General features: G+C 51.0%; 314 protein-coding genes across 316 annotated transcripts; 163 read left to right on the top strand and 151 right to left on the bottom strand.

The window, feature by feature from the left end:
• Window positions 1-560: 560 nt before the first annotated feature.
• ALTATR162_LOCUS4042 (uncharacterized protein) lies at window positions 561-2,191 on the top strand (the record flags this gene model as incomplete). Its single annotated transcript, XM_043311652.1, has 4 exons — window positions 561-752; window positions 812-1,137; window positions 1,194-1,292; window positions 1,345-2,191. 4 exons carry the CDS (start codon window positions 561-563, stop codon window positions 2,189-2,191), a joined length of 1,464 nt encoding a protein of 487 aa, XP_043167587.1.
• A 584-nt stretch (window positions 2,192-2,775) lies between these two features.
• On the top strand, window positions 2,776-3,585 carry ALTATR162_LOCUS4041 (uncharacterized protein; the record flags this gene model as incomplete). The annotated part of the gene is made up of 1 exon (XM_043311651.1): window positions 2,776-3,585. The coding sequence occupies one exon, from the start codon at window positions 2,776-2,778 to the stop codon at window positions 3,583-3,585; it is 810 nt and encodes a 269-aa protein (XP_043167586.1).
• A 1,196-nt stretch (window positions 3,586-4,781) lies between these two features.
• Window positions 4,782-11,394, bottom strand: ALTATR162_LOCUS4040 (uncharacterized protein; the record flags this gene model as incomplete). Its single annotated transcript, XM_043311650.1, has 6 exons — window positions 4,782-5,565; window positions 6,546-6,595; window positions 6,660-6,838; window positions 6,891-7,269; window positions 10,074-10,386; window positions 10,436-11,394. The coding sequence occupies 6 exons, from the start codon at window positions 11,392-11,394 to the stop codon at window positions 4,782-4,784; spliced, it is 2,664 nt and encodes an 887-aa protein (XP_043167585.1).
• Window positions 11,395-13,218: 1,824 nt separating this feature from the next.
• ALTATR162_LOCUS4039 (uncharacterized protein) lies at window positions 13,219-13,950 on the top strand (the record flags this gene model as incomplete). Its single annotated transcript, XM_043311649.1, has 2 exons — window positions 13,219-13,576; window positions 13,634-13,950. 2 exons carry the CDS (start codon window positions 13,219-13,221, stop codon window positions 13,948-13,950), a joined length of 675 nt encoding a protein of 224 aa, XP_043167584.1.
• A 2,871-nt stretch (window positions 13,951-16,821) lies between these two features.
• Window positions 16,822-18,208, top strand: ALTATR162_LOCUS4038 (uncharacterized protein; the record flags this gene model as incomplete). The annotated part of the gene is made up of 3 exons (XM_043311648.1): window positions 16,822-17,012; window positions 17,080-17,365; window positions 17,417-18,208. The coding sequence occupies 3 exons, from the start codon at window positions 16,822-16,824 to the stop codon at window positions 18,206-18,208; spliced, it is 1,269 nt and encodes a 422-aa protein (XP_043167583.1).
• Window positions 18,209-18,511: 303 nt separating this feature from the next.
• Window positions 18,512-19,024, bottom strand: ALTATR162_LOCUS4037 (uncharacterized protein; the record flags this gene model as incomplete). Its single annotated transcript, XM_043311647.1, has 1 exon — window positions 18,512-19,024. One exon carries the CDS (start codon window positions 19,022-19,024, stop codon window positions 18,512-18,514), a length of 513 nt encoding a protein of 170 aa, XP_043167582.1.
• Window positions 19,025-19,883: 859 nt separating this feature from the next.
• ALTATR162_LOCUS4036 (uncharacterized protein) lies at window positions 19,884-20,369 on the bottom strand (the record flags this gene model as incomplete). The annotated part of the gene is made up of 1 exon (XM_043311646.1): window positions 19,884-20,369. The coding sequence occupies one exon, from the start codon at window positions 20,367-20,369 to the stop codon at window positions 19,884-19,886; it is 486 nt and encodes a 161-aa protein (XP_043167581.1).
• A 2,613-nt stretch (window positions 20,370-22,982) lies between these two features.
• On the bottom strand, window positions 22,983-24,684 carry ALTATR162_LOCUS4035 (uncharacterized protein; the record flags this gene model as incomplete). The annotated part of the gene is made up of 4 exons (XM_043311645.1): window positions 22,983-23,311; window positions 23,363-24,135; window positions 24,186-24,495; window positions 24,546-24,684. The coding sequence occupies 4 exons, from the start codon at window positions 24,682-24,684 to the stop codon at window positions 22,983-22,985; spliced, it is 1,551 nt and encodes a 516-aa protein (XP_043167580.1).
• A 794-nt stretch (window positions 24,685-25,478) lies between these two features.
• Window positions 25,479-27,100, top strand: ALTATR162_LOCUS4034 (uncharacterized protein; the record flags this gene model as incomplete). The annotated part of the gene is made up of 2 exons (XM_043311644.1): window positions 25,479-26,226; window positions 26,280-27,100. 2 exons carry the CDS (start codon window positions 25,479-25,481, stop codon window positions 27,098-27,100), a joined length of 1,569 nt encoding a protein of 522 aa, XP_043167579.1.
• An 891-nt stretch (window positions 27,101-27,991) lies between these two features.
• Window positions 27,992-28,647, bottom strand: ALTATR162_LOCUS4033 (uncharacterized protein; the record flags this gene model as incomplete). The annotated part of the gene is made up of 2 exons (XM_043311643.1): window positions 27,992-28,340; window positions 28,418-28,647. 2 exons carry the CDS (start codon window positions 28,645-28,647, stop codon window positions 27,992-27,994), a joined length of 579 nt encoding a protein of 192 aa, XP_043167578.1.
• Window positions 28,648-29,595: 948 nt separating this feature from the next.
• On the bottom strand, window positions 29,596-30,939 carry ALTATR162_LOCUS4032 (uncharacterized protein; the record flags this gene model as incomplete). The annotated part of the gene is made up of 1 exon (XM_043311642.1): window positions 29,596-30,939. One exon carries the CDS (start codon window positions 30,937-30,939, stop codon window positions 29,596-29,598), a length of 1,344 nt encoding a protein of 447 aa, XP_043167577.1.
• A 446-nt stretch (window positions 30,940-31,385) lies between these two features.
• Window positions 31,386-34,358, top strand: ALTATR162_LOCUS4031 (uncharacterized protein; the record flags this gene model as incomplete). Its single annotated transcript, XM_043311641.1, has 2 exons — window positions 31,386-31,897; window positions 31,946-34,358. The coding sequence occupies 2 exons, from the start codon at window positions 31,386-31,388 to the stop codon at window positions 34,356-34,358; spliced, it is 2,925 nt and encodes a 974-aa protein (XP_043167576.1).
• Window positions 34,359-34,475: 117 nt separating this feature from the next.
• On the bottom strand, window positions 34,476-36,035 carry ALTATR162_LOCUS4030 (uncharacterized protein; the record flags this gene model as incomplete). Its single annotated transcript, XM_043311640.1, has 1 exon — window positions 34,476-36,035. One exon carries the CDS (start codon window positions 36,033-36,035, stop codon window positions 34,476-34,478), a length of 1,560 nt encoding a protein of 519 aa, XP_043167575.1.
• An 813-nt stretch (window positions 36,036-36,848) lies between these two features.
• On the top strand, window positions 36,849-38,072 carry ALTATR162_LOCUS4029 (uncharacterized protein; the record flags this gene model as incomplete). Its single annotated transcript, XM_043311639.1, has 1 exon — window positions 36,849-38,072. The coding sequence occupies one exon, from the start codon at window positions 36,849-36,851 to the stop codon at window positions 38,070-38,072; it is 1,224 nt and encodes a 407-aa protein (XP_043167574.1).
• A 1,349-nt stretch (window positions 38,073-39,421) lies between these two features.
• ALTATR162_LOCUS4028 (uncharacterized protein) lies at window positions 39,422-41,894 on the top strand (the record flags this gene model as incomplete). Its single annotated transcript, XM_043311638.1, has 4 exons — window positions 39,422-39,812; window positions 39,865-40,710; window positions 40,761-40,927; window positions 40,977-41,894. 4 exons carry the CDS (start codon window positions 39,422-39,424, stop codon window positions 41,892-41,894), a joined length of 2,322 nt encoding a protein of 773 aa, XP_043167573.1.
• A 2,129-nt stretch (window positions 41,895-44,023) lies between these two features.
• ALTATR162_LOCUS4027 (uncharacterized protein) lies at window positions 44,024-44,803 on the top strand (the record flags this gene model as incomplete). The annotated part of the gene is made up of 1 exon (XM_043311637.1): window positions 44,024-44,803. One exon carries the CDS (start codon window positions 44,024-44,026, stop codon window positions 44,801-44,803), a length of 780 nt encoding a protein of 259 aa, XP_043167572.1.
• Window positions 44,804-45,264: 461 nt separating this feature from the next.
• ALTATR162_LOCUS4026 (uncharacterized protein) lies at window positions 45,265-46,875 on the top strand (the record flags this gene model as incomplete). Its single annotated transcript, XM_043311636.1, has 1 exon — window positions 45,265-46,875. The coding sequence occupies one exon, from the start codon at window positions 45,265-45,267 to the stop codon at window positions 46,873-46,875; it is 1,611 nt and encodes a 536-aa protein (XP_043167571.1).
• Window positions 46,876-47,413: 538 nt separating this feature from the next.
• ALTATR162_LOCUS4025 (uncharacterized protein) lies at window positions 47,414-49,106 on the bottom strand (the record flags this gene model as incomplete). The annotated part of the gene is made up of 5 exons (XM_043311635.1): window positions 47,414-47,947; window positions 47,996-48,314; window positions 48,370-48,695; window positions 48,746-48,787; window positions 48,846-49,106. 5 exons carry the CDS (start codon window positions 49,104-49,106, stop codon window positions 47,414-47,416), a joined length of 1,482 nt encoding a protein of 493 aa, XP_043167570.1.
• A 674-nt stretch (window positions 49,107-49,780) lies between these two features.
• ALTATR162_LOCUS4024 (uncharacterized protein) lies at window positions 49,781-50,811 on the top strand (the record flags this gene model as incomplete). The annotated part of the gene is made up of 2 exons (XM_043311634.1): window positions 49,781-49,814; window positions 49,868-50,811. 2 exons carry the CDS (start codon window positions 49,781-49,783, stop codon window positions 50,809-50,811), a joined length of 978 nt encoding a protein of 325 aa, XP_043167569.1.
• A 275-nt stretch (window positions 50,812-51,086) lies between these two features.
• On the bottom strand, window positions 51,087-54,254 carry ALTATR162_LOCUS4023 (uncharacterized protein; the record flags this gene model as incomplete). The annotated part of the gene is made up of 1 exon (XM_043311633.1): window positions 51,087-54,254. The coding sequence occupies one exon, from the start codon at window positions 54,252-54,254 to the stop codon at window positions 51,087-51,089; it is 3,168 nt and encodes a 1,055-aa protein (XP_043167568.1).
• A 167-nt stretch (window positions 54,255-54,421) lies between these two features.
• ALTATR162_LOCUS4022 (uncharacterized protein) lies at window positions 54,422-55,888 on the top strand (the record flags this gene model as incomplete). Its single annotated transcript, XM_043311632.1, has 1 exon — window positions 54,422-55,888. The coding sequence occupies one exon, from the start codon at window positions 54,422-54,424 to the stop codon at window positions 55,886-55,888; it is 1,467 nt and encodes a 488-aa protein (XP_043167567.1).
• A 651-nt stretch (window positions 55,889-56,539) lies between these two features.
• On the bottom strand, window positions 56,540-57,349 carry ALTATR162_LOCUS4021 (uncharacterized protein; the record flags this gene model as incomplete). Its single annotated transcript, XM_043311631.1, has 1 exon — window positions 56,540-57,349. One exon carries the CDS (start codon window positions 57,347-57,349, stop codon window positions 56,540-56,542), a length of 810 nt encoding a protein of 269 aa, XP_043167566.1.
• A 447-nt stretch (window positions 57,350-57,796) lies between these two features.
• On the bottom strand, window positions 57,797-58,831 carry ALTATR162_LOCUS4020 (uncharacterized protein; the record flags this gene model as incomplete). The annotated part of the gene is made up of 2 exons (XM_043311630.1): window positions 57,797-58,417; window positions 58,469-58,831. The coding sequence occupies 2 exons, from the start codon at window positions 58,829-58,831 to the stop codon at window positions 57,797-57,799; spliced, it is 984 nt and encodes a 327-aa protein (XP_043167565.1).
• A 418-nt stretch (window positions 58,832-59,249) lies between these two features.
• ALTATR162_LOCUS4019 (uncharacterized protein) lies at window positions 59,250-60,269 on the top strand (the record flags this gene model as incomplete). The annotated part of the gene is made up of 2 exons (XM_043311629.1): window positions 59,250-59,459; window positions 59,508-60,269. 2 exons carry the CDS (start codon window positions 59,250-59,252, stop codon window positions 60,267-60,269), a joined length of 972 nt encoding a protein of 323 aa, XP_043167564.1.
• A 331-nt stretch (window positions 60,270-60,600) lies between these two features.
• On the top strand, window positions 60,601-64,186 carry ALTATR162_LOCUS4018 (uncharacterized protein; the record flags this gene model as incomplete). Its single annotated transcript, XM_043311628.1, has 4 exons — window positions 60,601-61,049; window positions 61,361-61,653; window positions 61,701-61,755; window positions 61,807-64,186. The coding sequence occupies 4 exons, from the start codon at window positions 60,601-60,603 to the stop codon at window positions 64,184-64,186; spliced, it is 3,177 nt and encodes a 1,058-aa protein (XP_043167563.1).
• A 155-nt stretch (window positions 64,187-64,341) lies between these two features.
• Window positions 64,342-65,490, bottom strand: ALTATR162_LOCUS4017 (uncharacterized protein; the record flags this gene model as incomplete). The annotated part of the gene is made up of 1 exon (XM_043311627.1): window positions 64,342-65,490. The coding sequence occupies one exon, from the start codon at window positions 65,488-65,490 to the stop codon at window positions 64,342-64,344; it is 1,149 nt and encodes a 382-aa protein (XP_043167562.1).
• A 281-nt stretch (window positions 65,491-65,771) lies between these two features.
• ALTATR162_LOCUS4016 (uncharacterized protein) lies at window positions 65,772-66,740 on the top strand (the record flags this gene model as incomplete). The annotated part of the gene is made up of 1 exon (XM_043311626.1): window positions 65,772-66,740. One exon carries the CDS (start codon window positions 65,772-65,774, stop codon window positions 66,738-66,740), a length of 969 nt encoding a protein of 322 aa, XP_043167561.1.
• A 659-nt stretch (window positions 66,741-67,399) lies between these two features.
• On the top strand, window positions 67,400-68,197 carry ALTATR162_LOCUS4015 (uncharacterized protein; the record flags this gene model as incomplete). The annotated part of the gene is made up of 1 exon (XM_043311625.1): window positions 67,400-68,197. One exon carries the CDS (start codon window positions 67,400-67,402, stop codon window positions 68,195-68,197), a length of 798 nt encoding a protein of 265 aa, XP_043167560.1.
• Window positions 68,198-68,883: 686 nt separating this feature from the next.
• ALTATR162_LOCUS4014 (uncharacterized protein) lies at window positions 68,884-69,114 on the top strand (the record flags this gene model as incomplete). Its single annotated transcript, XM_043311624.1, has 1 exon — window positions 68,884-69,114. One exon carries the CDS (start codon window positions 68,884-68,886, stop codon window positions 69,112-69,114), a length of 231 nt encoding a protein of 76 aa, XP_043167559.1.
• Window positions 69,115-70,572: 1,458 nt separating this feature from the next.
• ALTATR162_LOCUS4013 (uncharacterized protein) lies at window positions 70,573-72,516 on the bottom strand (the record flags this gene model as incomplete). Its single annotated transcript, XM_043311623.1, has 2 exons — window positions 70,573-72,449; window positions 72,507-72,516. The coding sequence occupies 2 exons, from the start codon at window positions 72,514-72,516 to the stop codon at window positions 70,573-70,575; spliced, it is 1,887 nt and encodes a 628-aa protein (XP_043167558.1).
• Window positions 72,517-73,070: 554 nt separating this feature from the next.
• ALTATR162_LOCUS4012 (uncharacterized protein) lies at window positions 73,071-77,548 on the top strand (the record flags this gene model as incomplete). Its single annotated transcript, XM_043311622.1, has 2 exons — window positions 73,071-73,153; window positions 73,207-77,548. The coding sequence occupies 2 exons, from the start codon at window positions 73,071-73,073 to the stop codon at window positions 77,546-77,548; spliced, it is 4,425 nt and encodes a 1,474-aa protein (XP_043167557.1).
• A 1,569-nt stretch (window positions 77,549-79,117) lies between these two features.
• Window positions 79,118-80,526, bottom strand: ALTATR162_LOCUS4011 (uncharacterized protein; the record flags this gene model as incomplete). Its single annotated transcript, XM_043311621.1, has 3 exons — window positions 79,118-79,895; window positions 79,942-80,263; window positions 80,310-80,526. 3 exons carry the CDS (start codon window positions 80,524-80,526, stop codon window positions 79,118-79,120), a joined length of 1,317 nt encoding a protein of 438 aa, XP_043167556.1.
• Window positions 80,527-83,220: 2,694 nt separating this feature from the next.
• Window positions 83,221-84,624, bottom strand: ALTATR162_LOCUS4010 (uncharacterized protein; the record flags this gene model as incomplete). Its single annotated transcript, XM_043311620.1, has 1 exon — window positions 83,221-84,624. One exon carries the CDS (start codon window positions 84,622-84,624, stop codon window positions 83,221-83,223), a length of 1,404 nt encoding a protein of 467 aa, XP_043167555.1.
• Window positions 84,625-86,186: 1,562 nt separating this feature from the next.
• ALTATR162_LOCUS4009 (uncharacterized protein) lies at window positions 86,187-88,966 on the top strand (the record flags this gene model as incomplete). The annotated part of the gene is made up of 3 exons (XM_043311619.1): window positions 86,187-86,209; window positions 86,265-86,394; window positions 86,465-88,966. 3 exons carry the CDS (start codon window positions 86,187-86,189, stop codon window positions 88,964-88,966), a joined length of 2,655 nt encoding a protein of 884 aa, XP_043167554.1.
• A 2,378-nt stretch (window positions 88,967-91,344) lies between these two features.
• Window positions 91,345-92,292, top strand: ALTATR162_LOCUS4008 (uncharacterized protein; the record flags this gene model as incomplete). Its single annotated transcript, XM_043311618.1, has 1 exon — window positions 91,345-92,292. The coding sequence occupies one exon, from the start codon at window positions 91,345-91,347 to the stop codon at window positions 92,290-92,292; it is 948 nt and encodes a 315-aa protein (XP_043167553.1).
• A 3,285-nt stretch (window positions 92,293-95,577) lies between these two features.
• ALTATR162_LOCUS4007 (uncharacterized protein) lies at window positions 95,578-96,573 on the top strand (the record flags this gene model as incomplete). Its single annotated transcript, XM_043311617.1, has 1 exon — window positions 95,578-96,573. One exon carries the CDS (start codon window positions 95,578-95,580, stop codon window positions 96,571-96,573), a length of 996 nt encoding a protein of 331 aa, XP_043167552.1.
• A 221-nt stretch (window positions 96,574-96,794) lies between these two features.
• Window positions 96,795-97,910, bottom strand: ALTATR162_LOCUS4006 (uncharacterized protein; the record flags this gene model as incomplete). Its single annotated transcript, XM_043311616.1, has 1 exon — window positions 96,795-97,910. The coding sequence occupies one exon, from the start codon at window positions 97,908-97,910 to the stop codon at window positions 96,795-96,797; it is 1,116 nt and encodes a 371-aa protein (XP_043167551.1).
• A 2,813-nt stretch (window positions 97,911-100,723) lies between these two features.
• On the top strand, window positions 100,724-103,009 carry ALTATR162_LOCUS4005 (uncharacterized protein; the record flags this gene model as incomplete). The annotated part of the gene is made up of 3 exons (XM_043311615.1): window positions 100,724-101,096; window positions 101,146-102,440; window positions 102,488-103,009. The coding sequence occupies 3 exons, from the start codon at window positions 100,724-100,726 to the stop codon at window positions 103,007-103,009; spliced, it is 2,190 nt and encodes a 729-aa protein (XP_043167550.1).
• Window positions 103,010-105,387: 2,378 nt separating this feature from the next.
• ALTATR162_LOCUS4004 (uncharacterized protein) lies at window positions 105,388-106,914 on the top strand (the record flags this gene model as incomplete). Its single annotated transcript, XM_043311614.1, has 1 exon — window positions 105,388-106,914. The coding sequence occupies one exon, from the start codon at window positions 105,388-105,390 to the stop codon at window positions 106,912-106,914; it is 1,527 nt and encodes a 508-aa protein (XP_043167549.1).
• Window positions 106,915-108,617: 1,703 nt separating this feature from the next.
• ALTATR162_LOCUS4003 (uncharacterized protein) lies at window positions 108,618-111,499 on the bottom strand (the record flags this gene model as incomplete). Its single annotated transcript, XM_043311613.1, has 2 exons — window positions 108,618-111,319; window positions 111,376-111,499. 2 exons carry the CDS (start codon window positions 111,497-111,499, stop codon window positions 108,618-108,620), a joined length of 2,826 nt encoding a protein of 941 aa, XP_043167548.1.
• A 549-nt stretch (window positions 111,500-112,048) lies between these two features.
• Window positions 112,049-113,655, bottom strand: ALTATR162_LOCUS4002 (uncharacterized protein; the record flags this gene model as incomplete). The annotated part of the gene is made up of 4 exons (XM_043311612.1): window positions 112,049-112,097; window positions 112,151-112,881; window positions 112,928-113,465; window positions 113,519-113,655. 4 exons carry the CDS (start codon window positions 113,653-113,655, stop codon window positions 112,049-112,051), a joined length of 1,455 nt encoding a protein of 484 aa, XP_043167547.1.
• A 983-nt stretch (window positions 113,656-114,638) lies between these two features.
• On the top strand, window positions 114,639-115,810 carry ALTATR162_LOCUS4001 (uncharacterized protein; the record flags this gene model as incomplete). The annotated part of the gene is made up of 4 exons (XM_043311611.1): window positions 114,639-114,689; window positions 114,744-114,782; window positions 114,831-115,326; window positions 115,377-115,810. The coding sequence occupies 4 exons, from the start codon at window positions 114,639-114,641 to the stop codon at window positions 115,808-115,810; spliced, it is 1,020 nt and encodes a 339-aa protein (XP_043167546.1).
• A 964-nt stretch (window positions 115,811-116,774) lies between these two features.
• ALTATR162_LOCUS4000 (uncharacterized protein) lies at window positions 116,775-119,450 on the top strand (the record flags this gene model as incomplete). The annotated part of the gene is made up of 5 exons (XM_043311610.1): window positions 116,775-116,936; window positions 117,027-117,325; window positions 118,041-118,224; window positions 118,355-118,561; window positions 118,803-119,450. The coding sequence occupies 5 exons, from the start codon at window positions 116,775-116,777 to the stop codon at window positions 119,448-119,450; spliced, it is 1,500 nt and encodes a 499-aa protein (XP_043167545.1).
• Window positions 119,451-119,706: 256 nt separating this feature from the next.
• Window positions 119,707-120,850, bottom strand: ALTATR162_LOCUS3999 (uncharacterized protein; the record flags this gene model as incomplete). The annotated part of the gene is made up of 2 exons (XM_043311609.1): window positions 119,707-120,723; window positions 120,776-120,850. The coding sequence occupies 2 exons, from the start codon at window positions 120,848-120,850 to the stop codon at window positions 119,707-119,709; spliced, it is 1,092 nt and encodes a 363-aa protein (XP_043167544.1).
• Window positions 120,851-122,128: 1,278 nt separating this feature from the next.
• ALTATR162_LOCUS3998 (uncharacterized protein) lies at window positions 122,129-123,292 on the top strand (the record flags this gene model as incomplete). Its single annotated transcript, XM_043311608.1, has 2 exons — window positions 122,129-122,246; window positions 122,349-123,292. The coding sequence occupies 2 exons, from the start codon at window positions 122,129-122,131 to the stop codon at window positions 123,290-123,292; spliced, it is 1,062 nt and encodes a 353-aa protein (XP_043167543.1).
• A 5,144-nt stretch (window positions 123,293-128,436) lies between these two features.
• On the bottom strand, window positions 128,437-128,897 carry ALTATR162_LOCUS3997 (uncharacterized protein; the record flags this gene model as incomplete). The annotated part of the gene is made up of 3 exons (XM_043311607.1): window positions 128,437-128,552; window positions 128,626-128,760; window positions 128,816-128,897. The coding sequence occupies 3 exons, from the start codon at window positions 128,895-128,897 to the stop codon at window positions 128,437-128,439; spliced, it is 333 nt and encodes a 110-aa protein (XP_043167542.1).
• A 1,221-nt stretch (window positions 128,898-130,118) lies between these two features.
• Window positions 130,119-131,996, bottom strand: ALTATR162_LOCUS3996 (uncharacterized protein; the record flags this gene model as incomplete). Its single annotated transcript, XM_043311606.1, has 3 exons — window positions 130,119-130,298; window positions 130,360-131,399; window positions 131,456-131,996. The coding sequence occupies 3 exons, from the start codon at window positions 131,994-131,996 to the stop codon at window positions 130,119-130,121; spliced, it is 1,761 nt and encodes a 586-aa protein (XP_043167541.1).
• A 1,412-nt stretch (window positions 131,997-133,408) lies between these two features.
• Window positions 133,409-133,894, top strand: ALTATR162_LOCUS3995 (uncharacterized protein; the record flags this gene model as incomplete). Its single annotated transcript, XM_043311605.1, has 1 exon — window positions 133,409-133,894. One exon carries the CDS (start codon window positions 133,409-133,411, stop codon window positions 133,892-133,894), a length of 486 nt encoding a protein of 161 aa, XP_043167540.1.
• A 457-nt stretch (window positions 133,895-134,351) lies between these two features.
• Window positions 134,352-135,804, top strand: ALTATR162_LOCUS3994 (uncharacterized protein; the record flags this gene model as incomplete). Its single annotated transcript, XM_043311604.1, has 3 exons — window positions 134,352-134,725; window positions 134,799-134,897; window positions 134,952-135,804. The coding sequence occupies 3 exons, from the start codon at window positions 134,352-134,354 to the stop codon at window positions 135,802-135,804; spliced, it is 1,326 nt and encodes a 441-aa protein (XP_043167539.1).
• Window positions 135,805-136,213: 409 nt separating this feature from the next.
• ALTATR162_LOCUS3993 (uncharacterized protein) lies at window positions 136,214-136,882 on the bottom strand (the record flags this gene model as incomplete). The annotated part of the gene is made up of 1 exon (XM_043311603.1): window positions 136,214-136,882. The coding sequence occupies one exon, from the start codon at window positions 136,880-136,882 to the stop codon at window positions 136,214-136,216; it is 669 nt and encodes a 222-aa protein (XP_043167538.1).
• Window positions 136,883-138,407: 1,525 nt separating this feature from the next.
• On the top strand, window positions 138,408-142,481 carry ALTATR162_LOCUS3992 (uncharacterized protein; the record flags this gene model as incomplete). The annotated part of the gene is made up of 1 exon (XM_043311602.1): window positions 138,408-142,481. The coding sequence occupies one exon, from the start codon at window positions 138,408-138,410 to the stop codon at window positions 142,479-142,481; it is 4,074 nt and encodes a 1,357-aa protein (XP_043167537.1).
• Window positions 142,482-142,875: 394 nt separating this feature from the next.
• ALTATR162_LOCUS3991 (uncharacterized protein) lies at window positions 142,876-146,478 on the bottom strand (the record flags this gene model as incomplete). Its single annotated transcript, XM_043311601.1, has 1 exon — window positions 142,876-146,478. The coding sequence occupies one exon, from the start codon at window positions 146,476-146,478 to the stop codon at window positions 142,876-142,878; it is 3,603 nt and encodes a 1,200-aa protein (XP_043167536.1).
• Window positions 146,479-147,640: 1,162 nt separating this feature from the next.
• ALTATR162_LOCUS3990 (uncharacterized protein) lies at window positions 147,641-148,663 on the bottom strand (the record flags this gene model as incomplete). The annotated part of the gene is made up of 2 exons (XM_043311600.1): window positions 147,641-147,722; window positions 147,795-148,663. The coding sequence occupies 2 exons, from the start codon at window positions 148,661-148,663 to the stop codon at window positions 147,641-147,643; spliced, it is 951 nt and encodes a 316-aa protein (XP_043167535.1).
• Window positions 148,664-148,710: 47 nt separating this feature from the next.
• ALTATR162_LOCUS3989 (uncharacterized protein) lies at window positions 148,711-150,009 on the bottom strand (the record flags this gene model as incomplete). Its single annotated transcript, XM_043311599.1, has 2 exons — window positions 148,711-149,403; window positions 149,494-150,009. The coding sequence occupies 2 exons, from the start codon at window positions 150,007-150,009 to the stop codon at window positions 148,711-148,713; spliced, it is 1,209 nt and encodes a 402-aa protein (XP_043167534.1).
• Window positions 150,010-150,544: 535 nt separating this feature from the next.
• On the bottom strand, window positions 150,545-152,722 carry ALTATR162_LOCUS3988 (uncharacterized protein; the record flags this gene model as incomplete). Its single annotated transcript, XM_043311598.1, has 1 exon — window positions 150,545-152,722. One exon carries the CDS (start codon window positions 152,720-152,722, stop codon window positions 150,545-150,547), a length of 2,178 nt encoding a protein of 725 aa, XP_043167533.1.
• Window positions 152,723-153,066: 344 nt separating this feature from the next.
• Window positions 153,067-154,337, bottom strand: ALTATR162_LOCUS3987 (uncharacterized protein; the record flags this gene model as incomplete). Its single annotated transcript, XM_043311597.1, has 2 exons — window positions 153,067-153,897; window positions 153,981-154,337. The coding sequence occupies 2 exons, from the start codon at window positions 154,335-154,337 to the stop codon at window positions 153,067-153,069; spliced, it is 1,188 nt and encodes a 395-aa protein (XP_043167532.1).
• A 288-nt stretch (window positions 154,338-154,625) lies between these two features.
• ALTATR162_LOCUS3986 (uncharacterized protein) lies at window positions 154,626-156,539 on the bottom strand (the record flags this gene model as incomplete). The annotated part of the gene is made up of 3 exons (XM_043311596.1): window positions 154,626-155,724; window positions 155,774-156,062; window positions 156,125-156,539. 3 exons carry the CDS (start codon window positions 156,537-156,539, stop codon window positions 154,626-154,628), a joined length of 1,803 nt encoding a protein of 600 aa, XP_043167531.1.
• A 532-nt stretch (window positions 156,540-157,071) lies between these two features.
• On the top strand, window positions 157,072-158,704 carry ALTATR162_LOCUS3985 (uncharacterized protein; the record flags this gene model as incomplete). The annotated part of the gene is made up of 5 exons (XM_043311595.1): window positions 157,072-157,119; window positions 157,184-157,202; window positions 157,261-157,417; window positions 157,464-158,442; window positions 158,492-158,704. The coding sequence occupies 5 exons, from the start codon at window positions 157,072-157,074 to the stop codon at window positions 158,702-158,704; spliced, it is 1,416 nt and encodes a 471-aa protein (XP_043167530.1).
• A 496-nt stretch (window positions 158,705-159,200) lies between these two features.
• ALTATR162_LOCUS3984 (uncharacterized protein) lies at window positions 159,201-162,167 on the top strand (the record flags this gene model as incomplete). Its single annotated transcript, XM_043311594.1, has 2 exons — window positions 159,201-159,773; window positions 159,819-162,167. 2 exons carry the CDS (start codon window positions 159,201-159,203, stop codon window positions 162,165-162,167), a joined length of 2,922 nt encoding a protein of 973 aa, XP_043167529.1.
• A 163-nt stretch (window positions 162,168-162,330) lies between these two features.
• On the bottom strand, window positions 162,331-163,348 carry ALTATR162_LOCUS3983 (uncharacterized protein; the record flags this gene model as incomplete). The annotated part of the gene is made up of 2 exons (XM_043311593.1): window positions 162,331-163,258; window positions 163,314-163,348. The coding sequence occupies 2 exons, from the start codon at window positions 163,346-163,348 to the stop codon at window positions 162,331-162,333; spliced, it is 963 nt and encodes a 320-aa protein (XP_043167528.1).
• A 620-nt stretch (window positions 163,349-163,968) lies between these two features.
• On the bottom strand, window positions 163,969-164,930 carry ALTATR162_LOCUS3982 (uncharacterized protein; the record flags this gene model as incomplete). Its single annotated transcript, XM_043311592.1, has 2 exons — window positions 163,969-164,457; window positions 164,505-164,930. 2 exons carry the CDS (start codon window positions 164,928-164,930, stop codon window positions 163,969-163,971), a joined length of 915 nt encoding a protein of 304 aa, XP_043167527.1.
• Window positions 164,931-165,104: 174 nt separating this feature from the next.
• Window positions 165,105-168,195, top strand: ALTATR162_LOCUS3981 (uncharacterized protein; the record flags this gene model as incomplete). Its single annotated transcript, XM_043311591.1, has 6 exons — window positions 165,105-165,636; window positions 165,701-165,816; window positions 165,867-165,885; window positions 166,949-167,157; window positions 167,690-167,830; window positions 168,076-168,195. The coding sequence occupies 6 exons, from the start codon at window positions 165,105-165,107 to the stop codon at window positions 168,193-168,195; spliced, it is 1,137 nt and encodes a 378-aa protein (XP_043167526.1).
• A 4,862-nt stretch (window positions 168,196-173,057) lies between these two features.
• Window positions 173,058-174,401, top strand: ALTATR162_LOCUS3980 (uncharacterized protein; the record flags this gene model as incomplete). The annotated part of the gene is made up of 3 exons (XM_043311590.1): window positions 173,058-173,156; window positions 173,264-173,506; window positions 173,559-174,401. 3 exons carry the CDS (start codon window positions 173,058-173,060, stop codon window positions 174,399-174,401), a joined length of 1,185 nt encoding a protein of 394 aa, XP_043167525.1.
• A 4,842-nt stretch (window positions 174,402-179,243) lies between these two features.
• On the bottom strand, window positions 179,244-181,894 carry ALTATR162_LOCUS3979 (uncharacterized protein; the record flags this gene model as incomplete). Its single annotated transcript, XM_043311589.1, has 3 exons — window positions 179,244-180,829; window positions 180,914-181,302; window positions 181,515-181,894. The coding sequence occupies 3 exons, from the start codon at window positions 181,892-181,894 to the stop codon at window positions 179,244-179,246; spliced, it is 2,355 nt and encodes a 784-aa protein (XP_043167524.1).
• Window positions 181,895-182,089: 195 nt separating this feature from the next.
• Window positions 182,090-183,012, bottom strand: ALTATR162_LOCUS3978 (uncharacterized protein; the record flags this gene model as incomplete). Its single annotated transcript, XM_043311588.1, has 3 exons — window positions 182,090-182,543; window positions 182,608-182,758; window positions 182,820-183,012. The coding sequence occupies 3 exons, from the start codon at window positions 183,010-183,012 to the stop codon at window positions 182,090-182,092; spliced, it is 798 nt and encodes a 265-aa protein (XP_043167523.1).
• A 460-nt stretch (window positions 183,013-183,472) lies between these two features.
• Window positions 183,473-184,102, bottom strand: ALTATR162_LOCUS3977 (uncharacterized protein; the record flags this gene model as incomplete). Its single annotated transcript, XM_043311587.1, has 1 exon — window positions 183,473-184,102. One exon carries the CDS (start codon window positions 184,100-184,102, stop codon window positions 183,473-183,475), a length of 630 nt encoding a protein of 209 aa, XP_043167522.1.
• Window positions 184,103-184,495: 393 nt separating this feature from the next.
• On the bottom strand, window positions 184,496-186,815 carry ALTATR162_LOCUS3976 (uncharacterized protein; the record flags this gene model as incomplete). The annotated part of the gene is made up of 3 exons (XM_043311586.1): window positions 184,496-186,077; window positions 186,136-186,368; window positions 186,423-186,815. The coding sequence occupies 3 exons, from the start codon at window positions 186,813-186,815 to the stop codon at window positions 184,496-184,498; spliced, it is 2,208 nt and encodes a 735-aa protein (XP_043167521.1).
• Window positions 186,816-189,472: 2,657 nt separating this feature from the next.
• ALTATR162_LOCUS3975 (uncharacterized protein) lies at window positions 189,473-194,333 on the bottom strand (the record flags this gene model as incomplete). Its single annotated transcript, XM_043311585.1, has 4 exons — window positions 189,473-190,556; window positions 190,605-193,771; window positions 193,826-194,196; window positions 194,267-194,333. 4 exons carry the CDS (start codon window positions 194,331-194,333, stop codon window positions 189,473-189,475), a joined length of 4,689 nt encoding a protein of 1,562 aa, XP_043167520.1.
• A 1,380-nt stretch (window positions 194,334-195,713) lies between these two features.
• Window positions 195,714-198,044, top strand: ALTATR162_LOCUS3974 (uncharacterized protein; the record flags this gene model as incomplete). Its single annotated transcript, XM_043311584.1, has 7 exons — window positions 195,714-195,810; window positions 195,865-196,599; window positions 196,648-196,749; window positions 196,796-196,848; window positions 196,898-197,100; window positions 197,147-197,303; window positions 197,355-198,044. The coding sequence occupies 7 exons, from the start codon at window positions 195,714-195,716 to the stop codon at window positions 198,042-198,044; spliced, it is 2,037 nt and encodes a 678-aa protein (XP_043167519.1).
• Window positions 198,045-199,895: 1,851 nt separating this feature from the next.
• Window positions 199,896-200,827, bottom strand: ALTATR162_LOCUS3973 (uncharacterized protein; the record flags this gene model as incomplete). The annotated part of the gene is made up of 3 exons (XM_043311583.1): window positions 199,896-200,168; window positions 200,292-200,527; window positions 200,662-200,827. 3 exons carry the CDS (start codon window positions 200,825-200,827, stop codon window positions 199,896-199,898), a joined length of 675 nt encoding a protein of 224 aa, XP_043167518.1.
• A 1,955-nt stretch (window positions 200,828-202,782) lies between these two features.
• ALTATR162_LOCUS3972 (uncharacterized protein) lies at window positions 202,783-203,610 on the top strand (the record flags this gene model as incomplete). The annotated part of the gene is made up of 3 exons (XM_043311582.1): window positions 202,783-203,022; window positions 203,124-203,258; window positions 203,323-203,610. 3 exons carry the CDS (start codon window positions 202,783-202,785, stop codon window positions 203,608-203,610), a joined length of 663 nt encoding a protein of 220 aa, XP_043167517.1.
• Window positions 203,611-206,413: 2,803 nt separating this feature from the next.
• ALTATR162_LOCUS3971 (uncharacterized protein) lies at window positions 206,414-208,186 on the top strand (the record flags this gene model as incomplete). Its single annotated transcript, XM_043311581.1, has 4 exons — window positions 206,414-206,907; window positions 206,991-207,725; window positions 207,776-207,990; window positions 208,041-208,186. 4 exons carry the CDS (start codon window positions 206,414-206,416, stop codon window positions 208,184-208,186), a joined length of 1,590 nt encoding a protein of 529 aa, XP_043167516.1.
• A 924-nt stretch (window positions 208,187-209,110) lies between these two features.
• ALTATR162_LOCUS3970 (uncharacterized protein) lies at window positions 209,111-215,069 on the top strand (the record flags this gene model as incomplete). The annotated part of the gene is made up of 2 exons (XM_043311580.1): window positions 209,111-212,997; window positions 213,050-215,069. The coding sequence occupies 2 exons, from the start codon at window positions 209,111-209,113 to the stop codon at window positions 215,067-215,069; spliced, it is 5,907 nt and encodes a 1,968-aa protein (XP_043167515.1).
• A 1,383-nt stretch (window positions 215,070-216,452) lies between these two features.
• On the top strand, window positions 216,453-217,994 carry ALTATR162_LOCUS3969 (uncharacterized protein; the record flags this gene model as incomplete). Its single annotated transcript, XM_043311579.1, has 1 exon — window positions 216,453-217,994. One exon carries the CDS (start codon window positions 216,453-216,455, stop codon window positions 217,992-217,994), a length of 1,542 nt encoding a protein of 513 aa, XP_043167514.1.
• A 140-nt stretch (window positions 217,995-218,134) lies between these two features.
• On the top strand, window positions 218,135-218,728 carry ALTATR162_LOCUS3968 (uncharacterized protein; the record flags this gene model as incomplete). The annotated part of the gene is made up of 1 exon (XM_043311578.1): window positions 218,135-218,728. The coding sequence occupies one exon, from the start codon at window positions 218,135-218,137 to the stop codon at window positions 218,726-218,728; it is 594 nt and encodes a 197-aa protein (XP_043167513.1).
• A 489-nt stretch (window positions 218,729-219,217) lies between these two features.
• On the top strand, window positions 219,218-219,833 carry ALTATR162_LOCUS3967 (uncharacterized protein; the record flags this gene model as incomplete). The annotated part of the gene is made up of 2 exons (XM_043311577.1): window positions 219,218-219,385; window positions 219,489-219,833. 2 exons carry the CDS (start codon window positions 219,218-219,220, stop codon window positions 219,831-219,833), a joined length of 513 nt encoding a protein of 170 aa, XP_043167512.1.
• Window positions 219,834-220,424: 591 nt separating this feature from the next.
• On the top strand, window positions 220,425-222,284 carry ALTATR162_LOCUS3966 (uncharacterized protein; the record flags this gene model as incomplete). The annotated part of the gene is made up of 1 exon (XM_043311576.1): window positions 220,425-222,284. One exon carries the CDS (start codon window positions 220,425-220,427, stop codon window positions 222,282-222,284), a length of 1,860 nt encoding a protein of 619 aa, XP_043167511.1.
• Window positions 222,285-222,612: 328 nt separating this feature from the next.
• On the bottom strand, window positions 222,613-223,404 carry ALTATR162_LOCUS3965 (uncharacterized protein; the record flags this gene model as incomplete). The annotated part of the gene is made up of 3 exons (XM_043311575.1): window positions 222,613-222,974; window positions 223,026-223,109; window positions 223,320-223,404. 3 exons carry the CDS (start codon window positions 223,402-223,404, stop codon window positions 222,613-222,615), a joined length of 531 nt encoding a protein of 176 aa, XP_043167510.1.
• A 320-nt stretch (window positions 223,405-223,724) lies between these two features.
• ALTATR162_LOCUS3964 (uncharacterized protein) lies at window positions 223,725-224,540 on the top strand (the record flags this gene model as incomplete). Its single annotated transcript, XM_043311574.1, has 1 exon — window positions 223,725-224,540. The coding sequence occupies one exon, from the start codon at window positions 223,725-223,727 to the stop codon at window positions 224,538-224,540; it is 816 nt and encodes a 271-aa protein (XP_043167509.1).
• Window positions 224,541-225,301: 761 nt separating this feature from the next.
• Window positions 225,302-226,546, top strand: ALTATR162_LOCUS3963 (uncharacterized protein; the record flags this gene model as incomplete). The annotated part of the gene is made up of 1 exon (XM_043311573.1): window positions 225,302-226,546. The coding sequence occupies one exon, from the start codon at window positions 225,302-225,304 to the stop codon at window positions 226,544-226,546; it is 1,245 nt and encodes a 414-aa protein (XP_043167508.1).
• A 1,178-nt stretch (window positions 226,547-227,724) lies between these two features.
• Window positions 227,725-228,258, bottom strand: ALTATR162_LOCUS3962 (uncharacterized protein; the record flags this gene model as incomplete). Its single annotated transcript, XM_043311572.1, has 1 exon — window positions 227,725-228,258. The coding sequence occupies one exon, from the start codon at window positions 228,256-228,258 to the stop codon at window positions 227,725-227,727; it is 534 nt and encodes a 177-aa protein (XP_043167507.1).
• Window positions 228,259-228,544: 286 nt separating this feature from the next.
• On the bottom strand, window positions 228,545-230,030 carry ALTATR162_LOCUS3961 (uncharacterized protein; the record flags this gene model as incomplete). Its single annotated transcript, XM_043311571.1, has 5 exons — window positions 228,545-228,995; window positions 229,060-229,155; window positions 229,211-229,590; window positions 229,658-229,744; window positions 229,791-230,030. 5 exons carry the CDS (start codon window positions 230,028-230,030, stop codon window positions 228,545-228,547), a joined length of 1,254 nt encoding a protein of 417 aa, XP_043167506.1.
• Window positions 230,031-231,193: 1,163 nt separating this feature from the next.
• On the top strand, window positions 231,194-232,968 carry ALTATR162_LOCUS3960 (uncharacterized protein; the record flags this gene model as incomplete). The annotated part of the gene is made up of 5 exons (XM_043311570.1): window positions 231,194-231,301; window positions 231,353-231,852; window positions 231,910-232,320; window positions 232,384-232,756; window positions 232,816-232,968. 5 exons carry the CDS (start codon window positions 231,194-231,196, stop codon window positions 232,966-232,968), a joined length of 1,545 nt encoding a protein of 514 aa, XP_043167505.1.
• Window positions 232,969-233,262: 294 nt separating this feature from the next.
• Window positions 233,263-234,339, bottom strand: ALTATR162_LOCUS3959 (uncharacterized protein; the record flags this gene model as incomplete). Its single annotated transcript, XM_043311569.1, has 1 exon — window positions 233,263-234,339. One exon carries the CDS (start codon window positions 234,337-234,339, stop codon window positions 233,263-233,265), a length of 1,077 nt encoding a protein of 358 aa, XP_043167504.1.
• A 918-nt stretch (window positions 234,340-235,257) lies between these two features.
• Window positions 235,258-236,484, bottom strand: ALTATR162_LOCUS3958 (uncharacterized protein; the record flags this gene model as incomplete). The annotated part of the gene is made up of 2 exons (XM_043311568.1): window positions 235,258-235,821; window positions 235,870-236,484. The coding sequence occupies 2 exons, from the start codon at window positions 236,482-236,484 to the stop codon at window positions 235,258-235,260; spliced, it is 1,179 nt and encodes a 392-aa protein (XP_043167503.1).
• A 464-nt stretch (window positions 236,485-236,948) lies between these two features.
• On the bottom strand, window positions 236,949-240,010 carry ALTATR162_LOCUS3957 (uncharacterized protein; the record flags this gene model as incomplete). The annotated part of the gene is made up of 6 exons (XM_043311567.1): window positions 236,949-237,210; window positions 237,272-237,418; window positions 237,473-237,548; window positions 238,421-239,732; window positions 239,781-239,918; window positions 239,978-240,010. 6 exons carry the CDS (start codon window positions 240,008-240,010, stop codon window positions 236,949-236,951), a joined length of 1,968 nt encoding a protein of 655 aa, XP_043167502.1.
• A 514-nt stretch (window positions 240,011-240,524) lies between these two features.
• Window positions 240,525-241,350, top strand: ALTATR162_LOCUS3956 (uncharacterized protein; the record flags this gene model as incomplete). Its single annotated transcript, XM_043311566.1, has 3 exons — window positions 240,525-240,557; window positions 240,642-241,150; window positions 241,200-241,350. The coding sequence occupies 3 exons, from the start codon at window positions 240,525-240,527 to the stop codon at window positions 241,348-241,350; spliced, it is 693 nt and encodes a 230-aa protein (XP_043167501.1).
• Window positions 241,351-241,823: 473 nt separating this feature from the next.
• On the bottom strand, window positions 241,824-243,708 carry ALTATR162_LOCUS3955 (uncharacterized protein; the record flags this gene model as incomplete). The annotated part of the gene is made up of 4 exons (XM_043311565.1): window positions 241,824-242,850; window positions 242,939-243,204; window positions 243,273-243,507; window positions 243,563-243,708. The coding sequence occupies 4 exons, from the start codon at window positions 243,706-243,708 to the stop codon at window positions 241,824-241,826; spliced, it is 1,674 nt and encodes a 557-aa protein (XP_043167500.1).
• A 2,430-nt stretch (window positions 243,709-246,138) lies between these two features.
• On the top strand, window positions 246,139-246,996 carry ALTATR162_LOCUS3954 (uncharacterized protein; the record flags this gene model as incomplete). Its single annotated transcript, XM_043311564.1, has 3 exons — window positions 246,139-246,170; window positions 246,423-246,595; window positions 246,734-246,996. 3 exons carry the CDS (start codon window positions 246,139-246,141, stop codon window positions 246,994-246,996), a joined length of 468 nt encoding a protein of 155 aa, XP_043167499.1.
• Window positions 246,997-247,933: 937 nt separating this feature from the next.
• On the top strand, window positions 247,934-249,214 carry ALTATR162_LOCUS3953 (uncharacterized protein; the record flags this gene model as incomplete). The annotated part of the gene is made up of 1 exon (XM_043311563.1): window positions 247,934-249,214. One exon carries the CDS (start codon window positions 247,934-247,936, stop codon window positions 249,212-249,214), a length of 1,281 nt encoding a protein of 426 aa, XP_043167498.1.
• Window positions 249,215-249,598: 384 nt separating this feature from the next.
• ALTATR162_LOCUS3952 (uncharacterized protein) lies at window positions 249,599-250,642 on the top strand (the record flags this gene model as incomplete). The annotated part of the gene is made up of 1 exon (XM_043311562.1): window positions 249,599-250,642. The coding sequence occupies one exon, from the start codon at window positions 249,599-249,601 to the stop codon at window positions 250,640-250,642; it is 1,044 nt and encodes a 347-aa protein (XP_043167497.1).
• A 2,386-nt stretch (window positions 250,643-253,028) lies between these two features.
• Window positions 253,029-254,533, top strand: ALTATR162_LOCUS3951 (uncharacterized protein; the record flags this gene model as incomplete). The annotated part of the gene is made up of 2 exons (XM_043311561.1): window positions 253,029-253,826; window positions 253,877-254,533. The coding sequence occupies 2 exons, from the start codon at window positions 253,029-253,031 to the stop codon at window positions 254,531-254,533; spliced, it is 1,455 nt and encodes a 484-aa protein (XP_043167496.1).
• A 409-nt stretch (window positions 254,534-254,942) lies between these two features.
• Window positions 254,943-255,657, bottom strand: ALTATR162_LOCUS3950 (uncharacterized protein; the record flags this gene model as incomplete). Its single annotated transcript, XM_043311560.1, has 2 exons — window positions 254,943-255,194; window positions 255,253-255,657. The coding sequence occupies 2 exons, from the start codon at window positions 255,655-255,657 to the stop codon at window positions 254,943-254,945; spliced, it is 657 nt and encodes a 218-aa protein (XP_043167495.1).
• A 723-nt stretch (window positions 255,658-256,380) lies between these two features.
• ALTATR162_LOCUS3949 (uncharacterized protein) lies at window positions 256,381-257,019 on the bottom strand (the record flags this gene model as incomplete). Its single annotated transcript, XM_043311559.1, has 2 exons — window positions 256,381-256,489; window positions 256,544-257,019. 2 exons carry the CDS (start codon window positions 257,017-257,019, stop codon window positions 256,381-256,383), a joined length of 585 nt encoding a protein of 194 aa, XP_043167494.1.
• A 995-nt stretch (window positions 257,020-258,014) lies between these two features.
• Window positions 258,015-260,156, top strand: ALTATR162_LOCUS3948 (uncharacterized protein; the record flags this gene model as incomplete). Its single annotated transcript, XM_043311558.1, has 1 exon — window positions 258,015-260,156. One exon carries the CDS (start codon window positions 258,015-258,017, stop codon window positions 260,154-260,156), a length of 2,142 nt encoding a protein of 713 aa, XP_043167493.1.
• Window positions 260,157-260,627: 471 nt separating this feature from the next.
• ALTATR162_LOCUS3947 (uncharacterized protein) lies at window positions 260,628-263,013 on the bottom strand (the record flags this gene model as incomplete). The annotated part of the gene is made up of 4 exons (XM_043311557.1): window positions 260,628-262,360; window positions 262,413-262,818; window positions 262,870-262,922; window positions 262,974-263,013. The coding sequence occupies 4 exons, from the start codon at window positions 263,011-263,013 to the stop codon at window positions 260,628-260,630; spliced, it is 2,232 nt and encodes a 743-aa protein (XP_043167492.1).
• A 359-nt stretch (window positions 263,014-263,372) lies between these two features.
• ALTATR162_LOCUS3946 (uncharacterized protein) lies at window positions 263,373-265,397 on the top strand (the record flags this gene model as incomplete). The annotated part of the gene is made up of 2 exons (XM_043311556.1): window positions 263,373-263,597; window positions 263,667-265,397. 2 exons carry the CDS (start codon window positions 263,373-263,375, stop codon window positions 265,395-265,397), a joined length of 1,956 nt encoding a protein of 651 aa, XP_043167491.1.
• Window positions 265,398-266,011: 614 nt separating this feature from the next.
• Window positions 266,012-266,765, top strand: ALTATR162_LOCUS3945 (uncharacterized protein; the record flags this gene model as incomplete). Its single annotated transcript, XM_043311555.1, has 2 exons — window positions 266,012-266,060; window positions 266,110-266,765. The coding sequence occupies 2 exons, from the start codon at window positions 266,012-266,014 to the stop codon at window positions 266,763-266,765; spliced, it is 705 nt and encodes a 234-aa protein (XP_043167490.1).
• A 571-nt stretch (window positions 266,766-267,336) lies between these two features.
• On the top strand, window positions 267,337-268,344 carry ALTATR162_LOCUS3944 (uncharacterized protein; the record flags this gene model as incomplete). The annotated part of the gene is made up of 1 exon (XM_043311554.1): window positions 267,337-268,344. One exon carries the CDS (start codon window positions 267,337-267,339, stop codon window positions 268,342-268,344), a length of 1,008 nt encoding a protein of 335 aa, XP_043167489.1.
• Window positions 268,345-269,243: 899 nt separating this feature from the next.
• Window positions 269,244-272,877, top strand: ALTATR162_LOCUS3943 (uncharacterized protein; the record flags this gene model as incomplete). Its single annotated transcript, XM_043311553.1, has 6 exons — window positions 269,244-269,352; window positions 269,402-269,736; window positions 269,786-270,090; window positions 270,806-270,942; window positions 270,996-271,515; window positions 271,566-272,877. The coding sequence occupies 6 exons, from the start codon at window positions 269,244-269,246 to the stop codon at window positions 272,875-272,877; spliced, it is 2,718 nt and encodes a 905-aa protein (XP_043167488.1).
• Window positions 272,878-273,328: 451 nt separating this feature from the next.
• On the top strand, window positions 273,329-273,607 carry ALTATR162_LOCUS3942 (uncharacterized protein; the record flags this gene model as incomplete). The annotated part of the gene is made up of 1 exon (XM_043311552.1): window positions 273,329-273,607. The coding sequence occupies one exon, from the start codon at window positions 273,329-273,331 to the stop codon at window positions 273,605-273,607; it is 279 nt and encodes a 92-aa protein (XP_043167487.1).
• Window positions 273,608-273,797: 190 nt separating this feature from the next.
• Window positions 273,798-280,655, bottom strand: ALTATR162_LOCUS3941 (uncharacterized protein; the record flags this gene model as incomplete). The annotated part of the gene is made up of 1 exon (XM_043311551.1): window positions 273,798-280,655. One exon carries the CDS (start codon window positions 280,653-280,655, stop codon window positions 273,798-273,800), a length of 6,858 nt encoding a protein of 2,285 aa, XP_043167486.1.
• A 129-nt stretch (window positions 280,656-280,784) lies between these two features.
• Window positions 280,785-281,199, top strand: ALTATR162_LOCUS3940 (uncharacterized protein; the record flags this gene model as incomplete). Its single annotated transcript, XM_043311550.1, has 2 exons — window positions 280,785-280,906; window positions 280,965-281,199. The coding sequence occupies 2 exons, from the start codon at window positions 280,785-280,787 to the stop codon at window positions 281,197-281,199; spliced, it is 357 nt and encodes a 118-aa protein (XP_043167485.1).
• Window positions 281,200-281,218: 19 nt separating this feature from the next.
• On the bottom strand, window positions 281,219-282,401 carry ALTATR162_LOCUS3939 (uncharacterized protein; the record flags this gene model as incomplete). Its single annotated transcript, XM_043311549.1, has 3 exons — window positions 281,219-282,181; window positions 282,235-282,345; window positions 282,393-282,401. 3 exons carry the CDS (start codon window positions 282,399-282,401, stop codon window positions 281,219-281,221), a joined length of 1,083 nt encoding a protein of 360 aa, XP_043167484.1.
• A 334-nt stretch (window positions 282,402-282,735) lies between these two features.
• Window positions 282,736-285,619, top strand: ALTATR162_LOCUS3938 (uncharacterized protein; the record flags this gene model as incomplete). Its single annotated transcript, XM_043311548.1, has 3 exons — window positions 282,736-282,810; window positions 283,372-284,098; window positions 284,259-285,619. The coding sequence occupies 3 exons, from the start codon at window positions 282,736-282,738 to the stop codon at window positions 285,617-285,619; spliced, it is 2,163 nt and encodes a 720-aa protein (XP_043167483.1).
• A 184-nt stretch (window positions 285,620-285,803) lies between these two features.
• ALTATR162_LOCUS3937 (uncharacterized protein) lies at window positions 285,804-287,957 on the bottom strand (the record flags this gene model as incomplete). Its single annotated transcript, XM_043311547.1, has 1 exon — window positions 285,804-287,957. The coding sequence occupies one exon, from the start codon at window positions 287,955-287,957 to the stop codon at window positions 285,804-285,806; it is 2,154 nt and encodes a 717-aa protein (XP_043167482.1).
• A 249-nt stretch (window positions 287,958-288,206) lies between these two features.
• On the top strand, window positions 288,207-288,952 carry ALTATR162_LOCUS3936 (uncharacterized protein; the record flags this gene model as incomplete). The annotated part of the gene is made up of 2 exons (XM_043311546.1): window positions 288,207-288,461; window positions 288,518-288,952. 2 exons carry the CDS (start codon window positions 288,207-288,209, stop codon window positions 288,950-288,952), a joined length of 690 nt encoding a protein of 229 aa, XP_043167481.1.
• A 514-nt stretch (window positions 288,953-289,466) lies between these two features.
• ALTATR162_LOCUS3935 (uncharacterized protein) lies at window positions 289,467-290,581 on the bottom strand (the record flags this gene model as incomplete). The annotated part of the gene is made up of 3 exons (XM_043311545.1): window positions 289,467-289,848; window positions 289,913-290,478; window positions 290,534-290,581. The coding sequence occupies 3 exons, from the start codon at window positions 290,579-290,581 to the stop codon at window positions 289,467-289,469; spliced, it is 996 nt and encodes a 331-aa protein (XP_043167480.1).
• A 1,378-nt stretch (window positions 290,582-291,959) lies between these two features.
• ALTATR162_LOCUS3934 (uncharacterized protein) lies at window positions 291,960-292,794 on the top strand (the record flags this gene model as incomplete). Its single annotated transcript, XM_043311544.1, has 2 exons — window positions 291,960-292,091; window positions 292,141-292,794. The coding sequence occupies 2 exons, from the start codon at window positions 291,960-291,962 to the stop codon at window positions 292,792-292,794; spliced, it is 786 nt and encodes a 261-aa protein (XP_043167479.1).
• A 757-nt stretch (window positions 292,795-293,551) lies between these two features.
• ALTATR162_LOCUS3933 (uncharacterized protein) lies at window positions 293,552-294,471 on the top strand (the record flags this gene model as incomplete). The annotated part of the gene is made up of 3 exons (XM_043311543.1): window positions 293,552-294,007; window positions 294,156-294,323; window positions 294,376-294,471. The coding sequence occupies 3 exons, from the start codon at window positions 293,552-293,554 to the stop codon at window positions 294,469-294,471; spliced, it is 720 nt and encodes a 239-aa protein (XP_043167478.1).
• A 1,598-nt stretch (window positions 294,472-296,069) lies between these two features.
• ALTATR162_LOCUS3932 (uncharacterized protein) lies at window positions 296,070-297,937 on the bottom strand (the record flags this gene model as incomplete). The annotated part of the gene is made up of 7 exons (XM_043311542.1): window positions 296,070-296,722; window positions 296,779-297,105; window positions 297,167-297,208; window positions 297,254-297,529; window positions 297,577-297,636; window positions 297,687-297,834; window positions 297,884-297,937. The coding sequence occupies 7 exons, from the start codon at window positions 297,935-297,937 to the stop codon at window positions 296,070-296,072; spliced, it is 1,560 nt and encodes a 519-aa protein (XP_043167477.1).
• A 796-nt stretch (window positions 297,938-298,733) lies between these two features.
• On the bottom strand, window positions 298,734-299,826 carry ALTATR162_LOCUS3931 (uncharacterized protein; the record flags this gene model as incomplete). The annotated part of the gene is made up of 4 exons (XM_043311541.1): window positions 298,734-299,408; window positions 299,460-299,561; window positions 299,599-299,618; window positions 299,676-299,826. The coding sequence occupies 4 exons, from the start codon at window positions 299,824-299,826 to the stop codon at window positions 298,734-298,736; spliced, it is 948 nt and encodes a 315-aa protein (XP_043167476.1).
• Window positions 299,827-300,423: 597 nt separating this feature from the next.
• ALTATR162_LOCUS3930 (uncharacterized protein) lies at window positions 300,424-301,791 on the top strand (the record flags this gene model as incomplete). Its single annotated transcript, XM_043311540.1, has 1 exon — window positions 300,424-301,791. The coding sequence occupies one exon, from the start codon at window positions 300,424-300,426 to the stop codon at window positions 301,789-301,791; it is 1,368 nt and encodes a 455-aa protein (XP_043167475.1).
• Window positions 301,792-307,515: 5,724 nt separating this feature from the next.
• ALTATR162_LOCUS3929 (uncharacterized protein) lies at window positions 307,516-308,957 on the top strand (the record flags this gene model as incomplete). The annotated part of the gene is made up of 3 exons (XM_043311539.1): window positions 307,516-307,549; window positions 307,604-308,445; window positions 308,496-308,957. The coding sequence occupies 3 exons, from the start codon at window positions 307,516-307,518 to the stop codon at window positions 308,955-308,957; spliced, it is 1,338 nt and encodes a 445-aa protein (XP_043167474.1).
• A 1,468-nt stretch (window positions 308,958-310,425) lies between these two features.
• On the top strand, window positions 310,426-311,927 carry ALTATR162_LOCUS3928 (uncharacterized protein; the record flags this gene model as incomplete). Its single annotated transcript, XM_043311538.1, has 5 exons — window positions 310,426-310,496; window positions 310,730-310,821; window positions 310,890-311,262; window positions 311,449-311,803; window positions 311,853-311,927. The coding sequence occupies 5 exons, from the start codon at window positions 310,426-310,428 to the stop codon at window positions 311,925-311,927; spliced, it is 966 nt and encodes a 321-aa protein (XP_043167473.1).
• A 3,037-nt stretch (window positions 311,928-314,964) lies between these two features.
• On the bottom strand, window positions 314,965-317,655 carry ALTATR162_LOCUS3927 (uncharacterized protein; the record flags this gene model as incomplete). Its single annotated transcript, XM_043311537.1, has 3 exons — window positions 314,965-316,036; window positions 317,398-317,543; window positions 317,608-317,655. 3 exons carry the CDS (start codon window positions 317,653-317,655, stop codon window positions 314,965-314,967), a joined length of 1,266 nt encoding a protein of 421 aa, XP_043167472.1.
• Window positions 317,656-318,773: 1,118 nt separating this feature from the next.
• ALTATR162_LOCUS3926 (uncharacterized protein) lies at window positions 318,774-319,936 on the bottom strand (the record flags this gene model as incomplete). The annotated part of the gene is made up of 2 exons (XM_043311536.1): window positions 318,774-319,488; window positions 319,536-319,936. 2 exons carry the CDS (start codon window positions 319,934-319,936, stop codon window positions 318,774-318,776), a joined length of 1,116 nt encoding a protein of 371 aa, XP_043167471.1.
• A 388-nt stretch (window positions 319,937-320,324) lies between these two features.
• Window positions 320,325-322,238, top strand: ALTATR162_LOCUS3925 (uncharacterized protein; the record flags this gene model as incomplete). Its single annotated transcript, XM_043311535.1, has 4 exons — window positions 320,325-320,364; window positions 320,421-320,593; window positions 320,640-322,163; window positions 322,212-322,238. The coding sequence occupies 4 exons, from the start codon at window positions 320,325-320,327 to the stop codon at window positions 322,236-322,238; spliced, it is 1,764 nt and encodes a 587-aa protein (XP_043167470.1).
• A 587-nt stretch (window positions 322,239-322,825) lies between these two features.
• ALTATR162_LOCUS3924 (uncharacterized protein) lies at window positions 322,826-324,898 on the top strand (the record flags this gene model as incomplete). The annotated part of the gene is made up of 3 exons (XM_043311534.1): window positions 322,826-323,082; window positions 323,214-323,242; window positions 323,292-324,898. The coding sequence occupies 3 exons, from the start codon at window positions 322,826-322,828 to the stop codon at window positions 324,896-324,898; spliced, it is 1,893 nt and encodes a 630-aa protein (XP_043167469.1).
• A 375-nt stretch (window positions 324,899-325,273) lies between these two features.
• On the bottom strand, window positions 325,274-326,160 carry ALTATR162_LOCUS3923 (uncharacterized protein; the record flags this gene model as incomplete). Its single annotated transcript, XM_043311533.1, has 5 exons — window positions 325,274-325,479; window positions 325,521-325,560; window positions 325,610-325,773; window positions 325,835-325,889; window positions 325,963-326,160. The coding sequence occupies 5 exons, from the start codon at window positions 326,158-326,160 to the stop codon at window positions 325,274-325,276; spliced, it is 663 nt and encodes a 220-aa protein (XP_043167468.1).
• A 1,147-nt stretch (window positions 326,161-327,307) lies between these two features.
• On the top strand, window positions 327,308-328,548 carry ALTATR162_LOCUS3922 (uncharacterized protein; the record flags this gene model as incomplete). The annotated part of the gene is made up of 2 exons (XM_043311532.1): window positions 327,308-328,100; window positions 328,157-328,548. 2 exons carry the CDS (start codon window positions 327,308-327,310, stop codon window positions 328,546-328,548), a joined length of 1,185 nt encoding a protein of 394 aa, XP_043167467.1.
• Window positions 328,549-330,240: 1,692 nt separating this feature from the next.
• ALTATR162_LOCUS3921 (uncharacterized protein) lies at window positions 330,241-332,676 on the top strand (the record flags this gene model as incomplete). Its single annotated transcript, XM_043311531.1, has 6 exons — window positions 330,241-330,332; window positions 330,514-331,708; window positions 331,758-332,018; window positions 332,071-332,200; window positions 332,254-332,528; window positions 332,614-332,676. 6 exons carry the CDS (start codon window positions 330,241-330,243, stop codon window positions 332,674-332,676), a joined length of 2,016 nt encoding a protein of 671 aa, XP_043167466.1.
• A 658-nt stretch (window positions 332,677-333,334) lies between these two features.
• Window positions 333,335-338,317, top strand: ALTATR162_LOCUS3920 (uncharacterized protein; the record flags this gene model as incomplete). Its single annotated transcript, XM_043311530.1, has 4 exons — window positions 333,335-335,359; window positions 335,416-335,795; window positions 337,251-337,457; window positions 337,513-338,317. 4 exons carry the CDS (start codon window positions 333,335-333,337, stop codon window positions 338,315-338,317), a joined length of 3,417 nt encoding a protein of 1,138 aa, XP_043167465.1.
• Window positions 338,318-338,694: 377 nt separating this feature from the next.
• ALTATR162_LOCUS3919 (uncharacterized protein) lies at window positions 338,695-339,703 on the top strand (the record flags this gene model as incomplete). The annotated part of the gene is made up of 2 exons (XM_043311529.1): window positions 338,695-338,793; window positions 338,864-339,703. 2 exons carry the CDS (start codon window positions 338,695-338,697, stop codon window positions 339,701-339,703), a joined length of 939 nt encoding a protein of 312 aa, XP_043167464.1.
• Window positions 339,704-340,730: 1,027 nt separating this feature from the next.
• ALTATR162_LOCUS3918 (uncharacterized protein) lies at window positions 340,731-344,440 on the bottom strand (the record flags this gene model as incomplete). The annotated part of the gene is made up of 2 exons (XM_043311528.1): window positions 340,731-342,477; window positions 342,543-344,440. 2 exons carry the CDS (start codon window positions 344,438-344,440, stop codon window positions 340,731-340,733), a joined length of 3,645 nt encoding a protein of 1,214 aa, XP_043167463.1.
• Window positions 344,441-348,145: 3,705 nt separating this feature from the next.
• Window positions 348,146-351,435, top strand: ALTATR162_LOCUS3917 (uncharacterized protein; the record flags this gene model as incomplete). Its single annotated transcript, XM_043311527.1, has 2 exons — window positions 348,146-348,691; window positions 348,739-351,435. 2 exons carry the CDS (start codon window positions 348,146-348,148, stop codon window positions 351,433-351,435), a joined length of 3,243 nt encoding a protein of 1,080 aa, XP_043167462.1.
• A 687-nt stretch (window positions 351,436-352,122) lies between these two features.
• ALTATR162_LOCUS3916 (uncharacterized protein) lies at window positions 352,123-352,986 on the top strand (the record flags this gene model as incomplete). Its single annotated transcript, XM_043311526.1, has 1 exon — window positions 352,123-352,986. One exon carries the CDS (start codon window positions 352,123-352,125, stop codon window positions 352,984-352,986), a length of 864 nt encoding a protein of 287 aa, XP_043167461.1.
• Window positions 352,987-353,489: 503 nt separating this feature from the next.
• ALTATR162_LOCUS3915 (uncharacterized protein) lies at window positions 353,490-359,672 on the top strand (the record flags this gene model as incomplete). The annotated part of the gene is made up of 6 exons (XM_043311525.1): window positions 353,490-354,511; window positions 354,563-355,174; window positions 358,348-358,447; window positions 358,509-359,263; window positions 359,322-359,424; window positions 359,490-359,672. 6 exons carry the CDS (start codon window positions 353,490-353,492, stop codon window positions 359,670-359,672), a joined length of 2,775 nt encoding a protein of 924 aa, XP_043167460.1.
• Window positions 359,673-364,397: 4,725 nt separating this feature from the next.
• Window positions 364,398-366,169, top strand: ALTATR162_LOCUS3914 (uncharacterized protein; the record flags this gene model as incomplete). Its single annotated transcript, XM_043311524.1, has 4 exons — window positions 364,398-364,556; window positions 364,607-364,711; window positions 364,853-365,229; window positions 365,281-366,169. 4 exons carry the CDS (start codon window positions 364,398-364,400, stop codon window positions 366,167-366,169), a joined length of 1,530 nt encoding a protein of 509 aa, XP_043167459.1.
• Window positions 366,170-367,151: 982 nt separating this feature from the next.
• ALTATR162_LOCUS3913 (uncharacterized protein) lies at window positions 367,152-368,029 on the bottom strand (the record flags this gene model as incomplete). Its single annotated transcript, XM_043311523.1, has 3 exons — window positions 367,152-367,239; window positions 367,347-367,783; window positions 367,850-368,029. 3 exons carry the CDS (start codon window positions 368,027-368,029, stop codon window positions 367,152-367,154), a joined length of 705 nt encoding a protein of 234 aa, XP_043167458.1.
• Window positions 368,030-368,842: 813 nt separating this feature from the next.
• On the top strand, window positions 368,843-370,489 carry ALTATR162_LOCUS3912 (uncharacterized protein; the record flags this gene model as incomplete). Its single annotated transcript, XM_043311522.1, has 3 exons — window positions 368,843-369,059; window positions 369,115-369,854; window positions 369,905-370,489. The coding sequence occupies 3 exons, from the start codon at window positions 368,843-368,845 to the stop codon at window positions 370,487-370,489; spliced, it is 1,542 nt and encodes a 513-aa protein (XP_043167457.1).
• Window positions 370,490-370,594: 105 nt separating this feature from the next.
• On the bottom strand, window positions 370,595-371,191 carry ALTATR162_LOCUS3911 (uncharacterized protein; the record flags this gene model as incomplete). The annotated part of the gene is made up of 1 exon (XM_043311521.1): window positions 370,595-371,191. One exon carries the CDS (start codon window positions 371,189-371,191, stop codon window positions 370,595-370,597), a length of 597 nt encoding a protein of 198 aa, XP_043167456.1.
• Window positions 371,192-373,181: 1,990 nt separating this feature from the next.
• ALTATR162_LOCUS3910 (uncharacterized protein) lies at window positions 373,182-374,396 on the top strand (the record flags this gene model as incomplete). The annotated part of the gene is made up of 4 exons (XM_043311520.1): window positions 373,182-373,526; window positions 373,606-373,829; window positions 373,880-373,928; window positions 373,977-374,396. 4 exons carry the CDS (start codon window positions 373,182-373,184, stop codon window positions 374,394-374,396), a joined length of 1,038 nt encoding a protein of 345 aa, XP_043167455.1.
• Window positions 374,397-375,720: 1,324 nt separating this feature from the next.
• ALTATR162_LOCUS3909 (uncharacterized protein) lies at window positions 375,721-376,512 on the bottom strand (the record flags this gene model as incomplete). Its single annotated transcript, XM_043311519.1, has 2 exons — window positions 375,721-376,154; window positions 376,197-376,512. 2 exons carry the CDS (start codon window positions 376,510-376,512, stop codon window positions 375,721-375,723), a joined length of 750 nt encoding a protein of 249 aa, XP_043167454.1.
• Window positions 376,513-380,158: 3,646 nt separating this feature from the next.
• On the top strand, window positions 380,159-381,624 carry ALTATR162_LOCUS3908 (uncharacterized protein; the record flags this gene model as incomplete). Its single annotated transcript, XM_043311518.1, has 3 exons — window positions 380,159-380,344; window positions 380,403-380,829; window positions 380,891-381,624. 3 exons carry the CDS (start codon window positions 380,159-380,161, stop codon window positions 381,622-381,624), a joined length of 1,347 nt encoding a protein of 448 aa, XP_043167453.1.
• Window positions 381,625-381,959: 335 nt separating this feature from the next.
• ALTATR162_LOCUS3907 (uncharacterized protein) lies at window positions 381,960-382,442 on the bottom strand (the record flags this gene model as incomplete). Its single annotated transcript, XM_043311517.1, has 1 exon — window positions 381,960-382,442. The coding sequence occupies one exon, from the start codon at window positions 382,440-382,442 to the stop codon at window positions 381,960-381,962; it is 483 nt and encodes a 160-aa protein (XP_043167452.1).
• A 1,554-nt stretch (window positions 382,443-383,996) lies between these two features.
• Window positions 383,997-386,825, top strand: ALTATR162_LOCUS3906 (uncharacterized protein; the record flags this gene model as incomplete). Its single annotated transcript, XM_043311516.1, has 1 exon — window positions 383,997-386,825. One exon carries the CDS (start codon window positions 383,997-383,999, stop codon window positions 386,823-386,825), a length of 2,829 nt encoding a protein of 942 aa, XP_043167451.1.
• Window positions 386,826-387,409: 584 nt separating this feature from the next.
• Window positions 387,410-388,353, top strand: ALTATR162_LOCUS3905 (uncharacterized protein; the record flags this gene model as incomplete). The annotated part of the gene is made up of 3 exons (XM_043311515.1): window positions 387,410-387,439; window positions 387,526-387,760; window positions 387,830-388,353. 3 exons carry the CDS (start codon window positions 387,410-387,412, stop codon window positions 388,351-388,353), a joined length of 789 nt encoding a protein of 262 aa, XP_043167450.1.
• Window positions 388,354-388,963: 610 nt separating this feature from the next.
• Window positions 388,964-389,381, bottom strand: ALTATR162_LOCUS3904 (uncharacterized protein; the record flags this gene model as incomplete). Its single annotated transcript, XM_043311514.1, has 2 exons — window positions 388,964-389,079; window positions 389,141-389,381. The coding sequence occupies 2 exons, from the start codon at window positions 389,379-389,381 to the stop codon at window positions 388,964-388,966; spliced, it is 357 nt and encodes a 118-aa protein (XP_043167449.1).
• Window positions 389,382-390,852: 1,471 nt separating this feature from the next.
• ALTATR162_LOCUS3903 (uncharacterized protein) lies at window positions 390,853-392,349 on the bottom strand (the record flags this gene model as incomplete). The annotated part of the gene is made up of 6 exons (XM_043311513.1): window positions 390,853-390,959; window positions 391,014-391,062; window positions 391,166-391,630; window positions 391,678-392,044; window positions 392,120-392,267; window positions 392,319-392,349. The coding sequence occupies 6 exons, from the start codon at window positions 392,347-392,349 to the stop codon at window positions 390,853-390,855; spliced, it is 1,167 nt and encodes a 388-aa protein (XP_043167448.1).
• A 967-nt stretch (window positions 392,350-393,316) lies between these two features.
• ALTATR162_LOCUS3902 (uncharacterized protein) lies at window positions 393,317-394,393 on the top strand (the record flags this gene model as incomplete). The annotated part of the gene is made up of 1 exon (XM_043311512.1): window positions 393,317-394,393. One exon carries the CDS (start codon window positions 393,317-393,319, stop codon window positions 394,391-394,393), a length of 1,077 nt encoding a protein of 358 aa, XP_043167447.1.
• Window positions 394,394-395,529: 1,136 nt separating this feature from the next.
• Window positions 395,530-396,745, bottom strand: ALTATR162_LOCUS3901 (uncharacterized protein; the record flags this gene model as incomplete). The annotated part of the gene is made up of 2 exons (XM_043311511.1): window positions 395,530-396,080; window positions 396,133-396,745. 2 exons carry the CDS (start codon window positions 396,743-396,745, stop codon window positions 395,530-395,532), a joined length of 1,164 nt encoding a protein of 387 aa, XP_043167446.1.
• Window positions 396,746-398,081: 1,336 nt separating this feature from the next.
• On the top strand, window positions 398,082-399,359 carry ALTATR162_LOCUS3900 (uncharacterized protein; the record flags this gene model as incomplete). The annotated part of the gene is made up of 2 exons (XM_043311510.1): window positions 398,082-398,556; window positions 398,611-399,359. 2 exons carry the CDS (start codon window positions 398,082-398,084, stop codon window positions 399,357-399,359), a joined length of 1,224 nt encoding a protein of 407 aa, XP_043167445.1.
• Window positions 399,360-401,505: 2,146 nt separating this feature from the next.
• ALTATR162_LOCUS3899 (uncharacterized protein) lies at window positions 401,506-403,173 on the top strand (the record flags this gene model as incomplete). Its single annotated transcript, XM_043311509.1, has 3 exons — window positions 401,506-401,876; window positions 401,925-403,066; window positions 403,127-403,173. The coding sequence occupies 3 exons, from the start codon at window positions 401,506-401,508 to the stop codon at window positions 403,171-403,173; spliced, it is 1,560 nt and encodes a 519-aa protein (XP_043167444.1).
• A 1,716-nt stretch (window positions 403,174-404,889) lies between these two features.
• ALTATR162_LOCUS3898 (uncharacterized protein) lies at window positions 404,890-408,274 on the bottom strand (the record flags this gene model as incomplete). The annotated part of the gene is made up of 7 exons (XM_043311508.1): window positions 404,890-406,206; window positions 406,255-406,392; window positions 406,439-407,135; window positions 407,329-407,511; window positions 407,562-407,669; window positions 407,722-407,747; window positions 407,912-408,274. The coding sequence occupies 7 exons, from the start codon at window positions 408,272-408,274 to the stop codon at window positions 404,890-404,892; spliced, it is 2,832 nt and encodes a 943-aa protein (XP_043167443.1).
• A 5,924-nt stretch (window positions 408,275-414,198) lies between these two features.
• Window positions 414,199-415,915, bottom strand: ALTATR162_LOCUS3897 (uncharacterized protein; the record flags this gene model as incomplete). Its single annotated transcript, XM_043311507.1, has 2 exons — window positions 414,199-414,378; window positions 415,097-415,915. The coding sequence occupies 2 exons, from the start codon at window positions 415,913-415,915 to the stop codon at window positions 414,199-414,201; spliced, it is 999 nt and encodes a 332-aa protein (XP_043167442.1).
• Window positions 415,916-418,756: 2,841 nt separating this feature from the next.
• ALTATR162_LOCUS3896 (uncharacterized protein) lies at window positions 418,757-420,188 on the top strand (the record flags this gene model as incomplete). Its single annotated transcript, XM_043311506.1, has 2 exons — window positions 418,757-419,330; window positions 419,383-420,188. 2 exons carry the CDS (start codon window positions 418,757-418,759, stop codon window positions 420,186-420,188), a joined length of 1,380 nt encoding a protein of 459 aa, XP_043167441.1.
• Window positions 420,189-420,664: 476 nt separating this feature from the next.
• On the bottom strand, window positions 420,665-421,975 carry ALTATR162_LOCUS3895 (uncharacterized protein; the record flags this gene model as incomplete). Its single annotated transcript, XM_043311505.1, has 5 exons — window positions 420,665-420,829; window positions 420,885-421,049; window positions 421,156-421,387; window positions 421,435-421,809; window positions 421,866-421,975. The coding sequence occupies 5 exons, from the start codon at window positions 421,973-421,975 to the stop codon at window positions 420,665-420,667; spliced, it is 1,047 nt and encodes a 348-aa protein (XP_043167440.1).
• Window positions 421,976-423,711: 1,736 nt separating this feature from the next.
• Window positions 423,712-425,085, bottom strand: ALTATR162_LOCUS3894 (uncharacterized protein; the record flags this gene model as incomplete). The annotated part of the gene is made up of 1 exon (XM_043311504.1): window positions 423,712-425,085. The coding sequence occupies one exon, from the start codon at window positions 425,083-425,085 to the stop codon at window positions 423,712-423,714; it is 1,374 nt and encodes a 457-aa protein (XP_043167439.1).
• A 476-nt stretch (window positions 425,086-425,561) lies between these two features.
• On the bottom strand, window positions 425,562-426,608 carry ALTATR162_LOCUS3893 (uncharacterized protein; the record flags this gene model as incomplete). The annotated part of the gene is made up of 1 exon (XM_043311503.1): window positions 425,562-426,608. One exon carries the CDS (start codon window positions 426,606-426,608, stop codon window positions 425,562-425,564), a length of 1,047 nt encoding a protein of 348 aa, XP_043167438.1.
• A 228-nt stretch (window positions 426,609-426,836) lies between these two features.
• ALTATR162_LOCUS3892 (uncharacterized protein) lies at window positions 426,837-427,757 on the bottom strand (the record flags this gene model as incomplete). Its single annotated transcript, XM_043311502.1, has 1 exon — window positions 426,837-427,757. The coding sequence occupies one exon, from the start codon at window positions 427,755-427,757 to the stop codon at window positions 426,837-426,839; it is 921 nt and encodes a 306-aa protein (XP_043167437.1).
• A 2,091-nt stretch (window positions 427,758-429,848) lies between these two features.
• Window positions 429,849-430,873, bottom strand: ALTATR162_LOCUS3891 (uncharacterized protein; the record flags this gene model as incomplete). The annotated part of the gene is made up of 3 exons (XM_043311501.1): window positions 429,849-430,049; window positions 430,112-430,577; window positions 430,632-430,873. The coding sequence occupies 3 exons, from the start codon at window positions 430,871-430,873 to the stop codon at window positions 429,849-429,851; spliced, it is 909 nt and encodes a 302-aa protein (XP_043167436.1).
• A 1,239-nt stretch (window positions 430,874-432,112) lies between these two features.
• Window positions 432,113-433,024, top strand: ALTATR162_LOCUS3890 (uncharacterized protein; the record flags this gene model as incomplete). The annotated part of the gene is made up of 1 exon (XM_043311500.1): window positions 432,113-433,024. The coding sequence occupies one exon, from the start codon at window positions 432,113-432,115 to the stop codon at window positions 433,022-433,024; it is 912 nt and encodes a 303-aa protein (XP_043167435.1).
• A 347-nt stretch (window positions 433,025-433,371) lies between these two features.
• On the bottom strand, window positions 433,372-434,903 carry ALTATR162_LOCUS3889 (uncharacterized protein; the record flags this gene model as incomplete). Its single annotated transcript, XM_043311499.1, has 4 exons — window positions 433,372-433,428; window positions 433,485-434,614; window positions 434,661-434,807; window positions 434,861-434,903. 4 exons carry the CDS (start codon window positions 434,901-434,903, stop codon window positions 433,372-433,374), a joined length of 1,377 nt encoding a protein of 458 aa, XP_043167434.1.
• Window positions 434,904-437,116: 2,213 nt separating this feature from the next.
• On the top strand, window positions 437,117-438,857 carry ALTATR162_LOCUS3888 (uncharacterized protein; the record flags this gene model as incomplete). Its single annotated transcript, XM_043311498.1, has 2 exons — window positions 437,117-437,567; window positions 437,626-438,857. 2 exons carry the CDS (start codon window positions 437,117-437,119, stop codon window positions 438,855-438,857), a joined length of 1,683 nt encoding a protein of 560 aa, XP_043167433.1.
• Window positions 438,858-441,352: 2,495 nt separating this feature from the next.
• ALTATR162_LOCUS3887 (uncharacterized protein) lies at window positions 441,353-444,430 on the bottom strand (the record flags this gene model as incomplete). The annotated part of the gene is made up of 2 exons (XM_043311497.1): window positions 441,353-444,146; window positions 444,195-444,430. 2 exons carry the CDS (start codon window positions 444,428-444,430, stop codon window positions 441,353-441,355), a joined length of 3,030 nt encoding a protein of 1,009 aa, XP_043167432.1.
• A 1,587-nt stretch (window positions 444,431-446,017) lies between these two features.
• On the top strand, window positions 446,018-447,196 carry ALTATR162_LOCUS3886 (uncharacterized protein; the record flags this gene model as incomplete). The annotated part of the gene is made up of 1 exon (XM_043311496.1): window positions 446,018-447,196. One exon carries the CDS (start codon window positions 446,018-446,020, stop codon window positions 447,194-447,196), a length of 1,179 nt encoding a protein of 392 aa, XP_043167431.1.
• Window positions 447,197-450,995: 3,799 nt separating this feature from the next.
• ALTATR162_LOCUS3885 (uncharacterized protein) lies at window positions 450,996-459,790 on the top strand (the record flags this gene model as incomplete). Its single annotated transcript, XM_043311495.1, has 5 exons — window positions 450,996-451,203; window positions 451,252-454,011; window positions 454,094-455,224; window positions 455,694-455,995; window positions 456,080-459,790. The coding sequence occupies 5 exons, from the start codon at window positions 450,996-450,998 to the stop codon at window positions 459,788-459,790; spliced, it is 8,112 nt and encodes a 2,703-aa protein (XP_043167430.1).
• A 1,554-nt stretch (window positions 459,791-461,344) lies between these two features.
• Window positions 461,345-462,667, top strand: ALTATR162_LOCUS3884 (uncharacterized protein; the record flags this gene model as incomplete). Its single annotated transcript, XM_043311494.1, has 4 exons — window positions 461,345-461,538; window positions 461,589-461,774; window positions 461,839-462,084; window positions 462,136-462,667. 4 exons carry the CDS (start codon window positions 461,345-461,347, stop codon window positions 462,665-462,667), a joined length of 1,158 nt encoding a protein of 385 aa, XP_043167429.1.
• Window positions 462,668-464,206: 1,539 nt separating this feature from the next.
• On the bottom strand, window positions 464,207-466,101 carry ALTATR162_LOCUS3883 (uncharacterized protein; the record flags this gene model as incomplete). The annotated part of the gene is made up of 2 exons (XM_043311493.1): window positions 464,207-465,857; window positions 465,908-466,101. 2 exons carry the CDS (start codon window positions 466,099-466,101, stop codon window positions 464,207-464,209), a joined length of 1,845 nt encoding a protein of 614 aa, XP_043167428.1.
• A 1,735-nt stretch (window positions 466,102-467,836) lies between these two features.
• Window positions 467,837-468,604, top strand: ALTATR162_LOCUS3882 (uncharacterized protein; the record flags this gene model as incomplete). Its single annotated transcript, XM_043311492.1, has 1 exon — window positions 467,837-468,604. One exon carries the CDS (start codon window positions 467,837-467,839, stop codon window positions 468,602-468,604), a length of 768 nt encoding a protein of 255 aa, XP_043167427.1.
• A 5,898-nt stretch (window positions 468,605-474,502) lies between these two features.
• Window positions 474,503-475,563, bottom strand: ALTATR162_LOCUS3881 (uncharacterized protein; the record flags this gene model as incomplete). The annotated part of the gene is made up of 3 exons (XM_043311491.1): window positions 474,503-474,940; window positions 474,994-475,193; window positions 475,278-475,563. 3 exons carry the CDS (start codon window positions 475,561-475,563, stop codon window positions 474,503-474,505), a joined length of 924 nt encoding a protein of 307 aa, XP_043167426.1.
• A 388-nt stretch (window positions 475,564-475,951) lies between these two features.
• Window positions 475,952-476,325, bottom strand: ALTATR162_LOCUS3880 (uncharacterized protein; the record flags this gene model as incomplete). Of its 2 annotated transcripts, XM_043311489.1 has the most annotated exons (2): window positions 475,952-476,058; window positions 476,124-476,325. In XM_043311489.1, 2 exons carry the CDS (start codon window positions 476,323-476,325, stop codon window positions 475,952-475,954), a joined length of 309 nt encoding a protein of 102 aa, XP_043167424.1. The 2 variants fall into 2 exon arrangements, with proteins under 2 accessions (XP_043167424.1, XP_043167425.1); XM_043311490.1 differs by lacking the exon at window positions 475,952-476,058 and having other exon boundaries at window positions 476,059-476,325.
• A 774-nt stretch (window positions 476,326-477,099) lies between these two features.
• Window positions 477,100-478,326, top strand: ALTATR162_LOCUS3879 (uncharacterized protein; the record flags this gene model as incomplete). The annotated part of the gene is made up of 1 exon (XM_043311488.1): window positions 477,100-478,326. One exon carries the CDS (start codon window positions 477,100-477,102, stop codon window positions 478,324-478,326), a length of 1,227 nt encoding a protein of 408 aa, XP_043167423.1.
• Window positions 478,327-478,624: 298 nt separating this feature from the next.
• ALTATR162_LOCUS3878 (uncharacterized protein) lies at window positions 478,625-479,549 on the top strand (the record flags this gene model as incomplete). Its single annotated transcript, XM_043311487.1, has 2 exons — window positions 478,625-478,697; window positions 478,750-479,549. The coding sequence occupies 2 exons, from the start codon at window positions 478,625-478,627 to the stop codon at window positions 479,547-479,549; spliced, it is 873 nt and encodes a 290-aa protein (XP_043167422.1).
• Window positions 479,550-479,807: 258 nt separating this feature from the next.
• ALTATR162_LOCUS3877 (uncharacterized protein) lies at window positions 479,808-480,581 on the top strand (the record flags this gene model as incomplete). The annotated part of the gene is made up of 1 exon (XM_043311486.1): window positions 479,808-480,581. The coding sequence occupies one exon, from the start codon at window positions 479,808-479,810 to the stop codon at window positions 480,579-480,581; it is 774 nt and encodes a 257-aa protein (XP_043167421.1).
• A 170-nt stretch (window positions 480,582-480,751) lies between these two features.
• On the top strand, window positions 480,752-482,504 carry ALTATR162_LOCUS3876 (uncharacterized protein; the record flags this gene model as incomplete). 2 transcript variants are annotated; one of them, XM_043311484.1, is made up of 8 exons in its annotated part: window positions 480,752-480,796; window positions 480,852-480,883; window positions 480,932-481,041; window positions 481,092-481,721; window positions 481,943-482,013; window positions 482,064-482,071; window positions 482,155-482,438; window positions 482,497-482,504. In XM_043311484.1, the coding sequence occupies 8 exons, from the start codon at window positions 480,752-480,754 to the stop codon at window positions 482,502-482,504; spliced, it is 1,188 nt and encodes a 395-aa protein (XP_043167419.1). The 2 variants fall into 2 exon arrangements, with proteins under 2 accessions (XP_043167419.1, XP_043167420.1); XM_043311485.1 differs by lacking the exon at window positions 480,752-480,796 and having other exon boundaries at window positions 480,869-480,885.
• Window positions 482,505-485,091: 2,587 nt separating this feature from the next.
• Window positions 485,092-485,965, top strand: ALTATR162_LOCUS3875 (uncharacterized protein; the record flags this gene model as incomplete). The annotated part of the gene is made up of 2 exons (XM_043311483.1): window positions 485,092-485,215; window positions 485,274-485,965. The coding sequence occupies 2 exons, from the start codon at window positions 485,092-485,094 to the stop codon at window positions 485,963-485,965; spliced, it is 816 nt and encodes a 271-aa protein (XP_043167418.1).
• A 1,020-nt stretch (window positions 485,966-486,985) lies between these two features.
• On the top strand, window positions 486,986-487,810 carry ALTATR162_LOCUS3874 (uncharacterized protein; the record flags this gene model as incomplete). The annotated part of the gene is made up of 2 exons (XM_043311482.1): window positions 486,986-487,034; window positions 487,089-487,810. The coding sequence occupies 2 exons, from the start codon at window positions 486,986-486,988 to the stop codon at window positions 487,808-487,810; spliced, it is 771 nt and encodes a 256-aa protein (XP_043167417.1).
• A 1,753-nt stretch (window positions 487,811-489,563) lies between these two features.
• On the bottom strand, window positions 489,564-490,229 carry ALTATR162_LOCUS3873 (uncharacterized protein; the record flags this gene model as incomplete). Its single annotated transcript, XM_043311481.1, has 1 exon — window positions 489,564-490,229. One exon carries the CDS (start codon window positions 490,227-490,229, stop codon window positions 489,564-489,566), a length of 666 nt encoding a protein of 221 aa, XP_043167416.1.
• Window positions 490,230-490,962: 733 nt separating this feature from the next.
• Window positions 490,963-492,612, bottom strand: ALTATR162_LOCUS3872 (uncharacterized protein; the record flags this gene model as incomplete). Its single annotated transcript, XM_043311480.1, has 3 exons — window positions 490,963-492,272; window positions 492,320-492,356; window positions 492,403-492,612. The coding sequence occupies 3 exons, from the start codon at window positions 492,610-492,612 to the stop codon at window positions 490,963-490,965; spliced, it is 1,557 nt and encodes a 518-aa protein (XP_043167415.1).
• A 1,783-nt stretch (window positions 492,613-494,395) lies between these two features.
• ALTATR162_LOCUS3871 (uncharacterized protein) lies at window positions 494,396-495,855 on the top strand (the record flags this gene model as incomplete). The annotated part of the gene is made up of 2 exons (XM_043311479.1): window positions 494,396-494,504; window positions 494,714-495,855. The coding sequence occupies 2 exons, from the start codon at window positions 494,396-494,398 to the stop codon at window positions 495,853-495,855; spliced, it is 1,251 nt and encodes a 416-aa protein (XP_043167414.1).
• Window positions 495,856-496,563: 708 nt separating this feature from the next.
• ALTATR162_LOCUS3870 (uncharacterized protein) lies at window positions 496,564-498,790 on the top strand (the record flags this gene model as incomplete). The annotated part of the gene is made up of 4 exons (XM_043311478.1): window positions 496,564-497,400; window positions 497,453-498,023; window positions 498,078-498,373; window positions 498,638-498,790. The coding sequence occupies 4 exons, from the start codon at window positions 496,564-496,566 to the stop codon at window positions 498,788-498,790; spliced, it is 1,857 nt and encodes a 618-aa protein (XP_043167413.1).
• A 216-nt stretch (window positions 498,791-499,006) lies between these two features.
• ALTATR162_LOCUS3869 (uncharacterized protein) lies at window positions 499,007-499,837 on the bottom strand (the record flags this gene model as incomplete). Its single annotated transcript, XM_043311477.1, has 1 exon — window positions 499,007-499,837. The coding sequence occupies one exon, from the start codon at window positions 499,835-499,837 to the stop codon at window positions 499,007-499,009; it is 831 nt and encodes a 276-aa protein (XP_043167412.1).
• A 941-nt stretch (window positions 499,838-500,778) lies between these two features.
• ALTATR162_LOCUS3868 (uncharacterized protein) lies at window positions 500,779-501,586 on the top strand (the record flags this gene model as incomplete). Its single annotated transcript, XM_043311476.1, has 2 exons — window positions 500,779-500,809; window positions 500,865-501,586. The coding sequence occupies 2 exons, from the start codon at window positions 500,779-500,781 to the stop codon at window positions 501,584-501,586; spliced, it is 753 nt and encodes a 250-aa protein (XP_043167411.1).
• A 992-nt stretch (window positions 501,587-502,578) lies between these two features.
• ALTATR162_LOCUS3867 (uncharacterized protein) lies at window positions 502,579-503,989 on the top strand (the record flags this gene model as incomplete). Its single annotated transcript, XM_043311475.1, has 3 exons — window positions 502,579-502,936; window positions 502,986-503,583; window positions 503,638-503,989. 3 exons carry the CDS (start codon window positions 502,579-502,581, stop codon window positions 503,987-503,989), a joined length of 1,308 nt encoding a protein of 435 aa, XP_043167410.1.
• Window positions 503,990-505,198: 1,209 nt separating this feature from the next.
• Window positions 505,199-507,544, top strand: ALTATR162_LOCUS3866 (uncharacterized protein; the record flags this gene model as incomplete). The annotated part of the gene is made up of 3 exons (XM_043311474.1): window positions 505,199-505,513; window positions 505,580-506,448; window positions 507,394-507,544. The coding sequence occupies 3 exons, from the start codon at window positions 505,199-505,201 to the stop codon at window positions 507,542-507,544; spliced, it is 1,335 nt and encodes a 444-aa protein (XP_043167409.1).
• A 732-nt stretch (window positions 507,545-508,276) lies between these two features.
• Window positions 508,277-509,109, top strand: ALTATR162_LOCUS3865 (uncharacterized protein; the record flags this gene model as incomplete). The annotated part of the gene is made up of 2 exons (XM_043311473.1): window positions 508,277-508,545; window positions 508,635-509,109. The coding sequence occupies 2 exons, from the start codon at window positions 508,277-508,279 to the stop codon at window positions 509,107-509,109; spliced, it is 744 nt and encodes a 247-aa protein (XP_043167408.1).
• A 198-nt stretch (window positions 509,110-509,307) lies between these two features.
• Window positions 509,308-510,264, bottom strand: ALTATR162_LOCUS3864 (uncharacterized protein; the record flags this gene model as incomplete). Its single annotated transcript, XM_043311472.1, has 1 exon — window positions 509,308-510,264. The coding sequence occupies one exon, from the start codon at window positions 510,262-510,264 to the stop codon at window positions 509,308-509,310; it is 957 nt and encodes a 318-aa protein (XP_043167407.1).
• A 2,692-nt stretch (window positions 510,265-512,956) lies between these two features.
• ALTATR162_LOCUS3863 (uncharacterized protein) lies at window positions 512,957-514,812 on the top strand (the record flags this gene model as incomplete). The annotated part of the gene is made up of 2 exons (XM_043311471.1): window positions 512,957-514,064; window positions 514,130-514,812. 2 exons carry the CDS (start codon window positions 512,957-512,959, stop codon window positions 514,810-514,812), a joined length of 1,791 nt encoding a protein of 596 aa, XP_043167406.1.
• A 1,271-nt stretch (window positions 514,813-516,083) lies between these two features.
• ALTATR162_LOCUS3862 (uncharacterized protein) lies at window positions 516,084-517,940 on the top strand (the record flags this gene model as incomplete). The annotated part of the gene is made up of 6 exons (XM_043311470.1): window positions 516,084-516,376; window positions 516,425-516,808; window positions 516,860-517,097; window positions 517,151-517,546; window positions 517,606-517,726; window positions 517,801-517,940. 6 exons carry the CDS (start codon window positions 516,084-516,086, stop codon window positions 517,938-517,940), a joined length of 1,572 nt encoding a protein of 523 aa, XP_043167405.1.
• A 1,952-nt stretch (window positions 517,941-519,892) lies between these two features.
• On the top strand, window positions 519,893-520,237 carry ALTATR162_LOCUS3861 (uncharacterized protein; the record flags this gene model as incomplete). Its single annotated transcript, XM_043311469.1, has 1 exon — window positions 519,893-520,237. One exon carries the CDS (start codon window positions 519,893-519,895, stop codon window positions 520,235-520,237), a length of 345 nt encoding a protein of 114 aa, XP_043167404.1.
• A 530-nt stretch (window positions 520,238-520,767) lies between these two features.
• ALTATR162_LOCUS3860 (uncharacterized protein) lies at window positions 520,768-521,329 on the bottom strand (the record flags this gene model as incomplete). Its single annotated transcript, XM_043311468.1, has 3 exons — window positions 520,768-520,798; window positions 520,845-521,070; window positions 521,125-521,329. The coding sequence occupies 3 exons, from the start codon at window positions 521,327-521,329 to the stop codon at window positions 520,768-520,770; spliced, it is 462 nt and encodes a 153-aa protein (XP_043167403.1).
• A 320-nt stretch (window positions 521,330-521,649) lies between these two features.
• Window positions 521,650-523,283, bottom strand: ALTATR162_LOCUS3859 (uncharacterized protein; the record flags this gene model as incomplete). The annotated part of the gene is made up of 2 exons (XM_043311467.1): window positions 521,650-522,482; window positions 522,533-523,283. The coding sequence occupies 2 exons, from the start codon at window positions 523,281-523,283 to the stop codon at window positions 521,650-521,652; spliced, it is 1,584 nt and encodes a 527-aa protein (XP_043167402.1).
• A 3,649-nt stretch (window positions 523,284-526,932) lies between these two features.
• ALTATR162_LOCUS3858 (uncharacterized protein) lies at window positions 526,933-528,045 on the bottom strand (the record flags this gene model as incomplete). The annotated part of the gene is made up of 1 exon (XM_043311466.1): window positions 526,933-528,045. One exon carries the CDS (start codon window positions 528,043-528,045, stop codon window positions 526,933-526,935), a length of 1,113 nt encoding a protein of 370 aa, XP_043167401.1.
• A 723-nt stretch (window positions 528,046-528,768) lies between these two features.
• Window positions 528,769-530,394, bottom strand: ALTATR162_LOCUS3857 (uncharacterized protein; the record flags this gene model as incomplete). The annotated part of the gene is made up of 1 exon (XM_043311465.1): window positions 528,769-530,394. One exon carries the CDS (start codon window positions 530,392-530,394, stop codon window positions 528,769-528,771), a length of 1,626 nt encoding a protein of 541 aa, XP_043167400.1.
• A 2,262-nt stretch (window positions 530,395-532,656) lies between these two features.
• On the top strand, window positions 532,657-533,581 carry ALTATR162_LOCUS3856 (uncharacterized protein; the record flags this gene model as incomplete). Its single annotated transcript, XM_043311464.1, has 2 exons — window positions 532,657-533,143; window positions 533,196-533,581. 2 exons carry the CDS (start codon window positions 532,657-532,659, stop codon window positions 533,579-533,581), a joined length of 873 nt encoding a protein of 290 aa, XP_043167399.1.
• A 627-nt stretch (window positions 533,582-534,208) lies between these two features.
• ALTATR162_LOCUS3855 (uncharacterized protein) lies at window positions 534,209-544,066 on the bottom strand (the record flags this gene model as incomplete). Its single annotated transcript, XM_043311463.1, has 5 exons — window positions 534,209-534,531; window positions 534,583-537,636; window positions 537,686-543,532; window positions 543,579-543,673; window positions 543,720-544,066. 5 exons carry the CDS (start codon window positions 544,064-544,066, stop codon window positions 534,209-534,211), a joined length of 9,666 nt encoding a protein of 3,221 aa, XP_043167398.1.
• Window positions 544,067-545,635: 1,569 nt separating this feature from the next.
• Window positions 545,636-547,487, top strand: ALTATR162_LOCUS3854 (uncharacterized protein; the record flags this gene model as incomplete). Its single annotated transcript, XM_043311462.1, has 2 exons — window positions 545,636-546,990; window positions 547,055-547,487. 2 exons carry the CDS (start codon window positions 545,636-545,638, stop codon window positions 547,485-547,487), a joined length of 1,788 nt encoding a protein of 595 aa, XP_043167397.1.
• Window positions 547,488-547,604: 117 nt separating this feature from the next.
• On the bottom strand, window positions 547,605-548,885 carry ALTATR162_LOCUS3853 (uncharacterized protein; the record flags this gene model as incomplete). Its single annotated transcript, XM_043311461.1, has 1 exon — window positions 547,605-548,885. One exon carries the CDS (start codon window positions 548,883-548,885, stop codon window positions 547,605-547,607), a length of 1,281 nt encoding a protein of 426 aa, XP_043167396.1.
• Window positions 548,886-552,967: 4,082 nt separating this feature from the next.
• Window positions 552,968-555,174, top strand: ALTATR162_LOCUS3852 (uncharacterized protein; the record flags this gene model as incomplete). Its single annotated transcript, XM_043311460.1, has 2 exons — window positions 552,968-553,455; window positions 553,545-555,174. The coding sequence occupies 2 exons, from the start codon at window positions 552,968-552,970 to the stop codon at window positions 555,172-555,174; spliced, it is 2,118 nt and encodes a 705-aa protein (XP_043167395.1).
• Window positions 555,175-555,743: 569 nt separating this feature from the next.
• ALTATR162_LOCUS3851 (uncharacterized protein) lies at window positions 555,744-557,177 on the top strand (the record flags this gene model as incomplete). Its single annotated transcript, XM_043311459.1, has 1 exon — window positions 555,744-557,177. One exon carries the CDS (start codon window positions 555,744-555,746, stop codon window positions 557,175-557,177), a length of 1,434 nt encoding a protein of 477 aa, XP_043167394.1.
• Window positions 557,178-557,396: 219 nt separating this feature from the next.
• Window positions 557,397-560,468, bottom strand: ALTATR162_LOCUS3850 (uncharacterized protein; the record flags this gene model as incomplete). Its single annotated transcript, XM_043311458.1, has 7 exons — window positions 557,397-557,851; window positions 557,900-558,054; window positions 558,126-558,218; window positions 558,276-559,059; window positions 559,108-559,381; window positions 559,429-559,974; window positions 560,028-560,468. The coding sequence occupies 7 exons, from the start codon at window positions 560,466-560,468 to the stop codon at window positions 557,397-557,399; spliced, it is 2,748 nt and encodes a 915-aa protein (XP_043167393.1).
• Window positions 560,469-561,884: 1,416 nt separating this feature from the next.
• ALTATR162_LOCUS3849 (uncharacterized protein) lies at window positions 561,885-562,948 on the bottom strand (the record flags this gene model as incomplete). Its single annotated transcript, XM_043311457.1, has 8 exons — window positions 561,885-561,897; window positions 561,948-562,214; window positions 562,263-562,336; window positions 562,385-562,530; window positions 562,578-562,606; window positions 562,654-562,692; window positions 562,747-562,772; window positions 562,820-562,948. The coding sequence occupies 8 exons, from the start codon at window positions 562,946-562,948 to the stop codon at window positions 561,885-561,887; spliced, it is 723 nt and encodes a 240-aa protein (XP_043167392.1).
• Window positions 562,949-563,297: 349 nt separating this feature from the next.
• On the top strand, window positions 563,298-565,286 carry ALTATR162_LOCUS3848 (uncharacterized protein; the record flags this gene model as incomplete). The annotated part of the gene is made up of 1 exon (XM_043311456.1): window positions 563,298-565,286. The coding sequence occupies one exon, from the start codon at window positions 563,298-563,300 to the stop codon at window positions 565,284-565,286; it is 1,989 nt and encodes a 662-aa protein (XP_043167391.1).
• A 1,109-nt stretch (window positions 565,287-566,395) lies between these two features.
• Window positions 566,396-572,942, top strand: ALTATR162_LOCUS3847 (uncharacterized protein; the record flags this gene model as incomplete). The annotated part of the gene is made up of 6 exons (XM_043311455.1): window positions 566,396-566,469; window positions 566,528-566,646; window positions 566,728-566,916; window positions 566,977-567,865; window positions 567,919-569,054; window positions 572,188-572,942. 6 exons carry the CDS (start codon window positions 566,396-566,398, stop codon window positions 572,940-572,942), a joined length of 3,162 nt encoding a protein of 1,053 aa, XP_043167390.1.
• Window positions 572,943-573,869: 927 nt separating this feature from the next.
• On the top strand, window positions 573,870-575,627 carry ALTATR162_LOCUS3846 (uncharacterized protein; the record flags this gene model as incomplete). Its single annotated transcript, XM_043311454.1, has 3 exons — window positions 573,870-574,569; window positions 574,624-574,943; window positions 575,001-575,627. The coding sequence occupies 3 exons, from the start codon at window positions 573,870-573,872 to the stop codon at window positions 575,625-575,627; spliced, it is 1,647 nt and encodes a 548-aa protein (XP_043167389.1).
• A 112-nt stretch (window positions 575,628-575,739) lies between these two features.
• ALTATR162_LOCUS3845 (uncharacterized protein) lies at window positions 575,740-576,260 on the top strand (the record flags this gene model as incomplete). The annotated part of the gene is made up of 4 exons (XM_043311453.1): window positions 575,740-575,770; window positions 575,826-576,035; window positions 576,083-576,179; window positions 576,251-576,260. The coding sequence occupies 4 exons, from the start codon at window positions 575,740-575,742 to the stop codon at window positions 576,258-576,260; spliced, it is 348 nt and encodes a 115-aa protein (XP_043167388.1).
• Window positions 576,261-576,424: 164 nt separating this feature from the next.
• On the bottom strand, window positions 576,425-577,054 carry ALTATR162_LOCUS3844 (uncharacterized protein; the record flags this gene model as incomplete). The annotated part of the gene is made up of 1 exon (XM_043311452.1): window positions 576,425-577,054. One exon carries the CDS (start codon window positions 577,052-577,054, stop codon window positions 576,425-576,427), a length of 630 nt encoding a protein of 209 aa, XP_043167387.1.
• Window positions 577,055-579,120: 2,066 nt separating this feature from the next.
• Window positions 579,121-579,944, bottom strand: ALTATR162_LOCUS3843 (uncharacterized protein; the record flags this gene model as incomplete). Its single annotated transcript, XM_043311451.1, has 2 exons — window positions 579,121-579,830; window positions 579,881-579,944. 2 exons carry the CDS (start codon window positions 579,942-579,944, stop codon window positions 579,121-579,123), a joined length of 774 nt encoding a protein of 257 aa, XP_043167386.1.
• A 1,254-nt stretch (window positions 579,945-581,198) lies between these two features.
• Window positions 581,199-582,288, top strand: ALTATR162_LOCUS3842 (uncharacterized protein; the record flags this gene model as incomplete). Its single annotated transcript, XM_043311450.1, has 5 exons — window positions 581,199-581,307; window positions 581,362-581,622; window positions 581,673-581,756; window positions 581,808-582,085; window positions 582,136-582,288. The coding sequence occupies 5 exons, from the start codon at window positions 581,199-581,201 to the stop codon at window positions 582,286-582,288; spliced, it is 885 nt and encodes a 294-aa protein (XP_043167385.1).
• Window positions 582,289-583,130: 842 nt separating this feature from the next.
• ALTATR162_LOCUS3841 (uncharacterized protein) lies at window positions 583,131-584,756 on the bottom strand (the record flags this gene model as incomplete). The annotated part of the gene is made up of 1 exon (XM_043311449.1): window positions 583,131-584,756. The coding sequence occupies one exon, from the start codon at window positions 584,754-584,756 to the stop codon at window positions 583,131-583,133; it is 1,626 nt and encodes a 541-aa protein (XP_043167384.1).
• A 951-nt stretch (window positions 584,757-585,707) lies between these two features.
• ALTATR162_LOCUS3840 (uncharacterized protein) lies at window positions 585,708-586,685 on the top strand (the record flags this gene model as incomplete). The annotated part of the gene is made up of 1 exon (XM_043311448.1): window positions 585,708-586,685. One exon carries the CDS (start codon window positions 585,708-585,710, stop codon window positions 586,683-586,685), a length of 978 nt encoding a protein of 325 aa, XP_043167383.1.
• Window positions 586,686-586,766: 81 nt separating this feature from the next.
• On the bottom strand, window positions 586,767-587,794 carry ALTATR162_LOCUS3839 (uncharacterized protein; the record flags this gene model as incomplete). Its single annotated transcript, XM_043311447.1, has 2 exons — window positions 586,767-587,165; window positions 587,231-587,794. 2 exons carry the CDS (start codon window positions 587,792-587,794, stop codon window positions 586,767-586,769), a joined length of 963 nt encoding a protein of 320 aa, XP_043167382.1.
• Window positions 587,795-588,589: 795 nt separating this feature from the next.
• On the top strand, window positions 588,590-590,329 carry ALTATR162_LOCUS3838 (uncharacterized protein; the record flags this gene model as incomplete). The annotated part of the gene is made up of 1 exon (XM_043311446.1): window positions 588,590-590,329. The coding sequence occupies one exon, from the start codon at window positions 588,590-588,592 to the stop codon at window positions 590,327-590,329; it is 1,740 nt and encodes a 579-aa protein (XP_043167381.1).
• Window positions 590,330-591,019: 690 nt separating this feature from the next.
• On the bottom strand, window positions 591,020-592,642 carry ALTATR162_LOCUS3837 (uncharacterized protein; the record flags this gene model as incomplete). Its single annotated transcript, XM_043311445.1, has 3 exons — window positions 591,020-591,985; window positions 592,038-592,424; window positions 592,469-592,642. 3 exons carry the CDS (start codon window positions 592,640-592,642, stop codon window positions 591,020-591,022), a joined length of 1,527 nt encoding a protein of 508 aa, XP_043167380.1.
• Window positions 592,643-595,728: 3,086 nt separating this feature from the next.
• On the bottom strand, window positions 595,729-597,033 carry ALTATR162_LOCUS3836 (uncharacterized protein; the record flags this gene model as incomplete). Its single annotated transcript, XM_043311444.1, has 3 exons — window positions 595,729-596,633; window positions 596,682-596,796; window positions 596,848-597,033. The coding sequence occupies 3 exons, from the start codon at window positions 597,031-597,033 to the stop codon at window positions 595,729-595,731; spliced, it is 1,206 nt and encodes a 401-aa protein (XP_043167379.1).
• A 1,109-nt stretch (window positions 597,034-598,142) lies between these two features.
• Window positions 598,143-598,795, bottom strand: ALTATR162_LOCUS3835 (uncharacterized protein; the record flags this gene model as incomplete). The annotated part of the gene is made up of 3 exons (XM_043311443.1): window positions 598,143-598,441; window positions 598,501-598,709; window positions 598,767-598,795. The coding sequence occupies 3 exons, from the start codon at window positions 598,793-598,795 to the stop codon at window positions 598,143-598,145; spliced, it is 537 nt and encodes a 178-aa protein (XP_043167378.1).
• A 1,876-nt stretch (window positions 598,796-600,671) lies between these two features.
• On the bottom strand, window positions 600,672-601,412 carry ALTATR162_LOCUS3834 (uncharacterized protein; the record flags this gene model as incomplete). The annotated part of the gene is made up of 1 exon (XM_043311442.1): window positions 600,672-601,412. One exon carries the CDS (start codon window positions 601,410-601,412, stop codon window positions 600,672-600,674), a length of 741 nt encoding a protein of 246 aa, XP_043167377.1.
• A 1,831-nt stretch (window positions 601,413-603,243) lies between these two features.
• ALTATR162_LOCUS3833 (uncharacterized protein) lies at window positions 603,244-604,247 on the bottom strand (the record flags this gene model as incomplete). The annotated part of the gene is made up of 3 exons (XM_043311441.1): window positions 603,244-603,420; window positions 603,473-603,748; window positions 603,798-604,247. 3 exons carry the CDS (start codon window positions 604,245-604,247, stop codon window positions 603,244-603,246), a joined length of 903 nt encoding a protein of 300 aa, XP_043167376.1.
• A 725-nt stretch (window positions 604,248-604,972) lies between these two features.
• Window positions 604,973-605,670, bottom strand: ALTATR162_LOCUS3832 (uncharacterized protein; the record flags this gene model as incomplete). Its single annotated transcript, XM_043311440.1, has 3 exons — window positions 604,973-605,417; window positions 605,467-605,549; window positions 605,602-605,670. The coding sequence occupies 3 exons, from the start codon at window positions 605,668-605,670 to the stop codon at window positions 604,973-604,975; spliced, it is 597 nt and encodes a 198-aa protein (XP_043167375.1).
• A 193-nt stretch (window positions 605,671-605,863) lies between these two features.
• ALTATR162_LOCUS3831 (uncharacterized protein) lies at window positions 605,864-606,531 on the top strand (the record flags this gene model as incomplete). The annotated part of the gene is made up of 2 exons (XM_043311439.1): window positions 605,864-606,208; window positions 606,274-606,531. 2 exons carry the CDS (start codon window positions 605,864-605,866, stop codon window positions 606,529-606,531), a joined length of 603 nt encoding a protein of 200 aa, XP_043167374.1.
• Window positions 606,532-606,863: 332 nt separating this feature from the next.
• Window positions 606,864-607,165, bottom strand: ALTATR162_LOCUS3830 (uncharacterized protein; the record flags this gene model as incomplete). The annotated part of the gene is made up of 2 exons (XM_043311438.1): window positions 606,864-606,920; window positions 606,971-607,165. 2 exons carry the CDS (start codon window positions 607,163-607,165, stop codon window positions 606,864-606,866), a joined length of 252 nt encoding a protein of 83 aa, XP_043167373.1.
• Window positions 607,166-607,436: 271 nt separating this feature from the next.
• Window positions 607,437-609,728, top strand: ALTATR162_LOCUS3829 (uncharacterized protein; the record flags this gene model as incomplete). The annotated part of the gene is made up of 1 exon (XM_043311437.1): window positions 607,437-609,728. The coding sequence occupies one exon, from the start codon at window positions 607,437-607,439 to the stop codon at window positions 609,726-609,728; it is 2,292 nt and encodes a 763-aa protein (XP_043167372.1).
• Window positions 609,729-610,897: 1,169 nt separating this feature from the next.
• Window positions 610,898-611,395, top strand: ALTATR162_LOCUS3828 (uncharacterized protein; the record flags this gene model as incomplete). The annotated part of the gene is made up of 2 exons (XM_043311436.1): window positions 610,898-611,004; window positions 611,104-611,395. 2 exons carry the CDS (start codon window positions 610,898-610,900, stop codon window positions 611,393-611,395), a joined length of 399 nt encoding a protein of 132 aa, XP_043167371.1.
• Window positions 611,396-614,364: 2,969 nt separating this feature from the next.
• Window positions 614,365-615,468, bottom strand: ALTATR162_LOCUS3827 (uncharacterized protein; the record flags this gene model as incomplete). The annotated part of the gene is made up of 1 exon (XM_043311435.1): window positions 614,365-615,468. One exon carries the CDS (start codon window positions 615,466-615,468, stop codon window positions 614,365-614,367), a length of 1,104 nt encoding a protein of 367 aa, XP_043167370.1.
• A 405-nt stretch (window positions 615,469-615,873) lies between these two features.
• On the bottom strand, window positions 615,874-617,179 carry ALTATR162_LOCUS3826 (uncharacterized protein; the record flags this gene model as incomplete). The annotated part of the gene is made up of 2 exons (XM_043311434.1): window positions 615,874-616,410; window positions 616,466-617,179. The coding sequence occupies 2 exons, from the start codon at window positions 617,177-617,179 to the stop codon at window positions 615,874-615,876; spliced, it is 1,251 nt and encodes a 416-aa protein (XP_043167369.1).
• Window positions 617,180-618,389: 1,210 nt separating this feature from the next.
• ALTATR162_LOCUS3825 (uncharacterized protein) lies at window positions 618,390-621,122 on the top strand (the record flags this gene model as incomplete). Its single annotated transcript, XM_043311433.1, has 3 exons — window positions 618,390-618,484; window positions 618,557-621,015; window positions 621,064-621,122. 3 exons carry the CDS (start codon window positions 618,390-618,392, stop codon window positions 621,120-621,122), a joined length of 2,613 nt encoding a protein of 870 aa, XP_043167368.1.
• Window positions 621,123-622,436: 1,314 nt separating this feature from the next.
• Window positions 622,437-623,973, top strand: ALTATR162_LOCUS3824 (uncharacterized protein; the record flags this gene model as incomplete). The annotated part of the gene is made up of 4 exons (XM_043311432.1): window positions 622,437-622,589; window positions 622,640-622,859; window positions 622,912-623,459; window positions 623,506-623,973. The coding sequence occupies 4 exons, from the start codon at window positions 622,437-622,439 to the stop codon at window positions 623,971-623,973; spliced, it is 1,389 nt and encodes a 462-aa protein (XP_043167367.1).
• A 379-nt stretch (window positions 623,974-624,352) lies between these two features.
• On the top strand, window positions 624,353-624,877 carry ALTATR162_LOCUS3823 (uncharacterized protein; the record flags this gene model as incomplete). Its single annotated transcript, XM_043311431.1, has 1 exon — window positions 624,353-624,877. The coding sequence occupies one exon, from the start codon at window positions 624,353-624,355 to the stop codon at window positions 624,875-624,877; it is 525 nt and encodes a 174-aa protein (XP_043167366.1).
• Window positions 624,878-627,535: 2,658 nt separating this feature from the next.
• ALTATR162_LOCUS3822 (uncharacterized protein) lies at window positions 627,536-629,315 on the top strand (the record flags this gene model as incomplete). The annotated part of the gene is made up of 3 exons (XM_043311430.1): window positions 627,536-627,760; window positions 627,811-629,147; window positions 629,207-629,315. 3 exons carry the CDS (start codon window positions 627,536-627,538, stop codon window positions 629,313-629,315), a joined length of 1,671 nt encoding a protein of 556 aa, XP_043167365.1.
• Window positions 629,316-629,996: 681 nt separating this feature from the next.
• Window positions 629,997-631,280, top strand: ALTATR162_LOCUS3821 (uncharacterized protein; the record flags this gene model as incomplete). The annotated part of the gene is made up of 1 exon (XM_043311429.1): window positions 629,997-631,280. One exon carries the CDS (start codon window positions 629,997-629,999, stop codon window positions 631,278-631,280), a length of 1,284 nt encoding a protein of 427 aa, XP_043167364.1.
• A 435-nt stretch (window positions 631,281-631,715) lies between these two features.
• ALTATR162_LOCUS3820 (uncharacterized protein) lies at window positions 631,716-632,309 on the top strand (the record flags this gene model as incomplete). Its single annotated transcript, XM_043311428.1, has 1 exon — window positions 631,716-632,309. One exon carries the CDS (start codon window positions 631,716-631,718, stop codon window positions 632,307-632,309), a length of 594 nt encoding a protein of 197 aa, XP_043167363.1.
• A 2,490-nt stretch (window positions 632,310-634,799) lies between these two features.
• ALTATR162_LOCUS3819 (uncharacterized protein) lies at window positions 634,800-635,407 on the top strand (the record flags this gene model as incomplete). Its single annotated transcript, XM_043311427.1, has 3 exons — window positions 634,800-634,916; window positions 634,967-635,133; window positions 635,200-635,407. 3 exons carry the CDS (start codon window positions 634,800-634,802, stop codon window positions 635,405-635,407), a joined length of 492 nt encoding a protein of 163 aa, XP_043167362.1.
• Window positions 635,408-635,741: 334 nt separating this feature from the next.
• ALTATR162_LOCUS3818 (uncharacterized protein) lies at window positions 635,742-636,331 on the top strand (the record flags this gene model as incomplete). The annotated part of the gene is made up of 2 exons (XM_043311426.1): window positions 635,742-635,837; window positions 635,888-636,331. The coding sequence occupies 2 exons, from the start codon at window positions 635,742-635,744 to the stop codon at window positions 636,329-636,331; spliced, it is 540 nt and encodes a 179-aa protein (XP_043167361.1).
• Window positions 636,332-636,703: 372 nt separating this feature from the next.
• ALTATR162_LOCUS3817 (uncharacterized protein) lies at window positions 636,704-637,512 on the top strand (the record flags this gene model as incomplete). The annotated part of the gene is made up of 2 exons (XM_043311425.1): window positions 636,704-636,838; window positions 636,922-637,512. The coding sequence occupies 2 exons, from the start codon at window positions 636,704-636,706 to the stop codon at window positions 637,510-637,512; spliced, it is 726 nt and encodes a 241-aa protein (XP_043167360.1).
• Window positions 637,513-638,279: 767 nt separating this feature from the next.
• On the bottom strand, window positions 638,280-640,589 carry ALTATR162_LOCUS3816 (uncharacterized protein; the record flags this gene model as incomplete). The annotated part of the gene is made up of 2 exons (XM_043311424.1): window positions 638,280-640,308; window positions 640,357-640,589. The coding sequence occupies 2 exons, from the start codon at window positions 640,587-640,589 to the stop codon at window positions 638,280-638,282; spliced, it is 2,262 nt and encodes a 753-aa protein (XP_043167359.1).
• Window positions 640,590-641,005: 416 nt separating this feature from the next.
• Window positions 641,006-641,777, top strand: ALTATR162_LOCUS3815 (uncharacterized protein; the record flags this gene model as incomplete). The annotated part of the gene is made up of 2 exons (XM_043311423.1): window positions 641,006-641,042; window positions 641,146-641,777. 2 exons carry the CDS (start codon window positions 641,006-641,008, stop codon window positions 641,775-641,777), a joined length of 669 nt encoding a protein of 222 aa, XP_043167358.1.
• Window positions 641,778-642,132: 355 nt separating this feature from the next.
• On the bottom strand, window positions 642,133-644,839 carry ALTATR162_LOCUS3814 (uncharacterized protein; the record flags this gene model as incomplete). Its single annotated transcript, XM_043311422.1, has 3 exons — window positions 642,133-643,505; window positions 643,553-644,771; window positions 644,828-644,839. 3 exons carry the CDS (start codon window positions 644,837-644,839, stop codon window positions 642,133-642,135), a joined length of 2,604 nt encoding a protein of 867 aa, XP_043167357.1.
• A 2,623-nt stretch (window positions 644,840-647,462) lies between these two features.
• On the top strand, window positions 647,463-649,290 carry ALTATR162_LOCUS3813 (uncharacterized protein; the record flags this gene model as incomplete). Its single annotated transcript, XM_043311421.1, has 2 exons — window positions 647,463-649,161; window positions 649,220-649,290. The coding sequence occupies 2 exons, from the start codon at window positions 647,463-647,465 to the stop codon at window positions 649,288-649,290; spliced, it is 1,770 nt and encodes a 589-aa protein (XP_043167356.1).
• Window positions 649,291-649,439: 149 nt separating this feature from the next.
• Window positions 649,440-650,112, bottom strand: ALTATR162_LOCUS3812 (uncharacterized protein; the record flags this gene model as incomplete). Its single annotated transcript, XM_043311420.1, has 2 exons — window positions 649,440-649,579; window positions 649,629-650,112. 2 exons carry the CDS (start codon window positions 650,110-650,112, stop codon window positions 649,440-649,442), a joined length of 624 nt encoding a protein of 207 aa, XP_043167355.1.
• A 6,351-nt stretch (window positions 650,113-656,463) lies between these two features.
• Window positions 656,464-656,814, top strand: ALTATR162_LOCUS3811 (uncharacterized protein; the record flags this gene model as incomplete). The annotated part of the gene is made up of 2 exons (XM_043311419.1): window positions 656,464-656,475; window positions 656,518-656,814. 2 exons carry the CDS (start codon window positions 656,464-656,466, stop codon window positions 656,812-656,814), a joined length of 309 nt encoding a protein of 102 aa, XP_043167354.1.
• Window positions 656,815-660,852: 4,038 nt separating this feature from the next.
• ALTATR162_LOCUS3810 (uncharacterized protein) lies at window positions 660,853-661,123 on the bottom strand (the record flags this gene model as incomplete). Its single annotated transcript, XM_043311418.1, has 2 exons — window positions 660,853-661,027; window positions 661,077-661,123. The coding sequence occupies 2 exons, from the start codon at window positions 661,121-661,123 to the stop codon at window positions 660,853-660,855; spliced, it is 222 nt and encodes a 73-aa protein (XP_043167353.1).
• A 6,750-nt stretch (window positions 661,124-667,873) lies between these two features.
• ALTATR162_LOCUS3809 (uncharacterized protein) lies at window positions 667,874-668,830 on the top strand (the record flags this gene model as incomplete). The annotated part of the gene is made up of 1 exon (XM_043311417.1): window positions 667,874-668,830. One exon carries the CDS (start codon window positions 667,874-667,876, stop codon window positions 668,828-668,830), a length of 957 nt encoding a protein of 318 aa, XP_043167352.1.
• A 1,174-nt stretch (window positions 668,831-670,004) lies between these two features.
• On the bottom strand, window positions 670,005-670,526 carry ALTATR162_LOCUS3808 (uncharacterized protein; the record flags this gene model as incomplete). Its single annotated transcript, XM_043311416.1, has 1 exon — window positions 670,005-670,526. The coding sequence occupies one exon, from the start codon at window positions 670,524-670,526 to the stop codon at window positions 670,005-670,007; it is 522 nt and encodes a 173-aa protein (XP_043167351.1).
• A 2,332-nt stretch (window positions 670,527-672,858) lies between these two features.
• ALTATR162_LOCUS3807 (uncharacterized protein) lies at window positions 672,859-678,627 on the top strand (the record flags this gene model as incomplete). The annotated part of the gene is made up of 5 exons (XM_043311415.1): window positions 672,859-674,037; window positions 674,101-674,873; window positions 675,005-675,036; window positions 675,088-677,733; window positions 677,798-678,627. The coding sequence occupies 5 exons, from the start codon at window positions 672,859-672,861 to the stop codon at window positions 678,625-678,627; spliced, it is 5,460 nt and encodes a 1,819-aa protein (XP_043167350.1).
• Window positions 678,628-680,002: 1,375 nt separating this feature from the next.
• Window positions 680,003-681,034, bottom strand: ALTATR162_LOCUS3806 (uncharacterized protein; the record flags this gene model as incomplete). The annotated part of the gene is made up of 1 exon (XM_043311414.1): window positions 680,003-681,034. The coding sequence occupies one exon, from the start codon at window positions 681,032-681,034 to the stop codon at window positions 680,003-680,005; it is 1,032 nt and encodes a 343-aa protein (XP_043167349.1).
• Window positions 681,035-687,933: 6,899 nt separating this feature from the next.
• Window positions 687,934-688,715, bottom strand: ALTATR162_LOCUS3805 (uncharacterized protein; the record flags this gene model as incomplete). The annotated part of the gene is made up of 2 exons (XM_043311413.1): window positions 687,934-688,641; window positions 688,692-688,715. The coding sequence occupies 2 exons, from the start codon at window positions 688,713-688,715 to the stop codon at window positions 687,934-687,936; spliced, it is 732 nt and encodes a 243-aa protein (XP_043167348.1).
• Window positions 688,716-690,403: 1,688 nt separating this feature from the next.
• ALTATR162_LOCUS3804 (uncharacterized protein) lies at window positions 690,404-691,234 on the bottom strand (the record flags this gene model as incomplete). Its single annotated transcript, XM_043311412.1, has 1 exon — window positions 690,404-691,234. One exon carries the CDS (start codon window positions 691,232-691,234, stop codon window positions 690,404-690,406), a length of 831 nt encoding a protein of 276 aa, XP_043167347.1.
• Window positions 691,235-692,982: 1,748 nt separating this feature from the next.
• On the bottom strand, window positions 692,983-693,990 carry ALTATR162_LOCUS3803 (uncharacterized protein; the record flags this gene model as incomplete). Its single annotated transcript, XM_043311411.1, has 1 exon — window positions 692,983-693,990. The coding sequence occupies one exon, from the start codon at window positions 693,988-693,990 to the stop codon at window positions 692,983-692,985; it is 1,008 nt and encodes a 335-aa protein (XP_043167346.1).
• A 1,659-nt stretch (window positions 693,991-695,649) lies between these two features.
• ALTATR162_LOCUS3802 (uncharacterized protein) lies at window positions 695,650-698,190 on the bottom strand (the record flags this gene model as incomplete). Its single annotated transcript, XM_043311410.1, has 1 exon — window positions 695,650-698,190. One exon carries the CDS (start codon window positions 698,188-698,190, stop codon window positions 695,650-695,652), a length of 2,541 nt encoding a protein of 846 aa, XP_043167345.1.
• Window positions 698,191-700,394: 2,204 nt separating this feature from the next.
• Window positions 700,395-702,589, top strand: ALTATR162_LOCUS3801 (uncharacterized protein; the record flags this gene model as incomplete). The annotated part of the gene is made up of 2 exons (XM_043311409.1): window positions 700,395-701,118; window positions 701,169-702,589. 2 exons carry the CDS (start codon window positions 700,395-700,397, stop codon window positions 702,587-702,589), a joined length of 2,145 nt encoding a protein of 714 aa, XP_043167344.1.
• Window positions 702,590-703,467: 878 nt separating this feature from the next.
• ALTATR162_LOCUS3800 (uncharacterized protein) lies at window positions 703,468-705,119 on the top strand (the record flags this gene model as incomplete). Its single annotated transcript, XM_043311408.1, has 6 exons — window positions 703,468-703,500; window positions 703,553-703,632; window positions 703,685-703,880; window positions 703,928-703,994; window positions 704,045-704,359; window positions 704,497-705,119. 6 exons carry the CDS (start codon window positions 703,468-703,470, stop codon window positions 705,117-705,119), a joined length of 1,314 nt encoding a protein of 437 aa, XP_043167343.1.
• Window positions 705,120-705,265: 146 nt separating this feature from the next.
• Window positions 705,266-706,334, bottom strand: ALTATR162_LOCUS3799 (uncharacterized protein; the record flags this gene model as incomplete). Its single annotated transcript, XM_043311407.1, has 2 exons — window positions 705,266-706,262; window positions 706,315-706,334. The coding sequence occupies 2 exons, from the start codon at window positions 706,332-706,334 to the stop codon at window positions 705,266-705,268; spliced, it is 1,017 nt and encodes a 338-aa protein (XP_043167342.1).
• Window positions 706,335-707,001: 667 nt separating this feature from the next.
• Window positions 707,002-708,877, top strand: ALTATR162_LOCUS3798 (uncharacterized protein; the record flags this gene model as incomplete). Its single annotated transcript, XM_043311406.1, has 2 exons — window positions 707,002-708,370; window positions 708,423-708,877. 2 exons carry the CDS (start codon window positions 707,002-707,004, stop codon window positions 708,875-708,877), a joined length of 1,824 nt encoding a protein of 607 aa, XP_043167341.1.
• Window positions 708,878-710,581: 1,704 nt separating this feature from the next.
• Window positions 710,582-715,916, top strand: ALTATR162_LOCUS3797 (uncharacterized protein; the record flags this gene model as incomplete). Its single annotated transcript, XM_043311405.1, has 3 exons — window positions 710,582-715,576; window positions 715,632-715,803; window positions 715,861-715,916. 3 exons carry the CDS (start codon window positions 710,582-710,584, stop codon window positions 715,914-715,916), a joined length of 5,223 nt encoding a protein of 1,740 aa, XP_043167340.1.
• Window positions 715,917-716,780: 864 nt separating this feature from the next.
• Window positions 716,781-717,200, top strand: ALTATR162_LOCUS3796 (uncharacterized protein; the record flags this gene model as incomplete). The annotated part of the gene is made up of 2 exons (XM_043311404.1): window positions 716,781-716,886; window positions 716,941-717,200. 2 exons carry the CDS (start codon window positions 716,781-716,783, stop codon window positions 717,198-717,200), a joined length of 366 nt encoding a protein of 121 aa, XP_043167339.1.
• Window positions 717,201-719,867: 2,667 nt separating this feature from the next.
• ALTATR162_LOCUS3795 (uncharacterized protein) lies at window positions 719,868-720,931 on the bottom strand (the record flags this gene model as incomplete). Its single annotated transcript, XM_043311403.1, has 3 exons — window positions 719,868-719,870; window positions 719,921-720,685; window positions 720,836-720,931. The coding sequence occupies 3 exons, from the start codon at window positions 720,929-720,931 to the stop codon at window positions 719,868-719,870; spliced, it is 864 nt and encodes a 287-aa protein (XP_043167338.1).
• An 888-nt stretch (window positions 720,932-721,819) lies between these two features.
• ALTATR162_LOCUS3794 (uncharacterized protein) lies at window positions 721,820-723,517 on the bottom strand (the record flags this gene model as incomplete). Its single annotated transcript, XM_043311402.1, has 1 exon — window positions 721,820-723,517. The coding sequence occupies one exon, from the start codon at window positions 723,515-723,517 to the stop codon at window positions 721,820-721,822; it is 1,698 nt and encodes a 565-aa protein (XP_043167337.1).
• A 292-nt stretch (window positions 723,518-723,809) lies between these two features.
• ALTATR162_LOCUS3793 (uncharacterized protein) lies at window positions 723,810-725,696 on the top strand (the record flags this gene model as incomplete). Its single annotated transcript, XM_043311401.1, has 4 exons — window positions 723,810-724,056; window positions 724,109-724,444; window positions 724,506-724,933; window positions 724,983-725,696. The coding sequence occupies 4 exons, from the start codon at window positions 723,810-723,812 to the stop codon at window positions 725,694-725,696; spliced, it is 1,725 nt and encodes a 574-aa protein (XP_043167336.1).
• Window positions 725,697-726,105: 409 nt separating this feature from the next.
• Window positions 726,106-729,548, bottom strand: ALTATR162_LOCUS3792 (uncharacterized protein; the record flags this gene model as incomplete). The annotated part of the gene is made up of 5 exons (XM_043311400.1): window positions 726,106-726,282; window positions 726,340-726,543; window positions 726,597-726,737; window positions 727,716-728,677; window positions 728,732-729,548. The coding sequence occupies 5 exons, from the start codon at window positions 729,546-729,548 to the stop codon at window positions 726,106-726,108; spliced, it is 2,301 nt and encodes a 766-aa protein (XP_043167335.1).
• A 4,862-nt stretch (window positions 729,549-734,410) lies between these two features.
• Window positions 734,411-734,872, top strand: ALTATR162_LOCUS3791 (uncharacterized protein; the record flags this gene model as incomplete). The annotated part of the gene is made up of 1 exon (XM_043311399.1): window positions 734,411-734,872. The coding sequence occupies one exon, from the start codon at window positions 734,411-734,413 to the stop codon at window positions 734,870-734,872; it is 462 nt and encodes a 153-aa protein (XP_043167334.1).
• Window positions 734,873-735,460: 588 nt separating this feature from the next.
• On the bottom strand, window positions 735,461-736,585 carry ALTATR162_LOCUS3790 (uncharacterized protein; the record flags this gene model as incomplete). The annotated part of the gene is made up of 1 exon (XM_043311398.1): window positions 735,461-736,585. The coding sequence occupies one exon, from the start codon at window positions 736,583-736,585 to the stop codon at window positions 735,461-735,463; it is 1,125 nt and encodes a 374-aa protein (XP_043167333.1).
• Window positions 736,586-736,920: 335 nt separating this feature from the next.
• On the bottom strand, window positions 736,921-737,926 carry ALTATR162_LOCUS3789 (uncharacterized protein; the record flags this gene model as incomplete). The annotated part of the gene is made up of 2 exons (XM_043311397.1): window positions 736,921-737,670; window positions 737,723-737,926. 2 exons carry the CDS (start codon window positions 737,924-737,926, stop codon window positions 736,921-736,923), a joined length of 954 nt encoding a protein of 317 aa, XP_043167332.1.
• A 1,322-nt stretch (window positions 737,927-739,248) lies between these two features.
• ALTATR162_LOCUS3788 (uncharacterized protein) lies at window positions 739,249-740,722 on the bottom strand (the record flags this gene model as incomplete). The annotated part of the gene is made up of 2 exons (XM_043311396.1): window positions 739,249-740,558; window positions 740,614-740,722. 2 exons carry the CDS (start codon window positions 740,720-740,722, stop codon window positions 739,249-739,251), a joined length of 1,419 nt encoding a protein of 472 aa, XP_043167331.1.
• A 532-nt stretch (window positions 740,723-741,254) lies between these two features.
• Window positions 741,255-742,102, bottom strand: ALTATR162_LOCUS3787 (uncharacterized protein; the record flags this gene model as incomplete). The annotated part of the gene is made up of 2 exons (XM_043311395.1): window positions 741,255-741,697; window positions 741,781-742,102. 2 exons carry the CDS (start codon window positions 742,100-742,102, stop codon window positions 741,255-741,257), a joined length of 765 nt encoding a protein of 254 aa, XP_043167330.1.
• A 1,703-nt stretch (window positions 742,103-743,805) lies between these two features.
• ALTATR162_LOCUS3786 (uncharacterized protein) lies at window positions 743,806-744,311 on the top strand (the record flags this gene model as incomplete). The annotated part of the gene is made up of 2 exons (XM_043311394.1): window positions 743,806-743,950; window positions 744,001-744,311. 2 exons carry the CDS (start codon window positions 743,806-743,808, stop codon window positions 744,309-744,311), a joined length of 456 nt encoding a protein of 151 aa, XP_043167329.1.
• A 326-nt stretch (window positions 744,312-744,637) lies between these two features.
• On the bottom strand, window positions 744,638-744,980 carry ALTATR162_LOCUS3785 (uncharacterized protein; the record flags this gene model as incomplete). Its single annotated transcript, XM_043311393.1, has 3 exons — window positions 744,638-744,669; window positions 744,720-744,761; window positions 744,803-744,980. 3 exons carry the CDS (start codon window positions 744,978-744,980, stop codon window positions 744,638-744,640), a joined length of 252 nt encoding a protein of 83 aa, XP_043167328.1.
• A 1,117-nt stretch (window positions 744,981-746,097) lies between these two features.
• On the top strand, window positions 746,098-748,167 carry ALTATR162_LOCUS3784 (uncharacterized protein; the record flags this gene model as incomplete). The annotated part of the gene is made up of 1 exon (XM_043311392.1): window positions 746,098-748,167. The coding sequence occupies one exon, from the start codon at window positions 746,098-746,100 to the stop codon at window positions 748,165-748,167; it is 2,070 nt and encodes a 689-aa protein (XP_043167327.1).
• A 1,370-nt stretch (window positions 748,168-749,537) lies between these two features.
• Window positions 749,538-751,665, top strand: ALTATR162_LOCUS3783 (uncharacterized protein; the record flags this gene model as incomplete). Its single annotated transcript, XM_043311391.1, has 4 exons — window positions 749,538-749,862; window positions 749,911-750,130; window positions 750,179-750,366; window positions 750,416-751,665. 4 exons carry the CDS (start codon window positions 749,538-749,540, stop codon window positions 751,663-751,665), a joined length of 1,983 nt encoding a protein of 660 aa, XP_043167326.1.
• Window positions 751,666-751,777: 112 nt separating this feature from the next.
• Window positions 751,778-752,437, bottom strand: ALTATR162_LOCUS3782 (uncharacterized protein; the record flags this gene model as incomplete). The annotated part of the gene is made up of 1 exon (XM_043311390.1): window positions 751,778-752,437. One exon carries the CDS (start codon window positions 752,435-752,437, stop codon window positions 751,778-751,780), a length of 660 nt encoding a protein of 219 aa, XP_043167325.1.
• A 506-nt stretch (window positions 752,438-752,943) lies between these two features.
• On the bottom strand, window positions 752,944-754,005 carry ALTATR162_LOCUS3781 (uncharacterized protein; the record flags this gene model as incomplete). The annotated part of the gene is made up of 2 exons (XM_043311389.1): window positions 752,944-753,908; window positions 753,960-754,005. 2 exons carry the CDS (start codon window positions 754,003-754,005, stop codon window positions 752,944-752,946), a joined length of 1,011 nt encoding a protein of 336 aa, XP_043167324.1.
• A 221-nt stretch (window positions 754,006-754,226) lies between these two features.
• Window positions 754,227-755,270, top strand: ALTATR162_LOCUS3780 (uncharacterized protein; the record flags this gene model as incomplete). Its single annotated transcript, XM_043311388.1, has 3 exons — window positions 754,227-754,452; window positions 754,537-754,751; window positions 754,809-755,270. 3 exons carry the CDS (start codon window positions 754,227-754,229, stop codon window positions 755,268-755,270), a joined length of 903 nt encoding a protein of 300 aa, XP_043167323.1.
• A 662-nt stretch (window positions 755,271-755,932) lies between these two features.
• ALTATR162_LOCUS3779 (uncharacterized protein) lies at window positions 755,933-757,555 on the bottom strand (the record flags this gene model as incomplete). Its single annotated transcript, XM_043311387.1, has 4 exons — window positions 755,933-756,315; window positions 756,372-757,019; window positions 757,213-757,377; window positions 757,432-757,555. 4 exons carry the CDS (start codon window positions 757,553-757,555, stop codon window positions 755,933-755,935), a joined length of 1,320 nt encoding a protein of 439 aa, XP_043167322.1.
• A 5,035-nt stretch (window positions 757,556-762,590) lies between these two features.
• ALTATR162_LOCUS3778 (uncharacterized protein) lies at window positions 762,591-764,372 on the top strand (the record flags this gene model as incomplete). Its single annotated transcript, XM_043311386.1, has 5 exons — window positions 762,591-762,800; window positions 762,939-763,169; window positions 763,219-763,539; window positions 763,613-763,997; window positions 764,059-764,372. 5 exons carry the CDS (start codon window positions 762,591-762,593, stop codon window positions 764,370-764,372), a joined length of 1,461 nt encoding a protein of 486 aa, XP_043167321.1.
• Window positions 764,373-764,888: 516 nt separating this feature from the next.
• ALTATR162_LOCUS3777 (uncharacterized protein) lies at window positions 764,889-765,574 on the bottom strand (the record flags this gene model as incomplete). The annotated part of the gene is made up of 3 exons (XM_043311385.1): window positions 764,889-765,045; window positions 765,103-765,332; window positions 765,389-765,574. The coding sequence occupies 3 exons, from the start codon at window positions 765,572-765,574 to the stop codon at window positions 764,889-764,891; spliced, it is 573 nt and encodes a 190-aa protein (XP_043167320.1).
• Window positions 765,575-766,694: 1,120 nt separating this feature from the next.
• ALTATR162_LOCUS3776 (uncharacterized protein) lies at window positions 766,695-768,261 on the top strand (the record flags this gene model as incomplete). Its single annotated transcript, XM_043311384.1, has 4 exons — window positions 766,695-767,016; window positions 767,068-767,550; window positions 767,599-767,725; window positions 767,775-768,261. The coding sequence occupies 4 exons, from the start codon at window positions 766,695-766,697 to the stop codon at window positions 768,259-768,261; spliced, it is 1,419 nt and encodes a 472-aa protein (XP_043167319.1).
• Window positions 768,262-789,233: 20,972 nt separating this feature from the next.
• On the bottom strand, window positions 789,234-792,519 carry ALTATR162_LOCUS3775 (uncharacterized protein; the record flags this gene model as incomplete). Its single annotated transcript, XM_043311383.1, has 3 exons — window positions 789,234-791,815; window positions 791,887-792,206; window positions 792,269-792,519. 3 exons carry the CDS (start codon window positions 792,517-792,519, stop codon window positions 789,234-789,236), a joined length of 3,153 nt encoding a protein of 1,050 aa, XP_043167318.1.
• Window positions 792,520-793,494: 975 nt separating this feature from the next.
• ALTATR162_LOCUS3774 (uncharacterized protein) lies at window positions 793,495-796,282 on the bottom strand (the record flags this gene model as incomplete). Its single annotated transcript, XM_043311382.1, has 2 exons — window positions 793,495-796,025; window positions 796,075-796,282. 2 exons carry the CDS (start codon window positions 796,280-796,282, stop codon window positions 793,495-793,497), a joined length of 2,739 nt encoding a protein of 912 aa, XP_043167317.1.
• Window positions 796,283-796,960: 678 nt separating this feature from the next.
• Window positions 796,961-798,426, bottom strand: ALTATR162_LOCUS3773 (uncharacterized protein; the record flags this gene model as incomplete). Its single annotated transcript, XM_043311381.1, has 5 exons — window positions 796,961-797,294; window positions 797,356-797,521; window positions 797,574-797,767; window positions 797,826-798,063; window positions 798,114-798,426. The coding sequence occupies 5 exons, from the start codon at window positions 798,424-798,426 to the stop codon at window positions 796,961-796,963; spliced, it is 1,245 nt and encodes a 414-aa protein (XP_043167316.1).
• Window positions 798,427-799,057: 631 nt separating this feature from the next.
• ALTATR162_LOCUS3772 (uncharacterized protein) lies at window positions 799,058-799,971 on the bottom strand (the record flags this gene model as incomplete). The annotated part of the gene is made up of 2 exons (XM_043311380.1): window positions 799,058-799,804; window positions 799,858-799,971. 2 exons carry the CDS (start codon window positions 799,969-799,971, stop codon window positions 799,058-799,060), a joined length of 861 nt encoding a protein of 286 aa, XP_043167315.1.
• Window positions 799,972-800,356: 385 nt separating this feature from the next.
• Window positions 800,357-800,923, bottom strand: ALTATR162_LOCUS3771 (uncharacterized protein; the record flags this gene model as incomplete). The annotated part of the gene is made up of 3 exons (XM_043311379.1): window positions 800,357-800,642; window positions 800,695-800,784; window positions 800,844-800,923. The coding sequence occupies 3 exons, from the start codon at window positions 800,921-800,923 to the stop codon at window positions 800,357-800,359; spliced, it is 456 nt and encodes a 151-aa protein (XP_043167314.1).
• A 783-nt stretch (window positions 800,924-801,706) lies between these two features.
• On the top strand, window positions 801,707-804,286 carry ALTATR162_LOCUS3770 (uncharacterized protein; the record flags this gene model as incomplete). Its single annotated transcript, XM_043311378.1, has 1 exon — window positions 801,707-804,286. The coding sequence occupies one exon, from the start codon at window positions 801,707-801,709 to the stop codon at window positions 804,284-804,286; it is 2,580 nt and encodes an 859-aa protein (XP_043167313.1).
• Window positions 804,287-804,664: 378 nt separating this feature from the next.
• ALTATR162_LOCUS3769 (uncharacterized protein) lies at window positions 804,665-806,015 on the top strand (the record flags this gene model as incomplete). Its single annotated transcript, XM_043311377.1, has 3 exons — window positions 804,665-804,861; window positions 804,912-805,146; window positions 805,248-806,015. The coding sequence occupies 3 exons, from the start codon at window positions 804,665-804,667 to the stop codon at window positions 806,013-806,015; spliced, it is 1,200 nt and encodes a 399-aa protein (XP_043167312.1).
• A 6,741-nt stretch (window positions 806,016-812,756) lies between these two features.
• Window positions 812,757-816,323, bottom strand: ALTATR162_LOCUS3768 (uncharacterized protein; the record flags this gene model as incomplete). Its single annotated transcript, XM_043311376.1, has 5 exons — window positions 812,757-813,144; window positions 813,197-813,810; window positions 813,860-813,987; window positions 814,038-814,110; window positions 814,161-816,323. The coding sequence occupies 5 exons, from the start codon at window positions 816,321-816,323 to the stop codon at window positions 812,757-812,759; spliced, it is 3,366 nt and encodes a 1,121-aa protein (XP_043167311.1).
• A 483-nt stretch (window positions 816,324-816,806) lies between these two features.
• Window positions 816,807-818,923, bottom strand: ALTATR162_LOCUS3767 (uncharacterized protein; the record flags this gene model as incomplete). Its single annotated transcript, XM_043311375.1, has 4 exons — window positions 816,807-816,907; window positions 816,959-817,838; window positions 817,888-818,312; window positions 818,362-818,923. The coding sequence occupies 4 exons, from the start codon at window positions 818,921-818,923 to the stop codon at window positions 816,807-816,809; spliced, it is 1,968 nt and encodes a 655-aa protein (XP_043167310.1).
• A 3,275-nt stretch (window positions 818,924-822,198) lies between these two features.
• ALTATR162_LOCUS3766 (uncharacterized protein) lies at window positions 822,199-823,894 on the top strand (the record flags this gene model as incomplete). Its single annotated transcript, XM_043311374.1, has 3 exons — window positions 822,199-822,580; window positions 822,629-823,646; window positions 823,699-823,894. 3 exons carry the CDS (start codon window positions 822,199-822,201, stop codon window positions 823,892-823,894), a joined length of 1,596 nt encoding a protein of 531 aa, XP_043167309.1.
• Window positions 823,895-830,139: 6,245 nt separating this feature from the next.
• ALTATR162_LOCUS3765 (uncharacterized protein) lies at window positions 830,140-831,817 on the top strand (the record flags this gene model as incomplete). The annotated part of the gene is made up of 2 exons (XM_043311373.1): window positions 830,140-830,358; window positions 830,414-831,817. The coding sequence occupies 2 exons, from the start codon at window positions 830,140-830,142 to the stop codon at window positions 831,815-831,817; spliced, it is 1,623 nt and encodes a 540-aa protein (XP_043167308.1).
• Window positions 831,818-832,949: 1,132 nt separating this feature from the next.
• On the top strand, window positions 832,950-836,030 carry ALTATR162_LOCUS3764 (uncharacterized protein; the record flags this gene model as incomplete). The annotated part of the gene is made up of 2 exons (XM_043311372.1): window positions 832,950-833,214; window positions 833,266-836,030. The coding sequence occupies 2 exons, from the start codon at window positions 832,950-832,952 to the stop codon at window positions 836,028-836,030; spliced, it is 3,030 nt and encodes a 1,009-aa protein (XP_043167307.1).
• Window positions 836,031-839,993: 3,963 nt separating this feature from the next.
• ALTATR162_LOCUS3763 (uncharacterized protein) lies at window positions 839,994-840,833 on the bottom strand (the record flags this gene model as incomplete). The annotated part of the gene is made up of 1 exon (XM_043311371.1): window positions 839,994-840,833. The coding sequence occupies one exon, from the start codon at window positions 840,831-840,833 to the stop codon at window positions 839,994-839,996; it is 840 nt and encodes a 279-aa protein (XP_043167306.1).
• Window positions 840,834-841,378: 545 nt separating this feature from the next.
• On the top strand, window positions 841,379-842,863 carry ALTATR162_LOCUS3762 (uncharacterized protein; the record flags this gene model as incomplete). Its single annotated transcript, XM_043311370.1, has 1 exon — window positions 841,379-842,863. One exon carries the CDS (start codon window positions 841,379-841,381, stop codon window positions 842,861-842,863), a length of 1,485 nt encoding a protein of 494 aa, XP_043167305.1.
• A 726-nt stretch (window positions 842,864-843,589) lies between these two features.
• ALTATR162_LOCUS3761 (uncharacterized protein) lies at window positions 843,590-845,689 on the top strand (the record flags this gene model as incomplete). The annotated part of the gene is made up of 4 exons (XM_043311369.1): window positions 843,590-843,633; window positions 843,689-844,432; window positions 844,505-844,950; window positions 845,010-845,689. The coding sequence occupies 4 exons, from the start codon at window positions 843,590-843,592 to the stop codon at window positions 845,687-845,689; spliced, it is 1,914 nt and encodes a 637-aa protein (XP_043167304.1).
• A 247-nt stretch (window positions 845,690-845,936) lies between these two features.
• On the bottom strand, window positions 845,937-848,399 carry ALTATR162_LOCUS3760 (uncharacterized protein; the record flags this gene model as incomplete). The annotated part of the gene is made up of 3 exons (XM_043311368.1): window positions 845,937-847,147; window positions 847,596-848,076; window positions 848,124-848,399. The coding sequence occupies 3 exons, from the start codon at window positions 848,397-848,399 to the stop codon at window positions 845,937-845,939; spliced, it is 1,968 nt and encodes a 655-aa protein (XP_043167303.1).
• Window positions 848,400-849,363: 964 nt separating this feature from the next.
• On the bottom strand, window positions 849,364-849,975 carry ALTATR162_LOCUS3759 (uncharacterized protein; the record flags this gene model as incomplete). The annotated part of the gene is made up of 1 exon (XM_043311367.1): window positions 849,364-849,975. The coding sequence occupies one exon, from the start codon at window positions 849,973-849,975 to the stop codon at window positions 849,364-849,366; it is 612 nt and encodes a 203-aa protein (XP_043167302.1).
• A 298-nt stretch (window positions 849,976-850,273) lies between these two features.
• Window positions 850,274-850,968, top strand: ALTATR162_LOCUS3758 (uncharacterized protein; the record flags this gene model as incomplete). The annotated part of the gene is made up of 3 exons (XM_043311366.1): window positions 850,274-850,294; window positions 850,454-850,721; window positions 850,781-850,968. 3 exons carry the CDS (start codon window positions 850,274-850,276, stop codon window positions 850,966-850,968), a joined length of 477 nt encoding a protein of 158 aa, XP_043167301.1.
• A 268-nt stretch (window positions 850,969-851,236) lies between these two features.
• On the bottom strand, window positions 851,237-854,126 carry ALTATR162_LOCUS3757 (uncharacterized protein; the record flags this gene model as incomplete). Its single annotated transcript, XM_043311365.1, has 2 exons — window positions 851,237-854,032; window positions 854,082-854,126. 2 exons carry the CDS (start codon window positions 854,124-854,126, stop codon window positions 851,237-851,239), a joined length of 2,841 nt encoding a protein of 946 aa, XP_043167300.1.
• A 299-nt stretch (window positions 854,127-854,425) lies between these two features.
• Window positions 854,426-854,931, bottom strand: ALTATR162_LOCUS3756 (uncharacterized protein; the record flags this gene model as incomplete). The annotated part of the gene is made up of 4 exons (XM_043311364.1): window positions 854,426-854,556; window positions 854,606-854,717; window positions 854,772-854,844; window positions 854,894-854,931. The coding sequence occupies 4 exons, from the start codon at window positions 854,929-854,931 to the stop codon at window positions 854,426-854,428; spliced, it is 354 nt and encodes a 117-aa protein (XP_043167299.1).
• Window positions 854,932-856,022: 1,091 nt separating this feature from the next.
• ALTATR162_LOCUS3755 (uncharacterized protein) lies at window positions 856,023-859,406 on the top strand (the record flags this gene model as incomplete). Its single annotated transcript, XM_043311363.1, has 3 exons — window positions 856,023-856,560; window positions 856,651-859,215; window positions 859,276-859,406. 3 exons carry the CDS (start codon window positions 856,023-856,025, stop codon window positions 859,404-859,406), a joined length of 3,234 nt encoding a protein of 1,077 aa, XP_043167298.1.
• Window positions 859,407-862,004: 2,598 nt separating this feature from the next.
• ALTATR162_LOCUS3754 (uncharacterized protein) lies at window positions 862,005-863,168 on the bottom strand (the record flags this gene model as incomplete). Its single annotated transcript, XM_043311362.1, has 1 exon — window positions 862,005-863,168. One exon carries the CDS (start codon window positions 863,166-863,168, stop codon window positions 862,005-862,007), a length of 1,164 nt encoding a protein of 387 aa, XP_043167297.1.
• An 831-nt stretch (window positions 863,169-863,999) lies between these two features.
• On the bottom strand, window positions 864,000-864,529 carry ALTATR162_LOCUS3753 (uncharacterized protein; the record flags this gene model as incomplete). The annotated part of the gene is made up of 2 exons (XM_043311361.1): window positions 864,000-864,321; window positions 864,372-864,529. 2 exons carry the CDS (start codon window positions 864,527-864,529, stop codon window positions 864,000-864,002), a joined length of 480 nt encoding a protein of 159 aa, XP_043167296.1.
• A 2,348-nt stretch (window positions 864,530-866,877) lies between these two features.
• Window positions 866,878-868,384, bottom strand: ALTATR162_LOCUS3752 (uncharacterized protein; the record flags this gene model as incomplete). Its single annotated transcript, XM_043311360.1, has 4 exons — window positions 866,878-866,979; window positions 867,032-868,035; window positions 868,094-868,172; window positions 868,274-868,384. The coding sequence occupies 4 exons, from the start codon at window positions 868,382-868,384 to the stop codon at window positions 866,878-866,880; spliced, it is 1,296 nt and encodes a 431-aa protein (XP_043167295.1).
• A 373-nt stretch (window positions 868,385-868,757) lies between these two features.
• On the top strand, window positions 868,758-871,016 carry ALTATR162_LOCUS3751 (uncharacterized protein; the record flags this gene model as incomplete). The annotated part of the gene is made up of 1 exon (XM_043311359.1): window positions 868,758-871,016. The coding sequence occupies one exon, from the start codon at window positions 868,758-868,760 to the stop codon at window positions 871,014-871,016; it is 2,259 nt and encodes a 752-aa protein (XP_043167294.1).
• Window positions 871,017-871,376: 360 nt separating this feature from the next.
• On the bottom strand, window positions 871,377-872,518 carry ALTATR162_LOCUS3750 (uncharacterized protein; the record flags this gene model as incomplete). Its single annotated transcript, XM_043311358.1, has 3 exons — window positions 871,377-871,581; window positions 871,671-872,112; window positions 872,164-872,518. 3 exons carry the CDS (start codon window positions 872,516-872,518, stop codon window positions 871,377-871,379), a joined length of 1,002 nt encoding a protein of 333 aa, XP_043167293.1.
• A 1,147-nt stretch (window positions 872,519-873,665) lies between these two features.
• Window positions 873,666-874,983, top strand: ALTATR162_LOCUS3749 (uncharacterized protein; the record flags this gene model as incomplete). Its single annotated transcript, XM_043311357.1, has 3 exons — window positions 873,666-873,811; window positions 873,858-874,047; window positions 874,096-874,983. 3 exons carry the CDS (start codon window positions 873,666-873,668, stop codon window positions 874,981-874,983), a joined length of 1,224 nt encoding a protein of 407 aa, XP_043167292.1.
• Window positions 874,984-875,565: 582 nt separating this feature from the next.
• On the top strand, window positions 875,566-877,068 carry ALTATR162_LOCUS3748 (uncharacterized protein; the record flags this gene model as incomplete). The annotated part of the gene is made up of 1 exon (XM_043311356.1): window positions 875,566-877,068. The coding sequence occupies one exon, from the start codon at window positions 875,566-875,568 to the stop codon at window positions 877,066-877,068; it is 1,503 nt and encodes a 500-aa protein (XP_043167291.1).
• Window positions 877,069-877,174: 106 nt separating this feature from the next.
• On the bottom strand, window positions 877,175-878,880 carry ALTATR162_LOCUS3747 (uncharacterized protein; the record flags this gene model as incomplete). The annotated part of the gene is made up of 4 exons (XM_043311355.1): window positions 877,175-877,803; window positions 877,866-878,024; window positions 878,085-878,333; window positions 878,544-878,880. 4 exons carry the CDS (start codon window positions 878,878-878,880, stop codon window positions 877,175-877,177), a joined length of 1,374 nt encoding a protein of 457 aa, XP_043167290.1.
• Window positions 878,881-879,617: 737 nt separating this feature from the next.
• ALTATR162_LOCUS3746 (uncharacterized protein) lies at window positions 879,618-881,372 on the bottom strand (the record flags this gene model as incomplete). The annotated part of the gene is made up of 4 exons (XM_043311354.1): window positions 879,618-880,299; window positions 880,354-880,934; window positions 880,994-881,125; window positions 881,193-881,372. 4 exons carry the CDS (start codon window positions 881,370-881,372, stop codon window positions 879,618-879,620), a joined length of 1,575 nt encoding a protein of 524 aa, XP_043167289.1.
• Window positions 881,373-882,663: 1,291 nt separating this feature from the next.
• Window positions 882,664-883,715, top strand: ALTATR162_LOCUS3745 (uncharacterized protein; the record flags this gene model as incomplete). The annotated part of the gene is made up of 2 exons (XM_043311353.1): window positions 882,664-882,844; window positions 882,940-883,715. 2 exons carry the CDS (start codon window positions 882,664-882,666, stop codon window positions 883,713-883,715), a joined length of 957 nt encoding a protein of 318 aa, XP_043167288.1.
• Window positions 883,716-884,612: 897 nt separating this feature from the next.
• ALTATR162_LOCUS3744 (uncharacterized protein) lies at window positions 884,613-885,256 on the bottom strand (the record flags this gene model as incomplete). The annotated part of the gene is made up of 2 exons (XM_043311352.1): window positions 884,613-884,920; window positions 884,977-885,256. The coding sequence occupies 2 exons, from the start codon at window positions 885,254-885,256 to the stop codon at window positions 884,613-884,615; spliced, it is 588 nt and encodes a 195-aa protein (XP_043167287.1).
• Window positions 885,257-885,524: 268 nt separating this feature from the next.
• Window positions 885,525-886,964, top strand: ALTATR162_LOCUS3743 (uncharacterized protein; the record flags this gene model as incomplete). The annotated part of the gene is made up of 1 exon (XM_043311351.1): window positions 885,525-886,964. One exon carries the CDS (start codon window positions 885,525-885,527, stop codon window positions 886,962-886,964), a length of 1,440 nt encoding a protein of 479 aa, XP_043167286.1.
• Window positions 886,965-890,367: 3,403 nt separating this feature from the next.
• On the bottom strand, window positions 890,368-892,842 carry ALTATR162_LOCUS3742 (uncharacterized protein; the record flags this gene model as incomplete). The annotated part of the gene is made up of 3 exons (XM_043311350.1): window positions 890,368-890,877; window positions 890,930-892,524; window positions 892,578-892,842. 3 exons carry the CDS (start codon window positions 892,840-892,842, stop codon window positions 890,368-890,370), a joined length of 2,370 nt encoding a protein of 789 aa, XP_043167285.1.
• A 2,282-nt stretch (window positions 892,843-895,124) lies between these two features.
• Window positions 895,125-899,686, top strand: ALTATR162_LOCUS3741 (uncharacterized protein; the record flags this gene model as incomplete). Its single annotated transcript, XM_043311349.1, has 11 exons — window positions 895,125-895,223; window positions 895,282-895,366; window positions 895,418-895,437; window positions 895,491-895,526; window positions 895,576-895,737; window positions 895,787-896,103; window positions 896,150-896,424; window positions 896,473-897,010; window positions 899,057-899,433; window positions 899,485-899,570; window positions 899,621-899,686. 11 exons carry the CDS (start codon window positions 895,125-895,127, stop codon window positions 899,684-899,686), a joined length of 2,061 nt encoding a protein of 686 aa, XP_043167284.1.
• Window positions 899,687-899,734: 48 nt separating this feature from the next.
• Window positions 899,735-900,166, bottom strand: ALTATR162_LOCUS3740 (uncharacterized protein; the record flags this gene model as incomplete). Its single annotated transcript, XM_043311348.1, has 1 exon — window positions 899,735-900,166. The coding sequence occupies one exon, from the start codon at window positions 900,164-900,166 to the stop codon at window positions 899,735-899,737; it is 432 nt and encodes a 143-aa protein (XP_043167283.1).
• Window positions 900,167-900,457: 291 nt separating this feature from the next.
• ALTATR162_LOCUS3739 (uncharacterized protein) lies at window positions 900,458-903,946 on the top strand (the record flags this gene model as incomplete). Its single annotated transcript, XM_043311347.1, has 1 exon — window positions 900,458-903,946. One exon carries the CDS (start codon window positions 900,458-900,460, stop codon window positions 903,944-903,946), a length of 3,489 nt encoding a protein of 1,162 aa, XP_043167282.1.
• A 406-nt stretch (window positions 903,947-904,352) lies between these two features.
• Window positions 904,353-905,827, bottom strand: ALTATR162_LOCUS3738 (uncharacterized protein; the record flags this gene model as incomplete). The annotated part of the gene is made up of 5 exons (XM_043311346.1): window positions 904,353-904,959; window positions 905,017-905,174; window positions 905,231-905,622; window positions 905,679-905,691; window positions 905,744-905,827. 5 exons carry the CDS (start codon window positions 905,825-905,827, stop codon window positions 904,353-904,355), a joined length of 1,254 nt encoding a protein of 417 aa, XP_043167281.1.
• A 629-nt stretch (window positions 905,828-906,456) lies between these two features.
• On the bottom strand, window positions 906,457-907,795 carry ALTATR162_LOCUS3737 (uncharacterized protein; the record flags this gene model as incomplete). Its single annotated transcript, XM_043311345.1, has 4 exons — window positions 906,457-906,777; window positions 906,827-907,238; window positions 907,287-907,657; window positions 907,709-907,795. The coding sequence occupies 4 exons, from the start codon at window positions 907,793-907,795 to the stop codon at window positions 906,457-906,459; spliced, it is 1,191 nt and encodes a 396-aa protein (XP_043167280.1).
• Window positions 907,796-908,058: 263 nt separating this feature from the next.
• ALTATR162_LOCUS3736 (uncharacterized protein) lies at window positions 908,059-909,143 on the top strand (the record flags this gene model as incomplete). The annotated part of the gene is made up of 4 exons (XM_043311344.1): window positions 908,059-908,130; window positions 908,179-908,218; window positions 908,270-908,430; window positions 908,484-909,143. The coding sequence occupies 4 exons, from the start codon at window positions 908,059-908,061 to the stop codon at window positions 909,141-909,143; spliced, it is 933 nt and encodes a 310-aa protein (XP_043167279.1).
• Window positions 909,144-909,387: 244 nt separating this feature from the next.
• On the bottom strand, window positions 909,388-910,505 carry ALTATR162_LOCUS3735 (uncharacterized protein; the record flags this gene model as incomplete). The annotated part of the gene is made up of 3 exons (XM_043311343.1): window positions 909,388-909,596; window positions 909,650-910,036; window positions 910,085-910,505. The coding sequence occupies 3 exons, from the start codon at window positions 910,503-910,505 to the stop codon at window positions 909,388-909,390; spliced, it is 1,017 nt and encodes a 338-aa protein (XP_043167278.1).
• A 1,034-nt stretch (window positions 910,506-911,539) lies between these two features.
• Window positions 911,540-912,520, top strand: ALTATR162_LOCUS3734 (uncharacterized protein; the record flags this gene model as incomplete). Its single annotated transcript, XM_043311342.1, has 1 exon — window positions 911,540-912,520. The coding sequence occupies one exon, from the start codon at window positions 911,540-911,542 to the stop codon at window positions 912,518-912,520; it is 981 nt and encodes a 326-aa protein (XP_043167277.1).
• A 387-nt stretch (window positions 912,521-912,907) lies between these two features.
• Window positions 912,908-914,626, bottom strand: ALTATR162_LOCUS3733 (uncharacterized protein; the record flags this gene model as incomplete). The annotated part of the gene is made up of 2 exons (XM_043311341.1): window positions 912,908-914,057; window positions 914,193-914,626. The coding sequence occupies 2 exons, from the start codon at window positions 914,624-914,626 to the stop codon at window positions 912,908-912,910; spliced, it is 1,584 nt and encodes a 527-aa protein (XP_043167276.1).
• A 3,315-nt stretch (window positions 914,627-917,941) lies between these two features.
• ALTATR162_LOCUS3732 (uncharacterized protein) lies at window positions 917,942-918,661 on the bottom strand (the record flags this gene model as incomplete). Its single annotated transcript, XM_043311340.1, has 1 exon — window positions 917,942-918,661. One exon carries the CDS (start codon window positions 918,659-918,661, stop codon window positions 917,942-917,944), a length of 720 nt encoding a protein of 239 aa, XP_043167275.1.
• A 958-nt stretch (window positions 918,662-919,619) lies between these two features.
• ALTATR162_LOCUS3731 (uncharacterized protein) lies at window positions 919,620-921,887 on the bottom strand (the record flags this gene model as incomplete). Its single annotated transcript, XM_043311339.1, has 8 exons — window positions 919,620-919,895; window positions 919,955-920,014; window positions 920,065-920,210; window positions 920,259-920,337; window positions 920,594-921,408; window positions 921,459-921,538; window positions 921,670-921,818; window positions 921,876-921,887. The coding sequence occupies 8 exons, from the start codon at window positions 921,885-921,887 to the stop codon at window positions 919,620-919,622; spliced, it is 1,617 nt and encodes a 538-aa protein (XP_043167274.1).
• A 374-nt stretch (window positions 921,888-922,261) lies between these two features.
• Window positions 922,262-923,476, top strand: ALTATR162_LOCUS3730 (uncharacterized protein; the record flags this gene model as incomplete). Its single annotated transcript, XM_043311338.1, has 1 exon — window positions 922,262-923,476. The coding sequence occupies one exon, from the start codon at window positions 922,262-922,264 to the stop codon at window positions 923,474-923,476; it is 1,215 nt and encodes a 404-aa protein (XP_043167273.1).
• Window positions 923,477-923,988: 512 nt separating this feature from the next.
• On the bottom strand, window positions 923,989-924,768 carry ALTATR162_LOCUS3729 (uncharacterized protein; the record flags this gene model as incomplete). Its single annotated transcript, XM_043311337.1, has 2 exons — window positions 923,989-924,684; window positions 924,733-924,768. 2 exons carry the CDS (start codon window positions 924,766-924,768, stop codon window positions 923,989-923,991), a joined length of 732 nt encoding a protein of 243 aa, XP_043167272.1.
• Between the last annotated feature and the right edge of the window lie 682 nt (window positions 924,769-925,450).

Here is a 925,450-nt window from a genome sequence, read left to right as displayed (position 1 = left end):
CGCACTAACTTGCTCGGTGTCTTCATTGGATACCAGGTCTGCGCTCATCTTTGTCTACAAATATCATTGGACAAATCCAGGTATTGGCATCTTGGCATGACAGCAACTCCGCGAAGTCTGGCGACGTTGGCACTTCGGGGGTATTTGGCACAAGGAGCAATGTCCTGTCCAGGATGTTCCTCCTTGTCCAAGACTTCTTTCTCGCAAGTCCAGGTCTTCTGATAGCTTGGTATAGATCTCGCCGAACCCTGATCCTCGTCTATCCGACCCCTATGAACCCATACTTGACGTACGAAAGGATCATTATGCTCGATATACGTTAGCTCTGTCATCGATCAGATGGAACACACGGCATGCCCAGCCACGAAACCCCCAGATCTTGGAAAGCAGCGCCCTGCTTGGATTCCGGAACTTGCCTCGGTAGCTTTCATCCTCATATCGATATAAGTGGACGCATGGTTGTAAGAATGATCTACAACTGCCTGCCTCCCTGCGACGATCTCCTCCTTTCTTTTTGATCCTTCTCGAGGAGGCTTTGAATCAGTACTTCTTTGCCCACAATGAATAGCGACGACGAGTACAAACAAAATGCGGTTCAGAAGGAAGCATACAGCCCACCAGCTACAGACAGCAATGTCGCAGACTATGCTTACGATCAAATCGAGGAGAAGAGGCTGATTCGCAAGGTTGATTGGAGGCTTCTACCCATTTTGGGTGCGCTATACTCCATCGCGCTCATAGATCGCACAAATGTGAGTTCAGATCTTCCTCTACTCTTGACGTCTAGGGGAAACTCGCTAACAAGTGACAGATTTCCAATGCACGGGTTGCTGGAATGGGAGCGGACCTCAACCTACAGATCGGAGATCGATATACCATCGTCTTGGTTCTTTTCTTCCCTACCTACTTCCTGCTCGAACTGCCGTCTAACATCGTTCTTCGCAAAGTTGGAAGCGCCAACTGGCTGGCATTTATTGCGGTGTCATGGGGTGCTGTCATGATTGGACAAGGCTTCGTTGAGAGTTGGATCTCACTCGCCATCTGCCGTGTACTACTTGGAGCATTTGAGGCGGGTTTCTTCCCAGGATGTGTATACCTCATCACCTGCTGGTATCGCAGGTATGAGACACAGAAACGGTACGTAGCCCTGATCAACCCAGACTCGTGGTAGCAGTGGCTTACGAACTCCGCAGATTAGGTGGCTTCTATCTCTTCTCGGTCGGTATTGGTGGTCTCGCCAACATTCTTGCATACGGTCTCATGCAAATGGAAGGCGTCGCCGGTATTCGAGGGTAAATGATACGCTCCCAACATTCTATTACAAAGATCTAATTGTGTAATTAGTTGGAGATGGATCTTTATAATTGAGGGAATCATCACCTGTGTTGTCGCAATCACAGCCTGGTTTATCATCTTGGACTTTCCCGACAAAGCCGAAAAGAAAGGTTTCCTCACTTCCACCGAGGCGGCTGTTATCATGCAGCGTATTGAAGACGATCGGGGCGACTCGATAGCGGATCCTCTGACATGGGCCAAGTTCATCCTACACTTGAAAGATCTGAAGCTGTGGGCATACGCCACGCTATTCATGTCGACGACTATGCCAGCCTACGCCTTTAGTTACTTCCTCCCCGTCATCCTCCTAGGCATGGGTTACTCCGCTGGTCAGGCTAACGCCCTTTCTGCACCTCCCAGTCTATTTGCGATGATTACAGCTTTCGGTTTCGCATGGCTAGGCGACAAGTACCGTGTTCGTGCACCCGTCATCGCTGCACAATCGATCCTCGCTATCATTGGCCTTATGATCGTTGCATATGCTGAAAACAACGGAGCGAGGTACTTTGGCTCATTTCTCGGCGTATGTGGCTGCCAGGGAAACGTCCCAGCTATCCTCGCGTACCAGAGTAACAACATTCGAGGCCAAAGTAAGCGGTCCGTCGGAAGTGCTCTTCAGATTGGCTTTGGTGCGATTGGCGGTGTACTCGCATCAACAACTTTCAAGCAAGCGGAGGCGCCGACGTACATCACTGGCCTTTGGGTAACGACCGGTCTGCAAATTTACATCCTGCTGGTTCTGTGCTGCACTAGTACGTACTTTGTGAAGAAAAACAGAGCTGTGGACCGACAGAGGGCGAATGGTGAGCCCATGGACGAGAACGAGGGCCAAGCTGGGTTTAGATATACTATATAGGCAGTTGGGGATGGCGGAGGCGTGGAAGTGTACCCAGGTATTGTTAGGGCAGAGCGTCTTGAGGTAGGATTTCCACCACTATCCTGAGCATCTTCACCATGATGTTGACTTCCAATGCAATCTTTTACATATGCAACCTTTGCCGGTGCTCGTCCTTGCGCGCGTCCAAAAAACAAGATACTCCAACATAAATCTTTGCCATATTTGGAATAGCGCAGCACGATAATGACGTTTACCGCTGGACCCTGCATGTCGCGTCACATCCATGTTTCTGTTTCAGCTGGCTGCTGAAGATAGTAGCGCCTCAGTCAGCAACGCAATATGTATCAGCTGCTTGTCCTGCAGCGTCGCTGTTTACATATTTTCCCCTTTCTATTTTCTTTCTTCCACATCTTATGAGAATCTTGATACCCAGAACAGTATAACACATAGTAATTGTAGTCGTTAATCGTTACCTTCGCCATCTCGCAGTCGGACTCGAAAACACCAGCAATTCTACACCTACAGCCTTCCAAGTCCAACAATCGCGAATCCCAGTACCCTAAGCCTCATCTGCTTTGCGTCGTGAGTAACGCGCTTTCACGATGAGCGCAAAACACAACCTACACGTCGCGCACCAAATCCCAGCTCATATCTCCCCCGCATGGGTCATCGCCGCGTTGCATGATCACGAGACAGCCCTCACCCTCCAGGCCCTTACCTGTGGTCACGAGAAAGCGCCCAGCACTGCCCCCTCGACCCTCAAAGACACGTACTGGTATCCGCCCGACCAATACCCCATCACAACATACCACGTCACCGAGTGCATAACTTTGTTTCCGGGTATCGGGCAGTATGGTAAAAAGTACATCACTTTCCCCAGCTGTTTCCAAGATACAAGGCAGGGCATAAAGACGCGTGCTGATGCGGCGGCGGGTGTGATAGTGAGGGCTGAGTTCAGGGTTGTCGCAAACGGTGAAGTGGGTAGTGAGGTTGAGGGTGAGGGCATGGGCGTTGGTGATGCGCAATGGCTGTTAGTAGAGGATGTGGAAGTCAGCTGCGCATGGTGGCTGATGCCTTTCGTAAAGGGCAAGATGGAAGAGGCGCACCGGGATGTCTGCAGGAAGGTCATTGAGAAAACGGAGAAGATGAGAAGCTTGGGCTGGGTGGGCAGAGACCCTGTCGCATTCGGAGAACACGGTGTTGTGAGAAGGCAGGACAGTAAGATAGAAGGCGCGGAAGATATACATACAGGTTTTGCGCAGGAGACAAGGCAGCACTACGGGAAGCCACAACCTGTGGTGTTTGGGCAAACACATCAGGATGCGCCAGGGCCGGTCGAAGCGGATGCGATAGAGTCGCAGCGGATAGAGATGGCAGCTGAGCCATTACCAGATAAGATCGTGTATCGATGATATCCGCTCGCAAAACAATGCACTCAAGCTGCACTGAACGTACGCAAGAGATGTGGACCTATAAATGCTTTATTGAGAGTGAAAGTACACCACGGATCTGTTGGCAGCTACCGAACACACAATCGTGATGAGAATTGAAAGGGCGTCGGCGCGTGATCGCATCAGGCGCCTTGTAGCTATTGGAAACACTATCTTACAGCACTAACCGTCGAAGGTCTTTGCAGCAGACGTCCCACCCCAACCTGAATAATTCCGGACATAACCCGACCCACGCATCATCAACTCCACTACGATATGGCGTTCGCAGCTTACCGGCTGCGGCTGCGCCTCGCACTCGCGCTTCTTCTCCCTCTCTGGAATCGTTCGACCACTCAGCACGAAGTCCTTGTAGTGCTTCTTATTGTGATCTTTCTTACAATCTTAACACATCTAACGCGCCATGCTGTGAATTTCCATCTAGTCAAAGACCTTATTGTAGCCTTTGGCGGAACGTTTGTTGCAAAATGCGTCGCCGGTTAGTGGATGAGGCTCGGTATGACGTATCTCCTATTCCGGGATGCGCTATACTACCTCTTTCCTGATGTCGAACACATTATAAGACTCCCTTATGCAAACTTGTGATATTCAATATTTAATTAGATTAAAGATCCGTGCCCGAGCCGCATGCCAAAAGTCATTCGCTTCTTCGCCTATTATGATCTTGCCCCTGATTTCCGCTGCCTTTTTAACGATATATCTCGGTGTGTACGACTACCTGAACACACAAAGTTCAAAGTGCCGTACTCTCTGTATCAGCCTCCTGGTATTTTGCGCTATCAGCGATTCCCCTTCAGCATCTTGCCCTCACCATGTGGTATTTGGTAGCCGAGCACTCTGATGCGTCGAAAACGAACGACCGCGATGCACCCGAATTTGCAAGGGCTGAGCCAAAGACAACCGAGCTACATGATTCCACTATTGGAAGGAGCAAATCTTGTCTGGCTTCCAATTCCGTGCACGAGAAGAAGAATTAATAGACTGGAGGATTACTGAGGCCCTCTAAGACTGATGATTGGCAGCTGCTAATGGCGCGGGTATTGCCAGAGTTGCCGAAGGTGCAGGCTCGGCCCAGTACCCGGAGGAAGGGATGATATCTGCCATCTGATAAAGGCTTGGGCTGAGTGAAAATGACATGTTTCTTTGCAAATAGTTTCTCTTCACAAGTTTCCGCTCTGCCTTCTCTTTTTTTTCTGTCCTAACTTCTCATACATGGCCATGGGAAACGTGCCATCTTCCTCCGTCCAGAAGCCTTCACCAACAACCGGTCTTTTCCGACATGCACCCAAGCCTTTCTTCATTACGTGATCCACCCCAGCTCGCTCAGCACTCTGTCTTGGCCACTTTTGTAACAAGACATCGAAGTCGTCGCCAAATAGATACTGCACCATTGTGTTGTCTTTTAGTAGCTGCTCATATGCTTCCAAAGTTAGAAACGGCGAGTAAACCAATGTGGAAGTATCAAGGATGAGAGAAGCCTCCCCAAGCTCTGAACCGGATGGGGTCCGAAGGATGTGGATACCCAAGCTTTCCAAGAACGACTCGTCTTTCCGCGTGAATGTTGGATCTTGAGCGTAAATTTGGACCGGCATGTCCCATATTTGCATCAGGATGTCTCGAACGAACAACAAAATAGTGAGCTGCTTTAGCCTCCTCGATTGACCTTTCGCAGCCACAAGACTACCCAGACCAAGCGAAAGAACCTTGGTAATTGGCGTGTGGACATTCTTCAACATCACTCTTAGCTGTCGATCGATGGTTTGCGCCAGTTGCGAGGTTCCATAGAGTGATAGGTAGTATTCTAGCTGGGCTGGTAGGGACTTCGATTCGCGACTTCGTGACTTTGTTTTCGACTTGGGATGTGTACGGAGGTTAGGCGTGATGTCTACGACGTCGATAATAGCGTGAGGCATTTCGAGTGTGGAGCGATACCACTTCTGATACCTGTAAGATGATCTTATGAAGTAATTATCGCAATGACAAGTGCTTATCGGAGTGGGTACTGAATATTAGAGCGTAGACGGAGGTCCGATGAATATGCCGTGGTATCGCCATGGTTCTGAAATGCTCTTTTCTAATAAATCATTTCCTTTGTTATGGTCATTCTTGCACAGTTCATTGGATTGCAAATGTGCAACACTTTTGTCATCAGGTCGCTGCTTCGGCATTGCTAGTAAGCATTCGCGTACCGAGATGAGTGATGACTGCTGTGAAATTGCACAGCATTGTGCACATTTGTAATGGCCTACACCCGTTGACTGTGTTGAGTAAAGAAGCCACCAGATTACCTTGCAGAACTACTGCACGAGGGTACTACTCAATGCGATTCTGTACGTTTGGTGGGTGAAAGACACTATCGGAAGGGACGGCGGGCGAGAGACAGCATGCTGCCCAGAGACTAATCCAAAGGTAGTAAGAACGCCAGTAGCACCGGCCCTCCTCGGGCTCTTGCCTCCGCCTCAAGACAGCGCACCTTCATCGCGGAAACCACTCTTTTGTCCTCTGCAATAGTTGCACCTATAAAGGCATGATTTCCGGCTTCGGTCCCGCAGGTACAACCTTCGTCTTAGTAGCGTTCGAGTATCCCTCCTTGTACTAGAAGTGTGTTAGCGACAGGCACCTCTCTCGCACGTCTGTGTGTACCTACCGCTTGAAAGTCAACTGTCTTCTTGAAAGCACCAAAATTTGTCGCTTCACTCTCATCCCAGTATAACCTGCGCAGCCAATCATGGAGCCGAGGGTATTCGTACCGGATCATCTTCAGATTGCATTTGAAGATCGTGAAGTATGCAACATCGAATCTGATGAGTGTAGGATACAACCTGATGTCTGCCTCGGTAATGTGGTCGCCAAATAGATACGGCCCGTGACCTGGTTGACGAAGGTGTTCCTCCAAGCGATCGAGAGATTCGAAAACGGGGTACACGTGCTCTTCGTATGCCTCCTGACTTTGCGCGAAACCAGTCTTGTATACCTAATTTACGTGCATGAAGTCAATATGTGTATCACATGCAGTTCGTACAGAGACATTTGCTTACGCCGTTGTTAATGGTATCGTACACCCACTCGTTCATGGCGTCTATGTCCTTACGCAAGTGCTCTGGTAAGATAGCTTTGTCGCCCTTACTAGACTCTCGGAGATACTCCGGTATGAGCGCATCGAACTCAGTATAGAACATGCGGATGATCTCGCTGGATTCGTTGTTCACGATTGTTTCTGCCAGTACGTCAGCGCATACCGATCTTGTGTCTGTATTCACAAAGCTCACCTTTCTTTTTGTCCCAGAGCGTCGGAACGAGGTACCGACCTTCGTACCTAGGGTTGGCCTTCTCATACAGCTGCCTTAAGTTGATATAACCATAGAGAGGCTCTTTTTCGAATCCAGGCTTCCCAGACATACCCCAGCCCTTCTTCTCATGAACAAGTGAAGTATCCCACACGATCAACTGAACAATCTCTTCGAGTCCCTTCAAGCTGCGCACTAGGTTCGTGCGGTGTGCCCAGGGGCAACCCATGTGGATGTAAAGTGCATATCGATCCTTTTCTGCTGGGAACTCCGAGTTGGCATCAGAAGAGATGAAGTTGCGAAATGCTGACGGTTTTCGACGGAATTGACCATCCTTCTCAGCAAATTCATGAGCGGCGCCCTTGGAAATGTTAGCGGGCACGGTCAAGGCTAGCTTAGTACAAATGCGGGGATCGCCATAGTAGTCACAGGGCTTAGTAGCAAGAGTCTGGGCTTACAGATGTCGACATCTTTGTACTTTGTTCAAGGTAGTAACTTGATGTCGAGGATTGACTCTGACATAGTAATAAGAACGTCTGGCTGTTGATAGTAATGACGTCCGCGGACGGCACGGGATGAAAGACGGGGTTTCGTCCGGCGCGTGGAGCGCGACGTCCCAACGCGCTTCGTAATCAACTTTCCTATGTATTAAGCACGCCGCATATCTTTCGGAGTGACATCTATATATAGCTGTGATGTATTTTCCAGTTTTCAGCCGCCATACAGAGTCAAGTTCTCCTGACTTGCCTCTTGCATGCGCAATCTCCGCAATGGGAGGCGGGGCGTTAGGCAGCAGGTCGCTTTGTCACTGTACAGCGGACACGAACGCTGCGCCGCACGACTTCCGCAGCCCAGTCTTGTATAGCACACTTCAAGGGAAGAGACTGCTGGTTTATTAAGACCACAATTTTCTTCTCTCGCAACTCTCTCATATCTGCAATAGAACACAACTTCACATCCGATCTAGGGCTCAAAAAGCGCCGCCACCTCCAACGGCTTGCCTATCAGATACCTGCCCTCATAGGCCTTTGCTGTCAATCTCACTACCGATCTCTCAGTCGTATGATCGCCAACTTTTGTTTCCACACACTCGAATGGAAACTCGTTCAACGCGTAGAATAATTTCGTTTCTTCGATCTTCCAGCAGAAATACGGAACACCATCTACGGATACATCATTGACGGGTTCGGGCGAAAGGCTCAAAAAGATCGTAGACAAAAACGACGCGCAACAAGCATCAAAAGGATCTTTACACAGCTGCCAAGGTCGATTCGCGACTTCCTTCGTACCTGCAAAGGAGTACGATGCGAGCTACTGTCGCTAATCTTTTGATCATATACCTAGACTGCCGATCTCCGTCTGGGAGTTCCTCGTCCAGGGCAGATCAAGATACTGCCAGAGGAGACTTGGCTCCTGACCCCGAGCACTGCATTACACCCATTGTCCGACAACATCCGCCATGTCAAGCTGCGAATGAAGGACACCTTCTCACGGTCCATTACGAATCAGTGTGCGCAAATCACTATTGATATACAGCTGGTCAAATGCCACTACACTGTTGCTGTCACTACTGGAGTTTGGGCTTCCTCAAGCAACGATAGGTTTCACAGTCGAAGCAAGAGCGACACTTTAGAGCAGGCGTTGGAGGAAGGGATCGACATTGGGTTACAGGTGCTGATAAAGGCGGAATCCGAGTCGGAAGAGAGTGTTACTAGCTTTGCTGTGGAGGAATGGCAGGGACTTATCACGCATCTCCAGCCAACGTACATTGCGTGGATTGCAGAGAGACAAACCTCGTGATGAGGTCCGACATACATTTAGGAAGGGTGGTAGCACTGTCACCAGACAAGATAATGGTGGCTTCTCGCATGATCGATACAAGTTCGCGTGCCAGATCCACGCGAGGCGAAGTTTCGAGATATGACTGTGCGGCTACGGCTTTCGCAGTCTTGGGATACAAATAATGTGGAAGGTAAGTGCCCTTCTAGCGGTGGCTCAACTAGTCTGGATAAAAGTATCTCGCATTTGCCTGCCACCCAAAGAATGGCCAGCCTGAACCCGACGGTCCCTTCATATGCCCAGCGGACTGATGGGCTTACCAGCCAACCGCTTTAATTCCTCGACTTGTCCAGAGAGATTCAGAATGACGTTTGCGACCTGATCATCCAGAAAACCACTCCTGGCGACACCATCATCAAGCGTGTCGTACGCGTTGATGTTCTCCAGAAGTAAATCCCTCGCTGGATTAAAAATTTTATGCGCGTATCTCCGCGGGTCCGTTACGAACTATTGCTACTCATCTTTGGGAATCACACTTGGGTAGCCGACCTATACTCTGACGATATCGAAAAAAAAACAAGATACTCGTATCACAGAAGGGCTTCTGACTGAGAACATCGAGTTCTAGGCTTCTTAACGACAACATTCACCATGTTAAGCTAAGACTCAAGCACCTCTCTCCACGTTCTGAGATGCAACCCGGCGAGCGAGACTTGCGTATCAACAAATGGTACGCTCTCGGAATTTTCTTGGCTGATATTGATGTTCGATTGTTGAGAGTGATTTTACACTTCAGTACGCGGGTGGTCGTTTATAGACGGATTCCGCCTTGATACTCCTCGATCGTACTATTAGAGGCTGAATTAAATGCCGCACTCTCTCGAAGCATTTGCGCAGAGCTCACTAATTTGGTGAACGCTAAGCAACTGCTACGAATAGCTATGACACGCTTTACCATAGCGGAATGGAATCAAGTCGTAAATAGTGTGGAGAAGACGGTCAAGTCTTGATTCATGAACCAAGATTGGGCTCCTTGGGGGACAATTAAGCCTGTACACGTATGGTGCACGGCCGTGCTTTACAAAGAACTGAGCTGCTTGCAGTACATGCATGCGTTCTTCGTAGGTCTATAGTAATAGCAATGATATCGCAGGACCTGCTGGAATTCTTACTAATGGTTTCAATTTTGCAGTGACATGTACTTGAGCAAAGGCATTGTGTTGAGTGAGGTTGGGAAAAACTCCTCAGTTTCCATTCGAAACACGTACAGGAGACCGTGATACATAGATGACGTCAGCCACTAATACTCCGTCTTCGCTTGTAAGAATGTGACGTGCTGCTTCTCCCCTTTAAAGCTGACATCTCTGGTATGAGCAATCAGCTTACAAGAGGCTCAACACCAGTTCCCAGCTTCTCAACATACGTGCTGCAGAGACTGCCATCCCGCCAAACACCGCGAATGTTTAGCGTCGCATCGATGTCTTCCAGCGGATTTCCTTCTACCAGTAGCAAGTCTGCATTCAGCCCCTCCGCTATGCGACCACGATCCGTAAATTGGAAGCGCTTTGCGACCAAGCTTGTGGCCGAGCGCAAAGCCTCCGCGGGTGTCATTCCCACCTTATGTACGAAGATATGTAACTCTTGATGCATCGATAGACCATACGCTGTTCCTACTGCAGGACCCGCGGAGTCACTTCCACTGCAATTGGTGAGCGATTTAACGGCAGAAATTCAAGAACTTCACTTACCACAGGATGTCGATGCCCGCTTCTCTCAATTTTTTCACACCCTCATATGCGTATTCTACTTTCCCTCCCTCAGCAGCAAAGCCCATACACTTGCACATGTTACCTATCCCATCTTCATTGATCAATCCTTTTACCCTGGGATCGTGTGCGAATTGGTGCTGCAGCTCTTTCCCCTCCGTTGTCAGGCTACCTATTGCGACAAGCGTTGGGTTGACCCACGCGTTGTTTCTTTTGTACGCATCTAGAAGTTCCTGGGTCGGCGGCTGGTCGCAGAACGTGTGCGTGAGGCCATCGACACCTGCATTGAGTACATCAAGCGTATCTTGCAGGCACATAGCGTGCGCGACAGTCAAGTAACCTCGCTTTTTGGCTTCCGCAATGATCGTACTTTGCAGCTCGAATGAAGGATAGCTGAAATGTTGACCCATGATGGTGCCGCTCTCATGCATGAGCTTGATGTAATCTGGTTGCATCTCTTTCTTAGTCCACTCTAGATACTCCACCACGCTATCCCGATCTGTCAGTTTTGGCCATTCCGCGATTGCTGCTGCCGTCTCAGGGGATTTGTCGTGAGCTGTAATTACAGGTATGGGCCATCCGTTCTCAATGGTAGCGGCCTGGCCTGCTGTCTTGTACGAAGCGGTATCGGGTTGCAGAGTCTGCTTCTTCAGCTTTTGTACATTCTCAATCTCATTGTGCATCTCGCACACGGTGGTCACACCAAAGCGTATGGCTTGAGGCAGGGCTTCGGGATTGGCCCTGTCAGCATGAATGTGGCAGTCGATCAACCCTGGAAGAACTGTATGACCTGGTTTGGAGTATGTCTTTACCGAATCAAGCGGCGCATCGCTCATCCGACCAATGGACTTGATCTTGCCATCCTGTACATGAACATACCCCTCGTCGATGGTCTCTTCGCCGGTAAAAATGCGAACATCGCGGAGAAGGAACGTCGTCATGGTATCCAGATGTTTATGAAATTGTAGGTTTTTGTTTTCTGATAGCGGACTCCTCTGATGCTATTCTTTGTTGCTGACTGGTTTTCACGGAAGCGGTAGGCGAGATCTGCTTGGTGCCGGCTGTAAGCTGATGGAGGATGCAGAAACCTAACAATTCGTGCTGCTGCATGGCGCACAGCATTTATATAGAGGACCACACCTAGTTCAGCTTGCTACCTATGATTTCTGACAGTATGGGGTCATTGCTTTAGCGTTCGGCGCCCACCTGCACGACAGATGAAAATGGTCTCAACTCGCGAGACTAATGCCACAACGCAGTGTGCCTTACCGCAGGCCTCACACGGGATTTTATTTTGATGTTTTTGGCGCTAGATGACTGCGATAGCTTCGTCGTCATCAGTCATTATCGCTGACCATCAATTCGGTCAGCATCGCGGAGAGCCGAAGCTGGTCCACCGCCGCCTTCTCAAGGCCGTGGAGAGTGAAAAAGAAACGTTGAATATGCAGAAATTCACATAGCCAGGTGCCAGAAGAGAACTGTGTTTATGCAGTGGTTTCCATACGAGCGCCCATGCCATGTATGGGAACCATCATGACGCATCGGATTCTTCCCAATATGTGCCAAGACGCTAGTAATCGTGTCCCCGCACCATGTTTGCTGCTTTCAACCAATATTGCTGTCACATTGCCAGGCCGTAAAACTACTGTGCAGATGACTTCGACTTCATCCCACCACAACACTGTAACAAATTTACTCAGGTATTTAGTTTTTGGGACCTAGACCTACCCAGGTATCTTCTACCCAGGCAACGCTGAAGCGGCGTGCGACTTCAAGACATCACGACCTTTGAGCCCCGATTTCGCGAAGACGAATACTTCGAGAGTCGGAACGGCCCTTGTTCGGAGTAGGGAGAAACTTTCTACGAGCCAACTCAATAACATAGTACTCAGCTGCGCAAAATTAGGGGTCCTCGAATCTAGAATCCTGTAACGAAGAAGATTTCGGACGCTTGCATTGCTTTGCTGAGCATGCATAATCGACAGTTGCTCCGCAAAACGGAATTGTTTGTTGAAATCAGTGGTGTGACCCTTCAGTCGTCAGGCTCGCGACAAAAGATAATCATGAGCTGCGATGCTCATCTATATCAAACCGAAGCGCTACTGACTGGTCAAGCTTAGGAGACGTGAAAGCATTTGAAGCGGTAGTATTGTAACCACCACTCCGACACGATGACTGTAATGACGGGTCAACATACTGCTTACAGGAAGCGTCACGGTAGTACGCCGCAATAAACTACATGATGGGTTTCAGCCACATCGAGGGTCCCGGAGCGTGTTTAGGGCTATGACGTATCGCAGGGTTCGCCTATAATTGAAACAACCGATCCACTTCACAGACCAACAGCAAGTCCCAGTTGTGAAACGCAAGACATTGACAACAAGGTCAGAGCGGGCTTACGCGAGTATTTCCACCTCTGAGACGAGGCGCGAGTGCGTGTAGAAGCCCCACAGACACATGGCCCTAACAATGCATCGGAGGATTACTGAACCTTTCGAGATCTGGTTTCGATGAACGGGTTGAAGGGCTCAAAATATCATCGGATGCAATGCACCGATGTTCGAGGGTACGGCGAATGCGAGATGACAGGAACGACAGGCCTGTACGAACTCCACCTCCAACATATACTAGACTTTGTCCAACCCATGAGACATTCAATATACATAGCATTAAAAGCGACTGCTCCCTCACCTTCAGTACCACCACTGCTCTGTGAATCGCTTCCACCACAAACCACCAACGTTCACTATAAATAACCAACCAAAATGTCATCTTCACGCCACATTTTCTCCATCCTCGCCACTGCTGCACTCACGTCTTCCGTGAACGCAGCATTTGGACCAGCTTTTAGCACCGGCCCAGTGGGAGCCGGATCTTGGATTCGCGAAGCCAACTCGACACTCGTACTGCCGAAAGCCCCGACTGGATCGTCGGGCGACACCGCACTATGGGTTGGAATGGGGACTTCGAACGGTGACCTTATCCAATCGATTGCAGACAACGTCAACGCAAATGACTGGGATATTTACGCTTACACGCTTCTAAGCACGTCTGCGACTACTCAAATGCCGATCCAAGCGAAAGGCGAGAGGGCGCAAGAGGCGGACAAGATCACCATGTACTGTAAGTAACCAACGGTCTCATCCATCCTGCTCTCCAGTCGCTGATGATGTATCACAGACAAGTTCGACGACGCAACTGGCAACTATACGCAGATTGTCTCAGTCAATGGCCGACAAGTGTCCACTCTGTCAACCGACGATGGTCAGGCTATGGGATGGGGTAGTGCTGTCGAATGCGCTGAAGAGAACTGCGGTACCGTCGGGGCGCATAAGTGGATCGATACTACGATCACGCTGGACAAGGCGGACCCAAACTACGACCAGACCATGGGAAAAGCTCAGGGTGTCACTGGTGAGATGTCCACAAGCGATGGTGGTGTGACATGGACGATTACAGATATCGAAATTCCCGAATTCACTTTCGGATCGTCTTAGTTCAAGAGGCACTTCAACTATAAAACACCAAGATTAGCGTGTCAAGATTTCACCAAAGCCGTCTGAATATCCGAGTAATAAAGCATCACATGAATGTTGTCCGATCATGCCCATGATTCCGCCCATACGACATCCTCTTCAACGAAGAATTTAGCCGTCACAGCAACATCGGCATACTGTGAAGCACGACTCGTAGTAAACCTAAAAAATGTACGCCTGTGTAGAATGCACGAATTATTCATTCTCTCTTGCCATGTTGCCCACTTACGAAAGCTCTCCGTGCCATGACGTCTCTTGAGACTCGTTGTGCTTTTCCTCAATCAACACTATGGTTGTGTGAAGCTTTGGGCATTTAACCCCCCTTTTGAACGACTTCATCCTACGATCTTTCTATACGCCAATCTGTTACATCGAACCACCTTCACTGTATACGAAAAAGAGCACACACTCATGTATAACTCTGGATGCAGTGATAACAGAGGTGATCGATACGGCTATGGCGCATATTTGCCTGTATATCTGCCCGGTATACGAAACAACGGAAGCAGGAGACAGACCTCGGAAGGCGTTGACAGGACTCCGCCCTCCTGTTCACCCTTCACTTATATGCACCCTCAGCTAACTCTCGTACCTGAAAATCTCGTGCAAAGCGTATCGCAATGTGATCATCCTCCACAAACACAGGATCGACCAGCCCCTCATCTAACAGGTTATACTGCAACAGGCGCGTCGATGTCGCTCTGTCGCTGTCCCCACCCCACTTCCCACAGCGACGCGTTTACACGCTACACCTTCACCTATAATTTGCGTGGTTATTTCGTTCTCACCTCTGGAACTTCCAATCCGCCCTATGCACGGATATCCTGGGAGGATGCCATGCACGCACTACTCGACCATCTAGGATAGGACTTTGCGACGATTGCTGACCAGCAAAGGGTCATACATCTAGTTTTTGACTATCATACCTGCCAAAGACTGCGGAGGAAGTGGAAGCTGTTGCACGGGCCGAAGGCATCGAAGGTGAAGGTCTGGATTGAGGCGGATGTCAAGTGGTGGAGTGAGGTGAATCGGTGGGGGTGGGAGGTTAGGGAGTTGAAGGATATTAAGCCGACAAAGGAGATGGCGCAGCCCTTGGAGATGACAGGGAAGGATTATCCTAGGTAGTGGTAGTATTGGAAGAAATTCGATATACACAAATCAAGCTTTATGGAGATATGTGTAGCCTTTGGTCGATGTTCAGCCCCTATGGCTTCAAAGTTGCCCTCCGTCAACGCTTCAGTAGTGGACACGTCAATAGAGTATCGTACAGTACGTGTTAAAAAATGGGAGTGCTCTTTCAGTAATACTCAGGTGACATATCAAAGGTTCCTAAATATAAAAGCCTGCCGTGGGCTGCTCAACCTTCAGTCTCGATACTCTCATTACTAAGTAGCAACCATAACACAATTTGTTAATACATTAACAAAATCGAAATCATGTATCCTCACAAGCAGTCTAACTATACCTTCGATAGTATGTATCAACACCATGCAATTGTCCCAGGTGCTTGCGAAATCCCACAAGGAGACGCGCAACAGCCACCCGATTTACAATGACAGCCAGTCAACCCACGACAAACACGAATCCACTACACCGGCTACAACAGAAAACTCACAGCCATCCAAGTCTGCCCATACGCACAACCAGAGAGCCATGGCGACGCATTCTCGTACAGTGAGAGCCATGATATCGGGATGTACATCGGTGCACGATTCTTAGATCACCAAGGTCAGGAGTTGGACTGGAACGAATGCTATCACCGATGCTTCGACATTCTAGGGAAAGATTTTGTCAACACAAAAGCCGAATTGGCAGTGGTTCTCCCTCAAGTTGTGCACCCTGATACACTTCGAGCATTGAATGCTATACGAGAAAAGATGTTATATGGAATAGGGCAGGGTTCTATTTGGTACGGTCTAGTGAATCCGAAAGGTTGTCTAATTCTGCCTCCACCTGAGCAGTATCGACATCTTTTAATTGGTGCAAATGGGCTTCGGAATCCGGTGACTGGGCGTGAGGGTATGCGGATGCCGCTGCGGGGACAGCCCGGGTACCATCGTCGAGGGTTTGGATGGCGTTGATGTAATTGAAGTGGTAGTAGCTCTTCTGTTGCACATATGGAATCTACTAGATGCGGTATCAATATGTCACCAATGTCATTTTCAAAGCTTAGGCTGTAAGCCGAGTTAGGTATATTATACGGCGGCTGCAGAGCTGCAGAGATGGGTGAATCTTGACGAAATGGCAAAGAGAGGTGCGATCTTCCATATACCATCGAACGTCATCTGGCAAGTGCTTGCGTCTTCTCGCTTGAGAGACGCTGACCTAATGGTCCCCTCCAGGCATGGGCCGCAAGCCCGAGGGATTTTCGATTCTGCAGATGAGTGTCGATGGCACTCCAGCCTATCAGGGTATGAACGTCGGCCCCCTTAGTGGAAGCCGTAGTGGAGATGGCGATGGGCGTTCGTGGAGAGGGTTCTCAGGATATTTTGGCCCTTCTGACTGTCTTTGTAGGGATATTCGTTGCTGCCGCTTTCGTAATCCAACAAATCGTTCGGTCTGAATGGACCTGATGGAAGGGTACTCACGATGATGCATTTGTGGATCCTGAGATACCACAGTTGCTGGCGTCACGATGAGGAAAAGACACGTACGGAATCGCGTATGGAACGGAAGCAAAGCCGCGCGACGCCAAGCGCCCCACCAACGCGACGGCGCGTGTCTTCAGTTCGTCATGACTCCGGCATCGCTCCCTCCATCAATACTCTCATTTTTATACATTCAAGCCTTGTGTGGCTTCGATGCTGCACGCTCGTTCTGTAGCTACCCACGATGGTGGTTCTAGTTGATCTGGAGGACGATGAACCGACCTCATTAGAGACCCCCCACCCGTCTTCTGGCCGGTTTAACGTTAGGCCGTTGTATCACTCTCTTGATGCGCCAGCAGAAGGGGACGTGATGGCAGGAGCCGAGAGGCCGAATCCGAATATCAATGGATTCAGCGCCGCACTAAGCTGCTACCCGTAAATCTAGCCACAGCATGGACTTGACTCCACGCCTTGATGTATGCTAACCACATTAACCACACAGAATAGTTAGCCAACTCGCCGCTCAGCTCGACCTCAATACGCTGCATGATCTCTCACGGACTTGCAGGCAGTTCCGTGCCAATCTACTCGAGTATCGCAGCCAGCTGGTCAAACATACACTTCATTGCGAGAATGAAGATGTCGAACTCAGTGAGAAGGTCGGATCGGGACAGCAAGAGGGACGACACAGTACGGTCTTGGAAAGCAGATTGACTACTGGCCGCGTTGGGAAATGTGCACGCGATATGGTTGGTGACTGTCAACGGTGTGGAGATATTGTGTGCCGGGTATGCCCCCCAGATATAACAGAAGACGCCTGGAGCTGATAGTTCTCACAGAACTGCACAATGAAACCACCACCCACGCCCGCGCTACGAGCCCGTCATCGCCGACTATGCCGAACATGCGCCAAAGCGCCCCTCCCGCTGCTGATGGCTATACCTAAGCAGCGCTCGTCGTCTATGTCGTCGTCGTCGCCACCTGGGTCCCCCGACACACACCCTAGACTCTTTGAAGGCGATAAGCCGAGAGCTTTTACTGCGCCAGCCTTTGAGCGCACGCCTTGCAATTGCGACAATGTAGTCTGGCTTTGTGCGCCATGTGGCAAAGATCTGCGAAATGCAGACACCAACTATGTCCGTGGTTGGAGTTACCGTACCACGTACAGTCGCATGCTAGGCGGCTTAGGCGTCGGGTTTGGCGAGGGCATCGAGGGTGTAGAGTGCGGGCGAAACAGTGCATGTCTGGGCGCACGCATTGTCGAGCACGAGACCTGCGAGCAAGACCTCCTGGATACTATCGAGAGATCGCAGACTCCAGAGTCACCCGAACGTTGGAGGGGTTCTTGCTACCTCACCCAGGAAATCGAAGGCATTGGCGGGGTGCTGAAGGTCAAACACAAGAAACAGGTGCGCGTTGGCGAATGCGTCAAGCTATACGAAGACGAGAAGACCAAGTCGATTCAATATCTGGAGCGCGAGGTCAAAGGCGATCTGAGAAGCTGGTGCTCCTGGTGTGAGCGCGTCGTTCTTAGTAAAAAGGATAAGGCTGCGACTGTTGGTGACCGGCCCACGTCGAGTAGCTCAAGCTCATCTTCGTCCAACAAGCCGAAACCATCGTATAGTTACTGATGCGGACTGTGCTATAGCTAAATAGCTTTGCGCATAGACGATCAATAATCTTTTCATCAAGCAATTTGTCATTGCACATTTGTGGTCCGGGCTACAGTCGATCCTTCCCTCTTCATCACATGCGCAGGCTACGTGTTCGCCCATCATTAGAGTATATGTACTACTGCAAAACACGGATATATCTAACACTGGTATCGAGCTAGCTTCTGATAACTTGGATTGATCTTCTCCGGATCCGTGAGACGACTCGAGATAAGATAGCCTTACTAGATCGTCGGGCACCTAGGAGAATTGTGGTGCTTGCTATTGCTCATCTTCCTCGTTCGTTTCTACATACCCCTCCTCTGATTTCATATACTCTTCACCCTCAGGCTGCTCTCTCCCCTCGTGTATCACCGGCTGCGCCCTTCTGCGCTTGCAAATGATGGCTTTGCACAACGGACACAAGACGTTGTTTTGACCAGTCGGTGCCGAGTTGACCAGATCATCCAGGCACATCGTGTGGAATGCATAAGAGCATTTCTCAAGACGAGCACAGAAATGGAGTTCTTGCGCGTCTGCTTCTCCCTGAGAATCCCTTTGACACAAGCAGCAAAAGGCTTCGTCTTCGGGCATGGACAGTGTAGTAGCCTCGTTGAAGACGTTGCTCGGCAGGCCGACATCTTCGAGCTGAACATCTTCTCTCAGTTGGAGATCGCTCCTGTGCCATTCATCCCCAATCTCATTTTGAGTCATAGTAGGCGGGATGGTAGCTAGCAATGCTATATCGTCGTCATGGCTATCGCCAGTGGTCTCGGCATTTGAGGTGGCTTCCATGAGTATATGCGTCTGTTCTCTTGCACTATCAGCTCCGCTCTCGATCTCATCTTCATTTTATGGGCAGTCCTCTCCATCGTGTCTGGAAAACTCTAGCATGTGTGCTAAGCGCGATTGAGTTTTAGTTTCAACAGGGGTCAAGAGCGTGTCGGGTATATCGGGAGCGGAAAGTCTGTGAAGACAATAGTTGTCGGTGGTGCTTAGTGGCGGTAGACGGCCGGGTCTAGACGTCGAAAGTTGGAATGACTCCCATGTAGCTTGGCCTTCCTCCGTGGCTATGACAGCATCCTCGAGGACTTGGTTGACATGATAGCCCAGTTGAGCGTCAGACCAAGGAGTGTTCCTCAATCTTCGAATCGGTATTAGATGATAAAAGAAGAAGCCAAAGCAACCAGCGAAGTTCATGGTAGCCAATCGTATCCTTGCTTGCTCTGGCATTACCGAATTCGGATCATTAATACGATCCTAGAACTGGCTATGTAGATGATCGCGGATTGCTACAACCCTATTGACAGTGGCCTTATCACGCACTATGTTTATCGCATCCTCGTGAGATTAATCGAGATATTCTGGCATGGTGATCGGAACGACTATTGGTCCCGAAATTGAGGTTGAGGTTGATGGAAGTGCAGCCCGGTTGGTGCCGTAGCTTGTGGTAGCTGAAAGTAAGGTCGCGTGTATACCGTGCGAAGATATTCAGACTGCGAGCAGACTCAGGCCATGGAACTGCTGGGGAAAGCTGCGCCCGTGTGTTTGATGAGCGGAGGCGACGATTCCATGGCATGAATATGTGTCGTTCTGTGGCTGACGGATGCCTAGAGTACTGCTACAGCTTATAATGAGCTTTCACCATTTGGGCTCAGATGTTGAAACCTGATCCCAGAGCATCTGCCCAATCCCACAACAATCCCTGATCAAGATTCATTGTAGGGTCTATGTTGTACTGCGGGGTATTCAAATCAGCGAAGAATTGATCTTGTCCTTCGACAATCCGTGATATATGGAGCGGCATTTCGACGAATCCGGGCAGCGGTCCGACAGGTACCTCAGAGGTTGGAGACACAGGGCGCAGGGTGTCATCTCTTGTACTAAGAGTAGAGTCCGCAGTCACGTTGACCACATCGTCCTCATCCGAATTCTCTTCACTCGACGGTATTACGCGTGCGCGGAAGTCCACCTCGTTGGACGCTCTCTGAGCTGGGAGCGGTATATTCGGCTCATCAATACTACGAAGCATGTTCCGGATATCATTGACATATATAGCATACCTTGGAAAGTACTGGAGTAGACTTTGCAGTGTAGCGATGAAAGCGACGAAGTATCGTCGTGCAGTATCGGCTTTCATGATATATGCAGGACTGTCACGGTGACATGCGTAGAGTATAGCGCACGAAGCCTGGTATAGGATAACGAAGCAAGATGTATCGCTAACATAAGGGCTGATCTCCACGAGATCGTAGGTTGATGCAACGATCTCGCCTATAGAGATTGCGTGCTCCAGGCATTTTGACTGCACGTACGCAACGAATTCGGGTGAACTGGAGTATATAACCGATTTTGGCAGGGCCTCGCGGTACCCTGGATTTAGTAATCGATAGAGTTCGCAATGACAGTGGTGGAAGTAAAGGTGCAAGATAGTGAATGTTGTGCGCTCTGGAGAAAACGCCCGGAGTTGATAGGCACGTGTGCTGAACACAAGTTCGGCGGGCAAGGACTCATATATCTCCGTTAGCTCTCCCTCAAGTATTCGGAACTGTGAGAGAGAAGTTTCTGGACTGAGGGAAGCGTCTAAAAGCCGTTTCGTGTATCTGCGATGTCAGCGAAGTCTCAAAGCAGGGCCGCAGTCGGAAAGCTTTACTGCAGTATATGGTTACGGGCGTTGAAAACACGCAACAGAAATGCTGCGGGTGTAAGCCTAGAGCTGTCCGCTTGGGTTTCATGGATGCGTGGTGTCGTGACCGCTGTGTCGATCTGGAAAAAATGTTCTGGACACGGGAGCTGTACGTGTACGGAATTTGCGGGTAGAAGAATGTATTCCTGCTAGCACATTAGCACTAGTTGAGTATCAGGTGAGAGACATCGCGAAAATGACAACAGCCTCTCCCTACAATGAAGGCCTAAGCGGGCTGCACTGAGAATGGATATCTTGGACATGGACCTACCGGGACACCACCAGCATGGAGTCTATCCAAAGTAAACATGCACCACAAAAGTCTCCGTCGAGATTCTTGTTCAAAGAATGGTAGCTGACTATCTTCTTTATGCAGCTTGAGTGAGTAAGCCATCCTGACGGCTAAAGATATATAAAGGAAGCTTTTGCCGTTTTCGTGGTTATGCATGGAATATAGCTCAAGAAGTATTAGCGCCTGAACATTAGCGATGTTTATCTTTCCTGCGCTCTGGAAAACCATCGTCTGTGCAAGCTCGATCCATGACTTGATCATGCCGGTCCGTTCTCTAGCGGACGGCAAGAAGCGCGACGATACACCGCAAACAGCAAGAAGAAGTGCTGGTGGTACAACGCCAGCGGCGTATTGGGCCAAGAACTCTGCCCGATGCAAGAAGCTAAAGATTGGAACTGGGTAGATGTAGTTATAATAGGCGTCGATGTGCTGTCGGATGATAGCTCGATCGCATCCGAGAATTCTGGGGTCTATTAGCTACGATAACTCCAGCTGAATGAACTTGTATACTTGTCAAGCTTTTCAGTAGCAGAGGCATCTGGACTCGTCGTAACCTGACTCCCGGTCGTCGGCGTGTTATGAGTTGGCCGGCCCGCATCATCCTGCCCAATTTGATAGGGCGTTTCTCCAAAAGAACTCATCCTTCTTTTGAGACGTTCTCCGGCGCGGTACTGGCGAACCGAAAGTGTATAGTTGCATCTAATGTTGAGCTCTCGACAGTGGAGACAGCTAGGGGTATCACCCGAGCATCGTGATCTCTGAGAACGACATGCGTCACATGCTCGCGTACCTCGCTTCCGCGGTGCCATCGGTGGATTCCCAACAGTGGCAATTGGGGTCGGGGTCAGACCCAAGGAGCACTGAAATCCCAGTCGCTGGCATGCGTCGCAACTGACTGGGCCACCTTCACATCGAACCTATAACCTGAGGTGAGCGTTTGCCGTATGAACGATTGGCAGTTGTTACCTTTCTTTGCCTACACTGAGCGCAGGCTACCATTTTGACAGTGCTTTGTCACCAAAACAAAAGTGGAACCAGGTCTTCCGATCAGTTTATCGTCAAGTTATCGAGTGAGGTTATTGCTGCCGAAGATTGTGATCACCACCACCTGATAGCGACACAACTGTTCTGAACATTGGTCATACTTCCGACTTCATCGGTCACTGAATTCCGGGTCGTAGTGAATATGTTTATACAGGGGGCAAATGGCGAAGAGTGGGTAGGAGCCGAGATAGGTACTAGCGCCCGGCTGTCGGTATCTGTTGACGCCGATTGGTCACATCACAGCAGAAGCGGACCCGGGAGCTCTCACGCTTCACTTCCATCCACGTTACAACCTAATCGACGGCTGAACCCACTGAAGGGTATCGAATCATTCTTATGTATCACCTTTCTATATCCTCGAAACGATGGCCATGAGTACAGCGTTGTCCTTGCCAAATGGTACCAGTGGCACCAGTCCCCCCAATACCCTGAGAAATACGTAACAGCGTTAGAGCGTTAAGGATAAAACTAGCAGCTTCGTGAACGTTAGGAACATAAATCTACACAGTCTACTCTGCCCTTGGGCTTATTATAACTAGGAGTTGCATCACACATGCAATGATAGTTACATACCTAGGTAATTCCGGGTACATTACGAATGTGATCGACACGGTCCCGGGTTATTGCCTGAAACACCGCGTGTGGACGCTTGATATTGCCGTTTCAACGTTATTTCATTTTGATATACACAAGTGTTTCCGAGTCAAACCAACTTTGCCCTCCATCATAGCCTATTGAAACCTTGCCGCCTCTGCTTTGAAGTTCCTAGCGCTGACCTTCTCGTGAAACAGATGATCCAACGTCTCCGGTGTCATGCCCTTTGTTTCTGGCAGCCTGTAGTATGCCCAGACGAACAAGCATATATTCAAGATGGCAGCGGGAAACGCCGCCTTTCCCTTGAGATCCCATTTGCTTGGGTTGAGCATATATGGCGAGATAATGACGTTGATGATGGAAAGGAAGTAGTACATGTTGCGACCGAGAGCGATTGTCTTGTAGCGCAACTGTACTGCACCTACCTCAGCAGCGATAGCATAAGGGATCGGGCCGATGGTGGTTCCTAACATAACATTAGCTCTTGTGAGTATTGACATGGGATGCTTACACCTACCGTAGGTGAAGAACCAGATCATCAAGACGGAAGATTGTGCCCATTTGATGCTAGAATTACTGCCGGCATTTGGCGCGAACTCAAGAAAAGCAACAATCCACATGATTGGTAACATGATTGCCAAGCCTGCGATGTAGATGGTGCGTCGACCCAACCGGGGCTGCAATAACCACGACGCGCATGTACCAACAAAAGCCATACTGAAGACACCCATTGTCAAGTTGAAAGAGTCGCTTGGGGCAAGTCCGGCAAGCGTGAAGAAATAGGTCGTATAACCCTGGATGATAAAGCCGGGAAGTATCTGTCCGCCCCAAGAGAGCATCGCAATCTCTGTTCTGCGCAGGTTCGTGCCCTTGAAGCAGTCCAGAAAAGATCCACCAACATTTAATTCGCGCTCCAGCGCAATGGTATGTTGCATCATGGCAAGGCGATGATCATTGTTGACTAACCCAGTAGGGGCACTGACCAGGCGGTTCAGCGTCTTCCTTGCTTCCTCGATACGCTCCTTACGAACGAGCCACCAAGGACTCTCTGGTGATAACCATGTAGCTATGATTAGCGCCGGCGGCCACATCCATTGGAGCGCGAACGGAACCCTGAAAGACCATTCAGACTGCACCGGTAGCATGCCCCGTAGGACACCGGTCGCAAGGATTCGTCCGATCACCCAGCAAAGATTAACATATGTGGTGAGGTATCCTCTCAGTGCCATGGGGACAATCTCGGCGGCGTATGTCGGTGTTGCTGCAGCGAAGAGGCCCCAAGTGCACGCACTACGCTTGTCAGAACTGCTAACACATCATTTGTGGATGCCGTCACATACCATAATAACTCGCCTGCAAAAAGTATCTCAACGCTCTGCGCCGTGAATATCACAGCAACGAATCCTGTCAGGAGGCAATGTGCTGCAATCATGACATATCGGGGTCCGTAGCGATCACCGAGGTATCCACTAGCAAACACGCCAAAGATGAGACCGATCAGCGATGCTAGACTCAGACCCAGTTGCCAATCTGCATCAACCTGCCATGTACCATTTGGCAGTTGCTGGCCGTACTTCTTGTTGAATTGAGGAAAGGCGTAGAAGGAGCTGATGAGCTGCATGTCGTAAGACTCCATGATGGTGGCCATGGCTGTTGTAAATATAAGTAGCGAATACAATATTGCGACGCTGCTGGCTTACAGATAGTGATAGACCATATCACGGCTTTTCGGTAATATTTGAAGGCAGTCTTCAGGGACATGTTCTTCTCCTGCGCTGTGCCCAGAGCAGCTTCGTCCTCATACCTTGTCATTTCCTTAGTTGGCTCGACGACTTCCATCGTGGCAATGGTATTCATGTTCTCTTGCGAAGTGGCTGGTGCCATACTTCCCAATTTTGTCAATGTAATCTGCCCTCGTTTGTGAGGGAGGTAGATGTGGTCTCGAAAGTGGTTGATGTTGCTCTATATCTGCACAAACCATTCCTACTCAACCTTATATACAGCCATTGCTTGCAAATTCCCTGAATAATCATCGGCTTATAGGTGACATAAGTTGCGGTAAGATCTGAGGATGCGGAGATGCCATGCAAGACTTCATCAAACCACCTATGGTTGTCGATGTTTCACAGCTTTGATTGGCCGCCTCTCAGTGTCGAACAAGTCGTGCTCTTAGCCATAATGACGAGATCCAATACTACCTGAGTCGCGACGCCTTCTCAGAGTCTGGTGGTATGCGTAGAAGTCTTGTCGGACAAGTTTTCGCCTGATTGAGCCACCGACAGGCGTCGGTTGCCGTTTTCGGACGAGACCGATAGCCGTAGCGTGCGATAGCTCCACTTAGACCTCCACACCCCATGTCTCCTCATCCGGTCTGCCCCCTTGCGCTTTACCACCAGTTTGCATTATCAGTGACACAGTGTAGAATGCTTTCCCGGGCGTCCTTGAGCTAGCTGTGGCTTAAGCATGCCCGCGTTACGGCTGATCACACGCTTAAAATGTGCGGAATGTCCTAGTCTGACATCTCCCATCTTCCACCTCTGCTTCTTCCATTGTAACTGAGAGTATTTCGACCATCCTGCAAACAAATACGACGGTGTGCTCACCCTAATAGCCTACTCAAGACCAGACCGAAGATGGCCACGCAAGACCGCCCAAACGTCATCTTCATGATGGCAGACGACCACGCATCAAAATCCATCTCCGCTTACGGCGCTGGGATCAACCACACCCCAAACCTCGACAGAATTGCAAAAGAAGGCATGCTATTCAACCACTGTTACGTAACGAACAGTATTTGTACGCCATCGCGTGCTGCGATCTTGACAGGAACGCACAACCACGTCAATCTGGTCATGACACTCAACTCCGAGATCAACGAGCGCCTTCCCAACGTAGCCAAGAGCTTGCAAGCTGGGGGCTATCAGACAGCCATGGTAGGAAAATGGCATCTTGGAGAAGGTAAAGGGCATGAACCAACCGGCTTTGATTACTGGAGCATCGTACCTGGGCAGGGCGAGTACTACGATCCTATGTTCATCGAACCATCAGGCACAAAGCGCGTGCCAGGATATGCAACGGATATCATTGCTGAGAAGAGCTTGGATTTCATCAAGAACAGGGACAAGTCAAGACCATTCTTCGTCATGTGCCATCACAAGGCGCCGCATCGTAGTTGGGAGTGCGACCCCAAACATAAGCATCTTTACAAGGATCCAGTTCGGCTACCAGATACTTTTACAGACGATTACAAGAATAGAGCAAGGGCTGCTAAGATTGCGAAGATGCGTATCGCAGACGACATCACGTATCATGACCTGGGATTGGTGCAACCAGATGGCGGAAGCGAGATCGGCGAGAAATTGATCGATACATACTGGTGGAGTGAGCTCTACCCATTCTGGTTCTACCATTTGGTGCACTGACATTGTCACAAGACGATCGCAAGATCCCCAACCCAGAAGATGTCACTAGAATGCGCCTCATCGATAAAGATGATGGAACCGTCTTTACTTTCAAGACCCCCGCAGAGCTTGCCGAGTTCAAATACCAACGTTATATGCAACGCTACCTCCGCACCATTCAATCCATCGACGATAACACAGGCCGAATGTTAGACTACCTAGACGCCGAAGGTCTCTCTGAAAACACTATCGTGATCTACACCTCGGATCAAGGTTTCTTCCTCGGCGAGCATGGTTGGTTCGACAAGCGCTTCATGTATGAAGAGAGCTTCCAGATGCCGTTCCTGATACGCTGGCCCAGGGAGATCAAAGCAGGATCCGTGTGTGACGACATCATTTGCAACGTAGACTTCGCACCAACATTTCTTGATGCTGCCGGACTACGCATACCCAGCTACATGCAAGGCGTATCTTTCCGCAAACTATGGCAAAGTCAAACACCACCGGACTGGCAGCAAGTCGCATATCACCGGTACTGGATGCACAACGACATGATACATGCGGCATATGCGCACTATGGTGTGAGGGACCAGCGATTCAAGCTCATTTATTGGTATAATGAGGACTTTGGGCTTGAGGGTGCGAGACCAGCAGATGCCGAGCATAAGGAATGGGAGTTGTTCGATTGCCAGGAAGACCCATTGGAGCTGTTCAACGTGTACGCCGACACCAGGTATAGTGAAGTAGTAGGACATATGACGCAATTACTGGAGGAAAAGATGGCGGATATAGGGGATACGCCTGTGCATCCGACTAGGAGTAGACCCGGTGGCCTCCTCAAAGGGAAGATATGAAGGCATATGTCACCCAGTACTCTTGCTGTCAAATTGGATAGCTCTTAAAGCAATCTTACCCTTTTTGCTACAATCCGTCATTATAGGCTGCGCACTTACTTTTTCCTATCGAATTTCGAACACCTCCTCATAGTATCCGACCTTCCTTCTCTTCCTCATCCCGATCCGTATCCAATTGCGTGTGTAGGTCTGCTGAGATGTAGGCTCTGAAAACAGCCAACTCCTCTTTGTTGAGGTATTCTTTGTTCCTGGAGTATGTAGACAGGTAGTTGTAGCCCGATAGGAACAGCAACTCATCTGTTCAATAAGGTCTTCATTCTCAAGCTCTATGTCGTCTCTCTGTCTCTCCACTTCTCCTTTTTCTTTCTACAAGTCAGCCAGTCGTATAAGCAGGTCAATCTTCTCGATTCGTAGCTGCAACATATCTTTCGCAAGTCGTACTGCTCTGCTACTATCTAACGGTGCAGTGCTGTTTCCGGATTTATGAACAGAATGGGGGTGCTAGTATTGACTTCGACAAAACCTTGATGGCAAGAGCTAGGACCCCTCCCAGCGGATCAGGCATGATTTCATATGCAACGGCGAGGACAGCATTAGGGTTATAGGAGATGTTTCCAGAGAATTTACAACTCTAAATATGGCCCTAAGATAGTTTGCGCAAAGGATGCCCTAGCTAACAGTACCTGGAAGCTAGATAGCTTGCCCAGTACTGGTGGTGCAGGCAATATGTGTGTGCTGCAAAAGCACTGAGCCCCGAAGTGGTATACCATGAACGCCATGTTCTTTTCCCAAACGCCATATAATCGGTGGAATATGGATCTCTCTGCCTCTATAGATAGTTGTCCGGGAGTCCAGGTCCACGCCCTATCGTTCCTTATCTCCAATCTTCATCTACCGCCTCGCACGAACATTGAATGGACTCTCTTCCGCAGCTTTGTACGAATCAAACGCGAACAAGCTAATAAAATACAGCGCTGCAAACCTCACGACTAAGTCGCTCAGTCCGCCGTTGCCGAGCAGCATCCTTTGTAGATTGGCGAACGGGCTCTCGCCTACCGGTCGGCTAGGTTCAGAAGCCGAGCCAAGCGTACGCCCTTTGGTCTGGAATACAGCGGCAGCGGCTCCCGGGCCAGATGTATCGTTGGCAGCTTTGCGAACGGCGGCTGTGAGGGCGGCCGGGTTGGCGCCACGGATGGTCTCTATAACGGATGAGGATTTTATAATGAGGAAGGTCGGCATGCTGTAGCAAACCAAAGTTAGCTTGAGATTCGATAAATGTCGTTCTTCCTGCATGCGTCACTCTCGGAGGATACGTACGCGCTAACGCCGTACTTCTTCGCAACCTCCTGTTGACTATCCACGTCCACCTTGACAAACTGCATCTTCCCTGGCTTGGTCTCCTTCTCTGCCAAGCCCTGGAAGACTGGCGCTATCGCCTTGCATGGTCCGCACCAGTCGGCGTAGAAGTCGACGACAGTGTACGTGGACTGCGAGAGGAGCTGGGAGAAATGCGAAGACGATGTCACGGGTATGATCTTGCCGGGCATGGTGGCGGTGTTGCTTTCTATAGATTGGTCTCTAGCACAAGAGCAACGACTGCGGTAGCGCTGAGATAGGCTATATCGGGTAGTTTGTGAAGTGGAGTTACTTTGGTGATTGGTGTTGCGGGGAGGACAGCTTGCGGCCAGGATGCGCCACTTGGAGCTCAAGCGGATCAGACGCCGAGGCTCATCCGCACATGGCTTAGTCAGCCAAGTTCCGCCATGGTCTCATCTCAACGCGCGCGAATCAGTACGGGACATCCTCACCTCCCGAAACACTCTTTTGGCATTGTGCAGGCGCTGCATCGTTTGGAAAAGTATGCATTCGCTCGAGGTACTAATCCTCGCTGGAGGACATTCCTCGCGTATGGGCTCCCCAAAGCACCTGCTCTCGCTACCGAGTGGGCCGCTTTACGCTCAACTTGTTCGCGTTCTTCACGAGGCAGTACCGAACATCGGGACCATACATGTCTCGATTGCCGCTCGGTCAGACCTCGACTCCTCACTACGCGACGGGTCTGTCTCTCTTCCACCACGAGGAACTATCCCCTCTACCTCAATTACCCTGAAACTCGTAATGGACGACGCGGAGCAAGACATTGGTCCTGCTGCAGGCCTGCTTGCAGCCCACCACCATAAGCCTGCAGCGACATGGCTAGTCTTGGCATGTGATTATCCTCTTATTGAACCTGACGCGGTGCGCCAACTTATCGCGAGCTACGAAACACCAGCAACCTGCTTCAAGAACGCAGAAGGGTTCAGCGAGCCCCTATTAGGTATCTGGAGTCCTGATGCTCTGCGTAGCCTTGTTGAGAACGTCGCCAGTGGTCGCTCAGGGCCAGCTTACACCTTGAAGCGACTCGATAGCAAGCTCATCACGCCTGGCCAAGAAATATGGCTCACAAACGTGAACACCAAGCAAGAGTGGGAAGAGGCTAAAGAACGTATGCACCATCATTCCAAGAATGGCTGATGGGGATAACACAGAACCACAATCTCCCGCAACTCCGCCGAACGTTCCTTTCGAATGTGTACCCAACAGTTGGAAGCTGCAAACTGCGATATAATAGCTGGGCTCTGGTTCCCGCTTAGCTCTACAACCTTATTACCGTCGCTATCAGCTCGTAAGGTACCATGCCGGAAGCAGTCCAAGTGCGATGGAGAGGCTAACAACGCATCCCGAGACCCGTTTCGTTGATGTAGCTTTGCGAGCTCAGGGACTTCGGTCGTTCGGCCAAGCATGTGCCTCAAGAAGGGCACCACGAGGAATCGGAAGCATGCCGCAGCTGCAATTGGGTTGCCTGGAAGACCGAACAAAGGAACCCCATGGCCCGATTCACTATCCGTGGTTGCGAAAAGGACGGGATGGCCGGGGCGGATAGCAACACCGTGGAAATGCACTTGAGCGTGTAGCTCTTCCAAAGCTGGCACGATAAAATCGAATTTCCCCTTCGAGACCGCACCTGTGGTAATCACCAGATCGTAAGACCTCTCTTGTAGCGAGCCAAGCGCAGCTTGAAGTTTATCGGGATCGTCTCGCAATATGCCTTTGTAGTGTGCGTCAACACCAAGCTCCCGCATCGCTGCAACCAGGTACGGGCCGTTCGAATTGAAAATCTGCGATTTGTTGCAACAGCTGTCCAATCCCTCGCTTAGTTCGTTGCCGGTAGACCATATAGCTACTCGAAGTCTACGACATGTAGCGACTTCGGTGATACCTACAGATGCTAGAGCCATGATGTAGCGTGAACACACTACAGTTCCAGCCCGAAGTATGACATCGCCTTGCTGCATGTCGCTCCCTGCGAATCGTCGGTTTACGTGCAACGGTAAAGATCGTGTCACCGCTATTTGTCGGTGTGACTTGACTTCAGCGCCTGTCGTCCTTGGACCAAGTGAGACAGTATCTTCGATTTTGACGCATGCATCGAAAGGCGTGTCGGAAGTGCTTTGCGGGAACTGTGCGCCTGTCATAATCTCCACGCACGGAAGAACTCCATCTTCGAGCTCGTTCGCAAGCTCGATGGGCTGGTCGCCAGCTGCAATTGTTCCTTTGATAACGAATATTGCGGGCTTTTGAGCCGATGCCCCTATAGTCGCCGCCGAAGATATGGCATATCCATCCATGGCCGATGTATCTGTGGGTGGAGTCGAGATGGGACTGACATGGTCTTTTGCCGCAACGCGACCCAGGGCTTCCAGCAATGGCAAAGTTTCAATAGATTTATCGCGTCCATAGGAACATTTTTTCGCGACATTCTGGAGTATCGCAAGTGCTTTCTCGTATTCGATAGCCATGATAGATGTGTTAGGTTGTCGACTAATAGCTGCGACAACACATGTCATAAGCAAATAAAAGAAGCACCGTCACACCGCAGATCCCGGCCCCAAGCATTTCATATCCGCCTATGCAGTATAGTCTCACTGCCTTTTACTTTGGACCCGCAGAGGTTCTGGCTACACTAGACATTAGTTTTGTAAAAAGGCCGGAGATTACGGCATCCTTAACAACAGGGTCATTGTCATTGGCTGGCTATACGGACGCGAGTCGGAAATCTTGCCGTAGAACAACTTCGCGCGAAGCTTAGGTATTGCCAAGGCGGTGTTACACAACGATAACGTCAGAATAAGCCACGCGAAGATGTGCGCGCCTAGACGTAAGTCTATTTGGCTCGTGGCATGACCGCGAGGGCGGTGCAGGACCTTCCAAGGTTGCGACCCATTACTGATAGGCCGATACCATCATGCCGAAAATCAAAATCGGAAATGCGCCCAAGGTGCAATCGCGCAATTCCATCGAAGATATCTGGGGACCTCGCACGCCGTATGTACACGAATGGCCAATCCGAGTGGATGAGGCCAAGGATGAAGAGCCGGAAAGCTGGGTGCAGAGTGCTTGTGTGCTGTGTAGCAATGGATGCGCACTAGACATAGGAGTTAAAGATGGCAAGGTTGTGGGCGTCAGAGGCAGAGCAACCGATCGAGTCAATAAAGGACGTCTTGGTCCCAAAGGTCTGCATGGATGGAAAGCGGCGGGCCATCAAGATCGTCTAACGTACCCCCAAATTCGACGGAACGGCAAGCTCGAGCGCGCAACATGGGATGAGGCTATGAGCCTTATTGTCGAGAAGTCGAAGAAGACCATTGAGAAGCTTACTAGCCATGGTATCGCCTTTTATACATCCGGTCAACTGTTCCTTGAAGAATACTATGTTTTGGCAATGGTTGGCAAAGCGGGTCTGAACACACTGCACATGTAAGTTCTCTTGAGCGTTCTTACAAACGCATCACTGATGTAGCAAAGGGACGGAAATACGCGTCTGTGCACCGCGACTGCCGCAGCCTCCATGAGGGAGAGCTTTGGCAGCGATGGACAACCTGGGTCGTATACCGACATTGACTATACCGACTGCATCATGCTGAGCGGCCACAATATGGCAGCCACTCAGACTGTACTATGGTCACGCATTCTAGATCGTTTGGCTGGGCCAAAGCCACCCAAGATAATTGTGATCGATCCACGGTTATCAGAGACGGCAAAGATGGCGACAGTACATCTGAAGCCAAAGATCAGTACGAATGTGGCTCTATTCAACGGTATCGAGCATCTGCTCTTCGAGAACGACTGGGTCGATTACGAATGGGTGGAGAAGCATACTGTCGGTGTGGATGCACTCAAGAAAGTAGTGAAGAAGTACACACCAGAACTTGTCGAGGAGATTACTGGTGTCCCCGCGCAAGATTTGAGGAAAGCTGCGGAGATCATTGGCACGACTAAAACCCTGCTCTCCACCGCTCTGCAGGGCGTGTATCAATCGCACCAGGCGACTGGGGCGGCATGCCAGATCAACAACATCAACCTTCTTCGTGGCTTGATCGGGAAGCCAGGTTGTGGCATTTTCCAGATGAATGGACAGCCAACAGCTCAAAACAACCGTGAAGCAGGCTGCGACGGCGAATTTCCAGGCTTCCGGAACCATCTCAATCCTGTGCATATGGAAGACCTTGCCAGACTATGGAACATAGATCCCATCAAAGTTCCTCATTGGAGTGAACCGACTCATGTGGAGAACATTCTCAGCTTCATCTCTAAGGGTACCATCGAGATGCTCTGGATATCCGGAACGAACCCGCTCGTCAGCCTTCCGAACACGAATGTAGCGCGCGACTTGCTGACGAAGGAAGACCTTTTTGTCATCGTTCAAGACCTCTTCTCAACGGAGACAACAGCCATAGCTGATGTTGTCTTACCTGCTGCTGGATGGGGTGAAAAGACAGGATGCTTCACCAATGTCGATCGAACTGTACACATCTCACACAAAGCTGTCGAGCCACCTGGAGAGGCATGGTCGGATATGAAAATCTTCCTCGAATATGGAAAACGCATGGGCTTCAAGGACAAAGATGGCAACGATCTCATGCCCTGGTCAGAGCCAGAGGAAGTCTTCGAAGCCTGGAAGAAGCTTTCGAAAGGCAGACCGTGCGACTATAGTGGCATGTCATATGAGAAGCTTACGGGTGGTTCTGGTCTTCAATGGCCATGTAATGAGGAGAATCCTTTCGGCACTGAACGGCTCTTCTCTGACGGCAAGTTCTTCACTAACATCAACGACTGTGAGAGTTTCGGCCACGATCTCGAAACGGGCTCGTACTTTTCCAAAGAAGATTATAACAAGCTCAATCCAGCTGGAAGAGCTATCCTGAAGTGCTGCAATTACAAACCATCACCAGAGGAGCCGGATGAAGAGTACCCTTTGCGACTATCCACTGGTCGTCGCGTTTATCACTTCCACACTCGGACCAAGACTGGACGTACACCGCTACAGAATGCTTGCCCATCACCCGATATCGAAATCTCGAAAGAGGATGCAGATGCTGTTGGTGTGAAGGATGGAGACGAAGTACTTGTTGAGTCAAGACGAGGCAAAGTCGAGCTTCCTGTGCGTGTATCTGCCATCGAAAAAGGGCAGACCTTTATTCCGTTTCATTTCGGGTACTTCGATTCTGAGGATGGAAAGGCACGAGCAGCTAATGAACTGACGACTGCGAGATGGGATATGATCAGCAAACAGCCCATGTTCAAAGGTGGTGCAATCAGAATCATCAAACTTCCGTCGACAGATGGCGAGGTCAAAATCCACGCCAAAGAGCAGCAGTCTGCCGCTCAAGCAAAGGCAGAGAAGAAGGCTGAGCCAATGGACATTGGCAAAGTTGGTCCACGACGCCGTGGAATAGAGCGCTGGATAGGCGAGCTGGAACAATGCTCCATCTACCTCCTAGAAATCTTCGACCAAATCCTCGAAAAGACTAAAGCTTACTCTGACATCCAAAACGGGCTAGACGCCATTTATCACATCGCTGTGCGCTTTAAAGATCGCCTGAAGCCACTTGCGGATAAGTATGAGGATGACAAGGACTGGGGCACGCGCCGTGCTCACACATTAGCGCATACGCTTTTCTTCAATGAGGAAGATATCGAAGGTAGCTATCTGATGTTGGAGACTTTGCAGGGTCTGCATGTGTATCTGAGTTATATGAGAGGTGGTCTGAGGGGTTTGTGGCCGGCTGCACAGGCATTGTGGGATAAGGATCTTTGTGACTGTGTACAAGAAGGGTTCGAAGACGTTGGCAAGATGGAGGAATGGTGCTTGCAGCAGCTGCAAGTCAGAGCACCGCAGGCGCTTGTTGTACCTGTACCAGTCGATGGGCAGATGTAGGTGAGATGTCCCATAGCGGTAATGAATAGTGCGGATGTGCAGTATGATCACCCATGTTCGCCTGAAATTCACTACGGAAAAGAGTCTATCTTACGCCCTATTATCTTTAAGTTGATCTCAAACCTGACGTCTGAACTTCTTCAAGGGTCTCTGTTGATCAGCTGGCTGGTCAGGATCCCAGCCAACCAAGCAGTTTACAGTCTCAGCTCCCAGTCCTGGATCGTTAATGCGGTCACCGATCGGCATGCGGAACTGGCCCATAAGCTTAACATACGAATCGAGCGCATCGACCATGGTCTTTCCAAGAGCCAGCGCCTTCTCCGCCCTAGTATGCGAATAGAAAGTCAGAAGTTCAAGGGCATCGTCTCGCATTCCATTCTCCACCATTGTCTTGGCAGTACGCTCCACCCACTCAATATCCGCAAATGAAGCATTTTCGAACCCATGTAACATGTTCTGAACGATAGGTAGGTACGTTTCCGGGTCCGAGCAAGTGTAGTACAATACCTGCTTGAAGATGCGACCAGCAAATTGCGTGGCTTCTTGGTGCTGGTAGTCTGTGTCCAGGAAGGTCGAGGCAGCGTCTTTGTACAAGTAGCGGTGCAGACCGTACTCAGGTGGAATGCTCTTCACGCCCAGCCACCACGGGTTAAATGGTGCTGTTACGGAGCTGGTTGGCGCGACCCAGATGCGAATCAGATCCGGATCCATGTCTGCACGAAGGGAGACAACTTGACCGTACCCGGCTTCGTCGTCTGAAATGCGGTAATCGCGAACACGCTCGATAAGGTCTTTCTCCGTCACAGGAGCCATCGCACGGGTAGCGTTTTCAAGAGCGGCTTGGGACATGTACTTGGCGCCTCCGTCTCGAGCGGTGTATCCTTCCGCTTGGTAGGCATACGCGTTGAAGATGTTGAAAGGCTCGGTGCCATTCGGGTTCCACCAGCCTTGTTCGACGGCGAAGCTCACGATATTAGGACTACCCATGTAGTCTGAACTGTTTTCAAAATCGACCGGGAAGTCCTCAATGTACCCTGGGTAAAGCACACGTACGTCGTTCTCGCCTAGACGTTCCGCTGCCCAAAGTTTCTGACCTCCCGACATCTGCCATACGACCCAGCCTTCGTTTGCGTCTGCAATTAGATGCGAGTTGCCACCATAGTCCGAGTATCCGTATTCTGCAATCATCTGGCCAAGGAGCTCTACGCCTTCGCGTGCTGTGCTCGCTCGTTCCATCACGATGCGAGCTAAATCGGAGTATTGCAATCCAGTCTGAGGGTTCGGCGTCATGGCAATGAGGTCGTCTCGATTTTGAGCCCAGATGTCCCTAACAGCAACGCCCTTCTCGTTCACACCGCCGTTCGTCAGAGGAGGAGGGAAGCCTTCGAAGTCGGAGTATTCCATGGAAAGATAACGGAACGTGTGAGGCACTTGAGAAATGTTCATCAATTTGCCTGGCATAGATGCAGCTTCGGTAACTCCAACGGTGATTGTCGCGTTTGGGGCGTGATCTTTGGCCGGGAAGATTTGTAGCCAATGTGAAGACACTTCCTCTCCGGTCCCGCCTAGCATAACGCTGCCATCTTGTGTCAGACCTTTTCCGACGTAAAATCCATAGCTGGCTCGAGCAGGCCTAGCGAAGCTCAGAAGTCCTACCGCAAGGAATCGTGTGAGCATCTTGCTGACCGATGGTGAAGATTAGGGCGTAAGAATCTCCAGAAAGAACTTCGGACTTTTTCTTCCCCATGGCAAGGGTGGGGGGTGTCTGAGAGCGGACCGACTACGTCAGATAATCCCGAGATGGCATATTGCGGAGATCAAACCGGCTAGAGATGGTCAAGCTTGTAGTGTTGAAGATGCGCTATGCGGGAACAGGTTCGATGAGTCTTGGCAGCTGAGTCGCGAACGGGTTCGGAGATATTTGTGAGCGCAACAGCCGGTTATTGCGTATATTAGCCCAATTGTCTGCCTTATCTTTCGTTTGCGATCATCCTTGGCTCGTGAGAGTTGTTACAATCTCGACTGTAATCGGTGTTTGATGGGAACCGTCGGAGATGAAGAGGCGGGGAACGCTCAGTAAGCAGCTACTACGCTAATCATGCACGAAGGAGCGGATCGTCGTGTATGACTCTTTCGTAGCCAACCTACATGACCCACCACCTCTCCAGAGCGAATAAGTCCATTGTACAATTGATGCAATCGCGAACCCCGACGGCACGGTGGTCCACACCGCTTCGTACCTGCCAAATGTAGCCTCCTAGATACACCTTGCGCCCTTGAGATGTGTCATATAGGTGCCTAGAAAAGGCGCGCAGATGGATTTCTACCGATTGTGAACTCAATACCTAGTAGACGGCTAAATGGCCAAGGGTGAGGTATAAGTATCCCAAGGCGTTCAGGCTGTCACAGCAACCCTACGTTTCTCTTCCAGTTCTCATCACGACTCTACAAACATCATCGCTCTTTGCTATCATTAGGAACCGGCCCGCCATGTCTTCACTCTCGGCATCCTCTACTCCGCGTCAGCGCATCCGGGACCTATTGCCGACTTTGTATCTGGGTCGTTACCAACCTGGCCCGAAGAACAGCTTGACAGATGTCCCTGGTGTGCTTGTGCACACGGAGTCCATCCATTCATCGCCTGCTTACCCCAATGCACCACCGAACGACATCAATACAGGTGTTACAACCATTGTCCCACGTAAGGACTGGTTCCACAAAGCTTGTTTTGCGGGTATATTTCGCTTCAATGGCTCTGGAGAGATGACCGGGGCGCACCTGATCGAGGAGATGGGTCTCTTGTTTTCTCCAATCATCATTACGGGGAGCTTCGGCGTTGGCTCAGCATACAACGGCATCTACGAGTATGCTATCCGCGAAAATTGCGACAAAAACGGCAAGGTCGATTGGTTCCTCCTGCCTGTTGTTGCAGAGACCTTTGATGGTTTCTTGCACGATGTGTCCAAGTTTGCCGTGACACCGAAGCACGTCGTAGATGGCATAGATAAGGCGAGCAGCGAGCCTGTAAAAGAAGGCAACACGGGAGGTGGCACAGGCATGATCTGCCACTACTTCAAAGGAGGGACAGGGTCTAGCTCTCGTGTGGTGCCTGGTGAAGATGGCAAGAGCTATACCGTTGCTGCGCTTGTCCAAGCAAACTACGGCAAGATGTGGGATTTCAAGATTGGAGGTGCGCCCGTCGGGAGACTCATCTACGAAGAGCAGAAGCGCAAGATTGAAGAGAACCCTGACGACCCAGAGTTACTAGCGCAAGCCAACTTGCTGTTCAAAGTGAAGAAAGAGAAGGACAAGAAAGACGGGTCTATCATCATAGTTCTTGCCACAGACGCCCCGCTTCACCCGCAACAACTGCAACGACTGGCCAAACGTGCGACTGTCGGACTATCTCGTGTAGGCGGTTATGGTACAAACTCCTCGGGCGATGTATTCCTCGCTTTCTCTACAGCCAACGAGCTGAACGTTCAGACGGTCACGGCTGGGCAAGCATCTGTCGATCCGTACAAAGCGAGAGAAGTGCCAGTGAAAATGACCGATGATCAGACTATCAATGCCTTATTCGAGGCGAGTGCTGATGCGGTTGAAGAGGCCATATACAACGTGGTCTGTATGGCGGAGACGATGGAAGGCAACGGAAATAAGATCGAAGGGTTAAATCTAAGTCGAGTGAAGGAATTGATGCAGAAGTATCTGTAGGGTCTAAAATAAGATTCGAATATGAACTCCACTCGATGAATACGATGCGTACAGGAATGCGTTAGTCGAGCATCGTCTACAATGGGCCATCTGCAGTTGTTTGCAAAAGGCTTAAATGGTTGCGCTAACTCTACCTACACAGGAAAGCCTGCTATTCAGCCAAGGATGGGCGTACAAGTTTCGGTTACTGCATCCGCCGATGTGATCTGAATGCTAATACTTGTGTAGCGTGCATCGTTGCGTGATTCAGGCACGAGCCTGACTATAAATGGCTGCATGCTTCAGAATCATAAGCAGATCTGCGCGCACGTGCTACGACGGCAGCAGGCAGTTCGTTTCAGTATATGGAGGGCAGATGCCATCTACCAATGACAAGGATACGCAAATCTACGATCAGCAAAAGTCTGTGGAGAAAGCTTGCCGATGCACGGGAAGGCATATCCCCTACATATCGCGCGGAGTTGTGGCGCAGAAATGTAAAGGAAGCGGGAAGCCGAGTGGACGAGCTAGAAGGCTGGCGAGATGCTGCGCCGCTGCATCGGAGATACACCAGTCTAGGCCTTGCTTCTACGAACACGATCGTCGAGCAGCTTTCGATCAGCGGCCCCCGGTCGTTCGTTCGTTTGTTACACGCTCGTGAGACAGTGCAGCGCAAATGATGGCTCCTGACTGGAAGAGGGAGGTGGAAAGTAATTCCATAACTGCTTCAGGCATTTGAGTGGTGCGATGGGCGGTCAACGTTAAGCTCCTCGGGTAGCGTTCGCTTGACGAATAGTGCAAAAGCATCGTATGTTGTCTCTTGGACGCGGATAGCTAAATTGAGCGACAGCGCGTCCTGGCGATGAGTTTGTGGGCCACATGATTCTGATGATTGTGTTTGCATGAGCTGTGAGGTCTGGACTTAGCATGGTGCTGACGGAAATGCCCTGTTATTCCGCATTGGAAAAGGGCAAAACTCTCAATCGTAGTAGCAAACAAATCGAGCGATTGCAGAACCTGACTTTGGGGTATGATGAACAGTGCTGCCATGGAAGAATATAAATACCATGGACGCATTGTGTGGCGGCATCTTGAATTCCCATGGAATTTCCTGCCCTGTGGCAGAAACCGGCAGCTGCCACTAGCGCGTGTCAAAAGTGGGTCGGGGCTGTGAGAGCCTCGAACACCCTTCTTTTCATCTACATGGTCCAGACCACCGGCCACGACTGCGCGCTACCCTATAACGTCCTTCTCAGCCTCTGCCCGCCTGTGAGGCCATAGTCAAGGCACCGGCCATGCCGTGTGGCCACCCTCATATATGCCATTTCTCCTATTGCCCATCCGCTTCTCACCACAGACGTCACCCCCTCATGGCGATCCCTACCCTTTCTAGTTCTCCCATCCCAAGCTTGACCGAAGTTCTGGAGCGAATTGGGCTGACCCAGTACGCTCAAGTCCTATCCGACAATGGGTTCCACAGCTGGGAGAGTGTGGTAGACATTACAGAGGATGATCTCACAACGCTCGAGTTCAAGCTTGGCCACAGGAGATTACTACAGCGCGAGATAGCCACCTTTCGTGGGATCCCTCACTCATTATCGCTGGAGCCAGATTTGAATTTACCGGAACCCACCTCCTTATCGACCTCCGCTTTGGAAAGCTTCACGAGGCAGACAACTACCCCTCCACCGAGAGAGAAGAGGAGGTACAGGCGGCATCCTCGGGCAGACTCAAACGCGCCAAAAAAGCCAAAAACAGCCTGTACGCCATTCTTAAGAAAACACCATCGGGATTTGATCTAACATGTCATCAGATGTTAACTTCGCTGACCAGCTCCGCACTGACCCTGAGGTCAGCCAACTGTCCTTTGTGGATATAGCGCGAGAGGTCGGTCGAAGATGGCAAGAGCTCCCTGCAGAGAGAAAGCGGATATGGGAGAGCAATGCCGCTCGAGCTATGCAAGAGTTCGAAGCCCAGATGGACGAGTACAAGAAGACGGATAACTGGCGGAAGTATCAAATCTACTTGAACGAGTTCAGGACGCAGCAAACAACCTCGATCTCCGGCAAACAACGACCAGGGAACAGTCGCTCAACAACAGACACTTCTAACAACACCAGACAATATTCATGTGCTAGTCCAAGCTCTTCAGACAGTCCGTTGTCCCTCCAATCCTCCAATGTATCGGCCGCGCCGGAAGCCGAAGCATGTCATAATGCTTTGACACTGGCGTTCAGTGAGCTAGTCGCCCTGCGGGGCGAGATACTCAACGGAGGTGGCTTCCAGCAGTTCAGTCAAGGGTTTCTTCCGCCTGAAGACCGTGTTCGGCGGTCCATGTACGCGTTCGTACGAGGAACCGGATCGCTTCTCTTCATGTGGACGTACGAACAGGTCAATGAGATACTTGACCGCATCTACAGGCCTCAAGAGAAGGTGGATGACATGACGCTTGCTGAGTGTTTTACCGTGGCTGCTATGGGCGCGCATTACGATATCGATGCTTTTCCCGATCGGATGCGACGACTTCTCTATGCGTCTGGCACCATCCATTTCAATGAACAAACTGCGAGACGAGACTATTTCCGTACGATGCGACTATTACTTTCGCTTTCGTTCTATTCAATACTCGAGAAACACATGAGCGCCAAGTATCTGATTGGTACGTTCACTTCCCGTTGATAACCGCGCCATCAAGCTAACAAGCCACAGCTGCAGGGTTGCAGATCGCCCGTTCGAAGTGTCCAACCGTGCAAACTTCGTCTCGCTTACCTCTGGACGAGAACTGGAGGAAGGTTTTCCGCAGCCTCGTTTTTATGGATTCTTGGCTCTCCTACACGCTTGGTTATCCCTCCGAAGTAACAGCAAATGACACTCAGGTATGCCGCTAGGAAAACGGATCAGTGTTGGTGATACTAACTTAGTCAGGTCACCTGCGTTGTATACCGTCCAGATCAAGTCTCCATCGATGAGCTCATACACATGCAGACTAGCAAGATCAACTTGATCGCCGCGGAGGTCGCAAAGACATTAGCATCTCCTGAGCTGGCTACTAAGGGAAACATCACCATGCTTACCATGAAGTTGGAGAAGTGGCGCGAAGAGGTTCCTCATGCGTTACAGATTCCCACACTTCTGTCGAGCGAAGCTCAAGACTTGACAATCTTCCAGAGGCGCGCGGTCTTCATGGTACACATCATGTATCTTGGTGCGCTGGTCTTGCTATATCGTCAGCTGCTGGTGGCCTCGGCTGAAGCCCAGCTTATCGACGGCACAACGTCTTCTCTGAACAACATATCTGTTGAGGACGTCAAGATGTATCGACAGGAGTGTGCGATGGCGGCCCAAAATATCGTTCGCATATTAGGACTGATCTCCTTTGACGGCACACTGACTAAGCGTTGTTGGATTATCATATATTGGTCCTTCTCGGCCGCCGTCTGCCTCCTGTTCAGTGCAACCACCAAACTCATGGATGGCCAGGTTGACGGCGTCGAGGCAGATCTCGCGTACGCCAAATCGTGCATGGACATGCTTGAGCCCTGCAAGCCATGCGAACCTGTCGCGGCCCGGTATCTAAACACCCTGTGGCCGCTGTATGATCACTTGCAGGACGTTCATCGTCGGACGGTCGGCAGGTCGAAGAGCAGCATCTTTGCTATCCTTCAGCCCGACCCGAGCCTTTTGAGCCCGCCAGTACCAGTATCGAAGCAAGAGATGGGACCGATTTCCGAGAAGCTTACGATGCTTCTTACGGACCCCTTCGGGCGAAAGCAGGCTGCCGACAGTACCCAAGGGCGCATCCTTAGTAGCGATGGATCGTGCTCAGTTTTCTGGTTCAGGTGAAAGAGGCATCGATGATGCGATTATCTTCAGTTCGTGGCTCCTTGCCGAGATAGAGAAGGTTCGGACGGCATAATAGACCCGAACACACCTTACAATTAATCGAAGCTATAACTATCGAGATCGCGGTAGAGGCTTATACCACGAGTAAATCGACTTCGCGAATCGGAAACCTGATTCATTGCACAAAGTGTGCTGGTAGCCAAGTTCAATAGACGCAAAGTTTACAGCGACGCGGAACTGTCATGCTACTATATATGGCACTGATTTCGAAGGGCCAGCTCTCCGTCTTACGCTACGAGATTTGGATCGATAGCGCGACTGCACGTTTCAGTCGTTCCTGACTAGCAACCATTCCAATGGATTGTAAGCTGATGCGTCTCCGCCTGCACGTACCAAGGGGTTATTCACTGTAGCGGTAGATACGCTTAAAGTACCGGGACATACACAAAAGGGGAAATATACATGTGGCTGTCGTTAGCAATATTGGCTGGGCAACGTCATTGGAACGAGGATGCGAGCAGTTCGCGCAACGATAGTGTATCCTAAGCAGGAAAACTGGGAATGTATCGTGCTGTAGTGTCGATCACGGGAGCGCCCGCCGCCCGTAGCGTAAACGTTATCGTCAGCAAACTTCTACCCGCTACTTTCAGCTGAATCAATCATTGTGGCGTCATTGGGAACTTGACTAGGATTGTCGCAACCAGTCTTCGGTATCATGGGGCACAGCTTGCTTGGTTCTGCCATGGTACCACATTGTGTGCTATGATGACGGATGAAAACGTTTACGGCCGCGGTACAGCAAGTGATACGCGTAATTCGGATCCATATTTCATAAAATACGCAATATCTCCCACAACTGGCTCATTCGCAGTCTTACGATTGTTACCCCTCACTCTGAGGTGTAGCCAACACTGCCATGACTTCTGCAAGTTGAGAAATGGCTCAGCTGATGTTGTCTTAAGCGCCGCTACGCGATTCCAATAGTGCGGCAGTTAACGATGTCACGAAGTTTTAGTGCCCTCGCGGACACTTTAGGTAGGAACTATCTTTATCGAAACGTGTTTCAGCGGGGTTTGCAGCAGCAAAGGCAAGGTCGTCCTTGCTAGCGAACTGCTTTACCTACTGTACGACGTCGTTTTGGTGCGATCGCGATGCCCGGTTTGATCGGCCTCGGTGCGGTCGGGTCGGTGTAGGTTGGCTTGCATCATTGAAGATCATGCTCGCAAATTGGCTTAGGAGGAAAGGAGAGAAGCGTACGTACGCGCGTGTAGGTATGAGATAAGCAACTTGGCTCCCTCAAATTAACGAAGACGCAACGGAGAAGCTCCACCCCTTTCCCTGGCCCTGAAATCCCTGGGAAAAGTAACGGTTGTTGATGCGCTACAGCGACTCAACGCCAACGCCGCGTTTTCTGTCCGAAACCGAAACGCTGTTTTTGCCGGCCGGTGGTGATGCCATCTGGCGCCTGCTAGTTGGCTACATAAGGTTGTCGTGGGATACGGGCAATGCACAAGCGTGGGCGGATAAGGAAAGGGGGGTGCGCAATATGCAAGTCTAGATCTACAATGGGATCCACCCTGGCAGCAGCAGCGGGTGGAGACTCCTGGGCATGAGGGAGGCTCGTTCGCGTCATTTGGGGTGAAATAGGCAACGGAGTCCGTTGCAGGGAATAATAACCTCGAGTCTTCTTTCCCTGGCATCTTGCTTGCTTTGCTTTCTCCTCTTGTTTGCTTTTTAGCTTTATCGTTAAAGAAGCTTGTTCGTGTCGACTCGAGATAGACCGACTGCATACCGATGCGAAGCGAGATAGCCACGCCGACCGAGAGATACGATGGACTACGGATACGCCACGGAGATGGAGAGCCCTTTTGTGATCCCACATGAGGATGTAGAGGCGCTGGGTACTTCAAAGGCGTTTTGTGCGCTAAGGAGGCATTTGGCGGGAGATGCTAAGTATGTTGTTCCCTTTACCGCGTGAAGCTTATCGCGCTTCGTATCGCCATCTCCACCTCCACATGGACATGCACCCCAGCTGCGTCTCAACCCCAATTGCATGAGCAAACACTAATGGATATGGCAGCTTCTGTGCAACACATACGCAATGCTCTCCCCAGGCGAAACAAACATACATGCTCCACCGCGATATCCTCCACGCCCTCATCATGCCCGTCGTAACCCTCTTCTCCCGCGCATCAACACTAGCTTCCGCCGCACTATGCACACAGCGCGCCTCTGATCTCGAACTCGCCTTCTCAGGAGAATCCCGCAGCGCATTCATCGGCCTCCAGTGCTTCATCACCGAGGAAACAGACTGGTGCCGCACACGAGGATGCCCAGCATGCGTCGTGACTGCAACTCTGAGCACCGACAGCCACATCCGATTGACCATTGCAGCAAGCCTACTCAGCACGGCAAACATCGCGACACCGACGCAGGAAGAGCCGCCCCAGCACATCGAAGACAGAACCCTACCACCACTCCCCCACATCCTCCCCGCGCTCCAACACGCCGTCATAAACGACCCTTTCTGGGAAGGCTCAGAGATCTGGGGATACATACTTTCTCGCGCGACACAGCTTTCAGCTGGAATCCAAGCCCTCATTGCCGAATGCGTAAACCTCGAATCCCTTGTTTCGTCGCCGACCACCGAACGCCCCGCCTCAAAGCGCGGCTTGACACATCCCACTGTACCATTCGTCGTATCAGGACAAGCAGTCCAGGAAAAGGGCGTCAAGCTCAGGAAGAGCAAGCTCGCCAAGCGACAACTAAGACTGCGGGATGAAGAGGTAGAGCTCATGCGCAGAGTAGCCATGCAGTGCTGGGCTAAAGCTCGGGTGCCCAAGCATATTAGAGGAGAAGTCTTGGGTCTGAGCGACAGCAAGAGGGCGAGGAGTCTGACTTGTCCATAAACAACCACTTTGCATGTTCGGCAGGCGTTGCGTCGATTGGAAGGGGTGTAACATGGCGTTTCTTGGTGTTTGGTTCGCATATGGGAGATACCACAGCATACCACTTTTCATTAGGTTGGGCATCTCATGCCACGAGACTGGTTGGTCTCGGGGTTGGATTGGGCATATACACGGCTTTGGGATATTTCCTTTGTACGACATTAGGTACTACTGGGGCACAGAGTGTTCTTTAGAGGTTCTAATCATATCTACTTGTTATTTTTATGTAAACGCCTGTTGAGTTACATCGAACGCGCGGGACGAGTTGGGGCCAGATGTGGTTATGACGTTTCGCCAATCGGCATGTGGATGGCTTCGCAGCTGCCTGTTTATACAGTCTCAGCCTTCCTTCCCCACTTACTTGCCCCCATCGACACAACAGTTCTACAAACTACCTGCATCTTTCCATACACTGTCGAACGATGTCAGAAAGTAGCATCGAATCATCTTCTCTATCTGCAAAAATAGAGCGATTGAGACTATGCGACAACATACCTAACGAATCAATCTACGAACCACTCCCAGCGGGCGAGTTCATACGCGTGCTGAAACTGCACCCTGGCGATACCGAGTATGATATCGAGTGTAGCCTTGAGGTTATGGACATAGAAAGTTCCAAGGGCTCATACGAAGCGATATCATATGTTTGGGGCGATGCCAACGACACGGTTGACGTGCATTGTAACGGACTGCAGGTGTCGATTACCGTCAGCCTCGGGGATGCTCTTCGGAATTTTCGACATCCTTCTGAGCCCCGACTACTATGGGCAGATGCTTTGTGTATCAACCAGGAAAACGATCAAGAGAAAGGACATCAGGTCAAGAGAATGGGCCAAGTGTACGCCAATGCGAAGTGTGTGCTCATTTGGCTTGGATGCGATGTTCAAAACGTCGCCGAAGATACTTTTGCTCTGATCTGCGAGGCCAATACATATTTTGGGGACTCTTTGAGGAAAGCAAGTAATAAGGTCAGCAGGATGGAACACTTTACGAAACCATATCCCATCTGCGTAGACAAAGACAGATGGTCAAGGGTCGCAAGACTCTTTAAATTTCCTTGGTTAACAAGAGTATGGGATATTCAAGAAGCAGCCATAGCCGAGGAATGGCGAATCTTTTGGGGCTCGGTCAGCATCGACATTGCTGACGTAGTAGAGATATGCGTGTGGTTTTGGATAAAGCCTGACTTCAGGACTACCATTCAGGGCATCGCCGGGAGAAGCCGACATCGCAAGGCTAGCGAAGTGAACCTCTACTTCCAATACAATACTCATCGTCCAAGGTCATGGCAGCAGTCTCGCGTTGGATTGAGTTACGTCGCCACTCGATTGAACGAGAAGAAGTTCTCGACAATTCTCTACGCATCCCGATATCTGGAAGCGACTGATCCTAGAGATCACGTTTACGCATTCTTAGGTTGTCCACTCGCCAAAGACAACGAGGGCCGTACACTGGTGGAGGCAGATTACACATCGTCGTTACATGATATTAACGTCCGTCTCGCCTACGCGCTGATGAATGATCCTGTAGAAGGACCGTCAATCCTCTCGACTGTTCATCATCGTTACCGCGAAGATACTCCCTCGGGTGATGTGTGTCCATCATGGGTGCCTGTGTGGCACGTTGCCGGAAAAGATCGCGCGCGAATGGCGAAAGAAGTGTACTGGTATAGAGCTGGTACATCCAGGAAGTTCCTTGCAGTCACTGGATCCGGCAAAGGTACTTTAACTGTCGATGGATGCCCATTTGACAAAGTCGTATGGAGGTCGGATGCGATACAGGTTTACCTAACGGAGTCGAATTATACATCTCTCAATTCAGTGACGCATGAATCAGGTGTATTCGGTATCGATGCCTTATGGGATGAAGTATTCCACAATGCAACCAAATTGGAGCTTTCGGTGCGACAGAGTGACTTTATACGCACGTTATACATGGGCTCTCCGCGACAGAGAGGCGCTTATGATATTCCTGACCAACATTACCAAGATGGGGTTGAGACATGGAGAAAGAGTTTCGAACGTCATCTCTAGATGAGTTGACCTCGAATGAGAGGAGAAGGGTAATTGCCTTTAGAAGCCTGTTCAAAAAGATCCGCAATGCGGGATTGTTTTTGACAGAGCATGGACGCATCGGATTAGCACCGTTAGGTGAGCTGATTGAAGTTGGCGACGTATGCTGCATCGTTTTTGGAGCAACCGTCCCTTTTCTCCTCACACCAGCGAAAGAAGGCCGGCATAGGCTCATCGGCGAATGCTACATACACGGTGTGATGAACGGCGAAGTTGTCCAGGAACTTGCTGAGAGCGACCTCAGTGACCATCACATCACCCTCGAATAGAAGCGCCAACGTCTTTCTCCAACACTGTTCATTCATCGACTTCTCGTTGAGTTTTTCTAACATCGTCCAGTCCTCTGGCGTATCTCAGTGTGGTTCTGAGCAGTTCAGGAGTTTTGGAAAGCTCTTAGAGTAAACCTGAAACACGTATCGCAGAACATTATGTTGAATGTCACGATCTCGCAGGTCTGAAGGAACGGCATTTTCCTACCGCAGTTGATTAAGTCGTTTAGCTATATCTGGTATCTAAAGTCCGGTTCGCGATCCGTATATTGCTGTCCAGCAGGCATATTATATCCATGTGCAAGTTTGACATCCTTCCTCTTCTCTCTCCTCTTGTATATCGCCCTGATAATCCACCATCCGCACCAAGCAAATGCCAAACAACCTAAACTCCACGCATGACCTAGAGTATACTTCGGAGCTGCGTGGCTTTGGTAGATTTGGCCGGATACCACACCACCGATATTGGTAAGGGTGAGCAGGATACCCAAAGATGCGGCGCGTTTGCCATCGGGTGCGCAGTTTGCAGATAGCCAGGTGATATTTCCGCCGGTGCAAAGGAAACAAGCAGTCGCGATAAGGTAGGTGGCAAAGTATTGGACGTAAGGACTAACGGGAGAAAGTAAAATCGCATAACCCGCAATGCCTACAGGCGCCATCAGAATTAATGGTAGAAACCGTGTCTGGTAGCGATCCGATAGGTATGCGCCAATAGCGTAGACGATTGCTCCCCAGATGTTGACGGGAATGACGAGATATTGCGCCTAGTCGTGTTAGTATTATGTCTGAACCCGCGGACAACTAAAGATTACCTGTTTCGTAGAGAAATTGAACCCATTCCTGATGATGATGGGCAAGAACGTGCCAAACCCGTACAGAATGGTCACGACCGCGATCTGAATTACTCCATGTACCCAGCTTTTGATGTCCTTCGCTGCTTCCTTGATATCATCTTTCCCATAGTGTCCAGAGCCCTCAGAGTCAGAGTATGCTTGTGTGCGATGTGCGCGCTGGCGCATAAGTGTCTTCTCGTCGTCATTGAGGAAGTACGCAGTCTCGAAGGATTTCGGGACGAGGAAGATGCAACAGAATGCCCATATCACAGTGATGATACCCTCTATAACATACAGCCTGGATCATTCGTTAGTCGGAAAGGCTTTTTAAAGTCAGGATACCTACGACTTACCACCTCCATCCCGACCACCCAGCCACTCCGTTCATATAGAGAATGCCAAATGCGATGAGGCCACCGAAGGCTCCCGAAAGTGCTGATGCTATGAAGAGATACGCGATTCGGATACCCAACTCTTCTCTAGTGTACCAATTGCACAAGAACAACGTCATTGATGGAAACAGGCAACCTTCGAAGAAACCTAGGAAGATGCGCGTGGTGACTAGACCGGCGAAGTTTTGCACAAAGCCCGTGCAAAGACATGTAACGCCCCAACAGAAGGTGATCGTGGGGATAACCCTGTTGAACTGTAGCCGTTTGACGAGCAGCGAAGTTGGAAACTGTATATAATCAGTTATGCCGGGCTGAAGGAGTCGAATGCAGAACGTACTTCTGCGAGGATGTAGAAGATGTAGAATACCGATACAGCAGTCTATGATCTTGTCAGTCTTGACGCATGTCGCTTTTGTCTAGCCAAAGACTCATCCTACGTTCAATTCGCTTCCCTTCAATCCGATATCGGTCGTCATACCCTGTGTGGCAGCAAACCCGATATTTCCACGGTCCAAATAGCTGATGAGCATCAACATCATCATGACTGGTGCAACAAAGCAATCCAGCTTTCGCCTCAGCGCATCCTCCTTTTTCTTATTCTCGATAGTTTCCGGGCTTTCGTCTTGCTCAAGGTATTCGCGCTGCACTTGTTCATGCTTCTCGTCGGCTACCGAGCGTTGGTGGTCTAGTATCGCCATTACGGAGAGAGGTTGGAGAGCGAAGATGTACTAGTGGATGTACAGCAACGAAGTGAGTTCCAAAACCTCGTTCAATCTGGACTCAAGTGCCCTCTTGTGTTATGCATCATCAACCGTGCAGTCTATTTCCGGCGCGCATGTGCGCCATGCGCTCTCCTGCGCTCATTACTCATGTCCATCGTTCATGCCTAGCTAGCTCCTTCTCCAACTTTGATGGTTCCATCGTTTCCTTCTGCACACAGGACGCCTCAAGTCCAAAAGGCATGACAGAGGTGCACATCGACGTCGGTGGCGCGGCGTATGCTATTAGCCGGACTGCCGATCTGTGAACGTTGCGGAGGTGGAGAAGCCATGTGGTTCCCCAACGCGGGGTGAAATGCGGGGCTCGGTTTGGGGGAACATCGCATGGTTTAGTACGAGGGGAACTCCGAGTTAGAGGAGATTGTCTGGGGTTAGACATCGTTGATGCACGATGGATGCGGGGAGCATTGATGGTGGTGCGCTCGTCGCAACAGTGATCCCGAAGTAAACATTGCGCTGCTTAGCACGTCATTCACATTGACGCCTGTATATTCGGACTTGAGATACTGCTTGCAAAAGGTAGTCTTGTAGCTCAAGTGCACCTAACAGACGCAAACATCGAAAGACTGAAAGAAAACGAATTCCCCAGTACCATGTCTTCACCAAGCAAGACCGTAGCCTTCATTGGTGTGTTCTTTCCAAGCTACCTCCATATCTTCTCTCGTGCTGATGGTCTACAGGCCTCGGTGTAATGGGATATCCCATGGCTCTCAACCTTCGTAAAGGGCTCGACTCCTCTCACACTCTCCTAATCTGCGATGTATCCGCCTCAGCCCTCGAAAAGTTCCAGTCAGACACCTCAGGCCAGGGTCCAGTAGAAATAGTTAGAAGCGGATACGATGCAGTACAAAAAGCAGACACCGTCATAACGATGCTCCCAGATTCGAATGCCGTAAAGAAAGTATATCTCGATAAGGAAACGGGAGTGGTCGCTGGGGCGGAGAAACTACCAGAAGCCGGGGATGGGAAGCTGATCATGGAGTGCGGTACCATCGAAACTGCTACTATCCTGGAAGTCGCAAAGTCAGTGGAGAGCTCTAGCGCAAGTAAGATGTTGACATTCGTCGATGCGCCGGTTTCAGGTGGACCGATGGGTGCGCAGGACGGCACATTAGCTTTCATGGCTGGTGCAAACAACAAGGACATCTTCCCTACCGTAAAAGGGTATCTCAGCCATATGGGCAAGCCTGATGCAATATTCCTCTGCGGTGATATTGGAGCAGGCACGGCATTCAAGGTCATCAATAATTATCTTAGTGCCATCACATCGCTCGCGGCGTCTGAGGCACTGAACATCGGTTCGAAGATGGGTTTGGACGTCGCTCTACTTACGGATGTGATCAACGTCTCTGGCGGACAATGTTGGGTCACAAGCAAGAGTAATCCAGTACCGGGGATACAAGCTAATGTACCGAGTTCACGTGGATACGAAGGCGGGTTTCGCATTGAGCTTTGTGCAAAGGTGCTAGGCATGGGTAGCCAGCTTGCGGAGATGGTTGGAGCGCGTACTATACTGGACAAGCCCACGTTAGAAGCGTTTGGTGAAGCGATGCAAGATGATAGATATCGAGGAAAGGATGCGAGGGTGGTTTACAAATGGTTGAATGAGAGCGAACGGAAGTGAACTATAGTACGAACCTAAAGAGTTATGGCATGATATCACAGAGTAGGATGAGAAGGCCAGTCCGGGTCTTCAGTCCAAATTTCCAGTCACGGTGAAGGCCAGTGTGATGGCACTTCAAGTATTTTTTTGATTTCTTTTGCTTCGTTATCTCGCTATGGTGGTAAGGAGTTAAAAATCTCCAAGTGCGAACCGCTATACATACCAAGTCAGATCAATCCATACCACCGTTAGCCGTGCTGTGCAAATCGGGATGAGCAGTCCTCTCTTTTAGCCGATCATGTACTAGACTGCTTCAAAGCCTCTAGCTTCTCAACCTGTCTTTTCAACATGACAAGAGCACCTAGACTGATCTTCCGCAGGCCATCGCGCTCTCCCTCTTCACTACCATCAGCACTTCGATCAACGATGTCCTTGGCGGCTTCTATGGCCTTGTCAAGAAGTTTTGGTGCGCCATCTTCTTGGCTCCGATAGAGGTACTGCAGCTCTTCTTTGAATGGCGCAACCTCGTGGGTGAGTGCATGGTGTATGAAAGCACGGGCGCGGAAGTATGCTCGTTCGGTGTAAAGGGCAGAACTGAGCTTTGTCTCCGGTGCTGATCGATGAACATCGTAGCCGGCTTCATTGTAGTATGGTTCCTTGACTAGCACGAGGCCCATGATGGAGACCAACACTTGCAGTAGTGTACTCTTTGCAGGACTCCAGCTCTCGTTGCGCTCGTCGGTGTGCCATGTACCCAGTAGACTTAGACAAATCTTGCCGTCCTCATACAGATTCGGGTTGACAGGTCCATTGCCATTGGTCCAGCTGTGAAAGAAGGCTTCTGGTGCTTGTTGTGGGTACGATGAGCCGAGATGAAAGTCAATAACGAAAGGAGCGTACTCGTAGGGTGTGTCGTTTGGACCAATCACAAGGACGCGAAGTAAATCAAGCCGAGACTCCCATGTGCGAACAAAGATGCCTGGCGGGAGGGAGCTTCGGAGTATTTTGTGCTCCTTTGCTATCCGGCGCATAAAAGCTGATGAGGAAGCTGACGACTGGGAAAGATAATGGTGGGAAGATGGCGGTGATTCTTCGAGGATAAGGAAAGAAGCTGGTCCATCTGCGGGATTCTCTGTGCTATCTTGTTCCGTTGGTGCTGTATCATCTTCTTCGGCGGGTTGCGCAGTTGATTGCTCTTCTTTGTTTTCCGGTGACTTGTCTTCTGGAGTGGTCTTCGATGTATCGACACCTTCTGCTGTAATGTCGACAAGATCGGGCATTGAAGCGTCAGTATCACCATCATCGTCTTCGTCGTCATCTTCGTCTTCCGTCGACCAGTCACCTTCGTCTCCAACAGGGTGCTCCCCATCCATACCCTCATACTCGATCCACATCTCATTAAATGACGCCGAATCGAAATCAGAATCATCATCTTCTTCTTCAGAATCATCGATGTACTCGCCCTCAAGCGGGTCCATGTTACCGAAATCATCGGCCATGTCACTGCTGTAGGCGAGAGTAACGCTTTCGTACGGAACCTTGACATCTACAACAGGCTTTGCAGCGCCAAGGCGCACAGTGAGTTTTCCGTCCAAGCCCAGGTCTATGACCTCTCCAAACCAGTCGGGGCCTGTAACGTTGAGCGGTGTTTGTACACCTTCGATTGAGTCCGGATGTACCAGTACAAAGTCGCCGCGCCTTCGCGTAAGGGCTGGGAAAGAGTAGATGTCATACAGACTGACGTCTTCAACGGCATCGTTCAGCTCTCCTGTTTTGGAGGGTGGAAGTAGGTCTGGACCAAAGAACTCGATGGAAGGATTTTTGAACCATCGCACAGTGGCTATTCGGTCGCGGCCCTTGACAGTCTGGACCACACCTACTTTCGAAGGCTTCTTTGTCTCAGACTTTTCGGTGTTGTCACCCTCACGTCCCTCCTTGGAGAAGACGACTTCACCAGGCCAAACCTCATCGTCGTCTTCCACGTTGGGATCTGGTAGTAAGGAAGAGCTAAGATCGTGGGTTATGGACAAGTCCTGCCATTGTACGGTAACCTGACTATGAGTCTGCATCACTAAAAAGACGTTGAGATCGTATCCTAGACTTTCGGTTCGCGCGATCCGCGTCACCTTTCCTTGTGGATATCCATTTGGTAGTGTATTCGTGCCGTCGTACTTGACAGCAGCTCCGGCGATGTCCTTGAACCGCACCCGGTCGCCCACAGCAACGTCAGTGACATGATATGATTTGTCAACACCGTTCTCGGAAACTGGGAGTGTTGTGGCGGTACCTCCTGAGGCATCATATCTATAGAAGCTAGGGCTTTCAAATTCGTCTCGACCAAGTGTTGCCGGCGGTTCGTCTGCGTTGAAAGCGATGTTGCGGGCACCGATACTCCTTGCCAGCCACTGTACATCAATGTCGGTTGCTCTTGTCTCGACGACCATGCCCACAGGTGGGACGCTCGGATCATAGGCGCCAAATCGCCAGCGTCCCCGCCGCAAGTTGCCCTTCTTGGTCTTGACCGTGTCACCTACGCTAAGTCGGTCAAGTGTGGTATCATCCTGCTCCAGCTCAGCCGGATCCTCGACAACCACCACGGAATTGTTTGCCAGCCTAATGGCGACCTCATCGTATACGTTCTCCACCCGCCCCACCCAGTCGCCATATACGACCAAAGCGCCCTCGACGAATTCGTGCACGTTAATAAGCTCATCGGCCGGGATGTTCCGTATCGATAAGTCGTCAGTGGTTGCTTGTGTGATTTGGCCGCCGTTGAACAGGGTCGCCGGGAAGAGGGTGCAGACTGCCTGGGTGCCAATGACAGTACCGCTCATATGATCTTTCGCCTTCCTCTTCACGACATCGCCCACGTACAGCGCACGATCCAGCAATTGGAGTTTCGCTTCCGGTATCAATTCCGTCTTGTACTGTGTCTGCCATGATACTAGCACTGTACCCCGCGGTGGGATGCCGTCCTTCATGAACTTGGCGAAATCTTGGAGGGGGATGTCGGTATGGCGCTCGATGTCGTCGGGGTAGTCACGCTGTGGCCGGGGCTCGTGTGAGTCGACATCGCCAAAAGATCGCTCTATTATGCCCACGCTGTATTTGTCGTCCTTGAGCCCCACGGTATCCTCGACGCAGAGGACGACATCCTGCGCGCTTTGCATTTGGCGTGTTAAAGTATGCGGCGATGTATCTTCTGATACTTGGGAAGTATGTGCTAGGTTTTGCGGTACCGGAAAAGTACTCGAGGCGCTGAAGAAGGGTACGAGATTATTAATATTCGAGTGTAGCGGTTGCGGCGAAATCGGTGAAGCTTCGTCGGTAGTCGAAACGTCTGTAAGGAAGCGATTTTGAAACAGTTCAGCGAGGAAGCGCTCAACTACGGTCGGCTGTGGGAATCTATTTGCGACGTCGTCCGGGGAATTCGAGTTGTCTGCGTGGGAATCTTCGCGATCCATGAGTCCTTGGATTGCGGCAGAGGCCGCATGTGAAGTACAAAGGACGCTAAAAGTGACAGGGTTCAGCCTCGTGGCACCTCCGCCCGCAGCCCGATAGACCCCCACGGCCACCCTCGACGAGCAATTCAACTTCTGCACGCGTCATAGGAGGAGTGAAACTTGTCAAAATGGCCGATCCTCTGTACGAACTACTAATCCCCTATTTCGACGCCCAAGACGCGCAGCTACGGCCTTCCCCGACCGACGCCGTTACCAACACGTACCTCTCCCGCCTCACGACCCTGCCCCTAGCCGCCCTCACATCCTCGGAGCAACAGTCGCTTTCACAAAGTTCGCAATCTATACTACGGTCACTTCAAGTACTCTCGAAACGCTCCCACAAACCAATAATATCATCGACCGATCACCTACTACATCTCCGCAAGACACTTCCACAGATAGGACATGATGCAGCAACAGTCCAGGCAGAGCTGCCACACCTGGAGACGGCTGCGCAGAACTTCGCCGAGAAATACAGTAGAGGCGCAGATAACGCGATACTAGACAGGCGGAGAAAAGCGATGCTGCTATCTCGAAACATTGATCGCGTATCCGATGTGCTCGACCTACCAACCCTCCTCTCCTCCGCTATCAGCTCCTCTACAGCTGCCGCACAAGCCTCGTCATCTACGGCTACTGCCAATGCGAACTATGCCTCGGCTCTCGATCTTCACGCACACATCAAGCGCCTCCATACGCTATACCCCAAGTCAGAACTGGTTTCCTCGCTCACTGCTCAGGCTGAGCAGGAGATGAAGACCATGACCACCAACCTCATAAGCTCGCTCCAAAGTCAAGGCATTAAGCTGGCAGGTGCCATGCGAACAATTGGCTGGCTTAGACGCGTAGCGCCGGAACTGGACGAATCATGGTCGACCAAGCAGGCTGGCATAGGCAGCGGAGAAGGCACCCTGGGCGTGTTGTTCCTCGTGTGTCGACTCGTGTGTCTGGAGTTGATGCTCAGTGCACTGGACCCTCTACGCGAACTTGCAGACCAAGAAACTGAGAGGCGGACGACTAGAGCGGCCAAAAGTGACGCGGGCTGGGCCGTCGGCCAACAAACAGAAAAGTACTTGAAGAAGTACCTTGAAATCTTCCGAGAGCAGAGCTTCGCCATAATATCCATGTACAAGAGCATCTTCCCCTCCGCCTTACCAGCGCCAGGGTCCGATGAAAGTGCGCTAGCTGTCAAGCCAGTCACGACCTCCATCCTTCTTCAACCAATACCATCAGCCCTCGCAACATTCCCATTACACCTCGTAGAGATGCTATTCGATACTCTACGGACTTACCTTCCAAACGTGCAAGATCGCTCGCAACGAGATTCGCTTCTCACGCAGGTCTTGTACTGTGCTGGCTCGCTAGGTAGATTAGGTGGTGACTTCAGCATGATGATCGCTTTACTTGAAGAAGACTTGAGGGCAGAGCTAGGAGAAGGCTCAGGTGACACAGAAGAGCAGGAGGTTGAAGAAGAGTGGGTCGAAGTAATGAAGAAGCATCGCGTGCAGGCGTCAAGGCTGGAATTGCTTGCTTCTGGTGTCGGCGCGGGGAGGACAAGCAGTCCTGTAGAGAGATCTGCAAGCCCGTTGAGATAGAGCTTTCAGGACTAATACTATTTGAAAGAGCTCGCCGTCCCTAGGTTGTGTTCTGGTCCCAGTTCTACCTTGAAGGTATACACGACTCTTTTGCTCCTCTGCATATCAGTGCCAGACACAATGAGTATCCCCTGGATAGGTTTTCAGCAATACTCAGGGAGCACAAGTTACTTGGTATTTGTCTGGCGAAAGCACACTCTGTCGTGAGATTAACCACGATCAGACTGCATCTCCAACTCACCGAAGACTCTATGTGTACGTTCTTCCCAATCTCAGAGCACACGTCGCCCAACGAAAAAGTGATGGAGATGTTGCACGAAGCCTAGGATGATCGTTGACGACGCAGACGACGGTGCGGATTCGAACACATCAGAAGCAAGATCTCTTTTGCGTCTATTGGGAGGGATATCACAGGATGGTGATGGCACGGATGAGCATGCGAGAGATACGGAATCTCGGAACATAACAATCAAAGTGCGACATAGCGCACGTCATCGAGTGTTACAATGGCTTGTATCACTCTTGTCGTAGCTTATTGGTACATCCTCCACCAAAGCTCACGGCTATGAGACATGGACATTAGTGCGAGTATTTGGTACGCTCTTCTCGAGAAAATATGGACACCCCCTGTCTCTAGTACAAGACATCACCCTATACTCGAGGTACTTTGGGAGACTGCAGACTTGATCGACGGCCCATCTCATAGTCCAACACCTCCAACCCGACATCCAACGTACTGATACTCAAAAGCGTCGCCAGCTCCAATACTTCCATAATCTCTTCCTTTGTCCCACCGTAGTTCAACACATTCCGCATATGTAACTTCAGTCCCGGCTGGTACATATGCGTAGCCGCAGTGTCAAATGCACAATATATCAACTCTTTGACCTTTGGCTCAAGCACCCCTTTCCCGCCCTCATTCGTCCACGGCACCGAACTAAACTCTGTATACGCATCGAAGAAGTCGGGTGCGAGAAGCAGCATTTCTTCCCACAACGTGTTCCAGTAGCCGCGCTTGGTTTCGAAGTCTTGCTTCAGGGCGAGCTGCTGGGGACTCATGTTTGACACGCCTTTTGGCATCGCCTCGCCGCGCTCTTCGAGAACTTCAAAGAGGATCGGTACGCCGACTGTAGAGGCATGAATACCGAGTGTAGATGTGAGACATAGCGTTTCGACGATTTCGGCAGGGGAGGCGCCTGCTGCTATGGCGGCACGTGTATACCGTTGGACGTTTGGGACGTGCAAATGTGTCGATGCTGCGCTTACAGCGAGAGAAATCAGAGCTTGAATTTTAGAGGACAGATGGCCGGTTCTTTTTGGAATTGCTGTTAGGCGTAATGACGCAGCGAACATCTCCGGGGAGTGTTTGAGCATCCTGGACCAAGACTCATCGAATGCTGCAGCGCCGAGCTCGGCATCGAAGCGGTCTTTCAGGTGCTGTTGCTCTGGAGAGAAAGACATGTTGAACAGTAGTCTAGAGGTGGCACATGAAGTGTTCTAGCACAAACAACTGAAGAGGTAGTCTGGGAGGATTCGTTGTAAAGGCCCACAAAATGGTCACGTTAGAACTAGAGTAGGTGTTGCATATGGTAATAATGGAACCAGCTTGCACATATCCATTGTTGCCGCAAATCAGACATCCGTGTGCGTGCATTAGCTTTCATCTCACATGGTGTAGTGTTAGAGGCGCAGGTGGAGAAGGACCCCACATCTCCCCAACCTCTCAGTGTGGGGAAGCACAGGGATCGACACACCACCTGCTGGCCGAACGACAAGATACACAACTGCAGCGATTGTACAAGGCTCCAACACACTCACAGTGTGTCGAGTTTGACTTGTACGAGGGTACTATGTGCTCCAGTGTGCTATTGAGCAAAAGCCATGAGTGATGTCATAAGTGTTCAGCAACTAGCCATCCATGCCTTGCTGCACGCCGAAGAATCGGGTCTTATTCTTTGGATCGCTTTCCCACTCGACGTCGTGTGCAAAGATGATCTCGACGCCCTCTTTCTCCAAAATCCTGATCCTCTCAATCGTCATCTCAGCTTGCCTTCTATCGGCGTGTATACAACAGACGTGTCCATGAGTATCGTTCCATTCTCCGATTGTTTTCTCACCAGTCAAAAGTCGTCTATCGTGGCAGGCGTCACCACCTATGTATATTTGGTGATCACAAGACGTTCGTGCGAGAAGGTTAATATGGCCGGGTAGATGACCAGGTGCATTGACGATGAGAAGTGAGCCATCTCTGAAGATATCCAGGACTTGGGGGAGCTTTCCATACGGCTGCCAGGAACCACCGAAGTTGACGTCGCCCGTTGTCATGCGTGAATCGTGCTGCTTCAATGTACCTACTGAAGGTTCCGATAGTTCAACGGTCCGCCCCTCTGGTAGAAGATCATGTTCGAAAAAGGAATGACCACCACGCAGAGACGGCGAAGTGCCATTCAGCAAGGCAAGTGATCCATGCCCGACGACAAAGGTAGATGAGGGGAAATCTCGAGGTTCACCAATATGGTCCCAATGTACCTGCCGTAGCCATGTTACCTACCGTCCGCAACGCAAGGTACTGTGACTTACATGCGAGTAGATCACATAGTCAATGTCCTCGGGTGCCAGTCCGCCCCTCGCAAGGCTCTTAGTGACGTCCGGGTCGGTACTCATTGGCTGTCTCGTCTCAATATGCTTTTGTATCGGTGGCGCATATCTCTTAACATCCCTCCTCAGACCCAAGTCAAACACAATACGTGTCCGTTTCTTAGTGCTGCGATCGTAATGCTGTATTAGGAAGCCCAACGAAGGAACTGTTCGGCGGGCATCCCGAGAAACAGGATGTACGAATTGGTATTCTGGGAGTGAAAAGTGGCCGCACGACAACGCGTGCACAGTAACGAAAGCTGTTGTTTGATGATTGGAATCCTGGTGCGAGCTGCTGGTAGACATTTTCTCCAAGAGGCAGTCGAGTAATCCGTAGAAATCGTACACTAAAGATATGGCTACGGAAATATAGCTGACTGGAGTGACAGCTGTAAGTATTCCTCTACTCAAGAAAACGCGAAGAGACGGCACGTGAAACCTTTGGTCGACTCAATTGTAAGCATGCCAGATGTTAGATGACATTGGGGTAAGATGAACTAGTCCGTAGTGTCCGTTGGGGACGCCCCCCACCCCGCTTCACCAGCCTCGGCTCGCTCGCGACGCGTTTTGAACCTGCAGTGTTGACGTGAATTGTTTCTCGTTGTCTCCAAACTTAGTAAATACATCAATCTTTTAGGCTCATCGCATTTCCTTCAGAGAAGGCGGAAATACTCTAGGCTTTAGCCAGTGACGCTTCAACCCTTGCTCAGCAAACGACTCCATCATGCCGCATTCACACGACTTCAAAAGACTGGGCTTTATCGGCCTTGGTGCCATGGGAAAACCGATGCTGTCACATCTCGCCAACAAACTGCCTCAAGAATCGCGCATCTGGGTTTACGATGTAGTCGAACAGATGGTAGACGATGCATGTGCAGAGTTTCCAGATCGAGTGTTGAAGGCAAAAAGCGCAAAAGATGTCGCGGAACAAGTCGTAGGTCTAGGCGCCGTCGCATTGGGCTGACCGCTAACGAGCTGACAGGACACAATCATAAGCATGGTTCCCGAAGGTGCACATGTACGATCCGTGTATCTCGATCCTGAAAAAGGTGTCTGCAGTACCGATATCTCAAGCAAGCTGCTCATCGACTGCTCGACCATAGACACAGCAACAAGCCTCGCAGTGAAGGACCACATCGCGGAAACATTTCCCTCGGCCTCCTTCTATGACTCTCCGGTCAGTGGCGGCGTAGTAGGAGCCATCAAAGGCACGATCGCATTCTTTCTGGGTTGTGCAGAGTCGGACCCAAATATCGAGCGCCTCACATATCTGATGGGTCTGATGGGTGGGCAAGTAATCCCTTGCGGGGGACCATCGCTTGGACTTGCGGCGAAGCTATCGAACAACTACCTCTCAGGCATAATTGCCATAGCTTGCTCCGAAGCTTTCGACATGGGTATGCGCAGTGGGCTGGACCCTCGTACACTGGCCAAAGTATACGCTGCCGGTACTGCGCAAAACACCATCTGTGACAAGTTTTGCCCTGTCCCGCATGTATACCCTGAGGCTCCTTCGTCGGGAGGTTGGAAGCAGGGCTTCAAAGTACAGCTGATGCGCAAGGATTTTGGGCTGGCAGTGGATATGGCGAAACGAGTAGGTTCACAAAATGTGCTGGGGGACGTCGGTTTACGGACGTACGATGGTGCTGCCAACGATCCGCGTTGTAGGGACTTGGACTCGCGCGTGGTGTATCGCTATCTTGGTGGGCAGGAAGACTGGCAACCCAAGACGAACGGCACATAAACAGACGTTGATCGTGTACACCATCGTCGTCGAGCTCGACGTAGCTGGGTCTCAATTCGTTGTTTGTAATACGTTCCACTAGCGTCAAGCCGAAGTTGGAGAACATTGGGGATGCTTGGGGTAAAGGCCGAGGATCGGCCACGAAGGGGCCAGCGCGGGGCAAACATGACAGTCTTGTTAGATAGTCACAGTGGTAATACTGAGAGTTCACAGCAGATTAGAAAATCATCTTCCTACCTTCTCTGACTTACCATCCTGAACAAGTCAACCAAGCCCCATATCGTGTAATCACATCAACTCTCTTCGCGTATCGAAATAAACGACCGCCAACATGTCGACCGACCCGAAGCTCGATGACCTACACAAACAGCTCTTTGATGAGGGGTTGAAGATGAGACGAAGTGTGGTGGGGGATGAATACGTCAATCGCGCACTGGAGAATGGCTCCACCGAGTTCTCACGAGCCGGGCAGGAGCTCGTCACCGAGATGTGCTGGGGATACGCTTGGACGCGTCCAGGTCTTGACAAGAAGCAGAGAAGTCTCATCAACATCGGCATGCTTATGGCGCTCAATCGCGCTCCTGAGCTCGCCGTGCATGTTCGCGGGGCAAGAAACAACGGCTTGTCTGAGCTCGAAATCCGTGAGGCCATCATTCACGCAACAACATACTGCGGGGTGCCAGCCGGTGTCGACGCCATGAAAACAGCTGAGAAGGTCTTAAACGACATGGCGGAGAAAGGAGAAATGCCGCGAGAATTGGGCAACAGGAGCGAAAGGGCGTGATAATGGTCAATTGGTGAGGAACGCGTCGCGTCGAATTGCATGGCAGGTGGCTGGGAATGTGTGCGGCACCCGTGGTCATCCGGCCCGGTGTGGGATGGATTATATCATGATCATTATAACTGCATGAACATTGACAAGACGTTGCTCTTTTGCGAAACGCTTTTGCACATAACATTCTACACCTAGTTCTTCCCATCATGATGCATGAGCCTCGGGCTGTGGGCACATGCCGCAAACGTGATGATTGGTGGCTTTCCTGCTTCTTTCTATCACCCCGCATATGAACCGTCGCGTCTCCGCGCTCCAGTTCTTTCCCCACAATCCCACAACTCTTCTCCGACCTTGCCAAACACCACTGGGAGTCTCCAAACTTCATCTGGCTTTTCAAGCTGCTCCAAAATCTGGGTATCACTTACCAAGTCTGTCGCGATTGGGCCTTGCGTGAGTGGGAGAGGTGCCATTGGTCTTTGATGGAAGCCGCTACCAGTAAAGAGCAAGTCCCGCAAGCTCAGCCTGGGAAGAAGGAAAAGCGTTTCCAATGTCCACACTGCCAACGGGCCTTCGCTAGGCTCGAACATCTGCAGCGGCACGAGCGCATTCGTAAGTCGTGCGACTCGCATCGCAAGCTATCTCTGACAGGCATCAAGATAGCGGTGTGAAGCCCTTCAGCTGCTCAGAATGCAAATATTCATTCACACGCAGGTATGGCACGCTCGGACTTGCGCGTAGCATCAGCTAAACATGGAATTGAAGTGACTTGCTCGTCCGCCATGAGCGACTCACTCATCGAAAAGAGCAGACTATTCAGCAGAACCATCATCACACCCCGGCTGAAAGTACCTACGGCTCGGTCGAACCTCGGCCACACAAGCGTATGCGGTCAAGTTTCGATGCTGGACGTCCAGTGCCAGAGATACCCAGCATGATGTCCTCGCCTGCCGTCTTGGATATGCAATCGTCTCAACATCAACCGGCAATGTCACATGCCTCTATGACCTTCGGGCAGAATAGCGGTTACTCTTTGACAGCGCTTTCAATGGCTGCCGAGTATCAAGCTCTACAAGGTGACATGGCAAATCGCTCATCTCATGATGCAATGCAAACACCGATGCCTTCACATACTGGAACTATCGCTCCAACGGTGGAAGTTCCACACCCAACAATTCTTACAGAGCCTTCTGGCCAGAGCTACGAGTCGACATTTGGCGAGTCGCTTGACAGTCTCACTTCATTTCTTGATAGTGAACCCCTGAATTCGTACCATTTCGCATCTCTGATCAATACTGAACAGCCCATGCCGTTCTTCTCGCCAGACTCTTTTGGCTACGGTCAGCAGGTGTTGACTGAGCCAGATAGAACAACAGCGCCCACACCTGGTTGGAGATCTACTCAATTGGACGAGCCACCTTCGCTTTCACGATTTGGTTCCCGATTCCCTTCTTTGCAGCCCGAGGATCAACCTGCGCGCAAACGATCATTCGCCGATATTTCACACGAAGATCGGCAAAGAATAATCGAGATGCTTCATCAGTTCTCCACCATCATACCCGGCGACTTTGTTCTACCGACCCGATTAGCATTGTGCCGATATATTGCTGCGTATATCAATGGATTTCACGAGCACATGCCCTTTCTTCACATTCCCACTATGTCAGTGGAGACATGTTCGATTGAGTTACTACTGGCATTGGCAGCTATCGGTGCACAATACACCTTCGAGGGCGAAAAAGGTGTTGAGCTGTTCAACGTAAGCAAAGCAATTGCGACGCACCGTATTAGGAAGCGGGATACGCGTTTGGTGCAGCTTCAATATCATTCAGAGTCAGATCGCTCGTCGCCACAGAACCACTACAATGATGCGCATAGTCTCCATCGGAACGGCTCCGTCTCGGGACCGTTGGGTTTGCCATCTGATATCGATGGCCCTGTTCTTGGCGAAGATCTCATGCAAACGGCGCAAGCTCTACTCTTGCTCATGGCGTTATGTACCTGGGCCAAGCACAAAGAAATCCTCAGAGAAGCGCTCGCGATTCAGAGTATTTTAGCTACGCTTATTCGAGATGACGGGCTAGAGACTGAGCCTCTTCAAGAGAACATATCCTGGCCGGATTGGGTCAGGCGCGAAACGATCAAGAGGACCAAGTTCATCGTCTATGGCTTCTCCAACCTACATTGCATCGTCTACAATATTCCTCCCTTCATGCTAACCAGCGAAGTAAAACTGCCATTGCCGTGCAGTTCAGCAGAATTCAAGGCGCCCACAGAAGTATTGTGGAGGGAAGCGAGGAAGAAAAGTGCGCCAGAAGTTTTGTTCCAGGATGCACTAAAACGGTTATTTACAAAAGAAGGTCGGGATGTTACAGAGTGCAACTCTTCATCTGGAAACTACGCCCTGATACATGCTTTGATACAGCACGTTTTCTTCCTACGACAAGTGGCACGCTGTCGCTTTGAAGGGCCTGGTGATCTCAGTACAGAGGACGTTGCGTCACTCGAGAATGCTTTGCGAAATTGGCAGATCGGGTGGCGCCAAAACCCCGAATCGTCACTAGATCCAATGTCTCAAAACGGTCCCGTTGCTTTCAACTCGACTGCGCTACTCCGCCTGGCATATATACGTCTGTATGTGGATACGGCAGGTCGAGCTCTAGAGACACGGGACCCTATGCTAATTGCTAATGCCTTCCGCGCCGGACCTGCGATAAGACGCTCACCGAAGATCATAAGAGCCGTGCTGCACTCGGCTCATGCACTCTCCATACCCATCAAGATTGGATATCGTCTTGTGGCCAAGACGCAGTCTTTCATCTGGAGCATTCAACACTCTTTGTGTACGCTTGAGTGCGCCTACCTCATGAGTAAGTGGCTTGAAGCATTATCAATACGAGAAGCAGACCCGCCGGTCACGGATGACGAGCACAAGATCATTGCAATTGTCAAGAGCATGTTAGACGAGACTGAGTTTGCCGTACCAGCCGACATTACACCCGACTCGCCCAATTTCACGCGACATCTTAGCGCTGGGGTGCTCAGGGTCTGGGCGACGATCTTCAAAGGATCTCAAACATGGGCCATTGTTGATGTGATTGGAAGCTCTCTCAACCTGTACGCTGATATGCTTGAGTCTGGATGAGTAGCTATGTCAGACTGGTAATTCAAGGATGAATCTTTCATAAGATACGAACCATGTTCGCCACCAGGGTACTCTCTATATGCTATATAAGGCGTGAAGTAACTCTCCCAGACATGTGGAGGCAAGGAATATGCGGGTTTGCTCTATTCCTTGATCTACACTCCCAGAGACATGTCGACAACTAGCTTTCCACCTCGAGCCTCGTGATATTCATCTACAAGCTCGTTCAATTTCGCCAGGGGAAACGAACTCGACAAGGCGCGAACACTGTGTTCTGCGGAGAACTCGAGCATCTCACGAAGCACTTTGTTGCTCCCCACTAGGCTACCGATAATCCTGATATCTCGAAATACAATATCTCGCGAGTTGATATGGAAGCCTTTCTCTGGGAAGGACACCACAACACACGTTCCATGCGACTTCAACAGAGCCATACCATAGTCAAAGGCGGCCTGACTCTCGGGCAACACGATCACCGCGTCTAGTCCCATTTCACCAACAGTCTTCTTGCCGTCTTGTGCCCCAAAATCCTGAACGACTTCGGCTGCCTTCTTGTTTCGGGCGTCTACGATATATGGTTGGGGGTCCAGTCTCGAGGCGATTTTTTGTGCAAGCTTTAGGGGCTTATCTGCTGCCTCCACACCCAGGACTTTGTAACCCATTTTAACGCCATATTGTAAGCCCAGATGTCCAAGGCCGCCACCAGCTCCTAGTATGCCGACTCTCCCGCCTTGCTTAAGCCTGCACTTCTTGAGCGCTCCGTAAATGGTGACGCCAGCGCACATAAGGGGCGCAGTCTCCACTGCTGTTAGACTGTCTGGTATTGGTGCTAACTGCCTTGCATCCACTACAGCGTACTCCGCGAACCCTCCATCTTTACTCAGTCCATTGTTCTCCGCCCTGACGCAGTTCACCGAGTAGCCCCCTTCATCCATGGCGACTGGATCATCCACGCGTTCGTTCCTACATTCGAAACAGTCGCCGCAAGCATGGAATGCTCGACCTGGTACTCCAACTCTTGCACCAATCTCAAATGCGCTAGCCTCTTTGCTAGGTGTTCTGAAATGTGACACTACCGTTCCGGCGAACTCGTGGCACCCGATGTGTGGGAACGACTTCGGCAGTCCGGGCATCTGTCCTTCTGCCAGAACGTAGTCGGTATGGCAATACGAAGCGGCGTCTACCCGAATGAGGATATCATGAGGCTCAGATGGCGCGGGAATTGGAACTGATCTCAGCCTGTACGGTTCTTTATACGCTTCCAAATACTGCGCTTGCATCGATTTGGGTTGGGTGAACGACATCATGTGTCAAAAGTTCTTCGAGTTGATACGAGATGAAGAGCTGGCGTTTGCTTATAGTTTTGTAGTTTATATGCACGCCATTACCGCTCGAATTTCTAGCGAATCTAGCTATGCCAGAAGAGTTGGCCCCGCATGCGGGGTAGTGAAGAGGTGGGGCTGCAGGATGAGATGCAGGCAAGCGGCTTCTCCAACCACGATGTCATCTCTGGTGTCACTTACAGTATCGTCAGTATCTGCAGAACTGCCAGCTTCGTTCTTGTGTTGTTCTTATTTCGTTCACCATGACGTTAAGCAATGATGTCGTCGTTCTTCCAGCACCAGCCGACGACCAAACCTATGTTACTATATCAGCCCTCGAAGGAGGCCAGCTTACGCTTCCCGAAAGACTCTTCGTCACAGATGCCGACCCGGAGAGACGCGCAACAGTCCCTTCTCTCTCCTTTCTCATCCGACATGGTTCATCCAATCTCGTCTTTGATCTCGGACTCAAACGCGATTTTGGTGGCTACCGAGAAGCACAACAGCACCATATTGCTCAACGTCAGCCCACCAGTGTTATCCCAGATGCGGCCGAGAGTCTACGGAGGGGCGGTGTAGATCCAAAAGATGTGGATACCGTAATGCTAAGTCATGTGCATTGGGATCATGTTGGTACACCGAGTGATTTTACCAAAGCGCGGTTCATAGTCGGAAGTGGAACTATGCATCTTCTTGCGAATGGAGGCGGGCCGCTGTACCCAGCTGAAATATTTAATCCAGATGAATTACCTGCTGATCGGACAAGCGAGTTACCTCCTGTTCGTGAGGAAGAAGCGCTACGGGCGTTCAAGACTCAGTTGGCAGAACTTGAGTGGAAGTCGTTAGCAGGCTTCCCTGCTACGATAGACTTCTACGGAGACGGATCACTATACATCATCGATGCGCCGGGCCACCTTTTCGGACACGTCAATCTTCTCGCTCGTACAGGACCAAAGAAATGGGTGTACCTTGGCGGCGATTGCTGTCATGATCCGCGCATTCTGGCTGGCGAGAAAGGTATTGCGTTGTATGATGACGGGAAGGGCGGCTTAAGAAGTGTACATGCTGATACCGATGCAGCAGCGGCTACTGTAGCAAAGATCGCCAGGTTCTTGAAGCAAGGCAATATTAAACAAGAAGGCGATGAAGACGTAGAAGTGGAGATTGTGGTGGCGCACGACAGTGGTTGGGCGGAAGCGAACAAGACGAGATTCTTACCAGGACACCTGTAGAATTTAACGAGCGTGACACTCCTCATGTAACTATTGCGAGTCGATTTTCAGTTTCTGCTTCGATTGGTTCTCAAACTTGGTTCGCACCAAGAGTTCGAGGATCTCAACTAAAGCATACCTCAATCACGCGCTGCTGCTGGTGCCTAGAGAGATGTGAGGACATACGTTCAAGCGTATCTAAGTTGGGTATGACCTTGCTTGCACCAAACTGCACCCAATGCAACACGGTGTTACACTCTTTACGGAAATTGCACTGGACTCATTCGCTGCTGATGCCTAATAGGATTCGGTACAAAAACTCTCTACCTTCGGATTTCTACTCAGTATCCGCTTTCATACGTGCAAAACCTCGAAATTTGTCACACATACCACTACACACATCGTCAGCTCCGAGCCCCCGTGAAGATTTTCGCGGTTTTGCGATGTCTGTTCTTCGAGGAGGATCTGCTTTCGTAGGTACCGTTTGTAACGTAGTATTTGCGAGTGGTTCGTCTGTAGGTTATCGCAGAACAGTGGATCGCAACCGTAATACTGTATCTTGAGTTCAAAAGTGCACACTAGATTGTGTGAGCCATAGCGAGTATATAATTTGTTGCGCGCCCTGGTTACCTAGGTACTTTTGCGACTCAATTTTTCTTCACATGACACTTGCCTGTACCATGCCACCACCACGCGACCCATGCTGGAAAAGCAACCAGCTAGCAGCATATTACGACGCTATCATTCCTCCATACAACGCTTTGGACTATATAAAGTTGGTGCGCAAGAGAGAGATAGACCATTTTAGGCGCAAGATCGATGCCGGGAGAGGCCACTTCGACGATTTGAACCAGCGAGAGTACACGGAGCGTATAGGCCTACCAGCTGCCTCGCCATCCACCCCTGCCCGACTTTGCAACGACGCAAACCACGAAAGAATATTCGCGGACACGAACGCTATGATCGCAAAACTCGAAGAGAACATGCGGTACTTGGAGGCATCCCGAGACATCAAAAACACGGCCTACGCCGACAGATCCCAGGAAATACGGTGTATGGGGACGGACAAGGACGCCGGAATCGATAGACGCAAGAAGGTCACACGATACATGAATGTTTACCCGAGAAGCGACATTGCGACCTCCCAGCCGCCGTTCCACAGAGCCGATGACGATGACACGGATAGCAACAGCGAAGGTTACGACGGCGGAAGCGAAAACTCCGAAGACCAACAAGTGAAGATCACAGAACTTATTGAAATATATGGAAAGCTTGGCAAGTCGAAGAAAGCGCTCGAAGAGTGCATCGAGCGTGGGCAGTCGCTCCGGAAGAGGGACAGGTTGTGGCAAAAGTATGTTGAGAGTCTTGAGGAAGTAATAGAGAAGCTCAAGGAACTGGCATTTGATTTCAGTGGGAATGATTACTTGGTCAACGCAGCAATTGAGGAGGCGATGGAGGGATTCACATCGCCAAGGTAGACGTTTTCTGCTCCACAACGATCCCCCCTACAACTGAGGGAGACCAAGAGACTAAGGTGAATTTATATCACCGAGATGGTAACGAATCGCAAGAGTCGATAGTGATGGTGAAGATCATGACGAAGGGGTAAATCAGGGCTGAGAGAAATCCATTATGAGGACTATGATAAGATGGACCTATTCATGTGCGAGGGGATATATATCTAGGTAATGCATAACCACGTCCGGCCTTATTCCATACCCTTCCTTCTTCAAGAATACACCCAAGTCCCATAGCCTATAGGAAACGAAACATCAAATGGATGGTGGAAAGTGAACGTGACGGAACTGGAAGTGTCCGCGTGAAAAGAAATTTTAGCAAACGGAAAGAGCGTCTTGTGGAAGGCGCGTACTGACCGCCAGGCTACTCATGCTTGACGAATCTTCATTTGCTTGCGAAAACCTTTCTACAAAGGTATCAAGACTAACTTTTGTCGCTGCGTCTCGATCTCAACTCCATCCGGTACACCAGGCCTGCGGGTTTACCTGAATATAGTCGCACCACCGTACAGTCATCGTATACTACTCCAGTCTTGGATATATATCGCACCATCTGAGCCACAGCTACGTCTTCAATTCCATTAGATACAGGCACCTGGTTTTGAAAACATAGAAACCCCCACCGCTTTCGCTACTCAGACGCCGCCATGCTCGGTCTCAGTTTCTACCACGCCGAGCTCGCCATAGCCCATCTCATCAATGGAATACTCGCAGGCGTCGCAGTCGCGACTCGCATTTACGTCAAGATCAAGACCAAACAGGGCATCAAAGCCGACGACTTATCCATATTTCTAACCCTATTCTTCTACTACAGCGCCATCGTGACCGTCTTACGAGGCAAATATCCCGGCATCTCACAGGCTCCAGAAGTTTTCTAATTGTAGCAGAGTCCTTCACCAACTTTGGCCCTTTTTCCATGGTCGAAATCGTGATCATGGAAAAGGAGGAATTCAGCGTACGCCTGCGCATATACCGCAAGGTTCGTATCATTCGTTCCCACATGTACATTCAAGATCTTTGCTGACCAATACTTGAGGCCATGCTTGCTGCGTATCTGCTAGCTATAACCGCCCAGTACACTTGCAAAATGTCCATTCTCTTCTTCTACCGTCGCATCTTCTTCGCCAGCAAACTCCACCGCGACATATCACTAGGCCTTATGGTTTTGGCCTCAACCTGGTTGCTATCCGCCGTGCTGGCCCTATTGTGTATCTGCCGCCCTCTCAAGCTCATTTGGTACCCAGAAAAGCAGCGAGAAGGAGAAAAATGCGGACACTGGGCAGCGATGGTTTTCTTCTTCCTCGTCACAGACGCGCTCACGGATCTGGCCATTCTGCTCCTACCCATGCGAACGACTTTTACTCTCCAACTACCACTACGAACAAAGATTGGTGTCGTGGGGATATTTGCTCTAGGGGGCTTTGTTGTTATCACAAGTGTTGTGAGAATGGCGCTTATAGATCATCGGCAAGATCCTTACGAAAGCAGGTCATCCCAACTTACAAACAATTGGACTTTATTAATCATCTTACAGTCTACTTCCATCGATCAGAGCTTTGGACGGCGATTCATTTGTGTACCGCCATTTGGTGTGCTAGCATTCCCATATACAAACCACTCTGGAAGTCTGTTTCACAGCGATAAGACTCAAGGTGATAAGGGTACTGTTGAGGTCCGGTAAAGATGAGCAGGGTACTGTACAAAAAATCGAGAGCGGTTAGACCGGGTCGTAGTAGATGGAGCTGGAGTCACCCCAGTCACTACCAACGTGTTTCCGAGATCGTCTCAGTGATTCCTATTAGACTACACGAAACATTGCGGGCTCTTCAATTGATCCTTGAACAGCTTGTAGTTTCCAAGTCTTTGCTACTTCTGTGGTTGTGAGTCCTGTGGAGATAGAGGCCGCTGTTAAACTTCTCGCGCCATACCGTTTGAGGACAAGCGTGCGTAATAAATTTCCATAGCTAGCTACAGAGCGGATACCAATGAATTCCATTCGAAGCATTTGCATCACTCGAACAACACACTAAGCTATTATGAGGTGAGTCGTTTATGGCATGTATCTCATTATCAGAAAGGAAATACGGTCATGCATGGTGGCGTATCATGAAGCAGGAGAAACAGGACGCCACCCAAACTGGAAGCATACACCACCCGTAGCGCAGAACCCGACTCTTCTGGCGTTGCCAAGAACGCCATCAACATTGGCCGCCGTAATCCGTACATGCTCCATGGATATCATGATCCCGATATCGCCTTACCCTAAACCCCTTGCCCTACCGTGTACGCCTTGAAGGAAAGTAATGGACTGTTATGGGCATTAAACCCATCTCAGCTCAAGCAAAGAAGGTATCAGGAAGAGTTGAAAGAAGAGCAAAGGAAACGACTGCACCAGTGGCGCCCAGCAAAGGGTAGGTAGCCTTATCGAGCACCTTGCTGAGAATAGAGCGAGGAGTCTTCTTAGGACGCTGGGCAATGATTGCAGCCGTCTGGATGGCAGCAGCATCGGAGGTCGGAACAGCAACTACCGATTCTGAGGTTGCATTCTCAGCACCAATGACGACTTGTTGTGTTTCATTCATTGCTGCTGCTGGCTCCTCTGCCTCGAGTACGTCAGCCTTGCGCTTCATGTTGTTCACAGATTCGGGCGTAGGTGGCTGCTCCTCAACTATCTCTTCAATAGAGACCTTGGTCCGACGACCTGGCTGTAGCGGTGTGGAGGTCTCGACGTCTGACGCGGGCATTGGCGGAGGTGTCTGAAGCCGGTTGGCTGAGAAGGACTGGCTAGGACGGTTGCCGAAGTGATACATGGGAGCACGAGCGTCAACGGACTCTTGTGCTGGAGGAGGAGGTGCCGGGCTAAACAAGGAAGGTCGATCACCAAAGTTTGTGCCCAGATAGTTCTGCTGCGACATGTCGTCGGAGTACCAGTCCTGGATATCGTTTTGCGACGCAAACGAGGGGTAGGTTGGGTTGCACCAAGGTGCTACCCTAGACGCCGAGGGACGTGGCGGCAGAGGTGGAGGTGCGCTCTCCGCATACACGTTGCTGCTCGACATTGGGTTGTTGTCAGAACCCTGCATACCAAACATGTGGATACGAGGCAACGAGGCTTGACTATTGGCTACATCGTCTAGCATGTAGACATCCCGGAGTGAAAGAGTAGACGGGTTTTGCATGGAACACTGGACCGAGGGAAGTACCGTGTTACTAGCGGACGACTGGTTTTCTTTGTTGGATGAAGATGTGGTGGGCTTGTTATGGTCAGTCTCGTCGAACTCCTCGTCCTCGGAATCCTGGATCTCTGGCTCAGAGTCGGACATGATCTCTGAGCTACCAATGCTCCCAGCCTCGCTGTCGGAGTCGGTGCCGATAGCATCGTCATCTTCCCCATCAATGGAGGCACTGGGGCTGGCAGGCACAAGCGAATCATCGCGGCGCGAAGTGAAGTCGACAATAAGACGCGCATCTTCTTTGTCCTCCTCATCGTAGTCTTCGTTGACAAGGGTGGTACGCATGGCTGACTCTGGGTGCTCTTCCTGAGCGGGACTGAAAGCGTGGACAGGCTCGTCTTGATGCAGAACTTGTTCCATCATCATAGTGACATCCTCGTGGTCGCCTTGGTCGGACTGGTCGTCAGCCCCGTCGGAGTCGTCGATGACGAATGGATCGATCTGGCTGCCTCGGCGCCCGACCACTTCCTCTTCGTCGCTTTCAGGGTCTGGGACGGTGAAGCCGAGAGAGAAGGGGCGGGATAGTTGAGACTCGAAGGTGTAGGTGCGGGCTACAAAGAACTCTGTGCGGGGTTGGGTCAGCTCAGGAGCTTGGATAAGGGGTAGTGTAGAGGGCGTACGAGGGGACGTACCCTCGTTGCGGTTAACGTCGGTGCCGAACTGCAGTACATCTCCATGATTCAACTTGGTGGGCGTGTTGGCAGGCAGCCTCTGACTGTTCAGGGTGGTGCCGTGCATCGAGCCCTTGTCGGTAATGTACACTTCCGGGACACCGCTGGCGGAGTTGGCTGAGAGGACGGCGTGTTGACGAGAGATGACAGGGCTGTCGATGAAAGCGTTGTGAGGTGCAGCCATGAGACCCCTCTTGGAGAGATTGCTGGAGGCGCGACCAATGGGAAACTCCGAGTTGAGCGGCAGGTCAAACTCACGAGTCTCGTACGTGTCGTAGCGCTTTGCGTCCCGGAGGACGATGCGGAAGACTGGCAGGTCAGTGAGCCGGGAACGAAACATGACAGATGGTGTAGGAGGAAGCTCACTGGAAGTCATGAGGAGCAGTGCGTCTTGCCAGACCGTGACGCGTAGACAGTGTGGTCTGTGAGGAAGAGCAAGTGAGGGCGGGGTGGAGTTGAGCGGGGATGACTGCGCAGGTAGCACCGTGGTTCAAGAGACAGGAGCGACCAGTGCTATGTAGAGGATTGTGCTGCTCGCATCGAGGGAGCGAGAAGAGTGGTGATGTGGAGGCTTCACGACAAGACACTGTAATCGTCTACCGTCGCTATAGGCGGGGCAGAGAGTGAGTGTATGGGTGAGGCAGCGACCGGGCGGTGATGCTCCTGCACTCGTGGTCACGGCTGCCTTCCGGGGTACTATCAGCTTATCAGCCCGCATTAGCCAGCATCAGCCAGCATTAGTGCGGCTTAGCTCCGGGAAGGTCCCCCACCCAAAATCTGCAGAGGCGCGACTGAGAAAGTTGCTGCTGCTGTCTACTGTCGCCCCGAACATGACTCACGACGCGACGACTATGCAAGAATATCAGTACTGTGAAGACTCCCGGTAGCATCAAATTAGCCCTGTAGTACAGCACAACCACCTGCGCCATCATGGAAGCGCCGCGCACTTCGGCCAAGCAGCAGGTCGTGGACCGCATCCCCGCGCGCATCAAGCACATCCAGTTCGGCATATAGTAGGACACCACTGTGGCAACTCTCATCAAAGGCGCATACTAACACTCTCCAGCTCCAACCAGGACATTGTGAATCAGGCCGTTCTCGAAGTCTCGGACCGCAATGTCTACGATATCCAGCCCGCCGCCGACGGCACACGCTCCCTCACGGCCAACGGGCCCATGGACACGCACATGGGCATATCGAGCAAGCAGGGAAAGTGCGGAACATGCGGAGAAGGTCTCGACAAATGCAACGGTCACTTTGGTCACATCAAGCTTGCGCTGCCCGCATTCCACGTGGGATACCTAAAGCACATCATCGAGGTGCTCAACTGCATATGCAAGGACTGTTCGCGCGTGCTGCTGGATGAGGTGGAGCGACGGAGATATCTGCGGAGCATGCGCCGACCAGACATGGACACACTGCGAAAGGGCGCCGTCACAAAGAAGATTCTCGACGACTGCAGGAAGAAGAAGACTTGCCCATACTGCGGTGCCCTGCAGGGTACCGTCCGCAAAGTACCCGGCCATCCGCTCAAGATCATCCACAACCGATACGATGCCTTCAACCGATCCACAGCGAAGACGAAGAAGCCACCGGCAGGCAAAGTCGAATTCGATCAGTCCTTCGACACTGCAAAATCCGCGAACCCCGACCTGGACAAGCACTTGAAGAAGGCTGTCGACGACATGCACCCGTTGAGGACGCTCAATCTTTTCAAGAAGATCTCCCCAGAGGACTGCGAGCTACTCGCCATGATACCCGAGGATGCGCGACCGGAAATGTTGATCTGGGAGTACATGCCTGTACCGCCTGTGGCCCTGCGCCCTTCAGTCATGCAGGAAGGTGGCGCCACCGAGGACGATGTGACCAACAAGATCGGAGATATCTGCCAGATTAGCAGCATAATACGCGCCGGGCTTGCGCGAGGCTTTCCTCTCCAAATCCTCATGGAGCAGTGGGACTTCCTGCAGCTGCAGATCGCCATGTACATCAACAGCGACGCGCCTGGTCTGAAACAGCAGGGTCTGCAGAAGACTATGCGCGGTTTCTCTCAGCGCTTGAAGGGAAAGGGCGGCCGATTTCGACAGAACCTTTCTGGAAAGCGTGTCGACTTCTCTGGACGTACCGTCATCGGTCCCGATCCGAACCTAAGCATCGACGAAGTCGCTGTTCCGGAGCGCATTGCGAAGAACCTCACGTACCCCGAAAAAGCCACACGATACAACATCGATAAGTTGAGGAGACTTGTAAAGAATGGGTCAAACAAATACCCCGGTGCGAATTACATCATTAGCGATCAAGGGCCCAATAAGGAGCCTAGCAAGACGTCACTTATCGGTCTCTCACGGTTCGACACAACGGGTGAACGATTGGAAGGCGCTTCGAAGCGGCTCAAGATCGGTGATATCGTTGAGCGCCATATTGAGGATGGCGACATTGTCCTTTTCAATCGGCAACCGTCCCTACACAAGCTCAGTATCCTGAGTCATCGAGCGAAGATACGACCATGGAGAACATTTCGACTGAACGAATGTGTTTGCAATCCTTACAACGCCGATTTTGACGGTGATGAGATGAACTTGCACGTTCCACAAACCGAGGAGGCGAGAACTGAAGCTACAGAGCTCATGGGCGTCAAATACAACCTTGCAACGCCGAAAAACGGAACACCAATTATCGCGGCTATTCAAGATTTCATTACAGCAGCATACCTTCTAAGTAATAAGAACAACTTCTACGATCGACGGACATTCTGTCAGATTGTAAACTACATGTTCAACGGAGAAGGAGCTTTCGATCCAGACACAGGAAAGAAGCATCCTATCGATATTCCGCCTCCTGTTGTATGGAAGCCTCAAGCACTTTGGACTGGAAAGCAGGTTTTCAACCTTTTGATGAAGCCATACAAGGGCTGCAGGGTATTGATCAACCTCGAAGCTGCATGCAAGCAGTTCAAGAACACCCCTGACCAGGCTCCTGATCTGAACGAGAACGATGCTTATCTCGTCATTCGCAATTCCGAGGTCATGTGCGGTGTCATGGACAAGGCTACCGTCGGTGATGGTAAGAAGGACTCGGTCTTCTACGTCATGATGCGAGATTTTGGTCCCGATCACGCCGTCCAAGGTATGAACAGATTGTCTAAATTGTCCGCACGATGGCTTTCCAACAACGGTTTCTCTCTCGGTATCAGCGACGTTACACCTGGTGAAAAACTCAACAAGAAGAAGCAAGATCTCGTCGAAGAGGCCTACGCCAAGTGCGACAAGTTGATCATGGACTTCAAGGAGGGAAAACTGCAGCGCGATCCCGGTTGCGACGAAGAGCAGACAATGGAGAACAGGATTGGTGGTATCTTGTCTGGTGTACGTCAAGCGGCCGGTGACATTTGTTTCGAAGAGCTCAGCAGATGGAACTCGCCCTTGCTCATGGCCAAGTGCGGTTCCAAGGGTTCCAACATTAACGTCTCTCAAATGGTTGCTTCCGTCGGACAACAAATGATTGGCGGTGCTCGTGTCGCTGATGGATTCCACCACCGAACACTACCTCACTTTCCCAAAGCCGCTCGTCAACCCGCATCCAAAGGTTTCGTCAGTAACAGTTTCTTCTCTGGTTTGACCCCATCCGAGTTCATCTTTCACGCTATGAGTGGTCGTGAAGGTTTGGTCGATACAGCTGTCAAGACCGCCGAGACTGGTTACATGAGTAGACGATTGATGAAATCGCTCGAAGACCTCTCCGCACAATACGACGACACCGTTCGGAACTCGTCCGGAACTGTGGTGCAGTTCCAATATGGAGACGACAACCTCGATCCCGTAGACATGGAAGGCAAGGCTAAACCCGTACACTTTGACAGGACATTCTCGCATGCCGTAACATCAACCTGGAACAATTCTGAGTCCGGCTTGACACCCGAAGAAGTCAAGGAGTACACAGAAGCAAGGCTGAACACTGAACGTAACAAGTACCCAAGATTCAAGCTAGACGGTGTAACTCCGCTGGAGTATCGCGACAGGACTGACGCTGGCATCGACCAGAAGGAGTCTATGCGTGACTTCCTCGACACCGTGCAAGACTACGTTTTCAAGAAGGCAAAGAAGCTAGAGACAACCCTTACTTACCTCGGATTAGTGCAACCTGATGGCAAGAAGGACAGGAAACAATCAGCAGCCGACGCAGAGAAGTATAGTCTTGCTGATGGAATCGCGAAGATCTCGCACAGCGCCCTGGACGCTTTCATAACACTCTGCCTAACAAAGTACCACCGGTCTCGAGTGCAGCCTGGTCACGCCGTTGGAGCTATCGGAGCCCAGTCTATCGGTGAGCCCGGAACGCAAATGACGCTGAAGACTTTCCATTTTGCTGGTGTCGCTGGTATGTCCATCACCCAGGGTGTACCTCGTATCAAGGAAATTATCAACGCCTCCTCCACCATCTCAACGCCCGTCATCGCCTGTGATCTTTCCAACAAGGTGTCGGAATCTGCGGCGCGAATTGTCAAAGCACGTGTCGAAAAGACATATCTTCGCGACGTCATTTCCTACGTTGAAGATGTTTGGCACCCCACCGGCGCTTACATTGCTATGCGCATCGACTGGGATACCATCAACCAACTCTTCGTCGACGTCCAACCCCACGAAATCGCCGCAGCAATCAACGCCCACAAGCCCCTCAAATGGGGCAAAGCCGGCGCCCAAGTCCGCATTTCCTCCTCCATAATCCGCGTCGAAGTCCCCGACCCCAATGCCGCCAAGAAACGTCCCACCAAGACGACCCGCAACCACAAGGAATTCTTCGAGCGCGTCCAACAAGTCAAAGCACTCATCCCCGACGTCGTCATCAAGGGTTACCCAGACTGCTCCCGCGCCATTATCAAGAAAGAAAGCAGTCCCAACGCCCAAGGCCAATACGAATGCCAACTCCTTGTAGAAGGCTACGGTCTCCGTGACTGTATGACAACACCCGGTATAGAACCCTACAACACAAAATCCAACCACGTCATGGAAGTCAAAACCGTGCTCGGTATCGAAGCCGCCCGCGCAACCATTGTGCGCGAAATCGGCGATGTCATGGGTAACATGGACATTGATCCTCGTCACATGCAGCTTCTAGCCGACGTCATGACGTTCAAGGGCGAAGTCTTTGGTATCACGCGTTTCGGTCTGCAGAAGACACGTGATTCCGTGCTGCAGCTTGCGTCGTTTGAGAAGACGCCGGATCATTTGTTTGAGGCGGCTGCGAGGGGCAAGACGGATACCATTGACGGTGTCAGTGAGTGTATTATCATGGGCCAGAGTGTGAAGCTCGGGACCGGTTCGATGCAGGTTGTTAGGCCCTTGTATCTTGGGCCTGAGGAGCTCAAGGTTAAGAAGACGTTGTTTGAGGAGGGTTGGGATGCTTTATGAGCGGGGTTAGGGACAAGAGAAGGGAATGGAAGGTTGGAGGGTGGTGGGTGATGTACATATGCATGGACTGGGCGTAAAGAGTATTTGATTTTTGTTCGCAAAAATGGGGTTATCTGCATAGCGAGCAAATATGATTCACACATTTTATTCAACCAGTACACTTTATGAGTTAAATAAGCGAGGCTGTTCGGAGAGCCTTGTAGATGGTGGATATCAATGCCTGTCTCGGTGTCCCTTTGCTATCTCACATCTAGTTTCTATTCTCTTATTCCACGTGTTCCTCTCGCAGTGAAAAGGAAATCGCTTATGAGAACTGCATAGCCCTATGTAAGCTGTTGAGTAAAGGCGCAATGCTATGCTGCATCACTGCATCCTCATAATATCACCCTCCTTATTTCCTATCCCCGTCTTCGGCGTCCTCCAGCGTAACGGCTATAACATTGCACTCAGCCCCAGACCCTTCCACAATGACGTTTTTCAAACTCCCCGTAGTCAGCATATGATCCTGGAATGTGACATGTTCGCATGGATGATAAGCAGGCATGGTGCAAACGTGAACCCCGCCACGACTTGCCGTGCCCCACAAGGCTGCATATCCCACCCGCGAGCCGCAGCAACGGCAGCTCAGCTCGCCACAGGCCAGATAGAAGGATCCCATACCTTGTCAGCCCTATATTGCATGGCAAGCCATAGCAAGGGTGCTAATCATCGGTGTCGCGGTTTGCATCAGCAAGATGACGACCTGGGGATGCACCAACATACGGTGTGTGAGACGGTGGGTAAGTAAGACCGCGCCGCAATTCAATACTTCGATCGTTGTGGCGGTGTATGTGGCTAGTAGTCTATTCACTCGGCCGTAGAGTAATCGGTGGGCTTGATCTGAACGTATGCTACTTCTACGGTGTAGCCCACGTCGATCGGCGGGGGGCTCGCATCATGGTGTTATTGGTTGATGGGACTCAGGGGTACGCAGGGCCTGGAAGCTGACTGCGACTATACCATGAATCTCATCGCTTCAAGCGAGTTGGTATTACCGTTGCATGTCGTGCGGCTCCTTGTTTGACGGTTTCGGCTGGATGCACGAACGGTGAGCTGCGGTTGATTCAGTCTTGCAGGCCGCATGACGCTCTTCGGCCATTTCCCGACCGTTGTAACGTAGTTTGGTTGAGTCAGGGGCTCGAACATGCGCTGTAGCACCCGAGGTGTCGATTTCGAAAGACTTGATGGAAATGGAAAATGACAGTAATAAAAACGTAAGGGTTATGTACATGACCAGCATGAAAGTTGACTTGAGGCACCGTGCTCTAGAGACGGGCTGGAAACAAGTGATTCTAATACAGGACCTAAAATGACGAGAAAGATTGCAGGTTTCGAGCTTGCGCAATACCAGCTTGGGCTAAGGAAACGACCAAAGAGATGAAAACGACCGCGAGATCCATGTATCACTGGAACAGCCTTGTCAAGCCTACCAGTAAGGCATAGCTGACCCAAATGAAAAGATCCCCGGACAGACCACAAAAAAGAGTAATATTACAAACGCGTCGATGAGTGTGGAGATGTGGAATAAAGTTAGTGAGCCTGGATGGAACCTGTTCTGATGGCGATGTATCGCTGGACCTGCAACATCGTACGCAAGACGTGAATGGTAGCGTCGGCGTAATCGAAAGGGACTGTTACTGCTGCTCTAATTGCATATAGCGCGAAGGATTTCCTCATCCATGCTGATGCTTGCAACACTTCTTCCGAAGAGGAGCGCGGTGGTGACCATGATGCCGCTGCACCTACTAGGGCTACCCAGAGGAAAACGCTAGACAGTTCAATGCCCCAGCAGGTTTGAACATCGGTTTTTCTAAGGGCAGAGTGCAGAGCTGAAAGGAGGGTACCGCTTCCAGAGCTAGAACCCGATATGCTCGCATGCATGATGTTTGCCGAGTCCGCAAGTGTTGCACCTTGAACTATCGATCTACAGTAGATCAAGGCAGCGATTCGGCAGCTTTCGTAGATCCAATCTGATGTCTGATCGTCTTCGGCTGAAGGCAGTAAAAGTAGATCCGAGTATATGTTTTGCAATTCTGCGTCGCATGACGTCAACTGTCCGCTTGAGATCATATGTGGTTCTCCTTTATGATTCCATCTCGCCAAGAAGGTGCTCGTACACCTCTGCATTTTCCAGATGATATCAGTCGAAGCTGCGGAGCAGGTTTGGTATAGAGGCGGCGCGTGCACTTGACGAGCCGACAGCGGCGGGATAAGATCGTTGTTGTCAAGCCAAGCCTCAGAAGACAACTGTGGTGTGAGTTCTGTGGACTCATCTTTCCCTCGACAGATGGCAAAGGTGAGCATCACCCTGGTTCAAATTAGTTGGTAGTAGATTTCAAGTAAAGATTACTCACAAAGTCATAAACGTCGCAATGTTTGGGCCTAATGCGTCTTGTTGGTTCCTCAAACAGGTCACTAAGCCGTCCTGGTGTACGCTGAATGCGTCCTCGTCAGGACTCCCGATTTCGCTGATAAGCATGTAAAGTATGCTAATGATGGTGGTGTCGTCGGTGTTTAGGGGGCCACGAAATAGCCCCAGGACCTTTGTTTTCGCGTATACAGTAAGATCACTCTCGTATAACAAGCCCTCGTCAAGATCTTGATAAACCAGGGTGGCGTGTACGTGACTGAGGAACGAGAGGTGGTTGCCGCAGACATATTGCATCCAAGCTTGGTCTACCTTCGTTAGTAGATTTTCTCTCAAGAGATAAGACACACGTACCGTAGCAGTAGAAGGTAGTAGTGCGGATCCAATCATGCTTCAAGTCGTCCAATACGTTGCCTCCTGGAAAAGAATAGCCAGAAACCTCCTGGAAGACTGGAGGTGCGCTATGAGTGGATGCTTCGGCTATTGCAGAATATATCCGCGCTGCAAGCACTCGCACAGGGTGTGTGGAGGGTGATAGTGTATGGAGGTCGTAAGAATCCTGTCTCCACATAGTCCCATGGTGCCTTGTAGGGGCAGATACCTGCTGAGTGTTAATCTGGGGTATGCTGCTTGCATCAGCTGTCGTCGGGCTAGGTGTGCCTGTCGTGGTGTTTGGTGTCCTGCTGTCTTCTCTACTCCTGCCAGTGTCTGTAGGTGACAGCCCCTCACGATGTGTGTACATGACGTGTGACCGTACTCTTCTCATGATTCCCCCAGTTTTGAAATCATCGGGATGACTGGCAACGACGAATTGAAGCGGAGGGCCTGGTGCAAGAGGAGGCTGGCGATGGCGCCCGGCTCGTTTAGGTTTGGACGGCTTTGGGTCGCTGGATGGAGCCATGTCGAATAGAAGGCTGGAAGATGTAAGTTGTTCCAGAGCCGTGAAGCGAATTGAACTGATGCTGCCTCAGACATTATGTATTGCGAGCAACGTTGGGTGATGGAAGTAGAGAGACGTGTAGACAGTTGACCGATAACGTAAGATCCAGGTACCGTAGGCGATGCTTCAGATCAGTGCTAACCTTCCCCGAAGCCACATGCCATAGCCACACTTGGACAGCGGTGGAACTCCAACCGGGCCCGTTGCCGAGTTGAGTCCCGGCTATTCCCATGCAACTGTGAATGGAAGACCATGTCTAAAGAACGACTTTCAAACAAAAACGAGCCAGTGACAATGATTTCTGATGGACTAAGCAATACACAAGGCGGATAGGCTCTTCGAAAATGCTCCTGATCAACTGCGCGTCGCGCACGCCGGCATGATCGCCCTACCACAACAGATACCGAGTAGATGCCAGACAGCGGAGCATATTCGCCCTCCCTGGCGAATGCGGTGAACGCCTACCCTTCCGTAGGAGTGCCGAGGTGCGCCACAAGCCTTATGGCCCGCAGAACGCTGCGGGAGGGAGGAAGTAGCCTCAATGTAGTGCGTGGCTGATGTATGCAGCACCATCATCGCCAACCGAGCGCCGGGAACGTGGGCAGGCCTACTACAGCATACAGACCGCTACAATAGCCATGGATGATGCCAAGAACCCTCCCTGGGAACCATTGCAATCATGCAAGGTTGGTCAAGCAGCGTCCGATGGGTCATGGTGTACTCCTACTAACTTCCCATGCCTGATCCGAAAGCCAATTTGGTCTCGCTGTGCCCATTCAGTCCGGGTGTTCCAATCCAAAGCACGACGATAAGACGACGTTGTGTTCGATCGGGACCAGCATGCTTGTAGTTAATAAACCCATTTACCCAGTTTAGTCTTAGCGTTGAGTCGCACCCCAGTCGCTGCATGTAAGCCACAGGTGGGCGCGATGAGAACTGGAGCAGCTTTCGGCCGTTGGGTCGTTGTGAGCTTTCGGAGACCGCCTGTCCGGTTGCATCGCCCAATCGTAATTGTAATTGTAGCTCCAATTGTGAATCGCAAAGACATTGATCTTTCGAAGACGTCATCCTGTGTGCAGGGGTGGTTGCCCACTGCTAGACTATCAGCTAGGTGCGTCTGCCGTGCCTGTATCGTTAAAAAGCAACAGTCTAAAAGTTGCGATCTTGCATGCCAGATGCTGCGTCTTCCACCGGCAATCGCGTAGTCTTGGAAATGGTGGCTGTGAAGCCGTACTACATGACGATTTGCTTCCCAGAAAAGTGTGTACAGTAGATCACTACCTGTTCAGTGAACATGAAGCATGAGTTACCACTTATAAACACTTGCATCTGCCAGCAGTTGCTCGGGGTGGCCGTTCTTTGCTTTGTTGAAACACGAGAGCTGTGAAGAGCAATGCCTCGGTAGGTAGCCAGGGTGGGTCGACGACGGAACGAAGCGTGTTGTAACTTCTGCGGGAAGTGATACGTTCTTGCTAGTAGACACACTGACGTATTAGCCTGTATACATGAGGCCGATCTAGGGAGTCATGTTTCGACTGCGCGTGGGGGCTAGAGAGCCACAAGCTGTGAGTTGCTCACACTCAGCTGCCTGAAGCTCCATTAGCAAATGTGCGCATCGGATTGGAGTCATTTTCGAGCATACACCTGTACGCATACCTGTGAGTCTCCGTCCGCATGCGCTATAACGAATCGGACATGCTTGTCTCTAGAGGCGAACGCCTCGCCACGATGACTGTGCATGACGATCAGTAGGAGCGGTGTGGAGCAGGGGTGTCTTTTGTGAGCTTCAGTGTGTATTCATGGGGGATTGTGTGTTTCCATTTCTTCGATACTGATGTTTTGTCGTTGCAGCATCAAAGTTGCTAAAGCGGGTGTGGAACTCATCGGGCGTAAGGGATGAAGGAAAGAGCACTGGTATCTCGTAGTCGTGCCGGATGTAAACGCACAGACGACACCAATCATGCCACGACATCATAGCCGGAGGCAGGCACGTGGCAGGATCACGACAACATCTAAGCAGTACAGGCGGGGAACATGAAGTGCAAGTCTAACCATGAGTATCATACGCAGTGCAATATAGGTAACAGAGCAGCTCAGAACTGGAGCTCATTCCTCGTCTGAAGGAAGTCGTATCTTCTTCCATGACATTAAGCGACGTTTAGTGACAGTAGGAAGTATAGGAATACATGCGAAAACGCCGAAGAGTGACAGCACCACACCTGGCCGCAACTGTCCACGCCCTGGTCTTCTGTCTGTGCATAACATTGCCGCTCACCTCTTGTGTAGGTGCAGCATCCTGTTCGCTTCTATCCTGCGGTGACACGCTTATGAAGTCGTGTGCAGCGGATCTACGTGATCGCCTTCGAAAGCAGCCTTGCTGGGATCGTTCCGCCTCATGATGCCTTCAACGGGACCGAGAAGTCGCTGGAAGCCGTTCTTTCCGAGTGTTGCGACCTTGACCTCTGTCTTGCTGATGACTGAAGCAGCACGTGGAGCATCATTGAGCAAGGCCAGCTCGCCGAAGTAATCGCCCTTCTTGTACTGGTTGACAGGACTGTCTACGCCGCGCTTGAAGACCTGAGCTTCTCCAGATTCAAGCAGGAAGAAGGATTCGCCGACATCACCTTCTTGAATAATGGTGGTTCCAGGAGGGTATTTCTTGGTTTCGAGGGCGTCGGCGATCTTGGAACGCTCGTAAGGCGTCAGGGTGGACAGCAGAGGAACTTCCTCTAGGAATCCCTCGTACATGCGTCGGCGCTGGAAGGCACTGTCCATGAGAATGCGACGGAAGGTGATGCGATCTAGTGCCCAGAGGGTAGATGGCTCTGTCGAGGTGACTGTTGCGGCACGGGGTGCGTTGTACATGAGGGCTAGCTCACCAAAGGAACCACCGGGTCCGACGGTGCCTACTTTGTCGCCAACACCATCCAGACCACCCTCAACCTTGCCTGACTGGTTGACGTAGATGTCGAATGAGCCCTTTTCAACGACGTAAAAGTAGTCGCCCACGTCGCCTTGCTGGATGACCTTTATGCCCTTTGTTGGTATCGGCTTCTCGTGCAGCGCGCCGAGGACCATTGCCGACTGGTCGTCATCGAGATGTGAAAAGAGGAAGTTGCCCGAGACGGCAGACTTGAGGCGCGATAGCTGGTCCTGCGTCTTCTGGTGGAATGGCGGGGTGAAGTTGTCAGCGGCACTCGAGGTGGGGTTGAGCGATTCAGCAGAGACGGAGGTGCGCCTGTTGGTGTTGTAGTTGCTGGGGAAGTTCTGGCCCTCGCCCGAAAGAGGCGGCATTTGGGTGATGTTGTTCTTTGAAGAGCCGCCAAAGCCACCAAAGTCGCCAAACATGCTCGTACCCGAGTCGTTATTATTGTTGTTGTTGCTGTTGCTGCTACGGGACCTGCTAAAGTCGACGGCTGCAAAGGTCGAGGCAGTGGGGGAGGTCATGGTGTCGTGCTCCTCTTCCTCTTCGAGACGCTGCATTGTGGATTTGGTGAAGCCGCTGCCGCTGCTAGGCGAGGTGCTGAAGGGGTTGTTGCCGGGAAAGGTATTCTCGGCACGGCCTTGGGGACTGGAGTGCTGTTGCGACAGCAGGTATTCGGTTCGCTGCGACTCGAGACGGCGGTTAAAGAAGTTTGCGCAGAATTGGAGGATGTCGTGAGGCCGGTGTTTGAGGATTTCGCGGTCGAGGGTGGAGATCTCGTTGGAGTAGTCAGGAGGGAGGGACATGAGGGCGGTGGTGGTGAGGGGTCAAGCGCAGCTCTTTGACGTTGGTCGCGAGACGTGCAGGGATCGAGGCAGTTGTGCTGCGAGGGTCCGGACGTAGCGTCAGCGGCAAGACGGGCAGTGAGGTGGACAGCGGACGTCTAGACGGTATGTGTAGGGGAGTAAGGAACGCAATTGCACGCTGCAGACTATGGCTATGGGAGCAGTAAGCGCGGTGAGGATGCGCGGGAAGAGGGGACAGGTGCGGGAGGAGGGATCACGAGTGTGGCATGGCGGGCAGGGCAGTCACTGGTAAGGAGAGCGAGGCAAGCTTTCCTGGGGCTTATCATCTTCCAGAAGCCCTCTAGAAACTCGTGCAGGCTGTAGGCACCCACTGCGACATTTAGGCGATGGCTGCCCGCTCTCGCTGATGCAATTGGATGCCGCCACATTGGCTGTTGTGACTCAAAGCCTGTTGTAGCGACAGAGCGACAGAGCGACAGAGTAGCACAGCTGTGATAGCTACAAGACGGATGCCAACCAAGCTGTGCTTTAGCTCCCGCCCATGGCCTGCTCACAGACTGTAGCTTGCGCTAACAATATCCCACACTTGAGTCGTCAAGTGTCAAGCGACCATTTTTCCGTCTTTCATAATTAATGCAATTCAAGTTGGTTGTGACAATGAAGCCTGACATGGATACGCGCAGCGTTGAAATTGGCGGTGAGGCACACTCACTCAAGACACGGCGCAGGCGATGCGGTGAATCCGTCCATGGATATGCTGGGACGCGCGGTGCAGCAAGAGGACGAAAACTCTGATGGAGAGGCGTCCCAGGAGGCTATTTGAAATATCATGATAAGAAAGACTCGTTGTATGGTACCTAGGTACCACCTATGGGTAGCTGCTCACGTGCGAACCCCAGAATTGCCCAGATGTCCCGACACGACATGCGATGACGCACAAAGCCGGCCATGTGAGACGCACGAGCACGCGGAGCAAAACTAGAGGGGCCGTCATGTAGCTGTGGCTATGAGATGAAGCGACCGAATACGAATTGCGTGCACGGCATAACTCGACTGTGCATGTCCACGCGGGAATTATGAAGAGTAGCTGCAATTGAGCGCGACGCCAACTGTCTTTCGTCATTGCACATGCTCGCTGTCAGTCCCGCGTGTTCCAGGACTCGCGATGAACGGCATCACGCCAAGCCTTCGTGCCGCTAACCACGCCGTCTTTAATCTTGCAGATTCAGCGCAATATCGCGTCCAGACAGACCGCCAGCCTCGCCAATTCTGCATCCAGAAGTCCTCGCGCTCCTGAATCTCTGCGCTTGTGCATTGAATCCGCTGCTATTTGCCTAGCCAAACAGTCGCAAGCTTCATCCTCCCAAACCGTCCGAGCGCGCACTGGCCTGGCTTGATCCTCAAGCCGCAAGCTAGCTCCACCCGAACGTAGCAGCTCCTGATCCTGACTTACCAACCACCTCCACACCTAAACTACTACTCCTCCTCCCTGCGTCCAAGACAGGTCTCACTCCCTACTCCGACTTTTGCAATCCCTGATCCACGTCCATCGCTGCGCTGACATGGGCAAATACACCTTCACCTGGTGCGTTCGCGACTGCTTCAAGTCGTCATTCGCAACTGCTGACACGCGCGCGCAGGGAACACTCGGCCAATGAGGTCTTCGTGACTGGCACCTTCGACGACTGGAGGAAGACGGTCAAGCTAGAAAAGGAAGATGGCGTCTTCAAGAAGACCGTCGAGCTGCCCAAAACCCACACCCAGTACAAGGTACGCAGGCGCCCAGCGCATCGCATCAGCTACCCCGTTTGCGCAAACTTTGCTGACACGTCTCCCGCAGTTTGTTGTGAATGGTAACTGGTGTACCAACGACAGTGCGCGCAAAGAAGACGACGGTCACGGCATCATCAACAACGTCCTTCTCCCCGAAGACATCGTCGACGAAGAGCCCGTCAATACCATGTCCTCTGCTGCGCCCGAGTCTACAACCGCTGCGCTAGCTGGCGCCGTGCCAAAGGAGAGCGATAACGAGACCAAGACCAACGCCTCCAACTCCCCCGTACCTGGTGCCTTCCCTGAGACCCCCTACGCAGAGACACCTGGTAGCGAACCGCAGACCTTCAACATTGCGCCCATCCCCGCTACCTCAGGCCTCGGCAACCCAATCAAGCTTGCGCCTGGCGAGCCCGTTCCCGAAGCGAGCACTCTCACAGACAACACTGTAGACTCGACTGTCAACCACGACAAGGAACCCGAGCAGGAGGCATCAGCATTCGGTATCTCGCCGCTCCCAGCCACCGCAGGCGCTGGTAACCCAATCCACCTTGCGCCTGGCGAGAAGGTGCCAGATGCCAGCACCTTCACTTCCAACACCGTCGACAGCACAGTCAACACTGACGCCTCTTCTTACAACAAGTCCGATGCTCTTCCCCCACTTGCCTTCACCCCTCAAGCTGAGCGCGATGCCAAGGGTGGCATGTTCGGCATCCCTCCAGTCATGGGCAACATGATACCAGAATCGAGCCTGCCAATGGGCGTCGATGCCAAGGTCGAGCAAGACACCGGCGTTGCGATCCAGTCCTCTGCCCCCGAGAGCACAACCGCTCAGCTCGCCGGCCAGGTTCCCAAGGAACCCCACGGTGTCCCTGAGACCGTGACTGACAGCCAACAAGAGGCCCATGTTGACCCTGAGGCATCTGCCAACCCAGAAGCCGTTCAGGACAAGAAGGGGGTTGAACAAGAATTGAAAGAGAAGGTATCCGAGGCACCTGCAGCCAGTGGAGACGCTGGTCTAAGCGACACTGCCAAAGCGGCTGCTGCTACTGCTGCTGCTGGCGTGACTGCTGGTGCGGGTCTCTTCACTGCGGCCATCTACTCTGTTAAGGAGAAGGCCGCTGAGGCTACTGGCATGACTGGTCCAAGCACCAGCACCGCCGACGAAGTACCCTCTGTTGTTGCCGAGAGCCAGAACACGGCCCACGCTGAACCAGAGGCAGCAGCTAGCCCTGAGGCCGTTGCCGAGAAGTCGGTAATGGAGAAGGAGCTACTCAACGAAGTTCCCAAGACCAACGAGACCGGAGAGCCCGCTCCCGCTATCGCCGGTGCCAGCTCTACTACTGCGGACGATGTGCCCTCTGTCGTTGCTGAGAGTCAGAATGCAGCCCACGCTGCGCCAGAGGCGGCAGCCAGCCCCGAGGCCGTTGCTGAAAAGTCGGCCATGGAGCAAGAACTACTTAGCGAGGTTCCTAAGACAAACGAGACTGGTCTCCCTGCCCCAGCAATTGCCATTCCAGCTGTCGTTTCTGAGAGCCAGAAGGAGGCACACGCAAGCCCTGAAGCAGCATCCAGTCCTGAGGTTGTCGCAGAGAAGACCGCTATGGAGTCTGAGCTATTGCGCGAGGTTCCCAAGACAAACGAGGCCGGCGAGCCAGCACCCACTGTCTCTGCTGCCACAGCTACTACAGCCCCCAGTGCTATTCCAGAGACTGTTTCCCGCGATGTACCCGACGTTGTCGCCGATAGCCAACATGAGGCGCATGTTAGCCCTGAAGCCGCTGCGAACAGTGAAGCTGTTGCTGAGAAGTCAGCCGTGGAGTCTGAGCTACTCGACAAGCTTCCGAGATCTGAGGAAGCTGGTGAGCCTGCCCCTGTGCTAACTGCTGCGACTACCGCAATTGCACCTGTCGCTGCCACCACTACAATCCCATCCGGCACAGCCACCGAGTCAGTCAACGAAGCCGTCGCTCGCGAGGTCCCAACTGTGGTCACCGAGAGCCAGAGGGAGGCTCACGCCAGCCCTGAGGCCGCCACCAATGCTGAGGCAGTTAGCGAGAAGCGCGCTATGGAGACTGAACTTCTCAATGAAGTAAAGTCGACTGACGCTACTGGCGAGCCAGCTCCCAGTTCTGCTGCTCTGGGTAGTCAGGATGCTGCTGGCCTCTCCGACGAGGCTCTTGTTGACTCAAAGCCACTGAAGTCTTCCAGCGAACCTGATGCTCTCAACGCACCCGCATCAGCGCCTGCTCAGCCGCCAAATGCCAAGCCTGTCGATTCTATCAACGACGTCGCATTGAACAAGCAAGCGCCAACTACCACCGAGCAGACTCAGCCAACAGTCACCACTGGTGTAGAGTCCAGCAAGACCGAGGCCACCAGTTCCGCACCGGCTGCTCAGCTGACACCAGAATCCCCCGCTAGGAACCCTAGGAAAGACTCGGACGTATCTCCCAAGGGCACTCCAGGTAGCCAAAGCATTGCCTCTGGTGCCGACGACAAGAAGAAGAAGCGCCGCTCTTTCTTCGGCAAGATCAAGGACAAGCTGTCCAGCAAGGATAAGAACTAGATGGATCATCCGTTTCACGTCTGCACATTGAGGCCGTCTCTAACCATCAAGAGAGTCTTTGAAGCTTGGTAATACCCGGGGTTCATGCGCTGTGCTTTCTCATTCTTCCTGTTCATCGTTCGTCACGGAGTTTGTGCTTTTGGTTTATACCATTTCCTTCCTGTGTCTGACATGTTCCATAGCAATCTGTTGCGTCATTTCTGTTCATATGCATCTCGAGACGTAAGCGAACTTGGGGTAGACGGAAGAGATAGCAGTCATAATATACCTGGGTTAGTTGGGATAAGTTGGCCAATGTCAAGATATGGGATATTGGCATGCCAACGGGATTGTATTTAATTTGCTAATGACGATGCGTTAGAATCGCTTCACAATCATCTCCCCTTTCTACTTTCGTCGCTTGTCTTGGCCATTATCAGCCAGCTCGGTTTCATCCTGATCGAGCGACGTATTCAGAATGATTCGCGCTCAACAAGAGTCAGATTAATTTCACCAACGTCGTCCCATTTGGCATCACTGGTGACATGGATACACCGCGCTTGTCACAACACTGTACATTCATCTAGTACTCACCTCTATATGTACAAGAAGCACCCTCATAACCATCCGTATTGCACGACAGTTCCACAAAGACCAAAAGAATAACCCGTAGCCATTCGACTGCGTCAACAACGTTCAAGTCTTAACTTCGAAAGAATCGAACCATGAGCCAAGCAAACGTTTCTCAACAAAGGAACACGACAAACACGGAAACCCGTCGTAGTATGTCATGTCATCGCTCATCTCAGGGCGGTGCGTGTCGGCGCACCCACAACACATTACATCAGCAATGTCAGCAGCAAGGCACTTTTCATAATACTCGGCGTCTTGAACCTCCGCGTTACATCCGAGCCCGCTACGGGGCTGCAGCAGAGCTATCTCAGATGATCGATGATCATTTGACATCATGGCAATCATTACAAGCGCCGAGCGATCGACCAACGAGTAAGGGCACCGTAATTGTCGACTGGGATGGTAGTGGAGATCCAATGATTTTCTATCGGAAAAAGGCGACAGTGGTTGAAGAGGTTCCAGTGCCTCTGATGGCACCAGCTCCCCTAAAGCGTGGAGCCAGCAGTTTAGGAAAGGCGGATAGTGTAAGGCAGGGTCGCAGGAATGCGGCGACATACACCCAGAAACCACTACCGCTTCTGCCCACAGATGAACGAGCGTCTAAGCAAACCAAGTGCAAGCCCTTGGTTGTTGGATCTTCTTACCATCTTACGCGACACGACTCTATCGTTTCTGAAGCTTCGAATCCATCACGCCGCCTCACTCAGGACTTCTCAGCTCCTCCATCCATTCAATCACCAATACACCCTCAACACGCACATTATACAACCGGAGATGGGTTCACAGCAGACTACCACCCATCTCGCTACTCCCAGACCCTCGACTCGCACCGCCGACCATATATAAAAGGCTACGACGAGTACACTCGATTTAAGTATGATTACGATGGCCATATATTCCACGCTCATCGTTCCGCATCTGCTTCCCTTTCGTCTCCGCGCGGATCCACACACTCAGATTACTACGACATTGACGTGGACAAGTACGACGCCGAGGCAGAATTGCGCGTGGAAGACAAGGAAGTCATGTTATTGCATACTGAACAAGGCCGGAAAAGAGACAGTGTGTTTAGGTTTGTGGAGAAGGTTCTGTACAAGCTGGATGGTTTGAGATTGATGAAAAAACTGAGTTGTGAAAGGAAAGCGACGAGGAAAGGAGAAGGGACGTGGCAGGAGGCAGGGTATGTTACTTGACAACTAATTCTTTTTTTTTTCACACACGCGGCTTCGTTCTCGGTGTTTGGCAAGACTAATGGTCAAGTCACTGAGAGTCACATGTTGCTGTGTGCGTTATGGTTGGAAGTGAGTGGAAATGACTCATTGTGGCTTTACAGTGACTGCGCCTCGTCTGGGCTGACACGTGATCTAGTATTACACATGCAACCACCCAAGTTGCACCCTTGCTCTTCTTACATATATAGTATCTTGTTGCCTCAGGAAATTCGTTCAACCAAGTCATCTTCCATCACTTATTCGCCTCCATACGAGAGGTGCCTTCATCTCTCTTACACTAAGCTACCTACCTTCCCTGTCCCAAGACCTCCAAAAAACGACCCTAAGGACAACAACAAACATGGCTTCGGAATCACGGACTGTATTTCCATGCAACACATGTTCTCTTACGTTAACAACAAGTGCGCTTCAGCGCGAACACATGCAGCAGCCTTGGCAGTAAGATGGCATTGAGCATAAAGCGTAGAAATTATGAGACTGACGGTTACGAACAGTGTAAATAATCTCAAACGGAAGGTATCTAGACTACCGGCAATGACTGAGCAAGAATTTGAGGGGCAGGAAGGCAAGAGTGAAGGCATCGCGCACCAACCAAGAACCAACGAAAACACTCTAGTACGGAAGCCGCGAACAAAGACGCACAACGGCAATTCCGAGAATGACACCGATTCAGAGGTCCTGGTCGAGAAAACATTTGATGACAATGCTGGGAAGGTGCCGTCGACACAATGTCTCTTCTGCCCCTTCCTCTCTTCCACTCCCACAACAAACCTGGAGCACATGTCCACCCACCATAGCCTCTTCATTCCCGAACCCTCACACCTTTACTCCCTAGAATCCCTGCTGTCATACCTTGCAATTCTCGTTTTCGAGTACCACGAGTGTCTATACTGCGGACTGGAGAAAGGCACCGTAGACGCTGTACAAACGCATATGCGGGATAAAGGACACTGCATGATCGACATGTCTGAACTCCTCGATTTCTGGGATTTTGGAACCAATCAAGAGTATGACGATGGCCGAAAAGATGCGAAAGAGAGCAAGCTATTAGATATTGAGATGCTTCTCCCATCCGGACGGGTCATCAACTCCCAACACAATCGTGGTAACGAGACATTGTCAAAAACGACCAGGCCAAGACTCGCATCATCACACCGCCACGCTTCGCAACATCGTCGAACCAAAAGATCTGCGGCCATCGCCCATACACAAGATCAAGACCAAGAAACTCCAATAAACCCACCATCAAGACAATTAGCCTTGCACAGCCACAACAATGACCGACATCTTACCACCACCCCGCGTACAGCCCAAGGTCTCACAGGCCTCTCAGATCAACAAATCCGTACGCTTCAGCTGGTGGATAAAAGGATGAAGAGTAAAGAGGAGAGTGCCAAGGCAAAAGTACGGTATGCGGCGCAACAGCAGCCAGTCAAGACCATATATTATAAGACTGAGAATCCGGTATATCAGGCTGGGTGAATGAGCAAGGAGGTTTTCAGTAATGTTTATGGTTAAAGTGATCCACTATATGCCTCACCCGGGAACTATATGCGGAGGGTACTAAGAAAGAGTGCTGCATTCGTAAGACCATGTAGACAATAACCCTCTACTTTGACTACTGGTTCCATGATTATGGCGACCAAAGACGACGTTTAGGCACTTATGTGAGGCCATAACTCATCATCCCCGTACCACCGTGAAGACCTACAGAGCGCTCAAAACTTAAAGGCCTGCTATCGTGAAATCTACATATCTGACTAAGTGAGCTATGCATAGCCTACATGTATATCCATAGAATGTTGAAGAGAGCCAGGCGACTGCTCTAGTCGAAGTTGAGAGTGACAACGTCGCCAAAGCCGGAGAGGTCAACTTCAGGCATAGCCAGCACATCCAAGACGTGCGGGGCTGGACTCCGAACAGGCGTAATATCCAGTCCAATGTCGTTGGAAACCTTCATGTCATCCAGATCATCGCCAAGGTCATCCACAACCAAGATGTCGATAGTCTCGTAGGTTGCGGAAACCCTACATAGCCTTCAAAAGACCTGTTAAGATGTGGTAGTCGTTCCTATAGGGCTGATACTTGGTCATATTGAGCTCGATGACATCTGTAGGGCTAACACCGGGCTTGTCATCCCCTGACAACATGTACGGTCTTGAAGAATTCGACCAGAGCCGGCCCAATCTCAGCAAGCTTCCAATGACGCGCACTGTTGGGGTCGAAGTCCGCTTCCACTATCTTCCAAAAGTCGACCAGCTTCCGCATGTCCTTGAGGGTGCCTTTATTACGGTTCTAGGTTCAGATCTCGAATTCGTGGAGGTTCTTCAGCGGCTCATGAATGAAGCGCTCGCGATAGTGTGTAGGTTTGAAGCCGCAGTCTCGAATGCGCTGGTGGTGATTCTCCTCGACGCAGGCGAGCATGTAGAGGTTGTGGACGCTTGTTGTTTTGTTTCCATAATTGGCGTATGCGGCTAGGTAGAGACGGGTGCGGGTCTGGCTGAAGTATCTCGAGAAGCTGATATTCTCGTTACTGTTGCTGCAGAAGTACGCCAATGCGGTTCCGAAATCCTATTGACTGATTGGGATGTGGTTCTTGATGTTGGACTTGATCTCTCCGCAGTGGAAAAGCGCTCCTGCTAGGGTAGCGCCCATGTTGACCTGGAAAGCGAGAGGATGGCTACGGAGTCACATGGAGGCAAACGTAAAGATGGCAGCCGCTGAGAGATATCGGTGATAGGGCTGATGGGTATCGTGCAACCAGTGGGTTATTGAAGCATAGAGGTTCCGATGCGATGAAGCAATGAGAGAAACGTAGAAAGATTTGTGGAAAGAAACTCTGAAGATGATATAGACAATAGGGAAGCCAATACTATGTGAATTATTGAGATGATAGGATAAAGAGCTACGATAACAATAATACCAAGATCGCGAGGGACATCTATGACAGCACACGTGTACCTGGCATTTTATTCTTAAGAGAGAGGCACAAAAGAACCACATTCCTGCGATGATATAGATTGAAGCTCCGATGTTGTGAAGAGTCGCGTCAAGCTTCAGGGGCCATACCGCTTCGAAAATAGCGGCCTCCGTCTCGCACGTGCAGCATACACGAACTCCGCAAACGCCTTTACCATTGCGCTTGTTATCACTTATCCATGTTTGAGAAGGCTGTATACTCCGTTCTTTGGTATCATGTGACTCTGAAGGCTCTAAGGGGATTTACTGCCATCCAATAGTGCCTCAACCTCTTTCTAATTTATCATTAGAGTCTGTCATCCGCCATCTGCCGCCATCCTTCACATACTGCACTTGCTAAGACGGCCAAGCGCTATTCAGTGAGTTGTTCGTACCAGCTTAGGCGCCCTGCGGCGGTCAAGCTTTGTCGCAAAGTGCACTAGTTGGAACCTAAGCACTATGAGTTTGCTCCCAGCTCCTGTGTAACAGTTTGTGATTCCATGCCTTCGTGGCGTTCTCAGCGCATCAAGCATAAACTAGCCTGATACTCCTAGCGAAGCTTCTGGCGAAGCTTCTAGCGTGACAGCAGGATTCTGAAATGCCATGAGGTGGGCACAGAAGACGTGAGCCTTGGGTTATAGTTATGAGGACTGTTGCGTTCGCCTCTGCGTTTTGTTGCTCAACCTTGGAAGTCTGAGGTTGGGGGCTTGTGAGGTACATGCAACCAGATAGCGTAAGCATCCATTCTACGCACCTGCATCCTCCGCACCAAGAATCCTTTCGCATCCTGCTGCTTATTACCTGTCCGGACTTAAGATGCGAAGCACCGAGAGTTCTGCAGCGGCCGACACATGCTCTGCCATTTACCAATAACCGTTAGGTATTCCACACTGCTGCATAGGATCTGCTTCACCTGCACGCCAATCACCACCACACATACATGGGCTCGGAGCAGTTATCCGTCAGCAAAAGATCAGTAATACACAGTTCGATCATGCAAGCTATACGGCAGTCTTGTAAAATCGAGTTGCCGAAAGCGAAAGGGCCGAACAGTTTCGGTGATGTAGCGCAACCATCGGACGGGCCCCCCGGTAACTTCCACGTCATCGACCTTTCGACCAGAGCCGCATCCGCATTGGGACCAGGAACAACGTCTGTTGCTCCACACAATCGGCACATAGACAGCCTTATCAGTCGGGGACGGTCCAGACACATGTCGCACTATTACGGAAGTATCGGCCTTCCAACACAAATCTGATTGATTGGCCGACACTCCCCGAAGCATCTGTCGAGTTTCAGATCCAGCACGCTCAACATACTGCACAGATGTCTGTCTGCATGCTGTACTAGCCAGTATGCGTCGCGATAGTGAGGTCCTTTGCTGAATAACGAGCTGACTGCATCGAGACCCTATTGCGTGAGTATGCGACTATCCAAAATCGGTAGATCTGGTAACTGTGATGTTGGAGATGCGACCCACAAAACCACATTTTTTTGATTGTTAGCGGCGGCCGATGCGCCTAATGTGCGAGGGACGGCGATATCCAGACCCTGGACCCGGACGACCCTGTGTATTATCAATGTGCGACGTCATGGGGAAGAATCTTTTCGAACGTAGCTTGTGCTGCATGGCAGCTGTAAGAATGAGCTGTAGGTTGGTTCTGCTCATATATAACACTAGGTCGCAGTTGCCTTTGTGAACTCATCAATCAACATCAACTTTTCACCCTTTTTGCAACAAGATACCCAAAAGTTTTCTTATTACATCCCTTCTCAACGTAAACCACATCACAACACAACACCATCAAGATGCCTTCTTTCACCGTCTACAAGGGCTCCAAGGAGGGCAAGATCGTCAAGGCTCAGACTACCAAGCCTGACCTCCAGGACGACCAGGTCCTCATCAAAGTAACCGCCTCCGGTCTCTGCGGAACCGATGAGCACTACAAGGAAGCCGACATGGCTCTTGGCCACGAGGGAGTCGGTATCGTCGAAGAGCTTGGACCTAACGTCAAGGAGCTGAAGAAGGGTGACCGCGTCGGATGGGGATACGAGCACAACTCCTGCGGCCGCTGCGACCAATGTCTCACAGGCCGTGAGACATACTGCAACCAGCGCGAGATGTACGGCTCAGCGAACCTCGACCAGGGTAGCTTTGCTTCCCACGCCGTCTGGCGCGAGGCTTTCGTCTTCAAGATTCCCGATGAGTTGAGCGATGCTGAGGCCGCACCTCTGATGTGCGGTGGTGCCACCGTCTTCAACGCCCTCCACACCTACAACGTCAAGCCCACCGACCGTGTCGGTGTAATGGGTGTCGGTGGTCTTGGTCACTTGGCCATCCAGTATGCTGCCAAGATGGGCTGCGACGTCGTCGTCTTCTCCGGTTCAGACAACAAGAAGGACGAGGCCATGAAGCTCGGCGCAAAGGAGTTCATCGCCATGAAGGGAAAGACTGAGATCAGCGTCAGCCGCCCTGTTGATGCTCTCCTCGTCACCACCTCCGTCATGCCTGACTGGAAGATGATGCTTCCTGTCCTAAACTCCAACGCCATCATCTTCCCCATGACCGTTTCCTTTGACGATTTCGCCATCCCCCACATGGGCCTCATCTCCAAGGGTATTACTGTTCAGGGTTCTGTTGTCGCTGCAAGGGCTGTCCACCGCAACATGTTGGCCTTCTCCGCGCTACACGGCATCAAGCCCATCAACATGGAGTTCCCGTTGACCGAGAGCGGTATCGAGGAGGCTATGACCACACTGAGGGATGGAAAGATGAGGTACCGTGGTGTGCTCAAGCCCCAGTAGATGGTTCGCTCTGGATGACAGATGGGGTAATGGAAGGTTAATGACTAGAAGATACCGACGATAGATTCACGAATTTCATATGTTTGAATGTATTTTGATTGTTCTTCTCTAATCTGTGACTACGGAATCGTAAAGTTTGCTGATTGTTCCTATCCTCTCGACTGGACTCAAATCATAGTCTCCAAGTACTCTTGGCCCTCAACTCTCTCCCCTACATCTAGCTACTCTGGGAATAAGCGGATAAGAGCCGGCAAGATATTTCTCGGTTCCACTCCTTGTACAGTGGAAATCGCATACCTCATGTCCGTAACTGGCGTTCCTCCGACCTCAATCACGCCAGTCCTAACTCTCGCCTCATCCTGTTTCCCGACCTCCTTAGTCCGCGGAACAAATGGAGAGAGAAGCGCTTCCAGTAGCTCATTGCGACTCAACTCCTTGTCTTCACTCTGATCACTGGAAACTCCGTCGCCCATGCCAACGTCTCCATCCCCACCCTTCTTCTCCGCTGACACCTCCCATACACGCATGCCCTGATCTTTCCTTCCAGGCACTAACCCCCCAACAAACTTGCCCACCTCCCTTTCATATTGCTCCCTGTCCATCTGTTTCTCTGCAACAGCCAACTCAGCCTCCCAGTCCCTACTTAGTCTCTTCATAGCACTCTTCATCAGCTTCTTTTGCGCACCGCCAAACACCGTGAAAAGATCCCAAGGTCCCGATTTCCAAGCTCGAATGAAGGACTCGCGGGCGGTGAAGCTGGACGTGGGTGTGTTGTGGTGTTCGAGGACGGCGGCTAGGTATTGGGTTATGAAGTGGATGGCGGCGGGATGAATGGGTTTGTATGTGTCTTTGCTGTTGCGCGGGCTGTAGGAGTCTTTGCTGCTACGCTGACGACCGGATACTTTTACTTCGCTGTGGATAGAGTGTTTCCATTTATTTGACTCTGAGTGTATTGCAAGTAACGCGACATAAATCGCAGTGTTCCATCGCATGATGTCATGAAAACGTTGGAATTGGTGTGCTTCGTCGAGCCTGTAGAACCAGATTGCCCGCGTTATTTCAAAGCTCTGCTTCCCCTCGTCTTTGATTGGCTTCCTGGCGTAGTTCTCGATGGTGGCACGGTTGTGGAGGAAGAATCGTAGTTGGATGTCTGGTGGTATGTTGGGGAGGAGTGACGCCCTTGGGGTTTGATCGAGGATATCTGCAATGTTGAGAGCGGGGAGGTGGTGAGAAGGTACACCCTCGAGTTTAGTCTTGAGTAGTAGTTCGAGTTCAGTTTTCTCGTATTCGTCAAGGCCATTGGTGTTCTGCCTCACGGCGGTAATGGCGTGCGGCATTGCGGACTTCGGTACTTGATCGTATGAGCGACGGGAGTGGGCGACGTTCTTTGGTGACTATCAAGAGTGCGATTATTGATCTCGAGTGGTGTTTCAACCGCTGTGACGCACGTTCGTTCGCTCGTGTCGAGTGGGGAGATTAGGAGGTGAAGGGCGTGAGCTTGCACACCGCTGCGCACCGAGGAGCAAACAAACCATCTGCATTTTCCCAGTTTCGTACGTTGAGAGATCATTCACCACGAACTTACGTAGTCACGCAAGGACATAGATATGGAGACGCTTGGTAGGGTTTGCAGCTTCTGCCATCTTCCTTCCTCTTAGATCCAGTCTCTTCCGGCTTATTTGTCAAGCAACTTATATGCAACAACAATATGGGATTAGATCGTGGACAGTACCCATCCCGAGGGATCAGCCCAACGATGTTCATGGTTTTTCATCAATGCTCGTTGCATATCGTTGATTATCATGCTTACCTTCTCTTGGGATAGCGTTGATCAACGTCGGCATCTTAACAAGGGGTTTTTTCTTCTCTCTGGCCATTGTACGAATCGGCAAGAGATATCTACACAATAGAACAGGAAAGCTTGCTGTCGGGGATCTTCGCAAACACGGAAAAGCTTGCTGAGAATTTGGTGGGTGTTGAGTGTAGCGAGATACTGGCTACCGTGGCTTGCAAACCCTTGGGAGTCATGACAAATGAGATGGTCTTCGAGCCAGGAGATTGTGGAATTAACTTTGATAACACGCTGACGCTGGAGGGTATCTCGACATGACAACAACCGTAGTTCTTTTGTAAGCCGTGGGAATGGATAGAACGTTGGACCTTTGATAAGAGCACCCGAATTAATGATTGGAAATATAGGTTGCGCAGACATGTTGATGCTGTAGAGTCCTGCACGAAGGGTATATTAAAGAAGACAATTCGTCTTGGAAGAACAAGATAGAGATGGTGAAAACAGTTGATGAAATCCGGTACAGCCTACTGTGAGCCACGTCAAGTAACTTTGTGGTTCTCTTGTCAAGATGAAGAGGTGGATCCGCCATGTGGAAAAAGTGTTCAGGCAAGGCAAGCCGATAACACAAACTGCAAGGTTGATGAAAGGTCAGTGTATTTGATGTTGGTCAAACGTGCGGTTACGCGTTCGCGCCCACTTGTTCCAAGGTGAGTGGGGCAGCTCCACCCCTAAGCGCGCATAGTAAAGATGATGATCTTCAGGGTCAATCCAGTGGTCAAGGTTAGAAGTTGAGGCTACGCACACGATATCGATAGATGTGACGGGGCCGGGCACCTTTGAGATTTTCTGGATGGGCAGATCCCGTGTTTCAGATGTGGGTGAGACGTTCGTTGGTAGTTCGCAGACACGCGTTGCGCAGTCTGGTTCAGTGACGTCTTGCGAACTACCTGAATGATGATCCTTCGGTGGTACAATGGTCGTTGGGTAAACATTTTCACTCAACGGAACTCTGGTGCGAGCAAAGCATGATGTTTCCACTGACGACACGTGCGAACATTACGCAAGCTGCGGATAGAGAAGCCGTAGTGTCCAACGACGCCCAGAAACAGCAGCAAGCCTGTGCTGACGCGCAGTCTTGTGCATCTCGATGTAGTGAGTCCACGGCTCATTGACCTCGCTGGCCAAGGGCGCCACACTCAGGTCCTGCATGATTGGCTGGAGAGGCTGGGTCATGTCTATTTGCGTGCAGCCATGGGCTGGTGCCGAGAGCACGGATGGGGTTGCTGGCCAGACTTGGTGTGCCGCAGGATGCCGGATGGCATAATGGCATAATATTGACATGCCTCAAGTTGGGCCAATTTGTTGCTGGCGGGGATGAGGTGGGAGAGCAGAGCTGACCGTCTCTTTCGTATACGGGCAGTAAGATGAGAGAAAATACGAGGCGCTGGGCGGACCTGGCTCGCAAACTCTCAGTCAGCGCGAGAAGAGGCCTAGAGCGTCGTGTTGATTGGACAGGCGAGATTGTTCCTGCGTAGGAGTGTGGCGAAGCAGCTTTGCCCCCTGCCCCGTCGCCCCTGCCCCATCCGCCTGTTCCAGCTTGGTGAAAGAAGAAGGCGCCTGTTTTTGGCCAGGCAAAGACAAAGGTCGTCTTGGAGAGACTTGGAGAGAAGCAAACGGGCGCAGATTTAGAGTAGCATAGCATTTCATTTCACCATCGCCCCAAATCGCAAACTTGACAGCCGTTGGACGACTTCTTTGAGGCTGGGCGCTGAGCAGGTGCCGCGCGTATTCATCTGGCCCACTCGCCGCGACCGACATCGTCTCGCTCCCCTGAAGCCGGCACGCCGTGCATAGACCTCAGCTCCTTCAAGCTGACCTCCTCTCACCGTCCGCCTCATCTCTCGCTCTCCTCAGGCACTCGCAAAACACCAGCCTTCTGTTCGGTGACGACGACAACAACAACAACAACAGCAAATAGCCACTTTGTTTTTATTGGGTTGCGTGCAAGTGCTGATCGCGCCCGTCCGGTCGTTTACATATCCCCTTGGACTAGCGTCGCCCAGCCGCCTCTCCGCCTCGCTGCTTCCCGGTTTCCTTCCCAGTTGTCCTGCGCAACCACCACTTTCGACATCACCACCCCATTAGTCGCCCTCGACTGCCACTCGCTCACCCACACATTCACCCACGCCCGACATAGCTTATTCACGCCGTTAGGGACCTGCAAACAGATCTCACTGAAGCACAAGCTCGCGCCGCTGGTCTGGCCGACCTTCCTTCCCGGTACTCGTAAAGAGTACGCCCGCGCCTGAGGCACATCGACTCTGCGCACCTAATACACCCACAACACCACCGCCCACCATGAAGTTTTCGCTATCCACGTCGCTGCTGTGGCTCGCTGCCGTCGCCGCGCCGCTCGTCTCCGGCGAGCGCGTCATCGAATCCAAGTCGCTCAACCCGTGCATGTCCAACTCCAGCTTCTCCGCCACCCTCTTCAATGTCGCATTCACACCCAGCAATCGCAGTCTGGGCTTCAATATTGAGGGAATCTCCAACATTGCCGGCAAGATCGAGGCCGACATTGAGCTGCTCGTATATGGATACTCGGCTATGAACCAGAAACTCGACCCCTGTGGCCAGAAGGAGCTCGAGGGCATGTGCCCAATGAACGCCGGACCGCTGACCATCAAATCCAACATTGACATTAGCCAGGACATTATGAGTGTAATTCCAGGTAAGATGCGTGTCCAAAGTTGCCGCTGAGTATCTCTAACACGATGCAGGCATCGCATACACAATTCCCGATCTCGACGCCGTTGTACGAGTAAAGATTAGAGATGCCGAATCCCATGTTCAACTCGCATGTGTCGAAGCAGAATTGTCAAACGGACATTCGGTTGACCAAAAGGCCGTGGCCTGGGTCACGGCTGTCATAGCTGGCCTGGGTCTCATGGCATCCGCCATCACGTCAGGACTCGGTCACTCCAACACTGCCGCCCACGTTGCCGCCAACGCCATGTCGCTATTCGGTTATTTCCAGGCACAGGCTTTCATCGGTCTTTGCGCCGTCCCTCTTCCTCCCATCGTCTCCGCCTGGACCCAGAACTTCCAATGGACCATGGGTATCATCCGCGTTCAGTTCCTCCAGGATATGGCAACATGGTACCAGCGTGCCACTGGCGGAAGCCCAACAACCTACCTCTCGCAGTTGTCGTACATCTCCGTCGAAGTTCAGAAGAAGAGGAAGATGAGGCGCGCGCTCGACTTCACCACTGGAGCTGTCGGACGCCTCATGGCCCGTAGTAACGCTGCTGCCACCGAGGCACAGGCTGGCGGAGACCGCTTGGTCCTCCACGGCATCGAGCGTGTGGGCTTCAAGGCCAAGATTGAGACGACCAACATCTTCTTCACGGGATACACTTTCTTCGTCATCTTTGTCCTCTTCACCGTCATCGGTGTAGTCGCCTTCAAGTACATCTGTGAAGGTCTTGTCAAGGCTGGCAAAATGAAGAACGACAAATTCGTCGACTTCCGCAACGGCTGGCAAACCGTCCTCAAGGGTATCCTCTTCCGTGTCGTCCTCATTGGCTTCCCACAGATGATGGTCTTGAGCTTCTGGGAGCTGACCAAACGTGATTCAGCCGGTCTGGTCGTTCTGGCCATTCTGTCCATGATCACTATGATTGGCATCCTCGCTTGGGCTTCTTCCAAGGTTGTCCGAATTGCACAACGCTCCATTGCCATGCACAAGAACCCCGCATACATCCTCTATTCGGACCCTGTCGCGCTCAACAAGTGGGGCTTTCTCTACGTTCAGTTCAAGGCTGCCGCCTACTGGTTCATCATTCCATGGCTCGGATACCTCCTCATCAAGGCCATGTTCGTCGGTCTTTCGCAGGGCAGCTTCAAGACCCAAGCCATTGCGCTTGTCCTCATCGAAGCTGTTCTGCTCGTCGGTGTATCGGTCCTTCGCCCATGGATGGACAAGAAGACCAACGGTTTCAACATTGCCATTGCCGCTGTCAACTTCCTCAGTGCTTTCTTCTTGTTGATGTTCACTGAGATCTTTAAGCAGCCTGTAAGTAACGTGCACTTTCGCCATTCTTTCCAAGCTAACGTTCGTAGGCCATCGTTACCGGCGTCATGGGTGTCATCTTCTTCATCATCAATGCCGCCTTCGCTCTGATTCTCCTTCTCATGCTCCTTGTCTCATCTGGATTTGCTTTGTTCACTAAGAACCCTGACACCCGTTACCAGCCAATGCGCGATGACCGTGGCTCCTTCATCAAGTCGCAAACCCAGTTGACCACTGAGCTCGACGCGCTCGGTGCGACCGCCCGTGGCGAGGGCAAGGGCACACACCCATACACTGGATCACGGAGTCGCATTGACGACGAGGATGACTACTCTTCCGAAGAGCAGCGACAAATGGCTGCCAAGGAGGGTGGTTTCAACGAGCACTATGCGCCCGTACCACCACGAAGCCAAGGCAACGACGGGACTGTCTCACCGTCACCACCATCCTTTTACGAGCGTCGAAGCCCAGCACCATCATACCGTCCTGGTAGCAACGGTCAAGGTCAACAACAACACCGACAAAACAATAGCCCTAGCCCATGGCAGCGAGGCGCAGGATATGAACACTGACGCCAGAGCGAGCACGAGGAGCAGGTGGGCCAAATAATCGATTCGTATAATCGCTTCTCGGTCGCTCAGCAACCGCAACAACAAAATCAACAACAAAACAGATTCTGAGCTATCTATGCGTTTTGTGCATATTTTGGGTGTCCACACCAATATACTGTAATCATCAATCGAAATGGGTTTACATGGCATCAGTGCAAATGGCGCGTTCATACGATTACCCATTATGAAGCCGGCGTTTTACTTCGATCTCTCTGCATCCGGTTGGCCAGAGAGCTGTACTTTTGGGGTTTCCGTTGACTGATTAGCATGGAGGGACGACGTTATCTATATATCCAATTCGTATATATGTAGTCTTTCCCTCCCCGTCTGGCATGTCATCGGCTCCTCTATTCTCCTTGTGTTCGGGTGTCTTTATCTCCTTTGTTAAACCATGGGCGCATCGGCGGACTTTACCAATTTCCTTGAGCGTTTCTATTCGCATCGTTGTACGCGTTGTCAGCGTAGGACGGAGAGTCAATCGGCGGTGACTGGGAGAGTAGGAGATAGAATAACAGAGAAATCAACCTGTCAAGCATTCAAATACCATCCATTTCCCCCTTTTCACACCTACCATACCCCTGACAAGAAGCAATACTGTCCTGTCAACATCTGCGAACCGAAGTATGACTGGCTCCTAAGTACTGAGCTGATAAACCACAGTGTGAAGTTTGGTTCAGGCTCCACTCCCATGCATGGCGGCTATTGAGGTTGATAGATGTTCGGACTGTCAAATTTCCCTTATCAGCATTGACCATGCCCAATCTGGGGGGTGTGCGATATCAACAGTGTGAGGCTGGCAACTGGATTGAACTTTGGAGCGAACGGGTGGCTTGGGAATCGCCCGATGGGCAAGGTCAAGACGTACAGTAGTAGCTTGATAGCCCCCACATGCAGCCATGTGCTCAGCTAGCGCAATCTGCGAACTACACTTGCAGGTGATAAGCCCACGCCCGTTGTCCTAACCTTAGTCCGGAGCTTGAAGCCCAGCGACGTCAACAAAAAACACTTTATTGGACTACCGGCATCGGCATATGGCATCCGGGGTAGTTCATTCACGATGCTTGATCCAGCCAGCGCAGAGGAGGGGGTGTCGGCGCAGTTGCTGCAAATTGACGACTAGAAAGACTAACGACGGTCACGATGCATGACGAATCTTCTGAGCGATGAGAAAAGCACGTCCACGATAGACGATGTCGAAGTTAGGAATTGATCAGTCTTTCTTTTCGATGCTCGGCCGTGGAAAAAATGCGTCTCATCTCCACGTTACGCTGTCATGGTTGCAGACGGAACGGCAGCCAAAGATTACACCAGTCATTTGAGCCAACGACGTGCTAGCGATAACTCACGATAGCTCCACACGCTTGGCGATCTCATGACTTGACGGTGTTAATGTCGACGTCACGGAGAAGAAGCACCGAGCGTTCCCAGAATACCTCCGAGCAAAGACGTCAAGTTTCGCATCCGTCCAAACAGAGAGCTTGATGCATGGCACGCAGCAACAAAACGTGTCGCACGCAAAGGCGAACCCTTGACGGGGAACGAGCGACGTCCCGCAACCCAATCAAGCCATGCACGTTCACACGATGGTGGCCAGTAATTGGGGATCCGAGGCCAAGAATTGCGTGCCATCTGTGCGCTACTGCCATTAGCCAGTGCGAGACAACCCGGCTAGGAAAGACATGTGAATGGGTGCGCTTCTGGAATCATGGATCTGTTTCCAGGGGATGCGCTTTGTCTTCTCCTCCTACGAATCATCTGCTTCCAACATGCTGCCTAAGATTGCTGCGCGTTGGTACGGGTAGGGATGGATGTGTGCCACCCGTCCCCGGATACCCCGGGGCGCAGCTTTCTTTGCTTATAGACCTGTTTGCAAGTCCGATCTCTTCTCGACTCATCGATACACAGCCATCACTCTTTGGCTGCGGGCCTTCCGCACGAGCCGGCATTTCTTGCGAACAACATTAACAATGCTTCCTACTATCTATTAGGTTGCACGATAACCTGTTTGTGGATCCGTCTTCTTATCTCGTGTACGACTACCTGTAGCACTACTATCTTGCTTTCTTTGTTGGTTCGCATCACTCAGTTCCGGACCCTGCTTCGATACACCCCGACAAAAAAGAGACCTCTATTCGCTTTTTAACGTTTCACATTTCCTATCCTGTTTGAGATCTTGCTCCTGTTTCACATCGTCTCTGAGGGTTTGTCGTTCACCTCTCACCCGCATTGTGCTTCAAGGTTCAGGCAACATTTCCCAACGCACTACCCGCACGCTGTAACTGTACAGTACCACTTGTCAAACTCGAAGACTATCAAGCAACTGTTGCTGTAAAGCCAACATGGCGCAACGTCCACGGTTTACGTTTCCAGCTTCAATGGAAGAACTAGGGGTATTCGAATCACCAGCAACACTTATGCAGAAGAGGCAACAACCACAACTTCACCTGTTTACGGACAACGCATCAAGCAAGGCGCATACACTGGCCATGTCTGATAGGAAATTCTCAATACCAGTTGCTGTACGAACTCTTTCTACACCACCTACCTCTCCAACAAGGAAACGATCTATGACTTTGGGTGCGCAAGATCCTCGAAGCATGCACAACAGCGGTGCAGTCACACCTCCTATCACACCTGGTGGTGCGTCGCACTCCAAGTCCAACTCGACATCGTCCGATTTTCTGAGCTCTTTGTCAACCTTACGGCGTGGAGATTCCATATCGTCACTAAGCCGGCCCCGACTGTCACTGGATGCATCACCACAACCTGGCAGCACTGAGCTCACCACCTTCCCGTACCACTTGATGGACTATGAGTTCAAGATGGACGATCGTGGACGGAAGAAGACTATCGGTGAGGGAGCATGGAGTGATGTGTTTCTAGCGAAGCCGTGTCCTCCCAAAACGACTGAACAATCTTCATCACAGTCTCCCTGTGGACCCGAGATGACACCTCCAGTCACACCTGTGCGGACCATAGACTCCGCCATAGATCTCGCCAGTTTTCCCATAACGCCGCCCATGTACGCAGTCAAAGTGCCAGCCATGACCAGCGCCAAGAAAGTGCTCAGCGCGGAAGCAAGAATCCTATCCTACCTCTCCCGTTTCTCCGATGCTGCGAACCACATTGTACCTTTCTACGGCCTCGACACACGCACCGGTTCCCTCCTCCTTCGCGCTATGGACAATACGCTCGAAGGCTGGATCCAAAAGACACTCAACACACTCGACGAAGGCTCACGTGCGGAGAAACTTGCCGTAGTTTTTCCCAACATTGCTCTCACACTCCTCAAAAGCTTACAATGGATGCAAGAGAAATCGTGTACTCACGCTGATATCAAACCCTCGAACATCCTCGTCTCCTCGTCTACATCTTCGTCTTCCTCATCCTCATCTAGTAATGCCAGCACGCCCAAACCCGTCTACACAGACTTCTCCTCTACGATACTCAGCCACCCTGATGCCACGATTGAATCTTGCGCCTCACCCCTCGGCGCGGGGACATGGGATTACCTTGATCCTTCTCTCCTCAGCTCGTCATCTACTACCTCACCCTCCGCGGCAACGGATCTCTGGTCTTTGGCCATCACTTTACTGTTTCTCATCCTGGGATCTTCGCCCTATGATGCTTTCAAGGGGAACAAGTATCAGCAGAGAGAAATGATCAAGTCGGGATGCCCGCTGCAGTGTATGAAGCATGATGATCAGGGGATCAGAAATATCAATAGGGTGCAGAGATTATCTCGGGATCTGAATTTCAATTTGTTAGGATGGTTTAGCAATGTCCTGGTGAAGGATGGAGCGAAGAGGGTCGGGTTGAGGGAATGGACCGAGGAGCTAGAGGAGACTATAAAGACGAGCGTGTAAAGGAGGTTTTTTTTCTTGGTCGTGGATGACAATGTGGGGATCAGTGTGGAGCAGAGTTTCACTTTTGTTGAGGGAGCATATATGGATGGCGTTCGTGTATTGTAGGTGTGCATAACTTTTTGTGTCGTCTGGGACGTTAGTCAGATACCCCTATCGTTAATTGACAATGATGTAATCGTTATACCAAGCGCAATGGTAGCAATACCTCTAGATAACCCTACCATGCTAATACCTCCTGCCTTTCCGCCAGTAAAGTATTTAACTTCACATCCACGAAGGCACTGGGTATGCAGTGTTCTTCTTATACAAGTCCTCGGATACGTTGTTACCAAATTTCCTAAACGACTCTGGTAGTCCGCGATTCGAAATCAGCTCTACTTCCATCTCATCCCAAGTGAATGGGAACATCGGCCCGAATCTTAGTCGTAGTCTGTGCAAGTTGATAGAACTCCTGGTCTAGGGCTGTCAGGGCAAGCAAGCCGATGGTGGGCGTATTGCGGCCGAAGATGAAGGAGAAGGTTTCGGCGATCACACACTCTACACCAAGGCCTTTTTTTTTGTTAACGTTAGAAGTATTTTCCGCAGTGATGGAGGATGCACAAGAAGGATATAAACCTTCCAAAGCCCTAGCGGCTTTCTTACCTACAACTGCCCTTGTCCTCGATTTGACACTTTCACGGAAGAAGTCAGGCTGTAGCAAACTGGAAAAGATGGCTGCCGAGTTCTTCATCAGTACCAGACGTCCAAAAGGCGGCTGGGATGATATATCAGTAGAGGATAGTGTATGCGGTCACAGCACTCGCAGGACAAAGCCTCTTGCTGCATCAGGGTCGACAAAATCTCCCATTCGACAGATTGTGCTTTGAACTTCCTTTACATGAACTATTGTGTTGCTTTCTGGGGACTTGAGAGTTTCGGTATCTTGAACGGGTGTGTGTGCCAGGCGGTTAGCGAAGTTAGGCTCCATGGTGTTCATCTTGGCGAGTTGGAAGCGTATGGTGTTACGGGCCTAAGAATAGTGGATGCGAGTGTTATTCTGTAAACTCCTAGTGCTCATACCACGAGCACGGTATATGCAGTTGCAGAAAAGCCAGCGGATATTACTAGGAAGAAACATGGAATCAAGGTTAGCTTGCCTTAATGTCTAGAGTAGGCTTTGGATAGATTTAGTTAAGATACGATCTTTTAATTATCAAAGTTTTCTATAAGCTGTTACGACGAATAGTAGTCATAGATCTAAGGTTAGAAATGAGCTTCCCAAGGCGCTAGAGGATAGTCGTGAGCCGTGTATTGCTGCACTCCGAAAGTTGGACAATACGTGCAAGGGGGAAAACGGTACTGATACGGGGCGTAGGCTGTCCGGAACAACAGCATTAAACTGAGTACAGTGGTTCGTGGGATGTTTGATGGAAGAAGATTTGCACAATAGGTTCGCTCTTTGAGATCGTGAAAGTTAAAGTATCCTTCTAAATTCCAGTAATGTTCCACTATGAGAAGAATGGAACAGTCAAAGTTGATTCGACACCATACCAAGCGCTATGCATACCTTCCCAATTCGTGTTGAATAAAAAGCCCACCCAGATGTTGTTGAATATGCCTACTACACCCAAAACGCCATACGTCGTTTCATCATACATGATTGTTCGGAGTGAAGCTTGTTGAACGCTTCACTCGGCTTTGTCTACATTTCTCTTGACAAAAGTCTAGAACATGCCGTCAATCTCGCCAGTCTCCACATCAACATCGATGTTCAGGTATCCAGGAGCAGTAGGCAGACCAGGGATAGTCTGGATGTCTGCTGCTAGTGCATACAAGTATCCCGCACCAGCTGCCATCCTGACATCCCTGATAGGGACCGTGAAGCCAGTTGGGGCACCCTTGAGGCTGGGGTCGTGAGACAGAGAGTACTGCGTCTTGGCTACGCAGATGGGCAGGTTACCGAAACCCTGCTTGACGTAGGTGTCGACCTTCTTCTGAGCGAGCTCAGAGAACTCAACAGCGGAAGCACCGTACATCTTCTTGGCAATGATTTCCATGCGCTCTTGTACTGTACCGCTGTTGACGTCGTAGAGGAGTTTGTAGTCGGGCTTAGGCTTTGCAGAGGCCTTGATGATGCCCTCTGCAAGGTCTACAGCACCCTTTCCACCCTCGGCAAAGTGGTTGGCTGGGATGGCGTCCTCGGCACCGGCAGCGATGGCCTCTTCGCGGATCACGTCGATCTCGGCTTGGGTATCGGTCGCGAAGCGGTTGATGGCAACAACGACAGGGACACCATACTGCTTGGCGTTCTCGATGTGCTTCTTAAGGTTGACGCAACCGGCGCGGAGAATATCAACGTTCTCGGTGCGGTAGACTTCGGGAAGTTGCGCACCCGGGCTGATGTCAGGGCCGCCGCCGTGGTTCTTGAGGGCACGAACGGTCGCGACGATGACAACGGTGTCGGGCACAAGACCGGATGAGCGGCACTTGATGTTGAAGAAGCGCTCTCCACCCATAGTGAAGTCGAAGCCAGCCTCAGTCACAACAAATCCGGTTTGAGCGTCGTGGTCCTCATCTGGCTCGGTACCGGCCAGCTTCAGAGCAAGCCTGTCTGCGATTACAGAAGAAGCGCCAATGCTGATGTTTGCGAATGGGCCGGCATGAACGAAGACGGGAGTGCCCTCAAGGGTCTGCATCATGTTGGGCTTGATGGCATCAACAAGCAGAGCAGTCAGGGCACCACCAGCACCAATATCGTCGCAGGTGACGGGGTCACCAGCGCGGGAGCTCGCAACAACCATGCTACCAAGACGCTCGCGAAGATCCGACAGATCCTTGCTGAGCGCAAGAATAGCCATACACTCACTGGCGACCGAGATATCAAAGCCAGTCTCGCGAGTCTGGCCCTTCTCTGTTGGCGCTTGACCGACTGTGATCTTACGCAGATGCCTGTCGTTGACATCCAACACACGTCGCCAGGTGATGGTTTCTGGGTCGATGTCGAGCCTGGCAAACTTGGTGATCTCCTCTTCAGTCAGGTCATCTGGGTTCGTCTTGTCGATACCCAGCTTCTTAAGACGACGGAACATGACCGGTACAAACTCGCGCTTGCCCTTCTTAGCTGGCACCAAGCGCTTGTATAGGGCAGCATCCTTTTGAGTGTTCTCGTGGAACATACGTGTCTCGATAGCAGCAGCAAGCAAGTTGTTGGCAGCGGTGATGGCGTGGATGTCGCCTGTAAGATGGAGGTTGAACTGATCCATGGGAATGACCTGGCTGTAACCTCCACCAGCAGCACCACCCTTGATACCGAATGTCGGTCCCATGCTGGGTTGGCGCACGTTGGCGAAGCATATCCTGCCGAGGTGCGCGCCTAATGCTTGCGCAACGCCAATCGTGGTTGTTGACTTACCCTCGCCGAGCGGCGTAGGGGTGATACCAGCAATGAGAATATACCTGCCGTTGCGGCGATGTTCGAGTCGCTTCAGCAGGGACAGATCAACCTTGGCCTTTGTTGCACCGTATGGCTCTAGCTCGTGCGGCAGGATGCCAACCTCCTTCGCTACGGCCGTGATCTGCTTTGGGTGCTGCTTCCGTGAGATAGCATGGTCGGCGGGTATCGGGTCTTCGATGCGGATGGGAAGCGGCGAGATTTTGCGCTTCTTCTGCCTGTCGAAGGTCGCGTCGGCCGAGTCAACAAGGTTCTGTAGTAGCATGGCGATGGTCATAGGCCCTACACCACCAGGTACCGGGGTGATGTGTGAGGCTACCTCGACGGCAGAGTCGTAGTCGACGTCTCCTACTAGCCTCTGTCCGCTCTTCTTGGTGTCGTCTGGAATGAAGTTGGTGCCAACGTCAATGACGACGGCACCGGGCTTGAGCCAGTCTCCCTTGACGAATTGCGCCTTGCCAATGGCAGCGATGACGATGTCTGCCCGGCGAACGACTTCGGGCAGATCCTTTGTCCGCGAGTGGCACACAGTGACTGTTGCGTCGGCGTTCTTCAACAGGTAGCTGACGGGGCTTCCTACGATATCGCTGCGTCCCAGTACAACAGCGTTCTTGCCTGAGATATCAATGCCAGCCTCTTGGAGCAGCACCATGACGCCCTTGGGTGTGCATGGGGTGAATAGAGGCTTGCCGCCGCGCTTGGCCAGCTCACCAATGCTCTGGATGCCAAAGCCATCGACATCCTTCTCGTCGGCGACGGCCGATGTGATTGTGTGCTCGGAGATGTGCTTGGGGAGGGGCAGTTGGACGAGGATGCCGTGGACGGCGGGGTCGTTGTTGTACTCGTAAATCTTGTACAGGAGCTCGCCTTCGGTAAGGTCTTCTGGGAGATGGACGAGCTCGCAGTCGATGTTGGCCTCTTCAGCGGCCTTCAGCTTCATGCGCACATAGGTGCTAGAGTCGGACCTGTCGCCCACTGTCTCTTGTTAGCAACCCATGTCGCCCATGATGCCTCAATGGCATGCGACTCACCCTGGACAATCTTCAGGCTCGGACGGTATCGCGGGTTCTTCTCCTGCTTCTCTTTAATCTTCTGGCCCAGCCTCTCGCGGATGCTCTTGGCAATGGCAGTGCCGTCAATCTTCTGGCCAGCCATGTTGAAGCTTGTGCTGGAAAACTGCCTGGGGCTATTTGCAGTCTTGACGACAGTATATAGATGGCGGGGAGAAGTTGAGCACCAATATTTTCTCGGCGGGGTAGCTGTAGCTTGCGGAAAGCAACGGGCGAGAACACCAACGCGTCCGCCGCAAATCGGATACACTTTCATCGTCCTACCAATCCTGTCTGCGAATCTTTTCCAAGTCTAGTGTGTATGGCGCGACGTGTTGATACGCATTTCTATGTATGTTTTCAATGACTCAGCCTAGCCCACGAGATAGCACTATGGACCCCGGGAAAAGAACAGAGCACGCCGACGCCAAAGTTTCTGCTCCGCGACTCGCGTGTGCGTTATTACGTACCACTCAGGGTCCTAGGTCGGAATGGGGAAAACATGCAACGCGAACATGGCTCAACATACTACTACCAAACCAGTCCATTCTTGTCATTATCTTACTCTCCGTCTGGGTTGTCCTGAATATCTTTAGGAGACACTCTGCGGATCCGCAACCATCGAAGGGAGCCGCCAAACTTCTAAGCTTGCGGATCAGATCTTGCAATCCTCCGTCAGGATCCCATACATGACAAACATTGTTCTGCCTGGAGTCTGAGACGCTCCACGTGGTCTGGATGACAGAAGCGGGCATACCTGTCTGGATGCCAGACATTCCGTTCCTCCTTGAGCCATGCGTACGAATATTTACCGGAAGCTTGCAATAGTACCAGCAAATCGTGGGTGCAGATGCCCAATCCTGAGACGTCTTCCTTGAGTGGCTGGCAGCCTGCCCTGGTGCACTCATCGACGTACTTTGTCATCGTTGGGAAATCTTGAAGTTGCCCGGGTCTGAGCAAATCCCCAAGATCCCCAACAAATTGATCGTATGCTGCCTTTGAGTCTCTATGCACTGTATGATCCCCAAAAGCGAGCCAGGAACCGTGCACCCAACCCTTCATACCCGTCCCGCCGATGACTGCAAACCAGTCACGACCCATGTCACGGACAACCTTGATCTTCTCGTCTTTCCTTAGCTCTGACTCCCATGATTCCGCCCTATGCGGTCGACCAGACTTTCTAGTTGTCGCCCACTGGAAGTGGACGTCTTCTTCCGCCCTTCTTGGTACATGTTTCATCCGCTGATCAGGACTATACGGTTCGTGGCTAGCGGTTGGCTGAGAGCGTGAGTTCTGAAAAGAGTCGGTGTCAGAGGTAGTCTCGGAATGCGAAATGCTTAGCATAGGCTGCTCAGAGGCAGTACCCAAGTTTGAATGGATTGGCTCTCCCTCAAAATGAACAATGAACGGTGTGTCTAATCCTGCGGAGTGCTTCTTGATGAATGCGAAGGTTTCACCATTCTGTGTATGCGGGCTGATGAAGACGTACTGGGAAGTGTCAGTCGCATGTAGGACAACATGCGTGGATACTCACAGCGAGCTCTTCGTTGATCCTACCCATTCGCTCATCTCGTCCCACGCTTTCCCACAATCTGTTCCATTCGAGGCTCACCAGCCTTGACTGAAAATACCATAGATGACGGTCCCCGCTCTTGATATAATACGATCCATTGGCATGCCACTGGACGTTGTCTAACTTTCTGGATTTCCTCAATGAGCCGTTGGTGATCTTGTTACCCTCGCGGGATCCAGAACTGCCTTCCCGTAATTTGGCTTCGAGCTGAGGTGGAACATTTGCACATGCCCAGGCTGTGCCTGTCCATACGACAAAAGAATTGGCAGCACCAAGCTGTACTCGGATACCGGAACGGAGGGGCTCGGAACCTTGTACTGCTTGTATGAAAGACCGTAGTGCTGATGGAATATCGGGTCCGACCATGAAGGCGGACGTACCGTCTTTGCGCTTGTAGGCGAAGAACCACGACCCAGATCTGCTGCCATATGAGGCCCATATGATCTTCCTGACGTGACCCGCGCAGATTGCGCCGAGGAAGTTGTTGGGTAGATACGTGCTGCGTAATATAGTTAGCTTGATGTATGGTTCGGTGGGTTATGCTAATCCTACGAGCTGTAACCGCTCGGAGTGGCGAATAACTGATCGCTACCTCGGCCCAAGGCTATCATGTACTCGTCGGGTGCCAAAGCGTCGAGCCTATCCAGCGTAGCTGTGACGATGATGGCATGGGGCGATGCGGAAGACATATTGACCATAGGAATTGCGCCCCGCTGCTGCTGCCCGCCACCAAAGAAATGCGTACGAGATTAACGATCAGAGTTTAAAGTTTTTGGGAAGCAGCGTTGCACTGTTGCGGGCTTACCAACAGCGAGGTGGAAGCAAGAGCGCGTTTGCGCCAAGACAGCGCTCACGCCAAACGACAAGTGCGATGTCTGCATCGCCGGTGAAGAGGAAGGTGATGAGGGATGAAGTTCCATACGAAGAGACAGTAGAGTAGAGCCAGAATTACACGTGCGTGCCTGTACTGACATCAATGTTGTAACCGTCGTTTGTACTGTTCATATGAACAAGTTTGGACTTGAGGATATGAAAGCTTGATGGCAGTGAAGCCGTCGGAGGATGCGTGCCCCCATCAAACTCATGTGGGCTTCTGGTGGAGCAAGAGAGGCATGCATCAGACCGACTTCTGTGAAATGAATTGCAAACGCAGGCGTAGGGTCCAAAGAAAGATAGGTGTGTTGACTCTGACGTAGACGATTTTAGGGAGAGAACGAACATTACCCGAGCCAGAGTTATGATCTGACTCACCTATGGTAGAAAGCAAATTACCAATGTATGAACGGATCAGCCTGTAAGTCAGAACAAGCTGCGTTCCCGGATATGTGACCCCATGCTGATATACGGCCAGACTAGGAAGGGAGGTGAGCCATCGTGACTCACCTCAACAAGCATCATCAAAGCGAAGACGATCTAGACCAATAATCTCAACTCGGTACCCGTACTCTCTTGACTCTTTGTAATAAGGATCTGAGTCAAGGTAGAGAGATGAGGTTCAAGAGCATGGTGGTTGATCCATGGATGTGGGACAAAGCACGCTAGTCGGTTAGCGCCAAGCAGCCCACTTCGCCCGCTGAACGTCGATATGCAAAAGAGTCACCCGAATTTCGAGACGCTGCCCGCCACATATAAGCCGACACACCACCCCACCTCCACACACAACATCGCAAACATGAGGCCTATTCTTCTCTCGGGACACGAGCGTGCGCTCACGCAAGTCAAGGTACGCATGCGCGATGCGTAGTGGGAAGGGAGAGAGGAGACTGACAATAGACAGTACAACGCAGATGGAGACATCATTTTCTCCGTATCCAAGGTAAGGGCTTTCCGCGGTGTTCTGATATGCGGAGACTAATTTTTGTAGGACCACGTCGTTTGCGCCTGGTACTCACACAACGGCGAGCGGATAGGAACATACCACGGACATCAGGGAGCGCTATGGACGGTCGACGTAAACCCATCTTCCGAGCTACTAGCCACCGGTGGCGCGGACAACACCATGAGGTTATGGCATGTGCAGACAGGCAAGCTTCTCCACACCTGGGAATTCAACACCAGTATCAAGCGCTGCGAATTCTCTCCAGACGGCAGACAGCTCCTCGGTGTCACCGAGAAGCGCTCAGGACATCTCTCAACCATCTGCGTTTACCCCATCAACCCCGACCCAGAAGCACAACAATCGGACGAACAGCTGCTCAGGATCGTATGTGACGAGTCCAAGGCAACAGTCGCTGGCTTCTCATACCTTGCGAAATACATCATCAGTGGACATGAAGACGGCTCGGTAACTCAGTGGGACGGCAAGACTGGAGAGCTGCTCAGCTCCAACTACGACGTCCATGAGCCAGACATGCAGATTAGTGAGTGTTTTGCACAGCCTTTCGCTTTCAGCAAGACTAACAGAATGCAGCCGACATCCAGTGGGCTCCCGACCGAACCTACTTCATAACCGCCAGCAAGGACAAGACCGCAAAGCTTGTTGACGTCGAAGAGCTCAATGTGCTCAAGTCCTACGTTGCAGACACACCCCTCAACTCCGCGGCCATCACCCCAGTAAAGGACTACGTTATTCTTGGTGGAGGACAAGCAGCCATGGACGTCACTACAACCTCGGCGCGTCAAGGAAAATTCGAGGCCCGGTTCTACCACAAGATCTTCATGGAGGAGATTGGCCGTGTCCGTGGTCACTTCGGCCCGCTCAACTATGTCGCCGTACACCCACAAGGCACCAGCTACTGCAGTGGAGGAGAGGATGGTTACGTGCGCGTGCACCACTTCGATAAGCCATACTTTGACTTCCTCTATGAGGTTGAGCGGGAGGTCGCGCAGCAATCGAACTTGTAATGGTATGACCTCACGACGAATGGTTAATATGGTTCGATATGGCTGTATGCATGCAATGGCGTTCCGGCGGTCGGGTTGGGTGCTTGTCTAGATTAGACGAGCCTTTGTCAAAAGTTCATGAGCGATCAGGGCACACATAGACACTTTATCTTAGCGTCCGAACACCATGTACCTCATCAATGAATCTTTCACTAGCAAAACAATGATGCACACAATCATAGTGAATTGTATATATGTCCCGCCCCAAGCACCAGCGCCTGTCCATAAGGGGAGCAGACACCCAAGCATTAGGTCAATAGTACAAGCAAAGGGCTTGGAACGGGTTGGTAGCTGATCTTCCTGCTTTTGACAAACGAGTCCATCATCGAGAAGGAAGGACGACGTATACTGAAGAGGTGTGTGCTATGGGATAAGCCCAAAGGAAAAATAGAGCACTGATTGCGTTGTCGCGTGCTCGGTCGAGTGCTGTGAGACACGGATGTGAAGGGTTTTTTCGATCAACTGTCAGGTTCCAACACGACGAATGGCGTCGGTAGATTAGAAGCCAGCTTTCATGAGCTATGACACACAATGAGTGAGCTCGTAGCGGCTATCGCGACAATTGACAGTTGGGGTGAAAGAAGGGCGGAAGAAGGGCTGCAGCTTCAGCGAACGTGGAAGCTTCGAGAGGCCCTGCTCTAAGCGAGGCTAGCGCGCGTGGCGGTGACCTCACCTGCCGCTCCGACTCATCGCGACGTTGCATCGCTTTTGGGCATCTACATAAGCAAAAGCTCAATCTCCTTCACTCCATTGCTCTTCACATTCAAACCACCTTCTCCTAGATTGACGTTCGCCGATTAAAAATCTATCGACGAACAAACACCGACTTTACACAGACAAGACCCCACATCTGCGCCCAACTCAGCCTTCCACACACGCCAACCACAACTTCATCTCTACTCTACTCTTCCAACCCACATTTAAGATGTCTGACGACTGGAACTCCGTTACCAAGATCGGTAGCCGCACTCGTGGTGGCGCCGCGGGACCTCGCGAAACCGTGGTCAAGGGCAAGTCAGCTTTGAACGCAGCCCAACGCAGCGGCGGTATCGTCGCCACAGAGAAGAAGTTCGCTTCCGCCAACGCCGTGAGTACTCCTGACACGTCCAACTTAGCTTGAACAACTTCGTTCTTCGTGATTCCCAACAGTTCACTCAAAACAATACTAACAGATCAGCCACAGGGAGCTTCATCAGAGGGCCAACGCCTTACTAAAGTCGACCGTTCCGACGACATCGTCAAGCCCAAGACCGTTGGCATCGTGGTCGGCCAGGCCATCGCCAAGGCGCGCTCCGAGGCAAAGAACGACAAGGGCACTACCATGACACAGAAGGATTTAGCTACAAAGTGCAACAGCACACCCACTATCATTGCCGACTTTGAGCGTGGTACTGCGACACCAGACCAAAAGCTGCTAGGAAACATGGAGCGCGTGCTCAATGTCATTCTACGGGGTGACAAGATTGGGCAGCCGAAGTTCCCGAAGAAGAAATGAGCGTATCATTGCTAGGGTCGCAGGCTGGCCGCAGGTACACGGTCAGGCTGTGATGTTGCGATGTAATTGCGCTTCAAAAGTCAGCTTCGGCTGCAATAAGTCTCTTCTGGATTAGCGGGCTTGGGATGGGCGTTTGGTGGACATCACGGTAGAATACCACAATGGTGGACAGCGTACGATGGCTACGGCCTAGCCTCTGTTGCGCGCCTTTACAGCTTAAGCTCATTGAGCAGCTGTAGAAGCTAAAGAAAAATACGATTCATGAGCAAACACTGTGGCTGTCTTCAATCGGGCCTTGACGTCATCGAGTCTTTACAGTTGAAATGTCTTAATCAATCTGAATTTATATCTCATATGCAGCAAGAGGGGCCTAGCCTTCTTGGAATGATCTTAGACCAGCTTGAGAGCACTGACGTGCTTGTCCGTGATCAGCCTTGACTTTGTGATTGGCTCGTGCCCAGGTGCAGGCTAGCAACACACCGTCAATCTACCGCATCCACAACGCAACATCCTCCTTACAAAGTACATCAACATGCTACTATAACCCCTCTCCATACTATGCTCGTTCCCTTGAATACAGCCAAAACAAGAATCTGCGGGGTCGGCATTCCCATGTAAGCGAATATCCCGCTCTAGCCTTGCTGCGCTTTCCCACTTCATCCCTCAATCCGGCGCTTCACGCTAATGTTTTAGCAGACCCATTCTCTTCGTCTCTACCTTGCTCATCTTCCTGTTTTACTTCAGTATGAGTACCTCAGATCACTCGTCCACGGTGCCTATTCCGACTGAACCAGCGTTGGATTATCACTTCAAGTATACCGTGCAGAAGGGATTCTTCATGCAGAGTGAGGATGAGACTGATGATACCACTTTTGACTTCGTATGTTTTTCACCTTCTTCTTTTGTCTTCTGCATGCAATAGCGGTGTCCATGGTGTCACTGTATCATATTCTCTCATTCAACGCCATCCCATCTTGGCATGCGAGGTAGCGCGCTAACATTCCTGATAGAAGGCGCATAATTTCGGCTTGATTGAGCGCTCTTACCCCAGTGAAGACGACAGTAAAGAGAAGCAATGGAAGCGCTTTGAGACACACGTGGCCAGTCTAGAGGCGGCGAAGAAAGAGGGCGAGAGTTACAAAGTACTCTTTCTGGGTCGTCATGGTCAGGGATGGCACAATGTCGCAGAGGCAAAGTACGGAACGAAGGCTTGGGATGTATGTTGCCATTGCCCTTCCACCACTTTTCCAATCTCGTCTCATTCCATCTTCCATCAAACTCCTTCCGAATCAGGCATTTCGCCGAAAGGTGTCGATTACGGTTTCACTCCTACTCTCTTACTCACCTTGCTTTTCACTCTTTCACTGCATCGTCCTTCCACTTTCAACTGCGTCTTCTCGTAAGGCTAGTTCTTTCTGAACCCCGATGGAAGAGATAAGTTGCTGACACGACAACAAGTGTTACTATGCCGCCCTCGACGGCTACGACGGCATTATCTGGGCAGACGCCAACCTTACCTCCACAGGTCAAGACCAAGCCCTTGCCGTGAACAAGTTATGGGCTGAACAACTCCCCCTCGGGATCCCGGTCCCACAGACATACTATGTCTCTCCTTTAACCCGCACAATAGAAACAGCAAACCTAACATTCGGAGGTCTCCCACTTCCCCCCTCCCAACCCTACGCACCCTACATAAAGGAACTCGTGCGCGAAGCCCTCGGCGTACATACTTGTGATCGGCGCAGTACAGCCACTCACTTGAAGCAAACCTTCACCGACCCGATATTGACATTTGAACCCGGTTTTAAAGACGAAGATCCCCTCTGGGAAGCCGAGTACCGGGAACCGCGAGCGGCAAGACGCTACCGATTGGCCACATTCCTGGACGATGTTTTTGCTTCGGATAACAACGTGTGGTTAAGTGTAACCAGCCATTCGGGGGCGATTAGAAGTATGCTCGAGGCATTTGGGCACAGGATGTTTGCGCTGGAGACGGGGGGTGTGATACCAGTTTTTGTCAAGGCGGAGAGGGTGCAGGGGAAAAGGAAGGCTCCGCCTAAGGAACCTAGCGATGCGCCGCCGTTATGTGATGGGCCACCACACTGAGGATGGAGAGTGGGAGGGGGCAGGTAGGGAAAGATCGGGACTGCGATGTGCATAGCAAGAAGTACCGGAAACATCAGCTACCGTTGCCTTCACTACTACATACCACAAATCCGATCACACATCCTTTTGTCATGACGTGCCAGCAAATGAAACCCAACTCCAAACATGCAGGCACAACAATTTTGTTTAACGTTCATTATTATTCATAACTATTTATTAGGGTTCAAGAAGGTAACGACGCTACTCTTGCAGCTGTCTAAGCCCTCTTACCGAAGACCTTGTCGAAGCCAGTAAGTGTGAGCCTGTACTTGACGTTGTCGTTCTTGTACACGCGCTCAACTGCCTCCTTGCAGCCCTCCTCGCTAAGCTGGATTTCCTGTACCCAGCTCTTGATGTTCTGCTTGGATGCGAGCTCGAACATCTCCTCCATCTCGGGCCTGTTTCCAATGTGGGAGGCGCCCATGTAGCAGCCGTTGGGTGCGAAGACCTGGGCAGGCATGGCGGGGAGCGGGTTGTCAGGGAAGCCGACCATGTGGAAGGTTCCGTTGACCTTGAGGATGGAGAAGTATTCTGAAAGGTCGAACTTGTCGGTCGCATCAGCAGTGTTGATGACGAAGTCGAACTGGAACTTCCATGGCTCAGCCCAGCCCTTCTCCTTCGTGACAATGAAGTCCTTGGCACCCATCTTCAGCGCGTCCTCTTTCTTGTTAGGCGAGTGAGAGATGACGTAGGTGTCAGCGCCCATGGCTACAGACCAAAGGACACCAAAGTGACCAAGACCTCCCAACCCGATGATACCAACCTTCTTGCCGGGGCCAGCACCTAACCTCTTCAAGGGTGAGTATGTGGTGAGACCGGCGCACAGCATAGGTGCTGCGAGGGCAGTGTCGAGGTTGTCTGGGATCTTGAAGACGAAGTATTCGTGGCCTCGGATATGGCTAGAGTATCCACCCTGTGCGACTGTGCCGTCGGTGTGCTTGGCACCGTATGTATCCACTTGGTTGGGGCAGTAGTTCTCCTGGTCGTTCTTGCATTGGTCGCAGGTAAGATCGGCACCAATCTGAGCACCGATACCAGCGCGGTCTCCAACCTTGACGCGGGTGACCTTGTCACCGACCTTGACAACCTTGCCGATAACCTCGTGTCCTACGCAGAGAGGAAGAGGGAGCTCCTCTCCCCATCCTCCGGTGATGGTGTGGACGTCGGAAGCGCAGACACCGCAGGCGTCAATAGCAATGTCGACATCGTACTCCTCGAACTTCTTGAGAGGAAGCTGATAAAATGTTAGTACAGTCTTGTGCTAGTCAATTGACTTGTTTACTGACCTCCTGGCGCTTGAATGTGCTCCAGTTCTTGATGTCGGTCACCGCGAAGGCGTCGGTAGTCTCAGGGTAAGGCATTTTTGTGTGTATTTGTGTTTTTGGGTACGTAGTATGTTGTTGGGGAGTTGTGAGAGATGATGGAGGGGTAGGTGTTGAGGGGCATGCACACGTATTTCAAGCATCGGTCAATCTCCCGATAGCTGGTAGAGTCGGCCCATCGCCTTTCGCGTAGTGAGGTCATAACAGTGGACGAGGGCTAGAAGGTCCCCGCCATTGAGGCTCAAGTGGCTCCCTGATTGGGTAGGTTTGCAGCCACGAGCGCGTTGTCTGTTGAGGCGCGCCGCAGCTGTAACTTTTTTTCGACCGTCACAGACGCGTCAATGATCGCGACTTTAACCGTTGCATCGGAGTTCTGCCAACGCTGTCGAAGGCTAGACCCCGAACCATTCCATGTCTCGGTCGCTAACTCATACTATACGTTCCGCCGTTGCGATCGTGCCGAATTGTAGTGGAGTTCGTCATCGCGTGTAGATAGCTTCAATGACATTTGTCGTAGAAATTCTCTTGTAGGAATGTCGCACTCAGACACCAGCGAATCAATCTAGAGAGGCGATGACAGATTGTCTTTCCGAGCTCGTTCCGATCGGGGAAGGTGCGACGATAGCTGTTCCGAGTGCCGAGCGTCATACCTTTAGTTGCCGACGTCATCGTCAAGGCCTCCATTACATCCCAGCCTCTCTCACCAACGTGCAGAACATGCTGCATCATTAGTCTTCTTTGCCTTTCCCTTCCCCGTGATTTCTTTTTGACGGTATCGCTGACCAACGTTTGTTGGAAGATGAGTAGGATAGCCTGTAAATCCAGAGGAAGCTAGGTAAAGCAGTCGAGGCCTAGGCAATTGTCCAACAGTACGCGGTTGTTATATATTAGCACGCGCATAACTCGATGTAATTTGCATCTGCTTTTCCAGAATTTCCCCCTCTCTCAGGGTGAAACGGACTGCGCTTCCAAGCCTTCATCCAAATCCCATCCCATCCGGTACCCCGCATCTGTCAATGCGGGGTGATTGGCTAGAGGCTTACCCGTTTGGGCATTCCGTGATCGAGACGAGCACGCGTGAACGTGCGCTTTGCCAGTAGAAGGAGAGCGGAAGGTGATAGATTGATGGACTCCGGGATCATGAGCGCGAGGTCGGTTTGCCAACCATGGCATGAGCGATACCGCCGCGCCACGTTCTAGTATTTCTCCGTCTCTTCAGCCTCTCTTCCATCGTCTTCAGGTCACATTGAACTTGACCCCTCTTGATATTGCTGCATAGATTGAAGCATGATGGTGTCTCCAGCAGCTGAAAACACTATGAACGCGCTTCGATTCCATGGCCAGAACGACTTGCGATTTGAGAAGATTCCGATACCACAAGTCAAAGCAGGACAGGTCAAAGTAAAACCTGCGTGGGTAGGAATTTGCGGAACAGGTATGAACCCAAATACGAAAGTTGAAACAGCGAGACTGACGTTGATTTATACCTCCACGAATATTTGGGTATGTACATGAATGACGAAAATGCGATTCATAGCTGAGCACCTAGGTGGCGCAAATCTCTGCCCTACTACACCCCATCCAATCACCGGCGAAACGATTCCATTGACTTTCGGACACGAGTTCAGCGGCACAGTAGAAGAAGTCGGGGATGGTGTAACTGACTACAAGCCCGGCGACAGAGTGGTCATCCAGCCTATCATTTATGATGACACCTGCGGCGCATGCGAGGAAGGTCTGCAAAACTGCTGCTGGTCTAACGGCTTCATAGGCCTGTCGGGCTGGGGCGGTGGTCTTGCAGACCACATCGTCGTCCCCACTTCTACACTTTACCATCTCCCTGATAATGTACCACTCGAGATCGGCGCCCTCGTCGAGCCTCTCGCTGTTGGTTGGCACGCTGTCAAGATCAGTCCTTTCAAGAAAGGCGACGTTGCATTAGTCTTGGGCGGTGGACCCATCGGGATATCAACAATTCTGGCATTGAAGGCCAAAGGATGCGATAGAATTATCGTTTCGGAAGTGAGCAGAAAGAGGCAAGAGTTCGCGAGCAAATTCGGAGCGCATTACATCATCGATCCAACCAAAGACGACCTTCCAAAGCGCTGTCGCGAACTCACGGGAGGCAAGGGTGTGCACGTAGTCTACGATTGTGCTGGCGTCCAGGCAGCTCTCAACCAAGCCGTTCACGCTACCCGTGCTCGGGGTTGTATCGTCAATATCGCCATATGGGAAAAGCCTTGCACCATTTTTACTAACGACTTCAACTTCAAGGAGCGGACTTACATGGGTATTGCAACTTATGAGGTTGGCGACTTCCAGGAAGTGATCGATGCGCTGAGCAGAGGGGACATGGATCCCAAAGAGATGATCACGCAGAAGATTGGTCTGACCGAAGTGGAAGAGAAGGGCTTCAAGAGCTTGATCAACGACAAAGACAACCAGGTTAAGATCTTGGTGGAAGTCGGTGGAGGTTCGTAGTCGTGGCGATTGCTGCAAGTTCTAATATCATGTGATAGCTGCGTCGCTGGTGCGGGAGTGGCGGGACCTGTCTGCCCAGGGTAGCGATCTAATCATAATTCCTCAACTCTTCTTCCTCGTTAATCTTCTCGTCCTTGGCCCCATCTGTCAGCCTTTTTCAGATCTACGCAAAACTTCCGCAGTCACAATACATCACTAAATGTTCAAATAAGGCTAACTTGTTATATAGAATAGTCTAACAAATCCAGCACGCTCCTGTTACGTGTTGAACTAACAGTAAGCAGTACCACCCTAAATGAGAAGCGAAGATTCTAGCAGTAGCGACTGTCATCCGATATCCACCATTGCCGTTACCAGCTACCGTCTACTTATAGTTCCCACCGCACTTAACCGTGCCGATAGCGACTGCCTATCTAGCAAGTGATCATGTACGAGTTCTTAGGATTAAAGTTATCGCACACGCCAACCGTCTGGTGCACCTCTGGGGTCCCCGAACAGTCAAGAGAGGTAAAAAGGTTGACTGTGAATGACACGTTAGCTCATTCCACTTCCATATAGTATGAGGTGGAAGACTGGAGGCATACCTTTGCACTTGGGGTTCGCAGCGGCGGTGATGATCAAGCTCTTGTTGCCGTCGAAGATTCTGATACACCTGTCGGCAGGGAGGTTTGTTGGCCGTTCAATCAAGCATCCGGACGCAGTGCTGCAAGCGGAGCATGTCGATATCGTGAACGATAGCGTATTTAGGGCAGCGCTGGATGCGACGAGTGCCGAGATGATTGCGAGAACAGAAGTGGAGAAGTGCATGTTGAAGAGATTGTACAGCGTTGAAGATTTGGTGTAGTTGTGACGAGAAAGGTGGTCGTGAGAGAATATGTCCACCTCGAGTGCGACATCGTCGAGTCTTATATGGAGAACTGTTGTCGAAGGTGAGACGGTTGCATTCTTACCAACCCATATCGTCTCACTGGTATTGTTGGCCTGTGACTACGCTGACGTTTTCAAGGTTGCGATCAACCCGTCTTGTGAACAAAGAACGCATAGACTTACCTTGTTTGATCATGGTACCTCTTCCGCGACCCGTTCCCACATAAAGAAGGGTTTAATAAGTCCTTACTTTATGCAAGTACGGGCCAGGAGGTAGGCCGGGCTAGTTGATGTTACATGGGCGTAATTACAGTAAGCATACATGAGCCGCGATCCCCTACTTCAAACCTAGCTTTTGTTCAACACGGATAACAACTACTCACGGTTACAGTTGGATTCAAACAGCTATACCTGCCCTGGTGTTTGGCCCTCGACCCACTTTGTTAGATGGCAAAGGTCTACCATAGGATTGGTACGTTGAGTGGTGCGACGCAACGAGGCGCACAGCAGCCACCATAAGCACAAGATCAGTGCATTGCAATGGCAATCTTCAGATAATGAGTTGGTGGCTGACCAACTGGTATTGCACAGCGTCGATTCAAGGATCCCACATATGTGATAACACGTCGAAAGATGTATTGTGAGTTACAACAACCTAAAACTTCTGATTGATACATCATATCTATACAGCTGACAAGTTCTGGTTGTTGGTAAGATATAGCAGAACGACACAATTATTTGTAGTTACCCTAGCCTAATCGGAGGGCAGGTAAGCCAACTCGGCGACTAAATTGACAAATTGTCAATTAAGACAAGACCATGGGATTGAGATGATGTTGATGCTTTGTAGAACTGCAAGACTTCTAGTGAGTAATGTTGCTCTTGACGTTGCTTCCCTCCCCGCCGTTGGGGTAGAGCCACGTACTGACACACGATGTAGCGGCGTAACGAGAACTGTCTAACGTACCGGCCTCACTGCCGTGGGAGGCAGGGAAAAGTTCCAAAAAGCGTGCAGCGAGTTCGTTGCAGTGATGAGATTCCAAACCTGAGATGTAGTCCGCGACAGTCGTGTTCGCAGTGAGTTCTGCATCACTCCCATCCTTGGTGTTCTCAGTCAGCCAGATTTCGTTGACATTACTCTGGAAATCACTCATCTGAACTCGAATACCTGGTGCAACCATTGGGCCAAGAACATCTTTGATATGATAATTTCTGATAGAGTAAATACGGGAAGGTTCTGCTCGCGTTGTGTGTTGAACTAACGTCGAGCAGATTCATCCCACCAAATTCCAAAATTTGAAGTAGAGAAGCAGTAATGACTGTATCCCGAATTTCCCTCCTCCTACCGTTGCCAGCGCCATCTGTCCTCTATCTAACCGTCTCTTCATAGCTTTACAAATCCCGTCATGACTACCTTAGGAGCAGATGACCTTGTACGCAGCGCGAGCGTTGAATACGACAGGCCTGCAAACATTTGGGCCCACAAAGCCGAATGTCTGATCACCGCTACCTTCGCAGGAAGTATTACTGTAGAGGAAGACTATAATCATGGTCAATTCTACGATTGGCAGGCCTCACGATCTCACACCCCGGTAGCAATAGTATGGTGCTTGTCAAGTCACCAAGGATGGGTAATCACTTACGCGTGCATCCGGGTACGGCGTCGTTCACTACAAGACTGCCTTGTCTGCTTAACGAGGGTTGATTGTAGCAAATATCGCTTTTCGGAACGTGATAATCCACGCCGTTGCATGGTCCGTTAACCGTGTCAGCTGGGGAGCCGCAGTTGTTACAAGGCCAGGTCGTGAAGGATAGAGGCCTATCGACGGCGAGCGTACCGACTGCGAGCGAGAGGCCGGAGAATAGCGTAAAAGTGAGCTTCATTTTGAGATTACTCTGAAACTGTGTTGGAATCGCTAGAAGTTAAGCTGTGAGGTTGTTCGAGAAGATGTGTGTAAGAGGTTGTGCTCTTCCCAGGTGCGTTCTCAAGTAGCTTTATACAAATCTGAACTGCTCATGCTAACACCTCCTAACATACCTGAGCCAACTTGTCTTACCAGAACAGATCCTGGTGACACAAAAAAGTATCATTACCACAGGGTCGCTACCGGTGAGCAGTACCTAGGTAGTATGAGATCACGCTTGATTGAAATGTTCATGCTTCTTTGGTAAACCTTCGCTGAAAGAGTTATGTCTCAAGACCTTTTCGAGACATCAACGTCCTCGAGAGGTTTAGGCCGTACGCATGATGGTCGCACGGGCGTTGACGCAGTAAGCGCGCCCGACCAACAATCGTCGCAAGTCCCACGCTCAACCCACAAAATCTCACAAATATGTCTCCGTTTCACGAGATCATCTGCTTTAAAAACTTCCGCAAGACGAATACATCTAAGCGGCTGGCTATAGCATGAGATGATAATGTGATGGATGCGCATGACGATGTTACTTCCGCACGTCGTGGCTAACACATATGGCCACTTCAATGATCTCAGCAACATTGAAGCTGACTATCGGTGAGTTGTAGAAAACTCTGAGCGCTGCGTAGCTAACTTCCTCCCAGTCAGTTCCAGTACGGTGAACATTACGGTCGTTGTGCAACACTTCCAAGGTTCTTTGGACCGCGTACGATGACTTTCTTGTTGTCTATAGTCATCCATAATCGGCCTTACTTTCATGACTATCGAATAAAGCTCATGGTCAACATACCAGCATGGAATGCGTGAAAATCGCCGCGCGTAGCAGGTTGTTAATGCCAGTGACGTTTCAGTGAACCGAAACTCTAGAGGCAATGAACAAGCAATTGCAGAAACACAAAGGCTCTAATTTATCGTATCTTCAACTATGTTATCCAAATTCCCGCATCTACCTTGGAATCCACTTGTGTTCAGATACCGATTACAGGGGGGATGAAAGGTCCAAGAGTCTGGCTTTCATTATGTGTTGAACTAACGATACTTTAAGCCCACCTCTTCTTGACCAACGGAACAACACAACTAGTAACGTAACCAAGAGCTTCCAAACTGTAATTCTAAGCTATGGTATCCCCATACGTCATAATTTTAGCAGATAATCTTATATCCCCTCTTGAACACCGGTACCGGATCACAAGTCGGTGGATCGTTAAACGTATAGGGCGCACCAGCCTCTTCGGAGCAATTTACCGAGTCGAAAAGTTGCACTGCGTGTCTTGTCAGCCACCTCCCTCGAGATGACTAGTTTTTGGCTATCGCCATTGCCCATAAGATGGAGAATATGTACTTACACACGCAGCTCAGACTAGCAATCGCTAGTACCTGCAGGCTCGCTTGTCCTTGCTCAAACGGATAACACGTCTCAGATAAGATGTTGTCGTGTGGCCATGAGAGACAGGGATCGCTGGCTGCGCAATCAAAACACGACCATGATGTGAAAGATTCCGCGTTAGGAATGGGGTCGCGGCGCGTGAGACTGAGAGGAGACGCTCGAGTACTCGCTGCCAGTGCGAAAGTGATGGTGAGTAGCTGCATGATTGAAGATAATGCCAGGCAAGAGTAATCTTGAGACAATTATGAGTACAGTGCAACAACACTTTGGGGCGTTGTCGTTTTATATCTTTACTTTCCCGGCACAGATACGAATACTGCCACATGTCGGACCATCGGCATGGAAAGATTCTTGCTAACTTGAAGATACCGTTACATATCTGGAATGATTGCAACCAATGCTCATATCCATGGCTTTTGGTGGCCTGCTCTCACCTAATCCTTGGGTGGTAGCGATGTAGCTTGGCAAAGGCTTCCTCTTGACACCTCACATGAGTTCGTGGGGGTCATCGCGGTAAGCACTTGCTGAACATGGCAAAAGGAGACTGTAAGGGCAGATTCTTCTGGTCATGTTATCCGTTTATGGAACACTAGAACACCATACGGTCACCACTGTGAGCATAGGCAGATGGTAAGTAACATAAGCAGCACTTTCAATTCCAATGAAAAGAAATGCTTTCGGATTTCCAGTATTGATCTATTCGTATCACGTAAATTCACATGTCAAGCCAAGATTGTCCAGAAAAGAGATCCAATACATTCTGAGACAGTCTAATCCGCGCCATATGTTGGATACAGCAGACAGCCTAGACCGGATCTAGAAAACAAGAATCGAAAGGGTGCTGTAAAGACCGTCATTCGGATATCTCCTCCCATTCATGCATGCTGTTGCCAGCTACTTCTCGTCTAATTGTCAGTCTGTCAATCCTCTCCCCTCAATAGGCTTTATAAGCGCGCTCAGAGCGCATACTCCGCTCAAGAGCAGATAGCCTTGTACGAGAACTTTGTCGACACATCGATGCAACCGCTGGGGACGGTGTTGATAGTGTCAGTCGGTGTACCACTGCAGTCACCGGAGGTGTAGAACTCGACTATTGTCATCAAATTCGTTAGTATCCATCACAACAGGTAGCATCTTTGGTTTTGCTCGCAGTACGGACTTACGGCGGCAGTTGGCGCGAGTCTTCTCCAAGTAGTAGACGCGGGCGCTCTGCTGGGGCAGGAAGGTGCATGTGTTGCTGTTGATGTTCTGGACCTGGTTGGCGGGGGGCGCGCAGCCGGCGTTGGCGTAGGTCTCGACTGGGGACTCGATGTTAGCGGATGTGCAGTCTGCGTAGAGGTAGAGGAAGCATACAAGAAGCTACGTTCTCGAGCTGAATCTGAGCAGCAGCAACTGAGGCCATGATTGCGGCAACGATGGTGGAGGTGAACTGCATCTTGAAGATTGGGAGCGAGAAGCTGTTTTTATGAATTGAAAGATATTGAAGGTGGTGATACTGTTGAAGCTGCTGTCGTAGTGGTCCTTTTCATCACGCCCTTTCCTGGGGTCTTTATACCCTCATTTTCCAATGTCCTCGGTCTTCTCCGCTGCCTCCTCGCGTTGGAGGCTTTCGATAAAATTTGTCGTGGCTTGTTGCGGTGTAGAGGATACGAAGCAGATTCATCATCATAATTGATGGGCGTGATATTCGAGTGGCTAAATCTGACCAGAATATGCCTCGCCGCGGGATGTCATCCGGAAAGATGTAGTTTGATGAGTATATGGGGAAATTTGCTCGCGCACCTGACGCCGTGGCTTTGAAGTTGTAAGCGCAATATCCACCAATGTGATCGTTGAGGGTGGCGATGTGGAATCTGCTGGCCTATAGAGTCCTCACTTTACAGATCGACGGAAGTGATCTTTGTCGATGTGGCTGACAACGGGGAACATGGCAGCCTTCGGGCCGCTGCTGCAGAGACCGGTCCGCAAAGCAATCCTTCTCTCTAGAAGATGAATGCATTAGCGTACCGTGGCTGAGCGGGGTCAAGTGTGATATAAGGGCCTATCTTTGGACAAGATCTCTATATACCTCATCTTAGTATTCAGTTGAGCGTTGTGTGTAAGAAGCCGTTCGTCATCTGCTCGTTTCCTTTGACGAAGCTGTGAGACTGAGACATTTTGCGCGTGGCGGGGGGCTCTCGAGGCTAGGTCGACAAGCACGTGATATGTGGTGTTATTTGAGACACCACATGCATGCGCGACTTACAATGCAATGCAGCCGGTAAGAAAAACGTGCATGGATACTACAATGTGTTGGTGCTAGTATGACACGAACGTATGCACCAATGGAACGGAAGGACCCGGCTGACATGCCTGATCAAAAGGCTTATGCAAACAACTGTTGGATTGATGTCCTGGAGCGAGAGAGCATAAGCAATGCGCGTGCTCCATCTCGGCAGAAACCCAAATTTGAGGGCACCGAGTACTCGAAGTCTACATCGGGAAATCTTGTGAAAAACACAAAGCCCTCCCTTACGCCTAAGCAGTCCTCTGCTGTATCCTGGTCATGTCTTTCGTAACTTTTCAATGGTACGTGTGTATAATCATCGTCTAAAGCAAAAACCCTCGAATGTGTTCAGAGCGGCATAGACATGCGCTCACACTGTTGAGCAGCTGCTTAATTGAAATCGTTCATGTTGTGTAAGCTGATGTCCTGGCTGCTGGTAACACGTCGCTCTTCCCCGTTACCGTTAGCCAGGGCGTCACTCGTGGAGGTCTGGCTGACACCGTTGGCCGGTTGCCAATCGGGTTCTCCATTCCCATCCGATGGAATGACGTTGCCATGTTGATCGACCTCCTGTTGTAATATGCGTTAGTCACAAGGGGTTTTCTAGACAGTACTCAGACGTTCAACTTACAACACCTTTGGCAGCCATGCGCACCTGCTGAGGATTGGCTGTACCGTGTACAACGGCCTCTCGTGCCTTCTCCATGACTTTCTGTTTACGACTCTCCCCACGGATTCTCTCGAGATGCTCGAAATAGCCAGCGTCAACCGGTGTGACATATTTTCCGCAGAAAACACCAACTTCAAACTTTTGGGTCGCAGGGTCTCGAGGGGAGAGGCTTGCACAAGCGCTCTGTAGATCCTCGAGGTTCTGGTAAACGACATCGTCAGCACCAATGTGCTTAGCAATCGCTGCTGAGTCGCGGTGGTGCGCAATAAGCTCCGAGGACGAGGCCAGATCGATACCATAGATGTGTGCATATGTGATAGGGGGCGCACAGGAGGTGAAGTAGACCTTCTTAGCTCCCGCTTCCCGCGCCATCAGGACGATCTCGCGAGAGGTGGTACCCCGGACGATAGAGTCGTCTACCAGCAAGACATTTTTGCCCTCGAACTTCTTCTTCATAGGATTTAGCTTCGCGCGGACGCCCTTCTGTCGTAGTTGTTGCGATGGCATGATGAATGTGCGGAAGATGTAGCGGTTCTTCACGAAACCCTGTACGTATGGTTTCTCAAGTGCCTCAGCAACGCACAGAGCAGAAGTGATGGAAGTCTCGGGAATTGGCATAACCACGTCGATCTCGGCCATGGTCTTGGGACCCAACTGCTTCTTGATAGTCTCGGCAAGGGTGAACCCCATGTTGCGTCGACTCTCATCTACGTCGATACCGTCGATGACGGAGTCAGGACGGGCGAAGTAAACGTACTCGAAGATATCCGGAGTATACGCCTCTTGCTTGGCGACTTGCCTGAAGACTGGCTCTTTGCCCTTCTCGATGATAACGGCTTGACCAGGGAGGATGTCGGAGAAGTCCTTGTAGCCACACTGGACCAGCGCCACGCTCTCGGATGCCATCATGTAGTCCATGCTCTTGCCGTCCTGCGACTTGCGAGAACCTAGCACCATAGGGCGAATACCGTAGGGATCACGGAAACCGATGAGACCGAAACCTGGGGCAAATGTCAGCGCCTGTACAGTCATAATATATGGCATCTCGTCAACGTACCAGCAAGCATGGCCGTGCAGGCCCATCCACCAGTACACAGCGTGTACATCCTCTCTAGCGCCTTGAAGCAATCGTCAGCGTTGATACGCGCCTTGCCCGTCTCGTTGAGCTCATCGGCAAAGATGTTGAGCATGAGCTCGCTGTCGCTCTCGGTGTTGATGTGCCTGTGGGCCTCGTGATCAAGTCGCTGGCGCAGCGCAGGGGCATTGATGAGATTGCCGTTGTGAGTCATACAGATACCGTACGGGCTGTTGACGTAGAAGGGCTGAGCTTCAGCATTCGCACTGCTGCCGGCGGTGGGGTATCGCAGGTGGCCAAGGCCCATGAAGCCGGGAAGGTCGGACACGCGGGCGCCGTCTTGGAAGACCTTGGAGGCCATACCGTTGCCCTTGCACTGGTGGAAGCGACCACCGGCACTGCAGCTGACTATTCCGGCAGCATCTTGCCCGCGATGTTGGAGAAGGTAGAGAGCATCGTGCACCTCGACCGAAGCCGATTGCGACTTGGGATCACCGTGGATCACAGCAATGATACCGCACATTTCGACGTGATGGTGGGGTCTGAGGGGCTTTGGAGCAGATACTGGGTTTTATATGCTAATAAGACGCGTCAGTTCACGGTAACAATTCGGAAGACGCGGAATGCTTGTGAGTGGGGTAGTCTCTCAGGAAGTCGTTGTGCGCTCATTAGGAATCGCAAGTCTAACATCTTTATAATATGACAAGATCATCATAGGGACGGTGGGTGGGTAAGAGAAGAGTGATAGTAACGTACCCTGAAGTTTTTCGCAGACCTCACTAAAGAGGGGGTATCGTAGAAGAAGGAGAAGTAATACTATGGCCGTTGGGCACTAAATGCAGCAGCAGTCCATCTACTCCGGCAGTAATATGCTCAATGTGGGCGTCGTCGTCGTCTGCGTAGCGTCGTCGCGGGATTGTTGTCCCAGCTGGCGATGGCGTTCGGGCTCATGGTTATTGGAAAGTAGGAGCGCTCTAGTGGGGAAGGGGCAGCATGATAAACAATTTTTTTCCTCGCCGCACCTGCACTTCCGCTCTATGGGGCTTGGCGCCATTCCGAAGCCGGGAGGCGCAACCCCACATGTTGCTACTTCTCCTCGTACAATCAAAACGAACGTTAAGATACAAGATCGTAGTGGCATTCGCGCTCTTGACGAAACAAGGCAAGACAAGCAGGCTTCTATTATTCACAATGATATTTGTACTCTGCCACGTTCAATTTCGTGACCGGGACCATGGTCCTCTGCATTCGTCCTGGGTTTCCTGCCTCTCTATACAAAGAGTCAAACCTTTCCATGTCTTCTATACGCGATCGAATAACTCCAGAGTGCATTGTGGCGCAGTTGCTGTCTACTACACGATCACGATGTTAAGTACCTTTGCATACATACCAGTCCAGTATGGAAGAGCGCATTCGCTCATAATAAAAGGCTGGAGGAGAGTTGTCTGGTGGGGAAACAAGATGATAGAGTTACGGGACGTTAGAAGGCAATGTCCCTACCTAGCTACAGCGACCCTTATACCGCCGACGCTGCCTTGTTACGCCTTTAGAATTGCTTACTTCACAACGTCGCACAAACCCCAAAGTTATCAGCATGACTAACAACACCCATCCCGGCTACTGACGCCTCCTGTCAATCTGGCAGCCCTTCTGTACACAAACGTTGCCACGATCTCACCAGCAGCCATTACGGGAAAACTAGCACCAGCAACATACCTTTTACAGAAAGACGCGCATCAGCACTTGATCAAATACTAACCGCACACTTCTACAAAAACGAAAATGAAGATGAGGATAAAGATAAAAACGAAGAAAGTGCTACGTCTGGTTCAATACCAACACTGCGCGTTGTCTATCATCTTTACACCATGACGGCAACATCTGAACATCTCAAACGAACCAAGTGAAGATACGGACCGATTTTGCCGCGATACGATGCGTGCGAACAATGACGTCCGGCACTGGCTTGAGCTTTACAAAAAGCCTAAGCCTGGCGCGAAAGTCACCAAGTCCATATCTCTGATCAAGTACGGTACCGGCTTGAACGGCTTCCCTGGCATCTGCCACGGTGGCGCACTATTGACGCTCATGCACGAAGCAATGCTACACATCCTTGTCGCCAATACGGTGCTTGAAAACGGTCTTGGCTTTATGAAAGTTGGGGAAGACTATTGGAGGTTACAGCTTCACGATGGCAAGTCGGCACAAGAGGTGCTCAAGGGCCGTTTAACGACGGCAACAATGAATGTAAAGCTTCTGGCGCCGGTGCTTTGCCCAGGTGTTGTCGGCATTGAGACGGACGTACTTGAAGACAAAGGCACCAAGATGAGGATCAAAGCTACTATGAGGGATCGACAGGGCAAGCCGTTACTCAAAGTGGAAGGATTGTGGGTCAAGATTCGCGGTGCAGCAAAACTATAATTGTGAATAGCAGTACTGTGCCAAATGTACCGCAAGAATCGCACACGCTTCTATGATTATATCCTACGCTCCTGAGTACCCTCAAACAGACTCGAGTAACCTGCCACCGAACGTCTATTCCCATCGCACGTGCACAGGGATCCCGGCTGATTTCGCATTGATCTCGGGCACGCTAACCAACACGAGATCTTTAATCTATTGGTCCTTCCTGCAACGGCAAACCTCCGAGATCAGTGCCTGCAGCAATACGTGCACTGCGCAGCATGTAAACACACATGCTACCCCTCTGACCTATCATTCGCCATGACGTCTAAGGTAACATAACCTATCTAGCACCACACCTGCGAGTCACTGCAACAAACATCAAGGTCTTTGTATACTTAAGAGCAAGAGTACATTGACATAAAGTTGGATTAGTCTACGCGATCCAGTTGACTGGTTCTCAGTACAGCTCAAGATGTATTCCATTCTTACCTCCGTCTGTGCTTTCTCCTCTCTACTTCCTCTGGCCATTGCCCAAACCTCTGGAACGTTCAATACTCTTACCTTCAATGTCGCTGGTTTACCCGCTCTCTTGAACGGCAACGACGTTCCTGGAGACAAGGAGACCAACACCGCTCGCATTGGGCAGCTGTTTTCCAAATACGACATCTCCGTTATCAACGTTCAAGAGGACTTCAACTACCATGCTACCCTCTATGCGAACGACGACCACCCGTACAGGACGGCTACTAGCGGGGGAGTACCCTTTGGCAGCGGCCTGAACACTCTGAGCAACTATCCTTTTACAGGCTTCCAGAGAGTCAAGTGGAACACATGCAGTACTTTTGAGTAAGTCAAGTTGAACCGAACCAGGAGAACGATATGGTAAAAGCACGGCACTAACAAAACGTCTCTTGAACAGTAGTGCGGATTGTCTCACACCAAAGGGCTTCACGTTCATGCGTGTTAAGCTCACTGAAGGCGCAGTAGTGGACATGTACAACCTACACGCCGACGCCGGGTAAGTCCTCCTTACTCTTCTCTATCTCTACATCGCCAACTGATTTCTGCTCAGCACCACAGCCGCAGACAACAAGGCTCGTGCAGCCAACCTCCGCCAGGTTTCCGACTACATCAAGACCAATTCAATCGGCAACGCCGTGGTCGTCTTCGGCGACTCAAACTCGCGGTACACGCGCACCGACGATATCCCCGACGTCTTCAAGACCGAGAATGGTATGACAGACGTTTGGCTGCAACTCGTCCGTAATGGCGTCGCACCCGCAAAGGGCGCCGATGCTCTTATCTGCTCGAACCCTTCTACTACCAACACGTGCGAAATCGTCGACAAAACCTGGTACCGTGGATCTTCTGCTCTGACGCTCACGGCGAAGAAGTTCGACTACGCAGGCCACATGTTCCTGCAGGAGAACGGCGATCTACTGAGTGACCATAACGGTGTGCTCGTGGACTTCTCTTGGAGCCTGGTCGACCGCATCAGCGTCTCCGATGTCTTTGGCGGCGAGGAAGGTACGTGGTACAATGACTTGATCACTGTTGCTGGTCTCGCCAGCCCAAAAGTTTCTTCCATTACGCTCCGCGGTTCGGAGCGCGTTGATGCGGTTTCCGTGACTCTTGCTTCAGGACAGACGCTTTCGCATGGTGGGACTGGTGGCACGGCGACTACCTTGAATTTGGCTAATGGAGAGACGCTTACTTCTGCGCAGCTGTGTCAAGGTCAGAAGAACGGTAAGACCAGGATCTTCTTTGCGCAACTTACTACTAGCGCTGGGAAGACAGTGCAGACTGGTGTCAAGACGGACGACTGTGTAACGAGGACTGCTGGAACCGATCGCAGTATTGTTGGCTTCCTTGGTCGTTCGGGTGATGAGGTCGATCAGTTGGGATTCATCTACTCGAAAGTTTAATGGTGGTAGATGTTGGGCAGATTCACTAACCGGATCAACGCAATATATACGATGTAATTGTGTCATGTGAACACAGCATTTTTGGACTGAAAATACACGAGCGACATGGAGTGAGGTGTCCCGACCTATGTGTTGAAGTTATGGTCGTAGCGACATGTGGAGTATTCTCCTGACCGACATGGCGTTTGCATTGAGCTATTCTGGTATCATACATAATCATAAAGAAATCCGTCTCGTCCCCAAAGTGATGTGAGTATAAAGAAATAACAAGAAAGAAACCGAACAACAGTCATCCTCCACTTCCGTGCTAGTCAAACGAAACGTAACACCGTCCATCCATGACAATCCTCTCGCAGAACATCAAAAGAGCTCAGCTCCTTAACCTACCCCATCCTAGAGATGTGAAACTCTAAGTGTAGACCCAGTACTGTGCTTCGTAATCCACAGTAACCACCTGTCCAGGCGCCATACCAGCACATGTGGCGGGAGCCATTCCGCCGACGGTGTTGAGACGGTACACCATCTTGACATCGCTGCTCGAGGTACCTTGTGCTTCGAGCCTCAACCACTTTACATCCTTGGTCGCATCAGGCGCAGGTGCATCATCGATCTTCTTAGCCACCGTGTTACCGAGGCCGAAGATGTCGAAATCAGGTGTAGTGTTGTCAAGGAAAAAGTGTGCACCGATAGACGCGGTCTCTTCGATGGAGCCTAGAGAGGCGGTACTGGCAGTGGGGTTGGAAGAGAGTTCGCAGGAGGCGTTGAACAGTTGGGCTACGGCACCGATCGAGGAGGGAACGGCTGTGGCGTTGCTGCAGGTGTAGTTTTGTGTACCATGGCCAAGAGCGATGAGGACAAGGGACATGTCGGCTGTTGGTGGTGGAAGGCCGGAGGCCGGTTGTTCGACGCCACTGAGATCGCAGATGGGGGCAGTGGATTCCGCGGGCTCTACAGGAGTAGTTGTGTCGGCGGTACCATTGTCACAGTTCTGACGAGGATAGAATGGTGGGCGACGGGAAGGTGCTGTCATAGCAAGTGGAATGAGCGCGAAGACTGTGATGAAGATTGAAGTGCGCATGTTGATGGCGTGTTGATGCCGAATGCTTTTGGTAACTGAAAGACTTTTGTGTATCCTGGACTTGTGGATAAGAAAGAAGGCGTTGAGTGTTAAGATTAGTGTAAACAAGAACGAATGTAGAGCTACCAGAGCCCGAAGAAACGAATGGAGAATGAGAAAAGAAGGTCTTTTGGTATTAGCCGAATGATTTTGCTTGCTATACTTCGAGTAGGATAAAGAAGTCTCGACCTATATATACTGTCTTTGGCTGTCTTTCCTCGGACCTACTCTGGTAGCTTCTACATGGATTTAGATTACGAACGTGGGTGACCAGGTGTTGCAACGTTTGAGGTGCTGTTTAGGTCGATGTTGGTGTTTCGACAGGATCCGAATACGTAGGGTCATGGATGGACGGTTGCAGTTGCCGTGCTATGAGGCGGGAGGGAGGTCTCGCGTAAGGACATGTGTCGCGAGTCAGAATGATTGACGGACAGTTGAAACGAGCAACCCAGCCTTGCGGTAAAAGAGCGGTTGCAACGTTCGCACAGACGGGCAACCCGTGGGTCCATCGGTGCTGGCCAAGCTGCTAAAACACTTTGTAAGATCTGGTAACTCAATCAACGATAGACGAGTTGCAGAAGATAGTGACATGCTGCGAGATCCGTCTTACGAGTGTCGGATTACGTGACTCGATCCTCCGTTGTTGAGCCTCAGGCGATAGAAACGCTAGCTTTGTTGGAACGCGCGCCTGAAAAGAGCCGCAATCTCACCCTGATACTGCGGCGTAGCTACAGGGAAATCCGATCAAGGGAAGGTAGATAATGATGCTGAAACAGTACCTGGGTACCTGCAGGACCTGCCACAAAGCCTGAAACGCGGGAAGAAGCTGACGGGCCGAAGTGGGTAAGAAACATACAGTTCGTCTGCGATCACACTGAAACAGTCACGACCGTCGCCTAACTATGCCTCAGTCATCAAGTAGGACTATGATGCTTTTTTCGGGTGTTGGTATTCACTTGTGCCGCTCGCTGCCTGCAGGCAGGATGTCATCGCCCGTTTCCCCAGACATCGAACGTAAGAGAAACCCCAGACCGGTGTATGAGTGAGGAGTTGTCCCGCATTAGTGCAAGGTCATCACGATGTCAACCTGCATATCCAGGTTCGAGACCGTGAGATGGCCTCTCCTTAGGTTTCCAAGGTTAGTGGGCACTTGTGGCAAAATGCGGAGTGGTACGAAAGACATTGGTCCGTGTCGTACATGACGATTGTGGCAGACCTCGAAAGAGCGGTAAAATGCAATGTGGGATCTATTGGCGTTGCTGGCGATTCGGAGAATCGCGTCGTAATGGTCCGAATTAAAATACGACGGGCGTAATCGTCGGCCCTGAGTTCGTCGCGATCGGATCGAGCTAGCGCCTTGCTCTTTCCATAGCTCCGCCTCAGCCTACACGTGTGTGCACTACGCAACGCCTTCATGTAGTTACTGTTTAGAAATACGCTGCCTCAGTTCAATAGGCATAGTATTCTGATCATCCCAGAGGCTATCATGGAGCGAAGAGTCAGCCTGAAGGATCTTATCCGGAACGCTGGCGTCATACCCGTCGACCAGCGCCAAGCAGTTCTCCCGGCCCCAACACAGCCGGCGGTCTCAGTCAGTGAGGAGGACATCTCCCAGGCCCGAAGTATTCTACTGGATCGGAGAGCCAAAAATCCAGAAAGCAAGAATGTGCTGAAAAGCATCTTCAAGAGCTCGAAAGAGAAGGATAAAGGACAAGATGCAGGGCAGTTCTCGCAAGAGGAGCTTGACCAAGCTTTATCCGCCGTCATTCGCAGTCCAACGACAGGCCCCGGCTTGATTCAAGCTTTCCTCACTCTGGGCGCAAAGGTCAATGTCATTGAGTCAATTGACAAGAAGAGAAGATCAAGCAACCAGGCCAATACAGCATTGCGGCGCCGTAGTACGGTCTTACAGCAGGCTGCAAGCCTGAGGAAAGCCGATGGTGTCAACATCCTCGCTAGCTCCGGTGCGGACCAACAAACTCTGGATGAAGGACTGAAAGCCGCTCTCACGGCCAACGATCAAGAAAGTGTGGGTCTACTATTACGCCATGGAGCGGACCTGAACAACTTCCCCAATGCTCTAGCGAATGCAGTGCGATCCAACGACCTGAACTTCGTCAAGCTCTTGTTGCGAGCACCGAAGCCACTTCGTCCTCAGATAATCTCGTCATGCTTGCCTGCTGCGGTCCAGCAAGGCTCAGATGCCACCATATCGCTACTGGTTGCGTATGGCGCTGATCCGAATTTCGACTCAGCAAGCGCTCTGAACATGGCCATCGGGAGACAAGCCTACAAGATAGCTATCGCTCTGGTTGCTGGGCCGATACCTCTCAACGGACCAAATCTGCAGCATGCGCTGGACACGACCGTGAGGTTGCCAACACGTCAGGCAACGCTACAGTTCCTGCAACTCTTGTTCTGCTGTGGACTGCCCCCCGATAGTCGTGGTCTGCCAGACTTTCTTATCTGTTTGGCGAGAGGCAACGACTCTGCTGGTGCGAAGATGATGGTCAGTTATGGCGTACCGACGACAATCAATGGCGCTGAGTGTTTAAGAGAGGCTATAGAGAACTCAAACTGGAGCCTGGTAGATGTCATCCTCCAGACTAACATCGCTCCCCAGCATGCAACAGCAGCACTGTCTGTATTGCCAACCAACGCCCCACAGCCAGATAGACTTCGTGTAGTCGATGCCTTGCTAAAGAGAGGCGCAACAGGTCCTCCTCTCGGCCCCTTACTTACACAGGCCACCAAGGAGAGAGATACTCAGTTGATAGATCTACTTCTCAGTGCAGGAGCGCCAGTCGATTCGAGCGGCAACAGTGCCCTTCACTTTGCAGTGGTCAACAGAGACATTCGAAGCCTTCGGTCCCTTCTCAATGCTCGTCCTCCACCTGAAACCTTGGCGAGTCTGTTTCCGCTTCTCTTCCACACTGATGAAATCCCGATATCTGAGCGACGAGAAATTGCACGACTACTGCTCGAGTACGGTGCACGTGGCCCCGGCGTTGATCAGGCTTTAGTCGATGCTATCGCAGATACTTCGGCCGGGCGGGATGGAGCTCTGATAACAGACCTTGTTCGAAGAGGAGCAAACGTTGACAATAGGGCTTTGTCGTTAGCAGCCGTGCAAGTCGACATGTCTCTGCTGCGTTTGCTTTGCAATGCCAGACCTGATTCTTCTTCCACTTCGGCAGTCCTACCTCTAGCTTTCGACTCGCAGTCTGGCCGACATTTAAAGACACTCGAGATTATCGACTTACTCCTTAGTCACGGAATTGAGGAGGAGCCAGCAAGTCAAGCTTTGCAAATTGCCATCAATAGCGGCCCTGACAACATCGACATCATCGAGCGGCTCCTTACTGCGAGCCCTAGACTGCTGAGCACAGCTTTCAAGTACACTACGGCACTTCAGGATCCGCAGAAGAAAGCACCGATACTCAGTGCTCTTCTGAAATTGGGAGTACCACAAGACTCACTGGATCAGGCTCTTGCAGTGGAGACGCGACAGGCCATTACGACAAACGACACTACCAGTACTAAGTTGCTGTTGGGACAAGGAGCATCTGTGAGTCATAACGATGGCGAGGCGTTGAGTGTTGCGGTAGCTTCAGGAAACAGCTCGCTAATGGCATTATTACTCAGTGGACATCACCAACCATCACGATCTAGTGTCACGAGATCATTCCGTACGTTGTTCACCGACGATAAGTTATCACTAGATGGAAACAAGGAGAATATTGGTGAGATGGCACAAGAATTACTGGTTCGTGGAGTTGAACAATATGCTATCGACTCTGCTCTGCGATCGGTCCTTAGCAACAGTTACGATAGTAAGTATACGGAGGCATGGGTAGATTTGCTACTCCAAAACGTCGCCGATGTCAACACATCGGATGGGGCATGCTTCATCTTTGCAGCACAAAAGCACAGCCACATCATCTTTGAGAAGCTTATGCGTCACAACCCCAATTTCAACATCGTCGTTCCAGCCTTGTTGAGTTCCAAGCTTCAAGACGAGGTAGTCGTTGCCGCAATACAATCATGCTCCGATCACGGCTGCACACTTGAAGATCTCGGTGTCGGGTATAACAAGCCACCGGTTCTCATCACCGCCATGACTGTGTACCCGCGCAATAGTGGACTCATCACGCTATTGTTGACAAACGGCTTAGACCCGGAGATTACCATCCCCATGGTTCTCCATTCGTCCAGCGGACCGGAATCTGTCTCCGCACTCTTGTGGGCACTAGCACAACCACAGAAGCGCGTTTCGGACGCCATTATCTCCGCGCTTCTGGAAGCTGGAGCATCCGTTACCCGAGTTTCCCCTATCTCGGAGACTACGGCGTTGATGCTCGCCGCTCGCGAGGGACGTCATGAGGTAGTGAATGCACTAGTCGTGCGGGGTTCGGATGCGGATCTTCGGGATGCCTGGAACAAATCCGCACTGTTCTACGCTAGTAGTAGTTTGTCTGGGGAAGCCACAGTGAAAGTACTAGCGCCATGTGTGCTAGGAAATGATGGAAGCTTACACGAGGCGGCCAGAGAACTTGACGTCGAAGTCGTGAGAGTGCTATTGGAGCATGCACATGACCCAAACTACCCGTCCCGTCTTCACGGCGGCAGGAACGCCCTTGGGGAACTATGCCTCAAATCAACAGTCTCCACATCCGCACATCGCTCAAAGCTTCGCCAGCTGCTGCGTCTTCTGCTACTCAACCGCGTGAACCCCAAGTTCAGGGCCCGCAACGAAAAGTCTGCTGTCATCCTCGCGCTCGACAATGCCTACAGCGCCCTCCCCATCACCGAAGCTTTGTTAGAGACAGAAATATGGCAAGATCTCAACGACGAAGCACACATCTACTGCGACCCAGCTTCAGGTCTCCACTACTCTCCGTACTCTTACGTTGACCTGGTAGCCACACCTGCTCGCGCTCCCGTTAAACAAGCCCTCCTCGACCTTCTGCGCGACAAAGCTTGTCTTCCAGTCTACTACTCCTCATCGGCACTTCAACCCGTCGGCGCCACCGGCATCCCACCTCCCATAGCCAAGCTCGTCGATAAGCAAAAGGAACACGAACTCAGCATACGCCACGAGAAGGAAAAGTTTGAGCACAGCCGCACGATCGAAGAGACCAGCCACAAGGACATTTTAAGAAGAAAGCGTGAGAGTCAAGATGTGGAGTTGGTATTGCAGACAAAAGCGACACAGCACTACACTGCTTTGGAGCAGCAAAAGCACGAATTTGAAGTCCAGCGGGTGAGAGAGGCGGAGCGTATGAAGCGTTCTGAAAGGGTGGCGTGGCATAATCTGTTACAAGAGCAAGAGCGCGATGCTGCTGCTGCGAGGCAAAGTGTAGAGGAGAGAAAAGTCAGGGAGGCCATGGCGGCAGAGAGTAAGATGATTGAGCAGCGAAAACAGGAGTTGGAGCATAGAGCTAATGTGGAGAGGAGGATGCTGAAAGAGAAGGAAGAACACTACGAGAGGAATGTTAAGCGGCAGAAGGAGGTGAGGCAAATTGAAGGAGGGCCGCCGCAGTGGGGAACGGTTGATTAGTAGTGCCTGTAGAGGAATTTGTGATGAAGAAGCACATGAGAGGAATTGGATAAAGTTGATAATGTCATAACGTGTCTCCGTACTCTGCAAATGCTATGGAAACGAAACAAAAAAACAACAACAACAGCGATGCAACGAATGCAGACCCATGGGTATCGTCGCGATAATAGACCAAACCAAATCAAACCGAACTCAAACTCAAACTCAACCCCAAAACACCGACGCTCGAAGACGTGATGGAAGCCAAAACAAACGCCAATACTCAAGAAGGAACTCGTGGTGCTCTCGGTTCATCGCTAAAGTAGGCGCAATGCCTACACCGTGTCATGTGGAATCATGAATACAGTTGTGTCCTCTCCTTCCGTCCTTCTTTTTTTCCTTCCTTCGTAATGGTTTATATCGGTGCCGCTACGAATGATAGGTCATCGTAGTCCTCGTCGTCGAGATCAAGCATGGACATTTGCATGAAGTCCTCTTCAGCCTGCTCCAATGCCACCTTATGACTGTGGGCAAGCTGCTCCCAACCCAGGCTGATCCCTGTGAGTTCTATAGCCGACATCTTAGGTCGGCTAGGGCCCTGCATGTTCGGAATATGATACGTCAGGTTTTCCTGTTCAAGAGCAGGGCTCGATGTTTCTGAAGGTGTGTCGACGGACTCAGAGTCGTCATCGGTGAGGCAAGCGCGCCCATAGAATGCTCGCTCAAAAATAGCGTTCGACTTGGCCATTGACTCTTTATGCATGGCAGAGGATCGATCCATCTCCATCTTGGCGAACAGCTCCATTAGGTTCAACCCGAACGCGAGACTGTTTTCGCGCTTGCGTAGCCAATGATTTTCGTTGACCAGAGCGTCGAACATTGTCTTAGCCCTCCCTGGGACATTTAGTGGGTCCTCTGCTTCCCGAGGTTGTTCAACTGGAGCAGTCGTGTTATCCATAGTGAGTTCAACATCGTGGCGCGCGAACTCGTCGGCATTAGCCAGACGCTCCCTGAGAGCCTCTATCTCCAACACCTGCGTTCGGTCCAGAGCCTGAAGCTCCATGATCTTATCATGACGCCTTGCGAGCTCTTCCTGCAGAGCCTCAAGGCCTTCGGTCTTGCTGGTAGCATCCTTTATCTTGGCCAACAAATGTTCAATCTCGAGTTCTTTCGTAGCGATGACTTGTTCGCGCTCGTGGATTTTCAGAACCGTGGCGCGATGCTCCGCGGTAAGAGTCTGTAGTTGGCGGACAGCCTCATCGTCTTTCTTTCTTGCTGCGTCAACCTCCTTGGCCTTCTGAGCCCATGGTGTAGGCCCGTGCTCGATCTCTGTTGTGTTCGCCAGTAGACCAGCACGGTCAGACCAATCATGGAGATGGAAAGTAAGGCCATTTAGTCCGGCAGTATAGAAAGCAACGCACTGGTCGTTATCGAGATCATCGATCTTGTATTTGATGTCGGCGATCTCGCGAGCAGAGACCGAGTCGGTATCCGAGAGACTGGTGCACTTCGCAACCTCTTCAATCAGGCTGCGGACAAATTTGGCGATACCTCCAGCAGCCGATGCCAACGCTTCGTCGTATTTGACAGCTTCGTCGAGACCATTAGGGAACTGAGGGTACATATGGTCGTGGGCAAGAGCCTGTACAGTCCGTAGCAACTTGGCGGCAGCCGTAAGCGCAGCCTGTGTGTTGTCCAACGGGGTGTTGAAATGTTCCAACGTGTATTCACATTCGTGGAGGATGCTCTCGGGAACCTTCTGCAAGACGAAGGTCGCGAGGTCATACATGTATGCAATGTGATCAAGGCGAGCATGCATGGAGGTAAACAGGGATAGCATCTCGCCTTCCGGCCGACCAGCTAGGATCTCCTGGTGGCTGGATAGAATTGCCTCAAGGGTTTTGGTAGACCGCTCCAGAGATCCAGTAAATTCCTCAAAATTGATGGTATCTGCCTTCAAAGCATTTAGACCTTGATCAAGGACCTGCTCTATAGTGATCAATTCCTGGTAGGTCGGTCCAATGTTTGCAAAGTCGGCAAGAGATAGGCCGCGAATTGCGGACCAAAGACGGTTACTGCCATCTTTAAGAACCTCTAAATGAACGATGGACTGGGCACAAATGAGCCTAGACACAGCATCGTCCAACCGGCCGCCGTTGCTCATGTGTCGACTGGTGCTCCTCAGCACACTAATAAGCAGGTCGGATTTCCCAGCAATCCTCTCTGTAGCAAGATAGGCTTGGAGAGATTCGCTCCGAGTAAACTCCTTGGACTCTGTCTCGTTCCAGATTTCAAGGCGTTCAGCAAGCTGGTCTGCCTTTAGCGATATGAGCGACGCCTCAATCTCTCTTGTGGTAGATAGAACAGTGGCTGCGCGGAGTTGTCGGTTTAGATCCATGACTTCGTTGAAACGCCCCGTGGTATCTTTGACCTGGGCTTCCGTCATACTCTTCGAAGACTCGGCATCGGCCATTCTGGCTTGGAGATCCATGACGAGGTCTCGGAATTTGGAGATCAAGGATTCATGATCGGCAATAATAGCGGTTTGTTCTGAGATTTGTCGTGCTTGCTCTGCGAGCTCGTTGTTCTTAGCATCCAGCTCCGCAAGCATATCCTCTTCTTGCTCAAGATGTTGAGCCTCAAGCTCGTCATTGAGCTCCCGTAAGTTCTCAAGGTCCTGTACCACCATATCCTGCTCCGCGATTCTATCCTGGAGGTTTTGATTTTGTTGTGTGAGTTCCTCGACCATGTCCTCCCATTCGTTCGCAGCGTCCAGCTGTTGCTTGAGATGGTCAACCAGGCTCTCGGATGCGTTCAAGCGTTCATGGAGAGTGCCGTTTTCTTGCTCGTAGTATTCAAGCTGTGAAAGATCGCCCTCGAGACCGACGATCCTTGCCTTGTAATCTTGTTCCCGCTCCTCTGTCATCTCCTTGAGAGTTATCAATGCCTCCCTCAGGCGGTCGTTCTCGTGTTGCAGGCGGTAGTATCCAGCCTCTTGCTTTTGCTCCTCCGACATTTCTGTCGTGAAAAGCTCTGCCTCATCCCGAAGAATGTCGAGCTCCAAGGTCTGTTCCTCTAGCCGTTTGCGTAACGACTCAATCTCCGCTTCCGCCTGGTCAGCCCTCTCCTCGGCCATTTCCTTATCGACTAATGCATCCTCTAGGTCCACCTCGTGGTCCTGTATTGACTTGTTGAGGGCTTCTAGATCCAACTGAAGGGTCTTGAGCTTCTCCTTGTGTTCTTGAATCTCGGTATACTGAGATTGGCATTTGGCTTGTAGGCGTTGAATCAGGCCGCTGAACCTCTCTTTCTCGTCGCGAACCTGTGCGTATTCTCTCAACCGTTCTTGGTCTTCCGCATGTTGCTTCTCCAAGTGTCTGATCGTTGTCTGTAAGGTCTCGACGTGGCCATCTCGCGATGCTTTTCCAGCATTGCTAGTGACTGATGATGCCAGGCTCGGTCTGGAAGTCGATGGTGTGGGACGCGAGGGTTCGGGTCGAGAGGGTTCTGGGCGAGAGGATTCGGGTCGAGAAAATTGTGTGCGGGAGGATTCGGCGGCTGAATTGCTAGATATGCTAGCAACGCTGGCTTTTCGAATAGGTCCACGTGAAGGTGGTTGTGATGACGAAGGAGCTGCGACTGACTGTCGCTTGCTCAATGTGGTAGTCCTTGCAGTAGCGGGTTTGGGGGCGACTACACTGGAAGGTCGAGCTCTAGGCGTGGTGGGTGGTGCCCTCGCTCTTGAAGCCGCTCGTGGTGTAGGTGTGGGTGGGGTGGGTACTGCCTCGGAGATTATAGTTGCTATACTTGTGTCTCGAATGAAGAGACCGTGGCCAGGCGGACAGGTAAAGTACCGCTCTCCGCGTACGGAGCCATCGTTCTTGCCAGTGGGGGTAGAAAGCTCTATTCCCACGAAGATGCCTTCTGATACGTGGATAGTTCCAACGTATCTGACCACACCCTCCTGATGCCCAGTGGTCTCAACCGTCTGGCCGACTTTGATGTTGAGAGTCGTCATGCCTCCTGAATGCTAGCCAGGAGCAATGCTGAAAGCTTTGTGTGAAGAAGGTGAGCACAGCGTAGTGTTTGAGAGCTGTGTGGTGATATGAAGCAGGCTCGACGCGTCGAGGAGCTGCTGTGAGTGGGGAGTGCAGTTGCGGACAATTGACTCAGAAAAGGTTTGGCAAGTGCAAAGCAGAAGAAGCAGATATGTGATGATGCAGAAGTAACGGCTCAAAAGTGGTGCTGTTGTGGAAAGTGGCATTGAGCAGTTGCAGAAAGCGTGGTGTAGAGAAGAGAGGGAGGAGCGATGTGGCAGCACTCAGGTGAGCTCTGGACAATTCGCGCTATACGTCTCTTGGCGCGGTGATGGCTCGCGCCAAGGGTGGCGATGGCTCGGACGAACGCCAGTTTGCGGCTGCGGCGGACACTCCCGGCGCCAGCGCGTCTTAGCGCGGCTCTCACCCAAGCTTTACGCGTTTTCTGACGTACAATCAGCCCACTCTGCATATGCCAGTTCCAATGCGCTTTGAGTGATATGTGTCTGCAATGTGTCCCTACTTTAACGCAGCCAAGAGTCACCGCGCATTCACCCCACCTGCCACATCTGTCAGTCGCGCCGTACCGAGTCTAGCGGCTCTTCGCACGCCTGCAGGAAGTATCATATAACCTTTTAGAGCGACAGAATTAATAGTCGCAAGCAACGATACAAATTCACTGCGCACTTGGAGGTTTTCTGTGATGGTTGTCGCCCAATGGACCTTTACACGTGCATCGTTCTACCAACCTGCCGCTGTTTCACTGGAAACAGAATCGTCTCGATCACGCATCTCGTTGCAATGATGTGCTCACCGCCGATCAAATCATGTTTTCTCGGACATGGTAAAATGAATTCATCGGTTTTGGCGATTGATAAGTAGAGAGCAACTGGGTTTCACCTATTCTTTGCCTATATATTCTGACCAAATAACATCGCTTTGATGAACCAAAAAATCATAGTCAAATGTATATGTTCACTACGTTGCTGCAAATTGTGCGTTCCCAATACAAAGAGATGATATCTTGTTGCAGTCCTTCATTTCATACACTTTCATCCAATACACGGTACACACGCATGCAAAGCTCCGCAGGTCCGATAAACCCGCACTTGAAGATCCACTCGGCCACACTTTCATCATCCCTCACCGCGAAGCTTCTAACTCCTTGATTCTTTGTTCAATATCAGGAATAGCTCTGAGCTGCAGGTCAATATCTTCCTTCTCACTGTTACAATGTTAGCACATATTTCCACCTATCCCAACAGTATCACCGACACCCAGAGGGAAACAAACTTACTCTTCAAGTACCGCCCTTCTCTCCGCATCTAGGCCTCCAAAATAAAAGCCGCCTTGTCCATCGAATTGCAATATTCTGGTATGATACCTCCAGAGACTTCTCCGGTGACTGACCGTCATGAGAGTTATACCCAGTCTCTTCGCTTCTTCATACATCACCCTTTCTACTTCCAGTGTAACGGAGCTTGTGCATTCGTCCAAGATGGCGTACCGAGGCTTGTGGTAGAAGAGCCGCGCCATAGCGACGCGTTGTTGAAGACCACCTGAAAGCACGTCTTCCCATTGTGCCTCAGCGTCGAAGCCACCCGGGCGGTCGATAAGGGATTCAAGGTTCAAAGTCTCGAGGATGGAAAGGATATCATTATCGGTGATAGATTTGGAGTGCATATCATGTAGCGAGTCCGGATATATGATCTGTTGGCGCAGCGTACCACGCGAGAGGTATGGTCGTTGCGGTATATAGAATATGTCTTCGAATGGTGGTTTTCGTACCTTGCCGCCATATACTGGCCAGAGACCACCTAGGATACGGAATAGGCTACTCTTTCCACATCCGTTTGGTCCTACGATTAGTAGATGATCTCCGGGCTTTACGCTGAAGGAAAGTGCCCGGACGAGCACATCACCATTCGGAGATACTATAGGTACGTCGATGAACTCGATATCAGTGCCTTCGGTAACAGTACCACGACCGCGTAGAACGGATGCGTTTTCCTCGGTGTCGGCTGAAGAAACGAGCTTCTTTTCGAAATGACCGGCTTGGATATCGTCGATTACGTCGAGGAGGGTCGATACGCGTGAGGTATAACCAGCGAGTTCGGTAATCTCCTTGTACGAGAACATGACCCGACCAAAGGCGTCGCTAGACATTAGGAGCATTCGACGGTTGGTTACGAAGCCTATTGCAGTCACAGTTGTCAGTAAGAAGTTCTCTCAAGCTGGACAAGAGATGATGCGGTTTGGGGATTCTCACTCTCCGTCCGGTCCCCCATAGTCATGCCGCCCGTTCCCGGGACTTTGAAGAAGACTGGCACACTACAGAGCAACAAACCCAGCGCACCCCAGAAGTATTTTATCACAAAATCTTCCATGACTCCATGATAGAATCTCCTCCTCAGTATCCGATTGACATGCTTGATCAGCGTAAAGTAACCCTTATCCAAGGTATCCTTCTCCGCCTCATGTCCCGCATATAGCGCTACTTCTTCACTCCAGTCAATCAGCCTGGAATGCTGAAACCTAAACTCGCCCTCTAACCTCGCTTCGTCTGCTACGTATTTACCAAACGGCGGGGTCAGTGCCCTCATGACATTGGCCGAGATCTGGACCAGAAGGGACATGAAGAACAGCCCCTCGCCACCAACGCTACGTGACAACGAGTAGTTGTAGATTATTATGTCTAGAACGGGTTTGGCGAGATTGGAATAGAGTTCTGCGAGCGAGTTGGAGAACTTGGATACGTCGACGGTTATGAGTTGGTCGGCATTTGCAATGCGATCGTCGAGGGCAGAAAGCGTGTAGAAGGTCATTTGGGAGAGGTACTTCGAGTGGATATGATTCGTGAGGCGTGTTCGGTATTGGAGGGAGAGCTTGCACTGGTGGTAGGAGAGCTAAGCTTGTTAGCATGTCTGCGGCTTCCTACTGGCAACTGCTGCTTCCCCGGCTCATGCTCTGGCTGTAGGAAACGAAGTTTGACATACCATACTATTCGTGAAGGTCGCTGGAATAGCCACAGCCATCCACCATACCAGACCCAAGAGGAACTCCCTTCCCTTTCCCCTCACAAGCGCACTAACCAATCTCCCGTCCAGCTCCGCAACATACAAGCTGATCATCGTCCTCAACACCAAGAACACACTATGTCCAATTAGGAGCCGAAACTCCTTGCTCCTCCACCCGGGTATACATATCTTCAGTAGTCTGAGCAGGTTCTTGAAGAATTCCCTGTTCAGCTCGACCTTCTTCCTGCCTGTTGCTTCACCTTCGCCTGCTGTTGTCTTGTCCGCCAACTTGGAAGCGCGCCGTAACGACGCAGCTTTTTGCTCGGCAATGGCATTCCGTATGCGGTTTATGAGTGCGACGAAGAGGGTGAGGTAGACAGCGCGCGATATGCGTGTTCGGTGCTGGAGATACAGACGTGTAAGGTCGTTGACTATGGCTTTGGCAGACGCGCTAGTGAGGCGGTGGGAAGAGAGGGGTTTTGAAAAGACAGCCATGGCTACCGTAGACGAGGCATTGGTGTTATGGTAGAGGTCGTCGCCGTGCGCAAAGCGTCGTGGCGTGGTGGTTCGTGCCGGACGATCCTAGTACGTGATATTGTGGGACTCGTAGTACAGCTGTCCAACGGACGACTTGTGCCGACTCGCGACAGATTATCAGGATGCAATGAGCCGTGCGCGTCCGGTTGTGAGGTTTGGTAAGATCAGTGTATCGCGGAAGGTGATGCTGTGCAAGCATCACCTGCGACATGTGAACGAATGCCTCGGCTTCCCCACAAACCGTCTAACCACATTGAGCCGTAACCTGGGGAAAGCTTTCACATGAACGAAGAGCGTGTACATTGGATTTATATACTATACTAAAGTTGCAGCTATTCGCATGTGCTTGAACATTTTTTTTGATGTCCTTGCAACGCCTGTTTCTATTATAGAATTATCGCAAGAGCGTCTTGAAACAGTCCCCTCTACAGTCCCCATAGCTAATGTACAGAATCTTGACCGAAACTCTTTCCAGAACCACATTAGTCTCAGATCACGACTGAGTATCTTTGAAATCACCAGTATGTGTCTTCGCCGCCTTTTCTGCCCCATACCCTGGTGCCACTTTGCCCGGCAGACCCTTGACAAACCCACCAATGTCTAAGCCCTGCATTTTCTGCTGCGTAACCTGCATCCAACTCTGCTCTTGCTTCTTTTGCACAGCCTGCTCCAACTCCTCTTTTTCCTTCTCTTCGTTACCTTCTCCTTTGCTTCCTTCGTTCTTCTTCCGCTCATCCTCTTCCTGTTTCTTCTCCTTCGCTAGATCAGCCTCAGCGCGCTCCACCTCCTCGATATCAACGTCTTCGAAGCCAATCTTGCGGAGAATGGAGCCCGTGATGAAGCGGTATTGGAGATGACCGTCCACAATGTCGCTGACATCGACGTTCTGTATTCCGTGCACGCCAACAACGGGTTGCAGGCCTGCGACGCCGAGCTGCATGGATGAGGTGCGGTAGAGGAAGCCGAGGATGTAGTCTGATTTGGAGAAAACGTTGACGCAGCGACCGCTCACTACAGAGCGCATGCGTCGCCAGTCGGCAGCATCAGAGGGGCATGGGGCGCCAACAAGGACCACGTTTTCGATGAGGCCAAAAGCTTTACGCTGAGCGAGTGTCTGAAGGCAGGAATAGATGACGCGTGCACCGAGAGAATAGCCCACAAGGGTGACCGGCCGTTCACCTTGAACCTTGTTGATCAGTGCTTCAGCGAGAACCTCACCAGCCTTCTCGGAACGATACTTGGCAACCGAAAATGGGTTGTCGAGCATAGTGGCAATCTTGAGCAAGCCTAGCGGCCACAGTGCAGCCGTCATCGCAGCAAAGACAGTCTGCTCAATGATCTTCTTCTTTGCATAACCCCAAGCAGCACTAGTCATAAATGTCTCGAGACTGTGTCCAAGCTTAAGAAGCGCCTCAAGCTCCCAACGAAGTGCAAAACCTTCTGTTCCCTTGCTGATGTATCTCCATGGCTTTGATACCTCCTCAGGGCTGCGCAGCCAACCAGAGATAGCAATCGCGACGCGGAGACGGCGAGACTCGTTGTCTTGGTGCCGCGGGTCTTGGGTACGATGAATTGGGATGAAGGCAAAGTCTTCGACCTGTCGAGCGTAATCATCCATAGCGCGCCCCGTCATCTTCGCACCGTAAGCGCCAAACAGCCCACCTACAAGGACAGAAGAACCAGCCAGAGTACCTAGATACCCCGCGGCTGCTGTAGCACCTAGACCAATGCCTCCCATCACACTTCCAACACCCGCCGCAAGAAGTGGTGCAGCGAGACCACCAGTGACACCAATGAGCGCGGCACCAGCAACGCCAGCGAGGCCAACCTTCCATTTTCGAGCGGCTTGTGATTTCTCGGCAGCTTGCTTGGTCTCTTCGTCAGCATTTAGTTGTTGAGATGCTGCCTCTAGAAGACCTTGGGCGACAGTCTCCTCATCTTTCTTCAGGACGGCTCTACTCAGCCCGAGAGAACTTGTGAGATAGAGAATCAGGACGCGAGAATGTGCTGAGTAGTGCTCCAGACTGAGCAGTATAAGCACGAGCGAGTGTAGTATAAGGGCTCGCTTGCTTTCTTCCAGCTGAGTGAGGGCGTTGGAAACGGGCGGATAGAGGTCCTTGAACATCTTGTCCTCGTCCTCGTCCTTCCCGTCAAGCTTCTTGATGCTCTTGAGGCCAGTCTCGGACTTCTTCGCGATTTGTTCAACCTTATCGCCTTCGACCTGACGTGTCTGCTCCTTGGCCTTTTCTTTCGAATTGACCACCTCCCCAATTCTGCTGATGACGTTGCCTCGCCACCCATCGAAGTACTTCAACATTTCCTTCTTCAACTCTTGCACTTCAGGTTGCGCGAGCTCTTTTCTTGCATCTTCTTCGCGTGCTTCCCTCTCTTTCTTTATCTTGTCTTCCTTGGCAACGTCGACATCGTCGAGGTTGGAGGGTGCGTCTTGTAGTACTTCTTCTTCCGATTTGGCAGTCTCTGAATCGATTGGAAATTCTTCAGCAGTGAAGGTGTCGACCAAGGACTGTCGCATAGATGCCGTGATAGTGGCTATCAAGAAAGTCAAATCCGCGCATTGGTCTGCATCGAGAAGTGTAGTGAGTGACGTCTCGTCCTTGTCCTCCGACTTGGAATGACCCAAGGACGTCAACTTGGAGGCCCAACCAGACATGATAGTAGGTCGAAGAAGGCTTTGAAGTTGGCGTAGTGATTGCGCAGCGGAGAGATCTACTTCGCAGGGTAAGATGTTGCTGTTTGAGTATGACGTACGTGGGGCAAGGGCTACGAATAGTCCATTGTCATACTAACGTCGAAGACCCAGGCGCACTGCCAAGCAGTGTGAACTGGCGTTCTTGAGTTCTTCGACTATTCAATATTATTTCATGTAGCTTCATAGGACATGACAAGGCTTCATCTTACGACAAGAACTCGGCACCCATGCGCAGTAGTGTTTTGATCTTATTATGCACTCGCGCAAAACTCGATTGGTTTTATTTCTCCGATCCAATTATCACCTCACGAACCAACTCTGCTAGTAGGTATTGGCGGTGCACCCCTTCCTCCCACTGGGAAGTTCCTTGCACTCAAAAAGACACCTTTAACAGCCCGGATGTCGTTCTTCAGCACCTCCATCTGATCATTCTGCCCGTTGCCACCTTGACCAGACCAATTAAAGGTAGACCCGTATCGGCCCATGCTAGGGTAGTATTGGTTCTGGTAGTCCATCTCGGTCAGATATGTCGTCAAATCAGACACCTTCGTCCTCAGTGCATCCCGCGATTTGCCGTCGTTTGCGCGATTCGTTTCGAGCTCTTCGAGATGTGATTTTATGATCTTGAGACGGTTTTGCTGCGCTGTCACGGTGGGGTGGGGGTCTGCAGCGGAGGCGGACGGTCGGCGGGAGAGGTTGGGCGTGGTTTGGGTGCCGTAGTCGCGATGGTAAAGCTCAGTAGGGTCAGAGTCGGCCTCTGAGACGTCATCTGCAACGTCTGTGATTGCCTTGACTTTGCTAGCAGGATCGACCGATACTGCCTTCCCCAGTCTTGAGTTCAACTCCTTCAGCTGTTCTTGGGTATGCGATGCAAAATCGTGCCTCGATTCGGCAAGGCTGTGTGTCATGGGCGCAATGATGTACTTTGAAAGTCCATATATGCTTGCCATCAGGCCTCCTGTCACGTATGCGGTTGTCACGAGGCGCTGGGTGGTTATGAGCGGTGGTGGCTTTTCGGTGTTCGCAAGGAACTCTGGGTAGGTAACGATTGGGGGTATTTCGCGTGGTGGAGGTGGTGGTGTGGCTTCGCATGTCTGAAATGTTGCTTCTTGTACATCTGCGGGCTTTGGCGGCGTCTATGGATGTTAATGTCATTCCTCTGCGATGCTATCGACAGCCTGGGCTCCATGCGCTTCGACCGTGGAGGTTGCAAACTCACCGTTGACCACGCTCGCCCCGCAACTTCCTCGAGCTCTGCATGAGTATCCTCTTGTGGCTCTGTGCCCAGCAGAGCCTCGATGTCCTCAGTGTTTACGCCCTTTGACTGCAAGAATGCGACCTTCTTCTCCCGCGGCGCATCGCGGATTATTTCGTCCTCAAGGAAGCGAGATGCTCGGTCTAGCAGCTCTGAGCCTTGAGATGGTTGCTCTTCCCTGTCGTCTCTTTCAAGGTCGTCTTCAGTTGGTGTTGGCGCTTCGACAGCGTGCTGCGCGTGTGCTTCTTCGGGCTCTGGGGCCGCTGCAGCGTTATCGGCCGAGGCGCGTTGCCATTCAGGTATTGCAGGTTTGCCAGACATGGTATATGAGATGGGGGAGTCGCTTTGAAGAGGATGTCAGCTGTAGTAGACGCGAAATGAATGTCTGCACACTATCGAACGTGATGATGGATTGCTCGGGAAAGATGGCTGGACCGAGGCAAGAGCCCCAGATTCCGCCTTTCCCCTTTAGTCAGACATTCGAGCATCATTACCATGTCCTGCTCCTGGTCTTCACACTTAAGCCTTTATCGATCTTATCGCTCTAAATCTGGCCGTAACACATGGAGCATTATGGTTCACTCTTGAACAATATTCTGTATTCTTGGCTTAAAATTGCGTCTCAGTACTTCCCTCGCCCATACTCTTGCTGCCCGAGCTGCCACTCTGTATCGCTCCCAAAATGCCATCAATGTATCCTGCGCCAGACCATTTCTGGTGCGTAAGCACATCGCATCCCAGTTCCTTTTCTCTTGCCTGCACCAACTTTACATATGCAAGCATGCCTTCATCCTTGAATGCCCTGCTAAGTTCGCATGTGATCGTCGCAGTAGAGTGTACTCCAGCAAGCGAAATGAGCTGGAACACGAAACCGTGTTTCGCCAGATCCCAGACAAAAGACTTTAGTGCTTCTTCCGAGAAGCCCTGGCCCATCCAGTTGAAGCTAGGAGACAGATTGTATACGAACTTCTTGCCAGGGTGCACTGCACGAATCTCACCGGCGAACCTAGCTGCTTCTTGGACGTTCGGGTCACCGGTTTCGACCCAGAGCAGATCTGCGTATGGAGCGTATTCTTTGCCGCGCTTTGTTGCAGCAGCGACACCAGCTTTGTAGTGGTAAAAGCCTTCGCGGGTACGGGGGATGTCCCAGTTGAAGTAAACGGGTGTTTTGGTGTACTTGTCCGCTACTTTTCGTCGCTTCAGAAGAGAGTAGTCAGGGTTCTGCTTGACCTCATTGAGGTATGAGTTGATGGTCGATTGAGATGCACTCTCCTTTTCAAGGTGCTGGACCACAGCCTCGTCGAAGGTTACAAGCTTGTGCTTCTTCACCCACGCTGCCTCGTATTGGTCAATCTCTTTGCCTGGTGCGCCAGCCGCCTCCATGTTCTGCAATGTCTCGGCCAGCGGCTCAGTGTCTTCTGTAACACCCTTGATGAACTCGTGATCTCGCACGTCAACGGCGCTTGAGATCAGCTTGCCACTCTCCGAGTCAGTGCGTGCAATGACAAGGTTCTCGCAACCCATCATGTCCCACTGGAATCTTGCAGCTACCAGGCGGTTGATGTGGTCACCAACTGGTACGAGAACTTTCCCTGCAAGATGTCCGCACTTCTTGCCGCCGTGGAGTTGGTCTTCGAAATGAACACCCGCAGCTCCATTCTCAGCAAAGAGCTTTGCCAACTTGATGACTGCAGAAAGACCTCCGTGGCTGCGACAAGTTAGCTCTCTGGTTGAACTTAAAAGTCGTCTCCACATACCCGGTGTCGCCATCAGCAATAATTGGCCGCATGTAGTCCAGGTAAGGTGTCTTTGCCCGTTCTTCTGAGCTCATCTTCCTCCTGGCATCCCAACTCTTACGGTCATGTAGCTGCTGTGCCTTGAACAGACGCTGCACTTGGTTCGGTACGGTATTGTAAGGGTAGTCGCCAAAGTCGGCCGAGACTTCGTTCGTGGTTGTCAAGACTGAGGAGCAAGCCCATCCGGAGACATAGAGGACTTCTTGGTTCGCAGCTTGTTGGGACATTTGAATGGGGTCAATTGCGCCCACTGGGGGATTGAAAACATATGATCAGCCATTGTACTATCTATGCAGACTAGGATAAACGCACTGGTGTGTACTGGCTCGCCCTTGGCCGCCCTCTCCTCCAGGAGGTTGAACAGCTTCCGCGCCATCAATGAGCTGGGATATGACTGCTGGAGCGCGCCCCGCTTGCTCACGACATCCTCCGCAGAGTATGGGCGCTTGATGCCTTTGTACCGTGGTGACGCCCACCAGTCCTTCACGGCTTGTACCTGCTCCTCGAAGAGCGCATCTTCCGCCTGACCCGCTTTCGAAGCTTCAGGGAGCAGCTGAAAGGAATCGCCAGGGAGTGCTGTCGATACTGGGGGGTCTACATTCTTGAGTGTCGAGCTCGACATGCGACACGCGGTGGTAGAGAGTGGGCGTAAGAGTTGTGGTGTTCGGCTCGCTATTCTCGACGATCGGCTCTGGCGCGCAACTGAGCGCGATACTGCTCGGAACATTTTAGGTGTATGTGTATGGAGAGACTACAGCCAGCAGAATTTCGCTCTGTATCTTGGTAGGATGGCGACGAGAGCTAGTCAGTAGTCATCTACGGAAAAATATCCGCAAGTCGGAGAGAACTCGGGGTTGATGTTTGCCACAAGCGCCTTTGTGTATTTACATCCAATTGTCTCTTTTGCATGCAATTAGCGAAGTCAGCAGCCGTGTTGCGTGAAAAAAGTGAGTTCTGCGTCATGTTTGCGGTAACGCTTCTCCAGGGTTCCCCATCACCGACGTCACTACCGAGGTATGTAGCCCTTGTCTAGCCGTCCAACTACCCCTCGGTTCATCATCCAACGTTGCACTCGCATTAACGGACCATGCGTGCCTGGTGGATTGGAGTGCATTGCCGAAAGTTGCCGTCAACATTTCTTTGCTTGTTAGTCGTGAAGTTTGTAACGCCATCATCGTGAACTACTTGTTGTGTTCTACATTCCATGTGTTGAAGAGTGCAATTACTATTCCCCGCATCTACCCCACGTAAACCCAGCTATGGCTTTGAGTGCACGATCAGCTACCAGAGCTCTTCGGGCTGCCAAGGTAAGCTCCAAAAAATAATGCGACAGCATATGCAAGTCTTGGAGAACTGACAGGAGCTTTACAGGCGCGCCCTTTTGTCTCCGGTATGCAATTGGGTCATCCAATTCACGCGTCATGGTCCTAACGTGTTATTTGTTGCAGTACAAGCATGTAGCTACTCCTCCTCCTCAGAGCCGGACCTCAAGGAAACATTCAAGAAGGTCCTGCCTGCAAAGCGTGAACTCCTGAAGAAGGTCAAGGCACATGCCGACAAGAAGCTCGGTGATGTCAAGGTGGAGAATGCCCTGGGTGGCATGAGGTATGAAACCCAAACGGATATTAGACACGATCTGACAGAACTGAAGAGGCCTCAAGGCCATGGTCTGGGAAGGATCAGTGCTTGATGCGAACGAGGGCATCCGATTCCACGGCAAAACCATCAAGGATTGTCAAAAGGTGCTACCCAAGGGCACTTCTGGCACTGAGATGCTTCCCGAGGCCATGTTCTGGCTGCTTCTCACAGGCGAAGTGCCTTCAGTATCACAGACTCGCGCATTATCGCGAGAACTCGCCGAGAAGGGTAGTATTCCCAAGTTCGTCGAGAAGATGCTAGACGACTTCCCCAAAGACCTTCACCCGATGACACAGTTCGCATGCGCTGTCTCAGCACTAAACTACGAGTCCAAGTTCGCAAAAGCCTACGAAAAGGGTATCAACAAGGCCGACTACTGGGAGCCTACCTTTGATGACTGCATCAGCCTGCTCGCGAAACTGCCTACCATCGCCGCGAAGATTTACCAAAACGCATACCGTGGCGGAGGCGCTCTCCCGAACGAGATCGATCTGAACCAAGATTGGTCATACAACTTTGCTGCCATGCTGGGTAAGCCAGGCAAGGAGAACGAGGGTTTCCAAGACCTTCTCCGCTTGTACCTTGCTCTGCATGGTGACCACGAGGGTGGTAACGTCTCTGCGCACGCAACACACTTGGTCGGATCTGCGCTCAGTGATCCTTTCTTGAGCTACAGTGCTGGTCTCCAGGGTCTCGCAGGACCCTTGCACGGCCTGGCTGCGCAAGAAGTGCTGCGTTTCATCCTCGACATGCAGAAGGTCGTAGGTGAGAAGTTTACCGAGAAGGACGTCAATGAGTACCTCTGGAGTGTACTCAAGTCTGGACGTGTCATTCCTGGTTACGGTCACGCTGTGCTCAGGAAGCCTGACCCGCGATTCGAAGCTCTCATGGACTTCGCAAATGCCCGACCCGAGATCGCAGCAAACCCCGTATACCAGTTGGTCAAGAAGAACTCTGAAGTTGCGCCGGATGTACTCAAGGAGCACGGAAAGGTGAGATGTGGCATGTCCAGCACGTCCAGTCACTGCTAACACATTGTAGACCAAGAACCCCTTCCCCAACGTCGACTCGTCCTCCGGTGTCCTCTTCCACCACTACGGCTTCAAGGAGACTCTCTACTACACTGCGACCTTCGGTGTCAGCCGTGGTCTGGGCCCGCTCGCACAGCTGATCTGGGACAGGGCATTGGGTCTGCCTATCGAGCGTCCCAAGTCCATCAACCTTCAGGGTATACTGGACCAGGTCGGCGCATAAGCGTCGAAGTCGTGGGTCTATGACGAGGGAGTTTGAGAAGCCAATGAGTAGTTTCGTATCAAACAAACTGAATCATCGGGAAAAATAGCAATAAATCTAAACATGCTAGGCAAACAAGTTGACAATGGTTCTGTGAGGCTTCGAAGTTGCGCAATCGGAAGACCCATCTAGGCGGGAGATCTGCGTCTAGTCAGGGACACGACGCCATCGCGGCTCAAGTAAGCCCGATGAAACCTCCATCTCGAACCACGACACTGGCTGTGTTCCCTGTGCTTTCTGTCCTACAGAACCGTTGCTTTCCTCTCCACACATCATCTATTGCTTCTTCGTGACTGCCGACTTCTTGTCTGTGAGATAGCAGACACGCTTCAATGCCAGCCTCAACATAATAGAGCTTCACGCTCGCGCCGTCACAGATAGCCGCGCCGATCGAGCCATATACCACGTCGTCCATACCCACCCCTCTCTCCGCCTTGAAGCAGACTTGCGACCAAACATGGCGCCTTACGAAGCCCACGAAATGCGTCGTGGCAAGTACGCGAGAATCGATGAGCCCGTCGACGATGTCGAAACCCCGACGCGCTTCTCCTCCGAATCCACCGGCACACTAGAAGATCTCGAAGAACACGACCCACTCGCGTTCGATAGCAAGATCCGGCGCAAAAAGAGCGCTGGTGATCTTAAGGTCCGGAAGGCGTCGTATAGAGACTCCGAGTCTGCGACACCATTCCCTACGCAGCAAAGGAAAGCGCGATGCGCACCAGGGAGGTGCTGCTGCTGGCTGCTGGTGTTTGTCGCCGCCACCGTCTTGATACTTGCGTCTGGAGGCATATGGGCATACAAGGTCTCAGTGCCCGAAGATGGACTGAGTCCGCCGTGGTATCCTTCGCCAAAAGGTGGCACCGACAAGGCATGGGAGGATAGCTACAAGAGGGCTGCGGAACTGGTAAAGCAGATGACGCTACCTGAGAAGGTCAACATCACAACGGGAACTGGCTGGAGCATGGATCTCTGCGTCGGCCAGACCGGACGGGTAGACAGGTTGAAGTTTCCCAGTTTGTGTCTACAGGTACGTACAATTGACATGTGGGTACGACTATACTAAGGTATCTAGGATGGCCCACTGGGTATTCGATTCGCCGACAACATCACCGCGTTCCCTGCCGGCATTACTACCGGCGCAACATGGTCCAAGGAACTCATGTACCTACGCGGAAAGGCACACGGAAAAGAAGCACGACTCAAGGGCGTCAATGTCCTGCTGGGTCCCGCCATGGGGCCTCTTGGAAGAATGCCAGCTGGTGGTCGGAATTGGGAAGGTTTTGGATCAGATCCAGTTCTACAAGGCATCGGAGCCGCGCAAACTATCAAGGGTATCCAGGATGAGGGTGTCATGGCTACCGCCAAGCATTATGTTGGCAACGAACAAGAGCACTTTAGGCAGGCATGGGAATGGGGCCTTCCGAACGCCATCTCGAGTAACATTGACGACCGCACACTGCACGAGATCTACGCATGGCCTTTCGCTGACTCTGTCAAAGCTGGGGTGACTAGTGTTATGTGTTCGTACAACCAGGTCAACTCCAGCTACGCCTGTCAAAATTCCAAGCTACTGAACGGAGTTTTGAAAGACGAGCTCGGTTTCCAGGGATTTATTCAGAGTGACTGGCTCGCGCAACGTTCAGGTGTGGCCAGCGCTCTTGCGGGCTTGGATATGACGATGCCAGGAGATGGCCTAAGATGGGCCAAGGGCAACAGCTTGTGGGGTCCTGAGCTCACTCGAGCGGTCCTTAATGGCAGCGTGCCCATTGATCGTGTCGACGATATGGTCACTCGCATCGTGGCATCATGGTATCAAGTCGGTCAGGACAAGTGGGAAATCGACGGACCGAACTTTTCTTCCTGGACCAATGATCGGGTGGGCAAGCTTCATGAGGGCAGCCCATCGAACCACAAGATGGGCGTTGTAAACCAGTACGTCAACGCGCAAGGAGAAGGAAAAGAGGCCCACAGCCACCTAGTACGTCGTGTCGCAGCCGAAGGCACTGTCTTGGTGAAGAACGAGGGCAAGATGCTACCTCTGGACCGCAAGGGCTGGAAGACTGGCGGCAAAGCCAAGACAAAGTTCCGCGTTGGTGTCTTTGGCGAAGATGCACGTCTTCCTCATGAGGGAATAAATCACTGCTCTGATCAAAGTTGCAACGAAGGAACACTAGCGTCTGGATGGGGTTCTGGCGCGGTGAACTTTTCGTACCTTGTAGAGCCCATGTCTGCTATTCGAAACGCGTTCGACAACGAGACTGTATACGTCACTGACTGGCTGGAGAACAAGCTTCCTGCTCAGAAGGAGATCCTCGTAAATCAGGATCTCTGCATTGTCTTCGCCAACTCCGACGCTGGCGAGGGCTACGAGCATTACGGAAGCATTCGTGGTGACAGGAATGACCTTAACCTGCAAAAAGGCGGCGACAAGCTGATTCAAGATGTCGCTAAAGACTGCGGAGAAGGCATGGGTGACGTCGTAGTTGTCATCCACAATGTTGGACCTGTCATCCTGGAGAATTTCATCGACATCATGAACGTCAGAGCCGTCATCATTGCCAACCTACCCGGAACCGAGTCCGGTAACGCAATCGTAGACGTGCTCTTTGGCGACGTCAATCCATCTGGGCGTTTACCCTACACCATCGCCAAGAAGGAAGACGACTACGGTCCAGGCAGCAAGATCAAGTATCTTCCTAGCCCATCCGACGGTTTGGCGCCTCAGCAGAACTTCTCAGAGGGTCTCTACATCGACTACCGCCACTTCGACAAACAGAACATCACCCCACGATTCGAGTTTGGCTATGGTCTTTCGTACACAGATTTCAAGCTGTCTTCCCTCTTAATCGAGGAAAAGGGCCCTAAAACACCTCTTCCCAAGCCGCGACCTGATGGCTTGACACCACCAAGTTACTCTACAGACCTACCAGATCCCAAGTCTGTGCTATTTCCTGAAGGGTTCAAGCAGGTGGAGCGATATATCTACCCATGGCTAGACTCTACAAAAGGCATCAAGCAGTCTGAGCCAATGACTCCCGCAGCGCCATCTCCCCTCAGCGAAGCAGGCGGTGGCCCAGGCGGTAACCCCGATCTCTACACCACGCTCTTGACCGTATCAGCATCACTAGAGAACGCTGGACCCGTGGATGGCTCATCAGTAGTCCAACTATACATTGCTTTCCCACAAAACTACAAGGATCATGAGACAAGCGAGCCTGTTGACTTTCCCGTCCGTGTGCTGCGAGGGTTTGAGAAGATCCATCTAGAGAAGAATGCAGGGAAGCTTGTGCAGTTCGAGGTGACGAGAAGAGATTTGAGTTATTGGGACGTCAAGAGGCAGAACTGGGTGCTTCCTAATGGCGAGTTTGGTATTGGTGTAGGGTTCTCAAGCAGAGACTTGCCGTTGGAAGGCAAGTGGTGAGGCGGTATCATATGGATAGAGGCGTAACTGGTTTAATGTTGGTGTTCCGTTTGTGTTGTTTATCGATATCCCATATACACATTCTATCGCTAACTTTGATTTTACTATCGCTTGTACTGCACCGCTTTCAGGGTTCCCGCAACTACGTCTTCTCTAAACAAGCTTACAGCTCACTCTTTCCTACATCGGCTTGCCCTTCAATCGGTCTCCGGCCTCTGGCAAACAAGATCGTGCGCCACAGTTTCTTGCCAGCAAACTCCATGTAATTCCTCTCCTTCATCGTTTTGACGTCAACATCCACGAATCCGGCTTCAGTGAAAAATTGCTTTACGCCTTCGATAGTGAAGTGCGGGACTACGATAGAAGCTTCCATCTTTTTGCGAAACTCAGGCGTGCTGTCACCGATGTCGTGCTTTTGCTCAGCGTTATGGTGGTGCTGATGCCCATGATGGTGGTGACTGTGCGAGTTGGAAGCCTTCTCCTCGCCATGACTGTGATGATGTCCATGCCCTCCATGATCATGACCATGCTTATGATCGTGCACAGCGTGATTCCCCTCACTCCCCTCGATCGGCTTCCCATCCTCGCCAGCCAACAAATCTCCTCCCTCCAAAAAATCATTGATGACCAATACACCACCTGGCCTCAACCTCTCCTTCAACTGACTAGCAGCAAATACCACATCCTCGAAGTGGTGGAACCCAAATCCCACAGTCGCAAGATCAAAGTTCCAGAATTCTGGTCCTGACAGCGGTTCTGGCACAGGGTCAGATTTGATGAACAAGTCGCCCACCACGGCGCTGACAACATCTTCAGAGATTCCGGCGTCGCGGGCACGCGTGTTGTATGTATCGACCATCTTGGGTGATATGTCGATACCCTGGGTTTTGGTGACGTAGGGCCCGAAGACACGTGTCATGAGGCCTGTTCCGCACGCATAGTCCAGAAGACGGACTTGACTGGCTTCTGTGTTGGATCCTGTGTTGGTGAAGGGGATACCTACCCAGGTTAGGTCAGAGCGGAGGGCGTCGGCGACTCGGTCGTTGACGACTTTGAACCAAGGCTTGGAGTCGTAGGAGTCAGATATGGCACTGCGAGATGTTTAGGACATGTGTATTTGATAAGTTAGAAAAGGGTATAGCGTACTCGAAATACCGACGGTTGGCCTCTGCGTAGCTCATCTTGGATGGTGGGTAGATCTTAGGAGACTGAGGGGTTATTCGAGAAATTTGGTAGAGATTGTGTAGTCTTGGTGAGGATACGAGATGTTTTGAAACTGAGGAACTATGAGCAATTGGAAATTTGTAGACGATTCAATGTCCCTTTTGTGTGTTGAAAGAGGCTATGAGGATGGAATTAAAGTCGCCGATCTGGCTCGGAGACATATGTACGCTAAGCCTCTATTGGTCGAGCATCACTTATTGGATGCACAGGATGCTACACAATATGTACGGACTTAGCAACGATGTAGCAAAGAAGTAGCCATACAGGACTATCGGCAATTTATGTAGAGGTGCGCAATCCTTCGAGTATCGCTTGTTTTGCTTCTAAGGTGTGAACACAAGTTGCCGGAGACATTCTAGTATGGCTCCACCAAGGCGCAGAGAAGCCTCCGTTGACCGCGACCTCGAATTCGCCGTCATGCTTGATAGTAAATGAGTCATGCCAGGCGGTGCCTAAGAGGAACCTTAGCTATCAAGGAAATACAGTGGTTTACATCGGCCTTCTCGGCTTGCATTGTTGCCACGTATCGAAGATGCTTTCTATTGTCGTTGCGCCTACATATTCGTGTAGTGTAGTATCAAGAGAGTATCCCTTCCATGCTGCCTACATCTGCTTCTGTCAACGGATTGATGTTGCCTCCAGAGTTCTGACTCTGCAAAGCTTGTTGTCGCGCAAGCCCTTCTTCTCTCTTTCGCCGCTTCCTGGCGTCTGCATCTTCCCAACCTGGCTTGGATCCGTTCGAAAGCTTCGGTTTGTAAGTTTCCAAGAGGGCCTGGCGAAACCGGCTTATGCGATCGAGATTGATTTTGAAGCGCTCGTTGGCAATGTTGACCAATGTTCGCAGATACCGTTGGTCTACCAGAGCAATGTTACTCCCACCGCCTTCTCGATAGCCGATAATAGAATCGAATGAATACCCAGCTGACCGGACTGCCACCATAGGATTCGACTCTCCCGTGTTCGCCGATCCTAGGCTCACAGCGCCGCTCTCGCGGAATCCGGCAGTCAAGGCAGCAGTGAGAACCATTTGGGCATGGTCCATTGATGCACTCAGGACGTGGAGTATCTATGCCCCGTCAGAGTCTGCAGAAGTGCTGTAATAACCAAGATTACCATGGGTTCAAACTTGAGATGAATGTATCGGCAGGAAACACTAGGTGTTTCCTCCCCAGTCTCAATCTTCTGCAAGCCAAATTCTGACATGAGATCATGATTCCCTTCTACACGCTCAACTGGCGTATGTGAAATGAACAGCCATGCACCCCCACCACCTTTGCCTCCCGGACCAGCACGTGACTCTTCTCCTTCAAGCGCGGAATCTGATGCTTCGGTGTCTGCTTTACGCCCTTCTAAAAACACACTAATGCGTCCCGAGCAGCTGCTTGTTGTGACTAGACCTTGGAGCTTGTTAATCTCGCCGATTAGGTCTCGAATAGGCGCATCAACGGAGCCTTTTGGCGATAGATCGTGGTACTCGCCATCTGGAGCATCGAGTTGTTCCAGGATCTTTTGCTTGCGTGCTTCGAAGCGAGTCGGCATGTCCGTCGTGCTCTGTGGCTGTGTGAGAAACTCGTGACAACGCGCCATATTTTCGCGTTCAAGTGCGTCATCAATGGTCTGTGCGCACAGTCCCTTCCAAACAACCACGTAGACATCTGCAGTCGCAACCAGGTATTCCGCTTATCGGTTCCGCGAACCCGCTAAATCGACATCATGCCACGTAAAGCTACCAAAAGTGCCAGTGCCTCGGCTTCCAGGAGCTCTTCCAAACGTCCCGCACCGGAGGTTCCAGCAAGGCAGTCTAAAAGAGCACGGGCTACGGTTAGGAAATCTTACGTCGAGCCTGAAAGCGACTCGGATAATGAGGGGGATAAATCGAAGAAAGTTTCACTATCCAAAGATGACGATGATGAGGGCGTAGCCTCCGACTACAAGGAACAAAGCGACAAGGATCCATCGTCGGAATCTGAGCCTGACGAAACTGCCAGTGACGATGACAATGAGATCAAGCAGGCAACTCTGAGAGGACGCACCACCAAGAACCTTCCTATACACAAAAAGGCTGCTGAAGAGAAAGAGCTTTGGAAACCCGGAGCGAAGCTCGCACCAGGAACGCAACTGGTTATCAAGAAGCCGAAGGCCCGGGATGCAGGCGACACGCCATACTTGGATCACACGATCCATCCAAACACGATGTTATTCCTCAAGGACCTAGCGGCTAATAACGACCGCCAGTGGCTGAAGCGTATGTAACCTTTGTTATGCTTCATGTCATGAGGCGCCACCGGACTGCCCGCTAATATCAACAGTCCATGATCCTGATTTTAGAGTTTCGTTTCAGGACTTCACCACGTTTACGGAGAAGGTATCAGAGAAGATCATTGAGGCCGATGAGACCATCCCTGAACTACCGGTCAAAGACGTCGTAAGTGTGAACGACTGGGTTGGCACAAGTGACACTGCTAACGAGCATAGATTTACCGAATTTACAGAGGTGAGCCTGAAGCATGGCTGTAGTTGGACTGCGCTCACAATCCAAGACATTCGATTCTCGAAAGACCCTACCCCATACAAGGTGAGAAAACATTTCGACTTTTAAATGGGAGAGTAGGGCTATACGTTTGAAACCGTATATCGAGGTGTAGAGGCACAAGATGCAACGTTACGCATCTAATTGTCACTTTACGCAACCTTGCCTGCGCCTCGAAAGATGCCTTCATAACTATGCTCTGTCATGACAGAGGTTCAAAGCAGGCTAATCTGATCTAGACTTACTTTTCTGCGGCTTGGTCAAGGACTGTGAGTTACGTCTATGCAGCAGTCTACGCGAGCGACAAACTGACTCCGGACCTAATTTTAAGGGACGCAAAGGGCCTTACGCTCACTACTACATTCAGGTGCAACCCAATGGTGGGAGCTTTGTAGGTATGTTTAATTCTCTTCCTCTCTCGCGTGTGCGCAGACGCTCTAGCCACGAAATGTCGCAAAACCCCGAGTGAAGCGAGGCGCAACCTCGTGTCCGCCGCGGTTCTTCTTTCGATCCAATGCGCATAAAGTACGCATGTATGCCCGGTGGCCGCCACCATAAGATCAAGGACGGGCCGAGACCTTGCGGCTTTTCTCCTCGTGTAGCCGAGCCTCGCACTCCATACTGTATTTTGCCGTAGCACGACCGCTATGCTATAGATGACAACGAATTGTCATTAGTGTGATTGGCGACCCTCGCCAGCGCTGAACACCATGGCTATGCCTGGGACATGGATGTTCAATATACCCCGCTGCTGGACTTATGTTCCTATCCGCGGTCGGATAGCGTAGCGTAGCATCACAGCTCCAGTGTTATACTGTGGGGTATTTCTGGGAGGGTGTATCGGATCGTTTCGAGGTTCGGTCGTGTGTACTTCGGTGTCGTCGGGACGATACTTGTCTAATGCACGCCAGTGCATAGTCGTCTTGCCTACGCAGATAGCAACACATTCAACGGCGCGATAACATCTCTAGCGCTGTATAACCATCATTGCGATTATACTCTTACAGACACACGCTGACTTTGGAAGGTGGTGGCTTCTGGCAGCCGGACGCGACAACCCTCGCGAAACTTCGACGTGACATCGACCGCAAACCGCACAGGATCAAGGCGGTTCTGACTGACCCTGGCATTCGGGAGGCATTCCTCGATGGTATTAAGGATGACGAGAAGAAAGCTGTCAAGGCTTTCACGAGTCTGTCGATGAATCAGTCGAATGCTCTGAAGCGTAATCCGAAGGTGAGTCCCCTCAGTTTTACCTTTCCTTTTCAGAGGCCATTGTAGCAAACGATAGTCCTTGTATTACCAAGCAGGAAGATGCCTGTGGCGCGTCTCACATACGAAATTCTCTGTGAGGATAAAACAATTCCTGGATGGTCCCGCGACAGATTTGGCGGGATCGGGTGTCCTCCGCAGCCTGGCACAGATCAACTCCAAAACTAGCCCGGGAACTTCCCGCCTACAAGGATGCATTTCTATGAAACTCTTCCGCTACACCATCTTGCCAACGGCACACGACAACGATAACATGCAACTAAGCTTCAGTCTTCGTACTGGAAAGTTGTGCGTTACAACAGTGTGCCGTCCAGCAAAATAGAATTTCAAATTGCCCCGCACTCAACAAGTCAAGCTGAGTTTGAGTTGTTGTAGCTAGCACGCTTTCAACGGGCGGGGGTCTCTGCTGGTAGCAGCGTCACTGCCTGGTTGCGGAGTTTCCTATGAACAACCTTCAGTCTCACTGGGCTTGTTCAAGTTTGCTGACAGCTCTCAGGGATATGACCATGATCACAAGGATATTGAACTCCTGCGGCTCCGCAATTTCACCATGGGGCGAAAGCTTGCAGACGACGAGGTCGTCGGTATTGGAGGTCTGGAGCGCGTGAGTGAGCTCGTAGCCAGTATGGTGCCTTTCGTAAGTCTAACGTCTCGTATTCTTGACATTGATGGTATAACGCTTTCATTGGACACTCTAAGATAAGAGCGGCGGCAACTTGTTAGGGACGTGCCTGTACATCGCAAGCCATGGGGTGACTATAGTGCCGGCCAGTCGTGTGTTGGCACTGCAGTCACCCGCCCATCATGGCATCGTCCAGATGTGGAGAACCCAGAGTAATCTTGCTAAGGCGTTGCACATGAAGCCGCTAACGACAATGGCAGATCACCTATCTTAACAGCATCGCGATGCCCGACAATGACACGTCAGACTCGAGCGACGGCGATGGAAGCGATGCCGAGCCCAACAATGACAGCAGCGCTGCAGAGGATGACGAGGCTTGATGAAGGCAATTTCAACAACGCATGCTCGGGGCGCGGTTCTTCCAGCCGAAGTCATTTGGATGCATACATTGGTGGAGCGTGGAGGAGTGGGCCGCACAAGCGCGAAGCCCGCCAATAGACGCCTGTGTAACCCTGCGGCAGTGGCGCTGACTGGCTGGTCCAGGCGAAAGGCCCAAGTCATCCTGCATTAGTGTTGTTCGCCCGTTCAGATTGCTCGGGTAGAAAGTCTTGGCAGCAGCGCTAGTCGGTCATGTGACCCTAGTGCTTGCGTAGGACCGAGATATGCAGGACTAAAATTTAGCAGATCCTAATAGGAAAAGCCTCTCTACGACCCTGGTCCCAGTTCTTTCGCTCAAACGCGGGCCTGCCGTCTTTCCTTAGCGGCTCCTGCTTGGCTCCAGCGAGCCAGGGGAGGCAGCGCACATTGCTCACTTTTCGCTCGTCTTCGATGATGACCCAGTATGCATGGCTGACCGCATCGACGCCAAAGTCTCGTCGATGACAGTGCAGAAACTAGGTGTACAGCCATCGCTTCGTATAATCGCCCGGTCGTCACCTGCCCTCTGCGCAATGTCCCTTTGGGCACTGTGACATGCTGCACACCAGCACGTTGCGTTAGGCTTTAGCCACGGCCCGGGGCGCACTTGTTGTCCGTCTGGGATGCATGGGTTTCCGCCCTAAACGCGTCTGATCAAGGCCAGCTCAGCGGCATCTCATGACGATAGCTTCAACGAATCTTTACCGGCGCCGTGAGTCACTGGCGGTTAGTTGCTGCATCGCTGAGCGTCATGCACCCACGGGAAGCGGAAAGTCGAGCGGCTTACACTATTTGGTCACATTTGACGTGGTGTAAGCATGACGCCAGCAGCTCCAACACGAAACCTTGAGAATCGCAATGCTAACTTTGCCGAGTCTAAATACTTCGTTTCAACTAAGCTGTGAAGCTTTTGGAAGTTTAGCAAGTCATCAAAAGGCGGTGTGTTTGTAAGGCAGCTCGTCGTGCCCTTCAATCCCACCGTCCCTCACACCGATGAGCCGCTGATATTTCGTTCTTCCGCGAATTAGCACGCTTCGGGCTGATCCATCGACCCGCAATGGCTTGCGTCCGCTTATCCACCCCTTCCGCGTCTCTCATGATATTTACCGGCGTTTGTGACACAGCTGGATCCTGCAAAGCCAGAACGTGTCGCCTTACCCTTTTAGGCCCTCCCGACGTGTTCAGTAAGGCGAATATACACGGCGGTTTGCCCGAAGGTGAGGCGGACGGACGCTGCGGTACAGGACGGAGGTAGAATACCGCTTATCCGAGAGGATGTCGTCCCTCATACGACTACTGCAAGGACGGAGCTTCTGTGTTGAACCATCAGCATGATGCGGTACTGCGGCGCATCAACAGCATCAACAGCATGTAAAAGAATGCGTGCTCACCGATGCATAGCCATCACCAGACTGACCGCGCCTCTATCGCACCAGCACACCTTGACAGATCGGTGAGTGTTGTTTGTTTTGTAATGGCCGCGGATGCGTTGTGAAAGCATTGTCTGCGTTCTTTCTGCCTGTCAGACACTAGAACGGCGGCACAGACTGCGATTCGTCTTGGAGGCTTGACGATATCTTCCCGCCCGATATGTCTGCATTTGGATTTACGTGCAGATGACTGTGCACGAACCGCGGCACAAGAGACATGGCCGCTTGCACTGCTTATGGTGACACAAAAGGGCAGCCTCCACAATCTCCAGCGATGCTATGCATATTGCGGGAAGGCTCCGGTGACACAAACTTCGTTAATCTAAATATCAACGGGACACTCGCGGGAATTCCACATCTCGTCCCGGGCCGCTCACACACATGGTACCAATTGAGCATCTCCAAGTTGCCAACTCGCTGTTTCGCGATGTCCATGAACACTACCATGTCTAAACATTGCCTACGCTCCATGTCGCAGTGGTGATGAACGTTACGCGGCTATTTCCTTGGTGAATCGACTGAGGCGGCTGAAGATCACATCCAGAACAGACCCCGGTTGATCTACCCCACAATCCGTTCACTTGGTGTAACCGTCATCAGCGGCATCCAACGGCACTTTGCAATGCGTGCAACACAAGGCTGCTGACATTCATTTATTGTCATTGTAACAGCTTGCTCCATGGGCCGATTCTTCCAGGCCGACTGAACTCCAGACGAATGACTGCATCGGTCCTCATTTATCGTGGGCTCGTGACTGACTCAAAGGTCAGAATGCGGTGTGGCAAACAATCAAATTACAACCAGAATCAAATGCGATTGGTTGCAACCGGTCAGCCCGCTTGATACAGTTCCAATAAGTGAAGAGGGTACCGTGTCCGGAACGACGGCTTTGACCGGTTCAAACACGTCTTGTGACCAAGGCAAGGTTTTTTTTGCTCTAGCATGGCACGATAGGATTTACCCGTCGAGCAGCAGATGCAAGGCACATGCCAGCTGGAAAGCTGAGATTTGCCCAAGTGAGTTGAATACTAGGCATGGGACGTGCTGATTGGTTGATTAAATTTGACCGAGACCTGGACGGTGGAAAACCAAGCACGAGATTCTGCGGGCCGTCCGCCCCAATCTCAAGGCAAAGGACGGAGTGTTTTGGCATGTGTGGATAGTCACGAACTACTGCTGACGATTCTTTGTTGAAAATGTCGGCGTCGTCACCTATATGCAGCCAGTTGAAGATAGGCCGGCGAGATGCCGAGGCTGAATACGCCCTGGGCGTTTCGCGATTCTCCATGCTACTGTGCCTACATCCGCACAAGTCCGAGATTCGTCACCAGGCGGGCGGTCATCCGGCACCGCCACTACCAAAGACGACTTTGACAAGTGCCGTTGACTTGTGTGTACCGTCTGTCTCGAGAGTCATGGAGGCGTCGAATCAAGGGCGCGAAGGGGCGGTTTGCCATGGGCACCAGTTCACAAGCCTACGCCGGCGCAAGGGATGAACGGTTTGCCAAATAGTGGATGCCAGATTGAGAGGCGTGATTCGAGGACGAAAGTGGGCTGGGTCGCATGCCACCCGTCTTACACGAAGCAATAGCAGCTGAGGATGAGGAAGTCGGTACATTTTTCTCCCACACGCAAGACTGGCCAGAATTGGCTCTATTACCAACCAGCTTGTGGATTGGAGGCAAAGTGCTGATGCTGCTGCTGCTGCTGCTGCTTTGAACGAACGGTTCTCCCGGCGCAAGACATCGGCTTTCCCGTACACTGCCCCGCGAAGGAGTGCCTGAAGTCGCCGAGACGCACCGGCATGTCCTTGACTAGCGAGCAGAGGCACTCACGTCACAGTTGTCCGAGCAAAGGTGGTTGCCGAAGAGTTAAACACCAACAGTCAGACAGGGATGTTGCCGTCCTTGTCGAGCAAAGTGGCCGACGCCCCGAATTGATCAGCCCTATCAGACATGGCAGCAAATGAAAAAGACGGCAGGCCGCGTCGCGGTCTTCGAGGAAAGGCACATTTGTGATCCCTGCTTGATGGTGGATCTTGATGCGGGAGGCCACAAACAGTCGTCACTTGGGACGAGGATTGTCGAGAGCCGTCACGACGCATGTGTAAGAAGAAAAGCATAGCAGTAGAATGGCAGCAGGCTTCGCAGCAGGTCGCCGGCAAGAGGAGGCACGGTACGACCAAGCTGACCGGATGCAGGCGCGTACCGTGGTTCGTGAGCTGTCGAATGCGCGAGCTATGGGCTTGGCAAAGGAAGCGACACGAGGGACGCAGAGACGGGCCGTAGACGATTCAAGAGCCCGAGGTGGTTCCATGAGTCGAGGCGACTGTGCCACCTGGGACGCATGCGAGCTGCAGACGACGGGTAGGCTCTCGCACAAGCGCGGTGCAGCCAGCGCAGAGTTTGGCAGCAAGCGCAGGCGGGCTTAACAATGACATGACGGATGATGTAACCCTTGGGCTTCTAGAGTATTTACTGCGGCGCCGTGTATGTAATTAAAGGCTCGTAGATCACAGCGCGACGGGAGTCCCCGAGGTCTTGGCGAGTCACACATCTCAAGCAAGCTGCCGGCCCGCAGCAGCATCATGCACATGGGTGGTAGACAAGGTATGGAGAGTGGCCATGGTCATGGGCGTGGCCGTGGTCCATGTCATGGGCGCCGTCATAATACACTTGCCAAACAGCAAGGGGGGGCGTGGCTCGTAGTCTGGGTGCGACGAGGTAGGGGCGCCTCGTATGTGTGCGTGTGTGTGTGTAGCTGTAGCTCGTCTACGCGGGTGGTTGTGGGCTGCACGTCGTGCTGCAAGTGAGGGTGCCGCATGGCATTTAGCGCGTTTGGCGGACCGTCGCCGTCGTCGCTGCATGGGGCCGACAGGGCTAAAAACGCCATGCCAGTAGAAGCGGCGAGAAGGTTGAGTTCGGGCACGCGGTGGGTAGTAATAGCGGCCGCTCCAACCTGAATCTCCTTTTTCGCTTCCACGCTCTTGGGTCCCGTCTCCTCCACGCGCTTCGAGAAGGCTTTCACTCCACAGCCTCCCTCACCTCACCTCTCTCTCCTACGACTCCTGCCTCGACAACAACCGCCGCCTCACACCCTCAGGTGGCCCAAAGCAATTCCTCCGACCCGCCCCCGTCCCCTCTTGGCCCACACCCATCGCCCAATTTGCACTGCTCAGCGTCTCACTCACCACCTGCAGCCGACGTTGCGGCCCGCTTGCCAGTATTTTGTGACACCTCACCCGCCCCAGAGCATCTCCCGCACCACCACACGCCCTCTTCGCACAACTGAGCTGCTCCGGCCGCTGCGTTGCACTGGGAGAGAGCGCGCCGTGACAACACCACGTTGCGCCCGCCATCCACCAAAGCTCCTCCCTCGACCGCCCAAATCAAACCATGTTCCCTCACCAGGGTGGCCAAGGCCAGCTTCCCGCTCACTGGCAACCGCCCACTGCCCAGCAGCCCGCGAATGGCTCGTATGCGCACCCTCCGCATGTAAGTTGAACTTGTTCTCGTCACGCGTGCCTGCACGTCATGTGCCTCTCTCTCGTAAGCTGCGCTGCGTCTGGGTGACAGCTCGCTGACACTTGACGTCGATCTAGATGAACACGACGCTCCCACCTCCACCACCTCAAGAGCCCCGACCCGACATGGCTCAACATCCTCAGTACCAGCACCAGCAGCCATACCGTCTGCCAGGCCCCAACGAGTGGACACGCGCTCCTCCTCCACCAGACTATCGCCAGCAGCCACCACCTCCCCCCCAATATGTCCAGCAACACCACCAGCCGCCAGCCCCACGACAGCGCACTGCCATTGCCTGTCGCTACTGCAGACGTCGCAAGGTACCTGCCAGTTTGCACAATTGACTCGAGAATGACTGCTTACCTTGCCTAGATTCGCTGCTCGGGCTTCGAGGCGACTGAAGACGGCCGTTGCTCCAACTGCATGAGGTTCAACCAAGATTGCATCTTCACCCCAGTGTCTGCCCAGACGCAGGCGTTTGTTCCTGCACACACAGTCTGGCGCGGTGTCGGACAGCCACCGCCCATGTACGGCGCCTATGGGCAGCCGCTACCTCCTGCCAGCCACGGCGAGCCATATGCCCAGCCGTCGCGCCAGCCGCAGTATCTGCCTAGCCCCACTGCAGGTCCGTACCCAGCTCATTCTGACTATGGTCCGCCCAGTGCTTCTCCAGATGAGGCGAGCCGTGATGCGCTGGCAGGTAGGAAGAGGCTCCATCCCGAGCCTCATACGCCTACCCTGCCTCCGCCGCATCCTGGCTCAGCGTCACAGGCCCCTCATCGAGGCACTGGAGAAGGCTATGCCTATCCAGAGCCACCGTCTCTAACATCGGCTGCTTCAACAGCAAACACTCCCACCCCCTACTCCTCCGCGCCTCCGCCCGCCCAACCCTACTACGCCGCACAGCCGCCGCGTCAAGCCTCTCCACAGAGCGCCTACCGCTACGAGCCGAGTCGCACCTCTTCCTCGCCACACTCCCAAGCACCCACCACCCCCGGTGCCCCTCCCACGCCCTACTACGCGGCTCCACAGCAGCCCAACGGCGTCCTACAGCCACCGCCTGCGCGCAGTGATGGCAGAACCCCACCGCCGCCTACATCGCAAGCCTCGGCTAGACCCAGCATGCGCATCAATGACCTCGTAAGCGACAATGGCCCCGCCCGCAGCTCGACCGATTCGTCCATGCTCAACATGCTCAACCGCCGGCCCATGTAAAAACTTGCCTCGCGCAAGTGGAGACGCTCTGGAGCTGGTCTTATGAGAGCGCTACACACATGGCATTAAGCGAAGATCAAAGAGCAAAATTTCCGCGTCGAATCTGTCAGCCGTTGTTTACGGCTTTCCATGTACAATCTGTATTTTCGTCCAATCGACGTTTGCTATTGCAAGGAGTTTTGGCTGGCAACAGCGTGATTTCTGGGCGGCTATCTGAAACTTTCAAGAGCGACAAAGAACTTCCAACGTTTTCCATTTTTAATACTTACGGATCCATTCCACTGTCCCTCCCGGATCTTGTCTCGAGTGTGACCTAAACTACTATATTGGGTGGTTATTCTGTCTTTTCCCGCAAACATCTAGAACTGGGGTTGCATCATCACATGGAGGCTTCGTTGATATTTGCATCATCGCAGCGTGGGTCGAGTCCAGCATCAATGTGCTTCGCTGCATATTGTCTGGGGTAGTGGTCGCTTGTGCTTTTTGGTACTCCTTTCCTATTGTACGTCTTTGGGTCATTTTCCGCGGTATTCCCCTTCTTAGCCTGTCTCTACCGCATTCGAAAATCTACATGGGAACTATTACTGGTGGGTGGCAATCTGATTTTAAGCTCGCAAAGCACCTTGGGAAAGCCCAGGTTTCTCTCGCATCATCCTGTACGTAGTGGCTTCTTTTTTCATTACTAGCTATCTAAATTGGAGATGTTTGCTGGTGTAATGCTCACTCTACCATTTGCACTACTTGGTGAACAGAGTACCGCATCTGGCGCATGTCCATTTGGCGGTGCTGATGTTCGATGTTGGAAGCCGGAATTCCGAGCTGGGTTCACCTGTCGAACCACTTCCTACCACATCAATTACACCTGCTCACCCATTGCTCTTCCCTGCGATTCCGACCAGCCTGGCCTCGTCCAACCACAATGCCAAGACACGTGCATGATGGCTCTTGACATCACATGGTACGTTAGGCAGGACAAGCCCGCGCAGGGCAAGCCTACATGGCAGGTACACGATGGCGGGTACGCACGTGTTGTACTTTCCATTTCAGGGAAGCACGTCCGCGCAGAAAAGAAAAAGGCAGCCAGACTCGGCCATCCACGCTTTATTCATTTTTGTTCCCATGGGGTGCCAACTTTGTTGTGGCTTCGATCGTACCGTTACCGTACCATGGCTTCACTGACATTTGCCTGACAGGTGTACGTGCATGACTCAATTACGCATACACTCAAAGGTACAGTACAGAACAAGTACATCTACCACGGTACAGATTCGGGGTCTCGGCGTGCCGGAGCGCTGCCACCTGGCAAGTCTTGATCCGTCAGTCTCGAACTACATCGGCACGGAACGTGATGGGTTCCATGGTAGAAGGTCAAATGGGATCATCTCAGCCCGTCGGACTAGAAGGTCGCCGTCTGTCATCCCTCGGTACGGCGCGTCCTGGTATGCACAATGTAATCAAGATGATCTCATCAGTACCAATTCCCTGAAATATTTGCTGCGGCTCGCTCAGATGCAGGGAAGACATCAATCGCGAATCCGATAAAGGTTTGATGAACTGAAGCACTGACTGACTTGCAGCAAAATGTCACACCAGACACCAGTTGAGGCTCTAGATTTCTAGTCAGCCACGATTGCTTTTGAGCATGTGATGAACCCTCAAAAACTCTATTACTTTTCAGTCCCTTCAAGCTGCCGTGCAGTGCAGCATCGTACCAAAGACCGGGTTCTGGATCGCAGTTCGCCGATGTTGACCCATTGAACGATGGGCTTGGCTACAGGTCTGTCTCACGTCTACTAGCTATTGACACGTTCGCCGTTGCATGGCTTCGCCGCTATAGTGTACCGTTCAACCCTCGACTCGCCAACGGAACGGTGGTGTGATTCGTTGCTACGCTGGGAGGCAACTCTGTCATGAGAACTGCCAGAAAATGCAGGGTAGCGATTGAGAGGGAAAAAAAGGACATGTGGTTCTAAAGTGAATTAGCGTACCGCTCTTTTGCTGCCTCGACCCGATGCTTCCCCTTGGCTGTGCCGGCACGGCAACTATTCAGCTGAGTTATTTTGTTCGCACTATTTAATTTTCTTGTTGGCAGACAAATGAGTCTTTTTTCATGGTTCAGGGTTCCGGCAATGCGATCGGATCTGGGAAAGTATGTCGTCGCTAACAAACGACATCGTCACGAATCAACATTAGCCTGTCAGCGTTTCAGTCGAGTAAGAACTATCTTGCTTACATTAAGGAGCCAGGAACAGGGGAGGAAGGGGCCTTCGTGGTTGCGACTCGCTTTCAGCCGATCCTAATAGTAATCCCTCACACATCCCGGGGATACATGGCTGCTGGACGAAAACGAACGTGCCCGGTCAGTCCCCTTAACTCCGAATTCGGACTGTACGAGCTAAATAGTCGTTGCCCGTCACGGGACGGTGCGAGCAGAAGTTTCGAGCCGGGATGCTCGATGTCGCAAGCTTGACTAAGCTGAGTCGAGCAACTGCGGGCCCTGACCTTGTCCCTTCCTTGTTCACTCTTGTTAGTGTACCACTCGTTGTCTCTCCCTCTTCTGGCTTCGCAATTGCAGCTCCGGAAAGGATAAGTCGAGATTTCATAGTATAGCTGTAGCGCGTGTTTAGGTAGTGCTGATCATATCAGTTTCAATGGAAAATAAGGTACGAAAGCGAGATTTCTAAGCGCCTCCAAGGCAGTTTTCTGCTATCTCTGCATCGCACCGTCTGTCGTGGCTGGCTGGCTGTCACATCCGCTTGGCAACAACACACGGTCGTATTTTTTCTTTTCTTTTTGCGTGCTTGCGGGAACAAGCACACGACGCCAAACTCCACAAGTTTTCCTTGTTGGCCAGATCAGAGGTGTTGTGCTGTTGCCGCTGTCCGTCCGGCAAAAGGATTCTCACCCTGGACCCATTTCCTCCGTGCCATCCCTTGCGATGCACCAACACACTTGTCGTGCTGTAACCGATATGTCAAAGATGCCACGTACGCCTGCGACGACCCCATCAGTTCCGCCGCCCGAGCCGCGTGTGCTCGCGTGTCGAAATCTGCGTTCCCATCACACATTCCATCACAAGAACGGCAGGAAGCAAGTAGCCTCGCCTTCCTCTTCTAATGAACTACGCCACATGCACTGATCGAGCCGTGTTCACCCCTGCCGTGCGTAACCGCAAAAGCCATGATCATGATCCCACACCACGCCATATCGTCCTATACATGACTACACTACTTTCCACCACCAACTCAACTATTGACAAGCTCTCAGCGCTTAAAAACACTATATGCACACCCCCCTCCCTTCCCCATCCATCGCAAATCCAACGAAACCAGCGGTGAGCAGCGGGAAGAAGCCCTGACCTACCCTGTGCTTGACCCTCTCCGTGCCCACTGCCCACACCATTGCCTCCCTCCTTAGTGCCCTTTAGCATCGGCCCCAAGGATTTAGCGTACCGTGTTTCTTGCAGCGGAAAAGGGGTTAGTTTGGCTGGGCCTCGCTGGGGGGCCATGTGCGTGCGGTAGGGATCTGGGTTCATGCGCCGGACCGCGATATGTCAAGTTAAAGTGGAGATGAGATGGGAGCGGCGGTTTGACCGGTTTCTGGTTGATGACGCGGGGTGGGTGTCTAGGAGGGAGAAGGGGGGAGGTTGGAGGGGATTGCTTAGATGAACTGGTGGTGGAGATGATGGATTGATATGTGTGTATGTGTGTATGTGGGTGGAATGAGAAAAAGGGCGCAAGGTATGTATGACGGTAATTTGTCCAGGTAACTTCGTAATCATCTGGTACACACGCTACAAAGCTCCTGACTCAAAGGAAACGGCACAGGAGTCTTCCGCTTCCAATCAATTTGCGGCAATTACAGGCACAGTAAAATAGAGGGTGCTAACTTGCTCATTACCAGGTCGTTTCGGGATACCAGGCGCGCTATACATGTCAACGGCAAGTATGCGAAAACGTCAGCCTGCCTATCGAATAGCTATATCCGGTTGCTCTTATCTCCCGAGAACCCTTAGCTGTAAGCGATGTGAGGCTTTCGCTTGCATATTGTTGCAACATCATTATAAGCTTTGGGAAACCTAGGGTTCAAAGAGCTTCTATCCTATACAAGAGAAAAACCAAATAGATGCCAAGATAACAGATCTTCTACCTACCTGCAATTGACAACAGCACAATTTGAAAGGACATGGGAAACTCAATAGTAATGCAGGCTTATCAGTTATCTATCAACATCATAACATTCCTGTTGCGCGTTGTTGTTGTGGGCAATGACTTTCCAGTATTCGATTCTTCTTTGAATAAGCTGTTTCTGGTGCTGTGTGAATGGAATCTAGGTTCTCAGAGTGGAGACCCGCTACCCGGGGTGAACATCTTTATGGCTGCATCCTCATGCTTGTCGTTATGTCTCATAGGTAGCGGTCCTGTGCCATTCTTCATGCTTCTGCATTTGAGCGCGATGCTGATAATACTTTCCTTGGAATATGTCGAAACCACGAAGGAAAGCTATTATCGTCAACCTAGGGAATGCGGGGTTCTTTTCGCCATAGGGTTAGACGATTGCAGATATCTTTTCACTCAGGTTCTCGCTATTTTCAAGTCCACATAGGGCGGCTAAATGTGAGATTCTGACTTACTCGTTCGACGTTGAAGCCATGACAGTACTGTATCAGCTATGTTGTTCTGAGCTTGATGGGTTCATTTCTGCCGTGTACATGTACTTCACACTCTCGAACAGAATTAGGTGTACCCAGCAAAGTGTACGCATTAGTCAATTTGACCAACTATCTGTATGTGTCCCGTAACAATGAGAATTCCTAGTACAAATATCAACGCCACTAACTTATCATTCCTTCTTCTTCTTGCGTATGAGTTTCCTCTCGTTTGAACCCATAACAAGCATGTTCCTGAATGCTCGGAGGAGGTGTCCCCGAATCCGCTCTCGAAGCTGTTCCCGTCTGGCAGCATGACGAAGCACGTCCCGTCTGCGTAGTCTTGTAGAGGGTATGGCAGGTTGTATGTTCGCAATCTCGTTGTAGGCGATACTAAGAGGCGGAACTCCGGTTGGAACGTTATTGGTAGAAGGTACGGAGGCTGGACGTGGGTTGATGAGGGGGTCGTCTTCACCCATGATCTCATCCACGTCCGAGTTTGTGCGTTTGCCAGATGATCCAGTGGCATCATCTAGGTTTGAACTTGTGCGTCTACTGCGTGGTGAAGGAGAGGGCGGTATCCAAGCTATGACATTATCGGTATTTGAGCTCACGCGTCCACTGCGTGATCCGGAAGACGGCTGAGTCTCGAAGGAAAACCTCCTGCGAGAAGGAACATCACCCTCATTACCTGGAGTAGGGATCCCGCTTCCATTGGACGGCTGCCCTAATGCCGTCGCCGCCCCCTGTAACGTTGCAGCCGTGGCTTCTTCTCCTTCTTCTGCTCTTTCATTTTGCTCGCGGAAAGCCGAAGAGGCAGCGCGTGACAGGTCAGTCGTATATCCAGATAATGCTGAGTGGTGCGACCGAGGGGGACCCGGCCTGTATACAAAGGTCCCATAGTCATTATCGGGTATCCAGGAATCGGATATGGAGGGTGGTGTGGATCCTAAAAGGGCGTCGTTCCTGGTGTGGTCTCCGGATTCGTTGGGTATGTCTTCCGCTAGAGGGTTGTTTTCAGGGCTGTGGATAGGGCTACCTCCTAGTGCGTTCGCTGGTTCGTCTTCTTCCAGAGGCTCACTATCCATTGGGTCAGATGTCCCAGCGCCGCCTCGAAGATTTACGGTTATAGATTTTCCGATTGAACAGGTTATCGCTGACAGTAAAATTTGTCGAGCTGTTCGTCGTGGCGGCAGACGTTGCATATCGTCTTCCCATGAAGCTGGAGGTTGTTGGTCACTCCTGTTTGGTACTCGAAGCGGCTGTACAGGTTGCCCGCTATCTCCTTGCGAAGTCTCCCAAGCCTTGTATTCCCTTACCCATCTATCGTCGTTGTTCGAGGAATGTAACCAAGTTTCAAAAGCGGCGTCCAGGACCTGTTGGCATAACCCTGGCGGCGGATCGATATGGTTCTTTCGAATGTGATATTGCGAGAATCCGCGCTTGAACCCTTCTATGCATGACTTCTCTGGTGGCGGCCACTTCCTTAGAGCAGGAGCATCATGAACACCATCAGTTGCTGTGGCTGTAGCTCTGGTCGTGACTCTGGCTGTGGCTTCAGCTTGGGCCTGCGCATTGGCTGCAGGTGTCCACTGCCTCGCCGATATCCAGAAAGTCTTCAGTGTTCGTCGAGTGACCGCACTGGAATGCCAGTGTCTATTCAGGATAGGAAGCCTTGATTCTTTGTTCATGATGGGAACTTCCTTGGACTTTTCTATCCGGTCCAGGGGAATCGGACGACGATATGGACGGAAGTAAACTGACCGCGGGAAGGGTTCAACTGCAACCTATTAGTGTGTGATTTCCACGAGTAAGCGAGAGCCCTCATCAGCTTCACTGAGCTATAAGGTGGGAGTTCACGTACATGTCTTGGGAGCCATGACGTAAACGATCTCTGAACGAGAAGACTCCTCCGAAGTGACCAGTGAACCGGATGGTACGTTGTCCTGGCCTCCATCTGGATCGTCGGACGCAGCTGGTGGTAACGCAGGACCGAGCGTTGGCGATTCAGTGGGCGATAGAGATCTTTGACTGAAGGCATTGCCACTCACAGATCTGGAACTAGCCAAGAGAGTATCGGAAGTTATACTGTCATAGGATGCATTTCTCCCACTCTCCCACCATGTAATTGCATCTGCACCTGCACCCGGACTTATGGGTGGTGAGTGGCGAATTGGACGAGTATGATCTTCGGTGATGCCAGCCTCGGGACTCTCATTTGTGTCCGCATTATTGATAGACGAAGTGACGATGCTAAGTGGGTTGATTGCCGGTTGGGTAAAGCCCGGGAGATCCACTGTACCCTCTGACTGTCGTCGTCGGTTGGATCCTGATGCGGGTATAGCCTGTTCAGAAGTCGAACATGCGGGTTGTGGTTCCGATTCGAATGACTCCTAGTCAGGCTTCGAAGGCCTGGTTTGCCTGTCAGTGGCAATTACTGAAAGTATTAGGTGCAGCCATCTTACCTTGAGATGCTCCTTGTATACGTCTCCGTCGCGACAGATGGTGAGGCCGCAGTCGTTGTGGTTGGTTCTTCTCGTGTGTCGGCGGCCGTCATGCACTCTGGAGTCTGTGATGGAAGAGGAGGGAATGCAGCACTGGTATCTTTGCTGTTGACTTCGCCCATAATTTTACTGGTTCCGTCCGCGGTAGACTGAGATGTAGAGCGTTGGTGAAGTGTCTTCGAATGTGTCGGTGTATCCGCCTTCCTAGATGTACCCATGGACGACTTGGGCTCGATAGCGAGTAGAATTTGTAGCTCTGGTCCATGCGTATGCACAGGAGAAGGTGTGGAAGTGACGTCTGACCTGTTGTTGACGCCTTGCAAGTGAGCAGGAGCTGCCATAGTAGCGATAAGTCGACGAGTGATAGTCGAGTAACGATAGCGAAAAAGAGTACTGCTAATAAGACAAGCGGTGGTGGTGGTGATAAAGAAGAAGCTAATATCGAAAATGTTGCAAGGAAGAGAAGAAGTGGTGGCTTTTGTTGACTCGAGCGCTTATAGCAGGCGAGCCTCAATTGCGCTTGCGTTCTGCATACCTCAAGGTGGCACTTCCTTCCCATTCCAGTCCCAGCACTTCCCTCGTCCTTCAGGCGCCACTTGCCTAATCACATCAATTAACCTCTCTGCAACCCAATCGCGCTCGAATAGCTTTTCCTTCTTGACGTTGCTCCAGAAGTCCTTGCTCAGACCCGTTTTGACGGTTCCCGGATGTAAGGCAACCGCCATCGCGTTATCGCCAGATGCAGTCCTTAGGTGGTTATCAAAGGTTTTGACCACCTGATTGACACCAGCTTTTGATGCGCGGTAGCTGTACCATCCTCCTAGACGGTTGTCGCTGATGCTACCAACCCGAGCTGACATGATAGCCATTGTAGCTACATCTGGTAAGCCTGTCATGCCCTCTTCATCTTTGTCGACAACTGCACTCTTCCTTGGAAGGAAGGGGGAAAAGTGCTTGAGCATTAGCATTGGACCTAGTGTATTGGTGCGACTACATATTGGTGCATGTAGTCAGTACACGTCTCACACCAATTTTGGATAAGAGCCTTACTCACAAGGTTAACAACGCGTCGTCAGCATCAATCTGGGCAGGCGACTTCTCCGGGAAAAGGATCCCAGGTACCATCAAGGCTAGTTGAAGTTGATGAGGGCCATCACCGAACTGCTTCTTGCAGGCTGCTGCTGCATCTGCAATAGTCGTCTCGTCTAGAGCGAAGTCAGTACTCAAGCACCGTTGTGCGCGTCGTTGCGTATGCTGATTGCGTACCCAGAACATCCAACTTCAACACCGTCAGCCGCTTCTCGTCAACACCCAAGCCATCGAGTAACTCCTCCTTGGTCTTGTCAAGATCCTTTCGGGCCGTTGTAACAACGGGCGCGTTCGTAGTTTGCAACACACGTCTTGCGAGCGCGAAGCCTATGCCCCGAGAGGCCGGTGAGATCAGCGACCACGGTGGCATCGTGATAGGAGCAATTGAGGGGCAGCAAGAGATACCATGCTCGCGACAATCTTGTGAAGCTTCACAAGCTTCGCGAAAAGTGGTCGGAACGCGATCGATGATGACATACTTGCCCTGTCGATCGGCCGGCTAGTGTGATCTGAGCTAGCGCATTCTCCACAAACCTCCAGCTGGCATCGCTTCACTCTGGGCATCTTCTCCTCACGTATCTCACATTCTTGAGACGACACAAATCTATATGAGGTCGCCATGTATGCGTAGAAAACTTGCACACTTCTAGTTCATTGAAGTTTTGTCGCAACTACGCTATGCATTTTCGGTAACGGTCAGAACGACGCACTACATTCCCATCATGGAACAAAAGCTGCAAGTATGCAGCAGTCTCAAAGTCTCATCGACCGTAGTGCCTTGAATTGACGGCCAATACGTATAGAAGAAATCCACGCTTCTTGCGCGTCTCTTAGTCGCCGTATACATCAATATCGAAGTCCTCATAGGAGGCCGCCATCGCAGCTCCGGCGCTCGCTGTCTCCACACCACTGTCCGTCTTTGCTTGCGCCCGTTGCTTTGCCTCGCGCTGCTCATAGTCTGCCATTTGCTTCTTGGCCCAGTTGTCGCGTATGTTATTCTTCTTAGTACGTCGTGCCGCAGCTTGCTTCTCCTTAGCGCTCAATTCCTCCTTCGCCTTCTCAATCTTGATCCTCAGCTCTTTTTCTACAGTCATAATACTCTTTGATGTCTTCCGACTTGCTCTCAGTTGCTCTTCCTTGGTCTTTAGCTTTGCCTTCAACATGCGCAGATTGCTGTCCACTTTGTTGAGCCTGTCCTCTATGTCCACTTGTGCAAGTCGAAGCTTCTTGTTACTACCATTGCGAGCGAGATACTGCTTTGAACGATAGATAGCGGCCGGCTCGTACGCTTGCAAAGTGAGTATTGAGTTTACTGGCCTTAGGTCGACTGTCTTGTCGTATGTCACGTAGCGCGGTCGTCGCGGAGGTAGGGTATCGGGCTTGGGTTCTCCTACGCCCTGGCAGAATAGCTGAACCGGACGTCCTACTTCTTGCTCCAGTCTTTTGGAGTCTTCAGACATGACGGTGTCCATGGGTGACGTCGCAACGTGAATCAGCGCTCGAGGAGAGAAGTGACAACGATTCAGAAAGTTTAGGTCGTCGTCGCAGTGGTCTGAGTGGATGGGAGGGGGATGGGTGTGTGGTCCTAAGCCGTCGGAACTTAAGAACCTCTTGCCAGACGAGCGTGACGGACCAAGTGAGAGTGAGTATGTAATATCCCATGCAAGCAATGCCTAGCCTTGGCGCGTGCGATGCGACCCTCACTCTTACGCTTGTGACGCTCTTCTCAAGGCTAAGAGAATTCAAGATGACATAGGATAGATTTACGCATGTTGTGGACTATTGGGTTGATCGAAATCAATAAAGGCTGCAAAAGATGTGCCAAAAAGGTATCTCTGTAATCTCGTTGCGTTCTACACTTCCAGCCTCTGCAACAAGGCCCTCAAGATCCAATTTTCCCTCCCTGTACGGCTTTCAATTCTCTTCACACGGTCGTAAACTTGACCCTGCATCCGCTTCAAGGTATCTTGCGTATACACCATGCTTCCCAATCGATCAAGCTGCTCCAGCACAAGCCATTTCTGTTCATCAGATAGACATCCAACATCTCGTCTCTGTCGAAGAAGTTCACACAGTGTAGCACTATCCTCGTGACTGTTTAAAGCGTGAACAAGTGGGAAAGACATTTTTCCCTCGTCCAAGTCCTCACAGAACCCCTTCTGAGCTTTGTATTCCGACGACTGGAGGTTCTGGTAATCATCCCGGATCTGGTATTGCATTCCGATAAGGCCTACAAGATCTTCGATATCTGTATCTATCGCAAGGATTGATGATGTACGGTCTGCGGACACAAGCAAAAGGCGCGCTAATAGTCTGAACAGACCTCCAGTCTTCTTGTTGACCATCTCCAGATACTCATCCTCGGATGGACAATGGCCGTGATGTGTCCAAAACAGGTCGTAAGATTGGCCGATGTGCAATTCGGCGAGTTCTTCGAGGATGATCTTCACCTCCGCGGCGCCCAACTGCTGAGCTTCATTCACAGCCTGGAGTATTTCATAACATCCGGAGTTGATCGTTTGTGCAGTACCGAAGACGGTGTGTGTCGCTGGCTGACCTCGTCGGAGATTGGATCCATCTTCGATGTCATCGAGCATGAGAGACGCGGCGTGTAGACGGTTGCCTAGCGATTTGATGCGAGATGAAATGGGCTCGGGTACGTCAAGCCATATGTTGAGTGCATCGATGAAGGTGTCTCGTACGCCTTTGGAAGGGAGCGAAGTGATGTAGTTGAAAGGTTCCTGGATATGTTCAGGGCCTAGCAGATCCTTTCCGGTCATCTCATTGGTGTTGGAGATTGAAGAAGACGCTGTTGTACAAGAAGAGATCGAGATGTCATCTCTCGTTGTGGAAGCATCATCTTCGAAGACTCGAGGGGATGTGTCGGTGGATGAACGCCTAGAGCTTTCATCCCGCTTGTCTTCCATTATGAGCATGTTAGTAGCATCATATTCAAGACCAAGAGTCTTTGGAAGTGACTCCGCTGTCATTTCGTCCTCGATACCGGTATTTGGGTCATATCTGTACTCTGGATGGTACCTCGGACAATTCAGGCTCCAAACAACATTCCCGCTAACCTGGTAAGCTAGCGCATCCAAATACCTGTCTAGCTTCTCTGGTAAAGGCCCATTGTGCTGCCGAAATACCGCGCAGCTCTCCAAAAATTGCTTTTCATATCTGCTCGTCGCTTCCAAGGTCATCTTTTTTGCCATATCTACGTCGACATTGTACCATTGCATATGAAGCCAGACGGCATTTGTCAGCGTCTGCGAGTTTGCTGAATTCTTAAACTCAGCATATTCGCGATCGAAAGAGAAGAAATCGTTGGCTAGGCCAAGAGCCGCATAACATGGTTTGCGAATTGGCTCGAGCTGAATGTCCTCTTCTTCGGTGAGCGTCATACCCATGCCGAATAGTAACATAGCTTCCACAAACCTAACCATGTCAATTAACACACGCACCTCGCTTGTTTGATAGCAGAGAGAAGACTCACGGTGCTCCAGTATCAATCATGCGGAAGTTCACATACTCTTCCAGGGTGGTGAAACACTTGTCCTTGTCCTGTAAAGTCGTAGTAATCATCTCCTTCCACACACGTTTGACTCGCTCGGTACATGAATTGTCCATGGACGCGAGTTGTGTCATAATCTTTGCTTGGATCTGTGTCTTGCCTAGTGCCGGGTTTGTATTCTTCCACTCTTGCTCGTTGTGATTGTTGAGTCGTGACTATGGCCATCAGCAACCTCCAACCCAAAGCAAGTTTTCGGGCTTCTATCATACCATGTCTGGCTTCTCAAGCTCGATCATGTTATCGTACAGAAACGCATCTACGTACAGTAAGCAAACTGGTTGTGGGAGACGGTAACTGACAATCAGGAGAGTCTTACACTCGAGTACATAGGAGATTAGACGCAGTCTCTCCGGCTTCGTAAGTGGAAGAACCACAGCCGTGAAATTGCCATTGATCGGATTACACCCTCCAAATTGTTCGATCGGCCCGACGTATTTGATCCAGTCTTGTCTCGCTGCATGACATCCGACATTGGTCTCGGACTCATAATTGTGGCGCCTTAGAGTATAGCCGGAACAAAGGCCATGCGTGTCGTAGTATGAAAGAGAGACGAGGTAAGAATTTTCGTTGGCTGATGCCTGCTTCGGGCAGTTGATGGCCATAGTGTAAATAGAGGATCAACAAACTCAATTCTGTAGGTTTCCTCCTGCTAGATGCTCTCAAAGCCGTGCGAAAAGCACAGCTCTTATACACGATATACCGAAAGGCTTTCCTTGTCATCATTGCCCACACTTTCTCTGAGATCTTGGACATCATAATGACACCAATTTTCGTGTGAACTGATAGTATATGTGGTGATCACAGCCACAAGAGAGAGGAGAAACGAAAGGGGGTGGGGGATTTTCTCTCTTTTCGCCAATGGGGTATAGCTATCGTGCCCAAAAAGTTGGACATCCCGAATCGATCACACACGAAAGGAGAAATTCCCTGTTTCTTTTGGGAAATTGGGGTTGATCTAAGCTTCAGCAGGCCATTAAAAGTGCGGCTCTACGATCCGGATTTACCCATCCACACTCATCAGTGGGCCCTTATGCACAACAAGCACATCCCGAGACTCCTAGAGCCGCTTCCTGCAAATCCACCTTCGATCATGTGGGTCCGATATGACTATCATGCAGCTGATCGGACATGCTGGCAATTGTTCTTTGCCGTGACGTTTACTGTGGTTGTGTTTGCACCGGATCGTGATGGAGTAACCGCATCGTTACCCTGAGCTTCGGCGTTGGTGCCTACACACTATTGTAGCTAACTTCTCCAATCGCTGATGAGCCCTTTAGATAGCGTTAATGGTAATATGAAGGTATCTACGTTGATGCCAGACCGCTGAATGGCTATGATGTACACATGACGTATGACTGCGGCCCCACTAATCGCTGGCCTCGTGGTGTTAAACTCTTTTCCCTAAGCTATACTAACTACAAAAAATAAGTCACACAAGAATAGCAAAGTCTCAAAAAGAAGAAGGCTAAGCAACATCGTGGGCGGGACAAAATGACAAACATTATGTTCGATACATCCGACTCCTGATCCATGGCCCATATTTCCTCCTTGTCTCCTCGTCACCGTAGATATCGATATCAAATCCATCGTCCGCGACCATCTTCCTAATCTCTCTGTCTCCGTTCGTCATTCGCCGTCTCCATCGTCTCTTGTGTCATTTCTTCTGTAGCCTCCTCTTTGGAACTACCCTCAGGCATCCTATTTACGAGCGGCCCAGTATGTGCATCTTCTAAGCCCAACTGCTCCATCTCTTGATATACTCTTTTCTTCCACTCCATGAATGCCAGACCTCTGGGACGCTGGTCAAAACGCAGTTGCCGATATACAAACGCGTGTTCTGCATGCGGGCTCCGCGGAGAGTTCTGCCCTATCTTCCTCCACGCTTCGATGTCCCGGAGGCCGGGATAGTTAGGGCGAGCTGCCGTGCTTTCTCTAATCTTTCTGCATCAAGATTGCGCCGCGCTAGCCCTTTGTTGGTGGGTCGTTGAGGGCCTTTCCGTATCGGAGGATCTAGTGCTTCAATTATGGGTCCTTTGCTGCGATCAGCTTCGAGAGGGTTCGGACGCGGCACGCGAGTACCGTCAAATCTTGCCCGGCCTTTAACTGGAAAGCCGCGCTCATACGGCACAATTGCACACCCCAAGTTCTTCGCGCGATCGGGATGCATGGAAGCCATGTTGATGTCCGCAATTGAGGGAATAATGAAACGCACCTGCTACGAATGTAGTAGTATATTTGAACCTGTCGAGAGTGTAAGTGTGCGGTTGCAGTCGCATTAATGTGAAAGTAGCGGTGTTCTACCAACTTTTGGTTGGAAAAAAAAAGCTTACCGTGTTCTCACGCAAAGTACTTGCACTCAACCGTGACTTGGGACGCACTTTCACTTTGTGGTCGTCCCACCAAAAAATTGCCGGGCAGCAAGCAACGGCGTGACAAAAAGGTGCTTACCTATGTACTTTTGTGAGAGTATTACCACGAAATCAGCATGAAACTGAGTTGGTTCTGGTGTGTTTGTTGTGATTAATGCCTTTCCCGTCGGGCGATGTTGCAAGGTAAAGGGTGTGAGTGAGATATGGGGTGTACCAAATGGACCCTGACTGAAAAGGCTAGCGCGCATTGGCTGTAAACATGGCAAACTAGAACCACGTGGGGAAAGAATGAGTTTGAGATATGTAGTGACTGCAAAAGCTCGGATAGTATTAAAGTACACACTGCAAGGGAGTCACGAGGCAGTTTTAACTCGACTACATATCACACAGATCACCCGCTCATACCGAGATATTGTGCAACGCCGAGACTAGCCTAGGAGAAGGCCAGCCACACATCATTAAAATATCTACAGCCATGTTCATCAACACCCGTCTACCTTTCAATCTCAGAATTGAGCATTTTGAATCTCTCCCCCATGGCTCCGACATCAGTGTAGGCAGAAAAAGACTAAGAGAAAAACAAGGAAAGTTCAAAGAGGGAATCACAAGCTATACATTTCGGGGAAAGCCAAGACGAAAAACGCCTACTTGATCTCTGATGGAGAGGTAAAAAACCGCAAACAGGGAATAAAGCGTAGTAGTGGTGGTGGTAATGATATGTGGATGAGGAACATGGTCAGATCGCTAGCGCAATGCGATACGTGACAGTTAAAAGAAATATGATGGGTTATGTACAGAAAAGGAGTCATAAAGGCTCGTCAAAGGAGGAAACAGGGACAGACAATATGCAAACAAGTCGTCTCCCTTCCTACTACTCATCACCTCAGGTACTATCTGGGCGGACTTCGCGGACTTCGTGGTGGGCTTTTGGGTACTGCCGGAACTTCCGGTACATCTTCTTGATTCTGACGAAGATGCTCTGGCGCCTCGTCTCGTGTAATTGTCGCTCTGCGTATCGCATTGCGTAACCGGCTCATAACTGCTGGTTGTGTGTTGGGAGAATTATATTGGTAGCTATTCCTGTGGCCTTGGAAGCTGTTACGGCTATGCGACGACTCAAGTCGTGTCAGCATAGCTGCCGAGGTAAAGTCGTTGCTTTGCTCGAAACTAGGGCGCACGCGGTCCATAGACATACGTGCGCGATCGAAGCTTGGTCGTACTCGGTAGTCAGTCGACATACGATGGTTGAGAGGGGTTTCCGTGGTGGGCGCGGGTGGGAGGCCCTCCATAGAGCGGCGGAAAGTGTAATCGGTGCTGTTGCTGCCGTTTTGGCTTCTTGGGTTATGCGTCGTAGCGGTCGGAGCGACTGATGGTGGGTAGATGGGTCGGACGTCTTCGTCCATGGCATCAGCATTAGCGGCTTTGTACTTCGAAGCATCGGCTTCCAATGACTGGTTGGAATCTTGCTCACCAGCCACCTTCTCTGGCGGCGGAGGAAGGTATGAGTCATTGTCTCTCAGGTAATCGAATTTGCCTTGCTTCACTTGCTCTCGGATAATGTCCGCATCGAGAGGGAAGTACATCTTCTGCACCACTTTGAAGATGAAGCGCGGAAGCAAACACGCTATCGTAGCGCAAAGAACGTAAGCCCAGAAATTGAGGGTGCCGTATGCTTCGGCACCAGCCTTGTAGAATTGAGCACTTGAGGTAAAAGAAGTGTACACTCCAGTCCAGAACCAGATGAAGAGGGTACTAATGACGACGATGAGAACCATCAGCCAGTCCCAGCGATATGTGTTGTATAGAACGTAGATGTTGGCCGCGCAAACAGCTGTAGTTGCAGCGTAGATACCCATGCGTCGGAACTCGGCCAGGTCTAATCCGTTGGAGGTCGCAAAAGTTGCGGGTGCGAAGATCTCGTATAAGAAGAAGAAAGCGACCGCGGATTGGTAGATACCGTCAACCATGTAAGCCCTAAGGATTGTTAATGTCTGTCATGCGCTCTGAGGCCATCTTACTTACCAGAATTTAGGTTGGCTCCATTCCTTTCGCTCAATACCACGTCGATACAGCTGCGGGACGGCCAGAGATACTCTATCATCAACATCCTGATCCAGAACACCCATGACGATAACAGGGAGTGACGTAAACGCCAAGTTGAAGAAGATGATGTAAGTGTAGTCGAAGATATACTGGCTGTCGAAGTTGGTGTAAATCTGGTACCAGAAGAGAGCAAACGTCCAGATGATGTTCTTGTAGAAAAAGTTGGCAATCGTTTCTGCGAGCCTACGGTAGGACCATCGACCGTGAACAAGCACAAGGCGAGTAAGGAAGCGGAATTGACCAATGGCGTAATCAGAAGACATGACGGCTGCGCGACCCTCAACACCGGCAATGCCGACACCGACGTGTGCCTCTTGGATCATAGCGACGTCGTTGGCACCATCTCCGATAGCAAGAGTAAGACAGTCCAGTCCGGTCTTGACCATGTTGACGACGGCTGCCTTCTGACTAGGACTGACACGGCAGCAAAGGACAGATCGACAACGCCTGCAGAGAAGAAGGAATTTCCTCTTTACTGACTCATCCAGGGCCAGCTTGAGAGTATCTCCGTCTATGATGATGGCATGTGTAGGTGGTGGTGGTTCGTGATCGTTTTGAGCGGCAGCCAGCTCTTCTTCAGAGCCTTCCAAGCCGAAGATTTTCAGTTTCTCGTCGAGCTGGGCTTCAATGGAACCGATATTGTCGTCTGTAACTTTGAGGATAATGAGGTCCATGTCATTGTCGAGCAGGTTGCAAGAGAAGCCAATGTTGATGGCCGTCTCGACTTTGTCACCTGTCAGAACCCACAACTTGATACCGGCCTGGCCAAGAAGAGAAATCGACTCTGGCACACCGTCTTGAAGTCGGTCTTCGATGGCGGTTCCTCCGATCAACCACAAGTGGTTTTCAATGCGATCAGATACCTCCTCCAACTTGTCTTCACGTCCCTGAATAGCGTTGGCAGCGATATCATAGTCCCTGTTCCACTCTTGGTATTCCTCTTCAGAGATCTCTCTTTGGGCAATGCACAGTGTTCGGAGTCCTTCCCGTGCAAACATCTCTAGGTGCTCACCAGTGTCGGCACGGAGTTGTCGTTGCTCATTGGGAATCAACCTGGAGTAGATCATACTGTCGGCTCCCTTGCAGAAGAGGACAATTCTGTTGTCGGGCATCCTAATGATCGCACTCATTCGCTTCCTGCTAGAGTTGAATTCGAGAGTATTGAGGACTTGGTATTTGCGCTCTTGTCCCAAAACATTGACGACGAGACGATCATCTTCACGACCCACGAATGTGAAACCAACGTCACGGGCAGTAGCGACAAGTGCAGCTTCGTCGGGCGATTGAGCTTTGAACTCGATCTTTGGTGGGTCGCCCGGGGTGCGTTCGGTAACAACAGTATGACAGAGGGCCAAAGCAATCATAAACTCCTCGTTGGCTCTCTTCTGTTCCATGCCAGATTCTCCGCGTAGGTCGTCGACGTAGTCCGGAGCAATGAATGTCAGATCCTCATCCCACAAATAGGGGTTGTCATGCATCTTGCGAATTCCCTCGAGCATCCGCACTCGGTCGCGTGCAATCTGCTCGCGAGCTTTTGCGCCCTCAACTTCGACGTTGATACCTTGTCTGCGCTGCATGCCTGCTTGAGCCTCCGTGTAAGCTTCTCCGTAGGGAACACCGTTAATAGTCGCCTTTTTGAACTCCATGACGTTTTGGGTGAGTGTTCCTGTCTTGTCTGAAAAGATGTATTCGATCTGGCCCACATCGTCTGAGATGTTCCAGGACTTGGGGGTGCAAGGGTAATCCAGCTTTGCGTAGTACATATGTATGTCGCTGTAGATAAAGAGGGCCTGCAGCGTACGTATGATTTCCAAGGTGATGTAAAGCGAAATGGGAACCAAATTCTGAAACAGAATGACGGCAGCCCAGAAGGCAATTACACCGTCTGTAGCAGGAGCACCTCCATAGGAACCATATTCGAAGAATGAATGAGTGGTGTCGTCCCGGGCCCAAGTTACTCCAAGCACGATTCCAGAGACCAGACACATGGCGGCCAAGATGAAGAAATTGTATACAACGTTCCAATTAAGTTCCTTGGAGATCCTGGCTCGCTTGCTGGGCGTGATTCCGGAGTTGATCATAATCTTTGTCTCTTCTCCGGTGAAGACGACGACGCCCAATACCCACTCAGTGTTTCGCAGTTGACAGCCACGGAGGATGAGGTTGTTGATGGAGATGGGTTCGACCATTTCGTACGCCGGCGCTTCGGAATCCTTTGCGTTGTGCTGCTGCCACCTGATGGCCGCACTATACGAGTACAAGTTCGAGTGGGCGCCTTCGCTCTCAATAACGAATTCGGCACGTTCGCAGTGTCGAGCGTGTCGCACATCTCGCGTGGCGTGCAGTGCGTTGCGCACCTTTAGGTTTGTCTCGCCGTCCAGATTCTTCGTCTCAACATAGCATGCACCGTCGTCGGAAGAGGTGGAAAGCACAATTACGTCGGCGGGGATCTCCTCGTCGTTGTAGAGGCGCACAAAATCGCCGACCTGGACGTTCTTCCATGCATCTTTCTTGAAGCGTGCCTTTTCCGGGGCAGTCTTGTAGGGGTTCAATACGCTTCCCCAGAACTTCTTTTGTATGCCAGGGTTGGCGTCAGCGCCGCGAATCTTGTCTCCTTCACCGGGTCCATGGGTCAGTGGTGGGGATTGCGTAGGGGATTGGCCTGGTAGCGGCGAAGGCACGGGTGTCATCTGGATGTCGTTCTCGTTGCCAAAGTACGATTCTCTGCGTGAGACGATGGACGCTCTTCGGGTTTCGTGCGAGGGGCGCGAGCCGTCGATGCCGGCGTCATCACCTCCTTTGCCCTTTGCGCCCTTTTTGCTCTTGGAGTTCTTCATCAGCCGCCATGTTGTGACTATGCTCTTGGAGGTGGCCTTCTTGATCTTCCGCCATAGTGATACCGTGTCTTCGGCCGTGTTTACGTTGTTAAAGTCGACTAGTCGGTGGACGGGGGCGTTGTTGAGCTCGTTGTCGAGGACGGTTCTCCGCCAATCTTCTACTGCATCCTTGATAGCCGTTACGACGAGAATGACGATGAGCGGTACGGCGTTAAGGGCCGGGTTACTAGCACCGAAAATGGAGAAAATCTGGAGAAATCAGTCAGTTGACGGATGTGTCGGAGGAGTCGGAAGGGTACGCACGCCCAGTATAATAATGAACAGGAAGTAGACGTTGGCGATGTTGTGGAATTGGAACCACAAGTTCTTCGGTATGAAGCTGAGCGGCGTGTATTTGGCGGTTCTTATCTTGTTGCGGGCGTACTGTGCGAGAGGGTGGCCTTCTTCGTCGCGTTCTGTTTGAGGCAGGGGGACATTGAAGTAGACCCTCCGGCCTGCGTCTCCCTCTTCGGCGCCTGCATCTGAGCTCTCAGGAGAAGGGTCGGTCGGAAGTCCGCCTTCTTTGCCTAACGAGTCTCGCTTCTCTCCGCCTGAGCCTATGCGCCTGTGGAGGCGTTCCTTGAGAGAGTGTCGCTTGTTTGCCGCTTTGATGCCTGTTGCGCGATGTGTTGCCCCTACGTATCCCGTCAGCGCATGCTCTCAACACTGTACTCTCTGTTCTGTCAGCGGATGGGCGTCACTCACAACGTATGCGCTTCTGCGGATGTGACACCTCGGTCTCGTTGGGCTCCATGTAGGGTTGCAGCGTCATGGTGCTTGTCGTCGGGGATGCTGCGGCGCTGGAAGGAGGAGGGCGGCGACGGCCTGAGCCGGAAAGGCTCTACACTGCGATGCAGGCCAATTCGTTCGCGGAGGACGCTGGCACGTGACGAGAGGTGCAGTGCATATAGTACCGGGTCGTGGTCGAGGGTCGGGGTGGTGGTGTTGTGGTCGTCGCGGAGGGTGAGAACAGATGGGCGGCCGTGTTGTATTCGGATATTAAAAGATGCCGGACGAGAAACAGCGGTTGCGAACACCAAACTCGACGTTGGGGGCAGAGCGACAGTCGGATTATGCGACGGTCGGATTAGATGGTGCAAGGTCGTCAAAGTGCAGGCCCATGGAAAATCAGCACGAGGGGAAGACAGCGGAGCGGCGAAGTACGTCGCAGACCCTGATGATTGATTGATGCATTGCTGGGCTTTAGTTGCTTCCCATGTGCTTACAGCATCGGCGCGGGAAGCACACGCCTCCCACTCCCTCGGCCGGACGCTACGGTCTTAACAAGATGCGAGACTAGTTCCCCTTGCAGGCCCGCAGTGCGATCCGATCATTTAGCGCACCAACACAGGAGGATTTATTTCTGTCAATCGCGTTGGCGACGCGTGGCCTGGACCGAACAAGACAGAGAGAGTAGATAGAGCGCACATCGCCATCTCAGTCTGTCTGGGCAACAGCATCAACCAAACTCTCTAGACTCTGCGACAGTGTGCCTCAGCCATGTCAGCTTGGGACAGTCCGGGGACTAATCATAGCGGAGCATCCGCGGGCTTCAGTCAGCAGCCTTCTAAGCAGCCAGCCAGGGTGGAGCGTCATTTCAGCCCTCACTCGTCCCTCGACTCCGCTGTACGTGTCGTAGCCGGGAGATCCTCGAGTTCCGTGCTTCGTGCAAGTGACTTTAGACAGCTGGCACTCGGATTAATTAAGCTTCTAGAGCCGTATCCATGCGTTTAATAACATGTCCAACGATGCAGGACTTTGCATCTCACATCTGACACAGCCCAGCGTAAAGAGGGCAATGCGAAACCGTTGAAACAGAACGTCACCACTCAGCGAGGGCGGCATAGCTCGGATGCGGCGACGGATATGCTGCAGTGTAGAAATGGCCTGCTTCCAGCGACATACGGATGCCGGCGAACTCGCATTCCGATGCATGTCGTCAAGGGCAAATGAATCTAGCCCATGTGTAGCCAGGCGTTGGCGTTACGGTGGATTGCGCCCAGATTTCTAGCTCCGGGTGAAGTCGTCGCCCGCCACGTGACAGCGTGCTGCGAATTATGTCCGGCATCCGGCTTCGAGACGCCTCACGCGTCGTTGCAAGGTTGCACCACCCCCACTCATCAACATCACAACCCCTCTATTATTTCCCGCCATGAACCCCCAGAAGAAAAGTATCCGAGACTTCTTCTCTCCCATCCCAACAAACTCCCCGAGTGTTGCTAGTTCGTATACCACTCTGCCCCAGAGACGTACATGCTCCCCACCTAATTTGCTGCCTCAGGCTAACAAGTGCCAATACCTAGATGCAAGCAATGCGCCTGCCCGTCAGTCCAACTCTCCGGGCTCCTCTGCAGGGCCACAGGATACAAATTCACATGCCCTCCATACCCCGCTTTCCTCGTCACACCCTTCCGTGTCGACAACCGCGCCTTCCACAATAAGAGCTGCAAGTGCCGATGCGCCGCCCTTCAACCCCTCTCAGACATCCGCAAACTCGGGCACAAGCAGGCGCATCGAATCCAATGGGCAGCAGGTAGTGCTCAATTCCGACTCCGACGATGATTCGCTCCCAGACCTAGACTTCGGTATCTCCACTGCCAAAGTCAAGACCATCACTACCATGACAACTACTCGTTCAAAGCGCACATCCGAAGATCAAGTAGATGGGTTACGCAAACCTACCAAGAAGGCGAGAGACGACAAGATCAACTTCAACACACTCGTACGAACAGCCCAGAAGAACTTGGAAACAGAGCGACAAATTCAGGAACACAAGGCTGCTCTAGAGAGGTCTCTTGAGGAACCCGTGAATACAACTATTACGATCAACGAAGAGACACTTGGCCAAGTCGTGGATGATGGTGATGATGATGATCCGGCGAAGGCGCACCGCCTCTTTCAGGCTATGCAAAGAACGAACGCTACGCAGCTGGAAAGCACTTTCCATTTCTTCCACGACAACTCGGACTCGATACAGGTGCGGCCCAGATTCCCCATCAGCAGTCTGCCCAACCATCGGTGGGTATCGAACTTCGAAGGTAGAGTCTCCACACTGTTGTGAAGTGTCTGTTGCTAATATGCTCAAGACTCTCATGCTCGAGATCAAGCTTTTATAACCGGCTTCGCACAACAGATATTTCGTTTCCAAGAGCTACCTCGAGAAATGGCTTCTTGGATGATTGACCAAAGTTTGTAATACATAACTGTCACATGTCTCCCTGCTAAGATCTTCAGTTTCCTCAAGTCGGAATGAGGCGCTTAGTTGGAGATATATCGAAATCTTAGAGGTAAGGTCACATTAAACCTCGACTCGTGGCAGTATTTGACCTCATGCAGTCTGAGAAACATAACGAGCATCTCCGCGCGTTACTCGACTGCAAGAGACTAGAAGCATTGTTCAGGGCGATAGGCGCCGATATGACACAACTTGAGGCGCAGTCCAGACTTATTCCGGTCTCTGTGGCACGATCCGAAACCAGAGTCTCGCTTCCTCCGCCATTGATCTCTATCGCCAGGCTACTTGAGCGAGTAGCCCCATGGTAGGCATACTATGTAGGGGTGAAGTGCTTTACTGACCCTTTACAGCTTGCGTTCAAAAGCTCGAAGTCGTGCGCTGTACCTACTCTGCCACGTGTGCCTGGATGACCGAGTTATTGCAGACGCTGTAATACTACACACCATACAGGGCGCTATGGAAGCTATTGTATGCAGCTTTGCTGACAATCATAAGCTGACCTCCGCTGTAGGGAGCCCTCCACTACGACACGACGTTAAGACTCTAATATCTTCACAGCTCAGCGATGTTGTCCCTCAACTCCTTGGAAAAGTGACAGATCCTTTGCTCCAAAAAAATTTGATTCGTTCTTTTCCAACGACGTCGCCATTGACGGCATATTTGCAACGTCATCTGGCCCTCGCGTTTCTGGTTTACCCAGCTCCAGTCGACGTACCACTTGTGGACCCTAAAGTGTCTGATAACATCCACAAACATATCAAAAACTCACCAAGTTTCCGAATAAACAAGGACACCGACTACGATCACCTCGCTGCACGTTTGGCCCTTCTTGACATCGCTGTTGGACCTGGTTTATTGGACGTCCCATACCAGCCCCTATCAAGTCTAGCAACTTCAGAAGCGGGCTCATCTCCTGTCAGAGCTCCAGTATCTGCGTCATCTGAGGTGAAAGACTTCAACAACCAGGTGGATGCACTTGCTCGACAGTTCCAGCTACTGGGTAACTCTATTGTTGAAGCTGGCGCTGCGGTAGATCTGACCATTATGGACGCGAAGGATTCTATAGAGAGACTACGCGCACGACTTGAGCACGCCGTGCGGATAGGCGGAAGGAAGGCGCACAACGTGTTTGGAGACGATGATGAAGAAAATACACAGCACAAAATTAATAAGTTCTTCAAGAAAGGGTCGAAGAGCTCTTTGCCAGCACCATTACGCGGCATATTCGATGTAGAGGACGACGTGTAGTCAGACCTCGCCAATTCTCCAAAGACTCCAAGAAGGTTTTACAAATGCTGACGAGTTATATACGTAGACCATACAATAGTAATCCGACGTACGGATATTCAACCATCACATGTATGTCATCCCTCTACCTGCTATTGTGAAAAGTTTCAACCAACACGTCGCATCCCCACGCAATCTCATGTTTTCGTGACCCCCTGAAATTTGCATCAACGTTGGCACAGCACTTGGCATACCTTCCCGCTACAGCCATTAGGGGGGATCTACAGGAGAACGCAAAACCCGCTCTCCACTCTACCGCGTCGCCTCGCAGAAAATATCAGACCAAGTCCGAATGTTCCAATTTCACGCGCAGCACTCTACAATCCTTCGAAAACTAGCGGCTAGCGACAAGGGTCTAGAAGAGACGAAAAATCTTGCGGGTAGCTCTTTTCGATCCAGCTGATGTCTGCAGAGGCTCGGTCACGGCCCACAAGTGAGTTCATCTCCTCCTGTCACATTGCATTGCAGGGCATCGATGCGAGCGAGCCAGCGAGCTAAGGCGATGGAAGCGGCTTACTCATATAACTACTGTACGTGCGAACGTGCGTGCCGTGAGTGACTTTCGGGGGACAGAGTTGACGAAGAGCGGGACTGCTGAGCCAGGAGACGTTGTAAACACTACGTGTAGAGATGCAATACAGCGATAGATTACAAGCGGGCTTGCGGCACGGATACGCTTGCAGCTTGCGAGGGTAGATGGGAGATGATTGATTAGCATGAAGCTGTGGCGCACACAGGTTGCTGACTCGCTATCTGAGGCGGTGTGATGCAAGTGCGAATCAGCGTTGTTTTGGGCTGAACGCCTCGGCTCGCATGTCGCGCCAGTCAGCTGGGCTCGTGTGAGGCAACAAACCATTTCGGAGCATCGGACATTATGTAGCCTGCACGCGCGTAGGCTGGGATTCGATGTCTGAGTTGGAATATCTGACAGACATAATACCGCGATTTGCGCATCTAGTCTTGCATAGATGCATCGTCCCTATAGTAACTTAAACACCGCACACAACATTTCGGCCCCCATGCAAACCCGCCTGTGTCTTTTTTAAATATACCGGTGGGTAAACCACCCTAGGCCTAGCCAGCTTATCTGCCGTCTGCAGGTGCTTACTACCATGTCTCTTGCATGCCAGTGCGTTCGGGTTCCTTGGTATTGGGTATCAGCCCTGGAGGCTGCCGTTGTATTTCGGATAGCAGTTTCCGCGTTTGAACTAGGTTGCCGTTTGCCGATGAACGGTTTGGCGGCATGCGGGATGGTCCTTGTTAAAAGTAATGTAGCAAGGTGAAAAGAGGTTTAGCGTTGTTGCCAGTGAGGGAACGGCGAAAAGTGGGAATAGTGGTGCAAAGTGACAGATGTAGTGAAGCTTGGCTGGTTTGGCGTTTGATTTGGACATGTTTTGAGATGAGGTTGATCGGGTGATGGTCAGTTGTTGGGAACAGCTGTTTCTGAGTTTCTAGGAAGGTGAAAAGGATCGCGCAAGAATCATCAGGTATAGATCCGGTAGCCATGTGAAGTCTATAATTCATATACAATCCCATGCGAGCCAAAAGTCGCGAAACTATATTAACGGAGTGGTATCCAGATCTATATACATAAGAACGCTAAGTGCAGAAATGATGCGAAGCCGAATGAAAGATCAAGAAAGCTTATCGTATGGAGTATCAGCGCTGCTGAGACCTCCGTCATTACTTCCACATCACCAGCTGTAGACTATGGAGGGAAAGAAAGAGTCGTTCGATTGGACATGTACGTTCCTTGATTTTGCTGTGCCGGCTCTTCCAAAACCCTCTTCTTTCTCATAAATTCTTCATCGACTATAGTCCACCCAGTCCGTTCTTCTCATCAATGTGCCTGTAGCGCTCCTGTTCCATGCGGTACTTGAGGACCATGGCGACACAGAGCACCAGGATCATGTCGATGCCGACGATACCGAAGGCGGCAGTAAACACTCGGTCCAAATACGTGTTGGCGAAGGAGGAGAATTTGCCAATGCATCCTCCCTTCTGAGCGGCGACTAGGGTGTTTTGGCATGTGCTATCCTGTACGAATGGAGGTGTGGTCGAGTTGACATAACCGCAGCAGTCAAACTATGTTTCGTCAGCCTCTGCCTGTAGATCATGATGTATTCCTGCATGACTTCTAGGCATCCCCACAGGGTCGTGTAGGGATGTGCGGTCCTAGTGCTGACGCCAATCGTAAGAAGAATTTACCTTTTGTTGCAGAAGACTTTGAATAAGCGGCGTCTCACGTCCCCAAAGTACGCTGAGGTTCGTGCGGGTTTGCAGTGTCTCGACCCAGATAGCGATACCTAGGCCAAGCGTGAAGGTTGCGCAGATGACTACTAGCCAGCCCTGAGTGCGGAGCCAGCCTCGGTTTGTTGGGAGGAACAGCGCTGGAAGAGATAGTAGGAAAGTGACAAAGACGAAGATTGCATTGACTACGCCAGCTGGAGGAACTGTTAGTTATTGTGTCTTGAGAATGCATGTTCATGGGCGATGCGTGGGACAATGTGTCGCCACAATAGTGCCAGAATATCGATTCCTTCGACACTTTCTCATCGCCCATTTGTAGATGTCGTACCTGTCAAGGGACACTGGCCGAGCAGCAGGTTCTGCGTCACGTTGTCTACGGTCGGAGTGGCGCGCATCGATTGCTCGGATATGAGGGAGAAGCCCAGCAACAGTCCTCCACATCCGGCAAAGAGGAAATCCATGCCCACAAAGGCCATCATCAACTTGGTCGGCATCTTGGCGGTATTGCGACTTGACGGAAGAGACTGAAGCGAAAAAAAAGAAGGATTGTAGCAAAGAATGTAAGTCGAGCGCAGCGGAGCCGTCCGGCGTACTCTTGTGAACTGCGTCGATCAAGGCGAGTCAACGCGAATTATTAGATAGAAAGTAGCGAAGTAAAGAGAACGTAGCAAGACCAGCGCTCGCGCGGAAAATGCATGGCATTCGGGGACACGGGGACTATGAGCATTAAGAAGCACTGCGAGGGCGCGTCGCAGTTGGACCACGGCGATGCGTGGGTGGTTTCAGTAGTGTTGGAGCATTGTGGGCGGCCAATCACAGACGAAACAAGCATGATGGGTCGATGTTTTGGCGCTGCGACGTCGGTTGAGCCACAGAGGGTGGAGCACAGTGTGAGGAGACTGCGACGACGAAGTTTTGATCAGAGTGAGTTGTGGTTACATGGGACGAGAGGGTAGGTAGTGGAGCCGCGGCATCATGGCTGTCACGAGACGCGATGGTGTTGAACACCGAGCTGCTGCCTCAGAGCAGGCGCCACCAACAGTGCAGACGCGCAGGAAGAAGGGAGCAGGCTAGACCGTCGCTGCAAGCGAAGCGAGATCAAACGGGGAAGGTGCGTAAGGGTGGTGCTTGCCTGGTGCTTGCCTGGTCTTGCCTAGGTGCAGCCGCGGCTTCCACGCCCACGGCGACCCACTCCTATCATGAAGGCGGCATGCAAAGTGCACGTCTCCCTACACCAACAACAAGATGGAAAATGGGATATGCGGTACTGGCAAAGGCGATTCGAGCATGCAGCATGCTAGTCCACACCAGTGCAGTGCAGTATGTCTTGCCATGGTCTGTAAGCCCGGAGAGTGGACAAGCGACATTCACCAGTTGACCGTCAATCTGACTTGAGCGGGACTAGCGCAGTCTTTCCACGAATCAGAAGGATGGAAAAAACCGGGCTCTGCTCAGCTGCCTCTAGCGCAGCCCTCGGCTTGAGATGGACGGCGCACTTTTCATGTGGAAAGGCCGCTGCTGTTCATCTCCAAAAGCGACCTGACAGGTCAAAGTCTAGTGTGAAGGGGTCAAAGTCGGTATCAGCACGACGGTGGTATTGCCATGTAGATTGTCACTTCATGCGTGGCGCGAAACCGCAGTCCAAGGCTACTGTCCAGGGCAACAATTGTCGATCTGCGACTCAGAGCTGTGACCAGGGTCGAGCTCAAGCGCATCCGCCCCCAGTTGTGTGGATAGTTGAGGGCCTGCCCGCACCAAAGCAGCCAAAGCAGCCGTCGAGAGAAATACTTGACCACTCCCGCCGTTTCATTCCCAATACCGTTCGTCCCTTTCCTTCCTCAGACAGCTCTCGGGCTATAACACAGCTGCACCACTCCGTCTGTCCCTGCGTGCCCGCCAAGCTCCACAAGCTCAGGGTTCAGGAAACCACTCGACCTGTCTTTTTGCTACCCACCCCAACGGCGCGCGAAAACAAAGCACGCCGCACTGTCAGCGCCTGAGTGCAAAGACGCTCTCTCTCCCAGGTACGTACCCATTTCGCCCCCAGCCCACAATCTGTCGCGAGGTCACGCTCCCCGGCACCAAGCCCTTCCACAAGCACCCCCCAGCCACTGGTGCTGCACGGGCCCCCGAGTAATTTAGTGCCTTCCACCGAGCACAGTGCGACCAAGCGTTTCCTCCCCCGCGCACCTTTTCCTTGCATTCCTGCTGCGCCATCACAAAGGGACCAGCCCCGATCTTTTAACAGGCCGCGCTTCCTTTTCCGTATGAGGTCGTTCTAAGAGTCTAACCCAACTCAAGCTGTCTGCAGTTCCTTCTGTAACATTTTGCGCGTCTGCCCAAACCACGCAAGAACGCCTGCCAGCTCCCCACACTCGGCCCAACACAGCTTAGGGCCCTTCGTCCCCCAAACACTGCGGGTAACCAATCTTTGTCGCGACTCACCACCATGGCCAGCGAAATCACCGAGCACGACCAGAACGCGTCGCCGTCTGTCCACGACGACGGCAATGGCACCATGGGCATGGAGAACCGTGGCGTCAAGCGTGCGCGCGCTGCCGCCGACGACGACGATGATGATGATGACAAGCCCGGCCGTGAGCGAAGAAAGATTGAGATCAAGTTCATCCAAGACAAGTCGCGTCGGCACATCACCTTCTCCAAGCGCAAGGCTGGTATCATGAAGAAGGTATGTTAGTTGTCTCTTCGCGCGCATCGTGGTGCATTTCCTCTCGCGTCGCATGAAACCGTTGCCTGCACCGAGCGCTCCGCTAACCATCTCATTCCCAGGCCTACGAATTGTCTGTCTTGACTGGCACCCAAGTGCTGCTGCTCGTCGTCTCCGAGACTGGTCTTGTCTACACCTTCACCACACCCAAGCTGCAACCGCTAGTCACCAAGCCAGAGGGCAAGAACCTCATCCAGGTACGCTGCAACCACCATCTCACCTGTTGCATCGCATCGCATCGCATTACTAACATCCCTACAGGCCTGTCTCAACGCCCCCGAGCCATCAAGCGGCGACGCGAATGGCGTCGACAACGACACTGTCGAATCGCCAGAGGACAACCACGCCCAAGTGCCGCCTGGCCAGCCACGCGGAATGCCGCCCAACAACCAAGCCATGCCCCAAGCCTACATGACGCCCGAGGCTGCCCTGCACTACCAGAGCTACCTCCAACAACAGCAGCAGCAGTCAAACCAGTATCCCATGGCGCAGCAAGGCATGCCCCGCCATCCTGGTGGCCACTACCCCCAGGATCAGAAGCTCGGCTAAACCTAATACACACTTACTCTACCCAAACGGTAGCAGGTCACTACTCGGAAGGCGCATTAGTAACTGGATATGGATACCCACATAATGGCAAAAGTAATCACGGTGTCGCTCAACGAGCAATACGCAGATGCATGGTATGCGATTTCGCATGCGACAGTGTAGCAAGAGTGAGAAGATATGATGTGGGCACGCAATGTTGGGGGGATGCAGTTGCACTTCCGAACGACTGTACGTCTTACGTGGATATTGGCGCAGTCTGTGGTTTCTTTATTCTTGTCGTTTGCTCTCAATCAACATATTTAGCATCTCCTGTCACATTTACCAGGTGCTGTTTGGACCAGATCTATACCACTACCCATAGCCTCGGTCGAATTCAGTACGTTAATTCACTCAAAGCTAGCCTCGTGGGCCGCTATCCGTGAGAGCTTAGTCTGGTCTGGGCATTGCTTCCTATTTCGTCGTTCCAACTTGCCTTTCTGGGAGAATAAGCTTGCCACCACAACTCAAAACCCTGAACTGTCCGCGGACTTCTGTTGGAGGTGAGGTTTTTTACAGAAAGCTCGCGAATCCCGTTCCTCGTGATGTCCGCCGTGTTTGGCTCAGCGAAGCGAGAAACAAGCACCACACGCATCGCTAGACTACTCTAAAATATGCTATTACCTCTCTCCACTGGACTACAGCATTCTTTTTTTTTCCGCAGGAAAAACTAAGGTGCAACGCTATCCCTAGGCTCGTGCGCAGCCCCAATGACGGCTGGATAACGGCTGAGAGCAGGGCTTTCGTCGCCTACTGTCTGAAGTAGAGACTCGAGAAGGCCCTCGAGGAAATGTCACATCCGCAATTGCACGACCATACTTACCTAGCGCGTCATTGTTGAGAATTACGCTCTTGCAGGTGCGACCATGTACATCATCTGGACTCGATGCACAGGGAAGCTTTCCAGAGCCAACGCAACACTGGTACCGTCTACTTCAAAGTTACTTCTACCTTGCCTCAACTACTTGCGACAAGGACTATTTGGTCACGATCGCGGCAATATCCTTCAAATGTGTCACTGCGTGACTGCGGCGTCGGGCTAATATGTCGTACGAGAAGGGGCGCGTGTAGTACAAAGGGAGCCGATCGATGTGAAAGGCTTGCGTCACCTACTACTTCGGAACTATTTCAAAGGCTGGAGTATCTAGGAAGAGGTTGTTGAAGAGATGCAAATAGCGCCACAGTGGAGCGAATGAAGTTGTGTGGGTGTGAAGATGTTCTCGACATACCATTGAGGGTAACTGTTACACCCTGATGTGGTCGTGAAATCACTCATCAATTGATGGTTTCACCTTTTGAGTCCACCATAGGTGGTGGAGAGGTACAGAGTTATATGAGAGAGAAGTGGCTTCGATGCTGACAGCTGTCTTCATAGGGCTGATCTCAGTTTAGTGGGCTCTCGCAAACAACGCAAGATTACAGCTACGGACCGCTCCGCAGAAATTCGCCGGAAGATAAATACGGCTATGTACTTGCTGCTTCCGCGCCGATGGACACCACAAATGTAGTGCGACCGAAAGCTTCACGCTTTGTACGCCCTCGTCTGCACGCCGTCTCGACACCAGCTGCAACTCATTACCATCAGTCCCGATGTCGTTCGTGTAGCGCTTGCATGGGCTTCTTAAGCTATCTATTCTTTTTGACTCGGCATTCTTCCGCAGTATCTCCCCCAAAGTGTTATCCCATTCGATGAAATCTCGAGAGTTGGTTGCTTCTGTGTTACTTTACGCGTCATCCTGCCTCTCGGGTGCGGCTGTCTTCCCGCAGAAAGCCTCTTTACTTCTTCGAGCGATCCCCGCATCTTACCAAACTAATGCCGGCTCTTAAGAATCGCGGGTTTACGAACTATCCTATATTGAATCCTGAACTAATACATGCGTTCTTTACAACCATCACAACATGGCTTGCGACCTAGGCTGGTTATTCTAACATCTAAGATCTCTAGAGACTGTTCATCAATAATGAATTATAGACGCAGATCAGCGAGCCGATAGGTGATGATCAAAATATAGCTTACTCGCACTTCCAATGTTGTTCTAGTGACATGGCTTCACGTTCACTTTTAATCCTTTCTACAGCGATATCTTCCAGTCTAATACTTTTGGCCGTCGTGAAGACATTAAGAAGCGCGACCTTGAATGTTACTCATTCATTTCCTCAGGTTTTACGCCTTCGTCTACATCTCATCATACTTTGCGATTGCTGTCTAAGTAACCAAAGTCGAATCGTCCCGCGCAACTCATGGGGAGGAGCAATGGAACCCCTCACACAGAGAGCTTTGACGTCGTATGTGGCTGCTAAGAAATGCAATTCAGCAAGTATGGTCAAGCCAAGCCGGACGTCTTCCCCGCAAAGCGACAGCAACAACTCTTGCATACGCGTCTAAGCTTTTCAGGCATAGAAATCCTGACTTCGGCCCTAATCACGGCCTTAGTGAAGAACTCTCTAGGTATCGCTGTTCCGTTCTTTACGAATGCTTTTCATTGCTTCGCTGTCTCGATTCGCTATCTCTTATCTAGCGTTGCTTTCTCCCCTGCTCATCACCCCACGTTCTGCGCCCGAGCGTGGCCCACCCCCAGACCGCGACATTCATCATGAGCAGCATATAAGCTTCATGGTCGCTGTGCTGGCTGCTTGGCGTGATGCGATAAGCCTTTTGCCAAATGCTTCCTTCGACAGCGCGGCTTCTTGCTCCGACTATATTACCTTTTGCTTGCTCGTGCATCACTCCCAAATCAACTACAGTACCAAAGAAATTCAAAAAGCTATGGAGTCTGAAATCGAGAAACGTCCAAGCCCTCGCATCTCTCTCGATGTAGAAACACAAACCAAGTCCTCCGTAGACGCAGACGCCCTCAAGCTAGCAGAAATGGGCTACACCCAAGACATGGCGAGAAAGTACACCGTCTGGTCCGTTCTTGGGGTCGGATTCTCAATCACAAACTCGTGGTTCGGCATCTCAGCCGCTCTCATCACTGGCATCAATTCCGGAGGCCCGCTGCTCGTCATCTACGGCATCATGCTCATAGCGCTCATCTCAACGTGTGTGGGTATCAGTCTGAGCGAGCTGGCGAGTGCAATGCCGAACGCGGGTGGACAGTACTTCTGGGCTGGTGAGCTAGCACCGAAGCGATACACGAGACTTGCGAGTTATATGACGGGGTGGTTGGCGTGGTGGGGTGCCATGTTTACGAGTGCGTCTGTGGCATTGGCTATGGGTAGTGCGTTGGTAGGGTGTTATCAACTTGGGCATCCGGACTTGTAAGCGCTTCTTTTTTCTACACCTTTTCCTCGTCAAGAAAGGTACTTGAAAGTTATGCAGACTCTTGCTAAATATTTCTCAGTGTCATCCAGCCCTGGCACGTCTTCCTCGCATACCAGCTCTCAAACATCTTCTGCTTCCTCTTCAACTGCTACGGCAAAACGCTCCCCACAATCGGCAAAACCACACTGTGGACCTCGCTGCTCTCCTTCGCCGTGATACTCATCGCTGTCCCAGCTGTCGCGCCTACACACCAGCACGCTCGCTTCGTCTTCGCCACCTTTATAAACAACACAGGCTGGCAACAAGATGGCATCGCCTTCATCGTCGGCCTCGTGAACACAAACTGGGCTTTCGCTTGTCTAGACTGCGCTACGCATCTCGCCGAAGAGGTACACCGGCCGGAAAAAATGGTGCCGATAGCCATCATGGGGACTGTGGGCATTGGGTTCGTGACGAGCTGGTTCTTCTCCGTTGCCATGTTCTTCTCGATTGTAGGGGACTTTGCTGAGATTGGCGCATCAGATACTGGGGTACCTATCCTGGAGATCTTCTTTCGCGCGCTGGGAAACAAGGCTGGGGCAACGGTCCTTGAGGCGCTCATTATAGCTACGGGATTGGGTTGCTTGGTCGCAAGTCATACATGGCAGAGTCGGCTGTGCTGGAGCTTTGCGCGGGATCGTGGGCTTCCTGCTCATCGGTGGCTGGCCAAGGTACATGCAGGACTCGATGTGCCTCTTAATGCACACTTTGTGAGCTGTGTTATTGTAGCTATTATGGGATGTTTGTATCTGGCTTCGTTGACGGCATTTAACTCGTAGGTCGCCCCGTAATCCGTGTCTGGGAACCAAAGCTAATAAGATATAGGATGATAACGGCATGCATCGTCCTTTTGTATCTCAGCTACTCTGTTCCGGTCATCTGTCTTCTCGTCCGCGGTCGCAACAACATAGTCCACGGGCCATTCTGGCTCGGCCCAATCGGTCTTTTTGCGAATGTCGTACTACTTCTCTGGACACTGTTCACACTGATCATGTACTCATTTCCGTACGCGAAACCTGTTGAGGCGGGGAACATGAACTGTAAGTGATGCCATTTGAGCAGATATCTGTATCGCTGACGAGATATGTAGATGTATGCGTAGTCTATGCCATTGTTGCTTTCATCGCTAGCATGGACTGGCTGTTTAGAGGAAGGAAGAATTTCGTGGTCGCGGGCGAAAGGAAGGAGGAAGGAGCGAATACAGGTCCGAGGATCGTGGATCTGCCTCGTTATTAAAGGCGCGAATTAGATAGTCCGACCTTCCGGTGCGCACGTCGCGAATGTTTTGAGAGTCATGTTTACGGGTTGGGTGACTACCATGCGCCTACTTCTCTGGCATCCACCTACCTTGTGGCTGAGTGACATGACTATCGCTCGTAAACGTAGGCTCTATCCCTCCTTTGGACTGCAAGCGTAAAGTTGAGTGAGACAGCCTCGGAAACCTGGCCAGTACGGTACGCGCTTGTACAGCATGTCATGTTCCAAGCACACCCAGCCCGATGTTCATAGCAAATCCAAAATCCACGGCCAGAGTAACAGTTTGGTGACATGTGCAAGTTGCCGTGGAGATGAAAGAGGAATGTTAATAGGCTTGGCAGTCGAACGCGCAAGTGGGGCGCTAGTGGATCGCGTCGCGTTTGCATGGGGGATTCTCAGATGCACTGACGTCTGCCATGTGCCTTTCTTCTGCGCAACACATCGCAACCACACCGTCGCCCTCACCCTCTCTCACCCCTTTGAGCTTGATACCTTCTCTAACCGACGCTCTTTAACACACACAAGACTCCTTGACTGCCCGCGCGACTTCCATCTCCTTCTCCAACTACCTACGTCGAGCATTGAAAGGGCGCGACGGGTTCTCGCAGAATAGATAGCATCTCGTAGATAGACCCAAGTGCAACTCTCTGTACTCGCATAGAGACACCGAGGGCGGTGGATGCCAAACTGCACTCCGTCATCTCTCTGAGGCATCGTGGGTGGGGTGTCTCAAGTAGGAAGGGCCTGGGTGAGGGATCATGGCGGAGATTCTCGAGAAGATAAAGTAAGTATTGGGCTCACCAAACCTCATTCCTGTCACCTTCACCGATTTGGGCGGATACTCATGTCGCTCCAACACGTCATCTTGTGTCGTTCCTTCCATTGACGTCGTCAACATCAGACATGGCTAACCGTGTGTCTTACAGTGAGCTCCGAGAGCTACCCGAAGAACAACATCTTTTCTGTCCTCGCATCGGCGACGATGGGTCAGTATATTATGACGAGGACGTTGCCGCTTATCCGCCCGAAACCGATCCCAACGAACTCGCCGACCGCAAGCTCAAGCTCCTAGCTGCCGAAGACCGGAGATGGACAGCCCTCAAGGCGGCGGAGATACTGGCATTCGACGGAGAGGAAGCAGCACCACACAAGGAATGGCTGGTCAGCCGGCTTAATAGCCTCATGCAGAGTTGCGATGTCTGCGTGCGAGTCTTCCACCAGAGCAGAGCAGAATGGCGAACACGGCTGATCGATTCATATGACGAGGAGAACATCGGGGACTTTCTACAAGTGGTAGACAACCAATGCCTAGGTCGCATACAGAAGGGCTTGGACGAGGCGAACGAGATACTGAGCAAAGCTGAACCGAAAACGCGTTCCGTCCGGCTACTACCCAACGAATGCACATACGGCTTCTTTGAAGCGCTTAGCTGCGACGCCCTCGTACGGAACGAAGAACTCCTCCAGCGACACTTCGATGCACCATTCGACATGGTTCAAACGAAGAAGCGATTGAAGATTCAGACATACCTCCCTGCTATGACACGTTTTTTGTTCAGCAGAGTTGACAGACGACACAAATGGGCGACGGAATCCTGGTCTACATTCAAGAGGAACATACTCAAATCTGAATGGGAATGGGCTGTGCGGGATTACGTCACAAGTGTTATGATGAAGGTCCAAATGAGCAACTTGGATTTATCCGTGGTGCCTCTCTTCTGGGGTGGCATCCGTCTCATAGTAGCAAAGATGGACAGGGAGCTGATTACGGACTCGCTGCGGGGCCTTGACGGAGACTTCTACCGCCTGATGCTTGACCACCTCTCACTGAAGTCCGAAGGCTTTCTGGATTTGATTGCGACCATGACGCAGCTACTGGAGAAGTCCCCAATTGACTACTGGGATGGCATGAATGCTGTAACTTCTTCAATCGCTACAGTGGTAGAACAAGTGTTCAACAGCCCGATCTTGAACCAACTCCTTCTCGCAACCGCGGAAGGAAACGAACAGAACATGAACAACCTTCATGCTGCGTTCAGCTGGATCCCAGTCTTTCTGGACTCCATCAAGCTATCTAATCTTGGTCCGTCGGTCCGGCCATTTGCACACGCGTTGCTTGGTCGTTTTCAGTCGGACCGCTATCCCCCCGTGGCTCGAGCATACTGCTACAAGGAAGGTCTCAAAGTATTAGATTATACCTTTCGCAAGATGGGAGAAGGCAAAAGCATGGATAAGTTTGTTGGCCAGCCAACCGTCAACGGCATGCTGGATTTACTATCAACCTTCATACAACCTCTCGTCACAAGCCTGAAAAACTTCAAACACAAAAAGGAAAACCATGAGGATATGCAACTGACCCTTTCGGTGATCGAACATGCATTCAAGCTGGAAGCACAGTCCCTCATTATCGAGAGGCAACTCATCTCTGCAAAAGCACCATCGCCTACCCAAACACCGCCGTCCAGTCCCATATGGAAGACAGTCCTACGAGCAATAGGCCCTGACAGCTTAGAGCTCGCGACACATCTTCTGATCGCTGGCAGAGGCCTGATTGGGCTTGAACCACTGCAGATGAAGTCGGGCGTTGACAAGGTACCTCCAGAAGTACGACACTTCAACGATCGATTTCGACTACTATCTCAATCTATCACCGATGTCGTGGAGAAAATGTCGGAATTTGAACCCACCTTATTGCAAGCCTTGTTCGGACAACAGCCTGCAGCGAGCGCGATTGTCTCTCTGATGTTCTCATCGACAGAAGATACGCGCAACTCCGCTATTGAGCTTTTGAAGGTCATAAGTGGTGAAGAGGAACGTCGAGGCGCTTTGCAGCATATCCTGAGAGCCCATTATAGGCACGTCGTTCGAGGTATCTCGGACTCGGTTCGGCAAGTTCGGCTTAAGAAAGCGTTCGCTCCCGCACCGAGTATGATCCGAACATGCACTGATATCATCGACATCATCTGTAACTCTCAAGACGGTATCTTGCGAGGCCGAGAATACGATTCCGGCGACGCTGCAGCCACGATGAATTTGTGGGAGAACCTCTGGGACTCGCTTACAATGATCTTCGCCACTACTGAAGCCTGGAGCAACTTGGGTTTCTACGACAAACACATGATGATGGACTTTTGCCGAGACACTATGCAATTTGCTGATGTGCTGTTCGACCAATGCAGCATCTTTGCAACTGCCCTGAAGCCGCCTTCTTCCGATGAAGACGAGGCAACATCGAAGACGGCTCTGCTCAAAGAACTTTTGGCACAGCCGGCAAATGCCATGGAGGGTCTGGCCAAATGGCTCCGTCTTCGTGACGAGTTCTTGTCGAGCAAGTCCGTGACTTTGATCAGCAAGCTTCTTGTTCGATTACATCGTGTGTCTATCGAAATTGATCCCAATGCACTTTCGTACATGGAACGAGTGCTTTCAGGAGACGTCCGTGCGAAGTTGAGCGATACACAACAGGCTGAGCTGCAACAAGCGCTCGAAGAGCATCTCGGCCGCCCGCTCGTGAAGGAAGAGGAGCCTGCAAAGCCTAAGCAAGCCATGATCAGCAAATGGATGGCTCCAGGCGTGACACAAACATCAGCAGATGCCAAAGCGAAGTTGCTGGCTAGTATGACTTCTGGATCTAGTAAGTTCCAGGAACGACGGGAGCAGATGAGAGCTTCCGAAGTGAAGGCTGCCCAACAAAAAGCTCTCGATGACAAGAAAAATGCCCAACAGGCCGAATTCAAACGCAAGCGGCAGCTTGAACTGCAAAGGCGGGAGAAAGAGAAAGCCGCTGCGATCGCTAAGTCGAAGGCGGCTAGGGGCATCTCAAACCACATTGCGGAAGCCGGCTCAGGTCTTGAGGGCCTAGGTGTGTTAGGCAAAGATCAAGCTGCCAAGGGAGAAGGTTTGATGCACTCTTCTGATGAATCATCGGACGAAGAGGGTGACATCGATGAAGACCTCTTTGGCATCAAGAAGAGCAAGGTCAAGACTGGACCGAAGACGAACATTGTCAATGAAGTTAAGATCCAGATGCCGACAAAGAAAAAGAGGGCTCAGCGTTCTGCCAAAGACATGCGCGCTCGTTTGGCGCCTGACCTGAGCAGCTTACATCGCACTATCCTGAGCTGGAACTACTTCCACGAGGGCCCCTTTCCACCCAAGTCCCGACCGGACATGTACTCCAAGGTCCTTAGTACCTTCCGCACGCCCAACGACTATCAGAATACTTTTGAACCACTTCTGACCCTAGAGGCATGGCAAGGTTTCGTCAAAGCTCGCGAGGAGAACCAAGCGAAGCCATACGAGATAAGAATCACTTCGCGAGCTGCCGTCGACATGTTCCAGGAAGTTGGCAGCACGATGACTCATGTCGAGAACAAGGAGGTGTTCATCTCCGAAGGTGACATCATACTCTTCGCGAAATCCAAATCACCCTCTGCGGATGAGCCGACATGTCTCGCCAGGGTGTTCCGCGTGAAGAGGAAGCAGCAACACATCGAAGTCTCGTACCGCGTCGTACCTGGCAATCCTCTCTCAACCGCACTGCAACCAAACAATACTATTCTGGGTTTCAAGCTCGAGTCAATTACATCTCTGGAGCGCGAGTACGGTGCGCTGAAAGGTCTTCAGTACTATGATCTGTGTGACGAGATCATCCGCGCGAAGCCCAGCCCGCTTTTGACTTACAAGGATAGCCAGATCCAGCCACTCATCTCCAACTACAATGTGAACCCGGCACAAGCGAAGGCTATCAAATCTGCCATCGATAATGATGCGTTCACCTTGATCCAAGGGTAAGTTACAACATCCATACGTTGCCGAGCGAATTTCTAACTAGTCCCACAGACCGCCTGGTTCCGGAAAGACTAAGACTATCACTGCTATTGTAGGGGCTATCCTGAGCGACAGCCTCCGAAACCGCGGTACCTCGATTGCTATTCCCGGCCAACAAAACTCGAATGCTGCTTCGAAGAAGTTGCTGGTCTGCGCGCCCAGTAACGCGGCCGTGGACGAATTGGTCATGCGTTTCAAAGATGGCATCAAAACTCTCAACGGCGAGTCGCGCAAACTCAACATCGTCCGTTTAGGTCGTGGAGACGCCATCAAAGCTAGTGTTCAGGATGTGACCCTGGAAGAGCTTGTGAACAAGCGCCTAGGTGTTGATCCGTCGAACGGCAATGACCGAGAAGCGACACAGAAGCTCTTTCAGGAACACAAACAGGTCTCTGATCAACTGAAACAAGCTTATCAGCAGCGAGATACAGGGGAAGTGAAAGGAGAAGCTGCGGCCAAGCTCGATGACGATATCAACGCGCTACGCAGGCGCAAAACAGCCCTGGGAACGAAGATTGATAATGTCAAGGACGATGAGAAGCTCGCCAGTCGTAACGCAGACCTGAACAGACGACGTGCACAGGAAGCAGTTTTGAACGATGCACATGTTATCTGTGCGACACTCAGCGGCTCTGGACATGAAATGTTCCAAGGGCTGAGCATTGAGTTCGAAACTGTCATTGTCGATGAGGCTGCCCAGTGTGTTGAGATGAGCGCACTTATTCCCCTCAAGTACGGTTGTGCCAAGTGTATCCTGGTCGGAGATCCAAAGCAACTGCCTCCAACGGTCTTCTCGGACAAAGCGAAGGGTTTCCAATATGAACAGAGTTTGTTCGTTCGCATGCAAAAGAACCACCCAGACGATGTGCATCTACTGGACACCCAGTACCGTATGCATCCGGAAATCAGTCTGTTTCCCAGTCGAACTTTCTACGACGGCCGACTTTTGGACGGTGACGATATGGCTGGCCTACGTGAGCGACCATGGCATCAGAGTATGCTGCTAGGACCTTACCGCTTCTTTGATGTCCAAGGTCAACACCAAGCTGCTCCAAAGGGCCATTCGCTCATCAATATCGCCGAGATCAATGTCGCGATGCAGTTATACAAGCGTGTCACTTCCGACTACCCGGATTATGATTTCAAAGGCAAGATTGGCATTATCACACCTTACAAGAGCCAACTGCGCGAACTCAAACAACGTTTCATGAACGCATACGGTCAGAGCATCATCGAAGACATCGACTTCAACACCACCGATGCTTTCCAAGGTCGTGAAAGTGAGATTATCATCTTCTCCTGTGTACGAGCCTCACCAGCAGGTGGCGTTGGTTTCCTCCAAGACATTCGCCGTATGAACGTCGGTCTCACGCGTGCCAAATCGTCTCTATGGGTGTTGGGCAATTCTGACTCACTCATGCGAGGACAGTTCTGGGCGAAGCTCATAGTTGACGCGAAGGAGAGGAAGCGATTTTCCAGTCAAGACGTGCCAAAGATGCTGAACCAGCATTCTAGCAAATTTCCGGCTCCAAAGGAAGGTTATGTACAACCTCACCGTCCCACACCAGAGGTCAAACCAGAAGTAAAGTCAGAGCCCATGAGCAGGTCGGCAAGCAACCAGTCCAGTACGTCTTCAGGCTCGGACTCGAAGTCTATCAAGCTAGAGGTCAAGACGGAGATCAAAAACGAACAAACACTGGTACATCACGAAAAGCGAAAGTTCCAAGACATCGCCAGCTTCGATAAAATCAAGCTTGAGAGTAGCGATGCCGAAATGGAGGATGCTCAATCCGACTCTGCCTCCAATACCATGAACGGAGGCAGCGGCCGGTCAACACCAGCTGCTATTGCTGATGCGTCACGCAAGAGCTCGACGCCTAGTGGAGAAGCAGGCAACGGGACGAACGGTGCAGTCGCTCCCCCGCCCGGAGACGTCATCGGCGGCATGTCGATGGCAAAGCCTAAAATTCGTAGGCGGCCTCGTGAACCACCAAATCCTTTCATCAAAAATAAAAAGCCAAGGAATGGCTAACTGTACAATACCCTAACCGGCGGGAGGGGCCGGAGTGGCATTATTTTCCTACGTGCATGGTTAGCAATATGCTCTATTAGCATTTGGCGCCTTCCAAATGGACGGACACTTTCATTAGCATTGCCCGGCGTTCATGCGTATCTCTATGTATACCTAGCTATCCGACACTATCTCTTTCCGGGGCCATATGCCCTATGCCATATCAGACGAAGATCGACCACGAAGCCTAAAGGGGTGCTTCGTGGCCGAATTCCGGCAGATAATGATCGACGTGCGTGCCGTGTGCTTGATCGCTTCCTCGGAACATTTACAGCATGTTCTAACCCCCAAGCGTGTAATGCGCCGTTTTCTCGTCACTTGTGCACGTCATGTACATCGGGTCTATGTGTGGTCGCGGTATCGCGAGTGCATTTTAGGGCTGCGACTGTGTCCCACTAGTCAGGCGCTCCCTTACTACCGTGATGCACACCGCCCATTGCCAATTATTGGATCCTGCACCCAGACTCTTCAAGCCAGAATCAACGATCCGTCTTGCGCATCATTCGGCATGGCGTCTCTTCCAGCGTAGCATCAGCAAGGCGCCCCCTATCGCCGCCGGATTAAGCAAGTCGGCTAGCACTCACGCTCTTTTTGTACTACCCGGTTGCCAATCACCTTCGTACACTTGTACCACAAACTTATGCACCCAGTTATCGTCATCGGCCAGTGGCACATCCCCCAGATCGTGGCTCGCTTGCAGTACGCATTTGGGTGCGATCTTCAATATGTTTTATGAACGGAGAATTAATAATTCGTACTTCCCGGATGCAGTCTTCCTTTCCTTCGCGGGTGTTTCCAACATCTCTTTGTACTAACCCTATCAATTTTTAATGTCTTTCGAGACAAAAATTTCTCCTGATTGATGCGCAATCTCATCATCGGCTACCGGCTCTGCTGCCAACACGCTATAGTGTCACGTTGCCTTGCCTCTCGGCATCACGAGCTCGAGAAGTGATGCTTACCCTCGGATCCGCCCCTGATTACACTACATGATTTTCCTCCTCTCGAATCTGAGAAGCTGTCTTATCTGCAGCAAGCTTGGGCGCGAAGAGAGCTGCCGGCCGCCAGATCTTCTACAAATTAAAGCCAATCCCACGCCGTCCCTGTCAATCATCGAAGCCAATCCCTCATCCTACCCCTGTAGGGTTACAGCCAACACTCAGCAGTCTTCGTGAGATACAACACTACTGCGGCTGCTGAGTGACCGATCTCTTGGTTGTGCTCCGTTCTCAGCCAGTGTTCCTTGTTGAGCAGTACTCAAGGCCTGCGCTTAGGCATTGAAACGAGAAGAGAATTGCAATTTGGGCGTCTGGTTCAAGAGTACTTGGCAACCAGGTTGCAAACATGATCTCGTCTGCTTCTACAGAAAGCCTCTTGAACTCATTCCCAATGTTCGGTCATACCCGCTGGAGTGTTCTTGAATATGCTGGGATATTAGAGGAGAGTTGTAAGACGAACACAAGTGTGACGTCCGAGTCGCTCAAGCGCAAGTCAACGGCCTGGACGCAGGACGAAAACACTTCGCCGACCACTGCAGGGACTCAGCCGACTGGCTATGACTTGTCACCGCCGGTGCACTTTATAGATGAGTTTGGCTGTCAACAAAGACGCAAAGGCACCTTTCCCAACCACACTCCACGAGACTTCGAAATGCAGTCCACAAAACTATTCAACGTTTATCAACCTTCCGTAACTTCGAAGGAGAACTACTCCCGTCCTAGGACGTCGCATGGGACCCATTCGTTCAGCAACAATCGTACTACTACCAGTTCACATGCCTATAATTCATCGACAGTGTTCCATACAGCTGGGGAATCCACCCCAAATGAGTTTGGAAATGCAATACAACCCGACTCCAAGGAGATTTCATCGTCATCATCACCAAAGGTCTATCAACCATCGGCCAAGCCAAGACGACGCTCATCATCCGTCCCTTTAGCCAGAGTGCTTACATACGAGCCACGCTCTACCTTCTCTTCTGAGCATGTAGGCCGCGATACCAGCATTCGAAGCGCGAGCTCACCGGTGAGTCGTCCACAAGACAAGAAGCGCCAGCGCCGCCAAACGCCATTCAAAGTAACAATTCCAAGTGCACGACATGCGCCACTGGAACCCCTGGTTGCCAAGCACCGACGCAAGGCAAGCTACGATACCATGAGCGAGCTTCTACCTGAGATAGAAACGGAGCAAGTCGGGGAAATGGGCACTTTCGGAGTGATCCAAAGATACTTCGACAGCCAGACGGGCGGTCCAGTGTCAGTACCGAAAGCGCTTTGCCATGCTTATTCGCCGGATCCGCCGAATGTTCCTCTTCCCATGTCTCCTGAGCCGCCTCTTTTAGAATCGACCAATAAGTCCACGGAAATCTACGCTATTGGTGAACTTGATCTACACGAGCCACCACCAGCAGTACCGAATCGTAGCCCGAAGCGGCTCACGAACCCAACCTTTCCAGTCCAGACCGAGTCAGCCATCTCTACACACGGCGATTTTGTCTTTATAGCTGACGAGCAACATTCGTCTAGTGCCGAGAATGACAAACTGGAAGATGATCTCCATGTTCCAAAGGAGCGAATATCAAAACGCCTCGATGTGGGACAAGCCGGTGGCGTAGGTTCCTCGCAGTTAGGACGGTTGGCACCACCAATTCTTAGCCACGATGCATTGACGGCGAGCGCTGATCTGGGCCTGAATGATCTCAGCTACTACCTCAAGCACACTGGACCATCCACAGATTTCCAGCCTACAGTACAACAACGCAGGACGACGATGAAGCTTTTCAAAGCCAAACAGCGCAAAACCCAGGCTACTCGCGTAGGATCCGTGAACGTCCTCCTCAGCGAGCGCGCAGACAGACTTCTATCCCAACATGTGCTCGCGAGATGACGACCTCTGAAGGCGCAAGACATCTCAGGATCGTCATACCAACTGAGAGTCCTCACTATACTCCGGTGGTCGCTATCTCGGCTTCCCAGTCTTGGACACAACGGCGCTCTCGACACATCTCCATTACTTTTGACGAAGGGATGCTCAACCCTCTCGCTAGTTCAGGTGTGGAGCGCATGCTATCCGGCTTCGAAGCCCCTAGTCGTCCGTTCTCCGAGCCGATTCAGGCATCGCCGCGCAGCCCGAAAAGTTCTCCCAAATCATCCAAAGCAGTACCTGTTGAAGAACATCCACTCGCATCCGAGCCCGAGCCCGAGCCGCACACAAGTCGAGAAGATCAAACCAGAGCTCGGAAGCTGCGAGACTTGCAGCGCATTAAGCGAAAGCCATTGCCCGGATACTACGAGCAGAAAGAGCAACATTCCGATGCCGTTGCGGGAGCCTTACCAACACCAGCGCATACACCAGAGCCGCTTCCAGAATCAAATGTTGAAGTCGACAGTGGCCATGATGAAGGCACAGAGGATGAGAGTTCGATTAATAAGATGGCGCGAATGCAGGAGAGGGTCATGATGTTGCAGAGACAGAACACAGAGCTGACAGAGGCGTTGGCGAAGATCATAGGGCTCGAGCTTGAGGATGGAGACTTGAGGCCTGAAGACGTGTTGAAAGCGTTTAAGCGAATCAAAACCTCACGACAACGGGTGGGTACATGGTGTAAGGCTTCACAGTGACGTGGGTGGCGTTTTTCTGACTTTTACGACGGCCGCTACGTAGCGGTACAGGATTCAATATTTTGTAAGACTAGATGAGGCTGGTGGAATACGGACACGAGAATGCTCCTGAAGATCATGACGAAGCTTCGACGTTCCAAATATAGATCTGGTTCCTGGATGCTTGGCATGCTCATTAGCTCTCTCGGCAACATATACATTAGACACCTTGCTGAGGGGTTTGAAGAATCGAATATCTCCTTGCCTTCAATATCTTTCGCGTCCTAGCATTATCTTTGAAGCTTGCATCAAGCTAACCCATCGTTCTCCTGACCGTAGTCCTCTTCTCACCGCCTTCTTATCGATAAGTCGCAGAAACACCCCGCGACCCCTAAATCCCACGCATCGGCATCAGCTCTAGAAGACTGCTCAATCGCGTCGCAAACTTAATTCCCGTTCTCCACGCCCTCAAACTCCCAACAATCGCGTACGAACAAAGTCCAGCCCACGATGTTATCGACAGAAGGCCCTCTCTTCAGCTCCGAGCTCATCTCCCCTGAAGTCCTCAAAGCACTCCCAGAAGGCTACAGCTGCCGACCGCTTGAGAGAAAAGACTACCACAATGGCTTCCTAGATGTACTAAGAGTTCTCACCACAGTCGGAGACATAACCGAGGAGGTATGAAAGCCCTCCCTTTATTCTACAATACGTATACGAGAGTTCCACAATCCCCAAGCTCATGCAAAGACACATAAAGTGCATCACTAACACATACCTTCAGCAATGGAACGAACGTTACGACTGGATGAAAACCCGCAACGATGAATACTACCTTCTCTGCATCACCAACTCGTCCAACGCCATCGTCGGCACCGGCGCCCTCATCGTCGAGCGCAAGTTCATTCATCAGCTTGGCCTTGTCGGACACATTGAGGATATCGCTGTAGCCAAGGATCAGCAGGGCAAGAAGCTGGGATTGAGGATCATCCAGGCTCTCGACTTTGTCGCGGAGAAGGTCGGCTGCTACAAGACCATTCTAGATTGCTCAGAAGCGAATGAGGGCTTCTATGTCAAGTGTGGGTTTAAGAGAGCGGGACTCGAGATGGCGCATTACTACGGACGGTAGGGGAATGAGATGGCATATCTGGGAAATGAAATGCATTACGAAGGGCGTTTTCTAGATGGTTGGAGGACTCATTAGATCTATGAAATATAGAGATTCGATAGACTGCAGCTATAAACTAGAGCTTTCAAAACATAGTAATTTAAAGCTGTGTGCGAAGTTCATGAGTACGTGGTGGCCTCTATGTGCGCCTACTTCACCTGGGTTGAATCTTCACCAACATTTGGATACCGATCATGTGCATAGGATTCTGCGGCATTTATATGTCATGAGCATTCGTCAGAAAGTATGGTGAAGCACGCATTCTATCCTACATCCGTTGTTGGTTTTTATAGTGTTTGTCGTTCTTTCCGACTGTAGTGGACCACCAAGATCTAGTTTTGCTCGCTTGCACTAACACCAACCCATCGATACTACCTTTCAACTTAAACTAACTAAACACCACTTTATTGCTTCGGAAATCACCTAATACCGATGGCAGAGGTTCCTGTATGCTGTACCGATTGTCGCAACTCTGCGAATGCTTGATCTGTGCGAATAGGGAAATCAACACTCTGAAATAGTCACCGCAGATTAGGAAATAGATCGAGAAACATGGCTCAAGAGGAGCAACGTGGGAATTGCGAAACTGGATTACCTGTTATCGGCGCACACACAGACGATATCGAGTTGCAAGGAGCACAACCAATAACGAGAACCGAGAACCAAGAGGTTACAGGTGACAAGTTCTCACCTTACGACATATCCAGTGCACCTAAGGTCTCCACCGGCCTCCCATCCGAATTATGGACTATCGTACAATCTGCGCCGGCAAGCTTTGAGCCACAGTATTTTCTTGAAGTCAGCCGCAATCTGCTCGAAAATCCCAACAGGACATCGTCGCATCTGTCACGTGCAGAGCTTTCGTATCAGAGTTTCACAGACGCTACGTTCAACCCCACAGCCAGTACCTCGGAGGATCTAGCAAGCATTGTCAAGCATCTGCGACCAGAATGCCGACCGCAACTGATTGATGGAGGTGTAGAAGGGTACGAGCTCGAGTACACAGTTGTGCGAAAACTTATACCTCGAAATCCGAAGTTGGATGACTCGTTGATGCAGACTTGTCACTTGTTCGTGTCACATCAAGACATCACTGTCACAAGTCCGCGTGGAGACGAAGAGACTGTAAAGGCTGAGCGGTACATGGTCGTATACATTCCTCATGCCGCTACACCGGAAGCTATCCCCTATTACCACCCAAAAGTTCGCTCTTTGGCAATGCTATACACCTACTTCCCACCTTCCTCACATTCACCACCTAAGTTCCTGATTCCCACATCCGGACACTTGTCCATTCATTACTGCTTCTTCCCTACACTTCCACTGGATAACCGTCTCTCTCGGACAGCTCTCAAGCTCTTGGAGGTCATACATAAGCACTCACGTGGCCAGCAAGCTGGGTATACGAAACGCGTCCATCACGACCAAGTGATTGGACAGAAGAGATTCCAGGATACTTACGCGTACCTCAAGGGCAAGTATGCGAAAGAGTTGATCGAGGGATGGGTGGAGCAGACACCGGCCGAGAAACACGTCTTTGAGGATCTAGGGATTGCAGCGTTTCTGATGGAGCTCTGGGGAGACATGTACCGCTCCAAGAACGACACGAACAGGCAAAACTGCGAAAACGGGGACGCGGAGGACGAAGAAGGCGAGGCCGAGCAAAGGACCAAAACAGCGCAAGCCAACTTCCCAGGCTTCGTAGATATAGGCTGTGGAAACGGTCTTCTCGTCCACATTCTCAACGCCGAAGGCTGGCACGGCTGGGGTTTCGACGCCCGCCGAAGAAAAACATGGGACACCTTCCCACCACAGCACAGCCAAAAGCTACAAGAGATGCTTCTAGTACCCGAGATCATTCAGCCACTTTCTTCAACCTCAACTGATTCCTCAACACTACACCACAATGGTGTTTTCCTGCCCGGCACCTTCATCATCAGCAACCACGCCGATGAACTGACGCCTTGGACACCTTTACTGGCTTACCTGAACTTTTCACCTTTTATCGCCATACCATGCTGTTCGCATGACTTTGGTGGTACAAGATTCCGCGCGCCGGTGCATGCGAAACATGTCATTCCTGATCCAACGACTACGGCGTCGAAGAAGCCCAAGCAACCTTCTGCGTATGCTAGTCTATGTAGTTGGGTGTGCCATTTGACGGAGGAGACGGAGTATGTGGCCGAGAAGGAGCATTTGAGGATTCCTAGTACTAGAAATATTGCTGTGCTGGGGAGGAAGTCGCTCAAGGAAGATGAACCGAAGGACAGCCGGGCGAGTGTGGAGGAGAGACTAGAGTTCTTGAGGGCCTTGGTAGAGAAGGAAATGGGTGGGCAAACCATTGGGCAGATTTGCGCCCTGTGGATGAAGAGTGGTGATGGACTGTTGAAGAGTGGCAAGAGCGGACATTGAATTGGGTAGGCCAGTATCATAATGTATGGAAGAAAAACACGGCGACCGTCCAAATTACTAGCAACGACATGTGCCTGGATATAGTTGATGCAAGACACCCTCCGAAGATGCACAGACAAGGAACAAGTCAAGCAAAAGGTTCACTGAAGGTTATGGGGTATCATTGAGGACATGATCGTCTAAGACTGCGTCATCGCAACTTAGACAAACGATCCATTCGTAGTATCATCCGGTCATTTCGCCGTATCCGATCCCATTTTGTAATGCAGTAAAGCCCGACATGAAGATGAAACCGTATCTAGCCCTACTCCAGAAAGTCCTCAACTGCTTACGAAGCAGGAGCAGCACCACGTCCGCGGCCAAAGCCACCACGGAACTCGGGCTTGAACTCGCCAGGGGCAGCACCCTCAGCCTTCTCGCCGGCATCACGGCGGCGGTAGCCGTCACGGTCACCACCACGGTCACCGCCACGTCCACCACGGCCACCACCACGGCGCTCACGGTCGTCACCGCTGAGCATACCCCGGGGAGGAGCAGAGCGCTGCTGCTTGATGTGGGTCTGGGGAACGATCTCGGCGGGGAGGTGGAGCCATTCACGGAGGTAGTCGAGACCCTCAGGGGTGAGGGTGTAGTAGTACCATTGCCACGAGAAGCGGGTCTTGAGGTAACCGCGCGAGGTCAAAGACTGGCCTGTTGGCTGTTAGGAGCTGACAGTCGTGCAGAACAGTAGATGGTACTGACAAGCCTTGACGACGTAAAGGTTCTTGGTGTCGATCTCGCCGTGCTTGGGAAGGTTGAAGTCCTTCTTAGCGACCAGAACTCCCTCTATGGTGACCGTGTGTCAGCCTATCCTTATATGCAGCAAAGCCGCGAAAATGTATGGTTGTGCCATAGCCATGGCTCGCGAGTACGTGGGAATACTAACCTCGGAAGAGGTACCTGGAAAGACAGATGTTAGCGAATTTGATCAATTGTGTAGATTGGAGTCAAATGTTGCTCAGCCCATATCAAGTCGTATCATTTCGTGCGAAACACCGAGCTCGACTGCGCCGTGACAAGGATGGTTGTAAAGGTAGACTAACTCGTGGATCTTCTTGCGGTCGGCCTTGGGGATAAGCATTTTGACGGTTTGCGAAAGACTCGGGAATGCTAGGAGTGGTTGAAGGTCGATGAGTTCAGAAGTTCGCTGATAGAAGGGCGATTTCGAGCAATGGGTGCGAGGCTAGTCTAAGCGAGCGCTATGACCATCTGTTGTGGTACCGCCAAGGCCTGGTCCCCAATCTTCAACTGCGGTCGCCTGCTTCCCTAACCAAACGACTTTCACCCCATCCCACGCGCAACTAGCAGAACCAAACTCAGCATTCGCACCCCATATCCCAATCCAAGTCGACTGGAACTGCCACTCTCGCATACGCAGCCTGCAACTTGCAACCTGCAACCATGGACGCCGCCACACAGTCCCCAATCACCGTCATCGTCAACAGCATCCGCGGGCAAAACATCGCCTTCGCAACGCAAAAAGACGCGCCTCTCACTTCCATCTACGACACACTTTACGAGCGCGCGCCATGGATTCAGAACTCATCTTACATCTTGACCACCAACTCGCGCCGCTCCGTTCGACACGACGCTGCACCAGTGTCATCACTCCTCTCGTCGCCCGCAGACACATTTCTATCGCTGCGTCTGACCGTACCGCTATGTGGTGGTAAGGGTGGTTTTGGATCCATTTTGCGCGCGCAAGGTGGTCGCATGTCCTCGCGCAAGAAGAAGCAGGGCGATGTGAATGGATCGTCCCGCAACTTAGACGGGCGACGCCTGCGCACAGTCACCGAAGCTAAGGTGCTCGCCGAATACCTAGCGATCAAGCCGGAAATGGAGCAGCGCGAAAAGGAGGAACGACGGAAGAAGTGGGAAGACATTATGGCTAGTACTGAGCGAAAGCAAGAAGAGCTACAGAACAGCAGAGGGACAGCACGTCTTGACGGAAAGTGGGTTGAGGACAAAGAAGAAGCAGAGAACAAAACGAGAGAAGCTATTGAGAAGATGCTCATGGCACAGAGAGACAGCTCAGAAGAAGAGGAGGACGAGGCTCAACCGACTCCCTCTTCATCAAAGCCTGTCCAACAGCGCGCTATGTTTGGATGGGATGACGAAGATGATGAGTTCATGAGCGATAGCTCAGAAGAGGACGAGGTCTCCGAGGAGGATGTGAAGCCAGTAATCGAAGGGAAAGGGAAGGCAAAGGCTGTCTGAGGTCTGTCGCAAAGCCATATATGTTAAGGAAGGAGTTTGTTTTGAGCAGCACGCAAAGGCGCTATGATCATTTTACCCATTTCACCTATAGATACCCAATACCAGTAAAAACACTCTTAGCACATGGATCATGATCTCACAGCCATTGCGACGTCTTCATCTTTCAACAGCAATCCGCCAGTGAAACAATCCGTCACGATAAAATTACAGACCAGTACAGTTTATCTTCTTATCGTGTACTTGGACACTCCGTTAGCCGACGGATAATCTGCATATCAAAGAGCGGGCTAGTCCCGCACTACTGCTATCGGACATCCGAGCCGCTCCTTCCCCACGACTGGACGCCTGCCATGTCATGCCATCCTTTGACATGCCGACTTCCATGACCCGTGCCGCTATGGCTTTCATCTCTCTTCTTCCTCACTTATCTTCACAGAATGGCTCTGCTGGCTAACAGGCTCTCTGTTTCGCTCCGCATTGCAAGCAGACGCTACCCCGCACCAAGAGCTGTACCGAATTCAAGAGTAGGAATAGGATGCAAGCATGTCAGATGCTTCTCTCATTCGCCACAATGGCAGATCAGAACCAAGGAGCTGAATGATGATTCGATGAAGGACTTAAAAGTCAATCAGGCGAGGTTAATGGAGGATATACACCACACATGTCAATGGGGTACAGGCGAGCGATGGGGCGAGTACGTAGTCTAAACAACGCTTGATGATTGTATAGCTGATAATAGCAGGAAGTCAACGGAAACTGGAATGAGTCGACTGGCGCTCTCCGATGCCGACAAAGCTGCACGTGACTGGTTCGCAGAGACCACAAAGTCGCTCGGCTGTGAGGTCACTGTTGATGCCATGGGAAACACATTCGCAGTTCGACCTGGACTCAAAAATGACAAACCACCTACATTCGTGGGCAGTCACTTAGATACGCAGCCTACTGGTGGACGATACGATGGAATTCTGGGCGTCACTGCTGGCGTCGAGATGCTCAGAGTGCTCGCCGACAACTGGACAGAGACCGAGTACCCTGTCGGCGTAGTCAACTGGACTAATGAAGAAGGTGCTCGCTTCCCAATGTCGATGGTTTCCAGCGGAGTTTGGGCCGGTTCAATTCCTCTTGAAACGGCACACAACCTTCGCGAAGTTCATCCTGGAACCGCGACTATGAAGTCTGAACTCGAGCGGATTGGCTATCTGGGAAGCACGCCAGCGAGCTACGAGGCCATGCCCATGGCTGCACACTTCGAGCTGCATATTGAGCAGGGTCCGCTGTTGGAAATGGCGAACAAGAAGATTGGAGTAGTTACTGGAGTTCAAGCCTACAAATGGATGACAGTCAAGGTCAAGGGACGAGATACGCATACCGGAACTACAGATCTCAAATCACGAGCTGATGCGCTTCTGACGGCAAGCAAAATGATTCTGCACTCTCATCGCCTTGCAACTGCCAACTCCGCGCTAGCATCTACGGGTATACTTAACCTAAAACCTGGTTCGACAAACACAGTGCCCGGTGAAGTGACATTCAGTCTCGACATCAGGTCACCAAACGACGAGACAGTCGCAAAGATGAAAGAGCTAGTTCTGCGCGACTTCCCCAGGATTGCTGCAGGTGAGGATGTTGAAGGCTCGAACCACGGCTGCACGAGCGGTCTTCCTCTCACTGTCGAAATAATCGAGGACTTTGACAGCCCAGCAACCAAGTTCCACGCAGACTGCATCACGTCCGTCAGCCAGTCTGCGCGCAGCATTCTCGGCCCGAACCAGTCTATGGAGATGACTTCTGGTGCCGGACACGATAGCGTCTATGCAAGTAAACGCTGCCCAACGAGCATGATTTTCGTGCCATGCAGAGAAGGTGTGAGCCACAACCCAAGAGAATTTTGCAAAGAGGAGGACTGTGCACTAGGCGCGCAGGTTTTGCTACAGAGTGTGGTGAGATTTGACAGGATGAGAGATGAGAGAAGGGTTTCGTGGAAGCAGGAGCCGTACACTCTATAAGTAGGGCAGTGTAGAGAGACAGCCTAGCATGCGATCGCGTACCCAGAGAAGAGAGGAAAAGCGGAGGCGCGCGTAGACATACCTGACTTTGTTGTAGAAGTTAGAATGCTCGCCAGGTTTCTCGTAATCTGTAAAGCGCGTCGGGACTCCGCCTTCCGCCGTCAAAGCAATCACCACCCTTGTCAAGTTAGCGTCCAGTCTCCAACAAAAGTGATCATCTCGGTACCGTACGTCTTGCAAGCCGAGTTCTTCGACCCTCTGAATCTATCATCCGATGTCCATCCAGCGTGGGACATCCCCCGCTTGGTCGCATGCTCCATGTGTTTCGTCTTGTACTGTGGTTGGACCTTGCCATTACGTATCTTGAACGGCAATTTCTTCTTGTCTTTCGGATCGAAGATGACGTCCATCATCCCGGTGTATGCCTCAATACACTGATCAACGGACATTTCCAGTCGACCAAGCATGATAGCAACCAACCCTCCTATACTCGCCCCGCAAATCATATCGAAATAGTCGCATGGCTTTGGGCTGCCAACCAAAGAGAGTATTTCCCTTAGCATGTACAGTGAGGCCAAACCACGTACACCTCCTCCATCAGGACTGAGAAGTCGAAGGTCTCCTGAAATCCTCCCTGGGTAGCCAGATGATCTTGGTGCGAAGAGGGGCGTGTGAAGCGCCTACGTACGAGGTGGAAACTAGAAGTGCGAAGAAATGAAGACAGAGCTCAATAAGCAGCGCGCGCATACCTCAGGCTCGGATATGACTGACACGGCGTGAACTTTCGGGAGATTCTGTTTACATATCCAATCAACCCTCCGTAGCGTATGTCAACCTTCAGGATGTTTTGCGAATTTGCAGTTCAGCTTGAGGCCGGTTCTTGAACGCGGCGCTAACCCTGGTCACCCACGCTACGATGGCTTACCGTGCCAGACTGTCATACACTCGTACTACTTTACACGTTCATCTGAACATACGACTTGCACTGGCTAGCCATGCACTCATTTCATACAAGGCTAAGCGGGAAATGCAAAAGACTCAATGTGCTGGGCAATACTGTGGCTTTGCTTGGCAGCTGAACAATCAGGAATCGGGTAACCTAAATGTGGCAGCCTTGCGACACAAGCCCCAGGAGTTATTCGTGGGCAGTCGAAATGAGAAGGAAAACCGAAGCGGTTTCATACGGCATCCGCTGACTTCGTGGAGGGTGGACCCTGATGAAGCCTGGCCAGCATTCTTGCTCGGACCTTGTGCCCTAACTCCCCCACAGATTCTACCAAGTCGATACCATATCTCTCGCAGACGATCTGTACGTTACCCCTCTTCCAGAAGCCCTCTGGACAGCAAACAATTGCCTTGCCTGTTCCCGCATACAGTCCCAATTCTAGCAACGTGATCGGCTGTAAGACCTTAGCGTCACCTGCGAAATAGAAAACAATGACATCGGCTATGCGCGCGTAGTCCATTTCCCACTGGACTTGCTCTTTGAAGGGCGCGAAAGAGATGTCTTCGATCCAGCTGCTGTCCCAATCATCTCGGCGCGGATTCAGGATAGTAATGGGGAGGTCGGAGAGCAAGGCTGTGAGATGGGTCTGCCAGTCCTTGTTGGGATCGGATTGTATGGCTCCATAGAGAATCACAGATGGCCTGTCTACCAATGGCCGAGTGGGGGGTTTGTGAACGATGGCTTTGGATGAGGAGGGTTGAGACATGATTATCAGAAGGGGGTGATCGTGAGGAGGCGGGTGCGCGTTGGCGCCCCACTATGGACCACGACTGAGCTACGGCACAGTGATTATGTAAGCTATCGACCAATCCAGATCTAAACACGAAGCGGCTCTTCCCAGGTACCTGTCCTACCACATACGACGTCTTCCCGCGTTGTCGTGAACCCAATCCTTGATTAAATTCCTAATATCCCAAAAAAGTTCGTACAGCGCTCTAAGCAAATAGTCATAACAAGAACCGTAGCTTCAACGTAGAGCCACGTCAGAGAGTCTACAAAGCCTTGGGTTGCCCACCTGCCCAGACCTGACGTGCGTACGGATTCGCGGGGTCGCCTCCTTCGCCGTCATCATAAGTAACCTGAACGGTCCGCTCATACAAGATGGCTTCCTCGCTATCGTTGTCCCTCTTCATCTCGACGTTTCCGATCGGTACTTTGGACTCTTGCTCACGTAAACCTGCTTTGTTTGGTACGTTGGCGAGGGGAATCTCGTCGTCTCCGTCCCCTTGCGTCGTCCCGTCCACAGTACGCATCAAAGTATCATACTTGCGCTTCGGGCCTGTGCCTTCGCTTCCCCAAGTCCGGAGCCCGTGATTGTGATCAGACGAGTCTTTATTTTCAGATGAGCGGCTTTCACCAATCCATTGCGGTGCGACGTGTTTGAGGAAGCGTCGCAGGGTAGGTAAGCAACAGCATATGATGAACAAGTTGCTTTCGATGATACTGTGTTTTGGTCAGTTGAAAAACTCCTAGGTATCAGGAGACACCGCAATGACGAAAGCCTTACATCCACAAAGAACCAACGGCTATGATCCAAGTCTGGTCCATGTCTGTCAGAGCCGGAATCAAAACAATAAGGCGAACAATGGACGTGACCATTGTGCTGCCTCGAATTAGCTGTCGTTCAGCGCGCGACTTTTACTCCGGCTTAGACTTACATTGATCCAACGCCGAAAATAAGGGTCAATCCGATTTTCTGTTTCGTCGGCATTTGCAAACCCCAGATAGTCGGGATAGGAATCGAGATCAGCATCACATCCGTCACGATACCAATCACAGCCGTAGCGATATAGATTCCTCCTCGATTGACGCATATCGCAGTTGGAAGCAGTAGTGGATCCCAACTGGCAGCAACTGGCTTGCATGCGAATAGCAGACTGAAGAAGATAGCCGTATAAGAACTAGCGCAGATGAAGATGGTGGTCCAAACGGCCCATTGGAAGGCCACGGACGGAGAGAGGCGACTGTAAAAGATACAGAGCGTGATCTTCGTCAAGGCGCAGCAAGGTGCATATACCAGAGGGGCCGCTAGAATGAGCTGTGAAGTCGTCGCATTAGCACAAGAGCAACATACGCAAGTAATGAGAGGAGGGATATTGACTTACCCGCGAGTAAAAGGCGTACTTCTCGATCGGAATCTCCCAGGCGTGCACGCCCATACTGCCTGTGGAGAAACCAGTAATTAAAAGACCCTGGGTACCCACTGAGCAGGCCCAACCGAGAATTAGAAAGACTAACCTCTGTCAGTAGATTTTCGAGTCTGAAGTTACTAAACACAGTACCATCGTCAATTTGGAACTGCTTCATGAGACGAATTTTGGTATAAAGCCGCTGCCCGAGAAACATAAGCGCTAGGATGTTCTCAATAGTGAAGATGACATAGGCCTCTGTGAGTAGCCTCCTCTGTGGGTTTGCGAAATTGACCTCATAGCCGTCAGGTGGAGGGATGGCGGTTATAACGCCATTGACGTTCGCCATGACGCAGTAAAGTTTGGACAAAGGACGTGTTTTTGATTGAAGCACAACGTTGCTCGGAAGCGGGAGCTAAAGGTCTCTCTAGTGAGGGGGAGCTTGTATACTTGGGACCCTTCAAAACTTCTCCTATGACTGAAGGAAGGGCATGGTTCAGTCAAAAGATTGCCTAGAGGCTCGAGAGCGAGGTTTGCGCTAGGTTCCCAAACCAGGGGCGGGAGATGGGAAGTGGGCATGGGGTTATCGATGGCGATCGCACCGAATTTCTTGCCTTAATACGAAGGCCTGTCTCGGGAAAGTTGACCTTGTCGCGAGCATCCTGACTTCGTCAAGGGCTTGGAGTTACACTAACTACAGCACTAAGCAACGATTCGGATCTCTTACTTACACAGGTATGTAGATGGTGAGTCAAATATATTCATATGATTGTCACGGTTCAAAGCTTCCTATCCATCTCATTGATGACCTACTAACTTCCGGCCAGTTGAGATTATATAGCAAACCAACACATCTTACTCCGTAGGAGGATTCTCTGTCCACCTGGTTCATTTCCCTGTGAAGTCGGAAGATACCACCGCCGACCTAGTCGTTCGAGATGCGACGAACTCCTCTCTTGACCTGCGTTCCCAAAGCATAGTGATTGGCTGCGATACGAGCAAAAAGTCGACGCTGACGCGTGCGATGGGTCGTGATCTGAAGGATCCCAACCCCGGCGGGTGAGGCCGACACTAACCATTCCCGTAGCCTATGGGCCTAGTTTTCGGGCCGCTCGCGGCGTCGGCGAGAGGCCTGATAGGCTATATTTGACCGCCTCGTTCTCCAGCGTTATGTCTGCCTATCATGTCGATAAAAATATATGGGTCAACGTCTCGTACTGCAGGGACCAGGAACGGCACATACCGCTGATAGGTTTGTGCAGACGGCACATGTTGGAACGGTAAAGGGATATTCACCGGCTTGCTATACCTGTTGAGATCCGCATAAGAGCCGCATAAATGTAATACTGATCAGGTCTAGATGCCAAGGTAAGGTGATTTCTTGCGCGGGTGCTGTTAGCCGTTGATTGCCTAGTCAATCTGCAGCTATGCCGACAATAAAATCCCTTAAACCCAGAGCATTGGTTCGACATCCACGTTTTCGAGTGTGCCAAGTTCTCAAGTTGAAACAGCATGAAGCTCCTCGCACCGACCGTTGTTGCATCTCTGGGATTATGCGCCGAAGCTACCCAATTCGGTGCCATCAAGGACGTGGTTCTTGGCAGCAAGAACGAAACTTGCGTACGTTATGTACTCCTTAGTCAAGGTTCATGCATTACTGACTAATTCTAGTGTTCATCGCTGAAGGATGCTGGGCTGGCAAACATCTTTTACGAAGATGATGAACAGTACAAAATCCGGACGGCATCGTACTGGTCCGTGAGCGCTCAACTGCATCCCAAGTGTATTGTTCAGCCGGTATCTACCGAAGAGGTATCTACGGCTGTCAAAACACTAGGTGCGCGAAGCAACTGCAAATTTGCTGTGCGAAGTGGTGGCCATGCAACCTGGGCTGGCTCCAACAACATCAACGATGGAGTGACGCTTGACCTCGGTCTCATGAACGCAACCGTCTATGACGAGGCAGCAAATCTCGCACGTTTCCAGCCCGGAACCAGGTGGGGTGGTGTGTACGGCGCCCTTGAGCCTCATGGAGTCACCGTCGCAGGTGGTCGAGCGAGCAGTGTTGGCGTAGCCGGTTTCCTGACAGGAGGAGGAAACTCTTTCTACACTGCTCGCCGAGGTTTCGCCTGTGACCAGGTACAGAACTTTGAAGTTGTTCTTGCCGATGGGTTAGTACTCAAAAGTCCGGAGACGGAGATATGGGGTTGACTGCTAACGTCCAGCAGCGAAATCGTCAACGCAAACGCTACGTGTAACGAGGATCTTTTCCGAGCCCTCAAGGGTGGCTCGTTCAACTTTGGCATTGTAACCCGTTATGACATGGAGACTTTCACCGCTGGAGACCTTTGGGGTGGCTCGAGAATCCACACCAAGAACTATACACAGCAACACATCGACGCCTACACGGCATGGGTCGACAACGTCGAGAACTACCCCGACGGCTCCAGTATTGTCTTTTGGAGTTATCTTCCCGCCATGGAGGATATTGTTATTATTGCTGCGTACGAAGACGTCGCTGGCAATGTGGCTCCCGCAGGCTTCGACAAGTTCATGGCTATTCCAGCCATTGCTGACACTACGAGGAAAGCAAGCCACAAGAACCTCACTGACGAGCTCGAGCAACCTACTGGATACCGGTATGTTCTTCCTGCCATCCGAAAGCGTAGTTGACTATTGTACATGAAGCTGACAACTCTCAGTGACATCTGGTTTACCATGACTTTCAAGAACAACCCCACCGTGTTCAAACACATTGTCGATGTCCACACCAAGTTTGTCGATGCATGGAAGGCGGATAACACCGACCACGACTTTATTACCCAATGCATGTTCCAAGCCATTCCGACCATCTTTTCCAAGCACAGCGCGGAGCGTGGAGGCAACGTCTTGGGTCTGGAGCTTGTCAAGGACAACGCCATCATGCTCCTTTTCGATATTGCTGTCAAGGGAGAAGAGACCGAAGTTCGAGCGCGAGAGGCACTCAGGGCCGCCACTGAAGAAATGCAAAAGTTTGCTGCTAGCCAAGACGCTCTGGTAGACTGGCAGTACCTGAACTACGCCGATTCGTACCAAGTAAGCTTTCCAATCCAAGGCCTACACACATGATCGGATACTGCTGACGTGCGAAACAGGACCCACTCAGTAGCTACGGCGCTGCAAACGTTGCTAAAATCCGGGCCGCTGCCAAGAAGTACGACCCCATGGGCATGTTCCAGACTCAAGCTCCCGGTGGTTTCAAGATATCTAAGGTTAAGAACTCTACTTCTTCGAAGAAGGAGCTATAAGCCTTGTATCTGCGCGCCCGCTGATAACAGCGAACATCGTGCACCTGCTCTAGTGAGGGATGGCGAAACAAGCTCCCCAACGCACTTCTTACTTGCTATAGAAGTGTTATGTTGTTACCATAGTAAAAGCGACACCCCAGGACAGCATACTAGTATATACACAAGAACATAATAGTAGTATATGACACCTCAATTTCTCCAGCACTCAGAGCTTCGTCACAGCATACTCAAGTCAACACACATGTCTTGGATAAGAGCACACGTCCTCATACTGTGGAGACCTTTCTTTTCATGTTACTCCGCTTCGATGGCATGGTAATCTTTACCCTCGTCTCTAGGAACGTTCGCCACTCCAAAAGCCATACCTTCAGCCGCTACCACCCTACTCTGCTGTTTCCTCTCAACCTCCTTTCTCAACGCCTTCGCCCTCTCGAAACATTCCTCCGCCTTCTCCTCTTCTCTCGTCACACAAATCATTCTCGCAATACGTGGCACACAATATCTCACTAACATCCTCGCAGTGATCCTCTTTTTCTCGTCTACCTCAAACATCCACTCATACCAGCCATCGAGCCGTCTGCTATACGGTTTATGCTCCCACGGGCAATTGGGGTAGAACTCGTTGATAACTATGGACTCGCGGACGTCGAAGTGATCTCTTAGTTCCTCTTGTGTGGCAGAGAGAGGGCGGAAGGTCGGTGGTATGAGGTGGCGCCAGTGGCTTTTCTTCCAGGCACCTTCGTCAACGAGGAAGGGAGCGGGTTGTTTCTCCTCATGCCTGCCAGCTGAGAAAGCTTCGCGGGATTGGATGGGATATACGCCCAGAGCGAGGGTCTGTAAGGTTCCACCCAGAGCCCAAATGTCAGCGGACGGTCGCAATTCCCCTCGTTCGCTGAAGAGTGGTGCATATTCGGGTGTACCGCAAAACTGGGTTGGCTGTGCGCGTTCGCTTGGATTATATCGTGTCATACGGGCAAAGTCGGTCAGTTTGAAGACGGGCTCATCGGGGATTCCATCTTCTGATTTCCAGCCGCTAGGCAAGTCAACTAGGATGTTGTCAGGCTTGATGTCGTTGTGCGTATAGCCGTAGTTCTCGTGCTTGTTATGCAGATAATCCAAAGCAAGAGCCATATCGTGCAAAAATTTCCAGATCGTAACTTCGGATATGCGTTTAATAACTTTCCCCTGCTTTCCCTGCTCAAATTTCCAATTGAGCACGTACTGGTTAAGATCGCCCAGCTCGCAGAACGGAAGGAAGATCGCTGGGCCCACGGGGATATAGGACCATGCTAACATCCCTGCAATGTGTTCGTGCTGTCGAACGATTGCAAGATTTGCAATCTCGGCCTCGAGGCGCTTGCTTGCCTTCATTGCCTCATGTTCAGAACTGTACGGAAGTGGTGTTTTCACTGCGACGAGGGCTTTGGAAGATTTGTGTTCGTATGCGTGGACTATGCCATCTCCGCCGTCCCCCAAATGGAGTTTTTTAGTAAAAAGTTTGCTAAATCTTTCGTAAACCCGTAGGTCGTCGGTTCCAAAAGATGGTTCCATCCTCCTCTCCTCGCAAATGCAAGGATCTTGAAGGAGGGGTCGACTTATGTGCTTGGGTGAGTTGGAATTGGGTGGATAGGCTATATGAGATTGAAGACAGAGCACTGTGCGAGACAACTGCTCTAATACACTACTAACAATGACTCACAACGGTTGTTGCAGTGTATCTAGTTAGTCCATCATCTTGTACCTTGGTCGATATTCACTGGTACTGCAAAGTTGCATTGCGAACCAAGCCAGTTACAACCTCTGCAATCCAAATGAATACTTTCGAATACGAGATACAGCAGGTATAACGGGCCAGCAGACGGTTTGGAAGCGCTTTCGACCGTGGTCACTTCATTGAGCCTCCGCCAATGGGGAGGGTCCTGTTGTTGCGGTAGCGACAGGTCGATTGGGCCCTTGAACCAGACTTCTGCGAATCTTATTCAAACCTCACCTCACTCTAATAATCACGACTAGTGCAAAACTCGGCTGGTATAAGAGCGCGACGACGTCTCCAGTGGGGGAGAGAGCTTCGCCTATACGTTTGTCGTCCGTTCAAGTATGAGAGCTATCGCATGAGAGAGTTTTATCGACTACTACAGCTGCATATAGTGAACAAGAGGTGTTTGGAAAATACCCCTGCATTGAGATTATCGTATTGAGTTATTTGATCGCTTTGCGTTGCCTGCCTGTGCATCAACACTCCCCACATGTAATAACGGGCTAGCAGAAAAGAAAAAACTCATTTGCTCCTCATGCACTCTCGCAAATCCTCAGAGCTATCTTTCCCACCGCACTCTGTCTCGCCATTGTGTCAAATGCCTCGATCGTCTGGTCGAAAGTAAACTCGTGCGCGACTACCGGTTTGATACCATGCGCCTCGACGAATTGTGCTAACTCGACTACCGCGGTAAGTGGGAAGGCACAACATCCTTTCACTGTGTTTTCGCGGTCAATATACATGGAACGGAATACAATGAGAAGGAAAAGAAGCCCTAGGGACTTACCAGTCTTGGCACTGAACAGTATACTCGGGATGAAAGCTGCATCAATGGGCGCGTTGGGTGTCAACACGCCCGGCATGCTAATAAGACCTCCGGCGCGAGTGCTGTTGATGGACTTCATCAGCGTGCCTGCCCCACCGGTTTCGATGACGTGATCAACGCCATTTCCTCCAGTGATCCGAGAGACTTCCTCGTCCCAGTTCGGCGTCTTGACATAGTTGATGAGATGCGCTGCGCCGAGAGTTTTCGCAATTTCCAGTTTGCTGTCGGAGGAAGAAGTTGCAATGACCGTTGCACCGAGGGCAGAAGCAATCTGTAAAGTGTCAATACATCTTCATTCGGAACGAAAAAGACGGCTTACCTGTATCGCAAAACAACTAACCCCACCTGTCCCTAAAGTAAGCACCCACTTCCCATCTAACCTTCTATCCATCCAGCTCCCCTGCCAATCCCCAACACTCCCATCCAGTCTCCCGTCCAACCCCCCACGAATGGCCCACCAAGCCGTCGACCCCGCCGTAATCAAACAAGCCGCCTCGACCGCACTCAGACTTGGCGGCTGTTCTACAATCCAATCATCAGGTAGGACGAGATATTCCTGCAATGTTCCGTCCTGACTCGTGCCGCCTAGTATCGTGGTGAAATCCAGGTTGCGGAAGTCTCCGTGTAGCCACCCGTTTTGGTTGAAGACCACTGCAAGACCTTTCTTGTCCTTCCAATTAGAGTCTGCACCAGTGGAGTAGATGACTCCGGCTCCGTCAGAACCAGGAACGAGGTTGGGTTTGTGGTTTCCAGGGTATTGGGGTGAGCGGGTGGAGATAAGGACGTCGCGGTAGTTGAGTGAGGCTGCTGTCATTTTGAGGAGTACTTGTTGGGGTCCTGGAATCGGGATGTTCTTTACTTGCTTTGTTAGGTCTGAGAGCTTGGTTGCTGTTGCGGGAACAGTCCATGCTGTATAGGTGGTTGGAGTAGCCATTATACGTGTATACTTTAGTATTGGCTTAGCGGAGGGGGTCAAGTCCTGGTGTTAAGGCTGGCGGAAAGCTCGAGGGGTTTGCAGGTGCATTTGTAGTCATTGAGAGGTATGATGACCAATCTTGTACGTCGTTCTTATACTCGCATTTACGCCTAAATGTAGTCAGTATAAAACGATGCTAACGACGCTTATTAATTACATCTCTGAAGTTCATCCACTTCCGGTCCATTCTGCGATGACCCTCAACCTGTTTCTACACAATGCGGGTGAGAAACTTGAGGCACACGGTAAATGACTTGTGGTGTACATCACCTCCTGATTGGACGCAGCTTGCTGACATTGGTAAGCAAATCAGCATATCGCAAAGGACACTAGCTGGGTTGAGCACTTATGACGGTGCCGTGCATCTGATTCAACGTCTTTGTTATACTCTTGCTCCTCTCCTTTCTTACCAGGCCAGCCGTCTACGCACCATCCTTCTTCCTCTGCCCCACAAAAAATCCCAATCCAAAATCGTCCGTCTTGAATGTGATTTTGCTCCTCTTTGGAAAGAAGAACACATCCCCCTTCTCGGCCTTGACCTCCTTGCCCGTTTCGTCGCTGATGTAGAAGTGCCCATCAACAATGATCTTGATCTCATCATAAGTATAAGTATACACCAGTGGCGTTCCCTTCTCTAGGCGGTAGAAACCGCCGCTAATGGGTTTTTCTGGGTCTGTTGACTCCCTATTAGGCAAGTATTAGTAAGTGGAGGTGGGCTGATCGCCTATAGGTAGGGCGAGCGTACGATGATACAACATCACCGAGGTAAGCGTTCTCGTTAGCGATCAGTGGTGGCTTGAAGCTTGTTTGAGCTTTCTCGAAGTACTGCATTGCTGGCATTGTGGCGGTTGGTATAGCGTTGGTCGTGTGGGGTATGAATGGACGTGGAGGGCTGTTGGTATATAGTTAGTGAAGGGTCATAGAAGGGTATGTTCAGTGAGCTTGCTTCGCAGTAGCAATAATAGTCAAGTGGACTTTGTAATCTATTACTGATATCTTGTTGTCAACGACGGAGGAGATAACTGGAGTCGACGATCGTTCAAAGGCCGCCGTACGTCAAACTCACCAGGACACGACCAGCCTTATATACTCCAATCTTATCTATCATCGCCTAATCCTCAATACTTACGGCATCATCAGTTACCCCAACTATACCCTGTCAAACGGAGTTGCCCTACTTCTGACATGCAACCAATCACCATATTGGCACAGAGTAACGAATCTGGGACTTCGATACTAGATGCGGCGCTTGGCGTGCACCAAACACCTAGCCGATTTGGCTAGAGTTTTGCTAAGCGTTCCGACGATACCCACTGCCTTACGTCTATCGATGCGCGCTGCAAGAGATGACCAAGACGGCCCTAGAATGTTGGAGGTATACGCGCATAGTGGGGTGATGTACGGTGGGGCAATGGCACGCGATGTGCGATTGGCTACAACCTTATCGTCTGGAAAGGATTACTCTATCTGGGATCCTGCATATGTGGGTTAGTGTATAAACGAGGCCTCCGAATATGACCCGAGCAGACTTTCGCAAAGTGGACGTCCTTCTTTCCTTTCAAGGGTGGTCGTGCTGCGTGGTAATCTTTAGGATTGCGTGTCTGAAGTGCTGATAATACATTCTGGGTATATTCAAATTGCTGGGAGCTGTAATAATATCATGTGGGTCGTTCTTCTTCATGGTCTTCGTCTTCTCTCCGCTTCTTGCGCCACCATTTCAGCTTGAACCAGTCGCCCAAAGCATCTTGGCTTTTGCTACCCTGGCCGTATCCCCAGGTCTGTCTTCTCCGGGATGTATCGTCCATATCTGCGTCAGATGTATCGCCATCCTCTGAGTTGGGATGATCAAGGAGTGACGCAGAGCTGTCCATGGGCCTCTTTCCCTGCGACACACTTCTGCCGCGTCGGCTCCCGAACCCTTCGAACCAGGACCGCCGGCGCATCTGATTGAGCCATGCCGACTGTGCATTATTCCTCCGTGGAGGTAGGGTTCCTGACCTTGGTCGTCGCTCCAAATCCACAGATAGCCTGGCAGGAGATGGCAGCGTCTCTCTATCGTTAAGCTCATCCCAAATCTCGTTCGTCTCTTCTGAAATAGTCATCCGTCGTCTTCTAGGGGGTCTACGGGGTTGTGTATTTGCTTGAGGACTTTTCAGTTCACCGGCATCTACTGAAGCTCGCTTCTTCGGGTTAGCGAGCGTCAAGGCGGGACCGGTCGGGGCGCGAGCGAGTAACGGTGTTCTTTCATCCACAGCTTTCCGCTTAGCCTGCTCGGAGGCATAACCATGAACGCCGGGAGCTTCTTCATCGATATCCAAAGGTGATGCAGGTTCGTCGAGAGGGTGGCCGTGCGCAAGGCCAATGCCGGGTTGTAGCACAGTCTGGGGCATCTGGACCCTGCCCATGTGCTTGCTTGCCACTGGTGATGTGGGTTCTTCTTCGTTGTCTTCTAGTCGCCAGCTCAGACAGACAACTCCGGCAAGCAAAATGACAGTTCCGAGCGCGATGAGTCCAGCGTGTAAACTCGACAAGCGATCGCTTTGATCAAAGTAGATCAGGCCGTCTATAATCGCGATGATGTTGTACACGCAGAAGACTAAGGGGTAGAGCACGCTCGTACTGACCAACTTCAGCCCGCGATGCATGTAGTAAAGTTGGGTCAGGGCGAATACGACCAGTCCGACCAGAATCATCCACGACTGCCAACGATCAAACTGGTTGTGACGGTCAATGATAGTGCGGACCAAAAGCTCGACAGCACTCTTTGCGATCAAGAGCGAATGCGCGGAGAGTATGCCGCTGACACAACCAAAGAACATTCCACGTATGAGGCGTAGTCGAGGCGTAGTCCGTGGATACATGCGCTTCAGTAGCCAAGTCGCAACGACCAACATGACGACCACCACACCCGTCAAAATCATCCACGTGAGGAAAGCCTTTCGTCCCAACAGCGCCAACAGTTGGTCGAGGTTATGCGACGGTTCCGCGATGGCACCGAACAGGGCTATCAGCAATGCGCCTATCGCAACAAGCATGGTGCCGACAAAGGAGTATCGCGTAAACGGTTCGCTGAGAATTATGGAGGCGCATATCGAGTTGAAGACGAGGCCGGACGCCTGTAGTGTGGAAAGAACGGGAAGGGGGAGGGTGGTGATTTGAATGGTGCTGCCGACGAGGTTCGCCACGACGAACATGAGCATGCCCAGCTGTGTATATCAGTGAATGAATTCCATGCAGTCTAGGCGTGTCCGTACCTGCCATCTCCGCCGCTTGTATGGGGGTCGCCTCTCGTCATCGTCGTCCTTCTCTTCTTCGAGGAGATGGGACTTCCGTTGCAGCGTCAAGCCGATACTCTGAATGCTGGTGGAGGCGAGGCCGACCATTACTCCAAGCTGCATGCCCACCCGTTAGCACTCTTTACCCTTGGTGATATGGTTCCATGTATACCTACAGCAACGCTCGCGCCCGGCGAGAGTTCCACCATGATTCCTGGTCGGTTGTTGTCGCTGCACTGCGCCTATCGCTACCTAATCGTCGGGCGCATGCTGTGTGTATGGGGTGTGTAAAGTCGGGAACGTGCAGTCTTCTGTCTAGGATAACGCAGGCGTGGGAGTCGCGAAACGTCACGCTGAGTCGGTGAAGTGCACGAGACGGTTGGGGGAAGACTAGCCGACACCGTGCATGTGGCAGGGATCAGCCGACTGATGATGTAGTTGGGTTGAGGAAGACAGCTGTGGTGCAGCAACGAGAAGACGTCGCGTTTTCGGGGAAAAAGACAGCAAATGCATATAATTACCGTTTCACGTTTAATATTATGACTAAATGTATCTGCGACGTTGTGCCATGCATCACTGTAGAGGGTACCTAGGTAGCCGCGGGCAGCATCTGGGGCCCAAGCTTGAACTTCAACCTCCAAGCTCCGTCACTGCGACACCCCCGACGCCAGCACCCATATCCCTCCCCCGTAAACCAGAGGAACCCCACACAATATCGCCATCATGTCGCAAGTACACGCCCTCTCCGACGACCAGGTAGAATTCTCCCTCGGCTTCAGCCAGCTGGAAGCTCCCCGCCAACTACGTCAACACCACAGCTAACATTCGCTACTATGGCAGGTCGCCGGCGAGCTGAAGAAGATGACGGCCTTTATCCGCCAGGAAGCCATGGAGAAGGCCAACGAAATCCGCCTCAAGGCCGACGAGGAGTTTGCAATCGAAAAGTCCAAGCTAGTGCGCCAGGAACAGGCCTCCATCGACTCGTCGTACGAGAAGAAGTTCAAACAGGCTAGCATGTCGCAGCAAATCACCCGCTCCACCGTCTCCAACAAGAGCCGATTACGCATCCTCTCTGCCCGTCAGGAGCTGCTCAACAAGCTGTTTGAGCAGGCCGAGAAGAAGCTGGGCGATGTATCAAAGGACAAGAAGAAGTACCAGAGCGTCATGAAGGACCTGATTGTTGAGGGTGCATATGCGCTCAACGAGGACAAGCTGCAGGTCAAGGTGCGGAAGGCCGACTACGACCTTACCAAGAAGGCTATCGAGGAGGCGCAGACCGAGTACAAGAAGAACATTGGCAAGGAAGTCTCCATCACTATTGATGAGAGCGACCCGCTGCCTGAGGGATCGTAAGTTGCATCGTTACCATACATGTAGCATATGGCTAACTGCAGACAGTGCTGGTGGTGCCATGATTGTCGGAACCAACGGCCGAATCGATATCAACAACACCTTCCAAGAACGATTGAAGCTACTCGAGTCCCAGGCTCTGCCGTCCATCAGGGTCACGCTTTTCGGAGAGAATGAGAACAGGAAGTTCCACGACTAAGAGACCAGTCTGGACGTGGGTCACGAAGAGTTGGTTTATGATTAGACCGCAGCGCCTAATGATCATAGAAAGAAGGGGGGTCCGCGTCAGCAATAGCGGACCAAGATGAAGGGCTTTTGCTGAGTAGACTGTACACGCACGAGGTCTTGTAGACTACTCGGAACATTTAGCGAGCTTTATTACATGCACATTACCATACACCCATCAGCATCTCAACCAGCAACTCTGAGTTCTAGTGTAATGTTTGACATGAATTCTCGACCAGGCTAACTGTACAGCCTGTATATATACTGCAAAGGACCGTATACCAAAACAAAAACTTGCGTACAATGACGCTGTGTATCGTCGCTTCAAGGAATGGATATTATCGACACTCATAACCCAGTAAACAAACGCCAGTGCTAGATCATAGCATGCAGAAATGCTAATATGTACAACAAAGAAAATCGTTCGTCATCATGCATCAAACCCAATCATACACGTTCGTAAACGCGGTCCCACATGGGACTTCTCGTCCTCTTCTGACCACCTCCCATGACGTTTCTCAACGGCCACTCAGTCTTGCTACTCTTTCTCCTCGGCGGACTGGGATCTGGGTACCGGTCTAGACTCCTGTGTCCGCCGTATACTTCGTCATCCTGGTCGTTGTATCCATTGTTCGAGTATTCCGGACCATAGTCTTCAAGGTAAGAATATCCGCCTGCAAAGGGGTTCGAAGACGGTTTCTGGTGCGTGATAGGAGATATGGGCGCAGAATCGTCGGAATGGTACGTGTGCCCAGAGTTGGAAGAGAGGCTGGAGACGGCTAGACCGGAGGAACTGCTTCCACTATGGTCGGCAGTGTTGTGTGCGAGAGAAGGCCGGAGGAGACCTCGTGATGCTTCTGCCGCTGGGCTACTGATCGGACTTGTGGGCACCGGTTTGCGCTTTATGCTCGCTACAGCGGGGACAGGGAGCATGTCCAGGGTTGGCACACCAGGTCTTCGAGGCCCCGTCCTGGGCGGTGAGTTGTGACGACCCAAGATGGGAGACTCTCTATTCATTTCGTCGTCGGGTTCTGTGACTTCGGCCACAGAGTGAAGGCTCGTGTAGCTTGTTCGTCGGCCACGAGCACGATTTGATGAGTGGCTGTGGTAAAGTGCGGGCGCCAGGATCGGTGTGTGATTGTCTTGCATTGCCATCGGCGTTGATCCTGCTGGCATAAATTTGCCTTGGTTAGGGTGGGGTACACCTGCAGTAGCTATAGCATTTGCTTGCGATGGTGTAGGTGCTGCTGCCGGTATCGTATGGCCCCCGTAGGCTGTGGACATAGGCGGTTCATAGCCATCATCCTCCCAATTCATGTCCTCCACGAATCGACTCGTCTGATGTGATGCAGGATTCAAAGGTCGCCTGTGTTCGAAGCTCTCAACGCTTAGGCCTCGGTCCTGAAAAGAGAAACGAGGAATGAACCCGGGTGATGAAGGAGGTTGACTGCCTTCGATGGACCGTCTTCTCTTTCTGCGTAAAATGAAGCAACATCCAAGCAAGATTGCCGCGACGGCAAGTACGGCTAGTGGTACACCTACTCCCAGTCCAATTTTCTCACGTCTTGTTAGGCCAGAGTCGCTGGACGCAGGTGCTATTGGGTCTGCAGTTGAACTTGGAGTCGCGGATGAACTTGACCACGAGGACGAAGTGGAAAACGTAGTCGCGGAAGATGACAAAGTCGCTGGCGTAGTCGAAGATGCGGGAGAAGACTCTGAGGAAGACGCCAAACTGGATGTCTCGCTCAAGAGACTCCTTGAAGACGCCGTAGATGTAGGTATTATGCTCAAGCTTTCGGATTCTGATATTGTAGAAGATTCCGCCGCACTAGTAGACAGTGATTCAAGCGCCGATGAATATGGATTTGAAGCTGTTTCTGTTGGTAGAGCCGTCACGGATGCGGTGACATCAGTGGGTATCGCTTCGCTCGCAGGTGGTGCTGCTGTTGCTGGTCCGAATTCTTGGATAAAATAAGATTGTATGTCGTATGGCAGCTCATTGAACCATTCTGGCCGGTTATCATCTAGGAACTCTTCCCATAGTATGCTCGAGACGGCGGGTATATTCGTCGCAGCGATTTGTCGTAGCGAAAGTGGTAGTGCAGTAATGAGCACTTGCAAGATCTCGATACTGATTTGATGTTAGCGCAATTATACTTGTAGTCGTGCATGAAGGGGCATCGTACGCATCAGGGTCTTGTCTATACTTCAACGATCGAATGTCAACTCTGTCTGGTCGCGGCGCAGGTGTAATAGTAGGCAACGCAGCGCCGTGTACCATTCCCATCACACTGCCCAGAACCAACCAATTCCATCCTCTTAACGAATGCATGTATGCGTGAGCGAGTGTTGTAAAGAAAGCAGTAATAATAAAAGCAAATGGCGGCGGGTCAACGTTCGCAATGTGTCTCAGCGCTTCATGTCTGGCAGCAATAGTACAAACGCACCAGAAACCAGCGCCCAGCAGCGGCAGTGGCCATACTTTTTGACCTGTTTAACCCATGTACATTGTTGCATACCGTCAACGTCCATAATTCGTTGCAGCGAGCAAAAGTCGTCGCAAAGTGGCGATTGACTTAGAGATCGTCACCATAGCCCACCGGTCTCTTTACTGCACTTGGAAGGTTGTCATGCAGATCAGGGTCTCGTCAGCCGGTTATGAGGTCGCGCGCCCGCAGATTCGCCCCTCACTAGCCACAGTTCGGATGGCACTTTTGATCAAATCGCATGTTGAGCTGCCGGTGATCCTGGCACAGATGCTTTAGGGGAGCGTTCTGAGTGGGTCAAGGGCAGTATGTGGCTGTGGTGCTGCTGTGGGTTCGCTTCGCTGCCGAACTGGAGAACGCTGTGCCGGCGAAGCGACGGGATCTGGATGCCGCGTCGATGTTTGACGTGGGATCTTTTGTAGAAAAGATTGGCATACAGTGACAACGTGACGTTCGGTGAATATTCTTTTTATTTTTGGATCAGTGGTGTCGGTGGACAAATGCCGACCAATCGCTGTAGGTGCGCAGGCTGTTTGGGCAACTCCCTCCATCTCGCGTCGGCTGCGCGCTACGCGTTACCTACACGAGTATCTCGCGGGCTTCCAGTTCACACTCCTAGCAAACCACGAGCGCCCATTTCCAGGAAGGCAGACGGCATCTAATCATCGCCCATACCATGTCGCGATCAAAACACGATCAATGCTATCACGCGCAACATAGTCCAAATTGTTCTCATTCCAGGCTTGGTTTGGTCCCTTCCTAATTCTTAGAAACCTCACACACTATGACGATACCCACTATGCCACGCCTTACGTGCCAGCCCTATGAACGCGCATGCAACGCGACAGGAGCTAATCCGCCGTTCAGCACTGCCAGACGAACTCGGCGTTGTCGAAGCATATTTTCTGTCCGAGCAATACGGGATCGCATCTCCAGAACCTGGGTTTCCCCAATCTAAAGGCACCTGAGTAACGAATGGACAGTTACTCGCAAGCTGCGAAAGCCTTCGTCCCAGAAGAGCAGCTACGTTCAAACTGTGTATTCAGAATTCTCACCTCGGTATCGATCAATAGATATAAATAGAAAGGCCAGGCAAACGACTACTCTACAGTAGCGATGTTATGTTAACAATTCCAGGACCTTGCCTTATTCGCGGGGTTGATGTTCCAAGGACGGCTGGATATGTCCGCGTCGGCCCAAAAGTTCTCACTGACTCACTTACGAAGTCATCTATCAAGCCAGAACAGCTAGGACAATTGTAACCTCAAGTCATAATCGTTATTAATTCTCATCATTTCATCAAATCGGGCTCGTTGGTGTAGTTGGTTATCACGTCAGTCTAACAAAGGCCCTCAAAAGCCTTGTCAGTACACTGAAGGTCCGGAGTTCAAACCTCCGATGAGTCATCATCGGCGTTCGCAAGAGCGCATTCCTCCTTTTTTTGCCCATGTGGCTTCAACGAGGCATCTTTTTGCTTACACGACTACCCCGGTGCTTAATGGTTCGTCGGCGAGAAGACACTGAGAAGTGGAAACTGGGATTTCTGAATCTCTGTTTTATTCTTCTATTTTTGCTTCCGGCTTTATGTTCGATCTAGCCTGCAGCATCTTCGGTAGACGACAGCAACGTCGATTACATAGATGATCCCAGGGCTTTGACATGAACAGCTGACACGTTTGTTCTACTATTTCTGTTATATAGTTGCAGTTTGCAGCCCCAGTCCCGTCCCCTCGGACATCCTCCGAATGCCAGCAACCTGGTAGACAATGTGTGTATACTGTGTGAAATTGGCGACACGTCAATCTGTATAGTTGACATATCTAGTTCGATATTTGTAGTATATTTTCCGTCTCACCATGCATAGAATCGGACTGTTGGCGGAGGCCAATCAAGACAAGATAGTTGGCATTGGATGCATCCGATTGTGTCTCTGCAATTAAATGGGACGGTTGCGCGATGCGACGGTGATGATAGTGTGTTGGTGTTCATGTGTGGAATGACCCCTCTGACGTTGCGGGGGATTTGGAGCTTTCAACAAGCGAGGCATGCACACAATCGGCGCTTCCGTAGAGTTTCGCCGATGCCCGCAACAACTTCACCAGCAACACCACACTCCAAGTCTCGGCCACGATCCCGAATTTAGGTGCGTACCGGTCCCGCGTTTACGCTGAGCTCAAGCCCTCGTTCAAAGTCTACAAAGAATCCGGAACCGACCGCTGACCTCCACTCGTACAGCTCTCCCCACCTAGTCATCCTACTTCCTCAACACCGCAAATATGGATCAAGCAAAGTTGGCGCGCATGCAAGCGTCAGTGCGCATTGGTATGTACACCAATTTTGAGCTGGAACTGCCTTAGGAGGCAGTCAGCTGTATTATTGAGGAACCAATTGCTAACTTCTGGTGTTTAGGGTAAGCAAGCCTCTCTCCTCTATTTTTGACAGCCCCGCACCACAAAATATCTCGAATCCGCGAAACCACCACCGCGACCACCAATTACCAGCAGGCGACATACCAGAAATGAGATGGATATGAGAGATTCGGGGCTAACTCGATATATAGCGGAAAGGGTACTCCCCGCAGGAAGGTCAAGAAGGTCCACAGGGCCGCTGGTACCGACGACAAGAAGCTCCAGACCGCGTTGAAGAAGCTCAACGTCCAGCCTATCCAGGCCATTGAGGAGGTCAACATGTTCAAGAGCGACGGAAACGTCATTCACTTCTCGGCACCAAAGGGTACGTCATCCCAAAGCTCTGTACTGTACGAGTGTGGGAGGGGAGCTTTTGTACCTGGCAGACATGCTACTACCTAAGGCCGCTCTCCCATCGTCTGTGTTCGCGCCATAGTATGTACTAACGCGCGTATCCGTATAGTCCACGCCTCAGTACCTGCCAACACCTTCGCCATCTACGGTCACGGTGAGGACAAGGAGCTAACAGAGCTCGTCCCCGGCATCCTCAACCAGCTCGGCCCTGACTCGCTCGCATCGCTACGCAAACTCGCCGAATCCTACCAGAGCATGCAGAAGGAGAAGGGTGAGGATGGCGAGAAGAAGGACGACGACGATGAGGACGATGATGACATCCCCGAGCTTGTCGCCGGCGAGAACTTCGAGTCCAAGGCTGAGGTCGAGTAAGAAGTTACATGAAAAGTAGCTTAAGAAAGACTGGGAAGAGCCAGGGAAGAGATGATGTGCAATGACAGCCTACCGCATGTATATTGATATGGAGGACTTCATGGATGCAACGACCGTGACGGTCAGCAGTCACGGTGGGTCTCGCATTCAGATACCGGACTGGCGTTATGTCTCGGAACAGATATGAATCAAAATCTTCTAGCACGCTCTCCATGTCATCATTGCGCACCAAACAAAAACCGAGAGCATACGCGCATTTGACTTTGCGAAGTTCTGAGGCCTACGCCCGCGCACATGAATCGAATGTAGCGAATGAAGCTTTCAGAGATGACAAGGCGACCAAGAGTCGCCGAACATTCCATGAGTCAGCTGTACTGAATCTCTCTAGCCTCAGAGCTCATGATTTGGGATGTATGCGCCAGAAGGACGGAAGACCTCCGCGTTTGTTAGGACTTCATAACCACGCATCCGTCTGCTGCCATAGTTCGGGCATCCGTGTTATTGTCAGCAAACGGATCGGCAACAAGGGATTCCGCGGTTAAGCGTAAAGTAGCTAGCACGCGATCCTTAGCTTCCTTTTCCCAAGCCTCCAACATCTCACAATACGAATAAGCAGCGCGACCATGGGTGCGGTTCATAAGCCCAAGCATAAGCAACGTTCAAGGCCGGCTAAAATCCTGATAAGGAAACTTTGAGAACCATATATGAAAGCTAACAACGCGCTTACCATAATGAAACGTCTCAGTCACTCGATTCAGCCTCGACTTAACGATTCGGCGGCTCCCCACCTACGGCGTCCCTGAGGCTTGAAGCGCGCCTAAAGTTTAATACCAACGCGTCTCCCAAACATTTTCTTTTTGCGACGTGTTTGTCCCTCTCATAGTCTTCTCTTCACTCAGTATACCCCTTTCAAGCGCATCTTTAATCGTCATTCAATATGAGCACCGAAACTATCCTCATCCTGGGAGGTTCCTTCGCAGGAATCAGCGCCGCGCATTACGCCCTCAAACATGTCCTCCCACAACTACCCAAGAAGGATGGAGTCACCTACAATGTCACACTTGTCAACCCCTCCAAAGACCTCTGGTGGCGCATCGCAGCACCCAGAGAGAGCGTTTCGAAACAGATGATGCCTTCAGAGAAGACTTTCTATCCAATCGAGCCGGCTTTCACCTACGCATTCCCAAAGTTCAAGTTCATCCAGGGAACCGCGACACATGTCGACCCCACCAGTCAGACGGTCGGTGTTGAAACCGCGTCAGGCGAGCAACAAAACATCGAATACGCTGCGCTTGTAATCGCAACTGGGTTCACCACACCAAGCCCTCTATTCACGCAGGCTACCGATCGCGAGGCTCTCGAGAAGGTACACACCGCCTTCCAGGAGGGCTTGAAGAGCGCAAAGACGGTAGTAATCGGTGGAGGTGGCCCTGTGGGTGTCGAGACCGCTGGAGAGGTTGCTGAGATTTTGAACGGTCGACCTGGTTTCATGGCGTCTGCGCCCAAGAACCCGAAAGCAAAGGTCACTCTTATCTGCGGAGACAAGAAGCTTTTGCCTCTACTCCGCCCAGCCATTGGGCAAACCGCCGAGCAATTCTTGAAGCGACTGGGGTGTGATGTCACGTACAATACCAGGGTTGTTGCGTCGACCAAAGCGGGCGAAGAAGAAGGCGCGAAGACAAGAGTGGAGCTTAGCAATGGCGAAACGGTCGAAGCGGATATTTACATCGATGCAACCGGCTCCCGGCCGAACACTGGCTTCCTTCCCAAGGAGTGGCTCGACACCCGCAATCGCGTAGCGTGCAACGACAAGACTCTCCGCGTCGAACACGAATCCGCTGGCCCTCGTGTGTACGTCGTCGGCGACGCAGGCTCTTATACCCGCGGAGGAGTTATGGACATGTACGATGCTGTACCTGCAGCCATGACCAATCTCAAGAACGATCTTCTTGCCCACTTGACTGGCGAACCACACAAGGGTGATCGTCACTACACGGCGAACCTGAAGGAGCAGCAGATCTGCCCCATCGGCACCCAGAAGGGTGTGGGCGCATTCAATGGGTTTAGGGTACCCAGTCAGATGGTATGGATGATCAAGGGTAGAGATTACATGATCAGCCAACTTGCTGAAGGCACGTTGAGGGGCGATCAGTTCAAGAAAGAGGGAAAGTGGACGCCTGTACAACAGGCCGGCAAGGCTGGACTCAGCTCAGGATAAACTCGAAGCTTAACGAAGCTACGACTTCGAGCAGACTTTACAGATTGATTAGAAGGACCAGACATAGTTGGTGTTGGTGTTTGAATGTCGCATCGCGTTTGTAGCGGATCGGAATACCCCCGGGGCATAGCGCGTGGGTTACATAGTCTTAATATTATGAAAGCTCAGATTGGTTGCTATGTTCACCTAAAAGTAAATGTGTTTTGCTGGCAATGTGACGATTAGGTTATGCTTAAGATCTCCATGCCCCACACATTAAGCTTAACCTTAGCGCGTCATAGCTCAGAGCTCCAAAATTTCCCAACGTCAACATAGATTCTAACAATTCGCCTTTCCAACATCGCACTTCCACCCAAGCGCATACTGCTTTCCAGTACTTTCGTCATGGCCACTGCAACCCAGTCAGCCCCAGCGCTCACGTTCCCTCGCCCAATTTTCGCCGCCGTCTCCCCGCACCCTTTCCTTCAGGCGCATCTCTCCGCAGAGAAGAAGAAGCCAATCCGCGCCAATGGCCGTACTGCAAACGAATTTCGCACACCCGGAATCAACACTGGAAGTTTGACTCACTGCAACGGGAGCGCAGTCGTGCGACTAGGAAACACAAGTGTGGTTTGTGGTGTGCGCGCAGAGATCTTGAAAGAAGAAGACATTCCAGGCACCTACGAGTATCCTGGACAGACTGCAGGTCAGAACGCGGACGAGGGTGACGGGAATGATGAGGAATTAGAAGAGCTGAGGTTATTGGTTCCGAATGTGGAATTATCGACAGGAAGCACACCCTCTCATATCCCCGGCAATGCACCGTCCACATATGCGCAGACACTCATAACTCGTATACGCTCTCTCCTCAACTCGACACATCTTCTTCGCGCCTCAGATCTCCGCATACTATACAAGCCGACAACAAATCCCGAAGATCCAGATACAGAAGCCGAGACACAACTGAAAGGATACTGGGTTCTCTACCTCGATGTCTTCTTCATCAGCATTGATGGCAACGCATTCGACGCGGCATGGATATCCATACTTGCGGCACTCCGCGACACAATTCTCCCATACGCATACTACGATGAGGAGTACGAGGGAATACTCTGCTCGGATGAGCCCAAAGAAGCACATCGCCTTCAATTACGAGGGCTCCCAATCCCTAGCACGTTTGCAGTGTTCGAAGGCAGGAGAGAAGAGGAAGAGGAAGAAGTAGACTTCGTACTCAGTGATCCAGATGCATTCGAGGAGGGCGTGTGTAGAGAAACTGTCAGTGTGACGGTGGATTGTGCTGGCGGAAAGAAGGGTACAAAGGACTTGGTTATCAGAAGAGTCGAGAAGAGCGGTGGAGGTGTCGTGGGGAGAGAAATGATGGGAGGACTGATCAAGAGAAGTATCGATCGTTGGGGTGCGGTTGAGAGTGCGCTGAGTGGTAAGGCGTGAGTGAGATGTCATGCACTCAACGCATATCAAACACGGCAATGATTTCGACATCCTCTAGCCGAAATCGCTACGATATTACGATGGCACGAATGCAAATCGGTTCCATAACTGAATGGAGGTATATTCGAGCAAATAACTCTTCGCTAGGCTAATAGGCCAGAGGCGATATCGGTCTCCTCAGCGGGAAGCGATGGCACATTTGACACAGTTCCCACATATATAACTCAAATGGAGACGATCATGCAAAACGTAGGTTGAGCCTATGTCCGAGTTGTTCGCAAATTGGATACTTTACAAACATGGAGTGTAAAGAGACAATACTAGATGAACAGGTTGCCAGCGCAGGCCTTTAAGCGTAGTTGGAAAATGCATGACTCACGTTAATAACCAACAAATTTACCTCGACCTCTACGATATGCGGTCTATGAGCCCCATCCACTTTTCTTTCTACATACATCAATCCCTTTCTAGTAGTTTGTAAGGCAATGTGTAGACTATCTTTCTCGCAGCCAGTCAGACACTGCGAACATATGAGAGCCTCCAGAATCCAAACGCTACGCTGTTCCGTCAAAGCTTTGTTTTCTTCCACTGCGGCACGCTGCCGCTCTGTTGTACCGGTCGCTTCGTGCCGTGGAGGCTCAACAATTGTAGTGCGTTCACATCTATTTATGCTAACACAAGTGCGAAATACATCGAATGACGAGTACAGGGATGCTCTACAGCATGTTACAGCATAGATCTCCGCAGTCCTTCGTTACGCGCCTTCTTTGTCAAGATTCCGTCCATGGTACTATCGTACAGGGAACATCTGCGCGCATAAAGCCCACTTCTTACGGGTGCCTTCCGTCGTCAGGCACTACAATACCGCCTCCATCGTAGGCAAATCGTGACGACAGCGAATTCTCTCAGCTCCACGTCTCGGCGGCAGCGTGTAGTATGTCGATCAAGCGTGGTCCAGACCACATATTCTCTCCTACGAATACTGTGCGTTTCATAAATAGTGGGGAGGATAATCTCCCTATCGATACCGGCCGTGCCATGAGCTGTCGCTGCGACGTCAGATATCGGGCTAAATGGCAGAAGGGCTACGCTCCGACTACTGCGAACTTGTTGACTGGTGGCCGCTCTCTACCGGACGGAGACTTCTTCCAGGTAGGCTGCGGGAACATGCATCTTGCAGGCTTAGTCTTGAGTGAAAGGAGAGCTGCATCCGTTATTATGCCTGCTAAACTCGGTGTGCAGGTCACTAGAAAATTGTGATTTGACGCCACGCACATGTTGTGCTCAGGTACGGAGCGTCATCTTCGACTGTGCCGTGCAGAGTGACGACGAGTTTAGAAAGTCTGTGTGCGATTGCTGTCGATTCACTTCGAGATACAGGATATGATAGCTCGTCGAATTACCATTGCCCTGGTTTGCCTCCCTATAGACAGCAAGCGGTCCTTGCGAAGATCTCGTTCCAGTGCCGGGTCGATCCTTTGAGTGACTCCCGTCGCGGCCCAGCGGCAAAAGTGTTCAGCTCCACATTGTGCGGGTTCGCTGCAAGAAGGCAGTATCTTTACCGGACTATCCTCCTTATCAAAGCCCTTGTCTTGAAGCCTAAAAAGAAACTTGTGCAGCTAATCGAAGCGCGCGCGGACATTAATCTTAGGCAGGGGGAGTCGGCACCGTTTGAAGATCAGCCACCTGGGCCTCGCGCAGGACGATCGTGACGCTAAGCGCCCCGAACTCCGTCAGGAACGGCATGTATGTTTCTGTCCTATCGATACGTCAGCTGCCGTCCAGACTCCGGGAAGCAAACAACGGGCGTCGCGCGAACCGTATATCGGTTTGTTTCAGACAGCGACGGCGTATGCAAGCCTCGCTGCAGGCTGAAGGAAGTCGGGCGTTGTCACCAAGTATTTTTACGACTCGCGGAATGGAATCTTCTCATCCTACCCCTGACGCCCGCGCCGTCTTCGAACTGCGCGCGGCTCCCCTGGCTCAGATCTCCACCCGGAAACAACTACGCACACACGCGAATCTAGTCTCATCAGTCAAACTTTTGGAGGCCTCAGCTAATCTTGTCCTAGAATGGGGCGCCTCAAGCGTGGGCTGGCCACCACAGGCTGCATGTAATTCCAGGTGCAGGTGGGTGTCGATGTATATTTACCCAGCATCCTGCCCATCGTTTCTTGCTCTTATCGCTTGCTCCTCCATCGCTCTCTTTGGCTTCCGGTACAGGAATACCATTATTTCATTCTTTTGACTCTTCATACACTCCTTTGACATCAAGAGCATCTAGAGTCTGTGACTCGTTCCTTTCATTAACAAACAGCTCACTCTTTTCGCTGTCTTACAACTCAAATCCACTTTCGATATCCCCAAGCACCATTACCAAGTAACAATGCGTTTTGACATCGTCTCACTCACTGCTGGCTTTGCCGCCACTGCCTCGGCGCAATGCGTTGGCAAGTACTTCAGCTTTTACAACCGCGCTGGTAATGCCATGAGCTACCAGCGTCTCGACCCTGGTCTATTCCCCGGAACTGAGAGCCCCCATCTCCACTCTTTCGACGGAGGAAACGGACTCTCCAAGTCCATGGGCTTTGCGGATACCCAGGCCTCGGACTGCACCACTGCTCGTGTCAAGGCCGACAAGTCCTTGTACTGGCGCCCTACTCTGTTCTTCACCAATGGGACCAAACTCTACCGCGTACCCGAGCTAGCCACCAAGATATACTACAAGTATGGCGATGGTAACAACTGGGCAAACGTCACTGCTTACCCGGAGGACTTCAACATGATCGCTGGCAGCCCGCTCAAGCGCTCCGATGGCGACAACCCGGCCGGTGTTCGTTGGGGCTGCCATGAGCCTGACGGTGGCTCTACAGCCATCTTTGCCAACGGTTTCCCCAAGGGCTTCAGCACCTGCAAGTATGGATTCGCTTCCGAGGTTACCTTCCCTTCCTGCTGGAACGGCGAGAAGATGGACCCCAAGAACCCTAATGCGCACATGGCCTACCCCAACGGCAACGCCGGTATTGGTATCGAGAACTGCCCGACTACTCATAGGGCTGCGCGCTTCCCTACCCTCTTCATTGAGTACTGGTGGGACGTTACCAAGTTCACTTTTGGTCCCGATGAGGCTCCTTGGGTCCTGTCTAACGGTGACCCAACCGGCTACGGGTTCCACGGTGATTTCGTAAGTTGTTCCTTACCTCTCTTGATAGTCACTCCTAACACGATCACTAGATGAACGGATGGGAGACTGGTGTCCTCGAAAAGGCCGTAAGCGAGAACGACGGCTGCAAGTGCGGTTGCGGATGTGGACAAGAAGAAATGGAACAGTGCTTCGGTTCCGAGAATGTCAACAAGGACAGCGATGAGTCTTGGGCAAGCTGCTCCGCCATGGAGACATACGGCGGTGACGATGGAAGCGTCCTTGATGCTCTCCCTGGTTGCAACCCGATCCAGTCCGGTCCCGCTTCTGCTACTTTAGCATCAGGTCCTGGCTGCACTGCCGCTCCTGCTCCTGCCGGTAACAGCACTGCCACTTATTCTGCTACAGTCCGCCCAACTTCCATGGCTGCTATCACATCTGCATACAGCGCTGTCCCCTCCGCAGTCTATTCCGCTGCCCTACCCAAGGTTTCTTCTGAGATTGCTGTAGTTTCCGAGGCTGCGACCCCTCTCCCTATGAGTGCCTACTCATCATACAGCGCTGTGCTTCCTGACAAGCAGGTCGACAGGCCAACTGGTGGCTACGATGCTCCCCAGCCTACTCCGATTGCGTCTGGTGTTGTAGATGCAACTACCTGCACCGGCGGAGCTATTGTCACCGAGACGGTAAAGGCGACAGTTACTGTCACCGTTGACGGGCATGCCGCTATGAGCACTGGCTCTTACTAAGCCTTGCTTCAAACCATATGATGGCTTCTATGCGCATCGCTTTGACATTGTGCACCTTTTGCACAATGTAGAGATTTCCAGATAAAAGGATTGAGATCGTATAGTTTACGTTCCATGTACATATTTCGCCAATTTTCAGGCACAAGGAGACCATAGAGGATAGACAAGATTTCCTCAACCAGTCGTTTACAAGAAATACTTCGTTACTGCTACATGGCTAAAAACCCCAGACCAGCGCTCACGACGAAGGTTATGTGACAGTTATAGCAAATGCACGTAGAGCGAGGCTTCCATCCAGTTTTTGAGAGATGCAGACGTTTGTTTCAGTTGAAAATGGAACAGCACACTGCGCGGAAGAGAACAATCAAAGATGGTATATAGCTATCTATCTCAACACTCCTAAATCCACCTAGAGTAGTGCCATTCCAGCGAGACCAACAGCACCCAAAGCCCACGACACAGCCTTCGCTTGCACTGCTGCACCAGTAGTCGGTGTAGCTGATGCTGCAGCTCCGCTGCTGGCCGAGCTCGGGCTTGTATCCGTGGATGTTCCGTTGGGGTTGCCAGAGATGTTTTCCTGAGTAACAGCCATGCCTGTTTGGTTCTTGCAGTTGTCCTCGAAGTTGATCTGAGCATTGTTGACCAGGGTCACGTCCGCGCACTGTGTTATCGTTAGCAAATTTGTTTTGATGATGGACTCGAATCAATGGCAAGCTTACCTGGTATAGGCCACCAGCCTCGTGGTTGTTGGTGACCACTTGTATCGAAGCCTTTGTGCCATCCGAAACGTTCAATCCTGCCGGTACAGCGACCGAGCCTAAGCAAAAGTCTCCAAGACCTGAGACTTGGAGCTGCTGTTGTGCGACAATGCTGAATCCATCTCCCGGGTTGTCGCCAATGGCCATGTAGACAGCGACATTGGTTTGTGGATGCTCCATGTGCAGTTGTATTGGGCCACCGCCAATGGGGAAGTCGGTGCGCTGTTGTTGAACATCGTCGTAGCCTCCGCATGGGAAGTTGCCCTCAGTATCGTCGGTGAACCCACGCGACGCAGGAAACTTGAGTTGGAAATGGGCGAGTGTAAGAGGAAGGAATGCAAGCGCGAGGACGCTATTGGAAAGCATGTTGACGGTTGCGAGGTGAATGTAGGTATTGATGTCAAGGTAGAGAGGAAGACGCGATTGACTTGATATAGAGGAGTGCGAGAAGGTCAAGAGTGCAAGGACAAAACAGCAAGTAAACACCGGGAACTCCTACCGTATTTATTGCAACTTAGGTTGAGACGCATCTTACCATGCCGTGCATTCCGTCCCAGTGCAGCGCATGCCTCGCGCGTGAGCACTGGAAGCCACATGCATTTAACCTGCGTTTCGAATACGCTGACGATCTAAGCAGAGAACAGTAAGTGAGTGATATCCTGCAGCGGCGGCGGCACTCGCTAGTATGCAAGTTATCAGGGTACGGTATGTTGTGGCGCGCTGGGTGAGCAAGTTTATTACCAAAGCAGTGGTTCTACGGCGAAATCGACTAGCGTCGAACAGGGATACGTTTTCACACATGAGGATTCCGGTGACACGCCGAGGCCTGGAATCCGGTCCTACACCAGTTATGGAGATCAAAAGTATGGGAATAACACGTCCATGAATCGCATGGTCGGATCTTGTGTGGAACAAGCTTTGTAGATCTAGACGATAACGTTAGCACTCCACGGTTCAGGTCGTTTAGTCGAACATCTAGCGATAAGGAACTTTCCATGAAGCATGAATCAAGTGGAACACTGATGTGAACAACAAGGGCTGTTACAACCTTTTCATATGAATATATAGGTACAGTTGCGAGTTCAACACTCAATGCGCTGCGACTTGGTTGAACCTGCCAAATGCCAATTCACCAACGAAAGCACCCGCCAAAACAGACAAAAAGTATCCTACGTTGTATGTCATAACTGCCAACATGCTGTTCAAGTGTTAGCTTCGATCGACACACCGTGTTGTCATATCTAATACTTACAGGAGGTATCCGACACCCGCTGCAACAGTCATTATCAGTGCCCGAGGCAGATCGACACTGAACCTCCATGGCTGAATATGAGATACTGGCGCCGAAATAACCCGCACATCCTCTTGGACACCGTTTGTTGTAAGGATGCCAGTCATCGAATTGGCGTCGTCCGTAGCTTTGTCGACAACCGCTTTCTCGCCGGCGACGACAACATATCGTCGCTTCAAGGCGCTCTTAATCGCTCTGACCTCGAGGAAGGTTTTCACCGTAAAGATTGCACGAAGGAGGATAGAGAGGAAGATAAGGAAGATGCAGGTCCCAGCGTATTGGCCAGCAGTCGTTGGGGTCCATGCTTCGGAGTATAGCGGAGTATTTGTCGCCGTGAAGAATGACATTGCCATGCTGCCATGTGACGAAGTGCCCATATCCATGCCGCCCATGTCCATCGAACTGGTAGCCGTATCGTGGCCCTCGTGGGCGACCATAGTGACAAACTGAGTGTGCGTGTAGCCGATGAGAAGGTTTCCAGTAATGAGGCTCACAAAAGCGAACGTCTAGGTGGTTGCGCGGGGCGATTAGATATCGAGGATTAGGTATTGAGCTCCAGACTGCTAACTCGGTACTGGGGGGACGATCGCTTAAGAGTCCTTGGTACGCTGTGGGGTGTCGCACGTTCGCTGGTTCCGATTGCGCAGATGAGGATGCTTCAGTATGAACGCATAACCTGGGGGCGCTGATTTCGTGTTGCAGTGTATACAAGTTGAGCGATTGAGTAGGATCTTGCGACACTCAAGAAAATGTCAAGTCTGGGCTGATGCGTGAAGCGTCGGGGCATGTGAGCACATTTCTCGGCAACGCCTTCCCGCCTACAAGTAAGAGAGTGCAATCTCGAAGCCACGGACGGCCTGCAGCGATGCACCTGCAACTTCTGTGGGCCATGGCGCGCTGCCGGTGACTGCAAACGAGCGGGCGACGTTCAAAGAGCCGTGAATCCCAAGGAGCACCTTTGAGCAGAATTAGCCGTCTTTGGTTAGCGCGAGAAGCTTGATTTACGCCACGGCTAGCAGAGTGTCCACTCGCCCTCAATCCAGGCCCCGCAGTGCATCGAGCCTGCATCTGGGAGGCGATTGATTACACTCGGCACTACGGCAACATGTTGATTATTGCCGGGAGCGTGGCTGAAGATACTCCATGTGTGAGCCTTCTGCCGGACCACTATTGCACTTCGTTATCCTTATGCCACTGCTACGCTCTATCATCTTTTAACGCCCTAAGGTATATCCTCATACCGATCACGTATCAGTCAAGGAAACCACCACCCTAGTTTAATCCCAGACCTGTTCGCAACCGAGCCAGCATGCGATAGACACTGAGGCTAGGCTCACGCCCATCCATCACTGGCAATCGCCCAACTTCGCATCCAGTACAGGCCTGAAACCACGAGCCAAAAAAAGCCTGCGAGATCCCAGCGGTGCGCATCATGAGTCACAATCACATGTCGATGGGCTCTATGGGCATGTTGCCCGCCCTCACAGAATGGCCAGATTTCTACTACGCAGTAGTGGGGGCCGCAGTGGGCATCGCAACAATCTGCAACGCCTACAGCTACGTGCTCTACCGCCAAAGACTGCTCGCGGTAAGAGGAGGTTCACGCACACCTGCAAAACCGAGGTCATGGTTCGCTCTCGGGAACGCGACAGTCTTCGCCTTAATGCGCGAGGCATCCAACTTTTCCATCCGTATACCACTAAAGGGTCGCATACTCAGACTACCAACCGTCGGGCGATCATCATTGGTTGCAGCAAACATAGTTGTGCTGGTCGTTCTATGTTTGTACGGCTTCGATGTTACGGACCAATTCAGTATGGAAAACATTGGCTTCCGATGTGGTGTCGTTACGATCGCCCAACTACCCATCATCATCCTGCTAGCGGGTAAAAATAATATTATTGGGTGTCTCAGTGGTGTTAGCTACGAACGTCTGAATTGGTTACACCGATGGTGCGCTCGATGTATGCTCCTTACAGCTACCATGCACATGGGGTACTTTTTCAGTGCGTGGGCTCCGTACGACTACATCGGCTACCAACTCAAGAATAACAAGATTGTCTGGAAGGGCCTTGTCGCTTGGTGCACGCTGGCGTGGATCGTCTTCAGTTCTATGACACCTATCCGAGGATGGAACTACGAGATATTCGTCATCCAACACATCGTTTCTTTTGCGGTGTTTCTTGGGTTCGTCTACATTCATACCCCTATTGAAATGAACGGTTACGTATGGGCATCCGTTGCCATTTTCCTGTTCGACCGCGCCTTCCGCGCGCTGCGATTACTATATATCAACACGTCACTCTTCCATCCTTCGTTAAAGAAGCGGGGCCAAACAAATGGCCTTTGGGCATGCAAGGCTGAATTCACACCTCTTCCGCACAACACCACACGAATCGTTATCCCCAATCCTCCCATCAGCTGGACTCCTGGGCAGCATGTGTACCTATCCTGTCATTCCGTAGTGCCACTACAAAGTCACCCGTTTACCGTTGCATCAATCCCGGAAGATGGAAAGATGGAGTTTTACATCAAGGCCGAAAAGGGAGGTACAAAACGATTCTTTAGACATGCGGAAAAATCCGGTAGTCTCTCTGGAGCAACTACAAAGGCCAGAACAGTGGCCATAGAAGGTCCATACGGCACTTTGAGACCACTTCGCCAATTTGACAGTGTAGTTCTTCTTGCAGGGAGTACTGGCGGGACTTTTACCCTCCCGCTCCTCCGTGATCTCCTTCAAGGCTGGAAAGAGAATGCTCGTGGCAATGTGGGCAACGCCACTTCATTCTTCAAAACGCCAACAGGTGCGGCCACGCGGCATATTCGCTTCGCATGGGTCGTCAAGAGTAGAGGCCAGCTAAGTTGGTTCGCCGAACAACTTTCGTCGGTCTACACCGAATTTCGAACGCTACAAGAAACACTTCGCGACATCAAATTGGAAATGACGGTCTACATCACTTGCGATGAATCTTTCACCGAAGAGCACAATTCCTTGCTCTCAGGCATAACTGCACCCAACGCGAACACGGCGCGGCAAAACGATCCCAAGCACGGTGCAGTACAATATAGATCGCTCCCGCAGAGAACCGCATTGAACAGCGAGACGAAATCGGAGAAAGTAGCATTCCAAGAAGTCGCATCTCTCGACTCTGAAAGCCTTGATATCCAACAAACATCCTGTGGTCCAAACGGCACATGCTGCTGCCGCGCCGCCATCGATGAATCAGATTCTCCTTCAGCCGGTAAAGCAGTATGCTGTTGTTCGAAACCCAAAGCCAATGCTTCATCTCGTCCTACTTCCCTCGTACCTTCCATCCCTTCTTCTCATGAGCAAAGCAAGAGAGTCGTCGTGCATCCTGCGATAGCAGTATATTCTGGCCGACCAAAAACACGCGATATCATACGCAGGTCATTGGAACAGGCACTGGGAGAAAGTGCAGTGGTGGTATGTGGACCGCAGGGATTAGTGGCGGATGTGAAGCACGATGTTGTTTGCTTGAGTGATGAGAGGGCAGTGCATAAAGGGACTGGAGCGCAGGGTATATATTTGCATACTGAAAGCTTCGGATGGTGATGCCTTCGATTAATCAATTGTTCGTTCAACCCATCACGACGTTTGACAAGTTCATGTGTTGAAGTATGGTAATAGTAACATTCGTCGCAAAGAGATAAAATAAGAGTACAGATGCAAACCGTTTCATAGCGGTGCAACGCCTCAACGCCTATCCAATCCAACCCACAGTATCGCCAAAAAAAGATGCTAGTATGCTGACGTGGAAAATGTGACAGTAAAAAAACAAAGGTAGATGCAATGATGACAAAGGGAAGAGACGGTAGATAGGACGCGACGCGGTTGCTCGCTTTGGATCCACAATCATCAACGCCAAAACACCACTCCGTTTGGTATAAACAAAAGAAATGGCCTTTGTCTTCCATGCATCCCATCAACGCCATGGGACGTGTCAACCAATACACCCATTATTCACCTCTCGTCGTGTCGTTGTAAATGTCGTAATCGTTCCGGAGCTGTTACGGATCGTCCGTCCTATCGGACCATGCGTTTGCTGCGGACAATGAAGGGAGATGGCATGTCCGGCTCGGTATCTGGGTCCCATACTGCAGGTGGGCTGATACCGCCAGTTCTCTTGACGGGACTCCTTCGGCCACCATATCCGAAGCCCTTCTTCGCGCCACCCTCGTCTTCGCTCATGGTGTGCACTGGGATACCGCGCGCTTGTTGGAGTTCAACCAATGTGCGACCCTGAACACCGCCGTTGTTGCGCATCGCTTGTACACGGAACGCCTCGTTGCCCTTCTTCGATGGGAGACCAGCAAACGGTATCGACTTTGTTGTGGCGCCCGTCTTGCGTGGCGACGTCGATGGGTTATCGGTGGACTTGGCCTTCTGTCGAGAAGGCGATGCAGCGACAATGGGTACGGCGGAAACGGGGCGAGGCTTCGTAGTCCTGGGACCCAGGAGGTTCGGTGTACTTCCGAGTCGGGCGTTTGCCTTCAATAGTGGTGCTTGAGCGTTCGCGAGCACCTTGAATGGGTCTTCACTCATAGGACGACCACCAGAGGCGCTTCGTGCGCGGGTTGGCGATGGTAGCACGGGGAGGTCGTCGTCATCGTCAAAGTCGGCATTCCACTCGGCCTCAGTTGGCGAAGGAGGAACATCAGCTTCCCACTTCCTCGCGCCTTCCTTAGCCGCAGCGAAAATGTTTTGCTTAGGTTGTTGGTTGCGACGAGGCGAAAGGGAAAGTCCCTTCAGTGACGCATGCGCGGGTGATGGCTCGGCCATCTGAACATCCATGGGGGAATCCGGTACTTGCGTGGTGGAAGGCTGGGAGAACATTGTGCGAGCGCGAACGAGAGGGCCACGAGACGGTCGCTTTGCCTTGGGTTTTGGTGCGATGGTGACATCTTCGGTGTGGTCGTCTAGAGAAAGTGACGAGAGGTCTGTCCCACTTGCGAAGTCGGAATCTGTGCTGATGGTGTTCTGAGAACCATTCGCAACGGTACCTTCGGTCTCTGCTGAGAACAAAGCCGAAGGTTCTGTTGCCGCCATAGTGGGTGTGTTTGAACGAGGAGCCAGCTTCGGTGATGTGCTCAGACGGTTGGGGTACATCTTCAGAGCCCGCTCTACTCGCCTGTTGACCTCGCCTTCGAACGTCGCCTGGAGGTGCGCCAGCTCCTTTTGTACCCGCTGCTCTGTTTGCAGCTTCACTTGTCGCTCGATCTCCAACTGTGCCTTGACCTCCCACTCTCGTCGTAATTGGTCGTCCAACTCTTTGCGTATCCGTGAGATTGCCTCGCTGGCTTCCTTCTCTCGCTTCGCAGTCAGCATACGTTGCTGTCGGAGGTCTTGTCCCAGCTTGACGACCTCCTGCTCTTTTCGCATTAGCTTGACGATAGGCAGATTGAGAAGGGCGGCAGTATCAGGTCGGTGGTCGGGTGTTGTGTTCAGACAGCTGGCGATGACCTTTCGGAGTTCTGCCGAGTAGCAGGCAGGTATGTCAGGATATCGGCCCAGCTTGATCTTGGAAATCAGCTCGAAGTGAGTCTTCGCGTTGAAAGGTGGTGACTTGGTGCACATCTCGTATATGATGCACCCGAGTGCCCAGATGTCCGAATGCGGTCCATATTGCTCCGCCTTGCAAATCTCAGGCGACATGTAGAAGGGCGTACCGACGTAGGTGGAAGCAAAGTCGTGGGATTGGAGGATCTTGGACAGACCGAAGTCGCCCAGCTTGACACTGTTGTCATCGCCAAGGAAGACTGCGAGATGTTAGCATACAATGATGCTAGGACAAGAGAGCTGGATACTGACTATTCTCAGGCTTGAGGTCTCGATGGAGAATCATGGGCTTGCGTGGATCACGGACAGGCTTCGCATTGCCAACGAGGCCCATGACGTTGCGGCCTGCCGCAGGTGGGTCTTCACCATAATGGCAGCGGTACAAGGCGCTGACGATTTGGCTGAAGATGCTCCAGACAAACTCCTCCTCGCAAATCTGGTTCTTGTTCTTCAAGTCTCGAATGACACGTCCGAGGTCGCCGTTTCCGCAGTATTCCATGTAGAGGTGGAGGTCTTGCGATGCCTTGATGTGGTCGCGTTCGAAGTAGGCGACGATGTTGGGGTGTCGAAGCTCTTTCAGGATAGACAGCTCAGCCTGCAGCTGCTCGCGTTCCTTCTGCGACATCTTAAGATAGCTGATTTCTTTGCGGCAGAGAATCTGTGCGGCGGTTAGCAAGTCGCGCGCGCAGGCTTTGTCGTGGTAGCCTACATAGCCATCTGACTTCCGCTTGACCTTGCGAATGATACCAAAGGACCCATGGCCTATACTATGTCAGTATGCGTCTCTCGCCATATGTCAAGGTCTGTCCGTACCAATCTTCTCGAGCACATCGTACTTTTCTTCCTCGGGCATGGTGAAGGTATTGCTATTGCTCAAAAGACATGCAATTATGGAATGTAGGTAGGGGTAGCAAGCTGCTGGGTTAGTAGTGGTCGAAGGTAGTGGCGGCTGTAGATTATGTACAATGGGTGGGATGGGAGCCAAGTTTCCTTGGTGTTTGGGCCTGTTTACGCTAACGCCCGTCAACCCAGCAACGCTCGCACGCGCCTCACGTTTTGCAGTTGCCAGGTGGGACGCACCCCTGCACCCTGTCACCGCCCTTATCGATAAACACGCCGATCTCCGCCGCCACTCGTCATAGCATAGCAATCACCAGTCACTCTCTTCCAACATGTCGGCGTTAGGAAGCGAATCCACTTTTTGCCACAGCCATGGACGTCAAGAAGAAGTACGAGATCGAGGCGGCCCTCGCGACAGAGGCCCAGGCCATCTCGTCAGGCCAGCTGAAGGAAGAGAATCCGCTAGATCTGAGCGATGATTTCAGGGTCTTCTGTGAAGCATGCCGGAGGGGGGACCTGAAGGTTTGCCAGGAGATGATATCGACGGGTGTGAACATCAACGCCAGAGACAAATTCGATTATACGCCCCTTATCCTAGTAAGACCTACTTGTGCTATGTCTTAATATTTCGTTCCTTGAAAAAGAGCAATGCGCTGACCGCTGAAGGCCAGTCTATGTGGTCACTACGAAGTCATCAGATTGCTCCTTGAAAACGGCGCACTCTGCGAACGGGATACCTTCCAGGGCGAACGATGCCTGTACAACGCCCTCAACGATCGCATACGTAATCTCCTACTATCCTACGACTATGCGAAAGCTTCGAATCCACTTCAACCGCTGGCGGCACACATTACTTCGCTCCTCACGCGACCCACGCCCAAGACAACAGACATCACTATCACAGCCTATGGCCAAGAATTTCACCTGCACAAGTTCCTCCTCGCCGCACGATCGCCATACTTTGCGAAGAAGCTGGAAGCAGCACCAAACACAACGTCGTGGAAATTACCGAACACTATACCTGCAGAGTCGCTAGGTGTGGCATTGCAGTATTTGTACTTTCAGGAAGTCTCAATACGGAGAGCACTACACGGCTTGAGTGACGAGCAGGAGTTGGTGGTGCTCAATGGCATTGACAAGATTGGCAAGCAGCTGGAGATAGAACGTCTGTTCGAAGACATCACAGAAGTCTCGGATCGAAGATTGTTGCGCCAGCGACGAGCCGAGGAATTAGAGCGTGGCAGAGATCAATTAGAAAGCTGGTTCAAGAACAATGTCCTCCGGCACAAGAGGATCGTAGACACTGCACGGGTGGACAACATACAATGGGACCGGGAAAACTCCATCTTCGCCGACATACTACTTCGTGCCGACGATGACGACGAGGACCAAGATTCCGAGGACACAGAACGATCACCAGGGCCATCCGAGTCATCCACGCCACCTGTGCGAAACACTCCTGGGCCCCTTCTAGGCATACCAGTCGGATTGGGCCGCTCACGTTCCAGGTCGCCTTCCCGCCAACGAGCACCCCGTAAATCGACTATTTTCCCTGCGCACCGAGCTATGCTATTGCGGTCCGAGTACTTCCTGACCATGTTCAGCTCCCAGTTCAAAGAAGCACAAGACACGCCGCATTTGCAGATTGTGACCATCGACTGCTCACCAGCAGTTTTGGAGACTATCCTCACCTTCATGTACACCGAACGTGCTGACTTCGGTTTGGATATTGCAATCGACGTGCTCTTTGCGGCAGATCAGCTCTTCATTGAGAAGCTCAAGCAACGCGCTGCCATCATCATTTCTGCATTGGGTAACGGCGCAACCTCAGCAGTCGAGTCAGACAATCCACGGGGTGCTACAGATGCCGATGAAGCCGTGGATATCTACGAGGTTATCCGAGCTGGGTGGGACACGAGGGTGCAGCGTCTGGAAGAGTTCGCTGCACGTTATATCGCTTATCGACTGGAACACTACATAGACCAACCCGAGTTTGCAGAGCTAGTCCAAGAATCTGCGAATCGCGTCAAGGCACGTCAAGAGACTGACACTGTCGAACTCGTCGACGATATCCGGTACTACCTCTCAGAACGATTCAGACTTCGCTTTGAAGACAGCGGCCTAGATGAGATGATGGATGAGAATGCAGCCATACAAGCTAGTACTGAAGGAGATCTTGTCGACGCAATGGGCGACTTCGCGCTAGAAGATGGTATACCTGATAAGGTGCAGCAAGACGAGAACATTGCGTCGGTTGAGCAGCAAATCGCTGCTGGTGTCATTAGAAACTTGGACGGTGAGGAAGTTGGTGATGAGTTTGCTCAAGACGCGATGAATTATCAAATCTTGCTCGGGAAGATAGATACATTGCTCGAGAAGTTGAACTTGGACGCTTAGTGTTCATGTCGACCTCCGCAGCCTCTTGTAATTGAGGACGCAGATAGAAGATCTATTACGTTGAGACAGTTCATCACTGAAGTACATGCATACTTAAATGCGCACATGGACGAAGTCAAGTAAGCTATGAATGCATTCTGCCAAAACACATTGGAAGAGACGATCCACTTCTTCCGGCGCATCTAGCTAGTCGGAACCAACGATGCCGACGTTCCTGTGTCTGTCTCCTTGATGCACAGATGGGACCAGATCTCCATGGAACAGGAGTGGGCCATTCAATTGCAACAGGCCCGGTTGTTCGAACGAAGGCGCTAGGATTCTGAAAGTTTGTCGAGTATTAACACCTTGCCAAAATAGCATACTTAATGTCTATTCATCGTTACACTGACAAATTGCATCTATGTTTCGGATCTTGTAGAGGTATATTCCAATTAATCCACTTGTATCTTGCCTCCACCTTCACCTTCACCTTCACCTTCACTTTGTGATCTTGTGCCGCAAGCCTGCCAGAAAAGTTTGCTTTGATTAACTCTTGAACACAATCCTTTCTACCCACCTTTCTACCTGTCTTCCTAAACATAGCAAACAAATCTACAACGGCGACTGTGTCCTCGATGGAGGGCCAAGACATCACGCTCGGCAACACGTTTGAGCAAACTAAAGGTAGAGTACAGATTGAAGCTGTGGCGTAAATCGTTGCTAAGCTGCATAGGCATTTACGATCGAGTCCGCACTACGACTAGCAAGCGACAGCCGACTGAAGAAGCGCTTCGCCAGTGTATGCGCGAGATAGTCGCCGCACTAAAGAAACTTGGACGTCAATACTACTTCTTCGGAGTGGTATCGTGTCAGCTCCTGACGACGATCCCTCGAACCACCGCAGACGTAGATCTTGTTATCGAAAATTCCTCAAACACATTGCCGAACCCTCGCGACTGGCTCGCTGATGAGCCGTTCTTCTGGAGCAAGAGACATTCACAATACGTCTGGACCACAACGCTGGAAGAAGATGACGAAGAAGACAAGATCCTGTATCAGGGTCGCTGTTTCGTCGAGATTGACATCAACGTTGCCGGATGGGGCAGCTTCCCTCGCTTTGAGACAATTCGTGATGTACTGGTTCAGTTGCCAGGAGGCTATGGGCTCTCGCTGCCGCGGAACGAGCTATTAAAGCTGAAGTTGGCGGGCTGGGCTGAGAAGTCTCGCCGCGAGGGTCCAAAGAAACACAACGACAAGTTGGACATAGTTGCATTGCGAACAATCATGGATGTTGAAGAGGAAAGTCTGGACCTAGATAGTATGACCGCCAATATGAAGGAAGGCTTGAAGTTCTGGCTACAGGAAATGACTGATGATGCCGAGTGGTGACAGATTGGGGTTCTTCTATAGCTGCAGTGTACGAGATGAGACAGACTGCAACATATTCTGTTGAGTAGCAATGTAAGCATATTATGATGACAAAAATAGACAATGGCTGCGAGCTCGCAAAGGCTGGTTGTCGTTCAACCGTGGTTGACGACCAAGATGGACCATGGTTGTGAGCTCACAAGGACCAATTGACCCCTTTTGCTGCCTTACGGGACAGAGGAAATCGCGCTTTGTTTCGACAACCGTATGTTCTCACTAATAGTGAATTTGCTATTATAGCATAGCAGACTAAAAACCGTGAATCGCAGCTTCGGAACATGCCAAGGCTGATTTCAGGCTAGCCTACCTAGGTACCGTATAGGTGGTACATACAGTATCACCGGTACGCTACAATAACTTCTTCACAATTCGTGAGCATATATTGTAGACCGCCGACTCCCTCTCCCCTTCACTACTACGACAACAACTACGGCTTCACCTTACCTAGGTACTCTGCCACCATACTAACAACGAAACAATCACCCTTGCGCGCTTCAAGCCCTTCCGTGAACACCACAAATTCGATTCCGCCATGCTATCGCAGATGCACACCCGCGTCAAATCCTGGTGGCAACAGACACCTTTGCCAACAATTACACCTGCAGGAACGCCTAGCTTCCAGAAGTGGCACAACTTTGATCGAGAACGATGGATTCCATTTGTCAGGGACAAAACTTCTCAGCCTGGTATCAGACATCAATGGGCGGGCTCATTCCGCCTCGTGAGTTGGAACGTAAATGCGGATGCATCGTTACCAAAGTCTCGTATGTCTGCACTACTGCAGGTTATCAAAACTACAGGAGCTGCAGATGTTGTTTTCCTGCAAGAGGTATCAAGGGAAGCACTTACAGCACTGCTTGAAGAACCCTGGATACAGCAAAATTGGTACACAAGCGACGTCGATGCCTCCGCTTTTGGAAAGCAAAAGTTCATCAGCATCACCTTAGTGTCCAAGCTTTGGGTAGCCACAGATGGTATCCTGCTAGGCGCCATCTGGAGGATCTCATTACCTAGTCGTTTTGGACGAGACGCCCTGTGCTGCGATTTGCTCCTTAACTCTTCAAGCAAGCACACCTCTGGTAGAAGTTCCCTCCGGATTCGACTTATCAACGTCCACTTGGATTCATTGCCAATCAACCCGTCACTCAGGCCATATCAACTCTCTATCGCAGCGTCGTACCTCAGCGCAGCCGGCCGCGGGATCATTGCCGGCGACTTCAACCCCGTCCTCCCAGAAGACGACGACCTTGTCCGCACCAACGGTCTTACCGATGCGTGGGTACACCTTCATTCAAACGACCCAGGTCATACTTGGGGTGTATACGGTGAACAGTCATTCCCTCCAAACCGGTTGGACAAAGTTGCTCTGTTTAACCTTACCCCTTCAAGCATGGGCATCTTGCAAACGAGCGAATTGGTATTATGTAGTGAAAAGACCTCGGTTGATGTAAGGGAATCGGTTTCAAAAGCGCATTTCAGCGATCATTTTGGTCTTTGGTGTGACATTGGATGGGCAGAAGACCGACCACAGTCGGAATGATAGCTGTATGAAGATTGAGTGAGTAGAAAGTTGGCACAAAGTTTGATTTTCTGGTGAAGATTCAATGACTTTCAAATGAAAGCTTGTCCACTCTGCCACTTTTGCTGTTCACAGTAGGCACTGTAAGCACTAGATTTGAGAGCTTCGCTCGAATGAAAATAAGTTAGTCTTTGGTATAGAGCTTCGCGCGAGATTGTGAATGAAAGAAAGATACACATCAGCACCAATATATGTATGCTATGCTTTGTTTCTCTGGTTGGATGCTATGGCCCCTACCTGCCATGAGGCGTACGTCATCTTCTAACTATGCTCGAGGGAAACCGCAATCGCTAAACACTGCATGTATTTCTGGGCGACTTATGCTTTGCGCACTATGTGGTTTCACTGTAGCATCGCGCGACCCGAGAAGGTGCGTCAGTGGAGCTGAGGTGGATGTGCAAGTCTGGAGCGGAATGGGGAGGCACGCCGTATGTGGCTTTTGCACAGCGTAAGGCTGGTGGGGTGCTTAACCCGGTGAATGGAGTGGATGCTGAGTTGCTCGCACTGAAAGCAATGGATTTCGATACGGCGCTGGTTGCTGGGCTGATTTGTAGTAAGCGTTGCTATCTTAGTAGTCTGCCCATGTGTACTTCATCATTACTGTTGGTGACATCATGGTGGGGTAGCCTCGGTGCGAAGTTCCCCACCAAATGGTCGTTGCCAGCTTGACAAATACCGTAGCAGCTATAATGCGCGTCATTATCCGAGCAACTTCCCTTCTTCAAACTTCAACAACTCGGCTCTTGCTCCAACACTTAGGGAGAGCTTCAACTGCAGTGCCACGGCTGTTCACAAGCTACCAAACTGCACCTATAAGCAAACGAACGCTATTTAACCTCCCAAAACAACACATTGCCAACATGTCAACCGAATCTACACAATCGCAGGCATGCTGCAACACACCCGCAGTGGTTAGCAAGGGCTACCAGCCAAAAGGCGATTACATTGAGGTGAACGGATTGAAGACCTGTACGTCCAACACTGCGACACCACTTCGTAACCCAACTGACTTCAACAGACCAAACCGGTCCCAAGGACGCAAAGCAAGGAATTCTCGTCGTCTACGACATCTTCGGATTCTTTAACCAAACACTCCAAGGCGCGGATATCCTGGCCTACACTGACAGCCAGAAGTACCAAGTTTTCATGCCTGATTTCTTCGAGGGAAACCCAGCCGACATCTCCTGGATGCCACCGGATACCAAGGAAAAGGAGCAAAAGATGGGCGAGTTCTTCAAGTCGCAAGCTGCGCCGCCAAAGACACTACCGCGCATCCCGAAGATTGTCGATGAGCTTAGCCAGAAGAATGGTATTGAAAAGTGGGCCATCGTTGGTTTCTGCTGGGGCGGAAAGGTATGGTGAAGCTTTATTCTGCGATGGTGTATCGCCTAACGTGATACAGATCGTCAACTTGTCTTCCATGGAGGGCACAAAGTTCAAGGTCGCAGCAGCATGCCACCCCGCCATGGTTGCTGGCGACGACGCTCCTGGCATCAAGATCCCCTACATCATGCTTCCCTCGGGCGACGAGTCCAAAGATGATGTCAAGAAGTGGGAGGAGGGCATCAAGGTCCCTCATGTTGTGGAATGGTTCCCAGATCAAATCCACGGCTGGATGGCGGCGCGCAGTGACCTTGAACAGGAGAAGGTCAAGAAGGAGTATGAGCGCGGTTACAAGATGGTGTTGGATTTCTTCCACAAGCACATGTGAGTTTGATGCGAGGCCTCGAGTAGTGTAGAGTAGGATGCTGAGTTCGCTAGGGGTTCCGAGGCGAAGCTCTAGTGAGATGGCTCGTAATGTCGATAATGAGTGATATGATATGGTTGTATGGCATCAAACCAGTCTTTCGATACTATGAATAACCACACGAGCATGTTATCGGCGGCCTTGAAACCGTCCCAACGGCGAAAATGGCAGATGCAAGATGCTTGCGACGCTCATTTGGTGCTTACAAGTCAATCAATCTCCAAACCGCTCATTGATAATTGATTTGTTCGATTCATCGCCAATGTGGAAAAGGTCCGATGGAGTCTGACTGAGCACGTCGCAGAGCGAAAGTAGGGTGTGGGGCTCTTCGCACGTGGGGTTACTCCATGGGGCCGTGTGCATTGGCGTAGAACGGCGGTTTAAAGGCCGAGGGCATGTCGGCAATTGATCACGTTGTGGACGAACACGCAGGTGTCGCAGGTTATCTTGGAGCATTGGGCGTACTTCGGCTTACTTTGATCGCGACTTATCTTTTCGGCGTTTCTCTGTGTTTCTCTTCCATACGTCCTTCATTCACAAGATACAGAAAGTAGAAGTCATCATGGCTCTCGGTGCGTGTTCCTATTCCGTGTAGTAGCAGCCGCGGCGCGCTTGTCACGTCAACCCTCAACCCTCTCTCTACGCAACTCATGTCGTGCATCTAAACTAACCAAGCTTTGAAGCACCCGTAGCAGGCGCAATCGCAGGCGTTACTGCAGCTGCCGCTTACATCGACGCCAAATACCACATTACCAAAGACCTCAAGAGCCAACGCGTCCTGAAAGCTGCCGCGCGCGATCTCGAGAAGAATGGTAAGCCCAAGCTCCATAGGCCCTCGGCCTACCGCATTCTAATAGGATACCAGCACGAGGCAAAGGCCAGTCCCTATGGTACCAGTTCGAAGCCCAAGTCCGCCGCTTGCCCTCGACCGAAGAGTGCATCTGGTCTCGCAACGGTTGCTACACATGGGCCGAAACCTACGCGAACGCCTGTCGATATGGCCAATACCTGCGCCAGAATGGCGTTGTCCCCGGGCAGCTCTTTGCCATGTACATGATGAACCGACCCGAATTCCTCTTCGCACATCTGGGGGGCTGGAGCATAGGAAGCGCGCCGGCGTGGATCAACTACAACCTCGCAGGCGATGCGCTGGTGCACTGCTTGAAAGTGAGTGGCGCCAAGGTGTTGCTTGTGGATGAAGATCAAGAGTGCAGAGATCGTATCGAGGCTGTCAGAGAGAGGCTGGAGAGCGAACTGGGCATGACTATTCTGATCCTGGACACGGGCTTGAAGGGTGAGATATCTAGGCTGGAACCCACAAGGCCTGAGGATGAGCTTAGGGTGGGCATGAAGGGGAAGTTCCCACTCTTCCTGTTCTATACAAGGTCAGTGAGAACCATGGCTCTTGTGGCTGGAACGATGCTGATTATGACAGTGGCACCACTGGACACCCGAAAGCTTGCCCCTTCGAGACGCAAAGAGCGGTCGGCTTGACTCAACGTGTAGGTGCTATGGGACTGAAGTCAGGGCCCAACGGCGACAGGTGGTATGTTTGCATGCCTCTATACCACGGCACTGGTGGCACGACAGCACTCGTCTGTATGGTCACCGGTCTCACATGCTGTATCGGCACCAAGTTCTCGACATCCAGGTTCTGGACCGACGTACGTGATTCGAGATCTACCGCCATGGTCTATGTAGGAGAAACCGCTCGCTACCTTCTCAATGCCCCTCCTAGCGATCTGGATCGGAAACACAACGTCAGAGCCATGTTTGGAAACGGCCTTCGCCCCGACGTATGGCAGCGCTTTGTCGACCGCTTCGGCATCGAAGTTGTCGGTGAATTCTTCAACAGCACAGAAGGCGTCATGGCGCTGTTCAATGGTTCTCGAGGACCCTTTACTGCCACGTCAGTCGGACACCAGGGTCTCATCGATCGCTGGCGCACCCACAACACCTATGTTCCCATCGAGGTCGATATTGTAACAGGAGACCTCCTCCGTGATCCCAAGACCGGCTTCTGTAAACGAAAGGCCTACGAGGAGGGCAGCGAGATCCTCGTTCAGATGCCAAGCGAGCAAGCTTTTGTCGGCTACTGGAACAATCCTGAGGCCACTGAGAAACGTTTCGAACGCAACGTTTTCAGGAAGGGCGACCTCTATTACCGCACTGGCGATGCTTTACGCCGTGATGCTGATGGCCGTTGGTTCTTCATGGACCGTCTCGGTGACACCTTCCGCTGGAAATCCGAAAACGTGAGCACAGCAGAAGTCAGCGAAGCACTCGGCTCCTTTCCAGGAATTCAAGAAGCGAACGTCTACGGCGTTGAAGTGCCTGGCTTCGATGGCCGAGCAGGTTGTGCAGCCATCCACATCGACCCTGCTCATCTCGACTCCTTCAACTTCAACGCGCTACTTGCGCATGCGAGAGAGAAGTTGCCAAAGTATGCGGTACCTGTTTTCTTAAGGGTACAGAAACAACAAACGACGATGCATAATAACAAGCAGAACAAGGTTCCGTTGAGGAATGATGGCATTGATCTGAGAAAACTTATGGAAAGGGCGGACAAAGAGGCCAAGGAGCAAGGGAAAGAAGAAGCGGAATACGATACTATGTACTGGCACCCTGCTGCTCTTGGGTCGGGCAAGGGCCAGACCGGTGCGGATGATGGCTACGTTGTATTCACCATGGCGGATTGGGACTTGCTGAAAGGAAGCGTGGATGTGGAGGGCGGTGCCAAACTGTGAGCTTTTTCTGTAGTTGTGTGCTTGGAGTTTGTAGCTGCTAGCGTTCTTGTTCGCAATATATTGTATATCTACATCCCCCCCGGACCCTGGCGATGAATCTGGATAACCATGGATGAAAGGCCCCGAATAGACTTATATGTTTTCCAGCACACCGCACATAGTAGGCCAGTGTTCCATCTCACATAAGTACCTTGCGTAGATGCACTACTTTGCATTTCACTGTAACCCTTCGTATGCCATGTCAATTCCTAGGACTAATACACCGCCCTGTTTTGCCAACTTGGACCTTTCGAACATGGCATCCCTCCACTTTTTCCGCGCTCAGTAAGTCTTCCACTTGGAAAGGTTGATACTACCAAGCTCCTGGCGGCTATGGAGCGATCCCTCGAGCCTGTCATGGACGTTTTCTCTAGCCAAGAGGCTCTCGACACGCAGCGCGCATAAGGACAAGATGAAGTACTTTGTCAACGCCATTACCAAGGCTGTGATTGAGCGCCATCTTGTCGAACCACTCCCTGATCTGGTTCTCTCGCCCTTGGTCGTCACCGAGATGGCCGAGCAGGAGGTTGCATTTGTTGCGGCTGAGCCAGTCGAGGCCGCACAGCAGCGCGCATATTTGGACAACAAGATGGGCATGTCGGAGAAGGGTATCAGCTCAGCTATCGGGTTGATCCGTTCAAACGTACCGAAGCCAAAGCAGCATATGGAGGAAGCAGGAATGAAATGGTAGTTGTGATATGTACCACTTTCTGAATGTAAAATTTGTACGTTATGAGAACCGCCTATTTACACCGTCGGGCGCCGAACCATAATGCATATAGCCATCAATGACATGCTGTTCTCGTTTGATTGTTGATATGATTACTTATGTAACTAAAAGAGACCAATTCACGCCGTTTTATGCCGCTAAATTCAAATCGCTAAACTACAAAATCGTACGCAAAGTTCCCTTCCCCTTCGTCATCATGGCATGATCGTTCTTCATCGCGGTATATATCCCTCAACACAGATTGAAATCTTTGAATCTCACCTTCCAGTCTTACCCGCTCCTCTTCCGCACTTCCAATATCGAAGAGCACTTCTCTGCGAGCATGACCTTGGCCAAACCATATAGAGCCGCTGCTCTCGCTCCAGTTTGTTCTCAGACCATCTTCCAAGCCGCGTCGGCAGAAGGCTAGTAGTTCTGTGTGCTGCTTCTCCTGGGGTGGCGCATGTGCATCGCCGGCATAGGAGGGAATCGTCTCGGGCGTTGTGCCTTCGAGAAGTTGGGTGATGAAGATGCTGAGCTGGTCCATGTATGTGATGAGCGGTGGTTCGTTGAGATGTGCGGAGGGCATGGTGCGACTGCATATGTATTCGAGTGGTGAGAGAATTGATACCATGACTCTCAGCATGTGTGCAAGCGCAGCGATGACGTGGGGTTGTTGGAGCCAACGTTGGTTATCCTTGAGCTGTTCTGTTCCGCGGATGAAGGCATGCGAAACCGACACAATACAGCCAATGATGGATGCGAGGCTGTCAGGTTGCGTGACACGAAGATCAAAAATCATTGTGTCCAGGATCCAGGGAAGCGCTTGTAGTATTGGTGTAGCGATAGCTATAGCTGTGCTTGATGAAAACGCTTCTTCCAGGTATGCCGGAAGGACACCTTGCAGCAGTATTGATCGCAATGCGACCCTATCGACAGTCGGAGCCTCGTCAGTACACAGAGCAGTCGTCAGCTGGTTGACAAGATACATCTGCTGGTTGTCGGCAGCGGCCTGTTGCACGACCGTCTGTATGAATACTGATAGTTGTTTCGCAGTTCCTAAGTCTGATAGCTTAGGCGCGTACCCACAAAGGCGAGCCACAACATACGTGGGATCCCCAGCCGGTAGTGGAAAAGCGACGGAGTCCGTGAAGAAGGGTAGCACAGAACATATATCGCTCGTGTATTGCTTGAGGAATTGAACAATCTTCTGCACGAACTCGACATATGCGCCGGTCACCGTCGTGCCTTGACGAAGCTGCTGATAGTTGTACTTCATGGTTGTCATGAAGTCCTTCAGCATCGACGCATACAATCTCTTCGTATCACCAAGGCGCGCCGGCTCAGCTTGAGTAATGGTCCGAACATCCTCGCGCATGTTGGAGAGAATGCTGGATATCAGTGCGAGGCGCCGCGTACGTAAAGTATCGGCGGTGATGTCCCACTCATTGGTTTCCAGATCGCGGAAGAAGGGTAGGTTCTGCATAAGCGGATGATGATCATCCGTTCGCGCAATGGCATATAACAGTCGATGTTGGAACCTAAGCATCGACTCTCGTTCGATCAAGCATACCATCAGGGCTTGGAAGAAATCGTGGCGATGCTCCTTGTAGGCGGCTGAGTCGCAGTCGATGAGGGCGGCCATGAAGTATGGACCGAACTTGCGGGTCTGCTCGGTGTGTCGTAGCTGTTTCCACGATACTTGACTGAACGAATCCAGGTAGTATGACCATGATCTTTCACCTAATGCTACCTGGGCTTCTGCGATCCGAACCCATGTATCGATACAGTCCATGAGGAGATTCTCGTCGGGTGAGTTTTCCGCACCAAAAGCGTTAGACAGTAGATGCCAGAGGGGCGTCTGAATGAAGTCGAGACATGATTGCTGGACCACCTTTGCAGGGACGTCAAAGTCGATATCTTCCAAATCATCCATATCAGGGAAGTCACCGTAATCTTGGCTTTCCTCACTTGTCTGTTGACTTGTGTCCTTCTTTGAGTGGGCTTTTTGTAACTTTGCATAATCCTGAAGAACCTTCATGGTGTCGCGAATGACGTTGACAAGGCGACGGTCTTCCAGATGAGGGAGCTCAAGCAGACGCATGATGTCGGAATCAATGAGGAAGGTCCTCACAGATGACTGATCTCTTGCATGCTGGGTTGCTCTATTCATCCCAGCAATGCAGTCTCGTAGTGTCGCAATGACCTGCTCTTGGTTCCTCTCCATCGTTTGGCGGACCATGATTGCAGAGACATCAGTAGTACCATCCAGAACGCCAGACTTCAAGTAATCATCTGCTTCTGTTTTGGCCAGCTTGTACTGTCTTAGCGTTTGGTGCATAATGTCCTTGTGCCATAACGCAAATGGCTGGGCAGAGGTATACGGCTCCTCGGTCGACAGCTGAAATGTAGTGAGGTTGGCCCAGGCTCGAACGCTGACTCTACATGCCTCGCGGTGAGAGCTCTCATGGTTGACAAGATCGCGAATATGATCTAGCTTTGGTCGACAGGTTGGTGGCGCAGCCCAGTAGAGCGTAGAAAGTAGGTCATGATGGTTGCGGAGTGCTGCCAGATTCTCTTCGTCCAAGGGCTGGTCTTTTGGATAAGCACGCCCATGGTTAGGTAAAGAGCGAAAGACAAAGCTGCGAATCTTCTTCTCGGGATAGGCCTGCGTCATACCCTGAAGGCCCAAAGCAAGACATTTCAATGCGATGTGGAAGGAGTTCTCGTTCTGCTCGACATTGAACGATGGACTTGTTGCGAGATTATTGAGAAAAGGTACTGATCCGATACTTGGTTCCCGTCGCAGGCTCTTGAGGCCGTTTTTGCCGAAGAAATCAAATACGGCATTGAGCATCAGCTCCGGACGACTCCAATGCCAGTGAGTGATCAATCGATGGCATCGTGTGAGGTTGGCACGCACATATTCATTGAGTGACGTGCTGTACTTCCTGTGGGTACTGGGGTATAACTCGAATAATCGGCGCAAGAGATCTCGGATGCACGTCCAATTGTCCCTTTGAAAGGTCTCTCGCCGGCTCCTGAGCGGTATGCCGGATGGATCGATCTCGTTGTAGGGAAGGAAAGTGAATATCGAGGCCCAGGTAGTTTCGAAGATAGGCAAAGAGGTAGCGATAGCGAATTTGGAACCAAAGTCGTGGCTGACCAAATCCCAAAAACTACATCCTGGCATGTCCATCTCATCCAATACGTGCATGCAGATGACCACACTTTCAACAACAACTTCGGTCTCCTGTATCCCCTTCTCGCGTACGGAATGTCGCTTATTTTGCTCCAGAAATTTGCCCAGACTGGGTATACCATGTCGCACCAGCTGCGTAATGACATTCTTGGACAAGCTTTTCACAAGACCAACGACCTCGACTTGTTTGCCTTGATCAATAGTGGGGTGTTGAGCAATGCAATGAGCCTGAAAACTTGCAACGAGGAGGTAGGCCATAGCACGTATGACACCATGAACAAGGCTAGGAATCTGACCATTGGTAACACTTTGGGCAACCAACAAGCTGTCAAAGAGTGATTGACATAGCCGCATCAACTTGGACACATAGTCATTTCGATCAATCGGGTCCAAGAAGCTGAGATGATCGGTTACGTAGCTGATGAGTGACCGTACCAATCGAACCAAATGCGTCAGGCTTTCGTAGACTGATGATGGGGTGTCAGATTCAGATCCCTGATTTTCCAGAGGTTCAGACACCGCTTTCACAAGATCCTGCAACTTTGAGAACGTCTCGTCGTTCCATGGACCACATCTGATAGACAGCGCACCATGACTAATGGTGCAATAACCAGCCATATCGTCAAGATTGCGACCGTTGGACTTGCCGACGAGTAAAGCTCGGCGAAATTCGTCGGACCCGATGAAAGTAGACGAGTGAAAGTATGTGTCGGCTGCAAGCGAGTAAACATCGAACGTGATGGGGTACCGAGTGCCATGAGGACCCAAGCCATGGAGTATTGGCAAGCCTTCTTCGCTTTTGGCTTCCTGTACTTGAAGAACGTCAGTAGTTTGAAGTATCTCCTGAACTGTCGGCTCGCTCGGCTGACGATATTCTCGTGCGTCGACATCAATTCTTTGCGCTTGGACCTTTCGCTTCAGGCGTTTCTTGTATGGAGGTTGCTGCGGTCTTGAGTTTTCTGTTTGGTTTTCTCCTACGTCTATCGCAGAAGGGAGGGGCGGCAGTTCAGTGCTGTCGTCTGCGAGATATCGAGCTAACTGTGGGTTTACGAAAGGCTGTTCACTGGGAAGCTGAAGACCAAACTGCTGATCAACACGAAGTAGGCCCTTTTCGAATGCGATCTTCCTGTGGCCGCGGCCAAAGTCGTTTTCATCACCTTCTAGTTGCGCGGCTCTGAAAGGAAGAGGCGCCCGACGCACAACCCGTCTTGGATCCTTGTTTGGCTGGGCACGTTTTTTTCCTCTTTGTGTGGATGTTTTAGTCTGAGTCTGAGTCGTGGAGCGTTGGAATATATGAAGGCCCGTAGGGACGGATTTACGTGAGCGTGGGCGAGAGACGTCCATTGCGGCTTCGGATCGCATGTCGAGTTCTTTTAAAGATCCTCCATCAGTCGCTGAACGCTGCTCTGCAAGCTGCTGATTATCGATCCTGTTGGTCAAAGGATGCCGTGGTTTTCGTTGCCACGGCGTGACGTTTGCTTTTGGTTTTAGCGTTCCTTGCCGCCATTGTTGGAGAGTCATGTTGGCTTCTTCTGTATCCTCGGCATTATGGAGTCGTATCTGTTTGTTTCGTGGGCGTTGACGGGCTAAATCTGGTCTTTGGAGGGCTTGCCGTCTGGCGATCCTGAGGAATTGCGGTATTTCATCAGCTCGCCGAGATGGCGAAAAGTCAACATCGATGACACTCATGGCAGGCAGAGGAGTCTTGCGTGGTTTTCTGGAACTGGCATGCTTTCCTTTCCCAGATTGTACCCCAGACAGTCCTCTTTCGTTCGCTACACCCTTTCCCACGCCATCTGATGATCTCACTTTCTTAGGTTTTCCAAACGCGTCTGTAAGCTTGGTCTGTCTTTTCCGCTTTGGTCCGGTTCCACCGAGCGTCGGAAGGAGTAGACGATCGTGCTCCATGTCTGACAAGTTGTCATCAGCATAACGATCCTCAAACATTGCAGCTAGTGCAGACGCATCGGCCACAGAGTCGTGCACCTTCTGCAAAGATTGGGGAACAGGAGGTCTTGGCCCATCATCTGAATCGTCAGATATGACGACAGGGCTTCTTGACGGTGTGTTAGAAGCTGGACTTTGTCGGGTTTGGCCGGCAGGTCTCATAATCCTTTGAGCAACCCCACGCACGGGCGCAGTCGGCGCAGGGGAGACAGCTGCGTTCATACGCGCCCGGTCTCGTTCGCGTTGCTCAGCCTGCCGTCGCTCTTGTGCCTGACGATCTTGTCGCAACCAAGAGGCAGGCAGCACTCCCTTGATCTTTCTGCCTGCGTATCTGATCTCATTATCGCTTTTCTCTGCTTCACTAGCAGACTCTGCGGCCGAAGATGAGCTATCTGTTAACACTACTCTTGTCGGTCGACGAAGCTGTCCACCAGACCTGTGTATACTCCGTGTGGCCTGCTCAAAATCTGATCCCAGCAGGGTTTGAGGATCTTCTTGCATGACTGATGAGGTGGAAGGTGTAGGCAAGTTGGGTGCTGGTGTCGTTATACGTAGCGTGCCTGGACGGCGAGCTGACGTGTTCCCGTTCAACGGCGGACTGCTTGAGTATGGAGGTGAATTTGGAGGGATTGACCAGATATCACGCCGCATGTCACCGTCTTCGAAAATACTTGTTGGTGCCGCTATAGCCTGAGTGGACGAGATATTGAGCTTTCTACGCTTGGCTGCATGAGGAGGACGGAGTTGTGTAGACGAAATACGTCTTGCAAAGCCGGAAGCAGGGCGATGAATAGGGTCTTTCCTCGGCCGTGGTATTATAGGTGTGGAAACAGGTATTTCAACATCTGGGGGGCTGCTCATAGGGCTTTCATTCGGATTGAATTCCTGCTCCTGGGTCTCGTCATTCTGCTGTCTACGATGGCCCTGGGGGGATCGTGACCGCTCCCTTCGCACAGGCTTCAGCCCTCTGCTCTGTACCTCTCTTCGATACATCTCTCCCTCCAACGCATACGGATGCATTTGAATGGGCTTCCGTTGGCGCAATTCACGTCTTGCTCTATCGTCGGCAATCTGTCTCTGCAAAGCGGCCGAGGCTGGTATGACCACCTGAACTGCCGTACGTCGATGGGGCTCGGCAAAAGCAATGGGAGGCGACTCAATATCCGTCGGTGGATCTGAGAGATCTGAGGAATCATCGTCGGAATTATCAGACAACGGTGCGATGCCGAATTTATGAAGTAGCCCTGAAGCCTGTTTGGGATTTCCTGTATCTCCCGCAGTGATTGGTTGTATTGGAACGATCGAGTCGCCGGAATTAGGCACGGCATGATGGTCGTCAAGTTGAGGTATGGATACGGCGGAGCTTGGCTGGAAGATTGGCGATGTCAGGCGCTGGGATGATGGAGGAGGTCGTATAGTACGTCGATTGATTGGCATAGGTGAGCCTAGTAGCGGATCGGGACTCTCGGTGAGCTCGCGTCTGACACTATGCGTGGATTTGGGCGTGAAGGGAGATGGCGTGGGACGTCTGGGCGAGCAACGTTTGGTGGGCGTCGTAACAACCTTGTCCTGCTCTTCTACCCCTCCAGTATCTTGCAAAGCATGGCTCTTTCCTCTATCTTCTCTGTCAACCCCTCGTTCCGCTTCCGTAGCCTCTTCATGCCGTCTGATCGCGTCGACGCCATCTTCGACGCGCTCGACGCGTCCACCCAGGCTAACATTCTGCCTGGAACCCTGACTCTCAAGCTGAGACTCGTCTTCTTCCTCATCCGAGTCCTGGACAAAACCTTTCTGTCGCCATTTGAACATTTGGACGCGCCTGCATGTCGTACCGGAGTTCGAGGCTGGCGGGGTGAGGTTTTGGGTGATGGTTGATGGCATGGCGCGTCGTCCCGTGCTCCGCTTAGCGCGTGCTGGGGGCGGAAGAGGGCTGAACTTTTTGCCCGCGGAAGTGCTTTCGTCATACACGCCAAATTCGAGAACCAGCAATCCGCGCAGCGAGCAAACAAAATGGCGGGGCGTATTCTTCCAGTCGCGCTGGCGACGATAGTTGGTGTATCAATTGGAGTAGCTACCTTTGATGGAGAGTTCAAGAAACAACGAATAGCACGAATGGAGGAAGAGTACAAACGGTACACAGGCTCCACATGCGCTTTCTCTTGCGTTCACTCACACTCACACTTGTTCCAGGGAACTCGCCGCTGCCGCTGCTGCAAGCACCGCAAATCCCACACCCGCAGCCTCGAGTAGCATAGCTTCCTCGCCTTCCACACAGCTACAGACTACGAAAGAGGAGGCCGTAGCCTCTGCACCTGCTGATAACTCGTGGTCGAACAAGCTCGGACTCTGGGCATGGAAGAAGGACAACAAGTCGGAAAGTGCGACGGCGACTAGCAACGTTAAACATCCCAAAGGCAAGCCCTGATGGGTATTGTAGATGGCATTTAAAGATTCAGTCGACGCTCGAGATCATCCCACCGCCCCCGCCGCAGCGGATCTAAACGCTTCAGCTCGTCTAGCCACGACTTCATATCTTTTGTTGTAAACGATCCGGTTCCTGCGTCCACGTCCAAGTACGCCTCTGCAAGTCCAAGCAGCGCCTCGTATATCCACTTGCAATCCGCCTCGTCCTCCAATATCTCCCTGATATACTCCATCTCGTGCTCGTAGTATTTTTGTCGCTCGCCGTTGGTCAGGTCCTGAACGACAAGCGAATCCGGTGGACATGACGGAGACAATATCGAGAGGAGGTACTGGTGGTAGAACCATATAGACTGATCGAAAGGATCGGTGTTTATGGCTTCGCATATCAGAGCTAGTTCTGAGTCGAGGAATGCGCGGCGCGCTTTGGCGTCTGCATGGCGCTCGTAGAGAATCTTGGGGATAAGCTGGCTGCGGTTGTGCCAGGCGGAGAAGTTGGATAGATTGGTCTTGATCATTTTGGTCGTGTACTCGAACTCGGACTCTGTAAGGCTTCTTGGGGTAATACCGGTCGCGGGAATGTCTTCAGATGTGGCCAGGCGCTCGATCTGCGACACCACGAAGCGTCTATAGCCCCAAGCATGAAAATTGCGACTGTCTGCGTGTAACATCTTGTTTATGAGTTGTAGTTCTCCTGACCAAAGCTTATGTGCTGCTTCCGCGCCCATCAGCGCCTCCCCTTCACGCAGAAGCCAGTTTCTGTGGTTCCATATCCAATAGCACTTGGGGAATTTCCGTAACAGCGCAAACGTGAGCTGCAGGTCGCCCTGCAAGAGGTCGTCCGGCGGTTGCTCAGGAGTGTCTGACGTTACCAGCGCCATCAAGACGCGTCTTCGGTGGTTCCATATCGTGTAATATTCGGGGTTCTCGTTCAAAAGTTTGGTGACAAGGCCCAAGACCTCGATGGTATACTGCTTCTCTGCAACCTGAAGAGTGATTTTCAACAGCAATCAACGCAACCTGATTTTGATTCCCATACCTTTGTGTTCACCAGATCGGCCAAACCTTTGTAATCCGCGATTTGTTGAAGCTCCTTCTGTCGCGCTTCTTCTGATCGGATTACCGGGCCTGACCCGCGAGATATACCGTGCTATACATGTCAGCGAACATCATCAACCGACCCTCATGTCAACATACACTTGCCATGTATTCCTGCGCGGTTGAGAACGCTTGGCCGTTGTTTCCTGAGACTGCAGCCTCGGCGGGATGTTGCCCCACTACACGAGTGGAGCTCCTGCCCCTCCGTCATCCCTCGCGGAAGGTTGCCGTCAAACACTCGCCCCATCTGTCAATCCTTGATATGCTGCGAACATCCTAAGACCTTCACCCATCATTGCATTACTAACCTCGCAGCGATAGCACCGGGACATCAGGCAGTACCTCCGGTCTCCCTAGCTCCTCTTCTTTGGACGGCTTCACGTGTGCTGAAGCTCACCGCTTAGCTCTCCAGTTCACTCATCTTGACGCAAGCTGCTCCAACATGAACGACACTGACGACGAAGTATCTTCATCTCAGTTTGGCTATCTCACACCGCCGCTGTCCCCCACCAAGACTGTTAGCACTGAAGACTAGGCGTCGCCTAGGACACCTCAGTCTCCTCGCAAAAGTCGCAGCTGTCAATTCGTCAGAGATATCGACAGTGGCGTCACCAGTTCCTGCATAACTCCGCCGTCTTCTCCTAGGAAGTCAAAGTTTCTTTCCCGTCTCGAGGCGCTGTCAACCCTGGACCTTAGTCCGATTAAAAATGAAGCTGTATCAGTACAATCAAGCCATAAGACTCATTTAAACTATCCCGGATCCACTGACTTCGATCCTTCTTTCTTGAAACGCTCTGTTGCGCTCGCTCGCTTACACGCTCCCTCGGCGCTTATTAGAGGCGTAAAGCGTCTTGACAACGAGGATCTCTTTCTTCCAGTGAAAGCCTGCAACTCCAATCCGCTTCGAGATGAATCACCTTCAAGCAAACGAAGGCGCAGCATTTGCAGCTCTTCAGATAGCCTGGTTGATGGCTTGAGCCGCGCACCATCTCCTTCGCCAAGCCCTACAGACACCGTCACTACATTTGAAAGCTTAACTTCAACATCCCTGCGCTACACTAACGCATCTACTGAGCAGAAGTCTCCGCCAGCAAAGCTTCGCCGAATTCCTCTACGCTATGCCAGCTCTTCCCTGAGACCCAGTCAATGGGTGGCACGAGGTGGCTTGTTAGCATCACCTCGTCCAAACCAGACCAGTACGCCAGATCGCTTTATCGCCGGCCGCCGGCCACCCGCTGTTACTCGAGAAAGCTTCGAGCTTAACAGTCCTGCAGAACGTCGGAACAAGGAACAAAATTCCAACCGCGGTACTCACACAGGTGCAGATGCTTTCAGTCGCCGACTGTGCAGAAGTGGTCGCATGAACGAAGAACTACGCGGACTCAGGGAGGCACACTCTGTGGTTTCAGGGCGTACCAATGCGAACAGAAGGAATGTCAACTTTAGACGCAACCCTCCAACCTTGGGCGCTCGTCAGATCAGCGCTGGCGCCGTCTGGAACGTCGGTGGACCTTCTGCTGTGAGCGACACAGTAGTAGCGGTCTCCACTGGCAGAGGTAGGATGCTCGGTAGTGGGACAAACGCGCCACTGTACAAATCTGCTTTCCTAAACCAAGCAGATCCCGATGCCGAGCTTGAAGCCTATGAGCGGCGTCTCGCACTAGCACTTGACATTGATCAAACTGATCGTATACTCCAGCACTCATCGTTTCCAACCTTCCCGAGCTCACCACATATTGGCCCTGTATCACAGGCTACGCATGTCTGGCGAGATGGAGCTTGGGTCAAGGATGGAGTCAATTCGAGTTTGTTTTCATTCTTCATGGAGTTCTTCGCGTTATGTTCCTGCTAATCATGGATTCAAGCTTCTCGCAAAGCGCCACCAAAGCTAAGACCTGTGCCGATTCTACCTTTTAGATATGTTCTTAGCATACTGATACTCGCGAATGCTAATACCGCTCACAGTTCTCGATGCCCCTAACCTTCGCGACGATTATTACTGTACCTTACTTGCATACTCCTACACCTCTAAATGTCTGGCTGTTGGCCTAGGAAACTTCGTCCACCTATGGTCTGAAAGAAGCGGCGTTAACACGCCGGACTCGCTTAATGCTGTGCCACCAAACAGCCCTACAGATGTTCAGCATGTTACATCGTTAGACTTCTCCTCTACATCAGGAGGTCAAGCGATCCTTGCTGTCGGACGAGCCGATGGCCGTATCTTACTCTGGAGCCCGCTTGACTCGGAGCCACGCTTCGATGCTATGCAACCCAAGCCTGTGTCGTGTGTTTCCTGGAGGCCAACTGTCGTGCAACGACCTTCTCTCCGGGATAGAGCAATGAATGTACCGACCGAAGAGTTGCTCATCGGAGACGAGGTTGGCCACATCTACTTCTACAGCGTTGAGTGGCCTACGGAGACGCACAGTGCACTCTTCGGCTGGAACGGCGCCATGACTTTACTTGCTCGATTGTCCATTCACAGCCAACAGATCTGCGGCTTAGCATGGTCATCGGACGGCGAGCTCTTCACGAGTGGAGGGAACGACAACAATTGTAATCTATTCGAGACTGAGAAAGTGCTTCGACCGAACCCTGCCAGCGAGAATACAGCAACTATATTGGATGTCCGTCAAGGTGTGCGTGGTGAGTCCATTTATACCGTAGCCAACCGCAATAACAACCCTGTCCTACATCTCGCGCAAACAGCGGCGAAACACACATGGACACTCAATGCTGCTGTTAAAGCCATGGCATTCTGCCCCTGGCAACGTGGACTTATAGCCATCGGCGGCGGCTCGAACGACCGCTGCATTCACTTCTACCACACACGCTCAGGCACGTGTCTTGCTACCATCGACTGCGCAGCTCAAGTTACAAGTCTTATCTGGTCCCAGACTCGCCGTGAGATAACGGCAACATTCGGCTTCGCGCAACCCGAACACCCATACCGTGTCGCTGTTTTCGCTTGGCCTAGCTGCGAACAAGTCGTTGCCGTGCCGTGGTACGATGAGAATCGGGCTCTATGTGCAGTCGCTTACCCAGGTGGTCCGACGAATGGTCCGCCAACAGATGGAGATGGCGATGGTGGGAGAGCGAGGGGTGAAGATGGGGTCTGGTCGAGAAGAGGTGTTGAGGAAGGTTGCATTGTCGTTGCAGCTAGCGATATGGCGATTCGATTCCATGAGATATGCAGCGACAGACGGGGAAGCGTGGGCTCCGGTGGTCTGATGGGTAGTGGAACCATGAGCTTGTTGGGTGGAGGTGATACCCCAGAGGGCCCTTATGCTAGTAGTATTGAGTGGCAAGGGACGGTGATCAGATAGGTAAAAGGTAGTCTCTAGGGGGCGGAAGGCGACGTGGTATGAGATGAGCAGAATAGCTTCCCAATCTGGGTATCACCAGGTCCTGATTCTGATCCATAACTGGCTTTATGTTTGATGTGTTGCTATCGAGCAGTTGCAGCCCAACTATTGTTCTAATGTGCTCTTCGTCTTCTTAGATCTCCCATCACCTCGTTCCCTCTTCTTTCTTCTTCAACCCCTTTCCGCGTGCTGCTCTCCCAGCCTTGGCCACACCCTCAGCTTTACGCCTATATTCTACGCCCTCATCCTTTTCTCCGCTGTTCCCCATCAAATGCTTCGTCTCCCTTGCCCTATCGCTAGCATTTCTCCACGGTCGTCTTTGTGTTAAGGCGTTGATCTGGGGTTGCCTGCTCAGCCTCGACTCCTCCTCCTCCTGCTCCCGGTCATCGTCTAGACGCGCTTGCCCACTTTCCACCTCAGGTTTTGCTCCATTACTCTCCCTCTTCCTCTCCATCTTCTTCGCCTTGTCCGCGGCTTTCTTCGCTGAACGCCTCTGCGCGATAGCGTTGATCTGGATCGAGCGATGTGCTTTCAGAACCGCAGTGAGGAGGCAGGATGAGTGTTGGGCGGTACTCGCGATATTATTTTCAGAAACAAGGGTAGACAATTCTGAATGGAGGTCTTGAAGAGCAGATGTAAGCGCAGCTTCTTTGTCTGTCTGCTGTCTAAGGTCGGGTCGTTTTCTATGCGGATCTGGAAGCGGTCTGTGACTCAGGGTGGGGGCTTTTTGTTCTGGCTGAGATTCTTCGTTTTGCTCGATTTGTTCCAGAGTTTGCTGATGAGCTGCGTTTTGGTCAAGGTCGGGCTCGATTGCTTCAGGTTGTTGCTCTGACTGCGCGGCTGGTTCTTCGAAGAGATGGGCTGAGCTTTTACCCCGGTTCTCTAGTATGAAAGCTAGACCTAGGGAATGTCTACCAGTACTGCCGTAGGGGCTCTCAGTTTTAGTAACCTCTTCCCTCTTGTCAGTCTTGTCCGACCAGAATGTTTTCCCTTCGAACAATCTCTTGGCAGTCCTATATACCGTGCCACTAACAGGATAGAGTTTGTTCTTCGTGTCCATAGTGGCGTTGACCTGCAGTCGACCACTTGCATGGCCGATCGTTATGGCGCCCTCCATCAACGGCTCGGGAGCCAGCATCTGCTCAACAATAGTTCCGGGAATACGCGCCGCGACTGCTGATGTCAATGCAGCAGTCAGGGGAATGGCCCGATGAGGCTGAGTATCTGAAAGGAAGCGAATGACAATGTCCGTCTGTGACGACTTGAGTGTTTGCCCTGACAATACAGGATGCGAAGACGACTGTGATACGAGACCGATCTTGGGTATAGTACGAGGGACATCGTCTTCGGTAGGCGCAATACCCATGGCGACGGCAGCGGCTTTACGTATACTTTCGAGTAAGGCAAGCTTATCTGGAAGCTTGTTGAAGTCGTTGGGCAGTATGGTGCCGTCTACACCAACATCATCGGCTCGGATAAAGATACATGGGTTCGCGCCGTCTACGCAAGACACTCTGTAGCCCCCAATATCGTCCACCCTCCTGCCAGTTGGTAGCACTTTGCCGGTCTTGCTGCCATACGGATGTTTGAAGTCCAACTTGATCTTTGAGCCGGAACCGGTCACACCATCAATCTTGTAGTCGCCCACGACCGCAGCCTGCGCTCCAATGACCTCGAAGGTGGAGTCGATCAGCTTTCCGGTATTCGTGTTCCGTATCTTGACAGTGACCTCTCCGTCGCCTTGGGCATACACTCTGGCTGGGAGAAGACCAGCATTGTAAGCATAGGGACCTATTGCACTGCTCATGTTTCCACAGTTGCCCGCGACGTCTACTTCATCGTTTTCAATGCCCAAGCCAACAAAGGTATAATCAATGTCCAAGTTTTGCTCGTTCCCAGCCAACTTCGCCCCTTCTTGAGCCTGTGCAGCCTGTGCACTCTCACGAGCTGCATCAATGCCACCGAACCCAGTTCGAAAACGAGTGGCTCTCTCAGGTAGTGCAATCCTCTTCCCGTAAGGTTCTACAAGGCATATTTTGCTAAGACTCGATATGCCTGCACCCATGCCATCAAGTTGTCGCCCATAAGGATCGCCACTCCCCATAATCTGGCGGAAGATGGTCGGCCATTTTGCGCGGTGCTTAGGCAGAGCTTGCGGTTGTATAATCACGGCTCGTGATGTGCCCCCGCGGTAGTAGGCTGCCTCGATGGGCTTTTGAACGGTGGCATCTGGTGGGACGACGTCATGTCGAGAGACAAACGAGCGTATGCGAAGGGAGAAGACTGGCGAAGGACGCATTACGCATCATGGCATTGACTTCGAGAGAAGCATGTCAAAGACGTGCGATCACCAGATGGCAATTGTTCGGAAAGGATCCGACCTCGGGACGGAAAGACTGGACCCTGTTTGGGAGCACAGGCATTCGTCACATCTGCTCCGAATTTTTCTCGAACGTCCTCGACATCATCGCATCACACATCCAGATTACACTTTCGCCTTCGTATACACCTTGCATCTCCTGCTTCTTTTCACATCACATACTAGACCATGTTGCAAAGAACCATCCTCCGCGCCTCAAGACAGCAGGCTGCCCGCTCAATACGGCCTTTTGCGCCACTACGTCAACAAGCACCCATCACAAGAGCAGTAGCCACACCTGCCATTCGATGGTACTCGGATGCTGCACCGGCGAAGGAGGGAGAGGCCGCTGAAAAGAAGGAGGAAGCGCCCGCAGAGAACAACGAGGCAACACAATTGAAGGAACAGCTGGAGAAGAAGGACAAGGAAATTGTCGACCTCAAGGTATGCTTCGACGCTGGTCAGGTATTTACAGACAGAAGATTAACACTCAGCTTCAGGACAAATATCTCCGCTCAGTCGCCGACTTCCGCAATCTCCAAGAACGCACACAACGTGAAATCAAGGCCGCCAAAGACTTCGCCATCCAGCGCTTCGCCCGCGACCTTGTAGAGTCCGTTGACAACCTTGACCGCGCCCTGGGCACCGTCCCAGCAGAGAAGCTCAAGTCGGACAACACCGACCTCATCGCTCTCCACGACGGTATCAAGATGACCGACACTATCCTCATCAACACGCTGAAGAAGCACGGCTTGGAGCGATTCGACCCCAGCGAGACGGCAGAGAAGTTCGACCCAAACATTCACGAGGCTGTTTTCCAGGCGCCGCAGCCGGACAAGGAGGATGGCACTTGCTTCCACACACAGCAGAAGGGCTTCAAGCTCAACGGAAGGACACTACGACCGGCCAAGGTTGGCGTTGTAAAGAACGCCTAAACGCATGATTCGACGAGGCGGGACGGCCGTTCATATACGCCGACAGTATCGTACATGACTTCTGTCGCTGCCACCCCCATATCATTCGCATGTGTATGACTATTTCGGTTCGGCTCCAATGTCTGGTTGACACGGCACATTGGGGGGGTATGGCGTTTTCGTGCTGCCCACAAGGTGCGCTTTTGTTTTCCATCGGACATTGTACATATATTCCCCTCTCAGACGCATCTTGGAAAAGTTGAGCAAGCACGACGATGAAATGGCTTTGCGCATATTGTAATATTAGATATGACAGACTACGAGCGAAAGAGCAAACTCATGAGCAGCACAGCATTATCAATGTGATTACTTCAACCCATTCATGGAAGCGATTAGCAACTTCTCTTTGTGCCAAACACCAATGTGAAGGAAAAGCTACTGCGTTCTTTGGCAGTCTTAGCAGTCTGTTGATGCCCGTCCTTTTAAAACGCCAGCCCATGCAATGTTGTACAACCAGACACGCCAATCACTTTGTCTACCAGTTCTGTCCGTAGGGTGTAGCACCGTAGGGCGTGGCCCCTCCTTGTGCCGCGCCGCCCCACGAACTCGCGCCGCCGTATCCCGGTCCTCCGACTGGGGTATATCCGCCCGCATCGCCATATCCGGCACCGTTCAAAGTTGGACTTTGTGCGCCACCAAAGTCCTCTGGGCCTCCAACACCACCAGATAGTTCTTTGATAATCTCGGCGAGCTTACGTTGTAGGATAGAGATTCCTTGTGTGACGATTTGATCAGGTTCGAGACCGCCCACTGTTTCGACGTCGTAGAAGAAACGGGTTGGGACAGCGTCATAGTTGAAGGGTTCGTCTGGGTTCGGGGGGCCGCCGTCAAGGTTTATCCGAGCTTCGTCTTTGGGCCTGGATACTGTCAGATTATTCTTTTCCTAATCAAATGGTCTCAGAAGTAAAGGATCAGACATACCATTCCTTGTCCGCATCCTCCTCGTGCCAGTAATCCAAGTGATGCAGCTTGTTCGCCGGATCATACTCGAAACCGATGGCCGCACTAGGCGCCCACTTCGCGTGCTCCTTTGCAATACCCTTCTTTGCAATGCACTTCATGTTGATCGCTTGTCCTCTCCTCAATTTGACAATGCAACTACCCGTCTCGTCTGAATCAGTGATGACCGGTTTTCCCACATCCTCGTTTGGTGTCCGAGACTCAATCACCAGATCGCGCGCATACACTTTCATGATCTCGCTGCCTGTGCATTTTGCGTTCAGAGTGAGTACGACAGCGCAGTTGTCGCAGTAGCCTTCGCAGTCGCAGTCGCGCGAGTATAACAGGTCGTCGACGCCTTTGGAGCACAGAGGAATGAGACCGAGACGGTGGCAGACAAACTCGTCAGCGAGGACGGATGTGTTATCGAAGACTTCTACGACATCGATGGCAAGGGTGGGAATCTCAGCGAGCATCACCCGGCGGAGTGAGTTGGCGGTTTCGAGATTGAAGTTCTGGACGATGAAGTTGGCGCGCTGGCTGTTGGCCTACGCATGGCTGTGTTAGCTCAATGTCCCGAGGTAGACAGGGCGGGCGGTGTACCTCGAGGAAGCGGACGTTTATTGCGCCGCCATCTGGGTCGTAGTCCATCGCGTCGTCGATTCAGGGAGGAGAGGGCTGAGTGCTTGGGAAGCGCGAGATGGAACCGAGGTGGTGAGGCGATTAGATTCGGAAGCGGAGAGAGACGTGTTGACGTGTGTGGGGGGTGTGCTGGCTAGGCTTGTCGTCCTGATGGAGTTTCTTTGACGTGAGTCTGGAACGAACGTAGCCTAGCGTCTGGGTGCATGCGCCACATCTGCGCCACACCTTGCGAGAGCCACTCCACCGTCATTCTTCTGATCATACGGGCCAACAGCCGGCGAGATTACACCGCATGTACAACCACATTCGGAGTCATGTCGTTGTACGTCAAAATTTGTTAGCGCGATAGTGTTCTGGATAGCACATTCGCGAGCGATTGGCAATACTATGACTTAGAACACGCAGAGTCTGTGATAACATCAACCATCGCCTCAGACGCGTTAGATGTTTGAGGAAAACGAAGAACCGTAAAGCAAGTGCATGCCCTCATAATCTGCGGGTGTGCCCGGCGTACGCGGAGCTCGAGACAGTCACGAGACAGGGCGTGACCTTCGATCAGCCTTACTGTTGAACACATGAGACGCTTTCCTAGGATGCATATGCTCCAAGCCTGACTTGAGGCATGACGATGAGCCTAAGGTTTATAGGATACCATCGGTTGACAAAGGCCTAGGCGTAAACCGCCTATGGCTGTGTTGCAGGGTGAGCTGACTGACTTGGACAGTTGTCCTCGTCGTATTGTCGCATGCATATGGCAGATGTGATTGACGAGTCTGCCGCCGAGTGATGACCTATTACACGCCTAGTCGGACAAGACAACGGCCCTGATGGTATTGTAGTATGCATGCTGTGTAGTCCCAACATAGATAAGCCGGACACTAACAGTGGACTCGGTGCTTGAGTAGTCTGCAAACGATGTTTTGTGGAACCAGCGAGACACTGATGGATGTTTCTTTCGTCGACATGAGGCTGAGTTGAGGGCTACTAAGCATCAGCGAGGCTGAGGCCCTCTCCTTTTCTCTGCGTCTTGTGCTATCGTCAGTTGAATCCATCATTGACGCGTCCACCCAGGTCCGGAGACCTCTAACAGCACAGTGCGTTGGGAAGCAAGATGGCGGGGCAGTGCAATAACGCCCAGGAAATGGCGCGAAAGAAGCAGAACATGGGACATGGACGCGGGAATTGTGATGGCCGGAGCTCTAGCCTTGGCGGATTGAGGCGGAGCAACCGTCACTGCTTGCATGCGGAAGCTGGAACCACCAACCGCGGCGAAGGCGAACTTTGATATAAGACACTCGCTGCCAACACATTGCCCTTCGACTCACCACAGCTACTCATCCACAACCGACTCCCAGAACGTCCCTGCATAACACAAATGATTGCAAACATGCAAGCTACTCTGCCATCACCGCAGCGCTCTCGCGCATCATCCCGCAGCAAGTCGCCACTTTCTCTCGACTTCTCAGACCTACCCCCGCTGGTCGAGCCATCACCCCCCTCAAACACACTCATCATAACCGTAAGTGTTGCACTCGTCAACTTCAACGACGCCATCTAACAGGACTCAGAACCTTCTGGCACCCGAAATCTTCCAACTATCAACCCTCACCGAGATCCGCGAAACCATAGACCAACATGCCAAAGTACACACATGGGCGCCGCTCAAGTCTTTCCGTCGCATCGTAGTATCTTTCTTCGACATTGAATCTGCGATACAAGTTCGACAAGCCCTTGATGGCGAGCAACTCATGGGCTATCGCATTCGCGTATACTTTGGTGTAAACACACCTATGAACCCCTCAGACCAGCACCTCGCCCTCCCAAAGTCAGACCGGCTATTCTTCATCTCGCCGCCACCTTCACCACCGATGGGCTGGGAAATGAAGGAAGAGGATGCGCCGAACAAGATTGTGCACCCAGAAGACCTGGCAGCAGCGCTGGCGCGGTTACACGCAAACCATGAGGCTACATCACCTGAGACCGATCACGGAGGCGCTCAAATCACAAGAAGGCGGACTGGCAGTACGACTGTAGTCTATCACCCCGAAGACCACGGTGACTCGCCAAACCTTCCAGCCATATCAGTCGAAGACACAACGGAGACACCTGAGCCGTTGACACCCATTGATGCGATGGAAGGCATCGAAGGACCAATCTCGTCACAGAAGGCGCAGGGCATGACTGTCAGCACCGCCAGGCCACCGGTCGAGCTTATGCACTAGACGTTTAGTGGTGTCTCGAATCATTTCTTTCTTTGTGTTATCAAAAAGCCTCTTGTGTCTGCAATGAAATGGCGAATGCATAGTTTCGGCGTTGGTGGTTTGCTGATCTGGGGACGGCTCGGATTCGAGCTAGGCAACGCGAGCATCTGGGAGTAAGGATACCTTTGGCAGGAATTTGGTTGCAATGAGATTAATGGGTAGACATTGGCATGGTATGGTATGGTATGATATCCCGTTCGAATAGCATAAACAGATTAAATTTTACACATCCTTTTGCTACGCAGGTTCCAAACATCTTGGCAAATGTGTAGAAACAGTACCAGCTCTGTACTAGTCGTCCCAAAATACTCGTGTGATACTGCAACCTGAAAAGACCGAGGCAATAGATGCACTAGATGGGTGTCCAAGTCTCCATAGCCGTGTTCGTCGCTGTAAACTGATCGTGTGCCTGCGCAGGATGCATCCGGGTATGTCTTGCTGCAGAAGCAGATCTAAGGATCTAGCAGGCTTTAGATGACCAAAGCATGAGGATGCGAGTGTTACCCCACATGCCTTGATAAAGTCGTGCAAAGTTTGGTGATCGCGATTGCCGTACCTGAGAGTCGCGCTAGCACGTGACAGGCCAAAACCCGATTAGCGCGCACCACTCACTTTAAGCGAAGGGCCATTTTGATAATTTCGAGTCGACGACCCTACAACACCACGACAATCTACTAACGTTGCAGCTTCCACACGCCGTCGAGACGCCGCAGTCAAGATGAAGCTCAACATCTCCTACCCCAACAATGGAACCCAGAAGTTGATCGAGGTCGACGATGAGCGCAAGCTCCGCGTCTTCATGGACCGCCGCATGGGTCAAGAAGTCCCCGCCGACAGCATCGGCGACGAGTTCAAGGGATACATCGTCAGGATCACCGGCGGTAACGACAAGCAAGGTTTCCCAATGAAGCAGGGTGTCATGCACCCAACCCGTGTCCGCCTTCTCCTCGCTGAGGGCCACTCCTGCTACCGCCCTCGCCGCACTGGTGAGCGCAAGAGGAAGTCCGTCCGTGGTTGCATCGTCGGCATGGACCTCTCCGTCCTTGCTCTCAGCATCGTCAAGAAGGGTGACGAGGACATCCCCGGCCTGACCGACATTGTCCACCCCAAGCGCCTCGGTCCCAAGCGTGCCACCAAGATCCGCCGCTTCTTCGGTCTCAGCAAGGAAGATGATGTGAGTTACCTCATAGCTTCTTCGCCAATCCTGCTTCGCATGGCGGATTGAGTCTCGCTCGTCCTGCTACAAGCAGCGCATTGAGTCTGAGCAACAAGAAGTGAGCTAGAAAGTTTCAAGGTTTGAAGACTAATCATTGCATGTGTAGGTTCGCAAGTTCGTCATCCGCCGTGAGGTCCAGCCCAAGAAGGAGGGCGCAAAGCCCTACACCAAAGCCCCCAAGATCCAGCGTCTTGTTACTCCCCAGCGTCTCCAGCACAAGCGTCACAGGCTGGCACTCAAGCGCCGTCGCGCGGAGGCTTCCAAGGATGCTGCCGTACGTTAATCCAATACTATGACAAACAGAATACTGGCTAATGACAATACAGAACGAGTACGCTCAGATCCTTTCCAAGCGCATCAACGACGCCAAGGCCGCACACGACGAGGCCCGCAAGAGGAGGGCGTCTTCCATGAAGCACTAGAGAGTTCTCATGAATTCATGATTGGGTCGTGGAATGATTACATTGGCGTCGGCACGAAAATAACGGTGTGGGCTCCTGTATCTGAATGAAAACTTCGGGCATTCTAGGGAATAGGCGCTTCTCATACCACTGACTGCTTAAGGCAGTTGTCTCAATAAACAATTGCATCACTTCACGACCGCTCCACAACCTTCGCATTCGACACCTCGCTCGAACCCTTACAGGTACCTTGTGCTTGCACGTTGGTTGATTGACAAACACGTATTGTCAATTCATCTTGATCATGCTGAACATGACGACTCGATCATTCCTATATACTCCTGTTATGTGGTTCCCGTACACGCTTCTACACATGTTACACTAGAGCAAGGGTTAAGGCCTTTTCTTTGAGTACTAGATTTTGCTTGCAAGCAATGTTCTTGGCCTTTTACACTTTGTATACAGCGACTGGCATTCTGTCGGACTTCTTCCTATTTGCGGTGCCTTAAATCTGTTGTACAGCTTTAGTCTTTCAGCGCACCGCGCATTACGTCGCTCCATCACTACTACTTAGAGAACACGCTCTATGGTCAAACCGGTTGTGCTTTTCTAAGTGTGATGTTCTTTGGGGAGCTTGCTCGTGCGCGTGGCAAACGCAGCGAAGCAATTATGACCTGCTGGGTGCATATGACCAGTCTCTGTTTCACGATCGATGTATTTCCTACCAAGACCGTTACCTGCACTCTTCCGATTATCACCAATGGCCTCCACAATTTCAAGCGTCAAGCCCCAACCGCGACCCTCTCTCATTTTCATGATCGGTATGCACAACACTATGGTCGATGTGATATGCGAAAAACTTGTTATTTCAAGCAAGATAAAAGGTCTTGAGCAAATAGATACGAAGGGCGAAGACAACGCCATCGTCAGAGAATTGTTCCCGAGATCGGATAGGGATCTTACATGGAAGCCTGCACTTCTCAGTTGTTTCCCTGCTAGCGTTTACCAGTGGAATACTTTTATGGAAAGCAGTAAGCACAAGGGACACATGCCTTGGATGCCGGAAGAATCATTTGTGGTCAAGGTCGAAAGCAAGAGGCACAATGCCTCGAAAGAATGGATGGCCGAGAGAGAAACTTAAGGCTCGTTAAGCGCCGCCTTCGTCCAAAGATACAAGGCTATGAATGAACATGAGAAGGAAGAGTCAGAGATTGAGAGGGTGTTCACGAACATGAAGGACGCGGGTATCCGTGCATTGTCGCTTGAACTGGACGAAGGTATGGATCGAGTTCTGGAACTAGTATGTGCAAAGTGGGAGGCAATGTAGGAGAGTGATTCGAGCTTATTGGAGGTGTGAGATCGAGGTCGCGGAGATGAGACGTTATGATGTTTTGCGCAGAGCAGAAGAACTGCTTTAGCCTGCATTTCTACAATTACAATCTTGTCGCATCGTAACAAGATCGATTGGTCGTCCTATCCGCATAAGACAGTGTTGCACGTCCTAATTAACGCATTAAATACTCCTCAAGTACACAAGAAACCCATTTTGCTACTCCCGCTAGCCCTTCCACAAACCCTTCAGCACATACACACTGTATGCCCTAGAGGGCTCTTGGCGTCTAAGCCACCACCTGCTGGTCAGGCTGGCGAGGAACAAACTGAATGTACGGGCCATTCTTCTCGCTCGTGAAATGTCCCTTGAGCTCAAAACTCACACTTCCCTCAGCCCCAACCCGTGTCTCTCCGACTTTACCCAAAGGTCCTGCAGCACTCTTCCAGTCCGCTCGGAACATGATCTGAGCTAGCGCGGTAGTAAGCTCCATATAAGCGATGCTCTTACCCAGACAACCCCGGGATCCCAGCGAAAAAGGTATAAATGCTCTCTTTGCCAGCTTGAGCGCCTCCTCGCTCTGGTTCTCTGGCAGCCATCGTTCGGGAATGAACTCATTGGGGTTCGGGAAGTAGGCTGGGTTGCGTTGAATGGCATAACAGCAGGTTGCCACATCCATTCCCTTCAAAAGGACGTGCCCAGCTATCGACTCTTGCATCCTCATCTCCTTCCACAGAGGAGCGGCTACTGGAGGGGCGAGTCGCAGCGCTTCGTCGATACAAGCCAAGAGGTATGAGCAGCTCGTCAATTTTGGACCCGGCGCGATTTCCTCGAGGCTCGAGAAGGTTGATCTAATCTCAGCAGCTAATCGCTTGTAGGCTTCTGGATAGCGTGCGAGGTAGAAGAAGAAACCAGAGATGGCGACGGAAGACGTATCGGTACCTGTTGTTGTTATTATGATGAAGCAGTGAGAGCACAGTGAGGCTTGTTCCTCTTACCTGCGATTACCATGACTAATGCATCAGCCATGAGCTCCGCGTTAGTAAGTCCTGAGCCTTCTTTGTCTTGTTGCCCAATCAGGTCTCCGAAGATATCGTCCACGTGCTGCTTCTGCTCTAGTTCTACTCTACCCATTACAAGTGGCAAAACCCGTTCTCTAAGTTCCAAAATCTTCTTTGTGAGATTTGGTAGGAGACGAATTCTTAGGTTCCGGTAGTCGACCAGTCGTGGCTGTATCACTTCCATACCGGCCATCAACATGGTGCTGTCAATTGATTCAAGGATGGGTCGAGCATGGGTTTCGGTCATCATGTTTTGTGGGCTGTCTAAATGTAGGTGTACGAAGTCAGTGTATGTCTCACATGCAGTTCGTATAGGGACACTTACAGAAGACGATGTTCGACATGATATCGAAAGTGAAATATGAGCCTATTCATGTTAGAGTCACGATCCTTAGTAAGTCTTTCAACATACTCATGTGGCCAATGTTCAGACCAGGACCCCAAGATCCTGCTTTCTCGCCAGATTCAGGATTCGCGAGGAGAGTGTCGCCGAATACTTTGGCTGTTTTGTAGATCACGGGTTCATACTTCTTTAAAGCAGCAGTAGAGAAAGCCCGGCTCAACATCTTCTTCCTTGGCGCGTGCTCCTCTCGGTCAAGCGCGTTGATGATGCTGACTTCTGGCTCGCCGTTCCTGAAGCCAATGTAACCTCGTGCCTTCTGTGTCTTGGAAGGGTGCATGTATATGTCTAAGACGATCAGATGCATCATACTTCGGCTTTGCTTAGTGACATACCTTGTAGTCCTTCGACAGTGTTGACAATGAGACCATTTGGCTTGTAGCGTACGACATTGCCTATGGTATGTCAATATTCCGAACATGCAACCATATGCTTTGTGACTTACCGTATTTCTCATGACACCTTTGGACGTCTAGATGAATGTTTCCGGTGTATGATTGGTACGCCCCGTACCAAGACGTGCATCTTGCTAGAAAGGGCCCTGGGTATTTAGCTAACGGGTGGAAGTAAAGTCGATAGATGATCTGTGAAACCTTTAAACATGTCAGTTAATATTCAACCGGAGTAATTGGGAAGCCTCACAAGTACGAATGTTACAGCGCAGGCTGAGTAGAGGGTGATGTCGATAGCCGTCATGGGTTTGAATGTTTGAATCCTAGTGGAAGTATGTCAATTGTAAATGTATGATGTCAATTCGTGGATGCGAACACCGCCTTGTAAGTAGAAGGAATACTCCCATATAACCTTGACTGCGGCACTCGGAGAACTTAACGTTATTCCCCGCCTTGTCAGATGATAATTTCCATTGTCTTGTCTCGACTAATCATGATTCATGAGTTGTTTATACATAAAACGCAGTGTCCACCAGGATCATAGATTGAATATAGCCTCTTATGAAGCAGATGCGCATGGTTGTGGGTTTGTGTCGCGTTGTTGGCAAGGTAGATGCACAGCGACAAAGTCTTAGCCGGGCTGCGGTTCTGCCGCCGTACTACACTTTCTACGGCCGTAAATCAATTCACCCACAACGGCCGTAGTAGAGAACACATGACCCACTATAAACTCGGTCTGTCTGAAGGCGTACGTCACCAGTCTCCTAAAACGTACTCTCCCTGACTTTCGGGTTCGTTCCGAGTGGCGAGATGTTGACGTCTAAGAAAGCTTCATTTGGTTGATTTGCATCTATGAGGCACAACAACGCGCCAAGAAACACTGCTGCGGGGATGCGTTCTTGTTTCGAGCTGAAAGTTTCGGACGAATACGAATAGATCGTATGTATTTGCAAACTGACCGATGCATCGGATCGTAGTCTATGATGTCGCGCCGCAAAATGCTGTCATCGCCAAACGCCCGCCCATATGGTATCATTCGTCTCGTCGCATACCCCGAGATTGCATAAAATACATGCGTATCTATGCTGAACCCCTTTTGCCTACTCCAGCTTCGTCAATTGCCGGTAGACTTTCTTGTGTTGCTCCAAAAACAAGAACGTGAGCACGGTATGCGGTCCAACGCGAATGAAGCTCGGTACCCAGCCCTTGAACATCCAACGGAATCCTTCTGCTCTCATAGTATCTGAAACGGTCTTTATGAGTCCAACATTATCACTGGAGCTCATGACTTTAGTTTTGATGACATCTACCGGCGAGCATATCGTTGTAGCTACGAATCCTGCCAAGAACGATGCGGAGAAGTGTGTTGCGAGGTTATCTTGCAGCGGCGTATAGTTTAGCAGCACGCGCTTGAATCCGTCATAAGTTGCCAGTTGACCCACAGTCATGAGCACAGCTCTTGACGAGTTGGGCCAGACGCCTTTCCACAGACTTGCTACACCTTCTTCCCGCGACATTCGTATTATCCCATCGATCGCATTCTTATAACCTCGTCGCTTTTCCTTCGGTAACGCTGCATCGTGTTGCATTCGTACGTTCAAAATATCTCCTGGGTTACCAGCGAAGCCTCCGAGGAAGCCCGATATGGAGGCCATGCCGACAAGCGTGAGGAACGAGGGTTTTGTGTCGGCGGTAGTCATACGTTCTTTGAGGGCTTCGTAGACACCGAAGCGTGTCATACTGTAGGTCCCTTGGCGAAGCTGGGCTGCGGATATCTGGTGTCGCATTAGATGGAAGCATGTGAAATTGGACGTAAGTCAACGTACGCCTTTGTACAGTCCCAATGCACCATCCGTCTTAATGACATGACCAAACATTTGCATCATATTCAACCGTACTCCAGTCGTCGCTTGTGTTTGTAACCGGACCTGAGTTTGTGAGTATGTATGAATTGGCGCATGCGACAGTTGAAGAAGCTACCTTAACTGTTCAAAATGTTAGCCAAATGTCCAATGTTACGCGCATAGCTGTGGAAAGCCTACCAAGATCCAGGGGATGCGTAAAGAAAGTCGCAAAACAACTTGCGCTTCCACCAAACCAAAATGGATAATGTATCGGCGTCTTCCTGATAGGCTTCACATCCTCGCTCTTCCGTAACTCAGGCACGCTCACTTTCTTAGTGACGTCCGCCATGTTGAAGGTGAATAGCTACGCAGCGACAGCATGTGTAGCTGGCAGGGGCAGGGAAGCTATCGCCTTAAAAGTCAGGAAGCTTGTAGAGCGTCGGTGGTAGTTGAGGGACCGAGAATTCGGCAAGCGGACGTCATCGGCAAAACGTGCTGCTTCCGGATTTAAGCTCGGGGCTGGCGGGCTGGGCTTGGCGTCGCGTGCGGTTTTGTGAACGTGATGGTAAGGGCGTATATCACCATCGAAGATGCGGATACCACTTTCCTCTACGGCTCTTTGCCGTCAATTTGGTCGAAATGCCTTGTTGCGGATACCACGGAGCTCAGTTTCGCCTTGGCCGTGCAGTCATGCGGTGAGGCACAATTCTTCAGGTGAGTTTGCCATCATGTGATGCGGCTCCTAGCTTTTTGTACCGAATCAACTATAGTCACGCCCATTGATCAAGGTTCGGGACCTATCAGATCAACGATGTCGCTACCTTTACTCATCGTGGTCGTACTCAGCCTGTATCGGAAAGGTTTACGATATAGAATCTAAGTATGAGCAGGAGCATTCCCAAAAGAGATCAAGATAGAAGGACGAACATATCAAACCGACGAATGGATGAATACACCCTCAACCATCCTTGCCGCTATATCGAGACGCCTACATCTGCAACCAGATCACCCTTTGACTATCACACGGAAACTCATCGAGTCACGGTTTCCAGGTTACAAGACCCACAATGATCTCTTTCCTATCGTTACCACTGGACAAAACTTCGACTCACTTGGCTTTCCATTAGACCACATAGGTCGCAGTAGGACGGATACCTACTACGTGAACAAGGGCACCGTACTACGAACACACACCTCAGCACATCAAGCCGACACATTTCGCAACAACGAGAGCGAGGGGTATCTTATCAGTGCCGATGTATACCGACGAGATGCCATCGATAGAAGTCATTATCCCGTTTTCCATCAGATGGAGGGAGCACGAACTTGGGATCGTCAGCAAGCAGAAAGAGAAGGCAAGACACTGGCGCAAATCATTTGGGATGATGTGGACAAGATTCCCAAGCACAATGTTGCGGTTGAAGACCCGAATCCGCCTTTCCATGCTGAACGTAACCCCCTTCAAGCAGGCCATTCAGCAGAAGAGGCTGAAGCCATGGCAGCACATCTGAAACGCAGTCTCGAAGACATGGTAGTCACGATTTTCAACGCTGCAAAGGGTGCTACAGACACAGAATCACCAGATGAGCCACTAAAGGTACGATGGGTGGAAGCCTACTTTCCCTTCACTTCGCCTTCGTGGGAGCTCGAAGTCTTTTGGCAAGGCGATTGGCTCGAAGTCCTCGGTTGTGGCATCGTCTCACAACCCATATTAAATAATGCCTCGGTCCCCAACCGCATAGGCTGGGCTTTCGGCATAGGTCTAGAACGCATCGCTATGCTGCTCTACTCCATCCCGGATATACGCCTGTTTTGGTCAAAGGACAATCGGTTCTTATCACAGTTCAGCGAGCAGAAAGCCATTCGCCGCTTCGTGCCTTTTAGCAAACACCCTGCATGTTTCAAGGACGTAAGCTTCTGGTTGAGGAGTAGCTCGAACGCTGCTGGTGGAGCCGCAGCCATTCATCCGCCTGCAGGAGGTATGTCAAACAACTCGCCCATAGCATCCTCCACGCAATCCTCGAATCCATCAGCACCAACTGGTGCACCAATCCCACCAGCGGCTCCCGCGCCACCGTCCTCCATCTTCCACGAGAACGACGTGATGGAAATCGCGCGAGAAGTCTGCGGTGATCTTGTGGAAGATGTGCGCCTAACGGATGAATTCGTGCATCCCAAGACTGGGCGCAAGAGCATGTGCTACCGCATCAACTACCGCAGCTTGGAACGCACACTTACGAACGAGGAGACTAACGAGCTGCATGAGCGGCTGAGGGGCTTACTTGTGGAGAGGCTGGGCGTTGAGCTAAGATAGTGTCGGTTGTGGAGGACTGTTACGGGGAATACGGTACGAGTTTGAGGTTTACTGGCCAGGATGGCGGAGCAGCTGAAATGTTTGTTTTGTGGTAGAAAACGGTGCGGGAAGGAGCTCGCCGATGTAAAAGAAGAAAGGATAGGAGATGGCATGAAAGCAGCACGGCCACGTGAAAGGTAGGGATGGCGGCGACCATGGGATTCTACGATCTGGATCGGAACGTGGAGTTCCTGGTGGAGTGAGTGTATGGGTGTGTAAAAGAACGGAACGGAGGGAACGGACGACTGCCGGATGTGTAGGTGTGTGCAAGAGAGGGTCCTAATGTCGGCTATCGATCCTTTGGCTCCTCACGGCAATGTCCACTGCATGAGGTGGTTTTTTGGTGGCAAGAATATGCACAATGTTCACATCCTTGGAACCTTAAACACGATTTCATCTGCCGTGCGGAATGCCTGACATGCAAAGCGAAGGAGCGGGCGACGGTTGCATGCTTGCGTCTTCTTAGTCGTGTCTCCAAATCTCACGATGTACAATAGCTGTGTAGAAATATGTAACCCCTTCGCAACTCTGCTATAATGACATCTATTATTACAATTGATTTGTCTGGTAATCGGTACTGTTGGGTCCCATACTCGGTACCTACCCTCTACAACCCCGTTTCCTCTGTGTGCAAGCCTCTTGCACGGCACCCCGCATATTCCGGTTAAGAAGGAAAAAAGCAGGACACGCAAGTACCGTGCAGGAAAATCCTGTTTCCACACACGAAGCGTCTTTTTGCGCATCAACGTTTAACAACGCCAACACTACGCCTGATGTTGATAATGGGGGCAAAAATAGTATCACGTCAGCAAATGCGTGTCTCGTGAGGTGCTCGCCCAATATGCGGGAGGCGATATAGTTTGCAGTGATCAAGTCCAGCGTGTCTGCAGACTGCAAGCTGGTGGGGCAAAGGACCCTGTTCAACCCTTCAATCCAACAACACCAGATTCGACACGGGATGCGCCGTTCAAAATTACACATGCACCTACGAATCGTCGCCTGCAGTTAGCTGCGGGATTTCCAGTAGCCAAACCATAATTGCCACGGCTCACACGGCTTGCCTACTCCCCTAGGGACGAACACATCGCTAGCTAGACTAGCTCAACGATCTGAAGACGACATCTTATCTTTTGCATCTAAGTTTGGCGCAGGTTTGGTGTAAGTTTAGCTTGCTGACCAGCGAGATTCTTAAATTCCGAATCCCGAAGCTAGAAGATGCGCGGAATGAAGCTTCTAGCTGCCGTTCCAAGGTGCTAGGAGGATACTCCGGAGAAAGAAAGAAGGGTCGTCTGAATCTTAATGTGGTAGGCTTTTTTATGTCATAGCGGTCGCTCGCGCAGTGGAAGGTGTGGCGGGTGCAGTACGGCGTGCGCCATTTTCCTGTTACTTTTGCGCCTCAGGCTTCTACGCGTCTTCGAGAAGTTTTATTCTTGAAAGCTTGCCTGTGCTTTGGCATGCTAAGCAGCTTTTAGCTCTACTTTGCTTTCTACATCGTCGATTTCGCGAATTTCCTTTCTTGCTGTGTGGCTATGCTCTTCTTGGGAATCCCTTCCTCGTCTCAGCATCGTGTTCAAAGAACGTAAATGGATGTTGACAGTGTTATTGAACTCTGTTCGCAAACATCACATGCTATAAGAGATGTATAAATGATTATGATATGACAACGAGGTTTTCTTATGTGATGTCAATACATGCCAATACCCGATCCAAACAATCAACTACCGAACTCGCAGCGAGTGGCGTATTGCATTTGCTGTTCAATGTAGCATTGCCGAGTGACTATTGCGGGAGCTCGGCGATCGAGCTATGTTCGCGGTCGAAATGGTAACCCAACACCAGGATTTCGTCTCACGCATGGATGGTCGTAGCAGAGGCTTATACACCCATCGACATGGGTTCCCCGCAAACATGAAGATAGCCGAGAAGGATGGCTCATGCATAAGAAGGAGACATCGTTGGTGAATGACCACTAGAGGGAATGTATGTTGTTGAGTGTTGAGCAACGGTAAGGGGTCGATGTTTACCTTTTCGTGTCAGGGGTGTGGTGTCTGTATCTGTAATCAATGGGAGGTAACAATCCGTTGCAAGAATATAACGTCTGAGAATCTGAGTATCAGCATGAGAGACAAGCTATCCAGCTTTGCCCTACCAGATAGTCTTATTACCCAGACGTCTTTTGTCATATCACCCGAAATTACGATACGTTCAGTGAAAGTAATTGGGACCCAGGTAATTGAGTCCTAATACATGGTGATGGTCGATCCAGTTGACCCGCTTAGACATGGTACAAACCTGCTCCGAGCTGTGTATGTTTGATGTGTTTTTGCGGCTGCTAAGTGTCTGATTTGAGTGGGGCCATATGCGCATCAAAATCACTTCATGACAGAAGCGACATTGGAATAGAGATGTTTCTTGCTTGATAATGCAAAATGCCCGCGTTGTTCAACGTGTATGTCGGAGGTGATCGTAATGAGGATCCGCAGTAGCAATAAGCCACTGATTACTACCACGATGCGCTGCGTATGTCCAATTAGTAGCTCGGTTGCGGTACAACTCGCGGCGGGTTTGGTCATGGAATGACTCAAAATGACAACTGCGTTCGGCGCAATATAGCAAGGCTATGACGGACAGTCTCCATAACATGTTCGAACAGAAACAGGCCTTGTAATTTTCTTTGGGGATTAACCGACGCGTGCCGACTCCCGCGCCTTGGATGATGGAGTGGCGCTCTCTCGAAACAATCGGAACCGGCACATGTCCATCAAAACAAATGCGTGTGCATGTGTTTTCGACGTGACGCAGCAGTTTTGGAGAATGATACGATTTTCGTATGCATAGCGATGTAAATCCATCTACTCCAGTTGGTGCTGTTGCGCGAGACAATCTAGCTGTTTTGGACCAACAATTGTTGCATGATGAGCATCGTTCATTGCCTGCGAACCCGACCGAATGTGACCAGACGCAGTCTCCACCCCGAACGGTCAAGAGCCATGCTGGGATGCAGCCAAGATATCCCCTTTCGGAGAAGATGGTCCAGGCGGAAGTTTGAGCAGCAAGATGAACCGCACACAAAAGTTGCTTTTGATAAGGAACAGGTAAGAATGTAACCGCATGTGGTGCAAATCGGATGATAATGACTCTGCGAAAAAGTTGGTGGCTCTCATGCAGCAATCCCTTGCTGACACTAGCCCGTTCATTACGTCGCTTGGCGTGAAGTCGGAACGCACTTGCATGCGAGCGGAGCGGAAAGCCGAAATTGTGTAGCGCAACGTACCTAGTGATAGTTGCATGCATATCGACGTGATGAAGCTTTGCTGTTGGAAACCGCAACGTCGCTATCGTCTCGAACGCCAGATGCGAAGGAAGATGGGCACAAATGTCTTTGCATGATGTTTCGTGGGGGTCCAACGCTCGGCTAGGGTGGGTGATAAATAGCCACCGCACGGATAGTAGAGTGAAACGGCGTACAAGGCTCGGGGGAAAGAGGCAGATGCGGCTCTACGCAAGTGGTATCAAGAAGTTGGAAGCGGCCCACAACGGACGGCAATCGCAGGCAGAAGTCGTAGGGCGGTTCTTTCAGATTCGCACTCGTGATGGCGCCGGCGTCGGCATAGCAGAAGCAAGTCAAGACGCTGTTCGCGTATGGAAAAGGAAGAGCTAGGCATGGGCACCAGCATAGTGCAAAGTTTATAGATGGAGAGACAGCGTCGAGGACCCACGGGCAGCTTGGACCTCTCTTGATCCCACGCAACCGTCGAGGGCAGTTGGCAAGTGACAATGTAGCGACCGAACTAGCAACAGTCCGGTATTAACACGAGGCACACACGCCACACGAGAGACTCTGCCATGTTTTCTTCGACTAACTGAATCTTTGGGCAGCTGTCGTATGCAATTAAGTGACGGACGACGGCTATAAGACTGGACCTCGCCTATAGCTGCTGTGTGGGACATGGTGGGTTTATTTGCCCGATTCTCTTTGAGATGACGGTGGAAGTGATCGGAGGGGAACGACGACTAAACATGATCGTCTTCGTCTCGAGTGTTCGCTAGGAAGGTGTGCAAACCTGGGTGTCGACAGGGGAGGCAATTGTCGGTGGAATATGCCGCTTCTCTCACGACATTTGGCCGCTCGTATGAGGTGAAGGTTGAGTGCTAGTAGTGGAGCGGATGCCCTTGCCAGTGCTGAAGGGTCGCACCAACGCATGCGATAAGCTTTGAGCGTCATCGTCTAGAAAAGCTCGTAGTATTTACGACTCGTGGCGGCTGCTGCTGCTGCTGCTGCTGTGCCGTGATAACCCTGTTTCCGGCCCAGGGTTGCCACGAGGCCGCTTCCGCAGCCAATGGCAGCCCCCTGCTAGTTCTAAACGTTCGCTTCGCAGCTGCTTGTTCCTGAGGTGCACCTTCCTCCCTCCTGCCCCGAACTCACCAACGTTCTTGCGGCATGGCGGAGAGGCACGCACCGTCTGCACAACCTCATCTGAACTACCATCAAGTCAAATGCACTACGACAGCACGGGGCACATGTTTTCTTCTCAACAACACGTCCACCGCTGGTGCTCGTCGCCTCCTCACCAGCAGCCAGGGCCATTATTCAGTCGCCAGCGACCCTTTGCTGCTTCTCCCTGGTGGGCCGGCTTTCCTACCGCTTTGGTGCAAACCACCGGCATTGATAAACCGCCTGGCAATTGAGCTGGATAGATGATGATGGCCGATATCCTGCATCAGGTCCGCTTTACCTTGCGCTAGACGCGAGCACCTGATGCTTCGCACCTGCTCTGCTACTCGCCTCCGCACTATCCTGCAGATCAACTTGTTGCAACCAAAAGGCACCATCCGTCGCAACCATGCGCTGTGCTCGATGCTAAGGGTGGTGCCGCTGTGCACATCGTGCAGATCACCCTAGGCATTAATTGCGTGACGATATAGCCTACCCCACGAATCGCCAGACATGCGAGGTTAGGCTCGCGTTTCATCCAATTCCCGCCAACCCCGTCTAGGACGCGCCCCCGACAGCCTAGACACTTTTGCTGTTATTGGTACTTTGCCTTTGCAGGGGCTCTCCTCGTTGCTGCAGGTATCAACACTAGTGCCTGTGAGCCACACTTAACCCGCTGCAGTGTCTTTTTTACCACATACATGCAGGGAAAGCCTTCATGTTTGACGTGCCCGCCTCCCGAGTCTCACCAACCTTGTACTTCAGACAGTGAGCCACGGCAACCTCAAACGTCCGTCATGGCACACATTGCCAATTGCATGCGCTCCGATTCCGACAGGTCTTCTGTTTATATAACTCTAGAAACGTCCTGCAGGATGGTAAGCCACCCAGCTCCACTCTCCATTGCAATGAACTATCATTTGCCCCGACGTTCACGCTCACTCAGAGACATTCAGGCTGCCAGAGACTCTCAATCGCCAAGTGCTTCTTCCCACACCAAGAGCCCTTCGCTAGCAACCCTTCATCAGCCTGCTGCATCCAAGTACCAACTTTGGCCTTCAGCAAAAAGCCCAGTGGGACTGTCCAAGCCAAATCAATCTTCTGACAAATTCGCTGCCCTTTCTGCTGGCCGCTCATCTACCTCTCTTAGTGATACTGCCGTGCTGCCCGAGAGCAGTTTGCCTTTTTGGCAGCGAACTGGATCCTTGTCGCGAAGAAGAAAAGTCAGTGTGCCTGAACTTGGAAGCACCATGACTACTGTCCAAGAAATGTCTATCGACTCCCGTAAGTTTTCACTCACATCCACCATGTTCGAAAAATTGCTTACAATGTCTTCAGCAACCATCCCAGGAAGGCCGCCCCTCCGCAAGCTCTCGTACGAAGCTTTTGGCCATGAGAGATCGTGCAGTGCCCCAGGTACAAACTGGAGAACAGGACCTTTTGGTGATGCAATGATGGCTTGTGTAACAGGCCCTTCTCCCGTCCCAACTCAACATACCAACGCCCTCTCCTCTTCTGATCTACCCAACGCTTCCGGAAGACCGCTTTCTCCTATCCTTAGCCCCGGTGCAACCCCCAGGCCCTACCTCAAGGTTCAGACCGCCAGTATGGATGAAGAGACCCGCCCACAAGTACCACCTAAATCACCAGCCGTTGAGCGCAAAACTTCACCAGCCCCACTCATCCTGAGCTCGAAAACAAGCCGGCCACAGATGACAACGCCCGCATCGATGACTTCAGGGGGTAACACACCGTTAAGTGCGATGGACCTCCGAAGATCGCCCAATGGTAGTATTCCACTTCCTACTCCACCCTCAGCCTTTACCAACCCTTTCTATGCATCATCGCCTGCGTCGAACCGAGGCTCGCCACGGACTGAGAGGAGAGATCCTATCGCAACACAATCATCTGCTCATAACCGAAACATGTCAGAGTCGTCTATCATGGAAAGAGGCCGGCCTAAACGACGCAACAGTAAGAGAGAACGCAGCAGGACTGTATCAGAGGCCGACGGCTCCGAAGCTATCCCAGACTCATGGAAGTTGCCCGAAGGAATGCGCGTATCAGAAGCTGCAAGACGTATGAGTGACGCCGACAAGAAGCTTCTCCATAAACAAGCATACGATCAGGCTGGCAACTTCGAGGTTCTGCACAAACGTGATGTCGCATCATTGTCAAGGGTAAGCTCTTTACAGCCTTGTTCAGACGACCAGCGCTAACATCGATACAGGAACTCAGAGCACTTGATGAGCGCTGCGATTACCTTCGAAAGACTTACAAGTCCTTGCGAGCGGGCCGCCAAAAGCTGCACGGTCGTATGATCGCTTATCTGAGGCGCGGAGAAACAGTCATCTTTTCACGCGAATCACTCCTCAAACAAGAAGAAGCCTTAGCTGAGCTGGACATTTCGATCGATGAATTCATCCTGAAACTCGAGCAGGCCGAAAATCGCCGCTTACGACTTCGGCAAAAGTTACTTGAGCATGTCGCTGCTGCTATCGTTCTCAACCCTAGTGCTCGGGATCAGTTAGCCGAGACTACACCACCACGAAGTCCTGTAAAGATCGACAGCCCTTCTCGACACCAACGAAAAGAGACCGAGTCAATCAAAATTTACGCCGATGGTCACGTTTTGAATCTCTTCTCTGATATCGAAAAGGCTATCGGCAAGATGTGCGAGCAGACCTGCTAAGTGCCTCACGAGAAACATTTCTTCCATTCACCAGTTTCGATACCCTCTTCCTTGCCTTTCACAGCCTATCATTAATTTCGACCTCTGGACATCTCACGACTTCTCTATTTGTACCATAACGACCTGAGTACATGCCCCTCTTACCAATATCTCTTCTATCTTTCTGGATTGGCTCGACTCGACGTTCGTGCACACAAAAGGACGATTATATCATCGACATTCTGCTTTATCGTATACGTTGGCATCTATACCCAAGCTTTTGCCTATCCTTTCTGTTCTTCCAAGTACTCTTCTGCACATCAATATTTTCTCTTACATCACGATGTCAAAACTGGCGATGACCATGCTGGGGGGGCGTTTCATGTTTGAGTTTTGACAAGGGCAGGGCGCTATTGTGGCGCACCACGCATGTATCTAGATACTACCTGCAGGGGTAGATGAATCAAGAATGACATCTCCAGCCAAATGTTTCGGTCTCTTTCCAATATTCCTTGTGACGCTGATCCTGCCTAGAGACTAGGTTCGTGACATCGTCATGCCTCAAGCACACGGCTTGGACCTGGTAGGAGATATCGCACTGACGACCCCGGTAGGTACGGTGTCTAGTTTTCTTCTTCTGGGTAAGGGCTGCGACGGCAACTGTCACGACGATAGTAGATAATTTGCCCACAAGTACAGCGGAGCAAGCAGTGCTCAGCGCGACATGAACTGTGCGCTCTAGAGCTCAAATTGTTTCATTGAGCTATATACCGCACGTGGCCAGGCTGGAATCCTTGCTATAACATGCCCATTATAGTCTGTTTCAACGGGGGCATCACAACATCTTGAAAGGTGCCCGATGAAACGGAGATACGGTGGGGTAAGAACTTGAGAGGGGACCTTGCCCAAAGTATCGTTTCTATAGGTTACCAGGGTGTCTATACGTGCTACGCGAGGCTGCACATTGCACACCCGCACAGCAATCACATCAATTTTCATGTTCTCACCCCTATTGGACTAGAAACAACTTTTGCAGGTTTCGCGAGGCACATGGCGACGAGAGTCGATGACATGCCCGGAGATGTAGGACACGCCTAGAACACCCAGCGAGGTCGACACGGATCTCAGCCGCCGTCAAGTTTCAGAAGGCGACTAGAAGACTGTAAGGCACATCCCAACACACGGCACGCATCTGGTATGTATCCGACTTCCAAGACTGAATGTATATTTGCCGTTTAGCAGAGATGAGCTCTCTTCGAAGGTGCGAAAGTGGGCTGCGGTCGAGATGCCGCAGATAAGTGCACTTGGTGGGGTCCGCTTGCACCTGCCGCGGCCGGACTGTCCAGCCTCTTTGTGTCGGCGCCACCTTTCTCCGGTCCTTCTCCGCACGGGCCCGTGCCCGCGTTTTTGCGCGAAAAAGTTCACTCTTTGGGCGACAACGTGACGAGTTTCAGAAGTCGACATATTTCCCACCGTCACTCTCACCACCATGGCTACCAACAGCATCAAGTTACTGACCGGCAACAGCTATCCTGAGCTCGCCGCTCTTGTGGCTGATCGGTACGTTCAAGTTCTTACCTCTTGACGCTCTTTGACGCTATGACTTGGCATGCACATGCCCGACGACTGTCACGCCTTTATCACTACTGCCACACAGTAGACATGGCTACCACTCAGCTTGCAAGGCCATGCAACATGTTTAGATCTTCATCTTCTTCTTTTTTTGTGAAACTAGAAACACGGCGCTCGACTGTTGCACACATGCTCGACCAGCATCGCTAACGGAGTCGCAGACTCGGAATCGAGCTCACCAAGATTCTCGTGCTTCAATACTCAAACCAGGAGACTTCCGTGACTATCGGCGAGTCCGTCCGAGACGAAGATGGTATGCATCATCTTACTTTGGGGGCGAGCACCACTGCGTCCAACGTTCCTCAGCTTACCACAATGCAGTTTTCATTCTGCAATCTACACCACCAGGCGACATCAACGATGCGCTCATGGAGCTGCTGATCATGATTAATGCGTGCAAAACGGCTTCCGCCCGCCGCATTACTGCTGTAATCCCAAACTTCCCTTATGCCCGCCAGGATAAGAAGGACAAGTCTCGCGCGCCAATCACAGCAAAACTTATGGCAAACATGCTTCAAACTGCCGGTTGCAACCACGTCATCACAATGGACCTCCACGCCAGCCAAATTCAGGGCTTCTTCAATGTGCCCGTAGACAATCTCTACGCTGAACCGAGCACTCTTAGGTGGATTCGCGAGAACCTGGACGTCAAGGACTGCGTTATTGTCAGTCCAGATGCAGGAGGTGCAAAGAGGTAAGATCACGCCATGCATATGTTTGCTAAAAGCTGCCGCGAGTATTTCGTGCTGAGCGAGGGAGTGCACACCCGTGCAACGATGCAAACCCAAGACCCTGAAGTGTTACTTTGTGCCACACTGAAGCATCGGACTGCTCTCCGCAACACGGCTTCGAGAAGGTGCTAGTGCTAATGCATTTTCAGGGCAACTTCGATAGCGGATGGCTTGAACCTTGGCTTTGCCCTTATCCACAAGGAGCGAACACGCCCGAACGAAGTTTCGCGAATGGTGCTAGTCGGAGATGTACGAGGCAAGACGGCCATCTTGGTCGACGACATGGCCGACACATGCGGAACGCTCGTCAAGGCGGCAGATGTGCTGATCTCTGAGGGTGCAAAGGATGCGCTCGCAATTGTCACACACGGTATCCTGAGTGGTAACGCCATCGAAGCCCTCAATGGCAGTAAACTCAAGAAGATCGTCGTCACCAATACCGTACCGCACGAGGACAAGAAAGAGCTGTGCGATCGCATTGAGACAATTGACATCAGTCCTACTGTGGGTAACTCATAATGCCTTCGAAGATTATTGCCCTAACAAGAAACAGCTTGCCGAAGCCTGTAGGCGTACCCATAACGGCGAGAGTGTTAGTTTCCTCTTCAAGCACGCGCCTGTCGACTAAGAGAGACGCTACCGTTCGGCCAACGGCAGTCCTTTAGCATATGAATTAACGGCGTCACGGGCGGTATAGGCGTTAGGATCAACATCATGATATGAACTATTCTTCACACGAAAGACATCACGAGTCTATGAAGATCTGCATGTCGCCTTTCAGATCATGCAACTAGTAGTGAAGCCACTGCTGCAGCACGTGGTGTCGCACTAAGTGCAGAAATGAAATTGCACGTTTCTATAATATCTTCCTCCCGCTAAAACGTGTGGCAGGTGCGTCTAAACTAAATCCGCTGTCAGCCGAGTTTGACATGTTGGCCATGGTAAGGCACTTGTCTACTCCGTCACGTTGCGTGATGCGAGCTAACAGGTTAGTCTGCTTTTAGCCCGGAGCAGTTCAAACTCTATGCCATCGTCAAACTAGATGCTATCACCCGCAAGCACGTTTCACCGCTTACAGGATCTCGGTGACCCGTACCCTGCGTGCTATGTGTAGATGATTGATCACCGCTAGATATCGCTTATGGACGTCCAGTGTCACGATGCATACGCGCCGTAGTGGCCTGTATGGTAATAGACAAAGCATGCAGCCACAATCAGTGCAACCACAGTCAGCGCCCGCGAACCGACATCGAACGATGATCGACGAACTCGCGGAGTTGTGTACTCTGGGTTAGTGTTCTCCGACAAGTTTGCTCGCCTCCGCCACCTCCAGAGGCTCCACATATCACAGCGAGCATACCCCGACAAAGATCGTGCAACCAAAACCTAGCAGACTCCGTGAACTCCACCTCCCGCTACTTAGTGGTTCCCGTTCTCGGAACTCAAGTCTCATCATGAGTAATCACTTCAGATCCTGCCGAGTCAAGATGCTTTTATTTCCTAGTTATATCCTACCACTGCCGGAGCTATTCGGAGGCCTCACACCATGTTGTAGATCACGATTTCCGCTGAACCCATATTGATCTTCCGCTCCGAGCCGGCGCGTGGCTAAGTTTAACTCGTGGGTTGAGCCGAAATGCGATTCTGGGGACCTCCGAGAAAGATGGATTTTTAAACTTTGAGGTTTCACGATATCGGACTTGATGGGCGCCGCCTATGCCGATGCCGAAGTTCAGCCACTGCGACAGCATGGCTAGTGTGTGGCTGAAGAACTATGTGCAAGCAAGCTTCCGCTACTTGTCTAGAACAGGACAGGTCCGAACAGTATGATGGAGCATGCGGTAGCTCCTAGCTTGTAGCTCTTAGCTGCAAGCTCGCAAACTGTTAGAGGACAAGACCACCGAATTGCGCAATTGTACCAAGCACAAGATTATGAATCCTAAGATCAGAATGCGAATCTGAGATGATCTTGTCCACTATGAATGCGCGAGGTGACGCAACACGCACCTATGGACCGGATATGACCGCGGCGACATACTCTTCTATATGGTCAACTATCTCTCGCACTCATGAGGCACATGACCTCCAATACACACTCTCCATTCCTGTACAGGCTCTCAGCTGAAGAAAACTTCTGTGTTCATAAAATCCTTGCCGCACCGTTCGATATCCATAAGGGGACTTGCACGCCGTGCCGCCAAACGAGCTACTGTACCCCACTCCCTTAACCCTCCTCAATGCAGCCTCAATAGACTTTGCGGCTTCCCGAGCTGGCTCATGAGTTCGCTTAGTCGGTGCCCTCGTATCAAGGATCGATCGTATGTGCGCAAGCAAGTAAGCAAGCTTCAAGGGTCCAACAGGTGAGCAAACCCCCAGGGTTCAGTATCAACCACCAAACTCAGCCGAAGTCAATATTGGAAGAAAGACTGGCGCGAGAGGCGCGCGCACGCTAACTCAATCCCCATGCCTCTCGTCGAACATGACTCCTTCCAAATGGTAAAAAGTCGCATTCAAACCCCCAAAATGTAAATCGCCATCTTAGCGGTCCGAAGACGAAGTTTATATTGCGCAATGCAACTGTGCAACACATTCCATTCCACCGGATAAAAATGCCTCGTTACGAGCAACGCCTCAAAATACTGGAAACTGCGCAAGGGTCCATGTACTGTGTTACAAACAGCCTTGCGGTCCGAAAAGGTAAACTCTATCATGCGATTTGGACCCTGAGGCAAGATTTGGGTCTAGTTTTGATCTATATCAGATAACGGCCCGAATAGGCAAAGTTTGTGGAAGGACTGGGAAGGTGATGCGCTTTTGGTGGCGTGCGGAGTGCAGATCGTGATGTGTGACTACTAACCGAGGGGGTGGGGGTGTAGAGGTGGTTTGGTTTGATACATGCGTAAAGTGTGCGATGCGGGAATCGTGATGTGTGACTACTAACCGAGGGGGTGGGGGTGTAGAGGTGGTTTGGTTTGATACATGCGTAAAGTGTGCGATGCGGGAATCGTGAGGTGGTATTGTCGGTGGCTTGGCAGTTGGCCTAGGATCTGTTAATGTGAAAGCACTAGCTCTCAGAGGGTTGAGAGCTGAATGATTACAAAGACCTTCTTGCTAGAGACGCTTGGTGCTTGATCACTAGAATTGTGGTCGTGCGGATGGTCAAAATATTGGTGTCGTTTAGATATGATGTATCCAATAGAACCAAGGGTGCCTACTCAGTACTTGTGGCAGTGATGCACGTTTTACCTACGTAAGCTCCTTTGGGGCGATATTCGTAGGTTTTGTCTTGCTTGGATGCTTATTCCAAGTCTTGCAATTAATCTCCTCTACCTAGTCAGTGAAGAAAGTATTATACGTAAGAGGAGAAGTTCGACATCAATCGGCTTACACGGTCATTTACGTACGTACAGCAGACGAACAGGTAATGCAGGCTTCAATTGCTGAATTGAATAACCAATACAGCCGTATTCAGTGAAGAAAAGATGTTTGGGAAATACACATACATTGCAACCATCATCATGTAGTGTTACTCAATAGCATCAGCATCAACACGTCCATCACAGCAGAAGAGCAACGTATTACGTCGAAGCTACAACTATCTTGCATGCTTTCCTAATCCTTGAGTATTTACGTCTTCAAAGCACTGCGCTACTCTTGTTCTCCTCTCACCAACCCATCCCACTAGCAAGAGCCTTGGCCAGAATCTCCGCCCCCTCAGCGTGTGTCGCAGCATTAGGATGATAATCACAACCAACATCCGAGCCTTGACTCGGCATGTCAACCAGGCTAATGCTCGTGTTGTTCTGAAGTTGCGCAATAGCAGCGTTGAGTGCATCCCTCTGCGTAGTCTTCTGCGCATCTTGGGCAGGATACCCATCGTTGAGCATAGGTGAAGTCAGGAGAAAGAATGTAGCGTCTGGGTAATGTGTCTTGATTGTCTTGACGAAGTTGACCATGGCGGCGGTGTACTCTGCTGGGACGATTGGACCCCGGATGCCGGCTTGGTAGCTAAAGTCGTTGGTGCCGAGATTGATGATCACGGCGTCTGGTGTGGCCTTTGCGGGGAATGTGTAGCTGTTCAATGGGTCGAGAGCGCCGTATCGGGTCCAGCGCTGGGGCATGATGTCGCTGGTGTCGGGAGTTGGTGAGACGTAGTTTCTTGTCAAACCAATGCCGCTCCAGGCGATGATGTCGTAGTCGGCATTCAAGGCGTCGGCAGCCAGGGCAGCGTAAGTCTTGGGGTTGTTTTCTATGGCGGCGGTGTTCACGCATGGATTAACACCATCGAGACCATAGCCTACGGTTATGGAGTCGCCGATTACTTGTATCTTGCGGGAAGAGTAGACGTCCGGACCGAAGGTACCGTCTGTGGTGATATTGCCGATAGATATAGTGCCAAAGAGAGCCTCTGATCGTTTGCGCAACTCGACCGTGTGGTTGCCGTTCCGGAGGCCAGCGGGTGTCGTGATAGAGGTCCCTTTAACGTCTGAGATGACAGTCGCCACACCATCGATGGTTAACTCGGCACTGTTGGCACCTGTTATGGCTTCGATGCCTATGCTAGCTGAGGAGCCTGTGAAGGTAAAGGATACGCCGGTTCCGGGCCACGTAAGTTCTCGAGTATCCGGGTCAACGCGTCCGAGAAACCGTTCGGCGGTGACATGATCAATAGCTGCTAATAGCACGAACGGAGAGATGGTGAGCTTCATGACGATTGATGGAGAGTAGACAGGTGCACTACGTATCATGGAACTGCATCTACGGGCATATATATGCTGTACAGCATTGTGGTTGAACCTCCAATCTAACACGGAAGACCGTTCCTAGCTTCGTGTGAGGAGGAGTCAGTTCCGGAGCTACCTGGATCGTGGGTCCGGCATATATTAGATGCTGTATGAGAAAACCGGGGTAAGCTCACAGCGAAGATCTCGTTTTCTCTACAGCTACATCACTACAGTATGCAGCACCGTCATAATTGGCTCAACACTACCTGTATACTGGATCGCATGACGCTAGAAGAATTTACCAACTATAAAGATTAGAAAGATGCGGGGATAGTGGTGGGCATGCGGCAAGATGAAGATTGAGATGACGATCGCAGACGAACTGACTAGTGCGCTAATCTTGAGTAGGAATGGTGCGGGAGACATAATTCCACGAACGAGTGCTGTTCTGGTCCTTTTGTCCGAAGACAAGATTCAAGAACAGAGAATAGAACGTCGATGTTTTATAGATGGATCTGCGCTCGAAAGAGATGGGTAAAGGGGTAGGAGTCTTGGTCGTGGGCAGGCGCAGACACGCTTGGCGAGTCAGCAGTGAAGATGTGAGTCGGCATCACCACCCGCGGAACAGAGAGCAGGGCTAGACACAAGGTTGTTACTATCGTCAATTTACCGGTATTTCCGAATGTCCTCTTCTTGTTTCAAATATTGGGCTTCCAACTCTTCAGCAAGTTTCTGTGGTTATCTAGAACAGGACACATACCATTCCGGATGAGCCGATAACACGATGCTCTTGGCGGCCTTGTTCTCCATGTCCCTGACAAGCAGCCAAGAATGCCGAAGAAACCGTTGAAGGGGTTTTGCTTCTTAGATAAATTGAGCTCAAATTGCATCTGAAGGAAGGTGACTCCCAGATTTCAGAATTGTGTACCACCACATCGTGTTCCGCGAACCCATCTTGGAGACTTTGGTCTTGCTGCGTCAACTCTTCACAAACACATTAGCATATAAAGCCCAGTCATTATGAAAGTCGAACTGTATTGGTTAAGAATTGGATTCATTACACATGAAAGTGTCTCATTTCTACCAAAGCCAGCCTCAGCTACTCTTTTGGTTGATTCCTTATTACAAAAAGCCACACTCATCTACTTCATCCTCTAAATCCTAAAGCAAACATAGCTGAAGAACTTATCATTCAGATCTCCCTTCTCCGTGTTTCTCAAATCTGCATTGCCCGGCCATGCCAAGCTCAAAAAATCCGTTCCATCGCTCAGAGTCTTGTGACAATATGAGTTCCTGACGAAGTATTTATGTTAGCCACGAACTGGACATATAGGGAAGCAAAGATGAAAAGAAAAAGTAGACCTAAAAACATACGTGAAGAACTCGCACAAGAAACCCGGATCCGGCCCAAGCGATGACTCTTGACCAGAAAGTTGCGCGCAGTCAGGGTCTGAACCACCTGGTTTGGTGAACTTGTGCGAGCACGCACCGTTCCAGTTGATGTCGTTGCAGACATATACCTAGCAGAACATCTCAGTCTTTGGTTCAAAAAGAGAATATTAGTATATCGAGATGGCTACTCACTCCGGCTAATATATCATCTGGCAGCGTAGGAACCGTATTCGTCGGCATTGCAGATCCAGATGCAGTTGACGTCACCGTTACCAAAGTAGTCGTCCCAGAAAATAGTTCTGATGTTGCAGAAGGAGGAGGAGCAACGGAAGACTCAGAAATGGTCTTGGAGTTGGCGTCCGGAGCCTGGTTATCTTACTGTCCTAAGCTTTGTCTGCTGTATGCAGTGTCGGAGACGGGTGAATCTCTCTTAGGCGGATAGGGAAATTTCGGGTCGTACTCGGAGGAAACGATGGGGAAGTGGCTTGGACCTAGAGGTAATTTCGCTGCAACAGCAGTGCTGATGAGAAATACGGGGGTGAGGAGGGAGGCGTACATGGTGAATGATGCGGATAGTACAACAAAAGTGATGATGAAGTGAAGTGGATGCGCGTTGGCCGAGAAAAAGTACTGGGAAGTTTTGTATATTTATACGGCTTATGATAGAAAGAAGATGTTACTTCCGAAGTAAATTTTATCGTGTAATTTTCTTCTGTAGTCAATTGCAACAACACTCCCTCTTCGCTGGAATCCGTGACACTCGCTTGGCAGGGCCGTGTAACGAGACGACTGGTTACACCAATCACCTGCAGCACGCGACCAGTCTGCACGTAGGCTACGCGCTTCCCATCGAGGCCTTGCGCGGATATGTAGACTCGAACAGTGAGTGTTGTAGAACAGGAAGATGTTTAACCAACAAGTGTAAGGACCGTGTGGTGCATGATTGTGAGTACATATCGACTAATACGCACTGTCAGTACTGCTCGAAGTCTAGCAAAGTTGGCTTAGTCGAGTAGGCAGCGGTAGTAAGGTATTGTATGTAGCACCGGTCAGTCGTGTCATGGCAACGTCTCCCGTGAAAATGTAACAGTTGGCGGATGGAACGGATGGTCTCGAGGACACTTCCCTTGCTCTATTCTGCTAGAACATAATATTTCGGTACAACAATACTGACAAGTCCTTCCCAGATGGTGGTATCATTCGCGCTTTCAATGATGCAGACCAAACAAAGCGCTGTAACGCTAACAAGACGCCGCCGCAATGTATCAGGTCCAAATGCACCAAAATTTTGTGATGCTCTGATAAAAACATAAAAATCAAAGCGATTTGAGATAGGATCGAGAGCGAGGGCGATTGTACTAGGACGCCGTCGGCCTTTGTGGTGTTTCATGTCGTTCCGGCTCGTAGTTTGTTTCTCCTAGTGACTCTGCAGGTCCAGAGACAGAAGGCGCCGACGGAGCAGCGGCACTTGGACCTCGGGACGCGGCTGCATTTAATCTCGCATTCAATGCTTCCAGAGCCAGAGCACGTCTCCTCTCTGCCTCAGCTCGCGTTGATCCGCCTCGACCTCCCCTGCTGTTGGGATTCATGATGCTTGGTAGGCCTCCTTCAGCACGGGCACTCGCCTGTTCGTTGCCCGCATCGATGTCCTGATCTGAGAAGGGTGTGCACACTTTGAGCGATATCAGCGTGTTGTAGATGCCGTCGGAGAGTGCGCCGACCGGTGTTTGTATGGGCTCCGGGAAGAAGTGAGCAAAAGAGAAGGTATCTGAGGCGTCGCCGCGGATAACCGATCCGTCGCCGGTCGCAGTAGATGACAGCGACGGGCTTATGCGGTAGAAACGAAGGTAAATCCACGCAGTGAAGAAGCCAAAGTAGGCCAGGAACATGGCCGTCTCAGTACCAAGTACGATGCCGGAAATTGTGTTGGTCAGGAGGAAAATGGCAGGGAAGTGCTTGACACGCATGCGGATGAGGCCCTTCGCGATGGCCACGGTGTGTTCGGGGACGAGCTGCTTAAGGGAGACGAGGAAGCCAGCTTGAATGGCAATGCCTCCGGAGATGGTGGTTTGCCTAGACTGCGTTAGTATAGCGTACGGGGAGGGGTGTCGTATACTCACATGATGGAACCTCTGCTCATGAGGAGGTAGCCAGCGATGTAGAGCAGATATGTGAGGATGTTGGGTATCATGGCCACGAAGAGCATGAACTTGGTAAACTCGTGAGACCCCCATGCTCTTTCAAGATAGCGTCCGCCATAGAAGACGGTGAGTCCGGTGGTGATGAGACCGAGGACATTCTGTTCTACCACGGTCGCCAATGCAAACACCCATGGATACCACGGCACCGAATAGCGAGGGACTATTGTGAGCCACGGCACGCCATTGCCGACGCCTATGATTGGCTTCTCGACCTTTTCCACCCAGTCGGCGTGCGGTCGCAGTGCGAAGTTTATCAGTGTAAAGAATACGACGGCAGCGAGCACGCCTCGAGTAAGCGGGGGCAGGTTTATCCGGGCCATGGTAGAGGTGGGAGGGCGTCGCCGGGGAGGAGGGTGTGAAGATAGTTGGCGTCAGGCACTTATCGGCCCGGGCAGGTCCAGACGAGGGGTGGAAGTGGAGAGGGTGAAGGAAGGCATGCAGGTGTGATTCTCCATGGCGTTGGACGACAGGGATCATGAGCGCTCGGACGAAGATCTGTGGGGTTTAGCGGTTTAGCGGCCGGGCCAGTGCACAGTGCTGAGTAGTTGCAGTTCGCAGGGCAGGTAGCCTTCGATTCTCCGACAAGCTCCAAGACGACGACGACGACGACAACCACGGACCGCGCAACCCAAGACGCCCCGAGACTCTCTCAACATAGACACACACGCAGTCGTTGCTGGGGCGCATGCAGCGCGTACAGGATGCGCCATGGCGGAGACTCTGAGCAGCAACGCGATGAACTATCTCGGTACCCTTCCCCATACGACGACTCCATTGGCCTGCATATCTGACATGTAGTTGCAGTATGGCGATACCTTCAAGAAGCCGGCTTCGGTAATGCAGCCCTGCAACTCTCACGATGCTGGATCCGCGACCCCGACACGCTTCCCTTTGCGAAGAACATCGAACCGCACGCACTCATCAGGCTCGTGCAGGATGGCATGTGCTTCGACCAGCTACAGGCTGAGGCCTGCAATGTACGTCGCATACATGCGCGCTGCAAGGCAGTACTAATACGCGTAGACGGAGCCGCGATATAGATTCGGCACCGACCACGGACGACCATATTCGGCGCGCAATGGCAACCTCTTGACTCTTGACAAGGGAATACCCGCCCACGAACTCGCTGCCGAAGCCAACGGCGCTGTCCAGGAACCCCCACCAAAAAAGACGCTCAAGCGCAAGAAGACGAAGCCCACCAACGGCGTCGAACCGCGCCCCGAGCCCCAAGTCAACGGCGATGCCATGGAGATCGAGCACAACGGCACCACACATGTGACCAACAGCGTGAGGGCTGAGTCGGAGCCCATGGTCTCGGAAGCCGAGTCGCCCTCACTTGTTGAGATCCCCTTGTCGACACTCAGCATAGGCCAGGACGCTGAGATCCAGACCGAAGCCATTGCTATCGCTGATCTTACGCCCGGCACCGTCTCCATTCCACCCCCCTCGGACCCCGCAACAGTCATTGAGCATACACTTTGGGGCCCGATAGATTCTCCTGTACTACTCGCAGCAGGCAAATCCTTACTTCAGGTTCACGTCGTGAGCAAGGAGCCTGGCCATGAACCCCCTACCCAACATTTCGACATACCCTTGCCAGTCGACAACTTCGACGTCACCGCTCTATGCTGGCACTCCGACAACGAACTTACTGTCTCCGTACGAGAACAGCGATCCAACGAAGTCGGAGAGAAGATGATGATGGACAAGCTCATCAAACTTACCGAAGGCGGCCAGGCCTCTCAGGTCATCTCTTCTACTGCCGGCCTCATCAACACTCTTCGTTGGAATCCGGATCGGAACCTGCTACTCTCAATCTCGACAGATGGGGAAAAAGGCTCCATCAAAGTGTGGAAAAACGATAGTGACTCCATCCCAGCATGGACCGAGTTCACCGACACGGCCATCTTCGACGCGCACTGGATAAGCGACTCTGCCTTCGTCGTTTGCGGTATCAAACTCTTCAAGATCTATGAGGTCAACGAATCCCTAACAACTCAGCAAACCCTCGACACTTCAGTAACATGGGAGACAGTCAAGTATGACGCTGCATCCAGGATCATCGCCGTGTTGGGTATCGAAGATCGTAAGTATTATCTTGGCATCCTCCACCCCAACGACTCGATACAGCTACAGACCCACGAATATCCCGACGAGTACCCTACCGATCTTGGCTTCCGTGTCAAAGCAAAGACAAATCATCTTACTAATGGTTCTTCTTTGCCCTCTGTCTTACTTGCAACAAGTTCCATGTCTGGTGCGACGCGCATCTGGGATGCCAACGAACCATTTAAATGCGTCAAATACCTACCCACTACAGATGGTACGCAGGCCTTCAAGATTGCCTTCTCTCCAGATGGTTCGCTTTTAGCAGCTGCGGGACCTGATGCTGTCACTATTTGGGATGTAGAGAGTAGGGATGTTCCAATAGCCTCGTGGCGTGCCAGTGAGACTCCAAGCAACAAATGGAACCCCGGTATAGACGGAGAGTTCAGTCTGGGTTGGGAGCCAGACAGCTCCAGGCTATCCATTGCTCTCGGAAATCAGGTATGTACTTCGCGCACAGGAAATACTCACTTACTTACCTTGATACAGATTGCCATCATCACGGTTCCGAGGTAGTACCAGGGATTGTCCTTCCAACGGATTCAATTGCAGCTTCATGGTAACCATCGTGCGGCTCGTCGCAAAAAAATAATAATCATGGGCCCTCAAATAGTCGCAGCAGCATCGCGCAGGAAGAGGGAAACATATGCCGAGTCGAGTGCGCAGGCTATTGCGGAGGCATTCCGCGGATGCAAGATCGCGAAGAGCGCGAGGCGGGACGCGTGTGGAGTCTGGGGTGGCGCCTCCGTCAGATGCGGAGTCCTTCGCGCGCTGATAGGCTAAACCTTCCAGTCAAGTCGTCTACCGTGTGTCGAACCCGGCCTTTAACCTGGTCCACATCTTGACGTCTCGCTAGCGCTGGGCTTATTGCTTCGGCAATTGTACCACACGGTCAACCCTGACGATGGGTGAGGGGCGTAGTCGGCGACAGCCGTATTTATCACGGTTCGCTGTCGCCTTTATGCGACCGACGTCTTCTAATCGTTTCTCTGTCCTACTGTATACTACTTACGCCGAAGAGTGTAACCTCTAAATAAACCATAAACATTGGATACTTGCCGCGCAACAGATCTTACTGTGCAGCTTCCTCTCTCCTATTGACCATGTCGGCTATACCTAATCTTCCTACCGATACGCCTGGTATCCATGTGAACGGCAGTACGAATGGTATGGCTGCAAAGTCGTCTTTCAAGCTCAACGATGCGCCAGTAGAGAACCTACGGCGTCTGAGAGTTGTCGTCATTGGAGCCGGCTACTCAGGCATCTACTGTGGTATCCGTATACCAGAAAGATTGAGAAATGTTGACCTGGTCATCTATGAGAAAAATGCTGGCGTTGGAGGAACCTGGTATGAGAACAGGTAAGAAACACATGTTCAATATATGCTAGCATACCAGAAGTTCGCAATGAAATGAAACTAGCCGCATGTATATACATGACCTAGTCTTTGATCCTTGCTGTTCCGAGATGTATTTACTGACTTTGTCGCAGATACCTTGGTTGCGCGTGCGACGTACCATGTAAGCAACTCCATATTTACCATTGCATATGCTGCTAATTACCCCTTAGCACACTCATATCAGTACACATTTCAGCCGAACCCGAACTGGTCGTCACTCTACGCCCCGGCAGCGGAGATTCAATCGTACCTCCAGGATGTCGCGCAGAAATACTCGGCGAATAGGTTCATCAAGTTGCGTCATCAGATTGAGGCATGCCACTGGGATGACAAAACTGCGAAGTGGAACATTACAGTGAAGAATCTTGCCACAGGCGAGGTGCTGAAAGACCAAGCGGACGTACTCATCTCAGGAAGGGGTAATCTGAACACGCCTTCTTGGCCCGAGATAGAAGGCCTGAATACATTCAAAGGCGAAGTTATGCATTCTGCAGTCTGGAACCAGAGGTATTGCACATTTCCGCAGCTAGTCTTGAGTAGCAGATTGACTAAGTTTGGGTACAGGTATGACTTTGAAAACAAGCGAATTGGTGTTATCGGCTCCGGCTCTTCTTCTATCCAGATCGTCCCTTCGTTACAGCGACTACCAGGTACACATGTCAGTACCTTTGTGCGTAGCAAGACGTGGATATCACCTCCTTTCGGCCAAGAGTTATTCAACAAATACGGCTTCAATGGATCGACAATTCCCCAGGAGCTTCGTGACCGTTTTGCGAATGACCCCGAGTATTACTACAAATTCAGGCTTACGGTCGAAGAAGACGGAAACGGTATCCACGCTGTCACAATGAAAGGGACTGAATTGCAACTGGGCGCAAAGGACATGTTCCACAAGCACATGAAGGAGAGGCTAAAGAGCAAGCCGGATATCTTCGAAGCGCTCTTGCCATCGTTTTCGCCAGGATGTCGCCGTTTGACGCCAGGGCCAGGCTACCTAGAAGCACTGACACAGCCCAACGTAGACTTTGTCACATCGCCTATAACGCGCATCTCCGAATCTGCGATCCACACAGCTGACGGTAAAACGCATGAGATTGACGCTCTTGTATGTGCGACAGGCTTCAAGGCATCTGCTCCACCTCCGTTTCCCTTGACCGGCAGCAAGGGTCTTTCTCTCACCGAAAAATGGGACAAGCGCGCTGTCAACTATCTCTCGCACTCCGTCGCCGGGTTTCCAAATATGTTCACAATGCTCGGACCCAACGCTGCGATCGGCTCTGGCAGCCTTACCACCATGATCGAAACAGTAGGCGACTACATCATCAAATCAATCCGCAAGATCCAAAAAGACAACATCGCATCCATGACCGTCAAAGAAGCGCGCGAGAAGGACTTCATCGAATATGTTGACGCCTACTTCGAAGGTACAGTCTTCGCCGACGAGTGCCGGAGTTGGTACAAAAACAAAGGTACTGGCGAGGTCGTCGGACTCTGGCCTGGCAGCACATTACACTGCGTTGAGGCAATGCGGAGTCCGCGCTGGGAAGATTTCGACTACGTCTACCTGGATGAACTGGAGGATCGGGACGCTGGCAATGAGCTACATGGTGTGGGTAAGAAAGCGAATAGAATGGCTTGGCTGGGTAATGGGTGGAGTATTGCTCAGATGGAAAACAGAGATTTGGGTTGGTATTTGTACCCGGAGTTTGTAGACAAGCCTGTTGCGCCACTGCCAGAGAAAAAGGGTGTGTATGGTGTGAGGCCGTTTTCGTATTGAAAGTGCGTTGGAGAGAAAGGTATCTTGGTTTACTTGGCAATTATTGAGGCTGATCCATCTCACGAATGATTGCTGTGACCCCGCAATGCACCTAGACCCGATATGTTCTTGGCGTACATGTTGTGTATTCCGACGAAGCTAGCTAGTCAGTAGGTTGAGGTCTTGTTTAGGTGCTGAAAAACTTACGCAACATTTCAATCAAGCGACGCCACGAACTACAAGACCTCCTTCTCTATCGTCTAATAACCTATCGCCACTCTGATCTCTCGCATACAAAAAGAATTTTCAATATAGTTCCAAGGTTCGCAAAAGGCTGAGAACGCCTCATGGCTTGCCAAGGCTGTGCGGCTGAAGGAAAGTTACACCACATCTTTCTCATTGGGCAAGGTCAAAGTCCAGATGTCTGATGAATTGTTCGTCGCATGCTAGTGCATCTGTTGGGGGGACGACGCTTTGTGCTAGAGAGTCTACAGCGATGAAGAAGAAGTAGCCTCGCAATACTAATAGCTTCCTTATGTCTTTGCCTAGTCCAGCCTTCTCGCATCTTCCCCCTTCTCTCTTCTCTCCAAGCGTTCGGTCGACTAAAGGCGAGATACTATCATACTGACCGCAATGCGTCTACATCTCTGGCTCTCATGTCTCCTAACAATCATTACGCGCACCTCAGCGCAATCAGACAACGTCGGCTGCACAGGTATCGTCAGTACTTACAACCAAACCGGTCTTGTGGTCCCGTTCCATAATCTTTGCGGAAAAGACATTAGCGCCGTAGTCGACTTCCTGGATCCTACGGACGAACTGCTTTGGTCCGATTGCATGGATCGCTGTGTCAAGAAGGAACCGCTCTGCTTCGGATTCGACTTCAGGCCGTTGGGCTCAGTAGACAAGAACTGTTGGCTCATGAACGCTTCGTTTGACGCAGATTCGGCCGTGTACCCAGGTTATCCGGTCGATGCTGCGATGCTGGCACCTGCTCTCGTGGACTGGCTGTCTGGTGATTGTGTAACTTTGGGGTTGCAGGGTTGCTTTCTTAAAAATGGGAAGTTGGGTGAAGAGGCGGGAACTGTAACGGGTCTGGCTGCACCACTTCCTGTGAGCTCGACGGCTTCCTCAACGATGTCGACCTCCTCCACCTCGACTACTTCTACCACCCCCGCCGTCACGAGCGCGGCTTCTACCGATTCAAAGGGTCTTTCAAAAGGTGCAAAGGGTGGAATCATAGCCGGCACCGTGGCTATGACGGTATTGATAGTCTTGCTCATTGCTTTTGTATGTATAAGGCGACGAAAACAAAGAGCGCAACATACCCCAAGTGCAAGTGCAGCTGAGGTGTCAACTCATCATCAAACTGTGGAACTGCTAGGGCACAAAGGTTCGTACAGTATCTCGGAATTACCAAGTCCACGAATTGTACATGAACTTGACGGTTCTGTCCCTGAGAAGTCACCTGCAGTGATGGGGGAGCTTATGGGAAGCCCACCAGAGAAGCATTCGAGTTGGGGAGGGGGAAGCGGGCGCTAGAACGCTTGTAGACTATCGCCAAAAGACACCCGACCTTGATTTTAGACCATATCCATATGCATTCCACCGTCGCTCACCCGTCAAAGACGACATGCAAGACTAGCAATATATACACCCCTGCGCAAGAGCAACCCTTGCGGAGGCTGTGCAGACAAGGCTGCGCATCGTTCCTGACAATGCATCCACACATGGCCCCCAAAACCCGCCCTAGCGCAACATGATCTCCGTTTCCTCGCTTTCATACTGGTGCTTACATGTCCACATGCTACGCAGTTCCAGTAGTGCTGCACTATCGCGGCAAGGCGTTCGCAGATTACACATGAAAACCGTGCGACAGTAAGCAACAAAGGTGTGGGAGGATCGGTGTTTCGCTCATTGTTGTTGTTGTTGTGCATGAGGCGGAGCTTGTAGGATGCACAGTGCGGCTGAGCTGGAAGCCTGATGGGCGCGCGCTGAAGATTATCTTATTGTAAGGTGGCCTCGGGGCTGAAGGAGGTTTGTGGATTTCTGCTCTTCTCTCTTTCTCTCTCTCTCTTTTCTTCGCCTTTTCCGTGATTACAGTTCAGCCTTGGTTGTGGGGCTCGAATTTCTGTGAAGATGGCGTTCCACTCGCTCTTGGGTCAGAAAGTAAGCAGAAATGCAGAACAATTAACATCGATATGTTTGCAAGTCGATGGGTGTCCCGCAACTGCTACAACTGCCTCACAAGAGGATGGGGATGGTAGCACATCGACATGGGCGCCGCAAGAAGTATCGCCAGATTCCCAACCGTCAGACGAAATCTCAATCTCATCGCTACTTTCTAAGGATGGCAACTTCCAACCTAGCAGCACACAAGCCGTTGATTCTGGATTCCCCCAACCCAGTCCTACTAGCACCGCGACTACGATGACAACAAACACAGGATCTACCACGACTATGAGGACAACGATCGCCACAGCGTCTGTGACAACATCAGACCCAAGTCTAGCGACCGTCGGAACTGTGGAGGCAGTAGGGAATGGCAATAATGCCAACAGACTAAGCGCAGGAGCAGTGACAGGTGTGGGCATTGGAACTTTTATTCTCGGCGCAATTCTGGCATTTATTGCCGCATTCTTCCTTTTCAAGCAACGGAACAAGCACCAAAATGCGAACGTTGGCAGAAAAGAATACCCAAGCTATGCCGACTCGGCTCCCGATCTAGCTATGTTGCAACACAAGAGTGCTGGCAGTTTAGTAGGGCGATATAGCCCCTACGTACAGGTCTCACAGACATCTATACCAGCGCCGCTGGCTGTTCATCCACCTTCTCTAATGCCCGCGCCGATCCCCATACCAACAAACGCGTCTAAGAATGTCACTGCTTTCTTACCGCCTGCAGCAGACAACGAGGAGGTGTGGAACGGAGTCGTCCACTTGTTCGCCTTGATGCATGAACATGTAGAAAAGTATTACCGCGATGTGAACGCCAGTATTACCCCGAGCATGGAACCTGAAATCGCAGAGTTTGGAGCCAAGGAAGTGGACATGGCGCAACTCCTGCAAGAATGCTCAAGCCCAACAGCGGCGCTCAAGCATGCACTCGTAACATATGTACTAAGAATAACGGGGCCAAAGCAGAAAGAGGGTGATGAGGGAACGTTGTTTCCGGAAGAGCTTTACGTAGCGCATGCCGAGAATCATACCAAGGTTGAATCTGGTAAGCTGTTACAATGTCCTTCGCGCAAGAAGACTTACAACTCACATCATAAACAGATCCGGATCTTATAGCAGCCACCTCGCTCCATCGCCGCATCTCTGTCTACCTCTACAGCAACATTACTGGTATGCCAAACCGTCGCAGGTCTTGGATGGCTCAATCGAATATCCGCGAAGCAGCGGAACACTTCGCTCTTACTTTCTTCCCTTGGGCCAACCCTACGTCCAGCGACCAAGACAAAGACGAAGACCTTGCGCGCATCATCACAGATACACTGACAATGAGGATATGGCTATTCGGGCAGTCGGATATCTATGAATTTGAATGGGAAGGAGTTGGCGAGAGAGGTATTGTTATCAATCCGGGGTTGGTGAAGCGGAAACGTGCAGAAAGTGACGGCGATGATTCTGTGGTCCAGTTAGTGGAAGGCGCTGTTGTTGCTAGGTAGACGGGATGAAAGACATCCCTATGCTTTGCCATCAAGTTGTCTGGTCTTACTCGACGTGAAGCGCCGGACGTTGATTGCACTTGAAATGTCTCATGCTGTCCTGTGAGGCCCGCAGTAATACATCACTCAGCTAAGATATTTCCGCGGATCGCTATTGGTTACTTCATACTAGAGCATGCCCAGAAACTGCCAACATGAGCCAATGCGCATGGCGTAGACCCATGCGGTATGCCGGTCGCTATGACGACGGATGTATGGATGCCAAGATGTGTATGGACGGTCGCATCGTGATTGCTGTGTTCATCGCACATGTGACGCTACAGTAAACTACGACAGCTGAAAATGCGCAAACACTTGCACGCTTATAGGCACTTCCCAAAGCGTATCTACATGGAGTGCTAACCGAGACGACACATATTACTCACGAGCACGGTGAAAGCTTAGCGCGAACCGCACACGTTTTGCACCCACACAGCTAACTTCGGTGGTATTCCAGCATGCCATGTCCAAGGAGTTCCACTATAAAGGATAGCTAGTACAGCGTAAGCGTGAACAGCCGTGGTGACCAGTCCAGCGGTAATAATTGCCGGTGCCTCGGATGGGCCCTCTTCCCCACGCCCGAAAGCTGATGCTTGCACGCGTCGCGTGGTCAGGCTCATCCTCTAGGAAGAAAGACATGCGATCAGCTCCATTACTTGCCAGATATGTAGGACTCGTAGTCTTGACAGTCTGGTCACAACAGGGTGTTTGCGGCTTGTGTGGTGTCATACCAAGCGCTTTGTAGAAGGATTCGGCACCTTTGGAGCCGAGCTGTAGCTCTCCGGTATTGATGACACTGTTGCAAGCCGCACTATAGGCCGAATGCGTTACTTGAAATTGGTCAATCGCGCCTGCCCGAGATCTGTCGTTCGGTTGCGAAATTGCGGGCCGGGTGCCTTCGTCAGGGTCGTGCACGGATGGATATATGGTGATGGCGCAAGAAGCGCCCGCACTGATCAACCAACACGTTGCTACGCAGTTACAAAATGTCAAGCAGGGCGCCTTGCATTTCACCAATAATCGACAGTCAAGCAGAGTGACGGCCGGATCGGCACAGCAATACCTTCTGACTGGCGTGCTCTGCTAGTGATCCGGAGAAACGGAGGGCATCACAAGATGCTATCCGAATTGGATCATGGTGCCGCCCACGGAATCAGTGTGGGCCCAGCCAGAGGCCAGCTTTAGGATGGGCGTCATATTCCAGTCCCCGCAGCGAAGGCACGCGAGGGGTAAAGCAACATAGCTAGAGCCATTGCCCTGCCAAAGTAACTGCTCATAAGAGCGCCGCTCGCCCATCTAGCTACTCTGCATTACAAATCCTTCCTTTCCCGCTTCACCTCAACCGCGTCGCCTCGACCCCGGCTCTCTAATACCAACACGAAGCTCCACTTGGACTGACAAGCTGTTCCCGAATCTTCAGCGAGCAGCTTCAGTTGGGCCCCTGCAGCAATCAAGCGTACCGCCGACCCCTTTACCCGGAATTGAGACATATATCTACTCTGAACATCTGTCGGACTCTGACACGCGTCTCGCCAAACTACATTTCTACGTTGGCAAAGCTCCTGAACTGTCCTCGTCGCGAAATTCCAGCGCGCCGAAGTCGAGCTCCTTTGCCCCGCCAGAAGGCTAGTACACCTCCACAAATAATCCAACATGTCCGAAGGAGACGTCAAGCCGCCCAGTGCGCCTGTCGTGGCCGAAGCCCACCAGGTGGACACTTTCCACGTTCCCAAGGCGTTTTACGAGTGAGTTCTTACAATTTATTTGGTCATTGCATCATGTACCAAGACAATGACAGCTGCGGCGTCATCAAGCTCCAGAGCTCGCGCGAATGGGCGGGGTGACCCCGCGCCGCCGAGCTTTTGGCCGAAGCCTCCATCGCGATCGCATTCAGATGAGGCATAGTAGCTAACGCGCGCACTATAGCAAGCACCCGCACTCGAAACCACATCTTGAGAACCTCGAAGAGTACCAGAAGCTGTACAAGGAGTCCATCACCGACCCGAAAGCCTTCTGGGGCCGACTAGCGCGCGAACTGCTCACGTGGGAGCGCGACTTCCAGACTGTACAGTCAGGTTCTTTTGAACATGGCGACGTCGCGTGGTTCTTGGAAGGCAGACTGAATGCTAGCTACAACTGCGTAGACCGCCATGCCTTCAAGGACCCCAACAAGCCTGCCATCATCTACGAGGCCGATGACGCTGGCGATGGCCGCATCATCACATACGGAGAACTCCTGCGCCAGGTTTCGAAGCTAGCCTACACACTCAAGGAGATGGGCGTGAGAAAGGGCGACACTGTCGCCCTCTACCTGCCTATGATTCCAGAGGCAGTCATCTCCTTCTTGGCTTGCACGCGTATCGGTGCCGTTCACTCGGTTGTCTTCGCAGGCTTTTCGTCTGATTCGCTACGCGACCGTATCATTGACGCTGAGTGCAAGGTCGTCATTACCACCGACGAGGGCAAGCGTGGTGGCAAGACCATCAGCACAAAGAAGATTGTAGACGATGCTCTCAAGCAATGTCCCGGCATCAGCCACTGCCTGGTCTACAAGCGCACTGGCGCCGAGGTGCCCTGGACCAAGGGCCGCGACTGGTGGTGGCACGAGGAGGTTGAGAAATACCCCAACTACATTGCACCAGAGCCAATGAACTCGGAAGACCCTCTGTTCTTGCTCTACACCTCCGGTTCAACCGGCAAGCCCAAGGGTGTGATGCACACAACCGGAGGATACCTCCTCGGAGCAGCGGCAACCGGAAAGTACGTCTTTGATATCCACGACAATGACGTCTTCTTCTGCGGTGGTGATGTAGGCTGGATCACAGGTCACACCTATGTCGTATACGCCCCTCTGCTGCTTGGTGTCGCTACCGTTGTCTTCGAAGGCACGCCTGCCTACCCCAACTTCTCACGCTACTGGGACATTGTCGACAAGTACAATGTCAGCCAATTTTACGTTGCTCCTACTGCGCTGCGGCTACTCAAACGTGCTGGTAACGAGCACGTCAAGCACCAGATGAAGAACCTCAGGATTCTCGGATCCGTCGGTGAGCCGATCGCTGCCGAGGTCTGGAAGTGGTACTTTGAGACTGTCGGAAAGGAAGAGGCACATGTTGTTGATGTAAGTCGTGGTTGAGTACACTCGTTGACACTGTTGCTGACAAGAATAGACATACTGGCAAACCGAGACTGGCTCACACGTCATCTCACCCATGGGTGGTATCACACCCACGAAGCCCGGATCCGCGTCTCTACCATTCTTCGGTATTGAGCCTGCGATTATCGACCCCATATCCGGTGACGAGATCCACGGCAACGATGTTGAGGGTGTACTGGCCTTTAAGCAGCCATGGCCCAGCATGGCCCGCACAGTTTGGGGAGCGCACAAGCGATACATGGACACATACCTCAACGTATACAAGGGCTACTACGTAAGTTTGATGAAGTCGATCGATGGTAATGTACAAGCCTAATATCTGGTAGTTCACTGGAGACGGTGCTGGACGTGACCACGAGGGTTACTACTGGATCCGAGGACGTGTCGACGACGTTGTCAACGTTTCGGGCCACAGGCTGTCTACTGCTGAGATTGAGGCCGCGCTTATTGAGCACCGTACGTTGTTATCTCCATAAAGTCCGAGATGCAAGTTGCTGACCGTTGCGTAGACCAGGTGGCTGAGGCTGCAGTGGTGGGGATCAATGACGAACTGACAGGGCAAGCTGTCAACGCTTTTGTATCGTTGAAAGATGGCACAGAGTCAAGTGACCAAGTGAAGAAGGATTTGGTGATGCAAGTGCGCAAATCGATTGGACCGTTCGCCGCACCAAAGGCGATTTTTGTGGTTCCAGACCTACCAAAGACACGGTCCGGCAAGATTATGCGCCGTATCATGCGCAAGATCTTGGCGGGTGAGGAGGACCAGTTGGGCGACATCACGACAGTAAGTCAAATTCCTACGAATTTTGCGTTGGTGGTGAAGATGACGCGTACTTGGTGGGATGTTGTTGGCTAACGCTTCCCGACAGCTTTCGGATCCGTCGGTAGTTGAGAAGATCATCGACATTGTGCACCAGTCTAAGAAAAAATGAACGGCTCGACTTGGCTCGGGTTGAGATGGGTTGCTATGGTAAGCAAGCAGGCGAAGCTCATCTAGTCTGGCGGGGGAGGGCGGCTTCAGTGGTTCTTGGAGGGTGACAAGCGCCGAGCAATGTCGATTCTATAGTGAGACGCAGTCAGTATGCGCGCTGGGGCACGGTAATGCTGTCTTTGTTTGGGCGGCCGCTGTACGCGCATCTATGTTTAGTGCGAATATCCCAATGAGAGGTTTACATTCACTCGACTGTTGTGCCGGCTTCTGTCTGTTTGTTCGTGCGTGGAGCAACGTGTTGACAAACGCGCGAATAGCGGCGCAACGGCGCAACGGCGTATACAGATACGAGCAACAGATACACAGCGGAGACGGTGCAGGGAAGGGATCTGATAGTTTCATTCGTGTCGCGCCCAGACCCCCCTCCTCTTCCGCGAGCCGGCTGCCAAGACGGTGGCTGGCAGGGGCTGTGCAGACGATTACGACTCTCTATTGTCGCTCGCCATCGTTGACACGCCGTATAGCCTTTCGCCTCTGCTAGCGTTTCTTCTGTATACACGTACTTGTGCCTACCCATGTCTCTCGTTGCATTGTCTTAGTTTTCGCTCTTCACCCCAAATACACCTTCTCCCTGAGCGGAGAAGCACCGCCACCCGAGAATGCGCATCTTCGGGAGTCTAAGGGCCGCCATCACCATCGGCCTCGCCACAATAACAGCGGCCTCATCACACGCCCGCCCGCCGCTGAGAAGCATTGCGCTTGCCAAGAATGCCGACATCCTCACACAAACACACCGCGTCACCGCCATATCGACCTTCGACCTCGCTTTCGACGTGTCCGGGCAGCGCATCCGCCTCAGCCTCGAGCCCAACCACGACCTCTTTGTAGACGGCGGGCAAATAACACACCTCCACGCCGACGGCTCCATAGCACGCCAAGAGCCGATAGAGCGGTTACAACACAAAGTCTACAAGGGCACAGCATGGATGAAGAGGGGAAACCGTTGGGACAATGTTGGCTGGGCCCGGATAGGGATACGCAAGGACGGGCTGGAACCGCTGTTTGAGGGCACTTTCACCGTGAACCACGACCACCACCATGTCAAGACGGCATCGAGTTACAAGTCGACGCGACAGGCCGAAGACCCGGATGTTGATCTGCGCGACAAGGAGTACATGGTTGTCTTCCGCGATTCGGACATGGGCAAATTCGACGAGCACACGGAGCTGAGGAAGAGAGGAGACAACGTCGGATGTCCATCTGACGACCTTATCTTCAACACGCAGGAGGACCACCCAGTGTATGCCAGTATGCGCGCCCGAGACGAATCCTCCGCCATGTCGCCATCCCTCATCTCAGCCATGTTCAAGCGCCAGGACGACCTTCAGCCCGGAGGCAACGGCGCAGGTGTCGACCTTTCCTCCACCATTGGCAGCACTGTCGGATGCCCCGGTACCCGCAAGGTCGCGCTCGTGGGTGTGGCCGCTGACTGTACATATGTCAGTTCCTTCAATGGAGACAAGAACAGGACGCAGACAAACATCATAGACGCCATGAACCAGGCTTCCGAACTGTTCGAGAGCACATTCAACATCTCCCTCGGTCTGGCTAATGTGCTCATCACCGAGCCCGAGTGCCCGACATCGCAGCAGCAAGCGACACCCTGGAATCAAGGCTGCAACAGCCAAATTACTATCCAAGACCGTCTGAACCAATTCTCCCAGTGGAGAGGACAGCAAGACGACACCTTCTCCCACTGGACTCTGCTCTCCACCTGCAACACCGGATCTGCTGTCGGACTGGCGTGGCTTGGACAGGCTTGTACAACAGGCTCCCAGGGTAACAGTGGGAACTCTGGCGAGACTGTCGCTGGTGCCAACGTTGTCATCAAGACAGGCACTGAGTGGCAAGTTATTGCCCACGAAACAGGTCACACCTACGGCGCAGTGCACGACTGCACCTCCGACTCTTGTGGAAACAGCGATGTGGTCAGCGCACAACAATGCTGCCCCCTTAGCCAAACCTCCTGTGATGCCAATGGCGGCTTCATTATGAACCCTTCCACATCTCCCGGCATTTCACGCTTCTCCGCCTGTTCTATCGGCAACATCTGCTCTGCGCTCGGACGCAACAGTGTCAAATCTCAGTGTCTCACCAATAACCGTGACGTCACTCTTCTCACCGGCCAAAGATGCGGTAACGGTATCGTTGAAGGGGACGAGGAGTGCGATTGCGGTGGCACCTCAGGCTGTGAGGGCAACTCATGCTGCGATCCCGAGACCTGCCGGTTCATCAACAACGCCGTTTGCGACGATTCCAATGAGGACTGCTGCCGCGACTGCCAGTTCGCTTCCGCAACCACTGTCTGCCGTAATTCCGTTGGCGAGTGTGACCCCCAAGAAACTTGTACTGGAACCTCACCATACTGTCCTGAAGATCAGACCAGGGACGATGGTTCAAGCTGCGGCAACGGCCTCAGCTGTGCCTCCGGACAGTGCACGAGCAGAGACATGCAGTGCAAAACCATCATGGGTAGTTACACGCAGAGCAACGACACATATGCTTGCGACAACAGCAACTGCATGCTCAGCTGTGCAAGCCCAGAGTTTGGAGCAAGGTGCTATGGACTTCAGCAGAATTTTCTTGATGGAACAAGCTGTACCGGTGGGGGTAGATGCAGTAACGTAAGTTTTTCTCCAATACCTCTCTTCTTCTATCCAGCATACTAACCTCTTGACAGGGTGTCTGCGAAGGCGGCTCCGTTGGCCGAGAAATTACCACATGGATCGACCGCCATCTCTCTGTTGTCATCGGCGTCGCCGCGGGAGTCGGTGGCGCCCTCCTCCTCTGCATCTTCTGCTGCTGCTGGCGCTCCTACCGTCGTCGTTCAAAACTCAAGAAATACGCTGCTGCTCATCCGCCAATGCCTTACCAAAGCAGCGGAAGGCGGAATCGAAGCGGACCCATGGGTCCCCCGCCTATGGGTCAATATAACAATGGCTTTGCCCCTCCTCCTGGTCCTCCACCACCTCAAGGATCGTCAGGGCCGTGGACACCGAATCCGCACGCGCCGAACGGGAACGTTCCTATGCCGCCGCCGGTACATAGAAGTAGTGTGCGGTATGCATAGAAAGCTTTTTTTCCTTTCCTTAAAACTTGTTTATAAAATAGCAATACCACGGTCATTTACACCCTAGTCGGATTTAGAAACTGGGATTTGAGAGTGCTTTTGCTTAATCTTGCATCGTTATCGGCGTTCTTTATTTCTTTTGTGTTCTTCCTCGTGGGTATGAAGCCTACTGTTGCATTTGGAGGATTTTGCTGTATAGTGTGAGAGGAGAGTGAGATGTAGGAAGAACTGTCGATATAGATGTGTTGGAATATATCTCTCGTTGTGTGCACGTTCGATTCTTGCATTTCGCGACAGCCGGTGACTTTTTTGGGTTAAAGATTTCTCGTTCTTGCCTACTTTGAGAATTGTGGTTTGTACATAGAGGTTTGTACATCGGAAAGAGGGGGCATATCCAGTTTACCAGCATAGGGCTTTTTGGTGTTGTACGACCGTTACGCGTCACCCATCGTACATGGCCAAGCTTGGTGACAGCCTCGGCCGATATTGCTACAATACCCTGTACAATCACAGTCTAGTGTTCACGGACATTGCGGACGAATCAGAAGGTATTCAGGTAGTCGAGCCGACCAAGGATCGGAGGAAATCAAAGGGGAGCATGCTAAGCATCGTACAAGGCTACAGCCGCTGTGGACCGATACCAGGTAGTCACCAGCCAATTTCTTCATATACTACTGCTCACCGAAATTATGGAACTGTATAAAGTTCCTTACAATGTCGACTCTAGCCTTCCATCCGTTTTCGAGCACTAAGCATCTCCTGTTCCATTCTTTACGACATCACGATGTTATTGATTCTTAGCCTTCCAAGTGCCTGGCTTTTTGTGGCATTACCGATCATCTCTTTATTCGGCTGGATCTTTTACACAGTCGCCTTCCATCCTCTGAGTAGAATCCCGGGACCCTTCTGGGCGAAGATCTCGCGCTTCTGGTATATGCAAAAGATTTGGACGGAAGACGTTGAGAAGTATGAGAGGGCTCTGCATGCTAAACATGGGTCATTGATACGCATCGCACCGAATGAGTTGTCGTGTTCTGAGTAAGTAGTGACATACCCTCGGTACGGTTCATCCATCGATCAGAATGTGAAGTTGATGCAAATGCAGTCCCAAAGCCTTGGCGAGTATCTACCGCTTTTCCAACGCACTGGACAAGGCGAGTTTTTACGAGCCGTACAATACGACCGGATCCAGCGTTCATGGCGACATATTTTCTTGCAAGAGCGACAAGAAACACGGACGAAGGCGCAGAATCATTAGCAGTATCTACTCTATGACGAACGTTTCCAAATCAGAAGAGTACATAGATTCCTGCAGCAATCTTCTCATAGAGCGACTACGACAGTTTGCTAAATCGGGAAAGCCGTGTGATCTCGGCGAATGGCTGCACTGGTACTTCATCCTTACTCTTCCCTCAACCAGAAGTTTTCTAACAAAGAGCAAATAGGTATACTTTTGACATCATCGGCGAACTGTTCTATGGCCGAGCCTTTGGCTTTTTAGATGAAGGAAAAGACCAAAACGATTGGATCAAGTCGCTCGACAAGATGATACCATTTGTGTGCTTGATGGGTGTTGCACCTCCACTCTTGAGGCCACTTGTTGGTATAGGTACCATGCTTACAGCTGCTGGTCAGGACATTAGGAATGGCGTGTATATTCCCCCATACTTTCTCTCTAACCTCCGCACACTGACACATTAAAACCAGAAAAAACATTGGCTCCTCTTCCGCACGCCTCATGAAGGAAGCTTACGCATCCCGTCATGAAGTGAATAGAACAGACATGGCGCAACAGGTTTTCGACATCTACGAAAAGAACGGCGAAAAGGTGGATTTCACTTGGGGTGACGTCGAACAGGAATCCTACGGTGCACTTTTTGCAGGCAGCGATACAACTGCTATCGCCTTCCGATCGTTGTTCTATCATTTGATGCACAGCCCCAATACCTATGCTCGTCTCGAGAAAGAGGTTGACGAGGCTGTCAAGGAAGGCCGCATGAATTTGCCGCCGACGTACAAGCAGGCGAGTCAGCTTCCTTATCTGTGTGCGTGTATCAAGGAGGCGCTCAGGATTCACCCTGGAGCACAGCTCTCCCTACCACGAACCGTTCCACGCGGGGGCATGGAACTCTGCGGACAATTCGTTCCCGAAGGCTACGTTGTTGGAATCAATGCAGCAGTTATGCATTTTGACCAGCGAGTCTTCGGCCAGGATGCCGATGACTTCAATCCTGACCGCTGGATGGATCCGGTGCGCGCGAACCAAATGGACAAGTATATGATGTCATTCGGGGGCGGAACGAGGACCTGTATAGGGAAGAATATTGCACTGCTTGAATTGCATAAGCTGTCGCCGCAGTTGGTCTGGAACTATCGCTTCGAGTTCTATGATGCGGGACAGACACGATGGCATACAAGAAACACCTTCTTTGCGAGGCAGGAGGGTGTGGTTGTACGGGTACAAGCTCGGAAGCATCAATATAATTCGGTTAAGCTTCTTGGAATGGAATGAGACGAAGATTCTTCAAAGGCTGAACCATGGGCAATGTATTAATATGAGGAGGTTGGGAAACCAGCCACCAGAATTTCCATCAACTTCATCAACTTCAACGAAGCTTCGCCATACGATATCTGTGAGTTTTATTATAGCATTACTGTTTTTGGGCTTATGCGTAGGAGTAATAAGGACTGATCTTTTCTTAAGATACGGTGACTGTTTAATCCATGCTTGTCTACCGATGCCCCACCGCAACTGCCGTGGACCCTGATTAGCGATGAAGTCATCAACATGACATTTTTGAAATTACGACGCGTCTCAAATAGAAATACAACAAACCTTTTCATGAAATCCAAATTCTAGCGGAAATATCTACACATACGACGTTCAAGATGTTAGCTCTTACCAGCGCAACAGGCAAGCTCGGCGGCGCCGTGCTGAACGCCATCCTCGACAACAAGCTCATTAATCCAAAAGAGCTTGTAGTATGCGTACGTCTTCTTCTTCTTGCCTTCTTTCCCGTCTTCAATTCAAGGACTTCATGACTAACAAATATCACAGACATCCAGTGACCCCAGCTCCGACCGTTTCACACCCCTCCGCAACCAATCCATCACCCTCCGCCAGGCCAACTTCGATGAGCCCGAATCCCTGATCCGCGCCTATAAAGGCTGCACATCCCTCTTCCTCGTATCCACGCCGCGTATAGCCATGGACTACAACGATGCGCCGCTCTGGAAAGGCCGAGAAGCGCATCACCGCGCTGCCATCGATGCCGCCCTACAAGTCGGCGTCCAACACATTTACTACACCTCCCTCGGTTTCGCCAACCCCTCCAAAGCCGGTGTCATGCGCGCGCATATCCGCACGGAGAAGTATCTACATGATTTGGAGGAACAAGGGAAGTGTAAGGTCACTGTGATCAGAGAGGGATTGTACAACGAGAGTTGGCCTTTGTACTTTGGGTATTATTTCGGGCTGAAAGAGGAGAGTAGAAAGGAGGTGCTTGTCGCGGGCGATGGAAAGATCAGCTGGACCAGCATTCCCGACATGGCGTTTGGTACTGCAAAGGTACTTGCAGCGCCTAGTGAGCAATGGGCGGGCAAGACGTTCTATCTCTCGCAGAAGAAGAGTTGGTCGTTGAAGGATATTGCGGACATTGTTAGTAGAGTGAGGGGCGAAGAGATCAAACTCAAGGTTGTAGGGAGGAAAGAGTATGAAGACTTTTATGTCAATGAGAAGGGTATGGAGAGGCCGAGTGTGGAGTGGTGGAGTAGTTCATACGATGCGCTCAAAGATGGGGAATGCGATATCGACGATCCGACATTGGAGAATCTGCTCAAGGAGGCTGGAAGGGCACCTAAGCCGTTGGAGGAGACGATTGAGGAGATGCTACGATAGAAGAGGAAATGAGCTAGTAGGTTTGATTCAATAAATACTAAGAGCATTCGAATACTTTTATCCCTGGCACCAAATCACGTCAGAGAACATTCATATGCCAAATCGCGCCTTTACTCCGCTCAATGACCAGCTTTCATGTTCGTGCTATTACAACGCCTTGTAGTCATCTTTACACAATATTGTCGTAAATCTCTTCGTTATTGTCCTCGTCGAACGTCCTTCTGGCCCGAGGATCTTTTGCCATCGCGTAAGCCACCCAGCCGAATAACCATGTGACTCGGGCGAATCTCCCATATGTCTGTTTCTCGCTGTCTTTGTCTTTGATTCCTTGAGAGCAATAGATTGAATCTTCAGTAATCGCATTATCGGAAGATGAAGTCGGCAATGACGATGATGATGACGATGACCTAGTAGTGGTGGTGGTGGTGATTGTGGTCGTGGGTGAAGGATACTCCAACTGCGCCAAAGCGTTGACAGTTCTGACTGAAATACGGTTGCGGTTAGGGGCATGCGCTATACGCGCAAAAGTAGACATGGTGATAGTATATCCTAGATGGACTCGTAGTCGTTGATTTGATTCGCAGATGTGAATGGCCGAGTCGTGTTTTGGTGTCGCAGAAGAGAGCAGGGGGTAGATTGGATTTGTTGATAGTGTATCCTATGGGGCTCATAACGCTTTGCTTGCGTTGAACATAGGGATATGCTGCAAATTCTTCTGGGGACGGGGATTAGGATGGTAGTTGGTAGAGTAGATGAAGCGTCGGCGGTGTCTTTTATACCTGACCCCTTCAGATGTGAATCCTGCGTGGAAACCGATGTACTCATACCATGGGTCAAGTCATAATGTGATTGGTCGACCCCACTAAAAACTACCTCCAGTCATGGTACAAGTTTACAAAGAGCACATGTTTCTGAGGTAACACAGCCACCACTTTGGTATATACTCATTCCTCATATCCAATGTCTAGTCGTACAGATATACACGCATAGTCTCATCTCACCTCTACCATGTTTCCACTGGCCGCTTCTATATTCTCACTCTCGCTGCACTCTCGTTCCTTTCGGCGACCATACCAAAACCAAAGTCCTTTCTCCGCTTGTTACCCTTGCGATCACCATACTGCTCGTCAAATTTTTTGATGGCACTCAGACTGCTCATGTCTTCGCTGATACTGGCGCTAATCTCCTGGAGCGCTTTGTCAAAGTGTCGTGCATGGAGGGTACGCTTTTCGGGGAAAGTATAATCTTGGCCGCGGACGAGGTGTGGGACTTTCGGTAGCGAGGAAGGCTGTTGGGTCGATGTGGTGGTCGTGGAGGTGGCCGGAGATTCCGATGTAGGCTCAGCATCAATAGAAGGCGTAGGCTCGGACTCCGCGGCAGCTTTTGCAGCGGCAATAGCAGCTTGTTCATTCTCTTCCTTCACACAAGCAAGAGCTGCAGACACAGCGATGTTCTTGAGATCACTTCCACTGTAGAAAGGCGTGCGTTTGGCGATATCTGCTAGGTCGACAGATTCGTCCAGTTGTTCACCCTTGAGGTGTATGCGCAAGATCTCTTTCCGGTCGGCTTGAGTGGGCAAATCTACCAACAATCGCCTCGGCAATCGGCGGATGACGGCGTCGTCCAGATCGAAAGGTCGGTTCGTAGCTACCATAACGAACACGGATAGGTCATTGAGGCCATCCCATTCCTTCAAGAATTGGTTCAGTATGTCGCGATGTGACGTTCGTTCCCGCATCGCATCTCGGGAGGCGAAGACGGCATCTGCTTCGTCGAGAAACACAATACATGGTGACAGTTTTCGTGCAAGGGAAAAGATGGCCGCTACATTCTTCTCGCCTTCACCCACGTACTTGTCCATAATTTGGCTTCCAGACACTTCGAGCACAGTACTGCCGCTCTCCTTTGCCACAGCCTTGGCAAGAAGCGTTTTCCCTGTACCTGGAGGTCCGTATAATAGTGCACCAGATATCTTCTCTGTCGCTAGGATACCATAGCTGAAAGCCTCAGGACGCAATAGTGATAACGAGGTAATGGTCCGTATCGAATCAACTGTCTCCGTAGGTACGTGAACTTGATCGAATGTCGTTTTGATCTGATCCGGATCCGCAATACCCGGCATTAGTCGCTTTTCGTGTTTGCTAGCTGTAGAAGCTATGCGCTGTAGATTCTGTTGACGCTTTATGCTTTTCTCGTCGGGACGTTTTCTGCCCAGGTCTGCTTGAAAGTCTCCCTCCACATTGCTGAAAGCATTCTTGGAGCGCTTCGGGGCCGGTAAAGTTTTATCGAAATAGGTGTATTTGACAGTGTCACTCGCTTTTAACAGGCCCATCGCAAGGGCAACGTGTGCCCAACTTAGTTGCGCTGGTGCACCTCCAGAGGCTGCAGCCTCACTTGTCGGGCTTGTGATGAGCAGACCAAGAGCTGTCAACGCTACTCTATGTACCTCATCGTATGTCAGCACACGGTTAAAGTGTGACTCGGAGAATACAGGAGCCCATTCGCTAAATCGTGTAGGACTTTGCTCCAGATCCGAGATCGTGGCAGCTGCAGATGGATCTAGTGAGCGAAGCATATCTTGGATGTGGTATAGATTGATGCGTCGAAATTTACTCTTCTCCGCTGGTGAGACATCAGCAGAGGACGCAGAGCTGCTCCCCAATGATGCAATGGCTTCATCAAAGTTCGGTGTGTTACTGTTTCCAGACTCTGATGCAATGACAATGGTCCTGAAGAAAGTGCTCTCGCCTTCGGCCTGGAGAGCGCGAACCCCGCTGCGGTTGGTTAGCTCAGTCATTTCAAGATTTTGGGGACCCCATACCCGTATGATACTTCATACGTTAGATCGCGTGAACAAGTGCTTCCTACGATCATGACACTTTCTCCAGCATTACGGCGCTTGCGAACAAGCTCCTCAAGCTTCTGAATGATGCGGCCACCATAGTGTGTAGCATTCAGTTGTTTGAAATCCTTGACGTAGATGATCTTAGATTTAGTCGGGACGTCGAGCGTGTCTGAGGCTGAGCCAATTTTGACAGCCATATTGATGTCGGGCCTTGCGGCAGCTGGTAATGTGGAGTTGAGTTCAAGCTCAGCACCTTCTTGGGCCAGGGAGTAATCGAAAAATGCAGGAGTCTTTGACGACGTTGGGGGTTCATCAGAGGAGCGAAGAGGTAAGCTGCTATCACCGACGATGCCACGACTTTGCTTTGCGTCGCTCGAGTCAATCAACGCATCTAAAAGAGTGGCTAATTTCAAATCCTCGAGTTGAACATCCCCAGGATTTTGACTGCGCCCAGATTCGTCGGTTAGCGTATCAGTAGAAGTACCAAATTGGCCTTCTGGGATTCGGAAACCCTTAAAGTTTTGAGTCATAGCGCGCAGGGCAGGTGTGAGAGCGATGATGGAGAGGGGCATAGCACGAGGGCGTGTTGAGTTGGGATCAGACTGGTCCGTAGACGATGATGGAGTCCAATCGGCCTCGTCTTCAGCGACAGAGTCCTCTATGTCCCTCATGAGATCGCTCAAGTCCGCGTTCATTCGATATGTCTCATAGCCCAGCGAGCGAATCGAACGTGACGATGGTTCTGCTCCTTCGCCAAGGTAATCCCCAGCTAAATGAGCGAGGTCTTGAGCACTCAGGACGATGACGTCGGATCCTAATTCAAAAGCAGTAGATGTTACGCATTCATCTATTGACGCCTCGTGCTCGACGGTTGGCGAATGAAGTATGAGGTTCGTCTTCGCAGCAGGAAACGAGTCGCCAGCTGCTGGCTGTAACGAGGAAAGAGATGCAGCGATAGTGGCGCGAATCTCAGCGATGACCAAGGACGATAGGCGTCTGGAGCTGCCCATCTGCCGGGTCTTAGCGATTTCCCTCTTTCTAGCAGCCATGCCTAGCTTGGCACTCTGTTTCCTCATTGCCTCAATCTTCTTGCGCGGGTCCATGTCTGTATCGTTCTGCAACTTGCTCAGTTTAGACCAAGCTTCCATGAAGGCACTGTCTTCTGTGATTGTGGCTATGGGGACGTCGCCAGGGCGTCCTGCTTCGGTGCTGGCAACTGCCTCGTCGTTTCGCAATTGTGACTGGTGGGTTTCCGCGTGATCGACCGGTGCAATCCTCTCTTCTAGGTACTTCTCAACCTTGAGCTTCTCATGGTCGTCCAGACGCCTGCTCCACAGGCCACGCACTAGCCGCGACAGGATCTGGGTAGCGTCTGAGTCGCGTCGAGCGGGTATAGTGCATGCGGCATGCTCTCCGGACTCAGCATGAGTCACTGCTACAGACAGAACCGTGGGCGCTTTGGGTAATTGTGGGTCTCTGGAGAGGTCTTCGCGGCGTAGTACCCTCTTCTTCAAGAACCAGTCTGGTATGTGTACAGGCGGCAGCCCTTGTGTCTTCTTCCCCCGCTGTTGGCGTCGCAAGGCAGCCGAGTACCTGCGTGAGGATTCCCGCGACCGCTGGAGTTTCTGTGCGAGGACCTCGGGGTCTTCTGATGCTACCGTGCTGTCTGCTGGTTCCTCGCCTGCTGCCGCCTTGTCTCCGTCTGTCTTGTTGACGTCATCTTGGTCGGCGGGTGTGCTGTTGGGTGCGGGCGGTGGATCAGAGGCTTGTGCGAGGGTGCGTGTGGTATGGAATGCTCGTAATCGTGGTATGGATGGGTAGCGGCGGCCGCGGATAAAGCGCGCTGGAGGTCGTTTCGTAGACACTCGCAGTGCGGATCGAATCACGTACATACGGACGTCTAAGGCGCTCCCAAGAATTGGGGAGAGAGGGAGCCTACAGGGGGTGTTGTAGGCTGTGGTGGGCTTGAAGCGATGCGCTGGGCATGATGGCGATAAACTATCGTCAACTTTCTTCCATATTCCCTAAGCAAGGGTCCACGGCCAAGCACATGCGCCGGCTATTCCCGCCCTACGAGTATACCTCTACCACAACACTTCGCGATCAACGAGGTCGCGATTGCTATATGATTCCCCTCTGCACCAAATTTCGTTACCGATTCAAGGCTCCTCTGGTGCAGAAACAGTGCATACAAACATCGCGCCCAGATTGGCAGCCAATGACGTAGCCGATACAACTGACATGCGCACACGGACAGCAACATCAAGATATACGAGTTTGCGAATGCGAGCGACGCAGTGTGTCGCGTAGGTCTAGAACGATTACGATGGTAGATGTAGTTTTATGGCTGCGCTAACAGTATGAGCCTGGCAATGGAACGTCTCTTATTGACCACACAGTTTGGTAACCCACTTAGAGCTCTGCAAGTCGACATCAACGCTAGAAAGATGCGATGAGTCTGACCTTCAACACCATGCAGCGTTCTGATACCCTTTTCTCGTGCCACTCAACATCCTGTAGAGTTTGTGTGAGGAGTAGTTGGGCAGGCACTGAGATATCGGTATAGGCTTGTATTGAGACGAATCCTTGAGGAGCTATCAAGCCTCTCAGAGGGATGATATATACCTACGTCACGTGATTGTGGCTGGTGTGATCCGACGGTGCCCCGAAGGGTTCCCGGTGGCTCACCAGTCTGTGGCTGGAATCCTGTGGTGATGGAACATCGTGACAGTTTGGCTATAACAATGAAACATGTGGGTCTGCACTGCATGCTGTTCGATGCAGTGCCTATGGTTTCTCAACGTACCTGGGATGCTTTGGATCAGGACTTGACTCCGCCGCACCACCCCAACCGGATGTCTCAGGGCCTGAACTTGCCCTTGCAGTTTATCGTTGGCAAGTTTTGGAAAGGCCGAGTTCGCGATAGGTGGGTAAACGCCTGATTCCAGGAGATGACTTCGGCCAGTACCACGGATCGATAGCAGATGGAAAATCCAACATCAAGCAGAACCGTAGTTCGTACATGATGTTGCCTATGGAACTCTCGCGACGGATAGGAACATGGAAAGAGATGCTCCAACGTAAAGCCTTTAATCGGCGGCATAGTACGCATTCACGCTCGTTCCTCCAACACTCAAAATTCTGTTACTGCAATAAGAAATATGAACGTTTCCGATATCGAACAAGCCGGTAGGACTTGCGAATCCCTACTACCTTATGGACATGAGTTGAGTTCGATGACAGTCGGTAAAGTCCAGTCCTCGCTCAACGAGAAGTCACACCCCAGAACGCCCAGTTCATCTATCGACACCAAATCTGAAAACGCTGGTGATCTTGTAACTCCAACGCAGCAATACAGAACCCTGGCTTCAACTTGCCTCATGGCCTTTACGATAATAGGCTTTAACCAGTCTTTCGGCGTGTTCCAAGCATACTACGGACGGCAATCGTCTACTCTGGAGGGCGTCTTCCGTCAAAGCGAGCTGTCCCAGCGCCCGTTGATATCGGCCATAGGCTCGTTGGGAAATGGTGGGCTCTTCGCCGCCTTTGGAGTACTTTACTATCCACACTTACCCAAATTGGGAGGTCATGTCAGATATTTGTGTGGACTAGGCACTGCTTTCATCACGATTGGCTTTGCGGCTGCTGCAGGAAGCCACAGTGTGAGGAATAGTTCCCAACTGCTATCGTGACGTTTGCTTACAATAGTACAGTTAGCAACTCTTGTTGGCTGCCAAGGGGTTCTGGTCGGTCTCGGAGCCGGTATCCTGAATTATGTTCTTGCGCCCATACTACCCGAGTATTTCCCACAGCGAAGCGGACTCGCACAGGGAGTCATGTTCGCATGCGGCGGTCTGGGGGGTGTGGTATGGGTATTCGTACTAACGGCACTGCTCGAAACACTTGGTATCCGGTGGACGTTGGGACTCCTCTCCATGTTCAGCTTTGTAATCTTGTCCATTTCAAGTGCGCTCGCCCTCCCACCACGAAAATTCGAAAGGCGGTCTACGGATATCGTCAGTTGGAGGGTCTTCCAGGATCCACTTTTTACTTCTCTCGCAATTGTAAATATGATCATGTCGTTGACGCTGGCGATCCCCACGGCATTTGGATCTGAGTTTGCCCAGTCGATAGGGGCCAGCATCACCCATGGATCATATCTTTTGGCCATTAACTCCGGAGTTGGAGTTCCAGGAAGACTATGCACCGGCTGGCTCTCAGATATGATTGGGCATTTGAATATCCTCATACTTGCAACTGGGGTATACGCCATTGCAACGTGGGCGCTTTGGCTGTCTTCCGCAATGATGAGCAACATGGGACTGTACATTGGTATGAATATATGCTATGGACTAAGCAGCGGCGTATTCAACACCGTTATGAATTCCGCGCAGAAGACGCTGTTTGGGGCCGAAATGTATTATCCTAAAAGTGGGGCGACGATTAGTATACGCGGAATCGGCTTTGTTATTGGCACACCTATTGCCGGTGCGTTGGTGTCTAGAGTCGCTGGCGAAGACTTGCAGGGAGAAGACTTCATGAGACTCATTATTTACACCGGAGCGTTGTTGACGTTTTCGCTGTTGTGTCTTCTGAATGTCCGGAGGTTGGATGCGAAGAGAAATGGATGGAAGCTAGTCCGCTAATCCGAGAATTGGGGAGATAGGGTGCGAGTTGGGGAACAAGTCAGCAACCATGTCTGTGTTGGAAAGACTGTTGTAGTTGCATAGTGGGCTCAACCTGTGCTTGTCGTATTGTCCTACTCTTGTCATGATAGCGTAGATTGAAATATGGTCCACAATAAGACATGTACATGTTTTTGCCCCACTGTTTATATGCTCACCTCCCACGACACACTCCACTCCATCGCCCGCGTGTGGACACTAGAAGGTTTGATCTCCACAACCCCCTCTGTTGCTACGCAGGGTTGATGTTGACCAGGAATCTGTATACGTGTGCTCTGCCACGTCGCGACACTCGGTGCAGGAGCTGATCTGGCGCGCATATATACTAGCCAGGAGATGCATGTGTGGGCCGTACCGCAGGCGGACACCTGCGCCGATGATGCTTGATGCCCTGCATATCAGAGTCTCTTGCGATGTCGTCAAACTGTAAAAGTCGTAAACGCGACAGGAGAGCCTTGCGGAAATTGATGTGGCTGGTGATAGGTGATGAGATTGTGATGATGCATGGTGATAGGGTTTAGCGAGCTGTACTCCGCCTGTTCCAGGCGCTGTAGATCGTCGCTTCCTTGCGTGTCGTGACCGCCCAAACAAATGCCCCGTTGCGCCAATTCACCCTCACATGCGCGTCGCCCGTCTGATGCACGACCGCTCCAGCTGCCGGCCCTTTGTTCCCTGACCCTCACCACCTAGGGACGTATGTTCTCTGCTCAATCGCTCACTCACGTCTGTTTTCGATAGCTGCCGGGTCGCCTTTCCGTAGTCGCAGTAGTTGCGTGCCAAAGATTCCCTCACCAACCACGCGATATTCTTTTTACCTCGTCCGAACAAGCAGGCGCGCCTAGTGCCATGACGTCTTTCTGAGATGTCTGCTAGCCATCGCAAACCTCCTCTACCACTGACCTGGAGGCCGCGATGTCGCTTACGCCCTCCAATCCCCGGATGATGAGCCAAGCCATCGGCTCCGGCATCAAGCTCAATCCCTCTCCATCTCCATTCTTCAAGACAACCCCGCGCTCCCCCGTCAAGGCTGGACGCGCCGAAGCCAGTCTCGCATTGCGTCAAGTCATCGGTACCACGACCAATTCCGCCAATGCCTTCGACAGCCTGTCATTGGGGAGTTCCTTTGGCTACACAGCAGGTGCTGCCGCCGTCATTGCGTGCATAGACGACCAAGGGCATGTCACGCAGCGTTTCTACCGCGCACGACCTACTACGAACCCCATCAATCCTTCGGCATCCATATATGGCGGACCCTCGACGCCTACCCAGAACGAGAGCCGCAATCGCACAGCCGTCTCTTTGCGCGACGCTGGCTTCGCGGGCTCCCCACTCCCGTCTCCGAGTGCTCACGACTGGGCAGATTCGCCGAGCAATAGAGCCTGGGGTACCAAAGACAAGATCAAGGCGGCAACCTGTGTTAGCTTTAGTCCTGACGGGAAATTCTTTGCCGTTGGAGAGGTGAGATATACATCCAGTCCATGCTGTATCATCCTAACTTATTTCAGACGGGTTACAAACCTCGCGTACTCATCTTCTCTGCCTCTTTAGACGCTGCCTCAGATACACCACTCACCTCCCTCTCGGATCACACTTTCGGCGTCAACTGCGTGGCGTTCAGCCCCGATTCCCGCTTTCTTGCTAGCTTGGGCTCAGCCAACGATGGCTTCTTATACATATGGCACATCAACTCCCGCACCGGGGCTGCCACGCTGCATGCTAGCAACAAGTGCGTCAGCCACATCAACCGAATGGCATGGATGGGAAACAAGTTGGTAACTGTCGGTGTCCGACATGTCAAAGTTTGGAAGATTGACGACCTCAACGCGACAATGCGCATCTCCAAGGCGCGTCAGAGCGATGTCTCGTTTCTCTCAGGTTCCACACACAAGACCTTACCAGGAAGGAATTGCATCCTGGAGAGCCTGAAAGAGTCTACATTCACAAGCGTGGTCGCTATAGGCCGAAACAAGGCCATCGTGGCTTCTGACAAGGGGGACATATGCCTCATTGACGATACCGAATCCAATCACCGCTTCTCGAGACTAGTTGACGCCGGCTTTGCTGTAAGCTCTCTAGCCGTCGACGTCAAAGGGCGACTCCACATCGCTGGTAGTGAAGGAGCGCTCAAGACTTTCAACATAGAGGAGATGATTGGAAGATTGACTCCTCCGCCCTCGCCTCCACCGCGCGTTGAATCACCCTCAATCTCGGTGACGGAATGCAATCAAATCGGTGTGATAGCCTGTCTCAAAGACTACCTCATCACTGTCGACACCCATCGAGCTATTCGGTTATCAAGACTGTGTTCCGATGATGATGAAGGCGCCGTGGGCAATGTCGTTCACACATTACCTGCACATGGAAACGCTGTACTAGGAGTGCACGCCGGTCTTGCGCAACCGAACGTGTTCGAGGCGTCATACTACACATGGGCTGCCGACGGCACAGTCATCTTCTGGAGCCAAGGGTCATGTAAAGGTTCTCTTCAAGTACAGCTTGAGCAGCTGGACGATCCTGATGCCGTTCCCAATGAGCTGAGGACTGTCCGTGCCTCCGCTGATGGAGCTTTCCTCGTTGCAGGAGACAAGTACGGCGTTCTACGATTCATCGATTGCAACACGAAAACCTGCACATTAGAGTTTAAAGCACATGCAAGTGAAATCACCAGCATTGCCATACACGAGGAGTCGCACATAACCTTCGTTGCGTGTGCCAGCCGAGATCGTACAGTTCAAGTGTTCACACAAATTGAAGGAACCTGGGATCTGCTACAAACTCTGGACGAGCATGTAGGAGCAGTAAACAGAGTCTCTTTCTCCCGAAACGGCACGCGTCTAGTGTCGTCTTCGAGCGACCGAAGTCTAGTGGTTCGCGAACTGTTGTCTCTCGAGGACGATCGTGGAACGACCCGCGCCTTTGTAATGTCACGAGCTATCATGCTAAAAGCAACACCGGTGTCGTCGGCTTGGGACGTTGACCAGGACGACGTCCTTCTCGTGTCAACTATCGATCGTCAGGTACACAAATTTGACATACGCACGGGTCAATGTCTCAGCAACTTCCGTGCATGCGACACTGATGGTGGAGATGCCGTCGTCTTGTCTTCTTTGGTCCACATACCACGCAACTGGGGTGCTCCATTGATAGCTGGTGTGTCAAGTACCGACAAGTCGATACGCGTCTACGATGAAAGCGGCTCTTTGGTCGCTCGTGACTGGGGTCATACAGAGGGCGTTTCTGATATCGCGCTCGTGGAGGCACCTGGGCACGTGAGCGAAGAGCTGGGCGAGAAGTCGTTAGTCACAGTCGCTGTAGACGGAACCATATTTGCATGGGCTCTGGCTCTACAAGCACCTAATCGTCACGACATATCAAAGTCCATGGATTTGCTCGCCCCAAATACGCCTTCCAACCAGGATTTGCTGTCCAATAAGCCACCACTGCGGCGCGTACTCTCGCAGTCTGAAATGGCCCGTTTTCAACGCTCACCGGTGGAAGAAACACCACCACCCAGCGGCAGCAAATCACCAAAGTTGCGCAAAAAAGTATCGAAATTCTCCTTGGCCCCAACGCCGAAACTTGAACCGTCGCCTATGACCAGCAGTGCACGCGAAGGCCGAATAACAGCATGGCAAGGGCAAGGCACAGGACGCAGAAACAAGAATCGCTCCCCATCGCCACCCAGTCCCAGAAACCCGCAGCTCGGTAAGCGCCGCCCATCAATGGACGCTAAGAACCGCGCAAAAGCCCCTGTCAATGAATTTGGCAGCATAGGAGCGTCTACAGAGAGTCTATGCAGAACACTCCGAGCCTACAGGAAACGTCTTGCAAACACCAGCGATACCATGAGCCCGGAACTTGCAAAAGAGGTTGAGAGGGAGCTTGCCGCTACCGCTAGAGCGATTGGAGACAGGGTAAAAACTAAGGCCTTTGAGGAGACGGTCATGGTCAAGCTGCTGGATCAGTATTCGGAACGACTGGTAAACATGCTGGATGAGAAGATCGCAGCCAGCGTTGCACAACGGGTACGCGAGAGTAGCGTCGGCAATTTCTCGGATGGGGCAGATTCGCCCGTTATTGCCCAACATCCATCAAGAAGTAGAGCGGGTAGTGAGGACATAGGAAACCACCGTACAGATGACTCTGAATCGGGTACCGAGACTCTAGTGTTAGAGACCACGGAAAAGTTGACGTTGGAATAGAGGTATTAGGGCATGAAGGTGGGCACGGGGGCGCAACTCGGTAAGACTTGGGTATCCAGGTCGTTTTTATGAGTGATGTGGCCAAACCGGCGTTCAATTCATTGCACGTTCAGAGCAAGTGGCGTTTGGGATAAGATAGCTCATGGCTGAGCATGACATGGCGTATGACGGAGGTTGACCAGTTGGCCGACTAGCAATGCTACATTAGTACTATAGCATAAGACGTAATCGTAGTCCTTTGTATCACTCCCAATTCTCTTGTTGTGTTCTTCCGTGCGAATGTACACCGCGATATTGCGCATTTGTTGTGTGCAGGCGCATTGTGATGTGGTCGTGGTTCGCTGTCATCCATCGCATTACAGTCCACGTGGGTGACGAATGGGCTAGTGCACCTGGGCAGACCTGGCTTAGCCTACATCCTCTCACAATTCCTCTTCTTTTCTCAGGAACATGGCATTCAATAAGTGACTCCTTGGGGAGGCACAACCGATTGGATCAAGGTTGCCTGAAGGATCATAATCCGTTGATGTGACATCATACCTAACGAAGCATGAGGCAACAGATGGCAAGTGGCGAACAATACACTATACTCAAGCAGGGAGGCTTGATTGATTCACAACATCTCAGTCATCTATTTTCTCTTTCATGAAACGATTTCTGAGTCACATCGACACTTTGACGCGCAACATGTCACCTCCCGGGACTTCACTATCCGCCACTTCGCGCCCATCCACCCCGTCGAGACCGGCGCGTCTAAATGACTACCTAGGCCTATCGCATCCACCCCACGCACAGAAGCCATGTATTGTCAAACCCATATCAATAGAAGTAGAAGATGGACCCGATGGCTCTGTACCAGGGTTCCTCCATCTACCACCCACGGCATCAGCCACACCAGCATCCAAGACAGCGGCTATACTCATTTCTGGCGCCGGAGGAGGGGTTGTAGGACCATCATCAATCTACCTCTCCCTAGCAGACAAGTTGGCTTCGCTCAAGCAACCCGTGCCAGCGTTGCGACTCGACTACAGGTATCCAGCACGCAACAAATACTGCGTGAGAGATGTTCTGGCCGCCATGAAAGAATTGGAAGAGTCTTACCAGATCGAAAAGTTCGTGTTGGTAGGATGGTCTTTCGGCGGAGCTCCAGTATTTACGGTCGGTGGACAAGATAAAAGAGTAGTCGGATGTGCGACTGTCGCCAGTCAAACAGCAGAGACGGAGGGTGTACGGTCGCTTGCGCCGAGACCACTTTTACTACTTCATGGTACGGGTGATCGGACGCTGAGTCCTTCGTGCTCGGAGAGACTGTATAGTATGTATGGCACAAAGGGTGACAGGGAGTTGAAGCTCTTTGATCGAGATGATCACGCGTTGACGAGGAATTCTCTTGAAGCGGAGCAGCTCATTGGTGGTTTTGTGCTTCGGTGTGCTGGCTTGGATCCGCAGACTGATAAGGATAGTTTGGCGGAAAAGCTGGTGGGTGATGAAGAGAAGGTCAAGTTGATGGAGAAGGGCGGTGATTTGCGACGGAATGAAAGCATGGAGTAGCAATAGGCGTCACGGACTGTGAAGCGAAATATGCTCAACTTGCTATTCGATAGTTAGTCTATATCTAAGCCTCGATAATGAAGTACTGCGACTCGAAATACCACACATGTTCGATGACTGCACAGCAACGATGCGAACTTCTCGGCTGAGGCCGAGGAGGTTGTGACACCAACACGGCTAATTGGGTGGCCGCATGCTTCCGCACCTAAGAACGACTGCACCGCAATAAACATTGATGTTTGTGGTCAGCCGGAATAGCGATGACTCCGGTCCCATTGCAGCGCCCGGCGCATAGCTAGTAAGAAGCATCATGAAGAAGGTCTAGGCGTGCCATTACGTTAACCGGCTAGGTGGTCGTAGGATTCTAGTGATTGACATTGTGGAAAGTAACTTAGAGTGAAAAAAAGAGTAAGTTCCATTGAAGGTCTGCGATCTTTCTTGGCCTATAAGTATACTGTAATCCTTTCCTCCCTCTGTGGTGTGTACTGCATAAAAACGCAACCATGGAGTTCAACTTCGCAAATTGTCTTATCTTCCCAGCTCTTGAAGCGATCACAGCCTATCTTCTATTTGCCCATATTCTACCCGACACCTCTCTGAAAACCTACTGGCTCATCCCCACTATTCTTCACAATACTGTCCTCATATTTTACAACTGGTTCCTTTACCCTTTCTTCCTCAGCCCGCTGTGCAACCTGCCGCAGCCCGGAGGTTTCATACCACTCTTCGGTCATGGGCGATTGTTCTTGAAGAAGCGCCAGCTAGGCCGGGACTGGCAAGTTGAAATGATGAAATCGGTACCTAACGACGGTATCATTCTCAGGCGGGGATTTCTGCATACTACAAAACTCCTTCTGACAACGCCGGCGGCGCTAGCAGATGCCCTAGTGCACAAGAGCTATGATTTCGAGAAACCACGCCTTGGGAGTGACTTTGTGAAGAAGTTCCTGGGGGAGGGATTGTTGATGAGCGAAGGAGAAGACCATATGTGGCAGCGGAAGAAGATCATGCCTGCATTCCATTTCCGACATATCAAGGAGCTATATCCAGTATTTTGGGGGAAATCGATAGAATTCTGCGCCGTAGTGAAGAAGGATCTTCGTGCGCAATCGGATGGTGTACTGGATATCTGTTATTATGCCACCCGGGTTACGCTGGACATCATTGGTCTTGCGGGAATGGGCCGAGATATTGGCTCTTTGCAGAACAAGGACGACGAGCTGGCAAAGAACTACCAGGAGATTCTTGAGCCGACAGCGGAGAAAGTACGGTACTATCTTGCCAATGTCATCCTACCACCATGGTTGGTGAGCAAGTTGCCATGGAAACTGAATGAGAGGGTCCGGGTTACAACAGGGAATCTGCGAAGGATATGTTCAGAGTTTTTGGCAGAAAGAAAGGCGAGTATGGATTGTGAGAAGGCTGAGAGTCTGGAGAGTCGCGATATCTTGTCCATCATGATACGCAGCAACGACCAGTCGGACAAGAACCTTGTGGATCAACTTCTTACCTTCATAGCAGCAGGGTTAGTACCTCCAAGTTCAAGTTTGCTCTGACGTAAAGCTAACCAAGACAGTCACGAAACTACATCCTCTGCACTGACCTGGGCCTCCTACCTGCTTGCCCAACACCCAACGATTCAAGCTCGCCTCCGCTCCGAAATCCATGATTATATTCCCAATCCGGAAATTCTCGCAGACCCTAACTTCGATGTCGCCAGGCTTTTGGAAAGCATGCCTTATCTCAACTGTGTCTGCAACGAAGTCCTGCGACTCTTCCCTCCGGTACCCCTCACATCACGCGTCGCCATTAGGGACACGACAGTCTGCGGCCAAGTCATACCCAGCGGCACCATGCTCTGGATTGTCCCATGGGCGATAAACCGAAATCTGAATCTGTGGGGACCAGACGCTGAAGATTTCGTGCCTGAACGCTGGATGGACACGAAAACTGGTCGCGCGACGATGAACGGTGGGGCAGGGAGCAACTACAGTTTCTTGACGTTTCTTCATGGACCGAGAGGTTGTATTGGAGAGAGGTTTGCGCGGGCCGAGATGAGGGCGCTTGTTGCGGTTTTCGTGGGTAGCTTCGAAATGGATATGGCAGACCCTAAAGAGAGGCTTGTCCTGGGCGGCACGATCACTAGCAAGCCAAGGAATGGCATGAAGCTCAAACTGAAGAATGTGAAGTGGGGGCCATAAGTACTTTCGTACACTCGCGACTGCTACTGTATCATGCTATGTTCTTGGACTGGCAGGAGTAAATCATCGTCATGTGGTGCAGGAATCTGAAATTTCATCGTGTTCTCGTAGAGGCTGTAACATTGCCAACTTTCCGCGGAGACATCGCATCATTAGACTGCCGCAAGCATATTGTGAGCTGCATACTAGTGTCGGTAGCGGGCTCAATAGAGACTAACATCAACTGCACGCCTTGAACAATATGGTGGTTGCATCTCAACCCTAGTACGCTATTCCCAGCTGAGGCTAAGAATCCGAACCCAAGGATTCCGAATAGATTCCAAATAGATGGTGTAGAAATGCCAGATCTTTGCCCATAAGGGTCGACGCGAGGAATCTTTTCTCGAAAGCTTCTTCGGTGCGGCTAAAAACGATGGGAGATTCTGAATCGCGAGCACTGTTTGACAGAGAAATTGCGGGGAGGGCGCCACCAAATATGTACCAAGCAACTGAAAACGGGAAGTGTCCGGTGACGTGATTACAGTGCTCGTTTTTCTCTTGACTCGTTCGCAGGCTCATACCTGGCAATACTGAGCATCGTATGATGCATACCTCCAGTACCCGTTGCAGGTCAGGCAAATGGCGGCAGTGAACACGAAGGAACGAGACGGAGCGTAGCCTAAGGATCAACGGGCCGAGAATCGCATAAGGATCTATACAGAAACTTGCATGCGATCATGTATGGCAGTGTGTGAAGACTATGGTCGTAGATTAGTTACCGCGCGGAAGGAAGAGCGGATGTGTGTTCGAGGCTGCCGCCTAGCTAGTGTCATCCAAACTTTGAGAGCCGGATCCCGGACACGACTAGCTATACCTAAATTGTAGTTTGAAGATCTACATCTCTGTAATCAGATCGACGTTGGCTAGAGCAGGATTCTGCGATGCATGATTGAGGTCTTATCGTATTCTTTTTGTAATAGTGCGGGATTACTAGCCAAGTTTACCGTATCTACCGCACCGTATTGTACATTGGCGCGAGTCGAAGTTAAGCGGAGCTACAGCCAGGCGTCTTCTAATTAGCGCATGCGCGCTTGGATCGTCGTAAAGTTCTAGTTACCAAGATTACCGCCTTGCGTACGTAGCAACACCCTGCAAAAGCGCATAGGAACGCCAAAAGATTTTCTAGCCGACACAGCGGCACAGGGAACAAGGCAATCGCATTGCTGAGATCGTACGTTAATCTTCTAGAGCAAGACACGAGTCCTCATTTGGCAATGCGTCGCAATCATAACGGGCATGCGGGTCTTTGGTGACAAACCCCACGTGCAAGGCTGATGGTGAATCTACGATTGGCTGGCGTTATTGCGGTCGCTCAACGCCATGCATCGACATCGGATTTCATAAGGTTTGATTCATTCAAGATGCAGGCCTCGAGTCAGATCAGTACTATACTTGTTCCGCCACGCGAGCAAAACAGCAATTACTTGCCGCAACGCGTGGATGCCAATAGGCTTTCCTCACTCGAAGCTTTGGATTGAAAGGTCCGGCTTCATCTTCGCTGGTATGTTTTCTCGATACGAATTTCCAGGACATTACAACGGGATGTGAAGAAAGATGTGTCCTAGATCGACATTCGCCACACTAAGTGGGCTCGCTAGTTGGTTCGATTAAAGAGTGACAACCGGACTAAACGATTAACTGTCGGCATAAGTAGCAATTCATTTTGATGTTGTCTTATGTCACCGTGCCGTAATGCCGAAACATCCTTCAATTCGTCGAGGTGTTCCAGACTCAAAGCAAGAAGGGTGCTGTCACGGTCGTGTATGTCGAGTCAGTGTGCCCCGCAACACCACTGACACGTCCGATTGTGTTACAGGGCCGGAAAATACTAGCTAAGAACCACGAGTGTACGGATCGTGTGCCCCCACCATTCCTGAGCAAGCATTACGTGGTCCAGCTGGTACTCTTGTCCTATCCGGGATGTTCTCTTGGCTCCTGCTTTAGTTGTACCTGCAATGACGAAGTGCATGTATGGCGACATGCAGTAATAGAATCCGCATGTCGATCTACTTTCCATGGTTGGGGGGAATCCTGGCCCGTGGCGATACCGGTACAGTAGAAGTTGGCTGCCGCATACCAAAGGATCCGGCCGCAGCGCTAAGAGAGGCAGAGTCCTACTTAGATACCCTGGCCAACAGGCAGCTGCACAGTGTCTTATTGGGCTGGAAGCCAGCGTCTTGAATCTGTCAGTGGCAAATCTTCGATGTCGAAACCATACCAGTCGGACACACGGTCTTCCATCAGCATTATAAGGGGAAAGGCTTGACAAAATCCACAATGATCCTTGATGATGAGGTGTAGGGACCGGGGCCAGGGCTACAGCCATTGCAATTATTGGCCACGGTGAAGTATCCCGACGGAATCTCCAAATGGAACGTCAAGAACCACAAACTCTAGCTCAATAGACCTCCAGCAGGAACCAGGGCCATGTGTGTCCACCCCAAGAATCAACAGCCTCACGTAGATAGTCTCCAATGCCCGAGCTTGAGTTGATGGTGTTCGCTAATCGAAGCCGCATGCGATTGAAGTCGATTTCGGGTAGCCGCCAAAATCCGGGGTTCTCGGAATTTTTGTTCTATTGCCGCGTCGTTTTCGTTTGTTTTGTACCAACGTTTGGTCTTTTGAACAACCATCCCACGTTGATCCACGGTACATTGCCTTGAATCATGGCATCGAACGCTCCCGAGCATCACCATCAAACGAGCTATGTAACCTCGTCGTTTGGGCAAGGGAAAGTTGCAATTCCACGATTGCAGAGAGGTGAACAAAGGCAAGGTGGACAAAAAGACAGATGTCGAGTTCCGCGGGCCTGTACTGGCGTAAGTCTGAATCGTGCGTAGGTGTTTGACGGCAGCGATTGGTGCCCGATGTTACACACCTTCTGGTATCACCAGACATCTTCATCATCCGATAGGCTGGTGCCATTCTGATTTGGTATGAGTTCTGACGGCGGTACATTTAGTGTCGCTCCCACAAGATCAAATGCACCGGCGAGAAGCCAAGATGTAAGCATTGCGCGACGACGAATCGCGAGTGCGTTTATATCCTGCCTCGCAAAGACCGTTTGAAAATGTCTGTCCAGTCTTCAATCTAAACACTTTCACACTGCTGACGATTATAGCGTCACCGAGCAATGCCACCAATTAACGGAGTTTCTTAAGGAGCTAAGAGACCGTATAAGCACCGAAGACGGGGACCGAATTACTGACATCCTGGACGAAGTAAGTTTGGTTCCAATTGCTTTGTGCAAAGGAGTAACGTTGAGATACTTACATGGATTAGATCGATGAAGACCTGTCAGAGAATAGATATACTCCGACTCCTACATCATCACATCTTGATGCCGACCGTCGTGGCTCACAAGAAAGCGGAGAATTCAGTGGTACTGAATATCTCGATCATCTTGAGACCGAAGCCCTGGACCTTTTGGACGAAGACTTGCACAGCAAAGACGAAGCCCGGTCAACGGGTTTCATTGGGAAGAGTTCAGAGGTACAATGGTTGCGTGCAGTGGTGGTAGCGCAACACGAAAGAACGGATACAGAGTGGCCTGGATCGGAGCCTCAACGTCGTCCTTCGGCAGCCTTGAGCAGCGAGCAGATAAGTTCGTTTAGCTTCTGGGCCGACAGTGACGATGTGAGTGTCAACTTCTATGTGGATCCGTATGAGCTGCCCCAACCCGATTTTGCGGAGCATTTGATACAATGCTACATGCTCAGAGTGCACGATTCCTTCCCGATCCTACCGCGCAACTTCGAGGAACAAACCCGCGTGTACTTTGCGGCTGTGCGCGTGGGAAATGCCCCACGTCTCAATCCGAAGTGGCAGGCCATCCTGAATCTTGTCTTCGCTATCGGTGCCAACTACCTGTACCTATACAACAAAGATTGGCCGACAGGAGACGCGAACGTGTTCCAAGCCAGGGCGCGAGCGTTTGGTTTGAACGAAGCTTCCCTGACTACTCATCCTGATGTGCCGCATATACAAGGCTTAGGCCTTCTCGCATTTTACTGGTTGAGTATAGGACAGGTTAGTCGGTGAGTCTTATTCAGGAGATGGATCTCTTTCCAAAGGCAGGTTTGCTGACCACTATAGGGCTTGGACGCTTGTTGGCGTGGCTCTTCGTTCAGCCTTTTCCCTCGGCCTCCACGTACGAAACGAGGATCCTTCCGCAAGCACGTCTAAACGGGAGACTTTGGTACAAACGTGGTGGAGCTTATATTTCCTTGAAAGAACCCTCAGTGTCATTACTGGCAGACCTAGTATTATCGTCGATTCTTGCTGTTCGGTACCGTTGCCTGTGGCAGTGCCGAAAGAAGAGCCACCAGGGGACGTAGGGAGGACATACAGCATGCATACGGCGAACGCATCGTCGTCAACCTCGGCCATGTTTTCCGTCTCTCCAAACATCGCTGCAAACACGCCTCAGACGTCGAGAAGGCCTAGGACAACACACGCCAACTCGGACTCATATTTCAGAGCTGTTGTTCAGTTGTCTATCATAACCCAGAACATTCTCACATCTCTTTACTCCGCGGGTACGATGATCCGGTCGCCAAACGATATCCAACAAGATACCTCTCTGTTGAGCCAGCGTCTCGATCAGTGGACTTCCTCGTTACCCCAAGAGATAAGACCAGATGAACCGTTGGGCAAACCGCATGACGTCTCGGGCCGTGAACGCATGCTTCTTCGCTTCCAGCTCTGCAGCGCGCGGATCCTGCTCACACGGCCATGTCTGACTGCGCGGCGGCAACAGTGGAAGGATATGAATGATGCAAGCTTCTCGAGACGCATGGCGGATAGCTGTATTGAGGCGGCAAGAACTATTGTCGCTTCTCTTCCGGATGAGTATAGTCCTCAGCTGTATGAGCAGTGCCCTTGGTGGTGTCTTGTGCACCACATCATGCAAGCTATCTCTGTTTGTCTGCTCGGTCTTTCACACCCCACATCAACGTCTTGTGAGGCTACAATGATGATCCATTGTGTTAGGACGGCAACCCGCTGGCTCCAGATGATGAAGGGCCCAGTGGCAGAGCGTGCGCACCGCATAGCTTTGAACTGTTTCGAGAATCTGGCCAGATGGTACGCTGTCGACATATCCGATCTTTGGAACCGGAGAGAGCTTCCGGTGGTGCAACAATTGGCATCCAATACCCGTGCGGACCTAAATCAACCGACATACGTGTTCTTCTCATTCTGAACCAACTGTGTATGACGAGAGCTGTCGTACAATGAGGTGACAGAAGAGTGTCGTAGTAGGAAGCAGAGCTGGCACATGCGAATGACAGTCATCCTTTCGACTAGCAGGAGCAAGGAAGGACGTAGGCAACGTAGAGTTTAGGATTTGGGGTAAAGATGTTTCCTCCACGAGCTGTGGTGTCATTAGAAGCGTTGGTGAATGCAACGTCGTGCGAAGTAGACACGAGCGCAGGAGAAAGGCGCGCACAGAACATGACACAATGTGAGCGCATACGTGTATTATATCCTACATTGTCATCCTCATGCGTTTCCACAAGCGAGGCTTCGATTCGAACATGATCGGCGTTTGGCACCGAAACGAAACGGAAGTTGGATCCGCCCTCACTCTAGCTTTTGCGACAAACAGTCGCCGCGGAAGGTACAATAGAGCCTCGCAACATGTGGCGCTCCTGACCTGCATTGGACGATGCTGCAGTACACGGAGAGAAAACCCGTAGCAATTATGGAGTCAAATGGCTCCAAATCTGACTCGGACGCGCAAAACCATATGTCGGTCGTAGACCAAGCCAGGGCTTCATCTGATGTTCAATTACTGTCCCCTGTGAAATTCTGCAGTCGCGCATCAGCCTATGCAACTGAGCTGCTGCACTCTATATATCTTGGAGCTCAACTCAAGGAGCTAGCTTGACAGTGTAAGCAACGGTGACTAGCGTATCCTTCTTTAACAATCAGGAGGAAGTACAAAAACTGATGTTTGTGTTCAACCCTTGCATGGCCGATGACCCGGGTCTGCAATCTCTCGGTTTTCACAGCGACTCGTCCGTATGTAGAGAAGCTTCTCGCAAAGCGCAAGTGTCTTCTCATAGAAGTGTGCGCATACCGCGCGTAATAGTTGCGCTCATGCCACTCCTTGCCCGTCGTGATAGGTCGAACAAGCTCTGTAAAACTTGGGCATCGGGTACAGTATGCGTGGGTGGATCACAGCCAAGCTGCAGGTGCCCGTGAGCAGGTAAGTGGACTGGTATGGGTGAGGTCTTCACATGTGAACTCGAATGCATCGAGCCTGCGTTCGCACCTTGGAAACCATGAAGCAGACCCTGCGCCGGCTGAAAAACGTGACTTGCTGCCTAGACCCACCCTTATTGAGCTGCGGTTCGCCGTTGGTTGGAAGCCCTCTCTTCGGCGTTCACCCGCTGCCGGACGGACGTGCCCGGTCATGTGATGTTAGCGCGCCAAGCCGTTAGCGCTGCTTTTGCCAGTACTTAACCTCGCCCGCCCTCGTCCTCCTTTCTATTCTGCATCCAAGTGCTCGGGCTTTACGCTTACCAGTGAGGATTCGTCCGAGGTAGCGTTTTTGCTAGTTGAAAACTACAACTATGACCGCTCCAGTTGGCCTTCGGGTCGGCTGGGAATTTTTGACACCCATTGCTAGCTTTGCGCTGCTTTTCGTTGATCTTTGCGGCTTGCCGCTTAATTGAAGAAGAGTTTGTCGGCGCCTACGCTATCGCCGACGACGCACACCCTCGCCTTACCAAGGCTTGTCCACAGTCGAACATGGCGTTGCCGGCCTGACTGCAATATCGTTACATCTCACGACGTGGCACGCGTCAAGACTACGCTGGACACCAGCTTTCCTGCTAGCAGTCTGCATGAGGTGCGCGCGTCTTCACCACGTCCTACCTCCGCGCTGAAAGTACTCATCACTTATGGATGGTCGGCATATCAGTCACTCCATATCGCGAGCCTCGCTGCTACACAGTATCGGAGCCGCTGGCAGCTCTTCGGTCCCGCTCTTTCACGCACTCACATTGAATACCCATACTAACAATGAATGGAAGATGAGTGTGGATCAGTACTGCTCCCGGACAACGCAATGTCCCTCACCGGCATGGCATCGGCACCGTTCTTGCTTTGTATGAGTTACGCGTCGCATCAACTGATACTATCACACGGCGATCCCTCACACGGCTCTCCACAATCCTCCATTGAGTCATGCGAAAAAGCACCCTCGCTTGTCTCAAGGAATGTGTTGATTTATGTACCCCACACATGGGTACTATCAAGTAGATCCGTGACCCTGTGCATGTGACTACCACGAACATTGTACACATTGAAGTGCCGTAGCCCATTCAGCAGGTCGCAAAAGCGCTGAGAATTGTCGTCTTGGTTCTTTGGCGAAAACGTTTCTGGGCTTCCGCGGCGGATGCGACGCTCTTGGCTATGCATCATCTCTATGCAGTTGCGTCCTTATGCACTCCATGGATCAGTTTGTTGCTGATTCCAAAGACCTCTTTTGGCAGCATGATAAGAAAGTATCTTCCCGGCAAATCAAACCGAGGACCAATCATCTTCGAAACCTTGACACCAACCCTACCGCAATACGGAAGCTTACCGTTATTATTTCTTAGTTGCTTGTTCACCCAGATGGTGTTTTTCCTTTAGAGGGACGCTCCCTCCACTGGCCTTACACAGACGTTACACAGACGTTAAGACGCCGCACCTATATCGCAATGTAACGGCTACAGTCGAGGCCGAGCTTACTTCGGAGCTTCGCGGACGTAGGTGACCACAAGGAGATCCGACTACTTGTCCGCTTGAGAGTCCGGTTGCATCAACGTTTGCATCGTTTCTGTTCAATACGACCTGAATCGTGAGTGTTGAAAGTGACAGCCGACCGTCCAACGATACAAAGAAGATTGTGAGCCAAGTAAGTTCGCAGTAGGCCAAACTCAACCTACCTCCGAGGCCGGTAAGAGCCGTATATCACTCACAGCGTGACTCAAATGTGTGTTCGCGCAGCCGAATATCAGCCTCAGTCGTTCCCTAGCCGAACAGCAAGACAAGCTCCAAACTGCCGAAGCTAGTCGCGTGATTTGGACTTTCTACGGTACCGAACGAGGTCAGCTACCTATCAACCAGTTCTGTTTTAGTCAACTCTACCAAGATTGTGCGAGATGGCCACAAGCTGCCTCAAGGGAAAACGCTATATGGTGGGGAGCGCGCCGATAGCCTTAGATTCGTTTCAGACCCGTAAGAAGGTCATCAAGGTTTCGGTGCACGGTCTGCGTTCGGCTAGATCTGCAACAGGGTCATTAGCCTTGCGCCATCCTACCCGAACTGCTACACTTCCAGTACGGAATATGCAGGTACGCGGTCTTTGCTGGACCAACCATTTTTCTGCATGCAGGTCTCGCGCGCGACAGACGCTTCAATCACACGCCACACAATCAAGTCACCACATGACATGTTTGCATATGTACTACACTCTCCAGGCCTTCGAAACAGAACTGTCAAAAGCGGCATCTAGTCAGTGACATGCGACATCAACAGTTCCGCAGCACCGCCTAAGCCATGCCAACCTAGAGCTAGCCTAACTCGGTCGGTTCTTAACGGTGGCTGCCACGAGTTAACCCTAAGGGTATAGTTGCGACATTATACCCCCCTTCTTCGACTATTTTCGCACGTTCTCTGCCAAATCTAGTGCCTGGCCAGTCGCCACAAGGCGCCATTAGGCCAGTGCCCTGCGGGATCTGCACACTATGACTATCGTCACGTATGAGACGGTCGTTTTTGCAGGAACGTGCCCATGGTGTGGAGAGTCCACGCGATAGTGGTCCTGTTCGCGCTTCCAAATGCAGCATGAACGTCGGGGACTGGCGTCTCACTCTCAAGCTGTCCGGGGGTCAATGTCGTTCGACTTTCCTTACCAATGAGCGCTTGTTCTTCCTGCAATTCAACGAGCCATATCTGCTAGCACTGTTCGTTCCCAAGGCTGGCTCCATCTTGTACTGTACTACTGACCTCGAACTGCATCTCCTATCACGATCAGCTTGCGAACATCCCAATTCACCATCATCTCCGAATTAGCCATTATGAAGGCTTGAACCATGTGAGCCTTTGCAGGTCCTCCGTCTCGGTTTCCTTCTCTTTTCCGTTCTATCAACTCGTCTATCTAATACTACGGCCATCATGGATCTTAATAACTCTACGCCCGCTGGAACCCGGGTTAATATCATTGTACTTGCCTTCACACTCGTTTCTGGCCTGGTTGTGTTTCTACGTCTTTTTACGCGGCTGGTAATATCGAAGGGAGCTGGGCTTGAAGATGCGTGCATCGTGCTCGCTATGGTAAGCAAACCTGAATCGCCCAATGTGCACTTTCAACTGACCACTCTTAGATTCTTTCCATTGCCCTTGCTGTGCTGACGGCAGAACAAGTAATGAATGGTTTGGGCAAACACAGGGCGCGACTTGAAACCAATGAGCAAGTTACGCTACGTACTGTAAGTTCCCACAATCTCTTTACCTTCGGCAGCGCCTTTACTGTACATGTTAAGCAGTATCTGGCGCAATGTACAACTCATGCCGGTTGGGCAAAATTCATTCTCCTTGAGTCTCTGGGCTTGCAACTGACGGTTAGTTAGGCCTTCTGGGCGAGCGTGTGGGTTTATAACCTTACCCTCACTGTCACAAAGATCTCCATCCTCGTACAATATCTCCGCATTTTTCCTGTGCGAGGCTTCCGGATAGCCTGCTACGCTATGTTGAGTATTGTAGTAGCATACGGGGGCTGGGCAACATTCTCAAGTGTGTTCATTTGCAGTCCCATCGCCTTTTCATGGGACAAGTCCATCGAGGATGGGCGTTGTATAAATCAGCTCATCATATGGGTTGTGAACGCCGGTGTCAATATTACACAAGACGTGGTGATCTTTCTCATGCCGTTGTCCATCGTCCGAACTCTCCAGATACCCAAATCGCAGAGAGAAGGTTTAGTGGCTATGTTTGTGCTAGGTGCTAGGTGAGGCAAAATCAGGCATCGCAAAACCAACAAATGCTAACGTGCCGATAGCGTCACTATGGTCTCCATCATCCGGCTATATACTCTGGACAATATAGCCAACTCGAAAGATATCTCGTTCGACAACACGGATCATGCGACATTATCTGCAGTGGAGGTCAATGTCGGTATCATCTGTGCTTGTTTACCAGCTATGCGACCTCTTTTCGCCCTACTCGCGCCGCATTACTTCTCAGCAGCACCACAGTATACTAACATTCGAGCCTTGGATATCGAGCGCCAAAAGCAGAGAACTGGTCCTCAAGGGAACACCCGACCTACTACTGCATCTACGAGGACGAGACCGAACACGGCACGAACGACCATTGCTCGTCCAAATACCACTATAACTAGGACAAGACCCAACACAGCGTATACAACTATCACCGGGCCGGCTACCTCCACCAACATAACACGACCCAGCACAGCACAGACATCGACGAGACCAAGTACTTCTCACACCCTCAAGCTCGAGACAACCATGCCCAGGGCGGACTCGGTACAAGGCGACATTCCTCTTCAACCCCTCGTGCCAACGCTCTCTCGCACCCCAAGCGGCCGTTTCTCTGTTGCCAACAGCAGTCGTCCACCAACACTACGTCTACCTAGCTATAACAATCACTCTCGCAATGCAAGCGGTAGTTCACAAAGCACACAAAACTCGACACTAGGACGATCCACTACACGATTCCAAGGAAGGCCTGATCCGCTACGCATGTCACCAATCACACCCTTCAGCCCACCATGGCCCGCCCCACTGCGAACGGTATCGCCTTTGGCCTTGGGTTCCCATGCTCGACAACCTAGCAGACAGAGAACGCCTTCACCGTTACCGCCACGAACACCTGGGGCTGATAAGCAGCTACCTATTACGCCTTTCCCAGTCGGTTCTGCAGACTGAATGGGCTCTAGATGACCCTTTCGCCTACCAAATTAATCGGATGCCTACAACCATCACACTAAAATGACACGCTCGTTACACGTACAAACACACCACAGGACATGACATCTTCTGGTCTGAGAACAAAGGCCAGACAAGCCCGGAAGACACGAAGCACAGCTGCTTCGAGCATGTCAAAATGGTACAGTCTCTGCGCTGTCAGCTTAGAGGTCACTCTCAATTACGATGTGTCTCCGTCACACTTGCTACATCACCACATCCTATGTGTCTACGACGACGGATACATCTTTCGAACTCTCATTCTTGAGAAACATGCGAGATTCGACGCAAACGCGGGGTATCAGCCCGCAGTGATTCTTGCAAAGAGAGTCAGCCTATGCGCCCCTTGCTTGACATGCTTTTGTCATGCAACACCAGGTGGAAGCTAAAAACATGACAGGCGTGTTGTTCACTTCTCTGACAAACTGCTCTTAGCTGGTCCTGCCACTCTTTCCATGTCTCTCACGACTCGCTTCACGCTCATTTTCCTATTGTCTTATGTTACTTCAAGCTCGCTTTAGACTTTTATGTCTTCGCTGCTACGGCGCGTTTCTTCTCATACCGGTGTTATTCTTGAGCGATTTATAGCATGTACCCTTTCCTTCAGAACGTGTAATGGGGTTTGAGGGTGTCTGGGTTAATCGTAATAGCTCCTGGCTTGGAATGGGGTTTGCGTACTGCCGCGATATCGCGGATAGGGAGCAGGGAGACGTAATGTAATACGCGTAAATTAGATACCTAATGTCTTAGTAAAGTAATTAACACACATATGCATACATCTTGACTGGATGATAACTGCGTGCTATGAACGCGGCAAATCGCTGCTTATCAAGACGATAGATGTGGATGGCATTCGATACCTAAGCCTGAGCTTTAATAACCACCCGCACAGCGTGTTATACTCCAGACGCCAAACGGAAACGCTTCTCGTGTGTAAGAACAATCATCTGAACTTGCTGTAGATGACAGCGATAATAAGCAGCACCAGAACAGTGATGATAGCAATCGTAATGATGCGGTTTGTAGCCATCCTGCATCAGAACTCGTTAGCATACTTGTCGCGCAGATCAAAAGGGCATCCATCTACACTCCACATCAACTGGAGCAGGGGACAGATGGAAGTAGCAGGGATACATACCGTCTCGCCATGCCCCTCAATGTCTTGATACTCCGATCAGTGTAGCTCTCACTCTCCAGTAGCCTCTCCCTTGTGTTTGTAATCTGCTCCCTCTGCCTGTGCAAATCACTCAACGTGCCTGCACCAATCTGCTCCGTCTCCAGCGCGATCCTCTGGCTCTCTCTCAGTCTTCCACTCGACCTGTTCAGGCGATCTGTTCCGGAGAGGAGTTGTTGGCGCTGCTCTAACTGGGCATCGCCACTTTCTGGATCATCGGTGTAGCGGTTGCCGAAGAGTTTGGACTTGTCCGAGGTGTAGGTTTCTAGTTTGCGCTTGTGGGTGTCGAGGTCGTGTTCGAAGTTGCGAAAGCGCGCGTTGTACTTGGACTTTAGGTTTGCGGGGATGTTGGACTTTTCGAGGCGCATTTGGCCAATCTGTTTCGTGCGCATATCAGTACTCTAGTCTCTGACGTCTTGTTGTTGTTGTTGTCGATGCGCGACATGCATGCTTAGGCGGCAACTCACCAACTCGTCGGCTTCCTCCAGCGCGCGCTCTGCTCTGCTGATTGCGGCTTTCCTGGGCTCTCCGCTACTCTCTTTGATCTGCTCTATTTGCTGGCTGAGGTCAGCCTGCACCAGCTTCAACTCGGCCTCGTAGCCGCTGAAGCGCTCGGTGCCTGCATCGGCGTCGATGAGGTTGGACATGACGGCGGTATAAAGGCGGTGGCAACGTTTCGGGTCGCACAAGTTTGAATATGTCTATCGTCCTTTTGAATGCGAGTATGACGTGGGTTGGATGTGCTCGTGAATGCAGCGTTGAGTCTGGAGGCCGGAGCTCATGAGGCGCATTACGCACTTGCCAAGGTGATCCCTGCCGTGTCACGTGTGTCAATTCCGTTCTAGAACTGGGGGTGCAGTACAACATGAGTTCCCATGCTTTTGTCATATCTCCACCTCTCTTTGTTGCTTTGCCCATATATTTGATGTTCCCATACTGGCAAAGTATACTGTCAAATCTGCTCTAGGTGCTGTTCCTCTAATTACGTAGGTGGCGCTCCGGTCCCTCCATTGCCGTATGTACAACAGCCGTGTCACATCAGTCCCCGAACGTCTCATATGTTCAACATGCTAGCAATATGCGAAGCTGCAACGCCGACTCCACAATAACTCTGATACTGCCATGGGTCGTGATCTGCGGTGTCCACATGAGAGCGGGCCCCTGCCCTGGAGCCAGTGACAGCGTGCAATGTCGTGGACGTCTTTACTAGTTGCCGTGCTCAGGGCAGCAAGATGAGAGTTCGTGATACCTACGCTGCCTACATTTTGAACGTATAAATTTCTCTTGACACTAGTCATGCACCCACCGAAACGGCATCCGTTTGGAATCGATGACATCATGACTCGCGTCTTTGTAGCAGCTTCTTTCCTCTGCTCAATTTCTTTCGTCACTCTGGTGCGTCAATCCATATCGTGTACCTGGCCATTAGTATACTCGCCACAAATACGCGCTAGTTGATCATGACCGGCAAGCTGGAGAAGAAGCGCATAGCTATCGTCGGTAGTGGCATATCTGGCTTGAGCGCCCTCTATGCGCTCCGTAATACCCAGCATGAGGTGCATCTTTTCGAGAAAGAGGAACGTCTGGGTGGTCATACAAACACTGTAGCATGGACGCACAATGGCAAGAGTACGCCCGTGGATACAGGCTTCATCGTTCTCAACACCGCTACATACCGTTCGTCCCCTACCAAGACTTGTACCGGCGTTGTCTCAAAACTAACAGACTCCAGCGAACTTCATAAAATTCCTCTCAGCTTTGCAAGTCAAGACTGTAGCCTCAGAGATGACTTTTGGTATTTCTCGCGACGCTGGTGCTTTTGAATGGTCTGGCACATCAGGCAACGCGCTCTTTGCGCAGCCTGAAAACGCCCTCAAGCCCTCTTTCTGGCGCATGATCTTCGACATCATCCGGTTCAACCAGTTCGCCTTGGATCTTCTGGCCATAAATCCAGGCTCACCTGCAGCTGTCGCCGCCACGGAGATGAGCATCGGCGAGTATCTTGAAAGAGAAGGGTACTCAGACGTATTCAGAGATGATTATCTGATCCCCATGACAGCGTGTGTATGGAGTACTGATGCGGATAAGTGTGCGCTGGAATTCCCAGCATTGACGTTGGTACGGTTCATGTGGAATCACCACTTGCTCAGTACGATAGCAGAGAGACCACCATGGTTAACTGTTGAAGGGGGGTCCAGCAAATATATCGACGCTGTTTTGGAATTGGCCGGAAATTGTGAAGGTCATCTTGGAACGCCGGTTCTGGCTGTGACCAGGAAGAACAGGAAAGTGGAGTTACGACTGGGCGGAAAAGGAGAGGGCAAGACGGAGGTTTTTGATGAAGTGGTACTCGCTTGTCATGGAGATCAGGCGAGGTGGATGTTAGGTGATGAGGCGACCGCGACAGAGAAGGAGATCATGGATGCGTTTGAGACTACGCCAAACACAGCATACCTGCATTCCGATCTCTCAGTAAGTTTTACACACTTCAGATATATCTAAGCATAGCTAACAAATACCAGCTCATGCCCCAACGGCGTACAGCATGGTCTGCATGGAACTACATCACCACATCCAAACCCAAAACACCATCGTACGCGAACCTGACCACTTCTTCGGGCGCTCTCGAGACCGTCTGCCTGACTTACGACATGAACACTCTGCAGCATATCCCACGCGACGTTTACAACAATGTTCTCGTCACTCTCAACCCACCACACCCTCCCTCGTCGGCTCTAACCCAGGCAACGTACCAATACCGACACCCCTTGTACAATTCCCGCATGGTGTTTGCGCAAGATCGCCTTCACGAGATCCAAGGAAACCAAGGCATCTGGTACGCAGGCGCATGGACGGGTTACGGTTTCCATGAGGATGGTTGCCGGAGTGGGTTGCAGGTTGGGGAGGCGCTGGGAGGCGACGCCGGGTGGGAGGTGATAGATGCCAAGTTTATGCGGGGAAGGAAACCAGTTCTAGAATGGAAGGATCACGTTGTGAGGATGGTGATTATGTTGGTTCAGATGTGGGTTAGTATCTTGGAAGGATTTGTGGGTGTGAGGAGACAAAAGGGTATGGCATTGAAGGCAAATGGGAAGAAGCAACTATAGCCCCGGTATCAGCCAACCTCATATACGTAGTAATCTCCCCCTTTCCTCCCCATCTACCGCTCGATCTTGTCCGACAATATATGCCCAACGTATCTCACCCACCAACTACCTGCGATGTAGTACAAACTTCCTCGGCTCAGGTGTCAGCAGACCACTAGGCGCGTCTGACAGCTCTTCCGAAAGCGGGCTGGTGAATCGCATCTGGTACTCAGCGGTGGTCTCTCGCCTGTGCTTCTTGTTTTGGGGGCTGAAGGCGAAAATGACGGTTTTCTTGCTCTTGCGCTTCTTGGTAATGGGCATTGTCCTCACTGGCCTCACCGGAGTGACGAAAACAAGGTCTTGCTGAGGAGTTGCCTCGCGTGGCACTGGCTCAGGAGAACTTGGTGGGATCCAGATATATCCAATTGGTAAGCCGCCTCTGAGCTCAGCATAGTGACGAAGCGGAGGGTCAAACTCGAGTTCCACCTCTTCTTTTTCTTGTGCGGGCACGTCTGTAGTTGGCTCGCTGAGATTGAAGTAGGCGGGAACGTGGTATGGATCGTCTTCTGTAGTCTCCAGAGGCGCATTATTTTGGGCTGGGGGTTCAGTCAAGAAGGCCTTGTAGTCGCCAACCTGCTTGTTGGGGTTGATCTTGATGGTGTTGGGGAGCTTGTACTCGTACTGGCCTTGGTATAGGTAGTCGAGGTAGGGGTTGTTGGTCATGTCGTAGGAGTCGCTCGTAGTGCTCTGAGTTTGATTGTTAGTATGTGATGCTCGAGAATTCTGTTCTCAGAAGTGTTGCGAGGATGATGAGGTTGAGCAAGAGTAAGCTGCCATTTGGAAAGTTCTCTCATGGCTCGAGGTTTGTCGTATGGTGATAGTGAAGGGTGAAGCATGCTAAACGTGTCTTCGAATATGTGAACTGAAAGTGAAAGACATACCTCTCCAGCTCAGACCCACACTTCCCATCTTATACCGACCGCTCACTCCACGCCGAGTTCCTCCTCACATTACTCGGTCGCCACATAGTCTGATCTTGTCTTTCTATGGAAGCAGCGCGACTACCCCTTGTAATCGATACTGTTCTCGCGCGAGTCTTCGCGTCGATGTGACGTTTGATATCGTTGTCCCATCTCAGGTACTGCTGAAAAGCAGTGATAACGTGCGGCGACATGATAGGCATTGGTGCTGTGTTCGACTGAAGGCAATACAAAGTGAATATGACAGTTTGAAGCGAGGAAGAATATGTATCGATTGTGCTCAAGATGCGAAGTACAGGTTATATGCTATGTAGTCGCGGCCCCGGGTTCAAGATCCACTCCAGACAACACACCGCTATGGGGAAGACACCACCGAGCGGTCTGGAAAAGGTAATTACACCCAAGTTCAGCCTTGTCAACAGCCTCAACGATCGCGTACGCATGATAAGAGTCATTCTGTGGGAGCAGCTCCGCGCGTGGGGTTCATGCTGCAGACTCGACGTGAGACATAAGCGTTTGCATCCTTCGTGCAGCGCCCTGGATTTTCAAGAGCTATCATTGGTGCGGTCCTGCATTTGAATCTCAGTTTCTGCAGGTTTTGGGATCTAGCGAACGATCGCGATGGAAATGAGGCTCAAGCGGTGAGTTTGATAGTTGGGCTGACACGTGTCTGCGGATTGACCATGCCGCTTTGGGACAGACGCAACAAGCATCCCGTTGCGAAGCATTCTGTCGCGCACCTGTCACCTACCATCCCGCAGTGACTCCTCATGTTAGGGCGTCATCGCCATACATGTCATCTACACTATCTAGAGGCATCCGCGGCCGTATGTCTGATAGCCCTTCCGCGCAATGCGCGCTACGCCCTCCGCCACGCCCACGAGCGGCTCATGCCTGGATCAAGCAATACCTCGCTGTGCCAGATTCCCATAGCTATCCTGCCAGCAGCTGAATAGCTATACTTTGTGATTGTTTCTGCCTCTCAATAGCATTACCAAAGAAACGGAGCTCAATGGAGTAAATGGCTATCATGCCTGATGCCCCGCATACCAATATACCTGATGGCACGGTCTGTGGGGTCAACACGGCTACGCGGAAAATCATGCTGAAGTTCGCATTCATCCTGTGCCACATGCAGCTACATATAACATGTTCGCATGCTTTCGAGGTAAACAATGTGAGTGGATCTCGGGCTTGTGCAGCCCTCTCTTCGCCAGTATCTCCATTTTTTTTTCTCGTTGGTGCTGTGTTTCCTTACCGGATGGCGCGAGCGGAGCTTCACAGATACGGTTTTATCAGCGAATATGTTCACATAATGGACCATCAAATAATAACAGCTTGGGCAATTTGTGAGCTTGATCTTCATGTTCAATTACTAGTAACAGGGATCTGGGGATTGCATCCAATGTGTTTGACAAAACCCATATGAACGTTGGCCCATCAAATCCGGCACTTGCGCTGCTCAGTACACTGCATTTTACAACCACCCCCATATCTTAGGTGGGGTCAATGTAAATTCCAGGCAAGACATTGGCAACATCCATGTCTCTATCGATTAGACGATGACTGCAATTGGAGCAATGCATTGCGCTGCGGGCCGTTCGGTGCGTCTTTTGGTACATATGCTCCGTTACGGAGAGTCGTTGTTTCTCAGAACATACATAAGTCGTAGTATATCTTTGCACGAATTCCCTCTCTATCGTTGTCTGCAGTTCACAGCAAACTAGTCCGAGATGCTCTTGAATCCCCTCGCCGCACTGGCGTTCGTCGCCCCGACCCATGCTCTCATCCGATTCGGATGCTCGCAGCTCGTCGTGGACCGTCTTGACCCTTTGGTCGAGCCCGGAAATGCGCCATCGGCTCATCTCCACCAGATCATCGGAGGAAACTCTTTTGTTCCTAACATGAGCCCGGATGTTCACGATCCACCAACAATGTCTACATGCACCACCTGCCAGCCCGCAGACGACTTCTCTAACTATTGGACGGCTTCACTCTACTTTCGTGCAAGAAACGGTACCTACAAGCGCGTCAGTCAGAAAGGCAATGCAGGGTTTGAAGGTCAGAATGGTGGCATGGTGAGTCCTGGAGACACGAATCGGACAAGGACCATGTACTGACTTAGTGTCGCTTCTGTAGACTGTATATTACATGCAGAACCAACTTGCCGATTATCAACAGAAGGCGAAAGTCAAGGCTTTCCAGCCGGGTTTCCGCATGCTAATCGGTTCACCAACCGCAACCACAAAGGCAGAAGCGGATAGATACCCGCAACTCACGTATACCTGTCTACAAGACCCAAGCACTCGCTTTCCGGAGACCAAGGCTTTCCCCAAGAAACCTTGCCCAGCAGGCATCATGGTAAACTTGAGATTTCCAACGTAAGCAGTGGCGCATTCCTTTAACGTTGGGATGGTGCTGATTGATGTAGATGTTGGAATGGTAAAGACCTCGATTCGCCAGACCACATGGCTCACATGGTAAACTCCCCAGCCTCTACTGAGATTATGTCATCTAACACATTGTAGGCCTATCCAGTATCGGGTACTTTTGAAAGCCAAGGCCCCTGCCCAGCCTCTCACCCCGTTCGCATGCCCCAGCTCATGTATGAGGTCATCTACGAGACCGCGCCGTTCAATGACCCTTCACTCTGGCCGGAAGATGGTAGCCAGCCCTTTGTCTACTCTTTCGATGACCATACTGGGTATGGTAACCACGGCGACTACATTTTCGGCTGGAAGGACGGTTCGCTGCAGAAGATCATGGACGAGGAATGCTACGTTAGCTGCTCGTCTATGAAAACACAAAGCATGGAGAAGATGAACAGCTGTAGCGTGCCACGTAAGGTGATCGAGGACATCGGTGATCAAGACTGGATCCTCACGCTTCCGGGGCATTCAAATGCTACGTGGACTGTTGCTTCGACTGCTAAGGCATTTCGCGCGTAGATCAAGTCCTGTCATTTCTTTGTCCTGTTATGCTTTTGTCGACAACGCAGAGTTAAGAGGGCTGGAGAAGCTTTGACGTTTGCTCACATGACCATGCGTCGGTGATTTTTGGTATAATTGCTGTTTCGGCGCGTAGATCTTTGTAGATCTCGTTTACCGGGTAGTCGCTCCATATTGTGTATTTTTGTGTTGCTTTTCTTTGTGCGCCTCTCCCGCAGAGCCCCACTCACACCTGCGTCGATCGGTGGAACCCCACACACCCTCTTTTTAACGTGCAGTAGTCGCTGATACTTACCGATTAGATTGTGGAGGTTGAGTAGACTACATCACTTGTTTCGAATGCATTGTAGATGTGAGGAGGATCTTCAGGAGTAGCAGATACTGGTAGATGCCACAGTGTAGTTCATTACTTCAACGTGCTAGCCTAGAGGCTACAGCGAACCTCTAGTGCAAGCCACTCGACCGCTCTCTCGTAAAGTCTTGAGTGCTCTTCCTATCATATCAGCGTACCAAAGTTCGCTGCATCACAATCAGCAATCACACCATCGTACTCAGCCCCATCGTGCATATGCCTCATATTCTAAGCATTACAGCAATATGGCTCCCCATTCTAATTATTGACAGCGCAAGTGTCTGATTTACTGTCTGAAGCCAGAACCTAGCTGTATATATGACACGCTTCGATGGTGGTGAGAGTAAGTATGAAATCACAGTGGCGCATGCCAGATGCGCACTCGCCAGGGGTCCTGGCGGTGGCGCGGAGAAGGGCGATCAGGGTGAGGAGTTGCTTGAACATGTTCGTGGACTGCGCTACGATTAGTGTCGTTAGTGGGGAGGGTGTAGGACGAGAAGGACAGACTAGGTGATCGTTGCGACTGGGTGATTCAAAGGATAATTAAGGCGAAAGTTTGCAGGAGGTGGGTTTGGGAAAGAGGGGATCCACGTAAGAACAGGATGGGTACAACTTGGGTAAGAGCTTCAGGGCTGCAGCGACGTTGTTATTAGAGCATGAAGCTTCATGACCTGATCAAGCGACTAAAAAGTCAGATACAGCATCATTACAAGCACTTTCCTGACTTCCAGAACGGTACTGTTACATTAACCGCATTCTAAGAGGTCAGCTTCTGGAATTTGTACGTATATGTGAGCTCTTTATCACGTATTGAATGAAACCTATTCCGATCATGATCATACGTAATGATCAATCGGTAGCCCTTCCGAAACCGCCTCCACTGGGCTCTAAACTCGCATCTACCATTTTAACTATGTCGCCTCTTCTTGCACACTTCGGGCGGTGTCTGTTGTACCATGTGTTGCTTCGCACTCAGGAAGTTGCTAATGCGTCCTCCGTGCTGTGCTCAGAGTTTAGTGGGATAAACTCTGCGGATGAGATAAGTGTGGCTGTTGCGGCTGGCGAGAAGGCCATGACTTGCGCGTATGGTGTCTGACCTCGTCTACGGAACGGTCCATCGTCCCGCCGGTCGAACAATGGCAGGCGAGTCCGTGACCACTCTGGCTGACATTCTTCGTCGTACTTGGCACCTGGCGGAGGAAATTGCGGTGACGAACGAGCAGGCTCGGGCATGACAACGTGTTCTCCCCGCTTCGCTATGCGTTTGGGAGTTGCGGTTTGTTTGTGCTGTTGTGGCTTGACTGGTAGCCTCACGACTGGTAACGCTGTGCTGGTTCCTTGCGTGTTGGTGATGATGCCTCCACGTGAGTTTCCGAACCGTAACTCCTCTCCCGCAAGACGTTTCTCTGCCTCACGTTCGTTACCCTACACGTTGAGCGTCTCCAGACGAAATTCGTTCATCGGAATTTCGCGCATAAGCATATACCCATGCACCGTACTCTCCTTGTAAGCTGTGATCAGTCCCCAAAGCTTGGAATCGATCTTTTCGTAGTAGCGGCCGTAGTATCCTATTCGGAGGTAGTCATTTAATGTGCGCCGTAGCTCGAACAGTGCTGCCGCTTGAGCTAGAACGAAGGTGTGGTAATTGCCGATATGATGCACAATGATCGAAGAATCCGGGTCCAAGGAAGACCTGTGGTAGTGGAGGACCTGAAAACCCAATCCTGGAGCTTGCAGGAGCGGCTGGCCAGCGTTAGCATCCATCGGAGCGATCAGGGTACGGCAGGTATAGTTGAAGCGTACGCTAAGAAGCTGCGAGTGAAGCAATGCATGGAGTGAGAATGGGAGAGAATGACACCAGAAGTGAAGTGTTTGGGTGACTATCGGCCTGTTTGCTGAGAGTGGTTTTGCGTCAAACATGTCTGGAAGATGGGACGCCTCTCGAAGTCTCGTTCACTGTTAATCTACGTTTGCTCGCCTATCCAAGCATCACGGCGACGAAACACCACAGCATGTGTGGACGAGGTGCAAGGACATGGAAGGATTTAGACGTGGAGAGCAAGGAAAATGAAGAGGTAAAATGGAAATGGGTGATGAATAGTCGCTGAAGGCAATGCAATACTCGGCCTCTCCAACAGGAACGAGGTATTGCCATTGGAAATCGACACCGTCCCTGTACGCTGCAAAGTCTGTCGCGACAAGTAGTTGGCGGGCTCTACGCTGTCGTGAGATATACTTAGTGGTACTACTAGAGCATGGTGATGATTCGCAATCAATCGTGTTATGTCCAGTTGTCATGGGGGACTAGGGAAGGTGGCAGGTGTCACCAGCTGTTTCTTTCATATGACTTCGCCGACTTGTCCTAGTTGTCTCTATCGCTCACCATTAGCTCCACATCCACCGAGTTGCGCATACACTCCCACGGAATGGTAAGGCATAAACTCAGACTACAATCGATGACTCTGTCGCTGGATGAGGCACACGGGCCCGGCTACCCACCTGTTCAATCCCACACGCGTTTTTCAGCCGTTCAGCACACAGGCCGCTTTGCATCAACTCCCACGGCAGGCTCTGTAGCATCAGCCACGAAGCGGTCAGTCCTCCACGTTATCTGGAGTCTGGACCGAGATCGAAACGAAGCCTACGATCGCATATATGCACGGGACGGAGATGAGGGCATGGGATTCTGCAAAGGCGGGCGAACGACATGCGCGATTCCCATGTGCCGCTCAATGCACCAATCATGTCACACACACTCATATGTTAGAGGCGTCGCGCTACATGCCAGCCCACGCAAACAACAACTTTTTCCCTGAGCCTCCCGCTGTCGTCGCGTACACATGCCCGCTCTCTCCGGCTATTCGTTTACTGAAACATTCGTTGCAGTGACACGGAAGCTCTTCAAGGAAGATGCTGCTTGTGGATAAAGTCTAGTGAATACCGAGGAGCGGGGCATATGGAGTGGTACCACAGGCTTTCTAGTGTCCAGTCGATTAGCAAATATACACAGCAGCAAGCGTGATTTAAACCCATCTTATCGGTACGATGAAAGGCACTCTCCAGATCCAGGGCTTCGGAAGCAATGGCGAGGACGTTACACGGGAAGAAGAAAAGAACGACCCCAAGAAAACACATCCCGTTCGCAAGCTGGATGCACAGGGTCCATTGCGTTGAGGTGGAAGCCACCTAGCTCGTATCACGTCAATTTAGCAATCTGAGGGTCGAGTCCAATCGGCGAGGCCAAAGCGCGTGGCGCTAGAAGCAGCCTAGATCCTAGATCTTAGCATCAAGGTTCCACTGATCAGGGCTGTTGGCCTGAGCGATTTGCTAACATCGACTGGCCAAATGTAGAGCAGGTTGCGCGATGTTATACGAGGTCTGATAGCATGTCTCGAGAGTTTGCGGTGGCGACTATCGTACTGCACACACCTCGTTTAGGAAATTTCTGAAGACACTAGTCCACTTTTGCCGATGGCCGATTGCGACTCAGTCTTAAATTTCTCAACTTCTAAAGTTTCGGCGAACCTACCCTTTGGCGCTACATGTGTACCGTTGTACGGCACATACGAAGCGTTTGAGTTAGCAGCTCAGCACCAACGTGCAACACGCTTGACCCGCAATTGAAGTACACCACAGACAGTTTCGCGTCCCGTACGCTTAATGATAACCACATGATCGATCAACAGTCGGCGGGGACGGGATTTGACTTTCGGCTATCCTCAGCCTCTGGTGCTGACATTTCAAACATGCCGACGCTGCGTCCACGATTCATCTTTGACCTCGACGGCTGTCGGCAGAAACGGCCCTTCATATATCGGCGAAGACGAGGCTGTCTATAGGGGTAGAATTATGCCCAAGATTTACACGACCCATGCTGCCGAGTAATACCCATTTGTCTCTATCAGCCTGGCACCAGAGGAGTCCGGACTTTGAAAGTCCCAAGAACCTGACGATGGTGGCGTTTCTCCCCATCTCGGTTCTGGCTTGAGAATGTCGTAGGCGGCACATTTGCTTCTGCCGTTGCTGCATCCGAGATTGGCAGCGGGCTGGGACCGATCAGCTCTGCTTTTGCCTTACCCACCAGTTCAACGTTATCGTACTGACTCGCAAGCCACAAAACTACTCCAGATGGCGAGGGCGCGAAGCAAACTTTTTGGCGATGAGCTGTTGGAGAGTGGCCAGGCTTAAGCGAAGCGATGTGTCGCAGAGTTTGGTACGCGTTGTGACGACTTGAGGCCGAGCGCGAAGCGGACGAAGGCTGCATACGCGCATCCTGACCGCTAATCACGATGATGAGGGCTGCTGATTGGATTGTTGGCGTTTGTCTGCTGCTAGCATTATGCATGCAGCGTCGATCGCGTGCAATTATGAAATCTGTGGCTGTCTAAAGGAACATTGTGGCTGTCTGAGAGAACGTCACTCCGCGTTTCTGCAGCTCTTGCAGCTTCTCAGAGTAGCGTTGTGACTGTCGCTCGCTTCGGTTCTCCACCCGCACTTGCGAGCGTTGAGGTGTCTTTGGTACCGCTAGAACACCAAGAACATCTGACAAGGTGGGCGTGTCGAGTCTTCATTTCCCAACGGCTGCATCGCAATATGGCATTTGACCGTCGGCGCCATGGTGTGTTTTACACAGCCAGAAGGCTGGCAAACAGAGCAGAGATTTGCAAATAGAGAAGGGGGCTAAGCCGGGCCCAGACGATCGACACGGGTTCTGCCCAGATTACCGACTCCTCACGGCGCGTGGCCCTAGTGCACATCTTGAGGTCCCGGTTTGCTAGCCTCTGTCATTTGTCGCGGTGCTGCAGTCCATGGTCGCTGTGGGGCGCGCCTATCCTTTGGCGGCCTCGAGGATCCCATGTGCAACCAGGCGTTGACGTTCCCACGCTACAGGCGACTCTCATTTGGGAATATGCCCGTAGGCGGCAGGAAGCAGTGAAGGTGGAGAGCCATGTGCCTGCCACGAATGAAGCGCTTTCTGACCTAGGTGGGCATGGGTATATGGCCATGCTGAGATTTGGGTATAAACATCGCATCGCTACCTACTTGAACCTCTTGAGACGCACGGCGTAAACTTCCTCTACCTCCGTCCCAAGTGTCTGTTCGCCCTTACTAGTCGGGCCCACGCTACTACTCAGCCTTACAGAAGACCGTCTCTGTGCTGGACTACTGGACGACTACCAAAGTAGCTCTTATCCAAATCTTCCCTTAGCTCAATCTCAGTACTCCACTCGCCCCATCCATCGAGTAGGTATATAGCATTCCATCTCCACGCGCGGCTCGGTGCGTGTCAACGGTTGCTCCTGCCCATCTCCCACAAACGACCACGCGACTTGATAAGCGTTGTCGTCACTGCCCCGCAACATCACCACGTTCCTCCCCGATCAGATCCCCACCCCAGAGCCTGCTCAATATGGTTTACTCACTGTCCTACCGTCGCCCGGAGCGAGTCTCTCGCCCCGGTACTGCCTCTACTACCTCAGGCGAACACCAGCGAAAGTCAATCGAGGAATCAGTCAGGTCTGGCAGCAGCGGCATGTCCAACGGTATCCCCGAGGCCTTGTCCTTTGATACCATCATCGCTGGCGGTGCTTGCCCTGTAAGTATATACTCTTCTATGCATCATCGTCACAAGTACCACCACTGACGCTTGCCAGCCTTGCACTGTCCGCGACTTTATGAACTTCCTCAAATACATTGAGCTGTCGGCAGAAAACCTGCAATTTTTCCTTTGGTACCGCGACTACGTTAAGCGCTTCAATGCGCTACCGGAAAGCGAGAAGGTTCTGTCACCCGAATGGACTGGCGAAAAGACCTCGGACATCAAGACAAGCCCAGTAGGCTTCAATGCCGACGCTGCCGCCATTCTTAGAGGAACCGACTTCGCCAACGAGGGCAAGGTCGCTGAATCCGAGAAGGGCAGCAACAACCCCTTCTTCACTCCCCCTCGCACGCCTACCAGCGTCGAGCCTGGACGCGAGTACTCTCTTGACTCGTACGATGAGAGCATGACTACCGGCAAAGTTGACCACACTCAACGTGCTGCCGGTGCGTTTGATAACGCAGGACTAAAGTGGAAACCACGTGAGTATATCCTTTGCTAATTTTCTTTCTTCTTTGGTGTCCATTCGCTCATCCGCCACAGTTTCTGTCCAACCCTACCGAGAGGAGATTAACCGTATCATCTCCATCTACATTGCCGACAATGGATCGCGCCAGCTGAACCTCTCATCGAAGGAGCGTACAGCACTGCTGCATGCTCTACAGAACACAACGCACCCGTCCGCATTCAGTGATGTTATCACGACTGTGGAGTGGTCGCTCCGTTGCCAAGCGCACCCAAACTTTATCCGCTGGACCATTTGCAATGGCAACCGTCCTCGTGTCATCTTCGCTCGTGGTCTCGGTATCTTCGGGATCGTTGCTGGTCTGATTGTGGCCATTATCCTTACTCTCAGCAGCGCTGGTCGTGCGTGGCGCGTCATCTCCCTCATCGGTTTCTTCATTGGTATCTCAACATTGATCGCAGCATGGAAGGGTATGTGTGTTGTCCTGCACGGCATGCATCACCGACATCTGCGTCCATGGGAGCTATTCGCATCCGATGACGAGCCGCAAAGCTACGACTTCAAGTCCGACTCTTTCCAGAGCGTCGACTCACATGCATCGAGTAACTCCTGGGAAGACGAGCCATGGGTCGCCCGGTACGAGAAGCGCAACGTTGTCCGCAAGGTCTTTGACCGCGAAGTCTGGGTCCAGGAACCTGCTCTCCGCCAAATCCAGGATACCATCTTCATTCAGGCTATCATCGGCGCTCTCATCATCTCCGCTGTAGCTGTCGGTATCTTCTGTGCCATTCCCAAGGGCAACTACTTCTAAGGCCGACAACTCTTAACCAGCCAACTTTTTAATCTTCTCAATCCCATGCGACATCAAGCGATTTCTTCTCAACCCCCCCTTTTGGCTGTATACAAGCTGCTTTTGATACCCTAGTACATGTGCACACGACACATGTGCGCCCAAAACTTTGGTCTGTGTGAGGATAGCAATTAATGGGTTTATGTTGGTTCGGCGCTGGCGTCTGGATTGGAGACATATTTTCCATGCGACAGGTGTTTCGTCATGTTCTAAGAAAGACAACAGAAAAGATGATGACATTGGAATAATTGTATGAGAAAAGTTTCTTTTATATAGTCGAAATGCAGATTATATCTTCATGGATGCAGCACTTTGATATCCCCAGTTGTCCACAACATGGTAGCCTTCCACGTCTTGATTTTCCACAGTCTTTGGTCAATGTTATCCTTGATAACCTCGATGTCATATAAGGAACTCGCCGTGTAACTGGTATCAGCCTCGACAAATGCTTCTTCCTCCCTCACATGATAAGAAATCACATGTGCCGTCATACGCGCCGCACTTGCACTGTCGTCTTCCAGCTCAATGCGTATGTTGCTCACGGTATGTGTGGTAATGAGACTGAAGACACGATCGAACATGGGACTTATGGCATCCCAGCCGGTCAAGGTGGCTTGGTTTCCAGATGGGCCGTATGTAAACGTCATCTCAGTTGATTTTAGACATGCAGATTCCACAAGAGGGCGATTGTTGCTGTCGAGCCCTAGGATGCAGCGGTGGAGAGTGTCGGCGACTGCCTCGCGGGGGGTCAGGTTGGGGAGGAGAGGTTTGTCGGCCATGATTGCGTTCGCTATGAAGTTTGTCGTCTATCTGAATCGATTTCTGACTTGGTTTACAATATCCTACCTTTCGCCACCCTTTATATATGTGCATTCAGTTTCTACTCGCGACAACAGGCCGGTCCTTTGTTTCCAACGCCGTGTCTACAGCGCATCCATATGGAGTTACCGGGCTTAGGCATAATGAAAAAAAAAAACGGTATTCTGGGTAAGTGAGCTGGAATTATCGGAGTTACCAAGAAGAGTATCCATTTCAGGGTGTTTACAACCTCAGGTTCCCGGGTCCTTCCTTTTATATCGGTGTTTGCTTACTCCGTCATCGGCGGCTTCCGGAAAAGATGCCTTGCACAGCCACACTGCCTGCAGCTATATGCATCACGCGCCAGGCTACGTTTCGTTCTGAATCTTTACGTGATCATAAAAAGAGCTAAGGTGTATTCCTTCATGTACGAGCAGAGCCGCATACCCGGTGAGAGCTTCACTAGGCCTTGAGCTTCTGGAGCAGCTTACCGGTGGCATTAGTCCCAGTACTAGTAGTAGGGGATTGAGGCGCGAGGCCGACTGTGACCGGCCGTCCGAAGACGTTAGAAGGTTTCGTGCGCCTTATGGTCTAGTATTATTATTGAACAGAAAGAGTGAAAAGTATGGCAATTACGCTTGATATGATGCTGTAAAGGGTTGGGACAGTGGTGAGGCGCGTGATGAGACTAGTAAGGGTGGCTGCAGATGTTGTGGCGGTGCTAGAGTGCCGTTTACCGCTTTTCCGGAGGCGGCCGGTTGTGCGGAGAGGGCAGTTTTGCTACCTGAGGTGGGCATGAAGTAGCTGTATATGTCACTATTAAACACGAGGATAGGGGATGATATGAAGAAAACACGTTGTATAGTTGCAAGTAACAGGGCAGAACATGGTGAGGTCCCACATGAGGGACTCCTAGGCGATGTAACACAAGACATTCGCCAATCGTAAGGCATGATAAGTTTAGGGATCTATAGAGAGAAAAAGTGCATTTATGTATCGTGAAGTCATAGTGTCACTTTATCGTAGCATCATGGCGAATGTTGCTATTTCTGCTCGGGCAAGGGTTTGGAAGGTGCTAGAGAGAGAGCGCGTGCGATGCTGAATACGACACATGGATAGTTCAGACCCAACACTTGGATGATGATAGCAGCAATTGCAGAATGAAGTTGACTGTACCTGTGACGGTACCTGCAAGGTACTACCTAGGTATCTGTGCTGGGCGAAGACGGGCGAACAGGCGGTGGGCGTTCTGTACAGGTCCTGAAGCGAACAAATAAGGGTCCGCCGGCGGTGGGGACTTTGCAGGGCGAAGGCGCGAAGAAGGCGCGACCCGCAATTCACAGACGGTTCCATGCGTCACCAAGCATCTTTGTACATGCAACATGTCGGTTGTTGCCGTGCTATGTAAACCTGCCCTCTCCTCTATATTCGCCTTGTTACTCTTGAAGCCGCCCTAGCTAGTCGCCAAAGCTGAATGCATAAGATAGACACTAGTCTCACCCTGCTCGCCTGACCATCTCTCACGTACACAATACATGTCTTACGAACACAATAACCGATACTACCAGCGCCCGCGCCATGACTCTCACTATACATCTCGCGACACCAACGCCTATGCCTACTCGCGGCATGACCAGACTCTAGCTGAAGCTCGCGAGCAGCTGGCAGACATGCGTCAAAGCAATCCGTATACTTCGTCCTACAGCACCTACAGCGCCGAACCCCGCACTTCCCCACCTCGACAACCCGCACCGTACTCATACAGGTCACACATGCAAAAGAGGACATGGCCGCCATCTCCAAGCGTCGAGGACGAGAGGGAGGCGCTAGCAAAAGAGGCGCCGTCGTTCGTGGGGTCGTCAGGACAGGCCGAGGGTGAGCCGCCGATCAACACGCGGGGCACCGTCGATCAGGACGCTCTCCTGGACGAGATTGAGCAGCCGAGAGTCGCACAAGACCATGACCGCCGCTTTGTACTCGTGCCTGAATCCAGCACCGACCATGATGGCGCGTACAAAACCAGCACGCTTCGCGATCGTCGCCGGAGGAGCTTTGCTGAGCGTGGGGGCATGTCGCACATCCACACTGACGTCCCAGACCCCCCTCTGTTCACTGAGCGAGAGAGGATGCCCTATGGTTATTCCAAGCCCCAGAAAGAGCCTAGTACGCCTTCGGCTACAGAGTACATGCGCTCTCCAGAACCCATGACCCCATCGGATAGCGCTCATCCTAGATCTGATCCAAGTCGCGATACTAGGGATGCACAGAGTAAACCATCGAGACCGAGACCAAATGAACGCCGACACGACTCTTACACGACGCCGCGATCCTCAAAGAAGGAGTATGTATTCGACTCAGACTCCGAAACCGACAGCACAACTCACCTGCGAACCGAACGAAAGCCCGCGCGTTACAGCTTTGTAAAGAGCGACTTACAAAGGGAGGATCTAAGGACAAACCTGCGAGATACACAGGAGAGGCCTCAATCGCGGCGGCGCGACTCGGGGCAGCGTCCACTGCCGACGATACGTAAGGGTGATTCGTCAGGCTCGTTCAAGGAACACTCGAGCACTCAGTCACCGCGCTCGTCTTCGTCCTCTATCAACAGCAGTACAAGGAAATCGAGACCTGTGCCCGTTGATACCATCTATGCTGACGGTTCGCACCCATTGTCCAGACCGACCTCACCATCGCAGTGCGCACCCTCGCCTCAACTACCCACACGATTACGCGACTCTCATCCAGAATCTCGACCCTCGTCTCGCGGTGGCGTTCGACCAGCTTCTCCCCTATCTTCTTCAACTACATTCCAGCCTTCTTCGCCGGGCCGTGGTCGGGTGCCCATATCGGAGGCAGATTGGCACTCTACCTATCCTCCTGCGCCTGCCGGTGACAGGTCAAAACAACCCTCTCGATATGGCAGGTACGAGACCATGCCGCTTCCGAGGCCTCGGATCGATGTTCAAAGTCCATCTCCAGCGAGACCATCAACTGCCGATTCCACTTTGCCATACCCGATAGATGATCAGCTCATCGACGCCTTCATGCCACCAGAGGAGCACTATCAATTCGATCACTCCACTGTTGGTTCGCCGAGAGAAAGCTATGTGGACATCCCGAGAGCAACGTCGCCGTCTGTCTCTGGCTCACCATATACAAGAGACATACCTTCCCGGCCAAGGAGGCAGGATGCTGATACATTAGAGGAGCCGGCGCGTGCGAGACGAACCAGGTCAGACAGTATTCGCTCGCAAGACGGTCGCCGTGAGAGATCGTCTCGGCGGACTGCCTCTATGGACAGACCGCTTCCTGATTGCCCGAGAGCTGCCAAAACTGGACCTTACGATGATTGGTACGCTCTTCAAGGATACAAGAACTTCAACATCTGCCCTAGTTGTTATGATGGCGTCTTTGCTGGGACCCCCTTTGAAGTGGACTTCAAGCAAATCTGGTTGGGTGATTGGTCGGTCGAGCGGGCCTGTGACTTCAGCAGCCCATGGACACGCCTTGCCTGGCTACTCACAGTCAAGCAACGTCGCAAATCGCTCGATCTGATCTACGCAATTGCTGATGTCATGGACTACGTAGCCAGCCCGTGCCCTGGAGATCGTGAAGCTGGCACAGAACGCAACGTTAGCTGGTATGGGATTCCAGATCAAAGCAACGGCACGTATGTAGCCAACTTTGCTATATGCTCAAGTGACAGAAGGATGATTGAGGCCTTGTTGCCATCTCTTCGGGGTTGCTTCACCAAGATTTCACGCGGATACGTGGATCCCTCTGATAAATGCAGCTTGCGTACAAGCTCCCCCCGGTTTGCGAAATATCTGGACTTGCTCGTGGAACTCGACAGAGAGGCTGAGTCGTCCGGCCGACTACCCGATCTGAACCGCTTCATCAAGTTAGTTCGTGAAAACTCCTTCAAGGGTGAGTGTGCAAGGTCCAAGACCTTGTTCCGTAAACCATGGCACTTCATCCCTTCTCTACCTGAGTTTACAGTATGTGAACAATGCTACGACGAGCTCATCTGGCCTGCCACCCAATCCAAGTCCATAACGTCTCCTATACCGCACCTGTTCAACAAGTCGATCCAGTTAGTCCCTGGCGAGGATCCAGATGTCGGATCAAGCTGCTGTTTGTGGAGCAAGAGGATGCGCGAGGTTTGGAGGGAAACTCTAAAATATGACGACTATTCATACCTTAAGAGCCAAGCGAGAGAGAGGAAGAGGGCCGAGTCCAAGTATATGAAGAACAAGAAGCAGATAGTCGAGTGGCTAGGTGATGCGCCGAAGGGAAGTAGGAAGTACGCGGAGGCAGAAGATGCAATGAGAGAGTTGAAGAACAGTTGGTATACCTATGAGTGACGTTATAGCGGGACTGTTTATATAGGTCTAATGGGAAAAAGAAGAGGATTATTACTACCTCAGCTCCATTGATGTTCTGCTTTTCTCATCTATAGTACCGAGTTTTGCTGTGAAGCCTGCGCACTTCATTCCAAATCAATATCATAACACGTTCGAAAAATCATCCACTGACTCTGAAATATCTCCATCTACGATGCTGCGCACCAAAGCACTAGCAAAGTACCCCTCGTCACGACATCTGGCATTACCTTATCCGCCACCATAAACTCTCGCGCATCCTCCATCCCGTAGACCCGGATTCACTGATTCATGAACTTATAAGTTCCACCAGGCAAAAATCTCTTGAGCCTGGTAGCATGCTGAGGATGTTTAACCCTTATGATCTTTTATCGATGTGATGCCATGTTCAGTTGGAAGTTTGGAGAGCGCTAGGGAATAACAATATACCGAGCCTCGGCTCAACCCCAGCTTTCTGCTTCCGGAAGAGCTCCCGATGACGACCTTCTACCCGTCTGTCGCAATGTTTCTCCACGTCTTCACTTTCGCTCAATTTCTCTCTCCTACAACATCTCCAGCTCTTCAAAATGGATAACAGCTCTCTCTTTGATGTCAAAGTACGTTCGCATCGGTAGCTACTCAGGTAGCTTGAGAATGGATACTACGAGTGGTACCTTCGGAATGATGGCTAATGAATACACAGGGCAAGATAGTCCTCGTTACAGGCGGAGCGAAAGGTATCGGCCGCATGATCAGCGAGGGTTTCGTTCAGAATGGCGCTACAGTATACATATCGTCCCGCGATGCGAAAGCCTGCGAGCAAGCGTGCAAGGAGTTGAATGCGCTCGGCAAAGGCAAGGCCGATTACATCGCAGCAGATCTTTACAACGAAGATGCCGCTAAGAACATCGCCGAAGAATTGAAAAAGCGGGCAGGAAGTACGTTTCCAGCGTCTAGCCTCGAGCAGGCAACGAGGTCGCAATGCGACAAGGGCTAACAAATCCTAGAGCTCGACGTCATCGTCAACAACAGCGGTAGCAACTGGGGCGAATCCTACGACAAGTACCCCGCCGCAGCCTGGGACCGCGTCCTCAACCTCAACCTAAAACGCGTCTTCCAACTCACGCAAGCCGTCACACCCCTTCTCGAAGCAGCTTCTACCCCAAGCTCTCCAGCACGCATCATCAACATCGGCAGCGTGGACGGTCTGCGCGTTCCCGCACTCGAGACGTTCGCCTACTCCGCTTCCAAAGCTGGTCTCCACCATATGAGCAGAGTACTGGCGAGTCACTTGGGCAAGCGTGGCATCACGAGCAACACCATTGCCTGTGGCCCGTTCCAAAGCAAGATGATGAAGGCTACGTTAGAAAAGTTCAAGGACGTTATTGAGAGCGGGATACCGTTGGGACGAATTGGTAGCCCGGAGGATGTTGCGGGCACATGCATTTGGCTTTCGAGTCGGGCAGGTTCTTATGTCAATGGCGCTACTATTGCGCTAGACGGCGGCAGTGTTGTTGGAGCCAAGCTCTGAGAGAGCAAAATGTATGTTGGCAGTAACGTGCTCTCGTTTCCTCACTCTCGCTGTGACTATAATATTCCCTACATAAAGCAGGAAACTTATTTCCACGCAAACCCAATGTCTTTTGCAAACACAAGTGAAACGTGAAAAGGAAAGAGAAAGAGAGTAATCACGAACAGTAAAAGGCTGCCAGATAAGACCAAAGACATAATGTTATTATCAGAATCAAGACCACTTCCAACTTCTGGCCTGCAGAGGACTGACACTAGCGAACTCGGGCCTCACCAACAAACGTTTACTTCCATAGGTATGGTATGGGTGTGCTCGGTCTCACAGCCCCATACCTTGGTTTGATGATAGATTCGTTAACTAGTTGCAACATCATGTGAGACTGTACATGATTATCGTCACAAATCTTCACATGTAGTAGGACTTGGACATCTACATTTAAGGTGGTGTGATGAAAATTGCTACAAGCTGCTACGTCAGACCGCTATGTTGGATAACAGTCATGTAGCCTCTCCGTGCCTTGCGGCAAAACCTACTCCAAAGATCGAACTCTCCATCGTGAGCCAAGCCCAAGTCTTGGTTCCATACAGCGTCGTCTCTTGCTGCGAAGATTCTAGCAGGTAACAGAGATGCCCTTGATAGGCGGGCCAAGAGCGTAGCATTCGCCAGGCGTAGTGACGTTAGCAAATTGAGTGACGCTGGTGCACTTTGCGTCGGTCCAGATGGCCACTGTATCCGATTAGCTGTTATGTTATCTGTTTTCTTCTTTTCGCATCAAAAAGACGCTTACCCTTACAACCAGCGTTCGCGTAGTTGAGCCTCAAGCTTGCTTGGCAAGAGTCGGTGATGGCGTTGCATCCAGCATGGAGATCACCAGAGCCAGCCTTGTTGCAAATAGTGCCAGTGCAGCCCGGACCAGCAGAACGGTCGACAGAAGCAACGGCAGCAACCTGGCGAGATGAGAAGTCGGAGGCTGGGGAAGCGGTAGCTAGGCCGAGGGCGGCGACGATGATGATGGTGAAGGCGTACATGTTGACGAATGAAGTATTTGGAAAGTGCGTAGAGTGGATACAACAGATTGTGATTGTGTGCTGAAGATGAGAGCAAGGAAGAGTGGGAGGAAAATGCCTTCTTATACTTCAGCTCACCTCCAGATTGGAGCCAACTCCATTCCGCGAGGCAGACATCTTGCAACAACAGCACTTCTTCGGATGATCGGGAAGTCGTAGCCACATGCTTCGATGTGCTGATGTTGTTGGTGATAAGAGCTCGGGTGTACAGTGCTTCACGGCGTACCCCACGCATGACCATCTGCGTCAGCAAAGTGTCAAATCTACTTTCAGATACCAACAGAGATATTAGTGAGCTGCCTGAGTTGCTGGTGGCTTGCTCTAGCAGATAATCTTCTTGCACAATGTGGAATATGATAGTTGAATATGCAGTAAGCGGGTTGAGCTCTGAGCAGCGCACAGTGCTCATTGAAGAAGTCTCAGGACCATAGGAGATTGCTATAGGTACGAAGTAGATGATGCCAATCGCGAGACAAGGCCAGTTGCCTACGGTGAGATGTGCCGGCGCCGAGCCGATTCTGGTGAGCCGCACGATTCCAAGGTTGCCATAAGCTTCTCATGCACCACATTTGAACAAGCCAAAGATTCTAGCCATCGTAGAGATTTATAGGATTATGGTAGAAAGATGTTAAGACATGCTCGATGTGCATAAGGAAGTGCTAAGCTTGAATCAGCCGTGGCGTGTTTGACTCGTGGAGTCATAGGCGCGTCTACCATGCACCTTGGTGATGGGGACTCTGACCCAACGAAAGTCCCAACTCTTGCATGCAGTGACGACTGCCCAATGAAGACTCACACGACTCACATACAGAAGTCAGTGCTAGATAAGCCCAACATATTGGTAGTCGATTCGTCAATCTCGATCTAAGCTCATCTTACAGTCTGTTTCGTACCCAACGGAGAGCCGTCATCGGATTGACCATTCGCAGAGAATATTTGCTCTGTAACTCGAAGTCAGCTCATATGAGGTGCTGAGAGCGCGAGAGGCTCTACAAATTAAGCTAGCAACTTCGCGTGCCCAGCGCTCAACAAGCCTTCCGCAAATTAGCCTTTGGGCCATAAGCACCTGGCGGGCCGATCCTATCAGCAATCCTAGTGTCGCTTACCGCATTGCACTTGCAGCATGCACAGTCAATTCCGCCGGTTTCTGACCGAAGGTTACACTTCCACGTGCGAGATGCTACCATCGGTCTGCGTAGACAGGAGACTCACGAGGTGATACGTACTTACAGCATGATTACCTTGTCGTAAGCCTGGTTTCCTGACTCTCGATTCCAGAAAGACGCTAGGCTAGATATGATCATTGGTGTTGGACCTACGCCATGATGAGATGACCGGGTAAATCCAGGTTCGCATACTAGGCGTGTCTGCATATGCAGAGATCTTACATGACCGGATAACCTGGTCCGTGGGCAATGCATACACGGTCAGTTCAAACCATTGTATAATAGGAGTACGAAGGGTTAAATGACGGAGAGCTGCCTAGGTATCTGATTTCTTGCGCGAGGTGAATGCCAAGCTTGAGACCGCTGCTGATAACTTCACAACCATCAGAACGATATCTGCACATCTGCTGATCAGGAGGAAGCTTACTATAGATTACTTCAGCTATGTATATGTGCTCTTTGTAGGTGTTCTTTCGCTTGTTGTCTTGTCGTTCTCGTACTCATCGCCATCTCACTCTTCCTGTGATGTCTCCTACCACATCATATATTCGCTGTGAGATGTACGATTCAAGCCTATACGGGGCCGATAGCTTCCTTGAATGGAACTGAGCGGCTCCTCGACTTCTTGGGGATGTACTCAGCCTCATCCTCGCTGCTCGCATCCACTTCCGGGATGGGACGCTTCTTCGCTCGCGACTTCTTAGGCTTAGGCGCTGAAGCTGTTGCACTTATAGGCTCGACAGGACGATCACCTTTTGCTTCTTCAATATGGACAGCAATAGGTACACCTTTTGCAGAGTTATTCTCGATTGCGTCCGGCGCATCAGCCACTTCTTCGACCTCCACCACAGGCTTCTTGACTCTCGCCTTCTTTGGCTTCTTGGGCGGGTCGGTCATGCGCTCCGGTGGCTCGACGATCTTACCCGTCTCGAACGTCTTGGTCACAATTTCCTCGAATTCTGCGGGAAGAGAGTCAAGGCCGTCAATGGAGTCTTCGCCCGCCCGAATTACTACTTGTTCCAGGTCGTAGGCGGACATGCATTGCTAATCAAACGTTAGTCTTGACTCACGAGTCTTGAAGAGGAACTTACCCAGTGCTTGTAGACCATAGATTCGTGCTCCTCATCGAACGGAACGGAGAGACCAAGCCTGGGTTCACCCTTCGTGATCTTCACGTTCTTGTCGAGGCAGTCGCCGCCACGGCAAGCACACGCGCGGCTAGCAACATCGACTTTGTAGAAGCTCACATTCGTGTACTCTTTAGCGTATCCCCGAGCGTCCTGGGCGAGGTCTTCGCGGATGCCCTTGAAGTCTTTGTCGACAGGCTTGCCCTCCTCGAAGGCTAGTCGGACCTGCTCTTGACTCTCCGGGCTGAGTCGATCATAGCCAGGTGCTTTTGTCGGGTCGTTGCCGGTAGTCTCCTTCAAGCCTGCTATCTGTTGCTTGGTGCCACAGCCCCTGGTGTTGCGTCAGTACGACTCGTTGACCACTATCTTGAGTTCATGGGGTTCCGGATGCATGTAGATTACTCACCAGTGGCGCCAGGCCATGTACCACCTAGACGACGTCCCATCATCGTAAAGCGTGTGCGTACCGATACGTAGTTCGCCTTTCACAATCTTGGTCTTGCTGCGCTTGCAGGCGGCCTGGTTGCAGACCGCTTGACCACCTTTCGCTTGCTCTTCAAATTGTTAGCCAAACGTTTGAGTAAGAGATGACGCGCCGAACCCACCAAGACGCCATTTAGGGCCTCCGTCGTCCATGTTGTCTATTTTGAGGATTGGACGGTTTGGGCGCGAATGAGTAGGCGGGTTGAGGCGGTATGTGGTGAGATGCGAGTGCAGGTGCACTTGTTATGAACAAACAGGTGCGGCTTGGCAAGCAAAGAGGAAGTTACGACGGCGGTGTTTTATGATAGAAATCACCATCAATGACGGATTTTCCCTTTCCACTTCCTCGTCGGGACAGGAAGAAAGCTCTAGGCGCGACCGGTGAGAGACAAGTGCTAAGATCATTTCAAAACTAGGGTCTTACTTGCGGTTGAGACACATTCCAGAGCCGGATGTCATTGTCTTATACATCGAGCTTGCCCGAACACATCCAATACTGCGATGCAAGACAAAATGTATCTGTTGAAGTTCAGAAGAGTGCAGCAGTGGGTTATGCATGCTGGCCGCCGCCTGAGCTTGGAGAAGCCACAAGGAAGAGTATATATAAGGGGCATATAAGGAACAATCGACCGGAAAATGTAGGCTTCGATCAACTGCCGATAGTAAAGAATAGTACTTAGTATCGGCGAATGTTGCTTGTCCAGATGCTATCATCGTCGTCCACTACGCTCCGTCCAATCAGCGATTAGCTAGAGGTCATTTGCGATTAACTCCGAATGCATGCGATGCGTCTTTCAAAAGCGTCCGACCATATGTGTAGAGATCTAGGTTCGATGTAAAGCTATGGATCCTCCATGCTGAAGTTTGTGGATTCGAATGGAGACGGCGAAGATTGCGGAGAAGAGTGGGGACGTCGCCGTTTTAGTTTCTACAAAGCGGCTGACTCAGACGCACCTCCAGGGAATCTCCACACAACACAGGGATATCGCTAATCAAAACAATCGTCGAGCATTGTGAGTCACTTGTATAGTTGTGGAAGGATATAAAACACGAGACAAGCATTCCAAGCAGTCTTAATCACTTCACCTCGCCTTGGCAGCCTCGACCTTCCAGCTTAACCATGGCAGAACATTCAAGAGACACTAAATCATACGTCAGTGCTGAGGATGCACGATCATTCGTGACCGCAGTTCTGGTTGGCAACGGAGTTGCCCCCGAAAATGCCAACATTGTCGCCAAATGTCTCATCGCAGCCGACCTCCGTGGCGTTGACACCCATGGCATGAACAGAATCCCTTCATACATGGAGCGCGTGCGCCAAGGCGTCTTGAACAGCGCCGCAACACCGACTGTCACTCAAGTAACGCCAGTCGTCACCCAGGTGGACGCAAACAATGGCTTCGGATTCCTCGCCGCCGACGCCGGCATGGCTGCGTGTATCGAATCTGCGAAGACGTACGGTATCGGCATGGCTAGTATCAAGCATTCCAATCACTTTGGTATGAGTGCTTGGGTAGTGCAGAAGGCGCTCGATGCCAATATGATGAGTTTAGTGTTCACGAACTCAAGTCCGGCTTTGCCGGCTTGGGGTGGAAAGAGTAAGCTGCTGGGTGTCTCGCCAATCGCCTGTGGCGCGCCTGGCAAAGATCAGCCGTTCGTATTGGACATGGCACCATCGATTGCTGCAAGAGGAAAGATATACAAAGCAAAGAGGAGGGGAGAGAAGATACCTCTAGATTGGGCATTGGATAAAGATGGAAAGCCAACCGATGACCCAGAAGCAGCACTCGATGGTGGCGTGATGCTTCCCATGGGTGGTCCCAAAGGTTCTGGCTTAGCTGTTATGATGGACGTCTTCTCTGGTGTGCTCTCCGGATCAGCGTTTGCAGGCGATGTAACCAATCCGTACGATCCGTCCAGACCATCAGACGTCGGTCACTTCCTCGTCGCCGTGAAACCAGACCTTTTCATGAGCTTGGAGGACTTCAGAGAAAGGATGCAGATCTTGTACGATAGGGTCACAGGTGCTGAGAAGGCAGCCGGGGTGGAAAGAATTTATTTCCCAGGCGAGCTTGAACAGTTACAACAGCAGGAAAGAGAGAAGAGTGGTATTCCGTTGGTTCAAGCGGAAGTTGATGCGCTGAATGCGGAAGCGGAAAAGGTCGGCGCAAAACCATTAGTTTTGAAGCAAGCTTAAAAAAGAGGATAGATCTTGAAGAAGCAACAACTCGGGTTTCCTTGGAGCTTTGAACAATCCAGATCCATCGAGCAATGCAGGATAATAGCACCATACGGCACTCTATATGGATGCGACCAAGTCACTGTGATCATTCGGTTCGACCGTATCATATCCAGAGCCACCTTACTTGTCGCATAAAATCCTCTCATCCTACTAATCCATGTCCATATCATAATCAAATACCATCTCCTCTTCCTTTTGCCGATGCGATCTTGCGACCCACCCATCATCAGAGACCACTGCGTCAACGCCTTCTTCTCCTTCTTTCTCGCCACGTGATGTGTAATCTTCTAGATGGCAATACGCGGTTGCGCGACGAGGCATTTTATGCATCATACTAGCTTGCTGGATGGCTTCAATGTGGTCGGGATTACGCGTGCGATAGGTACCGCCTCTAACCCACACCACTCCTTCTTCTGGTCGTCTGAGTCTCCGTGGAAGTTTTTGGGGGCTTCGCGATCATCATTCTCTTCTCCATCGGCGCTTCCATGACCCGTTTTGTGTTCATTCAGAACTCTAAATGTGATTTACTATTACATACATTCCGCATCAGTTCCCACTATGGCACTGCGATGAGCTGCTGCCGCTTCAGATCGACGTACAGCTCTGAACGTATCATCGCTGCTGCTATCGCTATTATAATCGCCAGATTCTTCCACGTCCTCGCTGTTATTCTTAGGTGACTCTTCGTCGTCAGGAGCGATTGAATGCTATGACCATGCCAGTGATTGATGTAATGATTATTCCGGCCGGATCGATCACACACGTCTGCGCTGCTCGCTGGACTGAGCTCGGCATTCTCGACACAAGTTGCTACTCGATGACGTCCTATTGAGCCACCCGAAGATACACTCGTAATGAAACAGACGTGCACACGTACTAATCTGCATAGTTCATCCTTCGCCATGACCGTAAGTTCTAGAGATGCTACACGCTCCCCGCTTGATATAAGATCATCACCCTCTGCTGGATTTCAAGCAAACTTCGGTTCAATCGTTCGAACCACATCAAGGGCCCCTCAAACACATACGGACTTTATAATTGATAGTGAGAATGCGCAAACTCACTATGCTCAATTCACGCGGTCATACTATTTACTCTCCCAAGAAGGTTTGGATCGTTCGCGCGTAACTCGCAGCATCCTCCAAGCCTACCCATCCGTCTCCCTCCTCATTACCGTCCGCGAACGCAAAAAGACATCCCATCACATCCCTTCCAACAATCGGTACCTCCTTCTGCATATCGCTCCAATCCCAGTCAACATCTTCCACTTCATCAGTATCGAAGTGGTGGATCTGAATCACTACTGGACCGTCACTTTCGCTCGATCTGAAAGACGAACTCGTGGCTGACGTAACGCGGATCTCGCCATACTCGCAATTGATGGTCCAGGTGAGGGCTGGGGTACCAGGAAATGGCTGGCCACGGCGAAATAGGAATGAAAACGTTGCATTGGGAACGGTAAGGGGCGAGGGTGTGATAGTGGCATGGACAGAAAGGAGGTCAGGGACGTCGGTTGTTGTATTCTCAACAATTTGCATAGTTGTGGGGTCGCGAATGCGAACGTTAGGGCGTTGGATCTGTGCTTTAGAGTGGATAGATGGCGGGTCGAGTTGGCCGACGACCGAGAGTACGAAGTCAAGTACTGATACCGTTAATACTGACCGATGTTTGTTGTTGAAGATGATGACGCTTACCATGACCGACACCTATCACGATTGGGTTCCCACCAACCTCCTTGTGTGCGAAGTACCTCAAACCTATAGGCAGGATCTCCCTGTCCTTCGTACCACCAAAAGCACGAACCTCTGAGCTCAGCACTTTACCCAGTCTACCTTTCCCACCATTCAAAACGTCTCGCAACTTCACCACCGGTGGCGCCCACCGTCTCTGCAGACCTACCGCAACCCTCGATCCACTCTTCTTGGCCGCATCAACAAGCTCGTTGATATGCTCCCTTTTCGCAGCAATTGGCCATTCGACGTAGACATCCTTACCCGCCTTGACACTCGGAATGACTGTCTCAAAATGTTTATCAACTCGTGTGTTACATATCACGAGATCGATATCTGGATCTGCTGCAAGGTCTTCCGGAGACCCATATGCCTTGGTTTCATTTGGAAGTCCGTATTTTTGGATTGCTGACTTCGCAGCCTCAGTACTGCTGTTTGACAATGCGGTGATGGTGATCTTAGAACGACCGGTTGCAGTAAGGAGTGCGGGAAGGTGGGCGGCCGAAGCCCACGATGTGACAGCTGAAGAAGAGAGCCCGATGAGTGCAGCACGAACTGGGCGCGTAGTTGATGTCATGATTCCAAAGAATGTATCTAGATACAGACTTTTTTCAACTTGCCATTTCGATATTCTTCAGGTATTTCTACATCGCATGAAGTGTCTGCTTTGTAGTGCAGCGCATTTGTAAGCTCACGTGAGGAGAGGGCGAATCGCAGGAAACGACTCTGTACATCCGGAATGTCAGCAAAGATAGATAACGAGGTATAGTGGTAAGCCGACAACAATATGCTCCGGCAATTATACGCAAGAACTACACTTGTGTTGGACATCCAGTGTCATTTGCCTCATGATCTTTCGTTGCGCTCCTTTGCTCATAGATGAATTCTGTCCGCTGCGGGTCTTCGCTATCAAGACGTCCAGATACATCTTTCTAGGATGCTGACCATATCAGAAATGGTCTCATACGCTGACATAGGTTGACCGGTCCATGCAGGCTTCGCATTTTGAAGAGGAATATGATCCAAGGATACTGTGTATGTCGTGATTATGCGCATGGTAAGCGCTACCATTGCAGAAAAACAAATCTCGCCAAGGACGTGAGGACGCCTAAATCCGTGCCAATATCGCTACATGAGAAGACCCAGTAGCATTAGCCAAGCGTGTGCGACAATGTGGTCTCGAGCAGGAGGATGGGTCGGCTCGTGGAGGCGCAGCGAGATTGCTGTAGAGCCAAAGGATTTCAAGGTTGCTTGGCGCAGGGGGCCCAGGTGGACCCGAGTATGGTACGACATGATGCTATGCCTCCCATTGGCATAGTGCATCGTAGCGGCATGTTTTCAGTCACTCCTCGTCGACACAAGTTCGTCCACTATTAGTTATGAGGTATTGAGGAGGCGGTAGGAGAGACGCGGAACGCGATGAAATCATCGCTGGGAGCTTATTTACTCCGAGGCCTTGGAGGCACGCGTTAGATTTTCACCCTGGATGCGCCGGCAGGCGGATGTGACGCCTAATTTCTAAAGTGTACTAGTTTATGCGCCAATTTCGCGAAGTCTCCCCTTAGCGTCAGCGATCATCACAAACGGCTTCCTGGCAGGCTCAGCCCTGCACCTCGAACCAGTAATTATAGCAGGAACGTATTTGTTCTTCTAGGCCACCAGCGGAGGCCTTGGAGTCTCTTAGTTGCAACGGCTTTGACCCCTTTTATAGCTGCATCTCGCTCGGTCATGTTGCGTAGTCGGCAACAACTGCGGTATCTTCTTTTTTTACTTTTACGAGGCTGTAGCTGGGACCTGGCCGCTAACTAGTCGGTTCCCCTCCCTCTTCTTTGGCTCAGCCACGCTTCTCACGACTGAACTTGCCTCCCAACTTCACTTGTTCTTTCCTGGCAATTCTCCCAGGCCTCACAATCATGCCGGGCCCTATTATGTCGTACAACAAGCTTGCAATTGTTAGTGGCGTGTTTGTCATCATATGCATTCTCATAATTTCAACAACAGCCGGGCTGCACGAGAGCGGTTCCAAGGTGGTCGAGAAGATTAAAGAATCAGCCAAGGAGGCAGCCAACGATGTTTGCAATAATGATCGTCCGGTGTTTGGGAAGCCCACGATCAGCGACTCCTTTCTCAGGCTCTACGAATCCATACGGCATCCCATAGACGATCCGTCATATACCGACGCCTCAGGAAAAGTACACGAGGTGAAAGAGGATGCGCCATGGTGGAGAGAGGCGCTCAGGAACGAAATCCTGATTGTCGACATTGATACCAGGGTGCCTGACAAGAAGAATGAGCTTTGGAACAAAGACCGTTTGAACTGGGAGACGATGAAGTCGGAGGGTGATGGTGGCATGGTCAGCGCGGCTTTCATGAACCACTTCTTCTACGGTCCGTACAAACTTGCCACTTGCGCATCGTTACTGTAGTACTAACATCGTATAGCGCAAATACACGGCTACGACTACCGCTTTATCAACGCGCACGACATGGAAGGAATGCACAACACATGGGTCAAGCCGCACGTTCTCCACGCTCTCCTCAAGAAGTACAAATTCGTAATCTTCATCGACGCCGATGCCACGATCCAGCACCTCGAAGTCCCGGTCGAATGGCTGTTTAATCGCTGGGGTATCACACCTGAAACCAGCATTGCCATGCCCTTCGATACGCGACAGACGCTCAACGGTGACGAACACGCCTCCGAAGACAGCCGCGGAAAGCTTGCCCTCAACACTGGTGTCGTGATTGCGCAATCACTCCCACACACCTTCGAGATGCTAGACGCATGGAAAGAGTGCCCGACTGGTGTGCGCTATCCAGATTGCAAACAATGGGCTCAAGCGTGGTCACACGAGCAGAAGGCTTTTTCGGAATACATACGATACGATTTCAATCCCAACGGTACCAATATTATCGAGATACCGTGCAACGATGCGATGGGATACCCTGGCCTGACGGAGCATTCATGGATTACGAGCAAGTGTACAGGCCAGTTCATCAGACACCACACCATCGACAAGCAGCGCACGAAGCAAAGTACCGAGGCGGCTATGATGCAGAGCTTAACTGATCTGCTACACCAGGAGCTGCATGGGAAGCGGGATACGTATTTCGTGAAGGAGAAGGAGGCCAAGAAGACAAAGGCTGGCGGAAACGAGCCTGATCTTATAGGTCTCACAAGTAGTAAATGAGACATGAGGTCAGCACGGTCGAAGCTTAGCATGCGGGTCGGAGTTTTTGGGTCTATGTATGAACGCGGCGGGGTCACCCGCGGCCCCGGTATGAAGTGTAAGATATATTAGATACCCCCACGTTCACAACGCACTATCTTTAAATGCAGCATTTTGTCAATAATTATCGAGGTCGATACCATCGGGTAGTCAACAACTCAGATGACTGCTTACCACGCAATTGCTGCAAGTTTTTCATAATTTGCCTCCTACCCTCCTGTGCAGCTTGGATATAATCTTTCAGCTATGCTCTGACAAAGACGTAGCTCCTACATCGACATCGGAACGCCATCGCTATGAACTGAGAGCATGGAGGGTCGGCTTGTCCGACCCTCCGTGCCAAACATCGATTGGACAACTGATAAACCTTTCCTCGGCTAGTGTGCCAACTTGGACTAAAAGTCAGCCAGCCGAAGCCGAATCCGCCACAAGAGCAGGGGAATCAACACATAGTACACACGATTTCCCCGTACCGTCTAATGGCGCTGAGGATCACATAACGTCGCCATACCCTGGCTCAGGCCAGTGAATAGGTAAGCAGTCCCTGTTGTCACGTGCAGCAATACACCGATGCAATTTTTAGGTGTGTAAATAAACTGCGATGGACATCTTCTGATACTCCTTATCTCAGATGAGCTCCTACTGACAATGCGTGTTACCGCAACTACTACACACCATCGAAAGAAGATACGACAAGCGTGGTTGAGAAGCGTCACACTACAGAAGCTGAAATCATCAAGGAGCTTCGCAACCCACAAAGCACGATCCCGCCACAAGAAATTGCTCGCTCGATGCTCTGTCATCCGCAGATTATAACAATGACGGCTGTACAAGCGCTAGGTCGCCATATCAAATAGGAGAATCGTGCGCACGAGGAAGCCACGAAGCTACTGAGAGCTGGTAAGGGCAGCAGGAGACGTCAGAAACGGAGAGAGGAATCCAAGGCGAAGTGCAGAAGCCATCCCAGAACATGCCCGTCAAAGCACAAAAGGCCGAAGCGGGACACTCTCACTGCAGCAAACCATCGTCTTGGTCAGCAGATTCGGCTTCGCGTAGCGTTATGCTAGGCAAACGCTCGGCGCCAACACCTCTACAATCCCGCCATGGAAGTTACACCGGAAGATATCCGCTGGTTTCTGAAATCGGGATTGGCAATGTGGCAGGTCATACCTGACCCCCGGAAGGAAGCTATGCGGGACATGGAAACTCGGGTTGTTATGCCAACGATTGTCGAATATCTGAACATTGTCAAGCGGCGCAGGTTGAGCACCTTTGCAACTGAGCATGATGCAAGTATGCACCACCAATTACGGCCGCCTCATAACGCACTCGTTGCTCAAATGCTTCCAAACCCTGACATGCTATCTTCATCTCCTTCAGATTTCTCTGTCGCCGATTTTCTTCAGGGCCCTCAATGCGACACTATTACTTGGTCGCGACCAAAAGAAGGTGACAGATAGTTAGGCCCGTGGTTCGAAAGCCAAACGGACGTGTATGTTCAAAAGGGCGATGAACGAGGTGTGTGATGCCTGCGGACGCTGTCGACATGAAGCTAGCGTTTTTCAGGAAGATTGGCGTGTTGCCAAAGAGCCTTGGGGAATACGAAAGGTGAAGCGAGTGAAAATCCGTCGAGAGGGGTCACGAAGGCCGAACATGAATAGGATGTCGTGTAGCTTACCTGCATATACCAAGCAATATTTCATCAACCCGTGATGCGAAACCGACAATTTCGGTTTATTCAGTGAGGCATGCGTATTCGCAATCAACGTGCATGTTACGGTCGTATCATAACATGGCGGCGTTTGTTTACATGCGTAGAAATATATGATCATGGACAACAAGTCAACACAGTCCGAGAGAGTCTTGACAGAGTAGTCCATCTGATAGGACTTGCAAGGCATACGGGCCGACGGGCGAACACATGGAAGATGGGCCGTTCACGCTAAGACTACACGAGCTAGTGCAAGCCCCGCTCCTGCACCATCCGGACGGGACCGAGGCACGATTGCGCGCCCGTGAAACGCCGCCATGGACATGCCTCTGGAGCTTATAGCTGGCCATTAGCATCCCCTTAGCTCTTCAATTCACGACCACCACGCAGCCCACAATGGCGGAACTAGCACCTTTCGAGCATACACCCATGGACGACATCGCGCCCACGTGCGCCAAAGTACGCGCCAGCTTCCTCTCGCACAAGACCAAACCGCTCGAATACCGCATCCAGCAGCTGCGCAAGCTGTACTGGGGCTTCAAGGACAATGAAGAGCTCATCAAGGAGGCTTGCAAGCGTGACCTGGGCAAGCCGTCGTTCGAGACATACCTGACGGAGATCTCATGGTGCATGAACGATTGCATATGGATGGCCAACAATGTTCCACGCTTTGCGAAGGATGAGAAGGCGACGGATATCCCATGGACAAACATGCCACTTCGCCCCCGCATCAAGAAGGACCCACTGGGTACTGCACTGATCATTGGGTATGTCATTCACTCATGTTGAACTTTGGGTTTGGCTGACAGAAGCAGCGCCTACAACTTCCCCATCCAACTCACACTCGGTCCTCTCATCGGTGCCATCGCAGCAGGATGTACCGCCGTCGTCAAGCCCTCCGAGTCTGCCCCCAACGCCGCCGTCGCGATCGAGAAGATCATGCGCGAGTCCCTCGACCCCGAGTGCTACGCGTGCATCCAGGGTGCCATTCCCGAGACAACCGCCCTGCTCGATCAGAAGTGGGACAAGATCTTCTACACTGGTGGAGAGGTAGTTGCCAAGATCATCGCGAAGAAGGCAGCCGAGACCCTTACGCCCCTGACACTAGAGCTGGGAGGCAGAAATCCTGCCATTGTCACAAAGCATGCAGACCCAAAGCTCGCTGCTCGGAGATTACTATGGGCAAAGACTCTGAACGCCGGTCAGGTCTGTCTCAGCCAAAATTGCACCTTTGTTGACCGCGAGATTATGCCAGCCTTCATCGAGGAGATGAGGAAGCAGCTCAAAGAGTTCTACCCAGACGGTGCTCGAAACTCACCCGACTATGGTCGCATAGTCAACGAGCGCCAGTTCCAGCGCATGAAGAAGATGCTCGACGCCAGCAACGGCAAGATTGTCATTGGCGGCACAATGGATGAATCCGACCTCTTCATTGAACCCACCGTTGTTCAGGTCAACGATATGAACGACAGCATGATCACGTCTGAATCCTTTGGCCCCCTCCTACCCATCCTCCCCGTTGCCAACCTCGACGAGGCCATCAGAATCGCAAACGAGGTTCATGACACGCCACTTGGTACCTACGCTTTTGGAAACAAGGCCGAGCTGGAACAAATCATGACACAAACGCGCAGTGGAGGTGCTTCCCTCAATGACGGCTACTTCCACGGCTCCATACCCACCATGCCCTTTGGTGGCGTCGGAACAAGTGGCCAAGGTGCATACAGGGGCAAGGCGAGTTTCGACACCTTTACACATCGCAGGAGCGTAACTACCACACCAGCGTGGATTGAGGGTCTCATGGACGTCAGGTACCCGCCCTACACACTCGCAAAGCAGAAGAAGTTTATCGGTATGAACGATATGAAACCCAACTTTGATCGTCAGGGCAGACCACTTGGATGGGGTGCGTGGTTCATGGGACTAGTAGGCTTAAAGAGCTTGGCTGCTGTTGTTGGTAAGTAGTAGTGGGTCAGAGGAGAGGTGTAGAGACTATTCAGCAGGCTAACAAATGCAGCGGCGGTCGCGATTAGGCTTTATTTGCAGCGGAGGGCGAAATTGTAGGTGACGAGCTGTGGGACGACGATGCGGAAGGTGGAGCATAGGGAGTGATGTGTTTATACCTGGTAGTATACCTTTGCGATGTTCGTAGCCTTTTCCCTTCTTACGCAAAATTGCCCTTCCTTTGATCTACGCATCCCATCTCGCATCTTGAAAGCCGTGCTATCGAAACCACGAAACCACTAGACGCAATCTTTCACCACCTGAGACATTCCTTCCATTCCCAGCATTGTCTCAAGACTACTAGATACGCCTGGACACCACCAGTTCAACAAGCAAACCACCCAGTCTGATGTCTACGAACAAACTTTCTAGTATGGTAGTTGTATATCACGACTGAATAAAGTGAATCTAAATGTCAGATTGACTAGTACCTCAGATTCGCCAGTCAACCTCTCAGTAACCCTGAAATAATGACACCATTCTTTCTCCACAGTAGAGATTCACGAGCCATGCAGCGAGAGCTATCCAGCCACAGCTACCACGATGGCGAATACTACCAACGAGAAAAGAGTATGCTGCCGACTTCATCGGGATCAGGACGTCGAACACGCATTGTGCAGCCATCGTTCGTCGGATACAGCAAAGACCCCTTTAACTATGACACAACCTACACATCTGATTTACGTAGCGAGCATCTCCCATCATGGTTCACATCACGTACCTCTCGATACCCGTACGGTCTTAGTCTTCCTTCTAGTTTCATGTCCGCTGCTGAAATTGCGCACAGGAGTCTTGCTCACGACCTCTACACCTCTCACAATTCTCACTCTAGAGCCTACATTAATGAAGCGGAGAGGTACAGTGATCGCTATACTACATACTACCCAAGCCATGAACCTGATTATTCACTCATACAAAAGAAGAAGAAGAAGGCAGATGATATACGTGTTCAGCGGAGAGGTGACGAGTTACTGTTCGTGAGGAAGAAGGGGAAGAAGGAGCAAAATGATAGATGGAAGAAGACGGAGAAGGAAGTGGAGTGGCTTAGGGGACGGCGCTGGATGTGAGGGGGTAGAAAGTCTTGCTTTCCTTGGCGACCACGATCACGTCTCACCAGATTCATATCATTTGATCTATCCGGCTCGCTGTAGTCGCGCGGCTAGGAACAACCTTTCGGAGGAATTCAATACCGACACTATAGCATACCTTATCGAGAAATATTCGAGAAATAAAATTTCTTCCACGTGGAGTTGGTAGTGGTGGCCGCCTAAATGCACGTAAGCATGCATTCCTGTAGGATTCTGCACAAAAGTACCACAGAATTGGTTGATGGGATGGCACGATCTGCGCTAATACGCTTACGACAATCTTTCATTATGATAAGTCTCTATTGTGGTCTCGGTAGTGTACGAGACGCGGGTATATGACACATACAATATAGGTTGTAACAATGCCTTTTATCATGAGTAATGGTACGAAAAGTATGCAATGACAACCGAAATGTAGAGTATGATCGCAACGTACTCTGAAGTATAAACTGCAAACAATAAAGCGTTGAAGCACGAAGCAAGTAAAAAGGGGGTATCCGCCGTAAACAATCATGAAATCGTATCCTTGTTGCCCATACATCCCAATATGCCACGCTAATGAAGAAAGCAAAGACGCAGAACAAGACGGGAAGAAAGATGATCAAGCAGAAGTGCAAGCCAAAAGTCTAAGATGCAAAGTGCAAACTCGGAAGTAGAAAGAGAAGAGGGAGCAACACCAGTGATCGGGTCAAATACCCCAATCGCCCCAGCCTCTCTTCAGAATGCGCTCGATAGATCCGATAACCCCTTCCAGAAGCTCACCAAGCCAGTCGCCAGGCTTGCTGACCCAGGTGTCGGAGGCTCCGCTCCGGTCTTCAAGTGGGGCGCCACGGAGTCGCAGTTTGACCCAGAGAAGTAGGCTTATACAGCCTGCTTGGTGACGTGCATGGTCTGCGGGAGACCGCCACACGGAAACAGTGTTATCGGACATGGCGAGGGCATCGGCAAGGAAGGAGATGGTGTTAATGATGATCTGTGCATGCGACAGTAGAGGGTTCTTGGATTTAGCTGCGATGATTGGTGATTGCGGCTGGCTGTTGGAAGATGCTAGTGTGTGTTGAACTGATGACGATGAGGAATGGCCAATGGGCTGTGCTGAGGGGGTCGCAGGGGCCCAGGCTGAGTTGACGAGCGGTGGTGACTCAGAATGGCTTTGCCGTCGATTCTGCTGTTTGATCGTCTGGTGTGATCCTTTTGTTCGCGTGGTCGCGGCAACAGTAATGGCCCATAGAACTAGGGCGGCAAAGAAGATACCCATGTCTGTGCCCATCTCCAGGGGCACGGAATCTCGTTGCTCCTCAACAGCTTGTTGAAGGATCTTGATTGAGAGTTTTAGTGCTTCCTTGACTGGTACAAACTCGGAATCGCTAGTAGACCACAGCTGCGCAACCCACGTGCGGAGCGTAGTCTTCAATGCTGCAAAAACTTGTGGGGTTGCGACCTTCTCCGATAAGATCCATGACTCGCCTGCAATGGCTAGCAGCGCGCGGATAGGGGTCACTTGAACCAGCTTTGCTACGAGTAGCATTCGTGTCGTGGCAGGCGCTGCATCGAGAAGAGATTCAAGATTCGGTGATGTCGGGGAGGAGATGTATGGTGTCGGACTTTCGTGGAGATTGTAGTGCACGGCGAGTATGACAGATGATTGGAAAGTATCGAGAGGAATTGATAGAGAGCCGGGAATAATTTCGTAAACGTATGATGGTGCGTAGGAGTGCTGCTGGGTAGCTATAGTCCATTCGGTTGCACTCGTCGCATCCCAAAGAGAACTGTGTGCGGGAAAGGGAATGTCGAATTGACTGTCGTGGATTAGAGAAGGCAAGGATTCACGAGCGAGCAGGAGACGCTGCTGTGACTCGAGAACGTAACAGGACAGGAGCAAGCGTTGCCAGGTGGCCAGCTCGACCCAGTGAGCCCAGTGATCTGGAGTGGCATGATTAAGTTGAGAAAGGCTTGCAACCAAATCCGCCATCTTTGAAGTCATGCTCCTGCAATCTTCAATAGTCTGATGTTGTTAGCTGTCGCCTGCTCTCTGTGACAGCGCTGAACCTACCTTATGGTACACCTTGTCGAAGCGAGACGACAAAACCTTAGCAGCCCGTCGAGCGCGGTACTGAGATAGTACCTCAATAAGGAACATCGTCTGGAAATCGCATAATCGCTCCGGTTCTGTCAAAGCTTCGTGATCTCTCTGCTACCAGTCAGTCAACGGTCATCGGGTCATGCATCTAACCTACCCGTTCAAGCAATTTCATACATCGGTCGTGGAGTTCTCGACCCCTTTTCTTGTCGCCGACATCGGTCGAGTACTGGCTGCCTATGGCGATCATGGCTGCGCGCAGCATCGGCGAAGGACTCAAAGAGGTAGGTCGATGGATAATGGGGAAAGTGGGATGAAAGAGCCTCCAGTAATAGTCAAGATATTGCTCAAACGGATGGGTGTGTGCGATCGAAGCCATACCATATTGTTCGTCTCCAAAGAGGATCACCCCCTCCTCTTCATCTCTCTGCGTCATTGTTCTCGGACCAAAGTGTCCATATCCAGCCATTGCATCCATACTTGTGGGAATGGACATGGTTGTCATCGGGTAGGAACATGCGTTCATGTAGGCGAGGTTCGGAGCAGTCGATCCCTTATCATTCGAACCCCACGTAAATGCCATGGTCGAGGTGGTAGACGCTGGTGAGCGTGATTGGTACGACCATGACGGATCAATGATGGACGCGTTCGAAGGTGTACGCGCTCGATGGTAAGGCGCACTGCCGAACGTATGGAAGTCGGTCGATGCGATCGGCGATGCGTACCCACTTGAAGAGGAGCACCCAGGGGTAGGACTGTACGGTTCGTGCCATAGACCTGGTGTCATACCATCCATTTGTACAGACACAGCTGCGGATGGTTGGTTATATTGCGAACGAGGATGTTTGAGTTGACTGGAATAAAATGAGTATGCGTTCAAGTAGAGGATACGAGACGAATTGAAAGAAAAAAAAGAAGTGCTCGATCATGTGCAATGAAACTCACTTGGGGCTAGACGTGGTATGAGGAGAAGAACGAGGAATGAGACTGGAACTTGACGAAAGATTCTGAGACGTTCTGGGAGTACGAAACGAAGTGTGATTGTACCTTGTGAATGGCGCCGTCTCCAGCATGGGAGATACGGGCTGATAATAGGAAGTGGTTGGGGGGTTTGTTGTCACTTCCATCATGGGCGACTCAAGAGCGGTCATAGAGATAGGCATGGAGATAGGCGCTGGCTCTGGCGAGCCTTCGGGACTCTGCTGAGAAGAGTCTCGTCCAGGTTCGTTGCTGCTGAAAGTTAATATCATGTCTCCGAGACTAAACATGGGCTCGCATACTGTCGCTCTTGATGCCTATGAAGAAGATCAATCCGAAAGAAGGTCTTGCCACATCCAGGCACTTGGCATACAAGCGCATCTTCCTGGGCATGATTTTTCTGATGCCGTCTGACATGAGCTGTTAGTACCGCTTTAGGTTTTGATGGAAATTAGAGCTGACCTTAGGTGCTCGGCCCGAGTATAAGACTAGTAGTTGGTTAGCAAAAATACGCTGCAGACATGATAGGGATAGGTAGCGACCGAGCAGATACGTTTAGCTGCGAGGAGGTACTGTGCAACAGTTGTGACCCATACACAACTATACGCCTGCATTCTGGAGCTGGTAGCAATATATAAATATTCGGACTTACTCTTCCGCAGTTCTCGCAGTTGTGCACTTTCAACCCTTTCTTTGCTTTGCTGATGCGGCCAGTCCGCGTGTAGTGGATTGATGAGCTTTGAGATGACATGTCTGTAGGGCTTAGGGCTGGATGTCGCTCAGAGCGGGAGGAGCCGGTGTGGGGGCCGGATGGCGCTTGTTTAATGGTTCCAGGACGACGACGAGGGCTAGGAGCCTTGGATCCCTTGGGTGCGTTGTTGTTAGGTGACTGTGTTGTCTTGCAATATTCGACACTGGGTGGTGTTGGTTGATGAATAATGCTGCCTGTAGGTTGCTGTTGCTGGTGGGTCCTCAAGTCCAATGGGAGGCCTCCTGTCTCAGTGGGTTCGGACATGACGGACGGACGAGGCGATGGATGGTATATATCTTATGTTGGAGAATGATGGGGCTAGGAGAGATCAGAGGCTCAAATGGGGATGTGGTTAATGTGTGCTAAACGTTCCAGATCTGGTGGTACGGCAGACGGCTATGAGCTAGTGGTCATGTGTTGGACGAGTCGGTGCTGTTCTCATGGGATGATGATAGGCAGCCGGGGGACAGAAAGTTGAATTAAGGAACAGCCGCCAGGGGAGACGAGTTAACTTGGTGTGTAGTAGACCAGATTGGGAAGGAAAGCCGGTCCAAAACAAGGCATTTGCGACGATTGTAGGAGAAAATGCTGCGCCCGGATCGGTTTGTGGAGAGAGAGACTGTAAATATCTGCGGGCTGTGCCTGAGCCAACCCCGAAACGAGGAGCGTACTCGAGTATGGGGGTTGGAAAAGTAACGAGGGTCATAGACGCTGCAAGCCGACATGTGCAGGGTGTAGACATGGTACTTTCCAGGGTATCCGCCATAGGCAGTGCATTGGTCGATCTCATAGCAAGTCGATGGCTTGAGCCCACGGGCATGGCTGCGGGCGTGCAGGCGAACGGTTCCGTCGGTCACACTGAGCAACAAGGCGTCCGCGCACCAAAATTGGGACATGGCCAGGGTATGAATGGGCAATTGGAGGACACCGCTAGGCCAGGCTGCGGACCGTTCCCGCCTCAAACTTCACGCTGGATGCTAAGAGGAGCGTGGCTTGTGAGAGCCATGGAGGACCCGAAATAGAGACTCGCGTGGAGCATGACCGTGCTCAGCCCTCCTGCAACAGCGCCCATGCTGCCGCTTACACTAAGATGCAGCAGCATCGCAATATGCTGTCATCGCGACGACACACGATGTCCCTTGCAGAGAAGGTCGTCGAAGGATGCTGAGCAATCGCGTTGATGCAGTCGTCGGGTTTGCGATATTCGCCCCTGCAGAGGGGGATATGTCCGATAGTTTCGCGTTGCAATGTAAGTTCATTGGTGGAGATGGCATTGTTAGGTGCGCTGAGCGGCAGATGTGTAGTCTCGCCTGTCAACCAGCCCTGCCAGGGACCCATGCCGCCAGAATACTTACAGCATGCAGAACAGCTGCAAGGTATGTCGTCGCCGAATAACAAGTCGGCGATGGCAATGACGGCGAAAGCTGCAACACATATTTCCTGGCCGACGGTATTGTATCCATCGTCTTGCTGTCTTCATTCGTCGACTTGCAAATATCCAGGGCGTAAGCACGGTAAGCAGTCCGTCCGTGAGCACACGAAGCGGCTTCAGATGGTCCCGCAGTCCCTGGCCCTCACCCAATCTCCACACGGCAGCCCGCTATGGGCGCAGGGTTACTTGTGAGGGCGGGGGGCCTAATGATTTAGTGTGTCCGCTCGCGCAAAGCTTGGGAACACGTCGACCAAGCTTCCTCAGCCTTTCAAGGCACAAGGCAAATGAAAGGCGCCGGACGACGATGGCACCCACTTTTGCATGGATTTGCACTGGCTCGCACAGGCATGGGGGGACTGAGGATTTGATGAGGGTCGACGCGCTTTGCTCGGCACAGAGGACGACTGCATCACGCACGTCACATAGGCTTCACCGGTTTCCAGGGCTCAAGCTCCTGCATTTGCACATCGGAGAGTTGCAACTCAAAACCCCATGCGGATAGCCCTTGCCTGCAGAGCCGCCTTCAGATTGACGATGGCTGTCGACTGCACATGGGACGACCAGCTTGTTGCGCGTTTGGGCGCTGGCGAGCCTGATTGTCGGGCCAGGACCGCTGTCGGTTTCATGAAGGCTCAGCTCCTCCGCAACCGAGACGATGGATAATGGCGAGGACCCTGGTAAGCACTCTGCAGCCTGACATAGGCAGACGAATCGCGATCCGTGGTGTAGGTCAAGAAGTTCAGCAGCTGTTAGTCTATAGCTGGCGCGTAATTCAGGTCCAAGTCGATATGCTTTGGCGGCTCATGAACTATGCAATGCTCGGTCGGCGGCTCTCGCGATTCAATGAACAAGAACCTTGTCTGTTAGCAGGAAAGACCATGCCATTTGCTGTTTTGGTTCAAGCGTAGGGTGGACGGGTCGGGTTTGGCTCCCACGATCTTTGCGCGAGGCTGCCAGCCGGCAGAGGCCGCCTAATAGCACTACTTCAGCTTAGTGTCATGGGAAATGAACTGCAACGTCCCGCATGTTATGGAGCTGTCCCTTGGGCATGTAGAGCACTTTGAAACTGAAGCGGTGAGAGCCTGGCCGAATGTGTGAGAATAATTGACATTGTTTGCTTAATGGGGGGTAAGACGCAATATAGCCGGTAATCTTGATGAATGCAAAACTCAATACGACGGCCTGCTCTACGCTTCGGCACGTGTTTGACCTGGCTTGACTTGCATCTGTGGCCCCTCTCCGCCGCGCTGGTGTTTGTTGACGGGTGGCGGGTTATGAGCTCGATAGTCAATAGCCGTAGGGCTAGACAATCAACATCGTCCGACAAAGACCTGTGCGCTGCGACATGACCAATCTAAGGCTCACTGCAACGACGCGAGCGCTAGTGATCACCGTTGACCCGCCCGGAAAGGTTCAAAGCGCGATGGGTTAGTGGGGGATGTTGAGAAATGAAAGGCACGTGCCTGGCCACCCGAGTTAGTTTCGTCACAACCATGCCCCGGTTCTTGTCCAAAGTCAAGGGAGGGCTGCATCGCGTGGAGCATCCTTCGGGGGTCACGGTGAGACATGAAGGTCGAGAGCTGTTTGCCGCGACCCGCAGATGGCGCGATTCAGGCAATTGCACTGGCTAGGCTGGTTCTCCTCCCGTGAGGTCATGAAAGACCCCGAAGTCATCCCGGCGGTATTTACCATGGATCAACAACGAATGGCTTTCCGCTTTGAGTATCTGGAGATGCTGCACTATCAGATCATTGCCATTGTGTCGATGATGTCGCGCTCGCCGAAATGACGTACAAAAGTCATCTCGCGTTCGATTGTCGGCGTCCCCGCAAACAGGTCGCTGGGAAGAAGAGGCAGGTATCACACGGCAGGACAATTCCAGTAGGATCGCTCACGCTGCAGATGATGCTCGTCGCAATGGGCATGGCTTGATCTGAGGATGCAATCACAGCAAGGCACGTGCGGGCCCCACCTTTGTCGCGAAAGCTTTCTGATTCGGCTGGGCAGTTGATCCTCCATCGACTACACCCACTCACTGTCGCTTACTTGGTCTGCATCGGTCAATATTGCGATATGCAACACGCGCATCGGGGCAGCGTCCTCTGTCTTGTCCATATACACCTGCACTCCCTCATCATGCGCCAAACCATCACAGCCTCACCGCAATCGCACAGCTGTACATATCTATCTTTCACATCTCGAGCGGGGCAGTTGTACCAAACGTGTACTCGGATAAGGCTAGCGCTGTTACTTCCCGTTGCTAAAGTTAGCTCCTCCCACATGTCTAGCCTTCCGGTTAATCCTCCATGAGGCTGAACCAACAAAATCTGCCTCGCCAAAAACTGTCAGCACCACCAGCACATCATCGCGACCTCTGAATCGTTCGTCGCAATGACGGCACCATATATACTAGCAATCAACTTTCGAATCCCGAAAGACTTGTGCATGCGCCGGAAGAAGGTCTGCAAGCAGCAGTATGCTATCGCAGCTTGCTTTGCTCTTGCATGTGCCCAGCTCCGCGCCCAGAATACCGTGCATCCACATGCCCTCCCGAATCTGCTGTCTCCTTTACGATATGTCCCTCGTCCCGCGATACCGGGATGCACGGAGTTGTACATCGTAAACTCCTGCCCTTTGGTCCTCCGCCGATTGGATGAATAATGCGAAATGAGTAAGCCGTCGGCAAGTTCCACCACGAAACCTGTAAGCGCCGCCGAGCAAGCCACCACTCTTGCTCGCTCTCTCATTGCACCATCATACCTTTTACTTGGAAGCCAGAGCCCTATGCAGACCACACAGTTCAGCCCTATGTAAAGCTACTAAATTGAGGTATTGGCTGTGGCGATGTTTCACATGGCCTGTTAATTTGCAATATTTTGTCACTCGCATGCTCACTTCACTAACCCTTTCTCGAGTTTGCGGAGTGGTTGGAGCCCGTTATGTTGCTATTGATTCCTACACTGCCGCCCAACTACTGTAGCTTTTCTCTTTCCGGTCCGTGTGAAGATATTCCCGAGCCAATTCTCTGTGTTCGCCTGCTGCGACAGCCACTCTGGCCGGCTGTTGGGATTGGAAACCAACTCGACTACACTATCGATACTATACATCTTACCAATCGCTGTGGCAATAGCCGGCGCTTAGATGTACGTTCGGCCGAAGTGGTTGGCATATCACAAACTAAAACCCTCGAATGCACTACCAGCGGTCGCAGAGACGGTCGTTGAATCGCACATACCAACGTAATGACAATAAACCCATGTAAGAATGGATGCGACATCGCCAAATACTCTGATGTAGACTGATATGTCGGTTCATCGGCTACATATACGGTTGGGAGGAAGAATAGGCCTTCTAGACGATGAAGCCCCCTAGATAAGTTCGCATATGTCTCTGAACGGCGTTGCAGCTGCTTGTCGCATAGTAAGACATCCTGAATCACCGCATTATCGTTATCAGAGGCTGCAGTAACGGCCATCACATGGTAGGAATATTGAAGGATAAGCGCGCTAATGCATCGCAAGCAACACGCCTACGCAACAACATGACGATGCGAAGATGTTTCAGTCCTGCGCTTCCTGGAACTAACACTGTGCTACCATCGATAGTCATGAACATGGTCATTGGATAGAGGAGATCCTGCGAGTACCATCTCCCAAGCTCTCGCTTCCTACACTTACAGACTCTACGGCACAGTCGTGTACGTACGGCAAAGTACATTGGGCCCCTGATCACATCGGTGATATGGTGCAGCTACCTGTCCTCAACTCTACGAAGCCTGTCCATCATCGTGTGTTAGTTTACGCAGGCGTAACTGTGCCTCTACGGGAACGTCCGCAACGGTGAAGCACTGCGTCCCGAACCTTCACAAGCTGTGCCTCACGCGAACACGCCGCCACTACCGCTCTTTGTGTCTTGTCCGATGTGTGCCGCAGTCAGACCGACGGATCCTGTCATGCAGCGCTATGCGGAAGTTCGAGCTCCGCTGTGCCGCAACGCCGCAAAGGTACATAGCTATAGCAGAGATAGCCAGTGTGGTCGTTTGGGCTCAGCAATGAGTTCTTCTATGACACATTAGACCGAGTGGTGTCCTAAACGGCCAGCTGTACTCCGCTCTTGATCGGACAATCTCTCCACCTTGACACGTCGCCTTCCGGTTGACGTGGGAGTAGAAGGTTTTGGTTGGCGAATCGAACGGATCTGCTCAACACTTTCGAAACTTTCGAATGACGTCTCCCTTCAATCAGCTTGAATGACGAGATGGAAATTCGTCCTTGAAATTACGGCAAGTCCACCGAAACGACCAGAGTGCGCGTAACAAAGCGCCCAGACTGACATCTGGTAAGGCGGCTCCACATGGAGTATTCGATGTTAAAGCATGTCAGAGCTGAATATCCCGAGCAAAGAACATCTGTCACCGTGCTTCGCACTATCGTAATGTAACCTCGATTGCCTCATCGCTTCACAACGATTCTTATTATGATCTTCGCGTTCATAATCACGTCTCTTGAAGCAGTAACGCTGGCATCTCTCACGTGTTTGAGGATTCACACGTGAACAATGCTGCGATATATAAGCCCCGCAACATGAGTTACCCTATCTTGCAAAATACTATGTTTGCTAAGCTGATCATCTACTGCATCTATTGCTACTGCACTTATCGCCACGCCCATGCCTCTGGCAAACAACGTGGCACCCACAAACTCACTCTTCGCAGTGTCAAGCATCCACCAATACCCTTCTGCAAGCAGAAACCTCACTAACGACCTCGCTGCTTTTCTTTGTCGTATGCGTCTCCATCAGTGCCAGTCCCGTCACGACTACCATTTTTGCTTTCTCCGATTCTCGTCTCAAAAGCCTTTTCTAACGCATTGATGACTATAATAACAATAAGCGCTTTCCGAGCTGGGTCTAGGTTATGATACCCGTTGGAGCTGTTCTGTGGATATGGTTAGCCATGGGCGTGACCATTGCAGCTGTGCTGCGAAAGGATAGGATGTCGTCTTTGGTAAACCTCAAGGATGATTTAATTTTTGAGAGAGAGCTTCCTTATGTAAAATATTAGTAAGTTGAATACTATAGGTCAGTATTATAAACAGAACATTTAAGTCGATAATGCCTGCCCATGTCTTTATCATTATTGGTTCGCCAAATTCGAAGCTACCCATCATCAATTGCTTTCCGCTTTTACCTACGAATGAGTTGAGTTGCCAACAAGAATAGGTCTACTGTTTCTCAATGAACAAATCTGTTGACGGCAAGTTGAACATTTGTCAGAATAGGCTTCGATATCATTGGTCAAGCTTTCAAGACATCCATAGTGATACAAATGCCCAGCATCGCAGTGAACACCCATAATCATCTGCGGGCCTAGCTTCGCGGGTACAGCGAGCATATCGCCCTCTCCTACATCAGCCGGATCTGCATCCATCCGTCATCACCACATCGCCATACATATCCTGAAGAAAACGTTCTGGTTCTGCTTCGCCTTGTGCTCCCGAAATCTGTGCACTCTCAAGTTCTTTACCGTCTTTCAGCCGTCTAGGCCTTCGATGACATACCTCTTGCCGACAGTTCGGACACAAGTTGGAGAATTTGGAAACACCGTTGATTAAAGTACTGAGGCAACCGTAGTGGAAGGTGTGACCACAACTCACCTTGACTGGAACTTCGTCGCGAACGGTCTCATGGACGTCGAGCATATCGCGGCAAATGGAGCAGTCTTCTTCAGGAAGATCAAAACTCTTAGTGACGGCAAAGGCGTGCTGTTCGGCCTTGAGAGAGGGGCCGACAGGTTCGAAGCAGACATCTGGGAGATCATCTAGGTCGACTTCTTCGTCGGGTTCATAATCGTACTCTTCTCCTTCAGGCAGCCATACCCATGTGTCATCCTTTAGGGCGTTAGGGTCCAGGAAACAATCCAAACGGAGTACGAAGAGCGCTGTTCGGACATGATCGACACATGCTGGTTCACGGGCATTCACAACGTGGATCAGCCCGTTGACGAAGTTTCTGAACATGTCCCAGGAGAGGCCGGTGTAACAGGATCGGTCCAAGAGAGTCGCAGCATCCCACACTAGCAGCCTCATTGTACCGCGGATGTCGCACAATGCAAGTTGCTGTCGTAGTGCTAGAGACGATTTCGAGAAGGGATCGGAGACTAGGAAGCGATGATGGTCTACTAGTTCATTAACATACTGGTCGAGAGTAGTATGATCGCTCGAGAAGCTCGTCGTGTCTTGGTATCGATCAATCGCATTCTGAACCAGTTTGGCGAAGATAGCAATTGCATCCTCAATCGCCATGTACTCATGACGAAATGCGATAATTGTCCGAGCCAATTCAGGGATAGTGTTGGCACCCAGCAAATGACGTGCGTTAAACTGACCTTGAAGATCACCCTGAACATCATTATAGTGCGGCTGAGAGTTGATTATGTGCATAAGCCAATCTTTGAGGTCGGATGAAAGGTCCATGAGAGTGTCGCATACTAGTATAACCACAGGTTGAACCATCAAACCATGGTAGCTGATATACTGTTCCCAAAACTTCATATCGCACCTGGCTGGATTTCGAAGAAGGATAGCGTCAAGTACTGCAGTGACTTCAATCCAAACTGCTTCGAATTCTGGCAAGACGGCTTGCACTGCCCCCGTGGATAGTCCCGGCACTGGATACTGCAACTCGGACCATTTAACTAACGCCCCCAGCCTAATACTCAAGCGCAATGCCTCCGAATCGGTCGCTCGGTATGATAGGTAAAAGTCGAGCAAATCGCAGTAAGAACCTAGGATTTTGATTGTTGTCTCGAAATGTCCTCGTAAAGGACGGAGACATGTCTCTAGATGAGTCATTGGTAAGAGAGTCTGGTTAGCGGTTGCCATTTCCATTACCGCCGGGTATTCAGGTGTTGCGGCGAGTGCGCCTTTGTAGCTGAGAGTTCACAGTTGGGCTAAGCGAACGAATTGTCTTCACGGGCAGCTGAGTTCGAGTGAGAGTCGCACAGTGAGAAAAATCTCTCTTTCACCATGGATTGCATCATTGAGTCAAACGTGTAGGTGTTTGGATAACGCCTTTCTTCATCGGCAGCGCAAACGTCTCGAATACGCTCTCACTCTCACCCGCAGCGTTTTGAAAATGGTAGATCGACTGTCAAACACACGACGTGATCAGAATAGCGGATGTTCTTGTCTTACGCAAGGATGTGAGATGGTGCGTAAGGGACTGGACTCAGATGTGAAGACGTGCATATCTCGACCTTTGTAAGCTTCATGAAGCTTCTGGGATTATGCTTTTTATCGACAGTGCTTTGCGTCTAGCGACCATGACTGTGCATGGGTAGAGAAAGGTGAGCATTAGCCCAGTAGATTGTATTCGTACTCACCGATGCTTTTTGCGATAATCTCTTACTTCTTCTACACTTCGTCTAAAGCGCTTGGCTGTGATGAACTTCGTAGGTTTTGCGAAGTCAGATAGACACTGTTGCTCGTAAACATAGCTACTTCTTGAACGCATAATTTCCGGCATGCCGTTTTGACTAACTCCTCAAAAAGTAAACCCTTCCCAACGGGTGTTGTCGTCGCTGATCTCGCGCAGTTCGAGGGACTCTCAAGCTACCCGTGAAAAGCTCCCGGTACAAAATTTCCGGAGAACAAAAGCTTGGATATTTCGCCCCACAAGTGCAACGAGACGAGGAACCGCGTGCAATGTGTGCTAGAGACAAATTTCGCCGGTGCGCTGTACTGTCTGCACGCAAAGTCAGCTCCCTCAGCTCGAACTATTGCTTAGACTCTTACCCCCGTCATTGAGACTGGTGATTAGGAGGCCAGGCGATTGTGATTGGTATTGTATGGCATATATTCTGCTCGGAACCTACTTGGCGTGGTGGCTTTGTCCCATATTCTGCGCCGTCACGAGTGAAAGCACCACGTCGCCTCGCTTTCGGGTTAAGGTTGACGCTAGGGTCGATGATCGTCATCGGTTAGGAGGCTCCGCGGTAGCTTAATGACGTCGCAAGTCAAAACCTTTCCCGTTCCAGGCACGCCAAACAGCAGAGCAACTAAAGCCATCCACCCGGAACGCGGATTCGCATCATTTCCTAGACAAACTCGATCTGGATGCGGGACGCAGAGCCGCCGATCTCAATCAGCCGGATCGACGACTCAACCTACCCGATTCGCACCCCTACAGGCATATGCAGTATCGACAAGATGCCGATTTCCAGATCTAATTCTTGTCCACATCATAGCGCAGTCGACCATTACGCCGAAGCTTGTCTACAGTTACCAACATAGGCTGTGCAAGAACACATTAGAATACTGCACAAACTTTACGCGATAAAGTGAGCCGGCAGCCTGATTTGATGCCGATGAGCCTCAGACTAGCCCCTGTTCATCATCAGCGTTCGGCGAGGGCTAGTACAAAATTCTCCGCCGTACAGCAAAGCCAACGCTATGATTTCACCTGCCGATTCTGCAAGCTACTGCATGGTACACCAAGATATGCTGCATCCGTCGGACGAAATTATCAGTACAATCGCTTGACCCTTTTCCATCCGCAGGAGGCAGACCTGCCCTGGACGTTTGCTTCTCAGTCCTATGATATGATAATGTCTGGATTTATTGCTATGGTCTGCAGGATAATCATGACGTTCTTCGACAGCTCATCCCACCATAGTGATCTTCTGGTGACAGGAAAGCTCGTTTACCTCTGTGGTTTGACCAAACCATATGAATTCTAGCATCTAGATACTAACGGAAACGTCTCCTTTCTCATCGTGATTCCTCGCCTTGGCTCTGGGGTTTCTAACCTTGGCCCTAAGCGCATTGCGGGCCTACTGAGTGGGTATATGTGGATCATTCAGGCTATGCCGAATACCAGAATGCCATGAGCCTGACTCGTTGTCACTCACTCGAATAAGAAGGTTAAGAGGTTAGAATGGGATCGGGTAATTAGATGAAACATGATTGGATGGCCATTTCCTCCCGCAGCCATGTATGGATCTGTGAAGACACCGCGTTTTGACTAGGTCTTCCCCAGTCCTAGTTGCTGATCATGATGACAACCGTCCGGAAATGGTAGAGCAATTCACCTCCTCGTCGACTGTTTATGGAGATCATGCTCAACGTGGATAGTCTCCACAGCTACTACCGATGCCGTATCTTCCAGCGCGACAGGGACTCTTTGAAATAGCTGCGCGGCGGGAAAGTGTATAAATCCACCTCACCGTACATATCACATCAGTTTTTCAGTCAGAACCATCTTTTGCTTCTTCTCCTTTCCTCTCCTCACATACACAAATTCGTGTTGCCAGAATCATGAGGTTCACTCAAGCAATTACTCTGGCATTGCCTGCCATCGCCGCTGCCTACCCCGGCATGATGGGTGCCAGTTCTCGCGCAGAGATGGAGGAGTATCTTCGCGTGGAGATGCAGCGTGAACAACTTGCAAACCGTGCCGCTGGACCTCAACTTGGTGGCCTTCTCAGCCCAGTCGGAAACCTCTTGGGATCTCTTGGCGACATCGTCGACGGACTCTTGTCTTCAGTCGGCCAAGCTATCGTCAAGCAAGACAATAAGCGTCCTGAGCCTGGCTATGAGTTCAAGGCCCCTGGCCCCAACGACTCTCGCGGTCCTTGCCCAGGCCTTAACTTGCTCGCTAACTACGGATACCTCCCACGTGATGGTTACGTCAGCTACGGACAGGTCCTCGAGGCCACTGCGCGTGGCTTCAACATGGGTACGGACCTTGCAACGGTCCTAGCCACCTTCGCTGTCTTGGGCAGTGGAGACCTCGATGGACTGTCTTTCTATCTTGGTTCAGGCAAGAACGAAATCGGTGGCCTTAACCGCCACTCGGTTGTTGAAGCTGATGTCTCGCCCAACCGCGAAGGTATGTAATTGTAACACTAGAAAAGCGAGATCTGAGCACTAACATTGGAAAGATTACTACCTCGGATGCGGTGACAACCATCATCTTTCTTCCCGCCTTGTAAAGCAAATGGTCGGATATGCTGCTCAGGACCCTAAGAAGGAGTTCTCTATGGACGTCCTGGCCAAACACTACGCAAAATCGGCTGGTTTCACCAAGGACAACAATCCTTTCATCTATTACTTCCCCTTTCCTCAGATCGTCTCACTAGGTGCCTTTGCCTTCTATCCCCAGTTCTTCTCCAACGGTACCTACGGCGCGGGCGGTGTGGCCAACTACAAGAGCATCATGAGCATCATTGGAGCTGAGTATGATGCGAACACCAAAGAGTTCAAGTACGTCCCTGAGCGCTGGCCCGAGAACTGGTACCGCCGTGATACCCCTTACGGCGCGGTGCAGGCTATCGCCGATGGCTTCCTTCAGATCTATCCCCGCAACATCATCGTACCTGGCGCTGCACAGGTTGGTACAGGCAAATTGACTGTCCAGACCCTACTCTGCGATGTATACCAGGGTATCAACTCTATTACTCCGCTCGTGCTTGGTGGCACTGAGGAGAACATCTCCAAGGGTGTCTCATGGGCGCTCTCCGTTCTTGACCCCATTCTTAGTAAGACGGCGCTGGGCTGCCCCGACAGCGTCATCTCGCCCAACTTCCTTTACCCGAACTCCCAGCAAGAGGGCGGCCCAGCAAACCCTCCAAAGGTGCCATCCGACGCATGGACTGGTGACAATGTCTACAACAAGGTGTACTTTGGTGGAAGCTCGCCTCCTACCAACCCTAAGTGCAGCCACTCCAGCCAGAGTGCGTTTGGTTGAAATGAGAAATCTTTATAATGCTTAGCAATATTTTACTTATTTTACCCTCAGTTCATGTATAACGATATATACATGCCAATGGAAATGACCATCAACGCCATCGTCATGGTACTGAATTATTGGCCATTACAACGCAGTAGCGAACGCGAGGTACGCTCCAGATGTATTGATAGCGGGTATTAGATGCTCAAAAAATTCATCAAGTACGTACAAAACGAAAATCAAGATTAGAATAAACTTGTGTAAACATCCTTGATGATGTGAAGATCAGAAGATTCAATGGTTGATTCTTCGACGCAGTGAGGCTATACCGAATCAGGACTAGGTATAGAAACGCGTTGCGTTCATCCGCGCAGGTGTCGCGTCGTGAAACAAAGCAGACTCAATCTATGACGTCTTTCTATTCCCTCATCACGACTATCACCCATCCTGTATACGGTGTTAATTGTAGTGCGTACCAACACCAGATGGATGTTCTACGAAAGTTTACTCTCAAGTGACCTGCGTTTGATCTTACAGATCACATTGCTTTGAAGCACGAACGTCGCATTATGCGTCTTCCACGGCTCATCGTGCGCCATTTCCACAGTAAAGCGACGGAGTATTTCTGGCACCAGCTTGTACATCTCAGCATTTGAGAGCTGGAATACGATCAGTAGATGCGACACCACGTTCAACCGGGTCTGCGACACTCACATGCTTGCCGATGCAGGTTCTGGTGCCTGCGCCAAACACAAGCATCGCTTTCTCCATGACTCTGAATCGCTCCTCGCTCTCAAGCCATCGTTCGGGACGAAACTCTTGCGCGTCTTTACCAAAAACGGTTTCATCGAATTGCGTGACCATCGCATTCATACCGACCTTTGTTTACATTAGCAGTCTTGTGGTACGACAAACACGCGCGATTACGAACCTTGAAGCCAGCAGGAATATGATGACCTGAAAGCTACAAACCACCAGTCGGTACGTAACGCGGCATAGGCACAGCGAAGGGTGGGCAAAGCCTTAGCGACTCCTGGATTACAGCTTTGAGGTATGGCAGCTTAGTAGCCTGATTGTATTGTGTAGGATGAGTAATCGTGCCATCTAGGTAAGCGGTGTCATTCTCACGGACAAGTTCTGTTAACTTGTCAGGGTGCTTCATGAGAAAGTAGAAGATCGCACGAAGTGCGCCGGAGGTACTATCCGAACCAGCGATACTGTTATGTATTAGCAGAAAGCCTCAAACGATCCTACATTGCCTTACACAGCAGCCCACATTTCGACATGGATCTCTTTTATGGTGAGGCTGGTCCTTTTCTCCCGCATGATCGACAGTAATTGAGATAGAACGTCAGTGCGATTTGCATTCGCATCCAATGTTCGTTCTTGCGCAACACCAGTCTCTCGGACAGCGGTATATCGAATACCATCCGCTGCTATAATTGCTTTGAGAACCTTTGGGATCATAACACCCATCTTGAGTAGATAGGTACGGATCCACAAAGGAGCCATGGCGACGACAGAGTTCAATGGCATAGCAGTATGTACCGCAGCAATGTAATTGCCATAGTCGGAACTAGTCTTTAGGAAGCCAAACGGTGAGCCGAAGAATACCGCACCCACACTGTCGAACGAGAACCTGAATACGTCAACATGGTCTTGTAGCAAAATCAATCTGAAAACCGTCAAGCTCACATCTCCAGCCACAATCCAAAGTCAAATGCATCTTGGCTATCTGCAAAACCAGCAAGCCTGTCTACAAATAGATTCACCAAGTCGTCTAAAACGCGCTCGTTCTTCAACATGCTGCTTAGCGTATAAACTGGGCCCACGATCCGCCGGTGAGCTGCATGATGCTTCTCGTTGTCATCGGTGAATAAATCTGGACCAGGCCCAAGTGTTACCGGTCTGTATGTCAGATACCAGTCCGTCTTTTCAAGAGGTTGCTGCGTAGGATAGATGATGGGAATTGCTTTCGGATCGCTGACATGCACTTCGTCCGGAGCTGTACGCACTATTGGGCCATATTCTACAAATCAAAAGTTATTAGCACCTTTTTTTTTTTTAATTCCCTAACCCTTTGTTACTCTCATGCAAGCCTCTTTTGCAAAACGGTACAGTACCCACAATGATGAAAACACTCACTAGGAACATATTAGCGACATTCCACTTGTCACAACAACAAAGTCGAACCTGTTGTGCATCGTGCGCATATGTTTCTCCAAATCACCCTGGTACATCCGATACATAAGCCATGACCGCGATACTGCTGGCCAGATGGGGCCAGGCACTCTCGCAAGCGGATGCAGTGTGCGCGAATAGATCACCCAAACAATCCAATAGACAAAAGGGATGCAAACAACTGTAAAGGCATTCCATACACTGAAGACCGAGAACAGCGCCATGTTGTGGAGATGCTAAATTTCTCTGCGAAAAGTAGATACGATATTGAGCTTGGATAATTGCTGGTTGAGTTCGAGAGGGGTGGAGGGGCACACGGCTCGCACCTTCTTGTCCTGGCGATTCGGTTAGCTGGCTGTACACATACAGGCCCATCGAAGCGGTATCTGCGCTAATGCAAACAAATGCGAAGATGCCGAGCATCGAGAGATAGCATTTGGTGCTTCGAGGTGTCGCTCGGTAATGACTTTTCCTCGACCACCGTGTTCAATGTAAAATCCACAGTCAATGAAATGAACGTAAGATGCGGAAGAAGTGGAATTACGTCGGAAGAGAAGTCATCTTGCGCTTTGGATGCCGGCAATACGAATTATGTGCATGATGTATTGATTTCCCGTCCTTAGTCAGCATGTACACTTTCCTGCTTAGAAAACTTGTCCAAGTCGGTTCGGTCAGTTTCCAGTGCAACATGAATTAGGCGAACTGGGGTTGAAGCTAATAAAGCCGTTCTCCCCTCTCATAGTAATTTTAACATTCCATTTGTGACAAAGTCTTCTCAGGCTCTGTCGCAAAACCACCATGCGTCCTTACACACTCCTCTTCGTAGTTCCATGTGTCTTCGCTGCACCGCAGGTGACCACAAGTCCGCCATCAACTCGCACTATAACCACATTATTATGAACATGGTATGAATCCTTACTGCTTCAGATTATTGCACGCAATAGTCAGAACCACGGACGACACCATAGCCACACCACTACCTCCTCTAATGACATCCACAGAGGCATATGTACCCTGACTTCCGAGTTGCCAGTAGCGACAGGTTCTTTCAGCTGGATAGGCCTAAGGACTGGCTGTACCCGCGGAGGTTTTGATCAGCCGTTGGCATTGAATTGTACGAGCGAGGGATCGGTGAGTCGAGCTTCGCGGCGCTATCCGAGCGAAGAAGACGGCTGACTATGATCATCACAGGCGTGTAGAGCGATTTTGGAAGGGCTGGGTAGTCCGGTATCGTGCTAAGCAACCAAGATAGTCGAAGGACCACCGAGAACAGAGCAATTAGAGTGGCAACTGAACCCCTAACCCGCAGCCAACCAACGACACTTTGTCTTTTGCGTATTAAGAATAGGTCGCTCGTGCTTCACCCAAAGCTCGTATACCCCTCAGTCAGATGCGCATTTCCATTTGGACCTTCGGGCCCCATTCCTGCAACGATCCCCTTCATCCGCACTAGCAGTTCAGCAACCCTAAAGGGTTTACCAACAACGTCATCCATGCCTGTAGCCATGGCCTGCTCGATCTGCTGTTGGCGCACATTCGCTGTGATTCCGATGATTGGTACCCTCTCCTTCAACAAGCCCTGTTCCTCGAGTTTTCGTATTTCGGCAACGGCCGTAAGCCCGTTCATAATAGGCATCTCCCAGTCCATGAGGATGAGGCTCAGCTCAACCGGTAATGCATCGTTATGGCCATTAGGTATAGGCTCTGTGGACGGAATGTGGAACATTTCCTTTAGTGCAATCGAGTTCGACATAGGGTGATCGTTGTTCCAGAGTGTAGTCTTTGGTAGGAAGTCGAGCGCTTCCTGACCATGATTGGCGACGCTCACAACACATCCTAAATTGCGTAATTGTTTAGCAAGAACACGCTGGTTGATGAGATTGTCTTCCACTATAAGAACGTGTAACGTATCTGGTATACTTTTTGTGCGCTTTAGTTCTTGTAGGTCAGGACCTTCTGGTAGCCCAAGAGTTTCGGGGCGAACATGAGAGTGTTCAGTCTGCGATGGTCTTGACTGTATCGACTGGCGTCGTGCTTTTGGACTCGCAGAGTCGGATCGTTGGCTAGTCTCGCTTGTAGGTTTGCGCAAGGGAGGAGACGGGCGTACAAGGCTGACGAGCGGTATTGGCTGTCTGTGTTTGATGTCTTCGGGGAAAACTTGCGGTAGATTACCTTTCCGAGCCATCGCAGGTCTTGCTCGACGTGACTTAATGTAAAAAGAGAACGTGCTACCTCTTCCAGATTCGCTAGCGACACCGATCGATCCGCCCTGCAATTCGGTAAGACGCCTCGATATGAAAAGTCCAAGGCCAGATCCTCCGTAGTGTATGTGGGTGCGAGGAGAGGCTTGTGAAAATCGGGTGAAGAGGCTGCATTTCTCGTCATCAGAAAGACCACGTCCCGTATCGGTAACGGAGAATTGCAGATAATATAGCTCTTGGGCGTCCTTCCAGTCATCTTCCAAGTGGGAATCTTGTCCTACCAGCCTCTCATCGTTGAACTGTATTCCTATTGGCGACGAAGCGGGCTCAGTTGCGCTTGCGGTGAGGGTGACTGTAACTCGCTTCGTCGATTCTAAGCGTGTGAATTTGATGGCGTTTGTGAGTAGATTGATGAGAATCTGCAGCACCCTCGTTGGGTCCAAAGACGCCCAATTGATCTCCATATCACGGTACGACTGGTCCACAACTAACACAAGGTCAATCCCGGCAGCTTTTGCTTCTGCTGAGAACATTTTTACTGCATGCTTGGCAACTACGATGGTGAAGAAGCGAAGTCAGTGTATGTTTCACCATGCATCTGTACACACAAGACTTACCGCTTTCGGGTTGCGCAATCACCGGTGTCATGTCAAGAAGACCTGAATCGAGTTTGGAGATGGTGAGAATATCATCGACGATATGCTTCATATGGGTCGCACAAACCCCTATCGTTTGGGCAGCATCCAGGGTGGATGCTATGAACGTTGACCATTCACTTGGTGTAATATCTTGGTGGCCATGACGATCGTCTTGGGGATATGAGGATGTGATGAAATCCGCACATTGCATGATGGCGCTTAGAGGGTTTCGCATCTCATGACTCGTCGTATCCAAAAAGTGCTCTAAGTGCTGTTTTCCCTGGATCGCGCTGTCGGTGCGAATCTTTTGAATACCTTCAGCCCACTTCTGCTCTAAAGTGTGGTGTGCAAAGTCAGTACATGTTTCACTTTTAATTCGCACTGGCAAGTTCCTTACTCGATATATCTGTAACATTTCCAACAATTTCTACAAGCTCGCCGTTTGGACCCAGTTCGGGGTAAGCTGAGCATAAAATCCATTTGAAGTGCTGGGTGTCCTCAGGTTGCGGCTCATTAGGCTCCGATGGCGGTACCCATTGCATCCTCGTGCGTAGTTCGAAGCAAACAGATTCATGGTTCATGACAAGTTTCGAGAACATGGATTGGCAGTATGGCACATCCTCTTCGAAAGCGATCCGGTACCAAGCCTTAGTAGCGTTGTCATCAGAAGAGGCAACTTCAAACATATCGTACCAGCGTTGGTTTCGATATGTATAGGTGCCTGTTGGGTCGATGATAAAGATACCTACGTCAGACCGTTCCGCGAAACGTTGGAATTTGCTCTCTTTGAGCTGAATTTCAGCCATAAGGTGTTCTTGAATCTGAGCAGCCTGGATGATAGCGTTTTCCCTTTGACGAACTTCATCCTCGAAAAGAACAATCGACGCAAGAGACGTAGCAAGTAACCGCACCATGACCTGGAGGTATTGCTGGTACTCTTCGTCGAAAGGTCGGCGGGGGTTGATGCCAATTATGAGGAAGCCTTCTACTTGGTTCCCAGTCGTAGGAATAATAGGACATATGACTAACGTACGACAAGGATCACCATATCCTCTCCAGTTGATGCCTTCCAATGCCGCTGTTGGAGCAGGAAGATCATCGAGGTGAACAATAGTGGCTTTTCCAGACTTGGCGGCTCGACTTAGGAACGCGTGGAGAATGTAAGAGTCTTCGTTGATGTTGACAGTCGCAGGAGCGATAGGATGGTCAGCAGGAACGCCAATGGTGCCCTTGAGGACGCAACCTTCCAGTGGGGGGATACTGCCCGGTGATGACACTGAGGGTATTTGAGCGCTGACGTGTCGCTCGGCAGCATACAACAGAGCAAATGGTGCATCCTTGTCATTCAAGCTCAGAGAGCGCAACGTAGTATCCCAAAACGATGGAAAGTCTCTTGCGTTTGCGCTTTGGGTTCCCATTGCGACCAGGCTGGAGACGCGGCGTTCGAGGATACGATGATCTGAAACTTCGTAAAAAGCCTGATAATAGGCTGTCACTTGGCCATGACTGTTCAATATAGGTACGAATTGGAAAGACCAGTGCGTCTCTTCGAGAAGGCCGTCTTTTTCTATAAAGAGGAGCATATCAGGTTCGGCTATCGATTCGCCTGTGGCTTTGATGCGGTCCACCATAGGTTGAAAAGAAGCCTAGTGATCGGGCGCCTTGGTGCGAACGCTTTCTCCCATGCAGGGATGGAGGCTGCCAAGCAGCTGAACATACGGCTCGTTGTACAACATGATGACCTGGTCACCCCAGAACATAACAGCTGGTACATTGTTGCTCAGTACTGTGTTTGCTATGCAACGCAAATCACAGGGCCATGAACTCATTGGTCCCAACGGTGTTTTGGCCCAATCGACGCTGCGAAAGTAATCGATATGAGGACTGGTTCTCACGACGGACGTGAGTGCATCAGAGGTACAGTCAAACGACGTGTTGTTGATTGCGGTTGAGTCTGAAGAAGAGCTAGTGTTGAGCTCAAGCGTTTGGGAGCGCGACAGCTGGGGCTTGATAGGTAGAGCGTCGGCGCGAAGGTTGCTTCGAGGCGTCTTCCGCTCGCGCATGATGGTGCGGTGGGTCTTGCCTCCCGGTGCGGCGTCAACCCACAGCAGCCGCGTTGGCATTCCGCTAACAATCTTATATCTCCCTAGGATTGTGGCGTTCCATACGTGCCCTTCAAATGTATACGTGTTGCCACGCCGTTGTAGGTCACCCTCATTCGTATGCCCAAAAACCCATCCTCTGAAGGCAAGCTGTGGTGCCGAGCTCTCCGCGAACAAGCTCGTCGCGTCATTGCCCGATATCTTGGCCAACAATCCGCCGACAGCGTGCAGCGCCGTGTTCGAATATATGAGGTCGAGCGCTTCATCGCGGTGAAGATACGAGCAGGTTTCGATGGCGAATGAAGGGCGGTCGTCGCGGTCGAGGGCGTCGAGGAGCGTTAGAGATGCCAAATCTCGCTCTGCGGCCTTCAGCTTGGGCCTCGAGGCAGCCAGCGGTGGTTGCGAGACGTAGCCGGTCGTCCCGTAGTAGTTGTGAAGCGAAAGTAACTGTCCGTTTGAGGCCATCTCATCCGGCGCAGAGCAGAGTAGGCAAAGATGACTGCAACAAGACACACGACCAGCACATTAGACAGACACTGGAGTAGTATCTGTAGGAACGAGGATTACTTTTGCTTCCCGCTGCTATCTGGAGAGCTAGTGCAGCCATGGCCTGGACGCTACATCTCTACCCATGATGACTGAAAAGCGTCTCGATCCGCTAGCTGGCGGCTCCACGCCTCGCCGAGATCTACGACATGGCGTCATTGTAGAATAAAGCTAGTTCTAAGCACTTCACGTTCGGCGTTCATTCGGTATAGTATATGTACAATTCCACTGTGGTGTCGCTGCAATACCATGTCGCGTCGGAAGTTTGACGCGTTGCTGCCCTGCAGCGATCTCCCACCCTTGCTGCTGCTTGCTGCTTGGAGTAGTCCGCACCGAATGTGCCAAGACGCTATTCGGCAGATTGCAAGGATCACGTGCATCACGTGGCATGTAAGCTGACGGTCCGGGCCAATTCCGCACCTCCAAGGCTTCTACCTCCAGCATCACCTCATCACCTCATCACACTTTGACGAAACACATACAGTATTTGTGGTGCGAATGATGTCTTCTTTCCGCGAACTGCCTTACTTATACGAGCCATTGTTTGCAATCACTCTGCAACGTCGACGAACCTTAAACTCACCTGCACATTACTTAGATACTCTACTATGAATTTCCACTGCCCGAATTTTCATTATCCGGTACTGCAGTATAATCCCGGGCTGCACAATGATGTACATGGCATACTGGACACCGAACTCCATCACTTCATGGATACGCTCCATTCACCAATTCATCCAAGCACTCCAAATGTAACAGATGCGCCCAGGGCCGTAATCTGACGCACGCGTTGTTGGGGTCGGCATAGTTGTCAAGGCAGATTGGGCAGCGCTCGGTCGCTGATGGCTTGCTTGCTTATTGTGTCGTTCAATCCACCAGGATCAACACGAGGTCCAGTTGGTATGGTTGAGACATCCGCTGCTACTCCGTTTTCAAAGCCAGATATGATCACTTCGACTTCTTTGATGACTCTTCCTTCCATGCCCACTGACCGTGTCCAAATAGGGCTCGTACATAAGAACATGTCGTCCAAGGAAGTTTGCCCACTTATCATCATCATATTTGCGCTTATCACACCGGCCGGATCGCTCCTAGATCTCGAATCTTTCGTAACGCAGTACTTAGGAAGCGCAGGTATATGTATGGAGGATTACGAGCTTGGAGAGGAGAACCCTTGGGCAAAGGTCGTAAACTGCGACCACCAGTACCACCGCTCACGTTTGTACGGTCTGATGGATCATGTATTACCGCGCATCGATGTGGTCAAGTACACAGCATGTTGAAGATATATCTGTCCGCGGCAGGTGACATGTCCAGTGTTGGATCCTGCGGACCAACAGGCAGGAAGGGGCTATCTTTCCGCAATCGATCATACGACGAGCGGTGTAACATAAACAGATAATGCGAAGTGTTTGGATATATGCCGAGAGAGTAGGCTCACGTGCCTAGGTCCGAAGTTTTGAGGGTTGCTTTGCACTGTGTTGCTGAACATAGAGAGGATATGAGTAAAAGGATATATGAATACCAATCCGAACAAAGGATGGGATATCGGTGTGTCTTAGCAACAACATGAGGCCAAAAACAGCAAAAATTCAGAACGTGATGTGACCTAACCAGGGGTCGAACCTGGAATCTCTTGATATCGAATGAATCGTAGTCAAGCGCCTTGCCATTGGGCCATTAGGCCGTTGCTGTGATTGATGGTGGGTTCAAAGATGCAATAATACTAATCGTTAAAAAAATGAGGCTCATCTGGCAAATAGCGATAGTAATTCATCTTGACGTCGCATTGATGATGGTTGTGTCGTGTTGAAGAATTTTGCGCTTGTGGTGAGGTTGTCGGAACACTTCGGCATGGTGGGGCATAACACGAAAAAACTTGTCGGAGAGAACAGCAGTTTGTACCTTTCCCAATAGACACAATACACATTTGTGTTCATCGCTATTTCATTTAGAGCATGACATCTAGTCTATGGATACATTCCCGCAAGGCTGCTTACGGGTAGACGCTTAAGCCCTTGCTGCGGGCTGTGAAAGCGTGCTTCCACCATCAGGGTACAAAACCTGCTCGTTGTAAAATACACCACCTGGTCCAGCCAGCATGAGTACAGTCGCAGCCATGTCAGTATCGGCACCAGGACGACCTGCAGGGTTGCTCATGCCGGACTCGATGCGGCTCTTGTTGTCCTCGTCAGAAGACCCAGTAGTCATCTGGATGCGGTGTTAGTTCAAATGATCTACTAGTAAGCTTTGTGGAGTTTAGAGTCACATACCTCACTTGGGAAGACACCAGGGGCGATGGTGTTCACCCGAACCTTGGTACCGACAAAGGTCGTTGCAAGCATACGGCTCAGATGTGTGGCGGCTGCCTTACTGGATGCGTAGGAGAACTGGCCGTTGCTGCTACCCTTCATGTATCCTGAGATACTGCTAACGTTGATGACCTGTGAGGTGTATCCAGGAGTCACCTGGCCGCCCTTGGCCAAGAGGGGTAAGAAGGTCATTGACATCCAGAAGATACTTCCGACATTAGTCTTCATGGTGTCGGCCCAGTTCTCTGGCTGCGACTTGAGGAAATGGTCGGAGATGGCTTGTGCGTCCTCCATGTTTGGCTGGCCGTTTGCAGAGAACTTGGTGTTGTCGTCACGAGCGATACCAGCGTTGTTGACGAGGATCTGGATTCCCTTTGGCTCTTTTTGGCACATCTCATCGTAGAGACGCTTTACATCGTCCTTCTCGCTGGGTAGCGTTAGTGTCGATACTCTTCGTTACCCCGGACAACAGTGTGCTTACCTGACATCTGCCTGTATAGGGATGATCTGGCCTGAACCGCCGCCGTTGTATAGCTCCTCTGTCTTCTTCAAAACTTCATCACGTCTTGATGTGATGTATACTTTCGCACCATTTGCGACTAGTGCTTGTGTGATCATCAGGCCGATACCGGTTCCTCCACCAGTAACCAGAGCGGTGACGTGAGAGACATCGAAGAGCTTGGAGCCCTTGAGGTCCTCGGTGTTGGCCTTGCCGTTACCCATGTTCCTGACGATTTGGTACGTAGTTTTTGGGATGAATTGATTTGTTCGTAACGTGGATGTGATAGATTTGGTATAGGTGGGAAGGCTTCTCGAGAAGAGTCTGAGCATATTGAGATAACTGTTGTAATGGTTGCTGCCTTTATGTGATTTAAAGGTGGAGGAACGATGTCACAGTTCGCGTGCGAACATGATGACGTTGAGACGACGCATGAGTACTCAAGAGGGGGGTCCAATGCATTAAGCACTGGCGCGACGGATCAATGCATACTATGAGCGCATACAATTATCGAAAGCCTAAATTCCCCATAGAAGAAGCGCAAGCCACCAACAAATAGCATACCTTAGCAATGACTGATGCTTGTGGAAACGGCAATTGCGGCTAGAAGCGAGCTAGCGACTGATGCCAGATGCCGGATGCCACTAAGTGTGCTGGAGTCTGGTACTTGCTTGTGCTATGTAATAATGAGGCGTGTATGTCCCTTGATCACCATTGCCATTGATCTGGACGGCTACGGCGCTGTTGAGTTATCTTTGTTGGATTGCATGTAGAGCCACATGGCTCGAGTTGTTCCTAGGCGTGGCGGCGGAATATATCCAAAGGTAAGTGCCGGACATGGTGTGGTTCTAGAATTTGGGATCATCTTCACGTACAAGCAACACCACATCGTGCATATCTGGAAGTCAAGCACCAAGGGTGATGGTGTTGAGCCGCCACACATCTGCGCCAGCTATGACGCAATCATCGCTCCGAACCATCTCCACACCATCTCCGGGCGCTCGACCTGTCTCCTGGGTAATGGCTTAGAAACCACGCGAACTGTTACAAACCACCATCTCAACCACTGGAACATCGTACGCGCATTGCCATATGGCTATGTTCAGCACGCAATCTGTACATTTTGTCAGCATGTGAGCGATCATTGGACGGCGGGGATTAGTAACACAACCTTGGCCTCGGGAATAGCGCTATGGCATCATCGCTACAAAGATGCCGAATGAGGGGAAGCATCGGCGGATGAAGGGCGACTTGACGTTCAAATGCCAGGAAGCATTTCTAATCGCATAGGCGTATATAACAGCATCGAAGCTGTCCATAATCCCAATTCATACTCAGACAACTTGCCATATAGCCATTAACCCAGCAAACCGCCATCTTCTTTCGCAATCCTGTCTTTGCGACCTTTCGACAGTACGGTTTTCATATCGATTGCGAGCAAACCTAGCGTACTAGCCACCACAATGACGACCACCGCGTCCCTTCCAACACCCGCGCACCAACTCTCCAACCAGACGCCTGCTTCAAATCAAACAGCCCCTTCCGACGTCAATTACCAAGGCCTGCCCATTCCTCGCGGCCCCGTCACAGCGTCGCTATCCTTCTACAAAGCCCCAGAAGATGGCGCACCACCCCACAACTACGTTGAGCCGCTTCCAGGCGTGCCACAACGGAATTGGGGGGATGCATGGACCGAGGTTACGCTCAATGATTTACGGGGTCAAGAACACAATTTCACGTTAGACAACAACGCCTTTGACACGTACCAGAACATTAAGAGCGGATTGGACAGGGATGGCTTCGACGATGATGACGCAGTAAAACGCGTATATTACCCAGAAGTGGAGGAACTACTCTTGAAGAACGTACAAGGCGCGCAGAGAGTACTCCTATTTGATCATACGATCCGCCGACCGACTGGCAACCGCAACCCTGTCCAGCGCGTACACATTGACCAGACACCTTTCTCGGCCGCTGAACGAGTCAAGCTGCACCTGCCCGACGAAGCCGAACAACTCCTACAAGGTCGTTACCGCATCATCAACGTTTGGCGTCCACTCAACGGGCCTGTCATGGGCAGCCCGCTTGCAGTCGCCGACAGCCAGACTGTGCGCGATGGCGATCTGATACCTATCGAGCATCGCTACCCAGATCGCAACGGACAGACTGCAGCTGTAGCATACAACCCAGGGCAGAAGTGGTACTATTGGTCGGGCATGAAGAACGAGGATCGTCTGCTGCTCAAGTGCTTCGACAGTGACGAGAGCGTAGGCCAGTGGGGGCGTGTACCACACACAGCTTTCACAGACCCTCGGACACCAAAGGGCGCGGTTGGCAGAGAAAGTATTGAAGTAAGGGCACTAGTATTTGGATAAGCGCATTTTCACTCTCTTTCTTAATCACAATGTTTTCGCCATTTAGTTTTAGCCATGCTCGTAGTATGTGTGTTTACGAATTCAATTCATTTGCATCATGTAGCAGACCTCGAATATTACGCTTCTTCTTCGCAGGTTGCATTGACGAAGTCACAGAATTCACATTAAACTAGACCGAGAATTCTGAGTGCCAAAATATACTGTTATTGAAACTAGTCAATCAAAGGAATGTGATGCGTGTCATATGTTAACAGCGGACATTGAGTGCAGAGTGTGTTGAAACACCTTAGGAGAATATCGTCATAAAGACTGTTGAAGTCATGTACAACTCAGCGAAGTGCCAATCTTCAATAGTCGTCTCCTCGGGAGACAACCTCCTTGCAGTTGGGCCCGAGCAGAACAGTCTGTTAGACACGTCGAGTCAGCTATGACCTATACGTTCGCAAGAAGCATAACTTACGTGTTCAAACTGTGCAATGAAGGAGCCAGGAACATCCACAAGCGGCGCATATGCTTGGACAATGCCACTATTGACTAGCGTTCGCATGCCGAGATGATACTTCTCAACGCCAGGTAAACGCTCAAGTTGACGGCGTGCAAAGACCAGAGTTCCAAAATTCTCATCGATGGTCTTCAGGAGCGACTTCGCAGATCCATGGTGGAGCCCAGTGGCACTGACATGCTCATTGCGTCCGTAGCCATAGACTCCAACATTGTCATGAAGATAAGCCTTACCCGTGCTGCCGAAGGTCTCGATCGCGAAAATGTCGCCTTCTTCCATGCGTTGAGTGGTCTTGGTTTTGACGAAGGGGACTTGTTTGTCACCATGAATGTGATAACGTAAAATGTTATGGCCAGTGATGTTGCGCACCGCCTTTACTGGGACGGTCTTCCCTTTGATCTCCACCTCATAACTCTCCATCACCTCCTGAATCATCTCACTGATGTGATCGATCCTCGCATCGATTCCAGCTTCTTTCAAGCCTGTGTTGGTGGCTGCCTTCACAGATGCCAGCAGATTGTCATAAATCGGATTGGCAGCCACAGTGAAAGCACTGTCGACGATCCTGCCGTTGACATGAACACCAAAGTCTACCTTCAATACATCGTCGTGCTGAAGAAAGACTTCCTTGGCACCGGCATTAGGCGTCCAATGAGCACCTATATTGTTCAAGCATAATCCAGTCGGGAAGGCAAGGCCGGCTTTGAGTGCATCTCCGGTCTCAAGACCTTGGTGACCAACGAGTGCGCGAACACTATCGTCGATTTCTTCGGCAAGGTAAGTCAGAGACACGCCGGGCTTTGCGATTGTCTGTACGTGTTGGCGCACCTGGCGGTGGACCTCGGCAGCTTTGCGATAATCCCTCAGGAAATCATCGTCCATGTTTTCCAAGGCGGCTAGATGCCGAAGTTCTCCAGCTGTAGTGCGCTGCAGGTTTTCATTCTTGGTGGCATACTCGACAACCTGACCTTGCGGATATTGTCGGCCATAGAACAGGTCGGCAAGAGGCACCCTAGGAGGTGTCGTCTGCTGTGCTGGGCATACTTTCTTAGTCTTCTTCTTGTTGCGCTTTCTTTTCTTCTTTGCGCCTTAGGCAGTCAGTCTCAGCATGACACTCGTGTGACATCAACTCACCATCGTTGTTCTTCACGTCAGGTCCAGGCTGCGCGATGTCGTCGTCACCGTCTTCGTCTTGCCCTTCGAGAACGCCTTGAAGTAGTCCGCTCGCGGCGGCTGACTTGGGAGGGTTGAGGATAGCAATTGCGGCGTCTGACGAGGACCCTGTAAGTTATTAGCATGTCTGTCGTTCCTAGATTTAATCCAAATGCACTGACCATCAGGGCCTTGACGATGATCTTCTGGAGATTTGGACCCCATAACTGATCCAAAACAATTTTCATCAAGTTTCTGGAGCGCTGTTAGAGTTGGTGTTGGTGTCGTTAGTCATTGATGCGGCGCGAAGCTGACATGTTGGTGCCTGGCACCTCGGGTGAAAGTGGGGTGAAACAACGCTTTACCGTTTGGGGCACTCCCCGCCGTGCCACTCAGTTGTGCACGAGAAATGTGAATTCAACACTCTGTTCAAAATCAGGAAGTTATCGAAGAGTAGTGCGAGGTTGATAATCCTGCAGTAATCAAACCATGAACTGTTACAAGGTACGCCTAGACCTAGCGGACTCACAGCGCTGACCCAAACTACCTAACACACTAGCAAAGCACGACTTCAATGATGAACACAAGACCTCTGGGTCAGTCTAGTGTGAACACGCTTGATTTCCTTGGTCTTCAGTCTGTTAAGTGCTGCTTTTCTGATGCGGGATACTGGCCGTTTTACTCCAAATGATACACCTCTGGAGCAGTCATCTATGCTAATGAACTGGATTAGACTGCTGAGCAGTAAAGCTATACAATTCCGCGGTGTCTTATTTTGCCTCATAGATTCCAATGAGTCAATTTCCATCCTCGTCTGGTATTTGGAATCGTACGCTTGATTCTGATTGACGATCAATAATACCCTGATCCCAAACCCTGAATGTGTCCAGCGCGTCTGGGATACTATCGGCCACCCCAATTTACATAACTGTCTTCAATCAGTTGTTTCTTGAGCCGCGCCTAGTAGCCCCAAGATTTCGAACTACGCATCTACCTTTCTCCAAGGGATACCTGGAAAGACTTTCCTGTACCGATCGACGAAAGTATTTCCCAAGTACCTGTCATGCCGGACAGACTATATTGAGCAGACTCCAAGTAGCTAAAGACTGTGGATCTACCTACTGATGGTATTGTCCGTTTTATGCTTATGCTGGTGATCCAAGAGTTCAATGGGATTCCACTTGTAGCAGCTTGTCTCGGTTGCTCCTCGTCGGACGGAAATGGTGCAGTACTTCTAATGACTGTATAAACGGTCGCAGAGGCACAGTCGGGAGGTTAACCATAGCGTCACAGGCGATAAGCAGACCGACAAGTCGATGTACTACAACTTTCCATCATCGGCCTCAGCGTGGATCGCTCTATCTGCCAAGTTTTTCCAGCTGTCCACACAGATTTGCAGGATCGCTCGAAGACTACTGTCGGGCCAGCTTACATGTCACATGTGCCGGGAGAACGATGCTTGCGCTGTGCTTGCGCCGTGCTTGCACTCACCAGAAGTCATAGCTGATGGAAGTGCTTCGCCTGACGTATGCATGTATCAGAGAATTCGCCTGGTTTGTCGGATAGCGGACATGTACGTTGGTAACCTCGAAAGCTTACAGCTTCGAGACGGATGGCAGAGCGGGAATTGAACTCGAAAACACGCGAATTATCCTTTGTAGACGTCGGCATTACTTCAGCGTACACAGACGACGGAGTTGAGGCAATTGCATCGAAAGTTTCGGGCGATGAACCAAAAGAGCAGGTGAGTAGAACGAAATTGCTGAGGATGACTGCTCATGTGTCGCCAAGACGTCGCCCGTGTCGTATGAGAACGCCACCAAAAAGACATCTCATTTCTCGCGACCACCACCACTCTCCATCACCCAACCATCACCATCACCAACCTTGTCACATTGTTGATAGGGATGCGCTTGGCATACGTCCGGTTCAGGGCCTCTGCAGCACCTACACCGCAACGCCATTCGTATCTGGCAAGGCTACACTGCTCAGTCATGGTCGGAGTCGCCTTTTCAATAAAGGCAAGGGCAGTGCAGCCCTTTATCCTTCTTAGGCGCCCCGTTCACCCCTGCCGGCGACTAGTCTGCCACGAGCCGCATGGACCCAAAGATAGACGATTCAATGCCGCTAAACGTCTAGACCTCCCGCGGGATTGGCTGATTCGCATCGCGATCAAAACATGATTGGTTGAAAAAGACGGACCCTGGAAAAGGCGCAAGGCTGCATCGATCGCTTAAGGGGAACCGAAATGTGACTCTGCACAGTTTGCACGACCGGTGAGCTAGCCGTGTCGTTGTTCGGCTTGACGGCGCGGTGTTTGGTGGTGCTTAAGATGGGCGCGTTACCCTGATGTTGGGAGACAGCCCTACAGACTTTGCTAATATCTAATTTTCGCGTTTCGCGACCCACGATCGTTTACTTTCGCAGCACGTAGCAACATGGCTGCCCGATTCGCCCTTGTAGCGATCGCTAATGCCGCTATTGCGCGTGCACAGTTGTTTTCCGATGATTATTACACTACCACCACTCGTTCTACTTCAGCATACTGGACATACACTGCCCGTTATGTAGAATCTGTATCTGAGAGCTTGTACACATACTACGACGGCAGTGTCACCACTGATGCCTATACCGTAACCCGCACCGTGAAAGACGATGCCACTCCTACGGCCTCGCCCTACTCGACGACTTCCGACTACAACTATTACTACGATGATCTCCAGATCGTATACGCTTACTACCCTACCGGTGCAGTGGCAGAGTCCGATCTCGAGCCTGCTTATGATTACTATGCGACTACGACGACGGCTTCGACAACAACTACAATCAAGAACATTGATTTCAGCATGCCGGTCACCATGACGGCTCCTGCTTCGTGTCCCACACCATGTAAGTAAAGAAACCACTACCTGAGTCTTCAGGATGCTGATCCTAACCGCCTGTCTAGTTACCGTGACTACTTCCGCCTCTGTAGATATCCCGAGCCAAGTGACTGCACAAGTCTCACCAACTTCCGTTGAGACATACTCAAGCAGCACCACCTACGATAACACTGTCTACGTTTGGGAGACATGGTATCTATCCGAGAGCGCCGCGCCATTCACCACAACGTCAGACTACTATTACTCATACTATATTTCGGATTGCAGCACGCCTCCGGCTGCTTATCGCACTGGTTCGACCTCTTCCGGTGGTGGTTCAAGTAATGGCGGCATAAACACCAACGACGATGACAGCTCGTACGATTCGTGCTACTATTACTACTGCACCTCTCGCATTCGTGTATGGATCATCATCATTGTGTCCATAATCCCCAGTCTCTTCCTTCTTGGTTTCCTCGAGTCTTGGTTCTGGTTCCGTCGCCTCATGCTCGGCAAGAGTGCCATGCGCTTTGGTACTTGCTGTTGGGTGCTTATCTCGCTCTGGGTGCTCTGCTTCACTCGCATGCAAGATCGTCGAAGTACTGAAGATCAGAAGCTGTTGGCTGAGAAGTGGAAGAGCATGGGTAGTGGTGCGGCTTTCAAGGCCTGGTGGAAATGGGGATTCCGTCATCGGTACCCAGAGGAGTTGTTGGGTCAATTCAGCAAAACAACCGTCGGTATTGTGCCGCCGGGTCAGCCGTTGCACCCCGCCATGGTACAAACGCCGGGTGCTTTCCAGCCTGGTGCTCCTGGCCAAGTCTATTACTATGGCCCTCCACCTCCAGGCTGGGTTCAAGCACCGAGTGGAGGCTTCGTGCCACCGCAAGGCTACATGTACCCTCCTCCTCAGCAAGCTGGCTACTACGGTGACATGACCAAGGATGGAACAGTCGTTTCACAGTCTCCTGTCTCTGCCATGGGTCATCTTCAACCGCAACAGCAGATGGGTAATGCGTCGCCTATCGCACCTCAGGCCCCTCAGCCTGTCTATCCTGCTCCTCAGAACGGCGCGCACACGCCAACACCGTATGGTGCCCCGCCAAATGTAGAAACTACACCAGCACCAGCCCCAAGTCCTCCACCTCAGGGTCCTTTGCCAACACATCCGCCCCAAGCTGCAGGGCAGGGAGCACCGCAGATCCCACCCGTGAACGTGAGCCATGTTTCAACAGAGGACTCAGCGAGACAACAGCCTACTGCACCTGCTGCTAGTGCTCCTCCGAAGAATGATCCCAATGACAGAAGTTTGTATGAGTAGGCTTATTAGTCAACTCGATGTAATAGTCTTTAATGAGTCAAGAATAGTAAAACGCACATGGCGAAGAAGAGACGGTAGTCACAGTTATAGTATAGATTTCCTTGAGCATTTTGCGTGCAGATACCCTAGCTCGGAGTCTCTTTCTTCGTATCGTCTACTAGACGAGAATAATAAACACTGTAGTACGACCATTGCCAGCACCACATGCATGCTTCACTACTATCTCAACGACTGCATTCTTGCATGAAAGTGACGGCACAACTCGACACATTCTCTTTAGGAGTCAAGGTGCGATCGAAGTCATTGCAACGCGCTTGGTCGTGATCGGTCAACGGGCAGTATGATGCACCGGACCTATTAGAGTGGATTGCATCATGATGTAGCACCTGTTCTCTTTCAATACCCACATGGCGACCAACTGCCACACCCAACTCGCGCCACTGGGCTCCCATGACGATACTGATGTTTCTGATGTCTCAGACATCTCAGCAGATGAATTCCACGGGCCGTATAGTTCAGTGTCAGACACGGATGAATTGCCAGAACGGGACAAAAGGCAGCGCAAAACAAACTTCGAGGATACGGCACCTACTAAATTCCAGAGATGAACGCACGGAACTCGGAAGGGGAGACTATTAGGGGATAGAATCAAGCAACGAAAGGACAGCCACAGCACCTACACACCTCAAAAGCAGCGGAAGGTTCAAGCTATGTCCACCGAACCGTCTCACACAGCACGAGCGCCTCATCAAAGGCACCAACCTCTTCATTATTTCACCGATGGCGAGGCTGACGAGATAGCAGAGTATTGCTTGAGCTTCCTTCCCCGAAGATGCAAAGGTCGAACACTCGCAATCGGTTGATCATCTAACCCACTCAATTCCACGCAACGGAAAGCTATACTTGGACTATATGATAGGGGGATGGGCTGAGGTGAGAATAAGTCCGTACAAGAATTCGGAGGCGAAAGGGTTAAGACAGCTTAATACCTTTGGCCGAAGAGAGTTGGCTGACTTGTTGTATATCAATATGCTGAGGAAATGGACAGGGGCTCTTAAGACACATAAGAGTAGAGTTCATCTTACACACCCTTGCATCCACTATAGACACTAAGATCAAAGATCCCCAGCCTAAGCTTGAGTGTGATGGCTCCTCTATAGAAAACTGCAACTATTCATCAATCTACGAGAGTCATCGCAATGTATTGCTCATTCGAAAGCCATATATACATTACGATCCTTGTCATGCTACAAAGCACATGAGCTCGCTAGCACAGATACCACGCCAAAGAAGAGAGACCCCAGTACGCACAAACCAAACATGTCCTTCAGCCATACAGGTGATGCTGCCATTGTAGTAAGACCAAAAGTAGAATATCAAACGTATCCTGCCCCAAACTTTCAGGGCAACCAGATCTCAAGTATGGAGTGGGCGAACGCCTTCCCCATCCCCAGCAAGCAGTACTTTGCGATGCCGTCGAAGGAGACAAGTTTCTAAATGACCAAGAAGTTGAGGTTGAAATTGCCATCAGAAACTTTGATGAGTTTAAGAAATACTGGGTACCTGAGGGATTAAATTGGTGGAATCAAGGACGCTGTTAGCGTAATAAATGTAAGATCTTGTTCATCCACATGTGTTAACGAGAACTTACTCAAGAGCAGTCGGACTTATAGCACTCGATCCGAATATTTACCATGTCCTCGACGTTCGCGTTCGCTGGCGATACGAACATGAAACAAGAAAGGCAAGAGTAGCAATGTGGAAGCTATGATAATTGTATTGCGCGATGTCGGAAAGAAGGAATCGAGGGAAGCGATGTGGAGTGAGCCTTGTCGGAATGCGCCGGAGACTTCGAAGAGTCTACAAAAAAGAGTGGACCGCGGAGGTGGAGGATTAGTGCGAAGACAACGGTAAGAGGCTGGCACAAATTCCGGGAAAGGGAAATGTTTTCCGCTCACCGATTGTGGAAGACGAACATAGTGGACATGATGTTGAAGAGGAACGTGAGTAGATATGCGGCAACCAGAGCAAGTTAAGCGTCGCTCATTACGAGCTCCGTCTCACCTTGATGACTTTATCGCTTAGAAAATTGAGTCTCAAGACAGACCGAGAATCCTGAGCGGATCCGGTCTTTTGTCAGCCACATTTGTAGTTCATCATGTGAGAATTAGAATGGCAGAGCAATTATTGATTGTGTATTAGATGCATTGAATTGGTAAAAGTGGTATCGATTCTTGTATTCGGACCAAAGAAAGTGTAAAAGATAGCGCACGAAGGCGTGTGAAGAAACCGATCTACGCAAGCAAAGGCTATGCATGGCATCTTTAAAACGGAAAGACAGAAGAAAGACTCCGACATGCCTGGCTCCAGCGTCCAGACATCGAGCAAAGGAACAGGAAAGGAAGGAAAGGAACAACTCTTCCTCTACAAAAAAAACATTATCGTACAACGCCATCAAAAGCGTAAAGGTGTGGTATGTAGTCTTCGTGTTGCCATTAGAATCCGTACTGTCGTCTAGCCGTGGTGCGTGGTCTACGTCCGCCGGAACCAGGTCCAATATCGATGCTCTGCAGCTCCAAGCTGAGTGCCATGTCCTCGTTCTGTGCGCCGTAGCCACCACCGTTCATATCAATGGGTACCTTGGCAGGGATGGGTGGTGCTGCGGTACTATGCCTCTGAGTACCGCGTCGGTCGTAGCTAGGGCTGCTGCCATAGCTGTTGGGGTTGTCGCGTTCGCGGAGGACCTGTCTATCCGGTAGGTTGTACTGCTGTGGCGAGTCATAAGCAGAAATAGGTCGTTGTTGGTCTCGCCTGGTAGGTCTGCTACGTGCTGCAGAACTGGGAGGCGGAGTATGCTGACTCTGGCTGGCAAGGACCAGTGCACCTGCGTTGACAGGCGAATTGTAGTCATTGTTGAAATCATGTCTCGTAGTGACTAGGGCGTTGCTGTTGTCAAAGTTCATGCTGGCTGCATGGCGAATGCGTTCTCTGTCAGCACGCTCTCGCTGATATCGTTCTTCGCGTTGCATTGCAGCCTCGAGATCTCTGCTACCGTTGAGCTGCGCTCTTGTGCGAGGGGCTTTCTCCTTCACTGTGCCCTTGGGTACTGGCTCGGGTGCCCAGTTATCGACAGGCAAATGATCCGACGCATCAACAACTCGTCCACTAAATGTGACAATCTGACCCTTGTCGTTGTACTCCATGCGGCTGCCTGGTCGCTCAGGCTCATCGTCCGAAGGTATCGGAGACTTGGACATTCTAGGGTTGTAGACATCAAAGCTATCGGGATTGAATGCTACCCCAGAAAGCCTCCGTTCGCCCATGTCTTCCCTCGCAGGTGGTGGACGAGGAGACACAGACTTGCGGGTTGGCATGCTTCGCGCAGGCATCCTAGACGAGCGATCGGTAGCCGGGTTCGGAGAGTAACGATCCATGTCTGGGTTGGGAGAGTAGCGGTCCATAGCCGGGTTAGGAGAGTACCGCGGATTCACGCCAGGACTTGTAGCACGAGGCTTGACGATCGGGGTGGGATCGTAAACAGGAGGTGACATCTGTCGAGGCTGCTCGGGTGGGTCATGGGGATAGTAGTCGTTGGACTGGTACGAGGAATGATGAACCAGCTCCTGTGACTGGATGGGAGCCTCGTACTGTGTGATAGCGCGATACTCGGCCGGTTCAGAGTAGTGGCGCAGTTGCGGGGGTGTCTCATACGAAGGGGGTGCTTCGTAAGGTGGCGCTTCAATCTCTTGCCTCCCTGGATTTAGCCCAGCGATGAGACTGGTTGGCAGCGCCGGTGCTTCCTGTCGAATTGTTTCCTGTCGTAGCGGGGATGGTACCATAACATCACGGGAGACCGGTCGACTTGATGGTTGTGTCGGCATACGAGGGTGAGTGTACCGTCGCTCAGAAGGCTGGCGGGGCGCGTAGTTGTCGGGTTCGTATTGCTGAGGCGGCATATCGTAGCTGAACGGAAGCGAATCTCCACGAGCTCTTGATGCAAAGCTGAGTGGCGCAGGACCGTCGTTGCGGTAGCGGTCAGGGCTCTCTTGGTTGGGATGAGGCAAGGTGCTGGCATTGCGCTTATGCATGGGCGGCGGTGGCGGCATGTCATCCTCGTCTTCGACCATGGGCTGCATTGCACTGCGTCTCCGATGTGTAGGGCTTTCGTCGTGTAGGGGAGGTGCCTCGATGAATCGTTGGCCGTAGTATTGGTCGACTGGAGAAGCCTGCTCCTGAGGGTACTCGCGGCTACGACTGCTTCGCAAGGGTGCGACTTGGTATGTCGGATCTTGGTACTGGTCTTGGGCGTATGATTGAGACGGCTGGGACGGCTGCGGGGCCGGCTCAATTCGTGGAGGCTCATACTGCTGGTGCTGGAGTAACTGTTGTTGCAGGTACTCAATCTGTTTCTGCTGCTCTTGTAGTTTTTGCTGTTGGGCCGGAGATTCATAGGTGTTCTGCGTCGGGACCACTGGGGCCGAGTGGGAATGTACTGGCTCGGGGTGCTGCAGCGCCTGGCTTCTGGGAGATTGACCGTCTTCCTGAGACATCCTTCTCTGCTCCGAGTGCCGAACACGTTGTGGCAGAGGGTCAATCGGCTTCACTTCGTATGGCTTGGGGGCGGCATAAGACATGTCGAAGCTCTCTTCTCTCGGCAGAGGCATCCTCTGGGCCGACGAGCGCGGGTTCGGAGGTGTGCTGTACGAGGTTTGCGGCGCGGGGCGCTGTGGAGTGTTCTGGCTCGACGTCGAGGCGGGGTTCAGGGGTGACGATTCTGGAACAGGCCTGCGTGAAGGTGTATCCGACTGAGTCCGGTGTGCTGGTGATGGCTCGGTCGGTGTTCGTTGGTGTCGCGGCGAGCCCAGCTCTCGTGGACCAGCCCTGACACCCCGAAGTCCTCGGTGTTCTGGCGTGTGGACGGGCGATGGCGTGGCGCCTGTTGGGTCACTGGGGAGCGGGCGTCGCTTGACGGGTGCCATCTCGCGCGCTCCACCAACAGCAGCCTGGCCTTCTGGTTTCGCCGACTCTCTTCTCTTTTGCTGTACCGGCTTCTCGTTCTTCTCACGCGTGTCGTAGTAGGTAATCTCCATACGGATCTCGCCGGCATACTTGCCCTTGCAATTGAGGCCAAGCCATTCGTCACTCTGTCCTCCACCCGGCGTGATGACGGAACTGAGATTCGCAAAGGCCTCGCCAATTAGCTCCGTCTTCTTGTCGTCGTTGAAGACAGAGACTTTGAGGCGGTTGTAATCGGGCGAGTCGTGGACGGTGAAGCGCAATTCCTGGTCCCTGCATACGTCAGTGATGAAATTCGAATCATGTCGAAGATGTACCTACCATTTCGGTGTCTGGCCTCCACGTTTGTCGGTCCTTGTCTTCTTTGCTTCCTTGCCTAACCGGGCAGCGCAGTACGGGTCTTGTTTTCCCATAGTCCGCTTGTTGGGCAGGTTTCGGGCGCGGTCCATGATGACAACCAGGGTGCCTATTACCGGCCCGTCGACCGTCATGTCGGAAAAGATGCCCGCTGCGTGAGCTCCGCCAAAGGTAGGGAGATTCATAGCCTTTGTCGCCATGCTGAGCTAGTCGCCCGTGTGAGGGGCTTGGGGAGGGAAAGCGCGTCGAGCGAGAGTGGGTGGTGGATGTGGATGGCCGCGAGTGCAGCGTCGTTGGCGGCGATAAGGCGCATTCGCTACAATTGCGAGACGGGGAAGTGAAGCTACAATGAGGGAGTGAGAGAGTCGGAGAGACAAAACAAAAGAGCGACACTGCAGAGAAGCAGAGGTTCGGCGTGGATGCAAGATGCAAGCGTGTTATGGGTGGAACGGGTTCGCGGGTGTTGTTCTATTCCTATGTTACGCATCCTCATGTGGCTGGCTCCAGCCTCTCCGCACCGCCAATCACACGCCCTGGGCCACCATGTGGACCTGCCACCCTCTTCCCCGGTCAGATCATTAAGGCTGAAAGGGTCGTCCCTTGCAGACGCGAAGTCTCAAGTTTCTTGTTTAGCTCAATCATCCTGCGAACGCCTGTCGCGCTATTGTTTGCACTGCTTTGGGGGGTATGTCATATTCTGTGGCTGGGTCGGCGAATCCATCATCGCCTCACTAACTGCGACACTTCTCGGCTGTAACGGACTCTCCTGCATGTACATACGCGTAGCACGGAGCTGTAGTACGCATACACTCGTATCGCAGCCTTTTCATTGCACTGCATCTGGTCCTTAGTCCGCTACAATATCTTTCCTACCCTGCGTCAGCCTGCAAGACCCTATAGCTGTCCGATTATATCATCTTCACTCCACGCTCAACCATGCATCTCCAAACAAAACATGTCTGCTAAAATCTCACACGTTCCCGACCTGGTTGTTCCATGCGCTGCATCTCTGTGCTGCTCGTAGTCCATGCGTCTATTTGATTCTTCTGTGCTAGGTTCGGCGGATGTTCCTATGGAGACCAAGGGTAAGCCAGGGTACCGTTGATCACCCGGCGCCAATCGTGAGATCACCCCATTGCGATCCCACAGACCCAAATCAGGTCTGCGAAAGATGGCTGGTATCACCGGATTGCGAATTGCCGCCCAACATCAACACCCCGATCAGTTCGCTCTCAAGAAAGATCCTTGGATTGTCATGTTTTGTGGAGATTGCGCGTGGGATTTTATCGAAGCTTGGATGCAATATATCCTTGAGCAAGAATTGCCATCCAGAAGACAACTAAGCGCGGTAAAGCTTATCTATGCAGACTTCCGAGGTTGTAGAATCCATCTATTTGTTTTGATCCTGACATGTGAGCCACGGATGACACTGCGGCCACCCACGCAGCTGCGTCGTAAGCCCTAGAGGTACGTTGAGAGCATCACGTTATTTTACAGAAACAAAATACGGCGCAAGCTTTCACACAGTCGGTACTGTTGCCGAGGGACGAAGAACGATTATGAGATGTAAAGAATTCCTGGAAGCGCCCACTATGAACGCAATGCACATGTGACGTTTCTATCCCGTGACCGCGCGCTCCCGCGTTTTCGCGACTGCATCGCGCTTGCGCTGGCGTTGGCAATGGCCAGCCTCGCCACCACGGCCATGCTTCCGTCCACGATAGTTACACTCAACACCACCTATTTGCCATATCAGAGCTGCCGCAATCATCCATGTTTTCCATACGATGCCTACCCATACGCCCTCCCCGCACCGCTTCCTAGCACCCAATCCACACTCGACCCAGAAGTCTAAGAAACCCCAATCCGGCCTGCGCAGTGCTCTCGCTATACAGACACCAGGCCCTATAAAAAGAGCGCAACAGAAGCCTGAGCTAGAGTTCAAGAGACTGACGCCTGCGAAACGCTTCGTACTTGCGCCGCCACGACAGACAAATCAAGTCATCAAAGAGGGGCGCGATGATGCGCAAGAAGATACATTCACCCACTTCACGGCGCTTACGAAGCCACCAAGGAAGTTTGAGCGGGTAGAAAGCATAGAAGAACCATCTCAATCAAGCCAATCAGAAGCGCAGAATGAGAATAGTGAGGTTGTCATGCAATCCATCGAAGGTGGGGACGCGCAGCTGGGCCCTTGGATAGAACGGGAGGAAAACCAAGAAGATGAGATGCTCTTCGAATCAGTCCAAACGAACAAGCGTCGCCGTATATCTCCAGCAAGCTCCCCATCGCTCCAACGACCGTCTGAGCCCTCTACACCTGTTCCCGTATCTAATGCAACGACGCACCGCTTCAAAGTCCCACCGCCACGAACACCTGCACCCTTCCCCAGTATCGCAGCGGTGACTTCCACCCCAGCAGCTGCTCCGCAACGCCCACACTTCATACTCCCCGCACTACCTACCTCACCACCGAAACCCTCTCGGCCACTCCCCGAGATCTTCTCTCCTACACGAAAGAACGGCAAATACGTACACAACGGTCTAGCCTCGACAGTGACCAGCTGGATCATAGAAACGGCGAATACAGGCTTCGCGGCGCAGGATAGGGGTGGTGTGGTTTGGGGTCGTGATAAGGAGGATGGCGTCAAGTTGCGGATTCGGGTGTCGAGCTTATCGAGGGGTGGAGATGAAACGCATAAAGAAGATGAGGTAGAGTGCTATGCGGGTAGCGTTGTCTTCGCACGAGGTGACGCCGAACCTGGCATGTATAATGCTTCGAGAGCAGGGTGTACAGGTGGCGAAGATGGCCCAACCAGAATCATGCTAGCTGGTCAAGGCGGTGCTAGAGCCTCAGGAGGTGTGCTCGTCAAGGCGGGGAGTGTAGTTGGCATCCGCGCGCCTATGTGGGATGTTGATGTCGGAGAGGAGAAATGGACGGTGGCTGTGGACTGGGTGCTACTATGAACACGATGTCAAAGGACATTTATGATGATATGATTGACGAATTATACCCCACCTGATACTGCAACACGGTAATTTGGAAACCAATATGGAAGAAAATCATGATGCGTTGTATTGTGTACGTACGTATATGTGTAAGTGCTCGCTTGTTCATTCTACTCATTGCCAATACCTTATGGCTTCTTTGTTTTCGTTGTAATATCGATGTTTGTAGTTTCACAAACATGATCAGATTCATGCCTTATGTCTGCTACTCTCCATGTCCAGTAGCTCAGCTAATAGGTGGCCTTATGCCACCTGATTGCTTGCCATTGGTGCCGCCGCTACTTGTTCCTAGCTCTGGGCTCGACGCTCTGGATCTTCTTCGGGATATTGTTCTTGCAGATAGCAGTTGAGCAGCAGCAGCAGCACGTTTCAAGGTCACTACACCAGGCTTCGACCACAGCATCTCGAACGATGTTAGCGAGACCTTCCTCAGAAACACGCTCATCTTGCTCAAGGCCAGAAGTGTATACATCAACAGACAATCCTGTGTAGTTGATCAGTGACCGCATGCTGTTGGCGAGAAAACTATCTGTCTTGAAATAAATTGCTTCTTCCTCGGGCGCAATCTCGGTGTCTGAACTGTCCCTACAGTGGCGTTTGCGCTCAGATATGCGCATGCCCACTACCCTCTTCGTCAGTATATCGATAGCTGGGTGTAGATGTGCGACACTCACCATTCGCGCCAACCTTTCTCTTACCTGTAGAGCTCTGTGGCGATCCAAGTACACCAGGTTCAGTAGGGATTTTGATGACACCAACCTTTCAGAGTGCGACAAAGACATCATTCACAAGAGCGCGTCGAAATCGCATCGTCTGGGCAAAATCGAGGCCGAGCTTATTGAAATCGGGCCATTCATACTCGTCGTGAGCCTCATACCAATTGAGTACATTCAGCACATCGAGGCGACCGGCATCAGGCGTGGTGTATGAAGAGACTGGCGCGTCGCTCGAACAAGAGAATTGTAGGGATGCGGTGACCATGTGTAGAGCCCAATCCGCTGCAGTCATTAGATACCATCCATTGTAATCACAAGACCGATAGCATGGCAGGTGCAGTCGAGCCGTGTAGGTGAGTACCCACCTGGCTTGGTCAATTGTGCGCCATCTTGTGTTACGGGTGGAATGGTCGTCATCTTCTAGCAGCGGGAGCGACGATGGAAGAACAGTAACGGAAAGGCACTATACGTCTGAGCTGAGGGGAGTGAAAGAACGAGACTTCAGACTTGCAGGAATTTGTCGCCTGGTGCGCCTTCCCGTCTCGAATAGCGTGGGTCATGGAGGGTGGCGCACCAGGAACGTGATTGGGAAAGAGTGATGACAATGAGTACGGGAACATCGAGTTCTTTGCAACTGTTATTCTCTTCAAGCGCTCCCGAAACTTGTAAGCTGGTTCCAGATTTTCGTGGACTTCAGTGCAGCATACCGGCTGGAGTAAAGGTGTTGCCGTGCTTGGTTACGTATCTTGCTAGAACCATGGTTTGCTCTTTCCATATCAATCTCGGCGCCACACAACACTTGGTATACCAACAAACCTGTGAAGCGGAATATATCAGCCATGATAGACACCCGCAGTGTAATTTGGGTGTCTCTTCTTTTCTGCTCTTCCCTTTCCAACACTGTATACTCTACCTTCACATAACCCATCTCACCACACACATCACATCGAAGCGAGCGCCATGTCTTCCGGCACCACTCCATGCTGGGCATGTTCCTACTCCGACTCAAAAGACCAAGACAGATGTTTGGTCTGCTCTCCATCTCCTTCGTCGTCACCAAGAACACACCCACTCCGACCAAGCATAACAAACTCACGTTGGACCATACCCACCATCAGCGCCACGAAATTACAGAAAGTTTGGCAACGCTGCGGCTCCGAAAATAAACAAGAATGGTGCGAAGCTCTCCACTTGATAAAGACACTTAATCCGACAAGACTTTGCACATCACCGTTCAAAGCTGACGCATACCCCGAAAAAGGAAGCCCTCCGACTATATTGTTGCAGAACATCGACTGTTTCGAAAAGTGCCCTTCCATAACGCTAACCTCTGCTTCATCAACCTCAGCTCCAACTATGAACCTCGTTACGTGGAACACATTTGAGCAGGGCGTTTGGTCGACGTTTGATGTTCATATCACGATGATGCAGAGTAAAAAGAAGAAGCATAGGGGAAAGAAGCAATGTGGACTTTGCAAGATGGATGTAGAGGTAAATCGGGTGTGGGCTGAGGCCATGAGACGGGCTAGGACAGCGGAGACGAAGAAGAAAGCCGAGGTGATTGAGTGGCATGACTATTCTGAGATTGAAAAGATCATGAGGAGCTTGTCGATAGGAGAATACGGACCGCCCCAAGATGTTATCAAGTTAAACAGCTAGGCCGTGGTGAACACATGATGGGGTAGAGTACTCCGGGCTGTATTCAGATAGCGAAACTCGATTCTAGTTAGCATCGGAATGATTTCCTGACCCTAACTAAGCCACACACGTGATTCAACCTCATCTCTAGATGGTCTGCTTACATGAGCCCATCTGACGACATGCTCGCCTGCAGCGCAGGCAATCAACTCATCTATGTTGATTGGGCATTGAGCATGAACTGCGAACACGTACTGACAATAGATTCGCCCGCCACATTGGGTAGTCCTCCTCACCCCTCTCGCCTTTTCGAAAATCCTCGATAGCCGCTGCATAATTGATTCCACCTATCGTCGACTGGATGCACGTCACCAATGCTCATGGTCGTAGATTGGACGTAACGAGGGGAGTTAGTCGCAGCATCGCAATCTGGCGCTGCAACTAGAGTCGACGTCACCGGATGCCCCTCCATACCGAGATGCTTTTGCTTTGCTGTACTAAGGGTTTTGAAGGTGGGGTCAGGAGGGTGTCTTCTTTGTGAGTGTCCCACGTCGCCGGGGAGCAGGAAAGAGACGCCACTAAGCGACTGATTCATGAGGCCCGACCCGACTTAGGTTGTACCTAGCCCACGCCACGTCACTCAATCCATCAACCACCTCACTTTTTCCATCTTAGCCATGACTCTCCCATGCGTGCCCATGCGTGCCCCTGCATCACCGACCCTCCTTTGCGTGTCGAGAAAGCTGTTAGAAGGGCGGACCTTGCTAATTGATGCTTTGCCGCACTTTACGCTCTCAGGCCTTCCGGTGCCGCAAATTTGGCCGTTGATCCAACGCTACACCACGATCCGCGCTGGCGACACAACTGCAAGCTAGAGCGCCATCGAGCCAATGATCGAAAAGCCATCGCAGCGAAAACCCCACCTTCCGAGTTTCCAACTCTATCAACCTGAACGAACTGCGTTTCTCTACGTGGACCAATTAGACATACAGGCCAAACTCGCCTTCTCAGCGTGAGCCTGCGGGAGTATGCGGGTATGCCAATCTGAGGCCTACCGAACCATTACGCCCACAGTGCGAGGCATCTCCTTACGATTTCTCGCATCATGTCTTGTGACAGTTGTCCTGCACCTCTCTTTCGTCTGATCTCAGCGCTGCGTCTAGCTTTGGCCGATTGAAGCCACGCACGTTGCACACCTCCACCCTCTGTGCTTTCCGTCTAGACTGACCCGTTTCTCATTCGTCTCTCCGCAATCAATGCTCGCACCCCACGTCTCATGTCGCCATTGCATACCTACTGTTTGTTATCATCAGCTATGGAACGAAGAAAACATCTATAGCGTGTATCACAACTTATCGAACATCTGGATTCCAGAACACCGCATTGACTTTGTTTGATCCACCATGCGCCAGTTCGACAATGTCTCGATATCGCCATGGGCAAACCCATACGCCAGCGCCAGCACAAACACTGGCAAGAACTTCTATGCTACCGCGACCCAACCACAGACTCAGCCTGTCTACCGCCGCGTAGTTGCACCTACTCCGAAATTCTCTTACACGGGCATTGCGCACGTGATTGATGATAAGGGTAGCAATGATGAGCAAGCAGGTATGCTTGGAATATGCTATGTCTAACATGTCCAATTGACCACTGTAGAATCAGGAAGCGCTTCGACGGCACCAGATGCCTCAGAGCCACTAGCTGTGTCAGAAGCCACACCAGTAGAGGTCACATCTTCTGCCATACCAGAAGTGCCTCCCCCAGGGGAACCTTCAGTAACTACAGATACACCTTTAGCAACAGTCCCCGCAGAAACTATACCCGAAGACCCACCAACGCAACAAGCAGAGGCTGTCTCCAGTAGTGGAGATGATGTTGTGGCAGCCGAAGTCGTGACCGAGGACGTCAAAGATGAACCTCCGGGACCAAGCGATGCCACGAACGTCGAAGTACTGCCGCCTCCGCCGGCTTCACAAGTACCGGTGGAGGTTGAACCTGCCGCACCTGAAGCAGGGCCACCAGCACCAGAGGTTTCGCCAGTACTCCCTAGTGAGCCTGTGCCGCCTCCGCCACCAGCGCCACCCGTGGATGCAACACCTGAGCCTGTAGTCGTTGAGAGTGAGAAGAGTGGTGAGTCCGAGCAGGCCGCTCAAGAGCCCCCGAAATCCCCAACCGAAAAGTTTGTCCACTTTGCCTCTGACACGAAAGACCCAGACGCCGCAAAAAAGAAGAAACAATTGGCGTTTGGTAAAGGCAAGGCCACCGCGTTTGTTCGTCCCAGGAAGCCCTCGATATCCGTTCCCCCTCCGTCGCCGCCGAAGGAGGAAAAGAAGAAGGTTATGACCCCAATCAGCATCATCAAAAAGGAGCGCAGGGGTTCGTTGCTCTCAGCATTGGCAAGTGAGAAACTGATATCCAGCAAAGCGGATGGTAGGAAGTCAAGAGGGAAGAAATCTAGTAATGATGGAAGTCCACCACCAGGTGATGATGGGTCGGTCGTAATTATTGATGGAGATGCACCCCCTTCAGACGTATCCGAAAGCGTCATAATCGAGGAACCCACCGAAGACGCTTCAGAATCGATCGTGAGCGAGACCGTACCCCCACCACCACCGCCGAATGATACTCTAGCCGTGGTAGAAGAGGTCGCTATCGGCGAGGACACTATGGAGGCACAAGATAAAGCAGTCACGGACAGCCCTCCGGCTGAAGATAACGTGCCCATCGTTGCCGAACCCGCTGCTGATGCCGAACCATTGTCGGCAGAAACGCCCGTAGATACTCCTGAGCCATCTGGTGATGCAGCACCACAGCCTGACGTTCCTGTCGCCGCTATTGAAGATGCTAGTGCTACTGAGCCCGTAACAGAGGAGACTGCCGCGACCGATCCCGTCACCGAAGATACCCCTTCCTCCTCGGAAGAGCCGGCAATGGATGCGGCTCCCGAAGAACCAGCTTCTACACCAGAGCCACCTGTAGAAGCTTTGGATGCCACAAGCGATGAGCCACAACCATCCAGCGAAGCGGAATCCGGACAAGAACAAGCTTCAACAGACAGCGGAGACGTGGTCGTGCCAGAAATAGCATCTTCAGACGAAGTGAAGCCAGCCGAAGCGGATAGCTCTGTTGAAGCGACACCAGAGCCAGCAGAAGAACCTGTCGTCGCGGAAGAACCTGTCATCGCGGAAGAGGAAGCCAGCCTGCCTGCAGTGGAGGATACACCTACCACTGAGGACTCAGCCGTAGTTGAAGAACCACCCTCTGCTGTGGAAGAGGCGCCGGCTGTCGAAGAACAACCTCCTGCTCCGGAAGAAACACCGGCAGCTAACGATCCGCCAGCTACCGAAGAGACGTCCGCTGTTGAGGAGGCGGGTGTCGTAGACGAACCACCTGCGGTTGAACAGACAACCACTGCCGAAACGGCACCCTCTGGAGAAGAGACGACGTTTGCAGACGAACAAGCTCCGACTGAAGAAGTACCTGCTGTTGATGAGACGACTGCTCCTGCAGAGTCGGCCACTACTGAGGAACCATCCCCCTCCGGAGATACTTCAGATACTGAAGATACCCCCGTTACCGAGAAACCGTCCTCGATTGAAGTGGCACCGGCTGTTGAGGAGACAGCCGCTGCCGGAGAAGAAGCTTCTCAGGCTGACAATATGCCCGATGCTCCAGACACAGCTGCTGCAGAGGAGACACCATCCTCTACAGACAGCCCCGCCACTGACGACACCCCAGCTATTGAAGACTCACCGGCACCCGAAGACACTCCTGCCACAGAGGACACACCGACTGTTGAAGAGACTTCTGCACCTGAAGAACTACCAAAGACTGAAGAAGAAATCATTGTCGACGAGTCACCTGCTACTGAAGAGACACCAGCCAGTGAGGCGACTATTGCCGCTGAAGCGATAGCTACTTCCGACGAATTGCCTACTGTTGAGGAGGCACCCACAGCTGAGACACCTGCTGCTGAAGACATACCTGCTGCTGAAGACATACCACCTAATGAGTCTTCTCAGGCTGAGGTAGTAGAAGTTACTGCTGAACCAGAGCCAGAACAGAGTGTTGCCCAAGAACAGCCTTTAGCCGACGAGAAGCAAGATGTCGAAACATCTCCTGCAGCGGATCAAGAGCCTCCGGTTGAGACCTCACCAGCAGCAGAACAGGTCGATGCTGCACCTCAAAATACTTTGAATGAAGGAGAATCTGATGGGTCTCAACCCTCGGCTGTTGAAGATTCTTCCCTAGAACTTCCCACTACTGAAGAAGCTCCGGAGCCTGAGACTGTCACATCCGACGACCTGCCGGCGACTGAGAAGGATGACGAAGTTGAAGTTGTAGATGCTGGAGAACCGGAGGCCAAGCCGCTGACAGATGTCGCTGAGTCAGATAAGTCGTGTGCTGATACCACGGGTAAGTTCACTTCTCGCTTACCGTCAAGTCACGGGCGACACCGAACCATGTGAGATTGTAATCAATGCTGACAACATCACAGATGAGTTGCAAGCCGATGACACGACTGAAACTTCAGTCACAGTAAACGCACCCGTACCTACTCCAGCCGACGACGCTAGCGAGTCTACAACAGCGCCACAAGAAGCGGATTCTTCAAGTGCTTCTCAGTCGACTGAGGACGACGTACCGACACCTTCACCTGAGGACACCCAAACAACCGAAGTCATGGCTGATGTAGCACAAGGCGAGCCTGTTGTAGCGACCGAAGGCACCGCTGATACTGAAGGTGCCAACAATGAGCCAGATGATAAGGCAATCATTGCACCTCTCGAAGTCGTGACAGCGGAGACTGTAGCAAACGATGAGGACATGGCGACCGCAGACACTATGCAAGATATTTCCGATTGGGAGAAAGATGAAAACGATGTCAGCGATATAGGTATCTCCGACTGGGAAATTGACGATGATGCTTCATCGCAGGCTGGTGAGAGCGACACCAACCCTTCTGAGCACCAAGACTTTGAAGACGACAGCATCGCTCAAGATACATCTGAGCCTACACCAGAAACAGAGAAGCCAACAGATCAGCAGGAACCCGAGGTCGTAGAGCAGGTTCAGCAGATCGACACTGCAGCCTCTGTTCCGCCTACCGATGTCGTCGTTGAGGACGAGCAGCCTGCCGGCGACACATATACGACTCTTGAACCAGAGGCGTCGGAGCAGAACGATGCTACGCAACGAGGCCCAGACGAGACACAAGATGAGGAGCCCTCAACCTCTGACCCAACAGCAGAGCTATGTGAGCCACCAGAGACGGTCTCTGAAGCTCATGAAACCGCAATCGATCAAGAGCCAATCCAAGTCGAAGTTGATTCGCCTAGTCAAGACGATACTGGAGATGCAAAGCCCACTACTGGTAGTCAGGATGTCGTCGACACAGCTGACAATGTGCCTACACCACAAGAACCCGACACAAGTATCAGCCAACCAGATGCATCAGAGGAGAACACCATCAGCGATTCGGGCACGGACGCACCAGAGGATGCGACTGTACACGAATCGCCGGCCGCTGAGTTGGAGCCGGCGGTGAATGGCGAGGCTGCCAAGGACAGCGAGCAAGTCATAGTCTCGGCTACACCCGATGACGTGGAGAATCCAGATGCATGCACAGGTACGTATATGCTATGTTTTTTGTGTTTCACATCTTTATGTTGTACATGCACTTCTTTTCGCTGGCTCAATTACGCACGTTTCCACGATAGCGCGCCATTTAGGCGGCGAATCGGGCTAGCAAGCAGCGGTGGGAATGCCCCATTGGACGCCCCATATTTTCCTTTGGCCCACCTGCCAGCACATTCTGCGGACTTTCTGCCACCGCTGCGACTAGCTTATCGTCACGTGGAAGTTTGTATGTCGCCATGAAATTCGGGCTGCGATACATGCGTCGCAATTTGTCGACGTTGCAAGATGCGTGGTTTTGCTCCGCGCTAGCCCTGCCGCTTGTGATTTGGCTCCCGACATCCCCGTCATATCTGAATCTCGTCTTCTTTTTTTTTCGTGATTGTACTTCTGCTTGCACACCAGCGACATTTCTCCCCTCTCGAAAGTGGTCATGTACCACAGCGGCTGACCTGGTGCAGCCGAGACTGAAGCAGCTCTACCCAACCTTGACGATAATTTGAACGAACCATGCGCAAGCATCCCGGCTGACGCGACAAGCGAAGTCAGCCCAGACCCTGTCTCCAAAGAAGCTGACGTTGAGACGCCGATTGAACAACCAGCGATTGAAGAGAACCATACGGAAGACGCCGTGGGCGATTCAACTGTTGTTCAAGATAATCCTCAAACGACCGATCATGATGTTGTAGTAGCAAACATTGCGCTAGCAGAAGCCGAACCCTACTCTCCACCAGACATGCCGACCAAGAAAGCGCCGGAAGTGGTACGTATGAAGATGTGGTCGATTTTGAGATGACTTACACATTTGTCTGTTCTTCGTTCAATAAAGTATGCTAACCTCTTATAGGTTCCCGAGGACGTTGAGTCCGATCAGAATTCGGAGGTTTCAATGGACGCGAACACTGGACCATTGCCGGATGATGGGTCAGCGAAAGAGCAGGATTCCGATGCGGGAAGTGAGTCTGGGTCTGAGTCCGAAGATGATAACTGGTCTTCGTCTGAGGTATCTGCTGCGCCTCCGGCATCCGAAGTTCCACAAGCCGACGACACGCCTGACTCGGCACCCGCTCAAGATGAAACAGCCAATGCCGAAGATGTTCCGCCGAGTGAGGATGCTGCTGTCGCTGTTACCGAGCCTGATGCGCCGCCGGAGGGCCAGTCAATTGTTGATGACGATGCTGGCTCAGATGACGAGTCTGCTTCGGAGCTTTCCTCAAAAGGCCATGAAGAGGAACAGAGTACGGTGTCGGTGGAAGATGCCGCGAACCCTGACGATGAAGAAGCTGCCGAGAGTCAGGAGCCATCAGTAGAATCCGCCCCAGTCACGGAAACGCCTCCAGGGTTATCGCTCGAAGTAAATGTCGCAACATCTGAGATTATCCCAGAGGCGGAGTCCCCAGCATCGGAGGTCGACGACCCATCTGATCCCGCTCTCGAAACGGTTTTAGAGGAAGAACAGGCCGGCGATGATGATGCTGGTGCTGTTATCCAAGAAGAGTCAGCCAATGACGACTCCTTGGTATCAACAGAAGGGTCCACTGGGCCTGAAGAAGAGGTAGCAGCAGCTATGGAAGTGCCCGAGCCGGCTGATGCACCAGGAGTAGAAGAAGAGGCCTCCCAGGAGGATGAGGCTCATAAAGCCTCTCTGGTGAGCGGATCTGACAGTCAGAGCGAGATGGGAGAGTCGATCTCACCACCGGAGGACCTTGTTGACGCCGAGAACGATGTTACTCAGGCTTCAATCGACACGGAAGAAACAGACGATGGCGTACCGGAAGCTGAAGATTCAATGATCGAGGAGGCCGCTAATGCCGAGGAGCAAGCATCTGAAGCGGGAGATGCACCAACGACTGAGCAAGAGGCGGAACAGCCCACCGAAACAGAGACAGCGGAAGCAGTCGCAGAGGAACCTGAAGCGGAGCCAGTAGAACCAGATGCTGATATAGACAACACTGACGAGGCGTCGGCTGACGAGGTCGACGATACGCAAGAACCGGCGGCGACGCCAGATGAAGCCCCTGAAGCTGAGCCTGATGTAGCCGAGGAGGACGAACCCGTCGACCCTGCACCTGTAGAGGAATCGGTCGATATTCAGCCAGCATCTCCTGTTGAGGACGCACCAGATTCGCCTGCTGAGGAGGCCAGTTCAGATGATGGTTCTGAAGATGCTGTGGAGGATCATGAACCATCAGCAGTTGAGGTAAGCCAAGAGAAGGATGCCGAGGCGGAGGAAGCACAAGCCTCACCGGAGCCAGCGCCAGCAGATGATACACCACCTGAAGAGGCTGCAGCAGAGGTAGTAGAGGCACCTGCCGAGCCTGCTGAACTAGTGGTAGAAGACGATATTGTCGAAGAAGCTGCCGCAGCCGTTCATGACCCACCTTCCGGCCCAGAACCAGACCAAGTAGCTGAAGAACTCAACGACGACGAAGAGCCGGCACCAGCGCCTTCTGCTGAGCCCGAGGAAGAACAGCCACAGGCACCACCCGAAGAAGCCCCTGTTGAAGAGCAGCCAGAACCCGACTCTACAGCTACCGTTGAAGAGTCCGAGCCACCAGCTGAACCAATTCCGGAGGAGCCCGTGGAACTAGCTGAGGCGACAGTGGCGCCAGAGCTAACAAAAGAAGCCGAGGAACCCGCTCAACCAGAGCCAGATGCTACAGCCGAAGTTGTGGTGGAGGACGATGGTGCAAGGGATGTGTCGGCACCAGACCCAGAGGCGGAGACGGAAGAAATTGTAGCGGATAGGTCCCTCGATATTGGTGAAAGTCCGAGCGCACCTCCGCCGCCACCACCTGCCGTTGTTGCTGCATTGGTCGATACCACTGATGATCATATGGTCAAGGAGCGCGATTTTGCAGTGGAGGACGACCCATCAGCTGATACTCCCAGCCGTGAGAAGACTCGTCGCCGATATTCGCACTCCCGTCGCGAGAGTCAACACCAGTCTAGCCGTAGACGTGAAAGTGGTGCTAGCACTAGGGAACGACCAACAATGCCAATTTCGGCCGTCCCTGATGTGCCAAGAACAAGACGGCGTGACAGTATGACTGAGCGCGAAGCTGAGCGAAGAAGAGAAAGACTCCGCGAGGCCGAGAAACCGAGTAGTGGCAGCGACAGAGAGAAGGCATATGAGAAGGCATATCCAGAATACCGCTCACGCCATCGAGAAGCTAGGGGTGAAGAGAGGTACAGCAAGCGCCAACCTGCTGAGGAAGTCGACGAAGAAGCCGAAAGACAGAAACGACGTGAAGTGCGGCGAGCTGAGAGGGCTGAGAGAGAGCGGCTTGCTGCAGCAGACGCTGCCCGCCTGAAGGCTGAGGAGGAAGCGAGAAAGTTGGAGCATCGTGAGCGACGTCGTGCGGTCAGACGTGCCGAAGAAGAGCTTATGAGAGCAATGGAGGAACGTAAGAAGCTGAAAGAGGAGAAGAGGATTGCAATGGAAGAAGAGGAGAGACGTCTTCGACATGAGAAGAGGCGGCAACGACACGAGGCTGAGAAGGAGGCGAGGCGCTTGGAGCAAGAGAAGATTGAACAGGCTGCGCGCGAAGAAGAAGAGGCACGGAGGTTGCGGCGTCAGAAGAGGGCGGAGCGAGAAGCAGCCAAAGCGGCCGGTTTGAAGCCGAAGGACGAGCTTGTTGAACTTTCTCGCGATGCTGCTCGACGAGCAGCAGAGGAAGATGACGACAATGCTTCACCCCCGCCTCCATTACAGCCCACCGGCGACGAAACCCCTCCTCGTAGTGCACCGCGCAGACGCTTGAGTACTCGAGAGACTCCACCAAACGTGAAGCGCGGTAGCCTCTTTGGCGGCATCTTTGGTCGCTCGAAGCCCGATCCGACCCCACCGAGTTCGAAACCGTCCAGGTCAACTCGCGCTCGCGCAAATACTCTAGAGACGACGCCTGCCAAGTCATCGCGAAGAGAACCGGAAGCCGAGCGGCCGTCAAGCAGAGACCAATCATCAGACCAAAGCCGAGAACGTCCCGAGCGCATGCACCGCAGTCGGCGTGCTTCTCACAGTCAACGCCGCTTCGCTTCTGCAGAGGAAGAAGCTGACTACTACAAATGGAAAGAGGAGCGACGTTATATGCGCCGTCCCGAGCACGAAATGTCTGGTGGGCGGGATGGAGGGATTTCTCTTCCGCCGCCGCCTCCGCCACCTGAGGATCTACCTCCTCCACCTCCTGAGCCTTTCGAATACGAGCCAGAGCCAGAGCCCGAACCCGTCGAGCAGGCTGGATCGCCAGTGATCGAAGACGCAGCTGCAGTCGTCGGTGAACTCTCAATCTCCGATGAGGAGAGACGCGAGCGTCGTCGAAGCAGGCGTATGTCCAAGCCAGAAGAACGCCCAAAGACACGCCGTATCTCCATCGTCGAAAAAGAGAGACCATCCGGTCGTCGGGTAGAGTCTGATCGGCCCCGCGCTCGAGACCATGGCGATGAGCGGTCAAGGCCGAGACGCGGCGAGACTGACCGACGAGACAGGAGGAAGAAGAAAGAAGAGTCAAGCGGCCTTAAAGGGTTGTTTGGAGGGTTGAAGAGGAGAATTACTTGAGTTTGCAGTACCTTGAACTCACAATTGGGAATGTCCTTCTTGGGACAGACAACAGGCGTTTTAGATTGGGCGGAATTGTTCTATACCATTGACGGATTTCCTTTCATCTTAATCACCCGGGCGTCGGCGTTGGGTCTCAGCATAAGATGGGTGGGCATCTGTATGAATATGTCTGTATGTCTTTTTCCTTTAGATCAATTGACAGACCTCGCGAGAGGCACTTAGTACATACGACTCGCTTCAGCGGTAACACAATACATAAGATCATTCACTAGTACAAGATGGAGACTTGCCATGCAGAAGGGAACGTGCTGTCACTTTCCTGTTCAAGGGATATGCCTCTGATCTACTGAAGTCCATTTCGACGGCATTATCATGCTATGATTGAGCCAGCCGATGTTTGGACTCTGAAGATGCGTTGGCACTCTCTTCGCGGGTTCTGAAACGAAGCCATTTAGATCGACTCGTATACTGTCGATACACGCCAAGAGACGCTTATGAAGTAGCAATGGTTTTCCAAAAACTTTAACCAAGACCACGGAACATGTGATAAGGAATCGTAATGATCCAGATGAAGATGTTGTTATCGGTGGTCATGGTTCAGTGCGTGTCTTTGAGGTAGGGGATACTCACAAGCTCCTGCCCATACGAGATGCGGCGTCCGAGGCGTTCGAGCCGCGATGCACGATCCAGCTGGCGCACAAGGCTGCCGAGCAGTAATTCATGATACCAGGGCACCTGCAGCACTAAGCCGCTATGGAGCGATGTAAGATGTAGCCACAATCCTTTCCGATAGAGTGACCCACCTCCATAGGATTCGGGAAACCGATATATTAGCATCCACACATGGAAAATACATCGCCTCGGCCCGCACGGCAATCGTGATACCTGCGTTGGTACATGGAATCCTCCAATCACGTGTACCACGTGTGGGCGCTGAATATCGTACTAAGTCCGTAATCCCGTCACCCGTGCGTCGATCCTTCGAACACTCACTTAGCAGTGGTGGGCCTCACTCCTTTAGTAGTGTGCTGCGCACAAAGAGAGTCCTCCATCCCAAGGGAAGCAAAGAAAATGTCAAAGGATCACTAGAGTCCTTGTTTACTACTCGATCAGCCTTCCACGATAAATGTCAGTGCAGCATGCTCACAGATACGGACAAACTAGAAGACCGGAGATCGCACGTCGCATGTTCTATCTGCAAAGCCTTCGTACCAGAACATGCGTTTCGCAGATTATACCCACCGGCTCAGGCCACTCGGTTATACGATAATTGGGTTTTGCACCGGATAGCACAGTCTCACCAGGTTTAGTGCTAACCAAAGCCAAAAATTCTTAGCTACACACTAGAAAGGTCGTGGCGGTCTTTTGGCTGTAAGTGTTCGGTCCCCGTCTCTGCATGCGTAGACTTTCGAGATGCTTTTCAGCGGCACGGTGTCGGCAGTCAAGCATATTAGAAGGCATTCCCCCCACCATAAACGGAATTTCTCATCGCTCAGCTAAGCGCAGGGGGTCTTGTCCAGCTATCCTCGTTAGTTTAATGTTACGCTCATGATGCGTTTCTGTAGCCTCCCGACTGCCGTTCTGGCATTCGCCGGTGCCGTCCAATCCCTAGCGGTCGAAAAGAGGGATCTGCTTTCGGATCTCCAAAACCAGGCCCTTGAGAACCTGAAGGCTGCAGAAAAGAATGGTACTCTTGAGAAGAGCGGGGGGTGCTCTATTCTTACCGCGACCGTTCGCAAAGATTGGTAAGATTTCCGACACACTAGACAAGTAAGAAAACTAACATATTGGTCAGGGCTTTCATAAGTGCGAAGGAGCGAAAAGCATATATCAATGCTGTACAGTGTATGTTCGACGCTCCATCCAAATCCGATCCGCTTCTAGTACCTGGCGCAAAAACCCGCTACGATGACTTCGTCGCACAACACATCAACCAGACGTTAACGATCCACGGAACTGGTAACTTCTTGAGTTGGCACAGGTAGGTTATGACTTTACAAAATGTATGTGAGACATATGCTGACTTCATAACTCCACATCTGCAGGTACTTTGTGCACGGCTACGAGAAGGCATTAAGAGACGAGTGCGGATACAAAGGCTCCCAGCCGTACTGGAACTGGTTCAGCCATACAGATAACCTCACTAAGCACCCTGTCTTCGACGGCTCCGCAACAAGCATGGGCGGGGATGGTTTTTATGTGAAGCACAACGGAAGTGCGGGTGGCAAAGGCACTATTGCGCTACCTTCCGGCGCAGGAGGTGGCTGCATCAAGGACGGTCCATTCAGGAAGTAAGCCCAAGATCTCAACAATGCATAATTTGCAGCTTTCTAATATATCAGTCTCCAAATCAATCTTGGCCCTGTTTCTCCATCGATGGCCGGCGAGGCTGCGTCATCATCACCACTTGCATGGAACCCACGCTGCGCAAAGAGGGATTTGACCTCCTACGCATCCTCCACTTGGTTGACCTTGGACAACCTCTACAACGTCACCCTCGGAACAGCCTCCAAGAACATTGGTCGCTTCCAAGACGAGCTCCAGGGACGCTTTCCTGACGGCTTCCTCGGTATGCATGCCGCAGGCCATTTCGCAATTGGTGGCGATGCCGGTGATGTTTTCAGCAGCCCTACCGACCCTGCATTTTTCCTTCATCATGCTATGATCGACCACGTATGGTGGCTTTGGCAGGCGCTGCACCTCAATCAAGCCAAGTCCATCGCTGGTACGATCACTATCTTCAACCAGCCACCTAGCAGAGATGCTAGGCTTGATGACCCTATTCAGATGAACTATCTTAATCTACCAACCATAAGCAACGAGGATATGATGAGCACATTAGATGGAGAGCCGCTGTGCTACGTTTATCTGTAAAGGGCAGTTAGCGTGCTTTACTTTTGATGATGAACCCATTTCCAAGTTCAAGTCTTATGGGACGATCCAAGAGCTTCGATACTTGATGATGGCGTCTAAAAACTATCCTTCTGTCTTGAATATGTGTTCAGTTCGAAAATTGTACGCAAATGTTTTGTGACTATATTTCACACAACCGACGTTTAGATCGCAACGAATATGGAACCACAGTATGCTACCTGCATCATAAATGTCCCTTCATTCACCCTAGCAAAGCCACATGCCTTCTTCACGCCAGATTTTATCGTTGCTTTGCCCAAATGCTCAGTCGGAAGCCACAACGACGTTCGGCTTCATGATACCACCCAGTCCAATCCTTATCTTCGACATCGTATTAGTAGCCCGAAATTTCTTCCACGAGCTCTCCTGCGGTGTCGCAGTATCCCAAAGCATCCAATCTTCCTTAGCTATCTTTTTGACCTCGATAGTCCAAGAAAGAGACTCGTGATGCTTGATAGTGATATTAGTAATCGAATCATGAATATAGTTGCGCCATACTTCACTCCGCCCGAGGTAGAATATGGAATCGATCAAGTGCGGCAAAACATAATGTTTCTCGTACTCGGCGTCTTCACATTCCACGCCAAATTTAGCAACGCGCTGGAGCCGTACGTCCACGAACTGGAATGCATGTTTCAAGGGAACCAATGGCAGAAGGCTTATGGTCGAACAAGAAAGTGGTATCCTGATCAGCGAATGCCCACTGGTACTTGCTCGGTTCCGGATGAGGTCAGTGATCTATCAGTTTACAGCCTCGAGATTCACGAGGACATAAGTCTCTTTTGTCTGAAGTGATTGAAACTCGTCGTGTAATTGTCGACACGCATGAGTCAATCCGAGAGCCGTATCGCTGTATCTTGAGAGCTTCTGGTTTGTACCGTCTCTGATAGGCGGCATGTACTTCAATCCTAGCCATTGGACGAGTCGATGTTCGTAGATTTGATTGCGGATTTCTATGATGAACGTTGTTAGCAAACTTGCACTTCACTCTAGTAGACGATACTCGCCTCAGGGTGGTCGAAGCAATGATGATTATATTTGTGGACTGGGTAAAGTTATCTTGTCACTCTCTGATTCGACTGAGTGTCCAAGGTAAGTTGATTGAGTTTGAGTGATAAGTTGAGGCACCGAGTTGTAGCCAACCAGGTATTACATGTAGAGATGAGATTCAGGTAGCCATGCTAGACAATGTAGGTTGCGTTCGTAGGATTCTTGCTTTCACGACGCCCCTGCTGTGCTCCACTGGAGCTTTTGACTTCCGTATGAATTAAATCTTTGTGCGACCAGTAGAGAGCCTTGCACTCAGCTGCGCAAACACGATGGATCGCAAAGATAGTCATCTAGAATACGTGATACGGCTACGCGGGACTTGGCGGGGAAACGAGGAGATGAGCGGACATCAACATATGGTTAAAGAATTAACAGGATACTGAATGAAGTACCACCCGGCTTTACATGTGCGCAATCATCAGCTGCCCTTGCACTTCTAGATCCCATAGTTTATGCAGGGATGATGTCGGCTACGCTCCTCCAGAAGTCGCATCTCATACCGCGTCCAGCCTCCCAAGTGTACGCATCAACAAGTGTAAAGTTGTTCATAAGACCTGGTCCAGTGAAGTAGGTCGTGTTGACCGGTGAGCCGATTTCCGACGAACCAACGGCCATGACACCACCTGTCTGGTTGAGATCGAGTTGATACGGTTCGGCGACTGAGAAGGCTGGCCATTGGGTCGCGGCAGTGGTATTTGTAGTAGTGTTAGACGAAGAAGAGCCTGCTGCAACGGAAGCAGAGATTGATGGGTTGCCTTGAGTGATAAAATTTCCCCAGATATTCATGAAAGCACGCTGGAAGTCGGTGCTTAGGTATGGCACGGAGCCCAACGGTCCAAAGTACCCTTGCAAGTCCCCACCGTGGGTGGCAGGGAGAGGACTGAACTGGTACTTGTACGAGGAGCGTTCACCGCCGGTGTATGCTTCGGCCATCCAGTACGATGGGCATACGAAAGTCAGTTCAGCGTAAAGGTTATTAGCGCGCTGCTGCTGTCCTGTAGCAAGCGAGCTTTGGTCGAGCGCACTAGGCCCAGTAACACCATTCGTCGCAAACTCATCCGCGTCAGAAGAGTCTGCAGTGTTGCTAATTGGGTAATAGCGTAGAACCTTCGCGATATCAGAGTCGGTGAATTCGGGCAAGTTGTTGCGAAGCCAGGTGAGGAAGTCGTCATTGGAAGTGATGTCTTGAGGTACGAATAGAGGTCCCTCGTTGGCGTTATTTCCGATCAAAGCATTTCGCCCGTTCACACGCTTCTCGAGCAGTTGGCTGCTTGGCCCGTCTTGAATGAACACCCCGTCAGTCACTGGCAAGAAAGCCCACGTTCCGTACGTCGCAGTGTTCATCATTTCCTGAGAAGCATTCTGTAGCGTCTCCGTATCTTGCGATACCAAGCAATCGAAGATTGTGGAGGATGCGTTGCTGTATGCGGCTATTGGGCAGCCAGCGCGATTAGCAAAGGCATAGTAGTTTTGTGTCGGAATCCAGCTGTTGTAAGCGTACTGCTTAGGTAGATAGGGTGATGCAGCGATGGTGCTGCGGAACAAAGAGTCGCCCAATGAGCCACCATAGGCCATATCTTGAAGCATGACTGATCCACCGCCAGCACTTTCACCGGATATGGTGACAGCTGAAGGGTCACCTCCAAATTGGCTAACATATGTCTGCACCCACTGGAGAGCGAAGAACTGATCCAAGATTCCGGCATTCGCCACACCCTTCCGGACTACCTCGTCAGATGCGAGAAAGCCAAACGGTCCCAGCCTGTACTGAATTGATACGACGACGAAGTTGTTTCCAGTAGTCGTAAGGAGGTCAGTAAAGTCTTGCTGGCCATTGCCAGCGCCATAACCGCCACCATGGATCCATACGAGAACAGGGAGATCTGTCGCGTTGGCTGGGCTTTGGACATTGAGGAAAAGGCAATCTTCTGAGGTTTGCGGTGTTGTGCCGCCCGACTGCATGTTCGACATTCCACTGAAGCCAACTTGGGGGCATTGAGGCCCATAGGCATCTGCGGAGATGGTGGAAGTTCGATTTACGGGTGGTGTTTGGGGTCGTTGCCAGCGCAAGCCACCGGTTGGTGGAGCAGCGAAGCGAATTCTTGAAGCAGTATATCAGCATTGATTGTTCAAGGTGAGAGATGAACGTACCCTCTCCAAGTGTTTATACCAGTACTCGTGTTGCTGGAACCTTGATAGATCCCATAGCCCAGATCAATCTCTAGAGCATTACTTGTAGTACCTTGTCTCCTGCGCAAGACCTCTCTAAACGGCTGGGATTGAGGTAGTGCAGCAGCGGTACCCGATAAGGCAACGAAACTGGCGATGAGGGACGACAGCAACATGATGATGGTCGAAAGCGGCACACGTGGGTTTGAACTGGTGCTTAACTGCGCGACGCACAAGTGACTTTAAGTAGCACACGCATGCTGCGATAGAAAGATGGGACGCGTGGGTCCGGACAACCGGATTTCGATTTATCATGGCTCTCGTCCTCGGTCGAAATATCGTGCGTCGTCCCGAGACGTGCTAGATGCTGGGGATGAAGCCGTCCGTTGATCATGACACTAAAGGACAGGCCTTGCCGCAAAACGACGGCTAGTTCCTTTAGATGAAATACAAAGTAACAACCATTGGCTGACTGTCACATAACGGCTGTGTTGATCTGCCGGAGACTGGGATATACAAGCCTTCGGCCCCCTAGTTCTTAGTTTATGTAGTCAAGATAGCGTAGATTGACGAGGATCCACACTTCAAGAGAGCGTGCGTAAGACATGCAAGTCGGACATTAGACATACCATGCATGTCAATCCCCAGATTTGGGATCCATTCTATCCAGACAGTTCCCTTGGCCTACTGTCTTTGTTCCTTGATTGCTAAGCGTGTCGCTTTCGCGCTCTCGCTCACAGCGGTTAGCGTCGTAAGTCTCGGCGTGGTATATCCTGGGAGCGGTCAACGTTCTGTTCTTTGCTCATTTCTAGGAGGCAGTACAAAGGGCCGTTGACTTCCGGCCGGTCTATTGTATGCGCGAGCATGACGTTTGGCACCTGCGTGTACCTTTTGCGGGGTTAGGAGTTGTGCGGACGCTGATTCCGCCATTGCATCATGATTCCTCTAGTGTGTTGAGGTCTACGTAGGTAGCTCGGGCCTCTTCCGAAAACCATCGGAAATGAGGTTAGTAAACACCTACTGTGGGTCTCGTTGTCTATGCTGAACTCGATGGTTGATCTGGTGCTCGCAGAGGACGGACGCAGAGGTCAAGAATGGATAGTATGCATCCTGATCAGGGCCATTTGGATCAATTCTTTACCAGTGTATAGTCAAGGTACCAACTAAAGCCGGTAGATGCTATTCATCTCTTCCTCTTCTCCACTTTGAATGCCAATGCCCATGAGAAGAACATTGCGACTACCTGGCCCGCGAAGGTTGATTGCAACACATTCAACCCAAGAGGATATGGTCGCTCTTTGTCGGTACCCCTCCCTGCGGCCGCCTAGCGTGTCTTGTTGTATGTATTGAAATCTTAGCTTTTAATGGGCCTAGTTAATATCGCCAATGCTTCCACGACGCTTCAACACCATCGCGACGCTTCAATATGTCTCGCGAAGGTTTCCTTTGGGAGAAGTCGGAGTGGCCTGACGAGCGACGCTCGTGGATCAGCCTCGTCAGAACGCGCTATTTCTTGCGTCTACGAGATAATGGGTCTCTAGAAACATCATGTGTCTTCGCTGGCACATTAGCATCGTGGGTTGGGTGTGACGATGGAAATAAGAGAGCTCTCCTCACCACTGCCGATAGCTTGCTGACAGGGGTGCAAGGGATCGAGTGGGGCGGGCAAGCGAGGCATCGTTAGTGGGCTGTATCGCTGCTGCACCTCTTGACTCCGCCACCACGGCCGGAGGATGCGGCACCAATAGCTCCTGCCTTCAGTCTGACAATGGAGGCTGAGCACAAATCCGATATTATGGCCTCAGCCATCCATTTCTTCTTCATTTGCCTTGCAAGGACCGACTTGAACCCCAAACTTTCCCCTCTTGACCCTACTACTTCTCTTTTTGCTACAGCAACATTGGCGACAACATGATTTTTGGCGGTCTTGAGATAGTTGCAGGTGGATACCTCATCCATCGACATTATCGGAAGAAGAACGGAAAGGAGCAGCTTAAGGAAGAAGCCCAGAAAAGACGCCATCACACGTTTCCTGGTGCCAACTGCGCGAAGCAGAATGGCTGGAATACCCAGGCCCCTCACCGCCCTCAACACCATCAGCAGCAGCAGCATTCCGCGATTCCACAGCAGAAGTACGCGTGCTATGCTCCGGTAGCGGCTCAGCCTCGACCGCAAATATACCAGCCTCAATGTCAAGCTCAGGCCCAGCTTCAGTACCAATCGCAACCACAACCGCGACCACACGCGCCTCCTCACACGCAGAGCTTCAATATCCCACGGCGGCCTGTACCGCAGCGGAAACCTCAGATCATCATCCAATCCTCTCTTCAGCGCACCGACTCCTTTGCGACGATATCGCGAATGCCTATTGCGAACGGCGAACGGCCACAAGACGTATCCGAACAGACTAGCCCTGCGGCTGGTCTTTCACCTATCCCACAACATGGTGTATATGGAAACTCAGGCTTTTCGGTGTCGACACCGGCTTTCGGTGCGACGCCTACATCTCCTGGGCTGACATATGAAATGGCTAGTGGACACGAAGGTGGTGCTGGTCAGACTGTTGATGATAATTGGGAGACATACGGCCATGGTCATGGCGGTGGAGGGTTGCACTACGCGCCGACTGTGTCCACCGAGTTGGGTGAGCGAGATCCGCCGCCGCCTTATGCGCCTTGATGCATGTGCGAAACACCCCAGGCTTCTTTCTCTTTTTCACTTCAACGTGCGATCTCCTATTTATTCTATACTTTAATGCAGACATTGAGCACAAGTATCCCTTTACAGATGTATTATGTGTTGTTCGGTACTTCGGGGCTGGATTGGACCCAACATTCACACTCTACTTGCGAATACAAAGAAGTTTGTCGTTTCCAATTCGAACTTAGCATTGAGTTACAGATTAGACCCAACGAGCTCCTTTCATACATGCAGAGTAGAAAGAACTACTACTTGCTTGAGTAATACCTTCACGATGTCAGCGAGCTGCGTCTCGTCTGCATTCAAGCGCTGATACCACTCACCGAGATGCGTTCTGATTGGGTGGGCTCCGCCTCGAATGCTTTCGGCTAGAGGCAGGGGGTTGTCAGATGCTGCCTTCTATCCTCAGCCTCGAGGTTTCATCCTTCTTTCTCTTGAATTTTCACCCAGTCCTCAACTACCAAAGTAATCGACCTCCGACGGCGCTCAATAGTCACATGAGAACCGAAACGCTGCCTCGAAAGCGTGAGAGCTAGAAGAAGAAGGAGTTTAGTGCTCTGCTTCGGGCAGGATGGAACGCTCGACGTCAGATTTGTGTTCTCTTTGTCGCAGTAGTCCTTGGGATTGCTTGGAGCAAGATGTACATCTACGGTTCCGAAATGATGAAAAACAGGCTGCCAAAGATCTCCAGACTACCTCGTGCCGGATATGTCGACCCATGGCATTAGCTATGCCGAAGTATCGGTCGCTTTCTCGTTCAATGCTAGAAATACTTTGGAACTATTCACCCGATGACACTCGCAAAGACTACCTGGGAACGATTGGTCTGTTGAAGAAAGACGAAGGCCGTATTGGAGGATTGATTCTGACGACGGAAGACTTCGTTGGTGTAGATTCGGAGGCTGGATTAGTAGTCGCCCCAAAGCGTATTGATTTCGTCGAAGTTCGGGGATGGCTAGAAGACTGTACAGTAGCACATCTGTCATGCGAACCTGAGAACTCGCACTTGCTGCTCAACCTCAAAGTTATTGACTGCGTCAATAGAGCGGTCGTTGTGGCACCAATCGGGTGTTCATTCGTTGCACTCTCATATGTATGGGGTCAGCTCCCTGCAGACAGCCAGGTTCTGGGATTGCCAGTCGCGTTTCCGCCTACTGTAGAGGACGCGATTGTGGCCACTCAGAAGATAGGATACCGATATCTGTGGGTTGATAGATATGCAAGCCGGCCCACACGAGCGTTCGATGATGCTAAACTAACATAACAGTGTATCAATCAACACGATCCTCGAGATCAGAAAGAACAGATTAATCAGATGGGCCTAATATACGCTGGTGCACAGATAACCATAGCAGCTGCAGCAGGTACAGATCCTTCGTACGGTCTTGTAGGCATTCGCAAGGATCGAACAATGGATTCAGCTCGAGAGCCCGTTGTTACGTTCCGTGCTTTACACCTCTGGCCGTTGGAAGCTCAAGGTCATATCGTTGGGTGTCAGCCGGATAGCTTGAATCACATAATTCGTTCGAGAATCTGCCGGAATATACCCTTATTACGCTAAATCGACCTTTTATGGCTGCAGTCTTAATCTTTGTTATCTTAGCTTCTTTTATAGTCTACCAAGCTCTCTTTAGATGTGTATTGCCGCGAACAAACAGGGGAGCGTTTAAGAGGAGTGAGCTAACAGCATTAAAAGAACGGGCGACAGCACGGTTAACAACGTGTTTTTTTTTAGCATCAGAGACTAACATGCTAGGAGAATGAGGGCTTTAGAATAGATGCGCATTGCACTTATTTATATTCGAGAACACTAGGGACAGGCCGAGGGTCCGGAAGGGAAAGCGTCTCGTTACACCGTGCGTCCTGGCACGCTTGGGTCGACGTTAAAGAAGAAGAATATTAAATTTAAACGATTGTGAACTCGTACCAACCGGTTCCTCTCTCCTCATAGAATTGTTCAGGCATGTCCATAGCAGTAAACGCATCTTTTAAAGCACCAAAGTGGTCCTGTTCATCTTCCTCGGAGTCGCCGCCAAAGATCGCACGTAACCGGTCCCGTTCTTCCCAGTCTTGTAGTGAGCGTGGAAGAAGATCATCGACTCAAAAGGCACCAATTCGACGGTATTGGTCTCTTTGAACCCCAGTCAACTGTAGTATGATTCCTTCGAATGGTCTATCGTCAGTATCCTCGCCCTGCTTAATCCCGAAAACAACAATAAGATTTTGCTGCTCAACACTATCCTCGAGTATTTCCACTTCGTCAGGCTCGTCAAATGATAAATCAACACATTCAATGGTGACGTCAGACCAAAGCAATCTTAGTGTGCTAGGGCTTTCATCCTCATCCAGGCGGCTCAGATGTGTGACAGTAGCTCTGCATAAAGGACCTCGCATACGAACATAGCCCGGAGATCTCGCTGAGACCGCACCAAAGGGGTCCGATTCAGGAAGGATCTCTATCCTAATGAGCTGCGCCCATAACGTTTTGCGACCAGGACGTGGAAATAAGACCTGACCATTGTACGACGCCCACGACCATGAAGGTGCAACGTAAGTCTGTGATCGACGGCCAGGGTTGAAGTAGGACGCAGACCACGTTAGTTGAGTCTCGAAATCGTGGCTCCAATGGCCTGCGTAGTACTGTAAAGCCCTATTGTCCTGACGGTTTTCAAACATATATTTTGCGACTCCAGATAATGCGACTAGCTTATCTGTAGCTACCGACAGCTTGCCGGTGCTGTATAAGTGGACGATATCGCTCCACGTACTCAGAAATCGGACGGTGCGATCAGCGGCGCCGTTGCCTGGTGCCATAGGTACAGCCAAATATGTCCTCTTTGAGAAGCTACAGTCTTCAAGCCTTCCTGTAACGTCCGTCTCGGATGCCTGACATTCATCGCACTCCCATACGACTTTGTGTTTCAGGAAATGGACAGTGCGTGGCGCAAGAAGACGCTCCTGAACGACCCACCCTCTATCCCCGAGGGGCGCATGGTCAAGCAGGTTGCCGCTTTCAGGATTCGGCCATAATACAACAGGTCTGCGACGCCAATTTGTGGGTATATACGTAAGTTGCACCGATAAGGGGTTAACAGATTTCCAGTGCCGTTGCTGAAAAAGGCCTCCTCGAGAATCTCCAGCCGCGTTCGCCCCAATATTGATAAATGAATTCATGTAGACAGATGTCATTCGAGTGCACTCGTTGGCCCAGTCATATTCGTCGTCCTGGATGATGCAGAGAGAATCAATCCATATGTAGTCTATACCAAGTGACTTGGTGAGCACGATAGCTTGCTGGAAGGTTAATGGAAGCTTGGCAACATCGATCCCATCCAAGAATGCTTGCAACGTGCTCGTTTCAAGCTTTACTGGCATGTACTGACCCCAGCAGTGACTCAAAGTCGCGTATCTTGCATCTGCAGGTATTTGAGCAGTCTGACGGAGATAGGCTTTGGGGCTCGGTTCGAAGGGCTGCACCTGCAGCAGTCGCGTGGGTGTCTGGCGAGACCGTTCACCTCTTCTTTGCGCACATCGCATATGAGCCATGTCACATTCTCTCAGCCAGTAATGTATGGTGTTTAGAGTCTCAAAAGAGCCTGTAGATGGCTGCACTCGCTTAAGAAGCCGCGCTGGTAGCCGATACATACGTAGAGGAATACAACAAGGGGCAGTCATACATACTCAATTGACGTGCATCTGTCGGAACCTCGCATTTCAATTCGCAGACAACTACTCGGTTGGACACAGGTGGTCTTGGAAATGCTTCCTCAATTCGTAGGATCGGAGTCGTTCGTGGGTTCGGCGCTGGGAAAGCGAAGAACCAAACAACAGCCACAAATTGGGGCTCGCCTTCGCTTGCGCGCTCCAGCTCTTCAAGGTACCGACGCTGCTCTTTGGCTGTTATACACAATAAGATCAAGATGCACATATGACAGCCCTTCTCTGAAGACTCTTTCAGCTGCTGAATGTTATGAAAGTCCATTGTTGCTTCACTGGCAGTCCGTTGCCTGGCAACAAGGTTGAGAAATGAGCGACACATCTGGCAACAATCAACTTCAGATCTTGGAATCCAAGACTGTCGCTGGGCTGAAGCTAACGACTGCATCGCTCTGGAAGGACGCAGTGTATCTGCGTGTGAAGGACAAGAATGTCGCATGAATGGGGTATCTTAAGCTTTGAAAGAAGCACCACCAGGCTAGGTGCCGAGGTCATGAGTCCCCCAGTGCTGGTGTTCTCAGCGTCCGCGGCGCTCTACTTATTGGTTTGTCGCTTCGTGTAGCCTAATGTGTCATTGTCATTGGAGGTTTATACTAACGTGATCCGCCACCGAGCTGGCCAGACCATCGGGAAGGCCGCGCCCCACCTTGCGATCGCTACAATCTACCATTTCCATGATGGTTCAACCACGGCACATTCGATTGTCGTCAAATGAGGCCAACATCAATCTGCCCATGTTGGCCAGCCAGGCCACAACACCCAAATTTGCAAAACGCCCCCAACACTCTCTCTGGTTCTCGAGGGCATGGACGTTACAAGAAGAATTTCTCTCATAAAGGATACTATGCTTTACAGAAGCCGAAGTATTCTTCACTTGTAACTCTGATGTAGGGGGAACAGAGTGCGCTCTAGGTCTTCTCAAACCTGGTGAAGCATTTTGGAGGTTTAAAAGTAGAGCGCGCGTTCAGACAGCAATGGGCGTCTTGGAGAAAACAACTCCCGGCGCGAAGTTTCTCATGGAGATATACTCAGAACGAGTGATTGGATACGATTCCGACGCCCTGGACGCTATCATTGGTACGCTCAACGTTATGACTGGTAACTCTCCGCTGATTCATCATATCTGGGGAGTTCCTTTCACCATCACTCAGGAACCTACTGACCAGAGACTTACTAGCCTAGGAATCAGGCCCCCTTCCCCCACAGATACTTACGTAACTGTTGCTTTAGCTTGGTTCCTTATCGAAAGGAGCCCTCGATCTCGTCCGCGTCGTCACGGGTTCCCGAGTTGGTCATCACTAGGTTGGGTAAAAAGGATCAAGCATCATTTCCCAGGAACTGCAACTCAAACCAGCCTTCATGATCAGATACTGATCGGGTAGAAGATACCGGAGACTTGACAGTGCCACTTGTAGCCTGGACTATACTGCCTCTTTGAGTGGCCCGCATCGATCTCAGTACTTGGAGATCACCGCCGATATCGTTCAAGGCAATCTCTCCCAACGGCAGATGTCGAGTAGGGATACGTATCTCTTCAAGCCTCCATTTTTCAGGTTGAACGAAAGCACAGCTTGGAAATACAAACATCTAAATGGTCTTATCAACGACCCGTTTATCTATCCACATTGGGACGACGAAACGGAGCTCGACATCCGGCTACGCATCCTGTGTACTGCGCCGATGCTAACGTATGGGGATACTGGCTCGTATAACTTCACCAATCCATTGAAAAGCTTTTCACTTCTCTTTCAAAAGAGAGCCGAGCATTATGAGCGCGTAGGAGCCTGCCAGTTTATCATCTACTATACTAACGCACATGGTCGCTGGCATACTGATGATAACTTGGAAATATGGGAATACACTCCGTTTGGACAGAAAGACTGTTGGGATCAGGTGGCCGAGAGGTGCACTTCCATTGTTGGTTAGACAATTGCATAACATGATGATCTTGTGGTGATCCTGTTCCATTGGGTTAGGGGTCGTGAGCATACACCCTTGTGGGAACAATGTGCTTACATCGGCAGCGACCAGTTTTACCTGGACGGTATTCGCAAACTCTCAATTAACTAGTGTATGCGCATAGAGCACAAAGATAGAATAGCGAAGACAGGTCAATCCTGAAAAGCGCAATTTTCAATCGATCTGCTACTAATTACTCTTTCAAACAACCCCCCCAGCATCTCCCACCCTCCATGCCTCCGCCCACTCTCTAACCGCATCGTAATCCCTACACACCCTCGCCGAATCCCAAGCCTCCGTCCCGATAATCTCTTCCCCAGAAGCGCCAATACCCTGATGAGTCACTTCCAAGTTGGTATCAGCAGCGCACATGAGGGCTTGGCGCAGGTACTCGAAGCAGTGGGTGGTATGTTCAGGCCCATGCTGGTCCTCGGCAGACAAAAGAGACTCTATGAATGGGTTTGGCGTGAATGGTTCGAGAGAAGTACGGTCATCGTCGTTTGAGGCGTGATGTTCAGAGAAGAATTCGGAATCGCCGTGGGGAGGGCCGGTGTTGGGAAGTGATCTTGATTCAGCTTGGTGGTGTTGAAGTTTGGCGAGCTGGTATGCGTTTGTGTAAAAGGCTGTTCGGAGATCGTACTATACAGCTCAATCAGCATCGAAACAAATGTTCCAACCGTGACAAAACATACCAGACAATGTATTTGATGGAACACGGCAATAGCTTTGACCTCACCATCTTTCGCTAGCTTGGGGTGTTTGATGAATCCTCGACCCTGCGGCATGATACTGTCCCAAGTCTTCTGCGTCTCGACGCTAGGCTCCGCGGCAAAGCTGGCATTTTCCGACCAGAACACGTTTCCAATGTTGCGGTTTGAACTGCCCCATTGTGCTAATCTCTAGTCAGTATATCAAGAAACGCTGAACGAAGGTTCAACAAACGCCCGCGGAGAAGGCGATCGAGAGGGAGACGTACTGATAAACCCATCAACTTCGTACTCCAGATTGAAAAATCGACTGAGGCCGAGACCAAGAGAAAGGCCTAACAAGGCAACGAAGAGGTATCCACATGTGTGCATGCAGGACCAACGCCAGGGTCGTCGAATCCTCTTGGCAAGCAACAAGTCTTTGTCTGCATGATACTCTTCTTTCTGAGCGGATGAGTTTGGCGAGATGCATGCACTACCTTCACCCCCAGTCGAGGTATCGGACAAACGGCGATACGACGTAGACTTCTGCGCGAAGAGTTTGAGGCTCTGCATCGTTACATGAGGATTGAAAACGCTGCTATGACAGAGTACGAAGAGGGCATTCGTGTGTACATATGGCGAGACCTATCTTTTAGATGTCAAGCAAGATAAACTAAGCCTATTGGCAAGGTTGAAGATTGTATTCAGACCCGAAAATGGCAAGCCCCAGTACACGGGAAGGATGCGCTAAGATTTGGGCGTTTGAAGTAAAAATCATTAGGGATATCTTGATTCGGTATATGATCGAAGCAATAGCCTATCAATTCTCCGCGCTAGCTGCAGGAACGCTGCCGTCATCAAGGGGTATCATACAATCTCTTGCCATGTGAAACCCAACTGCCGCGTGGCCAACCATGCTCGAGCCCATTCACCGCCCGTCGTTGGTCCATTTTTATGAAGGCTAGTTTAGCTTCTTGTTGCCGACCGTGACCTGTCTGCCTTGGCTGCGCTGGTACTGGAGAAAGCCAAAGACAGCAGCAGCGACGACGCCCAGCATAAGGACGTTGCCTATCGCGTTGTTAGTATCCACGCCTGATCTGCCACGCGATTCGGGGGTTTCTTTGCCAACTTACCGAGTACGAAGCTAACGATACCGCCAGCAAGGTCCACGAGACCACGGAAGAAGTTAACAACGAGGTCGATTATCTCAGTGGCGAAGTTGAGGGCAAACTGGGCTGTCTTCTGGACTAGCGCCCCCGCAGTGGTGAAGAAGGACCATACAAGCTCGACCAGAGACTTGAAGAGGTCGCTGAGAGCGCTGACGATGGAAGACATGTTGGTTTGGCTGGGCTGGCGAGTAACGGTGAGTGGTGTGGTGTATCAGGTCCGAGATGGAGGTAGTAAGTGGTGACAATGTGGTGAAGTGTCAGAGGAAGAGTGTTGTTTGTGAGCAAAGGTGTGTTTATTCGTGTGCGACAAGGCGCGACTGCGATCAAGACTTCTCGATCACTTCCAAGACACGGGGAATGACGCGAGGCCTACGTGAGAGTGGGCGAAACTTCCTGTTTCACACAGCGGTTGCCGGCGATCTTAATGGCGAGGCCTGCCTCCTGCCTGCTTTCCATGGATTTGCTGGTTGGCTATGCGGGTGAATGGCCGTTGTTATGGTGAGATGTGACGTCACATGTGTAACGTGGATGAACGCCTGTTTGAACGCGCGACCAGGAAGTATGACGAATCAGAAAATGACAGGAAAGGAACGATTCCCATTGGAGGATAAAGAAGGGCAGAGGGGAGGAGATGTAAGGAGAAAGTGCTATGAGATCAGAGACGATGGCTCGTTGCGAAGATAATGCATGGCTTAGCTAGGCGCGATCGCATACAAACCGCTCAAGGTTCGTGTAATATGTTTGTGTGACTATTTACCAGCTTGGAAAGAAGAGTTCTGCTTTTGACACGACTCTTATTGTTAGATATGTGTCGTTGTACAGGTCGTCGGCGCTGTTTGTGAGGTGCGGCCCCGCTGGCGTCATAGCGGCTCGGCGGCTCGGCTTGAAGCGGAAACCTCGTCCTACCGTCGCATCCTTTGTATTACGGCATCACGACAAAATGTCAGGCACCTTCGACAAACTCTTAGCGAAAGGCAAGGCGAAGCTCTCGGAGTTTACCGGGCAGCCTTCAGGTGGCCATCATCAACAAGGCCACCCGGGCCAAGGCTATCCAGGCCAACAGGGCTATCCGGGCCAGCAGCCTCCTCAAGGTTATCAACAACCTCCCCAAGGTTATCAGCAGCCACCGCAAGGCTATCCTCAAACAAACCCTGGGCAATACACGGGAAGTCAATATCCCCCACAGTACCCGCCCCAGAACCAGCAGTGGGGCCCCCCTCAGCAGCAATGGGGTCCGCCGCCTCCGCAGCAGCAGCAGCAGCAGCAACAGTCCTTTGCACCGCCTGTTCCACAAGGTAGCAAGCCACATACGCCACAACCCGGAGGACCACCGCCTGTCCCCCAAAACCGACCGCAATCTGCGCAGCCTCCCCCACCCCAAAACATCCCTCCACCGCAGGGCGAGAGCGTGTATTGGAAGCCATCCTTTGACATCGCGACGCCCGTGTCGCAAAACTTCCGGCATGAAATTGGCGACCATGGCTGGGGCAACAACGAGAAGCAGATGTACACGGACAACCCTGCAAACTCGTTCCATCACGACAACCGCCTGATCGTGCGCGCCCTCGTCCAAAACGGGAGCTACACTTCTGCGCGCTTGACCTCACATCAGACGCTATCGCGACCGCGCGGATACTTGACAGCGACCTGTCTACCTCCTTCCGCACCGGGCATATGGCCTGCATACTGGATGCTGCCGGCAGACCCGTTCAAGTGGCCGACCGACGGCGAGGTTGATCTTGCCGAGAGCTGGAACGGCGAGACGGAGAACCATTCGTGCTTGCACTGGGGCTCATATACAGGCGAGGACGCGCAAAAGCATCGCGTAGTCAAAACATCCCTACCAGATCTGGCGCGACAACCACACACCTACGGCTTCGCTTGGATCGAAGAAGAGGGCATACCTGGGTGGAGAGGACGCATGATCTGGTACATCGACGGTCGGCCAGTCATGAAGGGTAGTATTCCAGAGGGCACACGACGCATGGAAGATTTCAGGATACTTATCAATATCGCTATGGGGGGGACTGTGAACCAAGGGAAGCTGCCTGCTGAAGGCTACTACGACTTCGTCGTTAGCGACCTCAAGATGTGTGAGGAGCCACAGGGCGGATGGCAGCAATTCGAGCATGCTTGGAACAGCACGCCTGAAGGCAAGGTGATGTAGTGATACATACTTCCAACTAATTGGTATACCGTATCCGTGTCTCTGGTTTGCTGTTATATCCTTCACCTCTTGGCAAGTGCATTCGTGCAGTATACGCAAGATCAAGGCGCTTCACTGCCATCGGGGCTTTGAGCTCCAGTGAATGTATACATGTATCGACTCTTTGCAAAGGGGTTCAATACCTCGTCAACTGTTGCAGTTGCGAACTCGGTCTGTAGTGGTATTTAACACCCACTACCACGTACTTTCTGACCTCATAGCTCTGATACGAAACACCACCAGTAAACGCTCAACCACCATGTCGGGTGACTCTGACAACGCTGAGATGATCAGTTCCAACAAGAGCTCCCGGTTCATGGATCTGCCTGGCGGTAAGCAGGATTCGTCACTCTACCAATGGATATCACACTAACATGGCTGAAGAATTGAGAAACAAAGTCTATTCATTCTGCAAGAACGACAGCATCGTAGATGTGAAGTGTCCACAGGATACGGGCCTTACGCTAGAGATCGACCGCGCACGACATCAATTCTTGGGTCTTACCCAAGCGTCGAAGGCACTTCACCGAGAGTTTGGGGTCCTGTATCGCATGCACAATCAGGTCCGAGTGGATGCACGCGACGTTTACGCTTTTCTCGATGAAGTCGCCTCAACAGCTAGTCGAGTAGACGAAAGTACCGAGGTTAGCAAAGGATCAACTTTTGCCAACTTCGTGATCGATCTAAGCCCTGCGGTGAACGATCGAGATATTCACATTATCGATGTCCTCCCACTGCTCCGTCTTTGCCTCGCGGAGCCAGACGTAGTCTGCAAGTTCGAATTCTCTGGCGATATTGACACAACCCATGTCAGCAGGCATTTCCAACCCTGTGACCGCAGGATAACGCAGAGGTTCGCCTCGATACTTGTCAAAGATTTGAACGAGTTGGTCGCTGGACCGAAAACACTCGCTACCATCTGGCCAAGCAATAGCTTGCTTGCTGCCAATCTTCACCTAAAAGGGTTGGGTGCGATACGACTCTCTCGGTACGGTATCGCGATCTCGCGGCCGTTTCTTGACATCAGGTTTGTTGCGTGTCCTGCCTGGGGCTCTCTCTCGACTGGCACGATCCTTCGTTGTCAAGATCCCAAAGCGAAGAAGTTTGTGGAGGACGCTGGGTTGAATGGTATCCTGCAACTACCCGTCCGTACGAACGACAGTAAAGCCATCACCAGATTGTGAGCTCCGAGAGGGTATCTGCATGCACTAGTTGGTTTGGGATGGATAGAAAGCAGATATGATGCCCAGGTGAGGCCACCAGCGCTAGACGCTGGGCTAGTCAGATGAACTTTAGCGCTCCTTCATCCTGCGCTCTGGTCGTTCTTTATAACCCAACATCTTCCCGTTCCTATGTCCCATCAATATACAATTCTAGCCGAGCATAATACTAGGCCTTCCAGCTTGCAACCAGATATCATTTTTTCTCTCCAGATCTGCGAAATGCAAATGTCCACTCCTCCACTCCTAGCACTGCCTGGCGAGCTCCGCAACCGCATCTACGGATTCTGTGTTGAACCCAAACATCTGTACATTCGGCGACACCCCAAGCGTACAAAGAAGCATTACGCACATGCCCGCTGTGGACTGTATGGTAGCCTTCGAAATGCGTGTCGACAAACGCGTGCAGAATTCGGATCAATGTACATGGCCAAAACTGTCATGGTCGTCCACCAAATTACGGCAAATTTATTTCTCAAGACCTTTTACCCGGAACTGAGGCAAATTGCACTTGCAAGGAAAGAGCCACAATCCAGGCGCAATATTGAAATGCTTCCTGCGTCCAGGACCAATGCCATTCCTGGTGTGCAAGGCAACATCCTAATCATCTTATACTTCGGCACCCGATTCGACGCTACGTTACTCGTACGCCTTTGCACGAAGTATCCTCCGTTCAAAGTCACTTTCACCGAAGCCAGTGCATGTCTTCGTCACGCTGCTCTCCTTGGCGACTTCTTCACCATGCTCTCGTCCGGCGCTTTTCGTCCGGACTTTGAAAACGTCTTTGAGAAGGTTGAGATTAGTTGCAGCATGCTTCCCGAAATACGCTTCAATTTCTATTCTGCAAGTGTAATGGAAGGCGCGATGGCGCATTATGGAACGGCGGATCCCCGACAGTCGTTAGTTAAGATGGGCGCGCCGCCTATGAATGCTTTTGCTATTCTTTTCGCAGTTGAGACTGAGAGCGCGTACAAGCACTCTGCACCATTACTCTGAGTCATCATACCAGGTAACTGGGTCAGATATGTTTCATCGCTCACTTGTCAAGGTTGGAAGTGATTTAAAGATCTGTAGATGGATGAGTTACCTATTTCTACCAAATAGTCTAGCGTGTTTGGTCATTGATTACGTATGCATGTGAAGGTGAAGCCCCGCTCTCCAACACCATGCAGGCACACGCCGTTAAACACGATCTCCCATCGTTGGCGGTCGTACCCCACCCTTAAACTTCCACTTATCCTTCTCTTGTACAAGCATTACCCGCAGACGACAAAATTCCGTGAATGGCAAAGTTCATCGTGTGCGCCGCCCCTCTCCGACTATCACACAGCTACTAACCTCGACAGCGGCGTTCCAGAGTCCGTTGAGGGGTTTCCACTCATGGCCACTGTGCAAGTGCAGATGCAGCAAATTACAGTGAGCACTCCGAACAGTCGCCTGCTTGACCTTCCGGGTGGTGTGTACCTCCGATAATCAGCCCAACCACGGCTAATATAGCGAGTGTAGAACTTCGAAACAAGATTTACAGCTTTTGCATCGAGCCAGGTCCTGTCCCACTGCGTCTCCGTCACGAAGACAAGGTCAAACCGGTGGGCAAATACCGCTGCTTTGCGCAGACATGCCGGCAAATTCGCCATGAATTCCACCTTACCTACATGGAGCAAACAACATTTCGACTAGAATCCACTTACCACTACGCTCGGTACATCCGCGATTTTTACCCACTTACTGACGAAGATACTATGATGCGTTATCGCGGAAGCATCATCAGTCTTGTCCACCATAGCCGCGATAAGACCGAAGGCGTGAACGAGTTCTATGATGCCGACATTGCTCGTGTAGTCCAGCTCGTCGCTCGCTCGCCTAATGTGCGGTTCACCTTCGAATTACATGAGCGTATGCGGAGGTCGAGCGCGCAGAGTGCCGTTGCACAAGTGAACAGCATGCTGGCGTTGTTCGCTGACCCGTCTGACACGAAGTGGCGCAATATGGCTAAGGCGATCAAAGAAATCCGACTCAGAGTCCAGAATCACGACTCAATACTGAGAATCCTCATGGATGAGGAAATGGCTAGGAAGTGGAAGAGTACGGTGTTCAGGATATGGGACGATGCAACTGAGCCCGCGCGGGGTATACGTGAGATCCGGCTTGCATACGCTGATCCGAATCCGAATTGGCGCCCTTACGCACATTGTTACCAATTCTGCTTCGACGACTTTCGGGATAAGACTATCAGTTGGTCATGGGGCATTCCATGAGTGAACGCTCTACCGTAGAGATGGGCTTCGCATCGTGCACAAACGCCGCTTTATGGTGATGGAGATCCGTGCGAGGACATTGTATGTCTTGAAACCTAGGATTAGGCTTCTTGGTCTACCACTCAGCGTCGCATATCGGATTCGAGAGAAGAATGCTTCGTGTCACAGAGGTGGGTGATCATCAAGTTGGTCCTATCTACTTGATAGCTAACGTACTTAGCGTTTGTAGTATGCGAAGCAATCCATTCTCATACCCATCCGCCTGTCTCAAATATCCACAAATTTGGGGTAGTGATATCTAATCCTTACAGTCGTGTAGTTTTTATCGCCTGTGACGTTTCTCTTGCCTTGTTCACATGCCTTCGTCTTTGTCCAAACAGCGATCGCTCCACGCGCTCCAAAGTCTTCTCCTTCTTCGTTCTCTTCTCATTTCAAGAAGTACTGAGTTGGTCGAAGCGGCCATGCATTCTTGCAATGCCCTTCTATCGAAGCGTGAACGTCCAAGCCACGTCTTTTGGTAAAGCCCACGCTTTCGGCAAATTTGTCGACGAAACCTTCATCGCGAACCACCAACTCGGACACCATCGCCTCACTGGTAAGCCGACCTGGTGCCTTTCCACTCTTGAATACAACCACAACTCTTACTATAGCAGAACAGTAGTCGAGACAGGCCCTTCCCGCATGTATCACAACCTCTGTGATATCTTCGCTCTGAAGACATGCCAGCCAACGTGGGTCTTTATAATCTATAACAGAATGTATTCGAGCTTGTGTCGCCGCGGAACGTTTCGGAAATGTTGATTCAAAAGATATAGACGCTGATCCCTTACGATGAGAGTTACAATATCGAGCTCGGAGTAGCGGTAGGACATCGAGCCGGAGACGAGTGTGTAAGGGGTCAACGATAAGCAGATCAATGCGCTTCGGCACATATATCGAAGGCTTCATTGATCCGCAAACGGCATCCACGTATCTTAGCCAGTTCTTGACATTGAAGGTGAGCTGTTGTTGACGAAGAGCCAAGGACCGATATTCGATGCGCATTCGACGGCACACTTGGCTTGGTTTCCACATCTCGATCCACTCCCAGTATCCGGAGGACTCGAATCCGCATGGTGTGTTGAGTATCTTGAGGGGACGATGGAGTGAAATAATTATGTATTCATAGATATTGTTACGTAGTTCTAGATTATCTTAGCTATATTGTCCGTATTCTCTTCGCGTACATACCCGCTGGTAGCAAAAGAAGCAGTGGGGTTGTTTTGTTCGATGTTTCGTTAGCTCTGCGTACAAACTGTCGCTTCTTCATCTTCGTTAATGTTTTGTGACTGTTGGTCGTGAACAGCGATCAAGCCAAGAGAAGGACGTTGACGATTGCTTGGTATTGTAGGTTAATGGAGCATTGCAATGCAAGCATTGTTGTTAAACACAAGCGATAGGATCTAGGCCTGGGTCTGCGCCAACAGCTCTGACTCTTCTTGATTCGTATCGCAGACGAGGCGCGGTTCTGGGGCTGGAGTAAGCACTACACCTAATCGAGCGCGGAGATGCTTCTATACGATTGCATGATGACTCCCCATCCCTTGGAAGTAGCAAGATCATTCTATGCACTACAAATGTTTATGGTTCAGTGGTCGCGAGGTGCTCAGGTGTGCACCACGCTCACAACTGTAGTCTATTTGACGTCACGGCAAGCTCAATGTCAACTATTGATGAGACCGCGCATGCCCACTGCATGCCTGCCGCAAGCCTTCTACGCGTTGCGTAACATAGCATGAATGTAAACAACAGCGCTGATACTTAAATACGAAACATAGTATCCTTGGTGGTATCATGGGAAAATACGCGCCTGGGCTGTCAATCCTTCGTTTGGAGCGACGACGTAACGATGATCCCAGTTAAGAATGCCGTACAAACTTCGCTCCCTTCTTCTAACTTCTTACGGATTCCTGTAGGCAAATAGATTTTACAAGCAGAGCATTGACCGATGAGATAGCATTTCTGTGTAGAGCTTCGCAACCGAGTCCATGACTACGCTGCTACCGAATCGCCTTCTCAGCTGCTGGTGCCAGTTGAGTGGCTCCAACTTCAACACCAAGACCAACGCGCTACCGGAATCGCAATGACACAATTCTCTCAACAGTTCCGGTCTGAGCACTGGCCTCTGTGGTTCAACACACAACGTTCATCATCGATTGGCACTCTATACATGCGTTCTTAGAGGCTTTCTATCCGAAAGAAAGCAAATACGGCAGCGGTCCCAAAACATTGATACTTCAGTGCGATCCAAGACACGACTATACATTGATACGATCAAAAACATTACAAATCTAGTAAGGCTACGCCTATCATATACCGGGTTGCAGATGCGCTTTATCAAGGACGAAGATGGCGACATCTACGAAGATGCCGGGCGCTCTTTCTCGGATTTAGTACAGTTTGGTCTGATAAGCCATACTGACCGCCTTCAAAAGACTGTGGAAGTCACTGAAGCCAGGCGCAAGTGACGCAGCACTATACTGGACCGCAAAACCACGGCTTGTTTGCTTCCCTCAGCCCCTAATCTCGCGGCTCAAGTTCACCTCTAGGTTCCTGCCAGCGTCTTCCAGGTGATGAAGTACTTGCCAATGGATTAGCAACGTCCGTAGCCAACATTCCGTACACTGGCATGGATATTTTCGGTTACATTCATCGAACTACAAACGAGTCTCACTGTGGTGATCTGCATCACGATAACCATTGGAGCCAAAAATCTGACGCTTTTGGTGTGGTCCTATTGATTGTTAAGACAACCGAACACAGGTGGGATAAGCGCAAGTTGCTCATATGGGTATCTAGTATTTGAGGAAAAGCGGTTCAGGTGCTATTCTCTCGAGTCTATTTTGAATGCACCTGATCACGAAGTTGCGACAAAGATCAGGATGAAAACTATGCTCGAGATACTTGTGAAGCGTATCTACAACGAAAAGCGCAGTCCGCCATGGGCATATTGTGATACCCCGCCCCAACGCGCGAACTGTGTACGTTTCGAGCTAGCGTCAAGTTGTTTACCCGACTAAAATCTCACTGCTCGACGCATTCCAGGGCTGTCGCCTACTCACACTGTTCCCGCAGCGACAACATCTTTTGTTGATACTCACATATTTGAACAGTTACCGGTAGTACCGGTGGCACAGCAGGAGGCAGCCAGCCAGCAACGAGGGTCATCAATTGTCATTGAACCTAACAAAATTTATCAATCCAGCGTCATGGCCAACCCCACGCCCGTCAGCGACGCCGCCGACACGCTTGGAGCCATGCAGCTCAGCGATACTTCGAACAGTTTCGTTTTGACTGATCGACAACCCTTTCGCTTCCTAGATCTGGCCGCAGGTGAGTGCTAAGCTATACCATCGTTAATGGAACTCCGCATCCTAATTCAACGTTTAAGAGGTCCGTAACCGCATTTACGACTTTGCTGCTGAGACAGCTAAGCCCGATGAGACACTTAGGCCCAGCAATGGAGCCAACATTGGTCTCACTCAGGTGTGTCGGCAAATCCGATATGAATTCAGGAAGGTCTACTTGCAGAAGGTTCCCTTTGTAGTCAGAACAAAAGACGTCGAGAGTTTTGTGAAGGCATTCTTTTGGCTTGATGGCACAGATCAACAAGCACTCATCAAACAATACCCCGCTCACGTCTACTATCTACACACACAGTCCGTGACGACAGACATACTACCTCTCCTGAACGTCAGGATGGCTTTTCCACAAGTCCAGTTCACCGTCTTGCCCGATTTGGAAGATCATGGCGAACATTATTGGACCGCCACGATGTGCGAATACCTCAAGAAATTCCTCGTTTACACATCACGCGGATTAAGGCACGATTTGCAAGCATCGAGGATCTCCGAGTTCTGCTGCCATTGCGATGGTCGATTCTATGTCTGGTACAAGCCAGGGAATGAGCCCTACGGCGTCAACATGACACTGGATAAGGAAGGACAAGAGTTCGTTGATGAGACTCACAAGATGCTAGGGGTTGAAGGCAGTTATGACATCCACTGTGGCATCTCGTTTGATGGTATTGATCAGCGTAACTGCAACAATTCGACCTGCCGCAGAGTTGAAGATGTGATGTGAGGACCAAATTTTTAGACGAACAGGTGGAGCTTTCATACGTAGAATCGGCTCTTGGACTGGTGTGTATCGTATTGACTGATGGGATGTCAGTACTAGGTTTTGGACTAATAAAAGCCTGTCCCTTTCTACCTGGCTATGCTACAGACCAGTCATAACTTTACAGATCGAGGAGGGACGAGGTGCGAGGAGCAAAGCAGCTTGGTCTCATAATGGCACGTTTTGTGAACATCTCTCACATAACTGTCGATAGTAACCTGAAATGGTCAACTAGACTTACGGTTGTACTGCCGAAATGATGACGTGTGATTGCTAGTACAATGTCTTGAATCTTAGGCTGGTAAATGGGTTGGAGTTGGGTTAGGGGTGGGTTTACCTGAACAGTTAATAACTAGGCTAAGTTAGAGCTAGTCTTGATGTGGTTGAATCTGGCTACCACATCATCTTGCGACTATAAAGTGTCTAATGTCATATCTTCTGTGCCGTCTTACGATGTAAGACACACAAGAAATTCGTTTAGTTGTCGGAGGCATCATGAAAAGTATACAGAGTGTATTTGTCGTGAGTTTCATGGTCCAGGGCCGGATATGGTTTGCTAGTGTGCAACCTGTAGAACAAGAAGAGATTTAATGTGATTGTTCTATGTGTGAGGGAAGAAGTCCTGGTCTATATGATAGGAGGGATGACGCTAGTGAGTGAATAAATGAATCACATGAGAAGCTGCCTAAACTAACACAACCCACACTCACACGTGGTGGCCTCGCAAGACCCGCTTTTATTAATCTAGCAAAGCAGCCTCCACGAGTGTGCACCGTCCCACTAGTACGATACTACTGCAAATGATTCTACCCTCGCCTCTCGCGCCTCAACCCCGTTAAACCACAATCAATCAATCAATCAATCGCGCCTCAACCCTCTTTGACCATCCTTCACCGCACTTTACTGCCACTGAATCATAATTGCTGCAATTTCACGTCCTGCAATCACCCCGAAGCTACCTCAACGGAACCGCCCAGTAGCAGTATGAGCGATCGAGAAGAAGATTACTTCCGCTTTCTGGACATGCCAGCAGGTAAGCGGAGGCTTTTTAGTATATCTTACAATTGAGACTAACATGTGTACCTAGAACTGCGCAACCGTATCTATGACTTCGCTGCGGAGACCCAAGCCGACCAGCCTCGCTGCGTACTCCCGTGCCTTGCGCTTGCGCAGGCCTGTCAGCGACTGCGCACCGAGTACCGGCCTATCTGCATGAAGCGAAAGATCATCATCGATTGGCAGAAGGTTGCAAGCTATATGCGCACTTTTTTCCCGACAATCAACAGCAGAATCGACAACATTGAGCTTACACCATCGAGCATGACGGTAGTGACGCCTTGGCGTGGAGAGAAGAGAGGAAATGAACTTCAGCTCGACATACTCCCAATGGTCAAGATCGGGCTCTATAGACCAGGTTTCACCTGTTACTTCATCCACGATGATAAAAGCCTAGAACGAGCTAGAGCTGCTTCTTCCATAGATGTCTATATCGGGTATATTCTACGATACCTTAGAGAAAACACTGCGTCCCTGGAGACTATTATAGATCATCGAAATGTAGAATGGCTATCGGACATCCAAACTGGGAAGATCACTAGAATCTTGATATCTGATATCGGTATTTGTGGACAGCCACAAGCCCTGTTCTATGTCAATACGGTTGATATGGGCCTGGGGGATAACGTGGGAGTGGAGTCGTCTCAGCGGACGACTATTGAAGCAGCTTACTTCGAGAGCGTTGGGCTTCTCGACATTTGGCCATGGTCAGTCGGCTTCCGTCATTTTCCCGCTTTGAGGCGAGCTAAATGACTATTTGGACGAGGAATTGGAGATGAATGGATGTCCTATTTGAATGACGTCTCATCGCCCGTCAAATGAACATCTCTTAGGATTCTTCGATGGAACATGGCACGTTCTACATGAAAAGTGAATTCTCGCATACTAGATCCTATTGGATTGGGTTAACACAACAAGATGACAGGGTATGATAGTTTCTGACTAGCCTAAGGAGAAGTTGACAAGCATTGAATGCTCGTGAGAGATTGCACAAACTTGGAGGTGCGTATCACATGATGATATAGGCTGCTAATCCCGAAGCTTCAGCTTACTGACAAATAACAACCGTTCTATACATTCGTGTGAACAAGTATCATGTTGCCAGAAGGCGGCAAACATCACCATGGGCAATGATTGCTATCTGAATGCGACTCGGGTACAATCAACAATTGAGTTATCACCATATTCTCACCTAGTACTTTAATAGATATCCTGATTATCCAAATTCCAGTATACCTGTTCAGACTTGCCCCCTACGCGTCGCGTCGCCCTGTTTACTTTCAGTCGTCGCAGACCACCACGCTGATGAGCCCTTGCAAACACGTCGCCTCTCGAGTCAACCCCACTCCTACCTTCTACAAATGAACATGAAACCCTCACATTTTGGAAGAACAAGCATAGCCCCTCACATTACTCAACATGTGAAAACCGCATTCGCTTCCCGAGCCCTTCCGCTTCCTCGAACTACCAGCAGGTGAGTTCGATAGGTCACAAATTCTGTGGCACGAAGACCAAAATTGTCGTAGAGCTTCTCAACGCAGTCTATGAACTCCCAAACGCCGAGGGTGAAAGTCGTGTTTGGCGTTTCGCACGATGCCCCTTTCCAGTAAAGCCACGCTCACTCATCGCAAGTCCTACCTGCGCTTCAGCCTTCTCACTCGCGCAAGTGTGCAAGGAATGGTGCAAGGAGTTCCTCTCGCAACTTCTCACCAAGTTCGAAGTTGATCTGGATTGGCTGGATGTCAAGTACTTTCTGCACACAGTGTGTGCTACATTCAGGAAAGGAAAGCTGCTCTCCGTGCGGGCTCCAGAGTCGATCGCCGTATTATCGTCGAGGACGTCTGCAATGCGCCTCCGACCTCGAACAGTACGTCATATGCTAGGGAGTACCACAACAAGGCCGACGAGGCTGCTGCACAGAGTCCAATGTCTCTACGATTCATTCTCGACACACACCGTGCTCCTGAATCACTGCACCCGTCACCCAATGTTCTACCGTTGCTGAATCTACAGCTTTTTCGGTAAGACTTTCCCTGTCACTTCGTACTAGGCTCTAAGGCCGACTGGAATACCACGAAAACAAAATAGAACAACTGGGGTAGACATCTCGACCAGTATCTAAACACGGTTCTGCAAAATCTTGCCCGATTCGTGGCCTCCAATAACGAACCCTGGGCGAAGTACTTGGAAGAGAGGCCGAACGAGGTCTTGTTGCACCCATGGTATGATTGGACAGTCTTGCAGATTGAGCTGGTGTTCAGGAAGCAGCCGAATATAGATAAAGACGCGGGCATCAGAGCCCGGCGCTGTTACTTGCCGGATCTTCGAAAGGTGGGCTTACAAGAGCTGTTTGCAACAACGATACTCTCATTCCACATGAGCATGGCTACAAAACCTCAAAAGTAGGGCGAAAAATGAGCTACTGTCTCATACTGGGTAACACATTAGACACCACATCATGATCCATTCGGCCCTATTCCCTTTTCTCTTGCTGCCTGACGATCGACTAAGTACCAATATCAAAAGTAACATCCTTCCGCAAAACCACCATCTCGAAACTCGTCCTGCAACTCCAAACACCCGGTCCTTCCATCTTCTTGCGCACCTCTTGATACCCTCTTCTCCGCCAATACACGCCATTTTGGCACTCTGCCGCCAGGATCCACAGCGTCAACACGCCTTCACCCTGTTCTCCCGCTCTTCGAAGTTGAGCCCTCTCTTTCGCGACAAGATATGTTTCGACGAAGTTGAGCAGCTGGACAGCGAGACCGCGGTGGTGATATGTTGGATCGCCGTCCACACTGACGATTTTCATTTCCCACCCGTCTTCTGTTCCGCTGCCTTCTTTTGCCCATCCGCCTTTCCAGGGTACTGCGGCGACGCATGCTACAAGCTTTTTGCTTTCTTTCTCGTTGAACTTCTCTTCGTCCTGCGCGCCCACTGCTTCGTCAAAGATCAATGCAATAACGCTGCCTTGGTCACCGAGCATGACGTGTAGTGCCTCCTCGTTCGGGAAGCGTAACGTGGTGTTATCCCATTTCGTTGGGTCGACTTCCTTCGACCGGTAGAACGCATCGTTGACGAGTTGCGTGACGGATTTTGATAATGCTGGGTTGGCCTTCAATTCCGCTAGCGTAAAAAGAGTTGGTCGAGATAGCTTTGGTGTCGTCATGCTGCAAAATTGGGTTATTGGGACAAGCTCTGCCGACAAAGGAAGATGAGCTTTGAAGAATAAAGCTTTTTAATCTTAACGAACGCCATCGAGTCATACTGTAAGGCGCGGCTGATGAAGTTGTCTGGCGTGGAAGTTTAGGGCGTGTGGGCGTGCATTCGCCGCTGCCGCCTTGTCGAAATCGGAATAGTTTTTTTTCTTGATTCCGACAGAACGCACCTTCTTCTTTGGGTTGATCCATGACCGGTCTAAAATGTCTATTGTAGTGACACATCCTGCCCAGGTGCCTACTTTCTTTGAAACAGGTGATGAACTTAAATATGAACAAGGTGGTATAGAATGCTAAGTTGAATTGTATGTCCGGAAGTACGCCGAGGTTCCAGCGCTTCGGGTAAACTCTCAGCATCGGAGTTTGACCCGCGACTTCACTCCTGGACATAAGTAAAATTGGGCCTCGTGTGATGACCAAATCCACAAGTCGAAAGGGGAACCAGAGATATGCGTACGAAATGGCAAAAAGCGCGCATTTCATTTCATCCACACTGCGCTTTGATCGGTGAACGAGATAGAGTGCATGGTATCATAAAATGGACATTACAGCGACACTACAGACAGAGAAAAAGACACAAGCATCTTGCGCGATCAACGCGACAGCTTCTACAATCTATAAATGTAGGTCGATATGGGTATCTTGGATGGTGTAGGGTCTAAACATCAGCATGCGTGGTACGCTTCATGACCACGACTGCCAGGTTGGGTTCTTCTGACTTGAGCCTCGTGGCGGATAGGGCGATTGATGCTCGCTCAGTGATGGCATGGGCGTTCCACTCCTCTCCTTCTTCATCTCTTCACTTGTCACAATTGCTGGCAAGGGTGTCAAGGGTAGCTTCTGCTCCGTAGGCGTGTGCGGGTGTGATACGAGAGAGGCGGAGCTAGCTGGGGATCTCGGTGACGCAGGCGACATGGGTAATGGGGGAAGCGCCTCCAAGTCGTGTCCTTCGAAGCGCTTGGTAGATCGCATGCTGGATGTACGGGAGTTGTGCGCCGTGGTGTAGCGACCGAGTTCAATATCCTCATAATCGCGGTCGCAGATCATGTCGGTTGTGATCGTTGATGATGGCCGGAAGCTGGGAGTCGGAAACGCTGTACTCACTGGCGAACGTGTGACCTGTATCTCCTTGTGAACATGCACTCCGCCATGTGGGTCGACTGATACACCAGTGTGAGAGTCGTGATACCCTTTGGAGCTGTGCGCCCAGCTTCCACTTGCAAGGTTCGGTGCGAACCTCCTCCACGAGTTCTTCGACTTGGTTTGCGCGCTATCATGACGATCGTCAGAACCTGCTGGGGTTCGAGTTCTTGACCGCTGAGTAAACTTTTCATGGAAGAAATGCTTGAAGAAGACCTTCATGGCGGGTGCATTTGCGCAGAGGCATCCAATGTGCAGCTCGAGCATGCAGGTGAGAAAGAGGTCCCACGTCGACCATGTGACATCGTAGGTACCATAAAATGTGTACCAGCTGTAGTAGGCTCGTACGCATCCCAGCGCGACTACGCCATAGCCCATAGCAAAGATACCAAATAATGCTAGTTTTTGTCGAAGAGGGATCTGGAGGTTCCAGTAGAGGAAGGTAGGAAGGATGGCGGTTAAGAGGTCTTGTGCCGCTGATATGATGCTGGCAGCTAAGACATCGGCGCCTTCATCGAAGCAGTGATACTCATACCCCTGCAGTACCTTGATGATGTTTACTTGATCCCAAAATGCTGAGATTGGTTGGCAGCCAAAAATCGGGGCCAGAGTCAAGGCAATGCTGTAGGCGATGATAAAAATGATACTAGCCCATGTCACCCAGATGAATGTTCTTGAAATGGCCCGCGATGACAGACGTCGGTAAAAGAGCAGAATGGAGACTTTGATGAGACCGGTTGCAACACAGAATATGCACTCGGTTGCCAGTACGTACTTTCGGGCGATAACGATGATTTCAGGCTCGAAAAGGTAGTTCAGGTCCCAAACGTGTCGGTCGAAGGCTTGGAGGCTTGCTAAAAAGGCATCAGCTAGTTCGTTACGGAAAGACTTGGAGCATTACCCAGAGGATAGAGGACTGTCAACGCGATAGTTGGAATCTATGACAATCAGCACTGCCATGATGAGGCTTCGTGAGCGACTTACAAGAGCAGCGAGCATGAGCCAGTCATCCCAACCGGCACACCGTTGATGGAAAACTCTAACCCACATTCTTACAAGAGTCATCACTACAGTGATTGGTCCCATAATGCAAGCCAGCAGCACGATGGTGTTTGGTCGAAGTACTGGATCAACATAGCTTGGCTTCGGCCAACTAAGCTTGACATCGAGAGGAGGATGTATGCCACCGGGCATTGCGTTGACGAATAAGAAAGTTGTGTCTTCCGCGGAATGATTCCAGAGTATGAGATAGTTCAGCAACGGCTTTTCGATTGAAGGGATGCCTACCATATGTGTATGGTGGCTTTTCAAGCATCGGACATGTTAAATGGAGTAGGGGCGTGGGGAGGCGTAACAAATCAGCCAGGGCTTGATGGGAGTGGGTCAACCACAAAAACAAAAGATGCAATCGACCAATACAGGCTTTGGGAATCGTGGCCGTTGAACGAGCGCATAACGGCAGTCGAGAGCTTTTCCGGCTATGTGCCCACTCGCATATACGAGCCTTGACGCGGAAATGGGACATACCCCGTATGCAATAGTTCACATGGCTGGTGATAATGTCCAAGATGCTGATCGGTGTGTATACAGTTCTTCGCCAAGATTCACAGCACGAACTCTAGGGACCGTGTCTTACTCTGGTCATCACTGATCGGTGGCCTGAATTGAAAGGCCAAGTGGAGTGACTGCAGCACTGAGACTTGATCTCTCGTGCCCGGTGTCCTTTCTGTATGGGTATCTGCCAGAAACTTACTGTCGACTTCCGTTCCTTGCGCGTATATTATGGGTCCTAGGAAGAGTAAGGAATGTTGCGACGATGTCGGAACGGCTCCATTGGATCATGGGTGCTCTTCCCTGCTTGACGACGAAAACATATTAGGACGTTGACGAAACGCGAATCTGAAATTGGATTGCCTCGCATACGGATCGTAAAACAAGCGTAACCAACAGGTTTTGAGCCAATATGAATGTGCGGAAGTCGGGCGCTCCCGCCACGGTGGTCCCTGTCAAGAATCTATCCGAAGTGGCGCCTTTGGATCGATATCATCGTACGTGATCGTGTCGGTTATCGGACTTGAAAATTCCGTAGCTATGTGGGCGAAACGGGTCCGCAGTTTGACGTGGTGTCGAGGACCTAGATGTGACAGGTTTGCATACGGTGGCAAGTGTATGCAGTCACTTACGAATTGGGAAGGCTAGGTGGAACTACGACTTTAAACCAAAACAAGATCAACCGGTCCAAAGGTCAAATGCGGAGATGACGGGGAGCGCAGCATGCCGTCATCACCCATGCGCAATGATAGGTTCACAAGCGGGTGACAAGCATATAGACTCCCAAATTTGCAGGAGAAGGTAACAGAGTTGAAGCAAAAAAGTAAAGACGGGTAGATCTGGAGCTGTCAGGTACCGGTGAGACGACGAGGAAGCGTTCGCACCCCTGGCTCGTGTGCATCGAGGCTTGGCGTGTGGTGGGACCGGGTCCGGAAAGTGGGGGCGTATGGAGTCTGGAGCGAGAAAGCGGACGCGAGAACTGCAACAGCGGCCTGCATACCGGAGTAGGGTAGGATGATTTGAGCGATAGGTGATGCAATTCCTGAAGTATTTGTTCCCGCGGCTACACAGGTACAACAATAGACCTGCATGAGGGGCGCTGAAGAAAGAGATGTTGCCCTTATGAACACGATATCCGCGTGTAATCAGGGGGATTCGATGACTCCAGCCTTGCGCTAGTACTCGAAACGGTAAGGTGCAATATCAGTATCCAAGCGATGGAAGCCTCAAGATAACCACCCCGATCGTGCTCGTTCCTACGGCGCCCTTCTCTCGCATATTCGAGGGGGGAGACGCCCTCCTGTGAGTCACAGAAGGCATCAAGGGTGAGGAACTCGGTTCAGATGCACGGATATAAAGGAACGGTTTCTGGAGATGATACTTACAACCAGTACTTTACACACCACCTATACTCTGTGCAGTCAAGATGTCAACCTCAACTTCTTTCGATGACGCTTTTGCGTCGGCAGTTGCATCCGGCCCTGAACGCCTTTTGCCAGGTGTGGCTCTCGGTGCTGCAAGAGCCCTCCAAAAAGGTATGGTCTAGTTTTGCATGTTTGCTTTTGCCAAAACACCTTCCAGGGCCGTTGAGTTTAGCGTGCGTTTGACAGCGGCACGTTGAGATGGACTGGGAAAATGCGACCTAGCCATCGGCTGCTTCCAGCCGTTCGCACCGTCGGCAACCTCGCCTGTCATTTGTGTTTCTGTTACATGGCCCACCGTTCGCGGCTAACGTAATTCACAGTTGATACAACAGACCCTGAAGACTTTCTTGCTGCATACGGCTCATTGCATCTGGACCCCACATCGCCGCCAGTATCGACCAAGACTACCGTATGGCTTGCCTCCTGCACGAAGCTAGTTACGGCTGTCGCAGCCTTGCAGTGCGTTGAACGCGGTCTGTTCTCCCTAGGCGAGCCTGCTGATACCGATCGTCTATTGCCTGAATGGAAGAAGCCCGTGGTTCTGACTGGCTGGACGGACGATGAGCCCGTCTTGCAACACGCAAAAGAAAGCATCACTTTGAGAAGATTGCTGACGCACACGAGTGGAATCGGCTACGATTTTCTCGCGCCTGACTTGATGAGATGGAGACAATATCGCAAAGAAGAAATGTTATCCATGCGGGTACCCATCACGCAGTGCTTTACGACACCTCTCCTCTTCGAGCCCGGCTCCGGCTTCGCATATGGTGGCGGGTTGGATCTTGTGGGCTTGATGATTGCGAGGGCTAACAATTGCACACTGGAAGCATACATGCGCCGCCACATCTTCGACGTCTTGGGGATGGACAAGACCTCCTTCTATGTCAAGCATAACAATATCGAGCAGGAGCTGATGCCAATGACGACTCGCCCTGGATCTGATGCAGCTCTCGTCTCTGGTGAGGCATCGGACGCCCCGCTGGTGCAGCCACTGGATCCTCAAGACGAATACGGAGGCGGAGGTTTGTTCAGCACTGCGGAAGACTATCTCCGGCTGTTAAAGTCACTTCTCCGGGATGATGGCAAACTTCTGAAGACGGAGAGTATCGATCTCCTGTTTAAGCCATGTATCACGGACGCCGCGCAAGAGTTGCTCGATCAGACCTTGTCTGTGCCGCTCTACGCTGCCATTATGATTCCTGGCGACGCCCCGATAGGTACTCGTGGCGCTCGAAAGTGGTCACAAGCTCTGGGTGGATTAGTTGCAATGGAAGATGATGCTGATGGCGGATTGAAGGCTGGCACGTTGCGATGGGGCGGTGCACCAAATCTCAAATGGTGGATTGATCGCAGAGGTGGCACTTGTGGGATGTTCGCAACGCAGCTCTGGCCGGCTGGCGAGCTGCAACACGCGCATCTAGGCAAGACGTTTGAGAGGGAGGTAGTTTCGAAGTACGCTTGAAGGTTCTATCATGTGTAAGATTGCAGCTTGCTGGGCTCAAGTGGGAGAATGGGCATCAATTGTTTGTATTTCCCCCTATTGAGATGACTTGTCAATTAGAGTCCACAAGGTGCCCCACTTGCATTGTGCCGCTACGCATGCACGGTGACGATGTTGGTCTGCACGATGGCTGCCACAGCAGATTCTGCCCATGACGTAGGCGAGCTTCTATCTCCGCCGGCAAGCCTCTTCTTTCTAAGCAGCGGCTCTGACCAATCAAGACTGCCAACCGCACTGACCGCCTTGGTACGCCCGGCTAGGCGTGGCTTACTCAGGCCGCAAACGCCGTAAGAGGACGCTGGTGTCGGCAATATCTCAGATATTCTCGCCATGTCGCATGGGACGGATACGAGGACATGGGTAGGCCAGCACATATTTGGCTCATGGCCACGCACGCCAAATACATGGCGAGGCGGTTTCCCCAGAGGCGCCTGAAGCTTGTTCGTCGCCGTTGACAGCATCCGCATTCAACTCCCGAAAACACGGTCACGACTAGTCGCACCGACGCGCATTAGATCCACGCGATCCACAACGGCCTCGACGTCAGGCTCGAAGATTCACGAACTTCGTTCCGACTGCCGAGCGTTGGGATTTTCCATTGCTTTCAAGCGCCATCGAAGCGCTGGTCACGTTGTTTGAGAAAGGAAGAACCCCGAGAAAGCGGTCATCATGCAGAAGGAAGACTACGACATCCTGCGCAATGAGGCGAATGCGAGCCCCGAGCGCTTCGCGAATTGGGACCCGCACGGCCAGTTTCGCGAGGACTACCACCAACGACATTTGCACGATCAGACGCCCGATGAGCGGTTACGAAACATCGAGGCACACGAGCGAGGGGAGCGCACCACGAGTGAGAGATCATTCCCTCAGGAAGCAGTAGCATCGCCCATCAGAGAGAAAGAAGAGGAGGTCGCCTCGCCTCTCTCACGACACAGCACATCTTCGGCTTCGACGGCAAGCTCAGCAAGCTCCGCGTCCACACACAGCGCGCGCCTCGAAGAAATCCGCACCGCTCGCTCAACCCCACGCGACCGCCGACCGACCGTCAATTCGCAAGCGTCGAGCGGCAACTACCTGACATTGCACCCTACCGAACGCGACCCCGAAGCCATCCGCCGTATCGAGACACACAGGAGCCAACATGCGGGCACAGTCGGTGCATCGCAAGTCGATTCGCGTCTGTCGAGGACGCTCACTCGCCGTCGTACTGAGAAGCCATTGCCAAACATGGGAGCTGGGAAACCTTTCCCTCCGCTACTGCCGGATAGGGAAGAATATGTCGTCGAGTTTGATGGCAAGGATGACCCACTACATGCCCAGAACTGGCCCATGAAGAAGAAGATTGGTATTGGTGCTATCCTAGCCTTCGACGCCCTGACAGCGACCATGGGCAGCAGTATATTCTCGGCTGCTACCGGAGCAGTGTCACAACAATTCGGCGTGGCCAATGTTGTGGGTACTCTAGGAACCAGTCTGTTCGTCTTCGGATATGCTTTTGGACCTTTGGTGAGTCAACACCAACCACAGAAACGGGGTGGGATATGCTAACAGATTTTAGATGTGGGCGCCCTTCTCCGAGTTATACGGCCGAAAACCTCCACTCATCATCGCCGCATTCGGCTTTGCCATCTTCAGTATTGCCGTAGCCGTAGGCAAAGATCTCCAGACCATTCTCATATGTCGCTTCTTCGCCGGTCTCTTTGGCTCTTCTCCACTCGCTATTGTCGCCGCTGTCTTTGCCGACATGTTTGATAATCGACTTCGTGGTCTTGCTGTCGCTGTCTTCTCCGCGACCGTCTTCATGGGACCTCTACTAGCACCCTTCATTGGAGGCTTCATCACGCAGAGTGACTTAGGATGGCGGTGGACCGAATACATTAGCAGTTTCATGGGCTTCGTATCATTTGCGTTGCTCTTCTTCTTCATGGAAGAGACGTACCCACCTGTGGTGCTGATCAACAAGGCGAGCGAGTTGAGGAGACGAACCAAGAACTGGGGCATACACGCGAAGCAGGAAGAAATCGAGGTCGACTTCAAGGAGTTGATCGTTAAGAACGTCAGCAGACCCATGCGCATCCTCTTTACTGAGCCTATTGTGTTACTCATCACTATCTACATGAGCTTCATTTGTAAGTTTGATCTCTTTGTTGATTTGTTCCAAGAACCTGGGCTAACAATACCAGACGGTTTACTCTATCTCTTCCTTACCGCGTATGCACTTGTCTTCCAAGGAGTCTATGGCTGGAGTGCCGGTATTGGCGGACTTGCTTACTTCGGCATGGTTGCTGGCGAAGTCATTGCTTTCATCATCATCGTACTCGACAACCCACGATATGTGCGAAAGCTCGAAGCCAACAACAACATTCCTGTCCCAGAGTGGCGACTGCCCATCAGCATGGTCGGTGGTGTGCTCTTCGCAGGCGGTCTCTTCTGGTTCGGTTGGACTGGCTACACCGGCCAAATCCATTGGATCGTCCCTGTCCTAAGTGGTCTCTTGACCGGCTTCGGAATCTTCTCTATTTTCCTCTCACTTCTCAACTACATCGTCGACGCCTACCTCATGTTTGCCGCCTCCGCCATCGCAGCAAACACCTTCATGCGCTCCATCTTTGGTGGCGTCTTCCCACTGTTCGCAACATTCATGTTCAACGGCATGGGTATCCAATGGGCCAGCACGCTGCTTGGTTGTGTGGCGGCTGTACTCGTGCCGATGCCTGTGGTCTTCTATCTATATGGTAAGAAGATCAGAGGCCGGAGCACCTTTGCCCCTGCACCAGACATTGCGCAAGACAAGAGGAGGGATGAGGAGAGTAAAGGCAGTGGAGGCGTTGAGGCCGGGAGCGGGGAAACGACAGAGAGGGAGAGCTTGGACAGAGAGAGGAGTAAAGACCAGTAGTGGCTTGACAGGTGTTTGAGGCTTTTCATCTGCATTTAGCGAACACATACCTTTTTAATCATAGATTCTTCTTTTCTTCTTCATATCAGAATTCTCAGTAGGACACTGCACGGCTATACATGAGTTTGCTGAAGTACAAGTCTTTTATATCTTTCCGTCTCGCATAAAGGGCGGTTGTTGGTATCAATTCAATTCTTTTCCGTCCATCACCTGCTCTTATGGCAGTACATATCCACCATCAATAATACAATCGCTACCAGTCATGTAGCTCGATGCGTCACTACCCAAGTACAAGAACAAACCCTTAATCTCCTTGACATTTCCCTGTCGTCCCAACGGAATCATCCTCAGTCCCTCGTTGATGACTTGTGGTCCAGCACCCATCTTTGTGTCAAAGAAACCCGGGCTCACAATGTTAACCCTAGCAAACTCCCTCCATTCCCTCGCCAGCGACTTGCCCAAATGTGATACGAAAGCCTTTGTACCGTTGTAGATTGGTTGGTCAACAGGCACATTGACGATATGCGCTGATATCGAACTTGTAAGGATTAGGTTGCCGAATCCTTGCTTCTTGAACACTTCTCCTGCGTATTTTGCGCAGAAAACAGGGCCGTCGACGTTGACCTTCATGAGGTTGTGGTAGCTTTCTAGTGTCTGGTCAAGCAGTGGTTTGCTGTCTCCCGTACCAGCGTTGGCGACGAAAACATCGATACGGCCGAAATCCTCGACGACCTGCTGAACGGCTTTTTGCACGGCGGCGGCGTCGATTTGGTTTACGCTGTAAGCTTTTGTTTTTACGTTGTGCTCTTTTGCGAGGGTTTCTGCGCGTGTGATGGCTGCGCTGTTGGAGTTGTACCAGAGGGCTACGTTGCCGCCTGCTTCGGCCATGGCGTCGGCTACAGCGCCGCCGATTCCTTCAGCGGCTCCGGTTACGACGATTGTTTTCCCTGCCATGCTGAATTGCTGCATGACGTTTGTGGGCGTGTTGGGGACGGGCTTGGGAAACCCGGCGCGAGGCGCCTGGCATTCTTCAATTGACATTGACATCTTTGCGGTTTCGACGGGAAAGATTTGCTGCAGAAGCACGAGATATTGGTATGAGAACTTTGAATTAAGGGAAGTGGTAGTACAATTGTATATCTAAGAAGTCGGAGTCGGAGGTCAAGGGCTTATGTATCTAGACACGTGAGATTAAGCCACGGCAGGTTTGCCGAGTGAGGCTCATACTCCGAAAGTTTGTGCGGAGCATCTTTTACCCCGCCAAGGGACACATTGGATGGTATTGCGTCACGGGGTGGTGTTGCGGGGCAATCTGGAAGACTGTCGTCCGGAGTCGGCGGGATGATTCCCGTATTTGGTTGGTGCCCGTTTTGGCCGGCTTACCTTCCCTCTGAATCCGCGCTGTATCCAACGTTGGGTGTCCGCTGACGACTGCCTTGTTCCTTCACGGCAGGAAATTGTGATAATGATCTATCCGCCCCCTATAAGACTCCTCCTCAACACTTGTATCCCATCAGGTATGTTCAGTAGAGTCGACGCTACAGCTGCGACCAATTATTTGCATCCGCCAGCCACGATACCGAAGGTGCATCATGTGTCGTCCGTTACCAACTGTATACCTCCGACTATTTAAGAATATCACGGTCTCTAATGGTAAGAACCAAATTTAATGAGCTTGCAAGAGATATGATGAAGCGTATTTTTCCATACTGTACCAGTTGATAAGAAATATGCACCAATGGTGTACACTGTTACTTTTCCATTAGGGTCTCAACGTAGGTCATCATGTATATCATTGAGGTGGGTTTCGGTGTTTGGGATATTACGGCTCTTCTGCAAACGGAGAGCTCAAGGTTTTCAAGACCTCCAATTTCCAACTTATCTCTTGCACGTGCTACACATAGGTAGCCTGACGAATTGAGACGAGTAACAACTTCCCGCCGAACCCTCTCGGCGTCGCGCTCGTTATCAGACCGTACAGTCACAAAATGGTGTTTCCATTCCTTGAGCTCGCAGCCGGTAAGCGCAAAGGTGGCAATTACGCCGACTTTGGTGTATCAACTGACAAAGGCAGAACTGCGCAACCGTGTCTATCATTTTCTCGTCGTTCACGACGAAAGACAAGTGCGAGTTCGCAAGGCCGATGGAGTATCTGGAATCTTTACGGGGCTCACGAGCGTCTCCCGACAAGTACGAAGCGAATACCGACCGATACAGCGCAGCGTGAGTCGAGTCACAGTGTGCTGTAGTGACATCACCGACTTTCTCAACACCTTCCTGGTGACAGATAAAGACCGCGCTCATCCTTTCAAACACATCTGCATCTCGGAGCGAAACTGGGCTACGAAGTCACAGGATCTCTTACCTCTCATGAAGGCCAAAATCGCACACCCTGCCTTCGGGTGCAGGTTCGAAGCGCATATAGATCAGCGCGACAACAACCCATCATTTGACGCTGTCGGTAGCATCTACCAAAATGAGTATTTGGAAGGTTGTGTCGCAGCGTTGAACGAATTGCTGGACAATGGCAACGCCGCTTGGAAGAGCAAGGTAGCAAACGGCGAGATCACTGCTCTCAGACTATACTTCTGGGCCTTGCCTTTTCACGGCCTCCACGTGTCTTTCGCGTCTGGTCATACTCCCCAGGGTATCATCGAGTTTCGTACTGGCGAGGACAAGGAAAAGATGGCGGAGTTCTTCGACCGCATGTGGGAGTCTTGGGGATTTACTCCTGGTTTTAGAGAGTACCTCGTGGTCAAACACTGCGAAGGTGGAAGCGCTATTGGACACTATTGAGGGTATGGTGAAAGTCGACTGGTCGCAGCCAGAAGGATACCACTTCTTTCCCTCTTACCCTACATATCTCTCTTCCGAGTCCCGACCTTGAAATTCTGAGGCATAAGATCCTATCACTTGCATACCGCAAAACATTTCAGGTGTCTCCAGGCTGCGCTTCTGCGTCAGCAGTCGGAGCTACAACTCAGCAAATGCACGCTCCTTCGTCGGAGTGCACCTCAAGAAGGATGTATTTCTCATCATTTGACAGCAGCAGGTCTTGGGTTCGAGCGCATATGTGACACTTTGCAAGCCCGGTGGCAGAACGGTCATTGTTCTTGAATACGTATTGAATAAAATTCGCGTTGACCAAAGCGCAGAACTCTCCTTCCTATTGATTTTGGACATTCCCTTGATTGGTGGTCGGTCGCAATGGCTGTGGTCGACACTTACAAAGCTGCGGGTACAATGGGAAAGTTCCGCCCGTGAACACGCGACTATGCCACGCGACTTGTTCCACGGCCATCAGCTATTGTATAGCGATTAACGATTAGACCTCTCCGCGACTCTCCAATCTACAGCCAATCATGCCAGCCCCAAGCACCATTGCAACGACAGATACCAAGCGCCCCTACTCTCTTACCTTGAGCCTGGTCTTGAGGTGACCTTCGATTTGGACAATATCACCGGTCACCGTTACAATATCCTCGTTGGCGCCGTCCTCGCTCACCTTTACCTACTGGAAGGATATAATCTTTTCCAATCTCTACGATCCATTACTGCAACACTCTGCAAGTCCAAAATCGATTATTAATATCATTGTGCTTTTGCAGCTTCATTAAGCACGAGAAACAGATCAGAGAGAAAGGAAGCAATGGCGTAAGTTCTACCTCATCGCACGCATAATCTCCGAGCTTTCTCGCATGAAATCTCTTGGTTATAGTAAGTTAAGCTCCACTAATAGGACTAGTCCCACTCGCCCAAGCACCCCACCCCCTTCTCGCTCTTCCACTATGAAATCCGGTCATCCCCCTGTCGTACCTACCCTTTATACATCCAGTCAACGTCAGAATGCCTTCAGCGGTACCTCCAACGTTATGATGGGATCGGACCATGCGACTATCCCTCCCTCCCCTGGAGTTCCCGTCCCTGGCTTCGAGGCGCTCACCATGGGTACTACATCCAAACGGGATTTGCCATCCCGCAACCGCAAGAACAAGGGCAAGGAAAACGCACAAACAGGTGCCGGCGTCAAGAAGCAGGTTAAGAAGAGATCAGATAACACCATGGCGAAGCTTGTGGATGCTGGTTTCATTGAGAAGGTTGGTACCAGTGGCCAGAGGCCTTTCCGATTCATGGATCTCCCTGGTGGTAAGTGTCTTGTTTCCGATTGACTGTGAGACAAGCTGACTACTAGTAGAACTCAGAAACGAGGTCTATATGCATACCCACGGTCGTCCCAAACAGGCTCTTTTGGTATACCGTCCGCGCATTGCCTCTTTGCGTCCACGGACTCGTCTAGATCGCGGGCGTACTCTGGCATCCGACCTCGCAGGACAAGTGCAAGATGAAGAGATATTGAGTGCCTGCAACAAGTCTGGTCGTTCAGCTAAGTCCAAAGTCAAGACCGAACTTCGCGAGACCAATCGCCCTTTTTGGGGTCTTACCCAAGTTTGCCAGCAGGTCAGGATTGAGTACCGCCCGATTTACATGGCGACACAAGAGATCGGCATGGACCTCGCCGAGATCGTAGACTACCTGCAGACGTTTTACCCCACCGCCACTGACGTTGTCTCCCAGCTTGAACCCCCTGGAACACGCCAGAACGATGCGCCGTTCGTTGGGAACCTTACGATCGCCGTAAGTGACAAAGTCAACGATCTGGAGCGCGCTGTAGACGGAATCGAGGTCTTTCCCCTTCTTGACATCTGGGCCAACAGCCTCAAGATCGAAGCTGGGTTCGGGCGCTATCTCAAGGCCAACTACGTTCCTGAGACTGATGGTGAAGCCAAGGATCTGTGAGTCCTCCTGCATTCAGCATTGATATAACACGTCCACTGACCATCTTGCAGCTACCGCCTCTTCGGCCGTCGCGTTCTCAAAAATCGCTCTTGCTCAGGCATGAATAACCTCTGGCGCTCCATCCTTCGCAGCGGGTCTCTTGCCTCGGTCCGCATCCACCGGAAGCCAGCTTCGCATGGCGCTGCCGCCGTTTCCACCATGGCGGTTGTTGGAGCCCAGCCTCCTTTGTCTGCTGTAACCAAGCCCTACCTTCACATCATCTTCAAGCAGGATGCTGCTGAGCCATGGATGACCAAGTTTGAGTCTGCCGTCCCCAAGATGCCTATTGATTGGCTCGCCGAGCGCGGTTTTGGTGCCATGGAGTACTTCGAGGTCAAGGTTGGTGTTGAGCAGGATGCCTAACTAGCTAGTCATCCAGAGCTGTCGACTTTTCTTTGAGCTGTCTGGTATGACGTTGACAATCTCTCGAACTTGTGGCTTTGAATCGGAGAGCAACGCATGCAAATTTTCTTTGGCAGCTAAACCGATATCTGGACCGGATTGTTGGTTGACTTGCTCGGGATTGGTAACATTTACAAGGTGTCATACATGATAATGGTCGGGAAGTATAGGTTGGCGATGCGTCCTGCTCGTCACGCTTTGAATAAGATCTAGTACGAATCAATACTTCGATTGAATAGATCCTAGTCTCTTCTCCACCAAACATGACCACTGATCTCGGGGCATATGCTCGAAGAGGTGGTCAAGACTAGGAGGCTGATGTAGTTTGTTTTCAGAAAAGAGATATTGACAGACCTTTTTATAGCAGCCAATCACATTACGGGACACTTCGAGAAGCCCCAGCATGTTGTATGCGCTTTTTTCACGAATGTCCACAATGCTTCGGACATGGGCAAGAGACATATGCTGTCAATGCATAATTACAATCGTGCGCATAACGTCTTTCCAAGGACGCCATGTGTTCTAGTCCGCACGTGCACGACGTCATGCTCGCTACCAACTGCCGCGCCAAACTTCGCTCGCAGCTCCGCGCCGCTATTCATCCCGCGCCTATCGCACCGGTTATCTCGTTCCAGGCGCCATGGGGCCAAAACCCACCTATTTGCAGGCGGAAGACGTTCCTTTTCCCCCCCTGAAGTCGTTATCCTGATGCGCGACCCCCTGCATTCGCTAATGAGACAGGTACCGTTTTATGGGTAGCAACAGCATGCGCGTCGCTTCGTGTTAAGCAGGCTGCGACCCCTCGTTCGCTGTAATGCTTTTCCTGTGAGCAGGGTGAGCTAGTGTTCGATGATACAATTGACCTCCACTGACATCTAGACTTCCCGTCTGCCGCTGGTAGAGAACCCATAGGCGCACGCGTATCCCAGCAAAGCCGTGGTACTGTGAGGTCATCGACAAGGATGATGGCCGGCCGCAAACCTCGTACACTACCATAGCTCACCAACCCCTCCCCGGTCACTCGCGATTTTATTTGTTCTTGGACGTTCAAGATACCAATCGTGCCGCCCATGTCTCTTTATGTCGTTCAGGTGTCACTTGGCCAATAACTTCGACGATACCTTCTGCTGCCACCACTGTTCTGAGCCTGATACACCGTCCCATCTAGATATGTCACGACCGCAGAGCATGCCTGATTTCGCCGCGCTCATGGAATCCTCCATGTCGCAGGCCGTCTTTGAGTCGTCCAGCTCGAACCTGGAGAAGCGCATACACAGTCGAAGGCAGACGTCACCAGAACGAAAGCCCCAGAATATGCGCAAGAAGCCCAGCATCTCGCTCGCCGCTGGACTGATGATGAACACGGACACCCCACCAGCAACCGGATCACTTTCGCCGCGCAAACGAAGCCAGAGCCGACCAGCCCTGGACAAGAGTGTCGAGATGGAAGAAGGCGGCAATCTGTTCTATGCCTATGCGCTGAGGGTGAGCGATGCCAATTGCACTTTGTGCCATTATCGGGCAACAACGGCATACTGACTTCTGCTGTAGAGCGACTATCCTGCGTCTCCTCCGTACATTCTTACCTTCGCCTCGGCCGCCGTCTGCTCACAATGGTGGAGCCTTGTCCAGCATGACTACACATCGTCGTTGCGGCCAAGCCCGCAATATTTCGTTGTTAGGAGCGAAGACATGGAGCTCATAATGGACGATCCAAAGTTCTTCGACCTCCGTAACAAATGGTTCTACACATCCCAGGATAGCCCGACATGCCCACCCATAGTCCTGCCTCTGCAGCACGCCAATGGTATCCCCGCTGTTGCGCCCTCACAGCCAGTCGAAGAGAAGGCGAGCACATCGGCTATTGACAGCTTGGCAGAGAGCTTGACTAGGCTAGCACACGTAGTAGAGAGCAATGCAGAGCAGGTTCACGCACTGTCAGTTGCGCAGTCGACAGGCTTGCAAGCAATGCAAGAGATCAACGAATCGAACAGCATCCAGATCAAGGCCATCTCGGAATCCCAGATCAAGCTACAGGCGCTTGTCGATCAGAATGCGTCACACTACATCGCTCTGTCCAACACATCATTCCAGTCGCACGAGCAGAGCAGGCTAGCGCAAGAACAGACTCGGAAATCTCAAGAACAAACGCGGAAATCCCAGGAGCAGACCAAAGACATCCTCAAGACCACTGTAACACAACTCCAGACTCTGTCCAAGAACCAGATTGAGCTTTCACAAACGTGTCAGGGCATGATGCGCACCATCGAGAACCTCGGCGATTCCGTTACCCAGTTTACTTCAAATGTTATTTCAGATACAGCAAGCAACCAGTCACTTTCCACCAGTTCATTCAATGCTCTCGCAACTCGCATCAGCCCGCCACCACGCAAGCTGAACAGACGCGTCAAGGGCGTTTGGTACGAGTACGACAATGTGGGCTCGCCCAGCGGCACACCAAGGAAGAGAATAGACTCAGTCAGTGTGGATACCCCGCCGAAAAGCCCGGTCATCTTCAAACATGTCTGACGGTGGTACGGCTGGCTCCGAAGCATTCGCTTGACACCGCCGACGGAAGAGGAGCTCGACGAGGAAGCACGAAATGTACGACGACCATTGCTCGCTGCTTGACGCTCTTCATGTATATATCGTCGACTACGGATGTCCTCTCTCATGATGATGAACAGCTCTGCCAGAGCCAGCCGCTTGTGTTACGCATAATATCGGCGTTTGGAGCGAATGGGCTACGATCTGGTATTATTAATTGAACGATAGCGAGTTTTTGTTGCATCGAATTTATTTCGGTTATTTTGTACCAAAAGTCTGCGTCGTTGATGCACCCTGGGGTGCTCTTTGCATTTGTATCTTCTCTTAGCACGTCATAGCCAGTCGTGCCTTACGCATTTATACTTCCTGCTGCACCTTTCTGCAAAATTCTACAGCCTGAAGCCATTTTCAACCCACAGCGACTTCAATCAACAGCGCACGTGCAGCGAAGACTGGACGCAGCATTCACTATGAAGCTCCTCAATACCGCTCTGGTGCTTCTGCTGAGTCTCTGCAACATTTCTGGCGCTGCTGTGCTGCCAACTGCATCTCCCGATATTGCCAACCTAATCTCCGACGTTGTCCAATAATACTCACCTTCTCATGGCACGTGATTTTTCCTCGGTATTGTTGAGAAGAAACGTCAATCAGTGAAAGACCGCGAATCTACCGTTTGGGTCAGTCTATAGTACGGCAAGAACAAAGCATTCGAAAGTCTTACATACGTAACCCACCCTAAACACGATTATGTGACGGCAAGATCTCTTTCTATATTACGGTTTCCAGTTTAGGAGTAAGATCATGTTAACATCACGCAGGTGGGACGACGGCGAGCTGCTCCGCGGCCTTGCCACCGTACACCCGATCAACGGCAAGCCACCCGGCGAAGCTCGTAAGATCCAAGACCTATTCTCATCTACGGACTGCTTCAGCATCAAGTGGATCAACATGACCCCTAGTGGCCACTAGGAGTGGCTCGTCTTCGGTTACTCTGGCGTCACTGTCGGCGATGAGATATTGGATGATGACAAAAGGACTGGGACGTTGCAACATGCAATCGTACGGAGTGGGTCAACACTGACGGTGATGAGTCCTCCACTGATGGTATGACTCGCTGCTACGTCCTGTGTTAGATACTAGCTTCGAAAGCTCGAGACGGTGTATGGTGGGGATTTGTGGGGTCAGGACGATACATGAGTCTATCTGGAGACGTATACTGTCCATGCATATAATGTAGGTGTCATCTTTTCGATAGCTCCGGTCACGATCAACACCACGAAAGGTCGTATATCTTCTCTCAATACTTGAACCCTTTTGTACGTTTATGATTGTACTGTTTTTCTTTTCGCCCCTCTTTGGCGCGTTGGTGATGCTATGTGAACGTCGTTCGACGTTCCGCCTCGCCGCCTAATTTGGATGCGGAAGCCACACTCCGCCTTGCAGCAATATCCATCTAATCTATCTCGAGTCACGCTCACGTCTTCTAGAATGAATATGGAATAATCCACCAAGAGGCTGCATACGATCTAAAAACAAGCATCAGTGCAATTTACGCAATCCGGGTCGAGCATTCTCGCACAACACACACACTTCTGCATTGGGTGGAAATAGAAAGTAGTGTTGAGGTTATATAAACCATTGTCTGGAGCAGGAAATTCAGAGCCAGAGCAATCAGACAGCCTAGAATTCACCGACTTCACCATGTTCACCTCCGCCCTCACCCTGCTCGGCCTCCTCACCACCGCATCCGCTCACGGCTACCTAAAATCCATCTCCGTAAACGGCGGCGCCAACTACCTAGCCTGGCAAGTAGGCCAAGACGACTATGTGACTCCTGAACCCGTCCGCTACGCTCGCCGCATCAAGGACAATGGACCGGTCCCTGACTTTACTTCGAAAGACATAACTTGCAATGTGGGTGGTAACCTTCCTGCCAAGGGGGTGGTACCTGTGATGCCGGGTGACAAAGTGTATGCTTTCCTTGTTATTTCGCCCCTTCTTGATTTCCTTCCTAACGTCAGCCATTAACATCACAATGTCAATACTGACGTCCAGCAAGCAAACTTCAATGGGACCAATGGGGATCCTCCCACTCCGGGCCCGTAATGAACTACCTCGCCTCCTGCGGCACAAACTGCTCGACCTTCAAAGGCGATACAGGAACACCCTGGGTCAAATTCGACCAAATGGGTTACGACACCACCAAGTCTCCTCCTTGGGGCTCGGATTTCTTGGCAAAGCAAGGCGCAAGCTGGACTGTTACGATACCCGTTGGGTTGAAGTCAGGCGAGTATCTGCTGAGACATGAAATTCTGGGATTGCATGTTGCGGGCACGAGGATGGGGGCGCAGTTTTATCCTGCCTGTGTCCAGATCAGCGTAGGCGGAAGTGGATCGAAGGCCTTGCCAGCAGGTGTTGGGCTACCTGGTGCGTATGATCCAGATGATAAGGAGGGTGTGCTTGTGCAGCTCTGGCAGGTCCAGGCGGGACAGAGAGGGTATACACCGCCCGGTGGGCCTGTCAAGACGATCTAGGGAATCGGATAGGAGCGAAACGGGAAGCAGCTGAAGAGAGACATGGGACAACCTTGTTACATTAAAACGAACTCAAATTTCATGTCTTTCAGTTACTTTCGCATGACTAGCTCAACTCGTTCAGGGGCCGCGCTGAGCAGATACCCGAAGGCGAGAGCTTTGCCACGACTGTTCAAGTTTCCTCTCACGTCCTGTTTTCTAAGAACGAGCTGAAAGATCTACAGCGTCGCGAACCATCTCTTCTAATGTCACCTTGGGCAGACCCAGCTTGGTGTTCCAGACTTCTTGTTCAGCTTCAAAGTAACACCCAATATGCACATCAGCACAAAAACTGATAGCTAGCAAAGGATACGTGGCGTTCAGATCTCCAGCGTCCAATTGCTGTCGAAGCTTCTTGATCTCCGGACCACTCTGCTTCTCTTCAACGAGAAATTTAACCTTCATCTCTGTTTCCAGTGCACTCACGATCTGCCTTGTGCTAGCCGACAGGTCAGATAGGAATATCTGCTTATTCGCCGTCATGGCTGGGTTAAGCAGAGCCTTCGCAACTGCCAGTCCAGTATTCTTGCTGCTCGTGATGGCGAAGCGATTTGTTCCAGAATCGTACACTATCGCCTTCTTGCCTTTCACATCGATGCCAAGAAAGTTGCCAGACTTTGAAGGATCGAGCGCCCAGTCTAGCCAACTCCCGCAAGAGATGCTGCTCCACGTCATCTTACCCTGGCTGTTCTTGCATGTCTTTATCAGGTATTCTAGCATCTCGCCCTTGCGATCGTAGGTAGGGGCGAATGCGCGAGCCCGGGGGTCGAGGTTATTCGTGCCGAACTCGCTAGGGATGAAGCGTTTCACGCCTGCTGCGAGCGCAGCATCGATCAGTCGGAACACTAGACCATCTTTCCCGCCCGAGGTAGCAGGGCCAGTGGAGAGAGCGACTACGACTGCATCTTGGCCCTTGAAGGCTGCGGTAAGCTCTTCTGTCGTGAAGGCGTCCGAGATCTTGATGACTGGAATGTGGGAGGGGAACGAGGCAGATGAGGTTGCGCGGCTGACAATGGTGACGTGGAAGGAGGATTCGGCGAGGAGTGCATCAAGGATGGGTGCACCAACTGAGCCAGATGCTCCGAGGATGAGAACGTTCTCGATGTGGTTTGACATGGTTGAATCTGCTTCTTATGAATTGTTCTTTCTGCTAGATGAGTTCAAATCCAGCTCGATGATCTGCTACCCAACTCTGTTCATCCGTTCTTATATAGCGCCGTCCATATAATGTCATGGAATCGTACTATACTTTGTAACCATAGTGCGCGACTGGCTACCCTTCGACTTCCATGAATTTCCTCATGCATCGGCCGCCGCGTACTGGTGATATGCGGCAGTGATTCATAGCATTACTCACCAAGCTCTCTACGCAATGATAGGTTGCCGTATACTAGTCGCATGGTGTTGGTAAGCAGCACGTGATTGTGATCAACGCATGCGGTATAGTGGCCATGCGCGGTGTCGGCCGCTGCATCTACCAAGACGTAGTAATCGTGAAGTCAGGTAAGCAATACAACCCTTAACGCAGCAATGAGCTTGTTCGGACCGGCTGCTGAGTGATATGATTTGGGGTCCGTCTATACAATCCAAATGAGTACAGAGTTTGTTGGAATGAAACGAATTGCAGGTCCACCGTGAAAACGAGTCTCTGTCCGACAGTAGCGGAATCGAATGCCAGCCGACGGCAGTTGTCGCGCCGACGACCTGGAGAAACCCGACGTTACTGACTTCGCTACGTTTGACGGCATGATGTTCGACGCGCAGTTTCGAGGCGTTGCTGGTGGGTCGTACAAGCGGTAGTAGGTGCTCGACATTTGGTGATGGTTCCTGCCGAGGGGTTTGGTGGCGCTAGCTATTGCGGGTTCGGGTCGGTGCTGTCCGACTTCAGCATCGTTTATTTCCCTGATTGCTATAGCTTCGCGGCATTCTCCAACGCTCAACTTCGACCTTTCTAATGCTGGTATCATCAAACCAATGACTGCTCCATCTGGATTTCCTTGCGGAGCGATGTGAGGGGTTTTGCTTCGATGAAATTTCTTGACGGAGCCAAGATGGGCTAGACGACGTACATCCCAGAGCACGGCTAAGGGTGTGCTGGTGATGTCTCTCGAAGGCTTGCTCTCAGTATCTCCTTTACCAGATCATTGTGGTACCGGCGCTATCTCTCCGGTTTCCGTAACGCTGCACGAGCGGTTAAACCCCGTGTTCTTCCCGAACTGTATCCACCCTGCACGACATCCAGCGAAGAAGGTGCCTCTGCACCAACAACATATCTGCAAACCAGACAGTCAGAATATGGACAACTCACATGTCTTGGGATACAATATCTGGTTCGCAGACCGGCAGCGGCCGTCTCTACAGCGGTACGACGACTACACGTCACGTAGGTACTCTTCCCGTCACGTTTCTTCGATCCTCGCCTATCCTAGTTATGTATTGCGTTCACCTTCATGGTATTCTAGGTAAACTAGTACGATTCCATCAAACCCACGATTAAGACTACTGTCTCCCTGGTATTCTCACCTCTGGCTGGGCCTGTTTTAGCACCTAGCTGCAGATCACAACCGATCCTATAGAATCAAGCTGCGCCCAAAGCTGGTTGCAGTTCCCTCCTAGCTTGAGGTAGATTAGAGCACTTGAGGCGGAATTGGAACGCTTATTGAACAAACCCATCCCATGCGTTACCGTTCGTATCCTACCAGGGTCGTACCGGCTTGCTGGGTCAATATGGGTTTATGCTTAAGCGCCAGCATGTTCTACGGTATCTTTCACGCATGAGGCTCATTCGGGAGCCGCAAACACGTGAACATGAATACATACACGTCTCGTGTTATGCGCAATCCGGTGGACACTAAATGAAGATTACTATCCAAGAGGGGGTCTCCTGGACTCGCTCTGCTTCCCAATGGATCGCATTCCGTTCACACCAGGTCTTTACAGGAAGGATTGCTTCATAAAACATATCCGAAAATTACTGGTAAGGCCGAGCCCATTCCGTTTCTCCGCCAGCCAATCACTGTAGCGTACAAAAGTCGATCCTGTCTTATCAGGCTGGTTCCGATGTATTCGGTTAGGGCGCAGTTTTTAGCGCCTGAAAGCTCATGCCGGTAGAACGTCCACTCAATACTTGCGTTACTGGTCTGCAATTTTGCTTGCGAGATGCAGTGCATCACACTGCTAGTACTATCACACAATCACCTCTGTGGTGTTGTAAGGGTCTAACTAAATGCTATAGTATCCTGGTATCAAGTCATCAGAAATGAGAATGCGGCTTTCGGACGCCGAAGGTTAGAAAACATGATCGGAGCTTGACGCGACCCAGGCAGTGTCAAACCTGCAGCTGAGAAACAAAGGATACATGGTCGGAATGTACTTCTTGCCCTACACAAACTCAAGTTACGGGTTTAAGGGTTACCTAAAAGTGTCAGGGTCTCTCAAAGGCGCTCAAATGGCCTACGCACAAGGAGCATGGTTTAGCCAAGGACATCCTGCAAGTACCACATGAGCTTGCACCATGTATCCATGTATCAAGGCCCAAGACACATGCAAAATCAAGGATGCAACCCGTTTATCCGCACGCCTAGGTAGGCCTAGTATTGCAACTGATCCCGCGGAAGACCACTCTATTGATGGTCGCATAGATATCGTCGCAATGCAGACCTAGTATAAGTCGTCAAAATCTTGTTTGGAGGTCCCACACGTTTCGTCAGGGTTGTTCAGGGCTGCTTGCAGCTGATCATCGCGCAACAACTGCCTCGTTCATCTTCTACCATAATTTTCCCATATTATCGCATATACATCTATTATTATGGCCTTCAAACCAAAAGAAAGTGCGATGATTGCCACGGCTCATGAGTTAGACTCACCAAGCATATCGAATGCAAACGATATCGCCTCTTCGTCAGAGCGCAACCTCGTAAGCAGCTACGATACGACCATGCTATTCCTGTACTCACGGTCAAAGAGCATCACACGAGACAGAACAGCATCAAAAGAGCCGATCAAGCCTCCACCCTATGTATTAGCGGCTTTTATCGCACTGAGTCTTTCCATCTTCCTAGTAGCACTCGACACTGTGCTCATGCAAACAGCTCTACCCACAATTTCCCAGTCTTTTCATATCCCTGACTCCTTATATGTCTGGACTGGGTCTTCCTACCTTCTTGCGAATGCTTCCTCAGTCCCTCTCTGGGGCAAGCTTTCAGACATCTTCGGTAGGAAGCCGGTCATCCTAGCAGCCAATGCCATATTCCTTGGCGGGAGTATTTTATGCGCCGTCAGTGTGAATGCTCCCATGCTCATCTCTGGTCGAGTGGTCCAAGGCCTGGGTGGTGGTGGCGTCGTGGTTCTAGTCCATGTATGCGTCAGTGACTTGTTCACTATCCGGGATCGATCCTTTTACATGGGTACCGTTGGCGCTGTCTGGGCTCTCGCATCCGCGCTTGGCCCAGTACTCGGTGGCATCTTCGCACAACATCTTCATTGGACGTGGTGCTTTTACATCAACATACCAATCATCTCGCTAGCGATCGTCATTCTATACTTCACGCTGCATCTTCACAATCCACGAATACCTCTGATGGCGGGACTAGCAGCCATGGATTGGCTCGGTACTGTTACGATCATTACGGCTACTATACTGCTGCTTGTTGGTCTCCAAATAGGTGGCGTCAGCTCGTATGCGGATCCGGTGGTCATTACGTGCTTGGTGTTTGGGTCGATCGCGTACATCGCCTTTCCTTTCTCGCAATGGTGGGTGAATCATTGTGGCAGAAGCCCCATCATGCCATTACGCATCTTCAAAGACGTCAGCAACCTAAGCGCGCTAGCTGTCTGCGCATGCGACACCCTAGTCTTTACTTCGGTAGCTTGCTTCCTACCTCTTTACTTCCAGATCGTCCTTGGTCGCAGCCCTAGTCAGTAACGTCCCTGTACGAACTGCATGTGAAGCATATACTGACTTCACACACCAACATCTTAGGTATCACAGGAGTGTACATGCTCGCTATCGCGATACCGTTGGCGATAGTTTCATTCACGTCGGGTCATATCATAGAGAAGACTGGTCGTTTCCTCGAAGTGCTTCAAGCGGGGCTCCTTGTTATGACACTCGGTGTCGGCCTCCTCATCTCGCTAGGCACTTCTCCGAATCTTGGAACGATCATTACATCGCTGATCGTTATTGGCATAGGTTTTGGCCCTAACTTTAGTGCACCGCTTATCGCCCTGCAAACAAACATCGAAGAATCCGACATCGCGACCGGTACTGCAGCTTTTGGCTTTGTACGCACCATCTCGGGTGCTATTGGTGTTGTCATTGGCCAAGTAGTATTCCAACTCCTCATGGCGCCACACTTCCGACAATTCATTGACAGCGGCATCGCGGAAGACATCGCTCTTGGGCTCACTGAGGGCGAAGCTGTATCTCAAGGCTTCGCTATTACTGCGGTGACTGGGATTCAAAGGGATGTAGTCCGCCATGTTTTCATGATTGCGCTGAGAGGGATGTGGATTCTCTACTCGATAGTAGGCACCATGGGTCTTCTAATCTCTTTTGGTATCAAAAGAACGAGGTTGCATCGGGAGTCGGTCACTGAGCATAACAAGATGACGGGTGCACCAAGCGACGAAGCAATGGGTATCAACTCACGTGCACACAGTTAGTCGCTCTTTTGCCGTTATCGAGCTTTGTATTTCTTAACAGCTGATTCGCTCTGCTGGGAGACTGTAGTAGTGCAATGTAAGCGAATTTTCGAATTTTCCGTTCACTTTCGCAGATCTTTCTTAATTCCGTTGTTGAGTCAGACATCTCAACAGTTGTGCGCGATCCTTATCGTCACTATTGTATTGCGGGATGCAAGATGGATGTTTAGTGATAGCGAAGTCGGGTACGCACACGGGCGACCTTTCGGCCCATAGCCCCTATACGATCATTCGATGCCAACATCTCGGAGTGCGATAATTTAGGCAGTGCAGGATTCGCTGCCGGCCCACTAAGTTGTAATGTTATAGACAGTCGAACAATACACAAAGATGGCGACGGGTGTCAGTAGAGCTGAACGGCTGCATATGCCATGTGATACGCTCGAAGTTGTTCACGGCCATTGCGCAGAGCAGCTCCTTTGCCGATCCGCTTGGTTTCCTGCTTTTGCTTCTCGTCTTCAAGGATCAGCCGACGCAAAAGTCAGCAAGATAGACCATCGCAGTCACTCATCATCGTGAAGGCACCATGCTACAGGCTCCTTCCACGGCCAGAGCTGTTGTTCTTCTGCCCAAAGCCGCGGTTACTGAATGATATCGTTTCAAGAAATCAAAGTAACGATATCTAGATGGGGAATAGGTAGATGTGATGAGCACATCCAATGTATGCTTAGTATGCGGTGACTGAATCCGAAGTTTTGAATATGCTGGGCAGCACTTGCCAAGCAAACTGATTACGTCATTGTGGCTTCTCAACATGTCGCTCCTCTAGTTTCCCATGTTCCCCTTTAGTACTCATCACCCCGACGAACATTCGCATTTATCAGCTTGCTCCCGAGGTTATGGGGCTTAAATATGTACACGTGGTGCTAGCCCTTCCTGGCATGCTTTACGATGAGACTTGTTGTGAGCACGCCACTGCTTCAGTCCTGCAGTGCATGATCAGTAAACACAATAGCGAGCCTCGGGTCGCTCAAATCAGCCAATCAAGGCCGCGCAATTCGACTCAACTCAGTCGAAACCTCTCTTTCATGATACCCCTGCGGCGGGTGAGTAATTGAGAATGCCAGATCTAGCAATCTGTGGCGTTCGGTATTGCGGCCGTAGCGTTAGAAGTGTGGAGCGATGTATAGTAAACAACAGGACGTGCGCTCGCGCCTTGATGCATATCATATGGTGTGCCAACGAGCCGTTATCCTGTCAACATCCTCACCCACCATACCGTACTCCCCATCATGCATCCTTGTCATCAGCAGGATGGACATACAACATTCAACCATGACCCTGAGAGTGGCATCGCCGAAAAGAAGGAAGAGTCCGATTCTGAGCATCAGCTGCCATGCCAAACTGTGAACCCTTCGAGAGAACAGCGCCTCAGCGAGGGGCTGGCGAATAGAGATGAATCGTCCGCCCTGCCTGTCGAGTCTTTGGACTGGTCTGGTCCTGACGACCCCGACGATCCGTACAATTGGTCTACATTGAAAGCAGCTTACCACACAACGGTTCCGGCCGCCTTCGGATTTGCTGTGTAAGTTTCAGGCCAACTCTGTACCGCCGGGAAAGACTAATGGTTCAGCACATTCGGCACGTCTGTGTATTCGCCCGCAATCGCAGACGTGATGCGTGATTTCCAGGTATCACGCACCGCTGCACTCGTCGGAGTCACACTCTATACGCTCGGTCTTGCGTTTGGTCCAATCTTCACCGCACCCTTTAGCGAAAGACAAGGCAGAAAACCCGTCTACTTATTGTTCTTTCCCATATTCATGCTCTTTACACTTGGTGCAGGCTTCTCGAAAAGTTATGCTAGCCTAATAGTATGTCGGTTCTTCGCAGGTTTATCGGGTAGTCCAGCGCTTGCTGTTGGCGCTGGGACAAACGCAGATCTATATCCACCACACAAGCGCGCCTTGACTACAAGCTTGTTTTTGATGGCCCCCTTCGCTGGACCCTCAATTGGGTAAGCAACAACTACAATCCAACAACTTTGCAGTTCTAATATCAGTGGCAGACCTGTTGTTGGAGGGTTCGTGGCGCAGTACAAGACTTGGAGGTGGACACAATGGTGCATGCTCTTCCTTGCAGTATTCGTCTACGCCATCGCTCTACCGATGGATGAAACCTACAAGCCAATCGTTCTCAAAAAGCGAGCAAAGAAGCACGGAATTGCAACGAAGCAGGAAACCCCCGATCTAAAAAGCGAGATACTTATGAGGTTCATTCGGCCCCTCCATTTGATCTCAACAGAGGTATCTTTCAACTCCTGTTTGCCTTCTTTCAATCTTCGGCTAACCTTGCGTAGTCTGTAGTGTTCTTCTTCTCACTTTACACGGGTTTCGCATTTGCGGTACTGTTCCTATTCTTTGCAGCTTTTCCCTACGTCTTCACACGACCGCCCTACTCTTTTACGCCCTCTCAGTCTGGCCTCACATTCATACCTATCATGATCGGCGTCTTTCTTGGATGTGTGACCACCATCGCCGTCGATCGCATGATCTACCAGAAAAAGTATCGAGAGACCATCGCGAGGGGCAAGTCACACGTCGACCCTGAGCATCGCCTGTATACTGCAATGTTTGGCAGCTGGGGTATGGTCATTGGCTTGTTCTGGTTCGGTTGGTGTGCGGATCAGGGCGTTAACTGGGTTCCCACTGTGATAGGAGTTATACCGTTTGCCTGGGGAAATATTTGCGTTTTTGTAGGTTGTGCCAAAACTCGATTCCGCATTACGTTTGCACTAACAGATCTTTTTCTTAGACATCTTCTGTGCTGTACCTTGCTGATGTATATGGTGCGACGAACGGCGCATCAGCTATAGCGGCCAATGGAATAGCCAGATACATGCTTGGGGCGGTCTTCCCACTTTTCACCGTGCAAAGTAAGTCACACCAGGCGCGGCGATAGCAGGATCGTAATAATGGAAGAGATCACATAAGCTAACTGTCATTCTAGTGTATGATGCTCTCGGTATTGGCTGGGCGACGTCTCTGCTCGGCTTCCTCTCACTAGGAATGGTACCCATCCCGTTCCTTTTCTTCAAATACGGACCCGCAATTCGTGCCAAGAGCAAATATCCACCGCAATTTGAATAACTTATATTCTGTCATAGACGTTCAACCCGATCTTTGAGTTTTTCAAAAAAGATCAGTAGGGCTAGAAGCACTGCTTAGGTCTTGGAGGAAGATTGACGGGGATATAGATGCAATCTAACCTCATGTTATCCTGTTCCGATCTGCATATTTGTATATCCTAATTCATCGTGAAAAAGCTGCGAGACGTGTAGAAAACGTATAGATGCCAATGTTGTCCGTAGAATTGCGGCTCACTTCCGTAATGTCAGTGCTCGCTGCTACGTAATCATCGATCACATTTAACAATGCGTTCTTTGGCGCTTACATGTCCCCGTGCAGACTTGGCGATAGTTCGGTAATAAGAAGACACCTGAGTCTGCTGTGCGTACCTAGGTAAAGCTCGAGTAGCTTCAAATCCTCGTTCAACATCCTCGAATGAATATACTCATTTCACATGAAGTACGCAGTACCTTTACCTGTAGGACCACATCTGCCAAGTTCTCCTTTGTTCAATTAAGCTGTAGCATCAGTCGCGCCTTACAAATCGTACTCGGTGTTGAAGCTTTGTCAATCCTACCATTTTCTAATCATCGTGGATCACTAATCACAAACCCCAACATCATTGTTTACCGCTTGCAAATTGTCTCGAGTGGTGTGCATAATATTAATAAGACTTTTGGTGAAGGTGTTCATCGCCTAACAGTGATTACTGACAGTTGAAGCACCGAGGTTGAGATGCGGAAGTGAATATCAGCTATGGACCGCTATACCCGAATCAGGAGGACGGTGGATGGCACAGCATCAACGTTGCCAAGATTTTATTTACGGAAGCATGAGGCTTGGTGAACTGTGCTGCGATGCGGCTTAGCATCAGTGCCTTTGCTGAATGATGTTTGCCATAGGGAGCATCAAACAAAAGTTGGTTTGCTGCAAAGTCATGAAAACCTTTGAAGTATAAAATGGGAGACCAGGCTTGAACTAGCAGGAAGATAACTCCCTCCTGAGTCGCAGTACCTAGTGTGCGATATATTCTCGCAATACGCACACTGCCGGCTACGGATGCTATAGTTTATCTTCACTTTACTACAAGCGCCGCGCATGGCGGATACGAACGAGATTTAATACCATAGGGAGGTCACTATCTGCGGGTAGGAGCTATTCACCCTCTTCCTTTACCTTTCACTTCTAATACATGTAAGACTTCTTGTGTCCGTGTACAGCGCCGGCAAACATGCGCTATGCAGTGGTGTGGGTATATCATCTGTACCTCTCTCCCTTACGAATCATCCACTTCCAAGGCTGGCACACCAAATTCTCAACCTTGCAGTCTTGAATTCTATAGCAATCAGACCAGATTCATCATTCCTGTAAACAGAGAATCATTGTACAAAAGCCACAGTGCGTTAGCAAAATGTCGATCTCGTCTACGTCCGATCAACTCCTGGAGAAGAACAGCTTCTTTCCGTTCAACTGTCTGAGTTCAGGTCGGTGATTCTCCACATGCATTTTTTTGTACACAGATACTAATATGTTATTTGACCAGAACTTCGAAACAACGTCTACGCGCATCTGCTCTCAAACGAAAACCTACGTCACATCAACAAAGTTCCCAGCTAAGGCTTCGAGGACCTAATCAAGATGCTATTCGCCAAGCTAAGCAGCTCATACGTGTTGCACATGTCAACAAAATGATTCGAGCCGAGTACTTGATGCTATATATGAAAGCATCTAGTATTGAGCTTCATTTCTTTAACGTATATTTCTGTTGGGTCAGAGTGCTTTGGCGACATCCTATGGTACCAAGGATCATTATTTTAGACATTGCTGACCGTCGTAACCTGGGCCAGCGTGGTCATAATTTCCTCGAGCTTCTGCATCTGTGTGCTTTGAATCGTAGCCTTCGCCTCAATATAGTATCGTCGTTTATAAACAAGAGGAAGCAGCCAAACAGTACGAACGAGGAGGAAGTGACCATGGTCCATCACGACAGGAACTGTATCGCTGCCATAGAAGGCTTGATCGAAGCAACGCTTAACCAAACGCCTAACCCTGAGCAAAGGAAGTGGCAAGACTTCGTCGACGAAGCAGTGACGAAGATCGTCATTGACACGCATACAGACGAAACTAATCTAGCGAAAGATCTCTGCTACGTAATCGATCTGCGACTGAAGCCGGAGTATGTTCCGTCGTGGATGAGCGGACCCCTCGAATACCAAGATGGCGACATGGTATCTGAGTGGCTAGATATCGTAGGTCTTCCCGGAGAATGGGATGGCATCGGAATCAATCGTTCCCAAACAGAAGTGAGGATGGTATAACTGCTGGGTAACGTAAATGTCGAAGGTTGATAGAACGGGCCGTGGATAGACTGTGGGAGGTTTTACCTAGCAGGTGCCTTGATACGAGTTGTATTCATGGCTACTACAGACCCTAGATACATCTCAATAGAGTTTGAAGATATACGTAGACGCCAACGAGCTTTTAATGACCATGTTCATGTCAGACTTCCCTGTGGTCGTCTACGATGATGTGTAGATGTTGTAGGGATTGATCTTAGGGTTGAGGGAAAATCGACGTCAATGTATCAAACAAGAGATGTGTTCGGCGTGAGCGCGCATGCCATATATGCGAAGAGTGACATGAAGTGTTGAGGTATGAGATGTGGGTGTCTTCGCGCTAGGATGCGGGGCGGATGATGTCACGCATCACGCACTTCGGAACGCGAGTTCATGCTTTGAGCCACTGGAATGATATAAAAATTTTCGATTCATCTCATCACGAAAGGGCTTGCTCGTCCCGTGTGGCGTTTTGCAGCATTGCAGCTTGCAAGTTGCCCGTAATGCAACCATCAAGCAAGCACGCCAGTCACATCCAAGAGGCTTCCTATTGTTAGCAGTCGAACAACAACATGCTATTGTGACTCACTTTTCGTTTTCTTGCATCCGCTTTCGCAGTATGCTTTTCCGCTCTTCAGGCTGGTTCTTGACCTTTTGGATCTCCTCCTGCGACAACGGCTCGGGCAGGCTCCCCGGGTCTGGCTCGTACCACATCTCCTTCGGTGTCTTAGTGCCATCAGCGAACACGGGGTCCGTCATTTTCGCCTTGTATTCTTCCGGGAAGCGACTTAGAAAAGCTTCGATGAGCTCAGGCCCTGTATGACTGAATCAGCGATGGTCTCTAGTATGTGGGAACCTCGGAAGCTTACTGAGGCCTTCTGCAGAGAGTACTTTGCGATCCGCAGTCAGTGAGCGCAAGACGCCATCGTTGCCTAAAAATGTGATGCCGAGAATGTCATTCTTGAAGCTTCTCAGTACGTGTGTGACTTCTTGCTGAAGTGGGTCACTGGTGTCGTAGTTGGGCATGCATTTAGGGGCTGCGGATTGCTCTTCTTCCAGTTTTGTGTCACTCATGATGCAAGACTTGAAAATAGAGAAAATACACTAGATTGGCTTCTGGGTATACGGAAGAACATAAATAGGGACGATCCAATGAGGCCGCTTGTAGCGGGTGCGAATTGACGTCATTTGCCATAGGACGCCTAAGGCACTTTTATAACATGCGCCTTCAAGTACGTTGCCCTCCCTATAGAAACATTACAAGTAAACGGGCCCTGCGCCTCGTAGAAATCATAAACAGCTATACCTAACATGGCAGACAATTGCACGTGGAGTGCAGAACGTAAGCACTAACTGCTAGGCGCGCTTTCGCCCGAAACATTATCAAGTTATCATCATGACATTCGCGGCGCTCTGTCAATAGACATGCGAGCGGCTGCAATATCCATGGACATGCGAGGGGCGCGGTCGATCGAGTGCCTCGATAGCTGGTAGCTCATCCGCCAATCAAGCGGCAGGCGGCCTTCGTTCGTAGTCCTCCGGGAGGCGTGGCCGATAACAACGTGCATCTCAAACTTGTCTAATCCGGTCTTCTGCAAGTACGCTTCATATCCCTCCGACTTCGAGGCCCGCTTCATCCACTCCTCGCTCACGGCCGATGGGTAGACTACACGCAGCAGTGGCTCAGCACCTCGGAATCGGTAGTATTGTCGGATGTCGTCGTGGGGAAACAGATGCAAGTCGATTCTCTTCATTGGTCCGTTGACTGCCGTCAGCCAGCTTTGGTTGCTGTTCTCGGGGTTTGGAAGAAGCTTGTTGAGCTCCCCAACGATCTCGGAGATACTGCGGAAGACGACACCCTCGGTAGAAGTAAAGCGACAGTCGGTTCGACGCGTGCGGACAAGGCATCGAATGAGCGGCAGCAGGTCGATAGGCTCCATGTCGAAGCACGCTGCATCAATATCCAAGGAGACCTGGCCCTTGAGGGAATCCACCTTGGTCAGGTTCGATTTTTGGGTCCAAAGATCGATGATGTAGTGCGCTTTCTTCGCGTATACTGGCAAGAACTCATTGCGAATCTGGTGGCATACCTGCGTAAGGTTGTAGTACTGTCTTCGCGTAGTACGCGCGGATTCAGCTTCGCGTTGAGTCAGCGCCGGGTCGTCGTGTCGGCACATCCTGATGGGCACTTCCTCGGTCATGCGCTCATAGATGCGGTTCCTTATCTCTGTGTTTTGTTAGCGCATGTATGAGCAATGCGATTATGGTCTGACATACCCGGCGGCAAGTCAAGCAGCTGGACTGGTGCAGACTTCTTGGGTGTCGGAACATCCTCAACAACGTCCTCGAGTTCAGCGCTGGACGTGGCGGCCTCAACGAGCGCGGGCTCTGAGGTCTGATCTTCTACAAGTATGATGGTCTGCTCAGAAGGTTGCTCATGTACCTCCGTGACATCCGGGGTGGCCGCACGAGTGTCGGATTCGGAAGTCGCACACTGAACAGGAGTAATGACGGTCATGCCGGAAGCTTCAGGCTCTGTTGCTGCTTGGGCAACCGGAGTTGAGTTCCATGGTTCTTGCTCAGGCGTGGCACAACGAACAGGTGGGGTAGGTGCGCGACTCTCGTGTTCTTGCTCATGCTTTTGCTCGGGCTCGGGCATAGAAGTGTCTTGCTTCGTGGCGGGCGTAGCTGTGACAAGAACCCTCTGTTCGACTATCCATCCCGCACTCGGCTTCGACTTTTCTGGGATGACAGCCAGCTCGATATCATCCTGGGTTAGGCCGCTACCACGTTTCTCGACATTTGGCTGCGGGTCTACTCGCACTTGATCCGCTACGCGTTCGATGCGGTCTTCCTGGGGCGCAGGGATGCCGTTCGGCTTCTCAATCGTGGGGTGGGTGGTGGTTGCAGTAGTTCCATGCGCGTTGACGGGCTCGGGCGTCGCGTCATCTGTTTCAAGCGGCTCCGTCGACGTCTCGCGCGTCCGTCTCGCCCGACCACAACTGAAAAGGTCGCCCAAAAACGACATGGTTACTCTCCCACACCACCACGTAAAAGTGCGTGGACTTTAGGATTAGTACCGTGGGCAGGGCGTACGGAGTAAGGAAACCAGCGCAATGGTTCCTTGGGGCGTCTCCTAGCTAATATGTTTCTCCGGCCAGGATTGCGGCATCTAGTGAAGATGAAGGCTAAGCCTATTCCACGATCGATGAAACGTATTGGGCGAATGAAATGGTGCGTAAGATTGCCATCACGCCGGGATGGCCGGGGTGAGGTGCGTGCTTTACCCCTGATCGGCACCGAACATCTCCACTTTTGACGATAGTTATCTTATCTCCACGTGCTGCGGCACATTCACAATTCCATCGACTGGCATCATGCCCGCGTTCCCTCACCTTACCGGTAATCACCGGCATGGGGCGCGCGGATGCTGCGTCTGCTCGTTCCTTACAATCTAGCCAGGGTTGCGATACAAGTCTGTCACCAAGCTCTCTCGCGCTCGACTATCACTTCATTTCGGATAACATGCTAACAAATTCACCGAAGGAAAAGCATCGGTCACCTGAGTACCCGTAACGGAACTATCCAATTCTCCTTTCCTAGTTCGACCCAAGGCCGTCTAAGCACGTGCAGGCTTGCCCAGACATCGTAGTCTAACCCCACTGGAGTGCGGAAAGATCCTACGCACGACGTCATGATAAATCACGGTCCATGGTGAGGACCTGTCAGACAAAAGGACTTTATGAACTCCTCCCAGGCCACAGGAACACATCGCACATACATCGAGATGACGAATACGCGATCAACAAGCACTTACCAGGCGCGGTGCACGAATGTCGTAGATGGAAATATTGAAATAAGGATCAACAGTGAACTGTATGACCTCAACCCGTCCCCTGGCCTCCAGCTTTCTTTCCCTCGTTCCTCATGGATTGGACGTTCTCGCGCATCTTCCAGTATGACCATGCAATTACCTCAAGCGCCAGGAACGCGGTGAAGACTTCCAAATTGCCGACGTGCGTTGTACATCGCGCGCCTCTATCCCTTGGGTAGCAGTACCGGAGACGCAAGATATGTGCAGCGTTGTCGAAGACGTGGTAGTACGCAAGGTGAATAATCGCATTGGATATGATGCCATCATGTTCTTTCTCAAGAAGAGCATCCAGTCGAATGGGACCCTCACGAAGTGTGCGCAATCGGTCGATGCTTACAAAGCCGATCTGACGGGTAGTCTAGCCAGGGTTATCCCACTAGAGAACGATGTCTCGAGACTCACTATAGGAATCGCACAAGCTGGCCAAGATCTAGTCGACTTGGGCCTCTGGGGACAGGACCCGATTAACGATGTAGATATCAGTGGATAGCCACTGAGGCAAAGTCCACCACCTGAATTAATAGGGAAACCGTTAACAAATGTATTGGAAACCACTACGTTGTAAGTTTGACTTCCAGTTCTCGGTCCTGTGCCATAACCCGTCTGAACCGCACTGAAGCTAGAACACAGACATACAATTAGTAGGTAGTCCATAAGTGTCACTTTCATCCTAACGGCGAAGGTGGGTTTCTTGTTTACAAGCTGCCGTCAAAGTACTTACAACGTGCTTCAGTTTGTTGCTACATGCTAGATTTCCAGTTGTGCCGTGGCAGGAGGTTCCGTCGTTGTGATCGTTGCCCTTTATTGTCGTCTGCCGAAGCGGACGAAGTCGAGGGGCCGCCATGTTAGTGATCTCGTGTATGACGCGAGACTGGCAATGAAGATGCAAGTTGCGCATCTGTATTCTACTGCTTGCAACTCGACAGTGGCGGCCTCTACTTCCTACTGAGGTCTAGCTATAAGCGATCTTCTAATTGTTTCGCATCGCCCTAGCGCTCCGTAGTATCTAGCAGCCGCCTAGACTGACTAAGACGTCCACTTTCCAGTATACACTAAGAACTAGCATATAGTAGAAGTTACGTACTTAGAGGAAGTTGTCGCATGACGTGTCCAAAGATGTCCATTCCCAAGCACGGAGCTCGACAAACCATGTAAGATGGATCCTTTCGAAAGGTGAAGCTGCGTCTCAGAGGAGCCATAACACTGTCATCGGCTCTCGGAAATGAAGTTACCCGAAGAAGTCCTCTAGACAGCGTATGATAAGGATGGTGGCGAATAGACAGTGGAGATGTTGATGCTTCATCTCCTGTGCGGAACGCCGGCTGCTGATGGCGAGTGCGACGAGGCTGAATCAGATGAAGAGCCAGGTGAGTAGGTTAAAAACCTCGTGAATGTCCTTCACTTTGTACAGCAAATCCTCCGGGTGATGCAGATGGCTATCTTAGAAGTTTTGGTCCAGTGTTGTCCAGTCCACCCTGAGTGATTCTTAGTATCGGGGAACGACGCAGTTCGCTACGATCCAGACCGCAAGCTCCAGTGACCACAACACAAGAGAACATGGTGGAAGCTTGGTGATGTGAGAGTGTGTCAAAATCTTAATGATCACAACGCAATTAGACGCGGGAGGGAAAAGGACGGGAATGCATCTGTTCCGCATCATCATACCCTTCTTTTTCGGGGTCGCTACCGCTAGATGTGTCTTACCGTTACTCGCGACTGTTCGATACCACGATCACGACTGCAGCTCGAAGATAGTGTTCTCCTGCCTTAGCGTCGTCTTTCTTTTCGCAGTTTTACAATACACCTAACGATAGGGCGGCGATACATGGGCTCGATTGCACAACCGGAAGATGCTGAGAGTAAGTGCTTAACACAGATTCTCGCGGTATCGTCGGACATGGTAGACCTGAAGGAAGGGGCAGGATACATACGCTAACGGTGTTTCTTGAGCGTGGTGGAAGCTGGGAACACATGATGGAGGTATACGCTGGGCCTTATTGCTGGATATGGTAGTCGTTCGATACGGTGAGATACGCCACGGCCCGTCGTAACATTGGAGTCGAGAAGTATTGCTGTTGGATTGATGCGAAAACGTAGAGGTGGGGCTGTCAACACAGACTAGTGCGTCGTACGGGACGCACGCTTCTGCTCGCACAAACGAGAACGCGACGGCCGACGACCTCATTAGTGTCTTATAATTCGTACTCGCTACCCATACATGAGGCTGCACGTCCTGATAATACAAGAAAATACTTCGAGCCTCAGCTCAGCGACTCCCAAGCACGCTCCGTGGCGCCATGGAGGCAAGCAACATGCACTTACTACGCCAACTGGGTACCAAGCAAGACGCGAGCAAGATCGGATTTATCGATCTACCCGGAGGTGAGCCACCGAAGGTCAAACCTGACGTAACGAAATGCGCTAAGTTTCACTGTAGAGTTGCGCATCGCGATGTACACATACTAAAAGCAGCGAGCAAAGCTTGAGTATAGTGGCCCAGGAATGGTGGCCTAGGAATGGTGCGTGTGGTGAATGTGTTTCGGTCCCCAGCTGGCTGAGCATAACATGGCGCAAGGTCGCACTTGGTACGATAGTGCACCCCAAGTGCCATCGCACCCAGCCATCTCATAGAGAATACCACACGGAGACGTTGTGTCTGCGATACTCCTGGTTTGATTCTCGATCTTGAGAACAAACTCATGATGCGAACCCATATACCAGTCAACAAGATGCGAAACAAGAGGTATCATCAAATTAGCCCTACACACTATCCTCCACTTTCCTTATCCTACACATTACCCTCTTAACCCTGCTGCCACAAACTCGTGGTATGTCCCTGGAAGCTCACTCCATCAATCTCCCTAATCTCCTCGTTGCTCAGTCTCCATCCAAGCGCTGCACAATTGCCCACAGCCTGCTCCTCTTTCCTCACACCACAAACTGGTGTGATACCCTTACACAGGTTGTAGTTCAGCGCAACGGCACTTTGCGGCACCCCGTGCTTATCCGCAATCTTCTTCAACACAACGTTAACAGGCTCGATATCCTTCATATCGTAGCTAGAGAAGCGGTACGTCTTTGGCGGTGGGTTGTCAACCGTGTATTTTCCCGTAAGACGACCCTGCGCGAGCGACGAGTATGATTGCAAGACAATACCACGTTCCTTGCAGGCTTGGAGGAGGCCAGAGAGTTCTGGTTCGCGGCGGAGGACGGAGAATTCGACTTGGTTGATGGCGAGGGGGACACCGTATTTGGCTAGTTCGTCCGACATCTTGATCATGTCTTGGAGGCTGTAGTTGGCTACGCCGACGGTCTTGGTCATGCCCTTTTCCACACATTCGGCCATGCCTTTGGCGATCATGGAAATGGTTTGGACATGGATGGGGCCGTGGACGAGGTAGATGTCAATGTAGTCTAGGCCGAAGTTCTTAAGGGAGGTTTCGAGCTTCTTGAGGGGCGCCATTGTAGGGTGGAGGACATCTTTTGCTTGAGGTACGACGAAAAACTTGTCTTGTATAACGAAGCTGTCTCTTGGTAAACCCTGGAATAGTCTCCCGCAGATTGTTTCGCTCATTCCCGTACCGTAGACTTGCGCTGTGTCAATGAAGTTGACGCCTTTGCTGAGGCAGTGCTTCCAGGCTGCGACTACATGTGGTTCTTCTTCGGGCTTCCAATGCCAGGTGGAGGTGTCACCCCACGACCATGCGCCGATACATAGTGGTGGTGCGTGGACATCACCGTTCTTGCCCTTGTATGTGACCTTTTTGTCTGCGGTTGGAACCCAGTCCTCTGGCATCACAGCGGCGAGGCCGTCGAAAGAAGGGTCAACTGGATTAGGCTTGGTGTGCTTGCCACTGTGGATGCCAGCGACGGCTGACATCCCAGAAGAGAGACCGGCTTGGAGGACGTGCTGCATTTTTGCGCGTGTTTTTATTAATTGGAATTGAAGTATTGCAGAAAAAGCAGAGCTCGGAAATAATTTTGGTACATCGCGTCCTAACGCGTGTTGTTATACTCGCGCGACTGGCAGATCGACGCGACGGCAAGTTGTCGGCATCAGAGGCGAGCGACTTGTATGATGCGGCAATGATTCTTACATTATTTCCTAGCCTATGCGCAGCCGTTGTTCCTGCATGGGTAGCACAAGTTCGGAAATAGACATACAAGACCCTGAAGTGTAGGAGGCAAAACGGCGCGATGTTTGAAGTAGGTGTCGGGATGATGTACAAGTGATGTCATGCCTCGACCACGTTTTGCTATGTGGGTACTCAGAACGCGGACATGTCGAATCCGTGTCACAAGTGTAAGAAACGTCTCTTATGATCCAGAGGTATATATTGGGACCTAGATATGAATCTAAGGATTGCAGTCCGGTAGTTGCAGCCGTTTTTCGGTGGTGGCGGAGCTAAACCTCGGGCAAGGCGTGTGCGTTCGGCGCCGACGCCAACGTCACTTGAAGTGCTACACACATAGCCCCTGGTAAATATTGGTTTGCGTCGCGTAGAGCTTATGCCTGCTAGGTAAGGTGAACAATCTAGCAAAATGGCAAAGGAATATGGGAGAGATTCTTCAAGTAGACTATTGCGTAGTGGGTGAAAAATGGAAAGTTGCTTCATCTATCTTACAGTATGTACATGGTTTACAAAATGCTGTTGTCCGCACATGTGAATGCGCCATTGACCTCCGTAGTGGCAAACACGTTCAGCAGTGCGTCGATACTGGCGTACATACCAGGAACCATCATGAATAGGGTGACACACATGATGAACACGTTGAACGCGGCCGTCGCAATCTTCTTCGTGCTGGAGCGCCACTTGCCGTTCCAGTTGAGATGGAACCAGAAAAGTACGGTAACACCCCAGGTGAACCATGATAGCAAAAGAGCAGCAGAGATGTTAAGAAGGGAGCTGAAAACCGGAATGGCGTTGGCGAGAATCCAGACGACAACCCAGAACAAGGTGACGGAGAAGATCCAGACAGCCCACTCAGTCTTCTGGCCCATGTGGCTCATAGCAACGGAGGCGCGGCGGCCACGCGATGATCCGGAAGAAGATGAGACCTCTTCGTTGAAGCTTCCATTCTTCTTGGCTTGGCGAGTGCCAATCTCGCGCAAAAAGAAGACGTGGAGGTAGCGCGCGGCGGTCATACCGAACACCAAACCTGTTCCAAGAAGTCCAATGAAGATAAGTCCGTAAGCGACCTTAGCCATCAGGGGCTGGAGAGATCCGAGCGCCGGCGAGGCGACTGACTCGCCGGAAAGAGCGTAGACAACCGCAGCGACAATGCAGTAGATGGTGGTAGAGGCACACTTTTCAATAGTGACAGCGCGTGGGTAGTCACGAGAGGGGTTCTCCATCTCGGCAATGACGGTTGGGAAAGCCTGGTTCCCGCTGAAAGCAAAGGCAATGTTCAAGAAAGCAGCGACAGCTTCTGTGAAAGTGGGGCTTCCGATGGCTTTCAGGTTGAGGGGTGCTCCCGCGTTTCGGGGGCCCTGAACACCGAGGACAATCATGACGAACATTACGGACGCAAAGATTGAGATTGTGCAGGGCCACGATGCCCATGATACGAAGCGCATACTGTGGGGTACGCACATGGCCCACATAGCGATGGCCGCGACGACTGTGAAGGCGACCGTGCAGGTCGCGTGGTCGCTTACAGTGTTGAGACCGATGGAGATGGTGACGACTGCCGATGCGCTGATGAGAGCCATGTTGATCAAAAAGCCAATGGCAAAGACGGCTTCGAGCCAGGGGCCGCCGAGGACGCGTCCGTAATCGACAATGTTGAGCATGTAAGGGTACTTGCGCCAGTACTGAATGAGATTGTACGCTGTGTACAGACTAAGCATTCCCATGCCGATGATGGCTACGATACCTGGGAAGAATCCAAGGGTGTTGAGAGCGGCTGGCAATGACAAGATGCCGATTCCGATCTCATTTGTCATAAAGATGATGACAGTTTGTGTAGTGTTGAGTTTCTTGGTGCCGGCACTGCTTGTGGGTCGTTTGCTTGCATTCTGAATGTCGGATACATCGCCTAGGTTTGTGTCGTTTTCGGAGTAGGTTTCGAGTTTTTCAGGGTCTCCGTGCTTCTTCTGTTGCAAAGGGTCCTGTGGGTCGTAGGTTGGGTCTGCTGCAAGGGCAATAGTAGGTCGCTGGGCAGATACGGGTAGGGCATTGAGAGCATTGGGCTTGTTGTCGGGTTCATTGGTATGTTGCATGGGAACGTCGCCGTGGGCAGAAGCGAGATCTTTGTGGTCCATGGTTAGGGAGTTGACAAGCACTTACGCCCGCATGTATCGTTTTCGAGTGGTAGGTGGTGAGGATGGGAGGACTGGAAGGAATGACGAGGAAGCACTCAGGAAACGAGCTTGTTGATGGAGAGGTTTGATGAAGGCTAATCTGAGAAGATAAAGAGATGGATGGGGAAAGAGAGATGAAATGGTCACAGCGCAATGTGGAGGAATCCAAGGACATGGTAAATTACGTACTACCGCACATCGCACTCGGACCAAGGACAGTAGCAGGTGGTAGCGTGGTGAGAAATGCGTCCGAACTCTAATGGGGACTGTGCACCCAATAACTGGTGGCACTTGAGGCAGGGTCTCTTGGAAGCGTGGAGACGAAATGGCTCTTTTATCCACTTCAGGCATGTGGGCCTCCCCAGATGCCGTATATATGAAGCTGTTAGTAAAGGAGCCGAGATGGTGTTTCGCCAAACGCGCAAGTGGGCGGGCAGGGTCCTTCCGGACGATGCGCAGCCCTCCCACGCTCCCGTTCCTATCAAAAGCTACATCGCATGCGGAGAAGGGTGGTGGTGACGTCTGATGTTCATCCACGTCGGGAGCGAAGGCGCTAGTGAGAGCCGCATTTGATAATGCGAGGACCGTGCCGAAGCAGGCCGGTATGGCATCCGGCAGCTTGGCCACCATCGTCATAGGTCTGGGCGCCTCGCGATGGATCTCAAAGTATCAAATAGCGAGAGGTGCGAGCATGCTCCAAATGCCAGTAACTCTCCGAGTATTCAGACGGTGAACGGACGTTGTGTCAGTGGTTTGCGCCAATTCTCCAGAAGATAGGAAGGAGACATCCGGGACAAGGTTATGCTGGGTCGCATTGGCAGTGAATGCAAAAATTTCGCGCGGTAAAACATCGGCCGCCATCCATCAATCTCACCATGTTACATCCAGTGAAAGTGAGGCACTTGAAGGCCGAGACGCACGGACGTTTGGCATGGCGGAGGAGTGGTAGTGGGCCAAGGCTGGTGTCGCGCGACAAATCCCAAGGCCAGATATTGGCGATACCTTTTGACAGCTCTCCAGGCAGGTCGAGAACCACCTCCAAACCGAGCCAGGCACCGCAAATGGGATCGCCGTACTTGGACGAGGGGGCTATTTCTTCTTCATCGACGTCGCTGTGATCAGGTACTGGGTCGTAAAAGCCGAGAAGTAGTCGCATAAGGTAGCCACCAGCGTACAATTGCGATCGAAAGAGATGGCAGTACAGTTCCCATGGGACGCAACACATCAATCATCACTCCGTTTCCTCTGCAAGGTACCGAATGGGCGCATCTGTGGAGTCGCATGGCAAGTCGCATAGGAAGGCGCAGTGTTCTGCTGCTGGCTGTGTCGCTTTGGATGACGAAACGTGTCGCTCTTGGATAGCCTTCTTGGCTCGGAAAGCTGTCAGATCAGTCAGGTTATCGTGGAGAATACCGAGTATTTCCCCGCAACATTTCGAGTGAGTAGGTCAAACGAGAAGAGATTGTGATGATTGTGGGATGCGGTCGTGGGTATTCTCGGGTGAAGGTCGCATGGGTGAAGGTCGCATGGGTGAAGGGGAAGGGCTGATGACAGACCCCCTATCGCGTGGACACACATGTCTGGTTACGCGTCAAGCTGAGTCATGCAACTTCATTTTCCCATCAATCCTTCGCAATTCCCACGCGGCCTACTTATCGTGTGTGGTTTTTTTTGCAACGGAAACGGTTCTACTCGCCTCACAAAACACGTCGTTTCTTTCTTCACCGCGATAGTCTGGCGGACCCTAAGCTCGTATTGCGCGCTCGGCAGAGACCCCAAAGTGCGGCGCTGGTGTGGCTGTGAGGCGGCTGACAGGTGGCACGGGTGCACTAATAGCCGTTCTTTCCGAGCGGGAAGGCGCCAAAAGGCTTGGCCGACGACTATCATCGCCATTCTCAAACCATTCGGAGCCGCGTACGAGTGTCAAGCATGCCGTCTCCCCTCTTGGCATTTTCTAGTACGCGCATGCCTTTCCCCAGGAATGCCAGGAGATGAAACGAGAGATCGATGGCGCGGGCCCACCCCATCTTCAATGTCATGTTTCTCTCTTCTCACCTTCTGTCGTCGACTTTGCCCTTATCGTCTGTTGGAGCGAACTGCCCGCCCGTTTCCCTGTTTCTGCGATAGGCCGTCTCCGAGACATCTACCGCTCTACCCGTCCTTACCGAGTCGCTCATTCTTACGTCGCGTGCTCTTCCCTTCTCTCGCTTCTCCACATTCACGATGATACCCCGGATAGCGCTTTCGGCGCTTCTCTACGCCTCCGCCGCATTTGCTGTGTGCACCAAGCTCGAAGACTGCCCACAGTTCGAAGCCCTCAAGACCGACGAATGTCAGACTTACCATCACTTCCTCGCCCGCGGCTCTACCTCGCCCTACCCGGGTCACGTCATTGAGACGGTCGGCAAAGTATGCAACGCCCTCAATACCAAGGAAAACCCTAAGGCCTGCGGATATGAAGATGTGCAGTACTGGGCCATGAACGGTGGAGAGAAATGGTGCATATCCTCGCACGAGGGTGCCATGAACGGCGCCGAGCAGATGAGGAACTACACTGCTCGATGCCCAGACAGCCATCTGATCGTCATGGGCTTCAGCCAGGGTGGAAGTGTCATGCTCGACGTGCTTGGTGGTGGCGGCGGTCCGCTTTGGGGGTGCACTCAGGAGGAGAACCCCGCCATGAACATCACAAGCGCGCCCGGTTCTAAAGGTGCGTTCCCAATCTTGGGCCAATTCCGAGGTACATATTGACTCTTTCACAGTCGCAGCAGCAGTCGTTTTCGGCCCTACACGACGTTCCGCAAACCAAACTTTTACCCACGGCGGCGGCGAGATCTCAAACGGTGGCGCACCACGGACAGCCGAGCAGAATGCAGGTCTCCAACCCTATGCAGACGCCGGCAAGCTCCGCGAATACTGCCAGCCTGGCGACCCGATCTGTGCACCCCAAAGCGAGAACAAAGACATGTCCAAGCACCTGAACTATTTCGACCTGTTCGGTGATGAGGCCGCGCAATGGGTCATTGACCTCGCGAAGAAAGCCGAGAGAGAGGACCGCACGTCGGGCGCAAAGAGCATGCTGCACCAGACCATTTCGCATCCCATCGCCAACATCTTCGTCCTCATCTTTGTGCTGTTCGCCATCTAGTAAGTCTCTTTCCATACATTTGCAATGGTTCCATAGAAGCGCGATAGACGGGTTGGCGTTATGCAGACTGGATTGCCATTATAAAGAGTGTAGACTTATACCGTGCAGTTTCGCAGTGAGGAAGTTCGCCGTATGGAAGACCACGCGCTTCCCCATGTACACCCGCGTCAACTCGACCGAAACAGTATGAGGTACCACTAGCGCAGCACCATTGCTGGACCGGAGTTGGACACACGCTACATGTCTTGGGACATGCTTGGCGCGATAAAGTGTGGCGTAGCAGAGCCGCATAACCGGTATGAAGGAGCAGTGCCACACTGCCACCAAAGAAGAAACGTGGTCCTGAAGAGTAAGAAGCGAAGGAAAGTCCTTGGTGCAGGACGTGCAACTTATGTACCCTTACCTTTTATGCGGAGATACCCTTCATTGTACCATACTATATGGATATAGCAATATTTATTACCTACCAGTCGACTGGTTCGGCAAATCACAATATATTAGCCTCGCACCTGTAGCATTATGCACAAGAGAAGTTAGTTTTGAGCCCACTACGAAACGTGTGCAGGCTTTTTCTTGTTATTATCGTGTTATTATACATGTGTCAACTGGCGCGCTGAGCGCTAAAGTCTACTCCCCGTCCTCCGCATCAACAAAGTCCTCATTATCGCTCGAATCAAACCCTTTGTCCTCACCCTCCGAGTCATCGACATGCTCAACGGCCGGAACGAACTCTTCATCATCGTGATCATCGTGGTCCTCATTCTCTTCCAATACGTCGAGCTGGCCGGGTACGGCTCGGGCGATATGCTGTCGTAGAGTGGGATCGTCTCCGTGAGCGAGCTTGCGGAAGAATGGATGATTCTCCGTAAGCGGCTTACCCGTAGTAACGAAACCCATGGGAGTGTGCTCGAAATCTTGGCCTTTGCGGCGGAGGGCGAGCCACTCATGCACTATATATGCGTTAGTAAATCACTACGTGCTACATGTCCAGAAACACGTACCGAAAGTGAGAGGCTTCTTTGCGAATGCGTCCTTCTCAGGATGCTGAGATAGATTCTCGTCAAGACCGAGATATTCCAGCAGTTGATAGTACTCATCCCATTCCAGGTAGAGCCGCCCAGCGAAAAGGCCCATCTCGACCCGAAGCCAGACAGGCGCCTCAAAGTCGGTGGCCAAAGCCGGCATCGCGTAATATTTCAGCTGGTTGAAATGGAGCATCCTTCGAGTGACAGGTGCTGCATAGATGATGAGATGAACGCTGCCACTATCCTCGAACGCCTGCTGCTCCTGCATGATTGGGATGAGCTGGTTAGCTTCCTCAGGGCTGACAAGCAGCGCCTGTTGGCTGATGGTACTCCAAAGAACCCAGTGAGAAGATCGGACATAGTTGTCATTGGGCGCATAAGTCTCGATCGTGCGGGAAAACTCAGCTGAGATCCACAGACCTGACTTCATCGATGGGTTGACCGTATGCTTGACGCCTAGTGAAGTCGTCCGTCCCAACACCGAAAACATTGGTAGGTAAGCATCGCTTCCAGGAACGAGACGCCCAAACGCTGCGAAATGCTTGATGTCTTCGTGTAGTCTTTTGACTTTATGGGCGTTGAATAGAAGAGCTTGTTGAACTTCGCGGACGTTCTCAACCTCGATTTCCACCTCACGCTCTGCCTCGCGCTCTTGCTCGATCTCCACTTCCTCTAGTGCTGATGCATGAACAGCCGAACCTCGATCCTGGAAGTGCTTCTTGCGATCCAGAAGGTCAATGTAGATGCTATGCAGCGAGGGTTTCCATGCGATCATGGCAATATTAAGACCAGCGCGCCGGTGACGCTCGCCTCTGGGCTCATAGAGCTGTTTCAGCGAAAGAGCCTCTTTGATTCGGATCGTTGCGAGGTAAGCCTCTCGTGACGACACATCCTGCAAGAATTCAGGATGTTCCAACCGTGCTTGCTCTTGCTGTAGATATTGCAACGTTTGAGCAAAATACGAAGGTTCAAGTTGTTCCATGGTGTCGCAAGTTTGACCGAATACCCAACGAAGGACGTCGCCTGAAGTAGGCTGATGGAGATCGCTCGTCCCCTTTGGTAGCCGGTCCAGTATACCTTGGTGGACTTCAACCGGAGAGAAGAAGGTGATTGACTGGGTCTGACCGAGAAGCCGCAATCGCATGGCAGCCTGCACCAATGCATCCTTGGTCAGGTGTTGACCAAGAGTCAAGGCGGCCCTTGCATGCGGTGGAAATTTGATATCAGTTCCTCTGCAGTGACTCTCGTCCAAGTATACGACACACCGATCTAGGTCATCGACGAATGGAGATGCTACTAATGGTACACGTTTGCCTGTGCGATATAACACCCATGCACGGTGATCATCGCTGAAATACACAGCTGCAGCTGCTCCCTCATCCGCATGAAGCCAAGCATTGGCGAAGTCTTTATTCGAATGCTCGAGAACTTGTGCACCCGCATCGATAAGGATCCTGATCCGGCCGGTCAAATGAACGTTATTTGCTCCGTGTGCAAGACGGAAAGACTGGTACTGGCCGTTGTATTGCCTCCTCCAGGAACGGTTCGCAAAATCTTCGATCAGGGCTGTTTCAGTCCAACGGACTCCATGTGATGTGGTCATACGAAAGTAGGATTGGTTGCGAGATGCTAATAGATAGCATGGAACTTCGGCATTTGTGTGTGCTAGCTGTGGAAGATCTCGCTGTCGAACCAATAGGGGAAGTTGGTGCCTGGAATCGTTTGTACCAGAGAAGCCGGTCACACGGGGTCCCGTGTTGTTCTGAGATGATGGAAAAAGATTCCAACCTGATGCCTGGAGTTTGAGGCTGAAGGTCTTAGCATATTTGGGGAACACGAAGTTATTCAGGTAAAAGTCCACAAGGGAAGCACTGTAGCGTACGACCTGGTAAAGCTCTCCCAGTTGCCGCATGTCTTCCGCATTGATTGCTGCATAGTCGTCCAATTCTTTTGGAATATCGATCCCCTTCGGAAACCACTTCTCGTACTGGATGTTTGGTTCGTCAGTCTTGACCAAGTGTGCGAATGCTTCTTTGAACTGGACAACGCCAAGACCTTGGTAATAGAACGACAAGCATGTCAAGGTGATGGCGACGTCGGGATGCCCCCACTCAGCTGTAGGTGAAGGTACGCCCTTGGCTAGGTACGGTACCGCTATCGGTGCGCGTATCGGATGCAATCCGTATTGTACATTCCAGCGTTTCTTGAGAGTCGTTATCAGTATGCGATGAACAAACATGCCACGAAGTAGATTGACTGCCCGCATCAGGGTTGGCTTGTCCCGGAAGAAGCTGGCAATCTTGGATATGGTTGGACTGCGAACGACTGGTTTCGAGACATAGGCCTGTACATCCTTCATGAGATCGGATGGGTATTCGGCGCAAGGAAGTATCGACGGAGTCTGACCCTTGCAGATAATCCTGACCAAAAGCTCGATCAGGTAATCCTCGGCGTCTCTGCGCAGGAAGTAGATAAGAGGAAAACCACCAGTTCCGCGGCTGACCACCTCAATGCTGTGAGGGTAGCGTGATTGAACACTTGACGAAAAGTCCTTGACCAGGTGAAGTACAGCCTGCGTTACTTGCCAGCGCATTGGATGACCATCCACTGTCGCCTGAGTACCGGACGGGTAGATGAGTTGCGTTCTGATCGCTAACGATACGTCGCATTCGTCGAGAACATCTCTAGCGTGCTGATCGAGCCAGCGTTGTGTCTCGATCATTATGGAAGCTGTTTCGAGATTTTCGTCGCACAGCTGTTGTAGTCCACTCAGCTTGAACGAGAGAATATGCTCTGGCAATGCGATGAGCACACCACGACGATCACGCAATCGTGCATGCATCTTCGTGTATAGGTCCATCAACGCCTCAGTAGGGGGGGTCTTTCGTGAAAAGGGAATATGCATTAGTTCACGATCGACTAAGCCGCCGAGCTTGGCCTGCATCACTTGTGCCGACTGCAGCAGAAGAGCTCTCGGTACAACAACGCGAGCAAGGTCGGCTTCGTTAGCAAGAAGAGCCGCTACCATAGCTGTAAGGAGTTAGTTACTAATGGCCCAGAAGTTGACCCAGGCACTTACGAAGGATACAAGACGTCTTCCCTTTACCCATCAAGAGCTGCAGGACTGAGTTCTGATTCGACCGTGGTGAGACTGTCGCTAGAGCGACCTGTACCTGCTCTTCTCGAATAAGAATGTCGCCGTCAATTTCCAACAGCAGCCAGTCCGGGTAGGTCACAGGGCTCCAATTTCTATGGCCCTCGTTCGCCCAATCATCCCGCTCTTGTTGTTCTTTGTGCCTCTTCTGCGCATCCTGAATGCGGTGTATTCGTTGTATTTTGCTAATAGCCACTCCAAAAGACACGATCGCTTCTTTCGTGCCCGTGCCAAACGTGGTACCTGAAGTAGTTCGGAGTTCTGTCAGGAGCTCAACGGTTGTCAATTTAGGCCATGCATCCACCAGCTGGAGCCACTTGGCTTGTGGATGCTGTGCCTGAAGTGAATAGCGAATATGCTCAACTGCCGCTGCTGCGACCTCTTTCGCTGAAGTGATATCCTCTCCCGATATTCTGGGATACGAGCCGTGGGACGTGTTCTGTACATTGGAGATGTGCTTCGTGAGGGCGTTGATACTCGCGTCCATTTCTTTCGCATACCTACTCTGCACGAAGGAGGTCGGGTCCTTGAAGTTGGCAACGATCTCTCTAAGTGCTCCGATCTCCTGTGGTGGTGGCAACTGCGAGATGTGAGGAGAGGCTGGAGCCTTTGTGCCTCGACCCATACCCACAGCACTATATATCTTGGCAGGACGATGCACTATGTTACCCGACCTGGCCGTCAAAGCTCCAGCGTAGGACTTTGAAGTTTGAGGAGACGTCCTCATGCCGAGTGATTTACTGTTGAAGACCCGAGCCCTCAAAATAGCTGAGAGTGAGAGATCGTCTTGTTCCCTCGATCGTGTAGGATACAGGGAAGGAGTCGACTTGTTATCTGAGATTGCTTCGGTGAGGGGACTAGCAACCAATTCGTGAGCGGTCATACGGAAGAGAATCTGCTGTACCTGCTCCAGGTATAGCGCCAGCTCGTGGTTCCGTGTGAGGCGAGTCCACTCCTGACCGATGTCATCTAAAGCCCGACCAACGTCCAGATATGTCGTGTCAATTGCTACCAGCTTCTGCGGTTCAACCTCAGGAGCGGGCCATTGTTTTAATATCGAGCTAGCCAAGGCTTCACAAGATTGATCGACATTTGGACCATGCAAGCTCTCAGCTTTAACTAATTGCGAGCGTTTACGGAAACCGGTCTCAGAGAAGGGCATGCGTGATTTCTCCATCAAAGATATCAGGTAAGAGGCGGGGGGTGCTCCATCCGCACGAAAGTGGAAGTAGGCGGCATAGCTGGGAGCTGGTATAACGCGGATTTCCGGGATCATCGCGAAGGATATGAGAATGCGCAGCAAGTCAAGATCCACATCTGGCGAGAATGCGACAGTTGCTAAGAGAAACATCAGACTGAACCTATCATCGACGCTGGATTGGAGTGACTTCTGAGCAAGCGCACCCCACTCCGCTTTGATGTCGACAGCGAGATGATCAGTGAGCAGACATTTACGATAACACTTGTCGTAACCACCCAAAACTGGAGCATCGTGAAGAAGGGCGATTAATGTAGTCTCTAACGAGCAGGTTGACTCCCAGTTCAACAGAAGCTTTGATACTTCAAGAACATTTAGTCGGTCTCGTGAAGATCTGCGAGCATCACGTGCGGAGTAGACAACATCCCGGTTGCTACCTTTCTTCTGCTTATGAGCATTGGATCTCGTAACCGCGCGAGCAGCCAAATGAGTCATGTCAGCTTCCGGTTTGATCGCTGCTTGAACATCGAAATCTAAGAAGAACTGGGACAAGTTGGAAGATCTCCTCAGTATTCTGGCGACTGCAGTGGTATATCGATCGTCCTGCATAGAGACAGTGCATTCGGGGTTCCAGACGACTGTCTCCATAACTTTGGCGTCTTTCGGATAATACCCTCGTTTGGGAGAAAGTTCCGCGATATAGTTCAGTTTGGCTATCAAGTCGCTTGGCAATGGATTCCAGGGTTGGTAGGTACCTGTTTGGAGAAGGTACAGCGCTTCCTCGGTTCCTGTTCGCCGCGTGAGTGGATCGGCAATGACGTGCGACGTGTAAGCATGCAGCAGAGCTTTGGTGTAGAGAAGACGTGGCTCAGGCGCACAGTCGATACGACCCAAGACGTCATTGATCGCAAACTTGAGGTATTCGCCTGAACCTATTTCAATGTCAACAGACACATGAGGCCCATCTTTCGAGACTCGAAATCCGCCCTGGAGTACCAGCACACTCTTCTGACGTCGATTCGACACAGATTGAACTACGAGCTTACTCTGGAGCCCGTACCAGGTTCCCGCATCCTGACTCTGCGAAATAATGGCACCGAGTCGCGACGACTGCAGCAAGCCTTCGCGGTTGATGTAAAAGCTCAATTCCATTCGCTTCAACTCCACAGTAACTATGCCGACACTGGATACGAACACCATTATTTGGGTCGCGTCTTCGAAATGACTGAAAACTTGTGTGATGTTCCTGACCAGATCACTTGCCGAGTCCAAAAGTGTGGTCTGCCCTGGCTCTCCGAACCGCCGAACGGCGTGGTAGAAGCCGGAGGGATGCCAGCGGATCCACCAATTCATTGGCTTGAACTTCCATGGACTGTGCTGACGAATTTCAACGTGGCCATTGTAGACATGAAGCCAGTGGTAGCAATTCTCGACTAATGGACTCGGAAGATCTGAACCAAAAGCATTGCGGGGAACGAACTCGGCCAGTCGCCCGTCATGGTCTGCACGGATGATCAGCCGACCGTTACGATAGCCTAGATGAATCCGATGATGGTTGAATGGCATCGACTCAGCGATTACAAAATCCATGCCTCGGAGCGGAGAAGGGAAGACAATTGGGTTTTTGGTGCCAAATAAATGCTTGTAGTCTGCATGCGAACGATAAGCCAGAGGTAAAGTTCCCATCTCTTGCCCATCAATGAGCAAGGTGCCGTAGACATAGTTGTAATGCACAAAGTAGGAGTGCTGCTCGTCCTTCGACACCAGCGTGTACGACAGATACCAGGTGTCCGAAATGACTTCTAATCCGTCCTCTGTAGTGTCGTAGTCTCTAGGGATCTGCCATACCGCGTCCAAGGATGATCTGAAAGTCTGCGCATCTGCTAGTATAATTCGACATATGGTCTCGCGATGCTCGTACGCAAATAGCGTGTCCTGCACGATGGTGTTGCGCATAGTGTATGGCAGTGTATCGAATCTTCCGGTCAGGTTATATTGTAATGAGATCGAGGCGTCAAGAAACATCCGAAGACTTTCAGGGTCCCTGAATTGCTGTTCATCAATGTGCATTGTTCGCTTGCATAGAAGGGAAGCCCATATAGCGGACTGTAACACGTTCGGATCTTCTGTGACCATGGGTTGTAGCTCCCTACGCCAGGCGTCGGTGATTTTGCGGGCCTCGTGGAGAAGTTGCATGCCTTCGTCGCGTACTGACCTGCTGGGTGCTAGGGATGTCACCTTGAGCAAAATAGTGATAAGGATATCCATCTGTACAGGCTCACGCCAGTTTCGCTGTATTGCTTCTAGCCGATAGCAAATTTGCTGCAATAGCTTGCGGCATAGAGCATTGTCAGACAGGGGGCGATGGACTTCGGTGTATTGAGAGTCGGCCGCAGAGTCTGGCCCTAGCTGTAATACCAGACGCAGGATGAGGGACCACGTGGAATCCGAAGAGAAATTGAGATTGGTTGATCCCAGTTCTCTGAGAAGGTCGAGCCACCTCGAATGAGTTCCAACTAAGAGACCCTGAAGTGCAGTGAACTCATGAACACCAACGCCTTGGGGACACCTAGCTTGATTCGCCTGTATCTCGTTCGATGTTGGCCACATGGAGTAGTCGAGGTCAAGCGACACGAGAGGTGAGCTAGGGGGAAGCTTCACAGGAAAGTGGTGCCACAATGAAGCTTTCCCGAACTGATCCGTCCATGCCTCGCCGCGACGGTCGTAGTACCTGGGCTTGAGGCCGCAGGTCCGGATGACCTCGTCCAGTCCGATAGGAAAGCCCCAGTTGGCGTAATGGCATTCTAGATGAGCTTTCTTGTATGAGCCCAAAGTGACTTGACAGTTGGTTCCGTTGACGTATGGGCGAAGCTGCGAGTACTCCCGAATGAGCGACATCCGATCGAGCTTATCAGTCGGTTGACGACACAAGGTAGAAAGAATGAACCAGGTTGCATCCCGGTAAGCAGCAAACACCTCGGGGCATTGTAGCTCGAATAGTGCTGCCTTGGCTGCTGGCTCATAGCGTGGCAACGGGTGTTCGTAAATCTGAATCCTGATACCCTTGGCTTCGTGATTAAGATCATGCCAACCGCAAGGTACTCGGTGGCGCGACTCAGGCATGCCGTCCCAAGCAACAAAGGCATCCCATATGCATTCCTTCTCGTTTCGCCTATCGATGGTTTGCGCATGGTGCTGACTCTTCTCTTCCCATTCGGCATGCTTAGCATCAAAGGCAATATTTGCCTCTTTTTCAATATGTTCGCGTATGGTGGAGAGCTCGCCCCGATGGTCCTCGCGGTCATAGTATTGCGCAGCGAAGCAATCGTCGGCAGGATCATCGAATATAGTCCTAGATTCTGCATTCGGCCGTGCACGATAACGAGCTTTAAGATACGTGCGTATCTCTTGGCTGCGAATCATCTCTTCGCGTGTAAGAAGCTGGATGGGATCTAACAAATCTGGATCGAATCCAGGGTGGTATTCTTCGAGCAATGGGTAACAAGCCACCGCGTCCCTGTCCATTAGAACCCAAAGCTCTATTAGAAGGAGGAGCTGCTGGCTCTTCTGGTTGGGATACGCCTGGTCCACGGCGATGATTCTAGCGACATACTCACGAATCACCTTACTCAGTTGGATGGCGCGAAGACCTTCTGGTTGTGTTGACTGTTTGACAGGAAAGACAACGTCCTCGAGAAGCTTTGATGAAGCAATATGACAGTCCAAAGCTCTCATGTAGGGCTTGACGGAAGCCGCAGACCGTTCATACAGCTGCAGAAGCTCGGTAGCTGTTCGTTTTTCCTGTTGCTGAAGAGAGATTTGCGCAGCTAAGATGCCTTTCAGGAACCTGCCGCTGTTCATCAAGCAAAGTTTGAACTCATGAGGATGAGCATACTGGCGCAAGTTTGGGATGAAGCGTTCGCGCGACTGCTTATGAGTTTTCCAGACTTGCCTCAAGTATCCGCCAGTCGTCGCCAGGATGGATTCAAAACCACCTTCCAAGGACAGCATGAGATTGGGATATCTGCCTGGGGCTGATGTGTTGGCACTGTGCATGTCGGAGGTGAGCTTGGCGAGACGACGACCTAATTTTTGCCTCAGTGAAAAGGCTGCATCGAGAGGTATCCTCTTGAGTACGTCTTCCAGTAGCTGTGCATGTAGGAGACATATCAGTGTCTTGTAGTAGAGTCTTCCGGTCTCTGCACCTAAGTAACGATACAAGTAGCGCTGAACTGCTACTCGTAAAGCCAAATAAAACGCAGATCTCCTCCAGGGCGTCCGGGCATTATCGAAGATGACCGTGTCGCGCACACGCTTTCGTAAATGTGGTACTGAGACCGCAGCGCCATTGGCCTCCAGTATAGTCATCAACAAGCCCGAAATGAGCGCGGGGTCACTGGTATCTCGGATCTCGGGTATCATAGCGGCTGCCTTCCAAGTAACAGCAGCAAATTTCGTGACAGACTCACTGCTGGCTTGCTCAATGAAGACGGCGAGAGCTTCCTGGAAAGCTTCTTCGTAAAACTTCGAAGCCGGGACAGATACCGCGCAGCCGGGAACTACACGTAGGATCACTAATTAGTATGTGTGCAGCATTGAAGAAAAGCGTTCGTGACTTACAGTCCCATTGTAGCGCGCCTTTGGCAGCAAGTACCTTGTCGGCAGTCGCAGATGTCTCGAAAGCTTCGAATACAATGCTGGGCTCTCCGGAGGAACTATGAATGTCAGTGGAGCAGAAAGTCGCATGTGGAGTTTACGTACAGTTCCTGGGGATATACTAGCAAAGCGCAGTTTTGCGGTGCAATGTGCAGAACGAGCATTTTGCGATGGCCGAAGTTGCGAAGCTCTTTGATAAGCGCCGCCTTGCCGATAGTCCCGTCGACGTTCAGTACTTGACAAGCAAGCAATGTCTCCCGCAGTCCCTGGACATGGCGAGCGAGATCTATAGCGACATGGGGAATGAGTTTTGTGACGGCATCCAACATGCGCTCCAGCAGTGCCTCTTCGACGCGTCGTAGGTTTCCATCCTCTCTGCCAGGCAATTTGCGAGGTAGCGCGACATGATTGTACTGCTGTTCGAGAAATGGTACACGCGCAGCGGCTGCCATGATTAGTCGGAGTGCCTGCTGCAACAAGGCAGCGGGCGGGGGTATTCACGGGTGTAAATACTTGCAATACAGCGAAGGTGCGGTATTGCGACGTTGCAAGAGCTGGCAGGTGGTCGCGGTGTTGCTTAAAACGCGACTACTCAATTGAGGCACGGTACCAAGGTTGATTCGCGTGCCAAGCATCGCCGTGCTAGGCGGCAGCAACGCGCAGCCAGCCTTTCTGAACGATGAACGATGACCAGTGAGCCCTACCAGGAGTTTGGGAACGACGCGCAGCCTCGCAACGCCCCCATACTTCCGGTGAAGGAGACTGCATGAGAGGAAGTGCGAGCTGACGGATTGGTGAACGGGACCTTGTATGGCGCTACGAGGAAGCCCTCAGCCTCGCCAGCTCCGAAAGAAGAGACAAGGCTGAGTCTCGCCATTGGACGCAACACTCAAATCACACCAGACACCTCTCTTCGACCGATTTCAACACCCGCAGCGAAGACAACTTCTACTATCCAATCATCAATTGGCTGAGACCTGAAAGACAAGTAAAGAGCAGCAGAAGCCGACGAGATTGTGTAACGCAACGAAAGTGAAAGCGAAGAGGATGCAATAAGTGTATAAAGACTAGACGAAAGGAATGGTACTGAAATGACATGAAGAGACTTGGACGTAGCAATCTGCAAGTTGCCAGGAGAATCTGTGCATGTTAATCTAGGTGCATCACGCTTTGTCTCGAGCCCAGAGCGAAGGCTCACGTCGGTAATCTTTCAGCGCCTGGGGGATGAAGCCGTTGCCGATAAGAAGCTCATCAAGGACATTCCGGCAGGCGCGTCGAGAGAGCGCGTCGTGGCGTGGTATGAGTGGTTGACAGAAAATCGGAAGTATATTCCACGTCCTAGCACCTCGATGAATGTTCAGGCAGTCCTGTGCGAGCCTTACGACAATGTACGATGAAATTGGAGCCTCTATAGCTGAAAGAAATGTGGTGGTGGGAAGTTTGACGACGCGTGAGGTATATTTACCCGGCCCCTTGTTTAGCTCCGCAGCTAGCAACATAGCGCCTTCCCCTCACTTATCCAAAGCCTCGCACTCTCATTGTACTTACCCCTCTTCTCCAATCACAGCAATTTGCATTTTTTAAAATCGTCCAATGAGACCATCAAAGGACGACAAATTCTTGAGATAGTCGGCACCGATCTCGCTCTAAACATGACCCGCAAACGGCATGTCGGCTGCAGCACCTGCCTTCCTCGGTTAAACCGCTACACCCTCAGCAGTTATCACCGCACCGCTATTCCATGTGGGTTTATTCCCGCTAGATTAGCTATCGCCACATTAAAGACGGGAAAGCGCGAAAGGGCGTTCGCTACTAGCCGTCTTGAGCTCTATGGCGCGACATTGGAGGCTGAGGTTGGGTCCCCTCCTCATGTATCACCATCGGCTGGCTTGATACGCACTCGTTTCAATCATTGATACATCGTGTTTGTGCTACTATAACAGCAGTGTGAGCTCCTCAATTGCAGTGCTCATTCGCTATAAGTGGGGCGTGGGATCTTTATCGGTGCCGTCATCAGCGCCATGTCTGATAGCAACTTTACCAAAGACATAGCCGTCGCAACAGCATCAGGGAGAGATGGGCACACCACGTCGCCGTCCACCAAGTCGCACACTTCAGACAAGTCTCGCGTCATCGAAGACATCGAAACCGCAGATGATCGCATCTCCCTTTCATCAGTCTCGACGCGATCTGACTCCATCAATTCGGTAGCAGATCAACGTCCGTCGATACATCATACCTGGAGTAGGAATACAGGCCACTCGTGGCCTGGCGACAAGGAGGACGCGATTACAACTGTAACTACAAATGCGACGCAAGACCCGCGCTTCGAAGTCGACTACGATGAGGGAGAGGATCCAGAGGAATGGCCCATGTTGAGGAAGGCTTTTGTCATCTTCTTCATGAGCTTTTCGACACTGGTCGTGGTTATGTACTCGACGAGTTATACGAGTGGGATACCGGGCATGATGGAGACATTTGGCATACAGTCGAAGACGTTGGTCATCTTAGGGATAACAACCTACCTGTGTGGTCTGGCAATTGGATCGCTGCTCCTAGCACCACTTAGTGAGATGTACGGCAGGAGACCCGTCTACCTGATCGCAGTTGCCGTCTTCACGATACTTGTTATACCATGCGCTCTGTCCAACAACCTAGCTCAGATTCTCGTCATGCGCTTCTTCGGTGCCATTGCTGGCGCGGCCATGATCTCCAATGCCCCAGGTACCGTCTCCGACATATCAAAAGAAGACTACCGCGCTCTGGCGTTCTCGATCTGGTCGCTAGGGCCAATGAACGGCCCCGTTGTTGGCCCTCTGGTAGGCGGATTCGTTTTCCAAGCCCTAGGTTGGCGATGGACAAACTGGGTAGTCATGATCGGCTCTGGTACATCCTGGTTCATGGTCTTTCTGATCCCAGAAACTTATAAACCAGCAATTCTGCGCGCCAAATCAGCAAAGAAGCGCAAGGAAACCTCTGATCCACGATACCACTCGCGCTACGATGAGAAGAAATCGTTCTGGCCTCTGCTACGGGAGAACCTCTACCGACCCCTTAGCATGGCGGTCAACGAACCAATTTGCATCTTCTGGGACGTATATATAGCATTGGTCTATGGAGTCTTGTATCTGTGTTTCGTCTCTTACCCCATCGTCTTCGGTGAGCTACGAGGTTGGTCGCCTGGACTTGTCGGACTGGGTTATATGGGTATCGGTATTGGAGGTGTCATCACAATCTCTGCGGAACCTCTCCTTCGCCGTATGATCAACAGTCATAAGAAGGATCCAGAGACCGGCAAGCCCTACCCAGAAGCCATGGTCAGTGTTGTCGTCATCGCCGCGGTTTGCGTTCCTGTCGGCGAGATGATCTTTGCTTGGTATGTACAGTCACACGATCAGTCTCCGGTTCGAAAGTGACCCTCGCTAACACGTATGTTGTAGGACATGCACACCAAACGTTCACTGGATCTTCCCTCTTCTCGCCGGCATACCCTTCGGTGCCGGAAACTGTGGCGTCTTCATTTATGCGTCTAACTACCTCGTACACTCCTATGGCATCTACGCCGCTTCTGCACTCGCTGGAAATGCCGTCTTGCGCTCGGCTATGGGTGGAGCTCTTCCGCTCGCTGGTCCCAAAATGTACCAGAGTCTTGGCCCTCATTGGAGTGCGACAATGCTGTCGCTGATCGAGTTCGCTCTTATACCCATCCCGGTAGTCTTCTACCTCTACGGGCACAAGATTAGGGAAAAGAGCGCACTGATCAGGCAAATGAGAGAAGATAGGGAGAGAGTAGATGCGAAAAAGAGGAAAGCTGCTGAAAGGGTGGAGAGAGTGAAGGGCGGTATGCTTGATGAGAAAAAGTTAGAAGTTTGATCGAGTCGCATGCACGACAGTCACTGAAGCATCATTCAGACTATTGTTCATTTAGAAGTCTTTGTGTTGTTGAGTATCATTCTTCTCACTATTTGACTAGCTGTCTTACCTTTTGGTTCATCTCTCCGGCTCCGCTTCGACCGGACTCTGAAGTGCCATATCGAAGTCAGCCAACGGACTCTCGTCAGCTCCGCTAACAGCACTCCATGCTTCACTATCCCCTTCGTTCTTCTCTAGTATAACATAGTCGTCATCCAAGCACTGCCTCCACTCCCACTCGTGATCGAAACCAGCTTCCCAATCCCGATCAAACTCATCCAGGCTCCTCTCTTCCTCCACTCTTCTCGTCTCTCTCTTCGAAATAATCTCATCTTCCTCCAATATCTCCATCAGCTCTCCCCTCACCCACTCCACAAGACTACATCTCTGCACATCCTCCGGTGCCGGCACCTCCCACTCCGTACCCACCCCAAACTCCTCACAATAACATTTATCCACCATGCTTCCCCAGCATAGACATGTGCACTGCCCCACACATTCCTCACGACACCCATACTCGTAGCCGAGAAACCAGCACCCAGACATATTCCTATGCCATTGCCAGGTATATTCGCCCCACCAGCTGTAACCCTGGATGACGGGCAAGACCGGTATGTTGCGGCTTCGGCAGCGTTGTTTGAGGTTCGCGGACGGTGTGAGGGCACGTGCTAGTGCGAGGTGGGCGCGGATATCGGAAAGGGTCGCGGGTAGGGTGGTTTCGTGGGGTTTCGCGAGGGGTGCTGTGAGGATGGTGGCGCTGGTACGACCTGGACGCGAATCATTGCGCATGGTATGTGGTAGGATGTATAGCGGCGTAGGGCTTGTAGGTATACCATAGCTGTGCATGCGATATTCCTTGACTCGGCGCATCTCTGCGATACGGCGTCGGGCCCAGGAGCCAAAGTCTTCGCCTTTTGTGGTCTCTCCTTCGTCTCGACCTTCGAAGAAGGCCGCGTTTTTGCCGAAAAGTGTGTACGCGGCTATATCGTCCATGTGCTCCATGTCTACCTTGTGCGCCCATTCGGCGTACCAGTCGCCCTCCCATTCTCGGCTTTCGATCCCCTTGTACGTATCCTTGAGTGCTGCTATTCGTGCGGGACGGAATTTATCGGAGCGGCGACGCTTGTTACCGCTGTAGATGCGCTCCGGGTATCTCTTAGAACGTTGGTGTGTGCGGCGGGCTGAACGAAGGTCTTTGAATGGGTGGTCTGAAGTCCGGCCAGCGGCATTCATGGCCGGTTCTGAAGGCAGGGTAATGAAGCAGAAGGGGAGGTTCATGTGCGTCTCTTCGGGCTCGGGGGAGCAGACTGAGCACCAGGCACCGTAAGGGCCTGCCCATTCGAGTGCCCTCTGCTTCATCGTAGGAAAGCCGCGTCGAAGGGAGGATAGGCCTGAAGCGACTCGCGGACTGGGCGTCTAGCTGTGTCAGTTGTTCAAATATTAGCCGTCACTATAGCGATCTCTGATGACTACGCGCGATCCTGGATGCATCTTCCAAAGAAGTTCTATCATCCTCGCAGTTCCGCCCTTACGCGCTGAATGAGGGCGCATGGCTGTGCAGAAGGGCGGAAGCCGATGGGGACGCTGCTGAAAAATTCGACGATGACACTAGTCTGTGATCATTGCGCATTCACGATTATTCTCAATTGGTGCAAGGTTATGAGGCTTTGACAGTTGCTGCGCTCACGCCGATGATCAGGATGACCGTGAAGGAACCGTTGCAGTAGAGAGCTATTGCTGAGGCGGAGTTACGGCTTGTATCCGAACCAGTCGGCGCCCAACCCAAAAAAAAATGATCAAATAACAACAGCATTTTGGATTTATAATTGCTCGACACACCTTTCGTGAATTTCGTAATTCGTTGATGAAATGTCACTGCATCTAGAACGACTGATCATGCATTGAAGTGATCTGTATGCCAGATGCCTCATTGATAGCCGGCCGCTAAACAAGAACTCAAACTGCCGAGAACGTCAAGAGCTGACTGCTCGATGAACAATCTATCGGAGTATATCGGTGGTCTTGAACAATCTTTTAGTTCATCAGGTGCCGATTGAGACTTTTGCCGTGCTCAGACAGCATCTGTAAGACCCACGGTGGCTGTCTACTGGCCGAGCCTTCAGACTTTAGCAACAGGTCGTTTTCGAGAGAGTAGAGTATTATTCACTGCAACCAACTCGTGCCGATAGGGGACGCGACGGCAGATCTCAATTTATCCTGACTGTACGCCCGTTGAACAAAATCTTAATACACATGGAACTCTTCCAGTTCGATTGTGTTGTAATCTTTGTCCAGTTCCATGCTGTATGGAATTTTATATTCATAGTAGGGCGACCAGTCGAATCTCCATGGAGTATTAGCAATGCTCGCGATCTGAACTCGATTTCTCACACAGGAATAAGGACGGACGATTAGTGGAATCTGGACGCCTGGGCATCTGAAAATGAGGTCACCATCTCCGGCACTCCGTCGACACCAGCCCATAATGGGTGCGGTGCACGACTTGGGATATGATTCCTGGAATAGAATATTTCTTTCTTGGGCTAGAATGTTGCATACGGTGATATGAGTTTCGAGTATTTCTGAGCGTCTTGTTGCGGAGTATCTGCAACTCATGTCGGAAGGTGCGTCGCGCAAGAAAAGCAGCAGTGCCGAAGCTTCGAACCTGCAGTTCTCCTTTAAAAAATTGAGACCAACGGTCAACACGATCGGACGCAACGGCTTTCAAGTTTGTTTTTTCAAAGTACCGCCAAAACTTTTCGAATGCCTTCCATATCTCTAGCATTCGGCTTAGGTTGTAGACGTGTTTACGGAGTTCCGCTTGTTTGTAAGAGGATTGCGTCTTTTGGAAGACGAATGTTGCAACCACTACGCCATGTCTACGACCCCAAACAGATACAGCAAGCTGGTTCACCATCGAGATGGATACTGTGTCCGCTTGTCTGCGTTAGAGATCATGCGCATCCTTGTTCTCGCGAATCAATTCCTCAATATCTCCCCAGTCACAGTCACGTTGCGTCTTTGGTGTCCAATCTGGTACCCATGATGGCTGTCCTTCCATATTATTCATACCAGCCACCAGAAGTAAGGTTGGCGAAGCAGTTATCTGAAGAAGAACGCGAGAGAACGCCACGTAAATCGTTTCTTGAGATTCTTCATAGTCCACCTTTGGTAGAGCGAGCTGAGTGCGCCGTTGCAGGATAGCCCACAAGCCAAAAGCCATGTCTTTGGAGCGCGTGGCGTCTCGATTGTAAACACTGTCGATGAGATCGTCTACTGTAACCTTATGTTCTTCATCGAAGTGTCCAATCCGCAAACATGTCCGAGATAGTCGAACCAAACTCATGTAGGTAACGAGGATGCTCAGTGTTAGAATAACTCAAGCTGCTTTCCGTTCCATCGAATTGCATAATAACATGTACTCGTCGAACATACCGTTCTCGGGATTCGCTGAATCCAGGAAAAATGAAAGAAGCACAAATATGTAAGGTTACGGCAGTAAACCGCCGTTAAGGTGTGCTTATGCAATCGACATACGCCCTTCGAAAACTCTGCGTAGAGTTCCAAAGAAGAACTTCTTGCAAGCCTAGAAGGTTTAGACGTTGGGGCCATGTATTGTTGTCTACTCAGAGCAACCCGCTTCCAGGGACGTATGCACAACCCGAGACAAGGGATCGCAGAGTCAAGGAAGATCAAACTCATTGCAACCCAATCCCAGCAGATATGAGCATTGCCGCAAACTACGACAGGATTTACCGCAAAAAGGATTTCCTGGTAGGTCCAGAGTCTAGCGATCCACTTCCGGTCGAGTAGATGTTCGATATCTTCGATTGTTGCATAGTCTGCGTTCCCGTTCCAAAAGCGTACGACTGCGGGACCCACAGGACCTTGCCATGTGCCAGGGGAGCCTTCCCCAATCAGTGTGGATATGAAAATGGGACTGCAAATTATACCTTTGAACGGAAAGGGATACTTTCTCAGACTATATTGTGCTATGGCAGCAGATACGGCTGCGAAGAATGGTCGCCAACAACCGAATCTGGTGTTGCTCGCCCCCGCATGGTAATAGTCAAGGAAGCCAACAGTTTTCAGGTAATTGATCGCCCGATCACTGTAGTCGTTACCCTCGCCTAAGCACACGTATACGGTCGCTGCCTGTGATTAGATGTCCTTCATCAGCGATATCTGGTGTTCCTTTTCTTTCTTGTTCGCTTGATCGATGCATATTCCATCGATCCACATTGTGAAAGTCCCAAGACTTGTACGTAGATGCTGCAGTGCCGAGTGACCGCTGGCGGAAATGGGAATAACCCTGCCGCAGCATGATATTGCTCGATCAGGCTCCGGTGAGTTCCAGGCATACGAGATGGCGGTAAAGTTAGGAGAAGTGGTTAGGTCTACGATACGGAGACTTCCAACTATTGGAGCGGTACTCGTTGACCCTGAATCGATGTCGAGAACGCGTATACATTTCGACGCTGAGGGTAGATATAATGAGCGATACAGCTCTCCGACTGAGCTCTGTGACATGAATTTCGTCGCTTTGATGAGGTTGGCGCAGAGACGTTCAGATTCTCGCAGAATCTGTTATTTGAGGTAGGATAGTGTGGTATAAAGTATTCAGAGCGGAGGGCTGGTTAACCCCCTATACTTGCAAGGCTGAGGATACGCCTTGCATACAACAGCGGTCAAAGCTCGACTGCTCCGCTGGTTCACCGGTGTGGGTGTTGCATGCGGCGTAGACTCTTTTGCAAGTCGCCTGGTTCAAGCCGCATGCTCGCCCAGGTTGTTTTGTATCGTATCATTTCGGTACCAGCCTGCGCTTGCATCGTTGTAGTGTTATCAACTATGGAAGACGTTCACGCTTCATGTAGCGCTCAGGACTGATGCGACGACATTGGGGGCCAGACTGCAGGCCCCAGTCCGCCCAGGCCAGCATACCTAACCCCGCCACAACATGCTCAGAATGGCACTCGCCTAGAACCACTATTTCGAAACTGCTTAAGCTTTGCGATAGCTGTAAGCGTGCGTCTGTGTCAAGCCTGGCTGACGATATATACTATCCTGCACCATGATCAGTAGTTCACTGATCATACGTACCTTTTGGTTGCATAACGTAGTGATGCAGGGCTGCGTTCTGACAATTTGCGTATAGGTTGGCAACATCCTGCTCTCGAGCAAGGACTAGCGAAAGTCGTCTACTTTATACTGTTCTGGCTCTAGCGTAGCGCGCGTGACACGTCTGGTCATCTTGGCCAAATGTTGATCTCCACACAGCCACTTCTACCTAGGTAGTCTCAAACTCAGCCTTGTATGGCTCGTATCACCGATGTATAAACGCCGTTCCGCACGTTTCCGCCTAATACATTCAAGAGCATATCTTCGAGATTGCATCTCCACCTGAGTACGCCTACCTAGGTCGTGTCAGTTGTGCGACCATCATGTACAACGCCCAAATCCATACTTCGACTTATTCAGCCCACTCAGACCCCGATGGCTTCGAAAACACGAGTCCTCAGTCTAGACCATGGTACCAAAGACGTGTATGGCGGACCGCTGTCCTTTGGGCAGCGGTGGCTACTACACTTGTCGGCTTACTGAATTTGAGCATCACTATATGGGCCCTCGCCGCACATGACATTGTCAATGGCAACGGCTTATTGTATTTAGGTTCGTGCCATACGGTCAAGCAGCTCAACATTGGCATCCATTTTGTTATCAACCTTTTCAGCTCGGTCATCCTGAGCGGAAGCAACTTCACCATGCAATGTCTGGCTGCACCCACAAGGGAAGAAATCGATGATGCGCATGCCAATGGATCCTGGTTAGACGTCGGAGTTCCAAGTATTCGCAACCTCAAACGCATCGCAAAAACAAGAGTGTACTTTTGGATACTTCTTGGAGTGTCATCAATACCGCTACATCTTTTGTAAGTGGGCTGCAGAACGAGCCCAAATTCGGGACTTTTTTTTTTTTTTTTAATCCTTCAACCTAAACAGAGGTCTAACCATATTCCAGTTACAACTCTGTCGTCTTTACAACACTTTCTGCCAATCAGTACAAAGTTTATGCCATCAACGAAGCTTGGCTGTCAGATGGGCCCTCACCCCCGACCTTGGACGTCAAGTATTACGATATTCTTATGGCTGAATTTGAGGTGGAACATAGATTGTTCGAGGAATACCAGCAGGGTCGACTAGAGCGCCTCGAGTCCCGAGAATGCATTGATGCATATATGCTTCCGTTCGTCTCGAATCGTGCCAACGTTCTCATCGTTACTGCAGATACTCCATACAACATTACCAGGGATGCAGAAGTTTTCTTTGCATCTGGAGGGGGTGCCATCCATATAACCGGAGGGATGGACGCCAGAAATCTTGACCCATACCCATGGATATGTGGCCAGTCGCGCTCAAAAAACACCTTCTGCCACCCAGAATCACTGGGGCTTCTAAAAGATTCGGCGAAGTGGGAAATTGGGAATCGCACAGTGAAGTATTGCCTTAGCCGAGGAACGGATGAGAACTGCAAATTGCAGCTTAGCGCGACCATCGCGATTATCGTCACTGTGCTCAACTTCGTCAAGGCGGTATTGATGTTTGCAGTCTGTTTTCGCATGCAAGAGCGGGGTATAATGAATGTTGGAGATGCCATCGCCAGCTTCTTGGAGAAACCAGCCGAGATGACCGAGGGTTCTTGTCTGCTATCTGTGGACGATCTGAAACAGAGCAACATAGGGCATCAGAAGGTTTTGGGCCCACGCCCGTTCCACGGGGAAAGAAAGCGCTGGTTTGCGGCTGTGAGTCGCCGCCAGCGCCTAGCCTTCTACCTCGCGAGTCTTCTCGGTGTCGTTATATGTACCATCCTTCTCGTATATGGAGTTTTTACTATGCCTGGCGCTGCGCCCTCTGCTATATGGTCGTTCGGGTTTGGGCAGGCTACCCAACATACTCTTATGACGTTCCAGGGCGTCCGGCGCCGCATGATTACGGTGTCAGGCATCTTAGCAAACGTTCTTATCGCCAATTCGCCTCAGGTCATCCTCTCCATACTGTACTTTACTGGCAACGGGCTGCTCACTTCGATGTTGCTATCGCACGAGTGGTCCAGCTATGCGCACAAGCGTAAGGCTCTGCGTGTCTCCTGTCGTCCAGAGGGGCAGCAACGCTCTTCCTACTTCCTTCAACTGCCCTGGCGCTACGCTATACCTACGGTTACGATAGGCATCATCCTGCATTGGCTTGCATCGCAGAGTATCTTCATCGTCACAGTCGAACAGTGGCAGGAGTCGTACGAGACAGGTGCTTGGGAGCACGATGACTTTTGGGACTTTGCCACGTGCGCATACTCACCTCTAGCCCTTCTCATCTTTATCTGCGCCGTCGCTGCCGCCTTGCTCGTTATATTTGCTCTTGGTTTCCGTCGCTTCAAATCCGCCATGCCTGTCGGGGCCAATTGTAGCTTGGTCGTCGCGGCCGCGTGTCATCCTTGCGGTGTGCGGCCGGAGCCTGAATTGCGAGCCCAATACCCGTTGCAGTGGGGCATCGTTGGGGTTCCAGAGATCTCGGGCCACCAAGGCGGGGTACATAGATGTGCTTTCTCAAGTCAATCTGTCGAGTATCCAGCTCACGGAACGATGTGTGGTTAAAGGTAGCCGTCTGTTGAGGCAAATACCTAGACGTAAAGATATTCACACCGCCAGGTACCATGGCCGTGCTCGTAATGCGCATGTGCAGCGGCACGCGTCTCAGCATAATAACAGTCCTTTCTCTACTACCATACTTATGTTGACTACGTCTTGTCTGTAACGATAGAATGTCTCTAACGAAGAAGCTCAATTGTTCTGAGTTGTAGCTTACTTACCCCTAAAGACACTCTAGACTTATTCACTATGATTCTTATCAAAGCACCTACAGGATGTAACAGTGCATGACTCTAGAGCAGACGTCGAACGTTAGATATAACTTAGGAAACACTAGCTTCTTCGTACGTACGACGCTGCAACATCTTCCAGCATCTGCCGACATACGATCGACGCCACCAACATTTCCGTACGCTAGGCTTGCGATGACGCAATGTTCGCTATCCGGTCGTACTTCAATGCCGTTGACATTACCGCCCCTCCACTTGGAAGTCATAATTCTAAGCAGTACATGTACTCGATAGTATAAACATATACGCTTCGCTGGGAGAGTCAGGAGAAAAGTTCTACCCGCTATGTCTTCAAGCACCGGCCCCACAATCCCCCTCTGGATCGACAACAAACCCATCCACACCCAAACCACCATCCCCGTGACACATGCCGGAGCAAGCGACCGCACCCTCCACCATGCATCCTCCGCAAGCCCTACCGAAGCAACCCATGCAGCAACCTCATCTCTCTCTGCCTTCAAATCCTGGCGTTCCACATCCCACACCACCCGGCGGTCCCTCCTCCATCGCGTCGCCACCCACTTTAGCACCCACACCGATTCGCTCATCGCCGCGCAAATCGCTGAAACCTCCTGCACAGAAGCCTGGGCACGTCAAAATGTCAATCTATCAATTTCCTACCTCAACGAAATCGCCGCGCAAATAAGTTCGGTAACCGGCGTCATCCCGCCAACCGAGAAACCCAACACCCAAGGTTTCGTATTCAAAGAACCAGTTGGACCGGTATTATGTATCGCACCATGGAATGCAGCGCTCGTCCTAGCGACGAGGGGAATAGCAAGTGCAATCGCGGTGGGTTGTACCGTAGTCTTCAAAGCAAGTGAACTATGTCCGAAGACCCACGGACTTATCACGCAAGCTTTTTTCCAAAGCGAATGTCCAGATGGCGTGTTGAATCAGATTCAGTGCGGGCGGGAAGATGCAGCGAAGGTCACCGAGACTCTGATAGCACATGAAGCGATTCGCAAGATTGAATTCATCGGTAGTGCCGAGGTGGGAAAGAAGATTATGGGGATTGCGGCCAAGTACCTCAAACCCGTGTTGATGGAACTAGGCGGAAAGTGTCCGGCGATTGTGCTTGAGGATGCGGAGTTGGAGGAGGCGGCGAAGCAGTGTGCTATGGGTGCTGTACTACATCATGGGCAGATTTGCTTCAGCACAGAGAGGATTATTGTGATGGAGAGTGTGGCGGAGAAGTTTAAGACATTGCTTGTGGAGGCTATGAAGGGAGTGGAGGGGCCAGCTGGATCGGCGGTGTCGGAGAGTATTGCGAAACATGCTGAGGATGTTATTCGAGATGCGCAGGAGAAGGGCAATGAGGTTCTTGTTGGTGGCGTTGACACGACTACGTCGAGCGGTGGGGTTGTGCTTAAACCCACAGTCATCCTCAACCCCTCGCCATCATCGCGTATCCTCGACGAAGAGACCTTCGGGCCTTCCGCGTCGCTGTACATCGTCTCGTCTGACGAAGAAGCTATTGCGCTGGCAAACCGCTCCGCATATGGTCTCAACGCCACTGTCTGGATACGCGATATGGCACGCTTCATGAAGATATCACGAGAATTAGAATACGGCCAGGTTCACGCTAACAGTATCTCGGTATACACTTCACCAACTGGAAGCCAAGGTGGCGTCAAGGGAAGCGGTTTTGGGCGACAGAATGGGCAGTGGGGGCTAGATGAATTCGTTGTCGAGAAGTTTGTCACTTGGTGTGGGTGAGTAGAAGTCCGTTGCGTGTCTCAAAAAAGCATTGAAGAGAATAAAAACTTCCAACTACAGCACAAAGCTAGCTCTTTATCTTTTATTGTTTGAGGTGGAGACTACATCGTATCGATACATACGGAAAAGCCAAACACATTCCATATATTAACACCCACAGGTGATACATTATTTCCCCACCAATCTCCCAATATTCCAGTCGACGATATCGGTCAACGCTTACCATGTAAAAGTCATCAACTGCGGATTAAGCACAATAGGCAACAAGAAGTGGAAAACAATCACCGTACCCATGGGCCAAACAGCAATAAGCTCCGTGATCCTCCAGTCCTCCTGCAATGCAAAAGCCATGGTAACCATGATAGCAGTCATACCAGTGCAGAACATGAAGCTCCACTTGAACTTTCTCAGCACCCTGCTGATGGCAACAAAGAAACTAACGTGTTCACTCTCCTTGGACGTGGAACCCCATTCGAGCGGCCAGCTGAAGAAGTGCGCGAGGAGGGCCTGCGAAACGTGTAGGGAGATGCCGCCAAGGAATATGGTGAGGAGAGGGATCCACTTCATATTTGTCCAGAGCCCACGGAAAATATTTTGTTCCTCGATGCGGTGGCGGAGGACAGCGAGGGCGATGTTTCCGAGGACACTGAAGACGATTACGATGGCGAAGTATACTGAGAATTATTAGGAATGTGCGAAATGAAGGATGGTCGGATACTTACCGCGGAAGGAGTTGATGTAGTAATGATCTAGCCATCCATTGAAGAAACCGATCAAGAAGTAGTTGAGCATGGTAAGTGCCCATGAGCAACTGAGAGCGTAGTAAGTGCCGATGTAAGCCATGATGGTAATCTTGGATGCAAGGGGCATGTTGGAGCTGATATCGTAGGGTTAGCTGGAGACGTACCAGAAGGCGAAACCCGCGGTAGCCTGTGGCAAACTACTTACAAGATGAAAGTGCGGAAGAGCTTCGTAAAAGGACCTTTGATGAACCAGTAGACCAAAGGATTGAAAATGAGCTCGTTGCAGCCGTATGCGTATCTGAAGGATTTGTGTTAGTATTTTTTCGAGAAGATGGCAGGAGCAGGTAAGTTATACTTCTCCCATCGAGCAAGCTCGTCATATACAGTGAGAGAGACACCCTCTTTGAAGCCATCACCCTTGTATGCGGCCAAACGAATGATGTAGCCCACACTTTGGAGTCGCAGACTCATGTCAAAATCCTCTGACACCGTCTCCTCGGACCAAAACTTATCATACGTTTTACCGTTGGCTTCCGTGATTTCATAGGCGATTTTCTGTACCGCCTCCCATCTCAGAATAGCGTTGTGTCCAACGAATGGTGCAACGTCTCCGCCGGCGACGGCAAACCTGATCATGGTGTAGATCATGTTGGTGAAGAAGGTGATGCCCTTCTCGAAAAAGTTGTTGGTGACGTTCATGACTCCGGAGGAGTACTGTAGGATAGCGACTTCCTGGCTCTGCTCCATCTCGCTGACGGCCTCGTGCAGGCAGTCGTTGGGCACACGGGTGTCGGAGTCGACCAAAAGGATGTAGTCGCCGATACGGATGTTGCCGTCAGCCCAAGCTTCGCCCTCATGCTCAGCCATAACTGCTTCCATGACACCCTTATAAAGAGCGTTCTCTTCCAGCTGACTCCAGTCCTCTGCACGTGGCTGTTGCTCCAAGAGTTCTTCGACCCTGCAGCTGATCCGGAGTGCGTAGTTCATGTTGGAAGCCTTCTTGAACTTTCCGGGGCGGATGAAGGGCTTGGATCCGTGCTCGCCCTTGGCGTTGTGCCTTGGGCGCGCGACCCAGCCAATGCCGTGCTCGTCGTAGAATTCTTGTCGTTCTTGGGCCTCCTCGGCTCCGAGAAGTTGCACTGCAGCAAATTAGTGTGGCTCAATCATGCAGAAGGGCGTAAACTTACTTCCGTCATCGTTGACGAAGATGTTAGCACTTCCTCCCTGCAACTCGTACGTAGAGATTGCTTGCTTCAGCGATCGAACCGTGGGCGCGATGACAGTATGCAAGCCCTCCTTGTAGACGGGCATTTGAACTGTCACGTGTGGGAGCGGCTTGCCGAAGGTATCACGGTTGAGTTTCCTAGGTGCTCTGCCGGAATAGTATCTGCTGTTCGCTTTCATCTGACTAGTGGGCCCGCAAATTTGGGCAATGTTACCAACCAGAGCTTGGAAGAAGAACTAGCGAAGTCAGCAGTGGAATAACAGAGTGCACACGACTGGCTTACCAATGAGAGCCAAACCTGGGCAGGTAGGCAGATCACGAAAAGTAGTCGAAGCCAGTGTTTGGGGGCTTGAAATTCCTCGATAGCGATCTGCCTGTATCCGGAGCCAATGGCAGTCGTTAGTAGAAGAATCGACATTCCACAATAGGCAGCCTGCCACATCTTCATGTCTCTGGGTTCATCGTCTTTGCCGTCACTGGACAGAGACGCGTTATCATATTCCTCGATCACGACCATAGGGGCTTTGCCTAGTGCCTTCTCCAACTCCAAGTCCTGCGCATCATAGCCATATTCAGCTCCACACATCATCCTCATCAAGCAGTTGATGATGAATTCTGCGCGTTCAAGCGTCAACTTGGGGTCGTCTTGCCACACTATCAACATGCCTCGCGAGGCGACGAAGGCAGCGGACTGACCCCTTTGGCAATATGGGAGGGCTTCGAAGTCAGGAACGACCTGCAAGCGGAGGCCAGTTTGTATTTGGACATACTGGGTCTGGGTTCGCTCGAGGATATACTTGATGACCCTGGTGTTGACAGTCATGGCGCACTGCACGTGTTAGTAACAATGACTTGCATGCAGTATGCATATGCTCAACTTACTCTAACATTCAACTCGGTGACTGCCTCATAAAGACCTGTGCCATCACTTTGAAGCGCGTAAGGCGCGCAGGAGTAGCTACCCTTGGACTTCTTCATGAACACGCCTTCGCCAGTGTCACCAAAGGTCCATACTCGCTCTTCTTGTTTGGTATGGAGCCAGTTCGCCAAGATCTCGGCCTTGACATCTCTAACGGCATCTGAGCTTACAGTGCTGTTACTGCACTTGATGCTACCGGACGAGCCGGAAGAGTGAACGCTGGATGGGCCAAGCTGCATAGGTGTGAAGCTTGCGGGTTTGGATCCAGAGCCTGTGGATTCGTTGCTTGTCCTGGTCTTCGGTGCGAGAGGATTCTCTGGCGGTAGTCCCTCATGTTTTCCAGTGTCATCGCGCGGTCGAGAGCCCTCACCCTCTTTTCGGAAAAGTATGTCTTGTAAACCCATTGCTGCGTTTTGTCATACGAACCTAGTGTAGTAAATGCTTGTGAGGTGCGCGTCTAAACGAGAATAATAAGAATCTAGACAGATACAGGGTAACGACTGAGGAGAGGGTAAGACGTTTGAGGTCAAAGAGGGAAGAAGGGGCACATGTCGAAATTAGAGATGGCATAGTTCTCATGCCGGTACGCGTCTAGTTGGAGAGGCACCCACAGAATTCTAAGCGACTTCAGACGCAACGAAAAATTTGTTATCAGAACAGTGTAATGTGTCGGGAGCCAATCCGTACTGGAGGAGTTGCTGGGATTCAGGATGTCTTGGATGAACCATGCGGGATAAGGTGGGCTTGGAGCTTCAAGGTGCCTCAGTACCCAAGATAAACACAGTCAAGCTGGGTTGTGACAGGGAGTCGCGTTTGTGTTCCGTTACAAGTGCGCTACTACATGGTATTCTCATAGTCCAGAGCCAGTAGCTGACGCGGTTAAGCATGCACTAGAGTTGCACTTGAGAAAAAAGTACGCCATCATGAGTAATGATAAGGCTTTGTTGGTTTGCGATAGTCAGTAGCCTTGAAGTTGTCCCGACAAAAGGTCCGCTTGTAGGTCGAGGTGGCAACTGCAGCTGAGGTCTGCAAAGAAGCTCCAATGGTCTGGCGAACGAGAAGACGAAGATACAACACATGTCCGTGCGTAGTGTGGGACAATACCGACGAAGGTAGCGTGGGTAACGGTGCGATAACAAGATACCGCGCATCCGAACAAGCCATACACTCACTTTAGCGCGTATATGAGAAGGCACCCGTCCTCCACATATCGAACCACACCATGATCCAACTACGCACAATGGCCTACAGAAATGTGGATTCTGTGGACGCAAGACCATGCGCATCGAAAAATTTGCATAGTCCCGTCATGGTTGCAAAGTCGACCGTAAAATCATTCTGGTAGCCAATTCTAAGTGACAAGAACTAATGGTTTTGTTAGCGAGACCCTGTGCTTGACGAATCCGCATCCCTGAGTTCGCACGGTCAAAGCTGTCATACCATCAACATAAGCATAGACCCAAAGAGAATGAAAGGAAATTATGTGCGAGCCTACAGAGTCACCACGACCACAAAGTCTCCGCCCCACCACCGAGATGGGTTTTCGTACAGCAGGACCGTCGACGAAGACCTTTGATGTCTAGGCGCATGATCAGCTTTGAATAGGGTTACGTTTGAAGAAACACGAGGACAGCTGTGTGATTGTCATTGGCGTATGAGTACCTTCGCTCAAGAGGTGCTGAGAAATGCTGCAATGTTTTCATCAATTCCTGGAATACATGCTGCAACCCGCGTACTCCGTGCGCCTGACCAAACAAATTGGTAAAACGAGATATTGAAACAGGACAAAGAAGAGGCCAGAAGCTCACGGACGACGAGATTTAGTCGGCAAGCCTGAAGAATTAGCATATCGCCCCCACAACTTGTGTCATGATGTCACTCACCTGTAGCTCACCAGAGTATCTACACGGTGGTTACTTGTGCTGAAGCTTCGCAGCTGCACTTTTTCGCCATTCTTGATTTCCTTGGCATCGCTGTCACCCCATTCAAGAGGCACCTCGGAGTCAGCATCAGCATAAACAAGAACGTTGAAGGTACAATTTCCGTCGAGCATGGGCAGGAATGTTACGGATGCTGTGATCTGGCGGAATACAGACTGGATCTCGGCCTGGATCTCAGCTTCGGTCTTCTCTTCCGATGCTTCGCTAGCGCTGAGAGCTGTTAACATGTTGCCGAGCTCGTTAAACTTGCGCACTCACTCTGGGACGGAGTTTTCTTGGTCTGCCGTCTTCCCGGAAGATTTCGCCTTGGTGTTCTTCCCGTAAATTTGAACCTGCGCGCTGTTAGAAACTAGGAACCCGTGTAGCTCAACACAACGTACGTCGAATTGCCAGCGCTCGACATGCTCGCCAGTCTCTTTGCTCGTAATGACGACAACAAGCTTGGAGATTTTGCCTCCATACATCCACTCCTTCAGCTGGCCCATGATCTTCTTGATGTAGGCTTTGACCTGGTCATCAGCAGTGACTGTGAAGGTTAGAACAAGGCTTATGGCGCGTCTGTTGAGTACGTACCCATCATGGTCAACCCATACTTCTTTACTCTGCATGTCGTTAGTGGATGATTGGCGCCTCGGTGGGACAGTCTTACGCGGTGAAGTCCTCGGCGGGGTAAACACCTCTTTGGAAGCTTGGCAGAGTCAGTGGGCTGGCAATGGGCTATGCTGCGTATCTCTGTGCTTACAGTATGGTGTTGACGGAGTACTCGAACTAATCGGGGTAAGCGTAGGATGCATGGCTTGGCTCGACATACGTACAAACTCATTGACGACTTTGGAGGAGCCCTTTAGAGCCAATTTGTGCACCTTGGAAGAATCGCTCTTGGAAGACTTGGACTTGGAAGAGGTCTTGGAGGAGGTTTTGGAGGAGGATTTGGGTGCAGACATGGTGGCAGTGGTGGGCGGTGAAGGATGGCGTGGTATTGTTTACGGGGTTTGTTGATAGGGTAACTGCGACCTGCGGAGCCTGGCAGAGGAGGAAGTAACGAGACAGCGCAGTGAGGGTGGTCAGTGAGAGGCGTAATTAGCAGCCGAGTACGTCGGAAGACCAGAGTCAGGCCTAGTATGGTTGTGGGGTCGTAGTTGGAATGGGCGAGGTTCGGTTTGGTAGTGGGTCCTTGGGTGCAGATGCAGGAACCGCCGGTTGCCGATAAGATAAGATGGATCAAAAAAGTCGTCGACACCCATCGCCCGAGCGACCAGCAGGCCAGGCACGGATTCGACCTCATGCCCACTCATGCGATCATGCGTTCGAACTGCGAGCAGCCTTGTGCACGGCTGGCGGACATCCTCTGCTTCTGCCCGCTGCAATGGCTTCCCGCTTACCTCACGCCTGCTTGAGCGCCTGCCGCCCCTCACCAGAAACTATGCGCAAGCTTTCCGCCCCCAGGGAGAGCTTGAGAAGCGCATCGCCCAGATCCCCATCGACCGATACCGCAATTTCTGCATCGTAGCCCACGTCGACCATGGCAAGTCAACCCTGTCGGACCGTCTGCTGGAGATCACGGGCACTATCCAGCCCGGCGGCCAGAAGCAGTTCCTCGACAAGCTGGACGTAGAGAGGGAACGTGGTATCACCGTCAAGGCGCAGACATGCAGCATGATATACAACCACGAAGGGGAAGACTATTTGCTGCATCTGGTGGACACGCCCGGTCACGTCGACTTCAGGGCCGAGGTGTCGCGGAGTTATGCCAGTTGTGGCGGAGCGCTGCTGCTGGTGGATGCCAGTCAGGGCGTGCAGGCGCAGACAGTCGCCAACTTCTACCTCGCCTTCGCCCAGGGCCTCACGCTGGTACCGGTGCTGAACAAGGTCGACCTGCCTCACGCCGACCCGCCGCGAGTGCTCGAGCAGATGCACGATACCTTTGAGCTCGAACCCAAAGACGCCGTACTCGTCTCAGCCAAGACCGGACTCAACGTTGCAGCGCTCCTTCCTACCGTCGTTGACAAGATACCCGCCCCAGTCGGCGACCTGAAGAAGCCCCTGCGCATGCTCCTCGTCGATTCGTGGTACGATGTATACAAGGGCGTCATTCTGCTGGTGCGCATATTCGACGGGCAGGTGCGACCTGGGGATACTATACGCTCCTTTGCAACCAAGCTGAAGTACATTGTGGGCGAGGTGGGCATCATGTATCCTGACCAGACCCCCCAGACGGTACTCAAGGCTGGTCAGGTAGGCTACATCTACTTCAATCCCGGCATGAAGCGCTCGCAAGAGGCCAAGGTCGGCGATACCTACACCACTATTGGATCTGAGAAGCTGGTAGAGCCATACCCGGGCTTCGAGGAGCCTAAGAGCATGGTCTTCGTCTCCGCCTTCCCCACGGACCAGGACAACCACGAACATCTCGAAGACAGCATCCAGCAGATCATCCTCAACGACCGCAGCGTTACCCTACAAAAGGAGTCATCCGATGCCTTGGGAGCTGGCTGGCGCTTGGGTTTCTTGGGCACGCTGCATTGCTCCGTGTTCGAGGATCGCTTGCGTCAGGAGCATGGTGCGAACATCATCATCACGCCGCCGTCCGTACCCTTCAAGGTGGTGTGGAAAGACGGCACCGAGTCCATCATCACCAATCCCAACGAGTTCCCCGATCAGGACCAAGCGCACTTCAGGGTGCAGGAAGTCCATGAGCCTTATGTATCAGCAACCATCACCATGCCTGACGAATATCTTGGTGAGGTCATCAAGCTCTGCGAGGCCAATCGCGGTGAGCAGAAGGAGCTTACATTCTTCACTGCTACCCAAGTCATCTTGAAGTACGACATTCCCCTGTCACACCTCGTCGACGACTTCTTCGGTAAACTCAAAGGCTCCACCAAAGGTTATGCATCTCTTGATTACGAAGATGCAGGCTTCCGCAGGTCTTCCATCATCAAGCTCAACTTGCTTGTCAACGGCTCCCCAGTCGATGCCGTATCGCGCGTCCTGCACACATCGCAGGTCGACAAGGTGGGTCGTACATGGGTTGAGAAGTTCAAAGAGCACGTCGAGCGACAGATGTTTGAGGTCATCATACAGGCTGCAGCTGGCAGGAGGATCGTGGCGCGGGCTACCATCAAGCCGTACCGCAAGGATGTCCTCGCCAAGCTGCATGCTAGTGATCTCAGCAGGCGGCGCAAGCTGCTCGAGAAGCAGAAGGAGGGTAGGAAGAAGCTGCGGGCTGTGGGCAGCGTTGTTATTGAGCAGGAAGCATTCCAGAAGTTCTTGGCCAAATAGTAAAACCAAATATTCATATCCGCTTGACCTTCATCTTCTCGGCGCTAGACTCCTGATTGCGGGCGCTTGAAAGAACTCGCCGTTAGCCAAGACGCCCACGCGTTCGTCAGGGCGGCATATCCGATGGTTCCTAACCGACATGTCATAGTCACAATAGTGCAGTACTGAGTATCTGTCGGCTTCGGAACTTTCATATCTACTGCAATACATCCTTCCCGTTTAGAAGCAAGCAGTGATTTGCCGGCCAAACCTTCCGATCACGCAAGAATCGCAATCATGTATCTTCCTCAGCCGTTTCGGCTAGAAGCGAGTCGTCTCGAGCCCGAACAATTGGAGGAATGCTGAGCCCGTGCGGCGTGTCAACGTCCTCGATCTCGTGCTTGATCGGCGCTAACAGGTCGATGACATCAGCGGGTCATCGAGATCGCAGGTATCGGCTCTTCTCACGAACCACTCGGCTTGCGTTACAGCTCGCGTACCTGACAGCAACGATTTCTAGCGGTCCTTAGCGCAGCTTCAATCTCTCGCTAATCTGTCTTCAGCTTGGTGTTGCGATACTGGACCATGGGTTGCATAATACTTCGGACGGTACGCTTGAGGAAAGTGCGCAGCCATGACGTCCGTCTAAAGGCTGACTTTGACTCGTACTGAGAACAGAGAAGACTTTTGAAAGAAGACTGTGAGCCTTATTGTAAGTGTAATCAAACCTACGATGCGAACTTTACTTGGTTTCAGCTGGCATGCTCACATATATACCTTGTCTGACAGGCCGTCAGTCATAACTTCAATATCTAGTGACATGTAGCGCATCTTGACAACGCTCGCTAATCTCTATGTAGTCTAGCTGATCATTTCAACATCAAGGATGCCATGAACCTCCGAACGGCACGCTTGCAACGATCCTGCAGGCATGACGTTAGGGTGATGGCCAGACCAGGGCGTCTGGACGGGCGGGAAACATGGGCAAATCTCAAATTTAGGAGGCAAGTCGCTGCGGGCTGCAACACCTGCGTTGATATGAGTTTGGGTCGTTCCTTGCATCTGACAGCCCGCAGGACGGTATTTTCAACCTTCTTCCCTCTTGCGTGACTTGTCAAGGCTTCATCAAAATGGCAAGATTTCTAGGTCTCAGAGGTCGGAGTCTAGCGAGTGCCATCAGCATCACGTGTGGGCTTTGCTTTTTGTGAGTTACCACCCTTTTGGGTGCCACGCAGACTGTTTCGTGGACTAATCGGTCAAAGATGTTTCGGCTATGCCCAGGGTGTCATGGGCGGTCTCTTGACCGTTCAGCAGTTCTTGGACAGATTCCCTCAGGTTGATATCGTGAACGAGAGTTCGTTCCACAATGCATGGGTCGCAGGTATGTCGAACCGTTCTTCACCCGTGCATCAACGTCTGAATATGGCACTGGGAAACGCAGGGTCCTGACTGAAATGCGCAGGTCTTACTGTTGGAACATGGCACCTGGGCTGTATCGTCTCAGCTATCGCGACAATCTTCATTGGCGACTTACTTGGACGCCGGCGCACACTCATCCTTGGTCTTAGCTTCTGGGTTATCGGCGAGATCATCCAAACATCTTCTTATAGCTTTCCGCAATTCATCGTCGGTCGCGCGATCGCAGGTTTTGGTAGGCTCTCCCATACCTAGCACAGTGGAATTCCGGACGCGAAAACTGACGCTGCAATAGGCAATGGCTTCACCACTTCAACAGCCCCCGCATACCAGGCAGAATGCGTCAAATCCCATCGTAAAGGAACGATTCTTATGATCAGCGCAGGAGCGTTCGTCTCTGCTGGCATTGCGCTTTCGTACTGGTTCGTCTTTGGCTTCGCATACATCACCAATTCCTCGGCATCATGGCGCGTCCCCATCGCCTTACAGATCATGTTCGCGCTTCCAGCTATTGCAATGCTCTTCTTTCTACCCGAATCTCCTCGATGGTTGATCCTTACTGGACGCGAACAAGAAGCACTCACCGTGCTTGCGGCGCTGAACGACGACGAACCCGATAGTTTCGACACAAAAGACGAATTTTTACAGATCAAGGATGCGATCTTGATCATGGCTCAGGGATCTAGCGCTGGCATGTTTTCTAACAAGGAGCGCAGAGGCTTCCACCGTGTCGTGCTGGCGTACTTTGTCCAGGTTTTCCAGCAAGGTACCGGCATCAACTTGGTTCTGCAGTACCTATCCTGGATCTTCCTCACACGCATGTCATTTGAGGGATGGCTGGCTCGCCTCTTAGCTTCGTTCTCAGCAACTGTGTACTTTCTTGCCTCCTTCATCGTTGTAGTCGGTATCGATCGCTTCTGGGGTCGTCGCTCGCTCATGATGTTCGGTGCTGCGGGTATGTCAGGATGCATGATTCTTATCACCATCTTGCAGTACTTGTGGTCTGAGCATAACATGCAGGCAGGAAGGATCGCCAGTACTGTCTTTCTATTCATCTTCTCAGTCTTTTTCGCAATCGGATGGCAGGGTATGGCTTGGTTGTACCAGGTCGAAATTGTGCCCCTCCGCATCCGCGGGCCTGCCAACGGGCTTTCGACAAGTGCCAACTGGCTGCTCAACTTTGTGTATGTCACTATATAAGTTCAGGACGTTGACCGTACGACTAACATTGCTACAGCATCGTCTTCATCACCCCTATCGCATTCCAGCGCATCTCTTACCGTACATGGATCATCTTCGCGGTCACCAACTTCGCTATTCTTCCCTTGGTTTACTTCTTCTACCCCGAAACCGCCTTCCGCTCGCTTGAAGAAGTCGATGTCATCTTCCAGTTGGCCGACGATGCGCCCGGTAATCCTTGGCTCACCGCTGTCGGCTTCTCTCAAAGCGAGCCGCTCTGGTTTGGAAAGAAGGATCCCGAAAAGCGACTCAATTTCAACTACGGAAACAGCTCGTGGCATAAACGACTTGTCGAAAGTATGCTCAGTCGTGAGAGTGGTAGTGGAAGTAACACCAACAGTGACAACACCGAAAAGAGACCATGGACCAACGGTGAGAGTCCAGACTCTGCTGAGGCACCTACAATTCTGCGCGGCCGGAAGAGATCAGAGGAATCACCCGTGGATCCTCGACTCCACCGTTCACCTCCGTTGAGTCCAGCAACGACAATGACGACAACTATCACTAGCCAAAACCGACCCCGCAGGAAATTACAAAAGCGCAACAGTAGTGCCAGTAGCATGAACAGCTACATGAGCCAGTCTCAGCCACCACCACCACCCGTCTTTGGTCTCTATAACAACGACCGTCCTGCAGAAACGCATCAGCCCACCATGGCACATCACCGCCACACACGCAGCACATCTTCCAACTCACTAAACTCCGTGCGACCAGAATGGTGGACCGACGACCTCGCCCCAGCTCCTGTGTCCACGCGCAGCAGATCCTCAAGCAGACCAGGCAGCGTAATGGAAACCCGTGGCCGACCCGAATCTCGCATCTCCCAAAGAAACTTATCAAGCAACGTCCTCAACCGCCTCGTAAACCCTGATCTACTGGCTCAACAGCAGCAGCAACCTCGACCGCATAGAGCAGCATCCAATTCGTCCTTCCAGCACCAGGTTACTGACTACCGATCTGATGCTGCCACGAATGTTGATGGTGTCGACTATCCGGGTATGCTAGGTGGCGAGGAGCGCGGAAGAGGTAGGAGCGGTATTGTGAGGACGCAGAGTGAGAGGGACACGTACCTCCCTGATGGTGTTTACGAGGTTATTGAGGGGAGGGTGAGGCAGATTAGTGCGGGGCCTGCAAGTAGGCCGGGGAATGTAGGGAGTGCGAGGGGGTATTCGGCTAGGGATGCTGGGTTCGCGAGATGAAGAAGTGGGGTAATCAGGTATCAAGGAGTTTGAGGCTGTGATTTGGGAACGGGTTGCCAATCACATGGACTGGGTGTTTCGGCTTGTCTTCCTGGTAGACAACTGCCCGCTTTTCCTTTGTACTTTCTATTAACCTGTGTTAATACACTTTTCAATTTCACTATTCTTTGCTTCCGTTCACCGATATTGTGCGGAAAACATTGCAATCTTCAGTTCTCGTAGTAGTAGTATTCTTCATTTATGTCGTTACAGGTGTGTATTCATAAGTTCTTCATCAACAAGAATTTTAGGCCGACAGCCAAGATAAAGATGTTTCGAAGTGCCCAAACGAGTGTTGTGAAGGGAAATAGCGAAAGGAGGCTTTTGGCGTTGCTCGAGATGTGGAGATACCTGATATATCGAATCTCGTAGGTAGGGAAACAGAATGAAAGCTCTGGCGCAGTTTCGAGTGGCTTTCGTAATCGGAGGGCGCCACCATCTAGTAGACGACCAGCTACGCTTGGACAATCTGGACCTTCATCTGAAGCGTATTACGGTACTGTAAGCAGGCATCACGATTCTTCTGTGTGAAGCCTTGGGCGTTGCACGTAGTGCAGGTTGTTCTGCGGTGACTACATCTCAGTCAGCGCTCTAAACTCAATAGTGACATGGCTAACTGCATATCCTTACGGATTCCCTTTACACAACGGACAAGTAGAGGTCACCACGGCTTGTGGATGATCGGGGAAGCATGACGGTGGGCTCAGGCTCGCCATTGAGATCCCATTCGTGACATAGGGCATTCCAGTTGACGTTGTAAAATACGCCGAATATGTGAATCGATGATGAATTTTGGCCTTGGATGAAAATGAGATTCGGTGGAAAGCCAAACAGTGTGTAGTGGAACGGCCACTGACTTAAGAGGTCATGGATTGATGTCTTTTCTGTGCCATTGCATGCAGACCACACCCACTTTGATGCAGTGTTGATGATTTGCATGCTTACGCCTCGTCATCAATCTCGATGTGTATTGCAACAGCTTCCGAGTTGGTGCCCAGCCATCTGTCGCGCTGTCACTTGCGCAGCATCAGGAGACTAGATAAGGGGACACGCGCGGCTGTGTCCATGGCGAACTTCGATTGGAAGCAGCTGCTGTTTTTGTCGTTTCACTTGCTGGTTCGGCGGAGGGTCCAATCTATCGTGGTCGCCCAGGACCAGAGCAAGGAAAATGGCCAGTGAGGTCGCATCCAGAAGCAGGGACGAACGTCCGCTAGTCGTATTCGTGCTTTTAACCCAGTCTCGTTAACCCTCGTTGTGTTGTAGCGACATGGTCACCCCACTCTTGAAGCGCGCCTTAGAACCGGTGAATTGAGCTCACTCCATCTCTAGCGACATGGCTGAGTGAACGAGTTTCCTTGTCTGTACCGATGTGTAACTCTAAAACTCGTGTACGGCTTGGATAGTGCCTGCAGACTGACCTTCCCGATACAGCGGTGAGTACGCGGACCGGTTTTCCATCAGACCCTGCATGACGTTAGGGAACGGTTCCTGGCCACCTAGTGTATACCTTGTACGGTCAGGTTCCACATATACCAATGTGCTGGTAGATGCTCCCGATAAGCAGATGAAGCGTCACATCCTTAGGTTAGGTTTCATTCCGCTGACTAGGAAATCCGGCAGACCGTATAAAGAACGCGCTAAGTTTGACCGCTTCTTTAGATTGCAAGCCAGTCATTTTCTACTTGATCCGATAGGCCTCTCGAAAGACAGAGCCGTCGCGTCAGGTCGTAACAAGCGTCTGGATTGTTTCACGGCTAATGTTGTGACCGACTTCTTGGGTCGTGGACTACGCATCCGGAAGTGTGCAACATGTAAAATGAAATCCAATACCCATGCTCGTTCCTGATTGCAAGGTTACTTGGTGTTCAAGTATATGATCCTGCTTAGTAGGAGAAAGCCGACACTCTTCCTGCTCGGAAAACCACCCAACCTCGAGACTTGATCTCCAGAAGTCTTGTGCAACCTGTACAACATGCAAACGTCAGGCCATATTTTGGAGCTGACTTCCAAGAAGGCGTGCTACACCCAGGTATATCAGCTGTTCGAAGCGTTCTCTTTTCGTCTTGCGAGACTTTGGATCGACCCACGACCCAGGGTATCTGTGCAGTTTAGCATTTTTGGATTGGGTTGTGAGTGATCAAACAACAGGTGCGTGTATTATCTTCGCGAATGGCCCCCTTCTAGTCCGACGTTGACTTAATGACGTTGCAATACGCAGACACAGTTTCTGCAAGAGAGTGGTAAAACGGACATGGCTACGACTGTATTTGTGCGACATCTACGTGGACAACCAGTCGTCCTGGAGACTGCAACGTGCAGCGCACTCGTAAGAGTTGATGTATAATCTCATGTCAGTTCGATCAATCTTTACGGGTCAAGAGTCATCGTGCAGGTATCGGGCAACGAAGAAATCTGCATAGCTTTGAAAAGATACCGAGACGTATTTGCTGAGCCGTCACTACGAAAATCCTTGGAAGCGAAACGTGAAACATGATGCTGTCGTGAATCGAAGCGTGGGAACAACATCGCCGTTGAGATGGCCCCCGAGGCTCGATAAACTTTACCGAATTAGTTGTACCTCGTATTGAAGTATTTATAGACGCTGTTGAACGTTAGGGAACTCTTCATTACACTGTACAGAATGCGGGTGCGTAACTGTTCAGTAAACCCATGTCGAAGCGAAAGGATTACGGCGAAGATGGAATGAGCTAGGACGAAAACAGCTGTAAGATGAGTCTGATCTATATCGCGAACCATGGAACAAGAACGATGCGTGATTTTGTTGTTATGAGATGGCTCCCAGTGTTAAGACCGTAAGTATGCAATGCTGGCATCAAAGACAACGCCATAACGTCGCGCAAGCTCGGCGCCAAAGACAGAAGCACAAGAGTCGGTGTCTCTGCAAGATACTGTCTCGATTCGAAGTTCGCTCAGCCAATCTCCTCAGCACACCTCCACAACCATCGTCCCGCATTGGTAAAGACAGTAGAGGGGCACAACGTATTTGGTTCGAGACATACAGTATGCAGTCGGTACGGGGTCAAACGAGCTTGGAACCAGCCACAGCACGATTCTCACTCGGTCAGAAGTTACGAAAGAGAGGCAGCTTGATCGATGGTACTCAGCCGCCCAGGCAGTAGTAGATTATTTGTCCAGAAGTCATTTGCACGAGAACATCGAGATCATCGACAATGCCGCATACCAAGGAATTCTCACTTTTAATTTGCAAGGACCTGCTATCGCAGACGTGGTGCAAGAGTGGAGAGATAGACACCCACTCTTCTTGAAAGCCTTGCGCGGCCGGGCTTGGAAGACCATCGATTTTATTGGGTTCGGTTTTCGCAAAGAGCACTTCCGGCCGACTATCATCATCGGAGCCAGTGATGCCGATTCAGAAACATGGGACGATACTGTCACCGCAGTAGGCCGACTATTTGACTACGGAATCGATGTGCAGTTTCTGCATGGCGAGGAAGGGCTGAAAACGTCCGAGCTTTCAGATGAACTGATAGAAGCAGTAGCCTTCGCGGGAGAGGAAGAGTCACGTCTCAAAGGCGTCGCATATGAAGCAGACGATGTTCACATCAGCGACCCAGCAGATTTCTCAGCCACCCCCATATCAGGCTCCTCCGTGGGCAGAAAGAGTGGACACTCTAGGAGCATAGGGAGATTCTTGACAGTTCGACTTGGAGTTGCCGGCGGTCCCGAACATCGGCTACTTCTGCTTTGTTGGCTCGTGTTGGTAAAACACTACGGAGACTTCCAGGATAAGTATTGGCATTGATACAGCAAGTCGGAAATGACAAGCTACTCCATAGGAGTGAGAAATGAGCTTTGAAAGACTGAGGCATATGGCAGTTTTGAGTTCGTGCTCAGAGTAGCAATGCCCTCGCAGATTGCCAACAGAATCGCCAGCGTCCGATTAGTATACGCCCGAGCGCCCGGCAGTTTCGCGAAATCCTCCGGTCTGAAATATGCCAGAGTTTACTCATCTTGTTGCCTGGTTGATGTATAGTACTTTGGTTTTATAAGCGTAGCCTTCCGCGCTGATGAACGAAAGGAGAGAGGAACATTGTCATTGACCACGGTGGGCGTGTGTCTGTCGTGATGGGGAAGAGTCGAGCGCATCTAGCATCCTGCAAAACCTCACCAATCGGAGCCGCATCGGCCCGCAACGCGGGTTCTCCCCCGTTTCGTGTCGTGCTCTCGCCCCTCAGCCACTTCAGCTACTTCTTGACTCCTGTCCGCGAAAAGTTTATTCCGTCGTCCTTCATTTAATGATGGCTTGTGATACATACAGTCACCTGTGCGCTTATGCTTGGCATCCCAAGCTTCCTTCATGATCTCTAGAATTTCCCCGGACTTGATTCGAAACACCCACAACCAACCCCACCAATGACACGATGCGCACACTGGTACTGAACGTGCTAAACTCGGAGAAATACTCCAAACCTCTGGCAAATAAATACCCATGCTCGGCTTTCGTACAATAAGATCCATACACTACTCCGCAAGGCGTAGGTGCTCTGTTCTAATAGCGGAGCCCGCTCGATATGGGTAAGTAACGCAACTGCTACAGTATTACCACCGGGAAAGGTGATATTGTGATGGTGTGCAGGCATCTGCATCTCCACACAGGATAGCGAATGTATCACTATAAAGTCGGTGTGCGCAGAGCATAGCACCACCTGCGCTCAGTCAGTCGTTCAAGATGCGTTTTCTAGCAATCATTACCACCCTGTTCCTGGCCCCGACTGCTGTTTTCGCAGCCTGGGGCTACACTGATGACGGCAAGAACTATGTCATTGATACAAATGCGAACCTTATCGTCAAAGTCAGCAAGACAAACGGCGACATGACCTCGATTAAGTACCGCGACATTGAGTACAACGGCCAGAACGGTAAAAATTCGCATGTCGAATCTGGTCTTGCGCCTGGCACTGTCACGATCAAGCAATACACTACCCCAGCCAACATCATCAAGGTGACGATGAAAGTGGGCACTCTTGTTCACACTTTGATCTTTCGCTATGGCAATCCCAATGTCTACATCTTTATGAATAAAAAAGATAGCAGCATCACTGTGTCGCGATACATCCTTCGCATCCCTCCGAACATCTTTACCAACAACATCAATGAGGACACCGACTGGATCCCTGACGGTGCGACGGCCATCGAATCTGGTGACATTAATGGTCTCAACGGCCAGACGTGGTCCAAACATTACTCTGGCAAGAAATACGGTCGCACCATGGACTATGACTGGGTCGGATACACGAACAAGAATGTTGGCATGTATATGATTCGTTCGAATCATGAGAAGGCGTCGGGCGGGCCATTCTTCCGAAGCTTGCTTCGCCGCGGAGGTAGTGGCGGACCAGATTTATACGATATCTACCACTACAACATGGGTGCGTCTAACTTTCTCTCTGCTCCTAGTCGAGAGAGGTGCTAACGTGCTGCAGGTCATACGGACGTGATGCGTTTTGGGCTTCAAGGTCCCTCTGTCATCCATTTCACAGATAGCGGCGCTGCACCGAACACCGCCCTCTTTGCACGCAATGCTAATTGGGACTGGCTCGACACTCTCGAAATTGATGGTTGGACTCCAGCTAGCAAGCGCGGCGCTGTCTCTGGCGTTGGTCTGGCGAATGTGAAGAATGGATACCAGTATGTTGTCGGCCTAAAGAGTGCGCAAGCGCAATATTGGACTACTGCAGCAACTGGCGCGTGGAAGATCAACAAAGTCCTTCCGAGTTCATACACATTGAATGTATACAAGGGTGTAAGCATAGCCAAAGCTCAGCACCTCAAAGTAGTCAATACTTACACGATATCGTAGGAGCTTGAAGTCCACACTATCACTGTTACCATCACTGCCGGAGGGACCGTTGCGTTGAATACAATCACCTGCAGCGATCCATCAGATACATCCGTCATATGGCGGATTGGTGAATGGGACGGCACACCCAAGGGTTTTCTAAACTTCGGCGACAGTCCTATGAAACCTACATATATGCATCCATCAGATTCGCGCCTTGCAAAGTGGGATACGGGAAACTATATCGTGGGTACCAGTACTGCAGCCAACTTTCCCGGCTACATCTGGAAGGACATCAACAATGATCACATCGTCTACTTTCGCCTCACTGATGCGCAATTAGTCAAGGGTGCAAAGATCAGGGTCGGTGTCACAGAAGGTATGGCCGGTGGACGGCCGACAATTGCGGTAAACAATTGGACAGCTCCTTTGCAGGCTGATAAGGGACAAGGCGATACCAGAAGCCTAACAGTTGGAACCTATCGCGGCAACAACTACGTCTATGAGTTTAGCGTTCCAGCAAGCGCGTGGGTGAACAGCGCGAGGGAATACCAGCTACTTAAGATCTCTGTGATCTCGGGGAAGACGGCTACGGGGTACTTGAGTCCAGGTATCAGTGTCGACGCAATAGACATGGTCGCAACCTAGACTGGACGATTTCTCGAGCCGTTTCCCCTGAAGCTTGCAGTCGAGTGGGCGTTGTAGCTGAGTGGTATCTAGTAAGCACATCTTTCGTTCCGAGAGATGCTCCTGCTTCAGAATGAAGTGCTATCTATCTCGTGAAGGTGAAGGTGACATTGACCTTGCTTCCTCAAAGTACACATGTTCCATACTGATCCGTGCAAGTGCTAGTGTTGCAGATTTTGGTCACCACGACATCTCATAATCGCGTCTGTCTTTACCTTCTCTTCTCTCTCACATCTTACTGTAACTACTTACATCCCGTTGTCTTTTGCGAAGAGTCAACTAACACGATACAGGCTTATACACAAAGATACCTGGCTACCATCCTCAACCATCCGGCTCTGATCGATTTGGCTTGTGGTAGGCCTCGAGGTAAGCAAAACCTAGATCCGTTATGACTACCACTAACTACGACACAGTGACAGGCAACCAGCACAACTGGAACGACGCTCGAGAGCACTTCATATCCACAGTCTCATCGAGGGTGAACGATGCGATGGAAATTTTGACAGGATGGTATTTTCTACCTTTAACTTCACATGCAATGCTGAATAGGATCTTCTTTCACGACGAACTGATTAGGCAAGCTTGTTGTAAAAACGATCCGTATCATAGTCGCATTAATAGTAAGGTTCTATATCCAACACCCATAACTCCAAGACACATCGACTTGCCGAAGGTCTTCTTTCCTATGCGTGCGAACTTCACCCGTCCACCCTCATGTATCGCGTTGATCCCTTACTCTGTACCCTCCTCAAATATCATATCCTTTGTATCTCCTGTTGCCAACTCTGATGTGTCTGGCCCTCTGGGAACATACTACTAACGACCTTGCCAGTCTTCATATCCAGATACGATCCTGGTGGCAACTGGGTGTGCAATCCAGCCGGGCTAGCACTACCGCCTCCAATTGCAGCATTTTGTCTGGGGTCCAGGAACTGACCATGTCCACTTACACCTGACCCTGGCCGTTGAGGCTGAGAATTGGATCGCTCGCGCCACCGCTGACTCTGCTCGTCTTCCCGGTTGAACCGTTGGTATGGACTGGGCATGCGGACGTCAGGCTGGAATGTAGCGGCGCGTGGCGGTGCAAACGATGGTGGTTCCCATTGGCTTCTCCCTGTAGCTCTCTCGACGTAATACCAACGCTGACTTCTTGCATCATACTCTTGTGCCCAGCCTTGGGGTGCTGGTCGTGGACCGTCTTGTGGAGCAGGGCTGCTAGGATAGCCGCCTTGAGACGGCGGCCGACCTTGCTGCTGGTATCCAGACATCTGATGATATCCCTGTGCGCGGGGTGGTGATCTATTTCCGCGTTTTTGCTGCTCAAATTTGTGGATCTGCTTGGTGATGTAGTCGTCTGCGCGTTGTATGTAGGTTTCGAAGGACATGGTGGTGATCGTCTTGCAGATCCCGATAAGGCTAGTTCAGCACTGCAACACAGATAGACTAAAAGGGTAATGGACGATGGTAGTTGTAGTGTGTTTCACACAGCCACACATGGGGGCGTCACGCTATATATACTGTACCCAATCCCTTCCCCACGGTATGCGTAAGCCACTCGTTAGCCACATGGTGCCAACTGCTCTACCTGCTCTACCTCACAATGCAGGACTAGCCGCGCCATCACACTGCAGAAATCTCATCAAACTGGCGCCACAATTGTCAAGCTTAGCACGGCTTGTATGGTGCAGGTTGCAACCTGATTGGTGAAAGCAGGGGGGTGCGGAAAAGGCGGAACTGTGGCTCGCATCATGTGGCTTTCGCGTGTCGGCTAAGGCCGGCTAGCTTGCCGATTTCCGTGGCACATACGACAGCCAGAATTGTGACAACAACTTTTCGTATTGCCGACAGCTACCAGAATCCCTGGTTTGACACATACGATTCTTGCGTGTCTTCTTTCCAGTCTTCTAAGATGCCATGAAACCTCCCTATTCACTCATCTCTGAGCTCTTACTGAAAGCCTATGTCGTCGTCTGATGCCACGCTAGAAAAAAGGATATCATCAGAACGATGAGAAAAAGCATTTTACCAGTTCATCTGCTCAATAGTTATGTTCGGATGATCCCAGCGTAATCTTAGACCTAGTGACGTGCGACAGACTTGCTTTTCAGGGCCATATCCAAGCGATATGCATGTTTGGGCATGACTTGGCTGGAACACAAGCTCAAGAAATGCGTTGTAGCGCCAGATGATCCGGGAGAAGACCTCTGGAAGATCAATTCCCAGATCTGTTTGTTGTATAAAACCCATGCATCCAGGTCGACGGCATCACTACCCGTACGCAAGGACGTTGAACGATCACCACTGAAGCTGATCGCGATTCGCTTCGGGAATATGGCTTCCATGATAGGAGGAGATTCATGGAATACGTCCGTGGGTACTGCACCATGGGTATGTGCTCTTCATTTTCTGGTTTTAAGACTGGTTTCTCGAGCTCTTCGCCGGGACAGTATATCTCAATGTAGTCAAGAGCATCATCAAGCCGCTTGATGCCCATGTACAGCGGGTGACACTACTTACGTAGCTAGGTACAGAGCTCGGTTAGACCACCACAATAATGCCGGTGTAGACACATGCACTCTTCGTATCGACGCAGCAGACGGAAACGCTCGGAGCGGAACGCGCGTCTGGGATTCCCTCGGCATCCTCGACGACGAAAGCGTGAACACTGTTGCGCAGTTCTGTTGTTCAACATCTCCGGTATCCCAAAAGTATGAAGACAATAGGACTGATCAGCAGGGTGGCCCACGAACGAACAAGGTGGCAGTAGTTGACAACTCGGCGGATTGTGCGAAAAGCAGTCTGCTCGAGAGCTCGGATCGGCGGCTGTGACCTGCGGCATGCTTACAATAGGCTTGGATTCACTATAGAGTGTCCGTATTAGCGCACTTTCTTGGCATGTAGCTTTGGGTACATGCCTGATCGTTGCGTACACGAAACGACTGCAGTTGTTAGGTCTTTTGCGCGTCGGGGCTATATGGGCTTATGTCTATTAAGTAGTTTCTGTCGTACTTGGTGGTAGAGAAAGGAGCATATTTGACATGGGCATGATGATCGTTTGTATCGGCTTTCGGAAGTTTTTTGTTAATGTAGGACTTGTACTGGAACGCCGTGAAACGTCAGTCGCCGTCAGGGCCGGACAGGCTTTTAGCGAAATGAAAGACGCGGACGCTATGAGTTAGTGCAAGCGAGCAACCCGCCGGCATCAAGAAAAATGTATAATGGGACGACGTGTTTGCGCGGCTTCTGGCTTCCTGACGATTCATTGCATGATGTGAGTTGCTGCCTAGTAACCGTGGCGCTTTACAAGCGATGACGCCATGATCACGTGCTTCTACCATCTGAACTTACAGGACTACTGCAGAAGTCGAATTTTCAAAACTTATGATGCAAACATGTTTTGAGACCCAGAGTTATAAGTCTCCTGGTGCACAATGACCTTGCCTCACCGGCTTTACTTCGAACCCTTGATAAAGTCGCCGCGTAGCCACCTTGGCGCGCCTCTCCTCACGAAGATCATGTCGTTCTCCGTATCCAGTCCAAGTGCACTGAACCACTCTAATGCATCCTCTGGTACGTGCGGCAACCTGGTAACAGAGATAGGACATTGCTTGACCCAAGGCATTCGACTCTTAGGGTCCAGTACTAGCCTCAATCCGAAGACACTAGGCTCCTTTAGCTCCACGCTCTTGAAAACGTTCTCCACTGCAGCCCTCCACTCCCCCTCGTAACCGACAAACAGTTCGTTGAAAACTGCGCCACCCTTGCCCGTAAATTCATAGTCGAGACCAGGCGTATTGAAGAGGCTTAGCAACAGAGGTCGGATTTCGATGGGTGTATCATATTTGCCACGGCGTTCGACGTCAGTGCGAATTGTAAGCCATGCGTTGATAGTGCTGCGATGGACCGCATTTTTGCCAGACGACGGGTAGATGGTCTCTAGGTAGTCTTGCGCGTCACGAATGTGCACCGATATAGCACGGTCCCTGAGATACAGTTCGCGAAACTCCCGCCGTGTTTGTCGAGAGGCCTGGGTCAAGCTGTAATACCCGCGTGCTGCCCAAAAAGCTTCACTTGTTGTCGCGGTGTTGCGCCGGCTGACGTGCTGCTCAATAAGGCGCTCCTTGTCATTCGCAGCAAGCATGTATATCCTGTTGCGCACCTCTGCGCATCTGTGAGCTGAGAACGAGTTATGCCGAGGTAGTTTATGGTACCTTGCGGAAGGTCGCTAAAGCTTGGAGACCTCGCATGGGTCACGGTGGAAGGGTTCGAAGACATTGTAACGCTCATTGTAATGTTGCTACAAGCTTTTGCGCAAAACAAAAGCTTTCTTGGGGGTTCACGGTGGTTGGGAGTTGACGTGGAGAGATGCACATTAAGGAAGGTGAAGGGCGGAGGATCAGCATGCTAGCCGTAATAGGCAGGACGTAATCATGGGCCGCTAAAAGATACGTAATTTGATTATCGACCGAGCGACAAAAGACGCATTCTCTCGCACGTCGTGTTTGATCACTTCTCATTGATCAGCACGACATCCTTCAGACGCCTGTATTAGATCAAAATGACTTTCCTTGAACAAAGCGGTGTGTGCGGCCTGCGCCTCACGAACCACGTCTAGTACCGTATTCGCCAAGCCATCAACGTCGACGATTAATATGTTCTTCCATTGACGTCTATATATGCAGCCTTGAACTGAACTATAAAAGCCGATAAAGCAGACTCAGTACCAAGTCGCCAATGTTCGAAAATTCTACATTTTCGAGGTCTTTTGTCTGCGCCCAACCGTAGTGCTGGCAATGTGTCGGGAGAACTGTGGAATATCGCAAGGTCAAGGACATACGTCAAACAACCATCGTTGTCGCCATTCTTAACTATATCCTCTCGTTCTTATGGAGCTTAGAGAGTATCGATACAACTATTGGATAATAGCTTCAAAGTGAATCATGTTCCTCAGGGGGAAGTGAATGTCGTTGTCGAAAGCGGAACATAAGAATTGAGCAGACAGACAAGGAAGATCAAGAAATAAAGGTGACGTTGGATCGAGCTGGATAACCGAGACTTATAGTACACAGAAGTAGGTTTCCACGTGGGACAGGTTCTAATATACATCAAAACTACTGAAGCAGGAGTGAAGTTGCTGTTCGCTCTGTCTCTTTTGATATCTTCGATACGCAGTACGGAGTATTACATAGACTCGGTCTCTGCACATCATGTAACACGAACACTCGGTATCAGGCTAGTAGTAGCAACTAACACAAGTGAGAGAGAAGAATTGCCTCCATGAGGTGGTTGCGTCAATGCCAGGACGACATTCATTCTCGCTTTCAAGAAGCTTTGACTCTCTCTCTCTCTCTCTCTCTCTCTCTCTCTCTCTCTGCGATCCTAGACCGACTATCCCCTCAAGTCACCCTCATTTCTGTACAAAAAGAAAACTTTTGCTCCTCCATGCACCTGATACTACGAACACCCCCTGAGGCAACTACAACTCAACCTCTTACCAAGCTGGTACGAATAGCTTTCCGTCCGCGCAACATGAAGTTGCTCAACACCATCCTCATGTGTCTGACCATTGGTCTCGCACTACTCATTGCTGCTGCTCCCACGGTCGGCGACGACCATGTCATGCCTTACGATTACTCAAGTATGGATCATCTCTTAGAAGCTATCTCGATTGCTTTTTAACTAACAACAGTAGATGTCACTGCCGCCGAAGACCCTAACGACTGGACGCCGACCTTCAGTCACCACGGCCTCGCCACTGTGGAGGTCTGGGTAGGTCGTCCGGCCATCAATGGTGGTGACCTCAAGGGCGCAGAAATGAATGCGGCAATCTGGAATCTACTCGGCCATCTATGTCCTAACACGCGTGGTTGGTGTAATGAGAACTGGCCAGGCCGCTGCATCAATGTTCAATACGTCTCCAGATTCAACCCATTTCCTGTTGAGCTAGGTTGGGGTAAGTTTTGTTTTCAAATATGAGAACGAGAATGCTGATTCTATGGCTAGCTAAGCTCTGTATGAAAGTGCACGGCCAGTGGGAGAACGAAACCATTCGTCAGCTTCTTATCAACACTATTTCTGCTACATACAGTAAGTTTGTAACCATTGATTCGAAGCCATACTACTAACTCGTATCTGCAGTGGGATTTACCGATGACTCTTACAACAGCCCCAACTGCTGGGAATTTCCAGGTCGGCAATTCTGCAACATCCCAAATGGGGTTCGTGTCAACCTCCCCCCTCTTAGCGGCGACAAGGAAACTCATACAAACTGGATGCACGTCGAACTAAAGGGTGGCGGTTATGTCAATCACGAGTTCCACTGTTGTGAGACGCGCGATAAGGTCGACTCGCAGCTTGACAAGCTACATGATAGCATGACTACCGTCTTTCATGCAGACTATGGTGAACACTCCAATGTACGAACTGTATCTGAAACATACACTGACTTCGTATACGTATTTTTTAGGCAAGTTCCGGGAGACTAAGTGCATGGTTCGTGGTTGGATGGACTGCGAAGGATGTTGCAAGCGGTTTGACTGCAACAAGTGCAACCATTGCGGGTCAGAGTGCAAACCTTTATAATAGGTGGTACTGGATGCATATGAACCAAGCACCATAGATCGATATCTGGGCGGCTAAACCTCCAGTTCGAGGAACTTCACGATTGAATAGTAAAAAGAGCATGGTTCTCTCACACCATAGCCTGTTCATAGGATATTAATGCTAGACTTTACTATTACTTTCAGCTGTCGTTATGATCTCAACGCTGTGACATCGAATTCTCATCTACGAAGCTACATGGTAGCGATTGTATAGATTTGATAATTTGCGGAGACGAGACTGCCGAGGAAACTGTATGCTGATGTCATTTCATGGAATATAGGCCGATGCGATGTTACCTGGAAAGCCTTCACTGACTAGATCGAAATTCTGGGTACTGCCGGCATGGTCCACGATTTGTGGCGTCCGGAGCTTCTAATTGAAGCGGGTCAACTACGCGGTAGGGGTGATGGCCACAATAAACAGAGTGTGGACTGGTAGACTTCTCATTGTCAGCGAGAGTAGACAGTGATAGGATCGATATCCTAATACTTCGTTGCATAAGGCAATGCGATGTGTAACCTGATATGTCATGAAATGAAGCTTTCGTTCAACTACATCAAAATCAGTCTAGAAGTAGCGGGCGATAAGTTCTTCCGTAGTATTTGATGGATACATGTATACTACTTTGCACGTCACAGTGTGCGTCTTTTCTCTGCAAGACATTTTGTACCAAAACCCATACTAACATGCTCTCTCTGCACATCAAAGATGATCAACCATCATTGTACGTCATCTGGTAAACAATGTGTCTCTTCTCATCGCCGCCAGCCAAATCGCCCTCTGCATTCACCTTTAGTCCCACTCTCCGTCCGTATTACGTCCCGGACGCTTTTCTGTTTCCTTGCTCAAACCGCCTTACTAGGTTGTCCAATCGTGAAGCCCTAGAAACGCCAACGCATCTCTTCCCTGTCTCTGCTCGAGCAACGCCCTTTGCATAACCTGCATGAAGTACTCACGACCCTCAACTGACAGACTGTTCCTGAATTGTCCCAGCCACTGATTCGCATGCTCCTTGTTCTGTGCGGTTTGTGGGGGGTTTCGCGCGATCTGTAGGCACTGCCAAACCTGTGGGATATGGCGATTGATGTTCGCGCGGAGCAGGGCGGATGCTTGCGGTTGTGTGGGATTCAGATTTAAGTTCTGATTTGGAGACTGCTGATACCGTTGGTGGGTTTGCTGCTGTGCTTGGGAGTGCGCCTGATAACCTTCAGGTGTGTATTGCTGAGGCAGCTGCATCTGATGTGCCGGTTGAGGGATACTGTAGTATGGTTCTCGAGGAGCGGGCTGCTGGAGAGGTTGGCTCGGAGACAATTGGGTGGGTTGCGGAGATGAGACATCTGGCTGGAGGCGAGGTTGGATGTACACTTGTGGAGCCTGAGATATCTGTTGAGGCTGTTGAATTTGATTTACCTGGAGCGTCTGCACTTCAAGAGCCGCCTGCGTCTTGAGCTGCTGTGCCCTTTGCTTCTGCAACTCCGTCACGGCCTGTAGGTTAGGTACTGACTTATTGACCATCATGGTGACATTTCGAATATCCAATATCGCCTTTGCTCGTAGAGCACTATGTGGAGGAGATTCCCGCACCACGACCCAACGGTCGACGAGTATCTTCGCAATCTGCATGCGCTTGTCGGAATGGAGGTAGTCGTAGCGTGGATTATGTAATATATCATTCGCTTGGAGAGGGGGGATCTCGTGGCTCGATTTTGGAGGATCATTTGGAGTGGAAGGAAGAGGGAAGTTGTTGGGCAGGTCAGTGGCACGCTGTGGTTGTTGTTGAGACAGGTTTGCTGGCGGATCTAGCATTGGCGCCGGTGACGCGAAAGGTGAAAGCATGCCCCGCTTTTGAAGCAACGCTCTCGGTGCTGGATTCTCATCGATATCGGTAGTAGACGGTGAGCGCAATAGGGATGGCTGGTGTGGCTGACCTTCAGGCCTGCGTGCGACCGATGTGTTCCTGGTCTGCGTCTGCTGTTTGGTCAATCTCACCGACTGTTGCTGCTGTAATGGACTGAAAGGAACTACGATTCTAGACCGAGGGCGGCGCTGCGATGCATTCAACGTCTTCCGTCGCGCCATCTCCTTCTCAGAGACAGTGTGAACGCCTTGCGGAGGTAGCAGCGGGTTTAGAGGACTACCAGTTTGCGAACGCACATCCAAGCCGGGCGTACTACTACCATTGTTTGTACCGCTGATGTCGCTGTCGCTGTCGCCGATCTCGTCCTGTCCTGCCGCCAGCGTTTGCGTAGCCGCTTTGTTCGACTTCTCAAGGCCCTCGGCGGTCTTGTGAGACCAAGATCGAGATGGCATACTATTGGTGTAACGAATAGGCGCAGATATGTCTCTGGGATATATCATAGGGTGAAGGCCGGGTTCCTGGGTCACGACAAGGCGCCCATCGGCTCCGTAAATATAGTCGCTATAGGCGGGGAAGATGTCGTAGTCGCGCTGCAGGTCCTCCCATTCCTGGTCGCGAAAAGGCATGTTTAGAGATGTCCGTTGTCGATGGATATCAGGTAATCGATAGTGCAATCCCTGAAGCGTTAAGGCAGTGGTGGTTTTGTGGGTAAGAGACAGGTTCCGAGCGCTCGGTAGGTGCGCGGCCGCGAGGAAGGTGCGGTGGAAGAGCGGGATATCAGGATTTCACTTCAATCCTACCGTACTCTCTGCAATACAAGTTGCATAACAGCGCTTTGACTACCTGTGTTGAAAGGGCTAGGCGGCAGCCCATGGCGTCTCTTCGACGATTATCAAGTTCCGTCGTAAATCAAGCTAGGTAATGCTGAGAACGAGTTGGCACGAAGGTCTTACCACACCTGACTATCGTTATAGCAAGCAATCTGTCACCACGACCTAGCTTATTTTGTACTACAACATTAGTGTTATTTTGAACCTTGACATCGTAAGTCCCTTAGATCTTTCTGATCCATGTCCGAAGAGCAGAGCAGCAGAAAGCTTGAACGTCACTGAGCCCATCCCATCAATCAAGCAAGAAGCAAGCGGAATTTATGTACGTTTGGAATGGGGAAAAGAGAAGAACGAGAAGAAGTCAGATGAATGCCTGCCTGAATCCGTCTCTTGAAGCCTAGACTGATGAAAACATAGGAAGCGAGATTTGTGTCGGGACGACGCGTAGGAGTTCTATGGCCTTTCTACGAGTAATCGAACGATGTTTGAATTGCGTACTGGGTACTGAGGCGATAGCATCTCTGCCAGGAGATGAAACTTGTGGAAGAAAGAGATGAAGTGAAGTATGACTGACATGTTTACGTCGGCAAAACCATTCACCGGCCGAGGCGCCAAAGAATCTCACGCTCCCCACCACCCCACCATGAGTACGTTGGTCTCACAGTCAAGCACACACTGTCTTTACCCCATATCGGTTCCTCAGCTCTTCTGCCCCTCTTCTATCCTTGAAGATTCTGCATCGTCATCATGAGCGACGCGTCGCCAACGCCCGAGCCAGAAACCCTCGAAGCGCTACAATCTCGACACCGCAAGGAGCAACGCGACCTCGTATCACGTATAACGCAAAAGAAGAAGCAAGCGAGCAAAAAGACACGAAAGGGTGTCAACGACGAGTGCGAGCAGCTAGAGCGCGAATTGAAGGAGCGGCAGGCGCATGAACTTGCCGTGCAGAACGGGGAGGCTGTAGATGTCGAGGAACATGAACAGGGTCCACGGAGCTCTGAGGATGAGGCGCAGGATATACAAGATGACATGGCCAGCCTCAAGCTAAATGGTTCTACCCCAGAAAGCAAAGAGAGCAGTACAAATGGTGATTCCACCGAACCCAGAAAGAAGAAGCCGAACCGCGCAAAAGCCCGCCTCGCCCGCCGCGCCGCCGAACAAGCCTCCATGATCGCCGAAGCAGAGCGCGAGGCTGCCAATGCACCAAACCCACGCGAACTAGAACGAGAGCGCATGGCGACACAGTTACAAAAACATGGGCTGGCCCTGCATGAGATACGAGCGGATGGTCATTGTTTGTATGCGGCAGTTGCGGATCAGTTGCAGACACGAGAACTGAGCTTGAAGCCAAGGATAGGTGTCACTATCGTTGGACAGGGTGAACAAGAAGCAGACAAGAAGCTAGAAGGATACAAGACAGTCAGGCACGCAGCGGCAGACTGGATCCAAGGTCACGCCGACGACTTCTCGGGATTCATGGAAGACCCGTTGCCCGAGCACGTCCGCAAGATTAGAGAGACGGGCGAATGGGGTGGACACTTGGAGCTGCTTGCGTTGGCTAGGACATACGGCCTCCGGATATGTGTACTACACAGCGATGGGCAGGTGGACAGGATAGAGGTTGAAGACGAGGTCAAAGAAAAGGAGGAGATCTGGCTGGGATACTACAAGCACAGTCACGGGTTGGGCGAGCACTACAACTCGTTGCGCAAGGAAGGCTGAGCATGGGAGTGACGATGCGAATCTTGGCAACCTCGTAAGTTGTCTACCAGAGCTATACAACGTCCTCCTAGCCTGCTGTACTCAGTGCCATCTCTGATCCTCCGGACAATCCGCCTTGTGCCGCCACATACTCACGCAGTCTCTCACGAGGCCCTTGATGACACCAATCTCGTGGGTCCGCTTGGGTGTGTAGTGCGCGATCTTGACCAGCGCGTTGTCTGTCTCCTCTCGATCCGTTTTGGTCACGACACCTTGGTCGTCATACAAGATATCCCGACCCGGTCGTTTGAGCAGCTCGTTGTGTACGAGAGGAGGGAGCGAGTGTGGAGGTCCGCCGGAGGATGCAGGCTTGTGTGTAGGAAATTCGAGACAGATAAGCACACCACCAGTGGAAGTGGTGTCTGGTGAGGGACGGCGGAGGAGCGTAGTGGTACGAGATGCCCACTTCGGTCTTAGAGATGGAGGGAGTGCGCAAAGGAACTGTTCATCGTGTCAGTACACAATTCCAGACACGTTTCACACTCGACATGCAATACTTTACTCACCGTGTTATCGTAGATGATATCAAACCCCTCATCGCCCTCCCAGCCCTCCACATCCCCTAACCAGCCGTCTTCGAAGTAATCTCCACACACAACCTTCATCGCCCCCTTTCCAACCTTCTCGTCCCTGACCACATACTCTCCCTCCAATGGCCCCTTCCCAGGTTCCTCTAAGTACTTCCTAGCAGCGTCGGCAGCATGCGAGGACACCTCCAGCCCATAAGCGTCATAGCCATGCGCCGCAAATAGTGCTACGTCGTAGCCTTTCCCACACCCTGGCACAAGTACCCTCCTCCTCTTCCCATCGTCCTTCAATGGTCCGGCGAGAGACGCGTAGCCTGCGGACTCGCTGTTTGGTGGTGGAGCACCGAGGGAGGGATTGGGATCTGGAGATGAGAGTGGGCGACCACGTTCTTGGAGCAGATCGATTAACGCAGGGTTTGCGTGGCCGCGGTCCCAGGGCAGGAATGTAGATTCTCTCCACAGGTCGTCCCAGCGGTTGTTGTGCTCTGCGTCGGGAACTGAAGAGAAGTGTGAACGGAGGCGGTCTTGATTTTGGGTGGCCATTGTGTCGGTAGTTGGCGATGGAGGACTTGATGGGTTTGGATGGGTGAGTATTGAAAGTCAGTGGCTTGACTGTGTCGTGTGGTAGCTTCTGAATGATGATGGGATGGAAGCTGGAAATGGAGAAGCCGAGGCCGCTCCAAGCTGTCAAGCTAACCCATCTTTACCCCGCCAAAAACGTGCTCATGCGACAACGTTAACGGTGACGTTAACGGCCGTGCAGATGTTAACTTCAAGGGTCTCTAAACTTAGCTGACAGCTCCTCGAACACAAGCATCGGAAAGTTTGTTCTCGATGCGGCCCGCCATACGACGGGTATGATGATCCACGTGACATCCCGTACAATCAAGCTCCCAATTACCCGGATCGCATGCATGTATCCTTCTGGCCCCACCATGGTTCCGGATATAACTATAGCGAGTTGTTTCCGCATAGCAAAACTCCTGTTTCGGTAATCCGTCTTGCTTAGTTATCGTTCGACAGCGGCGTTTTCGCTGGGCTTCGTCTGGAATCATGGAGAGCTTCAGCTTTCCTTCGCTTGCGTCTCACTTGTTGAGGTCCCACTGTGGTGAACATAGGGTACAGGCACGCGTTGGAACATGCTAAAGCGCTAGAGATAGCGGCTGTCGACAACCGAGGTATTACGACGCATACGGAAAAGCGACAGTGCATGCGGAAATCGGGGCGAGCTTTTGATTGCAAGAAAGATTCGGATGCTGCGTTATCAGAGTTTCTCTTCTTCAATCTCTGCGGCGGGCGATGATGGCAGATCATGACAGGCCGAGATCGCCATCAAGGATGTTGAAACAGGAGGATAACCCCGACCGAGGCACTAACGTAGACAGGAACTTTGAGGAGGAAGGCGTAGCAGAAAAAGACATCATGGAAACGAGAGATCGCAGAGATGCAGAAGAAACAATGTCAATCTCATCATCTCGAGCCTCGACGGCATCAGAGCATTCTACCAGTGCCGATCAGCAGAGAACATCGACGCCGAAACAACGACCAGTCACCCTAGCCAGAACTACCTCAGTCTTGCCCGAAGCTGTCGTTGTCCCGCGCTCACAGCGGCGTGGACTCCTCGCTCGCTTCGCTCTTATCCCGGAAGTCGAAAACCCAGAGCACTACGCGCGGCAAACGAAATGGTTCCTCACGTTTATCGTCGCCTTTTGCGCCATGGCAGCACCCATGGGTAGCGCAATTGTTATGCCCGTACTGCAGGAGATAAGCATAGCCTTCAACGCGACCGAGACGGTGACCAACATGAGCGTTGCTGTCTACATGCTTAGCATGTCCATATTCCCGTTGTGGTGGAGCTCTTTCTCGGAGCGACTGGGTAGACGTACGATATACATAAGTTCCTTCATACTCTTCGTCGTATTTGCCATTCTCTCCGCCATCAGTTCCAGCATTGCTATGCTGATCGTCTTCCGTGTCCTATCCGGTGGCGCAGCAGCATCCGTACAAGCGGTAGGTGCAGGAACTATCGCCGATATCTGGGAAACGAGAGAGCGTGGAAGAGCGATGGGCATCTTCTATCTTGGGCCACTTTGTGGTCCACTCTTCGCACCCATCATTGGTGGTGCTTTAGGCTCAGGACTAGGTTGGCGGTCAACACAGTGGTTCCTGGTCATATACGGCGGCATGACACTTATCTTCATCATTTTCGCTCTTCCGGAAACCTTGCACAGGAAAGAGAAACCATCTGCCGACCCGACAGCACCACAGCCAAGCAACGACACCGAGAAAGAGCAGAGCACAACGCTCGGAAGAAGCACCACACACGCCTCTACTGTTCAGAGGACTAAGAGTATCCTACTCCACCTACGCCACATCTTCATCGACCCACTACGCATCATAGCATGGCTCCGCTTCCCACCCGTTCTTCTTACTGTCTACTATGCTAGCATAACATTCGGCAGTCTCTACATCCTCAACATCAGCATCCAATCCACCTTTGCCGCCCCACCCTACTCTTTTTCCACTCTCATAATCGGCCTGCTCTACATCCCTAACTCCGCCGGCTATCTCCTCGCCTCGCTCTTCGGCGGTAAATGGATCGATAGTATCATGCACCGCGAAGCCCGGAAAGCAGGACGTTACGACGATCGAGGCAAGCTCATCTTTCGCCCTGAAGATCGTATGAAGGAGAATGCGTGGATTGCTGCGATTCTTTGGCCGTCAGCTCTTATAATCTATGGATGGACGGCGGAGAAAGGGCTCCATTGGATCGTGCCAATGATCAGCAACTTCTTCTTTGGTATAGGTAGTATGCTTATCTTTGCGCTGGTCAATACCATGCTCACGGAGTTCATGCCTCGGCGCGCGGCGTCTGGGATCGCTCTGAACAATTTTGTGAGGAACATCTTCTCGTTCACGGGCGCGGTAGTCGCAGAGCCGATATTGAGCGCGATAGGAAACGGGTGGTTGATGACGATTCTTGGCATTTGGAGTGTGGTCACGGGGTGTGCGGCGCTGTATGCAATGGGAAGATGGGGTTCCAAGTGGAGGGAAGCTATGGTCAAGGTTATGGGATGATAAAATGATATTTGGGGCCGTTGATCATTGCGATTCGATGTGTACGTATTCAACAAGGAATGTCACCATTGTGATCGTCGACGACTCTATATGTGAACTGCAGGCTACTCCTTCCAATGTGGATAACTTTGAGAGCATATTGTTCTACAACGTGAGGTGCAGACATCATTCGGCTTACCAAACGGTGGGCAACATCGATGCAGTTGAGGGCTGCAAACATGAGGCCGGCCCCTCGGGGTCTTGGCTCTGATGCATCGCCAATAGCATCACCACCCACGAGAACTGCCGTACTTCTTCCTACCTCCATTATTCCTTCCCCACACCACCTCAGTGCTTATTTCTCACGCTCGGCCTACCGAAATGATGTCTGCCACGATACTGCACCAAGTGAACTAGATATACTTGATCATGTTGGGGAAGAGTCTCACGGTCTTTAGAGTGTATTTTGCGGTGCTGTATTAAGGAAACTGTGGCTTGGTGTTTTGAAGCCTTTCTGCGTACACGGTACGTGTGCTTCCGGTCATTTAGACCACTAGGTATGGCGATGCACCTACATCCCCACAAAAGGCATCGCGGATCAGGTTCGCATAGCACTGCATAGGACTTACAGATCTCAAGTGTTTCAAGGATTGCTATTGATCTATCATTCTTCTATCATCCTGTATTAGCATGTCCAATCCGTCTCTATGCTCACGTTGACCTGCCGAGAGCTCTTATCCTATCGCCCCACCACCACAGGACTGCACACGCCGGCAATCCTAAACCAACCGTAACAAAGGCTAACGTACTGTTACCCCATCCATATCCCAGAGTGTTGTATAGGTTGGGCGCAAAGATCGGGAACACGAAGGCAAGACCATACGAAACTGAGCGAACACCTGCACCAGCGGAAGCTGCGAATTGGCCGAACTCCTCGATCATGTATGCAATGGTCGCTTGATTCACGATGAAGCTCCCAAGTGTGAAGATGATAACTCCGACGTCAACCATTATCCAGTGGAGTGTGCGTTCAGCCGACCATCCATACCAGAAAAGTCCGGCTGGCATGATGATCATCCCCGGAACCATGTAGGGGATGCGGAACTCGGGAACACCTTTACTACCAGTTCGCTTGATCAAATATCGATACGAACAGTCCATTATGCGACCACCTAATTGGCCACAAATTGTTGCGCCTATCGCAATCGACATGTAGTGCAAGCTGCTGACAAACTCAGATTGACCATACTTCTCGATCCATAGCGACGCATATGTCGAGAGCATGAGGGTGTAGACAGCGAAGGACAATGTTGCGGTCAGTGCATTGAGCCAGATAATAGGCCTTTCCATTAGAATTCGGACTGGACGCAGGAGGTGCTGCGCAATGCGAACACGTTCAGCTTTGGCGGTCGGGACGTTACCACCTTCGGCTAACGCTTTGCGACGTAGCAAGACCGGTGTGTATGATTCGCGAATCCAGACGAAGCCAAGAATCAAGATGACGGCGTTGAAGATGCTCATAATCCAGAATATCCATGACCAATGTATGGAATGGGTAACCAGTCCACCAACAATCGGTCCGAGAGCAGGGCCAAGAAAGGGAAGCAAGGACACCATGGCCAGAGATTTGCCTCGCTCATTCTCGCCATACATATCCGCCATCACTGGACCGTTCAACTGCAAGACGTTAGGTATCAGTATGCCAGACTTCATCAGACTCATCACTTACCGTGACGCCAACACTCGCCCCGGCTCCAGCCATAAACCTCCCAACTATCATCAACCCCGTGTTTCTGCCGACTGGACACAGCGCGTTCCAAACCACATACCAGGCATTACAAATTATCCAAACCGGCTTCCTCCCCCATACCTCACTAGCACTCGCTATCAAGAACGGCGCAAAGGCCATACCAAGGAAGAATACCGACATGGTAATTTGGGCTGTAGAAGCGCTAATAGCGAGATCCGAAGCGATGGCGGGAAGCGACGGCGCAATCATACTTGCAGACATGATGGGAATCAATTGGCCGAAGGAGAATATCGTTCCAATGATGAACTTGCGCAAAGGCTGCCAGTTGTAAGGATCGGACGAATCTGTTGGCGAGGCCCATATTGCCTAGGTTATTAGCGAAGGTATACCAGATGAGAACGATAACATACCCCGTGCTGGTTGTTTAAACGCACTAGACGGTCATTGATACGGTCGACAGTTGGGGACGATATCTCCGGGTTTTCGCCGTTGCAGTCTCCATGCTCGTCCCGAGATTTGGTACTGGATGGACTGGAAACCGTTGGATGGATTGCTTTCTCAAGGTCTCTGGAACGTGTCATCATAGTGGACCTCGTCATGCGAATCCAGATCTGATCTCAGTCAGTTTAAACTTCCATCACGTACTATTATATCACACGCGCTCGGGGTTCGGATCTAAAATCTTATCAGATCGGAGCTCGCAAATCTCGGTTTTAACGACTGCTGCCTAGCAGGATCTGATAACGCCTTACATGCCGCTGCTAATACTTTGACCTTCCTGTTCTGGCTGCAATACGGGACATAAACGGTAGAGGTAGAAAGGTGGTCGCGTCACGGAGTATTGAGGCATAATTATACTCTTTTTGCCTTCTAGCATCCAGTAATACATCGCTACTACAGCCGCGTATCCACCTCACGTTAACATCACTAATGCTAACAAGCGTGTCAGGATGCCGTCGTTCAAGCATGCTTTCATTACCTTTTAGTGCTCATTGACGCATCATCTCTGCTGCTTCATTGTGATTATCCTGCTTCGACAGTAGTATATCAAGCTGACCGATGCTGACATAACGTATAAAATGATGAATGCATGATGCGACGGAAAAACAAACATGTGCCGTGTGTATTCAACTAGGAGTAACGCATGGCTTCATGTGCCCTTTAAGATTAACTCCGCGCGTGAAAGGTTGCCCAGGTGTTTCGCACCACGGATTCGGGCACTCAAATTCCTTTCTTTCCGTGTGTGTCGCTTCGTGACACTCGAGATTTGTCCGAAGGCCGAATGTCTTTCTGTAGCCATAATGGACACATTTGAATTGGTGATTGTGCGTTTGAGTAACATGCTTGCTACCATAATATAGCAGATGTAGACTTGAGAAGATAGCTATTGCATACTTGAGTTCAACCTTTCTCTTTGCGACGTATGTGCATTGAGGGCATGCAAAAGTAGATAGAATGGGGACATTGTTGTTAGACCGGTGTATCTTGGTGCAACAGGAGACATTGAATTGCGCTTGACGGCGCCTTTGTCGTCGAAAGCGACAGCCATATCCGGACTTAATTCTTCTGCCTCCCCAACTATCTCCACGAGATGGCGATCCGACGTATCCTTGGCTGTGGAAGAACCGGAATCCAGTGACTGGAGACGTCCGCCTCGCAGATGGGGAATTATAACAGGATTTGGCTCCCACTCAAACATCGACGGAGGAAAACAGGCTTCCCTTGTTGTCATCCTCTTCACCCAATCGCCCAGCAAAAACTGCAAAAAGGTTGACGATAGCATCGCACGTTTTACAAACTCTTCTTGCAACCTTCCATTCATGTTGTAAGCGATCTATAGCGCGTCAGATTATGATCCCATATTGACTGTGCTACAGACGTACCAAACAGTGGCCCTCTACCAATCCTAAATCCAACTACATAAACCAAGAACTTCAGGCACTCGAACGGAACGCGACCAACGTGAAGAAGTGGTCCGAACGCTCCTTCAGCCTTGGGTTCCCCCAATTGATTATAGAACCTTGAGCATTGACACTAATTAGGATGCCCCATGCCTCTTCGTGTTTAAGCCCTACGACTCCCCGGTAGTAACGTAATGTTTGCTTGAGCAACTGGAATAGTAACAAGAGACCACCCATTGTGCAAATCATAGAAAAATGACGAGAAAGTGAGCTCAATGACTTCAACCCAGTACCGTACCACAAAATCTATGGTTGCCAGACCAACGATAACGCAGAAGTTCGCCAGCATCCAATCTTCCAGGTCGGTGGTGCGTGTTCCCAAGTCCTGGTCCCGTAGACTCTTGTCTTTTTTCGACCGCTGGCATATAGCGGTTCACTATCTTATTGATGGTTCAGAAGAACAATGCAATTCTAACCATAACCCCGAGGCACAGACATAGAATACAGGTCCAGCGTGAAAGGAATGGCATAAAGATAGTAGATGGAACGACTCGAGTGCAACCCCAGAACGTTCCCACAAAGAAAATAAGAACAGTGAAGTTGCGAAGAGCCACGGCCGTGAAGTTTCTGAAGTTTTTGATGTGTATCTCGACATCGTGGTTGACTGGAGGAGGGTTGGTTTCGTGCCCGGTTGCTGACATGTCGAAAGCTTTCATGCGAAATGATACGTACGTGGACGAGCAAAGCACACATAGACTTTTGTACTGTGTTCTAGGAGTCTAGTACGCGTGGGAGGAATACCACTTTTCGGACGCCTGATTGGCTTCCGCTGCCTCGGTAGCGTGCTTGCATATATGTGTATCGTAATCAGCTTGGATTTGTGCTTAAGCACACTGAGCTTGTGCTGTTCGTTAGCGTTAGCTATGCGCGCGTCCCTGCCATATGCAAGCGCCTGGGGCTCGCGGCTGCGCACCTATCGATCCGCAGCCATGAAGTCTTACGTGCCTGCTATCAGCTTGCCTAATACGTCTCATGCGTGGGCATAGTAATAGGGTCTTAGCATTTCTCATGCTGTGAACATGCCATCATGGCCACTCCAGTCTGTACCGATGCGGGGCACTCAAACCCAGAGGATATGGGGCGTCAAGCATTCGAGCAGTCGGGTAACCGTAGCGATCCGCTCCTCTACCTGCGAGCTTAAACGGTCGATGGGTGGCTATAAATTGATCGAGGAGGATCTGATAAATTCCGTTCCTGATTTCTGCCTAGGGTTACCATTTGCGTGAGTAGCATAGAGGCCTTACCAACCTCCTGGAAGCCTCAGTAGTGGACTTCCCAAGTTGGTTGCTGCTACTCTTCTCATCTCAATTCTGGAGCGTCCTCGGCGGCCAGCTGGAGTGCTAGCATTGTGGCGACGTTTGGGACTACTAGAATTAGTCACCTTCAGACATAGTGTCACAGAGACCTACGGCATGTAAAGGTTGTTCAGGATATATAAAACAGTAAGAGCTGGCTGAACGCTGTACAGATTCGTGAGAGCCGTCGGATAGAGAAGCGGGGAGCTTAGGTTATCGTAACAATATTCCGAAAGAACTTGACATGCTTGACTGACGAACAAGGAATGTTTTCAACGAAGAGACACGAGTATGAGAACGAGGAACAATGATGGCTTTATGTAGATGGAGCTATCAAAGGCCCATCACCCGAGAACAGGAGATTGCCTTAACCAATGCGCTGGTAAGCAAGCACCAAAGGAAACTTGAAGGGTCTTAGTCGATCCAGATACTGTCGCCCAAGGTGACGTAATCATCTATCAGAGCCCGACCGTAACTTCTGATCTTCGATGCAGCCATGTGCAGGTCTTCGCGTCTGTTCTTGTCAACAGCCATTGGATGTAAGTAGTCGTGAATACCACGATCCTCGGCGACATGGACGGTATCCAACGTGGACTGGTCAAGGCCGAGTAAAGTGACATAACCCGTTGGGGAGTTTGCGACGGCGACCACATCGCCGTCATTGAACGGCGCTGCAGTGAGCTGACCTTCGCCAAATCCCTGCCAGCTAGCTCGCGCAGCAACATTTATCACCTCACCTGTTGTGACGTTGAGGTTGAAAGAAGTGATAATAGCTTGGCGAGATGACTGTGAAAGTGTCCACAGAGTGCTTTTAGAAGCGGAAATGGCGAGCGACGACGTATGGAATTCTGTCGCGTCCAGAGAGGATGGGAGCAACCTGTATCGCACAAGAACAGTAGAAGTGTTCAAAAGAGTGTCACCTGCCAACGACAAGACAACTAGCTCGTTCGTATCCTTGGTAACGATGTACATCAATGTTTCAGTAGGATGTGCGACAATCTGCGAAGCGTCCGTGACGTTGATGAGGACATCAACACCAACCACGTCCTGCAAAGTCGGATCATCCGATATACGGAAGTTGGAAATAGACGTCGAAAGCTGCTGAGAAGTGCGTGAGTCTAGTGCGTGCAGATTACGGCCGCTGGGACTCCAAGCGATAGAGTGCACATCGCCGGCGATTTCTTGCGAGCGCAAGGTGTCGTAACCGTCTGGCGACAGACCAAAGACAATGCTGCACGTGCCGGTACTAGCGGTACCCCATATTGCCGTATTCTGAGTCGAAGAGCTTAGCTTTAGGGATCCGAAGCTAGTAGTGTTGCCTGAATATCGTTAGATGAATCCATGTAGACGCCACGAGGTAAACTGACATGATGATGGTATCTCCATAGTTCCTTCGCTAATGAGCTCGTATGTCGGCGCAATCGAGTGGCGGGTCAAGGTTCCATCTTGTGGACGACTGCTGAAGAGATGCTGCTTTGAACGCTTGCTTTTGTGTCAACGGATACGCTTCGTATTGGAGAACGAAGTACGGACGTCGAGAACCAAAGACGGCGACGGTCCACCCGCGTCTCTCGCTTGGATTGTGTACACTTTCCGCGACTCGTCGTCCATCTCCAGCGAGTACAAAGCCTGTCCATTAGTGGTACCGACTGCGAGATGGTGCAGAAGAGCATGCGTACATGTTGGTGCATATAGCACGACTGCAAGGAAAGCGAACATGACGCCGTGTAATCCGATGAGAATAAGATTGATACCAGTGAAACAATATGCTGTTATCATTAAATGTTCTAACAACATGTGACCAGACCTCCGCAGTGCTCATATCTGCGAAAGGGCATTGTGGGGTGCAGCTGTCGCGAGGAGAGATAACCAATATCGTGGGTGAATTCCTGGTGATTACCCACTAGCCCGAGTACCCGTCTCTCGGCAACCTACTCTGGGTACCCAGATCATGTCGGTAGTTATCTTCATCTAGATGCTTTAGGAACTGAGAGTCTCTGCCGAGCGAGTCGTCAGCAATATTGGACGAGATTGCGGATTAGGCTCAACAGATGGGTCATCTAATATAACGTATTCGGTAGTTGGCCGGAAGCGGGGGAAATTCTGAGAAACAACGATTGCCTGGTCGGCCTACAACAATCGTCGCCAGTATTTGCGCCTAGGTTTTTGAGGAAACCTTCGCGCTCGACGGCCAATGTACTTGTAAGGATGTCGTACAGTAAAGTGAGGAACGCGGGCGTGCATCAAGCAGGAATAGAGACTAGCGGAGAGCTTACGTCATCGTCTCGAACTGGCAAGCATCATCCCCTCTCGCTTTCTTTTGCAACAACCCCCAGTACTTAGAACCACCCATGCTCCGATCATCTTCGTTCTCCATACCAACTGCAAAGTCTCCTATCATTTAGTCATACTTCACATCGCTGGTAGGGCTTCGTATGTACCTCGAAACATTGCACTTGCGGCAAGGTCATTAGCTCGTCGAATCATACAAGGAGGTAATAACCGTCGGCAGGTTTTGGTGTATTGCATCAAAACACGTAATGTTCGCTTCGTGGGAGATACTCGCCGTTATGAGCGGACAAACAAAGACCTCACCTCCACTGATCTGGTGCTGGGGGCTTTGGGTCGATGAGATCGAAGCTATGTAAGATTACCAAACAAGTGGCGGTGATTAGATGTTTGCGAGTATGAGGAACAGTAATGTGATGCTGGAAGGATTTCTATATAGGCGGCTCATCAACTTGTTCTCATTACAGCTAACTAGGCGTGTAAGTCGGATACTCCTCACTTGTTCTTGTCGTATACGAAGTTCCTCCTCCCTTGCTGGCTCATGTCGCCTTCGGTAGATCCGGGAGGTAGTCTCGAATTGCGAAGTAGGCCTTCTTTGCGGCCCAATCCGAACCAAAAAGAAGCGGTGTCTGGGCAGGGGTGTTCTTGCCAGAGGCCTCGTTGTCGCGGACACCCCATGTGGTTACGCCTACGCAATGAGGCACCCAATAGCAGTATTGTGCGACAGCTTGGTATTCTTGCGGGTTAGCACCTGCAATATCCAGTTCCGTGATTGCAACCTCGGCAACATTAGCGGCTGCTAAAGATTTCAGCCCTGCCTCGACAGCATAGGCTTTGCCTATAGATCGTCGTTAGTACGCTTCCGAGATTCAGATGGGCGGCCGGAGTAGGTCATACCTGCGTCAAGATGTGTTTGCGATCCAATCCCGTCGATCAAAGGTCTTCCACCGGCTTGCCATTTGCCGTTCCACTCATTCACATTAGCGACCATGAACTTGTGTTCTGCATAGGTCGCATCCTCGAGATTGTAATCGGTGATGTATAATTTAGCGTCCGGGTCGGCGGCGCGAGCAGCTTCGAAAATGACTTTGATGTGCTCATCTCCCCTTTGTCAAAGTTAGGAAACTTTTGTCGCCTGCGTCATTTATATCGAGTGTACTTACAAGATATCGTAGAATGGGCTACTGCGCATGTGGTCTCCTTCAATCGCCTCGTTGACTATGTCTCACGCCCGAATCTTGCCCTTCCAGCCGTCACGCTTTGTTTATCCTTGATAGCTTTCACATAATCCGATATCAGGTCCCACCACAATAACTTGTGACCGCGAATACTTTTCTCCATTTCTACAGCCTAGGCGACAAGTTTGCCGGCATTGTCTAGAGTTATAACATTGCTTTCTGGTTGAGTTTCGGCCCATTTCATTGTGTATTCCGGTGTTATTTAGCCAAAATCTGCCTTGATGATGTTTTGATTCCTCCTTCAGATAGTCGAGCGAACTCCGTAGCCGTGCCGAAGTAAATTTCGCGGACGCCTCTGAAGAGTGCATCGATGCTGCCCTCTGGTCTCTCAGCTCTTTGATTCAGTGGGCTGGCTGCAGCAAGAATGGGTGCGAGGAGGAGGGGCGCAATCTTCATGATGGGCGGTAACTACCGATGCTGGAATGAATTGGAAGGAACGAGGGAAAGAGGTGTCTCGAAAATCCAGGTTTTTTGGCGATCTTTATAATAGTTTTGCGGAGAGCTTAGACGCTCCTCATTAAGCGCAACATGATTATTATCAGACTCCTGCTACTAGTCTTTATTCTTCTAATGGACAGAAGGAGGTTGTACCATATGAGTGTGTATAGTAGTAGTATAGTGACGTCGCATCGCCACTTGGCGTGATGTACACTTCACGGCCATACATCGCCGCTAGCGAGCCGGTCCTTCAAAGCATGTCCCACTTAGGACTGAGGCGTCCCGAGTCGTCGGTGCTAGATCGTGGTCGGAAGATTTTGGCTCCCGAGGATCCTAGGAATCAGCCGTTTTGATCTATTGATCAATAGGATTGTACAATAGAAACTACAGTGAAGAACAGCGTCACAGTGGGTGAAACGACAAGCACCGGACAAGTTGGGCAGGTTAGTTGAACTCAGGGTCAAGTGTATGCTTTGCACTCTATTCATTTACTAATTGCAAACGTATGTTTTGGCGGGTAATCCAGTCCCCTCATATGTTAAGCCGCAAAAAGGATTGGATATCTTCCGTGTCGCACGCCGGCCCAGATTCAACATCATCCCAATAGATATATGGAGCGTCATCATCCAACTCGTCCAATTCTGGTCGCCAGAAGACTAGCTTCCGCCAAAGCCAATCCCAGTACTTGCGCAAACGCCGTTCAACCCTCACTGTACCCTCTTTTGAACATTTGTGAATTGCCTTTAGATATGCCCGACAGCGGCACTTAATCCTAGACGGCAGTGCACCTTCATCCAACAACAGATACCATTTAACCCCCAGCAGCAAGTCTCTGATGGAAAGACGCTGCTTGAACCTGACACCATGGTCGTCGCGAAACGACTCGAAAGCAGGAGAGCGCGTAGAAAGTGGCGTATAAATCCATCCTCTAGGACCCGCAGGGAGTGGCAAGCAGGGTTCTTTATTACTAAGAAACAGCGGGGCGGGATAACGCCCACGCCGAAGAGCCGGTCTACGGTTGCAATGGGGCGTTGGTCGGTAAGAGAAATAGTCTTCTGTGAGTATAGGCCGGAGTTTTGCGTGTGTATCGGTACATGTGATCACATCTGTGTTTGTTAGACTGTCCATCGTCCGTGTTACTGTTCTCAAAACATCTATTAAAAGACGGTTCGAAACAGCGAAGTTTTGCAGGAATTGTGCGATGTAATAGTAGGCGCGCTTTGTGAAGGTGGAAATTTTGGGCTTTGTTTTTGCACACCAAGCTGATCTCTTGGTCTCGCATGCGTGGTTCACGCACAGTGCCCAAGTGTCTCAATATTCAACAGGTTTTCGCTGGTGCGCGATACTCCAACGTCGTCCACGATCTCATACTAATACCAGAGCCAAATGGTGCTAGACTACGGCCTCTATCCCTCCGACATAAACCCATTCGCCATCAGCATGGATGCGCCATGGACTTGCAAAGATTTGGCTCTTCTCACCAGTGTCGATTTCATCCACCTCCAGATACCATCGTCGCCACGTCGAATCCCAAACCCAGTCTTCCCAAGCACCAAGCATCTCTGCCGCAGTATCCGGCATCAGGTTGGCACCAGACATGCTCACATGCTCCCAAACGTTCCTGATCTCATTCAACTTCCATCGTGAAAGATAGACCCAGACTTCCTGGGAGGGTATGTAGGTGTAGAACTCATGCCATTCTGGATCCCACGTCCAGGAGTATGCTGATAAGGTCTGTTGAGGAGTGTTCTGTTGAGTTGGTTTTGTAGATTCGATCAAATGGTCGAGTAGCGTGATAGCATTGGAAAGGTCAGCGAGGTCGAGGACAGTCGGTATCGATGAGTTCGGTAATTGGTCTGGTAATTGCCAATCTCCTCTGGATCTTAGCTGTTGTTCCAAAGTTCGTAGTTGCGCTTCTAAAGCTTCCAGCTGAGTCTCGGTCTCCTTGTCAGCAGACGTTATGCTTACGTATGCCGTGTTCGTTCCACCGTCAGCAGGAACTACTGGTCTTAGCACGAAACCCTCACGTCCAGTTTTGACGTCTCTCATAAACCCCCGTATTGTCTGCTGAAGCGTCACGACAGCCTCTGTAAGATCCGGCGCTCGATCGCCGTCGATCGCCGCAGATGCCATATTTGATTTTCTCGTGGCTTGGATCAAGTAGCCCTAAATTTTTACTTTATGCCTTCGTTTGAATAGGCCCGGGAAGCAGTACGTTAGACAGATGTTGCGCAGTCTGTTGCAAGTGGTGTTGTTGAGTACAGGTTACCGAAGCAGCCGAATTTTAGCCTTCATCGCCACCACGAGAACTTTGCTTCTTCACGACAGCCATCGAGATAAGTAACAACACCTGCGTTGAACTCTGCCGACACGTCTAGGTGCGTTGTGACTATCATGCAAAGCGAGCTGGAAGATGGAAGACGGTGTTGCTTCCGACTGAAGAGGTTGGCGGCGTATTATTACGTCATTGCTCTGGACCTACCTGCAAGCTTCATGTCACAACTTCTATCATCCTCCCAAGCGATCAAAGCGTATGTCCGACACATTCTCCAACGTCACCGAGAGAGCTAGGCCTCGAGGCCGCGGCGATTGTATTAATAGCGGCTAATACGAAAAATGCGTTGACGGAGTTGTCGTGTGGTGTAAACATGAACAGGTTGAAACCCATGCTAATTGTGAGAAATAGAGACGGCCGACTGTCTGGCATCAGGTAAGGATACCATTGGGACTGTTATAGAGTACCTGTCGACGGGTTTCAAGTATGAATTCTCTGATATACAGAATGACAATGTCGTGGGTTCACGATGTCAGCACTTCCTTCGCACTCAGTCACCGACATTCACAAACCTAACATTACAGTTCTTAACCACTATACATACATAACATCTCCCATCATAGCCTTTAGAGATGACTTCCCTTTGATGCAAAACAATCCCTCTATTCCACATATAACTCATACAACAACACCTGCATAACAAGTTTCCCAACTCCCTAAAACATTTAACAATGCCAACAGAATTTTCCTACATCTCCACATCAACATCCCACTACTCCCAATCCTACCATCCCGCCCTCCACTACCGCTCTACGATTCCTTCAGACTACCTCCCCGACGATGAATATCGCTACCTACTAAAGCTACAAGACCGCTCGCGTCTAGAAGCTCATTTCGCCCAGCCCTCTCTCCCTTCTTCTTCTTCTTCTTCTTCTTCTTCCTCCTCTTATATATCCCCTCCAAAAACAGCATACCAAGAACGACAAAACTTGAGCCGCGAACGACGCACAAAGATTTCTAAGACGGCGTGTGCTACTCGTGCAGCATTAGGGCCGAGTTTTGATTTCACTGACGAAGGGTACGAAAGTACACAGGCAGCAGACAACAATCGATATGCAAGTAGTAGGTATCGCGACGAGAGTGGGCACGAAGACTATGTTCCGTCACGCCGTGTTCATGAACTCAGTAAGAGATACTGGGACGACGACGACGACGACGACAGAAGATTTAGAGAAGCTCGGTATCGCAAAACCAATTACAGCACGTATTCAGCCATGTATGGTGATACTAGACCTTTAGCACACCCGGAGCCTACGCCGCCGCGCAGAGAGCGGTATGATAGTGGGACTGGGGGAAGTATTGTTTATGGACCGACATCAGAACTCAGTAGTACGTTTAGCTGGAGTAGTTCTGATGAGGATGAGCCGCCGAAGCGCAGACGTATGAGGCGTCCTCGCCGGAGTAGGGAAGTTGGGCTGAATGGCTGGCTTTATGAGTAAATTTCTTGCGGTAAGTATAACGAAAAAGGTACATCAAGAAGGACATTACAAGAGGATATACACGTGTGCAAGATCACCGTGAAAGATGTCATGCTGAAATATTTACATTGAATTGTCTGGATGCAGTAGGCACGATCGCGGTAATGCATTGGCGATGTTGTACGGCGGTTCTTCTTCACTTGCTACAGTCTCAAGCAAAGCCGAAGAACTTCATGTCGTCCGCACCCCGAATAGGCACAGTGTGTCCAACGTTTTGTGCATAGATACCCTGGACATCAGGACCGTAGACAGTCCTTGTGTATCCACTCTGGGGGTCGTTGGCCGTTGTGCTCTGGGGCTTGCTGTAGTCGTAGCCGAAAACGCCAGCCTATAGATCGTTAGCATCAGACAAGGCTGTGAAGGGACATGTAACTACTTACCCATTGCTTCATCGTCTCCTGGTAGTTCTGCGGGCGTAGGGTAGTGTCGGCGCTACCGTGGTAGACCTGCATCTTGGGACGGGCACCAGTGTAGCTAGGGTACATGTTTTTGACAACGTTGGCCCAGGCTGCAGGCGTGGCGATGGAGTTACCCTGGGCGCACGTGCTGTTCCAGGCATCGACACCACCTGATGCAGAGACGAAGCAGCCAGCGCTTACACCTGAGTAGACGATGGCGGCCTTGAAGATGTCGGGATAGGTCGCTGCCATGACGTTCTGGAGAGACATTAGCATGTAAATCGAATTGGGATTTAAAGGGACGTACGGTCATCATAGCGCCACTGCTGGAACCGGTAACGAAGACCTTGGACGTATCCGCCTTGTATTCTTTAAGAGTCCACTTGACCATGTTGGCAATGGTGTTGCTGTCTCCGCCGCCCTCGTGGCTAAGCGTCGCCTTGCTGCTCACATCCCAGCAGGTACCAGAGTGAGGCGAAGATGGGTAGATGACGATGAAGCCATACTGCTCAGATAGCGTCTTGTAGGGGCTGCCATTGTAGTATGCTTGCGCAGAACCGGTGCAGTAGTGGATAGCAACGATAACTCCTGGTGATGCGGCAAGCTTCCTGGGCACGTAGATGTAGAAGCCTGCCTGGGTGGGTGCGGCACCGAAGGAGGTAACTTGTGAAAGTGTGCCAGGCGTCACGGCGCGTTTGCCGAGAGTTGCCGCTGCGGCTACAGACAGGAAGCTGGTGATAGCAGTGAGGAAGCGCATGGTGTTGACTTGAGAATGAACGAACGGGGTGGATAGTTCCAATTGCCTAGGGACATTGCCCCTCTTATAAAGCTTGTCTTCAGCCGGAGCGTGTGTACGGTTCAAGGGATGGGGTCTGCATTAGAAGAGTCTCTCCGAAACTATCCAGCAATCAGCAGTAGCGGAAATGAGGTCACGTAGTTCTGGCATAAAGTGTTTCTCCCCACATCTTCGGCGCCACAGCGTAGATGAAGGGCTGACGTTTGTTATTCGCCCCTCTAATTGTACTCGGAGGGAAACTAATGACCTATAGATTAAAAGCTTGTTTCTATTAATCCTAGCTCGGCAATGGCTCCACGCGCGACGTTTCGAACATCTCCCGACCCTTGACCTTTACCATGTGTTTACCCGGCCCGGGGGAATTTCTAAATGTACCCCACAGACTGCACAAACGAGCGCAATGCATGTCCAGATGCCATGTGATGCATGGAAGAATTGTTTGAAGGTCCACCAATTCGAGGTACACGGCATCAGCGGGTCTGAAGTAGGGCCGAGAAGCCTGGCAGCCTTGCATGGGCCAGCTTGAGGAATAAGTCCTGTGCGAGCGACATGCTCTAGTTCCGTCGTTGTTTGTTATTTGGTGTATGATCGAAGCATCGTGACGCAGAATGTTAAGCCGTGCTGGGCGTCGCACGGTTTGGTCGCGAGGGGTCTGGCATTGCGAGCTTCATCCTCAGATGTGTTGATCATCGTCCAGCCCACATGCCATCTCCTCTTCCCAGGCCGCCGAATGTCAGTCCGCCCATAACACCACCGCCTCCTCCTCCGCCAATGTTCTTTCCTTCGTTCACCGGCCTCTTCGCTACTCTTCCTTGTGCCTTGACGCCTTGGATGACTTTGTCTAGTTGTGTCTCGACGACGACTCCACCTACTATCATCTCGCCCAGTGTCGCATGTAGGGTTTCAAAGTTGAAGATCAGATCTAGTTCGCATACGTTTTCGAAGAGGCCGTCGAGGGCCTGTACGAAGACCTGAATGAGGTCGAGAAGCGCGAGAGGCGATTCAGTGGATGTGGATATTACGATGAAGTAGAGGGTTGCGTAGTGGCGGTAGGTGACGAGGGAAGGTGTGTCGTTGTGGGGAGTCGTGGGTGTGCTAGATTTGGAGCTGCTGGCGAGGAGCGGTGGCAAGCTAGACGTATATCAGAGAGGAGCGTGGTTGAGCTCATGGCGCGACATACGGCAAGAAGTTACATGCCGAGTTTGGGCGGTTGGCGACGAGGGTGAAGATCTCGGAGATGAGTCGCTGCTGGACGCTCGTTTCCTGGGTACTGGTCAGTGTGGGAGCGCAATGCTAGATGGCGTGTGCTGAATACCAGCTGTGTGTAGAACTTGGTCAGTCGCGGCTGACCGGCGTTGTTGAATACGAGGACGGCGTTGATCATGGTGGTGATGTTTGGTGGTGATGCTATTGGTGTTGGACCTGTCCCACCCAAGGATGCGGGGAGATGGGCGAGGGTCCATGCTCCAGCTCCAGTTGCTCCAGCCCAGGAACAGAAGACTCTCTCCCGCTACTCCGCAACTTTCACCACCATCAATTCTACCAAATTACTTGCTACCCATTTCACACCACGCACAATGAAGCCAGTCACTCGATTCGCTGGCACAGCCATTCGTCGCGCCGCTCGCACTTCCCTTCGCGTCCAGTCGCCCGTCAATTGCATCATCGCTGGCCGAGCTCCAGCTATCGGCAATGCTACCCCAGTTCGCAGCTTCCACGTATCAATGGGCATGAGGGTGGGTATTATGCCTGATTCAGAAGACCCGAAGCCAAAGGAGAGTGAAGCCCACGACGAACCTGGCAAGCCGACGGACCTCTCAATAGAGGAGTTCCATGAGCGCGCAGACCACTACTTGGGCGAGCTGCTGCAGAGGTTAGAGGAGGCTCAGGAGAACGACCCCACGATCGAAGTAGATTATTCTGTCAGTCTTTACTAAACAAGCTTCTTTGTACAATGACTGAGGACTCGATGCTAATCCCACCGCAGGCCGGCGTCCTTGAAGTCACCTCGCAACAGAATACCTTCGTTTTGAACAAGCAGCCCCCGAACAAGCAGATCTGGCTCAGCTCCCCGATTTCCGGACCGAAGCGCTTCGACTGGGTCGTGGCACAAGAGGGCATGGACTTCAAGGAGGGTGGTGGCATCGGCGACTGGGTGTACATGAGGGACGGCAGCTCGCTCACTGAGATTCTCAGGAAAGAGCTGGGCGTTGACGTCAGTGTCGACGATCAGGTCCCGCGTTAGTTTGAGCGGGCCATGCTTGGTAGCACATGCTCTATCTAGCACACCGTGTTGCCGTGGAACACGTCTCCAAGGACGGCCCCTCTGGTCAGACAAGGGCATACATGATTGAACGGTAGCCAATAGCGAATAGCAACAACAAATTTTGATTGTGCACGCTCAACTCTGCTTCCCTAGCTATTGTGTGTGGTATCTCTTTCGTCTTTTGCCAGACTACAACCACAAAGTATAACCAACATCCTCCAAACGCCCGATATATGCATTGCAACGCCGTAGGTGATGAGGACCAGAACTAAAACCTCCCAAAAATAATATCAAAGTGGGAATCGGGGAATTTAGGCGGTGATCGCAACACTCTTGGGCGCATCGTCGTTTTCTGGTGGAAGATCGGACTGCGACTTGTCAGTTTTCAATATCAACATGTCAAAATAGACGAGCATACTGGGTCGAATATAATCCGTATCATCAGGCTACAGCTGGGGCAGCGCGCGATGTCCTCTCCGTCGCGCATGTCATAGATGGAAATCTCAAAGCGGTCGCCGCATGGACATGGGTGATGGTAAATTTGCAGAGTCTCGTCGTAGAAGCAGTCTTCGATCTCGACCTCGTCGTAGAGGTTTAGCTCTTCGTCGGCCATGTTGAGTCGGTGTGCGTGTCGAAAGAGCGAATGAGTCTGCCGGCGACTGTGAGCATGTGGCGGGGTGGGAACTTTTGCCCGCAGCGCACCTCCGGCACGCTAGCCCTCGACCTGCATCAGCCCCAGACTACTACCCGTCCATTCACATCGTCAGAAGCTCCGAACACGTATAGCAACGCAAAGGCCACCCGCATTCCCACCGTACCACCCCGTCTGCGACCTTGACCCTACCATGGGCGCGTGCCTGCCGAATTGATCCACGTCTAGAACCATGGGCGATGTCGAGTCGGCGACGGTCAAGCTCGCGGAGCTGCTGCGACACCCGGAGGACCTCGACAAGATACCCGGACTCAAGGCCGAATTCACGCGAAAGAAGGCGGCTGTAGACGGCCAACTCCGCCATGGACTCAAAGAGCAGCTCGAGTTGACCCAGTCGGGCATGAGCAGCATCACCGAGGGCCAGCGCACCGTCAACCTAATCAAGGAAGAGATGATGAAGATAGACAAGCTATGCGCCGAGGCCCAGAACATGATTCAGGACTTTCCGCATATCAACCTAGTAGCGCAGACACACAAGAACTTTGAATCGGTCGAGAAGATGCGGAATGACATCGAGGCATTTGAAGACCGTCTGGAGAACCTCGAGATCCTGCTGGCACAGGACGACGAAGACCCCGCCAACCAGCCAAATCTGCTACAGGTCCACTACGGCCTGACGCAGCTACGAGACATCCGCGACGAAGCCATGGGCCAGATCAAGAACAGCGATACTTCCACCGAGCTCATTGACAACCTCACACTAGAGAGCGGCGTCACCGTACAAGACCTCTTTGCGCGTTTGGACGATGTCGTAGAGTGGTTCGATAGGCACGTTGGAGAGGCATGCATAAATTTGATACAGTTGGTACAGACCGACAACGTAGGCATGGTGGTTCGCTTGGCCGTCGTAGTCGAGGAAGAAGAGAAGACAGACAAGAAGATCAAGGCCCTGCAAGATGCGCAGAGGGAGTTTGGAGACCTTGCCTCTCGCTTCAAGTCCATTACCCAAGGACCCAAGGAGCTTCGCGGCTACAAGGAAAAGTTCATCACCTCTATCGAATATGTTTGCAAGGCGGAAATGGACGCAGCGAGAGAACAGTTCATGGAAGACCCAGAGAAGATTGAAAAGTCCTTCAAGTGGTACTTCAACAACCTCAACACGGTCAAGCTGGGCATGGTCGACCTCATGCCCAAGAAGTGGAAGATCTTTGACACATATACAAACATCTACCACAAGCAGATGCACGACTTCCTCATGGAGTTTGCCGACGATGAAGCCCTGGGACCGCAATATTTGCTGGCTGTCATCAACTGGGTGGACAAGTACTACGTCAAGATGCAGAAGCTTGGGTACTCAGAAGAACAACTGCAACCGCATGTCATCGACAATCGCAGTCCCGAGCTGATACGTACCTACCGCTCTGTCATTATTCAGGCCGTCGACCAATTCATGGAACGTATCAACAACCAGGACAGACAAAGGTTCTTGGAGCAAGATAAAACAGCATACGAGACCAACTTTGACGGCATCACTCAAACAAGATCGCTGGGAGATATGTGGACCCTTTTCAGTCAGAACATTGGTGTCGCGGCCAGCAGCCAGCGTTCTGACGTTGCCGACGGTGTGGTCGACGCCATGTTCCGTGCCTTGTTGTCTCGCCAGCGTATATGGACTCAGCTCATCGATGAAGAGAAGGCTAAATATCTTGGACCGAATTTTGTCCAAGATGAGGATGAGATATATGTTTTGCAAGAATGGCTTATCGCGCTCGCAAATGACCAAATCATCTGCATTGACGATGATATCGATGGTAGTGGTCAAGCCTCCTTCTTGACTGTCTTTGAACGCGAAGTCACGCCCATTGTCTCGCAAGATTACATGATCGACAAGCTGGCCAGGAATGTGGATGAAGCGAAGAACGGCTACATCGACATTTCATCTCACTGCATACAAGTTTTCAGCGAGCTTATCTTTATTGTCGATCTTAAGCCTGTTCTTTCCAAGTTCTTCACGGCAGAGTGGTACTCACGGACTGATATGGCCTCTATCATCACGACATTCAAAGACTATGTGGAGGAATTCCTCCCTCGCATTCACCGCTCGCTGCGGGATCTCATCATCGACTCTCTCGCCGACGAGCTGCTCGTTCAGTACCTCGGAGCCGTGCGTAACAAGGGTGCCAAGTTCAAGAGAACGGACCAGTTTGCGGCAAAGATGAAAGACGACCTTCTCACGGCGTTTGAATGGTTTAGGACGTTTGGTGAGCAAGGTGCCGACATCATGCAGCGATGGCGCGCTGTGCAGGAGTTTCTCAAACTGCTGGAATGCGACAAGTCGCAAGTGCAGTTCGCGTATGTTGAGTTCAAGACTGCTTATCGGGATGTTACTATTACATGGGTGGAAGCTGTGTTGAGGACTAGGGATGACTTTGACCGGGGCATGTTGAACGCGGTTAAAGCAAAGGCTGCAGAAGCTATTGCGGAAGATGCACCTCCTGACCCCATCATGGGCAGGGTGAAGTAGAGCTGATTTTGGCATATTTTGGCTGCTGAGGCGTAAGCATGTCTGGCGTTGGAGGTGTATTCATACCGGGTCAGTGTTGCAGCCACCGGAACGCGGTATCACTAACGACTCCAGAGCAATACGATATACCCCGAATTTCTGCCCGTTACTAGATTAGCGAATACGAAGCTTCTCACATCACTTTCTGTCTAGTTGACGAAAAGCCTACTATGGCTTCCTTATCACCTCACCCTTCCTCTTCGAATATGACGTCTGCAAATCGCTATCCGCAGTTCGCGCGCTCCTATCATGCACAAAAGCAGAAACGAGCGAGAATGAGCAACAAGATCGACAGGCACATTTCCTCGTCGGCAGGAGCATTCATGTTCAAGAAAACAGTCTAAACGGAAACGGCTAGCGTCAGGGGTCCACCAGCGTCTCACAACGGTGGAAGGCGCCGCGTGCTAATATCGTGCCGCTCCTATCAAAATGACCTTCATATGTAGGCCGCTTTGTTAGTTGGGGGTTGTGATTGGGGACGTTTCGAAACAACATGTCTGTTCAACAGAGGTCGCGTGCCTCAGTGCGATGAAATTCAACGACTCTGTAACATCAAAAAGCACTTTGCAAAGTTATGCGTCGACACGAAAAACACAAAAAGCCCACAAAGACGCGCAACACTCCCCCACTACCATCGACGTAATAGCAAGGCTTTCAAAACTTCAACCATCGCGCTCCTACCACCCGTCGATCAACCAACACAATCTCCGCTATCGCCCACCCCAACCTGTGGACCTTTCACGTAGCTCGCCACACCTGTCGTGCAAGGATCTCCCATCCAATCTAGGCTTCCAACCGCGATAAAATGAATCACTGCAGTCGATCGTTGAGCAAGGCTGGCGCGTCCTAACCCACATACAATCCCACCCTTCCATCTCTCCGTCATATGACTGCTAATATGAGACCTGTATAAGACCCTCGTATCCTCCCTTTCAGTTCTTCTTCATCCCACGATCACAGATAATCAATAGTACCTAGTATACTATTAGCCACTCTTTTTTCTCTCTTGCAAGCCAAGTCCAACTACAGTCTTTACTTCCAGCTCACTACCACCAACTCGACTTTATTGTCTCTTTTGATACCCATTTCATTACATTCTTCAACAACCTTCCAACAAAACTATTATCAAGATGCGTTTCTCCATCATCGCCGCTTCGCTCATCGCAGCTGTTGCTGCTCAGTACCCTTCTGCTGCTGAGGAGTCCTGCTCTGCTCCCGTCACAGTCACCGTCACTGAGTACGTTTACCCTTTTCTACCAATACGTTAGCACTATTCTCTGATCCCATTCCACCTTACCCATCCATCTCCAATCACCACCACTAACACCTTGTCCAGGACTCTGGCACACACCCCCGTCGCTCCCTCCATGTCCAGCGCCTACTACCCCACCACCACCCCCATGGCCGCCACCCCCTCGTCCCCTGCTCCCGTCATGGGCGGCACTGGCGTTCCCCCCATGGTCCCCGACGCGTCTTCCGTCGGTACCTTGCCCATCGCTTCTGGCACTGCTGCCCCCAGCGGTAGCGGAACCGGTGCTCCTTACCCCGAGTTCACTGGTGCGGCTAGCAGCTTCAAGGTTGGTGGTGCGCTTGCCGGTGTTGGTGCTGTTGCTGCTCTCTTCTTGTAGAGAGTAGATGTGTAAGGGAGGAGAAGAGAGGAGAGGGGAAGGGAGATTGTTGATACGATACCCTGGGGGATTGAATACTGTTCCTTGTGTAGCTTTTTGAATGGATGTTGTTTAAGCCAGGGTGTGGCTTTGCTTTGTATGAGATTTGCTGAACTGATTTCACACTGTGATTATTGGGCATGTGTGGAAAAAAAAAAGGGTCACGAACTCATGGAACTTGGTGTTGAAGATACCGAAATCTGGTTCTGATTTCGGTCGCAAGTGACGAAACCCATCGGGAGTCTATGTTCATGGGATATACTAACAGCAAGCAGAACATATGTGACTATGGCCTCCTCCTCATCTTCCCAACCTTCCGAAGTATTCTTTTCAATAGAATCCTCATACCACCACCACTACCGTCACCCCTATTCTTCTTCACTAATTTACGACTCGACCTTTGACCCCTTTCCTCACTCCTCGTCTTCCTTCTCAGCGGTAGGAGATGCGACGGGGGCGGATAGTAAGGATAATCGTGCTCTTTAATAAACGGCAGCGTACCCTGAATCTCTGCACCCAATACAACCTCGTCCACATTTCCTTCCTGTATCGGTACTGGTTCTACCTGTTCCAACTCCCCAACTTGTTCAATAGCGACATCTGGCTCGATAACAACATCCAGCAGTCCATCAGAAAGCGCTATACTCCACCGTCTAGCATTTGGTCTCTCGTCTTCGCTATATTCTTCTTCTTCTCTAACATATAGATCCATGTCATTGGGTAGGATATCGCTCATCCGCGTGGCTTGTGGTGCTAGCGCGTCTTCTACGGCTGTTTGAGCGGTTGACAAGTCTGAGCTGCTTGATGAGTAGGGAGGTAATAAGGGGAGGGAGGTAGGACTGTCATCATAGAAGCTATGGGGTGTTGGGTAGGCGGGGAGGGTTGATGTAGGTGTGGAGAGACGACGGTTATGGAAGGAAGGGAGGATAGGGGATGGAGGCAGGATAGGGGAATCGACGCGGATTCTTGTTGGGCTCGGAGATGGACTTGGTCTGAGCAGGAATGTTTGGAAGCTGGGAAAAGGAGGTAGGGCAGGTGGATTGATGTGCAAGGGTGTTCTTGTAGGGGTTGGACTCAGGAGGAAGGTCTGTTGGGCTGGAAGATTTGTGGTAATGGTCATATCTGGACGTGGTCGTGGCATCGTCGACGCTCCTGACGTGGGCTTGGAGGCGGGTAGTCGACGGACGATGGGTCGATGAATTCTGGAACGACGAACGGTGGGCCGACAGATGGTGGGTCGGTAGATGATGGGTCGGTAGATGATGGGTCGGTAGATGATGGGTCGGTATATGATGAGTGTGACTGGCGTTGCTTTGGGTGTTGGTTTCCAGGGAAGAGACGCCAACCGACAAAGGATGAGTATTGCATAGTAGTATATCTGAGCTGTGCTATGTGGTAAAGAGTACCTGTGGTGATCTCATCACATAAGTAGCAAACTAAAGGTTGAGATTGACAAGGGCATTGTTCTGGGGAAGATGTGCTGGACAAAGGTATGCCAGGAGTAGTATGATGTAAGACGAAGACAAAGCCGTAATCACGCTTGATTAGATAAACATTAATGAGATTGAGGCACTGTGCCTATATAGCTCAATATAGATACATAGTCCGACTCACTATGTATTTTACCTGGTTGGAGCTTATCTAGGTAGCGAGTCCAGACATGAGAGGTGCTCTACTCGTGGTCGATGCCTCTTCTACTTACCGCGGCCGAGCTTACAATGTGAGTCACAACAGTCTCCTAGAGACCTCCTTGTAGGCCGTAATCCGAAGGCGCCAGCAACTTGGCAAGCACGATTCTGCAGTTTGTCCGCGACCCATGATGCAACCTTTCGCACGACAGGCGGATCTGGTACAATGTTTCCGGATAGTCCAGGAAGTTCTTCCCATTCAGAATAGTAAGATGAACGCCGGAAGTTATCTATATGCTCCTTGGGGTTGCGCAGACCATCGAAGGATGTTTCATCTTCTTCGTTGGGCGTCTGTGGACGTTGCCTATGGTTGTGCTGAAGGGCAAGTTTGTTGACAGTCATGTGTATCGACGGCACGTACGAGCTGTCAGAGTCCGAGTTGCACCGATATAGCTTTTGATTCTGGGTGCTCCGGTCTTCGTATACAATTAGAGTTGACTCTGGTTCTACTGAGCTATCGTCAGAGATGTACCCTAACGTCGGAGGGTGTACCTGTGCATTTGAGCACGTGAGACGGGGTTCTGCTGGAATAACACCCCACTCGTGTTCTTTAGAGATAAACGATTCATTGATGGGTTTTCTAGTCCGGTGTACTGGGATCGATTCGGGTTTTCGAAAGGATTGTGAAGGCACTGGACGAAGGCGGTCAGTGTTGTATCGCTGGCGCTGCTCAATGATGACTGAATCATGGCGACTGAAAGGTTGACCAAATGAGGTAGAAGGATGTGTTCCAACAGGTGTAAGCTGATCATTGCCTGCAGTAGTAACATACCTAGGGATTGTAGAGGAAGGCACCACCATCTCAGCTTCCTGTCTTTGACCTGCTTGGAAGGCAGCGCGGAGATCTCCGTTCCGCGACGCACGTGGGACATCACATGCTTCCATCTGCACAATCTCTTGTCGTCGCCGTGCCGCAGCCATCAAACTCCATTGTTGAGTTGACATATTACTCATCAAAAGATGTACCAAAGTCCAGTTGTAGGGAGCTCCCCATATTGTCTGCATTAATGTATGTGGGCAGTTCAAGGTGAATGCGTTATGCATACAACATTGCGAAGGCAAAGATTTGACGCAAGAAGCAGAGTGAAAGATCGAAATTATACTAGCTTAAGGTGGAAGAAGAATTCAGGTATCACAAAGATCATGGTGGTGAGAGCTGGGACAAGAACATCAATGAAAATTATAAGATAGAGCATGAGATGTATGAAAGACAAAAGAGGGGAAAGAGATGTTCGGATACACCTAACCATCAGCAACTTGCGTCGAAACATCCTCACTCTCAGTCGTCTGCTTCTCCTTGTTGGCCAGCGGTTCTCCAGGAAGCGTGTACAAATCAAAACGCACCAACTTCTTAGCACCCGCCATTAAATTCGTGATTGTCATCGTATTTGTGCTCGACGGGCCATGAGACCTGTCGTAATAGTCACCTTGACCAAACCTATGGCATACATGTTTAGGCAAGGGTTCACGCCTTCTTTCCCTCAGTGCCTCCCCAGTGAGTTCTTGATCGAGTTTAGCATGAGCGCGGAGATTATGACAGCTACTAACATAGCCAACCTCGTTTTGTTCTGCATCGCGAAGGTCATATAGACGCCTGTTATCAGCTTTCTCTTTCGCAAGGTCCTTGTTCCTCCCTTCCCACTGACGCAATGTCACCTTCCTGTCACTTGATGTGGTCCGGTGGACTGCACAGCTAGTCTTGACCGATAACTCACTCGATCTCTTCGCCTTCGGACTAGCTTCATTGTCAGCATCGTACATAGTTGCATGTAAAGCAAATTGACCCCGCAAATCATTCGTAGGACCTACATTCCTCAGCGTATGCGGAGGCGCCTTTCCGATCAGCTGTGCAGGCCGTCGTGGCGATGACTCTGGAGATACAATGTCTCGTTCAGGAACTACACTTCTCTGCTCTAGTGTCTCACTCATGAGATGTACTGGATTTAATGGTCCTTGTCCCATTGCAATTACTATGCCAAGAGACCGAGCAGTGTGATATTTGTATGGTTGAAGTCGTACTTCAGGTAGGTTCACACTATTGGGATTAATGAGATCCGATGTGGAAGACCCGAGGGCGCGCGACTCATGTTCGGGAACGGCTGGTGTTTTGGGCTGGAAAAGGTGGCCTGAAGCTGTACGGCGCAGGACTGGGTATGGTTTGTTGCAGTCGATGATATCGCCTTTGAGATCCGAGATTGTAGCGTGAATCTTCTCTGGTTGGGTAGGATGGCGAGGATCGTAGAGTTGTCCGTCCACTGTGCGGCGAAGCGGCGGATGAAGTTCAGATTGGGATAGTTGGCTGTTGAGTTCCAGGATTGTAGCGTCGATGCGATGTGTGTTGGACATGCGTCTGGTAAGTTTTGAGTGGAGAGAGTTATGAAAGTGATATAATATCGGCAGCGAAAAAACATTGTGTCATGAGATTACAGCACGCTGTAATAGTCAGATGTGATTAGCCTTCACACTGGAAAGTGTCTCTGACTAAACAGAAAGCAAGGACGTGTCTGAGACTACCAAACCAACTAAGAATGTGCAGAACCTTCTATTCATGACATACATACCAATAGTGTCTGCAATAAGCGATGTATGGAAGAGATCTAAACTTCGTGTAGATTGCCGTAAGTAAGGTATCAACGCCACCTAGATGAACGCCTATGCGTGAATCCCATTTTGGATGATCGGACGCGCCAAGCAGTTTGGTTCGCGGGCCGTCGTAGACTGTACAAATATTACGAACTTCCTCCTCAACACTCAACGCCGGCTCTTGAGTCCAGCCCGGGCAGCGGTTGATCGTCGCTCCGGTTTCGATTCGTCTCCACTCTCGGAATCGCCGTCTTCCAAGTCGTCGCTCATGGGTTCCGACATGTCCTCGCCCTCGTCGTCGTCCGTCTCTTCCGCCTCATCGTCGACGAGGTCTTCGTCAGAACCTTCACTGCCTTCGTCGGAAACGTCTTCCATCTCCATGTTCAGGCCCATGTCGTCTGACGAGCTATCATCGTCGTCCTCCATCTCTGCGCGCACTCGTTTCGGGGTTGCAGTGGCCCCGTCAACAGATTCGTCATCGGAGACGTAGTCGTCCTGACCCTCAACATAGACTAGTGCTTCGTCCGCATCGTCGTTGGCGGCTTGGTTTCGTTTCCTGAGATCAAGTTGAGCTTGGAGCATATCCAGGCGCCCCTTCAACGACATGAGAGGCATAAGACCGCTGGAGCGCTCTTTCAAGACTTTGTTTAGTGCGGCGAGTTGCTTAACGATTTGTGGCTGGGAAGCGAGGTATCCTCCATGGGCCTATCAAATGATATGTCAGTCAATGCTACCTTTAGTCGGGATGCGGATTGCTTACAGCAAGACTCCATTGTACCCAAGCCATCAACATGCCTGCCCGGCCGGGACTTCGGTGTAGCCGCTCGGCCAGCCTCTGCAATAATGTTCCAACCAGCGGAGACGGCAACCGCTCTACAGTGGCATATACTGACTCTACATCCACAACCTGGAGACATGAGTCGAGAAGCTCCTTGTCGTTGGTGCGCAGGGCTTGAGTAAGGACAGTGCCGAGAGAGTTTGCATTCGGTGGTGCAAGAGGGCGGTTCTTGGTCGTTGTTACTGTGCGCTCGGGGTTGGGGTCGAATGCATCTTCGACGCTAATAATTCGCGATTCTTGAACAGGCTCAGGGCCTTCTGCGCGTAATCGGTCTCCGAATGTAAGGTCTTCAGGCTCCGCGCCGTTCTCTTCCTCGGCAGCGGCACCATTCTGTGTCTGGTCCTCCTGCTCGCTTTCCGAGTCGTCGTCACTCTCTTCCTCGGCGCTGCTGATCTCAATGACGTCTGCATCCACCATGTGCGCATCGGCCGGCCCTTCGACGACAGCAGTGGCGTCGTCGACTCTGTCTGCTCGCGCGTTCTTTAGACCATTTGTCTTTGCTGTGGGCTTGGCCGCATTTCCATTTACGAGAGCTTTGAGACCATTTTGGCGGACTGTCGCAGGCGATTGCGCCAATTTGGCCTTCTTCGCCGGCCGGCGGTCGTGATTCTTCGGGGTTGCTACGGCGGCGGGCATTTTCGTAGGGACAGTATATGTCGAGGGGTCGCTGACTGCGCGCGTGGATGCCTTGACCGGAAGTTTGTTCAAGGCTGTGATGCTGCAGCCTGAAGCAATGCGCAAGACGCAAGTGGTCGCAAAAAATTTGGAAAGAGCGAATTACCCACCCCTGCACGCACGGGCCTTAGCGACAGGGATCATGGTGTAGAGCTGTCGAGCTCGCTGCGACGCGTCCATGGCATCTTTTCCAGCAACAGAGTCATCGGGAGGGCAGTATGCCAGTCCAAGTTCAGTGCCCAGATTCCAGAAAAGAGGTAGAGAATGTTCAAACGCGGCGTTGCGGGCGCGGATACTCAAGTGGTCGGCAAGGACACGTACCCGTCCAGGTTAGTGGCAGGTCAGGGGCTGCTGCGAGGCTTGGCTCGGAGATGGAAGGGCCGGGCTACTTAACCCCAATGCCTCTCCTCTCGCGTCTGTCTTCGACGTTCTTGAGTCCATTTTCCTGATCTGCCTCCAATCAATACGCGCCTGCTCCCGATCACCCAACCTTACTCGCACTCCCCCGCCACACGCTCGTCACCTGTCCAAGACCCGTCATTTCAGGACAAAAGTCTAGGCTACTGCACCAAATAACTCCGCCATAATTAATCTTGCGCATCCATTCCCCGTCTGTCGGCATTCCGCTTGACACTAGCGCTCACCGCCCGCCCGTCTGAGCACCCAGCCCGCCGTCACCATCCGTGCACTACATCACCAACGTTTGTGTTGTTGTCGCACATCTTGAAAGAGGGCGCACAGCTGCACCACGCCGTTATTGCCTCTGCCTTCTACGCGCTTGGTTAACGATAACAAACGCGTCGGCGCTATAAAGTCTGACTCATCACCGACCCATATCCACTCTTTGATACCTCGCCGCCGCCACCATCTGGTACGTAATCACGTGCGTTTCAGCCTCTGCAGCATATATTCTTCACCTGCCCCTCCTCATCCCTCGCGTCACTTTACCGACGCTAGCCTCACTCTCCGACCCCACCTCTACCGCAAACACGCGCCCACGCTCACCCCTCTTATTGCCATGTCCGTCGTCAACACGCGTGTACTTGCGCAGTCGCGTGCGCCCAAAATGGCAATTGCTAACAAACCCAGATTAGCAACAACATCAAACACAACATATCCTCTGTCAGCCGCGCGCAAACCCGCCTTTCACTTTCATGGCCCTATGGCAGTAATGACATCTCCCTCTGTCGACAAAACCTCCTTGGACCTTAAGGCGAGTGCTTTTGCGCCGGCAGACGCAATGGCTGTAGATACTGAGGCAAACGGGTAAGTCGCTCTTCCCTTCACCTTTCATCGCGCCTCCTCTCTCACCTCGCGCAACGTATTAATGCCTAGTAGCGTCCATGATATGCTCTTTGACGACCCAGAACCTAAACCAACTCTCGACGAAACCGTACAATCAAAACCAACTACCAACGGCAATCACGTCGACATGGACACATCAGCGCCTGCAGTTGAGCCTGCCGTTGAGCCCACTACCAACGTCTCTGCTGGAATCGACGGTGTCGCACAGTTTCTGCCTGAGAACCAGCAAGATAACAACTCCTTGTTTGGGGATGAAGACATTGTTGCCACGGTCACTAATGCCGTAGAGGCGCCGACTTCAGATGTGCGTGACGAACCCGCGACTGCCGAAGAGCTCTCTACAGCGACCCAGGCAACAGCCACTAGCACTCAGGAAGTACCCGAGACCCAGATTGTCGCCAAGGAGGAAGCGCTGGCTGAAGACAGCATGGACACCACTGTTGATGCGCCTGTCGAGTCGAAACCTGCAGAGTCCTCCGGAGCGCCTACGAAGCCTATGAACGATCTTACGATAATGACGGATAGCGACGCGGTTACCGCGCCCCCGTCCGTTGCCGCTCAATCGCCAGCAATCGTAGATCGCGAGATGGAAGATGCTCCCTCCTCGGGCAAAGTCCGCCCACGCGAGGATGACGATGACGACATTCCAGATGCGAAGCGCACGAAGACGGAAGAAGAGACAAGCGCTCAGGCCGATTTCAAGCTCCCCGAGCTGCCGAATCAGACCGAGCTGCCCAGCACGAATGGAGGTACTCCGGGACCGGCTTCCGACTCTGCGCACGAGGCATCAGGTGTTCACAAGGCTGTTGATTGGGAAGAATGGCCCACCACTCCGATGACGGACGCACAGAACAAGTTTCTTCTTGAGCGGATAAGGAACACGAAGAAGATTAAGGTTTCATTAGCGTTCAAGGATCCTGTTGACCCCATAGCCCTCAACATCCCTAATTACCACGACATCGTCAAAACTCCCATGGACTTGTCGACCATGGAGCACAAGTTGAAGGACAAAAAGTACACATACGTAAGGGATTTCATGGCAGATCTCGATCAAATGATTACCAACAGCGAGCTATTCAACAACAAGCAACACCCTGTAACTCAGGCAGGATACAACCTTCGCGCTTACTTCTTGAAAGGCATGGGTAAGATGCCTCGAGGTGCTGCTGCTGAAGAGCCACCGAAGCCAGCCAAGGTGAAGAAGCCATCGGTCAACACTTCGTCAAAGGCTCGACGTGAGTCTCGTGTTGCACCGCCTAATGTCAAGTCTCCCGCCGTCGCGACTCCTGCAGCAACCTCACCTCAGGCTGCTTGGCCTCTGCAGCAAGACGGCACGCCACTGATTCGACGTGATTCGTCTACTACAGACGGTCGGCCAAAGCGCGAGATTCACAGGCCATCGAAAGATTTGCCCTACACCAACGCAAAGCCGAGAAGGAAGAAATTCGCACAAGAACTCAAGTTCTGCGAGTCTGTTCTTACCGAGCTGATGAAGCCAAAGTACAGTGCAGTTACTTACCCGTTCATTGCACCAGTAGACCCCGTGGCACTCAACATTCCGTCCTATCTCAAGATCATCAAGAAGCCGATGGACTTTGGAACGATCGAGAAGAACTTGAAGAATGGTGTCTACCAGAGTGCCAAGGACTTCTACGCGGATGCGCAACTTGTGTTCCACAATTGCTACAAGTTCAACCCTGAAGGTGATGCTGTCAACCAGATGGGACACAAGATGGAGGACCTTTTTGAGAGCCTGTGGAAGGAGAAGGCGGACTGGCTTGCCCAGCATGCGCCTGCTCCCGAACACTCACCAAGCGACCTCTACTCCGATGAGGACGATGAGGAAGACGAAGAGGAGGAGGAGATAGACCCTGCTCAGGCGCAGTTCCTTGCAATCCAGCAACAGATTGCACAACTGAACGCCACAGCGCAACAACTTCTTCAACAGCAAACAGGTAGCAAGCGTGCCTCGCCCAAGTTGCCTGGTAAGAAGAAGAAGGCTGTAGCGCCACCGACGAAGAGGAAGAGTCTTCCTCTCGCGGTACCGCCTCCTGCTAAGCCTATCAAGACTGCACCGGTCAAGAAGGTGAAGGCTCCAGCGCCTCTGAGTTTCGCCCAGAAACAGGAGATCTCCGAGGGTATCAGCACGCTCGGCGATCTAGATATGCGCAAGGCAGTCCAGATTATAAGAAACGGCTGCCCGCACCTCGCTACCGTGAACGATGATGAGATGGAGCTCGATATGGACGAGATCAACGATGATACGCTCCGAGAGTTGTTGAGGTTCATCAAGTCTCTCCGTGGTCCTAAGGGAGGCGCCGTAGCCGATGATGACTTTGAACCGCCTAGGCAGGTGTCGAAGCAGGCGGCGGCCCGACCGAAGAAGAATAAGCCCATGGGTAAAAGCGAGCAGGAAGACAACATGCGCAAGATTCAGGAGAAGCTGCAGTCGTTCCAAGGTGGTGCATCGGGATCCAGCCAGTCTCCACCTGGTGAGTTGTCAGTGTGTGCATGTTTCAATCATCAACTAACCTTTTCAGTGCATGATGCATCAAGCGACGACGACGAGTCAAGTGGCTCCGAGAGCGAGGAAGAGTAATCTTCTCGGGCAAATAGTCCTCCTGTTTTCGCGTGACGTCCTGGTTCAATGATTGGTCCAATCTCATTTCTTCTCCTTCGACATGATCGAACGTGGGCATCTTGCCTGCTTCTTGATAATGCGGTCGGTGCGCATCGATGGCGACAGAGATCTCAGGCAAACATGGGTGCTTGCTCGAGTTTGCGGGCGCTCACTGAGTACCAAACCCCCCCACACACACAACCAACACACATCGATTGTATAGTATTCTCTTGCCCACCAACCTCACCCTAGAGGTGCCATGATCATGGTACCAATGCCGACAATGGATTACGAGTGACGAGGTTTGTCTTTTTAGGTCCTTTTGGTCGAAGGCGTGGGCTGCCCGCCGTAAGAGGCATTTGGCGTGGTGGTTCTGCCGAAAATGGAGGACATACGAGTAGGCCTTTTGCTGTATGAATAAGCTGCTTGGGTTGGCGGCCAGAATAAAATCCAGATAATATTGCCAAATGTGCGTTGTGCCTCGGTGTGTGATGTTCCATGGTGCTTGGTCTTGGCTCGGTAGTGTACTCGAGAGTGGATGCGACTAATCAATCAACCTGTGACTTGTCGAGAATCGTTGTTGCGCGTGTCGTGTATGGCGTCTCACTTTGCATGCGTATTTCTATCGGATTTAGGGGGCGTTTGGTAAGGTCTTCCGTGTTCCTTCAGGGTGAAGGAGCGGCCGTCAGTTGTTCGGGAGACGAAGTTCCGAAGGGGGAGGGGGGCATCGGTGATGGATGGCGGTACTCAGGGCGCGAACATGTGCTTCTGGAGGTGGTGTCCAGGTGGTCTATAATACTGTTAGTGTCTGGCGCAGTGAGTGAAAGATCAGATACTGTACCTTCTGTTGGCCGTCTCGCCCACGCAGTGACCCTGACTGCGACGCCGTGTGACGACAACGGACAAGCGACGCCATGGAGGAAGGTGCGATGGTGGAAAAAGCAAATAGATAGCAGTACTGCAACGAAGAAGTCGAAGCGATAATAAGAATGTGTACATCATCTTGGGCAGACGTATAGCCTGACCTGGGAGCGTGAATGCCCTGCTGCTGTGAGTGGAGGCGGAGGGTGGGGATTCAAGCGGGTGACTGACATAGAGCGCCGGCGCTGCGGTCGACGCGCTAGCTGTGCCTTTCGCGAACTGCCATCGCTCCCAAAACTTCGAGCTCAAGACACCCCAAACAACGCGCGCCCAGCTATACATACCATCGCCACCCCGCCTACACGACTATAATCGACTTTCCAATACATACTCATTGTCACTCAGTAGGATTGAGTGCTTGCGACGCCGAAAATGACGACGGTGCCAGTCAGCGAAGTCAAGAGCACGCACGATCGCTCAGCAAGAACCGCGGCGCATTCCCACATCAAAGGACTAGGTCTATCAAGTGATGGACGCGCAACTCCCGCAGCTGGTGGCTTCGTCGGTCAAGCTGCAGCACGAGAGGTAGACCACTCTCCTACACTCTGTTCCAGCCTCAGTACTAACCAGCGCAGGCATGTGGTTTAGTCGTCGACCTTGTCAAGGCGAAGAAGATGTCGGGCAGAGCTGTGCTACTCGCAGGTGGACCTGGAACCGGTAAAACCGCATTGGCCTTGGCTGTGAGCCAGGAGCTGGGTACCAAGGTGCCCTTCTGTCCGATTGTCGGCAGCGAGATATACTCTGCGGAAGTGAAGAAGACCGAGGCGCTCATGGAGAACTTCAGGAGGGCAATAGGTGCGCATTCACTCCATCTGTAGTCACGGCATGTACTAATACTTCACGATAGGTCTTCGCGTCAAGGAAACCAAAGAAGTCTACGAAGGCGAAGTGACTGAGCTCACTCCTGAAGAAGCCGAGAACCCGCTCGGAGGCTATGGCCGCACCATCTCGCATCTCCTCATTAACCTCAAATCCGCCAAGGGTACGAAGAAGCTGCGACTCGATCCATCCATATACGAGGCCATACAGAAGGAACGCGTCCGTCTAGGCGACGTTATCTACATTGAAGCCAACACGGGTGCCGTGAAGCGCGTCGGACGATCCGACGCTTACGCGACTGAGTTTGATCTTGAAGCCGAGGAGTACGTGCCAATACCAAAGGGTGATGTGCACAAGAAGAAGGAGATTGTTCAAGACGTTACACTGCATGACCTGGATGTCGCCAACGCGCGGCCGCAAGGTGGACAGGACATCATGAGCATGATGGGCCAGTTGATGAAGCCTAAGAAGACTGAGATTACAGAGAAGCTGCGGTTAGAGATCAACAAGGTCGTTAATAGGTACATCGACCAAGGTATTGCAGACCTAGTACCTGGTGTGCTCTTCATCGACGAGGTAAGACACGACTTTCCAAGGACATGGGCTTGACTAACATACGCAGGTTCACATGCTCGACCTCGAGGCCTTCACGTTCCTGAACCGCGCGCTCGAGTCGCCTCTTTCACCTCTTGTTATCCTCGCATCGAACCGTGGCAACACACACATTCGTGGTGGAGAGAACCTGCCTCCTTCGGCGCATGGCATCCCGACCGATTTGCTCGCTCGCCTCCTTATCATCCCAACACACCCCTACGGACCTGCTGAAATCAAGTCGATCATTTCCACACGCGTCATAACCGAGAAGCTCAACATTTCAGGACCAGCAAAGGACAAGGTCAGCGCGCTGGGTGAGAAGATTAGTCTGCGATACGCGCTGCAACTTCTGGCACCCGCGAGCGTATTGGCAGAGGTCAATGGACGGGAGAACAAGCAAATCGAGGTAGACGACGTGGAGGAATGTCAAAACTTGTTCTTGGATGCAGGAAGGAGCGCGCGGGCACTGGGCGAGACGAATGGATACATTGCTTAGATTGTGTGCTGTAGTTTTGTACAATAGCCTGGCGTTTGGATGCAGAGGACGGTAGGCGTTTCTGACCCAGAAGGGACGATAGCTTTCTGAAAAGTTAGACGCAACATGTACTGGGACTTTGATATTACGATAATAACTCGGAACATGGTACATTGGATGTTTGTACAAGAGAACTGTGATGCGTATCCACGATCTACGAAAATGCGACCTCCGTTGCCACTGCAAGGCTCCGATTGGCTCCGTGAAGCCGCGGCCCAGATCTACAGTCAAGATGTCGTCTTCACCATCGACTTACAAACAGCTTTCCACTACACTCGCAACAAACTTTGTGTAGTCTAATACATCTCTCGAACATCTAGATCGACTTCAGTTACCGACAATGGCTGCCTCAATGCGCACCATCACGCGCCTTCCACGCCAGCTCTCCCGCCGCACATTCAGCACCTCAACCCGATACGCACAAGCACCCTTTGGTTCCGGCCCAGCACCACCCCGCCTCCCCAAAGAAGAACAAGAACTCTTCGAAAAGCTCCAGAAGCAAAGTACTGGCGCTTTCAGCACACCCAAGGACATCGAAACCCCCACCTCGAAACCAAACATCCGCATGCGCATCAACCAATCTCCAGACTCGTCTCCTACGCCCGCTTCCCCCGCCTCACCGTCAAGACCGCAAATCAACCAATCGCCTGACTCGGCTCCGGAAGTAAGATTTGAAAATGGCAAGGAGATTAAGAAGGGAGAGGAGTTCCATCCGAATATGAGGAGAGGGGCGCCCCCGGAGTTTGAGGGCGATGTTAATCCCAAGACGGGCGAGGTTGGGGGGCCGAAGAATGAACCGCTTAGGTGGGGGAGCGATGCTACACGAGGGGATTGGAGTTATAACGGAAGGGTTACTGATTTCTGAGAGGAAAGACCGGAGGATTTTGAGAGAAAGACACTGGAGGATGGGTAAAGATGAAGCGGCACGCTTGATTCGAGGAAGATACCGGGTGGTTCGGATGTGTACAAGCTGGGAGGAGTGTTGAAGGAAAGGAATGATGAGTTGGAACTTGAACGCTTCTCGCATTTCTTCGCTCTTTTTCCATGCAACACTCAAACATTGTCCTTTCTCCTCTGGATCTAACGACCTTTTTCATACACCGTTAAATCTCCAAGCAGACTTGATTCTCGATGTACTGGAACTATTTGCTGATGAATAATAAGACCAATATATCCGAAAGCAATGAAAGTGTCCTGCCATACGATTGGTACATTGCTTTGTAATTTTTATTCTGCTTCCTCCCGACCAACTATATGTTCCGTCGAGCGGTAACTGACAACTTAGTATTTCTTATTATTGTTGCAATGGTGGCAACTCCTAATTTATCATCTCGAAAGGAACATTCAAACATTCAGAGAAATATGGCGTCACATACCGGAAGTCTCGCAAATGTTGTTGCGAGATAGGTATTAGTTGGACATAAACTAGTCCTGTGTTTGTACAGCGGAAACATCAGTCTTACATAGAAACAAGGGAAGTCGACGCCTTTTGCTGACATTGCTTCCCGGGCTCTCGCGCTTGTAATCAATGCCGTCGCCGCTACACATTGAACACCCACGACATATTTTTATACGCGGAGTATTTGCAATGGTCTGTCTTACATATAAAATAGTGAATAAACCATGTCAGCCTGGGACATACACCTGACTGCGATCATCATCATCATCATGCAGATTTACTCAATAATGTTGCGAGCCCACCATGTCAGCGAGATCCGTAGTATCGTGCTGGTGTTTCGATTTAAGAGGTAGAGTGTATTAGAATGCCTCCATAATGCAATTCGCCTTTGTGAGGAGCTGCGCTGGAGTAGCACGAACTACGGCTTCCAATTAAGAACCCGTGTAGTTCGCTGCGACCTCGGTATCTAGTAAAGGTGTAATACGTGCCGAATATTCTTCACAGGCTTCGGAAGGATGCTCAAAGACCTCTCGTGAGGTGTAAGAGTGGTGGAAGTTCTAGAACAAAGGCTTAGTGGCTTGCAGGCCTGGCGTTCGGATAGCTTGGAAATACCGCGGCGCTGGCGCTTCTCCGGATCACCGAATCTAACGGCACGATGGTGTGCGTGAACGCGGGGATCACCTGGGATGCACAGTGGACTACTAGGTTCGCAAGTTGACCGTGTTGTAACCATGGATGGCATGTATTGATCCGACAGTTAAGAAGTGACGCATTTAGACCCGAAAAAAGCAAGCCTCCAGGATGAGCAGGTTCCTAGCTGGGCAAGTCTTCAAGTGCTTGTCATGAACACCAATACACGCTCAAAGCTGACGGCAGACAACGTGGGCCGAGGAGTACTTGCGATTGCTGCAACACGCCTGACCAAGCACGTCTCGACGTGGCTTTTTAACGCCATCCGGGCATCGCGATGGAGCCGAGTATTCCTGATGAACCTGCACGGCATCATCGCTTTCAATGATGAGGCCAAGCGAAGGGCAAAAATAGCTGGCAATTCTAATTTTCACTGTTTCCACAAAATCTCGTGAGGGCGGATAGTTGTTGTGCAAGGCGTCGTGGTTTCATCCTTGTGTCCAGGTTTCAGCCGTCCTGGTCGCACGTTGGCATGACCGATCTTGCCCTTTGATAGGACGCCGGCAAGGATGTCGCCTCCCATCCTTGAGATGATCAGGCTTGTCATCATGGATATGGCTGCAGGTCCCACATGGCTTTCTGATCAACAATGCTGGGCATCTGCCAACTGCTTTTCCATCGTAGATGTGATCTCATTGTTGTTGTCGATCATCGTCTGCCGTTCCGTGCAGCGCCAGTCGTCATGTTCCATTCCCCCTATCGCCGTCCTTGATCCCAGAATTAGGATCCGCGGACACCCCAGGAGTTCAAGGAGGCACAGCAATGGAATGGTTTCGGTGTAATTATACCGTCAGCGCGCGCTACCGCCTGTCGGTAAATCACTCTGGTTAGCATTATCCACTTCCCATAGGCTTGGGGACACCCAGTCACAGAGTCACTCACGCCCTCATGCATGCGAATGGTCTGGATCTCAGAAAACCCTGGCTCAATGCTGCAGTGCGGCGGTGCGGATAGGACCGATGCAGCGATAACTAGAAGCAACAACAAATCACTCAGGCATTTTTATATACGTGGGCCCGCTCTTTCGTGACGTGGATCCCCGTTGTTGTACTTCCATCGACTCAGCCCTCGAGCTTACGTTTGCTAGTAGCACGGTGGTGCAAATGTCACTGATTGTTCCCCCACAGTATGTACTATTTACCACGGCGCCAACAGACGTCACCTGCGAAAGCTAACGCTTCGGAAATAGCATACTTTCACGCAAACTCCCTGCAATGAGGTTATGATGCAATCGTCGAGTTTCTTTTGTACCTCTGTCCCGTTCCCCTAGATCAAAGATCTACGCATAGCCCTGCCGCACTATAGCATAGCTTGTGTCGGAACGACCCTTCGGCGACAACCAGGGGAAACACCACCGAATACGATACCCCATTGTTTGTACCTATTTGCGACTTGATTTCCTTTCTTCGCCTTCCACTCACCCAATTGTCGACAATGTTTCGCCTGCTGCTTTGTGCAGCACTCTTTTTTCAGCATGCCCTAGCGCTGCAACAAACTATCGACCTTGGATACGCAAAGTACCGCGGAAAAGATATCGGCAATGGTGTTATACGCTGGGCTGGGATGCGATATGCGCGTAGCCCATCCCGCTTAGAAGGACTGCGATTTACCGCACCTCAGGATCCCAAAGAGGAGCGCGATGTTGTCAACGCTACAGAGGTACTCAGAGCGCGTTCATGTGTATCGAAACCACGCTAACAGCACCTTAGTTTGGACCCGTATGTATCGGCACCAAGAAGCCAATCAAAGCTGAACTTGGAGGGAGCAATTCGGAAGATTGCCTATTCATCAATGTTTTCGCGCCAGAAAGAGCCACCAACAAGAGCAAGTTGCCGGTCTACATCTTCATCCAGGGCGGTGGCTTCAACATCAACGGCAATGCCAACTACAATGGTGCAGACTTGATCGATGCTGGCGACGACGGCATGGTTGTGGTGAACTTCAACTATCGAGTAGGGCCTTATGGATTCTTGGCTGGCCGTGAGATAGTTGCGAATTCGAGCTTGAGCTTGAACAACGGACTGAAGGATCAGAGAAAAGCACTTGAATGGGTTCAAAAACACATCCAGCAGTTTGGAGGCGATCCAAAACACGTTACCATCGGAGGGGCAAGTGCTGGAGGAGGCTCCGTCGTATTTCAACTTACTGCATATGGTGGCCGAGACGACGGCCTTTTCCACGCTGCTGCTGCCGAGTCTCCTGCCTTTCCATCACTTCGAGACGTAGCAGATAGCCAATGGCAATTCGACGAGCTACTCAAACAGACTGGATGCGCCGACCTCAACTGTATGGCGAACTTAGATGCGGTCACTTTCCAGGATGCTGTGAGCACTTTGAAGAAGCCTTTCCCGGGCGGCAAAAATCCGCCGCTTTACTTCTGGAACCCAACATTGGACTACGATTTCGTGCAAGATTACACCTTCAACGAATTAAAGGCTGGCCATTTCGTCAATGTACCTACCATCTTCGGTAGTGCCACACATGACGGTATCAACTTTGTACAGAAGAGCGTCATGTCTCAAACTCGATCTCAGGACTTCCTCACGGACCAGTATCCCGCTTTGAACTGGGATACCCTTCGTCAGGTTTGGGATGGCAATATGGCGACCACTGGGGATGCTCGTTGGAGATCACTGACTGCTGATGTTTATGGGTACATCCGTTATACCTGTCCCGCTCTTAACATTACCGATACCTACTCCCTTAACAAAACAACCCCAACCTGGCAGTACCGATGGAACGTCGGAACCGCGTCGCATGTTGGCGAGTTGCTGCCAATCTGGAACAACGCTACTTCGGCCGCTGGTGTTTTTGTACAGGCATACTGGGCGTCCTTCATCCGAAGCTTTGATCCCAACACGCACGCTGCAGAATATTTAGTCTCCAAAGGTTCAGAGCTCCAGAGCCCGGACTGGCACTCGTTTGGCGCGAGCGACGGACAAAGATTAAGCTTCAACGACAACAACAAAGTAAACATGGAGGTAGTTCCCGAGCTGGAGTGGCAGAGATGTGATGCCATCGACGATATGGGTTTGCATCTGAAGCAGTAAGTTCCGTTTAGAATCACGCCAAGTTTAGGAATGCGAACGCTGACAATGATCCTAGACCCACGTCCGACCCCACATCTCTCGGAAGTCGGTACGCACCTTTTACATCAACATATCTGGGTGTCGCTATCATGACCCTGGGCTTCTTCCAATGGGTATACGTGTGAGCGTAGTGACGGAAAATTCGACAGTAATCAACAATCATGTTCGCTCGCTAGGCGTAGTGTACAATCCAAAACGACGAGGCTCTGTTGAGGCGTCTGACTCTCCAGACCGCTCTCTGGGCTCGCTCGATACTCCTGCGATCAAGGCGTCGCTCGACAAAACGGCAGAGCCAGGGAACGTCCAGGTCGAGTAGTATGGCAGCCCTACATGGTGCTACCATTGAAAGAAACTGCAGACCCTCGAGGCACGAGTGTAGATGTATGCAAAGAAGGAGACACGAAGAAAGAAGGCTTAGCCTATGACAAGATGGGAAGGAGGGGTGGGATCAGTTATTGATCTGAGGCGCCGCTCAAGAGTGAATGAACCACTTTTGAATATTCAACAGATCAGTTTTCATGTTTGCGTATTTACTCACCATGATCTCCGCCAGTGTAAAGCGAGAATACACCCTGTGCTACAGAGCACATCCATTATACAGCCAACAAGTCTTCACAATGACTAGCCTCGTGCGCGTATATTGTTTACTCCGACTGATTCGATACCGACCAGCAGCCACAGCAACTTGACATCAAGCTTACACTTCTCTGGAACTTATTGCGCATCACTATAGGCGATTCTCAGGCATCACAAGCATCCTCTTGTTCACCTCGTCGCAAGTATCAACGTGAAATCAATCGCGCATTATGGACTACCAACAGCCTGCGGTATCTTCGCTACAGAAGATGGAAGCAAACCACGATGTTCGCGACACCCATTGGCCGCTCATCGCAGGCAATGAAAATGGGGCTTCATCGTTCTCTTTCGCGGCGACGAGGTGGGATCCGTTTGTCCATGCAGGCTCAGGTTGTACAGATGACTCTACATCCTACAATCCTGCTGCAAATCTGAGGGAGCGATTTGACCAACCAGTGGCAGTGTCTTCTTGCTACGCTTCATTGTCCCCTTTCACTGCCACCCCGCGACAGCCCTTTGAACCACTCGATCCCCATTTCTTGACATCTTTCGAGGCTAACAACGCAGTTGACCGGGTTGCAATTACCAGACCGCAAGCTCAGCACTTATCCGGGCAAGTCAGCGTACACCGTCGTCCAAACTCCTCCATGTCGGTCTTTTCGTTCGAGCAGCCCCCACAGGAGTCGCGCTACTACCCTCAAGCACTGTCCGTAGAAGAAAAGCTAGCGCTTGCGCAAGGCGAAAAGAGCCACAACCTTCAAGAGTGGTCGGGCAAGAACCTCATCACTCACCATGAGGCGCGCAAGAACTTGGTTCCACACGTAATGCCAAAAGTGGAAAAGTCTAATGCTCTCGCGAGTATCGAGCATGACAAGCAGCATAGTCAGCGCGCTCTGTCTAAGATAACAGAGAAGGTGCGTAAAGTGTTCGGCCGACCTTGTATCAAGGTTACAATTGACACTGAAAAGGACGACGAGTCTGCTCATGCACAGTCCCCGCGCGCTTCTCAGTCGACTTACGATCTTCGCCTTCCTACTCTATCACCCGCAAAGCCACATCCGCTGCCCGAATCAACATTTGCACCATCGTCCCAGGAGTTCGTGGACAATACGCCTCACTATCACGCTGCACACGCCCGTGCAGCAAGCAGTGAGGACTACTTCTCGCAACCTCCGCGTCCTCGGACAAGCACCTACTACGCCCGCCGCATCTCACCCCTAGCATCCATTTCAGGTGCACCATCATCATCCAACTCCTCAATCCGAGCCCGCAGCCCTCTCGCCCAGGAAGTCCAGTTCCGTGCTAACCCAGAGACGACGTTCGACTCCCTCCTCGCGCCACATAAATCTGGGAAGGGCGAGGTGTTGAAGGATTCAAAATATGCACAGAAGGTCAAGATACGAAAGGCGAGTCCAAGCCCGAGTCCAAAGTCAAAGGCTAAGACTAGGAGATTGACAAAAATGCCGTCGGTGCCGTTACTGCGGAAGCGTGGCAGTGGGTCGGAGGCTGGGTAGGTTTGGCTTTGGGGGCAGATAATGTGTGCGCTGCTATCACCACGTTTTGACGATGCATAGCCGACTTCGCTTATATAAAAATGCGGTTGGCCTCGTTGGTAGCCCGGTACTTAATGACCATGATTGGATACATTACCCTTGGTATTAGCTGTCTTGAATTATTTCATGCAAAGAGGATGTCGTAAAAGCCGTGAAACGTGATGCCACGGTCGAACATGTGGAAGTGACTTTCTTTCCGTCTCAGTACCAAGTCAACTTGACAATAGATCGCACTGGCCTAGCTGCGAACTCAGCAATTGCCCAATCAGCCTCAGATCTTACAGTAAACGCAGGTACGATACCAACGTAGCTGCAACAAAGGCGGAGTTTCTATGCTTCTGGCTGTACTCCTTCCTCGTTCCACTCATTCATCTACTGTTATCATCACACGCCGATATGTCGCCTTCGGTATCCCTTCAAAAAGGCGACGTATCATACGCGGAGGCAGCTAAAGATGCACAAATACCCAAAGTCTCTTTCCCTGACCAATTTGGCGAGTCGAGGACGAGTCCTTCGACTTCTACTCTCCAGCGACCTGACGGCAGCCCATACAACACGAGGGTGTCGCAGACGCCGGACTATGGTCGCATATGGACCCTTCTCGTGCACATATCTGGTGACAGCAAGGAGCATGGCCAGCGAACCGTATGCAAGTACCCTACGATCCGACCCAACGCCGCTATGTTCCATTCGAGTTCGCATGCGACTGAAGGTCTCAACGACGGAGCCAATGGCCCTTCGAATCCGTTCCATTGCACTCTCCAGCCGAACACCGAGAGTCCTTCGTCTTACGCTAGTCTTCATGATACCGGAGAGGATGGAAAGACTTTGGAGTGTAATCGTACGCTTACATTTGATACCTTTGTCGAAGCGGCCCAATTGGGCGACAACAACCCTTCGGAAACAGCCAAGCGGCGCCACCGCGATCGATTTCGAAGCTGGATGAAGGCACGAGTGGAAGAACTACACTTGATGAGGAAGTCTAGATAGTCTGAGAGAGTTATACTAGACGCCAAAGTTAGGGACCCAAGGCAACGAATATAGCTTAGAAGTGCTTAAGTTGGGAATGGTTTCCTGATCTAGCCTGCGGGGCTCTCAGCCGTGTAGGAAGAGAAAGCACTCTCCCATCTCAGATCAGGTTAGGACGAACCCTGTTCTACCTTGCAGTTTTAGGGAAGAACGTTTCGACGTGTCGCGTCTAAAATACCTACGACGTAACGAAACTTTACTAGCTTGTGAATGGACTAACGCTTTCTTCGCGACAGGTCTCGCAAAGATCGCTCCTCCCACAACGAACCAGCCTTCATCATTCGACAAGCTTCTGTTATATTGTGTTCGCAAAACCGCTTTGTGTCTTTGCCCAGTATGCTTCACACTTGGTATCGTTGCTTCGAAGACTTTTTCCTTACTACAACCCTTAGCTTTCCGTAAGCACTACGATGAGACAAGCCAGCTGCAAGCATGCCAGATGAGCAATAATCTTGTTCTAGGGCACTCGGAGCCATTCAATGTTGGATAGCTGCTTGGTCCACGCTCTACAGGATGGTCGAGTCTACTCTATTACGCCCGAAAACTAACTCTCGATGCTTACGCCCTGCAGCCAGACAAGACTGCAAAGCTTATGCCAGAACTGGTACCCGTCCAATGACCAGCTGTTCCGCGTATTTGGACCCCAAGATACTGCCTCACGCATACCATTATGGCCATTTGGAATACCGCAAGAAGCACTCGATAGCGGTTGGGCTTTGCCGTGGACCAGAACCCATCAGCTTCCTTCGTTCAGGCGCCCTGTTGATCCAATCCTACGTGACTGCGTGCATCTGCAGTCTTGAGCAGTACAGCATCGTGCTGGATCGTATAATATATTCGAAACACAGACATAACCCAAGCCCCGATGGGGTTTACGCAATTGCTGTAGTTATTGCTCCTAATCAAATCCAACGCTATCGAAGTATGCTTACAGACCATGAGCAGAACAGGCCGTCCACGCGCCCGTCATTCGAGGATGGAAATCACGATATCGGGACAGACCACAATCTATCGGCGCACTTGGTGCTCGCAGGTGCCCTCAAGGAGTCGTACCGAGCATCGAATGAAGGAAAACCTAACGGTATTTCTACCTTCCTTCGCATCTCATCGCGAACGACAGTCTGGCGGCGAGGCTGGAAGGTGCCGCTCGGCATAGTTAGTTTCTACCTCCTAGGTCAGTTCTGACCGTCAATTTCAAGCTGGAAGGACAGCTCTTAGGTGATATTTGGTTTGATCTATCAACTCTCGAGCATCCAAAATGGATCAGCACGACGAAGTATAGTGTGAAGTTCAAGAGTTACTTGAGCTGCACCGCAAAAGTCAGATATGAAAATCCTATGTTCGGTGAGGGATCCGTACTCCCTAGGAAACAGTAGTGGAAGACCATCATATGACTAGTCACAGGATCTACCATATTGGCTCTTTCGGCGTTTAACAAGATCCGTTTCAACAACAGCGATCTTGCTCAACTCAAGCCCGAAAACTTCACCGTGACCGAAGAGCTACTCAATGAAGCCCTGGTGAACATCACAATCTCATCTCTCGCACTGAATAAACGCTCTGACCTTGTCAACGGTACTTCGACCAGCGTCTTCAATGTCTATCACTTCGAAAACAGACTCAGCTTCTTCCTCCCGTACAGCCTTTGCCTACTATTTTCTTTGCCGGTACTTGTGCTTGGACTATTAGCACTGCGCCACAATGGCGTGACAGCTATTGATGGAGGCTTTGTACAACTCTTGATGACAACGACAGGCCAAACAAAGATTGAAGATGCGGTTAGATCAGGGTGCCTGGGCGGAGAGGAGAATGTATCAAATGAAATGAAGAGGATAAGGGTAAGGTTCAGGGAGATGGTGGAAAGTGAACGTATACTTCCGATCGCGAAGGTCGCGATTACGCTTGAAGAAGCGAACGACAGTAGTGCAGAAACAATGACAGGGGTACGGGATGTAGATACTAGTGATGATGTGGAAAGAGTAGGTACGAGAATCGACAACGTCGGGCAATGTTCGGGGATGAAGCGGCATGGGCTTGTGAGAAGAGCAGGTTTTGGGCTCGTGGAAGAAACGATGCCTCTCGAAAGGGGTGCTTCGTATGGACGATCTGAAGACTGATCTGGGCAGGGTCACTCACATTTCCAAAGCTTATCGCTTCCGGACTATCCCTACTGCTATCTTCTCTCAGGCGCTGTATGTATGCCCAAGCTGCTACAATAAAGTTTGGTAATGGGAGTAACTCGTTACGAATCTGTCGCATTCGCGGGACAACTCACTGCTTTTGATGAGCAAATTGAAGTCGAAGTCACCTTTACTCTGGTGTTTGACGACACGCCGGCCTTAACCCGATCGTCCTATCACCCTCTTTTGAATTTTGGGTAACACATGATTACCCATCACGATATCTTTGCGCACTCAAGGTCTTACATTCTTCACTCTCTTCTCGATCGCAATGGCTCCAACAGCAACAGCAACAGGTGAGCCTCAAGCCATGCCTTCAAGTGGTCAGTCGCTTGCGGCGCGTCACGGGGTTCGGTCTACTCGTTTCAGAATCATCGCTACGCAGCTGGTGAGACCCCGACCACACACAGAAGGAATAAAACGGCTTACTCCATATAGTCGAACGGTCTCATGGCAGAGCTCGCCCAAACTCAGAAAGATATTACGGACTTGGAAGCTACACATGCCGAAGCTATTGCGAGCAAGAACACTAAGATCATTACTCTCGAGGACGAAGTCGACGCTTTGAAGGTTCGCAACGAACAACTACGTGCCGAGACCGAAAGGTTGGAGACGAACATACTAAATCTTTAACTTCTCGATTACGATCACGACAACCACAACGGCAACAGTGACAACGACGACAGCGACAACGAAGACATAGCGGAGCTTGAGATTGAGCTGGCCAATGAAAAAGCTAAAAATGCGGACGATGCTGGAGCGCAGCAGGAGCTGAAGCGCATCAAGGAGCAGTTAGGCACAGTGATCGCTTTGCTTTACGATTCTGAGTCAAGTTTGGTCGACATGATTACATCTATACTCCACAACCAGGCTGGCTGATCGTGGTGAGGCAAGGCGTTTGGGCTGGAGGTTGAGATCAGATGCTGAGGTTTAGGAATTAGGAAATAAAGTGTTGGACCTCACTATCAGCAATACCGTAGCAGTATCATGTGAGGCTGCTGGCAAATAGCATGAGGCTTCAATTCTGCCTTCATTTTTGCTTCCGTGATCATCCCGCTATTGATCATCCTCCATCTCTTCCGTTTGCAGAATTTCGTCCCAACTCTTACCATCCATTAGAGCTGCAGCCTAGGTAGAAAGACCTTCTCATTGTGTTATCGCAAACTCCTACTGATACCAAAATGCTGGACAGTCATACTCTCATGAATGCGCAATGGAAGAAGCAAAACTAACAAAACGCTATCGTAACCCATCGTTCGAATCCCTTTTTCCCCGTCGCGACACGCGCCCACTTGCGCAGGCAAGCACTGTAAGTTGAGAATGCGAATTTGTACGCGAACAACACTGATATGGCACAAGCCACGATCTACAGCCCATGCTGTAGCCGCAAGATCGTCAGTTACCGCTTTGATCAAAGACCTAAGAACGCAAGAGCGGCAGGTTGATAGTCTAAGAAGCGTTCTTGAGAAAATGCGTACAGATCATGAGAAGCGTATTGACGACCTAAAAGCAGCCCATGCGAAGGACCTCGCGATCGTCAACGAGAATCATGTTGATCAACTTGCAGAGGTCGATGTGAAACACAACGAAGAGCTTACGCGGGTCAAGCTACGGTGCGAGATGAACAGACCAAGACCAAATGAACTATCCCGGATCTTTGAAAGGCAGCGAAGGTCAGCATTACAAGTCGAAATGGAGAAGATGAAAGAAGAAGCACAAACGAGAAATCTATTGGACGAGGCTAAGATTCGGGTGTTGGAGCGTGAGAAGGGCGAGCTCGAGCATCGATTGGCAAAGGTGTAGAGGCAATGGGTTGGTATGGCGGCTCTGTTTCCAGACTAGTGCAACAAAGAAGTCTGGAGACGAGTGAAAAGACGATGAATGTTACACATCAAGGCAGTCAGCCAGTTTGAGCTAAAACCCTGCGTTGGGCTACAAACCTTGAGTCTTTTACACAAGCAGGAATTGATGAATCTTCACCTTCATTGGTGCGCGTCTCGGGAGTTCGTCTTTATCGCGTCTCCTTCTTCGCAACGCACTCACCTTCACCTCGCTCCTTGCAAATCCATGAACCTCACCACGTGCGCGCTTGCCGCCTCAACAAACATTCCACCTTCTCAATATTAACTTCTCAACAACACCTTAACTTCGAACTGGGACGGCAACTCTATCATAATGGATTGGCCGCAACAGTACCGCGCGCGGGTCACGGCAGGTGGGCCTGGGGAATACCGCATGCCAGTGGAGCGAGATGAGGAAGCTGAGGAATGCACTCCCGCTATTGTCCCCAAGTTCGATCTGTCTAATGCTGTAAGTGCACCTCCTCTCGAATTAAGCTCGTGTGATGGACGCACTACCGACCGTATAGCATACGCTAAGTACAACATCAGCAGATCACCATTGCATCCATGAAGTCACCGAAAGAGAAGAGAAAAAGAAAACCCGGCAAACGTGACAGAGATAACCTGCGGAAGGAGAACAGTCTTCTCCGACAAGAACTCGAAAAGACCTCCACGGAGCGAACTAATGCAACGAGATGCATGGAAATGAATCACCTCAAGGAAGAAAACTCCCAACTCCGCCGAGAACTTGATAACGCTGTTATGCAGGGCGAACCTGGCACTACGACAAGGTGGAGGTTGGAAATATTCCAACTAGAAGAGAAACTAAGAGGCGCACTTCGAGAGGGCAAGGATGCGAAAAGGAGTCTTCGAGCCTACAAGAACAACATCACGCAGAAGGAACACAGGGTTAAAATCAAGGCCTTGGAGCGTGAACTTGCAGAGGAGAAGGTGGAGAATAGAGCGACAGTTGGCAGGTTAGAGAAGATTGTCAGAAATCAGAAAGAAAAGCTCAGGGAGGAGATATCAGAGCGCGAAAAGGCGCAAATGCTCTTGTGTAAGTCATTGAGCAGTGGGCATGTATGGTCGGGGTGGACAGAGCGCATCTATGATCAAGAGCAAGGATTAGTGCTTGAAACTTGAATGGGACGAGCAGTACGGAAAAAGGGGAGTTACGGGAGAGAAGACCTGGAAGGACCCGCCTGTCTGTGGCAATGCGCATGGATATGGTCGTGATGAAAAATCAACATACCACGAGAGCGCATGTAGACACAAACCACCACCACCACCACTGTAAACAGTCAGACCTACGGGCAACAGTAACAACGAAGCATCTCAAACTTGGTCGTGCAAGAAGCCAAGCAGCATACATATTCTCATCTACCCTCTCTCAAAACAGAGTTCGTATCGCGCTCAAATCCCGTAACCTCCAATCTGACTCCAAGCTCACCTCTTTATCATCGCATCAGTCTCTATCAACACCCAGCACCATTCTGTTTATCTGTTAATGCCTAATACTACCACCAAAGCCTCGGCCTAATGGTCTCGGAGCCAACCTATACAATAACCCTCAAAGTTTCCCCAACCTTTGTGTGTAAGCATAGTGAACCGATTTGAATCGGGCCAATAGATATAAACTGCTTATCAGTTTTAACGGTTGGTTGTCCAGTGATTAACATTGCTTATCGATTCAAAAGCTATTTCCGAATTCGTAGTAGTGCCTGGTCCTATTCTTTTGCCTTTTTGGATGTAAATGTAAGGAGAGGGTGTGTTATTTTTGGAACGACGGAGAAAACAAGATGATGTTTGTTCTTCATTCTGGCCAACATTGGGTATAAAATACAAATCCCTTTCATTAATCGCGCATCTCCACATGACCGTCGTACATCGTTCCAAAGCACAGGAAAGCATTACGTCAGTCTGAATGGCGCGCTCTGACCTTCAAACTCTGTGATCGTTCCACCAACTTTCTTAGCATCGCCATAGTACCGGATCTTGTACGTGCCTGCTTCTGGTCCTGTTAAACCGGTGTCCCATGTGATTGTAACATCACTTGTTCCTGTGAGTCCGTTGACGCGCTTCCATTGGTAGATCAGCTCCCAGTCTTCATCATTCTTTACCTGCACCCAGGTACCGTCACTGTTTTGCTTCTCGATCGAGGCAAAGGTGCCTTCGAGACGGAGGTTGTTACGCGGGTTGGCGCCGACAAAGGTAGCAGATACAGTGGCGCCGCGGGCGTAGGTGGGTAGGACGTCTTTAGTGACTTGGCCGAATGAGCGGCCGAAGCCTGCGCCATCGTAGACGACGCCGGTGATGAGGGAGATACTCTTCTCGCGGTTGTCCGGAGGGGAAGATCCGGGTGGGGGAGAGCTTGTTGCGTCATCGGCGAGATAGGGAAGGTATGTCAAGGTGGAGTTGATGTATGCGTTCAGAGTGTGCTGACCATACAAGGTAGACGCACCCTCGTAGCGCTGGATACCATACTCCTCCTCTGTCGCGATGTAATGCGTGTAGCTGTTCGCCGGTCCGCCTAGCACGACAATAGGAGAGGAGGCAATGTTCGAGGAGACGACATAATTATGTACTGCTTCGCGCCAGCGGCGACCAGACATAGTTGTTGCCTCACCAGGCGAGACAATGATGACGAGCTGGCCAACACGAAGAACCTGGATGTCGACAATGTTTGGAGACCAAGGATACGGTGTGTTGGCTTGTCCGACATTCAGTAAGACGGGCTTCGGGTACTGACATTGCTTCTGTTCTTTACTTGGTGGTGCGATAGCACTACCAACGATGTTCCAGAAAGGGTTCGATGGCGCACCAGGGTCGTTCTGAACAAAGTCAAACGCGCCAGGTCCATCGGATGTACCGGCGGCAAAGGAGTTACCCATCGCTGCTGGGCATGTGTGAACGACAGATCCATTGCTGAGGGTAAAAGTAAAATTGGAGAAGTCGACAAATGTATGGAACGAGCGAACCTTGCCAGAAATAGGCGTGAATTCGTTGAAGTCATAGATGCTCCTGGCACCAAGGGCCTGACGCCTGCCAATCTCGTAGCATGACTTGTGGCCTCCGTCATTTAGACCAAAGTATGGTCCACGACCGTGGCAGTCCTGACTCTTTCCTCCACAGGTGCTGTCGTTGAGTCGGCACTGCTGGCCTGAACCGTCTTCGCAGTAGGCGCCTAGTACATTAGGAGTCGTGTCGCCAACGTTGGCTTGGGAGAAGCCTGCCACGAAGCCCTCAGCGGCATTGGAGTCGTCGGCGTTCGCCTCAATGTCTTTCTCCAGCAGGTAGGCGGCCACGCCCTTGTTGTCTCCAGCAATGAGCGTCTGGTTGCCAAGCAAGCTTGTGCCATGAACAGGGAACCAGTTCAGGATTCCAATGCTCTTTCCATCACTAGCTCTTGTAAACTTCAGCAGTGTCATGGTCTTGTCCACGTTATCTGTGTAGCGATCGCGTTCTGCCTGTGGATTGGCCAGGTAGGCGAACAGACTGCGGTTGATGTTCGCATCAGCAATCTTCGCAGTCCCAGCACTAACAGTTCCCAGGGTGAGACCCTCGTGTGCCCTCTTGATGGACAGAAGTGTTCCGTCTACGATAGCACGATAGCTCTGCTTGTCGAAACCTTGACTTGTGATCTGGGGAAGGAGGTAGTTCAACCAAGCTCCTGGCCCAGCATGGCTGTGTGTGCCTGTCACGGCTACATTATTCTTCCCATAAACAGAGTACTCGGATCCCATAGCCTGCAGCCCTTCCAGGATGCCGTTGCGGATCGCAGAGTCTCCAGACTGGGTGTCGAGAACGAGGTATACGAATCGTTCGCTGGCTTCGGTCGGGTTGCCGACGATGAAGGCGCGGGAGTAGAGGCGTTGGCGGAGTCCGGAGCCAACTTGCGACGAGTTGGCGTAGCCCATCATGTTGAGCTCGACGACAGGACTGTGCTGTCGTCAGTAGAGTCACGTATAGTTTACTTGCGCCACTCACCCAGTGATATCCGCCTTGCCAACACCGATGAGGTAGGAAGACGGGTCATCGGCCATGCCGCCATCCTGCTTCGCACTATTGAAGCGATCCTGCTGCGCTCCATTGTAGATGTTATCAAGCCTCCCATGCCAGAAGTCGACCGAAGGGAATCCTAGGTTGATGACAAGCTGCGCAATGATCAATGAGGCGACAAGAGCAGCGCCCAAGGCCACGGCGATGTGTGAGCGCGCCATTGACGCGAAAAGATGTCTCGAACGGATGTGTGCGGAAGGAAAGCAGAATCCCTCTGTGGGGAGGCAGGAAGAAGTACTTGTACGCTACTGATAGCACATGGAGCTACGCGTGCCGGACGTGTATGTGTCTGCACATGCGTTCGCCTCGCGCAGGGGAAAGAAAGAAAGTATCGCCGCTTCTGGTGTCGTACGAATGGCCACCAGAGCTCCCACAAGCTTGACAGTCGCGCGTAGCACATGCATGAGTCTAGGATGACGTTGCGGGGTTCCTCGTGCGCTGGTTGGTGGGGAGCCCGGACGGACCCAGTAGCCTAAATTTACCGGGTCTGCCTCTAGTTTCGCGACACCCTTCACTGCCAATACACCAGCTTCGCCAATACACCATCTTCCCCTCCTTCTGCAGGTCCCTTGCAACAATGCCACTCATCCAAGAATCCTACGACCATCTTCCATGTACGTGCAATTTGCGATTACCTGGAACAGCCCCATGTCCGATGCGCGCAGTTTCGCCGAGCGCGCGTGACGATAACCAGTATTGCCTGCTAACTGCTTGTAGATGTCGATACGGAGCTCGATGCTGGAAGCCTTGCTGCTGCCAAAGCCGCTATCGACGCCGACATCAGGAGCGCCGGCGTAGACACTTCAGACATGCACCCAGCGCTTATACCAGCAGCCGCCAAGTACACACCTACCTTTTCCGACTTCATCGCACGCGAACATGCGCGACTCGACGATCACCCAACTTCTAAGCTATCTGGCGTCGACCTAAAGCGCTACGAGGATCTCGATGCGCCTGAGAACACAACCCCTACCAGCGACGAGGAGAGACCAGAGCTGCTGGAGCGGTGGAACAAGGCACTGAAACAGGCCTACACAAGCTCCGAGTATGTGCAGGGCAGGCTGACGCAGTTGGGTCTCTTGGAGAAGTTTGGCAAGAATGCGTGGCTAGTGGGCAACTCGCAACTAGAAGACATCCTAAAGGGGATCGAGGCTGAGCTGGCAGATGTGAGAAAGCAACAAGAGGACATAGAGATACTGAGAAGATCGCAGCAGGATAGCGCAAGCGGTGAGATCAAGACGCTCGAGGAGACATGGAAGAAGGGCGTAGGAAGAGTTTTGGAGACGGAAGTCGCTGCCGAAGGGTTGAAGTTACAGATTCTTGAGCAGAGGAGGGCAGGCGCGGTTTGAAGCTTGAGTTGTACGATCTAGGCGAAGAGCAAAGCAGCATGATACCCAATATACACACACATCTATTACACAGAACCGTTGTGTGTATCCGCAGTGCCATCGATATCGCTCACATGTATTCGTAGTGCAATATTGAATGCACATCTCGGTGATCATTACTAATTATATAGCTAAAATAGTGGGGTACTCGTTTGTAGAAGAGAAAAGTGTTGGAGAAAACACGCCTTTTTCGCCGTCGCTGATTTGCTCATTCTAGGAAACTCTGCAAATACAAGGAAAGTACAACGTTCCAATCATCCTTTTTGGGTATCGAACTCCAGTAATCCGTCGTCGTTAGGTAAAAGATAATCCTCCACTAGTAAACGATACGCTCGTCAAAGACGGGTGCCTCTCGCGAGTGGCCGTTCTCGACACCGTCCCAGTAGATCTTGCCCTTCTCGTTGAAGGTGGCCTGCTCATCCGTTATGATGAGGTTGGGGACAGCCTTTTGCGTGTCCCTGATCTCGCGTGCACTGATGCCCATGTCATCTTTTACAATCCACAGGACAGGTGTAGGGCTAGTGACCGATGGGTTGAAGAAAGCACGTTTCTGAATCTCAATTGGCAGCGGCTCCTGCGGCTGGTGGTAGAACTGGTCGAGCGAGGCTGAGAGGTTGTGGATCGAATTCTTCTCGGGGTTGAACATCTTGCGCAGGAACATAGGCATACGTGTGGGCTTGGGTGCGTAGCTAGGCGTGGCATCGGTGGTGTTGACCTTCTCGCCGTTTTGCGCGTGCATGCCGTCCTCGACGTGACTCTTGAGGCCGCCGTGGGTAGGGGCCGGGTCAGTGTAGGCAAGGCGTGCCTCCTCATGCTTCAGGGCGAACTTCAGGGTGAACTGGAAGACGATGGTGAGGAAGAGGAGAACACACATGATGGCCAAAGGACCAACAGCCTGGATGTTATCGGCGGTGGCGATAGCAAAGAGACCGATCAGGCAGATCTCAGAGAGGTAAACACCAGTAAGCAACTGGCGAAGAGCCTTCTGATAGGCCTCGCCCTTGGTGTCCAGGTTGGTCTCGTAAACGTAGAGGAAGTTGTACCTGAAAGCGATATAGATGAGAGTGAAGCCAACCGTCGCGAAACCGAGGATGAGAGGTGCGATGCCAGAGTAGGTGATACCAATGACAGCCAAGTTGACCCACTTGGGGTACTCAGATCCCCACGATGGAGCCGAGAGCTTGGTAAGCTTGTCGAAGATTTTGCGAGGTGTCTTGCCGGGCAGGATGCGGCCAAGGAGCACGACTACAACGAAGCCTCCGATGTTGAGCAGAGTACCGGCGGCCGACGAGAGACCCAACAGGATAAAGTAGCTAATGTAAAAGTTAGAGGCCTTGGGAAGGTTGGTAGCGAGAAGCTGGAGTACAATGCCCGGGTCCGCAAGAACCTGGTTGATGACGGACGTGATGGCGCTAGACAGAGTTGCGACAAGGAACACCTGGACAACCTGGAAAGCGAAGTACCAGCTCTGGCACTTGAGCTCAATCTGACTGTAGGTAACGTATCCGGCCAACTTGGCCATCAGGCGACAGACGATAGGTACAAGAGCCATGAGGACGGCAAGCATGACAGCTGGCAGGAGACCGGTAACCACACCAAGAATGACTTGGGGGATGTCCAGAATCCATTCGAGCCAGGTGAAACGATCAGCGAGGTAGTTGATGTTGGAGATCAAACCGACAAAGGCGACTGCATACGTTAGCGGAATCCTATAGAACATTTGTTGTGAATCTTACCAGGAACTGCAAAGAAGATGATCATGACGGAGATGAAACCGGTAGCAGCTGCCCAGCGGACAAGGTGCTCCATAGGCTTGATGCGCAGATTGCCCCAAACGACCTCTTGAGGCATAACACCGAGTTGGCGCGCCTTGAGCTTATTGTCGGGCCTGGTCTTTCTGCTCTGCATCATCTGCCAAGCATCTTGCGCGTGCTTCTGGGTGTCGAACTCAAGGAAGACAGCTCCGACCAAGTCACCCTGGCCATTCCAGTGCTTGTCCTGCTCTTGTTGAATCTTGGGAAGGAGCTCAGCCAGGTGCGATCGTCCGTACTCAATGGTGTCAACCTTCTTGCCAATCAGGAACTTTAGCTTGTGTGTTGGTCGCTTCTTGGGGTCAATCCACTTCGTGCCGTCAGACACGTCGCTCGCAACGAAGTGCTTCTTGCCCTTCTCAGCCTTCATTCGGTTTGTGTTGGCATCGCGTGACAGCTGGATCTCACCTTCCTCCAACTTCATAGCAGTCTTGTCACGGTCCTCAACCAAGTCGTCCAACTCCTTTGTGTTTGAAGCGACCCAGGCATGCTTGACGCCAGGGAACATCTCGAAAAGAGCCGACTGGGACATGGTTGTAGGGACGTTAGTGAACAAGATGGTACGCGAGGACAAACGGCTGGCTCCCCATGGTGAACGGCGGTATGCTTGGCGGAGGTTAACAACATAGAACGATTCGCGGGCAATGATGGCCATGACCATTCCGAGGAAGATGAAGGAGATTCCGGCATTGGCATAGTAGCGGTTGACATTGGTGCCTGTGGGGTCGATGTTACTCATAGAGAGTAGGTCGAGCTGTTCTTGGCCTGCACCTCCAGTGGCATTGACGGGGAACAAGACAGGCCATGTGACGAGACATCCGAGGAAGCAGGTGATGATAAGGACCTTGAAGAAGCGCACAAACAGGTAGCCATCGATGGACTGGTGGTCTAGAATGTATTCGTCCTTGAGGTTCTTGAAGTCCTTTATCCATCCAAAGAAGCCTGGGCTCGGTGCGGGCGTCTGTCGCTGCTGTCCCAGGTGGTTAAGGTAGGTTCTAGGCGCATAGACGCGACGGAAGTATTTGCGCGCGATAAAGAAAGCGGCCACGAAGGCGAACGCGAGAAGAGCAGTCGGTACCAGGGTGGATACCAAACTGGAAAGGGAATTGGATGATCCCTCTTTGGCACTGCCAATTTCACCACCCTTTGTTATGGTCAGCGCAGGCTCGTGTTTGTTATCGCAATACTTTCTAAACTTACAGAAGACGACATGCTGGGCTGATAGGCGGTCGCTCGCCCGTGAGGTGAGAGTGTAGGATTCGCGAAAGGAAGATGCTTCGACAGGAAATTAGGAGGCTCCCTGGACCAGATACAAATAAACAGGACTGCGGGCGCTATACAAGGAGTCCACAAGCCTCTAGTGTGACGTATGGTCCAAGCACACTCCACAAATCGGCCCTAACACGCGACTCGTCAGTGCGCTAGCAACTTCAGCTATGGCTACGTGCATCGAGCATCTGGACCCTGGACGCAGTCGTCGACCTGCATCACCAGCCTCAATCGCGGTGGATTTGTTACTGTGCGGCGGTGAATGCATCTCAGCGATGCCGTCGATTGAGGTTATACGACTGCCACGCTTATCGGCCAGCATACGAAACGCGTTCCCATGTGAAGATGCGCGACCAGGGCACAGGGAAATTACCGAGCTGGCGCAAAAGCAACCTTGTGATTCGCGACATGCGGCGCGAATCCAGTTTACAGAACATTGCCAAGCTCCCAGCCAACACCCAGCCTCGTTGGCGATCGTTCTGCAAGCAGTACGCACATTACGTCAATCTTTGAATATCCTCTGCCGGTCTACCCCTTCTCCGTGTTATAATAAAGCAAGGCTCGACTAAAAGCGACCGACAAGACTGTGATACACGCGAACCTACACGGCACAGAAGACACTATGCGTTGTTATGGGTTAGCAAACCGCAACTATGACGATGCCATCACACCGTACTCTGGGCGCACCCTATCACCTTACAGAAAGACATAGGGCACCATCCCCACGACATCTTGATCCCGCAGTGATAGTCATAATCAATTGACTTGATTGACACGCAGCCGCCGCCCCTCGCACACAGCGGGAAGGATTGACAGCCTTCTACCCCCCTGTGCGAACCGACGATCTAGATTGAAGCCACATCCCGTCTCACTACGTCTACGATCTAAATTGCGCATGCACCCTATCCCCTAATCGCTCACGCCAACGGCATGTGACACGCAAGAGGAACTGGAGAAAATTTGAGTTTAATGCTTTCAGCTGGCAACCCTGTTTACAGATGCAGGTTGACGTGGCGCAGCTCTCAGACCCTGCTTTTTCTTTGCTGCACCGCCACACGTTCACACCACTTTCTCGGTGGGGCATCAGCCACCCCTCTTTCTTGCCGAGTCGAATACCACGTGCACAAATTGCGCTACGATCCACGGCCTTTCGATAGCTTTGAGGCAAGCGCAGAGGTATTATTTCAATTAAAACATGGACTAGAGTTTTGCAGGTAGCCCTGGAGTATTTGGGCATTGCCATCCAGCCGATGGAACGTTAGTATCATCTTTACGCGGCATCAGACCACATGAATGCCTGTCGATCCCTCAAAAACCGATGGACTTTTCTTTCTTCTATCAGAGTTTGACTCAACAGGACCGAACGAGCCGTTTAACTCTACATGGTTCATAGATAGGCGTTGCACGATGCCAAAATGACCGAGCCCCCCCTGTCCACCTCGGCACTGTCTTCGCGAGATGGCTGACGGCCAGTGGAGCGCATCTTAGGACAATAGAACCATCCACTGGAACATGTTCGCTGCGCATCGAGACTAAAGAGACAATTTCGCTAAGTACAGTTGGTCTTCAACGTACGCTGCTCTGCATCCACCCAAGACGTGCCCGGAGAGCCCATGTGTTGTTGTTCGACTTCATTTTTCCATTTGTACTAAAGCCAAAGAGAAAAAGAAAGCAGATCGCAAAAAGAACGCAAAAACATACAACAGCGGGGATTCGCTAGTGGTCACCCACCTAACTACTAATCCGCCGGTACACTGCTTGTATATGGCTGAGCGGACGGGAAGCCTACCTTTCTCCCTCGCGACTGTCACAAAATCCGTTAATTCTTCTGTTTGCAGTAAGCCCCTTTTCTGTATGCAGTAAGCCTCTTCTCCGTATGCGGACTGTTAGCACACATTCCTGTATTAGTGGCTTGCGCCGCGTAAGCGCTACTGATAAAGCAGCGGTCTAGCGCTTAAGTTTCTTCTGAATGGACGCGGCGAACACAGCACTCGCACTGCAACTGTATGAGGTAGCGCGGATTATTTACCCGCATGTAAACGTAGGGGCGGTCATGTCGTGGGGCACTCTTCGGACAAAGATCTTGCCTTTACTTCACGATGCAAACTGCCCAAACATTGTTTGTATCACTAATGTCCGTCCCTGCGTAACGGGACACCCTGTGTGACGGGACGCCACAGACACTCCCCAACATAACAAACTGACCAAGCGATACCATGCAATTAGAGTTCGCAACAAGCAAGCGATAGGCAGAGTGATTACTCTCTTAAGACTGTCACAAATCGGAGGGTGATGTTCCGGCGCTTGGTGTAGCAATCAATCTGCCTATCGCTTGCTTGTTGCGGACCACGTGCAACTGTTTGCCAACGCGGTAAGAGGCTTAGCGATGTTGTCACATGCGTGGGATGATACCTCTTAAACTCTGGAAGGCTGCTACCTAGTGCAACGACGTAATTCACCGCCCGTCTATTTGTCGCCTCGCAGGATTGTTGAATGGCAAATTTCTTCGTACCTGTGCTGACGGCAAATCGGCCAGCACCGACATATCTGCTAGCAGCTTCCAATTATGGCTTATTCGACTAGCAACGCGTTCAATCCAAAAGAAGCCATACGGCTTGTCAAAATCTGTCCGGGCGATCCTGACGAAGAAATATGCTGCACACGCCGTTCGGTCCCGTTTACAGGAAAAGATGGACCACCCAAGTACAACGCGCTTTCATACGTATGGGGCGATGATAAGGACACCTCAGGGATCACCCTCGACAACGATCCCTTCGACGTCACCCGAAATCTCTACGCTGCGCTCCGGCATCTTCGTGATACAGGGCAAACTCGGAATTTTTGGATTGATGCAATATGTATAGACCAGACGAACAAAGAGGAGCAGTCTGAGCAGGTTAAGATTATGAAGCAAATATATGAGAGGGCCGAGGTGGTGGTGGTTTGGCTTACTGGACATGGGGGCACAAAAAGGGGGTCAGCAGAGATAACAAAAGCACTGGATATCTTAGTAAAGGAGGCAGAAGATATGGGAGACTTTGGGAACTTAGAAGCAGAGCCCAGTCGTGCCTGCAAGATACGCGCGAGAGTTTTGGATAAATTTCGACAACTTGTAGCGGCAGATGATACCTTACTACCATGGCTGGAATGTGCGTTCAACAATATATACTGGAACCGTGTTTGGACCCTCCAGGAGTTCGTATCTGCGAGGCAACTCTTAATCCAGTGTGGCGATTCTACAGTGGACTATCAGGTCTGGCGGAGAATAGTCGAGCTGATTGGCCAAATTATGAACGATGTAGTATCTCCACAGAGGAATTTGATCATTCGTCGTACAGGTCAAGAAGCCATGGAATCATTGCCATATATTATGGGAGGCACTTCAATCCCTGCAGGAAAAATCCCAGCATTAGTCAAGCTTTGCGGTCTTCAAAACAAGAGCCTAGGTTTCCGCGTACAGTTAAGGCAGCATCCGGAGAATACCATCAGGCTTTATGATTTGTTGGTTGAGAGCTCTGAGGCTGATGCTACCAATAAGAAGGATAAGATATATTCTCTTGTAGGCCTTGCGACAGCTTGCAAAGTGGAAGTGGACTATACGGAGCCTCTAGCAGAGATATGCAAGAGAGTCACTAAATGCCTTATTAACGAGGTCGATTCGTTGGAGCCACTGCGTCTTGGAAAGGCAGAGAGCCCAAAAGAGGAAGGCTTTCCGACCTGGTGTCCTGACTGGACATTGACCCATATCAATTGGGAGAGACACCACTTCCTCCCGCGAACCTATCATGAGCGGCGCGTCCAACATTCCGAATACTTTTGCTCTTCTGACTCGAACGTGTTAACAGCATGTGGGACCTGCATTGGCATGATATACAATCACGCAAATGTAGAAGGAGGGGACATACGATCAGAAAAGTCCGACGATGACGTTCTGAAAGAGTGCATTCAGCAAAACTTGTGTCCACATGAACCTGAGTATGAAGATTACGCCGACAAGAGGGGGGTTTCGTATAAGGATGCTTTATTAGACGTTCTTTACCTTGGAAAAGAAGTCGAGGAAGTCCACGAGGGCATCATGACGTCTAAATCGGTTTACGTAGCGAGGAATGGTCTGATAACTCTCTTCAAAACGAATAAGGGCTACGTCGGCAGAGCCTTTGACGAAGTGAAGGATGGCGATCTAATCTTTTGCCTTCGTGGAAGCATAGCGCCATGTATTCTGCGACGTGGAAAAAACGGCTACACGTATGTTTCTCAAGCTTACGGTAGGACTACACTTCCTGTACTAATTGTAGCGCTACCGAGAACACTAACATCTCTTAGTGCACGGATTTATGAATGAATGTGGTGCAACAGCATGGCAAGACAGCGCGGCGAGCTTGGAAATTTCCTAAATCGACAGAGACAACGTATCCCGAAAAACTAGTAGTAGACTGCAGGAGCTCAACTTAACTTAATAATGAATGTATAGTAGCAGGTGATTTTTCAGACAGCGATACAAACATTCTACCCTGTAATGAGGTAATAGAACATGGTGGTATCGCTACCAGTTATCTTCTATGTTCTTTTCGAAAATTGTGTTGTAATTTTCCTGCATTGCCTCCCGTTCGCTGCCACTGTACTCTGCTAGGTAGTCAAGATCTGGAACCTCCCAGTATCGTTGCTCACGTCTCTCTTTTTGATCTGCTATCGATTAGAAGCCAGCTTTTGTAGATGTAAAAGAGAATCTCACCCGCCTTGACTTCTCCGGGGCTCCTTTTCTCGACAATTGCATCGATCGGAATGCGGTGAAGGCATAGAAAGGCTCCACGAATATGCTGACCGGCGCCGGCGGGAAGGTCTAGATCAAGCTCTTCCAACAAGTCGCTGAGCTTGAAGAAGCGGTTCGTGTCCTTCAATTTGGTTGTATCGATCACATGCAGAGACCAGTCATCGCTAGGGCCTTTATGTCTGTGCCAAGGCTCTTTGCGACCCCAACTCTCAGCATGCGCGCGGTCGGAGAAGAGAGAGACGAACGGCAAACTGGCTCGGCAACTCCATGTAAATTGATTCACGATAGCGCGCTTAAATTCGACCAGCTCGCTGGTGTCGTAGACCTTGGTCGTATCCGAAGCGCTGAACCCCTTGGTGGTAGAGAAAGCTGTTCGGCTGCCTGGATAGTTCACGCGATAAAGCTCATCGGGAATATCATTCTTGGAACAAACATATGCGTCCATGGTAAGATTCTCTATTGAGAGTGAATGTCAGAATTTATATTTTCGCGATCATCATGCTCCGAGGTTTATTAAGAGCTCTTGGAATGAAGGCTTGCAGGTCAGGGCTCGTGTCGCTTGCTTATTGGACTGCAAAGAAGCGTTGCTGTTACACAACATAAGTGACGTGTGGGAGCAGTCAACCAACTACAGTCTTAGGTTAAGTGTCGTGAGGGTATATCAGACGCTCCTCCCTTTCCCAGCTAATGACCAGTCTCAATCCCAAGACAGCCATGGCCGCCGAAAACTTCATCCACGATCTTTCAGGGTAAGTCCGTCCCTTCGAGGCTCCTCAAGGCAAGGAGCGGGCGATTACGACTGCATTCTTATCGTCGACATGCCTGCTCCTTGGTTGAAGTCTCTAGCAATAAGTACTATTGTTGCTAATACGTCGGAGATATCTATTCGCTGGTAATTTATCGGATCTCACCTTGACATTTGGCGAGAAGAGCTGGCAGATCCACAAAGCTCTCGCGTGCTGTCATTCTATATGGTTTCAGAAGGCTGTCAATATCGGCTTCGAGGCAAGTGGTTTCAGTCAGCAAGACCTGAGCCTTAGCTAACGTTGTATTGTAGGAGTCGAAGAGCGGAGTGATTACGTTGAACGATGATCCAGAATTCGCTGATGCCATCGACTGCATGGTGTCGTATTTCTACAAGGCCGGCTACAACGTCTCTCAATACGACACATCCGAATCCCTCCTTCATGCACAAGTCGCTACTATCGCTGACAAGTACGACTGCGCATCGCTCTACAAACTTGCAAGAACTTCATTCGCGGATACTGTAAATGCCGTTGAGAGCAATGACTGGTTCGCCGTTGCTGCCTTAATCTACGACCACACGACAACAGACTTCCCAGCTCATGAGGAGTTGCGAGGTCTGGTCGTTGCTGCTGTTGCGAATCGCCCTGTTGTGTTAAAGGTGATCCTTCGACTGGAAAGCACAGCAGGACTCCTCCGTTCAAACGCGGATTTGGCGACCGATCTTCTACTCAGTGGGCCGTATATGTCTAAGATAGGAGACGTTGCGAACTACATTTTCACATGTGGCAAATGTCAATATGCTCATGTGGGATCTCGCGATTGCGCGTACGTGGCGTATCGAAATAGCTTCCTTCATGAGAGGATTTGCCCACAGTGCGGGAGTCAGACTGGAGTAACGTCCAAACGACACTCGTACAAAGTTGGGCTGGTTGGGTCGTTTTCCTGTCCTTCTTGTGATGGGCTTCATACGACGGAGCCTGTGCCTGAGCCTCTGCCATTCACGGAGGATGAAGGCGATCGAAGTAGGTAAACAGGCAACGCGTGTTTTCTAATGTTATCCACATCGGCGCATCAATGTGATTGTCCAACCCGCCCGTGAAATCTCCGTTTACGTGGCTACCGACTCGAGAGAGTATTTGCGATGGACGCTTAGGAAGCTAACCCACAGCAGCGCGCGCGCGTGCGCAAAGAGGAGGATTACCAGTCGCTTGGATATGCCCGACTGTGATTGTATGTTTTGAAGCCTGTTGAGGCGGCAGGGGAGAGCGGCGAGGGGGAGGTGGGATTGGGAGGGCGAGGCCGGTGGGCAGGGCTGGCTGGCGCAGAAAGCGGCCGACTGCGTCGCCCGAGCAGCAATCACGCAGTGCGGAGGCGCGCAACCTGCAATGGCAGCAATCAGCGTGCGGCGGATGTCGAGGGGGCGAGGGGCAATGACGCAGCGTAGAGGCGTGCAACCTGCAACAGCAGCTGCAGGATCGTGAGGATTGTGAGGGTCAACGCCACCGATTACGCAGGCGCCGCCAACAGCTCAAACTCATTAATCTTCAAGTGTTGACTGGTACTAGAAGACCAAGCAAATTGCGGGAGTTTGTGGGACTAGCTACCGCAACTGCAAGCGCCTTCTTACGAGAAACGACACCTAGGCAGCTAGGTCCGATCGCACAGGACGAACTAGTTCGGGACGTCGCAGGCCACGGGCGCTTTCAATGTCGCTAATTATAGGCATGTAGCACGAATGAAAATGTGGATCTGAGCAAGCGAAAATCATAACTAGGCGTTTGCCCATCTTCGTTGCAACCCATCCCAATCGCTATCGCAGAACCCCAAAGCGTTTTGAAATTACGAGCAAGTGCCCATACCCACAAGGCACTTAAGTCAGCCTTCAGCTTCGATTACTACCCTAGCATCCTCCCCCGTCGCAAGAATTACTCTCACTACACACTAAATATAACGGACCTTGATACGGCTGCTAGGGACTATAGACGCAATGGGCTATGACCGTTGCAGCATTCAACTGCCCCATCACTCGCAAGACCTAACGTCCCCTGCCCGTAAGCGAGAAATGCCCCTCAGCGAGATGGACCGACCCTCTAGACAACTCAATCTTTCCCACCCACATCTATAGAGCCATACTAAATACTATCCTGTACTTTAGCCACAGCTCTTTCACCTTCTATACTGCAGCAGGAAAAATACAGTCGTTGTGGCTAATGTCAATCCCTGCGTGCCAGGACGCACCCCATAACGGGACACTTTTGCTCTCGGCAGTCCGGATCGCTCACAGCGCCCTTATGTACAGACAAGCGCGATGTGCATCCAATCTACAGCTCACACTCTCCTAGTACTCTAGCCTCCGACACCGCAAAGCGTGTTGTTGACCACGCTGTCGCTCGTTCTGTCAGCGACGTCTCTTAAGTCCTTTCTGATACCCCCTGTTCATTCGCGACAACATGTGTCTGCAGCAGGCTCGGTACACCTGAAAGCTACCTGAGATAGCGACAGTTAAGACTATAGCTGCAGAAAGCCAGATTAAGGTAATGAGGGTGCACTCCGGCAGTTTCTCCGCGCAAGCTGCAAGATCGTCAAAACATGCTTGACTGGCCGTGCGTCTTAAGCGACATTGGCGTGCTGAGATGTCTAGGAGGGACTTTGCACGCTGTGGACACTGCAGCTTCAATAATCACCTGACCATCAACAGCTCTTGTTTCCGGTGGCAGGCAGCTGTAGCCGAGCGTCTAAATCTAGTCGCGCCCTTTTGTCGACGCTTTAGGTGTTTGCACGATAGCAAGGTAACAGAAGTAGGTATTAAGTTCTAATCACTTTGCTTTTTACGAGGCACTGCATCTATGTTTATATACTGCCCTGTTAACCCTTTCTATCTTTTAAGCTCCTGATTCTTAGATGTGCTAGCCCGCGCGACAACCTCGAAATTGTGCGAGTAGGCGCGCTTATGCTCTTGTCTAGTGCAGCTGCAGAGAAGACGACAGGAGACTGCTCTTGTGACTTAAGCACTTCGCTGTAGTGTTGCCGGCATGCACGGGTAGTTGGGTGATGTTCCCCTAAGACTATACTGTACCCGTCGCACGCCCTTTTGTACAAGCTAAGAGATTCTTCGAACATATGTTGCTTTGCAAGCAGATCGGCTAGGCAGTACACGCTCGTCAGCGTGTCGGGATGCTCGCGCCCCAGCACCTTCTCATACATCGCCTCTGCCTCCTCGTGCTTGCCCCGGCTGCCCAGCACTTGCGCCAAGTTGTTCATGCTCATCAGCATGTCGGGATGCTCGCGCCCCAGCACCTTCTCACTCATCGCCAGCGTCTGCCTGTGCATCGCCTCTGCCTCCTCGTACTTGCCCTGCCTGTCCAGCACTTGCGCCAAGTTGTTCATGCTCGTCAGCGTGTTGGGATGCTCGCGCCCCAGCACCTTCTTGCTTGTTGCCAGCGTCTGCCTGTGCATCGCCTCTGCCTCCTCGTACTTGCCCTGCTTGTTCAGCACTTGCGCCAAGTTGTTCATGCTCATCAGCGTGTCGGGATGCTCGCGCCCCAGCACCTTCTCCCGTGCTTTTAGCGCACTCTGATTCATCTCTCCATTTCCCATCCCCCATATCATCGGCATACCACGCTGCTTTGTACAGCACTGACGCCCATGCTCTCAGCGCGTTCGTGTTTGCATTGTCTGGCTGACTATCGGCCGCAGCTTGTGCATGTGGAAACAGCGCTTGACACACCTTCCAGTTCGCGTGTTGGCCCAACGGATAGCTACGGTCCATCAGCGCCACGTACCGCTCTTTCCACTCCTCTAGCTCGCCAGACAGCTCCAGCCATTCTTCTTTTTGAGAAAGGGCCCCGGCTGCGTCTAAAACCCCCCGTCCGCCCCGCTCATCTCCACGAGCGAGTAGCTGGCCAGCGTGTTGATGTCGTCGTCAAAGTTGGCCCCCTCCTCCTCATCCACCTTGTCCTCTTCCGCTGCGTATTGATCGCGAAGAAGCGACTCGGGGATGCCCTGGCGGTCGAAGAGACTCATCAGCGACAGCAGCCGCGCAGCTGCTGGCACCTCCTGACGGATGTGCTCAAACGAGATCTGCCAGGTCGCGATGATCGAGTTGGACGCGTGGCCGTCTCTGCGGCTGTCGCCTACGTCCTTCTTTAGCAGCCGCGCTCGGTCGCGGTCGCTTCTGCGAATGTCGTCTAGGTACCGCGCCACGCTCGTGCGCGGTGACCTCTGCACGATGTAGGCTGCAGCTTGGGTGATGGCGAGCGGCATGCGATCGAGAGCCTGCACCAGCTCCCTTGCCTTCTCTACATCTGTATCAGCACCTACACGCAACAGCTTCTTGTGCAAGAGAGCCAATGCATCGCCCTCCTCCATCGCCCTGACCTCAAAGATCGTGTCATGGCTGCCCGTCAGTCTGAAAGCTACCTCGCGGCTTCGAGACGTTACGAACACGTCACGACATCGTCGATCAAAGCCATGCCGCTTTGGCTGCCGTACTCTTACTCCCGTATATGGCTGGGGAAACACTACAATTGCGGTCTCCTAATTTCAGTGCACGAAAAGAATCGAGCGGGGGCCCGGTCCATGGTCACAAAGATTGTTCACTGACTCAGGCGATGCCTGAAGGGCAACACCTCGACAGACTTATCACGTTAAGTTGCAACATCAATGGCTTACGTCCCCTACTCCTCAGTGTCTTTTACGAAGCCAACATAGAATGCAACGCTGTAACACCCTGGTTGCAAGGAACAGTCGCTGCTATCGAATCACTAGCTGGAGAAAAGCTGTCGATTTTTGGGCGCATGTGCATGGAGAAAAGACCCGAGGTAGCGTGCATCTGGCTAGGCAGTGCTATCCTAGGTCTTCAACAAAAACTCCTGCAAGATATAAAATATGGACAGATACCGATCGACCTGAACTCCGCGGCGTGGACGGGGACAATCCAATCATTCATACAGCAACCTGTGTCTAGGCCACTTGCAGTTGACGGATACATACAGCGCGCCGATGAATGTCGTTTACTTTTCTTGTGCCAGTCGAGAAACCACACTCGAACCCCAATCTGCCAATGGAAACCTTTTGGAAAAACCCCTAAGGACGACGTCGATCTCGAAGTAAAGGTCCACGAGCATTATGAAGGCCATGGACTTCAATATCAAGCGTTCGTCTGGGACTGCACAGAAGGAGAAATAGAGCTCCCATCATTACAACAATGTCCCCACGGAATCCATGGTCAGCCGAGTATACATGAAGTTCAATACACAGTCCCTATTGTGTGGAAAGGTTTGAACCGTCAACAAGAGGCCATTTCAGAGAATGCCACGCGTAACATTTTCAGCTGGTTGCGTTCTGATGGGCGCCCACCATGCGAAAAAGCGATATTCGAGCATGAATGGTTCATGACATATGATTCAGACGAAGAGCAAGAACTTATAGAGGAAGCAACCTCCATGAATGACTTTAAGAATATTACAAAAACGGAGGAGTGGCTGAACTGTTCAAAGGAAAGTCTTCTCTAGTATTAAAATGATTTAAGGTTCGCTTGGAAGTTTCTCATCTTTTCTATCGCATCACGTTCTCCCTTCTACCATCCTCTCCATCACCCTTTGTGCCGTCGCGCTCCCCATGGCCCTTAGTCCTCCCTTCCCCGCTACAATTGGAACTTGAACATTAAGCACAACTCAACTTTGACTTTAAACGATCGAGTCCAATTCGCCATAGCCCCTCACATCCGTCCTAATCACCTAGACAACTTCCTGTTGGGGACGACCAGCGTCAACTACTTGAAACACGGTTGCACAATACTCTTAAGCAATTTGATACTTTGTCTCATACCGCATCCTCCCGAAAGCGACTCGAATCGCAAGCGCGCAACGTCCTCTAGTTACTAGACGATCTTCCGTCTAGACCATGCCCATGTCCTCACCACCGAGACGTGTCGGTTGGAGCCACAGTCGACGACAACAGGGTCGTGATGGATGACAGCAGGATCGGGTAGAACAACAGCAGGATCTGGACGAATGATGGCAGGATCGGCACGAACGACAACAGGGTCATGCTTGCAGTGGTATGACGTTGCACAGTTTGATTGGTTTAACCCGTTCTGCAGAACTCCACAAGCATTTCAAACGCATACTTGCCCGCCGCGAACCACCAAGGCCGTTTTAATACCCTACTCTGCAAGGCGAGTCGACTGTTAAGCAGCAGAAGCCGAGATATATATGTTGATTCGTATCGACCGGCAGTTTCACGTGTACAATTTAGTCGACCCGACTTCCCAGCTAGCACTAGAACCCAAGGTCTGCCGCTCTTCGTCTACCAACCCACAACTGCTAATTTTCTGCAGGCTCGCGAGAGAGTGATCAACGTCGCAGTCACGAGCGGCGTTGTAGCATATCAGGACTAAGGAATTGTCAAGGTCATAGGCGAGAGCGAATGAACACATAATGTTGCCACGTACTAGAGGTTGCAAATGTACCTAAATACCTGTGTCTATCCGATTGTTAGTCTTAAAGTCTATTATCAAGCTGGGCGATCTACTATAGTAATCCCACGACCTAACGCTCAATAGGCCGTCGCACCCTCTTCCCCCTACGCAAAAAGATTTTCCCTTTGAAGTTTTTGGGGGGCTAACGGGGCCCCCTTTCAAAAACTCGACGACAGGCAACAAGGATGGTTATGTTAATAGGTGTAGATAGGATTAGATAGGTATTACACAGACTGAAGAACATACTTATAGGCTTGCTGTATACTGCTACGCAGTTAACAGGAAGCTGAGCGACCAGAACCCGCTAATGTCGCGGTTCTAGCGCAATTGCATTACTAGCCTAGCTACATGTTTCCTTACTAACTCCCAAAGAACCATCTGAAACAGGGATATCATCCCCCCAGCATTAAACATACGAGAACAGTACCCTTTCAGTTGTCCCTAGAACTATTAACTGTACTGATTTAGATCTAGTTTTGGGCTTCCCCTCCGCCGGGAATACCAGCTGAAAAAGGTTACTCCCTAGAAAAAAAAGGTACCTCCTTAGGCACGGTCTTTAAAACACTAGACATGGCTCATCTTTGCCAAAGGGAAAGTAACAAGCGCATTGTGACCCTTGAATGCAGAAGCACGGACGATAGATCGAGAACTGGAGGTTTACCGCAAAGTCGATAGGTAAAGTATAGCAAGCAGCGGCTGCAGGTAGGACGGTAGGTTGCGGCAGACAGGCTGCGGCGCTAATGAGGCTAAGAGGGAGAGCGAAGCTCAACATCGTCTATTCTTAAAAGCGCGTAGAATTAGCGATCTAGTTATCACAAGCGTTATACTTATAAGCGCGCTAGCACAGCCACGATGTGTAAGCGTATCCCAGGTTAGATGCAGATACCCAAATCCTAATCCTGGAACCTGTTCACTTGGATAGGCGGTGCACAGCTCAACAAGCAATAAACAGACTTCAGTATTCTGTAAACCGGACACATATCTCTCGCACGATAGTAGTCTTTAAAATTTGAAGCCCCTTTGGGGTAATTTTCAAAATGCGGGGGGCATCTAATCGTTTTCGACTCACCAACAGCTCTAAGCGGCGTAGGGCCTAGTGAATGGGGGGGGCCCGCCCCGCCTTCGCACCTGTTGTAAATCTTCTCGTACCTGTCTTACACCTTCGGCATTAATAATGGACCCATCATCCCCTTAAGCTGCACCTCCGGCGTATGCCGAGAGCGCGCCCGATCCCTATTAGAAAATTAGAAACACAAAGTACAGCTCTGTCTTTGTAACAAATGGTCCGCCAAACATAGAAGATTATCAGACTTACGCAAAGCACATTAAAGACTCTTTCTTAGAGTGTGGCATTGTAGGGCCTTGTAATACCATAGCTTAAGGAATTACACTAACCAAAACTAGGGAGCCAGCTCTCCTGCTTCTAGTGTTAACCGTTTTGTTAAAGTCTAATCAAGCTAGGCTTTTCCAAACATTAAACAGCTCATATGCGAATACTAGAATGTTTTACATACGGTCAAACCACTAAACGAAGAGGACATTCTCTTTCTTCTTCTGAGCCGATACTCGCGCTCGTCTGGGGCTTGCGTGTATGTAGAAATCAAAAGCCCAAGGTGAAGCCCAAATTTTTGATTCAGCTATAGTCGGCCATCAGAAAAAGTAGCTCCATAGTATACCCTATATGTACGTTAAGTAAAACCAGCACATGTCGTCTACCCAGGGCACATAGTGTCCCACCTAGCATAATCCCCGGGCCGATTTCCCAGAGCTATCCTTTGAAGTAGTCTGACAGAGACCCCCATACATCCCGGTCCCACAAATCCCTTATCCGCTGGGAGTTCTTTTGCTCTGTGGCCATAAATTTTTCTAGAAATGCTTATGGTAGCACCTGCGGGACCTCAGCATCTACTGCAAATGGGGTTGTCCCCCCAAATACAGAGACACCCGAACGGGGGATTGCCAAGTCTTTCCCCTTAATAACCGGGGTTTTTGCCTGCGAAGCTACAACCGCCGGCGTTCCGGTGCATAGATGTCATCACCGAGGCGTGGAGCGTGGTGAGCAAGAGACTTTCGAGCTACCATTTGGATTTCCAGAAGTTATTTAGCATATGCATAGTGTTCCTTCTAATGTAGGTCTTTGGCATGCAAACGATAAGGCTAGTTTTAACAAGTCACAGTGCTACCACATAGGCTTTTATATCTAGAACAAACCCTATTAATCTATGCCTTGCTACAAAGGAGGTGTCTAAGCCTTTGAGTGTTATATACTACCTTCTAAAACTCCAGTCTACATTACGGTCGAACGAGAAGGAGCGATACTTGTATATAATTGCTATCGAGACGAGGAGGTAAGCTTTTCTTAGCCTTCTTAGAGCTTAACTCACTCTCTAGGCAGGTGTGGGCACGAGCTCATGACAATCACGAAGAGTGCACTAGTTGCTTAGACTCTTAGACTGTGTATGGTTTTAGGTGGGTCATGTTCATACTCTAGCAAATCGTATCATATATGTGACTGTGTGCCTTCCTTATTTCTGCGGTATTTCGTAGTCGTGAGAACCTTTTTGTACATTTATAGTGTGTATTTGCTCTGCGTTTGACAATACTCATCAGCTCATAATAATGTACTCATGCTGCGCCCAGTTACTGAAGCTCGCACCTAATGTTGTATCATCAGGTCTGACCGTGCAATCATACGACTGTTTACTATATCCGTGATTCAGTTACTGTCGCGCGACGCGGAAACAGGTTGCATACTCCTGCTTTGGGCACTACTACGGAATCCGGGATTCTGGGGAGGTGTCGTGGGAGAGAAGAGAGAACTATAAAGCAAATGTTCTAGCCGCACGAATCAGCATTGTGATGAATATGTGCTGCATCGTCTTCATCCGATATTCGCCGAGAAGCACTGCGAAAAGGCAGCAAAGTGATCTGCCCCCTTACACGTAGGTACCTTCCCCTGTGTTTTCGTTAGCTATCTAATTCCCTAGAGTGTAGTGGACCCACACACACTAGAGCGTCCTGAACTACAAGATCTGTGGCTGAAAAGGCTGCAAGCAGTTCTCTAACGAGTCGTGGTATATAGAAAGTTAAACTATAATTAAACTGTGGTATACAACTAACGTGACCTTAGAAGTCAAGATTCGGAAACAAGATGGCTCCCTCGGCGTCACTCAAGACAACCGCAGCGCCTACTAGCGGTAAAAAGCTTAGATTTAATTCGCCTCTAGTCATTAGAGTTGTTGTGACTATCTTTGTAGTATTTGTAGCACTGATTATCTGGTTTCTGTGGAAGAGCCGTCGTCATGTAAAGGCATCAAATAAAATTCGTTAAGAAGCCGTCGAGAGACTCGAGGCTGATCGCATGTTACCTAAGTAGGCTAGAATAATGACATATGTGCCCAAAAGAAGAACTAGAAAGCAATTCGCTAGAAGGCTAAAATGCACAATCATAACTATCTCTCTGTACAATAATCGTGAAAGAGGTTGTGTAATGAAGTGCCTCTTTCGCTACAGAAAGGACAATACGAGAGAGATTTGACCTTCGGCTATCACCTCCTCAAAAGCCATGACCCTATCTTTCCAATACACTTCCAAATGCTCTTTGCGCTCATGCGCTTGAGTTAATATCGTTGCAAAGTCCTCGTGCTTCTGAGGTCTTGTATTTCCGTCCACCACTTGTAAAGAGGATATGAATTCTGGTAGAGGCCGCTTATAACGGCTTGCAAAACCCAATATTGCACGGGCGGACAGGATTTGGCTTTCGTACTTTATACGGCATCGGATGTTGTTGCGCCCAATTGTGACACCGTTGCAGGAAGCTACCGCATTTCGAATCGTGAGGTCTTCGGGCTTATGCGTCCAGGGAACGGACTGCGACGTCATTTCGGGTAATGGCTCAGATCTTCCACTGCCGTCTTGGGCGTACTTCACTGCCTCATTCGGTATGGTCGGCTTCCCCTAAAGCAGCTCGTCGACGGCTGGAATCGACGTGAGGTCCTTTTGAGATATCGGACGGAGATGTTGCTGGCTGGGAAGACTTCTGTCGAGGTGCTGAGTGGGACGTCCTTGGTAGCTGATCCGAGTGAGGGTAGTCGACTTGTTATCGGAAGTCATATCGACTTCGAAGTAGACGCTGCTTGCATGTCAGTCTCTTAATCATACGTCTCACCACTACTACTTACTCTAGGTCATCTTGCGCGGGAGTGTGTGAACGTTGAGGGAGACTCATCTTTGCTGAAATTTGTCAAGGACAGTATCCCCCCTTTATATAGAGCTCCAGTATAAACTTTGCTTCGAACACATTGGACGAGGAAATTTAAAACCCCCCCCCCCCATCGCATCCTACACCAACCGTCACACTACCCAACATACCGCCCGTACACTGTCGTTCCGACAAGCGGTAGGACTCATGCAATAACAGAATTCTGCCTTACCAACAATATGCTTAGTGCAACGAGAGCCAATAGGTCTAGGTGGCATAAAGCTCAGAGTGTGGAGAAACACTTATTTCTGAACATACTACCAACAATCGAGCGCCAGGGTAGCAAGGCTTTTATGCAGCGCAGCTTCTTTGCCTTGCTAACACTATGCTCCGTGCCGCAAGAGCCAATAGGTCTTGATATCGTGACGTCCAAGACTTGGGAGAACAAGAATTCCAAACATACTAGTAACAGCCTGGCCCCAGGGCGGCAGAGATTTCATGCACCGCTTCGTGTCTGCCTCGTACCTGCTCTGTATTAATCGACAAGAGCCAACAGGTTCAGCGGCATGAAACTTGTGACATGGGAAAAATGGTATCCTTGGCCATGCTACCAACAGATCAGCGGCAAAGCGGCAAAGACTTCATGCATCACAGCATATTCGCCTTGCGGTAACTCTGCTTGGAACTATGAGAGCCAACAGATTCGCCCGCATAAGGTTGCTACATGGAGTCGAGACCTAGGACAACGACTCGTGATCATCCTAGCGGTAAGGTGTTCATGCCTGGAGTACTCTCACTGGTTAAGCGTCGTCACAAGATTGCCGCTGCTGCGGCCTGCGAATCCTGATGATGCTTCCAATATTCATGCAATAACCGCTGATGCTAGTTTTAGATACTCGCCGTGGGCTTGTCAACAACTTTCCGCACGATGCCATAGTATAAGAAGTGACTGTCCGTACAGCCTGCAATTTATTATCACCTCAGGAATATACGCTTACTATGGACGCACTCGACTTCCTGCAAAACTTGACTGCAGAAGAACTCCGTGGTTTCACTGACGGTGTTTAGCAATCTGAAGAGAGCTCTGGCTTGGTCTACACAGAGGTACACGAACCGATGATCTGACCTGCCCTATTACTACTAATTTCCAATAAGGCTACGAACTACTTATTGAATGAAATTCTAAATGATCTCTCGTTAGATAACACTGGTCTCAGGATTCTCGGGAACTCGTTACACGAACTGTACACGCCACTGTCGACGACAGGCATCTCGACCAGAGTAGAATCAGACATAACGGCTCGACGCCCGAGTTCTGCGGATGGTACTCGGTCATCAAACCAGAAGGATACGATTGTGTCTCCCCCATCTCGAGCTCGATCATGTCCCTCGCTGGCTATGCCGAGCATCCACTCTATTCAGTATAAGCCAGCGCCGCTGCTAGCAATTTCAAGAACCTCGGTGTGTTATGAGTACAAGCCAACGCCGTTGCTAGAAATTTCAAGCATCTCGGTGTGTTATGAGGAAGTTTCACAGCCTGATACTTCTACCACATCCCTGGTAGAGCGTAAAGACACTGTCCCTAGTGTGTCGATAACATCGCTGGGCGTCGGGCTCGACCCGGTGGGAGCCTCACCAGTGCCACCCATATCTACAGATAATGTAGTCGTCAAGCCCACGCCACTTTCCGTGGATATCGACGACTCTATGGACTATGCCGTACGAGAAGAAAGCCCGATCCATAGCGAGCCAACGATGAAGAGCACGAGCTCTACGTCGAAACATACGGCTGGCTCGGGACAGATTACCCGAGCTCCTCCGACAGTCCGAGACCACTCGAACGTTCTCTGCTCGACTTCACCTACCCAGCCTCATGTCAGTAGAACCCGAACAAACTCAAGGACTATTGACTTCGAAGAACTTCAGCAAACGGCCGCCGCAGCCAAGATCTCTAAGCCTTCTAACGACGCATGCGCAGACAACACAACAGTTGCACAAGGAATATCTCCAAGGCTCTCGAAGAACACATCATCCACCAGTAGCACGCTAAGTGCAAGCGATCCTGATTCATCCAAGGCGATGATGTCTGAGTCGGGAAACGTACGCAGCCGTCTGTCGGGATCTTCAGGTGGTCACCGCATAAAGAAGAACAGACCCTTACCCAAAGATCGGTCCTCACTTTAAGGTCCTGGCGATAGTCTAGATAATGCAATCGTAGTTGATGACTCAGCAGACAACGACTATAGGGAGACGGCCCAGCAAGACCCCGGGTGAACATCCCAGATCTAATAGACTCCCCCTCTGGATAAAAGGGCAGGCTCCCTAAAAAGGACCGCCGACGCTTAACAGTAACCAGAGACGCTTGCTAAAACGCGCACGACCATCACCCTTGCGTCCAGGCTTCATTTAGTAGAAGGGCCCCGTCGACAGCAGGCTAGAAACTTTCGACAATCTGTGGCTAAAAACGCAAACTGAATGGGTTTCCTTACACCATGACACGAAAAAGTACACAGGACCTCTTATGATCAGCTTTGACAAGAAAATTTGCAGCGCTGCAAAGAAATCCCAAACCCCGGACCACATCACATGACGCTCTGCAGGCATGACTAATGCGTCCGACTTCGGGAAACTCAGATCACACATTTGTACATACAAAAAGAATACACCTACCTTTAGACTATATACTACGACCACCCCATGCTTACAAGTCCTTATCAGGCGGTTTTTGCGCCCCTGATGTGCTTCATTGGGAAAAATCTTGGGGTCTTCTTTTCGGTAGCTTTGACGCAACTTGAGGAAAAACAACACAAAAGGCAAATCAAGCAGTTTAAGATAACATTACAAGAGCTCGGGTTGGCATTAAGAGGACTGCAGAAAGAAGATTTTGCTATGGAGGGAGATAATGACGATGACATGGAATGGACCCTAGGCACCAAACCCAAACGAAGGCGCGTCGAATAGGTGTTTGGTTATTTGCTTTCCATTTCTTTATACAATTTTATAAGATAAAACAATTTGAATTAACTTCGCACCCCAGTTACTCAAAACTGCTTCGATGTTCTTCGATGTCTCGAATGAACCTAAGACGCCACGAACACGCATTATCCTTCTTGATTAGAGGCAGCTGATTGTCCTGTGGTATCTCATCTGCGGCCTTCTGTTCCTCGTCATGGTCCGAAGGCGGAGGTGAACCTCTGGGGATCGGCTGGACCTGTCACTCTGTAAGCTAGGGCTCGGGTAAGCCGCCACTACCTACCTGTAGTTCCCGGAGATGGCGGAGCTCGTCCGTCAAAGCCTCGACATTAAGCTTGAGATTTGAACTCTCAGCCCTATGTTTATTGAGTGCGCTGTAAGCTATGCGACAGCTCTCTTGCCACTGTGCGAGCTCCTGGTTGAGCTTGTACACCTGTGCTTCGAGATCCGTGCGACGAGCTAGTTCCGAGCATAATCCACCACGCGTTTGATTATGATTCCAAATTTCCCACTCCAGGATTTGCGACAGCTGCAGATAGAGGTCTAGTTGAAGTTGAGGCGCGGAGTGATTGTTTGGTGTTTGCAGTAATAATGGCCAAGTTGGAGTACGGAGATGTTCTGGAAGCCGATTGGTTGCCTTATGATGAGGATAACGTAACGGGTGTAAAGTGGGCTACGTAACTTCAACTTCGTCTATAATTACTAATTGTGAAATTGAGTTAATCGATAATGTGAGGAACGAGCGATGAGACGACGTTAATAGACGATAGTATGGGTAGAGTCCTCGATTGAAGCTTTTATGGGCACACCTGGGTAGTTACTATTTGGGCAGTTTCCCGTATCTGTACTTGGGTACACGACCGCCAGTGAGTGCTAACCGACTCGAGGATTTGTTACCTGTTTTTGGAAGTTTCTTCTCTGAGCCCGTACACAGCTTCCAGTATTAACCATGATCCGTTATCTGTCCTCGCAGGACTATACAATAAAAACGAAGTCCTAGTTTTCGTTAGTTAAGTAATGCAACATGCTATCAAAGGCTGTTGAGGAAGCGTTTTAACGCCACCTAAGACCTTAGGTGCCTATAAAACTAGGACCTTCGCAGCGGCCTACGGTACTAACGAAAGTAGCACTGTTACAGCGAGCAATAGAGGATGACAAGCGTTGTTCTTTAGCATATCAGGAAATTCGGGAAAGTCCCTGGAAAACATTGATTCGACAAGGCGACTTAGTGCAAGGTAAGCACGTACGGTCTATATGCGTGCATCGGCGACAGCTTGTTATGGTTAGGGAGCTAGCTAATAATGTAGGTCGTTGACAGCTTAAGATGCTGAAGAGATTGTCTGACTATCTACACATCTCTACTATTAAGCAAGCTTTCGAAAATGACGGTTTGATCTTTTTCTAGTTGGAGTACTCTAGGTACACGCTCGAAGAAGTTCTTAATGTCCACACCCGCCTCGAGGACCCACATATTCGAGTAATAGCGAGTGCAGTATGTTAGCTTGCGACTCGTGTATGTGTGAAGCTAACGATATAGATTTTTCTCGCAGTACAGCACATAGCAAAGATTGGCATGATACACAACGCTATTTCGATCGCCACTATACGGTTTTGCAACACTGGAAAGCCTGTATTAACCGACTTCGACGATGTCTCATATACAACTACCGAGCACACACCGAACAAAGATCTTAAGTGTCTTAGACTGGTAGTGCTTAAATGTATGAATAGGTTGCTAAAAAAGGAGCTGCGAAATCTCGAAGAGGTGCGACGCTTACGAGAGTCCAACAAGACCTTTGGGCTCGATAACGGAGAACAATGGAGTGCCTGCAAGTTGCTTGTAGACTTCCTCGACAACCTGTTTAATGTGTATGTTCCGGCTATTGCTAAGCTGGAAAAACCCGTAAGTACTAACTGCTGTGCGTCTCGATAGCGCTGATTATAGCAGCATCAGTATGTTAAGCGCGAGCTAGGTTATAGTATTCTGATTCCGTTTCTGGAGTTAGTGCCGCTCGAATGCTTCTCCCTCTGGCGTGCAGCAGCGGTTAAGTAGCAGAGTAGCGTAGAGCTAGATTAGTGTGTTTTAAGGCCGCGTGTAATTATAGATCACTGTTTCTCGCTACTGTCGGCAAATGTTAAGCTCTAGACAGCACCGCTAAGCCTTTAAACTAGGAACTATATGTAAGACAGGGCAATGCAGGCAGCATACTAGATCACATTCAAACCCTACATACTAAAGTTATTCATCAATTACATTAAAACATACTATAATGTCATCTTCGAAATCTCCCCAAACATCCTCTCAAAACGAAGCTTGGGACAGTTTGTTTAGTTTTAACCTAACCACAAGTCCATTCTTTCCTTATTTAAATGCCGAACACGATCCTACGACTCTCGGTACGAATCTGGACATCTTTGCCGCTCAACCCCTGTTTCTCCCCGAAGTTTATCTCCCGCAGCCAATTTACTATCCAGAGCAACCCGCGCCTCAACTACAAGTTGCGCAAATGCTACCTCACGAGCACGTATCTGGTAATGCAGGTGATATAGCTCATGGAAGCACCTTCGATGCGATCCGTGGTGATCTTGACAAGGTTATTGTCAGGCACCAGGCTACTCCGGGCCCGTTCGGGCCGTTATGCCAAGCAATCGCAGTATATTAGCCTACCTTACCGCTGTTGTGGCTCGACAGCGGTTCGTCTCTAGTCTTACAAGGCAATATACCTCTACTTCCACTATCGCGGTGCATCTCGTATCTATAAAGACTCTATTGCTTGACACAATTATTCTAGAGCTTACACTCCTCTAACACATTAGCCTCTAATGCTGAAAAGCGCGTCGTTAATCATGCTGTCGCTCGTTCTGTCAGTGCTGTCTATTGACTCGTCTCTGATACCCCCTGTTCGTTCGCGACAGCATGCAACTGCGGAATGCTCGGCGGGCTGGAGAGCAAGTCAAGACAGCAAAGCTAAAGACTTTAGCGTCAGAAGGTTAATTCAAAGTGTGGACTGCACAACCCGGCAGTTTCTCCTGCTGGCGGCAAGACCGTCAAAACGCGTCCCACCGGCCGTGCGTCTTAAGCGACATTTGCGCAGCAGTAGCGTGCTGAGATGTCTGCGCAGGGCGGTGCGCACGGGGTGGGGCTGGTTTTGCCAGTTTAATTTTCTGGCTTCCCGACAGCTTTACCCCCGGGCTTGCAGCCGTTTCCGGGTGGGGCGGTTGGGTTTCAGAGAACGGGTTTTGCACCCGCGCGTAGTTCACCGCCCCCACTTTGCGTAATTTTTCTATGCTTCACTTAATTAATTAGACCATTAAGGAATAGCTAGTTATCATTGTTTATAAAACATATTTCTCAACACGACTATGATAACACGCCGATTCAACGCATATAGCGAGGCGGTACGGTATATGATGCCAGATTGTTTAAACGGTCAACGCCTATCCCGGTTGCGTGCATTGGGTTTGCTTTTTCCTTTGAAAATTCTCCCAAATCATTTTTTGGGGTAAAACATTTTTTACTTTCCCCAAGATCAAAGTCAAAATAGAAAAAAGTATTTTTAGCTTCCCAAACAATGCAACAGCCCCTTTTGTACATTTGTTTTCCCTTCTTCAAGGGGTTTTGGTTATTCTTTGCAATGGTCGATCCCTATGATAGCTGTCGAAACCAACTTCGAATGAAAGAAACTGATTCGAACCCTTTCCCGAGATCTCATCGAAAATCCAATAACTCATCTCGCTCGTCAGTCTCCATCGCTCTTGTTTTTGTAACCCCCAACCCCCCGGCCCCCCCCGGGTTTTTAAAGCATGGATGGTTTGCCCTTGGGCGCATTGCCGAGCGCCTTAGCGTTTCCCGTGTTTTGTGCCTGCGCCGCTCCACCTCTCCTGCGTTACACTTTCCTCAACAACATCCATCGACTCACACTGCTCCATTTGAACATGGCATCGCGTGGCGGCCCTAGCATGCGATTCCCCAGAGGGGGTACGGCGGCCGGAGGACGTATTGAACGCGCCAAAATATATGTTATCCCATTCACAGATCACTCTGGGCAAGAAGCGCTTATGGTGTTCCGTGGCGTGGTGTCCTGCCCGCTCCCACCGCTTTACAGTTTCGCCATCTACTTCACACATCCCGAAGTGACCCCGGAGACTGTCAAGCCGGCCGAGGTTCTCGAAGCTATCATGCGCAAAACGCCGTGGGACCCGTGTCCGATCCGTCTGGAACTCTACTTTCTTTCTGCGCCCGACGTGGATAGCAGTGATGACGACTGTATCGCTCATTATCGCAAAGAGAAGGCCGCACGGGGAGATTATATACGTCACATTCAAGATCTCGAGAACTCAGCCACGGATGATGATGAAGAGCAGCAGCAAGGCGGAGCGAGCGTTCATGGCAACGACCAAGCCAGACAACTACCTGGTCTAGTGCCTAGCTACATCGATAGTCCATTTTCTGACTATTATCACGGAATCATCTTCCGTTATCCAGGCGCGGATTGGTCTACGGACAAGCGTCCAGCACGCCGCATTTGTTTTGATCGAATTTCCGAGGAGGAATATGCTCGCGCAACAGAGGGAAACGATGAATTTCATCGTCTTCCTCCGGTACACGTTTCTCCTATGCCGTTCCAGGAGAGCGACACTACTTATCTAGGAGAGACATTTGTGGGCATGGCTATGTTTGACGTTGCACATGCAAGAGTGAAAAACGAGACTGGTCACTGGTGGCACGAAGCGCGGGAGCAAGGCTGGAAGTCATGGTGATGACTACTATGTTTGCACTTGTTCGCTCTGTGAACCGAAGGGATCTACTCAGCAGTAGTTATATATCGCATCAAAGTCTTCTAGCAAGTGCTCCGTTTGTGTACACGACTGTTGACGTATTCGCCGATCGTGCTCCACCGAATTATATACGCTACAATCATTGTCTGCAAAACTCTCACCTTAAGAATGTACAAGAATAACAAATCGTCGATAAAAATTATCCTCAGAATGAGCCTTGCCTCAGGCCGAAACCCCTACGCAGTACGCATACGTCGGCCAGAAATTGGTACCACAATCGTTTTGAATCGCCGGGTTCCTTCAATAAGTTAGCATCTTCAACTCCGCCCAAACTCAGATTGTTTAAAGGAGAGAACACTTACCACTTGTAGAATTGGTCGAGCGTGATACCATGCTCCTGCGTGATAGACCAACACGTATCACTGTCTGGTCAATTGTTAGCAGTGCATCTCAAGGTAAGCAGGTGAAAGAGTGGTACTGACCTCCAACAACATGCCATTCATCACAATTCTCGACAGTACCGGGGTGCGTTGGGCCTGGAGCGCTTGGGGCCGTTGGACTTGGGGTTGCTGATGTAGTTTTAGTTGGCGTTGGCGTTGGTGTTGTAGTCGGCGTATCAGTGCTAGACGCGATATCGGTAGGCACAGCATCTGTACTAACGCAGTACTGATAACCAAGCCATAAGTTACTACAGTCAGCATCGACAGCAGGGTTCCTGGAGATCGCATAACGTCAGCACAAGCTTCGCGTGAGTGTGTAAAGGGCGGTTTGCGTACCATTTGAACAGCTGTGCTATGGTTATTCTGTTCAAAGCCAGGAATGATTTGCAAGTCATCGGCGCGATAGCGGCGTTGTACTCGACGCATCCCTCGATTGCGCCCTCCTGCATATTCGTTAGTCTTTTGTTGAAACGAGCAAGTCCAAGTCGCATAAAGACAACATACCCTTATTGGATAGCTCAATCCAGTTTCTTCAGGTAAAGAAGGCTTAGTGACCGATGCAGCGTTATAAGCTGCCATGCAATAGCGAAAGTCTTTCGATGGCGCGCAACTTGTAGAGTTGACGTCAAGAGAAGGATTCCTGGATACGATAGTCAATACTAGTTCTATTCGCGATGGGAACAACTTCGATCAGAGATCGAAGGATGAAATGGTACTTACCAGTTGGCAAATTGCTCCGGTGTTATCGACCATCCTTGGATAAGAGCGTCGCATGCAGACTTGAAACTAGGCAGAATATCTTCACTCACGGCGAGATCTGCGCCGTTCATGAAAAGATAACAATCTCTTCTTGTTCCCTTGGCGAGCGGTGCGGCCGTAGGCAGACCCGTAATCTTGGGCGCAGTGAAGGTTGCCTTTGGAAGATTGCTGTAAGGGATCTCTGGAACCGATGATTGCGGCGGTATGTAGTCGGGGTGACCGGGATATTCGTTAATCGGTCCTAGAGACTCTACACAATAGCTTTCAAACGCGAAAAGATTGGTGCAGTTATCGTTGATGCCTTGATTGAGGAATCGGAAGTCGACGAGGCTGATGCTAAACTTGAGGATGAGGAGGTTACAATACTCATCCGGTTGAACTTGATAGAATTTCGCACAGCGGCTGTTTGTACCATTGGCAAGATCACCAGGCACTGGAGCCATAGTTGGCGTCGCAGTAGGGATTGGTGTAGTAACCATAGTAGTCGTCGGGTTAGGTTTGAAATCAGCATCGCCAGGTGGCGACACGCAGATGGAATCGCCCACTGATTTCTCGATTTTATTACATAGATATCCAAGGACAGGGTTCCCTGCACAAAGGAAAATGTGTTAGCTTCCATGCGGCAAGTATTCAGCACATGAGTAAGGAAGCAGAGACTTACATGTATATAGCTGAACCTGGCTCAGTCTGTTGCTTTTAGCAATATCCAGGCAGGTATCATTCGCCTGAACAACATATGTCTTGCAAGTGTTTGAGATGCAGAGATCCCCACTTTTTGGAAACTTAGCACAAAAAGGTGCGAGATTGTTGTTGGCCAGCAGCCAACTTGTACCCATTCCCTGAGCTTCAGAGATCGATCGGCATGTGTCGCCAGCTTTGATACTGTAAATCTTTCCAGAACACTCGGTCGGCGAAGTACTCGTGGGACTCGCCCTTCAAGGAAGTCAGTCTCAGCTCTCAGACAACGCATGGTGATCCACATACCCAGGAAAAGGAGTGGTTGAGCTTGCTAGCGGAAACCCCGTCTTTGAACAACTTGCTGTCAAAGAGCTGTATTTCTCTCGGAGTGCATTTCCTCCGTTGATGGGTGAGCCGGCTTGAAACTGATATGCCTTGATGATGCAATTGTCACACATGTCGAGACTCGTTTGCTCCTGTCTTCCTGTTGAAGCCATTGAGTCAGCGTGCATATCGAAGTTGATGACGATTTGTAAAATGCTAAGATAACTTGCTCAAGAATATTACAAGAACAGTACTTACTTATGTTTGGGAATGGAATGGCTTCAGCTGATCCATTACCGGCAACAGTCTCGTTTCCGACAGACATCGAACGAAAGTTGGAAGACGTGGCATTGGCGTCTGACATCTCAAGTGCCACACGGTTACACCAACGATCTCCATCTTGTATGCAAGTCTTGTTGTAATAATAATGAAGAAGTGTCGGGACGAAGGAGACGGGAGCAACATGTGATGATGAGACGTTGTAGACATCCTGAGTACCACATGCGCCAGCCGTGGCCGTATTGTACTTTGCTAGTGATGCAGCACAGTCCGCTGTGCATGCTTCCTCGAGTGCATCAACGTCGTAATACGATCTTGTTGGGAAGTTACCGACTTGCCGTGGGCAGTTGGAGATGTCCGCCGTAAGAGCAGTGATGCAACCAGCGGAAAGGTTGTCGGCCGGCAGTGTGTTTTTGGTGATAAACTGGAAGGCTAGACAATTGGAGGCGAGGGCGATTTGGACCAAGATTGGTCGTAACCCAATTGAAAAAGTCATGATTATGATTATTGGAATGAAGCTCTCATCGTACAACACAGCACGAGGAAAGAAAGATAACTATCGATCTGGTAGCAGCTGGTTATTTCCAATGATGGACAAGGGGATCGCAGATAGTACAACTAGATATGGATAGTCATATGCAGGTGCATGCAAACGCAGGTACAAATTGATGAAATCCCACGAGACCCAATTTCCGCCTTGAGATTGCCCGAAAAAAAAGACGATAGGACTAAAACTTGCGAAACCTACCTGATTAGGCAGCCAGTTCTGTCATTTTTAGTGGAGATGGTGGCCTTAAGTTTCACCTGCTCCTAGCTGCAGTTAAGGCAAACCACAATCTAATCTTGATTATCGATGATCTAACCGCTTTTAATGCAAGTGGTGAGCGAGTGGCGCTGGACCCTGAACTTTGGGGGCATAATTTTGTCCCCGGTAGGCTTAAGGCAGGCGGCTCCGTGGTAAGGCGGGCCGAGTTTTAGCGCAAGGCTGCTGCAACGGAGAAACGAAAAAAACTAAGCCTGGATTTACCCGCCGCTCCACTCCTCGCCTTAGTAGGTCTTGAAATGCCAAGCTCATGGTATTTGAGGTTGAAGGAATTTGCTTAGCCGAGGCAACATGTCCGTTATGTCTGCAAAGAATAGGAGACTTTCAGATTGGCCTTGCAAGAATCTGAGCTAACTTGCCGTCCTCATGCGGGTCGAATCTAGAGAGACTTGGCAATGGATCTCTTTAATCTTAAATTAACTCATTTGAAGACTTGAAGAAACTCCATTAGAGCGTTGCTGGCTACTTCATCGAAATGACAGTGTGTTCTTGGTGTCAGAAATACCTTCTCTAGCACCTTTTTTTTCTATATATATGGAATAATCCAGATTTGTGGTCGTGCAGACGGATCTGAGAGACCAGGAGTGTCTTCCCAACACCACGAAGTAAGAAACCCTAGGTTTACCAATCACATATGGTCAAATCTATGCTAACAAAGGCTTTTAGACTGTTGTGGGAGACTTCTCCTGATACTTTGTGTTATCAAGATGTTATTCGTTCAATGTCTTCTCCTACTACACACTCTTTTCGATAGTAGGGTTGCGGCGTCCCCTGCATTTTTCGGACACGACAGACACGGATCAGCAGCTCACAAGGCGATACATTCAAAACGGAATCCCGTTGACGCTGGCTATCAGCCCATATGTCTGTCTCTGCCGACAGTATTCAGCCGTCAGGAAGATGTGGTCGCCAAGATCCGATCCACTGACGGCACCTGCAACCCTGACGAGCACGTTGCGCCCCGATCCCTACTTCAATCAACAACCCCGAATCCAAATTCAGGACTACCCGGTCTTTACGCTCGCCAAGCAGATGATCCGTACGCTTGCAATGAGAACAAACCCTGCAGCAATGGGGCTTGCTGCGCTAAAACTGGCTACTGCGGATATGGCGCGAAATCCTGCGGTACCAATGGTCAATCCCCCAACGACAAATGTTGGAGCAACTGCGATGCCCATGCAGAATGCGGTCGGGACTCAGATCCCCCTAACAAGGAATGTCCGCTCAACGTTTGCTGCAGTCAATTCGGCTTCTGTGGAATGTCAGACGAATTCTGCAAGGTGACCGACGATAAAGAAACCAGCTGCCAGAGCAACTGCGATCAGCCTGGTAGCGGTGCATCAGGAGGAAATGTTCAGAAACGTGTTATTGGCTACTATGAGGCTTGGAATTACCAAAAGAAGTGCATTGGCATGAGAATGGGAGACATCCCCGTGGGCAGCTTGACTCACATCTACTACTCCTTCGGTTATGTCAAGCCTGACACGTACGATATCGTTCCCATGGACGATGGTCAGCCATTATCTACCGACACTTTCACTGAGTTTGCGAGTCTCAAAAAGAAGAATCAGGGACTCAAGGTGATCATTGCACTTGGTGGCTGGACATTCAACGACAATGGCACCATTTGGCAGCCCGTTTTTAGTGACTTGGCTTCAACATCTGAGAAACGAAGCCAATTTGCCAAGAAACTCCTAACGTTCCTTGACCGCTACGGCTTCGACGGTGTAGACTTGGACTGGGAGTACCCTGGAGCGCCTGATCGTGGTGGAAAACCCGATGATGGCGAGAATCTCACCAAGCTCATAAAGGAGATGCGTTCTGAGTTTGATAAGTCAGGAGGGTCTCATAAGGAGATCTCATTCACCGCTCCTACTAGTTATTGGGTAAGTCTCTTTCCTCCTCGAATATCGTGAAAGATCCGCTGACATTGTCACTTCGCCATTTAGTATCTTCGACACTTCGATATCAAGGCCAGTGTTGAAGCTGCTGATTTCGTCAATGTGATGGCTTATGATCTTCATGGAATCTGGGATGCTGAGAATCCTATCGGGGCACAGATTCTGGCTCACACTAATCTCACAGAGATCAACAAAGCGCTCGATTTGCTGTGGCGCAATGGCGTCGAAGCTGAAAAAGTCAACATGGGGCTGGGCTTTTATGGTCGATCATTTCAGCTCGCCGATCCTTCCTGTTCGCAACCGGGTTGCCCATTCAAAGGAGGTGCTTCTCCAGGCCCCTGTACAGCCAACTCAGGCACTCTCTCGTATTTCGAGATCATGGATATCATTGAACAGAACAAGTTGACGCCGTACTACGACAAGGAACACGGCGTCAAATACGTCACTTGGGGTGGTGATCAGTGGGTATCCTTTGACGACTTTGAGACTTTCCAACAGAAAATCGAGTTCTTCAACGCTTTAGGCCTTGGAGGTATTCTCATCTGGGCCATAGATCTGGACACGAAACAACTTGACGCGCTCGAAGCAGTCATCTATCCCGAACAGCTCGGTGCCAGAGCTGAAGAGGCGACCGTGGCGGACAACTGGCAGGACTCTGGCACAGGCCAGTGCAGAGTCACCGATTGCGGCGTTGGCAGTTGCAAAATCGGTGAAATTGCCATCACACAAACTCAGTGTGAGGACGAAGACTTTTGGGACGGATCATTCAAGGTCAATACACTATGCTGTCCTCTCGCATCAGCTCCCAAGACGGAAGACTGGTAAGTAATTATTTCCCACAGCAGCTCTATGGAGGATCTCAGTTGAGAAAAGTGCCGCACTTTCCCTTCAGTTGTATTACTCGAGTCGCTCGAAACAATCTCCATGTTCAGAGAGCTAACCAACCTGCCAGTGAGTGGAGGGGCGGCGACCCAACCTGCAACGGTAAGTACACAACTACACAACCATTCCATTTGGTGCGCTGACAAGCGGAAGGTCAGTGCCACAGTGGCGAGGCTGCGCTCATGTCCTCCTTGTACGGCGACGGGGGCAAGTGCATCGACGGCCGCAAGTTTTACTGCTGCAAGGCTGAGGCAAAAATGCCCGATTGTGGCTGGACCGACTGTGGTGGTTCCTGTCCTGACACTCACAATGAAATGACATGGGCATACGACACCTGCAGCAAGAACAAGAAACGCAAGTTGTGCTGTAACAAGGATGAAGGGTGGAAGAACTGCGCGTGGCACGGCAAGCCAGGCAGCTGTTTCGACAACCACTGCGATACAGGTTGGCAAGTTGCTATCACTACCTTGTATGAAGGTGAGGGCGAAGACTGCGGCTTCTGGCACCCCGAACGCCAGCGAAGCTATTGCTGCGACCCTCCAGATGGAGAGTCACCATTCTTGCCAGTACCTCTCGAGTACTTGTTCTCGAATCCACCCGATGAAGCCGAAGCAGACACAGAATTCACCCTCAAGACGGATCCAACATACGGTGGAAGCAACACTGTGCCATTTGCGGAACAGCCAGACAATGCACCCTTCGGCTTTGTTATCCTCACCAGTCCAGACGAGATACAAGTCTCTCTAGACAAACGTGACGGATCTCATTGGGAGGTTTTTGATTGCTTCGATCCCATTACGGAGGGCGAACACACGGTGCGGATGATGTGTACAGACCAGAGCGAGGACTCCAACTGTCACAAGATTCACCTTGGTCATGGCGCTCCCGGCACCATCATTCAGATGCCAGACGGATGCGGACCAGGAAAATACGCCGTGGTCAAAACTCTCGAGCCAAGCAGGAACCAGAGCTTACCCCACCGTCTTGTGAAGAGAGGTTTAGCGGTGGTTGATCCCATATACGACTTAACATTCGACTATCAGTTCAAGCGAGTACCTCGAGACCTGGGTAACACTCAAATGAGAATCGACTTCAGCAACGAGCCGGAGTACTGGAACAATGTCGTAAATAAGTCAGCCTCTAGCAGTAAACACCGAAAACGCACCCTGGAGGACGTCGGCGGTAGTCACAAACGCTGGCTGGAGGAAGAGTGGCGAGAAGACGCACACTTTGGAGCCCACTCTCCTGAAGAACTCCACAAGCGATGGTTTGGCAGTGACGTCGTGGCCTGGCTCAAGGGAATCATCAACGGTGTCTCTGGCGGACTCGACATTAGTCACACCTATTCGGACGATTTCATCCTCAAGATTATCGATCAGCGTCTGGATTGCCCCAATGTAGCGGCCAAGTTGGAAGTTAAAGCCGAGTGTCACATTGATGTCGACGTCAACTACGGATTTACCCTCGTTGCCACGTTGGGAAATCCCGGAAGTGTCATCGATCTCAGCGACTCGTTTTTGTACTTCCGCACCAAGGGCGAAGTGGATGCAAAGTTCGTCGTCGATGCTGTAGTCACGGCCATGTTCGATACGGGCGACATTATGATGTTTTCCGCCGACAAGTTTGGGGCTGCTTTTGCCGTGCCTGGTATCGTCACTATCGGACCCAACTTCAAACTCTTTGGAAGACTAGAGGGCGAAGCAACTCTAGGCGTCAATTTTGAGAGCAAAGTCAAGCTGGCAGAGTGGGACATTCGCCAAACGTACCCCGTGGCCAACAACGACTGGGATCCGGAAGCATCCAAAAGCCCAGACAAGAAGGGTACACAAAATGTGCTGGAGCCTGAATTTGATTACGGCTTAACACTGGAAGGCCATCTCACTGCTCACGTCAAGCCAACAATCACCTTTGGTATCGACTTCAACCAAGACTTCATTCCAATTGACACTTGTGCTGTCAATCTTGTTGCCGACGGTCACGTTACTTTCCACGCCGAATTGAAGCTCAACAGCGAGTCCTCATTCTGTTACGGTGTCGACGCTGGCGCGGATCTCTATGCAACGATCGAAGCACCTTCGGAGTTCAGTTGGGCTCTTCCAAACTCGCCATTCCCTATAGTTCCTATCGATGATGTTCAACTCTATCCTACTGGAGATCAGAAAGCTTGTATCGATATACCTTTGAAGCGCGGACTCGACAGCAACTACCTCCAAGAGAATACGAGCACGATATCATCGGGTCGGTCCCAGCGTCGGCGCCCCCTGACACTCGACGATGGGGAAAGCCATCTCAACGCCCTTGGCAAGAGAGCACAAGTCTATGGACCTTTGATTCCTCGTCTAGATGGCCTGAGCTGTCCTGGAGCCATTGATGTAGGTGATATACCACCATGTCCTCTGTGTTCAGACGACAGCGGCGATCTCCAGAAGCGTGCAGAGTCATGCTGGTTGGATCCTTACGCCACAGGAGTACCCTGCTCGTCGGACGTGACCGAAAAGCGCGATCTCGATTCCATGCTCGCAATGGACAATGAAACCATCTATGAAGATGTGGTCCGCAAACCGATACCCTTTGAGCTCAGGAGCGAGCATCATCTAGAACGCAGTCTTATGAAGCGCGAGCCCAAGGTGCTTGATTGGGAAGGCTATGATCTTCCATGCGGAACCTACAAATATTGCTCACAGGCAGCCAAGTCGGGTGGTGTGAATAAGTGGTTCGGCTTCCGAGGCGGCGAGAAACAATGCGAGACAGCGATAACCAAAATGACTATCCGTGACGTAAACCCTAAGGAGTTTGTCAGTAAGTATTATGCCTACACTACCTCCATGTTTTCGAAGAAACTTGTTACTAACTTGGCTTGCAGCGGAGCATATCTACGAGGTCCAAATGTTGAAGGTCTTCATGTTATGGCTCATTAAAGGCCCCCATCCCACAGGGTATACAGCAGCATCTCTAGACTGGGTTTCCAATGTGATTATTGGCGGTATCAATCCAACTAGTACCATTGTCCCACCCAGGGATATGAACTGGGACGCAGACACTGCGTTTTTTCAAATGACATTTGGCCTAGGTGGCGACCATAATCCTGGCGGACTCGCACTCGCCCAGAAAGGCATGAATGGGCGCAAGCAAAAGTTTTTCGAAGGCGGAACACCCGATTCCAGGAACTCTTTCAACAATCTTCAAACTCGACTCGGGCACCGCAACACTGCTGGCGTTTTCTCTTACATGCGGAACACAGTCATCTGGGGCAAATTTGTCGCTTCGTCACAACACATGGAACAAACACTGGCTGAGTTTGATGCAAACTTCAACTGGAACGGCCAAAACGCAGAGAATGTCGGTCAGCCGGGGATCCCACAACGTGCCGCCGGCCAACCCGTAGCAGGATTGCGAGACTTGTATTGCTACTGGATCGACATGTTTCTTAGAGACATTGAAGCCAAGGGTGTAGCATGGTGGAATGCTGCAGAGCCAGCATACCGCCAGTCCTCCTACGGAAGCGACAACGATGGCATCAAGTGGCTCAAGAACGTCATGAATACAAATGGACCAATTTCACCAACGACAATGCGCTTCTTGCATGCTCGGAATCAGCACGGACCCTTTGGTTCTAACAATAACCCAACTGTACTGTGGGCGCAGAGTAATTATGACAGCTTGTGGGGCAATGGACCAGCGGGCCCGTTCTGAGAGTAGAAGAGATCATTACTCGTAGTACGAGTCGTTGTATATTATATATTTCTTTCTATGTACAGAAATCAAAAAGGATGTTTTGCTCAATGTTTTGGGGGCGGCTTCACAGCAGACTCGTGAAGATAACATTACTGTACTTGAAACCAACAGACGTCAATCCGATGACCTTAAAGTGTATTATACACCTTTGAATTTCCTAAACCTAAGAGATGCAATCACTACTTTGCCGTGACTCTACACAGCAACATCATCTGTTCTACCTTTGAAGAAAAAGAGTGATCAGAACACGGGCATCATGCTCACCCACAATTCTTGATCCCAGAAAAAAAAAATTATTCTGTTCAGACACACACATTCCTCCAAACACGATAGGGAAAACGTCCGTGTTACCTTTCCCGAATGGTAACCCCAAAAGTCCAAAATTCCTGACGTCAACCCCCGCCCCACGCGCCTCTCCTAAACGGGTAATCACATCCATTTCAACACATCAAACCAAACCACTAACACCACTACAGCCCTTAATAAACCTTCCCTCTCCCTAGAAAGAAAATCCCATCCTCCCCAAAACCACCATGCCCATAAAAGTACACACCTACACCCTCCCTCCCACACCTCTCATCCCCAACTCCCCTATCCCTCCTCCACTACCCAGGCCTCCTCAAAGAAACAATCACATCCCCAACCTTCACACCAACCCAACTTCTCGACCTATACGCTGAGAACGGGTGACAAGCCCAATGGATCGCCAAATACGGCCCAGACATCCAATCCCACTACCACTCGGGCACGCACGAAGCCATGGCCGTGATTTCAGGCGAAGCAGCCACAATCCGGTTCGGCGTTGCCGACGCGCCGGACTGGGCGCCATGCAAGTACGCAGCGGGCGAGAGGGGCGCCACAGGGGAAAAGGGCGGGATAGAGATTCAGGCGCGGATAGGCGATGTTTTTGTTGTGCCGGCGGGTGTGGCGCATAAGACGTTTTTGCCTGTGCCGCGGTCGGGGGAGTTGGCGTTTTATCAGCCGAGGGATATTGCGGAGGGGAGGGCGGCCGAAGGGGGTAAGGAGGTGGAGAGGGAGAGGAGGCGGTTTTTTGAGGGTGTCAGGATGCAGGGGGAGTTTATGATGATGGGGGCGTATCCGGTGGGGAAGGTGTGGGATTTTAAGGTTGGTGGGGAGGATGACAGGGAGGAGGTTTGGGGGGTGCGTATTCCTGAGAGGGATCCGGTGCTGGGGGATAGTGAGGAGGGGCTTGTAGGGTTGTGGAAGGGGAACGGAGTGTGAGTGCTGTGGGTTGGGCTGGTGTACAATTCTTCATTGTGTAGAATAGTTATCATGTTTGCATTTAATGTATGAACTGCGAGTCTATGGACTTTCAAAACTCTAGTGCTACTTTCCCCACAGCCTTCCCACCCTCGATGATCTCATGGGCTTTTCTTACGCCCTCTTCGTCGAGTTTGAGCTTCTGCGTACAATGACACTTTACTGTTCCGTCGTCTAGCATCTTCGCTAAGTCTTTCAATATCTTGCCATGGCTCTCGACATTAACACCGTAATACGGCTTTGTGCCTATCAGAGCCCAAACAAACTTCAGGCTCTTTGCCATAAATTCTGTTGCATACATGGGCATTTCCTTGTCCTGGACAATGGAGCAGACTTTTCCAAATGGAGCGCAAATCTTGGCTGCGGGCGCCAGGTAGCCCGATGTTGGAGTGTGTGTGATGAACACGTACTTGATGGGCACATCCAGTTTCAGCTTTTCAATCTCGGTCGGAATATCCTCGTGATGATTGATGGTGTGTGTAGCAGCTCCAACGTCTTTTGAAAACTTGACTGTTTCGTCTCTTGATGCTGTAGTCACTACGACGGGTAGATTGAGGACATGGCGTGCAATCTGGCTGGTGACGCTGCCAACACCACCAGCTCCGTTGATGATGAGGATGCCGGCATTCTCGCCTCGCTGAATCTCGAGCCGCTCAACCAGGGCTTCGTAAGCTGTGATCCACGTTAGGGGCATAGCAGCAGCCTGGCCCCAGTCCAAGCTCTTTGGTCTCAGTGCAACCGCTCGTGAGTCTACCAGCTGAAACTCTGCGTTACTTCCCTGGCGGATGGGTGAGCCGGAATAGTAGACTTCATCGCCGTCTTTGAAGTCTGTTACGTCGGGCCCCACGCTCTCAATCACCCCAGCACCGTCGAAGCCGAGGATCTGGGGCAGGCTGGGAGTACGCTCATAGTAGTCTGGGTAATCGTCGTACGTTCCAGCACGCACTTTAGTGTCAACCGGATTTATAGAGCACGCTTTTACGTGGACAAGTATGTCATGGCCCTGTGGATCCGAGGGTTTGGGGGCTTGGATTGCTTTGAGATTGGTGGGTGGACCGTATTCAGTGACTGCGATGGCATGCATGTTGGAATGGTTGGCAAAATGCGATGAAGGAATTCGAACTATTGAGGCTGTGTAGGGGCATTACAATGGTTGATATATGGGATGTTGGAGATTTCGGGTCCACTGTTACGAACACTGCAGTGACAGCTCGTGACGTCACTTACATCATGAAAAATAGTGAAATGAAGTCAAGGCTCAATGGCAGTTAGATGGAGCATTACCGATTCGACGTTGCGGATGGTGATGCTCGTCACTGTCATGGCTGTCGGAGCTTGCCCCAGAGCGCTTTGACAACTTGAGCCATCGTCGTGTGGTACAAGGCTGACATGTAGAAAGCAAAACTCGCAAATTAAAATCCTTATTCTTATTGGGCGCATTTATGCCAGGTCCATTGCTGACTGCGGCGGCACGATGATGTGGCTGACATGTCGTGACACCACACCGGTATCGAGCTTGACCGGAGGTTGATGCAGTGAATGGGCGGAGACGTCCAAGGCGGTTGATTGGTCAATGCCAGACGCATGTGCGAGAGTATGTATGCGTGCCCAATGTATCCCAGGTCTAGAAGATACACGGAATGGACGTGGAACAGAACAGTAGAGGCGTGGGCTGCTATATCTGACGCGCTAGTCGAAAAACTGATTCTAAGTATGCCGCGCCGCCTCAACGCTGTTGCACGGGCAAATGGGTATCAAACAAAATATTAGGACTTGTAGCTATAAATTGCTTATTTCAAATTAAAATTTGGACGTGGTTTGGGGGAGTTGCATTGCTTTGAAGTTGGGAGAAAAAATGGTGATCGTGGCCCGAGCGCGTGGTGCGAACAGACTTTTGACTTAGTACTGTATGGCACGTCTGGAACACTCAACATACTATGCCCCCACCTTCACGTTGACTGTTATCGACTGTTGACTGTGTTCATCTGCGCATTTTATCACATGTACTTAATATTATCAAAAGATATCTTAAGATCTTCAAAAATTTATAAGCTGGAAGCAGAAAGAGAAGGAAATAATGCGTGTACAGATCGTGTTGACGGTGGGCGATAGGCTCCGGGAAGTTCTTGCGGCTGTGCGCCTTCTGAGCTTGGCGCGGTGACGCGCGGGCCTCTCATTCAGCGTAGTCATGCTTGTGCAGTAAGCTAGCGGTCACCGAAGCTGGCCACCCACTGAAGCTGGCCACCCGCCTAGAACTCGGCCACCTATCAAAAATCAACGTAATTAATTCAACCTAGTTACAATTGCCACTCTATACACATAGACTGAAGAGTTTGAGCTGCTAATTCAGCTGCTGCTCTCTCTGCTGCTTTTTCTGCAGCGTTACTATTGTTTTGTAACTCTAAAAGAGCAGACGCCTGCACTGCTACTATAATTGTTTCTATATCTGCAAAGCGTTAATTTAAATTTACATAAACTTTCTTTCGTGGCTGCTGAGGCTTAAGAGCCTTAAGTTAACTATATAGTCTTTTGTTCTCTGCTTCTAGCTGTGCTGCGCGAGTATTTGCTACTGCAATAGCTTTGTGTCACGAGATGCTACGAGCACGTGTTTAAGAGCTTACTAGAAGCGTTAATTGTGGCTACGTACGATATCTGGTGTAATACAAGACGTTGCGTAAGGAAACAGAATCAGCATGTACAGGCGGTAAGAAGTTATCGATGGGGGCCGTGCGCATGGCGCTAGGCCCGGCCGGCCAATCAGCAGAATCCTGGTGCTTGGCGGAGCACTCGGATTCTGTAGCGCGTTCAGTGTCAAGGGAACCACGGTGGTTACCGTGACACTTTGCCTGCTTTTTAAATAAGCTGGTAAGTCTTGCGGCTAACGCTCTCGTTCCTGTGCAGCTCTCGCTAAGCTATAAAAAGATTACGAGGTCCACGGGGGGTAGATAGATAGCTCTTAGCAGGTTGAGCTTGATTCTAACGTAGTGGCGTAACAGGCCTTTGAGCTACCTGTAAGGAGTTAACTACCCGCTCAATGTTTAATGGACAGATGCCTGCAGTAGCCTATCTAGCTCGTACTACTCTCTTAGTAATCGCAGCCTCTCTAGCGTTATAGTAGGCTGTAATAAAGCGTTCTTTTTTAACAGGCGCTGCGTTATCTAGATGCAATAGTTCCTAGATCTAGTTTTAGTAGAATCTCTTCACTACTAAGAAAACTGAGAGATCTAGTAGCTGCAATACATAAGATGAGTAAGCAGGTAGAAACAGAAGCTGAACTTTATTCTGCTTGCAGGTCCACAGGAATTCCAGATCAATGTGGCTGCCGTGGCCGTCCAGAATTAGCATCCTCTAACGATCGTCTAATAGAGCCGTCTCAGGCAGAAATATCCGTTGCAGCCATTCGAGGCCTATCGCATTTAATGTCCAGCCGTTCTTAGAGGTTGTGTAAAGCTAGTCGGGTATTATCGCAGGAAACCAAGTACTCTGTAGGTTCTTGCCCTTAAATATCACCCCGCAGCGCAGTTTCTTGCCTGTAGCTAACACGCATTCGATTATTAATGCCTACTCGCGATTCTCTAGCGACTGCTTGTAAGCCTTACTCTTACAGCTATCTGCGAGGACTCTAGTGTTTGCACATACCCCTATAGCCTTGCCAGTCTCGTCCATATTCTACATATCCTTAGTGCGTATACCTAGTCGTACGCGAGTCCTCTTAAAGAGCTCAAGAAACGCGCGTATCTGTTCCTGCGTTGCGCCCTTAGCCCGCGAGCCCTCTATCTTTCTACCAACAATAGATGCAACGCGTAGGTTACGCTTAAGAAAGAAGGATATCTAACGCTTGCCTACAGGATTGTTGTCACTATTCATCCTCAGGATTCGATTCGCCATTTCTCGCGCGCGCGCGTGGGATAGAGGAAACGCGCGTGCGTCCTCTTCAAGGATCTATTGTACAAGAAATTCCTCTTGTTGTGGAGTTAATCGCTGCTGGTATTCGTGGCTAGATTGACGTGTCTGTGTACCACGTAGTCGGGCCGCAAGCGTGCTTCGAGGGATCTTGTACGCCTTTGCAGCAGCTCGTTGACTAGTAAAAACACTAGAAACAACGTCGCTAATAGCTGCTTGAATTGCTGCTTCACGGGGATCCATTTTGGTTGCGTGGTTATGGAGAAATCACGAGCGTGGAGTGGGTGGCCAAGTTCTGGACGGGTGGCCAGCTTCAGTGGGTGGCCAGCTTCGGTGGCCGCTAGCTTAGTAGTGAGCATGTTTTTGGGTATTAAGTGCTTGTATGTTCAAATAAAAATTCTACAATGTCATTTATGTATCTCTAGGCTTGGCTACTTTCTGCGTTCCTAATCCTGTCACCAAGGCGCCTCGTTACCAAAGCGCCTGCGTCTTGATCCTGCCATCATCACCGTCGATACCGCCAACTTTAAGCGCCGCAAGTCATACGAGGTCTACACTGCCTTACCCGAAACTGCCGCTAAATTATAGCCCGCCGCAACTCCGCATAATGTATCAATGTCATTGCTGGGCAGGTCTGGCATGCTATCAGCTGTGTGGTTCGTGTTATCTTTAGAATCCTCAAGCTCGTCTGGTGTTTTGCGCTTTCCTGTTATTCGGCGAGGGCTAAAAGGCGGCATGCCATGGACGGTTTCTGCGTAGCTCCAGAACGTTTTCTTAGAGCTAAGTGTGCTTTAGCAGTGCGGGTGCGGATAAACAGCTAGAGGAACATCTAGTTAAGCTAGATGCTTTCTTATATAGGTATGCAGATTAAAAGCGCTGTTAAATTGCAGAAAGCGATCAGGCAACGGCGCATTCGTATCGCCTAAGCATAAGAGGCAATGCCCAGCAACTATAATTACACTATTAAGCTAGATAATGCCGCAGAAGTTGTTGAGTTCCGAGAGGTAGTATAGTTCAAGATGCTGTGACTACAGCTCGTCTAAACGGCACTATTCGTCGTGCTCGTAACAGTAGTGCATCTTTGTCAGCATAGTCTAATCGTTAGGGACTCGATGCTCTTTAGAGACGTAATAAGCAAGCTTCTCGTAACTCTAGAAAATCTAGAGGCACGCATTCTATAGACACTAGTAACTGCGTATATCGTAGATATGCGTCGTCACATGAGAAGAGTTGGCCCTGTAAGATTTTCCACGGAAGCTAAAATTGCAGTCGTACTAAGCACAACGGTGAATGTAGGCGAATTAACGGTCCATGTGTTCTCGTGCATGTTGTATGTGTTGTTTGCGGGCACAATAAAGTAAGTGCTCATTCATTCGATCCGGCCTTGATCTACCATCGTTAGTAAAGCACACAACATAATGCAGAGTACGTACCTCTTGTTGTTCTTATGAAACTAATGTCTACACACACTACAACGGTTCTCCTTAGTGGGTGAAGCAGAAGCATAGGCGTACCGTTTCTTCTCTAGACGAGAGATTTTTACCATTAGCTCGAGTATGACATCGAGCGAAATCTTAGTTCCTTTAGCCGCGATATTAGCTGCTGTAGCGCAGCTAGGGTAAAGCAGTCTCGACATAGCTTTCTGTTTAGGCTCAAACTTTAATAGAGCTTGCAGATATCGCAATAGAGTACGCAAAGGCTTTGTTGTAGTTTGTCTAGAAGTCGATAATGTTGCAGCATCAGAAGAACTAGTACTCTCCCCCCTAAAAAAAGCCTCCCGTTGCTTACAGTACGCGACTTTTTGGAATTGCCGTCGTATAGCATACTCTTAGCTTAAAGTTCGTTCTAATAAACTTACTTCCTTAACAGTCTTACTAATCTCCTTAGCTTTTAGTATAACACGGTCGGTAAGTTAAGATCCAGGAGGCACTAGTGCAAGAAGATTCCTTTTCAACATTATAGAAGTGTTTTCGTCAATAAGTTTAGTCTTTTGCTCTCGCCTATAGATTATAGACTAGCTATCAACTCCCACGATGCCAGAAATGTAATACAAGACCGTATTATCGTTGGAATGACCTATAAGTAACCTCCTCTAAGCTGGAGTTGCCGTCTCTTTTAGATGGTTAGTTAAAAGCAAGCATCATATTATCGTGTGATACATACTCTCTACTACTACAGCATAAGCCCTGCGGAAGCAATATGCACTTAGCCTGTCTTCGTACCTAGCCTGTTGTCCAAGACCCTTAATCATGTTGTTAAAGCAATTGTATGTGAGGATATCGTTTTCGGAGACTATGCCGTTGTGGCAGATACCTCGAAGGATAGGTCTTTTCTTCGCCTCCGGCTTGTAGCGATATTTGTACAGCTTACTACCTAGTAGCAGTTGCTGTGCTGCAACGTCTTAGAAAGACTGACAGTCCGCGAACACTCTGTCTGCCAGTGCTAACGCCAAAAAATGTGTAACTAGACATAGAGCTCGCGTAGGTTCTTCGTAGAGAAGCATTACAGGTCTGTTTTTTTTTCTTAGAGTTAAGTCTTTTGCGCTTAGAGGATCCTTGCTTACAAGTGCTTTTTGTTGTTGCGGTGTCCTTTTCAGTTGCGCAACTTGACATAAAGAAGAAACCCTACGTATTCTTCATTTTAGAAACGTACAAGAGTGATGTTACCATACAGGAGCCCCTCATTACTGTGTTTCCAGGCTGCTAATTTAATAATTTCTCCTAGGCGACTGCCTAAATATGTTATGAGGACGATGGAGAAAGCCAACTGCAGACGTGCACGTGGATGCGCAAATTAATATTCGTCGCACACCCACATAAATTAGATTAAATCCTTAGCGACGAGCAAAGGAGCCACTAGCTTAATATAAGCCCTAGTTCTAATCTTCTCTTTATGTACGAGCTCTTTCGTAATGTAGTTCTCTAGCTCCTTGTTCTACGCGGAGCTATATTAGTAACAAGTGTATAACTTAATAGCTCGTTTAAGTAAAGACAGGCGGTTTCGAAGAGTAGTGTCTGTGATGTTCTCGTCCAGCTAGCCAGTTCTTGTTGCAGTAAGCCAGAACAGGTGCATCTTAATACGGTATACAGCGGGTGCTTCTCCAAACTTAGGGTTTACGGGTTCGTTAGAGTAGAAGGTTTCGAAGAATCTAGCTTGTTAGCAAAAGATTTGCACCTAATGCTAGTCCTTAACTTACTCTATCTAGAGATCTATAGTGTACTTGTGTGACTTGTAGCTTGAAGGAATCAACATAGCTTTCACGTCTTCCTGCGTAAGCGGAGTTAGCTCTTCCTCGAGCTAAACAAGAGAGTGCAAGTGCGCAAGATCTTTACTTTTCTTCTTGGGCGCCATAATAAGCACACGGAGAAGTTAGGACCGTAGAGGGAGTAGCACTGCAGCGGAGACAATGTGAGGACAGGAAGGTTGTGAGCCTGATCCTGGCGGCAACTCATCCTTAAACCAGTGCGCTGCTATTGCAGCGAGTACTGTTATACGCATACAGGAATGGTGAATGCCTGTTAATGGTTATTCGGGGCTATGGTGGTGGGGGCTGCGGACGGAGTCGCGATTCCTGAAACGGGTAACCGAAGACCAACCTCAGTTAATTGACCTCAACACGGCACCGTGAGTTTTGACGGATGGCGAGGGTGAACTAATTTTCAGTGTCCTATGGTCGTATGTGGAAGTTCTTGAAATTTGTCATAATACAACGTCATGCATAAATCTCCAAGATTGTCTTGGAGCCACTTTTCTAAGGCTACTTCGAACACAACATCAGACACCATCCGGGTCTATCTACACCTTTTAGTAGTTCACTCATAGTTTTAAAGCATATTACTTTTGTATGTCCTGCTTCAATTTCTAAACTAAAGCATCAGAGCAACCACTACTCACATGTTAACTCGCAGCAAGTAACACCATTAAATGCACATTGATTTCATAAACCGGCCCTACAAAGAGGGGATCACTGATGATGTTGAGGACTGTAAGTGGCATTAAATTGATAGTTGCCAAACGTCTGAACTAGTTTCAAGCAATATGCTACTAATCTTTCCTAGCGCCCTGCAATATCCCAGCCGTTTACTTGCCGCCATTGAAAAGACTAGAAATGCCTTTGCAAATCGCGACAACTGCACCTGCGAACTCCGTCGCCTTTTTCATCTCTGGCTCATATTCAGTCAGGGTTTCGAGCATGCCCAACGGGGTATCCAACACGGAGCAATCAAATGGCGTAGACTTGTCATCCCACTTCAACTGGACATGCAGCATAGTGTGGAGCGACGAATGTCCCTGCTCATCAATGCTCCACATTTGAATGTTCATATCGCTTGGTGCCTTGCACATCACAATGCTTTGCAGATCACAATCGCTATTATACGCCGTACACTTCTCTTTGTAATGCTGCGTCTCGCATTTTGCGGCACGAATGATGGCCAGAGAAGCTAGGTTGATGGCTGTCTCGCGCTCCGCTGGAGAGTTCTGGTCGAATTGTGCCTCAGAGACGCCCAATGTGAGTGTCCCTTTCGCCAGACCGAATCCTACACCTTTGTAGAGAAGATCTTGGCTGTGTGGAGACGAGGGAGAGGCCGCGCAAGAAGTGGAGTAGCACATCTTATCCAGCCATTGAGAGATGGTGGTGTGTAGCCAGTTCAAATTGTTTGAGCCAGAAGCCACCACTGCTGCAGTACTGTCGGTAGAGAATTCTACAGATGTTGAGTAGGCCGGAATGAAGGGTTTCTCGTTTGCCGCACAGGTGTAGAATGATAGGCCATTGTCTTTTGAGCAGAACTGTGGACATGGTCAGCGGGCATCATCATGACACTATGGAGGGTGCGTACCTTGCTTCCATCGCATTGCAGCATGCGGCCTGATTTGGGGATGTTTCCGAGCAGTGATTGGGCACATGCGTTCTGGTAAGGATTAAAATCATAATTTGTCGATGTGATCGAGAGATGAACTCACGCAATTTGGTTTTCCAAAGGTACCTTGGCAGACATAGTTAAAGCCTTTAGTGCCACAAACTGCTGAGTTGGGAGCATTAGAAGCCAAAAAGGGATTTCGAGTAAGTGTGCAGGTGCCGCTCGGCCCAAATGTTGGGCAATCACACGGAAACGTCTGATCTGCCCAAGGCACGACTACGGCCGCAGTCGAAACAGCCGCGACGAGGATCATGGTCCAAATTAATTGCATGGTGAAACAGCTGGTCTATCTGACGAAGAAAAGAATGTTTGCAATAGACTGAGAGTACAGAATGATATGCGGAGAAAGTAGAAGCTTTGTTCGTGATGGAAACAGGAGTTCGATATAGTGAAAAGAACGTTGGCAACGAGGAGTTATATACCTAGGTAGTATTGTGTCTTGAGGTTGAAACCTGTACAGCCTTCTATCTCATACGACACCGTGGAGCATCCACTGGCTGACAGTCGAGGCATCGTGCATACGGAGGACTATTGACAGGCAAAGGGACAAAATTGGATCGCGCAATGATCATGATATTCTGCCACTTTGAGTACAGTCCGTTCATGAGTCAACTTCTGGTTGGCTGTGATCTTAATTAGTCTCTCTTGAGGTCCAAATGGGAGCGACCAATTAACTCCCGGGCAGCTGTAGACTAGCTATCTTTAACGCCCCTATCTGTATGGCGGGACACTTGCGAAGTGAGACACTCTTGATGCTTTTTATCAAAACAACACTATCAATGACTGAGAAGTGCAGATGGCTGGTGACATTTGTCACGAACGCTAGTACTAGTGTAAATGTATGGAGGACTAGTAACAGGCAACAAGGCAACAGGGCAAAGCCGTTCGCACATTGGTGACACGAGATTACAGGTTTCAAAACGTTATAACTCACCCAATAACTATCCAAGATGGCTGATTTATGGCTCAATCGATAGCTCTCAGCTGTCTAGGTACTCTCATCAGCGTTTGTGCAGGGGTGGGTAGTGAGGATAGCTACAGATAGCCGCCGGGTTACCTCCAGCAGTCGGCGTCAAAGCCTCCGACTCTTAGAAACATCAGGTCAGAAGAAAATCGTTTACTGTTCGCAGATAGTGAGCTCAGTAGATAAGCTGTAAATAGCGTCCTCATATCCAGCGGATAGGACAGAGAACTATTCTTGAGTGTTCTATCGTCGTAGGTATTAGATTTGGCTTTTGCACGCCTAGGACTATATACTCACCAACAGGCACTAAAGATGGTCAGCCTGCGCCTGTTTCACGCATAGAGACTTCGAACACAGGGAGAAGCCTTTCAGGTGTACCTGCCCCTGCTTTGCGATCAACATCTGGCTTCTAAACACTTTCTCTTTCAGTTTCCCATTTCAATGTTCAGAGTGCAACGCCGGAACAACACGGCGCAACAGCCGATCACAATGACGCAAATTGAACGAAGTGAAGGAACACGACAGAAACAGAATTAGAATGGATACATTCATGTGACTATCGGACATTGCCTGGAACCCAATCCTTCTTCCTGATGCATAGTGCACACGTGACCCCAACCTCATCCCTACCTCAGAACACCTCATCCTCTCATCCATCATCCATCACTTAAATGTACTGCACAGTGAGCTGAGATCCACTGTTGATAGTAACATCAGTGTAAACGGTGCTACCCTGCTTGAGATCGATGATGGTAGCACTGCTCAAACCCTCCGTTCCACCAGTGCTGAGAGCGGCACTAGCCTGTGTGAAAACAACAGTACCAAAGTTGCTCAACGCAACCAAGCTGCCTCCAGACTCAAAGTCCTCAACAATCCACTCTGCATTCTGACGGCACAGAACGGAGCCACTGGGTGCGCTAAGTGTCTGGCTGACACTCTTTCCTGTGCTCACATTGGTGAGCTTGACCGTACCCTTGGTAGTAGAAGTAGCGGTGATGTCGACTTGGATCACGTTACCTGCCTTAACGGCGAAGTTGCTGAAGTCGTAGGCGTAATCGGGGTACCACTCGTACCAAGCATCGTAAGATACAGCACCGGAGCTGCTGACGGTGAAGTCGATACCCGCCTGGAGAAGACCGCTGGCACATGAATCGCCATCGATACCGACCCAGGCTGATGCGGACTCGGTTCCACCAGAACCAACGTGCTTAGGCGTGGGAACGGTGAAGCGTCCGGTGGCGGACTTGAAGTAGCCGGAGGAGGGCTGCTCGAGAACGGCGCCCGACCAGTTGGACGAATAGTCGACGTGGGCGGTGGTGTTGTCTACATCGGCGACAAATTTGGAGTTCTCTTTAGCGGCAGTACCCACCAAGATCATGGGCTGGGTCCTGTGGCGGCGGGTGCCCTCAGCGCGAGACTTCACACGCTCAGCGAGGGATGAGGGACGGGCCAGGACGGCGCCCGTGATGGCGGCGATGACAGCGATGGAAAGCTTCATGTTGAAAAATGAACGAACTTGAGGCTCGGGAACGAGAGTCGAAGAGAGTAAGGATATTTAGGAGGAAGCGATGGACTGAGGGAACTTGCTGCGTTGCTGATTCTAATAGCGGCATCTGACGCCCCTTATATACTGCTCAGACTCGAATTCAAATCCCCTTGTTGTATACCTTCGCACGGCTTCGGTACACGATGGCGCGATAGTCCAGACTCGATACCCGATGATACCTTCCTGATATTCATTGGTCAGGCGCATAGCTATCCAGCAGGACGCGCCCTTCTTGGTGGATTGGAACGCGGCCACGAGATCAATCAGGTCAAATGCCGAGATAGAGATCACTAATTGGCAGCTCTAGTCGTCTGTTCAAGCGCTCTTGCATCTCAAGGTCGGTGTATTTCCGGAGAGTACAAGGGTATGGAAGGACATTCTGCATGTGTATTGGATTAGTCGGTATCAGAAGACCTCTGAGAAGGAGCCTTCTGGTGTATGCGTCAAAGTCCACCTATCAAGTCACCTAGATGTTCAACAACTGTACAAGACAGTTCCCGACCATGCGGTCGTAGTGCTTGCATCGACAGGTCCTCCTGCCTTTCTGGGAAGCCATCCGAACGCGCTCTTGAAACCACGGCTGCGAATGGAAAAGGTGTGGTGGAGAAGTAGGTATGTTGTGCAACCAAATCACAAGACCTTTGAGAACGTTGCAAGTCCTCGTTGTATAGTAGAAATCGCGACCTCGAGGTTTTCGAGCTCTCTTCTGCTCTACGGTGTAAACTCATCTCGCACCGAACCTTGGTTTTCATCCACATCGAATTTCGCAATTACTAGTGCGGGAGGACCCAGTGCAACAACGGAAGGAACATGTAGCGTATATATGCAGGATATATTAACTGCATCAGAAGCTTGTTGTTGCTTATCAGTTGGCGTGCACTTGGCAAGGGTTGGTGTGGTGCTGCTAGTACAATATAGGAAGTTCGTGATAGGTGATGGCCGATATTCGTAACTTAGGTATGCTTAGCTCTGCTCCTGCCAAGATAGCTTGCAAAAGCTTGTTCGTGGTCGGAGAATAGGTCGAGTTGAGATGGTGTGTTGACTGTTGTTGGAGGATTGTTTGAGATGGATGTGAAGGCGCGAAATTAGACGGAATTGCGCTATTGATTTTAGTGGGGCACCCACATCTGCGCGCGTGGGCATGCATCCCCAAATGCCATCTTTACGAAAATGTAGATAGTATTTACATTCCTAGAGCCATGTGCGTCTAACTTGAGGAAGCAAAATAGCTATGTACATGTTTGCTTGGGTCTAGTTGGCCTAGATGTCATTAGAGCAACCCTGTGACCTAGCAAACGCAGGGCTGTAAATTCTAGCGATGCCGCCTAGGACCCTCTCGCACTTCGCTCAGTACCTGTCGTGCAAGAATCTAGAAGAACCTCGTAAGTTCTGGAATGAGGGGCAAAAGACAAGCAGTATAGAGCTCACCATGCCAATGACTTCATGAATAGTCTCCAGTCGCATCACTGAGTCACAAGTAGCACATGTCAAACAAGCAGGGAAGTTACAGTGACTTTTCGGAATCCATTCGTCGTGAATGCTATATTTACATCAAAAGAAGTGATAGCCGATCTCGCGGTCTACTAAGAAGAAAGATATGGGGGGGGTTTCCCATCAAAGAAGATATGTCTCAAAAAGGGTCCAACCATGAACACCAGTTCATGCAAGAGAGATCGTCTTGCGACCGTCAAAGAAGGCGCTTAGAAGTGGAAGGCGCGGGCGTGGCGGCGAGCCTTGGAGGCAGAGCTGCCAGTGGTGGTCTTGAGCCACTGGATGAACTGCTCGATGGTGAAGGTCTCGGGGAGAGCAGAGCCAGACTCGTTGCCGGACGAAGGAGCGGCAGGAGTGGCAGCGGGCTTGGTGGCGGAAGGAGTCGAGGGCTCGGCCTCCTCAACGGGAGAGGGAGTGGCAGAAGGAGCGGCGCTGGAGGCTGGGGAAGGAGCCGCCGATGAGGGGGCCGCAGAGGCAGCGGGCTCGGAGGGGGTGGAAGGGGCGCTGCCGCCGGTGGAGGCACCGTCCCAGACCTTGGGACCAGGGACGGTGTAGTCGGTGGCACCACCGTAGATGTTGAACAAGACACCGGGGTCGGTGGCCTTGTAAGCCTTGGTCATGTCGACACCGGTGGCAGGGAGGGAAGCAGAGCCGCTGCCAGTGACCTTGATCTGACCGCAGCCGTTGTAGAACTGAGCCTTGGCCTCAGCGCTGGCCTCATGGAGACCGATCATCTCGGGGCGGATGAGGTAGTCACCAGCCTCAAGGTCGGGGAGAGTGATCTCGACGAGACCCTTGTTGGCAATGAAGTTGTCAACGCCCCACTTGCCGTTGGTAAGACCGTCCTCGTAGATCTTTGTCCAGACAGCACCCTCACCGTTGGTGTCGGCCTTAGCAACGTAGACCATGACGGGTCCCTTGTGGGAGGCAGCGATGGGCTCGTCACCGTCACCCTCACCAGAAGAGGGGTCGTTGTGGTGCCATTGCATGCCGATCTTGGAGCCAGCAGCAACCTCAACCTGGTCAGCGGTAGCCTTGCCACCGTTGCAGATCATGGCAGTGGAGGTGACATCGAGGATGGGGTTGTTGCCGTTGGAAGGAGTCTGGACAGCGAAGTGCTGGCCCTGGTCCTTGCCGTCAATGACGAAGCTCTGGAAGGTGGTGTGCGCAGCAGCGAGGTTGGCAGCAGCCAGGAGGATAGCAGTCTTGGTGAACATGTTTGCGGTTGTTGTGTTGGTTGGTTGGTTGGTTGGATTGAAAAAGTTGAGCGTATCTTCAAAGATAGAATGAGAACGAATGAATGATAGACGAATGGATCGAAAGTGAGTGTAATGCTAAAGAGCGTGTGAAAATGAGTGTCAGCGTCAAGCTTGATGCCCTTCCAACGGCGATGGCCTCTGTATCTCTTATACTCCTTCCGCCTACACGGCACGTTCGCGCCATGACAAGATTAGTGTCTTCACTGACAGAATCCTGACAGCGCCAACGACATGAAACCCGGGTCTGTGGATTGATGCCAAGCACCTGTCAATCTATTCCGCGCTGCACTAGCACCAGAAGCGGATGCGTGGCTTCGTCTAGCTGCCGCAGAACGTTGAATCGAGGCTTTGTCCGCTCCCACGCCCCATAATATGTGGTGAGTTCTTGTCGGGGAGAGATTTGAAGGCGCCGCCTCCATGCATGTGCCTGGAAATGGCCTGCACGACATCTTGAGCGTCGAATGACGCGAGAGCCTCATGGGAAACGTGAAACCATGTCGGGAAAGCTTGAGCGGTTGAAGTCTGCCATCGTACCGCGGCGTTTAACGAAACGTCATGCGATGAAGCGCCAACATGTTGCTCGGTTCATGCCACTTGCTGCATACTGCATCGAAATGTTTACAGTTAAAGGTTTGTTTATGCCATAACGTTCTCTCGAAAACCAATTGTTGTGTGTTGCTAGTTCCTCCCAGACAGCAAGGCTGCACTAGGAAATCTCCCTACTCTTCATTATTCGTGCCACCAGTCTACAATGACTCTCGTTTTTTTATGATCTAATCTTCTAGAACCTGCAGTGCGAAGGGGAAGCAGCCTCGGTGGTGGGGCCAATTATTCCGCGAAGCGTGTGTTTGCTCGCGAGACGACATGAAACGAAATCCTTTAGTGGGGGAGATTGCGCGCCTGTGCCTGCCAAGACAATGGTGATGTTTCGACACTTCCGAGGCGCTCATCAAAGAACAACGCTTTCCGTTTGAGTCGTGACGCTTTCTTCCCATGGTTCTCAAAATGAAAAGAACCACCGGTTATACAATCTTTTCGCATGAACAGCCAAAATGCCGCAGCCCGTGCCTCGAGGTGCTGTGAACTACCCACCCACTTGGTGAAGGATCAGGAATGAGGCGCTTGCATTACCAAACGCTCGTTCTCACTGTATATTGTTTTTACGGTTGGTAGGGAAGGCGTTGTGCCGATGCACGTCGTTGTATTGTGGCGTGCACGTAGGAATGTCGCCCCCGCTGTGGTGCCGTACTCCAGCAACATGCGGGATTCCCTCGAGCTTTAAGTACCTCCTGGATCCTCAAAATATGCTCAATAGTTCTCATCGTCTACCAACTATCCTGACCTATGGGTATCGGCAATCAAGGATGTGCACTAGTTCTAAGTTGATGCACTCTATCGTACTTTTGATCCCCTCGCTGGAAAATATTCATCAATAATTGCATCGCTGCGGTGTGTCCCTTGGCCCGGCGCCGCGGATGGATCCAACACCGATATTTAGTTTGTTGTACACGTGGTATCCCTTACTGGTAACATCCCAGGAACGCCCTTTCAATGCTCTTTATACTCATTATTAGATCGCGAGCCCATGCCAAGGACCAAATAACTTGCTATGCTATCTCAAGCAAAGCATAAACAGGAAATTATAACAGATGCAAACAGCATCAACCTCCGGTAGGTCGAGTGCGAAGCTGTACCCTCTTTTCGACTTGTCGTTGTCGCCTGTCCGTCGGGCCTACTAGCCCCTGCACTTGCGTCTGCACTACTTGTGACGCTTTGAAGCCGAGTGGTTGTAGCAGGGAACAGGGCGCTTTTTGTGGTGCGGCCTGAGCTTCCGTAAATCAACTCTGTCGCTCCTGACGCGAGACTAATCGTAGTTCCATCGACGGTAATCGTGCCACCTGGCGTCAATGTCTGCCCTCCGATAACGAATGTCGTTCCACTCCCAGATTCTGCGGTGTACGTCTGCACACCGATGGTGAGTAACGGCGGGTTGGTGATGATGGGTTGGGCTTGAGGTGAGATGGAGCTGGTCTTCCCGTTGACGACCAGAGCTGTAGCTCCGGGCGCAAGGGAAACCGTAGTACCCGAAACAACGATAGAGCCACCTGCCGTGAGCAACATCGATCCGACGAGATATGCTGTACCCGTCCCTGGAAGCGGTTTGAACGTCGCATGTCCGATAGTCAAGGGAGGCGCCGTGATAAGTGGAGGAGCTGGGGTAGTCAAGGTGGACGTAACGCCGTTGACCACGACTAGGGATGCTGACGGTGCAAGCGACAATGTGGTGCCAGAGACAGTAATTTGTGGACCACCAGGAATGAGTGTCTGACCATCTACCACAAACGTAGGCCCCAATGGTTCTGGAAGAGCACTAATGACATCATTTCCAAAAGTGATCGAAGGAGAGCTGCCGACCTGCGGACCAGGAGTAGCGAATGAGGAAGTAACTCCATCAATGACGACAAACGAGGCAGAAGGCGCAAGCGACAACGTAGTTCCCGAGACGGTGATAGCTGGGCCACCTGGAATGAGGGATTGATCACCAACAACAAACGACGGCCCAGACGTGGGCGGAAGGGGCACGAAAACATCGTTGCCAAGATTGATAGTCGGTGCAATCGGATTCGGAATGACGGAGGTAGCACCATCCACCACAAGAAAAGATGCTGAAGATGCCAATGAAAGCGTAGTACCAAATACAGTAATTGCCGAACCACCAGGCACCAGAGTCTGACCAGCGATAACGAATGTGTCTCGTGGATTATCAAGAGCAGGGAACACATTGTTCCCAACAGTGAGGGCGGGCGGTGTTATGTTGGGAATGGCTGGAGACTGTATCGTCGAGGACGCCCCGTTAACCACCAGAACACTTCCTGAAGATGCTAGCGACAGCGTAGTGCCCGAAACGGTAATGGCGGGGGCACCAGGGGCGAGCGTTTGCCCTGACACGACGAATGTCGGGTTAGGCCTATGATGGTTCTGATGATTGAGACTATCCGACCCGTCCTGAGTTGCTTGCGCCGTTACTGTCGAGCTGCCAAGCATAAATTGCGGCGGGCTGCCTGGAGCTGGCAATGATCCTGGCAGAGCCTGGGTGGAGTCTCCTATAACTACGATGGAAGCTGAGGGGGCTAGACTGACAACGGTGCCATCAATAGTGGCAACGCCTCCAGGAGAGAGTGTTTGCCCTGGGCCGACAAAGAACTGAGTAGCAGCATTGGGTGTAAGTGTCGTCGAGCCAATTGTCAGCACTGGTGGAGGGCGTGACTGAGCAACCTGTGGTAGCATAGACGTCCTGCTACCCACGACGATAGCTGTAGCCGATGGAGCAAGCGAAACAATAGTCCCATCTCCTATAGTGACAGGAGGCCCTCCAGCTCGCAAAGTTTGCGAGCCCACCATAACCTCCGAAGACGGACCAACCACGACAGCTTTTGTGCCCACAGAACCAACGGTAACCCGAGTGAACTCAGGAGGGTTCACAGCATTGTTGTTATTATCGCCACGTACCTGGGTTTTAGGAACCGAGTCAGGTCGATTGTTTGGCTTGAAGGTGGTAGGCGTCGGTTCGCTGTCAATGCCCGGGAGATTCCAGTCGGCTACTGTAAGAGGGGGCTTCGAGGTGCCAGTACCCCAGTTGTTTACAACAATAGGCAGATCGTCGAATCCAAGAACAGAAGACTCGGCGTGGATGAGAGCTGGGGCCATACCGGGCCAGTTTTGGTAGTACAGGTCGACAATGACAAGGACAGTTACGACAGCCTGGAGCTGTCCAGCATCACAAGCAGACTGCGAAATCTGCTCGAGAAAGCCATCTGGTATTGGGCCTGTTACCGAAGGTTCCTCTTCTATTCCTTTCAACCAATAAGGATAGACCAGTGCAGAAGGTAGTTGTACCGTGACTGTTCTGTTACCTGATTCGACCTCATAAGCTGTAAAATAGACAAACGGTGTTGCGGAAGTTTGAACTATTGTGCTGTTTGGCCCAAAGGTGATCGTAGCAGTGGCCGAGGGAAAGGTATCCGGGTAGTAGAGGTCATACAGTCCGGCATCCGACGTAGGAATGACACCTCCAGAGGGAAAGGGTGAGTATGCTGCAGACCGATAGGCAACAGACGTAGTAGCCGCATTGGGTCTTGCAGTATACTCTTCACACATCGTAAGCGTGAAGTCCCATGCGGCATAATATGACGTGCTATAACTACACACAAAATCCGAGGCCAATGCACTAGATGCATCAAACGTCGTGGTGTAAGGAACAAGTGTATACGAATCGACATTACTGAAATTTGATGCTTGTGTTGTCATGATCCCTACCACGTGGCTGTAAGTTGGGACGAACCAGTAGTCCGCACTCGCACTGGGAATGTTGATTGTACATGTCGCGTTAGAGATGCGGGTTTGCTGTGTTGCTGTGCCATTGGTAAAGGACAGGCCGGTCTCTGGAGTTGCTAGCGGTACATGTTGGGCTTGCGCCAGTGTTGTATTAAGAGCGTCTGGCGAAGTGGCGTTTGATAAATCAGAAGAAATCTGTGGTCCAGTCGAGGCCGCATCAGTTGGCCGAAGGATTCCATACTCGCTAGAAATCCCTGTAACGAAGCTGCTAACGCTCCGCGGCAGAGTACTTGGGAGAGTGACTGCGAGCGTCGAAGCATATACAGGCAAATTCGTTGTGATGGTGACGTTGGAGTATGGGGCTTGATGGCTTGGTTAGCACGCAGCGATACAGAGCCGCGAGGCGCAATGGGATTTGGCTTTACCACGACGGAACACGGCTCCCGCTACGGATGAAGCGAGGCCTACGGTGAGAAGCGAGTGCTTTAGATACATGGTGGCTGTAAAGTGTCTGCGTGAGCAGCACTCTACGGATAGCGAACGTCGTGCTCTCAAGTCGTCCCGAGAGAGTGGTGGACATACAAGAGTGCAGCAGAGGCAATCTGGGTGAGCGGGTCCAGCGCGTTTTGCCCTATCGACGGCACCGACTGGCGTGGTCCCGAGCAGAGGCATGCATATTTATCGGAAGATCAGCGCGGGAGGTCGCTAGACTAGGCCCCTGGTCGAAGTCCGACACCTGCTTGTACATTGGTTGCATTCCTTCTTCCTCCTATTCCAGACAGGGATTAGAGGCTGGTGGCACGTGAGTTGCTGGCGGACACCAATAGTATGGCCTCATCTCACAGAACATGAGAACCTCGGCCAGCACTTTAACACGTTGAATGTGGCTGCCACGCAGGTCCATGGGCGCAGAACCCCAACTACTGCATCAGGTTGCTGCCGGTTCTCTTGCGGCTTGGGCGGAGCCACTAAAAGTCCGGCCTGCCTATCACGGCATAGGCGATTGCTTGTATTTGTGCGACACGCCTCTATACCATTGTAGACATCCCTTCCTGTTCCTCGCGCTGAAGGTTTGATTGCCCATCGTGCAGGCATTGTTGAGGCTCTGGTAGACATCGATACGCCACGTTCGCGATGCATGAGAGATGCATAAAAAGCATCCACGCCAGCACTATGGACAACGAATGCCGGCTCGACGCTCGTAGTTCTGTGCTGTTGAGCATGACGATCGTTTGGTAAGTTCCTGGCAAGCGCGCCGATCTGCCAGGCTGAAGAGAGGAAATCTAAGCGAATGCGCCGCTCAAGCGCTCCAGAATCTACTGTTTCAAGCTTGATGTTCGGCGTAGCTGTCTGGAAGTCCGGGCGAGGGCGTCGTGCGTTGGTAGTGGATGCCATGGTGGCCAAAGCCCAGCGCCTTGCCGTGGCAGATGGGAGCTCCAGAAAGCCCAGAGGCCCACCCCAGATTGCGCGAACATGTGCCAATCGGTGTAAGGATGAAACGAGGGGTCGGGTGCCTCACGGCACTCAGCTGCCTTCATTAATGATGCTGCGGAAGAATACCGGCTGAAAGCGACGGGAAGAGAATGGCCGTCTCACGGAGTTGAGGCACAAGCCTCTCTGTCCGCCGCGCAGTATCGAAGCAGCATGATGAAGGCGCACAACAGAGGACTCGCAGAGAAAGGCGACGGTTGAGGCGTTCCCGCAAAAAGTGCCATCGCGGAGAATGGCGGGTACGTCAAGTCCAAAGGAGCCGTAGCCAAGTGACAAACTTCGTTAGAGCATTTGGTGCAATATATGCCTTGGCCTGCTCGCTCGGCTGCCAGGCCAGGATCCGGCCAATCTGGCTCGACTCCAGACTTCTGACTGAGAGTGCTTTTGCATGCTGTCCGCGTCTTCTTCTCTTTCCTCCCCTCTCTCGTAGCGCTGGCGGGGATAGACAATGCCCCTCGGTGATGCTGCTCATTACAATCTTCGAGGTTGAGTGGCCCCAGTCGTGCGTCCTTCCGCGCGCCGCTTAGTCACGGAACATGATCCCTTTGCGAGGGCATCGCGCCTCCCACACGTCCCGATGCGCCTTCCTTGCCGCCGCCTTGCTCCTGCCCTTCCTTGCTGCCGCCGACTATGTGCAGACAAACATCACTGAGACGCCCAACTTCAAGTTGCTTCCTGGCATCGCCTCGGTGCCGGCACCCGTCACTGTTGCGCCGGACCAAAACTGGATAGGAATTGATGGCGCATGGAACACATTCACTCTGACCATAGGCGAGCCCCAGGAGCGCGTACAAGTCTATGTGTCAACTGCCAGCCAGCAGATATGGGCCATTAATCGCATGGCCTGTATTTCCAACACCACGGACCCCGCAACTGGAGAGATCACGGCACTCAACGTCTTCGATTCAGATTGTGAGCTTAGTCGCGGTTACTTGTTTAACAGCAGCAATTCGGAAACCTGGCAGCAGAAGGGCTTCTATCAACTCTGGATTGAAAAATATCTCGGACTGGTCGGGAATGGATTGTACGGCTTCGATTCGGTGGGTCTGGGGAGGGCCGGGGAGATGGGGCCCTCTGTCCAGAACACTACGATCGGCACCTTGGTTACAGCCAACTTCTGGCTCGGGCATATAGGCGTGCATTCTAAGTCGACCAACTTCTCTGTCTTCGATGAGCCAGTCCCAAGCTACATAACGACTCTGTTCACGCAGAAGAGTATTCCCAGTTTGTCTTTTGGCTACACTGCAGGCGCACAGTACCGTAAGACAGTCCCAAATTCCTCCCTACATATCACTGACTCGTGTGTTTAGGTGATCAGACAGTCCTCGGAAGTCTTACGCTTGGCGGCTACGACGCCTCCCGCCTCATTCCCAACGACCTTACCTTCATCTTCGCACCGGACAATGAGCGTGACCTGGTGGTTGGTGTCGTTGGCATCACGGCAAATACCACGTCGAAAGCAAACATTGACCTCCTGAAGACGGACGACGTCACCATGTACATTGATTCGACGATTGCAGAACTCTACTTGCCAGTCGAAATATGCCAAGCTTTTGAAGATGCGTTTGGGTTGCAGTACGACGAAGCGACTGATCTCTACCTTGTAGATGATACCCTTCACCGGAGTCTCCTCGCACAGAACCCCAGCGTGACGTTTACTCTCGGACAAAAATACAGCACCGATGCCACTCTACAGATCACTTTGCCTTATGCTGCCTTGGATTTGGAGGCAACACCTCCTTATAGAGGACTCAAAGAGAAGACGAAGTACTTTCCGATCAGGCGAGGTGATGAGTCGCGCCAGTGGATATTAGGCAGGACGTTTCTGCAGGAGGCCTACTTGACTGTAGATTGGGAACGCCAGAACTTTACCGTGTCGGCTGTTGACTGGACGTTTGGAAAAGCACCAGAGATCCTTCCCATCGTGTCGCCTACCTATGCAGTTCCACACTACACTCCCCCGAAGAAAAAGCTTTTATCGCCCACAGCAGTTATTGGGATTGCAGTGGGAGGTGGCTTTTTCGTTGCTTTGGTTTTATGCGCAATCGGATGGTGGTTCTGGCATCGTCGGCACAAACGCAAATTGGAAGCTATCAAGGAGAAATACGAGGCCGAAGTCGCTGCGGCTGCAGTCACTAAGATGGATCCACCCGTTTTGGAGGAGGCTCCGACCTCTCCAGTACGAAGTAGTACCGAAGGTATGACTGTCTTCCCGAAAGCTGAGCTCCCTGGTACATCTCATGTACATCACGAGATGGGCTCCAACGTAGGAGAGAAGAGTTCATTGCTGGTGCATGAGGCAGACGGCAAGGAGCGTCAGATTTACGAGATGCCTGGCGACATGCCTGTGCTTCCGGAAGCAGGCGGCCGTCAACTGTCGGAAAAGGAGTCCATGGTGGTACGTGAGAGGATATACAACGGCGTAGATCCAACCGGTACGCCAGACGCACCACCCGTGGCACATGACGAGTCGCGAAGGCTCGTACCGATCATTCCCTCAGAAGTGTCGATGGTGAGTGATCGACTACCGGCTGACAACGTGTCGCCTATCACACCACGGACACCCCGAGACGGTGCGTTCTTGGAAGCTTCGGACACATTTTTCCAACTGCCGCCCTACCGTGCTCGCGATGGAAGACGCACCGAATCGGATGACGATCCCCTCTCCCCCGTCTCGCCTCTGGAAGGGTCTACGGATGCCTCCCGACGGCGGTTCTCCTACGAGTCATGAGCCCCAAAAAAGCTGATTGTTTAGCGACATTACGACTTGCGTTTACTTTGTTTGGCATAATTGGCGGGGGTCTCTTGGCTTAGCGACACGCGGCACCGTTGTTTACCACGGATATGGCGTTTGAGAGACGATAGTTTTGATTTTGTGCATGCCAGAGGCTGAATACCCATCTAGACGGAGGCACGTGGTAGACACGAGTCGAGCCACGTTTTGTTAGTGTCTATGCTGTAAATACCCTCTTTTCACGTACATAGCAGCCGTCCGTGCGGCGGAAATGCACAACAAGCTGCTCGCAGCGCTAGGCTCACGCGTTCATCTTGACTGGCATGCACCCACTGAGGAACCGGTCTGGCCGTCGGCTGGCTAAACGGTCATGGGCCTGCAACGGGCAATTGTCCTGATTGTAGGGCAGAGCCAGCGGCGCGGGCGAAGCGGTCTGAGGAAGGTGGCTATAGCAGCGCCTTGCCGCCTTGGGCCAAGGTGAACCCCTCGTATGCGCTGCGACTGGATACCAACCCCACCATAACCCTCACGGAGGCCGCGACGAGGCACAGGACGACCGCTTTTCTGCATCGTCACTTTGTCAATCGCTTTCCTATTGCTTCATACTTCCCGGTGAAGACTCTGCGCCTTCTTTGACCGTCCCACCGCCAGCCCGGTTTCCAGAGCCGCCCGCCCCGCTTTGTGTTGAAGCAGCTCCTGTCAGTCATCACATTGGCCGCGCGCCTAGCCTTATATCATACCTTCCTCTGCCGCCTGCACCTTCTCTCTGCTGCTCGACTCCTACGACCACCTCGATCGTTACTTCCTTCCTTGAGAGAGAATAGAAAGAGCTTGCCTTGGTTACCCCTCGCCCTTACCCCGCCACATCTGCCACCATGGGCGACCTCGCCAACCGCAAAGTGTTCAAGGTAGCGTTATATCCACCATTCAGACCCGAGGATGCGCATTGACAGGTCTCAGGTGTTCAACCAAGAGTTCATCGTCGACGAGCGCTACAATGTGACCAAGGAGCTAGGACAGGGTGCTTATGGCATCGTCTGGTACGACTCGAGCAGCGGCGCGACGCATACGAATACTGATTGTGCCATGCAGTGCGGCTACCAACAACCAGACAGGCGAGGGCGTCGCCATCAAGAAGGTCACAAACGTCTTCAGCAAGAAGATCCTTGCGAAGCGAGCCCTGCGCGAGATCAAGCTGCTCCAGCACTTCAGAGGCAAGTCTATATTGCACCCGTCGGCTGTGACACTACTAACACCTGCCAGGCCACCGCAACGTAAGAAACACCCGGTCCCACAAGTAGACTACCCAACACGATGCTAAATTCCCTCGCACAGATAACATGTCTCTACGACATGGATATTCCCCGCCCAGACAACTTCAACGAATGTTACCTCTATGAGGGTATGGATTCTCCCCTCTCAATTTGGTAGGGAGATGTTGACACAGTGCAGAGCTCATGGAGTGCGACCTGGCAGCCATCATCCGCTCTGGTCAGCCGCTTACCGATGCCCACTTCCAGTCATTCATCTACCAGATCCTGTGCGGTCTGAAGTACATCCATTCGGCAAACGTCCTCCATCGCGACTTGAAACCTGGCAACCTTCTCGTCAACGCCGACTGCGAGCTTAAGATTTGCGATTTTGGTCTCGCAAGAGGTTTCTCCATGGATCCCGAGGAAAACGCAGGTTACATGACTGAATATGTCGCCACCCGATGGTACAGAGCTCCTGAGATTATGTTAAGTTTCCAGAGCTACACGAAAGCTAGTAAGTAGTTACCCTCTTGTTCCGCTTGTGCACGTCAGATTTCCTCGTTGGTGGCATGTAGACTCTGGGTCTGCGTAGCTACGGGCGGACCCCACTTAGTCACCCCCACATTTCGATTCATGGCTGACTTCGCGTAGTCGACGTATGGTCAGTAGGCTGCATCCTCGCTGAGCTACTTGGAGGCAAGCCCTTCTTCAAGGGCCGGGACTACGTCGACCAGCTGAACCAAATTCTGCACTACCTTGGAACACCAAACGAAGAGACACTCTCGCGAATCGGCTCGCCTCGTGCCCAGGACTACGTTCGCAACCTACCATACATGCAGAAGATCTCGTTCCAATCGCTTTTCAGGAACGCCAACCCGGACGCCCTCGATCTGCTCGACCGCATGCTCGCTTTCGACCCATCGAGCCGTATTTCAGTCGAGGAAGCCCTAGAGCACAGGTACTTACAAATCTGGCACGATGCCTCCGACGAGCCTTCGTGCCCGACAACATTCGACTTCCAGTTTGAGGTCGTTGAGGAGATTCCAGAGATGAAGAAGATGATTCTGGATGAGGTCAGCCGCTTCCGCCAGATGGTCCGCGTACAACCCGGTGCAGGCGCTGGGGCGAACCAGGCGCCGCAGGTCCCAATACCCAATAACTACGACCGCGCTGGCTATGAAGACCCAAGGCCACAAGAAGCGTTCAACCAGGGTGGATGGAACGGCAGCGACTTAGAGCGTGACCTTCAGGGCCTTGACGGCCGTATGCGATGATTGAATTCAGATGATGGTGTTGGATACAAGAAACTTCTCATTAGTCAAAGCGTGGAAGGATTTGGGTAATATCTGAGCCCCATGTAATTTCTCTCGAAAATTTATTCACTTATATGTATGCCAACCATCCCATCACTAATCAGACTTCAACTACGTACAGCATCTAGTATATCGGCTTCCAAACACTCCAACAAGCCCGGTGCCTTACCCTTGTATCCCCAAGCTTTGTCCGCTCTTTCAGCTCTTGTGCGCGAGTTGCTCGCAAACAGATACCTGGCCAATTTGGGGAACCCGGGGATATTAGCCATGGAGTCTAATTGTTCCAGACCAATCTGCACAGGTTCTGGGTTTTGAATAACACGGTGCCTGCGTAAGATCTCTCCTGCCGCTTTCGCAACATCAAGCTGAGAATGTTCCTGGGTGCTAGCAAAGTAGTACCCGTTCTCGTTGAAGAAATCCTTCGAGTTGGACGCCGCAGCTTCCACAACATGCAGATACAGACGCATCAAATCGTCAACATGCACCCAACTCCTCGTGTTCGTGCCTTGATTGTGATAAACCACTTTACCGCCAATGTTCTTCACTTCCTTGATGAAAAACGGGACGAAAGCACTCTGGGTCTTTGCTAGTCCTTTGCCTTTGCCGTAGATATCAGGTGGGCACATGATTGCTATGTTGATCTTATCACCGTGCTTGGCAATAGTATCGTGGAGAATGGTTTCTGTGTTGCGATGTAGTGCCGCAGGGGGCAGTTGACGGATTTCAGGCAGGGAAGTAATATCTGACCATATCTTTGGATTCAGTCTTCCGAGGTACTGCTCGTCGGCCCAGTCTGACACAATCCCTGTACCGGAGAGGTGGAGGAGGTAGCCGGGGGTTGGGCGGCGGAGTAAGCCTGTGATGATGGCGCTTAGACTAGGTTCATGGTCTGAGTCGCCGTTGTGAACGACAATGTCGGCATTTTCGGCAGCTGAGGTGATGAGATCGGCGCTTGAGTAGTCGCCGGTGATGACATCGATGTGGGGGTAGGTGGATTTGAAGTTTTCGGGTGTCCTGCGGAGGAGGACAGTGATGTTGTATTCGGGATGGGCGGTTGCAATGGTATGCAACACAGAGCCACCAATGTAGCCTGTTCCTCCTGTACTAAGGGAGAATTAGCAGTGTATCTAGGAAGTGATGAAGGTGAGAAATGTACAGGAATATCTTGGGTGCCATGATCAAGATTTTCTGTACCGAACAAGTTTGAGGTTCTACAGAGATGATTGGAAGACTCAAATAGTCAAAATGCTTGATGCTGCTTCATAAGGCTCCGCTCATATATAAGGCATTGCGCGTCTCCGCACTGATTGGTAATGCAACTTTGCATCATTTCCTCCTTAGTCTAAAAGTGTGTTACATGACGCTCTAGCGCACATGGAAGAACAAATTCGATAGAGACGGATAGATAGGCAGACAAAGTGTTCACATGTGAGTGACCAAAAACGAAGATAGATGTCAGTCCACATAGGATGAGGTTCATTGAGTACCACCGTATATGTCACGCGTCGTATGCAGCCTCGGGACTTTTCCTCCTGAATATTAGTAGGCGGAGATATGAAAGCTCCCCAGATATATGCGTGGGTGGTGATTCGCCATGATGCAGATGATGCCCATGACATATTCTTTGGAATAGACAATACTTGACAAAGCGCAGCTAGCAAAGCTAAAGGTGGTGTGCTCGGCATCGCGGTGAAGATACGAACCAGTAACGCTGGCCTGTGCGCTGAACCAGGGTCCTCTAGCGCGACAATTATTTCTCGGTCCTAGAACTTTTGGCAAGCCGCAGCGCTCCAAGTCGAACTTTTCGCGCCATTGCACAGTACCCCAAGACGCACAATACACCATGTCGCCCGCCGCGATCGAGTCAGGCAGCAAGAGGAAGAGGTCTCACAAGAGCAAAAAGCGCGCTGAGGCAGAAGCCGCACCAGCGCATAATGGCGTAGATTCTACCAAGGCGCGCAAGAAGGCGCGCAAGGAAAAGGAAGCCATCGTAGCCGAGCCCGTTGTCGAGGATGTTTCTGAGGAGGTAGAAAGTGACGAGGAAGAAGATGAGAAGGTAGTGGAGGAGGTTGTCGCCGAGGCCAGTGCGGCAAACGACGATGACGATGATAGCGACAAGGAAGACGATGAAGGCAACGACGACCAGCTTCCTGAACTTCCTTCTGGAACGGGTAGCAACGCTCTCGACCTTCCCTCAGGCACTACCATGCCCTCGGCGAACCCGACGCGATTCGACGAGCTTAATCTGAGCGAGCGAACCATGTCTTCCATCAAGAACATGGGCTTCGAGAATATGACAGAGATCCAGCAGAAGGCTATACCACCTCTGCTGTCTGGAAGAGATGTGCTTGGAGCGGCAAAGACTGGCAGCGGAAAGACGCTGGCTTTCCTTATCCCGGCAATCGAGATGCTTTCACAATTGCGCTTCAAGCCGCGCAATGGAACTGGAGTCATAGTCGTTTCGCCCACGAGAGAACTTGCGTTGCAAATCTTCGGTGTAGCCCGCGAGCTCATGGAGTCACACAGCCAGACATTTGGTATCTGTATCGGCGGCGCGAACCGAAACGCAGAAGCTGAGAAGATCAGGAAGGGCTTGAATCTGATCATCGCTACTCCCGGGCGTCTCCTCGATCATCTACACAACACACAGGGCTTCGTGTTCAAGAACTTGAGGTCACTCATCATCGACGAAGCGGACAGAATTCTTGAGGTTGGCTTCGAGGATGAGATGAGGTCGATTATCAAGATCTTGCCCACGGAGCGTCAGACCATGCTGTTCTCCGCAACACAGACCACCAAGGTTGAGGATCTCGCAAGGATCTCGCTCAAGCCAGGACCTCTGTACATCAACGTCGATCACCGAGCTGAGCACAGCACGGTCCAGGGACTGGAGCAGGGCTACGTTCTGTGCGATTCAGACACCAGATTCAGGCTCCTCTTTTCTTTCCTCAAGAAACATCAGAAGAAGAAGGTCATCGTCTTCCTGTCATCATGCGCATCAGTCGACTTTTACAGCGAATTGCTCAACTACATCGACCTGCCGGTGCTTGGACTGCACGGTAAGCTCAAACAACAGGCCCGAACGAACCGCTTCTTCGAGTTTGTGAACGCACAGAGTGGCACGCTCATCTGCACCGATGTTGCTGCTCGAGGACTAGACATTCCTGAGGTAGACTGGGTCATTCAATTTGACCCACCTGATGATCCGCGAGGTAAGCTTGAACGTACGCAATGCATGCAGAGCATATACTAACATCTCCCCAGACTACATCCACAGAGTCGGTCGAACAGCTCGGGGTGCCAACGGCAAAGGCAGAAGTTTGATGTTCCTCTTGCCCTCCGAGGTGGGATTCCTTAAGCTCCTCAAAGAAAACCGAGTGCCTCTTGTGGAGTTTGAGTTGCCTTCGAACAAGATTCTCAACATTCAGTCACAGCTGGAAGCGTTGATCAACAAGAACTACTACCTCAACAAGAGCGCCAAGGACGGCTACCGGTCTTACCTCCAGTCGTATGCTTCTCACAGCTTGCGCTCCGTGTTTGATGTGCATAAGCTAGATCTTGTCAAGGTGGCCAAGTCATTCGGCTTCTCAGCGCCGCCGCGCATCGACATCAGTCTTGGAGCAAGTTTGAGTCGCGACAAGAAGGTAGAGGGACGGAGAGCATATGGAAGTCAACCCCAGCAGCAACGACGACCAATGAGGGGAGGCAAGAGGTTCTGAGATGGTGGTTGAACGGCATTGACGGGAGTTTGGCGTACAAAATCACATATGGGCAATGATCTAGGGTTTATAGCTTTACTTGCATGATCTAATTGAGCACCCACGAGGACGTCAGTAACCTTTCAGATGCGCAACTTGCAAACTTGATGTACAAAATGTGTTAGTAGAATGAATGAATGTCTCTGCGAAATTGGCAGTACGACGCCACGAAACCGGTGAGCACTAAGGGCATTTGGGCAGCAACCACTGAGACAGCAGAAGAGCAATATCGTCAGGTCGCGCCAACTGCCAGTTCACCACGTCTGCATCCTTCGGAATATTATCCTCTAACATAGCGCACTTCTGGCATATTACTTGACGGACCTGTAGCCGCAGCCCAGCCTTACGAGTTTTTGAAAAAGCTATGCCGCAGATTGTATGGGGGATGCGCTGGCAAGTCAGTCTAGCGAAATGACCAATGACGTCGCCCAGACAGGCAAGCGGATGCGTCCGCCTACCGGGGGAATCGGCACATCACCCCTGGTAACGACACGGGTGCTAGAAGCTAGCTGGTTGTAGTATCGAGACGGCCTACATGACGGTGTTGACAGTCTGGCGGTGAGACTGAAATATGAAGTGACAGGCTATCTAGGTATGAGAGTGTGAAGTAAAAAATCAGGAATTGCCAGCACCTGATTTCAATAATGACCATGTCGGTGCGGGACGGGAGGGGTAAGAATAGAATAAGCGGCGTGATTGCTTCTGGCGATACCAGCCATCTCGTTACTGCGCGAAGTCGGGTGGAGGGACGGCAAAGGCTGGCATTCGTTGGGCATTCGTCTAGGAGGGCAGAGTTTGGTTCGAAACATGCGCCTACTTTGCGGCATATGCATGGCCAACGGCGTCCACGAGGGACTTGAGGCACGCTGAATGGCCCTGACGCGGGTGGGTGGCTGGGCTGTGGACAAGTCATGATGTATCGACGGTAGCCCAAAGATACGACGCGACCTGTCGCATGTCTGTTGACTTGGCCTTCTTATACCATTCTACGTAATATACATGTTCCTATTTGGCTATTGTCTAATAAACCAGGATATTTTAATAATTCCAACCCATCGATCTGCGAGGTCAATAAGCCTCACCTCGGCCGTGTTAGCGCCGACAAGGATTGCTGTTCTCTAGCCTCGACCCAGCCCGGCTTTCTCTCCACCACAGCTGGAGTTGGTTCCCACGACAGCCTCTCCACCAGCTCGACGGAGCTTGTAGAGCCATTGTTACCCCAGAGAGACGGCTTTGAGCTGTCTGCGCGGTCTGGTCTGGTGAGTCCCGTGACTTGCCCCTTCTCACCAAGGGCTTGCATCCTCAGGTAGCACGTCCAGCTGCTAACACTGGCTGGCAAGCTTCGCTACGACCGTCGGCGCCCAGCTCGCCATTGTCGCAGAGCGTCGCACGCAGTGCACCTCAACTAGGCGGCCTCACGTCCTGGTTCACGCTTACACGCAGTTCACCCGCGCGCTCAGGTCGCTATCACACCCACGATCGCTGTTCGCGCTCGCACCCAACACCAGCAACATCCAGGTCGCGCAAACGTGGACTAGCCACATTGCGGTCCTGCACCCACACCTCAAACAACAACATTTCCCTCTTATAACGTCCTCGAGGAAAACGGCGCCAGGCATGTCTTCCGTCACCCACCCCACCTTCTAGAATCTTTCAGATTCTACGATGGTTTTAGATACAGACAGACCTCCTCTTCCGGCACCTACTGAACCCTCGACTCTCGATTCCTCAGACGAAAACAACCATACAGACGACGTCGATACCAACGTCTCAAACCGCACCGACAGAACATCCTACTCCGTCCCCGAAGACGGCACTCCCATTACTATCAACACCACCTCGCCCACCAAGCCTCGCGGCAGCCGCGTCCTCCACAAGAAGTTCCCCTCGCAGACTTCGCTGCTCATCGAGTACTTCGAAGCAGGCGAGACCGAAGGCCAAGTCCGCTCGCGCCCCAGTGTGCGCGTAAGGGTCACCCCTTCCTCCCGCAAGAGCAGGAACAGCACCGCGAGCGATCACGTCCAAATCACCCAGACCACCCGCCACTCCCACGCCGCATCCTATTCCCGGCGCATCTCCCTCCACAGCAAATCGCACGACGGATTCTACGACGCGCGCCGGTCTACAGTCGATTACTCCGACCTCTCCAACATCTCATCTCTCCCGCCCGTCGACATCGAACTGCTGCCCGACCACAGCGACGTCTCTAGCGACGGCGGACGCTACCTCCCTATGCCCTCGGACATATCGTCCATGCCCGCAGACAGTATGACAGGCCAAACAGAGATTCTCCCGCCCGCGCGGCGCAGGAGCCGAAGCCTAGAACGGGACGCAGTCACCGAATCCATGGTATCAGAGGCCATTCAGGACACGCTAAAAGCACCCCGCCACCACCGAAGCAGAAGCCTTAGCAAAGACCGCATCACACAGCGCGTCATGGAGAAGCTACAGCAGCAGGCCGCAGAAGGCGGTACAATCAAGTCCAAGGACAGATCCACAAAGTCGAGAGAGGCTTCCAGGCGGCGAGAGGACGAACTCGCCTCACCACGCAAGTCGCATCGCAGAAGGAGCAAAGAGGTCGATCAAGCGAGCGGCACTGAATCCAGTCTACTCTCCTCAAATGCCGACCGTCGCTCTCACGTCTCTGCGACTTCCTCTATCAACAACCCCAAACTACTGGCCACAGTTGAGGATGCCATCAAGCGCCTCATTCTTCCCGAACTGAATGCGCTGAAAGAAGAGAACCGCACCTCCAGGAACATGGACAAGTTCGACCGCGCCAACCGTGACAGCATAGCCACATTCGAGACTATGGAATCCGACCGCTCTCGCGACCCATCCAGACGCCGTGTTTCCAAATCATCGAGCGCACCCAAGCTCCACAGCAACAAGCCCAAGGTCGTCCTCAACAGGGATGGTGACAATCCAGGGACTACACTGACTGGCGGCTCAAGTCGCAAAAGCGAGCGACGATCCAGTCGAGGCTCCATCTCAAGCTACGCAGAGTCGACTACCCGTGATGAGAAGTCTCATCGGAGAAAGAGCAAGGACGAGAAGACCCTGTCCCAACGAGATTCCGCCTTAATTGGGCTTGCTGGAGCTGGTCTCACTACTGCCGCTCTCAAACACCATACTTCACGAGAAGAGAAGGAGGAAGAACGCAAACACCGCAAGCATCGCTCCTCTCGCAGCAGTCGATCTGAGAGTGTGTCAGAAAGTGTGCATGAGGAACGCGTTCCACCTCTACCATTTAACCGCAGCGAGCTTATCGGAGGATCCGAGCTCACTCGCGATTCCATCCTGTCCGCCGAAACCGAGACCAAGGAGAGACCACAGTCGAGGTCATCGGTCAGCACCGGTATTACAGGTACAGGTGCTGAGACGCCTCTGCAACAGGTCCCTCGCGGTTACATCTCGCCATCTCCACGTACACCGACCCGTACACCTAATGCGCTTCAACAAACACTCGGCACTTCGCATAGTAACAAATCTACCAACGAGGTTCGCACAGCAACCCCGAAGAGCGATCGCAGCTACACCTCACGCTCGAAAGAAGTCACCGACGCTAGTTTGTCGGCTGCAGCTGCGGCCAAAGCCCGCGCGATCGAGCGATCTGAACCTCAAGCATCACAGTATGAAATTGAGAGCGATACGCAATCAAGACGTGGTGACACTGTCAGCCCGATACAAAGCGAGGCTAGCTATCGGGGGGACGCGCAGACTACAGGCTCACCACGAAGGTTTCATTCCATCCGCAGTGGACCTTCCGTGTCTTCTCTCGGCCATCAGTTCGAGCGACGGGAGTCTAACCTCTCCATTGCATCAATGGACTCAACAGCTAGTACCAAGGCGGCACGTACCCGCAAACGGCCTCAGGGCGTCACTCTTGAAAGCAAGAGGTCTATCCTAAATGAGTCCACGGCACCCAAGGACACAAACGAGTTCTTCGAACGCAACCACGAGAAAAACGAGATGTACCGGCGAGAACTAGAGGATAGCTCTGTGAACTACAACCGCATGACTATGTATACCGATGACAGCACGGGTGTAGAGTATCTTGATCAAGAACAGAAGATAGGTGATCTCCAAGACATTCGCAAGGTTGGCTCGAATCCTGAATACGTCCATACACCACTAGCTGTAGAGTCAGCCGTCGCGTCTCTGCACGACCCATCCACCATCAGTGTTCGATCGTCAATGGCCTCCAGCCCGATCAAGAAGAGCATGCTATCGCAGGTTAGCACTAACCCAGCTTACGTGCAAACCGAAGAAGTACCTGCTGGTCAGAGATGGGCCGCCATCCGCGACAAGGCGGAAGCACTGGCACAGGAACGACATGCTGAGGAGTCTCCGAAGCAAAACATTGCTCGCGAGAATTCTCCTAGGCAAAGCATTGCGCAGTCTGAAGATGGCCAATCGGTTGTATCTGAAGCACCTCAAATGCATCACAGTGCCTATCCCGTTGGCAACGATGATATGATGCCCGAGATTGGCTACGGTATGGATGATGATTCAGATGTGACCACCAACCCATCGATCATCCAAGGGCCCATCGGAGGGGGAGACGGTTACCACGATCGTACCGACGAGCTGTTGAGCCGACAAGAAGAGCGGGAGCGTACACCCACCTCGTTCAGCAAAGGTGCCGCCGGACTCGGAGCTGGAGCTGCTGCCATGGCTGCTGCCGCTGCTTATGAAAGGCAAGAGCAGCAGACTCCGGATTCGTTTGATCAACGACACCAGGCCACCGTAGAAGATGAATACGATCATCCCTATCCAGGTGAGCAACAATACGAGCAGGCAGGCTATGCGCAGAGTAACCGCACTCCTTTGTCAGGCCAGACCGGCTGGAAAGACGAGGGTTACCAGTCGGCTAATCAACGTGAAGCGTACACGCCTCAGAACCGCAATCATTCAAAGATATTTGATGATGACGGGTACGGTGATGAGTACAATGGCGTGGATCTTGGCAGTCCTGATATGTTTGCTGCTCGTGCCAAACATGACCGACACGTTAGTGGCAACTCGCACGGCATGACTTCACCTCTCTACGACGCAGCTACCGGCAAAGGCATGGACCGCATCGAATCGAAAGACATTGTGGCGCTCATGGATCATCTTACCGTTCGCGACGCGCAGCGCAATGCACGCGACACCGAGATTCTGGTGACCCTTGTCCGAAGCGCCGCGGAAATGCGCAACCAGCTGGACGACCTGAAGCAGTTTATCAAGACCCAAGATACCATGATCATGAACACCACTGACAAGCGAGTCAACCTGGCGGAGCAAAGGATCTTGGGTGGACCTCGACCTCAACCTATGACGCCACCCCGTATCAACCGCACATCTTCAGACGATGACATTGAAACCAAGAAAAAGAATGTCTTCAGGCGTGCCTTGAAGGGCCTGAGCTCTGGTAAGGGAGATGGAGATATCAAGCACATCGAGCAAATGCTAGTTCAGTTGCTCGGTGAAGTCGAGGGTTTGAAGCAAGTCAACCAACTCTCGTTGGATCAGCAGGCGAGGACGAACAGCCTCAACTCGTACGAGAATTTGCGAGCAAGCGATGATGCGGGCTATGAGCCAGAAGGCCGTGCCAACACTGCGCCCTCTCCCGACCAGTCGGGCTACTTCTCCAATCCTTCTTCCTCACGGCGCATTCAAGATCTCCACTCCGGCTACGATGTCGTGCCAACGAACCGTATAAGCACGGTGCGAGAAGAGAGCGATGAGGAGTACGATGAGCGCGATCCACGTTACGAGAACACAGAGCGTATGACGACGCCAACCCAGGAAGCATTCCAGGAAAAGCGTGGGTCTCTAGGAACCCCTCCGCAGGCGTCAAGAACAATGCGAGAATCGAGCAGCGAGACCACGCCAAAGCGCAAGCACAAGTCCAACTCATCGTCCATCTTTGGTATCCCCAAGATCTCCCGCTGGTCGAAGACAACCTCTTCTACCAATCCTGAGAGTCTACCGCGTAACAGCGGGTCTGGAGAGAGGCGACCTCAATCCACTCACTCTAGGTCTTCCTCTCTGGATGACTATTATGATGACGAAGAGCCGTACGAGCAGCATGTCGACGATAGGCTTCGGTCCAACACATCTCTGACGCGGGAAGAGCAGGCATCAATCCGCTCTGCACGCTCTCCATCGCCTCTTATCCCTGAGGAGCATCAATATGAGATGGAAGACCCCAAATATCAGGCGCATCGCAATTCGTTGAACCTGCAACACCCCCAGCCGCGACCAGGGCCAACCGGTCGTCACCAGAACCAGTTGGAGAGCCAAGCGCAAATCTACAACCCTGTTCGCTCAAGCATAGGATCCCCGGACTTTGATCAGTGGGGTAGTATGCCATCACTTGCGCGGAACCGAATGTCTGGTATTTCGGCTCAACAGAATGCTGGCAACCTCTCGCCAATCTCGTCTGATGGCTACAGCCAGCAATCTGCCTCAGAGCAGCAAGCCGGCCCACCCCGGCCCCCTAAGATTCCGGATGATGGCCCTCTCATCCCGCCGCCACAGCTACTTGCCGGTTACGGCCAGACGAGGCAGATGTACAGCTCTCCGAATGAATTCGGTAGCCAAGGTGCTTTGACACCTCTTGCACCCATTGCAGAGGTGCGTTACTCACTTGAGACTGACCGGGGCCATCGTGTAAGTTCAGCTCGCGCCTCAGAAGATGGCGAACAATGCTGACATTACGCGAAAGATGACACCCGTAGTCTCGCCTCGTCCGAGCAGCCAGTACCTCCGTTCCGCGGATGGTATGAGCACCCCACAGCGCAGAGTCACGGGTCCTAGGCCCATGGGCAGCAAGAGCCCGCAGCCACAGAGTCCGCTGCAGCATTCGGATACTGTTGTTCGCAGGAAGCCTATTGCTGGTAAGTCTTACGCTGCTTCATGTAGAGGCTGAGAAAAGTTACTGACAAGTACGACAGACGATGAAGAGTCTCTGCAGAGCTACCGCAGCAGTCTCGATTCCGAGATTTTCTAGGCGACCAATCTCAAGCCCAGCATCGTACTCAACAGCACCAGAGAAACTGCAGTCGAGAGCTGGGTTAAAAGTAATGGTCAGAAAGGAGACGCGCGTTTCCTTTCTCATCAACAACCAAGCACCAATTTGCAACAGCGGTCACCGCTTAGTCATGTGACATTTGCTGAATGAAGAGTAGGAAGAGCAGTAATATCGGGATGTGCACAAAAATTTTCATTGGTTATATGGATTTCGTTCGCTTTACATACCTGCGCATATATCACTTTGCGAGCATGGCGTTTATATAGCGTTCTTCGACATGGTTTCTGTGGCATGAAGTTTGGAGGGAGTCTTGAGTGGCTGATGAGGGACGAACTTCATGCTTTATGAGAAACGACGGCGTATGCAGGTGTGTATGTTGGTACAAATGTATCATTATGTGCCGGCAGAAATGTTTTTTCCTCAGCGTGCGGTGTGCTGTTTCACGATCTGTTTCGTCATGGCTCGGATTTGGTACCTGGATGTCTACATTGCACCCCACCAGCACGCGACCACCACGGCAAACTTACCAACAAGCCCCTACGATTCTTAAGGTCCCGTTCACAAGATCCTTCACTAATCGGCAAGTCTTTTCCAAAATGCGAAAGGTCTTCACATGTCGGCCCGTAGTTATGAGGTCGTCGTGACATCATCAGGGTCCACCACTCTTTCATCATCATCGATGAACGATGAAGCTAGCAGTGTGCACAAAACCTTTATAACATCCCCTCTCGACTTACTCTCCTAATACATACACACAAACAACTTCTTTGATACCCAAGTTTCTATTTTTCAATACACACTTCAAACACAAAGTTCAAACTTCTCCAAACAACAAACATCACAATGTCTGCCGAATACAAGAACACCGACGTCAACGAGATCGCCAAGAAGGCTGAGCAGGACCTCAACAGCCAAAGCGCTACCAAGGGCCACAGCGTTGGTCTCTCCGGTATGTTCTCTCTTAAACTCTCCCCTAGAACCCTTCACTAACCTACTCTCACAGCCACTGAATCCGGCGTCGACACCGCAAACGTAGAGGGCAAGTTCCCCGGCGCAGAAGTCACATACGGCTCTGCTGCCAGTGGCGCAGGCAACAACCGCGAGATCCCGCTCAACGAGGGTGGCTCCATCAAGGCCAACGGCCAACCTACCAAGGCGGGTGACTTTGCTCACGGAGGTGTTGGCGCGCCCGAGGAGAGGAATCAGACTTACATCAAGAACCACGGTGGTGACGATGAGATCAGGGGCAATGTCAGGAACTAAGATGGTTTTATGAGAACGGGGGAAAGAGGTTAATTAAGAAAAGACCCTCCCGATTAATGAAATGAAATGAAATTATTCAAAAGAGAAACCAAATAAATGGTCGTGGATGTTGTGGAGAGCCAACTCGTTCAGGCTCCTCTAGAGGTTTTTTTCGTCTTCCTCTTCTCTCCTTGTCCATTTTAAACACCTTCTTGCAATTCCATTACATCCGATACTGTCTCTATGCTGTGGTTCCCTTGATCCATTCTCGCATCCCTCATTCCTATATTTTATATCTATCCCCTTCGCTCACCAAGGTCCTACTCTATTCACGTCTAATATGTTATCCAAACTAATCCCGAGCTTAATGGATTAAGCACGCGTCAATTATGGTTACTACTGGGAACGCGACAACTCCTCCATCAGTACTTCGCGATACCACTACTGACGCATCGCAACTTCTTCCATGCCGGCACTGGCACTTACAGGGTTACACGGGAAAGGTCCCTTTGAGCAACCGAACTTCCCTGATCTGACCGTTATACACTGCAGTCCAATCCCGGCGATTTTACACCACTGTTTTGAGCAAACTCCCCACTCAGCCCAGATCAAGAGTATGAGTAACAGCCCCATTGCAGTCGCGCCCTTGACATACTACTCCGACTCCAGCTCCAGCTCCGGTTCTACCGGTACTGTTGATAATGCTTCATTCGCACTATCTCGGCAAAAGCGAAAACGCAACAACGACCCTTACTCCACCCTACAGAAGAGTCTTGAAAGGGATAATGAGAAAGCCACGTCGGGTGCTAGCGGCGGTGTATCAACTGGTTGGCGGTGTGGTCACTGCGGTACGGTGCAGTGGGCTGATAGTGTAGAACAGTGTGTGCCGTGGGTTTGGACGGGAGAGTTGTGTGGGCATGGGTATCATGGGAAGGGGGAGTGCTGTGGGTTGGTCACATGATGGACAGCGGAAGGAAAGGGAGTTAGTCGATGGTAAGAAACATGTTGCGTATTGGAGGAGACAACCGACGGTCATATCACGTTCGTGGGAGAACTCAGTGTACTAGTGATACATGATCTCTAAAAAGAGTACGATTAGCCATCGTCCTTCGCTGCTTTTTGTGAGCCTGTCAAGACAACTGTAATCTAAATTAGCGCGATTACCAGGGATGTGCACACTCATCTGGACGCATATGTACAAGGTTGAACAGTTGATGTACAGATAATCAAGGCCTGCTGATTCGTCGAACATCAGAACCGACTGTGCGGAGTTGCAGGCCGTCTTGCTTCTTTGGCAAATTCGTGGCGGTTTGTGAATGGTTCAGTTCAACCACTATTAGAGGGACAAGAATCTCAAATCATGCACGTCCAGTAGCAGATGGCTCTTCGCGCCATCAATACCAGTAAGCAGGCAAACATGTAGGCTCTTCGCTGGTTCCAGAGCTTCCTGTCCAATCAGTTGCGCATCGTGCATCAAGCTCGGGACATGTGTTGGTCCAGTGGAATCGTCGAGAGTTTTCTGTATGAGAGACGACAACAACATCTCTCATCCGCTATGGTGACCCTCAACCCTCTTTCCTACCTACTCGCGTCCTGATGTTACATCCACTTCTATAACAGTTGCAACACTCGAAACTTACCAAGGGCACTTTGAAATACCCCGATGGACTTGCGAAAGGTGAAATCCTTACCAATAATGATGAGAAGGTACAACAACTCGTTTTGAAATTTGTTATAAGTACGGCAATATAAATTTGGTGCATCAAACACCCTGCTAGAGAACAGCAGAGCATCAATGAGAGACTAATCGACCCAACTAGAGACATTGCTTAGGTCGAATTCCTGTTCTCTTGCCGCCGTTCTTGAGGCCGTCGAACGGGGCACGAACGGACTACTAGCAGCGAGCTCACGATGCCATTTCCTATAGTGCTTCAGTCGAGCATCTTGCCGCTGAAATTCCTTCGCACAAGTTAGATCTTCGCAAACGTATGGTTTCCCTTTACCGTGTTTTAGTCTTCTGTGTCGTGCTAAGTTTCCTCGACGATAAAGACCGGTGAAAGATTGGCTACAGCCTTGCTCCAGACAGTATAGAGTTTCTTGTGTGTGGGTGTGCGGGGCACCGACCGAGGAGGCCTCGAAAATGGAAGAGTGAGTGGAAGAGCATCGTCGCATAGGTAACGCAAGCTCACCAGCGCCCCGTTGCGCCCCGGGCTGTGCTTCCAGTGGTGGATCGCCCCTGAATTGAGATAAATTTCGCTGATCCCCGTCTTGCTGCTCCAAATCTTGACCTGAAGTCCCAGCTAATTGCTGCGTCCCTGGAATATCCATTTGAACGAAGTCGTAGCTGCAGTCGTCCGTTTGATCAATAGCTGTAAGGTAAGTATCCACAGCAACATCAGTTTCCATATGGTCTCTCCAGCTAGCGATTGAAGTTTCCCTTGTAGCAGGAGAGCAGCTTAGATATTCTCTAGACTTGAAGGAATTTTGTGACGCATAAGCATCTGTTTGATCCACCCGAGCTTCATTTCGCACGGGGCTAGTCCAGCGTAACGTGCAGCTCGCATCTCCACCCGAATACTGTGCCGGCAACTGTTTTTGAGTATCGAGTGAAGACATAGACTGCCGGTCAGGTATTCTGCCAGTGCTTGGAGCTCGATGTAAAAGACCACTTGGAGAGGACAGTAACGTCTACTAGCAATATCAATCAGATAGGAATATGCCTAGGTCGACCAAAAACTTACGTCGTGTGAACTTCTCACCACTTCTCCTTCGTCGGAATCCGAGCCGTAGATAAGTTGATATGGTGTCAAATAAGGCATAGCTTCGTCTGGATGGTTATTCGCAGGTTGAGGTGTAGATTGCTCGGGTGAATCGGATGGACCCAGGCTAAGGTCAGTTTGTGAAGGTGCCGGGTCAGTGTTGACCTGCTCTTGACCTGCCACGTCAGTTCGGCATCCATCACCGAAAGAAAGCTGTACCATACGTGTTGAAAGACGTTGGACAGCCATTGCTGCTTCCACTTGTCGATACAGCAGTTCCCATTGCACTTTCGCGTTGGCCCCCCTACGCTGAGGTCGGCGGGCGTTGCAGAGTTCTCCCCGATAGCCATGTCTAGTTTCGAAAACATTTCTGTCGATGAAGTCTTCGTTACATGTAGTACAAAGCTTCAGAAATGTTAGTTGAGGTGCGTATCCACGACCCGTTCGTTCTGTTAAGTGTCGTCGCAGGTCTGTCATGTTCAGGCTCTTGACATTATTACAGGTACGTGGCCAGCCATGTCGAGACTCTGCAACGAAGACAGGACAGTCGAATGTGAACTTTTGGCTGCCGACGTCTTCGTTGTATTGCATGGCGTTTATGGGTGCGATCGTAGCAGGATGAAGGATACCGGGGTGAAATTGATCAAACCACCATAGCTCGTTACATATGCCAGGCCATGCTTTTTCTAAAGCCCACAATTCGATTCCGATACCAGCTTCTAGACAAGATACCGCTAGGCGAAGGTTCTGCAGTGGATTATTAACATTGCCGTTACGAATGCGTGAGATGACGTGCGTTGAACGTGAAAGGGATGCGACTGGGCATTACATACATATGGAAAAAAAAATTTCATCCTCTTCCGAATACTGTGCGCCCGGGGATGTTCTTGGGCTAACATTGAGATCGTGGTTGTGGAGGACTCCGGGGTAGTTCGTCAACCCAAGGAACTCAATGGGGAGATCTGAAGGACCTTCCTGCATTTGGCCGTCCATAGTGGCGTAAGCGTCTGAAACCTAACGGAGGACTCTGGGACGACTCGATGGACTTCCCTTGAGGGAATAGCAGAGCTCTTTAAGCCAGCATAGTGCACTCTCCCATTGGTGCGTGGGCCGCCTAGTGCGAGACTGGCTTGCATGAATGCAGGCTTGGACATATGCACACTTACGGACTTGCGGACTTGTTTAGTTGCCTTATGGCCTGACGAGCGCAGGCTGTGAATCGTCCAAACGGGTTGGGCAGATAAGGCTGCATATCGTTTGGGTAGGCGAAGCACTGCTACTGGGTGTACGATGTATCTGCGCATCTACGTACACATGCGTGCGAGCAGTTGGAGTGCCACGTTCAATGAATGGGGTTCGGCAACAGTACATACGGGCCAACGTGCGAATCACGAAGTGGGTACCGAATTAGCTATCGGTACATGTATAGTTCTGCATACTTGGTATAAGCTATCGCTCACTTAGAGTCCCGAGGATCAACTCATCTTCAAGAGAAGGCTCCGAGGCACACCAGCTGTCGGATATCCGACGTATAACAAAGGGAATCGCTGGGTGATACTCCAGATTTTGTCAACAATAGGCGCTATTCGATGTACTGTTTTGCCATGACCAGTTATAATAGTGTGAGTTCTATGATTGAAGTGAACATCGGGAAGCGATACGGGTGTCGAAACTCTTAAGAGCGCTAATAAGGTTGGATGCTCCTGATGCCTGATACTAATTTCTTGGAGCTGTGTCTTAGATGATTGTAATACGGTTTTTCAAGGACAATACTAGAAGGGATCCGAAAATATGGGTATCGAAGACGTGCTAAAGCGACAGAGTTCACGGGGTATCAAGAGAGAAGAAACGATATGCACAGCACAGCAGCAGGATCACGTCCTATGCCCACACACCCAGAGTCCAGCTAGCCCTCTCGCCACCTTTGCTAGACAGTCCAGGGCCCATGCTCTGCCTCTGCGCAATGACAGAGACGTCTTTTTCCCGGGTCGCGCCTTGCAAACCATCTTTGAGATACTTCTCGCGCTCCACTTCGACGATACCCTTGATGCGCTGCTGTGCTATCAAACTCGCACCTGCCCAGGGGCCCAATGTATTCACCCCTCTGATGGTGCCACCAACCAAGCTAGCAGGCGGTGGACCGTGACGTATCGCCATCTGGTCGAATTTGGTATCTATAGGATCTTCTTGAGGCGATTGGAGAGCTGCGGGTATTTGGGCAGGCGGCGCATTTGTATCGAGCGATGACGGGAACATATCTTCGCCCTCTTGTCGGCGCATCTCCACATCCTCCCTTTGGTTTCGCAGCTTCTCCTCGCGACGTGCGCTTGCTTTCCCATAGCTCTTCACTGGATCCCAACCCTTGAGTTGTACCAGAGCATCCAACTCTTTCAGTATGCGCGTTTTGAGGCCGGGTAGGTTTGATACGCCGCCTGTTATTACGATGCGCGACATGCATAGTCGGCGGACGTCTATGGAAAGCTGGACAAGGGCGCGGTATATGAGGTGATGCAGTGGGAGGTCTTCATCGTCGAACTCGTGTATGGCTAACTCCGGTGAGAATAGAGCGTTCTCGGTGGGTTTGGCTAGTGATGCGAAGGAGATTGTGAGTTCGGTAGGTGGTGTGTGTTTTGGGAAGGGTATGGTAACGGTAGGCGGCGGTGATTCGACGGCGTCTTCGAACTCCTCTAGGACAGGCGCTTCTCGTGCGGGAAAGTAAACGGTTCTTCGGTTTGATTTGGGGACGGGCTTGCACCATCCGACGCGCGTGAGGACTTCCTCTGCTTCTTCGAAGGATACGTCTGCCTGGGTAGCGCTAGGCTCAGCGTCGTCGAGCTCGGTGTTTAGTAGCTTCGCCATCTCCTCGCTCAATAGCTTGCCTGCTCGGACACTGCGTCTCTCTGACACCTCACGATACTCGTATACCGCAGTGACAAGTGTCTCGGCCCATCCAATGTCCACGACCAAGGCGGATCGTAGTCCTGCAGCCACTGTCGATAGTACCGGAGTGGACATGAGGGTGATGCTCGGTGCCTGGAAGCTTGTAAACAGCACATCGAGGACCGTCGACATGAGTGCATGCGGCATACGGGGCGGCATTGCAAGCAGAACCCGACGTGGCTTTGTGTCCAACAAAAAGTATTTGCCGTATGCCTCTCTCATGGCTCGTTCGAACTTGTCTTCGACCAGTCCCAAATCGACCTTGCTCAAGTCCATACGGTAGAGCTCATGTTCCTGTCCCCAGTCCTGACGCCGCTTCTGCTTTCTTCTCCTCTGAGCATATTCGGGATCCCACTGCCTGTAGTCGCCCACCCTGCGCTGGTCGTCGGGCCCAAACGGGAGGGTGCATCGCGGGGCACTTTCGCCAGGAAAGCCGCAGCGTACAAATCGCGAGCCGACTTCTATGACGACATACTCGTCTTCGGTGCGGAAGGAGCCACCGGGCGAGCCGAAGGTGGATGAGATGGTTCGTAGGAGCGGTGTTCGTGGTGACTCTCCAAGATCAGCAAGGCGTGGAGTGGTGCCCCTGGTGCTGCGGTTCAGGGAGCCCGAGACTTTTCGCTCGCCGCCAGAGGACATGTTGGAACTGCCTAGTTCATTGCCCTCGTCACAAGCTCAATGGCCCAGAGTCGCTTTCGCTTGCATGTGCCTGGCGTTGGTGACTAGCTGCCAGAAACGGAGCTTATGCGTTTCCGGGTTAGCGCTAGCTTGCTGGCCCGAGCTCAGGAAAAAGTTCGAGCTGGGATTCCGCACTGTTCGAGCTTGCGACAACTCCCATCGCGACTTCCCACACCACGTCCAAATTCACCACGGAGGGTAGTTGCGTTTCGCGATCGCCATTGGACCTATCCCACGACCGAAGACTCGCAAAATGGGTCTTTTCATCCTCTCCGAAACTTCGGCGGGCTATGTCCTGCTCAAGTCAAAGGACAAGAAGCTCTTGGGCGCAGAGAGCAAAGATTCCTCGAGCCTCGTCGAGCAGCTTAAGCTGAAGAAGTTCGCCAAGTTTGGAAGCGCTGTCGACGCTCTCGAGCAGGCGGCCGCGCTCCACGATGGAAAAGTTACGCCCATGCTGTCGTCCCTTTTGGAGGACCTGAAGGATGAGACCAAAGCTACCTGTACGAACATTTCGACATCGCGAAGAGAACGTGGAAGCTAATATGTCTCAAGTGGCCGTCGCCGACCCCAAGCTCTCCAACTCGATTGCGCAACTCCCGGGTCTCTCTCTCAAGACTGTATCAGACTCTTCCACTCAAGATGTATTCCGTGCCATCCGCGAAAACTTGACCTCGCTCCTTCCCGACCTCCTTCCCTCTGAGGAAGCCGCGACCAGACTTGGTCTTGCCCACTCCCTGTCGAGACACAAGTTGCGCTTCTCGCCCGACAAGGTCGACACCATGATTATCCAGTCAATCGCTTCTCTCGATGTGCTCGACAAGCAGCTGAACACCTACGCCATGCGTGTCAAGGAATGGTACGGCTGGCACTTCCCAGAGCTCGCCAAGAGTAAGTTTCTGCCCTTCAGACGTCCACCACTCCGCGACCACATTATTGACCAATGCGACAGTTCTCAATGACAACCTTGCCTTCTCCCGTGTTGTTCTTAAGATGGGTTTCCGAACCAATGCGCGTGAGACCGACCTCTCTGAGATCCTGCCCGAGGAGATTGAGGCGGCTGTCAAGGCGGCTGCAGAGATCTCTATGGGTACTGAGATCACAGAAGAAGATCTGGAGGCGACTTCTGCTCTTGCCGAGCAGGTTGTTGACCTCACCGAGCACCGTCAAAACCTTGGCAGCTACCTGTCCAACCGTATGCAGGCCCTCGCTCCTAACCTGACAGCTCTTGTTGGCGAGCTTGTTGGTGCGCGCCTCATCGCCCACGCCGGATCGCTCATGAACCTCGCCAAGTCGCCTGGTTCTACCATCCAGATTCTCGGTGCTGAGAAGGCCCTCTTCCGTGCCCTGAAGACCAAGCACGACACACCCAAGTACGGTGTATGTATCTCACCTCTCTCATGTATTTTGCCTATACTAATGTTACCAGCTTATCTACCACGCATCCCTTATTGGCCAGGCTACTGGAAAGAACAAGGGCAAGATCGCTCGTATGCTCGCTGCCAAGTCCGCCTTGGGTCTCCGCGTCGACGCCCTCAGCACTTGGGGTGTCTCATCCGAGGACACATCCAAGGAGCCTACCGAAGAGGAGAAGTCCCAACTTGGTCGTGATGCGCGCCTCACCATCGAGAGGAGACTGCGCGCCCTTGAGGGCAAGCCGCTCAAGAGCATTCCTGCCGGAAACGCAAACCAGACAACACTTGGACAGAAGAAGTGGGAGGTCAAGGAAGCACGAAAGTACAACCCAGACGCTGACGGTCTCACTGGCGATGAGCCAGCTGCTGACGCGCCTGCCCCTAAGCAGTCAAAGTCTGCCAAGACCAACGGTACACCCAAGAAGCTGGTACAAGAGGTTGACAGTGACGAAGAGATGGCAGACGCCGACGGCGCTGAGGATTCATCAGACTCTGGATCTGAAGACAAGCCTGCCGCAAAGGGTGACAAAGCAGCGAAGAAGGCTGAGAAGGAGGCCAAGAAGGCACGAAAAGCAGAGCGAGCCGCAAAGCGCGAGGCCAAGGAAGCGAAGAAGGCTGCCAAGGAGGCAAAGAAGGCTGGAAAGGAGATCAAGGACAGCAAGAAGCGGAAAGCCGATGATGGCGACGAGAAGGTAGAGAAGAAGAAAAAGAAGAAGAGCAAGGACTAGATGCGTCGCGACCCCACGGAGACTTATGTATCTGTAGCCATGTTCTTACAAAAGAGGGTACGGCGTTGTATGGGTTTGAGCTTGCTATGTTCAGGCGAGTGGCGCATCAGGGTTCGGGCTTCTGTAGTTTTACCTTTCCAAGTCCTTTTACGTTGCATGATGGGGATGCGGTGGATGGATACCCGCCAGTTGGTAGCATACGATCACATGTTTATAAACTTCAATCGTGCTTTGTGTATTTGTATGACGGTCTGTCGCAGTCTAGTGTCCATCGAACGTGTCATGTAGTTGTGACTTTCCTCTCGCAGTCAAGGCAGTGAGTGGTTCTTCTATGCTGGTGTCACCAAACCCTTTGTCCATCTATTCATCCCTTCCTCCTACCTCCATCCATCGTACATCAGCACCAAGTTCAAGCCTTACGCTTAGCCTTTCTCCTCTTCTTGTTGGCACCCAACAATTTGTTCGCAATCTTCGGCATCTCCATGTTCTCCACTCCAGCAGGAATATTGCCTTCTTCCTCATCAAAGACTTGCTGAATGATGGCTAAAATGTCGTGTAGTTCATCCTCAGTGAAACGTGTACCCGCCTGTTTGAGCGTCAGCCATCATCAGCATGAAAGAGAATAGTCAGTGATAAAACATACCTCTTCGATGACCAACTCGAGCATGACTTGCGTAGTGGGCCTCAAATTGTACATCTGAAGATACTCTGCCTTGTTCAATCGGTACTTTGGCGCCAATGCGCGGAACAGACTGTTTGGTCCTCGGTACAACGTCATGGGCCGGTTGGGATGTTGATCAGCGAGTGATGAAGTCGTGTAGTCTGGAGTTTGAAGGTAGGCGAGTCCCTAGCGGCTGTCAGTCTCAAACGGCACTATGGTTCAGATCATAAGGTACCCACGTCTCGTAACATGTGGTTTAAACCAGATGGCTTCTTGCGTTTCCGACCCGTTTCGTCGGCGCCCGTGTATTCTGCATCTTCTTGTCGGAGGTGCAGGAGGACTTCATGGTTGGAGAGGAGGGCGGATTGGGGGGTTTTGATCTAGCAGATGTATTAGTACAAGATACACGGATGATGCAAGAAGGATTTATAGAGTTTGTGAGATGGTTTTTTTCCCCTGTGGATTGTAAAGGGCCAGATGCGAGTACAATACGATTGTTGTATGATTGGAACGTAGAGTCAAGAAAATGAAACATAAGCCACAACTTTTGAACTTACATGCATGTCAGCAATCACGCAGCGCTTGCGCAGCCTCCCAAACTAAAGGTGACAGGACTAGTGATTACGCGATTGACTCGTGTGGCGGATATACCTTGGGTGCGTACGCTGCTAGTATATCCAAGTCAGACAACCTTCCTGCACGTATGTTGCTTGGTCACTTTGAGAGCTTTGGGACAACAGGGAAATCGAAGGAAGTGCGTAAGTGATCATTGTAAAGCTGTTCATGATCTCTTCAGATCTTGAGCTTCACCCTCGACTGACCAAAGAGGCTAGAGCCGTGAAAACGCGTAACAGAAGCGCGTACCTGTAATGAGTGGTCGTACTTTTCGAGTAAGTTCTCGAGAGAAAAAATGTGTCTTAACGTTCGGTGGCAGTGTCTACTGCCAGGTACTAGAGTCACGTCTACATAGTGTTGGAGCCAGAGTGAGACCCGAAAGGTGAGCCAAGGGCAGTTTTTCGCGCTAGCGGCTTGGCAGAGCGAGGGTAAACTTGCCGTTGTGGCAGCAAAGGGCTGAAGTTATGACCTACTATACACAATAGATATTAATTGGACGTCGTTACTGGGTATTATTACTATATCACTCGTTTCCTTTTGTGCTGTTCCAGACAGGTCTCAACCGATGCCGCTAACGCCACGCAATGTTATGCGAAATTTGAGATCATCGCAACCCGAGATCATGATCTTCGTACACCCGTGACATCGTTGACTCACGCCCAGTATTCATTCCTTCTCACTGGGATACTTCTTTGTCATGATTCTCTCTGTGTCCTCACAACAGTAACCCTTGTCTTTTTTACCATAAAGACACCAACTTCTACGCCTTTGCTGGGCTCACCGTCGTGGTAGTCTCGCTCCGATACCCCCTCCAAGACAGCCTGAATCAGGGTCGCGGCACTCATCTCGGAACTTGGGAGCTTTTTCGACTTGCTGAAGTACTTGGTGATAACCTCCCGCACACGAGGCTTCTCTTGTTTGATCCACCAATCGTCCGCCCATGCCGATCGTTGTAATAGGATCTGTTCCTTCGCCGCATGAATGACCTCATATTTTGCTCTTTTATCGAGATTCGCATGTCTTTCGCCCATTGCTTCGCAGTATTTCCGAACTTGCGCTTCCAGGTGGCCATATTCGTCCAGATAGTTGACTGAACTCATTTGACCTAGACTCCTCCCTAGCTCAGAGTGGAGATCGTGAACTACCGTCACGGTTCGCAAAAGTGGGTCAAGAATGGGTCCAAGGTACTGCTGCATGAAGGTTCTCGCGCCTGTTTTCGTCGGGTAGATGAAGAGAAGAACGCCATCGTCACTAGACAACTCAATTAGGCGATCGTACAACAAAGATCGACCCCGAAACGTGAACATCTCAGCAAACTCATTCGTGTTGGTAGGTGGAATGTATCGCTCTACAATTGAGACATTAATGCTTCCAGGTGGCACAACGGGTCGAGGCGATGGAGGCAGGAGTTTCGAATCGAGTTGATAGTCAGGAATAGCGACCGCGCTGTCAAAAACTTTGCTGGTAAAGTACGAGTCTCCTCCAACAGCAGGACCAGGGGTAGATGGTGGAGACTTGGGTAGGTCCATCAGTGTGTAGCGGCCGGGAAGCGCGTGGAATACGTTGATCCATGACGTTTGTGTTGACGATCTGTCGTGAATTGAGGCGATTATCTGACCGAAAATATGGCCTGATGTCGATGGGCAAGGGAGCGCGTGAGACAATATCTTGACTGACTCCAAGTTCAGGCATCCAGATTCGGATACTAAGCTGCTCAGTACACAAAACTACGCATTACCCGGTTGCCAGAAGTACTCACTGATGGTGCGTTTGGCCTCCTCTATCCACGCTGCCATTCTAAGCGCGTCGCTGAACTCGTCGAGAGTTGGTACGACAATAGGCGCTTGAGGGGGAGCTGTCGCACTAGCAGTGGTGTGGAGGTTTGGCGACACGCCCGGCTCAGAATTCGGAGGCGAACCCAATCCAACTGTCCGTACGTTCACAAAGGATCCCCAACTGATCGTCCCCGGCTCCGTATCCGAGGGAGGCGTGTGAGTGGACACAAGATATCCAGCGCGGGCTCTAGCTGCCTTGGGACTGGTAACGGGGGTATGGCTGGCCCTGTTGGCGTGGCTAAAGAAGTCGAGTGGTGGGCTGAGTGCATGGAGAGGATCCTCTGGCTTTGAGAGAGGACCAGCGCCTAGTGGAGAGAAAGATTGATGTATTTGAGGCGGAATACGATCAGGGTGGGGCGCAGCAATGCCCAGGACATCAAACGAGGGTAGACGCAAATTGTGCGTGCTTCTAAGGACCGTGGATGTGGGAAGCGAAAAGTTACTGTGAGGAAGGTTGAGGGTCAGATCAAGATACGGTCGGTCCTCGATGGTGGGAGTTCTAAGAGGCTGGGGTAAGACGGAAGGCAGCGGGAAAGGCTGCGGCAGAGAAGCGTCGAGAAACGAAGAGATGTCGTTGGGGACCGCTATGTCGGAGCAGGGACCCGCATCTATGCCTCCATCCGGCGTGGGTGGGATGGAGTTGGGCTGAAGCGCTTCGTGGGAGGGTTGCTGAAACTGAGGAGGGGCAGTCTCAGCGTGGAATTGCTGTATGAAATGTGAAGGAGACTGGGGGTCCGTCATCGTGGCCAACAAAGTCCAAGATGTTTGCCGGTAACGCGCACAATCACGCTATGTTGGGTAAGTGGGATGAACAGACGCACGGAGACGTGGCTGAAAGATCTGGCGTCCAGGTACAAACGCGGTAGCGCCGCGGCAGTAACGGCCGCGTGGAAATACTGACAGGTAGAAGGGGCTGACGGTAAACGAGTGAATGGAGGCCTGGGGAGGACCGTTGCTGGCTCCAATACCTGAAAGCAACAGCAGCAGACCAGGCCAACACAGTCAGTGGGCTAGGTGGGCTAGGTTGGGTTCGCGGAGTGAATACCCGATGTTCGCTGCAGTTGATACTAGCGTGTTTTGGAGGCCAGGGTCTTGTGAGCAGAGATCTAGACCTCGGCCACAAACACTTCACACCAGCAGAATGGCCTGACCGCACCTGGTACTCCCTGCATACATGGCCTTTTTGGCTCAATCACCGTCAAACCCGTCCATCGGTCTTGGTGGTGTCATTGTTTGATTATTTCCACCGACTGTTCGGTGGGTCGACTTCTTGCTGCATAATAAGGCCGGCTAGTCCTGAAGCTGTTCGATACGAATTGAACGCACACCTCCCGTGGGGAGCCAGTGTACACGAGTACGGCGCTTACCTTCTTGACTGCTGCACTGTCGCTGCGCTATACGCATGTAGCCTGTCTTTGTCTTTGCCCAACTAGTTGACAGACTGAAGAGACTTCCAAGCAGTCCCACAAGCCATTATCCCTCATCAGCATTTTGGTGCGAGCTTACAGCACGTGTCCCTACTCCCTTGGCTTTCCCTGCGCATGGTCTGACAAGCCTTCAGGGCTATCTACCCGCAGTCATACAGAACAGCCACACTCAGCTGCCGCGACACGCTTGGCCCTACAAGGACAAGGGCCATGCGAGTCTAGGCTTCCATCGAGATGTCTCTCAACTCTGCTTAGCGAGCGCAGTTTTGACTGACAGCGTTGGAAAACTTCTTTTCAGCTGGATGCGTCTTGGGTTAATGATCAGCGCTATGCTACTCGTCACGGGATCTTCCGTTTACGCACATTTCCGTCTTGCCGCTACTGAATTCAGGGTTTAATCCTAGCCATAGTTTACAAACGTAAAAGCTCGCCATCAAATGCGCGACCGATCCACTCAGGCATCAGCTGCAAGACATTGCTCACGAGGTCCGTCCAGCGAGTAACCTTGTTCATCGCCTGCCTGCATAGAAGAGTTGGCCGAAGAAGCGTAAACACCATGCCAAGCTGTTTGCACCCGTATTACAACTGCCCGCGATATATTTTGGTAGATTTGCTTGCTTTGACTTGTTCTCAGATATCCCATCCTTCACTCCTCACTGGCTCAGCTCTTCTTCCACCCATACACTTCTCTCTTTAATCACTACGCCACCACTGCGTTCACGTAGACTCAAGTATCAAACTATCCACATTAGCATCCACATAAACATGGAAATGTAACATGGAACAACGTACCTGCCACTTCTGCAATCCCCTTTCTCTCCCCCCAGCCGCACTTGCGCTAGATTTTGACGCCATTTTCGGCTCATGCAACTTTACATACTCTTGCGCAAGGATGGGACACGCTTTCTTGTGCGCCTTGAAGTGCGCTTTTTGGCAGTCTTTGTTGCAATACGTTACACTATGGCACTTGATGCACTGCTTAAGCGAATCTGAGGACTTTCCGCATTGTGCACATGCCTGAGGAGGTGCTGATGACGACGACGAAGTAGACTCTGGCTGTGCATTGCGTGTTTGTGGCGATGCTGTGGAGTTTGATGATTCCGGCTGTGTGGTAGGCATAACGTTCGGGTCGGCCGTCGAATCCGCCATTTTGAGAAGTGAACAACTGAATTCTTCCAGGGAATGATTGTAGTAGTTGCCAAACGTGTTCTGTGATGTCGACGTGCTTTGCCTGGACTCACCTAAACAGACGCCAAAAGTTGAATGCGATCGACATTGTGCCTGCAGGGATAGAATGCAAGCGATGGGACTAGACCAGTTCGTCCTAGCTTGGAAAGCGTCGGTCTCCAACATCATGTACGCTGCCAGAGCACAGCGACCGTGCAACATGATGTCTCGCAAAGTGAGTCATAGCAGTCACGCATCGCCGCTCTGATTCTAGCGTTTGTTTCTATTAACTTCATTGCAACCATTTGAACGATAGAGTTGTAAGGAGAATAAGAAACTCCGAGTCCTACAGCTAATCAGCTCACTTCGCAGGTCTCGTCTCTATCCGGACTCATAATTCTTGGGGATGATGAGGTAGCACACTGAAACGCATATGCGTGATTTGATGCAAGCTCTCTTTCCTTGTCTTTTCCAAGCTATTCTTCGCTGATAATCCCCCCGTATAGTCACTCCTAGTGTCTTGCCCACATCTGGCAGCCTTGCCGTTTGAGTGAATAGTGCCATGGATCTTCGTCCGTTATCGGGTGGGCGCTCCCCATAGCGCAACCTTCCCCGCGACGAAGACCGAGCAGGAGCCTCAATTCCCGTTCCCCTGCCCTTTTCTGGTGTACAATAGCAGTTGTACAAAGCACGTCAACCACGCGCACTTCATAACAAACAGTTCTCAAAAAGAACCCCCAGCAGACCTATCACATAACTCATATAGAGTTTGTCAACTTTGATTCGTCTCAAATCCGATGATTAGCCCCAGATGTCTCATCAACAAAGCAATCCCAAATGGCGACAGTAACCGAAGCGGTCTACCCAGCTACAGAAAACGTGATCTGTATGGTTGTCTTCTATCCAATCACGAACTTTATCTCACCATACCAGATTCAGCCACCACAAATGCATCTGGCAGTCGCCCAAATCACGAACATCTGGATTTCGGGAATGATTCTTTGATCTCTGGTGCCTCTCGGCATACTGCAATGGTACTTTAACCTGATGTCGCCAGTCAACCTTCACTTGGGTCTACCCACGGATCTTTACTATTGGCTGGTGGGTCATGGAGCCGTTTCCCACTGAGCCTTCAAGGTCTACAAAATGCTCGACACGGGTGAACGTGTCATAGCTCTCAGACCAACACTCCGCATGCCTTCTCCAGCTAATATCGTACGATATACAGTGTCGTCAGCGTCTGACGTATCCAATGTATCCGATCCCAAATGTCCCACGTGCCAGGATTCCTACGAATGCGATCAGCACATCGCTGTCAAAATCCTGACGACACCTTGCGCTCATATCTCTTGGCAAAGCTGCTTGCAACAATGTGTCAATTGTCGAGCCTGTTCGGATAAAACGTCAAACTCTCGTTGTCGCTGTTGCAGCTCTTGACGTTCCCTTCCGAGACGCTGTTCACGCTGTCTTAGCTGCGCTTCGCGGCCATCTTTGTCGCCCTAGTACAATCCAACGCACTTGCAGTACGCCAACGATGACAGATGCACCCTGTGTGCATATGCAAATAGATCCTACAGCCCAAGATTTTTAGGTTAACCAATGTCATGGCCATAACCTGCACAGACAAGTTTCAAAGAAGCAGGTGATCAAGACCATGTGAGGAGAGATCTGGTCCGTGGCCAATGGCGCTTCATACCATCGACTGAATGCGCCGTACGACTGGCTCTGCAAACCAATTCGAGCTACACAGGTTATTATGGAATTAAGGTGAGTTGCAACCCGTTGGCGCATCAAGAGAGTAGTAGAGAGCTAGGTAACGACCCCTTGGTGTATGCAAATGGGCTAACGTTACTCGTAGAGAGTGAAGACGAGACACAGTGTCTCATCGTGTGCGTAGGCGTCACGATGTAGCTTCGCGAACGGCACTCATGCGTGCAAACCTGTGAGGCCATTCGAATCATGTCGCCATTGGTTCTCGTTCGCCGTGGTTCGAAGGTCAAGGTAGAACTCAAGATGGTGGAGAGTGGATTGAAGGGGTTGATGACCTCATGTGCGCAGTGAGCCACTAGCCACCAGCTAAGTGGGGCAGAGTTGCCCGAACCCAGCCACGCGCCAGCGTCACGATATGTTGAACGTCGACCGCTTGTCGCATACTACAACGAATTACACTCCTTTTTTCCCCAGTGATATGCGTACGCACTAACCTGCATCGCTCAGTGGATTTTGGAATTTCACATGGGGGCACATCAAGTGCTGATGGCCAGGTCGTGTTGCGAAGTCTCTTCAGTAACGTAGGAACTCATCATTTGTCTGCTGACAAGCTTGGACTCTCTGTGTCAGCAAAGGTTCTGTTGTGCAGAGTACGGACTTCGCCAAAATTCCGTTAGGTGGCCCTTCGCAGGTCTGAATTCGTGGGCCATGAGTGCGCGCATAGATGCTGGTGCACGCGAAGTCCGATGCCCGCCCAGCGTACGTAGCCCTGGCGACTGCATGGGATGATAGCGAGTCGAAGAAACACGTACGTCGCAGGAGACCGTAGCACCGTTGGAAAAGATTTCAGAAAGTCTGTTAATGTCGGCGGAAAGATGTTTGTGTCGTTTATAGCAAGTATCGGACAAGTCTATCAGAGAGGTAAGGAGGCCTTCGCATCGTTTGAGTGTATCGCTCAACTTTCGACGCAAGGCTACACTCTAATGGCGTGGCTTAGGGACACATACTCCTGTGGGCAGTCAACGGATGTTACTGAACACTTGTACTGGGATCTGCTTTGGGTAGTGGAAGGCGTCAGCGAGGCGCGCAAAGGACAGGCGTCTTCTGTGGCTTTATCGATGCGGAAGATGACTGCGGGCGTACGCGTCAAGACACACACCTCTTTGGCATCCAGCTTCGATCTTATGTATGGCATGAAGGTCCGTAGGGCTATATATCTTGTCTTAACGGTCTTGTTACGTTGCCTCACCTCACATCATTCCAGCCTCTATTCAGATGCGCATTTTCTCTACTATCACCATGAAATCTCTCCTCTTCTTTCCTCTGATCCCATATACCCTTGCCCTCGTTGCACCGCTCGAGCGCCTCACACCCAACGTCTTGAAGCGCGACGCACACTGGGGAACGAAGTCTTGGACCCACGGCTCCGGCACCCGCACCATCACCATAACAACAACGTTCACTGTAACCATCACCGCCTTCCCAACAACCAACGGAACGTTTCCAAACACTGCTACCACAGACGCGAGCGCAACAGTGACAACCAGCAATGACCTTGCCCCAATCACATTGATCACGCTTCCCAGTGAAGGGGCTACGCCAACGGAGACCAACGATAACCTAGCGCCCATTTCATTGATTGATATCAGTACGGTTCTTCCAACTACTACGGCAACTGGTGATGAGGATACGGCAGCACCTACGCCAAATGATATCGAGCCAATTACGCTGATCGACATCAGCACTGTGGGTTCGATCTAAATGATCATTAGAGTGAAACACGAATGCCCGAGAGAGGCTGGTAGGACCTGACGTTGGATTGAAGTGATTGCGGACATCATGGATAGAGAGTTGATTTAGTTCGCCTCGTGGTGGAGATTGTTTCGTAGTACATATTGCCTTTCTTTTGGTCTTGTAACTCAACACACTCTCTTGATACATGAATATATTTTGCTCGTTCGACAATACTATCAATCCTGACATCTCAAAAGTGTCCTTAGATCCAGCTCACATTGAAGCTGCTCATAACCTAAGGCATGATCGAAGGAAGTAGCTAGGGCAAGAAGCATCGAGCAGGAACTTTGAACCAACATTCGTCTAGAGTCTCATATCGTATGGAAGGTCAGCTATAGATAAAGTAAGAGGAGTAAACGAGGCCGAGAAGTTGTACTATGAGCGATATGCAATAAGCTTTCGGCAGTCCGTTAATGACAACTCTCAAACAGTTCAGTCGCATTCAAGCGCATGCTACTGCTGACTTTACTGCCCCTTCTCACATGTTTCGATGCAAATGCCCTGTTACAGGTTAGCATCTTTTTTTTTCCATACACATACCAACACTGGGAACACTTACACGTCTCCAACGACCTTCCTCATAACCAGACTATCCACCCATTCCCCTTTGACCATCTCTTTTTCTTTCGTCAAGCTATGCCTTTCGAATCCTAGCCTCTCGGCTAACTTCCAGCTTCCCTCATTCCTTGGATCACATTCAATCTCCATTTCCAATTTCCCTTGATCCTGCAGTCGATCCTTCAGGGCATCGATGAAAGCCGTCATGGCCTCTGTAGCGAAACCCTGGCCTTGCATAGAAGGCAGGAAGGAGAACCAGAGATTGGCGTGGGTAACTGGTTTGATAGTAGCCTCTCCTGGGAGGGAGTCGGAGTTTGCTTGAGACGTTTTGGCGCCCACGCGGCCGATGAACTGCTGGTCGAGATTTTCAACGGCGAGTTCGTATATGGTTCGTGGTACATCATTATGGTTACGAATGTTCTCTAGGACGAGCTGACGAGCTTCTTGGCGTGTGCGTGGAGGCCAATATTGGTAACGTGCATTCTGCTCGTTTCCTTCGAGAAGAAAGTAACCTTCCTCGTCCTTCATTACGAACTCGCGAAGGAGCAAACGCGGTGTTTTGATGGCGCCGAAGCGCTCGCCTTTCACGTTTGCGCGGGCGATAGCTGTGAGTTCTTCCTTGGTCAACGCGCCAGAGGCTTTGAGGATCTTCTGAATAACGTTTCCCTTGGCGATCATATAGTCGATGATGTTGTTTGCTTTGGCTGCGAGTTCGAGCTTCACACACCCATACTCGTCCCTCAACTCATCGTTGGAGCGTAACGTGTCTCGCAAGCTGAGGTGGTTGCGCGTTTGTGCGACACCGTCGACGCACACGTAGATGTTATGGCGCAAGGACTGGTTGGGGTCTTTGAAGACATGGCGATCCACAATACCGAGCTCTCCAAGGTAATCGAACTTTCCATTCGCGGTGAGAGCGTCGATAGCAGGCTGAACATTGTCGCGAGTGACTATGATGTCGACATCGATGATAGGTTTAGCGACAAGTCCCGGCACAGAAGTACTACCCACGTGCTCGATCGAGAGGTAGTCGACGCCTTGCAGGTGATGTTCCAACTCTGACTTGATATTTTCAAATTGCTGCGGCCATTCCTTGTTGTATTGCTCGACGATGACAGACATGCTTGTTAATGAAGGGAAAAAGTAAAAGGTAAGACTGGTCAAGCTGGCGATGCCTGATAGAGGTTAAACAGGTGAATGTGTCGGCTAAACCTACCAAGCTGTGAAACAATCTTGCTTCTCACCCGGGTGCGCCCGAGGGGTGCAGAGCAAGAATGTCGGTGTAACAAAAAGCATGAAGAGTGCACAGGAACGAACAAGATAGCGGATATGCGAGATTGATGTTGTACATACAGCCAAGATGCCGCTTGCGCACAAAGGGCGAATGCAACACGGAGATACGGGCAAGACTCCGGGCCGCTTGATTTGATTGCGCTCCAGCCTCCAGACTCAACGAACTAATCATACTCTTCAATCTTGATCACCGGGATGTCTGCGTACGGTGGAGGCGCATCGCGGCCCAACAGAGCGGTCTCAGCATCAGAGTCTGTGCCAAAATTCTCCTGCTGCCTCCGCAAAAACAGGCGATGGACCATGACGAGGCTAGCCGCAAGCAATGCAAAGAGCGGAAGAAGCAGGGCATTCTTTCCAAGATGTAGTTTTCCAACAAGAGTGCTCCAGGTCCTCGACCACGTGCCAACTCTACCGTACTGGTCCCATTCGCTGGGATCAAATGTCGTTTGCACCATGGCCAGCTTTCCACATTTCATTCTAGGTGGCTGCAGCTTGTCTTTTGCCTCGACGATCTGTACGTCTTCGATGCCGAGGATGTAATTGCCGCCCAAATTCCCATCGTACTCAAAGTTCTCATCATACTCCTTGCGCAACAATATCTGAACGACCTTCTGACCCATCTTGATCGGCTCAGGTGTCTCTCCCCAGGGCAAGCCTGTCACATTGAATTGAAGCCACAAGTGTTCGGGTTCATCAGCGCGGAAGATGATATGCTGATATTGGAGCGGAAACATCATTCTCCTGTGCTTGTTCAGCTCCAAATCCTCCTCGTCCGCGGGATCCGTCTCATCCTGCTCCGTCTCGGTAGGAACCTGCATGGCGTTGATGTGGAGCGGCATCGGGTCAAGAGGGAAGATCCGATGTCCATTGAGGAGCAACGCATCGCTGAACTCGCTCATGTCAAACCTGAGCAACTAATTCATGGTTAGTCAGCGATGCCTACTCAATGCGATGTGATATACTCACTAGAGAGTTGTTTGGAGACGGATGCAGCCATTCCGCCTTGTTGGGGCTTGTCCAGGCACGAACCGGGCAGCCTATGCATTCCAGCTTCACTGTGTAATCCCGGCCTGCCTCCCTCTCGATGACTTCAACATGATTCGGTATAGTTGGGGGCGTGGTGACTGCGGCAGCCACGGCCGAGAGGCTAAGAAGAGCGAGTGGACGCATGGATATGCTGAGTGAAAACGAGAAAAGAAGAAAATACGATGCTTGGTTTAGGTGAGGTTCAAAGAAGGAGGCGGGAGATGGCCGACGATGCCGGACGACGCGTACACAAGCTTCGGGCTACGGCACGTTAGCGCAGGGACCGTCGGTGTGGGGAATGCTAATTCTAGAAGCCGTTCTCCATCTACGATGAACGGTATTGATACTATCCTTTGTGCCTGTTAGATTGCGTGGTTCTCGCGATCGGTGGCATTTGTATGCGCAGCTATATCTGCTCCCAGCGAAGTCCATTCAGTACACAGCATGCGCTATTCATTATTGGTTCATCATTCATGATTTAAAAGTACAATATAGCTCATTGGATGACGATACTGCCACCAACGCCTTGGGAATCCTGTGTTGACTTGTAGAAGAATGTGACCAGATAAGTTCCATCAGTCTCTTTATCAACTCCAAGATTGCTCGAGCGTATTTGGTGCTGAGACCCTACAAGGAAGCGCACCAACAGGTCAACGTCGCATGACACTTCAATGATCGACCTGGTTCGAGCACAGTATGGAGTCATACAAGCTTTATATTCTTCATCAATGGTGATACCTCACTCAACTACCAGCCTCCCAGGCCCCCATCAGCTCGATAGCTCAACCATCACAATGACAGACTGATTTCAGGAGGGACACAAATGCTGTACTCCGTGCAATACAGGTGCAATAGTCAGCCCTAAAGTATGGGCGTCGACTGGTAGGTTCTTGAAGGCTGCCTCTCGTGCTGCTGTCCATGGATGCTGTATGACAGAAACCGACATCGAGAGGACAATGAAGGGGATATGAACGAGTATGCATGCTGCAGCCGTAATGTAAGCCACTCTTTCACTTTGTTGTGAATCTCATGCTGACTGCATAACCCAAGTGTATGGCGTATTTTGCTCCATCCTTTGTCACATGCTGGGCCGAGTATTCTGCCCTGCCTTGCTATAGCCGTGGAAGAAGGATTTCTCTTGCCCTGAATGTTGTCGTTGTTGCAACCTTGTGCAGCAAGATCGGGAGATCGAGCACCAACAAACACAAAAAGACAATGGAAGTAGCATCGCAGCCGGAGAGGGTAGAACCAATGATTTTACCAACGTCGTCAGAGTCTTCATCAGTGATAGAGGTAATGACCACCTTCACACCCAACAGAGCAAAGCAACGAGACTTGGGGCCCCGTGAGCGGGAATGTGGTGCCTGCAGGACAATCTGAGATGAGATGTCTGGTCGTACGTGCGATGTGCTAGGAAGACGGTTCATCAGATAGATAAATGGCAGGTTCATCACTCGAAAAGGATCTCACTCCTCTTCACTCTCTTCACTGCTGTCTCCGCCCTCCAACCCTCTCATCATCAGTGCTTCGAGATCATCTTCATCGTCGTCATCCGCTGTCGCAACTTCACCAGCCATGCTAGACTTTCGATCGTGGCCCGTTGTCTCTTGCCGCGCAGGTGGGCCGATGTCCATAGGCTCGATATCTCTGTTATTGTAATCATCCTCGTCATCGTCTTCGCCTTCTGCGTCGTCGCCACCCAGATCACCAAAGTCAATCTCCTCTTGAGCGTTGCGATTGCGTGTGTGCGGGTTTGGCGAGCCTTCGACGTCGCTGTTTGCTGCGCTGGCAAGCGATATTGGTCCGTTTGAGGGTGAACGCAAGTAGCCGGCACCGAGACTCTGACCAAGGCCTAGCGAGGCCAAGGCGCCGTTGTTGCGTCGTGGCGGGCGGGCATCAGGCACTTCAATCTCCAGACCACTGTCATCGTCTGACTCGCCCTCTGCATCATCTTCCCCGTCGTGGTGTTGTTGACGCTGTTCAGGAGGGGGCGATGGACGTGCAGGTGAGGAGGCTACTTCGCCGTCGGACTCGTCAGACGAGTGTATGACTTCGGAGGATTTGATCTTGGATGCGGGCGGTGCCGTGGGCTTGGCTTTTGGCTTTGACGTCGTATCGGTGGCGGGGCGTTGGAGGCGGACGGCTGGTGCGGCTTGGGCCTTCTTGGGCTTCACCATGGGGTTCGCTGTCGCCGTCTTGCGCTTCTTGGGCACTGGCGCAGTGGTGACCCTGGGTGCGGGGGCAGTAGCCGCAGTTGCGCGAGCCCCAAATTGCGGTGTATTGACAGCACTGCCGGTGCCTGTCCTGTAGTCTGGCGAGGACGCGTAGCGATATTCGGATTCGTCGCCCCGGTTCTCCTTGTCCTTGCTCAGGAAGTGTCTGAAGTCGTAAGGGTTGTCCGCATCAGGATCCCCTCCTTGGTCGTCTGCTGCTGCCTCGCCAAACAGGTCTTCCTCGTCGTCTTTGTTCTGTGCGTCGTCCTTGAGTTTCTTGGGGTAGATCTTGGCGTGCTGCGACGAGACGTCCTTGCCGTTCTTGGTGGCGAGATTGAACGTGTAAGTGCTGGAAAGAGGCTCAAGCGTGGCCTGCTGGTTCGAAGCATCGAAGACGAGGACATACGACTTCTTGAGTTGCGACTTCTGCCCTGTGAAGGTGAAGACATCCTTGTCGCCCGAATTGCTCGTGTCGTCGATGCGGAGATTGTATAGGTTGGTTGACGAGGGCGATGTCAGCGTTGTGGAGCGCGATTCCGACGTTTGCGAAGGCTTGTGGTTGTCTAAGCGTTGAATCAGCCAGCTGTCCTAGACAAGGAGATCGCAAGGAAGACTCACATTTGACGCTACTAAAATCTCCTAAAGCATCGTCGCTGCTCCCTATGCGGTCGCTTATGTGTAGGCTGAAGTGCGCCTTCTTGTGAGGCTCGATACGGCTCTCCAGCATAGGGGACGCCATTTTACGACGCGTCCACCACCAACAAGATGTATGCTCAGAAACAGAAAACCAAGGATGGGAAAAGCAGGTAAAGATTGCGAACGCTGCGAAAGCCAAGAAGAGACCCGGAAATGGAATGACTGTTGTTTGCTGAGTCCGAGGTTTGATGTTCACGACAACTCGCGACGCCGGCTGGTCTGAATTAGGATGCTCCGCCTGCCGTCCTCCCGCAGCTAGCCCATCCCCACACATGCACCACTAATTTTAGTCTGCTTCTTCCCATCTCCACTTCTGCCTTTCTTCGTCTCTCATCCAACCTGACACTGTCGTGTCTTAGACTGGTGGCAACTGCTAGAAAACAATGTTACACGTACTCGTCGTTACTGCTGTCTTCTCAGGTCATAGCTGCATGTCAAATAAAATGTATTAGTCGAAGAAGATGTTGGATCTCCACATCTTGTGCGTCAATGTTGTAACCAGGACTGCGCCTCTCAAGCGTGTTGGACGCATTGTGAACCCACTCCCTCGAGCATGTAACAGCTTACAAGTCGTCAGTGTATCTTGTCGTCTTAGCCCCGCCTACAGGACCATGGTTTTCAGAGTCAAACCTGAGGGCTTGCAACGCCTTCCTTTCCTTCCTCTTTTGCCAGAAGATTCGAGCGAAGAAGACCATGCAGAGCCCAAGTACTACCATGCCACCAACGATGAAATACAGGCTCGATGACTTGACCTCGTCAACCCTGTACGGCAACCCCTGAGGAGCGTCAGACGTGAAAGCGAGCCTTCCTCTGCCAGGAGGTGGCGTCTTGTTGATGACGGGAAAGGCTTGTGAGAGGCCACCTGACATCGTTCCAGGGAACCCGAATGCGCAGACCATGGTATCCGCTTGCGCAGTGAAAGGGAGCTTGACTGGAACTTTGACCATGCCCGAGCCCATCACGTCGAAGCTGGTAGACCATATCCCACCAGATCCTGGTCTCCTGTCTGGCATGATGATCAGATTCGTGTAATTCCAAACACCAAACAACGTGTTGGGCGACGCAAACCACGCGGTGAGATCCACTTACAGCACGACTCCCAGTCAAATTCTTCCTCTCTATTGTGGTCCTCAACTCTCTGCTGGCAGGGTTTGCAGTAAAGATTTCGATACAACGCAAAGGGAACTTCAAAATCCGCAGGCCATGTCAGCTCGACAACGTCTTTGACGTAGAGTGGGGTTGCACCGAAGCCAGAAGTAGGTGGATGATGGGCTGATGTCTCGAGGTATTGCTCGACCTTGAAGCTAGATCTCTGAGGGTACTTGTCAGGCATCAAAGATTCATCACCTGGCGCTGGGAAGGTCCATAGAGCCTGAGTCGGACAATCGTAGTCGTCATCCCCACAAGCCATCGTGTAGGTACGAATTGAATATTGGAAGCTGTTGATGACTGACAACCTGGACAATTCTTCCGTTGAAGATATGATATATGAGAGTAGGACAACGCGCAGATAGCGATAAAGATAGACTACTCCGGTTAACAACGCGCTACCAAAATCTAGCCCTCAGCCTCGTGCAGCTGTCGTATGCTCAGCTGTACATAGCTGTGAGTGGCCTACGCCAAAGCTAGGCCTTAAAGCTGCCTCACGGGCGTTCTTAACCTAACGCAAAGCAGCGGAGCGGAGTTCGCGTATAGCTGCCACGTGCAAGAAATCGTGCGTCGAACAAGCACCTATGGGGCCAAAGCAGCGAGAACCGAATGGGAATCGTAAGAATACTGGTGCCTTGACTTTCCCGTCAAACACTTGGTTTTTGGTGTGGCAGTCGTGGTCGCCTTAGCCAAGTGTTATGAGGGGCTCGATGCTATCATCCTTCATAGATATTGGCCTCTGAACATCTGGAAAGGCATCGTACGAGCAAGTAGAAGGCCGGTTCGTCAAAAATTGACGCAGGCGACAGTGTTTTGAGGACTCGGAACGGATACCTTTTCTTCTGTTGAGTGCGAACTAAATGAGCACTTGGACAAAGAACGCGTGATGGCTGGTTACAGCGCCAAGAGGCTAACGCTCCCAGGCATCTATGTATCGACCGGCATGACTTCACAATTTCGCCACGGAAGAAAACATCTTGTCTACTGTTTTTGCAGCTGGTGATCCATTGAGTCCTCCCCACCCTGGGCACAAAAGTCTACGTGGTGATGATGATGATGGTGATATGCGGAAGACTATTCACATGTTCTTACGAGGAGCATTCAACAGCTGTACATGGAAGCGCCCATCTTCTTGGTGTATTACACTCCTAGCAAAGAGTTAGAGTGGATGGGAAATTCAATAAAAGAGTGCAGAGAGAAGGGAACTCGTGACCAGGACCTGAACGCAGGAACCCCGGGAGTTATCAAGAGTATCCTAGAAAGTACTCTTCCAAGATCTAGTTCCAACAACGTTTTGGAGTATAGTGGGTGCTCTCCGAATGTTCGCGTAGTAGTTCGGTGTTCTGCCGACTTCTATGAAGACTCGGCTATTGTACTACGGCCTGTGTACCAGAGTCGACAAGCCTGAAGTTTTTGTACAGTCTAATGAGCCTCGTGTAGCAATAATGCTGCGACTATTAACCGAGGTGCGGCTTATGCAATTATTGACAGGCGGGTGAAATCTATGCCCGCATAGTCAATGTAAATAGCCATATTAGATGCATTGTCTCTACCAACATATTGCCGTACGCCGCCAACGGAGCAATCTATCGGAGTATTGAAAATATCCGAACGCAGTACAGAGCCACGATATACTTGCTTGCTGAGCTGCAGAGTAAGGTTGTTCGTCAGGCAGCGCATCTCAGGATTGGTCTGGCAATACTACAACTCGAATCTGTCATCTCAGACATGGGTTCGTGAGCTTGTCAGCTGCATAGTCGGCGCATAATCGATGTTGTATTATGACTTGCGTCTGAGCGGTGATACCTGTGGATTGGCATTGGACACGGCTGAGGCGCAGTATAAAACGCGGTATTGTGATCTTCGAAATGCACCATAGCTCGGCTGTGAAGGCATCGTTTGCTTGAATCCCGTCGTTACAGCCAGGTCGTTCGCTCCACACTCCTTTCGGACAAATTGCACATCATGCGCTTGATCGTCCTACAGGTCCTAGCACTGGCGGCCTCGGTCAAGGCTGTTGGTATCGCTGTCGTTTCGAACAATTCACCAGAGCCTATCTACGTCTGGTCTGTCGGCGGCTCAGTCGGTCCCCGTCATGATATCAAGGCTGGTCAGTACTAGCGCATGCTTCGAATTAGCTCCTAACTAATAAACGCATAGGCGGTATCTACTGGGAACAAATGCGCCGCGATGAGAAGTCTGGCGGTATTGCGATTAAGATAACAAAAACCGCGGATGGTCTATACACCGGCGCCCCTCAGCAAGTATGGGCATACAATCTGGATGGTGCCTCGGTTTGGTACGACCTCAGTACTGTCTTCGGGGAACCGTTCGCCGGTAGCCGTTTAGATGTCGCTGGAGATAATGGTGGTGTCATTGTCTGGCCGAATGGGACCCATCCAGGAGGTAGCCAGGTTGCAATGGCCCCGAGCGAGGGAAACATCTTTTTGTCTATCGATGCTGCTGCTTGAGAACTAAGCTGCAGAGGATTAGAGGGCCCGAGAGTGGGTGGACCAGACTGATACCCTGTCGCTGGTCTGACTACTCGCGCGAGGGTAATGCCTGATGATGGAGAAAAAAATGTTAAGATAGCAGTTGTCATAAGTGCAACAGAAGGACATGGGTTTTCGTATCCATTCTCCCATCTTATAAGCCTTGAAACTGCCCAGAAAGTAGTTCAATACTCGAACAATTAGCAGACGTACGTTGGGCGATCATTACTCAACTCGATACGATGACCGACAGCGCACGTGGGAATCGGCAGCTCCTGCCGAATCCAGTAGCCGTCCAGAATCATCTATGATAGTGGTCGCAGAAAATGTGGACGAACTGTCAAGCGTCAAGCGTGGGAAGCGTGGGAAGCGTGGGGTTGGCCGTACTCTGGAGGTGAATTGCGTCTTTAGGGCCGGCCTGTGCGCGCACTGCCACATTCTCAAGCGCCCCAGCTAATTCAAGTACTAACCTTCCTCCAGCAACACTAATTGTCTTCTCTCGAAAGCCTCACCGACGCTGCGAATTATGCCAACGTGCCAAAGGATGGCGACCGACAGCTGTCTGTGTGACGCCGCGCTCTGTTGTGCACTGTTCCGTGTTGCCGTCCCGTTACGCCCAGACTGACCCAGCTCAGGCTCCAGTCGCATGGTCGCGAGTCATTGCGCCGTTTTCGCTTGCCGACTATCATGGATGCTGCCATCGAACCGAGATGCTGCCGCACAGCCTTCACAGCTAATGCTATGCCGCAATCTGCTTTCATCTAGCCACTGCACTTTCTCATCTTACCTGTCGAGTTGGCATCTTGTGTAGCCTCGGTTCTGAGAATCCAACCGGCTGCATCCTATCCCCAGTCGCCGTCTGTCACCTGCATGATACTACTGTATGATAGCGAACGCGGGCGGTATCGCGCCATGAGCATCGGGTGATGCAAAATGGAGCCGCATCTAGGTGCTGATCCTTCCTCTGTCAGCTCGATCAGCTTTCGCTCGAGTGCGATAGACTTGAAGTGGAGCTTGCCCACCCTTTAGTTTTCACGACATCACTCAGATCCCTGTGAAATGCTTGGGGAAGACCACTGCCAAACGAGAAAATAGTAAATAGAGAGTCATTACTATCACACCTTTTACCCGCCTTTGAGGAGGGTTGGCGTGCAGAAAGCCCGACACCACTTACTGTTAGACGCGCTGCCGCCCCGCTCCAGGAACGGCCCTCCGCAAAAGTCATTGGCGTTCTAGTTTAGCATCCGTCTCCCTGCGTCTGTAATTCGCTTGCTGCACCATGTCTTATCGACCTCCCACCTGGAAACACCCTGGTCACATTGCACATGGCGGCCGCTTTCGGGGCCACGCAGACCTTTCGAGGCAAAAGGCCCTACCTCGCCCTATGCCAACGATGCTGGAGCATGCGCCTTCTATTGCCATGCTTCTGGTGATTGGCTTTTAGGCGGTGACCCGAAGCCATGTATTCGTCGCCATGCCGCTTGCCACAACGAGAAGCGTTCCGAGAGGCGGATCAAATTCTGTACCACACTCAAAAGCCGATGTTTCTGGCCCCGCTGACGCCTAACAACAGTATCGTCTTATTTGCTGAAGCCTGAAGCCTGAAAGCCATTCTTCCGCGTCACTCCGTGTCACCCAATTTCTTTTCCACTGGAGATCACTGGAGATGATCACCAGCTCATCACTGGACACGCGACTCATGTCTTATACCAACACACGCGATTCGCCAACATAGGAGCTTCACCCAATCCCACCACTTGACACGATGAGCGCGAGGACGTTAACGAATGTCGTGAACGATCAAACGGTCGCGCTGAACGCACTGATTTACGGATATGCGGGGCACAGCTTGGTCACCCCGCAGCACGCTCTCCAGCAAATATGGTGGACCGAGGAGCGAATCAACGAGAAGGTCAATCATGAATATGTGACTTCGAGGCTGCAGCCAAAAGAAAGAGAGCGTCTCACTCAGCCTGTAGGCTTCGGCGATCTGAGCGACGATACCTACATCGAATGGATACTGGAGAAGGCACGACGACTATTCCTGGTATTGGTAGAAATTGGCGAAGCAGACAGAATCTTTGCCGTCGTCGACAAATCATGGGACGACGATGATCTACCTCTAGAAATGGACGACATCGAACAGCTTTCCCTCTCGAATCGCCGCGACAATCATGCCAATGCTCGCTTCTATCACACCCAGTTCACATTCTTGCTACGAGAACTACGAGAGGGCATACATGTAGATTATGCCCATAATGAGGAGATCCCAATCGAGAACGTCATGTCCCTACCCGTGGCGGTAAGCTTGCAGGCTTGGTCGCGTATGCACCTACCGAAAAAGCCCAAGGAGATCTTCGTTCGTAGGAGATTTCCGCTAGGTGATGCAGAAACACCAAATGCATTTGAAGAGGACTTTATGATGGACGTCGAGAGTGCTAGAATGGTGGAGCATGAGCACTTTGCGCCGGTCTGGGCCTCGTACACCGCCAAAGGAGCTGGCTATATCGTCACCAACTTCGTGGGCCAGCACACCCTTCGCAGTTTCATCGACCACCGTAACCCCACCCAGTATCAGAAACTACCGAAGCCCGATCGGAGATGGCTGGTGCTTAATTGGTTGCATTGTCTGGCAGATGCCATTGCAACACTACATCAAAATGGATTTTGCCATTCCGCTATTCGACCTTCCAACATGCTTATCGATGAGCAAAATGCGATAGCCTTTAGCGACATTGGTAGTCTAGAGACATTCCAAAAGGACAAGAAACCCGATGCTATGGATGCCTACATATACAGCGCACCAGAGGCAAACAATAGTGTAGAGCCATTCGACCCGCATGGTCCTGCACCGTCACCTATCGTTCCAAGTACTCGACATGCCTCAATAATGAGCAAAAGCTCGTCAGGATCATCGAATAGCAGTGGCTCACAACGTCAGAAGCTCACCAAGGCACCCACGACGGATTTCTCCGGTTTCAACTTCGGGTTTAAAAAGTCAAAGCAGAAGCCAGTGCCGAAGAAGCGATCGCGAGTACACGAATCCGAGAAGGCAGATGTGTTTTCTCTAGGTTGCGTATTCTTGGAGATCATTACTTTCATGCTAAAGAAGAAACCACATGATTTCGTAAAGCACCGGACATCGAAGCAAAGGACCAATACTGGCGGCAAGAACTCGAGGACAGATTCATCGTATCATGTCAATCTTGACAAAGTCGAGATCTGGATGAATCTGCTAGAAAAGGCCTCCTTTGAGCATGATGATGACGCATTTCGTGCAGTTCCTCATATCTTGCAGGTTGTCCGAAGTATGCTTGACAGAGCGCCCATGGTACGCCCTGCAGCGCGTGATGTTCGCGACAAGATCTTCGATGTCCTCTTCAACTACACTTCCATACCTGATATCCACTGTGGCGCCCACAAGCATGATGCCGGCGTTGCAGCGTCTTCGTACTCCGGCTCGGACAGGGCATCGCTAATGACGATGTCAACGATGAGTTCAATGAGTTCAAGCACCTCAGATACGGATACGATACGATCAGGCACGACGCGGGTGAGCTCGATACTAAACTCGTATTCTGATCGAACCACCTTACATGGAATTGAGGAAGACGACAGCTCTTCGATAAAAACACTAGAGCCAATAATCACATCAGGTCATGTTGGTAAATCTTATGAGTCACCGAGGGAAGCGCCCATGCCGCCAGGCTCTCCCATCTCGCTGGTATCGCCACGATCCCCTACATCGCCACCTTTTGCGCGCCCTTCTAGCCCCCTAAGACCGACTTCGTCAAAGGCAAAGTCATGGTCTAAGCCATTTATGCTATTGCCATGAGATACAACAGGACTCGAACCCCTAGTTTTCATGTTTTCAAAAGCATCCTTTTTGATCCTCCATCGCATGCTCGACAGCTGAAAATAGCTAGACACCCACAATGTTTTGCAAGATTGCGGGGTTCTACGTGTCGGCAAGCTTGGAATGCACGTGGCGGTACTAATTCTACGACCGCGGGGTAGCCGGACAAGAGAAACAGGAAGGTGGCCATCGAACTGAATATTGTTGTCGTGCAAACGAGGGGTACGCACGGGGATGATGACCGCAGGAATCACAAGGCTGTGGTAAATGATAATTCGTCGAAAGTGCTTCGCACTTCCGCGGACGTGTGCATCCCCCATACGATTCTCAGGATTCAGCAGGGATACTTTCTACTTCACCACGCCATAGCACAAGAATGCCTATCACATGTCAACAACGATGCCGAGACCCTGTGTTTCTTTCGAGTAATATTTTGAGCATTTTGCTTGCACGCAAAATTATCACAAACTGCCTCTGATTAGCCAAAGTTGCCGAAGCGGGGCTTCCCGGTATCCCGCCTAGTCTCACTTGCTTTTAACTCGAAGTTGTAATGCCGGTGATCTCGACTACAGGCCATGCTGCTTATCTTCAATGCTGTTGCACTCCATGCGGGATAGCCTGTCACTAGTATGTTGATGTCACCTTGCGCAGAACTCAGCGACCACGCAACACTGCCACATCCTTTTCGCCATGCGCCAGCCGTTTTCACAGCCACTCACAACAGATCTCAATGATTTCGCGATCCCACCTCTCGACTTACTGTTGTGCGCAACCTTGATGCTGCACTCGACTTCTGGCCGTTGGTCGCCAGTCCCACTCGATAATCCGGCCCCATTTGATCCGAATAGTGCGGGGAATCCATCGGTCTGACAGCCAAGACGCAGACCGCAGCTGATTAGTACCTTTCCTCTGCATATGACACTCTGCAGATAGACATGCATCCACAGCGTTGTTAAACGACCATATCGTCGCCTCGTACTATCAACCTCGTCATCTCCAAGCCATCACGCTCTTGTAGTAAATATTGGATGTACCGTAATCGCATGCCAGTAGCCATGCAACTGATCAGCCGGCTCGGCCACGCGACTACTCTGGCCTGTGCAAACCTGCGCCGAGCTACGTCAATACTGCAGTGATCGTCCTAGGCGTGCAGCCACCAGGATCATCCCGCCGCTATCTCCAGACCTAAGGACATCAATATGCAGCTACACAGCCATCAAAAGTACCTAGGTACCATTGAACCATGCTGCTATTAGTCAACGCACAGTTTAAAAGCAGCCATCATCTTCTCAATCTCGACCGTTCGTTACCGCATGCCGGATGCACACCTGCTACCTGGTCCCGCCAACATGCAACCCATCTTTGGTATCGTCGCGAGCTTCTTGATATGGTCAACCACCGCACTTACCGAAAGCAAGATCTATCCACGTCAAAGCAACGGCACAGAGTACAAAGTTGGATATACTCCACTGAAGACAGACTGGACAGATACGGTAGGAACTAACCCATGGCCTGAATATCCGCGACCACGCCTTCAACGGTCAGAATGGAAAAACCTCAATGGCGTTTGGGGTTACATGAACACTACGAATGGCTCAGACACGTCACCTCCATTCGGACAGAGACTTGAGAACCCTGTTCTAGTCCCATTCTGTCTTGAGAGTGCCCTTTCCGGTCAGTTCTTCCAAGCGTCCTACCAGACACGTTACTAATGCAACCAAGGTGTGACGGGTAAGGGTCGCATGTGGAGTTGGTACCAGACCTCATTTGAAGTGCCACAATCATGGCCTAGCAGTAACAGTGTTATTTTGAACTTTGGCGCTGTTGATTATGAGGCCACTATTTTTGTGAACAGCCAGAAGGCTGGCTTCCACAGGGGTGGATACTTCGAATTCAGTGTAGATGTGACGCAATATCTGAACGCAAATGGAACAAACGAGCTGTGAGTACGGCCACCCAAGAATTGGGAGCAAAGCTGACGAGATTGCAGGCTAGTGTACACCTTTGATCCGACAGATGTGGATGACGTTCAAATACCGATCGGAAAGCAAACATTGAACCGAGGTGGAATGATCTGGTATACTCCATGCAGTGGCATCTGGCAAACTGTGTGGCTTGAGTCAGCTCCAAATGAGCATATCTCCAAACTCGACCTGACGGCGGACATGTACGGGAACGGTAAATGTAGAGCATGTTTCCCAGGTAACTCATTACTGACGCATCGTAGTAAACGTATTTGTGCACAGCAGCACCAACTCAACTAGCACTCCATATGAGATCACAGTTCACGAGCTGAACTCTGTCGACGCCAAGGCGACAGCTACGAGTATTAGCGGATCAGAGTTTACCTTCACTGTTAGCTCACCAGAACTATGGACTCCAAACAGCCCAGTTTTGTATAACATCACGGTCAAGATGGGCAGTGATACCGTTCAGAGCTACACCGGATTTAGGACTGTTTCCCGAGGTCCCGTCAACGGCATACAGCGCCCGCTCCTGAACGGTAAATTTATCTTTCCTTTCGGTACGCTCGATCAAGGGTACTGGCCGGACGGAATATACACGCCACCAAGTGTAGAAGCCATGGTGTACGATCTCAAGGTACTGAAGAACGTTGGCTACAACATGGTGCGTAAACATATCAAGGTAGAACCGGCACTGTTCTACAGAGCTTGCGACGAGATGGGTATGTTGGTCATTCAGGACATGCCTTCCCTACGACCAGACTTACCGGATGGTGGTTGTGGTAGCAAGCGCTTAGCAGGCCAAGCTGCGCAAGACGAGTTTGATCGGGAGCTAGGTTTGATGGTCGAGCAATTAAAGTCGTATCCTAGTATTTTTGCTTGGACGATCTACAACGAAGAATGGGGTCAAGATACTCAGGGGCCTCCGTGGCCCGAGTTCGGACTAACGGATATGGTCCGAAAGATTGATTCCACCCGTCTAGTCAACGCTGTAAGCGGCTGGACCGACCATCGAGCAGGTGACTTCGACGATAACCACCACTACTCCACACCCCAATGCGGGACGCCATTCTGGTCCAATCAAGGCAGCGGATATGATTCCGCCTATGATAGCTCACGGATTGGCCTTCAAGGCGAGTTCGGTGGTATTGGTACGCAACTTCCCGAAAATAACTTTACCCACGCCTGGTTCAAAGATTTGGGGAAGCAAACTGCATACGAGCTTACTAATGGAACGGAATGGTGGAACTATCGTTGTCACGACTTGCTCGTGCAATTGCGCGAGCAGATCGATCTATTCGCTTGTTCAGGGGGTGTATGGACACAGACTACAGACGTGGAAGGGGAAGTCAACGGAATGATGACTTATGACAGGAAGATCATTCGAATGAATGAGACAATGTGGAAGCAGGATATATTAGCCCTTTATGACGCTGCAGAAAAAAGGGCCAATAACGCTACGATGGTCATCAGACATGCAGAAATGGAGGGGCTGCAGTACGACATGTCCTGAGCAAGGGGAAGAATCCTCGAACACTATTGGCATCAATTTGAACCTTCTGTAATTATTATCTACCCTGGTTCCACTTTTTCGCTTCTATTAAACGTCCGGCTTCTGTTCGCTCTCAGTCGCGAAATCTCTGCCATTCTCCCTCCAGCATACCCAATGTTACGACATCCCACCACCGTCCCTCATGCCACACGCACTCCCTCTCCCTCCCCTCAACCATAAATCCCAACTTCTCATACAACCGAACAGCACCTTCGTTGTAGGTGAACGCTCGAACTTTAACTCGATGCAGACCTGCTCGTCTAAAGGCATAATTAAGTGCCCAATAGATAGCCTCAGAGCCATACCCTTTGCCTTGATATTTTGGCAAGATATCAAGTCCAATCTCAGTGTTCCGGTGATGCTGTTTATGCATTGGCAACGCACTCAAATGAATCTCACCGACAGCGGTACCAAATTGCTCGTCCACGACTTCACCAGTCTTCCTTCTACGCGCAAATTCCTTTTCCCTTTCCTCGTCACTCATTGAGCTTATTTCTATTGGGTGGGGTAGCCAGATGATGGCACCCAGAAGGCAGTCGTCAAGCAAACCTTTCATGAAAGATTCTGAATCGGAGGTGCTTGGCAGCTTGATGTTGTTGAAGTTACTGTTTGCGAAGCCAGAGTAATCGGCGCTTATGGCGTGGAAGACAGATATGTCGCTGGGGCGAACAGCGCGGTATTGTAGTCGTTTACTAGACCACGGGTCGGCCTGGTGTGGGGGGCTTGTCGACATGATTTAGGCTATTCTGGTTTGACCAGGGAAAACGGCATAAGAGGTTCTAGAGCGCATGGACGAGCTCGCGGTAGTGTAGTGAATGCGAAGTTAGCTTGACAATATCGCGGATTTCAAGTGATATATATGTCGCCAGGTAGAACATGCATCCGATTGGGGGCTTGTAATCATGGGTTCAGCGTGATTACGCCCTTCACTATCATCCTGCGCGTGATAACGCCCTTACTAGCCACGGGCCGAGTGAAGGAATGTGAGACCAGGCTTAGCCAAGATAGGCTGATGAGAGTGCGATCAAGCAAATCATGGCATACTTCGACCCACCTCACATGATAGTGGGTCACTAGAGACAGCGCTTACGAAAGTCACCTGGTACATGTGTGACAGCGCCCATGAGAGTTAAATGGGAGAGCAAATACTCTGACGATGCAAACGTAATGTGTTAGTACAGAGTCGCAAGTTGTTCTACAGGTTTTATCCACAAGTGCAATGCGTGCATCTCCATGCTCTCACAAGGAGATCTCGCCTCTCCAGGTGCCCTCAGTTAGCCCAAGAGTTTCAATGCAATGCTGCCACCTCGGACCACCTCTCTCCTTCCTCCTCAAATATTGTAACAGTTTCTGCCTCCTATGCACCAGTAACCGCAGGTTTCGCTTGTTGTGCTTGTCGCCCTTTCCTCGTGATTGTAGAAAATCTGCCAGGGTCTTGATCTTGGCGGTCAAGATGGCAATTTGGACTTCGGAAGATCCTGTATCGGGTCCTACTCGCTTTGCGGCTGCTGCAATGTTCGTCTCTGGGCGAACGACACGCGTTTCGTCAGCACCAGACCGGCTTAGCGATGGCGCTTTGGGTGGGAATTTCCTGTCGGTGTTGTGGCGTCCAAATGTCTCGACACAACGTGTGATATTCACGCGCATACGGTCTTTGCTAGACCCATTCTCAAGGGCAGTGATGCGGGCGATAGCCTCAGCAGCTCGAGCATGGTCCTTCATGTTTTGCTCTTCAATCTCTTCAGCCGACTTTTCGATCTCCGGTATCCTTGCACTGAATATGTCCTTGCCCCATTTGGTAGATCCAGTTGTTGCCTGCTTTCCAATATCGCTCAGCGGCACAGCCAACTCTTTGCTCTTCTCGAGTTGTCTTGAAACAGTTTTCGGATTGAAGGCATAGTTGAGATGTGTTCGGTCTTTCGGTAGCTTGTTATCTTCCTCGGACGTAATCGGCTTCCCAGTGTCGAACGACTGCACGAATGGTGTTGAAACGCCACGGACTGGGTCTCCAAGACTGGCGACTCGGCCTTGTTCGAGCTCAGCGCGGCGCGTGAGGTTGGCGGCTTTCTTTCTGTTCCGCTGAGCGACTATGTAGGGGTCATTGGCGAGGCGCTTCTTCTGTCTTTCGATTGACTCGGCATGAACACGCGATGTAGAGGCGAAAGTTCGAATGGGGAGGGTGAGTTGGTTTGTGACGGATGAAGCTGGGGGGAAACGTTAGTATGAGCAATTGGTCTGTAAGATGGTGTACATACACGTCGGCACCCGCAGGCACGACAAGGCTGGTATTCGCGGCGGCATTGCTGGCTACACACTCGCTGCCACCACCCTCGAATCTTTTGCGGATCCATCGCCGGCGACTGGTTTTGCCGATGCCGGCAGCATTGTGGCGCCAACCCCGTCGTGGCCTAGCGGCTCCCACAGGATATTCGCATCGTCAAGTCCCTCCACCAAAAGTTCTATCGCACGCAACACGACAACTTCTCTATACCAACCAGCTTGTACAGCGCCAAACCGTCAAAATGGCTCCTTCCAACCTCCCCGCCATCTTCAACCCCACCCAGCAGGACATTGAGATGCTCCTGGCTGCGCAGTGCCACCTCGGCAGCAAGAACCTCCAGGTGCACATGGAGCCCTACCTGTGGAAGACCAGGCCCGACGGTGTCAACGTCTTGAACATTGGCAAGACCTGGGAGAAGATTGTCCTTGCTGCGCGTATCATTGTCGCCATTGACAACCCGGCCGACAGTACGTTTACTCGCGCAATTCGAGATGCATGATCTTGGAAGATGCGATTATTCGCGAATAAGGAATTTGGCTGACACTCAGTAGTCTGTGTCATCTCTGCTCGTCCCTACGGACAGCGTGCCGTCCTCAAGTTCGCGTCGCACACCGGTGCCACTGCTATCGCTGGTCGTTTCACCCCCGGTAACTTCACCAACTACATCACCCGCTCTTTCAGGGAGCCCCGCCTGGTTATCGTCACCGACCCCCGCACCGACGCCCAGGCCATCAAGGAGGCTTCCTACGTCAACATTCCCGTCATTGTAAGCATACCAACGCCTGGAGTTGGGGAGAGAAGCAGGTGGACTAACATGGACTAGGCTCTCTGCGACGGAGACTCACCCACCGAGTACGTCGATGTTGCCATCCCCACCAACAACAAGGGTCGCCACGCCATTGGTTTGATCTGGTGGATGCTTGCCCGTGAGGTCCTCCGCCTCCGCGGTACTCTTGCCAACCGCGAGACTGAGTGGGATGTCATGACTGACTTGTACTTCTACCGCGACCCCGAGGCTGAGGAGAACAAGGACAGCGCTGGTGTTGAGGAGGCCAAGGTCCCTGGTGCCGACGAGGTTGGCCCTGGTGCCGTCGCTGATGGCTTCACCAGCGAGTGGGAGGTCTCCGGCGCATCTGCTGGTGCTTTCACTGCCCAGGCCGCCGCTGCCCCCGGTACCAGCTGGGACGCTGACACTGCCGACTGGGCTGCGTCTGGCGATGCTCAGACTGGCAACGAGGGCTGGGGCGCAGAGACTGCTGCCCCTGCTACCACTACCCAGTGGTAGATGTCATCTTGAGCAGCTTCGTCAATTCTTCTCTTACATACCCTGTCTTTGACAACCACTGGCATGTCGGCGTAGGAGTAGGGAACGGAAAAGGAAAAAAAAATGAGACCATTTGACAACAACTCAAGAGAATACCATGCTTTCAGTGGAGAGGGACGTGTTGAGGGATACGATCAATGCTGCGCGCTTATGAGGGAAAGATATCCATGCTTCTTTGAGGTATGGGGGAAAGCCCTGTGCTGGCGATCGGGTTGTACTTAACTGGCGCCCAATCCTTCAATGCGAACCTTGCACCATGACTACATTTTTTCACCATTGACACGCTTCCGTTTGAGACTGAGTGAAATCCTATGCCATGTATCAATCGAGTCCGTCCTATCCGTGTTTAAGGCTCACTTAGAGTGCACAGTAGAACGGCACTAAATAGTAGCACCACCAAAATGGAAGCATTTATTAGGTTGGGAGTATGTACAGCTCCAAAGCATTTGTCGTCTATCTATCGTCTTGTGTCGTGTATAAAAGCCGTACCAATAATCTAGAAACCAAAATATGTACACGAAACTTCAAACGTAGCCTTGAGAGTCTTGTTCATCAAAGATTCTGCGATATCAAAGTCGCGTGGTGTTGTGGCAGGGTGCATGAAGATGCGGTGTGTGACGCATTCAGAGCCAGGCAAAGACGGCCATAGCACCCGTGAAGAAAGCACCCATCCCCTTGAGCTCCTTGCCCAGACCGTTCGTCGCAGCACCAGTGGAGGGAGATGCAGATGTCTCCGCTCCACCAGATCCAGATCCTGCGGAACCGGAACCTCCAGTCGCCGTTGCGCTGGAGCCTGCAGATGTAGGCGACCCGCTGAAGTCATGTTTCTGGCCCAATGTGGGGAGCGGTGACGTGGGAATAACTTCCCAGGCCGATGCCGTATAGTCTGGGCATGCAACGGGCGAGTTTGTCGGGTTGTAGTCCGAAGCCTTGACGCCCGTAGGGTTCAAGGTTGCCCACACAGCGGAGAGATTGGGGAAGTCAGGTTCAACTGGGGTAGGCGTTCCTGTAGATGTTGTCAGTCGCGGTGCATGCAAGGAGTGTGTCGTATATAGAACTTACCTGAGCGAGGGAAACCATCCGGTGGTGCAGAAGGGCTGGCAGGGTCGACGTGGGGACCATAGCTGATGAGCCCGTAGTTGTTCTGTTCCTCAATCCATTCGTAGATGATACTACCAGACCAGACATCGGACATCTCTCCAAAAAGCGCTTCCTGGTCCTTGAAGTCGCGTGGTTTCACCGTGTTGCAACCGGTTTCTGACATGAAGATGGGGATGTGGAGGTCCTCAGAGTTCTTCTCCAACTGGTCGTAACCAGACTGTTGGTAGGTACTATCTCCGCACCAAGAGTAAGCATTCAGACTGAAGAAGTCTAAGCGCTCGGACGCATTGCTACCACAAGCCAAGTAGTTTTGAAGCATAGGTCGGAGGGATGCGATGTCGGCAGCTGAGTAGCCAATGGGAATGCTACGGTAGCCCTTTTTGTCACGATAGGCCTTCATGTCTCGGGCGGCGGCTTTGATGTAAGGGGCAGTGACCGAGCCATTTGCAGTGGTGATGGCCTCATTGCCGATGAAAAAGCCAGCTACGTTATCGTATTGATGGAATTCATCCATGACCTTGGCAAAGGCATCGCGTTGGTCGGTCTCCCAGCGAGGAGTGTTCTGCTCGACTTGAGTATCGAAGGTATCGAGGTCGACCCAGATATAAACTGTGGGAGATGTATTAGTCATGATACAGCTGGAGGAAATGAGTTTGCAGGGCTGTAGCCGCCTTGCGCCAGCCAAGTGTGAGAGGCCCGTCGTCTGTGAGTTGGACCCAGAGGCGTAGTGTACCCTGAAGGTACACACTATCGGTACAAGCCTGTAAAGGCGACCTTCTTCTCGTGCCCGCAATTTACGTACTTCCAGCGTCCGCGAATGTCTTCATGCAATCGGTGTGGTCCGCATCGGGGTCCACATGGTAGACACGGATCGAGTTGGCCCCAATGGTCTTCATAAGTGCGGAGTCGAGACCACATTGTGTCGCGTCGATAAGAGGGTCGTCGGGAACGAGTTGGTACGCAATACCTGCACGCATCTGTCAGTAATCGTCTTGACATACAAACATGCCAGTGTGCTTACCCTTGACGAAGAATTGGTTGCCCTCGCTCGTGAAGAACTTGGAGCCCTTGACCTCGATGGTAGGAATAGCCGATGCGACCGCGCTCAAGCCTGCCATCAGGGCAAGTGACAGGAATTGAACCATGGTGTAATATAGCGACTCGATTGATTGCTTGTGTTGTTGGATACTTTGCTGTGGTTGCGAGAGGAACTGTGTCGCAACAGCTCTGAACAAATGTTGAGCAAACGCACTAGCCGGTGAGTAACGAGTGAGGGACTGTGTCGTGGAGAAAGACAGCGCAAAGAAAGTGAATCAGTCGAAACAAGGAAGAGGAGAGGCGCTCGTCGACACAAACAAACCTGCGAAGCAAGCTACCGATCCTTCCAATTTCCATCACGTATCGGGCAAGCATCATGATGCCCGCTTGCCGCAAGTGTATTTCGCCTTCCCTAAGCGGCCCCAGTAGCAAGGCACAAACGGCAACGAGGCACATCATGATATTGATAGAGGACAGGTGCCATGGGTGCTAGCAGAGACGTGCGCCTGTGCCGCGTCGATCGCTTGAGCTTGTTATTGGTTGGTACGCGTTAAGCCTGTTGCCGTGCAGCCTTGATGCAGCTAAGCGGTGCACGGCGGCAAATCGCGTCTGCTTGGGTGCCTTAGCGCGTCAAGGCAATGCGGAACCGTGTACGGCTAGAGAGATGATGCTGTAACACAACAACGGGTATTCCACTGTTTTTGGTACGACTTGCTAACGTAGCCTCCTCACGTACCGCATCTCGGGCCAGCAAGACCGCCAATATCAAACGCTGCGTGTCGAGTCGTGCATGGCTAGCCTTCGAGGAGCATCGAACAGACCGAAGATCTACTTCGTCAAATGTTGGCAATGCGTCTCGCCCTGAAGAAACGTACAGATTGGCCGAAAGCGCTGATGAAACCAGTGAGAGACGCAAAATACAAACAAGTCGCAGTAAAGATGTATAACGGTGTAGCATCGCAGTTCTACTTACCAGCGTGGATTCATCCTGCCGCCACTGGCAACACAATCTGTGAAACCCAGACCTGAGAAATAACTCTACGGTTGTATGCTATTCAAGGTACATAGTGCGTCTACTTTTCTACAAAGCCTATCTAACTATGTTACATAGCCACACCTTTGTGGAGGACACCCTTTTAGGTCTTTTATCATTTGCATCTGGCCAGCATTGAAAAAAGACCGTCGGTGTTCCACGAACCACTCTAATGCTAGCAGCACTGCACGTGTCATTAGGCGATAACAAAAGCTCGGAACTTATTTTCCCGGGCAAGCCCGCCTTAGCCGACTTCGGCTGTCTGATCATCACCAAAGTTAGAGTAGTGTCTAAGAAATGTAACTCGACGACCTTATCAGCATTTCGGCATTGATTTTGCGATTCCAGATAATGAAGTTTGTAGCTGGAGGGACCAACGGTCTCGGTTCCGGTATCTTGTTTTTTCTACCGGCCTCCTACGACATCCTAGGGATGAACTGCGAAGTGGCCGAGCTGATGTCTGTACACAGTGAATTTATTCTGGGGTATATATTGATGAGTTGACTCTGGTCATCTTCAAGATTACCACGTTCATTCAAAAGACAGGCGTTCCTCTGGGAGATGTACTTTCCCACTCCGATATGGACAGGCTTGCTCTATACCTTGACCCAGGTATATGCATCATCACGGATCTTGGCGGACCGACCATGGCTGGATCCAAAATTATCGAACGAGCAGCAACTGCAGCTGTTCTTGGACCAGCTGAACAGTACCCAAAAATATGCCATGCTACAAGGCGATACCGAGCTCGATGATAACGGAACCGGTATCAATCCATGCGAAGGGCACACTTCTGGTAACGAGACACTTGGAGTGCCCTCTATCTGCATGGGAGATGGTCCAGCTGGAGTTGGAAACAATATACATAATGTTACCGTCTTCCCCGCTCTAGTTGCTGCCGCGGCTTCTTGGGGTACCGCTCTCGAATATGCTTACGGCCAAGCATCAGCCCGAGAGCACATGGCATAGGATCGCAATGTTATTCGTCGTCGACGATCAACATCCTCCGATCGCCACTATGGGCCCGCGCAGCTGAAACCTTCTCGGAAAACCCGTGGTTGACTACCCGAATGGCCGTAGCGGATATCATGAGCGTTCAGAGTCAAGGAGCTCTAGCATGTTCTAAGCATCTTGCTGGGTATAATCAAGATACGAGCTGCTTTGGAATAGACCCTGATTGGGATGCCGTTGACGTTCACATCAACGAGCGAGTGCTGCATGAGCTTTGCTTACCCGCCTTCAAGGCATCTGTTCATGAGGCAGATGCCGCTTCATTCATGTGCTCCTACAACAAGTTGAACATTTTCTTCGCTTGCGAAAATGACTGGCTGCTAAATCTATATTGAGATAAGATTGGGGTTTTAAAGTTTTGTTGTCGCCGATTGGTATCTTTCCACGCGCAGTACCGTCGATGCAGTGATGGCCGGTCTAGATATCAGCATACCTGAAGGTTCCCTTGAGGATTCATACGGATCTCGGAGATCCGTGCACGGCACAATGTGGAACTCCTCACATATGGCACTCTTTGTGGGCTTCCTTGCTGAAAAGTGGCTCGGCAAACCTGAGGCACAGCTGGTTGGTCCCGACTCCACACCTTCGTAAAGAAAGTACTTCAAGATGATACAGACATGGGGCGATTGGGATCTGTTCCAGATCTTATTGCAGACTTTGCAGGCTATAGCGGTCAAGCACAACGTCTGCAGCTCGAACGTCGCTACAAGATGGGTGCCCGACTTCCAATACGTGGGTGCGGTCATTATTGGCGCGCGCATGGGTGTTAGTGAGCACACAGAGGGAAAGCTAAGACATACGGATGGACGCTTGACTATGAAGATCAAGGGAGCATCGAGGAAGTCCTTGAGAAGAGCAGGAGGGAAGAGGTATTTCAAGTCGTGGGCGATTGCGGCAGTGAGTATTGGCAATGGACTAGCAAAGCACAATTGTTCGCGTGTTTCGAGAATTGTAGATTGAGGAGCTTTTTTCGAGGTCTTTTAGGATAGCTGGCAGATCCGCTATAGCCTGTGAGCCATTTCTTTTGATGATGAGTTACGTCAACTCAACTTGTGTTAGACCTGTCCGTGCGCTCCCTCTTGCTGTGCCGGTTCTGTACAACCTCTCCCTGCACCCTACTACACAACAACGTTTGATGCCCAGGTCGCCGCAGTCACCACCTACACGGACGCGATTCTTCATATTTCCAAACGTCCGTAATGCCCATTCTCTCACGAGCTCCCACTATAATTGTCACGGCTGACATTACCGCCAAACATATACGCCTATCTCTGCCATCACCTCAGCATCTGTCGTTGCCACGTCAAGTCCTAGGTGCAGCGAGCCATACTACCGAGCCCCTACAAACTTTCGAGTTGCGTTTCTTAGAGCTACAGTTAGAGGCATAGATAGCTGTGCTATGGAAATCAGCGTGGCTGGTGCAGCAGCTGCAATCGGCCCTTGGAATAAGAATGGGTATGATGATGAGGACGGCGATTATTTCGACAAGACTGATTGGGAAAATTTGAAGGGCTTCATGGAGCCTCTGGTGACACAGCGTCGCGTTAAGAGCCAGAAGTTTCGACATCACCATCGTGTTATTGAGCGTAACAATCTGTCTACGAACACTTCCTTATAGTGCGCGTGGAGCGCATACGTGCAAACAAACAAGTTAACCTTTACCTCGCCAACGCTCCTGGAGACCACCTTCACATTACTCCATGCGCTGGGCGGAGCAAAGTAAACAAATGTACCAGCCGTATATCTCGGTCAAAACTCTCGCTTGTCGTTCCGACGCTCAAGAGTTCCCTTTCAGACCAACTACCGTGGTATTCGCATGGCTGAAGGTCCGCAACCCGGTTCGTATAATCTTGAGTTGACATTTTCAATTTGGATCCGGACATGCGATCAATGCATCTGTGGATATCCAATCATGTGCGCGAGTTGGTCGCTGTTTGGGCGTTAGCAGAGGCAGTACTGCTGCTGTAATACAAGCTCATTAGCCCTGGAAGTGTGCAGCGTCTATGCGCACGACTCATCTAAGCTGTAGAAGCTTATACCCTGACCGTCGGGAAGATGCATCATCCACCTCGTACGGTGAAGTAGTATCCTTCTTTGGCTCCGCACAAAATGCGCTCGCCTGGCGGGCAAACCACTTCGATCCGTAAGTCGTACAATTGGAACAAATCGTCCTTCGCCGATGACATTTTCGTTGACTTTGACGATTGGGTGGTATTATGCAAATAATAGCACGCTCGTCTCGTTTCGTTTTGCATTCAATTGCCCTAATGACCCGCTAGAGTGGAGTGAGGCTGCTGGCATCCTTGCAGGGCAGGTAGCACCGGCACCACGACATTCGAGCTTATCACCGCTTCCAGTCCTTCTGCCGCTATTAGCCTGTAGACCCCAGAATATCAGTGACTAATGCGGGAATCACGCATAGAATGCCGAACTGACATGCGAGATAAGCATCCCGCTTTGGTTAACAACATTCACCTAAAATCAATGCCCGGTCGTTGTCATATCAAGAACACACAACTAAGGACCTTCGTAGTGATCGTACTACGAAATTGTAGGACATGTAATGATTTAGCTAGCTAACAGGAGCTTAGGCAAGTTAGATGTAAGAAGAGCGACTCGTGTGCAGAAGAGGAGATTATAGTAAGCTAAAGTGTTTAATTATACAAGTTAGGAAGTAAAATACAGCTTTTCTAGCCTATTCTCTTCCTATTAGACTTGTTTCTGTATACTACAAGATTATCCTACAACAATATGCCTTAGGGACGCATAAGGAACATATAATAAGCTACACGGAGGAGGAGGAGGAGGAGGAGGAGGAGGAGGAGGAGGAGAGAGAGGGGAGTTAGGAGCAGCCATACGGGCGTGAAGGAAGTGGGGTATATAGGCCCTGACCTAGTGAATGTAGCTAACTAGATATCCCCTCTTATCTATCTGGTACAATACAGGACCCTAGACCTTGAAATCATACAAAACGATCATACATGTGATGATCACTACATAGGGCCTAAGTGCGTGATCTTCGTCATACACGCTTTTATTACGTCCGGGCTTTGCTACTTTCAATGCCCGTTGGGCGCTCCAATGCTAAGAGTAACATCATGGATATCTTGAAGAAGAATGCTACGCAACTCGTCCAGTCCTTTGCGTCAAACTCGGACATCGAGGATGGAGTCATCACGACTTACGAGGTCAAACGCAACCTTGGGCGTCGCCATATCAATATGATTGCGATAGCTGGCATGGTCGTAGGTCAAAAGTTCCTCAAGCCCATCTCTCGTCTCCTTGAACTCACGCACACAAACTACAGGGTACAGGACTTTTCTTGGCCTCCGGCTAGGCAATCACTACAGCGGGACCAGTCTGCGCTCTCATTGGGTATCTATTCATGGATTTAATCACTTGCGGTGCCGCGCTGTCTGCAGGAGAGATGTCGACTTCCATGCCAGTCACTGGAGGTTTCGTTCCGCCATGCCATCAGATTCGTGCAGCCTGTACTTGGCATCGCCACTGGATGGAACTTCTGGTACACCATGGCAATCGCAGCGCCAGCTGAGCTGGCCGCTGCGGCAACTTTGATCAAATTTTGGGACAACAGTATCAATCCTGCCATTTGGTACTCGGTTTTCATCGTTATCATTGTGATTATCAATTCCTGCGGCGTGAAGGTCTATGGCGAGGTATGTCCCGACACAAACTCCCTGTGGCCTCTTTTCCCATAGTTTTTAGAACGAAGTCTTTTTCTCAGCTCTCAAGATCCTTCTTATCATAGGTCTCATTATCGCCGGCCTGGTAGTTGACCTCGGAGAATCTCCTAGTGGAGATCAAATCGGCTTTCGATACTGGAAGCATCCCGGTCCGTTCAACGAATTCATGGTTCCGGGTAATACGGGCAAGTTTCTTGGGTTTTGGAGCTCCTTGATTTCCGTGGCTTATAGCTACGCTAACATCCAGGTGGTCGCTATAGCTGGCGCCGAGACAAAGAACCTAAGAGTCATTATCCCAAACACGATACGTATGACCTTCTGGCCTTCGCTGATCTTCTATGTGGTCCATCCTTATCGTTGGCATGCTTGTGCCATTTAACGACCCGAATCTTGGAACATCTACTGGTAATGCTCAGCAAAATCCTTTCGTCATTACGTTCCAGCGCGCTGGTATCAATGTCCTGCCCTCGATCATCAACGCCTTAGTATGCACCTCGGCCTTCAGCTGTGGTTCGGCATGCGTCCTCCTTGCATCACGTACTCTACACGGTCCAGCAGAGGACGGACAAGCTCCCCGAGTCTTGCTTCGTACCAACAAGTTTGGAACACCATACTTGGCAATAGGTGCTTCGCTCATCTTTACGCCTCTTGTATACCTCGGTCTAGGGAGCAGCTCTTCGGTAGTGTTGGAATGGTTTGTCAACATCACAAACATTGCTGGGCTTATTGGGTGGCTTGCCATTCAGGTTACTTACCTTGGGTTCTACTCTGCTTCGAAAATCCAAGGTATCAGCCGAGACCGTAAGTTGCGCAACAAAACGTAAACTGTTCGCTTTGATAAATATCGTACTGATGTGAACAGGTCTCGCATACAAGAGTCCCTTCCAGCCATATCTCGCCTGGGTCACTGGAGGCTCCCTCGTCCTTGTCGTCTTATTCTCCGGACACAGCGTCTTCTTTCCAGGTCACTGGAATGCAGGCACCTTTCTCACGTATTACGTCGATATTGTTATCTTCGTCTTTCTATGGGATATTGGTCTCTGCTATGTGAGGTCTGGAAGTATTGCTCTGCAAGACGTTGGCCTGACGGAGATTGCTGATGTAGACCACGAGAAGGCAGAGGTTGTGAACCTAACGGAACAAGATATCTCGTGGTGGAGGAAGTGGATCCTCTAGTTCCTAGGGAAAATTCTCAATATTTGCAAACAGAGAATTCATGCCAGCAACAAACGTTATGTCCTAAGATAATTGCCCATTGATCAATCCTCGCTCTATATCGCTGTCAGGCCTAGCTAAAGATATATACTGTCCTGCACCATAATTAGTAATGCATCAATCAAATGTACCTTTTTAGTAGCATAGTGTAGTGGTGCAGGACTATGTTCTGATAGAAATAGAATAGCACGAAAGTGGTCTAAACAGGGTTCGAACAACAAATACTACCCTAATAATATACAGCTATATAAACAACTAATTACATTAAGCACCCATTATAATAGAAAAGTACCAAAACAATCCACAACAACGTCTAGTCGTACTAAATAAACAAAATTCGTTAGAGTAAGTCTCGAATGTACTAATACTATCATCCAAACTATACAATCTCGTGGCATTGCCTCATGCAGGTGTAGACCTACAGGCCAATTAGTAGCATCGAGTATTATCGTGCTTAAAATAGTCAAGCTGTTATGCTTAGACAGACGTGGTGGTTTGCGGCGCAGTCATGGCTGGCGCGCTTCCAAGAGGAGCGGCGTGGTGCTTTTCAGTACCAAGGGCCGTGTGGTTGCCCTTGAAACGCTGGATATCCCAAAGCCTTCCTTCGATCAACGTTCCGACAAGGTTGGTGAAGCTACGCCCCATTAGTAAAAGTACTTTCAAAGTCGATTTATACCTGGTTGGTGCTTACAAAGCAATGAAAGCGAATGCCTCAAGCGTCTTCTTCAGCGAGCATTTGTTGACAAACGGACCGGGAGAGTTTAGCGCGCAGTTGTCAAAATTATAGTCCTGCGCGGCGAAGATGAAGGCTGTGAGCCAGAGGTAGGAGAAAACCCAGGCGAGTGGGGCGAGGTAGCCCTTGTAGGACTTAATGAGGGGAAGAGCCAGCGCGGGAAGGTAGAGGAACGCATCGATAGCAGCCTGCAATGTATAATCAGCGTCTGGGGAGTTTTAAAAACGAGTACAAAGGGACTTACTACTGAGATCCAGTACCGGAGATGCGTGTTGTGCCTGTAGTGCGCAATGAAGTACGCAGCAATAGACATGACGATGATGGAAGATATCCAATGCAGGGCATGGTTGGCAAGGATAAGGGGACGGAGAATTTTGCTCGAGTGAGTGGACGGAGCACCGTAATCGTTCACAGTGTTTCCAGGAGCCATTGTTTCCGGTATTGGAGATATTGTGGATTTATCTAAGGTTCAGCTTGTAGAATTCGATGCTCGTTTGGACTGAAGAATCGTATTCGAAACACTGAGATGCTGGTCTCTGGAGGCGTTCCGAGCCTTCTTATGCGAACTCGTACAAAACGACATTTCATGTGACATCTCGTGCAGTCACCACATGCGGTAACAAAGCAAGTTTATCAAGAATGTTGGTTCCGTGACATCCGGGTTACCTAACTATGATCTCAGCTTGATGAAACCTTTATTTCTGTCTGCCAATAGAAAGCTCCTCGCAGTCGGATTTTTATCATAACACTAACGTCACATTTTCTATAGTCAGCTGATTAACGTGTAACATGACAGGATTACTATAGCGGTTCGAGGTTCTGGTCGCTTACCGTGGCGGACGGAACAACGCCTCGAGCGAAGTGAACTAGTTATTGCGCTACTAAATTACCATCCAAAATGTTGCTGCACAGTTTTAGTAAGTAGCTAGAATTACGAGGATCTTTGATGTAGCAATATTGTACTACGAATAGCGTGCTAACGATTAACGGTGTGGAGAACAAAAACTAGAACACGTGATTTGTGATTGCAGGGGTCCTGCTGTGTTACATCAATCTCTCGTCACACTAAGAACTTCATTACAGTTTATGGATTATTTGAACGCGGGCAGCCAGTTAGCCTGTCCAATCTTCACTTAAAGACAGGATGCTTGACTTTTTTGTGTCGTATCAATTATTCAGTAGGTGCGCAAAGGACTATCCGAGATCGTTACTATTGCCCTGTTATCGTGAATACGCTAAGCGATCATGAGCGATTGTTCGATAAGGCCCATGCCAAGCCTAGCGAACGGATATTTACTATGTTTCATCATGATCAGTAGTTCACTGATCATACGTACCTTTTTGGTTGCATGACGTAGAGATGCGGGGCTGCGTCCTGACCGCCCCTGTCTCAACGCTAAGGGTGGTACGGAAGTATGACAGCACTATGAGGCTCTCGGCCGTCTTCGTGGATGAGCAGAAAGCTTTCTGATGGTATATGATCACGTCTTGAGCATTTGAAAATGATAACCTACCGCAGCCCTTTTCCTTCACGTTCTGTATCGGAGGCGATGGTTCGTATTTTTGCCCTTTTCGCCCTCGGTGGGTTAGTAGCAGCCGCACCACGACCTGCGACAGACATACCTGCAATCGTAACAGCGCCTCCGCGAGGATCAGAGCCAGGTGCAGCTCCAACACGTGTGACCTCAGATCTAACAGGTCCAACCACTCATGGGCCATACTCTGGTCAGGCAACAACGACTGGGCAGAAAAAAGCCCCAACCACTTTACTTGAAAAGTTCGATGGACCGGCAACTCCAAACCCGACAGCGACGTACTACAACCCCAATGGGGAACTGAGGGCTCCAGCGCAGCTTCCATTCGTACCTGGCGGTATGTGCAGCCACTGTATAGGATATATATTCCAGCGACTAATTTTGTTAGGTGGCGTTGGTGCGAACGGCACGACCGTTCCTAGATACATGGTGGAGAGCGACTTCGATTTTGAGTCTATAAACTTGGGTCTGCACCAAGAATACATCGAACTAGACCTCTTCAACCATGGACTGGCGAAGTTTTCGGAACAAGAGTTTCTTGATGCAGGGCTCACCGCCGAGGATCGGGCATTTATTGCATTCATGGCCACTCAAGAAATGGATCATGCAACCCTTCTTACGAACATGCTTGGAGAGGCAGCGCCAAAACAGTGCATCTACGACTATCCCTTCACGACCGTTCGTGAGTTTATTAATTTCAATGTGAAATTAACACGTTACGGTGAGAGTGGGACATGGGGATTCTTGAGCCATCTTGACTCCCGGGAAGTAGCTACCTTATTAGTTCAGGCTGAGGCTATCGAATCACGTCAGCAAATGGCGTTCCGGCAAATGTTAGGTCTTCATCCTATGCCTGTCTCCTTTACTCCTGGTAGGTATCTATGCTACTTAGTTCGACAGTAAGCTAAACAATCTTTAGGCGTTCCACAGAGCTGGCACTGGACACTTCTTGCTCCTTACATATCTGCATGTCCCGCAAACAATACGCGCATTGCATGGCAAAACTTTCCTGCTTTGCACATTCTGAATCAACCCAACCCAAATAGGTACGCCTCTTGAAGAAGTCTCAGTATCAACGTCGTCTAAGCTCTGCAGGGGATCTCCAAATGACACACGAGAAGCTGAGATTATCGGTCCCCGTGTAGCCGATCCTAGCAACTCCACCGTGTCTAAAGACGAGTCATGCGTGGGCAATACTACCACAGGCTACAACTGCGCTCCAGGCATCTCACGTAACCGATCTGAACCTCTTACTTTCCCTGGCCGCAAAATCTTCCTCGAATGGGAAGAACCCGGTCTTGCTGTCGGCCCCAACAACAGTTACATCACGACGACTACAGCTACCGAGCCTCAATACGTCGCATGGGTATCGCAACTCAATCTAACGTATACACCGCTTGAAGTCACGGGTCCGAATCGAGGGTGGAGCTACCAGCCGCCAAATGAGGTATATGTAGGTGACCCGGCGGTTAATGAGACGGTGTTTTTAGCAGTTACGGATAGTAATTTGTATCTTACGCCGTTCAATCTAACGTTAATCAATCCGCATGTAAGAGCGTTAGGGATCCTTATTGCTGGTTAAAGTTGCACTGTAGCATCTAGCATTGGTACTGTAAGTAGATTGCGAACAGTAGAGTCTTGTATAGTAAAAATTAGATAGAATAGGACCCTACTTAGCCTAATGTTTTGATTGTATAGATGTCAAGAACGCAGCCCTGCACCACTACGCCTTGCAACCAAAAAGGTACGTATGATGAGTAAACTACTGATCAGGGTGCAGGATAGTATATATCGTCAGCCAGGCCTGACAATAGATAGTAGTACAAGTAGCTAAAAACGCCCTATAAAGCAGGATCATTTACCTTACACTATTACATGTAAGGAGTGTTTGTAAGGGGTAGTTATAGGCTATAGTATTTGCTTTACGCTACAAGAGAATAGTAGGGAAGCTTTGTATTACTACACTAGGTAGGGAGGTTGTAAGAATAATTCTTGTCTATCTCCTAACGCGTAGAGCGTAGGTTATAAGTAGGTTTAGAGGCTAAGGCGTAAGCGAGAGAAGCAAACATGTTAGACTATAATCGTCCTCCTCGCTTAGCCTCTGCTATCTAATGTTATAAGCTAGCTGACCGGGATGTTGATCACCCGGGGATGTTGATCACTCACAAATCTCAGCACTCCCACACGAAACACGTGTTATCTCTCTACATACTCAACCAAAATGGGCGACCGTGAAGCAGCTATACGAACAGCTATCAGCGATATCGATGCCGGTGTTTTCCTAAGTCAGAGGGCAGCTGCAAAGGCGTACAACATCCCGCAATCCACAATCTCAACGCGCATACGCGGCAGACAAAGCAACCAAGCCAGCCACGTATACCAGCAGCGGTTGACTCCAGAGCAGGAGGACTTTCTCGTACAATGGATACTCGAAGAAGACGCACGAGCTTTTCCTCCCTCCTATGCACGCGCACGAGAAATAGCGAACTGAATCCTCTGGATGAATGGAGACTACAGACCCGTAGGCAAGCATTGGATGGCTGCCTTCCTTAAGCGTAACCCACGCGTCGCATCTGTTGTAGGTTGAAAGATTGAGGCAGCTCGAGCTGAGGGAGCAAACCTAGCACAGATACGCGCGTTCCTGGAGCTCTTTGAGAGGACTCGTACGAGGCTAGGCATAAGGGCTGAGGATATATGGAATATGGATGAGACTGGGAAGGCCTTAGGTGTATGTGCTAACACCAGAGTGCTCGCATCTAGTTAGAAGAAGAAGGCTTACTATTAGTCCCTAGAGAACCGCGAGTGGGCATTAATAATCGAGTGCGTGTCGGCTACGGGCAAGAAACTACCCTGTTCGGTTATATTTAAAGGAAAGCACCTACAGAGCTCTTAGTTTCCTACGATAATTCCTAAATAGCTATTTACAACCTCAGAGAATAGCTGGACATCGAATGAGATAGGAGTTGAGTGGTTGCAGTGTGTATATCTGCCCGAGACAGCTCCATTAGACGGTAGCTAGAGGATGCTAATCCTAGATGGCTACAGCAGCCACATTAGCCTAAATTTCCTATAGGCTTGCAAACAGAACAAAGTCTATCTTCTGTTTCTACCTCCTTATTCTTCTCATGTCCTACAGCCTCTAGACCTCTTAGTATTCTTACTCGTGAAGAGATTCTATCAGCAGCAAATCTAGGCTCTCTCGTACCTTAACGACGCAGCGCGTGTTAAAAAAGAGCGTTCTATTACAGCTTATTATCACGCACAAGAGCAAGCAATTACTAAGAGAGTTATACGAGCAGGATGGGCTACTGCGGGTATCTGGCTATTCAATGTTGACCGGGTAGTCAACTTATCTTAGGTAACCTAGAGGCCTGTCACGCCGCTACGTCAGAACTAGCCTCAACCTACTAAGAGCTACTTCTCTACCCCTCACGGTCCTCGTGATCTTTTTATAGCTTGAAGAGAGCTTTACAGGAACGAGAGTGTTGGGCGTAAGACTCACCAGCTCCTTCAAAAAGCAGGCAAGGCACTTAGTACAGCAAATCTACGCGCAGCACAGCTTAAAACAGAGAATAAAAGACTCTATAGTTAACTTAAGGCTCTTAAGCCTCAACAGCCACGAAAGAAGATTCGTGTTGACCTAAATCAACGCTTTGCAAATGTAGAGACAATTATAGTTGCCGTACAGGCCTTACAGCTTCTTAAGGCACAGCGCGATGTTAATGCTAAGGAAAAGGCTGCAGAAAATATAGCAGCTGAAACAGCAGCTCAAACGCTTCAGTCTATGTGTACAGAGTGGCAATTGTAGCTACGTTGAGAAAATAAACACGTGTTTTGTGTGGGAGTGCTGAGATTTGTGAGTGATCAACATCCCCGGGTGATCAACATCCCGGTCAGCTAGCTTAAAGCCTTATCTTCTAGGCTAGCGTCCTTAACAATTCTAGCATTAATAAAAACCTGAACCCTTAAAGAGAAAATTAGGAATATCGTGTTTAGATACTGTACGCCTAGTAGGCGTTACGCTTACGTTATAAGGGTGCATTACTATTATAAAATGTATTGCGCTTACGTATTATCAACGCTTTGTTATATTATAGTAAATATTAATTTAAGTATAACGTAGTTTATAACTAAGTTAGCTACCTAACTAAGCTAGCTACTTTACTCTACTAAAATAACTACGCAATAATAACGCGTTATGTCTTAATAACGTAACCTGCAAAAGACCTATACTAAAGGAGATATAATAATAACTATCTCTAATATTGTATCTAAGTGGTACTAAAGCGTAAGACGCGCTATAGTAGTCTACTAAGTCCCTTAATTTATGCTCTAAGACTAACGCGCTAGGATGCGCCCTTAACGCAACTATAAGCTAAATATAAAGCTAGAAGAGGAGGTAATTATACAGTCTATACATAGAGATTGTCTACGTAGTATACTGCCTTTAAAGGTATACGTATAAAATATAGCTAATAAACTACTAAGAGAGCGTAGTAGGTAGCCTATAGGTAAGAACTAGATTAATAACTTTATTAAGCGTAAACCTAAACTCTAAACGTAATAAAGCTGTTAATATAATTACTAGTAAGCTATTTATAAGGACCTAGTAAATATTAAGCCCTTATTTACACTTATTTGATTAATAAAGGCTAAGTATAGTAGTATAAATAAAGATACCTAGAACATTAATAAGTCTAGCTTTATAATAAGTAAGGTATCTTCTTAGCTTATTATTATAGGCTTAGAGAAACCTAGTAAATAGAAAAAACTATTACCTAGCAATTATAAGTAGTTAACTCTAGTATAAGGCGTCTTTGTAATAAGGCGCGTTATCTTACCTTTCCTTATCTTTATAAAGAAGGTCCTTATTACCTATTAGATTATAGATCTACCTTATAATTAGATTAGTACTAGTACATCTCTCCTACTAGCTAGATTAATAATAGTCTTACGCTTACGTAGCTAAAGCACTTTAATGCTTATATAAAGGCGTCCTATATAAAGGTTTATAGGCTACTTATTATTAACGGCTATAATAGCTACTACTTAGTGGATTTCTAGGACTAATATAAGGAGAATAAGAGTATGGCTCTCTATATACTACTTTACTTATTGCATCTCTTATAGCCTCTTAACGTTATCTCTTACTTACTATTAAAGCGCTACTATAGTAATATAATCTTACTCTTAGCACGTAGCTATATCTACTATATTAATAAGGAAACCTTCTTACTAGCCTTTGAAGAAGCTTATAAGAAGACGTTTATACTTAAGAATGTTTACGTAGGCTTTTAAGGTGCCAGACTAGTCCTATATAATCTAGAGGCTATATTATTAAAGCTAGATATACAGCTGCGTACGCTAACACTACCTACACTAGGTACTACTACCTAGGAGGCGTAAACACTACGTGACGCCTATTAGATAGTGGCGTAATCTACGCTAATTTAAGATTATAAATATCACTACTAAGGGTTACTAGGAAGCTTATTAGATAAGTAAGTTAAGTAGCTAGGTAAAGGCGGTTAGTAGATAGCTTATAGTATGGTGTTAGTGCAAGAGGAAATAAGCTAACTTTAAGACGCTGTTAACACGCTTATAAAGCGCAAGACTCGTAAAAGGCAGTATATACGCGCAGATTAGTGTGAAGATCGTCCGAAGATAATCTAGGGTTAGTTCTCGGGGAATGAATGGGCGACGATAAACGAGAGGATTATACTAGCACGATTGGTAGATCGATGTAATAGTACGAGGTGTCTTAGCACGATTAGTAGATCGATGTAATAACACAGAGGTTTAAGAATTAAGTAGTAAACCTTAGATTAAAACTTAAGTTAAACACAATAACTATAGGGGTGCATTGTCTACTGTCTATATACTAATAAGTGTTACGCTCTTGTACGAGCGTGTGAGTAATCGTAGAAGAGCGATAATGTAGTGTTTTAGTTATTGGCTGACTATTGTTGCTCGTAGAAGAGCAAACTGCTTATAGTTTGGCGTCATCAGCTCTTAGACGATCAGTCACGTAACTGCGGCGTAGTTGCTGTGCCGCAATCCTTCGACCGTGCCGTATGATCCTTCAAAGTGCTTACGCTGACCCCCGGGTGTCCCCTAGTCCAGATCGTAACAATTAGACTCTAATAGTTAGTAAGGTATCTAACTTAATTACTAAAACAGACAGTAGTAGGCGTAAGGACAGTAAGACGCCTATAAAGAAGGTGCGCGTAGAGAGGCGCTGCGGCCGTTGCAGCGAGGTTAGATATAACTCTTACACCTATAAGGTAGAAATAGAGGATGTAGATAATAGCGGCGCTTCTAAATAATCCTATAGTATTGCGTATAGTATAGTAATTTAATGTGGTGTTATACTACATCACTACGCGTACGCTGCGCTAGTGTTTAGTAGGGCGCTTACTTAGGTAGTGTAAGGACAAAGCCTCTCCTTAGCTATTACTTACTACGAGGTTTAGCGCTAAGGAGTGAAAGGCTACATCTTACTACGAAGGCGCAAACTACTAGACCATCGAAGGCATACTACTAGACCTTCTACGGCGTAGTACGCCTTTACTTCGCTTCTCTCTCTAGGCTATATAAGCACGTATACGCTCTGCCTCTTTTAGGCTCTGCGTCTACTGTTTTCTCTACTCCGAATACAAGCTTCTACTTAACCAATTCGCTCTTCTGCGCGTAAAGTCTACCTTACAGGTAGTTCGCTTACTTATAAACTACGTTATACATTAAGAAGAAATAAAATAAGGATAATAATAAGGATACAATATAGCTCTTTATCCTCGCATAGCGTCTATTACCTATTAGCATGATTTTCTTATATCTTAACACTATTATAGCTACGTAACATAGATTCTAGGTACTCCTAGTAAGCATCTAGATTCTATCTACAACTTATATCTTAGTAACTATACTAATAATACACTATTATTACTATATTACAAGGTAACAGCTAAACAGCAATCCTTAAAAATAACGTAATTTTACGCCTTTACTCCTAAGTAAAGCTAATTCTTACTTACCTATGTAGACACTTTAAACGTAAGAGCGCAATAAACACATAGGAGGGCTATAAATACTCCCTTACTTTAGCGCTAAAACCTCTACTATTGTTTCTCTACACTTTTTTCCCTATTTTCTACCTTACCTATCCCTCTTTTAATAATACCTAAAGGTTCTATACCTCTCTCCTCTTAATTTAAGGCCTAGACATTATATACGCCCTTCCTTTCTCTCTACTAATTACTAAATAATACAATATAATAGAACATTAGTCTTATAAGTCGTAGGTTAGTCTAGTAGGGGTTTTTTTGTAAGAGCTAGTCTAAAACACTATAAGGAAGACACTTATAGTGCTAAAGGTCTTCTAGGAGATACCTTTGAAGGAACCGCTATTGAATCTATCTATAAAAGCGCTTAGTAAATAACTAGTATAGTAGCTACTACAAACTCTAGTTATTAGTATTTAGTTAAACTAGCTGTAAGTAATAAACCCTTCTACTCTATTTGTTACGAGATGCTACGAGCACGTGTTTAAGAGCTTACTAGAAGCGTTAATCGTGGCTACGTACGATATCTGGTGTAATACAAGACGTTGCGTAAGGAAACAGAATCAGCATGTACAGGCGGTGAGAAGTTATCGATGGGGGCCGTGCGCATGGCGCTAGGCCCGGCCGGCCAATCAGCAGAATCCTGGTGCTTGGCGGAGCACTCGGATTCTGTAGTGCGTTCAGTGTCAAGGGAACCACGGTATTTACCGTGACACTATTATTAGTAAAGAAATAAGACTCTATCTTTATTTATTGCTAGGAAGTAGTACTAGCTAAGAGTATAGTATGCAGCTTATTAGACAATAAGGATATTAAAATAACGTAACTAGTAAGGAAAGTTATTTAAGAACTAGAGCGCAAGTTACCTACATAACAGCGCGTACTCTATATTAAGTAGTTTAGTAACGCCTCTGACCTTTTTAATAAGCTTATAGAAACTATCCTTAAAGTAAGTAATATATGTACTAAGATTTTAATTCTTATAAATCAATATAGTAGTATAGATAGATTCTGTAGACGTTACCTAATTCTAGTAGTAGTTAAGAGTACTAAAGATAAGCGCAGTAATAAAATAAAGGCTGTATACAAATTAATTAAGGCCTTAGAGCCTAACCTTTTTAAAAATTATCCCCTACTATAGTTATAAGATTTAATTTAACTACTATGCTAGTTTAAACATGGCATTTATATTAAAGCGGATAGATATTGTGGATATACTAGAATTCCTTAATTAAGCAGCTACTATACGTATCTTAACTAAGAACTAAAGTATTAAAGCTTCTATCCTTACTTAGGATTAGGCTACACATAAGTTATTGTTTAAATATATTTTTAAGTAAGTAGACTACTATGCTAGAAAGCTAAATACTTACTTTAAGGGTACTTACTTAGATTTTATAGAAGAAAGGAAGAACATACTTATTACTCTAGCTAAAGAGGCTAACAATACTAAAGACAACCTCAAATACTCAGCTTAGAAGATTTGCCGTAACGCTTAACTAGACCTACCTAGTAAGGGTGAAGGTTGTAACCTAGAATATAATTTCTAGTAGGATATCTTTGCCTACTGCTTTAAGTAAATTATTCTAGGATATAACCTAGCTAAGCCTTATACGCTTTATAGTATTAAGAACAAGAATAAAATACTAGAAGGCGTAGGCATTAACATGCACCTTAAGCAGCGCCTAGCTTTACTAGTTACTAGAACGCTAGGCAAAGAGAATAACAATACAAATAAAGAAATTAATAAGTTAGGTAATGTTATTTCCTAAGAACTCGTTAACTTAGGCTTTAGGAACTTATTAACACAGGGTTCACTTCCGCCTTTAGACGTCTTTACCTAAGAGGACTAAGAACGTTCAGATAGACTTATAGTTGTAGTAAGGCGTAGGAACGCTATACGAACCTAGAATAATCGTCTTTGCTCTACTATTAAGATTACAACACCTCTACTAGCTCTATCCTATAAGAGTAATAAGGCTCCTAAAAACTCCTCTAGTTATCGCGTAGCTATAAAGAGATTAGATACTATACGAGATAATACTAGTTATAATAATAAGCAGCTAGATATAGAAAGTAGCGTTAAGATGTTATAGCCAAGAGCTATTCTGGTGCAGATAAGAACTTAAACTTCCTAGTTATCCTCTAGAAAGTATACTCTAGGGTAAATATAGTTAAAGATCCTAATTGTGTTAAAGTTATTAATACTTAGTGTTAAGACATTAGGCTTACATAGGGTATAATTAAGTATAACTTACTCTACTATTATGTTTACTTTAACTATAAGTGAGGAGCTGCTATATTATAGGACTCTTTAAGCTTACTATATATAGTAGTACTATTAATAATATGCTTACATTCCTCTGCTATCCTTAAGACTGCTAGCATTAAATCTAGAGTAATAAGGATATCTCTGTTCTCTTGATTAATTACTATTACTTATATTAATAGGACAATAACATGCTAAGTAACTACTTCCATCCTTTTATACTAGTCGCCTTACTTCTCTTATAGAAGGAGATAGTAAAGAAGCTAAGTACACAGAATTTAGTACATAAGTCTAAGATAATAGGCAACTTCCTAGGTAGTGATTTTAGTTGGTTATTTAATGATATTAAGATTACTAAGACTATTACTTAATTGTTTCACATATATAACTACTAACGTGGTTCACAAGCGAGCGCCCCACCCAAGCGAGCGCCCCACGAAACACCAGCGCAGCGCACGCGCAGCGACAACACGTAATGTCACAACAACACCAAGCTCTAAGACTCTATACTGAAGGCGACGTACAGCTTGCTGTCTCTAATGTTCAAAGCAGCCAAGTAAAAAGCCTACGACGCGCTGAGGCAATCTACAACGTTCCCCGAAGGACGATACAGCGGCGCTGCGACGGAAAGCGCCCTCGACGCGATTGCGAGCTAAACTCAAAACGCCTTACTAAGCTAGAAGAGGAGGCAATTGTACAGCGTGTACTTGAAGAGAGTCTACGTGGAATACCGCCCTCAAAGGCGCACGTACAAGATATGGCAGATAGACTGCTAAGGGAGCGTGGTAGGAAGCCTACGGGCAAGAACTGGATTGATAACTTTATCAAGCGTACACCTGAGCTGCGCACGCGATGGAGCCGTCTGTACGATCGCCAGCGAGCTGCCTGCGAGGACCCAGCGATTATCCAGCCTTAGTTTAGCCTAGTTCAATCAATAAAGGCAAAGTATAGTATTGTAGATAAGGATACCTAGAACTTTGATGAGTCTAGCTTCATGATGGGCAAGATATCCTCTTAGCTTGTTGTTACAGGCTTAGAGAAACCTAGCAAACAGAAGAAACTACAGCCTAGCGATCGTGAGTAGGTAACTTTAGTCTAAGGCGCCTCTGCGATAGGGCGCGTTATCCTACCCTTCCTCATCTTTGCGGGGAAGGTCCTTGTTACCTCCTAGTTTACAGATCTACCTCGCGATTAGATTATCGCTGTCTCTCCTACTAGCTGGATCAATAACGACGTCGCGCTTGTGTGGCTTAAGCACTTCAATGCCTATACGAAGGCGTCTTCTGCTAGGGCGTACAGGATGCTTATTATCGACGGCCATAAGAGCCACTGCTCAACAGAATTCCAGGACTACTGCAAGGAGAACAAGATTATCGCTCTCTACATGCCATCTCACTCGTCGCACCTCCTGCAGCCTCTTAACGTTGTCCCCTACTTGCTGTTAAAGCGCTACTACGGCGATAGGATCTCGCTCTTAGCACGCAGCCGCATCTACCATGTTAACAAGGAAACCTTCCTACTAGCCTTTAAAGAAGCTTATAAGAAGACCTTCACACCAGAGAACGTTCGCGCAGGCTTTTGAGGTGCTAGACTAGTCCTATATAACCCAGAGGCTGTATTATTAAAGCTGGATGTGCAGCTGCGTACGCCGACGCCGCCTGCACCAGGCACTGTCGTCTGGGAGGCGCAAACACCACGCAACGCCCGCGAGATAGAGGCGCAATCTACGCTAATTCGAAATCGCGTGCAAAACTACTGCGGGTCACCAGCAAGCTTATTAGACGAGCAGGTTAAGCAGCTAAGTAAAGGCGCTCAGCAGATAGCTTATAATATGGTGTTAGTGCAGGAAGAAATAGGTCGCCTTCGAGACGCTGTTGACACGCTTACAAAGCGTAAGACTCGCAAAAGGCGGTACGTACGCGTAGAGGAGACTCTAACAGTTAGTAAGGTATCTAACTTAATTGCTGCAAAGGAGGGTAGTAATCGTAAGGAGAGCGAGACGCCTGCGAAGAGGGTGCGCGCAGAGAGGCGCTGCGGCCGTTGCAGCGAGATTGGACACAACTCCCGCACCTGTAAGGTAGAAATATTAGATGTAGATAATAGCGACGCTTCTAAATAATGCTACATTATTGTGTAAAGTATAATAATTTGTTGTAGTGTTGTACTGCGTCGCTACGCGTGCGCTGCGCTAGTGTTTCGTAGGGCGCTCGCTTAGGTAGGGCGCTCGCTTGTGAACCACGTTATACATAATATATCTAAGGTATACTACACCTTAGCTAGCTACGCACTATGTAGTATTTTTTAAATCTAGTATACTGTCTGCACTGACCTTAAGTACTAGCCTTATTGCGTAATATTCTGCGATAAGTAGGCTATAATCTCCTATCCCTACTACACTAAATATACAAAAAAGGGAGCTACAACCTTCTTTAAATACATTAACCTTAATCCTAAGCGCATTAATAAAGAAAGTCTAAACGCTAAGATAATGAAAGGCTTAGTATTTTTGATAATTAAGATTACAAGAACTATATAATTATTATAAAAGGTTTCTACTACTATGTCCTAGCCTATTTTGCTTAGCGTAAGAAAGCTAGATTATAATCCCCTAGTATCCTTATTAAAGGATAAGAAGATAAGAAAGACTAGATGAAAAGAAGCTTAAAAGGCATACCCTAAAGCTAAATAGAAGAACGTCTCTTATAAGAAGGGTGTTGTCTGCATTACTAACCTACTCTTCTCTTATAGATCTACTAGACCTGCTACTGTAAACTATTACACTATACTTCCTTAGTTTATTACAGTACGTAATAGCTAAATAGAAGTTCTAGCTATAGGTACGAACAACGAGATCTCTAAGGCTTACTATAAGCCTACTACTTTTCTTTACTCTCCTTTAGGCTACCTAAAGTACCACAAAGGTATTGACTAGCCTTTTTTAGCAGACTCTTACCTTAACTTAGAGTTTAGCATTTAGAAGGCTCTGTTACACAGGGTTAGGCTATACTTTTCTAACCTTAGTCCGTACTAAGGCGGGGTAGACTAAAGCGGTACGCCGTGCGGTTTGTTTAGTAATTTGTGTAGAAAAAAATTATTAAAGTTAACTAAAAGTAAAGAAAATCTAATTCTATGTATAATAGAATAACTAGTTAACAATCTGTATAAGAGATAAACTATTTAAGTTAACTACGATAAGTATATTAATAAAACCTTTCTATCCTCATATCCTTGTTGCTATGTTCTATGTCCTTTTATGCCTCCTATTAAAGAGGGAGGTCTAGGAGGATACTAGCCTCCCTTCAAGTAGTAGCCTTCTAGAGGCCGTGTCTTAGGAGGATGCTAGTCACGTAATCCCTTACGCCCCGCGCAGATTATTACCTTCTAACGTAGACGTAGTTAATCTTTAACCTACTTCCCCTATTACAGAGAGAATCCTTTGTATTACTTATAACAGGCTCTTATTAAGCAACTCTAACAAGAGCACCTACATGTATAAATAGTAGTCTAGAACCTTTTTAAGATAATAAATAAATGAGTTATAACTGTGATGGGCTGGAGCCCAGTTGGTGAGTCCTCGATGATATCTCGGTCACGTGCGCGAGGCGCACTGTCCACAGATTCCGGGTGCCCCCCCTAAGCACCCGGATTCTGTGCAAGCGAGCCCGGCAGAAGGTTATCCCGAGCCGCCGCCCACTGAACGACCTTCAGAACCCTAGCTACCTGTAGTTCTCTTCTCTATCGAATACAACTCCAGTATACCTGTGCGATAGCTCCCTGAGCGTAGCCCCTTACAATAACGTAGTTTACAAGCGAGTAACGTACCTAAGCGAGTAATGCACTTTTGCTAAGACCTTACTAAAATTACAATTACACACAACTGTACAGCACCATTTACAATAGTAATTAGAGATTGTAATACACTATTCTACTTAGCATCTACTTCTGCATCCTGCTTACCTATGCGTAAGTTGTGTCCTACCTTACTACAGCGTCTACAGCGTCTTTAAGACAATTCGCCTACTTTAACGCGCGCCTTCTTCTTTACCTTCTTCCTATTACTACGCGCGCTAAACTCCTTTAGAGTTATTAGTTAAAGACTTTCCTTTACTATAAGGGTCTCCTACTTCTATTCTTACTTTGATTTATATAATTTACGTTACGTAGTAGCCTTATTAGCTACTGTAAGCTTAGTAATACGCTTTTATAATAACACTACAGTATGCGCTATTATTTTTGCGCCTTTAAAGAGGCTTTTTACTAACTTCACTATTAAAGTAGGAAAGCTATCTATACGCCTCTAAAACCTCTTAAGAGCTAGCTTTGTTTAAGACCCTAATTCTATAGTATTACATAGGGTTTATAACTACTAGGAACTGTCCTTTTTTAAAGGTAACAGTAGAGTACGTAGGTAGATGTTAAGTATTGAGATAATTACCTCTAGATTAAATAGAACTAAGCTAACGCCTTAAAAGCCGCCTAAGATATTACTTCTTATAATAGAGGTCTTATAGGCAGTAATAAAGCACAATAAGAACTCTGTTTTTATAATATAAGTAACGTTGTTTATAAGCGAGCGGCCACCCTAAGCGAGTGGCTACCCCAACACTATCGCAGCGCACGCGCTGCAATATCGTCTTATGTCTTAACAACGCAACGTACAACCTGCTTATACTAAAGGAGATATAATCCTAGCTATCTCTAATATTAAATTAAACTAGAACCTAAGTGTAAAGCGTGCTGCAGCAATCTACAACGTCCCCTAAACGACCGTACGCCGCCAACGCGCTAGACAACGCTCTCGACGCGAATGCGAGCTAAACTTAAAGCGCCTTACAAAGCTTAAAGAGGAGGTGATTATGCAGCGCATACTGGATGAATCTCTACGAGGTGTACTACCCTTAAAGGCACACGTACGAGATATAGCTAATAGACTACTAAGAGAGCGTAGTAGGAAGCCTATAGGCAAGAACTAGGTTAATAACTTTATTAAGCGTACACCTAAGCTGCGAACGCGATAGAGCCGTCTGTACGATTACTAGCGAGCTGTCTGCGAGGACCTAGCAATTATTAGGCCCTAATTTACGCTTGTTAAATTGATGAAGGCGAAGTATAGCATCGCAGATGAGGATACCTAGAGCTTTAATAAGTCTAGCTTTATAATAGGCAAGATATCCTCTTAGCTTGTTGTTACAGGCTTAGAGAAACCTAGCAAACAGAAGAAACTACAGCCTAGCGATCGTGAGTAGGTAACTTTAGTCTAAGGCGCCTCTGCGATAGGGCGCGTTATCCTACCCTTCCTCATCTTTGCGGGGAAGGTCCTTGTTACCTCCTAGTTTACAGATCTACCTCGCGATTAGATTATTACTGTCTCTCCTACTAGCTGGATTAACAATAACCTCGCGCTTACGTAGCTTAAGCACTTTAATGCACATACAAAGGCGTCCTCTATTTAGGGTATATAGGCTGCTTATTATTAACGGCTATAACAGCTACTGCTTAGTAGATTTCTAGGACTACTGTAAGGAGAATAAGATTATCGCTCTCTGCATGCTATCTTACTCGTCGCACCTCCTATAGCCTTCTAACGTTATCCCTTACTTGCTATTAAAGCGCTACTATAGTAATAGGATCTTGCTCTTAGCACGTAGCCGCATTTACTATATTAACAAGGAAACCTTCCTACTAGCCTTTAAAGAAGCTTATAAGAAGACCTTTACACTAGAGAACGTTTGCGTAGGCTTTTAAGGTGCTAGACTAGTCCTATGTAACCTAGAGGCTGTGTTATTAAAGCTAGATGTGCAGCTGCGTACGCTAACGCTGCCTGCACTAGGCATAGTCGCCTAGGAGGCGTAAACACTACGTAACGCCTGCAAGATAGAGGCGCAATCTACGCTAATTTAAAATTGTATGCGAAACTACTAAGGGTTACTCGTAAGCTTATTAGACGAGCATGTTAAGCAGCTAGGTAAAGGCGCTTAGCAGATAGCTTATAATATAGTGTTAATGTAAGAGGAAGTAAGAAGCCTTCGAGAAGCTGTTAACACGCTTACAAAGCGTAAGACTCGTAAAAGGCGGTACGTACGCGCAGAGGAGACTCTAATAGTTAGTAAGGTATCTAACTTAATTACTAAAACAGACAGTAGTAGGCGTAAGGACAGCGAGACGCCTACAAAGAGGGTGCGCGCAGAGAGGCGCTGCGGCCGTTGCAGCGAGATTAGATACAACTCCCGCACCTATAAGGTAGAAATATTAGATGTAGATAATAGAGACGCTTCTAAATAATGCTATATTATTATGTTTAACGTGGTTTATAAGCGAGCGACTACCCTAAGCGAGTGGCCACCCTAACACTAGTGCAGCGCACGCGTAGCAACGCAGTACAACACTACAACAGATTACTATATTGTACGCAATACTACAGTATTATTTAGACGCGTCGCTATTACTTATATCTACTATTTCTACCCAGCAGGTGCGGGAGCTGTGCCTAACCTCGCTGCAACGGCCGCAGCGCCTCTGCGCGCACCTCTTGTAGGCGTCTCGCTGTCCTTACGCCTACTACTGTCTGTTTAGTAATTAGTTAGATACCTTACTAACTATTAGAGTCTCCTCTGCGCGTACTACCGCCTTACGAGTCTTACGCTTTGTAAGCGTGTTAACAGCTTCTCGAAGGCTTTACTCCTCTTACATTAACACTATATTATAAGCTATCTGCTAAGCGCCTTTACTAGCTGCTTAACATGCTCGTCTAATAAGCTTACGAGTAACCCTTAGTAGTTCGCATACAATTTAAATTAGCGTAGATTGCGCCTCTATCTTGCAGGCGTTACGTAGTGTTTACGCCTCTGGCGACTATGCCTAGTGCAGGCAGCGTTAGCGTCGCAGCTGCACATCTAGCTTTAATAACACAGCCTCTAGGTTACATAGGACTAGTCTAGCACCTTAAAAGCCTACGCAAACGTTCTCAGTGTAAAGGTCTTCTTATAGCTTCTTTAAAGGCTAGTAGGAAGGTTTCCTTGTTAATATAGTAAATGCGGCTACGTGCTAAGGAAAGATCCTATTACTATAGTAGCCTTTAATAGCAAGTAAGGATAACGTTAGAAGGCTATAGGAGGTGCGACTAGATAGCATGCAGAGAGCGATAATCTTATTCTCCACAGTAGTCCTAGAAATCTACAAGCATAGCTGTTATAGCCGTTAATAATAAGCAGCTATATACCCTAAATAGAGGACGCCTTTGTATGTGCATTAAAGTGCTTAAGCTACGTAAGCGCGAGGTTATTGAATCCAGCTAGTAGGAGAGACAGTAATAATCTAATCGCGAGGTAGATCTGTAAACTGGGAGGTAACAGGACCTTCCCGCAAAGATGAGGAAGGGTAGGATAACGCGCCCTATCGCAGAGGCGCCTTAGACTAAAGTTACCTACTCACGATCGCTAGGCTGTAGTTTCTTCTGTTTGCTAGGTTTCTCAAGCCTGTAACAACAAGCTAAGGGATATCTTGCCTATTATAAAGCTAGACTTATTAAAGCTCTAGGTATCCTCATCTGCGATGCTATACTTCGCCTTCATCAATTTAACAAGCGTAAATAGGGCCTAATAATTGCTAGGTCCTCGCAGACAGCTCGCTAGTAATCGTACAGACGGCTCTATCGCGTTCGCAGCTAGTGTACGCTTAATAAAGTTATTAACCTAGTTCTTGCCTATAGGCTTCCTACTACGCTCTCTTAGTAGTCATTAGCTATATCTCGTACTGTGCCTTTAAGGGTAGTACACCTCGTAGAGATTCATCCAGTATGCGCTGCATAATCACCTCCTCTTTAAGCTTTGTAAGGCGCTTTAAGTTTAGCTCGCATTCGCGTCGGAGCGTTGTCTAGCGCGTTGGCGGCGTACGGTCGTTTAGGGGACGTTGTAGATTGCTGCAGCACGCTTTACCTTAGGTTCTAGTTTAATTTAATATCAGAGATAGCTAGGATTATATCTCCTTTAGTATAAGCAGGTTGTACGTTGCGTTGTTAAGACATAAGACGATATTGCAGCGCGTGCGCTGCGATAGTGTTGGGGTAGCCACTCGCTTAGGGTGGCCGCTCGCTTATAAACCACGTTAGTATAATAATTTGTTGTAGTGTTATACTACGTCGCTACGCGTGCGCTGCGCTAGTGTTTTGTAGGGCGCTCGCTTAGGTAGAGCGCTCGCTTGTAAACTACGTTATAGGTAGATGTTGTTCTAAAGAGCTTTAGAAGTTATTTTCCCTTAGGTAGAGTAGCACTAAGAATACAGCTCTATTAAGGACTTATAGAGTTTTCTTAACTAGTAGTATAATAACCTACACCTAAAAGATAAAGCACTAGACAAAACTCTTAAACTTGTAATAAGGAAAACGTTCAAGTTAAGATTACTATATAGAGTTTAATTAGTTAGAACTCTAGTTAGAAGTATAGATTTGCGATGCGTAGAAGAAGAGTATATTTTCTAAAGGATTAAGCGTAGAGGTTTAAAGGGCCTTAATCCTCGTAAGGGAGGACCTATTATTTAAAGAATCCGCGCGTAAATTAACTTATATCTTAGACAACCTACATTAAGTAAATATAGCTACTTATAGTTAAAAGGAGTTTAGCGTATACTATAATTCCTACTAATAGGTTAACTAAAATAATATAAGAACTCTTTTACTGCTAGAGAACATAGACTAAGAGCTGACAAAATTTAGTAAGGTAAGCACAAAACATGAGAAACTAAACAGTAATTAAATAGAGTGCTACTTATATAGTAAGAAAAGACATGTAGCTAGGCACTATAAGAAGGGTGTTAGGCTAATAAACACTAAGGTAAGTAGAGCAGCTTAGCGCAAGTCTTTACCAACCTATAAGTGCTATATAGGGACAAAGGATTGTAGTAATTTAGAAGACTTAGAAAAAGAGTAACCCTAAACTAGAGTCTTAGCTTAGAGCTACTAAAGATAGATTAGTAAACACGTAGCGAATAGAACTAGTTTAAACAAAAGCACATAAACACGAAGCCGCTTAAAGCACACCTAATCGTAAATACGGTAAATAACGCAACCGCGTTAATAGATAGTAGTTGCCTGTGCTCTGCATTAGTTAGTAGGAAGTTCGCTCGCTAAAGCTGCCTTAAGCGCCTCTTAGTCGCCCCTTTACTAATTAAAATAATTAATAAGAGGTTATTAAAGATTAATAAGGTCTCTTAATGTAAGTTAAATACGCACGGCTACTAAGAGGTTACCTACGCATATATAATTAACTATATAGACAAAGACGTTGTCTAAGGGAAAGGGTAGATAGACTACCTAAACGTAATAACAGCTCTAGCTAAGAGGAGCTTATTTATCTACTTAAAGGATATTTAAATAAAGTGTAATAAAGGCGTTTAAAATAGGAACGCACCCTAACAAGTAAACGTAGCTACGTTTATAAGTCTCCTAAGGGAATCTAGAGACCTAGAGGCTAAAGTGTAAATATTTACTACCTCTATCGTAGATATTAATAAGGCGCTAGCACTAAAGAAATTAGTAGACGTAAGCGCATTGTTACTAAAACACTATTAGAGCTATTATAAGCTCTTTACCTTAAGAGAAGCTGTAAAACTTCCTGTACACTAGGAACTAGGGGTAAACTACTATATTAAATTTAAGTTAAAGGATAGATAGTAGCCCTAGCTGCCTTAAGGCCTACTATACAGCATGTTAAGAGGTAAGCTCCTAGTACTCTAAAAGGAACTTACGTCCCTATTAGGGAAGGGGTTATACGCGTAAGTAGGTCGCTAGCTTTAGCTCTTATACTATTTATAAAGAATCTAGAAGGAAGGTTGCGCCTTTATATTAACTACTAAGCGTTAGACGCAATTACTAAAAAGGATAGATACACGCTGCTACTTATCTAAGAGAGGCTTAACAACCTAAGTAAGGCGAAGTAGTTTATAAAACTAGACGTAACTACAGCCTTCTACAATATTTATATAGTAGAAGGAAATAAATAAAAAACAGCCTTGTCAACGCGCTTTAGCTTATTTAAGTAGGTAGTAACTTCTTTTACTTTAGCTAACTCCCTAAGCACTTTTTAGTAGTATATTAACTAGATATTAAAGGAACACCTTAACGATTTCTACTTAGCTTACCTTTATAACGTGTTAATCTATATAGATAGTAACTTATAATAATACTAAGATTACGTCTAAAGAGTCCTTAGTAAGCTACAGGACGCAGGCCTACACGTAGATATTAAGAAATATAAGTTTAAACTAAAGTCTACTAAGTACCTTAGTTTTGTTACTAACGTAGGGAAGGGCATTAGAATAGATTTAGACAAGGTTAAAGCTATTAAGGACTAGGAGGCACCTAAGACTGTAAAAGGAGTATAGTTATTCCTTAGGTTTACAAACTTCTACTAAAGGTTTATTAGAGACTTTGCAAAGATAGCTGCTCCTCTTACGCGCTTAACAGGCGACGTAAGCTTTACCTAGGGAGATAAAAAATAGCTAGCTTTTAATAAGCTAAAGGAGACTTTTATTATAGAACTAAACCTAGCAATGTTTAACTCTAGACAAGACATAGTTCTAAAATACAACTCTTCTAGTTACGCTGTAGGGGGAGTGTTGTCTTAGTACAACGACGAGGGGATACTGCGTCCTTATGCGTACTTCTTAAAAAAGAATAACGCCTACAAATGCAACTACGAGATTTATAATAAGGAACTACTAGTAATTATCTATTACCTAGAAGAATAGGACGCTAAATTACGCTTAGTTAAGAGCTTTAAGGTAATTATAGATTATAAGAACTTAGAGTACTTTATAAAACTAAAGATGCTAAGCAAACGTTAAGTCTGCTAAGTAGCGATGTTAAGCTAGTTTAACATAGAGATCCTGTACAGACTAAGGAAGTAGAACGTACGAGCTAATACACTCTTACGCAGAGAGTAAGACCTGCTTAAGGATGCAGACGATAAGCGCCTCTAAAAGCGTATTATTTAGGTCCTAAAGCTAACCTCCTAGTGCTACGAGGAGAGTAGTAAGGAATAAGATAATCTACTAGTAAGCTAGGTAATGTCTGCGAGGATACGCGTAGGACGAACGGGAGTACGTCCTAACCTAACTGAGGAACAATTAGAAGACCTAGTTCCTACTGTAAGCGAGAGCAGCGTAGAACAGGTAGAGCGCTACAGTAAGGCGCTTAGAGGACAAGCTAAGCCTAAGGGCCTAGCTAGCTAGGGCGATAAGCTAGAACAACCTAACAAGCTTAAGGAGCTATAGTTAGAAGCCTTAAAGGACGATTAGCAATACAGGAACGCTATACAAGTAGTAATAGATTAGGAACGAAGGTTCCCTCCTAGCCTAGGCGTAAAATGCTTAATCTTAGAGTGCTTAGTTAACAACTAAGGAGAACTGTTATACTAAAACAGGAAATAGGTGCCTAACAACGAGAAGTTGCGCACCTAAATTATTAGCGAAGCACACAATTCCCTTTTAGCTAGCTACCTAGGTAAGAAAATTACGTATAGGATAGTAGCTTAAGACTTCTTCTAGCCTAGTATGTTAGATAATATTAGACGCTATGTAAGGAACTACAACACTTGCAGAAGGACGAAGCTATAGAGAGAGGGTACCTAGGGGTTCCTAAAACTATTACTACTACTAAATAGGATATAGAAAGAAATCTTAATAGACTTTACTAAAGGACTACTAGACAATAAGGGTATAACTTACTTTCTGGTTATTACTAATCAACTAAGTAAAGGTTCTCTCTTTATCTTATTACCAGATATTAGAATAGAGATAGTAGTCAAGGCGTTTATTAGATAAGTAGTAGCTTACTACTAGTTACCTAACGTAATTACATCTAATAGAGGTAGCTAGTTTATTAGTGTTTTATAGGAACGCCCTTATAAGATGCTTAAGATTAACTAATAGCTTTCTACTGCCTTCTACTTACAGACTAATAGAGTAACAGAACAAACAAACAGCGTATAGGAAGTATACATCTAAGCGTTTATTAGCTAGTTATAAAAGGATTAGGTAAAGTACTACCTTATAGCTTAGATTACTATTAATAGGAGGGATGCAACATTAGTAGGAGTTGCTCTATTCTTCCTCTAATATAAGCATAACGTAGATCCTCTCTATCTAGACACCCTACTAGGAGCTAAAAAGAAAAGGTATACTACTAAAGAACGTTTAGACTGTAAGAAGGCTAAAGCTATTATAGCTAAATTCCAAGACGTGTTTAACTTAGTAAAAGTAAGTATAGCTAAAGCGTAAGCTAAATCAGAAAAGTAGACTAATAGGCACTAGAAGGAAGTAAGGAATTATAAGATTAGTAATAAGGTTTAGCTAAAACATAATAAGTAATACTAAACAGGCTGTCTATTATAAATATTAGACTAGAAAAGCGCTAAATACACAGTAATTAAAGTAATTGATAGCTATTTAGTTAAGCTAGACACCCTAAAAGGCTATTACCCTGTTTTCTATGTTAACAGATTACGCCTAGCAAACTCTAACCTACTACCTAGCTAGGTTTAGGACGACTACTAACTACTACCGCTATAGATTAACAGTAAGGACGAGTAGGTAGTAGAAGAGATCTTAGAAGAGCAACTACGACGCTGTAGACGTGAACGACCTTCAGAACCCTAGCCACCTGTAGTTCTCTTCTCTATCGAATACAACTCCAGTATACTTGTACGATAGCTCCCTTAGCGTAGCCCCTTACAGCGTCTTCCTCTTATTCTACTAGTTCTTTACGTATTTTTTATAATAAGCTTAAGAGGCTAGAGCTCTAGCTCTCTACTTTAGCTTAGTCAGCTAATTACATAGAAAGAGCTATCCTTAGACTATTAGCTCCAAGGGAGAAGAACTATTATACAAGGGGTAGTTATAGGTAATAGTGTTTACTTTACATTACAAGAGAATAGTAAGGGAAAGCTCTATATTACTACACTAGGTAGGGAGGTTGTAAGAATAATTCTCGCTTATCTCCTAACGCGTAGAGCGTAGGTTATAAGCAGGTTTAGAGGCTAAGGCGCGAGCGAGAGAAGCAAACATGTTCGGACTATAATCGTCCCCCTCGCTCAGCCTCTGCTATCCCGTGCTACACTTCGCGATACTATTTCCTTTCACAAACAGTTAATTTCATTAAGTTATCTAATCGTGTTGTTTTGCATTGCTTTAGCATTAACACCCCTTTTCTATAATATCTAAGAACAGTTGTTAGAATGCCCACTGCTCAAGCCACTTCTTAACAACTCCTGCATGTACAGCGCTACCATCGCGCAATGTAGAGCTGACAGCTTCGGCCCGTCGCGTCTGCAACGTAGGCATCCCCATACCCTCTAACCGCAGACTCTGGTAGAAATCCAATAACTTAATCCCAGGAACCCGCTCTGCGTTGTCTTTTGTCTGTGGTATACGCGCGAGCTCCTCGACCCAGTCATTGTACTCGACAATCTCCATGTCGGTATTATCCTCCTGCTTGAAGAAGTCCTGGATTACTGGGTAAAGTTCTTTCCATGTGGTTGTATGCGGGTTGGCGAGGTGGTAGACTTGCGTAGGCTCATCTTCCGAGTACGTCGCATTGGCGATGTCGATGACAGTTCCTGCTGCGATATCCATGGGTACCCAGTCCACTCGGTCCATATTACCCAACGTGCGTGGCAACTTCTTCATCACCTTGCTCGTGTGCACGATGGTTGGTAGCCACTCGTGTCGATTCCATGCTGCACCACCTGCCTGCGTGCTTGGTCCTGCAAGTTGACCGGCGCGGATGATGGCGGTCTTGATACCCAGGCGATGTGATGCTGTGGCTAATATCTCAGCTGTAACGTGTTTGGACTCTCCATAGCCTTGCGGTAGCGTGATCGTGCTGTCGAAGAGTGTTGTGCTAGATTCTGGTACGCCAGAGCCATCTTGTGCGACGCTTCCCCAATTCCCGACGCTGGCGATCGATGAAATGAAGATGACAGGCGTCTTGTATTGGGAGGCAAGTGCGAAGTTTATGGCACGATAGGTCCCTGCGATGTGCGTGCTCTCGTAGGATTCGAGCGAGAGATTGAAATCAACAGACCAGGCAGAGTGAATGAATGTTGTGGCTGTAGAGAGAAGATGCTTGTACGTAGTATCTGAGAGGCCGAAGTTGTCGACGCCAAAGTCTGTCTTGAAGAAGTGAGCCTTGCTGAACTCGACATTCGGGTCATGGTGTTTGCTGAAGGACTCTTTCTGTCGTGTCTCTGCGCTGTCTGAACGATTTAGGCAGTATACTCTCTCGACATCAGGACCTTTTAGCAGCTGCTCCAGGATGTGGCTGCCAAGGCTACCCGTGGAGCCGGTGAGAATGACAGTCTGTTTCGATGGTCGTTTCGGTGCCTCGGCTATGTTCTTGGGTCGAACCATGTCCTTGGTGTACTTTCTCACCATAGCGCTGAGCTTCTCTTCTCGGGTAGGCGGTGAAGCATGCTGCACATTCGACTTGCTCACGCTTTGCGACAGCGCTGCAGCTAGTTGTTTGACCGTAGGGTTACTGTAGACCGTCGAGGCAGTCACATTGGTGCCACGAACGGCCTTGTTAAGCGCATTGGTAAGTGCCAGAACATCCAGAGAATCGACACCAAGACTAAAGACATCCACATCATTGGCTGTGTCGTCCTGGAAAGAAGGCAGAGCATGCGCGAAGACAGCGTGGATCTTACTCTCTAGTGCGACGTCACTGTCAGTCCCCTGGTCAGTATCGCTTGAGTACCCTTCATCGGCGTAGAGAGCTTCGATTTCATCTTTGAAAGCTGCAACTGTCTGAAGACGTATGATCGAGCCCTTTGCAGCGCGCTTGAATGGCTTCTGGTCTTTCGCAACGGCGATCTTGGTTTGGTAGATTCGTGCGTGGGTAGGCGCTTCACGATTCGCTTGTTCTACCATCGGCCAGATGTGATCAACCAGCGCGGAAGGATCTTGTGTGCCGGCTTGCGACCAGTCTGGTTCGATGAGAAGGCCAGCCTGAAATTTACCCTGACCAACAACGAGGGCACCCTTAACCCACGGATGTGATTCGAGCAGCTTCTCCGACAGCACAGGGTTAACTTTTTCTCCATTGCTTAACACGATAATGTCGTCTCGTCTTCCACTGTACTTCCACAGGTAAGGCTTCGAAGGATGACGTCTGAACAAATCCTTGGTACGCCATTCCTCTATCGTGGGGAAAGTGTGGAAAATTGTCTGGTAACGCGTGTCTTTCGGTTTGATGACAAGTTCGAACAGGTCGCTCTCGGCGGGCTCCATGACCACGCCCGCGGAGGCGCTCCAGTGGAAGTAACCCCACTCCTCTGGTACGGATGGTATGAGTGTATTTATTAGCAAGGCTTCCGTGCTGCCGATGACAGTCATCAGATTCGTCACATGACAAATCTTATCGCCACTTTCTACAGCGAGAGGAGCGCCACCAAAAAAGACAGTCTCCATCTTGCCCAGTGCTTCGATACCCTTAGGCGTGGCCGAGATATCTTCTAGTACTGATGGCGGGAAGATGCCAGAGGTGGGTTTGATAGCCTCGATCACATCTATGACCAAGCCTGCAGTCAACATCTTTTCCGATGGCATTCGTACAATAGAGCCACGGCACATGAGGGATCGCAGCCCGACGATGATGCCCATAGCGTGGAAGAAGGGTACAGCCGCGAGCATGGGTCGCGTGTCGGCCAGGAAAGGCTTGCTGACATGCTCGACGCCGCTTTCTTGTCCGAGTTGGGCTTGCTCATATGCGGAGTTCAAGCCGCCAACGGTCAAGTGAATGGGCTTCGGCAGACCTAGGCATACTGTTAGTAAGAGTACTTGGTGCCAATATTGACATTTTTTCGTGAGATCTAAGGATGCATACCTGTTGAACCCGAAGTATGTAAGATCAGACTGTGGGCCGTCACGTCGCGGCTGTGTCTTCCAGAGTAGTGCTCAGCGGGGAGACTTGGATCAAGCAACTCTGCCGTGGTGGGCGCCTGATAAACCCGTAGACTAGGTACTGCATCACGGATGGTCTCAACTTGTGGCATCGTCTCAACTGTACTCAAGAAGATAGCACATGCTGTCTTTTCCACGAGTGACTTCTGACCATCGAGCGAGTTTCGTGGTGACGTGAAGAGTGGTACATAGCCTGTCTTTAAACTTGCTGCGAGCACTACAAGATACCGCAGATCATTTGCGCTAGAATGACAGATCAGTATACTTGATCGAAAAATTGCGGTTCGGAGGCATCAGTTACTCACCCCATGTATCCAATCGTCTGACCGGTTTGTTTTGCAACACCACAAGTCTTCTCAATCCAGCGCGACATATTGTCCACTGCGCGAGCAAGATCTGCATACGCGAAATGGTGCCATCCTTCGTCGAGGCTGGTGGTTGAGCGTGGAACTATGGCCCATGTTGCATTGGAGGCGGATGTGGCCGCAGAGTCAATGTAGTCAGGTATCGTGGTTTGCTGTTGCTTTTGTTCTTGTTTCTGTTGTGATGACGCCATATCTAGAAGAATATCGTGTCGACGTCGAGTTGATACAATATAATGGCGTGGTGATTGAATATAGAGAGCAGTTTGACAGATGCTGATCTGTAAAAGATAATGTGATATCCAGCAGCAGATGTTGTTTGTTGATCCAATTCGTGGGATACTGTGATAGTGCCCAGACAGGTTGCGTGATACAAAAAAAAAAGATTTTGGTGCGATTGATTTCCTATCTGCTGGGGATTGGCAAGCTACATATACCTTGTTTGGAGGTAACACGCAAGATCGAAAGCCTACGCCAGTGCAGAGCTCAACCCTTCAAAATGCCGCCATGTTTCATCGGATGCATCCCCAATCGCCTTGCCGATTCTTCTCCGAAGCATTTCGGTGGAGCATGAGGCATAAAAGTTGCGCAACGTACTGCAGTGGGCCAGCTCGTACGAATCAACCAGCTTAACACATCTGCTTAGTGCCAATTGAACAATGTTGATCTGTTCAAAATACTTGCGAAAAGTCTGATTCTCTGCGTAACGTAGAGAGCGCCATTGCGCCGGAATAACGTCAGTTGTAGTGTTGAAAGTTGTGGTGTATGAATGACGCAGTCAAGGACATCCCTGTGCACATCATCTCGGCCGAGCCATCTTTCTGGTTCTAGCAGCTTACCGTCAATAGTCCGAGATTCGCAGCACCCACTAAGCACATGCGCAATACACACAAGCCCTGCAAGGGCGCGGCCCGCTCGGCGCCACAAAGCTTGGTTCTAGATGAGAAGGGCACATTGCTGCAAGTGCTGTACTATCTATGAATATACCACGTGTGTCATCGTAAGCTTCGCTTCTTCGCACCTGACAAGCTTAGTGGATTTGCATCAGGATGTGACCCCTTCGGCAAGCGTGATTACTGATATCAACAAGGAAGAGACAGTTGTATTACGGCGCAGTACCAAAGTATTCGGGTATCAATATCGCATCGAACATCTTGTTCCTTATCACCTTAAGCTGCTGGAAGTGCGACTTTCGGCATCTCCTTCTCCTTCTCCTTCGACCTTTGGGAACCCTTCCTCCGTCTTCGCTCAGGCTTATACACATCGTTGAAGTTGATATTAACAGCCAACATCTTTAATTCGCCGTCTGGCGAGTGTACCAGGTCACCCAACAAGATACTTATTCTGGCCCGGAAGTCTTCCGTCAATTGGCTCAGACGCTTCTGTAGCGCTGGCAGGACATCGTCTTCGGCCGAGCCTGTCATGCCGATCTTGAGGAGTGGTGGTGGGAAGGGTGATTCATCATGGCGAGATGCTGCGCGCGAGTGCGGTGGAGCAAGAGGATCTGAAGCCGAGCTGTCCTTCTCAGACAGACCCCATCGGCCTGCTGCTGTGCGTGTTTCGATCTTGGCCGCGTGTTCTTGTCGACGCGTAAACTCAGCAACAGAAAATGAGTATAAACCGTCTACTGCGTCCTTGTATGCTAGCATAGTTTTCAACAGCTCATGAAGCTGCCCTGTAAAGTCAATGCTTGAGCTTCCCAGCAGTCCCTTCCGCGTAATGTTGTTGAGATATTTTGCATGAGCTTCAATCATGTCGTCGAGCGTGCTTTCCGGCTTGTTGAGCGCCCCCTGTAGATCAATCCACGACGACTCAATGACCTCGAAGAGGATGTAGTGCTGCAACTGGTTGACGAAATGGACCATCTCGGCCATCGCACAGCGTGCTTTCTTCCAATCCGCGCCAATTTTATCAGCTACGGTACCAAGAACGCCGCGAGCACCAGTCATGCATCGGCGCCATGTCGAACCGAGAGCAAATTCGACGCGCTTGACGCGCCAGAGGAAGTTGAAAACTTTCAGGTATTGCTTGGAGCCAAATGGGGTGACGATGACATCGACAGGTGCATCAATCTTATATTCGAGGGTAAAGACGTCCCATCCGATTTCTCCATGCGAAAGCTCTAACATACGTGAGTCGAGCCGTCTGAGTACATCTGACGTGTCAAATTGGGCATTAGAGTTCCTAACCGCGTGTTCGAGTTGAGCAGTGAGCGTATGTCGGTATTGTGTGTTGGCTGGTCGATCAAGGTTGGATGACAGCGACTCCATCAACACAGCGATGAAGTCGCCGGCCCCTAGTAGCATGTACTGCTTGAGAGCTTGAAGATGGTCAAACAGTTTAAACTTGTTCGCCATCAAATCGATCAGACGTGCCATCGTGGTCTTGTATGCATCGCCGATAGAACGCTCAAGATTCGCAGTATCGCCATACTGCAGTTCCTTTGAAGCTTCCTTGGAGTATTTGTCGACCCATGCTGCGTCTCCGCACCCATAGCGAATGAAGTTGAGGGTCTTGCCAATCAAGAAGACCTTCTTGGCAAAGTCGTCGGTAACGATTGTAGGGACCATCTTGTCATTCAGTCTATACTTGTCTTCCCAGACGCTCGTAGCGCCTCCCTTTCCCTCGTTCCCATTCGCCTCAAGGATATCATCTTCGCTCTGTTCGGAAACGAAGAACTCGCCAAAGGGATCAGCAAGCTCGCCATCGTAGACCCATTGGCGGAGCATATCATAAAACGGTCGTGTGACGTCCGAGAGAAGGCGCTCGGCAAAGCTCATGACGTAAGGATCGCCGTGGTTGAGGGAGAATGAATGGATGAGGGCTATGAGCTCGCCGCCCTTCTTGCTCTTCGATTCTTCGACCATCAGGCTCATCAGACGCAAGCCCATGGTTGGTTCTCGTATCCAAATGACACATCTCTTGAGGGTGACACCGGCCTTGCTAACACCCTGTTGCGTTGTTGCCTCGCTCAATTGTGCCAACGCCCTTTTGATCTGTCCCTCCAAGGTTGCAACCAGCCCCAAGTATGCTCGCAGCTCCTTAGCTAACGCTGCGCGAAAGCTCTGTTCAATCAGACCGCCATCATTTGCTTCGACGAAGTCAGCTAGAGCTTTGTATAGTATCGCGGGCTCAGCGAGTGTATGTAAAAGGCTAATGATGGGTACCGGGAGGGTGGTAGGAAGTTTGAGAGCTGTCGAACAAGGGAAGGTGAGGTTCGTCGAAGAGTAGCCCTGAAGCGTGAAGGGTAGTTCACGCAGCAGGGTCGGCTCTGAGGGCCCCATCTCTGCCTTCTCTACGTGTCCTCCATTTGCTTGTTGCTGGTCCTTGGCGGTATCGGGTCGCTTCTCCCTTCGCTTCTCTGGCTTCTCGACCATTGACGGTGGACGAGTAGATGTAGAGGCTTTTGGCGATCCGGCATTGACGGGCAATTGCGCAAGGCCTGGCTTTGCGAAAGCGTCTTGAATGGCATGAGACGCGGCTGCCACGCTCTGGCGTTTGGAAGGCGTCGTGGGTTCGCGGGAGAAGCTGCGCAAGTCTTGGATTGGCGGTGGTTCTTGGAAGGCTTCGGTGTTCGGGGACAAGTTGTAAAGGAAGTACAGCATGCGCCATTTCTGGTCCAAAACGCTCTGTGTCTCTAGGCGAGAGAGGAGGTTGTGTAAACGAGCGCTCTTGCGTTGGTCGTTGAGAGGACCCGAGACTGTCGCGGATTAGCAGACTATAAATCACGTCCTCCTGATACCACTAACCCTTGCGATCAATCAGGCTGGCGATGTGCTGAACATCAGGAACGAGTGAGGCATCTCCCGCATGGGTCAGCGCGTCAATAGCAAAGTCGTAAGCATCTTCAAAGCGCTGGTTTGCCGCTTCTTCATCGTCATTGGGGTCTTCGGGCACGATGCGGACCAGCAGCTCGTTCAACGCGTGTTCGACGCGCTCACGGTGGAGTGTAGCCATGTTGGCGCGCTGTTTATTCAGAAAACCATCGGTGTTGACATCGGCGGGGTTGACGCACGTGCGCGTCGACTAACATGGAGCCCACGCGTCACTGCTTCACCAATACAATACACCAAACATCATCTAGCAATGCGCATCGTTATTCTTTTAGAATTGAACTTGCGAAACGAAATCACAGTAGACCGTGGGTGAGGTTTCAAGGCCTAAGAGCCATGTAAAAAATGCTTTGAATGCAACCACGATTATCTCTAATCATTCGTCATGAAGCTTCTCGAACGCTGAATGTGCTGCCAGATGTGTATGAAGATGCTTGTTTCTACAAGACGCAACAGACACTGTAGGTATAAACGTACACGATTGTCTGCTCCAAATCCTGTTAGTGTGAACTCCGCGAGTATCCTAAAGATAAGCTTCTGCTAAGTATAACTTGAGAAGAGTGGGTTTCTTCGTATATCTGCGGTCCGAAGACCTTGCAGGACGACGCTTGGAATACGGTTGCATATGATTGCCTAAATATCATTTGCTAAATGTATGGCCATGATGAAGAGGATGGGGCCGTTCGGTAATACTAGCATTTTTTCTTGGACTATGTCTCCAGTGTGGATTCTGAGCCATTCATTCGGTCTCTACTCAATCTCCTACGTATCCCCAACCCTCGTATGTGTCTTTACAATCACCCTAAGCATCCCTAAGCATACTGGCAACACCAGCCCAAGTCTCCAAAACAGTCGGTCTGATCTGGTTCGCCGGCAGCGAGAACCCAAACGTACCCTTATCTCTCAGCTCATAAGTGTAGGAGTAGGTAGCATTACCCTGAACATCAGTGTAATCAGTTGAAGAGCCAGTTGTAGCATACAGCGTCGAGCAGCTGGGGCCGATAGTGTATGCGGTACCGGAGACAGCGCGAATAGCAGACTGGGCACGGGTTGCGATAGAACGGTGCTGCGCGTCGTTCTCGGCGCGGAGGCTGCAGTCATAGCCATAGGGCCAGAGGATATATTGGCCGTAGGAGCTGACGGTGTGGTTAGCGGGCTGGATTAGAGAGTTTGGACATGGAGGCGTTAGTGGCTTACTGCACATCAAGGTAAAGGCGGATACCGCGCGACGCCCTGAGCGAATCGATTTGCGCTCTTATACCACGGTTCTCGGGCGCGTCACCAGCTGCTACGCCCTTGTATGTCTCTGAGCAAGGGTTTGTGGAAGCTCCACCTGCTACCTCCCACTTGTATGGCCAGTTGCCTGGAAGGATTATTAGTAATGTGCCAGTCAAAGCATGTAAAAGAGAGCTCACGGTTGATGTCACGGCCAACGCAGGTGTTGCCGCTGACAGTCTGCCTATTCTTGCGCCAAAGACGGTCAGTTGTCTGGGAATAGACAAAGCCATCGGGGTTCACGATGGGTGTGATGTAGAAATCGAACTTGTCGACGAGGGACTTGATGGTTGCGTCTGAACCGTACTTGGTCAGGAGTTGCCATGCGAAATATCTGCGAGTCCGGCGTCAGCATAATACTCTTGCGCTGATTCTATGAAAACACGACATACTCGCTTGTCATGGATGTGATCCACTCTCTCGCGTGAACATTACCATGAATGACGACAGCAGGCTTTGAGCCCTTTCCACCGCTACCCCAGATGTGAATGCCAGTCAAGGCTCGTCCTTGGACAGAGGTGCCGAGGGTGTAGATCTCAGATCGGCCAGTGTATCCAGCTTGTAAATCCCGAAGGAACTGGAGATGGTCGGCATACGGATGGTATGCTGTAAACCAAGACTCGCTGGGAACTAAGAGTCGGTCAATAGTTGTCATGACATGTACAAGGCTTTTGACAAACCGGCATAAACGCTCATCTCGCCCTCCTCTGCAAGAGCTGCACCAACATCCTCGTTGAGTACCTTGCTCTCAGCGACCAAGGCAGTCAAAGCATCGACATTTTCAGGCGAAACGACAACATCTAGCTCAGCGGACGTGCCAGGGTTAAGGATATGCGCAGCCAAGTTCTCGATCTTTCCCTTGACAGCATCGGTGCTAGACACGCGTAGTACCTTGAAGCCACTGTAATCAACCTTCTTACCGGCCCTTGGCACGACAGTGCCAAGCGCTGTAGAAGAAAGAAGAAGTGCCGAAGTAAGGATGGTGGTCTTCATGATGGATGATGAATGCGAGGACTTGTAGCGAGATACTGAGGAAAACACTTCCTTTTAAGCAGTGTAGTAGGCGCACCGGTCGATAACCCACCTTCCCCTCCTGTGGCTAGTAACGCCGACACCATTCACCTTCTCATCCCCGTGTCTCGCATCGATTAGGCAGGTACCTACCCCATACTCCCGGTCGATCTGCTGCAAGCACGGGAGATGTAAACTCGAAAGAGATCAACGTAGATGATGCAAGCGCGAGAGATTAGTATACTAAGGGATTCGGGGAGGTCGATTCCAGGATCTGGACGGCGGCTTAATATACTGAACTACTTGGCATGTCTTCTTGATGGCGTGGGCAAGAAGGTGTGATTGGTGCGGAGGCTTTCCGCTTGTCGCATTAGGCAGGTGCCCGTTTCGGAGACTATGCTGGCTCGTCTTGGCTACGAGATAGGCCAAATGCGAGGCCCAGACAGTGCCAAGAACGTGATCTTGTGGTGCTCTTTAGCAAGTTGACGTGCTGCAGTATGAGCGTCTCGAACAGGAAGGAGGATGAGCATTGAGCAGCCACGGCGTGGTCTGTACGCGCCTTGATTATAGCTTGCTCGAATACACGAGGTGCAAGTGATAAGATTACGTGCTCTCATGGACGTGGGACACCCAGCTCCCTCAATGCGTTCGCGTAACCGACCTTTTTCCACTCGTCTACATGCTCTTGTCCGCTTACCCATACACTCCCCAACATGCCTCCAGTGTTCGCACTTGCTCCTTTTGTAGTTCCTTTCCGACGTGGAATAACGACAAGACGATCAGCCCACATGACAACGTTGTGCGGAGGTGTATCCTCTCCGCCCGTTCCCGTAGGTGACCGACACTGCGCAAGCAGCACACGATAGGCGTCAAGAACGGTTGAGGCTGGAGTATTCTTGAAACCATGACTGAATTCATGAATGAAAAACTGATAGGGTACCTTCTTCGATGGGTCATTGAGCGTGGAGATGATATAGTTGAAAGCATATGGTGGCCCCTTCAAGCCCTGGAGATGCTTGTGTACCCTACTGCATCCACCTCTCTCTCCACAGTTGAAGATGACGTAAAAATTTGGGAGCTTTCGTAATACCTGGAGCATGACCTCAAAGTCGTCTACGTCAAGGGCTTCGTGCTGACGCTTGTATGAGTCCAAGGTCGTCATAAGTATTTGCGGTCTGTCGACACAGAAGAGATTCAGTGCCAGCTCGTGCGTACCGTTGAGCGGAGTGACTATGAGTCGCTCGTCTGGACAGAACATGTCGCTCCCTAGGCCCAACTTTCGTGATTGATCGAAGGCATGATTGGTGGCGCCCACCGTGTGAGGTTTCGTAGCTAGCGCTGGGCAGATACGGAATTCCATCTGGGCATGCCATGAGTATGGGTATGACTGTTGAGGATGTTAGACTAGCTTACAGGGTAGCCTTCATCCTCCAGTTTGATAGATTCATTGGGCCCGTATACAATGACGCCATCTGATACGAGCGTGTCGAATGTTTCGGTCAGCGATGCCTCGGTTACGTCGTCCATGTTGCAAGTCTGCTGAGATTGCGACGCAGAAGCTGCATGTGTCGGTGAGTCTGCTACAAGGCTACCAGGCCTGTGCTCGAAGCTACGGAGTTAGTGGCCTATAACCGAAACAGAGCAGAACACCACAAGGAAAGAGTAAAAGGTCATGGAGTTTATGTAGCATTTCCAGCTAAACCGTCCAAAGAGAGACAAGCAGCACAAAAGCGCCTCGAGGCCGACGGACAAATAACAATATCTCGCCAATCAGAAATGAAAATGCCATCGTCGATTATAAAAAGTATATGCCCCTTTCCAGGATGCAGTCTGCCGACCGCAGAGATCAAGGATTGTATTGGATGTGGGCGCAGTGCCGGGGTATCGTGGTATCGTAGTGAATGAGATGGAACTATGCGGTCTCAGGCTTGGCGGAAAGTGGCCTCTCTACCAGGACGTAGTCAGCACTGGTAGTCGATGTAGGAGTCGATGTCTCTGGTAGCGCACCTGGCATGTTTTGAGTCTTTTGCGCAAGGGGGCTCGTAGCCCCTTGTAACCGAGCGTTGTCTTGTTCGCGCTGGCTGTCCTTGTTCGCTGGTGGGGAGTTGCTCTTGGCCTGGTTCAAGCGCTCTTCGGCAGCCTTGAGCCTTGCCTCTAGGGCTTCAAGCTCTTTAGTCTGTGTGGTGACTGCTTGCTTCCTGCGCGCCTGTCAGCCGGCTCAGAATAGCGGTGAAGATGGCGAGAGCCTACTTTTCAAGAACCGTCTTGTCTAGGTTCTCGAGGCCTCCATCCAAGTTGAACAGGCTGTCGAGCTCCGACATGAAGTTGCGCGCTACCGTGCTACAGGGCGTGGTCAGTCTCAGACAGGCGGGAGCTATGCTAGCGCCGGGAGAGCTCACGATTGAGGGCGGTTGTTTGGCTTCCAGCCATGGTCTGGGTCCTCCATGGTGGCCGACTGTGCAGGGTATGAAGAAGTCATGATGGGAGGATGGGGTGCAGGTTATGCAGGATGCAGGTGGCGTGGAGAAGGTCGGGGCTGAGTGGATATATTTATGGGCTGGAGCAAGACGGGACAAGACGAGGCAAGAGGCTCAGCAGATCAAAGATGTTTCATGCAACTCAGCCAGACGTGGAATGGGAGGGAGGGAGCATAATATGGCTGCCCTGGATTAGAGATGGAAGGACGATTGCAATGTCAGGAAAAGGGGATGCCTATGCCCCCAAGCTAATTTGGGCGTAGATCGCCTGTGGAGCTGAGAAGAAGGAGAGTTTGGATGCGCCGCAGCTCCCGAATGCCCAACGAAGAATGACCGACGAGATACGAAGACACAACGGCAACGAGGAGTAGGACAATAGCCTGTACATATCAGGGTGCAAGCTATAACGAAGCTTGCCGAAAGTATCACAGTACGTGTGGTAAAAGGTCCCGCCGTCCTTGGAGTCTGGCCCCGCGCTCGCGTGAAGGCGACGTGACGCCGGACGCGTCTGATTGGCTGTGGTCAGGGGCAGCCCGATGTAGGCGTCAGGTTCAGGCGGCTGGGCTGCGAAACCACCGACGACAATTTGCGACATTGCGACAATCTCCCTCAACCACACCAAGCGCCCGTCCATCTCGCATCATTTCCCCACCCGACGCGCCCATCAATCCGAGTCGCATGCGATGCCCGTCTGCCTGCAGCTGTAGACCGTCTCCCCCGACACAGCAGCTCTGGCTCCCCTTCCGCCCCAGGCCCATCGCCCTCGCGCTGCAGACGCCTGGGGGATGAATACTAGCGTTTCCGCCTACACCAACCTCGAGTCGTTGCTGCTGTTCCAGTGCCTCCATGCCTATGGCGTAGGGCCCGCCGTCTTCGGTAGGATATCCGATTTGCTGAAGAAACACCCGGACATTACCGCCCACAAGTACTTCCAGACCGGCCGCCTCAGTCCTGATGCGCTGCGCAACTTCTACCTGGAGCGTCTGAAGAGGGAGATTGAGCACGAGCAGGGCGGCGACAGCGAGGGCCAGAATGGGGAAGTCGCTAACTCGGGCAAGAGAAAGAGGCATAGCCCAAGCCTGCCGACCGTCCAAGAGTCGCTGCAGCACCAGCACCTCATCCCGAAGCTCGTCACAAAGCTATACGCGTCGTATCGCTATGAGATTACGGAGCAGATCAGGCTAGAGGAGGAGCGGTACGAGAGGTTGCAGCGCGAGATCAAGGGCATCGAGCGTGGAGAATGGGACGACCAGTTGAGAGAGCGGTCCACCGGCCGGACACCGACGTCGCGAAGCCCTCAGCTACCTAGGAAATCGCCGCATCTGGCGCCAAAGGCCTTGCAGCCGAATGCCAGCCCGACTCCTGTCCAGAATGGAACGCGAGGTGGTCCCATCATCGCGCCTTCCCCAGATCCTGCTCAACAACAACAACAACAACCACCACCACCACCAGGATCAGCGCTACCACCCCAGAACGGGCAGCTCTCGCCGTCTCAGCGCAAGAAGCATCCTTCTTTGGATGGACGGCAAACACCCTCCACTCCGCAGCCGATTCTCAACCAGCCGCTAGCACCACCGCCGCGATCCCAGCAAACACCACAGCTTCCCCCAAACTACAATAGCGCACCGCATCCGAATGCCCCTCTCTATCCCCAGAATATACAATCCCAGACGATCAGCCATCCTTCACAAACGCGGTCGCCGGCACCTCAATTCCAGCCTCAGCCAGTTCAAGACTACGCGACAAATGGAGTACCTCACTATGGTCCCCCGGGATCCCAGACGCAATACCCTCCGCCACACCAACAATACCCTCTGCAGCAGCCTTCGGGTCCTCAGTCCCCTGGTGTCCACCCAGGGCAACAGCAGAGGCCTCATTACCTTCCTTCAGGACACCAGCCATACCCTCCCCTGCAACCGCAGATGCCCCAGCCGCCGCCTCAGGCAGGGTTCATGCTTCCACCGTTCCAGGTTGCGCCTCAAGATCCGTCGCGCGTTCACCATCAAGCTGCTGTCCCGCCGCAATACCCTCAGATATCCACGCCTGCCAGCAACCGACAACCATCCAGAGCAAACGTACAAACCCCTGGTGCTGGCAGACAAGGCGCACCGCAGATGCATCCCCTTGTGATTCAGGCGAGGCACTCTTTCTCCACGCCGATCAATCCACGCTCACCGCATAGCGCTCTAGCAACTCCCGTGTCGGCTAAGAGTCTCTGGAAGCGATCAAGCTTTACTGGAACGTCCGGCACTCCTGAAAGCCCTCGTCCCGAAGTATTACCTCTCGACGACGTACCGCCTCTGATCCGACACAAACAGACACCGCCAAAGGCAAAGATGCAGCGCAAACCACGAGCAAAAGGCAAAGGGAAGGAGGCAGAGCAGGAGTCGGTCATAGACGTCGAGACACCACAAAACTCCAAGCAGTCCCACGACCAAGAAGAAGACTCTTTGCTAGAACCCGAGACTCGGTCTGGGCGCTCACGGAGAAAGGCACCTGCGAAACGAACAAGGCCTGGTAGCATTGCCTCATCTCGAGCAGGTGGCTCCGTGCGGGACCGAAGTAGAAGCCAATCCATTCTATCGCATACCGAGACAGTAGCGGCAGACAATGAATCGCAAGCCGGTAACCGGATCAAGTCAGAGCGTGGAACCTCAGTAGACCCTGCTGATGAGGAGGGCTCCTTCGACACACCATCACACATGTCCACGCGCCGACGAGGTGCAGCTCCAACCTCATCATCGCTTTCAACGCGCCGAAAACGCAATGCCCGTGAGGCTTCTCTCGACGAGACTGAGGAGGCGTCCTACAGCACACCAGGCCCACCCAAGACTCTAGTTGCACCACGGAACTTCGCCCGCACCACGGCACCCATGATGTACGACATCAACTCCCACAAGCATGCCTCAACCTTCAATACCGCTGTTCGCGCAAAAGATGCGGAGGGCTACTACGACATCATCAAGCGCCCCACGGACCTCTCTTCTATCAAGAAGGCCATAGCCACAGGCTCAAAGCAAGTTGCCGCAGCCGCAGCCGCGTCCGACAACCCTACTGGTAGCCCTGGTGGTGCGACAGGAGGCGTTGTCGAGTTGCCCATCACGGCAGACAATGTGCCGCCAAAGGCCATTGTAAACGCTGCGCAGTTGGAGAAGGAATTGATGCGTATGTTCGTCAACGCGGTCATGTTCAATCCTGGAGAAGAGGGTGTGGTGAGCGATGCGAGGGATATGTTCCAGACTGTTCAAGGGCTAGTCAGTACTTGGAGAGATGTAGAGAGGGACAGTGGACGTGTTGGAAATGAGGGTACGCCGTCAGTTGAAGAAGAGGATCAACCCACGGCGAGCAAACGAAGGAAGATATAGTACTCACCTCGGACGGCTAAGGATATGCATGATTGATCACGGCATGGGTAAGGAGTAAGCGCTGACTTGGAGTACATCTTGATACCATTAAACATTACCACGGCGGTTCACCATCGAATATTGAATATACATTCCATCCCCATGCTTCTTATCGAGATTGATGATTGACTAGGTCATCTTGAAGCCACCTTCACCTCTGACCCGCTTGGGTGAGTCCTCTGCTCAAGCTCTCTTTCTTTTAAGGTGAGAGACTGTGCCCTAAACTTGCTCTTGTCAGCCCACAAAATACCACCATGGCCAGCCTCTCTATCTCTTCATCTCGCTACTTCTCAACCTTTCCACCTTCCCACTGTCTCCCCAACATACGATCAACTACCGATGGCGAGTACATGCAAATCCGAGATGGATCACTTCACCACTACAACACCACCAGCAACTTCGTCTCGTGCTTCGACTTTGCCCAGCGCCAGTGTTGAACGCTCAAGTGTCTCTATGGAACCGCCTAGGATGAACGATGCCGCTGACTTCAAGGCGTATCCGCATATTTCGGATCCTGTGGATTACAACCCGACTCAGTAAGGCCCTGTCAGCCTTTGCGCATCGGTAGACTAATGCGACCAACTAGGATGCTCATGCAAACGCCCATCACCATCGAATGTGGGTCCGATTTGGAGACCAAGCTCACTCTACATGAAGAGATTCTGTGTTGCCACAGCAAGCAACTTCAAGCTCGATTCTCCAAGGCAAAGTCGGCCAGGACACAATTCGCAAAGTCCGAAAAGTTTCGCGAACGAATGGCCGCATACATGTACCCAGAGATTACGCAGAAGGAATTTGAAGATGGACATCTTGAACAGCTAGTAAGTCCTATCAGCGTACCTTCGGGGTAAACGACAAAACTAATGTTCAACTTGCTATGTTATGTGCACATATTCGACTGGTTTCAGCTAACACATTTCAGGTCAAACCGTTGATAAAGCAAGCATCAGAGAACTATCCTCTGATAGGCTATGCCTCTGGCATCAAGAAACTCATCATGGACGAAGTCGCAGCGCAAATCTCCGCCAAGAACATCAAGAAGATGGTCCAAAAGCCTTCGCAGATTCCCTCTGACTTGAGTCTAGCTGGACGTCTAGAGATTCTCAAGCCCCACGCCGTACAAGCTGTCGCCTCCCAGCTCTTCGTCAGACTCCACGCGATCAACAAGGCTGAAGTCAAGAAGGCTGAACAAGATCCTCTAAAAGCGGCCGCGCAGCACCGTCTTGTGCTACCAGATGTTGAGGAGGTGACTGTCCGATTGTTCATGCAGTGGATCTATCGGGGGACCTTTTCGTACAAGGGTTCAGAGCAGCTCTACTCTGTTTTGAAGCTGGCTACACAGTTTGGAGTTGATGCGCTTGCTACTATCTGCCTCAACAAGTTGTACAAGGCTGCGAACGACAGTCTCTTGCATGCCTCCAGTCATGGTGTTTCTCTTCGAACTCTGTTGGGATATGGTCCAGATGCCGCCACTGACGACCTTGTTGGGGTTGTATTCAAGCATGCCGTCAAAAACGAGAATACGCCCAAGCAGCTCAAGAGTCTAGTCGTTGATACCTTGGCAGCAATGCTCGACCCTGACCTATGGCAGCATGTGAAAGATCTGGTTAACCACGGAATGGCTCTACAGGTCATCGAAGCAATGATCGAGTTGCGCCAGCATGTCAAACCGGAGACGGACGATCAGTAGGAGGGCATCAAGTCTGAGAGCGAGGGCATCTCCAGTGCCTCTATCCAGTCAACTGTTCCTGTCGATGACGAAATGCCGTCTCACGTTGGTGAACTCGATGGAGCACATGCTTGAAGAGTTTTCATCATGTGGCTAGGCGCTAGGATCGATGCTGATGGCGCAGTAAGGAATTATTTATGGATCGTATAAATCTTGCATATCATGGCTTTTGCTTTGCATTCTTTTCTCTACATCTCTGAACCAATCAAAAGCTTAAAGGTATTACTAGCATGCATCTAATCTGATCTTCGTACCTTTGCGTGTTGTGTGGTACTTGTGACCGATCGGCTCGGTACAGACTGTCGATCGCGGCTAAGACCGCGTACGAGGAAGCTCGTTTTTTCGAGTCAACAATGACACCAAGAAGTACTCTAAAGGTTTTCACTGGCCTTTACGTCATGCTTGTAGGGTTGCGAAATATAGCGAATGTTTTTAGAGTGCATTGTGCATAATCACTTCGTGCGGTAATCCCATTTCGATCTATTCGGATTGTGATTTGCTCGGTTGGTTTATTCCTGGGGTGACATCGCGTATCAAGACACGCATGCCGAAAGGTCTTCGATCCGCCAGACGTCCGAGACTGTCATCCCTTGTATCCTACGCGTACAACGATTTGAGCAAGTCATCTCCCGATGACGGGGTTGACTGACGGAAGCGTGTAAATGAACTCGAGGATCATGATTAATGCCGCGGGCATAGTATGCGGGTAGCATCATGATGATAGCTTACAGAAAAGACTTTCTTGATCGTGGAGGGGTTATGATTGTGTTGGTATCGTTGCTGTTGCGACCATAGATGCGAGATGAGACTACCATTGAGGTTGCAGCTGGGAAGTGCACCCAACAATCCCACTAGATTCGAGGCGCCTGACCTATTTCGACCTTTACGACCGCGTGAATCAGCTGCATCATACTAGGCATCCAAGTGGCGAACAATACCGTGAAGGGGATCAGAACCAATCTGTGGAGGGGTGACAAGCTGCCAGCCTGGAGCGTTTATCCGTGGTGTACTCCACGTAGAAAATGACACGACGCAAACTTAGCAGCATGCCGATGAACTAGATGTATCCTGAACTGAGGTGGAAGCAATCAGTTTGCCCTCATACAGGTCGTCTCTTGTGTTTCCACCATATCTTTCATCTTCCATCCTCTTAGCCGCAAGTTTCAAGTGTCACAGCAAACTCTTTTGACGTAAGAAGTATATCTAGTCCCCCATAGCCAGGCTAGCCGAGCCCTTCAGCGATCAATGTATGTGGCCCGTAATGTTATTTTCCCCCAGAGTCCGTATGATGGCACTACGTAACTTGAATAGCCTACGTAGCTCCCGCCGGCTTGCTACATGACACAACGTGACACGTCCAACAAGAGCGGGTCGACCAAGATAATGTGTCATCATTACGTGTACGAGGATTGGCGAAGAGGAATAGTCAGAGGGACTGCCAGCAGCTAGAGTTGAAGCCCATACTGCATCCGCAGTTTACCTGCTTTCCAGCGTTAGCCGCCCAGCCGAAGCTGTCTCCTTGTTTCCGCCGTCCTACGGAGAAGTGGTTGAGCTTGAAAAGACCATACCTTGTCTACAATTCCGAGAATGGAGCCGCCATTATGTTTCAATTCTCAGGACTACTACAGCTTCCCGATATGCTTCGCAATGGCGGATTGCAATCGAGTCGACGGCAGCAGGACCAGGGTAATACTTTCGAACTTTGCGAAATTTCCGACACGGCGCCTTCACGGTCTATCGACAAGTCTTCACGCTCGTCTTTTGACTCAACCGGATCGATGTCGTCGTCATCCTCCGGCGGCCATCCAGTAGTAGTGATAAAAGCATCGAATTCTCCACCGCGGCGATCGTCTCCTCTTCCGACCTCTTCCTCATCACACTTATACGAAAAGTCAACCTCATTCTCCACACCGCGTGGTTGGTCTGGCATGTACCGATAAGCTTTCGAAAGGTGGTGGCGTGCGTACTCTACGATGGCGGATCGCATAGTGGAGCAGCGGTCGCGGCAGATCACAGTATATGAAAACTCCTGAGCCTATGGGTTGCGGCCTCTTCTCAAGAGCAATGGTTCACCGTTCGGGTCACAATGATTGTCGTGGTGGTGGCGTTGCTGTTGGGTACCTTCGTCGTACCCGCTCTTATGCCGGCGAGCGCACAACACCACACCTCATGCGAGATACGCAACTTCAAACTATACACGTTCTAAACTTCGCAATCGAAAACAGTATCGATACTTTGCCGTCCTGTTCTCTCGGCCGTCCATTCACCCAACTCATAAGCCTCATTTGGTCACCCGGACTCTTTCGAAATAGCGTAGAGTTTGTACAGAGTAGGGAGATCGAGGCTAGCGTCGGGAAGCGTAATCACCGGATCATCGAACGGGTGGTTAATATTCTGTTGGAGAGAATATAAATAGTTTGTGAAGGCTGAGTAAATGGAAAAAGCTTTCGTTCCTTCAGCGTTTGATCAGGCTGTTGGTCGCCGAGTGTACGATATCTCCGATTTGAATGTATTCTGCACATAACGCATCAATTTCTGAGAATTGTAGATTGACTCCTCCGACGGCTTTGAGACGTAATCTTCTACTACAGCCCGGAAATGAGCATTCTTCTCTTTCCATGCAGCTCTCGAGGCTAAAGTCAATCTGAGGCTAGAGATTCTCGGCTCTGATGTTCTGAGGACTGTGGAAAAGTCCTTGTACATCTGCGCGGTGTGATATTCCAACGACGCGTCCGTTGTCTCATGAAACACGTGCTGTACAGCTTTGAACTGATATCTTGTAAGATCCAACTCCCTTACTCTCATCGACACGTCATCATGATAACAGGAACGGGTTGGGACACCGTCGCTGATCGTTGTGGAGAATACAGTTGTTGGACATTACGCTGGTATAGTCACAGTCTGACCGGCGCGCTGAGCAAAGGTCATTCCGTCCTGTAAAGTTTTGCATATACTTTCGTGCTTTGACGTAAGATCCTTGGTAAGATCTAGAAGATATGTCTGCACAGTCGTCATGTTGTGTAGCATGGGCGGATATAGATTGTATACGCGCGCACCAGTGGTGAGGCGTATCGTACTGATGCTCGTTAACGTCGATGCCTCCAATGAAAAAGGAGCAGCGCAGTGCATGAGCGAGATGTTATCGGCTGGTAGCTGTGAGGAAGCATTCGAAGTCTCGTTGCTCCCTACAAATTGCTTGAAATATCGACTCATGATATATAATCGGAAGGCGAGTGTCTTTGTGTGTGCGGCGTAGTACTGGTCGTCCAGATGCTGCTGCAGTCTCAACACTGTCCTCTCGCGATCCGCGTTGCCTAACGAGGGAAGAGACGGACGAGCGATTAGAGGAGGGTAGAATTGCGCGCCACTTATCTAAGATTGGTTCATCTCGAGGACTTGGTCAGTGAGTGCGGGTGCAACTGATGAGCACCTGCATCGTGCAGAGTCGGGACAGTCAGACAAGCCCACGTCGGAGCGCCTTAGGCTCTATTGAAGCTGTGAATCACAGTGCCAGTATCGGGATCAAGAAAGGCCATACGGACTGGGACCATGAGCTCCGCGATGTCTTTCGCTTGAACGGCTGAACACGACAGGACACGACTGGAGCTCGATGACGACAGGGTCAAGTAACCAGGGATTCCGAGTGGTCGATGCGAGTTCGTATTTGCCAGCCATGGTGGGGATAGATTTGCTTACCGTGAGTGCAAAGATTTGACCGGTCTCAGCACGAAAGAGAAAGAGTTATGTGGAGTGTAGGGCTTAGATGTGCAAACAGATTCATTAACTAGAGGTAGCTCTGCGCTAACGTGGACGCGACTACGACCATGTGAAAGCACCGAAAACCCAATACCTTCGAACCCACGTAGAAAGAAGCGCATCTTCACAGACAGCGCCTTTCCTTCCATGTCCGCTCCATACTCAGCTTTCTGCTCGCGGTAGACTCATCCCGTTCCTCCCTCTATCCCACCACTTGCCGCTTCCCCACTCACTCAAGTCCCCATCGCCATCGTTCCCGTCTGTACCAGCGTCCCACTGACTCTCCCCGTCACAACTATCCCTCGCGATATCCTCATATTCACCCTCTACAATGATCTCAACTCGACTCTCTAATACCATTTTCTCTTTGCTCTCGCCTGCCGTACACTCCTTCAGTTCAATTCCTCGTTCTACCTCGTCGATCGCTTATTTGAGGGCGCAATCTTGGCGTTTGCGTTGGAGATAGGTGTGTTCGAGTATGAGCAGGAGAAAAAGGAAGAAGGCAATGATGGAGCCTGCGATGATACTCGCTTTAGCTCGGGCGCTGAGCTGAGAAGAGGGTCGAGGCGAGCATGTTAATGGAGCGGGAGGCATGTAAGGGACCTCTTGGGACGACTGATGACCAGGAGAGATGCCGGGATTCGAGTTAGGGCTGGTTGCTGGAGGCAGTGATATTTTCGCGAAAGGCAACGTCTGTGGGCTGCTCGTAGTCATAGACGAGGCACCAGAAATGCATGTCTACTCGAAATCATCAGTTATTTACTCGTCGTGGATCTTCTGAGCCAGCATTTACCATGTGTCTAGCTTCCACCGCATCTCCTTCGACGCCAAAACCATAGGCTGCATAAACGCCTCGAAAGCTTACCTCGGCAACGGTGAAGGTCAATAGCATCTTGAAAACGCAGACTGATCACCAGGAAAAAAGCACAAATAGAAGAAGAATGGAGAGCAAGTGCGGGTAGAAGCCGAAAGTAAAAGGTCGGGATCGAGACAAACAGCTACAATAGTCTTGTTATGCATGTGCGCGGTAGTGTACCTGCAGTAGCTCTTCAACGTTTCGATGTCTCCAACCTCGACAAGTCGTTTTCGCAGCCTCAGTTACGCGGGGGCCGCCAAACTGAGTCTCGATGCTGGTCCGGAATGGACGACCTTGCTGTTAACCTGTGGGTCAACGCATCAAAATGACTACTGGAAAGCGGAGGATTGGCAAACAAGAAGGCTACATGGGCTTTTTTGCTAACAACCATCGGTCAATGTTGTTATGATGAAGAAGGATGAGGAAGATGAAACACGCCTCACCCGTCTCTCCACGCACAACATATCTGCAGTGTAACATACACTGCAAATGACAGTTATCTGCCCACTTCTGACTCGAAAATATCATCACCCATCTAACGCAGGTACCGCTATCCGTCATCGCGGCCTCACGTCTTCATTAGTTCACTTCAACCTTCCGCGCATATGCTTATCCATTCTTACTCTCTCAACTCAATGGTGATCCTTCAACGACAAGCTCCCGATCCACGCTCATATAACTCTTGATTTGACATCTCAACCCATCATATGGTCTTCCTTGGAGACACGTCAGGTAACTACTCAGTTCCTTCGCATCGTTCGCCGTGATGGGCGTTGCGCCTTGGAGCCAGGTAGTAGCCTGGTCGCCGTTCTTTCTGTCGTGCGATTGGAGTTAGCATTTCTCGACGTATGCATGGCGACGAAAACTCAAAAGAGGGAAGGAAGGAAGGAAGGAGTTCAACGTAAACTTCGGGGCAAACCCACTCAGTCCTATACAGCCGCAACCAAAAGCTCAACTCAGCCCTCCTCTCCCCAAGCTCTGTATACTTCTGCATACCAAACATCAATCCTCCTTTCCTTTGCCCATCTCCATCACCCTCACACCACACCATCTCCTCCATCAACGTCCCATTGCCCATGACACCCTGACAATTCCACTTCTCCAACTTTTCCGTCTCTCCCACATCTCTTGTGCCTACAGGTGTATGCTCAGGGACTAGTATATCAAAGTTGATAGTGGAATTGAACTTTGAATCTTCAGGCCATGGGGGGTTACCAGGGATACCGGTGCCAATGCTCATCATGTGCATGTTTAGACGGGGAATTTGCCATAGTTCTGTGGCAAGGGTTTGGCGGGTGGAGATGTGGCTCGGGAACGCGCAAGTAAGGGTTGAGAGGAGAGAGCACGCGAAAAGGAAAGTGTAAAGTGCCATGTTCTCGAAATCGAGCGGTGATCTCGTGCGGGAAAGTGGTTATTCCTTCTCGTATATTAATGCAACGAGGAAGCCTTTACTCATGCATGAATCCAATATATAGTCCAACAAAGAACTCCCGTGTTCTTATCTCATGCAAAAACCCCTGGGTGACCCTCCCTCTACGATGTAACCTTCCCAAGGTATCCTGTACCATGACGCATTCCCGGTACCAACTCTAGCGAGCCATAGCCTCATCCCAACCTGTAATGCAAGTAAGCAGCGCCGGTATAACCGTTTTCTTCGTACTACAAACAGCTCAGCCCCAGCTTACACGTTCGGCAAGTGTGCTGAGAACCATCTATGGTGAGGTGTTGGCCAGGAACGAGAGTTACTGTCGCACAAAGGTGCCCTTCCTCGCACCCTCGGTCGCACGAACACGGTATGTCAAAGGAAACGGTTACATAGCCACGTACGGGTACGGGTACCTCAATATAAATTTCGCGCACGCTATGCGGTAGCGCTGATAAACCGGGCTAAGAACAATTGATGCGCAATCGAAATCGATCGTTTGCTCTCCGCAGTATTGGTATCATTATGCAGTTGCGCCATTACCGATGCCATCCGCTGTAAAACATGTCAAACCGTGAACGCCTTCGAACTACCATGGTAGCTGTGTCCCATTCCACACAAGCTGCCTTCATCTGGCGATGAGTAGCATCTACACATTCTTACATCCTCAAGCAACAGCAACATTCCGTCTAACCGCTAGCGCAATCTCCGCCATGCTTGAAAGATTCCACTCATTCTTCTTGCCCGTTGCCACAGGAATATACTCTCCAGAGTTGATAATATGCACCTTCATCTTCTCGTGGTACTTTAGGCCTGGCAAAAGTTTGGGCGTGACAAGGAAGTATTGACTTGTGTTTTCTTGGCATGCAATATCCACCATGCGCTCATGTACCATACGTTCGTTGCGGGGGTCCATACCCTGGTTGATTTCGTCGACGACGCGGAAGGGCGACTGGGCAAGGTCTTGTAAGGCCATGAGATAGAAGATGGTTGAAACGGCGCGCTCGCCACCAGATTGGCGGTGGGAATCTAGGATGCTCAGCGGCTCATTTTCTCTGTTGGGATAGTTAGCTATGTTTGAGCACGACTACGATGGGTGGAGCTTACCGGAAGCGAACTGAAATTTGAACGGACCAGTTGTCAAAGTCTGCTTCGTCTTTGTTTACCTGAACATCACCAGCGCATCCAATTTGTTCGAAGTTGTACGCGAAGGCTGCGCTGATCTTACTAATCAGAGCGTCGAGCTCAGGCTCCCACTGTGCCCGGATTTCGTTGATCTCGTCCTTCGTCTGTTCGAGACTATGAGCGTACTCGTCCAGCTTAGCTCGCGTCGTTTTGATATCTTCTTCACGCTTCTGGTAAGCCCTGATCGCTCCAGGGTTGCCTTCAGCCATCATCTCTAATCGTGCAGTAACAGACTGAATCTCGAGCTCTAGAGCTTCAACGCTGGGAAGCTCTTTGTACTCGAGGATAATCTGGTTCTCTTCTTCAGTGAAGTTGTGAATGTCTCTCTGCGTGACATCATGAAGTTTCCTGTAGTCGGTTCGAAGAGCTTGATGGCGTCGGTCAAGCTCAGCAATTTTATACTCCTGTGCTTGTTGTTTCTCCAATATTTCGCTGTTTTCTCGTATCAAGCCCCTCAGCTCAGATTTCGCTTCGAGGAACCTAATTTCAGCCTCCACAAGCGATTCATGGAATGTCCTCATCTGTGTGACGGCTTTCTATGAAGCAGGTCAGTAAAGCCTGGGCAAGAGAACAATTGCAGCTTACAGCGTAGTCAAGCGTTAGATTGGCTGCGTTCAGTGAAGCGACACGAGCGTCGGCTTTGATCACTCGAATGCGGTCGGCCGTTTCCGCAATCTTCTGTCTATGATTGTCCAAATCTGTTTGCTTCGAAGCTATATGGAATTAACAAACACATCTTTCCTCGAACAGGTGAGATGCTTACCAATTTTTCCAGGAAGAGCTTCCCATTCGGCTAAGGCCTTCTTGATGCCATCTTGCTCAGCTTGTACAGCATCCTGCCGCATCATTAGTGATAGAAAGCTTATATACCATCGGCAGCCTTTACCTTTTCTTGTTTCAATTCTTCAATCTCCTCTTCGAGAGTTTTGACCTCATTCTTGACTAGGTTGTTGTTCTCAAGCAGCTCTTCCTTCTCTCGCACTAGCTCCTTTTGCCTCTCATGAAGCTCTCGTATTTCATCCGTGTTGGCTGGCTGATCTACGAAAAATGCTGCCGGTCTAAGTTTCGTGGTCAACGTGGACAACTGACCGTAACGCGAATTAACTCGAAACGTGGTTGCGCCACTGACCCAGCTGCGGATCGAGCTGTTCAACACGGCCTCATGTTGCTCATCAGATATTTGAGTTGCAGCATACGCAACCTGATGCAGTTTGGTGTTATCGCAAAGCATAGCTAGAATTTCATCCGGTCCTGTGATGTAGTCTAGCATGTATCCCTCAAATCCGTATTGATTCAAGTCTGCTCCAGCGACAGGCTTTTGGTATGAAGAAAGAGGCCTCGGTGATGTTCGAAGATAAACATCTTGAAGTCCCAGTCCATTCCTCTTGGTTAGGAGACGATCCATCAGCAAGTTCTGATCATCTTTGTTGGTACAAGTAATAGCAAGGACATCACCTTTTCTCAACTGCCCCTCGACGGCCTGAGCATACCTGGGGTCTGTGATGGAACATTCTAGGATGGGTGGGCCGTACACCTGGCCTTTCAAATTCAGTGAGTCTCTGTGCTTCTGAACCCAATCCCACGCAACGGCTGTATCGCGGGAAAGCTTCTGTAGTAGGCTGGCTTGCTTTCCGCTTTGAGTGTTCAGTCGTTCGCCTTGAGCTCTCAACGCTTCGCCCTGTCTCTTGATGTCATGTGCGCGGCTTTGAATATCCTTCAATGCACTCCTCTTCTCGAGAATGAGGTTGGACCTGGATGATATTTGAGTACGTAGGTCTGCCTTGCGCTGTTCATAAGACTCGGCGTCGTAATGCTCGGGCACGCTGCTTCGCTGTTGTTCCAGCTTGTTGATGTCACGATTCAGGCGGATCATGTCTTGCTCGCTAGTCTTCTTGGACGCTAGCTCGGCTTTGATCTGCACTGTAGACTCCGTTACTATCGCCTTTTCTGTATCGACTTTTGTCGCTATTTTGTCCGTCTGAGTCTTGATCGTGTCGACGCGATTCTTGCGAAGGTTCACAACCTGCTCTACTTGGCTCCGGTATGCTTCGACTGCCAATTGAGCTTGACGCGCTGGCTCTATGTCGATTTTGATCTGATCGAGCTCCAGTTTAGCTTCTCGTATTTCTTTCTTGATCTCAGTGATGTCCGTCCTGAGAATCTTCATTTCAATTATGGGTTTGACCTTTTCTAAGCATTTTGACTTCCGCATCAAACCTTCTCGTTGATGGTGGCGGTCCACATCGTCTCTCGTTGAGTTTTGTTGTTTCTCCAACTTCTCCAAATGGCTGCGTTCGTTGCTCTGCTTCGTCTCCACCGATCGCTCTTCGGCACGCAGGGCCTTTAGCTGATCATGCCATTCCACCATGTAGGGAGGCGCTGCGGCCCGTTGAGTTTCTCGTAAGCGCTCGACGTCGGTCATCTGAGAGAATGCCACGACACGGTCCTGCGGCAAGAACTGGCAGAGGTTGTCGATTTGGATGGAATACCCTCTGGCCATCGCCATGACATCTTTCTGTGTGACGCGCCTATCTTCGAGGAAGAAGATGGACTTGTTGTCTTCCTTGCGGATGATACGTTTGACTCTCCGATTGGGGCCTTTGCCAGGGCCCGTTGCAAGCTCGATCTCGATGATGGCTTCTGTCGCACCGTGCTTGACAAATTGGCCCACCTCTTTAGCTCTCCCTAGGTGTTCACTGCTCCATCCCAGGCCTAGACAGATTGCGCAAACCAAGGTACTTTTTCCTGTGCCATTTGGACCAATGACCATGTTCAGGCTCGGCCCCAGATGAAACTCTGCAGCCGTGTACGTGACAAAGTTTGTGAGCTTCACTCTGACGAGCGATCCCGCTTTGAAATCGATTTCGCCGTACGCGCTCGAACCGTTCGGGTGGCCGTTCGTTTGGAGGAAACCATTGGGCGCGTCTTGATCGTGGCGGGCGCGTTTGCCTGGGGAGGACGGCGGGGAGGAGGTGTCAGAGTGCTCGTTTACATCTTCGCTAATAGCTCGCGAAGGTCGCTTTCGTCCTCGCTGGACGATGCCAGGCATTGTCGCAAACTGTGTGGGTGGGTTGACGTAAGTGGAGTACGCAGTATGAGAGAGGGGACGAAAGGACGGGAACTATCGATTAGCGCGACGCATCGGATCCGTGCGCTCAACGCGACATGCGCGGTCAGGTGATTGCGTGTAAGCTATTAGACATCAGCAATTGGGCAATCGCTCACAGACTGCGATGTGAAAATCACTCTTCTCATACTCGTGTACCTGTTGTTTACTAATACACGACGTCTTGAATGCATGCAGCGCAATTGCCCGCCCAATAAACTATGCTTAGACCAAACTGAACGCCAAATCTAACAAATCGTGCCATGACGTGCAACCTAGAAAGTGATCTTTCCATGCACGCGCCTCATTACTCGTCCTAAGCTTACAACTTTCGGATGCTGTAATTGATGCCCAGAAATGAGTCTACGAAGGAGAGAAAGCGCCGACGCAACCAGTGCTACGGCCCGCAGAGCGAAGCGAGTGATTTTAAAAGATGGTGCCAAAGTTCTCTTCAACCATGGGAAGGGGTTTTCTAGGACTTGCTGGTTTACCACCCTCGTCGGCTGTCTTCTTGTGGCGGAAAGTGACTATGATATGGATTAGCGATTTGGCTAGAAATAGATAATGTCAAAACTTACATCCGACGAAGAGACCTTTGCCCATCTGAACATTGCGATCTTGCATAGCCTCCAAAGCAGCCTGCTTTTCGTGTACTTCCTTGTATTTCGCCATGTCGGCTTCGTTGCCGAAATCATCAAAGTATCCGGCATCCGTCTCGCTATCCAGCTCCGGTACGAACGGTGCCTTCTGCTCCCTCAGCCTCGTCCAATCGACTTCAGCAAAGTACTGATGAGCATGGATCTCAGATATATTGCGGAAGCGGGTAGACTTGGACGCTACGAGACGGACGATAAGGTCCCAAGTGCGCTTCGAGAGGAAATAGGACGGGTCTTCATAGACGGGTTTTCGCAGAACCTTTTTCCATTGTTTCAAGTTTTGCCAGGTCTCGTCCACTGTGGCACCAGCGAAGGGTGGATATCCGGCTAGGGCCTCAAACAACATGCACCCCAAGCTCCAGTAGTCGACTGTGAAATCGTACTCGTCACCTTTCAACACCTCAGGTGCCATGTAGTCCGGGCTTCCGACGATACTCTTCGCGTAGTTGACGTCTCGCTCGCGAAGAGAGCGATAGTTCTCTCGTCGCTGCGCTGCTGATCGGTCTTCGATAGGACGACCAAATGGCGAAATGACGTCACTAACAGATTCGAGCTTGATGCGCATAGATTCAATCTTTGAAGGCGCAAGGATACCCGCTGCAAGACCAAAGTCGGTCAATTTGACGTGTCCAGTGCTGTCGATCAAGAAGTTCTCGGGCTTCAAGTCGCGATGGATGTAACCCAGCTGATGTAGCGAATCGATACAAGAGAACATTTCGGCAATATAGAAACGCGCATGTCGGTTGTGTAGGACACCGGTGTTATTGAGAAGGGTTCGGAAGTCACCTCCAGGAACGTATTCCTAGCAGTCATCAGTACACTATGTAATGTTTGCTCTTTATGCGACTCACCATGGCAAGATAGATACTCTTATCGTCTTGGAAGGCGTAGAGCAGGCGGACAAGCCACTCGCTCTTAGCAGTGGTCAAGATATCGCGCTCTGTCAAAACGTGGCGGACTTCGTCCAGCTTGAACAGCAGCTTCTTGCTCATAACCTTGAGGGCGCACACCTCGCGTGAGTCCTTTTTCTGCGCCAGATACACCTGCCCATAACCACCCTGACCGACCTGAGTGAGGATCTGGAAGTCACCCTGCCTCAGCCGAGTACGTCGCTTGCGGAGGTTGGCACGCTCGCGGCCGAGGTATTGTGTAAGGGCATCATTGTACTCTTCTTCCGGTGTGTCGGGTGGGGCAGGATTCTGCGCCTTGAACTGGGAGAGACGGCTCTGGCGGCTGTGTACGTAGGTGAGGAGGTCGTAGTAGTAGTCGAGGAAATCTGGATGTTTGATTAGCGCTGGATGGTGATGATGCGATGAAAGCATTACACAGCTGGGTCACGTTCGCCAGGCGCTTTACGGCTGGCTTTCTCGCCTTCTCCAATTCCTCTGGCGAAAGACGCTGTGGGCCATTGATGTAGCGTGTGGATTGCTGGCCTTCTTCGCGTGTCCTGTAGGGCTCCTGCCGCGACTGTGCTGCATGTGTGACATAGCTCGATTCCTTCTGCAAGCCTGGGCGACCACCAAGGGGCGTGTTCTCCTGGTTTGACTTGCGTGTGGGACTGCCTGGTGCGAAACTTGGGCTGTCCTGTGCGGTATAGTCGGCACCACTACTGCCGAGCTGAAGTTTGTTGGGCGATGTTGGTGATCCTGGCTTCGTCTTGGAGGGCGAGCCCATGGTAGGTAGCAGTCTCATGGCATTCTCGAAGACGTGAGGCAGATCGAACGCGCCGGGCGGCTGGTGGTGTTTGCTTGGACTGCCCTGGGGTGTCTGCTGCGGGCTCATGAAGGCCTCGGTCGGCGTGCCTGGACGATCCATTGCGTTATCGCGAGTCTGGAGTGGAGGTGGAGGGGCAGGCATCTGGAAGCTGGCTCTGTTGCCGTCTTCCATGACGGACTACTGAGCGACGGAGAAAGAAGGAGCGGTGGATGGGCAGCAGCTAATAGCCGCGGGGGACAAGTAGGCGCGAAGAAGCAAAAGGCTAGCAGCAGGGGCGCAAGCGATCAGCGACAACAGTTTTTCAACCCAATACCTCACACGATTTCGCAGTTTGACGGGCGCAGGGTGTAGAGGGTCAAGTTTGTGTTGATGGCGGGGTGCATGTTTTGGGCTAAGTGTGCTCCGGGCAACGATGAATTCTAGGCATCCCGGCAAGTGGATCCCATCTGCGATCGACGCAAGGTCCTGACATGCAAATCCGATATCCACGAAGATGCTGATGTTGATCTCATGCTCGGCACATATTATGTAAATATTCAATCTGACTTCCTTTGTACCTCGAATTACGCACACCATGTGCAATCGTCAGTAAAACTCCCCACCAAACGAGAACGCCTTGAGTAGTCGACCAAGGCTGTCCGTGCCCAACAATGATATCACAACTTTAAGAATCGTATCCTGACTCCAGTCTCACTTCGCAACCCTCACGCTGGATAAAAGTTGGCATGGAAAGCATGGTTATGCATGTGTTCGCGAGCAAGTAGATCGATGAACGCTTGACCACGCGGAGATGCGTGCAGTATGGGCTGGATGCATCGGGGAGCTTCGATGAGCTGCTTCCGGCACATGGGACAAGTGACTTTGTTCTTGTGTATTCTGCACGTATCGAACTAGGTTGTTTTAGCAGGCGACTACTATCTTCCGAATACTTACACTTACCCATTGACTTATACAGAACTCCCCAAATGTATGTCCGCACGCCAGTTCCACGGCAATCTCCTCCTCTTCTGTGGGCGCTACATGTGCCGTCGCATAATCTTTCTGGCATATATCACAAGCCTTGGACGCTTTCTCTGGGAGCGCACTCGGCAGGTGCTGCTGTAGGCTGTGCTTTAGTTCTTGAATCTGGCGAGCAGTTGCAAGATTAGGATCAACATGCGGGTGACGGCCCACGTATCGTGGTCGCACTTCTCTTGGTCGGTGCCTCATTCGGTTCAACGGCGGCACACGGGCAGCCGCCTCTTCTGCGTCAGACGACGTGCTCGACTGTGAGAGGTCGACCGAATACCGCTCAAAATTCCGGCGACTTGACGAGCGCGGGGAGGTACTACGGTCTGAGCGACGGCTTGGACCCTCTGAAAATGACCATGGAGGTTGGCCAAATCCAGGGTAGCTTTGTTCACCTGCGTGGCTTGGTTCTTGAGGCGGGGGTCTCGGATCTTGAGCCCGGGCTCCCGGTGGTGGCCCTCGGTGTCTTTCTTGGGAGCCACGTACAGTGTCTACATGTGCATTGCGGGCCACTGATCCCAGGCTCATCCTTTGGTCATGGCGGCGTCGACTAAGTGGAGAAGTTCCTGGATTAGATGATGCGGATAAATGGGGGTTGTAACTCGATGCTCCTGGCTGATAGAACGGCTGGTAGCCTTGTTGCATGACGCCGTTATCATAGAATGCTTGACCAGGTTGCCATTGTTCAGCGCCGTTCCAGACGGACGATGGCCGTTGGGGAGTTACGATTTGATACGGGTGTGCGTAAGGAGGATAGTGTTGGTGTCGGTTTCCAATAGATGGCAAAGGCGGGACTCTCGGTGGGTGACTGCTCGCAGGCACGTTCGATGCGTCCTGAATCTGGGATACGGAAGGGTTCCCACTGGGCATATGTTGACTTTGATACATTGGCGGAAGTTGTTGTTGGAATGGTCCCTGTGCGAAGAGAAGCGGGGCAGCCAGTTCTGCATCCGGATTCCCAGGATCAGTCGTAAATTGAGCCCAAGAAGCCGCGCCATAGTCACTGTGAGCCATGAGAGCTTTCTTCTAGAAGGTCTGCTGCTTGCTTTGACAAAAGGTACCGTAAGCTGTGTCAAGTGGTGGTAAGCGAGTGTCAGGGTGGGTGTGGATGTTGATGCTATCGGATACAGAGTTGCAACTGTTGCCCACAAGTTTCTGATTCTGGTTGAGGCAGTCGTTGAGTGGAAAGCTTCGTAGCAGAAGGCTCGATGAGCGTCATGGAAGCCTTATCTGCGGCTAAGCAAGTACGTGCGGCCAGGCTGAACCGGTGCTTCACAAACGGACACACAAAGGTGAAGTAGACTTGAAGATACAATAGTAGGTTGCGAAAGGATGGTAGGCAATAAAAACGGACAGGACCGTTTGTTGAAGCTGAAGACTGAGTCGTAGGTGAAGATGAGGGGTCAATAGCTCCATGTTACGCTGGCTGGCTCGAAGACGAGCGCCCAGCATGGATCGTAAGGATGGTGGAGACAGATCAGGTGCACTCCGACTTGACTCGCTACGTTAATCTAACATGACCAGTCGTCGGAGGACGGAAAGCGCAGGGCACATGGTTACAGAGCGTCACGCCGCAGCCCAGCTTCCAACGTACTTGGTCGTTTGCCATTGTAGCTCTAGATTGTCATCAGAGAGGGCAGAATCTATCATCATGACCCAATAAATGGGAGCCTCAGCCGAACCCAACGCAGTGATGCAGACGGAAGTTTGGGCGGGGACAGGCCTTAGGTACGAGGTGTGTTTCACTCAACAGGGTGTGCCCGATAATGCCGAAGCTTTTGATCGGTGACTATGCAGAAAGTCCACTAGGCCGACCAAAGCAGGCAAAGCATATCTATGCCGAGAGTGCCCTAAAGTCTCCGTCAGAAGAGCAAGGACGAGGCATCGCATTTAAGAGTCCTACGCGGCCTGGTTTTGGGAGGATTGGAACAGAGTGGCCGGCCAGGGCGGCGGGACATGAGCGAACCGCCGCATCAGCGCAAAAGAGACGGAACGCTTGACGTTGCATGCGCAGGTAGGTCATCACAGGCTAATGCTGAGAATTTGGCGCCGGGGCGCCGAGGGAGAGCGGAAGAATCACGAGGTGCTGAGTGGCGGTATTCCGACTTGGTAGGTAAGTGTTAGCATTGGACTCTTGCCTACCATGAATTACATGTTGCGCTCTTGGAAGCTCCCAAGGTTCCGTTGGAGGAACTCCCACCTGAGGCTTGGCATCTGCATAGTCACGTGCGCTCCACGATGCCGCGGGAAAGACCGGAGGCAGTTCCCGCGAGCATGAGGTCAGAGCTCTCTGAAATGGGGCATTTTGACGTGCAGCAATTGTTCATCTTCTTCTCCGCGACTTGCGCCTTAGTGTTCACTGAGCACCTCAATTAGCCAATCCGGCATCTGCCCCCCAATTGCACTCCATCCCATCCCCACAACCAGCTGCTGCAACCATGTTCCGAAGCGCAACGAAGCTCCGCGCCGCCGAGGCCGGAGCATTGCGATCACTCGCACATGCAAAGGCCAACCCCTCCTTCTGCTGTGCCCGCAGCACGCGTCCGCTCTCCACCACTCGATACACCCCCGTAAAGATACAAAGCCAATTCCAGCGCCGTCAATTCAGCGTCACCAGCAGCATGGCCAACACGCGAACCGAAAGCGATGCCTTTGGCGAGATCCAGGTCCCGTCGGACAAGTACTGGGGAGCTCAGACTGAGCGCTCGCTGGAGAACTTCAAGATCAACCAGCCCCAGGACCGCATGCCGCCGCCTATTGTGCGCGCCTTCGGTATCCTCAAGGGCGCTGCTGCCACGGTCAACATGAAGTTTGGGCTGGGTATGCCCTCTTGAAGAAAAGGAAAGCTACACTGCTAATGCCATGCAGACCCCAAGCTTGGAAAGGCCATTCAGCAGGCCGCTGAGGAGGTTGCATCTCTCAAGCTCATCGACCACTTCCCTCTTGTTGTCTGGCAGACTGGCTCTGGCACTCAGTCCAACATGAACGCCAACGAAGTCATCTCCAACCGCGCCATCGAGATCCTCGGCGGCACAATGGGTAGCAAGAAGCCAGTCCATCCCAACGACCACGTCAACATGTCCGCCTCCTCCAACGATACCTTCCCCACCGTCATGCACATCGCCGCCGTTCTCGACTTCGAGGAGTCGCTTCTTCCTGCCCTCGCTAGCCTACGCGACGCGCTGAAGAAGAAGGCCGACCAGTGGGAGAGCTTGATCAAGATTGGCAGGACACACTTGCAGGATGCCACACCCCTGACTCTGGGTCAGGAGTTCTCTGGATACGTACAACAGCTCGACTTTGGCATTGAGCGGATAAAGACTTGTCTACCACGCCTCAAGATGTTGGCTCAGGGTGGAACAGCCGTCGGAACTGGTATCAACACATTCAAAGGTTTTGCCGAGGACATCGCCTCAGAAGTCAGCAAGATGACCGGCAAGGACTTCGTCACCGCACCCAACAAGTTCGAAGCCCTCGCTGCCCACGATGCCATCGTTGAGGCCCACGGCCAGCTCAACACCCTCGCAACCTCTCTCTTCAAGATCGCTCAAGACATCCGTTTCCTCGGTTCCGGCCCCCGGTGCGGTCTTGGTGAGCTGAAGCTGCCCGAGAACGAGCCCGGTTCTTCTATCATGCCCGGAAAGGTCAATCCCACACAGTGCGAGTCCCTCACCATGGTCTGCGCCCAGGTTTTCGGTAACCAGGCCGCTACCACCTTCGCTGGATCGCAGGGTAACTTTGAGCTCAATGTCTTTAAGCCCGTCATGATCCGCAACCTGCTCCACAGCTCGCGCCTTCTCGCGGATGGCATGCGCAGTTTCGAGAAGAACCTCGTTGCTGGCCTGGAGGCTGATGAGAAGCGCATCAGCTCTATCATGAGTGAAAGGTAAGTCACCTCACGTCGATAATATGTCCATGGTATAGCTAACCTTTGATAGTCTCATGCTTGTTACCTGCCTCAACCCCGTCATCGGCTACGACGCTGCTAGCAAGACTGCCAAATACGCACACAAGAACAACCTCACACTCAAGGAGGCTGCGCTCAAGCTCGAGGTTATCAGCGAGGCTGACTTTGACAAGTATGTCAGGCCTGAGCTTATGATCAACCCTTCCGAGTACAAGCCTAAGAACTAGGTATCGTGATGGGAGTCAAATTATAAAAATGTAAAATGTAACATACAGATACAATATATCATGAACATGAGCGGCATTAAACTCGCATCATTCACGCCACTACACTGATGTCTTACATAACAGTTTCAAATTGCCTGGTACTTGCGTGAATCACATACCATGATAGAAAGAGTGCCTAAGAATCCTGAGCTTTCGATCATACCGGGTTCCCACACCTATGATTTATATGGTAGAAGACTGGGCGGAAAGTTGGGAATAGTTTGCATTATATCTGCAAACCTCCTCCTAGCCTGAATACAACCGTACCCTTTTCCTCCACCAACCGAATCTCTAGATCCACGTAAATTCCTTTGATTTCCCTCATCTGGAAAGGGCATATCAGTATGATTCGTGTACCTGGTAATACATCAAGTCATAAGTGGCTCGTTATTTATGAATCATTCTAGTACCATGGGATGGAGTGGATGTCACCCAGAGCAAGGGATATAGCTTCGCATTGAATTTCCTGTGTCTGAACAAGCAAACAGTATTTGATGGTACGAATACTATCATTAATGTCACCCGGTAAGTAACATTCGGATGTACGATAGTCTTTTTTAGACATCGTCTCCAGTAGTTCCTAACTGCTAATCCCGGATGTCGAAGTTTCATCTACCACACGTTCCACCGAGTCACGCATGATTGCATCCTTTTACTCCTTCCAACCTCATTGAACTCAGACCAGTCCTAACCATCTAGAGTGCAATTCATGGCACCTCCAGATTGTTGCAGTTGTCGATCCCTGACCATCCGTACATCCGGATGTCCTACCACTGACCGATCCATGTCCGTTCCCATATCCGCCTGCTGGTACATCACGCCCGTTGCCATCGACAAAGGATTCTGATTTGGTTGTTGTAGATGTCGCTTCGTGACCCCCGCTTGTGGTGCATTATGTCGGAAGAACGATGGCTGCGACAGTGGAATGAGGTCTGAAGGGTGTGGTATCGATGGTGCAACCTGGAAATAGTGTGGTGTTGTTCCATGTTGTTCTTGCTATGGCTGTTGTGACTGTCGTTGGGGATGCATTGCATGTGAGTGGGGATCGTGATTTGATGTATCAGTCGCTGGGTGTAGAATCAGAGTCTCACCCACTCCTGGGATTTGGCTCGGCTGGGTGGAGTGTTTCAGAGAGCACCTTTAATGATGATTCCGACGATGAGACTGTACCAACGATCTGGTTGTTTGTCCGGGCTTGATGCGGTCGTTGGGTTGTAGCATCTAATGGAACCGGTGTTGCTTGTTGTGGGAGTTCGGTTTCTTTTGTTGTTGGCTCTTTCCCAGCTGTAGGGCGTTGCAGTGCTACTCCCTGCGAAGATCTGTTCATTGGCCAACTGTCTCGCATCGACATGAACAATGCGAGATTCGTTGTTGCAAGTAGTGCGGTATCCGTAAGACGAGCGAGGTGGTAATTAGGTCTATTAGTACAAACAATCAGGCCATAAGGATGGATATAGTGCAAGACACACTCACCGGACCAAGGTATTTTCGTACTAGATTATCGTTCCTCCTCTTCATGCTGTCTAGATCACGGCTGTATTGCTTGCCTAGCATTATAATATCGCATGCCAGCGTCTGTTCTAACTCATCCTTGCCGGTCTGGATCTTCGTATTCGGGACTGTGGCGAGCGACTTTGTGGTAAAAATGGACCGCTCATGGGTGACTTCCTCAGTCTATGAGTTGGCCAATGCCGACTGAGCGTCGTTGATCTCATTGAGGTTTTTTTCCAATTCACTAAGCCTCTCTTTGATTCTAGCGGCTGCAGCCGTCCCGCGGCTCTCCTCTAGAGCAACAAGTCTGTTCCTAACATTGATAGGTGCGACAGTTCCGACGTCCGAGCGTGATTTTAATTTGTCAACATCAAGTCGAAGGTCGCTTAGTTCAGAAGCACTTATCTTTGCTTCTAGGTGCATCGACGTAGCTGTCTGCAATGCGGCGGAAACTAATTCCACTGCGTTCAAACGGGCGTATAGGGGTTCGAGCATAGTCATTGCGGCCTCGCAAGCTTTGATCGCCGTCCCAGGTGGATCTTGCACGGCCTTGATCTCTTCGATGCGTCGATTGATACGCTCTGTTTCCTTGGCAGTCTTCTCGAACGTCTCCGTGTGCTCGCTCACCTGTGATTGTACCGTCTTCTGAGCGCAAGCGAGATGTTTCGTCGTTGAATCAATCTTTCCTGCTGTTTCGATCCGAAAACTCTCTATGCCATCGACTCAGGTAGTATGGTTGTGACACAGGCCTTCTTGGGCGTCAAGTGTTGTCTCGAAGCGACGCACTATTTCCAGTGCTGATCCATCAATTCCCTAGCTATCGATGTTGCTGCTACGTTCCAACGACTCGAGTCTCTGGCTGTCCACATTGCTGTTATCCTCCAGTGATTCTATCCGTCGAGCAAGTTCTTGCGTAATCCGATCTACTTTTTTGAAGCTGGTATTGACGAAAGTCTTGTTTCCGACGGCTTGATTGGAGGTTGTCTATGCGATAATTGAGTTGCACCGCAGTGTCTAGTAGAGGCGCTTCTTTTTGCGAACTTCGTCGTCGTTCCTTATCGAGAGGTGTATGAACTACCGGCATGGCATTCGACCGTAGAGCGGTGACCGAACGGCCTAATTCGGTGAATGACTGCATGAGCTTTTCAATGTAGACTTCTGGTTGATTGTTCCGCACTTTCTGAACATCAAAATCGCTTCGCAACCACTCGATGTCTACTTCAGCCTTTTTCTCAACGTCGGTTATAAGCTGCTTGTGACCGTTATTCTGCTTTTCTTGCGCAACAACCTGAGCAGTGATCGTTTCCATCGTCTTCCGATTTTCGCAAATCTTTTTGCTATGCCGTTCAAGTTCATCCCGGTGCAACCTGAGTTTCGAAGAGATATAGTCGAGATTCTTACTCACCTCCCTGAGGTTTGTAGTGTTGTCGAACCACGTTCGAAACGAAGAGGCAAATCTAGCTTCGGTCGACGTCATGGTGTTGGCTCTTGTCTTCGCACTTTTGGTAGTCCGTGCAAATTTCTTATGCAAGTTGTGTATCTGTTTAGCCTAGCGCGTGATAATGTAATAACATACAGATTGCCTCAACTGCTAACGTCGGAGTGCTTGAACTTTACAGCTTGGGATGCGGTTAGTTTCACGGACACGCGTGGATCGCGGCAATAAACGGTATAGGTAGTGAGGAAAATGTAGTGCATAAGGTCACGACCAATTGCTCTTGCTTTAGAGATCTCCATATCCCTGTACGGATGATTCAAACGTGCCAAGATGATTATCCTTGCTTCAAACAGGAGCATCTCTTCAATCATATGGTCAAGGTCCACCGTTACTATCAATACTCGAAGGTAGGCAATGACAGCTCATTCCCTCTTGTTCAATACCACAAGGCGAGATGCAAAAAGGCGTTTGTCGTTATCGAAATAGTGACTGATAGGCAGAGCATTGCAGGAGCAACTGCATGACAGCAGGGCTATGGTTGGATGGTATGGTATGTAAGCTTTGACCCGCCGGACTGGGAATTGTGCATACCGATGGTGCTGTTTGGAACTGTTTGCTTCATGGCCGTCTAAACTCGCGGAAAGTAAGTGGAGGCAGTTTACGATGATTGACTTTGGTGGGTTGTTCGTAGTGACATCGCTAGGCATGCAGCTGCACGTGCGCATAGCAGGGGGTGCCTACAAACACAGCACACGTTGCAGATTGAGCTGACTTGATGTCGTACAACAGTGTAAAAGGATGTGATAGCCGTAAAGGAGAGGGTAGGACGAAGCGGACCTGTGCGGTGCTACCGCACACTAGCAACAGCTAGCTTCTGTAGTAAGTTAGCCTGCATCTCCCCCAACATCCCCATGCCACTCGCATACTTTTATTTTCACAGGCTGCGTGCAAGTTTGATTGTCAGACCTTGCTGCAGTGACACGTTTTCGCTTTCTCTTGTCTGTTTGACCGCGACCGCGCCGCCGTGGCGTTTTTGTGGCATGTCGATAGAACCGCCCTATTCTCAGTTCAGAACATTGACACTCGCCGAGAACATGCATTGATACTGATAGACGACATGTGCGTTAACTCGATATTTCCTACGAAGATGCGCGCTATAGTATCCCTCTAGGGTTGACGAATTAAGACTTCGACTTCATCATGACGCTGTCAAATGTCCCTATGGCAAGCTGCCTATGATCTGAGCACGATGGCGCTAAGGAAGCAAGTATGTGTGCAAACGAGCTCGTGTTTGCTAGACCGTACCCCAGATACCATGTTTCACCGTTCAATACCGGTGTTTCGATTAGCTAAATAAAAACCTCTCATCATACAGCATGAACAAATCATTTTCCCTCTCAAAGCTGTGATCCAAGAGCATTCTCTTAGGTCACGACATCGAACTGACACGGCTCTGGGATGTGTTCAAGTATATTCCTTTGGAAACCCAAAAGGATCCATTAGAAGCCTACAGATACGTTGGTAGGATTTTGACAGGAAGAGAAAGACAAGGTGATAAGACAAACCCTACTAAAATGATCATTTGCTCGATTATCTGGAGTATGGAAAAAAAGCTGTCTTTATCATAAACGTAAAGGAACAGATCCACAATACAGAACTTCCACGAATAAGAGACCGTCGCAATGCCTGATGAAGTGGACGCAGGACTACAACTACGAATCACTACCACAACGATTTGAAGGTGCCAAGGGCCGTAATGCTGACATACAATCAGTGGCAGATGGCTCTTTCGCGTATACAATATGCGCATGCATTCGAAACTAATCAGCCCCCTTGCACAGCCCTTTTGCTACACGACTGGTGGCGGATGGTTCAGTCTCGTAAGTGCGCAATGCAAGCCAGCCAGTGCTGGACTAAACCCCACACGTATCAGCGCCTACATGATAAGTCAGGCTGATGTTAGAACATAGACCTGGTTCACTACTGCGATGCGTATCATTGGCTGCTACATCATACTTCGTAGCGATCCAGCTACGTGGTACTCGGATCGCAGTACACTCCCGCGGCCATGGTCTGGAACTGGTCATCCCTAAAGCAATACGCTAGTTCGTCTCTACGTAGGTAGTGTCGAGACTGGTATGCGGACCGCTTCCTAGAAGCGGCCTGCATGCTCAAGTTCTGATACTTGACGATCTTACTCGTAGAAGTTCTAGCCCAAAATCATTCCTTACAGTGCCGCGACAATGATTACTGCTCATAACAAGCAGCATTCATGTTCCTTCACCGAAGGGTAACAGTAAAACGGAGCATCACACGTCTAGACAATTCAGTGGTTGCTGCACTCGTTTATCTTGTGTTGACGTTGACGTTCAACTCGTGTGTTTCTTATTTACGATATCTGCGCCTTGTCTAACGGGCATTGCCACAAGGAGGATTCAATGGTATGCGTGTGTTGCATGACATGTTAATGAGGACCCAGACTGTTTCGTGACCCACCGGCGCTTGCCAGGACTAGCCATAGTTCCCGATATTCGCCGCTCGCACGAGTCTAGTCGTGTCAAACAGGTGATTTTAGGTCAACCGAGCGTTTGATTTGTGGGTTGGACACGATTCTATGCGGCCAGCTTTGCAGTCCTCAGGTTCTCATCTGGAGTCGATTTCGATCGCGCCTCACTCAAGTGGAAAAGGTCTCCTCTCTAGATGCCCGTTAGATGTTCGTAGAGCCCCAGCGATGCTACCATACTTCCTCGAATCCGACCTCGGTATTCCTTCCTTAACAACCTATCCGACCCGGAGCCACACGCGGCGTACACGAGGTCTAGCAACGTTCTACACCCGTTATTCAGCCTCACTAATACACAACAAGGAGTACTTCCGCAAGACGAGTACTGCACAGCTTGTCCGACCGCCGTTATACGGCAAGCTCACCTAAACAAGCTACTTCTGCTTGTTAGCTTTCGAATTTCGCATCAATAGGAACACTGCAAGTGACTACGGTTCCGGCTAGATAGTCCTACGCGGCTCTGCTCGGACCCCGGCCTCTTCCTACCCCAAGGACCCACCAATAAGGACCCATGAAAATGACAAGCATCCTTGAAAGCTTGTCGCGGGGCCCCGTGGGCTTGATAGCAGAGTGTACCCACGCCGAGGCCCACTCCAAAAGTGCGTTGAGTATATAAGCTCTCCCAAGCTCACCATGTCTGCTTGGCTTCATCGGCCTTTGCTTATTCGTTCTTCGCTTTTCGTGGCGTCCAATAACACTGCACGCTAACTGAGAATGACGGGCTTTACCGAGCCCAAGCGAGATGCTACCCTTGCGGCTGACGATGGCGCCTTGGAGAAGAGCCTCAGCCATCAAGCGGAGATCTTTGAAGACAAGGAGCTCATGACAGATGCTCAGGCAGCTGAAAACCGCGAGCATGATATGGGCATGTGGGAAGCAGTCAAGGACCATCCTATGGCCTGCTTTTGGGCTTTCATCTTCTGCTTTACTATCGTAAGTCTTAGCGCTCTCTTAGCGTCCTTATCAGGTCGTTGCTGACACCAAACAGGTCATGGAGTCTTTCGACATGTTCTTGAACGGTAACTTCGTTGCTCTCGGCGCATTCAAAGAACGATACGGTGTCCAAGTCGCTGGCGAAGTCGGCAAAACCATTCCTACCAAGTGGCAGAGTTCACTATTCCAAGCCGGCCAATGCGGTGCCTTTATTGGAGTATTCCTCGCTGGTCCCATCACCAATCGTCTTGGTTACCGGTGGACGACCCTCTTGGCTCTCACTCTCATGAATGCGACCATCTTCATCTCCTTCTTCGCTGATTCACTCGCTGTTCTTGTCATCGGACAAGCTTTCGAAGGCATTCCATGGGGCATGTTTATCGCCAACTCGCCTGCCTACGCAAGTGAGGTTGTCCCTCTCGTCCTCCGTGGTGCTTGCACAGCCACTCTCCAGATGTCTTGGTCGATCGGTAGCATCATCGTCGCCGCCGCCACCTACAGCTATAACAAGCGCAATGACGAGTGGGCATGGCGAGGTCCTCTGGCACTACAGTGGGTTTTCCCCACCCCTCTCATGGTCCTTGTATTCTTCGCACCCGAGTCGCCATGGTGGCTTGTGCGTAGAGGGCGCAAAGAACAGGCGCTGAAGTCCATCAAGCGCCTCGGTCGCAGGAACGGAACACAGGCGGCCGCCGAAGACACGCTTGCTATGATGGAGCGCACAGTGCAGATTGAAGCTCACAAAGGTGGTGAGCCTTCTCTCCTTGACCTCCTCAAGGGAACCGATCTTCGCCGAACACTCATCACCTGCTTGATCTACGCATCGCAAAACTTCGCTGGTAACTTGATTGCCAACCAGGCGACCTTCTTCTTCGAGCAGGCTGGAATGTCTTCCGACTTCTCTTTCAAGCTTAACCTGATCAACTCGTGTCTGCAGCTAGTTGCCAACATCTGCGCGTGGCCACTGAGCAACTGGTTCGGCCGTCGAACAATCTATCTTGGGGGTACTGCCGTCAACGTCTGCCTGCTCTTCATCCTTGGAATCTGCGCCTCGATTCCCCAGAACCAAGCAACCAACTACGCCCAAGCGTGTCTAGGTATCCTCATCTCGTTCGTCTTCGCAGGAACTATGGGTCCAATCTCATACTCGATCATTGCCGAAACATCTTCAATCCGTCTCCGCGCTTTGAGCACTGGTGTTGGTCGTGCTGCATACTACGTCGCGGAAATTCCCATGATCTACTTAGCCTCGCAGATGCTCAACCCCACCGGCTGGAACATGGCTGGTAAGTGTGGATACGTATGGGGCGGTACAGCTTGCGTCTGCTTTGTCAGCGCGTACTTTGGCCTTCCCGAGCTGAAGGGCCGCTCATACCGTGAGCTCGACATTCTGTTTAACCGCAAGGTCTCCGCTCGCAAGTTCAAGTCGACTATCATCGATGTCAGGGACAACGAGTAAATTATCACACGTAGAATAGCCTATGAAGTTTTGTACAGTCACTTGTTGTAAGGAATAGTGTGTCGCGGTAGAAACTGGAGCATGGGTTCTCAGGCGCGCTTTTTAGGGTGGCTGGCTTATTGAGGGTCAATGCCCGTGCTCATTTGGAGGGGAAGCTACCTAACTACTCTTGAGCTTCATACGAATGCAACGATCAATCACAAGCAACACGTATTATTTGCATCCGTTCATCTGTTCCGTTACTTGCTCGTAGTCACTATGCAGAAATACTAGAATGAATTAATGTTTGACATGCTCTTCCTGACGTTTCGGGATGGGTACTTATCCCAGCCATCGCGTAGCTCAGAGCTACCTCGGTAATGACTGATCGTCCTCTACGTTCTGTGGACGTTTAGCTCGACGGTTGTCTTGATATCTTGCATCGTGAACACAAGCAGGGCATTCCTTGCCATCAATGTACGTCGGTCTGCTCATGCAGCGGTTGTACCGAGAGATGTAGGTCAATCACGCCCGGTCGGCTGCATCTATCCCGAAGCTTTCATGTCACACTTCATCATTTTCCAGCAGGAAACAAGTTGTGTCATCTCAACAAGAGAGCTTGAGGATCTGGTAGTTGACTTTTCATCAACAGAAGCTCTGATTGATGCATCGCTGCGGAGGCCGAAGATACGGTGTCGACCGGTCCATGTCGGAGATGAGTACCAACCGAGCTCATTCTGGACTAACCCCCGTCTTCCAAGCACTCCACACCATGTCATGATCGCGCAAATCTTTCTACACTTTCCCCGGTTTCCTGTTCCTCGTCTTGGAAGAACGGAAACAACGTAAGATCTCCGCGATGCTAACCTGTCTGCGCAATCCATCCGCCTCCGATGCTAAGTTGACTACGTTTACCCGGGCCTCGGCGCACCCAGTGGAGCGTTCACAGAAGGGCATCTCAATTCCACCATTGAGACGACCTTGACATCCCCGCAACCCACGATGCATTCTATCATAGCGCAGCATTAGCGCCTTATTCGTAATTCGGGGACGGCTGGGGTTCGGTACCTGCGTACTGCTCATAAACCCTCAGCATGTCCGATACAACGGTGGCAGCGCTCATTGGCCTCGACATCTTCATCCTACATCCATCATGAAGTCTCTCGTAGGGCTCTCGTGGCTCTCGGCCTTGTCTTCATTGGCTACTCTACCTAATGGCCCTGGTGTCAATGCTCAAAACAACACACCTAGTGCTTGGCCCTTACACGACAATGGTCTGAACGACGTTGTGCAGTGGGACCATTACTCCTTCAAGGTCAATGGAAAACGTCTCTTTGTCTTCTCTGGAGAGATTCACTACTGGCGCATTCCTGTCTACGAGGTTTGGGAAGATCTGTTGGAGAAGATCAAGGCAGCGGGTAAGTTAATACATTCGCCACGCACCATTAGTCGGAAATAACAATGATTAGGCTTCACGGCTTTCGCCTTCTATGGCAACTGGGCTTACCACAGCGCAAACAACCAGACACTGGACTTTGAGAGCGGCGCCCACGACTTCACCAAGCTTTTCGAGATTGCGGAACGCGTTGGCTTGTACGTTATTACCAGACCAGGCCCTTATGTCAACGCTGAAGCCAATGCTGGAGGCTTCCCGCTGTGGCTCACCACTGGAGCGTACGGAGAGCTCCGAAATGACGATCCAAGATACCTCCAAGCCTTGGACCCTTACTTCGCTAAGTTCTCTGAACTCACCTCCAAGCATCTTGTAACCAAAGGTGGCAATGCACTTGTCTACCAGATCGAGAACGAGTATGGCGAGCAGTGGGAGGATACCAAAGAGAAGATTCCCAACGACGCTGCCGGACGATACATGCAAGCACTGGAGGACTCTGCACGAGCCCACGGTATCGATGTTCCTCTTATTCACAACGACCCCAACATGAACACCAAGAGCTGGAGTAAAGACTTTGCGCCCGGCGCTGTTGGCAATGTCGATGTTGCTGGATTGGACAGCTACCCGTCTTGCTGGTCTTGCAACCTTGACGAATGCACTGGGACCAACGGAGAATACGTAGCCTACCAGGTCATCGACTACTACGACCATTTTGTTGAAGTTTCTCCCACTCAACCATCCTTCTTCCCAGAATTCCAGGGTGGATCTTACAACCCCTGGGGTGGACCTGAGGGTGGCTGCCCCGGCGACATTGGAGCTGACTTCGCAAATCTCTTCTACCGCAACCTTATCTCTCAGCGTGTAACCGCAGTCTCACTCTACATGATGTTCGGAGGAACCAACTGGGGTGCTCTAGCTGCTCCTGTCACAGCTACCTCCTACGACTACAGCAGCCCGATTAGCGAGAACCGTGAGATCGGCGCAAAGTACTACGAAACTAAGAACTTGGCTATGTTCACCCGCGTTGCCGACGATCTCACCGTCACCAACCGTCTCGGTAACTCGAGCTCATACAGTACAAACTCCGCTGTTGAGGCTAGTGAGCTCCGCAACCCCCTTACCAACGCTGCTTTCTACGTTACGATCCACTCGACCTCTTCTTCCGCCACTAAGGAGTCGTTCAAGCTTCACGTTAGCACCTCGGTAGGAAACCTGACTATTCCACAGCACGCCGGTTCGATTGTTCTTGATGGTCACCAGTCCAAGATCCTTGTTACAGACTTCGCCATGGGCAACAACACCCTCACCTACTCTACCGCTGAGGTTCTCACATATGCCATAATCGATTCTAAGCCAGTCGTTGTACTGTCCACTGGTGTCGGCGAGTCTGTTGAGTTCCACGTCAAGGGTGCTTCCAAGGGCTCTTTAGCCAGCAACGGAACCAGCTCGAACGCGACCTTCCATGCAGAAGCCCACGGTCTCACAACCAACATCCAGAAGGTTTCCGGCATGAATGTGTACCAGTTCGACAATGGCGTGAAGGTTGTTGTTGCTGACAAACCCACCGCCTACTTGTTCTGGGCTCCCAACCTGTCAAACGACCCTTTCGCGCCGGTTGACCAATCGGTGCTTGTTCAGGGCCCATACCTCGTCCGCAGTGTCGCTCTAGATGCTGGTGTTCTCGCTCTCAAGGGAGACATCATGAACAGCACGAACATCGAAGTCTTTGCCGCTGGCAGTGCGCAGACACTTTCTTGGAACGGAAAGGAGCTAGTGACTTCTCGAACATCATACGGCAGCTTGAAAGCCCACGTCGCTGCATTCAACGGTACTATCAACCTCCCTTCCCTGGAAAACTGGAAGATGAACGAAGGACTCCCAGAGAAGACGCCAGAGTACGATGACAGCGGTGCCGCGTGGGTTGTCGCCGACCATCTTACCACTCCCAACCCGACAAAGCCCGACACCCTGCCTGTTCTCTATGTTGACGAATACGGCTTCCATAACAGTTTCCACCTCTTCCGTGGTTACTTCGATGGCGCAGCTACTGGTGTGCAGCTCTCCGTTCAGGGTGGTCTCGCTTTTGGCTGGAGCGCATGGTTGAACGGTGAGCTAGTTGGTTCATGGTTGGGTAACACCACCCTTGGCGTTGGCAACATGACATTGTCGTTCGCCAACGCAACTCTGCACCAGAACAGCACCAACGTCTTGCTCGTCGCACAGGACAACACTGGTCACGACCTCCGTGGTGGTGCTACCGATCCCCGCGGTATCCTCCGTGCTACTCTAGAAGGCGCAAACTTCACATCCTGGAAAATTGCCGGTGAAGCAGGTGGCGAAACCGAGCTTCTCGACCCAGTACGTGGACCTCTCGCTGAAGGCGGTCTCACAGCCGAGCGTCTCGGATGGCATCTCCCCGGCTTCGACGACTCTGAATGGGCGTCCGGTTCACCATCCACCGGTTTCGAGGGTGCAGACATCAAGTTCTACCGCACCACCATCCCTCTCGACGTCCCCGCTGAGGTCGATGCCTCTTTCGCTTTTGTATTCAACGCCGTTGGCTCTAAGACTATCCGTGCACAGCTCTTCGTTAATGGCTACCAATATGCGCGCTTCAACCCGTATGTCGGAAACGAGATCAAGTTCCCTGTCCCACCGGGTATCCTCAACTACTCAGGTGACAATGTGATTGGTCTGAGCGTATGGGCGCAGTCAGAGGAGGGTGCACAAGTTGACGTGCAGCTTGTGCAGGAGTATGCGATTGAGAGTAGTTGGAGCTCGAGGTTCGACTCGGAGTACTTGAGGCCAGGGTGGACGGAGGAGAGGTTGGCTTATGCTTAGACTTTGCTATCACTCAAGCTACCTATATGCTCACAAGCCTATTGAACAGATATCACATGCGCACTTTATTGTCTGAAATATGTTGTCCTTGACCTGTAGAGTGAACAATCTGAAGAAATCGTAAAGTCTGTTGTATCGAGCATTGCTTCTGATGCGTATTCATTTGCGGATAAGAGGTGACCCGTCTCGATGACGGAAAGTGACATCTAGTTGCCAGCGAGTAAATCCTTGCGAATCTAACGTCTTCCTGGCTCGAACCACAAGCGCGCGTGTCGAATCGATATTGAGAATTGCATGGTCTCGGCAAAATTTTGACGGCTGACCCGCTTTCATGCCCACTTCTAACTGTTTCATTGAGCAGTCGATGGACTTCGTCAACTCCGAACCATTCTCCAACCCTCTCAGCGACAGCGGTCTATCTACAGGTTTCGTCACATGCCAATTGTTTGCAAGAACATTCAGCCATGGGCTGCCTTGTCGGTGACCAAGGATGATTGTGAGGTTGACCCCACCATAGACGAAAACTATTCCAACGGCCTCAAGCGGTTGTAGATGATTTTCAAATGATATCTCAGAATCATCTCCCCAGACCGGCAACGTCTGACTCTGGAGACCTCCGCGTCGAGCCCTATACAAAGCCACCATTTTGTTAGCAGTCATCTCTACGTATTTCGAAGCCCTGATCTTGAATGTACACGGATGAGATTCAAGTGTATCATCCCTGCGATCTTTGTCTTCCGCAACAAGTTCTTTGTCCAGTTCTGTGAGTATGAATATTTCTCTGAGTTCTGCTTTCAGAGCTTCTGAACCATCTACAGCCGATAAGCCTTCATGCAGGTCCCTCACGAAGCGCTGGTCGCCCAGTCGCTGCAATCGAACCCCAATCAGCATATTTTTGTCTCGCTGGCAGTTTAGTACTGCTACAAGTGTTTCAGGACCGACGTCAATGCAAGGAAGAACGATACGAAGTCCCACGTTTGTGACGTCGTGCGTGCTACCCTGTATTGTTCGCGGCGAGCATGGTTGAACATCAGCCAAATCTGCGTATTGGAAACCCCTTGGTGATGTAGCTAAAAAACCAGCGTATCTGAACGAGGGGTGGTTCAAACTATCATATCCTCGATTCGATGACCATGCAAATATGGTATGATCCATCGTGGTTTTGAGAAGTTCGACTTGCAATCTGTGAAACGCCCGCTTTCCTTCTCCGTAAAGCAGTGGCATATTGACTTCAAGGATTCCGAATAAGCAATAAGCTATATCTTCGTCTCGTGTAGTTTGTCTCTCAGATGCCCAACTGAGACGAAGTCCTATGTTTGCCCATTTGATGGTATTCCTGTCGAGGATATATTGAATCTGCACCTTGGTCGCCGCTTCGATGAAAACTGCCAGACTCGATTTCGTACCTATCATGTTCCATTCTTGATTGTAGAACTCAAGCGTCGCTGGAGCGAGGAGCTCTTGGAGTGTCCAGCCTCTCCTGAACCATCTTGAATCTTCGAACGCGGGTATTCGTTGGGGCGTTTCCAAAGAGCTTGAGAGTCTGGCGAAGTCATTGTAGATAACGTACATCCATCCAGGTCTCTTTCCGACACCAAGTTTATTCAATCTAAGAGTTTTGTCGTCTTTCATAAGTTCATCCTCTCCAATATACACATCAGAGAGGTATGCGTAGCACTTCTCAGCCTCCCAGTAGTATCTGTACATTGAATTGATTGCTTCCGAGAGCTCAGCACTGCTTCTCTTGTCAATGCAACAGGTATCCACCCAAGCCCAGCTGTAACCATCCTGTTTCGCCTGCTCGCAGCACTTCTTGATCTTCGCATAACCCTCCAAGGCTTTCGTCAATGCGTCGGGCTTGTACATACTTTCGAATGTGACTTCGTCATCGCCCCATGTATGTGACAAGATGACGTATTTGGGGATATTGCCGTGGAATGGATGGATCTCGATGGTAGTGGTGTTGATAAGGTACATGATTTGCGTTTGTGTAATGTAATCGCACGCACGATGAGCGGCAGAATGAGAAGAAAACCCAAGCTCGTGAACAGGTGCAAAAGAATGGAGGCCTGAACACCTATCTTGGTCTGGCGCTTAAGTACTTTTCATCGGATGCGTGACAAAATGATGGTGATACCTTTCCTAGTGATAGGAAACGCGGTAGAGGAAGAGGGTAGCAAGATAACGAACTCTGATCAGCAAGCATGAAGATGGATGTGAGAGGTATGATGACAATGCAGCACCGAGCAGGGAAACTGAGACCAAGACTGCTGGCTGTACGGCTGAGCGAAACGACCACGGGATGATATTGGAGGCTGAGACTGAGGCTGAGCTCCGACCCTGCCCCGCTTCCCCCTCACCCTCACTGACCCTTTTCAGAAAGGCGCGAGCTCACAGTCATGCAATCACGATGCGATCCACATCTTGATACTTATCAGTACTGCCGGCCAATGCATATAAGGTCAGCGTTCCTCCGCACTACTATACTCTGCCATGGCATGCATCTACCATTTTCCTACGTACTCAAGGTTGAGATGGACCTTCCACATCAAAAGGTCCACCAATACCTCCTATCGCCGGAGGAGTAAGACCCAACGCACCACCTCCTTCTGCGTCAACTAGCACATCCACAGGGCCCACCAGCCCTGCACTCATAAACCTAACCCCATGCTCCCTACAAGCACTTTCCAACTTGTCCAATCCTAGAACCAGATCGCGAACAAAGCAAGAATGCAAAGCGAGCTCTTGTATCTCAAATAGCTTGAACACCTTGAGAATCCGCGTCTTGCCAAAGCCAGGGAGAGCAATTTCCGCCAGTATATCCCTGTTTTCCACAAAAGGCCGGCCCATCATAGCTCTGCCTCTGACCTCTAGGCCGTCACGTAGTATGAGTAGGTCCTCTCCTCCCAGTGGTGGTTCCGGAATCGCGTCCTAGGAGAAAGCGGAAAGGCTGTTCGGTGGTCTAGGATAAGGCTGGGCGATGTACGGTAGGATCTCTTCCCATCGAGCAACGATTGCGTGGAGGGTTTCAGTGAGCCATTCGGCGTGTTTGGAGACTTCGGGGGAGGTGGTGTATCCGTGGTGGCTTTTGAGCCAGTCTAATTTGCGGATTTGGGAATGGTAGGCATCATATCCTCTGTAGACTATAGTTGTTTTTCAGTAGCGCTTTGAGTGTGAACTTTGGCTATCAGACTAACTTTTCTCAAAGCGATCGAGTTCTTTAGGCCGTTCGTGAGGTATTAAGACATCATTGCTTTGTATAGGATCGTCCGTTGTTGAGCGTTCTGAGTCGTCAAAGTCAGACAGTGGCGGTAGTAGGTATTCAGAGCTGATACTTGTGGTAGCCGATATACTTGTAATGTCGCATGGCGCAAACATATCGATAGTGGGCTTTTGAGATTGGAAAACGAGGTGAGATGGGAGCAGGAACGACTCTCTCATGCAAGGGCATGTAGGTGGCATCGCGCAAGGCGAAGGGAAGATGTTAGGTAGTCTGTTACTGCGTTGACTGACGTTAATACTATGGAAAAGGCAGTCAGCTGCTACAACTGAAAGAGCCATACAAGCAAGTGGGAGTGGGCAACAGCGAAGTAGAATGAACGACCAACGTTGGAGTTCACAACTTGAGCCACAGTAGAACACAGGGCTGGAATAGACTTCTTGAATTTTACGGTTGAAATTGCAAAGACATGACGCCTACAAAACTCGCCGTATGGTACAAAAGAATCACCTATCGCTTCAATATAGTTGCTATCGTTCCAAGCCAAGACACAATGCAACGTGAGAAGCGTAATAGTAACACAGAACCCAGCTCAACTGATCCCGAGAGCGAGGAGATGATGAAAGGAAACAAAGTAGGGAGAGAGACCGTTGCGCCATCGCTGAATATTCATATCGAAAACATGAGACTCGTTATTCGATCGAGTGGCTATAAGCCACCCTTTGTTTTGAGTGGCAGGCAATTTATTCGTCCTTGTTAATTGCCCTTGGAGCCGCCAGTGGGCGGCCGGCGAGGATGGCTTCGCGGTCTTGTCGCATGCCCTCCAGTACCCCAACAAGGCCGCCTTCCCGCATACGTTCCAAAACGACTTTCATGCCTTCACGCGCGTTGGGTTGGCTTCGTTGCGCACGCGTGAGACCGATCTTCTCGATGTTGCGCTGCAGGGCCGCGGTGCCCCAGCTTCGCAAGAAGCCCATTTTTTGTGGCTGTTCGTCCTCCACAGCGTCCTCCTTTGCGGCCTCACGCTTCTTCTTCCAGGTCTCGCCAATGTGACTGTGTAGTGTGACAGAGCTTGTGACGTCGGTAGTCTCACCGGAATCTTCAATTTTGGCACCAGCCCCCTTGCCGCCAAAGTTGATGAAGCCATGACGATGTGCAGTGCCCTCCATGCCCTGTCGCATCTTCATGTCCTCAGACACTAACGGCGAGGGACGCACGAACTTCTGCCTCTCTACAACAGATAGGACACCCGTCCATTCGAGGTTCCGTGACTCAGTGTCCATCCATCCTTCCTTGATATCTACAACTGACTTTTCAAGAATGTAAGTCTGCGATTCTCCGCCAGCCGAGGCGCCAAGTAGAGACCGTGGTACAAGCTTGAGGACAGCGGAGGGAAGCTTTGAGCGTTTTAAATGGAGGCGAATGGTTGTTAGGCGCTGGGTCTCGGCATCGTAGTGACGGGCGATGGTGTCGGTGGAAAGCACGTGAGTGGAGTAAGGATTCGGGTAGCGGAGGAAGTAGGCGAGTGAGACGGCAGGGAAAGGGTACGAGTAAGTCTCGTTGGAAGAGTAGAATTTGACCATGTTGGCGTCCCAGTGGTCAAATCGGAGTCTCTTTGGGCGTGGTTTGGCGGTAGAAGACGGTAGAAGTAAGATTGTAGTAGGTAGGAGCTCAAGGCAGCCTGTAACGCGCGGTCTTCTATCTCAGATGATAGAGTCGCATCGTCAAGCACATCCAACTGCGATGTGACAATTGGACAAGCCGGTGAGTCGCGTTGAGGTGGGGTAAGGCGGTACGTCGGTATAGGTGGTGTGACGATCAAGGATAGAAACGCCTGGAGCTCTCACGACCATGGTGCCATGACGAGTTTTGCTGACATGCCGTCGGCATCTCCTCCCGCCAACGCCGACGTGGCTGAGTCGTGGCGCGTGCATGTGGCGCAGTGCGGGGCAGCTCTAGGCCTAGGCAGGAACGCCAAATTGAAGTGGGGTCCTTAATTGTCGAATAGTGAGTCAACTTCAACACTAAAGAACCGCAACACATAGACTCCCCCATTGTTTACCTCGGTTGGGATCTCTCCACAGCACACCGTACAACCCTCAACTCGGACTTCAACACAACCGCCACAATGACTGAGCCCGAGCCCCCGGCCGTCGCCGCCCTATCACTTGCCGATACAGCGACACAGCCCGTCTCAAAAGCAACAGAGCAGAAGATTGACCCCTGGGATGTCTCAGCAGGAGTCGATGAGGAGGGAAACGAGAAAGAATTTGACTACGTCGCCATCTCGAAGCAGTGGGCCACAAAGCTCATCGACGAACCGCTGCTTGAGCGATTCGAGCGCATCACAGGCCATAAGCCGCATCGCTGGTTACGGAGAGGCCTCTTCTTCTCACACCGTGATTTGGAGCTAATCCTGGATACATATGAGCGCGGAGACGACTTCCTCCTATACACTGGTCGCGGCCCTAGCAGCGATGCCATGCATATTGGTCACACGATACCCTTTGAGTTCACAAAGTGGCTGCAAGATGTCTTCGACGTTCCCCTAGTCATCATGTTGACCGATGACGAAAAGTTCTTGTTCAAGGAGAAGCTGAAGCAAGAGCAAGTCTATGAGTTTTCACGGCAGAACGCCAAGGACATCATTGCCATTGGTTTCGACGTCAAGAAGACTTTCATGTACATTGACTCCGAGTTCTTCTCGTCCGGCTACAACCGACACTTCAGTCTCAACACCACCGAGTTCGAGAAATTGATAACCAACAACCAAGTACGGGGCGCATTCGGTTTCCATGGCTCAACCAACATTGGCAGTAATGCCTTCGCAGCCAAGCAATGTGTTGCTGCTTTTGCTTCATCATACCCTTTCATCTGGGGCGAAGATCACAAGACCTACAAACGCTCCAAGAAGCTCGCTTCCATGCCCTGTCTGATCCCCTGTGCCATTGATCAAGACCCCTACTTCCGCCTGGTTCGTGAGAACTGCCACCGGATGGATCTCCCCTCACCAAAACCAGCGCTTATCCACTCCAAATTCCTGACTTCATTGCAAGGTGCTGGTGGCAAGATGAGTGCATCGGATGCCAACACTGCTATATACATGAGCGATACGCCGAAGCAGGTCAAGACCAAGATCAACACGAAGGCCTTCTCTGGTGGCCAAGAAACACTAGAACTCCACCGCGAGAAGGGTGGAAACCCTGATATTGATGTACCGTATCAATACATCGCCTACTTCGAAGACGATGACGAAAAGCTCAAGAAGCTAGCGGAAGACTACCGTAAAGGTGAGCTGTTGACCGGCGAGATGAAGAAGGAATGCGTAGATATCATGACTGTGTACGTCAAGCAGTTCCAAGAAGCAAGAGCAAAGGTCACAGACGAGATGCTAGATGAGTTCCTCCGGCCGCGGAAGTTAGATTGGAAGGGTAACCCCAACCCTACCAAGCCGAAGCTCGAACAGCCGGCCCAGGAAACTGAGAGTGGTGGCCCTACGTTGGACGCTGACGGAAAGCCGATGACTAAGAATGCTATGAAGAAGGCGGCTAAGATGGCTGAGGTCGAGCGCAAAAAGAAAGAGAAGGAAGCTGCTGCTGCTTCGAAGCAGTGAAGCATGTCAAAAACTTGAAATTTCGTTGAAGAGGTAGTTGCGCGATACCAATATACCTAAGTCGATTTCACCTGCAGCCTACTCATAGCGTTCCGCAGACATATTCATTGCGATGTTTCAGCACAGTGTACCTCCCGATCAACCACGCGATGTAACATCATGTATCGCATTGAAGGAGCATGCTAACGCGATCTAGACATTGGCAAGCATCACTGCTCATATCTACTGGGTGGTGATGTGAAATGTACCAATCGATTCCTGCATTCCTGCCCGCCGATCTTAGCATTTGGGTTAAACGACACGAGGACGGGTCATATTGTGGAGTCTACCATTCCCTGGGCTTTGCCAATAACGGTACGCCGGTCGAGTGTTCCTTTCCAGCCCGTAACAGCTAACCGTAAAGCTTGAAGCTGCCTCGGAGTCAACCTGTGTTTGCATCACCTCGACTACTGACAACCAGTTCTACCTTGAGCTACTAGATATTCCTGCAACCACGATGCCTTCAAATTCTGACCGGTTCTCTTTTTTTGATCGGCTAACGCCTTAGTCGAGAGACTCATCGCTCGCTCGCTCGTCCGCCCGCCCGCCTGTGTATGCGACCTTCCGCCGCTGCCTGTCGCAATTGTCCACTTAGTGTACTCATTCTAGGGTTCTGCTCAAATTAGCTCGCTCATTTGAGGTCATGGGGATGCCACGCCGACTGCTCTCTAGTCAACCTGCGTCACAATGCCTCTTGACCCCGCGGTCTTCCTGACTCCGCATCCCCGCGTGTACATCATATCTGGAGTATGACAGTCATCACCCCTTTTCTTGACTGGATTACAGTTCTTTCCCTTCTTCTGGCTTCCTCCAAGTAGCGCTGTTGCTTGAGCTCCCATCCAAGACAATCTCAGACGAGGGCATTATGGTATCTGTTATGGACCAGAAGCGACATGGTATCGTCGACTTTGATCAGCAGGTCATGGAGCGAGGCCACTCGGATGCGCTAAATTCCGACAGCACAACAGAAACTTTTACCTTCGTACCAACGATACCGAAACTCGAGTCGACAGACCAAATGTTAGAGGTATCTGCAACTATCGTTGAGACTAACAACGAAGCGGAACGCTCTATGTCGCTTCGTGAAGGCATACGCCTCTATCCCAAAGCGATAATATGGTCGGTGCTGTTGTCGATGACACTCGTCATGGAAGGGTTCTCTACCATTCTCGTACCAAATCTATTCGCGATGCAACCGTTTCGAAAACAGTTCGGCAGCTTACAACCGAGCGGACTGTACGAGATCAGCGCCGAATGGCAAAGCGCACCCGTGAACGGCGGCTTGGCTGGTCAGATCGTAGGGCTCTTTGCTACAGGAACACTGGCAGAGCGCATTGGGTGCCGTTACACACTCATGGTAGGATTGGTGGCGATGAGCCTGTTCATACTTGTGCCTTTCTTCGCTACAGATAAGGCAGTCCTGTTGATAGGTCAGTGTCTACTAGGTATGCCCTGGGGCATGTTCCAATGCATATGTACAGTATATGCTGCGGATATCTGCCCAGTTGCCTTGAGGGCCTACCTGACAACGTGAGTATCAGCCTAGCCTCTCCTTGGACTTCTCAAGTTCCATGAGAATTCTGTAACGCTAACAACCCCAAGCTACGTCAACGCATGCTGGGTACTCGGCCAACTAATAGCGTCCATCGTTATGCGCGGCATGATTGACAATACCACGGCCTGGTCCTACCGCATTCCCTTCGCACTACAATGGATCTTTCTAATCCCGATTTCCTTCGCCGTCTGGTTTGCGCCCGAATCGCCTTGGTGGCTCATCCGACAGAATCGCTTCGAAGATGCGAGAGCAACCCTACGTCGGCTTCGCACAAAACCAGCGACGATTTCGGACGACGAATTCGCTACGACACTGAGGGCCGCAATGGAGACCATGATGCAGACAAACGAGAGAGAAAAAAAGATGCAGAGTGGTACAAGCTACAAAGACTGCTTCAATGGAGTGGATAAACGTCGAACAGAGATTACATGCATGGCCTGGATTATCCAGACGTTATGTGGTAGCACCTTTATGGGCTTCTCCACGTACTTCTGTAAGTCACCAGACCTCTGTACACCCCCACCACATGTCTGATATACTAATCATTTCCAGACGAACAAGCTGGTCTGGGCTCATCCCACGCATTCACTCTCTCACTAGGCCAATTCGCCCTGGGTCTTGTTGGCGTTTTCATCTCCTGGGCCCTGATGGCACACTTCGGGCGGCGTACACTATACCTCTCCGGCCAAGTCATGACATGCATCTTTGTGCTACTCATCGGCATACTAGCTTGCATACCCCAACACCACAACTTCGTCGTCGTCCGGTCAGCCGCAGTGGGAACCTCCTCCAAAGAGGTGAACGCGCATCCTACAGCACTGAACTGGTTCATCGCAGCGCTATTACTCGCTTTTACACTAGCCTACAACGCGACACTAGGCCCTATCTGTTACTCTCTTGTCTCAGAAATTCCGTCAACGCGCCTCAGGAGCAAAACTATCGTTATAGCGCGCAACTGCTATAACATCTCTGGTATCATCACCAATGTTATCACGCCACGCATGTTGAACCCGACAGCATGGGGATGGGGTGCCAAAGCAGGCTTCTTCTGGGCCGGTACCAGCGTGCTTGGTATCTTGTGGAGTTGGTGGCGGCTTCCCGAACCGAAGGGTAGGACATTCGGAGAGCTCGATGAGTTGTTTGAAAGGAAAGTACCCGCACGCAAGTTCAGAACTACGGATTTTACGATTGGCGGGGTACATGCTGCAGAAGGGAAGAAGATCAGGATGTAGAAGGTTAGTCAATACAAGGAACATGGAAGAAGACCAGGGATGCACGATGTAACGAATCTACGAATGTTTGTTTCCGCTGCTCGACTGCCAGAGCTTATATGATCGCAACTAGGAGTCAGTTTACAGGCGCGATATCATGCGGAATAGTTTTCCTTTTGCGATCCACTGTCTTATTGTAGCCTCAACGAATTCACATATTTGATCTCGTCAGCAAGTAGCTCAGTCAGTCCACACCGCCGCGGTATTTCTAAAGTCGCCTCTGCCACCAAACCAAGCCCCTGTTGAACCACATCTTCTCTTCATCTAGCTCGGCATACGCTTCTGCCCTCGACGGTAAAACCCCTATCCTTCGTACTATATCCTCCACCTGGGCAGCTCTTTTCTCACGCAAGAGCCTTAAAGTATTGGAAACAGTCGCGCGTCTTCTTCTTGTATCCTCAGCTGCCTCTAGTAAACCAAATGCTTCGGCTTGCTCCGCCAAACGTTCTGCGTTCTGTAGTCTAGTATGGGCAACTGCACCTGGAACGACCCTTCCGGAGCTGCCGAGATCGGGGCCAGAGTCGTGGGCGAGAAAGGTTGCAGTTCTTTGCCTGACTAACGGTAGAGTTGGGGACGAAGATACTACGAAATTGGGTCCCAGGCTGACTCTTTCCGAGACTGTGATCTCGGCAGAGGATGTGGTCGAAACGTAGTTTGGTGGCGGCGCTTCCTCTGTCTCCAATCCATCTTCGACCTCGCGCAATCTCCGCTGTCGTTCTCTTTCCACTGCTTCTCTCGCTGAATTTTCAATCTCCCGCTGGCTATGCTCTAGTGCTCTTTTCGCTTTTCTTTCTGCTTCTTCTCTATCACTTCTTCTCTCTTTCCTCTCCTCAGTATCCCTCACAACCATCTCACCGAGATCTGCGATCATGTTTTCCACACCTGCTACCGCCTTCCTTCCTTGAGGATACCTCTTCTTCACTTCGCTCAGCAATGCGAACATTGAAAGGAAGAGACCCGGAAGTTCTTGAATCTCCGTCGATACTTCTATTGGCTTCATGGGGAAGAAGTCTTTGCGACACAAGGGGCAAGTACCTGCTGTGTCGAACCAGGTTTCAATGCAGGATGCGCCGAAAATGTGAGAGCATGATGGCATCTGGAGGGCGTGATGGGTTGATCCGATGAAGGACGAGGTACAGATCTCGCTACAAATCGGGCAAGATGGAGACGGGTCGTTTTTGGAGGTGCATGTTTGGGTCGTAGTGGTGTAGAGGGCGATGTTGCTGAAAGTCTCGCGGGTGCTGTAGAGAGATGCCATTTTGCAGAGTTGTGCGAACGTACGTTTGCCGATAAGTATCTTTGAAACTACGTTTGGAGTATTCGCGAGGATACAAGTGTACAAGAGTTTAGGAATTGCGAGACATGTTTGTGCTTCGCGACCATATTCGTCCCCTGGTTCTGAGTGCACAGCCTGATAGTCTGAATTATGGTTAGCGACAACCTTGTTTGGCACTGACGAACCACAACGATAGGACCATAGTATGAAGCCTAAATTTGGTACTTATTGTGCTGATACCATAAATTTAATGAGTTTTACTTTAAACTCTGTCGGAAACATGTCTGAGCATCGGCCAAAAAACATGGTAACTAACACGTTACAGGAATTATCGTACCCGGTTTTATTCAACGACCCTTCCAAACCCAAACCCTCTGACCCCATTACTAACCCACACCCCCTCCTCCACGCTCACCGTCTCAATCCCAACCGGCTCCTCCATACAATAACCACTCCCCAGCGCCCACCTCCGACTTGTACCTCGCTGCCCACCCGCGCCCACCTTCGCACTCCTGGTAGAATGTCCCCAACGCCCCGCAAACGGTTTTCTCAATTCCCCCTCATCAGCCCCGTCGTCTTTCAAGGTCTTACTCGTGAACTCGCCAGACGGCACGCCAACAGGCGGCGTCACCCACCTTCCGCCGCGGAAGAGATACAGAGATGTTAGGGTGCCTTCTGTGAGTTCGTTGACTTCGTTGTAGAGCATTACCTCACGGTAGGCAGGGCCGGCTGGGTTTTCGGGTAAGGCGCGTTCACGGGATTGGTCGTACATCTCGCGTTTTGTGGTTTTGAGGAGGGTGAATGGGGAGGAGGGGGTAGGCTCGGTGTCCAATTTGATCTTCCATTCTGGTGGGGGAGGCGGTGTTGATGTGGCAGCTGGAAGAGAGTCCGAGGGTCCGAGTGTGAGGGCGCCGCCTGTTAAGGGAGAGGGGGTGAAGGTGTTGGCCGGGTGTTGTTGGGTGGGGGGCTTTGGGGGGTCCAGGGATGGGGGATAGAGTGTAGAGAGTGGTACGGCAGGCACTGGGGTGAATTCCACGGTTAGATTCGCAGCTTTGTCGTAGAGGAGTCGAAGCTGGACATTCTTAGTATTGTGCAGTGATGCCTCGGTGCATGTCATACCTTCATTGCTTCATCTTTTCCTGTGTTCTTGATCTCCTCTTGTACCCGCCTCAACAACTCCTCGTGTAAAGCTTTTCCATCTTTCAATTGTTTCTCCACCTCAAAGAAGTCAAAGTGCTGTGCAGCTTCCACCATGCGATCTCGATGGTAGGCAAGCATGTAGAAAGGTGAAGGTGCTACGAAGTTCAAAATCTCTCTTGAGTTCTCGCCCGATTTGAGAAGTAACGGATCATATCTCAGGGAAGTGAAGAGCTGGAACTCGTTCTCTGATGCCATGATGCGCGACTCGTGATAGTGATGACTCTTCGTCAAGGTTGCGATACTGGTGATTGTAGTTTTGGTACTTGTATCTGAGCTTGACTGTTCGGACTTGGTTTATGCTTGCGCTGGATATAGATCCGCAGCAATGTTTATACTGTGTGTAGGACTTTGAATGTACAGCGGATGTGCTGTCATCGATGGTGGGTCAGAGAGATGATTATCCAATCCTTTGCGAGCGGAGTCTGACCCGCATCTAGTGCCGAATTCGGCTCATTGGTCGATTCGGGTACTTTACAATAGCATAGTCAACTTCACATTCATGCTTGCCGCAAGTAGCGTTTTGTAGTATTTGATCAGTCGACATATTTACAAAGAATCTGATCATTGTTAGGTCGCTGCGTTCAAAGAAGATTTAGGTGTAGTGTTGCACACACAAGCATGCTGAACATTGCTCGTCCATTCCGAAAACAACTCATTAGCACAACCACAATATCAAATTACACATAATTGGAGACAGAGAATCCGGTAATCAACATTCATTGGCCCGGTGGGACCTCCGCTACAATCCACGAAGGAATGTTAATTACTAGAAAGGGGAATCAAGTATTTGCATAGAAGGTCTACTTCGGAACTTTGTTCCGGAACTACAGTGAAACACAGGTTTAGAAGCAAGGTGGTGTTATGCTGACATCAGGCTGATTTGGGTGGACGTGCTATGAGTCGACAAGGACCTGCGCACTATGTGTTTGTTAAACGCTGGTTCACTGTTCTTCCCGATACACGACTGTGGTGATGAAGTCGTGAAGTACGTTATACCAAACTCTATATTGCGAGTGTTCCGCAAGGAAAGAAAGCAGACGCATTACTGTATGCGCCAAGTCCTTGCTGACCCCCCAAGAGCATCGGATGTCACACGCGTCATCGCGAGGTAATATGGATGATAGCGAGGCTTTCCAAGGTCTAAGTGCAACGCCCGCCATCACCTTGTGCGTGACTTCACCGTGTGTTTCGTCACTCGAAACGGAGACGGTTGCGCAGCAGCAGGTAGGCTAGACGATGAGCGACCTCTGGTTGGCTTCGCTGAGGCATAATCCACTGACGCGTCCTTTGGTATGCCGTATCTCACGGCATCAATGACAGCCCCAGCCTCTGCGCGTACATCTACGTACTTGGCAGGAAGCAAAGGAGCTTGTACATGCAGCCTCAGGCTTCCCTTCAGATCTAGTGTCTTTCCCGCAGCTACCCCGGCCATCAAGTCTGTCTGCGTCTGCGTCTGCAGCTTGTTGAGATTGACGTACTTGCCATTCTCGTCGTATCCGCGAGCTTTCAGCTCGTCTACTACAGCCCTGCGCAGTCGCCGTCTAGCCCATGCTCTTACACAGCTAGACTTGTTCAAGTCAACACCTGTTGTCGCATGCCACCATAGTCCCTCTTTCTTCTTCTCGGCTTGTCTGCGGCGCTGCGTCTCGTGGAGGGGATGCGAGGGGTCGATCGCGACGTGATTTATGATAAAGTTCTTGTACTGTGGCGCGTAGCTGACTTTGAACGTCTTCGGCGGCTGCTTGGCGAGGAGTGAAAAGACACTGTTCATGGCGTTCCCATTCTTCGCATGCACATGCACGGTGACGTAGGATGAAAGAAAGACGGGTGGGGGTGAAATTGCAAGAACCACGAATGGATTATTTCGGGTGAGCGACAAAGCGCTAGACTGAAGCAGGGTTAGGGCGTGCTCTTAGCGCTTAATCTCAAAGGCTCCCACAGTGAGTCGGAATCCACACTGCAAACAACCGGGTTGGCCACTACATAAAGACTTGCGCCCTGCGAAGCTCCTACTAGAAACACGAACTTCAACTCCACCAAAACAACAACAAACTTCGACAACCGCCAACATGCCGAAGAACAAGGGAAAGGTACGTCAAGACTCTCTTTTGGAGGGGCTGTAGCGCCCCTCCACATCGCACACCGCAATGATGCCCAAACCTCACCACGAGGCGGCGACCCTCATTTCTGTGTTCGCGAGATGTGGCGCTATCCTATTTATCCTTAGACAACATGCTAACACATCCCAGGGAGGTAAAAACCGACGTAGGGGTAAGAACGAGAACGACAACGAAAAGCGCGAACTCGTCTTCAAAGAGGAGGGCCAAGAATACGCCCAAGTCGTCAAGATGCTCGGAAACGGTCGTCTAGAAGCCCAGTGCTTCGATGGCGCCCGTCGTCTCGCCCATATTCGCGGCAAGCTGAGGAAGAAGGTCTGGATCAACCAGGGTGACATTATCCTCCTGTCGCTGCGAGACTACCAGGACGAGAAGGGTGACGTTATCATGAAGTACTCTGGTAAGTCACATACTATACACAGAAACTACTCTGAGATAAGGTTACTGACATGCGCACAGCCGACGAAGCCCGTTCATTAAAAGCCTATGGCGAGCTCCCCGAAAACGCAAAGATCAACGAAACAGACACCTACGGCGACCAAGGCGACGAGGGTATCGGTTTCGAGTTCGACGAGGACCGCGACGACAGCGATTCGGAGGACGAAGACGGCACCGGCAAGAAGGAGATTGACATTGACGACATTTGAGGGAAGGGAGTTGAGATCCGCCATGCTGTCTCGGTTCTTGCTTCGCGGCTGCTGCGTATGCTGTGGCGGGAGCCGGGCTGCTCAAATGCTGCTTCTTGCGAGCGGGCGGATGGTTTGAGTGATGCTGGGAGAATACATAATCCCTTCGCGATGATGACGATGAATGCCTGTGGCATGTTTTCCTTCTACACGACTCTGCGTGCTTTTCTGTAGAGAAATGATACATGCATAATCTTCATCTAAACATCTACATTCCTCACTATCTTCACTAACTAAAATTCTGCCACTGTACTTCTTCATACACTGATCGATTAAAGAACCTCCACACCCTCCTCCCCACGTCCGTCCCCACCAACCAACAAATCTCCCTCTCCTGCATGTTTGCTACCTCATAAATACTCTCACTCTTCAGCATCAATGTCGTGACCACATTCTCGTTTACCCCAGGCAGCGCCCTCAACATGTCCTGACTCGTCTGATTGAAGCTTCGCATCTCGTCTCCACTCTGATTAGGATCAAGACCCAACTGCACTGCTCTCAACGGATCAGGCTCATCCTGCGCCTTTTTCAATTCAGAGAAGATCTCGGCGGTTTGGTAAGGGGAGCTACTCCATATTATCCTCAAACGCGGGAAGGCGAGCGTCAGCATGACGAGTTTTGATTGAAGATCTGGGGTCGTCGCTGACGCATTAGCAGAAGCAGCGCTACCAGCTGAGAAATCCGTGAAAGGTTCCAAGGTGAAAGACTTGTTTTGGTCGAATTCGATGAGTAGCATGGGGTGTTTGTAGTGTTCCGTCATGGATTCTACTTGGTTGAAAAGACGGCCGTTGGCGAATGATTGGATGAGATCGCGGATGGATTTGCGCTCGATGCAAATTTGAGGTGTAAGGACGTAGTCGCCTACTGTTAACATGCAGGGGACGATGACAATGGATCGGCCGTGCAACAATGATGGGAGTGAGGAGCGGAATTCTCGTACATCGACGACGACGCGGGGAGGTTCGGTGGTTGCAGCAAGGCGACCTCCTCCAGCTATCCTGGTGTTGATTGTGCGGAGGAAAGACTCTTCGGGAGCGAGGTTCGCGGTAGAGTTTATGGTTAAAGCCATGTTTGCGCGTTCCTTGATCAGGCGGGTGAAGGCGTCTTTTTCGCGGCGGACGGCGGAGAGGTAGCGTTGTTCTTCTACACTGCCTCCGTAGTACATGAAGAAGACTTTCACCGTTCGGTCTGTGTGTGATGATCGGTACACTTCTATACGCCGAATGAACGCTGCGTCAGGCTCGTACATGATGACATATCGAGGTTTTGTCTCGTCTAGGATGTGTTCGTCTAGATCTCCGGAGTAGGGGTGTACGATGATCAGGGAGTTCATGTCAAAGAGCTCGTAGTAGCTTTCCATGTTGTCAAGAGGGTCGAAACCTACGTCGCCAGGCTTTTGCGCTGCTTCGATTTCCGTGGGTTCCAGTTCAGCCATCAAACTTGCAATGTGGGCGTCGCGGTCTCCTGCTGTACGAACAGCTCCTGTATCTGATCGTGAAGGACCTGCTGCAGCGTTTCCACCTCCTCGTATGCGACGTCGCTTGCTAGGCGGAGGTTTACCAGACGTCTGGCGCATACCGCTCTGAACATTCTTGTCTGTGCTGTTATTGATGGCTTTTTGATTCTCCGAAAACAAGGCAGCGCTGACTTTGCTGAAGTCGCGTTTCCAAGTGAGGTAGTTACGTAGCTTACGTCGCATCATAAATTTCGCGGATGGCTCGTACTCGTCTTCTTCCTCATCCGGTACACCCTCTGGCTTGACATACATGGTTTGCAGATACTCTCTCAGCTGTGATGCTGTACCCTGGTCGCCGCACATGATAAGTATGGAGCCGTTGGAGGAATCTTGCGGTGTTGGGTTGAAGTAAGCATCCTGCTCAATCTCTTGGAGGATTTCTGCAAGCTGCGTCCATTTGGGAAATTCTTCGAGGACTGGCTGTAGAGACTCTGGCACTGTGTTCGAGGCGTTAGCTAACTCGGCGTTGGACACCTTACCAGTATATACTCGTCGCTTGGCGGTAGTGAAAATGGTATCGGCCGCATCTAGGAACAGCCATGGTGACTGGTTCTGCTTCGTCGATCCCGGCGGTGGTTGCGAGGCTGCCAATACAGTGTCGAGGTACTTGTTGAAGTTTACCGCATCATATGTCAGAAGCGCATGCAGAATGGTACGAAGCAGCGACAAATCTCGGACGACCTGTCGTGTCTTGTACGTTGTGCGATGCCAGACGGGGTCTAGTTGACGTCTGATGATCTGGTCGAAGTTTTTGTGAAGGGCACTGTCCACGTTCCAATCTTCCACCTCCAAGCCTGGGTTCGCTTTCTTGAGCTCGCTGATACTGGCTTCAACGCAGGCTAGTACCGCGTTCTGTATGTCCTGCATAGCTTCCGTCATGGGCACCTCCAGCTCAATGACTTCAGCTTTCTTACGTCCTTCGAGCGAGTTTGCGACTGCGACGTGGAATCTTGGGTATAGCGCCGGTTTCGTCAAGAACAGGTTCTTCATCATGATGGTGAGCGGAGCGAATCCGGTAGTGAATGGCTCTGGCGTATCGGAGAATGCCTTCAAAAAGCCTGCCTTGTTCTTCTGCCGGTAGATGCGCAGGATGAAGGCCTCTAGGGATGTCGCGACGACCCTTTCAGCGTGCAGTACCACCACACCCGTCACCGTTTCTGGGTTTAGTAACCCAGACAGGAAGTCTACGATGAGGATGCGTGACGTTATACTGAATATTCCGCCCTGCGCATACATCTTCTCGCGTGTTCCAACGCTCATCAGATCGGTATTGACCAGGCTCAGCCCGCGGCACTTGAGCGCATTACTGACCGCCGCATGCTCGGCCAACGCCTCGCCAATCCACACATTCTCGCGATCGTCAGCGCCGACGAGCAGTATGAGGTTGTTCCCAGCAGCATCGTAAGAGTGAAGGAGGTTGGTTACAATGCGCAAGAGGCCGAGGCCGCGCGCAAGGAGGACGAGCTCATCTTCCTCGCGCAGTTCGTTGAAGATGTCCTGTTGGAACTCCTATGATGTCATCAGTATATTGTATGCGAATGTTGCAATTTGTGCGTACGAGAGGCAGCGAGAGCTTCACGGGGGCTTGCGCATCGCTGGGCATTGGGTCCTGCTCCGATGGGCGTGGTGGGGCGAGATGGAAGTTCGGAATAGATGCGCGTTCCAAGTTTCGCGAAACTCACTCCATGTCACGAGATCGACACCTCGCCATAGCACTCGACTTCCATCACGTAACCGCACTGTGGATATACAGACCAATCTACCGATGAGACCGCAAAAGCACATTGAGAGTCTCATGGACAGTCTTGGTTTCCAATGAAACCCAGACTACAATTGGAAGCGTAGATTCGTGATACAAATACATATACAACGGTGAAGAGAAAGTCGTCTGGCATGGGCTGACTACTTGGCGCTGGCTCTGATCTCTGCTTGTCTTCTCCGACTCTCAGCAGCATATGCATCGCGCTCCTCCCTGCGGATCTGTTGTTCCTCCTCTGACCTCTTTGCATCCATTTCCTTCTGTGCAGCCCAGACTAATTTCGTTAGCGCAATCTTGAAGATGGCTGCAGCAGCAACACTTACTTGGCTTGTCTGAACGCGCAGCCTCCTTCAATTGACCAACAAATGCGTCAAAGTCCTTCTGTCTCTGCTCCCTTCCCGCGAGAGCCTTCTTCTGTAGTTCCGGGCTATATCTCTGCAAGCAACATAAGCAGCTGTCGGGCGCATACATGTGGCAAAGTAGACATACCTTGAAGATTTCTTCCTCAGTCGGCGTAACGTACCAGACGAGCGCAGGACCGCCTATGCACAGGAATGCGCCTCTGTTTATCATCAGTTTGTTGCTATACAGCGGCAGTGTTGTGAATATACCCTGAGATGGCCTTGATATATGTCGACGCAGATGGCATGGTGTCTCTTAGGCGATGCTCTAAGTATCCGAAGAAGTTTTTATAGGTTGTCTGTTGTGTTTGCGGCCTAAAAATCACGGTATCGTGGTTGTTGGTGGATTCTTGTGCAGCTTGAGTGGTGAAGTCGACGATCCACCCAAGTGCCATGGATTAGTCGTCGAAAGAAGCTAGCAACATGCACCACAGCCACAGCCACTATCACGTGAAAGCACCGCCACTAATGCTGCATCATCTGTGAAGTGGGTCTCAAGTGCTTGCAGGCGGCGAACGGTTACCCGAGGCGGCCTGCGATCAGCATCATCATCTACGCGCGTTCATTGGTAGGCCGTTCTTCGACTGCATGATGTGTATGATCTCCAGCGGCTCTGCGACTTGGTTCGTATAGGGACTGCGTGACACAGACTAATTAGGTTGTTTTTTGCAGCGCTGACACTGATCATCCTCGGAATTCTCCATTCATCTCAGCTGACGGTGCTACCTTGGTAAAATCGGCAGAGGCTTCATTTAATCTACTTGCGTGCGAATGCAATTTAACGACAACGATTCCTCTGCTCCATGCAAACCCAGTCGTGCTGGGTCGGCGTTTCAAAGCCGAAGGAAGCTAAAGCGGGACCCTTTGTTATTCATTTCCTGGGTTGCACCAGCGGAGGGTGGCAGACTGGGTTGAAACGTAAGATCGAACTAATTGGAGGTCACCCCGTGTTTGAGGACGGCAGCGGCAGCCCCCATTGGCGTTGCTTTCTGGAGCATGTGCAGTTGAGAGGATTCACTTTTGACATTCTTCCTTCATCACTCTGACTTTCACCTTCATAAGGCCTTCCTTGTTCTTGGTGGGCATATGACACTTCTTTGAGTTTGTACTGCCCCTGTCAAGTACCACATAGCCCTGTTGACAGCCAACACGGCCAACGAAATACGTACGTCGACTATTAGCACACGCTACGAACAAGCCTGACGAGCTCCGGCTCTAGAGAGATTACACCCCAGGTGCCCTTAAGAGCTGCAGCCCCGCCGGTCGGACGCGATCACCATCGCTCGCTAGCCTCTTGATAGACAGCCTCGGGCCAGGCTTCTCCGATAACGCCGCCGACATGGCGCATCGACAACAATACGACAACTACGCGCAGCCGCAACAGCAACAGCAATATTACGACCAGGGGAGGCCACAGCAAAGGCAGCAGCAAGAATACCAGAATTACGACAATCAACATGACCAACAATACTACGACTATGATTATGGCTATGACCAGGGCGGCAATGAGCAATGGAATAACGGCCACTATGAGCAGCAGGGGGGATGGAGCAATGCGCAGCAACATGGTGGCTACCAAGACGTGAGCGGATACTCGAGGTCGGCCCAGCCAGAGCAGGGCCGCAGACCGCCGCCGCAAGACCAGTACTATCAGGAAGAGGCATATAACGAGCCCTACTACCAGCAGCCACCACCCGCGCAGAATCAGGGACGGAGACCGCCGCCTCAGAACCAGCGTCCTCAGCAGCAAGCCTACAATGAGCCTCCACGGCAGCGGCCACCACAGCAGCGACAGGATCCGCGAAGCAGACCGACAGGTCGAGAAAATGCACCGCCGCCCAACCCACAACAAGGACGAGGTGGGTCGAGGCCACCAGGTATGTCGCGAATTCTCGGTTTGTTCATGTGGGGAGGACGTAGTGTTATACGTCTACATCACAACATCGCGTACTAATCACCGTCAACAGGCCTGGATCGCTCCCTCTTCCAACCAACATCACCCAAGAGTCTTGCTTATGACAACCCCTTTCCGACCTTCCCGACGCAGAAGCCGCAGCAAGCGGGCTCAAAACCCCTCGACCAGAGCATGGCACAGATGAACATAAAGGACAGCGGAGGGCAAGCAAAGCCCGCGGGCTCCTCAGGGCGAGGACAACCTATGCCACAGCAGAACCGTGTGGCACCACAGCAGAGGTCGATGCCCAATCCTCGGCAGGACTCAGGGCATTTCGAGGGCCAAGGTCAACGCAACGCCCCTAACCGGATGCCGCCCGGACAGCGACCACCACCTATGAACGTCGATACCGGCAGAGGACAACAACCACATCGCACATCCGACCCTATGTCGCCCTCAAGGCGAGCTTTCGGCCCAAACACACAGCGATCTGCGACGATGCCTCATACGCTATCACATGGGAATCAAGGGACCGGGTATGATGGTCAGCAAGAGTTCGCTGAGCCCGGTGCTGTGCCCGGTTACTATGGTCCTGCATCACCAAATCCCATACCTCCCAGGCCTTCGACTGCGGGTGGGGTGAAACAGAATGGACCACCAATGCAGCATGGACAGAGACCTCCTATGCCCCAGGTGCCACAGCAGCAGCCGCCACCGCAACACCAGCATCAAGCCCAGAACCAACAACAACGGGCTCAGGGCGAAGAACATGGGCTGGACAACTTCTACGACGACTATTATGGACAAGAAGACTCTGCAATAGATATGCCCAACTTCGACGCCATCCCGGAGACCAACAACAAGCACCGGAGAGGCGATTCAATTGACAATCACTTGTCTCCGTCCCACGATATCAGTGCCTACGCTCCACCAGCTGCTCCCATGAATGCAGGGCATAACAACCCTCAGGGGCAGATGCAGCGAAGTCGATCACAGCCTGGTCTTGACAGACAGTACGCGAATGGTGTACATGAAATGGCCGCAGATGTTCCCCCAATGCCGGGTGTACCAAGGGCGAACACCGGCTTCGGAGGTTCCAACGGTTTGCCCAACGGCGTTCGAGGACGGCAGCCGCCTCAGAGGGGAATTGCACCTGGTGGCATGCAGAGTGGACCACCTAACCAAGGTCCAATGCATGGACAACCGGGCAATATGGACCCTAGATATGGGCGTCCTCCACCTGGGCCTCAGAGAGTCTACTCAGATGACACTACCTACTCGGAACCACCTCCGAACACAATGAGGAACTTCGCATCGCCTGCACCTGGGAACCCCATCCAACGACCAGGAACAGCTGCACCTGCACCAGGACGCAATCCGAGCGACCCACTTGGGAGAAGACCCGGCACTACTCAACCGCCATCGAACCCGGACGCATTACCAGCGCATCCGATGCCTGTACGACAAGGCCTCGTACAACAACAGCAGCAGGCGCCACAGCCCCAGGCGCCTCAAAACGCAAGGCCACCGCCCGTCAGACAGTACAACAGTGAGCCTGGGCGTACCAGCTATGAAAGCCAACCGTCCACACAACGTCACAGCGGACAAGGCTTAGTGCCACACCCGGTGACTTACGATGAGCTGAACAGGCTGCGCAACACATTCAAGCAAAACCCAGCCGATGTTGTTACGGGTCTGAAACTATCTAAGAAACTTGTAGAGGCGTCGAGTGTACTCGCTGATGAAGGAGGCACAGCCGACTCTAGGACGAAGAACAAGAACCGAGAGAAGTTCATCCTCGAAGCCCACAAGATCATCAAGAAGCTGGTCAGCAATGGCTCCCCAGATGCGATGTTCTATCTTGCCGATTGCTATGGCCAAGGGTTGCTTGGCTTGCAAGTAGACACCAAGGAGGCATTCACGCTCTACCAATCAGCAGCAAAAGGAGGTCATGCCGCAAGTGCATACCGTACAGCTGTTTGCTGTGAGATGGGTCATGAAGAAGGCGGTGGTACCAAGAAAGATCCCCTCAAAGCTGTACAATGGTATCGGCGGGCCGCCGCATTGGGAGACACACCTGCGATGTACAAGATGGGTATGATTCTTCTCAAAGGACTTCTAGGCCAGCAGAAGAACTTTGGCGAAGCCATCAACATGCTCAAGCGAGCCGCCGATCGAGCCGATCGAGACAATCCTCACGCACTCCACGAATTGGCGCTCATCTACGAAGCGCAAACCGGCAACGAACGCGTCATACGCGATGAAGCATACGCACTACAGCTCTTCCACCAAGCAGCTGATCTCGGCTATAAGTTCTCTCAATTCCGTCTCGGACAAGCTTACGAATACGGACTCCTTGGCTGCCCTATTGACGCGCGCACAAGTATTGCTTGGTACACCAAAGCCGCTGCCCAGGAAGAACACCAGAGTGAACTCGCACTTTCGGGCTGGTACCTTACAGGTACATCTGGCATCCTCGAACAAAGCGATACCGAGGCCTATCTCTGGGCACGGAAAGCAGCATGTGCAGAGCCGCCACTGCCAAAGGCGCTATTCGCCATGGGCTACTTCACCGAAGTGGGTATAGGTTGCCCACGGAGTCTGGACGAGGCGAAACGGTGGTATGGACGGGCTGCAGGTAAGATTTCATCTTGTTCTGTTGAGTAAGAAAAGAGAGTACTGACTAACGTTCTTACAGCATACAAATTCCCCAAAGCCCAAGAGCGTCTTGAAGAGCTTAAGCGTGGTGGAAGTAAAGTTCAGATGAAGCGTGAACGTCTTAGTCGGACGAACCAGAAGCAACAAGAGGAGAACTGCACTGTTATGTAGAGGTCTGTTGTATTATCATCTGAATGGTTTGTTTCAAGCATCACCCGTGTGCATCTGTTTCGTTACGCTGGCGTTCGGGACGGAGTTCAGACTGAAGCATACACGGGCGTTGGTGTTCTGTGAAAGGCTTTGGCATATTTATTTAGTGTAGAGCATGAGCTCCAGCTACCACGACTTGCATTTGAACATGAAAACTAAAGAATCCGCGTCGTGTCAAGCTGCACCCATCATTACTACAACACTATGACAAAAGTACATGTATCCTTTACCACCGCCAAGTGCCTTTGCATCCACACCACATCACTTTCCTCCCTCCAACTTCTTCACTTCCGCCTCGACCCTCTCGACCTCCTTCGCCAAACCCTCCTTCCTCCTCGCCAGATCCCTCATCCCCTTCTCCCCCGCCTTCCCATATAGTTCCAATTCCCGCCTCGCCAGCGCCTCCCGATCCCACAACGCCCTCTTACCGCCTCCCAGCCCCTTTCTGTACTCCTTCAACGCATCCACAAACTCCGCTGGTGGGGGATGAAGTAGAGTGTGAATCTTAGCTTGTAGACCGAGTAACGTGGCTTTTGTATGCAGGAGCTCGGCAGAGGATTTGGTGTGTCTGGATAGGGCGCCTTGTTGGGTTTGTTCTAGAATTTTGATGCTGGTTGAGAGGAGAGTAGAGTGGGTGGTTAAGAGGTTGGTTAGCGTGTTTGTTAGGTGCGTGGTCGCGGCTTGGAGGTCGCTGGGTAGAGATTCCGTGGCGGACTTTTGGAGGTCGTGGGCGTTGTTGTGGAGCGATGAGATGGGTGGGGGAGATGACGGTGAGGCGATGAGACAGAGGTAGTCTGCTATGGTGGTGAGTTGGGTTGATAGAGCCGAGGCGATGGGTCCAATGTTTGAGTGGAAGAAGTCAATGTCGCTGGAGAGAATCTCTCGGTCAGATGCTGTGACTTGACCGTTTAGTTGCGCCGTAACCGTTTCTATGACGGCGTGAAGGTCTGGCGGGAGATCTGTGGCTTTTGATGGGAGGGTTGATAGGGACGTTGTAAGGATTTGGGTTGTGTGTAGGGTTGTGAGAGTGGAGGTTAGCGTCTGGAGATGTATTAGCATGCAAAATTGATGTTAGAATATCTCCAAATATGCGGAAGTAAGCGGTTGTAAAGGAACTGCAGGAAGACGTTGTTGATGGAATGAGATAGGATGTGATGTTTGTAAACAAACAAATAAACGGAACACAGAAATTTGCATTGTATGGATAGAAGGCTGGAAGAATGAAGGCACAAATTGACTCTCTTGTAGATGGAAGATGTAGAGAGATTCTTACCCTTCGTATCTCATCATGCACACGCTGCTTCTTCGTATCTCTCGTGGAGCCATTAGGATTGAGCTTCCGTGTGCAAAGATCCTTATACAGGATTTCAAAGTTGGGATTGCGTTGCAGCACTGCAGGATCAATTGGTGGTAGCATAACGTTACTCGTGCTTGTTCGGAGTAGTTTGAAGTTACAGCTATGAGCGACGCGGTGGGAGTGAGTTTCGAGACTAGGTGCAGTAGAGGTAGGAGCGGGCACTAGACAGTTATCAGCCTAGTGGCTTGGCCGACCTTCCACTCCTTGCGCTGATCTTGGAAAGACCCATCTCATCTTTCCCATTTGCATTCTATATCAAAGTCTTCTTCTTCTTGATCAAGAAGAATAAACACCACATATCAAACAAAGCCCGTGTTGCAGCCAAAACCACAATGCCCGAAGCACGCCAGAAGACAACATCAACATACCACCTCTACAACCGCTCAGGTTCCTCATGTTCACGCCGAGTCCGCATCGCGCTATCTCTAAAACGAGTGCCCAACGTCCGTCTCCACGATGTAGACAAGTACTCAAGAACCACTATCGGGACAAGAGAGTATCTCGCCATAAATCCCAGTGGTGCTGTACCTACTCTAATCCACGAAACCACATCACCAGGACACTCTACCAAACAACGCTTCGTACTAACACAATCTACCGCCATCCTAGATTACTTGGAAGAAATATTCCCACTTGCGTGCCCGTTGTTACCGCCTGTTTCTAAACCGGAAGAGAGGGCCAGGGTTAGGGAGTTGGTAGCGATAGTGACGCAGGATATGTTTCCTTTTGCGAATCGGAGGAATGGGGTAAGATTGCAAGAGATTGCTAGCGCGACGGAAGATGGGCAGCGAGAATTCATTCAGAGAGCTTTGAATGAAGGCTTTGATGCTTATGAGACGACGGTGGGGAAGTATGGGAGGAGGTATAGTGTAGGTGATGCGTTGAGTTTGGCGGACGTATGTCTTGTGCCGCAGGTATTGCAGGCGCAGCTGTGGGGAATCTATGTCTTGGGATGTGATAGATGGCCGTTGATTAAGAATATCGTAGGGCAGTTGGGGAGAATCGAGGCGTTTGCGAGGGAGATGGGTGACATTGCTGTGGACGAGTCTACAATCGTAAAACCACTGCCTTGAAGGATGCGCTTGGGGGCGATGATTGGCTGCTATGTTTGTTCATTGAGACGTTGTATAAGCCTGTTGAGAAGATGCGCTTTGCCCCAATTTGACAAAACCCATGATACCATCCTATCTCAATCTCCATCACTAGAATATCTCCTTCTCACAAACAACCTCATACCGTTCATCCACCACTTCCCCCTCCCCTTCCAACCCTCCACTCCAAATCTTCTTCGCACCCATCTTACATATACAAACCCTATCTACTCTAACCCCCTCCGCCCAAACAAACCCCTTGTACTTCTCAATCAAATTCCTAGCATCGAAGCGCATCCAACTCTTGCCATCTGGACCATGGCCCTCACCGGTTGAATGCGGTGATTCTGCTGTTGAGAGGTCGGCAGGAGCGGTTGCGTCGTTGCCATCCGCAGAGCCTGCTGCTGATGTGGCTTCGTCTGCTGGGTTGTCGTTGTCGTTACTGACGTGGGCGACATGAACGTCTTCTCCGTCTGCGTGGTGGTGAGGCGATACTTTGTGTTCCATGTGCTTCAAACCATCTTTAAGTTTGCTGCCCTTGGATCGTCCCCTCCCACGCTTCGGCTTCGCGTAGATTGTGTTCATGATTGTTGCATGCAGTTTTAGGGGTCTGCTATCCTCCAGTAGTAACCCCTTTTTTGTGAATTGGTCTCGCAACGCTGCGGCGAAAGGCTGTAAGCGTTGTGATGGGTCTTGGGGTTCCGCATACAGGATGCTTGTTTTATGTGGTGCTTGCATAGGAATCAATGATTCTAGATTGATTGTCAAAGCGTCTGTGTCGGGCATGGCTGCGGCGTTGAGATTTTCTGCTATCTCGCCACTTTCAGCGGCCTTTTCTGCAACGCGTCGATGAGTGATGTCGCGGAGGAGTATGTGTAGGTCCAAGTCTTGCAGGTATTGCTTCGCTTCTTCTAGGTTTGAGGGAGAGAGACTCATCACTCCAAGCGTGAGATGCAGTGTGCCGACTGGTCGGACGGCTTTGGTAGGCACTGGACCATCCTTTACTAGCTCTTCTTTGAACCTCTCCAGTCCTTGCTGCAGTTTGGGTCTGCTCGTATCGGTAACTAGGGGTAGACACAGGAAGTGTGTGAGCTGTGGCTTCTTCACTCCACCTTTGCCTTGCTTCTTGGCGTCTGTCTGTTTTTGTTGCCCTAACGATGGTGAGATATCTCGGGCTGCAAACCCTTGCAACGTCGTTCTGATTTCGGTGTTGTCGCGCAGTTTCTCGCCGTCTAGAAAGTCGTTGTAATCGCCTCTTGACTTCTTTTTGCCCATGGCAGGTGATGCAGTGTAAAGCTTGATTTGGGAAAGTTGATTTGAGTGAATTTGTAGAGATTTACTAGCGACTGTGTTCTTTGTTAGGTGACGAGTGGTGGAGTGCGCGATAGCAGTTGTGATGGTAGTGCGTTGGCTGATTGGTCCAGAAGAGGTTCGATGCAGAATCGCCGTAAGGAGCATTAGAAGTCAGGAAAATCGTGCAGAAGGAAGAACGATTAGACAAGCAGTTCGAGGAAAGGAAAGGTGGGCCAAATCAGGCGCGCCTCACTGAACGCCACATGACAGACGGCAACACCGGCACGACTACAAGAACAGAACCGAAAAAGGGCCTGACGATGGAACCACTCATGGTGTTGACTTTTCATGGGGTCAGGTATCCAGCCTATCACACGCAATACCAAGTTCGGCAAAGCCATGTGCAAAGAGTGACGTAGGTCCCGGATGTGGGGTGAGTGACACGCGCCGCCGCTGGGCTCTCGTTCGGCCCTTCACCGGTAGGGCTGTGGAACATTCCATGGCACATTCTACAGTGGAAAGGAACGGTTAACATTTATTCGTATTCTATGCAATGCGATGAATCAGGTATAGAAAGATTGAGGGCAGGCTATGTAGAGTACTAAAATTTCCTCGCTGCCCCGATGACGACATGTACACAGGAAAAGGTTCGTCAGAGTTGAGGAGTGGTAGTAGGAAGGCGCGGAGCCGGAGTCGCATGTCGCTCCTTGAAGCGTACGGTCCGGAACTTTGCTGCTACGGTACCATATCCTCCAGCTGAGCGTGGCGAGTGCGAGACGTGTCCTCGCGCCGTAGCTCTGGCTAATGTATGCCCTATGCCTTTGCCGCGGCAGCGGCAGCGGGCGCTTCTTCTTCTTCTTCTTCCTCATCATCGCCTTTGTCTTGGTAAAACTCCTTGAGGATCTCCTTGACATCGGTGAACTCAGTCTTTGCCTGCTTGATAATCTTGGCTAGGTTCTCCTGCGCCTTGTCCTCTGTGATGTCCTTTGTGCCTGCATCGTCCTTGAGCTGACCGTAGTGTTGGATCTTCTCGCACGAATCTTTGACTTTGGTGAGGCCGAGCGTGGCCGACGAGCCCTTGAGGAAGTGGCCTAGCTCACTAAGCTCCTTGAGGTATTTGCCCTCCTTCTTCTCACTGTGCGGCGCATTAGCCATTTCAATGCCCGGGCAGACGGGTGCACTCACAGCTCCTTGTCCATCTTCTTGAAGGTCTGGTCTGCCTGGCCAAAGAAGTCGTAGACGATGCTTTTGCTGAACTCGCGCTCGACCTCGTCCTCGTCCATCTCGAGAATCTGCTCAAAGGTGGCTGGGTCGATTTGGTCTTCGGCACCAGGGATCGACATGATGTCGCCGCTCTGTAGTGAAATGTCTTAGGTTAGGAGGTCAAGTTATAGGCGAGTGTTGCGATTGCGATGTGTACAGCTGGAGGGTTGACACGTGCGGAGAATTGCAGGACATGGAGGGGCGCAGGCAGGAGCAAGCAGGTAATGGAGGGGCAACACGAACCTTGTCGTCGGTAACCGACATTTTGAACAAGACCGCACAGCAAATCCGATAAACAGGAAGCGCTCTTCAACCTCGAAGTGATGCTGTCGACACCTTCGTGTACTGGTGTCGCAGCGATGCAATGCTCTGGGCGCGACGGATATTTTTTCGCGCCTCAGTCGTGGACCGTGCGGCTGTACGATTCACTGGGTGTGGCTCGATTTAGCTTAGTGGATGACGAAAGGGTCGGCCCGTTGTTACTGTGAGCGCCGTTGTTAGAGCTGTAATCTTCTGCAAAGAGCAATGTTCAGAGACGCAGGGCAAGGTGGGAAAATGCGAGTGTGACTGTTAATGGTCTGCCGAACTACTACGTACAGAATGAAGCCTTAGTCTAGTCAGCCCCTCTGCTCGTTTAATTGCTATAGTCTCCACGGAATCGGTTGCCGAGAGAAGCGACTGCAACTATGCTGTTCGCGGTAGATTGGACGACACGTCGAGTCGGTGAGATAAGAAGAAAGCAATTAGTGGCAGTGATGGTCACGAGCACGTTGCTCATATACAGCCGACACCGTGTTCTAGAAGTGATGAGAATGGCGATGCTTGCATCACCGCAAAGAGGGGGCGGCACGGAATGATGAGCACAGAAATAAGGCCTCGCTATACGTGGGTGGATACCTCGACGTCAATCGGCAGCCTTCACTCGCCGTTGATCGCCTGTCACAAAGCCCAACTCTACGCTCTTCCAGCGGCTGACTGGCAACCATGGCCCCCATCGAGCTCATCGGCTGTCCGGCCAAAAGTAATGTAACGCGCCCAGGACGTGTGGGTTCTGCCCTCTGACCTGGCAGGTCGCCCGCTCCATGGTTCCCTCTGCGGCTGATAGAGCTAGTTACTACCCTCGCTCGCACCACTTTGTCCCGTCGGCAGAGCATGTAATCGTGTGCGTAAAGATTGGAAATAAAGATGGTTGACAGTTTGCCAAGAAGGCCTGGAAGCGTTCGAAAAAACTGCTATTTCCCACTGTTGAAAGGGTCAGGGCGGGGTGCCAGCGTGCGAATATAAAGAAAGACGAGTGTTGGTTTTCGTCGTGAGAGAAACGACGTCACTTCACCAGCCATCGTCATCGTGCATACCTACCCGGACCCTAAAATCTCAGTTGCTGGGTTGGGCTAGCAGCATTTACCACACACAAATACCTTGACAGCTCACGGTTGGATTTCATGATTTGCGCGTCCCCAAATTACCACCAATTATCCTACCAAAATAAACTACAGCCGTTGCCAGCATACGAGTCTTGGGACACGAACAAAAACGATAGGTCCGGGTACCAAATCCACCGACAGGCATACTCCATGGACCCTGACTTCTTCTCTTGCAGAAACCTGCACGCGTGAATCATGCTCGTTCATCCGGCCTCCTCCGAGCTGCAGAACGTCGATACTTTCCTGTTGCTGGTGCAGGGGGGAACGGATGACGGAAACAATGCTGCATGGAGGCGTCCAGGATCAGTATTTGTGATTCAGACGTGCAGGACAAGGAAACTGCAGATCGCAGCTGCAGGGTAACCAAGCGGAGTGATTAGCGTGATGGTTATATCGGCAAGGACACTTGGTGAACGATGCGGTGTGCGGTACCGGACCAGCTTACGGAATATTGGAAAACCCTCTGTGGTTCTTAGAGAAGCATACGTGACAGAGACCCAAGGCTGCTCCGCTTACAGAGGGGATAAGACCCTTTGGGGATGCCGCATATGCAAGGAAGCGAAACCGGTCCGGTAAGTATGGCTTTTGGCTTTTCGCGATGAATGTGTCCCAGCGCACGGGAACTAGCGTCGTTAGAGTATGAGGTAAGAGCTATACCATACTAGGCAATGATCTGCATGTCACTGATGGTTTCACAACGACATGACCAACCACTCGTGGGATGTGGGGACTTGGTGGGTGATGTCAAAGCGGGACACAAAACTTCGGTAAAGGACTGGCAGAATCAATCAGCCTGAACGAATCAGGCACCTCGATCCGAGAACAAAAAACATGATATGGAGATGAGGCTGGGAGGATCGTGAGCCGGTTTCATTTCTCGTAGACTTTGATACAGTATAATCTAGCCGCCGATGCTGCCTATATGGTACAATGTTGGCGTCAAGTTATGCCATACCGAGGTTCGCTCAATTTACGGAAGGAAGTGGAACTTTATCATGACGATTCTAACCCTTGACCTTATAGATGGCCTCGGCGAGGCGGCCGACGTTCTCGCTGGTAATACCCGCGACCGAGATACGGCCGTCCTTGGTGGCATAGACCGAGTGCTGTCGTCGCTGTTAGTGTGTAGGTCAAGATAATTACAAGATATGAACCTACCTCCTTTGCCAGCTTGTCCATCTGCTCGGGTGTTAGACCAGTGTACGCAAACATGCCGATCTGGGAGGTGATGTGGCTCCAGTCGTGCTTGCTGCCGAGCTTCTCGAGGTTCTCCTTGAGGAGAGCACGCATGGTGATGATACGGTCAGCCATGCCCTTGACCTCACCAAGCCATTGCTTGTTGAGAGAGGCGTCGTTCAGAATCTCAGAGGCAATACGGGCACCGTGAACTGGGGGGTTAGAGTACAATGGGCGAACAAGAATCTTGATCTGAGAGTCAACACGCTTCTTCTCATCCGCGGACTCGCAGACAACGGAGAAGGCACCAACACGCTCGCCGTAGAGACCCATGTTCTTGGCGAAGGATTGAGCCAGGACAGGGCGGAGACCCTCCTTAATGAAGTGACGGAGGGCAAAGGCGTCCTTGGTAGTGTCACCACTGGCGAAGCCCTGGTAGGCCATGTCGAAGAAGGGGAAGTGGTCACCAGCCTTGACAGCCTCAGCAATCTTGGTCCACTGCTCCTCGGTGGGGTCTACACCAGTAGGGTTGTGGGCACAGGCGTGGAGCAGGACAATGCTGTTCTTGGGCATGGCCTTGATGTCGGCAACCATTCCCTCAAAGTCAAGGCCGATGGTGTCCTTGTTGTAGTAGCGGTACTTCTCGACCTTGAGACCAGAGTCCTTGAAGACGGCATTGTGGTTGGCCCATGATGGAGTGGGAATGTAGATGGTCTTCGCACCAGGGTAGTGGCGCTCGAGGAAAGCACCACCAATGCGGAGGGCACCGGTACCGGAGATGGTCTGGGTGACGGCGATGCAGTCCTCGTTGAGGGGAGTTGAGTCGGCGCCATATGCGAGCTTGAGGGCGGCCTTGGTGAAGTTGGGTACACCAGTAATGCCAGCGTACTCCTTGTCGAGGTTTGACTTGATGATCTTCTCCTCTGCCTCTCTCACGGAGGGCAGGACGTAGGGCTTGCCCTTGTCATCACGGTAGGCGCCGACACCTGTCCATGCCAGTCAGTCGCGCCTTCCATATGCCAATGCGATAGCTTGTATACTGACCCAAGTTAATCTTCTTGGGGTTGCTGTCGGCCTTGAAGGCCTCGGTGATACCCAGGATGGCCTGAGGAGGGGCGGTGAGCTATTGTGTGGTGTTTGTCTCAGAAGCTGTACTTACATCCTGGGATCGGTTGTTAGCACTTGTCAAACACGACTGGGGGCCCAATTGCTTTTGCCACTTACTGGAGGACCCTGCGGTACCTGCGACCAAGCGGAGACAGCTCGGACACTGGTCCTGAGGGACAGCTGCTTAGTCGCCGCCTGGCGCAGCGCCGTTCTTGATGACGCGAGCATGTTGGAGTTGTGTGCGGGTTGGAGGAGGGGGTTGGTTGAGAGCACGGAAGGGAGGGGAACAAGTAACAGAGCTTCACGGCACAGTGTAAGCTATTGTAGTGGGTGGTCTGAGCAAAATACCCCAGAAAAGCAACAAACTGCCCGTTTCGCGGGAGCTTCTATGACTCGGGGCAGGCACGATCCCTCCGATTCGCTTAGCCGAGACATCCCTGCTAACTCCGACGGCCGTTCACTAATTTTCATGCCAAATGCGCGCGTCGCGTTGCGTGGGGGACAATCATGTCTTTTCACTATTGACACTATCTAATCACTGTCGGAACCCTTGCTTCGGAAACAAGCATTCGTCGGAAGTGTCCAAACTTGTCTTCACAGTATGCGACCAGCGCTCAGGCAAGTCAGGACGCTGCTGAACCATGAAGCCTCGATACCACTCTTCCTCTGTCCCGCATTGCTCAGAGCGCCTACAATCGCACCTCGCCGCCGAATACCTCAGAAACAAACTCCAAGAACATACTCGACTCTCGTTACTCCTCAAGAACAACTCAACGCCACTGTCCCCCCCACCGACACTGCCCATGTCCCGTCTAGTGAAACTCGAGTAGATGCCTCTTCAACCCCGAGACAACTGCCCCGAGCATGCCCAGGGTGCGGTGCGCCGAGTCAGATATACGACAAGAAGGAAGCTGGCTTCTACGACGTAGACAGGAATGCGATACGGGAATATCTGGACTGGGTCCCAAACAGGCCAAAAGAGGCGACTGTTGAGGACGACATCTATGCGAAGGCGCTCAAGAATGTAAAGCCCGAGCTGCTGGGAGAACTAGGTCTTCAGGGTCAGAGCACCGAGACGCCGGAAGATCAGGAACCACCTGCCACGCCGGTATGCGACCGGTGCCATAAACTCCTCCACCACCGCGTGGGGTCGCCTATACATCACCCGACCGTCGACTCCATACAGCAAACGATCGCAGAGTCGCCCCACCGCCGCAATCACATCTATCATGTCGTTGATGCCGCCGATTTCCCGCTGTCCATAGTCCCCAACCTCCAATCGTCCCTGCGAATACCCAAACTTCGAACCCAGAACAGACGAGCAAAACACAAGGGATGGGTGGCCAATGATCGCATTGCAGAGGTCAGCTTCATCATCACAAGGGCTGACTTGCTTGCGCCGAAGAAAGAGCAGGTGGATGTCTTGATGCCATATGTCCGAGACGTGCTTCGAGATGCGCTGGGACGACAGAATGCAAACGCGCGGTTGGGCAACGTGCGGCTCGTGAGCGCAAAGCGAGGATGGTGGACCAAACAAGTCAAGGAAGATATATGGGAGCGTGGAGGTGCAGGTTGGATGGTCGGCAAGGTCAACGTAGGAAAGTCGAACCTCTTTGAAGCCGTCTTTCCCAAAGGACGAGGAGCAGATTACCAAGACGTGCGCAAGATTCGGAGTGCAGCCGAGCGTGAAGCAATGATCAACAACGCAAAGACACTGGAGGAACTCACGCAGGTGCATCAACAGCTTGCTGAAGAAGATGCTGAGACAGAACGGCTAAAGAACAAACCTCAGGAACACCTCCATCAGCCTCCTGCAGAACTCGAGGAACAACCTGACGAGGAAGAGCTCGACCCTGACGCGCTCCTTCCACCACCTCAACCATACACTCCATACCCCGTTCTTCCAATCGCCTCCTCCCTTCCTGGAACAACCGCGTCACCAATTCGCATCCCCTTTGGCAACAACAGAGGCGAGCTCATCGATCTCCCCGGTCTTGCACGCACAACGCCAGGTCTAGAGACGTTTGTCCAGCCCACCGCACACGACGACCTTGTCATGACGCAACGCATAAACTCGGAACGCTACACTCTCAAACCAGGCCAATCTTTGATCCTCGGGGGTGGACTGATACGCATCACACCCGTAACTCCCGACTTGGTCTTCCTCGTCCACCCCTTCGTTCCCATCCACCCTCACGTAACTCGCACCGAAAAAGCCATAGACTACCAAGCCCAAACCTCCGACCGCCAACTCCAAGTCCCACCCATACTCGCCCCCAACGTAGGTCCTAAGATGAATTCCGCCGGCAAATTCCAGCTCAAATGGGACGCTACCAAGAAACTCGCTGGCCCCGTCACTTCCCCCATGGCCGGCAAGATGAAACCCGAGAACCTGCCGTTCCGCGTTTGGAGCACGGATATCTTAGTAGAGGGCGTAGGTTGGATAGAAGTCTCAGCCCAAACTCGCAGACCACAAGGATGGAAACCCTCTGGTCTGGCCAAGAAAGATCCCAATCAAGCCAAATTCGACCGCATTACACGTCTCAAAGAGGAAGAAGAGCGGAAGAATAGAAAGTTTGCGGCCATTGCTCGCGCGGGGAAGGAAGGTAGGGATCCGGAAGAGGTGCTCGAGGAAGAGTTTTATGACGACGATATGAAGGATCGGATGGCGGAGTGGGAGGAGGATTACCCAGAGGTGGAGGTGTTCAGTCCGCTGGGCAAGTTTGTGGGACAGAGGAGACCCATGTGTGCGAGTATGGTCAGTGGGCCCAAGTATGTGGCTAGTAGGGATAGGAAGGTTAGGCCTAGGAGGAGTATGGTTAGTGTGAAGAAGCAGAGGAAGCCTCAGGGTGGTGAGTAGGGAGGATGTATTGATTAATGAGAAAAGACATGTAGATTAGCTGTGTATTAGACATGATGTCACGTTTTGCCAGTAGGTGTGGTTGCGAGAAACTCATACTTTTTGACGTTTAATGTTAATGATAATTTACGCAACATAACTCCATAATGCGTTGTATCAATATCTCTGGTCTCCAGGACAGTACAAATTCATACGCCATACGCCAGTATCCATCTTCACAAATATTTGATACACATCTGCTCCTGACCTCTACCTCGTCTTCGTGTGATGCGAAAGTATTCCTCAGTACTCGAGCACCGCACTCGGCTCCTTCACAGAAGCCATCAATCTTTCGTAGCGGTTCATATACCCATCTCCTTCCTAGTTCTTATTCTGCTCAAGTATAGCCCAGAATGCCTCCTGTTCCTTGGCACAAGTCTTCCCATCTTTATCGCAGCCGGGGAAGTTGGCCACAAGATCGCCGTCTTTATATTGACCGTCCTTCTCAGCCGCCGGCCCGGTCGCATAAGCGTTGAGTAGGTTTTGCGGTACCATTGCTAGTTTAGCAAGGATAGTGCCATGCCATCTGAAAATTCAACAGTTAGTCAATGTTCCCATGATACACAAACGAGTCTCTTCGTCGAACATGCTCTCAGGAAGAGGAGAGGAACTTACTGAACAATATGCTCCAACGCATGACTCTCCGCCTTCTGAAAGTTATAACTCCGATAGATAGGATCGAACCAAGCATCCAGGAAGAACTTGGCCCACTCTCCGTTCCTCACAACAAAGCTACTCGGCGCCAATCCATCTTTATCCTGTGTAACGACGAAATCTATTCTGTCGCCCTTGAGGTTACCGAAAGTTTTGATGACGCTATCGGGAGGTACGACGGGTGCGTTGGTGATCATGTGGGTTTCGAGTTTGGTGGGGGTGAGCAGGTGGGTGTGGATGGGGAGAGCGTTGTTCATGATGAGGGCGCTGGCATCGAGGTACCAGAAGAAGGTTGAGGTGGGGTGGAGGGTCATGGCGTGGCGGATGCCGGGCACGCGCGACCAGCTGGATGGGGAGTTGCTAATGGGATATTGGTCGTTGGTGGGGAAGAAAGTTAGGTAGCCTGGGTGTTGTTGTTAGTATATTCCTGGCGGTTGCAGAGGCTACAACATACCATGTCGTTTGGCGTACTCTTCCCGGTTACTCTTGATCTTTTGCATCCAAACCGGATCGGCCTTGGGGTCTATAACCGTGACCACCACCACAGGCGGTCCGCTCCCTATCGTCGGCTTGGGTATGTTCGCTGCTGTCCAGCCCCCAACTTTTGAATTCCTCTTGCTAGTCCCTCCACTGCCACTCAGCATCCATATCAGGACAAAGAAGCCCAGTACGCCGCCAACTATTAATCGTCCTGCCCTGCTTCGTAGTAGATTCTTGAGCGCAGGCGGTATCGCAATTCCACCACTCTGGTTGCGGGCGGCATATGGCGGTGGTCGCGACGTCTTTCTCGGAGGCATGGCGAAATGCATGGTGTGTGATAAGCGTCCGTGGCCGGGGAGATCACTAGTGATCGCAATTGCGGTTGGGTGAAGCGAAACGGGAGATGCGACGTGTAGATCGTGAGGTGTGGGAATATGGCGTAGAAATCGTTACGAGAACATTGCTGGTGTGTACGCGGGTTGACAGCCTGTGTAAGAAGATAAGGCACAGCTGAGGGTCGGGGGCTGCTGTACGGTCGCAGGAAGGGACGAAATTCCTAAAGTACACGCGACGACATGGGATGCGATACGGTAGCCCTGGACGCCTTGGCAGGAGGGACCTTGCCTTAGCGGCCGCAGGCAGGGGCAGCGAGGTAGAGCAGTTACGCGTTTCTGAGTACTGATGTGTCTTATGGCAATCAATATGCATGTACGTATAAGTTGTTAATGCTCCTGGTCCTGAATGGACTACTGCTCAACGTCGCACCTTCACACGGCGCAACTCTTCCACGTTGCGTTATCTCCTTTTCGAGCGGGCTATCGCCAACCTCCACGATCGCATGTAATGGCATCCTCGGCCCTACAATCATCTCAGAAATAGAGGCAATACGGCCTTGGCACATGCGGCTGCTGAACAGAGTCAGTCAATACGGGACCCAGAAGCTGACGCTGTTCTGTATCTCCACGAAGACGTTCGTATTCGCCGACTTTCACCTGTAAGGAGACGATAATGCCCGCGCTACGTGGAAGAAATATCGCTCCAAATTTAGGAAATACCAAAACCGTTGGACTTGTTGGAAATGCCAAGGTGCCAAACTGAGCGTAAGAATTACAACGTCTGCAAGAGTGAACACTTGCCAAGACGTATGAGGTTTTGTGTCAGGTACCTCGAGCGATGGCAACTTGAACGAACAGATCCACAGTTAAATCGGAAAGCTCGGTACCATCGCCAAGCGCTATTCTTATCAATCTGCGATGTGACGATTGCTTGCTAATATCAGACGCTCATAGCTTTGCAGCTACTTCTGCGTTACCCGCTATGACGTCGCCTACCTGTCACAGTAAAGGGACAAAACCTATATGAAAACTGCGAGAGATCGCCATCTTGCCAGCATCAATTTACTTTCAACTCCAACTCACGAGTCATAGTCCTAATCATACTCCAGCCTACTCCATCTAATACACAAATACCGCAATCATGGTCGAGAAGATTATGCAACTGAAATGCGACTGCAACCAGTACCCATGGGGAAAGCAGGGCTCCAAGTCACTCGCAGCAACCCTGTGTGCAAAGACTCCCGGCACAGACTTCAAGATTGATGAAAACACAAGTTACGCTGAGATGTAAGATCTTGAAACTATACGACCGAATGCAGTCTGACATCAACAGGTGGATGGGCACATACCCCGAGCTGCCTTCATATGTCCTGGAGACCGGCGAGGACCTTCAAAAAGTGCTGGATAGACATCCGAATGAGCTTGTTGGAAAGGCTACTGCCGAGAAATTCAACCACACCAAGCTTCCTTACCTACCCAAGGTTCTGTCAATAGCAAAGGCCCTACCCCTGCAACTGCACCCAGTACGTTCGTCTCTGTATCGACTACTTCGATCGCTAACCCAATGCTAGAACAAAGACCTGGCTTCCAAGCTGCATGCAAGGAACCCAGATCAATTCACAGACCCAAACCACAAGCCAGAGATCGCGTTGGCTCTTGGCGACTTCGAAGCTTTCTGTGGCTTCAAGCCGCTCAAGGATATCGAGCGCTTGATGCAGCTACCCCCTCTCCAGGCCTTCCTTCCAGAGGTCAAGAAGGCAGAGTTCGATGATCAGACTCTAAAGCACGTTGTCAAGGCAATGCTCCTGGCTTCCGACGACGCTGTACGCAAAACCAACGACGCACTGATGAAGATCCCAAAGGAACAGTTCGGCGAATCCAGCTACATCCCTGACATGATTCCACGTTTGGCTGAGCAGTACGACAAGGCCGACAACGGAACTCTTGTTGCTCTGGTCACCATGAACTACCTCCAGCTCAAGGCTGGCGACAGCATCTACATCCCAGCTGACGGCATCCACGCATATCTCTCTGGTGATATCATCGAGTGCATGGCCCGATCAAACAACGTTCTGAACACCGGTTTCTGCCCGCGTGCCGACCGAGACAACGTCGACATGTTCTGCTCTTGTTTGACCTTCACACCACATGACGCCAAGGAAGCTATTCTACCAGCGAAACCTTTCGATGGAAGCAAGAACGGCAAGACGCAGCTCTACGCGCCTCCTCTAAGCGAGTTCAACATGCTGGCTACAACCCTGGGTGACGGCGATTCCGAGACGATCCGGGCAGTTGGTGGGCCAAGTGTCATGATCGTAACAGAGGGCGAGGGTACCATGAAGGGTAACGGCAAGGAATACAAACTAAGCGCAGGCTACATTTTCTTTGTCGCTCCAGGCGTAGAACTAGAGTTCAAGGCCACCAAGCAGCTCAAGTCCTTTACAGCTTATGTAGAGTAGATCGATCGGATAGGTATCTGACGATGAGGCTCAACCCCGCGGAGGTGACCTAGCGGCCGATTGGAGGAACTAGAAGCTTCCCCGCACCTTTCACGTGCGCGTACAATCAGCACTACGGATGTACTTTAGCTGTGCAGTTATACAGCCACAAGGCTTAATGAGATAGAGCGGAACATGTTCGGATCCGCATGCACATGTACTGGTGATCTCCACATGTATCCTTGTTTCCCCGCACTCAATGGCAGGTACCCCTCTGCAGCTGGGGATAGCTATAAAACCCCGCAATGAAGCTCATGCCTGCTCGGACAATCAGAGCTGCTCATCGTTGACCATTGATTGCCTCAACCTGATCAGGTTGAGCTGAGAGTTGACGTTGTTGAACTTGCGACGAACCTGAGGCTGTCTGAATCTTGCCAACACTACGACCAACATCAATCCGCGCATTCCATAAAGCTAGTAAAACGAGGTGAGTAACAAGAGCAAATGTTGTGCTATCCGAAGGCTCCAATTCTACAGCACTACAGAAGTTGTTTCGATTGAGCTAACACAACACGAAACAGTTCCATCACCGCAAATCCAACCATGGCAACAACAGCGCCGATGCCAGCAGAGAAACGCGACTCGATGGAGGCCACCGCCAACATTCTCGAGACCAAAATGAAAGCCGCTTCACTCAGCCAAACACCCCGAAAGCGACCTCTCGGGCTTACCGACCTTCCACCTTCCGTCCGCAACAACATCTACAAACACTGTCTCGACACGGAGCTCGTAAACCTCGGCGCCCCAAACGTCTCCTATACCCACACCATCTCCAAAGAAGAAGGCATCTTGACCTTCTCAGCCTCACGCAACCCCTTCCCTGTAAACACGGCTCTGTTCCTTGTCAACAAGGAGATAAGCAAAGATGCACTATCCTACTTTTACGAGAAAAACCTCTGGGTACGACTAGACGTTTACACAAGCGACGCGCGACATGCAAAGACATTACTCGAAGACTCCGGCTTACTCTTCTCAACATCCAAGAGCGAGTTGGTCGAGAAAGCCACACACCATGCTCTCGAGGTCGTTCTCGTAGAGAAGAACAGCGCGCAGAAACGCGCTAGTGTCATGTTCCCAGCTCAGTACTTACCCCGATTGATCAATTTCTTGGATCAAGCAAGCCGAGCGACAAAGACATGGGCACAGGGCCGTAGTCTCTTCCTCAACGTGGTGAATATATATGGTTTCCCTGTATCAAAGCTACAAGGGGATCTACTAGAGCTCTTCCGTTTACTGAGTGGATTCGGCAAGGTGGAAGTCGATGGCAAGAATCTCCTTCCACGGTATGCAGAGGGCCTGCAGAATAATATGATGGGCGAGAGTTTTACGGCAGATGGTTATCTGGGCAGTGTGAAGGAGTTGTGTGATTTAGCGGACGAGGCTAGGGAGCAGGAGAGATATGGGCTGGCGAATGAGTATGCGCAGGCTACTATCATTGCCCTGACATACGGGTATTTGACGCATGCTGAGACGCTGCATTCGCAGCCTGAGGATTTCAACAAATCTATTCAGCGACTGCGCTGGCGGACGGAACTCGGATTGGGTATCAGTTTGTCTATTCCGCTGAGGGGACTTACGACAAGTAAGCATTGGTTGAGGACGACGAATCCGACACAAGAGATTAGGAGTGCGGCGAAGGATCTTTTGTTGGCGGAGACTTCGGTTTCGAAAGCGCTGAGTTTGGCGTGTGACTCTCCTTCTCCGGCGTCAAACCCTTGGTTTCACTCCCTTCCTGTCGAGCTCATTCCGCCGAACAAGCCTACCTTTTTCACCGACCGCGAGAGAGCGCAGACGTGGTATGCTTTAGGCACTATACACATGGCTTTGGGTGAATACATCTTTGCCTGCGGTGATATGGAAAGGGCGCTGGAACTATGGGGAAAAGACACCGGGATCGACGAGGAAGGTGGCTTGAGAAGCAAGATTGAAGAGTCTTTTGAGAAGGCAAGAAAGGGTATCGATGGAGACGCGGAGAGTATGTGGGTCGGTGAAGTGCGTCCTGGAACAGGGCTGAAGACGGCGGCTACTTTGGCTAAAGGATTGTAAGGTATTCTGAGTGGAGGAGAGACGCCGCATTGATACAAGTACATAAACAAGAGTAGAGATACCATGTCATAGCCTCTAACAAATGAGAAACATCGAACCATACTCTTCACGTACCCTTTCGCCTATTCAACAACCCCACCTTGCACCCCCCATCCCCCACAGCAATAATTGTCAACTTCTCCCTCCAAGCCTCGAAATCTTTCTGCACCAAGTCGAACCGCCTCACCAACTGCACAACCACAAACATGACTTCAGTCAGCGCAAAATTTTGTCCGATACACACTCTCGGACCACCACTAAACGGTATATAGCCCCAACCTAGTCTTAGATTCCCTTTCAGCCATCTTTCAGGATCGAAAACATCGGCATCTTCACCGAAGATGTCGGTCCGTCGATGCATACCCCATGAGTGATACATGACGTAACTTCCCTTGGGAACAAGCAAAGGTTGCGTTCCATCTGGGCCGCCGCCGCGGGGCAGGATGGTGTCGTGGTGTGCTGAGCGGCTGTTTGCTGGGACAATGGGGTAGAGGCGTTGGGATTCATTTATCAGGGCGCGCAGGTACTTTAGGGATTTGAGTTCCTCGTATGTTAATACACGGGGTCTGTAATCATCGTCGTCACATAGGATTTGTGCAATCTCTAGGCGGAGACGTGAAAGCATTTCGGGCTGGCGTGATAGTTCCCATAGGAGGTTGGAGAGGAGTGCGGCGGTTGTGTCGCGGCCTGCTAGAACTGTGTAGTAAGTGTTAGTTCAAGTTTGTGAAGATGATAGAATGCATGGATGTAGGACTTACGGATGTTGAGTAGTTCGCTACGTATCACCGTCTTGTCTTGGGTGGCGAGGAAGAGTTCGTAGAGGAATATGTAGCGACCATCCTTCTTTGCCTTCATCTCGTCTTTGCTGTTGGCTTGATGAAGAGCGAGTTCCTCTTCGATAAGCTTATCCGTGAACTCTGCTCAAGCATATCAGCATATATTCCACCTCAATGAATGAGGATAAAAGAAGAACATACCGTTCATGTACTCAATACACCTCTCCCTCTTCCCGTCCTTCATAAAAAGTCCCAACCACCCCCACCGCTCCTGATTCTCATTCAACATAGGATCTCCTGCATACTCAAATGCCTCCACAAACTCCCTCACATCCGTTCTCTCCACCGTCCGATCCAACATATTCATGCTGCGACCAAACAAGAATTCCGTCGCAATATCCATCGTCAACTCATGGAACAAGGGTTGTAAATCAACCTCGCTGCCATCGCCTGGCAAAAGGTCCAACAACCTCGTGGTATGCTTATCCAACAATGATACATCAGCGACAGCCGACCTCTCAAAACACGGTCTCAGCATCTCCCGCGAGTGTTTCCACGCCTGGCCCTCATTTGTAAAGATACCTTTACCAAGCCAACTTGACATCTGGTCGATACGGCCTTGGCCCAAACTCTAAACATCAAAGTTTGTTGCTAGCATACATTTCACGTTTTCTGGTTCGTCGGTTATGAAGAGGTCTTTGAGGCCGAAGAGAGTGAAGTGAATTGTGTGGCTGTGTGCTGCGCTCCTGGCAGCGGGCCAGGCCTGGAGTACAGTGTGTGATTTGAAATTGCGATACCGGCTGACTATGAAGTCGAGGCCGAAAGTTGGGAGAAAGGATGGGAAGACCGTGTTTTGGCGTTGGGGTGCGGGTAGGCAGCCGTGCTTTTTGGAGAGGGCGCGGCGATGTGCGCCAGTTGTTGCAGTGTAGTAGATGCGGGTGGCTACATAGAGAGCTGCCAAAGATATTGCGACGTTTGTGAAGGAAATGATGGCCATCTTGAATGGCCGTCGTGCGGTATTGTACGTACAAAGGTGAGATTGGTGGGCAACCTGAATGAGATACCAAGGTATGGTCTTAGATTACGACCCTGGAAGCATTTACAATGACTGAGGGACTGATCCAAGCAGAGACATGAAAACTAGGGTGCTACACATCGTATCAGTTGCTGGTCGCAGTCAGTCTTATGCTTTTCAGATGTGGGTGATGTCAGGCGCGGGTGGCTTGAGTAGGCAACCACATCTGTACCCTGCAGGATATGACACCTGCTGCAAGCGAATCCACATCCGTAGTATTTTCGCGAAGTAAACGTCGAAAGAACACCGATAGGCCGATGGCGGAAGACAATGAGGGTATATTCGCTAAATATGTGTTCAGATAGTCTTGAGCTGTACATCGGTCCAAACTTTTGTGCAATATCCATTGCATCGTAAACCATACATGAAACGAGTGGTTAAGGAAATGTAAAATATGATCAACATGACAAGATATGAGTGAGTATTATGAGGTGATAAGAGGCTTTTCGCTGTATGCGAGACCGGATTGAACCCCTAAATGATCTAGGAAAGCGGTCGTGAATGAAGCCTGGCCGTCTCATCGTGAATGTATATCTAAGTCCAAAAGTGTCCCGCTTTTGGTGTTGAAAATGTCCTTTTCGTGACTGGAATATTTTGTATTCATACAACTTGAGGCGTTTTCGTTTAGATACGGCCTGGCTGCATGATATAAGATCCGTCTATGCCGCTTGCGCCTCGGTTTCGTGTACCCATGGCTCGGGTCGATTCACCGTCATTCCTGGGTATGGTTGGAAAGGCTCTTTCGGTATGGACAACATCGGTCCAGTAGGAATTGGCGGTCGAGAAGGTGATTGAGCGAAAAACTGCTCGAGTGTTTCACCTCTCTCGAGGGCCTGGAATTGGTCTTGTCGGAACTCCTCCAGTACTGTTGATTCTACAGGTTTCGGATCAAAGTAGGTATATGTCCTCGTGCCTTTGGTACCGGGAAGACCGGGCGCTTTGTACTCGGCAACACCGTCTTCGTATGTCTCATAGGTAGAGACAAGACGTTTCCCACCACCTCCAGGAAGGTCGATGACAAAGGAAGGCATCATGAAACCGGACAGAGTTCCTCGAAGTTCCTTGTCTAGGGAAATGATCTTGCTGAGAGGCGTTCGGAGGTCCTCGATACCTTGTACCATGTCACATTGATAGACATAGTACGGTTGTATGTTGATGTTTGAGAGCTTCTTGATGAGATCCGAGAGCGGCGCGAAATCATCGTTGACACCTTTCAAGAGGACGGACTGATTACGAACAATGACGCCATGCTTGAAAAGCTTGTTCGCGGCCAGCTCCGTTATCCACGTGATCTCGTTGGCATGGTTGATGTGGGTATGAAGACATACTTGTTTTCCCATGCTAGGGGTTGCTGTCAGTGAGCGTTACACGTAGGTTAATGAACGAAAGACTCACTCTCGACCTTTGTTCGACACTTTGATCAAGCTGTCAACCCACGGATCAGAGCCATCAAGTATCCGACCAGGAGCCACGGCAAGTCCTTTCGAAGCGAACCGAACTCGTTTGATATGAGGAATGCTGAGGAGCCGGTCGCCAATCTCTTCGATGTGATCGGGTTGTAAGAAGTAGGCGTCGCCACCCGAAACAACAATATCTTCGAGAGAGGAGTCGTTGGCGATATGCTCGAAGACAACTTCCCATCGCTTCCGGCTGGGCTTTTGTGGTTTCTTCGATACTGTATCGGTGTTTCCGCCGACAGCATAGGATCGCGTACAGAAGCGACAGTACACAGGGCAAATCGATGTGGCTAAGAACAAAGCTCTTCCGGGATATCGGTGAACTAAGCCAGGGACTGGGCTGTCTGCTTCTTCGTGTAAAGAATCCAACTCCATATTCTTGTGATCGGGGATTATGCCACTTTGGAGAGGAAGAAACTGCCTCCGAATAGGATCGTCTACAGCATTCTCCCAATCAACTAGCGAGAGTACATGTGGTGTTAGGCGAATAGCCATGGGTGCCAACTTGATAGCAGCGATCTGTACCCATGTTAACATCGACGTGTGCATGAGATAAAACGAGATTGAAAGTCACGTACGGCGTCCTCGATGAAATCATCCTTGGTACGGATCTTTTTCAGTTGATCATGCTGCGAGCGCACTAGTCTGTCGGGCAAGACGGCCTTGAGGAACTGATAAAGCTTGTGCTTGTCGGAGATAGTGTTACGAAGCTGTGAGAGTTGGTATCAGAATAAGTGGTGTTTGGTTGTAGTAGGACAAGACTAGCATTGAACATACCTGCCACCGGTAAGATATGAACTCATCTTTGGAGACATCCTTCCATGGCTGTATATGATCCCAATAGGGCTTTTGAACTGCGAAGGTCGACTGGGTTCTGTGGTGCGATAGTAGTCGCGTTGCATGGGTAAAGCTCGATCGAAAAGACTGGCTCCCAGCCATGGTATTTGGAACAAACATGCCTGCGTACATGTACGAAGAGGATTTTTGTAGAAAAGAACGATGTGACTGAAGTGGAAGTGGGAAGATGTGAGGACTAGAAATGAATTCTTCGGTGTAGGGGTCGATCTATCGAGCTTGTTATACTCGTTGTGCAACCCAATAGAAAGTGCTGTCGCCCGCCTCCTCGTCTAAGCAGGAGCGATGTAAATACCATGTTACAACAGCAGCAAGGATAGTTGCTCAAGTGGGTCTTTGGCAAATTTGAAGAATTTGACTACGCACATTCGAACAGCACCAGGCTCGATATCGTGATTTGATGTAGAAATCTGTCTATGATGCCTTTCGACATGGAATATGTTGAGGAACCCCCCCTCATAGCAGGCTTGTGTGCAGCGCTTCTGGTGAACTGATGACGCTTGTGGCGTGTGAGCGATCCGTGGCGGGACATAGTCCCGGTCGCATGCATAGGGGATTGTAGCAACCAAATGGCCCAGTGAAGAGATGGTAGCCGTGGGGCAACACTGGCAAGTCACCCGTGCTGTGTTGTCGTTTGAGACAAATTTTCCAAACGGCTATTGAAAGTTTCCGTGTAAGACTAATAACTTCAGATGATAGCTCGAGGCCAAGCGAAGATCAGCCTCCGAAAGGGGCTTACGAAGCACAATGATCCATCCTGCACCGGCTGAGACTATGACCCGGCATGCAAGAAATGATCCCAAGTCTACAAGGATTGCTGCCATAATTCCTCCCATGACCCTGAATCCCAGGTCAAGCCGTGGTCCTAGAAGCTGCAAGTGACATGCATGTTTGTGGTACTGCAGGCAAGCACTGCATTAGCTTTCCTCGTATGCTGAAAAAGAAAAGGAAAGTGGCTTGCGTCTGCGGAGACTTTCGGGCTGCATTGCTCGCGGTGGAGTGACAAATTTGAACGACTCCAAGCAGGAGTACTACTTGTCAGTACGATGGGTCAGAAGGGGCTGACCGTGAACACGATACGGCCCGTGCCGTGCGTACGAGGGACGATGGTAAACCAGAGTATCGGGTTCGCAAGTTGGCGAAGATGTTGTGATGGAGTAACTGGTCAGTAAGCGTCGTATGAAAGCGAGAAGGCGCCCGGCATGCCTCGTCCCATGCGAGTAGTCGCAGATAGTACCGGCACTAACGGGACCTTTCCGAAGTTCCGTCGCTCCTTCTACTAGTCAGGTGCCAAGGCATGACCTCAGCCCCTCCAAACAATAGTGGGAGCTGCGATCACGATTGTCGACTACTGCGACGACAGCTCAACTCTTCACATCCCCCCGCAATAGCCATGGCTGATTCACCCGCTTCTACGACTAGCGCACTGCCCGGCGAGTCGCCCGCCCAAACCAAGGCCAGACTGCGAAGGGAGCGTCTTGCCGCCAAAAGCGGTGTGTCCCGTCTTCAACAGATTACTGCTCTCCAGGGCGGCCCCCCGAAAGATGTCAGCGAGATAGAGAAAGATGTACCAGGTACCCATCTCTCCCGTGGCAGCAGATTGGTCTCCACATGGCCAATTCTAGCTCTGTCCTACAACAGCGTGAAGTCGCGGCTGATCGCATTCTAGTCAAACCCGCCTCTACCCCGTCCCAGCTTACACCCGCTGCGTCTGGGACGGCTACTCCAGACCCAGACGAGGTGGATATCTCGCAACACCATTACGCGCCCGCATCGCAGCCTCGTCTCCCGTCACCATTCGCTTTCGAGGGCAATCAGTCTGGCCCATTTGGCCCTGGGCCAGACTCGGATGCATCGCAGGATCCCATGATGGCTATGCTTCAGCAAATGATGGGTGCTGGGGCTGGTGGTATGCCTGGCATGCCTGGTGCTCAGGGTCAAGCCGGTATGCCACCAGGCGGTCTACCACCCAATCTTGCCAATATGTTCTCCGCAATGCAGGGTGGGGCCGGAGCCTCTGAGCCATCGCCAGAGCAATCTTCGGCCTGGATCTGGCGTTTGGTGCACTCTGTCTTCTCCTTCGGACTCGCCGTCTACATCGTCATGCAAACCCCATTTACTGGATCCAAACTGTCACGCGACAATGTACTTGACGATGACTGGGCCGGCCAGTCGACTCCGGCACAGAACTTTGCGCACTTCTTCTACCTCTTCGCGACTTTCGAGGTCGTCTTACAATCCTCGCGCTATTTCATTGAAAAGGGCCAATTACAGGGGAGCGGCATTCTCAGCACGGTTGCCGGCATCTTACCAGCACCGTATTCAGGCTACGTGAGGACTGTGGGCAGGTACAGCGTCATATACAGTACAGTTGTGAGCGACGCCATGGTGGTAGTATTCGTCCTAGGCGCTACGAGCTGGTGGAGAGGTGCTGCGGTTGCATAAAGCTGTGCACTTCTTGATGTTAGTAGAGTAATGGTATGACGGGCGCCCTCGTACCCGGCTCCTTTTCGATGCAGCACTCCACTCAGTCCTACCCAAGTACTCAGTGATTCTCAAACAGCCAGTCGATACCTCGACACGATACCACAGTCTGCGACAAACGAAAGTCGCACCCCTCTTAGTGTCCACGTGTGGGCAAGTTCTATGCACAACATGCCTCTGTACTTGCTCATCTCCGGCGACATCGTAGTAGTCCATGGACCACCGTCACTACGGCACCCATCTAGTGCATGCACGTCATACCTTGTTACACGCTCCACAAACCAAAAGTCCATCAACCTTCCTCTATACTCTGTACGCGCTCACACTACGTATGCTCCACGCACATCATTTTCCTGCACAGCACGAATGCTATTCAATCACAAGACCTGTAGATCATTTTCCAGGCGCGCGGAATTCCATCAATCATGCGCACATGGTAGCTAGCGTTTGTTGGGCAGCCAGGGCCCGCTTCACGGCTACCGACAGGAGTACTTTGACAACACGCGGCGCTCAACAGCAAGACGCACTCCGCATTTTCGTCTGTTCTCGCCTCCGATGAAAAACGCCCACGGTGGAGATCGCAACCGTATACGCGCTCAATGTTCACCGCCATATCCGACTTGTGTATGATTTACAGCTGTTCAGCAAAAATTCCCGAAACACTGTAAGCGGCAGTCGTGCGTCATGCAACTTCGTCTCGAATTCCCATTACTGCACCCTCATGACCGATTGGGGCTTCAGTGCCTTCGGTAGTATGCACACGAGTCATAGATTGAGACGTGGCGTGTGCAGGCCCTTTCAGTTGATTCCACTGCGTTATTCGACAAGGTCGCGCGCAGCTTCATACGTGAAGACGCTCTACAGCAATTTGAGATGCCCAGTAACCTGATCTATGACGCCTTTGGGTGCAGGCCCAATCCCCAGCACTGTCGCGCTTCCACTCGCGATTTGTGTCCGTCCCGCATCGTGGATGATGTGTGCCACCAATCCTAGGCTCAGGGCTTGCGCCTGCAACAACTCCAGTTCTTCCTCGCTCTTGACTTGTAATGCCACCTTCGCTTGTCCCATTCGTTCCCAGCGCTTTAGTAGCGTCGACTCCGGTGCGTGTCGGAGGAAGTGCTTGTAGCAGGCCAGTGTCGCGTGCCCGCATTGTGCGCCAATCTTGCCTGTTCCATGGTTAGACATTTTGCACATGGTAAATATGTGTCAGGAGTCGCAATACCTTTTGTCATGCCGAGATCGGTCCGTACTACTAGTACCATTTTGCACTCCTCATTGTGACCTGGGAATTCTGCAGGCGTGCTGTCGTCGTCCTCGTCGCTTGACTCATCTTCCGAATCTTCTGCCTTCTCTTTCTCAGATTCTTCCGGTTGGGAGACTGGGCTGCCGCCGAAGAAACCAAGTGACTTTGCTTGTCCCAGCATGTAGCCTGTTACACCAGCGAGGATGGCGCATGCGGCTGCTATGTTCGCAGTGGAGGGTTGTTGCGTAGTGTCTGCCATGTGCGCGGTTGACGATGATAGTATGCTATGTGTAGAAGACAACAGTTCTATAACAGAAGAATCTTGAGAAACTTGAGAAACAATCTATTTTGAGGAAGAATTTGGTTCAATGCGAGGGTCATGTAGTCCTATGGTTCACTTCCGCCCGCAATTGTAGAGCTAATCGTAAGGCTGAGGTCCGTGCTGGCAACATCTCGAATTTGCGGACTACCGAGCACATCGCCCATCCATCACGACGGCACCACCGCTGCCTTCGTCTTTTCACACCATGCCTCCCCGGTGCCAACTACTCTCTGGGCGCATTTCGACCCAGGGATTGGTCCTTCGCCCGGCGCAGTCTACACACCGAACCTACGCGACGTCGGAGCCCACTCCCGCAGTGAAGAACCCACTACAGCGACGACGAGGCGGTGATCTCGGCTCCCATCTTCCCAAGAACGTCATCCCGAAAGACGCATACATCCCCGCATACCCCTATGGCGACCATCAGCTGTTCAAGCAAGCCAACAAAGGTCTCTACGGCGAGCAGATGATTCGCTTCGGCAACAATGTTTCCAAAGACACCGAAACCAAGACACGACGAAATTGGAAGCCCAACGTGCTCTCCAAGAGCCTGTACTCGGTCGCATTGAAGAAGAGGATAAAGTTGCGCATCACTGCCAAGGTTCTCAAAACAATGGATCGTGAGGGGGGGCTGGACGAATATCTGCTCAAGGACAATGTGGCACGTATCAAAGAGCTTGGACCTATGGGATGGGCACTGCGATGGACTTTGATGCAGAAGCCGGAAGTCATCGAGCGGTTACGAGCAGACGCTGCTGCTCTAGGCCTAGATCAAGCCACAATTGACAAGCAATGGCCTACACCTCAAATGATGGCACAGCAAAAGGCTGCTCAGGGTACATTGATTCGAGATGTGAACTCCGGCTTTGTAGAGACAGAAGGGCAGGAGATGTGGTCTGGAGAGGAGGCCGAAGATCCAGCAATGCGATCGGAACAAGAGAAGAAACTGGAGTCCTACGCCGCCACCGAATACATCAAAGCGACCAAGGCAGCAGAACGATACTTGAGCCGAGGTGTTGTCGACAGCGTAGAGGAGGGCCTCAAGCTAGCTTTCATACGAGCCAAAGAGCGCGAAGAGGCAGCCGCTCTCCTCAAGCAAAAGTTCAACAGGAAATACCAAGAAGCAGGCTTCACAAAGGAGGACCTACAGGAAATTAGGACGAAGTTCAACCTACCCAACATCAAAGACCACACTGCCAGGAAGATCGCCTACAACCAACGGAAACGCAAAATGATCGACGAAGCTGGTGGCATCGAAGCTTGGAACGCAGCCAAAGCCGCCGCACACGTTGCCCGTGTACAAGAGGCTGGCGGTGAAGAAGCTTTCCTCGCTCAAAGAAAAGCTGAATACGCCGCACTTATAGCAGAAGCCGAGACTGCTTCTACCAACCAGGATATGGATGCCGAACGACGGAGTTATCTTGAGATGGCTATCGAGAAGGCGGATCGGGCTATCAAGGCTAAAGCTGGGAGTGGTCAAGACGACTACGTTGAGTCGATTGTGGAAGAATTCCGCAAGCAAAGTCCTGGAGGTCTGAGTGAGATTTACCACGCTTCGCAATCGGAGAGGAATGCTGGTGGTGACGCTTGGGGCGCGCTTGTTAATTCGAGTAAGAAGCCTGCGGATAGCCAGCCAAGAGTATAGTAAAGGTCGTATGATTGAGATGTTGATATGTACAAATACCGTTTGTATACCATGGAACTTTACAGATAGCGTTCAATTGACGCGTTTTCATGTGTCGCCTCGTTCACTGCTAGTTCTTCTTACGCGAGCAGGTGCGATTTCGCTTGCCATATCATTTTCTATCCATGCGTTACCGTCTGCAGCTATTAACGCCTCCTCCGACTCAACGCGTTTCATGAATACATCCGCCATAATCCCTGGCAAGGCTGACGTCGATCCTATGTTGGGTCATTGGTGCGCTTAGCTCACCGTGCCTTCTGAGGTCACAGCAAGGGGCATGCGAGGCTGTGCAGGAGCTTGTAATTTCCCAATCTCAAGTTCAGCCTGCACCACAAATGTAACCTCATTCACCTTACTGAGATTCAAATCCAACGCATCGCTCCTTGTTCTGGGTTTCCAGCTCTGTTTTGACCAAGTGGTCACTAGAAGGGCTCATCTCGAATTTCGCGATGGCCTCCAATGGCGTCGGAGAGCAATACGACGCCCTGAGTTACAGGGAATCTTACAGCCTCTTCGGACAGGGTGCTGCTGATTATAAAGAGCGCTATAACTTCCTGGGTGCACAAAAGCCTCTCATATCTACCGTGTCCTCTAAGCAGGCAGCTTCCAGCGTCGGAGACCCATTCGGCTTCTCAAAGGATGAAATGCGTACCGAGCTCTTCGAGCAGGCCAACATATACCGGAAGAAAAGACTGGAGACTATGGATCTGTCGTGTCCCTCTCCCTGCGATGACAACTCTACTCGGGCCCCACGCTTCTTTGTACTGAATCTACCTTATCTTGAATCCGGGGAAGGCGAATGGGAGGAACGACGTCAATCCAGCTCGTACTTCCGCTATATGTCGACTGATGATCCGGATGTCATAGCATTGGAGGCCGTATCAGTGACTGCGTTACCGGATGGCATATTATCATGTCGGCCGACTCTCATCAGTTGTACAGTCCTCAGCTCATGTTCGCACCTGGTCGATCTATTATGTACGCTGTTAACACAGGGCTGGGGTGGTGCAGAACTGAAGTCTTCCTTCCACACCTCGTTCCCGTTTTCACGCGTACAGATTGAAGACGTCCGAGTGGGATACGAACCTACTGTCATACCCGACTTCTTAAGTCCACCAGCGACAAAATGGGGTTCACTTTTTGACTATCAACGCATCGGTTTGATATCTTATTTGATTCGGGGACCAACGAAGGGCATAGTGCGGAAACCCACAACAAGTCCGATCGCAATCTCTGGTCATCAGGGTATCGATATCGGTCGATCACCGAAACCCAACCTGAGATCTTCAACGAGTCTAGTAACGAACTGTAGCTTAGCGTCCTTCGTCACTGCAAGATCAACTCATACCGGGCCTGCATCAATGTCGCCGAGTGAATACACACCAGTCAACACGATGGAAACCATTCGCGAGAATGAACGGCCTGCTCCTGGACTCTCTGCGCCGCTGGTAAAGCTACATAACGACTACTACACTACGCTTCGCCAACATAAATTAATACAGCCATTTGACAAAGAGCTGAACTGGTCCGGCAAGGGTCAGCACGTTACGTTTGCGACCCAAGATGTAATTCCGCTGTCATCTATATCGTATTTGGGGTCTTCTCTATCCGCCACTGTTGACAAAGTCATCTGTCGCCGGATAGCTCTTGCACGGAAGACCATGAAATGCGATCGACAATGGACTGTATCTGATGCTTTACGCGAAGTCTATCATTTACAAAATCTCCGGCACGTCCATATTGTCCAGCTAGTAGGCACATACCTCCAGAATCGCAACTTTTCGATCTTGATGTACCCAGCAGCAGATTGCCATTTGGGCACTTTTCTCGAGGAAACTACGGATGTGCAGAAAAAATGTCGTAAAGATTTCCTCGCTTCGACACTAGGCTGTCTTGCTTCGGCTGTGGCTTTCATCCATGAACGGACGACAAAACACATGGATATCAAACCCCGAAATATCCTTGTCAGATCCGACGGCCCTTGGTGGCGTATATATCTTACTGATTTTGGATTATCGCGTTCTTTCCATCCACAGGATCACAGTCAAACAGATGGGCCGACAATGCGTACACCTCGCTACTGCTCACCTGAAGTATTTAGTTATGACTCACGGGGCCGAGCTGCGGATGTCTTCTCTCTTGGATGTGTTTTCTTGGAAATCACTTGTGTCATTGCCAATATAGACCTTCTGGACTTTATTGACGCACGACGGGGCGATGGCGACGACATATCATTCCACGCAAACTTGGATAGGGTAGTAAAGTGGGCTCGTACTTTTCTACGCTCGTCGCTTCTCCGGTCGCAAGGTTCCAAAGGCGAGGCTCGCGCATTTGAGATGGTTATCGGCATGCAGATCAATATGGTCAGTCGAGAGCCTAGTGTGAGGCCAACAGCAGCAGAGGTTCGCAGCCGCCTTGCCCGCTTTCCTCTATCCGCGTTCTCGCCCACCACCTGCTGTGCTTCGCCTCCAGAGCCGTACGAGGTATATGAGCAGAAGTAGCCGATTTTGCAAAGCTCTGCAGCGAGATAGGGCAGGGGATCGATAGTATGAGCCGTTGGTAATGAGTTAGTAATGTCATTTTTCCCTCAGTACAGAGTGTAATGGGGTATCCTAATTCATGTCATGTACACACCATATTCTATCCAACAACTTAAAAAGCTTCCGAATGACCGAAAGAAGTCTTGAACCGTGAAATGAGATAACAACTATTGTCGCTAAAGAATAGGCATTGTCAGGACAGTGTTGGGGAGCAAGGAGACGCGAAGGAACTTAAGGCATGAGCAGATGTGATGATCCTATACAAACACGCACTTATCTCGACTCTCTCACATGGCGCGACAAAAGACATAGCAATGAAGTCATAACGTCTTAAATTCCGTATAAAAATGAATCTCCCCTCTCCATCTCGCCTATGCACTTGATCAGAGCACGTATAAATCATTTGGTCCTTACTTTCCTCAAGCGTCGAAAGAGGCTCAACGAGGCACTTCTTTCCTTGCTTCTTCGCTGCGTTCTATACAGCTACACTTCCGCCACCGTCGATAATGTACAAGAACGAATTATGTTAACCTACTATACATGGTAGGTAAGAAAAGCAAAAAGCAAAGATATGCCCAAACGCCGGCGAGGAAGTGAGAATCAGCAGCAAGAAAGATATCCGCCCGAGTTTGAAATGGGGTAACAATGTTGGAGATCAAACGCCAAGAGGGACAAGACTGGTCAAAGCCAACAGTTCGATGTGGGAATCGATAGACAGATAAAACGCCGCGCTATACAAGAGATAGAGATGCGAGAAGGTTGCGAGGAGAACGGGCAACAGAGGCAACGCTAGACGAGGAAGGCAAGGAACAAGCGATGAGAAACTAGTTTCCTGCCTTCATCCTCTTGTTACCTCCCACTCTTGGGCTTTGCTTGACCTTTTGCGCGCCGTTCATCTCGCCGCCACCATCATCCGTGTCCATCTTTACTGTGCTCCGCCGCCGCTTGTTGTTCATCATGTTTGGAGATGTGTTCACGCTCATGGTGTGTGAGCTTGTGCTCTGTTGCTTCATCATAGGCTGGGAGTTGGGCGAGGGTGTATGTTGGAAGTGAGGCGAACCACCCATTGATCCATTAGGAAGTAGGGAGTTTTGCATCGCGGGTGACATGAACATTTGAGGTTGACCTGGCCCGCCTGGTCGAGGGCCAGGTTGCATATTAGGTTGCATGCTTTGTCCTTGTGGGCCTTGGTTGGGGTGATGAGGACCTTGTTGAGCAGCCTGAGTATTTGACATGTTGTTGTTCCATGACTCTAGAGCTTCGCTTGGCTTCATGTGGGGGTTCTCGAGGTAATGTACCATCAAGCTTGTCATGTGGTTCATTGGTTCGTAGATCTAGGCTTGTCAGTGTCAATGCCGATGAGGAAAATGTGGAGTAGATTCTTACCTCGAGATAAGCCTGCAAGCCGTGAGGCAAACCATAGTCTGTAGTACTAGCGCTGGGCAGTTTGGTGATTGGAAGGTACGCCTCCGGTGGCTCTGGTATCCCTCGTTGCTGCTGTGCCTGCTTCTTGTTTTTCATCCGCGGCGACTGATTTGGGTTCAGTTGATTTGGCGATGGCTGAACGAACTTTTGCTTCAAGGTATTGAGCGGTATGAATTGTTCGTGACCTAAGCCGTCGAACAGCAACCACTCCAGCTTGTCCGAGCCAGACCAGAACGCGGTCAACTTGCCTTGGTAGACAACCTGACAAGAATTTTTATATGTGTATATGAACTTTGCTCGCTCACAAGTTACTTTCAACTCAGCACCCGAGACCTTCTCGGTCGCTCCGTCCAGGGTAATTTGTAAGTTGGCGACGTCGGTGTTGAAGAGCGTGTAGAAGTATCGCGGTAGGGCAGCATACACAATTTCGAATTGCTTAGATCTCTCCGTACTTGAGGAGCAGACGATGTGGACGAAGGATCCAGACTCGGCGAAGAATCTATCCACAAAGGCCTGCCACCACTCAATATTGTTGTTTGTACTGCTGAAGTTCCCTATTTGCTCCACAAAATTCAATAGCTTGAGGGTTCCTTGGCCTGAAGACACAGCTTGACCTTGTTTCTGCTGTATCATTGCCATTTGACGAGCTTGGTTTTGGGCAGCGTTTGCTTGAGCATGGGCTTGGGCCTGCGCTTGTTGTACTAGTGCTGGATTCCGTTGTTGCATCTGGTTCTGAGCCTGTTGGTTTGGTTGTTGAGGTAGGTTGGGCGGCTGAGCTGGAACAGGCGTCTGTTGTTGTGGCACTGGACCTGACTGTGGCGGTTGCTGTTGGGATGCTTGTTGCTGCTGTTGCTGCGCTTGCTGTTGTGCCTGCTGTGCCTGTTGCTGCTGCTGCTGCTGTTGTTGTTGTTGCTGTTGTGCCTGCTGTTGTGCCTGCTGTTGTTGCTGTTGCTGCTGTTGTGCCTGCTGCTGCTGCTGCTGCTGCTGCTGTTGTTGTTGTTGTTGTTGTTGTTGCTGCTGTTGCTGCTGCGGTGGTGGCGGCTGTGGTTGTTGTTGAGGTGTGGGTTGAGGAGCTGGCGAAGACTGTCCTTGATGACTCCCTATCGCGGATGGAGGACGAAGAGGCCCTTGCTGGGTCTGGGTGGTTGGCGGCGGTCCCTGATTCCCCGGCTGGCTGTGGTTGCTCGACTGAGACTGGGCATGTTGCATAGCAATCGCCTGCTGCTGAGCCTGCATTTGGTGGTGTTGTTGTTGAGCGTGTTGTTGTGCTGCGTGAGCCATGGCAGCCTGCTGTTGCGGGCCACCGGGTTGTTGACCACCCATCTGCTGCTGTTGCTGGAGCAAGTGAGGAGGAAGATTAACGTAAGGTCCTTGTCCCATCTGTCCATTTCTCATTGCTTGCAATTGTTGTGCTTGTGCCTGGTTCAAGTTTGCCATGGGGTTGGGGAAACCCATTCCCATGCCGCCCTGTTGGTGGGCAAGCATGGCCTGTTGTTGCTGCCGGTGCATGAAAGCTTGCTGGGCAGTCCTTTGCTGTTGCATCATGGCAGGGTTCACTATTACCTCTGTCAGTCGTTTCTCTGCCACTGTATAATGCAGTGTTACTCACTCATCTGATGCTGCGGTTGCTGCTGGAACATGTGCTGCTGGGGCTGTAGGTGAGAGAGGGCATGCGCATTGGCACCCATGCCTGGCTGCATACCCATCATGGGTCCTGCCTGACTGACGGGGCCATTGGGGCCAGAGACATGCTGCATGCCTGGCGGCATTCCGTGCTGTCCTGGGTTTGGGCCTGGGCCACCCATACCCGGGTGCGCATGCTGCATGCCTTGAGGAGGCATGCCGCCATTGTGTGGATAGCTGGTTGTCATCATCTTGCTGGCTCTTCAGTACGGGCTGTGGCCTCGCAGTTGCACAATGGTATCAGGTAGGTGCAATGCGACAGTTGTCGAAATTGGAAGACAGGTCCGTGTAATGCGAAGAGCGACCGAGTCGGCGACGAGATGGGTGAAGCAATGCTATCGCTTCCAAGTCATACGTGCTCGGAACTTCGCGTCAAGACCAGTAGGGAGGGAGTGTTTCAGGTGGTTGCGACGAAATGTCGAAATATGGTCCCGATCTGGCCGATGGGGGAGGCTGATAAATAGCCCGCGCAGGCGTCGCGATGGGCACGATGGAGGCTGACAGCCGGCACTTGGCGAGCACTTGAAATAGGGCGGAGAGTCAAGTAAGGTGTCGCGCAAGGTGCAGCGCGATACTCACAAGGGTGTCGAGGTGGTGATGAGGTGTGCAGCCACGTCTGGCGCGGTGTCGTGTCGGGTGATATCGTGTCGCATCCGTCCCGCCAGCAGAGCGGTGGAGTAGGGACGAGAGAGAGGCCGTCCGAAGGCTGCGAAGGCGATGCGGCGAAGCTGTCTAGAGACGCGGTGTTATGCGACGATGGGTCCGGTGCGAGTTTAAATCCAGGGCCAGGGACGATGCCAGGGACGCGGGCGTCGAGTGGTGGAGTTCTGGCGTGGTGAGAGGTGATGGGCGCATGGCCCTCTCCGAAGATCAGCGCTGGTTAGGGGGCCGTTTCGGTATCGCGCGAAAAGCTGCGTGGCTGGGCAGAACCCAATCTATCCGGACTCCAGCTCACTCTCAATATGCACCGGCACTGCAGGGAAACAACGCGTTGGGTTAATCTTCAGTCGTATCGGACTTGAAAGGGCGCACACTGAAGTCTTTTGCTGCCGTGATGCCTTGCTTTCTGGTCGCTGCTGCTCTGATGACGATTCCAAATAATCCCGCTTGCCCGTTCGGGGGTACACGTGATGCGAGAAATCTTGGCACGCTAATTCGGCGCTGTACTTTTCTTCGACTGCGACACTGGTTTTCTCTCGACAATAAACTCAATCCGCATGCCGTGATGGACAGGCGAACAACCACTGGCTTCGGACTGCTTCAAGCAATACCATGAAAGTCCGAAGCCAGCCATTCCCACAACGTAAGTCTACTCCTTTTTTCTTTGCTTTTCTTTGGAAAGATTATACCCTCAGCAACTTCTTTTCCTTACCGATTCGACCTTGAAGAAACCAGCGCTGTTCGGTTGCCCTTCGCCGGGCGACTGCTACTTGCCAGTACTGTCGTATGACCTTCGTCACTAGTCTTGAATTTTCTGATTATGTTCGCATGTCAGACGGCTAACATTCAAGTACAGTAATCTTCGCTTACTCTGATCGGCGCGTGCCCTTTCTCAGTCTTGTCGCCCAGCCTGGCATCGCATCGCATCGCATCGGGATTTTCGCAACACTATACCAGGCTCGTAAGGAGTGCGTCGGTGCATCTGCATGCAATGCACGCTTGAACAGCTTCGCTGCGCAAAAGCATGCGTATATACATGCCTTGATGGACAGCTAACACCAGTTGCACGGCACGTCTGCTATGAACAAAGGTTAGTTTCTACATTTCTTCACATTTCTTCCCCTTTATGATGAAACATTTCCACATTCGCAGTTTCCACGCTAGCCATCAATTGAACCTACAACCGATGGACAATGAGCGCGAATACCTTCCTTGGATGTCTGATCCCTCTACAAACTTTGTTCTGTTATTGCTGAGATTTCTGCTGTGCAATTACTGACGAGTCAACAGGTACACGATGTTCGTCTCACTGAAGCTTGGGAATCTGATGGGTGCTTACTGCCTGTGGTAAGGATAGTACAGGTCTTTATGTAGCTCGGAAATATAATCAGCATGTTGCGAAACCACTTCTACGATGCTCTTCAGTTCATTTATCCCACACATGTGCACTATGCTGATCCTTGTTCCAAGCTCAGTGTTACCTTGCTAATGTTTGCATTAATTTAAGAACCTGCTTTCATCATCTAACACAATAACGACGCCTCGATCGGTTGTTCGTGTTGATATATGTGCGCAGCAGAGGTCGATGAATGTGACTGTCGCGACGGTGAAGCGCCAAGACCCAGCTACCAGAGCCCAGCGTCATCTGTCGCATACAACGCTAAGGCATCCTGGTCAGAGCTTCCCCAACCCACTTGGACGGCCGACCTCTAACTTCGTCACCCAACGATCTTCGAGGCTACAGACCGACCGCGGCCCTCGATCTAATTCCGAGCGATACTATACCTCCCCCGAACCGCTCACTACCGCCACGATGCCTGAAGTTGTGGACCCCCGCATGATTTCGGTGACGCCTAGGATACGATACAACACTATCGGCGGCGTCAACGGTCCATTGGTTATTCTCGACAATGTGCGTAGCCTGAAGACATGAGAAGGAGTGCGAGGAAGCTTATACATGTGGTGGATAGGTCAAATTCCCGCGATACAACGAGATTGTCTCCCTGACTCTGCCCGATGGCACTGAGCGCTCTGGTCAGGTCCTTGAAGCTCGAGGTAAGCTGCTCCGACTCAGATAATATAGTCCGACACTGACACAAGCTGCAGGCAACCGCGCCGTCGTCCAGGTAAATTCCGACACCCCCAGGTTCTGCGACAGCTCCATCTAATCGTGACATAGGTCTTTGAAGGCACATCTGGTATCGATGTCAAGAAGGTACTTGGAACCCAACGCCCAGCAAGAGAACTACCTCTGACAGTTGCAGACCAAAGTTGAGTTCACTGGACACAGCTTGAAGCTCGGTGTGTCTGAGGACATGTTGGGCCGTATCTTCGATGGTTCAGGAAAGCCCATCGACAAGGGCCCCAAGGTGCTCGCCGAAGACTACCTTGACATCAACGGTAGTCCCATCAACCCATACTCGCGAGTATGTACTCATCTCGACTCCTCTTGGTCATGCGACTTACTGTGAGTAGGTCTACCCCGAGGAAATGATTTCCACCGGTATCTCCGCTATCGACACGATGAACTCGATCGCCCGTGGCCAAAAGATTCCCATCTTCTCCTCGTCCGGTCTACCCCACAACGAAATCGCCGCGCAGATTTGCAGACAGGCTGGTCTTGTCGGAAAGCCTTCCAAGGGTGTACACGATGACCACGACGACAACTTCTCCATCGTCTTCGGTGCCATGGGTGTCAACTTGGAGACCAGTCGCTTCTTCACACGCGACTTCGAGGAGAACGGCAGTATGGAGCGTGTCACCCTGTTCCTGAACTTGGCAAACGACCCTACGTAAGTCAAACGCACATGCGCTGCTATTCCAGCTAACCCAGTGTAGTATCGAGCGTATCATTACTCCCCGTCTCGCCCTTACAACAGCCGAATACTACGCCTACCAGCTCGAGAAGCACGTCTTGGTCATTCTCACCGACTTGTCTTCCTACTGCGATGCGCTACGTGAGGTCTCCGCTGCCCGAGAAGAAGTGCCCGGTCGTCGTGGTTACCCTGGTTACATGTACACGGATTTGTCTACCATTTACGAGCGTGCTGGACGTGTTGAGGGCCGTAACGGATCGATCACTCAAATCCCCATTCTGACTATGCCTAACGACGGTAAGTCCTGACTTGTCTACCATTACTGCCACATGCTAATTCCACCAGATATCACGCATCCCATTCCTGATCTGACTGGTTACATTACGGAAGGTCAAATCTTCATTGACCGTCAACTCGACAACAAGGGTATCTACCCTCCGATCAACGTCCTTCCATCCCTCTCTCGTCTCATGAAGTCTGCTATCGGTGAAGGCCGCACACGGAAAGACCATGGCGATGTTTCCAACCAGCTGTATGCGAAGTACGCCATTGGTCGTGACGCCGCCGCCATGAAGGCAGTCGTCGGAGAGGAGGCCTTGTCCTCAGAAGACAAGCTGTCGCTCGAGTTCCTCGAGAAGTTCGAGCGCTCTTTCATCGCCCAGGGTGCTTACGAGTCCCGCTCCATCCACGAATCTCTCGACCTTGCCTGGTCGCTGCTTCGTATCTATCCTAAGGAACTCCTCAACCGTATCCCAGCCAAGGTTCTCGACCAGTACTACCAGAGGAGTCGGGGCGGTGACGATGGTGAGAAGAAGAAGGGCAGCAAGGATACCAGGGACAACTCGGGTGAGAACGGCCAGCAGGGCGAGAACTTGATTGACGTGTAAGCAAGATACGTAGAGTGTGTGTGTTTGGGCTTGAGGATGGACTGCTTCTATGGCCATGTTCACTGAGCGGAATGTGGGTAGAGATACTGCATTGAGTATATATGAATTTGCCAAATCTTTAATCTGATGCGCTCTTTGTTCTGTACGATGTGATGTTAATTTGATTACTACAGTGCGTACATTGCTTCGCTCAATGATGTGGTGGTTGATAGACTATGCTGATGCCATCAGTCGTCCATGTTCATGATACTCTCGCATATGTTATGCGCATATTACACTTTTGTCGACTTACACTACTGTATTGCTGTATACTGAACAATTCCTCATGGTTTCTAGTTGACAGTGTGTCAGTTCGATGCATCGCCGTGATGCTTACTGAAGAGCTATATTCAAAGAACATGTCTATCATCACATCACGCTCTATTGTACATGACTTGCATAGCTGCATACCATCACCTGCAACAGTACCTAGGTACTCGCCGCACCACACTATACCAGAGTGAGAAAGCTACACTCCAATCCATTCTAGATAGTCTGTTCTATCTAGTGTAAAGTTTGTTACTTACCCCTACAACACAGCTAGTAACACTTGAACTAGTTGCCATGTCTTCCACGTATGGAACCTGATCGTAGTAGGTTTCGACAAGTCCATCGTGCTCATATAGCATGATTGAGTGACACTGAGGCATGTTGGATGGCCGCTTGCGAGACTGCCAGCCAGTGCAGGCTTTGATGCGTTAGTCACAACTTTTGCTGACTTGCAGTGCTCAGAGATTGTGTTTGTCGAGGGCATATAGGGATTCTAACCTCTCTATAGCATTGCTACTGGGTACTTACATCGACTTCACGTCAGGTCCACGATACTATCAGGCCTAATTCAGAAGCCTACAACAATATCGACGTCTGCAATCACAAGAACAATAGGTCAGTCTGAAGTCTACAATGCGCTCCCCAGCATCCAATATGTTGTATCTCTAGCGTTGTCGATGCGTAGACCAGATTTTGCACGCTCACTTCGACTTGCACGTTCACCTCACCCTTGCGCTTCACTCCCGCACCATCCCATCTCCCTTCAACACGTAAACAGTACAAACGCTTTTGTTATGATGCCACGTGAAAATTTGCCTTGTTATGATATGACGCTTGTTGGACTTTTGAACCTCACCAGCAACAACAGCCCCTACCGTCTGCATCCGCCTCCCAATTTTTTGCTGTTGTTGCCGTTGACGCTCTGCTTGCTGCCTCCTACCTCCTCTGCTCTCTGATTCCTACTCCCTGCTGCCGTCGTTGTTGTCTCCCCGCGAGCTTTCTTGCTCGCTGCCATGGCCGCGATGCCGCCGTTTCCTCTGGCCCCAGTGGGACCAAAGGCGTATACGTCGACGATGTAAGTGCTAATTTCTCCGTTTCTTTTCTTCAAGCGTTGCTTTGTAGGGTGTGTGCGGGCTTCGCTGGAACAAGGTAGGTGGGAGAGTAAGGGAATGGACAGTCATGAGAAGCCGCAAAGAGATGGACTTGAAGCTCAAGCGCAATGGGTCGCTTTGAAATGGATGAAGAAAGAAGAAACAGTAAGTTTTCCTTCCCAAGTTGAAAGACACAGGACCAACAAGTAGGGTGATGCTCGTTGGAGCCGAAATGGGTAAGGATTCGATATTTGCTCCCCGACTTCACCTATATGGCCACAGATTCCAGATCAAGACGGCTATATAGCGGCCTGGACCCCCTCACCTCAAAGCTGCATACACACGCCTGACAGAAGGATACAAATGTCCATCCAAAAGAAGACAGCCCAAGTTCGACTTTGTGTCGACCTACAACGAGACAGTCTTTCTTAAGATTGAGATAACACAAGAGCCAGGATACCGTGAGCGTTCAGTGTAGCTACTGCGGCATACTACAAGGCTCCATGTAGCTATCACGCCTACGCAAGGTTTGGCTCAGAGTGTCGTGGAGCCCGTGTGTAGACTTCGGACGTGGGCTAGATGGAAGCTACATTCGAGGTTAAGCATAATCGAAGAGTATATATGCTAATCTAACCCGTATAGAGGAGCACCAGGCAAGATCTGGTTTCATCCCAAAATCCCCCTCGTGGACCAGGTGGGGATCCGCAACGATATACGAAATCGTTGGGACCGCACCTCGGTGGTCGAGCAGTTCGCCTTTGGGCTGTGGAATGAGTTCTTTCTCCCGCCAGGAGCCACGGGCACCCTGGCGTTGGTGACTAAGAGCTGGCATCAATGGGAGATGCCTCACTTCACGGTCGCTCTGGTGTTTCTGTTCGGCACCACGAGAAGGACCCAGCACTGGGCCACAGCCCATGTGTATTTGGATTTCTCGGAGTCCGTATGCACGGTGATGGATGGGGCGCGGAGGTGCTGGGTCAAGGAGCTATGGGCTGAGGACTGGCAGGTTTGGGACGTAAGTACTCCTTGTTACCTGAACACCGTTTAGCAAGCTGACTAACTTTGGCAAGGCGAGAGGAGAGAGACCGGCGCACATACACAGACCGCCGAGGGCGCCGAGGGGGGAATTTCCCCCCCTCTATCCGCCGGAATGGAGGTACGTCTTTCCCCATGTTCGTACAAGAGAACTCCAGTCGCCTACTCCAGTCCCTTCTCAACGATGTTGCCACAATTCGCTTGATGGTTCCTTCGCAGATCAAGCCATTGTATTAACTCTTCTTCATTTCCACATGCTAATCCTCTTCAACTACAGCCCAGAGGCTAGTCGCGATCGTCTCTCCGTTCTCGAGTTTCTCCCGCAGCGACAAGACCGGTGGGACCCCGATCTTCGGTATGTGTATAGAACCCCCCAAATATCCCCCACATCCTCTTCCTCAATCCCTCAAACGGCTGCTCGCCCGGCCTTGGATTCATAGGGTCCTGTCGGAAGTCGTGGAACAAGACACCATAGACGAGGATGAAACTGATCAGACTCCACTGCACCACCTTCGTCCACTTGTTCCATTCCGGCCGTATCGACTTCGCCTTGATGCGTCGCTTGAACTTGCGCTCGAACCGGAACTGCTGCTTGTCCGTCAGGGCGCGCAGGTTCGGCGGCCACTTTTTCTTGGCTGGGTACTTGTTGCGCGCGAAGTCGAAAGGTGGCAGTGTGTTCTCGTGGCGGCCGAGGAGGCGGTTGAAGAGACGCAGCATGGTCGCTGGCTGTGTCTGTTCGACGACGGCGATAGAGCGGCTTGTTTGGCTGGTCGATTCGCGGTGTTGTTCCTTGAGGATACTTGACTGACGTTCTTTACAGTTGAGGCACAGACCAGATTGCCCCACAATTCCGCGCACCGAAATCGACGAAAAAAGTTGTGACTAACCCGCCAAAGCCCGCACTGGCCACCATCCTCCTCGATACACCCCTCATATCCACAAACTTTTGTTCTCGCGTTCTTTACGCCCTCTTTTTACGACCGTTCTTCGCTTTCTGGAATTGTCGTGATGGCGGAGGCCACAAAACTCAGCGATGCGCCAAAGAGCGCCGTCGCTGCAACCTTGGAACAACTCAAGCCGCAAGAGGCTGAGTCAAAGACACTGAAGATTGAGAACACCGACAAGCGTGACACTTTGATCGCAGAAGAGAAGAAGTACCAGAAATCATGGGAAGAGCAGGGAGTTTTCAACCCAGACGCCCCATCTCTCGAGGAAGAACCCTTTGACACCACCACACCCGATCAACTCCACGAAAAGTACCCCAAGTGGTTCGGTTGCTTTGCTTATCCTTACATGAACGGCACCTTACATGCTGGACATGGCTTCACCGCTAGTAAAGTCGAGTTTACCGCAGGTTTTAGAAGGATGACTGGCGCTCGCGCTCTCTTCCCGTTGGGTTACCATGTGACTGGTATGCCTATCAAGGCGTGCGCAGACAAGCTGGTTCGAGAGGTTGAGATGTTCGGACAGAACTTCGAACGTTGCCCTGTCGAAGATGTTGTCGACACTTCCGTACCAGAGCCGCCAGCCCCAACACAGGCCGAGACCAAGACCGACATCACCAAGTTCAAGGCTCAGAAAGGCAAGGCAGCCGCCAAGACCGTCAAGACGAAGTACCAGTTCCAGATCATGCTTGCTCAAGGCATTCCCCTTGAAGAGATTCATAAGTTCTCAGACCCTTACCACTGGATCGAGTTCTTCCCCCCACTTGCTAAGAAGGACCTCACAGCATTCGGAGCCAGGATAGACTGGAGACGTCAGTTCGTCACCACCGATGCCAACCCCTACTACGACAACTTTGTCGCCTGGCAGATGCGCCGCCTGAAAGCCATGGGAAAGATCATCTTTGCCAAGCGCTACACTGTATACAGTCCGAAGGATGGCCAAGCATGCATGGATCACGACAGACAGTCAGGAGAAGGTATCACCGTCCAGGAGTACACCGCGCTTAAGATGAAAGTAGTGAAGTGGGCGGAGTCCGCCAAGGCACATGCTGGCGCCATTCCTGAAGGTGCTTCTTGCTACTTTGTCCCAGCCACGCTTCGCCCCGAAACAATGTACGGCCAGACCTCATGTTTCGTGGGTCCTGCGATCAACTACTCCTTGGTCAAGATCACCGACAACGAATACTACGTCCTCAGTGAGAGAGCTGCAAGGAACATGGCATACCAAGGCACCACTGCCAAGTGGGGTGAGTACTCTATCGTCGCTACCTTCCCTGGTAAGGATGTTGTTGGCACAGTCGTCAACGCCCCTCTTTCCGTCCACAAGGATGTCTACATTCTCCCCATGGAGACAGTCAAAGACACCAAGGGTACCGCAGTTGTCACATGTGTGCCATCAGACTCACCGGACGATTACATCACTTCTTTTGATCTCGCCAAGAAGGCCGAATACTACGGCATCCAGAAGGAGTGGGTCAAGTTTGACGATCTCCTGCCCATTATTGAAACCCCCTCTTACGGTAACCTCACGGCGAAACACTTGGTGGAGCAGATGAAGATCCAATCACCCAAGGACTCTGCGAAGCTTGCCGACGCCAAGGAGAAAGCTTACAAGGAAGGATTCTACAAGGGCAAGATGGTACACGGTGACTTCAGCGGAAAGACTGTAGAAGAAGCCAAGCCGCTGGTTCGCAAGCAGCTCATCGACTCCGGCGACGCCTTCCCTTACGCCGAACCCGACGGCAAGGTCATCAGCCGAAGTGGTGACGATTGCGTTGCAGCTCTTCTTGACCAGTGGTATATGAACTACGGCACAGCAGCGAACGGCGGTGACGGTGAATGGGCCGAGAAGGTCCGCTCACATATCGAGGGCGAACTCAACCTCTACTACCCTGAGGCAAAGAACCAGTTCTTGCGAGTTGTCGACTGGCTGAGCATCTGGGCATGTGCTCGTTCTTACGGTCTCGGAACCAAGGTACCCTGGGATCCAAGCGTGATGGTTGAGAGTTTGTCAGACAGCACAATCTACCAAGCATACTACTCATTCGCCCACCTGCTGCACAAGGACATGTTTGGAAAGGAGCCTGGACCTCTCGGCGTTAAGCCTGATCAGCTCACTGACGAAGCTTGGGATTACGTATTTGCTCTCCGCGACCGATCCGATCTCCCGCAGTCCGACATCCCCGCCAAGACTCTACAAACCATGCGACGACACTTCGACTACTGGTACCCTCTTGATATGCGTACCAGTGGCAAGGATCTCATCCAGAACCATCTGACCTTCAACCTCTACGTACACACCGCCATCTTCCCGAAGGAGAACTGGCCTCGCAGCTTCCGCGTGAATGGACATTTGCTCCTGAACGGCGACAAGATGAGCAAATCTACAGGAAATTTCCTAACCATCGCTGGTGCTGTCGAGAAGTTTGGTGCAGACGCTACCCGTATTGCCCTTGCTGACGCAGGAGACGAGATCTCAGACGCCAACTTCGAAGAGTCAGTCGCGAACAGCAACATTCTGAAGCTGTTTGAGCTCCGCAAGTGGTGTGAGGAATTGGTGAACGAAGCCATCTACGTCCCCGATGCGGCGTCATACATGCAGAAGAGACAGGAAGCGAAGGTCAAGAACCCGGATGTGATCCAACGACAGAGCGGCAGCGAGCGTCTTCTCTTCGATAACATGTTCGACAACGAGATGAACTTCCTGATTCACGAGGCGTTCGGACACTATTCCAACACATCCTACAAGCTAGCCCTCAAGTCTGGATTCTATGACTTCACCAGCGCGCGTGACTTCTACCGTGAGGCTACCAAGGCTGCAGGCATTGGTATGCACCAGGACCTAGTCAAGAAGTTCGTCGAGCTCCAGGCCCTCCTCCTTACACCCATCGCGCCTCACTGGGCAGAATACATCTGGCTCGAGGTGCTCAAGAACAAGGAGACCGTCCAGAAAGCACTCTGGCCCAAGGTCCCAGAGCCCAACGCTTCCCTCACAGCCGCCCGAGAGTTTGTCCGAACCACACAGACAAACATCACATCAGCAGAGGGCAACGCCATTAAGAAGCTATCAAAGGGCAAAGCCGCCACTTTCGACCCCAAGAAGGAGAAGAAGATCAGTATCTTCGCTGCGAAAGAATGGCCTGCTTGGCAAAAGAAGTACATCGACATGCTTCGCGACGCCGAAACCATCGACATCAAGGCCATCAGCAAGTCCATCGACAAGTCCGAATCCAAGAAAGCCATGCCTTTCATCAACGGCCTCAAGCGCCGTCTCGATAACGGCGAGCCCAAGGATGTCGTTCTGAACCGCGAACTCGCTTTCGATGAGCTGGACACTCTGCGCGCTATGGTACCCGGATTGAAGCAAACGATTCAGAAGTGTGTAGACGTTGAGATCATCACTGTTACGGAGGGTGGCAAGGACGGTACGGTGATTAAGGAGGATGGCAGCCAGGGTGATGCCCGATCAGATCTTCCACCGCAGGCTGCTACCGCTGAGCCAGGAAGCCCGAGCTTCGCTTTCGAGAACGTCGAGAACATGCCTGTGCGATAGAAGGATGGATATGTACGGTAGCTGACATGGGCAAAAGGTGGGATAGATTCTGGGTATTGGATTGGGGCTGGCTTGGGATTTCACGAAACGACATGACATGATTGATGTGGACGGACGGATGGTATAAACAAGTCGAATACTTGTAAATAGACGTCGTAAGACATGCCCTTTGAAAGCTTGACGAAAGATAAGCCATACCAATACCAGACGACACTGCACCCACCTCATCGATGTTTTACGAGCTGTGTGATGTATGGGTCTCTTATCGATGTGATACGAGGGTCGCCCATCGATCCGATACTTTGTTGTGAAATTTGACTCCAATACTTTCGATACTTTTGTTCCGGCATTACATCTATCTAGTAGCCCAAGTCTTCAGGCAGTCTATCGGGTACACAAACACAATCTACAACTTCGCCCTCGCTTCATCCACCCTGTTACCCTGCTTATCAAAGAAGATCTTCTTCCCATTCCTCAAGCTATCCTGCAGCGCCACACCAATCTTGACTGCCTCCATCGAACTCTGTAAATCAATGGGAACATCCTTACCCTCCAGTACGGCATCAGTGAATTGCCTCGCCTCCTCCACAAACGCCTGCTCAAACCGCTCATAGTAGTTCTGCGGAATATCCCTATGAATACCCGTGCTAATATGGCTCTCGAGCAATCCCGTGGTTGGGTTTGAGTTGACGGCCAACTTGCCCTTTGTACCGATAATCTCCGTCATGTCGTGTTGGCCGGGGGCGTTCATGCGCGAACTGTAAAAGTATGCGATTTGGCCCGAGTGGAATTCTACAACGCCGACGCCGTTGTCGACGTCGCCGTGTTTGGCTAGGTCGGGCTCGAGCGCTGTGACGCCGACGGCCATGACAGACTTTACGGCGGGGAGGTTCTTGCCCTTTGATTCGGCGGAGAAGTACCAGAGGGCTAGGTCGATGTCGTGGATGTTGCAGTCGACGAATATGCCGCCTGAGAACTCAGCGTAGGCGACGAAGAAACCGGAGGGGTCATATCTGGGGAGTGGAGTGTTAGTTGTTGTTCTTGTGTGAGGGAGTCTGGGTATTGCTTACTTGTCGCAAGTTTGTGATCGCAGGATTGTGGGACGACCGATGTCGCCGTTGAGAGTCATGTTATAGGCATTGACGTAAGAAGCGTCGAATCGGCGGGAGAAACCACACATGACTTTGACGTGGGGGTTGCGCTTCGCGGTGTCGAGGACTTGGTGGACCTAGGTACTCTGATCAGTCGTAGGTCTTCAGGATGAGAGTGCAACGAGATACGTACCACATCCAGTTTGGTGCTGAGCGGCTTCTCACACAATACGTGCTTTCCAGCCTCGATCGCCTTGATCGTCTGCTCGGCGTGTGCTGTGGTGACGGTAGCCACACAGACAGCCTCAAGACCCTCATGCTTCAGCATCTCGTCATAATCGGTATAGATCTTGACACCCCATGGCTCAAGGTTCTCCTTTGCCCACGCAATCTCGTTTTCAGCTGGTGTGAAAGCCGCTACGAGTTCAGCTTTGGGTGTGCGGTGGAGGAAATGGTTGGCATGGCGAGCGCCCATGCGGCCAAGCCCTGAGACGGCAACGCGGAGTCTACGAATCGCTGGTGCCATTGTGAAGGATTTGTTAGGATGGAAGGAGGTAATTGGAGAATTGGCAGTCTGAAGGAGCTCTAGAGTATTCAGTGAGACTCGGAGCGAGGAGATATATGGTGGATTGAGCACCTACGGGAATACACCGACTTTCAATCGCCAGAAGATATGCTTGGTCAAAGCTCCTCTCAGGGTCCAGACTAGGCTCGAAGTCGCGACAGCAGCTCTTCGTTCACGCCCAGTCTCCGAGTTTTGTCCCTGTCGACCGTGTAAACGAATATCCATGACTACATCCAGAAGTCGATTATCATGCTTCCCCAGTACACGCCCCAGATTATGCGGCAAACTTGCCTACGCTGAGCAGCATTTGCTATGTTTGGAACGGATCATCGGCACGAGCATTGTGACGATAACATACGGAACGCGGAAACCCTGTGGAGAAGTGCATATTGTGTTGAAGAAAAGTGTGGGGAACACGTGGAGTCGCATCGCGCCAGGCACGCATCTCGGAGTTGGCGAATGGGGAAAATCTCCTCTTTCGAACAGCTAGGGCGAAATTGCCCCCGCGAAAAATCCGTGGCTTGCGTCACGCAGCCGTTCACTAAGCTGGGGCCAAATGCGAAGACTTGGTGCTGTGGAGGCGGACGGCAACGCCGGGGAAAGTTGGGGTTGAGGCGAAGGCAAAAGGAAGGGTTAGCGACCTTTCACAAGCTTGAGCCGGGGTACCTTGGTGCTTCCCCGCATACGTCACTTGTTTACCAACCCCGAAAAAAGTACAGAGTCGAAGACACAGGACTGAACTTTTTGTTCTATTGAAAACTACGCAAAGCATGTTAAGCAAGCTTGAGATTTCGACTGAATGACTCTATTGCTACATCTTTCAACAACCATGAACAGCAAACTTCGCTTTCTTTTTAGAGATTGGCCTTGTCTTCCTCGCCAGTCTCAAGTACAACCTTGATGACCAGCTTCCCACTGTCGTCTTTTGTTTTTCCAGCCATCTCAAACGCCTCTACTGCGGACTCCAAGCCTTTGTAAGTATGTGTTACCAACTTGGCGAAGGCCGGGTAGTCATCACCCTTCTTTGATACAACTTCAATACCAGTTGGGTACGTGTTCGCATATCTGAATACACCGAGGATGTCGACCTCGCGAAGGGCAGCTGCGGAGATGGGAAGTGTTTGGATGGGTGTACCCATACCAATTAGCAGAACCTTGCCACCTGGTCGTGTTGCCTGGATTTGTTAGAAATTTAGTCAACTCAGCTGTGTTGGCGCAACTTACGTATATCGATGCTTGCACACAGGATGGCACACCAGTGCACTCAAATACGGCATCTACTTCACCAACTTCACCGCCGCTCTCCTTTGACAGCTTTCCGACCTCGGCAGCTACCTCCTTGGCGATGTCTAGCTGCTCTTCTATCGTGCTTCCACGCTTCATAGGTACTGTGAAGCTGCGGTGCGCAAACTTGTTTTCGACTGCGAATTGCACTCGTCCAGCATCAATATCTGCTATTACCACTGTACCTGCACCTGATATCTTGGCCATAGCCGCGACCAGTAGGCCTACAGCTCCGGCTCCAAACACCAATACAGTTGAACCTGGTGCTAGTTGTGCGCGTTTCGATGCTTGAATGGCCACGCTCAGAGGCTCGAGGAGAGCTCCTAGATCTAGGGACATGTCGTCTGGTAGCCTTTTCATCGTTAGCATCTCTGACAACTACATCGGACACGGCGCTCACTTGTGGCACCAAGCAGCCGGGTGATTGATCCGGTCTTGTAAAGTACCCTGGGCATGCGGGAACGCCTTTGCACTACTCCGGAACTTCATGCCTTTGCAAATGTTATACCGCCCTTCTTTACACCTGTCGCAGTTCTCACACGGCTGGCCAACTTCCAGTGCGACCTTGTCCCCGACTTTGAAATTTGATACCTCTGAGCCTACGTCTACTACTACGCCAGCCGACTCGTGACCGAGCGACATGGGTTCTCGCACGATAATGTCGCCATTACGATAATGCCTGTAGTAGTGAAGATCTGACCCACAGAGACCGGTGCTGCGAATGCTGATTTGGAGCTCTGTTGGGGAAGGTGGGAAGAGTGAGCGGTTTTCCTGGCTTCATGTCAGTGCCTGCAAGTCTGAGGGGGTTGTGTTGCGGCATACGATTCTTAGATCTTTTGCGCCATGGAGCACTGAAGCGCGGATCTGCTTCGCGCCTTGTTCGATGTCTGGTTTGCTCTCTGAAGACATGTTGTTCTTGCTCGTAATGCAATTACAGTGACGAGTGTATGGGTGAAGCTTAGAGGCGCGTTATACGGTAATATTCAGCTCGACGATGCAGAGTTAGAGTTATGAAATGAGGAGAAAGATCTCTGGAGCATCAGGTCATCTTGCAAAGCATCGGGAGCTATTATGCGCCAAATAATCGGCGCGCTTTGCCTCATAGTACAGCATCAGATGGAGACAAATTCCACCTTCGGCGTTTGAAATGGCGGGACAGCAGATGCCGACGCATGACAGTTGGTGGGGTTGGTCCTTTCCGAGGCAGTTCCGAGCTCCCCAAACATCGTGCTGCAGGAAAAGCCGTCGACTTCTGCCGCAAGCTTTCAAACTTCTTGATTGACTTGCATTAGATTCTTGAAGGAGTTTACCGAGATTCTCTGTCGTTTCCAGGTCAGCATATAACCTCTGGACCGTTATCTCAGCTCTAATTCCTTACCAAAGCCTTCCGAACCACATCAACCAAGACAGCCAACATGACATCCGTACAGCAGCTCTTCTCGCTTGAGGGCCAAACAGCCCTTGTGACTGGTGGCACACGAGGCATCGGCCAGTCAATGGCCATCGCTCTCGCAGAAGCAGGAGCAGACATCCTCCTCGTCCAAGTACGCCCTCACCACCCTCACCCTGCTCTTACAGCCATTAACATGTCCTCCAGCGTGACACCAGCAGCCAAACTACCAAACAAAAGATCGAATCCCTCGGCCGCAAAGCCACAATCTATACCGCAGACCTCTCCTCTAGATCCTCCATCGCCTCCCTCATCCCCAGCATCCTGTCCGACGGCCACAGAATACACATCCTGCTCAACTGCGGCGGCATCCAAAAGCGACACCCCGCGCACCAATTCCCAGACGAAGACTGGGACGCTGTTCTCCAAGTAAACCTAACTTCCGTTTTCCAACTCTGCCGCGACGTAGGCGCACACATGCTCTCTCAGCCCGCGGACCTCCCCCTAGGTCGCCGTGGAAGCATCATAAACGTAGCTTCCTTACTCACATTCCAGGGCGGGATTACCGTGCCGGCGTATGCAGCGAGTAAAGGCGGTGTGGGACAGCTTACCAAGGCGCTATCGAATGAGTGGGCAAGTAAGGGGGTTAGTGTGAATGCGATTGCGCCAGGGTATATTGCTACGGATATGAATGAGGCGTTAATCAAGGATGAGAAGAGAGCAGAGAGTATACTCAGTCGTATTCCGGCGGGGAGGTGGGGGGCACCGGACGACTTCAAGGGCGCGGTGGTTTTCTTGGGGAGTGCGGCGAGTGCGTATGTTAGTGGGGAAGTGCTTACTGTTGATGGAGGTTGGATGGGTAGGTAGATAGATAGATAGATAGATAGATAGGTTGACAGAAATGTGCAACGGGGTAGGCAGCATTTAATGGCAGATTCTTTCCTTCATATGCATGAGCAGCAACATAGTTTTGTCTCGTTCATCACTTTGCATGACTTTCCAATTATCACGTGGGCCTTTTCAAGACGTTGAAAATTCATAACGATTCATTGGGTATAGCCTTTTGGTCCTATCCTAGATGCATAACCTACAACATGCTTGCCTCAAGCAGTCAAGGTCCGCTGAGATCCATACCCTCAGGCTTATCCGGGAATCCAGCATTGACACCAAAGGGCGGGTATACGTAGCGGGTAATACCCTTCTCCTTGTGGATCTTCTCCAGCTTCTCCATGTCCTCGCCATCGAGGGAGATGAGCTTCTTGTTCTCGTCGATGCGGGATGGGGTGACGGACTTTGCGAGGACGGAGGAGTTGCGGGCGACTTTTACATAGTTAGTAGGGTGCTTTAGAAAGCATAGATTTGATGAAACTTACGGTGGTAGCTCAGGAGTATAACAGCAGGAGTGACGTTGTGCTTCTTTGCGACCTCGTTGACGCCCTCATCCTTGAAGAGTGGCGAGCCAGTGCTTCCTAGCGGACTGTAGGCTGTAATGTGGATGCCCTTCTCCTTGCAGAAGTCAACAACCTCCTGTTGTGGGCAAAGAGGGTGGTTCTCGATCTGGTTGACAGCGGGGACGATGGTGGCCTTGGCCAGCAGCTTCTCGAGGTACTTGACAGAGTAGTTGGCGACGCCAATGGCCTTGACCTTGTCGGGATGTGATTGGATCAGCTTCTCGAGGTTCTTCCATGTGTCTTGGTGGGTGATTGAAGTGTCGATGTCTCTTGAACCGTCCTCGTGCTTGGGGAAGAGGGGATGGTTGCCTGTGTACAGTTAGTTTGGTTCGTCGCATAAGAACACAGTAGACTCACCCTTGGGGTTCATAGGAACGGGCCAGTGCATGAGGTAGAGATCCACATAAGGTGTCTTGAGCAGATCCAAGCTCTTCTGCAGACCCTCCTCAGCGCGAGTGTGGAATGTGCACCAGAGCTTGCTGGTAATGAACAAGTCCTCTCTCTTCACGATTCCTCGCGAAATGACGTCCTGGAGCGCCTCGCCGACCTCATCCTCGTTCTGGTAGCAAAAGGCACAGTCAATGTGTCTGTAACCACTCTCAATGGCGTGGACAACAGCCTTCTTGACCTCGCCAGGCGCAGACTGCCACGTTCCCAATCCCAGGGCGGGGATGGTCGCGCCAGTGTTGAGGGGGATAGCAGTGTTCATTTCGGGCTGTGGATCGATGATACTCTTAGGTGTACTTTTGAGCATGAATTTGGAGAGAGCGGGATTCATCGCGACTCAGTCAGGGTATACCTGGGGTATTAGTAGTAGCAGTGGGGGTGTTGCTGGCCAGGGGCTGGCTTGCTCGCATTTGCTTGGGAGCTCCATATTGTGGCTGTCGTTTACGCTTCTGGTATGGCTAAAGCCATACGTCAACCGTTGATTGACTCTATAATTCATCCCGACGTCCGATGCTGCCCCGCCATGCTTGCCCCGCCGGTGTAGCTTCGGTCCGGGGACTGCGAGATGGCTTCTGATACGCGCTCGACGCGCTTCAGCCTCACGCGAAATTTTCGCAACAGACGATGCCCAGACAAGCCACCATGTTCGTGGGGTGTTGTCGGGGAAGGTGGCACCGAGCGTCACGTGCTTGGAGGGGTCGGGGCTGGCCACAGCTAGGGCGTCATCGTGCAGCACGTTTTCTGATCATCGGCAGCTTTCCGAGTGTTCGCGACGAAGAGAAAATCCATCGGCTGTCGGGGGCGGCGAGAATTACCGCATGTAGACGGAGCGGGCAAGATTGCACCCTCTGACCCCATAGAGACGCGAGCGATGCACTCCCGCCGAACGACGGCAGATCTAACGCAACCAACCAACTACTACGGCCGGAATGCCAACCAAGACCCTTAGTCGCGTTTCCAGAACCCCAGATCCTCTTCTGGCTCCTCAACGGCAGATGAGCGGACGGCGAGAATTGCCTCACAGTGCAGTCTTACTTTGGTTCCATTGGTTTGAGCCTATCTGGTGCGGAGTGACCTCCACGAGTGGATCTCAAAGATGGAGACGATGAGAAATCTGACTCCAGAAATTCAGGCTGGGGTTACTTCGGATGTAATGCTGTCTGCTGGTTCTGGCAATACAACGCTTCGTTGTATGGAGACAGGCAAAGGATAAGTACTGCTCTCATCTTGTCGTAACTCTACACATCAACCATCCAAACTTCAATCTTCATCTACATCTTCAACTATCATTCCACAGCATACCACCATTCTGTGCTTTGCATACTTCTAAGATATCCCTCTTCCTTACACATCACATTTCCCACCATGGCACCAGGCGCAATCTTCGAGACGCCCAACGTGGCTGAGAACTTCAACGACCACCGCGATGGTCTTGCCCTCGAGGCCACCTCCGACGCCATTGACGATGTCAACGTTCTCAAGGCCGCGATGAAGGTCAAGAACGGCACCGCGACACAGAAGGAGAAGGACATCTACGAGCAATCCGAGTTCGACGCCGAAAAGGACAAGACCCAGTTCCGCCAGTACGAAGAAGCATGCGACCGTGTCAAGAACTTCTACCGCGAGCAACACGAAAAGCAAACTGTTGGCTACAACCTCAAAGCACGCAACGCCTTCCACAGCAAGACCCGCGCCGAGATGACCATCTGGGAAGCAATGGAGAAGCTCAACACACTTATTGACGAATCCGACCCAGACACCTCCCTCTCCCAAATCGAGCATCTCCTCCAATCTGCCGAGGCCATCCGCCGCGACGGAAAGCCGCGCTGGTTCCAGCTCGTAGGTCTCATCCACGACCTAGGCAAGCTACTCTTCTTCTACGACGCCCAGGGCCAATGGGATGTAGTCGGCGACACATTCCCTGTCGGTTGCGCCTTCTCCCCCAAGATCATCTACCCCGACACCTTCAAGAACAACCCAGACTACAAGGACGAGATCTACAGCACCGAGCACGGCATCTACACACCTGGCTGCGGTATGGACAATGTCATGTTGAGCTGGGGCCACGACGAGTACCTCTACCACATCATGAAGGACCAGAGCAGCATCCCTGATGAGGGTCTTGCTATGATCAGGTACCACTCTTTCTACCCGTGGCACACTGGTGGTGCGTACAGGTGGATGATGAACGACAAGGACGAGCGCATGCTGGAGGCTGTCAAGGCCTTCAACCCGTACGATCTTTACAGCAAGAGCGACGAGGTACCCAAGGTTGAGGACCTCAAGGAGTACTACTTGGACATTATTGATGAGTACATTGGCAAGGACAAGAAGTTGAAGTGGTAGACAAGTAGTGATATAATGGGGTAACGAATCTCTTTGTTTATGGCGTTTGGGTGTACATACATGACGCGGAGTGCCGACAAGGCCCGCGATGCAATTCATATTTTGATCTCATCAAGTCATCCTCGTCTTTGCAGTACTGCAATAACGTCTTGTTTGCGATACTGGTTTGTGCGCTGTTACACTGACTGAGTACTCTACACCATTTCCGTGAAATCCCCGTCGCTTATCGCCCTTGTCCCTATGCAATCAATACCATTCATTCAAGCCCTCAGGTATTTACCTTATTCTGTCGCTCAATTGTCGGGTCCAAGCCCTCCAAAGTTACTCTTAGTAGCCTTCCCACAATCCTGACAGAATATATCAACCACATTCTTCTGCTTACACGTCTCACCTTCCTTCCTCATATCTTCTTGCTTCGGCTCGCCGAATATGGAAGGCTTCGGCTGCTCCGATACGAAAGGCTTTTGCAGACTGAAAATGAAAGGCTTTCGCAGGCCGAACACGAAAGGAGATGCGGTAGTAGACGGTGCAGATGGGAGGTTTAGGACCAAGTTGTCGCCACATCCAACCTTCTTTGTCGATGGGGAACTGGGACCCCGGTTCTTCGAAATAGCCAAGGATAATGTATGTAGAACGACGTTTGCAGTGCCTTTCCCAGAGATCAGATTTGCCAGAAGAAGTTTGCTGGCCAATATTTCCCCCTGGTCCTGGCGTTGGATTAGACACCACGCCACATCTGCTCAAGAGAGTCGTCGAAGTAGGCTTACAGGCAGGCTTCCCACTAGCTGGTTCTTTGGAGAGTTTGGAAAGATTTGATTGTGTAGGCGGAGAGTTCTTAAATATGCCCATCCATGCCATGCTAGGTGGTTGGGGTACAGTAGGCGCGCCGGCGGGCGCTTTCGGATTGACGTACTGTCCGCCGAATGGTAGCGAAGTATCAGACTTTGGTGAATGCTTAACTTTAGGCTTTATGGTTAAGGCCACAGTAAGGCCAACGGCATAGTCGCGAACGCGGAGTTCCTCAAGACTAGGCGGATTGAGACCATATAGCTCTTGAGCAGTGATAGTCATGTAGTGTAGTACTTCCCCTTCACCAGACCCTATGTCCCGATAGCCACGATCTCCTTGGTTTTCTTCATTGTGCCCGATGGTTCCACTGGAATTACACAATTCAACTGGGTCGTTGGTGCGGGGGTTTTCTGGGCTGGAGAATGGGCTGGCTGATATTGGGCGATTGCTCTGGAAGAGAGAGGCCAAGCCTTCCGAATTTTGTGCAAAACCGAGTCTGCAACCACTGCTACTAGGCTTTTCATTCTTTTCGGAGGACGCTCCGGGGAGGGGATCATTGTTGGTGTTTGGGCGTGGTTGAAAGGTCTGCGAAGAGTTGAACGGACAGGCAAAAGTCCTGACTTCGGGGACTTCAACCATCCGCTTTGTTTCTGTGAGTACGCTTCCATCTCTTGATTGGATAGCAATAATGAAGATGACCGACTTCACTTTGAAAGCGCCCATTGTAGTCACCATATCTGCTGATGCACTGTACTGAACAGATACGAGAAGACCATTACGAGATTTGGCTCGCCCTTGCACGAGAACTAGCTGCTCAGGAAGCAGCTCACCGATCGCATCGATTATGGAGTATTCCGGACCAAGCTTATTAAGATGTGCTTACATTGCCGCTTCATCCAGGCCGAGAGGTTCGACTTTAGAAGACCAGGTGACATTGTCTTTGGACGTCTCGATATGGGGCCGGAGAACATACGCTTCGAGATGTCGGGAACTTTTAGGCTGGGTAGCCGTTGTGGGTCCGTTGGTTTTGCGCGAGACGAATTCAGTCCAAGGATTTGACAAGGAGTTGTCTTCCTTTGTAGAGTCCGAATCTTTAGCCACCACAGCAGGCGTGGGCCCGACCGCTGGAGCTTCAGCAGTGGCTGGTTCAATGCTGAGCTTTTCAAGGAGCTTTTCAAGCTTCACCTTCGCACTGATCACATCGGCGTTTGATTTCTTGTAACTCCCAGTGATTGGATCGCTCTTTATTGTAGATACAGGTATATCTTGTGGGGTCTCCGTCTCTGCATCATTGTTCTTCTTGGTTTCGGCGGCCATGATCGTTTGACTCTGGTATTGAGTGTCCATACAGTCTGCGGAAATTAAGTCATAGGACGATAGTTAAAGTTGAGATTGTATTGTTGTAGATCAGTTCTTAGTGGTGCGTAGAATGATAGAGAACTATCGCTGGGAGGTGGAGTATCTATATCTCAGGAGTATTCCTCTTGTTTCACCCCTAGTACAGGTAGCCAGACGCACAGAGAGATACGCGCATCCAATCGCTACCTAGAGATGTAGAGTCTCAGTCGTTCCTTCGCTGTGAGAAAATATGCAAGCTTTGCTTCGCTTGTCCTAAACTGGACTCATTGCTGCGCAGTGTGATACCGAAAGTGTATCACATACACCTCATAACCAGGTACGCTCTCAGCGCGTGGTAATCGATATCTCGGATTCATCCTAGAGGCTTTTCAAGCTCGATAAAACGTGGTCGAAATCGAACAATTCATTCGCAAAGTTTAGATAAGGTTAATCCACTCCGCGAGTGGCTATGGCACCGCCGAGCATGTCGAGCGATCACACTACATCTCCAACTCCCGTAATCAGGACGTCAGTTTTCGAGCAGACCTTCTGGAGGGCCTCTGTATGAGCACTGCCTTATGTTTGAGTGTCATGTTGATGAGGTGTGTATGTTCGCGTCCACAACTGCGATCTCGACGAGCAGCGGAAGAAGCGGATGCAGCAGAAGATATCTTTTGTACGAATCACAAGATTCAGCGACATGGTTGAGAACGTGATGACTATGAGGAGAGTTTGAGGTAGCGATAGAAGAGAAAGGAGAGGTAAGCACCTTTACCAGAAGAAATCTGAGTGTAGGTCGTGCAAAGCAGGAGCCAGGGACTAACAAGCAACGACGAGGCTGAAACCAACCTTGTCAGGCATCGCACCAACAAAAACATACCTGGTGATCAGTTGTAACCGAGCACTTGCACATTACTAAACGCAATGTTCAATTCAAAGGATTCATACGAAACGGTGAGCATTAAAGGTGTTATTATCCGGGAGCCCCCGGAACCTCGCTCCACCCCAGTCATGAAACTCCCCGCTGTAACTCATCCCAGCCACTGCTTAACAGCCCACGCATTCCTATTCTTCTTACTACTTGTCTCCACGGACGCACTGGCACCGTTCCGTTCCTCCGCGCTACACAAGGCCCAAAGATGTAAGCACGCACAAACCACCAGAGATAGGACCGCGGAGTATGTAGAATAAGGCACGCGGGCCGAACGAGGCTTTATCTCTGTACGCCCGCCGTAAGCTTATCCTCTGCTTCGCTACAACCTATTCAAGTGGCATCTCTCACATCCCACTCACGCCGGTGCCATATTTCAAGCACTCAACAAGCAGAACTTTATTGTCTTCCTACTTGCGTATGCAAGACATCTTGCAGACTCTCCCGCCTACACCACCGAGCAGCTTCTTTTTGTCTTACTGCATCACCTGGGTTAATACCAAGGATCACGAATCGCCGTTTGCGGCGAGCACATGACTACCTAGGCTTGAACACATATATGCAAGAGGGTATGATTGCATAAAAGAGCGCACGCCAAGTACCCCAAGGCTGCGATCCTGTACACAACACCAATAAGGCTTTATTCTTATAATTTCCTGGTTCGTAGACAGTGCAGCTTGTGTTGTACGATACGACCTTTACATGAAAGTTATGGGTAAAGGAGAGGGGAAGCGCAGAGCCTCATACTCGGTATCTAGACATAAAACGCGGTCGATGGATACTGATATTTATTCGCTACACCACTCTCCCTTCATCCTTCGTCTCTCCAAGTTACCACAGTCTTTCACACTGCTCCAATCTGCAAGTTCAATTTCGCCCCGCTCTGTTTAGAATGGCGTGCTCTAGTGGTACCGGCACCTCGAGTTGCGATTGCAGCAGCTTTGTGTTCGGGGCCGTCAATGGGACGTGTAATACTTGTGGGTATCCTAAAAATTGACACTCAAAGGCAGCGCAGAAGTGAGGTTAAAGGGTATGTGTACGTGTCTTGGCTAAGATAGAATGGGTACTGATCTTACAGGTAGCATTACGACAAGGCTGAAAGCGAAGAGCAGCCTTGCAGGCATATGCTGTGGGGAATAAATTTTCACAAAGCATGATTGATCTTGCTCGATAACGGATGAGAAGAGCGATCTGCACAAAGTATGATTTCGGTGGATTTGGTGGAGGGAGTCGAGTAGATAATGGGTGTAAAGAAGAGGTAGATGTGCAGGCAATGCGATGATATATTCTTGCACCTTAACACCAACCATTGCGCCCAAAATCGAAGAACATTGTACTACCTAGTGCATTAAGTTGCACAAACGTCAGTGTTAGTAACAGAGACAACATGTCAAAGGGTGGGATTTAACAGGTAGTTTGACAAGTCGTTGTCGTTGCATATCCGGATGCCTCCGGAACACTCACCTCGACCCCAGCCACGCCCCTAATCCTCACTAGCGATTCCATCATCCCAACCACCACCTTACTAGCCTACCCTTCTCATCGTCATCCCCTCTCCATAGTGCACTACACTAAACCATGACGCATTGACACCGTTCCCTCTCCGCCCTGCACAATGATGAACACATGGTCACAGCCCTAGCCCCGTCCCCACTCCCCTGACCCCTAATGATCTACACAACCCTGATGCACGCAATCTGGAACGCGTCAGCACTCAAAACAAAATGGTAAGCACAAACCACCAAAGATGGGGCCGCGGAGTAGTTACTGAACAAGGGGATGCGGACCCCACGAGGCTGAGGCTGTGCTGATGCTGATGTAAAAAAGGATAAAAGTGGAGGAGAGGTTAAGTTGACTTCATGTCTTCGCTGCTGTCTGACTGGTGTCTCCCACGTACTCGCGCAGCCCTCATGTCTCACATTGTTCTTGACTCCCTTCATTGCGTGAGTTACATGGCTGCGCATAACTTGTGGTCAAGGCAATGTGGTCGCGCAACAAGTATCACAGCGGCCAAGGTAAGAGCATACGGACAGCACACCAAGGAACGAATGTTAGAACAATGATGAAGCATAGGGGCAAAAGATGTTGTGAGTGTATTATCATTCATTTACTATATACAGGAGCCAACGCTAAGGGCTCATCCCAGTTCCCATGTCGGGGTATCAAAGTCGCAGTCGTGAAAAACAGTCCCAGGCATAACGAGTCCGTCGTTATCATTATGCCTTCGCGTGAGTGTTCGTTAGGAAAGAAGAGAAACCTGCCCATCCATCATATTATCCAAAGCCCACCTCGCATTACCACCCGTCATTATACACATTACTCCATCGAGCGAGGACCTTGGGTGAGACGTAAAGGCAAGGCGCTTAGAGCAGGAGCCAAGCAGCAATACCAGCACCAGCGGCGAAGGGAATGCCGGTGACCTGAGCGGCGGCACCAGCAGCGACAGAGGAAGCAGCGCTGCCAGCGGCCTCAGTGGCGGAAGAAATGACGTTTCCAGCAGAGTCGGTGGCGGAAGAAATGGCGCTTCCGGCAGAGTCAGTAGCGGAAGAGATGGCGCTTCCGGCCGAGTCGGTGGCGGAGGAGATGGCGCTGCCAGCAGAGTCGGTGGCGGAGGCAAGCTCAGAGGAGATGCTGGCAGAGGCCGAGGCAAGGGCAGAGCTGGCGGAGGCAAGGGCAGAGCTGATTGCAGACTGTCCGGACTCAAGAGCGGAGGAAGCGTCAGATGCGAGAGAAGAAGTGATGCTCTCGACACCAGATGCGCCGCTGGAGACAACTGAAGTAACCATGGATGCGTCGGAAGATAGGATGGCGCTGGCACTAGCAGCAGCAGAGGTCAAGATGGGGAGAGCGGCAGGGGTGCCAGAGGCAGTGGCAGCGACACCAGCGCAGCGAGCGTAAGCCCAGTTGACAGCGGCGGCAGACTGGTCAGCATCGCAGGCCTGGCGGGTGCAGTCGCGGATACCGAAAGCCCAGTTGGACTGAGTGCAGAAGCAGCCAAGGTCGTTCTCACCGCACTGGAACTCGGTCTGAGCAATGCGAGCCATGTTGTTGATGCAGAGCATGGAGCAGTCGCCGGTGGGCATGGGGATGTCCTGGGCGAGGACGGCACCGGCGAAAGCGGCGGCGAGGCAGCGTAGGACTTCATCTTGACTGGAGGTGGGGGTGGGAGAGAGTTGTTTGGAAGAGATGGATATTGAAGTAGGATACTAGGTATCGAAGTGAGAGAGAAGTAGTCAAGGTGAGTTGCTGAGGTTGAGGATGCTGAATGATGAGTTGAAAGAGAAGGGGGGGAAGAGGGGTGGGTTTATATTACAGGCGACACCAACAGTCGGGGCTGGTCCGTGACTGGGGACAGTGAAGTCGCGCGCAAACAGGAGGCTGCAACGGGCTGGTGACGGGTTGGAGCATCAGTAGCGGGTCTAGTCCTGGGCAGGGGTGGGCCGCCAAGCACAGGCACAGCAACCTCGACGATCGACGCCAGAGCAAGGAAACTCGGAAAGCACGACCTGCACTCTGCGCGCCCATTGGCCAATGCCCCGAGCGCACCTACCGTATGATGTAGCCATGCCAACCACGCCCAAGCGGCCGATACCCGAGCCTGCATGTACAACTCACACGTCGAACCAGCTTGTCGTCCTGAATCGCACAGACTGTGGTATCTGCTCCGTCACAATCGTCATCCCTTCCACCGGCCTGCACAGTCACGCTTTCACACACAGCATCCTCCTGAGCTTGCCATGTCTGAGTCCGTCTCTCAATCTGCCTTCGCGCTGGTGTGACGGGCTACTAGATTAATCAAATCTTGTTTGTATTCAAGCACCACCACTCGCCGTGACGTCGTGGTAGCGTCTGCCGCTTAATGCATACCCGCCCTCTCATTTCACTTTCATAACTCTACCAAGAAGCCATGGATTCATCTCGCTTCCCCGCGAGTGGCAGGGGAGCTTGTGAGATCCAGACCCATGGATCGCTCTTCACCGGGCCAACAACTGCCAATCACCCACCCCTACGGCAGATATCACTTGTGGCGCATGGCGCAGTCTACCCAGCCACAAGAGAAATGCGCGTCTCTGCATCGCCCTCGAGCGTCGATGTGGGCGCCTTCTTTTCGCCTTCGCCCGCCTCGTCCTCGTGCTGCTCGGCCAGATGCTTCTCCTCAGCTGAGGTGATGCAGTGCGTGTTCGCGCCTACCAAACAGCGGTCAGCTCTGTGCGCCGACTCGGAGCAGACGACCAAAAGGAAAAAAATAAACTCACCTAACTTATTGATCGTCTCCATCCACTCATCGTAAGGGTCCGAGTCGAAAACTATGCCGCCCTGTAGCCAATCATTAGCCCCTGCGCCGCAAACTAGAGCAGGGAACTCGTCAGACTTACCCCTGCTTGGAGATACGCGATGCCATCTTTGACAAGCATGGTTCTTAGCGCAATGCATGTCTGCTGGGCATCAGCCTCCTGTCAACCTCGAACAAGGCAAGACTACTCACGTCCATGGCACCTTCAATTTCCTTGTCGCCATCAATAGAGCCGTAGCCAAAGTATCCCACCGCGCCAGCATACACACCGCGCTTTTCCCGCTCAAGCTCGGCAATGAGCTCCATAGCGCGCACCTTGGGCGCACCGCTCACCGTTCCTACACATGGTTAGCCACAATTCCAAGTTTTCCAGCGCGCTACCTTACCAGCGGGGAAGATTGAGCGGAACGCGTCGAATCGGGTCTTGCCAGGTCGCAACACCCCCGAGACCTCCGAAACCAGGTGCTGCACGTGGGAAAACTGGTTTCGTCGACAACAATTAGCATACCTCTTGGGTTTGATATCATCGCACGGTAGCTCATGGTACGATCCACGGTAATCACGGTTCGGACGGCAGTCTGCTCACCTTTTGCACCACCATTAGCTTGTCAACTCGTGTAGAAAGTGGGTCGCACACGCGATTGACGTCATTGCGAGCCAGGTCGACCAACATCACCTGGAAAACACATTGTAAGCTTTCAACGTTGCTGCATGCACGCACTTGGTACGTCAGGAAACCCACATGTTCGGCCCGGTCCTTGAGAGAGTTGGACAATTCTTCTGCGAGTGCTGCATCTTCTTGCAGCGTCTTGCCCCGCTTGACGGTGCCAGCGATGGGATGCGTGATGATGCGACCCTGCTCTTCTTTTACCAGCAGCTCAGGACTTGCCCCCACTATCTGGAAATCGTCACAGTCAACGAAGAATAGGTATGGTGAAGGGTTGACGTTCCGCAGGTTGCGGTAGATGTTGAAGGGGTGCAACGATGTCGGTCTTGCGAACCGTTGAGAAGGTACTGCTTGGATGATGTCGCCAACGCTGATGTGCTTCTTCAGTGACTTGACATGGTTCTCATAACCGTCCTGGCCAATGTTCGACTTGTACTCGTTACCGAGCTGGATAGGCCCTTGTTCCGGTAGCGGAATGTCCTTGTCCTTGAGTATCGTTGTGTATTTCTTTAGCGTAGTCTTCGCTTCTTCGTACGCTTGTTCCAGATCGTCCATGCTGTCCGGTACCTTGACGTATGTTATGACCTTTACGACCTGCGCGAAATGGTCCAGAGCCACCAGTGTATCGTAGAGCATGAAGAAGCTCTCCGGTACACCCAATACGTCCTTCATGTCATCTCTCCTTGTCTTGGGCTCGAAGTATTTGACGCAATCATAACCAACATATCCAACAGCACCGCCGGTCATGGGAGGTAGTTGTATCGAGGGCACGGTCGCAACGCGGCTCTTCGCAAGCTCCTTCTCGAGGAGGGGTAGTGGGTCGGTCTCTTCGCCATGGCCGGGGCCGGTCTTGATGACTTTGCGAGGGTCTAAAAGCTTGTCAACTCTGGTTGCCGCGAGTTTGTTTCCAAGTACCGACCTGCGCCAATGAAGCTGTACCGTCCTATCGTCTCGGTTGTCGCAGCGCTCTCGAAGAGGAATGACAGTTTTGACTTGGATCTGAGCCCCCCAGAATTAGCATGCGCGCAACCAATCCACCCACCCACGTTCCTAGTAGAGTCGTCTTTGCCCCATCTCGAACGAAGACAACCCCTCCCATGCCACTTTGCGCTGTAATGAGTCACACTCACTTTGCGGAAATCTTCAGGTATATGCTTGACGCGGTCAAGAACTCGGCGGGTATCGAGGAGAATACGGGTACGAGGTTTGGTGGGTTGGGCGACTTGACTGCTGCAGCCAATACCTCTCGAATGGTGTCAAGCGATGGCTGAACGCCTAGCTAATGTGGTCATGCGCTCAGTTCTGTGGCTGGCCGTTCATGTGGTCGGTGACATACCTGTGGCGCCATCTTCGTAGGATTTGAGAAGTATCTTTACAGCACTTCTGTAGGAATGGAGAGGAGGTAGAACGAGGGTAACAAAGTCGTCGCAACGTATTGAAGCCAGAATTGATGATTCACGAGCCAATCGGAGGGGGCACAAAATGTTATCGATAGACAGTTCTTGGCACACTAGACACGCTGCAGGCCTCGGTGATGCACGTCACAAGCGGTGAACCCAGCCTCCTCCCGTGTCCCGCATCCACGCAGCTGTCCGCTTTCTCGGTCACCAGAGCGCATCGCTCTTGAAGCTCTACACCCCACTCCTGAGAGCTTCTCAGTTGCGCACGCATCGTTTTGGAAGAAAAAGGAGCATGTGGCCGTCGCGCGGCTACAACAGCGCAATGGACATTCCTCGCACCCTAGAACGGCCATGGACACCGCCGGAGATCGAGGACGAATCCGACTCGCGACCAGACTACTTCGACATCTACGGAACCTCGCCTCCACGATATCCTATGGCGACGGAGCAGCGCTGGCTAAAAGAGGCCAACCGCGTGCCCGAACAGCCTTCTTGGATCACAGATAGCTTCGGCCTGAAAACTCCCACAACAGGACTGCGACCGAAACCCAGCTCACGGCTTACGGAACCAGCACCCTACACACCTACGCGACCATATTACGACGATGCGTCGCATCCGAGGACCAAGGGTGAACCGCGCTATCCCTACACACCTGACAGCTCGCGCATACTGCGTCGGAATAACACTGAGCGCCCCGGCTCCCCAACGCCATGGGACGACGATTCAGAAGGAACTTCTTCGCCCGTGCAGAACGCGCTCTCTTCGTGTATCGCGCACTTTGAGAACCTAATACAAATACACCAACCCGACGAAGAGCAGATGGAATACATAGTCGGACAATTCGAAGCCATGACAGCCCACCTCTCCACGCCTGGCGGCGCTCACACGAACGAGACACGCGACGACAACAAATCCCTCTCAGGATTTTCTGACCAGGGACTCGGCATCGCACAAGCAGAGGGTGAGAAAGACAAGCTCTATGAAGCCCAAACGCTGCAACACGAAGCTTATGTTTCGCAAGTAGGCAACTACATCGCGGGTGTGCAAAAGTACATCTACGACCTCAAGACGCGCATGGACGAGGTCAAAACACTCAATCGCATTCAACTCGACGTCATCAACGATTTGCGCAACCAGATGAAAATCGTCCGGCAGAGTATGCGCGAAGAGTTGGACAAGAGTCACCATCAAGACGATCTCGGCAAATCCATGTTTTCAAACGTTGACCCTGGGAATGAGGCGCTACGAGAAGATGATGAGAAGGAGAAGAAAGATCATGATACGAAGAGAGAGTTCAGTATGATGGATAGTTGTATGACTCTAGTCGAGGAAGAAGACCTGTCCCGGGAGATTCATGAAGAATACTCGAAATTACTACGCAGCACGGTTGATACGTTGGTTGCTGATGATTTACCATCATTGCCCAAGAGGAAGGTGATTACTATCATCCGTTCGCCTCCTCGACGAAGCTTTTGGGCTTCTATGGGCGAGGCGCTGGACGCGGTTTCGAATCTGCTGTTGGAAGATGGATCATGATCTTGAAGTTTTTTGAACGACGACGACGATTTTTTTTACGGCCAGAGAGATGCTTGACGATACTACAACGACGTTCTTGGATACATTTCTATCATTGGGGTTATGACTATATACGGCCGGAGCAGACGAATAACGAAGCGGGGGGTTTTGCATATGAGGAGATGATGGATTGCATTTGGATACGACAGTTGAGGGAAAGCCTTTGTCGCTACGTTTTGAGCATAGGAGTGGCGTTTTTTTTCTGTCTTTTCCCTTCCTTTAACGCAACAGCATTGGTACGTTCAGGATACCCAAGTTCTTGTTAAGTATTGTCGTTACATTATTCATGTTTCCTTTGTTCATTTGTTTTGTAGTATATATATTTACTTGACGCTACTCTCCCATAATGAATACTACGATATGATATCACTTGCATGCTTTGATGAGACTTCCATGCCTCGTAACACATTGCGCAATCCAGTGGCATGCAGTATCAGAACGAATGCATTGGTATCATATAATCAATGTCCCATCTACTCCACATAATCCAAACTGCCCTTCCCAACCGTACCCGCCACAGCTTCCGGCCCCTTCTGCTGCCTAAGCTTCTCCTCAAACTTTGCAAACTCCTTGATAGCAATCTCCTCCTCCTGATCCAACACCTGCTGCACCCCCTTGACCTCCTCAATGTAATGCATCAACATACTCTCAATACCATTCTTCAGTGTCACAGTACTAGAATCACAGGTACGGCACGCACCCCTCAGCTTAAGCAGTACCTGGCCGTCGTTGAAGCCGCGGAATTCAATGTCGCCGCCGTCTTCTTGGATAGCGGGGCGGACGCGCGTGTCGAGGAGTTCTTTGATCATGCCGATGACTTCGTCGTCGTTTTCGTCGTATGCCAGACTGTCGGCGTCTTGACCGCCTTGACCTTGCTCACCGGCTTTTGCGGCAACAGTGTTGACAATGGGCTGGCCCGAGGTCATGTATTCGTTGATGAGGGCGAAGACCTCGGGCTTGACGTGGCTCCAAGGTGTGGACGAGTCCTTGGTCACGGTAATGTAGTCGGCACCGAAGAAGACGCTGGTTACGCCGTCGATGTTGAGGAGTTGGGCGGCGAGGGGAGAGGGGTGCGGTGGGGCGAGGGTGGAGCGGGGATTGAGGTATTCGAGGAAGGGAGAGGAGATCGACTCTGGGAGGACGCGCTGGTTGGGGTTGAACTTTAAAGCCTGGGGTTGTTAGTATAGGCATATCGGTGGAGTTGGAGGAGTGCGTACATCGGCGTTTGGTGTTGGCTCGGTTTGGATGAACATGGTTCGTCGCGCGACCGTCGCTGATGGTGCAACAACCCTCTGGCTCCATGGCTGTGCTGTCGGTCTATGTTGCAATCTTGAAGCTGTGATGGGTGATGATTGTTGGTGGAGACATCTCGTGGCAATGCGCGGAGTTGCTGATCGTAGAGAGGGTGTCGCCCGGGACAGACTGCGCATGGCAGAGCGTGGTATAGTGCTTGATGCCATATCTCGTATAGTCTGAGGTCGTGTATATCGTAAGCAGGGTGGTGTTGTCGCAATGGCGAAGTGTATAGGTTCGTGAATGAAAGTTTCGGGAACTCGGGCCAAACGAAGTATGACGTTCGCCGGATTATTCAGCCACCACGCTCACTGGCTCCCGCTAATCCACAGCGTTCATTCCTCCTCGTGCATCATACATTTTGCACAACCGATACGATATAGGTCAAAAACGCCCGAAATCTAAATATTCATTGAACTTGAACTGTGTGGGAGTTTTCGCACTAACATTATATTGACAGAAGGGCAGCATATCGAATAATACACCGTCATCTTTCATCGCCTCATCTGCTCCACATTATACACTTTATATATATATATATATATCACCAGCCACGATTGGCAGGAAAGCTAAGCTGGAAATGACCGAGTCAAGGACTATGGGCCTACAACTGTCATTACAATAGTTACTACAGTAATACGC

The sequence above is a fragment of the Alternaria atra genome (assembly GCF_907166805.1).
Source record: "Alternaria atra isolate CS162 genome assembly, contig: 23, whole genome shotgun sequence".
NCBI classification, from domain to species: domain Eukaryota; kingdom Fungi; phylum Ascomycota; class Dothideomycetes; order Pleosporales; family Pleosporaceae; genus Alternaria; species Alternaria atra.
Note: the sequence above shows the minus strand (reverse complement) of the source record. Positions and strands in the feature narration are given on the sequence as shown.